Here is a 1149390-nt window from a genome sequence, read left to right as displayed (position 1 = left end):
ACATGTATGGGGGGGCGGGGGCAGGAGGATAGTGACTGTCCATCTGTTGGGGGGGGCAGGCCCCAGGAAGAGAAGCCCGCTCCTTTCTCCTCCTCTCTGCCCCAATCTGAAGAGCTGAGGATACCAGTCCACAGGGCACCCTCCTGCCCCTTCCACTACTCCCCTTTCTGCCCAGTACAGATCCCACACAGATCCCCAGATTCCTTCCACCTCGGGCAGAGCCATGGATTCCAACATAATACACCACTACTCCTCAGTCAAAACCCAGCTCTCAAGGTCCTGCTCCAGCCGCACAGGCCTCTCCAGGGAGCTCATTGGAAATGCAGTATCTGGGGCACCTGGGTGGCTCAGTGGTTGAGCATCTGCCTTCGCTCCAGTCATGATCCTGGGGTCCTGGGATTGAGTCCTTCATGGGGTTCCCCAATGGGACTCTGCTCCTCCCTCTGCCTATGTCTCTGCCTCTCTCTCTGTCTCTAATGAATAAATAAATAAACTCTTTAAGAAAACAAAGGAAATCCAGCATCTTGAGCTCCATTCCAGACTCCTTCCATCAGAATCTGCATTTTTAAGAAAACCCCCAAGTAAGGGCACCTGGTTGGCTCAGTTGGTTGAGGGTCCAACTCTTGATTTCAGCTCAGGTCATGATCTCATGGTTTGCAAGATCAAGCCCCGCGTACGGCTCTGCGATCAGCGATCAGCGAGGAGTCTGCTTGAGGAGACTCTCCCTCAGCTCCCTCTCTCTCTAAAATAAATACATTGTAAAAAAAAAAAAAAAAAGATAGAAAGAATAAAAAAACGCTCAAGTGATTCACATGCATATGAGCATTGAGAAGCATCAAGTTAGAATACACCATCGGATAAATTAACTGAGCCTATTACTACCAGCTGGTATTAAAAAAAAATCCTTCCTGTGATCCAGGCTGTGTGCTGACTTTGCATGTCTGATCTTATTAACTTTCACACAACTTGACAAGGTAGAGACCCTATCAAACCCATTTTACAGATGAAGAAGCTAAGTTCAGAGAGATCGAGCAACTTGCCTAAGGTTACTGGGACTGACCTGGGATTTGAAGCCAGGCAATCTGACTCCAGAAAACTCTTCGGTCCCAAGACTGAGTTAACAGTGATGTTGTCCATCTGGGATATCTTGTGCTTATCCTAGAAGGTCTTAGAAAAACATTTCAGCAGGAGAAGCTGTCCAGGAGCTGGAGCTGGAAAGAGCTGAGGACAGGGCGGGAGGGGATGTGGATTCGAGAACCACTGTTTAAGGGGGCGACTTTGGGCAAGTCACTTAGCCTCATCTGTGGAATGAGAATGATAATGACGCTTTCTGCCACATGGGGAGCGTTGATCAGTCAATGAGAAGGTATGCAAATCCTTTTACAAACGATGAGCCTCCCTGTGAGGCCAGTACCCAGACGTGGGGATGTGGAACCAGGGAGCCCACACTGCGCTCTGAGAGTTCAGAGCCCTAGGAGGAAACTGGACTTTCTGGGCTGAGTTACCACAGTACAGCACGTCTGTGACTCCAGGGTAGCACGGGGCCGTGGGAGGCAGCGGAGAGGTGTACAATCCCCTCTGTGCAAAAGGAAGTGCTTCCCTAGAGGAGGCCACCCCTGGGTTGAGTTCTGAAGAAGTTCAGCCAGTGGAGAAGAGTAATCTAGGTGACCGAGTGGCCTGTGGCCTGCTGCCAGGACCACACCATCCAGCAGCCAGAGGGCAAGGGGCCTGGGGGTCCCACAACACAGAGCAGGGGAGCAGGGCAGCAGGGCAGGTGAAGGCCAGGGCATAGGTCAGAGAGAGATTATGAGCTTACCCGCCCCCCCAGACACAGTGCTCCAGGCCTTGCTCCACCACCGGCTCCCTCCGACGTCCCCTTGTCTCTCTTGCCTTCCAGGTTCTTTCTGACCAAGGCTTTTAGTTTCTTCTCTGACACACAGTTGCTCTCTCCTCTCTCTGCAGCTGGATTTGGAGATCCTGTTTTGGGGCTAGCACTTCAGACCCCCCTCACCCCCCAATCCTGTTTCCCAGCCTCCTCTGCAGGTCTGACTCAGGTCTTGGGAACATGGTACCCCTCCTGGTTGCCACGAGTGCACCTATTGGTTTTGTGCTTCCTCCTCTGGGAAGACACAGCCCTGTGCCAGGGGTCACAGATAAGCAAGCAGAGTGCTGACTGGGCTTCAGCCTCTCACCCCTCAGGTGCCTTTGCGCAGTGCTCAACCTGCACAACCATACATGATCATCCTGGTGGTTAAGAACCTGCCCTGTTCTCTGCTCAGATGGTGGGGGTGGGGGTGCCTTGAGAGCAAAGACACTATCATATTCATCTCTGACACCCAGTGTCCAGGAACAGGGCCTGCCACTCAGTGGGATGAGCAGATGGCCTCACACTTGTAGCCTCCAGCTCTACTGCCAGAGTTAGGGAAAAGGATTCAGGAGCCACACTGCATAGCCTGCCTGGTGGGGCGAGGCTAAACTTGTTTCAGCCTCTAGCTCTCTCCCACTTGGGCTCAAAGCAACTGGACTATGGCATCTCTGCCCTCCAGTGGGACCCAGTTTCAGCAAAGTACTTGAGGCCAGAGGTGGGAGTGGGCCTTTTCAGGTCCTTCTACCCAAAGGAAGATCTGCTCTCCACAGCCAAGGAGGGGAAAGGGACAGGCATGGCCATCGAGGAGTTACAGCCGGGGTGCGGAGATATTAGATCCATCACGAGAACAAATAATGAATAATTCAAACCTGCAGATCATTTCAGGGCCAGACCTGTGTTTAAGCCGCCCAGACTCTACCAGTGAGCGTGTCCACTGAGCTCCTGCCTGGGGCCCCTGGGAGTCTGGGGTGAGCCTGAGCCGCCTGCTACAAGCTCGAAGGCTCTTTGAAATTACCTGTTTCATCTTAAAAATTCATGAGAATTTTGCACTCTACTTCTGGGCTTGTTTTAATGTAACATGGTGTGTGAAATCACTCTTCGTGAGTAAAATAGGAGCTGCAGAGAGATGCCGGAGTTTCCCCGTGGCTTCGCTTCCTGTCGGCACAGTCTTGGTGGGGAGACAGCTGTCCTGTTGTTTTTCCTGCCCCGCCTCCATTCTCTTCTGGTGCCAGTGTCTCAGTTTCCCTTTGGGGGAACCGTCCCCCTCATTCACCCTCTACAGACTCTGCTCTCTCTCGCAGGGTGGATCATCCTTTAGGTTACATTCCTCTGAGCGTGGTGATTGCTCCGGGAGTGAGCCTGTGGCACATGGTGAACCAGTGAGCATCTCCCTGGGCACTTCGGCTGCCGTTGCTGGGACAGGGAAGACCTCTTTCAGCCGGGATGGCTAAATTCCTGGGAGACGGCCTAGAAGGTCTGAGGCCACCTAGGAGAGAAAAGCTGCCTGGGAATGAACCAAACCAAAGGAAAACAGAGCTGAGACAATGGAAAGAGGCCAAGTCCCAATGGGCTGTGAAGTCCCTGGATCTAGCTATACCTGAAGCCATGTAATTTTTTGTTAAACTGGTTTGCATTAGGTTTCTTTCAGTTGTAGCTAAAAGAGTTCTAATTCAACTAGTGGGAACATGCTCCAGTTTAGAGGCCAGGCCTATTGGAAAGAATTTCAGAGCTTTGGCATGGGAGCCAGAAGACTGGATTTGGGTCTTCGCTTTCCCACAAACTTGCTATGTGATTCTGAGGGCTGAATTAGGTCATCTCCAGGGGTTCTTCCAACTCTAAGATCCTCTGCCTAAAAATCTTGTAGAGATTTAATGAAAGGCAAATTTACCATAGACTTGGGGTGGGAGTCATGGGCTGTATATCTGGAGATTCTGACTCTGTGTCTGGGTGGGGCTTTTAAGTCTGTATTTTTAATGCAATGTCCAGGTGGTTTTGATACACAGCCAGGTTTGGAAACCACTCAGATTCTCAAATTCTTTTTCCTGAGGCAGCCATTTAAAAGTTTGTCCAACAAGGATTTGTCAAGCACCTACTAAGTGCCAGTGGCACCTTCTCCTGACAATGGCCTCCTTGTTGGGCAGGGAGGGTGACCTCTGTCCTCGTGCCGGACTTTCTGTAAAATCTCAAAGCTGGCTCTGAGAAGGAACATACATTACTGGCAACACACTTCCTCCAGTCATTCAATTGCTTCATAAATAGCATTTAAAACTTTTATTGATGAATAAGCTATTCACTGTCCAGTTGGTTCATTTATAAACAGCAAGTAGGTGAACGCGTGCATTTACGTGGCCGTTGCTGTTGACGTCTCATTTAAAAACTTAACAAGACCATGCCATGGCAACCGTAACTCCCACATTACTAGAATTCAAATGGCTTATTATCAAGATAAACATTTATTATATTAAGGTATGCAATATTAGTGTCATATTTTATACATGGTTACTTGTAGCATAGTTCAGCTTGGGGCCAACACCATATTGAATTATTTAAGGCCATTTCTCTCTGGGTTATTAAAAAGTTCAGTAAAATATATATTAGTGTATAAAATTTTAATGCATCGTTCACATTGCAGTGTTTGCAAGCTCTTGGCCTTTAGAAGAGGAAAGCCAGGGAAACCGAGCCCCGAACAGACTGTGTCTTTGAGAAGGGTGCCCACCGTGCAAACAAACACAGCTTGTGCTTTGTCTCAGCAATGACTTCCCAACCACGCCAGGCTCTGTAGTACAAGTTACAGGCGAGGAGGCCAGGATAGGTGACAGTCACCAATCAGGGCTCTGGGAGGCATTTGGGACCTGAATTGCAGTGACTTTCACCCTGTTGACTTAAATACAGAGTCCAATTTTCTCTGCTCTGTGTGACCCCTAGGAGCCCCTGGGTCACTCAGGTGAGCGGTGAACCGGATGTTCCCCACAATGCTGTTCACTAATTTCATAAGCATTCATTTTATCTTCCCCACACCACACCTTCCCTCCAGGAAGGAGTAGGTGGGCTAGAGTACATGGTTTTAGAAAGCTCAGTCAAGGCAGAGAAGCCTTGTCGAACGTGGAGCCTACTCTTGCCAACGTCCTCTCCTAGTGGCCTAGATCCCCCCATAACAGGGCAGTAGGCTCTGCTGGCCAAGGTCTAGTCACACCAAGGTTGGATCACATGACCTTCAGCTGGAGGAAGTTACTGCATTCCTCTGGGCTCTAATTTCCCCAATAAATACTTGTGTCTGTGAGCATACGACTCATGACTCAAACTAGGTACTCCCTAGTTGTTCTTTTTTTTTTTTTTTTTTTTAAGATTGTATTTATGTATTCATGAGAAACACAGAGAAGAAGGCAGAGACATAGGCAGAGGGAGAAGCAGGCTCCCTGCGGGAAACCTAACACAGGACTCGATGCCAAGACCCCGGGATCACGACCTGAGCCAAAGGCAGATGCTCCACCACTGAGCCACCCAGGTGTCCTCCCCAGTTGCTCGTTCCCACTCCTTGAATGCTGATTTTCTTCTCCTGAGATCTGGGTCATCAGTACCTTCTTATTTTTCTTCTTTATCCACGCCAACTCCATGGCTGTGGCTCAGGCTGGACATGCAGGCGGTGTTCACTATGTGATTGTGCTGTGGCAGGAAAACATATTGCAGTGTTCATTTCTCATATTCTCCTTGCGATAGGAGACTCTCTCAAGGAAGAAGTCATTTTTCTCTCTTCTCTTGCTTCTCTTAACAGATAAGGGCAAACTGGGTCTGGACTCCTTTGCCTCTGGAGGTGTTGATAGTTTTTGAGTTTTAGAGCCCAGAATAGAAGCTACCAGGAGCCTTAAGCTGTGGTCCCCAGAAGTAGACTCCAAGACAAGGATTTGCAAGCAATCTGGGAGGTGATCCCATGAGTCACAAGTAAGGGAGTGGAGGGAAAGGGAGCCAAAGTAGGTGTTATTTACTTTGGTAGGTGTTAAAGAGCAGGTTACCACTAGGGGCCCCGGGGCTCCATCCTACCTGGACATCTGGGAGATTGTGGGAAACAGACATGTACTGTCCCACCCTTGCGGCCCAGAGCTAGTGTATTTATCCACCAAGTGCCTTCATCACTGGTTGAAGTTGCTCCAAGAGCATGAGCTTCTGGGTGCTTCTGGACTTCACCTTGGGCCAGGTATACTCCTGCAGCTGGAGAAGTCCTGAAGCAGAGCGTCGGGGCCTGCAAGGAGACTCTGTTGGCTTCTCCAGAAAGGTGAGTTCGGGATTAGGGACAGTGTACCTACAGTGACAGCTACATCTGATACCTAGAAGACGGCTCCTCCACTTGGAGGGGGTTAAGGTTGGTTCTCCCTGAGGGGAAGAAATAGAGGTTAGAGCCTGGGGCTTTGGGTGACTTCTGGGGATGGAGGGGGAAAAAGTTGAGTCCATGCAAGATGAGAATGACACCTCACTTCATAGCAGGGCCTCTGAGGGATGCCATGTCTGGTACTGGGCGCTAAGGGATATGGCTCCAGGGAACAGCAGTGAACAAACCCTGTGTCCAAGCTGGAGAGGAGGTAACACCGCCCATTTAAAATGGGCAACATGGAGGGGCAACCCAGGTGGCTAAGTCAGTTCAACATCTGACTTTTGGTTTCCGCTCAGGTCCTGATCTCATGGTTCACGAGACTGAGCCTTGCATTGGGCTCTGCACTGAGCAGGAGTCTGTTTGGATATTCTCTCCCTATGCGCCTTCCCCTGCTCTCTCTCTCTCTCTCTCATATAAATAAACAAATAAGTAGGTGATAAATAACACGGGCAATGAGAATCTCATTGGAGACTGTGATGGCCTGAGGACCAGAGATGGCTTTCTCAAGCTTTCAGGACTCTGCAAGCTCCACCGGCTTCTCGGGTGACCCTGGAGAAGAGAGAGTACCCCCAATACTAGGTTATATTGGACATCTCACTGCCCTGGTAAGTGGGGGCTGAGATTCAGACTGAACTTGAATTAGGAAAAGAGAAGTCATGTGTCTTTTTCTCGAGGGTCGTGGAGCACATGCAAACCCATTTCAGTGGTTGCAGTGAATAAAGTTTAGAAATCAGATGGGAGAGGAGCCTGAGTTGTGGGGCGGTAACCTCAAGGGTGAACAATTGTAGTTAAATGCTGTGCGTCCAGCAGCAACACGCAGAAAGAAAGGTCCCCTCTGCAGCAAGTGAAAGAGCATCCCGAGGCTAGGGCACACGGCAAAGTGATTTTTCCGTGACAGAGACAAAAAAGAAAGTGCCCCTTCATCCTTAAAGACTCAAGAAGTAAAAAAAAAAAAAAAAAAAAGACTCACGAAGGGTGTGAAGTCATGGAGGAGATGAAGAATAGGACTTGGATCTTATGACAAAGTCTAGACACTCAGGGGGACTTTAAAACCCAAAGCAGGACATCCTGTTTCCCCAAAGGCAGCCCGTCACTTTGAGAGAAAGCCCAGGCTGGAAATGGAGACAGGTTTAAGAAGTGCTAGAGGAATACACAAAATTGACAAAGGCAGGCATGTGCCTTGAGGGACTGAAAGTTTAACCTAACCGTGCCTGATTGAGGACTTTCCTGATCTTCGCAGGAAAACCACCGCAGCCAGCAGAGCCACGGGGAAGGGCAGGCCCGTGGGCCCCGGGTACCAATCTGTAGAGTGCCCACTCCATCTCCATGCTAGGATGTCAGTGGAATAAATTGAAAATATGATACCAGTCAACTCAGATGTCCCCACTTGACAAAATGGACCACGGTCCTGGTTTGGTTGAGGCCCACAGAACATTGGAGGGGAAATTAAAAATACCCATAGAGGCCATCCACCTACTACATGTACAACAAATACTGTTAAACTGTCAAAGCAGCCTCTATTTGTCAGCCTCTCTGAGACCATGTCTCAGGCCAGCCCTGAGATAATAGTTATAACCCCTGGACGACAGAGGTGTCTGTATGGAAGCAGGGTCTGGAAGGCATCCATGCTTCCAGCAGAGGCACAGGGGGAGCAGAGGAGATCTCTAGGAGCAGGTGGGGGCGTGCTGGGGGGGCCCGGGAAACACAAGCAACTCTGTGTGGCTGGAGGTGCAAGTTGAATGTTCCGGAGATGATGCTGGGGACATGAAACAAAGGTCAGATCACGACGGGCCCTATAGTATGATGACCATACTATTCTTTCAATTGGGATGCTTTTTAAAAATTACAGTTTTACATTGAGGGGGGCACTTGACGGGATGAGCACTGGGTGTTATTCTGTATGTTGGCAAATTGAACACCAATAAAAAAAATTTATTATTAAAAAAAACAAAAATAAAAAATAAAATAAAATAAAATACATGCTTAAAAAATTACATTTTTAATTTTGAGGTAATTATAGATTTATACGCAGTCGTAAGAGATAATCCAGGGAGGTCCTGTGTACCCTTTACTCAGTTTCTCCTAATGATAATGTTTTGCAAAACTGTAGTGCAACATTGCAGACAGGATATAGACTGGGGCAGTGAAGCTCAGAGTGTTCCCATCACCACAAGGATCTGCAATACTGTCCTTTATGGCTACATCTGGTTCCCTTCCACCGACAGTCTCTTTCACCTCTGACAACTATCAATTTGTTCTCTATTTCTGTAATTTTGTCATTTCAAGAGTCGTACAGTGTGTGACTTTTAGAATTGGCTTTTTGCACTCAGCATCATTCTCTGGTGATTCATCCAGGTTGTCACAGGTTTCAGCTGTTCATTCTTATTTACTGCTGAGTAGTATTCAATGGTATGGGTGTGCCAGGTTGTTTACCCATTCACCCGTTGAAGAACATCTGGATTGGGGCAGCCCGGGTGGCTCAGCAGTTTAGCGCTGTCTTCAGCCCAGGGCGTGATCCTGGAGACCCGGGATCGAGTCCCATGTCAGGCTCTCTACACGGAGCCTGCTTCTCCCTCTGCCTGTGTCTCTGCCTTAATCTCTGTGTCTCTTATGAATAAATAAATAAAATCTTAAAAAAAAAAAGAACATGGGATCCCTGGGTGGCGCAGCGGTTTAGCGCCTGTCTTTGGCCCAGGGCGCGATCCTGGAGACCCGGGATCGAATCCCACGTCGGGCTCCCGGTGCATGGAGCCTGCTTCTCCCTCTGCCTGTGTCTCTGCCCCCCTCTCTCTCTCTCTCTGTGACTATCATAAATAAAAAAAAAAAAATTAAAATTAAAAAAAAAAAAAAAAAAAGAACATCTTGATGGTTTCCAGGTCTTTTTTCTTATGAAAGGAAAAGGATACAGATTAAAGTCAGCAGCAAAGGAGAAAGGTTCATGGGGCAGTGCCCAGGAGAAACGAGACACAAATTTCCAGGTGTACTTGTCCAGTGGAGTTGCACAGGGATGCACTATTATGACCATAACTGCCATAAATAATTGTGTACAGGTTTTTAGGTGAACATGAGTCTTTATTTCTCTGGATTACATATACCTAGGAGCCTAAGTATCAAATCTTATGGAGATTGCATGCCTAGTATTGAGAAACTGCCTAAACTGTTTTCCAGAGTTCAAGGAACTCTGGACTATTTTCCATTCCCAATGTCATGTGAGTGATCTAGTCCTTCTGCATCTTCACCAGTATTTGGTGTTGCCCTTTTTTTTTTTTTTAATGAGAAAGGTTTTATTGACATATAACATTGTAGAAGTCTAGTGTGTAAAATACATTGATATGATCCATTTATATTGTTTTTTTAAAAAAGATTTTATTTATTTACTCATGAGAGACAGGGAGGGAGAGAGAGAGAGAGAGAGAGAGAGGCAGAGACACAGGCAGAGGGAGAAGCAGGCTCCATGCAGGGAGCCTGACGTGGGACTCGATCCCAGGACTCCGGGATCACACCCTGAGCCAAAGGCATATGCTCAACCGCTGAGCCACCCAGGTGTCCAGATCCATTTACATTGTAACATGATTGCCATCGTAGTGTTAGCTAACACCTTCATGAGGTCACATAAGTATCATTTCTTCTAATGGTGGGAACAATTAAGATCTTGTCCCTTAGCAAATTTAAGGTTTATAATAGAGTTATTGTCTATAATCACTATACTGTGTATTAGATCTCCAGGACTTATTTATCTACTAGCTGCAAGTAAGTACCCTTACATGACACCTCGTCAATTCCTCCAATCCCAGCCCCTGGTAACCACCATTTCACTCTCTGCTCTTTCAAATTTTTGCATTTTTTTTTTTAAGATTCCACATATAATGAATATCATGCAGTATTTGTCTTTTCTATCTGACTTCTCTCACCTAGCATAATGTCTTCAAGGTACATCCATCTTGTTGCAAATGGCAAGATTTCTCTTTTTCTTATGGTTGAATAGTATTTTTTATATATATATTATAATATATAATAAATATATATATTCCAAATACACACACATACATATATCACATCCTCTTTATCTATTCATCCATTAATGGACATTTCGGTTGTTTCCATATTGTGGCTATTGTGAATAATGCTACAATTAACATGTTAGTACAGATATCTTTTTGATGACTTGTTTTCAAATGCTTTGAATATATGTCAAGAAGTGAGGTTACTGGATTCTATGGTACTTCTATTTTTAATTTTTTGAGGAACCTCCTATTCTTCTCCATAGCGATTGGGCCATTTTATGATTCCATTAACAGTGCGCAAGAGTCCCCTTTGCTCCATATCCTCGACAGTGGTGTTGTCCCTAATATTTATTTTAGTCACTCTGGTAGGTTTCAATTTGTACTTCCCTAATGGCCAATAATGTTGAACATCTTCTCATGTGCTTACTTGCCAATTATATACCTGCTTCAGTAAAATGTCTGTGTATATGTTTTGCCATTTTCTAGCTGGATTGTTGTTTTTTTTAACTGTTGAGTTTTAAGGGTTCTTCATATATTCTAAATATTAGTCCTTTGCTGCTATGCCACTTGCAAATAGTTCTCTCACTCTGTAGCTTGTCTTTTTATCCTCTTTTCGGAGTTTCTCATGGAGCCAAAGTTTTAAATCTTGCTTAAATCCAGTTTGTTATTTTTTTCCTTTTATGGATCATGCTTTTGGTGTCAAGTCTAAAAACTCTTCACCTAGTCTTAGATCCAAACAAAACACATTGAGAGCAAATAGGAATAATGGGAATAAACCACAACTAGACAGGGAAAATCAGAACATATGGTGACACTATCTACAAGTCATTTTAAATAGCTTGTACTTAATCCTGTAGGTAGGGGGAAGTAACAAAATGAGATTTAGGTGAATGGATTGGCAGGGCCAAATCCAGAGGAGTGAGTCCCTTAAGTGGATGGTGGGGGACTTCTAAAACTCAAGGACCACAGGATGTCAGAGGGGAAGAGGCCTCAGAAAGCATTGAGTCCAACCTCCCTGATATATGGATGAATATACTGGGGCACAGAAATGTGCCCCATCAGCAGATTCTTTTTTTTTTTTTATTTTTTATTTTTTTTAGCAGATTCTTAAAAAAAAAAAAAAAGATTATTTACTTATGAGAAAGAGAGAGAGAGAGAGTGCGTACATGAATGGCGGGCGGGGCAGACAGAAAGGGAGAAGCAGACTCCCCACTGAACAGGGAGCCCAATGTGGGGCTTGATCCCAGACCCTGAGATCATGACCTGAGCTGAAGGCAGACGCTTAACTGACTGAGCCACATAGATGCCTCTCATCAGCAGATTCTTTATTGCAAATGATGGAAAATTTCTATGGATAGTTGAGAAATCTGTTAGTGCTTCATAAATTTAATCCAAAACCAGGCCACTGGGGATCTTGTTAAAATACACACTGTCTCAGTAGGTCTGAGGTAGGGCCCAAGAGTCTGCATTTTTAATAAGTTCCCAGGTGATGCCTGTGCTGCTGGTCCATGGGTCATACAGAGAGGACCAAAACTTAGAAAACATTAAATAGCTCACAGAATTTCCAGGTGAACTGGAAAACCAGACAAGTCAGCTTCATGGTCAGAGGAATCACACTGGGGAACAGGCATAGGCACTATGGACAGCAACTGCCTCCCTCCCCACCCCCCCATGGGAACACTGGCACTGAGCCCTGCACTCTGTCGCTGAGTCTCCTGTTGCTGCTACCCTTGCTGAGTGGATTGCATGGGGCCTGTTTCTTCGCTTCATGAACTCAGTTTCAGTCTGGTATGGGGCTGCTGACTGACAAGAGTGGGGGTCAGGCTGGTTCCTTGTTTCAAGGGAAGCTGGAAAAGAGGGCCCCCTAGCTCTTCTAGTCAAGAGGCCCTGGCCCATACAATGGAAGATCTCCAAAACTCAGCTCAAAGGGGCTAGATGGCCAGAAAGAATGACAATTTCCTCTCAGGAACAAAGTGGACTATCTCCTAACAACCAATAAGATTTAAAACTCTGAAACTTCTGGGAAGAGGAACACATGAACTCAAATGTGTGATGGCTAATAGTAATTTTTGATTTCTCTATTAAAGAAGCATGTGGATATTTACTGAGTGTCTACTATGAGCGAATCACTGAGGGAGTAGTATCTTGTCTTACCATCTGGTCAGGATCTAGGTTCCAAACATCTCTCTATAATTTTCCCCAGGCTTAGGATTTTTCTCTTTCCTGCAGAAATCATGGAAATGGTCTCTCTTTAGGAAACAGAAGTTTCCCAGGCATCCATGATCCCTTTGAATTTCTCTTCAGATGTCAATTCATTTGCACCAAATTGTTACACCCCCTTTATTAATTTTGTCAGCAGTAGGCTCCTGGCACATTTTCTGTCATACAGAGGGGAGAATGGGCTATCTTTCTAAAACATTCTAAAGCATACTTGAATTAAATGGTGTTCTTATAGAAATCAGAGAGGGACATGACACATCACAGATGGAAGGAGCCTCAAGATGTTCAATGCTTGCAAAGTAACAAACAATAGAAAGAATGAAAGATAGAAATGGGATTTGCTAACAGATGGTCAGTATGAAAATATGCAATCCTAATTCAGATATGCAGATATGTATCTTTATGAAGAAAACTGTAAATGGCAACTAAAATGGTAAATATATACGATTTTTTCTTCTTATTTAAATCTCATTGAAAAGATAATGATCTAAACAACAACAACAACAACAATAACCACAAAGCACAATGGTTTGTGGGGTTTATAATATGTGTATAAATAAAATCTATGATAACAAAAACACAAAGCCTAGGTTGGGTGAAATGAAAGAATATGATTGCAAGGTTCTCATGCAATATAAGCATTGGTAAAATATCACTTGGAGGTAGAGCATAAGTTAAAAATGTGTAAACCTTAGAGCAACCACTAACATAACAAAACAAAAAGCTATAGTTTATAAGCCAAAAAAAAGGGGAGATAAGATGAAGCATAAACAATAATCAAGTCACCCAAAAGAAGGCAGAAAAAAGAAGAAAAAGGGAATAAAGAACAGATGGAACATGAACTTCCTTTAAAAAAAAAAAAGGCAACACATATTTCTTGTAGGCAGTATAATGTTTAAAGTTGGACTTGCTTTTTTACTCACAAAAAAGAATCCAGGCATAGACAAATTCACTGATAAATTTTATGAGACATTTAAGGAAGAAATAAAATCAATTCTATATAAATTTTTCTAGAAAAGTGAAAAGGAAAGAATCCTTTCCAACTCATTCTATGAGGTCATTATTATCCTGACACCAAAACTAGAGAAAAGACATTACAAGGGGGAAAAAAAAAGATACAGACTATACCCCTCACAAAATGAAAGCAAAAATTTTAATGTTAGTAAATCAAAATCAAAAATAATTTATTTTTTAAAAGATTTTATTTATTTATTCATGAGGGACCCAGAGAGAAAGAGACGCAGAGACATAGGCAGAGGGAAGGGAAGCAGACTCCATGCAAGGAGCCCGATGCAGGACACAATCCCAGGACCCCAGGATCTTGCCCTGAGTCGAAGGCAGATGCTCAACCACTGAGCCACCCAGGCATCCCTCAAAAATAATTTAAAAGGAAGAATATATTACTGGTGAGTTTATCCCAGGAATGCAAGGCTGGTTTAACATGTGTCAACTGATCAATGCAATTAACCATATTAATAAACTAAAAAAGAAAAACCATATAATTATCTCACTACTTGTGCAAAAATGTTTGACAAAATCTAATATCCACTCCACATAAAAACTCACAGCATATAGCAATTCTTTTTGAGGGAACGTTTTCAAGGTGTTAAAGAACATTTATGAAAAACCTTTAGCTAACATCTTAGTTAAAAGTGAAAAACTGAATACTTATGCCCTTAAGTATCAAAACAAAAATATCTATTCTCACTGCTTCTATTCAACCTTATACTGGAGGGCCTAGCCTATGCAGTAAGTCAAAGGATATAAATAAAAGGCATCCAGATTAGTAATTAAGAAGTAGAGAATGGGGTCTTTTTTTTTAATTTTTTTAAAAAATTTATTTATTTATGATAGACAGAGAGAGAGAGAGAGGCAGAGTGCAGGCTCCATGTCGGGAGCCTGACGTGGGACTCGATCCCGGGACTGCAGGATCACGCCCTGGGCCAAAGGTAGGCGCTAAACCGCTGAGCCATCCAGGGATCCCGAGAATGGGGTCTTTATTTGCAGACAGCAAGGTCCATTATGTAGAAAGTTCAATGAAATTTACAGAAGACACTGGAACTAAAGAGTGAGTGTAGCAATGTTACAGGATATAGATCTATATACAAAAATCAGTTGTATTTCTGTACACCAGGTAGCAATGATCTGAAGCAGAAGCTTTATTTGTATTCGTCCCAGTCCAGAGGCCATGCAAATGTCCATCGATGGTGAATGGATAGTTGTGATGTATTTATCCAATGGAATGCTACTCAGCAGGAAAAAGGAGTGAACTATTGCTACCCATAAAACAATGGATGCATTTTAAAGTAATTGTGCCGAGTGAAAGAATCCAGATTAAAAAAAGCACATACAAACCAAATATATCTGAGTGATCAAGCTATTCAACTCCAAACTTCGGCTCCAGTTAACGAAGGACACATTGATGATAGAAAATTATTAGTGACCTGGAGGGCAAATCAGGAAATGTTTTATTCATTTTCAAATGTGGATGAGAAGTGGCAAGTGGATTCCAATGGTCAGAATCTTCCTGATTATTAATCCGTGTGACCAGCTGTAAATGCTCATCCTTCCAAATCAATTCATCTGCAGAGAATCTGGTTCCTTTATATTATTATTATGGATAAGTTCAAACACTAAGAATAGAATGGACAGTATAATAAACTCTCATGTTCCCATTACTCAGCTCCAACAATTTTCAACTTGTTGCCTATTTTGTTTCATCCATACAATCCCCATCCATTCCCTGTGACTCCAGCCCCAACATCATGCCTGCCGGTCCATCTGGAACTATTTGTTTGTATTTCCACCAAAAGAGATTATTTTCAGTCTCCGTTTTAAATTTCTAAGAATTCAGAACCAGTCCTGGCAACTTCATCTGAAAATCTTGGAGGAGTTTGGGAGGAATGTAGAACTGCCCACACACTGATAAAGGAGAAGTGATTTACTGGCCAAGATATTTTTTTCAAGATAAGGAAAAAGGCTTGTCTTCTCTTCTCTGTTTACAAAAAGAAAAAAAAAAAAAAAGCTGATTTTTCTGTAACTAGTGGGCAGTGATATCCTATTAGGCTCTATGTGACAGTCCCAGGGGCTGTTGTGTAACATGACCGTTACCCAGGGAAGAAATGTGCTTTTTTAGATGGAAACGTGAAACCTCTCCCCTGTGTGCAATTGGGCTCATAAGGGCATCCGCACTTGCTTTATAGGAGGCCACTCGGAATGGGAAATCCCTGAACAGATGTTGCACTCCTGGGAGTGCTTCGAGGACCTCGGCTCTCTGGAAGTGTTTTCCTGAGACAATGGGATACTTTATTCTTCAAAACCTTCAAATCCCCCAGCCTTCTTTATCCCTTCTCCTTTTTCCTCCTCCTCCTCCTCCTTCTCTCTTCTTCCTCTTCTCCTTTTTCCTCCTCCTCCTTCGGAACCCTCTCCCTTCTCAGATGCAATCACTATACTAATTACTGTCAAGGGTAATACTGCATTAAATCCAAAGCATTTCCAGTGAGAAGGAAGTAACTTTTGAGGGAATACACCCCTCTCCTTTTATTTATTTCTTTATTTAGTTATTTATTTATTATTAAAAATTTTTATTTATTTATTCATGAGAGTCACACAGAGAGAGGCAGAGACAGGCAGCGAGGATGGCTTTTGTCCAGAAAGTGGCAATGTTAAATGGGGGTAAAGCATGGACCAGGGACCTCAGCAGGGCTCGGCTCTCTGGGGGACTGGGGCCCCCTCATGCTCTATTCTTAGACAATTAGAAAGCAGTTAGTGGGCCTGTCTCAGCAAGTGCCTCCATCAGAAACAGGTCATGGAGAGAAAGACCAAACCCCAGAGAACATGCCAAGGATGAGGGGAGGCTGGGGACTGAGTTATGCTGGGCACTGGCTCTGGGGAGTGGTAGTAAGGCTCCCAGGCTGCCTGCCGGGAAGACTGACACCCCCCCCCACCCATACACACCCCAGGGTGGACTGACCTGCAGCTCAAGGCAGAGTGAAGGCTCTTCCCCTCAGCCCAGCTCACCAGGGCACAGGAGCTCCCACCTCGAGGAGGATGGGACAGCAGGAAGTTCCCTGACTCAGGGACCCCCCACCCCTCCACTTTATATGTATGGCTCCTCTCACTTCTTCCCAACTCTGCATCTCTGTACTGGTTTTCCTTGACCCCTGTCAGCCCTGGGCGCCTTCCACTCCCTGCCCTCCAGCCCTGCCCGGCTCCTGTCTTCCCTCTGATGTCATTCCGTGGCTTTGCTTCATGTTCCCTGTCTCCCCTTACAGTGTGAGCTCCATCAGGGCCAGGTCACATTCCTGCCTTCCTGCTCCAGCAGCGCGGGTGCACCCCGACTCCCAACAATGCCCGCCAGTATCTGCGGAATGGTGAGGGGAGTGAAAGGGCCTAGGCCCCAGGGGCCCCCTGGCCAGGTTCTTGGCTCCAGCAGGAATCCCTCCCCATCCCTCCAGGACTTGCCCTGCAGGTTCCATGGACATCCCAGCTATAAGAGGGGACTTCCACACTCACCTCCACCTCACTGGTCTTTGGTGAGGCCATGTGGCTCATCCACCACAGTTTGGAAACAACAGGCCCAGGCTCTAGCATCCCAAGACTCCCAGCCCACGGGGACGGGAGGGGCTCTAGCCCAAGCACTTGGTTGAGGGCCCTGGACATCAGGAGAGGCCTCCTCAAGACAGGAGGTGAGGAGTGGACTCCCAGAGCAAAGGTTGATGGGTGGCTCCCTGGAGGAGGGTCAATCTAAGCCAATCCCGGAGAAGGTTCTAACATGAGGATGGGGAGAACATTGCTGGGGTGAAGGAAATGGCATGAGCAAGGTGTGGACAAGACGGATGCCTTTACACAGGAAGGCTGGTGCTGAAACGGACCCTCGAGTTGGGAGCGGAGAGGTCCTCATCCACTGGCCACCTGCTCCGGCCCCTACGGTGTGTAGAGAAGGAAGTGATGCACCCAAGGTCACAACATATAAGGGACAAGGCTGGGACCCAAACCCCGGCCTCCTGACTCCGAAGCTGAGCCCAGCCTCCAGCCCCGAGATGAGAGAGAGGGAAAAAACACTGTCCTTGGTGGTAGGTTTGGCAAGTCTGATGCTTTTGGTCTGTCCTTACCAAGGTTGTCTTTGCTCCCAAAGCAGAGAGGAAGGAAGAGGGCCTCCTTCCCCAGGGAGCCTTCCCTTCAGGCCCTATCTTCCTACACCCCCTTCAGGCCCTCCCTCTCACTTTATTGGTCTGTAACATCTATAAACGTCTCCCTTGGAGGGACAGATCTGCCTGGCCCTGGGTCCTCAGACGTTGGCAAAGGGCATGTTGGTGGCCTGTATGGCTGAGTGCCTGCTGTGCCAGTCCTGACCCCGACTAGCTTGCAGCCCCAAGCCTGCCTAGGCTGCACACTCACCCGTCAGCAATTTGCACTACTCCTTGATGATGACATGTGCTTCCAAAGTTGCATCTGGCCCCACCTTGGGGTCTGGTTTGAGATTGTTATCCCATAGGGTTCACCCTGCGGACGCCCCCTGCAGAGCCACCCCTTGGGCACCCTCACCCTGGCACCAGGAGGTCAGCCTGTGTTTCCACCACCATGACTAGCTTTGTGCGGAGCCAGGACCCAGGCACATTCGTTCACCCAGGGCAGGGCAGGCCTTTGTAAAATGAGCCGGGTTCGGGCTCACGTGGCAACAAGACCGAAGAGGCAAGAAGGGCCTGGAGAGGGGTCCGCATCCCCGCCTTCTGCGCGCCTGGGGTCACCAGCTAGGCTGATGCAAGACACCCGCCCGCCCTCCCCACACAGCATCTAATAAACAGCCGGAGGACTGAACGACAAACTTTATTAGAAACGCTCCTCATTCATCAGTCAAATTCACATTAAGGTGGGGGGAGGCAGTGCCGTCTGGGGCTCTGGAATCCCACTGCTGTGGCAATTTCCAGTTAAAAATGGGTCTGGGCAGAGAGCTTCAGGAACACACGAGAGATGCCCAACGGTGGCTGCAGCGGCAGCAGCAGCAGCGTCCCCGGGAGGGGGCCAGGCTCAGGGCAGGCAGAGAAGGGGCCGCCCGCGTCCACCCTCCCGGTTACAGGGCTGCCCCTGGGGCCCCCAGCTGATAAATAAACAGCACATCACACACACACTTGAAACAGAAACAAACTTGTACATGTCTCCTAAAGTGAAAAAATAATTCGCTCCGATAAAGCTTTGCGGCAGCCAGGCACCTCCAGAACAGACGGCTGCCTAGAGACCCTCCCAGCACCCCAGGAAGGCTCCCCAGCCTGAGGACATCATCCACTTGGGCGGCACAGTGCCCCAAATTCCCCCTTTAGCACCTTTGGACTAAGTACTGCCCTCACCACGTTCCTCTTTTACAATGCAGCGTGACTTAAGATACTACTACTACTACTACTAAGGATACTCTCTGTCCCTGGGGTGAGTTAGACTCAGCTTCCCTGAATAGAGGTGCCTGGGGGAGCCCGAGAGCTGCGGGTCAGCGGGGGGGACAGAGGGTGCTGAAGGGGAGAGTAAACAATGTTCAGAGAGGTAAGCTGCAAGGGGTCCAAACACTGCGTTGTCCACTTGCCAATGCTGCAGTTGGGCATCCCTGGGGAATAGCCTTGCAAAGGGGCACAGAGTCCTAAAGTGTCGAGGGGTGGGGGCCCGGGGGGGCACCCGCATCAAGCTGCTTTCGTCATTCATTATTCAGAGGCAATTTTCTCCCCGAGCAGGCCAGCTTCCCCGGCCCTGTCTGCACCAGGGCACGCAATAGAAGTGCCTCCTGCCCAGATGTTCTATTCATTCTCTCCAAGAAGGAGACAGGCTCTCTGAGCAATACTGGTGCCTGCTGGGTCTCGGTGGGCGGGCGGGATGTCGGCTGGGCGCAGGCTCCAGGCTCATCACGGCCACCAAGGAGGTGCCTGACTTACCAAGGCCGCAAATACTGTTGGCAAGAGATGTTTCGTTCTCCAGGTTGGGAAAGGCGTCCTGGTCCTTTCAAAGAACTGTGTGTCCTGGTGCTCCTTCCTGAAGGTACTGCATGACCACGAATGACAGGCCCTGCTGGCTGTGGGTACCCACTGCTGCTCCGCAGCCTCACTGGTACTGCAGATAGTTTTTGAGAGACTGAGGCAGGGGCAGGGCGCCGATGTCCTGTAGGCGCTGGCGGCCCAGGGCCAAGCGGATGGATCTCCGGCACAGGTCCATCAGCGGCAGGGGCTCGGCTGCAACGAGAGGGGCGAGTGGATTAGTCTTGCTGGTGCCCTCCACACCTACTTGCCCCTGCCTACCCTCTGCCCACTGGTGGCACCCCTGCTCCTCTGAGCTGACCTTCAGGGCCTGGGGGGCTCCTCCTCCAAGAAGCCTCTGGTTATATTAGCTGGGGGCTTAAAGCAGTGTTTTTTTTAGACTGGTTAGGCTAAAGAATCATGAAATCAATTTATTGGATGGTGACCAGCAATGGAAGGAAGGAAGGAAGGAAGGAAGGAAGGAAGGAAGGAAGGAAGGAAGGAAGGAAGGAAAAAAGAAAGAAAAAAAAGAGAGGGAAAGAAAGAAAGAAAGAGAAAGAAGAAAGAAAGAAAGAAAGAAAGAAAGAAAGAAAGAAAGAAAGAAAGAAAGAAAGAAAGAAAGAAAGAAAGGGAAAATGGAGAGCAATGAACAGAGCACGGGTGAGTATCACTCCGTGAAAGCTTTGTCTCTGATGTAAGGAAGTGTTCAGTATGTCTCAGTGGAAAAAATACTTCTCGCTGCAGGTCAAGATAAAAATGAAAGCCTCTGACCTGGGAAGGGATCTGCAGTGGGCTTTCTCTTAGAAGCTGGCTGGGCTTGGGGAGGCTGTTTGAAATTCCTGTGAACCCTCAAACTTCTCCTGTAGTATCTTTTGATGATCGGCAGAGGGATACATTTTCTTCTACTATCCAGTTGTGAAAAAATTTATGAATTAAAATCCATAAGCCATAGAATCTCTGGATGTAGCACCAGGTTTAGTTTTGCTGTCGACATGTTTATTAAGCCCTTACTCTCTTCCAGGCCTTCTGATTGGATCCCGAGATGAGATGCAGAGATAACTAAGCCAAGACCAGAGGCATCCCTTGAAGTATTCTCTCTCTAACTGGTGAATCATTGTAATAAGGTATAATATACATGATAATTCCTAAATGCACACGGGACAGAAACTGGGCAGTTTCTGTGGAAGGATTGGTTAAAAGCTTCAAAGAGAGGATAATTGAATGAGGGTTTGAAGGGTGAATAGGAGTTTGATGTGATGTTAGGGAAGGGCATGTTCTAGGCCAAGAGAACAGGTGAAGGCAAAGAGGCATAGGACAGGACAGGCTGGGAGGCCTGGAGGGAGAGGAGGGGTGCTGGTCTGCTGGATCAAGAATGAAGATCGTGGTGGTTACACATCTCATATGGCTTGTACATGTTCCCCAAGAATACAGGAATGTCCTAGAAACCTGAAGCTGCATCTTCACACTTACTTTTTGGTAACAGAACAAGTGAGGGTTTAAAAGCATTCTATAGGGCAGCCCAGGGTGCTCAGGGGTTTAGCCCCGCCTTCAGCCCAGGGCATGATCCTGGAGACCCCGGATCGAGTCCGACGTCGGGCTCCCTGCATGGAATCTGCTTCTCCCTCTGCCTGTGTCTCTGCCTCTGCCTGTGTCTCTGCCTCTGTGTGCGTGTGTGTCTCATGAATAAATACATAAAATCTTAAAAAAAATAAATAAAAGCATTCTATAATGTACTAAGATGCAATCAAACCATAGGTAGTAAATACTAACATGAGAGTTGTCACAGGAATAATATCATAAGGAATGGGAAAGTGGTCAAGAGTATGTTTTATGGAGATTTTCATTTATTGGAGCTCAGGGTTAATATGGAGAGCCATTACAACTAAAGCAGGGCTTGGCTGGTGCCTGGAGGTCATGTACCAGAGCGTATCCAGCTCTCCTTCTCTGGAGGTGAGGCTGTGTGGAGTATTGTGGCTTTAGACACTCTCGCCTCCATATCCTCTTTGACCCTCATACAAACCCTCACAGTTTGGATGAGGCTTAGGGAGGACTGGGCATCCTGTTTTATAGGCCTAGAGAGCAGATCACTCACCGCCAGGCACACGGCCGCACACCTTGCCTAGGCCAACACTTGACACCCCTCTTGAGGTTCCCCCAGCTACACCCCTGTACCCAGCTCTCTTTCTCCCTGTCCCCGGCCTGGTTCTGATTCAAGCTTTGCACTGCTCCCCAAAGCATGCCTCTGTGAGCAGCCCCCTCCCAAACCCAAATCCTCCTGCCTAATTGTAATTACTTTTCAATTTTTACTTATTTATATATTTTTAAATTTGAGTACTGGGATCCCTGGGTGGCGCAGCGGTTTAGCGCCTGCTTTTGGCCGAGGGCGCGATCCTGGAGACCCGGGATCGAATCCCACGTCAGGCTCCCGGTGCATGGAGCCTCTTTCTCCCTCTGCCTATGTCGCTGCCTCTCTCTCTCTCTCTCTCTCTCTGTGTGACTATCATAAATAAATAAAAATCTAATAAATAAATAAATAAATAAAACCCGTTAATTTAAAAAAAATAAAATAAATTTGAGTACTGCTGACACACAATGTTACGTTCATTTCTGGCTCATTGTAGTTAATGTATATTGAAGACTTTTTATGGGGGCGCCTGGGTGGCTCAGGCAGTTAAGCGTCTGACTTCGGCTCAGGTCATGATCCCAGGGTCCTGGGATCGAGTCCTGCAGCAGGTTCTGTACTCAGCCAGGGAATCTGCTTATCCCTCCCCTGCTTGTACTCATCCTGTCTCTCTCAAACAAATAAAATCTCTAAAAAAAAAAAAGAAGAAGAAGAAGAAGACTTAGCATGTGGTCAGGTGCTGTCCTAAGCTCTTTATTTGCAGCTGTTCACATGCATGTATGTATCAAACTCATATCACAACAGCCCTCCGGGGTAGGATTATTATTATGACTATTACTATTATCCCCATTTTGAAGAGGAGGGAACTGAACCCAAGGACACACAGCTGGTGAGTGCCACAAGGTGCTGGTCCCCACTTGTGGCATGTTGGTGGAACACAGGTGGGCACCGTACACAAGGTGTACTGACTGGAAGTGGGCTCTCCCTCTGCTTACACAAATGTGGCAGGGGTTTTCAACACTGTTCACTTAACAATGAATGGTCACAGGGAAACTGCAGACCTCTTACAGGACGTGACCCTGACTTACCTGTCTTAGGACCTACAGCCCTCAGTCTGCACCCATCACAGGCAGGTGGCCCAGAAATTGCCTGTTAAAAGAACGAGCTGATGTTCTGCTTCGGGGCATGTCTTCTATAGATGTGTCAAGCAATTGGAATAAATTAATCTTACCTGGCAGCATTTCCATCTTAGCTGCCCACGCACCTGTAGGTCCCCTGAGAAAAGGGCAGGTTTTGATCATCAGGAGGCTTGTGGTGAGGATTCAGTGACAGCTAGAAAGTGTGACACACTTAGCACCGTGACCAGCACGTAGTGGGTGTTCACTGTACGCCACTTCTAGCTATCCCCTTCCCATCCGGGCATTTGTTCGGTTGCCCTTTATGAGGCTGAGCCTGGGGAGGGCTGGTAACGAGGTGCGGTCTGGCTGGGAGACCAACAGTTCCTTCTCTGAGTGAGAGGAGATGGGCTTGCACTTGGCATCAGGAAAATTTTGAGCTGATAATCACTGCCAGAGCGGGAGAGCTTTCTTCAATATTTTAAAGCCCTAGGCACACATTAGGTCCTCAGTGCCCCCAAATGCTAAAACCCAATTCCCCATGTGTTCCCTGCCCCATTAGGGGCTGGGGAGAAGGGAAGAACTGTTTATCATTATTCCTCTGCAGTCACAGAAATCAATCCAGAGCCCAACTCTAAAGGAAGTGAGAAAGGGGTGCGGGTGCTGGAGTTCAGGGCACGTCTTTGCTCTAAGCGTGATATAAATCCTCTCTCTTCGGTTCGGAGGGCCCTTTAAACTGACAGCTGCACAGCAATGCCAAGGTGCACAGAGCAAGTCGTCGCTGCAGCTGTGGAATTTCCAAAGCTCCAGGGATGCCCAGTGTCGGCTGGGCCCACCCCTGACTCCTCTTTTCTGACTCCCCTTGGCTTTGGAACCCTTCTTAGAACTGCCAGATGCTGAGGCTTAGAAATGATCGACCAGGTGGGAAGAGAAACACAGAATCTTTCAGCACAGGAGCCATTTTCTGAGATGTTTTCCAACTAAAACAAAAATTGAGAAAGGAATCCTTGTTCCCAAAAGTGGATATCCAAGTGGCCAGTAAGTATATGAAAAAGTGTTTAATTTTATGAATCATCAGAGGAGTGCAAATTAATGTCATAATGTGACTGTCCTACATGCCCACCAGAACGGCCAAAATGGAAACAAGACGATAGCAAGTGCAGACAGGGATGTGGTGCCACTGGAACTCCCCTGATGCGGAGAGCGTGCAAATTGGCACAGGCCCCCCGGAAACCTGCCGCTGAACCCGGCCTGCGGCTTCACTCCTGGTGCACACAAGGGGGCCACATGCACGTACACGAATGCTCACAGAAGCATTATTTGTAAAAGCCCCAATCTGGAAACAACACTTCTGTCCACCAACAGTGGACGGTAAACATAAATTGTGTATCTTCGCATAGTAGAACACCGATCAGCCATGAAAAGGAAGGACCCACAATTACGGGCAAACACATGGATGAATCACAAACATAATTTTGAGTGAAGGGAAAGTATAGTTTGTGTGACTTCACTTATAAAGTTCCAAAAACAGGATGACGAAGTTAGGGCGGTGTTGCTACTGGGCAGGAGGAAGCTCCTGGACGGGGGTGTGTGTGTGTGTGTGTGTGTGTGTGTGTGTGTGTGTGTGTGTAGGTGTTACTCTGCTCTTTGAGTTCTGGCGTACAGGTGTGTTCAGTTTGTAAAAACCCTCAAGCTTAGTCACCTGAGATTTGAGTACTTTCTGCCTATTTATACTTCAAAAACACATTTACATTAATAAAAATAAAAAGTCCAGGACTGGGATCCCTGGGTGGCTCAGAGGTTTGACGCCTGCCTTTGGCCCAGGGTGTGATCCTGGAGACCCGGGATCGAGTCCCACGTCGGGCTCCCTGCATGGAGCCTGCTTCTCCCTCTGCCTGTGTCTCTGCCTCTCTCTCTCTCTCTGTACGTGACTATCATAAAAAAAAAAAAAAAAAAAAAAAAAAAAAAGTCACTGGCTGAGTTAGGAGGGTCTCCACTCCCTGGTGGGTGGGTGTGGATACAACACGAGTCAGGCATCTTCCCCCAACCCCGATGGGGTAAAGTGGGGAAAAGAGGCTGGCTTGGAACTTATGCTCCTGCTCCCATCACCAGTGAGCCAGAGAGTTGGCTCAGCTTCCTGGGGCCACATTTTTCCGCCCTGAGAAGTGGGGACAGCAACGCCTCCACCACGTGTTGTGATGATGGTATGACAAACATGCTCCTTGCCTGAGAGGCATTCTCTCTACAGTAGGTCTTATGTCAGGCCTGCAGCCCAAGAGGTACCTTTAAAAATAGTAATGATTTACTTATTGTGGTTCTAAAAATGCCTCAGTGCATCGTCCTAATTGACAACAACACTGTGCTCTTGATGAAGATTTATTGGAGCCGGGGCTGAATGTCTGGTTCCATGCTAAAAATATCACAAGGCAATCATCTGCAAGGTTCTACAGTGACCTGAATTTTCCATAATTCTCCACCACGAACTCCCTGTACAAGCCCATGTACACCATGGAACTTCTCAGTGACTCTGTTTTGCCATCAATAAAATGGGGGAAGTTAGATCATCTGGCTTAGACAGTCTATGTCTGTGATGGAAATGTGAATGGTGGAGATTTCACACAGGGACTGGTGGCTGAAGCAGCTTTCCTGGGCCCTTTGACATCTCCTCTGCCTGCGGCGGGAGATATTAAGACATGAGTCACTACACTCTACTCCACCTCCATACTCTACTTTATATTTTGAAGAAAGATCAACATTTTAAGGTCCATTGGTGAAATTCTTTTGCAACAGTTTTAGACAATGGTCAGCAGATGGGGGAAGGTTTGAGTGACAGGCCTGAAATCTGGATTCTAGTAGACCTGGGTACCTAGGTTTTCAGGAAAAGAAAGGAGAAGACATGCATATGGACAAGTGCACACACGTTCTGTGTGCCATACACTGTGCTAATCACTTATCCATAGACTGTGGTTTTGGTGTCGGAAGACTCAGAGAATGGCCTGCATGCCTCTGGGCCTTCCCTCATGCTGCTCCTTCAGCTGGAAGACCAGCTGCACCACCTTCCAGAAGCTTGCCTCCTTTATAGGAACCAAGCCAAGTGTCACCTCCTCCCCAGTGACTTGGGTCCTTGCCCTCTGCATCTTCATCTGTCAGGTGTCACTCCACTTAGTTAATCACACAAACAGACAAATATATCATTACCCACTCACTTCCAAAATATATAGCATCCGTGGACCCAATTGGCCCTGTCATGGTCAAGAGCGACCTCAGCTCACATCTAGAAAGCATTTAGAATCTGGATGCTTCTCTGTTTCCCCAGCAAGAAGGGTTGTGACTGCAGCTGGGACATGAGCAGTGTTTTCTGATGAACTCTGTGCCAACAAGCGTCACTGGCACAGATGGGCTCCACAGCGCAGGCCCACATTTTTCCCTGGGATAGTGAGTGAGCAAGTCCCTTTATGCGCATAAGAGTGCTGCACAGCAGAATGGTCCTAAATAATGCATGGCCTTCCCTGGCAACACTGCAGAGTGAGGACGTGGGAAACCTCCAAAGGGGAGGACCCAGAACAAAGAGTGCTAGAAAATGCCACCCGAACTGCGTGGGACTGGGCTTAAGGGGCAGCCGGCAGCCTGGGCCACATGTTTATACCTGTCCTGTCCCAGCCGTGTCTCTCCAAAAGGGTAGAAGAGATGTGCACGTGTGTGCATGCATGTGTTTAAAGGACCTGACAACAGTCCTGGAAAGCAAGAAAGACAGTCAGCAGCCTAGATGTTTGGGTAAATTCTGGGAAGACGTAGGCAGGTGGGGCAGGATGGGGGAAAAATCAAGCAGAGAACTGGCAGTCCTGTGTGCCAGGGGTGGATGTGGCTCTCACCAAGGGAGCCCTAGAGAGAGAAGCCCCCAGGCTCCAGCAACAAAGGGCCGACCGGGCCTGGAGCAAACACTGGGGTAACCCCTTGGAGAACCCTAAACTCGGCCTGGGGGGCAGCTGAAGTCTGGGCTTGCTGTCTGCGGGAGGTAGACACCTCTGAGGAAGCTCCTGGCCGGCGCTGCGGCTGAAGAGATGCCCAGAGGAGCACGAGCCAAGCCTTCTCCACCGCAGAGGGCACAGTGGCCGGTGGGAAGGTGCTTCTATCCGGATGGAGTCCCTTGGGCATGGCCCACCCACCGGTCCCCGCCCAGTATCCTGCGGGAAGGTGGGCCCAGCACAGAGGCCTCACTAGAAGACCCCGCGGCACCCCTGGGGCACAGGGGAACTGCACTGCAGGGCAAAGAGCAACCCCATTTCAGACTCTAGAGAAGAGCCTCTGCCCACCCAGTCTGAACATTACACGGGGATGTACTCCAGCAATGAAGAAGGAACCCAAGTAACAGGACGCCACGAGCTTCCAGGAAAAGAGGAGAGGACATGAAGGAGGGTAGAGTGATGGACGTGAAGAGCCGTTAGATCTCCTGTCTATGACCATCGGTCCTCTCAAGTGCCATGCCCCCATCATGCTCTGTGCCCCTCACCTCTGACCCCAGCCTGCAGCGAGTCTCCCACCGTGCTCCCTGGAACCGCAGCTGTACACACAGAAAGTTGCACCCTTGACTTCTCTGAAAGGCCCCCCAGCTTCCTCCCCCAGACTCCACTGCCCTCAGCCTTCCCTGGGGGCTGTCTGTGCCCTCAGGCCCAGGAGGTAGGGCAGGATTTTTTGCTCCTTCTTGCCACATTCGCTTTGCACCTGCCATCTGCTTGTGAGAAGTCTCTGGGGCTCATACTGCTTGGCTCGGATCCTTGTTGCTGTCATCTACTGACTCTGACCCCTTGTTTGTCAGGGCTCTGGCCTGGCCTCCCAGGTCCCCACTGCACCCGCACCTGCGGCCCCCCAACCTCTGATGGAAGCTTCCACGGGCACAACCTCTCATCATCCAGGCTCCTGGCTCTGGACTGCCTCGTGCTCAGAACATGCTCTTCCACCCCGCTGCCTACCCCTGGGCCATGCCATGGAGCTTGGCCACATCTCTAAATGCCCATCCCAGCACCCCAGTCTCTGACCACTCGATCAACCATCTCCACTGTGGCTGTCATTTCCTCTCAGAGAAAACTCTAGGCCACAGGACACTCTCGTTTTGGCCCCAACCCATCAGGATTCCTTTCCTTCACCTTCCTCCTCACCCAGCTGAATGATTCACCATCCCCAGAGACAAAGGGTATGGAGGCCGGCGAGATGGGTAGCTGGTGAGTGGCTGCAGGCAGAGAATGCACCAGAAGAGGGAGCTCAGTTCATCTCTGTTCAGTTCCACTTCAGGGTCTCCTCACCCCGACCCTGCCGTGCAGCTGGGTGCAAAGCAGCTGAGCAGCTGGCAGCCCTGGGCTCCAGCTGGCCTTGACCACCAGCTGGCAGAGTGGCTTCGCCTTCCTCCCTGGGGCCTCAGCCCCTACCAGTGTGGCAAGTGGTTTGGCAAGAAGGCTCTGAGTCCCTTCCACAGCTGAAGAGAAATCATATCTAATCCTTGCAGTGAAAGGACCCTAACTGAACCCAATCAAATTAGGCTTAAGTGTACATGTAAAAGGGAATAGTAAGGCCAGCAAATCCTGTGAAATAAATGTTAGATGAGGCTTGGAGACCTAGGGCTGTGGTTCCCAAGCTGCTGGCAGAAGCCAGGTGGGCTTCCTGCGGGAGGTGGAGGTGAGCCAGGCCCAGAGGTGCTGGCTGGCCATACCTGCTGTATTATCAAAGGCAGGGCGGGCTGCTCAGAGGCATACTCAGGTTTACCAAGTGAGGCTGATTTTAGCCACAGGCTCACATGAGCAAGTGTCGAAGGAATGAAGAATCTGATGATCTGAATCCTTCATCTGAGGGCCTTCGATCCAATGGTGTTCTCTGTCCTCTTGGCCACGATCTCAGCAGAGCTGGGGCTGCCTGTCTGCTTACTTTCCGCTCTGCCCTGGTCCTGCCAAAGCCAGTGGGTGGTTGTTAGCTATTGCCCTCACCCAGCTGTAGGAAGAATGATTGGCTCTAGGCAGACACTGGAGGATGGGTGTGGGGGGGAGTGTGGGGCGGGGAGGACTCAGGCCTCCCTGGGGATTTGTGGCCTCAGCTCCTGTTGGGCCTCCTCAGCCACGACAAAGCTCTTTGTGTTTAGGTTGGGGAGCACTGGGGCAAGTGATGGGAAGAAGTCCCATCACTTGCCCAGACTCAGAGCCTGGGGAGAAATCCTAGCTCAGCTTTTACCCTAGTACAAGGCTAAGGCTGGTCTCTATTGACAGCAAAGTTGAAATATCCCTGAACGATGAAGATATCTTCATTGGCCCATTCTGCAGATGGGGGAAACCAAAGCATGAGAGCATCAGTGTTTTAATCCAAGTCTTCTTAAGAAGGGCTTGGAGGGATACCAGAGTCCCAGTGTCACTTTGTGGACTTTTAGGATAAAGTCTTGTCCCTCTGGTGTGATGATGAATCACATGCATGCATTCATCATACTTCTACTTACAAACTTGCTTTGCAAGACCTGAGTAGGTGGCTGGGCACACTGGGGCTCACGGGGCTACAGAGAAGAGACTGGAATAAATGGTGGCAGCCCAGACAGGCTTGTGTTTAATAGCAGGAATTGCATGGGGCATTGTGAGAGCCAGGAAGAGGTGCATCTAACCCAGCCTGGGGGTATCTGGGATGGCTTCCTGGAGAAGGCTGCAGGTAAGAGAAGTTTTAGAAGATGAATAAGAGCTCTACTGTTGAGTGAGGATGCTTATTGGCTCCCAAAGGTGGACCTCTTAGATGTGTTCAAAGAATATCATTATGTAACGTTGGGAAAAGATCAGTTTTCTCAAATGACAATTTGAGGGAACAATAATCAGTGGTTGAAGAAAATCTAGTCTGTTAGAATAAAAAGTGTCCTCACCTCACTGGGTATAGAGGCTGCACCCTGGATTTTAGCCAGTGTCCATGTGGGTGACCAGGCATGTCCCAGGGATGAAAGCACACTGTAAAATGGTATGTGCCTCACTCTTCTGATGAAAGCATTTCCAAAAAGGCACATAACCCCTTCCAGTTTCATGTCCGTGAATTCTGACCAGAATGATCAATATTGGTATTCCTGAAGCCTGAGACATTTTCATTTTGGAGGAGAACTAGAATGACTACGTACCTCAACTCAACAGGCACTTAGCACCTGCTATTACCTGAGTCAGGGACAGTGTCACTCCACCTTTACCCCAGGTCCAGTCTGGGACCCTAGTGAGCCATCCACAGACCAGCAGCGTCAGGTTCACCTGGGAGCCTGTTGGTAATGGGGGATCTCAAGCCCAGAACAACTGCATCAAAATCAGCCATTTCACCAGATCCCCAGTGATTCCAAAAGGTCTGCTCCATGGGTTTGCCCCAAATATATCCCAACACCCAGCAGAGAAACCAAATACTTATCCCGGCCCATCATCCTTACCACTGTGCTTCTCTGGTGGGTCCCTGTCCTGGGGGCCATGTCTTAGGCTCCTAAATTCTCCTCTGCCCTCCAATTGGCCCTAGCAGCAAGCCCTTCCATGCCTACCTTCTAAACATCTCTGATCCACCCTGACTTTCTATCTTCACCACCAGCCCTCTGACTCCACCATGAAAAGCAGCCTCCTGAGGGTCTCCCGGCCTCTGCCCTCTCCCCAGCCAGCACGGCTCCCCCACGGTGCTGGGTGAGACTTCCTCCTGCCTCCCAAATAGCCCTCCCCTGCAGAGGCCTCTGAGCGGTTCTCGTAGTTATGGTGACTCACCTGAGGAGTTTATGGGACAGCCCCTGTTGGAAATGCTCTGTCTCACTGCCAGATGTCATTGTCTAATTTTCAGTTTGGGGAATGTGGTTTCCCTACCCCTCAACCTGTGATGAATCCTGGACCACCCTGAATTGTTCTAGAATCATTTCTGCTGTTGGTGCTATCTTCACTCCTTAGTCTGTGGGCTCCCACAGGTAGGGACCGGCTCTTGTCCTTGCCACCCAGCCCTTATGGCTCTGCTCTGGACACCACAGGCACTTGGTCTGTGGGAATGACCAGGCCGGTGTCTGGAAGAGAGGACGCAGCTGCAATAAGCCTCATCTTTACAAAGGAAACTGCAGCCCAGTTCTTTTGGTACAAGGAATGAAAAAAAAAAAAAAAAAGGTAGCCCTTTTACTTTGCCCTAAGCCAGCTGAAGAACCCTCCAGCAAGGTCCCCACAGGCAGACAGAATTAGTAACACACTGCGCCAGTTCCTCAGTCTGGTAGAGGGATGTTCCTGACTCAGCTGAAAAATTTCCCAGAAAATCTGACTGTTTTCAACTTGGAGCTCGCCCTGGGGAGCTGCACGATGGCTGGACATCCTGGCTTTGGCTGAGGACAGCCCCTGGTCATGCGGGGAGAGCCTTGGGGAGGTGGTGGGGGTGAGGGCGAGGCCTCTGGCTGTTATCCACCCTGCACCATGGATCATCCCAATGTCCCCAGAAGTTTTCTCTGCTACTGCAGTCCTGAGAACAACCTGGCTGCCCCTACAGATACTGGAAAAAACACATCCTACAGGGGGGCGACCACAGAAGGGAACAGAATGGTCCTTCTGGGACAGCTGGTGGATGCCCCATCTGGGGCAGTGTTGGGGTCCTCAGGGATGGATCCCTCTCCTCATGATGCATCCCCTTGTAAAGAAGAATAAGGAGCGTGGGTACAGCAGCACTTCCCGACCAGATGGCAAGACTTACCTAAAGCCATAGCAGTGAATACAGTGTGGTATTGGAACAAACTAGAAAGTTCAAGAACAACTATAAATAAGTCATTGTTTAGACATATGTCTCTAAGTGAAAAATCCATAAGGAACAATATGCATAAAATTCAGAGAAGGGAAGGTTGGCAGGGATGAACAGGGATGGAGACGGAGGTGCCCAACTGCGGATGCTCCGGTCCTTGGCTCAGGGGATGGATTCACGGCAGCATTAAGGTATAAAGAAGTAAATACCTAAATAAGCATGTTAGAATGAAAGGGGCTTTGCATGGGAGCAATGATGGTGTATTACAAGTGAGGATCACGTTTAATCCAATTCTGTGTATCAGAGGTTCCGTTAAGAGCCAAAAAAGAGAGAGCAAAAGTGAGAGAGAGAAGTCACGGATCGGCCTCTCTCTGGCCAGAGGCTTGGCCAGAAGACGAGTTACACTTGAACGCGAGCTGATGAGTGATAATGGAGTCACTCTTGCCTGCTGAGAACTCAGCAGCGCTTGGGGGAAGGCACAGCTGGAAGGACAGACGGCCCAGGCCTGGAGCCGACTTCTGGCTCTAAGTGGCCAGCTGCTTCCTCCGTGGAAGGGGACGATGCCTGCCTCGGGGCGTGGGGGGCACAGGGTGTGAGGTGAGGGGCACAGGCTCAGGCCCTGGTGTAGCTGGGCGATCACGCGTGACAGCTCCTCTTGTTTCTCTTGCTCCTTTATTTTTTTTTTAAGGTTTTATTTATTTATTCATGAGAGACACACAGAGAGAGGCAGAGACCTAGGCAGAGGGAGAAGCAGGCTCTGTGCAGGGAGGCCGATGCGGGACTCGATCCCAGGACCCTGGGATCACGCCCTGAGCCGAAGGCAGACGCTCAACCACTGAGCCACCCAGGCGTCCCTCAGTTGCTCCTTTAGAACAAAGGGAAAGCAGGCAGCTGGCAGCTGGCGTGGAGAGCAGGACAGACACCCCTGAAGGATGCCTCCACGTCAAGGACCACAGACAATTCTGACCAGAGGTTGGAGGAGGCCACAGCAGCTCCTGCACCAGGAAGCCTGGGTGCGACGCTCGCTCCCCAGAATCCCACACTCCGGCCCCGTCCGTCAGCCCCTTCTATTTTGGGTATGTTCCTTCCAATTTTTTTCATCAGAAGCAGAAGCATGAGGAAAGCCATGAGTGCTGATCTATTTATTTTCAAAGCCTGCCTTGGTGTTCTGCTGGGCTCTTTGGCTGGATTTCTGGCAATAGTAATAGCAAAAATGCAAACAGTCGTGGCGAGGACGTACGCGGCACTTCTCCTGTCAGGAGATGCTCTAAGTCTTGCTGTCTTGTCTCCATGCATGGAGATCCCTGAATGGACTGGAGGCGAGCCCCTGGCCCAACAAGCCCAGCCGTGGTTGGCAGGCAAGCGGGGACATGTGGCACAGACAAAGGACTCCGCCCAGCAGGGGACAGCTACTAATGGGTCATCCAATCACCGGATCCCACCTGGGATTTGGCCTCAGGAATTTGGAAAGAAGGAAGCCAAAGCCGACTGCATGAGGGGGCCTCTCCTCTCTGGGAGCAACAAGCAGCAGCACCAGCATCCCCTCTTGAGGAGGCCCTGCAACCATTGGGGCTCACTGGCAGAGTGGGCTCCTGTTTTCTAGCAAATAGCCAAGGTCAGGCCAACTTCCTTCCACTTGGGAAACGTCATCACTCCAGCATCTTGCTAAACAGCACGAACCCCCGGGGTTTCATATGAAGGCCTTCTAATGGACATACTGTGTTTATTTGACCTTTCCAAGTGTGAGCTCAGAAACAGGCCCAGAGGAGGGTGGTGGAAGCTTGTTTTTCTAAAGTTAAGCAAAACTGATGAATAAACTGAATTCTTGGATGGAACCTGCCTAGTTTTCTCAGCCTGGCTCCCTGCTCCTTTAGTGAGAGGATCCAAGGAGCTCAAGAGGAGCCCCGTATTTAGGGGAGATCCTGGGAAGAGAAGTGTCCAATGAAAAGTGGTAAGTGATGAGATCTGTAAATATTTTCTGCGTGGAAAGAGCCATGATATGGCCTAAGAGCTAACAAATTTAGAAATGGCTGCCCTATTGCTGTTTCTCATTTCAAGGCAAATGGCTTCTTGCTTTAGGTAAATTTTTAAAAAGTTAATGATCAGTGCCTGGGTGAAAACCACTTGCATTATCACAGATATGTTAGGATTTTAGAGCAGAGGCTGCAAACTCTGATGCCTAGGGGACAGGGGGTACCTAAATGACTGGCAGGAGCAGGTGTAAGCAGTGGGTATGGAACATGGGGGCCTGTGGACACCAGAGGACACACATAAGCTCTAGCTTTGGCTCCAGGCAGGAAGGCGGGCCTGGTATTCCAGATTTCCTGCTCTTAAAAACAAAAACTAACCCTGAAACCCAGATTTTTATGGGACAGTTCTGTGTTATCTTAGTATGGCCAAACAAAATATTTCTTGGCCCAGACACAGACCCAGGCTAGCAGTGAAGCTCCCTGACCACCTTGTCAGAATTTACCACGTGAGGGGCAGCCCATCCTCATAAACTGCTAGAAGGTCTGATCCAACCGCGGAGGCACAAACTAAATGGGATCCAGTGCCTTGCTCACTGTTCTTCCGTGGTGAGGATGTCTCTAGCTATACTATCCATAATCACATGTAAGAAATCCGAACTGCATGAAAACCCAATCCCACTCTTCATGGTCTCTTAGCATGGATTGTGAGTATCCAGATTGGAAAGATCTCACTCGCTTGGACGCCAAAAGGCATCCACTCCTTCTTCTCACCCAGTTTTCTTTGTGTAGATACCAGGTTGGTGAAATGTATAATCCACCGTGAGGGGTCAGGACACCTGGGAGTCAGGGGGCACTGCAGGGACCACCACAGAGTAACAGTAATAGCACCACCACCACTACCCCGCCACTGATAACAATGTGGATACAGAGCTCACCCCAAGTGCCAGTCACTTGCCCTTTGGCAACTCCTTCAGTCCTGATAGCATCCTATGAGGCAGGTACCATGCTTATCCTCATTTTAGAGCCGAGAATCTCAGGCATAGAGAGGACATGTGATGCCCAAGGTCACCCAGAAGTAAAGGGCAGAGCTGTCTGCTCCAGAGTGTGTTCCCCACAAGAAAATATTCAATCCCCAGAAGACTGATATATTTGGTGTAAAATGCCCATATCTATTTTGCCATAAAATCAGACACCTTCCTATTTCTTATTTTACTCCAGACAAGGGGTAGCAGATGGTGGAGGATTATGAACAAACAGATTAGTAGAGAAAAATGACGGACAAAAGTAACTTTTTTGTTAGCGTGAGCTGGAAAAAGGCAGGAAAATATCACAGTTCGGGTTGTGGCAAAACCAGTTCCCTAAAGGAACTTACGTTGAGAATCTTCTTGACCGATCTTGCAAGTTGCCAAGAGACTAGATCTTAAATGGTCCCACCAGGGAAAAGGAAAGGTAACTAGTGATGGAGGTGGTGGCTTACCCTGCAGAGGTAATCACTTTCGGATATGTTGGGGTCTCAAATCAACGTGTGGTGCGCCTTAAAAAAAAAAAAAAAAAAAAAAACGTGTGGTGCGCCTTAAACTTACACAATGTTATATGGCAATTATATCTCAATAAAGCTGGGGGGGGGCTTGTTTCCCAATTAAAGTAATAATAATGCACACCACTACCACTACCTAAGGCGAGCAACTGCCCTCTGCTGGGTCCTGCATCTGGAGACAAATGTTTCCCAGTGAGGAGAACAAGCACCGAGGCTAAGCTGCTGGCACAATAGTGCAGAGCCAGCAAGTGGGGGACAGCCCCGCTGTGTATTCACTGCGCTTTTATCAGTTACTCCCCGGGGAACCATGGTTCTTGAGGACCCGCTGTGTGCAAAGCCAGGTGCCAGGGGATCGGAAATGAATCCGGCACCCTCAGTTTGGAGAGCACATAGTTTCCTGGGGGTTGTGGGGGATGAAGGGAGCTCCCCACGGGTCGTGCTCGGGGTGAGTGAGTTCACCCGGGGAATACCTTCTGCATGAGCACAACTGCCCTGTTGACTGAAGTCTGGTGACAGCTTCCTTGCAATCAATTTATTTTTTATTTGAAGTGAGCTTTACATAACATAAAATTAACTGTTTTAAAATCTATAATTCAATAGCATTTCAAACATCCACAGTGTTGTACAACCATCACCCCTATCAATTCCTAACCCTTTTTATCACCCTCCACCCAAAGGAGATCCTGCACCCATTATACAGTTACTGCTTCTGAATTCCTCCTTCCTCCAGCCTCTGCCAACTACTAATTGGCTTTCAATCTCCATGAATTTATCTATTTTGGATATTCCATATAAATGGAATCATACAACATATGGCCTCTTGTATCTGCTTTCTTTCACTTAGCACAGTGTCCTTGGGGCTCCTCATGTTCTAGCAGGTGTCAGAACTCCATTCCCTTTTATGGCTAAATAATATTTCATTGTCTTCATGCACCACATTTTGTTTATTCATCCACTAATGGACATTTTCGGTGGTTTCTACCTTCTGACTGTTGTGAATACTGTGTCTATGTATATTTGGGGACAAGTTTTTGTTTGAAGACTGATTTTCATTTTTTTTTGAAGATTTTATTTATTCATGAGAGACACGAGAGGAAGAGACACAGGCAGAGGGAGAAGCAGGCTCCCCATGAGGAGCCTGATGTGGGGCTCGATCCCAGAACCCCAGGATCACAACCTGAGCCAAAGGCAGACGCTCAACCACTGAGCCACCAAGGTGTCCCCCTATTTTCATTTCTCTTGAGTATGTAACAAGGAGTAGAATTGCTGGGTCATATGTTGATTTTATGTTTAACTTTTTGAGGCGCCACCAAACTGTTTTCCACAGTGGCTGCATCAATTTATATTCCCATTGGCAATTTCCCCCATATCCTTGTCAACGCTTATTTTTAAAAATGTGAATTTAGTTGGACAAGATTCCTGGAGTGAGAGACAGAAGACCCAGGTGTCAGCTCTGCCCCAAATTCACCCTATTAGGAGCAGCCCGCATTTCTAGTGTGTGTGCTGCACCAGGCACTCTTTTAAGGACTTTCCAAAAATTAGCTCATTTAATCCTCACAACAACCACCGATATCCCCCTTTACCGATGAGGACAGTACGTCACACGGAGGTCACAACCTGCCCAAAGACACGCAGCTAGTGAGTGGTTGAGGAGGGATTGCAACCCTGGCAGTGTTAACCAAGGTTCTAAGCACCACACACCGTGCCTCTCTGGGCTGCAGTGCTCAGCCTGTGTGAGGCCAGAGGGCAGGGCTCTGGGCCCAGCAGCGGAAGCTTTCTGCCAAACGCATGTTTAGTTCTGTTCTAGAACCCCAGTCTATTTAGCAGAGGACAGAAGGGAAGTTGACAGTGAAGGGTGGGCTCTCAGTTTCCGCCCTTGAGACAGGGTCTTGAGGACTTCAGAGGAACAGGGTTTTGGAACTCTCTTCCAGGATCCACGATTCTGAGACGTGAACAATAAAACAAAACCTCAGATTTCTGCCCAGTCGTGTATTAGTTGATATGTCTTACACAGTATGTTGTCTCTTCTCTGAGGACCTTCATAAACACCCTATTTGCTATCAGGGTGAATCATCCCAAAATCACACTCAACGATTTATGAGGCCCTAAAGGACGTCTGTTTCCTAGGATAGAATTTTCAGGAACCGGGGAGATCCGATTTCAGGGAAGTGCAAACTGGAGCCCCTTTCCTGTCTTGTCAGTTCGATCTTGAGACCTAGAATAATCACCAATTATTGGGCACTTACTATACGCTGGGCCTAGTGCTCAGAATCTGTGACACAGCATCTCCCTTAATCCTTGCTACGACCCCTTGGAGGAAGTGCTACAGATTCACGGTCCCTTATCCAAACCCTGGGCCCAGGCATTCAAAATTGAGAGAGTTCCAGAGTTTAGTAATTAAGTTGCATGTGCCATGCGTTGCATAACATCCCTGTGGTCTGGGGCAGTGCCTGCAATCAAATACATTAATATTTCTATAGTGAACCCTCTGAATATTCACACTGAGTGAAATAAGGGATGACTATAAATAGGCTCACACCCGTTCAGATGGAGTCTGGCTGCCAAATGAGCTTGCCCCCAACTTAGGAATAAAGTTTTGGTGTTCAGGCCATAGTCCTGCATGAGGATCTTTATTTTACAGAGAAATGAGGCTCTGAGAGGCTACATGACTTGCTACCTGGGGTAACATGGCCTGTGAATACCGGAGATAGAATATGAGCCAGAAGTCAGTCTTTAGCACCCATGTCTAGAGCCACTTTGTGACATGGGGAAAGAGCACAGATCTCTGGGAGCAACAGCTGAATGTTCAAATCCCTGCTTTGGCTTTAGGAACTGTGGGATCTGGGGAAATCATTCACCATTGACCTTGAGCTTCTGTGAGGTCAAGGGCTGGTTTTTTAAAGATTTTTATTTTATTTATTTTTACAAATATTTCATTTATTTATTCATGAGAGATGGAGAGAGAGAAGCAGAGACACAGACAGAGGGAGAAGCAGGGCCCACACAGGGAGCCCGATGTGGGACTTGATCCTGGGACGCCAGGACCACGCCCTGGGCCGAAGGCAGGCGCTAAACCACTGAGCCACCCAAGGATCCCCAAGATTTTTATTTATTCATGAGAGACAGAGAGAGCGTGAAAGAGAGGCAGAGACATAGGCAGAAGAAGCAGCAGGCTCCCTGTGGGGAGCCCGATGGGGGATCCCAGGATCCCAGGATCCCAACCTGAGCCAAAGGCAGACACCCAACCACTGAGCCACCCAGGAGCCCCAGGGCTGTTTTCAAATATCCCAGCTGTCCCCTTCCAGGCACAGGACCAGCTTTCCCCTTCCCTACTCATCTGAAGTTAGGTGTGGCCGTGCACCTACTTTGGCCAATGAGTGGTCAGCGGACGTGCTGTGTATCACTTCCCAGGGGAAGCTTCAGGAGCCAACATGTTCACTGCTGCCTTCTCCTTTGCATCGGTGACTTAGGGGTTAGCCCTTTTGCCCTGGACCCGAAGGACGCAAACTTTGCAGAATAGAGCCTCTGGCTGACCAGCGACGGGCACTCAGCAAGGGCAAAAGTCAAACCCCGGTTGTTTGAAGTCAACGATTTGGGGTTGTCTATTAGCGCAGCAAGATCTGGCCTCCCGGGCTGAAATAGGCTCCTTCTCTCTATAAACCAAGTGACGGGAGGCCTGAAGGAGGTGGCACACGGGGAGCCCCAGGGCCAGCGCCGGGGCAATGAACATCAGCTGGGTCCTCTCCCCTCCTCGGGCTGACTTCCCCAGCTGTAGGGAGCGGGGTGTAAGAGTTCCCCTGCTCTGTTTCCGTGAGGAAAACTGCTTGTTAATACCATGAGGGATTAATGGGAAGGATTTTGTGGGCGCTTACTTACGTATCCAGCCATCCATGTCCCTCACCCCACTCTGGCTTTGATGGGGTTGGGGAGGGAGGTTGGGGGCACAATCCCAGCCCTGACACAAACGGCCACCGGAGGACTCCGGGTTCCTGATGGAAGTGACAGCTGGGGATCAAATATCCCCAGAGACCGGGCTGCAAAGGGCCTGTGTGTGTCAGGAGGAGGTCAGGAAGGCCAGGCAGCCTGCCGACAGCTGCTGAGCGCAGAGAAGGCACCATCTCCCCCAGGAGGGGCTGCCGGGAGCCCACTCAGGCCGACAGATGGAGGGAGTGAGGCTGCGGGGAGGAGATTCTCTGTGATGGAAATGTGCAGTTGCCACGGGACTTGCATTAAGACCCCATTTAGCAACACCGATTAAGGAGCTATAAATAGCACCTGGGCTCTCTCACAGGCCATAAAACACACTTCCCTGCACTGCTCCCAGCCTGCAGCCTGCCCTGCTTAATTGGAGCTCAAAATAAAATACCTGGAAGGCCACTTTTTGATGGAAAGCCCTTGTTGTCATAGTGACCAGTTGCTGGGCTAGGGATGGGCCAGAGGCTTGGTACAGGGCTGCTGAGGCAAAGGTAGAGAAGGCTAAGGAGGAGGAGGGAGGGGAGGGGAGGGGAGGGAGAGGGGAGGACGCACTGACAAAGGTTACTATGGTAGTCTGGAACACACATCAAGAAGCCAGTGGCTCTAGCAGCCTACTGTCCCAATGACTATAACAACTGGCAAGCTCAGCCATCGCCTTTTCCAATGATGGTCTGACAGTGAGGACCACTGAGGCAAGGAAGTGGGCCTGGCTGGCCTTGGGTAGATATGAGAAGCAGAAAACTTGAGTTTGAGTTCTGGTTCGGTCATCAAACAGCTGGGAGACCTTGAGCGGGCTTCCTACTTCTCTGGGTCTCCAGTCTTTGCCACCAGCAACCAGGGACCAGATGAGAAGGTCTCTAAGCTCTACAGCTGAACTTCCACGTGTCAGAAAGAATGAAGAAGCCCCCAATGTGCTGAGTCACCTCCAAGACATATGAAGTGAAGGGGCACCTGGGTGGCTCAGTTGTTAAGCATCTGGGCCTTTGCACGAGCTGTACCCACCCCTGAAATGCCTTTCTCAGCCTTTCCATCTAGTAACATCTTAATTTTTTTTTAATTTTTTAATTTTTATTTTAATTCCAGCCACTATACAGTGTTATGTTAGTTTCAGGTGTACGATACAGTGATTCAACAGTTCCATACATCACCCGGTGCTCATCATAGCAAGTGCTCTCCTTAACCCCCATCGCCTATTTCACCCATCCCCCAACTACCTCCCCTCTGGTAACCATCAGTTCTCTGTACTTCTAAAAAATATTTGTGCTCGCTTCGGCAGCACACATACTAAAATATACTTTAAAAAATATTTTATTTAAATTCAATTTGCCAACATATAGTATAACACCCAGTGCTCATCTCATCACATGCCCTCCTTAATGCCCATCACCCAGTTACCCCATCCCCCACCCACTTTCCCTTCTGCAACCCTTTGTTTATTTCCCAGAGTTAGGAGTCTCTCATGGTTTGTCTTCCTCTCTAATTTTTCTCCATTCAGTTTCCTCCCCCTTCCCTTATGGTCCCTTTCACTATTTCTTATATACCACATAGGAGTGAAACCACATGATAATTGTCTTTCTTCGACTGACTTATTTCACTCAGCATAATACCCTCCGGTATATGGCTGAGTAATAGTCCGTTGTATATAGAGACCACATCTTCTTTATCCATTCATCTGTCAAAGGGCATCGTGGCTCCTTCCACAGTTTAGCTATTGTGGACACTGCTGCTATGAACATTGGGGTGCAGGTGTCCCGGCTTTTCACTACATCTGTATCTTTGGGGTAAAAATCCAGTAGTGCAATTGCTGGGCCGAGGGTAGCTCTATTTTTAACTTCTTGAGGAACCTCCACACGGTTTTCTAGAGTGGCTGCACACGCTTGCATTCCAACCAACCGTGCCATAGTAACATCTTTAAATCTCAACTCTGATATCCCTCCTTTGTGAGCACTTCCTAGATGCCACCGCTTCCCCAAGCATCTGTCACTCTCATCACTGCACTTCCTAGAGCACTTGATTAATCTTATCTCACCGAATTATCAGGATCTGTGTGGCTGCTCCAATAAACCAGGAGCTTTTTGAGGCTGGGTCTGTGTCTGGTTTCAGAGTGTTATCCCAGGCCCTAGCACAGAGTGCTGCTCAGTACAAGGCTTTGCATCTCTGAGGGATCAAATGCACACAGGGCATCCATTCCAGATGATTCCCTGGGGTTTATTTGCTGAAAATCAAGTCTCTGCTTTCACTCCACCCCCTCCCTTGGCCTCATTTGAATGTGCTGGGAAAGTTAATTTTTAACATTAGTCTGAGCAAAATACAATTAGGAAGGGATGCCCCGCAGCCAGAAATAATCACAATAGATGAACCCTGCAACACACACAGCGAGGGGCCTGCCCCACTCTTTCGCCTGACTAAAGAAAAATGATTTTGTGGACTATTCAAGGCAAAGGTGTCATCTGGGCCTTCACCTCCGCTGCCTTCCTGCCTGCCTACTGAGGAATCCCATGGTAATGAGCCACAGAAAGGGGCTGCCAGGTAGAGGGTCTTGGCTCTGCAACTTAACTGGTTGAGTGGCCTTGGCAAACCCCTGACTCTCACTGGTCCCCATCCACAGCACGGGGGCTTGGATCAGGGTCCCTGAGGCTCTGTCCATTTGAAGTCTCTGTCTGGAATTTTAAACATCAGTCCAGGAAGGGCAGCACCGTGAGTGAAACCCACTCTAGACAAATAAGATCTCTGAGCAAACATCAGAGACCAGAGGAGGGGATGTAAGGCTGTCCCAATAGTTACAGGAGGATATCACATGCAAGACACACTCCTGTGGGTAAACCCAGAAATCTAAAGAAATACCTTCATTTCTCCAGGTCTCTGATTGAAGTCATCATTGAAATGTGTCTTCAGGGGCAGCCCGGGTGGCTCAGCGGTTTAGCGCCGCCTTCAGCCCAGGGCCTGATCCTGGAGACCCGGGATCGGGTCCCACGTCAGGCTCCCTGCATGGAGCCTGCTTCTCCCTCTGCCTGTGTCTCTCTCTCTCTTTCTCTCTCCTCTGTGTCTCTCATGAATAAAGAGATAAAATCAGGAAAAAAAAAATGTGTCTTCACCCAGACTGCCCCCTGTGGAAGGCAGCGTGGGGAGCAAAGAATCCAGCTGCTATTGAATGAAACGCCAGAGGCAACCAAGCGAAGTTATCAGAAGGATACGCTTGATTTTCACTCTGATTCATTCGAATGATCAATCATTTATAAACTTTCATTCAATTAATCCTTATGTTCGTTACTAATGGATTTTTGGTAGGCTTGCCTCCAGCATCTTTTCTCTCCTCTTCAGATTCCCTTGAAGACCGTGCGTTCCCAAGACTTTGCCCCATCCCAGCTCCCCCAGGGGAGACTGACTAGGGCTCAGCCAGTCAGCACATTCCAACCCAGTGATCACAGTGATCACAGTGATTGGTTCGTGAGTGGGCATATGATGTAAGCAAGGCCAATTAGTATGCATTCCAGGACTTGCGCCAGGCAAGGTGGATACAAACATGCTGGCTCTGCAAGAGAAGGAGCCAAAAGGTGGCCCCAGTGGCTCCTTGCAGTCATCCTGGGACTCGAGAAGGAAGACCCTAATCATGGGGCCTCCAGAATGCGTGTGTAGAAGGGGCTTGAGAGTGGTGATCTGTGGGATGGGAGATCTAGGGATCAGTGGGGAATCACTGTACCTTATTTAGATGGTGTCATTTCGTGTAGTATGAGAACCTAAAGCCCCACGAAATACCTCGAAGGCACCACTAGGCGCAAAGGAAGAAGAGCTAGGAAGTAGAGAGAGGGAAACCTGATTCTGGCACTGGTGTTTGAACCCTGGATGTAGGTGAAGCTGAAGCCAGATTTATCCAAGTACTAGTCAGTGATAAAACCATACACATTCCGTTTACTAACATAAGGTACTTTGGGTCAGATTTGCTGTTCCTTATAAGAGAATACAACTAATAAACCACCCTTCCTGGGTTAGGCCTTCTCTAACCCCCTGGACTTGAGTTCTTGGATTATGATTGGAGGGAATTCCTGATGGAGACACCATCATGGGTGGAAAAGGATCTCCAGTCCAGTGAAGAAAGGCAGGGGGTGAGAAAGGACCTTAAGAGTCCTGGAGTCAGAGAAGATTCTAGAGAGGTAAGAAACTCATGGTGGGGCACACCACACACTTAGAGGAGAGCTCTGGAAAGCTCTCCTTGCCTGACACTAGTTTTTCCACTGGTGCCTCAAGATCCACTCGAGCCTTCTTCCCTCAAGTTCAATGCAACGTTAGAAAGACAAGAGAGTCAGGGAATGTACAAGTTAGAAGGATCTCCAGGGATACCAGTCCACCAGGCACTGCACAATCAAGGATCTGCTGGTCCCAGAGAGCTGAAGTGGCTGACTCAGTGCCCACGTGGCCAGGCCAGGGCAGGTCACAGGCCAGGACCCCTGAGCCATGGTGTCCCTTCCACTGACCCACAGCTGCTGTCTAGCTAAGTCTTTGCTCTTCTCACTCTCCCTCCTCTGCTATGTGAGAGCTCGGCCACCAGGTGGCGATGCGGAGTCACCGCATATCTGGTGGAATTGAGGTCAGTGGCCATCATGGGTTTGCTTTCAAGAAAATAGATCTTTATTCATCTTTAAAGGTAATTAGCATACAAAACTATGATTAATTTGAGTATAACTCCGAAGGCAAACCAAAGAATTATAACTGGGGCTACCTACATTGTCTCTTCTCTACTAATTATTTGCCTCTTTCTAACCTGGCCAGTGAGAAGAGAGAAGCCAGGCATTGAGGTCAGACAGGCCTGGCTTTTTTTTTTTTTTTTTTTTTTGAGATTTTATTTATTTATTCATGAGAGACAGAGAGAGACACACACACACAGGCAGAGGGAGAAGCAGGCTCCATGCAGGAGCCCGACGTGGGACTCGATCCCGGGACTCCAGGATCATGCCCTGGGCTGAAGGCAGGTGCTAAACCCCTGAGCCACCTGGGCTGTCCCCGGCCTGGCTTTAAAATGTAGCTCTGCGGGCAGCCCCAGTGCCTCAGTGGTTTAGCGCCACCTTCAGTCTGGGGCGCGATCCTAGAGAACCAGGATCGAGTTCCACATTGGGCTCCTTGCATGGAGCCTGCTCCTCCCTCTGCCTGCATCTCTCTCTCTCTCTGTGTCTCTCATGAATAAATAAATAAATCTTTAAAAAAAAATGCAGCTCTGCCATAGATAGAGTAGCTTCATGTCTTTGGCAGGTCATTTCTCTATGAGCTCAACTTATTCATCTGTAGCAATGGGTTCGTTGCTACTATAAATAAGCCACTTTTTTAAAAAAGATTTTATTTATTTATTCATAGAGACACAGAGAGAGAGAGGCAGAGGCACAGGCAGAGGGAGAAGCAGGCTCCATGCAGGGAGCCTGATGTGGGACTCAATCCAGGGTCCCCAGGATCAAACCCCGGGCCGCAGGCGGTGCTAAACCGCTGTGCCACCGGGGCTGCCCTAAATAAGCCACTTGTAAAGGAGAGTTTCATCGCTGCATTCTCAGGGGCCTGTATAGAGTAGGGTTTCAGTGAACCTCCTTGAAGGAAAGGACGTGGAACCTAATGAAGTGCTTGGCGGAGAATAGCAAGTACCCAATGACACTCATTACTAGAGGCAAAAAGGGAAGTAGGTCTACCAATAAAATCATAGGCCATGGTCAGTAAGAAAGGAGGCCTTGTAGGGAATATAAGAACTCACCGGGAAGCTAGAAATCATGGTGTGGCAGTGGCTCCCCACTCGCTCACTACTTAAGGCTGATGCTTTTTAACCTCACTGCACAACGTTCCCTCCCACCAGGTACCTCGGCTCTGAAACCCTTCTGGAAACCTCTGTGCCTTGTGGGCAAATTCTGCAGGAGAATGTCTCTGTGCCCTCCCTGGCCTCGCCTGTGAATAAGGGGATAAACAGTCCCTTAAAGTACGGAGCTAAAAGAAGATTCTCAGGGAACTGGCTCTCTTCATCTAACGCCATCTCTGGGGCTGATTTTCCAGGCTCATGGCCTCATTCTCTCCGTCTGCAAAACCTGCAGCTGACTTGGATGGTGCCCACATCCCCTCCAGAGGTGGGGTCCTGGGAACACCCCTCCCCCTCGGGCTGACAGGCCTTCCCAGGGGTGCAGAATTCCCTTAACTTCAAACCTCCTCAACTCTAATGGAGCAAATTATGTGATGCTTTATTTTTCCCAGCTTGAATGGGCAGAGCTAGCACCTCATAAAGTGACAAGGGAAAATATTTGGCTGGTTTCGTAAACCCGGGCCACAAAGGCTCACTTGTGATGGGAGGCCCTGCCCATCTGGGCAGTGAGGTCCACAGACACCACTGCCCGCCTGACACTGGCCACCTGTGTGCAGACCATGAGGCCTGGCAGGCTCTCAGCCCCACCAGGCCATCTCCTCCCACGCACTTCCCGACCCCAAGCTGCCAAAAACAACGCCAGCCATTAGCCGTGCACCGGGCATCCTCAGGGGCATGCCTGGGAGGCCCTCAAAGAAGCTTCTGTGGACCGGTCAGCAGCAGCCACCGGGAGATGTCTGCGCTGTGTCCGGGTCACAGTCTGGCCCCAGCAGGCTCCCCTCAAGGAACCCACCCACAAACTTCCCGCCTGCAGACTCCAGTGCTTTCCAGCCTCCCTGCCTCTGCTCCTGCCATCCCGCCTGCCTGAAACGCCTCTCTGGCCCTCTCCCTTGAGCCCATTCCTACTATGTGCCAGCCCTGCACAAGGTCCTCCTCCCAGAGGTCCATCCCTCTGTAGCTCTGCCCCCCAGGGGCCATGCCTTTCCACAAGCTGACAGCACTCATTGCTTGCACCCTCATTAGATAATTAATCACACCCTTCCGGGGGTGCCTTTATTATTTAATGCTGGCATTATTTCACTGACACCTCATTGATCTGAAACAGGGAAAGAGCTTTTTCAACATCAGTGAATTTTTCTGATCAATTATCCTTTTTTTTTTTTTAAGATTTTATTTATTTATTCGAGAGAGAGAGAGAGAGAGAGAGAGAGAGAGAGGCAGAGACACAGGCAGAGGGAGAAGCAGGCTCCATGCAGGGAGCCCGATGTGGGACTTGATCCCGGGCCTCCAGGATCACGCTCTGGGCTGAAGGTGGTGCTAAACCGCTGAGCCACCCGGGCTGCCCTCAAATATCCCTTTAAGTACCACCCTACTTTTAGTTTGGGTGGGAATTTTTCTAAAATGCATTATGCCTTCCTCTTTAAAATTGTTTTCCAGTTTTACTGACATGTAATTAACATCTAACCCTGTACAGGCTTCTGGTGAACCCCAACGATCTAATCTACGCGCACCCTGTGGAAGGATGTTAGGCCCCCACCTGAAGCCAGCCACCCTAAACATCATGGAATCCATTTCAAGGATTCAGTTCGAAAAGAAAACAGCCACTGTTGGTCCCCTGCCTGTGACTTTGTTGGGCTTGGCCACCGGGGTGGGGACGGCGGTCCCCACTGAGGGTCCACACCCGCATGCCTGCTCCGGCCCCGCTGCCCACTCTCGCTGCTGCTTCTACCGGTGAAGGGAGGGGGAGGCAGAGGAGCAGGCCGTTGGACATGCTAGGAAGGTGTAGAGGAATCGAAAATAGCGTCTAAGATCTTTTGCTAAACTTCAAAACAGAAGCTGGGTTCCTTTCGGGGCCCTGAGTCTTTCCATTCATCCTCAGGGCCAAGGTGGCATGGAGCTGAGGATGCCAATCAAACGTGCTGTTCCCCTGTGGCTGTGCCCCTCGGGTGACAAGCAGGCTCTGCTGTGCCCACACTCTGCTTGACCCCAAGTGGCTCGGTGATAAGACCCAGCAGACTTGCTCTGGGCCTTGTGTGACCGGCCTGTGGCCACCCCACGGCACCGTTCTCAGCTCTCCCTGTAGAACTAACTGCGTCCTGGAAGGGCAGGCCGGCTCAGCCTCGTCGATGCCTCAGAGGGGCCGTGGCTCCGGGTCGCTGGCGGCTGCTGGCTCCCGAGGATGCACATTTGGGACAGGTGACAATGTCTAAATCCTGCTGGAGCTGGTTGTTGGGTCTGATCTCCGGTTCTTGGAAAACCGAGATGCACAGACACCTCTCTGCAGCACACAGGCCCGGCATGGCCACTTCGGAGCCATTTCGTGTCCTCTAAGTTACCACGGCTAGCTTAGGCTGCAGGAAATCCTTTTTTAAGGCCTGCGAATAGAGATGCTGGACAAAGGGCAGGCTGCGCATGGCGGTGACTGCACCTCTAGGATTCAGGGACGGTAGGAAGAAAGGGCCTAGAAGGCCCTTGGAGCCCAGGTGGGAGGTGGAGGCAGAGGCGCGGCCTCTCACCCACAGGCAGGATGCCTGGCGGCCCTGAGGCTTGGGGAGTCCTGCCGGGCAGCGTTCTCCTCCCTGGCGCTGCTTTCCTCCGGCAGTCGCATGGAACATAAGGCATCTCAAGGGTGCCACTTGGTCACCTGCCCTTGACCCCTGTTTGTGACTTTGTAAATCTCCTCACTCCCCAAATTATCCTAACCTGAAAGTCTTATCTACACAAAGCTTTACTTCCTGCTTGCTCCCTTTAACCTTTGTGGGACCCCACGTGTCCCTTCAGCCTTGTTTTTTGCCTTGCTCCATGCATGCAACTTGTGAATGCAGCTCCTAAATTATACCAGCCTCCTTCTCTCCTCAGGGCCTTTGCATATGCTCCTCCTTCTGCCTGGAATACCTTTTTCTTCACTCCCACCGTGGAACAGACACTTGACTCGTTAATTCCCCTCTAAACTTAAGAGGTCCCCGAGATTGGCCTTTTCTGACACCCCCCCCAAAGGCAGACCGGAGCCCCCTCAAGCACTCTCCCAGCACCCTCTGCTTCCCCTGTGTGCCACCCCAACACCACAGCAACCACAGGATAACTTCTGTAATTGGCTGTGACATGTCTCCTGCTGAGTTCAAAGTTCCAAGGCAGGCTCCCTGGCTCCCCTGTTCACTGTCTTATCAGCATTTTGCACAGGACCTGGTACCTAGGACATGGTCAGTAAATATTTAATCAATCACTACCATCCTCCCCTCTAACCCCAGCCAAGCTGAGCAGCCCCCACACCCAGAGCCCTTTTATAACTGTGACTTCTTGCTCTTTCTTCCTGGATACACCTTTCTCACCTAAGTAATTCCTGCTCTTTGATGAAGGAAGGAGTGAATCAATGAAAGCATGAACAAACGAACAAACTATTAGGATTTCAGTTCATTTATATGGGGATCGTGAAGGCCTCCACTGCCCTGGGGAGGCTCTGAACGTGTGGCTGGAGAAGCATTCACGGAGGAAAGAGCCTGGAGTGGGAGTATTGCCTGTAACAAAGCAGAATGAATTTACAAGCATCCCTGAAAATGCTTTCGGGAAATCCTAAAATGTCTCTGGTGAGCAAGGGCTAGTGAGTGGAAATGAATAGTGCAGAACCTATTATGATTAATTTAAGATAAGTGTGCATCATTGATGCCTCTCGTGTTGTGAGCGGTCTGCTGCTCAGCTTAAGGGAAAGGAAAAATATTTGTAAGGTGGACAGAACCTAGGTGTCCATCATTTGGGGAGTAATATGCAGGTAATGATAAGAGCTCCCCTGCAGTGGTCACTTCTATGTGCCAGTGCCGTGCTGGGCAGTATGTATCTGTTATATTACTTAGTCCTCAGGAGAATTGTGACAGGTGGGATCTATCTCCATTTTACAGATGAGAAGACAGAGGTTCAGAGAGGTTGAGGAGCTCAGCCACGATTATGGAACCAGTTGTGGCAGAGCTGGCTGGGCTGGACTCCAAAGTCTCTGCCCAGCTGCAGAATGAGATTCTGGGCAGGGGTCTCGGGGTGGCCTCCCCCAAGCTGAAGATGCGGCGTTGCCATGGAAACAAGGTCCCCGGCCTCTGGTCTGGCAAGGTCTGTTTCACCAAGTCTTTAGTTGGGTTTCCCCCAGTGACCCAGCCTGGGTGTCTGCAGTGGTGAGGGAGGAAGGGAAGGGCGGGCTGCTACAGAGCTTGGGCCAGCCTGCTGGGGGCTGTGGCAGTCCCCAAGCAGCTATGCTCTGAGGTCCCCCACCCTTCTCCACAGGGCCCCCCTCTACTGCCAGCCTTGGAAGGTCTGGATAGCAGGTTTTAGGGACCGTATCATTCACCCGTGACAACCTCCACCTGTCTGTCTACACCTGCAGAGTTGTAGGCTTCACGAGAAGCCAGTCCTCTGCCTCCTTGCAGTGACATCCCCTGTGTGGTCATCCAACACTAGTGGGATAGCTACAGGGCTTGGGCCTGGAGAGCGGAGGCCTCTGACCAAGGACTCTGTTGGGTTTGTGCAACAAACATTCCCCAGGGAGCCGCCATGTGGTTAGCTCCCTGGGCACCCAGGCCATCCTCGTCTCTCTTTCTAGGCTCTAGGCCCACACCAGGGCTGCTAAGTCCTGGGATCCCGAATGCTCACTCTACAGGCTGTGCTCCTCCCATGCCCCTCTTCACCCTTGGCCTCACCTGTGGAAGCCATCTTGACCCATCTTTCTGAGCACAGAGGCCTTTGCTTCACGTTGGTTGAGCAGAGGAGCCTTTGCCCTATGAGTTCGACTGCTCTGTCTGCCCTAATACAGTGCCACAGACTAGAGGGGCTTAAGCAACAGAAATTTATGGTCTCACAGTTCTGGAGGCCACGAGTCCAAGATCAGAATGTCACCAGGGTGGGTTCCTTCAGGGGCTGTGAGGGCCTCACATCTGTTCTAGGCCTCTCCCCTAGCTTCTGGTGGTTTGCTGGCAGTCTTTGGTGGTTCTCGGGTTGGAGATATGCGCCCCAATCTCTGCCTTCCTGTTCATGTGACCTTCCCTCAGTGTCTGTGTCTCTATTTCCCTTTTTATAAGGATCTCCGTCATATTAGATTAGAACCCACACTAGTGATGTCATCTTACCACATCTTACTGTATCTCATTTCCAAATAAGGTCATGTTCTGAGATTCTGGGGGTTAGGACTTCAACATGAGAATATTAGGGGAACACAATTAAGCCCATACCACCCTGTTTCCTTTATGCAAGGAAAGACGAGGGCTACGAGGGAAGAACAAGACCAGCCCAGCAGCTGGCCCCTCTGCAGAGCCAGGAGAGGAAGAGTGAGACAGCACAGAGGGAGAGAGCCACCCAATGACCCCTGCCACAGACGAGTGGCTTCTCGGGCCTGGGCAAGACCAGTCAGGACAATCCTGGACACATGCCCAATGGTAGCGTAGTTTACCACAGTCCCCAGCAGAGGGGATTCTCAGAAGAAGGTAAACACAGGCTCTGCTGGACTGCAGCTCAGGGGACCCCAAGACTTGGCCTCAGCACTAGCCCCTTATGATGCCACAATCTCTTGTTCTGAACCAGGTCTGAGTTGACTAGAAAACACTCTCCCGACAAGACTGACCACCAAGCTCACTTAATAATACATCCTCTCTGAGGAAATGGTGCCCCAATCCTGAGATTCTGCAAGGCACCAGCCACTATTTGAAGCTTTCACATATACATGTTTAATTAATTAGAGAAACCCTTTCTGGAAAATCAGTTTGGCACTGAGTATCAGCAATTTCAGAAACAGTTCATACTCCTTGACCTATTATTTTTACTCCTACCGATCTATCATGCTGATATAAATAAAAAGACCAGCAGGTGCAAAAGCATTCGACTGCATTGTTACTTATAAGAGGGAAAAGTTGGAAATAACCTAAATGTATATAATAGTGAGCAGTTAATTAAATTATGATATAATTACTTGGTCACGAACCATTTAGTTATTAAAAATTATACCATCCCACCACCACCACCACCACCACCACCACCACTTATCACTGTTCTGGAGTACTAGCCAAACAATTAGATAAAAGGAAGAAGGCAAAGTTGTCATTTTCTGCAGATGGTTTGCTTGTATACCTATAACACCCAGGAGAACCAAAAGAGAACCTTGGAGAGAAATAAGAATTCAGTGAGGCAGAAAATTACTGGTCATCAACAAATCAACAGCTTCCCTGTAGACATATAACAAGTTGGGAAATACAATGGAAGGTAGGATTCCTTTCATGATAACAACAAAAAAGATAAAATACTTGAGGATAAACACATCAGGAAATGTGTGAGGCTTGTGAGAGAAAAAACGTGAATCACAAGAAAGGACATAACAGAAACTGGAAATAAATGGAGAGACCTATTTTATGTTTGGGCTGCAGTCCTCGATAACTCAAAGATGTCAGCTGTCCCCTAAAATAACCCGAAAGTGTTGTATGATCTCAATTAAAGCACCAATGGGATTTGGGGGGAACTTGCCAGAATGATTAACTAAAGTTTATCTGGAAAAGTAAACACAAAAGAAGAAACAGAAAAATACTAAAATAAAAAATAATGTGGCAGGATCTGTCCTTGGGGCTATTAAAACAGATTTAAAAAAATATTTTATTCATTCATAAGAGACACTGAGAGAGAGGCAGAGACATAGGCAGAGGGAGAAGCAGGCTCCCCGCGGGGATCCCGATGCAGGACTAGATTCAGGACCCTGGGATCACGACCTGCGCTGAAGGCTGATGCTCAACCACTGAGCTGCCCAGGTGTCCCTAAAACAGATTTTTAATCCTTGCACCGCAGTAATGAAAACCATTCGGCACTGCGCAAGGCCTAGGCAGCGTGACAGTGAAATGCTGCACTTCTCCAGCAATCGGTGAATCCCTGCTGCGGGGTGAGAAGGTGGTTGCCTGGGGAAACGAGGACAGGGATCTGACACACAGATGGACCGGGCTGTCGTCCCAGCCTGTGTGGCCCGGACACCTGCAGTATCTCCTCCAAGCCTACCGGTTCATGCGAGTATGGGGAGAACTCACAGTAATGGGAACTCAGAGTAAGGGGGCTCAAATGCCATGGGGACACACTGATGGGCCACTATTATTACTAGTAATTTATTCTTTTTTATTTTAAAATAATTTTAATGGTTAGGGGTACCTGGGTGGCTCAGTCAGTTAAGCCTCTGGCTCTTGATTTCCGCTCAGGTCATACTCTCAGGGTCCTGGGATCAAGCCCCATGTCAGGCTCTGCACTCAGCGGAGGAGAGTCTGTCTGAGATTCTCTCCCTCTCCCCCCCCCCCACCTGCTTGTAGGCACTTTGTCTCTCTCTCTCTCTCTCTCTCTCTCTCGATCTCTCAAATAAATAAATGTTAAAAAAAATACAATTAAAGATTGGATTATATTAATTATTTGAAGTTATTGAATTTATCTTCCAGGATATGACCACATTGCCACCCAGTCTGAGGCTCACCAGCCCTCCGACCTGCTACACCAGCCACGTCCTAGCACCATCCAGTCCTCCGTCCCGGGGATGGCTACCTGCACGTCCCTGAACCCGTCCCTCTGCCTTTAACAACGAGGAGACCAGTCTCTCTCTCTCCTTTGGGAGACCAACAGAAAGTCAAAGCGGAGGCCTTAGGGGATAATCCCATGAAAAGATTGAGACTATAGGAGATGTAAGTCTTTGGAGAGAAACATGAGCAGCCTCGGAAACAGTGTCTACTGTTGGAAAGCCTCTGTTGGGGGCCCAGGATGGTATTATTGAAGATCTTCCCATTCCCAGGCTGGGAGAGGCCGGGGGCCTGGAGCAGGCAGTGTGGTGGGCCCAACGGCCGATGGAGGCCCTGGCCTGATGTCAGGGATGGCCTGCATTAGGGCACAGGGACCTTAGGTCACTCCGGGGCTGGGAGCTAGTGATGGAAAGGCCCAGGCGGGCCTGGCCTGCTTCCAGCTCCAACCCAGACTGTCAAGAAAGAATGGAACAAAAAAGAATGGTATTTCAGGATGATGAGTCTGGAAGGCACGTATAAAAGGCACGCACGCGGTTGAGGACAGGGAGCCCAGAGACAGGAAGTTCAGGCAGGATGCTGATGTGGCTGACCTGGAAAGAGGGGGCGCAAATGACAGGCCTGTTGCAGCCACGCAGCGCTCCAGGCACACGGCTCTGCATTATAAATCTTCCTGGATCCTTAAAATGCGCTGGAGGTTGGGGTAAATTTATTGGCTGGTTTGCTGGTAAACTTACTTGAAAGAAGGCAGCAAAATTAAAGTTAATACATTTACGTTTTAAATATCTGCCCTAGAAAAAGGGCATTATGTCAGGAAGCCAAGTGTAGTACAGCACAACTCAACTCACCGTCACACCTTCATTACGTCAAACGAAGGAGGTTGTATGTTTTAACGTGTCTGCTATGATGTTTCCAAATACGTAAGAAGCATAAGCCAGAAATGATAGATGACACCCAGTTTGGAATTAGAAACCCAAATGAGGGGATCCCTGGGTGGCTCAGTGGTTTAGTGCCTGCCTTTGGCCCAGGGCATGGTCCTGGAGTCCCGGGATCGAGTCCCGAGTCAGGTTCCCGGCATGGAGCCTGCTTCTCCCTCTGTCTCACTCTCTATGTCTATCATGAATAAATAAATAAAATCTTAAAAAAAAAAAAAAAAAGAAACCCAAATGATCTGCACACTCTAGGAAATTTGGCATAGTGCAGTAAGATGGGTCCCGTCAGGGTTTCCTATAAAGTCCTGTTTTTAAGCCTTGGAGATAAATCCAGCTGGCAGGACAAGGAGAACCGGCCTGACAGTATATTCTGTGAAATAAGAGTCATACACTTCTTGAGACTAGACAATGTGAGCTGGCTGCTTAGTTAGCTGAGACTAACAGAGGCTACATCAAAAGAAGTATGTGGTCCAGATGAAAGGAGGTGAGGTTCCACTATACCCCGTGTTGGAGAGCCCTGACTATCTACCAGACCATCTACCTCCTTTGCTCTTTGCATCTACCTCATTTGCTGTCTTATGAACCTATTTGGCTCATTTACCTATAGCCCTGGGTCGTCATCACCTCCCAGATTTGGCTCCTCTTCCAGAGGGAAGCATACGTGGTGCTGTCACTTCTGTGTCAGGTGTAATTTCCTACTCCTTCTATGCTCTTCTTATGGTTTTTCCAAATCCAGGCCCAGACTCCGAGCCCAGGCTCTGTCACAGGGGTCTCGCGGGTGTCCACAGTTTGGACCCAAGATCTCCATCATCTTGGGAGAGTCCCTCCACCCACAGCACCAGCTCTACCTGGTTAGCCCCCGGCCCAGCCTCCAAAGCAGAAGGCACTGAAGCGGATGACCTCAAATGCCCTGGGGGATGGGACACCAGGGATCCCTAGCCGTCCGTCCGTCCGTGTGTCCGTGTGTGCATTCCAGGCCCCAGCTGCTTCCCAGGAAGGTTTGGGCGGATCCGGGCCCCCCTCCCCCATCGATTCCCTCACTTAGGGAAAAAAGCGAGAATTCCCTCTTTCCCCCTGATGTCTGGGGCCTTGCCGACAACAGGGCCAGATGACACTGGGATGTATATGAGTTTTGACAACATCAAGTCCCAGAGAAGTCTCAGGGGAGCCGGGCAGGGAGCAGGTGGGGGAGCGAGGGATGAATAAGCCTGTTCTGAGCCCCAGGACAGCCTCTTCCATCACGCACTTGTATTCATCCCGTAGCCGCGCTCCAGGCAGCGGCCCAGACAGCACAGAGCACACAGCTGTTGAGGCGCTTACAGTCTCAAATTTTCCGCCTCCGAGTAGCCCGGAAATCCCTTCCTGAACATGCCCTCGGCAGCCCGGCCCGCGGCAACGGTCCCCGGGACTCCGCAGGCTGCCCCCTCACCCCGCGCCCCCTCGTCCTCACCCGGACGCGAGCAGGGTCCGCGGCTGCATTGCTCAGGCCTTTCCTCATCAAGTGCTTCCTTGGTGTCCCTGAGGCACTTCTGAGTGCCCACCTTGCACCCCTCTTGTTCTCTGAGGTGGAAAGTGCAGCCACAGAGAAAACGGGTAGCGTGGGGGACAAGGGAAGCCCGGGCAGGACGGCAGGGACACTGAGGCAGGAGGTGTTCTTCAGCGGCTTGCAGCGGGACGGGGCGCAACGCAGGCGGCCTTCCAGAAGGCGCACCCAGGGCGATCCCGAGGACAGGAGGCGGTACAGCAGCTCCACACCGTGACGGAGGGCTGCTCCCCGGAGCAATGGGGTGGCACAGCCAGCTCCCACAGCGGGCGACGCCCTCAGCGCCGGTGGGGACACTGAGGCCAGGCCAGGGGGCGCGGAGGGCACCGGCCAGTCAGCTCAGGCCCCGGGAGGGATGACAGGTCCTCCACTAGAGCCTCGGTCCTAGCCCGTGACAGCTTCCTCCTCAGGGCACAGTAAAGGGGTTTCCACTTGAAAGCCTTTTGTTACAGGACTTTTGGGATCAGCTAAAAAAGAAAAAGAAAAAGAAAAAGAAAAAGAAAAAGAAAAAGAAAAAGAAAAAGAAAAAGAAAAAGAAAAAGAAAAAAAGGAAAAGGAAAAGAAAAAGGAAAAGGAAAAGGAAAAGGAAAAGGAAAGGAAAAGGAAAGGAAAAGGAAAGGAAAAGGAAAGGAAAAGGAAAAGGGAAGAGGAGAGGAGAGGAGAGGAGAGGAGAGGAGAGGAGAGGAGAGGAGAGGAGAGGAGAGGAGAGGAGAGGAGAGGAAAGGAAAGGAAAGGAAAGGAAAGGAAAGGAAAGGAAAGGAAAGGAAAGAAAAGGAAAGAAAAGAAAAAAGAAAAGAAAAGAAAAGGAAAAGGAAAAGGAAAAGAAAGGAAAGGAAAAAGAAAAAGGCCAAGAAGAAGCAAAAGATCTAACCTGTGTTCTCTTCAGGTCAACTCAAAACTTGCCTCCTCTTGGGACGCCTGGGTGGGTCAGTGGTTTGGCGCCCGCCTTCAGCCCAGGGCGTGATCCTGGAGACCCGGGATTGAGTCCTATGTCGCGCTCCCTGCATGGAGCCTGCCTCTCTCTATCTCTCATTAATAAATTTTAAAAAATCTTAAAAAAAAATTGCCTCCTCCGAGAGGCCTTCTCTTTTCAGGGCACAGAATTTTGTGGAAGGAGTGGCTAGCTGCTCAGCTTAGCTGCCCCCACGAGGTGGGTGTGCAGGCAGGGAGCCACCCCAAGGGTGAGGCTGGCTCAGTGGCTCCTTGGGATGCCCTGTGGTAGTCAGCACAGATCTGCATAGAGCCCGCATGAAGTCGAGCACTCACCAAGTTCCCAAGCACCTACCGTGCAGGCCATGCTGTGGAGGAGGGAGTGGGGGTGGACAATGCCCGGTCGGGCAGAGGGAGCCGAGGCAGAGGAACAGGGGCTGCTAGAGGAGCCACTGGAGGAAGAGGAGGATGGACACGAGCTTCCTTGGCTACAGAGCGGGACCACTGTACCCCAACTGGCCCCAGGCAGCAAGACTGCTGCAAATATTGTTCTAGACACAGAATAAGCAAAGCCAGCTACCGGGCGCCAAAGAGAACCAGGCCAGGCCTGGGTGGCATTTGTTAAATGTTGACTGTTAAATGTAAACCAGGCACCTGGCTGACTTTTTTTATAGACACCACCCCACTATAAAGCACCCTGCCATCCCAGAGGGAGATGCCACTGGCACCTATTTCCTAGAAAAGGAAACTGAGGCCCAGAACGTGGCAATGACTTGCCCAAGGTCATATAGAATGTTTATGTGGTGTCAGAGGGGGAGGCCGTTTGGCGGGAGTTCAGGGAATGGGCAGATGGCTCTCCATACCCAGTTGGTAAGGAAGACAATCGGCTTCCAGTTTGCGTCTCTTGCAGAGGTTGAGCTGCTCATAAAAATATATATAAGTGTGTGTGATAAATATGCATGTGGAAGGAGGGAAGAGGGGAGACCAGCCAGGCCCTGGCGGCTGGCACACAGCCCTCCTCCAACAGTGCATGGTGGTAAGGTGGCTCTGGAGGTCCGGAAGCTTCCCCAGCTGTGACTAATCCACTGTGGGCCTCATGCCCAGCTTAACCTCTCTGGGCCTCCTCTTTGTCACTTAAGATCAAACATTCTGATGAATTAAATTATGCTCAGTTAGTACAACAGAACGAGCATGGTTTTGAAATGAGACAGACCGGGTTTGGATGCTGGCTCTGCCACTTGTTAGCTGAGTGACCTTGGGCAAATTTAGTGACCTCTCTGAGCCCCAGTGACCTCATCTACAAAATAGAAGAGGAAGTAACGTCTACGGGGCAGATCTGCTGGGAAGACTGACAGTATGAAAAGTGCCTGCCGCAATATACGGCATTACTACGTATTTTATTACTGTTGTCATTATGGCCAGCTGGCATTGTTAGGTTTAAGTTCCAAGAAGCCTTGATTTCTCCCTGCCGACTCTATCATGAGAAAAACAACGCTGCTGCTCCCTGCATGACCTCTGCCAATGCTCCCACGTCACCAGGGCTGCCCCGCCTTCTGCTTCCTCTTCCTCTCGGAGTAGGGATCCTGGCACCTTTCATCTCCAAGCAGGTCAGACTCAGCCCCGACCACTGCCCCCTGCCCAGGCCCAGTGCTGACACCTGCCCTGCAGCCACGGTGTGGCCCACAGCCCTCCTCTGAGGACAGAGGGAGGGAGGCAGAGGAGAAGGAGCAGGAGTCCAAGCATCAGACTATGTGACCATGGGCAAGTTGCTTCCTCTCTGAGCCTCTTACAATGGGGAGAGCAGCCCCTCTGTACAGTGGAGCAGGGATGAAGGAGTCTGTGGGATATCTAGCACCCACTGGACGCGGGACGGGGTCCCTTCCAGAGGCTGGAGGCAATGCCTCTTCTCCCTCCTTGTCTTGAGACGGTGCCCAGGCTGCGTCCCTCCTTAGCTTCCCTCCCTGCTCTCCCTGCATTAGGGTGCCGAGGCCTGGAGGCCCACTCCCCTGCCATCAGCAAGCTTGGGGGGCCCTGGGTGCAGGAGACTGAGCTCCCGCAGCCGGTCATTCCCCCAGAGGGCCAGCTCATGGGCAGGACACGGGCAAAGCCAGAGGCTTCGAAGGTGGAGAGCAGTAGATGTGGCTAGTGAGGGAGAAAGGCTTTGGCTGATTTCACCCTGAGAGTTTTCATTTTGTTTGCTGGTAATGTTAATGCTGATCGTCCGTCGTCACACCCATCCCCTCACCTGCGACTTATGAGGCCGTTTCGTGCCACACACTCTGTGAGTTATTTCAAGTCCATAATCACGCTGGGAACCAAGGGTGCCCCCCCCCATCCCCTGTACAGAAGAGAGAGTGCAGAAGCTCAAAGAGGTAAAACAGCTTGCACCAGGTCCCCAGCTGGGGGCAAAGGAAGCGGAGATCGGAACCCAGCTTAGCTTGACTCCAGGCCGGCCCAGGCCTCTGCGCCAACGTCCCACGCGGGTTGGCGGATCCTTCTAGAGCTCGGTGGCTGTGCGGGGGGGGGGGGGGGAGGCGCTGGCTGCGGAGAACGGCAGCACCGGGGCTCACGCAGGCGTTGCTGAGCAGAGCTAGTATGTGAATGAGCTCCGCTGCCTCGCTGCTGCTCTGCTGCTCGGGAAAGGAAGTTGCCTGACAAAGGGAAGTCCCCCTGCGCTGTCACCACCTCCCTGGGGCTGCAGCCCGTGTCCCCGGCCACGCAGCGTGAACCTGGGCCCGGGGACCGTCGGTGGTGAGCACAGCCGTCGTGGCGGGTCCCGAGGAAAGCTGCCATCCCCACGCTCACGGGCCAGCAGCCCCGGTGCCACCCAACCGAGCCCTCTGCGGCCTGTACGGGCCGGGGCCGGAACGTGAGAGAAGCAGGAGTCGGGGCGGCGTGGGTCGGGGTGTCCCCTCAAGCCCCGGCTCTGTCGCTGATGTGGTGAAAAGCTGCACATCTCCCGTAACCTCCCTGGGCCCCCGATTTGTCTCTTACCACGTGGGGGGAATTATGTCCCGTCTTATTGCTCAGGACACCTCTGATGGTCAAAGATAACAGAGACTGGATTCAAGAGTTAAACGGCACTGATAAGAGGCCACGTGCTGGTGGAGGCCACACTTTCTCACTGAGAACAACTCTTTCTATCCCTAATAACGGTTCGTGTTTATGGCACCCTCACCCATGCCCTTTGTCATTAGATGGTTAAAATATGCATAATACACACAGCGTCTCATATGATCTTGCCAACAGCTGTTAGGAGGTGATTCTGGTTTCGATTCCCATTTTGCAGGAGGAGAAACTGAGGCTTGGTTTCTAAGCATTACAGTGCCTAAGGGCTTGGTCCTGGCACCTCTTCCCTTCAGTTGCTACGCTCATTCCCCAGGGGACTTCACACTGTGTCGTGGCTATAAAAGCCATCTAATCTATCTTTTATAGATGCTGGGCCTGTCCCCTGCACCCTCTACGCGCCTGCCTCCGGAGCACCTCCTCCCGAATGCCCTATGGGCATCTTACCCCACCCCACCCCCACCCCGGTGCCCAAGGTCAGGCTCCTGATGGCCACCCCAACCTGCGGTCTTCCTCATCTCACTTAATGGCATCTCCACTCTTCCAGTTGCTCGGCCCCAAAATCTGGGGTGGGGGTGTGTGTGTGTGGGGTCATCCCTGACTCCTTGACCCCCTTGTCTTTCTCTCACCCACTCCAGCAAATGCTGTTGGAATTTTTAAAATATATGATTTACCTCCTGATCCGGGCCACCAGCCCTTGTATTGAAGTGGCCTCCTAAGGGGCCTCCATGCATCTACCCTGGCCACGCTGCAATCTGTTGAAGACCACAGTTAGAGAGATTAGAGAGATCCCACTAATACCTAAGGCAGAGCATGTCACTCCTCTTCCCAAGAGTCTGTAGTGACTCCCCACCTCACTCAGAGAAAAAGCTACATGCCATACCTGATCTGTCTATCCCTGTGCCTACCTCCTCTCTGGCTTCATACCCTGCACAGCACATGTGTCTCAGGGCCTTCGCACCTGCTGTTACTGCTGCCTGGATGGCCCTTCCCAGATGTACCCACATGACTCACTGCTACTCCTGTTTCAAGTCCTTGGCTCAAATGTCTCTCTCTCTTTCTCTCTCTCTCTCTTTTTTAAAAATATTGTATTTATTTATTCAGGAGAGATAGAGAGAGAGGCAGAGGCACAAGCAGAGGGAGAAGCAGGCTCCCTGCAAGGAGCTCAATGCGGGACTCGATCCTGGACCCTGGGATCATGCTCCGAGCCGAAGGCAGACGCTCAACCGCTGACCCACCCAGGCGTCCCTCAAATGTCTCTTTCTCAACAAGGCCTCCGCCAACACACTCTAGCCCTTTCTCTACTTTTCTCCATAGTACTCATCACTAGCTAACATTTTAGTCACTTATTGCCTGATTGTCTATTTCCATCTACTAAAATATAAGCTTCATGAAGACAGAGGTTTTTGTCTGTTTTGCCTCTGCCATTCGTATCTCAAGTGCCTACCAGTGATTATTACTTAGTAGGTGCTCAATTAATGTGCAGAATGAGTGAATTTTTTAAAAAATGGCTTGCGCAGGGTCACATGGTGGTAGAGTTAGGGTTTATGTTTTGGGCTGACCGTACTGTGTATTTCCAATCTGAGGGGCAAGGGGTCAGAGAGAGAGAGAGAATCCTTCTGCTTATCCCTTAATTTATAAGCAGTCTAGAAGGAGGCAGGACCTGAAACAAGGGGTGGAGGTATTCATGAATGTCCCCATCTCCCCACCCCCAAATGGATCCACTCAGATTTGGTCAGCTGCTTTCAAACAAGCAAAAAAGAACAATCCCAAAGCAGGCTCTAAAGTGACTTTCCCAAGGTTACCCAGCTGATTAGGGGCAGAGCTGTCAACGTTCACAAATTCTGGAATGATTTCTGTGAAATCCCTGAAAATTGGTTTTTCAAAGATAACCGGCTTTTGACAAATTCCCCAAAGAACGAAGTAAGGGCCTCTGTCCAAACGCGTCCATCATCTCCTCTGTTCCTGACCCTAAGGCTGCTGCCAGACACAGGCCTGCTTGTGAAAGTCGCGATAAAAGAATCCATCGCAGCCGAGGAAAATGATAGGCTGAGTCAGGAGGAACACCACATCTGCTCCCTGTCCTCCCTCCCTTCCCCCCTTGCCTCCACACCTTGGCCTGCCTCACCCCTTCGGGCTCTGTCCCACTTGGCAAACGCCCAGGTTTCAGGCCGAAGAGGTCCCTTCCTCTGCAGAGCTCTCCTTTATCTGCCATCTGTGCCGTGTGTCCCCTTTCTCTGTTTTCTGTGGTCTATGGGCACCTGCAGCCCTTACTGGACTGTTCTGCTTCTGCTCGACAAATGAGCTGGGTCATGTCGGCCCGTCTTTGTAGCTGCAAAGCCCAGCTCAGAGCTGGCCTGGGGGAGGTGGAGAAGGCTCAGCCAGTGTCTGGACAGTGAATACTGACCTGCTGGATGAGGACGGGGATTTGTGACACACTCCCCTTCCTTGAGGATCAGTCTCCTCCAGCTGGGATCAGTCCCATCCTTGGGGGCCGTGGGCGCCCACAGCGAGCAGGATCAAGGCCGCCAGGAAGGGCTGCCAGGTGCACGAACCCGCGCCTGAATTCCCCACTGCAGTGTGGCACTGAGTCACCAAGGAAGCAAGCAGCGGAATGGTAAGTACAGTCTGGTCTCATTTGCACTTTGTGAAAAGCACACATTCGTATTTAGATACGGATGCAGATGTGCTTGTATATACCCTAGAACGTGTCTGAGGAGCCCTATAAGACACTGGTCAGAGTGGGCTTGGCTTAATGGGGGCTCCCCTGAGATGATGCTTTGGGAGCAGATAGCTTTTAGGGGGAGATGATCTCTGAAAGTATGAGAGGGAGTGCAGAGCACAACAGGGATGGGAGGAAGACAAGTGTGGGTATGTTGATGAACTGACACAGATGGGGGCCTTTATCCACAGACCCCTCTCCCTGCAACAGTTGAGGGGTACCCCCAAGTTGTAGCTGCATCCAGCCGAGTGGCTGCCTGCCGCTCAGGACAGAGCCTAGGCACATGCCACCACAGGGCCAAAACAACCGGCCTGGGGACGCCCACCACAGCGGCTCTGAAACCCAGGGGGCTTAGGGGGATGAGGCACGGGCACCCCAAGAACCTGCCAGAAAACGGGGATGGATGGGGAACACTTTTTATATCCTCGTGTATATGCTGATTTGTAACGTATATTCAGCATATAGAAGCAGGAAACTCGCCTCTCCGCCTGCCACCTACGAGAAACCTTTGATGACCTGCTTGGAGGACAGCCCTCCAGCATTATTTCTTGGTGTGGATTCACACATATGTATTTGGTGCTTGCGGACTGACAGGAGCGTAACTCTGCGCCCTGTGTGTGTCCCCCGCGTAATGCTGGCAGGGCCTTCCTTTGAGGCTGCTGCTAACAGCCTCTGCAGTCCAGGGGAGCGGGGTGGCCAGCTGCGGGTCCACTTCCGAGACAGGCTGCAAGTTGTTGTGGGTCCCGACGGAACTCAGAAAGCAGGGAGACCCCAGAGGCCCGGCTCCCCACCCCACGGCGCAGAGTGGATTTACCACTCTGCTGCTGGGGTCCCAAGCTATTAAACATGATGCCGCCTAAACGGCCAACAGGGCTCTAAATCTCTGCTCCAGGGTCACTTCCATTTTCCTGCTCACTGAGCACAACCAAACTTTTGCTTCCTAAAGAAAAGCCTATTCCTTAAGGTGGTAAACACAGAAGCATCCCCCCACCCCCACGCCCCCCACAGACCAGGTAACAACTGCTCACTTGTCCCACTCCGCCTCTCCCCCGTCCCCACAGCAGCCTTGCTGGGCGAGGGGGTGCACAGGGCCCAGCCCGCGGTACCAGGCTCTGCTGCTCCCTGGCCCTGCAACCTCAGGCACCCCAGTTCACCGCCTGAGCCTCTGCTTCCTCATCTGGGAAATGGGTATGTCCCACTGACTTCCCAGGACCATCTGAGGATCAGACAAGACCATCCTACAAAGCTGCTGTCATGGGCCCTGACACTGTTGGGACCCAGAGACTGCGGCCACCCTGACTTCTCTCTTCCTGCCGGGTCTGTCCTCCTGGGTTACCTCCCCACATGGCCTGCCCCATCCTCCGCTGTCCTCTGCAATCTTGTCTGCACAGAGTCCGCAGTGCCTGCCACCCCTCCGCGTACCGCGAAGCTTCCAAAAATGTGGCTTTCTTCACGCTTCTCTAGCTCCTCCTGTTTAGCTAAAGTCTAAATGCAGCTGAGAGGTCCAGGCCTGCCTCAGCCTAGCCCCATCCATCACCTTCCCTGCCTGTCACCCTGCCGCAGCCACACTGCTGTCCACACTGCTGTCCGCACTGCCAGCCACATGAGGCCTGCAAGGATAGCCCTCCTCTGAGGTGGGCCCAGGGAGCTCGTCCTCTGAGCTGGGGTCAAGGTCCTGCGTGCCAATCCAACTACCACGGCTCAGGAGCCCTGGTCCTCTGCTGTGTGTCACCTCAGGGGCAGCTGTCCCTGAAGCTCCGGGCCCTCTCCACCCCCAGCCCCAGGCTCTCTTCTCCTCTTAAAATCAGTGCCTGCTCCTCTTTACGTTCCCAAACAGGACGGTATAGACTCTGGATCAGTTCACCCAAGAAGTCACACCTTGACTTCATTTCCCACCGGGTGTATGACCGTGGGCAAGTCCTTAGGCCCCAGGAGTAATGTTAATAGCAGCCCAATTCTCAAGTGTTTTTAGGTTAAAGGAGCTGTTGATGGAGCCTGGGACACGGTGTGGTTCCTCTAATCTTCTCTGTAGTTCTGGCTTGTCTGCTGTTCTATGTGTTGCTGTACAGCTATCATGTCACTAATCCTCGGGCCACAGGGTAGGTCAGGCTATCCTTGTTTTGTTACAAATGAGGAAAGAGCAAAGAGGAGTAATTTACCCAGAATCAAAGCCCCGGCCTGCCCGATACCAAAGTTGGGCTCTTCCGAGCGATAACCTCTTACACGTGCACACCACGTGCTGGGCTCCAAGCCCTTCACGTACATTTATCACATGTGTGAGCCTCACAATGGCTCTACAGGGTAGGAACTACTGTTCTCGTCCCCATTTCACCTAAGGAAACCAAGGCACAGAGAAGTCAAATCAATATGCAAGGTCACGCGGTGACCACCGCGGAGCCAGATTGGAACCCAGGCAGGCGGAGGCCAGAGCCTGTGCTCCTAACCGCTATCCTCTGCGTCTCTTCCCTACTTTGCCCTCCCGTCTCCCATGTGACTCTCCCAACCACCCCTCGAGGTAGGGGGTGGGACTGACACACAGCAGGTGTGAAATTAAACCAGGAGACAAGGCATTTCCGGCTGTGAAAACGAAATGGCTCAAAACTTTCCTCGGATGCAGGAGGCATCGTTGCATTCTGGAAGACCTCTCCCGGAGGCATGAGGCTGCAGCGAGTTAGGGACGGCGCGTTTCTTTCTTGTCCTCCTGGTCCGTGCTCTAACTGCACAGACCATTCTGTGCAGACTCTAGGCTTGCGGGAGGGCAACGGGTACCTTAAGGAGGCGGTAGATCAGAAACAAAATCAGACTCCAGAGCACCAAGGAACCCCACGCCTAGAATTCTGCTGAGCTTTGGGGCTTTGGAGAAGGACTGATCATGTGCCCGGCTCTGTTTGCAGGAACCACACCAAACACCTTGGGGACCCTTTGGGGGAGAGGAGCTTCTGGCCTTGACCAGCAAGACAAGCACGGGGATGCATGCTGTTGGCTCCATGCCCAAGCAAAGGGAGGCCCTGCTAACTGAGCAGTGTTCTTTCCCACGGAGGCAGGGTAGGGCCTCAGGATCCTTTACAGAAAGCAGTACCTACTGATAAGAACTGCAGTTCTCATCTTTCTTGAGGCGAAGAACGGTATGTGATCACATTTTGACCACTGAGCTATAAGGGGAAGCATGGTGTGGTGATTTTGAAACAACTTTTTAAGGGAAACAGTGCGCCCTCCTTCATCTCTTCTTCTGTCCTACTGCCTGAAGTGTGGGTGCAAAAGCTGGAGCTCTGGCAGCCATTCTGGACCATGAGGTACCTTTGGGAATGGAAGTCACAAGCTGGGAAGGTAAGGTAGCAGACAGAAGGAACCTGGAGCATGATCACCTCGCAGAGCCTCACAACATCACTGGACTGTCTGCTTCTTGGCTTCTCTTAAACGAGAGAAGTGAACCCCTATTCTTGTTTAAGCCTACAGTATTGGGATTTTTTGGTCCCAGACAACCAGGCCTGATTCATATTAATACACATCCAGCCCCCAGGTCCTCCCCCAGGTGTACTTCCAGCATGCTCTCCAAATTGTCGGCCCCTGAATCTATGAAGCTGCTTCATACCCCATGCCTGTCCCTGCCATGTGCTACTCCTCTGAAACACACACCTCTTCATTTGGCAAATACCAACTCATCCTTCAAAACTCAGCTTGAGGGATGCCTGGGTGGCTCAGTGGTTGAGCGTCTGCCTTCAGCTCAGGGTGTGATCCCGGGGTCCCGGGATAGAGTCTGCATCGGGCTCCTCGCAGGGAGCCTGCTTCTCCCTCTGCGTGTGTCTCTGCCTCTCTCTGCATGTCTCTCATGAATAAATAAAATCTTTTAAAAAATGTTGAAAACTCAGCTTGAGTTCCACGGTTACAGCACATCCACCTTCTGAGTTTCTCACAGTGCTCTGGGTCTCACGCTCAACTGTAGCCCCTAACCCCCTGTCCCGTAATTATATTGAAAGCTGTCTCTGGGTGCTCCTGGTGGTGTAAGGGCAATGTCCCAGCTTCCCAGCTTCCCAGCGGGCCCAGGCAGAGGAAGCATGGTAAATGTCAAATGAATGAACAATATATGAATGATTGCCTGGAGGGGTCAGACATTCCATGCAAAAAAGCTATAGTAGCTGCGGTAGCCAGGGAAGGCTTCCTGGAGGAGGGGGAGACAATGGCACAGAGCACACCAGCTCTGGCCAAGCTACTGCCTGTGGTAGAGAAAGTAGGCACCACGAACTCTCCAGAGATCTTTATATGGCTTAATGGAATGTCTCCAAGACAGTCCCTAAGTGTCTCTGAGAGGTCACGGCCCTCAGCTAGAGCCTGGATCACCGATTGGGAGTGATTGACAGGGCAGCTGTGTAAAGGAGCTCCAGGGCCCTGGGTCAGGCAGGGGAGGGGTCAAGCATTGTTAGAAGCTGAGCTTACTCTGCGCTGGCGTTGTATGGCCATCTGGTTCGGGTCAGAGGTCTCCAGGGACAGGTTTGATTTATAGGCCAGTGCGGTGGCCCGGGCGGCATGGAAGGGAGGGCACAGAGAGGCCAGGGAAGGGGTGTGTGGGGGGAGGAGGAGGCAAGGGCCAGGCAGAGGCCCCCTCAAAGGCTGAGCAAGGGTGGTACTTCTGCTCTGGGCCATGGGGCGCTTCAGGTTGCATTTAATGGAGAAACATTACAAAAGAAAGTACTGAAAAAAAACAAGAAGTCTTTACTGTGTGCCCACTATCTACCTGGGACTCTATGACATGCTGCTGCTGTCAGGGAGAAGAAACAAATCCACACGAGCTCTGTCCCCGACGCCAGGCCTTGGGAGCTGTGCTTGGCTTTTCACGTTGGCAGGCTCACTGGCCTCTCTGTGCCACCCTGCAGCAGAGCCATTGTTAGCCATCTTACAGATGGTGACAACAAAGCAAAAGTGCAGAGTCCCACAGCCTGGAATGGCATAGGTAGGATTCAAACTCGGGCTTTCTGCCCAATTCAGAGCCTTTCCCCTCTGACCTGAAGAGCCTTCAGAAGGTTCTGGAGCTAGTGGAGGGAGAGGACACAGGGCCCAGAGTCCAGCAAGGAGGAGCCACAGAGAAAGACATCTGAGGATTAGTCTCTAAGAAGGTGGTGGTGCCCTCATCTTTTCTGGGTTACAGAGCCCTGTGGACTCCCTCTATCCACCCAAACGTGCTCCAGGAGCACAGAATGGAGTTGCGACTATGGACCGAGACCCCCGAAGAGGACTTTATGTATTTTTTAAAAGAGATTTTATTCATTTTATTCATTCATTCATTCATTCATTCGAGACACAGAGAGAGAGGCAGAGACAGAAGCAGGCTCCCTGCAAGGAGCCCAATGCTGGACTCAATCCCGGGACCTTGGGATCATGCCCTGAGCCAAAGGCAGACGCTCCACCGCTGAGCCACCCAGGTGTCCCCACAAAGAGGACTTTAAAAACGAAGTTGGCATCTCTCTGAGCCTTGAGAAAGGCAGATGGAGAAGTGGGGCTGGCATCCAGGCAGGGGGCACAGCGTAAACAAAGGTGCAGGGCTGGGGGATCCCTGGGTGGCTCAGCGGTTTAGCGCCTGCCTTCAGCCCAGAGTGTGATCCTGGAGTCCCGGGATCGAGTCCCACGTCAGGCTTCCGGTATGGAGCCTGCTTCTCCCTCTGCCTGTGTCTCTGCCTCTCTCTCTCTCTCTCTCTCTCTATCATGAATAAATAAGATCTCTTTAAAAAAAAAAAAAAAGTGCAGGGCTGAAATATGCCTGGTGAGATGTAAATGATGGTCTGAGGACTGGAGGCCACACTCCTGTGCTGGAGGTTCTGAGCCCTGCTGAGGGAAGCCACCCGCAGGACACATCTCCTTGGCTTGGCCTAGAGAAAGGGACACTCCTAAGACCCCCTCTCCCCAGGGAAGAGCCAGCTGGAGCCTCCCTCCCGGCAGGAGGCTGAGAACATGGGGCCCATGCTTGGTCCATGTCCTCTGCAGGACATGTCCTGAACTAAGAGGGGTTCCACCCAGGGTTCTATTTGGGGTGTGAGGGGTGGGTAGCACAGGGACAACGGAGAAACCAGAGAGCACGGTTTCCATGGGCCCTGAAAACTAGCTGGAGGAAGCCACCCCTCTAGCTCCTTGGATACACAAGGTGTCCCCACTGTCCAGTGAAGACACCTGAGGCTTGGGCGGAGGGGGTTGAGAGTGTCCTGTGGCTGGCCCAGGTCACACAGCTCTGCAAAACCTGGCCTTAAACACACATCTAGAGAAGTTCTGATCGTTAAGCTGAGGCTAAGCAAGGAAAACAGGGACGCAATAGGGCCTAGTAGCTGGTTTAAGAACCCTGCTACAGCTCGTCGTGATCAGAGGAAAGATACCAGGAGCAAGAAAGGAGGCCTTTGGGACATCCTGAAAGGGAGCCTTCAAACTTGGAGTTAGACGGGTAAGGCTCCAACTCCTGTTCTGGCCCTGAGACCTTTCAGCTTCTCACAGCCTTAAGTTTCCTCATCCGTGAAATGGGGACGTTAATATGACCCACACGGGGCCGAAAGGACTGAATGCATGTGTGTGTGTGTGTGTGTGTGTGTGTGTATTGATATATGTATGTATATGTTAAGAACACTGGGGCAGGGAGATGTTTATCAAATGGTTTATCTCTGACTTGTCCTCACTGCCATTCTTCGGGAAGCACACCAGGTCTGTGGCAGGAAAGGTGGCGGGGGCTGGGCTCGGGCTCGGGCTCACCTCTGGGTCCTGCACGTCCATGGTGCAGACCTCAGGAAAAGCCAGAGGCAGCCTGAGTGACGAACCCACCCAAGGCTGGTGTGTAGTGGGCCATCCGCCCTCCACCAGCCAGCCAGCCCGTCACCTCGCCGCTAGACTCGCAGATGAGAAGCTGCTTTCTGCATGGGGAGGGGGCCGCATGGGGAAACTAGACACCAGGCTACTTCCTGCCCAGGGCACTCTGTGAGGTGCCGGGAAGCCCAGCTCTGGCCTCTGCCCTCTGCCCTGGATTTGTTTACACACCGTGGGGCTGGGGTCAGAGCCTGAGCGGTGCTGTGGGGTCAGAAAAAGACCAGCAGGCCTGGCCAGATGTGCCTATGTGTCAGGGACAAGGAGAGCGTCCGACGACTCTGGAAGCGTCTGGAAGGCTGCTGGGTCAGGAGCAGAGCGGCCAAGCCTGCGCGGCCCCTGCACGGTGGCCACCAGCACCCTTCTGTTCACCCGCATGGGGCAAGCGCCTGCGTGTTCGGAGCCGAGGGGACGCAGGGAGAATGTGCTGGTCCCCTTCTCCAAAGAGCCCATTTGGAAAGGCAGGGCGGACGCCCCAGAACCTTAAACTCACCCCTCAGCCCAGGCTATGGTTGCAGGTCAACGTGAAGAGTCAGCAGTGCTCTGGGACACTGTCTCAGGCGTGACTTGGCTGTACCATTTACGGTGGGCCTTCCAGAGCCTGATCTTAGTGCATTCAGTAAAAACCTTTTCTTTGGTCTCCCCTTTTACCCACGAGCAGGTGGAGGCCCCGTGGGCTCAGGAACTGGCCCAAGGACACAGATCTAGCAAGGGGCAGGCTGCTCCCCACCCCAACCCAGCCTGAATCCCGGGTGGCCTGGGCTTTGGCTTCCTTGCAGCAGCTGCCCCTCCCCAGATGGGGCTCCTGGCCCCTGTGGTCCCCAGGCCCTCCTCTTCGGCATTCCAGGCATACCTCCTGTCACCGCCCCACTGGCTCTCCCCGCCCAGGACCTTTGACATTCTCCAAGGTTTCCTGGTTGTGCCCAACACTCCCTGGAAGGGCATCTGTGCCAAATCTTCTTCCCACACCCACCCTGCTCAAGCCAGGCCCCCAGGAGACCCGACCCTCCTCTCCCGGCACTGACTCCAGGGTGATGGGAACAGGGGCCCACACCCCTCCGTTATGCTCCCTGGTCCTCCCCAGGGGCTCTGAAGCAGTGCTGGCCTCCAGAGCTTTGTGCAACGATGGAGACGCTCTGCATCTTCCCGCCCAACATGGTAGCCACCAGCCGCAAGTTGCTATGGAGCACATGAATGTGGCCGGTGCAACTGAGAAGCTGAAGTTTTATCTCACTTTAATGAATTTATTATTTTTTTAAAGATTTACTTATTCATGAGGGAGGGGGGCGCGCAGAGACACAGGCAGAGGGAGAAGCAGGCTCCCCACAAGGAGCCTGATGCGGGACTCGATCCTGGGACCCCAGGATAACGTCCTGAGCCGAAGGCAGACGCTCAACTGCTGAGCCACCCAGGGATCCCTAACTTGAATAAATTTAAACTCAAATGCAAGAAGCCGGCTGTGGCTAGTGGCTGCTGTACTGGATAGCACAGCCGTGTAAAATGTCTGTCATCCAAAATATCAGCCGTGCAGATAGTCTCCGAATATTAGATAGCACAGAATAACGGAGATCCTCTGAGGTCATCTTGTCCGATCCCCTCCTTCCTGCAGTGGAGGCACAAAGGCATAGAGAGGGGAGGTGACTTGCCCAAGGTCACACATAGCCGGCGGCTAAGCTGAAATGGGGCTGAGCCAGCTTACCTGGCTCCAAATCTAGCATTTTTTTCCAGGACCTAACCCCTTCTTCCCTCTTTGCCACCCAACACCAGATTCCGGGTAAATCAAGTTTAGTTCAGCTTGAGAATGCTTTTTCAACTCTCAAACATCGGAATACTCCATTTTGCCACAACACTTTGAATAACTGAGGGAAGCTGACGGTGCCAACCAAAAAGGAAACAGCCCTGCACCTGCTGTGTACCTCCTGAGTGGCTCACCCAGCCTGAAGTGACAAGCGCCCGAGCCAACAGACATGCCTATCAGAGCCCTGGAGCTCCCCAACACCAGGGGACAGAACACAGGGCAAAATCCACCATCCAGAACCCACCCAGCTGTCCCACTCCCCGAGGTGCAGCCAAGAATATGAAGAACGAAGCACAGTAGACAGTGGCTGGCCCAGACCTTGGCCATGGTGGTGGGGTAGGCTCCAGGCCCTGGGTCACCTACCCACCACCCAGATAGGGAAGACTGTGAGCCACAAATCCCCAGCCACGGCTCACTCAGGCTCACTGGACAACCCGAAGGAACAAAAGATCAGTGAAGGGCAGAGACCTGCCCAGGCCCACATGGGCTTCCTTGCTCCGTAGAGGCCCCTTCTCTTGGCTGGACTGCCAGATGGCTCTTAGTAGACCCATGGAGCCCTATTGTGTTCACACACACACGCCTAGAATCAGCTTCTGGAACAGTGACAAGGTGGAGAAATAACAGATGGGGTTCAAATCAGCTCTCCCACTCACTGCGCAACCAGGGCAAGGCTGCCAAACTTTCTGGGCCTCAATCAACTTATCTATAAAATGGAAATGGCGATATCCACCTCAGTCAAAGGCCACAAAGTTCATTCGGTAGAACCAGGAGGCATGCACCAATAGAGAAGGAACTTTAAATGCTGCTTCTTTAAAACAAGGTCATTGGCTTTTTTTTTTTTAAGATTTTATTTATTTATTCGTGAGAGACACACAGAGAGAGGCAGAGACCTAGGCAGAGGGAGAAGCAGGCTCCCTGCAGGAAGCCTGATGTGGGACTAGATCCCAGGACGCCGAGATCACACCCTGCGCCGAAGGCAGACATTCAACCACTGAGCCATGGCGTCCGTCATGACAACTTTTTAAAAAACAGTGAATCACCTGAGTCTGTAGGATGAAAGAAAATGCCACAGCCTGCAGGCCCCCAAGTCCAGCCTTTGCTATTCCCTAATTCCCACAGCCCTGGCTGGCTCCCCTCGGCCATAGACTTGTCGCCTTGTGCTCACCAACCCCGTTTTCCCCAGATCCTCCCAGGGCTGCCTCCACTTACCATCTGGGTCTCCAATTCCCCTCCCTGGCAGCAGCCTGGAGGACCCCCCCCCCCATCATGGTCTCCTGTGTTGCTCATTTAGCCACATTTCTATCTAGAATTATCATAGATTTGTTTTTTTCTGCTTCTGTCTCTCCTCCTAAATTGTCATCACAATACCCCCAGTGCCTGGTACATCGGAGATGTTTAAAAAAAATAGCCATTGACCGATCGGCTGAGTGATAGAAAGCCTCTCTCACTGTGACCATGGCTCTCCAGCTGACTGTGGCTCCATGGAGAGTGGAAAGGGGGCCTGCTTCGCTCCCCGCTGCAGCCCAGCTCCTGCCCCCGGTCAGCACAGGTCAGGCTTTTCATAAACACCAAGTGAAGGGATAAATCACCTCCTTATAACCGCAGAATAGACTGGCCCACGCAGGACCGTTTGTGGTTGAGGGAAGAGCAATGGCTTATTTATACGAAGATCAAATTAGTGGCTATGGGCAGAGTGCAACTAATTTCCATTTACTATTCCTGGCTAATTGGAAACTTCTGAGGATTCCCTTTGCCGCCGTTTCAATGGGAAGCTTGTAGACTCTTTTGTGCAGATGCTGTAGGAAGAAAGTGCTCTTGTCTCTGAGCCTCGTCCTCCACCTGAACCTGCGGTGGTTTTCACCCTGCCACGTGGACTCTGAGCTATCCAGTCATTCATTCGATAGATGTTCACCGAGAACTCACCATGTGCCAGATGCTCACCAGGACAGATGGGATGACATCGCCTCTGCCAGCAGGGAGAAAAACAGTAACTCCGGAGGTCTCAATACTGCACCTCCGCCATCCCAAAGGTGCAGAAGCAGCACACATTCCTGGACCTCTCAGTCCTCACACACCATGACACTCATTCCTTCCCTGAGACTTCTGGAGTCTCCTGAACCCCAGAGGTGCTGGACTAGCCATACCACCCCCACTCGGCACCTGGCCTCCAGGTGAGCCCTCCAAGTGGCCCTCAGCTGTGACTCTGGCCCCTCACCCCAGAGGCGGCCACGCTTAGGAAGATGAACAGGATCCCACACGCTCTCCCTAGCCAGGCCTCGGCACCAGACAGACAGCTGTCATCCACCTCACTGAACACCAGAAGCAAACCTGCCTTCACCCTGGGATACCCTCGTGAAATGCATTTTGAGGGAGAAACATCAACAGGGACAAGATCTGGAACGTGGCTGTAGCCCCAAATGGATCACCCCAAACATTTGCACTTAAATGGCTCCAAAGCCAAGGCGACAATATCTTTGCGGGTGGCTCTGGCCCCTTGCTGTTCCCCAGCGGGGTCACCGGCCTCGGAGGTGGGGAAAGGTGAGGAGCACCAGGTGCCTCGTCAGGTGTGGTCCAAGAGCATCATGACGGGCGGCCTGTGCCCACCGGGGCTCCCAGCAGGAGGGTCCCGAAGCAGGGCTCACAGCTCTATTTATAGAAACGCCACCACTACAGATGAAGAACTAGGAAGAACCAGCACGGCAGTATTTTCCAAGCTCACGCTGTCTCGGCTTAATTTCATCCCAAGCAAATAAATCATTAAGGAGGCACCGAGTCTTGGAAGATCTGATGAAGAAGGGCCATTAAACGGTACAGCCTTAACTTGAATTATGGAAGGCCTCAGACAAGCAGCCTTATTAGTGTCTGGGCTGGGCTGTAACTCATGCTAACTGCCCCCTTGCCTTAACCAAGGGACACGACTGGGAGGATCGGCTGGCTTCCTGACCGCAGCAAACAAATGCTGCTGCCAGCCTGGGAGGCTGTTGGCTCTCCCCAGTCGTTTCTACACCATCCTGCAGATTTGCTTACCCCGTTCATTGCTACCCCTGCAGCACCCACTCTGCCTCCGCGCGGCTCCCGTGCACCCAGGTGAGAATGAACACAGCGTGGCTGTCCTGTCCTTAGGGGGTTTAAATGCTGTGCCAGTGGGATTGCTGACGCCAGCTCCAGTAAACCCTTCTGCTAAGGCCCGAGACCACCAGGAAAGCTGAAGCAAGGCTCACGGTGACCCTGTGTGGCCTGGAGGTTTTGGGGGGGGGGGGTGCTGAGCCGGCCATCCGGATCCCGGTGCAGATGGCTGCCTCCGAGTTTGTGCTGTGAGTGGGCTCTTCATCCCCTTGGCCTCAGGCTCTTCGTGTGGGCAGTGGGGTACCAGTACCTTCTCTTCTGTGGGCACTAAACGAGCTAACATGCATGGGGCCCTTACTAGCATTCGTACAGGGCTATGGGGGTTTAAATAAGACGATGGGATGCATGAGCAGCACCAAGCGGTGTTTGGCCTTTTGTAGGTGCTCGATCAATGACTGTTGAACAAAGAGCCATTTCTATTTGCAGTAATCCTTTCCCAAACAAAGTTGGCTTCATGGGAAAGTCACGGATTTCCTTGTATATACCTTGCTGGTAATTGTGCAAATTTGGGTTCCAGTACAGGTAAACTGAGTCACACAGTGGTTGAGGGAGGATGAGAACAAGAGGGAAATGGGGCTGGGTAGGAAAGGGAGGAAGTGTAGAAGACACAGCTGGACAGTGGAAGAGTGGGGAGTGGGGGGAGGGCAGGGCACAGGAACTACCCTCCTGTCCACCAAGCAGGAGGGGTGGTGGGTAGAGCCAGGCTTGGTAACACTAGGCCTTGTTGGGGGGTGGGGAGGAAACAGGCCATATCCAACAAAGAGGTCGGCACAGACCAAGGCAGGGAGGAATAAGCAGACTGGTTTGGCTGCAGGACCAGACTGGGGGTTAGAGAGGTGGACGGTGGGAGTAGTGGACAAGCCATGCATGTGGAAGCCTCGCCCGGTGCCCTTCCCTCAACATTGCAGCAGCATGAGACTCACCCAGGGGCTTGTCGGAAATGCAGATTCTTGGGCCCTACACATACCTCCTAGGTCAGAACCTCATTTAACAACATCCCAGCTGACCTGAATGCCCAACAGGGTGTGAGAAGCACTACTGACACCAAGTCTATGGGGTGAGTCCAATCATCAAATCCACTTTACAGACAAGAATGCTGAGGAAACTTAGGCCTAGCCCATCCGGGTAGGACATGGGGGGACTGGTGATCCCTGGTCTCTGATTGTGCTGAACTCCCTGCTCTATGGTCTGAGCAGGGTCGGGACAGGGTCTCAGACATGCGGGAGGCTCGGGGGAGCCACAGAGGGTCTCAGTGCTGCCCAGGCTGCCAAGGCCACTTCCTAGGAAGGCGTCATTCTCCTCCTGAACTCTGACATGTCCTCTCTCATCTATGTCAGGGTTTCTCAATACAGGCTCATGAACCACATTGGATTCTCACTCTTTTGTTTCTGCACTTTCAAGGGGGACTGGAGGCCTGGGTTTTAGGTCTGGTTCTGCTGCTAATTAGCCAGTGACCTTGGACAAGTCTTCCCATTTCTCTGGTCCAGTCAGTTCCTACCTGTAAAATGGGGGTCTGGCATTGGCTACCAGATGGTACTTGTCTCATTCCAGTGCCTAGGGCCTGCTTCACCCTCCTGCCAGCTCCTCCCGGCCACCTCGTCTCCCCTTCCCTCCAAAGGCCCGACATGGGGCTCCCCCACAGCCGGGCCTAGTGACCATCTGTTCAGAGGCAGAGGCTGCCCCTCAGGCCCAGCACTTCGGCAGCTCGTCCCCACTGAATACATATGCGGGCCACAGCTGGTCAGTAGGCCGCTTATTTGGATCTCCTTGCTGAACACACGTTCACCAAGCAAGTCGCCCCCAGGAACCACAAAACACTTAAACCAGACACTTAGCTGGAAACCTTTGAAACTGCTCATGGGGAAGGCTCGACACTCTCAGCTCATTTGTGATAGACTCACAGTGGTCTTTGAACCTCAGGTGGTATTTCCATTAAGTATCTTTTTTTTTTTTTAAGATTTTATTTATTTATTCATGAGAAATACAGAGAGAGAGAAGCAGAGATACAGGCAGAGGGAGAAGCAGGCTCCCTACGGGGACTAGATCCCAGGACCCCCCAGGATCACGACCTGAGCCAAAGGCAGAGGCTCAACCACAGAGCCACCCAGGTGCCCCTCCATCAAGTATCTTAAAGAGAAAAGAGACCAAAACCTCCCCAAACCAACATATTCCCTTACACGAAACCCCTCAGATTTCACAAGGTGGACCAAAATATACTAACGACAATTATTTCCACATTGAATAACATTGACAGTAATTTTACCCATCTGTGGGAGCTGCGATTGTCATAACCGGATATTTTTAAACCTACATTTTCCCAGGGCCTACTATGTGCCAGGCATGCGCCCCATCACTTTCTGTAGATCACCCACAATCCCAATGCCTGTGGCACAGTATGTTTCTATTATCATTACAGATGAGGAAACTGAGGCTCCAGGGTGAACTGCCTTGCTCAGTGTCATGGCTCATGAGCAGCCCAGTCAGGAGTGAGCCCCAGCTCTTCCCACGAAGCCCCTCTGAGAGGGGGAGGGCAGGCGCAGATGGTTTCCAGTGGCCCTGCGTATGACTCCACGGCGGCCCACGAGCGAGCGACGCTCTCTTGACTGAGCCCGTGTTCCAAAGCCCCCTTCCTGCAGGCGGGACTTCCAAGAGTGAACCTACTCACGACTGTTCAAATGTGACCCCTCCCCCCCCAGAGCAGGGCCACTGTGTCCGAGCATGAACGGTTTTCAGCTGCAAGCCTGTGCCTTTTTGTAGAAAACAAAGGGTAGAGGCCAGTTTCTGAGTGTCCAGATTCTGAATTGAATTGCCCAGCCCATCGTGCCGCCTCCGCCTGGCCCGGGTGTGGGGACAGATGTGCTGTGCTCCACACACAATGCGAGGTGGGAATGGGTCACTCTGGGGTCACGCTTCAAGGGGGCGGCCTCTCAGGGCCAGCCTCCCTCTGTTCCAGCCATCTGTGACTCGGGTCCTGCTCCAGAATAGAAAAGCTCTACAGGTGGCGGGAGGCCAGTATAGTCACATGTACTTAACTCAGCACCTACTAGGTGCCCAGTTCCGAGGGTGTCACGGAGGGAGTCCCTGCCTCCAACGGCTGCCACCGTCAGCAGTGGCAACAGCAGCAACAACACAGCAACCCACACCCATCTGGCTCTGCCCCGTACAGGTGACTTAGCGCACTGACATTCACCTACATAAGGACTGACCAGATTACACAACTCCAATAGTCCGAGTCTAGCACTGTGTTTGAAGCCTCCTGAACAGCAAATTAATGTGATTCTACTGTATTGTAAACTACAAAGCAAATCATTCACAAGATTCGTCAAGTGGCCAGGATGACCTAGGCCCTGGACATGGTACAGTCAGTAATGCCGGGTAAGCACAGTAAGACCCACAGCGCCCTCCAGCACCCGCCCCCCCCCATGAGCCACGTGCTGGACCATGCTTCATTTCTGCCTCATTCCTCATACAGCAGCTATGCAAGGCACACATAATTATTCCCACTGCACAGATGGGAGAAAAACGAAGGTTCGAGGATGTTAGTTAGCCAGAAGGGGGCAGAAATGAAATTTAAATTGGAATCAAATGTTTACTCGCAAAGATTGGAAACTGCCTAGATGTCAAAAAAAAAAAAAAAAAATGGGGGTCTGAATAAAATAAAGGATGATACAACCATACCAAGCAAACCCATGCAGCTATTAATAAAGAATGAGGCAACTCTCTGGCAATCATATTAAATAATCGCCAAGCTCTGTTAAAGGGGAAGGGAGAGGCAGACCAATGTTTACAGCATGATCACATTCATGTAAAATTTCTCTGTCATAAAATTCTGGAAGGACACATGAGAAACTATTAATGGTGGTTGCCAGCAGGGAGGGGAGCTGGGGAGCTAATAGCCAGGGGGGTATTTCATTGTAATATTTAAATTTGTTGCTATGGGGGTGCCTGGGTGACTCAGGGGGTTAAGCATCTGCCTTCGGCTCAGGTCATGATCTCAGGGACCTGGGATCCAGCCCCACGTAGGGCTCCCTGCTCCGTGGGGAGCCTGCTTCTCCTGCTGCCTGCTGCTCTGCCTACTGGAGCTCTGTCTCTCTCTCTCTCTCTTTCTGCTAAATAAACAAATAAAATCTCAAAAAAAAATGTGTTGCTATGTGCACAGCTTGCCTTTCAAAAGTATATGCATAGATATTTTTAAGTCCCTACTGTATTGACTTCCGCACACGCGCCTCCTGGGTCAACACCGCTCGTCCTACGGAAACTTACTCCATATCCACTTGGGGAAAGAAGGTACACATGTGGAAAAGTAAGTGAATGGGGCAGATGGGGGGCACTCGGTGCTAAATGAGGGTGCAGGGGGCAGAGCCCTGGGCTGAGGATGAGTTGGGATCAGGGCAGAAGAATAGGGCAGAGAAGTGAAGGGGAGACCAGGCCTGGGTGGAGAGGGCAGAGGAGCAAGGGCAGACCAGGCCTGGGTGGAGAGGGCAGAGGAGCGAGGGGAGACCAGCCCTGGGTGCAGAGGGCAGAGGAGCAAGGGCAGACCAGGCCTGGGTGGAGAGGGCAGAGGAGTGAGGGGAGACCAGGCCTGGGTGGAGAGGGCAGAGGAGTGAGGGGAGACCAGGTCTGGGTGCAGAGGGCAGAGGAGCGAGGGGAGGCCAGGCCTGGGTGGAGAGGGCAGAGGAGCGAGGGGAGACCAGGCCTGGGTGGAGAGGGCAGAGGAGCGAGGGGAGACCAGGCCTGGGTGGAGAGGGCAGAGGAGGCTGGGAGGACTGTGGCACCCTGTAGACACATGGGAGTCGAGCAGGAAGGTGGGGAGTTCAGTGCAGACTGACTCTGGCAAGGGGATGGTGCCCTTGTACTCAGCCCAGTAGAAAAGTCTCTCTGGCCTTCATCAATACCAGAAGCCTTGGCCAGCTGCCAGCCTCTTCCCCTGAGCTGCTGCGCCAATAAATACTTGTTGGCAGGTCAATTAAACCATCTAGGAACAGCGTCTGGAAATACAGTTTCCCCGGTTCGATGCAGGTGGACAAGACCTCCCTGCCAGTTAGGCCTGAGATCCTCCGTTTCCTCCTCTCCACCCCCCAGGAAAGACACCCTGGCACCAACACCTGCTCTGCGGAACCGGGCCCTACGCGGTGGGCAGAATGGGGTCGGGGCTGGCCCAGGCGGCAGGGGGCAGGGCACGCGACTCTTCCGGCCTGGGTTTAAGCACAGCTCTGCTGCTGGCTACCTGCTTGGCCTTGAGCAAGTGCACAAATTCTTTACTTTCCAAGATTCCATTTTCCCATCTACGAGATGGAAATAATGGCAACATTGCCCCAACGTTTACTGTATGGGTTAAGAAAGATAGAGGACACTTGGCCCGGAGCACAAAACAGGGGTGGTATTTTAAAAAGTCTGACCGTTATGAGTCCCCTGTCAAAGCAGCACGGGGCTCCAAGCCCACCTGTCCCTGTCTGGGGCCCCTCTCCACTTCCTGTGGCGCTCACACACCACTCACCACCCAAGACCTCCAGGGCAGGAGACAAAGCTGTTCTGTCAACCTTCCTGGCCTCCAACATGTGGCAGGAGGAGCCAGGGAGCAGAGGAGCAGTTCTGGAAACCAGCCTGGAGCCGATTCCAAAGGCCTGGCCCACCTCGCAGCAGTTGGGCCAAACCTCACAGCAGTTGGGACATTTTCAGTGACATTCTCCCGTTAGCGACCAAAGCAGGCCTGATTCCCAGACACCGCTGGGGCTGTCTTGATGCAGCTAACTTTTCAGAACACCCCGTGGAGCTCTGTGCTGAGCCAAGAGCTTTGAGGGCTGGAGATGAAGGCAAGAGGGAGGAGAACAGCCGGGACAGCGTCTCACGGTCTCACCCGGACCCACCGCAGGAAGAAAGGACCAGTTGGCTGCGTGGCCACCCCGCCCGGTGGAGCAGCCTCTCCTTTTCCTTCTCATCCTGCCCCCTTTGCCAACATCTCCACAAGGGGCCCACGGGGCCAGTGTGCCTCGGTTTGAATGTCCTGGTTCTCCTAGTTACTGGCTGTGTGACCTCGAGCAGCTTACTCAGGTTCTCTGTGATTCCATCTCTTCATTGTAAAATGAGATAATAAAGGCATCAGCTGAAAGACTAGCTACAAGGATTAAATGAGTTAAAATTTGTGAATAGGAGGCCAGCCCAGGCTAAGTGCTACATAAGAGGTAGTTATTGGTGGTGTGTTATTACTGCTGTTATCATTTGGGCTGTGGACCCCATCATCCGGAGACAGCTTGCCCAGTTGCCCAGCCTCGGATCCATGCTTCGCTCATATGGCAGGGCCCTGGGCGTCCTGAAGCTCTTTACAGTAAACCCTGAGATGCAGAGCTGCTTCGCTCCATGCCGTGGCTGAAGAATGCATTTAAGACAGGACAGCATGCTTCTAGGAGCTCTGGCCCCAGTGCTTCAGAGTTAAACGTGGTTAGTCCTTTTTAAGTCTTGCTTTCATAGGCATAAAAATTCAAAAACTGAGAAAAGGATATCCATCAACTTACTTCCATCACATTAGAGGAGAAGCTTCCATTAAGGCCACTTTTGTTGTAACCCATAGGTGAAGCTTCCATTAAGGCCACTTTTGTTGTAACCCATAGGTGAATCCCAGGGCTTGGCTCAGCTCGCCTGGTTAATGAAAGCAGTGAGCACCAATTGCTATGTGTCTGCTCTGTGCCCACAAGCTTTATCATGTCCATTTTACAATGGAGAACACTGAGGTTCAGAGAGAGGAAGTAATCCTTGTGGCCAGCCTTCTGGTGAGTGATGAGGCCAGAGCTGATCATGGTCTGTGAGGGGCCCTGGGCACAGTTCTCTCCCCGATGATCTTCTGGGGAAGCCACTCCAGAGAGCAGCCCTGCCTTTCTGCTCCAGAGCCTGTCTCTGACTGTGCTCCCCCTTTTCCCCGTCAGGTCTGAGTGTGGGGACTTGACATCATGTCCACAACCAATGTTGGCTCAGAATTCTCACGTACAAAACCCCACCTTGGGTCACCGTCCCTGTCCAGGGACTCCCTAGAACCAAATCCTTCCCGGTATCCAGGGCTACCCCTGGTGGACATCAGCTCAGGTCACCAGCTACAGGCATCACACAGTCCCCTCCCAACCAGCCCCTATCAGACTCCACTGCAGCATGTCCTATGGCCCGTTCTATAGTCAGGGCTTATCCTAGGCTGACCATGGCCTTTCAAAGCCCAGAACAGCTCAGGCTCCCCCTTTCTGCATCATACCCTGCCCATAAGAGAGAATATCACTCCTGTCTGGAGAACAGGCCAGTGTCATAGCAGACAAGCCAATCCTGACATGGGACAACAGATGCTACAGGTTTGCATCACATGACATCTTGGCCTTCCCTTGCCTTCTGATGAGCATTCCAGCTCCAGCCAACCTCAAAAGTCCCTGCCAATGAGGAGGAGGATGGAACAGACCAAGTTTCAGCCTCACCAAGCTTCTCTAGCCACCTGAAGGATCCAAGAGCTCAAAGTGCCCCCCAAACAGCTGTCCTCTCTCATCCAGCTCCCCACCAACATTACACCAAGGAGGATATCGTGGCTTGACTGCTCCTGAGCCTAACATGCATGGGCGTGCCACTGGCTACAACCTCATTAGCACCTTAGCTTTGAACCTGAAAACGAAGCAACAAATAGCTGAGCATGAACTAATACCCAAGAGGAAGCCCACCTTGGGGGCCCAACCATTGGCTCAGGGAGCTCCTACTGGGTATCCATGTCAGCCCCTAATCTCAGCTACCATATTATTGGTACCACCATACCAACCTCACAGCAGCTGTGAAAGGGGCCTGATACTGTCCCATTCTACTGATAAGCAGAATGAGTTGTAAGGCATTAGAATGGCTCACCGGGGACACAAAACCATTGAGCATTGGGGATGCAGTTGGAACTATAGCGTGTCAGACTCCAAAGCCTTGTATGCCAAGTCCACTCCTCCACCCATGATAAATCCTGGCAAGTAAGTTTTCCAATTCTGCTTGAAAGGAGTGTTTGTTGTTGCTGTTGGTTTTCTCAGTACTGGGTTTGGCCAGTCCTCATGTCTACCACATTCTCCACAAGGCACTGGGATGACTAAACTAGCCTTTCTCAGGACACATTCATCTGGTCCTAGATCTAACCAGTTAATCAGAGAATACAGAACACTTTGCCATCGATGGTAATCTTTGTCTAACATCCGTGAAAATGAAATCTGAGCAAGAATGTCGCCTATTACACCAGAGAGCTGAGCACACTGGCTGGCCACTTTCTGTTGGCCCTCCCCCCTTGAAATCAGTCAACCTACCCTACACTCAAGGAAATACTAATTTTTCTTGAGTAAAATCTTCTTCTTGACTTCTTTTCTGGGATTTTATTCTCAGTCCCTCAACTGAAAGGGAGGGGGGAGCAGGGGAAAAGAATAGGCTTCGAAGGCCGATAGACCTACGTAAGGCCTGATTCTCTATAGCTCTACTCTTCAGTTTTCTCATCTCTGAAAAGGGGGCAATTACAGCTCTCATCTGATGTGAATAAACGGGAATTCTGGCTGCAAGCACCTGCCTCCATGAGCTTCATCCGGGCTGCGGCAGGAAGTGTCATGTGTGGATGAGAAGTGTATAAGCCCGCAAGGCTCCACTCAGCTGGCGGCCACACATGCCTCTGTGCAGAGGCCACCCTGCCTCCCTGAGTGACTCCCTCCTAACATCATAACCAATTTTGTTGCAATGATTTTTAAGCTGCTTCACAGCATGATGGTGCATGTTAAATGAGAGGAGGCCGAAGAGCTGCCAAGGATCACCCCCCAGTAGCCTGGGGGCTTGTCTGCAGCCTGCAAGGGTGTTTTGTTTGCCAACATGGTGATTTCAACAGCTGCCAACTTCAAAAATTGGGCTCTTTCACACAAGTCTAGATTCCTGGGTCCTCTTGGAAAAATCAAAAGACTCTACAACTTCTGGCGCTCGGTCCTAGGAGGCAATGATCAGCTATAGAGGAGGGGCAGGTGACCCCTTTTAACAGGCAATTCACCAGCAAGAGCTGGAAATTGGGTGTTTGGTCCCTGCCTTCAGCAGGCGGTCAATAAATGATAGTTGTTATTATCACTACTTGTTACTTATCAGTAACTCAGAGTGCATGGCATTCAAGTACAGGAACTGTATCTTCTACTGTCACTCTCCCCCTGCTGCGGGCTTGAGGCCTGGCACACAGGAGACATCATTTTGCACGACCCTTATGCAGGCAGCAAGATTCATGATTAGCAGCAGCACAGGAAATCCTTATTAGGTGCCACTCACCGTTCTAAGCACTCTGCGTACATTATTATCTTAGTCGAGCCCTGGCAACAGCCCTGACCCAGATTCCTATCCCTGGGCCACTTTTGCACGTGGGGAAACTGAGGCACAGCCTAAGATCACCAAGCCAGTAAATGAGAGCATCCCAGAGTCCGTGTCCTCTGCACGGGCAGGGTCATCCCAAGCGACCACGGAGGACAGGACCTCACCTGCTCCCGCCACCCTCCCGGAAGCCTCCAGCGCCAGGCAGCCTCCGCTCCCCACCCCCCGCCGCCCCCCTGGGCACTTACGGTCAAGGCCGTTGATGTAGCGCATGGTGACTTCGCAGTGGCCCCACACGGCACTGACCACCGGGTACAGCTTCTTGCCCTTGAGGCCGCGGAAGGCCACGCCCAGGTACTGGCCATCCACGACGAAGCTGAGCGTGCCCTCGTCCATGTCGAGCACCACGAGCAGCGAGTCCGGCAGCGCGAAGGCCTCCTCGGGCCCCAGGAAGGCGGGGTAGGCCACTCCGGGCCTGTTCTTCCCATCGTGGTAGAGGCGGCTGCGGCCCAGGTCCCAGCCCCACGACTCGGCGTCACTGCCCACCAGGGCCGTGTAGCCCACCGAGTGCAGAGGTGCCCGAGCAGTGGCCACGCCGACTACGGCGTGGGTGCCACGCTGCCGGGCCGGCCAGTTGATCTGCCAGGCGTGCAGGCCGCGCGCGTGGCCCACCTTGCCCCGGATGCCATCCGTGCTCTGGGCCACCGGGTGCCGGTGGAAGGTGAGCCGGTCGTCGTCCTTGACGAAGACGTTGAGCGAGCGGTCCTCGGGGTTCCAGGCGTGCCGCAGCTGCACCGCCAGCCCCGCGGCGGGCATGTCCAACAGCTGGTCCAGCCGCGCCGGCCGCCCCGGCTCCGGCCCCTGCAGCTCCCGCTTGGCCGGCCGCAGCGCCGGCTCGCGCACCTCCACCGACTTGAGGCCCCCCGACAGCTTCTGGCCCATGGTGCGCTGCCGGGAGGGGGCCGCCGCGGGCCACCGCTACCTCGCGGGGGCCTCCGGGCTGGGTACCAGACTTCTGGACCGCACACCTCCGCAGCCTCTACCGGGCTGGGGCAGGGGCCCAAGCTCCTGGAAGAAAGCAGAGGGCATGGGTTACGACAGCCACTGTGCCCAGGGGCCGGGCCCCTTTGCCTGCATTAATCATAACAATTAACATAATATCATCTGGCACTTATCTAGTACTTGCCATGTGCCAGACACTGTTCCGAACAGTTTACATCTATGAGCCCATTTAATCCTTAGGCCCTCCCTGTAAGACGTGTACGGTATTATTCCCCTTTTATAGTTGAGAAAACTAGATTACAGAAAGGGTAACTAATTAACTGGCGTCCCATGGCTGAACAGGTGCTGAGCTCAGATTCACATTGAGATCATCTGGCTCCAGAGTCCATGTTCTGCTCTTCTAGTGATCACAGACAATTTTATTTTAGAAGTAAGGACGGAGCCTAGAGGAGTAAAGGGACTGACCCAAGACCACACAGAGCCTAGAGAAGAGCCCAGGTGTATTTGGTCCCAGGGGACTAGGCCTGAGCCAAGACACAGGGGATGCAGAAATATAGGGTGTGGCGCATTGGTTCTCAAGCCTGGCTTTCCTGTATCTAAAATGTAGCCAGGCTCTTTTCTGGCTACACAGAGTGAGGATCCAACAAAATCACCCAGGGACATGAACATGGATACAGGACAACTATCTGAGGATGTGTAGTGTCTCCATGGGAAGGTGAGTGGGAGGCAGGGGAATAAGGGGGCTAGTGTCCAGGCTCTGGAGCCAGATAGAACTGCATCCAAATCCCTGTCTTCCTCTCTAAGCCGTGTGTCCAAAGAAAGGTCTCTGAGCCTCTCTCAGATTCTAGTTTCCTCATCTGTAAAATGGGGACAAATAGCACCCTCTGGGTAGTGTGGTAACCTGAGAGACAATAATATAAAGGGCCAAACCTGAGACTCTATGGGCAAGATTTTCCTCTCCTGCTCTATCCTCTGGATATCCCACAAGTACCCCTTCCCTTTGGATGGACATGTTCTTTCTTTGGGCACATAGACAAGGTCAACAACACTGACCCCGGACAACCTCCTCTGAGGCAGGATCCTGGTTTTCAGGGAGGAGGACTTGGCTACCATCTCGAGGAGGCCAGCCAGAATCCCGGATGCTTGGACTGCTTGGATGTGGGGAAAGATGGAGAAGTGAGCCTTGCAACTAGCTCAGAGCAGAGGCATGTACCCTCCCCTCCAGCCTAAGAGCTGCTGGGCTGAAACAACTTCCCCTGAGACAGACCAAGAGGTAGGCATTTTTCATGCCCTGCCCTGCCTGGCCACAACCTCCCACCCAAACAGTGGCACACAGCCAGCCACAGTCCAAGTGGAAAAGAAGAGAACTCCGCTGCCACACAGCATAGCAAGTAGACTATGGATTCCTTTTTAACTCTCCTATTTTACTCTCAACTCCCATTTTCTTTCCTTTCTATTTGCAGACCCCCGCTTCAGCACATGCCAATCCTATCCCGAGAGCCCTGGCTAATGTTTAATCTGGTGGAAACCAGAGCGCGTAAAAATGTGCAACACTAGACAGTTCTAAGATAGCAGAATACAGTTACTCCTTTTCCTATCCCAAATCACCTAAAATAAAGGAGAAAGAGAAAGAGAAATGTAAATGTTATCTTCAGCGAAACTAGAACACATTTGTAACCCGAACCACAACTTCAAAGGAAAGACTGCCAAGAACAGTAAAGGGCTGCCAGAAACAGTGAAGATCCGACGGGGGCGAGAGAGCACCTGTGGCCGCAGATCTCGGAAAAAGCTGGCAGAGCCGACCAGTAGCTGGCAGTCCCTGATGGAAAAAACCAAAGGTTCCTAAACAGAACAGCAGGAGCTGCCTAGGACACCCTGAGGATAGAGGAGGGCAGGGCTGGCAAAGGAAACCCAGGGCGCCATCATCACAGGAAGCAGTGTGTCACTGAGGCAGAGCGAAAGGAGGGCCTGGGCGGGGGGGAGCCCAGGGCTTCCAGATCTCTGCTGCCTGGGTAGAAGCAAGGCCAAAAGAAATCATGGCCACGGTCCTGGGAACAAAATTACAACAGACCAGGGAGCACTCCTGCTCTCCTAGGATACTTCCTGGCCTCTCCTCTACATAAATCCATTGCAAAATGTTGACCTAGAGAAGCCTCGCCTCTTTCAGAGAGGAACAAGCACACAATAGAGTCAAAGATGCTTCCAGGAGAAATAAAGGAGGAAAAGAAAAAAAAAAAAGGCAAACCAAGAAAATTCACCAGAAAAAGGCTGCCGTGAAGCATATGAAAATTGTGATTAAACGTGTAAACTAATTTTGTGATCACTCATTTCAGAAGGGAGACAATTAGCACAGTCTAAAAAAAAAAAAAAGACAAAATGCATCTTACATAGTTATAAAGGCAACCATCGGAAGAACTGAAAATAAAATACAAACTTTCCAAATTGTCAGAAAGAACACAAAATAAAACAGACCACACAGTGAAAGATTTTGCTGTAAGAAGCAATGGAAACAATAACACAAAGACATAAAATAGGATAGTAAAACTAAGCCTGAATAGGATAGTAAAACTAAGCCTGAAACACTAGCTATGTCAATGAATGGCCATGGTAAACTACCAAAAAAAAAAAAAAAAAAAATTCTAAGATTGGAAATCAAGACAAGACTCTCACTGTATGCTACTTAGAAGAGACATCTCCAAAGCAAAGAGACTCAACAGTATTAAAGATCTAACATACCAAGTAATAGCCCCAAAATTCACTACAAAAGCTACAGTAAACATACACAGTAGGGGCAGCTAACTTTACCTTTTTTAGCTTATGACAGGTCAATGAACCAAATTAAGCAAAGACATAAAAAAAAACAAAATTGCATAATTAATAAAACAGGTCATTTCCCATTTATTAGGCCGCAAATAAACCACACAAAAAAAGCAGAGATAATACAGAATCTAACAACACAAAATAAAAACTAAAAACTCATCACAAAACTATGATACAGAACCCTACCACTTAGATATTTTTAAAAACTCTCTTCTAAACAACTCAGAAAAAGAAATCTATATAGAATTTGCAGACTATGGAGAGAGTAAGAATAACAAAACACATTCCATATCTTAAAGCCCGTAGGATCCTACTAAAGTAGAAATCATAGCTGGTGTACTTATACTAATAAGTATTAAAAAATTAAAATACATGAATTAAGCATCATAAAATAGAAAAATAATAGAACTAATAAAAAACTGAGAACTAGTTCTTTGGGAAAAAATACCACTAAAACAAAACCAAAGCAATAAAACCATATTATATTATCTATTATAATGTTATTATTATATCATTATCATGTTGATAGTATGTAATGAAATGACGTAACGTAATGCATAATAGTACTTTATCTCTATGGTCTTCCACAAACCCATAACCCCAGTCTTATCATGCCAAAAACATAGGACAGATTCCAGTAGGGGGCATCCTACAAAATACCTGACCAATACTCCTCAACACAGTTAAGGCCATTGAAGAGAAGGAACATCTGAGAAACTGTCACAGCCAAGAGAAGCCCAATGATAACTAAATTTAATACGGTGGCCTGGAACAGAGAAACAATACCAAGTGAAAACTAAGGAAATCTGAATAAAGCCTGGCCTTCAGGTAACAATGTACCAATACTGGTTCATTAGCTGTGATAAATGTACCATACTAATGTAAGATGTTAATAATAGAGAGAACTGGGTGTGAGTATATGGGAACTCTACCTACTTTCTTTTTTTTTTTTAATTATTTATTTATTCATGAAACACACAGAGAGAGAGAGAGAGAGAGAAAGAGGCAGAGACACAGGCAGAGGGAGAAGTAGGCTCCATGTAGGGAGCACGACATGGGACTCGATCCCGGTTCTCCAAGATCACACCCTGAGCTGAAGGCGGTGCTAAACCGCTGAGCCACCTGGGCTGCCCTCTACCTACTTTCTACATAGTTCTTCTATAACTCTAAAACTATTCTAAAAATTAAAGACTATTAGAAAACATTAAATCAATTTTTAAATTCTAGAAAATTCAAAAACATGCACAAAACGTAAAAATCACCACCTGTCTTGGTAACCAGATGTAAACACTATTAGCATATGGATTATATAATTTTATCTTTTTTTAATCTACAAAATATTAGTGAATTTTCTTTTTAAATATTGGCATCGTAGACTTTTATTCACATTATTTCACTTAAATAATTAACATTTTCACATAAAAAAAAATAATTAACATTTTCACATATAACTAAATATATTTTAAATGTGGGGCTTTGATGACTAAAATAAACAATAAAATATACCAACCACTTAATCTGATCATTTAAGGGAGGGAGAAGACACAAACATAAGAAATAAGAAATGAAAATGAGAAAAAACCAAAAGCACTCATAAAAAAGGTTAAACTAGCTTGTTGTTTCAATGTGGGGAAACATTTATGACACAAATTACAAATATATGACAAACTACTGTAAATTGGTAAGAGAAGACCAACCCACACACGGAATGTGAAAGATACAACAAATAGTTCACACAAAAAGAAAAACAAATGGCTCTTTTGAAAAGATGCTCTACCAAATGCATAATAAAAGAAAAACAAGCTAGAACTACAATGAAATGCCAGTTTTGTTTATCAGATTAGCAAAGCTCAAAAAACCGGATAACAGCTTCTTGGAGAAGCAGACAGGCTCAGACATTGCTAAACCAAAGGTAAAATGCTGTATGTAACCTCAGTGGATGACGAATTAGCACCATCTCTCAGAATTGCAAATGTGTGTTCCCCTTGACCTAGCAGTTCTACTTCTAGTTATTTATTTAGTATTAAATACGCAGAACTACATACGTATGTATAATACACATGATATGTATTATATGTACACATACGTATTATGTATAGTACACTTGTAAATCAAATATATATATTACATATACACATAGGCAGCATTGTTTGTAATAGCAAAATATTGGGGAAAAAAACAACTAAAGACAGGCTAAATAAATTGTGATAATTCATATGATGGAATACTATGCAGCTGGAGAAAAGAACATACTGACATGGAAGATTCGACAGAGATGAAGCTCCAGAAACAAAAGTGCAGAGTATTCTGTGCAGTACACTGCCATTTACTGTGGAGGGAAGGGAGAGGAGGAAGAGGGCAGAAGTAGAGGAGTGAGGCGGTATTTAACCCAAAGGGCCCAAATGGAAATGAAGAGCAGTTGTGTCTACAAGAAAACTGGACACTGTAGTTCAGTTAACAAGACAACTTGCTTTTTTCTCTATCTTTTCTCTAGTCATCTTGGAACTTCATAGCAACTTTCACCCAGCCCTTGAGCCTCAACCAGATTATGAGGAATAAGCAAAATTGCACGTGAAAGGTTCAGGGGAGATTCAATTAATAGAACCAACACTCCTCCAGGGTCACCTCCCTAAGTCTATACTCTCTGCCTAGCGCATCTGACTGCGAGGGGGCTGGAATCTGCCCCTTTTATAATTCACTTAAAGGCACCTTATAGTCCCATTCTAACAGATCGGAAAACTGAGGCGCCAAGAGGAAGCAGCCTGAGCAAAGTGACATGGCTAAACCACAGCAGAGCTGATCCCACGCTGAACCCAAAGTCCCCACTACATGTGCTCCTCGGCGCTGTCTCCATCACTGACCGTGAGCATCTGCACTCACAGGTGGCATGACAGCTGCTTCACGGGAAGGCATGTGCCCCTTTATTCAAAAGGAGAAACAGGCTGAGAGAGGCTCCCGGCAAGTGGCAGGAATGAGATGGACCCGCGGGCCACGGTAGGACAAGCCCGTGCTCTTCCATCTTCTACACTGTGAGGAAAGGGCCTGTGCGCGATGCCAGCTGCAATCAGTGCTGTGTGGCCTGCACAGGACGTGTCTAAGGAAACTACTTTATCCCTGTACACAACCAGGCCAACTTTGGAGTTGTTGCTGTGTGTCCGAAAGCAATGGCCAAGCCACATCCCCAGAGGAGACTCCCGTGGGGTCACTGAGGGCCTCAAGCCACTGCCCCATCAGTGGCAGGTGGGGATCCCAAAGGCGGGCGGGGAGGCAAGGCAGACGTATGACAGTCAGCCCCTCTGCTGCGCCCCCCAGGGCAGGGCCTGACCAGAGTGCTCAGGTCCATCTGCTACTGGAAAACTAGCGACCTCGCAACGTAACAAAGGGCAGGTCTGAATGCCCGGCTGCCCACTGGGCCCCAGGCCGGGACGTAACCTCTCTGACACTCACCTGCAAAGTGCCGCTAACTCAGTGCTAACCTTGCCTGCCTCTGCAAGGATGTCTGTAGAGTCTGGAACGGCACAGGGCACCCAGGAGCTGCCCAGGAAATGGGAAGAGCTCCTTCAAAGTGTGTACGTTCTCCGACCTTGCCATTTCGGTGCCTGAACGCATCCTAAGGAAACGACCACGGGAGTGCGCTAGGATTCAGCTAAAGAGCAGAGGGCAGGATGGTTCATAGGAGCAAAGAACGGACGTCAGTGCACACGCTCAGCAACAGGGGATTACGTCTTAGCTTCCAGCCCAGATGCCCGGCTGCAGTGGGGGCTCTATCCTGCTCTCAGCAACCCTGCACCCCAGCGGGACTCCCTGCCTCAGCAGTCCTCACCCCAGGGAGGTCCCAGCTCCTATGGCCTCCTGCAACTGGTAACTGAATAACGAATGCAGGAAAGAGGGGCTAAGTCATTTGGTTTTGGCCCTGTGGAAACTGTCAAGGGCAATGGTCAGGACCAGAATCCAGGGACAGGGTGACCGGCTGACTCAAGGTCAGAGCTGGGAGAAAGGAAGCTCGGAACAGAGTCCCAGATCCTAAACCCCGGCTATAGGTCAGTGGTGGGTGGGGCTTCTAGTCCTTCCTGCTTCATCTCCCCAGTCCTGCCTGACAGCTCCACCTTCTCCAGGAAGCCTGCCCTGATCCACCAGGCCTCCAGGCACCTGCCCTGCAACTCTGTCCATCCAGAGCCAGCCTGGGCTCTCCGATCCTGTTGATCTGCTTTTTCTTTTCTTTTCTTTTTTTTTTTTCTAACTCCAGGAGTGTTCCTCTGAGGGCAGGAAGCTTTCACCTGGGCTTCTCTGCTCCCCAGGGCACAGACACAGGCACCGTGCTTCAAACACAGGGTAGAGTACACGTAGGAGTGTGGGGAGGTGACACTGAGCTTCAGGGGGGTCTCGCTTTCTGCTCTTTTTAGAGGATGTAGTCAGGAGATGGGGACTTGGGGCCTCATTCTGCCACTAACACTGTCATCTCCTCTGAGCAGCTGACGCTTGGCCATCTCCAGTCTGCCCTTTGTTAGATACAGCCGGGGCACGCTTCCTGCCCCGGTCCTCATTTATTCACTCAACAAACACTTGGAGGATAGCTGCCACGTGCCGGGCCCCGTGGTGCTGGGAGCCGGGGATAGAGCAGTAGCCCCGTCAGACTCCGTCCCTGCCTTCTCCCCTCAGCCAGAAGGAGTGGGCGCCTGTCACATTTCTCTTCTCGTCTCCACCACAGAACTTGGCCCTGGGCCAGGCACACAGGCGCTACAACAAAGTCCAACTTCCTGCTAGGAATCGGGTCGCCTCTGAACCCAGGCGGCAGAGGGCACACTGCACGGGGCCTAGCGACGCCTCTGCCGCACTCCCCGCAAACCAGACTTCATTTCCTAGTCGCTGCTTGCATGGGCTGCTTACTGACGTCCCGGGACGCTCCGCCCGGCCCTTCAATGATGCTGAGCGAGGAGACAAACCCCAAACTGCCAGTCGCCCCTCCCGGGACCCTGGTGGGTGTCGCAACCTGACAGAGAAATGAGGAAACATGAAGCGTGGAGGCCGCGACGCTCAAGGAGCCGCAGCGGTCTGCAGATGTGACACGCAGTCTCCAGAGGCACAGGACCAGAACTGCCACTGTCAGAGGCCGTCCGCCGGCTCGCCCGGGCACGGCGCCCCCACGAACCCCACGAGCCCCACGAGCCCCACGAGCCCCACGCTGCAGGACTTGGCAAAGGCCCTCAGGGCGGCCTTTGGCTTCAGACTTAGGGGTGAGTATGGATTTCATTCCTGCTTTTAACCAACAAAAATGCTGCCTCCCTGGGGATCTGGGAGGCTACAGGAAAGTCTAACACCGGATGGCTTCCCTCTAGGGAGAGCTCGCCCCAAAGGGGTCACACCCAGTGACAGGTCTGAATTATGACAAGGACTATGAAAAACAGTGAGCTCGGATACCATTCGAGTTCCTTTAACAGACTCGTACTGCTTTCAAGTATCTGCTATGGCATTTGTAAAAAAAAAAAAAAAAAAAGCCAAGCTAATCTAATCATGCCCCTGCTTACAGTCTTTCACGGCAGGATGAAGTGCAGACTCCTAACCCTAACCTCCCCAAGTGCCCCTCCACTAAACCCCTCCACTGCACCCCCATCCCCCTGCCGAACTTCCCAACAGGCACACGGCAGCCCACACATCCCTGTCCCAACCCGCCGCTGCCTCCCTTCCTTCCCTCTCCCTGCACACCACCCCCCCAACCATGCATACATCTGGGTAGTTCGGCTCGGTATCAACACCTCTGGGGAGCCCCCGCCCCTACCCGCAGAGCCCCTGGACTTGTCCATGAGTCTCCTTAGCTGCCTCCCTCCCACCAGCTAGGGAACCATTTGAGAGCAGGTCTGGGCCTCCTCATTGCAGGCCCCAGGACTCCGAGTGGCTCTGCCTCAGAGCAAGTGCTAGGTGAACATCTATCTACACAACGTACAGGCCTGAGCAAATGAGCAAAAGAACCTCCACAGAGGCATGAGCTGGAAGTACAGAGCTCCATGAGCTCATCTGTCATCTCCATTCCTGCATTTTTACAACAAATGGTGCCAATAATACCTAGCTGAACCTGGTTTGACGGGGATGTTTTAAAGATTTTCTTAGCACAAATATTAAGTAGAGGGGCTGTTTTATTAAAAGATGCTCATTCAGGATGAAACCACCAATGATGAATGAACTAAAGAACCTCCAGGGTTTTATCCACAGACGCCCATTATCTTTTTCCCGTCTATATACATGCATGGAATTCACACTACAACTGGCTGGGCAAGTCCTTTCTTCCCCAGCGCTCACAAAGAGAGCCATCTGTCCAGTTCCAGGTGGAACCGTCTCACGCCTGTCTTCCTAGAGTGCAAATCAATGAGGCTTCCCCCAGCCTCTCCTTCTTGTGGGGTTTCCATGGGAATCCTCCCACGCGTGACTGAGCCAGGAGCCCCCGAGGCAGAAGCTCAGGCTGTCAGCCAGCAAGGGGAGCAGAGGATGGGATGAAGGAGGTTGCCGGTCAGAGACCAGGCCAGCATGCTCTATCTACAAGGTCATTTGAAAGAGACACACTTCTGAGGCAGTGAGGCCAGAGGCCCTACGGCAAGGCCCATGCAGCCCTGGCAGGCAGGCCTGGTCACCCTGCAGCTGCCCCTGTGTGCAGAGGGCGGCCGCAGGCACATGCGGGTTGTTCCGGGGGGCAGCTGGCCTCTGTGAGGCCTGGCGTGGCTCAGGCTAGAGCAAAGTGGTGGGGGAGGGTGCTACACATTGGGACCCTCCTGGGGAACATTCTGTGAGGGAAACACAATAATCTTCATGTCCAGCCCCTCATTTATCTCCCATTTATTTGGCGTGACTGGTTGTGGGAAAACTCAGGATGCCTGAAAGAAAAGCAAATTTATTCATGCTTCGGGCTTGATCCAGGGGATCACGATAGGCACCTGCTGGGATTTCTGAAGGTCCCTCTGTGAAGCCTGAGGTGTCTCTAGGAGCATTTTTGAGAGACCAGGGAGAGTATGAGAGAGGAAAGGGGGCTTATGAGGAAGCAGAGAAACACAGAGACCTAGGAGAGACAGAGAGAGGAGAAGAGGGCCAGGTGGGAGGGAGCCCTTGGCCCCAGGAATCTGTGTGACTGACTTATCTCATAGTATATGGCTGACAGGGGAGCCATCTCTGTGGCCAGACTGACTGGAACAATCTCAGCTCCTTCCTGGAGAAGGCAGGGCTCCGGGTTCACCAGCAATGACCCTTCACAGCACTAAGCCAGGTGGGTGACTCTGGAGCTGCTCTGGGCTTCTCTCTCTGCACACGCATGTAGGTACAGAGCTCAGGGCAGCTTCCGGTCACCTCCGGGCTCTAGGATGCATCTTCCCTACCCCATAAACAAATGGGGTCCCCCCAGGTCACATCTTCAGGTTCTGCTCCTCCTCTCTCATTTCTGGCTTCTTGCTGATTCTTCCAAACTGGGTCTCCGGCCCTGCCTTCTCCCCTCAGCACCAGATCCCTCTTTCTGGAAGCCTCTGACCATCACCAGATTAGGTGCTCCTTCCAACAACCTTGTAAAGCCAGCTGGCCTCTTTCTACCATAAGCCTCCCCGCCGGGGGTTGGGGGCATGCTCACCCTCTCCAGATGTCAGACATCTGGGGACCCACTGGCACCTCATAACCTACATGTCCAGGGCTGAGCCACAGTTTCATCCCTCTCCAGTATACCAAGTTCCTCTCTGTACAGCCTAGTTTCTGCTGGGGGTCCCTCCATCTCTCCAGCTCTCTCAGCAACTTCAGCTCTCCCTTAGCTCTGCTGTTGCTCCAGTTACGGCAATGGTCTCCTTAACGGGGCTCCTTGACTCCAGTCTGTGTCTCCTAACCCCCGTCCCATGCTGCCAAGGGGTCAGTCTGACCAAGCCATCATCCATCTTGTCATTCATCTCTCCAGGTGCCTTCTCAGGGGGAAGCTGCACCCCAGAGCTTGGCACAACAGTCCCCAAGGTCTGCTCACATTTGTTTCTCCCACACTGCCTCCCAGCATGGCCCAGCTCAGAGCAGCCATGTCAGACTCCCTGGAGCACTACATCTCGTCCATACGTTCTCTGGGTGCCTTCCCACTTTCCCTTGGCTGGCTGATTTCTCCCTGCAAGCAGGCCGGGCAGCCTCTGTGCCAGCCCTCCATCTCCCTGCATCCTCGTCCTTGTTGTCTTCTGCACCACATGCTGCATTTCTTGTTGGCAGAGCCAGCACCCAGCACCCAGCTCTCCTCTACCTCCTGCCAGCATCTAGCTAGCACCTGCTACCTCTGGCTAGGTGAGAAACTACTAGTGGGGCTGAAGAAGGAATATCTACTCCACATCTCTTGTGTAGTTTGGATTTTTAACAACAAACATTTTTTTCTCATAATTAAAGTACACATCTTCAATGGGGATTAAGTTCTAAACTCAATAATGTGAAGCAAAAATCACATGTTGTCAACACTGCCCTGGAAAGGCCCACAGGGCCCACGATACCTGATTTGGGTTCACCATCCTCTTTCCCAAAGGGTTCAGCACAGACAAGTGTTTTTCTCACAGCCTCCAGATTCTTATTTCCTGAGCTGAGCAGCAGCAGATAAACTAGCTGACTTATTTAGGAACCGTGTTTTATTTTAATATGTGTTGATATCTTATGTATTTTTTGCTATTGATCTTCTTTACCAAATATGTATGGTTATGTTTACATAAGTGCACACATTTATGTACCTATTTTTTTTTTTAAGATTCTACTTATTTATTTGAGGGAGAGAGTGTGATTTAGAGAGCCAGCAGGGGGAAGGGCAGAGGGAGAGAGGGAGAGAGAGAGAGAGAATCTCAAGCAGACTCCATGCTGAGCACAGAGCCCCACATGGGGCTCAATCCCACAACCTCGAGATCACAACCCGAGCCAAAACCAAGTTGGAAGCTCAACCAACTGAGTCACTCAGGAGTCCTTATGTACTTACTTTTTTTTAATGACTGTGAAGCAGAAACTTCGGATCACTTCACTCCAGGTCCCACCACCGCCCTGATTTTCCACACAAATGACCCGAGTCTAGCCAGGGAGTTGCCGGAGACCCTTCATTCTTATATCAACAGAGAAGAGACCTTTCAGGAGCTATGGGACAACAGGCCAGGCAACTCAGGGGGAATTAAGTAGCCCCCATATGGTAAGTTAAACTGAGTCTCTTCACAAAGGAATGAGAAACTCTGGGAGAAGAGTAAAGTCCCCCAAGGACAGGCCTACCCAAGTCAGAAGAAGCGAGTCTTAAGTGAAGTGTGAGCCCAAGGTGGTGATTGATTTTGGCTCAGGTTGTGATCTCGGGGTTGTGAGATCAAGCCCTGTGTTGGGCTCCGCTGCAGAGTCTACTTGAGAGTATCTCTCTCTCCGTCTCCACCCCCTACCCACTCACACTCTTTCTCTCTCTCTCTCTCTCAAAAAAAAAGGAGGGGGGGAAGGAAGCAAGCAAGCAAAATAGATGAGGAGAAAGAGAAAAAGTAGTCAAGGCAGGGAGAACAGCAAAACCAGACAGGCCAGGGGGTGGAAGGCAATGAGAGAAGAAAATGATGACAAAGGGAGAAGGGGACAGTAACCAGGCCTGGAAGACCCTGGAGTCCATTGATCCTAGTGCAGGGCAGCCTTGAGGAGGTTCTAAGATAGAGAGGGCTTTGACTGATGGATTTTTTTTCAGGTAGGCCAGATTGGAGCCCAGTGTGGGGCTTGAATGCACAACCCTGAAATCAAGACCTGACCTGAGATCAAGGCTCCGATGCTTAACCCAACTAAGCCACTCAGGTGCCCCAGTGCACTTATATTTTTAAAAGATGTTGCTGGGGGGCAGCCCCGGTGGCTCAGCGGTTTAGCGCCACCTTCAGCCCAGGGTGTGATCCCAGGGTCCAGGAACAAGTCCCACATTGGGCTCCCTGTGAGGAGCCTGCTTCTCCCTCTGCCTATGTCTCTCCTTCTCATGAATAAATAAATAAAATCTTTAAAAATAAATAAATAAAAGATGTTTCTGATAAATGCTTATTGCTACTGCCTGCTAATCTGATACGTGAAAAAAATGTATCTTATTGTAGTTTTAACTTGCACTCTTCTTATTGAGGGAGGTAGAGCATCCTGTCATACGTTTAAGTATCATTTCAATTTCGTCTTGTGTGGACTGTTTATGGTCTTTGTCCAGTTTTGACCTTCTGCTTATTGACTTGAGGAACCTTTTACATATGAAAGAAACGAGCCCTTTGTGATAGGAGTGACAATTCTACCCCCAGTCTGTCCTATGTCTCTTGACTATTGCTGGTGGTTTCTTTTCCCTGCAGATTTTCTTTTTATATAATCGAATGTATCAGTCTTTGAAAGGAAACAGAAATACAAGACATTTGAGAGATACTTGAGTGAAATGGCCAGCAGGTTGAACGTTGTTGTTTGCCAGATGTAGTTTAAATTCTTTTTAGGACTACTTTTTTAAGGAAGTTTTAAAAATTGAATCAGTTGGAGGGTATGTACTTCAGAGGGATAGGCCCTCGTGTAAAGCATGCTTATAGCATGCTATTGACACTTTTGTCTTTCTACGAACTCCATTAATCTGCAGACCTTTAGAAACAGATGAAGGTTGGGGGGGGGGGGGAGTCCCCTACCAGCCTGAGCGACAGAAGCTGCAGGATTTGGTTGGAGGCTAGAGGGGAGAAGGTGGAGAGACTGGGAGAGAGTCAGTGCTCTGATCTCTTCTGATGGTGCCTGACCGGCGGGGAAGAGGGTGGGCAGATCCCGGAGTCTCCTTTTAATAGCGTTTCCCTGAGGCTCAAGCATAACATTTCACGTCTTCCAGATTTAGGCTCATCAGATTGCGGGGAGGGCCAGAAGGTGGGTGGAGGAATGGGGGCTCGGATTCCTAGAGAGGAGAGAACTCCTATCTTCACCCCGCAGCCCCCCTCCCCCCCCGCCTGGGGAAGATAGGGCAGAGGAGGAAACCGAGCTGGGACAGATTAGAGTACCGGCCCAAGGTCACAGCGAGGGCTGCCGGTGGAGGCAGAATTCGAACTCTAGCCTGACTCCAGAGCCCAGAGCTCTCCACCTCCTGGTGACAGCGGCACCGAGGTGCCCTCCCCTCCCTTCCAGTCCGCAATCGTCCACGCTCAGCCCTTAGGGAGGCTGGGGGGGGGGGGGGGGCGCTTCCTCAGTTTACCCCAGCCCGGTGAGGTCCTGGGCTCGGTGTCCCCTCCTGGCTGCGAGCCCGTGGCGCGTCCTGCGCACCCCCCACCCCCGGCGGACACCCCTGCCGCGCTCCAGGCTCTGCCCTCCTCCCTCCTCCCCGGACCCCACCTCCTACCCCTGCCCGTGGCTCGCGGAGCTCGCGACCCCTCCCTTCCGGAGCATCACCAAGTTTGTCTCCAAGCGAGGCCAGAAACTGGCCCCGGCGGCGCTCAGGCCGGGCCACCAGCCTCCCCACGCCGGCGTCTAGAGTAACCGGTAACCACAGCCACCCTTCATCACAGCCTCCTGCGTGCCAGGCCCTTGATTTCCAGAGCTCGGAATCCCCTCCCCCCACACGCACCCCGACGAACAGACCCCCGGAATTTACTCGGTCCCCATTATACAGACGAGGGAGCGGCTACAGCTCCGGAAAGTTGTGACACGCTTGGGCTCGCACCGCTAATAATAATGCCGGCTAGCGTCTGGCCGAGCACTTCCTATGTGCCAGGCACAGCTCTACGTACGCTAGGAGCATCACCTCATACATCTGCCAATGCCCCTATAAAGCGGGTACCATGATCAGCCCCATCCCACAGATGAGGAAACTGAGGTTTGGCGCCTGGCCCAAGGTCACCCCGCAAATGGATGACGGATCTTGCGCCCAGACCCGGGCTGGGAGGCTCGGGGAGCAGTTTTCCGTGCCGTCTCCATCACCCCGAGAAGCACAAGCTTCGAACCTACGGCATCGGGGGCCAGCCCCAAAGCCCCGAATGCCCCAAGCCTGGACGCAAACCAGCGGGTCCGCACGGCCACAGCCCGCGGACAGGAATTCCCGGGAACCCGGGCAGGACCCGCGCCCGGAGCTCCCGCGCGCCCGAGGGCGCCCCTCGCCAGGAGCCGGACGATACTCACCATAAAAGAGAGGGCGAGCGGCTGCCGGGGGGGTCGCGGGGCCGCCGCCGCCCGCTCAGGGGCGCCCGAGCCACCCCGGAGATGCCGGCCGGCTCCGCGGGGCCAGGGGCGCGTCCTCCCCGCCGGCGCCCGGCACGGCGGCCTGGAGTTGGGCGTTCTTGGGGAAGTTGGCGCGCGGGCACGGCGGGAGGGCGAGGGGTCGGCGGCGAGCAGGGCAGCGCCTCCCCGCGCGGGTCCCGGGGCGCGCCGAGGCCCGCGCTCCCGCCGTGCCGAAGCTCCGCGCCGGCCCCGGAGGGCGGCGAGTCCCGGGCTCAGGGCTCGCGGGCCGCGCCTCGGCCCCCGGCCCCCGCCCCCGGCGCCCCGGGCGCGCGCAGCGGTAGTTGGAGCCGGGGTCCGGGCCCGCGCGGCGGGGCGCTCATCGCCCTCCCCGGGGGCTGCGCGCCTTTGTGCGCGGGGCGCGCCGGCCGCCGCGGCCAGCCCTGGATGCTGCAGCCGCCGCCCCCCCCTGCGCCGCCCGCTCCCCGCCTGCCCCGCCGGCCCGGAGGCTGCAGCTGAAAGCCGATCCGGCTGAGCTCATCCCCGAAGGCCACTAATCCAATAGCCGCGGAAGGCGCGGCCGCCGGGAACGCCCCTTCCCCCGCCATCCCGCGCCCCGGCCCGTCCCAGCCCGGGCCGCCGGCGCCGCCACCTTCCCGAGGCCACCAGCTGGCGGGAGAGGGAAGTGGAGCCCGCGCCCGCGCCCCTGCGCCGGTCGCCATTCACCCGCGCGCTCGCCGCGCTCCCTCCCCCCGCACCCATTCATGCGCACGGGTGCTCCCCCCTTCATTCAGGCGCGCGGGGAGCCGGGGGGGGGGGTGCCCCGCGGGGGAGGAGACACCCACGGTCACTCGGCGGCTCTGGGGCTTCTTCCCAACGCACGTGGGAAGCCAGCCGCCGGGGAGAGAGGATGGTTTGATAGCCTCTTCCTTGGACACGTGTCCACACTTTATTTTTAAAGAGCAGGCTCCAACTCATCTTTCAAATTCCAATTTCATACTGCACCTGCTTCACGGGGCCTTCCCGCCCGCCCGAGGCGCGGGGAGGTGGGTCTCGGCTCCGCGGGCTCCCGGAGCGGACGGCGGGCGCTGGGTGGCCCGCCCCAGCCCGAGGGAAGGAAGAGGGCGTGGCCAGAGCGGGGGTGGGGTGGGTGGGGTGGGCTGGGCTGGGGTAGGGGGGCCCCGGGAGGTTGCTTCGAAGCTTCTGGGCCTCCTCTGGGAAATCAAAAGTCCCGGGTCCGGGTGTCCGCGCGCGCTCCCGGGGTTGACTTCAGTCCCATTCCACAATCACTGGGTCTGTCCCCGGGCCTCTCCTCTCGGGGCCAGGCGCCTAGGAGCCTAAATGCAGAGCGCCCGGGTCGCCAAGGACACAGACTGGTGAAGACAACTCAAACCGGGGAGGGAAATGTTTGGATGGAGGTTCTGGGGCTCCCTTCCCGGACGGGGAAGGGCATGTCTGGGAATGACTCCAGGTGGAGGTGGTTAGGCCAGTTAGCCCCTGGGGCAGGATGGTCGCCTGGCTAGGTAGCTACCCCAGCACAGGGCCCAGCCCACTGGACTGGAGTGGAGCCCAAGGTGGTGACCAAGCTGGCGGCACAGACAGTGGTTAGGCTGCTTGGGGGCGGCCCACTTACTTCCCCTGCACTGCCTGCCAGAGGTGTCTTCATAAAACCAGCATGACGGCTCCCTCCTCCACCCCTTCAGGGGACTGCCTGGCCTACGGGATCGGGATCGCTTCCCACTTCCTACCTCACTAGGACTCCCGTCCTTTAGTCTCACTCTTCTGCAGCTTTGCTGTGGACCCGGCCTCACTGGGACACCCACCCCCACACCCCACCCCGAGGCAGCTCCAGCAAGTCAAGCTCTCTCTCCCAGACACAGGCCTTTGCACACACTGACCTTTGTCCTTGGTACAGCCTGACCCCAGGTAACTCGGATTCACCCTTCAGCTCTCTGCCTGTACTCCCCACCATCTGCTCCAGGGAGTCTTCCTGGCACCTAAATTTATTTCTGTATTTATTCACAATATAATAAACACCCATGATCCCGCCATCCAACCCCAGGCACCTACATCTCCCCATGTGCTCCTTTCCTAGCACATCCTTTTGCCTCTGCATCACATAAAACCACTTTCCTGATTGTTAAGGTTTATCATTTCCTTGGAAATTATATATATATATATATATTATATATATATATAATATATATATGTGTGTGTGTGTGTGTATAAACACACACATGCAGACATTTGAAAAAAGTTTTATTATATATACCTAAACATTGTCATTATTTTGTTTAGTTTTATGTTCTTGTTTTTGGAACTTTGTTAATACTATACTATATCTTGTTGTTGTTGTTGTTGTTTTTTAAGATTTTATTTATTTATTCTTGAGAGCTAGAGAAAGAAAGAGGCAGAGGGAGAAGCAGGCCCCATGCATGGAGCCCGATGTGGGACTTGATCCCAAGACTCCAGGATCACACCCTGGGCCAAAGGCAAGGGCTAAACCGCTGAGCCACCTGGGCTGCCCCTGTATCATGTTTTCTACAACTTGCTCTTTAGACTCAACAAGATTCATCTGCATCGACATGCAATTATAGTTCCTTCATTTTCACGGCTTATGATAATTCATTGGGTGAACAAACACAATGTTAAAAAAATAATCTTGACACCTGTTAAAGACGGTAAGGAAGACTTTGTCCTGGGGGGGCTACTACAAGGGGAGTTTGTTGTAGGGGAGAGAGATTAGGCTCAACTCTGAATACATGGACAAGGGGGAATTTATAGCCAAGGAGCTGGGTCGGGGGCAGTGGGTAGAAAATTACTAAGAGCACACATCAGGGGTGAGGAGGATTCTTCCTGGACAGACTCCACAGAGTTCTTGCTGAAGGCAGACCAGGGTGAGGGATGGGAATTAGTTCAGATATTGAAGGTGGTCAGATACTGGAGTGGGAGATTTTTCACTGACTTAGCAAAATTAATAATTCATTCATTTTCTTTCTTTTTTCCCCTCCTTCCCTCCCTTCTTTCCTGCCTTCCTTCCTACCTTCCCAGATTCTATTTCAACTGCTACACTGTGTCAGCCCAACTATATATTTAATCATAACTCAGAGTCTGTGAAAATAGTATCTGTTTAGAAGTTTAGCTTTGCATTGAAAACAGGATTTTTTAAATCAAATGTATTCTCAGTACCAATAATTTCTACTAGTTTCAAAGCATCTGTTTTTAAAAAGTATTTTTTTAATAACTGATTTAAGGGACTACACTACATCTACCACATTCCATTACAACATTTTTTTTTCAGACTCAATAACATGATTCCTACAGAGCCCAATCCAGTGTATTTAATGATGAGCTTTTGGGGACCTCAGAAATGACCTAAAGTACTATTTTATATTGACTATCAGTCTATGGTGTGTACGCTATGCACAAAAATATATATATTTATTTTGGTTACTACATATTGGAGTTTAGACAACTTGGAAAATATACGCTCATGTACTGAGGATACAATGGTAGATTTAATATTAAAAGTAGTAAAATAGAACATGGGCACTGTCCTTGGCTGGAAATCTATTTTTCTCTCTTTTTTACCCCTTTCACCTGTTTCTTCCACCCCCATCCACCACTTCTGGCAACCACCACTTCTGGCAACCACCTCTCTCTTTCTAGAGCTTGTTTTATTTTTGTTCTTATTTTTTAGGTTCCATGTTTAAAAAAGATCATAGGGTATTCGTCTTTGACTTATTTCACTTAGCAGAATGCCCTTTACGTCCATCCATGTTGTCATAAATTGCAAGATTTCATTTTTTTATGGCTGAATAATTTCCCATTCTGTATATATATACAGATATATACATACATATATATATATATAAATAAATCACAATTTCTTTATTCATTCATCAGTGGGCATGGGTTATTTCCATATCTTGACTATTGCAGATAATGCTGCTGTGAATATGGGGTGCAGCTATCTTTTTGAGTGTTTTCATTTTCTTCAGATAAATACCCAGAATTGGAATTCCTGGATCATGTGGTACTCCTATTTTTAATTTTTTGAAGAACCTCCATACTGTTTTCTCTTGTGGCTGCACCAATTTATATCCCATGAACATTGCACAAGGGTTCCCTTTTATCAACATTATCGCCAATGAATACCTATCTCTTATCTTTTTAATTCTAGGCATTCTAACAGGTGTGAGGAGATACCTCATTGTGATTTTGGTTTGCATTTCCCTGATTATTAGTGATGTTGAGCATCTTCTCACATGCCTGTTGGCCATCTGTTTGTCTTCTTTGAGGGAAATGTCTATCCAGATCTTCTAGCTATTTTTTTTTTAATTTTTAAGATTTTTTTTAACTCCTGCCTATTTTTAAATAGGATTGGTTTTTGCTGTTGAGTTGAATGAATTCTTTATAGATTTTGAAATTAGCCCTTTAACAAATACAGGATTTGTCAATATTATCTCCCACTCTGTAGGTTGCCTTTTCATTTTGTCAGTGGTTTCCATTGCTAGGCATGATTTCTAGTATGATTCCCACATATTTAATTTACTTTTGTTGCTTTTACTTTTTGATGTCAGATTCAGAAAATCACCACCAAGATGTATGTTGAGGAGCTTACTGCCTATATTCTCTTCTAGGAGTTTTATGGTTTCATGTCTTACATTCAAGTCATTAATCCATTTTGAGTGATTTTTGTGTGTATACTGTAAGATAGTGATCAAGTTTCATTCCTTTACATGTGGCTGTCCAGTTTTCCCAGCACCATTTATTAAAGAGACTGTCCTTTCCCCATTGTGTATTTTTGGCTCCTTTGTTGTAAATTAATTGACCATATATGCATCGGTCTACTTCTTGGCACTCTATTCTGTTCTTTTAATTTAGGTGTCTGTTTTTACGCCAATACCATACTGCTTTAATTACTATAGCTTTGTAATATAGTTTGAAATCAGGGAGTGTGATACCTCTAGCTTTGTTTTTCTTTCTCAAGATTGCTTTGGCTTTTCAGGATCTTTTGTGGTTCCTTACACATTTTAGGATCATTTGTTCTATTTCTGTGAAAAATGCCATTGGAATTTTGGTAGAGATTGCATTAAATCTTTAGATTGCTTTTTACCAATATTGATTTCTCCCGTCCAGGAGCACAGAATATCTTTCCATTTATTTGTGTCTTCTTCATTTTCTTTCATTAATGTCTTAAAGTTTTCAATATATAGGTCTTTCATCTCTTTGGTTAAATTTATTCCTAGGTATCTCATTCTTTTTGATGCAATTGTAATTGAATTTTTCTTAACTTCTCTGATGGTTTATTAGTGTATAGAAATGTAATAGATTTTTGTATATTGCTTTTGTATCCTGCAACTATACTGAGTTCACTTATCAGTTCTAACAGCTTTTTTATGCAGTCTTTAGGATTTTCTCTATATAATATGTCATTTGCAAATAGTGACAGTTTTATTTTTTCTTTTCCAATTTGGGTGCCTTTTTTTTTTCTTGCCTATTTGCTGTAGCTAGGACTTCCAATACTACATTGAATAAAAGTGTCAAGAGTGGGCATCCTTGTCTTGTTACTGATCTTAGAGGAAAAGCTTTCAACTTTTTATCACTGAGTGTGAAGCTGTTTATCATATATGGCCTTTATTATGTCGAGGTATGTTCCTTCTATACCTACTCTTGGTTAAGAATTTTTATCATAAATAGATGTTGAGGGGCACCTGGGTGGCTCAGCTGGTTAAGCGTCTGTCTTTGGCTCAGGTCATAATCTCAGGGTCCTGGGAGTCAGTTTCTCCTTCTTTCTCTGCCCCTCCTTCCTGGCTCATGCTCTCAGTCTCTCTCAAATAAATAGATAAAATCTTTTTAAAAAATGGATCTTGGGGATCCCTGGGTGGCGCAGCGGTTTGGCGCCTGCCTTTGGCCCGGGGCGTGATCCTGGAGACCCGGGATCGAATCCCACATCGGGCTCCCGGTGCATGGAGCCTGCTTCTCCCTCTGCCTGTGTCTCTGCCTCTCTGTCTCTCTCTGCGTGACTATCATGAATAAATAAATAAAATCTTAGAAAAAAAAAAAAAGGATCTTGAATTTTGTCAAATGATTTTTTCTGCATCTATTAAGATGATCATATGGTTTTCATCTTTCATTTTGTTAATGTGGTGCATCACAACTCATATCCTCATCTCCCGGAAACAAATCCCACTTGATGATGATGTATGGTCCTTTTAATGTATTATTGAATTCAGTTTGCTAATATTTTGTCAAGGATTTTTGCATCTATGTTCATCAGGGATATTGGCCTATAATTTTCTTTTCTTGTGGTGTCATGTCTGGTTTTGTTATCAAGATAATGCTGGCCTCATAAAATAAATTTAGAAGAGTTCTCGCCTCTTCTTTTGTTGTTGTTGGTTGTTTTTTGTGCTTTTTGTGTTTTTATTTTTTAGAGACAGATTGAGTACGCGAGAGGAGGAGGGGAGGGCAAAGGGAGAGGGAGATACAGAATCTTAAGCAGGTTCAATGCCCAGCACAGAGCCCCCACAGGTCTAGATCTCATGACCCTGAGATCATGACCCAAGCCAAAATCAAGAGTCGGTCTGTTTTTGAAAGAGTTTGAGAATGTTCGGAATGTTTGGTAGAATTTGCCAGTGAATCCATCTGCGGCTGGGCTTTTATTTGTTGGAAGGCTTTTGATTACTGATTCAATTTCCGTGTTAGTAATTGGTCTGCCCCAATTTTTTTATTTCATCATGATTCAGTCTTGCTAGGTTGTATGTTTCTAGGAATTTATCCATTTCTTCTAGATTACCCAATTTGTTAGCATATAATTACGAACTTTGTATTTCTGTGGTATCAGTTGTAACATCTTCTCTTTCAAATCTGATTTTGCTTATTTGAGTCCTCTTTCTTTTTTTTCTTGGTGAGTCCAGCTATATGCTAATCAATTTTGTTTATCTTTTCAAATAACCAGCTTAGTTTCACTGATCTTTTCTATTGTCTTCTTAGTCTCTCTTTCATTTATTTCTGCTCTAATCTTGTTATTTCCCTCCTACTAACTTTTGGCTTAATTTATTCTTATTTTTCTAGTCCCTTGAGGTACAAAGTTAGGTTATTTAAAACTTTTATTTTTTCTAGGGGTGCCTGGGTGGCTCAGTTGGTTGAGTGTCCAACTCTTGATTTCAGCTTGGGTCCTGAACTGAGGGCCCTGGGATTGAGCCCTGCCTCTGGCTCTCCACTCACTGGGGAGTCTGTTTCTCTCTCTCCCTCTGCCCCTCCCCTAGTTGTATGCTCTTTTTTCTATCAAATAAATAATTTTTAAAATCTTAAAAAAAAAAAAGACTTTTCTTTTTTTGAGGTAGGCATTTATCACTATGAACTTCCCTCTTAGAACTGCTTTTGCTACATCCCACAGATTTTGGTATATTTCTATATTTATTTGTCTTAAGATATTTTTTCTTTCTCTTTTGGTTTCTTCTTTGACCCATTGATTTTTCAGTAACTTGTGTTTAATCTCAGCATATTTATGAATTTTCCAGTTTTCGTCACATAATTATTTTATTTCATACCATTGTGGTAAAAATTGCTTCCTATGATTTCAGTCCTTTTAAATGCATTAAGACTTGTTTTGTGCCCTAACATATAATCTATCTAGGAAAACGTTTCATTTGCACTTAAGAATGTGTATTTTGTGTTTTTTTGGATGCAAAGTTCTGTATATTGTCTGCCAGTCCATCTGGTCCTACATGTCATTTAAAGCTAATGTTTCCTAATTGATTTTCTGGCTGAGTGATCTACCCATTGGTGTAAGTAGGATATTAAAACCCTCTACTATTATTGGGTTGCTGTCTAGCTCTCCTTTTAGGTCTGATAATATTCACCTCATATATTTAGGTGCGCCTATGTTGGGTACATAAATATTTACAAATGTTGGTTGTAAATATTGTTGGTTTGACCCCTTCATCGTTATGTGACACCCATCTTTGTCTCTTATTACACTTTTGTTTTAAAGGCTATTTTGTCTGATTTAAGTGTAGCTACTCCAACTTTCTTTTGGTTTCCATCTGCATAGGATGCCTTTTCCCATCCCTTCACTTTCATTCCATGTGTGTCCTTGCATCTATAGTGTATATCTGGTAGGCAGGATATAGATGAGTCTTGGTTTTTATCCATTCAGCAACTATACATCTTTTGTTTGGAAAATTTAGTCCACTTATATTTAAAATAATTATTGACAGGTATGTAGTGATTGCCATATTGTTAATTGTTTATCAATTTTCTTTCTAGTTCCTCTCAGCTTCTTTCTTCTCTTGTTCTCTTCCTTTGTGGTTTGATGACTTTCTTTAGTGGTATGCTTATAATTCTTTCTCTTTACCTTCTGTATATTTAGTATAGGTTTTGCTTTGTTGTTATCATGAGGCTTACATATAACTGCTTATATGTAAAAGCAGTTATATGTAAGTTATATGTAAGTTATAAAAGCTTACAGCTTCTATCTGTAAAAGTCTATTTTAAGTTCATAATAACTTAAGTCTGATCCCTTTCTAAAGCTCAACATTTTGACTCCCCCCATTTTATGTTTTTGATGTCACATTTTACATCTTTTTATCTTGTGTACCCCTTAACTAATTATTATATAGTTATTTTTAATACTTTTGAATGTAACTTTCATATTAGCATTGTAAGTGGTTAATCCACTACCTTTACTATATACGTATCTTTCCAGTGAGATTTATTCTTTCCTATATTTACTTGTGACTAATTAGTACCCTTTCTTTCCAGTTGAAAGAAGTCCCTTCAACATTTCTTAAAAGGCCAGCCTAGTGACTATGAACTCTTTTATCTTCTGTTTGTCTGAAGAACTGAAGAAACTCATTCTTTCCTCCAATTCTTTTTTTGTTTCTTTCCCATGGTTCTTTTTTTTATTGGTGTTCAATTTGCCAACATATAGAATAACACCCAGTGCTCATCCCATCAAGTGCCCCCCTCAGTGCCCGTCACCCAGTCACCCCCAACCCCCACCCACCTCCCTTTCCACTACCCCTTGTTCATTTCCCAGAGTTAGGAGTCTCTCATGTTCTGTCTCCCTTTCTGATATTTCCCACTCATTTTTTCTCCTTTCCCCTTTATTCCCTTTCACTATTTTTTATATTCCCCAAATGAATGAGACCATATAATGATTGTCCTTCTCCGATTGACTTATTTCACTCAGCATAATACCCTCCAGTTCCATCCACGTTGAAGCAAATGGTGGGTATTTGTCGTTTCTAATGGCTGAGGAATATTCCATTGTATACATAAACCACAGCTTCTTTATCCATTCATCTTTCGATGGACACCGAGACTCCTTCCACAGCTTGGCTATTGTGGACATCGCTGCTAGAAACATTGGGGTGCAGGTGTCCCGGCGTTTCACTGCATCTGTATCTTTGGGGTAAATTCCCAGCAGTACAATTACTGATAACTTTATCAGATGGAGTATTCTTGGTTGGAAGTTTTTCTTTCAGTGCTTTGAATATATTGCAGACCACTTCTTTCTGCCCTGCAAAATTTCTGAATAATCTCCTGATAGGTTTATGGAGGTTCCTTTGCACATTACAAATTGTTTTTCTCTTGCTACTTTCAATATTCTCTCCTTGTTTTTAACTTCTGACATTTAAATTATAATGCGTCTTCATGTAGATCTCTTTAAGTTCATCTTACTTGGAACATCAGCAAGAATGACCCTAGGGGAAACTGGACTTTGGGTGACACTGCTGTGTCAATGTAGGTTTATCAGTTGCAACAAATGCACCCCTCAGTGGGGGATGTCAACAATGAGGGAAGGTATGCATGTGTTGGAGCAGAGGGTACAGGCAAAATCTGCTCAATTTTGCTGTATCCCTAAAACTGCTCTAAAAAGTGAAGTCTATTTTTCAAAAACTGTTTCAATCTAGCTGCAGAGGGTCACATGCACTAGAAATATTTTATATCATGTACAGGAGAAAAAGATTCATCCCAGGATCCCAAACACCATTTCCTTGGACTAATTTGCATAGAAATAGATGATTTGCATACTGACATAGCTACAGATCCCAGGCCATTCCATGCTGCATCCTATTGCCCTTTACTTCTTAGATAATTAGAACTAGTGGGGCCCAGAGGTCTCAGCACCCAAGACACTCTGGAACACACCTGAGTTACTGTAAGAAAAGGTGATACTTAGTGACAGACATGCCAAACCTATCCAATGAACACTGAACTTGGTGCAGGACAAGATAATAAGGACACACACACACACACACACACACACACACATAAATGCACACCTGCACCAGAGATCTAGAGAGTTCCATCATCATAAAGCATCTTGGTACACTGGGATGAGGTGGTGGGATAGAAGGCAGATCACAGCAGGGTCACATCACAGAACTTTAAGCTTTTTAACTGATTTCTACAATCCTCATTTATTCTTATATAAAATGGGACAATAATAACTAACACAGAGAGTTGTACACGCTAAGGGAGGTAACATTTAGAAGGATTTGGCCAATATTTACTCTTCATGGGTCCTCTGGGCTCTCATTTCTCTGGTGTCTAATGCTCAAAGCTGGCTGTTGGTACACTAGGCTGAGGCCACTGTGTGGCCGTGAGGATAATGGTGGTTAAATAGGGCTTTGCTGGGGCACAAAAGTAAACCCGTGAAAGCTGCAAAGGGAACTCTCACTGTGTGTCTGTGTGCACAGCTTTCATTACTTGCTATCTTATCAAAGGTGTATAATATCGTCTATTCCCAGGATTTCTTATGTTTACAGCCCAGCCTTATGCAGAAATAAACAACAGAGGAGATCCTTGGGTGGTTCAGTGGTTTAGCACCTGCCTTCGGCCCAGGGTGTGGTCCTGGAGTCCTGGGATCAAGTCCCACATTGAGCTCCCTGCATGGAGCCTGCTTCTCCCTCTGCCCGTGTCTCTGCCTCTCTCTCTCTCTCTCTCTCTCTCTCTCATGAATAAATAAATAAACAAAATCTTAAAAAAAAAAAAAAGAAATAAACAACAAAGCTGAAACTTGAATACAGGTGTGGGTGACTCCAAAGCCCTGGTTGGTGCCACTACCCCCCACTACTAACATGAAGAGCACCCCTTCTGCTGAGTGGAAGCTAGGTCAGGCCATCACTGAGGATGGCTAGCCCTGAGCACATGACGAATTAATAACTTAGAATATATCCCGCCTACCCTGCTGAAAGATGCCTACTCCACATTACCTGATCTATAGTGCTGCTTGAAGTTTTTGTTTTTTGGTTTTATCAGCTATTACCTGGGTAGTAGTCAAGCATTTGATCTTTTTCATTGAATTATCTTATTGTGTTCTTGGCATAGTCTCTCATTCCCTCTGAAAATAAAGTGGTTTAAGATGAAAACTGCAATTACAATGCCATCTATTAAAAGGATTTGGGATTCCTGTAGTGTTAAAAGGAACATGTAATTGCCAATTAAAGAAAAGCATGCTATTGGCCAAAACCATTGATGAGAAGTAAATTTGGAAACATTTTCTGAGCAACCTCATGGACAGGCTCACACTGTTTCTCCAAGAGCCAAGGTGACCTGTGTGAGGCTCAGATAGGTTAATAACTTGTCCAGGATCACACAGCTAGTACTCTCCTGACACTGGAGAGTGCACATTTGATATGTATTACCCAGGGAGCTGGTACAGACTAGAGTATGTAAGATTCTAGAAGGGCTCAGCGGATTTCATGCGCAACATGCCCCTAGTAGGCTTCCCTGGTTCAGGCCTTTATTATCTCTCCCCTGGATCTTGACAGTCCAGTTTCCTCTCCCTCACCTCACTCCCTTCCCACGGTGTTCACCAAACAGCACCCAGAGTGACTACTAGTAATTATTATTGGTTGCTCACCAAAATGCCTTCCCTGTCCTTTTTAGATTTATATTACAGTAATTTTCATTCAGTGGCAATATATCCAGCCTCAGAGACAAATCCTGACAGGTTTTAGCCACTCCTGGCAACTGCATAAATAAATACATAAGTCTTATATTTTACTTAACAGATTTGGTTTTCTGTAGTAGTGTGAGTATAAGTCTTTTGGAGCTACTTTCTACGTTTTAAGTCCAAACAAATAAGTGGATATACTAATGTTGGGAATCAGAGTTCTCACCCTCCAAGAAAGGAGAAACAACCATGAAATGGAGCAAAGCAAGCAAACCCTACAGAGTCACATTGGAATTAGAGACACCAGCATTTCTAGCTCTGTCCATGGAAAAGGCCTAGAAACACCAACGCAGTTGGCAATGAGCATACCATAGTACATATTTTTGGTTCCTAAAAAGCATTCTCTGCTAAAAGGAACCAGAAATCCTTGAAGAAATAGCTGATTTGAGGGCCAGGGCAAGTGCAAGGTGAGTCTGGAAATTGGACAGTGACAGAATAAGAAATAATAAGAATATATCAAAAGTACACAGGAAACCCCTGAAGCCTCCAAATAGATGCCAATTATGGGTTATAATCAGCTGAGTAGAATGAAAATCCATAAGTCCATACAAACATACACATCCATACCCAAAGGCAGCTCTTCCTTCTTTTTTTTTTTTTTTTTTTTTTTTTTAAGATTTTATTTATTCATGAGAAACAGGGAGAGGTAGAGACACAGGCAGAGGGAGAAGCAGGCCCCATGCAGGGAGCCCAATGTGGGACTTGATCCTGGGTCTCCAGGATCACACCCTGGGCTGAAGGCGGCGCTAAACTGCTGAGCCACCCAGGCTGCCCAGGACAGCTCTTCCTTACTGTAGAATGCCAACATACAACATAAATGCAGATCACCATCCTATAATGGAGCCCGGCAAGAGTCATTAAGGATTATAAAACCATGTGATTGAAAGTCTCTTGAGGATCAAGATATTTACAGTCTCAACAAATCTCTCCACAAAAATAATTATTAATTAGAAAAGGAAGATAGAAACTTGGCAGGCACCATTTTAATACAATGATCAATGTTAACTTCACCAGTAATGGGACAAATCAATATCATTGCCTCCTGATATGTTGCCCTGAGAAGAACACAACATCACTTCGTGGCATTGTGGTCAAAAGTATCGTCTAAAGCGATTAATGAGGAAATATCAAACCCAAACTGAGGGACATTCTATAAAACAACTGGCATGACTGTACTCTTCAAAATGCCAAAGTTATGAAAGAAAAAGAAAGGATGAGAAATTGTTCTAGATTAAAGGAGACTACAGAGCTACAGAGACCTGACAACTAAGTGTAATATAAGAGCCTGGATTGGATCCTAGACCAGAAGAACATTTGCTATAAATTGTTTTGGGGGGTGGGCTGGGAAAAGCAATGGGCTGTAGGTTAGGTGGGAGCACCGTGTGTGTGTGTGTGTGTGTGTGTGTGCGTGCGTGTGTGTGTGTGTGTGTGTGTGTGTTGTGGGGCATCCAGAGTTGTGGGAAGGTCAAGATGCTGAGAAAGCGTCTTTGCTGTGGCTGGCTTTCCCCATGTGTCTGTTTCCCCTTCCTCTCTCAGGTCTCTTCCCTGGCTCTGCCTCAGGGTGCGAGACACTTCTGCCCTTGTCTGTGGCTACCTCAGCCAATGCATCTTACCTCTTCCTCTTCCTCCTCTGCAGAGCCATCATGGTCAGCCACCAGCTCTCCACCAGAGTGGTCACATTTGGTCACAGTTCTCCCCTTCTCTGTGTGGGAGATCCCAGGGCAACGGTGGGGCATGCCCAATTAAAACATGTAACCGGGCCCCCAGGCTGAGGCTAAACAGCAGCACCTACCTGTGCAGAGACCAGCTCCTCTTGCCACTTTGAACAATTCCTCCCTACCTCGTCTCTCACTGAAGGCCTAGCACCACCTGTACAATGGCATGTGTGGTATCCCCCCTTCATAGGGAAGGACACTTGGGCCCAGAGGGCCTTCCCCACTGCCCTTCAGCGAGCAAGAAAGACAGCACCTTGCTCACAGGACCCTTGATGTCTCACAGGAGACTGGTGAGTTGGCCTTTGCCACTTGCCAGCTGTGTGACTGTAGGCAAATCACTTGCCTTCTCTGAGCTTGCATTTCCTGGGCCCTGCTATGATAATATTTCCTGCCTCCCAGGGTTATTAATGATGATCAAATGCACAACAAAGGTAAAATTCTTCTACAAGGAACTCATTTGATTTCTTTAGCTGTGAAGACAGATCTGCCTATTGGTGATTTTTCTTTCTGAATATCTTTCCTCATTTTATTTTGAAACATTAAAACCTGAATATTCAAAGCCTCGTGTTATGTATATAATAAATACAAATAGAACTATTTCTTCCCAATTATTTAAAACTATTCTCCTCCTCCTCCATTTTTCCTGCTTTCCTTCCTCTATGACCACCCACCCTCAGTCCATGAGTTCTCCCCATGCTTGAGTCTAACTGGGAAGAATCCGCAGAAGGGAACGCTGGTACCCTGTGGGGGGATGCAAATTGGAGCAGCCACTAGGACAACAGCATGGAGGTTCCTCAAAAAATTAACAATAGAACTACCATACAACCCACCAACTCCACCTCTGGATATTTATCCAAAGGGAGAGAAGACACTATATCAAAGATCCCTGCACCCCCTGTCTTCATTGCAGCATGATTTACAAGACATAGAAACAACCTAAGTGTCCATCAACAGGTGAATAAAGAAAATGTGGTGTATAAGCACACAATGGAATACTATTCAGCCAAAGAAGGAAATCCTGTCATTTGCAACATGGATGAACCTTGAGATCATTATGCTGAGTATCAAGTCAGATAGAGAAAGACAATAGTGTATGATCTCATTTCTATGTGGAATATAAAAAAGCTCATGGGGAGGGTTGGGATTAAGAGTACACCATGGTGATGAGCACTGAGTAATGTTAAGTCACTGTACTGTACACCTGAAACTAAGATAACACTGTATGTTTATGAGGCTTCAGTGTAAAAATTAAAATTAGAAAAAATTTATAAAGCTGAACTCACATAAAATAGGGAGTAGGCTGGTAGTTATCAGGGGCTGGGGGTGGGGGAAATGGGGGTATGTTGGTCCAAGGGTACAAACGCCCAGCTGTATAAGAGAGTTAGTTCCAGGGATATAATGCACGGCAGGGCGGCTGTAATGAACAGTGACGTGTTGTATGATGGGTAGTTGTTAAGAGAGTAGATTTTAAATGTTATCACCACCCACAAAATATGGCAATCGTGAAAGGATAGAGGTGTTAACTAAGCTTATTGTGAAATCATTTTGAATATACAAGTGTATCAAATCATCACATCGTACACCTGAAACTTGGTATTGCTTTCTTGTCAATATCTCAGTAAAACTGGGTCACCTGGGTGGCTCAGCGGTTGAGCATCTGCCTGCAGCTCAGGTCGTGATCTCCTGATCTCAGGGTCCCGGGATCGAGTCCCGCGTCGGGCTCCCGGCAGGGAGCCTGCCTCTCCCTCTGCCTATGTCTCTGCCTCTCTCTCTGTGTATCTCTCATGAATAAATAAAATCTTAAAAAAAAAAACCCACAAAACTCAATAAAGCTGAGGAAAAAAGAAGAAATCCATGGAGTCATCACAAGAAAATTCTATCCAAGAGAACTTGATTAACAAAGGCCACCTAAGTGTATTACACAGACTGATGTCCACAAAGGAGAAAGAAGGAGAATAATTCACAGGAGACAGAATTAGCTTTGCATAAAGTTCTCATAAACCTGGAAGCACTTGTGCCTCTTGGCCTGGTCGGCTCTCCCACAAACTCAGAACTCACCCTGTTGAGGAAACACTGCCAAGGCCCGAGTGAACAGCGAGGGAGTTTAGGAGGCTGCAAGTCCCTATGGCCATCCTGTCCTCTTTCCTCCCCGCCCCAGTCCGGTCCCTACAGCCCCCCACCCCCTTCAATGTCCTCTGTAGGGGCCTGGCCCCAGGCCCATCTGGGCTGGGCTGGGAGGGAGAGAGGCTGCCAGGCAGACACAAAGCAGGGGCCTGACCTGGGGCCCAGAAGGTGTCCCTGCATTGTTCTGAGAGAGGCCCTGGGGCCGGGGAGGGGCTGGGAGGAAGGGGAGCAGGCTGGGCTCAGATGGCAGGCGGCACCCCCTGTCCAGACAGATGGCCAAAGGGGGGGGTGGTCACACAAAAGATGCAAAGGCACCAGGGCGGTCTCCACCCAGGGCCTGGACCTCAAACGGGTTCGACACAGCGGAGAGGAGGGGCTGGGGGTGCCTTTTGCACTTGCCTGTGGGAGCTGGTAACAAACCAGTTTCCTCATTTCAATTTCACAGCCAAATTCTAACTCCCGGTTTACAGATGAGGAAACTGGGTCTAAGGGAGGCTTGTCTGAGGTCACACAGCAGGATTCCAACCAAGCAGTCTGTTTCCCAGGCCTGTACTTTTGATCTTCTTCACCGATTCTCTCTGTATGGTGAATTTTGTGCTCTTGGCCTTCTGCACGCAGCTTCTCTCCAAGATCCCAAAGACAAACACTGAAAATTCCTTAACCTGTGTTCTCAAAACCCAGGAAACATCAGAATTCCCAGTGGGGGCAAATGAACCAAGCTGCCAGATTGCTTGACTTAGAGACATTCGTATCACAAGAAGTGTGTGTTTTCAAGATGTTTAGAACAATTGTTTTTTTAAAAGGAGAGTTTCGGACCACACACAGTTGTGCTGAAGTACAACCAGTCTGAACAACTACTGGCCCCATGAAACATATCATGCAACCATGTAAAGGTGGCCTGACCCATTGCCATGAGGTGCTCCTCCCCAGGGGTTTTGCTAATTCTAGGCAAAATTCTAGGGCTCCCTAGTACCACCGAGAAGGATGGATGAAGACACGAGGCGGCTGTCATTCAGCACACACATGGTGACTGAAGGGGTGCCTGTCACTCTGTCTCCATGGAAAGGAGTGGAAATGGACCCCTCAGAGTAGAGGGGTCCATTAGTAGAGAGGAGAACAATGGCATTTGTCCTGTATTACTGAGTGTCGGACTGTGCCGATCTCACTGACTCCCCGGGTGGGCAGCATCAGCTCTGTTCTACGGGTGACCAATGGAGGCTGGAGATGGTGACGTGATGAAGGGATATCTGTATGGTGTTCCCTGCCAAGGGTCATGTCCCCCTTCTGGCTATAGCAACCCAGTTTCCCCTTGCCCACTCGCAGTCTACTGGGATTCGGGTGAGGCTGCTGGGCTCCCAGGATGCGCACCTGATTTAGCCAGGCCCCTCACTGTGTTCAATCCCTAGGACGCGGTGACTGGCTCAGGGGTGTGCAGGGGACCCGAGTCAGCCAAGGAGATTCAGTCCAGGGGGTTCTATTGGCCTCGTGGACAAGCAGAGTCCTCTGTCCGCTGGAATGGCAGAAAAGTTGGGTGGGTAGTTGGCCTTAAGAGGTCACGGGCATCCTGTGAAATAAGAGCCTTCCAGAGACTGAACCATCCAGAGTCGCAGCACGTGAGCGAGATCCAGCCGCATGGGCCTCAGAATTGTTGCCCAAAGCCTTTCAGAGATGGGAGCAAAGCAACACCAATTTTGACCAAGCCCATTGGTTTTCTTTTCCTGCTTATTTCCCTTTACTTCCTTAGCTCTCTTGCTCTTCTTCTTAACCTCAAGTACAGATGGTGGGGCTAATTACCCTCCTCAGTCATAACCCATGGTCATCAGTCACTGGACAGCCCCGGGGGGCAGAGGATGGGCACTTGGGAAGACGTACTTCCCAGCCTCCTTGCAGTGGGTAGAGCATGTGACTGAGTTCTGGCCATGCTTCTTTCTCCTGTCCTATCTTTATCCACTCACCTTTTCCCCCCGCCTTCCATCATTCTAAATTAAATTCTAGCCATCTTATCATTTTGCCCTCAGGTAAGGAGTTTTAAAGACATTACCACAATACCATTATCACACGCACAAAAATGAGAGTCATTCCTTAGACTCATGTAATACCCAGTCCATGCTCATGTTTTCTCAGTTACGTACAGATGTCTTTTTATAGTTGCTTTGTCCAAATCAGAATCCAGTTATGTTCCTTTTGCATATGGCTCATGTCTCTTAATGTCTTTTAATTTTATTTTATTCTTTCATTCTTTATCCCACATCATTTACTGGAGAAACCGAGTCACTTATCCAGTAGAATTTCCAACATTCTGGTTTTGGTGGATTATATCCTCACAGTGTTTCTTTCTTCTTCTTCTTCTTCTTCTTCTTCTTCTTCTTCTTCTTCTTCTTCTTCTTCTTCAAGATTTTATTTTATTGGGATCCCTGGGTGGCGCAGCGGTTTGGCGCCTGCCTTTGGCCCAGGGCGCGATCCTGGGGACCCGGGATCGAGTCCCACGTCGGGCTCCCGGTGCATGGAGCCTGCTTCTCCCTCTGCCTGTGTCTCTGCCTCTCTCTCTCTCTCTGTGACTATAATAAATAAATAAAAATTTAAAAAAAAAAGATTTTATTTTATTTATTGGAGAGACAGAATGAACAGGGGTAGGGGCAGAGGAAGAAGGAGAGAGAGGGAGAGGGAGAGACTCCCTGCTGAGCACCGAGCCTGATGCAATGCAGCCAACATGAGGTGGATCCCAGGACCCTGAGATCATGACCTGAGCCAAAGTCAGACCCCTCACTGGCTGAGCCACCCAGGCGCCCCTCACACTGTTTCTTTCTTTTATTTAAAGTTTTATTTATTTATTCATGAGAGACACACAGAGAGAGGCAGAAACAGAGAGAGAAGCAGGCTCCCTGCAGGGAGCCCAATGTGGGACTCGATCCCAAGACCCCAGGATCATCACACCCTGAGCCGAAGGCAGATGCTCAACCACTGAGCCACCCAGATGTCCCTCGCCGTGTTTCTTAATACGTTCTTCTATCCTTTGGTTTTCTGTCAGGTAGCTGGAAGATCTCCAGGCGTGGTTTGATTCAGGGTGAATTTGGGGGGACAAGCATACTTCAGAGAGGCACGTGTATTTTCTACGGCACCACACCTGGAGGCACATCACCTGTGGGTGCTGCACTTTGGGTGATGTTAAAGTCGATCTGGGGGCTCAGGTATCAACCTGACTTATCCACTTTATAGTTTTAGCAGCATTGATGACTATGGCTTAGATCCACAATCCCAGTCTGGGTTGGGAAATGGCAGTTTTTTATTTCAATCACGTTTCTTGCTTTTATTAGCCACGATTCTTCTAGAAAGATAAACTTTTCTCCATCGACTATTTGATCACTCTGAACCATAGTCTATCCAGTAAAGACAGACATGGTTGTTTCTCTCCTCTTATTTACCAGTTTTCAGAATAATGATTTATTCCCTACCAAACAAACAAAAACCCACAATAAATTTTTGATGAGTTTCGTTTAAAGGGGATTTAAAATATATGTGATATGTCAAAGAATTGTAACCATTCTTCTGTTTGATGCTTAAACAGTCTCCTCTTTGGTCACAGCGAGTCCCATCAAATTGGACTCCATTTCCTTTCCATGAGACCTGGTAGCCCTGACAGCTTCCTCGCTTTTTAGTTACAAGATGTCCCAAGCTTATCTTGCCCAGATCCAGAGCCACGGCCCTGGAGTCAGTCATTTCTCCAAGGATCCTTGGATCCTTTGGTGGTAAATGGTGCTTAAAAGAACACAATCATTTAAAAAGCCCTTCCCTGTGGAAGTGAAGCAGACAAGCAGTTCCCATAATCACTGGTCAGATCTTTTCTGGAGCAGCTAGGAGAGACAGATGCTGCACAGCAACCTCACTGCATTCAAGACTTTGGCCTCTGGCTGGCCCTGCCGGAAAGGACCATGGAGAAAAGCCCAGAAAAACCCAGCCCAGCTGTCTTCGCATCCTTCCCGCAGAGCAACTGGCCAAGAGCTGGCAGGTGGGAGGCGACTGTTTTCCTGAGACCTGGGTCCTCTGCTGACCAAGCGAGTGAGTGTCTGGAGCGAAGTGTGTGCCGGCTTCCTCCCCTGCTGCTACTGCTTGGTGTGTGGCTGGGCAGTGTGGGGAGGAGGAGGAGGAGGAAGAAGAGAGTTGGTTGGTCCTATGGGCTTTTGGTAAGGTTTTCACAAACAATTTAAGCCTCACGACTACCCAAGGAGCTCAGTACCATTTGTGTCCCCATTGTACAGATGAGGAAAATGAGGCCTGTAGAGGTTAAGTCACTCGGCTAAGGTCACCGCACAATAAGTGGACACACGGCACAAAACCAAGTGTCTTGGACTTTACAGTAGTGAAGCTCTCTAAGCCTGGGGAGGGAGGTACCTCCTACAGTCAAAATCACTAGCAGCAGCAGCAAAGGAAGTTGCTAAATGCCACGCCGAGGTCCATTCTCTTTTTCTTTCTATCAGAATTCTCGGTTTTATTCTGGAGAATGATGCACACACAGCTGGAAGACTACGTTTCCCAGCTCCCCAGGGCCCCACAGCTGGGGGCAGCCCATGAGATGGAAGCAGAAGTTGTCTGATGGCCCTTCTGGGTGCTCCTTGTCAGGGAACAGGCTTCTTCGGGGTACCCCACTGCCTTGGTCTCATTCCTAGCTCCCTGCCTATGCTGTGGCCAAGACGACTGGAGCTCCGGTGTCATCTCGGATCATAGAACAGGTCTGAAAATGGAAGGCTGGCACCAACGATAAAGGAACAGAAGGACAGGAGACTGGGTCCCTCAGGGCTGCGAAATTGCCAGCCTGCCTGCCTGCAACCACAATTCTCTCCTGGCTCTGACACTAATCGCTAAGCCCTGTGCTCTTTCCAACCAGGCCCTGACTTTCGAGCTCCCGTGTTCATCTCAGCATCCTCCAATTTTAGCAAGGATCCTAAGTCAGTTTGGCTGAACCCAACCCCCACCCCCCCATCCTCAATATCTGATCAGCTTCCTCATCCCACCCCCCCTCCCCAGTCTGGTCACCCTGGCCTGCCTTCAGCCAGAATCCTGTTAGGCCAGTGTAAGCAGAGTCCTCCTCACCCTCGATGTGTGCTCGTAGCAGTTTCCCATCCACTGACCGCCACCTCGCTCCTTGGCTGGAAAGGCCCACTTGTCCTCATTGCATTCAGAGCTGGGCCTGGTCTTTCTCCCCCACAACAAGATCCCATTGCAGTAATCCCCCTCCCCCTGCCACCCTTCCTTCAATAAAGTCCTCCTTACCATCTTTAACTAGGGCATCAAAAGTAATTTTGGGGGGATCCCTGAGTGGCTCAGTGGTTTAGCGCCTGCCTTCTGCCCAGGGTATGACCCTGGAGTCCCGGGATCAAGTCCCACGTCGGGCTCCCTGCATGGAGCCTGCTTCTCTTCTGTGTCTCTGCCTCTCTCCGTGTCTCTCATGAATACATAAATAAAATCTTTAAAAAAACAGTAATTTTTTTCTTTGACACTTATCTTTGGAATTCATTTAGGGGACAGAGACATAGAGTTCTGTCTTGTTGAAGCCATTTATTTGGGCATTTTGTTCAAGGCAGATAAGCCTCATCCACCTAGCGCAAACAACAACATTGAAAGCAGAAGCAGTGCACCATCTGGATTTTCAGATTGGAGGCTCCAAGCCTCTGGATAAAACTTCCTCTTTCCATGACAAATATTTTGCAAAGTCCCCTTTATCATTTTGAATTAAAAATCACATGTAATATATCCAAACAATATAATGTTCCAATTCTAATATAAAGGAGAAATGAAAAGAAATTTGTAAAAACATGTATTTCCATATATAAATGTGTGGGCGCACTTACACCAGCAGACACAATGAGGTGGTCAGGTGCCAGCACCTGATGTAAAATCACGGGTGTGGTGGCTTCCAATGTGGGTTAACCTGAGTGTTTTCTTTGTGACTCAAATACAGGAATGGAGTTGTCGTTGCTGTTGAGACTTTCTAAAATGGCAAACATCTCTAGGTAAGGTTTCAATAATAATGAAACAAAGCCTAATCTTACCCTGATTTACATAGTTAGATGCATTTCCAGAAAACACAATATTAAAACCACACAAAAGTACTTTATAAATAAAACAGGAGTTCTTGGGTGAGCTAATTACAAACAGCGTTTTCCTCTACATCAATTTCTGGTAGGACACTGAGAATTTGTGTGGGGATGTAGACAGCTCTGTTGTAGGTGGGGCTGTCCCACCCAAGGGGACGATGCACCTGGAGCCACATCCACCATCACTCCTCTCCAGTCAACCCGAGCACTGAGCATGGCTCAGGCTTCCTCCGTGTCCCTAGTGAGCGGGACTGTCCTGGCTGGAAACTGCTGGTGGGATGCAGCTCCCTGAAAGGCAGGCATCTACTCTGTAGCTCCAGAAGGAGGGCAAAGTCACCACAATGACAGTGGTGCCTTCTAATTCATGATCCTTCTGGATTCCAGGGGCGACTCTGGAGCATGGGTATCATTGTCCCCATTCATCAGATGAGTAAGCAGAAGACGTGAAGAAATTACTAGCACTAAAAGGGTTGCGCCTTGAGCCCCCCAATGACTTAAATTCCAAATTGTTAAGAGATCTAAGAATAAGGAAATACAATTATTGATACAGCTCTTTCTTTTTTAAAAAAAGATTTTTAAAATTTATTTATTCATGAGAGACACACAGAGAGAGGCAGAGACATAGGCAGAGGGAGAAGCAGGCTCCCTGCAGGGAACCCCATGTGGGACTCGATCCCAGGACCCTGGGATCATGACCTGAGCCAAAGGCAGACTCTCAACCACTGAGCCACCCAGGCGTCCCCACAGAGACAACTCTTCCTGTTTTATGAACAAACACTTAGCCAATACTGCACATTTTTCTTCTAAGACACTTGCCACTTAAACTTGGGTTGATTAATTAGTCCTTGGATGATACGAGATTATAATGTAAGGATGCTCTGCTGGCATCATAAGAATAGAGAGAAAACGCTTTTGTGGCACATTTTTACAGCCATTCGGCCTGAAAGGCAACGTGAATGAGCGGGATCTCCCTTTAGATGCAGTCCTAGAGCCAGCCCTTGGCTGATATTCAGTTGCAAGAGGGAACTTATTATAGCAGTTCCCAAAAACAATGACATGAGAAGTATCAATATGAAATACACAAAAATTCATGTTTCCTGCACAAAAAAGTTGACCAACTTTTTTTTCTCTTCCAACCCCAGCTTCATTTCACAGAACTTTGCACCTGGTGCCTCTACATCGTGATTTCTCTCCTGTCAGTAGGCACTGGGTGGGTGAACACTCTGTTTACTGACATATTCCCTTCTTGTTGCTTTCATATTTTTTTTTCATTTTGAAATAAAGAAAGGGGCACGTGGGTCATTCACTGGTTGAGTATCTGCCTTTGGCTCAGGGTGTGATCCTGGGGTCCTGGGATTGAGTCCCCCATTGGGCTTCCCACAGGGAGCCTGCTTCTCCCTCTGCCTATGTCTCTGCCTCTCTTTCTCTGGGTCTCATGAATAAATAAATACAATCTTAAAAAAAAAAAGAAGTAAAGATGCTTTCTTTATCCAATTCTTCCCTTTGCAACATAAGTTTTGGCTGCCCCCCCCCCCCCACCCCCGCGCCTAGAAACAGTACAGATTTAAGCTGGCAGAAATTTCTCGAAGCATAGGTCAGACACAGCACAGGTCTAAATGGAAGTGCAGCTGACCGATCTCCTCTGACTGTGAGACACGAGGGCCCAACAGATACTGCACATTCTGGCCTTTAGTGCCCGGGACTTTCACAAGTGTTTACCAAGTGTAATGCTCCAAGCAGCCTGCCCTGCTGGGGTAGGTATCATGATTCTCATTTTATAGATGGGAAAAATCAGAGAAGATGATTTGCTCAACTTCCCAGAGCAGGTGCCAGACTCAGGATTTGAACCCAGATCTGCGTGAACCAGGAACCCATGGAGATTCTATGACATCCTGTGATAATCACCTGTTCAAACAAACTTTCCCTCCCGCGCAGGCAGGGTGTTCACTGCCCCCTTGGGCAGAATCACGGGCACGGTGAGCCGGACCTTCTGCCCTTGGAATCTGCCTCAGTCCCCAAACCTGAAGATCCAGGTGTGCGATTGAGAATTCAGGTTCTACCTACAAAGTCCTCTGGAAAGCAGCTCGCTCTCCTTCCAGTTCTCTCTCCCACGAATAGAAAGGACAATTATATTGGTTTCACTGTACACAATGAAGAGCTGTTGAAGGAGGTTCTAAATTCCAGCGAGCGGTGCCAGGATTTCTCTGGAACTCAGTAAGCATTTGCTGAATATGAACAAACGAATAAACAAGAAAACTGATGAGCGGATTCTGTGCTTCCGCAGGCTGAGAACACACTCCCGGGGGAGACAGAAGGTGGGGCTGGGACAGCCCAGGGCCCGTGGGTCCGCGTAGACGCTCCCCTGCTGCCCACCTGCTTTAAAGTGAAACCCTCTGGGAACCAAGAGGAAATTGCACCAATAAACACAATATGACTTTAAATCCTTGGTTTCCTGTGTGGCATAACCAAGTATTTAAATGCCCACCAAGGGCAACGTGAAATCCCATCCCCAAAAGGGAGAGGGGCTAGAGGAAGATAAAAGAACGCATTTGCCACCAGTGCAATTAGAATCAGGGCCGGGCTGTGTTAAAGCTACGATGTCAATATTTTGCAGGCTCTTCCCCTATGGGACAGAGAATGTGGGAGCACCCAGCTGCTGTTTGCAACTTCATAATCTCATCCTGGCTAAATTATCCCATTAAACCATAAAATTATTAATATGCAACCCACGTTTGCACATACACACCAGTACCAAATAGTATTTTAGAGGACAAATACCTAATGGTGAATATATTCAAATTACGTTTAATTTGCCTTCTATCATCACAGAAGACAATAAAACCATTCTTTATTTCTCTCCGTGTTTTAATGTTTGTAATTTATCAGGCCCTTCGGCATCTCCCAGACTTTCCTAAATTATTAATATAACGAACTTTCAGGGGTACGCCTCTGTGGGTGGATGCTGTTTCCAAGTTCGAGGGTTCTGGACGCCAGCTCCTGGGCTCCGATGGGAGACAGGCCGGCTGCAGGCCCCACAGCAGCTGCCGGGCGCCCCCTAGGGCTTCCGAAGGGGTAAAAAAGCCTCATTTCCTTGCAAGTCTTACACTAATTCTATTCCTAAAGCCTTTCAATTAGGAAAAGTTTGGATTGAGAGGAATGTTGGAGCGGATTTTTTTTCCCTAAGCTATTTTTTCATGTAAATTAAAAAGTGGATGGCATTGGTGATCATTTTCCAGTTGCTTCAGGAATAGAATGGTCAGCCCTTTCAGTGTGTACAGTCTTCCTTCCCAAAGTATACAGAAACTGAATGTAATCATTAAGGATAAATTAAGACAAAGTCAGGGATCCCTGGGTGGCTCAGCGGTTTAGTGCCGCCTTCAGCCCAGGCCCTGATCCTGGAGACCCTGGATCGAGTCCCACATTGGGCTCCCTGCATGGGGCCTGCTTCTCCCTCTGCCTGTGTCTCTGCCTCTCTCTCTCTCTCTCTGTGTCTCTCATGAATAAATAAATAAAATCTTAAAAAAAAAAAAAAGACAAAGTCAAAGTATGAATCATCCTACAAAAGAATTGGGCTGTACTTTGAAAAATACTTGGGTCTTGAGTGAAAAGGTGAGAACTGCTTCAGAGCAAAAGAGTCCAAAGAGACTTGACAGCCACATGCAAGGTGTGACGCTTGAACTGGAGCTTTTTGCTATAAACGGCACTAATGGGGATCCCTGGGTGGCACAGCGGTTTAGCGCCTGCCTTTGGCCTAGGGCGTGAACCTGGAGACCCGGGATCGAATCCCACGTCAGGCTCCCGGTGCATGGAGCCTGCTTCTCTCTCTGCCTGTGTCTCTGCCTCTCTCTCTCTCTCTCTGTGTGACTATCATAAATAAAAAAAATAAAAATAAAAATAAAATAAATCACACTAATGGGGCAGCTAGCAATGTCTGAGCATGTGCTTGTACGTTAAAAAAGTTGTATTGTGTAAATATTATTTTTACCAAATTTGATCATTGTACTCCATTGTATGAGAATGTCCTTGATCTCTGAAACTTAACTGGAAAAATAAAAACTAAACAAAAAAATGGAATGAGCATGTGTATGTGATATACACATTATACTAGTTTCCTACTGCTGCTTTAACAAATTACCGCAAACTTAGTGGCTTTAAATAACACAAATGTATTATCTTACTGTTCTGGAAGTCCGAAGTCTGAAGTAGGTCTTACTGGGCTAATGTCAAGGTGTCTGCAGGGCTGTCTTGTTTTTTGGAGAATTTAGGGGAGACTGTGTTTTCTTGCCTCTTTCAGCTTCTAGAAGTTGCCCACACTCCTTGGCTCCACCCTTCCTTCTTCAAAGCGCTGGATGGCTGGTCGGGTCTTTAATCCTCATGACATCTTTTTGGTTCTGACTCTTTGGCCTTCCTTTTCCCCTTTTATAAGAACTGCTGTGGGGCAGCCCGGGTGGCTCAGCGGTTTAGCGTCACCTTCAGCCTAGGGTGTGATCCTGGGGACCGGGGATCGAGTCCCACATCGGGCTCCCTGTGTGGGGCCTGCTTCTCCCTCTGCCTGTGTCTCTGCCTCTCTCTCTCTCTCTCTCTGTCTCTCATGAATAAATAAAATCTTAAAAAAAAAAAAAAAAAGAACTGCTGTGATTGCATTGGGCCCACTTGGATAACTCAGGTTCATCTCTTTATTTTAAAGTCAGCTGATTTTGCAATTTTAATTTCGTTTTCAACCTTAATTACTCCTTGCTGTGTATATGTTCATGGGTTCCAAGAATTAGAACGTGGACATCTTCGGGGCCATTATTCTGACTAATACACACACACACACACAATGAGAAAGCAAGCAAATGTGTTAAGATGTTAACAAGACAACAATAAATGAAGAGTATATGGAAGTTAATTGCAATACTCTTGCAACTTTTAGTGGGTTTGAAATTTTTTTCAAAATAAAAAAATTAATTAAAAAAAACCCCCAACTTATAAAAGTGCCTGATATGGGACGCCTGGGTGGCTAGGCAGTTGAGCGTCTGCCTTTGGCTCAGGGCATGACCCTGGAGTCCCTGGATCGAGTCCCGCATCGGGCTCCCTGCATGGAGCCTGCTTCTCCCTCTGCCTGTGTCTGCCTCTCTCTCTCTGTGTGTCTCTAATGAATAAATAAATAAAATATTTTTTAAAAGTGCCTGGTATTTCAAGGAAACACAAACCCACAATCCTTTATCTGAAATGTAAAAGTTCTGAAAACTGACAGTATTTTCATAATTCCTATGGCTCCAAAGCCTCACCTGAACTGTAATGAGGCTCTTCACAGCGTCTATTCACCCCTTGCTGTGACTGCTCCTCAGTGTCCCTTCACTCTGTCCCCACTGTTTCTCCAGGGTGCCTGGTGGGCTGGCCAGGGCACTGCCCTCTGAGGGCCCAGAGACAATGGGGCGATCCCGAGCTGTGCTGCAGTGAGATCAGCAGAACCCCACTTGGGCCTGGAGGAGAGCCAGAGCAGAGATGGGCTCTGGCAGGAAGTGGGGCACGTTGGTAAGTGAGTAGAGAAAGTCCACGAGGAAGACACCTGAGTGGGAGAAGCGTGGCGAAGGCTCAGAGACCTGATAGCACGGTGGGTTTGAGAAACCCAAGCCAATCATTCTTGTCTTTTTCTTTTTTAAAGTAGTTATTTATTCATGACAGCCAGAGAGAGAGAGAGAAAGAGAGAGAGGCAGAGGGAGAGGCAGGCTCCCTATGGGGAGCCGGATGGGGGACTCGATCCCCGGACCCCAGGATCATGCCCTGGGCTGAAGGCAGGTGCTCAACCGCTGAGCCACCCTGGGATCCGCCTATTACAGGGTATTTAATAGAGAACACCCCTCCCCCCATGTGTGTTGTCAGTAGCTTTTTACGTGGCCGTCGGTGGCTCCTGCCTCCTGAGGGTCACAGTCTTGCACACTCCCCTCCAGGCGGCTGCCCCGTGCCTGGCACAGGTGTACAACAGGGCGATGACGAGGACATGGCAAAGAGTGGGCTGTCACTTCTGAGGTTCGTTTAGAAAGACCGGCCTCCTTCCCGCTCACCTCTCGCTCCTCTCCCTCTGGGGAAGCCAGCTGCCGCCCTAGGGAGAGGCCCAGGTGCCGAGGAGCCCAGGGTGGGCTCCGGCCAACAGCTGTCAAGGGTCGAAGGCGCTCCGTCCACAGACCAGCGGGAACGTGGATCTTGCCAGCAATCGTGTGGGTGAGCCTGGGGCTGATTGCAGCCCCAGCTGACACCTTGCAGCCTCTGAGCATCCCCCAGGTGGAGGATTCAGACCCGTAGAAACGGAGATGATAAATATTTGTTGCTTTAAGTTACTAAATTTTGCGGTAATTTGTTTTGCAGTGATAGATGAGAAAACCTGTGAAAATCATCTGACCCAGCAGCTGCTCGAGGAAGCCTTGTTTCCTTCAAAGCCTCCTGTGTGCCTTTCCCCATCCCACCCAAACCCCTTCCTCCTGCTGGACGTAACCTCTACCCAGAGTTTTGTCATGACATTGCTTGAGAAAATGGTTTGATTTTTACCACATCTAAGTTTACCTAAGCAACTTTTGTTGACGTCGCAGGGTTTTTTCCTAAAGATTTTATATATTTCTTTGAAAGAGTGAGATATTGAGAGAGAGCATGAGCAGGGGTGGGGGGGCAGGGAGAGGGAGAAGCAGGCTCCCCGCTGAGCAGGGAGCCCGACACAGGGCTCCATCCCAGGATCCCGGGATCGTGACCTGAGCAGAGGGCATACACTTAACCCACTGAGCCACCCAGGGGCCCCGACTTTGCAGGTTTTTGAACTTTATGTCAACAGAATTGTACCATATATATGCTTCTGTGATTTGCTTCTGTGATTCAAAATTAAGTTCCTGAGATGGAGCCCTGTTGGTCACATGGCTCACTCATTTTCACTGATGTGCATTTCTCTGTTCTCCTATCCTGGGACACTTAGAATGTTTTCAGTGTTTTGCTATTGCAACCAGGCTCCAATGAACATTCTTTTGCATGAGTCTTGGAACACGTGAGTCAGGATTTCTATGGGTTATACGCCGAGGAGTGGACTTTCCAACTTATATAGTGCAACCATCTTCAACTCTATATATAGTGCAATTTTTCTCCCCAAAATTATGGTACCATGTCATGTCCTCAGCTAGAGTGTATAAGAATTCCTAAAAAAAAAAAAAAAAAAAAAAATTCCTTTGTTTACATTCACTTGAAATGATCTGATTTACTCATTTTTGCCTTTTTAATGGTTGTAAAATGACATCTTGTGATTTTAATTTTTTTTAAGATTTTATTTATTTGAGAGACAGAGAGAGAGAGAGAGAGAGAGTGAGCATGAGTGGGGTGGAAGAGGGGCAGAGAGTGAAGGAGAAGCAGGCTGAGCAGGGAGCCCAACATGGGGCTCTATCCCAGGACCCCAGCCGGGATCATGACCTGAGTGAAAGGCAGACACTTAACCCACTGAGCCACTTCGGGGCCCCTATCTTGTGATTTTTACTTGCAGTTTCCTAATTATTTCTAAGATGAACATTATTTCACATACTTCTTGCATGTTAGGTTTTATTCTCCTGTGCATTGCTTATTTATATGACTCTTGTCCAGGTTTTTATTGGGTTAGTCTTTGATTGATTCACAGGAGTTCTTTATCTATTCTGATATTATACCTTGTCAGTTATGTGTGTTGTAAATTTATTCTTCTAGTTTTTGGATGATCTTTTCATTCTTTTTGAAGTATTTTAAGGAAAAGAGATTTAAAAGTTTAATGTAGTCTAATTTATCAATCATTTCCTGTATAATGTGCACTTTTTGGTGTCTTGCTTAAGAAAATATTTTACTCCCACTAGTTTGTAAAGACTTTCTCCTGCATTTTCTTCTTAATGCTTTAAGAAGACTCACATTTAAGTCTATTCCAACTGAAATGAATTTTTTTGGTATAAGTATGATATAAGGTATCCACTAATTGGATAAAAACATCCAGTTTCATAATTTTTCAGATGGATAACCCTGAACAGGTACCATGTTCAGTGGTCCACCCAGTTCCCAAGGATCTGCAAAGCTATCTCTGATACCATCAAGTTTCCATGAGGGATGTGTCTGTGTCTGGGCTCTGTCTTGTGTTTCATTATTCCAGTTGTGTATTCTTGTACCAATAACAATTGTCTTAAGTATTCTAACCTCATAATAATGTCTCTGTATCCTTCTTTGCAAGTGTCAATGTTATTCTGGTCCTTTGTTTTACTATGTGCATTTTGCAATTATTTTAATTAAATTCTAAGAAAAATGCTGTTGAGGTTAAAATTGTATAGAACCCATGGGTCTATTGGAGGCAGTTGGTATGATTCTACTACTAGGTTTTCCTGCCTACAATATGTTGTTTCTCTCCAATTACTTGGGACTTCTTTAATGGTTTTCCAAAAGAGTTTTATCATTTTCTCCATATTTTCTGAGCTCTAGGTTCAGTATTGATTGTTTCTCATTGCTGCTATTGTCAAAGTATTATTTAAAATTTACATTTCTTGTTATTACCATAAAACACAATTATTGCTATATATATGTAGCAACATTATTAAACATACATTAACTCTAATGATTTACCTGTAAGTTGTTTTGAATTTTGCATGTAGACAGTCAAATTTTCTTTTTTTCTAATCATTATGACTAGGATCTTAAGAACAATGTTATGTAAAAGAGGTAATAGCAGGCATTCATGACTTTTTGATTTTATTTATTTATTTATTTACTTTTTTTAAAGATTTAATTTATTTATTCATGAGATAGACAGACAGACAGACAGACAGACACAGGCAGAGGGAGAAGCAGGCTCCATTCCATGCAGGGAGCCTGATGTGGGACTTGATCCTGGGTCTCCAGGATCACACCCTGGGCTGAAGGCAGTGCTAAACCACTGAGCCACCCAGGCTGCCCTGACTTTTGATTTTAAAAGAGATACTGTAACATTTCTCTTATAAATGTGATATTCACTATAGGGTTATTGAAGATATTTTTTATCAGGTTAAAAACTCTCCTTCTAGGGCACCTGGCTGGCTCAGTTGGTGGAGTATGTGACTCTTGATCTTCAGGTTGGTGAGTTGAAGCCTCATGTTGGGGGTAGAGATTACTTAAAACAAAAAGAAAAACTCTCTTCCTCTATTCCTAGTTTATGAAGAGTTTTATCATGAATGAATATTAAATTTCACTGAATGCTTTCCCATATCTGTGATGATCATATGGTTTTTCTTCACTAATCTGTGATTTGGTAAAATTAACATTAATAAATTATTTAATGTTAAACTAACTTTGTGTTGTTGGGATTAATCCAATTGGGTCATAATCTATCATTCTTTTTAAAAAACAATAGTATCGACTACTGCAGATTGAGTTTATGAAACCCATGAGCAAGATTGGCTTGCCAGTTTTCTTACTCTATTCTTGTTGCCTGCTTTTGCAATCAAGGTTTAGCAACTTAAAAAAATGAAGTAGAGAGTAAACACTTGCCTTCTTTTCTCTGGAAAAATATATGTAACCTTGAAATTATCTATTCCTTAAGTGATTGATAAGATTTGGTGATTAAAACCTTTTGAGATTTTTGTGTGCTATGAAAAAAAATTTCTTTTTGCTATGAAAAAAAGTTAAACAAATTTTAACTATAGATTAAATTTCTTTCCATAAGTTGGTTTTGATATCTTTGGCAAGTAGTTTTTATTATAAATTTGTTCATGTCATTTAATTTCCAAATTTATTAACATAACATTTTTGTAACCGTACAGTTCAGAATTACATTTGCCTATAACAGAAATGCAAAATCTAGTAGCTTTAAGCAGGTTTTATTTTTCTCGTGTAATGATAAGCTCAATGGCTGGCTGTCCAGGGTGGTTATATAGCCCCACAATGCCACTTGGGACTAGATTCCTTTGTCTTTCTGCTTAGTCATGTACTGTATGCTTGTAACTGGCTTGTCACAAGTTGGTTGCCTTCAAGTGTGATGACTGCATTCCAGGCAGGATGAAATAAAAAGGTAAAGGGACTAAGACATGGTCTACATTGAGCCAGACACCTGGCACAAGGTTTCCGTTCCATTGAAAAAACCATGGAAGTGAATGCACTATGTGGTATAACATATTATGCATTTGAAAAATATGGAGGAAGTAATCCCAAGGAAATGGAATGGGATGGCTATTGCTAAACTCTATTACAGCTCTAGAAGAGACTATTAATAAAAGGCTAAGGGTTATTAACAGGCAATTGAAAGCCTGTTGTGAAAGCCAGAGGGCCTCCTCAGCAGACCACAAAGAAGGACTCATCTCTGCAGTGCATGGCAGAGAGAGCTGAGGCCCAGGCCCAGGGCTTCATCATCCGAGTAGTCCAGCTCCCAAGATTGAATTCCCAACCAAGGCAGGTCTTCTTTACCCAGGGTAGGGCTGTGATTGGGAAAGAATGAGACCTTGATACATGTGTCTTGGGTTCTCAGGGGCATCAACCCAATTGGGCCCCTCCTTATCAAGGCTAATCTAGCCACTGTTGCCACCAAGTACCCAGCCTTCCAGTAACAGAGACCAATGCTGAGTGCCCAACATGGCAGCATTCCCTGAGAGAACCAAACCATCACCAGGTGGGCAGTCAAATCTAGTTGGTATCTTGGGTTTGGGAAAAGCCAGCAACTTGCTCTGATAGGACTAGACACATATTTTAGGTGTGAGTTTGCCCTTCCTGTCTGTAAGCTTCACCAGCACCGCTACCTGAGAACTTACAGAGTTTGATGAACTGGCACGTCATGCCAGAGCAGGGGCCCCAATTTCCCAGGAAGGGGTATGGGAGTAGATCCAGGATCATCGAGTTTATTGGTCCTATCTTGCATCGCACCACCCAAAAGCTCCTGGCCTAATTGAGCATTGCAATGGTTTGCTGACGTCACCGATGAAGCTATAGTTCACAGGTAATATTTTACTTGGATTGGGCACCAACCACCCTCATGGGTCCAAAGGGGGTGATCCCACTTAACATCACTCACAGCTAGTGAGTCTCATTTTCTCACAACTCTGGGCTCTGTAAATTTAGAGGTCCTGATTCCCAAAGGGAGGCACATTTCTCTCAGCATATGCAGCAAGACTCCATTTGAACTATAAGCTGCATCTGCCACCTGGGCACTTCAGGATCCTTGAGGCCAGGCAAAAAGAGGAATCACCATTTTTGGTGGGAATTTTGTCAAGGGATATTGACCCTAGGAGAGAGTTAGGGTTTCTGCTGCACAACAAAGGCAGGAAGGAATATGAGAAGGACCCAGATCTACTCGGGTGACTGTTGGCTCTCCGTTACCCAATTCTGGTGGCAAATGGACAAGCGCAGCCAGGCTGTCTTGAAAAGGGCACAGCCACCAGACCCAGACCCTTTAGAGATGAGAGTCTGGGTTGTGCCACCATAGAAGCCACAGAGACCAACATAACTGTGACTTGAAAGTGGGGAAAAGCTAGAATGGATACTTGAAGGGGGAACAGTGAGTATTTGTTGCAGCTCCCAAACCAGCTGCTGCGCTGGGGGCCGGGACTCATCTCACTAACCTGCCTGTTGAGGTGTCCCCAGGAAGAGCAGCCCTGGCATTCTGGAGCTGCTTTCAGAACACAGGGGAAGACATGGATGCGAGTGCAGAAACTAGCGGACAGACAGATGCATCGCACGGATTCTCAGTTCCAGGAGGGGACTCATGTGGTCTAAGCTGTTACATTTATCGGCATAAGCGTTTTTTTTTTTTTTTTTTTAATTATTTTCTTATTAGCCTTTCAGTACTGTAGTCATTGCAGGATAACTCTGCTGTAGGGGGGCCTGGGTGGCTCAGTTGCCTAAGCATTTGCCTTCAGCTCAGGTCATGTCCCAGGGTCCTGGGATCGAGCTCCACATTGTGCTCCCTGCTCAGCAGGAGCCTACTTCCCCTCTCCCTCTGCCTGCTGCTCCACCTGCTTGTGTGCTCTCTCTCTCTCTTTCTCTCTCTCTCTCATAAATAAAATAAATAAATAAATAAATATCTTTAGAAAAAAGGACAATTCTGTTTTTATTTTAGGATCTCCTGTTTGTGTCTTTCTTTTTTTTTAGTCTAGCTAGAATTTTATCAATATTATTATTATTATTATTATTATTATTATTATTATTTTTGTTGTGGGGTTGTTGTTAAAACCAGCTTTTGGTGTCATGGATGTTTTCCATTTTCCAACATTGTTTCCTAATATTGTTGCCAAAACTACATAACCTGATTACACATGAAAAACATCAGACTGAGCCCAGACTGAGAGAAGTTTACAAAATAACCAGCCAGCGCTTTTCACCAGTGTCAAGGTCATGAATAAGAAATACTAAAGAACCATCCAAGACTAGAGGCAGCAGAGGAGACAGGATAACTAAATGCAATGTGGCATCCTGGATTAAATTCTGGGCCAGAGAAATAAAATTAGTGAGACAAGTGCCAAATTTGAATAAGGTCTATAAATTACTAAGTAATGTTTCAATGTTAACTTCCCAGTTTTGATAATTGTACAGAATGTTACCTTTTGGGGAAGGTGGATGAAAGTATATGGGAACTCTTTTTTTGCAACTTTTTTTGTAAGTTTAATATTATTTCAAAATCAAAAGGTTTTAAAAAATAAAGAGTTGAATTTTGCATTGCTACTCGTCTGGCAATCTTTTTTTTCCTGACAATCTCTTAATAAATTGTTCAAACCACTTATATTTGATGTACTTATTGATATGGTGAGGTTTATATATCTGTCTTGTTACGTGCCTTCTATTTATCTTATTTATTCTATATTTTCTCCCCCTCTTTTCTTAGTTTCTTTTTGACTGAGAATACTTCAGTATTCCATTTTATCTCCACTATTGGCTTATTAAGTATACTTTTTTGTTTTATTTACTTTTAGTTATTATCCTAGCATTTACAATATTCTAAAAATAGCAGTATTATTAGTCTTTTTTAGAGAACCAGATTTTGGCTTTGTTGATTTTATATTGTATTATAAGATTTTAGTTCATCAAATACTGGTCTTAATTATTTTCTTTTTAAGTTATTTGAGTTTATCCTATTTTCTTTTTCTAATTCATTGCAAAGGATGTTGTCACACAGCTCTTGACAAAAAAAATGTTCCTTTTTTTTTCCTGGGCCAACAGTTACTCTATATTTTCTCAGTCTCCCTGTCAGTTAGGTCTGATCACATGACTGGTTTCTGGCTAGTGAAATGTGAGCAGACATTTGATACCCATTCAGGCTCATTCTTCTTTCCAGCTGACTTGGATATAGATAATCCAAAGTTCAGTGGGACTCAGAGTATGGTCTTTGAACCAAAAGCAGCATTACCTGGCAACCTGTTAGAAATGCAAATTCTTGGGCCACAGGTTAGGTGAGGTCTATTGAATCAAAATCTGGGGATGATACCCAGCAATCAGCATTTTAATAAGCCCTCTAGAATTTCAAGCTGAAATAAAATTTAGCTAATTAAATGCAGAAACGTATGAAAATATACACTGATAAGAATAAGTGTACAGTCAAATTCAGCACACTCTAATACTGTAATACAGTAGTGTTAACTGTATAAAGGTTAAAGGACAAGAATATTAAAAATGACAATAGCTACAATAATATGTAATAGAAAAAGAGATGAATTGTGATCTCAAAAACATAAAAGGTGGGGGAGTAAAAGGGTAAGGTTTTGATATGCTATCAAAGTTAATTGTTAACAATGTAAAATAGACTTCTATCTGCAGGTTGTTCTATGTCATGGTAACCACAAAGCAAAAACCCTACTAGATTCATAAGAGCTAAAGAGGAGGAAATCAGGGCATGCCTCGACGGACATCATCAATCCACAAAGGATTGCAGAAAGAGGAAGAAAGTAAAGAGGAAACTATGAACAACCAGAAAACAATGAATTAGGTGGCATTAATAGTCCTTACCTAAAATAGTTACTTTAAATGTAAAAAGGCGGGGGCACCTGGGTGGCTCAGTGGTTGAGTGTCTGCCTTCGGCCCAGGTCATGATCCAGGGTTCTGGGATTGAGTCCTGCATCAGGCTCCCCAGAGGGAGCCTGCTTCTCCCTCTGCCTGTGTCTCTGCCTCTCTCTCTATGTCTCTCATGAATAAATAAATCTTTAAAAAAAAAAATAGATGTAACAAGGAAATGCCCAAAAGAGAAGTAAAGAACCCCACAGTAGCATCAAAAACTATAAAAATACTTAGGAATAAGCTTAACTGAGGAGGTGAAAGATCTGTATACTGAAAACTGTAAGACTTTGATGAAAGAAATGGAAGATGACACAAATGGAAAAATATCCTGTGTTCATGGATCAGAAGAATTAATATTATTAAAATGTCCATACTACCCAAGCCATCTATAGATTTCATGCAATCCCTATCAAAATTCCAATGGTATCTTTCACAGAGATAAGAAAAACAATCTTAGAATCCATGTGGCACCACAAAAGCCCCCCAAATAGCCAATGCAATCCTGAGAAAGAAGAACAAAGCTGGAGAAACCATTCTCCAGAGATTTCAAAATACTCTATTTCAAAGCTGTAGTAATTAAAACAGTATAGTGTTGGCATAAAACCAGACACATATACTGGTAGAAGAGCACTGAGAGCCCAGAAACAAACTCATGCATATATGCAACTAATATTCAACAAGGGGACCAAGAATGCTTAATGGGAGAAAGATTGTCTTTTTTAATAAGTGGCATTGAGAAAACTGGATATTCACATACAAAAGAATAAAATTGGACTCCTATTTTCCTGCTCATAAAAATTAAGTCAAAGTGGATTAAAGTCTTAAATGTTAGACCTGAAACTGTAAAACTCCTGGACGAAATCATAAAGGAAAAGCTCCTCTACACTGATCTTGGTAATACCTTTTTGGATATGACACCAAAAGCAAAAATTAATTGGGCTACATCAAACGAAAAAGCTTCTGCATAGCAAAATAAACAATAAACAAAATGGAAAAGCAACCGGTGGACTAGGAGAAAATATTTGCAAACCACATACCCGGTAAGGGGTTAATATCCAAAATATATAAGGAACTCATACCACCCAACAACAACAAAACAAATAATCTGGTTAAAATGGGCAAATGAACTGAGTAGACATTTTCCCAAAGAAGGCATGCAAATGGTGGACATATGAAGAGATGCTCGGCATCACTAATCACCAGCCGAAGGCAAATCAATACCGCAATGAGAGATCACCTCACACCGTTAGAATGGCTAGCGCTGAAAAGATAAGAGCCAACAAGTGTTGGCGAGGATGTGGAGAAAAGGGAACCCTCGTGCACTGTTGGTAGGAATGTAAATTGGTGCAGCCACTATGGAAGTATGGTGGTTCCTCAAAATATTAAAATTAGACCTACTATATGATCCAGCAATCCCACTTCTGGGTATATATGAAAGGAGACAAAATCATTGTCTCAAAGAGATATCTATGCCCTGAGGTCCACTGAAGCATTATTCACAATAGCCAAGTCATGAAAACAGCAGATAAGCAGGTTAAGAAGTTTGGTATATATACACAATGGAATGTTATTCGGCCTTAGAGAAGAAAGAAATCCGACCTTTTGTGACAACATGCTGAGTGAAATCAGTGAGATAGAGAAAGACAAATACTGCATGATCTCATTATATCTAAAAAAGCTGGACTCACAGAAATAGAGAATAGAGTGGTAGTTACCAGGGACTTGGGATTGGGGTGCAGGGAGGAGGAGACAACAGAGAAATGTTAGTCAAAGGGTACAAACTTCCAGTTATAAGATGAAGAGGTTCTGGGGATCTAAAGTAGAGCATGGTGACTGTAGTTAACAGTGCTGTGTGATATATTTGAGAGTTGCTGAGAGAGTAGATCTTTTTTTTTTATTTTAAAGATTTTATCTATCCATGAGCGACACAGAGAAGAGAGAGGTAGACACACAAAGTCTTACAGTTTTATTTATCCATGAGAGACACAGAGAAAGACACAGGCAGAGGGAGAAGCAGGCTCCATGCAGGGAGCCCGATGTGGGACTTGATCCCAGGTCTCCAGGATCACACCCTGGGCCAAAGGCAGGAGCTAAACCGCTGAGCCACCCAGGGATCCCCCGAGAGTACATCTTAAATACTCTAACCACATACACACAAAAATGGTAATTACCTGAGGGGATGGAGGTGTTAACCTTCTCGCAGTAATCACTTCCCAATATGTAAGTGTATTAATCATCCCGTTGAACACCTCAAACTTACCCAATATTATGTGTCAATTATATCTAAAAGCTCGGGGAGGCGGGGCAGAGAAAATACTTTGGTCATGGCATGGGGAAAATACAGGTAGCAGTTCTATTCTCTGAATTAATTCCCCAAATGATGCAATTTTGCCCACCTACTTACAGTTTATCCAAGGATAAACATTTATCTTTTACTTTAAAAAATGCCGGAGAAACAAATCAGGCCCTCCGTGTGATTTGAATATAGGCTGACGTCTGAGAACCACAGCCCCCGTCCACCTTGGACAGCAAATGTTGAGACTAGCAGAGCCTCCCTGAAGTGAGTCCCTGAAGAACTGTTAGAGCAGAGTCAACCTGTTTCTCTAAGCTCGTTAAATGAGCAAGCTGTAAAATGTCTATTAGGTTGAGCCATTAAGCATCTGAGTCTCTAACTACCGTGCCCTAGCCAACCCTAACTAATACAAATGCTTATTACCTCATTAATTTGCAGCCTTTTTTCCCTTTCTAATATATGGACTTAAATTTTAAAATTTCCTCCAAGGACTGCTTAGCCCACATTCATCTGTTCTGACATTTAGAATTTTCATTATCGTTCAGCTCAGAATATTTTGTCCGTGTGGTTGAGCAGACCTGTGGGTTATTTGGAAGCATGTGTCTAAATTTCCAAACTTACAAAGTTCTTCAATGATTTATTTGTTGATTTCCAGTTTAATTGCATTGTGGTCAGAGAACATCCTCTGTATGATTTCAATACTTGAAATTTGATGAGATTCCTTGGGTCGATTTCTATAAATAGGGACGCATATTCTGCAGATGTTAAGTGCAGTGTTCTATGCATTTCCATTGGGTCAAGGTTGTTAACCGTACCCTTGAACTCTATCTGCTTACTGTTTCCTTCTATCAGTTTGAGAGAAGTTTGTTAAAGGCTCCCACTGCTGCTGTGGATTTATCTGTTTCTTCTTGTGGTTCTTTCAATTCTGGCTCTGCACGATGAAGGAATTTTATCAGGCACATGAAAATTTTAAATCATTGTACCTTTAGTGAAACAAATCTTGTATGGTCATGCGGTGACCAAAAGTCCTGAATTCTGGTAATGCTTTTTTGCCTTAAAGTCTGTTTTCTCAAAAAATAAAAAATAAAAATAAAAAATAAAGTCTGTTTTCTCTGGTAGTAATATAGTTACACTCGTTTCCGTTGGGTAGTATTTTCAAGTCTTATCCTTTTACTTCCAACCTTAGCCTGTCTTTATGGTTTAACCATGTCTCTCACAAATAGCTTTTTGTTGTTTTTAAATCCAGTCTGACAGCCTTTAAACCGGGGAATTTGCTCCATTTGCACTACTGTAACGACTGAGATATTTGGATTTCAAACCATATTATTTCTGGGGTGCCTGGCTGGCTCAGGATGTGACTCTTGGTCTTGGCATCATGAGTTTGAGCCCCACTTTGGGCCTAGAGTTTACTTAAAAAAATCAATTTCATGCCGTTTGTCTCTCCTTTCTGGCACTCCTTTTTAACTGATTTTTAAAAAAGATTTATTTATTTATTCATTCAGAGAGAGCAAAGAGAGAGGCAGAAACACAGGCAGAGGGAGAAGCAGGCTCCATGCAGGAAGCCCGATGTGGACTCGATCCTGGGTCTCCAGGATCACACCCCAGGCTGCAGGCGGCGCTAAACCGCTGCACCACCAGGGCTGCCCTTTAACTGATTTTTGAAAAGAATAGTTTCATGTTTGCCCCTTCTGAGTATGGAAGTGATACTATTTCTGTCCTCTCATCGGTTAACCTCCAGTTTACAACACATACTTAACATTTAAAATGAATCCAAATCTTCGTCTTCCCACAGAATAATAGAAGGTTCATGGAACACTTCAATTCCATTTATTTCCTTCCCACCTTTCATAAAAATGTAATGTGCTATATTTTTGTCGTTTTTTAAAAAACATCCCATTATTATTACTCTTTTATATGATTAACCACCTTTCTATTTGTCCACTTGAATTACTGCTTTTTTGCTTAGCATCTTTCTTGCGTCTTAGGCCTTTCATCAAATACCACCAAATCCTTCTGTGTGAGGTATATCCTTTAGGATTTCTTTTGATGATCTCAGGATAGCACACTCCCTCTTTTAATTTTTCCAAAATGTCTTTATTCCATTCCCATGCCTAGAAGGATTTTTACTGGGTGTAAAATTCTGGTTTGGCCACACGTCGGAAGGAATCGTCCCATTCTCTTCTTGTTCTGCATCTTAACGTAGTTGTTAGACTGGCTGTCACTACTTTGAAGGTTGTGTCAGAGGTAAAAGTCTGGATGTTTCTATCCCAAAATCTTCTCTGCCTTTGGTTATCTAGTTTCATGATACCATGTGTAGATACAAGTTCCTTTTTAGGTATTCTGTTTGGGTTTATTTGGGATTTTCAATCTGAGGAGTCAGTTCTTCATCAGTTTTAGAAAATTCTCAACCTCTCACTTGAGATGACCTCCTTGGACCACTCTCTCTGCTTCTCTGGGACAGCAGTCACACATGCACTGGGCTTGTGTGTCCTGTCTGCATCTCACCGTCTCCTCTGGGTCTTCTTGCTCCTCCTTGCAGCACTGTGCTCCATCTTTCACTAAACCACGTTTTTCAGCTTTGTCCAACTGTACTTTAAACTTTAGCTTTCACTTCTAGAAGTTATATTTGGCTTTCAAATCTGCTCAACCATTTTTCAGTGTTCTACTCTCCTATTTTCAAGCATGTCTTATATTTTTAAAACTGTACTCATTTGCATTTTAGTCTATATTTGGTAACTCCATAATCTTTTTTTTTTTTTTTGCTTTTAAGGGTTGTCACTAGTGGTGTGGCTTCCTTGTGTGCTTATTATGGGACCGTGTGGTGCTCATAGGCCTTGAAATTACTGGCGTGTTCTCACCACGACCTAAGATGAGCAGTCCGCTTTTTCCAGAAAAGAATGGTCTTTGCTTCTACCATGCATGTGAGATCCTATGTGTCTGGAACCACTTTAATTCATCTTGGGGTCCCCTCCCCACTCTAGCAATGCAAAGTTGGGCTGTAATTCTGCTCAGGGGTCAGTGCTTGGTCTCAGAATTGGGCTTTTTCTCTGTTACTTCTGTGTTCTGCTCAGCAACAAGGAAACTGTATCTACTCCCATGGAGATGGAAGAAGGAATCTGAATTTACTCCTGGGGGAAGTAATGGGAAGCATCTATCGGACTCAACTTAAATGGGACCTGGTCATCTACTTCTGCCTCACTTGCTTCTAGGTTCTAAGTGCTCTCTTAACTTTCTAGGCTCTTATCATGTTTTGGATTTTGGCTTGCTCATTCCTTATAATGTTCACTCTCGGATATTGAGATTTTAGAATATTTTAACTAGCATTTTAATTGCACTCATTAGGAGCACTGGTCCTAAAACCTAGCCCATTGCCAGTAGCAAAAATCAAAACCATCACTTCACTTTGGTAGTCTTCATATTGCTACTGTTTATAGGCAGGTCTTAATCCAAATTAGGATACATTGTGATTTGTGGAGCTATGCATTCATGCTTATCAATTCTGAGAATTTTCCAATTATCTTTTAAAATATTGCCTCTTCTCTATTCTGCTCATTTACCAAATATGATGAAATACGTTAAACATTCTCATTCCAGCCTCCATTATCTCCTTACTGATCTTTCATAGTCCTTCTCTTTACCTTTCCTGTCTTCTTGGTAGTCCCAATAGATCATCAAGTTGAAATCACTTCAGTTACACCTATTTTTTACCCATTGAGTTCTTGATTTCAGGGCCTATAGTTTCTTTTTTTTAAAAAAAATATTTTATTATGAGAGAGAGAGAGAGAGAGGCAGAGACACAGGCAGAGGGAGAAACAGGCTCCATGCAGGGAGCCCGACGTGGGACTCGATCCTGGGCCTCCAGGATCACATCCTGGGCTGAAGGCAGAGCTAAACCGCTGCACCACCCGGGCTGCCCTATAGTTTTCATTTTTATGGTTAACTATTATCTGTCTGTTCCTTATTTCAGTGTAGGCTCATCTTTGTAATTACAACTACTAGCTACTCTTTTCTCTCTGAAGTCCTTGCTGGGGTAGATCTGTTGTTCCCATGTTTCTGCAATCGCTCGCAGTGGCAGGTCTTGTGTTTGGTAATCATTAAGGCTATGGGAGTCTGTGGACCTAACTTGGAGAACTTCCTCCCAGATTTGATTGATTGTATTAGTATCCTGGGGAGTACCCCTTGATCCTGGGAGCATCTAAGTCTGCTGATGCCCCTGCTCTGCAGGCCTAGACCCCAGATATAATTGTTCCTGGAGATCTAGGCCCCAGCATCAGTCCCCACCCTGAATAATCCAGATTCAGTTCTAATTGTTTGGCTTTGGGCTTAGCATTGGGGAAGGGAAGGGGAAGGTCATTGGGGAACCCTTCTACTTTGTGTGAGCTAGGCCTTAAAGAGCATGTTCTGAGATCTAGTTGTCATGGAGGTGAATAGCTCAGAGGTGCTACTTACTTGATACCAAAATCAGAAATTTTAAAACTTCCATTTTATTTCTTGAAACATATTAAGCATGACTATTTTATGAACTATATTTTGATAATTCCAGGACCTCAAGCCTTCATATTTCATTATGCAGCGTTCAGATTTACTTTCCCTCCAGCATTTTTTTACTTTGCACTTAGATTTTTAAAAAACAGGTTTAAAGTGAACAGATCTTAAGTCTACAGATAATACATCTTCACATCATGTACACACCTGTTTAACCCTACCCAGGTCAACAGGTAGGACTTTCCCATTACTCCAGGAAGTTTCACTAGGCCCCTTGCTAGTCAACTCCTCTCCATCTCCAGGCAATTACTAATCTGATTCCTATCAAGCTACTTTTGCCTGTTCTTGATGGTCATATAAATGGAATGGTGTATCCTATTCTGTGCCAGACTTCTTTAATCTGTTTTTCTTATACTCATCTATATTGCATGTATCAGTGATTACCATTTTGCCTTTTGGTTTGCTACGTGCGGTTTCACTGCATGAATTTACAATTGACTTTCCCTCAATATCCACCTTTAGAAATAGAAGAGCAAGGAACATTTGTGATTTCCATTTTTCTTGTAAATTCCCACCTTGCTCTTCCCCACCAGTAGTAATTCTGAGTTGTAGCATAGAAAGTTTTAAACTTTCTTAAAAACGTCATCTTTCCAAAGTAGCTGTACCATTTTACATTTTCAACAGCAATGCAGGGAGTTCCAGTTGTTTCTGCATTCTTGGTATTGTCTCTACTTCTCACTGTACTGGCTACATTGTGTTATTTGTGGTTCTAACATATTACTAACCGTGTTAAGCATCTTTACATATACTTAAAAAGAGCATTTAGGTAATTGCCTATGTATTTGTGTGTATATTTTATTACATATCCCCTCAGACCTATTGTAAATATTTTCTTGCAGTCTGTGGCTGCATCTTTTACTTTGATGTTTTTAATTTTGAGGTTTTTTTTTTTTCTTTTTAATGGTTGGTGCTTTCTGTGGACATTCTAACCTCTGCCTATTCCAAGGTTGCAGACTTTTTTCCCCTAGGTTTGCATTAATTTTTGCTTTTAGATCATACTGAGGATGGTGAGGTAATGGCTCACTTTTCATATCAATATCCAGTTGCTCTAGCACAACATGTGGGTGGGGACAACAAAAAACAAGCCAATACATAATTTAGACCTAATAACCTGTCATTAAAAACACCTCAGAGTTAAGTTCCTCAATGGAGATCAATCTTCCTGGATAATCTTGAAAGGTAAGATTCAGAAACAGAGACTGAAAGTGGGCCTTTTATCCTTGACCATGAAAGAGTCGAGGAGCTGCTTTGGAAGTGTGAGGGACTGGGACACAGAAAACACGACTCTAGCAATTCTGCTGAGCGGGATGTGATGAGCTCTTTTGAACAAGACTAGGTTTAGAATTCTCATTTCAAAATCTCAAGACACTTAAAAAAAAAAACATTATTATTTGAGAGTGAGCAAACACACACAGGCATGAGCAGGGGGAGGTGCAGAGGGGGAGGAAAAGGGAAAGGGAGAGAATCCCAAGCAGGTTCCACATCCAGTGTAGGCCCTACGGGGGGTGGGGGGGCTCGATCCCATGACCCCTAGATCATGACCCAAGCCAAAAGTCTGCTGCTCAGCGAGGCTACCACCCAGGTGCCCCTCAAGATACTTTTTGTATCAATTCCTAGGTAGAATAAAAGAAAATGGGTTATTTGTCCAGATGGGCTACTAGAACACTTTCATCTGTTTCAGCAAAGAATGCTCCTCTCTAAATCAGCCTGTCAAATTTGTTTCAAAATAAGGCTTAAGTACTATTTTCTCCAGCCAACCTTTCTGAGTCTTTCTAAAAGAATTAATCACCAGAACACTTCCAGAGAACATGACATCCCTAAGGCTCAAAGGTAGCAAAACTGAGGACACTCACCTAAGACACACTGAATTTGGTGAAGTTTGACTTGCGATGTTGTTACAAAGACACTTTGGTGAAGGAAAAAAAATCCAGTGGCCGCAGATGTAACCTAAGGCTTTATATATACATCAGCTTCAAGAACAGCTCCAATTTATATACTTAGTTCTATTTATTATCTTCCAATGTTTCATTTTGAGCCAATCTCCACAAATCCTTTCTCTAAATCATTTGTTTTGTCATCATTCCAGTGACATCCTAAATGCTGTTGAAAAATCTATAGTGTAAAAAAATAAACATAGAACTAAGAACACCAAGTTAAAAAAAAGCCCATTGTGACTAATATTCCTCCAAATATCACTTGTCTATTCAATCTGTAGCCTGCTGAAAAACCACATGAAATCACTGCATAGGGTCGCCTGGGTGGCTCAGCGGTTGAGCGTCTGTCTTTGGCTCGGGGCATGATCCTGGAGACCCAGTCCCACATCGAGCTTCCTGTAGGGAGCCTGCTTCTCCCTCTGCCTGTGTCTCTGCCTTTCTCTCTTGGTGTCTCTCATGAACAAATAAAAATCTTAAAAAAAAAAAAAAAAGCACAGCACTCCATGATTTTCAATTACTGAACTCATTCCATATATATTAAGGTAGCGAGCTCGTTTGTGCAATGCAAAAAAAAAAAAAAAAATCCCTCCTCTCCCATGGCTTCTAATATTCAATAATAAACACACATACACATAATTTAAACCTAGGACACTAAGCATTAAAATATGCTTGTCATACCAACCTCAACCATTGATATATTTTGCCAATATCTTCATCTCACCATTTCAGTCTTCAGAGGAAAGCCAGCCACAAGCTTTCACTTTTTATGTTAGAGAAAAGAGATGTGACAAATTTGTCCTGGTTTCCTCACCAACAAACTAGGTGACGTTTGATGGTAGCTACAACTTGTGAAAACTTAAATAAAACTGACAAAATGTAAAATGGGTAGGTTCTATACAACACTTAAATCTGTGTCACTTGTTTCAACCTATCATACGTGGATTCATTTGGTTATTCTAAAGTTTCTAGCCCTTTAACCTTTCTGAAAGACTAAAACCAAAACTAGCAAAAAGTCATAATGTTAAAAAACCATTACAACCCAGGGAGGTATCCGAAATAACCTAATTAGGATCAAATTTCTCAGATATTCTTTGCAAATTAGATGTTTTGATACATGAAAAGAATGGTATCTAAGTATCAATAAACCTGTGGAAAATATGTCAGAACAGAAGTATCTTACTGAACTCTACAAATTAGATAATTTGACCTTTTGTTTCCTATAGATATCACCATGTCTAGCAGATCAGAGCCTGACACTTACCTTGAAAATGGCAATGCACTTTTGTTCTTCACATAATCCTAAGAAAATGTGATTACATTCTCATCAAGCCAAAATATTACAATACATTATAGGAAAAAAAACTTCCATACTTTCATAAGGATATTTTAATTTTTTAATTTTAACAATTCAAATAAAATTCAGCTAGTTAACATAAATAGAATAAATGCACATCATTTACAGCCATGTACACAAAATGCAAGAATAGCAAACCTCACAGAAATGGTCAAAAGATATCAACTCTTTTGAAGCTGATTATTTATCTATGACTAATAGATCATAATTTAATTGTTCACATATGAGGGGTACACATTCAAATGTTTAACAACATAAAAACGGAGTGAAACTAGAATTTTCAGTTTCTAAAAGGAGTAGCATAAAAAGCAGTGTATAGATTAACAAGAAATGTAAGGGGCATGATGGAGAAGAGACTTGAGTGGACAGAAAGCACATTGCATTAAATATTTTCATGTAATTAAAATTCTTTCTAATTTAAATCATTCAGAAACACCTTTATTCTTAGGAATGTTTAAGTCATGATCAGTAGACAGAAAGGCTCAACTATTATACTTATCAGCCCCAAAGTAAGGGGTCCCTACAGTACTAATAGTCTGGGCAGAAGAGCATTGTAAACAGAAGACAGGCATGAACAATGCTGAAGGAATAAAGGATAGGCTTTCTAGCACTTAAATCTTTTAAGTTCAAATCAGTATTTTTAGTGACTTACAATAAATCTAAAAATGCTGACATGTGTATACTCCAGTAAAAGAGCAAACACTCATTATTTTTAACAACCTGGTCCTAATACAGTACAATGGGCATTAGGTTTTAGGAAACAAAAGGCTAGATTAAATGACCAAACAATATTCTATTCCGGTTCCAAAGTCACAAATAAATTACTCATGAGCCCCATCTAGTAAGGTTGGTTCCATAAAATTACATACATAATGAAAATTAAGACAAACCTTTGGTGATACAGTTGTTTTTTTTTTCCTGGATTCAAAAGCACTGTATTATACTCCACAGTCCCAGGGTTGGTAATTCTCAGATTTGGACTTTGAAATTTAGAAAAACTGTCTATAAGCCACAGGTACCAAAGTTCTATCTGCTGCTCTATGAGCATACTCTTTCAGTATCTACTGCTTTAACAAGTTCAATTTCCTGTTAAGATTCTATAATAAAAGTACAGACAAATACAAAGAATGCTGCCAATCTCTATACTAGAAATAAAGTCATCTGATAGAAAATAGATGAAAACAATACACAGCTTTAAAAAAATTCAGTCCTTTAAGTATGCATTTTTCTTTTTAAACATTTGCATCAATTAAAAAAAAAATCTCCAAAGAAGTGTTTCAGAGACAAACTTTATATACAACTTTTATATAGCTTTCTTTTTAAAATTATCTCTGTCACACATAAAGTAAACTATGGCAGATTGTGCTCTGGGAAAAAAAAATTAAAATCAGCTTCATTGCTCCTTTCCAGTTGTTGCACAAAGAAACAAAGTCTAAGACTCTAAGATCTTTTCTTCCAGGACATAGAAAAGACTCACTTTTAAAAGCTAAATATAATGCATTAAAGGTCAACAGAAGTTTTACTTGCTAAAATACAAACAGGAGTAGAATATATGTTCATCCTTGAAGGACACTTATTATGAATTTGCTAACACTAAATAATAAGATGTTCCTTAGCTGCTGGTTTTCATATCATTCTTAATCATTTGTGGTGTACTGAGATCATTAAGATTAGGGGAATTTGTTCTACATTCGACACAACTAATGTTTATGAATCTTTGCAAGGCAAATGGCACTGTATTAGGCAGTATAAGTGGCACCTGAAAAGGCAAACACTATAGATTGAGACTTTCTCTACAGATTTAAGTTAGAAACCCCTGGATGATTTTTTTTTTTTGGCATGTTTCTCACAATAAATGTCAAAGCTAAAATTCACCATAAAAGGTACGAATAATCCCAAAGGTAATGAAACTGAATTTGCCTTTGGTCTCCAAATAGATTGGAATATTTTTAAATTCCAATCGAAGCACCTCAAAAACATCCAGTTACTGTTGATTATAAGGAGTTAAGAAGGTGAAGGAATTTAAGAGGGCACTGTGTTTCACTGGTGACAGTGGAGAAAGCTTGCAATGACGTGCTACAATTTTCTGTGTTGGGGCATTAGGGTGTACACAGACTACATAAAACATATTATTAAAGATCTTCAAAACACCGTATCTAAAACCCGGAAAAATGTTTTGCACATAGTTTCTGCCTAATACATGACCAATGTTTAAAAAAAATAATCTTAACATGGAATTCTCTCCTACTCTCATCCCCCCTCCAAAAAAAGGCCACAAAGTGCATTCACAAAGAGTCATTCTTAAGATAAAGCCATTGCACAAAACGTACAGTTCATCTTTACTGAAATGAGTACCACACTGGAGTTTAATTGTAGATGTTTTATACACCAGTATAGCAACATCCATAAGCAAAAGTCTCTTAACAGAATTACACAGCAAACATCTTCATAAGGGCCATACAAATATACATTTAAGTATTAAAAGGTACAGTTGAACTCAACAGCAAAATGTAAAAGCTATATCCTGTTAGCACACTTAATCTGAATTAACTTGAATCTTTCTGATTTACTATTTAAGAAATCAGGATAGCATAAATTTGTCAAAAGCAGTTTGTTCATTTACAAAACTGTTAGTTAATTAGGATCACTACCTGCTCAGACAGCAGAGGGCCCCTGTTCTGTTTATACTGCCCCAGATATTTATGATGTCACCTTAAAAAAAGAAACCTATTAGGGCAAAGCTGAAAATTACCATTTTCTCTACAAAATAAATGCGATCTAACTTGATCTTCTGGAAAAAATTCAAAGGTTCAAATTCCTAATGTGAAAACAGAGAAAGATTGAGAAGCGGTGAATTTTTTCTACTTTAAGAAAATATTTAGGTCTGATAGATGATAACTCAAGTTCATAACTTATAAATCAACGATGAGACAACTGCATTCATTCACTTATTGTAAAGTTAGAGAAGTATGAGGATGTGCTCAAGTTATTGAAATGGCCAAGAATCAACAGTTTACTGGTTTCTTCTGTCCCAAACTATTACCATCGAGCTTGATATGTTAATGAACAATAGAAGTGTCCACATTATGCTAAACATCAAGCACCTAGTTAGCAGTGGAAACCAAAATATTTTAAAGCTAAAAATACACAAGATCTTTAGACATTATTTCATTAGTTGTCAAAACTCGTGACTATTAATGCCAAATAATTAACTTTACATTCCAGATCCTCTCAAGGAAATGGGAAAATAATACTAAAGATCTCACTTATTCTTGTTATTTTACAATTTTACAGGAATTACACAGAAGCCAGAGGTAAGATATTTATGACTGTCAATACTATCTTTGGATAGTTATAATATTTATACAATCAGGGATGGCTTTGTTTAGAAGACTGGAAAAGTGCTCATGGAATAAACACTATACTCTGACTGCCATAAATCAACAAAATGCAACTGTGTCCCGTGGACATGGTAGAGAAAATGGCAATTTGGAGGAAGGAGTGATTCTAAAGGCTTTTTTAGAGGCAGCCTAGGTTTTTTTTTTTCCCCCCACATTACTGAAAAAGACCAAGTAATGTGATTATGATTACTTTAATTCCTACAGCCGAACTTCCACTCAGGCATAGTTACATGTTCCCAAACTTTTTTCTTCTGTCCACCATGCTGGCTTTGATACTGCATGGTCCACTGTAATCTTTTGGTCTTCCCTCTTCGTAGTGTGGCAGCCTGAAGTTGCTATCCATTCAGAAGGTAGACCACCAATTCATAGGTGGCCATCATAATGGCTGTGTTTGGAATCTGTCTCACCAGATGAGTTGTTAGACCACGGTAAAGAGACCCATAACCTTCTTCTTGAACAACCAAAGACAGTGTCTGAAAAAAAGATCTGTATTTTGTTCCCTCTTCACGTAGTCTTGTTCTTACAACTTCTGTTTAGGGGGGGAAAAAGTAATTTTAAAAACATTAATGATATCTTTATATCCTCCTAATGCTGAGCACATTCCATTTATCAGTTTTTAAGTGAAAGTTTAGGATATACAAGGAGTGATTTTTAATGTGCAACTTACTGAAACTGGTCTTATTACAATACCACCAAACTTCTAAGATAGCTGGCTAAAATCACTAATAATAAATACTAATTATAAAATTTCATAGGTTCCTGAGTGGTAATAAACAGAAGTATCAGTTATATACTAGATATGGATAAAATGGAGAATACATATGATAAGAAAAAGGTGAAGGAATAGAAAAGGGAATGCAGGTGATATCAGAGATAAATACACAAAGGTACAGTGAGAAATAAACACAAAAGATCTTAAGTGGACTCCACAATGAGAACATAGAATTATCTATTTATAGTGGTCCACAGATACTAACATGAAATTTCTTGTACATGAGGCTAAAAATGTTCAAAATACTAGCCGTTAGATAAAGGCCCCATCTAGGGAGCAACTAAGCAAAAATTGTAAAATTTTAGAGCTCTCAGAGATAAAGATTATATGGTTAGTCATTATTTAAGTTTTGAAAGGTGAGGAAATCAGACTGCTGAGAGGTTTTAGTCAGTTGGGGTAGAGGCTCGGACAAGAATTCAGAGCTCTCTATTGAAAAGACTGTTTATCCAACACACTACTCCTGATGGGCCTGAGGACAATGGCCTAGAACTATTTTCACTGCAAATAATATTTGAAATCTCTTGTGTCCTATCTTAAAAACTCATGCCATTTATATATTCCACTCTAAAACACTGTTTCTTATAATGACATCATCTCTCTTGAAGCGACAGAGTGTGTACAACTCTAAAACTGTCTCTCACCCTTAGCTGGCCAAAGTTCTAGGTATCCCAAAGTAGCTGAACCTAAACTATGCTGCTGATACTGTCTTCTTCTGACTTTTCTTAAAGAAAGAAGTTAGGAACTTCCCTCAGGAAACAGAGGTAAGTTCATAGTCCAACTGGATTAGAGTTGATTTTACTCATAAATTACATTTTAGAGCAAATAATCATTTCCTCCTAGCCTGGTCGCATTTGTCTTGATACAGTTTTGATCAGAGCCTTAGCTTTAAAAGGGTGAATGTAAATGTTAATCAGTGTAACAAAAGTGAAGCATTTAGATTAAAAACCCAAAGCAGGGGTGCCTGGATGGGTCAGTGTAGCATGCAATTCTTGATTTTAAGCCCCAAGTTGGATATAGAGATTACTTAAAAAATAAAATCTTAAAAAAAAAGCAAAAAAAAACCAAGGTTACACTTAGAACAAAATTATTAAAAAACCTTAGCATCTTACAAATTTTTAAGTGATTTTATTATTAATTAATCAAACTGGTTTATACTATAATAGGCTGGCCTTTGGTATTACAGACTCCATTTCAAATCTGTGCTCCTCCACTGAGGTAAACTATGTGATCTGAGTAAGCTATGTGACCCCTTCAGCAACTCAATCTTAACATTTCTTGTTTCCCATTTGGAAACGAAGACAAATTCTGGTTATGTTCTAGTATCCTTAGACTTAAATAGAGAATGTAAGTATTCAGTAGGAATTTTTTGTAGATTGGCAATATTATATATAAAGTATCTAGTACACTATCTACAACCCTACTTTTTTTTTTTAACTTGCCCAAACATCACCTGTCTAGAATCTGACTCTGGGCTATGTGACTGTCCAGAATCCATGCTAAATCTCTATCATACTACTATAATATATACTGACTGATTAAAACAGTTACTTATACACTGTTATGATGAACTCCTAAGAACTATATTTTGTTTTACTGGAATTCGATAAATTTTTTTTTTTTTAGATTTTATTTTTTTTTTATTTTTTAAAGATTTATTTATTCATGACAGACACAGAGAGAGGCAGAGACACAGGCAGAGGGAGAAGCAGGCTCCATGCAGGGAGCCTGATGTGGGACTCGATCCCAGGTCTCCAGGATCACACCCCGGGCTGAAGGCAGCACTAAACCACTGGGCCACTGGGGCTGCCCAGAATTCGATAAAATTATAAATGTTCTAATAAGTGGACTTTTGGCTGACATGGGAAAATATTTCTAAATTAATAGAATTTCTCATACAAACTCAACTCCTCTTACCATGTGGATATGCTATAGTCGTGGCACAAGTTTTTGAGGTGGCAGCAGCTAGCATCATTCCCACAAAATCTGATGCTTCTTTTACAGACTCTTCATCATTTTCCATTGTAGAAGCAATCTTATATTCCAGTAATTTTTGCTTAATACTTTCATAAATAACAAAATGGATAACGGTCTCTGATATGCCAGCATATGAAGCAGACATGCCCCTATAAAATCCTCTAAGTCCATCTGTCTGATACACTTTACGAATACATTCAAAAGCACCCATTCGCTTTTCTCCACGGTTCCTAAAGAGCAAAAAAGAAAAATCTTATTTACAAAGTAGTCAAGGTTTTTAAACAAAGTAAATAAAATACAGTAAAATATGCCACTCTAAATATAGAATGATCCTCTTTAACTCATGAAGAAGTAAAACCAGAGTTTTAAAACATTCATTTTAGATTTCCTATTCTTTTGTCCCAAGTTTGTCATATTAGATGGGTAACATGTAAGTAGTTTATTCTACTAATGCAAAATACACTACATTAAATCTTCAGTTTCATGTCCTCATTGAAGTTTGTATTGTAGGGATAAGAAATAAAATCCTTTAGTCCAAATACATTGTGACTACAGCTCAAGATAAAAACAAACTCTCATTACATTAAATCACTGAATCCAGTTCTAAGTTGAGCTTTCTTTTGCACTTAATAAAAAAGTGATTGAGACACCAAAGATGTACATCACAAAACAAGGAGAACAATTAATCTAATATTTGTAGATTTTAGGGATTCTTCCAAACCCACTCAGTTCTTTCCAAAAAAATGTGTGAATTTAAGTCAAATTTCCTATGATCCTTTAAAGGCAACGGTCTTATCTTTCATGTCAGTATCATGGTGAACAGTGAATGAGGACCCCTATACTTACCAAGTATTTATTGAGCATTGTGCCCAGTAAAACTTCCTTAGTGCTACTTAAGGACAGTGTATCTACTCTTACTTATACAAATACATATTTTTGAGTTTGTAAAAATATGACCTTACACTGTGATGCTCCCAATAAATGCTACCTACAGAGAAAGAAATAAAAATTGTATCTATTTATAAATTATATACAACCTGTTTCTGACATAACAAAATAAAAACACAATTAAGACACCCACCTGATAACCTACAAATTCCTCCAGTTATATGAACTAATTACTGTCCTCAATTAACAACACTGAATACTTTCTTCGTTGAATGATCCATGCAACCAACTGTAATCAATCAGTTTCTGCCATCAGAGACTTCCTCATTAGAAGTTAAAATACTACTAGTCCCAAAGGTTAATATGCAAACATATCAGCCCTGTTCTTGATTTCATGGTTATAAATTGGCATCTTTAAACCAACCTTTCACTATTACCCAACCCTATCTCATTCCCCACCACTCCCAAGCCTAAGAACTTGTGATGGCTTGTGTTATAATTTTAAGTGAAAAAATAATAGTTTTAAGCCATACTTTTCTCAGGACTTCCACCCCCTACCCCCACAGATCCACCCCACAACATACTAAAGCATACTCCTGGTATTTTATTTATTTTATTTTATTTATTTTATTTTATTTTATTTTATTATTTATTTTATTTTATTTTATTTTATTTTATTTTATTTTATTTTATTTTATTTTATTTTATTTTATTTTATTTTATTTTATTTATTTTATTTTATTTTATTATTTTATTTTATTTCCTTCCTTCCTTCCTTCCTTTTTCTCTCTCTCTCTCTCTTTTTTTTTTTTTTTTTTTTTTAAGATTTTATTTGTTCATGAGAGACACGGAGAGAGAGAGAGAGAGAGAGAGAGAGGCAGAGACACAGGCAGAGGGAGAAGCAGGCTCCACGCAAGGAGCCCGACATGGGACCCGAACTCGGGTCTCCAGGATCACGCCCTGGGCTGAAGGCGGCGCTAAACCGCTGAGCCACCGGGGCTGCCCATCCTTCAAGATCTAGGCTAGACTAGTTGACCATGTGTATTGTTCAACTGCCGGGAGGCCAGTCATAATCATTCATATAGTGAAATTATCACTGTTTGGGCTAGGCTAATATATATATTCTTTTTCTTTTCTTTAAAAACACAACACAGGGACGGCTGGGTGGCTCAGTGGTTGAGTGTCTGCCCTCGACTCAGGATGTGATCCAGGAGTTACGGGATTGAGTCCCACATCAGGCTCCTGCATGGAGTTTGCTTCTCCTCCCTCTGCCTATGTCTCTGCCTCTCTCTGTGTCTGTCATGAATAAATAAAATATTAAAAAATAAAAATAAAAACACAACACATACTTTCTTCCCTAGAAATTTTCATATTGCCAACCATTATATCACTTTTGCTTTTGATGGGAGACTCAAGTTTCAAAAACCAAACCAAAAAAGACAAATTCAGCAGCAAGAGGGGAAAAACATGGCTAGATACATGGCACTGATATCTCACAGTTATAAATTTACAGGAAAAAATTAGTTGAAACCAATTTTAATTATGTTTTAAGGAATTCACATACCTTGCATCAAGCTGTAACCGAGTCTTTATAAGCCAAATGGGGTTGGTCGCTGTGATTGCAGTAAAACCTAAACAAACATGTTTAAAATGAACTCTGGTAAAAATGAAGAACACACTATTAACTCTAAGGTTTTAAAAATCACATAAATCTATATTAAAGAAAATGCATATAAATATTTAAACTATTAATTGATGTATGCTATACAATTTTACAAACACATACGACCATGAACATTTGTAGTTTATTTCCAATCTACATTCTCAAATTTTGACCATAACTAAAAAATTTTAAGAACAAAATCTGATTATATATAAATTCCTCTCTCAACATATTCAGAATATTCTCTGGGGTGCTCTTTATACTCTAAGCTAAATTTAGAAACCCATTTCTACAGACAAATATATAGAAATTTTGTGTATTCTAGGGTTTTTTAGCATGCAAACTCTAAAACAGCTACTTGAGGTCCAAATCCCTATGTTCAAAGTGTATTTTACCTAAAGGTCAACATACTATACTTGATCTTAAGTTGGCTGTATAACAGAAAGGATTGCTGTTTGCCTTTATGAATGCTTCACATAAACATATACTTACTAATACTGTTAAAATAATAGTATCACAGAAGTCAGGTTTCTGTTAGGGTTAATAGGACAGATCTGTTTTTCACCCACTTAAACACATACAAAAACTCAAATGTTTGAAAAATTACAAATTGGAACTTCCCTCTCACTTTTATAGACACTGAAGAGAGAAACTCAGAGTAGAAGGTAGTTCTAGTTTACTTTAAAACTTAAGTACTATGTACTATCACTGCAGAAGGGTGGTCTCATAAAATGGCTCATTCTAATTAGTAAATTAAGATCTCTGGAGCAGTGTTTCTAGACTAGTATGGATCTTTTACTTGCTGTCTTCCTACTGTTCTGGAAAAATAGCACATGAAATGCAATCTTGATAACGGGAACTTATGAAGATTGCTTCATCTATACAAAACAGGGTTTTAATATACTGCTTGTGGACATTTAAGATCACTACACAAACTTCACAAAACTACTTACATCAAACTATATTTATTCAATTGGCCTTTAAATTCAGTGAAAACTTACATGCAGAAATGTCTAAGGATCTTAACTGATTTAATACTTTCTATCAAATAATAGGCAGGTGAAGCACATTGTTTTTAGAAAGATGGAATATAACCAGCACATTTAATATGAATTAAGTTCTTTCAGGAAGAAAAATGCTATGGTGCACTTAAAAAATAATTTGTTTTTTAAGTTAACATACAGTGCAGAACCAATCATAAACCTTTCTTGGCTTTCAACGTTATTATGCGTGTATCTAAAATGCAAAATAATTTTATCAAATTGTTTACAAAGTAGAATTTAGTCTCATAGGTTCTTTTTCCTTCTGTAATGTCAGATAATTAGCTAATTCAAATTTTATTCCCTTAATCCACTGTTTTAACACTGCAGAAATAGCCAGATGTCTCACAAAGGGAGGCTTAAACTGAATCTATTTATAAAACATGATAGATGGAATAAAAATTTGGTTTGGTAACTCCTTTTACTATTTTGTAATAGTTCTATAGTTTCCATTTCTCTCAAATGCTTTTAATACTATATACATATGTATAAAACTAGTATGGGACCAACAATTTTGTATGCACCAGTATTAAAATAATAAAAATTTAGTGTTGGACAGATTATCAGGAACATTTTTAAAGAAGAGTTTCTCTTCATTATAAATTCTTAGTAAAAGGAAAAGAGAAGAAAAATGTGAAACTGTTAGATCCATTTAAATATTTTACTTGGAAAAGATTTTTCCTGCCTTACCTGGCCTAAATGAGATAAAGCTAAAAAAATTTTTTTTTCTTGACCTTCCTTCATTTTCCTAAGTAGAAAACTCAAATACATTCAAATTATGTTTTAAAGCAAATATGCACCAGACATCAGTAATCTGGCCATACTTCTAATTAGATTAATTCTTTGTTTTTAAACTTAAATATTTGTATTAGCTAAATGTCTATATGGCAATACTAGGGGGTTTATTAGGGAAAGGGTGCTAAGCAGCACAAGGCAACAAAATACTCTCCATTATTCACAATGGTTTTTTATTAATTATCTTGTGGAAATTAAGAAAAAAAAATGCTTTTCATTAAATTGGAAAGCCTAAAACTGGGAATCCTTACACCAAACTTAAAAAAAAAAAAAGCCTATCTAGGTAAAAATGTCAATCTTTCATACTTTATTTGAAAAAAGCATCAGTTTTTTTTTAAATAGAGAAGTTCTATTTCTAACAATAAAAACTTAGTATCCAAGCTTAATGCTCTTCCAAGTCACAAAATTCCTCAATTAAGGGCTGAAAAAGACTCCATATATGTAAACTTTAAAATATTGCAATAAATATTTATAAATATTACTAGAAATGAATTTTCCAAATATCCATGAATAAAATTTTAAATTATTCTCTGTACATATTAATGAACAATGACAGGACGCAAACAACAGGTATTTCTCACTTAACTAAAATTCATTTCCAAATACAAACTAATCTAGTGAACAGGATATATTAAAATTCAGGTAAGTGAGAGTGTTGTCATCTTATCCCTCTATAACTAACTGCTACTATTAATAACTTGTGCCTTCTAGAGTTGTTCTGGGTCAACTCTTCCAATAATAAGCTAGCTCTTAATAAAGACACTAGACTAGATGTCAGCAAACCATTATATTAGATTCTAGGCATGACCTGCAGGTTTTTAGCTATTGGTCTTTACCAGTTAAAACTCTGGTCCTAGAATTTTATGCTATTATGTTCTTTTTTTTTTTTTTTTTTGCTATTATGTTCTTTTAACCACAGACACTCTAATAAACTAACCAGACACTATTAAGCTAATTAAATTTATAAAAATATAGTCTATTATTAATTCAATAAATGAAACAAGTGCAAAAAAGCAAAAACTTACCACTGAATTATATATGGAAAGGCAATTTGAAGTTGGCCAATAGCCAAAGCTAAATGGATCTTCCTACTTCTAAGACAAACATATACAAAGATACTGGCAATGGTTCCCCTGAAGTTTAGAAATTTACTTATTTTTATTTTGGCATTTAAATTTTGTGAAATTTTGAATGCTAGTTCATATTAGTATTCTGAGCAGCCTGTTAAACATTAAAACTGACTTAGAGGCATATGAAGGATCTCTCTATAGGTTAAGAAGAATTACTATTGCTCCAGTCAGTTAAAGCAAAGTGGCAGATAGCAGCCATACTGTTAGCAGTGAGGTTAGAATTTTACTAGAAATTTTTTTTTAAAACTTTCAAAATGCAGCTTTTAAAGTTTTGCTTCATCTAAGATTCCATCTGATAATGTAACCAGATTAACACAAATCCTGCTTATAAGGAAACTTGCTGAAAATGTCTATTTCATTAAGTGAGTGATACCTGTCGTATTGCATTTTCAGTACTTTTTATTTCATCAAGTTCTGTTAAGAACAAAGCCCACCTAACCTCCTAAGAGAAATACATTAAAACTAAAAACTAATAAATAAATAAATAAATAAACTAAAACAGCTTATATCCCATATATTCTTATCCTGCATTTATTGGAAAGTAATGGTAGGTGTTAAGATCAATGTTTTTCCAAGAAAGTAGAAAGCTAAGAATCAACAGACAAGAGAATGGAAAGTACTGTATTAGACTTTTAAAATATGTTATGCTAAGCAAAAAGAACTACTATTTTCCCTAAAAGCTGTAGGATGATATGATACCATTTATACTATGTATATCTTAAATATTGTCATCAAATTCTTTCGAGGTCAAGGCTATTATGGCCAAGCTGAATACCCCAGGCTTTTATTACACAATGACTGAAAAGTTACCCCATTCTTCCTTCTAGAAGGAATATTCTAAAGGGATTAGAATTAAAAGTTTTATAAAATACTCAGAACGCACACACATTCAGGAAATCAAAGTTCATTTCCCGCTTTCTATTACTTCCACAGCTATTATAAATTCCCAGGGTGTGTTTCTTATAACTAGAGGCTGCAAGAGATGCTCAGATCAGTACTCACGAGGTTTAAGTTAGTCCATATTTCTACAGGAAGTGACCTGCGGATGGGGAGCATGAGATGACACGATCTCACTCTTTTCTCGGGAGAAATGTACAGTAAATGCCTAAAATAGACACAGGCTTTTCTGTATCATAACAACAAGCAGTGACCTCATCAGAAACATGTGTACAAAATGAATCCCATTGGAAGGATTTCAGAAATATTTACTGTGAGATCTACCTTTTTTGAAAATTTTAAGTTTAAAAACAAAAAGGAATATCAGAATGGGTGATAATGTTTTTTTTTTTTTAAATGCACCGAGTACTGAAATTTCTGCCATCTGCAGCAGTTTCAGAGTCCAATACTTACCTAAAAGACGAATTTTGCCTTAAAGAAAAAAAATGCTAACCTTGTCAATGGGGAATCTAAGAAAATATTTAGAAGGGATTATCATATCCCATTTTCCTAATCATTATGATCTACCATGATCAGAGGTGAAATCAAATTTTCTATACTCTATCAGCTTATTTGGTAAATCTGTTTTGTCTTAGTAAATCTTAAAAAAAAAAAAAAAACAGAATATTTGAGTAACATTTTGTAATTATTTATAATTGTTTTAAATAAAATATATGTTGCTACAATAGTACCTTTCACCTTTGCACTATGGCCAATAATATTGCACATCCATTTTTATGGAGTATTTTGATTATTTTGTATTTAATTTCTTGTGTTCTACAAAACAAAAAACAGGAAGAATGTTTACATACAAACACACAAAACATCAGTCCAGCCATCCATTTGGCTGAATACACTGCCATGGACAAATAAAATATCAAAAAATATATTTTATATAGGCAAGAATAAACTTTCTCTTTAACGAGTAAAAACTTAACCTTTAGTAATAAACTTTAAGTCAAATAGAAAAATGTATCCTGAATTACTGTATTACTGTATTACTGAAAAGTAACAGTGAATGCCATAAGCAAATAAAACCCGCCAGGTATGTAGTAAATGTTAAATGATTACATTATTGGTATTTTAAAAATTAAGCAATAACTATCTGAATATATAATCTAATAAAAATCAGAATTCTTTTCATTTAAATCTATAATGTTGTATAAAAGTCTGTATATTCTAGATAAAAACTTTTGAAAACTGGGAATTACTATAAAGAAACCATACTATTTTTTTGTATACACACTTGTATACAAAAAAATAGGTATATAGAGAGGGATATCCAAGTTCATTTAAACCAAAACATACAAAACATACAAATACCCTCAACAAACAAATACTCTCAGTCTAACAAAGGTTACATGTAGGGAAGGAAAAAGAAAAAAAAGCAGGTAAAACAGAGTCAACATTACTTAATTTTTATTAAATAGTCTTATAACTGGAAATAATTTTTCCTCTAAATTTAGGTTTATAAATTCTTATAGTATTGCCCTAAGACACTACAACAAACCAAAATAAGATCCACTTTAAATAAACTGTCATTCTGAGAAAAAAGTTTTACTACCTAAACACTTGAGTTCATATAGATAAAATGCAAAATCAACTGGCTACTTGGAATAAAAATTACGTACAAGATCTGTTAGTACTTAATGTGTTGTCTGAGGTGGCAAAATCTTGCAGGCAGTATCATTAAACAGTCTATTTCACTGTACTTTTTGATACTAAAGTGACAAGGTTAGCATTTTTTTAATAGCCCGTTAAAAGATGATTTTTCACATGACTCCCTCTAAGAACTTTGCACCCCCAATTCATATTTAGAAGACTTCTAAAAATGATCCTGAAGAAAATCCAGAACAATCCGGTCTAGATTATTTCAAGAATGAAGGGGGGCAAAAGGCTACCTTCATGACTTTGCATGGGATCATTCAGTTTTAACCAACCATGTAGTTATGTATAAAAACTGCAAAGCTAAGTGTTAATGCTCATGAATAGTGCAAGAAAGCTCTGAAAGCATAATTCTTAGAAAAATGTAACTGTAAACAAATGGAAGAAGTATTTTCAAATTACATAATAAGTATATAGTGCAATAATCTCTGAACAATGATAAGACCATCAATTTACAAAAATTCAAGGAATTCAAGTTGGAAAATAGTATCAACGTATAGATAAAAACAGAGTTGACATTTGTACACATTTGAGAAAAAAGCTTAAAATGACAATTCCACTGAAATTCTCTGCAACATGATACATAAATAGTAATAAACTCCGATGAGATATTCTAATGAAAAAAGATGTTCCATTGGGAATTAAGATATTCTAAAACCCTAAATTTGCATTACTGAATATCTATCAACTATCCTTAACTAAAAATGACTGCTCATCTACTTTCTTGACTTCAAGTCTTCCAAAATAAAAAAAAGAAAGCTTAACATTTCTTTAATAATTTTCTGGGGTTAAAAAACAAAATAAACACGGGTAATCCAGAAATATATTCTTAAAGATCCCAATATAGCAGTTATATAGTTTGGAATTGGCCACTAATTTTTACCTTATACCCACTCAAATTTGTAGAGGAAAAATCATCCGTACTCAATGTCTAAAAAAAGTATTATTTAAAAAAAAATTCTAGTTGTAATTAGATGATCTCTACAGTACGAAAGAACTAAATCTCAAAATCCAAATCTTTGTAGAGCCACCTATATTCCAAAGATAAGGTAAGAGAAGCTCGCATGAATTACCTAACTTGCCCAAGATCTTTCCTCATGGGTACATAACAGTATTTCACCACCTTGACTCTAAGGTTTTTACCTTTTATCTTTAAAACTTCAATGAGTCAGTCAACAGTTACCAAACATAAAAACCCTTGAAAATAATTTGTGAGGTATATTGTAGATTATACAGCTATTGACCTTTCAGAAATTAGTTATTTCCAACTTACACTTAGTTCGTTAAAGTATGTGGTTCAAATTGATCCAATTTATTTCTAAACAGAAAATGGTTAACAGTTTAAGGCACTCATTATTAAACATGTAATTGACAATTTATTGCTCAACAGTTGATGAAAGTAGTAATAATTTGCTTTATAGTCATAGCATAATTTGCAAATGTGAGGTATGGTCAAATATACAACACATCTCAGAAAACTGTAGAGAATGAACCAAAGGTCATGGCTTTGTCTAACACGCATTGCAACAAATGATTCCAGAACCAGACTGGTCAAATCAATTCCTAGTTTATCTTTAAGGCAGTACAAAGGCCCAGAACTAGTTGCTTTAATTCAGAATCATATATGCTCAACAATGATGACAGAAGAGTCCTTGGAAAACATTTCTATAGCAAGCATGTACACATAGCCAGTGCCTAAATTTCAAGTACTATCTAATTGATTTATATGGAATCTAAACATATTTTTCAAAAATACATACATTACAGTAACTCTCAGTTATCAATAATACATCACAAAAATTTCAGCATTTGAGCACAGGACAAAATGAATACTTTACCAAGAACTGCCGGCACATTTCAGACAGAAGCCAAAACATGCAGCAAAAAGGGAAAAGGCACTAACAGAAATTGAGGAGAGAAGAGTAAATTACAGCTCCATAACTTATTTATAGAGTAATTATGGTTGGATTCTTTAAACTGTTAAAAGTGACCACTGACTATTCAGTGGACTACACAAGACAATGTAAATATTTTATTACCTGTATGCTATCACAAACCCTTGATTATAAAAATGCCAACTGATAACAGATTTTAAGTATATCTCCTGATCAAATTTACTGCATACTAATAAATATAAGAATGATTGTTGATGCTAATCAATGAAAAGCACATTAATGGACTTAACTGCATATTGTAAAATCATAACTTAAGCTTCTCAGTTTTGGAAAATGCTTTGCTTTTTAATATTATATATTCATACCTGCCATTGCAGCTGAAATCATGTGTACCTGGGTAGAGTCCGGATCAAATATACCATTCAACTTTTCCTTGCAGTTTGAATAAGCAGCAAAGTATATTGCTCTAAAATAAAGATTTAAATTTTATCAATAAGCATGTTGCATAATTCATAAGATTTAAACAAGTAAATTATCCTTATAATTTTAGAGAAATCTAAAAGCAAACTCTTAGCGACATTCTCATGTAACATAAGGTTAATTTACATTATTTCTTCCATGAAGATTCTGAAATATGTTTTGCATTGACTCATTAAAAGACAAACTTCAGCGTACAGTTCCTCAAGTGTAAAACAACCTCCAACAACAACAAAAAACCCACCTACCACCCTAACTCAATACTTTTAATTCACCAATTAAAACAAAAAGTATGTGTAAGATTTTGATGCTTGAAAACATATGAATAAGGCTGGAAGGCTTATGTAATGGTAAGGTTAAATTAAACATACTTGAGTAAATATGGTACAAGCACTTAAAAAATGGTTAAATATATGATTAGTTATTAATATAAAAACATTAATGTTAATATATAATATGTATATTACATATAAAATACATATAAAACATACTTTTTTTTTTTAAGTGGGGAGAGAGTGGTAGAACTGACCCAATTAATCAAAGTATGCTAAACAAATCTGAGATACTATAACTGTATTATACATGGAGTGGTTCACAGTATCCTGAACAGACAAAATAACTCCAAAAGAAATCAGCCCCATCAGGTCATGTCTTCTATTTTTGTAAATGTTCCACTAAATCTGTAAATATTTCCCCTTCTTAACTTGTTGACTATGATTTCATGCATCCCAATCACCTCCTCATTGTTCAGCCTTCCAGGCTTTGTATTATTTGCTTGCTATATCAAATCCTGTTATTTCCCAGCAACCTTAGTTATCTGTGCATTAAGGAATATAACAGGCAAACAAGTAAAATAAGGATATAGTTTCACTGTTGTGCCTTTTTTAATGTGCTGAAGAAAAATGGCAAGTTAATATAATTCAAAATAAACATTCTACTTTATGAGCAAGAAAAACAGAATACATTTAATGATGACATATCGTGAGGAGGAATAAACAGTGCAATCCTAGAAATAAGAAAGACCTTTCAAAGAGAAGATAGGAAAGGAATATATATAGGTAATTCACAGAAGAGATCTATAAATGGCAAATCATTACATGAAGGAGGGTGTAGCTGCACCCAAAATTAAACAAATGTATACTAACAGTGAAAATTGAGGCACCTGAGTGGCTCAGTCGGTTAAGTGTCTGCCTTCGGGTCAGGCTGTGATCTTGGGTCCTGGGGTTGAGCCCTGCACCTAGGCTCCCTGCTCAGCAGGGAGTAGGCTTCTCCCTCTCCTTCCGACCCTGCCCCTTACCCCACTCTTGCTCATTCTCTAACAAATAAATAAAATCTTTAAAAAAAAAAAAAATACAACTCACAGTGAAAATCATGTTTTAGTCTATTTGGCAAGTATTAAAAGACATGAATAGTAACCAACATGAGTAGTATGTAGATAAAAAGGAACTAATTCACCACTTGAGAATAAAAATACAGGATGCCTTTTCAGGAAAAAAAAGGCAACAGAACAATATTCATTAATTTCATATGTATATATAGTCTTTTTTACAGATTCAATTCTATTATAAGTAACTATTCTAAAGAAATGCACTTGCTTAAGTACTCAAAGATAAAAGTATAACTGTTCACAAAACTACTGTTTTCAACAGACAAAATGTAGAAATAAATCTAAAGGTTTATCACTAAGGAAATGCTTTTATGATAGAATAGTCTTACTATATGATTAAAAAAAACCCTACATATTTTGATGGAAAAGGCTCCAAGACAAATTTGGTGAAATATTTTAATATGATTAAATTAATGTAATGATAATAAGTGTACATATTATGCATTTTACATACATAAGCCAAAAAATTACATAAGATTATATACACCAAACTGTTTTATTAGTGACAATTATCTGTGCAGAGAAGAATATCTAGTGCCTGTGTGAAGGCATATGTGAGCTGATGTGTTTAAGATGGAATGTCAACCTTTATGCTATATGTTTTATTTAGTTTCTACAGTAAGAATAAATTTTTTAAAGTCTGTTTGTTTGTTTCTTTCTTTCTTATCTGTGTGCATGTGCATGAGCACACAAGTGGGGGAGGAGGAGGGAAAAAGAATCTGGAGCAGACTCCAAGCTGAGCAGGGAACCCTAGGCCAGGCTCCATCTCATGACCCTGATATGACCTGAGCTGAAACCAAGAGGCTGATGCTTAACCAACTGAGCCACCCAGGTATCCCAAGACAATTTTTTAAAAAAGAGATTTTATTTATTAGAGAGAGAGAGAGATAGAGAGAAAGGCAGAGGGAGAAGCAGGTTCCATGCAGGGAACCCGACATGGGACTCGATTCCGGGTCTCCAGGATAACGCCCTGGGCTCAAGGCAGTGCTAAACCGCTAAGCCACCAGGGCTGCCCAAGACAATTTTTTTTTTTTTTTTTAAGAAAAAAGAGCCCAAAGAAAGTTGAAACCCAATAAATAATGAGACATGTATCTAGTACATGGGATACAGAGAGCCATTTTCATTCTGAATGGGAACTCTACTGTATTTTATTATGGAAGAAGTAAATCTAAGGTAAAAAGGTATGAGAGAAAAATGATAAAAATGTACTAAAGCCTTTTTGGCTTTTTAAATAGGGAATGAAATTATTCTGTTTAGCTTGTCCTGTTAGCCAAAAAATAGTGTTATTCTAGAGATCTAGATATTCCTCCTTCTTGCTGCTGGTTCTTTGCCTTCTGAACTTGGTACAAAAACTGCTTCACAATGATTTCACTAAGAGGTCCTTTGCACCTCTGCACAGGGCAAACTGTTCATCCTTGTAAATGGTTATTGATACCTGTTTTTTATACCATGGTGGCTTTATCCTTACCACCTTGACTTCTCTTCAGCATCTTCCATCATTAAGCTTGAAACAAGAAAGACTGCCACAATTTTGCTTAATTTAAAAAAAAAGTTCTTTTTACCTGGAAGGGGCCACCCCCACTAAATTGGGACCTAATCCTCTGAACAAGGAACGAGGCCCTTCTTTTTCCAAGATCACTCTGAAAGAGAAAAATATTATTTAGAAAGGCATGTCCTTCAAAGTTTAGTACTTTATTATTTATTTTTAGTACTTTATTTGTATAGCAAACTTAGACTTTTAAACCCACTTGTTTCTACTGTAATGTTGTGCTGCTCTGATCAGTTTTTCTTAGTTACAAAAATCTGTTTTTCTTGACATAGATAGCATAAATTAATCTTAAATGATAAAAAGTATTTCAGTCAGGTTCTAAGAAAAGTTTTAAAGACTACAGTATAATTTCCACATTTTCATATGATCATGCTACTCTTATCTTCAATGTCCTCCATTTTACAATCTTAACCAGCAAATTCAACTGTCAATTAGAAAAATAGTTCTCTGTCTAATATTTGAGGTCCTTTCCTGATATCAGACAACTCTCTCAGTAATGCAGCATTATCTCATTCAACCATTCCAGTGAAATGCTGTCAAAATTTGACACCCTAACCTCCTTAGGGTACTAAAAGGGTTAGTCTGTTACCATTTCTCCTATTCAGTTAACATTTAGATAGCGAATTCTTACTGTCTAAAAATCAAGTAAAGAGATAGAAAAAAGGTGAGGCACCTGCCACTGAGAAATTTGATGTCCAGTTGAGGAAAAAAGAATTATATTGAAACAGATATTCAACAGACTATACTAATAAGCAAATACTATACAAGCTAGATATACACCCAGCAGAGAAAGGAAGAGCATGTCTAAGTCATGGAAGGCTTTCTAAGAGTGAGTTATTAAGTTTGGAGGTGAGAAGTAACAAACTAGAAAAAAGTATTTTAACTTAGAGTTAACAGGCTAGGGCAGTGGTTCTCAACCACTTAAATACCTAAGAATGATTTCTAAAAGACAGTTGAGTTTATATAATGGTTAAATAAGTGCCTGAGATACGGGGCCAGACTTCTTAATATGAAGACCAATTTTGGCAAATGACTAGTTATAAGAATATAAAGTAATAACTTTTCTCTTATCCTTATTTTCATCAGCAGTAAACAGAGAAAAACTGTACTCTCTTTTTGGGTTGCTGTGAAGAATAAATAAATTAATATATAAAGAACTTAAAAGAGCACCTGGCTCCCAGTAAGTACTTGATAAATCTTATTACTGATGGAGCATTTGTCTAAAATGCAAATTTCTCTGATCTCACCCTCCAAGTATTCTGATTCAATAGGTATAGGACAATGCTCAGTAATCTATATTTTTCCACGCTTCTAGATGACTGACACCGGTGATACAGAACCACTTCTGATAAAACTAGATTAGACAGAAGCTGAATTCAAAATATAGAGCACATTTTGAAGATTCAGTGTTTATTAGCCTTTTCTGTATCGTAAATCCCTTTGAGGAATTAAGAAAGGCAAATGTTTTTAAAAAATTGTTGGGATGCCTGGATGGCTCAGTTGATTGTCTGACTCTTGGTTTTAGCTTGGGTTGTGGTCTCAGGGTTGTAGAATTGGGCCATGTTGGTCTCTATGCTCTGCAGGGAATTTGCTTGAGATTCTCTCCCTCTCCCTCTGCCCCCCTGCTTGCTTACATGCTCGCTCTCTCTCAAATAAATAAAATCTTAAAAAAAAAAAAATTCTCAACATGAGACACAGAGAGAGAGAGAGAGAGAAAGAGGCAGAGACACAGGCAGAGAGAGAGAAGCAGGCTCCATGCAGGGAGCCCAATGTGGGAGTCGATCCCGGGAATCCAGGATCACCCCCTGGGCCGAAGGCAGACGCTTAACTGCTTGAGCCACCCAGGTGTACCAAATAAATAAAATCTTTTTAAAAATACACATTGAAATAAATAAATAATAAATAAATAAATAAATACACATTGTAAACACTCACAATTTTGCATACAATTTCATGTAATTTATAGCCCTCTTGAAGTTATCCATGAGCCACCTAGGAAACTAAGAGCCCGAGGTGGGGGTTCCTAAAGTTCCTGGCTAAGTCATGAAATAACCTCACTCACGAGAATGGTTATAATAAAAAAGTCAGACATAGTAAAACAAGGGCTGGTGGGAATGCCTGGGTGGCTCAGTCTTTAAGTGTCCAACTGCTGATCTCAGTTCAGGTCTTGATCTCAGCTTTGTGTTAGCTCTGCACTGGGCTGCATGCTGGGCATGAAGCATATTTAAAACCAAAAAACAGGAGTTGGTGAGGTTGTCCAAATTGAAAATTTCATTCATTGGTGGTGGGAATGTAAAATGATGCAGCCACTTTGGAAAATAGTGTGATGGTTCCTCAAAATATTAAACATAAGGCTACCATATGATCCAGCAATTCTACTCCTAGCATATCCCCACAAAATGAAAACATGTATCTCTATAATTGCATCATTCATAATACTCCAACAAAAGTGGAAACAAACCAATGCCTATCAACTGATAAGTAGATAGCAAAATGTGGTGTATATCCACATAATGGAATATCTAACAATAAAGATACTTGTTATAATATGGATGAGCCTTGAAAACATTATGTTAAGTGAAAGAAACCAGTCACAAAATATTGTGTATTATTTAGTTCCATTTATATAAAATGTCTAGAATAAGCATATCCATAGTGATAGTCTATAAACTGTCTGGATAGCTCAGTCATGATTCTGGGGTCCTAAGATTGAACCCCGTGTCTGGCTCTTTGCTGAGTCAGGAGTCTGCTTCTCCCCTTTACTCTCCCTCTGTGCTCTCCCTCACTCTCTCTCTTAAATAAATAAATAAATAAAATCTTTAAAAAAATCTATAGTGACAGAAAGCAGATTAGTAGTTGGCTAGGGAATAGGAGGAGAGAGAATGGAGAAAATGAGAAGTGACTGCTAACAGATAAAGATTTTTTTTCATGATGATGATGAAAATGTTCGAAATTTAGAAGGTAATAATAGCTACACAACTCTATAGATATACTAAATACAATCAAATTGTACACTTTACATGGGTTAATTTTATGGTATGTGAATTGTACTTCAAATAAAGATGTTAGGGGAAAAAAAGGAACCATGAAACAGATTGCTTGGGACAGAGACCCTGAGTAGGGAAACAATGGGAATGAGAGTAAAGAGAAGTTAAGGCAGAGAATGAAAACTTAGAAGTCTCCTATACACTGATTATAGGTGAAACATGTTAAATGGACTTTATAAGAGGGTCTGAAAAACTGAGAAATTAAAAGAGCTGATAGGGATTCCTAATACTGCTGAGAAAAATCAGAGGAGGCAAAACCAGTGAAGAATAGAATTAAAAATTTAGTATTACTGTGGGGCGCCCAGGTGTCTCAATTGGGTAGGCATCTAACTCTTGATTTCAGCTCAGGGTCATGATCTTAGGGTCATGAGACTGAGCCCTACCTTGGCTCTGCATTCAGTGAGGAGTCTGGTTGTCTCTCTTCCTCTTCCTCTGCCCCTACACCTCTGCTCATGCATGTGCCTGCTTACTCTCAAATAAATATAGAATAGAATAGAATAGAATAGAACTGACACAAAGGCCAAAAAAAGAAGTTTAAGGAGAGGTAATCAGTGGTAATAAGTCAAAATCATGATATTGAAACACCTATTATAAATAGGTAAAATATTCTATTTTTATCAATATATTATTATTAATCAGATTGATTGATAATACTCTTATTCATCAGATATCATTGATTGATAATACTCTTATTCATCAGATATCCACCTGCAATTATGGCATTTTTCTTATTTATTTATTTTTAAGAAGAGGGGAGAGGGAGAGGGAGAGGGAGAGAGAGACTTTTAAGCAGGTTCCATGCCCAGCATGAAGCTTGATAAAGGGCTATATCCCACAACCGTGAGATCACAACCTGAGCTGAAATCAAAAGTTAGATGCTTAACCAACTGAGCCACCCAAGTGTGCTTATAATTATGGCATTTTAATCCAAAATTGTGAACAGTTTTATTCTACCTATCATGTACTTAGGTAAGTTTGAAGAAAACTGATGAAATCTTTTAAAAACCAAGGTAAAACACACAGTATTGAGTTTATTTGCTACCACAAAATAAACACTACTGAACTAAGCTCAAATAGATTATGTTCCAAGTTTGACCTGATAAGGCAGATACAAGTTACGTATCTCAGTTTGAACATGTAAAACTTAATTTCAATAGTTTTGAAGTTTCAAATCCAATGTGCAACATAATGAAGTATGGTAAAATGCAAAAACAAATCTTTTTCAAACCACCAAGAAATATGAAACAAACACTGAATCACTTTTTAAAAATTAGTAGAACACTGCTTTAAATTTCCGTTATGTTTAGGTTTTATAAAAAAATCACATATTGCCATCAAGTGGATGTACTTACTGTGTCAGTACTTGGAAAAATTAAACACACACAGAAAAAGAGTTTCAAAGTATCACATTTCAAAGATAAATAATCCAATAGAATACTTATAATACTTTTGGAAAACATCCGTTGGATATAGAAAAATATTACAAATACACATGATTTGGGAAAACTACATTTTATATTATTCAAGCCACTGTTCTTATCCATTAAGAATGATCATTTCTGATGAACATAACTCAGAGTAATTAAGTTATTAAGTTTGTAAAACACCTTTTTAAATGTGACAATATAAACACACACAACATATGGGTATCATTAAGGTAAACAGACTAAAAAACCAAATTCGCGAACACTGTGCTCTCACTTTAGGCAATGGAGAGGTCCAGGAGACACTACTCGGTTGACACTGGCTCCGGCCATGGTGTTCAACTGAACTTCAGAGATATAAAGTGTCACAGAAGATGACTGCAGTCGTGTTTTTACAACTTCCAGCGGGCATGTCAGAATAGCTCCTACCGTACCACCACATCTACGAGAAAATGAAAGACATCTACTTACTTCGTAAATTAGTAAACACACATTTAAGACTGTAAAATGGGAGAGCAACTGGGGCTTCACCAAGGTACTAAAAGGTAAGATTTTTTATTTTAAAAGACTAAACAATTTTAATGTTTCATTTATTTGACTGCATACAGCTTTAGTACCTGGGCTTAAGTTACCCAGCAAGAATAAAGACTCCAAATGGTTGGTACTGTTACGATCCTTATCTGAGGTATATCGTTATCTCTTAAACTCCTATCCCATTTTTCAAAAGTCAAGAAATGGTCTTCAGAGCAATAAAAATTTTAGCACTGATGGATACTCATGTTTCCTACTTCAAATATTCAAATACTCAGAAGTCTTTTACTTATTAAAAAAAAAAAAGACATCTGAGTCTCAAAATTAGTATATTAGCCCCATATCATGTATTGTATTCTTACTATAAAGTTTAGCTAGAAGAATCCAATCTAAATAAAAAAAATGATCACCAAAACAAAATAAAAGCTCTTAACAACATCATTTAGACTTTTTAAGGAATATAAGAGGCCAAGTAGTTATTCTTTTTACATCCAAGAGCTGGAGTGGGGGTGAGGGGGGTGCCTAGGTGGCTCAGTCTGCCTTCAGCTCAGGTCATGAACCCAAGGTCCTGGGATTGAGCTCCACGTTGGGCTCCCAGGTCAATGAGGAGCCTGCTTCTCCCTCTCCCTCTTCCCCTGCTTGTGCTTTCTCTCTCTCAAACAAATAAATAAATAATATTTTTTAAAAATGCAAGAGTGAGAAATAATTTTCTCTTAAACCACTAATAGCTAGCTACAAAGTGAAACCTTGAGAACTGTTTTCTAACCAGAGGAAAATCACTCAAGAGCTCTTACCACAGTCAAAGAGAAAAAAGACTAAATCAGAAGTAACCTGGACTTCTACACGGGCATTAAAGGAAGAAAAAGCAAGCAGCCCACCTTAGGAATATACTAAACAATTCTACCTCCAGAATTTAAAAAAAAAAAAAAAAAAAAAAAAAAAGGTGTGTGTGTGTAGAAATAGAAGATACTCACTCTTTGAAAGAAATTAAGAAAATGAAGACCAGCCAAGTCTGAGAAAATATTTGCAAAACACACATTTGATAAAGTGCTTATATTCAGAAACACAATTCAATGATAAAAACACGTCAAAAAAAAAAAAAAAAAAGCTGGAAAAGACCACCAGATAAATGGATGCAAATAAATAGATTTTTTTTTTCAAAATCATTTATCAGGGAAATGCAAATTAAAAGCACAATGAACTATAACAATGTATCTATTAATGGCTAAAACTAAAAAGAATGAGAAACAGCCAAGTGCTGAGAAAGACCAACTGAAAATCTCATACATTGCTGGTGGGAATGCAAAATGGTAAGCATTTTAGAAAAATGGTTTTAAAAAACACACAAAAAACCCTCAGAAAAAGTAGCTTGTTGGTTTCTTACAAAGTGAAACATACAACTGCCATGCAACCCCACTCCTAAGTATTGAGCAAGAAATCCACAGATCTAGGTCTACACAAAAACCTGTCCATGCATATTTACAGTAGCTTTACTCCTAATAGCCCAAAACTAGAAACCTAAATGTCTATCAACTGATGAAGGGTAAACAAGTGATGGTAATTATTATTGTTCTGCAATAAAAAGCAACAATCTGGATGAATCTCAAAAGCATTATGCTAACTGAAAAAAGTCAAGGACAAAAGATTTTTATTTTAGGACATTTTCATTTTTATGATCTTTTGGAAAAGGGAAAACTAGAAGAACAGAAATCAGAGGTAGTGGAGTAGGTAGGAACTGACGGCAAAGGGCACGAAGGAATTCTTGGGATACAAGAAATGTTTTATATCCTACGATAGTAGTCATAGTACCTTATATGTTTGCCAAAACTCAACTGAATTATGCACTTAATAAATTTTATTTGGTGAATTTTATTGTATATACCTTGATAAATCTGATGAAAAAACTGAGTATGTGAAAACTAGTCAGAAATCTGGGGATCCCCGGGTGGCTCAGCAGTTTAGCGCCTGCCTTCGGCCCAGGGCGTGATCCTGGAGTCCCGGGATTGAGTCTCACATCAGGCTCCCTGCATGGAGCCTGCTTCTCCCTCTGCCTGTGTCTCTGCCTCTCTCTCTCTCTCTGTCTTTCATGAATAAATTAAAAATAAAAATCTTAAAAAAAAAAAAAGATATGTGAAATATATGAACTACCTGGAATTGAATACAATTATATAATCTTAAAATTTTAATTATAATAAACTTAATGTTTCTTAAAAATTCCACTTGAAGTTTTAAATAGGAAAATTTTTAAAAATCAAACCCCAAAACCATAATTACAGTGTCAGAAATCAACACATCAATTGGATAAATAGTACAGCTGTAAGGGATTTGAAACAAAATTAACTGGATCAAGGGGCACTCCATACTCAATAAATAAGAACAGGTTGTATTTTTAAACAGCTATGAAATAGGCTTAAAACCTCATTACAGCTGACTCCCGAAAAAAATGGGGGCTGGAGGCACCATACACCTCCACTCCACGTAGTCAAAATTCCACATATAACTTTTTTTTTTTTTTAAGATTTACTTATTCATGAGAGAGACAGAGAGAGAGGCAGAGACACAGGTAGAGGGAGAAGCAGGCTCCATGCAGGAAGCCCGATGCGGGACTCAATCCTGGATCCCGGGGTCCTACCCTGAGCTGAAGGCAGACGCTCAACCACTGAGCTACCCAGGTGTCCCACCACATATAACTTTTGACTCCCCAAAAACTTAATTTCTAATAGCCTACTGCTTAGTGGAAGTCTAACAATAACAGAAACAGTTGACATATATTTTGTATATGTATTATATATTGTATTCTTACTATAAGGCTATGAAAATGTTAAGAAAACCATAAGGAAACGACATTTACAGTACTGTTATTTATTTTAAAAAATCCATGTATAAGTGAACCCTATCAGTTCAAATCCATGTTGTTCCAGGGTCAACTTTATATAAAAGGCCACAAGGAAAATCCTTAACAGAAGCCACAAGTTTGTTTCTGTTAATTGTTGAGGCCTAAGTGGCAAGAAATGTGAATCACCACAGTAGACGCTGTAGCATATGCTGCAGAACTCAAGACAGCCTGTGGAGTAAAACACATTGTATTCATACTACGATAATTATTTACTTGAAATAAATCATATTTTAAAAATATATTTATTTATTCATTCATTCATAAGAGACACAGAGAGAGAGGCAGAGACACAAGCAGAGGGAGAAGCAGGCTCCCTGTGGGAATCCTGAGATCACTCCCTGGGCCGAAGACAGATGCTCAACCACTGAGCTATCCAGGCGTCCCCATACCTGTTTTTAACTTGAATTTACCTGGCTTTTTAAAAACTGTTTAGTATATTTACTTATTAAATTAATTGAACATAAAAATCAAACAGGCCCAAAATTTATAATAACCATGTATATCGGGGATCCCTGGGTGGCGCAGCGGTTTAGCGCCTGCCTTTGGCCCAGGGCGCGATCCTGGAGACCCGGGATCGAATCCCACGTCGGGCTCCCGGAGCATGGAGCCTGCTTCTCCCTCTGCCTGTGTCTCTGCCTCTCTCTCTCTCTCTCTCTGTGTGACTATCATAAATAAATAAAAAATTAAAAAAAAAATAACCATGTATATCTGTTTTGGTTTTATATTCCATAAAACATAAAAAATGTATTCTTGGTTTTCAAAATGAACATGAATTACTTCTATAATTAAAATAAATAAAAACAGAGATATTCAGGACATCTGGGCAGCTCAGTCAGTTAAGCTAAATCTTGATCTCAGCTCAGGTCTAGATCTCAGAGTTGTGAGTTCAAGCCCCATGCTGGGTTCCGTGCTGGACAGGAAGCCTACTTAAAAACAAAACAAAAAACAAGGACACCTGGCTGGATTCATCAATGGAGTATGCACCTCTTGATCTTAAGGTTGTGGGTTTGAGTTCCACAATGTATGTAGAGATTACTTAAATAAAAAAGCTTAAATAAACAAATTAATTTTTAAAAAAACAGAAATGCAAAGTTAACACAAAGGCCAAGATTCCTGTCCAGTCACTTGTGGCTACAAGAAAATAAACCTATTATACAAAAACAACCTATTGAGGGAAAACAGCCTTGCTGTAAAGATGATATGATATGACCCATGTAAAGTATCTCATGACATGGCATATAGAAAATTATAAATATTAGCTACTTAAGTTATCAGCATCTATTACAGATAGCAATAGCTGAAATTCCAACATTAACTATTACAAATACTTTATGGCCAGACCACAGACAAGATATATAATGATATCTAAAAAAATTCAACAAGCAATGAGGATCTAAATTATACAGAGTTGGGGGGATGGTTTAAATGGGTATACACACAAGCACTTAGGTTGTCCTGAAGTAGTTTGATGTTATGAAATTCAATGCATGTAAACATAAGGGTGACAATCTTATATCTCTCATGCTGTTTTTGTCTTAAAGTCACTTAAAATTATTATGCATTGTGAACTCCAATTAGAATTGATGCAGAGAACAAAACTATTGGAATCAAACACTAATGAAAACTGTATTAACAACAGATTGTTTCCTCTCCATGTCAAAAATCTCATTGTCTAAAGAAATATGCCACCAGGACAGAGAGAACCAGGGGAGAACCGAACGAGACCCACAATTTCAAGCAACGAAGCATACAGGAAGGGGTAACTGACTTAGCAAAGAGGAAGACGGCTGGCAGAAGGAAATACCAAAGAAAAGCTCTGCAGAATCTCAGAGGCCTAAGGATTAGTGCTAAGTATTTAAGATGGGGGTGAGGTAAAAACTGTAAAGAGAAGGGGCCATATAGCAAAGGTGGGATACTCAGGTGGGATCTCCCCCACCCCCCTCACACTGGGTAAAACTATATCCCCAGGCAGAAGCTTCATTCTCTAAAGAACATAAACTGAAGAACCTCTGATGTCAGGTTTCACAGGTAGAATCAATAGATACCAAAACAAAAAACCAATTTCTACACCAAGTGGAGCTACCACAATCTTAAAATGCTGGGAACAAAGATTCCATCAACGTCCACACAAAGGTAAAAAGGTCACATACACAGGAGATGTCAGAATAGCATCAGAATTCCCAACAACTGATCACTGGTTCTAGAATTCTATACCACATCTGTCAAGCAGAAACTTGCCGACAAAGAAATATTTAGTAATTTCCTACCTTGTACCTTTTCCTACACAGCTACTAAAGAATGTGTTCTAGAAGAGATTAATCTAAAAGAATATTCCAAATAATTTTGTTGTACATCTAAAACTAATATAATATTATTGTCCATTACATTTCAATAAAATGGAGAGGAGGACTGAATTTAGGAACAGAATAAATAACCCAGAAAGAGGAAGAAAAGAATTCCAAGATAATAGTGAAATGTCAGGCTTAGAAAATAACCAGTCCAGAAAGGATTTGGTGGTAACAGTTCAAAGGGATGAAGATCTACAGGAAATAAAATACTGATGTGAATATATCTGATCATATGAAACTAAATATTCAAGTACTCACATAACTAAGCAAATATTTTTAAATGTGTAGTAATTATTAATTCCAGCGGGGGGCGGTATTCAAGGAAGAAAAGATCAACATCAATCACATTTATATTGTCACAATAAGGTAACATTAACTATTTAACCAAAAAATTGTGATGTAATTATATGCTGAGAAGATAGAAAGAAAGGGGAAACAGTATAACTAAATCTGCATCTACCAGAAGAAAAAGTTTGAAGAAAATTCTACATAGCTCAGACATATAGGAAGTTCTCACTAGGAAGGGGATGTGTGGGGAGGGGAGCTGGGGAATGCTGATTAATAAAAATCTTAAAGCAGCTTTTTAAAAAATACCATATGCAGGAGTATCTGGGTGGCTCAGTTAAGCATCTGCCTTAGGTTCAGGTCATAATCCTGGGATATTGGGATCAAGTTCCACATCGTTGGGCTCCCTGCTCAGCAGGCAGGGAGCCCGTTTCTCCCTCTCCTTCTGCCCCTTGCCTGTCTGTGCTCTCTATCGCTTTCTCTGTCAAATAAGTAAAATTAAAAAAAAAAAATCATACACAACTCATTTATTTTTAAAATAATTTTAATCAAAATCTTAACTTTTTAAAATTTTAAACAGCAGGGTTTTTAATTTTTTTAATTTTTTTTTAAGATTTTATTTATTTATTCATGAGAGACACAGAGATAAAGGCAGAGACACAGGCAGAGAGAGGAGAAGCAGGCTCCATGCAGGGAGCCTGATGTGGGACTTGATCCCAGGACTCCAGGATCATGCCCTGAGCCAAAGGCAGACGCTCAACCACTGAGCCACGCAGGCGTCTCCAGCAGGGGTTTTTAAATGGAAAAGGTAGTCCATGCTTCTGGGACCCACTCACTGGACCCCATGAAAAAAATGATGTATATGATGTGCAGGTATCTTTGACTCAGTACTCCAAAATAAATCTAGAATCTTGACCACTGCTCATCATATTTATCCTGGTCTAAGCCACTGATCTCTACTGTAACTCTAATTAGAGTGTAATACATAAACCACGCTCCTGCCTCAGGATCTGTTCTTGCTGTTTCATCTGTGATATTCTTGCCTCTTTATCTTTGGAAAGTTGTCATTTCTTAACGAGGTCCCCTCCGATCACCATATATAAAATCCTTCACACTGCCTTTATCCACCTTCCTTGCGCTAGTCTCCTCTACAGCTCGTACTGCCATTTAACATATTAAATATTTTATTTACTTTATATTTGCTATAATGTAAGCATCAGGAAGTCAATTTATGTCCACTTACTATAACCCCAAAATCTCTGATAATGCCTGTGACATAGCAAGCACTCATGCTGAATGAGTGAGTGAACACTGCAGCATTTGGTAACTCAGGATTTAGGAGGTAGGAAACTGCATTTGGCCCAACTCCCTTATTCTGCACATTAAGGAAACAAAAATCCTGCCAGGGAAAATTAGTTGCTCCAAGTTGACAGTCATTTAAAGGACAACACAAATCTGCTGATTCTTTTTTTTTTTTTTTTTTAAATTTTATTTATTTATTTATTTATGATATTCACACAGAGAGAGAGAGAGAGAGGCAGAGACATAGGCAGAGGGAGAAGCAGGCTCCATGCACTGGGAGCCCGACGTGGGATTCGATCCCGGGTCTCCAGGATCGCGCCCTGGGCCAAAGGCAGGCGCTAAACCGCTGCGCCACCCAGGGATCCCTCTGCTGATTCTTAGTCCAGCTCTTTCCCTTTCAAATCTCTGACTTCGATCCACAACAAATATTTTACATCAAAAAAAAAAAAAATTTTACATCGACACAATATATCCACATGCACAAACATTTCACAGAATACTTTTATTTTTATAACGTTGGTCATAAATCAACCAAACTGATTTCATAATCCACTAATGGGTTGCTGTACAATTTGAAGCATGATGTTTTATACTAAATTAGATGCAATTTAACCAGGAAGGATATAAAAGGAAAAATCTGTTCTTTACTGTTGTTGTTGTCTTTAATTCTTAATGAGAGTGAGTCAGTGTGTGTAGGGGAAGGAGGGAGAGAATCCTAAGCAGGCTCGGCGCCCAGCAATGAGCCTCACAGGCTTTATCTCACAAACCTGAGATCGCAACCTGAGCATCAAAATCACGAGCTGGACGTTTAACCAACTGAGCCACCCAGGCACCCCTCTTCTGTATTATTATTATTATACATCTTGAGTACCTTGAGTAGAGATATCTTCTATGCACTGGTCAATTTAGGGCAAGATTAAAGCAGCAGGCTACTTAATAGATGGAAGCAAGGGACAACACATTCTAAGCTTCACAACTAAAGGGATGTGAGTACAAATAAAATATATTAAATATATACTATGTGTCTCATTGTTAATCTATATGACCTTTGGACAGCACAATTATTTTATTAAGCAACCAAGCCATAAAACAATTAATGGGAAAGACTAGAAATTATTTTTAAAACATTCTACATAAAAACCATAACATTTAAAATTATTTGTTTTATTCTATTCTCCCATAAAGAAAGTTTCTTAGCAATGAATACGGAGTTAAGTATTTTTTACTACTCATAAAATAGGCTAACTCTTCATGAACATGGATTTGCACAGCCAATATAATGCTTTTAAAAATTAGATAGAAATGTAGAATGTAATGTAGCTAAGAATAATCCAGGATCAAGAAAACCATGCAGAAGATCCTGCCATTTGCAACAACATAGAAGAACATGGAAGACATTATGCTAAGTGAAAAAAGCCTGACAGAGAAAACAAAAACAAAAACAAACTACATGACCTCACTTAAATGTGAAATCTGAAGTCAAATAGCAGAGAAGCATAAAAGGTGGGTATAGCAGGGGCAAAAAGGTGTGGGAAATGGGAAGGTACCAGTCAACACTACAAATTTAGTTATGTAGGATGAACAAGTCTAAAGTTCTAACGTATAGCATAATGACTAAAATTACTACTACTGTATTGAACACTGGAATATTGTTAAGAGTAGATTTCAGGTGCTCTCACATATAAAAAATGATAACTATGTCAAATGTTGTCATTATCATTTCACTATGTACACTTATCCAGGTCTTCACTTTCTTTTCTAACTGCTCCTGAGTCTCTCTGACCCAGTGATGTGGCCAATGAGTTAAGGTCAGTTGTAACTGTAATTACACCAATGTAATTTGCTACTAATAACAAAGTAGTGGGACGCCTCGGTGGCTCAGCGGCTAAGCGTCTGCCTTTGGCTCAGGGCATGACCTGGAGTCCCAGGATGGAGTCCCATATCGGGGTCCCCGCATGGAGCCTGCTTCTCCCTCTGCCTGTGTCTCTGCCTCTCTGTCTCTCTCTGTGTCTCTCATGAATAATAATAATAAAAAATGATAAAGTAGTACGTTGGAGCTTTATTGTTATATGAAAAAATTACTGTTCAAAATCACTTGATTTAAGTGCTTTAATTGGCAAAGAATTCCAAGAAAGAATAGCCAAGTTTGGTACCTAAAAGCATACAAGCTCATTATTGTATAACATCAAAAGTCTTGGGGCAGCCCTGGTGGCGCAGTGGTTTAGCGCCGCCCGCAGCCCAGGGTGTCATCCTGGAGACCTGGGATTGAGTCCCACGTCTGGCTCCCTGAATGGAGCCTGCTTCTCCCTCTGCCTGTGTCTCTACCTCCCTTTCTCTCTCTGTGTCTCTCATGAATAAATAAATAAAATCTTTAACATCAAAAATCTAGAAAGGACAGTTTCTAAGGTTTATTCCTCCTATTTGAGACAATCTCTCCCTCAAAAAAAAAAAAAAAAAAAAAAGCAAACTGCCTCTTGGTGGATGGCTGGCACAATAACTACACAATATATAGTTCTATTAAAGAATTTAATATACACACAGTTTTATTGAAAATATAGCTTAAATTAAATCTTACATCCTTTTTGCAGGTTGTCATGAACTGCCTTCGCAACTCAACTGACCTAACCAATGACCTTATAAACTGTGAATATTAATTCTGGCAAAAAATATAATGGGAACAAAGAGTATCTTAAAGAAAGCATAAATTACGCATGTCACCCAGACCCAAGTTCCAGTGCTGGTCTGTTGCAAATGTTCCTGATTTAATAAGATAGCTACTAGACTTGCTATTAGAAATCTCTCTGAGATCCTGATAAATACAATACCTGAATACAATTATAATCATCAGGGAAACAATCCAAAGGCCCCCTACTCAATCAATTTTGACTAAGATTAAATAAATGCTACTGTGAAAGATTATTTAATTCTATTAAAGTATACTGAGTTTTCATAACTTAATCTGATACCCAGGCACAATAGCTATTAAAAGCTCTCTCACCTTTTCTGTAATTACTTATTATTGCTAAAGTAAAAAATAACTTTTCTCAATACTAATTAATATAATTCTATCAGTATAAAAGATAATGAAATCCAGGTTTTTTTCTTTTTTAAAGATTATTTTTTTATTCCCGACAGACACAGAGAGAGGGGGACTCCATCCCAAGTCTCCAGGATCATACCCTGGGCTGAAGGTGGCGCTAAACCGCTGAGCCACCCAGGCGTCCCTGAAATCGTTTTTTTATGAAGAATGTCCCAGAAGTGACAGCCTAAATAAGCAACTTTCATATATAAAAGAACTCAACATCTTCGATTGAGAACAATGTTACTGACACAACATGCATTCCACAAAATTAACCATACATACCTCCAGCATATTCTACAAAATTGGCTTTATATAATACAGAGATGGAAGGATCTGTAAAGATTATCTGCATTTCCACAATGCTTACAATACAGATTTCCAGGATATTCTACAAAATGGGCTTTATATAATATAGAGCTGGAAGGAGCTGTAGAGATGATTTACCTCTCATTTTACACATATAGAAAGCTGTTGGACTTTGTGTAAATCAATACACCTCAGTATTTTTCCATATTTTAAGGGGTTGAACCAGATAATCTTTGCCATCCTTCCTAATTCTAATATTCCTCTAAAAATGATAAACTAGAAAAAAAAGATAAACTAGCTTTTATTGCAAATTATGCAACCACATGTAAATATAAAATCAAGAAATACAAAAGAAGGGAATTTTTACAAGGCTGATAACCTATGTCGTGTCAGGCCCTGCATTAGAGTACCTCATTTAATATTCTAACTAACCTGCAAATGCTAGGTTCTTTTGGAAGGGGAGGCTCCTACATCTATTGCTGTCTAGATGCTGCAAAAACTCTTCATTTGTACTTTTAAAGAAAAGGCTAATAAAGGAGGGCCTTTACATATATTAATAACAAAAAAGAGACAGACGATGTTAATTCAAACTGAGAATTCAGTGCAATCAAGCTAAGGTGCCCCTACATTTAACAAAACTTGATATATGAATTTTGAATGCAGGGTAATAGAAATGTTAGAACCCGGGAAGGGCCCTGGAGATCATAGAGTGCACTTTCCTCATCTTACAAATGAAGCAGTTAAAGTAACAGGTTTTGTCCATTTTTCGCTCAAATTAAAACAGCAAGACGTAGATGCGCAGTCAGTCTCACTTTCAGATATTACCCTGTGATGGAATTACAGGAGAAAGCCTGATTATTTCCCTAACGTCTTTACAAGAACATCTACATGGCTAATGGGTCAAAAAAAAAATAATAATAATTTGCCAAGACGACTGGTTAACCTATCAGAAACACGGATTATTGGTAAAAGTACGAGAAATACGGCAAGTAAACTTCGTCTAAACTCGGGTCTGTCGGATTAAAAGGAATTTTTTTTTCTTTTTTTTTTTTTACTCCACAACCGTGGCTGGCCCATGGCCGTGTGCAGTAAAAGTTTGCTGAGTGAATGCGCCAACCCAAGGAAAGCAGTGGCCAAAGCAGACTTTGGCGATAAAGTCTTAAAAGTGGTCGATTTTAAAAACAAAAATGCACCCTTTAAGGGGATGCGGCTTTATAGGGTCATATGTAGACAGAAAGGAGCCTCAGCCTAAGTCACCGTAGCCATTTCTTTGAGGACTACGGTGCTACAGATGAGTAACTCCAAAATGCTGGGATTTCCCCCCAAGTAATTCGGAAGGCAGAGAGAGAGAGAGAGAGAAGGCTCGGCCGGCCCCCGGGAGGCCGCAGGGCCCGGGCCCGGCCCACAGCAGCCGCCCGCCCGCCGGAGCGCCGGCCCTCCCCGCCCCGGGCCTCCGCCCTGGAGCACCGGGGAGCAGCGGGCCTCGGGGGCCTCGGGGGCCTCGGGGGCAGGAGAGTCCGACCCCCCGGCGCTGCCGCTGGGCACCGCATCCTGCCGCCGGGAAGAGCGCCCCGGCAGGAAGCCCCCCAGAGCTCCCGGGGCCCGAGAACCCCAAGGCCGCGCGCCTCGCCCCGCCCCGCCCCGCCCCGCCCCTAGAGCCCACCCTGGCAGCCGGCGGCGGGGCGGCCGCTCCCCGAGCTCCGGGCGCGCGTGAGCGACGTGCGGAGGCCTCGCAGCCCGCGCCGCCAGGGGGCAGGGAGGGAGGAGGCCGCCCCGGCGCCCATTTTGTCCTGGGCCTCGGCGCCTCCCGCCGGCTCCCAGGCCCCGGAGCCCCCGCGAGGCCTGCAGCCGCGCTCCGAGCCGCGCGGCCCCGCACCCCCGGCCCCCTCCCCCCGGCCCCGGCCCGGCCCCGCCGCGGCTCCATCCCTCCACCGTCCCCGCGGGCCTCAGGCCCCCCGGCCCCCCGCCCGCCCGCCCGCCCGCCCGGCCCGGCCCGTACCCCCCGGCAAACAGGTGCACCAGCGTGTCCCTCTGGGTCATCCTCTCTCCCGCATGTCCTCCGGGCGCTGGTGGGGGACGCGGACCCGGCACCCGCGGCGGCCGGCAGCGGCGGACCCGGCCTAGAGGCGCGCGGCGCCCCGGGAACGGCGCGGGGGAGCGGCTGCGGAAGGCGACCCGCGCGGCCCTCCCCGCGGCGCTGCTGCCGCGCCGCGTCCCGCCCCTGCGGAGCGCTCGCGACCAGAGCCCGAGGGCGGCGCGGCGGCGGCGGGGCGGCGGGGCGGCGGGGCGGCGGGGCGAGGCTGCGCGCCCGGCCTCGCAGATTCCGGCGACCCCCGACATAAACAGAGGCTCCCATTGGGCCGCGCTGCTGACGTCATGCGGCCGGCACGCCGCTTTCACGTGATCGCCGAGCGGTTTTTTTTTTTTTTTTTTTTTTTTTTCAATGGAAGCGGCCGGGGGGCGGGGCGGAGCGCGTGTCCCGGGGGCAGTAGGTCACGGAGCTCCTGCGCCTCGTCGCGGGCCGCGGGGGCTGCGCGGGGGCTGCGCGGGGGCTGCGCGGGGCCGCCGGGGCCAGGGCCCGGCCGACAGGTGGGAGCCCCGCGCTCCAGCCCGGACCACGTGAGGAACACGCCGCACTCCCAGTTTGCCAGCGTTCCTGGGCTCTGACTTTTCTTTTTTTTTTTTTTTTCTTTTTGACAATTTTTTTTCGTAAATTGCAATTTCAGGTTTACAAAAAAATTGAGAGGGGAATACAAAGATTTTGCATTCACCCCGTCTTTGATTCATTTTTTGAGAATTAGATGTATGGCCTTCCTAGCATTTGGGGACCGTTTCTTTCTTTTTTATAGCAGGTTTTTTTTTTTGGGGGGGGGGGGTATCATGTATATGCCATAAACCACTTATCTATTTATTTATCTATTTATTTTTATAGATTTATCTTTTATTTGTGCTCAATTTGGCAACATATAGAATAGCACCCAGTGCTCATCCTCAACCACCTATTTAAAGTGCGTATGTACCTCAGGCCGTGCGTGGGAAAGGCTTTTGCATAAGTACAATGTTTACAAACCATATTTGTAATAGAAAATCGGGGTCAGGAGGGAAGGGAGAAATAAATCGTGGACCGTTCCTACTGTGCAATATGCAGTTGTGACAAGGAGTAAGATCCGTATGGAAAAAAGAAACTCTGAGGCATAGTAAAACGAGACAGGCAGATAATTTAAAAACCAAGGTTTATTTTACAAAGAATAAAGAGAACATTTACTAATTCTTCTAACCAGCAAATGTTTCATATATATAGCTGCATACATCAAAGACTCAGGTAAAGAAAATGTGTTGTTTCTCCAGAATATGGGGACTCAAGATTTTTAATTTTTATTAATTAGTAATTTTTTTAAAAGACCTATTTATTTATTCATGATAGACACAGAGAGAGAGAGAGAGGCAGAGACCTAGGCAGAGGGAGAAGCAGGCTCCTTGCAGGGAGCCTGATGCAGGACTCGATCCCAGATCCTGGGATCACGACCTGGGCCCAAGGCAGGCGCCCAACCACTGAGCCACACAGGCGTACCAGTAATTATTTTTAAGATGCACAAAAGTACAGAAAATAATATAACACATAATCTGTACTTATCACCTACCTTGAACAAATGTTAATATTTTCCACCTCTTTGTTGGGTAACTTCCATTCCACCTGCAAGGCCCTCACCACCCTTTCCCATCCAGGTGGGATTATCCAGGGCGAACCTGACTTTCTTTGCAGGGCCACTTTCTTCACAGAGCCCTCCCTGATTGCCTCAGCTCTCTATGCTTTCTATGTGCTCCTAAATTTCTGCAAAACGTACACACTTCATGCCACTGGCAAATGCCACAGTTATTTTTCACCTTGTAATAGGCCCAAGAGTACCCCACTTCCCCAGGTAGTTGTGGGGGCTAAATATATTAAAATGTGTAAAGCATCTGCAACAGTGCTGTAAAATGCTAATTTACATTTTAGAAATGGAAATAAAATTAGCATTATTTTACTGTCATATTCTTGATAACAAAAGTAGCAGGGGGCACCTGACTGGCTGAGTACGAAGAGCATGAGACTCGTGATTTCTGGGTGGTGAGTTCCAACTCCGTGCTGGGTGTGGAGATTACGTAAAAAAAAAAAAAAAAAAAAAAAAAAAAAAGTTAAACACAAAATGGCACTGATACCTCGTGAGCACTTACTAATATGCTAGGCTCCAATCTAAGCACTCTACAGCATTCTCTTATTAAATTCTCACAACTACACTGTGGTAAGCAATGTCATCCCCCCAATTTTCCATGGAGAGCCTGAGGTGTAGAATATAATTAAGTAACTTGTTCAAGATTAACCAGTTCATTCAGGAGGAGCTTGGATTTGAATCTAGCAGAGTCTGTCTGATTCCAGAGCTTCAGGTGGTGAAATAATAGCTGCTCATTAGAGGAGGGAAATTTTGAAAAAAACAAACAAACACCCAAAACCAGAAAAGTAGAAATAAAAATTGGCATCCAGCCATATTACCCCAAAACCATTGCATTAGCATTTGGGGACCATTTCTTTCTTTTTTATAGCAGGTTTGGGGGGAGGTATCATGTATATGTCATCAACCACCTATTTAAAGTGAATAATTTAGTGTTTTTTTAGTATGTTCTCATAGTTGTACAACCATCACCACTATCTCATTCTAGAGCATTTTCCTCACTCAAAAAGAAACCCTACATTTGCTAGCAGTCACTTCTAGTCTCCTCTCCTCCTGTCTTCTGGTAACCACTAATGCACTTTCAAATCTTTCTAGAAGATTTGCCTAATCTGAACTTTTCATGTAAATAGAATCATACAATACGTGCCTTTTTGTGTCTGGTTTCTCTCACTAAGCATGTTTACAAGGTTCATCCATGTTGTAGCACATATCAGTGTTTCATTCCCTTTTACAACTGAACAATAATATTCCATCGTATGGCTGTACCCCATTTTGTTTATCCATTCTCACCTGATGGCTCTTTGGATTGCTTCCGTTTGGGGGCTACGGTGAATAACGCTGCCGTGAAAATTTGTGTACAAGATTTAGCAGAGACATATATTTTCAATTCTCTCGGTAATATACTTGGGAGTGGAATTGCTGGATCTTGGGATAACTCTATGCTAACCTTTTGAGTACCTGCCAAACTGTTTCCAAAGTGCACCATCTTAGATGTATTCCTTTTAAGACAATAGTTCTAGGGATCCCTGGGTGGCGCAGCGGTTTAGCGCCTGCCTTTGGCCCAGGGCGTGATCCTGGAGACCCGAGATCGAATCCCACGTCGGGCTCCTGGTGCATGGGGCCTGCTTCTCCCTCTGCATATGTCTCTGCCTCTCTCTCTCTCTCTCTCTCTCTCTCTGTGTGACTATCATAAATAAATAAATTAAATAAATCTTTAAAAAAAAAAAAGACAATAGTTCTAGCTCCCTGTTTTGACAAAGCGAATGTCATAGTAATTACATTTAATGAAGCTTCTAGAACGGTCAGGAGGGAGCCAGAGTTCTTATGTGTAACAGTTATTTCCTTTATGAGCAATAACCCTGTTCACAGGTGACCCTTTCCTTTTGAACTTTCTTCAGATGCCATCGTGGAAGGAGACTCTGCCCCCTGCAGGCTCTGGCCTGTGGCTGCCAGGTCAGTCACCGTTCCTGTGGAGATCCAGGGTTGAGTTGGCCGTCACGTTTGCTGAAGTGACACGGCACTGCCATTTGCCTGCTCTTTCTCAACCACACTTCTTCACTCCCATTGACTAGAGCACGTCCTCCAAGACCCGCACAAAGAGAAGGTTTCTTGAGCTTTCAGGCGCTTTTCCGGGAAAATGGTGGTATGGCAGGTGAGTGGAGCTGAGACCATGCTGTAGCATCAGGCACATCTTCTCCTCCAGCCCCCGATTCCTGCCCAGGCGTCTTCTGGGAGTTGTAGTTTTTAAAAAACGGAATCAAGGAAGAGACACTGCTGGAGTAGGGGTGGCTGCAACTGGATGCTCCTCTCAACACAAACAAATACGCTCACTGAGAAGGAGAGGGGACTCTGCTCTCTTTCCTGGTTGGTAATGGCCTCGAATTTTAATTGTTAATGGGCTAGAGAAAAGACCATAGTAGCTATTTGTGGAGGAGTGGACTGTAAATGAAACACTGATGCCACCCTTCTGCACACTGCGACTTTATTAGTCTTAGAGGTACAGAAAATTTGTTATGAGTTTCAAGAAAATTTGTCATGAGTTTCAAGCTTTGCGTTGGCAACATTAGTTTTATTATTTTTAAAGTTTTGTTTATTTATTTATTTAAAGATTTTATTTATTTATTTATGAGAGACAGAGAGAAGGCAGAGACATGGGGGTTGGGGGGGGGGGCAAGCAGGCTCCCTGCAGGAAGCCCGATGTGAGACTGCATCCTGGAACTCTGGGATGACGCCCTGAGCCAAAGGCAGAGGCTCAACCGCCTCTACAAGTGATCTCTACTATCCACCTGGAGCTCAAACTCAGGACCCCGAGATCTAGAGTCACATGCTCCTCCAACTGAGCCAGCCAGGTGTCCTGGCAACATTAGTTTTAAATGTTTGGATAGTATTATTTTCTTAAAGTAAACTCTATCCCCAAGGTGGGGCTCAAGTTTACAACCCCAAAAGGTGCATGTTCTACTAACAGTCAGACGCCCTAGGATTGTTTTGAATTTCTGTATCCTCTTAGCTATTTTAGTTGGGAGGGATTCTTTTACATTCTCTTAACCAGATGCCATTTTGTTTATTTATTTTCCTATTCTGCTTTTAATAAAAAGTAATACATTCAAACAATACAGGAATGCATGAAGTAGAAGTTAAGGTCCTCTCCTCAACCTCCCTTCCTAAATCCCACTCCTCAGAAGACATCATTGGTAGCAGTGGAGTGACTGCCCTTCTGGATAACTCGATGCCATGATGGCAGTCATCTTAGAGCTGATCTATGCAGCATCATCGTGTGCCAGGCATTGTTGAAAGCACATCACACATATTTAAGTTCATCCTCTTTAGAACTTATTGAGGTACATTCTAGAGATGAGGAAACTGAGATGCAGAGAGGTTAGAGGATTTATCAAGGTGACTCAACTAGCAAGTAGCTGAGCTGTGATGAAAATCTAGGTAGTCTGACTCCAGAGTCTTTAAGATCATCCTCTGTTCTATGCCATCTCAACGGTTTTTTGGTGGATTTTGAATATTAGCTATAGTTACCACAAGAGGTCAGAGGGTAGGGAGTTTTGGAGGAACTTATGAAGATGTGGTGCCCAGAAGACAAGTGTGCTCTTACACCTGAGCCCCAGATGGCCTCATGCTCTCTAATGCAGGTTTGATCTTGCACTGAACACCACTTCCAGCAGCCACTCTGTGTAACGTATTTATGGATAAAAGGTTCTACTTAGATACACAAGTGAGAGCAGAGCTAATGTTGGAGATAGATAAGGAGGTTAAAGAAATGGATTTTATGGGCAGCCCTGGTGGCGCAGTGGTTTAGCGCCGCCTGCAGCCCAGGGTATGATCCTGGAGACCCGGGATTGGGTCCCACGTCGGGCTCCCTGCATGGAGCCTGCTTCTCCCTCTGCCTGTGTCTTTGCCTCTCTCTGTGTATCTCTCATGAATAAATAAATATAATCTTAAAAAAAAAAAAAAGAAATGGATTTTAACCCAGAACAAGTCAACAGTTTGCTTGTAGAAAACACCATCCTTTAGGGCCCAGTTCAGGAGTGTGTCCCTGGAGGCTTAGGAAAAAAACAAAACAGAACAAAAAAACAAATCCAAATTTTTCCTACTCTCCAGGACAAGGGTATTAGAAAGAGGAAGACAACTTGCAAAGAAATGTGTAGATTTTTTTGAGTTAAGCGTTCACGCTTTTTAAGTTTTGTCTGGATAATGCCTGGGACTTCAACAATTTGTGGTAATATAGAAGTACCCGTCTTCCATTTAAGAATCATGTAAGGGCCTTACCAAGGACCCCTGCTTTGAAATTCAACTTGCCTATTGGCATTTGGATCTTGCTTTTTTAGGTGTCCTTGGGGTGAGGATCTTGCTTTTAACATTAATTCTTTGTTTTTATTACAAAGTAATAAAGGCAAACAATTAAGAGAAAAGGGTAAAGGACTTGAATAGACATTCCTCTGAGGAAGATAGACAAATGGTCAATAAGCACATGAAAAGACTGCTCAACATCACTAATCGTTAGGGAAATGCAAATCAAAATCACAATGAGATATTATTTCACACTCATTAAAATGGCAAGTATTAAAAACAAAACAAACACCAAGTGCAACCTTGGGGGAGTTTGAAACTGCAGTTAGATTGTGTAGCTAGCCCTGATTTGGGAACTGGGTCTAAGTGACACCATCTTGGACCTGTGGCTTTCTTATTAACAATGGAAAAAACAAAATATGATATATCTATATCTATATATTATTTTTAAGTAATCCCTACACTCAACATGAGGCTCAAACTCACAACCCCAAGATCAAGAGTCAGACACTCCATTGACTGAGACAGCCAGGCGCCTCTGCAGGGAGGGAAATTCTGACACATGCTACATAATGAAGACATTATGCTAAATGAAAAAAAGATCATAAAAAGACAATTATTGTATGGTTCCCACTTATAAGAGAGATCTAGAATAGTCAAATTCATAGAGAAAACAGTAAAAGAGTGGTTACCAGAAACTAGAGGAAGAGAGAATTGAAGAGTTACTGTTTAGTGGCTATGAAATTTCAGTTCGGGATGAGGGAAAAGGTCTGCAGATGGATGGTGGTGATGGTTGCACAATAATGTGAACTTACTTAATGGCATCAAATCATACCCTGAAAAAATGGTTAATATGGTACATGTTACGCTCTGAATATTTTACTACAATAAAACAAATAATGTGAACGCATAGTTGTTATAAAGTAAATATGAAGTGTTGGAAAGTTATGATGAAAAACCCCCCATTTAATTTTGTCTTCTCGTTTTTGCTTCTGGAGATAACTGCTTTCAGCATCTTATTTTTTCTTTAGTTCCATATTTCTCAATAATAGCAGTTCATGTTGCTTTTCTTGGTTGATTAATTTTGAACACTCTTGCTATAACAGATGCAGATTTAGCTCTTCTCTACTTCTGCACACACCTTCCCCCACCACCGCCCCCACTGTGTTTTCCCTGTTGTAGCTTCCCAGACCTATCATGGTCTTTGAGTTAACCTGGCAATTATTTTTCTTGTGACTATGTCAGTTTTGTCCACTGCAAAGTCAAATGGTGTACGTGTTTTTCTTGTACAACTTTTTACTCTTCTTGGAGCTAACAATTGTACTTTCCCTCTAATCGGTTTAATTTTCTATACCTATCATTACTATCATTAATTTTTTCCACATACTACATCACATCTGTTGATGGCCTAGACATCTTAGTTCTAAATGTTTAAATATCATACCTTGCAACTCCATTTTTTTGCCTCCTTGAAGACTTCCCTCCTGGAATCTTTCATCTTCCTGCCCCAACAGGAACTAGTTGCTCTGTTGGCTGCACCATTTTCATCCTGGTGTTACGCAGCTCCCTACCTGTTTCCTGGATCTCATGTTCTTTCTTTCTTTCCCTGCTGCTTCATTTTGCTGAAGTATATCAGCAGCTGCCAAAGAAAAGGTGTATAGGAAGTATTATTATTGTTACTATGCATGCTTTTATTTTATCTTCATATTTAATTTGTCTAAATGTGGGAGTCTGGTTTGAAAATCGTTTCCGTCTGACTTTTTTTGAAGATTTTCTTTGTAAGTCATCTTTACACCCAACATGGGGCCTGAACCCACTCCCAAAATCAAGAGTCACATGCTACTGACCAAGCCAACCAAGCTTCTGACTTTGAAGCCATTGCCCCATTAATTTCTGAGAAGTTTGACTCCAGTTCTACTTCTGGTATTTCATGTATAACATGTTTTTTGCTCTCTTAATCTTTAGTCTTTCCTTTTTTTATCCCTGGTTTTAAGAAATTTCATGACAAAGTGCCTTGGTGGTGATCGGGTTCCTACATTCTTTGGGCTGGGTACTGGACAGGCCCTTTCAGTCTGGAGATTAAAATCTAGGACTTACCCTTAGGGAGTTCTTTAATGATTTCACATGTGCTTGTTTGGTCTTTTGGTCCCCAGAGCCAAAGTAGGTACTTGATATTATCTCTCCCCCACAGCACTTGGCAAGAAGTTAGCACTAGGTCAGTGGCCAGGGTCAGAGGCCAAAGGTTAAAAGGATAAACTTCTGGTTTGGCAGCAATACCCTGAGAAGCAGCACTTGACAAATGTTTGTTAGGGAGAAGAGTGATAACAGCTTTATTTCACAAGTCTTTGAGTCTGGGGTGGGGAGAACTGGTTCAGCCACTTTTCACCTTCTCCAGCCTCTACTCCAGGCCATATCTTCTTAGGTTGCCTAATAGTTGAGAGAACAGAGGGAAATGGAGAACAGGACCGGGGAGTCTGATTATACTTGGGGTTAGGGTCAAAGATCAGTGCTGGAAGGGAAAACCCCACACCCCCTAGTCAAAATTACCTTGGAAAGCCCCTATATCTCCCAAAAATACAGGACACTAAGAACTTTTTGTACTTAGAATGTTTCCCTCTGTCCTCAATCCTTTCATGTCTTCGTCCAGAATGTCAGTAAGACCATCGCCATCCAGTTTCTTGGCCACAGCTAAACAATTTGTTTTTCCTCTTGTCATTGGTTGGAAAGGACTTGAAGTTGTTTTCACAGCTTTTCCATAATTTTAGCTCTGTAAGACTTACTTCCAAACAACAGGGAGTACCAAGAATCAGAAATACCATTAAAAAAGCAGGCAAAGTGTATAAGCCTGTGGTTTTAAGACACTTGACATCAGGCAATGGAAGGCCATAATTCCTGAGAGATGAGAAACAAAGTGAGCCATGTAATTGCCTCAGCTTATTGCCTTTGCTTATTGCCTGGAGAGAGTTCCCAGCTATTCCAAAGGAAGATGGAAACCGGGCAGAGCTTGTAGACTCCATGGGTTGTGTGGACACACAGCTGAGAATTCAGGGAGACCAAGGCAGCCAGAATGTGGGAGACAGAGTATCAAGAACCCTAGAGGGTCCTCCTAAAGTTTCCAGCTGAATACTAATCACATGAGGAAACCACCTGAGGGAGGCAACAAAACTGCCTCATGGAATTAGAGGGAACAACACACGGCATTCTCATAGGGCCAGAAATAGTGCCTATTCCCAGCAGCACAGTGGAACACCCCACAGGTCACGGGGCATTGGGTAGAGTCCTCAGAAGGGTCTTGCCTCATGAGTGGGGAAAAATTGGCCCTAGATTAAACGCTGTTCTGGTCCTGCATAATGTATCTTAAAAGTGAGGTGTGAAAGGACAAAACGTTAGTTTATTAAATGCATTTAATAAGACATTTTAATGCATCCCGGATCAAAGGCCAAAAATATATATAGGAGTTCAAAAACATCCAGAATTCAATAAGATAAAAGTTACAATGTCTGGCATCAAAGGTTACCAAGCATGCAAAGAAGTTAGAAAATATCATATTATAGGTTTCATATATATATATATATATATATATATACACACACACACACACACACACACACGAAAGAGTATAGCATTATTTGAAGGTAAGCTGTGAAAATTTAAAAATGTATAAGTTCCAACACCTACTAATATAACAAAGACACAAAGACTTAAAAGTAAAAAGATGGTGGGATGCCTGGGTGGCTCAGCAGTTGAGCATCTGCCTTTGGCTCAGGGCGGGATCCCAGAGTCCCGGGATCAAGTCTCACATCGGCTCCCTGCATGGAGCCTACTTCTCCCTCTGTCTATGTCTCTGCCTCTCTCTCTGTGTGTGTCCCTCATGAATAAATAAATAAATAAAATCTTAAAAAAGAAAAATAAAAAGTTGGAGAAAAAAGATATGCCAGGCTAACACTAGTCAAAGAAATTGGGAGTGGCTCTATTACTAGACAATGTGGATTTCTGCACAAAAAATATTATCAGGGATAAAGGTCATTTTATGATGATTAGCAGCCAATTCAAGAGGATATAACAATCCTAAATATTTATGTCCCTAACATAAAGCTACAAAATACATGTAGGAAAAACTGTTAGAACTGGAAAGAAGAAATAGGCAAATCCACAGTTATAGTCAGAGATTTCAATACCCCTCTTTAAATAATTGATGGAACAAGTAGACAAACAATCAGCAAGGATATACAGGTTTGAGCTGCACTATCAACCAATTCATCCTAATTGCATAGGACACTTGTATAAAACATTTCTCTCAATAACAGCAGAATATACATTCTTTTGAACATTTACTGGATAGAGCAGATTCTGGGCCAAGACTATATATCTGAAAAAGTTTAAGAGGATTCAAGTCATGCAAATATTCTCTCCAAAAACAATGGAAGTTAATTTTAAATTGTTAAAATAATTTTAGCTGCACTATGGGATTGCTTTAGGCTTGAGTGCTTCCACCACTCATATCATTTGATTCCTATAAATTTTTTTAAAGATTTTATTTATTTATTTATGAGAGACACAGAGAGAGGCAGAGATATAGACAGAGGGAGAAGCAGGCTCCGCATGAGGAACCTGATACAGGACTTGATCCCAGGATCCCAGGATCATGACGTGAGCCAAAGGCAGATGCTCAGCCACTGAGCCACCCAGATGCCTTCAATTTCTATAAATTAAGTGTGTGCTTGATTCTACTCTTATATGGGCAAAGAGAAGATATGTACACAGAATGTAGTCAGTTGCTACATGTGGGTAGGTAGTAGGTAGGTCATGGAAGAAGAGATAAATTGGGAAATTGTGGGCATGATTAGAAATAGTATACCATCCATTCTGGTCCAAGTAATGAAATGTTTATTATAGTTATGCAACTAACTTATATTCAAGTAATTTTTATTGATTAGGGACCCAACACTTTTGTGGATGTTTCACATATATTATATCATTCTGTTCTCAAAACACAACTCAGGTTGATTTTATTTTTTTCTTCCTTATCAGAGAAGCGGGGGGGTAGAGAGAGAGTTAGATTGAGTGGTGGGGGGAGAGAGGATAAGAGAGAGGGAGAGAATCAGAGAAAGAGAGAAGGAGATGAAGAAGAGGAGGAAGAAGAATGAGAAAGAGAGAGATTGAGAGCGACTGGAAGAGGAGTGGGGAGAGGGAGAGGAAAGCTCAGCTTCCTTGGCCTGGCATGTCGTGGTGAAGTCCCTGTCTACCTCTCTCCCCTGCTGTCCCACCTCTTCCTGCAGGCACAGGTCCCTCTGAACTGCTGGCACTGCCCATACTCTCACAGTTGTAGTGGCTTCTGCAGATCATGCCCTGTCCACTCTTCAATCCCGTGCATTCTGAGCGGCATGATTCCTGGCACACAACAGAGACCACGCTTCCCCAGGTTGGGAACCATTTCATACTTGTCCTTGTAGTCTCTTTGGCACTTGGCATTGTGGACATCCAATAAATACTTTCCATGTGCCTACCCTGTGCCAAGTATACTGTCCCAGTGGAGCAATGAGACACTCTAGGAGCCAACTCTGGCTGAGTTTATATTCTAGACAATATGCTGGTTAATGAAATAATTTTGTACTATGAAACTTTTACTACAAAGAAAAACAAATGATGGGAGAGTGTAGTTTAGACTGAGTGGTTATGGTCATAGTTTCCAGGGACACGACATTTATGTTGAAAGCTGTGGGTGATAAGAAGGAAGCAACCATGCAGCCATGTGAAGATGGGGATTGTATGGAAACAATATAATCCATAAAGGCTGCCATAACAAAAATAATACAGAGTCACTTAAACAGCAGAAATTTATTTTCTCAGTTCTTGAAGCTAGAAGTCCAAGATTAACCCCGGGGGGTTGACAGGTTTGGTTTCTTCTGAGACCTCTCTCTCTCTCTCTTTTTTTTAAAGATTTTATTTATTTATTTATTTATTTATTTATTTATTCATTCATTCATTCATTCATTCATTCACGAGAGGCACACAGAGAGAGGCAGAGACATAGGCGAAGGGGGAAGCAGGCTCCTCCTGGGAAGCCCAATCCGGAAGTTGACCCCAGATCCCAGGATCACGCTCTGAGCCGAAGACAAATGCTCAACTGCTGAACCACACAGCCAGCCCTTCTGAGGCCTCTCTTGTTGGCTTGCAGATGGCTGCCTTCTCATATACTTGTCCCTTAGTCTGTTGTGCCTGTGTCCTAATTTCTTATCAGGACACCAGTCATATAAGATTAGGGCCTACCCATGTGACTGAATTTACTTTAATCTCCCCTTCAAAGACCCTATCTTCATTTTATTTATTTATATGTATGCATGTATTTATTTATTCATATTTAAATTCAGTTTGCCAACATATAGTTTAACACCCTAGTGCTCATCCCATCAAGTTAAAGACCTTATCTTCAAATACAATCACACTCTGAGGTACTGGGAGTTAAGGCTTCAACATTTGAATTTTGGTAGGACACAATTCAGTCCATAACAGAGGTGAAGGGCATTTTCCAGAATAGTAAGTGCAAAGGCCCTGAGTGAGTTTAAGGGAAAAGGAAGGCAGTGGGGGCAGAAGCAGAGTGAACAAGGAAAGACTGGTTAGACGTGGAGTTTGATAGATGGCCAGGGGTCAGCTCAGGTAGGCACTTACAAGTCACCACAAAGATTTTAGTGTAAGTGAGACGGAAATACAGTGGAGGGTTTTAAGCAGAGTAGTGCAAGGATTCAGTTTTCAATTTCAAAAGATCACTCTTGCAATGTGGATACTGGTTGGAAGGAAGGTAAAAAAGGAAATAGGAAACATGTTAGAAGGCTATTGTAGGTGGTAGCTTGGACAGAGTGCTGTCAGAGGAGTAATAAGGAGGGAAGGAAGGAGTAAGTGAATGTGAAGTAGGGAGAAGGTACCTGATATCTTTTATAAAAATGTGATTTTCAGCCAAGAATCATCACCATAGTGAGTAGAAAGTGCTAATTTAACAAAACTTTCCATGAATAAAGCAAGGTCATTCTAATGAGTCTTGGATACTTTGATTGGAATAATAAGTTCCATTTATTGAGCCTCTACTATGTCACAGATACTTGGCTTTATGTGCAATTTCATTTCATTCTCAAGATAATCCCATGAGGGGGAATTGCCACCATCCTTGTGGAGATAAGGAAAGGCAGACTTTAGTGAAATTACCAGGGAGCATCAGAGCTGGAAATGACTCTCCATCCCCCCACCCCTCTGATAACCCTCAATACCCAGCTCTTTTCCCTGCTCTGGGCCCTTTCACTGTTGGACTCAGAAGAGAGGTGCTGGCTCCTTCATCTCCCTCAAACACCTGAGCCCAGTGGATCTACCAGTGGAGTGAGCCCCAGAGTGGAGACCTGAGGCTACAGACCTTTAATAAGCTAGGGTTGCTAAGAGGGAACAATTAATTAATTGCATGCTTTATTAATTTATTAGTTCATGTTCTCAATGAAATATTAATCATGAACATTTAGTAATACAATGTCTGGGGAGCAGTGAGTACCCTTGACTTGTGGCAATCTTAAAAGTACTGAACCTCCACAATTCTGGTTTTCAGCTGAGTTCTATTTCATGATCCTCTGCTCTGTCCCACCAGAGATAACTGCTCTACCTAGAAGATTCTCTGCTCAGTTCCATTCTTCAGCCCTCCTAAGGAGAGCTGCAAGCTTATTTTTAGAAAAGAAAAAAAAAATCGTTCAAAGGGAAAGAAAGGGAGAGAAAAGCCCAGATGGGAAGGGCAGCAGCTGGTATGCTGGGAAAGCAGAGGCAGTGCTGGGGGATTACAGTATGGGAAGTAGAGAGATCAAGCTGAAGATCTACTCTTCCTGCAGGGGCCCCTGAGCAGGGTAAAGTGTACCTGACCTGAGCTGCCTGGCTGTGGGTGAGAGGAGGCCACTCTTTACCTGCAAGTTTTGTTTTTTGTTTGTTTGTTTTTTGTTTGTTTGTTTTTTTCTTGGCAGGAGGAGTGTCAGCAGTGGACACCAAACAGAAGTGGTCTTTATTCTTACTTGGCCAGAGCACACAGTGCCATCTTCTCCTCAGGGAGCCTCAGGGCTAGGAGCAGTTTTAAGAAATAGTCAACAAGGAGGAAGGAGTGGCCAGGTGTATTGAACAGGTCTCTGGTGATTTTCAGAGGGATAGAGCTTCTGCCCAGGGCATTCCCACTTAATAGGATCAAAAAGGTCCTTTCTCCTTATGGGGAGATAAATATTTTACCTTATCTGGCCCCCTGATAGAGGAGGTAACTGGATTGCTGCCCATAGAGAATGACCAGTTTGAGAAAGTAGACAGGTTTAAGGAGCTCCCAGGCTAATGGTCTTTGTTTGCAGGGAGACCCCAGTTTATCTTTGGAAAAATTCCAGCCCAATATAGCTTATACAACCATTTATTACAATAAATTCTAGGATATGCTGAACACATGCATATAGTTTATCATATTTGGAGAAGTGGTAGGAAGTATATAGGCACCTCTTGTTTTCAGTAACCCCCAGGAACAGACTTAAAAGCATTCTGTTTTTAATTTTTTTTAATTTTTTTCATTCTGTTTTTTAGATCCAAATACATGTAAGAATTTAATATAAAAGTGACTTTTCAAAACAACTTCATGTTGGGATAATTAGATTATCCCATCTGCAAAAAACAAACAAAACTTGGACTCCCAATGTCATTCCTTAGATCAAAATTAATTCCAGATGGATCAAAGATTTAAATGCAAAAAGATAAGCCAAATCAGGAGAATGAGAAGACAAGCCACAGCCTGGGAGAAAATACTTGCAAAACATATATTTTGTAAAGAACTCCTGTTCAAAATATACAAAGAACTCTTAAAATTTCACAATAAGAAATGAGCAATCTAATTAAAACACGGGCAGAGATCTGACCAGACACTTCACCAAAGAAGATATAAAAATGGCAAGTAAGCATAAGAAAAGATGTTCAATGTCATATGTCAATGGAAAAATGCCGATTAAAAAGAGATACCTCTAAATACCTATTAGAATGACCCAAATCCAAAACACTGACAACATCAAATGCTAATGTGGATGTGGAGCAACAGGAACTCTCATTCATTCCTTTTGGGAATACAGAATGGCACAGTTATTTGGCATACATTTTGGCAGTTTCTTACAAAACTAGACATACTCTTGCCTCATGATTCAGCAGTTATGCTTGGTATTTACCCAGAAGAATTGAAATCATGTCCTCACAAAAACCTGCACACAGGATTTTATGGCAGCTTTATCCATAATTGCCAAAACCTGGAAGCAACCAAGATGTCCTTCAGTGGATCAGTGGATAAACTGTGGTACATCCATGCAGTGGAATATTATCCAGCACTAAAAAGAAATGACCTATCAAGCCATGAGAAGACATGGAGGAATCTTGAATGCATTTTACTAAGTGAAATAAGCCAATCCGAAAGTCTTTATACTTTGTAATTCCATTTATAGGACATTCTAGAAAAGGTACAGCTGTGGAGACAGTAGAAAGATCAGTGATTGCTATGGGGTGACAGAGGGAGGAATCAATAGGCAGAGCACAGAGGATTTTTAGGGCAGTGAAACTATAATGGTGGATACAGGCCTTTATACATCTGTCAAAACCCACAGAATGCACAACCATGAGTGAAACCTAAGATAAACTATGGACATTGGGTGACAAAGATGTGTCAGTGTAGGTTCATCAGTGATAACAAATGTGCCACTAAGCAGAAGACGTTGACAGTGGGGACAGTTGTGCATGTGTGCAGTCAGGCATATATGAGAATTCTGTACTTTCCACTCGGTTTTGGTGTGAACGTGAAACTGCTCTAAAAAATTAAGTTTATTAGAAAAATTAAGGGGTACCTGGGTGGCTTGGTCTGTTGAGCATCTGCCTTTGGCTCCAGTCAGGATCTCAGGGTCCTGGGGTCAAGCCCCAAATCAATCTCCTTGCTTGGTGGGAAACTCTGCTTCCTCTCCCTTTGCACCCCACCACCCTCCAACTTGTGTACTCTCTCAAATAAATAAATAAAATATTTCAGAAAAAAATTAAATCCTCAGAAACAAAACAAAACAAAGCTAAGCCAAGCAGCTGTATTCATCATAACCCCAACTGGAATAAATATGCAGCAGATGGAGGATAAGTGAAGTGTGGTTTATCCATACATTGAGATACTACTCAACAATAAAAAAGAAGGAAGATGCATAACAATCACAGGGATAAATCTCACATACACAGTGAAAGAAGCCAGAATTAGAGGACACGCTGTACAATTCTCGTTTGGCATTCTGTCTACTTGAACTGGGTGCATTTTATTGTATGTGATTATACTTCAATAAAATTGATTGTAAAAATGAAACTGTAAACATTTTAGAAGAAATCATGGGAGAACTCAAACAAACAAACAAACATGTTATTTGGTTATGAAGAGGTTTCATTAAAACTTGGACTGCTTAAAAAAAAGGACTGATACATTTGATTATAGAGATGCAGATTTTCTGTAGGGCAAAGAAATACTATGTACAAAGGAAGAAAACAAGTGATCTAGGGAAAATATTTACAACCTGATTTCTCTTGTTCTTAAAGTACTCTCACTGAAAGAAGGTGTAAATATAAATCAGTGTGGTCTCAAAAAGGAGCCTGATGAGGGATGTAAGGGTATATATTTCCTGAGGACTGTGGCTGGGAATTGGAGTTGGGCTGGGTTCATCATGGAGGGCTTGGCTTGCTGGAGGAAGCGATTTATATAAATAGGGCATATCCCATCTGTGCGTATATGCAGTGCCCCACCTGGGTCTCAGACTATCAGTGGGCTGTTGCTGCCATTGCTATTGGTAATAATGACCTTACACACTTGGGTGTAGGGTATTTGTGCACATTGAAGTTAAATAGGGTGGCACTGGGATCTAGGAGGATTTTCATTCCCAGGATGGCCTCCTTCACTATCCCTGTGTCTTGATCTTGATGTAGAAAAAAAAATCCCTTTTTTGTAAGTTTGTTTTCCCAAATTAAATCTTAAAAAGGAAACAAATGTGAAACTTCTCCCATGCGTGATTTTCCTCCCCCACTGCCTTACTACCTAAGCATCTTCTAGAAACCTAGTTTCTGATTAACCAAAGCCTGGTCCTAGATTAGACTGGCTGACCCTGCTGATCTCACACCTGGGTCCTGGCTCCTTTCCCTCCTGGCTGTTCTGTCTGGATCCTAAATAAAGACCGTCTGGCTTCTAGGCCAAGGTCAATGGGGTTGGCAGGACGTCCAGGTCTGGTTGGATGCTGTGTCCTGACCTAAGCTGGCTTCCCAGTCTCAGGCCTTGGGCCCCAAGTCACCCTCCTCAGCCCACTCTGAGTGGTGTTTCTACTCTGAGGCAGGCAGCCTAGATGCCTTGATCCCTGCATTGGCCCCTGGTTTCTCTGGGAAGAAGTACCTTTCCTGTGTGTCCCAAAGATTCTCTCCTTTGTCTTCAAGCCAGTCACTATTTGCTTTGCAGTTGACTGTTTCTCTTCTTCAGGAGCTTTCTATGTATCTGAGCTCCCCAAAACCTCTCTAAATCTTCCTGGGTACCTATTAGGTGCCAAGTTCTTAGCTAGATGCTAGCATTAGCCCTGCCCTAAAGTTGCTCACAGTTTAGTGGAGTGGACATAAGTAAATAGGCATAACAAATCATGGCTGTGATAAAGGGAAGCACGGGGTGGGGAGGGAAAGTGGGGTCCTAGAAGGCAGAATAGCTCAGTGAGCTGAGATCCAGGGTGATCCCCTGAGGAGGTAATGTTGGAGCCCTGCCCTGAAAGGCAGATGGGGAGACATGCAGAGGAAGATGCCCCAGGCAGAAGAAATAGCCCGTGTAGAGCACGGAACAGGGGAGTGAGCTTTGAGACCTGGAGGCAGAAGAATCACACAGGTCATTTCCTCTGTTGGGCTGATCAGGAGCATCTTATTTACCTGATCGTTATGGCCTGTTCTATCCTTTATTAGCTGTCTAAAATCTAATATAGAATTTAGCAGCTTACCACAGGAAATATTTATTATCCCATCAGTTTCTGAGGTCAAGAATTAGAAGCAGGTTAGCTTCTGGTGGTTCTGAATCAGGATCTCTCATGCATTTGCAGTAAAGCTGTCTCCTAGACGAGAGTCATCTTAAGGTTTGACTCAGGTTGAAGAATATGCTTCTCAGCTCACTCATATGGTTATTGTCAAGCTTCTTACCATGTGGCCCCTCCAAGGGGATGCTTCAGTGAGAGGGAGGGAGGGAAAGATAGGGAGAGAAAAGAAGGAGAAGGAGAAAGAGAAGGTGGAGGAGAGGGAGGAGGGGGAAAAAGAGAGCCCACAGAAGCCAGTCTTGTGTAATCTAATCTCAGAAATGACATCCCATCCCTTCCATTAGGTGCTATTGTGACACAGACCAACTTTAGTGCACTATGGGAGGGGACTACACAGGAATGTGAATCTAAGAGATGGGATCATTGGGGCTATTTTGGAACCTGGGTACCACATATCCTATGGTTAAACTGAATTATGTCACCTGTGACTCAATGTGTAATAATGCAGACTTGGTCTCTCAGGCAGCCAGTTGGCTTCAATGGGGATCCCATTTTCGCCTGGAGTCTCTTAGCATTGGGTCACCTTTCTTAGAAAGCGAGACATTTCCTTGCCTCTTCCTACTTGGGGAGTAGAGGTTTTCCTTTTGGTCTCTCAGATCTTTTGCTTCTAGTTTGTAGAAGTCCCCTACTTCTCATCCCACTCTGGGGATTTGGGACACACTCTGAGTTAGATGAATGACTGGTCTTCTCTGACTCAGCTAACAAATCATGTTTACCTTTTGAGAGTCTAGGTACACTCAAGGGATGGCTCTTCCTGAACCTTATTACTCAAGTTTTACGATTCCAAAATATTAAGAGTTTTCATGAAGAGAAGAGAAAAAGTGCCGTTGTGCACATCTTGAGGTGGTGATATATGTGGTGTGGTGGAAACAACATGGTCTTACGTTGCGGACAAATCTGATTCCATCATTGTCCAAGGTCTTTAAACTCTCTGAGCTTCCATTTCCTCATCTGTGAAATGGGTTGCTCTGAAGATTAAATGAGAGAATTCATAACAAGAAAGCATTTGCTGGAAATAGGTTGTAAGAATTGGTACTTTATTTATTTACTTAAATATTTTCCCCTCTTAATGGTACTGGCTTTGGTCTTATCAGTACCATCTTCTTTCAAGGTCCAACTTAATTTTTATCTCTTTCAAATCTACTATGATAATCTAACCAACATTGCCATCTCGGTTCTCTAGATTCAAATAGCCCTCGGAGTAAGAACTTCATTACTTAATTACCTATCATCTTCTGTTCCTTTCTACTTACTTTTTGTCAGTCATGGCTTCATGGTTAGATTTTAGTATTTTTCCTCTAGTAAAGCCCAACCCAGTAGTCACTCCATAATTGCCTGACGGTTGTTCAAGAAGCCAACTATCCTTGTGGGGCTGGCTGCGAGGTGAATCCCTGCCATGAGCTCAAAAACTTTCAGGAGGGGGAGAAAAGTGAAGGAAGAGGGAGCAAAGTAGCTAAGTACAGATGCTATCAGGAATCTTTGCATAGGAAATTTTGTATTACTTCGCTTGCTATGATTTTGTTGAGTTTTGTCTACGGCCATACCACCCTGAATGTGCCTGATCTCGTCTGATCTCGGAAGCTAAGCAGGGTCGGGCCTGGTTAGTACTTGGATGGGAGATTTTGTTGAGTTTCCAAATGAACTGTTAAAACCCTCAGTTCAGCTAGCAACCAGCAGGGAAGCCATCAAACCAGATTGGGTTCATTTCTTTAAAACAGTGTGAATTAATCTTACTTCTGAAGAGGAAAACAGGCTCTCACTCTTTAAAACACTGCTTAAAATATACCAATCTAATATTAATCTGAAAATATAATGTAAATAGTTCTTCCTGCAAGGCAACTTGTGCTGCTATGTAAAAAAACAAACACCAAAACCCATGTTTCTTTGCCACAGTTGACAACATGTTTATCAATGTGGAGACTGTTTTATAATAAGAGAAGAATGGTTCCATTAAGGCATCAGCTTTATGGAATCTTGTGTCTGGCTTCAAGTGCTATTTAGAGCCTTTATGACATGTTTAACTATCCGTGTTGACAGCTCTTGCTTCCTGTTACCAAATGTGAATAAAATTAGTCCTCATTTTAAAAAGTAACTTATATAGAGAAAGTTGAACTACAGGGTTGGTTCATTAAAGCACCATTCCCTTTATAGAACCTACTGTTGCATATGGGAAGGATTTCCAGCACAGCGTGTATTATTGGAAGTATCACAGAAGAATAACATTGCCGCAGTGCTCTGATAATGACCTAAGCAGTGGGTTATTTTGTGGGTATCTGTTGAAGCCAAGAAAGGGACTATTCCCCAGAGAAATTCCCGGTCATAAATAAAACCATGAAAGAGTTCTATTCATTTTTTTCCAGGAGCCAATGAATCCTAGGTCCAGAAACTTTAGCATCAGGTTGACCAAGCAATTTGGAGTTTTAGAAGAGGCTGGAAAATCAGTGATGGACTGAAAGGTATAGCCAGCCATGTCTCCTTGGCTCCCTAGAATCCAGCAGGGAGTATTCAGGGAATGTTTGAATGCACCATGGTTAGAGCTGATGTCTCTTCAAGCTCATGACAGAGTCAGACAAGTCAGTGACTTTAGGAAAGAGTGACAAGCTCATATGTAATCTCTTGTCCTTCTTTGTGTTTGTTCTCCTGCTGAGAAAACTTAACTTTAGGATTACTGGTGGGTGAATGCAGCTAGAGGGGTCATGCCTGCCCCTGGCCTCTGACCCTGTTTGTGTGGGGAAAGAATCTAGACATAGCCAGAAGGCAAGCCAATGTCCTTTTGCTTGTTCTGGTGCTACTCTAGGAATTCCCATGCCCCAAAGTGCTCAGTCTCCGACGAGGGCCCACTTTGCAAGTCTCCCTTTGCCACACATCATTTGGCAGCTTGCTAGTATTTTCCTTTTCTTCCTGGCAAGATGCCCACATCCTTGGTTCTGTGATCTCAGGAGGCAATCTGATAAATGAATTATACCAGCCAGCCAATGTATAACAATTCAGCTGTTACTCAAAGGGGTGATTCTGTAGGTGTGCTAATTTGATTGCTGGGACAGGCCAGTGAAGGAGGCATCTTGTGAGTGGAATAGTCCTGCCCAAGGTAGTGACATCTTTCTCTCCAATGAGCATTGTATGAGATTTGGGAGCATAGGTCTGGGTTTGGGTCCTAGCTCCCCAACTTGCCAGCTGTGGGATCAAAGTGAAGTCATATTAATTTCTTCTCTAAAGTGGGGAAATAACTCTTCCAGTCCTCACAGGGTGGTTGGAAAGAATAGGCGAGTGTGTAAATGTAAAAAAGACTGTTGGACATTTGGTAAACATTTTAATGAGTATCATGCACAGACTAGCCTTGTCATGATTAGGGAATAAAAGTTGTGGTGTTGTGGAAATAAATCTAAATAATCCCTGAAATTACTGAAATTGTGGTGAGGTTTGGAGATAAATTTCAGAAATGCTCTGTAGGGCTCCCCTAACTCCCAAACCCTGCCTCCACTGCCCCACATGGGCCTCAGGGCCTGCCAGCTGTACACAGGAGGCCATTCAGAGAACCTCTTCAGGCAATCTTGAATGCCTCCTCTGGACCTGGGCACCACAAAAGCAGGAGTCCAGATGGGAGGAAAAGGGAAGAAGTGTGGAATGAGACTTGCACTTTGATCCCTTTCTTGTCTGGGAGGTGGCTGGCGAGAGTGTAGGCCCCATATCTTGGACATTTGTGAAGGAGACCTGTGAACAGACAACTTGATGTCGATGTCAATGTCAAGGTCACATTGAGTCAGCCCCAGAGGATGTCCAGTGCAGGGCCTTGTCTCAGAGGCCCCTAAGTAGAGGCAGCTTGAGGGAAGCCCTTGCTGACTTGCCTTAAAGTCTAGGGATGCAACCGATGCATTCTGGATAGTTCTCTTAGCTGCCTGTTACAGAAACGGATCTTGTTGAGATCAGAAGCACGAGAGGAGAAGTAAGGTGGAGTTCATTTCAGGCACAGTGGGAGGTTTAAAGGGAAGGGTCCTCCAGGCAGCTGATGGTGTTGCTAAGGGAGAGAGAGATTTGGAAGCCACCATCCAGGAGGTGGTAAGTGAGGCTGTGGAGTTGATAAGCCCATCAAGGAAATATGCTGAGTGAGGGGAGGGACTCCTACATGAGCCAAAGCCAGGGTGGCAGGAACCTGGGTGCAGGGAGCAGAGATGAAGGGGAGGAGATAATTATGTGTAATATGTGTAGAGAATTTCAAAAATGGTAACAACTGACTCAGACTCAGACAACTGTTTATCATCATAAGTGCAGGTGATTCTAAACAATATCAATAATAAAATTCTTCCTTCTGGGTCAGATGACTCCCACCACCCCTTCTTTGGCGCATCATCACCTGTGTCCCCTTGTACCCGTTCACTCCTTGCTTGGAGAATGACTTCCCAAATGGTGCACCACTCTCCAGGTGTGCTCTGACCAAGTGCTGGTCCTGGGTTTGCCTGAAATGCCTGAGCAGAGTTACAACATGGTACTCTCAGGAAAAAGAAGATGTGACCTTCGAGAGACAGAGAGAGGTTCCTGAATCCAGATCCAGTCATGCCTGAGGGTTTCTCTAAAATATTCATTTGAGAAACCTACAAATTCCCTCTTGTGCCTAGTTTGATTTGTGTTTTTGGCACCTGCAACAGGAAGAATTCCAGTTATATAAATACCGTATGAGTAACTATAGGCACAGGAAATTGCAAAAGTATTTGATTGTACACACAGTGTTCTGCTTTTCACCCAGCGACAGGGGTAGAGGCTGTGGTTTCTAGGTTTTTCTTGGGTTTGGTGACCCCTGTCCTCACTAAGCAAACAAACACACTGGCCGATCACAGAGACACCTTTCTGTACACATCAGAACTCCGTAAAAAGCTGCTTGGACTCCATCCAAGACAATTATTTACAGAAGCTCCTAAAGCACATAATTATAGGGTCAGAGTGCTGGGACCTGCACCATGAGGGCAGATTCTGAATATAACTGGAGTGAAACACAAAAAAATCTCTGAACTAGTTGAACCTGAATTTAGGGTCTTAAAAAAAGTCCATTGCCTAAGCTTAAAGTGAGGAGATCTGAATCCATGAGCGTTTCCATGAGAAAGCTTTGAAGATACAATTTTTTTAAAAAAAGATTTATTTATTTAGGTATTTGACAGAGAGAGAGAGAGAGAGAGAGAGAGCAAGCAAAGCAGGTAGGGGGAGAAGCAGGCTTCCCATTGAGCAGGGCGCCCAATGCGGGGCTCCATCCCAGAACCTCAGGATCATGACCTGAGCTGAAGGCAGATGCTTAACTGATTAAGCCACCCAGGTGCCCCTGAAGATACAATTTTTAAAAGAAGCAGAAGAAGCTCTCTTAGGGTTTTTAATAATCCCAGGCCCAACACTAACCAGTAGTTGATACGGTGACTAAAAAAAATCAAACGTTTTCTCCTTAAGTAGAAAGATGATCATAAATAAATAAAAATTAAAAAAAAAACAAAACTGGGATCCCTGGGTGGCGCAGCGGTTTAGTGCCTGCCTTTGGCCCAGGGCGCGATCCTGGGGACCCGGGATCAAATCCCACGTCGGGCTCCTGGTGCATGGAGCCTGCTTCTCCCTCTGCCTGTGTCTCTGCCTCTCTCTCTCTCTCTCTCTGTGACTATCATAAATAAATAAAAATTAAAAAAAAAAAAAAAGAAAGATGATTCCAGCACCTTCAGGCCTGCAGGGTCCTTTTAGCTCATGATCTCTCTCTCTCCCCCCCCCTCTCTTTTTATAAAGATTTTATTTGTTTATTCACTAGAGACACAGAGAGAGAGGCAGAGACATAGACAGAGGGAGAAGCAGGCTCTTCTCAGGGAGCCCAATGTGGGACTCAATTCCTGAACCAGGATCACCACCTGAGCTGAGCCAAAGGCAGGCACCCAACCACTAAGCCACCCAGGCGTCCCAGTCATGATCTCTTAAAGTGAGAGATCATTTTTATGCCCAGCAATTCCCCCAAATGGCTGTGACTAGGCCTGCTTGGATCCTATCCCTGAACTGGTCACTAGCTGAGGGGATAGGGAATGAAGATTGAATTATTTGGGTCCTTTGTCTACCCGCCCCTGCCCCCAGTGGAATAGTAAGCCACATGCTCCTTGAATGACAGCCCCACATAATCCCATGGTAGGCAGTTCCATGAAAACTGGAGGTGGGTTGATAGAAGGTAACAAAATGCCCAAAGGAATCCTGTGAGTTTCAAAACTTCATTTTCTTTCACGTTGCTGCTCCCTTCTTTTTGATCACCTTAGTGTGCTCACACTTTGATCAAGACCTGTGAGTTGGATAGAATGCATCATTCAATCAGGTTGCCCCTCTGCTTCTCCAGGCTGGAACTCTGCAAACTACATTTCCCAGAATCCATTCTCAGCTTGCTTCTGTTAGGTTCTTCCAACAGGAAGAGATTGGAAGGTGGGAGAAAAGGAGAAGCCATTTCTTCCCCATGTTTCTGGAAGTAACTCTGGGCATAGTGGGGCAGAAGCTGTGGCCAGCCAGTGCAGGCTCCTGGGAATGGCAGCCTCAGGGGTGCATGTTCCTGGGCTCTGGGTGACAACACCATTTTCTCTTTTGCTTCTTCAGCTCCAGGGTTAGTAGCTGCTTTCCACAGTTTTGTTTTTTTTTTTAATTTTTATTTATTTATGATAGAGAGAGAGAGAGGCAGAGACATAGGCAGAGGAAGAAGCAGGCTCCATGCACCGGGAGCCCGATGTGGGATTGGATCCCAGGTGCGCCCTGGGCCAAAGGCAGGCACCAAACCGCTGCGCCACCCAGGGATCCCTGCTTTCCACAGTTTTTAATGTTTTGGTGATTTCCCTCTGTTGCTCCAACAGCTTGTAACCAATTCCCGGTATTAACTTCTCTCTGTTTAAAATACCTATGATAAAACAGAAATATTCTGTTTTCCTAATTGTACTAATATGGTTTCCATTTTATTTTATTATTAGAAAATCTTTGTTTTTCTGGGGTGCCTGGGTGGCTCAGTCTGTTGAGCATCTGATTCTTGGTTTCAGTTCAGGTCATGATCTCATGGTTGTGAGGTTCAGCCCCTAGTTGGGCTCTGTGCTCAGTGTGGAGACTGCTTAGGATTCTTTCCTCTTCCTCTCCCTATCCCTCTGCCATTTACCCTGCTCACATGCACACCTGTATGCTCTCTCTCTCTCTCAAATAAGTAAATCTAAAAAAAAGAAATTCTTAATTTTTCATTAAAAAAATTTAACATTGGGGCACTTGGGTGGCTCACTGGTTGAGTGTCTGCCTTCGGCTCAGGTTGTGATTCCAGGGTCCTGGGATCCAGTCCCACATTGGGCTCCCTAAAGGGAGCCTGCTTCTCCCTCTGCCTATGTCTCTGCCTCTCTCTCTTGTGAATAAATAAATAAAATATTTAAAAAATTAACATTAAACAGTTCATTTAAAAGACTCACCACCATCCATCTCCAGAACTTTTCCATCATCCCAAACTAAAACTCTGTACCCATTAAACAATCCCCATTGTACCTCCCCATTGTTAACAATCCAGCCTCTGTCAACTGCCATTTTATTTCTTGTCTCTGTAAATTGGAGGACAACTAGAATCATATGATATTTGTCATTTTGAGACTGCCTTATTTCACTTACCTTAATGTCTTCAAGGTTCATCCATGTTGTAGCATGTGTCAGAATTTCCTTCCTTTTAGAGCTAAATAATATTCCATTGTATGTATATAACCCATGTGGATTATTCATTCATCTGTTGCTACACACTTGGTAATATGATAGCTTGCTAGGGCTGCTGTAACAAAGTACCATAGATTGAGTGACTTAAACAAGAAAACTTATTTTCTCACAGTTCTGGAGCTAGATGTTCAAGGGTTAACAGGGTTGATATCTTCTGAGCCCTCTCCCCTTGGCTTGTAGATGCTGTCCTCTACCTGTATCTTGGTCTTTCTTCTGTGTGCATTTGTCCTAATTTCTTGTTCTTATAAGGACAGAGGTTGTATTCATTAGGTTCCCACACTGGTGACCTCATTTAACCTTAATTACCTCCAAATATGGTCACATTCTGAGGTAGTGGGGGTTAGGACTTTAACATGTAAATTGGTTGGTTGGGGGGGCACAATTCAGCCCATAACAGGTTGCTTCTGCCATTTGGCTATTCTGAATAATCCTGCTATGAACATACACAGAAATTTATTTGAGTCCCTTAGATATATATATGCTAGAGCATATGATAATTTTATGTTTAATTTTTTTTAGGAACTGCCTTGCTGTTTTTCACAACAGCTATACCATTACACATTTCTACCAGCAATGCACAGAGTTCCAGTGTTTCCATATCCTTTCTTGTCTCACTTGTCATGTTACGTTTTGTTTTGTTTATAATAGCCATTCATCCTTACAGGTGCAAAGTGGTATTTCATTGTGTTTTTTTAAATGTTTATTTATTAGAGAGAAAGAGAGCAAGCCAGAAAACACAAATGGGAAGGGCAAAGGGAGAGGGAGAGAGCATCTCAAGCAGACTCCATACTGACCGTGGAGCCTGGCATGAGTCTCGATCTCATGACCCTGAGCCAAAACCAAGAGCTGGATGCTTAATTGACTGTGCCACCAAAATGCCCCTCTCATTGTGGTTTTGATTTGCATTTCCCTAATGATTAGCGATGTTGAACTACCTTTTATGTGCTTACTGGTCATTTGTATATTTCCTTTGGAGAAATGTCTACTCGAGTCCTTTGCCCACTTTTATACATTTATACTTTTAAAAGAAATATTATTAATGCTCTAGCAATAGTAATTGAACTTCTGATAAAATGGGGAAAATATTCATCAATAATCCCTAGATCTGAAATGACCACATAATGGGCAAATAATTGGTATGATCTTTCAGAATCAGTTATAGCAAGGTGGCAAAGCAGGTGGGCTGAAAAGCTGGTATTGCCTGACGTTTGATTCCTGGTTCCTCCACTTACAAGCTATGTGACCTCAGGCAAATTTTTTAATCTCTCTGTACCTTAATTTCCTTACTGATAAAATGGGAATAATAATATTATCTACTTTATAGGATTGTTACAAGTATTAAATGAGTTAACAATTAGAACAGTGCCAGGTACAAAGCAAGCACTTCATATAAATTTGCTATCATCCTTATCATTCTCTGGGTCCCCACATTCTGGGCTGCTTCCACAACTGGGCACCTTCTGATATTCCTTCCCCTGCCCCCCTCCACTGGGAGTGTTTCCCTTTACCTAGTTATCCACAAGGCAAATAGATATATGTATGGAGCAGCTACTCTATGCTGAAAGCTTTTTACATATTAACTTTAATTTTTACAATTAATGCAACCATAGCCTGGTAATCATGAGCTCAGGCTCAGAGATCAGCTGGGAGGGAATCTGGCTTCAAATTCCACATTTCTTCTAATTATGTGACCTTGGACAAATCTCTTCACATCTCTGGGCTTCAGTTTCTATGTTTGGAAAATGACAAGAGTCATTTCTACTTTACAGGGTCACTAACGTATTAAAAAAAATGAGGTCTGTGAAGCACTTAGCACACAGTACCCAGCACATAGTCAATGCTTGATAGATATTTGTAATCATTATATCCATTTTACAGATGAGGAAACTGAGTCATAACTGAAGTTCTTGCCAAAGGTCATAAAGCTGATGTTGACCGAAGATTGACCAAAACAATGTTCTTTATTATTTCCTTTCAATCTGCATACATGATTGCTGTGCATTTCCTATTGTTTTCAAAAAGATTTTATTTTTTAATTTATTTGAGAGAGAGAGACACACACACACACACACACACACACAGCAGGGGTAGCAGCTGAGGGAGAGGGAGAAGCAGACTCCTTGCTGAGCAGGGAGCCTGATGTGGGGGCTCAATCCCAGGACCCTGGGATTGTGACCCGAGCTGAAGGCAGCTGCTTAATCAACAGAGCCATCCAGGTGCCCCTGCATTTCCTATTGTATGATAAGAGTACAGACATAATTTTGTATTTTAAAAAATGTTCACATTGGAGCATAAGTAACTGTCATAGTTATGGAGATGAGAAGGTCTGCCTACATAATGCTCCACTGAATACTATAGTATCTTCATGCCCTTATATCCTTGGTCCTCTTGGATTATTTCCTCGGGATAAATTCTCAGAAATGGAGTTTGTTGTGTCGATGGGTGTTAACCTTATTTTGATACTGGATACAGAATATCCTGTTGATTTCCTAGAGTTAATCAATGGTAATTATTTCTGAGCTGTAGTTTATTTTGTAATCTCCTAAAAATAATTGGAACATTGATAAAGAATGACTAAACTTGAGATAGATATGTAGTTTATTTTGTAGTCTCCTAAAAATAATTGGAACGTTGATAAAGAATGACTAAACTTGAGATAGATATGTATCCAGGCTGAAAGGGAATGAATAGGTTGGGAAGATGATAATCATGTTTGGAAACTATGGAAGTAGCCCCAGTTACCATATGTAGGTATATAGTTCTTGTCTACTCGATGTGATGCTCATAGTGTATGGTTAAGGAGTATGTACATTCCCTATAATTGACCAGCTCAGTCTCTGGGCTTATGTAGGAGGTGGTAAGTGTTACCAGATGGTAAACTTGTTTACTGGGTCCTGCCAATCACATGGTTTACCTCCAGAAGAAACCTCTTGCTCTTAAAGGAACCCTGCTATGAGGTGCAGGTGCCTGAGTGGGAGTCACTCTTCAAATTCTTGGTCAGGGTGTGGAGTCCAGGAGAACAAGACTCACATCCTTCCTCATGATTAGTCTCGAGATCTACAGAAAGTTCTAAGAGCCTTTGTTCCTTCATCTACATAAGGGAGGGTTTGATAAAGTAGTTAATAAATACTTAATAAGCTTTCAAAGAGCTTTGCATATATTAAATCATACAATTCTCAGCTCTATGAGGGAGGTTTGATCATTACTCTCATTTTACAAATGAGAAAACTGACACACGGACTGGTTAAATAATGTGTCCAGGTAATATAGTCAGTAGGTGTTGAAGCCAGGGTTTAAACCCAGGCACTCAGACTCTAGAGTTTCCATCTTCAATAGCATGTACTGGTTGAGTAATACAGAAGGTCAGAGATCTTTAGCTTTAAGGGCTATTGTGAAAGTTCACAAAGATGGCACATCTGATATATGGCTTCTGGTCTCTTTAGTCTACAGAAATAGTAGATCTGCTAAATATGCCAATGACGTTTATATTGCCAAACCTAATAAATTTCTGTTTTCATCTTCCCTGACCTCTCAATAACATTAAACCCAGTTGATACTTCCTCATTTTTTTTTTTTTAAAGTAATTTCTACACCCAACATGGGGCTTGAACTCATGACCCTGAGATCAAGGGTCACATCCTTTACTGGACTGAGCTCTTTTTTTTTTTTTTTTTTTTTTACCCACAGGCCATGAGGTTGATTTTTCTTTGTTCTTTTCATTTTTTTCTTTTTGTTTAAGCAAATGTGCACCACAGGGGTTCAACAAATAAAAAGAATGCCATGAATATGAAGGTTGCAGTTTGTAATATATCAAAGGGGAGGGGAATTAGAAGTGGTAGTCATTCCAATTAAACAATCAGGTAACATCATGAGAAGTTGGTTTGCAGCATCAAAACTGTCCATTGAAGTTTCTTTCTGTCTTTCTCTTCCTTCCCCTCAGCCCCTGTCCTGGTGCAAGTGCATGTACTCTCTCTAATAAGTGAATAAATCTTTAAAAAATACCATTCTTGGGGCACCTGGGTGGCTCAGTTCATTGGGCCACGGACTCTTGGTTTCAGCTCAGGTTATGATCTCATGGGTCATGAGGTCAAGCCTCGTGTGGGGCTCTGGGCTCAGTGGAGAGTCTGCTGGAAAATTTTATCCCTCTGCCTTACCCCGCACTCATGTGCATGTGCACATCCTTGCTCTCTCTCTCTCTCTCTCTCTGTGTGTCTCTCTAAAATAAATAAATAGATCTTGAAATAAATACCATTCTTCAGCTTAAGTTCAAATACCATGGAGCAGTCTCCCCGACCACCCCTCTGTTTAAAGCTGTCTCAACCAGTTACTCTTATTGTTATGATTTCTTTCCTTGCCACAATTCATAATTATTTTCTTCCATCGTGTGTTTCCTTGTTTGACTAGAAGATAAGTACCATACTTCATCTCAACACAGCGGTACAGGCCGCCACCACCACTGGATGAGAATTAGTGCAAAAGATAAACCCGTTCACCTTTGTGAACCTTGGAGGGCAAGGTAACTCAGCGAGGGAGGCAGAGCAGGAGCCCTGGTAGGTGGCTGCAGGGCAGCGTGAGGACATTCCCTGAGGGCATTCAGTGACTCGGAGGCTGCTAAAGATACACAGATACACTTTCTTTAAGTTAGACTTCAGCACATTCCAGCCCTTGTGGGCTTCTGGCCAAGAACGTCTACCAACCTGATTTTTCTTCTTATCAATGAGTTCTGAGAGTTGCTGTGTGAAAAGTGTCTCAGTCTCAGGGATAACTCTGGGTTTTGGAGAACGGCTAGTAATGGTTAGTATTTTCATTCACAAACAGAAAATGGAGTTTAATTAGATTTTCTTCCTTCTGAACTGTTCATGCCAAATCTTCAGAGATTCAGGCTCATTGCTAAAAATAAATAAATAAATAAATAAATAAATAAATAAATAAATAAATAAATAAATAAATTGTACTCCTCAATGTTGGGAGCAAGATATATAAGAAGCAAAATTGTGAGGAAGTCTAAGAAGTACTATTTTATTATTATTTCCTTTTTTTTTTTAAACCTTAAATTCTAAGAAAAAAATACTGTGTATTAATCAAAAAACAAGCCCCCTAGAAGCAGCTGTGGAAAAGGCTGAATTGAGACGGGTAAAGAAAGACTGCTTTATTCCAGATGTGAATTTCTGAATGCAAGAAATGCGTAGAATTACTGCAGGGCAACAAGACACGGAAACTTGTTTATTTGATTGAGTCCAGAGATTCATAATTTTCCTTAAGCCTCTGAGCAAAATATAATGTATTCTAGCACTCAAGAATAATACTCAAAGAAGCCACAAAGCAGAAAACAGTATTGGAATGAGAATGGGGTCCTCTGCTTACCAGGCTGGTGGAGCAGAGCACAAGGGGAAGTTTGGGGCAGTGTGTGATGATCATTGTTCTCCACCTCCCAGCTCCAATCTCTTCCTGGCTCTGGGTCCCAGCAGCAGGACCTCCCCAGCCTCTACCACCCTGGCTCTTTGTCCTCTAACATCAAGTTGGGTCCAGCCAATGGGCAACATAGCAGACGACTGGGAGGTGGAAGGGGAGAGAGGGCAGGTATTTATGCCACCCTCTCTGTCCACACTGTGGTCTGTTCCTCCATGGCTGTGGTTCTCAAAGAGTGGTCATCACATCAGCAGCAGCTGCATGACGTGGAGCTGGTTAGAAGTGCCTCTTGGTTCCAGGGGGACCCAACAGTCTGTATTTTAACAAACCCTCCAAAGTGATTCTGATTCTCTCTAAAGTTTGGGAGCTGCTGATGTATGGCCATAGTTCCTGGTGGGTAGACGTTCTTCTGCAGTCCCTGCATTTACCAGACTCCAGTAATTCTGTCCCCTTCCTTTGTCTTTCAGGTCTGGGGGTAGAAAGGGCTTCTTTGCACAGCGAGTCCTTCAGTAGCTCTGGTCGGTTGCCTTGTTCCTGCCTATTAGTGCCTTTGTAGAAACTCTTCAGTTAAATCGCTGGAGTGCACTGCCTGTCTCCTGTTGGGAACAGAGGCACCAACTGTGGGCAAAGGCTGGAAACCAAAGTGTCCACGGATAACAGAGGTGTGGTTAGATCAGGACAGCAGGGCAGGGATGCACGAGAAGGAGCCTCTATCTGGTGCCAGGCATTTACCCAGTTTAATGTATGCAAGCATTCTAGATGGTCGTATCTTTTGTGTTTCACTGAGTCAACTGAGCCACGCTGCACCTCTGTCACAGACTGGGGCCAATTCCTCTTCCAGGCCAAGGAGACTCCTTGCTCTCAAAATCCTCACAAGGTTCACTTCTTCACCCCTCAAGCCATTGTGAAGTTGTTAGCAGCCTGCAGCAAGCACATGGGGGTGGAGCAGATTGGTATGCTGTTCAGGAGCTGTGCGATATTGGGCAAGCTGCCTGACCTCTCTGAGCCTCAAGCCCCTCATCTGTAAACAGGGATATTAATGCCTGCTGTGGTGTGTTGAGAGGGTTACACAAGGTCACCTATGTGGAGCACCAAGAACCACATTTGGCACAGAGTAGAAGCTCTGTAAACCTTAGTGACCCTGCCTTCCCCACAAAGGTGGGCTGGAGGAGACAATATGATTGGCTAAGTGAATCATGTCATACTTTTTTTTTTTAAGGATTTTATTTATGTATTTATTTATTTGAGAGAGAGAACAAGCAGGGAGAGGAACAGAGGGGAGGGACGAGCAGACTGTGTTCAGTGTGGAGCTGGACACGGGACTTGATCCCAGGACCCTGAGATCATGACCTGAGCCAAAATCAAGAGTTGGATGCCCCAACCAACTGAGCCACCCAGGCATCCTGAATCATGTCACATTTTTAAAATAGATGGTGGTCTTGGAGCATGATATCCCAAAAGAAAAGGTACTTCCAAGAGTTGGAATCCTCAGAAAGACAAGAGGACTTTTCTAAGCCCTGTAAAAACTTGGTCAGTTCTTGAGGCTTGGTGGGGGAGAGGCAGGGCTGGCTGCTTTAGTATAAATAGCTTATTTGTCTTTTAAAGTAAATTGTGGTCTGGAATTTGCCCATGGTCTGACTCCTGAACTCTCCTTGCATCCCTGACTTGGTGGTGACCAGAGGAAGGCAGTGCCAGATAGGCGTCTGGAGGAGGAGTGGGGTTACTGGAGTTCTCCTAACAAAGCTTGGCTCTCTCTGCTTGGAACAATCTCCACCCTCACCTGGGCAAACTTCAACTAACTCTGTTAATCCTGCACACCTGTTTCCAGGCCCCAGCCAACTCATTCAGAGCCAGTTGCCTCTCCTCAGTGTCCCCCAGTCCTCCTGCATTCCTCAGTGAAGATCTGTATCCTCCCCAAGGCCTCTTGCTGCTCTTGCTCATCTCTGTATCCCAGGCCTAGCCCAGGGCCAGGCACACAGTGGAGGCTTAGTACTCCCCAATGGCCAGTGGTACATTTAGGAGCAACTCTGGGAGAGAACTTGCCTCGGTCTTGCTCTGCCTCCTGTTGTTGCCTGGTTAAAACACACATATTTCTCCTGCAGACATTGGTGCAGTACCTACTGGGTTCCATTCTGGATGCTGGAGGTGCCAGAGTTGAGCAGATGAAGCTTTCCTGGGGCTTGGAAGCTCATAGGGAGGACGGCCATGTGCCTGGACAACGCGAATACAAAGCAGAAGCCCTCAGTGGCCCAAGAGAAGAGATGTGTTATGGGGAGATCAGAGGAAGAAGGGGTGACTCTTAGTTGGGATCAGGATGTTCTCTTTCCTTCTTGTCTGAGAATGTCTTCCTGGGAGTTATAGCTTCTAATCTCACAGTAACTATTATGGTGAGATGGAGTGATCACACATAAACCCAGCTGGCCCATGGTTCCTCTGCTCACCTTGTCTATAGGGCAGTCCTATATCATGGCTTCTTAAACCCATGATATAGCATGCAAACTGCTCTTTACCACCCCGGGAGGTGTTGTAGAGATCTAAAACAATTGGGCTCAAGAATCTAAGTGTTTTAGGGTGGCCTGGGTGGCTCAGCCATTGAGCATCTGCCTTTGGCTCAGGGCGTGATTCTGGGTCCAGGGATCGAGTCCTGCATCGGGCTCCTTGTGAAGAGCCTGCTTCTCCCTCTGCTTATGTCTCTGCCTCTCTGTTTCTCATAAATAAATAAATAAATAAATAAATACAATCTTTAAAAAAATCTAAATGTTTTAGAAATCGTAATCAAATAGGGATCAATTTGACTGGCACAGTGTTTGGGAGATCTGTTGGCAAGGTCAGGGATGCAAAATAGCCTTCAAAGCCTGGGACAGTCTGGCTCAAAAAACTGCACATGACTCTCAGGTGCCCTGCCTGACATTCGAGTAGGTGAAAACTTCTTTATAATACTCTGAGGTGAAAACCTCATTCTGTTTTATGTGTAAACACAAAAGTATTTTCTGCTCGATTTTAATAAACACTGAATTTTCCAGGGGTGCAACTATTGTGTAAATCAGAGAAGAATGTAGTTTGTTTTGTTTGGAACTTTGCCAAGGTTGTTCAAGTTGTTGGAAATCGTGTCACTATTGGCAACACTATTGGACTTGATGCTCAATTCAACTTGCCTTAAAGATTTACATTTACAACTGCTGCGCTTGTATTTATTTAATCCTGATTTTTAAATGCCAGAAATAAAGAAAAAGTGTTGACAATATGCATGTATTAAACTTAGCAGAATTTATGCCCAGTTGCTAAAGGAAAGGTGGGTAGTAAGATGATAATTGGAGGATGGGAGCTTGGGAGCTCTTTTCGGTAGACAGGTCAAGGAATCCTTTCTCTGGAGGTTATAGGTGCTGAAGCACCAAGTCCCAGCTGTGCAAAGGCCCCGAGGCTGAAATAGCTGGGCATGTCCTACGAGGTGTCAGAACACCATGTACCCAGAGCTTAAGAGAGTGATGAGAGAGAGCAGCAGGAATCAAGGCTTGAGAAGTGAAAAGGGGCCTTGAAACCACAGTAAGGATTTTGTCTGAGGAGTGATTGAGGAGTATGAAGCAGGGGGTGACCTGGCCAAAATGATCTTTTAAAAAGATGAGGCTGCAGGCCTGGGCCAGGGAAAGTACAGGATGAGCCTGGAATATTTTACAGTACCACAAGGCAAAGACGTATTCAGGAAGAGATGAGAATGTTTTAAAAGGCACAGGAGCCAACTTGAAAGAGCTCCCAATGACCAAATCCAGGACAATTGATACAATAAAATAGTGACAATAGTGAATTACATCTCATAGAATAAAATAAATACCTGTGTGTTTATAATAAATAAATAAGTAAATAAATAAAACAGCTTTTACTTATAGGAGATTAACACAGAAGAAATGATGGAGGCACCTAGGTGGCTCAGTGGTTGAGTGTCTGCCTTTGGCTCAAGTCATAATCCAGGGGTCCTAGGATCAAGTCCCACATCAGACTCCCTGCAGGGAGCCTACTTCCCCTCTGCCTGTGTCTCTGCCTCTCTCTGTGTCTCTCATGAATAAATAAAATCTTAAAAAAAGAAAGAAATGATGGATGTAGAAAATTATCATTTGACAAACACCATGGTAATGATTTGTACACACAAGAATTATCAACCAATACTAAATTCAGTGGGCAAAAGTATGACGAGAAAGAGGACTATTTGCTTAGTCTCAGAGTATCTCCCACAAGATTCTTGTTACAAAAGGAAAACTTGTGAATTTATAGAGGAGAAACCTGGAGACACCCCCCTAACCAAGTGATCACTAGTAATGGAAAAATCTACACCATGTGCTTTCTGATAAGATGACTGAGAAGAGCCCAACAGCACTTCTGTGGTGTTTTTGCCAAAAATGCATAACTTGAAATCAATCATGAGTAAACACCAGACAAATCCAAACTGAGAGGCATTCTACACAATAACCAGCCTGTATTCTTTAAACATGTCAAGGTTATAAAAGACACAAAGACTGAGGAACTGTCTCAGATTGGTGGAGAGTGAGGAAACAGGACAACTAAATGCAGTATAGGTCCTGGATTGGATCCTGAAGCAGAAAAAGGACAGTGATGGGACACCTGATGAAATTTAAATAAGATCTATAGATTAGCTCATAGGAAAGTATAAATTTCTTGGTGTTGATTATATTCTATGGTTACCTAAGATGGAGAAGCTTGGTGAAGGGGTACATGGGAACTCTTTGTACTATTTTTGCAACTTTCTAATGAGCATGGAATTATTACAAAATAAAAAGGTAGACACAATAAATACATTAAAAAATCACATGCACACAGGCATGTGTGTGCACACACATATGTGCAAATTGGGTTGGCGGTTGGTGTGAAGAATTATAGGTTGTAACAGGTTATAGTGAGCAAGAATGAAGGCAGGAAAACCAGTTAGAAGGCTTTTGCAAGTGAATGAAAGGTGATAGTGTGTGTGTGTATATATACATATACATACATATATATACATATTCTATGCTACATATAATATATATGATGTATATATATTTATTATACATAATCTTATACCAGTTGCTTTATTGTCTTGATTACTGTAGCATTGTAGAATGTTTTATTTATTTATTTTTAAAGATTTTATTTATTTATTCATGAGAGACACAGAGAGAGAGGCAGAGACACAGGCAGAGCGAGAAGCAGGGTATATGCAGGGACCCCGATGTGAGACTTGATCCTGGATCCCGGGATCACGCCCTGAGCCAAAGGTAGGTAGATGCTCAACTGCTGAGCCACCCAGGTGTCCCACATAGAAGGTTTTAAAATTGAGTAGTGTGACTTCTCCAACTAAAATTTGTATTTTAGAGACAAAGCCAACAAAACGTATTTATAATTTTGATATTGAATATTGTAATATTTTCCATACTCTCCATACTCTGCCCTTTGGAAAATGTACTGGCCATAAAAGACTCTACTTTCTTCTTGGTGGCTCTTTGAGGGTCACAAGAGATAAGCCACTTCCTCTAAGTGGATGATCCTGAGGAGGGTCACCTTTGCAGGCAGCCAACATGAAAATATTACAGATCTTGTTTCCCTTTTGTTAGAGAGCTTAACAGGAAAGAACAAGTGCTGTGTAATAATTTAGTGTTGGCTGTTGTTGATAGAAACCAATCTCAGGGAACAATGCATGGGAGTTCTGTGTTGTGGACTTAGGTAGAGCTTCCCTGTTCAGTATGATAGTCCCTAGCCATATGCAACTACTAGGCACCTAAAATGTGGTTAGTACAACTGAAGAACTGAATTTTAATTTCATTTTATATTTTAAAAATGGAAACCTGGCTCAATTATTAGAAAATGTGTAAAGTATGTTTAGAATAATTTGAGTATATGATTTACTTTTTCTTTTTTTTTTTTAAGAAGATTTTATTTATTTATTTTGATAGAGAGAGTGAGAGAGCACAAGGACCGAGGGAGAGGGAGAAGCAGGGTCCCTCCCCACAGAGCAGGGAGGCCAAAGCAGGGCTTGATCCCAGGACCCTGGGATTAGAACCTGAGCCCAAGGCAGATGCTTAACTGACTGAGCCACCCAGGTGCTCCTATGATTTACATTTTCAACTGTGAGTTTCATAAAATACACAGATGAAGTATTTCTGATAATAATTGATCATGAGATTTTCAAGTTGAGATGTGCTGTAAGTGTGAAATATCCATCAGATTTAAAAGCCTTAGAATGACAAAGAACACAGACTATCTCACTGATAATTTTACATTGTTTAAATGTTGACCCATATATTGGGTCAAATAAGATACTTTACTAAAATCATTGGTTCTTTTTACTTTTTCAAATGAAACTACTAGAAAATTTAAAATTATATTTTGGCTTACATTACATTTCTAGTAGACAGCACTGCTCTAGATATTTTAATGATGAATGCCCATTGCCATTTTTAACTAAAAAGAAAATCACGCGGTGAAGGAACTGTAGTGACTTTCACTGTTGTGATTTAATGTTCCAATGAAGTGGAGGCTATAAATGAGATAAATGGGAAAACCAAAGGCAAAGCCTGGCCTGAGTGCTAGAGGACACCATGCCCACTTCTTCCTCCTGTCCTCAAGTGCCTTCTCAGCAGGCTCCAGCTGCTCTTGTACTGTTTCTCTTTTCCAAGGAAAGGAGGTAAAGTTCTGCAGGTTGCCTGGTCAACTTCTGGTCTCCCCTTTTCCTGGTCCTCACCCTATCCTTCTCATTCTACCTACCACCAATCTCTTCTGGAGAAACATAGGAAAGAAACTTAACCATTCATTCATTCATTCATGAGAGACCGAGAGAGAGAGAGAGAGAGAGAGAGAGAGAGAGACAGAGAGAGAGAGGCAGGAAGAGGGAGAAGCAGGCTCTATATAAGGAGCCCAAGGTGGAACTCGATCCCGGGACTCCAGGATCACGTCCTGGGCCAAAGGCAGGTGCTAAACCACTGAGCCACCAGGGATCCCAGAAACTTAACCTTAAAGCAGGGGTTGGGAAGCTTTTCCTGTAAAGGATCAGAGAGTGAATAATTTAGGCTCTGTGGCCATAGTCTCTGACACAACCATCCAATTCTGCTATTGTAGTGCCAAGATAACCGTGGACAATATATAAACAAGCGGATAGGGCTGTGTTCCTCCACAACTTAATTTCTGGAACTGAAATTAGAATTTCATGTAGTTTTCACATGTCATGAAGTAGTCCTCTTCTTCTGATTTTTTTTTTTTTTTTTTGTTCGACTCCTGAAAAATATAAAATCCATTCTAAGTTCCTGGGCCATACAAAAACAGTCTGGCAGGATTTGGCCCTCAGGTTCGGATTTGCTGACGCTTCTTCAAAATGAAGACTCACATGTAATGAATTTACCCTTTGAGGAATGTTGGGGCAGAACCATTTTTTCCTTCCTTCACCTTATAGCTCAGTCCCAGTCAGTAGTAAGCGCTCAGTACTCTGCCTGAGGGATTGAAATTTCAGGAGTCCTGTCAAGGTAGGAATGCTAAACACGAAAACTATGAAAACTATCAGAAGACCTTGCACAGCAGGAGGGACTTCTATGCGGTAATGGCTCTCGGGCCTGGGAGAGAAGGCTCCCTGCCCTGAGTCCTGTACTTTAAAGGGTCTGCTTGGGCCCTGATCTGGCTTTGTTCTCCCCAAGAGTTGAAGAATCCACAAGGCAATGATGACATGCCTACTTTCCAAGCCCTTGGGACCCCGTAATTCCCTGACCAAATAACCTCAAGTCCGCTTTTGTGCTGGTGTGGCCTCTTCCTAGGCCTGTTCTCCTGTGCGTAGACCACATTGCCAGTGTGTTCATTCCCTCAGTGTGTTAACACCTGGGCCCAAGGGATGGCCAAAGGACAGCTGCTTGCAAGTTGTAACAGAGCTTGGAAGTGTGGGCTAGGGCTTGTGCATGCTGGAGTGAGTGAGAAGGAAGGGGGGGTGGGCCTAGGATAGAGGGCCACGAATGTTGTCTTCTATCTGGTCATATTAGGCATAGAATTCTAAATTTAAAACTGACTTTTCAGGTCGTTATGAAGGTATATTTGCTTTAGCAGCAGGATAAGACATATTTTAATTAGCAATGTGTTAGTTTGATTTGACTCAAATACTGAGACATGAGATACATGGACTTTCATTTGTACCCTCTCCTTAAACTCTGTAAATGTTAAAGTAGGCCTGTTTCTACAGTTAGGATTTAACTTTGAGGGTGCCTGGGTGGCTCAGTGGGTTAAGGGTTTGCCTTCAGCTCAGGTCATGATCCCAGAGTCCTGGGATTGAGTCCCTGGGATTGAGCCCCAGGGTCCTGCTTCTCCCTTTCCTTCTACCATTCCCCCTGCTTGTGCTCTCTGGTTCTTTCTCTCTGTCAAATAAATAAAATCTTAAAAAAAAAAAAAAAGATTTAACTTTGAAATGGGAATAGAGGGTAGGCGTGAGTCAGGAGTGACAAAGCTGGCTTCTTCTGGGTGGTGAGAGCCTATTGTGCATTTTTCCCAACCCTGTGTTCTGTGATGCCATGTGGGTACCTGAAAGTTGGCCAACTAGGAGTATTTATGCCGTGAAAATGGCAAATGCTACAAATCAGAGCTTTTTTTGTTTGTTTTGAGAACTGGTTGTTAAACATTTACCAGCACACCTCACACTGTGTAACTGCCTGCTGTCTGTAACAGAGCCTCGTTGTCTCTTCCTTGTCCCTTCAAGAGCTGTGTTCAACAAGCAGGTGTAATCGTGAGGGAGCGTACGGAATCACTCACTCATTTGTAAAGATTTCCGAAACAAGCCAAGTTCCTGCTTGCCCTGAGCCACATGTCTGAGCAGAGCCAGCCTCTGATTCTCAGAGCTTCATCTCTATAGACGTCCCACTTCAGACTCGTGCTACGGATTTTTGATCAGCTCTAGCAAGACAAGAACATTCCCACCCGCGGACCTTATGTTTGCAGAATACTTCTAAATTCAGACACATGTATAACATTTTCATGGTTAAAATTTAGATAAACATAGTTTGCAAGGCTCATCCCTGGATTCCTTTCCCTCAAAGTACCCGTAGTAGGAAAAGCTATGGTTTTCTCCTCTAATTTTGCGTGCCTGCCCTCTGTTGGTGAATTGGGAGAAATACAGGAGGATTCTTCTCCATGCCATAGATTCTGGAAGCCTGGTTCACAAACTCAGCCACCTGCTGGTCCAGGCAGGAAACGCAGAATGAAGGCCTGATGGGAGATGATGAACAGGATGGTGTGGGGGTGGACTGGAAGACTCAGGCCTCATCTAAGAGGAAGTGACCCAACCTGTTCAGGGTCGAAGATTACCTCTAGGACTTGGAGTCTAGAACCAAGGTCATAGTCTAGCAGCCTGCAGACAGAGATACCTTTCGTTTGCCCTTCACAGTGTTTCAAAGCAGTTGCATACAATAAAAAAGTCTTATTTCCAGCTTTTTGGTACTTATCTGCTGTCACATGGCAACAATCTGGTGATGCAATGATTGTTAAGAGAAATTTTGAAGATGGAAAATGACATTCAAGAGCAAGTTACTGTAATTTTCCGAAAGCACAAATTATCTCTACAACACCCCCACCCCCCAGAGTCATGGCCATATGTTTTATGCTTTACAAGTTCTAGAAATAGAAAATCCATTATTTCTTATTTGCTTTCAATTTCCTATTATGTAATATTTTAAACAAACAGAATCACACATATGCATATTATAAGGTATATAGAATAATGAGAGTAACAGCCTCTTTTCCACTATCCATCTTAAGAAATAGAATAGTACCAATACATTTGAAAGCTACCTGTGTCCTATCCGAGCTGAATCCTCTCTCTGCACTAAGGGTAGATGACACTTTTTACTTTGTTATTCCCTTACTAAACTCTTAGTTATTCTGAGAATTATTCTAATAATTTGTTTATTGTCACTTGGGATTTTTCTATGCAGTCGTTTCATTTGAGAAAATTAAGTCCATGTTTTCCTTTCTTATCTTTATATCTTTTATTCTTCTCGAGTTATTGTACAGATTAAGTTCCCTGATTTGATGTTACCAGGAAGTGGTAATAGTAGGGGTGTTCTTATTTGATTCCTGATTTTTAAAAGTGCTTCTGTTTCATTATTAACTATTAACTATTTACTGTAGGTTTTGATAAGCACACTTTAGTAGATTAAACAAATTCTCTCCTATTTCTAGTTTGATAAGAATCACAATTCTGAATGGGTATGGAATATGATCAAATGCCTTTTCTGCATTCAGTTGCTTTTTCTGCAACTATTAAGGTGATCATAGGTTTATCTTTAACTTTTTATTGGAGGGATTTTGAAACTTACACAGAAACAGAGAGAATGTTATCATGAATCATCATAACTCATCACCCAGCTTCAAGATGATTGGTTTCCTGCCATTCTTGCACCATCTCTTCTCCCTACTTTTTTTTTTTTTTTTGGCTTGAGTGTTTGAAAGTAATTCCCAGGCATCATGTCATTTAATCTGCAAGTACAGAGGAGTGTGCCTCTAACAGATAAGGACTTTTTTTTTTTAATTTTTATTTATTTATGGTAGTCACACACACAGAGAGAGAGGGGCAGAGACATAGGCAGAGGGAGAAGCAGGCTCCATGCACCGGGAGCCTGATGTGGGATTCGATCCCAGGTCTCCAGGATCGCGCCCTGGGCCAAAGACAGGCGCTAAACCGCTGAGCCACCCAGGGATCCCCCAGATAAGGACTTTTAAGAAGCATAGCTACAACACCCATGATTATCCTCCCAGAATAATAATTTCTTAATATCGTCTAATATTCAGGCTGAGTTCAATTTTTTGTGATTTTCCAAACTATTGTAATTTTATTGTTGATACACTTAAATAGGATGCAAAAAAGTACGTAATTTCATTTGGTTAATGTTTCTTTTTTTCTTTCCTTGTGCCTCAGAAGAAGGAATATTTTTCCCTCTTTCAAACACTCGTCCCAAAGTTAATGTTTCTTAAATCTTTTAGCCTATTGAAGTTTTCTCTTCTTTTTGAAAAAATGTTATTTATTTGATGAAAACAATTTGTACTATAGAATTTCTTGTCTTCTGTATGTTTCTGATTTAATTTTTGAGCATTTTACATGTTATTCCATCCCTTGTATTTCTGAAAAGTAATAATTAGAACCAGACTTCATTAGCTTTAGGTTTTTCCTTTTTAAAAATGGTTAATAATTTGAAATATTTATTTGGCAAAGTTCCTCTGTAGGTGGTGCTGTGTACTTTCTATTGCATCACATCAGGAGATAAATAGTATCTGATTGTCTTACTTTTAGTGATCTTGATACTGATCATCTGGTTCTGATGGTGCCAGCCTAATCCATCTGTTATAAAGTTTCCCATCTACCTTTCACCCAGTTCTTTTGGCAGTCATTGTTGATCATTATCTGTGTCAGTGATTTCATTAGAGATTGCAAAACTAGTGATTTTCTAAGTCGTTAACTCTTCCTACGTTTATTAGCTGTGATTCTTTTATAAAGAAGAACTTTCATCAATTATTTGGTTACCCTGAAAAACAGTCTAAATAGGAAAGGAAGGATAAATGCTTGATTCTTTTCTTTTACGTATCAATTTCAGAATGAGTTGGCATCCTAGCAACCTTCAAAGATGTTAATGATGGTATAAAATTATTATAAATTAATGAACTTTAATATATTTCTTGTGTTTTTTAAAGTATATCTTTTACATATTTGGTGTGTCTCAAACTACTGAAATCACCATTATTTTTGATGCTCAAATTATCTCATCTTTGGCCAGTGGGAATTCCTTCAAATTGGCTCCAATGTGCTACTGATGTGCCCCCCATAGTCTTTGATATAATTTCCTTGGTTTCTGTAATGACAAGATGCACCAGACTGTTTTTGTATATTTCCTTCCACAGATGTGGGACAAATTACTTGTCCAAAAAGTTTTGCTTCTTTTTAAAAGGTAAAATATTTAGGGACCAGAGTCTTGAAATTGGAGGTATGTTTATTGATTCTACATCTTTTTAAAATAGCAATACTGATATAATGAACAAGACACCTGAATGCAGTTTTGGTTAGATATGATTTTTTTTTCACTTTATAGTCTATCCTACTGAGCATGTACAGTCACTGTACTATGTTTAAATCACTAGGAGGGAAAAAAAAATCACTTGGAGGGACACCTGGGTGACTCAGTGATTGAGCACCTGCCCCTGGCTCAGGGAATGATCCCGCAGTCTCAGGATCAAATCCCACATCAGGCTTCCTGCATGGAGCCTGCATCTCCCTCTGCCTACGTCTCTGCCTCTCTCTCTCTGTGTCTCTCATGAATAAATAAAATATTAAAAAAATAAAGTCATTTGGAATAATTCTGTGTGGTTATGCTACCAACTTGATATAGAGTTAGGTTGCTTTGTTTTAGTTTTTAATTTTTAGGGATTGCTTTTTATTTTTCTATTCAATTTTGTGTTTTAATTATGTAAAACATTTACGTGATTCTAAAGTCAAACCAATATTAAAAAACAGTAAATTTTAAAGATCTTATTGGCTTTATTCAATGATTCATGAATTGAGCCGCATCCAGTCTAGCAGATAGAACAGATAGAAAGGAGCTCCAAGGAGCTGTACAAGATGAAAGACTTTTGTAGGCAGAAAGGAACAGGAACAAGGATGTTATAGTAGACCAAAAAGTGGTTTGGTTATTGCAAAATTACTTTCTTCTAGGGGTTGGCTCAGGTCTATCAGGCAGATGACCTAACTAGTGCTTATGAGGCAGTTCCTGAATGATTGGTTTAAAATTGCTTTTCTGGGAGAGCCAAATTGAAATTAAGGTAAGTCTCTGTTTGGTGATATGGGGCTTAGCATAAGTGACTCCGATTTCTGGTCTCTTGTCTTCTTTTAAACACCATAAAACAAGGTACATTTAGGGAAATCTAGCTTCTAGCTCATTTCAACCCATCTGTTTTCTTCATTCCTTTTTATATGCCCATTTATTATTAGTTTTGGTTTATCTGTTCATTGCTGCAATGATTTCTGACAGTAAATACCCAGAGTTAGGCCAAACTTCATAGGTTAGGAGTATAGTGCTCCACAGACTGGCCTCACTTTGGACACCAGCCACAAGTTTGGAAGTTTCCAAGGCCACTCCCACCTCTGAATAACTGGCTAAGATTTGGGGGTTTTCATAACCCCCACAGGTTTGATATTTGCTAGAGTGACTCGCAGAGCTCAGAAAGTGCAATATTTACAATTATAGTTTTATTAGGGTAAAAAAGGATACAAATCAGAATCAGTCAGAAGAAGAGATGTATAGGGTAAGGGCAGGGAGGATCTCAAATGGCAAGCTTGTGGTGTCCTGTCCTTGTGGAGCAAGGACAAGTCACCCTACCAGCACGTTGATGTGCAGCAATATGCAAGGTGTTGCCAACTAGGGAAATTCACTCAAGTTATACTTTATTGAGTTTTTGTTGTTGTTCATTTCATAGGCATAGTTGATTTAATTATTGGCCATGCGATTGAATTCAGTTTTTGGTGGCATTCCCGCCCCACCCCCCCACACACACATTGGTTGATATCACTTGGTTCAAAGCATTAACCCTGTAACTACTGGGTTGGTCTTTCTGAGTAGCCAGTCCCCATACTGAGTTATCATTTTAGCATAAACTATTCAATGGCCCACCATGAGTCATCTTATAAGCATAAACTCAGGGGTGGTCTGAAGGGTCAGCATGAGTAACAAAGACCTTCCTAGCACTTAGGAAACTCTCAGGGTTTAGAGGCTACATCCCAGCAGTGGAGGACAAAGGCCAGACAGATTCTTAATTATATAAAAATTACTTATTCATTTTGAAATTAGAAGAAAATATGTATTATATTTTTCCTTTAATATTTTAATTTAATGATTATATTAATGACTTTTGAATACTAAATATACTTTGATTTCCTAGAATAGACTCAACTTGGTAGTGAATGTATTTATATTTTTCATGGATTTTTGGATTCAGTTTGCCAATATTTTTTGGTAATTTTTAACCTTCGTTAACCTTATTATTTTATTAATCTATGCTTTTGATATCAAAGTTACAATAAATTTCAAAGAATAGAAATGGGGAGTTTGAAATATCTCTTCCTTTAGAACTCACCTGTAACTCCAACTGGTCTGTCATGGTGTTTAATTTTGGGGAACATTTCAAACTACTGACTTGATTTTTTTAATGATTATAAATCTATTTAAACTTTCTAGCTTAGTCAGTTTTATCAGGATAGATTTGTTGACACAAAAAAAACAAACCTTTTAGAATCTCTAAAATTACAAAAGAGAGTTTTATTTGAGCCCATGTTAGGACAACTGCCTTAGAAACACACTTTTCACAGGGAAGAAAGAGCTTCAGAGAACAAACGGTTTTTACAGGGCTATACATTTTTTTACATTTTGTAAAACCTCAAAAGATTATAGATTAACATAGGAATCACAAGTTTCAACATCAAGGAATGTAGGGAGTAGGAGCATTAATTGATCTTAAGGACAAGATGGTTTTCCTTTAGGCTATGCATTTGTGAAGCAGGTGTGCAATGTATGTGTGGTGGGCCATAAATCAGGCTTTTGATTTAAACAGTTTATGGATAGTCACAGTGACTTAGAAAGAAATCTAAACTGGCCTCTCTTATATCTCAAGGCATCAGAGAGTTTTTCCTTCCATCAGAATTTTCTGGGAATTTGTTAATTTCACTTATATTTAAAAATTTACTCATATAATATTGCCTACAATATCTTCTTTTTCCTTTATTTTTAAACTTAAATTTTTATTTTTTGAAATAATTTCAGGGTCAGAAAAACTTAAGAATGATACTAAAGAACTAGATCCTTGGATTATATTTACCTACTGTTAATATTTTGCCACATTTACTTTATCATTTCTCTTTCTCTTTCTCTACATATTTTTTCTCCCCTTGAATCACTTCAGAGTAAGTTACAGATATCATGCTCCTTCAAACCTTAGCACTTTAATACTTACAGTTCCTAAGGAGAAGGTCACTCCCTTACATAATTATAGAAAATTTAATGAACTCAGGAAATTTTTTTTATCTAAGTGTTGAACAATTTGGCATTATCTAATACATAGTTTACATTCTACTTTTACTAGTTGTCCCAATAATGTCTTTTATAGTGAAGGAGAGCAGAATTTGCCCCCCCCCACCCCCCGCCCACATCCCAGTCAACCTCTTTGGTGTAAGGATTATTTTATTTTTATTTATTCTACAGATTTTATTTATTTAACATGAGAGTGCATGTGTGCAGGGGCACGGGGAGGGGGAGAGAGAGAGAGCAGACTCTCCACTGAGCACAGGGCTCTATGCTCCACAAGGGGCTCAATGAGGCAGGGGGCACTCAGCGGGGTGGGGGGGGGGCACTCTGGCCTCCATACCAGGACCCTGAGGTCATGACCTGAACCCAAGTTAGACGCTTAATCAACGGAGCCACCCAGCTGCTCTGGTATAAGAATTGTTTAAGACTGGTTATGTTTCTGTGAAGCAGACTAGGTAAAGGCTCTGAGAACTGAGATGTTATCCTTTTGTAAGAGACATTTGGATTTATAAGAGAAATCTGTGTTTGTAAGGGAAGGATGACTGAAAATCTCTAGAAGCTCTTACCAGTGGAAGGCAATGACTTAAGTCTGCATAGCCGCCTCACTCTCATCTACTGTACTTTTCCTGGTAACTTCCCACAACTGGCTCCCCTTACCTACTGCCCAACATCATCATTATTATTATTTTTTTTAGATTTTACTTACTTATTTGACAGAGAGATAGTGAGACAGCACAAGCAGAAGGAGCAGCAGGAGGGGGAGAAGCAGGCACCCTGCTGAGCAGAGAGCCTGAGGGCTCAATCCCAGGACCCTGGGATCATGACCCTAGCGAAGGCAGACGCTTAACCAACAGAGCCACCCAGGTGCCACACTGCCCCCCCCCCCCAACATCTTTTGTCTTTAGCTGGAGATGGTATTTAATAATGTGGTGGTTTGGGCCATTTTTTCAGGGAGTTACTCAGTTTTCTTGGGTGTCTCTCATATATGCGGGAGGTACACATGTTATTAAAACTCTTGTTTTTCTCCTGTTAATCTCTCTTCTTACAGAGTGTCTCGGCTAAGAATCGAGAAGGATAGAGGGAAAATTAATTTTTCTACCCTAGTATAGCGTTATTTTTTCTGGTCCATGATGTAATTTAAGGTTGCACTTAGTTGTCATCCTTAGATTTCCTTTAACCTGGAATAGCCTCAGAGATTCCTAGGTCTTTCAGGACATTTCCATTTTGGAGAGTACATGGTGGTTGTTTTGTAGATGTGCATGTTGAATGTCTATGCTTTCTCACTGTAAGATCTGAGTCATGCCTGTTGTAGGAGTACTACACAATGTTTGCTTCTTAGTGTATAACATTGTAACCAAACCCAAGTTCAAGAGCTTGATGCACCAATCTCAATGAGATGTCAAGTGAGCAGCAAGAAAAGAGTTTATTTGAAAGGCTGCCTCCCCAAGGAGGAGAGTCAAGGATTTTTAAAGCCAAGCTGAAAAGGGGCTGGGTAAAGAGGAGAGGAGCTTCTTGACTCTGGATCAGATGAAGGAAGTTGCAAATTGAGGGCATGTCAATTTTTTTTTTCCTGTGCTCTAAGAAGAGGTAAACCTTGAGTTGCAGCAAAACAACTAAATTAACACTTGGTTATTGAGTGACAAGCATGAATATCACCTTATAGAAACAAGGTGACAGATGGCATTCCTAGAAAAAGCAGATTTGGGAAACAGTTGCAGCTGTGCTTCTCCTCCTGTTTACTCCTTGGTTAAGGGTTTCAACATCACAAGTCAACATCAGTTGACCAACTGATGTTGACTTGTGATGTTAACTTTGATCACTTAGTTAAGGTGATGTCTAACAGTTTTCTTGCTGTGGAGTTGCTATTATACTCTCTGTATTAAATAATTAATTTGCAGGAGGTACTTTGAAGCAGTGGAAATACTCTATTCCTCATCAAACTTTTGCACACGTGTTTTAGCATTCATTATTGATTCTTTCCTGTACTAGTCCTTACTATGATGGTTGCAGTCTAGTGATTTTCTAACACTTCATTCCTTCTATATTTATTAGTTGGCGTTCTCTTGGAAGGGAGACTTTCTCCTTCTCCTCCAGTTATTTATCTTAGTCCTTTTATATCTCAACAGCCTCCATAGTTTTTCCTCTTTTTTATTTGCAACATTGTTTATTTGTTCTTCCTCCAATCTTGCCAGAATACTGTGTATTTTATTAGACCTTTCAAAGAACCAACTTTTTGATTTGTTGATGACTCAAGTTTGGTTCTCCCAGAAGCAGACAATCTGTGGCTTGCAGATAGTTGGCCTGGCCAATGTACTGTGAGCAGAGAAGGCAAACCCATAATGAGAATACGTATTATTTTTAGTAAGGATAAATGATTTCTCTCTGCAGGTAGAAGAGATCCAAGATAATGAACTTGCCATCAAATGGCTGGTATGTCCTTGAGGGATTGCATCCTATCAAGGGCTCAGCATTGGTCCGTACAGCTGATGGTCGGGCACTCAGCAGTGCTGATAGCTAGATCAGCCTTAGTGAAAGGCAGCTCATCACATCAGGCTACCATGACTTATTGATGGATTCCTTTGTAAGGACTGAGGTGGCTGAGGACAAAGGTTCACTGGCATGCACTGGATGAGCCATCCTGTCTATTCGCTTATTCAGCGTGTCTTCTACCAAACATGCTTTCTGGTGGGCATTGATGTGGGGCTCAAAGATCCACAAGCTGTGTACTCATTCCCATAGCTTCATCCACATGCCTTTTCCTCAGACATCCAACCTTGCTCCTTCCAGACCCTTGACCAAGCAAGCAGCCAAGCCATTTGCCATTACTTGGAAGTCTGTGTATATTGTACTTCAGGTCACTTCTTCACACAAAGACCATGGCCAGTTGTACTTTAAACTCTGCCCACTGGGAGGATTTCTCTCACCACTCTTTTTCAGGGCCCTTCTGTGCGGTAGCAGTCCAAGTTTGGCTTATATCAACATATTGTGAACCTAGCCATTACCAGACCTTTTATTTTATTTTTCTCCTCTATCAACTGGTTGTAAAGAAATCTCCAAAGGGCCATAGATGTGGGCTGGTGGTGAGGCAGCAGTGCAAGAGAGACAGGTTACATCAGGTGTCTACACCCTGTATATCCTACAACAGTTGTGGACCACCTGTTCTCCCAATTTACTTGTTTCTCCATACCTGCTTGAGTCTGATTCCAAATGTAATATTTTCTTTTTTTTAATAAAGACTTTATTTATTTATTCATGAGACACACACACACACACACACAGAGAGAGCGAGAGGCAGAGACACAGGCAGAGGGAGAAGCAGGTTTCATGCAGGAAGCCCCGATGTGGGACTCGATCCCAGGTCTCCAGGATCAGGCACTGGGCTGAAGCCGGCGCTAAACCGCTAAGCCACAGGGGCTGCCCCCAAATGTAATGTTTTCATTTTGTAACAGGTTGGAATTTTGCCTGTCTCAGCTTATAATTTGTTAGGTCTGGTAACTGTTCCAGCTTATGATGTTCTATGGTCACTCAGTTTCTCCCAGGACCCAGTATTGTGCCAGAAACTGTTTTTTGAGTATCAAATATTTCTCTGCTGTAGACAGCATGGTCTTTCTCCAGGACTGTAGTGATCTGGGCTTAACCCTTCTCTAAGGGCTTGCCAAAGACTCACTCCATAGAGTGTCCTTAATTGCCACAGACGCCTCTAGCATCACTGGATCTGCCCACCATATGCCCAAGCAATAGGGCTGCTTGTCCAGCAGCCTGAGTCCATGCAAAGCTCCCTCTTGCTCTGAGTCCTACCCAAAACTGACAGCCTTCTGTGTCACCTGAGATGGGTTTAGGCAGTATTCCCAAGTGTAGTATATGCTGTATCTATAGTCTGACTCAAGCATTGTGTTTTTTTTTTTTTTTTTTTTTTTTAGTGGCAGGTGGCACAAAGTTCAGCTTGTCCTTAACTTTGGAGAGGATATTTTGGCATATTCCAGGCTATGGACTCCTAAAAACGTCACCAATGAGGCAGGGGTCTAAACCTTTGTTAGGCTTTATTTCTAACTCCCTGGTATAAATGTATCTTTCTGGGATGTCCAGAGTGCTTGTCACTTCCTAGTCACTGTGTCTAGTTAACGTGATATCACCAATATAGTGGACCAACCTCAGAATTTCAGGATGATCACGATTCTTTCAGATTTTATATTGTGACAGAGCAGGAGACTTAATAGAGCCCAAGAGCAAGACTGTGAATGTGTACTGCTGTCTATCCTAGGTGAATGGGGAGTCATTTGATCCTCCCTCCCAATGGGGCCAGAACAATAGATGCATCCCAAATACCGGAGGTTGTGTTCATCTCTACTAATGAAGATACTTGCAAATGGGGCTGCCTATAGTTTAGAGTAGCCTACCATCACCCTCTATGACCCATGTGGTTTTGCTGGGATTACATAATGAATGAAAAGGGGTGTTATGTGTCCTTTAAGTCTTTTGAGAGTGGCTCTGATCTCTCTCATTCTACATGGTGCTTTGGGCACCCTGGTATCAGTGTCACCTCACAACTTATATACAACAGCACTCAAAAGGTTCTGGGTGTTTCCCCTACCCCAGTGTATAGCCACTCTGGTAAATGATGATGTTCTTCCTTTTAGGGGAAGAATTAGGACAAATGCTACTATACTTGTGCAGGCTTCTATGGGATCTGGCTTCTCCTTTCATAGTTGCGCTCTGGGATTGAGCAGTGTCTGCCTTCTGTTCACCAGCTCTGGGTCGGTTTTAGTTATCTAAATGAAGCATGTGTCCTTGTTATTAGCGGTTTCCTTACTGACTTTGTCATTTAATATAACAAAGCCAAAGTTATTCATCACTCCTAAATCTTAGTTCACTCGAACATTAATCTCTCTCATTCAGTTTACATCTATTTTTGTCTGGTATTTTAAATCTATTTTGTATTATTATGTTAACCCTACAAATTAGACATTATTTATTATTCTTTTATATAATCGATGCTTGTTTAGATTTATCCGTATATTTTCCACTTTCTTTGTCCACGTATCTTTCCACAGACCCTTCTTCTGGGATTACTTTCCTTCTTCCTAAGTGCATTTTAGTAGTATTTTTGTAAGACTCTATTGGCAATAAATTCTTTTTTTAAAGACTTATTTATTTATTTATTCATGATAGAGAGAGAGAGAGAGAGAGAGAGAGAGAGAGAGACATAGTCAGAGGGAGAAGCAGGCTCCATGCTGGGAGCCCCACGCGGGACTCGATCCTGGGACTCCAGGATCGCTCCCTGGGCCAAAGGCAGGCGCTAAACCCCTGAGCCACCCAGGGATCCCCCTATTGGCAATAAATAATTGCCACTTTTGTTTGATAGTATTCTCAACCATTGGTCTTCTTCCTTCCTTCTCATGAACTTATATACTGAATTATAATATATATATACAGTAAAGTGCATGATATTAGGCACACAGCTCAATGAATTGTTCCCAAGTGCACATTCCCATTCAGCGCCCCAGATGTCTCTCTCCTAAACCCTCTGCCTTTATCCACCCCAAACTTGTGTGGCCACTCTTCTGATTTCTATTGCCTAAGAGTGGTTTTAAATGTCCTTAAATTTTATATAAGTGAAATCATATATTGTCATGTTTTTTTCTGGCCTCCTTCACTCAAGGTTATGTCTGTGAGATTCATCTGTGTTGTGCATACCAGTGGTTCATTCTCTTTTTCCTCCTCTTCTCCTCCTCCTCCTCCACCTCCTCCTCCTTCTTCTTTAAAAGATTTATTTACTTATTTTAGAGAAAGAGAAAGAGAGAGAGACTGAGTAAGCAGGAGGAGGGGCAGAGGGAGAGAGAGGCAGAAAGGCAGACTCCCTGCTGACTGTAGAGCCCCATATGGGGCCTTGATCTTGGGATCCTGAAATCATGACCTGAGCTGAAACCAAGAGTCAAAGGCTTAACCAACAGAGCCACTCAGGTGCCCCTCTTCTTCTTTGTTCTATGAATATTCAATTGTTTCTCATGGGCCCCTGTTTTATTCAAGTTTGTTAATGCCTGTCTTGAGACATGGTTCCAGGCTCTACATGTGGCCGGACCCAGACAAGAGTGAGAATATTTTTTTGTTAGGTGTTGGACTCTGCACCTGCTTCCACATGGCATCTGTCTGCATTACACGGTTTTTTGTCTTGGGTTTATAAACAGTCAGCCCCTTTCTGGGTATATATTTTTTCCATAAAAACTATTGGCTACTTTATTTTATTTCTGTAGACCTGAGTGGAGGTCTTTATATTTACTGTCACAAAAATTCATAACTCGTCTTTTTGGACCACCTTTTCCTCATAGGGAGAAGCATTGAGCCTTGATTTTGAGTTTTAGCCTGGGAAGAAGGAGGAGCCAAGAAACAGTGAATTCAAGTGGACTAGATTCAAATTTCAGTGATGTGACTGAAGAGAGCAAGTTACTTAACTTTACTGAGCCTCTGCCTTCCTTTTTTTTTTTTTTCCTCCCCTCAACTCTCTTGTTTATAGAAGTAAGTCAGTCGGAGAAGGACAAACATTATATGTTCTCATTCATTTGGGGAATATAAATAATAGTGAAAGGGAATATAAGGGAAGGGAGAAGAAATGTGTGGGAAATATCAGAAAGGGAGACAGAACGTAAAGACTGCGAACTCTGGGAAACGAACTAGGGGTGGTGGAAGGGGAGGAGGGCGGGGGGTGGGAGTGAATGGGTGACGGGCACTGGAGGTTATTCTGTATGTTAGTAAATTGAACACCAATAAAAAATAAATTAAAAAAAAAAGAAAGAAGACAATAATACCTACTTTGCAGGGGTGTTGTGAGGTTTAGATAACACATGTCAAGCACCTAATACGGAGGTTAGACTATAAGAGGTGCTCAACCAAAGGCAGATATTCTTATCGAAAAATGGTTGTCTAGGCTAAGGTGCCTTGAAGCTTTCTATACCTTCCAGGATGAGAAAAAGCACAAACCATAATTTTGGGTTCTGGTGGATTACCAGGCTTAAACTGTCACACAGTTCACATTTTCTATGATGTCCCATTTACCTGGAGGGAATTTGGACTGCCTAGCAACACACTATCCAATATGGTAGGCACTGGCCACATGTGCTTATTTAAACTAAATCAGTTAAAGTAAAAAAAATTCATAAGACTCAATCTGAGTAGTCACATTTTAAATGCTCAGTAGCTACATGTGGCTAGTGCCTGGCACATTAGACAATGCTCCTCTAGAACATTTTCATCATGGCTGGAAGTTCTGTTGGATAGAGGTGGTCTAAAGTCTGCGGTGATAGAAAGGAATATAGTAGAGTATGGGGCATGACCATAAATTAGGAGGCTGAATACAATTGGGTTAAGATAAGTTCCTGAACTTCTGAAAATGGAGTGGAAGGGCAAGCCTTTGGGACATTTTGAAGAAAGCATGGGCATAACCTGGTGGCAAGGTGAAGAAGGCAGATAATACAAAGGCTCTGGAGCTGGGCAGGGTTGAAATCCTGACCCCTTAGCTCACCAGCTGTACTGACTAGCCACATCTCCAAACCTACTTTCTCATTTGTAAAATCAGAGGAATAGTATTTGGCTCACAAGGTGATTGAGAACATTAAGTTAGGATAACTTGATTACACAGAAAGGCTTAGCATAGGAAACATAAGTGGTAGTCGTATTGCTATTAAAGTTCTGGTTTGGGTGTCTGGGTGAAGTGGTGCTGATTGATAGAATCATCTCTTACTGCACAATTCCTTTCTGCCCTCCCACCCTGAAACTCCAGTGCCCTGTTTCTCCAGAGGCCCCAGGGCAATAGATTTCTATATGAGTCTTCCTGGCAAAGTCCTAAACATTGTGCATTTTTCCTGTCAATATAAAACTTGACCTAACTTGTGTTCCATTCCCAAATTTGCAAGATGACTTAAAATATTAAAGTCAAGTTCAGCTCGGAAAAGCTAAAATGGTCATGTATCTCTCCACCTCCCTTCAATCTGATGCATGAAGCCCTTCTACAATAAGATTATCTACCACAATTCCACAATTCTTTTTTTTTAAAGATTTATTTATTTATTATAGACAGAGAGAGAGAGAGAGAGGCAGAAACACAGGAGGAGGGAGAAGCAGGCTCCATGCACGGGGAGCCTGATGTGGGACTCGATCCTGGGTCTCCAGGATCGTGCCCTGGGCCAAAGGCAGGCGCTAAACTGCTGAGCCACCCAGGGATCCCCCAATTCCACAATTCTAATGATAACTTCCATATCTGAAGCTCTTTGGTGTGCTAGGACTGTTACATGAGTTGTCCCATGGCCACATGTTGTTCCCTTTTCCCAAAGGAGGAAATTGGGGTTCAGTGAGAGGCAGAGAGCCTGCTGCTGATTTCCTCAGCTTGGTCATTCCTCTGTCTGTCCTTTCTGCTGCTTCCTTCTTCCTTGCGGTTATCAGTGAGTCAGATTTCAGTACATTTCACTGGAAGTGTGGGAAGGGGGTCAATGGGGAAACCCTTGCCCATGAGGCAGCTAGGCTGAAGGTAGAGATCTTGGGGGCAGAAAGGGGGCAGCTAATTCTCTGTAGGAAAGAAAAAGAGGGAAGGGGGTGGTCCTGTCTGAGGTGCAGTTGTGGAGCTCTTTGCATTCCTTCATGTCTTGGATCTTAAAGAGAAAGCAAATCCTTCCAGTATAGGCAGTGGCAGAGATAGCAGAAGTGGTGGAGGTGGCAATAGGTCATGTGCTGGTTTCCTGCCACTGCAACTCCAACTCTCGTTGGAGTATTTCTCTTTACACAACTGATATCTTTTATTTCCCTCAGCAACTGGGAGTTAGGTATTATCTCCACTTTATGGATGTGAAAACAAAACCCAAAGAAGTGAAGTGATTTTTCCACATAAAAAATGGCAGAGATGGAATTTGAACCCCTGACTCTCAGATGATGCTCTCCTCTTTTTTTTTTTTTTAATGAAACTAATAACATTCTTTCTATAATGTGTTACTCTAATTTGGTCTTTTGTCATTTCAAGAAAGTTCCCTGTAACTGTAACCTTTTAGAAAAGATTTTCTCTGAACATTTTGTTGAATCATCTGCATCGAAGAAATCTTGCCAGCAGGTAGCGACACAAAACCAGTAACTCTGGATTGTAGCTCATGCTGTCCAGAGGTGGGAATGGTATTTGCTGCTGTGTCCTTAGCAGGGTGGGAGTCTGGCTTCCTTTTGTGATTTCAGGGCTAATGGCCTCTCCACCTCTGCTACCTGGGGTTCATCCTCATTTCCTAAGGCTGTCAGGACAAAGTTCCCACCATTAGCCTTGTCCAGACTCTCCTGGACTGTTGAGTGTTTGAGTCCCTGCTTCCTTTGCTTCTCCTCTACTCCCTGCCTCCAAATCTTCTCAAATGACTTGATGCTCCTTGTTCTACCCATAATGCTCTTCCACATTCCATGCCTTTGTCCCTGCTGGTCACTCTGCCTGGAGGACCCTCTCTCCCCTGCCCCACTGGTTAATTCCTTCTCATCCTTGGGGCCCACTCTGCTCCCCTTCCCCCATGTCCGGGCTGGGTGGGGTCCTTTCTTCGTGCATCTGGCTGCCACAGCACTGGTGGCCCTAGGTCCTTTTTTGCTTGGCTGCCTTTCTCCTACAGTCCACCATGAGAGTAGGAAATATATCCCATCCTTCTCAGGTTATTCCTACCGCCGGCTGTAGAAGAGGTGTAGAAAAAAATTGTTATTAATGAATGAACGAACATATGCGTGCTTACAGAGAGCCAGTGACCTGTCAGGACAATTCAATGCAAGGGCCTTTATGGAACTCCAGAGTGCTGAGTGTCTTGTAGACACGAGCAGTCATCACCATGGAGGGTAGTTCTTCTTGGCCTGCAGGGTAGGGTATTTCTGTTCCCTGTGGGGGGCATTTCTTGCTTCATGGCAACAGCCTCTTTGGATCTCCTTAAATACCTCCAAGGAAGGATGCATTTTCTCAAGATGTAAGGAGGAGTAATTTAAATAAATGGAAAGAAAATGCATTTTAATTGCATTATTATACTAATTTATGTTTCCTGCCCCCCTTGAAAAAGTGCTTTTTCACAGTGTGGAAGCACATTAGGGTTGGGAATTGAGACTAATTATTTCAGATGGCTGCTAAGAGACAATGGGTTTGGTTTTTACAGCTCTCCAAGCAGGTGGGCAAAACAGGCCCATTCATTCCTCCGCAATCAGAGGCCAGATCAGGCTTCCGGACTTAGGGACCACAGCGGCAATGTCTGTGCTCCCAGCACAGTGGCGGGCACATGGTAGATGTTCAGGGAGAATTTCCTCAGTGGATACATGAGAATAATGGAGAAACAGGGCTGGATGTGCAACTGGGGGGGGGGGGGGAGTGGATTAAAAATGGTTGGGTCTCCCTGCCACCGTGTGGTCCTGTGGGATCCGCTTGTAGGGAGGAGGGAGTGACCAAACATCTCCTGGGGTCCTATGATGTGCTGTTAGGTGCAGGGCAGCCACTGGACACTTTTTCTCTCTTAATCTTCAAAACCACCCTGTGAGGTAAGTCCAGTTTAGAGGTTAGCAGTTACATCACTTGCCCGAGGTCTCAGTGTCAGAGAGGGGGCCAGTATGTGGACCAGGTGTGCTGGGTTCTAGCACTCAGGCTCTTCCTCTTCCCAAATCAGGCTGTTTCAAAGAATAGCTGTGGCACATTGAACACCTACTATGTTCAGGCACTGAATTTGGCACCTCTCCATATTATCCCAGTATCCAGCACATAAAGGATATCAAGTCAATGGCAGTAGTTATTGTTAATAAGGACCCCCACAAAATCCTCTGGAAGGAGGTATTGTTATTTCCACGGTATAATAAAATGCAGGTTCTGGTTCAGAAATTCTGGGGCATAACCTGAGACTCCGCAGATTGATCATGCCCACTCCTGCCGCTCCTGCTAGCACGCTGAGTACCAGGACACAGATAAAAGAGCTGAGGCTCAGAGGGAGGCACTAAGGTGCAAGGACACCCAGCTGTCTAAAGATTGGTTGTCTTCTCTCATACTCTTTTGCCTCTTAGTCCCTGAGTTGGGTCTCCCTGCCCTGAGGGCGGACCTTAGGGCTGTGCTTTCCATAGTGGTCAGGATACTCTTCAGGGGGTCCACCTGGGGCTAGCTCCCAGGGCCCAGGCCAGGCCTACTGGAGTGGACTCCCAGGGCTCTCCCAGTGCTCTAGGCCACATCCCTCCATCCACCAAACCCACTTCTCTATTTTTGTCTGGTTGTCTTCCATTACGTCATCATAGTTTGCTTGTTTTTAAAAGATTTTTAAAAAGATTCATGTGAGAGAGAGAGACCGAGAGAGAAAGAGAGAGAGGAGGAGGAGCAGAGGGAGAGGGACAAGGAGACTCCCTGCTGAGCGAGGAGCCTGACACTGGGCTTGATCTCAGGACCCTGACATCATGACCTGAGCTGAAACCAAGAGTCTGACGGACACTTAACTGATTGAGCCACCCAGGAGCCCCTTGTTTTTTTTTTTTTTTTTTAATTTTTAAGATTTTATTTATTTATTCATGAGACACACACACACACACACACACACACACACACACAGAGGCAGAGACACAGGCAGAGGGAGAAGCAGGCTCCTTGCAGGGAGCCCCAGGTGGGACTCGATCTGGGGACCTGGGGATCATGCCCTGAGCCAAAGGCAGATGCTCAACTGCTGTGCCACCCAGACTTCCCCCTTTGTTTGCTTTTGATAACAATTTTATTGAGATATAATTTACATACCATATGATTCACCCATTTAAAGTCTACAAGTCAGTGGCTTTTAATATATTCACAGAATTATGCAACCATCATGATTAATTTCAGAACATTTTCTTCCCCCGCCCCCCACCCCAAGAAGCCCTGCACCCTCTAGCTGTCATCCTCCATCCCTTCCAGCCCTAGGGACCACTATGCTACTGTATTATACAGTATTTTGAGTATGTATTATACAGTATTTTGTATAATACAGTATGTATTATATTATACAGTATGTATATAATTATATTATATTATTATTATATTATATTATACAGTATGTATATAATTATATTATATTATACAGTATGTATTTTGTATAATACAGTATGTATTATACAGTATTTTGAGAGGCCACGTTACTTTTATTAGAATGTTTTGTCATAGTTGTAATATTTTTATTTTTAGTTCTTGTTAGCAACCTCTTGCTGGGTCCAGTTTGTGAGTCAAACCTTATCATGGGTCTGTGTGCACAGAAAAGACATAGTGCGCATGTGCGCATGTGCAGAGCAGGTACCTGTGTGTGCAGGTATCTGCTGGGGGTCCTGGAACCTAACCCTTGGGTAATGGGGGAGGGGGATACTGTAAACGCAATTGTATGTGGTCTTTTAGGACCGGCTTCTTTTACTCAGCAGTAATGTTTTCAGTGTTTACCCATTCATAGCATCAGTATTTCATCCCTTTTTGTGGCTGAGTAATATTCCATCGTTTGGATCTATCACAGTTGCCAGTTAATGGACATTGGGTTGTTCTGACTTTTTTCTTTTTAGCTACTTTGCTAAATATAATGCTGCTGTGAACGTTTGCATTCAAGTTTTGTATGGACCCGTGTTCATTCTCTTGGGTGCGAGACACCTAGGATTGCAATTTCTGGTCAAATGATGACTCCATGTTTAACTTTTTGACAAACTGCTGCACTGTTTTCTTTTCTTTCTTTTTTTTAAAAATTGGAGTTCAATTTGCCAGAGTATAGCATACCACCCAGGCTGCACTGTTTTTCTAAGGTAGCTATGCCATTTTACATTCCTGCCAGCAGTGAATGAGGGTTCTGATTTCTCCCTATCCTTGTTAACACTTGTGATTATCTGACGTTTTTTATTCCAACGGGTGGGAGGTACATGTCACCAGTTGTTGAGGCATCTCAACTATTGGGGGGTAAAGATGACTTTTTCTAATAAGGGCCCTCCAGCTGTGCTATGCCGAGCTCCGCTTTCTTCCAGATGACAACAGCTGTCCCCTCATCATCATCTGGACCAGATGATACAAGTTTTCAGCTACTTCTGGTTATTAGAGGTGTTTCATTCCAGTATTAAAGGCTGAATCCTATTCACTTAAAGAAATGCAATCTCATATCTGATTCAAAACTATCTCTGCCAAAACTGTCTCTAAATATATATATATTTATATACATATTTATATATATTTTACATTATATAAAATATAAAAATATAAATATGTTTTAATAAAAATAAAATATTTTATATTTATAAAAATAAATTTATTATTATATATTTGTTATTATTTTATATAAATATAAAAATATAAAAATTCTTATTTTCTAATTTATTATTTTGTATAAATATAAAAATATAAATATATATTTATAAAAATATAAAAATAATATATCAACATTCTTAATAATAAAATACAAATACTTTTATAAATAGAAAAATAAATTTATTTATATGCTTATTATTTTATATAAATATAAAATATTTTCATAAAATATAAATATATAAAATATAAATAATATATTAATAACATTATTAATACAAATATTAATAAATAGTTTTATTTCAAAAAATATATTTATATATTATATATTTTGGAGGAGATGGGAGAGTGGCTGTGTCATCAGTCACCTTATCTTCTTTTCTTTTCTAAGTTCTGGCTTCTCTGTTGAGGAATGAGAAAGCACCTGTCTCCTTATTTGGTGGAAAGACTGTTGATCAGTGCTGCTTATTCAGTCAGTGCAGCTGGCTGTTAGAGCCGTGTGTGTGGAGAGCACCCAAATGCAGGGTGTCTTTGGGGATATTTCATTGAGTTCTTTGGGGGCCCTGTGGGACCTTCTTACCTCACAGCTGTCTCTGATGTTGTGGAACTAGCAGAACTAGTTCCACCCGATGTCTCCCTCCACCAACCCTGAAACCCTGCCCGGACAGCCCCCCCTCACAGACCCTTCCAGTAAAGGTCTCCAGCTTGGCTGTTCACTCTTAAAGGGGTCTCAGCAGAGGAGAGGGACTCAAGGGTTGGGGTGGGAATAGATCTTTCCCTGTGGTCACTGTGTGCCTCCAAAGGCTGAAGAATCTACGTCTCTCATTCCTCTTTTTCCACTGACTGTAGTGGGAGGGAATGGGAGGAGGATGTGAATATTGGGACAGAAATATGGGGACTTTCTGAACTGCGAATGTAGGGCAGTTTATTGCTTCCCCCACCATTGGGCTTTGGACCTAAACAGTGATACCAAGAAAGAGGAAAGAATCCCACCTTCCCTCATTTCTTTCTGTTCTATGGGGCAGGGAGTAGGCTCTGCAATGTACCTAGGTGGGGTGAGGAACAGCCCCTTCTCAGGAAACTCAGGCTAGGCAAATAATCAGTGATTTCCAAGGTTATAAATTCCTGTGACTTATGAGTGAAAATGTAGAAAAGTGTTTCTGAGGTGGAGGTCACAGTTGTAGAAGCAGATACAGAGCAGAGGCACAGGTGATTGTGAAAGCCCTCCAGAGCAGCCTAATGCGCTCACTTTATACCTTTTCAACCTTGTACACCCAGCCTGGATGGGATCAGTTTGCATTTGCTTCTTCCTAGGCCATTTCTCAGGGTCCTAGCATGCTGGCCAAGAGCCTGCAACTGGATTCACACTGCCTAGTTTCAAATCCCTGGCTGTGGGGCCTACAGGGAGTTGTTAAAAATTTCTAGGCTTTGGGGTTCTCATCTGTCCAATGGGAATATTAATATTGTCTATCTCCCTGGCTTGTGGGGACTGAAGAAAGATAATGTATGTGTGTCTTAGTCTGTCAGACTGCTATAACAAACTACCATAGACTGGGTGACTTATAAACAACAGAAATATATTTCTCATAGTTCTGGAGGCTGGAAATTCAAGATCCAAGTGTCAGGAGGTTCATTGTCTGGTGAGGGCTCTCCAGTTGACTCACAGGTAGCCATTTCTTGCTGTGTCCTCACATAGCAGAAAGAGCAAGAGAGGTCTCTGAGGTCTGTTTTATAAGGGTGCTAATCCCATTCATAACTGCTGCTCCCTCACAACCTAATCACCTCCCAACTGCCCACCTCCTGATACCATCACATAGAGGGTTAGGATTTAACATTTGAATTTGGGGAGGATACAGATGTTGAGCAGCAATGTGCCTCAATTGAGTCTGTAAAAGTTAAGCACTCAGTTCTTCCTTCCCTAACTCTATCACAATTTTCTCTTAGTAAATAACTTATTTTATTATTTCTTTAAAGATTTTTTAATTTATATATTCATGATAGACAGAGAGAGAGAGAGAGAGAGAGAGAATGAGAGAGGTGCAGAGACACAGGCAGAGGGAGAAGCAGGCTCCATGCCAGGAGCCCTATGCAGGACTCGATCCCGGGACTCCAGGATCACACCCTGAGCCAAAGGCAGGCACTAAACCACTGAGCCACCCAGGGATCCCTTAGTAAATAATTTAATATATGAATTAATATCACTACCATTTGCAGAATGAAAAACTATTTCCTGGTACAGATGAAGCCAGTCGGTAATGATGGAGAGAGGCTCTGTGGAGTGGTGTGGTGGCAACCGTCAGAAGCTTCTCACTCTGGCGATCTGTCTACCTCTCCCACCATCTCACCAGGGATGTTCTCCACCCATGACCTCCGCCTGATTACACAGACACGAGACAGAGTAGAGATGCAAGAAGAGATCTCATGCTTGAGGATGCCATGGTCTAGAGTTGTATTACAGAATTCAATTCCAGCCTGAGTCAGGTGCTGTAACAGGAACAAGAAGGAAATATTTCAAAAAGCTCTGTATTGTATTTAGATCTAGAAAATAGTGGAAACCACTTTTAATTTTGTTAAAATTTATTATAAACTTCTTCAGAATGGAAATAAAATTTAATTGCCCATTACAAAAAGGAAGACCACTGGGATTGTATGAGGCAGGAAAATAATTTTAAAATGCTCATTTTGAGTTAACATCTCGATTTATGATGTCATAAATACTATTAACGAACTACAAGTATCTCCTACTCTTATCAAGTTTTATGATCTTACACAATTTTCTTAAACAACTTTCACACTTATACATCTATACAAATAATGGGATATCATTTAGATGAGTAAAAATGAGCTCTGTAACAAGAAAATAACACATGAAAGGGAATCTGGCACCTTCTGTTAATCGTTCAACTAGCTAAAACCTCTTTGCTTAGTTCAGAAACTTGAATATTTAGTTTTCTTATCATTTTACATCTTAATTTTAAAAGTGCTTCTGGATCCAAAGAAATGGTTTCCATAGTTTCCTCTTAGTTAGATATGACTTTTGTTTCAGAGGGAGAGATAAGTTCTCACTTATTGGATCTAGCTTGTCCTGTTTCATCCCAGCAGGCCATAGCAAGCTCTCAACCACTGGCATGTGGCTTTACCTCCCTAGAATCTGGGAGAGGGCATCAGGTCAGGCTATCAAAAATTCTGGCTGCTTTTTATGTAAGGGCTGGAGTCAGTCTCTGATGCCTCACTGACAATATGAACAGTGTCTCCTGTATCCACATCCTTTTGTGGTATATCCAGATGTCTTCCTGCCTATCTTGCTCAGTAGAGCAGGCTTCTTTGTCACTTTTGTTCTATGAGAGAAGAGGGAGTTATGAATTATGCTCCAGTTATGAATTATGTTGCCTAGGGCCTGTCCTTTCCCCCATACTGCATCCTACCAGCTTCTACTTAGACAATGCCTGGCTCTGTCTCTATGTTGATTCACTTTTGTTCCTCTGCGATGTGAAATGATTTGACTTTTCCTCTATCCCACTCACGTATCCGCTTATAGTCTCTGAAGCCATACCACTGTACCATGATGTATTTAATTATCGGTATCTGGCCTGGAAGGGGACAGGTTTCCCAAATGGATGATATTAATAACTGTCATGTATTTCATGTAGAGAGCACTCTTGTGCACTCTCTTTCTCTCTACACACACACACACACACACACTCTTAATCTTAAATATAAAACATTATAAATGCATGAGAAAATATAAGTATAATTATTTTTTGTATCTTCTTTCTGTGTTTAGTTTCCTTCAATAGTTTTTTAGTTTCCTTTAATAGTTTAGTTTCCTTTTAGTTCTTTAGTTTCCTTTAATAGTTTTCCCTGTTTTTTTCCCAAGTTGAATCTGAAGTGGTAAACTCAGTCCTTATTTGCTTGAAATAATCTCACTATGAGACACTAGTTTAGCTGAAAACAGTGTTATACGTTGACAACAGTATTCTCTCAGAATTTTGAAACTATTTTCCCATAACCTTCTGACTTTTGTTGATGGTATTGTTGATGTTTTACCAGCTTAATTGTTATATGTGCTGCCGAAGCGAGCACATACCAGCTTAATTATTATCATTTTTAGGAAGTCTGTTATCATGAAGTCTACACCAGTTTACTTGTTATTATTTTATTGGAAATTTGTTTTCTTATCTCTAGTTGCTTATAAGATTTTCCCTATGTCTTGAGAATTCTGTAGTTTTGCTATGTGTGTAGATTTAGATTTGTTTAGATTTTGTTTTCTTCATACTCACTGTGGTTCTTAAATCTGAGAATCCATGTATTCATCAAGTCTGGAAAATTCTTAGCTATTATATCTTATCATTTCTTCAAATATTACCTCCCTCATTCATGTTTTCCTTCTGGAAATCCTACTAGGTGTGGGTGGACATTGTCATTCTATCCTCAGGTCTCTAAAATGCTCTATTTTTACTCTTTTTATCTCTTTGTGCCAAGTCTGTGGAATTTCCTCAAGTTCATATTTCAGTTCATTGTTTCACCATTCAGCTTTGTCTAGTACTATTTTGCTAATCCTGTCTCAAGTTTTTTAAACATTATTTTGATGGTTGAATGTTTAAAAAAGCTATATTGAGATGTAGTTTATATGCCACACAATTTACCCACTTAAAATGTACAGTTCAATGATTCTTAGTATAAATGACTGAATTTTTAATGTCCAAGAATTCCATTTTTTATCTGAAAAACTTGCTGCTTTTTTTTTTTTTTGATAATGCCTTATTCTTCTCTTATGATCTCAATTTTTAAATTTTGGGTTATTATTTTAAACAGATTTATAATCTCGGGGCACTTGGGTGGCTCAGTTGTTTAAGTATCTGACTTCATTCAGCTCAGGTTGTGATCTCAGGGTCCTTGGATGGAGCCCTGTAATGGGCTCCCTGCTCAGTGGGGAATCTGCTTCTCCCTCTCCGTCTGTCCCTCCCCCATTGCTCGTGCTCTTTCTATCTTTCTCTCTCTCTAAAATAAATACATAAAATCGTTTAAAAAACCTGAACACATTTATAATCTTTATTATTATGTTGTCTTATTATCGGAAGCTCTTATGAATGTAAGCATTATTTTTTTCTATTAGTTGTGTTTGTTTGCTGAGTTTCACTTAAGGTTGGTTGTTCCTCATTTGCCATGTAATTTTGAGCTTATCTTCAGTGGACATTTATTTATTAGAATCAACCTCAGTGTGGGGTGAAATTGTGTCCTTCTGTAATAGTTTTTCATTCACTTCTATCAGGGGCCCTAGGGATATTGCCAGCTGGTAACAAAATCCATGCTGATTTATCAGCTTGTGTTTTTCTGGATTACACTGATCATGGAAATTTTAACTCTAAAGCTATGTGAAGTATCGGACTGTGATTATAAATTCCCAGGGAAGATTTTTTTCTCACCCAGATCTCAGAGGCAGATAGGTGCCCTCTTTTCTTCTCTACTTATGGTAGATTTTTTCCTAGTCTACACTGTCACCAAGAGTATAGTCCTTTGATGATCCTAGTTTCATGTGGGCTTCTAAGTCTCATCTTATTACTTTGTTTCGACTGGTGGTCTCATCTCACAGTGTCCTTGGGCATTAAAACCCAAGCCCTACATATGTCCACTGGGAGACATATACAAGTGTTCATAGCAACTTTATTCGTAATACTCTTTTTTTTTTATTATTCATAATACTCTTGAACTAGAAACAGCCCAAATGCCCATTAACCATGCAACTGATAAGTAAATAGTGGATTATTTTACAGTGGAATACTCCACAGTAATTAAAACAAACTGCTGATATATGCAATAACATGGATGAATGTCATTGATATACTATATAATAAAAGAAGCCAGACAAAAAAGAATAGTCCTATAGAATTCTAAAACAGGCAAAACTACTCTTTGGTGAGGAGTCAGAATAGTGGTTATACTTGAGGAGAGATAATGACTAAAGGGGGACTTGAGGAAGCCTTCTCTGGATATTTTGGAGAGCAGGGGGAAGGGTGGAGAGACAGGGACAAGCAGACTCCTCACTGAGCACAGAGCTTGATCTCATGACCCTGAGATTATGACCTGAGCTGAAACCAAGGGTCAAATGCTTAACCAATTGAGCCACCCAGGTGCCACTTCTGTGGATATGTTCTATATTCTGATCTGGGTGAAGGTTACATGGTTGTACACATATGTAAAAATTCATTAATCTCTACACTTAAGAATTGCATGTTTTACTATATGCTAATTATTCCTCGATAAAAAAATAAACAAAAACTAAGACCCCATCTGGAGCAGCTCTAAGGTGGCTACATATTAGGTAATATGTTTGCCTCTCTGGCTTTGAATTACCTTGTATTTCTGGGCCTTGGAGATTTCCCTTTTTTTCCTGTGAGTTCAGCTGAGAAGGTAAAAGAATATTTGTGATGTGTTCCCTAGAATTCCTGCTGTTTCTTTGAGGATGGCCCAAAAAAGTCCACCATATTGCAGACCTAGAAGTCTTGGGTCTCCTTCTGTCTTAAATCACTTTTGGATGCATGTAGCAGATGGATCCAACAGAATAAGAAATATTTTTAGCATAGGCATTTCTCTGTCTAGGTGTTCACAACAAATCATTTGGGGCAGATTTGTGTTCAGGAAAAGCCCTGGTTTGGGCTCTTTCAGTTATATAAGCGTAAATCTCCCAGTGATTTGGTAAAAGGATAGAATAACACCTGATGTGGCCTGATGGAGATCAACCCTATCAGTGATTCCTGCATTCAAAGCTAATTTGGGGAGAAAAGCTGTGCAAATTTGCATAAGGTTCAAGGAGTCTCCTGTGGGGGAAAGCATTGAGATTCTGATTGTCTCTATTGAGAGGTTAAGCTTTATTAGATCTTCTCTAAGGGATTGGGATCATCTAGTCTGAGGTCTTCCAGTAAAAAAACAGACATCCTCTGGGGAGTCTGGAATGGTGACCCAGTCTCAAAACGGAAGTCTAAGGGATGGTGGAGGGGCCATTTCTGGTGCAGTGTATGACTGAGGCAGGAAGCCCTTTATGACCCAGCCTCTCTTCTGCTAGAGTTAAAACTGAGAAATACTGGCTGTGCGTGTCATGTAACCTGGATGACTGCAACATGAGAACCAAGCATGAGAGCCTGCATGACCTGTACAAGAGACTGGAACAATAACAGCATCACTTCTGCTGGGGTAGAGGATCAACTGATTGTGTGGGATGAGTTGTTTATAGCAACTCTGCAAGGCAGAAACACTCTGTGACAGTTGAAAACTGGAGCTTCCTTGTGGACAGGTGAGACTTTCTGGTTCTCACTCTATTTGGCCTTCAGAAGTAGAACTGGACTCCTCAGGGTGAATGTACTCCAGTGGTGTGGTAGACTTACAGGCTTAGTTAACCAAAAAAACATTGACAATTTCCTGTTCCTTTGCTTTTCTCTGTGAAGAGTGTGATGAACTTATGCAACTTCCCAGCTTCCCTTGCAGTGATAGTCATATGATTGATCTAGTTCTATAGGATGGAAGCAGATTTCCCAATCCAGGTGAAAAGACAAAATCTCTTTGCTTTTTGCTCTTCCCCTTTCTTCCCACCTGAAGACATAGCAACCTTACTGTGACCACAAGAATGAATGACAAACTAAGGATGCTGAGTCAGGAGCCTGGATCCTTGAGGACATCTTCAAGCAGTGGTTCAGTCCTGAGCTGTCTAACTCTGGATTTCTTGGAATAGGGGGAAAAATACCCATTTTGTGTAAGGCACAAAGTTAATTGGGTTTCCAGTATAATCTGTTCTTTTTTTTTTTTTAAGATTTTATTTATTTATTCATGAGACACACAGAGAGAGGGAGAGACACAGGCGGAGGAGAAACAGGCTCCCTGCAGGGAGCCCGATGCGGGACTCAATCCCAGGACTCCAGGATCACATCCTGAGCCGAAGGGAGATGCTCAGCCACTTTGCCACCCAGGCGCCCCAAGTAGAACCTATTCTTAAGTTCCACAAGAGAGAGGCCTAAGAAGACAGACGCTATATTGCTTCATTACAAGGGCTTCCAATTGCTCGAGTGACTAATTAGAAAAATGAAAGAAACATGCTCATGTTTGTAACCAATTATGTGGATCATGCAGTTTTAGGCATTATCTCATCATTCCCAAAATAGCACTATGACAGAAGCAAGGCAGCCCCAATCAACACTTGATACTTTTGGAGACTAAAGCCCAGAGATACTCAGCAAGGAATTTTCTAATTATAAAGTAATACACATTCATCATACACTCAGTAGAAAACATAGAAAAGTATAAGAAATTACTTGAAATCTCCCTCCCCACCACAGAATATTTCCATGCATTTCTGGTCTTTTTCTTTTTTCTCTTGTGCAAGCACACATCAATACACACACTTCTGGAGTTTTTGTTTTTTTCTTAAGTGATTTTCCAAAGGTCACACAGATTGCTATTGTGGAAACCAGGATAGAAGCTGGGATTATGGTGTCAGGACTAAGAACAATCATTTTGCTTAAGAGATAGTAGACTGTGGCATAACTTGCTGGTGTCTACTCTTCAAAGAATGAGAAGAGAGAGGATCCAGAGAAGGCTGAAGAACGCCATCCAAGGACTGTGGTGAGCAAACTGCTGTCCTGTTTCTAGTTTCCTTAGTTTCTTACTCAGAATTTTCTCTCTGGTGACCCGCCTTTAGTGATGTACAGTGACCACTGCACAAAGGTTGTCTTATTCTCCGGAAGGAGTCAGTGGTCAAGATCTCTGACAGGCCTTGGAAGAATGGTCAGCAGTCAGAGTGGCAATGCCTTTACCCCTTCCTGCCAGTTGGAGTCCTGGAGCCCCAGGAGGCTTGAAAGACAAGGAAGGAGGAAGGAGAAAGGGAATAACAGCCATAGAAACAGCAGAGCTCTATAGATCCCTGATAAATGGGGTTTTTCCATCCCAGTACCCCAGTCATGCTCTCCTGAGCCTGCATTTCCGTTCCAACATGATATTAGCAAAACACACACAGGCCTGGTTTCAACTTCTGCTACTGCTTCTTACCCGATGTGACTTTGGCAGATTTTTAAAATTCCTTGAGGTTCTGCTCCTTTTTGTGTATCGTGGGATGACAGACGAGGGTACCACAGAAGTTACGGGGGTGAGGTGGTGGTAAGAACCTGACACTTGACTCTCCCTGGTTAGGGATGCCTGGTGGGAAGCATTAGTGTGCCCTAGCCTGCCTCAGAAGTGGGCAGAGGTGGTCTGTGCTTGCTAAGTTCTTTACTCAGAGTGCTCAAATTCTGCCTTCTAACCTGATTGGCACAATTCATATGGGGGAGGGAGATAAATCTCTCTACTGGTCTCATTTCCATATGGTGGAGGCTGGTGGAGGAGAGAAGGCCAGCATTTCAAATCCTCCCACGGTTCCAGCTGCTAGAAGGCAAGAGCCAGAGAGATGGACTCGAAGAACAAGAATGTGGCTGGGCTCCAGGAACTCCAAAGCCAGTGTCCCAGACATTTGCCATCACACACACACACACACACACACACACACACACACACACACACACACATTCTTTCTTTTTATTTCTCCTCTTGGCTCCTTTTTGCAAATATGCTTCCTTTTCTGCCTGAAAAGTGGCTTTCTTCATCTACTGAAACATGGCACTTCCAGAGGGTTACATCTTACAGCCTCAGTGACCAGAAAGGGTCTGACCTGATTTGCTCTCTTGTCTCAATTCTAAAAATCCCAGGAAAAAGTCTCACTGGCTGAACAGGGATTTGATGGCCACACTTTGACCAATCATTTAGAGTCATGTAAAAACTCTGTAGCCCCTCAGGATCCATATGGATGGATAAGGGGGTGGGGATTTAGAATAAAAGGTGCTGGGAGGCATTCCATAAGAATTCACCAGGGTAATTCACATGTAAGGAGTGTTTTGGGGAAAAGGCTGGAGTCTCCAGAAAAAAGGGGACAGTGAGAAACCTCCAGAAGCACCCAGACAAGGATAGTCTGAGCAGGGAGGTTTGATAGTCAATCTTAAGCTGTTTACTTTGTTGGCATGTAAAACTACTCTGTGGTTCCTTGGCCTTCTCAAATACACTACAAAGCCTGCCCTATGCTTTTTAATGCCAGTGTGAATGGTTTGGGGAAATAAGGGTCTGAATCTTACACCCTGATTGGTACCTAGTAGAAGGGAGAGATAAGTTGCAGGATGAGGATATGGTGAGGTAAGTGTGCTTGGAACTAGAATTTGCTTCAACAATATGAACTCCCTTGAAAATAGCAGTGGGTTTTCCATAGAATGAAGGGAGCTGCTTGAGTCAACTTCAGTGAAATATCAGTGGATTGGAGACTCAGATGACATTTGTGTTAGTATGCAAAATGGGGGGTAAACTCTATATCACAAATAAGAAATAAATGAGGTAACATACAGAGTTTAGGGTTCAGTAAGCTTGCAGTAAACAATAATAGTTCTTGCCTCCCTCACCCATCCTACTCCCAATATTTGGGGACATGATTTTAAATGCTTTCTAAGATTTACTTTTATGTAAAAGAAAAACTTTTTGAAAGGGTAAGGGTTTTGGAAGTAAACAGACCTAGATTTTTTACCCATTTTGTCTCTTACTGAGTAGTTCCTGCAAATTATATAACCTCTTAGACATCTTTCTCTGCATTGACACCCTGAAGGTAATGATGCCAACTTCAGGGTATGGGTGTAGCAGTAGGTGAGAGATAGCATGGAAAGCACTCTAGTGCTTGATGCACACACTGTTTACGGTGTCCCCTAAACAGTGCTTGATGCACACACTGTTAGGGTGTCCCCTATTTCCCCAAACCATTCACACTGGCATTAAAAAGCATAGGGCAGGCTTTGTAGTGTTTCTTTCTTATTTCCTCAATTTCACTACAAGCTTCTTTAGGACAAAAGCCATATCTAGTAATAACATGCTGGTGGTTTTTTTTTTTTAAGCCTGTATTTCTCATATGAGTCTCCTAATGATCTTGTGAGGAAGGCAGAACAGAGTATTATTTCTCCCACTTTAAAGAGGAGCTGACTGCAGTGTGCTTAGCATATAGCCTACCATATATACTCAACACTTAATGTTTGTTGAGTGAATGTTGAATGAATTCTACATGTGAAGGAACTCTGCGACTACCTATTGAATCCATCCACTTCTTTATTCATTCATCAGATATTTATTGAGCGCCTGCTATGTGCCTATCTGTGAACAACAGCAAAAACTCGCCCTTGTGCTCACTTTGTAGAGAAATAAATTAGTAAATTAGTGACTAAATGAATTGAGAAGATAAGGAAGAGTTGTTGCATGGATACCAGTTGGTATAGACTAATGTTTGTGCCCTTCATAATTTCTATTGAAACCTGATCCCCGAGTGATAGTTTAGAAGGAGGGCACTTTGGGAAGTGATTAGGTCATGAAGTGGAGCCCTCATGAATGGGATTAGTGCTCTTATAAAAGATGCCCCAGGGATCTCTCTTGCCCCTTTAACCATATGAGGAATTATCTATGAACCAGGAAGACAGCCCACACTCAACACCAAATCTGCTGGTACCTTGATCTTGAACTTCCAGCCTCTACAACTGTGAGAAATGAATGTTTATTGTTTAAGCCATCCAGTGCATGGTAGTTTGTCATGGCAGCCGAAATGGACTAAAACACCAGTTCTGGATATTCTTTTTCCCTAACCTTTGAAAAAGAAACATTTGCAGAATTTTAGAAAGACAGATATGGAAGGGACTTTGGGGAAACATTTGGTCCTGTCAAATACAGTTTTTAAAGCCTGAGAATACTGTGTTCTAATAGAATTTACTACAGACAGCCAATTTCTTTCTTTTTTTTACAAAAAGATTTTATTTATTTATTTATTTAGATCTTGAGCAGGGGAAAGGCAGAGAGGTAGAGGGAGAATCTCCAGTAGACTCTGCACTGAATGCAGAGCCCATCTCAGGGCTGGATCCCAGACCCCTGAAATCAGGACCTGAGCTGAAACCAAGAGTTGGATGCTCAACCGACCGAGCCACTCTGGTGCCTCTACAGACAACCAGTTTCTAAAGCGAATACAAGAAGTTCTTTGTAGCTACCTCTAATTCCTTAAACATATTTTTTGGCTCTCAATCTCTTTCTAGCTACCATTCCACTTCTCTACTTCTCTTATAAGACATGAGAGGGTGTTTTATATCCATAGCCTGTCTCCATTCTCTATGCTCCCTCTCCCTCTTCAATCCACCCCTGTCCAGATGGCACATCTATCTTCCATCAGAACTGCTCTGGGCACATTTGTCCAAGACCTCTGTCTGTATGTCCCTCTTCTGTTCTCATTGTAATTGACCTCCCAGCAGCTGTGACACAACTACTTCTTCCTAGAAACACACTGCCCTTTGGTATCTATGGAATCATTTTCTCCTCATTGCCTCCCTGTTTGTATGATGATCTTTCTCTTCTTCTTATCTTCTCTGTTGGCTGTCCTCTTCTATGTTTTGAATTTCCTATGAGTCAGTCTTAGGTCTTCTCATTTACCACCATAGGCACTTCCTAAGTAATCTCACTGAGGCCCTCAATTTTAAATATCATCTATATTTTGAGAGCTTCTAAATTTCTTCACTAACCCAAATTTCTGATGAACCCCAGACTTAAATATCCAAATGCTTACTTACCACTATGATTTCTCATGGTAACTCAGAATTAGTTACCCAAAATGTCCTCTCCATCTCTACCATATTCAAATTGTTTAACTCCACTTTGCCCTCTCAGCAAATGAGCCCCCCTGCTCCATGTAGCCACTAGCTTAGTCCTGGGGATACCCTGTGATTCATCCCTCTCCCTCAAACCAAGCACCTACTCCTACAAGCCCATCTCTTTCCTCCTCCTAAATGTACTTCCCACTTGTCCAGTTTGTCCATTTCCCTTGTAGTTTCAGTCCCATCAACTTGCTAGGTCACTGCAATGAGCCCCTTACTCAATTTCTCTGATTCCACTCTATTAAAATACAAATAATTTCATAGTATGCTGAGGTTAAAGATCCTTCAGTGCCCTTTTAGGACTTTACTGAAAAATCTGATCTCCTTCCCAGGGTTTGGCAGATATTCTCTCTGGATGAGGATCTTTCAGCATACCTACTATACCCTAGTCACACCAACTTCTCTTGGTCTCCCACATAGGACACAGTCTTCCCAGTTTCAGGGCCACTGCACACACAGCTCCCTCACTAAGTCTGGGATCATCTCCCCCCTTACTCCCCCTGGCTAGCTTCTTTTCAGTCTTTGTCATGGCTAAGTGACTCCTCCTCTGAGAACCATCTCTGAACATCCTATCTGAATAGCTTCCTAATTTTCTTTTTTACTTCACCCTGTTGGTGTCCTTCATGGTGCTTGTTACAATTTGTAGTTATTTATTTGTTTACCAGTTTATCATCTGCCTCTTTTACTAGATTGTGGCCCACAAGGATAGAGGCTACTTCTTTGGTTACTGAGAAGTACCTAATGCAATATATACTTGTTGAATCAATAATAATAGATGACATCCAAGCCAGAGGGTAGCCTTCTGGCTTCAGTTTGTTGTCTCCTTCTAATCAGTGACAGTAGAGACTACTGTTTTGGTTGCCCAATCTGCTACTCTTATTTAGTCTGGAAACACAACCCGGGAGGGAAGTAGGTGAAGCATCTTGACCTGGTTGGGCCAGCAGTGGTTCTCTATGGTCTAGGAATGGGCATGTGACACAAGCCTGGCCAACCTGAGTCTGCCTCCAAGGTTCTGCTAACTAAGGCTGGCAGGAAAAGACTTTCTTGCCGCATTAGTTGTGAGACTATAAGGATGTTGGCTTAGAGCTGCTGAGATAGCTGGCCTGAGAGAACAAAGCCAGAGATGCAGAGACAAGAGGCAGAGAGTGAAGGAGTCCTGATGGTGTCCCTGTTGTGGGTAGCTTCCTGAGCATGCTCAAACCCTGCAATGACCATGTCTCACTAGCTCATTACCCCTGATATTTCCCATCCTTGACATACATGCTCATGAAAACTGTGAATATCGAGAAGCAAGTTTCTTCAGGATAAGCATCAAAGCCTTTTATTTTTAATATATATTTTTTTTCTTCGAGCTGCTGGGAGACTTTCTTCTTCATTACCAGTGTCACACAGAGAGCTTGTATGCCACGGGCTTTGATCTAAAACTGTTGAAAGTGAAAGCAGCTGCTTTTGCTGAACAGTCTCACCCCAGGTGCCCCCCTTCCTGAAACATGTCTGGATAATGAAATGCAAATGGTTTGGCCAGGGCTCTGCTGGAGGAGGATGCCCCGCCTGCCTCAGCAAATACTGGGCTGTCCAAGCCTGCCTCTCACCACTTCTCCAAATGGTCTTTCCTACCTCCAGCCGCCTCCTCCCTGCTGTTCTAAGCACCTGAGACCTTGAATGTCCACATGAACTTGAACTTCTCCCCTTGTCATATGCATTTAAACCTTCACTGTCATTTCACTTCTTTCTATGTCTACTTAGTGCCTGGTGCCTCCCAGTCACCTGGTGATCACTGCTGGAGTAACTTACATCTTCCAAGCTCCAGCTCCTCATTCCCCCTGTCTAGTTCCTTAGTCTCAGCAGCCTCTGTCACACTGAAGACTACCAGATAGAAGATGAAGGTCCTTCTGCCACCTTCCCAGTTCCTTGTCCAGACCCTATTTCCTGCAGCGCCTCATCCTTCTGTCTTGAACCTAGGCTGTGACCTTCAGACTCATCTTGACTTTTATCTTTAACTTCTCTATAGATCCAGGCAGCAGCCCTGTCCTGGCGATTGTTGATTGATTGTTTCATTCCAGCCAATTACCAAGGACTCTCTGTCAGGTCTTGTGTAGGCGCCAGGGAGACAGAAAATAGAGCTGCTGTCTCTTGGTCAATTGCTTGGACCGTTGAGGCAGAACAGCTATGCCCCTAGCCCAAGGCTATATTAAAGCTCCCTAAAGTGATTTTTTTTTTTTTTTTGGTGTATTTCACTTTTCTGGCAAAAATCCATCACAGCTCCCTTGTCCATAGATTGAAGTCCAACTTTATTGTAGAGCTATGCTGTCCGATATGGTACCCACTGGCTGCATGTAGCTATTGAGCACCTGAAATGTGTCCACTCTGAATTGAGATGTGTGGTAAGTATACAATACACACAGAATTTTATTTTATTTTATTTTATTTTATTTTATTTTATTTTATTTATTTTTACACACAGAATTTTAAAGACCTAGTACAAAAGAGAAAAATGAAAGTAAAAAGCCTCTTTAGGTTTTTAATTAATTATATGTTGAAATAATATTTTGGATACATAGGATTAAAGTATTATTAAAATTAATAACTTAAAAAATTTTAATGGGGCTATTACACAATCTAAAATTAACATGTGGCTTGATTTTCATATTTCTATTGTCAGCACATATTCAGAATATGAGACCTCCCATAATCCGACTCCTAATGACTTAATATTATGTTATCCTTACAATAGGCAGTTGTGGTTTATATTTTTATATTATTTTACTAATGAAGAAAATGAGGTTCAGAGGTATGAGTGACTAGAAAAATGGATGTGAAAGTTAGCACCAGGAACACACGACTGAAGTCCCACAAGCCTCAGGAGAGTCCTGTGTAGCATCCCATCCATAATGCCTAAATGCCACCGTCTTGTTGCCTCCCTCCTGCCATTCTCTAGTGGGTAAGATATGGAAAAGGGGCAATAAAAGCATAAAAACCCTGACTGGACAGACTTGATGCTGGAGGAGGGCTGACCATGTATTATGTACATGGAATCACATGCTAGGTGAACTCAAGAAGTGTATAGTTGGGATTCATCCATTGAGGATACCATTTGGTTAGCCTCCACCATGAGTCGCCACCATGATGTGATTGGCCACCATGATGAATGGATAAAGTGAACCTTGGTCTCAACCCAAGTTGGAAGTCTCTAGTGGTAGACTTTTGGGGCTTTGGAGATTGCTCCTTGTTTTGGAAGCTGATAGGGGAGCAACTGAGTTGGTCAAGAGTGGTCCCAGGGCCTGCAGGAGTCAATGGGAAGCAGGACCATGTAGCTTAAGAGGACCTCCTAATAAGAAAAAGACTGGAAAGCCAACCAGCTGTTAGGAGGTCGAGCCAGGTACTGACCAGCACACTGCACTGCCTCCCAGAGAATACTTCTCACCTTCTGTGAACCTCTAGTACCAAGGATACTTCCATGCATATAGTAGGGGCTCTATGTGACACATCAGGGAGTGGCAGTTTAACCTCAAGACATGGGGAACCCTTGGAGAGTTCTGAGCAAGGGAGTCAGATGGGGAGTTTTAAAGCCAGAATCTAGAAAGGAGAGATCACTACAAACACCAAGGAAATACAAACGATTTTAAAAATATATTATGAACAGCTATACGCCAATAAATTAGGCAATCTAGAAGAAATGGACACATTTCTGGAAAGCCACAAACTACCAAAACTGGAACAGGAAGAAATAGAAAACCTGAACAGGCCAATAACCAGGAAGGAAATTGAAGCAGTCATCAAAAACCTCCCAAGACACAAAATTCCAGGGCCAGATGGCTTCCCAGGGGAATTCTATCAAACGTTTAAAGAAGAAACCATACCTATTCTACTAAAGCTGTTTGGAAAGATAGAAAGAGATGGAGTACTTCCAAATTCGTTCTATGAGGCCAGCATCACCTTAATTCCAAAACCAGACAAAGACCCCACCAAAAAGGAGAATTACAGACCAATATCCTTGATGAACATGGATGCAAAAATTCTCAACAAGATACTAGCCAATAGGATCCAACAGTACATTAAGAAAATTATTCGCCATGACCAAGTAGGATTTATTCCCAGAACACAAGGCTGGTTCAACACTCGTAAAACACTCAATGTGATTCATCATATCAGCAAGAGAAAAACCAAGAACCATATGATCCTCTCATTAGATGCAGAGAAAGCATTTGACAAAATACAGCATCCATTCCTGATTAAAACTCTTCAGAGTGTAGGGATAGAGGGAACATTCCTCAACACCTTAAAAACCATCTACGAAAAGCCCACAGCAAATATAATTCTCAATGGGGAAGCACTGGGAGCCTTTCCCCTAAGATCAGGAACAAGACAGGGATGTCCACTCTCACCACTGCTATTCAACATAGTACTGGAAGTCCTAGCCTCAGCAATCAGACAACAAAAAGACATTAAAGGCATTCAAATTGGCAAAGAAGAAGTCAAACTCTCCCTCTTCGCCGATGACATGATACTCTACATAGAAAACCCGAAAGCCTCCATCCCAAGATTGCTAGAACTCATACAGCAATTCAGTAGCGTGGCAGGATACAAAATCAATGCCCAGAAGTCGGTGGTATTTCTATACACTAACAATGAGACTGAAGAAAGAGAAATTAAGGAGTCAATCCCATTTACAATTGCACCCAAAAACATAAGATACCTAGGAATAAACCTAACCAAAGAGGTAAAGGATCTATACCCTAAAAACCATAGAACACTTCTGAAAGAAATTGAGGAAGACACAAAGAGATGGAAAAATATTCCATGCTCATGGATTAGCAGAATTAATATTGTGAAAATGTCAATGTTACCCAGGGCAATTTACACGTTTAATGCAATCCCTATCAAAATACCATGGACTTTCTTCAGAGAGTTAGAACAAATTATTTTAAGATTTGTGTGGAATCAGAAAAGACCCCGAATAGCCAGGGGAATTTTAAAAAAGAAAACCATATCTGGGGGCATCACAATGCCAGATTTCAGGTTGTACTACAAAGCTGTGGTCATCAAGACAGTGTGGTACTGGCACAAAAAACAGACACATAGATCAATGGAACAGAATAGAGAACCCAGAAGTGGACCCTGAACTTTATGGCCAACTAATATTCGATAAAGGAGGAAAGACTATCCACTGCAAGAAAGACAGTCTCTTCAATAAATGGTGCTGGGAAAATTGGACATCCACATGCAGAAGAATGAAACTAGACCACTCTTTTTCACCATACACAAAGATAAACTCAAAATGGGTGAAAGATCTAAATGTGAGACAAGATTCCATCAAAATCCTAGAGGAGAACACAGGCAACACCCTTTTTGAACTCGGCCACAGTAACTTCTTGCAAGATCCATCCACGAAGGCAAAAGAAACAAAAGCAAAAATGAACTATTGGGACTTCATCAAGATAAGAAGCTTTTGCACAGCAAAGGATACAGTCAACAAAACTCAAAGACAACCTACAGAATGGGAGAAGATATTTGCAAATGACGTTATCAGATAAAGGGCTAGTTTCCAAGATCTATAAAGAACTTATTAAACTCAACAGCAAAGAAACAAACAATCCAATCATGAAATGGGCAAAAGACATGAACAGAAATTTCACCAAAGAAGACATAGACATGGCCAACAAGCACATGAGAAAATGCTCCGCATCACTTGCCATCAGGGAACTACAAATCAAAACCACAATGAGATACCACCTCACACCAGTGAGAATGGGGAAAATTAACAAGGCAGGAAACAACAAATGTTGGAGAGGATGCGGAGAAAAGGGAACCCTCTTACACTGTTGGTGGGAATGTGAACTGGTGCAGCCACTCTGGAAAACTGTGTGGAGGTTCCTCAACGAGTTAAAAATAGACCTGCCCTACGTTACCCAGCAATTGCACTGTTGGGGATTTACCCCAAAGATACAGATGCAGTGAAACGCCGGGACACCTGCACCCCGACGTTTCTAGCAGCAATGTCCACGATAGCCAAACTGTGGAAGGGGCCTCGGTGTCCTACGACAGATGAATGGATAAAGAAGATGTGGTTTATGTATACAATGGAATATTCCTCAGCCATTAGAAATGACAAATACCCACCATTTGCTTCAATGTGGATGGAACTGGAGGGTATTATGCTGAGTGAAATAAGTCAATTGGAGAAGGACAAACATTATATGTTCTCATTTATTTGGGGAATATAAGTAATAGTGAAAGAGAATAGAAGGGAAGGGAGAAGAAATGGGTAGGAAATATCAAAAAGGGAGACAGAACATAAAGACTGCTAACTCTGGGAAACCAACTAGGGGTGGTGGAAGGGGAGGAGGGTGGGGGTGGGGGTGAATGGGTGACGGGCACTGAGGGGGGCACTTGATGGGATGAGCACTGAGTGTTCTTCTATATGTTGGCAAATTGAACACCAATAAAAAATAAATTTATTATTAAAAAAAAATAAAGCCAGAATCCAAGTGAGGAATGAAGCATGCCTGGAACATGAATTCAACAAAGCTACCCAGGGATCCCTGGGTGGCTCAGCGGTTTGGCGCCTGCCTTTGGCCCAGGGCGCGATCCTGGAGTCCCAGATCGAGTCCCACGTCAGGCTCCCGGCATGGAGCCTGCTTCTCCCTCCTCCTGTGTCTCTGCCTCTCTCTCTTTCTCTCTCTATGTCTATCATAAATAAATAAATCTTTAAAAAAATATAAAAAAAATCCAAAGCTACCCAAAGCCCATTTGCATGATGCTTTTAGAGATTCTTGAACAAAGTCATTTGAGGGAAAAAAGGAGCCAGGCATGATGAGCTGGACTCTTGGTTTCTGGAAGCATGAATAATTTCTGTGCATCATGGTCTCTTTCAGTCATACCAAAGGACGTGCAATGCCTGGATCTCCTGCTTGTGTTGAATTAGCTGGCAGATGCCCAATGACGATGGCTGGCAGGTAGGTGCCTGGTGGATATGGGTGGGGCAGGAGGGGTGTCTGCCAGTAGTCAGCTGCCTTGTTGTAGAGGAGCACACGTGATACAGCCCCTGGAAGAACCCGATCTGGTCAAGGGTAACTTTGCAGGGGGCTGGAGTTCCTGTGTGAGAAGGCTGGACAGAAGCTAGTGACATTGAGGTGTTTTAGTTCATGTGTCTCCTTTTGCCCCTAGAGGCTCAGGAAATTTGGAGATTCTGAGTTTCCAGTGCTCAGAGAACCCTTAATTGTATTTTGATATCCAAGGTGGGGTGCTGCAGCATCACTTAGTATTTGATGGCTAATTTCCATGGAAACCTGTGGGGGAATTCTTGTTTCTGGGAGTCTTTCAGGGTTTTTTCCTTTTTCTCTGATCACAGGGCAGCTTCTCGGTTTTGACAGATAAGTGTATTCAAAGAACCACCTATTCAGAATTAATCTTTCAGTTGGCCTGAGCCTGCTCCTGTGGCCGGTGTAAGCTCTTCTGTGGCATTCCACGCAGGAATGGATAAATGGGCAGTCAGGGGCAAATAGCTTCATGGTTAACTGAGTGCAACTTTTAAAAAAAGTTTTAGTTTTGCATTTGAGACAAAAATGGAATGGCACTGGCCAGTGCTAACTCAGTGACATTTACTTTTTTTATTTTTTGCATTTGAGACAAAAATGGAGTAGCACTGGGTGGTGATAACTCAGTGTCATTTCTCTGTTCTCTTTGTTCAAGAGAGGCTTCCTTTCAATTTCTCACCCAGGCAACCACACCATCCAAACGCTTTGGCTGATAAAGCATTTACTGACACCCCCCAACCCCCATAGGGGTCAGTAAAAGGGTAGTAATGTTGATTACTCTTCTCTAGTCAGTCTTTAAATTGAGAAAATTTAGAGCAGACAGAGATCTCCTAGGCCCTTTGGTCCTATACCCAGATGGAGAAACTGAGGCTCAGGTAGGGATATGACTTATATAATGGAGAGCTCCTAGTGAAGGGTATTCATTGGCTCCCTACATAGGCATTTGGCTCATAAAGGGATACCTTGGCTATTCTGGATATCATAGAGGGATATCCTGTGACCTGCTAAGTGAGTTCTGTTCTTGTATTTCATTTGACCCTTGTCACCCAGGGAAGCAGCATAGTGACATGGGAAAAGGCTTTTTGTGGGACATCAGGAGCACTGGGTTCCAGACTTCTCTCCATCTTATTAGCCCGGGTGGCCTGATGCACACTAGCTGAATACCAGCTCCGTACTTTTCTTATCACTTCACTGGGTTCAAATAAGGTATCTCTTGAGTGTGAAACAAAGTAATTCCCAAATGATCCAAAGCTTGCATGCATTGACTAATACAGACTGTTTTTGTCAGTTTGGGCTGCTGTTAACAAAGTACCATAGACTGAGTGACTTAAACAGCACTTATTTCTCATAGTTCAGGAGTCTGGTAAGCCCAGGATCAAGGTGCCAAAAGATTTGATTCCCAGAGAAAGTCCTCCTTCGGGCTTGCTGAGTCCCCCCATGCTGGAGAGAGCAAATTCCAGTCTCTCTTCTCCTTTTAATTAAATTAATTAATTGATTGATTGATTATTTTAAAATAGGTTCCATACCCAGCATGGAGCCTAACATGGAGCTTGAACTCACAATTCTGAGATCAAGACCTGAGCTGAGATCAAGGGTAGGACACTTAACCGATTGAGCCACCCAGGTATCCCTCTTATCCTTCTTATAAAGATATTAATTCCATCCTGGGGACTCCACCTTCATGATCTCATTTAAATCTAATTACCTTCCAAAGGCCTCCATCTCTGATCAGCATTACATAGGAGATTAGATTTCAATATATGATTTTTGGGGGGATACGAACTTTCAGTCCATAACACATGCCTTTTATAACGTGATTGTTAAGACTCTATGTTCCGCACTAGGAAATAGAGATGAAAAATGTGCTCCCTCCCTTCAGAGAGTTTCCAGATGAACAGATGACAGTTACGGAAATAGCGTCATCTAACTTGGCTGAACAATTTGTTTCCTGAGCTTAGCCAGGGGACAAGGAAGAAGGCAGGTGCCTCTGAGTGAGATCTGAGGGGCAAGAGACATAGGCTCAGAAATCCTCTCTTCCTGCCTGCTGGCCAAGAAGTCTGAAACACAGGCTGGGAATTCATTTTTCTGGCTCTCAAAGACACCTGGGAAAATGCAGATGTTGCGGGGGAGGAGGCATGTTAGTTTTTTCCAGGCATCAGTATTATCACCTGTAGATGAGCATCCAGCAGCAGGAGGTAGAAGGGAGTGTTGAAGAGGGGCTGGGGTGGGGTGGGCCCGGCCATAGAGAGGAGGTCAGAGACAGGAAAATCCCCACTATGCTGCTGCCTTGCTGGGAGAGGAAATATGTCTTCACCCACTTCTTTGGGTCAGGTGGTTTTCTCCACACATCCCCTGTCTTTCCTCTTTCTCCCCTCTCTCATTTATAAACCCTTTTCATGAAAGGAGGTCATTTGTTAAAAGAATCTATGGTATGGGCTCTCCCAGTCCTCCTGACTGGACAATAAATACCACCATTTTTATCCTTATAGGATTTTAACTTTGTTGTTCAGTGAAAGTTACAGTTCCTTTTCCCTTTGAGGATTATCTCTAGCCAGTGTCAAGCTCATGTGATGCGCCACCTGCTGTGACAGGGTACTAAAATTATTTCAGTATTAGTTTGAATTATGTGATTGGGAATGTAAGATTTAAAAAAATCACATATTCAGCATTAGGCTACAAGTAGGTTGTTCCCTCCACCTCCCCACCCCCACTTACCACATTAATTTGCTAAACCTCTGTCTTGCTTATCTGCAAGCTAATGTTGTTAGCAAGTGATGCCACTATTTTCAGAACATTCTGATGACTTAAAACAATTCACAAAACATCTGGAGTGGTCCCAGTTAGCTGAATAAAACTACTGTATCCCCACTTTCAAGTTCCATATTATTGTTATTTTTATAACAACTTTTAATAATAACTTTTTTGAGATATAATTCACATCGCCTATAATTCACTCAAAGTGTACAGTAGTTTTTAGATATTCACAGAAATGTGCAACCATTACCACACTCAATTTTAGAACATCTTCCTCATCACAAAAAGAAACCCCATGCCCATCAGCAGTAACTCTTCATTTCTCCCCAACCTCCCCATCCCCCAGGAACCACTAATCTACTTTCTGTCTTTAATGGATTTACTTATTTGGACATTTCACATAAAGGGAGCTATACAATAAGTGATCTTTTTTAACTGGCTTTTTCCACCTAGCATAATACTCTTAAGATTCATCCATGTATTAGTATGTATCAATATTTGCTTTCTTTGTATTGCCTAATACTATCCCAGTGCATGGATACAGGACATTTATCCATTCATCACGTGATGGACATTTGTTGTTTCCACTTTTTGGCTCTTAGGTATAAAGCTGTTACAAACATTTGTGTACAAATTTTCATATGAACCTATATTTTCAGTGCAGTTTGCCTAGGAGCAGAGTTGCCTGGTCATATGGTAACTCTATGTTTAACCTTTTGAGGAATAGGCAGATTGTTTTCCAAAACATTTTGCATTCTCTCAGTGTGAAGGTTCTCCACATCCTTATCAATACTTACTACCTTTTTGATTTTAACTATCTTAGAGGGGATCAAGCGGTATCTTGTGATTTAGATTTGCATTTCCCTCGTGGCTAATGATGTCAAGCATATTTGCTTGTGCTTGCTGGCTGCTAGTATATCTACTTTGGAGAAATGTCTTTTGAGATTCTTTGCCTATTTAAACGTGTTTTTTTTTTTTGTCTTTTTGTTGTTGAATTTTGTGGTATACATGCATGTGTGTGTATATAGATAGGGGTCCCATATCAGGTATATGGCTTGTAAAATTTTTCTCCTGCTTTGTGGGTTATCTTTTCACTTTCTTGGTAGAGTTCTTTGAAGCATAGAACTTTAAAATTTTGATGATGTCCAACTTAATCTTTTTTTTTTTTTCCTGTGCTTTTATTGTCTTTTCTAAGAACTGCTGTTCAATCCAGGTCACAAAGATACTGCCTTTGTTTTCTTCTAAGACTTTAATAGTCTTAGCTCTTACGTTTAGGTCTTTGATACATTTCACATGAGTTTTTGTATGTGATGTGAGGTAGGGTCACAAGAACTGACCTTTGAATTCATCTTTTGGTCTGGTTTCCTCTTATCAAAGTCAATTTTAGCTTTTTATCTTTAATCATTTCACTCTTTTGCTTTATTAAATTTATTATTTTTTGTTTTAAAGTTATTCAGGTGAGGTGCTTAATTCATTTATCTTGATTTTGATATTCTATTTGTAGAATAATTTAAATATTTGAATTGCTTCAAATTAATTGATTGAATTAATTTTATCCCATAGGTGCTGGTATGTAAAAATTTTATACATTTTGTCTTCTAGAAATTCTGAAAATTGTTTCATCCTTTCTTTGAACCAGCAGTTTAGAATTATTTTTTTAAAAAATCTGTTTTCTGATATTCTTACTTTATAGTTGTATCATTTTGATTAGAGAGTATTCATTTTTATATGGTAGAGTCTAGTTCAGTTTTCTTTGTGACTTAAATTGTGTCTGGTTTTCATGTGCATTTTAAGAGCATTTCAGGATATAGTGCTCAATATATATTAACCAGGTCTACTGCATATTTATGTTATTTAGGTTATCTACATACTGATTTAATATTTTTATTTACTGGACCTGTTCTATATTGAGAGGAATTAGAATCTTTTTACCACCAATCTGTTTTTTTAAAGCTATTTCTCCTTGTAAGTGCTGTAATTACTATTTTTTGTTGCTTCTATGTCCCTTGTCGCATAAGTATTCATAAGTGTTATATATTCATTGCAAGTTGTACCCATTAGCCTTATAAACAGTGTCTTTCTTTGTATTATTTAATGCCTTGTCCTCTGAACTTAGCTTTGTGTGATATTTAGGTTATGTCATATGCTTTTTTGTTATTTGTTTGCATTTTCCTGTTATATCTTTGACCATCCTTTTATTTAATTTTTTCTGAACCATTTTATTTATTGTGTATCTTTTTTTAATTTAACTTAGGGTTTAGCTTTTCCTTGTGATCATATCTGAAATATATTCTTAAATAAGTTAATCCCATTTTTACATGTATTAACGTGACAACTATATTTGATCTTAATATGGCATATTATTTTATGTTTCAATTTAACTATTTATTAGCAAGTTTTTACCTAATGAATTTCTTGCCTCTTAAAACAATTGCAGTTTCAGGAGGATTTATATTTTTGTTCTCATGGCTACCTTCATGATTCTATTTGTCAGTACTTTATTTCTCTAGAAAGTACTGATTAATTCCTTTGTATCAATAATGACAAAATTAATATGCTTCATTTTCCTACCTTTTCTATTCTGTTACATCACTCAACTTTCATTATCTTAGTGTTTACCATTGTCATGTTAAAATTGTTTACAGGTACTCCCTGCTTGGTTTGTCAGCTTTGAATCATATTTTTTGGCTTTCACTATTAACAAATGCAATGATCTGCAAAACTGCTCTACTTTTCATCTTTTTTACCCCTTCCCTTTTCTATTTTTTTTATTAGGTGTATCATTGTGTATTTAGGACCCACAACATTTACTCTGTCGCCCCAACCCCCAAATCTGTTTAATCTTGATTTTGTGATTGTGGTATATAATGCACATCACTTGTCTTTTGACTGTAGTTTGTCTCCACTATTGTCTCTTGGTTGGTGGTGTTTGATCTCTTGAATATTCCTCAAGAAGGGCTCATGGGACAATATATATATTTTTTCTAGAACATTTTATTTTATTTTATTTATTTTATTTTTAAAAATTTTTTAAATTGGAGTTCAATTTGCCAACATATAGCATAACACCCAGTGCTCATCCCGCCAGTGTCCATCACCGAGTCACCCCAATCCCCTGCCCACCTCCCCTTCCACTACCACTTGTTCGTTTCCCAGAGTTAGGTGTCTCTCATGTTTTGTTACCCTCACTGATATTTTCACTCATTTTCTCTCCTTTCCCTTTATTCCCTTTCACTAATTTTTATATTCCCCAAATGAATGAGACCATATAATGTTTGTCCTTTTCCTATTGACTTATTTCATTCAGCATAATACCCTCCAGTTCCATCCACGTCGGATCAAATGGTGGGTATGTGTCTTTTCTAATGGCTGAGTAATATTCTCATGGGACAGTATTACATAAGTTTAAAATTTCAAAATTGTTAGTAGCTTTGTTTGCTTTTGCAAGGATATTCTTTGCTGTATATAGAGTCCTTGGTTCACAAGTCTTTCTTTGGCTGTCTTGTAAACCACATCATCTTCTTGTTTTGAATGTTGCTTTGGAGAAATCATGTCTGAATTTCTCCTGTGTAATGTCTTATGTCTTTGCCTGGATACCCAAAAGATTCTTTCCCTCTTTCGTTTCCTTCATCCCTCCCTCCTCTACATTTCCCCTGTGTTCTTTCTGCCTTCTCTCCCCTCTTTCTCTTTCTATTTCACTCTCTCCAATCTTGCAGGATATGTCTCATAGTTGACTGATCTAATTCAATTTTCCCTGGTCTATAGTGTGCCCTTTTAATATGTGGAGTCAAGTTTTGTTTAATATATCAGTTTCACAGTTTCTATTTTCTTCCTTATGGACTCTAAGTAATTATGTGTATGTTGGATTGCCTTTGCTTGTTAACAGTAGCTGTGTCATTTTCTCTTGAACCCTCTTTAATTCTTCGTTTCATTTAACCCTGCTTGCTTTTCTGTATCCGTCCTTTATATCCTTCCACATCTTTTCTATAGGGTATAGTGTGTCTTATAAATGTTTCAATTTTATCTTCATTTCTCCAGTGACTTTTCTTTTACTTTTTTTGCCAGTTACTTTCTAGGATTTTGCAAGCTTACAGTTAATTTCCTCCTATTTTCTTGCTACAACTTCCCTAAATTCTGGGATTTCTATTTTGTGATATTCCTTTAGAGAAATGGTTGGTTTATTAATTTTTAAAAAATCATGGTGAAATATTTATGTACTTTTTCTTTTGTTTCATAGCAACTTATTTTTGATGAATGTAGTTCATCTTTTGGTACATTTGGCTACTCTTTTAAAATTTTTACCTTACAGTAACTTTGTATAGATGCTATGCTAGCGTATTTTTTTTTAAAATCACTTATTATTAAATATATTGAATTTTTCAGTTCCAGTTAATACACAGAGTTTCAGATGCAATGCATCACAACTCAAAGCTTTCTCTTTCTTTGCTGTTCTCAAAGAAAGACTGATTTCTGGAAATATGATTTGACTGTTATTCTTTGTGTGGACGTACCTTCTCTGTTTCTCTAAATCCCAGAGAGACTACCTCTGTGGTTTCTGCTTTCCTCAGTTCCTGCCTGCACTTTGCTGCAAATATGATCTGTAGCTTACACAGTTCCTGGTGAGTTTTTGCCTTCACGAGTTTTATCTCTGTTGGCACTTTTGAGATCTGCCATCATTAAGTTTTCTCACAACTCAATTTTCTTATTTTCTCTTTCTTTCCCTGTGGTTTCTGTCTGATTTCAGTTGCTTTTGTCAACTTTTAAGCATATTTTAGAGTCTACAGATTATATTTGCCTTCTGGTTTTATTGAAAATGGAGTTTGTGGATATTTTTTCCATTCTCTTTGCTCCTTTCTCATGATTTTATGGACAGGATGGACAAATAAGCTGATAAGTGCAGCCATGCTACTACAGAAGTCTCTGTGATGATGTTATAGTTATCTATCATCATGGACTTTTCTTGTCATGAAATGCTGAAGAACTGATATTTGAAAGTCCTTAGGAGACTTTCCTTTCCCCTCCCCCAACTTAGTAATATATGAAATTATACATTTGAAAAGCCTGCATGACCTTTGCTATCCAGAAAGTTAAGGAATACATCCTTTGCTAAATCTGAGTTGAAACTTTAGGCACTAAACTTTCCCACTTGAACCATGTTGGGAGAAAGTATTTCTAAATACTAACATGTGTTTTTTTTTTTTGCTTTCTTGGAACTTACTTACAGAAATTAGTCTGTGCGGGTGATTGGATACTAAGGGTTGTGACTATATTGTACTAAAACATGGCTATTTCATTGAAGGAAGTGGTCACCTCCATAAAAAGAGGCTCCAAAATGTACACTGGTTTTTTTTTGTCATATATAGTTTTTTTCTTGTGAGCAGATTTCTTTAGATGCCTTTTCTTATAGCTGTTATTATGTCTTCCTATCATAGCCCTTCTTCTTCTAATTTGATGAAGGCTTAGAATTCAGACAACAAAGATAGCTGGAATTATATAAAGTATATTATTGTATTTTATAAATATTATGTCATATATAAATATAAATAAGTTTATGTATTATATATTATAAAATAGAATATATTATACATATATACATTGTTGGAATTATATAAAGTATATAAAGTAAAAGTAAATATACTTTGGGTATGACATGAGGGACCCTCCCATGAGTAAAGTGATACTCAGTACACAGACTGTGTAATAACTGCCTGCTTTGGATGCTTGGGAATCCCTTGTTTCTTGGATCTTAGTGGACTCACTCCTAGAAGTATTCACTCCAAGAAGAAATTCTTATGGGAACAGCTCATCAAAGTGGCAGATGGAAAATGGATAATATAATACATCTGGATAGGCAGGTGCTGTAGGCTATACAGAGAAGATCGGTTGACCAGATTTTGTCAGCTAGGTTGTGTATGTGGATACTGGTGGGACCAAAGTCAATTTGCTGACATTTGGTAGGGACATAAAACAAAAGAAAAGGAAGTTGAATAGTTATATTGCTGACACATCAGGTGTTTTTGTAGTTTTGATTTTATATATGCTTAATGATATTATTATAATTGGACATTGTAACTCTCATTTAAAAGGCCACCATCATACAAACTCTTTTATTTGGAAATACCATGGAAACTCTAAGTAAAACATTTGCTATAGCATTCCATTGCCTTATAGAAAAAGGTGTTTTTGTGTTCTCAGTGCCCAGTTGTCCTAGCATCTGGGGGAGGCGCAGACATTTACTATGCAGTCCAAGTACACAGGGAAGGTTCTAAAGTTGTTAAGTGCAAGCTGCAAGATTCTAAGATTAATTGTGCTTCACTCTCCAGTGAGATTAGTGTATTATAAATCATAGAGGCATATCCCATCAATCTGGCGCCTGGATGCAGGGAACATGATAACCCTTAACTCAGCAGAAACATACCTTCCATCCATTATGGCTTCTCTCCTGGAATAAACCATACACACCTCAGATAGGGCCAGGGCAACAGACAGCATCTTAAAGACATCTTTGAGATAGCATCCTTTTACTTACAACAGGGAAACCATTTCTATGACTCCTTGTTTTTATTTTACAATAGCTTTAAACAAGACAGGTATAAAGAAGTATTTTCTGGGTGCTTAGTTTTGTTTGGCCCCGGGATAAGTTCTCTGAGGGCTCAAAAGAAAGAAAATGTATTATACCACCCTGATGAGTCTACTGTTTAGTTGAGGAGAAAAGCCATATTAATTACGTGATATTGATACTACTAATTGCTGTGTTTATCTAACACTAACTATATGCATACCAATAGAATGTATTAAGAAATTATTCATAGAATGTATTTCAAAATAAATGCTGACAAGGTCAGAGAAAGGAGAGATAAACATGGCTGGATTAATCTGGAAGGTCTCCATAGATGGTAGCCTGTGCCTGGACTTGTTGGTGTGAAGGCTTTAGTGAGATGAGACAGGCTGTATTTCCCCAGTTTAAGGGTATTGGTCACAGGAGAGAAATTAGGTTTGATTGGGAGTGACTACAAGAGGAGACTTGCAGGTGGCCTGAAGAACTACAGAATGTGCAAGAATCTTGCTGTGCAGCTCATTGCCCTTCCACATTCCCTCTATCATCATTCAATCCTGTTCCTCTTTGGAGTACCCTGCTGAGAGAAAGAGAATTCCCACAGGGACATCTCATCTGAATGGCATGTGGAAAAGTGACTTTGATAAGCTAGGTATGCAGGTGCTGTAGGCTACAAGAAGAAGGTCATTTGACCAGATTATGCCAGCTAGCTTGTGTATGCAGACACTACTAGGGCCTAAGTTAGTTTGCTGACACTTGGCAGGGACACTAAGTAGATTTCCTCCTTCCTTCCCTTTTTCCTCTCTCCTTCCATCCCTCCCTCACCTCTCCCTCTTTATCTTTCTCATTTTTTATTATGAAACCCTCCAAGCTTATCAATCCATCCCTGCTCCTTTCAATTTTCCTCTTCCTTGATTCCAAGCTCAGTTTTCTTAGCTACAACTTTGTGGTCACACACTGTTCACCGAACTTCATTCATCTATTCATTCAAAAGGTATTTATTGGAGGATTCCATGTGCATCTTCAGAAAATACAATCTTATATGGAAGCCAAAGTACAATATGATGCGACAAGTATCTTAAAATGAGGAATATAGGATGCTATGGGAACAGATAACCCAGGTACTTCATTTTATTGAGGGGAGGAATGAAAAGAAATGTCAGAAAAGAAATGACATATAACCCGAGACCTAAAAGTATGAGTGGAGATGTTCCAAACCCTCTCTAAGGGCTACGCCTATCTGATCTAGGGAGCTATCAGGCACTTAAGGTACTTGGTTGCCTTTGGTTGCCACTGCCATCGTACATAGCATATCAATTTATTTTTCAATCAATAAATATTTCTCGAGCAGTTCTATGGTTTAAACAGTGTTCCAGGCTCTCTAAAGCAAACAACTGTGAACCAGATGGGCAAAGCACCTGACATCATAAAACTTACATTCTAGTCAGAATGAGCAGACTGATGAATAAATAAATAAAAATATAAATAAACATATAAATAAAAATATGTAAGATATTGAGTATTATGGAAAAAAGAGAAAGAGTAAGATGATAGAATGTAAGTTTTTTTTTTTAGATTTTATTTATTTATTCATGAGAGATAGAGAGAGAGGCAGAGACATAGGCAGAGGAGGAAGCGGGCTTCCTGCGTGGGAGCTCGATGCAGAACTCTATTCCAGGACCAAGGATCACAATGTGAGCCAAAGGCAGATGCTCAACCACTGAGCCACCCAGGTGTCCCTAGGATCTAAGTTTTTGTTTGTGTGTGTGAATGTGGACTATTTTAAATAGGTGGTCAGGGCTTTTCTGTTATGGTGATATTTGAACAAAAACTAATGAATTGAAGGAGTGGGTCATGTGGCTATCTGGTTGGTGGGCTGCGGGGGCAGCATTCTAGGCAGACGGAGCAACTAGAGCAATGGCTCCCATGGAGGGTAAGTGTGAAGGCTCTTTGGGGGAACTGTAGAAAGGCCAGGTGGCTAGAGCTCTAGGAAGAGAGCAGAGATGGATGAGGTTGTGGGGTACTTGTGGACTGGATAAAGTAGACTCTTGTTCCATGCAAGATTTACATTTAAGAGGATCCTTTTGACTGTAGTGTGGAGATCTGATAGCAGAGGGGCAAGAGTAGAAGGGAGATTAATTAGGAGACAATTCCAGTTGTCCAAGCAGGAGATGATGGTAGCTTGCTAGGTGGAAAAGAAGGAAGTGGTTGGGGCAGAGAGAAGAGGCTATAGCTTGTGGGAGAAGTGGGGTCAAGAGAGGATATTTCCAAGTGGAAGAAAAGCAGCATGTGTGTGTGTGTGTTCATGGGAATGATCCAGTAGAGAGAGAAAACAATGGCGATGGCTCAGGAAAGTGACAGCTGCAGGAGCTACGCTGAGCAGGTGAGAGGGCATGGGATTCATTGAGTAAGTGACCAGGAGCAGGGGCAGATCACTCCTGCAACAGCAGGGCAGGTGGCAGGGGCTGCAGGAGGTTATTACACAGGAAGTCTCTTCGGACAATTTTAATTCTCTCAGTGCAATGCGAAGATGAGTTCTCACATGTGAATGAGAATGGGGAGATGCCAGTGTTGGGAGAGAAGGGAGGAGAGGTGGTTGTCTAGGAGAGCGAGAGAGTATGGACCAGATTGTAAGACATGATTCTCAGGCAGCACTAAGGCCTCTTTGGTGGAGTGGTCATGAATTTAAAAATGGCCTGGTCAGAGTGGTTCAGGACAGCATTTAACTGCCTAAATCAGATCTTGGGCTTAATAAACCCTTGCAGTGCACATTTTTGAAGAAGGATTCCCAAGATGGTATTGAAGCCCTGTGCTGTCATTTTCATGTCTGGAGAGCAGAGTTACATGAGGCTCTGGGGATTTCACACGGGCATGTGGGACCCAAATGATGGCCACACATGGTCATCATATGATTATCCTTCTATTTCCTTTAACTATTGGTGGAGGCATGCTGGAAGATTACAGGAAAATCATGCAAGCATTGAGTGGTTTGTTAAGATGGACACATAAAGATTTGGGGCAGGGATGAGTCAGCTGACACACTGGAGCTTTTTGGTGCACAAGGAGGTGGCCAGACAGAGAGGAGGGGAAGGAATTCCAGGCAGAGGGACTGCACAGTCAAAGGCTTGATAGTGGAGGGAGCATGGAAGAAATGGGCCATGGGGGAAGGGAAGTTGTTTGGAAATGTTGGAGTGCATGTGTTTCAGGCAGCCCACCTTACTGTCCTCCATCCTGCCATGTTCATTTTGGCCTCTAAGCCTTTAATTATGCTGGTTTCTGTGCCTTCCATCCCTCAGGGTCACTGGGTTGCACAACTCCAGGGGGTACCATTAACAGTGTACTTTATGTTTCCTTCCAGAGACAGCTCAACTTCTTTCTCTTCCATGACAGCCCCTTCCTTGGTTCCAAGCCACACTCACTCTCCTTTACCTGAATTCCTTTTATATCTAGAGGGTAGGGTTACAGATTCAGCTAACCAAAATATAACATGTCAGTTAACTATTACATGGGACATATTTATATTAAATAATGATTAGTTGTTTATCTGAAACTCAAGTTTAACGAGGCACCCTGCTTTTTTACCTAGCAACCCAATTAGAGCCTGAAACATAGTTAAACATTCATTCAGTAAATCCTTCTAGAGAAGGAACATGAGAGGCCCTCAACTGGGCACTGGGGAAATAGCAGTGGTAGGCCTGGACCCTACTGTCAAGGCTGGGAGGCACCAAACCAGACAAGTAGTATGGTAGAAAAATGTTGCAAAAGGTTCAGCTAGAATGAACCCCTCCAGAATTTTACAATTGTTATATCTAGAGAAACACTATTTTAATTTTCAGTATACATGAACATTTTATGATTTTCACTGAGTACCGTAATTTTAATTTTAATGATCTATAGGATGGAGGCTTCCTTATCTTTTCATGCTGAAGACATCTAAAAGTTGTCCCTAAGACTTGTCTGCCTATGAAGAATTTGTCATCTGTCATTTTCATCTTCATCATCACCACTATTAGTGTTGATCAGAAGTGGCAGCTGCTAGGCAGAGGCAGGATGACCCAGGGCTGAGAGTATGCATCCTGGCTATGCCATTATCTTGGGAAGTGACTTGACCTCTCTGTCCCACTGTTTCTCCTTCTGTAAAACAAAATGTAATAATAATAATACCTACCTCTGAGGGTTGGTGAGAAAGTTAGAGTTAAAAGTTGAGAATTCTTTGGAACAGTGCTTAGTATATGCTAAGAGCTAGATAAATGTTGGTTAATATAATTTAAAAATTATTTTTAAACATGCACTGTAATTGACTATGTACTAGTGCTATGGGGAACGTAGAGGAGGCAATGGCTGAGTATTCCTGAAATGTGAGTCAACTTTGTTGGCATTGATCGTATATTCCCAGTCTCCTCAGAGGTGAGCATCACACATCTTTGTATCCATCCTTTACTTCCTCTCAGCTATAAATGGTGGGATAGAGGCTTTGAAAATGTTTGTTAGTGGGTATATTAATGCTGTTGTCAGCCTAAAGAAAGGTTAATGACATTCATGGATCATGTTTCCTCAAGGTTGCTGAGTTCCAAAATAACCTAACTACTTATATTTTCACTATTCCTGATTTATTTGTAATGGCTAGGCAAATATATTTAATTTAGGATACCTGAGGTGAACTTTGTAAATGCTCTAGGAATGAAAGCAAATTGAGCACTCATTTACCATTCACATCAAACTGCACATTAGTACACCAGGTATGAATAGTAGTTTCAGTTGATGGAGCATTTAATAAATGATCAACATTGTTTTAACCACTTAACATGCACAATATAATCGAATTCCTCAAACCTTTCTGACAGTTAGGTGTTATTAACCCCAACATTACATGCAAAGAAGTGGAGATACGGAGCAGTTAAGAAATTTGCCGAAGTCACATAACTAGTAGTTAGTGGGTCCTGGGTTCAAGTTCAGGAATGTCAGGTTTTAGAGCACATGTTCAAAATGAACATGTGCTCTAACATAAAAAGCTAATGGAGTGCAGAGGGGAGACTTGAGACTTTTTGTTCATTCACTGATTTGTTCGATCATTCAAGTGTAGCAGAGGTATGAAGGGCAAGGCTCTGCCCTCAGAAAGGTCATGGACATAAAGGACTGGGTATAGAGAATGTGGTTAAATGCTTTAGCAGAGGACCTCATAAAGTGTCAAGGTAACACAGAGAAAGCAGGGCCAATGGTACCTAAGAAAGGTGCTATGACTGGAGAAGGCATCAGAGAGGAGGTGACATTCTGTTGCATCATGCAGACCAAATAAGAGAAAAGTGCTTCTCTAGGTCTTATATTTGATGAGCACTATATAAGATTTGCAACTGATGCCACTTCACTGACATGACATAAATAATAAGGAAACAAATATTTTTGAAAGTCTACTTGGTTCACAGTCCTATGCTAGGCATTTTTATAGACAGGGGTTGGCTTCCTGACAACCATTTCAGTTAAATATTCTTATCTCCATTATACAGATATAGAAAACAAGTCTCAAAGTGGTTGAGATTTGCCAAAAGTTGGAAGTTATTATTTACTTAACAAATTCAGTTTTTTGTTTACTCATTGAATAAGCATTGGTTGAGCACCTATCTTACGTCAGGCAATGTGGCTGGTTGCTGAATAACAATGGTGAACCTGCCCCCATATATATATTTTAGGAAAACAATGCATCCTTTGAAATGAAGTTTCAAATGGGAGTGAGTAGAGAACATCCTATGACTTACAATTGGGATTACCCTCTGTCCTCTTCCCTGCATGTCTGTGCCCAGGTTCCAGGGAGAGGTACCTTCAGTCAAAGCTAATATAACATTGCATATTAGTTATGCATCAGTTAAAAAACATTAAAGCCCTACAATGCAGCTCCACTGAGCACATGTGTCTACAGGGAGCATCGCAGGGAACCAGAGCAGAGAAAAGCAACATGGTGGACTCCAAAGGGTAACTGAGGAGACTATTCATGCACATACATGAGACTCCCTGGGGGGTGCTATGAGGGAGGTTGGGATGTCTGCAGCTCCACATAGGAGAGAAATCTGAGCTGAGAAATGCAATTTTGTGGTCTAATTCTGATACAGATTTTACTTTTTGGGTTTTACAAAGGTCAGTGTTAGAGCAGGCTTCCAGGAGGTGAAAAGCAGGCCTGCCATGTTGATTCAGACCATGGTACTCCAGAGTTTTGCAATTATATCCTTGTGGCCCTGTGGTGACTCTGGGTGGGTGGGGTGTGGAATGTGCTCTGGCCTGTGGATGCAGGATGAAAGCACTGGGCATCAGGAAGGCTCAGTGACAGCTTCACTGTTCTCTAAGACTAACTTCTTCCCCTTATTACTTTGAGAAGGCTTAATCCTGGGAGGCGTGTTATTCATAGTAACGAGTGACCATTTCTTTTTCAGCTTAAAGTTTTTGACCATAAGCAAGAGAAACAGATCATGTCTAATGTAATCAGTTCATTGAGGAATCTCAGTTCACTGAGATATAAACATCAAATGTTTTATTTCATCCAACTGTACCTATGATTCTCTAACTTTAATGTGTTTATGAATCACCACATTAAAATGCATATTATGGTCCAGCTGGTTTGAGCTAGGGGCAGAGATTCTGCTTTTCTAACAAGCCAAGGTTGCTGGTCTGTGGACCACTCTTGGAGTATCAAGGAAATCTACTTCATGGAGTGACCCTTGTCCCTTTTTGGATCTATAAACATGGTCTTTGCCTTATTCTATCACTTGCAGGTTTTATTCGTTCTGGAAGTCAAAGCTTATTCCTATGTATTATTTAAGAACTTTGGTCTCAATTTTCTGTACAGTTTTTGTTTTCCAGTGCATGTTAGAGTTGTGGCCTTGCCTTTTTAGATTGAGGAGCAGGTGTGTGATTTGGTCCTACAATTATCCCCTTCCCCTAAATACATTTCATCCAGGGTTTGGTGACAAGGAAGAGATTTGAGGAGCTGAAGTCTCCCTTCTTAGCCTCCTTCATGTCTTCCACAGTTAGTATCACAGACACTACTCTGCTTCAGGCTGGCTCCAGCCATTCATTGCTGAAGCCTTTATGGGTTGTCTCAGTGACAGTTCTGTGTGTGGTTTTAGGCCAGTGCTCACTGTGGCCCCTTCATCTCTTGGGAGCCTGTCACAGAGGTGGGCTTCCTCCCTTTGGCTCCTGAAGGTATATCCCAGTGATCCTTTTGCCAGACTGGGCATCCTCTCATGTGGCCCTGGAATCTTCTGTCCTATTTCTGTGGAACTATCCTCTGTATCCAGTGCTAGGTACTGGCTGTGGGAATAGTTTAGAAGAATGGCCATTCCTACTGTCTTCCACTCATGTAGAAACTCCTTTGGTAAGATACATGCTTGGGTTATGGCCCCAGGTCAGCAGGTATCCCTCTGTAGCCTTCTAGGACTAGGTGGGAAGTGGGCTGAGACTCCTTATAAAGCTGCCTCCAGCTATCCCAGTCCCTCCCTGGAAGCCAGTCTCCTTCCTCCTGCTCCTGGGAACCACCACCCTCAGAATTCAGTCAACACATCTGGCTTAATGTTCATGTTTCTCTTTGATGCTTTCCCTCCCAGGTGAATCAATCTCAGTGAGGAGAGAGGGAGGAAGAGCTAAGTATCACAACACAATCTTTACTATCCTGGTGCTGGTAGTTTCCTCTTGCAGAGGTCCTATCTCTCTGGCCCACAGTAGGCTGGGTATTTGGACATAAATCTCTCCTCAGTCTAATTCATTGTGTGGCACCAGTAGCCATGTTCACAGCAGCCATGGACAGAGGCCTGTCTGCTGGGTAGAGCCGCCCATGGAGGGAAGTGTTTTTGACATCCTGTTTTGGGCTGTCAGCTGTACTCCTATAGGATCTGGCATCATGCTTGTCACCATCGTCCCTCAACAGGAAACTCAGAGAGTCATCTGGAGAGACCGCAAACCTGAACCATTAAAAAGCAGACAGATCTTTGTATTTGTGAAAGCTCACAATTAATATTTCATGGAGAAAGGATTAATAAAACATCATGCAATTAGCTGCTTCCCTTCAGCAATCACATCTCATTAAGGGTGGTAGGAGGCAACCGACAGGACTTCTGAGCAAGCTGCTGGCCTGAGCCCTGACTTGCAGAACAGGCTTGCTGGTTTAGGGGAGTGACAACCCCAGTTCCATCTTGTCTGGAGAAGAATCTTCTTTGCTAAATGCTGTGATAAATGGGGTTGGCTCTCAGCAGGGTATCTTTTAGCAACTATATCTTTATCTGTATCCCCAGAATTCTCCCTTCATTTACTCATTTATTGTCTTGGATGTACCAGGTGTTGTACTTGGTGATGTGAAAGGAACAGTGGCCAGTATCTGCCCTTCTGGAAGTCCTGCCAGTCCTCATCAAAGACTTGTGCTTTTCTCTCCACGTCCCTTCCTGTCTGGCACTGCTTCTCATGCCTTCTGTTACCCTGTTTGCCTGCTGTGCTCTCCAGCTTCTGCCCTATGAATACACTGAGGCTCATCCCATACTTTATGCCTTTATTCCCCTCCTATAGCAGGCTCTCTCCTAGCCTTCCTTCCCTGGACCCCAAAGTTCTACAAAGACACCCTTTCTCATCCCCATTTCATGAAGTACAATGTGGAAAGGCAGTGATGGGGCTATTAAAACCCCTTTTCAATGCCTCCTTTTGGCTTGGGCTAAGAAGAGACACAAGGACCTAGTCCTCATCTGAGCCTTCTGTTTCCTCTTCCATCATATTTTCTTTTCTCAGGAGTAGAATGGTGAAAAGAAAAAAATTGGTTTGAATGTGATTCTCAGTTTCTAGGGGAGCTAGCAGGTGGCTTTATCTCTCCAAGCCTCAGGTTTCCACCCTATGAGAAGGAAACAGCACCCACTGCATAATATGGCACAAGGATTCAGGAAATACACTTTATAAAATGGAAGCTGTGATTGTTAAAATTTGGACAGTGCTATGTAGACATTTGATGCCAGAGATGCTGGGCCGAGTGGCCAGCTTTGTCAGCCCCAGCAAACAGGTTTGTCCCCCTGATGCAGAGTACTAGCATTTTTCTGCATGGCATGCTGACACCTCTAAATGATGGCTTTGCATAGTAGAAACTGTATGCTTTCAGCATGATGCCCCTCTGCAAGGCTGTGGCCTCGGTCTAGGATCAGCATGTTGACATGGTCCCGAGGCCCCAGAGACAGGAACTGACAGTACCTTCTGATTTCTATCAGACTGCATTAGCTCCCATCCTCCTGAGAAGGCTGTGATCATGATGAAGCCCAATTAGACATGCAGGATGAAAGAATATCAGGCTGGGATGTCACACCTGGCAGCCTGATGGGTCCATTCATGTGTCAGGCCAACTTCTCAAAGTCCATCAGGCTGGAAGCAAGAAAACAAGGCCTCGGTGACAGCATCTTCAGAGTCCAAATGACAGAGGAGGGGATGCTCTCATCAGCTTTGTTTGATCACCCCACACAAGGTGGTTTAGATCACTCTAAAATGAATGGCTTAGGAAATGGAATTATATGGATGATTGCTTCCACTCACTAGCCTACTTCACCTCTGTCAATGAGAGAGATCGAGAGAATGGAGACAGAGATATTAAGAGGTTGATTTGATTTGGCTGAGACCATGGTGGTCTTACCTGAAGATGGAGAGTTAGGGCCATATGTCTCCACCCAGCCCAGTGCAATTGGAGTCATCAAAGACATGATGAAGTCAAGTAAGTTTGTTGGGAAGGTCATTATAGTGGATGCTGTTGGTGCCCTGCACAAATCTCTTTTTCATGTTCGTGCCCTTGAACTTGGGAATCAGGATCAAGCTTAGGCCATATTCTACTTAGTTCCTTCCTTTGTCCCATCCTACATTCCTCATCTCCTTTTTTTTTTTTTTTTTTTTTTTAAGAGTATTCCCCCAGTAAATCATTTGAACGAGAATCCCTGTATTAGGCTCTAGGAAACCTGACTTAAGATAGTCATTGTGGACAGGAGTGTGAGGATCTAGTGCTGGGGACATGGGATAGCAGGCTCAACAGTGGTTCAGGCATAAGCTGATATGGTTGTGACCAGGGAAAGTGCTAATGAAAAAGCAAGGAAGAGAGAGGTGCCAGAGACGTAAGGATGGAAGATCCACCTGTACCCCATATCTGTCTGGGTAAGGGGATGAAGAAAGAAGTAAATATGACTGATATTTTAAGTTGAGGGGAGTGAGAACACATGTGATGATGCCACTGGTTAATGGGAGAGAATTTTCACTCTATCCTTTCCTATCTCTGGCTCACTTCTTCTGTCCTCCGTGGGCCTGCCTCTGCAGCTGCCGTGGATATGTATTGACACATCTTTATCACCCAAAGTCTGTATTTTACATTGGGGTTCACTCTCGGTGTTGTACATTCTCTGAGTTTGGATGAATTGTATAAAGACATGTGTATCCCCCATGACACAGTAGTACCATACAGAGTAGTTTTGCTACCCCAAAACTCCTTTGTCCTCCTCCTATTCATCTTTTTCTTATTCTGAACTCTTGGCAACCACTAATCTTTTTATCATCTCCACAGATTTTCCTTCTCCAGAATGTTATATAGCTGTAATCATAGAATATGTAGCCTTTTAAGATAGGCTTTTTCTACTTAGTAAGATGCATTTATGGTTCCTCCATGTCTTTTCATGGCTTGATAGCTCATTTCTTGTAGGACCAAATAATATTCCATTGTCTGGATGTACCAGTTTATTTATCCCTTCACCTGCTAAGGACATCTTGGTTGCTTTTAAGTTTTGGCAAATATGAATATAGCTGCTATAAACATCTGTGCAGGTTTTATGTGGATATGTTTTCAGTTCCTCTGGATAAATACCAAGGAGTGCAATTACTGAATCATATGGTAGAAGTGTGTTTCCTTTTTTAAGAAACTGCTGAATTGGCAGAAGCTTCACAGCTAGAGAAGACAAATTCGTATCCAAAATATATACCTAGACTAGTGAGGACATACTGCTCCCACTCAATGATGAAATGGGTGCAATGTAATCAACTTGCCACTGGGTGGCTTGCTGGTCCCCTTAGGGAACTATGCCTTACTAGGGGCCTAGGGTTGGGCTCTGCAGTTGGCAAGTTAGACCTTTGGTAGTAGCAGTAGCTAAGTCAGCCTTGGTGAGGGGGAGTCTATGTCATCGAGCCTATTTAGAGCTTCCATCCCTGACAACATGCCCAGTTTGTACGTCTACTGAGCTAACAATGGGGTGATTCATATCCACAGAACATTTCATTTTGTCCATGTGATGAAGAGTCTCCTCTGTAGTGGATTTTCTTTGGTGAGCATACACATGGACCATAAATATCTTCCCATTCTGTACCCATTCATAGAAAGAGATTTGTTCCTATATTTTCCTTAAAATTTATTAAGTTTTTGGTCATTAATTCTTCAAAAATAGTTTTCTGCACTAATATCTTTCTCCTCTGGTACTCGATGTCACAACTGTTAGACCTTCTGCTACTGTCTTAAAGGTTCCTGAGGCCATATTCGTTTTTTAAGGTATTCTATTTTTTTGTTATTTAGATCAGATCATCTCAATTGATCTATTTTTAAGTTTGTTGAGTCTTCTGTCATCTTCACTCTGCTTCTGAACTTATCCAGGGACTTTTAAATTTCACATATTCACATTATATTTTTTAGTTCTAAAATTTCCATTTAAAATAGTTTTATTTTTCTGCTAAGAATGTGTACTTTTCCATTTCCATTTCACTGAGAGTGAACCTCCTCCTCCTTCTTACCTTTGGGGTGCCTAGGTGGCTCGGTCAATTAAACATCTGCCTTTGGCTTAGGTCCTGATGCCAAGGTCTTGATCGAGCCCTACATCAGGGTCTCTGCTCAGTGGGGAGGTTGCTTCTCCCTTTCCTTCCTGCTTGTGCTCTCGCTTGCTATCTCTGTCACTATCTGTGTCTCTCTCAAATAAATAAAATCTTTTTTAAAAAAAGAATGTTTACCTTTATGCCATGGAGCATGTCTGTAATAGTTCTTTTAAAGTATTTGTCTCATAATTCCAACATCTGGATCATCTCAGAGTTGACATCTATTGATTGCATTTTCTCTTGAGAAGTGATCACGTTGTCCCAATTCTTTGTATGTTGAGTACTTTTGGACATTTGAAATACTACATTGTGAATCTTTGGGTCCTTCTAAATTCTCTGAAGAATATTGATTTCATTGTTTTAGAAGGCAATCAGTCTGATTGGGTACAAACTGCAAGTTCTCTCGTTATCTGGGGGCAGTGGTTCCAATGTTAATCTGGTTTTCAAAGCTTTTGTTAAGCTGCTTTGGGTCTACTCCAGGCATGCGAACATGAGCAGTGGGTGATACTGAAGTTGAGATTTCAGTCTTTGCTATATGCTTTGGTTTGATCTTTGTGTATTGACAACTTAGAGGTGATCCCCTCCTCCAACACTCTCTTCTCTAAGATTTTCTCCATACTATTTTAGCTCCCAGGGGCCAGGTCCTCTGCTCTGGTTTTCTCTTTCTGTTTTAGGACCCATCTGCTGCATAGTTCTGCTCTGGGACCACCCTTTGATCAAAGTCAGAAGACAAAAGATGAAAAAAGCTAGGAAACTCATCTTCTGATGTGGATCACTCTTTAAATGTTGGCTTTCTTCCTAATCTACTTAGTTTTGTCAACTTTTCAGAGTCTGCAAGTGGTTTCTTTTTGTATTTTATCTGAATTTTTATCTGTAACCAGTGGGAGAGAAGGTTGAGGTAGACCTAATTCATTTTGGTTAACACCGGAATTTTCAGACAACTGTGATTATAGAGATATTGCTAGAACCTGAGAGGTGAGTGCCATCATTTGTATTTCTGCTGGTGAACAGAACATGCTTATGAGTGGGACCCTGAGTAGAGTGTGCCACGCAGAAATAGGGGGCCTTGATTTCCACAAAAAGACTCAAAGTGACTTCCTTGATAAATTGTAAGAAGTTATATTTGTTTTTGGAACATGCTGTGTATGTCATTTGCTACCAAATGCTTTAGAAAGATGAGATTTTTGCTTAAATCATTACATCTGTTGAGGTGTAAATGGCAGTTTGTGCTAGTAGCAGCCAAAGGCTATTGCTACTATTATATGAGCTCTTTAGTTGACTTCCCGAATAGGGCCTGAAGCTCCTGATGTAGGTATGATTTTTTCCTTCTTATAATAACATATTCATAATTTTATTTAAAAAGTTTATTATATATTATAAATTTATATAATAAATTATATTATATATATATATAGAGAGAAAGAGAGTGGGAGGGGTAGGGAGGGAGAGAGTGAGGAGATGGAGGGAGAAGGAGAGAGAGAATTTCAAGCAGACTTCCCACAGAGTGTGGAGTCCTAGGTGGGACTCGATCCTACGACTCTGAGATCATGACCTGAGCCAAAATCAAGAGTTGGATGCTCAACTGATTCAGTCAACTGACTGAGCCCCTCAGACGTCCCTAGCATTAGTAATTTTAAACTCTTGTCCTTAGGTAAGGTGGACCAAAGCTATTGTACCCTAGCTTGGGAGGTTTGCTGTATGTCCACAATGGGGCAGGAAGAATATGATTCTCGTTCCCTTGTTTAAAGCTCCTTTATTTAGAAATCCCATTTATTTAACCTTCTGATATATATATATATATCTCAAAAGGAATTTGCATTTGGCTTTTATTGCTCTACAGAAAGTAGTAAATTAAAGAGAAAAGTGTTCCTTTGACTCCCAAGTAAAGCAAAAAAAATTTTGCAACTGATGTTTGCCTTGAACCCACAGTTTTTGCCCAGAAAAAAGTAAAACAAAAGATTATGACTGTTCGAGTCCACATTTTCCTGAAACAGTTTGCTGGGGCTTATGAAACTTCAGTTGTAGATTGTAGGTAATCCTTTTGTTACTGGCTTCTATCACTGAGGGAGAAATGTCAGATCTGGGGTCAAGGATTCCAGATCCTTTTAGATTAGGGAATATTCTATTAATTAAGGAAATGGTTGGGCAGGATGTAGGTTATAGCAAGTAATTGCTTGCATTTTGCATTTGACAGAACTAAAAAGCATGTGATACCCTTTGGCCAGTCTCTGTCACCTAGAGTTTTGAACACTTTCATTTTATCCTAATTAAAAATAATTGAAGTACCATTTAGTCCAGGGAGAGGGGGTAGCCTTAGGGTTGGTGGACCCTAAAGCAATAGACATGTTGAACCCTCACAAACTTTTCAGTCTCTCCCTGGGGTTCCTCCTGAGGCAGCACTTTCTTGTGGTAATCTTCCTCACTGAGGCCTCAACTTTAAAAAAGAGCCATAATGAGTCTTTGGAGGAGGAAGGTAAGAAAAGCTGCATTTATGCCTTTTTTTCTGACTAAGTAGTTCACTAATTAGGGTCCCTGGACAGCTTGACTTAAGCCATTTGGCAAAATCTCATCTATAAAAGCCAGAGCGCCAACAAGGGAGGCCAGTACTAGGAGGGGCTTCTTGCAGTGGTCTCAGTTAGAAAGAACCAGAGACCCGTGTCTAAGTCAAAGCCCAAATCAACACCAAGACTATGATATAGGGGAAGGAAGGTAAAAGGGAGTATGAACTGACAATCAGGAGTCAGGATGGACATGAAAGAAACAGAAATGGTTGTGGAACAATGAAATGGTCATGGATAGTTGCTGGTCAGCACTGGTACGCATGAAGTTTATGCTTGCTGGAAAGAGTGGAGGGAGGAGTGATGAAGGGAGGTTTGTCAGGTGGCCCTAAAGGTCCAAGATCCAATCAGACACTATTGAGTGGGTCTCTTGGTGTTTATTTCCCTTTCTCTTTGTCACGGTTATGGCTAAAAGATAAAATGTGCTGAATGGTTAAAAAAGAACAAAACCCAATAACTTGGGAAGCACAAAAAAGAATTAAGAGGAAAATAAAAATGCACCAGTAATCAGACCACCCAGAGATAACTAAAATTCCTAAATTTTTGGTGAATTTCATTCCTGGCATTTTGGTTGTAGATAAGCAGTTGTTGATTTTGTATTTTCAATCAGGTAAGCTGGCCAGGTAAGTCATTCCAGATAGGTGAATCACATCAGGCAGGTGAACCACCATCCGAAGCAGGGACCTCCAGTTGGGGTGCTGATTGGAGAAAACTTCAGACACATTTGCTCTCTGTAGGTGTATCCTGTTAGCAGTGCAGCATTGTTTTGTCAGTATCTTCGGCATGTTTCATCATCTGATACCACTCAGATACAGGACATGGCAAAGTAAAGCTCAGAACGATCCAGTTAAGGTAATAGCTCTGCTTCTTGTGCAAGTTTAAGGATGCCCATTTCCAAGTCAATGTCATTACAGTCACTCAGTGGGGGAGCATAATATTCTGAGCGTCTTCTGCACTAAGACCTTATTATGGTGATGGGTGTAAAGAAATATCCATGAGACGTGCACATCAGAGGATAACAAGAACCCTAAACCATGACATGTCCAATGAACTGTTTAATTGGAAAGGATTTTATCGGAGACGGCAGCCGCCCTCCTGACTCTCCAGCTATGATGGGAAGTTATGGAGTGTTGATCATCATCAACGCTGCCCACAAAATGGCAGAATGAAATCATATAAATGCAAATTATGCTGTAATTAAAGAGGAAAGAGGCAAGAAGCAAAAGTATTTAGCTGAGCATGGCCTTCAGCGTCCTCTTTTGCCTTTGAGAGTCCAGCAGTCTCGGAGGATTTGCTTTGAAATCATCCTCTTACGCTGTTGACAGGGACAGGAGGTTAATGAGGAAGGAGGTGCAGGGATGGTTTTGAGGGAGCTGGCACACCAGTATTTCAGACTGACCAGTCGCTCCAGGGGTGTCAGATTGATGGGAATCCAATCTGTCATACAGGGAGAAGGGCAAGTTCTTGTTTCCTGTTTCTCCTCACTGCCGTTTATGATCTTTCAGGGACCCAGCCCTGGGGTGTGATGGAAAAGGAAGAAAGAACAGGGGCGTTCTTCATGTGGGGAGGCAGTGCTAAGACTTTCCATTGGCTGTAATGACATTAATTTTTTAATTCAGTTTTTTGAATAGTTCTAAAATAGTTCAGTTGTAAAATAAAATAAACAAGTGAAATTCTCCTCTACCACCATTAGCCCCTGCCTCATCTCCCCATATTTGACTTCAACCATAAGAATAAACCACTGTTATTAGATTTCTGGGTGTCCTTTAGGAGTGTCTTTGTGCTTATATAAGCAAATATTAACATATTTTCTAATTTCTCTCCATTTTTATGTGAAAGGTAATATACTGTATTCTGTACCTTGCTTTTTTCATTTAATATGTCATGAGATCTTCCCATACCATGACATTGAAAGCATCTTTATCCTTTTCTATGCAGCTTAATACTCCATGGAGACACCATACTTGATCCGCTATTCATGGACATTATTTTATTTCCAATATTTTGTTACTATAAACAAGTGCCATTGATTGGTATATCTGCTTTCCCCCACTGAGTTCTGAGCTTTAGGAGTACTATGTCCCAGGCCTTATTTGTAACACATAATAAAGTCTCTAATACATAGTGGGTGCTCCATAAACATGAATGGAATTCAGTTAAATTGAGTGCCATAGAATCCCATATAGGCAACTGCAGTGAATGCAGCAATGTTGAGCACAGCTGCCCGCCTTCCTTTGTGGGGTAGCTTCAGTAGGCTTGTTTAGACCTTCATTCCCTCCCACACTCAACTCCAAATCTTTTCAGACTCTCTGGATCATACTCCAAACCCCTTTATTCCTTTCATCCCTTTGCTTCCTGCTTTCCCTTGTTAAAGAGCAAAAACTCTGCTCTGGTGTTGCTAGTCACTCACCTTTCAGTGGGGGCTTCAGGCCTCCCTTCTCTCAGCCACATCACATATTCTGACCATTTAGAAAGCCAACGGACAGACACGTACAGCCAAGTCAAGTCATATCTGGCTGTCATTCAGGACTGCCAGGTGGTCACTTATCTGATTGGTTCAGGGCCTCAGAGTAGAGACTCTGGGCTCAAATTCCAGCTCTGCCACTTGCTAGTACAGGACATTGAGCAAGTCACTTAATCTCTGTGTCTCCATTTCTTTACCTATAAAATAGAGATATTTATATGTACACCTACTACATAGGATTGTTGAAGGTATCAGTGAGCTAACATGTGGAGTACTTAGAACAGTGCCTGGAATGGAGTAAGTGCTGTGTAAGGGTTTGCTGTTATTGCTACTGATCTGCAGGTGGGCAGCAGAGTGGGTACTGCTCTCCACTGTGAGTCTCTGCCAGCACTCCTGGTCAATCATCTTAAAGCTGGGAAGGGAAGGGACTCCTGGGTGACTCAGTGGTTGAGCAGATGACTTTGGTTCAGGGTGATTCCAGGGTCCTGGGATTGAGTCCTGCATCAGGCTTCCCATGGGGAGCCTGCTTCTCTCTCTGCCTATGTCTCTGCCTCTCTCTCTGTGTCTCTCATGAATAAATAAATAAAATCTAAAAAAAAAAAATCTAGGAGGGGTTGGCACTCTCCTTATTGCCTTTTGGGGGCAGAAATTTTGTGCAACTGGTGATAGTCAATTGACATGCCCCCACTTCCTTTAACACTAGACAAAGAGGGAGGAATGGCTTCCCCAGACTCTGCCTAATTATGCGCTCCTTTTCTGTGTTGCATTTGCCTTGTCCCCTGGGAATGAGTACACAGATCTTTGATGAGTTTTGCTTAAAGAGCAGTAAAAAGTAGCCACAGCCTGTTAATTCCATTGATTTCAAGTTAGAAGGAAAAAACATGGCCATGTGATAGCATTGGTTCCCATAGTGAGATTTGATTGAGAGTTTCATATAACTTTGGTTTTCTCAGACAGGAAAAGGGGGCAAGAGACAGGGCCTGACTTGGGATTGAGAGGTGGCATGTTGAGGCATGGTCCACCAGCTTCACATGAAGCTGAGGGTGAGAGAGAAAAAAAGAGGTAAAGATGTAGGCCTTGTTCCCACAAGAGTTCTGGTATTTGCAGTGTGTGAAACAGCAAGAGATAGGCACAGGCCATGTGAAACCAAGGTCAGTGGCCCTGCAGGCCTGGGCCTCATCTCTGTCTCTGCCAGATTTCTGGCTACTTAACTACATATGTTCACTGAACAGAGGGTCCCTTGAGCACAGAAGCATATTTCCTGACTCTGTACCTTTGCCTGTGCTATGAGTTTGACCTGGAATGCCTTTGATGCCTTTACAGAGTAGCTTCTGTATTTCTTTTGAGATTCAGCTCAGGCACTGGTTCTTTTGAGAATTCCTTCCCGTGAGCCGACTGTCCCTCCTCTGTGCTCCCAGAATGCCCACGCTTATCTCTATAAATGGAATGAAAACATTTTGCAGAATTAATTATACATGTACCCGTCTGGTTTTCCATGAACTGTCATGCAGCACCCATTATTTAAACAGAGGAGAGGGCTGTCCTTAGTGGGAGTTGTATAGATACATATGGATAGAGCTTATGCAGTGCTTTCCAGACTTTCTAATAAGAGTCATCTGGAGTCCTTGGTCCCACCAGAGAGATGATTCAGTGAGTCTGGGGTGAGGTATGGAGATCTGTGTTTTTACTTTGGGTCTCAGGGGATTCTTATACTCTGACAATCTAGGGAGCATTTTCAGAGTAGTTAAGAGCTTAGGCTCTGGTCAGACTTGGGTTTGACTTTAGACTCACTTATTTACTGTGGGATACTGGGCAACTTAGTTTGTCTAAACTGGATTCTCAACAGCTAAACAGGGATTATAATAGCACATATCTCAAAGGATTGTTGTAAGTTTAAACGAGAAAATGGATGAGGAATAATAAGCACAGCCCCTGACACATAACACATTCTACATATAGCAACTTGTTTAATCCTCAGAATGATACTAAGGGGTAGGCATTATTATGTTTATCCTCATAATTCAGATGAGAAAACTGATATACAAACAGGCTAAGAAGCTAGCCAAGTTCATACAATGAGTAGGTGACAGAGCTAGGCTTACTTAATATCCAAGCAGTTTCCACTGCAGTGGCCCAAGACAGGCTTGGGACTACAGCATTGAGAGAGAATGGAGTGAGGTTGGGATACATGCATAAAATGAATTTCCTATAATGAGGTAGGAGTCTGAAACTGAATCCTGATAGATTAGAGGGTTTTTCTCAAAGACTGAAAGGGATAAACTTAGAATGGGGAGAAGTCTTCATAGGATGAAAGAAATTTAAGGAACCTATTTTTTTCAAGCCAGTAATAGAAATAATCTTTATTTTTCTTCCAAACTTTTATTTAAATTCTAACTAGTTAACATATAGTGTAGTATTGGTTTCAGGAGTAGAATTTAGGTGATACATCACTTACATATTATACCTAGTGCTCATTGTACCAAGTGTGCTCCTTAATACCCTTCTTCCTTCTAGCCTTTCCCCTCACTCATCAACCCTCAAGTTTGTTCCTATTGTTAAGAGTCTCTTAATGGTTTGCTTCCCTCTCTCTTTTTTACTCATTCCCATATGTTCATCTGTTTTGTTTCCTAAATTCCACATATGAGTGAAATCATATGGTATTTGTCTTTCTCTGACTTATTTCACTTAGTATAATATACTCTAGCTCCATTCACATTGTTACAAGTGGCAAGATTTTATTCTTTTTGATAGTTGAATAATATTCATATGTATAATCCCCTCCACTTCTCCTCCTCCTCCTCCTTCTTCTTTTAAATATTTTATTTATTTATTCATGAGAGACACAGAGAGAGAGGGAGAGACATAGGCAAAGGGAGAAGCAGGCTTCTTGCAGGGAGCCTGATGTGGGATTCGATCCCAGGGCCTTGAGATCACGCCCTGAGCAGAAAGTGGACTGCTCAACCATTGAGCCACCAAGGCATCCCATCCCCAATCTTTTTTATGCATTCGCCAGTTGATGGAAACCTGGGCTCTTCTGTAGTTTGGCTATTGTTGATAATGCTGCTGTGATCATTGGGGTGCATGTACCCCTCTGAATCTGTATTTTTGTATCCTTCGGGTAAATACCTAGTAGTACAATTGTTGGATTATATGGTAGTTCTATTTTTAACTTTTTGAGGAAACTCCATACTGTTTTCCAGAGTGGCTGCACCACTTTGAAGTCCCATCAACAGTTCAAAGGGGTTCACCTTTCTCTGCACCCTCAGCAGCATCTGCTATTTCATGTGTTGTTAATTTTAGCCATTCTGATAGGTGTGAGGTGGTATGTCATCATGTTTTTTTTTTTAAGATTTTATTTATTTATTCATGAGAGCGAGCAAGAGAGAGAGAGAGAGAGAAAGAGAGAGAATGTGAGAGGTGCAGAGACATAGGCAGAGGGAGAAGCAGGCTCCTCGCAGGGGGCCCAATGCAGGACTCAATCCCTGGTCCCGGGATCGCGCCCTGAGCCAGAGGTAGATGCTCAACCACTGAGCCACCCAGGCATCCCATCATCATGGTTTTGATTTGTATTTCTCTGATGATGAATGATGTTGAGTATCTTTTCATGTGTCTGTTAGCCATCTGGATGTCTTTTTTGGAAAAATGTCTATTCATGTCTTCTGTTCATTTCTTAACTGGATTACTTTTTGGCTGTTGAATTTGGTAGGTTCTTTATAAATTTTGGATACTAACCCCTTATCAGATATGTCATTTGCAAATATTTTCTCCCATTCTGTAGGCTTTTAGTTTTGTTGATTGTTTTCCTCACTGTGTGGAAGCTTTTTATCTTGATGAAGTCCCAATAGTTAATTTTTGCTTTTGTTTCCCTTGCCTCTAGCAATGCATCTAGTAAGAAGTTGCTGTGGGCGAGGTCAAAGAAATTGCTGCCTGTGTTCTTGATATTTTTGATGGTCTTGGTAGTCTTTGATTAAAGACACTTATCTATCTATCTATTTATTTATTTTTATTGGAGTTCTATTTGCCAACATATAGCATAACACCCAGTGCTCATCCCATCAAGTGCCTCCCTCAGTGCCTATCACCCAGTCACCCCCACCCCCCGCCCACCTCCCTTTCCACCACCCCTTGTTCGTTTCCCAGAGTTAGGAGTCTCTCATGTTCTGTCTCCCTTTCTGATATTTCCTACTCATTTTTTCTCCTTTCCCCTTTATTCCCTTTCACTATTTTTTATATTCCCCAAATGAATGAGACCATATAATGATTGTCCTTCTCCGATTGACTCATTTCACTCAGCATAATACCCTCCAGTTCCATCCACGTTGAAGCAAAAGGTGGGTATTTGTCGTTTCGAATGGCTGAATAATATTCCATTGTATACATAGACCACATCTTCTTTATCCATTCATCTTTCGATGGACACCGAGGCTCCTTCCACAGTTTGGCTATTGTGGACATTGCTGCTAGAAACATCGGGGTGCAGGTGTCCCGGCGTTTCACTGCATCTGTATCTTTGGGGTAAATCCCCAACAGTGCAATTGCTGGGTCGTAGGGTAGATCTATTTTTAACTCTTTGAGGAACCTCCACACAGTTTTCCAGAGTGGCTGCACCAGTTCACATTCCCACCAACAGTGCAAGAGGGTTCCCCTTTCTCCACATCCTCTCCAACATTTGTTGTTTCCTGCCTTGTTAATTTTCCCCATTCTCACTGGTGTGAGGTGGTATCTCATTGTGATTTTGATTTGTATTTCCTGATGGCAAGTGATGCGGAGCATTTTCTCATGTGCATGTTGGCCATGTCTATGTCTTCCTCTGTGATTTCTGTTCATGTCTTTTGCCCATTTCATGATTGGATTGTTTGTTTCTTTGCTGTTGAGTTTAATAAGTTCTTTATAGATCTTGGATACTAGTCCTTTATCTGATACATCATTTGCAAATATCCTCTCCCATTCTGTAGGTTGTCTTTTAGTTTTGTTGACTGTTTCTTTTGCTGTGCAAAAGCTTCTTATCTTGATGAAGTCCCAATAGTTCATTTTTGCTTTTGTTTCTCTTGCCTTCATGGATGTATCTTGCAAGAAGTTCATAAAGGGTGTTGCCTGTGTTCTCCTCTAGGATTTTGATGGAATCTTGTGTCACATTTAGATCTTTCATCCATTTCGAGTTTATCTTTGTGTATGGTGTAAGAGAATGGTACAGTTTCATTCTTCTGCATGCGGATGTCCAATTTTCCCAGCACCATTTATTGAAGAGACTGTCTTTTTTCCAGTGGATAGTCTTTCCTGCTTTGTTGAATATTAGTTGACCATAAAGTTCAGGGTCCACTTCTGGGTTCTCTATTCTGTTCCATTGATCTATGTGTCTGTTTTTGTGCCAGTACCACACTGTCATGATGATCACAGCTTTGTAGTACAGCCTGAAATCTGGCATTGTGATGCCCCTAGCTATGGGGGCATAATATTCCCCTGGCTATTTGGGGTCTTTTCTGATTCCACACAAATCTTTTTATTTTTTATTTTATTTTTAAAAAACTTTATTTATTTATTTATGATAGAGAGAGAGAGAGAGAGAGAGAGAGAGAGAGGCAGAGACACAGGAAGAGGGAGAAGCAGGCTCCATGCCGGGAGCCCAATGCGGGACTTGATCCCGGGACTCCAGGATCGCTCCCTGGGCCAAAGGCAGGTGCTAAACCGCTGAGCCACCCAGGGATCCCCTGATTCCACACAAATCTTAAAGATAATTTGTTCCAACTCTCTGAAGAAAGTCCATAGTATTTTGATAGGGATTGCATTAAATGTGTAAATTGCCCTGGGTAGCATTGACATTCTTTAATCCATTTTGAATTTATTTTTGTGTATGGTGTACAAAAGTGGTCCAGTTTCATTCTTTTGCTTGTGGCTGTCCAGTTTTCCTGACACCATTTGTTGGTGAGACTGTCCTGTTTCCATTGGATATTCTTTCCTGCTTTGTTGACCATAAACCATTTCTGGGTTTTCTGTTCGATTCCACTGATCTATGTGTCTGTTTGTGTGTGTGTGTGTGTGTGTGTGTGTGTGTGTGCGTGTGTGCCAGTACCCTACTGTCCTGATACTACAGCTTTGTAATATAGATTGAAGTCTGGATTCGTGATGCCTCCAGCTTTTCTTTTCTGTTTCAGAACTGCTTTGGCTATTCGGGATCTTTTGTGGTTCCATACAAATTTTAGGATTGTTTGTTCTAGCTCTGTGAAAAATGCTGGTGGTATTTTAATAGATATTGCATTAAAAGTGTAGATTGCTTTGGTTATTATAAACATATTAAGAGTGTTTGTTCTTCCAATCCATGAGCATAGATTTCCCCCCCCCATTTCTTTGTGTCCTCTTCAATTTATTTCATGAGTGTTCTATATTTTTCAGAGTACGGATCTTTTACCTCTTTGGTTAGGTTTATTCCTAGATATCATATTGTTTTGGTGCAGTTGTAAATGGTATTGATTCTTTGATTCCTTTTTCTACTGGTTCATTATTCTATAGAAAATGAAACAGATTTCTGTACATTGATTTTATATCCTGCAATTTTGCCTAATTCATGTATTAGTTCTAGCAATTTTTTTGTGGAGTCTTTCAATTTTTCTACATGGAGTATCATGTTGTCTGCAAATTGTGAAAGTTTTATTTCTTTTTGCCAATCTGGATACCTTTTATTTCTTTTTGTTGTCTGATTGCTGAGGCTAAGACTTCCAGTACTCTCTTAAATAGTAATGGTGAGAGTGGACGTCCCTGTCTTGTTCCTGATGGTAGGAGAAAAGCTCTCAGTTTTGTCACCATTGAGGATGATATTAACTGTGGGTCTTTGTATATGGCTTTTATGATGCTGAGGTATATTCCACCAATCCCTATTTTGTTTTGGGTTTTTAAAAAATCAAGAATAGATGCTGTATTTTGTCAAATGCTTTTTCTACATCTATTCAGAGGATCATATGTTTCTTATACTTTCTTTTATTAATGTGGTGTATCATACTGATCAATTTATGAGTATTGAACCACCCTTGCAGCCCAGGAATAAGTCTCACTTGATTGTGTTGAATAACTCTTTTAATATACTGTTGGATTTGATTTGCTAGTATCTTGTTGAGAATTTTTGGACCTGTGTTCATCAGGGATATTGGTCTGTAATTCTCTTTATTAGTGGGGTCTTTGTCTGGTTTTGGAATCAAGGTAGTGTTGGCCCAGTGGAATGAGTTTGGAAGTTTTCCTTCCATTTCTATTTTTTTTTGGAACCATTTGAGAAGAGTAGGTATTAACTCTTCTTTCAGTGCATGGTAGAAGTCCTCTGGGAAGCCATCTGGCTCTGGTCTCTAGTTTGTTGGAGGATTTTTGATTACTGATTTAATTTATTTGCTAGTTATGTCTGTTCAAGTTTTCTGTATTCTTCCTGTTTCAGTTTTGGTAGTTTTACGTTTCTAGGAATTTGTCCATTTCTTCCAGATTGCCCAGTTTATTGCCATATAATGTCTCATAATATTCTCTTATAATTGTTTGTATTTCTGTGGTGTTGGTTGTGATCTCTCCTCTTTCATTCATGATTTTATTTGTTTGTGTCCTTTCGCTTCTTTTTGACAAGTCTGGCAAGGGGTTTATCGATTTTATTAACTCAACCTATTGTTTTTTTTTTTTGTTTGTTTGCTTCTTTTTTTTTTTAATTTATGATAGTCACACACACACAGAGAGAGAGAGAGAGAGAGAGAGAGAGAGAGGCAGAGACATAGGCAGAGGGAGAAGCAGGCTCCATGCACCAGGAGCCCGATGTGGGATTCCATCCCGGGTCTCCAGGATCGCGCCCTAGGCCAAAGGCAGGCGCTAAACTGCTGCGCCATCCAAGGATCCCTTGTTTGCTTCTAACATTATTATTACCCTACTTCTTCTGGCTTTAGGCTTTATTCGCTGTTCCTTTTCAAGCTCCTTTAGGTGTAAGGTTAGGTTGTATATTTGAGATTTTTCTTGCTTCTTGAGGTAGGCTTGTATTGCAGTATACTTCCCTCTTAGGATTACGTTTGCTGCATTCCAAAGTTTTTGGACTGTTGTGTTTTCATTTGCATTGCTTCCATGTATTTTTAAAATTTCTTCTTTAATTTCCTGGTTAACCCATTCATTCTTTTGTAGGATGTTCTTTAATATCCATATATTTGCAGTCTTTGCAAATTTTTTCTTGTGGTTGACTTCAAGTTTCATAGTGTGGTGGTCTGAAAATTGTATGGTATGATCTCAGTCTTTTTGTACTTGTTGAGGGCTGGTTTGTGACCCAGTATGTGATCTGTTCTGGAGAATATTCCATGTGCACTCGAAAAGAATGTGTATTCTGCTGCTTTAGGATGAAATGTTCTGAATATATCTGTGAAGTCCATCTGGTCCTGTGTGTCATTCAAAGCCATTGTCTCCTTGTTGATTTTATGCTTAGATGATCTTTCCATTGCTGTAATGGGGTGTTAAAGTCCCCTACTATTATTGTGTTATTATCAGTGAGTTTCCTTATGTTTGTTATTGATTGATTTATATATTTGGGAGCTCCCAAGTTGGGAGCATAATTATTTATAATTCTTAGATCTTCTTGATGTATAAACCACGTAATTCTGATATAATGTCCTTCTTTATCTCTTGTTACAGTCTTTGGTTTAAAATCTAGTTTGTTTGATGTAAGTATGGCTACTCTGGCTTTCTTTTGGCAATCATTAGCATGATAGATGATTCTCCATCCCCTCACTTTCAATCTGCAAATGTCTTTAGGTCCAAAATGAGTCTCTTGTAGGCAGCATATAGATGGGTCTTTTTTTTTTTTCCAGATGCCCCAGATGTTGTTTTTTTAAAGTCCATTGTGATACCCTATGTCTTTTGATTAGAGCATTTAGTCCATTTACATTCAAAGTGATTAGATATGAATTTAGTGCCATTGTATTACCTGTAAAGTTGGTGTTTTTGCTGATGTTCTCTGTTCCTTTCTAGTCTTTTTTGCTTTTGGTCTCCCCCGCCTCAAATGGTCCCCTTTAATATTGCATGCAGGGCTGGTTTACTGGTCACAGACTCCTTTAGTTTTTGTTTGTCTGGGGAACTCTTTATATTTCCTTTTATTGTGAATGCTAGCCTTGCTGATAAAGTATTCTTGGCTGCATATTTTTTATCATTCAGCACATTGAATATATCATGCCACTGTCTTCTGGCCTGTCAGATTTCTGTGGACATATATGTTGTGAACCTCATCTGCCTTCCCTTGTAGGTTAAGGACTTTTTTTCCCTTGCTACTTCCAGGATTCTTTCCTTGCCTGTGTATTTTGTGAATTTGACTATGATATGTCTTGGTGATGGCTGGTTTTTGTTGAATTTAATAGGAGTTCTCTGTGCTTCTTGGATTTTAATGTCTTACTTCCCCAGATTAAGGAAGTTTTCAGCTATAATTTGCTCAAATAAACCTTCTGTCCCTTTTTCTTTCTCTTTTCCTCCTGTGTTATGAATGTTAATACACTCTAAGGATCCACTGAGTTCCCTAACTCTACATTTGTGATCCAGTACCTTTCTTTCCCTTTTTTCCAGCTTGTTTATTTTCCATTATTTTATCTTCTATATCACTGATTCATTCCTCTGCTTTGTCCATCATTGTTGTCATCACATCCATTTAGTTTTGCTGCTTGGTTATAGCATTTTTTATTTTGGCCTGACAGGTTTTTAGTTCCTTTATCTCTGTAGTAACAGATTCTCTTGTGTCTTCTATACTTTACTCAAGGCCACCTAGTATCATGATTATTGTTTTAAATTCTAGTGCAGACATTTTACTTGTATCTGTATTGATTAAATCCCTGACCATGACTTCTTCCTGTTCTTTCTTTTGGGGTGAATTCCTCTGTCTTGTCATTTTGTTTGGGTCACTGTTTGTGTGTCTGTGTGTGTGTGTGATTGCTAGGAAAGCCTGTTGTATTCCTGGTCCTGAGAAAATGGCTATATTAAGAAGAGGCCCCCCCAAAAAAGAAGCTACATCCTAGGTGTGTTTTGGTCTACTTGTTAAAAGAAGCTAGATCAAAAACAAAAACAAAAACAAAAAACAAAAGAAAAAAACCCAACAGGCTGGGGCACCTGGTGGTTCAGTTGATTAAGCATCTGCCTTCAGCTCTGGTTATGATCCCAGGGTCCTGGGATAGAGCCCCACATAGGGCTATTTCCTCAGTGGGGAGCCCTCTTTTCCCTCTCCCTCAGCCTGCTACTCTGCCTGCTTGTGTGCTCTCTCTCATTCTCTGTCAAATAAATAAATAAAGTCTTTTAAAAAAAGGAAAGCTAGATCCTATTTCTCCTAGAGCTGAAGTTTTGTAGCACTCTATGATCAGTAGACTTGGTGTGTGCAAGGGGTTTGTGCTGGTCGTTTGGTGATGGGGCCTGCTGAGTTGATTCTCAGGAGGATTTTTCCCTGCTGAGCTGATTCTTAGAAGGATTTGCCCTTCTAGAGATGCACTGGCAGGGTGCAGTGGAGCAAGGCTTGATATAAGTGGCTCCAGCCTCCATTGGGTGGCACTGTTTTACTCACTGAGGCTGGTCTGTGTTGCTGGGAGGGGAATGGCATAGCCCCAGTTCTCTCATCCCTGGAGTGGGAAGTTTATGACTGTCACTTTAGGAAGCCCTCACAGAAGAGCAAAGAATCACCTGTCTTGTGTCCCCAGCTTCTGCCTTCATCCTGTCTGAGTCCAAGCTGTCTAGGCAGCACAATATACAATGCCACACATGTGGCTAGGTTTTAAAACTCCAAATTTTAGAGATCTGTGTGACCAGCACCTGCACTGATCCTCTGGGGGAGGGTCTTGCTCTGCTGTGGTCTGTGCTAGTTTGTCTCGGAAATTGGTCTCCCGACCACACAGTGTTTTGGAGTTTATGGTGGCATCAATGTATGCTGCCCTCCTATACTTGGGAACAGAGCATCATGTCGGTGCTGCCAGTTCTTTTGTCCCTGGAGAAGCAGTGTTGCCATCCCAAAATGCATTCCAAGCAGGGGCACTGTTTCCTCTGTGCAACCTAGGGGATCCTTAGACTGTCTGCCCCTGGGTCTGTGCCCTCCTTCACCACAGAAGCCAGGCATGACTTTGGTGATGGCATGGACATCCAAAGCTTCAGACTCTCTGCTCTCTCATTTATAAAAACTTGTGGTCAGCTCTTCCTCTCCCAGTCCATGATTTTAGGGAAGATTTCTTCCCGTGCAGTCTTCTGTGTGTACTTTCACTCTTTCTTGCTCTCTCTTTCTCTCTTGCTTCTGTGATTAGGGCTCCCTCCCCTTCACAGCCCCTCCAGTTCTTTTCTCTCTCAAATCAACCCTCTGCAGTTCCTACCTTCCCTGATGTGGCTGCTTTTCTACCTCTAGTTGTGCAGTTTTGTTCTCTCAGCCTCAGATTAATTTCATGTTTGTTCAGAATGATTTGATATTTATCCAGCTGTGTCTGAGGGATGAGGCAAGCTCAGGGTCCCCCTACTCCTTTGCCATCTTAACTTCTTCTCAGAAACAATCTTAAAAGAAGTAAAATTCCAGTATAACAGACCCCTGAGAGGTCTCTGAGGGTGAGTGCTAAGCTGAGGCAATGGCATCATTGGGGATGACCAAACTTCCTGAGGCACAAACTTCTCCATCATGACTCCAGCCTTCTGGTTTCAGGGGTTATATCTTCTCCACATAAACACTAATGCTGATATCTCAGGACACTCTCCTAAGACAAATTTCAGAAAGTTTTCCATGGCAATGACAGTGGGAAAAAAAGATAAGAATGTACATAGCATTTTATAACAAAAATGAACAGGATGGAGATTTTTGTTTCTGATTGGAGTGATGAAGGTGAGAAAGACCTTCACTATCACTGTTAAATCACTGAATAAACCAAAAGAATGATTCATATCTTTAAAGCCATCAAAGATGTGTGGATGCAAAGACATTTAAAAGAACTAAAGCCCAGAGAGATTAGTCCTCCGAGGTGAGCAAAGGAGAGAAGAAATTTTCATATCTCGGGTCAGTTGATGAAGTTAGTGGAATTGTGAGTAAAGGAGCAAGATTACTAGATAAATAGAGTCTTTGCTAGGATGAGGACAAACAGCCAAACTTTTGACAAATCTATGGTTGGCATTTGGATTTGAATCTAGAAAGTCTTAAATGTGAAGACAATTTTCCTACTAATTCTCTCACATAGAAATTATGTTGAGTTAGCAGAGGCTGGGGGCAGGACTGGAAAACAGAGAGATCATGGGTGATTTTGCAGTCTTGCAATTTCAAAATCTTGTCATCTTGAGATCACGTTCTCTTAGTCTTATGGTCTTGAGGTTTTCTGGCCCTGAGATTCTGAGGTCCCATGGTATCATGCTGTGCCCTCTCACAGTCTTGTGATTTCATAGCCCTAAGTCTAGTAGCCTTGTGGTGGTTTAGGGAGAGACCTGAACTTACCTTCAAAGTATTTGAAGATGTGAACTAAGCCCGATCAAAGCTGTACTCAAATATTCACCCTGAACAATTCTGATGAGATAACAATTCATGACAACCATTTCTGATGAGATAAATGGACCTTTGCTGTCCTAGAAGATAGAGGTTGGATCAAAAGCAAGGCGTTATTTTCATAGACTGCTAGTGTTTTAGTTCCAAAGCCCTGCTAGAAGGAGTAAAGTACAATGTCATCTCAAACTAGCCCAACTACTAATGAGCTCAAACTGATCAGACCTTTACATCAGACCTCCTAGCTGCCTAACAAAAGCACACATTTAATATACTTTAGCTCCTACTGTTATATTAGAAACAATATCTGGTATATAATAAATTATAAGACATCTGAAGAAGCAGGAGAATGGGAACTATAGACAATAGAAAAATCAGTCAGTAGAAACAGATCAACAAATGACTCAGATGTCAGAATTAGCAGACAGGAACTTCAAAATAACTATACCAAATATGTTAAAGAAGTTACAGGAAAAGATAGATACGGGGAGTGAAGAGATGGAAGGATTTCAGAGAAGATGTAAAAATTATAAAAAAGAACCAAGTTAAAATGATAAAATAAAAAATACATATATACCTGAAAAACACATAACTAAATGGAATAGTTGATTGGCACATAACTGAAGAAAGGACCAATGAATACAAAAACACCAATAAAAATCATCTTAACAGAAGTGGAGTATAAAAGGGTAGAGAATTAAAAAAAATTCAGTGACCTGTGGGATAGCAGCAAATGGTCTAAAATATACATAACTGTAGTTTCAGAAGAAAAGGAGACAGAATGGGGCAGGAAAATTTTTTTTGAAGAATGGTGACTGAAAATTTGTTAAAGTTGATAAAAACAAGCAGTCACAAATCCAGGAAGCTCAGCAAACTCCAGACAAGATTAAATACAAGGAAAATCATGCCCAGACACCTCATTGTCAAATTACCTGCTAAGAACCAAAAATAAACAACAAAAAAAAAAGGAATTGAGAAAGAAGATTCAGTATATGTGGGGTAACAATGATCCAAATGGCCACTGACTTACCCTCAGAAAATAATGGATGCCAGGAGATAGTAGAACAAATCTTCAAAGCTCTAGGAAAAAAATATGTCAATATAGAATTCTAAGTCCATCAAAAATATCCTTCAAGAACGAAGGCAAAATATAGGCACTTTCAGATTATAAACACACACACAGACACATACGCATACACCACCCCCCCAAAGAGGATTAGTTGATAGCAGGCCTGCACTACACAAAATGCTAAAGGAGGTTCTTTAGACTGAAGGAAAGGATACCAAATGGAAACTCAGATATTTAGAAAGGAATGAAGAACATCAGAATGGTAAATAAAAAATAGTATTTTTCTCTCAATTAAACAATAGTTATCACAATTTAAAGTAAAAATTATACCATTGTCTTGTAGGGCTTATAATATATGTCAATGTAATATGTATGAAAACTATCAGATAAAGGATGAATGATGAGTGTATTAGTTTTCCATTGCTGTGTAACAAAATACTACAAATGCAGTGACTTAAAGCAACTAAAGTTATTAGCTCACAGTTTTGTAGGTCAGAAAACCAGCAAGGCTTAGCTGGATTCTGTGCTTCGGGTCTCACAAGGCTAAAATCCAGGTGTTGGTTAGGGCTGGGCTTATATTTGGGGGCTCTAGAGAAGAAGCCACTATCAAGCTCATTCAGTTTGTTGGTGAAATTCAGTTTCTTGCAGCTGTAGGCTGAGGTTCCAGTTTCTGTGTTGGCTGTTAGTTCCTAAAGACTATCCACAGTCCTTGGAATATGGCCCACTCCATATTAAAACTAGCAGTGGCATTTCAAATCCCCCTCTTACTTCATATTTATTTCTTTTTTTTTTCTGCTCCCAGAGAACACATTCTACTTTTAAAAGTCACCTGAGTGGGTCAAACCCATATGACTAATCTCTATATCTTAAAATGGACTGACTTCGGATTTTGATGGTGTTTGCAGAATTTCACAGTAGTAGTTCTTGTTTAGTTTTTGATTCAGCAACTGAGGGATGGGAATCTTGGGAGAGAGCATCTTTAAAATCTGCCTACTACAGTAAATAAAGGGACATGTATTGTTGCAAAGTTTGTATTTTTTAAAAAAAGATTTATTTATTTATTTGAGAGAAAGAGAGTGAGTTGGGGGAGGGACAGAGGGAGAAAGAGAGAATCTTCAAGGAGACTCCCCACTGAGCACGGAACCCAATGCAGGGCTTGATCCCAGGACTCTGAGATCATGAACTGAGTCAAAATCAAGAGTTGGCTGCTTAACCGACCGAGACACTCAGGTGCCCCTAAAGTTTGTACATTTTACATGAAATGGCACAATGTTAACTCTAAGTAGAATGTAAAAAATTAAGGATGTATATTGTAATCCCTACAGCAACCACTAAAAAATATAATGCAAAGAGACATAGGTAAAAGGTTAAAGAAGAATTCTAAAAGTTATTCAATTAATCTAAAAAAATAAACAGGAAAGGAGGAATAGAAGAACAATAAATAGGGGATACAAATAAAAGATATATAAAAATGGTGAATCACTATTCAAAAGTAAAGTGAATGAACCATTGACAAATGCAACAGTGTGGATATACTCAAATTCAGCAAAATAATCTTCAAAATGAGTTCATACTGTATAGTGCCATCTATGTGAAATATTAAATTATTAAACTGAATGTATGGTGTAGAAAAATTAAGAATTGTTGCCTTGGTGGAAGAGGGGTAAGAATTTACCCCTACCCTGGTAGGGAAGGGGCATAGAGGACTTTTCTTGGGTAACAGTAATGTTCTGCGTCTTAAAAGACACTTGGGTTGAATGTGTGTATGCGTATGTCAGATATCACCAAGTGACGCATTTCAGATTTGCGTGTTTTATTTTATGTAAATTTTACCTCAAAAGAAAAAAATGTTAATTAATATTAACTGTAGCTATGATACAAATGTTAAAGTATATAGGGTTAAGTGTCCTGATTTCTGCAACTTCCTTGCTTAAAAAATAAGGTGGATAGAGAGATAGATGATACATATGTAATAAAACAATTATAATTGAATATAGAATATAGATAGTGAATATATGGCACAAAAGTTTTTCAACTTTCCTGTATGTTTGAAAGTTTTTATAATGAAAAGTTGGAAAAAAAAGTGAAGGTGATATAAGACATTTTCAAACAAAAGCTCAGAGAATTTGTTGCAGATATACACTATAAGAAACACTTAGGAAATTCTTTAGGTAGAAGGGGAATGATATCAGATGGAAATTTGAATCTATAAGAAGGAAAGATGACCACTTGTAATGGTAAATAGTATATACTGTTTTTATTTCCTGTATTCTTTAAGGTCAATTGACTGCTTAAAGCAAAAATGGTAACACTGTACAATGACATTTAAAATATACGTAGAAGTGAAATGTACATTATAAGTATATAATGGTATAAGGGTAGAAGGGAGTATAAAAAGAATTATACTTTGCAAATTTTTCCTTGTAAAGGAAGTGTATAATATTAATTACAGACAGATTGTGATAAAGATGCATATTTTAATTATGAGAGCAACCACAAAACATAAACAAAATGAGGTATAGCTAGATAGTCCATGGAGGACACAGAATGTAGAACTAAAAAATGCTTGATTAACCCAAATGAAAGGAATAAAAAGGAAAAGAGAACACAGTAGATAAGTAGAAAATAAGAATCACATTAGATGTAAATGGATTAAACATTTTGTTCAAAAGACAGATTCTCAGACTGGGAAAAAAGCAAGACCCAAACTTATGCTGTTTTAAAAAAATAAATACTTGAATTACAAAGACACAAGCAGATGGAGGTAAAAGGAAGAGAAATATATGTCCTGCAAACACTAAGCATAAGAAAACTGATGTGGCTACATGAATATCACATAAGGAGCATTACCACAGATTAAAAGGGTCATTTCATAGTGAAGGGCTGCATTTTGGTTTAGACATCTCTACAGAGGACTCTGAATTCAGTCAGATTGGTCAACTATTTGCCTAAATAAGCTGTTTTGTGTTTGGGTTCTGTATTTTTTCTTTCTCTTCCTTTCAGCTTTTATCTATTTCCTTCCTCTCTAATATCATTAATTTGCCATAAAGTACTTTTTCCATTTTTAATTCTTAAAAATTTGATTTGCAAAAATAAGTTTTGAAAAATTGCCAATAGTTTCACCATTCTAACAATGTATCTGCTTTATCTTATCATTCTGTGGTTCTGGTACATCTGCATATACAATTTTTATAGCTGAAGTTATAGCATGAATATAATTTTGAGTTTTGATTGCCCTGTCATATCAGTAAAACACCTTGTTTATGTCACATGTAATTAAGTCAGGGTTTTTCAACCTTGGCATTATTGACATTTTGCACCAGATCATTATTTGTTGTGGGGAGCTTCCTGCATACTGTAGGATACTTAGCAACACCCCTGATCTCTACTAACTAGTTTGCAGCAGGCCACAAGTCCCCAGTTTTGACACTCAAAAATGACTCCAGACATTGCCAAATATTCTCTGGAAGGCAAAACTAACCTTGATTGAGAACCATTGAGTTCTGGAAAGCATTTAAAAAAAAGATTATTATTTATTTATTTGAGAGACAGAGAATGCATACATGAGAGGGCAGGAGGGGCAGAGGGAGAGGAAGAGGGAGAAGCAGACTCCCTGCTGAGCAAGGGGCCCAACTCAGGGTCAATCCCAGGACCCCAGGATCATGACCGGATACTTAACCAACTGAGCCATCCAGGTACCCTTGGAAAGCATTTTTATTTGCTGCCTAATATTATAAACATTTATTTGAAGACTCCTGCTTTACCAAGTTATTTTTTATCACGGAACATCTATACTATTTCCAACATTTACCATTCTGAATTGCACTGTAGGAGGTGTGCTCATAGCCATTTCTTTCTTCTAAACTATTTATTTCCTTTAGGATAAATTCCTGGGAGTGGGGTATGTGGATTCCAGGGCATTTGATCACCCTCCTTTTGGGGCCTTTGAGAAGAGTGATCCTCAGAGTGATCGAAAGCTGGGCCTTTCTATGGTTTCATGCCCTGAATTAGTCCCCTGCCAATATAAATCACCCAAATCATTTAGGACCCATCTATGTCACTGAGAAAAGTACTAGGTGACTTATACATTTTGGTGCTGGGTCGACATATTAGTTATCTGAGCTATAAATTACTGCAATGATCCATAAATCAGATCCGTATTATATAAATCAAAAGACATGGATGTACGATGGGAATTTAAGAATACTAATTTATAAAACACATTATGATAGATTGGGACATGCAATAAAGGAAAACTGTGGCACATCCATCAGTGCCTCCTCACCTGAGGAGATATTAGATGCCCCGACTGTCAGCGAGGGTGCTGGGAAGTAATTTAAAGTCGACAGACTCTGCATGGAAGAGGAATGTGGAAAAATGTTAGTAGTTCCTGCAAAACAAAGAGATTGTTGATATACATTTCAACTTTCAAGAAACTTCTAAAGTGTAATTTTCCTTTTGTACATTTTTTCCCCCTCCAGAGTGTCAGGTGCCACTGGGTTTGGGTATTGAAATGTGGGTTTAGAATGTCCCCAGCCTTTTTCCTGCTTCTTGTGCGTGCTGCTTTTTTCAATCTGGAGTTCCCTCTGGTTCTTTCTCTTCTCCACTACCTTCTATTCTTTTTTCAGTTCTCAGTTTGAATCACTGTCCCTCCCTTCCTCAGAGACACCTTCTCTGACACCTCCCAGTGGGATCAGGCCATCCTTTTATGGGTTCCATGGCTCCTAGCTGTCCTCATTGCTTGTTTCCTTTCGCATTCATTGTTCCCAGGTATCATCACTCCCCCTCAGTAGGGCGTATACTCCAGAAGGAAAACAGCAGCGTCTGTCTTGTCCTCTGCTGTATCTTCAGCCCCTAGCACATTGCTGTGGAGTACACATGCTAGTGTTTCGGCAATAAGGAATAAACAGGAGAAGGAGAGTCCCATAGCTGGGAGCCGGGAAATGCTGTCTCTGGTGGATGCTGGGTCAGTGATGCTTAGGGCAGTAGTTTCTAAAATTCCTCAGCTGTTTTCTGAGAACTTATTAAAGAGTCTAAGAAAAAGAATGTTTGGGGGGTAGGTAAGTCTGAAAAAGTCACATATTTCATTCTCCGGGAAAGTTGAGATGCATAGCACCATGGTAAAGGCTCTGCAGGGCCTTCTAATTAAAAATGTTACATATTGTTTAGGTGAGATCAGGGTATCCAAATTGGGGCTGGAGGAGGCTTTCTGGGTTGTGAGTTCTGCTGAATCCCATCACTGCCCGCTGAGCAACACAAATTTCTTAGGCATTTCATGGGCTCCCCATGCTGGACAAGGTGATGTCAGAGACTAGACTACACGATCCTCTCCCACCAAGACAGAGTATCTTGTTGGGATACTCACCTTAACTGAAGTCTCAGTCTGAACTCTCTGGGACACAAAACAAATTTTACTTTTATTCCAACCACAACCTTCAAACATGCTCCGTTGTATTTATTTCCCTTGCCCACCTTTTGACAATAGCTTTGCAGACCCTATAATTCTGTGGTCCTTTTAACTATAGAAGGGTCATCTTGATAATTAAGACTCACATTCAAGTGGCTACAGGTCCCTCTCAGCCTTTATCCCAATCCAAAGTTTCTCCCATCCCCAGCTCAACTGTGACTTATGACTCAGGCCTCAGCTCTTCTTGGGTGGGCAGGAGGAAGGAGAATTAAAGAAACGGGCCAAAGCCCACTTGCTTAATGGGTTCTGCTTTGTTCCCTTTGGCTATTAGATGGTCTCCAGGCACAGGCAGGGATGTACTAGCTCTCTTGCAGGTAAATATGTGAGCTTTGCAGAGGCCCCTCAGGAGGGGTTCCTCACTGCCTCGGTCTCTGATATCTTGTGTCATTCCTGCCCTCTCACACAGGCTCTTCCTACTAGGGCCCCTTGCCCTGGCATTTCACTCCTCCAGGGGGTGCCAGCCCATTTCTTCCTATGGCAGTGGCTTGATCCCTGGGAGCTCCTAACTCTATAGCTCTGTCATTTCATGGGGCTGCCATGGTTGTTCTGCTTAGCCTTCCACTCATAGAGTTCTCCAGGTGACACCCCGGAGAATGTTGCCTCTCCTTCCCAAGGTCCAGGCAACTCATAGCCAGGCTTCCCAAGAATGTTCTCCCCATATTCTGCACCGAGCAGCCTTGTGACAGGCATTTGGCTGGAAAGGGGTGACAAGGCTCCCTTTTGGCAGTATCCCTACTTTTCCTAGTGGTGCCCAAGAGCCCTTTTTACCTGGTCTGGATTGGACTAGAATACCCCCTCCTTATTCACACCTGTCTCCCCAGTAACTCCCTCCTTGGTAGAGTGGTGGGTTCCGGGTTATCGGACTACTAGGTTGTTTCTTAACAAACACTTGGGTGCTTCCTTCATAAATAAGGGTACTTAACACTGAATACCATGGGGCTGTGATTCTGAGCTAAGCAGGAAAATCTCATTCACTCTTCTGTTCAGGTGCAAATTAATGAGCAGCATCAGAGCACACATGGCAATGGAGGCTGAGGGGATCCACTCTGCTTAAGGTGTGTTCAGAGATAGGACTGGACAACGTATCTGGCAGTCCAAAGAGGTTTCCTGCAGGAGTTGGGGCCTGACTTAAGCTTTGAGGGATTTTTTTTAAACTTAAAAATTGCATTATAAAAGTTACATATGCTTCTTATTTAAAAAGCCAGCAAAATGAATAAAACTCCCTTCCTTCCAGTCTCCCTTTTCCAGGATAACCTCTGATAACAGCTCTGTGTCCTTCTATACTAAATGTACATATAAACACACACATCCAAACCACAAACAAGGCAGATTTCTTTTCCAAGATCATCCCATGTATATTGGCTTGAAGGATCTTGAACAGTCGTCCATCAAATATTCTGTGTGTCTATGGCTTGATGTGATGCTGTACTAGTCACTGAGGGCAGGGAAACTAGGGCACTCTGGCCTGGCCTAGAGAAACAGGGCTGTTGGGTATGGTCATGCAGTCTGTGTTGTCCAGGAGCCCCTGCTCTTACCCTGTTGCTCAAGCACATGCCCTGGCTGTGTGCATCTGGGGAAGGCGCCCTGGAGGGAGGGATGCCCTTTCCTAATTACAAGAAACTCATTTGCTTTCTGAGAAAGTTCCAGCTTACTAGTGGAACTAGAGAAAGGAATAGGCTACTCTAATCCTGGAGTGAGGCTGGAGGGTAATCCAAGGCCCTGTGTGTAAGGAGATAGAATTCAGCACCAAAGGAGCATGAGCTGTGGGGCCAGGACCTCTGGGAACTCAGATAAACACCTGGCTCCTGCTTCTGGGAGCTGACACTCCCCTGGGGAGAAGTTATACACCTGAGATAAATGTAAACAAATGACCAAGTGGACAAGGATGATGTGCTGGAGTGTGGGACACAGCTAGTATTTTAGGTGTTGGGTTCTGTCTAGGGACATGCTTAGTTAGGCTTTCTGACATTTTGTGTCCCCCCTCTGCACAAACCTTTCTCCAGGTCTGTCTCTGGTCACCTTCAGGAGAAAGAAAATCTAACTGTTTTTCAGGGCACAAAAAGAGATCCTGTGGAGATCTGACCATTGCCTATCACTATAAGCCCCATTTCCTGGCCCTTGGGTGCTCTGGGACCCTCCACCCCATGGAACCTCTTGGAGTCCTGGAAGCCTTGTGCTCTCAATGCTCTGCAGTCTCAGCCTGGATGCCCTCAGGTGCCCTATTGCTGATTTGTATCCTACTGCCCTTGCTCTGTCTAGCTGACTCTTACATGATTCCTGACCACAGCAATGCCCATGGGGTTGGTGGATTTCCTCCCAAAGACCACCTTTCATCTTTCTCTTAGTTTAAGTGATTTGGGAGCAGCCCACCTGATGACATACTTTCTCCTACCCTGTCATTCATTCCTAAAACTTCACAGGCAGACAGAGGAGAGGGGAGATCCACGTTACCCAGTGTGGGGCTCAGAGAGGGAAGACATATTGAGCCTTTGTACAAATTAAACTTTACATGCAGCGGCAAACCATTACATGCTCTGCTGAGGTAGAAAATGGCATTTTTCTTTAAGCTCTGTTATGTTTCAAAGTTATTTGAATAATAGTATACTTCTACATCCAAATCAATTCCTTGTTAGAATTACTCTATACTTTTGAAACATAGTCTTTCAGGACACACGTATTTAATCTTGGTGGGATATTGTTCTGTTTGCCAACACCATTCAGTGTCAGTGTTTGGTTGTAGCCAGAATTAACATGAGTGAGCTCCTAATTGTGTTTGGTGAATAAAAACCTAGAAAAAAAAATTAAAAATTTGCTCCAAAAGGAAAACAGACTTCTTACAGATAGTGCCTTCTGGGTACCCTGAAAAGCCTGAGATTTTGCTTCAATTGGCTGAACAGGTTAGGCCATTTGTGCCAGTGTTCACTATAAGTGATGGATGCATTTTCCTTCCTGGGTATGAGGGAAGGTGTATGATGAAAAATGGTGACCCTGCTGCCTGCATGGGACCCTTTCATCTGTTCCTTTTTCCCCCTTCTCCTGCCGTGAAATTCATCAGGTGTGCACCATTCTAATAGCTGCTACAACCCACACAGTAAAAACCTAGTAAGCTAGACCATGGGGAACTACCTACTTGCATCCAATTGTGTTAGTTTCCTACTAACGTATTTTTTTTTCTGCCTTGCTTTTGGCTTCCTTTGATGGATGATGTAAGAAATGGATGGGTGAAATCCTCTAGGGTATTTATTGTAGCTTGTTGGTGAGGATATTCTCCACTAAATCAGTGGACCTTGTTTGAAGAGCCACATGAAAAATTTAAGGCTTCAGTACGAGAAAGGCATTGTTTCATCTGGAAAACTACTATGCTTTATTTTTTGTGGACAGATTCAATTTTGTAATTGATTGTCTTGCTTTGGCTGCCAGGAAACTCAGAGACATATTTGCAGTCCAATTTTTTTACCAGTGTTTGACCCTGTGAATCCCATCTTTATGCATGCTGTCCCTGATTCATCTTTCTGTTGTATTTACACTTCTGTTTTTCCCGGTTTTATCTGATGTATGTGTATATTCATATCCCTAGCCCTAACTCCTTATATTTTTTATTTTTAAAATATTTTATTTAAATTCAATTTGCCAACATATAGTGTAACACCCAGTGCTCATCTCATCATGTGCCCTCCTTAGTGCCCATCACCCAGTTGCCCATCTCCCCCACCACCTCCCCTTCTGCAACCATTTGTCTGTTTCCCAGAGTTAGGAGTCGCCCATGGTTTGTTTTCCTCTAATTTTTCCCCACTCAGTTTCTCTCCTTTTCCTTATGGTCCCTTTACTATTTCTTATATTCCACATATGAATTAAACCATATGATAGTTGCCTTTCTCTGATTGATTTATTTCACTCAGCATAATACCCTCCAGTTCCATCCACATCGAAGTAAATGGTGGGTATTCATCCTTTCTGAGTAGTATTCCATTGTATATATACACCACATCTTCTTTATCCGTTCATCTGTCAAAGGACATAGTGACTTCTTCCACAGTTTGGCTGTAGTGGACATTGCTGCTATGAACATTGGGGTGTAGGAGTCCCATTGTTTCACTACATCTGTATCTATGAGGTAGATACCCAGTAGTGCAATTGCTGGGTCATAGGGTTAGCTTCTTCTATCAAGCACAGAATGAGTGGAACCCAATAGAGTGCTGGCAAGAGACAAGTATTTACATGTACTTACTCTTTTTTCCCACTGTCTCATCAGACTGGCTCTGTGGACCATAGTTCCCTGCACCTTTGATGAAATTGCTATGAAGTTCCATAACTTTTCTTGTTACTGTTAGGGACAAACAGCCTTTGTTGACATTCAATCACAAGGACAGTCTTATCTTAATAATTACAATGTTCATTCCAGAGCAGTAACCACAATTCAGAACTTTCTTCCAAGTTAGGCTTCTTCAGCTTTGAGTCTGCTTTGGGAGGGGAACCTTGTTGGGGGTGTGAAGTAGGGGTATAGCCAGCATCTATAGTCAGCATCTCCTTTTCCCTGAATTTCCCACCCCTTTCCTCCTCCCTAGACTGCCTCTTGCTCCTCCTGAGTTGGATGGAATATAAGGGGTAGGAAAACTTACCTGGAAGTTTTTGCCTATGGAGGTTGCCTTGTTCTGAGATAGAAAGCAGCTTTGATCTTTTCAAAATGACCCATTCAGCTTCCATAATGAAGCCTGGCAGGTAAAATACAACATGCATTTCTGCTCCACAGTTGGTGGAAGGCAATCTGCCTCCTGGCTGCTTCAAGCCGAGTCTCTCATACACTTCTTTAGACCTAGATGTCATACTTGTCTCGGTACTTGTTACACACCAATGGCACAGGTCAGCCTCCCCAAATGGTTCCTGTGATGACCTCTTGGGATTTTTTCAACTTCACAGTTTGGCTGTGTGCCCTTAGAGTACAACTCTAAGGTTTAGTGAAGAGCCAATGGACAGAGGGATGGCAGGGTGAGAACAAAAGATGGCAAGTCTTCTAGATACCAGCACTGTGCCCTGAAGGGGTTGGGGAGGGAATAGTGTACTTGTGAAAAACGGATGCTGGACAAATGTGGTGGCTAAGAGGAACCAGCTAGAGCCAGAGCAGTGGCCAGGTAGGGGCATATTATGGGTTGAATTGTGACTCTCCCAAAAGGTATGTTGAAGTCCTAACCCCTAGTACCTGTAAATATGACCTTATTTGGAAATGGGTCTCTAAAGATGTAATCAAGTTAAGATGAGATCATTAGGGTAAGCCCTAATCCAGTATGACTAGTGTCCTTATAAGAAGAGACATAGGGATACCTGAGTGGCTCAGTCAGTTAAGCATCTGCCTTTGGCTCAGGTTATGATCCCAGGGTTCTGAGATTGAGCCCCACACTGGGCTCCCTGCTCAGTGGGCAGCCTGCTTCTCGCTCTCTCCCTCTGCCCCTACCCCCTGCTCATGCTCTCACTTGCTCTTGCTCTCTCTTGCATAAATAAAATATTAAAAAAAAGAGGAGACCAAGAACCAGAGAGGATAATGTCCCATGAAGATGGAGATAGAGATTGGATGTGTCTACAAGCCAAGGAGCACCAAGAATAGCAGGGACTGCCTGCAGTAAGAGAGAAGTATGGAACAGGTTCTCCTGCAGAGCGTCCAGTGGGAACCAACCTGCTGACATCTTAATTTGGGCTTCCATCCTCCAGAACTGTGACAGGCTACATTTTTGTTGATTTAAGCCATCCCAATCTGTGGTAGCTTGTTATGACAGCCCTTGGGAACCATTCCAGGGTGGGATGGAAAAATTTCCTTCAGCTCTCCTTCCTGCCTTCTTCTCTCATGATGGTGCCTCTCACTGGCTGGACCCAACTGGAGGCCAGAGTGAAGGAACAGCTGTGTGGTCTCTCGGGTCAGCCTTTGGGCACAGTGCAGGGCAGAGAGCTCAGGGAGGGTGGTTGTAATTGGGGAATAATCAGCACAGCCAGCTCAACCTTTGGCTTCAGTCTTCTTCAAGTTCAGAGTTGGGGGTTGCAGGGGATAAGTCCCTGAGGCACTGCATAAAATGCTGTCTTGACCTCTTTTTCTGCCCTTTGAATTTGGTTCTTTTCTGAGCACCAGCAGGCTTGGAACACAGCTGGCTTCTCAAAACTGCATCTTGGCTCAGAAGTCGGTTTTCCCAGGAGAACAATGTTACAAACAGGCGAGGAGTGGTATATGCATGCTGAAGAAGGCAATGATATACAGGCTAAAAGGCTGGGGAACAATAAACATGAAACGCTGTTCAACCTCATTTGTAAGCAGACAAACTCAAGTCAAAACAGCACCAAGCTGAATCCATTTTCACCCTTAACTTTGGCTGGCTCCAGGGCTGGCAAGGGTGGGGGAAAATCTATCCCTTCACTGCCACTTTCAGGCTGGCTGCAGATTTATTGAGATGTGGAGACCCAGTTCAGTGCTGGCACATAGTAGGTGCTCAGCAAGTATGACTCCCTTCCTCTTACTGCTTGGCACTGTTCTCTGACCCTCCACCACCAAATAGCACTGTGAAGAATATGACATTGAACACTCAAGGTGCAGCATCAGTACATCCAGGCTAAGGACTTATTTTGTACACATGTTCACCTTTATTGATGGAAACCCGTGGAGCTTTCACACCAAGTGTTCTCAGCAGTACAAACAGCTGGGGCAAAGTGAGTGCTAAGTGGGAAAACTGACTGCATTCAATCACACAGGTCTCGAGGGAAGTAGAAGGGCAGGGCGGTTGCTGATAGTTAAGAACAACATTTGCACTTTATGACAGCTGCTCTAGAATTGCGATCCCACTGGGGTAGCCCATTTGAGTTTGACAGGTGTAGCTGCAGTGGGTGTTCTGCCCCATCTCCTCAGATGCTTTCACCATTTCCACCTGTGCCAGCCAACACCTGCATCTTTGTTGGTGTTTTTCTTTTTCAGAATCCCCTCATCCCTGTGCACAGCTGGCTAGAAGTGTCAATGAATTAACTTCCCCCTTGGGTCAGCCCTTAACCACTGGCTGGTGGATGTTCAGGTGAGTCTCCCAGATAATCCTCAGCCAGATAATCCTGAGCCATATTTTTGTGTCTTTTTCAGTTTCCCCGTTGGGTTTAAGCATTAACCTTCCATTGTGGTAGTTGGTTTAATAATATGCCTTTACCCCTTGCCCTTGTCTCCTATACCACTTGACCTCTCTCCTACCCCTGTTCTGCACCATGCCCTACAGCAGTTTATCCTTCAATGCTTGTATCAGATGTCTTTCTGGGACAACTCAAACTAAGACAGGTAGCAAGCTTAGCCTCCTGAACCCAGTTCTCCAGATAGTGTCCCTTCTGGGAGTTAAGGATTTGGGCTAACTTTGGCCACTTGCTCTTTGCAAGTCAGTCTTGCTCTCTACCTTCTCCACTTCATTGCTGGCTGCCAAGAGCTGTCAGTACAATTGCACAATTTTGCTGATTGGGCCACCAGAAACTTCTGGTCCACTTCTTGAGGTAGGTACCCAAATCTGCAAGGGAAGATCATGTTTTCCTGGCAGGACTCTCCTGTCTTCTCAGACGCTTAGTCACACTTTCTCCTCTCTTCAAACCCTTTATGTCAATACCTCTCCCTTCACCATCGGGGATTGACTTGGCCTCCCATTAAGCTGAGAAAGTAGGTGCTTAGAAGGGGGCTCTTGTTCTACTCTCCAAAATTACCTGCGCTCCCACCAGCTTTGTCTCTTTCCTTCTGGTCTTATAGAGAAACATGGTGTAGGGCCACTTGATCCAGTTGGGTCTCAGTTTCCTCTCCTAGTGTCTGCATATTCTGTTCCCTCTACCTGACCAACACCATTCATTCTTCTCAATCCCTTTGGAGGATCATTTGAACACCATCAGACCTTCATCTCCTCATTATCCGACCCCTTCTCAGTTTCCCTCAGCCCCTATCTTATATGACTTCAGAGCTCAGGGCATGAGGCCAGTGGAGACTGGGGCTGAATGTGCGGAGTCTTCCCAGCAATCCATTTTAGTCTTGCACCAGGTTAGCCCTGCACCAAATTTCTACCAGGTGTGCCTTAGAAACTTGGCACCTGAGGAGAAATTGAATTTCTGAATTGTCGTCAACACTGACCTTAAAAAAAAGTCCAATAAGAAGCAAAGAGGATTTATCTCTCAATTTCAACCTGGTGAACTTCAGATCGAGAATTGTGTTTTGGGAGCTTGTTCTTTGTAAGCTTATTACAAAAATAATACAGCTACATAATTGCAGGAGGAAAATGAAATTTTATTCTCTTTCTGTGATAACCTTGAGGGAAAATAGAAGCACACAGAAAATTCTCTACTTAGGAAAAATAACCGGAACCTCCCAAAATGCTATGTAATTTAGTTGTGAGGTACTTTGGGAAAAAAAAAGTGTATTTATCTTAAGCCCCTAAAGAAATATCTTCATGGAGAGATTATCCCATTAAAATTTATTTTAAGGAATTATTTAAAGAACATTGGTCTTCACCACCCATTAATCAGATTTCATTTGATCTTACTTTGGTTTCTCTTTAGTTATGGGTAATTATTTTAAGACTGCTGATTGCCTGCTATAAAGGATTGCATTTTTATGTTATAAAAACATTTCAAATGATCTATTGGCCTGAACACTGTCAAGGAGGACTGGGAGAGTTCTGGGAGGCAAATTGCTTTAAAGTTGATTGGGCTTGGTCTGGGTTGTGACAGAGAAGAATGAAAATGGTGTTGCTCTGGAGGTTTGCTTCAGAGGCAGACTATTCCTCCAGTATGGCAGAGGTCTGAAAGGCAGTGGTGGTTTTGAATGAATCTCCAATCCCACTTTTGAGGAGGCCTAAAGCCACAGCTGGGCAGAGAGGACACTGGGCCTCCTGCACCACTGACTTCTCAGAGCCTTTCTACAGTGTCCTTCCTAGGGCTCTAGAAAGGGCCCCATTGGATACATCCGTCCACATCTTACTGTTTTCCTCTGATGGGAATCATGCCTCTTGTTTTCTTAAAGTCAAACGTCAAGTCTGTCCTGAAGTACAAGCAGACAGGAGAGTGGTGACTTATGTGGTGTAGACAGCCATAAGCCTATAGTCATCCCAGCACAGTGGTGGGACCTTTACCAAATTGCTCAAATATTCCAGGTCTCAGTTTTCTCACCTGTACAATGGAAGAAGTAAGAACACTTGAACATCATAAAGTTGTCACAAAGAATCAATGAGATGAGGCACATAAAGCACTCAACCCAATGCATGGCCCATAATAGGTACTCAGTGCACATCATTATTCTTAGTATCTGTTAACCAAGCTAATACTTGTCATCTTGGAGGTTGTTATGACAACCAAATGACACAACCTAGGTAAAGGACTTATAATGTTGGCCACACAGCAAGTACTCAATATAGAATAGTCATTAACATATGTAATGTAACTGTTCAACCTGTCCACCTATCACCTCCAACACTTTCATTTTTACTAGTAGTTCCCTGGCCACACTGGCCTCTATCTTCCCCAAGGTGTCCAAGTCCATTCCTCCTTGCCTGTCCCTTGCATCTGCATATGGTGGCTCCTCTTCACCACTCATGTCTCAAGTCTAAAGTCATCTTTGCAGAGAGACCACCTGGGTTCAAGAGCCTCCCTGGCCCCACCATGAACATTGTCTATCCTGTATGATGCAGTATATGCCAACATTTATTTATTCATTATCTATCTTCTCCAGCTGGATACCGAGTTCCTTGAGAATTGGGATCTCTTATTTACTGCAGTTCATCGGGCACAGGACAATGTCCAAAACAGTTTAAGGGCTCAAAAAATACTTTCCCAGCTTCAGCCCAGCAAGTGTCCATTGGGAGCCCCTTGAGGGAATTCATTTTGGAATCAATGTCTGGGAGCCTTGAAAATGCTCAGTGATCTCTGGAATAGGCTACATGAGAAACCTCACAGTGCTAGGCACTAAAAATGTTCAGGGAAATAAATCTCCCCAGTGAAAAAACAAGCTGAGTCTGTAAGTAGAGTTTGGGTAGACTGGGCTAGGTAGAAAGAAAATTCTGTCTTCTAGGAGGGAGATAGTGGGAGCAAGATCCTCCTGGAATACCCAGGGACATGGGAGAGGAAGACCTAGTGACTACCTGGGAGTGAGTGCTGTGGAAAGAGGGTATGGCTCCCAGGGCTGGACTACCCTGGGAGTGTAGGGAGATGAGAAAAAGGGGCAGAGGTCCAGGCCACATCTGTGGAAGGGCAGTGCATGGGCCCCAGCATCGATTCAGTCTAGAAGATGTGAATGGACTCAGGGATAACCCAGAGGGTGTGAAAGAGTCAGGAAAGAAATGCACAGTGATGGGGGGTGAGCAGAAATGGTCAAAACAGAAGGAGAAAAAAAAAAAAAGCCAGAAGGAGCAGGGGCGAGGAGGCTGAGTCTCTGTGTCTAATGGGTTTAGGAAATTCATTTATCCATCCATCCAAATAGTTACCTCTTCCTCCTCCCTCCCTTCTCTTTTTCTCTATCTCTGCCTACTTTCTTCCCTCTTTCTATCTTTCCTTTCTGCCCTTCTTCCATAAACCAATCCAAGAGCCAGTCACCTGCAGGTTGCTGGGAGCACTAAGTAGTACCTAATCCAGACTCCATGAACTCACAGCCAACTTGAGAAAGAGGAGACAAGCAGGGTCACTGCTACAGCATGAGATACCTTTCTGAAAACTTTAAGAAGCCTTTTCTTCTTTATGAAGAGAAGGGTACCTTATTTTTTCTTAAATGAAAAAGAAAAATAAATAAGTTTATACACTGTCCTACCTGAATGGCAGTGTCTGGCAACTGTGTCTCTACCTCAGGGAGCTTTCTGATACCTGGGGCTGCAGACACACACATACCCACCTGCCACCATAGATGCCAAGATCCCTGCCTGTTCCCTAACCCTCAGTTGGCGACTGAATCAGAATCAAAGTCTGAAATAGTGGTACTGGGAACAGAGCTCCATCTCCCAGAATAATTGACAGGCAAGAGAAGTGACATAAAGGGAGGCCTGAAGTGCTGTCAGGAACAGGGCACAGCTGCACAAATGTGGGTGAGCCAGGGAAGTGTGTACAGGCTGGCTATGCTCATGGTGGCTTTAAGTGGGAGGCGGCTCATGGCTACTGTCCCAGCACATCTATGAGTAGGAGGTCTGTAGTCTACACACTGAGCAGTGTGCTCTCAGATAAGTGAGTGTATGTCTAGATTTCAGTGGCAATCCTTAGGTGTGCTGCCCTTGTACAATGCACAGTCTGAACAACATAAATAGCAGTCCTGCAGACAAGTAAAGATATATTAATATAAATAAAAGAGTGCACTAAGACAGAGGAGAGCACAGCCATGAGAGGCAGAGCCCCAGCCCAGGGCTTTCAGATTCTGTGAAGGGCACCTTAGATAGTCAAGAATGGCCAGTTCCTCTCTCCTTCAGCCATGGCCGTGACTTGGCCCCATCTGCCTTTGTGTCTCGCACCCCACCCACGGACAGGGACAGGAAGTGCCAACACCTGCTCCTTCTCAGGTCCCAGCACCCTAGTCTCCCTTATCAGGGCAGGGCAGGGATGACAGCCTGTCAGCCCTTGGTCCAGGAGCACAGCAAAGAGGAGGGGCAGGTCCTATGCTTCCAGTGGCCATCTCAGCTCTCCTCCCCCAGTGTGCTGCCCTGGGAGGCAGTCACAGTGTCTAGGAGGGGCTGATTATCTTAGGGCTGGAGGTGGGAGAAGCTGGAATTGATGGGGCGAGGAAAACACTGTGATTTAACAACCCCACACAGTGGATTGTGCCAGTATTTGCATCAACCAACACATCACAAGAACAAGCTCTTGAGAGATTCTGAGCCTTCTGTGTTTGATTTATAAAAGTTTACTACAAAGAATTGATTGAGGCTGGCAGTGGATTGCTGCTGCTGGATTATCTTAATGTCTTCCTGGAGAAACTCTATGCAGGTTATTCTTCTTGCTAATAAGAATCGCATATCTATTTATCTGCCTGGGAACAAAAATTCAGCACTGCCAAGGAACATTGTCCTTGCTGGAGAAAATCCTGTCTTTTCTGAGATGTATGTGTATGCTCTCTGGATGACTTATCACAGGTCTTTCTGGGCCCTGATGCTCTGTCTGGGTGAGAGCTTAAGTGGGGCAGCCCTTGGGGTTTGCCAGGACGGTCTGCAGGGACTCCACTGCCTCCACAGCTGAGGGCTATGCCGCTGCATGGATCCTCTCCCCACCTGCAGATTACAGCTTGCTCTCAATATCCAAATGCTTTCAAACAAAGTATTTCTGTCAACATCTGTATGTATATGAGAAGATGGAGGGGATTAGAGGGGAAAACAAAAGAGGAAATATGCATTCTGAGACCAAGACTTAGGTTTGACCTTTGTAGTAGACAGAATAATGGCCCTTAAAAAAATGCATGTTTTAATTCTAGGAACTTTTGAATATGTTATCTCACATGGCAGGACTTAGCTGATGTGATTAAGTGAAGAATTGTGAGATGGGGAGATGATCCTGGATGATCCAGGCAGGTGCAATGTCATCATAAAGGTCCTTATAAGGAGAGAAGAGAAGGAGATGGGACGATGGAAGCAGAGGTGAGGGAGGGAGAGAGAGAATGAGAATACTGGAAAATGTTATATTGCTGTCTTTGGAGATGGACAAAGGAGTTGTGAGCCAAAGAATGCAAGAAGACTGTAGTTGCTGGAAAGGGCAAGGAAATGCATTTCCCTCCTAGAACCTTTGAGGGAATGTGGCCCTGCAGACATCTTGATTTTAGCCCATCTCCCATTTAGACTCTCACCAGCACCACAAGAAAATATATTTGTATAGTTTTAAGCCACTAAGTATGTGGTACTTTGTTACAGCAGCAACAGGAACCTCATACAAGCATGTTGCTTTCCCTGTCTCAGCTTCAGTTAGCTCATTTCCGGTAAGAGAAGGGAAGGCAAGCTACAACTTGCTTATTACCCTCTGTGGTTGTTGTGTAGTGACTTTGCAGTTGGTCAGGTAGATTGGAAAAGAGTGAGGAAGGTGCAGAGGATGGCCTTCAGCAGCAGATACTCTGGAAAGTGTTTCTCAAACTGTCTATGGTGAAGGTCCCCTCCCCCCATTTTTAATAAATTTCAATCTTTTGTGGATCAATACTTTTATAAAATACAATAAAAATAAATCATTAGAAAAAGTGAAATAAAAGACACACAAAATCTAAGCCCTATTTTTTTTTATTATTAGATTTAACAGCCATAAAATTGTTCTGTGTAATTGCTCTGAAAGCGTCTAAATGCTTATTCTCCTTTCTGTATCTGCCTCATCTTCTGTTCATGGGTAATGAACAATTTGGGGACCATCCCTGGTCAAGGCCCATACTCTGAATAGATTGTTATCTGGAGGTGAGTATAAGTTGCTATCAAAGCCTGGGGAAGTCAGATTGCTTTATGGATGAGGCAATGGCCAGACTGAATTTTGAAGGGTGAATAGAGGTTTATGAGGAAGAAAAGAGCAAAACACAAAGCAGGGAGAACAGTATGTTGAAAGCATGGAAGTGTGCAGTGCATCGTACCTCAAATATGAATTTACCTGACAGTGTCTTTGAAGGATAGTATGATAAAATTTTACCTGTTCTAGGACTTTCACAAAGAGGAGAATGGAACTTGCTATGATGTTAATGTTGAGAGCACTACCTCTCAACTTAAAGCCTCCCAGAAACTTTTCCCTATTCTTAGGATCAAGCAATAGCTCTCCGTGGAGCCCACAATGCCTGGTGAACATTGGAGCTATCCCCTGGTATAGCTACACCTCACCATGTTCCAGGCCTCCCAGCCCCACCAGACTCTTTCCCATTCTTTTCTTTCTTTCTTTTCTTTTTCTCAACCCGGGATTGAGTCCCATGTTGGGCTCCCTGCATGGAGCCTGCTTCTTCCTCTGCCTGTGTCTCTGCCTCTCTCTGTGTCTCTCATGGATAAATAAATAAAATTAAAAAATAAAGATATATGAGGTCAGAGACTATGTTGTTTCACCCTATACAGGGCCTCATACACAGTAGATGCTCAATAAACACATGCTAAATGAATATTTGAGTGAGTGAGAGGATGAGTGGTAGGAGTTGGATGGGTTGGTAGAGTAAATCCTAGAAGAGTTTGATTGTCCTCTTTGGAGTTGCCTAAAAGCATTGGTGACAACAATAGGTGACATCCAGAGAGAGAGAGAGAATGAGATATCTTATTGATCATGTTTCTCTGGAGAGCCCTGGCTAATACAGCAGAGTCATAGCACGGGCAGAAGTCTCAGTACTCTAGCACAAAGGTTCTTCTAAGACAGGAAAGATGGCCTTTGATTTCACACAAAGGAATTATGTTTGGGAATCCTTGGGGCATATGAACCCCTCCCTGGTATCAGATCTGACCCCACAAGGGCAGCACTGCCCTCACCTGGCACATTTCCTGGAAATACGGCTTCCATAAGGCCCCAAGATTTGAGGGGTACTGGCAGATGCATGGAATTGTTCATTCAGCAAATGTGCATTGAGTGCCCTTTATGGAATGGATCCAGTTATAGGAATACAATTATGAAGAATACAGCTTTACAAGTCCCTCTTCCTATGGGGCTTTTGGTGTATCAGGGGTGGGAGAACGGACAGTAAGGAAATAGTGGTAAGTTGTGTGAAGACAATCAATGAGGCATAATGCTGGCTTCTTGAGTCAGTAATATTAGATGAGAAGTATGTTCTAGGCAGAGGAAAGAGCTAGGGCAAACATGGGTACAGAAAGCAAGGTGATGGGGCTGAGCTTGGTGATCATGTCAGGATGGTCTACAGTAAGAATGGAGAACTGGGCTGGGACCCTGAACAGGTAGGACCCGGAGGCCACAGAAAAGAGCTTAGATTTATTCCAAGTGGGAAGAAAAATCTTTAGGGGCTCTTGAGTAGGGGAACATTCTGACCTGATTTATCATGGAATACAATGTCCAACTGTTGCAGCTGTCCAGATGAAAGCTGATGATGGCCTGGACTGGGATGCTGGCAGAGAAGAGGACAGGCATGGGCAAAGGTAGGATACATTTTGGAGGTAGAGGTGAGATGAATGCTGATGAATGTTGGGGGAGGGTACAAAAGAAGTAATGGATTCAAGGGAGATGCCCTGATCTTATAGGAAGTGGTGATTGTGCTGTCTCTGAAGTCAGCAGTGGTACCTGCCACAGAGGGGTCTAAGCTGAAAGGTTTGGAGCTGGGGCCTTTCTTGGCCACTACCTTCATTTATCTGAGCATTGGGCTAATACCCTCTGACCTTCTCTTTGGTTGTCCTGCTAGTTGGAACAGAACCATCTCTGGAAGCCCATCAGATCACTAAGGAAATACGGGACTCTTGTCTGCTTCTCATCTCTTCAGCCTTGCCTACCATTTAGGATACCCCTGCCTCTCAGAGCAGGAATGTCCCTTAGTCCCCAGGTCTCACAAATGCTGGCACGGGTCATTGCGTGCCCCTGAGTGAGCATGAGCAGGTGGAGAGCTGCCCCCTAGACATGCCCAGTGTGCCAGGCTCCTCACACTTGTGCCCTTGCTCATGCTGCTCTTAAGCCTGGAAGACTTTCCCTTCTTCTGAGGACTAACGTTGCTCATACCTGGAACCTTTTCTGGGTAGCCTCTCCCATCCCACATCTCTATTTGCCCACAGCCTTGTGGTTAAAGTTAATTGTCTCTCTCCTTAGGGGTCATCCTTCATGAGCTGGTGAAGTCCTGAGGGCAGGGACCATATCTCATTTATATTCCCAGCTCCCAGTCCAGGGGTCTTAGTCATTGTTTGAATTTATACAGCAAAATTACTGTATCACAGTAGTAGTGGACTGGGAAGAGAAACTTGCCTTTTCCAGAAGTGTCTCGGTTCTCTTTTACAAATAATATTTTACACATCAGCAGAACAATGATAATAGACTCCAGCTTTATCTTTGTTTCCCTGATTAGGAAGACCTAATTTTAAGTTAAGTTTGTAAATGAGGTGCTGTGACTATTTCTTGAATAATAGATCCAAATTTGCTTGAACTTGGGCGTTAAGTATTTTACATTTAAGACATGTTTGGCATTATATTCAAAGTGGAATAAATCAGATGTTCTATAATACAGGCTCAGTGTTAGGCTAAAATTCAAATGTGCTCACACTAATGGGAAAAAGTCGAGGGGCTTTAATCACAGCTTGCGATTCAGCATGATTGACAGTGTTTCCATTTTTTAAAGTCCCTGTTTTTCATGTGGAATGAATGACTCCCTTTTCATTTTGTTCCTGTAATAGGAAACGTTTTCATTGTGAAGGGAAATCTCTACAAGCAGCCCATTAAATAGTAAAATGTTACTGCTGTGCCTGAGTGAAATTATCATCCAGGGGAAGCGCTTGCTCTTCAGGTGTACAATCCTCACAGTGAGTTTTCCCAAACTGCTGAGCTTGGAGGCAATTTGTTCATCATCTGGGGGGACACACATTCAACATTTTCCCTCCTCTCTAACAAGTGAAACCTTACTTTGCATGTAAGTTGGGCCTCTTCTGGAAGTCAGCTCTGGAAACTTACTCCATGTACTTGAAGTGAAAAAGGACTTGGAGGGTCCTCGGGATGTATTGCTGAATTCAGTGTCAGAGATAAAGCCAGGCAGTGGCACCAGAGCTGGCCTGGAATTTTACTCCAAGCTGGGAATCTTTACTCTGTGCATTTATTCATGTTGCTCTTTGTTTTTCTGTCGGCAGTGGCCCACGATTCTTGCTTCTCAATTCTCATGGCAGGACTTGTTCACCACCATCAGACATCCAGAAAGAGTCTGACCTCTTCTCCAAATGCAGTGCCCTTCCCTAGACCAGTCCACGGTAAGGGGGGTGGGGGTGGGTTGCTTGATTACATCAAACTTCTGCTACAACCCTATAGATGAGTGAGGAAGACTCAATTTCTGGAAAGGCATTATGCTGCTAGCAAGAGTCCAAATTCACCCCATAAATGGGTAACAAGCTCAGTAGCTTCTGCCATGTTGAAATTCAAATTCTGACAATGAAGCCCATAAATACCTACTTACGAAAAGGGGATTGTGAAGGACAGAGATCATGTCTTTCTGATTCCATGGGGAGCTGTGACCAGACTTAAGACCCAAATGCTTGCCACCTCATTCTTGGACCTTGTGCAGTTGATTTAGTCTTGGGGATATCACCCCATCCATTACACCCAGTTTCCTTTCTTTGCCTTGGATCAGATCACTAGGTAGTATTCACCATAAACCAGAAGCTTCTAGCCACAAGGATGAAACTGCTGTCCATAAAAAATAGTGTTTATATACATTATCTCTCAGCCTTCCAGCAACCTCATCTTACAGAGGTGGAATCGAGGCTCACACAGGTTGAGCAATTTGCTAAGGCCATGGAGACAGGACAAAGGGGAACTGGGACTGGCATCCCCGTATTTCTAGTTTTAAAGCTTTTATTGATTTCATAATACCACACTAGTCACTCCACATAGCAACACATCTCAAGATGAGATTGTCAGCAAGGAGAAAACAGAAAGGGTAGACAAGAAAATGAGCCCAGAATGTCTATATCTGAGAAAGGGTGTACAAATGCATGGGTGGATCAGATATCTGCTGGAATTCTTGGCTGTTAGGATCTCAGATTGGCTTAGAATCTTTTCTGTACCTTGTGGAAGCTCATAGCCCTCCTCTGGATGTTGTGAATTTCCAGGGGGGGCTTATATGCCTATTGTCCTCTTGTCACTCAGGTTCTTGGGCCCATGGATGCTCTCTACGTGACACAGCATTGAGCCAGACATGGAAACACATTTCTTAGGTAATGCCTGGACTCTAAATCAAACCTTTTCACACAATGGTTTCATTAATGACTATGTAGTTGCCTTCCTGTGAAAGATTTGGAAGTGAGTAGAAGATGAATTTCCATCTGGGTACACAGGTAGTCTAGGGTTTGACATTAGCCACTCCCACACTTACACTATCTATGGTCATCACATCCAGGGATGTTTTCAGTCACTTTTCACCCTACAGAGTCCCCTCACCCCTCACCACCTACCTTTCTCTTACTTTTCTACCTTTTCTTGAGTTTTAGGTTCGAATACACAGTCCTTCTACTTTCTCATGCTTTGTAGCTGCTGGATGCAAACCCTCACATTATTCTCAGTGCCTCACATAGTCCCTGAGTGGAATGAAAGCCTTAGTCTGTGGGATACCCCCTTCCCTCTCTGTCCCTGGGGCTGCTGCCTTTGTTCCCCACAGGTCCACCGGAGCTGCAGCCTGCTTGCAACCCATCATGTCAGTGTCTGCCGTTGGAAGTCATTTTTCTCTGACCATGGTAGCTTAGCCCTCCCTTCCCAGAGCCTTCAGAACAACCATCCTTGAGCAGAGAGAGAGAAGATATTTCCTGTATCTGGAGAGCCAAGGAAAGGCATGGGGACAGTGCTGGGCCCAGTTGTAAAGGAACAGCAGGGAAGGGTACAGAGGGAGTGTTGTGTTGGGGACTTGGGATGGAAGCTGATGCAGGGCTTTGCTCGTCTGGGAAAGGACTCCCAAGGTTCTTGCAGAGTACAGTGAGAGGGCTTGTCTCTATCTCTTTGGCCATGTGTGGAAGGTAGGGGCTGGCCCTTAAACATTGTATGTCTTAGTCCTAAGTGTTGTGTCGTGTCTGGTTCATGGAGGCAAATGGTAGATATATGCTAAAAGAATGAGTAGGAACAGAAACAGATTTTGTCAACTGTGAAAGGGACTTAAGGCATTAGAGAACAGGTGGGTCCAAGGGGCCATTTTATAATTGCTGAGGTCCCGCTCTGTAGGCATCTACCTCAAGGTCAGCTCTGGGGTTCAGATGGTAGAGCTCATGCTGCTCACTAGGCGGTCGCTGGGGCCGCAGTTGATGGAGTCCATGGGATCCGGACTCTGAGCCTGAACCTGCCAGCCCCATGAAGGAGGAGTTAGCCTATGTTAGTTATCCTTGCATTTCTGGCCCCAGCACACACAAGGCCTCAAGAACTGAAAGGTGCCCAAATAGAAACCCTTCCAAATGGAGTTCATTGTCGCCACTAGGTGGCGCCATTGTCCCAGCCAAAGACCACATTGCCATTGGGGAGCCCTCATGCTTGGAACTTTGAGTTTAATCCAAACTCCTCTAACATATCTGTTGGGCACTAATCTCAATGCAGTAATACATTCTAATCCCATAACAAGGGGATTAACAACACCACTGTAGCTAATTTGAATTGAGAAAATCTGTTACAAGAAGCAAATTCCTAGATGATTCCTTGCGTCAGCTGGCTTAGAAGGGCCCAGCATCTTGCTAAGAGTACTTTCTGCACAAATTGGCAAGTCAGCTTGCAGGGTGAGCTGCCTCACACAGGTCACTGCAGTGCCAATTTACAGAACTGCAGAGCTTACCGAGCACCCCAGCCCTGTGCCGTTTTGATGGCTGATAGAAAGGAAGCTAGGGACAAATAAAGAAGGGTCCCCAACTTAAACTCCCAAGACTCCTTCCCCTTGCACCAAGTCTTGATGTAGGACACATCTATTCTTCTCCACATGTTCATTCCCTACCCCTTCTTTAAGATCCAGTTCCTGGGAGGCCTTTTGTGTACCTTATGCACCAAGGACTAAGACCTCTGAATTCTGGAAGTTCTTTTGACCCAGTGAGCACTGAGGAATGTGACTGTGATCCACCTTTTCTGCACCTGTTGTTTCCTCTTCACAGAGGCAGTAATTTCCTTGAGGGCAAACTCAATACCTTGAGCTTATTCTGTTTCCTGCACAGAGCAAGCACTTGGTAGGTATTTGTGAATGTTGAAGAGCAAAGTAAAACATTGCTCCATATTCAAAGGGCTGAGAGATGTTTAATAGCAAAACACAAAAAGAGACAGTTCTGTAGCTTATTACTCTTGTTCTCAGATAGCTATAGATTATGGTCTTAGGTCTTTGATCATAATCTGTAAGCTTGCAGCATGACTTTTTATTAATATCATAAATAACATTAAGAAGAAGTACATTTGTTGAGTGCCTGATATATAGTAGTCACTGTGGTATGCATCTTACATATATATTTCAGTAGTTTCCCAAAACCTCTAAGAGGTATTATACCCAGATTTCACATGGGAAAAAGTAAGGTTCAGGAAGACCAAGTAATCAAGTTTCTAAGTTAGTGCTGGCCATGCTCTGCAGGGTTGACTGGGTTTCGATAACCCAAACCACTTTCCTGGACCCTACCCATAGGGACCAGGTCCCACAGTCCCTATGGGACTCATAGGAACTCATATGCTGAGTCCATTCATAGGTACACAAATCTGACTCTGGAAGGTCTCAAGGGCATGGAGAGCAAGGTGGCTAGAGAAGTGACCTAGTGGATGGCCAGAAGCAATGCCTCTTAGGAACCTTGATTGAAGTGAATTCCTCCATTATCTTTCAATAAAAACAGACAAAACCTAAAGGACAATGTATTTGCCCAGTAGAAAACATGCAAAGAAGAGGTATTATTGACTAATTGGTATGATTTTGGTATGAAAACATGCAAAGAAGAGGTATTATTGACTATTTGGTATGATTTAGGTATTATTGACTTTTGGTATGATTTAGGTTACCTGGGAGACTTCCCTGACTTGAAATATTTCCTTCTCTGGCCTGCTTTGGTTCCCCAGATGTTGCTATTAGTTCTTATTTTCTTTGAGTTTAAAGTGTTTTTCAGTCTCTCATCATCCTCCATGATCTATCACACATGGCAAGGAATGAGTTAAGAATGTGCCTAGAAATGGCAAGGGTTTAGGATGAGCTTTGGCTCTTCCCTTCTGTCTTTATGGCTGAGGTTGAGTCCAATAGTCAGGCAGAAAGCCACTCTAGGGCCCCTCTATGGCAAGAAAAATCAGATTTTGGACTACAAAGTTTTCAGGACCTTGTTTTACACCTGTCCTCTTTACCTTGGTTCCTCAAGGTTGCCACTCCTACAGCTGGAGTCCCAGATGCCATGGTTTGTTAAGCAGGCATAGCAGGTGTTGCCAGCAACAAGAGATGGAGGAGGGAAGACAAGTCTTCAGCAAATCTTCACTAAAGATGCCTGCAATGGAAATACATTTTCTGAGGAAAGAAGTCTCCAGTTGACACTGAGAATTTCCTTTATGAGAAAAAAACTAAAAGAGCCTCCCTCACTGGCTGCCTGCATGAGCAGTAGGAAGCCCCCAGTTTCTCTCTGATACTAGAAATTCCTTCTGCAGAGGATAAGGTCTTTCATCTTACTATTTAAAACTAGGTTAAGATGTCAAATCTTCGATAGAGTAAATTTCTGATAGCCCTTTCTCCTGAGAGTCCCATTTCTCTGGTAGAGACAAATGAGAGGATTGAAATGTGAGAACTCTGAACATCTGGGGAGAGTAGGCAGGTGAGACAAGGCAGACTGAGGCATCAGGGATGTCTTTGCACTTTGCTGATTTCATGAGAGCATCGTGAGTTGGCCTCCTTTATGTAGTTCTGAGGTGTATGTATGTGACTGACTAGGCTATAGCCTTGATTGCTTAGTAGTTTTCTGGGTTACTTTTCTAGAGTGGCACCAAACTTGGTTAGCTTTGTTTGGCTTCAGAAACCTATACAGATTTTCTCTGAACTGGGCTGTGGAAGGCTGAATAATGGCCCCTAAAGAGATTTAGGCCCTAATCTCTGGACACTGTGAATCTTATCGTATATGCAAAAAGGTCTTTGCAGATGTGATTAAGGATCCTGAAATGGGGAGATTATCCTGGATTTTCCAGGTAGCTCCTAAAACATAAATACAAGTGTACTTAGGAGAGGAAGGGAGAGGGAGACTTGCCTACGGACAGAAGGGAAGCAGCACAGGGAGGCAGAGCCAGAGTTAAAGAAGATACTGGCTTTAAAAATGGAGGAAGGAGTCATGAGCCAAGGAATGCAAGGAATGCAGCTGTAGAGGCTGGAAAAGGCAAGAAAGGGGTTCTCCCTAGAGTTTCTGGAGGGAATATGGTGCTGCCAACACTTTGGTTTTGGCTAGTGAAGACATTTTGAACTTCTGACCTCCAGAACTATAAGAGAATAAATGTATGTTGTTTTAAGCCACCCTGTTTGTGGTGATTTGTTACAGCAGCTCTAGGAAACTAATACTTGGGCTAAGGTTGAGAATTTTCATCTATGGGATCCTGGTCTTTAACAAGCTTTCAGTTTAGGAGGTGAGATGAGAGCCACAAGGAATCTTTGAATGCTAACTGTGCGCACAGTGTTGTTTCCCTGGTGGGACTTAGTGGAGAGTGGGGCAGTGGGGAGCAAGTGGGTTTAGGCTTAGAGACACCAGTCCAAGGCTGGTGCTGCCATTTTTCATCAGATCAACTTTGAGAGTGTCACTTGAACTCTTGGATTCGGGGGCTGTATTATACAAGGGGGCTAAGAATGTAGGCTGCTGTGAAAATATGGGCTATGACAGGGTCATGGCTAGCTCAGTACCTATTCCAGTATTCTGAAATCCCTTATTCTTCTCTCTGCAGATATACCAGCTCTCAGTGTAACTGGGAAAATGATTGTCAATTAGTAAGAAATTTGTATTATAGTTGCTTTGGGGAAAAATCCTCATTTACAAGTGGAGAAAAAGAGGCTCAGAGAAATTACATGACTTGCTGGGGTCATAAAGAAGTGAGAGCCTGACTAGAGCTCCAGCCCTGTCAGTTGAGTGCTCCTTACTGTTGGTAAGATGTACTGTGGTACGAGCTAAAGCTCCTCTCCTGTTCTGCTAACACCAAACCCATGACTGGTTCTTTGGCTTTTAGCTCTCCTCCCTCCCACAGATGGTAGGAGACAGAGCTGAGGATTAGGCACAGATAGAGACATTTTTAAAGGATTATTCTTCAGTGAGTGTGGCATGAACTTTACTGACATTGGTTAAGCAGATGGATTTTTAGTGATGTCATCTACTAGTGTAAGGAATAATGGTGTTTAAAATCAGGGCCTAGATGAGGCTGAAAAGATAAAAACTTCATTTCCCTTGATGACAGTTAAATTTCTTCAGGCAGATAAAACAATCAAACGCTGAAGGATCCCAATTGGAGTGTGCAGTGTGGGTGAACATGTGTGTGCAACACCTATGTGATCTGGTATATGTACCATGTCTTCTGGTAGCTTGGACAAGGAAGTCTCAGAAAGCAGAGCCCAGACAAGGGTTTTTGTGCAGCTAGTTTATTTTGGTAAGTGACTCCAGGGAACAGGAGTGGGGGGTCTCAGAGAAATAAAACAGAAGTTGAAAAAGCCAATCCAAGGGCATGTTCTCAAGCTGGTGACTACTATGGACAGAGGGCTTAAGCCTGCTGGAACCCTCTGTGGAGCTGTCAGGATATGCCGCAGCGTGGTCCACCTGAGGTGTGGGAGAGAGTGTTGTTTTCAGGCTGTGTCGACAACCTTCACCCTCCTCATGTGGCTCATGCTTCAGAGTAGGCAGCCATGTTGCTATGAGTGGCTCACAGGCAAGAGCGAGAAGTCTGGAGGTAGGAGAGAGAGACACACATAAAGCTAGGGAGGCAGGTGCTTGGAGCTGGTTGCTGGTTGCTGCTGGGTGGAGTAAAAATGTATACGAGGAGGATGTGAGAGAAGGCACAGGAGGTATTTGATATTTCCTCCTACTAGAATGTTCTTTTTTGTTGGTATTGAAACCTCAGTCCTGTGTCCTCATGAAAAGCATCTGTCATATGTTGGAGACCACAAGTAGAGACCTGATGGGTTTTGTCCAAGTTTAGAGAACTGTTTAGAACCTTTCTGATATAACTGATTTATCAAAGGAGTGACATCGGGAAAGGACCTATGATGTATCATACACTGTGCTAGAAGGAAGGAGGAGGAGATGAAAGTAACATGAATTCCTATCTGCAAGAAGGTGTTTATGGGGGGTGCTGGCTTGTGACAACCCGAAGGGGGTTAACACGTTACTCCTCAGCTGCTTAGCCAGGTGGACCTGGGAGTGCTTCTCTGAGCCTAGTTTCCTCCTTTGTGAAATGGGGATAATGAGGACCTCTCCAAATGACTGTAAACTGCCTATCACAATTCCTGGCACATTGTACATGCTTAAAAATGATGGTGATAAGCTCACTTTCAAGTGGGGAGATATGAGTGTACTGATGTTTCCTGTGCACTGTGCTAAGTGCTATCTCTGTTAGAAGCAGAGTGAGGGCTGAGTGAAAACTTTCTGGAGAAGGCTCCATAAAGATAAATAGTTGATACAACAACACAAGGAAAGATGAAACAAAAGTGGGTATTTTTAACAATAAATTTAGTCAAGTCAGTTGAGAAACCCATTTGAACTGATAGCAAGTTCAGAAGTCTGAATGCTGAGTAAACGCAACAAGAGATTACGAGGCAGAGGTTTGAAATAACCGACATACATACCTTGTTTCTAGGTGAGAGGAGATGGTATCTTAAAAATGGCAGTTCTCCTCAAATTATTTTACAGATTCAATAATTCACTCTCATTGTTAGTGTGAGACTCGTTGCTACCTCATTATTGGAAAGAAATTTGGCAACATCTACCATATTGCAACTTTTGACCTAGCAATTGCATTTTTAGGAAAGTATCCTCTGGCAATACTTAAATGAGCACAAACATGTCCAGGGTTCATTGCAATAGTTAATGTTAGTAGAGAATTAGAAGCCATTTAATGGTTCTTCAGAAGGGAATGATTGCCTTACGGAATGCAATGTAATGGTGAATAAAACTTCTGTCAATCTGTATATATTGACAGGGAGATTTTCTAAGACATTAAGTCAAAGAATAATGCGTCGAGTATGATTCCAATTATGTGGAAAACAGTATGTGTGTATGAATGAAGAAAAGAGCCTGGAAGTCCAGTAATTCCTGAGGGAACTAGGGCAAGATTAAATAGGGACTTACTTTTTTTCAAATGAAAAAATATTATATTTGTTAATATAAAAAAAGTGAAAAGAAGCAACAGAGATACATATTTTTTATACAAACAGTCTGATACAGTTTTGATATATAATTGTTCCAAAATTTGATTCTTAAGTGATACTACTAATTTCATGAAAATAGCATAGTCATCAAGTAAAAGCCTAAATGAGGTTATTCATTCCCATTTTTCCTGATTTATAGCTCAGTATTTAAAATATAGCTTTTAGGCATGATCATTGAATATCGATTTTTCCATTTTCTTATACTTTTAGATTAATTTCCCTATTCATGTAAAAATCAATGTTTGGGTGACTTATTAAAGTTTCATATTCTTTAATATTCCTTGATCCTTCCATAATTTTTTCTTTTTACATAAATAATCTTGAATACACTATTTTTATATTTCACTTTACATCCGGCTTAGATGGATTTGTTTATAACCTCTCAGCTGTGTCACAACATCTGTGAGTCTTTGTCTTAGCGGATGAAGCCCACACCCAGGATTCTGGAACATTGATACAAATTCTCTCCCCACTGTCCTCCCGGAGTCACTGATTAGTCTCTCAGGTTTGTCACAGTGCGTATTCAGGGTCCCCCTCCTACCTCAGACTTTCCTTCCTTTTTGCTGTCTTCTATAGTCTCTCACCTTTTCTGGGGGTCCTACTGGAGAACCTTGAGTTGTGTGACCCACAGGAAGCTCACAGCTTTCAGGCTCTTCCCCCCCATGAGACAAGCAAGCCTTTTTATTCCTAATGTCAGTGCTGTTTCCCAGTATTGCTTTGATGGGCTATCATGATATTGATCTGTTTTCCGGGAAAGGGGTAAGTGGGAAGGAAAGAAGGCCAAAAAAGGAAAAACACACTTCCTTTTGCCACAGCCTATGATAAGGTAAAGCAAAGATGAACAAGAGTTTGCCAGACTGAAGAGGGGGATGGTGGTGTAGGAAGGGAGGATTGCTACAGAGAGGAAATGATTTAGGGAGGCAGGGTCACCTGCCTCCACATCCCCCTGCCTCAGCAAAAGGTCCAGCAAAACCTACAGGGGCTGTAGTTCTTGACATCACAGAGTTTCTCTCTTTGCCTCAGTTTTTTCATCTATAAAATAGGGCTAATGCTAATGTATATCTCACAAAGTTATTGTGAAGATTTAGTGAGTTACTATTTGTGAAATGCTTAAAACAAGGCCCAGTGAGCTATAAAGGCCATATATGTGTATGTGTTATTATTATAAACAATCTATGGCCTTGAATTCTTTTTACCGTTTCCTTACATGAGTTATATGTTTTAAAATTTTCTTTAGAAAAAAATTTTTTTCAGTTCATAGAGAGAAAAGAAGCTGTCAGCGTTGTACATTTGAACAACAAAGTGGTTTTATTTCAGAAACAGTCCCTATTATGCTGTCCTGGTCAAAAGCTTTTTGGCAGTTCTTTTTCACTTGGGTTCATCTGATCTGATAAAAGACTTGACTGGCCTCTGAGCACATGTTCTTTTTTGCTGTTTTTTCCTCTTGTTGGAAGAATCAATGGCAGCTGGCTATCAGTGAGCCTCTGGGTGGTCCCATGTAACCTGTTGAAAAAACTGTTTAGCACAGAGGGAAGCTGTGCTTAGACTCATTGTTCCTCACAATGTCCAGCCTCCTGCCTCTGTGCACCCCAGGATGGGCCTGGATGGGTAGGATGGCTCCAGGGGATGGGGCTTTGATATTTGGCATTGCTGATTACTGTAGTGTAAATCCTCCCACTATGGCCAATTTCAGATTACTCATATGAGGTCATCGAATGCAGAGTTGGAAAGAGATAAGAACAACCATTCATGGGTGAGACAGGAGAAACCTTACTTATAGCAAAGGGGCTGGTGTGGGCAAGGTTGAAAATGTTCTTGTGGGGATTTCTTTTCCCAGCAGGGAATGTTGGAAAGACTAGTAGAGAATTAACATTTGCTGAACATCTTCTGAGTACATTGTGAGCTAGGTGGTTTGTAGACATTATCTCATCTGATCTTTGTAATGACATCGTAAGTCAGCTAACTTCAACCCCATTTTCATTTGAGGAGGGGAGCCTCAGAACTGTTAAGTAACTTGCCCAAGGTGACATAGTGATAGAACAGAGGCTGAGAGCAGTACAGGTGAATCATAATGATTCCTGGGATTGAAGCAGCAGAGAATAACACTAAGAAAAAAATTATAGGTAATTCTCTATGGGTGAATCCATTTTAACTTCACTCCATCACTCTGTCATAAAAATCATGGCTTTAAGACCTGGGAGGAGCCTTTATTTAGCTCAGTCTCTGATCAAGAAGATGAGGAAAGTGAGCTAGAACAGCTTAATTTTAGCACAAAATAGGGATAATATGAGTGCATGTGTTGTTATAGTTAGGAAGATGCTCTGTGCTCTTGGGAGAAAGATGCTAGGAAGGGCAATCTTACCTCCCTAGGGCTCTACCACCAGGGCAAAAAACAAGAGCATTAGTGCCCTAATTTGAGGAAAACAGAATGATTCCTGGAACCAGAATTGCAAATGAGCCCATAGGAGGATATGCATCCTTTCTTCTCCATGGGACCTTCTCCATGGACTCCAGGGACATGGATTCAAACCGAAGGAGAGGAACACTGCTTGAGGATACTGATGACTTTAAACCCCCCAGGTAGACCATTTAGCTCAGACACATGCCCCACAATCTCTACCTAAGGAGAGCAGCATTTGTGAATAGTCCTTAGCATTGTGGTGCTTCTTGGTTGTTAATTCTGTGCACAAGGGATAGGAAAAGTACTGTCCCTCTTCTCACATTTCAGCCTTTGCCTATTAGAGAGGAAGTGAAGAGGTACATTTCATTTTTTTAAAAAAGATTTTATTTATTTATTCATAGACACAGAGAAAGAGAGGCACAGACACAGGCAGAGGGAGAAGCAGGCTCCATGCAGGGAGCCCGATGTGGGACTCGATTCCGGGTCTCCAGGATCACACCCTGGGATGCAGGCGGCGCCAAACCGCTACGCCACCAGGGCTTCCCAAGAAGTACATTTCAAACTTACTATTACATCCTTTTTTGATTTCCTCTGCTAGTGTGATTAATTAGCCCCTGGGTCAGAAGAGCCATGTTAGTAGGGTCAGGGTCACCATGTCTTAGAGGGCCTGCAGGCATGCTTCTCTATCACATCCTGTGTCCAAAGGCGGTGGGTCCCTCTCTGCCTCTGGCCCATGTACAAGCTCACCTAAGCAGAGCCAGAGTGCTCAGCTTCTGGCCACCACCATCTTTTCCTATTCCAGACAGTCAAGCAGGAAAGATTATTCTAATGGTGGAGGCATAAAATAGCTGCTCGATTGAAATGAACAGAATTAGTTTTTTTTTTCTTATTCTAATGCTGTCCAGGGTTATTTCATATACTCTTTTAAAATCTGCAGTTGTGCTGGGGTGCCTGGGTGTCTCAGTTGGTTAAGCATCTGACTCTTGATTTCAGCTCAGGTCTTGTGAGATTGAGCCCCATGTCGGGCTCTGTGCTGGGCATGGAGCCTGCTGATGATTCTCTCTCACTCCCTCAGTTGCACTCTCTGTCTGTCTCTCTCTCTCTCAAAAAAAAAAATCTGCTGTATTTGGCACAGAGTTATGGTCTTCAGCTTCTGGGGTCCCTTGGAGTTAACCCCATCCTCCCTGGGGGTCTCATATTCCCAGTTCAAGGCTTTGAATCTGTAGTGCCAGATCATGTGTACTTCCCCCGCTTACCCACTGCAGACATAAGATTGGACTATGAATCTCTGGGATTTCAAAAGATTCAGGCTTAATGAACCAGCTCTAGCTTATGTCTATAAAAGTCAGAGAACCTTAGTGAAGCCAGTCAGCATAGCAGGCTGGGAGATCCATGGAGAAATGGGGGCCCAGAGTTTCACGGGGAGGAGGAGAGTTGGGGAGGACCCAGGAGCAAGGCTGCCTCTGCTCATGGCTGACCCAGGGGTCTGAACTAATGCAACAATAAGGGGGCAGGCAAGTCAGACCACAGTGATGGATGGGCCTCGCTGTCTCCTTGGGCAGAGCAGGGAGCCAGAGGCTTCCCCAGATGGAGCCAGAAGTCATTTTCCTTTCCAGTGAAAGGGCAACTTGTTCAAGTGGAAAGGAGATGGGAATTATCAGCTTGTGAAGTTTTCAGTTTCTTGAGGCAGGAAAGACCAGAAATGGTTGCTGGGGGAATGCCTGTAGCCCAGGCTAATCTGAGGAGAGCCACAGGCTTGGAAGCCCACAGACTTGAGTTCAAACTCTGGCTTGGTCACTCTGTGGTTTTGTGACTCTGGGTAAACATACTCTCTCTCAGCCTCAGTTGCCTTTTCTTTAAAATGGCGGGCAAGAACACCTTTCTAGATTGTTGTGAGAACTATATAAGATGATGTTTTTGAAAGGCCTGGCACAGAGCAGGCTCTTGATAAATGCTGATTTTCCTTTTCTCATCCTTAATTCACATTTACTTCTGTGGTAATTGGTCCCCAAAGATAGCTCCCCGTGTGCAAGGCCTCGTGACACTCGCACCTAGCATTTGGGCTGGCTGAGTCTAGCTTCTTGACCAGCAGAGTGCAGTGGAAGTGATACTGTGACTAGGTTCCAAGGAGTTGGAGCTTTGCAGATTCCCCTGGGCCTCCTGAACAGCTTGCTTTTGGGTTGCAGGATCTCAGAATACAGCTATCATCATTACATAGAGAGGGTATGTGTAGTCACTCCAGATGACAGGTCCAGCTGAGCTCCTGGGCAAAGCCAGCATCAACTGCCAGCTATGTGAGTGAGCCATCTTGCACATCCAGCCCAAACAAACCTTCAGATGGCTCCAACCCCAGCCACTAAGCTATTAAGTTGACCCTTAGAACCAAGATAATAATTATGTGTATATAATGCATATATTATGCTATTATATTTTATATATGTATAAAATATGATCTACATATCTATAGATATATTTTTCTGTCTATATATAGAGAGAGGTTTTTGTTTTAAAGCACTATGTTTTGCAAGTTTGTTAAGCAGTAATAAATAACCATCAAGATCTAACATTTATTATTATGTGGAAATTCCATCATGACTGACTTATTTCTTTGGGTTAGATATTAAGCTATCTGGAGTCCCTTTTTAACATATAAGGCCTATTCTATCTCAGGTTTTACTAGGGTTAGGGTCCTGCATAGCCTGAAGCCTTGACCATGTGAATGAGAGAAGGGAATGGGCAGGGAGGACAGCTTGGGGATTCTGAAGCCAGACCATGTGGATAGAGAATGTAGCCTGAGTGCCATGGCTCAGCTAACAGGCTCAAGGATGGCATAGCTTCTGGATCATGAATGTCTGTGGTGAGCCCAGTGCACCATAGCTGTGGTGTTTGCTCATTTTCACCACAGCCTTTGAAGCAGAGTTGATTGTACCCAATTTATAGATGAGAAAATGAAGGTTCAGAGATATGGAGATATAACTTCACCCAAGGTCACAGAGCCAGTGAGAGCAGGGCCAGGTTTGTGTCCATTTCTGCTTGATTCTAAAGTGGGGTCTCTTTAATCTGAGGCCTAAGCATTTTTCTGGGGTTACTTCTTCCCCTAGCTCACGAGTTACTTTTTAGCACCAAAGACCTTTATTTAGCACATACTTTCAGGTGGTGGAAGAGTGGCAATTTCCCCTGAAGGGCAATAACCAGAGCCTGTTGTCCATATCTTCAAGAGTTCTGTGGTCCACAACAAGGTCAACGGTCTTCCTTCATTAAACCTCCAACCAGAGTACAGGTCAGTGTTTCCCTTGGAACCCAGAATTGCCCAGGTTGGCAAACCATGGGTCCATGTGTAGCAGGGGCAGGTGCCTGTGGAGCAGCTGGGTGGGGGCCAGGCCCTGCTACCTGACTGTGCTGGGGCTCCGTCTGCTACTCTACATGTGGCCTGCCACTGTCACCAGGATCCCATGTATATCCCAGGTCTCTTTACCAACAGAGGGAATAAACGTGGAGAAGTTCAAGATGGGAAGTCTAGGCAATTCCTTTTCCCATGATGGAGCTTACACTTCCCTGCTAGTGACTCTCAGCATGCCCACTGTATTTTTAAGGAACGAATAAAATGTGCTTCCAGCCAAACAGCTTTCAACCTAAACCTGCTATAAATGGCCTGCTAGTCACTCCCCATCTAAATGCCTAGCTTTCTTCAGAGATAGCACCTCCCTTGAATTCAGGAAAAATCTCCTTCTCCTATGGGTTGGGTCAGATTCAGGAAAGCTGTTGTTCACTGTGGATCGAGGAAAGGGACTGACTCACTCAAGGGCAGAGTGAGGGCCCCCCCATGGAGTAGGCTTTCATGTGGGGGAGGTTGATGAAGAGTTGCTATGGAACAACCCTTCATGAGGGTAAGCATAGCTCCACGTACTTTGCAAAGAAATCTTCCTTTACTTCTCATGATAAGACTGTAAGTTGAGTATTATTATCTCTGTTTAGAGGTCAGGAAACTGAGGCTCAGAGATCTTAAGTGACTAAGATTCTCTTTATTCACTCAGCAACCATTTACTATCTTAGTTTGGGTTCCTTGAAGCAGAGCCTGATGCAGGGATCGGGCATATGTGATGTACTGAGGAAGCACTCTCAGAAGAATCACACAAGGAATTAGAGGGAATAGGATAGGCAGTGGAAAGGGTTGAGCAAAGATGTGGTGTTAGGTGTAGTCCTGCCTTGGCCTAAACTATGGGGCTCTGGAGCATAAACAGCTCCACAGAGTTGCCCTAACTTGAGAAGGAGAGCTATGCTTTCATACCTCTGTATCAGTTATTGTCCTGCCACACGTGGTGATATAACCTCCTAGTATCTCTGGGTAGGGTAGCTGCTGTCAGCCAAAGGCCATTCTCTGGAGATGATCACATAGATAAGTTTTTGGTACCAGCTCTTGAAGCTGGTCTAAATGACACTCGAGGGTGACTAGTCATCTGGATATGCCCAGGACTGAGGAGTTTCCTAGATGTAGGATTCTCAGTACAAAAACTGAGAAAGTCCTGGGAAGTCTGGCACGAGTTGTGTACCATACTTGGCAGTAAAGTGTATCTGAATGGAGCACTGACTATGTCTACTACATTGACTGAGGATCTTGATGTGGAAAAACTCTTCTTGGTAATGGGAAGGCAGTGGTGTCTGCCTCCAGAAGCCCAGAATCTACTTGGGGATACCCACAAAATGACAATGGCTGCATCGAGTGGAAGGAAGCACTGGGGGCTCAGAGAAGGGACCCTCGCCGAGCTTAGGTGGAGGGTGGAGCATGTGTAGGAGGACAGGTAAGGTTTCCCAGGGATGGTGATATTCAGTAAGGAACTGAACATAAGAGGGACTTAGCCAGGTGAAGAAGTTGGGAGAGCAGGGAAAGATTATACTCTAAATATGGAGATTTGAGATGTAAAAGGTAGAAGCCCAATCACAGAAAAAACATGTGATGGGATGTGCAAGGTAGATTTTGAGATGCATCATATGTTGGCCACCTAATATTGAGAAACCAATTACCACAACACTTAGTAACTTAAAATAACAAACATCTATTATCTCACAGTTTCTGAGGGGTAGGATTTTGGAACAGTCTAGCTGTGTGGTTCTGGCTCAGAGTCTCTCATGAGGCTGCAGACAAGACATTGGCTGGGGGAAAATAAAAGCGCCTTGGCTGGGGCATCTGAAGGCTTGACTAGAGCTGCAAGATCCACTTACAACATGGCTCACTCTTGTGGCTATGGGCAAAGGCCTTCAGTTCCTCTCTGGCTCTTGGCACAAGGCCTTGATTTCTCACCATGTGGGCCTTTCTACAGGGCTGCTTGAATGTCTTCTGATATTCCTCCCAGCTGGCTCCTCCCAGAGCAAGTGATCCAAGAGGGTGCAAGATAAAAGCCACAATGCCTTTAAGATGTATGCTCAAGGTCGCGTTTTGTAATTTGGATCCCTTTCAGTTGATTCATTAGAAAGGAGTTACTAAGTCCAGCTCATACAGAAGAAGAGGGTAGTTAGGCTCCACCTGTTGAAGAGTGGAGTTTCAGATTGAAAATGAGGTTGGTCATTCTCTCTTTCTCTCACTTCCTCTCCCTCTGTCAGTGTCTTTCCTGCTAACTTTTCTTTTTTCTTTCTTTATTTTTTAAGATTTTATTTATTTATTCACGAGAAACACACACACACAGAGGCAGAGACACAGGCAGAGAGAGAAGCAGGCTCCATGCAGGGAGCCCGATGTGGGACTCGATCCTGGTACTCCAGGATCACACCCTGGGCTGAAGGGAAGCGTTCAACTGCTGAGCCACCCAGGCATCCCTTCCTGCTAACTTTTCTATTTTAGTTTCTGTAGGTAACAATCTCTCCACACTGGAGGCAGAGAGAAAGGACGGCTTTTGGCAGCCTTTGGTGTACATTATTCTATCTCCCTAACCAAAGAGATAAGATCCACTTCTCCTCATTTAATAACGTCAAAGGGAAGTCTTCGCTTCGCCTTATTTGGAGCACATGATCTTACCTAGACCAATCTTAGTTCCAGGGGAAAGCAGTTCTCTGATTGGCTGAGCCTAAGTCATATGCCCATTCCTATGTCCAGAAGGAATGAATCTTGGATCATAGGTTCCACAGGAATCACATGATAATCCCAAGAGTAGAAAGTTCCCCCTGGACCACAATTTCCACTAAATGTGACGGAGGCAAAGGGGACAACTTTTGTAAAGGTGATTGGTAAAGCAAGAATGTGATGCTTCCCGGCTAGCCAGTCTACATGTGTAGGTTAGAATGTAGGTTGGTATGAAGGAGCTAGAGGCAGCAGTAAAAGATAAGGCTACAGAGGAGGCCAAAGCTGTGATGATGGAAGCCTCCCATGCCTCGCCAAAACCCAATATGTCATGATCACATCTATTTGTAGAGATTACCCTAGCAGTAATTTAAAGGCTATAATTAGAGGAGGTTGATTGGAAACAAGCATGCTGGTTCAGAAGCTATTTCAGTGATACAGTTGAAAAAAATCATTTAATAAGAATTTAAAATGTCATCACACATGGTTTAATTTTAGTTACTCTTGTTGGGTTACTGGGAGATTACTGCAAAGGAGAACTTTCTAGCCCTTTTCACCAAGTCTATGTTAGAAATGCCTCGGCTATTCCTGTTAAGCCCTTTCCCTCTGAGCTTCATGCATTCAGTAAATGTTTGTGAGGAAATGGTTAAACCAAAGGAATTAATTTCTAATGATAAAATATCAGGCATGTTGGTAGGTTGGTAGGGGAGATATTTTGGGGTAAGAAGAATAACTATCGCCTGTTCCATGCACAAAACTCTCACCCTATCATAATTAAATGAAAGGATCTTTGCTTTTCACACTGTTTCTCATTTCATTCTCATAGCACTTACTGGCCATCCACTCCTTTGGGAGCACCCAGCACCTATAAGTGTGACCATCCATCCCTGTACAGTATTCAACACCAGACAGAGGCTTGCAGAGGTAGGCTAAGTAACAACACCAACAATAGCAAGAAAAGCACTTTAAAGAGCCCCAGGCACTGTTCTAAGTGTTTTACACATACTGTCTCATCTGATTCTCATGATAGCCTCCAAGTACTAGTATTATTATTATTATCATTTTACAGCTGAGGAAACTGAGGCTCAAAGCAGTGGGAAAAGTTGTTCACAGTCACATGCTGGAAAGTGGTAGTTTTGAACCCAGGCAATGTGATACCTACCACACTGCTCTTTCTACTCTGCTGTGCTGACTCTTATTAACATACCACAGTCTAAGCCAAGAACATGAACCTCTGGGTGGAAACTCACTAATGTGTGTCACATGTGGCATCTCCATGTGTTCTCTGGAGCTAGCAGATGGACATGATTGTGAACACCCTGGGGAACATTTTGTTCTCTGTGAATCTCTAGGCAAGGTCAGGATTTCAACCACTGTCATTCCCTTGGGAAATGTCTTACAAGAAGCAGCAAACAAGAGCTTGGCAAGAAAAAATACAACATATTAGAGCAGGATATTATTGGATAACAACATGCATTTTCTCTCTGCATCTTCATATAGGCTCTTGTACATTGAGAAGGTGCTCTGAAAATGTCCTTGAACAGAATCCTGTAAAATTCCAATCTAGATGTGGTCATTAGGAATGCAATTCATTAGGAATGTAATTCTGGTTCTTTTCCTTCTGAGGCATGGCATGGTCTCACATACTTGCCCCCTTGAGGTCAGGTGTGGCCATGTGACTTGGATTGACCAATGAAGTATGAGTGGAGGTGACATGTCTCCCTTCTGGGTGGAAGTCATGCTCCATTCCTTTGCTGAGGTGCCCAGCAAGGCTCAGATGGGGCATGCTCTGTCAGCTGTGTCTCAGAGCATCAGAACCCCAGAGGACCTGTGATAGCCATGCAATGAGAGTTACACTTTTTTTTTTTTAATCTTAAGTCATTGATCTGTTGTTAGTTACTAGATCATAATCTGGCATGTCATGACTGTTATAGCAAGTCTCTGTTCAACCAAAACAATCCAGTGTCCCCCTGTTAAAGGAGTTAACTGGGTGATTAATTGACGTCAATCTGGGGACAGATAATGCTTTGGTGGTTACTGTAGCTGGATTTGGGATGGATCTATTGCTTACCTCAAAGTAACATTAACCAAAGTAGATTATAAGTGGGAAATTGAAGTGGGGATCATGGCACTTGACAAATGCACAGAGATTTATTTTTTTCAAAGACTTTCTGTATCTATCATAATTTTCGTCCAGAATAACAATAAAAACAATATGTGACAGATTCTACTTTCTAATATCTACCATCCCATTTGCTCTTCTGCAATGTGATGTTCCTTGTTCCTCAATTAAGGGATGAAGTTGATTTCTCCATCCTGGTGGGACTGTGACTACTTGGACCAATAGAGTAAATCCAGTGGAAGTTATACTATACTAGTTCTGAGAATAGCTTTTAGTTGATTGGAAGTTTCTGCTTCCTGACTGCTATATTTAGACTCTGGGGTGAAAAACCATGTGGAGGGAGGGAGGAAGGGTGACAGAGAGAGAGAGAGAGAGAGAGAGAGAGAGATCAAGAAGTATCATTGTGCCCGATATGTGAGTGAAGCAGCATTCTGGAATGGAATCCAAAGGCCCCAGCTGATGCCATGTTGGGCTAAGATAAATCATCTAGCTGCATCCTTCCCCAGATCCTTGACCCACATAATCATGAGTAAAATAGATGGTTGTTTTTAGCCACTATCTTTTGTAGTAGTATGTTCCACAGCACTAGATAACCAAAACATAAAAACAACAGTAAAACCTGGAAAGTAAGAAAGGCATGACTTTTTTTTTTTTTTTTTGGTTTTAAAGATAAGGAAACTGATGCTCAGTGACACTAAATCCTTTGCTTAGATCATAGTACTCCTTGGTGAAATAGGAAGGACTAGAGCACAGACATTCTAATTAACGTAACCCCAGATTTTTCCACAACAAAGCCACCCTGGCACACAAGTTGGCGCATGTCTTGCAGAGGATCTGTATGAAAGGAAAATGAAGCCCAAAAAGGTTGAGAGCCTTGCTTGAGGTCCCATGGGGAGTTCAGTCTACTGACCAGACAAGACTCCCCATCTTCTGACTCTGGGATTTAGTTCTTTGCCCTACAGGGTTCTGATTCCTCTATTATCTGAAAGAAGAAGAGCCAAATAGCTTGAACAATTAAAATGCGTTTTTGTTGCTTTTGTTTCTTGATAATACTGCGTAAAAGCAAACGATAATTCTCAAGGGGATGTTAAATAAAAAGCTATAAAAATATCTCATTGCCACAGGCTGAACATTTGAAGGGAAATTTGCTGAGGAATGAGCCGTATTGTTAGAGCCAAGGGAACTAAGTAGAGGAGAAGCCTGCAGTCTGCTTCCATTGCAGGAGCCCCCTGCTCAACAGACAGCCCTGGCTCAGACCCACCCTGGGCCATTTGTTTTCCCAAAACAAAAATAAAAATATAAAAATGTCTATTGGCATGCTTATTATATATATTATATATATTATATAATTTATATAATGGGAGTAACCATTTTACTGAATGGTTAAAGTTCCATCATTGTCTTCCTATACATCCTGTCAGATTTCTTTCTTTCCCTGTAATGTAACCTCTAGAAAATTCTATAGCTTTCTGGTCATTCTCAGCTATAAAAATTCTGTTTTCAGGTATTAAAAGGCCTAGCCAAATCCAAATAAAAGCTCTGATGTCTCATCTCACTTCTCTGTCCAGTTTACAATGGCTCAGGCTTAGGATCTACAGTGGGAAAGGGGGCATGATCATTTTTCCCGCTCTTCCTTGCTTTCCTTTCACACCCTTGATGCTAACTGCTGTGCCCTCTACTCTTGCCCTCAAAGGTACACCCACAGCCTCTTCTTGGTGGGTTTCCCCACCTGGCAGGCACCACTTTTTTTTTTAAAAGATTATTTATTTATTTATTTATTAGAGAGAGAGAAAGAGAGAGAGAAAATGAGCAGGGGGGTGGGGCAGAGGGAGACGCAGACTCTCCATTGAGCAAGGACATGGATACGGGGCTTGATCCCAGGACGCTGAGATCATGACCTGAGCCTAAGGCAGATGTTTAACCAACTTAGCCATCCAGGCATCCCTGGCAGATACTACTTTTGAGCAACATTCCATTGGGATGGCTCAAACCTAGTAACCTCTGTGTTCATTTGACACATGAGGATTTCATACATCCTTGTTATTGTCAAACTCTGTCCCAGCTCTTCTTGTCTGGACATTAAGGGCAGCTTTTGCCAGATTCTAGCCTGAAAAGTTTCCAGGAAGGAATCTCTAGGGTGACTATGTCACAAATTCCCAGAGTAAATTATCAAAGTGTCTGAAGAACTCACTATTGTATTGGTTAGCTCTTGGTACAATAATACTATATATAACAACTACCACCAAACTCAGTGAGTGGAACAATAAGCACTTATCCTCACACTCATTGGACTGCCGTTCAACTTATTGACAAGTTGGCCTGTCTGGAAAGCTCAGCTTTAAGCGGTGGTTCTTAGCATTCTTGGCTCTTTACTGCTAGTTGGGCTCAGGTTTGTTCCATGTGCCTTATGGGTCAAAGCTAAAGAAGAAGCAGTTGCCTAAGGTAGCTATACCCAGAAGATGACAGAAGTACAAAGAGACAAACAAAATTATGTATGGACCCTTCAAACCTCTGCATACACCATGTCGACTAGTATCTCATTGGCCATAGCAAATCCCATGACTGAGTGCAAAATCCAAGGGTGAGAGGTGGTAAGTATGCTTTGTTCACCATGAGGCCAAAGAAAATCACATGACCAAGCCTAACATTGATGGAGTGGGAAAGAATACTCCCATGATGATGGTTGATTGGAAGGAAAATTTGCTCAATAGATACCTAGTTTACCACAATCACTGAGATGGGATTCTGTTTTTACACCTTAGTTTCTAGCTGGCAAGCAAACTATTAGCTCTTCTCACAAGCATCCCAGTCTCTCCCAACAGTTCTCTTCTTGGGGACACCCTTTCCCTCCACTACAGAGTAAGAGAAGAATCCAATTTTCTAATCCTACTTCATGTTCAATGAACTCTGTTTGAATCACTCATCTTCTTATTCATAACCAGGATGGAGTAGTTGTTACTGGACTGGTTTTACTGCCTTTTAGCTGGTTCTGCATGAATGTGGCTACAGATTCTCTTTAGAATGGGTGTATATGTATCTTTTGTTCTCAGCTTTGGAGCTTACATCAACCAATGGAAAAGTCTGATTAACTAGTCTCTACAGGATTATGCTATAATTCCTCTCACACTAGCTTCTTTTGTTTTCCCCCCTTAAATCTACCAGTGGACATCTTTCTGTGGAAGCACATAAATGCTACTTTCATTCCTTTTAATGACCTTATGGTGTTTCAAAGTATAAAAATATATTTTAAAAAACCAACCTCCTAAATGGTAGACATTTTGGTTGTTTTTACTTATTTATTTTTTTGTTATTTTGAACCTCTTTGCAACAAGCATCCCTGACATGCATCTTTGTATATTTGTTTTATTTCCATAGCATATATTATTAGAAGCAGGATTGCTGGATTAGCAATAAACTCCAAAAAAAGTCTTATTTTGCATGGAGAAATTAAAATCCAATACAATATGTTCATACAACATTTCTTTACAACCACTATTGCAGAAAGCATTACTACTCTTTAGAGTTTTTGTAGACTGGCAATTCGGATGTGAAAATGGAAAATCCCAATGCTAGATCTGAGAAGATAAGAAGATAAAGGCAAGGAAAACACTTCAGTTGTTTCCTTTCTTTCTCTAAATTTTCTTGTACACATACCGACCAACAGTGACAGACTGAAAGGATTTCATAAGACCAAAGGAGAGATCAGTCACTGGAATTCCTGGAATTCATATTATTTGCAACAGCAGCAGCATTTGGTATCTTTTATCAGAGTTAAATTAACATGCGAGTGTGTGTGTGTGTGTGTGTGTGTGTGTGTGACAAGGATGACCATTTAAATAATGAATAGCCTCTTAATAGGATGGGCAAGTATCCAGAGTCCTGGAATTCATCATATATATACCCTTATATTTGATGATAATAAAAGGTAATACTCCAGCATTCATTTTGTTCTTTGTATTTGAATAATACTATTATACTGTAATAACTTTAAGATATTTAAAATAAACTTCTTTTCTGATTATCAGAGAAATATGTTCCCTTTCAAAAGTAAAGGAAAAGCATAAAGGTACAGAAGCAGATTTACCTAATCATCCCACCACTTAGAGGTTTATATAGAAGAGCAAATATTGGCGTTTGACTCTTATACAAATATTGCTCAGTCTATAATAATGGAGTATCATCCCCTGGTGGAAGCTTCTGGAATTGCAGGTTATGCAGGTGACCAATCATTTCAAAGGAAGAAATGAAGGAAAGGGAGTGATAGATTTGTTTACTTTCATTTTAAGACAAAAGCCCTCTGAAGATTAAATAAGAGGAATGAGGTTGGGGTGGGGGAGGAGGGAAGAAGCACAGGCTGGGCTCAGAGGAGGAACACAAATGTGATGGAGAAGGCTTTGAAAGAGTTTCATTCGTTCTCTTGCTGTAAGGCATCTGTGTGTATTACTGTCGTTAAATTTCCTCATGTGTTCTTTGGCTAAAGCATAATAGGTTGAAGACAGTTTAAACCTGCTATTTTGATTGAGTAGCAGTTGGGAGCAAACTGAAATATAGGCTCCCCAAATTTGAAAATCAGGCAAAATTAATCTTTTTATTTAACTTTGGTTTCTGTGATTTTAAGAGAGCAAGATAAAAGAAAAAAAAAACACAAAGACAAATCCAACCTAAACCTCTTTGTGTGTGAGAGGCTACGTGTGGAGAACTGGCAAAGTGGCTGTGAGCAGAGACCGTGACCCAGGGACCCTGGAAATGGCATTTATTTGCAGGAGTTAAATAAAGGGGCCCTTGGTTGTGGCATGATTCTCTTCTGTTTAAACTGTGCTTGAAAAGGTTTCTACTTTAATTATATTAGTTGCCACAGGAGGCCAACTGCTCGGGCATTGCCTAGGCAACCCTCTGTCATGGATGCTGACACGGGCTGGGGGCCGGGGAAGGGCAGCTGGACCACAGCAGGGATTTCTGACCTTGTCAAGTTTGAGGGTCTCCCTAAATGTCAAAATCTTTCTGGTACCTCCATAGGTTGGTGCTTGGGCTTGTAGTAACTCTCTATATTTTGTATTTGTTCATTGCCGTGGCAGCTTCCTACATTTGGAAAATGCAAGCTCATGCGTGGGATAGGTGCTGCTATTTTCTCAGGCTGCAAACAGTGCTTGGTGTACACGCCGATTCCTGCAGCTTCTTGGTTGCTCTGTGGCCCAATGCTGGGCCTCTGTGGGTCAGGAGATCTCTGTGAGCCGCTCATGGTGGCATGGTGACAGGTCTCCCAACACTGCCCTGGGAAAATGCAAAGTCCCTCTCACTCTTGCCTCAGTGCAAAATAAATCAGCTCAGAGATAGGCAGGTTCTCCAGATGCAGGACTTTGGAACTTGCAGGACTTGTGGACTCCTGCCAGATGGGGGACAGAAGTGGAATTTAGGGCTTCTTGACTTCACTGAAATCCTGTGCAAAATCCTCTGTGTTTGTGTTTTTCCCCAGGGTCTGTCATTTCTGCAGATTCTTAAAAAGAACCCAGTAATTTGGAAAAAGTTCAGAACTGCTCTGCCTTAACAGAAGCAGCCTGCATCAAGACACAACTGAATGGAACAATGGTAATCGTGTGGATTATCACTGCAGTTGTAGCAACAAATCTCAATTGCTGAGCATCTGTCACAGGCCAGGCACTCTGCTTGAGACTGTGGGGATATATTCTCATTTTATACCCCTGTAGTCTTCATGGCTATCCTTCCCCTTTTACAGAGTGAAGTCCTGGGGTCCAGAGAGTGTAAACACCTGCACAGAGTCCTATAGAAACAGATGGCAGAGACAGGACATGGGCCCAGGTCTGGTTGCCTCCATTGCTGGTGCTCTCTTGGGGCATCACTCTGGGAAGGTGACAATTACTCAAATGAAGTGTCCTCCTGGGGAACCTGCAAATGCCTTAGAGACTTCATTTTCCCTTTCTGATTATTCCTGGAGAGCTGGGGGCAGGGGGAAAGCCTTGTTTTCTAATTAGAGTTGATCCATTGAGAAGATCCAGTCTTTAGAGTGGGAGGCCTGAGGTGAGTGAGGTCTCTCCAATCTGACAGATAGATTATCACTTTTAAACCCTCAGAGACATTGGGCTGGTGCCAAGAAAAGTTGATTTATTTCTCTAAACCATGGACATTCACTTTTACCCATATAAGACCTGCAGCTTTTTTTAAACTGGGAAACAAACACTTTAGTTAAGGACATTGAATGTCTGGTACTTGGATATCAGTGGCCTTTCTGTTACTATTCTTTGTGAGGAGATGGGCACCAAAAGCCTCTACTGTTATGAGGTGACAATGCAAGGAAAGGGTCTGTCTGGATCCTGTCAGAGGATCTTGGTGGGTGTTCCTGGGCCTGGGTGAGGACCTGGGTCCCTCATCTAATGCTTCTGTTCCCCATACTCACCTGGCAAACACCACATGCCCTCCATACCACCACGTGCAGCCTTCACTGGGAGCCTTCCTTGACTCCCTGGAGCATCCTGGGGCCGCCTCCTCACACTGTGACCCACCCTGTATGCTGTGACCCTTTCCACATGGTTTCAATCTTGAGGGTGGGGCAGCGTCTCCTTTATCTCCGTGTCCCCAGCACTTAGCAAGTGAGGAAGGCACGGATGCACCCCAGTACTGATACTAATAAAGGGTGAAGGGAGGGCATACTGTAAGTAGCAGAACCTCTACTCCAATTAGCTTAAATTACAAAGGAGGATTTGGGAAGACTGGGGTGGATCCTGATGCAGACCCAGGAATATCGCCGAACCCCTCTTTACCTCTTACCTTTGCTTCTCTTGCCTTTCCATTTCATCCTCAGACAAGGCCCAGGGTGGAGGCAGCACAGAATGCTCACCCATCACAGCCTCTGGGTCAAGGGCTGCATTCCACCTCAACCTCTCTGTGCCACTTGTATGCTGTGTGACCCCAGACAAGTTACTTAACCCCTCTGGGCCTCATTTTCCTTATCAGTAAAGTGGAGATCATTACAGTGCCTGTCTCAAAGGGCTTTTGTGAGAATTACACAGGCAGTACATATAATGTGCTTTGCATTTAGTGCCTGTAATATTGTCATAAATGTTACTTATTACTATTATAATTACTATTATTATTCATTTCCAGCTCAACAACCTTATATATGCTTCTCATTAGCCATAGGATAAACTCAAAATCTGTTTTTCATCGACTCCTATAATTTGCCTCAAATCCCCATCAAGGCTTATCACTCTTGAGGAGGAAAACCACACTCCTGTGTGTTATTTCTCCTTTACTCTCAAATTGCTGCCAAACTTCACTTCTAACACTCTGACACCACATGTGTGGGGGCATTTCCCATACCATGCAGTTCTGTGAACCAGCTGGTATCCTATCACTCATGTCAATTCTGACATGATCTACCTGGAGTCAGCATCAGATCCCTCAACCTAAGAGCTCAGTCCCACAAGACTGGCTCACTTCAGACACCACTCGCATACCCTAGGTCACCTGGACTTCTGACCTATAGAAGATAGGCTATAGATCAGGGCTCCTACAACTCCTCCTTGGGTTTAGTCATTTGGTAGCTATTCTAGCAAGAGTAGCTCACAAGACTCAGGAAAATACATCTTGGTCCAGATTATTATACTGGACATGATAAAAGATACAGAACATTATAAAGGACATGATAAAAGATACAGAATAGTCAGGTAAAGAGGTATATAGGCTGAGGTCTCGGAGGGTCTCAGCACAAGAGCTTCTGTTTCCATGGAGTTGGGGTGTGCCACCTTCCCAGCATGTGGATGTCTCCACCAGCCTAGAAGCTCCTTGAAGCCTAATGCTATTGGGATTTTTATGGAGGCTTCATCACATAGGCTTGATCAATTATTAACTCCATTCTGGCCCTTATCCTCTCTCTGGAGAATGAGGTGTGGGACTGAAAATTCTAAGCTTCTAATCATAGCTTGGTCTTTGTGGAGACTGGCTTCCATTTAGAAGCTCATTGGATTACCTCAGTAGAATGAAAGATACTCCTATCACCCAGAAAATTCCAAGAGATTTAGGAGCCCTGCATCAAGAACCAGGAGGAGAGACCAATATATATTTCTTGTTATTTCACATTCATGCATCTGACATACTAGTTTAGCTTCTGTATTTTTATTCATGCTGTTCCCCTACCTACTACTGCTTACTTCTCATTCTCTGCTTCTTCAGTTCCCTTCAATTGTCATGACCTCAGGGATATCATGAATGGTTCTACTCTTAAGAAGTCTGGCCTGGACATCAAAGCCCACGTAGGGGTAGGACTTGATTTTTCTTCCACCATTTCATGTGGGAAACATGGAGGGCAGAGCTGGCTCTATTTGTTCCATATGCCCAGGGCCAGGTGGGTGCAGCACTTGGTCAATTTTTCTTGAGTGAATTTGTTATCTGCTTTGGTGCTCAGAGAGAAACTTCTCACACCTGGCTTTATTAAGATGAAATACTCCCTTTATTCTGATTTTCTTGGAAGGAAACAAAATCAAAGAAATAAACCCTGAAACTGCTACAGTTTTATATAGAAAGCATTATTTCTGAGCTAAATGATTTTTTTCCTGAAGGAAAATTTAGAAATTGTAGCTCCTGGTGGAATTAAAGGAATGGAAATGAAGTCATGCATAGATTCACAGCATCTGAAGAACTCTGTTTTGGACCTTATTTTGCTAACTTCTACAACTTGGTATAAAAAAATTCAAGCTTCTGGGCCCGCTTCAGCTTTGCAGTAACACGTGTCCCTTGGGCTTCTCCCCAAATTGCATTTTTTCCTAGTTTCAGTCAATTATTTGCCTTGGAATGTATTAGCTTTTCTGAGAACTTCTAGAAAACCTGATTCTTCTGGTCGTTTGCTGACAAAGAAACCCTTTGATGTCAAGCCAGAATGTCCTCTTAGATCATTTGAAGACTAGGGTGGCAGAGAACTGCCTCACCTTACCCCCTTCCATCTTGTCTCCATACCCTGCCCTCCCTGCTCTGCCAGTGTCCTACCTTCCAGTCACAGATATTAAAGTGTTCTCTCAGGGACGCCATGGGTGGCTCAGTAGGTTAAGCTTCTGCCTTTGGTTCAGGTCATGATCCCAGGGTCCTGGGATCGAGCCCCACATTGGGCTGTCTGCTCAGTGAGGAGCCTGCTTCTCCCTTTCCCTTTACTGTTCCCCCTGCTTATGTTCTCTCTGTCAAGTAAATAAATAAAATCTTAAAAAAAATAAAAAAGCATTCTTTCAGAACTATGCCTATTTGATCTTCTAGTCCTTCAGCCCTCAAGGCAAGTCCCTATTAGTCCAGGAAGTTTTCCATGACCTCAGAATGGGTGATGTGATACAGAGGCAGTGAATGTTGAATATATGTGTGTGTGTGCATGCATGCATATGTGTGTCCATAAAAATGTATGTATACAAGTGCATGGGTGTTTGTGTGTCTATAAAGCATATGTGTGTGTGTGTGTGCTTGTGTATGTTGATATATATGTGAATATGTACTTGTGTGAGTGTGTGTGTGTGTGACATAGCTGAGTCTGTGATGGCATAGCTGAGTGTTGGTGATGGCTTGTACTAGGAATACATGGAAGCAGGCAAAAATAGGGACATGTGGGACCACCTAGGTGGCTCAGTGGTTGAGCATCTGCCTTTGGCTTAGGTCGTGGTCTTGGAGTCATGGGATTGAGTCCCTCTTTGGGCTCCCCAAAGGGAGCCTGCTTCTCCCTCTGCCTATGTCTCTGCCTCTCTATGTGTCTCTCATGAATAAATAAATAAAATCTTTAAAAAAAATAGGGAAACTTGCATATAGGAGTGCTCCCACCACATTCATGTTCTCTCTCTGTTTTCTGCATATACTATATTCCTTATTTACTTTGGAGTAGGGGAACCACTGAAATAATAGCAATGATTTAAATGATATCCAACATTTCCCTGTTTCTTATATCTCAAAACAAAAAGAGGGAAATACATACATGGCAAACTCAGAGTTTAACAACTCACCAGTGAGTGCTTTCTGTGTACCTATTATGCTGAGTTCCCCATTCAGCCTCCTTGCTCTTTTGCAAGCTGTCCTCATGATAGCCTTTTTTTTTGGCCTGTGTCCTCTTAGTGTCCTTTTTCTGTCATCAGTCCTCCAGTCTGTTTACCAGTCCATATATTCAATTCTCTCTGTTAAAAAGATTGGTGTGGTTTCTGTTTTTCAGCAAACTGAATGACATGGACCCAGCTGCTACTGTTTGATTCCATTTACTTGTCCTTCAAGATCTTCACTCATTCAAGGCAGAATTCTGATATTCTCCAAAGCTTGTCCAATCTCCGCTACCTAGATTCATCATCCACCCAGTGCTTAATCCAGAATCTTGGGTATCATCCTTGAGTCCTCTCTCCTGCTTACCCACACCCTCTATTAGTAAGAAAGGGCTATGATTCCACTTTGAATCTGTCTCCCAGCCCAGGTATCCACGCTTGTGCTAACAGTCCTCTTTACTTTTCTGTTGGCCCCCCATGGCTTATTTCCCATCCAGAACCAAAGGCAATACCACTGAAATATAAATAGGGTTGTCACATTGCCTAGCTTAATTAACATCTTTCAGCAGCTTCCTGAGACACGTGCCCTCTGTGATGGCCCGTAGATCCTGACAAGGCCACTTTCTTGTCCTTTTCTCTCCTTTTTTCCTATACACCAGCCTCTCTAGATGTGTTCCTGTTTCTTGAACATGCCTTCTTCTACCTGGAATGCTTTTCTCCTCTGCTCATCACATGGCTGGTTCTTCCCCATTTTTAAGGAAATAGCTTTAAATTCATCTGCTGGGGAGTCTTTAACTAATACCTTTGTCTTAATCTGTGAGGGTGGCTATAACAAAGTGTCATAGACTGGGTGTCTTATAAACAATAGAAATTTATTTCTCAAAGTTCTAGAGGCTGGAAGTCCAGGATCAGAGTGCCAGCATGGTCAGGATCGAGGGAGGATCCTCTTCTGGGCTGCAGACTGCTGGCTACTTGTATCCTCTTTGATAGAAAAAGAGAAAGCTAGCTCTATGGCTTCTTATTAGGGCACTGATCCTATTCATCAGGGCTTCACCCTCATGACCTAATCATTTCCTGAAGCCCACCTTGGGATTAACATTTCAACACATGAATCTGGGGGGAAGGGCAAAAACATTGCACCCTCTTTAGAGTTGATACCTCTCAGCTCCACACTCCTTTCCTTCCTGGCACTTTCATCATTTCCAGTCATCAACATATCTATGTATTTACTTTATCTGCCTCTCTCTTTAGATTGTAAAAAACATGGGGTAGGGACCATGTCTACTTAATTCACCACTGTATTCTCACACCTTGCAGTACAGATGTGCTAAATGGAGAATAAATCTAGAGTGGATATCAAAAGAAAAAAAGGAAAAAAAAGGAGAGATGAACATAAACCACTATTTACTTAGCTAGTGACTATACCAACTTGCTGTGAGCTGTTTTAGGGTAGACATAGCAACTAATTATCTGTTCCTGTAGTCATAGACTCTTCTCTGAAGAAAGACTGATAGGGATGTTGAAATATATAGACATACAGAGAGATTATGGCTCAGCACAGCACATATATTTATGAATTTCTTGCTTATATTTGGCGTACATACATTTATGTATATGTACTACTGTGCACATACATATTTGCATCTTATAAAACCTCATCATCTTTACAGCATTTTCCACTTTGTAACGTGCGATCACCTACATTGCTCACTGGAGTCTAAACAACAATCCTAAGAGTCAGGGAAAGGAGCATTATTCTCATTGTATTAAAGATCATCTAAAAAAATAAATAAAGATCATCTGTAAAATCTCCCATCAAACCACATCGTTGCATAGATGAAGACGCTGACACCCAGTGTGAGAGACGAACTTCCTCAAGGTCACACAGCCAGTTAGTGTTAAAACCAGATCCTTGCCTCCTCTGTTTTTAAACCTCAGGATGAGTCCTGGGAGGGGGGACTCTGAATGATGTATGGGGGGTTTTGTGCCATTAAGAAATCATATCTTGCATTTGATAGAATAACTTTGGTACTGGTTAGGTTGGCCTCTCAGAGAATCCAGCCAACTGTTGTGGTCACTAAAGGAAAGGCTATGTGTTCTCTAGAGAGGCAAGATCAGGGTGCTGAGGCTTATCTGATTCTGGACACACTTGCTTTCACTGTGTGTAGGTGTGATCATTGTAATGCAATATTCATACTACTCTATTTTTGTTAGTTTAATTTCATTTTAGTTTATCAGTAGTAAAATCCCTGCTGGCATGTCATTTAATTTGCTCTCTGTGCTAATGATGATTCTGAAGCCTTTTACAGAAATGATTATATGGTAATACCAAATCTGATGGTGGATTCAAGCCATCATTTACAGTAATAGGATCATAACGAAGCTCCCTGGGGAATTTCTTCTTGTAATACTGTTGGGGAGTGGGGCAGGAATCTGCTCAACTTCATCTCACATTATTAGAAGATTCTCACTGGGGACCTTTCACAGGAAAAGGCCTTTTCTGGCTTTGATGCTGAAGCTCAGGGCAAAATCAAAGGTTGTAAAGCAGTGGCCCTATGGGTCAAGCTAGATGGGGTAGCCATACTTGCCCGCAGGATAACTCATGAAAAGCATGGGTTAGAGCAGGTGGAGACCAGTGACTGTCTTTTTCCATGCCCACCCTCACTTCCCTGTGTAGACCTTTATGCAGATTGATATGTGGGGAGGTTCAGAGGAGGGTCATTCTGTGTGTTTGCCTTCCAGCAGTACTTCCTCCTCTCTGCTACTGATGTGCAATGTGAGCCTCACCAAGCCCGGCACTGAGGACAGAATAAATAAGATCCTGTCTCTGCCCTATAGACTGGGGACAAATGTGAGCACCTGAGTTTCAAGGGCTGGAATAGATGTCTGTGTCGGGGATAGGAGCAGGGGAGGAAGGTTTGTGTTTAGTGAGGACTCAGGGGAGGAGGGAGGTATCATCTTGACCCGGAAAATCAGCAACAGCTTCCCAGAAGTGGTTGAACTGGGTCTTAAAGACTGGTGGTATTTTCCTGGCAGAAATGGGGTAGGGTTCAGGACAAGGTCATTCCAGGCCAATGGGGCCTTGTTAGGTCAGAGACCCTGGGGGCTTCCTATTGTCTGAAGGGCCAGGCTGAGTCCTGTGATGAGGCTGGAACTGCCATGTGATTCTGCCATTCTTTCTTGCCTTGCTCCACAGGACCATAGAGGAGCCTCCAACCAGGCCTTCTACTGTTCCTCCTTTGTTCTTGGGACCAGTAGGAGTATGGAGAGGAGGGAGTGCTCTCAAGTCTCTATGGCTCAGAGGCAGACCTCAGACCATGGGGTAAAATTATAGGAAGGCAAAGATCAGCTCTCTGGTCTGAAAGAGCATTCTAACAACACTCACTGCTTACTGTTGAAATAGACTAGATGGTGAGGTAAGGAGCTCCCCATTAATCAGTGACTTTCCCAAACCCTGAAAGCTAGTTAGAATGAATACTCAGAGGGCCCGACTGCTAAGAGAGTGCTGTGTTTATTACCCAGAGGCCTGCTGGCTGCCATGTACAAAACACCACGGAATTCTGAGCCTAGGATTAGGCTTGAGCTAATGGAGGCATAGAGACTTGCTGTTTTACATCTTAGTTCCAAAATAATGAGCAAACAGCAAGTCATGACATCAGGCATTTCCTTTTATTAGCTCTTAGAAGACTCAGAAGTCCTGAGAACATTGTCTACAACCTCAATGAAGAATGAAGTGAGAAAAATACGTGTGTGTGTGTGTGTGTGTGTGTGTATGTCTATCTGTGGTGCATCGCTGAGGTTGCTGCCTGCTGTGTGTGTGTGGGGGTGCTCAGAAGCGCTTCTGGAGGGCAGTCTGGATGTTCTTCAGCAGGCCCCACTTAGCTCGGTTCTTCCCACGCCCATCTGGGGTTACCACCTGCAATCAGAAGCAGAGAGCCATGGCACCAGCCACAGGGGAATAGTAGCTTCCAGGAGCATGGCCATGCCATGTGCCAGACCCTCACATATCATCTCATTAACTCCTCATGACAGCCACATGAAGCAGGTGCTGCTGACCCTACTGTATGAATGAGGACACTGAGGCTTGGAAGGACCAGGCAGCTTTTCGCTTTTCTAAAGTTGTAATATGTGGTGAGACTGGGACTTCACAGACCAGGTTCCTCTTCTAAAGCATCTCATTTAACTGAGTGTTGTGACCCTGGCTTCGCTGTAGAGGAGTTCCCCTGGTGTCCCCCCTAGCCCCTGAAAATTGCTTCTGTCATAGCAGAAATTCAAATTCCATTGAATGTGGTTGACTGTTAACAGACTGAGCACCTGTTGACTGGGTTGTGGGGGAAGTGACAGTCTTTCGTCTCTGTATTTCCAACACTGGTTATCATAGAGAGAAGGTTCTAGAGAAATAGATGGAAGGTGAATAGAACCACAATTTGCAAGTCTGCCAATCATCTCTCTCTGATGCTTTGCACTGTCTTTGATCACAATGAGCTCTCAGAGCTACCTGGAAAGGGCAGACTGCACTGGGCAAGTCTCCTACAAATCTAACCAACTCAGCTTACATGTGGATCTCCCTGCTGTATCTTGAAGGTGTTGGGCTTCTCCATGCCTCTGGTATGGTAGCATTCCCATTCCTTTCCAGTATACATTTACTGAACAGGCATTAAGGGAGTGAGGCTGGGATCCTGGGGTGAGGGATAGCCCCCTGGATCAGCGGGCTCTGTCTAGACAGATCAGGACTCATGGGGCAGATGGGGTGGAGGTGTGGTTTGGGCACAAGATTAATGTTTGTACAATGTCCCTATATACAAAGCTTTTAACTTTTCATATTTGTATACAAAGGGAAAGGGCAAAAAAAGAAATAGACACTACCATTATGCCCTCTAGTTGTATCAAATTTATTTTTAATTTTAAATAAAATAGGGCTTCATGCAAGGTAAAGATCATATTATATACATGACACAAGGTCACCCATTGCCTGATAAAAATGGAGATAACACAGAGAGACAGCTTTGGTAAAGATAATAGATATAGTGTAAGATATATACATAGAGCTATCAGGGGTGATAATGAAGGGATAACAGTGTTGTGGCAGTGTTGGGAATTGACTCATAAAACATAGAGGATTTGAATTCTGCTATAAAGTAGTCAGGGACTCCAGAGATAAAGACTGTGTGTGATATGTGAGTGGGGCAGTGAGGATTTGGGCATGTCTATGAACAAAGGGATCAGATGAAATAGAACAGAAGAAATAGAGAACAGAACCTGAGATACTAAAGAAATTGGAAAGATAGTTGACATCCTCTTCCCTGCCCAAAATGTTCAGATGATTTTCCAAATGAATTTTAACAAACTTTTAGGAAAAGACTTGTTCCAGAAAACAGGAAAAAAGCAAAAATTTCCTACCTCATTTTATTAAGCTAATAAACTATTAATTCCAGAGCCAAATAAAAACAATATAAACAAAACATTATAGACCCAGTTCATTTATGATGATAGACACAATAATCCAAAATAAAATAAAATATGAGTTAACTAAAACCAAGTATATTAACTAATCACATCATGATCACATATGATTATTCCATGAATGCAAGTCAAGCTTAACATCAGAGAATCAATGTAATACATTTCATTAAGGCCTGAAGGAGAAGAATCATGATAGTCTCAGATAAAACCAAAAAATGCATAAGAGTGTACAGCTCTCAGAAATTTAGAAGTAGAAGGAAATTTCCTTAATGAGAATTATATACCACAAAAACGAAATAAAAAATTATCATAGCTCAATGGAGAAGCATTAAGATCAGGAATAAGACAAAGATAGCAAGTATTTCAGCTTCTATTTTCTGTAGGACTCATACTCCTAACCAAAGGTATAGGGAAAGAAAAGAAATAGAAGTTCAAAGATTCTAAGAAAAAGCTAAAACTATCATTATTCATAAGTGACAGGGTCATAGCCTAGAAAAACAAGCAAAATCAGCAGATAGACTTTCAGAATAATAAGAGAGTTTATCAAGATTGCTGGAATCAAGATTAATCTTAAAAACCAATAATTTTTATTCTAAACCAGCCATACATTAGAAAGTATAATCAAATATAAGATAAAATTCATAATATCTACAAAGTCTGCAAACTATTTGGTTTAACCAGAAACATATAGGACCTTTATGAGAAGAATCTAAAGGCCTAAGTAAAGCACATTGAATACAATTTGAATACATGTCAGACCTATTACAAAAATATCAGATGTCTCCAAATTAATTTAGAGACTCAGTGCCTTCCTAATCAAATTCTATCTGGATTTTTCTTTTCTTCTTCTTCTTCCTCCTCCTCTTCCTCCTCCTCCTCCTCTCTCTTCTTCTTCTTCTTCTTCTTCTTCTTCTTCTTCTTCTTCTTCTTCTTCTTCTTCTTCTTCTTCCTCCTCCTCCTCCTCCTCCTCCTCCTTCTTCTTCCTTTCTTTTTTTTAGGAATTCAATTTACTTACTCCAGAATTTATATGAAGGAACAAATTCCTATGATTCATTAAATAAACCTTAAAAAAGAAAGAAGGATAATGGGCAGACTTAACCTGAGCAGTTCATCAAGGCAAAGCACAAAGCTGAGGTTAAACTGTAATGATATCGAAACAGACAAATTTACCTACAGGAGGCCATAAAGAACTCACAGACAGACACCTAAATATATGACACCTTAATATAAAATGACAGTGGTACCTTTACTGTATACTAATGGAGAAGAGATTGGTTGGTGGGTGCTATTGGAAAAACTGGCTCACTAGATGGTCAAAAAAAGTGTATCCCTATCTAGCACCTCATACAAAGTGTATGAAGTGGATCTGGATCCACTTCATCTGGATGGATGAAAGTCCTAAATTTGATGGTAAAACGAAAGTTAATAAAAGAATATGTAGAAGATTATCTTTGTGATCTAAGCCTATGGAAGGACTTTCTTAAATGAAACTTCAAAAGGTCAAACCTGAAGGAAAAAATAATTGATGACTTTGATCATATCAAAATGGAAGTTTCCTGCTGTCTCATGAACTACATACACTATGAACAAAGTTAATATACAAATATCAATACAAAAAAAAAAACCAAATGTCAATACAGAGAAGACATTAGCAATGTCTAAAACCATTATTTGGAACATATAAGGACACACTGCAAACCACCTAGAAAAAGAAAAAAGCAATAGAAAGATGGGCAAAGGATATTTCTCAGGCTATATACAGAAGAGGAAATCCTGAAAACTAACAAGCATTTGAAATGAAATTTCAAACAATAAGGAGGCAGCACTTTGTACCTATTGGATTAGCAAAATAGTAGAAAGCTGTATTGTGCTACATATAGGTGGGGCCTAGGATATAGGGACCCTCATTCATTCCTTCTGGACACATACATGCATATATCAAATCAAGTATTCTCATACTCTATGACCCAGCAATTTCACTCATAGTATGTATATATCTGATCGTGGCTAAATTGTGTCCTCTCGAAATTCATACCTGGAAGTCCTACCCCCAGCACTTCAGCACATGCCTGTACAGTAGACCCTTAAACAATGCAGGGGTTAGGGGCACTGACCCCCTGCACAGTTGAAAATCCATGTATAGCTTTTTAGTGCTCCAAAACTTAACTACTAATAGCCTACTGCTGACCAGAAGCCTTATTGATAATATAAACGGTCACTTAAAAATATCTTATATGTTTATTACTGTATTCTTACAATAAAGATAGAGAAAATAAAATGTTAAGAAAATCATAAGGAAGAGAAAATACAGTCCTGTAGTATAAAAAAATCAGTGTATAAGTAGACCCACACAGTTCAAACCTGTGTTATGCAAGGGCCAACTATATTTGGAGAAAAGACCTTTAAAGAGGTGATTAAGTGAAAATGAAGTCATTAGGGAGGTCCCTAATCCAATCTGACTGGTGTCCTTATAAAAGGAAGAAATTTGGACACACAGAGACTTGCCAGAGGTGCCCTCACACAGAGAAAAGGCCATGTGAGGTGTCTGCAAACCAAGGAGAGAGGCCCTCAGAAGAAACCAGGCCTGCCAACAACCTGATTTTGGATTTCTGGTTCCAGGACTGTGAGAAAATTCGTGTTGTTTAGGCCACCCAATCTGTAGCATTCTGGTTTGGCAGCCTTAGAAAACAAATACAGTGTTCCAGAGAAATTCTTATACCTCCATCCTGCCCACAAAATGTCACAAATGAGGCTGTTCACTGCAGCATTATTGGAGCCCACCTGGGTGTCCATCCTGGCTGAGTGGACAGGTAAAGTGTGGTGCCCACATTCACCTTGTGAAGGATGAGGCAGCATCAGGACTAAATGTGTATAAAACACTGTGTTCATAGCTAGAGCATAAAAACACAGCTTTCAGGGAGAAAAGGTGAGAAACAAAGTAGGATATGTGGCACAATACTGTTTGTGCAAATTACCAACACATTGAAAACAGTACTATGTAAGAACTCAAAAGCAACAAGATACACGTAAAACGTATTAGAATAGATGTCTGGGAAGGAATGGCCACAAAAGGGAATGCAAACATAGACAAGAAAATGGCCTTGCATAAACCAGTGTTGAAAATGGACCATGAACTGGAGTGTATGATTAATTCAACCCTCTGTATATGAGGTTAAAAATAATAGGTCTGGCTTGGCCTAAATTATCCTCACTCCAGGGTTCAAGTCTGTCTGCAGAGCAAGTAGGGAGAGACTAATAGGGTTCTATTTGCATGAAGGATCAAAAAGCTCTTTGGCAAAAAAATAAATCCTAAAGAGATAGAGAGTGCAAACTCATTTTTCTTTCATTTCAGGGCAGGTTGTTGCTGTATATGGGTGGTGTGGGGTAGGTTTGGGGTAGTTATTCTTTTTTTTTTTTTTAAGATTTTATTTATTTATTCATGAGATACACAGAAAGAGAGGCAGAGACATAGACAGAGGGAGCCCGATGTGGGACTCAATCCCTAGACCTTGGGATCATGACCTGAGCCAAAGGCAGAGGCTCAACCGCTGAGCCACCCATGTGTCCCTAGGGCAGTTATTCTGAGTGTGGGATAGTGTTGATCACTCAGATTGCCCTGCAGCCTCACCTCCTGAAGATGTGGATCTCAGCCTAGACAGGAGGTCTGAAGTAGGGGCCGAGGTCAAACCAGAAGGGGGATTTCATGAACCCAAGGTAAGATGCTCAGAATGGCTGGGCAGCCTGCCTCTGTGCCTGAAGTTCCAGGCTGGGCAGGAAGGGAGCAGCATTTCAGAGACTCAGAGTAGCTGGCAGAGGGAGCACATGGGAGACACATTAGGTGTGACCTCCAGTACAGACTGAGAAGGAATTTGAGAGGGTGGATGAATGGGGCTGGGGTGGGCACATTTCTAAAGACCTATCAGGAAAGACCAAGAACAGTAGCAGTTTGTGACTATTGTTGGGCTTGAATTTTTTTTTTTGTTTTTTTTGTTTTTTTGTTTTTTTTTGTTTATTTATTTATTTATTTATTTTATTTATTTATTTATTTATTTTTGTTTGTTTGTTTTTTTTTTTTTTTTTTTTTTGGGCTTGAATTTTTACTTCCAAATGTAACAGGGGACATCTGGTTTACAGACTGTGGTAGGCAGAATAATGGCCCCCAAAGATGTCCATGTTGTGATCCCAGGAAACTGTGAACATGTTATGTTACACAGCAAAAAGGAATTAAGGTTCCCAGTCAGCTGGCTTTAAGACAGAAATATGCTGAATCATGAGGTGGGTCCACTGTAATCACAAGAGTCCTTCAAAGTAGAAGAGTTGGGCAGAAGAGAGCCAGGGAGATGATGGTGTGAGAAGGACTCAGCTTCATGATGCTGGCTTGGAAATGCAGGAAGGGGCCATGAGCCCAGGAATGCAGGCAGCTGCTGGCAGTTGGAAAAGGGAAGAGAATAAACTTCTCCTAGAGTCTCCAGAAGGAACACAGCTCTGCTCACATCTTGGTTTTACTCAGTGACACCCATTTTGGAAGTCTGATCTCCAGAATTGTAAGATAATAAGTAAATGTGTATGGTTTAAGCTACTAATTTGTTACGGCAATCATAGGAAACCAGTTACATAGATAGTTCCATTTGTTATGGGAAGACTTCCTGGAAGTTAGCAGAGATTGGAAGTCAGAGGGAGACAAAGTAAGGAGGCTCTTTTCAGAAATGGTGGTCAGGAGGGACCCTGAGACTAGAGGAAGAACAGATTAAATGATATATGACTTGTCTAAAAATACATTTCTCCATTTCTTCGAAACTGTCAGTTAGGCTCTTGGATGTTAGAGGCTGTCAGCTGAGGGCCGTGGGATGAGAGGAATGAGGAGGGCCAGCACAGCACATGTCCTCTGGGGGCTTGCAGCCTAGTGGAGTTGGGGTGGGGTTGGCATACCAGGTTAAGTCCAATGCTCAATCTTGCCTCTCAAAAAAAATTTTTTTTTAAAAAAGTTCTATTCTTACTGCTGTTGGCTTTGACATTCTCCCAGAATCCCAGAGTGAGGTAGCAGGTCCCCAGGGTGGAGCCCACTGACCCACACTTTGCTGAATCTAACTGTGGTGCAGGGGACAAAGAACTCCAGCTTGGATGACACCTAGGTTCCAACTCAACTCCTCCTTCAAGTTTCATGAGGGCCAAGTGTATTCATCAGGAATACACTTTCTCTTCCTGAACCTCAGTGTCCTTATCTCTAAAATAGAGTCAGTAACTCCCCACTTCCAGTGGTTGGTATATCAGTGATAATGAATAGACAGTGTCCGACATGGAGTCAGCCTTCAATAAATGGGACTTTTAAAAAGCATTCAAGTTAATTTTCATGCTTCATGTATTATATTTCGAATAAAATTCCTTAAAAATCAGCAAGTCACAGACTATGAAAATCAAATATGAAAGGTGTTATTTCACTTCCTTTACAAAAGTACATATGATGGAAATATTGTATTTTGGATAAGAAATGATTCGACTTCCTCATTACAGTATTTTAAATGAAACCTTTCAGGAATACCTGCATAGAAGCAATGCCAAAGGAAAAGTATTTCGATTTTATAGGAAAGAACTGAAGTCATTACTTTTATGAAGCTTTATAAATGTCATTCAAACACACCATCTTATTTTCATTTGCTATTGAAGCCTTTACTTATGCAAATCATGACAAATGTTAAGGAAGCCAGTGTTTCCCCTAGAATGCTAATATAATCACAAAGAGGGAGGAAGAATTACTTCTGAAGGAAAAATCTATATTGCAGCTCTGCGAGTCAGATAAAAATGAAGCTTCCAGAAAACCTCATTAATTAGTGCTCTGCTCATTTAGAAATTGTGTTAAAAAGCAAAGAAACTGGAATGAGTTTCCTTCCCATATAGGGAGTACAAATTAATCGCATAAACACAATTTCAGGGGGAATGTTATTTCTTGACTGATTGCATAAAACACTTAGCTTTCAGGCATCTTATGGTACTTTGTAATTATTAATTTTATTCATCAATTTATTTCTTCACTCTTTAATTTAGACATTCATTCATATATTCATTTGTTTGGTCACATTTTCAGTCATGTATTCATTCAATAACCATTAAGAACCTGTGATATGCACAGTGCTGTGGTAAGCATTGTGGGAGAAAGAGAGATGAATTAGACATGAAGTTTGTTCTCAGGGAGTTCAGAGCTTAAGAGGAAGGACAAAACATCTATCTAAGAAGGGCCGACACATTTTAGTCTCTCCACCCCCCTGTCCTTGACCCTCGCATGTAAAAATGACAGGAAATACATTTAAAAAAAAATTAGTAACAGCACTGAGTGCCCTTCATAAGCAAGACATTTTTGAGGAATTTCTGAAAAATGAGAAGGCAGATGGAATTAGATGAAGGAAAAATCCATAGTCAAAAGGACATGCAAAATATGGTAGCAGCTATGGGTGTTTCATGCTTGGGAGAGAAGGGTAGTGATAAAACTTGGGCTCGGAGGCACCTTACTGATAGTGTAACTGGCAGGGGTAGAGCAAGAGGAGCAGCAAGGCAGACTTTCTCATTCCACTTCCTTCCCAGCTAAGTGTCTGACCTCTGTGGGTGGAGGGGGTGCATGTGGGTGCTGGCTCCAGAAGTAGTCCAGATGGACTAGAGAGCCTCCACCTCCAGCAGACTTGCTACTGGTAGGCCAACTAACAGCATAATCCTGCCCCCACCCTACCTCCTGCTTCCCTTCATCGCTAGAGAGAGCAATGAATCAGATTCCCTTCTGCAAACATTTGACCCAAGACAAAGGGAGAGTGGCTACAATCAATGATTGTGTTGATCACATAGAGATTGGGCCAAGAAAATCCAAAACCACAAGCAAGCTGAATTTAGGGGAGGTTATACTACAAACTGGCTGAAAGTCGTGCAGATTTGAGCAGAAGCAGGCATGGACAAGCAGACAGAGGGAGGACAGAGAGACAGAGACAGAGAGAGGAAGGCAGAGGAACTGATGGCTTTTCAGGTCCCGTGGGGACCAGATGTATGTCCTGGCTGGAAGTGGTCTCATGAGACTCCTCTTTCTCTGTACCATAAATTTCCCTTTTCCAAAGCTGAAATGAACAGACTTAACTCTCTTTCCTCTAAAGAATCCCTGATTAAGCCATAACCTACTCTTATCCCAAAGAATATCATCATGATTATATAGTAAGGTAGCTCTGGGAAGTCCCGATATTTTTCTTCCTTTTCTCCATTGAGTATCACTAAAATTATACTCATGAATGCATATCCCTTGGGGATACAAAGAAGAGTCAACCTTGCATCACAAAGAAGATAGGAATAATCCTGTCTCTTCTGTTTGGGAGACCATTCTGACATGCTCAGCGGCTATTCCTTGACTTCCAGATAAACAGCAAATGAAAATTTATAGTATAACTATGCCCAAAATATTGCATGGGACATGCTTATACTAAAAAAATTGTTTGTGTCCTGTATTTATGTTTGCTAAATCTGGCACTCTACACTTGATTTGAGTCACCCTCTTTTTTTGTCCTTCTCATGCCACAATGATCTGCCACAAGGATCCTGAGCTCCTTGAGGGCAAGGATTATGTCTTATTTTCCTCTAAATCTCTACATCCTAAAAGAATGCTTGGCCCAAATGTTTTTTGAATCGAACTGAACTAATAATTCTCAGGCCTCATTTGCCAAGTTGGTTGAGGCCAGCAGCCTTCTCTTTGACCTGAGTTAACAAGTTTTCTGGGATTAGAGGGGGTAGTCACACAGTAGGTTCTGTGATTTCATGATCATCCTAACAGAGCTGCATCAGAGCTTATAAAGAAAGTCTGTCTGAGAAAAAAAAAAATGTGCACAGTACCTTGCAGATGTCACTCCATTGCCCAGGACCATTGTCGTTGATGGCTCTAACTTTAAACAGATACTCAGTATTGGGGGTCAGATTGTGCAGTTCCAGATTCTGCTGCATTATATCCCGAATTTGCCCACAAAGCTCTGTCCGCACATTGTTAGGAGGGGTAGTAATGAGTTCATAAAATTCCATCTCAAAAGAGTCCACATCTTCTGTTGGGCATGTCCAATAAACCTATGAAGCAATGAACATGTGGCTGTGATACTAATATATACCATTCAGCTTTCTTTCCTATAAAGATTTGTGTCACTGTCAGTGGGGTGAGTTTAAGCTGACCCCAACTCTTCCAGCTGCTACGGACTTTGGCATAGACTATGTTCAACAGCCTTGAAAGGCTGCCTGATAAGGCCTAACATGTTGCTCGTGATGCATTTCAAGAACAAAAGAATGCCCCTCTGGGTTCTGTTACCATCACCCAAAATGACGGGACCACTGTTCTTACACAACTAAGCAAGGTAGATGCCATTTATTGAACATGTTCTATGCATCAGATTCTCTGTCAGACATTCCTTTACTCACCTAGTTTTTACAACTCCCTTAAAGGGAAATTTTATCATCCCATTTTACAGTTAAGGCTCAGGAAGGTTACATTTAGCAATTTCTAATAGAACCACAGACCAACCAAGATGAAAAGTGTATCTATTCCAACCCTCTCTTTTACACACAAGGAAGTAGAATACCAGAGAGGTGAAATGACTTACCCAAGTTATGGAGAATATATGTTCACACTCAAAACATAAAATTTCAACTTTTGGAAAGAGGTATTTAACAAGTGTCAATTAGCAGCTTGTGCCTGGGATATAAATATTTTATACTGATTATATTTCTATGCAGTTACTGTGTTCTTAAAGTTTTAATAAATTCAAATGTTATTACATTTATATAATTAATTTTTTAATACTCATAAGAGCATACATTTTTGTGAATTTATATAATTTTTGGTTATTTTTATATATTTATACTTGTAAAACTTTTTATAAATTTATATAACTCATCAGTAAAAATTATTTTTTTTTCTGATTATCAAAACTAACATACTCATTGTAAAAGACCTGGAAAGTATAGAAAAAATATAAGGGGTGAAAATAAATATCACTTATAATCCCCAAATTCTGTTAATAATTAATTTCTTTCCAATTTTGGGACATACACAAATACAGAGATACACATAATTTGGATTATATTGCTTTGATTCTTCTTTTCTTTCACTTGTTATACTTTACATATTTCCCTATATTATGAAAAACTTAGTAAAGCACCACTTTAATAATTGTCCCATAAGTGATTTAATCTTTCATAGTTGAACATTTAGGTTGTTTCTAATTTTATAGTCTAATAAATAATGATGCAATGAAGACTTTTGGGGCATGAATCTTTATCTGAATTTTTAATCATTTCTCTGGGAAAGATTTCTAGAAATAAAATTGAATTTTTAGAAAAAACTCCTTAGGATTTTTAAGATACATATTGACAAGTTATAAGACTAACATTAAGGATTTTTCCTATGCCAAAAGCCTAAGAGGACTGTCAACCATCATTTGTGAGAGAAAGCAACATTAAGTTAATCTTTGGCATTACTGAGCACTATGTTTCCCATGTGAATTCCATCCCATCATCCTAATAGGGATCAATGATATCTTCACACCAAAAACCACTATTTGGTAGTAGGTTTAGGTGTTCTGTCTCTGTCTCTCTCTCTCTCTCTCTCTCTTTTTTTAGGTGTCCTCTTTTGACAATGTCTTGCTTGACTAGGTTTTCCTATGTAGGCCTGTTTCTTGGGCTCCTCCAGGGACCACTAGCCAGTGGCATGGAGTGACTGTTTTCCAAGCCCAAGTATGGAGCAGATATCACTAGTCCTTCCCTTCCAGAGCAAGAAACTGCCAACCTCCTAAGCAATCTAAGTTGCATGGAGAGACCTAAGGTCATAACTGAGCTAATGTCACATACACTTTAGGCTTTGCTGATCTAGTTTCATTGGGAGATGAAAGTTCAGCTGCTCAGTTGTGGGTATCTCTTACATGAAGGGCAGAGATACTTTGCTGTGTCTGATAGCCCATGGGAAGGTATATTCTACTTTGCAATGTAGGTCATTCTTGCTGGCAATTATAGACTCTAAAACACAGATTATGATGTCTCAGGAGAACAGCAAAGTAAAGCTTGGTCAGTGTCTGGCTTTCATTTTCTTGCTTTTAGACCCTTGATGTTAAAGTGTGGTGTGCAGACTGGCAGCAATGGCAACACCTGGAAGGTTGTTAGAAACATAAAATCTCAGGACCCCCTGAGGCCCACTGAAACAGAATCTGAATTTTAACAAGACTTCCAGGTGCACATTAATGTTTGAGAATCAATGGGTTAGAGTTCAAGGATGCTAAAAATCTTTGGGAGCGTTCTCAAAACAAAAGATGGGTGGCAAAAGATGGGTTTTGCCACACAAAAGCAGGCCAAGGGCTGGTCTGGAAGATGTCCGTGTAGGGAACCCTAAGAGAGGCAAGGTAGCTCTAATAGAATATCTAATTGCAAGTTATTCTGTTTCCCTCCCTGAACCTTCATAACACATTCTATAAACAGTTCAATGTAGATTCAGCTGGATTTGAAAGGAATATCAAGGGAAGGGTCATTTGTCCATGTTAAGCCAAGAGGGTCAGGGAGGAGTTGTGTCCCCTGAAGTCAGATGATAGAAGCTATAGAGGTCTGTGAGAGATCCACGTCCCCCAAAATTTGAATCTCAGTAGGTTAGAATTGGAATTCCACTGGGGATTATCCTTCCATTCTTTCCAAATCATCGAGAGTATGGACACTTTCTTTAGGAAAGGTAGCAATTTAGAGGAATCACAGCCTATATTTCTAACTTGAATTTCTGTGTTCTCTCTACTCTTATAGGTTTTCCCCTGGGAAATATTACACCCTCCAATCAGTCTCTTCATATTACTTTGGTTCCCAATTGGATTGCCCTTGAATGGGGTTGGGGCTTTCAGATGTATTTTTGTCTATGAGTTAAATATGTTGTTTGGTTTAAGCCAATCTTGGGGTACTTAAGATTTTAGGAACTTATCCCTTTTGAATGGGCTGACCCTGAGGAATGCAAAGGAGCAGACTTGAGTGACTAGACCCTAGAGGTCAAAGAGGTAAGTGCAACCTTTTCTGACTACCCACTTCCATTTTGTACCCCACATCCTCCCACCTTCCCCACAGGCCCAGAGCCTTTCTTACCTTGGCGGCTCTAGGATACACCAGAGTCTGGTAGATAACAATTGGGCCTGGGGTCTTCACAGAACCATCATTGAATGAGTACCAGTTGTGGAAGCTGTTGCTGTTCTGCACAGACTGGTTTTCTGCCCCTGCGCTCCAGTATGTATAGAGGCCATCTGTGGGTTTGGCAGGTGAGGCAGATTGGGCTCGCCCATAGGCTTCCAGACCCATCTTGGCCTTCTCACCACCCGTGGCATTGAAGGACAACAAGGAGGAGCTTCGCTGGTATATCTGTTGGTTGTCGAAGCTGTGAGTGCTGAAAGTAACCTTCCTGGCCATCATCATTTCTGAGTGCATGGGATAGTGGGAGGGCAAGGAGTCCCCTGAGGAGCATACCTTCTTGGGTCCTGTGGGGAAGAGCTCATGGATGGCACTGCTGAGCTCAGCAAAGTCCAGGGGCATACAGTGCAAGGAGTGTAGTCGGAGTTGCGGGTCAGGCCTATAGGTGCTCTGGATGCCATCTTCGATCTGGTCCACGAGAATCTTGGCAGACTGCAGGAACGCCACCTGGCCTGTCTCCTTCAGTGCTTCCTTGGAATAGGCGATCAGGCCATCCATTTCATTCACTTTCATGGTTGTGACGTACACATATTTTTCAATCTCCTTCTGCCTAGACACCTCCAGATTCTCTATCTGCTCCATGATGGACTTCTCCTTCTCCTGTAGAATGCTGCGCAGCTTGAGAAATCCATTTCGGATCTCTTTTCGCTTCACCTCCTTGTCAGCTTTAAAGCTGTTTTTTAAAATGTTGAACTCCATTAGGTCATTATCAATCTCATAGCGGACTGCAAAACAACCAGGTTAGTTACTTTCGTTAAAATTTTCATCTCCCCAGGTGTCAAAGCCGATGGCAGACTGGAGAAATTTCCCATGGATCACGAGAAAGTGGGCAGAGAGGGAGCGAAGCCTCTTGTAGTTGAACTGAATTAGGCTAGAACAGGTTTATGAGGTGTATCTGGCCTCCCTCAGGACCCCCCTCTCGGCCTCCTTATCTAATACTTCCCTCAGGAATAACAGCCTTTCTTTCTTGGCATAGTTATATCTAATTTCGGTGGCCCTGGGTTGAAATGGAAAGTCCAAGGCCACCCTTGATATGAATTTTTACCAGATTTCTCTTGTCACCATATTGGACTTGAGAAGAGGTGATGGTTTTCCCTATGTGAAAGGTAATAAGCTTCTTCAGGGGCAAGAGAAAGAACTAAATTTCTCACAACTTCTAAATGCTGCCTCGCCTGCCTCATTCACCAAAAACCTAGCCCTAGATAACGGGAGGAAATCAGCCGGGCTCCCTCTCTTGCCTTGCCCCCATTTCCTTCCAAGAAAGAGTCTGCTATTGCACTCAAGGAGAACCTAATTTTTCCTGTATCCTCTTATGTGGCTTTGGATTTTAGGTTCACTTAGGCATTCAACAAACATTCACTAAACACCTGTTTCATGTCACATGCCTTCCAAGGTAATAGCGATACAGATATGAATATGAAAGGGCACTGATGCTCAAGGCAGTCATAAATACGATGATACTACAGTATAGAGGGTGCTAAGACAGAATGTATGTGGCACATCTCTGTGAAATGAGCACCTTTGTTGGCTTTACAGTGATTTAGGCATCAGGCAGCAACAGCTATGTGAAGACATGTCAACCTTCTGTGGCCTAAAGGTAAGATCTTATCCTGAACAGCCAACTTTGCAGTGAATTGATGGGCTATAATTCTCACCAAATTTTACTCAGGAGTAGGGGTGCCCAAGAATTATTTTGTACTTGGTTCTTAACATTGTCCCGGGTGCAGAGTAAGCTGGACTTTTGTGGGTGGTGGCCATTGGAATAATGATGTGCATTTGAGTAAGAGAAACTCAGGAATCCTTTTGGGCCATGAGAACCGGTGTGACTGCTGTCTTGGTTATCACTATGACTAGGATGTGTAGAAGGGCTTGAAAGGTATTTATTCAGTGAAAGTCAATGTGTCCTGTTTTTTAACATCTTTAGGGTAAATGTCACTCTCTGGCCTATTTTGTGAAGCTGCCGTTTCCTCTGCCCTCAAGCTGGCACAGAAGGAATGAGGAGGCGATACAGATGGGGGCTGAACAGGAAACAATCAGGTGATTGCAGAGGTGCTGAGAAGTGCTTCCTGCTCTCCCCTGATGCAAACTCTACTGTGGCTTATGGCAGCTGAAATTCAACTTTATTCATTCATTTCTTTGACTATTCAATAGTTACTCACTGCCAAAGAAACTTGTAGGAAATTCCTTGCTTTATTAGGGATTAAGTTTGTGTAAACTCCTGAGAGGTAGGATAAAAATTCCTTAGTTGAGGGGGAAAGAGGCAGCACCAAGAGAAAAGAAAGAGGAGGCCAGAAGCACTCCTCCCCCATCTTACAAATATGACAGCTTTCCAAGAGCTGGTCCTAGAGCAAAGTTAAATCAAGATCTCTTTCAGGCAATACTCTTAAAAGTAGGTATTATTTGTTAACCATTTATTATAGACCAGACCTATATGATACACATATTATGGATCACATCTCTATATTATCATATACAACACGTATCTTCCTATGAGGAAGATATTGTTCCCATTTATAGATGAGGAAACTAAGGCTCCAAGAAGTTAAGTTACTGTCCAGTGTCACACAGCTAGTAAATGGGAGAGACCAAGTCCTATCTCTAATTCTATAAGTCTGACTCCAAAGGCTATGTTTTGAATTGCTCCAGTGTGGTTCTCAGCCCTCTATGAGCTCCAAAATCCCCTGGGGAACTTTATTTTTTTATTTTAAAAATTTTATTTATTTATGAGAGAGAGAGAGGCAGAGAGGCAGAGATATAGGGAGAGGGAGAAGCAGAGGGAGAAGCAGACTCCCTATGGGGAGCCTGATGCAACACTTGATCCCAGGACCCTGGGATCACAACCTGAGCCACCCACATGCCCCTTCTAGGGAACTTTAAAGAAAACTCTTCTCTTGGCCTCACTTGCTGAGATTCTGAGTTGGCCTGAGTTGGGGCTCAGGAATCCAGATGAGGCATTTTGCTGCTGCAAATTAGAATCTAATTCAAGGAATTTTGGGGGGATCTTGTTAAAAATGCAGATTCACATGAAATTAGTATGGGTGGGGCCTATGGTTCTGCATGCCTAACGGGCTCCTGAGTGGTGCCATTGTTGCTGGTCCTAGTTAGCTCCCCAGGTGGTTCCAATGTGCAGCTGGGATCAACACCACAGTTCAATCAATTGACCCAAACTTGATCTTCCCTCCCAGGCTCAGAGTTTCTCAGTGTATTGTCAGATCATCTGCTTTTGAATTACCTGAAGATCTGTTTAAAATGCAGATTTATGGCACCTTCCCCAAAAGTGAATTGAGTCCTTAAGAGCAAGTTTGAACCCTGGTTAAAAAAATGGGGGGGTGGGTGGGTGTGGGTAGTGGTAGTTCCCTTAGCAAGGATAGGCAGGGTTAAATTCTTTACCTACATATAAATGGATATGCCTTGAAGGTGACCCCTGTCTCCTTCCAATTGCTGGGCTCTCTGGAATTTGTACTGGTGTCCCTTTACACTGAATTGAATTTCATTGTCTGGTTCCTAGGTGCCCTGGACTCTCAGAAACTACCTTGGGTTTCTCCTGTGTTAAAAATCCAGGCTTCCTGTGGTTGCATGGGGGCCACAGCAGACTGTAGGCAGCAGTCCTTTCCCCATGCTGAGGCCCCAGAGAATCTAACTGAGCCAAGGTAGGGAGTTAAGAAAACCTTAAGAAAACCCATTAGGAACTAAAGGGGCTACCCATTTACTTGGCAATGTGGCTCCTTTAGAGTTTCTTTAATATAGAGACTTCCCTGGTGGTGGTTCTAAAACTGAATAAATATCAATTGATAAACAGTGTCTCCTAGTAGAAGTAATTGAGAAATGAAGGTATTCCAGAAATATCTATGCTAGGGAGAGGTACTAGGTGACAGAGTTAGCAAAGTCCATCTCTGACCCATTTCTATGTCCAACAGGACCTCTGTGCAGCTCAGAGAAAAACTGCCTCCCACTCATATGTTCAGGCATGTTTACACATGGACACTGAAATATCTGACAAAGGGAAAGGGCTGGGGTGATCTGGTGCACTTTGGTCACTTGACTGTCGTCCACTTCTTAAGGAAACAGACCACAGATGATGGCGGTGGTGGTGGTTTCTGTTGCTTTTCTATCTTTCAATATTCAGATTCTAGTCACTGTTTAGCACAGGGTAGGTTGTCAAATGAATATTATGGATTTAACATGGGCGTTGGGGTCAGATGGACCAGATCTGCCCATTTACTAGCTGCTTTGTGTCAATGACTTCTTGGAATCCCTGTTGTCTTATTCATGGAGGAAATTTTAGTGCCTGTACTGTAGGACGATTGAGAAGATTAGGCCTGGGCAAAGTAGGCCTCTCTTCAAGGAAGCTATTCCCAGGGGGCAAAAAGCCCTAAAAGGATATCTGAAATCCTCATGTCTAATCAGGTGGATCAACACCCAGACACTATGGGTTTCTTTGCTGAACTCTGCAAAATATTGTTGTACTGCATTCTAGCGTGGAAACTAGGGTAAGTTTCCCTTATACAAACTGTACCTATTTTATAGGTAGCCAATATAAAATAACCCTGAGCAGGCATGCAGAAGAAAAACCAGCTGTTGGCCACAATATTATTGGCTATTTTTGAGTTTTTCTGTTATTATATGTTTGCTACTAGTTCATTTACTTTGCTGTTTGCAAGTTTTGAGAAAACATTGTCAAGGAAAACTTAAAATGAGATAATTCTCAATGTGGACTTAATTCTTTCCCTCTGCAAATTGGGAAAATATCAAAGATATCCAACTTTAGTGACAAAACACTTTAGAAAGGCTCACAGATCTTTGTGATACTAGAAGATCAAATTTTCATTTTCCAAAGGAGGAAATGAGGTCCAAGGTCATGAGGATTATAACCAAGATGATAGAATCTTTCTGTGCTGATTATGTGCCAGATACTTTTTTGCATGCTTCACTTAGAGTAACCTATTTAATCCCTACAGTCACCCAATGGAGTTACTACTGCTATGCCTATTTTACAGATGGGAAAACCGAGGCACAGGGAAGTTAAGAGGCTGATGGTAGTTGCCATGCATGCACACCAGGCCAATGCCTTTCAGCCCCGTTCAGTGTTTCCCAGTGCTTAGATTGCCCCAAGGTGGGGTGGGGCGGGGAGGCCCTCCCCAAACAGCCTGCGCAGAGCCATTTTCCCCATCAGTTCCTGGATAAGGAGTTACTGTGCAGGAGAGGGAAGGGGACCAGAACCTGCTTTGAACTTGGCGATGGCGCTGAAGAGTGCGGCGGCCCTTTCGGAGCAGGCATCGATGAGGCTGATGGTGTCGTGGCCGTTGTGGAAAGCCGTCTTGCAGAAGGTGCAGAGCAGCTGGTTGTCGTGGCGGCAGTACTCAGTGATGCGGCTGGACGGGTGGTGGATGCAGATCTTCTCATCCTGGTCCTCGGTGCTGGTGTCCACGAAAACGTGGTCCTGCATGGCCACGTCCGAATGGAAGGTCTTGAGGCAGTCGTTGCACAGGTTGAGACGGCAGGTGATGCAGCGCTTGTAGGCAATGCGCCGGTTGCGGCAGACCTGGCAGACGATGGGCCCGGAGGAGCGGTCGAAGCGCCACTTGAGGTAGCCGTGCTGCTGCATGTAGCGCTTGGTGAGCCGCCCGCGCAGGTAGTTCTCGGGCAGCTGCATCTTGTGGCTGTAGGGCATGCAGTGCGAGCGGCTGCACACGGGGCAGATGAGGATGAAGAAGTTCTCTGTGACCTCGGCGTGTTTTTGCAGCTGCCGCAGGCACTTCTCGCACAGGCTGTGGTTGCAGGGCAGCATGAAGGAGTGCAGGCGCAGCCGGCTGCACATGGGGCAGGAGAGATGGTCCACCAGGTTGCTGTTCGCAGGTGTGGGCTTCACTTCATCCACCTGGGTGTCGCTGGCCCCGATGCGCAGCGCGGTCTTGGAGCTGGAAGGAGAAGCAGACGTGGGGAGAGCTTTAGGAGGCATGCCCCAGAGCTCACCCGAAAGAACTGGGGATCACTGCAAGGCAGGCCAGTTGATGGCAGGGAGCATCGGCTCTGGGCCAGGGCCCCCCACAGGGTTCTAAAGGCGCCTCCACTATTCTTTTAGCTGGGTGATCTCAGGTCAGTTAGTTAACCTCTCTCTGCCTTTTTTCTCGCTATAAAATTCGCAGTCACATTATAGAGTTTCTTGAGGGGATTAAAATTACATTTAATACGTACAAAGCTTGAGAGTGGCCCCTGGAACATAGTAAGTAGTAGACAAGTGCATGTTGTGATTTTTGAGCAAGAGAAAGCAGGATAGACTGGCCTGGCACCATCAGTTGGGCCTTGGTGTTCTGTGACATTACTGGCGGGCCACAGAACTCCAACACCTGAAAAGCCATTCTGGAACTGTGATGGAGCAAAGCAGAAATAAGACCACTTCATCCTCTTTGAATGTAAGCCAAACAAGAACATCGTCCAAACCACAAAAGTAACCAAACTCAGCTTATTCTGGTTAGTGGGAGTGACTGCTGTTTTTTCACCAGTTGCAGTGTTAGGCACCCTGTGTTCTTCCCATCTTGTAGACAAGATTTTTTTTTTTTTTTATCAAGCTATCCACTAGGAGATCTACCCCCACGTCCTCACCCAAAATGAGGCTAAATCCCATAATAACTTGCTGATGCCTTCTTACTGAGACACTTCACTTCTAACCATGCTGTTATGTTCTCACTTGTTGTAATGACTCGATAAATCCAATCCTATCCACCTATAGGTATGTTCTTGGTGAGTTTCGCTTGGTGGGCATTGACATCATCATTGTTATTGTATGTAGGATGGAACACAGAAGAGGATGGGTACAGTGTCCTTCCCAGGACACCAGGAGGTCAATCCCTGAGCCAAGCCTGGAACCTGTGTGCTTCAACCAGAAGATCCAGAGGTTAGAGTTAAGAGTCTAGGCTCTAGGGGCAAGTGCTCATGCTGAAGTACAACCTTTAGAGTTGTGCCTTTGAGGTGAGTTTCTTACCTATCCCCTTCTCAGTTTCCTCATCTGTAATTTGAAGCTCAAAGTTCACAATACTATGTACTTCATGAGAATTTTATAAAGTCTACATGAGGTAAACCATGAGGTCCTTAACTGCTGGTGCACAGTAAGGTCTCAATAAATGTGGCCACTGCAAATACTCCCCTCAGGTACTAGCCAGCTAATGTCCATAGTAGAGGACAACAATGGTCAAATCCAGGAAAAGTGTGTGTTTCTACTGTTTTGTTTGTGTGTGTGTGTGTGCGTGCGTGCGTGCCTGCATATGTATGTGTTGATTCTTTGTCTAATAGTTGAGGCTGATTTCATATATTTAATTCTAAGAATCATGGATGAAGAAGAACCATAGATGAAGTAAAAGGATACTAGTAAAATTCAAGTGCATGTTCTAAGAAGCTATAATCAGGGCAAAAAGCAGTTTCTGAAAATAAGTAAGTTTGCTGTGAGGATTGAAGTGGAAACAGATACACAATTTGTGACTATTCCTGTCTCTTCACATTAGTGATATTTGGGTGTTGATTTTGACATTATGGCTGTATTCTCATCTACTTCTGGCTTCTTGCAGTCTCTAGATGCCCCTATCTCCTTCCCCATCCCTTAGCCAAGGACCTATCTCTTAGAGCTCAGATAGTCAAAGGTGCTGCCCAAGCATACTGGGAAGGAGTGCCCCTGTGGTGATAGAGTGCCTCTTGTGGGGACTCAGGTTCCTGGAAAGCTCATCCTTTAGGAATTTGGATACTAGGTCCTAAGCCTGCTCTCCTCCGTGTTCTCAGCCCCATTCCCTCTCTGCTTTCTCGGTCTCCTGCCTGGGCCCTGCAAGGAGTTGCTAGAGGTACAGTCAGTTGTACATGTGATAGCTGGATGAACCTCTAGTTCAATAAGGTGGAACTCTGAGAATCATGGTGTAATATAAAGGGAGACAACATGAGAAATCAGGAAGAGGGGGGAAGGGAAGGTAATGTTGGGGGAAGAAAGAGAGAGCAGGGATGAGAGACAGGTAGCCCAGAGAGCTGGGATGGAGATGAAAAAGGAAGTGAGAAAGAAATGGGAAATTCAGAGCTTCATGAGACCAGAGTGGGGCTGGATGAACAAGGTGCTGAGCAGGAAGTGGCAATGAGGAGCATGGAGGCAGTGATGCAGAAACCAGGGGAGAGGCCAGTTGGAAGATAAACCTCAGTGTCCCACTGCCTACTTCCTGACACTTGCAGTTGGATCTCTGACCATCTTCTGAAAGCCTCGGACTTGGACCTGGGCATTCAGTGGTCATGGTTCCATGCCCAAAGAGCCACCAAACCCAGTAGCCTTGCCTTCTTGCTGAGATATTCAGCCTCTTCTCCTTTGCACAGCCCCCTCCTTACAATTTAGGCCTAATTCTCCTAGTACCTGGGTTCTTACTGTGTCACCTGGCAGGTCTCCCAGCTTCCCTCCTGTTCCCTCTAGGCCATATGTAATATAGAATCACCTGGGGTGGATTTTACAATTCTGATGTCCAGGTGATACCCCAGACCAATGATACCAGAATGTCTGGGGATGAGGATCTTTGTAAAGATCTCCAAGTGATTCCAATATAAAGCAGAATTTGGGAGCGACTGACCTAAGGCATCTTTCCAAAGCACCAATGTCATCCCTACTCTGTTAAAATGTGGTCAGTGACTCTCCATTGCTGAACATGCAGAAAATAGGGCAGTTGAGTCAAGAGGGAGGAGTGTGGATGCTACTTTCTGCACCTGAGAACTTCTGGACTTGCATCTAGGACCCCTGGGTTCTCTACTCATGCAAATACCACAAGAGGTTCATGAATGGAGGGTAACGTTTGTTAAGCATCTATTACTAAGTGCTGAACTACAAAATGGATAATATTTTTTTGTGTGTGAATTCACTGAACCTTTGCTCATGGAATTGCTTTGCTTCAAACCTGCCTCTCATTTTCTGCCTCTCCAAATGCTGCCATCTTACAGTACTGAGCTTTGATCTTTTCTCCTCTAAGAAGTCTGTCTTTGCTACTCCAGACTCTCCTCAAATATGACATAAAAGGACTGCCTCCATCAGAGCAGGAAGAGAATATGCAGTGCTTGACACAGGGGGCTAATGCCCCATGGAAGTAATTGCGACCTTAAGTTCCTAAGCAGGAACTGATGGCCATCTGGGGTACTTCATAGGACACAGGAGCCAAAAGTGGCCTGGGGAAGTTGTTAACTTTCCCAATAAGTGTTGAAGGTATCAAAAGTTCAGAGGAGGAAGAAAAAGGACAATTTACATTTTATATCACATAACAGATTACAAAACACATTTTATATCACATAACAGATTACAAAACACAAATCCCTGTACCCACCGAACCATGGCAGATATTATACTGAACACTTTGGAGTACAGCATTTTTAAGTAAAGACACAGATTCTGGGTTCAAAATCTGGGTGCATCTTACCAGCTATGTGATCCTGGGCAACTTAACCTTTTAAAAGCTTAGTTTCCTCAGTGGTGTGGTGGGTGTGGGCAGTGCCTGGTAGGTGGCTTATAGATGAAGTATTAGCTCCTGTTTGGTGCAGGTGAGAGAGTGCAGTGCTCATTCACTTGGCTGGTGGGGCATGGATTTGGAACTCAGGGCTAGATGCAGTTACTGGCTGTTTAGGACACCCTCAATTGTTACAAAATTCTTGGCCTCCTTTTTTCAGATAGAGAAATGGCTTGCGGGTAAGGGCATCTAGGAGCCCACAGCTGGTGAGGGTCCCATGGGGTGCCTGGCACTTACGAGGTGCGGATGCTCCTGAGGCGGCCCTTGCGGAACGTGATGGTGGCATTGCGGCAGCAGCGGCTCTCATAGTAGTAGCACTGGAGGTTGCTGCTGGTCGTGCAGCAGCACTTTGCAGTTGGGGTCATTGGCCCAGGAGCAGCAGCACCAGTGGCAGTTGGGGTTCTCGGAGCAGGTGCAGTGGCAGCACTGGCAGTTGCGCTCATCCTTATACGGGCAGGGGAAGCAGGTACAGTTCCGCTCTGAGGTGAAGAGGAACTTGCAGCACAGACAGGAGCATAATCGAGGACAACATCTCTGCCATGTACAACATGGAGAGCAAACACACATAGCAGTCTCCATGGCGCCTACATGATCACCACCGGCTGTCTAGGGCTCTTGACATCTCTATCAGAATCTTGCCGTCTCCTAGGGAGTGGGTCCCTCCCCGACTCTGATGAGGCCCTCAGCTTGGAGGTTGCAAGAAGTTGGCTTTGTGAGGGTTTCACAGGTGGTGTCCCTACTAGGAAGCTCCTGGGCTGGCATTTACATATATCAGCCTGAGGCCATTTGCTTATGTCACAATCCCTGTCTCCCCACCATGTCTCACCATGCTGGTTGGATGAGATGTGGGGGGTAGTGCAAGGGGTGGGGAGCTGATGGACAATCCATGCTTCCATAGGATCGGTTCCAAAGGAGGGTTAATGCAAAGAGCATCCTGGAGGTTTAGCTGTCACTCATCATCTTTTGGTTTATGGGGTGAATTTCAGAAGCTATTTCTCTTTGATGATGTTTTCCCCTGCGACTTTGGCTAGTTGACTTCAGGGTATGTCTTCATGGGCTGAAAAGCCTGGGTATGATTGATTGGAAGTGGACTGACCTCGGGCCTTTTCTGCATTGATTGAACTCTTTATGCAATGAACAAAGCACAGTGTTTACAAATCATGGCCACATTTAAGGAGAATTACCATTTGGAGAAGGAATTAAGGGAAATAAAAAAGATAGGGGTTCACTTAGGCACATCTTTCAGCAGTCATTGAGTTTGTCCATTGCTGCATAGCCACTGGTGACTTTCATGAGGCTTCATGCATATGTCACTCTGAATATTTCTTGGCTTTTTTGTAGCCTCGTGGGGTGTGGCTGAGGTTCAAGCTCTGTTTTCCTCCCTGCTACCCACTCCTTCCACCCCATGGTCTCTTATCAAGAGGCTGGAACTTTACATGAAAATCTCTAACTCTTAAGTATGTGCTCAGTATTTCTAGAAATGATCTTATATTTTAGGGGAGAGTTTTGCTTTCTACTTTGCAACTTGCAAAGATTAAAAGAGAAGAAATTTCATGGTCATACTACCCTATGGTATAAACACTTATTTTTCCAAAAAGAGCAGAAGTGAGAGCTGAATTTGGCAAGGAGTTTATTGCATAATTTATTATCTCTCCCTGTGATTATCACCTTTATATTAGGAAAGAACATTCACTGAGTACTAACTGCCAGTCACACATTGGTTTTAGATTACCACAAATGAAAATTCTGGATCATAGGGTAAGTGTTTTATTATTATATTTTGATAGATTACTACTAAATTGCTTACCTAAATGAACGTGCCAGTTTATATTGACATCAAGAACGTACGGGAGACACTTTCCCTCCACATTTTCCAAAACTCAATTTTATCAATATTCCTCTCTATCTCCCAGGCACAGAAGTTTGAGTTTCACTCCTGGATTGATAGTACATTTTCATCATTTCATCTGTGCAAGGCTCCTTGTTATTTTAGTTTTTTTTCTTATTTTAGTTTTTTTTTAATTTTAAAACTTGTATTTTATTGAGACATAATTCATTTATCATTAGAATCACCATTTTAAAGTGAACAATTCAGTGGTTTTAGTATATTCACAAGATTGTGCAACTATCACCATTTTCTAATTCCAGAACATTTTCATCACCCCAAAAAGACCACCTGTACCCATACCCATCACTGTCTATGCCCCCATCCCACAGCCCCCTGCAATCATTAGTCTATTTTGTGTATGTATGGATTTGTCCATTCTGGATATTTCATATAAATGGAATCATATAATACATGGCTTTTTGTATCTGGCTTCTTAACATAATGTTTTCAAGGGGCATCCATGTATTAGCATGTATCAATATTTCATTTCTTATGGCTGAATATTATGTGTATATACCACATTTTGTTTATCCATTGATGGACATTTGTGTTTTTTCCACTTTTTGGCTATTATGAATAATATTGCTGTGAACATTCATGTGCAATTTTTTTTATGAACATATGTTTTCAGTTCTCTTGAGTATATACCTAGAAGTGGAATTGCTGGGTCATATGGTAACTCTGTGTTTAACTTTTTGAGGAACTGCCAAACTGTTTCCAAAACAGATACACCATTTTACATTTTCCCATTCATATCAGCAATAGATGAGAACAATTTCTCTACATCTTCACCAAAACTTGTTACTGTTCTTTTAAAATTATTATTGTTTCAGCCACCACAGTGGATAGGAAATGGGATCTCAAAATTACATCTGTTTACTCAACAATTCCAATTATAAGAATCTCTTCCAAAGATATACTGGCAAAAAATATAGAGATAAGAGCTTCATTCATGGTGTTATTTATTATAGCACTATTTTGATAGTACAACACTAGAAACAATCCAAGTACTCATCAATAGGGAACTGATCAAATAAACGGAAGCACATCCACACAGGTGCATCTACTGTCTAATGCAGTTATATCAAAGAATTGAAAAAGACCTTTGTTTACTGTTTCAAAATGATTTCTAAAGTATAACATTGAGTTAAAAAAACCAGGTATAGAAATGTGCATGTAATAAGCTACTATTCATTTTAGGAAAGGTCTTAAGTCATTGGTTTATCTTTTCCTATGATACGGAAAAATAAGCCACAACCTTAGATTTATGAGGGAGCATAGAAACAGATTCAAGCAGTCTATATATCCTAATTTACATAATTGACTTTGAAATTACTTAAATATTTTATGGGGCACCTGAGTGGCTCAGTCAGACATCCAACTCTGATTTCAGCTCAGGTCTCGATCTCAGGGTTATGAGTTCGAACTCTGCATTGGGCTCCATGCTGGGCATGGAGACTACTTAAAAAAAAAAAGAAACTACTTAAATACTTTATATAATTAGAAAACAAAATTAAAAAGACTAATCCTAGAAATTAAAGCAAAATGAAACAAATGAGTCTGTGAATTGAGTGGGTGGCACATACGAAGAGGAATTATTTTAAGTTAGTTTAAAGCATGGTAATTTGATGATGCATCCTGGGGAGGGGGGGATTAATCCCTAAGGAGAAACAAAACAAAGTGAAGCAAAGCAAAGAGAAATCTTAAAACTCTTTCAGTAATCATATTGTTAATGGTACTGTTTTGGTATTGTTATTCTGGAAGACTTATGCATGTAAGACTTTAATTGTACAGTAAAGCAAATGAGGAATTATGTTGATGTCAATGAGATTCACAGTTTTGGACGAGGGGGAAGGGGCATGGAGATGGTCAACTGCTGAAGTTAAAATTTATAGTCCTGAATTTGAAACTCATGATGTATTTTATTTGAGCAAAAAATAAGTATTTCTTAGCTCCAGCCACAGAAAAGTCCCAGGAACTATGAGTTAACCAGTAGTAATGAACCCCTTTGTCTCCCAGATTGTGGCCCTAAATATCACTAAAAGGTACTACAGCTCTTTGAAGGAATGGATGATTTCAGGTCTAGGGCAGGAGATGTACAAAACAAATGTGGGCTTAGATCTAAATTTCACAAAACTGAGCGGGTTTCCCCACTGGCACCAGTTTACTTAGCTTTGCTAGGACATACAGAACGGGAAGGACAGCATGGCAGCAGGACAGACTCAGGTGTGACAGCTCAGGCGTGAAGAAATGAGACCAAATGAGTAGGTACAGTGATGCGGTGGTGCACAGCTTGGGGATCCTTGTTAAGACCGAGATCATCATTCCCCCAGTCGTATGAGTGCTGGCTGCTTGCAGTTCACATCTGAATCTGTCTCTGGGGGTTGCTTTCAGTGGTGAGAAGCTGTCTGGCTCAGGATTATGCCCTTATATTGGGACTTTAAAGGGCCATCCCAGCTACTGAGAAAGTCTGATTGGATTGGCTGAGGTTTACAGTTGCAACTATACTGTAGTTTAGCTCCCCCCCCCCCCACAATCCTATCTCCCTCACTCCCCAAGAGCCTTCTCCAATAACTTCCTGTGCATAAATCTCCATGTCATAGTCTGTTTCTCAGGGAATCTGGCTCAAGTGAATGAGTATAGGAGCTATTCTGGTTTATAAGCTCCATTCCCCATATGAGCCGATATCTTTTATTTCCTCCAGTGGGAATAGCTTCCAGGAGTCCTAGAAAGGGACATGCCCAGTTATAAGAATGCACTACATTCAGAGGAGCTCAAACTATGGATTCTTACTGGGTATTTATAGTTAATTCACAGTCCTCCCAGGACAGGTGTAGTTTACTAATTAGAGGTCATTTTTACCATAAGCAAGGTTGCGTGGTAACATAGATGGCATCCCACCTTTATTAGGTTTCCAGGGGAACAGAGCTAGAAAGTTAACTCAAGGTCATTTTTCCATAGAGAAAGAGAATGAGTTTGTAAATTCTTTATTCACAGTTGAAAACCTGTAAGTTTATAAAAGTATCTGAAACAAAACAAAAATCCCAGTAATCCTCATTGAGACGATACTAGAAAACTAACTTGTTATTATGAAACTTGTTAAGTGAAGGGAAAGAAGAATTTATCCAGACTTGTTATATGGATTGGGGCCTTACAATAATAAATGAGTTGATAATGGGAATTTTCTCTTTTTCAAAGTATCCCAGCTGAGAAACGAAGAATGATGAAATTAAGATATCATCCATTTACATTCATCTCCTACAGAAAAGACAAATCTAGGCAATATTATGAGTGGCTGCTAATAGCACCAAAGAGGAACAACCAGACATGGTGTGTTCCTCATGGAAGTGTGCAGCGTTGCCAATGAAATATTCTTGCAGAGTTCCAACCTGAATCTGATCAAGCTTCTAGATCTTCACTGGGGAGATGATAATGGGGTGAGGCAATTTGCAATTGCAAAATGCAGATTGTGGAAAATTGTACAGGACAAATGACCTTTTTTTTTAACAAAGATTTTGCAAGGGGCACACACACATGCATATGTACATACACAGAAATGTGAAGGGGAACATTTATACCCTAGAGAGACCTAAGAGATAAGAAATATATTAGCCAATTATAATTCTTGGAACTAAGATTCTGATTTGAGTGCACTATAAAAATATTTACTATTTATGATTCAATTGACAACTTGAACACTGCCTAAAGATTGGGTGATAGGAAGAAATAATTATTATTTTGGGGGGGGTTGGTAATGGTATGTTGTTATTTAAGAGTCCTCAACTTTTAGAGATACAGGCAGAAATATTTGCAGATTATGTGATAAAATACCAGTTTTTCCTCCAGACAATCTTGACTGTGAATAATGGATTCAATGAAACCAGACTGGCTATGAGTTCATAGCTGCTGAAGCTGAGCATTAGGTTTAGGGGGGCTCATTATACTGTTTCTTTTACATGTTTGCGAATTCCATTATAACAAATAGAAACATACGTACATTTACTTTTTAATATAATAATCTCACTCCTGGGAATCTATCCATAGATGTTATCCATGTATGGATGTTTAATGTAGCAAAACTAACAAACAGAAAAAAAGATTCTGGAAATAAATTGAATACCCAACAGTGACATATGGTCGAATAAATTGTGATACTATGCAGTCATTAAAAGGAATAATTTAGAGGCAAACCAGTTCACCTTCGATGAGTTTTCAGGAATGTTGCTGAACGAGAAAAACAAGATGCACACATGAATGTATGAGACCTTGTTTAAAAAAAAAATAAAGACAAAAACTCTACACAAGCACATTTGATATGTGTCTATGGGAGGGTGTCCATCAGGGTGTTAATATGGTTACTTGGGTTGAGGGGAGTGGGAAGGTGCTTTGGGTGGATGGTGGGGAGATGAGGCTGCTGAAAAGCTCTGAAAAGACAGAAGGCAGCCATGATGCGGCCCATGTTTTGCTGGCAGGGTGGGCTATATGGCAGGGGCACAGGCCATGGGGCCAAGTGCAGTGCAGTTCAGCTTTGCCAATTGCCAGTGGTGTTGCAGTGGAGAGTTCAGCAGTATTTAAGGAGCACCTGCTACGTGCCCAGCCTGGCCTGCATGCTTGTGACACAGGGGTGATGATTCTGCTCCTTGCCCCTCTGAAGCTGCTATGCTAAAGAAGGAGGGGGAAAGATCAACATATGTAGGTATTTTCCACACAGGGTGCTATGAGCATATTACTTAACTTTTATGAACCTCAGTTTCCTTATCCATAGAATGGGATTACACTGTGTGATCACAGGGCTACTATGAAGATTAAATATGTGCAATACAAATGTGAGTGCACCCTCTTGAGTCATGTTCCTCTCAACATGCTGTGATTGTTCCTACAATGGGAAGCAGTGAGAGTGGATAAGGTAAGGGATGGCTGTTGGTCAGGGAAGATAAATCTGAGAGCTAAGACACACACGTAAGGTTAAATTTTATGATGGTTTCTGGGACACAGGGGAAAGGAGGTTAATGTATTTGTTTAATCATTCATTTGAAAGCATTCGCTTAATTTACTTACGTTAGACATCAGTGAACAAAATAGACCAAGATCTGTGCCCCTTCAGAGGTTATAATCCAGAAGGAGGAGATGGACAACAGACATTAAAAGGGGAAAGATATTGTGTGATACATTTGAAAGTCCTGTGGGGAAAAAGAAAAGCAGAGCAAAGGGAGCTTATTAGTTTCTAGAGTTGCTGTAACAAAGTATCACAGCTGGGGGCCTAAGCAACAGAAATTTATTGGCTCACAGTTCTGGAGGCCAGAGGTCCAAGATCAAGGTGTTGCAAAGCCATGTTCCTTCCCTCTGAAGACTTCAGGAAGAATGTGTCCCAGATGTCTCTCTTTGGGTGGTGACAGCATACCTTCAGTCCTCACATGGCATTCTCCCCGGGGGCATGTCTGACTCTGTGTCTGAATTTCGCTTTGTTATAAGGATACCAGTTCTGTTGGATTAGGGACCTACCCTACTCCAGTAGGACCTCATCTTAACTAATTACATTGACAGTGACTCTATTTCCAAATATGGTCACATTCAGAGCCACTGGGGGTTAGGACTTGTGCGTATGAATTCACCCCAAGGGGGTGGATGAGCTGTGGTGTTAGAGAAACTTGTTGAGAAAGGGACATTGGAGAGAAGGCTTGAAGGAGGCAGAGAGGGGGCTGTATGGTATCTATTGAAGAGTGCCCTAGGCCAGGCCAGAAGTGCCATGACAGGAGCATGCCTTGGGTTTTTCTGGAATACCAGGAAGCCAGTGTAGTTGCAGCAGAGTGTGAGGGGGTTGAGCCAGGAGGTGAGGCCAGATAGCATCAGGCACAGGTCACACACGGCCCTTGGAGGCCTGTGAAAGACTTTGGCTTTTACTCTGAGCACAATGATCATAGGTTCTGGTCAGAGTGTCATGTTGACAGCACCCTGTGGTTGGGTGGGAGGCAGGAAGTCACAGCTGGGATTCAAGTGGGAGATACTGAGATAGGAGAGAGCAATGTCCTGAGTAGATGAGTGGGGTTGGGATCTGGTGCACAAGAAAAGGGATTGGCGTGGTCACCAGGCCTCAGCAAATATGTGCAATTTAAATGCTTTTCCCTTATTGTGTATTCAAAGGATCTAGCAAAATAAACAATGGACAGAAGATCCTCAATAAAGGTGTGTGTGTGTGTATCAAGGATTTATTTCTTTTTCTTTTTTTCTTTTGCATCAAGGATTTTTTTATTTTTATTTTTATATTTTAATAATAAATTTATTTTGTATTGGTGTTCGATTTGCCAACATACAGAATAACACCCAGTGCTCATCCCGTCAAGTGCCCCCCTCAGTGTCCGCCACCCAGTCACCCCCACCCCGCCCTCCTCCCCTTCCACCACCCCTAGTTCATTTCCCAGAGTTAATAGTCTTCCATGTTCTGTCTCCCTTTCTGATATATCCTACCCATTTCTTCTCCCTTCCCCTCTATTGTAAGGGTGAGCTTTTTTCCTCTACCTTCCATCCTAGAGTCTGGCCTCCTCTGTACCCGTGCTGCCATTCTCTGTTTTCAATCACTCATCTTAATCTCTATTGGCTCCCTAATCTGAAAAGAGGGCAAGTGCCATTGGCTTCAGGAAATGAATTGTAAATGATCTGAGGACTCATAGGTGTTTGAGATAGTGCCTTGGTGTCTTTGAGGGTGAAAGAAATGATAAGTGGAGAAACTTCCAGGTATCTCTGCCTATTCCCCCTGCCCCTGCTCCATTCCCCCACTTTATCTAGAAAAACTCACTCTCTATGGTTTGTATACAGCATGCTGTATATACTTGTTAAAGTCTTTTACTTAAAAAAAGAAGATTTCTGCTTTTTAAAAATGATCCATTTCTTAGAGCATTTTTTCTGTCTGAGATATTTTAAAAACCTCTAACACCAAAGAAATGAATCTCTAATGGTAGAATTTTAGATCCTGGTTCTGCTTCTTTTGCTACAGACAGACTTTCTGACTTCATCGAATAATAATATGATGACATGACAACTAACATTTATTGAGAGCTAAACTTGTCCTTGTATAGGATCCTGCCTAGGAAATTGTAAAGAGTGGTGCTATGGGATAGTCAAAGTCATAGGTTCGTGAAGCCATAGATGGTTGGAGCTTGGAGAACTCTTCATAATATTCTCATTGTAATCCTCTCATTTTATTAACAAGTAGCTGAGAGAAATGTTGACTTGGTCAAGCACAGCTGGGTGTAAAGTCCAAGTGACCTATGTCCCAAGTCCTCAATTTTCTCATTACATCTGGCTAGAAGGCAGGTGTGTTCAGACTAGGAGAGGGAGTGCCATATTACAGCTGTTGAAACAAAGAGTAGACAAGAAATGTGTGTTGAAGCCATTTGATGTGACATTTACTGTCTCTGGGAGTTCAGGTTTATAAGCTCCACCACATTTAAGAGCCTTTTAAAGTCTCTAATTGCTCATTTATCTGATGTTACGAAAACAGTCTCCACAGATACAGACTGACAGGTAAATAGCTTGTTGAGAATTTATTTAAAATGATAAACTAACATAATGCATCTTCTCTTGAGAGAATTATCAAAAGCACCACAGTTTGTGACAATATTTCCTTTGTAGTTATTATTGGCTGTGGCCTCCTAATTTTCTTGGGAAGCATTTCATTTCTTGATCCACGAACTACCACACTAAATAAACCTGGTAGTTTCCCATGGGGACAAATAGATGAGAACACCTGGTGAAGAGTAAAGAAAACAGTTTGGGAGGTTCCCAGATCTGAATCCAGCCTCTGCCTCTTAGTTTTGTCTTACTTGGAATAAGCACTTTAGCTCTCCGTGCCTCAGTTTCCTCTTATATAAAATAGGAATTATAATAATGCCTGTGGGTGTTAGGATGGTTGCGGGAATGAAGTGAGTACAAGATGTAGAGCATCTTGTGTCATGTCTGTCTCGTGGCAGGTGCCAGGTGGTGGACATTCTGTTGGGAGGCAGGATAGAGCCGTGCATTGCACTCTACATGTGGTTCCCAGACCAGCAGCATCAGCCCATCCGGCTGGGAGCACACGGGGCTGGCTTTTGAGTCGGCCTGGTTGGGGTCAAGTTTCAGTACGGTTCCTAACTAGCTATGTAGTTTTGGATGAACCACTTCATTTCTCAGTTACTGTTTGCTCATCTGTGAAATCAGAAGGATGATGATAGGAGTTACCTACTTTATGGGCCATTTTACCTATCAATGAGATGCTGCGGAATCTCCCACAATGTCTGGTGTGTGAGGAGTCACCATTATAATTTTCCAGAGACCGTCATCCAGAAGCAGCAAGCTTGTGGTAAACAAAACTAATGTGACGTTTTGGGATAAGGAAAGATACATTCCATTTATATTTTCAGTTACTAACACAGTACTGGGCAAAATGCTCTCCCGTGTATCTTCGAATTTTTCTCTGCATTTGTGTTTTCTCTTTTATTGATTCTTACTGTTATAATTTTGTGCTTTCCCTCTTTCATTCCTGATTAGGCTGCCCAATGATGTATTAGTTGTATTGATTTCTTCCCCAGAGAATTTGCTCTTAATTTAATTATACTATTTGTTGATCACAAACCCATTGTTTTTTGATTTTATGTTTTTATTGAATTCTTTTTTCCTTTATCTTTTAACTTTTTATGTTGAATGCTTTATTTAATTTATTTTTATTCTTGTTTGCTTAGTAACATGGGTGTTTGAGGTTGTAAATTTCCCTATGGGTACAATTTTGAGTGTATCCCAGTTCTAATTGGTAATATTATTTTATTTTTTAGATATTTGACAATTGTAATTCATCTATTACCTTTGACCTAATAGTGAATTAGAAGAGATATTTTCCCCCCTAGTTTCCAAGTGTTCAGCCTTTCTATGTTTCTATTTGCTACTTATTTATTGTTTCATTGTCTTGCAATCTTTGAATGTAGTTGTCAGCTTTTTGGAATTATGCCTAAAAGATGATAATTTTTGTAAATGCACCATAGCAACCTAGAAAGACCTAATTTTAATTATATTTTCACATATTTTATATCCTTACTTATTTTCATATACTTGATCTGTCAGGGATCTAAAGAGGTGTATTAAAACCTTTTATTACTTTCATATTTTTGTCAATTTCTCTTTGTGTTTCCTATGGTTTTACTTTACTGATGTTGATGCTTTGTTATATGATTCTTAATGGTTCATGACAGTATTATCTCCACTGTGGATTGCATCCTTCATCATTGTGAAGTGACTGCTTCTACCCCCACACAGTGCTTTTGACCTTGAATTCAACTTTATCTAATAACAGTGGTCACAATTCCTGCCTTGTCTCCATTCAGGCTTCTGTTCCAGGTTAAGAATCTGGTTTGGGGAAAGGAGTAGTGATACAGCTGGCCCACCTTTCTCTCAACTCTGCCTACGTAGTTGTTTCCCTATATGGTGGACACACAGCCCACAGGGGGCGCTGCTTCTCCCCTGGTTTACCTAAACCCAGTGTCTCCATGTCTTCTAGAAAACAGCCCTCTAGATCCCTCTTGCTGATGTTTTCAAATTTCCTAAGCACTGGGGATGCATCGGTGAGTAAGACACAGACCCTTGGTCTCAAAGCTCACTGTAGTGGAGACAGTCAAAGGGAGAAGTCACATTGCAGAATAGCATGAGTTACAACCAATGCTGCCTCTGTTCTACATAAGTGGATGGTGTTGTCCAGTCTTCTTGAGGAGGGGACATGGATCACATATAGTCTGAATAGGAGTTAGTAGGCAAATGGCAAGGAATTCATGGGGATTCGAGACAGAGAGGATGCAATGATCAAAGTCATGGAGATGGTATTTATATATTTATTTCACTAAGAAGGTAGTAGAATTTCAAAGAAGTAAGGTAATTAGCTCAAGGTAAAAGTAGATAACAGAATCAATATTTGAATCCAGGTCTTTCTGACTCCAAAGTCTGTGCTCCGCCTTTCCCAGTATACCTCATTTCCCTACATTGGTGTCCTGTTTTCTTGTCTTCCTCATGCATTTATGTTCCTAGTTATCACACTTTCTTCTCTAATAACAAAGCTTTCACCCAGAGGAGCAAATGATAGACAACAGTTTAATGTCTGAGCCACTTTCTCTCCAAAGACATCTTTATCTTAATGAGATTAAAATCAAAAGCTAAAAGAATACAACTCCAGTAGTGGAATTCCATTCCTTGTATAGAGAAAGAAGTTTGGGATTGTGTAGGTGCTTTGCTAATGCCTGAGAAGTTTCACCACTTGAGCTATACTCTCTGCATCCCTCTTTTCTTTCTTTCTTTCTTTCTTTCTTTCTTTCTTTCTTTCTTTCTTTCTTTCTTTCTTTTTCTTTCTTTTCTTTCTTTCTTTTTTTTCTTTGCTCACTGATTTCCAATTCCTTTTGTATAAAGGAGTCTCTAACTCATCTCTTAAGTGACCAAAGGCACAAAGTTGCTGTGGACCTCCGGGAGGGAGATGTTCATAGGGGACACAGGCTTCAGTGGTGAGAAAAAAACTTTGCTCAGTTTACAGTTTTCTAAATCCATTCCTGCCCATGTCAAGTTCTTCCTTCAATTCTCTTTTCGAGTCCTGTGCCTTCCCTGTCCGAAGCCAGCTTCTTCCTGCCATGGACCTCAGGCTTTTATGAGTTCCTTCCATAAATTCATGTTGCCCATTTCAGCTCTCATTCTCACATCCCTTTGATGTGGAAGGCACTCCGAGGCTCTGATTGTTCACTGCTCCAGGGGTGCATCTGCAATGTACAGGTGGGGATGGGAGGGGCCTCCCCTTAGGTTTGTCTGTTCCCTGTTTTGGGAGACAGGTGGCCTTGCCCAGAGACGGTCAGTGAGAACCTTCTTGTTCACTGCCACTTTATTCTATGGCTCAGCCTTTAGTGAGTTCTGCTCATTCATCATTGGTAGGCAGTTGCATATTTACCCTAGAGCTTCCAAGTTCCAATGATTGTTGCTTTGAAACTCAGAGGTTCTCTAACACTTGACATGAATTATTTCTGACAGAATTATTCTTTCCGTGTCCAATCAGTCCAACACACACACACACACACACACACACACATCATCATCATCATTATCATCATCATCATCATCTTGGAAAGCTAGAGTGTGGCCAGGATGTGCTAGCTGCTTTAGGAAATGTAGAAATATAGGCTCTTTATCCCATCACTCAGTTTACACTTTTAGCTACACTGAAAGTATTTTTTAAACCTAACAGCAGGGTGTAAGGTGGGGCATTCAGGATTTTTGTTTATTTTTTTTAAAAAAGATTATTTTTGAGAGAGAGCAAGAACAAAGGCATGGGGAGGGGCAGAGAGAGAAGAATCCCAAGCAGACTCAGTGCTGAGTGCAGAGCCAAATGCTGGGCTCAATCCCAGGACCCTGAGATTATGACCTGGGTTTAAATTAAAAGTCAGGTGCTCAACCAACTGAGGCATCCAAATGCCCCTGATTTGGTTTTGAAGTAAAATAATGTTGTATCAAAACTTGCTTAAACAGAAAACAATTTGGGGGGGGGGCTCATTTAGCAGAAGCAATCCAGTTATAGTTTCAGACACAGCTGAATTTAAGGACTCAAACAGTTTCTTTCCACATCTCAGCCCTGCCTTTTTCTGCCTTGACTGTAGTATCAGGTTTTACATGGTAACATGGTAATGGCAACAAATCTCAAACTCTTCCCTTCTTACAGCTTAAATCCAGAGATGAAAATGCTTCTCTCTGTCCCAGAAACACCAGGGAAGGCTTATTGCATTTTTATTGTCTCGGGTTGGGTCATGTCACCATTCCTAAGGCAATGGCCACAGCCATGGAAATGCAGTGTGCTGTTTGGCTTAGACTCAACTTATGCGTTCATCCCCAGAGCTGGGCATGGGCTGAACCCACTCAGAGGACTTGGTCTCAGTGTGGAAGAGGGTAGTTCTCCAGAGGAAGGCAGGGTTTAGGAGCAGAGTGGCAAGTGGATGGTTCAGGGACAAAAGCTGTAGGTGTTCGCCGCACCTAATCTGGCAAACTTTTTTGAACTTATAGACCTAAACCAGATTGATAGAAGTAATATGATGCCAGGGTCACTTCTGGAACATATCTTTTTGTGCAATGACGAGCCTGTCACAGAACATCAGGGATTTATGGTCACTGAACTGCTCCCTCAATCCCTATGGTCTTTATAATCATTTGGTAATATCTCCCGGAGGAAACCAGCAGAGTATAAACAGTGTCTCACCCAGTCTATGTATTCTTGGCAATTTTAAAAGACATTGTTTTGAAAATCTATTTATTATATGTGCAGAGAACTTATAAATTGCTTTCAACACTTCCCAGGGAAGTGTGAAGTGCTCTGAAGGCTGCCAATAAAATGCCAAGTCAGCCCATTGACAGAAGAAGGAAGAGAAACCTTTGGAAAAGACATTATTGCTTCCCATTAGCTTACTTTCCATCTGAATCTGTGCAGCTGACCTGAGGAAGGAGGTAGGAGAGGATAAAGGCATGAAATGCTGAGTAGGCTCTTCACTAATGGTTTCAGTGGGAGAGATGCAACCTTCATCATTGTAATTCTAAGGGAAACACCCATAGCTTCAAAGATGTTGGAATCCTTCTTCTTGTGGAGCCAGACTTTATAGTGTGAAAAAGAGACCTCAGCATAAATCTCTTTGGGCATCTTTTATTAACAGACTCAGGCTAACTAAATGATTCCCCAAAAGCTCATCAAATTTCCAAGAAGGCAAGCAAACTTATTAATCATGAAATATTAATTATTATTATTGCACATATTTTAGAGTGAACATAGAACAGTGAATTTGTTCCAGGACAGTGATCTGATAGTGTTGGGGAGAGAAAGCTGTGCTGCATAGACCAGAAAGCAGGGCAATGGAGGAATGGATATTGGAGAGTAAAAGCCATTCAATCCATGAACTCCCATGAAAAACTTCTATTTCAGCAGATGTAGGATCTCACTGCAGGTATCACAAACAACACAGTGCATGTTTCTCCTTGTCCTTGGATTTGCATAAGAATTTCTTTCTGGTGAGTAGTAAGGTATGGGGCTGCTTCTTGTCAATCATATCTGCTGTGTGCCCCATCAACACAGCAACACCAGTTATTTTATGGGTTTATAGGACATAAGGTCAATGTACAAACATAAATTATATTTACATATACTATTAACAAAAACATCAGACTTGAAATTAATAATGTCATTTAAAATAACATCAAAAATATAAAATAATTTAGGGAAAATATGAAATATTTAGGGAAAACATTTTAAAAATACACACAAAATCTGTACATGCTGAATATATTTTTAGTATACTGAAAAATATTTGCTGAGAAAAAATTTTAAAGGCTTGAATGACTTACAGTTTATGGTTCCATAGTCAGGAGCTTGTATGCCTCCACTCTGTCCTAACTAATAGATAAAAAGCTGAATGATAAAAAAAAATCAATAATTCTTCTTGGATCCATAAGAGAGGGGAGGACACAGGGCAAGCTACTGCCCCCAAGTTTAGAGAGACAGACAAGTGAATGCAGGGAGTGATAACTAGAAACCAGAACAGGAACCAGGGTTGGGGTAGGAAACCCTAAACTGGAATTGACAAACTGTTGGAGGCTTAGTGTGGACAAGTCTGAGAGTTAACAACTCCAGAGGGAATCCAGTCATAGGGGAGGATCCCATAATTCTGTGAGATTTGCCTCTAGGAGCTAGACTAGTTTCCCACCATATATATCCAGGAAATAGTACCTTGTAACTCTGGCAGACAGGAGAAAAAAGGAATCATTGTGAAATATGCCAGAGCACTCTGTTCATAACAAAGTCTGCCTGCAGGGGAAACTAGTTAACCAGAGTTTACCTTACTGGGGTATTTATCAGACTGACTGGGGGAAAGAGAGATAACCACTTCTAACTGGCTCTCGCAGTCTCATCCCACCCAAGGTAGGGAAGAAAAAACTGAGAAACTTGTGTGAAGTTCATTTGAGAGACACGGGCTCACTAAAAGACTAAGACCTAATCACAGAACTGTAGAAAGCTCTCCCTTCCATCACACCTCACCACCACATTACTAAAGGCTTATTTACGACAAGTTCTTCTACCCAGTACATCATATGCAGCTATCAAGAAAAACATCACAAGGCATACCAAAAGGCAAAAAACACAATTTAAGAGACAGAGCAAGCATCAGAGCCAGATGTGTCAGGGATGTTGGATTATCAGACCAAGAATTTGAAACAATTATGGTTTATTACATTAAGGGAATCTAATGGATAAAATAGACATAATGCCAGAACAGATGGCGTATGTAAGCAAAGAGATGGAAGTCCTGAGAAAGGACCAAAAAGACATGTTAGAGATGAAAAACACTGTAAGAGAAATTTAGAATCTTTTCATGAGCTTATTGGTAGACTGGATACAGCTGGGGAAACAATCTCTAGCTGAGGATATTTCAGTGAAATCCTTCAAAACTGAAAAGCAAAGAGAACAAAGACTGGAAAACATAGACTAAGATATCCAAGGACTATGGGACAACTGCTATAAGTATAAAATGCAGGAAATGGTAAATATCAGAAAAGAAGGGAATAGAAAGAAACAGAGAAAATAGTTCAAACAATAGTGACTCAAAATTTCTCCCACATTAATGTCAGACATCAAACCACAAATCCAGAAAGCTTAGAAAACACCAAGAGGATCGATGCCAAAAAATTACACATAAGCATATTATTTTTGAACCACAGAAAATCAAAGATAATGAAAAATTCTGAAAGAAGCCAGAGGAGGAAGAAATCTTACTTATAAGGGAACAATGATAAAGGATTACATCTGACTTCTTAGAAGCCATGAAAGAAAGGAGAGTGTAGTGAAATATTTAAAGTATTGAGAAAAAAAATTAACCTAGAATTCTGTACCTTGTGAAATTATCCTCCAAAAGTGAAGGAAGAAATTGACTTTCTCAGACAAACAAAAATTGAGAGAATGTTGCCAGTATATGTACCTTGAAAGAAATGTTAAAAGAAGTTCTTTAGAGAGAAAAAAATAGTATAGATCAGTAACTTGGATCTATATAAAGTAAGGAACAATACTGAAGAAGGAATACATGAAGGTAAAATAAAAACTTTTATTTTTATTATTCTTACTTGATCTAATAGCTAACAGTTTCTTCAGATAATACCAACAATGTATTTTATTATGCATGCTTTTATATATATATATCATGTGTATATATACATGCTTTAAAAAGACTTAAGATAACATACTTAACATACCGTGTTTATGAATTTGAAGTCTCAGTATTGTTAAAATATCAATTCTCCTGAAATTGATCTGTAGATTTAAAACAATTCCAGTCAAAATGATAGCAGGCTCCTTACGGCTTCTTTCACAATCTGATTTACACTTTTATAGAAATCCAAAAAACCTGGAATAACTAAAGCCATTTTTACAGAGAAGAATAGAAAGGGAGAACTCACAGTTCCTAATTTCCAAACTCACTATATAAAACTACAGTAATCATGGTAGTACAGATTTAGCATAAAGATAGATATGTAATTCAATGAAATGGAAGGTAAAGTCCAGAAATGGACACATACATACATCTCCAATTGATTTCCAACAAGGTGCTGTGAAAATTCACTGGAGAAAAGCTAGTCTTTTCAACAGGTAGAGTGGAAGCAATTGGACAGTAATATGGAAAGAAAAATGAACTTTCATCCTGACCTCATATAATACACAAATATTAACTCAAAATGGATCATACTATCATATAAAAGCTCAAGCTATAAAATTTCTAGAAGTAAACATAGAAAATGTGTGTGACTTTGGCTTAGGTAAAGATTTCTTAGATAAACACAGAAAAGCAGAAACTATAAAAGAAAAAAAACTGATAAATCAGACTTCATGGAAACCAAACGTTTTTGCCCTTTGGAAGACCCTGTTAAGAAAATGGAAATGCAAGCCTCAGACGAGGAGAAAATATTTGCCAACCATATATTGGATAAAGGACTTGTATCCAGAATATTTAAAGAGCTCTTAGGCTACCTGAGTGACTCAGTTAAGTATCCGACTCTTGATTTTGGCTCAGGTCATGATCTCAGAGTTGTGAGATCAAGCCCTGTGTTGTTTTCCATGCTTGGTGTGGAGTCTACTTGGGACTCCCACCACCTGCCTCTCTCCTTCCCCCACCCCGCTCTAGATAGATATAGATAGATAGATAGATAGATAGAATCTTTAAAAAATATTTTGTTTAAATTCAGTTTGCCAACATATAGTATAACACCCAGGGCTCATCCCATCACCCATCAAGTGCCCTCCTCAGTGCCCATCACCCCAGTGACACCATCCCCCCACCTATCTCTCCTCTGCAACCCTTTATTTCCCAGAGGTAGAAGTCTCTCATAGTTTGTCTTCCTAATTTTTCTCCACTTCGTTTCTCTCCTTTCCCTTATTGTCCCTTTTGCTATTTCTTATATTCCATATATGAGTGAGCCCATATGATAATTGTTTTTCTCTGATTGACTTACTTCACTCAGCATAATACCCTCCAGTTCCATCCACATCAAAGCAAATGGTGGGTATCTGTACTTTCTGATGGCTAATTTTTCATTGTATATATATGTCCATATCTTCTTTATACATTCATCTATCAAAGGACATTGTGGCTCCTTCCACAGTTTGGCTGTGGACATTGCTGCTATGAACATTGGGGTGCATGTGTCCCATTGTTTCACTACATCTGTATCTTTCGGGTAAATACCCAGTAGTGCAATTGCTGGGTTGTAGGGTAGCTTTATTTTTAATTTCTTGAGGAACCTCCACACTGTTTTCCAGAGTGGCTACAACAGCTTGCATTCCCACCAACAGTGCAAGAGAGCTCCCCCTTTCCACAGCCTCTCCAACACTTGTTGTTTCCTGTCTTGTTAATTTTAGCCATTCTTACCAGTGTAAGGTGGTATCTCATTGTGGTTTTGATTTGTATTTACCTGATGGCAAGTGATGTGGAGCATTTTTTCATGTGCTTGTTGGCCATGTCTATGTCTTCTTTGGAGAAATGGCTGTTCATGTCTTCTGCCCATTTCATGACTGGATTGCTTGTTTCTTGGGTGTTGAGTTTGATAAATTCTTTATAGATCTTGGATACTAGTGCTTTTTCTGATATGTCATTTGCAAATATCCTCTCTCATTCTGTAGGTTGTCTTTTAGTTTTGTTGAGTCTTTCCTTCACTGTGCAAAAGCTTTTTATCTTGATGAAGTCCCAATAGTTCATTTTTGCTTTTGTTTCCCTTGCCTTCATAGATGTGTCTTGCAAGAAGTTGCTGTGGCCAAGTTAAAAAATGTTGTTGCCAGTGTTTTCCTCTAGGATTTTGATGGACTCTTGTCTGACATTTAGATCTTTCAACCATTTTGAGTTTATCTTTGTTTATGGTGTAAGAGAATGGTCCAGTTGCATTCTTCTGCATGTGGCTGTCAAATTTTCCCAACATCATTTACTGAAGAGACTGCCCACCCCCCCACCCTGGTGGTTATTCTTTCCTGCTTTGTTGAAGATGATTTGACCATAGAGTTGAGGGTCCATTTCTGGGTTCTCTGTTCTGTTCCATTGATCTATGTGTCTGTTTTTGTGCCAGTACCACACTGTCTTGATGATCACAGCTTTGTAGTACAACTTGAAATCTGGCATTGTGATGCCCCTGGCTTTGGTTTTCTTTTTCAATATTCCCCTGGCTATTCGGGGTCTTTTCTGATTCCATACAAATCTTAGGATTATTTGTTCCAACTCTGTGAAGAAAGTCCATGATATTTTGATAGGGATTGCATTGAACGTGTAAATTGCTCTGGGAAGCATTGACATATTCATAATATTAATTCTTCCAATCTATGAGCATGGAACGTTTTTCCATCTCATTGTGTCCTCCTCAATTCCTTTCAGAAGCATTCTGTAGTTTTTAGGGTATAGATCCTTTACCTTTTTGGTTAGGTTTATTCCTAGGTATTTTACGGTTTTGGGTACAGTTGTAAATGGGATTGATTCCTTAATTTCTCTTTCTTCAGTCTCATTGTTAGTGTATAGAAATGCCACTGATTTCTGTGCATTGATTTTGTATCCTGCCACACTGCCGAATTGCTGTATGAATTCTAGCAATCTTGGGGTGGAGGCTTTTGGATTTTGTATATACAGTATCATGTCATCTATGAAGAGGGAGAGTTTGACTTCTTTGCCAATTTAAATGCCTTTTATTTATTTTTGTTGTCTAATTGATGAGGCTAGGACTTCTAGTACTATGTTGAACAACAATGGTGAGAGTGGACATCCCTGTTGTGTTCCTGATCTTAGGGGAAAGGTTCTCAGTTTTTCAATAGATAAAATCTTTAATAAAAAAATAAAGAACTCCAAAAAAAAAAGAACTCTTAAAACTTAGTATTGGGAATCCAAACAACCCAATTACAAAAAACAAAGATGCTAAGACTCTTTACCAAAGAAGATATAGGTATGGCAAATAAACATGAAAAGATTATTAATACCAGTTGCCATAAAGAACATTCAAATTAAAATCTGCTTGAGATTGCATGACACACAGCATGAGTAGATTAAAAAAGACTGGCAATGCCAAATGTCAGAGAGGGTGGGGAACAACTGGAACACTTGTAAATTGCTAGTGGGAAAGCAAAATTGCCATTCTGGAAAATAGTTTGGTATTTTCTTATAAAGTTAAACATACATCTACCATATGACCCAGCCATTGCAGTTCTATATATTTACCCTAGAGAAATAAAAACATATCCTGCACAAATATTCTTACATAAAGTTCATAAGCTCTTTATTCAAAGTAGACAAAACCTGGAAACAACAAAAATATCTGCTAACAGGTGAATGGATAAATAAATTGTAGTATATTCATACAATGGGATATTATTCAGCAATAAAGAGGAATAACCTAATGATAGATACAAGAACATAATTGAATTTTAAAAGCATTATGGTAAGCAAAAGAAGGCAGGCTCCAAAGACAATATACTCTAAACATGCATTTTATGACATTTTAGAAAGAGCCAAAGTATAGCGATAGGATGCGGATCAGTAGCTTGGAACCAGGAACTTTTGAACTGCATGGTTCACTTATACATAGATTTTTTTTCAATAAATACAGTGCAGGACTGTAAATGTATGTTCTCTTATAATTTTCTTAATAACATTTTCTTTTCTATAGCTTATTTATTGGAAGAATAGAATATATAATGTGTATGGTATACAAAATATGTGTTACCAACAGTTTATGTTATTGATACGGCTCTGGTCAACTATAGGCTATTAGTAGTTAAGTATTAGGAAAGTCAAAAGTTATATGAGGATTTTCAGGTCTGTGGGGGTTGGCCCTCCTAACCCCCACATTGTTCAAGGATCAACTGTATGTCTTGACTGTGGTGGTAGTTATAAAATTGTGGTGGTAGTTATAAATGGGTGACTTTGTAAGTTAGACTGCAATAGATCTGATTTTTAAAATTGTTATAGCATCTGTTGTGTTGGATGCAATGTTTTCATGTTGTTGCACAGGAGATCAGGTCCCAGAATGTTGGAGGGCCTGAGTTAGGGAGGTAGTGGGATATGGTGAGGATAGGGGAGCAGCCTGGGCTGCCCAGGTGCTGGCAATTCTGGAAAGTGCCCACTTCCTCTAGCACATTTCAGCATCCTTTAGCACATCACAGGAATGTGATGTCACATTTCTTTCTCTTGGAGCCCCCATTACAATCCTGGGGTCCACATTTGCCTGCACAGGTGAAATTCCCAATGTCCATCCGGTGAAGAAGTAGTGGGCCCCAGAGCAGATGAAGGAAGTGAAAGTTGCTGTTTTTGTTGGGGGAGAGAACAGTGGTCTAGGAGTCAGACCAAGAAAGCACCTGCCTCTGCTGATTCTGACTTGGGCCTCTTCCTTCGTTGACAGACTAATCCAGCCAGGGTTGGCTGAGCATTTTTGTGAGCCCTGCCCTTTGTGATCGGCAAGGGCTATGGCAGGATCCCACTTGTCCCTCATTTTAAGGTTCTCACTGTCCAGGAGAAAAATCAGACATGGGAATAGGCAATTGTCATAATGCATTTGGCAAGGGCTGTGATACAAAGATGTATTCAGGAGAGAACAGGGCCAGGACTCTTGAACCTCAGCACTTTCACCCATTAAATGTTGGAAACAGCAATAGCAACATCCCAAGATCATTGAGAGGGGTTAATGGAATATCTAACACTGCACTTTCAAACTCCACATTGCTAAAGTTGCATAAGGAGCAGCATTCACAGCATGAATCTGATCTCCTCTATGCCCTAGCTGGCTTAGCTCCATCTTTCCTGAATGGAGTATGGCTTGTATCTGAATAAACTAATCATAATAATAGCTACCAGGTGTTGTGCAAACATTATACAATTTAATCCTTATAAACATCATGCAGGATCTGTACCATTAGCCCTGTTTTACCCAGGAGAAAAGCAAGGCTTCTAAAAGTTTAGACTTGTCAAAAGTCACCCAGCCAGTGAGCATTGACTCTGGTGGAAGATGGATAGAAAGGCAGGATTCCTTGACTTCTTTTTTCCTCTTAGTCTTACTCTGGCTTTGTTATCCTCTTGTCACACACCCAAATGCCTGCAGGAACCAGGTAAATGATGTAGAAGGGGGAGATAGAGAGTATCAGACCGGAGGGCAGAACTATGGATACTGAGTGGCAGGCGATGTACCCCTGTCTAAATTAGCAGCTCCTTAGCTCCAGCCAAGTTTTACCAAGCACGAGTGCCAGCTCCATGTGACTAGCTCCTCTGGTTTTCCAAGAGAAGCGGAAATCTGAATCTAAAAGTGAACTCAAGTAAAGCATCCTGATTTTTAATTGTTAAATACTTCTAAAATTAACAAAAATTTTGCAATGGGGGCCTAACCCAAAAGTTTGCAACATCTAGTCTATATAATTTTCTTTTAATGTAAGATTAAGAACTAAAAAAGGAATCTTGCCATAGGCTATATTCAAAGATGTGGCATATTGTATTGGATTTTGGATCTACATGCTACTTTAAACCATCTTCGCTGATGTATTAGGGTATTCCAGAAAACAGAACCAATAGGATGTGTGTGGTGTGTGTGAAGAAAGAGATTTATTTAAGGAACTGGCTCATGAGGTAATAGAGACTCAGGAAAGAACCAATGTTGGGCTATTTGCTGCTGCTTGGAACAACTTGATCAATCAGTACAGGTCTCTGGGTTAGAAGCTAAGAAGCTGATGGTATTGAAGGCTAAAACTTTTGAGTCAGTGAATGAGATTTCACCTGGCTACAAGTCTATAGATAGTATTTGGTAAATGGACAGAATGCCTTGATTTGCATGCATATTATAAGCAAAGATTTATTAATTCAGCTTTTCAAAGGGGGAGTCCCAGTTTAAGATGGTGTAATAGGAAGACTCAACTCACTTCCTTTTTTTTTTTTTTAAGATTTTGTTTATTTATTCATGAGAGAGAGAGAGAGAGAGAGGCAGAGACATAAGCAGAGGGAGAAGCAGGCTCCCTGCATGGATCCCGATGAGGGACTTGATCCCAGGTCTCCAGGATCACGCCCTGGGCTGAAGGCGGCACTAAACCGCTGAGCCACCTGGGCTGCCCTCAACTCACCTCCTTCATGGAACACACCAAATTACACCTATCAGTAGAACATTTCCTCCTAAAGAAGAACTGAGGGCTGTTTGAACTGCTACTGAATGACTAAAGACAGAATGGCCAGAGAACAGCAAGAGAGAGGGACACATGGTTACAAGAGGGACTTCCCATCCCCAATACTGCAAATGGCAGTGGGGAAGGATAGCACTGAGGGATCAGGAACAGATCCCTTGGTTCTTAGGTACAGGAAAAAAAAACCTGTGGTTTAAAAGAGCAACTTGCATATAGCAGAGGTGACACTAGAACTTTGCCAAGTGGCTGAGGAGCTATGGGAAAGCTTCGTAGGTCAGAAGGACTGGTGAGTGACATGGTTTATATTCTCACCCCACCTTGAAAGCCTGGACTGGAGCAAGGTCTGGACAGTGTGGCAGGCAGGTCTAATCATTTCTGTGGACTTGCAACTTCAGTAAGCCCAGGGTCCATAGGCCCACACCAGCCCGATATGTGCTAGAATACAGAGGAAAAACTGCAGTTTAAAGGTGCTGGGAAACCATGGGAATGTTCTCTTCACCTCCACCTGAAGGGCCCAGACCAGATCAGAGGCCAAAATTGGAGGGTCCCAATGGCATAACCAGTGGGTCAGTTCATGACAGAGAGCTTGTGGGCACACACCAGCCTTGATCACACTGAGGCACGTTAGAAAGAGCCGTGGTTTAAAAGGGTCAAGGAACTGTGAGAATGTTCTCTTCCCCTATACTTTAGCAGGGCCCCAGCTCATGGTGAGCTTGTGACTTCATTGGCCCAGGGTCCATAAGCCTATACTAACTACCTGGTGGTGCTGGGCACAAGGAGCTAGCTGTGGTTTTGTGAGTGTGTGTGTGTGTGTGTGTGTGTGTGTGTTTTAAATTTTTACTATTTTATTTTTTTAAAAAATATTTTATTTATTTATTCATGAGAGACACACACAGAGAAAGGCAGAGACACAGGCAGAGGGAGAAGCAGGCTCCATGCAGGGAGCCCAATGCAGGACTCGATCCCCGGTATTCAGGATCACAACTTGGGCCAAAGGTGGTGTGGTGCTAAACCACTGAGCCACCCAGGCTGCCCTATTTTTTGACTTTTTAAACTTTGTCTTATTTTGTTTTTATTTTTTCAGTTTGGTTTTATTCTTTTCTCCTTTTTTCCTTTTTCTGTTATTATTATTATTATTTCTTTATTCTCTTTATAAAAAGCCATGGCTTAAAAGAGTAACTGGCTATATAGTCATAGCTCCAGTCAGCCAGCATACATGCATCTCTTAAAGCAAAGGAAACAAAAGCAAAAAAAAATATTGGAACTACATGAAAATAAAAAGCTTTTCTCTGCACAGCAAAGGTGATAACCATCAATAAAAGAAAAAGACAACCTACTGAATGGGAGAAGATGTTTTCAGTGATATATCCAATAAAGGGCTGGTATCCAAAATATATAAAGAAATCATGCAACTCAAAAAACAAACAATCTGATTAAAAAATAGGCAGAGGACCTGAATAGACATGTTACCAAGGAAGACATACTGATGGCCAACAGACACATGAAAAGATGCTCAGCATCACTAATCGTCTGTGAAAAGCAAAATCAAAACTGCAATGAGACATCACCTCACACCTGTCAGAATGGCTAAAATCAAGAAGATATGAAACAAAAAGTGTTGGCAAGGATGTGGAGAAAAAGGAACCCTTGTGCACTGTTGGTGGGAATGTAAATTGGTATATCCAATAATGTGGAAAACAATATGGAGGTTCTTCAAAAGATTAAAAATAGGAATACCATATGACATAATAATTCTACTATTGGGTATTAATTACCCAGGGAAAACAAAAACACTAATTTGAAAAGATACATGCACCCCTATGTTTATTGCAGCATTATTTACAATAGCCAAGATATGGAAGCAATCTAAGTATCCATCGATAAATGGATAAGGAAATGTTGTATATGTACACAATGGAATATTACATAGCCCTAAAAAGGGATGGGCTCGTGCCATTTGAGACAACATAGATGGACTTGGAAGGTATTATGCTAAGTGAATAAGTCAGACTGAGAAAGAAAAATACCTTAGGATTCTACTCATAATTAGAATCTAAAAAATGAATAAACAAAAAGCAAATATGAATTATAAAGAACAAACTGATGATTGCCAGAGGGTAGAGGACTAGGGGGCTTAGCAAAATGTGTGGAGGGAAGAGGGAGATACAGGCCTCCAGTTATGGAATGAGCAACTACATCACAGGAATAAAAAGCAGGGCATAAGGAATATAGTCAATGATGTTGTAATAACGCTGCAATGGGACAGATGGTAGCTATGCTTGTAAACATAGCATAATGTATAAACTTGTCAGATCACTAAGTTGTACACCTGAAACTAGTATTACATTGTGTGTCAACTATACTCAAATAAAACAAAAACATCTCCAAATAAAAACAACAACAATAAAATGCAGGCTTTAAACAGACAAAGCAGCTGCCTGTAGAGGACAATGGTGTGGAAGAGCAAGTCACAGGGCCAGATTTGGACTCAGCCACTAGTGCTCAGAATCTGAGCTGTGTTCCCATGCACGGCGTGTGGGAGGTTCTGCAAGATCAGAAACAGGTGTGTGCTCGAGGCTGGAATTCCAGCTTCTAGCCCTGGCCAGCTTTTTAGGTGTTGGGGGCTTGAAGCAACCACTCTTAGCTTCAGCATCCTCATCTCATGAATAGGAGAGTTTCCTGTATGAGGTGTTTTTTTTTTTTTTCTACTTTTTTGGCTATGTACTCTTTGATTGACTTCCACATGTCAATACTTTTGTGATATCATTGTTTACAGATAGAATTAACTGGCAATTCAGTCTTTCTGCTAGCATGGTTGATTCAAATTTCCTTTTTATTATTGATAATTTTAGAAACGTCCTTTGGTTTAATAATTTATTTTTGGAAATGTCATATACATTTTTAGGATTCTTCTCACATTTGGGAAATACTCAGTTTCTTCCATATATGTCTCATCTAATGACATATGAGTTTAAATATTTGTGCTTAACATCACAAAATTGGACAGTTTTGTCCTTAATGTAATTTCTACATTCTTTGAGGCATCTTTTTCTCTTGTCTTTAATATGTCAAAGATTGTTACTGAATCCAATTGATATGCCCTTGGAGGAATTGACCAAAGCATATTTAAAATGCTTAGAAATAAGCAAAAGAGAAAAGAAAAATGAAAATTTAAAAAGGTTTTATTTTATTATTTAATTTTTAAAAAGATTTTATTTATTCATGAGAGACACAGACAGAGAGGCAGAGATATAGGCAGAGGGAGAGGCAGGCTCCCTTTGGGAGCCTGATGCGGGACTCCATCCCAGGACTCTGGGATCATGACCTGAGCCAAAGGCAGATGCTCAACCACTGAGCCACCCAGGTGCCCCTAAAAAGATTTTAAAGTAGCTACACAGATCCATTGAATATGAAGAACTTCATGTGTGATAGATACTTATTTGCCAAGGACTGCACATTCAGAGGAATTGCCTACTTTGGACAGCTGCACTTTGCTTGATAGAAGCCATGATAGCCAAATCATGCTCTGTGTTCCAGCCCGAGTCCTTCAGAGGCTTCAATAGGCCACTAGGGAATTGGGTTTCGGTGACTTAACACCTGTCCACCCTGCTTGGTGTCACAGAAATGGTGTTGAGGGTGGGAGCAAGAGAGAACTTGTAACATGGTCCTATATCCCTGACTTCTGTATGGAAATACTTCTCCTTAGCAACGCATACATTTGTATTTATGAGAACTAAAAATTTCTCTTTTTGCTTTGGACACTTGGAAGCTCCCACTGACTTATGTGACCTTAGTAAGCATGAAGGATTGTGCAATGTATATTTTTAGGAACTGTGGCTTCAGTGTCTTGTTCTGATGGGTGCTAATCAATTAATCTTTTTTGTCTATTGCATACAGATTTCAAAGCCCCACAAATCCTATTTGGGAAAAGAAAAGACATAAAAATGTAGAAAAAGGTAATAGTTTGGAGAGAGAATGGCTGACGTGGGGTTGAGCAACAGGGGATATGAATAAAAGAGCTGAGATGGGAGGGGAGTGGGCTTTGAATATTGAAGAAGTGTGAGGAATGGGATGGGGTAAGGGATAAGAAATTAAAGACAGGATCAAGATTTGAGAGAGTGTTAGCAAAGACAATGTACTGAAATCAGAGCAGTGAGGACAGCCCAGGAAGAGGGAGGAGAGTTTCCAGCCACACCCAGGACAGTCTAACCACCACATCTTATTTGATTAGCAATCTTTTTTTGTCTGGGTATTTTAAATATTTTTTTATCTTTTTTTCACTGTGACATGTCAGCTTTTGGATTAATTTGTGTCAATCCTGCTTTGTGCTCAGAGCAAACTTTTAATTAGAGAATTTATGTCTCTCTTAGGTCCTGGAAATGTTCTACTTTTCTCTCTCAAATATTATGTCTTCACTGTCCTTCAGGTCTCTTAGTGAATTTTTCTGATAATTATCTCTGTCGTGGCTGGATACAGCTCACTTCCTCTGAGTCCATTCTCACCCTGTGTACAGTTTCTTATACACTTCACCTATTGAATTTATTTCAATGGCTATATATTTAATTTTCAAGGTCTGTCTAGTTTTTCAAGAGTTTTTTTGTTGTTTTAACTTCTACCTGATTTTGTCTCATAATTTTGGTCCCTTTTTTGGTGATATTTCTTTTGAACATCTTAGATGTATTTATTTAAAGTCATTTTTAGGCTATAATTTTACTTTTGTCTAGAGTGAATTCGTGGAGTTATTATTTTGTTTCAGGTCTTTTATCAAATTTGATGTCCTCACGTGCATTGGCATTTTTGTTTGTAGGCTTTTCTTAAGAGGGAGGTCTTGGCCTACCTCCCTATCCACACACACATACACTATTTCAGTTAGGATGTATTTGACTTCCTGTAAGAGGAAATCCAGCAGCACTGGTTACACCATATATTATTAGCTTGAGGAGTACAGAGGCGGAGTGGTCCGGCACCATCAGGATTCCAGGTCAGTATCTTTCCTTTTCCTTGACAGCTGCAACAGGCTGTCTCAGCTTCAAGCAATCCTGTTATTACATAATAACTTCCCAGGTGAGATTGGCAATACAAGCAGAAGACAGCAGCTTTTCCCCCACAAATGCTTGATTTTGAAGAAAACCTTTCCCAGAAGCCCTGAGTGGTGAGCCTGATGTGGGTCCTTCACCTGGTGTTCAACACATATACTGCCTACCTACTGTGGAAGAACAAAACTCTCAGACATCCCAGACTAATCAAAACCTTACCAAGACAGCAGTGCTAGCTTCCACTCATACCCTTCTGGATTTCCCTTCCAATTCACATCTATTCACCATCATCTTGATTTTCAACTTGGCTATAATTTTTTTTTTAATTTCATCTGTCATTACAATGTGGTCAGATTGGAGGAAAGGAAGGGGGCTTCAAAGTATGTACTTAGAATACTATCTTGATCCAAGTCCCACTCTTTCTATTTTGAATTAAGGGATGTGAGTCATGTGTTGGGTAAATTAACTTGCTTTGAAGGATGTGGGCCAGAAGGATAGAGAGGGCCATCTTTTATAATCGTTATGGATGTGTAAGACTTAAAACAGGTGAAGCTCAAATCAACAAGACGTAAACCCTCAAGAAGATGCACGTTCAACTTAAAAGGACACACCTGCCCATTCAGCTTACTAACACCTGAGGGTGGAGACTGTGGCACAAATCTACTTTCCATATGACTTGAATTCCCAAATCAACCTCTAAAGCCATGAATTTTTGTTACTTACATCCTGAATTAGCTTCCTTATGGCAGTTGCAGTGAGGATCAATCAATATATCTTGGTTAATTTATCTGGTTAATTTATCTCTTTCCTACTTGGAAACAATAGGGGTAGGATATGAATACCTTGACCCTGGAGCCCCTTTTGTCTGCCCAGTGGTAACTTCATGTATACCCCATAAGGCATGAAGTTGGGAGGAGGCTGGAGGGACCCAGGGCCTTTTCTGTATCTCTGCCCTAGGAGGGCCTGTGCTACAGGCAGGTTACCACAGCAAGCAACAACACATTTTGTTTAATCCGCACTTACTTGTGGATTGCTGGCTTTTCTAGACTGGCCAGTTTTGGAGCAGAGGTGGGGCTTTTCCTAAGACTTTCTTTCAAAGGCTTTGTCTTTAGAACTCATTCCCCCCCTCATTTCACCCTCATTTCCTTTTTCAAAGGAAAAAGAAAGTTCTGTACAGCTTATTTACTAGCAGTTTCCCCAAGGGAATTGGAATTCAGCATTTCAAAAGCCTTGCTTTCAGAATTTTTTTCTTTCTACTTTTTTCCTGCCAAAGACAGAAAGTTCCATGCAGTTTATTTACTTGAGAAGTTCTTCCAAAGGTATTGGAGGGTAGCCTGTGATGGGGCTGCGTGATGCCCCCCACTGCCAGTCGTTTCCAGCTTCAGGTCTGCAGCTGTGGAAGCGGAAAGGGCCTCGTGGAGGCTGCGGGGGCGGGGGGCTGCTCGGGCCCATCCCAGCTCTGACCATGGGGCCAGCAGGGGTTCCAGCCCCACGCGGTGAGTGGGGCTACGCAGGCTCTATGTGGCGTACTGTCTCCGATGTCTTGTTCCCCCCCTTTTTATTTTACAGAACTGATTGGAATTTTATTTTTTTTGTATTTTTTATTGGAGTTCGATTTACCAACATATAGCATAACACCCAGTACTCATCCCGTCAAGTGCCCCCCTCAGTGCCCCTCACCCAGTCACCCCAACCTCCCCACCTTCCCTTCCACCACCCCTTGTTCGTTTCCCAGAGTTAGGTGTCTCTCCTGTTCTGTCTCCCTCTCTGATATTTCCCACTTATTTTTTCTCTTTTCCCCTTTATTCCCTTTCACTATTTCTCATATTCCCCAAATGAATGAGACCATATAATGTTTGTCCTTCTCCGATTGACTTACTTCACTCAGCATAATACCCTCCAGTTCCATCCACGTCGAAGCAAATGGTATTTGTCGTTTCTAATGGCTGAGGAATATTCCATTGTATACATAGACCACATCTTCTTTATCCTTTCATCTTTCGTGGACACCGAGGCTCCTTCCACATTTGGGCTATTGTGGACATTGCTGCTATAAACATCGGGGTGCAGGTGTCTCAGTCTTTCACTGCATCTGTATCTTTGGGGTAAATCCCCAGCAGTGCAATTGCTGGGTCGTAGGGCAGATCTATTTCTAACTCTTTGAGGAACCTCCACACAGTTTTCCAGAGTGGCTGCCCCAGTTCACATTCCCACCAACAGTGTAAGAGGGTTCCCCTTTCCCCACATCCCTCGGTCACTTTTGAGGAGCTAGCGTTCTGTGCAGCCGCTCAGCTGCCGTGTTCATTGCATGTAAGTGAGTGAGCGCCCACAGATGGTGGGCAAGGCAGGCCCACAGTTCATTTCGCTAAGGGCATAGGTACGGAGGTGTAGGAAATGGGCATTATCAGGCCTGTGCAGCTGCTTGGTCACGTTGGTTTAAGGAGTTGGCTGTATCTAGAGTAGGGGTAGGCAAAATACAGCCTCAGTTTAGTGTGCCACCTGTTGTAAATTATTGGCCCTCAGCCACAGTCATTTGTTGATTTACATTTTCTATGGCTACTTTCACTCCTAAGCAGGGTATTTGCACCCCGGATGGTATGGCCCGCAAAGCCCCAAATATCTGCCGTCTAACTCTTTGCAGCACGAGTTTTGTCTTCAGTCTATTGAGAAGAAACTTAAGACTTCTGGCAAAGCCCTGAGAGATTTAGGAAAACTTCTTTCAGTCTGTCTGGCACCCCTTACATGTGTTCCGGGTGTGTGAGGTCCCAGTGATGCTTATCCACTTAACCAAGATAAATCTAAGTGCACTTAACTTTGCGTCTGACAGCCCGAGTGAGGTTCATGGTTTACATGAACCCGGTTAATTCCATCTGAGAGATGTTATGTCACTAGGAAAGGACAGAGCTGAGATACTATAATGTTAGGAACAATAAAATATTTGTGATTATTGGCATCCTTGTGAGGGTTTTGGGGTATCACATTGTTTGCTTTGGTGACATCTGCTAGACATAACAGCAGATGTGTCCTTGACCTAACACAGTTGTATCCTAATACATTTGTATCAGTGCATCCTTGGTGGCCCCAAGGTCAAGGAACACAGCAGAGCTGTAGGCTGCCACAGTTGTGAGTCCAAGGCAATCCTCAAAAAGCCATGCCTATGGGAGAATGAGTTGCGCGTCTTCCTCCTTCTCGGGGTTTCTGTTTATTCATCCCCTGCTCCAGGTGGAACCACTGAGGCAATAAGGTGCACAGAATGTGTAATTGATCTACGTGGGAAGAATGAATCAGCGAGAACATTGCCAGGTCTGCTCTACCTAAGGAGTTCCTGAGCTTGCTTGTTCAGGATATGGTTTTTTCCTTTATAACCCAAGGCTATTCTCCAGGATTGTGGTGTATCTCTCAAACAACGGTAAAGAAAATTTACTTGAAGCTTGGAAATAAGGCAAAAATATAGGACATTTTATTTTTTTTATTTTTTTTCAAAGATGTTATTTATTCATGAGAGAAACAGAGAGAGAGAGAGAGAGGCAGAGACACAGGCAGAGGGAGAAGCAGGCTCCATGCAAGGAGCCTGACATGGGACTTGATCCCAGGTCTCCAGGATCACACCGTGGGCTGAGGCGGCACTAAACTGCTGCACCACTGGGGCTGCCCCCAATATAGGACATTTTAAATGGCTCAACCAAGGGGCACCTGGGTGGCTTAGTTGGTTAAGCATCCGACTCTCGATTTCGGCTCAGGTCATGGTCTCAGGGTTGTGAGATGGAGCCTTGAGTCAGGCTCTGTGCTCAGTGGGAGGGGTGTGCTTGGGATTCTCTCTCCCCCTCCCTTTGCCCCGTCCCTGCTTGTGCTCTTTCTCAGATAAATATATCTTTTAAAAAAATAGGTTTAACCAAGCATTATTTATGAGATATTCCTGTGTTTGACCTTGTATTTTTACCATTAGAGCTCAGACATTGTAAAGTTACATGCTGACTTAAGTTCTGCTTGATAAAAACAAAACAAATTATGGTTTTATTGCTCTGTAGGACAGTAACTAGTTTCACATCTGGCCTAGCAATCATTTTTAAAGAGTTTTTGTGTTTTGTTTTTTCCCTGGAAATCTTATTCAAGCATTCTTTTTTTTAAATGTCTTTTATTGAGGACTACCACACCTGCTCCTCACATACTCTTGGAAACAGCTCTACCACCTTACTGGCACATACTTCTAGCAAAAGGCAGGCCCAACCCTGTAATTTTAAGTCCCTTCTCCTTTAATGTACTCTGACTTCCTATTGGCCAAGGTAAATCATGTCAAACTCGAGGTCAATGAACTCGAAATGAGGTGAGAATAAATATTACCTGAACAAGTATCTAACCTACTGTAATAGTTAATTTTGTGTGTCGACTAACTGGGCCATGGGATACCCAGACAGTTGATTAAAACATTATTTCTGGGGGTGTCTGTCAGCGTGTTTCTAGAAGAGATTAACATTTGAATTAGTAGACTAAGTAAAGCTGATGGCCCTCCTTAAGTGCAGGTGGGCATCCTCTCCTCTGTTGAGGCCCTGAATAGAACGAAAAGGCAGAGGGAGAAAGAATTCTTTCTCTGCCTGCCTGCTGAGCTGAACATCAATCTTCTGCCAGCTGCCTTAAGATTCATCTGGAATCTACACCATCAGCTCTCTGGCTCACAGGCCTTTGAACTATACACTACTGGCCTTCCTGCCTTCTCCAGCTTGCAGGCGGCGGATCATGGAACTTCTCAGTCTCTGTAATTGCATGAGCCAATACCTTATTACATATATTGGCTCTGTTTCTCTGGAGAACCGTGACTAATACACCTACCACAGTGAATGAACTGGAGAATTTCATTAGCAGAACCCATTGCAGATTCTTAGAACAAATAAAAATGATCATGTGCTAGACAAAATATAAAAGCATGCGAACTGACTTCTCAGCAAAAGCAAATTGCAAATTGCACCCCTGTGAATGTGAATCGCAGACTTTGTCGAGCATAGTGGAGATAATAAGTGAATCCAACCAATCCAAACATGGTGATGCCATAATCTTGCACTGGTATCATGTAGAGATTTTTTTTTTAATGCCAGTTGTATGCAATGTTGTAGGAGGTAAACAGATATAGGTGATATAACTATGTTTATAATAGACTAAGCTTATACCCCTTGCCAAAACATCTAGGATGGAACAGAAAATTTGAATCAGACAGAGGTAGGAGACTCTACCAAATATGGCCCACCCTTCATTTTTGTCAATAAAGTTTTATTGGCATACAGTCATAAGCATTCCTTCAAGAGTAGTCTGGGGCTGCTTTTGTGCTATAGTGGCAGGGTTGAGTAGATGGAACAGAGATCACAGGGCCTATAAAATCTAAAATAGTTTGTCTCTGGCCTTTTACAGAAAATATTTGTTGAGCCCTAATCTAGAAGAATGCCACAGGTATGATTTTTGCTTACTCTTGAGTTGCCTCTGGAGACACCAGCCAGCCTACACGGCCAGCGAGGTGATAGTAAGGGCAGCAGGACAGGCCGTGCTACTGTCTCAGCCTGTGAGAAGTGGACTCTGCTCAGAGATGTAGGCCAGGGTCTGCCAGGAAAACTATTGAGAGCTCCTACCTCGCTACACCTTCTCCAGCTTCCTAGAAAAATGTTTTCTGGAAGCAAAAATGTTGTGGGTATTACCATCCCTCAAGAATTAGGAAGGTTTACCTCCGTTATACACCTTGAGCTGAAAACAAGAGATACTTATGTGAAAATGTGAAAAACTCAATTTGCAGCAGCAGCAGCAGCAGCAGCGACAGACACATGCAATGTCAGGCTGCTCTCTCCCCACTGACATTGCCAGGATTAAAAATAGCTGTTCTGTTTGTCCTTCAGCCCTGTATTGAACTGGAGCCTCTGAGCTGAGTTCTCCTTAGCTTCACGCTTAATGAAGCATAATTTGTATTAATAGCAGCTATTAAATCTAGAGTGCTTAATAGGAATTTAGAGTGGAGGCCCTGAGCCACTGTGTGCCTCCAGCATGGTCCCCAGAGAGCTGAGCTCAGGCCTGAATGCTAGTGGCAGTGAATCTTGGGCCTGGTGAGGTGAAGCAGCTGTGGTTGAGCAGGAGGAGGAGTAGGGCTCAAAATCTCTGAAGTTTATCCTGTTCCAGGTCTTGTGGTGGTCGCTTGGTGGTGTTATGGCTGTATTCTGGAAAAGGTAGTGTTGGGCGCTTGAGAATAGACGGACATGGCAGTTTTACAGACTTGCATTTAGTTTTGGGTGGTATTGTGTGACCTGGCTCAGGTCCCCTTATCTCTCTGAGCCTCAGAATGTGTTTATTTTTTTTTTTTTTTTTTTTAATCCTGGGAAATGGTTGTAATTGAATGGATATAATGTAAGGAATGCTTTGAAGTTGAGTTGCTATGAAGAATCCTAAGGAAAGACACACAGAAATGAAGACTTGATACTGGTTCTGCATCTCTCTCTCTTTTTTAAATATTTTATTTATTTACTCATGAGAGACACACAGAGAGAGGCAGAGACATAGGAAGAGGGAGAAGCAGGCTCCCTGCGGGGAACCCAATGTGGGACTCGACCCAAGGACCAAGGATCACAAGCTGAGCTGAAGGCAGACGCTCAACCACTGAGCCACCCAGGTGCCCCTGCACCTCTCTCTTTTCCCATCCTACTATAAAACCATCTATTGTAGATGTAATACGGAAGGACTTCTGTAGAAAATTACTATGGGAAACAAAATAGCTCTCTTTTAGACCTGCATTAGCAAAGATTTCCTTACTTGTCTAGGCTTCCTTCCATTAGCACACATTGTATTTGCATTTTTGCTGTGTTATAAATCCCCTCCTCAAATGTCTTGTCTCTGCCCCCACCCATCACCCTGAGAGCTCCTTGCAGGCTTTGGGAAAAGAAAATGTCTTTCTCATCTGGGACTTGCCATTGCCTTGCCCAGGTTCTGGCACCAAGTAGGTGTGTGGTTATGAGGTTGCTGTGATCACTGTTATTTTACAATTAAGAAAACAGTGTTAAACACTGGGTCTAACTGCCTGTTTTAATATCATCACCAGCTGCTTTTCTTGAGCAAATCACTTAGTCCGTCTGGACTTCAATTTCCACATCTGCAAAATGGGGTTAATAATAGTACACCTCATAGACTGTGGAGAAGATGAACTATAAAAATAAAGCACTTGAGATGTGTTTGTTCCCTATAGTTATTCATACCAGAGTTGCCCTCTGGTTATTTCTAGCAGAGCAGGAAAGGCAAGGCACCATCAGTGCATAGCCTGTAGCTCCTTCTGTCAGTTGTGTACTTGGTGTGAAAGTCCTTTTCTGTGCTGGTCCATGTGGTGGAGGCCTGGCTCTGTGCACAGCTTCTGCTCAGCATGCAGGTAGATGGGAGACATCTGCAGATCATGGACCTTCTAAGAAATTACCAAGTTGGCAGCCTCTCTTTGGAGGATACTGTTCGAAGCAGGCCATTATAGCAACGCTGGGGTCCTTTTAAAGGCAACCAGGAGAAAATGCTTTTAACAACCTACTAAAGCCCTGAAGTGGGTGAATTAATAGCAGCTCTTGTCTTGGACTCAGGCAGCCTGCGGGAAGAGCAACAGTGAAGACCTGGCCAGATGCAGGCCTGAGCATCCTTACTGAGCATACCTTTCCGAGGAAGGGGTGGTAGGAGAGGGGGAGAGAGTTTTTACTACTTTAGCAAACAGTGAGCAGCTGCTGTGTTTCATGAACAAGCAGGTGAGACTATAGACTGTCCAGAGTGGGAGCATACAGCAGGGGGATTCTATTGAGTGATTATTCATTTCTATGATGCTGGCTTAACTGCAGTGATTCAGTGACAGAGGTGGGGCTCTTCGCTGGGCTGTGGCCATCAGACCCAGAGTTCCAGGACACTTGCTCTTCTGTGGTGTGCAACAATGTGTGCACTCTGACTTCACACTTTCCCCAGCTCCAGGGAGCACAGGCCTTGGGTTAAGAAAGGACTGGAGCACTAAACTGTGGGAGTGACCTAAGGACACTTAGCAGTAGGGCAGTAACAGTAGAGCTGGTTCACAAGCAACCCCCCCCCCCCCACCATTTTCTTTTCTGAACAAGGCACAGGGCAAAACAGTGGAGAAAAAGCATGGATACACACAGTTCCTATACACCTGGGCGTGGCCCCAGCTTTTGTGTGTCCTTTCCTGAAAATAAAATAAGATGAGGAACACAAAAGTAGGTAAAAAGTTGGAGTGCCTAGGTGGCACAGTTGGTTAAACATCCGACTCTTGGTCTTGGCTCAGGGCCATGAGATGGAGCCTTGTGTTGGGCTCTATGCTCAGGGGAGAATCTGCTTGAGATTCTCTCTCCCTCTGACCTTCCTGCTTGTGCTCACTTATTCGCTCTTTCTCTAAAAGAAATAAATCTCTTTTTTAAAAATAGGTAAAAGGGGGATCCCTGGGTGGCGCAGCGGTTTGGTGCCTGCCTTTGGCCCAGGGCGCGATCCTGGAGACCCGGGATCGAATCCCACGTCGGGCTCCCGGTGCATGGAGCCTGCTTCTCCCTCTGCCTATGTCTCTGCCTCTCTTTCTCTCTCTGTGACTATCACAAATAAATAAAACTTAAAAAAAATAGGTAAAAGGGAGATATTTATTTAGAAGAAGAAAGAAATCACATCAAGTTTCAGAGTTTTTAAAGCTGAAAAAACTAGACAAATAATTCTGTGCTTGATTTAACAGCCAGACGCAACTCTATAGGAATTTTTACTTATCTATTTTGAGAGCATATTCTTTAATTGTCAATTCATATATATGTAATGTGATTTAATTGAGGACAGAAAGGTGATTCAGTCTCTCCTCTTGCATGGTTAATCAGATTGCTGTATATTATTGGTAGTTTAGGAAAACATCTTTCATCCTCGTGAATCATTATAGTATTTAATGGAAGTGTGAGGATTGTTGTAAATTTGGAAAAAAAAACCTATTTTCAGTATATGGATCATATTTACTTCTGCTTGTTTGTTTCTTGTTTGGTAGTGTTCTGATCCTCATCATCTTCTATATCTCTTCTGTTATTTCATGATCTACACTTTTTGGATACCACAATTCTTTCCCTGTCTTCATCTGGATCTCAACATTTTAGTCTAGTGTGATGTGAGAGGTTTGAGCATGTTGATACCTCTCCTAATGTGTCTTTTAGTTGATATTTTTGACCTCCATCAGGACACTTCCTTTCTGTTGTATTTGAGCTTTGCAATGATAATTCTGAAAAAATATACAAAATAATCTGTAATTTAGGAACACACAAACTCAAATATATTTTTAGATGCTGGTACTTTGTATTTAACTGCATAGTTGTAAAATCAACTTTTATACAATATATATTGACTGCATAGGAGTTTTTTGTCAGGCAAGTTTTTCTTTAGTCATTTTCATGCATCAATGGTAATTTTTTTTCTTTCAAGATTTTATTTAAGTTCAGGTTAGTTCATATATATTAGTGGTAATTTTGTGTGTAGTTTTTACCTGAAACTTCCAGATGTTTTGGAGGAGAAATTGTGTTCGATTCACTAAGATATGCCCTGATACACAGGGATGTTTAAAACATACTATTTCCTACACAGACATATTGTGTTTGTAGTATTGCTGTAGATTTGTGCCCTACAGCACAAGAATTATTATAAAATTTATTTTGTTCCATTCCCATAAAAAAGAATCTTAAAATGTTTGCCAAATTTATAGTTGTGTATATAACATTATTCGATGTATTCCTGAGAAGAGAGACATTTTCATCTAGGATAGCACTATCTAAGACAGTGTGGATAAGCACTGAAGCCTTTGCTTGTAATTGTAATCTTCCTGTGATTGTAAGAAGGAGCTCTGACTCTCTGCATTTTGAACTTGATTTCTCTTCTACCCCCAGGTGCTGTAGAACATGTTTATGATATCATACAGTCTCTGGACTTGTGCCTTTGTACAAGATGCTGGAGGAGGTGGCACAGTAGGTGGTAAGAGTATTCCCTGGAAGTGACTGCACAGCCCTTTTGTAAAATAAACTAAACGATCCCACCACTGCTCCAAGGCCAACTACAGGGAGGGAAATGACACAGAGGGGAAGTCAGCTGGAGAAAGATGGTGTTATTAACCAGTTATGTTTAAATATCTTATTTTTGACAAATCATGTGACCATGAGAACACATTTCTGGGGCTGCTATCAGGGCCTTGGAAAGGGGCTGGGCAAGTGAGGAGCATTGAGGAAAGGATTCTCAGCTTTGTGGGGGAATCCACCTCTGTGGGCCTCCAGGAGCTCATACAGGAGGGAGGGAGCAGGGGAAATAGGCTAGGGGACAGGCTATGCAGGGTGGTATGATGGGTCCAAGTCAGAGGGAAGCAAGGGCAGTGGAAAGTCAGAGAGGAGGGACCCAGGTCAGCTGGGAAGGCCCCTCCTTGAGGAGATGGTGTCCAAGTTGAAACCCAGGTGATGGCCAGTGCTTAGCCAGACAAATAAGAGAGGAGTTTCAGGTGAAGGGCACAGAGAGCAAGGGCCCAGAGATGTGGGTGTATGCAGAGTCCAGGTACACACAGCAGTTTGGTATGGCTGGAATTCAGAGTACCAGGAGAGGAGAGATAAGTGGTTTAATAGAACAGCAGAGGTTGGACAGCAAAGGATCTACAGACCATGGTAAGGAGAGGATAGGTCCTGGGAGGCACTGGAAAATGCAGATGTGATTTACATTTAGAAGGCTCACTTGAAGCAGAGTTGAATTGGAAAGGAGTGGAAAGAGGCGAGGCTGGCGCATAGTATGGTGGAGAGTGGCTGTGTGTGTGAGAAGAGTAGGTCTGTATATTAGCAAATAAATAAATAAATAAATAAATAAATAAATAAATAAAATAATAAAAAAAAAAAAGAAGAGAATGAGAAAGGAAACTTTGGATAAGTGAGTATTTCAAGGATAACAACCCGGGTATCTGGGTTGGTGGTAATGTCAAGTGAAAGAACAGAGGAAGAGAAGCAGATTATTTGGGGGGAAGATGATGGGCTGCCTGACGTTCTTGCAGTGGTGATGCCCCATTAGGGGCCTCTGATACACCCACAGTTCCAGTGAGGAATCTGCCCTAGTGGCGACTTTTGCAAATCAATGAAGTCAAAGGCAGGCATGAACTCCTGGAAGATAGCACCCTGTGAAAGAATCAAGGGCATAGCACCAAATCCTGAAGCACTAATACTGACGACAAAAAAGAGAAGTATGAGTAGGAGACTGGGGAGAGATGGTAAAGTGTAGGAGAAAGCTCAGATTCCAGAGAAGGTTTCCTGAATTTGAGTATCATCTAGAAAAGGATAGGATCAGGCAAAGCTTTCGAGGAATACTTGAAGGTTGGGGAAGCCCAAATAAAGGCAAGCATGTTTTCCTTTTTGCATTTTCAGGTGGTTTTCCATGTTGGCATCATCTGGTGATTGGAAGGAAAACTACTTCCATTCTATTTTATTTTTTCTCAGAGGGATTGGAGAGAATATGAAACCATAGCATTCTCAGTATCTGAGGCAGACATTCCATTAAATTAGTAGAGAATGTGGACAAATACAAAATATGGAGATTTTGCCTAAACTTATCCTATCACTATCTCTGTGGCCTAAAACATGAACCTAGCTTTTGCATATACACTTGAATTTATTAATGACATTATTTAATTCCTATAATAATAGTTTTGTGTTGCATTCTATGTAGTTGAATATAGATATTCGTTATCTCAGTTAATTAGCCAGAATAATTCTATGTAATTTAACAAAGCAGAAGTTTATTTCCCAATCATAATTCCCATTTACGATGGGTCAGAGTTGTGTTCCATAAGGCTGTTAAGGGGTCCAAGCTGATAGAAGGTGCATCATCTTGAAGCTCCACCATCTGGAACACTTGGCTTCCTTAGTCACCTGAACAGAAAAAAAGAGAACTGTTGTGCCATGCCCTAGCTCTACAATGCTTTGGTCCCAGAAAGGATATGTACCACTTCGATGCCCAGCTCTTCAGCCAGGACAAATCACACAACCCCATCTAACCATCCAGGGGCTGCGAGTGTGGAGGAGTACATCCCTATATGGTGGGCAGTATATGTCTCTGCAACACCAAATATTATATAAATCCAAAGTCTCCAGAAACAATTTAGGTCACAAATACAAACAAAACAATAAGAAAATACCTTACAATTAATATGAACAAGTATCCGTAATGTACTTTTATTGGAAATTATCTAAACAAATACAAATGTAAATACATCTGTATAATTTACAATGTCTGATTTCATTGGAAGCAATTTATTTTTTAAAATGCTAGTAATTTAGATTTTGACATAATATTTGTAATATTAATTGGAATACCACATTGACATTCCACTTATATATTTTCCAGTATTAATTAAGAGTAACTAGAGTATTTTTTATTGTCATTTTTATATGAAAACAAGTATATAAAATTCAGAAAATTAGTCATAAAAAGTTTTAGCTGTTTTGCTTTTTTGTAAAACCTAATCTTAACATAATTTAAATATATCATGATATGTTTCTATCTTTGCTTTCTGTAATAAGTGCACAAATACTACAGAGATGAAACACAGTCACTCATAAGAAATTGAGTTTCAACAAAAACTTAATTCACCAACAGATTTTTTTCTCATTTCAATTTATAAGGAAATTACTAGACTGTGAAATGTTAAATTTCCCAGTTTTATTATACAATACATTTTTATTTGGAAGCAAAAGCATTCAATATAAAGTACCTATGTCTGGAATTTCTAATCATTTGGAGACAAGAAAGCTCATATGTAAGATTTTTTTGTTTTTTTGAAAAGAAAAGTCAGAGGATAGTTTCAGTTACTTGTTTTTGGCTCAGAATCCACCATTTCATAGGCAAAGATTGAAAGTGAGAGTTTTTATTCATTTTTTTAAAAAAAGATTTTTAGGGACAGCTGGGTTGCTCAGTTGGTTAAGCATCCGACTCTTGATCCCAGCTCAGGTGTTGATCTCGGGGTTGTGAGAGCAAACTCTGTGTTGGGCTCCATCATGGAGCCTGTTTTTTTTTTTTTTTTTTTTAAGGATTTTGAGCTTCATATTGAGAGAAACACCCCTCCTTTGTTTTTCCATTATTCACACATTCATGAGACTTCTGATACCACATGTGTGGGTTTTCCACATCACAAGCAATTGTCCGTGACACCAGCTGGATGTCCCATAACTCACTTTGATTCAGACACCAACTCCTTGGAATCAGAGTCAGATCCCATGTGCTGAGGGCTCAGTCCCACAAGACTGTCCAACTTCAGACACCAATCACAAGTCCTAGATTGTCATCTGTGCTTCTGACTGATGGGTTATAAATCAAAGTCCCCATAGCCCCCTCCTTGGGCTTGATAATTTGCTGGAATGGCTCACAGACTCTAGGAAACTGTTTATGGGGATTTTTTACAAAGGATGCAATGAAGGATACAAATGAACAGTCAGATGAAGAGATATATAGGCTGAGGTCTGGAAAGGTCCTGAGCATAGGAGCACCTCTTCCTGTGTGATTAAAGGGTGCCATCCTCCTGCCACGCGGGTGTGTTCACCAACCCAGATGCAATATGAATCCAATATTATTGGGATTTTTGTGAAGGATCATATAGGCTTGATTAACTGTTAACTCAGTTTCCAGCCTCTCTCCCCTTTCCAGAGGATGGGGAATGGGAAGACCAGTTCTAAATTTCTAATCATGGCTTGGTCTTTCTGGTGACCAGCTCCCATCTAGGAGCCCATGGAGTCACCTCAGTAGAACAAACGATTCTTCTATCATCCTGGAAATGCTGAAGGATTTAGGAGCCCTGTGTCAGGAATGTCCAAGACCAAATATTAGAACAAAACATTCTCTTAGTGTTCCTATCATTTGGAAACTACAAGGGTATAGGAGCCCTGTGTCAGGAACTTGTGGCTCTTTACAAATACTTGCATGTATTTCATTTTTTTCCTAGTCAGAGTATTTTTATGAAAAGTTTTTAAAATAAGTTTTTAAAATCTTTTATTTTAATTTCAGTATAGTTAACATATAGCGTTATATTAATTTCAAGTGTACAATGTTGTAATTCAGCAATTCTTATATATACCTCACTCAGGGTTCATTGTGTTAAGTATACTCTTTAATCCCCTTCACCTACTTCATCCAGCCACCTATCCCCCTCCTCTCTGATAACCATCAGTTTGTTCTTTATAGTTAAGAGTTTGTTTCTTGATTTGTCCTTTTTCCCCCTTTGTTTGTTTTGTTTATTAAATTCCACATATGAATGAAATCATATGGTATTTGTCTTTCTCTGACTGACTTTGCTTAGCATTATACTTTCTAGTTCCATTCATGTTGTTGCAAATGACAAGACTTCATTCTTTGTTATGGCTGAATAATATTCCATTGTATAAATATACACCACATCTTCTTTATCCATTCATCGATCAACTGGACACATGGGCTGTTTGCATAATTTGGCTATTATAAAAAATGCTGCAATAAACATAGGGTTGTGTATATTTTTTTGAATTAGTATTTTCATATTCTTTGGGTAAATAGCCAGTGGTGCAATTACTGGGTCATATGGTAATTCTATTTTTAATTTTTTGAGGAACCTCTCTACTGTTTTCCACAGTGGCTGCACCAGTTTGCATTTCTAACAACAGTGCACAAGTGTTTGTTTTTCTCCACATCCTCATTATTACTTGCTGTTTCTTGTATTTCTTATTTTAGCTATTCTGACAGGTGTGAGGTGATAACTCTTTGTGGTTTTGATTTGCATTTCCCTGATGATGAATGATATTGAGCATCTTTTCATGAATCCATTGGCCATTTGTATGTCTTCTTTGGAGAAATGTCTATTCATGGCTTTTGCCTATTTTAATTTTTTAAAAAGATTTTATTTATGTATTCATGAGAGACACAGAGAGTGAGAGAGAGAGGCAGAAACATAGGCAGAGGGAGAAGCAGGATCCATGCAGGGAGCCTGATGTGGGACTCGATCCTGGGACTCCAGGGTCACGCCCTGGGCTGAAGGCAAATGCTCAACCACTGAGCCACCCAGGCATCCCTTTTTTGCCTATTTTTAATTTTTTCTTGGGGGGTGTTGAGTTGTATGACTTCTTTCTTTATATATTTTGATTACTAACTTTTAATCAAATATGTCATTTGCAAATATCTTCTCCCATTTAGTATGCTGTCTTTTAGTTTTGTTGTTTCCTTTGCTGTGCAGAACCTTTTTATTTTGATGTAGTCTCAATAGTTCATTTTTACTTTTGTATCTCTTGCCTCAGGAGGCATATCTAGAAAGTTGTTGTTATGACCAGTGTCAGAGACATTACTGCCTGTGCTCTCTTCTGTGAATTTTATAGTATCAGGTCTCACGTTTGGGTCTTTAGTCCATGTTGAGTTTATTTTTCTGTATGGTGTAAGAAAGCAGTCCAGTTTCATTGTTTTACATGTAGCTGTCCAGTTTTCTGAAAACTATTGAAGAGATGGTCTTTTTCCCATTGCATATTCTTGCCTCCTTTCTTGTTAATTAGTTGACCATGTAGTTGTGGGCTTATTTCTGGGCATTTTGTTCTGTTCCATTGATCTATATATCTATTTTTGTGCCAATAGCATACTGTTTTGATTTCAACAGTTCTGTAAGAATCTGAATTATAATACCTCTAGCTTTGTTTTTCTTTTTCAATTGCTATGACTATTTGGGGTCTTTTGTGTATTCCATATAATTTTTAGGATTGTTTTTTCTAGTTCTGTGAAAAATGTTGTGGTATTTTGATAGTGATTACATTAAATTTGTAGATTGCTTTGAGTGGTATAGTTATTTTAACAGTATTTGTTCTTGCAACCCATGAACGTGGAATGTCTTTTCCTTTGTTTGTGCCATCTTCGTTTCTTTCAACAATGTATTATAACTGCTTAAATTTATTCCTAGGTATCTCATTTTTAATGCAGTCGTAAATCAGATTATTTTCTTAATTTCTCTTTCTGGAGCTTCATTATTAGTGTGTATAAATACAGTGGATTTATTTAAAAATTTTTTTATTGAAGTTCAATTTGCCAACATATAGTATAACACCCAGTGCTCAACCCATCAAGTGCCCTCCTCAGTGCCCATCACCCAGTCACCCCATCCCCCCACCCGCCTCCCCTTTCACTACCTTTTGTTTGTTTCCCAGAGTTAGGAGTCTCTCATGGTTTGTTCCCCTCTCTAATTTTTCCCACTCATTTTCCCTCCTTTCCCCTATAATCCCTTTCACTATTTCTTATATTCCCATATGAGTGAAATCATATGATGATTGTCCTCTGATTGACTTACTTCACTCAGCATAATACCCTCCAGTTCCATCCACGTTGAAGCAAATGGTGGGTATTCGTCCTTTCTAATGGCTGAGTAATGTTCCATTGTATATTTAGACCACATCTTCTTTATCCATTCACCTGTTGATGGACATCGAGGCTCCTTCCACAGTTTGGCTATTGTGGATATTGCTGCTATGAACATTGAGGTGCAGGTGTCCTGGCATTTCCCTGTATCTCTATATTTGGGGGAAATACCCAGTAGTGCAATTAATACAGTGGATTTATATACATTCGTTTTGTATCCTGTCACTTTAGTGAATTCATTTATTGGTCCTAGTAGGCTTTTTTGGTGGACTCTGTAGGGTTTTCTAGATATAATATCATGTCATCTGAAAAAAAGTGAAAGTTTTACTTCTTACCAATTTAGATACTTTTTATTCCTTTTTCCTGTCTGATTGGTGTGGGTAGGACTTCCAGTACTATGTTGAATAAGTGGTGAGAATGGACCCCCTTGTCTTGTTCTTGGTCTTAGAGTAAGAGCTTTCAGTTTTTACACATTGGGTATAATATTAGTTGTGGGTTTTTTCCTATGTGTGGAGATATGTTCCCTCTAACCCTATTTTGTTGAGGGTTTTTATCATGAATGGATGTTGTATTTTGTCAAATGCTTTTTTCTGCATCCATTGAAATAATCATGTGCTTTTAATCCTTTCTCCTGATGATGTGATGTATCATCTTATGTTGATTGATTTGTGAATATTGAACCACTCTTGCATCCCAGGAATAAATCCCACCTGATTGTGGGGAATGATTTTTTTTAATGTATTGGTGGATTTGGTTTGCTAATATATTGTTGAGGATTTTTGTATCTATGCTCATCAGAGCATTGGCCTATATTGTCTTTTTTTTTTTTTTTTTTTTTTTTTTGGCTCTCTATCTGGTTTTGGTTTCAGGGTAATACTGTCCTCATAGAATTAATTTGGAATATTTCCTTCCTCTTCTATTTTTTGGAATAGTTTGAGAAGAGTAAGTATTTTAACTCTTTCTTAAATGTTTGGTAGAATTCACCTGTGAAGCTGAGTGACTTTTTATTGGGAGGTTTTTGACTACAGATTCAAATTCACTTCTGGTAACTAGCCTGTTCAAATTTTCTATTTCTTCCTAATTCAGTTTTGGGAGGTTCTCTATTTCCAGAAATTTAGCAATATCTTCTAGGTCGTCCAATTAGGTGGCATATAATTTTTGGTAATATTTTCTTAAAATCATTTGTCTTTCTATTTTGTTGACTGTTATTTCTCCTCTTTCATTTCTGATTTTGAGTCCTCTTTTTTTCTGTTTTTTTTTGATAAATTTGGATAAAAATGTTCACTATTGTTGATCTTAAAAAAAAAGACTAGTTCTTGGTTTCATTGATCTGTTCTATTTTTTTATTATTTTTATCATTATTTTTATTTTTTTATTTTTTTAAGATTTTATTTATTTATTCATCATAGTCACAGAGAGAGAGAGAGAAAGAGAGAGAGAGAGAGAGGCAGAGACATAGGCAGAGGGAGAAGCAGGCTCCATGCAGGGAGCCTGACGTGGGATTTGATCTCGGGTCTCCAGGATCGCGCCCTGGGCCTAAGGCAGGCGCCAAACTGCTGCACCACCCAGGGATCCCTGTTCTATTTTTTTTAGTTTCTATTTCATTTATTTCTGCTTTAATATTTATTATTTCTTTCCTTCTACTAGTTTTGAGTTTTGTTTGCTGTTCTTTTTCTAGCTCTGTTATGTATAAGGTTAGGTTGTTTATTTGAGATTTTTCTTGCTTCTGGAAATAGACCTGTGCTGCTATAAACTTTATTCTTATAACCACTTTTGCTGCATCATGAAGATTTTGGACCGTTGTTTTCATTTGTCTCCATATATTTCTTGATTTCCTCTTTGATTTCTTGGTTGACCCATTTGTTGTTTAGTAGCACATTATTTAACCTTTTTATTTTTATTTTTTCTTGTGGGTGATCTTTCATAGTGTTGTGGCCAGAAAAGATGCATAGTGTGACTTTGGTCTTTTTTGAATTTGTTGAGGCTTATTCTATGGCTTAATATGTGATCTTTTCTGGAGAATGCTCTATGTGTACTTGAAAGAATGTATATTCTGCTGTTTTAGGATGGAATGTTCTGAATATATCTGTTAGATCATCTGGTCCAATGTGTCATTCAAAGCCACTGTTTCCTTGAATGACTTTCTGTTTGGATTATCTATCCATTGATGTAAGTAGTGCAATAAAGTCCCTTTCTATTCTTGTATCACTTTAGATTATTTGTGTTTCTTATAAACTGCTTTATGTCTTTGGGTGCTCCCATGCTGGTTGCATAAATATTTACAACTGTTATATCTTGTTGGAATAGTCCCTTTGTGATTATTGAATGTCCTTCTTTGTCTCTTGTTACAGTCTTTTTAAAAAAGTCTATTTTGTCAGATACAAGTATTGCTATTCTGGCTTGTTTTTCACTTCCATCTGCATGATACATGCTTTTTCATCCCTTCACTTGCAATCTGCATGTGCCTCTATGTCTGAAATAAGTCTCTTGCAGGCAGCATATAGATGGGTTTTGCTTTTTTTTAACCCATTCCCTCACTCTGTGTCTTTTCATTGAAGTATTTAGTCCATTTACATTTAAAGTAATTATTGATAGGAGTACTAATTGCCGTTTTATTCCTTGCTTTATGGTTGGTTTTGTAGTTCTCCTCTGTTTCTTTCTTCCCTTGCTCTCTTCTCACAAGATTTGTTGGCTTTCTGTAGTGATATACTTGGATTCCTTTCTCTTTATGTTTTGCATATGTATTCTGGTTTTTGATTTGTGGTTACCATTAGGTTTATAAAGAACATCTGCATATAGCAGCCATATTAAGTTGTTTGCCACTTAAGTTTGAACTCATTCTTTAATTCTTTACTCCTCTCTTCCTCACCCCTCCCACATTTTAGGTACATGGTGTCATACTTTATATCCTTTTTTGGGGGGGAGGAATCCTTTGACTGATTTCTATAAATATACATATTTTTACTGCTTTTGTAATTCCTACATTTCTTCTAATTATGGTCTTTCCATTCCACTCAGTGAGTACCCTTTAAAATTTAGTTGTCATAAATTCGTTTAACTTTTGTTTTTCTGGGAAACTCTTTATTTTGCCTTCTATTTTGAATGATAGCCTTGCTGGATAGAGTATTTTTGGTTGCAGATTTTTTCCTTTCAGCACTTTGAATATATCATGCCACTCCTTTCTGGCCTACAAAGTTTCTACTGAAAAATCAGCTGATAGCCTTAGAGACTCTAAGGCTATCAGCTCATTGGTATGTAACTGTTTTCTTTTCTCTTGATGTTTTAAAATTTGATAGCTGTTTTTTTGCCATTTTAATTACTGTGTTTTGGAGTGTACCTCCTTGGGTTGATTTTTGTTGTGAGTCTCTCTGCCTTCTGGATCTGGATTTCTGTTTCCTTTCCCAGGTTTGGGAAGATTTCAGTTATGATTTCAAGTAAATCTTCTTCATTTTCTCTCTTCTATTTTTGAGATTCCTATAATGCAAAGGTTATTATGCTTGATATAGTCATTGAGTTTCCTGACTCTTTTCTCATTTTGCATAATTTTTTCTCTCATCTGCTTAGCTTACTTTCTATTAATCATTCAGAGGTTGCTGATTTGTTCTTTTGCTTCCTATAGTCTATTTTTTTTCCATTCAGTGTACTTTTAATTTCATTTATTATGTTCTTCATCATTGATTAGTTCTTTTTTTATCTCTGTTAAGGGTCTCACTGATGTCATCTACTCTCTTCTCATGTCCAGTGAATATCTTTATGATCATTAATTTCTCTATCAGGCATATTACCTATCAGGCATGTTTCATTTAGGTCTCTTGATGTGATTTCGTCTGTTTTCTTTCATCTGGGACATATTCTTCTGTCTCCTCATTTTGTCTAACTTTCTGCCCCCAGTCCACTGCTAGGGCTGTAGTCAGACTGGTGTGTGTGGTTATCTTTCTCTTTCCCCAGAGCAGGAGTCAGTTTGGAGTGGTGATGGCCCCTGTCAGGTCTGCTTGCATACTGCCAGCTTTGTGGAACCACTTTGGTTGGGTTTCAGCTAAGAGAGTATTGGAGGGTGTGGTTTTGGGAGATATGGTGTTGGAAAGGTTTGCCCTGGTCTTCTGGGGGAGGGGAGACCTGCATCACCAGTGCTGAGGCAGGCCAGGTTGGAGGAGGTCGGTCCACTGAAATGGGGGTGGGATATGGCAGGAAGTTAGGTAGTGAGTGTTAGTGCTATCGGTGATTCTTGCAGGTAGCTGTGTGGCTATACTGCGGGGCAGGGGAGTAAATCACACCCACTAGCTCCTTTGTTTCCAGAGGAGTTTGCCAGTCATCTGTGTCCCTCAGGGACGTGCTCCGAGATTAATAAACAACTCGCCCTTCTGTATGCTGCAGGTGTTTTTCAAACTGCTGTTTCAATGTTCCATTTCTGTGGTGCTGTTTGTTGTGCTGTCTCTTTAAGGGTGGGGGACTCCATTTCCTTTTGCCCTCCTGACTGTCCCAGAGCTAAGCCTGCAGATTTTTCAAATTCCAGCTGGTTGTAAGAGCTCATTATGTTTGGCACCTCTGGTTTTCTAGCCAAATGTTATGGGGTTTTGTCTCCCATGTGGGCTTCCCAGCGTGATAGTTTTGTTTCTCTCCTGTCTCCATGTCCATGAGTCCCTCCTTCCTGGGGACAGTCCCCCAGTCCCCTTGGTTCCCCACCACATCCCCACCCTTCCTGCTCTCTTAAGTGTGACCTCTTCTCTACCTTTAGTGTGTGGAATTTGTTCAGCCAGTCTTTGGGTGGTTTTCTGGATTACTTACACTGATATGAGTGGTATCTAGTTGCATCCATGGGACAATGTGAGCTTAGGGTCATCCTACTCTGTTGTCTACCTAGCAATCTCTTTTTAAAGAAGTTTTTAAAATATATTTTTACAAATGGGGTTTTAGACTTTCAATTACCTATATTTTATATTGCATGATTAGAAGCCACAATTTATAGTCTCTTGCTCTCTGAGAATTATAATCTCTGAATATCATCTTAAAATTATAAATTACAAAAAACCTATAAATTACAGAACATTTGTGTAAATTACAGAGGACTAAGTTCACAACTATTTTTTTAATATTTTTTGAAGATCTTAGTGGCTTTATTAAGCGACTGATTTGTGAATCAAATAGCATCCCATCTAGCAAGTAGAGTTGTACAAAACAGAAGGTTTTTATAGGGAGATGGGTAAGGCAGGAGGTTATTAGTAAAAGAAAAGGATTGTTCCAGGCCAGATCTCCTTCCCTTAAGGGAAAGGGCAGGGGGTCTTATTTTACAACTTTTTTTTTTAAAAGGAAGTCCTTATATTTGAAAATGAGCGGGAAGATTAATATATGGTATCAGGAACCCGTTTGTCTGCAAATAAGAGAAATCCAACCTAAGTTGGCCGAACAGATAACAAAAAGTTGGAGTGGGAAAGGGAGGCAGTAGGGATCCAGGCTGTTGCCAGTGGCTCAGCAAAACCAGCAAGAGTCCAGGCTCCTTTGCATGCCTCCATTCTGTCACCCTCTGCATGACTATCTTTGCCTTGTGCAGGGTGTCCTGTCATTATAAGGTGGCTGCTGTCCCTCAGAGCCCCTCAGCCATGTTCCGGCAGTGGTCAGGAAGAAAAGGAAAGGCTACCTTATTTATAATTCAGGCAAGAATATCTTCCTCAGGGTCTTCCCACTCCATCTTATCGGCCAGAACGGAGTGAAGTGGTCATGCTTAGGGGCCAGGGCTGGGAGACTGGATAGTTTGAATAGTTCTGTTAGTGAGAACGTGGGAGTGGAGACAGAACAGACAGTTAGCAGGGGCTGCTGAACTTACGTGATTTAAAACAAAGATACTTCTATAATTTAAAACTTCATGTGCACACATTTATTTGAGTAGTATATGAATAACCTTTTTCATTTTATTTATAATTGGCTGCTATTATGATTTCCCTCCCATAAAGAGAGCTATCTTAGAGCCCTTCTCAGACTTTGTTCTTTATAGCTTTCTCTCTTTGACACCTGGGTATTTATCCTTTTTCCCTTTTTAAATAAGAGGACTTTGGGTTACTTTTAAAATACAAGGAGGACTCTCTTGGTTAATTCATGGGGTGAGAAGGATGATGAAAACAGACCTAATTAAGGAAATGCTAGAAGCCTTAACACACAAACCCAAGTGTATAGAATGATTAATAGACAATGAAATATTAACTCTCCCGGCTTTGTTCTAATTCATTTTGAATTTGCTCATGTAAAATCCAGAACAAGTGTCCTGGATCAACAGGCAGCTCTCCCGTCAGTGCCCCATCTCCTGCCCCATTGTCCACTTCGGCTTCTAAGGATGCATGTTGATCTGCGTCTAGTGGTAGGAGAGGAAGAACCCAGAGAACTGTTCACAGCAGGTTTATAAGGGCCAGGCTCGGAGTGGCTGGCATCACTTCATGCCATTGGCTAGAACTTCATCACAGGATTATACTAACTGTGGCCCTGTAGAGAGGAGGGGGTGCTGGGAACTGCTTGCCAGGAAGACGATGGAGTTTGGGAAACAAACAGCTAGAGGGTCTTTGCCTCACAGCTGGTTAGGCTGTTCAATAATTACCTGGTTCTTCTGGCAAACACTGATTGCGTCTGGCAATTAGAGTTTGGCGGGGCTCTATTTCACTATTCTACACTTTTGCTGCAGAAATATCACAACAAAAACAATTTCTAAACTCAATTCTAGTGAATGTATAAGAAGTTAGACAATGGTCACATGAGCTATGCTTGTACATAAGGAGGTTCCCCTGTCTCTATCCTTAGCAACTGCTGTGAGTGCCTTAAAGGGCAGGTTCACCACAGGGCAGACCCAAAGGTACTCAAGATATTCTGATAGCAGAACTAGCTTGCCACAGAGTTGAGTGACTTGATGGAGTGCTCTGGAAAGTGAGGGCTCTAGACCTCAGTGCTGTTCTGAAGGAAGCAGGCGGCTGTGCTTGCTTTCTTACCCGTTGTTAACACAGGGGCCATGGAGACCCAAACCATCTCTGTAGGCAGCCACATATCCTGAGCCACTCCTTATTTCATCAATTCAAATTAGTTTACTTTTATTACTAGTAATAATGTAAACTGCAGGCATGAAACGGTTGACCTAGTGAACTCAATGGCTCATGTCCTGCTGTCTTCATTGATCTCTGTTCAAGGCCCCGCTCCCACTCCTGTTCCTTCCTTCCTCACACAGGCAAGCCATCTAATATATAAATGTGTGTGTTATCTGTGTGTTCTTGAAAACATAGTTTTGTGAAAATGTGTACAGTACTGTTCTGTTTATTCTGTTGGGTTAGAGATCTCATTTTGTTACTTAATATTTTCTCTCCCTATTCTTACAAGATCTACCTATGTTACTATGGTCTTAGATTGGGTTTCCCAGGACATAGACTCTGAGATAGAGATTAGTGTGAAGGAAGTTTACTGGGAATATTCTATGTTCCAGGGTCAACCCTTTGGAGGGAGGGAAGGAGAGAGGGAAGCTGAACCGGGCAGAGGCAGGACCTGATCTGTAATGCAGATCTCGGGGATCTTGTGGGGAGCTCTGGAGCTAGGCTAGTCCAGCAGAGTTGCCCTCATTTAAGACAAAGGGCCTGGCCTCAAGACACCAACCTGTTATTGGATGTGGGCTGCCTTGGATATGCTGAGGTGGTGGACTGAGGTGAGAGGCTGCTTTGGTTGAGAACAGTTTTCCAAGAAGGATTGAGATAAGAGGATCAGTGGTCAGCACCTCCACGGCCTGGAAGAATGAGCACCTCTTTCTTGAGAGAAGAGGGAGGCAGAGGCTGGGGAGCACATATGCTATCTGCCACTCAACACCTAAGTCCAGTGTGCCACTTCCCACCCTGCTCCACATCCTACTTCACTTCCTGATTTGTGTCTTTTCAAGCAGTGCCAGCTCCCTGGCGCCACAAAGGATATTATACCCAACACCCCCATTTCCCATGTGGATCTAAGAGAGACTCTCTGGGAATCCTGGTCAGGGAATTCCTGGGGTCTGGGCAGTGGTGCTGGCTCTCTCTCTAGAGCACTGTCCCTGCCTCTGTTCCTACCACCCTTGCACAACTGTTTCTGGGGTCCATCAACTGTCAGCATGATCCGGCTCTAATTTTTGCCAATCTGATGGGTCTATGAGTCTGATTTAGGTTTAAATTTGCTTTTTTATTATTGCTAATGGGTTTGAGAATATCTTTATATGCCTTTTAGCCTCTTGGGTTTCCTCTTCTGTGAATTTTCTGTTCATAGTCTTTGTCCATTTTTCTATTGGGTTCTAAAAAAAATATTTCTGATCTCTTTTTAGCTGGTAAACAAACTTCCCATATACATTTTAATAATGATATCTAAAGAGTTTAAGCAAGCCTCTCTGGTATAGAGATTCCTGTTCAGAATATTTCAAGTGTTAACCAGCCTTCCCTTTCTCTCTCCTCTCTCTTTCACACACATTGCTATTTATAATGAAGTATTTTTGAAGAAATTATCACTTTTATGTAACAACATAAAATGTAACAATCCATCTAGTTACTTTTTAAAAAAAGATTTATTTATTTGAGAGACTGCGGGCACATTTATTTTAGAGAGAACACTTGCATGCGAGTGGGGAGAGGGGCAGAGGGAGAGAGAATCTCAAGTGGATTCCTTGCTGAGTGTGGAGCCCAATGCAGGGTTTGATCTCATGACCATGAGCCAAGACAAAGCACTGATGCTTAACTGACTGCCACCCAGGTGCCCCTCCATCTAATTACTTTTTAACTGAGGGTTTCTTTGGAATGGTTGCTTTTGTTTTTCCATCTCTCAATGCTTTCTTTGTAGCTACAATTAATCTTTTTCCATCTAAATTTTAAAATTTTTACAATATTTTCTACCATTTCTGAATGAGAACTACCATCTTATAGTCAATTGAATCTGTAAAAGAGCTGAAGAAGGTAGAAGGGCTGGTTTTCTTGCCTTTACCTCCATCCTTCCTCCCTTGTTCCCCCTCTTTCCTTCTCTCTCTAGCATATTAGTCAAAATAGGAGTCTAGAAGCCCTGGATTTATGATTTGGGGTTTTTTTTTTAAGGTACATGGTTTTGTTTAAAACAGAAGACCTTGTTTGAGGGAAATATTTTTTTATCCCAGGAAATGTACAGCCTTGATACCATATGATGTGCACATAAACTGTGTCATCATCCTGGGTGAGTACATTCTCAGGCGCTCTCTCTTCACACTTCCCCTCCACCATGGGAGAGAAACTCCTTCAGGCCAGTCTGCTTTAGCTTTCCAGAGAGGAAGTTTATGTCAGGGGAAGAATATATTCAAACCCATCTGTTTTGGGTTAAAATTTTCCCTGTTTACAGATCAAATCCCTCTGGGGTCCTATTGCAGAAACCCAGGTGACCATCAAGATGGCCTGATAGTGCAGGGCGAGCGTGTGCCCCATCCCAAGGAAAATTCAGGGGTTCCCCCAATCAGCATACAGTTCCTTTAAAAAATTTTTAAATTCCAGTTTGGTTAACAGACAGTGTTATATTAGTTTCAGGTGTACAATATAGTGATTCAACAATTCCACACATTACCTGGTGTTACCACACGTGCACTCCTTAATTCCCATCACCTATTTCATACATTCCCCCATCCCCCTCCCCTCTGGTAACCATCAGTTTGTTTCTTATAGTTAAGAGTCTGTTTCTTGATGTCTCTTTCTCTATTTTTTTCCTCTTTGCTCATTTGTTTTGTTTCTTAAATGCCACATAAGAGTGAAATCATATGGCATTTGTCTTTCTGTAACTTATTTAACTTAGTGTTAACCTCTCTAGTTCCATCCATGTTGTTGCAAATGGCAAGGTTTCATTCTTTTTCTGTGGGTGAATAATATTCTATTACATATATCTACACACACATCTTCTTTATTCTTTTATCTGTCAATGGGCACTTGGGCTGCTTCCATATTTTTGTTATTGTAAATAATGCTGCTATAAACATAGGGATAGATATATCCCTTTCAATGAGTATTTTTTTTTCTTTTGGTAAATACCCAGTAAGGGATTACTGGATCATAGGGTAGTTTTATTTTTTTTGAGGAAACTCCCTACTATTTTATCCAGTGGCTGCACCACTTAGCCTTCTCACCAACAGTGCAACATCCTTCCCAAAAGTTGCTGTTTCTTGTTTAATTTTAGCCATTCTGATAGGTGTGAAGTGGTATCTCAGTGTGGTTTTGATTTGTATTTCCCTGATGCCAAGTGATGTTGAGCATTCTTTCATGTGTCTGTTGGCCATCTGTATGTCTGTTCGTGTCTTCTGCCTATTTTTTAATTGATTATTTGAATTTTAGGGTGTTGTCTAAGTTTTTATATATTTTGGATACTAACCCTTTATCAAATATGTCATTTGCAAATATCTTCTCCCATTCAGTAGGTTGCCTTTTAGCTTTGCTGATTGTTTCCTTCAATGTACAGAAGCTTTTTATTTTGATGTAGTAGTCCCATTAGTTTATTTTTGCTTTTGTTCCCCTTGCCTCACAGGACATATCTAGAAAAATGGTTCTGTGGTCAATGTCCAAGACATGTCTGCCTATGCTGTTTTCTAGGATTTTTATGGTTTCAAGTCTCATGTTTAGGGTTTTAATCAATGTTGTTTATTTTTGTGTATGGTTTAAGAAAGTGGTCCAGTTTCATTGTTTTACATGTAGCTGTTTGGTTTTCCCAATATCATTTGTTCAAGAGACCATCTTTTTCCCATTGGATATTCTTGCCCCCTTTGTCAAAGATTAATTGACCATGTAATTGTGGGTTTATTTCTGGGCTCTCTATTCTGTTCCAGTGATCTATGTGTCTGTTTTTGTGGCAGTACCATATTGTTTTGATTACTACAGCTTTGTAGTATAATTTGAAGCCTGGGACTGTGATACTTCCAGCTGTGCTTTTTCTTTTTCAAAATTGCTTTGGATGTTTGGCATCTATTGTGGTTCCATATAAATTTGAGTTGTTTGTTCTAGTTCTGTGAAAAATGCTCTTGGTATTTTAATAGAGATTGCAATAAATGTGTAGATTGCTTTGGATAGTATAAACGTTTTAACAATATTTGTTCTTCCAATCCATGAGCACGGGATATCTTTCCCTTTGTTTGTGTCATCTTCATTTCTACTACCATCAGTGTTTTATAATTTTCAGAGTACAAGTCTTTCACCTCTATGGTTAGGTTTATTCATAGGTATCTCATTAATTTTGATGCAATTGTAAATGGTATTGTTTTCTTAATTTCTTTTTCTGCTGCATTGTTATTAGTGTATAGAAATGCAATGGATTTCTGTACATTGACTTTATATCCTGTGACTTTGGTGAATTTATTTTCTAGTAGTTTTTTTGTGGACTCTAGGATTTTCTAGATATAGTATCATGTCATCTGCAAATAGTGAAAATTTTACTTATTCCTTATCAATATAAATGCCTTTTATTTCTTTTTGTTGTCTAATTGCTGTGGCTAGCACTTCCAGTACTATGTTGAATGAAAGTGATGAAAATGGACTTCTTTGTCTTGTTCTTGATCTTAAGGAAAAAGCTCTCAGCTTTTCCTCATTGCGTTGATATTACCTGTGGGTTTCCTGTATTATGCTGAGAATGTTCCCTCTGAATGTACTTTTTTGAGGGTTTTTATCATGAATGGATGTTGTACTTTGTCAAATGCTTTTTCTGCATCTATTGAAATGATCACATGGTTTTTATCCTTCCTCTTATTGATGTGATTTATCACATTGATTGATTTGTGAATATTGAACCACCCTTGCATCCCCAAATCCCACTTGATTGTAATAAATGATTAACGTATTGCTGGATTTGGTTTGTTAGTATTTTGTTGAGGATTTTTGCATATGTGTTCATCAGAGATATTGGCCTGATATCTTTACATGATTTTGATATCAGGGTTATGCTGTCCTCATTGATAAATTAGGAATTTTCCCTCCCTCTTTTTTTTTTTTTTTGAATAGTTTGAGAAGAAGAAGTATTAGCTCCTCTTTAAATGTTTGATAGAAATCACCTGTGAAGCCATCTGGTCCTGGACATTTGTGTGTTGGGAGGTTTTTGATTACTGATTCAATTTCATTGTTGGTAATCAGCATGTTCAAATTTTCTATTTCTTCTTCAGTTTTGGGATGTTATATGTTTCTAGGAATTTATCCATTTCTTTCAGGTTGTCTCATTTGTTGGCATATAGCTTTCATAATATTCTCTTGTAATTGTTTATATTTCTGTGGTGTTGGTTGTTACTTCTCCTTTGTGATTTTGTTTAAATATTTCTCTTTTTTGCTTTTAAGAATATGGCTAGAAAAAAAAAAAGAATATGGCTAGAGGTTTATCAATTTTGTTGATCTTTTCAAAGAACCATCTCCTAGTTTCATTGATCTGTTCTATTGTTTTAAGTTTCTATATCCTTTATTTCTCCTCTAATCATTATTATTTACTTTCTACTGCTAGTTTTGGGTTTTGTTGTTCTTTTTGCTAGTTCCATTAGGTGTAAGGTTGTTTGAGATTTTTCTTGCTTCTTGAGGTAGGCTTGTTTTGCTACAAACTTCCCTCTTTGAACCACTTTTTGCTGCATCCCAAAGGTTTTGGACCATTTGTGTTTTCATTTGTTTTCATGTAATTTTTATTTCTTTTTTGATTTCTTGGCTGACCCATTCATTGTTTAGTAGCATATTATTTAACTTCATGTATTTGTGGTCTTTTCAGATTTTTTTCTTGTTGTTGATTACTAGTTTCACAGCATTGTAGTCAGAAAAGATGCATGGTATAACTTTGATCTTTTTGAGTTTGTTAAGGCTTGTTTCATGGCCTAATATGTGATCTATTCTGGAGAATGTTCCATGTACATTTGAATGTGTATTCTGATGTTTTAGGATGGAATGTTCTGAATATATCTGTTAGATCCATCTGGTCCAATGTGTTATTTAAAGCCTGTTTCCTTATTGATTTTTTTTGTTTGGATGATTTGTCCATCAATGTAAGTGGGTGTTAAAGTCCCCTATTATTGTATTACTCTCAATTAATTCCATTATGTTTCTTATGAACCATTTTATATATTCGGTGCTCCCTTTTTTTGGTACATAAATGTTTACAATTGTTATATCTTCTTGTTTGATCCCTTTATTATTATACAGTGTCCTTCTTTGTCTTTTGTTGCAATCTTTGTTTTAGAGTCTATTTTTTGACATAAACATTGCTACTTTTGACATCCATTTATGTGATAAATGTTTCTCCATCCCCTCACTTTCAATCTGCATGTGTCTTTAGATCTCTTGTAGGCAGCATGTAGATGGGTCTTATTTTTTATCCACTTTCACCCCATGTCTTTCAATTGGACCATTTAGTCCATGTATATTTAAATTAATTATTAATAAATATGTATTTATTGCCATTTTATTACTTGTTTGGTGGTTGTTTTTGTAGTTTTCTCTTATCCTCTTTCTTTCATGGTTTTCTGGGCTTGTTTAACAATATACTTGGATTCCTTTCCCTTTATTTTTTGCATAGCTATTACTGTTTCTTGATTTGTGGTTACCATTAGGTTTGTATATAACACCTTCTGCACATAGCAGCATATATTAAGCTGATGGTCACTTAATTCTGAATTCATCCTTCTCTTCCTTCTGCATTTCAAATATTTAGGATCATATTTTACATTAAAAAAATATTTGGGCATCCCCGGTGGCTCAGTGGTTTAGTGCCACCTTTGGCCCAGGGTGTGATCCTGGAGACCCAGGATCAAGTTCCACGTCGGGCTCCCTGCATGGAGCCTGCTTCTCCCTCTGCCTGCCTGTGCCTGTGCCTCTCTCTCTCTCTCTCTCTGTCTCTCATGATTAAATAAATAAAATCTTAAAAAAAAATTTATTTGAGAGAGAGCACAAGCACACAAGCAGGGGGAGTGGCAGAGGGAGAGGGAAAAGCAGACTCCCCACTGAGCAGGAAGCCTGATGCAGGGCTGATCTCAGGACTCTGAGATCTTGACTTGAGCCAAAAGAAGATGCTTAACTGAATAAGCTCCCTAGGTGCCCCATTTTACATCCTTTTATTTTGTACTCCTCTTGACTGAGTTTTACAGATATGATAACATGTTTTTTTTTTGTTTGTTTGTTTTTTGCTTTTTTGCTTCCTATTTTTCTTACTCTTATGTTTTCTCTTTTCCACTCACAGAGGCCCCCTTAACATTTCTTGTAGGGCTGGTTTATTTGTCGTGAATTATTTTAACTTTTGTTTGCCTGTGAATGTATTTATCTCTCTTTCTATTCTGAATGAGATAGCCTTGCTGGATAGAGTATTCTTGGCTACAGATTTTTCCCTTTTAGCACTTTGAATACATGGTGCCACTCCTTTTTGACCTGCAAAATTTCTGCTGAAAAATCAGCTGATAGCCTTATGGAGTTTACTTTTTTATGTAACTATCTTCCCTTGCAACCTTTAAAATTCTCATTATCATGGTTTTTGCTGTTTTAATTACTATGGATCTTGGTGTATGCCTCCTTGGATTGAATATATTGGGGGATCTCCCTTCTTCCTGAATCTGGATCTCTCTTTCCCTCTCCAGATTTGTGAAGTTTTCAGCTATTATTTCTTCAAATACATTTGTTGCCTCCCTTTCTCTCTCAGCCCAGAGAAATTCCTTCTGGAATCCTTATAATGTGGATATTATGCTTATTGGTGTTGCTGAGTTCTCTAAGTCTGTTCTCTGACTGAGTTCTCTAAGTCTATTATGCAATATTTGTCTCTTACCTTTTCAGCTTATTGCTTTTCATTACTTTGTCCTCCAGGTCACTGATGCATTCCTCTGCTTTCTGTTGCTTACTATTCCATCTATTGTATTTTTACTTTCATTTTTGGAGTTCTTTATCTCTGATATGTTATTTTTTCTCTTTGTCAAGGGTCTTACTTATGTCCTCCACCCTTTTCTGAAGTCTAGTGAGTGTCTTTATGATCATTACTTTAAATTCTCCATCAGGCCTGTTACTTCTGTTTTGCTTAGATCTCCTGCTGTAATTTTGTCCTGTTCTTTCATCTGGTACATATTCTTCTGTCTCCTTATTTTGTCTGCCTCTCTGTGTCTGTTTCTATGTATTAGGGAAGTCAGTTACGTCTTCTGCTCTTGAAAGTAGTGGCTTTACGAAGAAGTCCTATGCCCTCCAGTGCATTTGTCCCCTGTTCACCAGAACTCGGTGCTTCAAGGCAGTCTTCTATGTATGTTGCTTGTATCCTGCTGTTGTGTCTAGTCACTTTTCTTTTCAGTCTAGATGTCTGCACTGACTCTCTGCCTGTTGTGGGCTGTGCTTGTTCTCTGTAGTGTTAATGAAACCTATGCAGGCTGGCTCTAAAAGGGCATGAGCACAGGAGAACTTGGGAGTGGGATGGTGGTATTATCAGAATTTGCCTTGAGAGGCTAGTCCAAAGCTGTGTCTTTGAAGCTCAGTGGCTGCCAGCTGCACAGCAAGAGGCAAGGGTGGCAGTATCTGGGGGTACAGTGGGCAGTGGCGGCTGTAGGGGCATGGCTTGCAGTGGTGCTTGTGTGTAGTACCTGGGCAGGGCACATGCTCAGTGTTGGCACTGAGCTCACTGAAAATTTTGCTAAGACTAGAAATCTTGGAGTGGGTGAGTTCTCAGAGAATACATAGAGGTAGGGCACATCACTAACAGGTTAGGTAGCAAATGTCTGTGGAGCGCTGCCTCCCAAAGGTGGCCCTGTGTTTATGCTGGGGGTGGTGGAGGAAAATAGTGCCTTCCAGCAACTTTGTTCCCACAACATGCTCTGAAATGGGAATAAACAGATCTTCCCCCATTTGCCCCAGGTGTTGTGCAAACAGTTGCTTCTACGTTGGTTCTCCTTGAACTGTTGTCTCTTTAAGGATGAGGGCCAGCTATCTTGCCCAGTTCTGAATCAGCTGACTTTTAAAGCTCCAGGTTCCAAGTTCCACCGTTATACCCTGACTTCAGCCCATCTCATTTTTCAAAGCAAGATGTTATGGGGATTTGTCCTTCTTCATGTGGGCTCCCTGGTGCTTTCCCCTCTCTGTGCCCATAGCTCTCTCCCTCCTCTGGGAAGCTCTTGTTTGCATTTTGCCCTTTGTAACTTCCCAGATGCAGGTTCTTCTCTACACTTACTTGTGGAGTTTGTTCTCCCAGTCTTTGGGTCGCTCTCTGGTTTATTTACATGATGTGAGTGATATCTAGTTATAAAGGTGGGATGGGGTGAGCTCAGGGTCCTCCTACTCTGCCATCATCCTAAGCTCCCAGCACACAGTTCTGAAACTGTTATAGTAATTTTCTCAGCTGGAAGTGGATGTTCTCCAATGTACCTCATTGATACCACCCTTATCCTCAAGCCTAGACATCATATTTTGTCTTTTCTTATATGAACAAATGGAAAGATGTGGCAATAAAACTGGTACAGGCCTGCTGGACATACAAACAGGTTTCCCATCTCTGAAAAGCCTTTTCAGAGTTTCCTGGTAGTGGGCAGGCTTTCCCACTGCCCCTCTGTCAAACATAGCCTAAGTCAGAGGCACCTTATGTTGGAAGAAGCATGCTTCAAGTTGTGTTGTGGTCAAAACCTATTAGAACCAGGCTTTTATGATAACCTTCTGGCTATTTTAGAGAGATAAATTGCACCAGAGGGCCTTTTTAATCAAAGTGCTCTCCTGCCAAGTGACAGAGTTGACATATTTTTATAAAGTGAAAAGTTACTTTATCATTTATTAACAGAAGGAAAATACACAATGTCAGTTTTTCACTTTTTAAAATGTGTCCTAGAAGACTTGTGGCTGTCCATCACCAGTATTGCAGGTAAATAGCTGCATTTTTCAGAAAGTAGCCTTTTCTTTGGGATCACTTCCCATATCTCACAACCTTACCCTATGCTTAGTGAAGTGTGATGACCATGTGGACGAGCTCTGGAATGCAGAATTTTACACAGGAAGGACTGTTATATGTAGGTTGTGGCCAGCTCATTACGAGTATCATGAGCCATGCCATAGGCATCATTTTACTGTGAGATCATGGGACTCTCTTGGTGGATTTTGAGCAGGGGAGTAGCACAAATTTGATGAAATCTGAGCCCTTTTATACACACTCACTGATTCTCCATCAGGTGAGATCCTGGCTGAGTGAGATACTGTTTCAGGAGGTTGAATCATAGGAAGAGTTTTGGAGTGAAAGTTGTAGGGGAAGAAATGGAGAAAGGAAAGCAAGGTGGGGATCCTTTCAGATCTGTAGCCTATATCTATACTCAGGTCATATCTAGCCTATATCTATACTCCTTTCTGCTGGAGAAGGCACTGCCGGGAGGTATTTCTGGAAGCTTAGATTCTCTAGTATTCCCAACGATCCTGTTATTAAATACCTACTGCTTTCAACTAGCTAAAGTTGACTCTCATCTGCCGCTAAGAAACTTGACTAACACACTTCCCTTTTCTCTCTTCTCTCATCTTAATCATCACTTTAGGGAACTTTGGCCTTCCTAATAATGGCAATTCACCCCATGATAGACGCTCATAGCTCTAGGGAGGCTTCCTTTACAGAATTCATAATAAGTGCAATTGCACACTTATTTGTGAGATTCTTTAATAATTATTAAATAATCACTTCTGTCCTCCATTAGGCTACATTCAGTGAGGGCTGGAAGCTGGTGCTGCTGATGTTCCCAGTGCCTAGCATGGCATTTGGCACACAGGAAACACTATTTAAGGAGTTTTGGAACATCTTTGGACAATGCATAGGTGAATAAATGAAGACTCCAAATTTCTCCATGTTTCTAGGATTGTCATAGGTTCAAGGACATAGAGGCCTACAGAGACTATGGGGGTGCCTTTCTGGTATTACTGCTCTGGGAGAAGAGACCCACTTATCCACTGTCTCTGTATATTTCTAAATGGTTTCCTCTCTGGTTTGAGAGCTTATATTTTTTTAACACTAATTTTATTTTTGGAACTGTAGCTGTCTAACCAGGACTTCTCAGTTCCTGTTTGGTGTGTACTTTGGGACTGGTTGTAGCCCAAGGTGCTAAAAAAGGAAAATTGCATTCATCACTGGGCTCGGGCACCTGCATGCTCTGCCTTTTCAGTGGTGACATTACACTCTTCAAGGCCCAGTTATTCCCTAGCAGTGTGGGTGGACTCTTGGTTCAGCAGCACTAGCATGGTATTCAGAATACCATGTCTGTGAAATCTTGGCTCTGCCACTCACCTGCAGGGTGACCTTGGTAGGAGACCTCATCTCTCCAGAACTCAGTTCCTTTATTTATAAAATGGAGATGAGAATGCTTGCCACATAGGATTGCTGGAAAGATTGTATTAGAAAATATCTGGGAAGTGCCTGGTCCAAAGTAATTGCTCAGCAAATCTTGTACCTCTCTCTGCTCTTTCCCTTTCCCCTCTTTCTGCACATGCCTACACTGAGGAGATAAAGAGGAGGGTACCCATGGAGAATATTGTCTAGGCTAGACCTCAGAACCATTGAATGAGTCAGTGAGTGAGTGCAGGAGGAAGGATGGAATGAACAATGGTGTGACCCCATTATCTATTGCTAGGGGATGTTGGAAAAGTAGTGGACATAGCTGTGATAGTGATTATTTAGTGAGTGCCTAAAGGGCTGGACATTGTGGCAGATACTTCACAGAACTTATCTGACTTAATTATCACAAGAATCCTTTAAGAGAGGTACCATTATTACCATTTTATAATCAAGGAAAGGAAAACTCAGGTGTGTGCATAGATGTATTTGCAGCTAAACGTGTGTGTGTGGTGCTTGTCTAACTCCCAAGAAAACAATAGGCATTCATGACATGAATGTGCAATTATTAAAGGGCTGTAAATGTTTCTGGTGATTAGAAAGGTAAAGATAGATAAAGTGGAGGGTGGAATGGGAGTAATGTTTTGGCACTGTAGCCCTGAGGAAGGGAAGCCAAGGTCAATTCATAGAGAGCTTCTGGGGCTACCTTCCTGTTTTATGGGGAAAAGAGAACTGGACTAAGGGTTCTGAGTGAGGTCAGAGGGTACTGCTCACAGGTCCTGGGAGCCAAGACTGTGAAGCTTCTGTGCACAGTGTCCTGGTGACATCCATAGGCACATATGGAAGCCTCTGCAGAGTAGTCATATTTAGGATGAAATTCATTGTTGGTCCAGGATGATTTCCCAGTGATGCACTGAAAAAAGGAAGAACTCTGGGCCTCAGCTTCAGGACCTTATCTCAGATTGATACCTTATGAGGTAAAGGAATCCATACTGAATCTGGTCTGAGAAATATATGTAGTACAGGGATTCCTGGGTGGTGCAGTTGGTTAAACATCCAATTTTTGGTTTTGGCTCAGGTCACGAGCTCAGGGTTGTGAGATCAAGCCCCTTGTTGTGCCCTACACTTAGTAAAAGTCTGCTTGAGATTCTCTCCCTCTCTCCCTACCCCTCCACTCATGCTCATTCATACTCTCTGTTAAATAAATAAATAAATAAATAAATAAATAAATAAATAAATAAATAATATGTAGTACCAGTAATGCTATCAGATTATTAATAGTATATATGCATATGATTAAGAGTGTGTAATAATTATAATTTTGAAATTTAGGTATGCATAATACATTATTATACAGTATATAATTATAATTAAAATATACACTGTATTGCCATATACTATATTGATTACATATTATAATATATATTATGTAAAATATATATTAGGGCTTGTTAAGAACTCTCTTGAAAGAAAAAAATCAGAAAAATCTGGTAATAATGGGCAGCCATTCTTGCATTGACACAGTTGGCTAGAGCAGAGGGACAGTTTCCACTCTGGACTTGGCATGCATCTTTCTCTTCACTAGAGGCCCCATCTAGGTAGTGACACTCACTCGACCTGCTTTACTTCTGCAGGTATTTGAATTTGGCTTAGAGCACCACATCCTGTGATCTGTTTCCCTTACCTTTCACTCAGGGCACTTTATAATACATCAGGACATGCTCTGAGGGTGCAGAGGATGGTAGGATCACATTCCACTGGGGAAATCAAGAATGGTATCACTGACAAATAATGCAGGAGCTTGGGAGTAGGAACTCCTGTTAGGGATAAAATTTCTATGGTCTGATATATGGGAGGAGGGGTGGCATTCCAGGTAGCAGGAGCCACAGCAGCAACAGTGTGGAGGTGGGAACACTCACCATGGGTTTGGGAACACCAAGACATGGGACTCATGTTGGGTGACTGGGAGATATGAGGATGGCCCAATGTAGGTTGGGCCAGGTCATTAAGAAGAGGTTTATTTATTTTTTTTTTTTTTAAATTTTTTTTTTTTTTAAATTTTTATTTATTTGTGACAGTCACAGAGAGAGAGAGAGAATGAGGCAGAGACACAGGCAGAGGGAGAAGCAGGCTCCATGCACCGGGAGCCTGACGTGGGATTCGATCCCGGGTCTCCAGGATCGCGCCCTGGGCCAAAGGCAGGCGCCAAACCGCTGCGCCACCCAGGGATCCCAAGAAGAGGTTTAATTCAGTTCAGTTTAATTAATTCCCTCTGAGCCTTTCTATTGCGGGCTCTGCACTAGAGTATGAATATGGTTATGATTGAGATGAAACCTCTGCCTGAGACTTTTAGCCATAGTTTGGTAGTTTAGAAACTGGTTTGTTAAAAAAAAAAAAGAAAAAAAAGAAAAAAAGAAACTGGTTTGTTGGCATATGTAAATTTTTGCATTGGACCCTCTATCAGGTTAACCCAATATGAAGCCTATACTCAGGCCTGATAATCCAGGACTCTTTAAGTTTAAAGAATGGAGTTCATTTACCCTAAGGATGAGGAGCCCCTAGAGCAACAGGGCCTTGTGTAGAAACGGTAGGCTCCCAGAAGTTTCTGTAGCCTGTTAGCCTGGGAAGCCACCTCCCAGGGAGCTTCTGCAGTGTGGTCTATGGCAAGCACAGTAACTGAGGAGGGAAGAGGGCAGGAGGCTGCTGTGGTAGCTGAGAGATGAGGGGATGTTTTTGAAAGAGATGAGAGAGAATAGGCACAGAAGGAAGATGAGGAATCTATCAGATACAAGAACAGGGGCCAGATTTCTTTGGGGAAAAAGAGAGTGGAGAGGTCAGGGCTCTGGTAGTGAGCCGCTACACTGGGCTCCAGGGAAGCTCAGGGTTGGGGCATGGGGAGGTCAGTTGGTGTGTGTGTGTGTGTGTGTGTGTGTGTGTGTGTGTGTGAGACCAAAGTGAAGATGGAAGGACAAACAGACAAAGCCTTCCTCGGCTCCCTGCTGGCTCTCTGAGGTGTAATACAAAAATACAGCTCGGTGCAATATAAACATGCTGTCTTAACCTCAGGCAGAAGAAATCCTTCTAGGATGTGAATGATCTGTATTTGGGAGAAGATCATGGTGAACTAACTCCTTGGGGCAGAAGGATGGGCATGGATTTTAGCAGGACACCAGGGACTGAAGGAAAGATGACAAAGCTGCTCTCCAAAGAGAAAAAGAAAGTTGCCTCTTATTTCTGAGAAGGATGAGGAGGGAGGAGAGCAGGGGGGGCGGTAGGAAAAGGAAGGGCGGGGTGGGGTGAGCATGCAGGTGGCACATGGCTGGGGGAGGGTAGCCAGAAGGAGTTGAACAAATGACAGTGCCTTTTGTGATAAGTGATGGCTGTGTGTCATGTACAGCGTGGCTCCTCTTCATGACCCCAACACTTCTAAGAAACTGTTTTTGGCTTTTTCTTCCTTCTCTCTGGATTTTTCCTCCCTCTCTCTGACCAAAGGGCAGGCTTACCCCCTGGGTCAGGCCAATATGAAACAGGAAGGCAAGACAACTGTAACTGTAACTCCACCTAGGGAAGTGCTCTGGAGCTCTACCAGCTATGGGTGGGGAGGAGAGCCCATTCTCAGTGGGCTGCAGGGGCGAGATGGAACCTGGGTGTGAGGGAAGGTCAGCATGCAGGGGGCAGGAAGGGATGGGCTGGGAGAGATTCAGAGCTTTGCTCAGTCCCATCTGCCCTTTGGCAATGCCCGTAGCTCCAAAGATTAATTAAGACCAGACACAAAGGGCTCCAGCACTTGTAGGCACTAAGTACAGGAGGCTTGTCTTTGTACTGGTTTCCAGTAACAATGCTGCAGAGTTGTATTCTGGGTGTAACAGGGTACCCTAAGGGAGGCCTGACGGGGGCCAGCTTGCCATGTTACCACCCCTCATGTCCCACACCCCTCTCTTCCCCATGCAAGGATTTAGGATAGAGCTCCAAAGAATGTTGACCCAGCTAAGCAGTTCTCGGCACCTTGCCTCATCAAATAGTCTGAAGGATAAAAACTCTCAGAGGTCATCTTTACTGTGAAATTCTAAAATCATATTTATTCACCAATTCACAGAAAGTGTCGTAACGACCACCAGCATGAATCAGTTTGTAGGCATTTACAAGTCAAGGCTGAAAATAAATATCTGTCTGTGTCGAATAGGCATTTAACAAATTACTTGGAAACTGCAAGAATCTTAATTGTTAGAAATGTAAAATTTGTGACTCAAATATGGATAAAATCACAGTCATGGGAAGAAGCCCAACAGATTCCTGTGGTGGTTCTTATTTTCTTCCTATATCTTTATATACATGGAGATTCTCAGCGCCCTTCACTCTGCATCAGCCTGAAGTGGACAGGACAGCTCAATTAGGCAGGGACTAGATCAGGGGAGGGGCTCATAGGTGTAGGGAGGAGAAGGGGCATTTTCTCTGGTCATCTGTGATTGGGCAACCTCATTCATTGAGCAAGATGATAAAGTGCTCTCCTGAAATTAAATTCTATAAATGCATACAGTCTAACAAGATAGTCCAAAGTTTGCATTGTTTCACATCATACACACTAGTATATTTAGCAAATAAACACATTTTCTAGACTAAAAGGAGTCAGTTTTTTGAGGCAGCTGAAAGAGCTCAGAGGTGGACATGTATCAGGTATACATACACGGGCCCACCTGTTGAGGTGGCATCTCCAGATATGGGTGATGGGAAGAGCTGAGAGAAGAATCATTAGACCTCTGAGACTGGCTGAGCCCAGAATCATTATATTTAGTTCTAGAATTGTACCCGAAGTTGGCACAACTCCACAGCATTGCACAAGTGTTTAGGAAATGGCAGAAGCAATAGGAGGGGAGCCCTCAGTCCTGTTCCCTGTAGAAATAGCTTGTTAGGTGTTATGCAGATGAGGTCTAAGTGATACAGACCCACTATGTGCAGCGTCCTAAGTGATATAGGCCCACTCTGTACAGCATCCCGGCAAGAGCCAGACCCAGTGCCTGCAGCCAGCTGGACATTGTTCTGAATCTTTGAATTCATGCAAGCTTCTCCTCAGCCGAGGTGTAATGATCTAGGAGGGGGATGTGGCTGACTTGCTTCCCTGTGGCTCACTTAATTGGGTGTATAGTGAGTACTGAGTCCCATGTAGCGACAAGTTGGACCTTCCATTTTCCAATGCTTACTAAACTCCTACTATGTGCCAGGCACTGTTCCCAGTGCTCTGAGAGCTAAAAGTAAATGAGAACAGTAAGAAAAAGTGTAACACCCAAACCTGTGCTTCTAAGGAACTGAAAATGTGTTGGGACCATTGACATCTTTATATCTTACTTATTTCTGTATTTTATGCATATGACGCACATAATTGCTGCCCTTAGCCTACTTTTCCCTGATAGCTTATATTTAACACATTAACTAATTTTCCAAGTGAATGTCCCACCAAGTCATTCTGAATCTTACCTTTCTGACATTATAATGTCCATGCCGATAACATAACACACCTAACTCTAATACCTATGGATATCTTTGAAAACAACCAACTTCTACATGCAGTTTCTTTTCTAAATTCACTGGCTGGTTTTCTTCAATTTCCTTCTCTGCTGTCCAGCTCAGGGCATCAACAACTTTTTTTTGGAAGCCACCGAGGTCAGGCTGGAAGCAATCAGGTGGATTGATCCATTGTGACTAGTTCAATTAAGAATGAAATCACCTTCGAATAGGTCTGACTTTGGAGGCATTGATTTGATTGCCTCAGGGTCACATGGCCAGGCTTCCCCATAGTTTGCTGAAACTTGGATACAGCTTTCAGTATAGAGCAATGCTCTGGCTTCCCAGGTGAGGGTGTTCCTGTTCCGTCACTCTTCTCTAGCCTCACCTGTTCCCTCTCTAACTCTGAGTCAGCTTTCCCGTCAATCTCTTTTTTTGCCTTTTGAGTGATCAGCCCTGGATATCAAGTCTAACTTCCTAATCTCCAAAAGGCTTTTGCCTTATTTCCACCACTTGAAGTTTACAAGCAAAGATGTGCATGCCATCTTCTGAATCCTGCACATTGATGGCTCCTTTGCAGACAAGGGAGGAGCTAAGGGGTATATTCCACATTGCGCAGGATGGATGGACTTTTGTCTGCAGGGGTGTGCACATTACATTCCTATCTGTGACCCACAGGCCCAACCAGAACCCTTTCTCACAGAGGCCCCAGTGAACCCTTCCTAAGGCAGCTGTCTCCTGGCCCTTCCCCTCCCTTTTTCAAAGAGGCTGGACTCTAGTAGCTGAGACCTGCAGTTGATTCCCTGATTCTGCAAATAGAGAAAACCTATGGGCTCTTTTCTTTGGTAGCTCTTTCTGCTGGGGAAAAGAACCCTTACCATGAGTGTGTGTGTGTGTGTGTGTGTGTGTGTGTGTGTGTGTGTGTGTATGTCCCATTTATGTTCTGAAATGCTCAGAAAAAAAGGTCTGGATAGCTGAGATGCATTTTCATTTCAAGATAAAAGCAAACAGATGTTAAAGTCGGCATGTTTTTGTCACCTGGGATTAATACACACTGCCTGCATTTTGGCTCTTCTCACCTCTATTGCCCTCTTTTCCTTCGGCTGTTGGGGGTTGAGCTTCATCTTGATGGATCTCTGCATCAAATCTGCTGAAAGGAGCTGCAGAGTAGCACAAGACTAGGGCGATTAACAGATTAGGACGTCCTCCTTCCTGGGCAGCATCGTGACTCAGGACCTGAGGATGGAGCAGGTGGGCTTACCAGTGCCCCTCCAGCTGCTCTGGGCTTAGGGGCACCTTTTAGTGAGCTAGCAAGGGGCCACTCTCCAAAGAACTCCATTCTTGTTCTTTTCCTGCCCCTAGATATACTCCTACTTCTCCTTGCTCTGATTTTATGAAGGATTCTGACCTATATACTAAGAGAAAAGATGGAGGAGTCTTTTTCTATGGAAGCATCTTAATTTTTCACATCCTGTGCATTTGCTGAGGTTAGGTGATCTCTGGTATTCTGTTTAATTCACCATTTATCAAGCCCATGCTATGGGCTATGTGCTGTGATAAGTGAGTGACACTTCTTGCCTTGATGAGGGCCTGTGACAGCAGAGGCGGCAAGAGCTGAGGGGCCATACAGCCTCACACAGCCATGTTTTCTGGTGCCTGGTCAGGGTCCCCAGTGGGTGCAACTGACAGTCCTCATGGAATGGGACTCTGACTTGAAATGGATCATCTCAGTGGTCCAGACGTAGCAGCACCTCTTTGGGGCTTAAAATGGGAGGGACTAGCTGATATTGGGACGCAGTCCTCCCCTGTTTCTGACAAATGTAAATGACTAGTATGGCTTGCACAGTGACATATCTTGGGGGTCTCCTCTGTGCCCATTCTTCCCAATAAATATCCCTCATATTCTTTCTTTCCACCTGGTGTTCTGGCTAGATTGGAGCTCCTGACCCTTCTGTCTGACTGGATACAGATATAAGCTTCTCAATGAGAACAGAGCCCATCCTGCTCCCAGAACTACCTAAGGCCTCTCCACCCACGTCCTGCCATCCCATCCCTTGTCTTTTTGTCCCATAGGGGACTTTGTAATAAGTGACTTAACTTCAGGGAAACAAAATTGTCTTAAGGTCTTGGGAGAGAGATGTCGCATCAGAGACCAGGCTGGAGAAGAAAATTCTTCTGGACCTAAGTGATGTGAACAGGAAGAAACTTTCCTTTCACCTCTTGGGTCTGCTCTCTCCTTTGCTTCTCACAAACAACTGGCAAACCGTTGGTTCTTTTTAGCACAATCTAATGTGTTAGAGATGGTTGTTCTTGATATGGTCACTGTGGTCTCAGGGGATTGATTGACCATTTAATCAGAAGACCCTTCCATAAACTAGGCTGGAGACATGGAGGTATCCTTGAGGGCATTTGGGGGAGGACTCAGCTAGGACAGGGCTGACAGGACCAGGAATGTGCCTTTGATCAAGAGGGAACTGGGTTCTTAGAAACTATACAGCAGGTGCCAGCTTTCCAAGGCCATGTGTCTGGGTTCCCCTCCCTCCCACTCCTCCTCTCTCCTCCCACTCCAAGGCCCAGTGTTCCAGTTCTCTGACTCCTAGTCTCAGAAACCCTTACATGAGGACAGATTCTGCACCACAGGTAGGTGTGACTGATAGAATGTCAACTTGTTTCTCCCGAAAGGTTCTAGATCTTTGCAGAGTTTAAGCCATGAATCAAAAACCTAAATCAATAATTGGCAGATCTTTGGCTTCTGGGAGGTAGGGGAAAAGAGGAATTGGTGGAGACTGGTACCTTTGCAGGTCTTAGAGATTTGAAGACCAACACAGATTCCACCTGTAGAGAATGCTGCAGGTTTGTTTTAGGTTTTGTTTTCTACTTTTAGTAACATCCAGAATGAGTTACTGCCCTTCCAAGAAAAGCCATTCATTCTCCATCCAATTTTGTGTTTGGATTGTGACGCTGCATGACCCAGTCATATTACAGAAGGCGCAGCACCACAGTAAAGCTGGCAGTGTCCTTGGATGACCCCACGCCACTCTCTGTAGGCCCTGGTGGCTCCACAGCATAGATGCTCTGTGGGGACCAGTTCTCCTGGTGATGTAAGGACACTGCTACAGTTTAATCATTTCCTCTAATACATGGCCCTTCAGGAGGCTGCTTATATATGGGAATCTGGAAGGCAGTCTCCTTAGGGATGGGTGGCCTCACTACAGCCTCCCCTAGACTATGTGTCTCTCTAGGATTAAAGGGGCCAGACCAGCAGGAGATGGATCATGCCCTAGGAGAGGAGTGGAGTTGGGACGTGGCCCAAGGTTCCTTAAAATCACTGCTTCAGGGATGCCTGGGTGGCTCAGCAGTTGACTGTCTGCCTTCAGCCCAGGGCATGATCCTAGAGTCCCAGGATCAGGTCCCACATTAGGCTCCCTGCATGGAGCCTGCTTTTCTCTCTGCCTATGTCTCTGCCTCTCTCTCTCTGTCTCACGAATAAATAAAATATTTTTAAAAAATATCACTGCTTCAGGGAGTATGGACTAGAGTCTAGAGGGCCCTACAGGGTTCATAGAATGGTCTGCTTTGACTCCTTCTCTTCTCACTAGTAATTGACTCTCTTATCCTATTAATCATCTCCTCCCAGTGCCAGTGAAAATTATTCTCATACTCCACATCTGTGGTTTTCAAACCTTAGAGTGCATCAGGATTTGAGAGCCTTGAAACATACACCACTGGGTGCCACCCGTGGTTTCTGATGCAGTAGCTCTTGGGTGGATCTTGTGTATTTGCATTTCTCACTCATCCCTAGCTGATGCTCTGGTCCAGGGCGCTCCTTGGGAATCTCTGCTCTACAGTGTCCTGTGGCCCTTAGCAAAGTCAAGCCCTTCTTCCCTCCTCAGCTCTGACTTCAGGCCTCAGAGGTCTTCCCTCATGTCATGCTTTTCATGTCTTTGAACTTGGCACATACCAGCCCCTGTATCTGGCTTACTTTCCAGGTCTGCCTGCCTGCCATTCATACGAAAGAACTTCCTTTGTAGTTTCACGGATTCTCAATCATCAGCCACGTGATATCCACCTTGTGGGCAGGGTGACTTGCTTTCATCCATAAGTGACCTGGGTCAGGCTGGGGAAGAATTAGGAACATCTAGGAAAGCACTGCCTGCCTCCCTAGTGCTCTCCTCCGCTGGCCTTGGCAATGTGTGTGAGGGCTCCCAGAATCACACCTGCCATGTAACTTAGGGTGGAGAACTGCCAGAGCAAGTTACTCCCTTCCCCCAACTCCAAACTTCTGTCTGCATCAGTCTCCACTGCTCTCACAAAGGAAGCCTGCCAACAGTTCATGAGACCGAGAGACTTCCCTGGGCAGGGCCACACCTCATTCATCTACCATTCCCTCATTTCTGGCACGGGGCCTGGCACACCATGGGTACTCAGCAAGGATTTGCTGAATTACATTGAACGTAGCTGCAAACACAGAATCCCATCTGTTCACTAATGGCATCCAGGGAATGTCTGATTGCTTTCTGGGGTGCTGGTGGAGATAACTTCTTGTGTCTCTTTGTACCTTCCTGGGATAGAGTCAAGTGTGACTTCTAGTCCACAGCCCTTGTAAAGCCAACTTCCCTTTGTAGTTGGTGCCAAAAGGAAAACTGGAGCAAGATCTATAGAGTAGGTACAGAATAAATTTATAAAATAAAGTAAATAAAGGCAGGGAAATGAAAGTGCTGGAGTAGACTTTAAAACTTTCACTGTTCATTTCCTTTGCCTACAGCTGGGCAGCAGAAAGTGATTACATGAAAATTAAATTGTGCCAAGGGCTTTGGCTTGTCAGCCTCGATAAAAGTCTGATGCAGATAGAGGATCCTGTACCGTCCGTAGCCCTCCAGAGTATTTCACGGAGGCTTTGTGGATACCCCAAAGGCCCAAGAATGATCCTACCTGAAAACCATCTACTTTTCACTTGTAAATTCTTTCAAAGAATTAAACTCATGCCCTCACTTTTTTTGGTAAAACTGATTTAGTTAATTTCAATGAGAGGATGATTAAGAAAAAGTCCTCTTTTCTTCCTCTTGCTAATATTGAATTATAGAGCCATGAAGAGTGCTAATTTTGAAATGTGCTGGGTAGGGCTTTCTACTGATTATGTTGCTATTGATTCAAACAGTCAAAAGTCTTTAGGATCATTTTTAGAGCAATGGTATGAATAGAGCCGAAATGGAAATCAGTCTGAGATAATGAACACCCCTGCTTAGAAATCATTATGGGCTGAGTCATGCTGGGAAGGCGCTGTGCCTGGGAGTTGTCCCTGAGCCCAAGGGGGTTAGCACTCAGTGGTCAGTCAGTTTGGGCACTCAGGGCTTGGAGTTCTTGATGAATGCTTATCTGCGTTCAAGTCAATTTGACGGGTAGCAGGTGTTTTTTTGTTGTCATTTTCTTGCTGGGACATGAACATTTAAAACTTAATTAAGGGCCGTGGAGTTGTTTGTAGTTCATTTTGGAGGCAAAGACCCCTGGGTGGATGAGGAAGGGTCTAAGATAGCAATTTACTTTCTCTTGGTAAATAGAAGGGCTGCTTTCCTTGAATGTATGGTAGAGGTATGCAAACTGTGACCCAAGGCCAAATCAGGCAGGCTGCTGGGTTTTGTATGGCCCATGGGCTCACAAGAGTTTTTAAAATTTTAAATGGTTGAAAGTAAAAATTGAAAAAGAGTAATAAAATTTCATGATATGTAAAAATATGAATTCAAATTTCTGCTCTTTTAGTATTCATAAATAATTTTTTTTGGAACATAGCCATATCCATTCATTTATGTATTGTCTGTGGCTTATTTCATGCGACAGTGGCAGAGTTGAATACTTGCAACAGAGACCATATGCCCTGCAAAGCCTAAAATATTTACTATCTGGCTCTTTCCAGATAAAGTTTGCTGACATCTGCTGTATGTACCGGCATGGAGGACATTGCTTCCCACTAGGAGCCCTCTTCCTGGAGGATCTGTGTCCACTAGGTAGCTCTTGCTACCTGCAGAGTTGTGTAGTCTAAACCCTGCTTGATAGGATGATTGAGAACATTTAAGAAAATGATAATGAAATAAGATCCCCTGAAATCATATTTTTGTTACCTACTTACATTTGGGCCTTGGTCAAATTCAAAGCATTTGATTAACCTACTAGAATTACTTTTGTTATTAAGACAGCTGACCAACTAGTTGATTGCTTTACTCCATTGGGCAGCTCAGTCTGTATTGGCCTATTCCATTTCAACCTCCTCTTCCTCTCCCTCCCTGTCACCTGAGTCACTTGAGAGGTTTCAGCCTCTCTCTTTCCCAGCTCCAGAGAGCAAAATCTGGTCATCCTCTTGGCAAGATAAGCAATGGTCTGGCCTGTGGCCAAACTGGTCAGCTGTTCCTCTGGGATATGAGCCTGCACCTGCTGCCTCTGATATCTGGATGAGAGGCTGCATGGTGTACAGGCCATCTGGGAGTTCTGGTTCCTGGATACCAGCATATGGAGCCTGGAACATGCTGGGCTGATTGATGACATTTTTCACTTTATTAGAATATCTGGTGTAGAGCAAGTTAAATTACTACTCACCTGAATGGTCTCTGAAGCTTCTGCTACTTCTATATAACCACTCCTTGTTGAGTACGGCTTTGGGAACATGATAAATGCCCATTGACCCAGCAGTATTTCAAGTGTCTCATCTTTTGAGCTGACACACAGTGTGACTTGGCACAACAGTTGATGGAGAGGGTCCTGACTTGTTGTTCCCATTGTTTCTCTACATCAATCCAGTCACAAATGATTCAACTCTGCATCCCTAGCCAAGTGCCACTTTCACCTGCTTCCCTCCGCCCCCATAATCCCTAAATTAGGGCCCAATTAGCTTCCTCAACCAGAAGTGATACAGCCATTGGAGATAGCCGGAAGGCATGAGTAACCCCTTCTCACCCCAACCAAACTGAAAAGACTGTGTAAGACTCAGATATTTTAAATGTAAATCCGATTGAAAAAGCACTGGTTGTGATGAGCACCAGGTGGTGTAAGTGATGAATCACTAAATTCTACTCCTGAAACTAATTACACTATATATTAACTAGAATTTTAAAAACTTGCAACATCAAATTTTATCTTACGAATAACAAAAAAAATTGAAAAACCATAAATTTGGTTTTTACTGCCATAATTTTGATAGAATTCTGTTAGCTCCTAAATGCCCAACTGGAGAATCTTTTATTTAATGAAAGGGATTATGGAGACTAAGCAGTGTTAGAGATTTTCTCCTTGTAGCTGTGCAGACACAACCTGATAGAGCATTTTGCTTGGGAGAATTCACCCAATCTTACTCAGCTTTAGCATCTCCTAGGGCTGCTGGTTGAGTGCTTAGCACATAGTAGGTCCTCAACAATGCTTGTGAGCTGCATAAATATAAGTAGAAGCAGGGTTATGGGCACTGGACCAAGAGTGGCAGGTGGGAAGTCTGGTCTTGTCTCTACCTCTGAGTGACTCTGAACAAGATGCTGAAGCTATGAACTTCAGTTTACTCAAAATAGGCCTGACAATAGGTGTCCCAACTCCCTGACAGAGTTATGGTGAGGCTCAAAGGGGGGGAACAGAGTGCAAAAATCACTTTTGATGGTGGAAAAAGCTGCATCAGGTAATTTTCTTCAATCAGAAGCTTGCAGGGGCCTCTCATGGATCCTCGTTGGGTGGAGCTCAAACTAGAGGTCATTCATGATGGTCCCCCTTAAACTCTATTTTAGTGACATGGTGAGTAGAATGAACAGATTCTCAACTTACTTTTGAACCTGAATGCCCCTGTGACTAGGGGCCAGCTCTGTGCCTCTGCCAGTATGGGATGAACAACAGGGGGAGGGTGGGAGGACAGGGACAGATTGTCTCTGGCTTTATCCTTTGTACATTCAAAACAAAGACGGTCTCAGAGCCTTGTGGAAGTCCTAGAATGGCCCTGTTTTTGCCTGCTAATCTCTGGTCACAAAAGAGCACAGACAAGTTACTATAGCAACTGTTCTCTCCTTACAAGGTGTCCATGTTAGGATGGAGGTGGAAAAGATTTTATTGAAACAAGAAGAAAAAAATTAGATTTTCAGATATATTTGCCCTCCACCCAAAGCACTGCTCCTTTTAGAAGAATACAGCAGCAGCTGTTACTATCACAGATATGCTCCTAATTCCTAACATTCAAATCTCCAAACTTTCATTTTAGATTTGGTGCAGTTCATGCTGGTTCTAATACATCGGAGAGGGATGAATTTGCTCAGAAGGCAAAACAGTGTGAAACAGGTGATGAGGGACCCTCAGACTAGATGCTGAGAGCCTTGTCCACCTCTGGCTTCCCTCTGGCTGGGAAGACCCCAGCCACCCCCATCTCCCAGATCTGTGCCCACCATAGTGCCCAGCTGCTCATCCTATTAGCCCTTCCTTCTGGTCTCTGGCTGCAGGCTTGTCACACTGTTGCTTGAGGCAGTACCTCTGCAGAGTGCTTGCTGGTTCCTGTGATGTCATGTGGTGGCAGCCTGGTTGACAGAGAGCTTTGGCTGGGGCCCAGGCCCTGCTGTGGCCAAAGACCTAGTCTTGGTTTTGGACTTTTCATCTAACCTTATGTGACCTCAGAAAGGACAAAGGGAAAGGCTCTCCAAACTGGGGAGAGCGAATGTGTGCATGTGGGTGTGCGTGCATGTGAACCTTTCCCTATATGTTAAATCTGCCTCAACAAAGACTTTCTTTTAGAGTATTAAGGACTGAAGACCTCTTACGTGTGAAGTCTGACCACCTCGCCCACGTGAACCCACCTGAAAAGTCAGGTGAGAAGAACCTGCTGGTCTGTGTGGAAGGGGAGACGGGGTCAGGTGCACGCACAGTGAGCTGGAACCCAAGGGCCCTGGGCACAGGGAGCCCGGGGGAGGTGAGTGACATAAAGGCTGACTTTTTCCTTGCAAAGAAGAACAAAGGCAGAATTCTGCAGATTGGCTGACAGGATGCTAGGTGAGTCCAGGGCAGAAGTAGGGGCTACAGGGCAAAGTCCACCCTGAAGTCTCCACTAATGATGACCCTGGGCTTCTTGGACCCTCCCTAGGGAGTACCCAAGGAATAAAGGGTGACTTCCAGGACGCTGGGGAAGGCCTGCCCAGACTTGTCATAGAAATCAGAGGCGACAGGTGATAGACTCAGGCGTATATCAGGTGGGGCTTACAAAAGGGACACTGGGTGGGCACAGACAGCTGGGCACTAGTAGGGCAGGGCAGAGTCGTCCCACTCCAGCTGGGCTTGCCTGGCTCCACTCTGCCCATGTCTGCCCTTGCCCATCCCTTCCTCCTCCTCTTCCTCTTCGCTGTCCTCTGAGTCACTGCTGCTGGAGCTCATGTCTTCCTCCACTTCTTCCTCCTCCTCCTCAGTCTCCTCTTCCCCACGCCCTGGTTCTTCATGTTTCTGGATGTCGGGGAGAAAAGGGACATGCTCATCAGGGGTTGAGCAGAACCCACTTTGGAACTTACATGTTTCTCCCTCCACTAAGGGAACATTTCAGGCCCTTTGAATTCCTTTTCCTTCATGTTAAACCCATGGGCCTGGGGACAGGCGTCCTGGATGTGAGGTCCTCTGGTGAAAGGCAAATCAGAGGGCTAAGGACGAAGAAGAAATAGTGAATTCCAAGACCTGGACTCAAGGTAAATGGTGGGTTTTAAACACAAGATATCAAAGCCAGTCCCTTCCATCACTGAATGAGCCGTTTGCTTTCTGGCGTTCCTGGCACCTGTCTGTATGGAGCTAAGTCTTAGGTGTTTGCTTCTCAGTAAGAGCATGGCATTTACACTTACAGCCCATTTCCAGGTGAGATTATATTTGCTGGGAGCAGAAGGTCTTCTAAGCCAAGACTCAGGTGTGTTGCTCCTCAGAAATATTCCTCTGGGAAGGACAAAGTTCATGGTCCTCATTTTCCATGCCTCCCCCCTCACCATCTTTTCCAGTTCTATTCCTGTCCTACCCCCAGCCAGGTTTTTGGTGATTCTAGCAAAATCTTAGTTCTGGATTTATGTTTTAAGGTAATGAAACAGCCGTAAGATGCAAGTGCCCTTGTGTGGTTGCATCCCCTCCCTGGAGCAGCTTCTTTTCTACCTTACCCCACCCCCACCCTAACCCATTCTTCAAAGCCTTCCTTAGGCTAACCTCCTGCGGGAAATCTTTCCTGAACACTCCAGCCTCAATGGCTCTCCCTACTCATGCTTCACTGATGGCTGGCATTAGCAGGTTAGCCCCTCAGTGAGAACACTCCTGCCAGGACTCTGATCCAGGCACAGGGGCTTGTTTCCCACAGCTGAGGCTCAAGTTCTCTGAGGTGGAAATGCTGGTGTCCCCAACTAGTACACACAGCATTCTATGTACAACCTATGCTAGGAGAAGGAAGCTGAGCATCAGCCTGCTGGCTATGAAACTGGAGCATGAGGCCAACTCAGGAGGATCTTGGGGACCCAGCTGGGACAATCTTCATTCCTCAGTGACTGTTGATCTTCCCCTGCTTTTCTAGTCCTGCCTCTACCACCACCCAGGACCCATGGGCAGCCCGCAGGGTACTTAGATATTCATATGTCCAGACCTGGGCCTTAGACCCTCATGGGTGGATGTTGGAGGTTGCTGGCTAACTGAATATGACATTAGGGTCTGGCAACCTTGAGTTGAATATTGGCACTGCCATTATCAGCTATATAAGTTTGAGCACTTTGACTTTCTCTCGGAGTTGGTTCCTACCTTGGGAAGTGGGATGGTGTATACAGAACACCCTGTGCAGTGTCTGGCATGATGAGGGGCTCTATGAAGGGCAGCTATTGCTGTTGTATTTTTGTTTTAACCTATTCTGAGCCTTTAAGTGAGCTCTGTAGGCAGCACGGAGCAAAGCCATCTAATTTACACTGTTAATCAAAAATTCAATACTGAGTCTTTAAGTGTTAGTCAGCTCTGAGTTAAATACTATGGGGGAGGCAAGGGATAGACACCACATGGCTGTGTGCCTTAAGAAATGTCTGGTTCTGTTTGTAGGGTGAGAGCAATTCACACATTTTTAAGCACTGAATGCAGCTGGTGGGAGAGTATGGTCCATGCAGGTGGAGTGGGCTGAAGGTGCTCAGAGAAGGCAAGGGTCAGTGGGGCTGGGCTAGTTGGGGCAGGGCTGCCAGCACAGGGAAGATGGAGCTGATGGAGGGGAAGCCTCCTGCCCCAAGATCCCAGCCCCTATATGAGGATCACCTCCATGGGGTTGACTGTAATAGTGAGCGCAGAGTCGTCCCAATCCATCTCCGCCTCCTTGGCAGCCTCCGTCTCTTGGGTGAAGTGCTGGTGGGCAATCCGGACCCGGTACACGCCCATGGCCACGACAAACACCAGCATGCATACGGAGATGATGATGACCACTGTGGCGATGCTTGGGACCACTGGAACGAGGAAGGAATCCACATGATGTGGTGAACGGAAGGACTAGCTCAGTCTTGGGATGGAGTATGAATGAAACATCCACGTGCAGGCTAAAACCTGCCCTACTGCTTCTCAGTTGTGGAACTCTGAGCCAGCACCTTACTCTGTATGGGCTTCATTTTCTTCATCTCTATAATGGATTGAATAATTCTCACCCCATGGGTAATTGTGAGGAATAAAGCAAATGATTGATGTAAGTTCTCTTCTATCTTTTGCTTTCCCCCTCAAATTCTAGGGCGCCTTCCACTGAGAGCCAGGCACTGTGGAATTTCACAGGGACTAACACAGTGCTCACCAGACAGTAATACAAATGGCAAGACTGGAACTGAAGTAAGGTGTGCAGGTATGTGTGTGTGCGTGCGCCATGTGTGCCAAGTGTGCACTTGCATATGAAGAGGCTCAGAGAAAGTGGCTCTGAGGCCTCAAAGGACTTGGAAGACTTCACCCTAGCCCTTTGTACTGACCTCTGTTATGCTAGATAGTGAATCTTTCCCTGACTAGCCCTCTACTGAGTCTGTGAGTATCTCAGAGGCAGGATCCACATCTTTTCCAGTCCTGGGTTCCTCTTTCATTTCTGGGCACCTATGGCTGCTGCACCATACCTGTTAGTGGATGGTCTTGAATCACAATGACTGCCTGATATCCTGAGGTCCTTCCTCCCAGGCCACCTACCTGAACTGCGCTGGATGCTACTCTGGGACTCAGGGTGGTGGACAGACTGCAGGAAGGGAGGCTGCACAATAAGGTGGTTGACGTGCTCCTTGTCTGAGACTCTGGCCTCATGGAGGATGCTGACCTAGGAAGAGCATGGAGAGGTGCTGCTGACCAGGAGTGGCAGGTGGGCCCAAACAAGGAACAAGTGATAACTCTGAAATTCCCTAATGATGGCAGGACCCACTCACCTCCAGGTTGAACTCATTGCTGGTATAACGCCCGTTGAGTTCTGAGCACTTGATTCTGAACCGCCGAGACTCAAGGGAAGCTGGATGCCAGTTGCGGTAGCGGATGTGATGCAGTACCTGTTCATAGCGGCTCATGGAGCCCACACCTGTGCCAAAAGACCATCCCTGTCATAAGAAGGTAGAAGATGGGGGAGGTAGGATGTGGCTGCTGGGACTTGCAGTTCTCTTGAACTTGTCTAGGGTAAGAACTTGAAATGTTGTTTAGGGGAAGACAAATGTATGGACACAGAAGGAGCCAATTGAACTGACCCACAGGATTTTGAAATACATTAGGCTCTGACCAGAATGGCCTCAGTCTGTCAAATGCTGCTATGAAATTTGCTGAGGTCAAACAGTATAAGAGAAAGCATGCACCTACTTTCTACAGAAGAGGTCCTCAAGATGCTGGAGTAGCTCAGTGACGGAGAGGCTAGAAGTTCATGCTCTGAGGTCAAGGATCCCTACCCTGACCCCTTCTCCACAGGTGACAGAACACCATCATACTCATGACTCCAGCATGAGGGCACTCTGAGAGGAGAGCACCAGGTTATTATGCGGCACAGTGTGGTCTCACCGTAGATGGAGTAGCCTGCTGTGGAGTTGGTGGCATCCAGGTGTCGCTGATGGAGCTCACTGTGGTTGAGCTCCAAGCACTCCTGTCTTGGGTCCAGGTCCCCTCCAAGCACCAGAATGTCACAGAAATCTAAGTTGTGAAGCATTTCTTCTAAGACTGCTGATTTGGGTGCTGAGGGAAGACAGACATATGGGAAACACAGGCATGAGGACAACTCAGACAGCAGGCTTGTGTGTCACCTTCCTCCTCCATGACTGCATCCCAGGGTTAAAGTGGGTCAGGAGAAGAGGCTGTGTTATCCCAACCACCACCTCCACAGCTCAGACAAATGCCCTGAGGTTGGGTGGCATGGATTTCTGTGAAGAGCATGAGTAGTCAAAATATGTGAATTTGAATACCAGCCACTAAGATACTTATAGGACTGGAGAAACTACCTACCTCTCAATTTCCTATCTGTAAAGAGGATGAGGGTCTTGAGAAGTTTGAAGACAGACCTAGTGTGCTCAATAAGGGATATTTCTCTTTCGGGGACAGTGGTAAGTGCCCTTCTACCATGCTCTCCTAGCTTTCCCCATGTGGTCATGGTGTATCTGTCATCCCAGCAGACCCTGAGGTTTTCAAGTGCAGGGGCACTGTTCTTATTTATTTCTTTCCTTTTTTTAATGACCAACTCCTCAGTACTTAATCCAGTGGCTCATATGGAGCATATTGGTACACACTGCACAAATGGAGAAGCATTATTAATATGATGAAACGATTAAGTAAACTGGTTAATTGACAACCCTTTGGTCAGTCTAGCAATCCTGGCCTGAATGTATGACCCCAATTTTCCCAAAGGGATGTCTGAGTGACACATTGACAGTCCTAACTTAAATTGATTGGGACTTCTGTGGAATATGGAGGAGGAGGAGGACCCTAAGCTTACCTCATCCCATGGAGATACAGCATAGAAGCAGCAGTTTGAAAAATGCCTGGAGTATATGGGAGGGAGGTTTACTAATTTCAGAGCATGTGCTGAAGGGACAGAGATTATTGGGAGACTCTTACAAGAACAAAGGAACATGTAGGCACCATTTCCCTCCCCTGCTCCACAGCCTAGACACAGACACCTGAGGGAACAAGCACAGTGCCCACACATGCTACCTAACTTGTTAACAGTGCAACCATTCCTAGGTTCTCCTGAAGACATGCCCCTTTCAGCCAGGCCTCCACTCCAGGTTCCTACTCACAGCAAACTTGCATAAATCTTCCTAAAACCAAGGGGCCTGCACCAAGTTCTCCTGCTGATCAACCCCCTCCAATATGATCTTGGCCAGAGCCCAGCCAAAGTGGTGCCACAAAGCCCGGAAGTATGCAAGCAGCCCTAGAAGGGACCAGTACTAGTCAAAAGGGATTCCTTTCCTGGGGAAAGGGGATGATAACACATACCCGAACTGCAGCCCCAGCAGTATGCTAGGGGCAGATATCTGGTCTGACTACAAGCTCCACCCACCAACAAAAGCTTCCTAAGGAACAACACAGGAAAAACACCTGCAGCTTGATGCTACTGCATCTCTGGCAAATGCCTGGTCTGCTCAACTCAAGCCCAAGGCAGGCCCAGATTGGCTAACACCATAGGGACCAAACCCTGCCCACAGCAGGCAAAGAGAGTCATTGCAGACCACTGGGCTGAAGGCAAAAAGCAGTTCATCCACAACAGTAGTTCACACACAACACACACATAGAGATGCTCCTGAAGCGCCAGGTTCTGGTGAACAGGGGACACTGTAGGGCACTATAGGACCTCTTCATAAGGCCACTACTTTCAAGAGCAGGAGGCCTTGCTGACTTTTTCAACACAGAGGGTTAGACAAAATGAGAGGAGAGAGGAATGTGTTCCAAATGAAAGACCTAAACAAAAATGAAGAGCAATATCCCGGGTGTAGAATTTGAAGTAATGGTCATAGATACTCAGTGGACTGGTGAAAAGAGTGGAGGACCTCAGTGATATCTTCAACAAAGAGACAGAAAACAACCAATCAGAAATGAAGAACCCAATAAATGAAATTAAAAATATATAGAGGGAATACATAGACTAGAGGAAGCAGAATGGATCGACAATCTGGAGGACAGGATAATGGAAAGCAATCAACAGGAGAAAATGAACAGGAGAGAGAATAAAAATGAAAAGAGACATAGGGAACTCAGTGTCACCATCAAAGATAATAACATTTGCATTCTAGAGAGCTAGAAAGAGAAGAAAAAAGGGAGCAGAGAATTTACTTGAAGAAATTACAGCTGAAAACTTCCCAAATCTGGGGAAGGAAACAGAAATCAAGATCCAAGAGGCACAGAGGGACCCCAACAAAATCAAAACAAGGAGGTCCACACCAAGACACAGAATATATGGCGAAGAATAGTGATAGAGAATTTTATTTAATTATTTTTTAGAGACAGCATGTGAGCAGGAGGGGAAGGGCAGAGGAAGAGAGAATTTTAAGCAGGTAGCATGCTCAATGTAGAGCCTGACCACTACCCTGAGATCAGGACTTGTGCCAAAATCAAGAGTCTGATTCTTTTAACTGAGCCAACCAGGCACTGAAAAGAGAATTTTAACAACAGCAAGAGAAAACGGTTACATATAAGAAAACCCATAAGGATACTAGCTGATTTTTTAGTAGAAAGGTTGCAGGCTAGAAGGGAGTGGCATGATATATTCAAAGTACTGAAAGGAAAAAAAAATTGCAGCCAAGAATACTATATCCAGCAAGGCTATCATTCAGAAGAAGGAGAGATAAAGAGTTTCCTGGAAAAACAAAAGTTAAAGAAATTTATGACAACTAAGCCAGTCCTACAGAAAATGTTAAAGGGGATTTGCTGAGTGGACAGAAAAGACCATAAGGAGCAAGAAAAAAAGGAACCACAAAAGCAGTAAAAATAAGTTATTCATGAGTATCAGTCAAGGGGCTCACAAAATAAAAGATGTAAAGTATGACACTATATACCTGAAATGTGAGGGTGGGGGGATAGGAGTAAAGAGTGAGTTCAAACTAAAGTGACCAACTTAAATTAGACTGCTATATGCAGATGTTATTTATAAACCTAATGGTAAACACAAATCAAAAACCAGAATACATATGCAAAACATAAAGAGAAAGGAATCCAAGTATATCACTACAGAAAGCCAACAAACCATGTGAGAAGAGAGCAAGAAAGGAACAGAGGAGAACTACAAAACCAACCATAAAGCAAGTAACAAAATGGCCAATTAGTACACCTATCAATAATTACTTTAAATGTAAATGGACTAAATACTCCAGTGAAAAGACAGAGTGAGGGAATGGATAAAAAAGCAAAACCCATCTATATGCTGCCTGCAAGAGACTCATTTCAGACATAGAGGCACATGCAGATTGCAAGTGAAGGGATGAAAAAGCATGTATCATGCAGATGGAAGTGAAAAACAAGCCAGAATAGCAATACTTGTATCTGACAAAATAGACTTTTTAAAAAATGGACTGTAACAAGAGACAAAGAAGGACATTCAATAATCACAAAGGGACTAATCCAACAAGAAGATATAACAATTATAAATATTTATGCACCCAACATGGGAACACCCAAATACACAAAGCAGCTAGTAACAAACATAAGGGAAGTAATCGATAGAATGATAATAGCAGGGGACTATAATACCCCACTTACATTGATGGATACATTATTCAAACAGAAAGTCATCAAGGAAACAGTGACTTTGAATGACACATTGGACCAGATGGATCTAACAGATATATTCATCCTAAAACAGCAGAATACACATTCTTTCAAGTGCACATGGAACATTCTCTAGAATAGATTACATATTAGGCCACAAGACAAGCCTCAACAAATTCAGAAAGATCAAAGTCATACTGTGCATCTTTTCTGACCACAATGCTATGAAACTAGTAACCAACCACAAGAAAAAAATCTGGAAACACCACAAACACATGGAGGTTATATAATGTACTACTAAACAATGAATGGTTCAACCATGAAATCAAGGAGGAAATAAAACAAATACCTGGAAATAAGTGAAAACAACAGTCTGAAACCTTTGAGATGCAGCAAAAAGTGCTTCTAAAAAGTAAGGTTTTGGGATCCCTGGGTGGTGCAGCGGGGATCGATCCCTGGGTGGCATAGCGGTTTGGCACCTGCCTTTGGCCCAGGGCGTGATCCTGGAGACCCAGGATTGAATCCCACGTCAGGCTCCCAGTGCATGGGGCCTGCTTCTCCCTCTGCCTGTGTCTCTGCCCCCTACCCCCCGTGACTATCATGAATAAATAAAAATTAAAAAAAATAAAAAGTAAGGTTTTAGCTATACAGGCCAACCTCAGAAGGAAGAAAAATATCAAATAACCTTACACCTATAGACTTAATGGAACTAGAAAAAGAACAACAAAATCCAAAACTAGCAGTAGGAAGTAATAATGATTAGAGCAGCAATACATAATATAGAAACTAGAAAGAACATTAGAACAGATCAATGAAATCAAGAGTTGGTTTTTTTAAAAGATCACAAAAATTGATAAACGTTTAGTTACACTCATCCAAAAAAAAAAAAAAGAGCTAAAATCAAATCATAAAAAGAAATAACCAACACCACAGAAATACAAAGGTTTATAAGAGAATATTATGACAAATCATATGCCAACAAATAACCTAGGAGAAATGGATCAATTCCTAGAAATATAGAACATCCCAAAACAGAATCAGGAAGAAATAGAAAATCAGGAAGACATAGAACATGCCAATTATCACAGTGAAATTGAATCAGTAACCAAACACCTCTCAACAAACAAAAGTCCAAGACCACATGGCCTCACAGGTGAATTCTTTTTTTTTTTTTTAAAGATTTTATTTATTTATTCATTTAGAGAGAGAGAGAGAGGCAGAGACATAGGCACAGGGAGAAGCAGGCCCCATGCAGGAAGCTCGATGCGGGACTCGATCTCGGGTCTCCAGGATCACGCTCTGGGCTGCAGGCGGCACTAAACCGCTGCGCCACCGGGGCTGCCCCTCACAGGTGAATTCTATCAAACATTTAAAAAAAGAGTTCAGGGATCCCTGGGTGGCGCAGCAGTTTGGCGCCTGCCTTTGGCCCAGGGCGCGATCCTGGAGACCCAGGATCGAGTCCCACGTCGGGCTCCCGGTGCATGGAGCCTGCTTCTCCTCTGCCTGTGTCTCTGCCTCTCTCTCTCTCTCTGTGACTATCATAAATAAACAAAAATTAAAAGAAAAATAAAAAAGAGTTCATACCTATATTTCTGAAAGTATTCTAAAAAAATTGAAGAAGGAAAGCATCCAGATTTCATTCTATGAGGTCAGCATTACCCTGATACCAAAACAAGATAAAGACACTACCAAAAAAGAAAAGTACATGCCAACCAATATCTTTGATGAGCATGGATGCAAAAATCCTCAACAAAATACTAGGAAACCAAATCCAACAATACATTAAAGAAATCATTCACCATGATCAAGTTGGATTTATTCCTGGGATGCAAGGGTGTTCAATATTCACAAATCAATCAATGTGATACATCACATCGACAAGAGAAAAGGATGAAAACCATATGATTATTTCAATAGATGCAAAAAAAGCATTTGACAAAGTACAACATCTATTCATGATAAAAATCCTCAAGATAGTAGGGTTAGAGAGAAGATACCTCAACGTTAATTAAGCCCACAGTTACATCACATGAAAAACCCACAGTTCCATCATATTCATTGGTGAAAAACTGAGAGCTTGTCTCTAAGATTGGGAACAAGACAAGAATATCCTCTCTCACCACTTTTATTCAACATAGTACTAGAAGCCGTAACCACAGCAATTAGGCAACAAAAAGAAAGTGCATCCAAGTTGGTAAGGAGGAAGTAAAACTTTCACTATTTGCAGATGACCTAATACTATATATAGAAAACCCTACAGATTCCACCAAAAAACAACTAGTACTGATAAATGAATTTAGTAAGGTCACAGGATACAAAATCAATATACAGAAATCTGTTGCATTTCCATACACTAATAATCAGAAAAAGAAAGAATCTCATTTGGAATGTGTGGGTGGCTCAGTGGTTGGGCCTCTGCTTTTGGCTCAGGGTGTGATCCTGAGGTCCTGGGATTGAGTCCCATGTTGGGCTCCCCGTGGGGAGCCTGCTTCTCCCTCTACCTATATCTCTGCCTCTCTCTGTCTCTCCTGAATGAATAAATAAAATCTTAAAAAAAAAGAAAACACTGACATCATTCTTCACATAACTATAAAACTCAATCCTAAAATTTATATGGAATCACAGAAGACCCTGAACAGCCAAAGCAATCTTGAAGAAGAACAACAAAACTGGAGGCATCACAATTCCAGATTTCGAGATATTCTGCAGAGCTGTGGTAATCAAAACACTATGGTACTGGCACAAAAACAGACACATAGATCAATAGAACAGAGTAGAGAACCCAGAAATAAACCCATGCTTATAAGTCAATTAATCTATAAAACAGGAGACAAGACTGTACAATGGGAAAATGACAGTCTCTTCAACAAATATTGTTGGAAAAACCGGAACATCTTCTTATTATACCACATACAAAAATAAACTCAACATGGATTAAAGACCTAACTGAGAGACTGGAAACCATAACAATCCTAGTAGAGAGCACAGCCAGTAATTTCTCTGACATTGGCCATAGAAAAAAACTTGCTTGTTATGTCTCCTGAAGCAAGGGAAACAAAACCAAAAACAAACTTGAGATTTCATCAAATAAAAGACTTTTGCACAGTAAAGGAAGCAATCATCAAAACTAAAAGATTACTTACTGAGTGGGGAGGATATTTGCATATGACATTATCTGATAAAGGGTTGGTATCCAAAATATATAAAGAAGTCACACAACTCAACACCCCCAAAACAAATAATCCAATTAAAAAAGGTCAAAAGACATGAAAAGACATTTTTTCCAAAGAAGACATACAGATAGATGGCTGCAGACACATGAAAAGGTGCTCAACATCATTCATCATCAGGGAAATGTAAATCAAAGTCACACACACACAAAAAATCAAAGTCGCAATGAGGCATCACCTCATACCTGTCAGAATGGCTAAAATAAAAAACACAAGAAACAATAAGTGATGAGGATGTGGAGAAAAAGGAACCCTCATGCACTGTTGGTGGAAATGGAAACTGGTGCAGCCACTGTGAACAGTATGGAGATTACTAAAAAAATTTAAAATCATCATATGATCCCATAATTCCACTACTACGTATTAACCCAAAGAATCCATAAACACTAATTTAAAAAGAACCTATGCAGGGCAGCCCGAGTGGCTCAGTGGTTTAGTGCCACCTTCATCCCAGGGCGTGATCCTGGAGATCCGGGATCGAGTCCCACATCAGGCTCCTTGCATGGATCCTGCTTCTCCCTCTGCTTGTGTCTCTGTCTCTCTCTATCTCTCTCTGTGTCTCTCATAAATAAATAAATAAAACCTTTTTTTAAAAAAAATTAAAAAGACCTATGCACCCCTACTTTTATTGCAGGATTATTTACAATAGCCAAATTACAGAAGCGGCCCAAGTGTCCATTGATGGATGAGTGGATAAAGAAGAAGTGGTGTGTGTGTGTGTATTTACACACATACATACACATATATGTGTATATATATATATACACACACGCACATATACATATTTACACGATGGATTATTAAACTATAACAAAGAATGAAATCTTGTCATTCTGCAACAACATGGATGGATCTTGAAATGCACTCAAAGACAAATACCATATGATTTAACTCATATGTGGAATTTAAGGAACAAATGAACAAAGAAGAGAACCAAACCAGAAAGCATACCTTTAATTATAGAGAACAAACTGATGGTCACCAGAGGGGAGGTGGATAAGGGGATGGGTGGGTGAAATAGGTGGTGGGGATTAAGGAGTACACTTGTTGGGTGTGTGAAGTGTTGGGTGGGTGTTGAATCACTGTATTATAGAGCTGAAACTAATATGACACTGTATGTTAACTATACTGGATTTAAAAAAATAATAAAATTGACTGGTATTTATGGGGGTGCTTGCTATGGACCAGGCATTGTGCAAACAATCCTAACAGATAGATAGTAAATGGGGTATTATTATTATCCCCATTTCACCAACATTAAGTAGAGGGTCCAGGGAGTAGGGCAGATTGCACAGATACTAGGGGAAGAACTGAGACAAAAGCCATGACTTTCTGATTCCATAGTTTATAAATCCATAACCTTTGGGCTGGTAGTCTTCAAATGTTTTTGATCTTGTAGCCTTTCTGGGAAAAATTTCTGAACTGAGATCATTTAAATATGTATACTTATTTATTTATGAAGTGGACTAATATATTTTGTATACTATAAAATATTTATGAAAATAGAAATTTAAAAAGGATTTATTGAAGAGAATTATTTTAAATAATTATTTTCTATTTTAATGTTTTCGTGACACCAAAAATATTTTTTTTGCTCTCACTAGATATACATTATTCTTTTTTTTTTTTTTTTTAGATTATTTATTTATTTATTTATTTATTTATTTATTTTAGATTATTTTATTTTATTTATTTTTTTTTTTTTTAATTTTTTTTTTTTTTAATTGGTGTTCAATTTACTAACATACAGAATAACACCCAGTGCCCGTCACCCATTCACTCCCACCCCCGCCCTCCTCCCCTTCTACCACCCCTAGTTCGTTTCCCAGAGTTAGCAGTCTTTACGTTCTGTCTCCCTTTCTGATATTTCCCACACATTTCTTCCCCCTTCCCTTATATTCCCTTTCACTATTATTTATATTCCCCAAATGAATGAGAACATATAATGTTTGTCCTTCTCCGACTGACTTACTTCACTCAGCATAATACCCTCCAGTTCCATCCACGTTGAAGCAAATGGTGGGTATTTGTCATTTCTAATAGCTGAGTAATATTCCATTGTATACATAAACCACATCTTCTTTATCCATTCATCTTTCGTTGGACACCGAGGCTCCTTCCACAATTTGGCTATCGTGGCCATTGCTGCTATAAACATCGGGGTGCAGGTGTCCCGGCGTTTCATTGCATCTGTATCTTTGGGGTAAATCCCCAGCAGTGCAATTGCTGGGTCGTAGGGCAGGTCTATTTTTAACTGTTTGAGGAACCTCCACACAGTTTTCCAGAGTGGCTGCACCAGTTCACATTCCCACCAACAGTGTATGAGGGTTCCCTTTTCTCCACATCCTCTCCAACATTTGTTGTTTCCTGCCTTGTTAATTTTCCCCATTCTCACTGGTGTGAGGTGGTATCTCATCGTGGTTTTGATTTGTATTTCCCTGATGGCCAGTGATGCAGAGCATTTTCTCATGTGCATGTTGGCCATGTCTATGTCTTCCTCTGTGAGATTTCTGTTCATGTCTTTTGCCCATTTCATGATTGGATTGTTTGTTTCTTTGGTGTTGAGTTTAAGAAGTTCTTTATAGATCTTGGAAACTAGCCCTTTATCTGATATGTCATTTGCAAATATCTTCTCCCATTCTGTAGGTTGTCTTTGAGTTTTGTTGACTGTATCCTTTGCTGTGCAAAAGCTTCTTATCTTGATGAAGTCCCAATAGTTCATTTTTGCTTTTGTTTCTTTTGCCTTCGTGGATGTATCTTGCAAGAAGTTACTATGGCCGAGTTCAAAAAGGGTGTTGCCTGTGTTCTTCTCTAGGATTTTGATGGAATCTTGTCTCACATTTAGATCTTTCATCCATTTTGAGTTTATCTTTGTGTATGGTGCAAGAGAGTGGTCTAGTTTCATTCTTCTGCATGTGGATGTCCAATTTTCCCAGCACCATTTATTGAAGAGACTGTCTTTCTTCCAATGGATAGTCTTTCCTCCTTTATCGAATATTAGTTGCCCATAAAGTTCAGGGTCCACTTCTGGGTTCTCTATTCTGTTCCACTGATCTATGTGTCTGTTTTTGTGCCAGTACCACACTGTCTTGATGACCACAGCTTTGTAGTACAACCTGAAATCTGGCATTGTGATGCCCCCAGATATGGTTTTCTTTTTTAAAATTCCCCTGGCTATTCGGGGTCTTTTCTGATTCCACACAAATCTTAAAATAATTTGTTCTAACTCTCTGAAGAAAGTCCATGGTATTTTGATAGGGATTGCATTAAACGTGTATATTGCCCTGGGTAACATTGACATTTTCACAATATTAATTCTGCCAATCCATGAGCATGGAATATTTTTCCATCTCTTTGTGTCTTCCTCAATTTCTTTCAGAAGTGTTCTATAGTTTTGAGGGTATAGATCCTTTACATCTTTGGTGAGGTTTATTCCTAGGTATCTTATGCTTTTGGGTGCAATTGTAAATGGGATTGACTCCTTAATTTCTCTTTCTTCAGTCTCATTGTTAGTGTATAGAAATGCCACTGACTTCTGGGCATTGATTTTGTATCCTGCCACGCTACCGAATTGCTGTATGAGTTCTAGCAATCTTGGGGTGGAGACTTTTGGGTTTTCTATGTAGAGTATCATGTCATCGGCGAAGAGGGAGAGTTTGACTTCTTCTTTGCCAATTTGGATGCCTTTAATGTCTTTTTGTTGTCTGATTGCTGAAGCTAGGACTTCCAGTACTATGTTGAATAGCAGTGGTGAGAGTGGACATCCCTGTCTTGTTCCTGATCTTAGGGGAAAGGCTCCCAGTGCTTCCCCATTGAGAATGATATTTGCTGTGGGCTTTTCATAGATGGCTTTTAAGATGTCGAGGAATGTTCCTTCTATCCCTACACTCTGAAGAGTTTTGATCAGGAATGGATGCTGTATTTTGTCAAATGCTTTCTCTGCATCCAATGAGAGGATCATATGGTTCTTGGTTTTTCTCTTGCTGATATGATGAATCACATTGATTGTTTTACGGGTGTTGAACCAGCCTTGTGTCCCAGGGATAAATCCTACTTGGTCATGGTGAATAATTTTCTTAATGTACTGTTGGATCCTATTGGCCAGTATCTTGTTGAGAATTTTTGCATCCATGTTCATCAGGGATATTGGTCTGTAATTCTCCTTTTTGGCGGGGTCTTTGTCTGGCTTTGGAATTAAGGTGATGCTGGCTTCATAGAACGAATTTGGAAGTACTCCATCTCTTTCTATCTTTCCAAACAGCTTTAGGAGAATAGGTATGATTTCTTCTTTAAACGTTTGATAAAATTCTCCTGGGAAGCCATCTGGCCCTGGACTCTTGTGTCTTGGGAGGTTTTTGATGACTGCTTCAATTTCTTCCCTGGTTATTGGCCTGTTCAGGTTTTCTATTTCTTCCTGTTCCAGTTTTGGTAGTTTGTGGCTTTCCAGGAATGCGTCCATTTCTTCTAGATTGCCTAATTTATTGGCGTATAGCTGTTCATAATATGTTTTTAAAATCGTTTGTATTTCCTTGGTGTTGGTAGTGATCTCTCCTTTCTCATTCATGATTTTATTAATTTGAGTCTTCTCTCTCTTCTTTTAATAAGGCTGGCTAATGGTTTATCTATCTTATTAATTCTTTCAAAGAACCAGCTCCTGGTTCTGTTGATCTGTTCCACAGTTCTTCTGGTCTCGATTTCGTTGAGTTCTGCTCGAATCTTTATTAACTCCCTTCTTCTCTTGGGTGTAGGATCTATTTGCTGTTTTTTCTCTAGCTCCTTTATGTGTAAGGTTAGCTTTTGTATTTGAGTTCTTTCCAGTTTTTGAATGGATGCTTGTATTGCGATGTATTTCCCCCTTAGGACTGCTTTTGCTGCATCCCAAAGATTTTGAACGGTTGTATCTTCATTCTCATTAGTTTCCATGAATCTTTTTAATTCTTCCTTAATTTCCTGGTTGACCCTTTTATCTTTTAGCAGGATGGTCCTTAACCTCCATGTGTTTGAGGTCCTTCCAAACTTCTTGTTGTGATTTAGTTCTAATTTCAAGGCATTATGGTCCGAGAATATGCAGGGGACAATCCCAATCTTTTGGTATCGGTTCAGACCCGATTTGTGACCCAATATGTGGTCTATTCTGGAGAAAGTTCCATGTGCGCTTGAGAAGAATGTGTATTCAGTTGAGTTTGGATGTAAAGTTCTGTAGATATCTGTGAAATCCATCTGGTCCAGTGTATCATTTAAAGCTCTCGTTTCTTTGGAGATGTTTTGCTTAGAAGACCTATCGAGTATAGAAAGAGCTAGATTGAAGTCACCAAGTATAAGTGTATTATTATCTAAGTATTTTTTCACTTTGGTTAATAATTGATTTATATATTTGGCAGCTCCCACATTCGGAGCATATATATTGAGGATTGTTAAGTCCTCTTGTTGAATAGATCCTTTAAGTATGATATAGTGTCCCTCTTCATCTCTCACTACAGTCTTTGGGGTAAATTTTAGTTTATCTGATATAAGGATGGCTACCCCTGCTTTCTTTTGAGGACCATTCGAATGGTAAATGGTTCTCCAACCTTTTATTTTCAGGCTGCAGGTGTCCTTCTGTCTAAAATGAGTCTCTTGTAGACAGCAAATAGATGGGTCCTGCTTTTTTATCCAGTCTGAAACCCTGCGCCTTTTGATGGGGTCATTAAGCCCGTTCACATTCAGAGTTACTATTGAGAGATATGAGTTTAGTGTCATCATGATATCTATTCAGTCTTTGTTTTTGTGGACTATTCCACTGAACTTCCTCTTAAAGGGGAATTTTAAGAGGCCCCCTTAAAATTTCTTGCAGAGCTGGTTTGGAGGTCACATATTCTTTTAGTTGCTGCCTGTCTTGGAAGCTCTTTATCTCTCCTTCCATTTTGAATGAGAGCCTTGCTGGATAAAGGATTCTTGGTTGCATGTTCTTCTCATTTAGGACCCTGAATATATCCTGCCAGCCCTTTCTGGCCTGCCAGGTCTCTGTGGAGAGGTCTGCTGTTACCCTAATACTCCTCCCCATAAAAGTCAGGGATTTCTTGTCTCTTGCTGCTTTAAGGATCTTCTCTTTATCTTTGGAATTTGCAAGCTTCACAATTAAATGTCGAGGTGTTGAACGGTTTTTATTGATTTTAGGGGGGGATCTCTCTATTTCCTGGATCTGAATGCCTGTTTCCCTTCCCAGATTAGGAAAGTTTTCAGCTAGAATTTGTTCAAATACATATTCTGGCCCTCTGTCCCTTTCGGCGCCCTCGGGAACCCCAATTAAACGTAGGTTTTTCTTCCTCAGGCTGTCGTTTATTTCCCTTAATCTATCTTCATGGTCTTTTAATTGTTTGTCTCTTTTTTCCTCAGTTTCCCTCTTTGCTATCAACTTGTCTTCTAGGTCACTCACTCGTTCTTCCACCTCGTTAACCCTCGTCGTTAGGACTTCTAGTTTGGATTGCATCTCATTCAATTGATTTTTAATTTCTGCCTGATTAGCTCTAAATTCTGCAGTCATGAAGTCTCTTGAGTCCTTTATACTTTTTTCTAGAGCCACCAGTAGCTGTATAATAGTGCTTCTGAATTGGCTTTCTGACATTGAATTGTAATCCAGATTTTGTAACTCTGTGGGAGAGAGGACTGTTTCTGAATCTTTCTTTTGAGGTGAGGTTTTCCTTCTAGTCATTTTGCTCAGTGCAGAGTGGCCAAAAGCAAGTTGTATTGGGAAAAAGAGAAAAAGAGAGGAGAGAAAGAAGGAAAGAAAAGACAAGCGAAAAAAAAACGAAAAAAAAAAGAAGAAAAGAGAAAGAAAAAGAAAGGAGAAAAAAAGGGGGTGGGGAAGGAAACAAATCAAAAAGCAAAACAAAACAAAAACAAAAACAAAAACAAACAAACAAAAAAAAGAACCACCGGGAAGTATCTTCTGATTCTGTGTTCTTTAAGTCCCTTGGCTTCTCCTGGAGGTTGTCAGTCTAGCTGGTGTTCTGGGGGAGGGGCCTGTTGTGCTGATTTTCAGGTGTTAGCAGTTGGGGGAGCTGCTGTGCCCCTGCCTGGTGCAGGGCTCAGTGGGGGTTGTTTACCCCGTGAGGCCGCAGGAGGAACAGCCCCAGTGGCGGGGCAGCTCTGGAAACCTGGATTCAGCTCCGGCAGGAACTCCGGAGCTCTCCGTCTGCAGGGCCTGGAGGCTCCCGGGCGGGGCCGCTGATCTGCTCAGCTGGGGCAGGAGCGTCCTTGCTGTCCTGGGCCCTCCCGGCCTCTGCCCCTCCCGGGGGAGGCCGGATCCTGGGCTGTGTCCCGGCGCCCTGTGCTCCGGAGCCTGCGCTGGTGGATTCGCGCTCCCGGGCCGCGCAGCCCCCTCCGCGGAGCCGCCGCCCGAGCCCCTCCGAGCTGCTCCTGGAACCCGCGCAGCCCCCTCCGCACGGAGCCTCTTCCTCTGCCCGAGCCCCTCCGAGCTGCTCCCGGGGCCGCGCAGCCCCCTCCGCGGAGCCGCCGCCCGAGCCCCTCCAGCTGCTCCGGTTCCCGCCGGGTCCCGCCGTGCGCGCTGCAGCCCTTGGGGAGCTCGGCGCACTCTCCTGGGCGCGCAGTTGCTCTGTTACTGTCCCAGGGAACCCGAGGGCATCCTCGCCCTCCTGGGTCCTGCTCCAACTCCCCACGAGCCCCTTTCCGCCCGGGAAGGTCGGTGCAGCTCCTGCGTCTCCGGGACGGGGCTCTCCTGTCCTGGGGACACTCGCCCCGGCCTCAGCCCGGCTCCTCGCGGGGCCCCTCCCCCTTGGAGGCCTTTGTTTCTTTATTTCTTTTTCCCCGTCTTCCTACCTTGATAGAAGCGCGAACTCTCCTCACTGTTGCATTCCAGCTGGTCTCTCTTTAAATCTCAGGCCGAATTCATAGATTTTCAGGATAATTTGAAGGTTTTCTAGGTAGTTTGGTGGAGACAGGTGATTTGGAGACCCTACTCTTCCGCCATCTTGCTCCTCCCCTCGATATACATTATTCTAAATAACTTCATATGCTTAATTGTTAGATGCTTGTCAATCCCAGTGGCTTCACGTTTCACTGGCAGAATCTAAAATTGTGTTAATCTACACTTAAGACCTATCATTAGTGATAGCATATGTGTATCTGGATTTCAAATAGCCTTTGCGTGGTTTCTGGAATTTTTTGCCAGCTTGTCACGTGGGTTTAAGTCAGCCTCTCTCCTGCCTCCCCATGTGGCTGGCTCACTGCTCACGCTAGGCAGGGGGCACGCTGTGCCTATTTTCTTGTTCTCCTGTGGCTGCGTTATAAGTTCTGTCTTCCATCTGTATGTATTTCTCTTGATTCCCACGGTGCTGAAGGGACTGTGCTGGGCTCAGGCATTTAGAGGTGAATCAGCCACAGTTGAGCCCTCACGGAGCCCCTGGTTTGGCTTAATTAACAGATCACTGCCACCGAGGGCTAGCAAATGTGCATGTGACGTGACACAGAAGCATCGGTCACTGGAGGGCTTACAGAGCTGGAGAGCTAGCCCAGTCTAGGGGAGAGAGTGCTGGCGGTGGAGATGTTTGCCAGCAGTCACATGGATGGGGAGGGACAGGGACCTTCTAGGCAGAGGGTAGGGCACTAGCAAAGGGGAGAACACAGAGGTGAGGGGGTGTTGTACATTGGGGACTCGCCTGTCTTTGGTATTGACACAGCACAAAGAGGAGGTCAGTAGGGGCAGTAAATGATGCTGGGGCGGGTCACTGAGCCCTGGTGGCACATGCCATGAGCCTGCTTTCTTAAAGCATCTATAATAATGATTATTCTACAAATGAGGGGAAGGGAAAGATCACAGGCCCTAATGTACCTGGTGGTGGTGGGGGGGTGTCGCTAGGAAACAGCCCTGTCCTGGCAGGGACCCCTGGTAAGACACTATCTATTACCATGAGCTAAGAAAAGCTACCTTTTGAGGCATCCCATTCGCTAGGGACCATGGTGGTTTAAGGCAGTGAGTAATTAGGACTGTTAGAGGGGCAGCCCTTCAGGGACTCAGGCCCACTGGTGCCAGCACATCATTAGCAGCTGCTTTGGGAGGGAGGGAGGGAGGGAGAGCTGGAAGTCTGCTCCTGGAGGAGGCTGCAGAGGACGGTTAAATGAGTATTTCCCCTGTAGATCTGAGTCCTGGGTTTCCCTTTCTTCCTTCCCGTCACCCCTCCCTCTCCGACAGCTGAGAGCACCGTAGCTTTCCATGCAACTGTCTCTCCCAGCAGATCATCTCAACTACTCCACCTCCGTCGGGTGGCCCTCCCAAGGATAGATGTGTTGCAAAGTTTCCTGAGAGCTGAGACTAATGCTGCTGGATCACCTGACTTTTACTGGGTGTATATTAAGGTGCAGCTAGAATTTTTTCCTTGTGCCTCTTTAGCTGTTCTTCCAATTATCAAAATAATACATGTTTACTATTGAACATTTTGCATTTGCAGCAAAGTGAAGGAGAGCAGAGACAAACTGGCTCTTCTGTGTCTCAGAGAACGGCACTGCTAGCGATAGGTGTGTTTTCTTCTTGACATTTTCCTGTGTGTGTGTGTGTGGGTGGGCCCTCTGTAATTTGCATCTTGCTTTCTTTCATTTACCATTTGACATAAATACTCTCCCTCCAACATCACCTCACGTACGCAGGTGGACCAATTATTTGCCAAATGGTTCGTTTCCCTCCTGTTATTTGTGTTGCTTGCAGCTTTGTTTGCTTTGCTATTAGAAATTCCCTGCCGTGGTGAGCAGCGCCACTGTCCTGAAGCGGCACGTGACATGGCTGGGCGAACCGATCCCACCCCACAACCTAGTACGCATCCGTACCTGTGGTCTTCAGGTCACCTAGGGCCTCGGCTTTGGCGAAGGTGCTCACAATCTTGAGGTCGGGAAAGAGGGTCACCCCTCGGGCACTTTCAAACTGGGCAGCAGGTCTCCAGAGGCGGTCTGTGCCACGGAGGCTGATCTGGGGCTCGATGGCCTGCAGCACCATCACATAGGCATCCACGTCGGGGACGCTGATGCACACATCTTCTCCAAAGCACCTGGGAAAACAGCTGTGGTCACAGCGCTGAAGAGTGAGCGACAAAAGCATCCTTCACGCGGCCATGGACAAGGATACACACAACCCCCTCTAGTCCTTGCCAGGTACCTCAGAGACTCTGAGGGTGTCAACAGACATTCAGATTTAAAGCCACATTATAGTCAGAACTAATAACAATCTAGGGACTTAAAGAAGATTGGCTTCTGGGAGAAATGGGAATCTTCTATACAAGCAACAAGTAACTGTTAAGCCTTTAATTATCCTTTAACAAAGTAATCAGCAGCAATATTAATTAGCAACTGCTTGGTATGTGCATTAGGATTTGGTAAGCAAATTGCTGCCTAACTGGCTGGTGACGGGCACCTCGCCGAGACCCCAGGGCCGAACTCTCCTGCGCTTGTATCTGTTGTCTCTCTACAAGGAGATCCCACCGTGCCCCTGTTGCAGATGTGCTGAGTGCTACTGATCACACTCTCTTCTCCTGATACATTGCCACAGAAATACCTGGAAGGTGGGATGATGTGACCCCATGAGCAATGCCTGGCAAGTCAGATAAGGTCCATGGCCTGGCTCTGGCATAATGGGCTTGGGTGACCCTGGGCAAGGTGTGACTCCTGTGAACCGGTTTCTCCATCTATACAATGTGGTTGATGATAATTATCTTAGAGTAGTAAGGATCAAATGTGATGACATATAGCAAAGAAGCCGACCCCAGAGCCTGCATCGTGGTTGGAGCTCAGTAAATGTTGGCAGATCTGACACCCTCATCAGATTCCATCAGGCATGTGAGTCACTGGCACTCTCCGCGGCTTCTCTAGGCCAAAGACCTAGGTTGCAAGAGCCCCCGGGGCCCAGATGGATGCTCTGGGTAGGCTGGGTGGACTCCAGTGGGTGGCATTTGTCAACTTGTATCCCTTGGGAAAGTTCCTGAGGGAAGCACACTCCATCTTCTTGGAGGTGGGCGAGGTGTGGGAGCAGTGGTGTGCTCCCGGTTTTGTCTGGCCTTTGCTGTACCAACCCCAGAGGGCACCCTGCCCCTTGTCAGTTTACGGTAGCCTGGTCCCCCTACTTGACTGCAGTGTGGAGCTGACCTGGAGGTGCTTGCTCCCTATCCCAGGCCTCCAAGGGTGCCCTTAGCGTGAAGGTGGGAGCACCTCCTCTGTCACTAGAACTGTTGAATCTAATTGCTGCCTGTGGGGTTTAGCCGGGCACCTGTCTCTGGCCCCAGTAACGTGGCAGTCAGCAGACCCATCTTTCCCAGCCTTGTTCCTGTTCTTCTGGGTTCAGTTTCCTTGTTCCAGGGGCTAGGTATCTCCCCCTCCCTGGAGTTTTTCTGGGGTCCTGTCCTTGCTGCCCTACCAGGCAGTGGCTGTGGCTGAGAAATGACTTGGCAGACCAAGAAGGGCAGAATCCACAGGCTTCACTAATAAATGGTCTCATCTCTGTTACTGAACTCTGATCCCTTGGGACAAGAGCCACACCCTCTTTTCTTGCATACCTGTGGTATTTAGTTGCTCTGCAAAGCTGGGTTGGTTGATTTAATCCAATTTAATAAACATTTGTCAAGGTACACCTACTATGTACCAGTTACTGTAACCTTAAATCAGACCACTTAAAACTGAGCTGAGAATTTACAGGAAGCGGTACATCACATTCTGAATTAAATAGAGAAAGCTCGATATGTGTTGGCAAAGCAACAGCACATTAAAGAAGACAACACAGATCCATTGGGGCACCCTCCTAGGGATGGCAGAGAAACTGCGAATAGCTGAAGAAAGATGAGTTCTGTTTTGCCAGGGAACATTCCCCAGGGGCCCTCTCTGCCGCTTCGCTGGGCCCCTGGCAGACCCGAGTGTGTCTACTCACTGGACTTTGGAAGAGACTCTCAGGCGCCGCACGCCCGCCGTCGGGAACTGCCTGGAGTTGATGTAGGACACCTTCTGGAGGGCGCGGTTGATGTTCCCAATGTCGTCACCTTCCATCACCAGGATGGACTGCGAGGGGTTGAAGTGGTACTGGAGGAAGAAAGGGGGTGTCATGGGGGGGCATGATCAACAACAAAGCCCACCATCTCCATGGACAGGCCACGAAGGCCCAGTGTCTCCAGAGTGTAGGCCAGTGCAGCAGCCATGCGCACAGATGACTATTTTAGCCCCTTAAGCAATTCCTGCTACCCCTGGGGGGCTTCCAGGTCTTCCCTGTAAGATCCTTGGGGGTTATAAATGCAGGATGGGATTCTGAATCCCTGTCACAGGGCTCTTGTGGTCCAGCCCTTGGCAGGGTGGCCCCTGCTCTGTGCCGCTGTGGGGTCCTGACGAGTCTTTCAGCCCTTGGACAGCCTGCCCCCTCAGCTGGCTGCCTAGACACTTGGGCTTTGGCTCCTTTCACTGGTCTTGTCTTTGGCCTTGAACTTTCCTCAGTTCACCCTGTGCTCTCTTTCCTGATCCATGCTGTCTTCTTGGCTTCCAACCTTAAAGCTCATCGTTCAGTTAACGGCCCTCCTCTCTCAGATCTCACTCCTTATTTTGCTTCCCTGTTGCTTTACTCTGCTTACCCATGAGTTGTGCTCATTTTCTGTATACACCCCTGTCAGCTGTCCCAGGTCCATTATCTATTCATTCCACCCAGAGACCCTAATATCCTACACTTGGTGAAGGTCTGGGGGCTGTGATGCTCCCCACCAAGTCACTTGAGTCCTCAAATTGGATAAACCAGATACAGACTCCTGCTTCTCCCTGCAAAGCCCTGGCAGTTACTCTTCCTTGCGTGGAGTGTGGAGCATGGAGCACTGCCATGGTACTGGTTGGACTTGCTGATCCTCACATGCTTCTGAGCAGGATTTATTATCAGTAAGATGTCAGGAGCTTATCAGTGCATTCAGATGATGTATCTGGAGTTCATGCCACAGGAAAAAAAAATCTGGACATATATATATAAAATTATCTTTATACTCAATATGGGACTCGAAATTACACCCCAACTGAGTCAACAGTCATGTTCTCTTCCAAATGAGCAAGGCAGGCACCCCTGATCTGGATATATTTTTACATAGCTACTTGGCAACACTTCTTATGCATAGTATGTTCACATAACTATACACACACACACACACACACACACACACAAAGTGAAAGTGCCCATCCTATCTACCCAGTTTCCAATATCTCATCCCACGAGTATTAATTTCTTAGTTCCAGGTTGCATTACTGTTTATAATTGTTTCCCCTCCCAGTGGGAGGCTTATACATGCCTGTCCTATTGTCCATAGGGCTTGACTATGTGACACATGGAGCTCTTCCCTGCAAGATACACTTTTGCCCTGCTGCACTCAGTAGTGGTCATGTGACTTCCTCAGCTAATGAAAGGTGGCCAGAAATATTATTTGGTTCACAATCATGAAGAAGATTTCACAGCCAGTGCATGTTTTTCAATATCCCTTTCCCTCTGCCATGAAACCTGCCAAGTTCCCTTAGGGCCTGTTCCATTAGCCTGGGTCTCCCAGTATGGGTGGTATGTGGATCAGAGCTGAAGCCAATCTACAATGGACATTGGTTGTGAACAGTAAAAAAAAAAAAAAAAAAAAAAAGTGTGTAATCCACTGAGATGTTTAAGTCACTTGTTACTGCAGCATCACCTAGCCTATCCTGAAAGTTATACTTCAGCAGTCTTATGAATATAGAGTTCCTTTTTCTTTCTTCCACCAATGGTAGTATTTCATGTACTTTATTGTACTTTGCTTTTTTTTTCCTTAGCTCATATCTTAGAGATTGTTCTGTATTAGTACATCATAAGTTTCCTCCTTTTTACAGATGTATAATATGCTGTGTAAATAATTTATTTAACCAATTTTTTATGGACACTTGGATTATTTCCAGTCTTTTACTAATAATGCCACAATGAATAATCTTGGTGCATTTCATGGGTGCAAATATATATCTATTGGATAAATCCCTCTGTGTGAAATTGTTAGGTCCAAGAGTATACGCACTTTAAATTTTGACAAATGTTGCCTGATTCCCCATTGGTAGGGAATATATTAATATACACACCCTCTCACAGTGTATAGGAATGCTTCTTTTCTCAAAACTTCAAAAGAATATGCTGTAGTTGGGGATTTTTGCTAGTCTGATAGGTGATAAATGCTACCTTAGTGTATTTTTAATTTACATTTCTCTTGCCACGAAGGAGATGGAGTATGTTATTATGAGTGGAAGGAAAAATCTAGTATATTAACTTTTCCCTGATAGGACTTGGTTGTCTTTTTAAGAGCTCTCCGTTCTGAGCCTGGACTCTAAAAGGAACTGGGTGTCCCATGAGTACCACTGTTGATATGACCCATGTAAGGTCCCTGTAATGTGGCCCCTAGGCAACTGAGAACTTAAATCTTTGTCTCCTTCAACTATCATTTGTTTTACTGTTACCTCCTCCTTGAGGCCGCCCCAGCTTCCCTCATTTAGGTCCCCACTGGGTTCCTATAGTGCTTATGAAATGGTAATATAATGATTACAGTACAGGGACCATGAGTTCATCGAGGACAGGGGTGCCACTTCTTATCTCTGAATCTCAGAACGTAGCCCTAGTGCCCTGTAATCCCATTAGATGAATGAGTTAATGTTCCCCCTTGGCCCACATTGTACTCAGTATCATCTCAGGGTTCCCAAAAAAGACTTTTTTAGTCACTCTCTTTTCAGTTAAGTCTCTGTGGGAGTTATTATCAGTGCTCACTAAACCCTGCTCTTCTTTGCATCCTCAGCATCCTGGAGGCTACCTTTGGCATCAGCCACCTGCCATGTATGGGTGGGCCATGTGACTGCATCTGGCCAATGAGGTATGAGAGGGAGTGGGGCAGGGCTTCTGGGCTGAGTCCATGAAGGACCCTGCAGATGCTCCAGCCTTTTTCTTCCTCCCCTCTGGTGGCTGTGGCATTCCAGGCAGAAACCCCACTCCACCTCCCTGGTTTGACATGAGAGAATAATAAACTTTTAATCATTAAGCCATGGGGATCTTGGTGTTATTTGTTACTGCAATATTTTAGCCTATCTGGAAAAATTGCACCCTTCCCAGGCAGGATTCTCACCTAAGGCTCTGTGGCAACTTGGAAAGATCGTGGGCTGCGTGGATTGCAGTACCCCAGTTCTAGGACGGACTATGAAATACAACTTTGGACAATTTACTTCCCCTTTCTGGACTTTATTTCCTCATTGAAAATAATGGGGATAGGGGATCCCTGGGTGGCTCAGCGGTTTGGCACCTGCCTTTGGCCTAGGGCATGATCCTGGGGTCTGGGGATCAGGTCTCATATTGGGCTCCCTGCATGGAGCCTGCTTCTCCTCTGTCTGGGTCTCTGCCTCTCTATGTGTCTCTCATGAATAAAATCTTAAAAAAAAAAAAAAAAAAAGAATGGGGATGTTAATATCTAGCTGTCTGGGGGCTTAAATGAGATAACATATATAATGAATCTAGTACTTACAGGGTGTTTAGTCCAAGATAGATTTTATTATAATTCTTAGCGTTGTAATTATTTCTAAATGGAGTCTCTGCCCACACAGGTACTGCTGCCTTCACTGCTGGTCTTTCAATGCCCCGAGCAGGGTCTCTGTGGTCTGGAAGGTCTGCTCACAAGCACCAATCCCTCTTTTGGGTTTGGGAGTCCCTGGATATATGTGCAGGTGATGTCACAGTCACTCTCTGAGTTGGCTTCTCCATTGCTGTGGAGGACTCACTAGCTGAGTGGGCTCAGCCATAGAGGTGCCCTGTTCTGAGTGTTGCACAAATCATCCATTTCAGATTTGAGCAGATTCAAGTTCATTCTTCTGAAATACCACCTATGTTCCCACATGTCTTTCTGCCTCCCTATGGCCTCGCACCACCGTGTACCATTCCTGCTGTAGCAGAGTCATGGTGCTGTTGCTGTCTGCCTGCCTCCCCCAGGCAACTGTGAGCACCTTGAGGGCAGGGTCTATGGACTTTTTCCCAGGGTTACCCTCAGGTCTAGCACATGAGAAACATGACAAAATGATAGGCCCTGCAGTGGAGGCTGAGCCAACCTTCACACAAGGGCTAAACAAGAAAATCATGGGATGCCTGGCTGGCTCAGTTGGAAGAACATAGGACACTCTGATCTGGGGGTTGGGACTTAGGGTCCTGTGTTGGGTGTATAGATTATTTAAATAAATAAGAAAATCAAACAGTTCTTCCAGAGAGTTGAATCGGCAGCATCATGGCAATCAGCACAGGGTGCATTCCCACCGCAGCCCCCTAAGGAGAAGGTGGATCGGCTATGTGTTGGATCTCCAGTTAATACCCTAGTCTGGCCGTCTGAGCATCATGAGGGCTGCCACAGGGCATGAAGGTGGGTACAGGCCTAGCCATCAATATAGTTCTGGCAGGATCAATAAAACCTTCCACCAAAGTAGGTTTCTTTGTTTCGTTTTTTAAATTGTGGTGTTCCCAGCCCTGTGGCATGTCTGAGGTAGGTCTCTGTGTCAGACACAGTGGCAGTAGCATTATCTCAGGGACAAGAGATGGCTTCCTGGGGGCCCAGAAAAGGGTGACAGCACTCATACTCCTTTGGGAAGCTGTGTTGTGGCCACCGTGATTCCTTTCTTTGAGAAGCTGCTAGACAGATGGCCTTTGGGAATAGTCAGTTATCCCAGGTCAGCCGGGGTCACCAAGCACCTACCAGGCTGGGATATCAGTGAAATCCTTGTCCCAAGCCCAGGGCTGTTCCTCGAGGGAAGGCTGGCCATGGTACTCCAGGCACCTTGCCATTCACTTGGACACCTGCCAGCCCCTCTGGCTTGAGCCAGATGGAAGACTTGCCATATTCGAGGCTCCTCTGCCAAAACTGTCACCCAAATTTACCTTTCAAAAGCAGCTGGGGCAGTGGTAATACCAAGTGCAAGACCAGCCCAGCGGGAGAAGGGAACTGTGATTTGTTGAGAACCTATTAGGTTTGCTAAAGGTGATCCCTAGAAATTTATACCTGTATCTATCATCTCATCTATCTCTATACACATATTTTTCATCTGTAGATACCTAATGTAGATATATATAAAATATACATAAAATCCAATTCCCTCAGCATCACAACAAAATACACTTTATACATGAGGGAATTGGGGCTTAAGAATTAAATTACTTTGCCCAAGGTCACCCCGCTAGTAAATATTTGTAGTATAGTTTGAACCAAGGAGTGCCTTGTCCCAGAGGTCTGGCTCTTTCCCACTCCTCCAACACTGTGGACTTTTTTTTCTTACTCTCTTACTCTTTCTTTCATAAATTTCCGATATTTAAGCCAACCAGCTTGTGGTATATTATAAAGCAACCTCAGGAAACTAATATGCAACCTTTAAAACTTTCATCCCAAATGTCGCCTTCTAGGTAAAGTCTCCTGGCCTTCCTCCCATATAAAGGGTTCCTGCCTCTGTGTTCTTTGTTCTTTTCTCTATTAGATTATCTTGTTTTATTAAACATTTTAAGTTACTGTACTTTATGTTAAGTACTTCCAGGCCTTGAGCTACTTGAGGACAGGTATCATGTGTTTTCATCTTTGAAATCCCTATGATCCATAACACATAGTATGGATTAAATACACCTAAGTTCAAGCTTTTCTAAAAATGCTGAGGTGTTCTTGGGCTATGAAAGAACAAATTGGCAGGCCTTATGCTAGGAAAATCAGAACAGGATATTCTTCAGGAAGGTGGTTATTCCATAGTATCCCAGGATCTCGTACGGGTACAAGACAGTAACCACCCCAACCATTTAATGACCCCAGACATGCTGGACAAATATTCAGAAATAGGCATGATCCAGGGGAAGACGAGTGAAAAGAGGAACCTGCACTGGGCCCTGCGAGCAGATGGATAGATAGATAGTCTTGTTCATTAGAGGAGGCCCTCACTTTCCTCTGGACTAGCCAGGGAGGAGTGGGGAGGCCTGGAACCAGGAGAAAGGAGAAAAACAGTCATTATTCTGAAATGAGTGAGGGATATGAAATGGAGTTAGGGCAAGAGAGAAGGAAGTCTGAATAATTTTCAAGAACGCCTTATAATCTGAGTTGCTGGTGTGGAGGAAAGAGCATGGACTTATTTTGGGCAGGTTCCTGAGCCTGTCTCCTTATTTCTGAAATGGGGCCATAACATTTAATCTGTTGTGAGGCGTAGGGATAATGAACTTCGAATAGCCCCCGGTGGGTACACGATGACTTGTGTCTTATCATTAACTTCTCCTGCGGTGCTAGTTCGTGCCAGCTGTGCCTAAGGATGGAGAAGGATCCTCTGCGGTGACTGGGAGTCAACAGGTGGGATCCTGAAAAGTTGGAAGAGCCTCTGCACCTGCCACGGCTTTGTGTGCCACGTAGTTTACAACCCCCTCTCGTCATAGGCTCTGGATGCTCCGTAGAGATTGTGCATCTCCTAATGTAGAATTCTAAGAATGTGGGGCTTTTTGGTGCAGTATCTTTGGATTGTTTGTTTTGTAGTGCTTGAATCCTGAAGCCGTGATCTCATGGGATGCTCCGGAGCAGAGCAGATCCACTCAGAGGCGGGGAGCAAACCCAGAATTAGAGGGGGGGAGGGTTGGAGGACAGGTTTCTGCATCACTGGGCTGACAAAATGCTAAGGGAATGACTCCAACAGTTGGTTGAGGATCAAACCCCAGGCTCCGCATGCGAGGGTACCAATATCAAATGTGCCATGAAGTAGACAGGGATGGGGGTGGGGGGGTGGGGTGAGGAGTCGTCCTTTCCAACATGAGGCAGTCTTGCAGGTCTCCTTCAATGACAGGTGATTAACTATTGAGTGCCCCTGTTCGTGCCTATTTAAGGTTCTGTAAGGCCATTCTTGCCTTGCCCTGTCTGTACGCTCCTCCCACCTTCCCCCTCTGACCCAGCCTCCAAGGTGAGCATCCTAAACTATGCTCCTGGCTGGATCATGCTGCTCTACCTGGAGTCCTTCAGTGGCCCCCTGGGGCCCACCGGAGAAAACATGTAAACACCTGAACACAGTTCACCGGGCCCCATGACACAGCCTATGCTTAGGGGACCACACTTCCACCTTTATTCCTACAATTTGGGCACTTTAACAATTTGGGGCATGTAACTCCTTCTTGGAATCCCAGTGCACGCTATGGGGCACCCCAGCCCCCTGCCATCATCCATGCTCTCGGATCTGCCTAGAGTGACCACCCAGCTCCCCTCCCCCTGCCTTTCTCCTGCTTGATTCCTCCTCATCCTGAAACATGCTGCTCAGACCCCACCTCCTCCAAGGAGCCTTTTCCAACTGCTGCTCCTCAGGTTCTGGAACTCTGGAGCAAGACCTCCTGGGGTTCAAGTTCTGGCTCTGCTCATTACCAGTTCTGGGATCTCAGACAAGTTTCCATTCTCTTAAAGTCCTCAATTCCTTATGTGTGAAATAGGAACATTTATGGGAGCTTTGTCATAGGGTTCTTCTGGTATTGACTAAGTTAGTACCCACAAAGCATTCATTCATTCATTCATTCATTTATTTATTTATTTATTTATTTTTTTAAATTTATTTTATTTATTTATGATAGGCACACAGTGAGAGAGAGAGAGGCAGAGACATAGGCAGAGGGAGAAGCAGGCTCCATGCACCAGGAGCCCGATGTGGGATTCAATCCCGGGTCTCCAGGATCACGCCCTGGGCCAAAGGCAGGCGCCAAACCACTGCGCCACCCAGGGATCCCCCCACAAAGCATTTAGAGCTGTGTCTGGCACTTGGGGGAGCCTCGTGCTCATCGTTATCGCAGCTTACCAGCCTGGATTACAAACATCAGCTTGGGCCACTGACTTCCCTGAAGATAAAAGGCTGGGAATGTTCAGCTTTGGGTCTCCCTCCATCTAGCCCAGAACCAATACCCGGGTGTCCATGGCATGTTTGCTGAAGTGACTGCGGCTTAAAGAAAAACATGATGTGCTCAGATCACCAGCCCCTCCATGGCTCCCCATGTCAGAGCCTCATAGGCTCCCCTGGCAGCAAAAATAAAGGTGCTGTCTTTGGGAGGGGGGACTCCCTATACCCTGGGGTAGGGGTAGGCAGGGTAGGCCCAGGGTAGGAGGCACGGAGGAGACGGTAGGTGAGGGGTGAAGTGGGCAGCCTCTGCTCTGGTCACACCAGCCTTGAGAAATGGCCCATAAAGGAAACCTCCAGGCTGTGGGGAGGGGGTTGGCTCGTGGGGCTGGCCTGTGCTCCAGGAGGCCGAGGGTGGCCTGTCTACTCTCTCGGGGGTCCATTAGGACCGAGCCGGGGTGCAGTGATATTTAACCAGCTCTTTGCTCAGGTTCCCAGAGGCTCCCTGCTGGCAGGAGCGCGCAGGGTCCAGGTGAGGCCAGCAGGCTCCCTGCCGGGTGGGGGTGAGGTGACCGGGCCGGGTGCTCACTGAGGACGTTTAGCTACGCATGTCCTGCCCCTCAGGAGGTACCTTTTTCAGAACACAGCTTTGATTCTTTCGGATCACATGAATGTTTTTATTTTGCATGAATCTGCTCACATTCCCTCTGCCAGAGATTGCTCGAAGCCCAACCTGCGCTTCAATTTCACGACATGAGACCCAGCAACCTCCATATCTGCTAATTCCAGCCCCCCTGGGCTGACCTTCCTTCCTAATTTATATTTAACATGGCCAAACTTTTCATTCTATTTTTAAATATTTTTTTGAAATCTCTTCTCACATGCTGCTCCTGTTCCTTTGGCAAACAAACAACAAAGCAACCAACCAACCCAGAACAGCCGAAATACAACCATCCCCTTCTGGTAGACAGGGGACACGTGTCTGCTTTTGTGTAATGAACTGATGATGCACAAGGGCTTCATCTAGGGAATCTCACGACACAGCAGAAGTCCACCACGGCAGTCACGGCCCCTCACCCCCCGCCGCACCATCTCTGTGCAACTCGACAGGTGGGGACTCCGTTTCCCAGAGTGCGCTGGCCCTGGGCAGCCTCCGCCCCACGAGTCAATGTCTTACTGGTGGCGACACTGGCTCCTTCCTTACCTTTATGCCTTGGCCGAGGCTTTCCAGGGAATTGATATCCAGTCCTTCCTTGCAGGCCTGCAGGCAGGAGATCACCTTCTGACTCTCCATTTTGCCGGGGCGGATGGTGAGACTGGCCAGGCTGCCGTGGAAGAACTGAGCAAACCGTGGTTTGGTGACTTCTCCTCCTAGAAGTGAAAGCAGCACTGGGTCATTTGCCCTGTGGAGGCTGGGTATGGAACACCCACGATCTGGCTGGGGGACCAAGGACACACTGTGGCTGTGTCCCCGCAACCTGAGCCTCTCCTCCAGAGCAGTAAGCTCAGCGGCCGTACTCCAACAGGAGGATATCATCGGTGCCCCCCAGCTGCACCCGACTTAGAAAAGCTGGAATTCTTCAACTTGAAGCAGTTGCTTTCAGAGGCATGACCTGCTTTAGAAGAAAGGACCTAGAGAGAAAGAACGGGAAGGAGAGGGAGGCTGCCACTGACAGGAGGCCTGCTGTGCGCCCGGCTCTCAGCTAGGGCCCCCATCTGAGCAAGCCTGCAAAGAAGGGGTCCTTATTTCCCGCTCACACCTGCAGACCCCTGAGGCTCAGAAAGGCTGAGGGACTGGCCCCAGGATGCACAGCCGACGCTGGAGCTGGTCCTCTGGTCCCGGTCTGTCTGACTCCAAAGCCGGCGCTCGCCTCCCGACATTCCACGGAGGGGTTGGCAGGCCGCCGAGGAGTCCCCGAGCCCTCCATCCACAGGCCTGGCTCTCTTGCAATGAATTGATTTCGTACCCACTTAAATTCAAGTTCCCGGATTCTGTTCTGCCTCTGCCTCTCTTCTCCTCGCCTACTTCTTGGTTTCCACTGTTCTCTCTATGGGCTGAGCCAAGGCCTATCTGAGCGCCGGCCTGCTCTTCACATGAAACCTGTTCAGTGCTGCTCATGTCAAGGCCTCTCCTCCTCCTCCCTCCCTGGTTTTCTCCACGTCTCTAAAGTAAAAGCTCCCCCAAGGTCCGTTTGAACCCTCACCTCTTCTAGGAGGCCTTCCCCACAGCCTTCACGGAACACGGGCCCCTTCTCTCTGAGCAGCCTACACCGACACTAGCCTTGATCTCGCACTTCTGTCTGTTCAGAGATGTAGCAGGACGTAGGTAGCGGGATGTGGGTCGAATTCCAGTTTTGCTAATTCCCTGGGAAGGTTTGGTAAACAGCCTCTGCTGGCTTGCAGGGGACAATTCTGGGTTTTGGTCCCTGGGTCTCCTGAAATGCATCCCTAGCGAAGTGTGCTGCAGTGAGACAGCACGCCGGAGGGCCAATTTCTGACCATTTCTACTAGAGTGACCCCCACAGTGACTTCTCTGTGCCAGCAGAGCCTGGACCTCAGCTGGAGGGGGCAGAGGGCTCTCCCCGGTCACTCTAATTCAGCCCTGGGGTAGTAGATGCTCCTAATACCTGCGTTCCCATATTCTAGAGAGTTCTACTTCTCAGTAGCGAATCCTTGTGATTCCAATTCTCTATTATGGTTAATAATTCTTTATACTTATCCGTTGAAATTGTGGTGTGGTTTTTCTCTGGTGATTGAGTCCACACCAATACCCTGTGTTGGCATGCACACCTTGCTCACACCTGTTCCTCTTCACGCTTAGATACCACCTCCAAATGGCTTAGGTTAGGCAAACGCCATGGTCCTTCAAGGCCCCGTAAGCTCTCTGTCCCCGGCTTGCACACAGAAGCCTCTCATGGGTCACCCGGTCTACTTTCCCCCCTCCCTGGCCAGAGCCCCCCTGCCCACCACGTCCTCTCCTGAGCCTTGGAGCACTGACTTCATCCGACCACACCCTCAAAACCCCACGTTGCTAATGGCTTACATGTGTGGGGTTTATGTCCTCAATAGCCTATCACTGTGGTTCTCAACCTTGCCTGCACATTTTAATCATCTGAGGATCTTTAAAAAATCAAGTTGATTCTGGTGCTGGGTCCCACCTTGAGAGATTATAGGCTGAGTTGGGGTGAAGAGCTTCAGAAGCTCCTCAGGTGCGCTGAATGTGAAGTCAAGGTCAGGAATCCCTGGCTCTAAGCTTCTTAGGCTGGGCCTTCTGCACACTGCTGTGCGATCTCTCTCCTTCACGCCACCCACCGGCTTACTCTTGCTAGCCTTTGCACACTGCTAGAATGTATTTGTTTAAGTCTCCTGGATGGCAGGGAGCACTCATGCATTATTCATTTTAATGAAGATGATACTGAGCAGGTATTAAGGGCCGAGGGTTGCAACAGGCACTTTGCGTAAGTTGGCTCATTTATTCCTTTCAACAGCACAGGTGCCCCGTGTGGTCCCGGCATCCTGCACCCTGCCTGGCACACAGCGGACATTTCATAACTGTTTCTTGAACTGAAAGAGGTGGCGGATTAATGCCAGCAGAGTAGTGGACATTGTGGAGTCTCTCCAACATCCATCTCCCCTCTGCCCTCTTGCAGCGGCAGCCCAGAGGTTCGGGGGAGTTGACTTGAATTCCAGGGATGGATTCTATTTAGTCACGGCTACTCAGGTTTTCCTCTTCCCCTTGCTCCAGTGGCTCAGTCAGGTGTTGGCATCCGATGAAGCCGATCGGTACCTGCGTCCACTAAGCCACAGAGGCTGGCCCAGGAGTAATCAAGACCAAATTCAGGCCAATGAGAGGAGAGGAGGAATTAATTGGCAGCCTTTGGGAAAAGAGCTTCCCTTTTTTTTTTTTTTTTTTTTTTTGAGCTTCCCTTTTCTATCCAGAAAGTTTCTGGAACCTACTCCTGCTCTCTACCCTGGAGATGGTGGTGTGAAGAAGGAAGGCTTAGGGCTGCTGCCGCCACCTTGTAAGCAGGCCAAGGACAACAAAGGTGATGCATGAAGGCAGGCAGAGCTGGGACAGTCCTAGTAGAGGCCCAAGTAGACCTCCTCACCACTCTACCACAGGGCATCCTCAGCTGGCGGAGCCAATCACCCACCTTTAAGCCATTTTGACTCATGTTGTTCTTACCTGCCATCAAAAACATTTTCACTTTGGAAATGAAAGGAGAAGGTTCTATCAAAGTACTCAGTCCACAGGGAACTTTAAACAGATGTGTCTTTGGGGAATGCCATGACATGGCAATGACTTGAGAGTGGTGGGGGAACCCATCGGGGACCTCCTGATCTTGGCCCTCAAAGCCCCCTTGGGTAAAGTGCTCCTCAGTGCCATTGACATGTTCCTGCCCTCACAGACGGGCACTCCCATTGATCTGCACAAAGAAAGGTGTGAGCATGGGTACAAATGGCAGAGCTGCCACTCCCCAGGGCACTCGGATGGTTGTCTCCTCTCTGCTTTGTCCACCCTGTGTCCCCAGAGAGCAGCAGATACAGCAACAATCATTTTCTGTGTATGAATTGAACTATGTCTCCAACACGGTGTGCAGTCCTCACCATACATCATCATCTTACTGAACCTTCACCAAACTCTTGGGAGGGAGGTACTCATTCTGTAGTTACAGTTATGCCAACTCAGATCTCTCAGTAGTAAGCGGCCTAAGGCCACACAAGTAGGAAGGGGTGAAGTGTGTGCCCCTCCGGTGTGCGTACATTCGGCCATGCATGGGGCCAGCTGGAGCATCCCGGTGTACTGGCCAGGCCCATCCAGAGTGAGGCTGGGAGCGAGCCCTCTGTGGTCTGTTATCTAGACCCCCTCAAGGGCTCCCTCTGCAGCTCCGCGACTTTGCGACTTTCTTGGGCGCTAAGGCATTTTCCTACACACCATTTTTTTCTCCACAAAACATTCAAGTTTAGTATTTTTGATGCAAGAATCCCAGATCTGTGGTGCACTCTGTTTATTAGTGATGCAGCTCCAGGAAATTGATTCAATTAGCACTTTGCAATAGGAGGCCGGTATAAAATTTGAAATCTATTTGCACTCAGGAGTGGCTGTGATGCAGGATTTAAAAAATAATAGATACACTGAAAGCCTCTTTCTTTTTAATATCTTAGTAAACCACATGGCTCCTCTGTTAACATTTAGACCCAAACATGGTCATGAATTACTTTAAGAAAAAACAACATAACCTGATTTCCTATACAAAGAACTTTCTCTACATGTTTGCGAATGTGATTTTGGGTTCCTGAGGCTAGCTCTGCACACATTTTTAAAGTGTTTGCTGAATGCCTAGCCTTCTGTTAGATTGAGTTAATTATAAGATGTAGTTCATTCTCTTTAAGAACTTCTACTTAGTTGGGAGAATAAAGTATAGACACTGGGGAAATAAAAACATGAGTAAATTGCCAGTATAATAGACGGTCTAAGGCAGGGCATGATTGATATCCAAAGAAATGATACAGATGTGGTGTCCAACGGATCAGAGGGAAAAAATAATGGCCATCATCTGTTAGGCCCTTAAAATATGGCAAGTTCTTTCATGTGCTATTTTAGTTAATACTTAAGTGGCAGGATAGTATGTTTGAGACCTTAGCCTCTATTCTTTTGATTTTTCCCAAGTATTTCTCTCATCTTACCCTCCATTTAGACACATATCTGGCTTGTGCTCATTGCCACAGGGAGGGTTGTGACAAGGAGATGAGCAGATGGAGCTTAAAGCTGAGTTTCTTTTGCTTCCAGAAGCCTAAACCCTTCGGAGGCTGGGGAAGATCTGGGTATGGATCCACATTTGGGGAAAAGTAGAAGAAGAAAAATCTGGCTTCCCGCAGACAAGAAAATGTCACCCCCGACTGGGAGGTGGGGGCTAGCAGGGAGGATGTGGAGGGGGTAAGGCACAGGGGTGCAGAGTGAGGCACCTGAAGCCCGCCACCTGGGCTGAGCCTTGGCTGGGGAGCATGATGCTGGAGGCAATGCTGGTTTGTCGCATCTGGACAGATAGGCAGATGGACTGCAGATGGTCTGACAGACAGAACCTGAGAAGCAGTGAGGATATTTTTGTGCCCCTAAGTAAGGTGAAGAAATACCGAGAGCTGCCAGCCCCGAAAGACCGTTAGTGACAGGACCGAAGAGGTGAGCACCATCTCAGAGCACATCTGCCCGGGAAGATGACTGGGGTCCCCTCTGTCCCTGGCACCGCAGCCCCACATACATTTCCTTGCAATCGGCTGGCCGAGGAAATGGAACAGTTTCACATTTGCCAAGGTTAAATCTCCCCCGCTCAGATGGAATAGTGGTTCGGAATGAAACGAAGATGGATGTGGAAACAATAGTTTTTCTTTGTGAATTCAGATTCCTACCTGCTAAACTTCTAATTCCTTTCCCAGACAATGTTTCCAAAGTTTGGTCACTTATTCACAGCAACGCAGCCAGGAATTAGTGAATCAGATTCAGACTCAGGTCTCGCTTGCTGGCAAGGCTTTGACTTGCATGCAGCATGATGGATGTGGTGGTGGTGGGCGGGGGGGGGGGGGGTGTGGAGGCTCAAAGAGGGTTCTTGGAGGGTGTAATAATCGGGCTGCTTCCTAAAGATGGGGACAGGCTGGGACTGTCACAGTGCCGGGGGAGAATGTCCAATTACACTGGGGTTCTGTGGACACGGAGGGGCTTCGACAGCAGTTATTCTGAGCCAGAGTTTGCACTGGGACTGACTTACCCTTCAGCTTTCTTTCTACTGAGAGGTGGGACCCACTCACCTCAATAGCTTTTGAACCCTTTCCCTCTAAGTAGAAGATCAGAGCTGTGTGAAGGTGCCGTCTCCTCCATTTGCAAAGCGTGTGCAGGATGGACACCGCCTTCCCTCTTGCCCGAGTCGGATGCTGCTCTGTGCATGGCTTGTTGACGGGGATGCTCCTCAATGAACACAATTTCATGGATGGTTGGGTATCAATTTTGAGCAATGCAAATGGTGAGACGGTCTGAAATCTTGCTTTCCCTCATTTCCTCATTTCAACGATGGAGACACCGACGGAACGCAAAGACTAAGTGGAGTGTGTAATAGACCCCCAGAAGCTGTAGCTTCAGTACTGTCCACACAGCCCAGGGGGCTGCAGCTGTGGGCTGCAGGTGACTTGTGGAGACGGATGATCTGCAGTTGCAGCTGGCCATGACCGTTCTCAGCAGGCTTTCTCAGCCCTTTCCGTGTCTGTGTAGCCATCTCTCAGCCTTTCTAGTAGACATTTAATATATGGCATGTTCTAAGTCAGCAAAACCTATGACTCCCCCAAATCATCTCTGTGGGGTTGGGGACCTGAATTCATGGAATTGGAAGGACCCTCACATACCATCCAGGAGATCTCCTTCATTCTCCAGGTGAAGAACTGAGGACTACAGAGGCAGGACACTTTTCAAAGACCCAGAGCAGCAGAGCAAGGATCTCAAATTTTCTTCTTACAGCTCCAAACTCAACCCTCCCTACACTGAACCATGATGGGTCTGTAGTTAGGCCTCAGTTTGACTTTGTCCAATCTGTGGGAAGAATGCCCTGGGAGTTTGCTCAAGTGATCTGACTCCAGACTTCAGAATCCTCTGGTCTTTCATACTTGGATATGAAATGCCATCTGACTATACACGTCCTTAGAAGCAGAGGTGGTGTAGCAATGCAAATAAGGGTGACAGTTCCAGTGGCAGACACCTTGGTACAAATCCAAACCCCTCTCTCCTCTCAGTTTCCTCATCTGCAAAGTGAGGATCCCTTTCTTATCCAGGCAATAGGGTTGCAAAAGGGGAAGCCTTTTGGCAAGCTCGTTGTATGGGCAGCACGAACCAAGGAACTCAAATATGAAATTACATGATGTGAGTTTTGTCTGTTTTTCACTTCTGTGGCCTTTTCTCCTCCTCCCCTCTGGTGTATCTCTCAGGGAAGGTGAAACAATACTGTTTTTACTCCAAGATCCTTGTCAACTTTTCTAATTGGTATAATCTTTGGAATAAGATACAAAGTTAGAATACAACTCAGTTATACCGTGTTTCCAGACATGAATTTTAAAGCAGATTTCATCTATGTCTCCTTTAAATTAATATGCCCTCACATCCAATTAGCTCCAGGGCCTAGAGCAGTCTTGTCTTGATTTTTTGATACAGTTAATACTAGGAGACACCTTGTTAGTCATCCCCGTGTGTCGGACCACGAACAACACACCTTTGTCAAAACAGCTTCAAAAATGGGATGTAATCCAACAAACATCAGCTACTGACCTTCTCTCTTGACCTACTGGAATAGGGGGGAAGGTGAAGAGAGCAGAATCTGGGAGAGCAGACAGTCCTTGCCTCTGTAAACTGATAGCCTAGCAGGGGATGGAGACCTGCATTGGTAACTCCAATGAGATGTTTCCCGAAGAGTGTTCCAAGGACACTATTTCACAAAGAGTGAGTTCTGTAGTGAGTTAAGATTGAGAAATATGGGTTAAGTCATATCAAACGGATTATTTTATTGGTGAGCTTTTGAAAGCTCTTAATAAGCTAACGAGCATTGTGACTCTTGAACGTGGTGGTGTGGGGAGAATTTATGCAGTTTCCCACCCTTGACCATGGTCTCCTTGTGCCAGGGGCATCCTTTGGAACTGGAGCTTCGCGAAGCCCTCCCTGGGAAATGCCCACCTGAATATAAGGCAGGCTATGTTAGCACATGCTGCTTTCTTCCAGCAGCAGAGACCCTAGGGATGCAGAATAATTTCAACACAGACTTTATTAAGAGAATTTGTACTAAATTAGACCAAGCTTATTAAGTGAAGGCATGTACTCCAAGTCCCTGTGCTAATTTTAGTGTCTGGCAACAAGATGACCTGGAAATGTGCACCAGATCTCAGGACCACGTGTGGCTCCAATTCTGCTCTGTCTGAAGGTGACATGCTATTGATTATTGAAACTCTCAGGGTTATGTCTGCCTTTTAATCCCACTATTGACCTCTCCTGTTCTTTGCCTTGGCTCCTCCCCAAAGCCACAATAGGAGTTCTATATCTGTCCCTTAACAAGAAGTTCTAATTTTTAGAACCACCTCTTTCTCTACCTCCTGTGGGTTTATTTGTTAAGTAGGCAGTAGGACTCAGCAAGATCAGGAGCTAGGGTAGAAAAGTCTCCTCATCTCAGACCTGGATAGTATCATAGTTAGGAGCAGGCAAAGCTGGACGCTCTAGGAAGGCCAAGGTCCAGAGTATTGGGGGAGAGTTCCTGGCAGCAGTAGGGATGTGGTGGTTGCTGGGGACAAGTGACAAGGAGGGAAGCCTGCGATGAGATCTGCCAAGAGTAGAGGAGGATCAGGGAGGGAGCAAGGGGTGGCTTCTTGAGGGCGTGCGGAGAGACATGCTTCTGAGATCTGCTTAGCTGCTTCCTTGAAAGAACCCTTGCAGATGCCACACAAACTAGGTGACCCAGAGCAGATCTGTTTGTGGTGTTGGGTGGAGGCGGCCCAGACTTCCACCTGCTGGGGCATCTCCCTGAAACCTCAGGCCCTGGTCTGACACCATCAGCAGCCTTCCTGACTTGCTGACAGCCAGGGACGCCTGGGTTCCAGTCCCTGAGTGGGTGGGCCCAGTTTAAAGGTCCAGGGGTGAAGCAGGTGTGAGAATACAACTTTTATTATAGATCAGTAGAACTTGAATTTTTGTTGTTAGAAATGGATGAGGAGGAAATCTAAGGAAAAGGGCAAATTAATTAGTCTTTTAAACGATCTTCTCCCATGGTGTGACCCCAAGAGAGACAAGGCACCTGGAATTGGTCTAAAGGTAGCAATTTCTGCCTTGGCACAGACGGAGCTGGGCCCGGAGGGGGTCTGAGTGCATCCTGAGAACACTGTGACACAGAGGTGGAGGCAAGGAGGGGAAGAGGACTCTTTTGTGATGCCAGGTCCATCCTCGCTGCAAAAGCCTTTCTCTACAATTAAGATACATGCTCGGGGCTGTGCTGGCAACATTTCTTAAGTGTAAATGAAGTCTCTTTTTTTTCTTAATTACTGGAAAAAATACCAATGAAAATGAAGTTCCACTGATTACTTTGGCTTTCAAATTCACTAACAGGACACAGTAGGCTAATTGGGGCTGTGGAGCACTGCCCAGCAACAGTGCTGGAGCCTGTTCCCGGGAGCATCCAACAAGCAGCTGCTATCAAATTATTTTCTATCCCCATTGTTAAACCCCAATTGGAAAATTCACAAATGGGAGCTGGTTTCCTTGCCAACCTCAGAAGCACCTAAAGAGCTCCCTACAATCGCCAGCCCAGAGGCAATTAGAGGCTCACCCAGCAGGCTTATAATATGCATATAAGTGGACTTCAGAAAGTTAGAAATATGCCAAGTAAGGGGGTGCATCATAGGCTCTTGGTTTCACAGCACTGTGTCCTTTTGAAAGGTCTTTTGATGTCTTCTTCCAAGGCAAAGCATGACTCCAAGGAGGATGCAGGTATTGATGCGAATCCAAGCTCCTGCACGAGATGGTCGGGTGTCCTGTGGTCTGGTCGCAACTCCTCTTCCCAGGCTCTCCTGCACTCGTCTTGGCCCCCGAACCCCCAAGCGACCGGGTGCTCTGAGCACACCTGTGTGAAACTTCTCTGCAACGGCATATGCTGTTGTTGCCTTCTCTGTCTTCCTGGTGAACTCTTAGCCCTCCGAGAAGGCCCAAGTTTGAAGATTTTGAAGAATTTTCTCCTACGCTGAAAATTTACCAATATATTATCTTTCCTCTCAGGGCAGATGCCTACATCTCCAAGGCCTGACAGACCGCGTGATCAGGTTCTTGCCCACACCACAAAGGCTGTGTTCCAACACTTGTCTTCTCATTGGCTCTTCTCTTGCTTCACTGACCTTCCTTCTGACGTGTAGATGGACCTGAGAGATCAGGGTCTGTGTGGGATGGCTCCTCCTAGGGTGGGGCGGGGGGGAGAGTTGGTGCCCACAAGGAGCCACGGGGAGGCTGGAATGGCAAAAGCCAGGGCATACCAAAGGTCCTGCAGACTGTCTGCCGCGTAGGGTCTAGGTGCAAGGAATGGAGAAGGGATGGAGGCGGAGACCGGTAGATGTTTTCAAATTTAGGCCTTTATTCAACTGAAGCATGCTGAGCACACTCCATGTACCTATCACCTGTACCTTATAATGACAAGGGAGGTGTTAGCCTAGTTTTATAGCTGAGAAAATAGTTGCTCAGGGAAGTTACAGGTTCTGCTGGGACCATACAGCCAGCAAGTGGCAGGGTGGGGATTGGACTCACACTCAAAATTTCCTGACTCTAAAGCCTAAACTCTTCTTCCTTGCTCTTTGGAGGGTCGCTTGAGAGAAAATATAACAAGGGATGAGCAACTGGGATGCAGGGTTGCTGTGGGTTTTTGATTCCAGAGTTGACAGATGTGTCAGAAGGTAAAGGGGTTGCAGAGTTTACACATCAGCTCCAGCATTTTCCCAAACACATCATCACATCAACAGGATGATCAACTAGCAATGGAGAAAGAAGCCACAATGAGAAGAAAACAGGCTCTGAAGACCTGGGGTCAGGCAGGTTGGGCGGGGTGACCTAGGGTCAGCTACATTACCTCAGAAAGCCTCGGTTTCTTTATCTACAAGTTGGGACTCCTAGCTCTTTCTCACAGGATTGTAAATACCCAGGCACATAAAGGGCCTCCTTGCATCACTGTCTCTTGAAGTTTCATCCAGAAAATGACATCAGGCACTTCCACTCCCATTTAATTGGCCAAAGCAAGTCCTATGACCGCACCTTCCAGCATCCCTCTGGGAAGAGGGCAGAAACACTCGGCGGTGAACACCTCCTAGGCACTTTCTCCCACATTCTTTTAAAAGGAACATATGCTTTGGTTTGAAAAGCGTTTTGTGAAATAGCTTTTAAATAAATCATTATCAGATATAATATTAGTGCTGTTATTTATGGAGCAATGATGCTGTCTTATATGTAGCCTAGGAGAATATCAAGAAGGAAAGACTCCCAGAAAATGGAGTCAGGAGCCACAAAAAACACTCTCCGCTTTAGAGTTAGGGGCCCTTAAAGCATCAGCCCAGAGGGATTTCAGAATTGCTAGTGACCAAAGACTGCGGTGTTTCTCTAATTCTTCCTCTTGCTTAGTGGAAATGTTTTTTGGTTATTTTCCTTATTCCACTTTTGCATCATGGGCGTGTATAGGAGTTGTGGTGGCAGCGTATTTCTTCCTTTTAGTGTATAGGTCTCCAGATCAAGTGGGGCCACAGCTGGTCCTGAAAGAGAGCCACCTATGCCTCTTAGCTTGATGAAGAGGTCGCCAGGAATCACTCAGAGAATCTGGACGTTGAGCTTAGAGTCAGGTGGAATTTTGGGTTGCCTCATTTAGTCAAGATGGTTGTGATTGTCCCCCCCCCCCCCCCCCCGTGGGAAGGACAGTCAGATATCTGTTGCCTAAGTGAATAGACCATGGTGTTCATCAGTGTTGTTCATAAAATATTTTCAGTTTTTCTTCCAGACACAATGTAGATTTTTACTTCCCTGCCTTCTTGGAGTTAGGTGTGGACATATGAATTGCTTTGGTGAATAAAATGTGAGTAAAAAGGATGGGTGTCACTTGTAGGTGAAAGCTGTAGGGGCTCATGCACCATTCATTCATCAGACTTTTTTTTTCCTTTTTCTCAGTATGAAGCAATGTGGCTGCTCTGCCTGCTTGGGTCCCAGAGTCAGGAAAAAACAGAAAAGATCTGCAGTGAATATCAACTGAAGATTATTTTATGTTCCTGAAAATTGGGGCCTGATTGTCACTGTAGCACAACTTAGCCTATTGTAACTGATTCAAAGAGGTCATCTTAATTCTTTATAAAATTACTTTTTATTTTGGCGGGACTGTTTCCCCCCCAGGGGGTACACAACCGCACAGTAGTGGTTCTAGCTGGCCTTGTAGAGGTGGGGGCGGGTTCCCACTGCAGGCTGGGGTGACAGGGATCTCAATGTGGTCTCTGAGGGCCTCTAAGGGAAGAGTCATGGTGAAGTTCATAGTGAGGATGTCACAGGACTCCCTTAACTCATGAGCAGCATCTAGCCTATGTTCCAGAATATCCAGAGGCTGGCTGTGGTGTCCGGCTGGGGCACTGAGCCGCATGAGAGGGCGGCTGTGTTCAGTGGCTGATGATTCCTGTGCAATCTCTGAATCAGTGGCTTGCTATACGAATTAGTTTCATAGACTCTTGCCACACGACACAGTCTCCCTTTTCTGAATTCCTGGAAAATTTTGCAATACGCATGAAGCTCTTAGCCAGTTCGATTGGCATGTTTGATGACTTCTTAGTATTGTGTGACATACAGTCAGATGTCAAGTGGTTGACTTCAGCTAAAAATATATTCTCTTCCCTTGCCTCATTTGTGCTTTATTCCTTCCTGGGTTTTATATCCCTAGTGCTCCCAGACTGTGTTATGTGTGCATTTTTTGATCCTATCTTGCATGGTGCGGTCCAGCACCCACTCTTTGTCTCAACTCACAGGGGCCTATATGTCCCCTAGCTCACTCTTTGGTCAACTGGTTCTCTGATGTTCTTTCCCATGGTGAATGGTCGAAGTCACACATCTTAGTAACTTTCAGACTCCGTCATCACGAGGTTGGGTCATCTCAGGGTACAAATATGCTTATTTGGGGAGCATTTTTCTTCCCCTCTATTCTCACTGGTACTTCAAAGCACCCCAGCTTTTAAGAAAACAAAAACAAAGATTCCAACAGATCTGAGTGAAAGACAGAAAGGTTAAATGTATGTTCGAAGAGCTGGTTTTCTTGTTTCCAAAGAGGAGATTCACCTTCTAATCTGGGGATTGGAGGAGAGGCGGCAGCAGAGACCTTCTAGTGGGAAGGCAATGAGGAGCCTCTGCCCTTAGTGAGTGGGGAAAGGGCTCAGAGCTGAGCTGAACTTGATGGTGGCGTCCCATAGCCTCATGCCTGTAAACAATCCATCCCCTCAGCCCTGCATATTTATGAGCTCCCAGAGCAGAGGGTTGGGGGCTTGGACAACTTGTGTGGGGATAAAGGGAGATCCTTGGATCCTGATTAGCATCAAGAGAGTCAAATGACAATTTTGGTACAGGATTTTACTTTCAGCCTTTTCTCTACACAACCCCCATTTGAAAACAGAGAAGGTTCCAGAACAATTAAAGGCACTAGCAACTCAGAGGCAACCATGAAACTGCTCATGTTGATCTAACATCAAAATCTGGTCTCAAGCCAAGTGCTTTATTATTACACAAATATAGTGTCTGTATTAATCCTTATTTTAAAAAGTCCTGTTTTATTAGTAAGGGGTAGTAAATTTTCTAGGCTAACTCTAACATCACTTGCTTTTCCCTTTTCTCTCTCAGTACCTTTCCTGGACTGTACACAGTATGCCAGGGAGAAGGGCCTGATGTGGAGTTACCTTGCCAACAAGCGCCGACCGTAAGTTGCATGGCTATGTGAGATGGATGAATGGGCCAATCGTTGGTCACCAGATAGGGTTCATATGTTGCTCCATCCATGTATAAGGTAACTACAGGAAACTCCACATTGATGACGTAGTAATGCCATTCTTTGTCACATATCTAATGAAAAGAAAGAGAAGCAACACTTAAAATTGAATATTCAATGAAAGATCAAATAGGCTTTTATTCTAATCATGAAAGGGGGAGAAGATATTTTTGGGTTAATCATTTTTATTGCCAGGAACTCAACAAACATAATGGTTGCCATAACTGAGGTTAGAGAAACTCATATGGAACATGATGGAGCAAACATGGGGCAGAGGAACATGGGAAAATCCGATCAGGCAAGTATTTGAGTATGGACAGAGTATCTTGGTCACAGAATTAACAGCTGTTGAGGTTGGCAAGTTCTTGGAGGACAGGTGGGGTTGACGGCTCAAATTTGTTTTGTATAAAATTCTTCTTAGTTCTTTAGTAGAGAAAGAAGTTAAATTAAAATTATTTTCCTAAGCTTGGGGGATAGATTAAGCTAGAAAAAGAGATACCAGATTGAAAGTGGAAAGGAAGGTGGGGATAGAGAAGGGAAGGAGGAAGGGAAAGAGAAAAATGAAATAGAGAATTAGGGGCAAGAAAGGAGGAGAGAAGGCGAAGAAAATGGGATGAGGAAGAAGGATGGAATGCAAATTAGTAGGAAACCCTGATTCCTTTGTCTCTAGGAGCAACCAAGGAGTCTTATGGCCCCTTCAACTCGTGCAAGATATATTCTGAGAAAGATGGTCTTCTCAAGGGGTCTCCCATGCATCCTACTTGGAGTACCTGGGGAGGCAGAGAAGGACCACAAATGGTCCTTCTGGCCTGGACAGGTACAAAGCACTCTTATACTTACAGCCTCTCACAACTTTTGTGCCCAAGATGTATGGTCTTTGGGCTGGTAACCAACTTTAATGGATGAACAGAGACACCGAGGGCTAGGATGGAATTATAATTCTTGACCTCAAGGAGCTGAACTCCCATAGCATGGTCCAAAATAGAAACCAAGACTAGTTAACCTTGGGAAGGGAGACAGGAAGGTGGCCAGGCTGGAGAATGGTACCCCTTCTCTCTGATCCCCTAAGCCAGTGCCTTGGGAATCATGTTTGAACCTCTCCTCCACACGCCTTCTCTCTCAAATCCCCCTGTGGAGGCCACCTGTGAAATGTTTCTCATCTGCACCCTCATCTCCATTGCCCCCGCCATCTGTGGCAATGGAGACAGATGAGTTCGGCATGAAGGTGACCCCTATGTGAGGGCGTCAAAGCCCTCCCTACATCCCATTCTGGATTAAATGTGCTGTTGCTCATGAATAGATAACACCAACAGGGATGCTAAATGATCTTTTCCCTTTCATTTTGGAATAGGAATTTTTTCCTTAATGTTCTTTTTATATTGTCCTGTCTCATATCTCAGAAAATTACTCCTTTTGAAGCCCATTAGCCTGATAAAGCCTGATGAATATTTTAGGGGCCCTTGGAAGGTAATCAGGAGGTGTCCAAGCAAGTACTTCCAAAATCCTGTTACAGCCCACTGTACGTACAGCTCGGTACCTGCTACGAAGATCCTAACCAAGTTTACACCCCTCTGGCTCCATGCCTGAGACCAGGTACTGGGCTGGGGGCGGCTCTTGGGCTGACCCAGTGGTGTGTGAGCAGTACAGACGAAGACCTGCAGACAGAGCCGAGGGGTGTTAGAAGAGTGGGAAACTGAGGAGGAGGCATCTAATCCAAGCAAGCCCATCCAATGCACCTCGAACTTGAAGTCTGCAAACAAGAATAGGCAGACAGCATATTCCAGAATCTGGAATATGGCTCACATCCTGGGGGTGTTCTCTGTGGCACGGAGAGATCTCTGGTCAGTCCCAGGATGGGGTGGGAGCAGGTGGCAGCGCCATGACCCTGACTGCATCCTATGCCCTTTGAAATGTAGGTAGAGCATGAGAATCAATGAGGCGGCATTTGGGGGGCTCCCCTGTCCTGGCCTCCATACCACCCTCCTCTCAGCCATGACTGCCATGTTGAACCCATGTGCTCGCTGACTCTGTGGCCCTTCACACCAGCTGACACTGGATGGAGAACGATCTTCTGACTCACTTCTTTTTCACAACGCTTACAGCATTTTAAAAAAAATTTTTTTAATATTTATTTATGATAGTCACACAGAGAGAGAGAGAGGCAAAGACATAGGCAGAGGGAGAAGCAGGCTTCATGCACCAGGAGCCCGACGTGGGATTCGATCCCGGGTCTCCAGGATCGCGCCCTGGGCCAAAGGCAGGCGCTAAACCGCTGCGCCACCCAGGGATCCCCACTTACAGCATTTTTGTAGGGCGATACAAAAAAATTCCAAGGAAGAAGTAAAATAATTCCATAACTAACAGTAGCTGCAACCCCTCTCAATATGGCAATCGTTTCCTAGGTGTCCCCCCAGGTTTTCTGAAATGTGCTTCATGAACAGCAGCCCCCAGGATCCCCTGCATAAAAAGAGTGATCCTGCATACTGAGACTAGTTTTTTATTTTTTTTTGGATTTCCCATTTCATTTGCATATCCAAGGCTTCCAGCAGCCTCAAAGTATATGGCTATAATAACTTTCCAACCTTGTTGGAAAATGGAACTTTTCTATTTATAGCATTCCTATAAGCACCCTGTGAAACAACAGTGGGGGAAGGTCAATTTGGATCACACTGTGTACACAATTTGAAAGTTTGCTGGTTTCACTTAATGTCAGCATTAAAATGCCTTTACCAGCTTCAGTTTAGGTGGCTGTATCGTATGGATATCCTAAACTATATTTAAATATTCCCTTATTATCAGGTGTTGATTATGTACCAGCAACATAAAAGATGCTGTAACATAATGCTGTATTTCTTTATGCATAAATGTTTATCCGCATTTCTGATGATATCCTTGGGAAAAATTCATGGAAGTAGAATTACTTCCAGGGTCAAAGGTTGAAGGTATTGTGAAGGCTCCTGACACACACTGTCAATTTTTGTTTTGTTTTTTTTTCTGCAAAAGTTTGTGCCTATTTCTTCTCCTGCCCACAGACTGTAAGAGTGCTCATGAGTTGTACTCTTTACCACATCGAGTATTAATAAAATACATAATCCTGGCAATTTGAAAGGGGATACATTTTAATCTCATTTTAATATGGTTCATAAAAGATGGCAAGATTTATATTCCCCAAGGTCAAAAGGGAGGGCCTTCTGGGAGTGGGGAGCAGTCTGAGCTAAGACACAGGCAGGAATGCCGGGGAGCTTGCTCAGTTAGCTCCTGATTCTGCATCTAGACAGGATTTTAGCTCAGACTAGGCTTATGTCTGCAGACGTCTCGCACCAAGTAATCTATGAAGGCAGCTAAAGGAAATGCCTAGTTAGGGTTTCACTAATGTGGATCTATGATTGGGAGGAGACCCACATTAGCCCTCTGCTAGAATTGGAGGGACAAACTGTAATTAAAAAATGATCAAGCCAGGAGGCAGCAAAAATAAATGTGTCAGTGCAATGGCTCAACCATGAAAGAAAGAAATTAGGCAAAGTGACCTTTCCCCGCGGGGAGAAAAGAACTTTAATTCCTGCCTGTTCGTGAATCATTGGTGAACGCAGTTGGCACCAAGCATGTCCAGTGCTATCCCCTGAGGCGATGCCCAGGGCCTCAGTTGGGCCAGAGATATTTTTCTCCCTGAACACCTGCAACTGTGTTCCCAGGGGGAGTGGCTGCAGCTGCCATTTACCGGGCAAGTGAACCAGAGACCAGAGAGCCAGGGATGCGTGTTGAGGAGGGACAATGCCAAATGGGGTCTGAGTTGGGAGTAGGCTGGTACTCCACAGTGAGTCAGGGGCCATGGAAATCAGGCTGCTGGCTGGTAGGTCCAAATATCCTTTCAAGTGTCAGCCCCTAGCACATAATAGGTAGGAGGGAAATGTATCTCATGTTGAATAGCTGCATTCAAAATACCTCATTCCCTCGAAAAACCAACGCCAGTCTTGCAACGTGGCCCCTTCAGGGTATCTGCCCTAGGAGTGGGGAAGAAGCACAGACACAGAGCATGGAGTGGTCAGGCTGGTTTGGGAAAGGCGAGGCTGGGAGATGAGGCTGCAGGGACAGATTTGAAGTGAGGCCAGAGGACCTGGGCTGCTTTCAGCCTGTGGGGGGCAGGAGGTATAAAGGTTTGGGGCAAGAGGAGGAGGATGGTAATCATAACAACAATCAATCCTGGAACATGCCTTTTGGTCTTTTTTTTTTTAAGATTTTATTTATTTGACAGCGAGAGAGTGAGAGAGAGTGAGCATGAGCAAGGGGAGCAAGGGCTGGAGAAGCAGATGCCCGGCTGAGCAGGGAGCCCGATGCAGGACTCAATCCCAGGACCTGGGGACCATGACCTGAGTTGAAGGAAGACGCTTAAGCAACTGAGCCACCCAGGTGCCCCCTGCATCTTGGATTCAAAGCAGCTTTTTATATCCCTTATGCTTTGGAATCCTCACTGCGAACCTTGACAGTAGGAGGGCCAGTTCTGTCTCCAGCACCTCCAAAAGATCGCGAGAGAAATGACATGGTTTTGGATCTCAAGAAGTAGATGTCGGGAGTTCGATGTCACACGAACCCCAATTGGGCTTCCACGTTTAGCTTCTTGTGTGTCCGTCTCACACACAGCCAGTGGCTCAGCTTTGCATACTCCCTGCCATATCAGGGCCTGGGGCAGATACTTATCTCCCGATGGACTTGCAGGTCCGATTGCCCCTGGACGGTCCACCTGACACACCACAGGCGCTTCCAACTCACAGTGTCCAACATTGAGCTCAATGTCTCCCACACTCGCTCCCCCTGTGCCCCATCCTAGGTCCCTGCCTCAGCAAGTGCTCCTCATCTGATTTGTTGTCTGGGCCAGAACCCTGGGCATGGCTTTAGGCTCCCCCACTCTTTACCTCCCTCCAGCCAGTGTGCCACCAAGTAGTGACGATGCCTCTCTCATCCATCCTCACCTCTTGACCTTCACTCATTCCTGCTCAGAATTTGCAACACGTACTCAAGGGGGAAGATTGAGGAGATGTGTTCCTGACAGGCTAGTGCAAGGAGAGCGTGCGGGCAAGGGGAGAGGCCCATCTGCAGCAGGGGGATGGCGAGAAAGCTCTGGCATGAGCCTGGGGGGCAGAGCCTGCAGCCTACTAGTGCCCGGCTGTGCCAAGGGCCGCACGGGAGGCAGTCTGCAGGCCAAGCCTGTGGCGGGTGGGCTGGGTGGTGCACCAGCTGTAGGAACTTCTGGGACAATCATGTTCTGGACTTTGGGAAAATAACTGAACCTTTTAAATCCTGACTCCTTCACCTGTAAAGTAAGGATGATAAGAGTACCTGCTCACAGGGTCATCATGTGAACTGAGCTAAAATAAAGCTTGTACCATGCTGGGCACTTATTTTCAGCCTGAGCAGATAGGGAAACCCCTTTCCTCTTCCAAATACATTGAGATGCTGCATAAAATAAAACAGAAATAAGCGAGTTAGAAAGAGAAGTCCTTAGGCATAAAAAGTTAACAAAACTCCCAGGCTGGCCCTGAGTGAATGGCTGCTGAGGGGTTGGGGCCCACCCTTTTAGCCGTGGTTTCAAAGCCACTGGGAGAGGAATGGAGACTCAGGGCCTCCACGCAGAGAAACCTGGAGGCTGACGTGTCTGCATAAAGCCCACAGCTGCGGAAGGACTGTCTGAAGCCTGCGTCCAGGGACAGTGGCCACCATCATCCTAGGAAGGCAGGGAGGAAGCCACACACGGGCTCTGGAACAAGTCAGCTCTGAGATGCTAGACCCCCAAGCCCACTCTGTGCACGGGCATTGGCTCCAAATGTATGTGGCCTGGCAGGTGTAGAAATCCAGGACTCAGAAAGGAACTTAATGGGACAGACAAGTCTTTGGGCTTTCAGAAAAGGCCTGCTCAAAATCTATTGACGGGATGTGCCCATCACCTGCCTAGGGCAGAACAATTCCCGATGGCCTAGAGCTCAGAGTTAACATTTACAAAACAAAGAGGAAGCAATCCTTTGTGTGCCAAAGAAAAAGCAGGCAAAACAAGTGGTCAAACCTGGGTTTCGGGAACCACAAGAAATGGAGATATTATTATTATTATTAAAGATTTTATTTATTCATGAGAGACACACAGAGAGCGGCAGATACACAGGCAGAGGGAGAAGCAGGCTCCCTGCGGGGAGCCAGGTTGTGGGACTTGATCCTAGGACCCTGGATCCCAGCACCTGGGGATCAGGCCCTGAGCCAAAGGCAGACGCTCCACCACTGAGCCACCCAGGTGCCCCAGAAATGGAGCTGTTAGAAAGGAAATAGGCGAAGGCAGGTTTGAGAAAGAATCAAAGCAAAATTCTAGAAATAAAAGACGTAGTTATTGAAATAAAAATAAATCAAGAAAACTGACAATGGAATTAGAGAATTGGGTGATAGATGAGATTAGAGAAAAATGAGAATCTGATAAAGCAATGAAGAGGTATGGATCCTATGGATGATCAAAGGATCCGTTCCAGCAGACAGCCTAGCCTGACAGATGTGTGTGGGGAGGGGGCCTGGTGGAGAGCAGTGGGGCCGGGCTCCCGAGAACCTCAAGTGCCACACTGAGGTGTGTGCTACTTTATTGTAGTGCCTTGCATTCTAGAAAGCCATTCTTTACTTCCACAGCCTTCTCCTGTGTTAGATTAGATGACTGTGGACACAGAGAGAGCTCCATAGCCTCTGCCCCACGGGACGTATCTGATGGGTGGGTCAAAACTGAACCCCTTTCCTGAAATGGACAGCGATTGAACTAGGAGGGTTGAAACCAGGCAAATCAGGTTCTCACTGGGAACTTGCAAGGCCCTTTGGCCTCGGTCACTATTTTGGAACATTTAGAAAGAGGAGGTTTTGGTTAGTGCCAAGACCAACCTCATGCCAAAGCAAAGATGCCACTCTCCTTTGCAAATCTCTTTAAGATCCTCCCAGGAGGACGGCTGCACTTCCAAACTGGCAGAGAGACAGAGAGAAGTACGGGTGTGTTTTTAGGGGAAGGTGATTATGACAGCTCAGAAAGCACCCGCTGGGCCTTCTGTCAAAAAGCAATTGCTGACTCAGGGCAGCAGAGCACAGGGGAACAGGGAACATGAAAGGTAGCTTGTGTCAAAGAGACCACCTCATTTGCAATCTAGTTGAGCAACATTTGGGCAAATCCCCCAAAACAATCCTGAAAAACTGTCCTTGCAGTTGGTGCTTGTACCATGTAAATCAAGACTTGTGTGCACCAGGATTTAGGCTCGTCCACGGGGAGAGAAAACACACCTAGTAGGCACTGAGGATATGGCTGGTACCCTGGCACCATGCTATGATCTTTGCCTGTGTAATCAGCTCCTTGGACCAGCTGTTTATTCTTCCCCAGCGCAGCCTTTAAACAATGCCAATCAGCTCTCCCTTCCACCCCGGCGGGACCCCCTGGGAAGATCCCTCAACTTCCAGGTCTCACCGATGGCTTTATTGCATGTATTCAAATTGAACTTCAGTTAGTCTCTCATCCAAGCCAAACCCTGGGTCTGCTGTGCAAATTCTGCAAAGCCCCATGGAGTTAGTAGGGTTGGCAGGTTAACGTGGGAGCCAGACGTTGGGGCAGCAAATCTGCCCTCAGTGAGGTGGGGACTGTGCATTCTGAGTGCTCGGTCTCTCACAGGAGTGAAGAGGAGGAACGGGACCGGCCAGGGGAGAGGGGCCCCTCACTAGCCATCAACCATCAATTCAGGGAAGTATGGCCCTTTCAGCATTCTTTCCCGACTGGCTGTTTCGAAAACAGTCCTGCGAGGTACATCATGAACAACGGTGCCAGGGTCAAAATCGGAAAAGCTCCATTTCACACAGTTAAACGGGTTTCTTCTGGCAAGACTCCATAAAACAATGGTTCTCAAAGTGTGGTCCCTGGACCAGCAGCATCAGCCCCAGATAGTGTTATGGACCGAATGTTTGTAGCTTCTCCAAATTCCTATGGTGAAGCTCTAAAGCCCGGTGTGATGATGGTATTTGGAGGCAAGATCCTTGGGAAGTTAAATAGGTTTGAGCAGGGCTTGATCCCAGGACCCCAGGATCATGACCTGAGCCAAAGGCACATGTGTAACCGACTGAGCCCACCCAGGAGCTCCGCTCTATTTATTTTTTAAAGATTTAATTGAGGGGAGGGGAGAGGGAGAGAATCTCAAGCTGATTCCACACTGAGCACAGAGTCTGACGTGGGCCCGGATCCCACAACCCTGAGATCACGAGCTGAGCCAAAATCAAAAGTTGGATGCTTAACTGACTGAGCCACCCAGGCGCCCTGGGATTAGTGTCCTTATGAGAAGAGGAGCCAGAGCCCCTCATTTTCCCTGCCATGTGAGGACACAGGGAGAAGGTGACCATCTGCAAGCCAGGAAGTGGGTTTTCACCAAGAACTGAACCTGCTGGCACCTTGATCTAGGACTTCCCAGCCTCCAAAACTGTGAGAAATAAACATTTATTGTTTAAACCATCATGGGCTGGCTTTCAATAGATCACAGCGAGGGAGCCGTTCTGCTACGTATGAAACCCCGATCCAGAAGCAGGTCACCTACGAATGGCTTAGCACCAGGTGCCCCACATATGTGACAGGTGAGGGGTCGGACCTCTTTTCAGCTGCGTCCTGTTTCCCCCAGATGAGGAGCCCTCTGCACCTGACCCTGGTCCCGATGCGGGGGGAGGGGCACGCTTTATCGTATTTTGTTGTGCCTGGAGCTAAGACACCTGGAAATTGTAAGAAATGCAGATTCTCAGGCTCCACCCCAGCTCCGTTCAACAGAAGCCTGCGGGTGGGGCCCAGCAATCTGTCTCCAGCAGGTGTTCCGCTAGGCTAAGTTTGAGAACCTTTGCCTCAGCGACTATGCCAATGTGGGCAACAGAATAGTCAGTTTACCAAATCTGTTGACCGCCTTTGTGTTCCTGTTAGGTCCCTAAGAATATCACCGGAAACAAAAAAGTCTCCAAAGACACATGCTGTGAAATTCATCGTGTGTGTCGAACGCTTGTTAACCGAGTCCCAGGCACCTTCCTGGCACTGGGGATGGGAGAGTGAACAAAGCAGGAAGATTTCCGCGGGTCCCTTCCCACTTTCCAGCATTTGCCCCAGTGTCGCCCCCCTCCCCAGCCCCCAGCCCTCTCACCCGCTGACGAGGCCTCCCTGCTTCTGCTCACAGGTTCCCTGCAACTCTTCCTCTTGAGCATGAGGATTCCCTTGCCCCAAAGCAAAAGGCCTCTCTTAAGCCTGCCAAGCTTTCTTCCTCCTTCTCAGTTTTTGCTTCGAGGACACACCACAGAATTCATCTGGGGATATTTTCCTCATGAGCTTACTGAACAGCTGACATCTGTCAGGACCCGGATGGGAGCTGCGGAGGCGGGCCAGGAAGCCCCGTGTCTTCAGTTTGACAATTAGGAAAGGGACCGTTTCTCCTCAGGTGTTCTTTCCCTGATCACAATCAATTGCACAAAGACCAAGCAGATCGCTTGCCCTGAGAGAGGAATGGTCTCGAAAGTGAGATGCTTTCCTTTGGGGCTGAGGTGGGTGCTGTCCCTCCTACAGAAGACGCTGAGCCTCTCCAGGTGCAGCGTAAGGGGCATGATGCCCACCCAACAATCCCGCTCACGGACCAACCGACCTACTGAACGAATGAATGGTTACAGTGAAAGCCAGTGACCCTGGAAACGGATGCTCTAGAAAAGGGGGCCCAGCTCAAAGCTGGGTGGAGAGCGGTCCTGGGGATAAGGCCCTACCTGGGTCAAATACTTAGAATTCTGACAAGCTCACCAGCATGGTGGCCCGAGAGAAGGGGCTGAGCAGGCCCAGCACTCATGGAGGGTTCTGGGCAGAAGATGAGGCACGGGAAGGGGGGGTGTGAAAGTCATCGGATCCAAGTGGGTCTAGAGAAGACCCTGACTAGGGAAGGGCCCAGGCATGTTGAGTAAACCTCCTCACGGCCTCTGGCTTCAAGGCCCATCCTGGGGGTATCAGCGACTCTGTGCATTCCCACCAAGAGGCAGTGGCTTTGAAGTGAGTCAGCCCCGGGGGAGATTTCAGCTGTACCCTCTTACCTGGACTGGGACCTGGGGCAATTTTCCTTTCTTTTTTTTGTTTCAAAAGATTTTATTTATTTATTCATGAGAGACACAGAGACACAGGCAGAGGGAGAAGCAGGCTCCTCACAGGGAGCCTGATGTGGGACTCCATCCCGGGACCAGGGATCACGCCCTGAGCTGAAGGCAGACACTCAACCACTGAGCCACCCAAGAGTCCCTTCTTCCTTTTTTTTTTTTAAAGATTTTATTCATTTATTTGAGAGAGAGAGAGAGAGAGAGAGAGAATGAGCAGGGGAGGAGGAGGGGCAGAGGGGGAGAGGAAGGAGACTCCCTGCTGAGCAGAGAGCTAGATGTGGGGTTTGATCCTGGAACTCGGGGATCACAACCTGAGCCAAAGGCAGATGCTTCATGACCAAGCCACCCAGGCACCCCCTTTTTAAAAAAATATTTTATTTATTTGAGATAGAGTATGAGACAGAGCATGAGCAATGGGGAGGAGGAGAGGGAGAAACAGACTACTCCCACTGAGCAGGGAGCCCTATGTGGGGCTCAATCCCAGGACCCCAAGATCATGACCTGACCCAAAGGCAGACGCTTCACCGATTGAGCCACCCAGGTGCCCCTGGGGCAATTTTCTTAAACTTTCTTAACCTTAAACCTCATGGTCAGTTTCTTCATCTGTAAAATGGGTAGAACACCTGTGTTGCAGGAAGGTTTGATTGTTTATTCAATGGATGTCTACTGGTAGCAATTATAGATCAGGGACTGTTCTAGGTGTTGAGTATATAAAGTGGGCCAAACCAGAAGCAGCTCCTTCCCTAAGGGAATAGATGGAAAATAGAATATTCACATGAATAATGGAATGTTCTATCTGCAAGAAACACCACGCAGCAGGGGTACAAGGTGCCATTTGAGCTTGTAGTTGGGAGATCGGACCTGTTTGGGGGGATGAGGAAGTGAGGGTGAAGAAAAGGAGGCCAGAGAGTGGGCCGATGGAGGTAAGAACAACGTTCAAGGAGGAGGGAACAGCACAGACAAGGGCCTGGGCTGAGCACAGAGGGGGAAGGCAGAGCTTGTGATATGGTGGGCAAAGGACTTGGCAGCAGAGGATGTCAGCCCTGCTGCTGCCAGCACCCCTTTGTGTCAACCCCAAACTCACTGCCCGTAGATTAATCTTCCTGTCTCCTCAGGCTGGGTTCCGCACTGCTCCAGATCTGTGGGGGTGGTGGTGCCCACTTCCCACAGCAAAGTGCTCACTGCTCAGCCTGACCCTAGCGAGGGGCTGCTACACAGGTCAGTCCTGGGGCTCTGGAGCCAGACCTCCAGGGTTCATAGCCTGATTCCACCACTTCCTGGCTGTGTGACCTCAGGCAAGTCACCATCCCTCCCTGTGCCTCAGTTCCTTCATCTGTAAGATTGAAATAACAGTAGTAACTACCTTGTGGGGTTGTCCCAAGTCCCGCACAACCCTCAAGGCACGTGTGTAATTTCACATTTGTTAGTAGCCACACTAAAAAAACTAAAAAGAACCAGGTGAAATTAACTTTAATAATATTCTCCAGTTGGATATAACCATGTATCATTCAACAGGTGCTCAATCTTAAAGATCAAGATATTTTATTAATTTTTATATTTATAATATCTGTTTTTCTTACTGTCTTTGCAAAGCATTGTGTATGTTATAATGTTCGAACTAGCCCGATTTCAAATGTTCAACAGACACATGTGGCTAGTGGCTCTTCTGCTGGTCAGGCCAGCCCTTGACCCTGGGATCCATGAGGCCAGGGCCTGTTTGTACTCCAGGTTCTCCGTAAATGCAGACTGCACACATAAAAGCATGGGTGCAAGGAAGAACAGAAGTCATGCTCCGCAAAGCCCCCATCTGCTCTCCTTTGGCCTCTTCCTCTTCCAGTTGTTACTGGGCACACAGCCCTCCAGCCACGATGGAGAGCAAATCCTAGGTACCAGGTGCCAAATCACCTTTCTGGATTGAAGGTGAGAAGAGCACTTCCAGGACCTAGAGCCCCAGGAGGCACCATTAGGAGGGCCACGTGAAGAAAGAGAGGCAGAGGGGCACCTGGGTGGCTCAGTTGGTTAAGTGTCTGCCTTCTGCTCAGATCATGATCCCAGGGTCCTGGAATTGAGTCCTGTGTCAGGCTCCCTGCCTTTTAGGGAGTCAGCTTCTCTCTCTGACGTTCCCACCCTGCTCATGCATGCTCTCTTTCTTTCAAATAAATAAATAAAATCTTAAAAAAAAAAAAAAAAGAGAAGTGGGGGGATTGGTGAAGATTCATGTTGGGTCAGGGAGGACAGGCCCCACCCCAGGAATCCTTGGTCTTCCACCTACAGATAAGGGGAAGGAGGAATGGGCAAGAGGAGGGTGGCTTCTCCCAGTAGGGCTCTCTCAATTTCCTAGGGCCTTGGCCGGAAGAATGAAAGGAGGGAATACTTGGGCACAAAAATAATCCTTTCTGTGCTTAATTTCTTTTTTCTTATTAGGCAGATAAACAGCAGCACCACAGAGCAGTCACACATCACCCTTTCACCCTCAGGGAGACTGAGGTGTGTGGGCAGCTGCAGAAGGGCATGGTGGGAGGCCCCCCGGAGCCTCGGACCAGCCTGCCGGGCTCAGAGAGTAGTGGGGCCTTGCCCGAGGTATGCAGCTTTCTGCTGGTGGGGCCTGAGGCCCAGAACTCCTGTCTCTTGTCCTCACGCTTTTGAAAGTTATCTCTTGGCCAAGATGAGAATACATTATAAGCTCTTTGAGGAGCACCCCAGTATATCAAACAAACAGGTGACTGAGATGCAGTTAACTGTTCAGTAATGTATTTGCAGAAAATTAATTTTTCATTCTGCCACTCAGAATATTGAGGCTGGCTGTTCATAAATACACAGTCTGACTCCTCCTTGCAAGTTTAAATAAAAAAAAAAAAGGACTCTCTCAGTGGATATCTTTAGAGAAACATAATTATAATTTAGTTGACATATCTCATATCTCGGTGCTGGTGAATAAACCTCCCCTGAATAATTCAAATAATAAATTCTGCCCCTTTGGAAAATTGAGCCGATCCTGAATGGAACCTGTTAAGCGTTCCCCTCTTGGAAGGCACAGCACGAGGCAGCCAGTGCGCACGTCTGCATCTGAGACCTCCCTGGACCGTCCTCAGGTACGGGTTCTGGAAACCAGCCATGGCCATGTGCCTGCCTGGCCTATCTGTTGGCTGCCGTGGGGGCATGTGAGAGGAGCGTGCATCTCCAGGCGGGCTGTTGACCCTCCTGCACTGACCCCCCACCACATGGGCTTCTCGTGCTGATCCTGCTTTGGTGGAATTCAGAATGCCTGAGAGAAAGTAAAGGTTGTGCGTGGCTGAGGCCACGGGATGACATTATCGATCCAGAAGAGGCCCATTCTAGCCCCCTTGGATCACCTGCTCCCCTGCAGGGAGGCCTATTTGCATTCCACAGGGGTGTCTGGGGAAGGCCCGTGAGCAGGGTGGTGTCTCTCCTTGGGATTCCACAGCTAAGACATGGGGCATGTCTCAGAACTACAGGTCAGTCTGTGAAGTCTGGGGAGACTTGGAGAACTCTTTAGGGAGCAGTTACAGTTTTACATTCATGCCAGCATCCAGGATCTTAAGATCAAATATGGATATTTGCTAAGTGGGATTTTCACACCTGGGTTTTGGTCTCATACAAAGATTTGGGAAGAGTCTAAAATCCAGCAATCTCCCCCATAAAAGAAAGAAGCCATTCAAAGAAACACAAAAACGCACTGGCACCAATCTTCCCTTGCTTTGGAGAGAAGGTGGGGTGGTCTGACCAGCTCCATGTCCAGATTAATCACTCGGCGTGGACTCCTGAGTGCTGCTCAGGTGCTGAGGGTGTGCTGGTTCCAGGCTGTAGTCTGGTGGTGGGTGTCAGAAAACCTAAGTGGCCCTCCACATCAGCTGAGCCAAGTGTGGCTCATTCATGCTGGCTTCCATCTGAGCTATCCCAGGTCAGGGGCCAGGTTTTTACAAAGTCTTTGAAAAAGGCTGAGAAGGCCTACGTCCATGATTCTGTGTTGGCCTTTGATTAGTTTGCTAGGGCTGCCTCGATAAAGCACAACCCACTGGGTGGCTTATTTCAACAGGATCGTGATGGTCTCACAGCTTTGCAGGCCAAAAGTCTGAAATCAAGGTGTTGGCCGCTTGGGCCTGCTGAGGGTTCTGAGGGAAGATCTGTTCCAGGCCTCTCTCCTAGCTTCTGGTAGCCACAGGCCTTCCTTGGCTTGTGGATGCAGCACTTCAATCCTGTCTCCCCATGACACTGTCCCCGTGTGTCTGTGTCTTCACGTGGCCATCTCCATATAAGGACACCAGTCGTATTGGATCAGGAGTCCACCCTACTCCGGTATGACCTCATCTTAGCTAATTTAATTTGCAACAACCTGATTTGCAAATCAGGTCGCGTGCACGTTATTGGAGGTTAGGGCTTTAGCATCTTCTATGGAGGGACACAATTCAATCCGTCACAGCCATGTTCTCAGAGGGCGGGGCTGGGGACATAAAAAGTGCTCAGAGGATGTGTGCAGCATTCCATCCTATCACTCACCACGTCAGAAACTGCAAAGGGGCTCCTTAGAGTCGCCACCTTGTTTGGGGATGAGGAAAGAAAATTCTTTGAATCATGTGTGATAATAATAGTAAACTATGAGGCGTTGTGTACATTCAGGAAGTGCTACTTTTTAAAGGGCATCTCTTGTTCATAATAATAAAAGCTTCCCATTAAAGGGTCTGTAAACCATATTCCTTCATTCATCCATTCAGTCAATACGCATGGAGCCTGCCATGCACCAGGCACCCTGCTCCACATGGACGAAGCAGAGGTCCCACTCAGGAGACCTGGAGCCGTGGCTTGGCTAGATCTAGATCTAGATCTAGATCACTAGATCTCCTCTAGTGATCTGGTAAGAAGCAGGGAGATGCTCAGACTTGAGACCACTTCCAGAGCATTTATTCTAATGCCCGAGTGTGAGATAACACGAAATCTATATATATGTTTTTGCCCTTGGTTCTTGACCTACAACTGTTGTAAATTGGGGTATTAGGAGAATCTCTTGTTCTAACATTTAGTCTTGGCACCAGTTCCTAACACAGCATTCCTAAGACCTCCTGTAATTTCCCGAGTGATGGGAGCATCTGATTGCAAGCTCTTAAATCCTTTGGAATTTCCTGGGTGATGGGAACACCTTTTGCCCTAATGAAGTGACTCCTGGTGGGCTCTTAGTTAGGGGGGGTCAGTCATCAGAAAGGCCAAGCCATGATTGGAAGCCTGGAACTTTCAGCCGTACCTCCCTCCTCTGGACAAGGGAGAGGGGCTGGAAATTGAGTTAATAACCCATCTGCCAATGTAATGAAATCTGCATAAAAAATCCCAGAAGTACGGGCTTCAGGGAGCATCTGGAGTGGTGAACATATCTAAGTATAGGAGGGTGGTGCACCCCAACTCCATAGGGACAGAACAAGCTCCTGCACTTGAGGATCCATCCAGACCTCACCTTATGCATTTCTTCATCTGGCTGTTCATCTGTATCCTCTCTCATCTCCTTTATTATTATATAATGAACTGATAAATGTAAGTTAGCGTTTGCCTGAGTTCTGCAAGCTGTGCCAGCAAATGATCGAATCCAAGGAGGGTGGGGTCTTTGGAACCTCTGATTTATAGCCAAGTTGGAGAGAAGTTATGGGTAACCTGGGGACCTTACTTATTGGCATCTGAAGCAGAGGCGGCCTCATGGGACCGAGTCTTATCTTGTGGGGTCTGCATGAACTCCAGATCAGCGCCACTGTTGAGCTAGACTGTCGGACACCCAGCTGGTGTCTCAGAGCATTGCTTTATGTGGGAAAGACCCTAAATATCTGGCAGCGGAAGAACTGTGAGCATGGAAAAGGGAGAGAGCAAAGGAGAAGCACACAGGGGGTCGTCCTTGCACACACTGAGGTGCTAAGGGAGCGTGTGGATTTATGTGGTAAGGCGGTGTCCTGTGGAGAGCAAGAGGTGGCCAAGGACAGATGCCACCTAGGTGCCCTGAGTGCTGACTCTGGAGATGGAGCCCAGGACAGTTGGCAGCTTCCCCAGTGGGAAAGGGCGAGGAAACCCATTCTTTCCAGAGCCTTCGGAAAGAACACAGCCCTCCTACATCTGACTTTAGCCCCATGGGAGCCCGTTTCAGGCTTCTGATCTCCTTCTGATCTCCACAAACTCTCGGGTAATAACTGTGTTGTTGGCAGCTACTAAGTGTGCAGTAACATGTGCAGTAACGATCGGAAACAGTTGCACGTGTCTTAGCCCACACTCCTTGCTTCTGCAAACATAGGATTTCCTCATCATTGTCTTTTTGTCTGAAATGCTATTCTCACTCCCCACTGATCTGCCCTCTCCCCTGCCCCCACAAAAATCAGGCACTGAATGCAGTGACCTCTCAATCCCCTCCATATTTCGAAGAGTGTTTCTCATTATCCATAATCCATGACCATTTTCAAATGAACAAATAAGCAAGAGTCACATCTCCCTAGATACTGAGAAGGGCTGGGCTGGCCACGTACAGCAAAACTGGATACCGGACGAATCTCCCCAAAGCTAGAGCTCCCCATGAACTAACCCCTGCTGACTAAGGCTCCTTTCCTGACATGCCCACAGACCGCCCCTGCGTGGAACTGCAGGCTGCCGGGGGAGCTCAGCGGCTGGCTCTGTTGGTCCCTCCTGCAGACACAGGCCTCTGCACCTGCCCCTGCTCAGCCTGTCCCGGACGTGTCCATTTGCTCCAAGTCTTTCCACTTAGACACGCGAGGCTGCCTTGGGCCCCAGGCACCTCCTAAGCTTGAAAAATGTGCTCCTCAAATTCTTTGAAACGCCTCCCCAGGCAAAGGCCCATTTAGGAGTCTCCCATTTTAGCATCCTGCCATCACCACTGGCGTGTGGACCGCGTGCTCCCCTCCACTCTGTGCCATGGCCTGGGCTGAGAACTTTGCATGCATTGTCTTATATTTTTTCCCAACAATTCTTGTAGGTAATGCTATTATTTTCTCCATGTTACAGACAGACAGAAGCTCAGAGAGGTTACATAACTTGCCCAAGACCACACAGCGAGTTTGTGTCTAGAGCTTTGCTGAAAAGCCTCGCTAATCAGTGTGAGCCATCAGTCAGCAGCAGCGGGTGCAAGAAGCACAGCCTTCACCCGGGAGCTGGCTAGAAACTAGAGTCTCAGCCCCGCTTTCACCTTCTGAACTGGAATCTGCAGTCTAATGAGACCTCTAGGTGATCTGCATGTGCATAAAAGTTTGAGAAGCTCTAAATTGTTATGTGGTGTGATCACCCAAGAAAGAAAAAAACCAATCATTTATTGGATGAGAGCTTGAATAGTGCATCTGGGAAGGATTCCTGCAGAGCAAGTGAAAATAGGCTGGAGGACCTTGGGAGAGGAAGATGAGGCCTCCGGACGCATTCCATTTAATCCCTGAGCATTTAGCTGCCAGGGTGCCCGTCATCCCTGCACCCAGCCCTCAGACCCAACAGGGGGGCTGCTCCCACCAGTTCGCTGGAAGACTGACACGGTGTTTGTCCTGTGTGGTGGCCACGGAGCCGATGGCCTGCAATGACAGGAGAGCTATCGGGGAAGCTCTAGCAGAGGTCCCTGTCCGGACTGCATTTTCAAGCTCAGCCTAGGGAGGAAGGAGTGGGAATCTGGGCAAGCTAGCTAGTGTGAAAGGGGATGAGAGAGAGAACGAAAGCAAGGTCAGGGAGGGGATGGCTTGATTGGGGAGAGGTTGCCTTGTGTACCAACGAGGTGAGTGAAGAGCACGCTCTCTCCACACCAGGTTCCCTCCAGTCAAGCAGGGTTAGGGGGTCCTCCCTGTCCCCCCAGCACCCACCTAGAAGTAAGAGGAGTGACACTGGTACTCAGTCATTTGAATGGATGCCTTGACATCCATCCATTCAGATCTTATTTACTTATTTATACCCACCTCATTTTGCATCAGATTTAGGATTAATTTGTATTAATAATAGATACTTAATAACCATTGTTAATGGCAACAGCACTGATAATTTTCCACTAATGAAATAATACTTTATTATGTTCAAAGTACTCTGCAGAGTCCCTAAGAGGACAAATGGGCGAGTGGTGTATGCATTCTACAGGGAAGAAAGTAAGGTCTGCAGAAGTACCATGACTTCATGAGAGGCAGTTTCTGCAGTAGGGGACCAGGGCCAGAGCCCAGGTCTCCTGAATTCTAGGTGGCATTAATTCCTTGGAATTTCCTCTAAATAACTCTAAACAAACATGAAAACGAAACCATAAAAAAAAAAAAAAAAGAAAACGAAACCATGAGATAGGGAAACTGAAAGCCTCCGTGAAAATCTGCTTTTTGCTTCTTTTCCTGCTTCCATTCTTTTTTTAAGATTTCATTTATTTATTCATTCATGAAAGACACACACACACACACACACACACACACAGAGAGAGAGAGAGAGAGAGAGAGAGAGAGAGACAGGCAGAGGGAGAAGCAGGCTCCATGCCAGGAGCCTGATATGGGACTCGATCCCGGGTCTTGGATCACAGCCTGGGCCAAAGGCAGGTGCTAAACCGCTCAGCCACCCAGTGATCCCTCCTGCTTCCATTCTTGATAGGACCCACACCCTCATTTTACACATGCCTCATAATGCACATAGTGTGTATCCTCCTTGTAAGGGACAAGGAGTTCATGGTTTCTTTGGAGTCTTCCAGCATAACAGATGACATCTAAGGAAGGGCTGGGCAAGAATGACCAGAAGAAGCCATCATTGTGCATTTCAGACCACTGACACTACACAGCGTGATGCCACGACCCCCAGCTCTAAGGAATAAGTGACTTATGGAGGACAACTGGATGCTTGTCCTGTGATTGGTTCCTAGGTACCTGAGACAACACATACACCAGACCACAATCCTCAATGAAAACCCCAGACCCTGAGCAAATGACTCTGTCTTTTTTCCTTTCTGAGTCTTCCAGACAATCTGTACCTGCACTTTCTCTATACCTTCAATAAACTCTGTTCTCACTTCCTGCTGGCTCACATTTTGACTTCTATCCTGAGCAAAGCCAAGACACTCTGGCTGGCCTGCATCAACAACTCTAATCAGATATGGACAAAGAAGGTAAGACTCCACACTCTGATTCGGGAACATTTACCGTGGTGTCTCATAGCCTTAATACAGTCTTACATTTTAGATTTATGATTGAGCATCCTGCTTGAATGATTTACTTTGGTTCCGTAGTGGGCCTGCCCACATGTCTTAGAAAGTTTCTCTCTTCCTCACACATATTTTGAGCATATTCCTCATTTTCAAATCTGCTTTTCTTCTGTGGTCACACATAGGTGTGTGTATGTGTATATATATATTGCTTGGTTTGTTTTCTCAATTCCCAGATATTTTCTGGGTCTTTAAACAGCTACCAGCAAGGCTAGTTTGGGGATGAGCCTCTGATAGACAATGAGGAGAAATGCCTGTTGAACAGATGGGTGAATAAGGGAATACTTATGTACAGAATCCCCAGGGATCACGAGCTGGACTCTGAATTCCTGGACCCCTCCTTGGGAGTCCTTAACCTGAGCCTCCCTGAGTCCCCATGAATGCCCTGATTTCCACACCTTGCTCTCCCCCAGTGAGAACCTTGGTATTTTTACAGGGGTCTTAGGTACCTTCAGCCCATGCACAACAATGGGTGGAATGTCAGGCACTTGGGTGGCCATCAGAGATGCTCAGTGACAAATACTCGGAGATGGAGGGATTATACTGCCCGCTACACTGAGGGCAATTCTGTCCATGAGCAGAGCTGCCCAGCACAAAGCCCAGCCTCTTTACCTCTAAATGCTGGCTCATCATCTGGGCCGGAGCCGTGGCTCAGTACCTGGGTGGGACTTTGTTTCTTGGATCATAGTTCTTAGGCCCTGAGTCCAGAAAAAGAAAGAAAAGAACGCCCAAGCCAAAGGTGTCCTTCCATGTGGTTGGCTGACCATTTAATTACAAGGTCCAATCAAACTAATTACACTTTAGGGACCTCGGAGACATTAGGTAATTAAAGGCCACCTTGCTGCTGGCTTCCAGAAATGCAGATTGTTTTCATCGCAGTTGGTAGATGCGCTGTGTGAGTCACGCAGTGAAGAGGTAAAGCTTGAGAGCAAGAAAGAGGAGCATCTGGAGATAGCAGACTCTCTAAGGGCTTAATATTGGTTGACATTTTCAGACTCAGAGAGCTCTTTGAATTTTTTTTTTTTCTGGGCAAAAGCTATCATCAAAGAAAATCTGGTTTCCTCATCACATTATATGACTGAGCCATAGCTGGCAAGGTCTGAGTTATGTGAAGACAGAACAGTGTAAACCAGCTAGTGCAGTGTTGGGCATATAGCAAATGTTCAATAAATAGTTATTAATATAATATGACATTACATTATTTTACTGTGATAACTGTGAGTTGTTTGGTTCAGTGGAAAAACATGCATCAACTTCCCACAATGCCAGACACAGTGCTCAGTGCTGGGGATTCCAAGGACATGCAGTCCTTACAGATTCTTGGGGTTTCCAATGACTGATGTAACCTAGGCTTAGAGGAAGCACTTCAGCAAACAAAAGCCTTATACATGGTAGGAGATGTGAGTTCAAGGCCACGGTGTAGCGGAAGGAGAGACGGTGACAACAGCTAGTGGTTGCATCGATTCATCCTCAAGTATGTACGCACTTTAGTCACTCTTAGGAGCTCTTCAGGGAATAAAAGACAGGAGGTGCCTTGGGATTTGATTCTTAATGAGAGGATGGATTAACACACAGCAAATAATCGTTGAATTTTCTATATACCCTGGCCCCCTCCAAAATATATTGAACGTGGCTTGTGATGATAAATGTCAGTAGACGATTTTTTTTCAAAAGTCAGGAAATAGAAGAAGCCAAAGAAAGGAAAACATGGGTAGGAGAGTCTGTCAGACATCTCTCTGGACCACCTCGGATCTGGGCACCATCTCTCTGGGGGAGGAGTGGGGCACAGGGCATGGCCGTGTGTTGGCCACAGCTGCCATCGTGGCAAATACCTCTGAATGGTCCACCTAGCTGCTGCTCAGTGATGGACCCCCCGAAGGCACAACCCAACAGCCCCTCCTCTCCCAGCTATGGGGCTCCCTAGTTGTCTCTGACGCATAAGGCTCAGTGGGACAACTGCCACCTACACATACTGGGGATGAAAGCTCCTGGGGCAAGTTTTGGGCCAGTAGGAGACGGGTGCCAGTGGACAAATACTTCTCCCCTTCTCTCCTCATATAAGACTCAATAGTTCATTTTTAGTAGCTAATACTTCCTACGGAAGAACATTCAGCTGAACCTGATCATCAACAGTGCGACTCTTGATACCACACCCTGTTTATTTAAGTCCCTCGGTTCCTACCCCACACCCCTTTCCCACACCCTCATTCCCTGGGCTTGTGCTCCTTATTATAAAGGAAAGACTCATAAGCCTATGCCCCCAGGCTTTGCTTTCTAAGGACTTAGGGTAAGACAGAAAGTTAAGATGAAGTCTAGGAGGGAAAGTATGTGGCTCATCCCCAAAATGTACGTGGACAGGGTTGGCTCTTCAGCAGCGGGGCAGCCAGTTTGGTTCCAAGCTGTATAGCAACCAACGTGAAGGAGAAACTTGATGAGTCATATTGTCTTACCATGCCAACAAAGTGAAAAGATCCTTTTTTGTTAAAGAGAAGCGGAGCTTTTACTTATAGAGTCCAGACAGAAATCTCTCCTGTGGGTTCTCGAAAGAAGCATTGTGTGATGTAGGGATCACCGTCCTCAACCTCACCCTATATTAATTTCACAATGAGTTTTGGGGGCTGGCTCTTATAACACCCTTCAACATGGCCTGAAATTGTAACATCACAGTATCCTCCAGTGAGAGACCACAGCCAGTGAGATTGCGTAGTGCACGGTTGACATCGAGGGCTCTGACGCAACATGGCTTTCCATAAGGCTCCCAGTTCTGCCACTGACTACCTGTGTGGCCTCAGGCAAATTAAACCCCCTAAGTTTCTTTCCTCTGTAAAACGGGTCATGATTGGGATAGATAAAAGAATGCAAGAAAAGTGCTCAATATGACACTCAGTACACAGTGAGTGTCCTGTGGAAATTACTATTGATCACACTGTCCTGGGATGGGCCCTGGAACAAAATCCACAGACAGTGTGGTTCTCAGATGGTCTGTCTGAATTCACAGCCGAGTGTTGAGTATTTTGAGGTGTGGCTCCCATTTCTTTTTCAACACTGAGGGTCTCTTTTTGGTTTCAAACCTTTCAGGCTTTGCATATAGTTGTTTTAGTATCCGTGGTCTGAGAGAATAATATCACGACTTAAAGCTACTATGTATATGAATATATTAGTTTACTAATGATCATGGCATTTGAAACCCAAGAGGCACATACAGGCTATGTGTGCAAAGACCTTAGCAAGGCCAAGTGTGCAATGACCCCTCAAGGTAACACAGGGTTCCATTGTTGGGGGGTCCCGGAGCCTGAGATCTGCTGACCTTTTTATCTTTCAGCCCATGTGGAGAATAACTGAACTCTAGGCTTTTTTGCTTGTTTGCTTTTATTGGCTACCAGTGCTAGTATAGAATCTAGAAACGAAGTGCAGGGAAATGAATATTGGGAAGGACTATAGTAATCACAGCGGTTCCTAAAAAAGAGGCTCTAATTTCTCTTTTCTTTCCTCCCTTCTTTCCTTCCCTCCTTCCTTCCCCATCCCCTCCCTCACTTCTTTTCTTCTTTCATTCTACAAATACTCTGTGCCAGTGACTGTGCTAACGCTGCCGAGTCTGTGCTAACCACAGCGGTGGAGGTCTCTGCCCTCATAAATAAAGCTCACGGTTCGCAGAGGAGAGAAATAGTAAATGAACAATCATACTGATAACTATATATTGTAGGTAGTGACAGATGTTTTGAAGGAAGAGCACAGGGAATGGCAGTTTTTATGGCGGGTCCTGTAGTCGAGGGGTCTGGGAAGGTTTGCTGACAGCAGGCAGGGAACTCCCGGTGGAGCTGAGCCTATGGACGTGCCTCCTCCTCTGACTGCCACGACAGCTCTTGTGGTTGACAGCTGGGGTGAGGCCACCCTTCATGGATGGGGGCACAAGTCCCTGGGCCTCTCTAGGAGGCCATGGATTGTCATGGAGAGGGAGCAGGGTTTTGGAGAGACCCATTCAGGAGCTGTGTGGCTTCAGACAAACTCCTTCTGTGCTCTGGGCCTTGGGACTCCTATCTGTGAAATGGGGTAATGATTCTTCTTTGCAGATCTTCTTTGTATGATTAGAAGGTGAATGCTGGCAAAGCCCCTAGAGCACATGGTAGCGTGGGGGCTGGTAATCACGTTCATTCCTTTGACCCTCTTCGTCTCCCCCTGTTGTATTACAGGGTGGTAACAACATCCGGCCCTGATACCATAGGGAAAGAGCTTTGCCAACTGCTTCTATGTGACCCCGCCGAACCTAGCTCAGTGCCTAGTACAAAGCAGGTATAGCAGGTAAAGCAGGTATAGACAGTAGGTGCTTCGGTATCTGACCGAAGAAGCCAACTTGTCACATTGCCCTCAGGTTCCACGACTAATGCTATAGTTACAAGAACAGCACGGCTAAGAGTCCAAACAAACCCTATAATGGATGTAAATGATTCCCCACCATCCTAAATAATAATACAGATTTAATTAAAAACACTTTAAAGACATCCTTTCAAAGCCTCGGCCCAACCCTCTGTTCCTTTATCAGACTCTCAATTTGCTGACTGGAGTGTGATTTTTGCTGAAACCTCTGAATGGCAAATCACATTTTCATCCTGAAGTGTCAGAGATAAAGCCATGTAAGAGAATGGAATAATTAAAGGCCAAAGAGGTAAATCCAGCTAGGAGTGCAATGGGAAAACACGAGTGAGCCAATGAGGTTCACAGACTTTTTGTCTCTCTTTTGCTGATTAAACCAAAGGTCTTGGCTGTAAATTAGAACCATGTTCTCCTGAAATATTAATCTTTGTCTTAAGTTAAAAAAAAAAAAACCCATGGTTGATTGTTGTAACTCAAACTCTTGGTAAGTGTCCTTGGCAGAGGCAAGTATGGTTTGTCAAACCCTTTGTAGAATATTCCCTACATGGTGGCAGGCCCAAGCTTCCAGTGGGAGCTGCCAACAGGCAGCGAACCCCTGGTGGAGAATGAGCGTGTGGACATGCCTCCCTCCTCTGACTGGCAGGATGGGTGTTGTGACTGACAGCTGTGAGTAAGGAGTCACGGATGTGGACACAAGCCCCTGGGTCTCTCCAGGAGGCCAGTGAGCTGTCGTGGAAAGGGTACAGGGTTTTGGAGAGACCCCTTTAGGAGCTGTGTGGCTTAGGACAAGCTCTGTCCGTGTTCTGAGCCTCAGGACTCCTGTCTGTGAAATGGGGGTAATGAGTTTACCTAGAGATCCTTGAACTCTTATCAACTTCAGACCCCCATCCTCGCATCCAGCATAAACTCACTGAGCCCCCTACTCAGAGCCAGGTGCTGTGCCTGCTGCTGAGCAGGACACACGCTCAGCTCCCATGGAGGGAGGTCACAGAATCACATACACAAATCGTTACACAATGTAAGCCGGCGTTGTCCATACTGATACTCACCCAACCAAATTGCCTTGAGCAAGGTGCAAAAGGCCAAGATCACTTGGTTGCTGAGGTAAGTAGCTGTTTCTTCCTGACAGGTAAGGGCCATCTGATGCAGCCCTGTATTTCTGGCGCCTAGCACAAGCCCAGAACATGGTACACAGTCAGGAAAAGTGTGTTCTATCAAGAAGAATCTGCTCTGGGGCTACCCAAGGACAGGGACGAGGTCTTACCTGCCTCTGCCCAGAGTGCTCCAGAATTGGTTTCAATTCATTCAACCAGCCTATTCCGAGACCCACACAGTTCCCAAATACTGCACACGTCTCTTAGTGAACACCTGCACGCGTTTCTGCTGGGTAGACACAAGCAGTACAGCTTCTGAGTCCATTTTAGGAGATGCTGTGAAGCGGCTTCCTGGGTGGCTGTACCAGTCTACGTTCCTGCCAGCTGTACGCGGCCGTTCCAGTGGTTCTACATTCCTGCCACATCTGGGTGTTTTTCTTTTTCTTTCTTTCTTTCTTTCTTTCTTTCTTTCTTTCTTTCTTTCTTTCTTTCTTTCTTTCTTTCTTTCTTTCCTTCCTTCCTTCCTTCCTTCCTTCCTTCCTTCCTTCCTTCCTTCCTTCCTTCCTTCCTTCCTTCCTTCTTCTTTCTTTCTTTCTTTCTTTCTTTTTTTTCTTCTTTCTTTCCTTTTTCTTTAAAAAGGTTTTACTTATTTGTGAGAGACACACACATACAGAGAGAGAGAGAGAGAGGCAGAGACACAGGCAGAGGGAGAAACAGGCTTCATGCGGGGAGCCCGATGTGGGACTCGATCCCGGGACTCCAGGATCACGCCCTGGGCCAAAGGCAGGTGCTCAACTGCTGAGCCACCAGGCGTCCCCTTCTCTTTTCTTTCTTTTCATTCTGGTGGAAGCATCTAAGTGCTCATTATATGTTGGCTGTGCTTAGCCCTCCTGCACACCAGTGGTATGTGAGCTGCACCGGCAGACCCAGCGCCAGGGGGAAATGGGCGTTCAGACAACGTGCCTGCACCAGGCAGCAGTGCTGTGGCCTTACTGATGTCTTTAGAAGGATCACCGAGGGGAGGTGACAAGAGGCTGGAGGGGTGCCAGACTGGCGAGACACACAGGGACATGGAAAGACAAATTAACACTTGACTCTGGTTGTGATAGAAAGTATGTTTTTAAAGATTTTAAGTGTCCAATTGTATTTTACTCCGCAGATAAAAAGCCTGAAGTGTGTTAGGGACAAATGACTTGCAGAGGGTTAAGACAGCTAAAATCTTATTAAATGAACAGGCTTTAAATGTCCTGCCTCCCTCTCCTAGATAAGCGGCTGTTAGAGGACATGCAGAAGGAGAGTGTAATGAGGAAGCACCTGCTCCCCCCACCCCGCTTCTTCACTTGGCGGTGTGGGAGCTGGCCCTGGACACCACAGCCAGGCAGGCTAGGCTGTGGGACCTCTGCAAGACATGGGGTCTGCCCCGTGCAGACTGATCTGATGGAGGTACCCGTGTTCAGCCCATGACACTGCTCAATGAGCACACTGCCCATGACCTGAAGGTGGGAAGTCACAGGGTCCTGTCCTCAAAAGCCAGTAGCCTGCTTGAGCACAATCCTTGGGGGTGTGTCACATTAGGAACTGGTCCTGGGCAAATGGCAGTGGGGATGAGATCCTTCTCTGTGGCTCAGCTTCAGAGTTCTGGAACAGAAATCAGTGGGAAACCCCTAGTCTTGGCAAATTATGCCTTAGTGTTGCCCATTAGCTGCTGCTTCTAGGGATGAGCATCTAACACACGGGCCCCGAGGGGCATTCGTGTTCAGCTCTGGCTCCAGTGGGAAGGGATCCTTCCTTCGTAAAGGGGTGGAGCAGCCCCTCCCATCTCCGTGGAGGAAGAGTGACTGATGTGGAGCCCCTGCGGTCCATAGAGCAGACGCCAAGGCTGCTGCGCCTCCCTGCACCTGCTGGCGTGCTGGGCCGAGCCGCAGAAGGAAAGTCTTGAAGAAAAGACTTCAGGCTTCAGTGTCTTCAGCCTGTGCTGAGCCAGACCTTGAGCCAAGAAAGAACGTCTGTAACTGGAGCAAGGATCTCAAAGACTCTCAAACTGAGAAGCCCCAGAGCAGTCTGTGATGGCCAGGGAGGGCTCCAGTGAGACCCCTAGGCCGTTCTGCTCCATGCTTGGGCAAGGCTTCTCGCTAGCTCCTTGATGCAGTCAGCCTGAAGGCAGAGGTATGCCAGGTACCGTGTGCTGTGTTGCCATGTTTAATCCTCCCAGCCCAATGGGGTGTCAATCTAACCCCACTTTGTAGATGGGGAAACTGAGGCATAGTGAGCTTAGTTAACTTTCCCAGGCCACACAGCGAGTCGTGACAGATCTGGGATTCAGACCCGGGAAGTCGGGTTCCAAAATCTACACACGTAACCAATAAGCCAGGTCACCACTCACAGCCAAGTACACCAGAGAGGATGGCTTCTTATTTCCAGAAAGTCCTGAATTCTAAAATCCTCCAGGACAGATTCAGATTGGTTAAGCCAATTGAATCTTGATTCAATTCAAATTGAATCCCATTTGAATCTTTAAAAAGATAAAAATTAGGACAAGGATTAAACAATGTAATTTGGGATGCCTGGGTGGCTCAGTGGTTGAGCGTCTGCCTTCGGCTCAGGTGGCAATCCCGGGGTCCTAGGATCAAGTTCCGTATCGGGCTCCCCGCAAGGAGCCTGCTTCTCACTCTGCCTATGTCTCTGCCTCTTTCTCTCTGTGTCTCTCACAAATAAATAGATAAAATATTTAAAAAATAAACAATGAAATTTCTTATCACCTAGCATGAATTAGATGCTTTAGGCACGTATCTAATGCTCATTAACCCATTTTACAGATGAGGATGGAAGGGGCTTCGAAGGGTTGAATCACATCCCCAAGTTCCCACCGCTGGGGGGTGGTCCTGGTAAGATGTGAACTTGGGGTTTTTTGCTCAAAGCCCATGCTCTTGCTTCTACACACTTTCCTTTGCCCCCGTATATTTTCTCGAAGTATACTACATGTACAGCTTTCCTTCTTCTCCCAGGGGTATGTGAATATACAGCCTCGTCGTCATCTGGGAAGGGGACCCCCAGCCTCAGGAAGCGCCCTGGCAAGCTGTGCCAGTTTACACTTGCCCGAGCAGCACAGATGCAATGCACCCCTGCCATACTCGGCATCCTCATGAAAACAAAAGCAACTTGGCCTTTGGTTGGACTTTGTTAAAAATGAATTAAAAATTTTTGTAATTTAGAAATTTATAAGGTCTGCTTTCCTGTTGCCAATCCCTTTAACTCCCGGCCTGGGCTATCCTGGGTTCTCATAGACTAACCACCTGTATCCATCAAGGGCCCACTCCCTCCCTGGAAAAAGAGGGCAGATTTAGTTGAAGTCTCAGCTCTCCTGTTTACTGGCCAGCTGGCCGAGGGCGGGTTGTTTTTACCACCGCTTGAAGCCACAGTGGCCTGACCCCTGAGGACGGGGGCAGTGGTGCCCGGCAGGAGTTAACTGAGACATGGGGTGGGGGTGTAGAAGCTGTGGAAAGTGCACAGCAAGGTGCGAGGCCTGCAAGCAGGTTCCCGGTGTCTCAACCCCCATCTCAACCACCTTCCCGCTCCGGGGAGGGCCGGCTCTGCTGACCTTCACAGCCCTCCCCTTCTCTACAGTTGGATCACTCAGGTCTGTACCTCTGTACATTATAGGCTTTTTTTCCCCCATTAAAAAACTAGTTTGTTCCATTTTATTATTTATTTAATTTTTAAAAGATTTTCTTTCTTTATTTGACAGAGAGAGTGCACAAGCAGGGGGAGAAGCAGGGAGGCTTCTCAGGGGCTTGGCAGGGAGCCCCAAGCACTGGGCTTGATCCCAGGACCCTGAGATCATGACCTGAGCCTGAGAAGGCAGATGCTTAACCAACTGAGCCACCCAGGTGCTCCTCATATGAAATTTTCAAGGAGCTGAGCTCCCCATGGGAGTGAGGCATGGGATCATGACCTGAGCCACCCAAGTGCCCCTAGTTTGTTCCATTTTAAAGTCTTTTTTTTTTTTTAATCTACAGATTCCTCCTCCATTGCTTTCTTTTCCTTACAGTTTATTTTTTTTTTATTTTTATTTTTTTAAATTTTTATTTATTTATGATAGTCATACAGAGAGAGAGAGAGAGAGAGAGAGAGGCAGAGACATAGGCAGAGGGAGAAGCAGGCTCCATGCACCAGGAGCCCGATGTGGGATTCGATCCCGGGTCTCCAGGATTGCGCCCTGGGCCAAAGGCAGGCGCTAAACCGCTGCGCCACCCAGGGATCCCTCCTTACAGTTTAATTGCCAAAAAGCCCAGGACATTTGAACCTACAGAGTTTCCCTATCTGGATTTTGTGAGTTGCACATTCACATGTAATTTGAAATGTTGAACTCTCCTCTAGTATTTCCTGCAAAGAGGCGACTGGCTCCAGTCTCACAGTATTCATTTTCCACCCTATACTTGGAATTGGTGATTTCTTCAGGAACCCCTGGTGATGGGCTTTTGTTTTTGTTATTGTTTTTTGGTACAAATGATACTTTAAGACCACAGTGTGGAAAATCTGAGCAGGGACCTATCATATTTTTGTTCACTGCTATTTGCCCAGCTCCCGTCAGATCAGTGCCTGGTGTGGAGTGGCAGAAAGTGAAAAAAAAAAAGGAAAGAAAGGAAGAAAAAAGGAAAGAGTTGTGGATGCTTATTCCACCTGCTGTCCATCTGTCTGTCTGTCTACCTACCTCTTTGTACCCATGTATATGTGTGACAGTGCATATGCATTAAGATAGTGCTGGTCTGCAAAAACCACATTTCCACAGGTTGAATTCGGCTGCCGCTCCCTCCTCACTAACCTTGTTTTACATTTACTATACTTGCACCCCCAAACTGTTTCCAATTATCCTCATTTCACAGATAAGAAAACTGAGGCTCAGAGAGGTAAAGTGAGGCATTCGACGTCACACAGATAGTAAGGGGCAGAGCTGAGCTGCAAACTCAGGTCTGAGAGACTGAAGCCTGTGTGTCTTTCACGGCTCCTTGATGAATATTTGCTCTTGAAATAAAAGTTTGTTCACTTTAAAATTTAATCTTTTTTTTTAAAAGATTGTGTTTATTTATTCATGAGAGACATAGAGACAGAGGCAGAGACATATGCAGAGGGAGAAGCAGGCTCCCCACAGGGGGCCTGATGTGGGACTCGATCTCAGGATCCTGGGATCATGCCCTGAGCCAAAGGCAGATGCTCAACTACTGAGCCACCAGGTGCCCCAAATTTAATCTTGATCGAGATTTGTGGAAGAATGACTGAGTGAATGGATGCCTGACTTCGTGGGGCAGGATGTAGACACAGCCTGCTTCTACACTTTGCTCCACAAGAGAGAGCTTTTTTTTTTTCCTACTTTTTTTGTTTGTTTGTTTCCCAATGTGACTTATTTTTGCTAGATATGGCAGAGGGATATTTTTAGTATTCTGGAACAAATCTGAAGGTATATTTTTGCTCTTGGCTTATGAGGCTCATTTGTATGTTTACAGATGCAAAAATAAGTGGATGGTATCATACTTCTTCAAATAACTCAAGTCTCAATTCACATCATACTCCGATTATGGGTTCACTTTTTATATGAATCTAGAAGATAGGTATGAGAATATATTTATGCTTTGAGCCCACATAGCCGAAGCTTTGTGTCCCCTTGTATTTGTGACTGTCACTAACCCTCTGACAGAGTTGTGTCCAATGGAAAGATATGTGGCCCTTGTGGCAGGAGCAGACCACACTATCAGACTGACACCAAGCTCTCTGTTTCCAGGAGAGCCAAAACAGGACAAGGACTCCACGGTATCTAACATTTCATGTCACGTCAAGAAGCAGGTGCTAGATTTTGTTATTGGGAGAGCAAAGAGCTCTTTTTCATGAGCACATGGGAAGTTACTATCTATATGCCAAAGAGTAGAAGGCGTGTGGATCTGTGGGATCAACGCAGGGTTGGGCCTACCATTGTCCTCTGTCTTCATCTCAAGCACTGAAGTCAGGATAGTGTTGGAAAGAATGACAACTCATCCCCATTGATAAAGAGGGTGGAAGGCCAGACTAGGTTCTATGTGTCTAATTAGCCCAGAAGATTATAAATGGAGGTTGACTGGAAAGCCTCCACTGGGCTATTCTTAGAAGCTGGTTTGGCTCCTGAAGGTAAAATGGCCAAAAGACCTAGAGGTCAGAGATGAGGAGTCAAGGAAATGCCAAATAAAAACGGGACATTCTTGGTGCAAATGAGGGATCATTTCTGAGATCTTTGTGGATATCCCAATTCCTGAATAGTATTTATAATTTCCCTCCTAACCTCTAATTTATGGCTAAAATCACTACTTTTGCAGACCTCTTTATTCACTGCCATGACAAGCATAAACAATTTCAACAAAGAGTGATATTTCTGTTTAAAAAGGGAAAGAGACATACTCTATCCTAGGGAGGCTGATTATACACGATGATACACACAGGCCTGTGACCCCCTAGGACCTTAGGTATACACTGTTTTAAAATTGTCTGCAAGATTTGTTTTAATCAGGTATGGCAAGATACACAGACACTGAATGACTGTCATAAAGGAAGAAATACTGATACTCACAGATCCCTGGAGGCACTACACCACACCACACAGAGCCAAATGGGGTAGGGGGTCACCAGGATTGGCCAGAAGGCAGAGGGAGTGAGAGGGAGAAGGATGCTTTATTGTGGTTTTGTGGGAGGAACAGGCAAAGCTGTAAGCAAGCTGAACAGGTTTAGGATTGGGTAGTTTGAATAATTTCAGCAGGCTAGATGTCCAGTACCTGGCCCTGGGATGATTTAGGGCACAAAGATAGTGTCCTGGTCTGAAGGAGTGCAATAAAAGGAGGCAGATGGAAATATGGACTCAGGATTGGTAGGTTTGCATATCAAGGGCATGCTGGCTGTCAAGTAATTTACTATCTCTAGGAATGAGCTAACACTGCAAGGGAAAGTCCCTCTTTGGGTCCACAAGGCCCCAGGATGTCAAAGCATCAAAATGCAGAAGAAAAAAAAGATCTGACACACACACAGACAAAGTTGATGTCATTGCCTGCAGCCTCAAGAGCAGCAAATTCCACCTTGCTTTCTATTCCTGCACCCGTAGGTCACTCACTACGTCTCTCGAACTTAATACCTGTTGGCTCCCTTGGTTACTTTCTGAAATCTAAAGCTCAGAATTTTCTCTCTAGGTCCTCTAAGACCCTGTTTCATGGCAAAAAAGCAATCCTATGTTCTTAAATATTGTGTCCAATTCCAATTCAGCATTGCAAGGTCAGATTGGGTCCTCCTTCATCATTCATGCCCACTCTTGAGCACTCACTTTGAGCACCATCTAGAAATTTCAGATTCAAGTTCTCCATTCCTTACTGTGGCCCATCTACCAATAAATGTTCTTTGCTCTTGTCATGCCTTTGCCCATTTAAAGCAAAAATCTATGTCAAGAAATCTACAACATCCTAAGCTTGCATTTCCTCCCTGTGTATCCCTCTAATTTCATGGTCCTTCACCTAAAGTAGACCTTCCTTCATATGCATCTTCAGCCTGTCAGTATCCTTAACACTGTTAGCACTCCACACAAAACATGAGAACCATGGGGCAGTGTAACTCCCCCCTTAACATTTGTTCTATTGTGGTTATGTATTTGACATCTATGTATGTTATATGTCCTCAATACACTGCTAAAATTGTTGAATTAAAAGTCATGGCCTTTTAAAGAAATTAAGAAAGAAGGAAAGAGAGTATTTTATTTGCCCAGATATTTATCATTTTTAATGCTCTCCTTTCCTTCTTAGAGATCTGTTTCCCCAGCTGACACCATTTCCTTGCTCTCTTACACACTGCCCTTGTCATTCTATTGTCTTTTGGTCTCCAACATTTCCAGTAAAATGTCAACTGTATTCATATTATTTTTCTCCCATAATGTCTTTTTTTCCCTCCTTTTCTGTGGATGCTTTCAAGATTTTCTCTCTTTGTTTTTTAACACCTTGGGAATGCTGTGATTAGGTGTGGTTTTCTTTGTATTTCCTCAGTTCGAGGCTTGTTTATTTCAGTCAACCTTTAGGTTGATGTTTTATATGAAATTTGGAAACATTTTTAGCTATCGTTTCTTCAATTAATTTTTTTGCACCCCATTCATTCACTCTTGTCCATTGGTTCTTTTCAGACTTTTCTCTCCTCCCCTCTATTCTCTTGCCTCTCTTTCCTTTTCTCTGGCGCTATATTTTAAGAAATCTTTCTCCCTTCTTTTTTCTTCATATTGGACAATTTCTTTTGATTTCCTTCCAGTTCATTAATTTCTTCTATCTCCATTCTACAAAGCCCATCCTTTCGCTTTAGGTTTTGTATTTTTCATTCTAGATTTTACATTTCTGTGTAGTTTCCATTTCTTTGCTGAGATTCCCCATCTGTTCACCCATTATGGCAATCTTTACAGTTTTTGAACATATTTAAAATAGTTGCTTTAAGATTATTTTCTAATTCCTATATCTGTCTCATCTCAGGGTCTGTTTCTCTTGAATGATTTTACCCTAGACCTTTGGTCATGTTTCCTCACATGTCTAATAATTTATATTTCATACTGAGAACTATGCATTGCGCATTGTAGAAACTCTGGATTCTCTTACATTTCTCCAAGATTATTGATTTTTGTTGAATCACTGAATGATCACCTTGTACTTGTAAAGTTTGATCTTATACTATATATGGGTATATTTGTTTAGGTTTACCCTTAATTCTGGGCCAGTCCCTTAATCTTGGCATATAATCTTTATTAATATCTCTTCTGGTGTTTTATTGGAAAACTCTTCGTGTTTATCTGGCCCTTCAAACTTGAGAAATTTTAAAATCTGTCTCCTTTGGAGTAGGCAGTAGCTAAAATCTCTACTTAATTTTTCAGTCTTTTCTATTGTTGCTTTTCACTGGGTTCCTCCTGAAGTTTCCCCTGTGTGTATACAGTTCTGGGGTCATCCAGGACTTAATAGGAATTTGAAGGAAGTCTATATTCCAATTTTGGGTCTCTTCTTCACTTTCCTTCTCTGTTATGAAGCCTGTATTGAAGCTCTTTAGAGTCCAGACAGTTCCAATATCATCTCGTGTCCTCAGAATGGGCCATTTCTCAATTCTTATTTTAATATCTTTATTGAGGCATGATTTACATATCATAAAATTCATCCATTTAAGTGTACTATACAATAATTTATAATAAATTTATAGAGTTGTGCAATGATCATCAAAATCTAGTTTTAGAACATTGCCATCATTCAAAGATATCTGTGCCCATTTACAGCTGATTCCTGCTCTCACCCCAAGCCCTAGAAAACTACTGATGGGCTATTTACAAATTTGCTTTTTTATTGATATTTTATGTAAATGAAATCATGCAATATATAGTCTTTGCTTTCTAGTTTAACATAGCACGATATTTTTGAAATTCATCCATGCCATATGAATCAATAGACTGTTCCTTTTTATTGCTGAATACAATTCCATATGTGGATATACAACAGGTTATTTATTCATTTACCTGTTAAAGGACATACTTTTTTGTTTTTTCCTGGAAGCTTTTTTCCTTTTTCTCAGTGTTCCTCAGATGATACATCACCAAACTGATACTTAAAGGTCAATGGACTAGTGTTTGGGGACCACAGATAAGGACTTTTTTTTAATTTAATAAGCATGTATTGAACATGTATTTGTGTTAGACACTGTGTTAAAGATTGAAGTAATAAGTAAGAATGATATTCTAGTACAGTGGAGGAAATGAACCAACAAATAAGTAAGTGTAATAAAGTATGAAGAACTGCTGTGAGAAAATTCTGGGGCCTCCATGGAAGTGAGGTCAGTTCTCTATTTGCCTGGGGGGAGGGCAGTTTACAGGAGAGTCTTTATCAAATATGTGAGCCTTGAGTATGGTCTGGAAAGATAAATAGGTAATTGTCCACACTGGAAATGACTTGCCTGTCCACGACACTCTGTTTTATTCTTCAGAGCCATGCAGATAGGTGCCTGCATAGTGTGGTCCCATCTGCCTCTGCCTGGGAATCATTTGGAAGGAAAAATTCCCATGAGTTCCTGCTGAGATGGAAAGATGGAGAAATCTAGTGGAGACCTGGAAGATATCCAGTTCTGCCAAGCGATGTAGACACTTCTTAACAAGACAAACACACCATGGAAAAGAACATGGAGCTTTGGAGAATGGTAGACTTGGTCCAATACCTTAAGTAAATTATTTCATCTTTCAGGGCCTCAACTTCAGTATCTATGAAACTGAGATAAGAAATGACTTCAAAAGTAACTGTGTAGTTTAGATTTAATGCATGGAAATCAATGAGTTTAGGGATTGGTCTCTCAAAAAATGCCAGTCTTTTCTCTTTCCCTCACATGTAATATGCATCTAAAGCTACCAGGAGTTAATGCAATCACAAGGCTTATTCCTTTTTATTCCTTTCTATCACAAGACTTCCTTTCTATTTCCTCAAGAAAGCCACCATCTTCTAAGTAAGCAAGGGATGTAGTAGCTGTTTCATAATGAGGCCTTGCTTCCTTCTAAATATGCGCTGATTGTCAAGGTGATGGAAGAGGTTCATTATTTAAAGGCATAATTAAAGGGCACTTCCTTTAGCTAACTAATGAGCAGTAACTGCAGCAATATTTGCATGTTTAGACATTAAAGATGGAAACAGATGACTCGTAGGGGATTGGGAGAGAACAGGAAGGTAGGGCAGATTAATCTCACTGCTGGACCTCTAGGGTTATTGCTGTGCAAGACTTCCCCAGAGGAGGGTCTTCCCTGAGAAGTCAGCTCCACTGGCTTCTCTTATTTTATAGGATGAACAGCACTCTCATCACCACGTCTCAGGAGCAAGCTGATCTTTAAAAGATGTTAATTCGTGATTCCTCCTAAGCTGAGCTTGGAATGTGCTCCTGGATGGACACCCATGCCCTGTTTTGAAGACTTAGTTATCAGCATGGATATTGGTTCATTCTTGTCATCTTGGGTGTTCACTAAGGTTGTAAACTCTTCCAAGTCAGTAATGGTGCCTTTTGCCCTCTTGGAGTATGTGTGTTTTAAGGTTATATTTCAGGTTTTTTCCATTTATTAGGTAAGAGATGTGGAAAGCACCCTGCTATCTCTCCCATTCTTCATCTGTAACCTGGATGGTATGCCTGAACTGCAAGATTTTTATTAGAATTAAAAGAAAGTGCCTGGCACAAGTAAGCAGCGAAGTAATGCTGGTTCAAATTCTCCTCTCATTCCATAGGGACCTCACAGTGACCAGTGCCTTTACCTCATTTCTCTTAAATGAGGGGTTAGCATTAGAATTTGCCATTTTATATTAGCATTCAGCTTTGTCAATTTCTTGTCCTTCCATAGTGTGGAAGTGACAGAGAAAAATAACTTTCCTATAATGAATGCAGACATTTGGGTTTGATGCCAAGGAGGAGTCTCCCTCCCCTCCCACTGGCATCAATCCCTGAAGCGGCCTGGAAAGATAGGAGCACAGCGCAGCCAGTGTAGTGACTGAGTTAATGTTGCTTCCAAATGGGACTACCCCAAGGCTCAAGCACCTTAATTTATTATTGAAAAGGTGGTTTGATTTACTAGGCATTTTTAATTGTGTTGACATTATTTCTTCTTTTTAACAGTGAAATGAGAGACACTGACTTTAAATATCTATTATGGGATGTCTACTGAAAAAAAATGCATCCATTGCCTCTGGGCAGATGTACAGGTCAGGACACAAATAATCATTTCGTGGGAGCAAAAGGAATTGCTAAGCAGCTGCTCATGGGGGAAGAAAGACCAGAGAAGAGCCAGGTCTGCCAGCAAAGGGGGGGGGAATGGAATGCTAATAGAATTCTTAGCATCTCTGATTAGCTTAAATGTAACAGTTGTATAGCCTTCCACCTCCAGCCCAGATGAGGGAGTAGGGTAGAGGAAGCCAGTGAGACTGTGGCAGAGGAGAGAATGACATTCCAGTAGCTCTCTGGATTTGATAAGCATTAGGCTTCTCTCCTGGTACAGAATCTTCAGAAGAAAAAGTAAAGAGAATTTTTAGGTAATGGAAACCCAAGAAAGCCCTCAGAAATCAGCTCTTGAAGCAAATGGCTCAGGACATATTGATAAATAAGCCTACAATAACCCTCAGCGAGTTTGTGGACGCCATGTCCACAGCAAGACACTGATGGAATGATGTGCTTGTCATCAGATCTCATCGTTGGTTAGGTAGACAATCCACTCATTAATGTTTGGCAGCACTAATCCGAACTTCATCCGGTCTCTTGGTAATTTCCTCCATCTGGTCATGGTTCTGCCTTGGGAACTCAGCAGACACCCCTTTCTTCCCAGAGATACCAGCAGGTGCTGTGTCCTAGTTTCTCTCTACAGATCAGAGATTTTCCCTGTGCTGCCGGGGTGAGTGAAGCAGAGAGTTCATCGGGGAGGTGGTTCCGGGGGAAGGAAAGAAGAAGTGGGAAGAGTGAGATGGGCAAGGAGGGGACCTTCCAGTGAAGCTGATGACTATGTCTGGGGGCAGGACAGGTACTATCTAGAGAATCTCACTGGTGTACCAGCTTTGTCAACTTCCAGCTTCCAGGTGAGCTTCTGTCAAGAGAGAGGATTTTCTAGGTTTGCTTTAGCATTTCCAGAACCAAGCAGAGTGCTCAGAGCTTCTTCCCTGAAAGCAGAGAAGGTAGCTTTTCCACATAATGGCTGGTGGGCGGGGGAGGGGGGGGGGGGCGGGGGCAGCACTTTAAGTTAGAAGAAGAATATGGTGTTGAGCAGAAGGAAAGGCTAAATCTGCCCCTTGGAGGTCCTCCACAAGGGGCTTGTGGGAAGCAAGCTTGCTGGGAAGTGAGGAGCAGGCCATTGATGAGGAGCATTAGGACAGTGCCTAGTCCTCCCTCCCTCCCTCCCTGCCTCCTTCCCTCCTAGGGCCACACTTTCTGAGGGGACAGAGGCACCATTCACAGGGCTCAGCAGAGTCTCTGGGTCTGCCTGGAAACCCCAGCCCAGGGTCACCTCAATAAGCTGTGGGGGTGGGGGGCTGCGTCTACGAGCCTGGGCAGCTCTGGGTCTCCCCAAGGCTCATGAGTGAGGTACTAGTTTCCCTTTGCTGCTAGAACAAATCACCACAGACTTGGTAACTTAAAACAGCACAGATTTATTACCTTACAGATTTGGAGGTCAGAAGTCTGAAATGAGTTTCAATGAGCTGCAGTCCTTCTGGAAGCTCTAGTACAGAATCTATTTCTCCCTCTCTCTCTCTCTTTTTTAGCTCAGAGAGACTGCCACATTCCTTGAGCCAAGGAATGTGGCAGTCTCTCTGAGCTCTGCTTCCTTTGTCACATCTTCTCTGATTTTTATCCTCCTGTCTCCGTCCTATAAGGCCCCTTGTGATTGCATCAGACCCATCTGGACAATCCCTCTATTTTAGGATCTTTAATTTAACCACCCTTTTGTCATGGGAGATAAGATATTCACAAGATTCAAAGATTAGGAGCTGTGCATCTTTGGGAGTCATTACTCTATCTGTGGCAAGTGGCCAACAGGGGAACTAAGGAGCCCCGCTGAGTATGGCATGTGGTGTTCGGTGGTGGTCGGGGCCAGAAGTGCAGCAGGGACCCAGGCCAGGCTGAAAGGCCTCCATGAATGGGGCTTCCAGTGGAGGGAATGTGGCTCAGGCAATAGAATGGATGCTAGCAGCTACCAGCGTGTTGTACCCTCTCGAAAGGAAACAGAACAAACGTACTAACTGTGTCAGAAGTCACCTTTCCAGAGAGTAGAGAATCCACAGTCACTGCACAGGCCCAACCTGAGAGGACCAAGAATGTCCCTGTGGGTGTGAGGACCCTCCTCTGCCATCACATGAAGCCACGGAAGCCAGCTCTCTGCAGAGGTCTAGAAGATGGTAAGAGGCAGGGAGAGGGGCTCTAAGAGAAGGGCTCCTCTGGGGCCCTTATATATTAGCAAGAGAAAGACGAGGGAGAGTAATTGTGACCCTCGCCACATCCATTTTTCATTCAGAACAACCTTGCAAGTTGGCATCTTAGAAAAAAGTCATTTGGGATTCCGCCTAAAAGAGGTTCTGGACACTCTTCCCCCTGTTTAGGACACATGTTCCTAAAGGAACACACGTGTCACTGAAGGCTGGCGTGTGGGCAGGACGGTGAGGGGGCGGCCACTGCATTGGAGAAAACAGCTAATGCATCCAAGAATTAGTCTTGAGCGGCGGAATTAGAGTGCTGACAAAGCCCGATGATTCTGCTCATTAAGAGCACTGGTCTGGACTGGACTAACCATTCTCCAATTAACTCCTTGGCACTTGGCTATAATAATGATTGAACTAAGCCATGTGACTCCCAGTGTGGCTGGAAGAGCAGATGTGGGCAAACTGACTATGTCGTTCTGACATTCATCCCCACTAGGGATAAAGATTTATTCACTTGCAGCTTCCTGCAGGAGCTTCAGAATTCCATGCAAGAAGAAAGGATCTGACCAGCAGAGGCTCCAGCCCAAGACAAATGGGAGCATTTGGTTCAAATCCCGGCCCTGGCGTTATTCCTGCGGAGACCTGGGCCTGTGCCTTCCTGTCTCAGTCATGGAAGAGGAAGGGGAGACCACCACCCCAGGGGCCTGGGTCTAGGGCTCCTGCCCCACTCGCCCCTGCCCCCCTGTGTGGGAGGACATACTCGCCTGCCCCTGCCCCGGAAGCCCAGCACTCTTCTTGGATGGAGGGCGCTGGTACTAGAACAGGAAGGGCTTTCAAAGAACACGTGGGCCGGGATCCCTGGGTGGCACAGCAGTTTAGTGCCTGCCTTTGGCTCAGAGCACGATCCTGGAGACCTGGGATCGAATCCCACATCGGGCTCCCGGTGTATGGAGCCTGCTTCTCCCTCTGCCTGTGTCTCTGCCTCTCTCTCTCTCTCTCTCTGTATGACTATTGTAAATAAAAAAAAAAAAAAAAGAACACGTGGGCCTCGTTTAAGAAGATCTACATCTCTCAAATAGACGTGTTATGGTGTGGTTTTTCCTGTGTGGAAATCAGGGAAATTTGTTGTTTTTTTATCGGTAGCCTCAAACTGGTGACCAGAGTATAGAGGTACACTGTAGAACATTTGCTGAGGCTGATGATGTAGGCTTTTAAATGAGAAAATTGGGAGACTTTACATAAAAATCTGATTCTAACTTCTGAACAGTTGGAAAGGTAGCCCCAGGCCTGGATTCTCCCATGGTGTAGATCCATGTGGTGGCTGAGTCTTCAGTGAGGACCCACCTTCACCCAGCCAGGTATCTTCCCTCATTCTCTGCACCCCTAATCACTAGAGTTCCGGCTCCTGCAGGAGCATGCTCTTTAGAGTCTATAAGTGGGCAGGGCCATGAGCTTCCCCAGGGCAGGGCCAAGTCCTCTCTCTCTCTCTCTCTCTCTCTCTGGTGCCTATCACAAGTTCAGGCACAGAGACAGCAACGGCCAACAGAGTGAGTCTCACTTCAGCATCTTGCACTTATTGCAGTTTTTTCAGAGATGCATTTTTTTCTTTGTATGATCTGGGGGCACCTGTTCTCTTGCTGGTCGATTGAGGCTGTCACTTAAGCTGTGTCTTCCAATAAGTGGAACACACTGTAAAACATCAGCAGGTTTCCCTCTGACCACCAGGACATCCAAAGGGAAGATCATCAGAATTTGTGACAATGAGTCAACCATATCCAAATAATATTAAAGCCGGAAGGGGCTGCAAATTAATAAACCCTTCTTGTGTGAGATGGCAGCTGGGTGTTCTTCTCTGCTCCTGTCTGGGTTTGCACATGACCGGCTGAAGGCTCGAGGGATTTGCATTTAGCAGATCATGAGTAAAAATCCCATTAAAATGACATCCTCCTCATCATTAGGATCCTGTTAGTGAGGTGCACTGGATTGTCAGGACATTTCCTGGAGCTGCTTGATAATGGACTTACCAATGCAGTCTGTCCACCCTGGCAAAGGCTTTCTGAGGTGTGGGGCAGAGGGGTGGGTTGCTGGAGACCTGCAGCTCCTCTGTGGCAACTGCCTCCCTCCCCAGACACACACCTGAAGAGCTCTGTGCATATCATACCCTGGTTTCGATGCCCCTGAGCAACATCTGCCGAGTGCTTGAGCTCCTGGCCTGGCCATGGAGGAAAGAAAGGGGAGCCCCTGGTTCTAACGCAGCCTCTGCCACTGGCTCTATTGAATACCTGGCCTGAGCTATATTTACTTAAATTTGATAAATTTTATGAATATCATACTAGCATTATTCACATTTCCCCATCCCTAAATTCTCCTTGAAAGACAAAGTTCTTCAACTATAGTCCATTTTTCTGGGGATAAAGTGCCAACTCAATAACATGATATGAAAAGCCTCTTGGGATTTAACCGACACCTGCTCCTCTAAATATGCATCCTAATACCTGCCAAAGCATTCCCTTTCTGCCCCATCCCTGTGGTCTGCCACATTGGAAACCTCCAGTCTCCTGAAGCTAGATGTGCTGCTCACATCTCTGTCATCTTGGCTGCCTGGCTCCCTATCACCGAGTTCTTGGCACTGTGTTCAGGCAATGTCTCCTCTCAGTGGCTTTTCCAGGCCCTTATTTTCAGGTCCATGTCAGGTGTCTCTAACATGAGCTCCCACAGACTCCCTACATCTGGTCTCTTGCCTTCTGCCCCAGCACATATCGCATAGGATGTAAACTGTTTCTGGGTACTTGTATACTTGTATACAGTAGGGGCTTCTGTTTTAGCAGGTGACCCCTCGTACCCAGCACAGAGCCAGGTACATAGTTTGTGTTCAGCATAAACTGCTGAATAAACAAATAGATGAAGCCCTGTTAGGTATTAGAACGTTTATTATGCTTCTGGGAGCTCCAAGGTGGGTCAGGAATTTGAATACACATAATAGAATAGACTGGCTAGAATCCTTTCTGGCCAAGGCCAGAAAGTTCTGCAATAATTACAGAGCCACTGGCTGGCAAATCCAGTAAAATCTTTGGAATTAGGTATTAAGATAAAGGCTAAGCAACGTTTGAGATCCACAGAGTAAAAAATGGCAAAATTTTATAATTTTAAAATGCTCCATAAAATGAATCAAAAGATCGATTAATCACCAGGAGGTTGTAAAAGGCCTCTGGAGTTTTCTTCTCTCTTTCCCTCTCTCCCTCCCACATGTCATCTCTCCCTTCTTTTGATCTTCACATCCATTGGCAGTTATGCAAACATTTACTGGGCACCAACTGTGTGCTCAGGGCTCTAATATGCACTAGGAACTGGAGAGAGTAAAATTCAATACTGCCCTCTCAGAGCTCAGCGCAAAGTGATCAGAAAGGCAGGATAAATGGGCTACTGGGGTACAGTAAGCATTGGGATGGAGTTCTGTATGGAGTCTGGGGAGCACTGGGGGGAGGTAAGCTACTCAGGGAGGTGACCCAGGGTAGCTTCCTGGAGAGGAGACGTTATCAAGTATGTACATTTCTGAATACCAAGTGATTTACATCCAAGAAGCTTCTGGAAGGCTCTGTCTACACAACTGAGTAAGGGAGAGAGAGGTCTGTGGCTTGGTCTATGTGTACCACTGGACTGCTAGTATGCGTGTGGCCGAGGTTTCCTATATCCTACCCACTGTGTCTCCTTTCAAAGGGGCTGGGGCTTCTGATCACAAATAAGTAGCCTTTAAGTTTTTTTAATGTTAATTTTTAAAGTAAAGAATGTTATGGACTGAATTGTGTTCCCCTCCCCAAATTTATACATTGAAGCATTTACCCCCCAGTGTGACTGTAGAAACAGGAGGTCATAGGGTGGGGCCCTAATCCCATAGGGCCTTATAAGAAGAGGAACGGGTAGGTATCCTAGCATGCAAGCTCTCACTCATTCTCTCTCTCTCTCTGTCTGCCAGTGAGAAGGCGGCTGTCTACAGGCCAGGAAGAGGGCCCTCACTGGAGAACTGCGTCAGCTGGCACCTTGATCTTAGATGGACTTCCCAGCCCAGAACTGTGAGAAATCAATGGGCTGCGATACTTTGTTATGGCGGCCCCAGCCGACTAAGACAAAGGAGAAGACAAAGTTTGAGCAAAGCAAAGATTTGACACAGTTTCATGGAGTTTCATTAAGACTATAAACATTTTGCATCTCAGTGATAATGCGGATCCTTAAAACTGAGACGTGAAAACATTTTAAATTAGCAAGCTCACCAAAGCAGCAGGATAGCATAATGGAAAGGGCGGGTCCAGGCTGCAGTTCACCGTGTGACCTTGGGCAGGTCACGAGACCGTGGTCCCCTGCCTCATTTCATCCACTGGGCGGGGGCCCGGGGCAGATGTGAGAGTGAGCCTGGTTACAGAGCCGATGCCGATGAATGAGATCTGAGTAATCTGGAAAGTGTTCAGTGAGCCTCAGCCCCTCCTTAAATTCACCACTTTGGGAACAGATTTCAGAATTCCTAGAGTCATTATATCTTTTTCTATAGAGCCAGAATTCCTTCCTCACCTATTTTTAACTCCAAACCCTGTGACTTCATTTGCCTGTATCAGTACTTCTCAATCCCATCTTAGCAAATGCTGCAGGGCATCTGTAATTATCCTGGCCAGTACAGCAGTGTTCTTATTAAAACCCCTCACAATATGGAATTTATTTTAATTCATCTCAATTCGTATTATGTATTTAAATATATCCCATATAAGCCATATGGCACGTTAGAAGGTAGCTGAGAGGTTGCCGGGAAATCAAATAAGCAATGTCAAGCTTTCACCATTTCTGCAATACCCAGAATTCCTAATTCAGAGGAACATATACCAATCCAGATGCCATATTTGCAAAACCCCGGGATCCAGCAGGATGGGATTTACTGGGAATAGATCAGGCAATTGCCACTGGGCCTCCTCAAACATCTTTCCATCAGCTTGGCATCCTTGACCTTGTCACGTTGCCTGAAGTTCCAGCATTGAGAGATTCCCTGAGGTTAATGAATCTAGCTTTGAAAGAGCATATGTCTGTGCTTCTGTGTGGATGAAAGGGGGCAGCTATCATTCGGATCTCAATGTAAATGAGTTCCTTCTGGAACGCTTCCCAGTAACACTCTCTGAAACCAGCCCTACTGGGGCCTGGGGAGATGCCCATAAGAAAGAGAGAGAAGGCAAAGGATTCTGGAACATTCAGCTCTACACAAGGTGATGCAGGTAGCACACACCATAAGTTTTAGGGGGAGGAAAGAAGCCTGAGGTCCCCAGAAGCACTGAGAATATGGGTGGGGTACCAGACAGGAAGACCGCAATTTGAATGAGCATCATCTCACCAGCTTCATTAAGCAGACTCGTTCTTCAGTCTCCTTGCCTGTCTGCTGGCCTTCTCCCCCTGGATAGCTGACAACCATTTTTAAAAATTCACATGTGCCTTCCCCTCTACCCGCCCCCCGCCCCACAGTTCAAGTCTAAGTGAAGGCCAACTCTAGGCCTGCTGCAAAGACATTTCCTCAGTGGCACAGCCACCCAGAGAAGTGACGGCCACCTTCATAATCGCGGCCCTGCACAGCCCTTGGAAACAGACACTTCAAAGCTTTTCGCCCAGAGCAGACACTTCATTTGTCATTGACAAATATGACACAAGTAGTGACCTTTGTGATCACAAGTCAGGAGGCTCTGGTGTGAGTCATAGACTTTTGCACTTCAGAAAAGAATGTGCACTGCTCGCAGTGCACTGTGACACTGTTTACTTACAGGTCCTCAGCTCCCCCCACCCCCCTTGCTTTCAGCCTGGCAAGGCTGCACCATCACCCAAAGGAGATGACAAAGCATCAAAGAGGAGACACGGGCACTTATGCTATAAAGATGTGCTAACAAAGATCACAAACTGGGCCTGGGGGTCAAGAGAACCAGCTTCCCGGGAGCTCAACGTGGAGCAAATGGACAAGATTCATGTACTGGCAGGTCCACCACCTGGCAGGGGTCCCGGCTGGGAAGTGTGGCCTTCCCACCCCCAGCTGGTCTTTAGGGCGGCAGTTTTTATCTTGACTTTAAGATGCTGTGTGGCTCCCTGAGCTGATGTTTCCCAAACTCAGCAGCGAGCAGAACCTTGACGTGCCTCCTCTCTGTCATCACTGGGGCACACCTACCACCCCGCAAAGGGGTGGGCTGGGGTGAGGGGTGAGGTGAGTGCCATACCTGGTCCAGCTTCCAGTGGAACTCTGCGGGGCGGAAGGTGTCCGCCTGGTCGAAGTCCTTGCGCAAGAGGAAGACGAGGCGGCAGTTGTGCACGTACAGGGCGTAGTGATGCCGATTCATTTCTGAAAAGCAGAAAGAGGAGCGGAGTGGTTATAGTATCCCTGCATCAGTCTCTGCCAGGGGAGTCTTCCCCGACATCACTGAGCACACCATCCAGGGGGAAAGGGATGGGCATGGCAGTTTCCCCTTTTATTATCAGATGTAATGAATGTTCTAGAACATGCATGGGGGAGCTCACTGAAATGGAAGAGGAAGATTCAAGAAAACCCACAGCAAAACTTCTGCAGAGAAGCCATTTGGACTTTAAATACCAGCCTGACTTATACTCAGACACCGCATCAGGCCCAGGATAAAAATTATGTAGCGTTAATGAGTTTTGTTTTGTTTTGTTTGTACAAATACTTCTGGGAGGGTTAAGGGGGCTCTCTGACAATCACGTCAGCTACCCCCGGCTCCTTTAACACAGCTGGTTCCTCCTAGGGTGCTGGCCTTTTGTTTCATTTCATCAGGCTTGACAATGGTGACCACAGAGCAGGTCTCCTTCTCGACCTTATTGTGTGCAGTTAGAGGAAGTGGCTCCATTTGTAGTTGCTAGGAGGAGGGGGCAGGTTGATTTTTCAGCATTAGTCATAGTTCTGTGTCCTTCAAAGGCAATGAATAAATACCTCTCCCCATACACAATGGATGGGATGTTTCCCGCCTCCGATACCAATACTTCCTTTTCTGCTTAGGAAATCTCACATCGTGGGTCCCAGGCATGAAGTCCTGCAGCCACAAGATAACAGCTACTGCCAGGGAGGAGCTGTTCTTTGACCAATACTCAGAGAACTCACATCTATACTACATAGTAGCATACACGAAATCTACTACAAGGCGCATGCTCCATAAATGACGGATGGATGAGCAGGTGATGTGCCCTTGTAGAAAGAACATGGGCCCTAGCAGTCAGACAGGCTTTGGGTGGAGTTGTAGCTCTCCATGATTCTGGGAGAATTCTTTAGTCTCTTAGAGCCTCAGTTTCCATACCTATGGAAACATCCCATGACAGGGATGCCAGATTATCCTAATGCATCATGGGAATAGGACAGGGAGATTGATTTTTGTGCATCCTGTATAAACCTTGAGGTGTGAGTGTGAGGAATCAATACCAATCCCTGGGCTCTGGTTGGCCTCCATGCCATGGCGATTGGTTCAGGGCCCAGGCCCAAGTCACGCAATGCAGGCTATTCTCTTGGCCACAGGCCTTCTCTCAGGAAAGCGATTCAGTTCAAGCCAGAGATTCAGGAGCTTTCCTGAGTGAGTCCAAAAAAGAACTCTCTTTTATCAGAAAGAAAATAGAAGAGATGTTCTCTCTCTAGAAGTTGTAGTATATAACCAGGATGCATGGAGCTGCTGCAACCATATTTGCTAATAACATGAAATCGATACATATATGGGGGCAGATCTGAGAAATTGCAGAGAAAAGAGCCAAGCCCTTGATCATATTTTGCCTGAAGCTGTCATAGCTCTGGACATGTTCAGTTACAAAAACTCTTAACTTCTCTTTATTATTTTGATTTCGTGGATCATCTGATATCAGCTTGATCTATATTTCCTGTTTCTTATAACTGAAAGCATCTTAATTGATACAGGGAGGAAGTATGTGCAAAGCGGTTGCCAGTGTGGCAGGGTTGCCCTGGGCCAATGTCTGGGTGGCCACTCAGCCTTGGGCCTGATAAAATGCCCAAGTCTTCATTATAGGGATTTTATCAAATATTTCTTGTTCCCCTCACAACTGCCCAACTGATTTCCATTATCTATTATCTATTGTCAGGAAAATATAGAAAGAAGGACTTTTTCCCCCTTCTTTTTATTTGGAGTCAGGAGAGATTGTGAGTGAGGAAGTGGAATGAGAGGAATGAATGGAGTTCTGGAGCATCTTCTAGCTTAGGAAAATTCTCCCTCCCTCTCCCTTTGTTAATCTGGATTCCTAGAGTCACCACCCACAGTGGGGTCACTGGTTTATTTAGTGGGCTAGGGACAGGGTACACTCAGAAATCCGCTTCATTTCTTTTCATGACCCTTGTGTTCTTTGGAGTAGTTAAATGTTTAACAAAAAGAAGCCAGATAAATGAAATAATAAAGCCCCATGACACAATCTTGGATTGTTATGTAATCCATATCTTTAAAGAATATTTTATCACGAAGAGAAATGATCTGGATATAATGTTACATAAAAGAAACAGGGAACATAATGGTATCACATGCATTATAAAAATAGTGAGAATTGTTAAGGACATTCTACATATGCATAGAAATAAAAATGAGATTTTATTTGGTAATGAAATATGCCAAATGTAATCAGAAAATATCTTTAGGTATTAGGGCTTTAGGGGATTGGTGTATTCTCCTTTATACTCTGTGTTTTTCAGGTTGTCTGATATAAACATGTCTTGAAAAGATGTTTCTGATATATAAAAGCCTAATAAAGCCTTAGTTTATTCCTGATATTTTTTAAATTTAGGGCAAGAAGGTGTTACAGATTTCTTTTTTTTTAGTCAAAGAAGTTAGAGGAACCTTCCCCATCTTCTTTGTGCTGGGGCTGAGCTGCTTACAAGGTGTGGCTCTGTGCCATGACCACAGTGGAAAAGCGCCAGGTAAGCTGCCTCCAGGTGCTGACATGCCTGTGGGGTAGACTGCTTGGGTGACAATGAAGCATCATCATTTAAGGTGGTGGGTTAAGCCAGAGCTGCACAAAAAGTTCCCTAAAAACTCCGACTTCCTGCACTGGGGTGGGGCCCTGGCATCTTTGCTTTTTTACAAGCGTGCCAGAGATTTCTGCTGTGTAGCATGGTTGAGAACCACTGGTCATCAGAGCATGGGTCTGGATCCTGGGCCCAGGACCCGATCCAATCTTGTTTCTCTGGGTAATTGGCTGTGTTCCCCAGGCCAGCCACTCCACCTTTCATATTTTAACTTCCTCTTCTGTAAGCAAGAACATTCACATCTGTGTGATCTGCCTCCCAGGGGTATGTGATACATTGCAGAAAGGACTCTATGTATCTGGCCTTGAACCCCAGCCCATGCTGCTTTGCCTTGGTATGTTCAGCCCTAAGCCATTTTCTCATTGATGCAGGGCCCTGGATTATGATGGGAGCACCTTGCCAGGCGCTGCAAGGACCGGGCTGCGGGGTGATTCCTGAGATTGTGACCTGGACGATCGCTGAGCTCTGAACCCAGTCCCAAACCTCTGTGTGATCTCATGCATATCTGCAGGGTCCTTCCTGAATGAAGGTCCCAGAAAAACTGATCCTTGTCATAACCGTTCGGACAGACTTACTTTATTACTAGGGAAAGCTGGGCAACTCTCTCAGTTTCTACATCTGAAAAAATGGGCTAACATAGATTGTAAGGAGTGATTGCAATTGAAAATGTGGAGTCCTAGGAGTAGCATAATGTGGAATAAAACCAGAAGTAATATGATAGTAACACCATCAAGTAAATAAACTGAGCACTGATTTTATAACTGATGCTGAGTGATTTCACGCATTATTTCATGTTTATTTCCCCCATTTTACATATGGGGGAACTGAGGCTCAGAGACATTAGCTACTCCTCAAAGATCACACCTGAGAGTGAAAAGGCTGAGCAATGAACTTTGGGTGTCCAGCCGCAGAGGCTGAGCTGTGAGCCACTCTATCCTACCTTCTCACTGCAGTATCTGCTGGGGATATTATTTATTTTGGGTATTTCTAAGAAAAGTAGCGCTTGAAATAGGGAATTGCAGAATTATAATTTAAGATTGAATTGTAAAATTTGTATATCTAAATATTTGTGTGTATGTGTGTGCTTGTGTGTGTGTGTGCACAGGCACATGTGTATGGTGTGTGTGGTGACAAGTGCGCAGGATTGGAGTTAGCTGGATCTGAGCTTGCGTTTCAGTTCTGATCCTTACTGGCTATATAACTTGGGACAAGTTATTAACCTCTCAGGGATGTTTCTTTATCCTTAAAATGAGAAGTACAATCATGCTTTCCTAAAATTGTAGAGATCTGAGAAACAGTCTACAATAGTAATATCTAACGCAGATGGCACCTGCCCTGTGTCAGGCACGGTTCTAAAGCTCTACACGCGCTTTAAGTCATCTAATCCTGATAAAAGCCCTATGAGGTAGATTATATGTCCATTTTATAGAGGGGGAAAGTGAGGCACAGAGAGGTTAAACAACCTGCCCAGTATCACACAGCCAGGAAGTGGTGGAGTGCTTTGAACCCCCAAGCTTGAACTGCCTTGTGCAGGCTCAGCATGGGGAAAACACCTAACGGAAGTTAGCTACCGGTATTATGTTTGACAGTGATTTTGAAAATTACCATGACCCTTTCATTGAAAATAAACTTTTGGACATCTTACTACATACAGCATCGTGAAGGTAGAAGTGCTTTGAAGTAAGAATGAAGTCCCCCTGCCCCCCAACTCCCACCGCATGGGTCACAGCTCTAAGTTGCCTCTGGGGAGGCTGGGGTTCTAAAGAACCCGGTTTGAAAGCAACTAGTCCAAGATTTTGCATTCTTTGTGTCTGTGCCTCTTCCCTGGTCCCGCTCTACCCCAAGCCCAGAAAAACTCAGCAGCCAGAAGACCAGAGACAAGAGTATTTTCCCAGGATGCCATCATGCTCTTGCTTTTCATCCACATTGTCTGTGGCTGTGTCTGTGCCTAACCAGCTGGGATGTAACGGGCAGACTCACCAGTCTTGTCTGAGTTGCAGAGGATAGTTTCCTTCTCGGCTCTCACACCAGGGCTGGGGCCATGTTTCATCCACATGGTGATGGTGAACTGGTCTGTCAGGTTCTTGGGCACAATCCCATCGGGGATCTTGGCACCTTGTCTGCCATCAAACTTGAAGATCATCTCGCTGCTGTCCACGAGCAGTCCTGCTGTCCAGTTGGTGGCAGCACTGGGGGACGGCAAGAGGTCGATGATGCCAGAGGAGGCTCCTGCAGGGTAGGGGGGCCAGAAAGAACAAAGGGTTATTTATTCCTTACAGGGTGGGTGTCCTCACCTTCTGTTTTCTGCTCCTGGGTCAGGATGAACTGCTCAATGTATTTACTCAGCAATCTCAGCCAACCTTCCAGGAGGTGACTCCGGAAAAGAAGGGCCAAATGCCATCCCTGCCCCTGAAGGGTCTTGCAGAGGTGAAGGCATCAGTAACCGACAGACAAAAAATGTTGCATGTGACACAACAAGGTGCAATGAACAAGGAGAAAGTACTGTGGGAATTTAGGGAAATGAGAACAGGGGGGCTGTTAGCAGGGAAGTTTCCTGAGCACAGAAGGCCAGATTTGGTGTGGATCAATGAATTCATTCATGCATTCATCCATCCATTAACCTATGAGCCATTTATTGAGTACCAACCATGTGCCAAGACCCCTGCTAGGCACTGGTGGTGTAGATGTGAATCAGTACAGTCCCTGAACTGAGGTAGCTCAGAGCCGACAAGTAGACAGACAGCTGTGACACAGTGTGATCAGGGGTCTTGGTCCTGTTGCCATGGGAAGGAGTGTGAGCCACTTTGTACTCACCACGCTTTTTTTTTTTTTTTTTTTTAACACAACCATTATGTTTAGGCTGAATGATATGGTGGTCAAGAACATGGGTTCAGAAGTCTGCACACTTGATTTTGATGCCTTGCATGTCCTTTAGCTTTTCTGCCTCTCCAGCTCCTGCTGTGATGTCTCCCTTTCCAGTGGGCTGCAAGGACTGAATAAGAGCCCTCGCTAGAGCCTGCAGCAGCATGCTGGCCATGTGGAGAATACTCACTCCATGTTACCTGTGACTTTATCCTTATTATTATAATTATTTTTGCTACCACTATGATTCCAGGCTAAGGCACGAGGGCTAAACTTGAAGTAGTGGGAGTGTCACAGGTAGATTGATGTCTTAGGAAGGTCACACCAACAGCTTTGTGGAGGACAGAGCCAAGGTGGGCAGAAGAGGGCAACCCCACAGAGAAGACTGGATGCCTCAGTTCAGAGGACCCTTGGGCATCCTCTGACTTCCCTCGGAAGCTCAAGTACTGCCAGCAGAGCTTTCCACATCTTTATGTCCCACACAGGAGTCAGGACTTGGCTCTTTAGGGGAGGATAAGAGACAGGGGCTTCCCAATATTGTTAGGAAATGAGAGTCAGGGAGCTAAGGTGTGGCTGGTGCAGGGAGCTAGGGTTCTCCCAGGATGGCACTGACCAGCCAGTCGTAAATGGTGATGGGTTTAATAGACAGTGGCTGTGTGCATTACCTGATCTTTGTCAGAGGTCCCTGGATTTCTGAATTCTGTATATCAGAGTCTTACCTCGCCTAGTATTTGGGTTCCAAAGTCAGCTACCACAAATATCTACAGTTAATATCTACCCTTGAGAATCCTTCAGGAGGGTGCCATATTGAAAACCAATATACTTCTTTGAAAATACTCAACCAGCCAGTTTTCCCTTTCTCCTTGGAGCAGATGATCAAGTCTAGAGTTGAGCATCCATTGGTTTGCAATAGAAAGTTGTGCTATGTGAAAAATAAGTATCCTTAGAGCTAGTTGCCTTGTTTAGTGCTGTGAAAGGCTTGCCCTGGGAGAGGCCTCCAGGAACGTGGCATCTAGGAGGCCAGGAGATTCCGGTCTGTCAATTCATGATCACCCTACAGCATATGCTTATCAAAGGGAAATGGGGGTGGTGTTGATTGCATTATTTAGATGTGTATGTCCTAGGAGTTTTGGGTTGGTGTCATGCCTGATACATAGGAGGCACTCAATTAACATTTCTAAGTGTCCTTCCTCCCACCCAGTGCCTCCATGAGATACTTGTAGCCATCCACCCGATGCTCAGGTGAGCTTGCCCATGAAGCCTCCTGTCTGTGCCCCACACCTCTCACCAATAGTTATTTGTTCTCATCCCATACCCCTCCAGCCTTGTCTAATATCCATTTTATTTATCTGATAAGCTGATTCACACTAATATTTCAATGACTAACAAAGCTTTAAGGGTTATCACCCTCCAGAGGTATCTGAAAGAAAGAAATCTATCTAGGTGGTAGCAGGTAGAGATTTGGGAGTGGTTTAAGGGTGGGAGATTGTGGTGTTTTGCAGCAAATTCATTTTCTAGGAACCCCCAGCATAATGCAATTGCTTCTTTGACCCATAGGTAAATTGGCTCTGACACCAGGAGTTGTGTGTCAGGCTCTGAAATTTCAGGTAATCAGAGAGGTGCAGGCTAAGTGCTCAGGACTCCTGATGGCCAGCTCATGCCAGGGAAGCCAATGCAGTCTAGCAGAGCCAGAGCAAAGGTGTGTGCTTGATGACTGCCAGCGCTAGCTTTGCCACCAATACCATTATTATTTTCCTAGGAACCAGTTTTGGGGCACTGAGCACCAGACCTGAATTAAGTACTATAATGCTTTTTCTTAGTTACTCATCTACATGGTGAATACTGTCATGATTCCTGGCTACAGGTCAGAACCTGAGGCTCAGTGAGACCAGGATCACAACTAGCTAGTAAGTGGGCCCATCTGCAGGGCTTTGCAGTTCCAAAGCCCATGCCCCACACTGCACCACTTCAGTGAACCTGGAGTGAGACCTTGTAACCTCCTCCACATTTTACAAATGGGAACCAAAGCCTAGAGAAGGGAAATGTCTTGATCAAGGTCACACAGCCACACAGCTAGCTAGAGGCAGGCCCAGCTCCTAGAGACCCAGCTAATATTCATTCTACCACACAGTATGGTATCTTGCCAAGCACACAGCACAATCCCCTGGGATCCCAACTCCCTACACAGATGGCTGTCTGCAGAGAGGCACACTGAAGACAGCATGTGCCCTGGTAAGGCCACGGATGCAGACTTCCTGGATTCCATGGTGTGGGGAGCAGCAGGCCACCCTGCCTAACCCACAGATGTTGCCTACCAGAAAGCAACAAGCTGTAAGTAGCCAGATGGTACAGACTTCCCCAGCTTAACAGCTTATATTTCATTTCTCAGTGCACTTACACAAACTGAGAGAGATTTACTTTCTCCCAAAGTTCCTCTCTCTCTCTCTCTCTGTCTCCTCTCCTCAAGGGATCTCATGGAAGGCTGTGGGTAAATAGGACACATCACTTGCAAAGATGGTACAGCATTGTCTGCACACAGGGTGTATTTAAGAAGCTCCTTGGGAATCCTCTGTGAAGGTCCCTGGGAACCCAATCAACCCAATCAAGCTGCTTAGAGTCCATGCTGGTCTGGTGCACAGCAGTTGCAGCTTGAGTGTGTGTGTGTGTGTGTGTGGGGGGGGGGGGGTTTGGAACCAGAGTTGAGGTATGATTCAAGGTCCCTGAGCTCTAGCATGGGGAAGCCTCTCTGAGCCAGCAAGTAGAGAAAGAGGGGGTAGATGAGGCAGATTTCAGGACACATTGTGGTATGAATGTATAAATGGAACCTGGGGACACTGAACTTCTTTTTCTTTTCTTTTCTTTTTTTTTTTTTTTTTTTTTTGACACTGAACTTCTTAACTGCAGGGTTTGCATTCTGCTCTGGGTTGGCTTTGGTCAGGATAGAGTGTCTGTAGCACTTCGAGGTGTGGCAACGATGATTGATATGGAAGCTCAGGTCATGCCTCCTCATGGTCCACCACAGGGCAAGAATAAGTGGGAGCGTCTTAGGGGAAACTATTATAACCAAAGACACAGGTCTCATTCTGTGGAGTATTCTCACAATTGCAATATCAACTCTCTATTATTTCAGTAAATATTTATGTAATGTCTAGGTTATGCCAGGCACTGTGGTGAGAAGGCAGCAATGAACCAAACAGAAGTTGGTCCTACCTTTAGGGACACAGTAGACCTTTGGTGGGTGGAACAGGTCAGCGGGAGAGACTGGCAGGGGAGGACAGCGAAGCCCCCTTGACAAACGTTGTACTAGAACTGCATGGCTGTAGAATGCATTCTGCTCTCAACACGCATCTCTGACCCACTGATGGCACTTAGACATGTGACTTGCTCTGACCAATAAAATGTGAGTGCAAGTGACACATCATACCGGGGCAGAAGCTTTAAGAGCCAATTGATGGTTTTCCATGTGTCTTTTCCATGTGCCATGAGATCCACGGTGCTCTAAATAAAAGCTGTTTGTTAGCCTAGATCCCAGGGGGAAGCCACATGGAAAAGAGCCACGGCCCATCCAAGAAGGACATGCGATGGGAATGATAAATGAACTTTTGCTGTTTTGAGCCAATGAGACATTACGGTCATTTGTGATTGCAGTATCCTGCTATCCTGCTAATCCACATAAGTGACTGACATCATTGGCTATGATTCCCATTTCTTCTTTGGCATGTCTTCAGCATGGACAGGGAGTACTTTCTGATGTCCTTTCAGGAGCTCACATGCTGTTGACTCTATAATCTGAGCTTCATTCCACCATTGGAATCCTAGACGGGAAGGGTTCCGGCACGGCCTTGCAATTGGGAACTTGGGTCTTCAGGTGGAACAGGCTGGGCTCTGGCGGAGGGGTGCTCAGTCAGGCTCCTGGAGCAGGGCCGTGGATACCCAGTTGCTGACCAGCTCGGGCAATGCCACTGAAGGGAAAAACCTTCTACCCAACCTGGGAGGGCATGCCCTAAGACAGCTGCTCAGGTGAAGCCAAAGAAATCGGCGTATCCACTGAGATGCTTCCTGCCTATGCAGCCCTTTGCTGATGGATAATTAATGATTTAATCTGATTCCTGATAGCTGTGTGCCAGTTTTCCTTAAAGCAATAGGCCCACTTCTACTCTCTGAGAACGGAGGTACCAGCTATGCTAGGGGACTGACACTCAAGCCTGGAAGCTCCAGCCTTTCAGAGGCAGCTTGGGGAAACCGATGATAGCTCCTGGAATTGGGTGTTTCTGGAGGTACAAATACCTCTGACTGTGATTTGGAATGAGGATGAGCTCTGTTAAGTTTCATGGCGTAGTAAAAAACCATGATCTTAACTTTTTTTTTAACATGTCTTCCCAGAGACTGAAGTGTCGGGTTCTATATAACCTCAGGGGTTACAGCATTTGGACACTCAACAAACATTTGTCGAATTAATAAATACATAAATGAATGAACGAATGAATGAATGAGCAAATCATCTATGAAAATCTCCAGGCTCACAAGTGCAAAAATCCTGAGAACAGCTTCACGTCTGGTGATCAGAAGTGCTCTGACACTTGACTTAATAGCATGCTCTCATTCTGTGACCTTTCCTTTGACAGGGCCTGCTCTCCTAGTTCTTGACTCCACATAGAGAACAGCTGGCCCAGGCAGCGTCTGTGGAGGTGTGGGCCAAGGGCCAGGAGCCCTGTGATCCCGAGGAGGAACAGCCCCTGGCCTCTGAGCTGGGGAAGGATGCGCGTCACAAACTGCTCTTCTATTTACTGTAATATGTAGTGACTTAGGGCCATTGAAGTGGTCCTTTCCTGGGGCTGTCGTTAATGTCAAATTTAATTTGGCCCAGAGGTCTTCCTAAGGGTTTCATGGGGCATGTCATACTCAAGGCAGTTCTGTGACATTTCACTTCTGGAAAGCCTGGGCCTCAGATGACAGACCCCTTCATCTTGAATCTCTGAATTCAGAGGAAATGATAAGCACTTTGCCCAACTTCCCCAAGAAGCCTGGCTTTATGCAAAGCAAGCCTAGTGGCCGGCCATTCTAGACTATGTTCTACAAGCTGAAGGGGACACAGGTTCAGGACCCCTGCATTGTTTTTATTTCAAGGCAGAATGGAAGTGTCTCTGTGCGGGCTCAGACAGGCTGTTTCAAAAGCTGCTGCACCTGTCAGGTACTTCCTGACAATAGGCTTTGAACCAGCTATTGTTTGCTTCTAATGGAGCCAGTGTCGCAAGAGGAGGAAGCAGGTGGACAGTGACCAGGCATGCAGAATGCGCCTCCACAGAGACACCCCTGCCTGGGTCACTGCACAGCTATGGTATCACAAAACAGATACTGGAGCTCAAAGGATCCAGGAAACACCCCCAGGATAGCCTCCGTAGTGTACAAAGGCCGGGAGAATATTGACAGAAGGGAAAGCCCTGGAACAGCAAAGGGGGGGAGGATTCTAGTGGGAAGAAAACATGAGCTAAGATTTAGGAAAGAGGGACCAGCCCGGCACAGGGACAGAGGAGGTGTCCCGGCCAAGAAGAGGGAAGAAACAGGCTAGGACATTGGATCAGCTGGGTGGGGGCAGGTCCTCCGAAGCATCCAGAGTCAGGCCAGCATTGAACACTCGCACCTGGGTGTCCTACAGGCACGTGTCCTCACAGTCCCTAAATCTGCTCGTGCCTGGATTCCTAGTCCTGATCGGTGGCACCCTTGGCCAGTTAGATGCTTATACTAGAGTCATCTTAGATTTCTTCTTTCTCATTCCTGACAGCTAATCAATCATTGATTAGCTTGCTGATTTTGCCTCCTAAAGCTGTCTTAAATGCATCCCTACTGCCACTCCCCTGGTTCAGAACTCATTATCTCTTGCTTAGACCATGGCAATAACATCCTAATTGGTCTCCCTGTTTCCATCCAGAGTCAATAAAGATTTGGAATATGAAAAATGCATGGCTGCTGAGGCTGAAAGTGTCATAGCCATTCCCTAGTTGGGAAAGCCTGCAAGCAACTTGTCTACCATCCACTGAAAACACATGGAAGCTTGTCCAGCACCTAAACTGCCCCATAGGAGCAGGAATTATAACCCAGACTCTGTTTTGGAAGCAATCCAGCCTGCATTTCCCTCACAGTTTGGAGAGAGCGTGGGGCCTGGTGGGCTGCCTCCTTCGGAAGCCTACTCTAGCACTGGATGTGCATCTGGGTTCCACGCATTTGCTTCTGCCCCCTTTTCCTGAGCTCTCCCTCCATGGAATTCAAGATTCAGGCTCCTGGCATGGAGGCAGGAGTGGCCCTGGCCGTCTGGTAACTCAGACAGAGTCCCCACAGGGTGGTGGGCGCCAGGCCCAGGAAGGTCACCAGAAGGACACACAGACCTCCCCCGATAAAGGGCCACTCCCAGAACCAGGTAAGCTCACATTCTAGGGGAGCCTGCTTTCCTCCCTGAATTGCCTGCCTTCCTGCAAGGTGAGGCTGGCAGCCCAGAAGGAATGAGCGCTGTTAACAACCAGATGCAATTTTGCTCTAAAGTTTCTTCCCTCAGAAAAAAATAAATAAATAAATAAATAAAAATCCTTCTTGCTCTCTGTATCTCCTCATCTCTCCCCAGCAACATTCAAAATCAAATCACAAGTGCGTGCCCTTGGGCCCACCTGAACTTTAACAACCTGATTCCACCATCTCCTTCTAACCCGGAGGAGGTTAGGAAATGACTGTAACCCATGGTGGCGTGAGGTCGAGTTGACTTCTAATCCAGGTGCACGGGGAGTGAAATGGCCTGCTCGTTCGCAGTAAGATGTCGTCTGAGGTGGCTTCTCCGCACACGGAGGGAGGCAGAGCACTAGAGGCGGTTTTCTGCATACTCTAGGCCCGACATCCATTTTTGCAGGGGCTGTCTGGAGTATTGAAATTGTGGTGATCTCCCCAATCTACTGCTTTGTTCTGGAGAAGCGTGTGTCCCCACAGGCCTTCCTGACAGCTGGGTGACATGATAAATGGGAGGTGGCCCACATAGGGTCCACTTCACATTCACTTCTAAATTTTCACCTAATTCTTTGGGCAAGAGCAGTGTGTGTGTGTGTGTGTGTGTGCATGTGTGTGTTTGTGTGTTCAGGAATGGTGAGGGAGGCAAACTGCCCCAGCGGTAGCAGTGGAGGGCCCCCTGGGAGGGGACGGCGCCCCGGAATCGCACTGTGTTCAGGAGGCTCCTGTCCCTTTTGTGGAGATGGAATTACCCCCAAACACAGGTCTAGTCTAAGGGTAAGCTCTTTCCTAAGCTCCCCATAGAACAGATGTGAGTTCCTGAATATTCTGGGAGAGAACAAGACAGCAAGGAAATATATGTGGTCCACCTCACCCCAAGGCCCATTGGCACGTCAGTGGGCTGGCTTTCTACGCACGGGGGCCCTTCCCACCATATGGAGCACGCCACAGGCTGACTGGGAGACTGGCCTTCTAGCTCCCAAGGCCCGGCCGCCCTTCGCAGCTACTGAGCTGAACAGCCTGCATTCGGGTAGAACTACCTTCAAATTCTGACTCAGTCACCTTCTAACCAGGATCTCGAACCTGCCATTTCTTCCTCTCTGGGTACCAATTTTCCACCTTTATTTTTTTTAAGATTTTATTTATTTATTCATGAGAGACACACACACAGAGAGAGAGAGGCAGAGACACAGCCAGAGGGAGAAGCAGGCTCCATGCAGGGAGTCAGACATGGGACTCGATCCCGGGTCTCCAGGATCACACCCTGGGCTGAAGGCGGCGCTAAACCGCTGAGACACCCGGGCTGCCCAATTTTCCACCTTTAAAATGGAATGAATAACAACCTCCTCACACTGAAGACGAGAGAATTAAAGTGATGCGTGTGAACGGTGTGGCAGGTGTACCGAGCAGGTGCTTGGTGAAGCCGTTTCCTCATGTCGTACCGCTGTGGGCCTTGTTCCCCTAGTTCCCAGTGGCTCCTTCGCTGGGGCATCGCCTCATGAAGACAGCAGGTCCTCTCCCCTGTGCTGCGACACCTTCGCGGGGCCCACCTCCTCCACCCCAGCTGGAAGCTAGGCTGGCTTTATTGGTATGCCACCTAGGGTGTCACGTGGGGCCTGCGCTTGGGGTAGGCATCCCAGCTTGGTTTCATGCTTTGCCACTGTAGCCTTAAAATTCTTAAATTCTTAACAAAGGCTTCCTATTTTCATTTGCAGTGGGCCCTGCAAATTATGTAGCTGATCCTTTGGGGAGGAAGCCGACCTCTCCCCGGTGAGAGACACCACCCTTCACACTGGCCCCTGGTCAGGTGCCTCTTTCCAAACCAACCCAGTGGAAGGGAGCCCAGGTTTCTTCAGGCTCCATGATAGGTTCTCTCAAATACACTAGGTCATTAATTAGGTTTTATTGATGAGGAGTAGAGGCTTTGTCACATGCCTTGCCTCCAGCCACACAGTTGGTCAATGGTGGGATCTGGTCAGGTGTTCCTGATGCCGAGAGCTGAGCCATCTGACCCTTCAACCATAATAAGTAGACTTCATATTCATCCAGGAGTAACATATGCCAATGCGGGTTGGGAGGGACTAATTCTTTCATAACATATGTTTTGTATAAATCATTTAAAAGCAATTAAGTAAAAAAAAAGATCCCAACAGGAAAAACCTACCACATAATTTCTGAAGGGATCTCTCAGAGTAGGTCTCCCGGTCGCAGCCCTTCCCGATGTAATTGGTCTGCAGCTCCGTGGTGATCTGGATGGAGGACACGGCCCCGTCGCACGTCTCCAGGTGGATGCTGGGGAAAAGCGGCACGCTCCCGGAGCCAGGCTGATACTCAATCCTCTTGGTCCAGTCTGAATAAACAAGGAAAAGGTTAAAGTCAATCGGGTACGGCCAGTTCTGCTGTAGCTCTTGTTCTGAAAATGTGAATTTGTTCCAGCATAATTGATATATTTGGGAACAATCTGAGGATAAGAGGAATTTCACATTTGCCCATTATGCAAGATTTCCTTCCTGAGAAACACTGGGTGAAGGCAGAAAGCGGCACCCAGCTGAGCCGAGCCAGGTAGGAATGCACAAAACACGCCCATGGACACGCCTCAAACGTCTAGCAGCCACGCAGGCCACTGAGTGTTGAGGGCCACATCCACCTGCCCCCACAGTTACAACTTCCCCTCCATTCAGAAGCACCCCCCTTGTCGCGGTTCTGCTCCAGCTGCAGCCCTCCCCCATCCTCTTCTGCGGGCAAACATCAGGTCTCTTCAAGGTGACGTGCCATAGTCATCGAAGTACTTGTATATTTTCTTAACCACTTAACCTGTGTAAAACCAGGCTAACATGTTTTCTTCCTCTCTTTTCTGTGTGTCACTGATGACATTTTTGAGTGTTACGCTGCTTGCTCCACTTCCCTCATCTTGCCTAGTGGGGTGGCTTTTAGGAATGGGTATGTCCCGCCATACGACAAGAGGGCATGGTAGTTCCGGGTTCCTGGGGGTCATGAGGTGGGGTGCAGGATTCTTTCTCAAGCGTTCAGGACCGTGACCCACTTAAGTGGAGCCGATGGTCTTATCGATTCTTCTTAGTGGAAGAATAATTTGGAGATGATAAAGTGTTGGAGAGGAACAAAACCACAACCAAAATGGCACCACACAAGATAGAGCAATCAGCGAAGATAAACACCAACAGGGAGTGTACACATGAATTGGCTGGAACAACAAGAGCAGCAGTCGAAGGGCAGAGGACCCTCCAGGCAACGCTGCGCTCCTAGTGACCACGCACAGTGCTTGCTGACAGCAGTGGGCGCACCGCGCTCTGCGAGGGCACGTCTGTGAGGTCTGTGCAGACCTAGCCAGACCCGGGGGGCAGGATCAAGGAAGGGGACCTACGGACACCCTTGGCTTATGAAGCCACATGTTTGTCACATAAACCTTGCTAGAAGGTATCCTTTTGCTGAAGCAGAAATAAAAACCTATGAAATTGCCTGTGAGGAAATCTGGCATTGATGGGTCAGGTTCTTCACAAGCCCCCAGTGGGCCCCAGGCTGCCATCCTGAGCGATTCTGTGGAGGGGCCAGATGCCTTTGTTCACTGAGCAACCGTGTGTTCGGGGTTTCCGTGTACGAGGCTCTGCATGGAGCATCGAGGATACAGCAGTGAAGGAGCCAGGAAGGGTCCCTGTCTTGCGGAGCCGGAGCAGGGGTGGGGGTGGCTTGGGGGGAGGCCTGTGCTGTCCTGTCTGAGAGAGTGAGTCTCTGAAAGAAAAAGCGGTGACAGAGAGAGGCTCTTTGGATGCAGAGAACTGTCTGAGCTGAGGTCTCAATGCCAAGGATGGGTGTGCGTGGGAAGCCTCAGAGAAGCAGGTTTGAAGCAGATGCCCCAGCAATCTTGGCTTGACGCTGTCTGGTCAGGAAGTTTCTGGGCAGGTTAATGAAGGTCTCCAAGCCTCGGGCACCTCATCAATAAAATAGGGACCTTTCAGTGTTGGGGTGAGGAACGAGGGCCTCGGTGTGTGCATGGCATGCAGTAGGGCCTCGGGTGGTGTTATTCTAGGAGAGGAAGGGAGATGTTCAGTCCAGGGGTACGAGTGTCCTTGCTCTGCAACCCCGCCACGTTCCAGATAGCCACGCCATCTGGGTTTAGGTCTGAACCCCCAAGTCAACCAGCTACCCTTTTGGGGATTTTCTCAGAGCAGGCCAGGAGTAGAGACTGCACGCAGGGTTGTAGGTGGCTCACCAGGAGCTTACCACGGGAGGATATTTGGGTGGGAGGGACTGCATGCGAAAGAGAAGGTACCCAATTGCATGCTTTTCCTCAAAGCCTCCAGCAGCTGTGTCTGGACTAGCCCATCACCTCCTGGAGGATGAGATCCTGGAGCTGCTCTAAGCCATGTTCCAGAGGCCCCAAGTTCAGTAAAGATGAACCACTGGAGGGGGGCAGCAGGGTTTTTGTCAGGTGCATCTGAGGTCAGAGCTGTAAGCAGCAGTCCACACTCAGCCAGCCCTGGGTCTCAGGGACAACGTTTCCTGCCTCTGAACGCTCGATCGTGTTGTTTCTTCTATACAGAGCTCCCTTTCTATGCCTTTCTGCCGTGGTAACTCTGCGCAACCTTTCCGAATTTCTCTGGTCTGGGGAGATATGCTCACCTGTGCTCCACAGCATCCTCCACATCAGACACAGCACTGGACTCTAAGCTTCATGGTACTCTGAATCCCCATCACGCTCTGTGCCCAGTGCCTGGCACAGAGTAGATGCTCACCCGATATTGGTAAAAAACGTGAATGAATCCTGCAGGATTCATTGGTATGCTTGCCTCCCCCCAGTAACTGGGAGCTGCTGAACGGCAGGGATTGTGATGTTTATTTTCGATCCGTCTACACTGAGGTCAGAGCGTAGGGAGTATTTGCCAGGTGGATCTGGGGAGCCTCAGTCACCTAACCCGGCTGCTGCCATGGCTGCCTTTCCTGAGCCACAGACAGAACTTGTGGCCTATTCGCCCCTCTCTGGTACTGCCCCCGTCTGCCCCGACCTGCAGTCTGACCATCCCCACAGCAGCCCATAACATGTTGGGTTCTTTTTGTTCTCAGCAAGGCAGCTAGTCTAGAGCTGCTGATGAAGGGAATCTACTTCCTGATGCTAAGAAAGGGCACCAAGGAGGAGGTCTCTTACCCTTCCTTCCTTGCCTCACCCCTCTTTCCCTGGATTTTCCCTTCTTCAAAGATGCAGATAGGAAAATGGAGAAAAGTGGTTTTGTGTAGTGGTTTTGTGCCATGGGGTGAGCCCTGTGGCAGCAGCTCTTGGTTTTTTTGCCACTTCTGCTGATGCAAGGTCTTCCCACATCACCTCCTTCTGGAAGCTTCTTCATTGAAGAAGCCCAAGCCATCTGTGGTATTGATTCCCTCTCTTCTCTGGGGGCTGTGGGTGTCTAGATATTTTGGTGGTTATCTTTGATGAGAGATTCCACCTAAAATCGTTCCTAGAAGGAGTGCAAATAAAGAAGCAAATGGGGGATCCCTGGGTGGCTCAGTGGTTGGCTCCTATCTTTGGCCCAGGGCGTGATCCTGGAGACCCGGGATCAAGTCCCACATCAGGCTCCCTGCATGGAGCCTGCCTCTCTCTCTGCCTGTGTCTCTGCCTCTCTCTCTCTCTCTCACATGAATAAATAAATAAATAATAAAATTAAATTAAAAAAAAAAGAAGCAAATGAATAATGAAGGGAAGGTCAGTGGAGGTACAGGCCTAGGAGAGATTTTATTTCTCTCACCACCTCCAGGCTGGGGGTGCGGGTGGGGGGCAAGGGCCTCTTTGGGAAGAAATCAGGTACAAAATAGCTCTGGAAACATCACATCTGCAGTGGCTTTGCTGACCTCTCAAGGCTCGCTTTTGAGGGTTCGCAAGGAACAGGCAAAAATTGCAACCACATAGTAAAAGAAATCGATGAAGCTTTCTGAGTGTAGTGTCCTTGAGAGAGTGGGAAGCTCACACAAACATCATTCGTTTTCCAAGAAAGAGTCTGAGATGGGGATCAAGAGAGCAAAAGGCAAGTCATCAGATTCAGCCTTTGTCACATGAAATGTCTATTCATCCTCAACTCCTGGAGGTAGGATAGCAATATGGGTGAAAGTCTGGCCTCTAAACTCAGTGTGCGTGGGTTCAACCCCCACCTCTACCATTTCCTGCATGACTTAGGGCGAATCATTTACCCTCCCTGAGTCTCAGTTTCCTCTTATCTAAACATGGTGTTTACCACCCAGTATTTGTGGGGGGAGGGGGATTAAATGCAGACTAATTTTAGTGCCAAACACAAAGATTATGTTCAATAGATATATTATGGTTGACTTACCGTTTATTCAATAGTACTTACTGCAGGAAAAAAAGGATATACAATTACTAAGCATCTATAAGGTGTAGGCACTTATACATCTATCTTTTTTTTTTTTTTTTGCTTGATCCTCCCAGGAATCCAATAGTTATTATCTTAATTGTGCAGAGGACAAAGCCATGGTTGACAGTTGGCGTGCCTTGCCCAAGGCCAGGCAGCTCTTTTACAATAGTTCTGCCATGGTTCTGAGGATTTGCCAGGATGGAGAACAAGTGCAATTTTTACAGATTATTTTTGAATGTTCAATTTATACTGATATATATAAACATAAATATATACATATATACATCAATGTGTAAAGTGATCATCTCTGATGTTGGCAGAGAATCAAGGAGTGTTGTCAGTTTCATCACTGCCTGACCTTGAGGGCAGCTGGTGGGGACACTGGGGTTGCTTTGACCCTGGAGACTGCAGAGGACTATACTTGAATCACATCTCCCCCAGAGGTGGGTGATGTGACCTCTGCAAAGCTGAATGAGTCATCTCTGAGCCTCCACAACCTCACCTGCAGATCTGAATTAGTTATACCTCCTCATGGCCTTGTCATGAGCGTTGAAGGTTAAGGGCTCAACATGGTGACCTTCCTGTTGAAGCCTCACAAAAGGAATGTCCCGCGCTCTGGTTCACAAGCTTCCTCAACTTCTCTGAGCTTTCCTGCTTAGAAACAAAATCTTTCCAGTTTATAAAGGACTTGGAGACTAGTTTATGAATTGTGGTTCAATTTTTTTTCTTAAGTGAAGAGAAAGGAAGCAGACTACCTCTTGTTTTGATAAATCGGGCTCAACTGCCTTGTAGGTATTCCTGGAAAAGTGAACAGTGAATGCCTTTAGGAATTAAACTCCTTCTTCCTTGGTTAAGGAATTAGAAACATGATGATTTTATTAGAACTCCTGTTAAATTTGGGGGGACACATGCTTTCTTATCGGGAGAATATTAACCACTTGGAACTCTCATATTAGATGCCTGGAGTTGGAAAAAAGCAAATCTGAGAGTTCTGGAAAGCAGAGAGTTTGCAGGTTTTTGTAATCCAAGACATTCAGAATTGTTCCACTTCTGTCCTCAGAAGTGAGACTGAAGGATGAAAAGGGAAGACCCAGGTATGTCAAAATAGTCTTCATTCCTTAACTGTGGATGCTTACGGGCCTCCAGCTCTTCTTGGTCTCCGCTGAATAGGCATCAGGGTTTCTAGGGAATCTCTGGGTTTACACAAAGTGAGTAGCTGGATGTGGGGATGCAGGATAGTGGGAGGGCAGGAAAAGGTTCCCCCTGCACAGGATCGTGCAGGCGGCTGACATTCTAGTCTCTGCAGGCATCATTAGAGATCTGGCATCTTTCAAGACTTTCTCCAAGAGGTGGGTGACTTTGATTTGGGCACCAAGGGGCTTCCTTTCCTATCAGCAGAAGCTAGAGAGGTACTTTTGCTCAGCAGGGAGCAACTTTATCTCCATGGCCATCCAGTGCATCTGAATTTGGGGTGGATTAGGAAGTAGAGGAGGCTGGAGAAGTAAGTAGAGGTCAGATGATGAATGCTGGGTAAGAGGTTTGGGTTTCACCTAAAAGCTAGTGAAGGGCCATAAATGCGTGTTCAGTGAGGGCATAACATATCCAGATTCTGCTTTGAAAAGGTCATTTGGCAGCTGGATTAGGTCTGGTGTTCATTTTCAGAACATTAGAATACTCCTGATCATCAATCCATGCAGAGGGCCCCCTCTGACAGGGTCACACAATGGGGAATTAACTTCAATTCAGTTCGATTCAATTTAATTAAATTCAAAAGTGTTAACTCTGCAGCTGGACACAGTTAGGTTTGAACCCTGACTCTGCCACTCCTTGGCTGTGTAGCCTTGAATAAATCACTGAACTTCTCTGAGACTCATTTTGCATCTGTAGAATGAGGCTAATCCCCTGCAGAATTGCTTTGGGACTTGGAAAAAAGATATGAAAAGCACCGGGAACAGAGAGCTACTCTCATTACTACTATTATTATTGTTCTTGTATCATTCTTATCACTTTTCAGATGCCAAGTCTTTACTGAGCACCTACTATGTTCCAGCAGAGCCCTAGACATGGGAGGCACAAAAGTATGACCGACTCCTAACCCTTAACTGGGAGCCCACAGCCAAGGCGGTAGCAGCCACAGACAGCAGCCAGCTCCTACTGAGCAGACAGAGGAACAAAGTGCAGGCTCCAGGGAATGGAGAAGTAAATTATGTTGAGTAGGGCAATCGATGAAGGCTTCCTGGAGGAAGTGACCTGGGCATTTGTCTTAATATAGGTTTTATTTATTTAAGTATGGTAAGGCCAAGAGATCAGGGTGCTGTTGCCACTGAACAGATCATTTATTACACTCAGAGATCCCAAGGAGAGGGGGCTATGTATACCACTGGGGGAGAAGCAGTGTGGCCAGTCAGGAGGCAGAGGGGGGTGGGGAACCGGGCACAAGAGCCTTTATTGTGGTTTCCATGGGAAGGAACAGGCAAAGCATGGTAACCAGGTTTAGGATTGCCAAAAATGCTAGTTCGTATAATTTCAGTGGCCTCTGGTGTACAGGGGCTGTCCCTTACTGTCTGGTTCTTGGCCCTGGAGCGGTTAGGGCAGATAGATGGAGGCACAGGGTTTGAGAGCCCAACAAGGAAGGTCGTTGGGGGTGTGGGTTCTGGATCGGTTGGTCTGTGTTTGAAGAGCAAAAGGGTAAGCTGTCTCTTATCTTTGAATTGCTAGGAATTGGCTAACCCTGAGGGTCAGCAAGACCCCAGTTGTCAAAACAGGAGAATACAGACAATAAAAGGCAAATATTGAGGAAGGTGGGGAATGCCAGAAGGCAAAATAGAACCCCAGGATGTCTCCATCATGGGCTTGGGGCTGCACGAGGCCAAGGGGGGCTATTTAGCTGGGAAATGATGAGTATAGTATCCCCCATGTCAATCTACAACTCAGCATCCTGACACGACTCAGAAGGTGTAGACCTATGTGAGGCTGGGGGTGGCCTTCTGGGGGCCCTGGTGCCAGGTGGGCCAGAATGGGGAACTTTGGGACCAGACTGAGTGCTGAGCTGGGTGGGATCTTTAGGTAATAGAGACTCTTCCAAAGTCTTCATATAAGGGTGACAAAAGCTGGCTTCTGAGCTTCATCTTCTCTCCCTGCTCCCCACGTGGCTCCTAGGGGTGATTTCCTCAGTGTCCAAGCCTGACCTTGGAAAGGGCCATGATGACACTTAGATGACAGAGTGCTAGACTTTTGGATTCAGACCCCCCTCTGTTCACCAGCTCTTGTACCTTGGGCAAGATACTCTGGGCCTTGATTTTCTCATCTGGAAAATGGGGGGAAACGACAACTCCATCTCATGGGGATGCTGTGAAGAATAAGTGAGACAATACAAGTGGTAGGGCCAGGACTTATTCCAGGCCCACCTAACTCCAAAGCCCAACCCCAGAAAGCATTCTTTGCTTTTCTGATTTTTTTTTTCTTTTTACATTTCCTCAAGTGCTGCTCTGGATCTTTAACTGTGAAGTGGGACATTCAGCTGGAAGGAGACAGGAGGTGGTGAGGTGTCAGTGAGGCTGGGAACCCAATCCTGGCTCCGAGACGAGCTTCATGCTCAGAAGGGCCTTGTACTTGCTTTACTGCTCTACCATCCCTGTCTTGAAATTCTTAATAATTTGAAAACGAGAGGCCCCCTACTTTCATTTTGACCTGGAACCTACAAATTATGTAACTGGTCCTGCCTTTAGCTGAGTAACCTTGGGACTGTTCCTTAACCTTAAAAGCCTCTGTTTCTTCATCTGCAGAATGGGGATGGTTATTAACCACCCAAAAGGAGGAACCCGGGCCTTGGGCTCAGACCCACGTGTGAATCCCAGCTGTCCCACTTGGTGCCATGTACTGTGGGCCAGTCATTTCCTTCTGTGCCCGAGCAAGCAAACCCTCGTGACACTCACGCGGATGCTGGTGATACTATCACCTATTTCAGAGCCGTTGAAAGGGTTTATGTCAGATAATAAATGCAAACCACTTAGCCCTGTGCTCCACATATAATAGGCCCACACACAACTTAACAGGGATTAAATTATGTGGCTTTCTCTTCTCCAATTAAAAGCAATTACATGCAGGCACAGTTTTAAAAGAAACCAAACCACAGACTCTCTGAACTCAATTACAAATACAAGGAATCCTCTCTCTTCCTTTATTGCCGACCCCTTTCCATTTACTACATTTTAGTTTCACAAAGTCAGAGCATTTTATTATCTTTTCATTCTTCCTCAAAAGAGATTTCTTAATTAAGTACAAAAGGGAAGAAGAGAGGGGAAAAAAAAAACAAAACAAAAACATGCCCATATCACAGGGTAAGCCTCAGGCCCGGATGTTCCGTTCCTGCCCTACCTGTGGCTGGTCTTCCGCTGCTTCCAGCCCTCAACTCACAGGTGCCTTTGTAAAGGAGGCCTCCGGGCCACAGCTTGATGACCAGCACCCTGCTTCCACCCATCCCTGCCTGTCCTCCCCTCTGGAGCATCACTTACTTACTTGTTTATGGCCCATTCGTGCTCTGGAGCATGACTTGTGCATCACCGTGCAGAGCCTGGTCCACACTAGGTGCTCGGTAATGAGTGAGCGATTAAGTATATGGAAACCAGAACCCGTGCATGCACACACACACACGCACACTCACGCTCCAGGTCTGGCTGTCAGGGGCGAGGAAGGTGATCATCTGGACCCAGAGAACCTCTGCTGCTGTCCAGGTGGGATAGCACACCTCAACCCCAGCCAGCTGCCAAATGACAGACTGCCAGGCATTACAGTGGGAATGATTTAAGACATGGCTGCTGGGTGTGTGTGTGTGTGTGTGTGTGTGTGCATGTGTGCGTGTGTGCATGTGTGTGCATGTGTGTGCAGGCACACACCCCAGCCTGAATTTGAGTGTCTGTGGGAGAGTGTATATGACGATGAAATTGCACTTAACGTATGGCTCCAGCTCTGGAAAACCTCATATATCTTTACTCCTTTTAATATCTCCCTCACCCTGAGACATCTCAATAGATGCCAAGTGAAACAACGAGGAAATCTGTCCTCAAATTTTGTTCTGCCCCTGAAGTTCTCTCTGGTTCCTTATGGCAAAAGGGCTTTCATTTTGTCTCATATCCACACTTGTGGCTCCTTGGCCTAAGAAAACCCTCACAGCTGCCCCTCGGGTGATTTCGGAGTCCTGTACACAGGCAGACGCTTGCAAGCTTCATTGTAGGAGCACCTGGCAAACTGCAGACAGCTTCCTTCCCGACAGCTTCTGGCTGCGGCCAGAGACCTCCAACATACCCTCTTCAAAGCCTGCCTGTCACTGTCACCCAGGAGAACCGGCGCCACTAGGCAAGGACCACAGAAGGATGGCTGGTGGAGGAGATTGAATTGGAAAGATGATCCAAACAATTTCAGGTTTTGTGGAGGCGAGGGCAAGGACATGTTGCCAGAACAACGCTACGCATTGTGGCCTGTAGACCAGTTGGGTCCCTGGACTGCTCTAGGTCTGTGATGAGGTCATTAGAGAGATCAACAGTAAGCATTTAGAAACTTCTATGGCCATTTGACAGAGTGAGTTTATATTTGTTGACGCTAATAAAAATAAAAATTTTGGTTTACATTTTGAATGGCTTTGCTATTTATTTCATTTCCCCGGAAATTTGTTTCTATTACACATTTTTACACAATTTTGGTCCATGACTGATTGGGAAAAAAAATCCTGGTCCTGCAACACAGATGATTTCAGAAGCATGGCCCGAGATAATACTCTATCATCATGCTTTCCTAAAACTAACCTCCAAAGGCTTCAGATATAGAAGGCAGTGCTTCAGAGCACTGTTAACATTTTACCCTCCATATGCAAAGGGCCATTAAGGCCTCCTGCTTCCAAGATTGGTGTCTCTCCACTCTAGTGAAAGGCCATCATCACTTCCCACCTGGACCAATTACTATGATAACTTCTTATCTTACCTCTCTTTGTCCTTCTAATCTGACCTAGTCACCACTGCCCCAGGGTAATACATCCAGTTCACCTCTTCCAGGGAGTCCTCCACGATTACTCCAGCCTAGATCACATTCTTTCCTCCCCAGTTCATGTGCTTTGCAACATACATCACCTACGTGGGACTCACACTGTGTCCCCTAAATCATTGTCTCTAGACAGGGGCAGGGTTAAGGCTGGCCTCTGGAGAATCACTGGAAAAACTTCTAAAGACACTAATTCCTGGGCCCCACCTGAGGAGATTTCCAGCGGAACGTTTTGAGGGCCAGGGCCTGGAATCTGTCATTTTAACTAACCTCCCAAGTGATCAAGATGCAGATAGACTCGGAAGCCACCAACCCAAACAACATTGAGCAATGGACTCTCATTCCTTCTCTCACCACATTCATGGGTCCCAGCGGCCAGAGAGGAGCTAAGAAAGGATTTCTGTGCCCTACACAGGATGCTCAGAGGGAGACCTGTTTGCTGCCTGGAACCTGACCCAGCAGGGTAGGAGGTCATACCAAATGAATTCAGAACAAGCTGTATTTTCTTTCTTTACCTTCTGCAGGGCAAAGCACGGGTTCTGGTCCCGGAAGAACCACAGATGGAGCACCTACAGCTCTGAGTGGTGAGAGAGCCACTTCCTGTTGTGTGCATTAGACTATTGCTCCTGACCATGCCCCCCTCCAGTGGAAGGAGTACATACCCACGCCCCATTGAGCCGGGGCTTAGCCATGTGACTGGCTTTGGCCAACAGAATAAACTATTAATTTATTTCTTAATTGTTTTTCTGCTACTCTCTATCCCCACCCCCATTCCCATCAGAGGTTCCATGAGATCATGGTCTGCATCTATTCTGTTAGTTTAAAAACCTCCAGTGCCGGTGCAGTTTCCAGAACACTGTAGGTTCTCACTGAATACTTGGGAAATGAACAACAAGGATGCTTCATGAGAGGTGCCTGCCCAGGTCCTGAGGCTCAGAGAATTCCCTTGGCCCTCCTGCTCTGCTCAGACTTTTTCCTTGTTTCATTCCTTGCAGATCCTCCTGCTGGGTCCAGCCTTTCTGGATGGAAGATATTGCCACGCTGCTGGGCAGGTTCGGGGTTGCTCTGTGTGCTGCTTCTCCAGGGCCTTTGGATCTACACACAGCCTTTGGGTTCTGCTCCGTTCTAATGCCTGGTGCAAGCCTCTGGATGCTGTGCCCCAAAGCAGCCAGCCTCTGGGCCCGTGTTGTGAGGGGCCCCATTCTCTTCTGGCTCTTTGGTGCCAGTGTGAGCACCTCAGTTCCTCGACAAGCATCTGAGCTTGCTAGTGTTGGGCATCACCTCTTTAAAGCCTGTGCGCCCCCTTCGCCCTGGCTCCAAGCTCCTCGGGGCTGTTGGAGGAGCAGCTCATGCTGCCATCAAAGGGAATCCTGTGGTGTTCAGAAACCAGGAAAACCCACTCAAAGCTTGGCTGCTAACTTTCTCCCCGACCCCTTCCTCTCCAAAGATCCTCTACTCACATGCTTCTCGGCTCCCAAACAGAAACACAGCAGGCAGATTGATGCCGGAAAGGTGCAGAAACCAGGCAATTTAAGAGCAGCTTTTCTGAAAGATAATTCTCCCAAGGGGGAAATCATTAACTCAACCAACCAGGGTACTTTCTCTTGGATTTATAGAAACTCTTCTCTCTTACGTCTAATAAACATGAGCATTTTCCAGGCAAATTTCTTATCTTGGGACAAATGTATATTATTGGTGCAAGATGGAGTAGCTATTCTTCAAAAATCTTTACTTTTATGGCTTCGAAAAGCATTTGCAATGCAAGAGTATGGTTTTTCCTGCACACACTCTCAGTCTTTTTGTAAAGGTGTCCTATGTATACTTTTTATGCTCCGGTAATATGGATCTCTTTAATTTCCAGATCAGTTGTACATGATTGCAAAACTTTTTATTTATTTTTTTAAATAAAAAGACCATGACTCTAGGTAATATTACAGTCCTACAGGACTTCTCATTTCACTAAACTATATTCTAAAATTGGAACCAAATTATTATCTCTTCAGAAAATATGGTACAAGTCTGCAGAGTTGAGTAAATACACCAGAAGCCCGAGAGTACGTGAGGGTGAAGGGGGCAGCATAAGCCATCATAAACGACCAGACCGGTGCTTGGCAAAATGTGTCTCAGGCAGGACGTCTGGGTGGCTCAGTGTTGAGCATCTGCCTTCTGCTCAGACTGTGATCCTGGGATCCTAGGATCAGTCCTGCATCAGGCTCCTCATAGGGAGCCTGCTTCTCCCTCTGCCTGTGTCTCTGCCTCTCTCTCTGTCTCTCATGAATAAATAAATAAAATCTTTTAAAAAATGCATCTCAGACTAAGAAATGGCCACGTACTTGGGCCCAGGTGATATACTCCTGAGAAAGTGACTCAAAATGCAAAGACTTTTACACAAAGATATTCACTGGTGCACAAAAAAAGAAAAATGGAGCCACCCTAAAATCAATCACACTGCTCTAACTGCAAGGACACAGACAAGCACATCTGACCTTCTGTGAGGGAATATTATGTAGCCGCTGGGGGGGCTGGTGAGGTTTTATGAGGTGTGACAATACATAAGGCACAAAGGTAAGTAGAAAAAGAACACGAAGTTGAAGTGACTATTCAGAGAAAAGGATACCATCACATTGATGGTCGCATTAATTGGATTATGGGGAATTCTTATTGGTTGTTATACTTTTCAAAAATCATCTTTGAAAGAGCATCATAAGCCATTTCGTAATTTAAAAATGCTCATGAAAAAGGGCTGCTGCCTGTTAGCTCAGGCTCTCTAGCAGAATGCAGAACTTGTGTTTTGAAGACCATCCTTCTCCCTTGCCTGCTGGGGAGCCCCTCTCCCCAGCCCCAGGCACACAGACGGCCTGCCTCTTCCCTTCGCCCCAGGGCCCTGCTGGCCTGTGTGAGTCCATCCACAAACTAGGTATGGAGGGCTTGGTCTTGCATTTGGTAATGGGGCTGCTGTAAATTTACAGAAACTAAGGGTCTGAGGAGCAAAAATGTTTTGGAGGCCAGGAGGTGTCGGTGACGCACTATGTTTGCTTCTGGGCCTGGGTGCAGGGAGAAGCCCACTGAAGCTGAGGGTTTCAGCCAGTGGGAGGCCGTCATTAACCACAGCTCCCAGGGGGTAGACGGGCTCCCAGGCCTCACCTGCCTGGCTCTGCCCGTGTGAGGCTGGCTGCTATCACCCAGGGATGCGGAGCCTCCGGCCAGAGACAAACACTGGCACTGGGAGAAGCAGAGTGGCTTCTGGCCTCCAGAAAATGCCTCGTTGCTGAAACATGGATAACCAAACAACCTACTTGTCTTCAACTGTGGCTGAAAATAAGGTCACATTTTACTCTAAATATTGACTTCCACCAACCAGATTATCAGAAGTGAGCCCGCCTCAGAGTGTACTAGTTTCTAGAGGTCCCAGACAGGTTCCCCCATACTGGCCCATTGTCTGATTAGGCATCTACAGGCCCTACAGGCTTCCCTGAACTTACCATTCTGCTCACACTCACTTGTCCATGCCTGCTGCTCCCATGGTAAGGCAGGTAAGGCCTTGCCCTGCTCCACCTGACCAGCAGACATCAGCCTTCCAGCCGAGGGCACCAACTACAGGGGCTGAGGCTGGCCGGGCACCCCCAGAGAAGTGAGAAGAAAGGAGTCTCACTGGGGAGGCCGGGGGAACTCTGGTTGTTATGCTTACAGCCTTATAGAATCTCTCTGTCTACTTCATCCCCCATCTACCCTGGAGATCTCACTTTTATCATGAAAACAAACACCAGTTCATCTGTCCCTGCTCAATTTTCTCCAAATCCTTTTGTGTGACCGAAATTCTTATCCTCTGTCAGCCATAAAGCAGGAGATGCTGAGCAGAACAGGGGATGGAAACAGGTTCCTAAAAGGTGCAGCTTTTAAGCACCGACCTCTCCCGGGGATACTCCTCCCTGCTCCTTCCCAGTAGTGTCTCCTTCCCACACCCTAGGGCACCTGGCGAAATTGTATTGACCCCTCAGACCCCAGCCTCATGACCCCCTCCCCAGAGAAGCCTTCCTGAAGCATTGGGCACCCCTGCTCTCTGCTTTCATAGCCTTTGGGGCCACTGCTCTGACTTCCTTGTATTGGAATGATCTATTTGTGATCTGTTCACCTGCTTGCCCTCACCCCACTGCTCCAGCGTACGGTCCCCAGGGACTCACCACCCCCTGGCACCCCGTTTGCTCAGAGTTAGCCCTGAGCAAAGTTCCCTGAGTTAAATGGAAGCTTTGAGAGTTCCTCTGTCATGGTAGGACCAGGGCTAGCCCTCTCTGTGATTAGAGAAGGTCAATGGTGCAAACCCCTGTAATGGCATGTGAAGGGATGGGATATGCATGCTGTCATTCTATCTACCAAGTACCATGTGAGGTGGATGTGGGGAGAAGGGGACACTATCCTGCCCACTTTAGAGGTAAGGACAAGTATGGCAAGAAGAGGTGGGGCAGCCTGCCGTGGCTCACATTTATCACTGGAGCCCAAGTGGCTGGATGGCCTGCACACGATGATACTGTGCCTAGGCTGCCTCGGGCTGTCCTCCCACTCAGTGATGCAGACAGCAGGAAGAAAACCACCATTTAATGGCCCTGAGCCAAATGCTGGGCTTCTTACGTGTGTTATGGGCTTGCATGGCATCTACTTGAGGAACAGAGCAGGAGGGGGGCCATTTCACTGATGAGATAAGTGATGCTAAGATGTCAAGAGACCAACCCAAGGTCACACAGTCAGAAAATGGCAGCCAAAGGCTGGCCTGCCTCCTAAACTCACTTTAGTAGCTTCTAATTCTTCTCTCCCTGAACCTCCTTGCTGGAACCGTCGAGCCATTCCTATGTGTGCGGGGAGCAATTTTACCTTATGTCAGCCCTCTGAGGCTGTCCCTAGAGCCTGATTGTGCAGATGCCACATCTGAAGGTTTGCAAAGTTAAATGGCTTGCCTAATGTCCCTGAGTCAAGGCATAGTAGGACCTGCATCAAATGCTCTGCTCCTGGGACGCGTGGGTGGCTCGGTGGTTGAGCATCTGGCTTCAGCTCAGGTTGTGGTCCTGAGTCCAGGGATCGAGTCCCGCATGAGGCTCCCTGCATGGAGCCTGCTTCTCCCTCTGCCTGTGTCTCTGCCTCTCTCTCTGTGTCTCTCATGAATAAATAAATAAAATATTTTAAAAAATGCTCTGCTCTTTCTGGCTTCAGAGCCATCCCTCTGAAGCCGTGCCCTCTGCTGACTCCCTGTAAGAAGAAATTCTAGTAGGCTACAAATATTTAAAAGAGCTACCAGTGGAAGAGGCTGATTGCATGTGGCTCTGGGGCCGACCCAGGTCTGCAGAGAGAGGGGTTAGAGCAGGGATTCTGAGTTAGAATCCCCAATACCACCCATGGGTCCCCCTCTCAGCATCTGTGTGTCCTTGGGCAAGCCCCATGCCCTTTGCGGTCCTCTAGAGGTCATCTAAGAAAACTGAGAGATGGCCTTGCTATTTGAATGAAGACAGGACCCTGAGGTGGGCTTATGTGGTTGGAGTGTTACCTCCCTGCCCACCCCTCAACTCTATAAGTCACAGTCCTCTCTCGAGGCTGCCCTGATGTCCAATTATATATTCTCCTTACAACATCAAGGAAGGGGTTCCAACTATCAAATTTTTCTCAAAATAGTTTGCAATGATCTCACAAGGCAGCCAGTGTTCTCCTCTGCTTTGAGACACATTGTGGGTGAAGGGGCAGGAGCTCTGTGTCTGTAGAGAGATAGGACTGGGCTTGACGCAGCTCCTAGAGGCAACTAGCTGTATGGTGAGCATCTTAACTTCAGTGTTCTCGTCTGCTAAGTGGGAAAATAGCAGCTTTCAGGGTGTGGTGAGGAGTAAATTAGGAATAACGCATCACCATTAGACAGGCTTTGACAAAGAGTAAATGCTTGCACACTGGTGACTATTACTTTGACCGAGCGGTGTTTGGGATGAGTGCAGTCCGCCTGCACCCCCCCCTCCCTCAGGGCTGAGATGATGGGCCCCAGAAATCTCCGAGGCCCATTTCCACTCATGCTCACATGGAGGCCCAGGTGGAAATAGGCTCATGCAGGCGTGCTTTTATCTAGCAGGTCTTTAAGCACATTAAGACGCCACCGAGTAGGTAAATCAGTATCCTGTACAGAAGCCATTTGTAGCACCTTAATGATCAGCTGTGTCAGTGATGTCAAAACAGGTCGTTACTCATGGAGGAGTGCCCCTGGAGGCCCTCTGCCAGGAGCTCGGATGCTTGCCTGGCAGATCTGAGCAGACCCAGGAGCAGCTGCCCCAGGGTCACACTGCCAGACTTAGTGGAATTTGGCTTCAGTGATGGCTTTTCCAATTATTTGGGGAGAAAGTGCTCTATTGTGACTTAGGAAAATCAGAATAAAAGGAAGTAAAAAGAACTGCTGTTCATTAGGCCACCTGTGTAGGTAGGTGGTCATGAGCATGGCATTCCACAGGCAGCCTTCCATCTGGGCCCAGGGGAAGGCATTATTCCATTTCCATGTGGAGAAGCCGAAGTAGGCATGAGTGACTTTCTTGAGGATGCACCATGGCTTAGAGGCCAGGAGGGACTGAGGCCGGTGTGCCCACCTATTCAGACTGTGCTCTTCCCTGTGCCCACCTATTCAGACTGTGCTCTTCCCACACACCTCACCTCCCTGTCTCCCTTTGGAATAATCTAAAGCTCTAAAATCAAGAGCATGATGCTCAAGCCACATAGTCTTACCAATTCTATGAATTTCAGTGTGTATGTGTACGTGTGTGTGTGTGTATTCATTTTATATGATGGTACCTATTTTACCAATTTTATTTTAATTTATTTTATTTTTATTTATTTTACCAATTTTAATCATAATATAGTTTGCATGGGAATCTAAATTTTGTAAATAAATAAATAAATAAATTTTGTAAAGTACTTCCAAACACAGGAGCTCTTTTGGCCTCCTTACAGTCCTGTAAGATGATTAGGCCAAGGGTTATGCTTCTCAATTAATGGTTGAGGAAACCCCGGCTCAGCCAGCAAAATGGCTTCAGCAACGGCTATGGCCAATCACGACTGGGCTCAGGGTTGACCTGAGCCATTTTTGCTCCCACCTGGCTCCCTCTCACTGGTTTATACTTGATTCCTGCACCTCTGGGCCCCAGAACCTTCCCCAATGATGGAGAAGGATCAGAGGATGAATATCAGAGCAATGAAGGGGGAGAGGAGGGCTGTGGAGATTGGGGGCACAGGGATAGGAAAGAATATGGCAAAGGGAAAAGTCAAGAGGACAGAAGGTGCCTGAAAATGGAGGATACCTAGGGGGTGAAGGAGCAGAACCCCTGGGTTGAACTTCAAGTAAAGCCTGGTACTGGTGAACAGAAGGGTGGATGGATAACTTTCATGTTCAAGTCTCTTACGGGAGAAGGCAGCCCTCTTGCTCTGGTGTGAGCTGCCACACTTGGGCATGGCATCTTTGGCTTTGAAGCTTTATGTACATCTCAGGCTCACGCTGTGTTTCTCTGGCCCATGTGTTCACCAGAAGCAATTTTAGGTTCAGGTAAAAGGAATCCAAGAGATGGACAGTCCACAAGCGTGGGTTTATTTTCCCATGAACTGTCATCTCAAGGCAACAGTGCACCAGACTGGCGTCAATCCAGGAGGGGTGCATGAGGCAGGGCGGGGAGAGGAGGCAATGAGCCGCGGAGCACCCCTTAGGTGCCACATGTGTCATTGAACTGTGGCTCCCTTTCAAGGTATGTCTCCTCACCATTTTGTAGATAAGGTGATTGAGAGGTGAACTGTGGTGCCTGAGGGTCTGCAGGTTGCTTATTTTCTTCTTCTTCTCCTACCTCTTCTTCTTCTTTTTTAAGATTTTATTTATTTATTGACAGAGAGAGAGAGAGAGAGAGAGAGAGAGAGAGAGAGAGAGTGCACAAGCAGGGGGAATGGTGGAGGGAGAGGGGGAAGCAGACTCCCAGCTAAGCAACGACCCTGACTCAGGACTCCATCCCAGGACCCTAAGATCATGATCTGAGCTGAAGGCAGATGCTTAACCAACTGAGCTACCCAGGTGCCCCCGGTTGCTTTTCTTCTGAACAGTCTCTTGAGATGCCCTTTTAGAGCTGGTTACATGTCCCTTTGGAAATTCCCAACCTCCTTATTCTATCCTTCTTCCTCCTAACAGTGACCTCGGGATAGGCTGATATAAACTTGAATTTTATCTTTGCCATTTATCAGTTGTGAGATAAGTCATTCAAGCTCTCTCACCTGAAGTTTTCCTCATCTGTAAAATGGGCTAGAATTGTTTATCTCACAGGGTTATCATTCCTGCCCTCTGGGCAGCAAACCTTACGTTGGATTCTCGTATTCTTTCGCCTCTGTCTAAATTTGTCTATTTGGTGTCGCATTCTTTCCAGGCTGTCCACGGTACTCTAATAAATTCCTTCTCGCTAAGGTGTCAATGGGTGATAATAGCTTCATGCAGGTGTCAGCAAGCTTTCCGTGGAAAGGCCAGAAAGCAAATGTGGAGGCCCTGAGGGCCATCTGGTCTCTGTCTGCTGTTATTGTGTGACAGCAGCCATGAGGTAATAGGTAAACGGAGGAGTGCGGTAGGGTGCCAATAAAACTTTATTTATGGGCACTGAAATTTGAATTTCATGTGCTTTTCATGTGGCCCAAAATATTATCCATCTTTTGATTTTTTTCCCAACCATTCGAGATGCACAAATCATTTCTTAGATCACAGTAGTACAAAAACAGGTTGTCAACTAGATTTGGCTTGTGGGCTATACTTTGCTGACCACTGGCTTAACAGTGATTCCTACAGGAGGCACTTACATTTTGGGGGGTGGGGGGAATTATCCTTTAGAACAACAACAAAAAAATTGGTACCTAATGGTGGCATCTCAGACACATTGGCAGTACAGTGGAGGACAGAACGGGGGTCAAAGAGCCATCTTTCTTTCTGTCATTCTTACTATGCCCTTGTGCATCGGCCTGCATTAAGGGTGACACCATCGTGCAATCCTCAGATGGACACAGCTTCACCGTCTGAGCCTTGTCTGTCTCTAAGCAAATCTGGCTATCTTCTGGGCTTATCACCCTATGATTTGAAATCAGTGCCTTTTATGTACTAAAACCTAAGCCAGCTCTTCAGTGTTCTTGATCAATAACTGATCTGATTTTGGAAGGGGTAGAGTGAAGCCAGCTGACCGCTGGGCCCTGGAATATTTTTTTTTCCTTGGCAGGGCGGTGGGCAAGTGGACAGGGACATATGCTTGACAAAGCTTAGCATTGGTCTTTTCTATCTCAGACATGCTTGGCAGCCAGTCTTGTCCCCTTGCCTGTGGGGTCTCATGGGATTTGCCTGAAAATATAACTTCCTTTGCAGTCCAGTACTTTGAATTCGCTTTTGAATAAATATATGACTTTAGATACTTTTCCCAAAGTGCTCCATTTAAAAGAGCACTCAGGGTTAATCATCCTTTTCAGCTGGTCTCCCTGTCCCAGTCTCTGTATCTCAGTCACCATCCATGTGGTTGGCCAAGGAGTCCTTCTTCCCTAAGATCCCCCTCACCACACGGGTCATGAAAGCTTCTGTGCTCCCCAGTGCCTTTGGGGTAACACAGGAGGCCCTTCCTCTGTGACCTGATCCCCACCAGCCCATCCAGCCTTCTCCCACATTCCCTGGTCACAATTTGCTATTTCCCACCTTTTTGATATCCATTCTCTAGTCCGGAATAGTCTTCTCTGTGCACAAATGATTATCCTTCAAGATTCAGCCCAGGCACATCTCCCCAGGGCCCCACCAAAGTTAAGTGTCTCTCCTCTGCGTCCCCAAAGCCTCCTCTGGCAGAGCTTTTGTCCTTAGCATTGTCCTCGTCTCCTTCTGCGCTACGAGGCCTGGGAGGTCGTGTCTGTCTCTGTCTCCCTGGCCTTCGGCACACAGCGGGCCTCGGGAAAGGGTAAGCAGATTCACTGGGCAATGTCCCCGCAGCCACGTGGCATGCGTGTCAATGCCCGTTATCTCGCAATGCAAATAACTACAGGAGAATTAATCTCCACCAAGCAGCTTTCATGCTGCTGTCCTTTCAACACAGAAGTCCGAGACACACTCTAGGTGTTCAGTGAATATTTTCTGAGTGACCTTCTTTGTTCAAAGTGAAGGCCGTGGACCAGCAACATCCAGGGCCTCCTCAGACTCATGAAATCAGAATCTGCATTTTACCCTGGTTCCCAGGTGCTCCTGTGCACACTTGGGCCTGAGAAGCCCTGCTCTATCAGATACCACCCTGTCTGCCTGATGGCGGCCTGATTTGCAGAATGGTGGAAACACCGAGACTGTCTGATGCACCTGGAGAATTATTCAAGCCCAGGAACAGAGAAAAAGTGATTCATTATATGGCTGCATTTCTTTTTCTTTCCATCTGAGATAGGGCACCTTGCTGTGAAGATAAAAGCTGCAGGAATTGGGCCCGTGAGAGGAGGTCTAGGAACCGGCAGTGCTGGGTGGACAGGTGCTGGGCGAGGGGTCATTGACCCCAGTGGGATCGTGCTCAGTGATGAGGGGGGCGAGGAGAGATGAGGTCCCGCGGGGGCCGGAGTCTGCAAACCTCATCTGACATGGGAACTTTGAATCCAGAACAGCTGCATGTCTGGTCAGCACCGTGTCTGGGAAAGAAATGGGGAAGGGCCACCAGGGCACTCAGCAGCGGCTCTCTCAGAGGGAAACTGTTTCACATAAAGGGACATGAAATACTGAACTTTGGGTCTCGACTGGCAGGAGCAGGTAACAGATACAAAAATTGGACTTGCTATAATAAAAGGGAAAATACACTGAGTAAGTGTTATGAAGACAATGGTTTCAGCTTGCAACATAGAAGGAGATGGGCGATGGGATTTTAAAGGACAATAAAAGAAGGCATCAAGAGGAGATGTGTTTCTCGACATAACAACTAAACAAACAAAACAAAACCCAAACCAGCAACCAAATTACACAGGATTGTCTAAGGCACAGTCTGGGGCCCCTAGAAGGAGGGGTCTGCAGGGTCAGCTCCCCCTGGGGCTGCTGCCTCTATCCCCCTGATGGCCTCTGAAGGCACTACATCCTCTGTGGTGCTCTGATCCTGAACAGATGCGGACTCTTCCCTGAAGTCCTTAGCACCCACACAGCCGGGCTTGGGCAAGTATGACTGCTTGGCAAGAGGAAAACAGACACTAAGATGACGACAGATGTCTGGCATGAGAGGCAGGGCACAAGCCAGTCCTTAGCATGTAGAATTTTTCCTGCTTCCTAATAGAATCTTCTATCTTAAAAAAAAAAAAAAGAATCTTCTATCTTGATGAGTAAGAGCTGCTAGAGAGATACCATGAGATCTCAAAGCTCAGGACAAAGCACAGAGATTTAGTTCTCCCTTCCGTTCCCACAGGTCTAGTGGGTGCTTGGATGACCATCTTCTCTGGGCAGCTGAGAATGGGAGTGACATTCCCTTGGGCAAAAAGCTCCACCTCCCCATGTACAGTGAGCTGACCCCCACCACCTATTTAGAATTACAATCTCAGGATACGAGAGAGAGACCAAAACTCGTATCGTTTCTGGGAAGACAAGGCCCAGCCACAGAAAAAGACAGAGAATGGAAAACTACAGCCACAGGAGCCAATGCCTGGGCCAGGGTCTGAGAGGCAGGTGGCAACAGAGCCGGGGTCTGCGATGCCCTTGTGCAGAGCTGGGTTAAGGCCAGCTACATGCTGGGAAAGCTGCAGCCCCACACTCTTGAAAGGGGTTGATGTGATGGAAAACAGGGCACGCCCTGGGGTACCTCAGTAGTCTGGGAGCAGTCCCTCCTCGGCCTGGGAAGGAAGGGGAGGCTCTAGCTGTGAGCAGGCCCTTACTCCTCCAGGACAGCTCCTGGGAGAAGCTGACGGAGGCTCCTGAGCATGATGGATTGCTTGCGCTGTGCTGCAATCCCCTCCTGCCTGGAGGGAAATGACTAAGAACAGGTACAAGAATTTGAACTGCCACACTGTGTTTGCTTGGTGACTCTTGTCGTTTGGGGGAAATCAGCTCAGGGAGGAGCTTCTGTTCTCTGGGGCAGTTATCCCTGGCACATGCCTGCAGACCCCTTACTCATGGCTGGGTCTGGGGGGCTTGGGATCGTTGCAGCTCCTGACCCAGGCACTCAACATCTCGACTGCCAGCCCCACCCTAACTCTGGCCTCTCCCGCCTTGTTTCCCACTTCTCCACAGTCCCAACCACCTATGCAAGCCAGACTGGCTTTCTTACACTCTTCACCAGTGCCTTGAATGGCCTTCCCTCTCTATGCTCCTCTCCCATTCTATATAGGATACACTTCACCTTCAAGGCTGCCTGCCCTTTCCCCTAGGGGCCTGACCACCTCTCAGAGTGAGGGGTGGCCTGTTTCATCTGTGGCCAGGAAACTATGGCCTTCTCCAGTTTGCTCTGGGAGGCTGGGAGAGGGGATTGGACGAGGGACACATACGAGGGGCCAGCGGTGGTTTGCTCTTCCCTAGAGAAAGGCACACTTCCAACTACGAGGTTGCGGCCCCGACCTGGGGCAGAAGAGAGGACAGGCCCCAAGATGGGTCAGCTGGAGATGAGGGCTGCCCAAGTGGAGGAATAAAGTGGGCCAGTCTGCTGGAAGGAGAGGCTTGCTCTCCAGGTCTGGGGGTTGGCACAGGAATTGCTGGGAAGCAGTTAGAGCCCTGCCACACGCATCAGAGAACCTGGAAGACCTGCCAACAATCTGAGAGCCTGTTGGGATGACGGCTAGGGAGAGAGACCTAGCAGCTTCTAGAGGGGCTAAGCTGGAGGGAGGAGGGGCACGATGCAGAAACCAGTGTCACCTTCTGCCAACAAGGCTGGCTAACTAGGCAGGGAAGCCACCATAAACTAGTTGATTCTGATTTACACATGCTTAAATGGTTTTGTCTGACACAGCGAACGGATACAGGGAGTTGCTGCTTCCCCTTTTCTTCCTTCCACAGAGAGGTATGTTTTTCACCATTCATTCATCCATCCAGCACCTGCATCCAGGTGCCTGGCCCTGTGCTGGGCACTGGAGACACAGCAAATGGGCAGGACCTCTGCCTCCAGGAGCTCACTGTCTGGCTACAAATAGGACTGTGCACCAGACGGTTAGGGGCTCCACACATTCTGCACACACACAGAACTCAACATTATTAACATGAGTTTCTGTGCATACATTTAACACTGAAGCAAGTACAAACTCGGTTAGGAAATTGCATTTAAATATAGGTACAAAAATGTAATCCCAAATCTGTAGGTGTCTCATTTATCAAAGACACAAAACATTGAGATCGTTCTCCAGATACAGCTTTGTGTTTTACTTTCCCCACTGAAAATCCCATTATGAGCATGTTCTCTGCTTAGAAGGCTTTTATATTCTTTCCAGGCTTGCTTTTTCAAAAGCTACACTTTTACTGGCTTAGTCCTTCTAAGTTAAAACAAAACAAGCTGAGTTCTTCTTTACTCAAATAGCTTTTCTTTCATTCATTCATTCATTCATTCATTCATTCAATGGCTGTCTCTTGAGCACCTGTCACTGGAGTCAGATCTGCACTAAGTCTGAGAAATTCAGCTGTGAACAAGAGACAGAATCCTGCCCTCAGGTTCCTTGAGGTTTAGTGAATTATAACAACCAGAGCCCAGGCTCCCTGAGGTTGGTGACATGTAATTTTCCACTCTGGGTTGTTCCTTTTTGTCTGTCTCTGGCTTGATCCTGAACAGGCGACACAAAGATGGCTCTACTTTGTTATTTATGTCTCATCTGTCTTACCTGTGACTCCTCCACTGGGCATTTCATCGTGTCTACTTTGTTCAAAGGCAAATGACTCTGGCTTTCTCCAGAGGTGGGTTTAATTACCACCTCCCATTTTTCTAGTTGAAAGATTAAGAGTGATAAAGTAGTATGGGGGAGGAACCCTTGGAGCACTGCTCTCTGAGAGGAATGACCCCAGGTGGGTCCTCAGGTGTCCTTGCTGTGCACCATGAGAATGAACGCTTGACCAACAGGCAGCAATTCCAAGTCTAACTGTGACCTATGTGGTTTCTGGGCATTGGTCTATCCAACAGAAATACAGATGCTTAACATGGCTAATGACACTCTCTCTAGGGAAATTTAAGAATGAAGTAGAAAGAGAGAGAGAGAGAGAGAGAGAGAGAACCAGGTAGACTGTAGCAGGGACTTGAAGCTTCAAGACACATGGAGAAAAGACAGTTGATAAAGCTACAAAGTGGAGACTCCATGAAACACCCTAAAGTTTTGAGTGGGCAGCAATCTGCAAGCAGCAACACAGGAAGCAGAAACAGCAGTGGCTGAGCCACCAAAACGGTGGCACAGAGATACCTCCAGCATCCCTGCCCAGTCACTGGAACATTGGTGCCAGCCCTAGAGCTACTGTTATTCCAGAAACCATCCAATTCTTGGCGAGATCCATCTATGCCGCTGGCCCTGAGCCCCTTATTTCTCTTAAGTCAGCGCTACACCTCTGTCACCTCAGTGTAACCTGCACCTTTGCTCTGTCTTTGCACACCAAACATCAAACCACAACAAAAATCTACCTCCATCTCGGGCCATTGTCTTTCCATTCCAAGAACCAACATTTGAGAAACGCCTTGATCCAAAGGCTGGATTCTGGGACTTTAACCTCTGCTTGTACACCTTCTGTGCCAGTCTAAAAAACAGGCCAACCTTCCCCAGGTACTGAATGATGATTCAAACTTGAGGCATAACAGCTAGACTCGTTCCCTTAGATAAAGTGAATAGGCTTGCTGGCACTTTCTCCTGAGCACTGTGCGATAATTACTATTGATCCCAAAGTGTCATGAGATTTTAGAAAGGGTGCACTGGACAAAATGGGGCACGTGACATTAGATGAGTTGCCTCAGACGTTCTCAAGCTGTAAAATAGTGGTAATATGTCACCCAGGAGTTGTAAGAATCAACAAGCTACTCCACTTTTTTGCAGCAGAGTGACCACGCTTAAAAAAATTCCTCTAGCTACTTGTTGTGATGATTTTTAGGAACGGATCTAGCACCTTCTATACACCAGGCTAAGCTGCCTTCACTCAACAGGATCAACAAGAGATGGCCCACCTTGCCAGCCAGGCTTGCAAACTGGCTTCACATCCACCTGCACCAGCGTGTCCTGAGCGGCCGGCTTCTGTCCACAGTCATAGGCGGTCACCAGGATCTCGTACTGGCGTTGCTTGTCATAGCTCAGCTTCTCAGTATTTCTAATGTTGCCTGAGGACACAGGGAGATTTAAAATTGTTTCAGATCCAGTCAACCACACTGCAGTTCTTTTATTTTTTCCTTTAAATTAATTTTTGTTAACTTATACTGTATTGCTAGTTTCAGAGGTAGAATTTGGTGCAGTTCTTTAAAAATCCCTCCTCCACTCCTCTAACCTTCACTAGAATGGAATGACCCGTTTCCTTACCATCTTGTACAAATAAGGGCAAACAGGGGGCATGGCTTTCACACGTGGTCTGCTTGTGCCTTGGCGGCAGAGTCCCAGGAACCACTGGCTGGAGGCACCCGACTGTGAGACAGGACTACTGGGGAATTCCAAGCACACGTCCAGAACCCAATTGGTGTGTTTGTTAGTAATGGGTTGTCAGAAAATTCCCTCCTCAAGTGTGCCCATGTGGTCGTGTCCTCGTTGATGTAGGGCACCAATGCTCATCTGCCATGAAATCTCTGGGAAAAAGATGGGATTCAGAAATGTCCTGACACATATTTTTCAACATCTGGGCTTGTTGCCAGGAATGTTCACTGCCTCTTCTCACATTATTTTGCTACCAAATAGGAAGTAAAATCAATAAGAAAACGTGTGACCTCCCTTCTGAAAGCTATACAGAATAACGGATTCCTTGCCCTGGTGGCAAAGACATTTTTCTTCTCCAAGAGCGACTGAACCATTTTTCTGGACCATTTGTGAGTTTTTGTTCCCGTGGGTTGATACTATAATTCAGAAATGTGTATTTGATAATTAATGAGCAAAATTCTGATAGACCATTTTTGCTGAAACACAGTTTTGGTTCTAAGGAACGAAGAAAGGCCCAGCGTGCCTTTAATACTTCCCGGTTTTTTATTCCAAGGGAGTGAAGTCTTCCTTTGCGGGGGATAATTTCATTCTTGCCTTTTTTCTGATAGTGGAGCTGACAGCAAATTACAACTCCAATGTTATCATTATCCTTCAGCAGAAGTGAAATTAAGAAAATGGAAATTTAAAAACAAACCAACACACTAATAAGCAAACATGGAATGGCTGACTCAAGTATATTTTTACATTTCATCAAAACTAAGGGAAAAACACCCTAATGAGCTTTCTTCCATTTCATTGGATATCTATGGCTCCCATGAACTGAGGCAACAGGGACGAAGGCAAGAAAGCCTGGGGAGTTACCAAAGCCACAAAATGTCTTAAAGCTCAGGAGAGTTGACCTCTGATCATGCACCACTAGTAAAACAGTCCTCAGTGCCAGGCATGGGCAGGGCTCCTCTTGTGGGAGCCGTGGCTGTAAGGTGGGAAGCAGAGTTCCTACAAAGCTGCCCAAGACGTGGGATCCAGAATTAGGACCATTTATCCCACTGTCTGCTCCATACTGCTTTCTAAAAAATGTAGCCACAGCCACTGAATTGAAGTAAAATGTAGTTTAACAAAGCCAATCAAAAATCTCTGAAAATGGGTTTGATGTGTTTTTGGCCTTGGGCCTGGTGTTCAGAATCCCTTTCACTCCCCCCCCCCACCCCCCAATGTTAGCTACATCTCAGCTCAGGACCCCCCAGGGCTAGAGCATCTCAGTGCTGGGTTGGTAAGGTTCCCTGTGGGTTCTGTTAGCAGCCTAGTTTGTGGTTAGAGACCTCACAGGGGAGGAATTCTTGCAGGTGGAAGCACCGCGATATAACCACGGGAAGTATGTTTCAGCAACATCAAATTGAATTTTGAACAAAAAGTTTTGACTTTCCCTTTCTTTAAAGTTAAATAGCTCTCAAAAGATATGCCTTTCGAAAGAGGAAGGCTCAGGGCTTACAAGCCGTGTGACATTAAGCAGACCCAACACTATTGACCGCGGTAGAAAAATAAACACACAGGCGGCAGTCCTTGGCCTGGTGAGCCGCCGCCACGTCCTAGCAAGTCCTGATGAAGCTGTCTGAGAAGCTAAAGTACTTCCTCCGCCACCACTGACTTCATGCATGTGAGAGTGGGTTTCACTGCCTGGAATTTGAAGCCTTAGGTCAAATATAAGTGTATAATGTTGTGACCAATTACGATGCTGGGGAGAGTCCTGTTCAGATAAGACACACATCTAAACATTTTTGGAAGCTCAAAAAGCCACCCATTTTTGCTCCTGTTACAACTGCATTATTTTCCCACATTTGAATGATTTCTCCTAATAGTGCCTTCGGAGGAGACCTGAGTCCACAGTTAGCCCAGGTGAGTAGGAGTTCCTGGGCCTATTTCTCTGGTCCAGAGAAATGTGGAAGCTAACTCTCAAAGAACAATCAGTACCTCCCTTGCATATGAGTGAAGGTATTTTAAAAACTGAGGCAGGGTGGAGGTACAATGAGACAAGCATGCTGACCTGCACCCTCCTTCCAATGGAATTTAAATGGGAATAACGCTTTTGGAAAGTCATACAAACACTAGTCACTTTGCAACTGCTCATGCCTTTTGGGCATGCAATTCCACATCTGAAAAACTGATTCCCGGGCAAATGATAAAAATTGTAGATACAAGTGCAAATATGTTCGCCTAAGCATTATTTCTTTCAGTGAAAAATAATTTAAAAACCGGCTGCCTGATATTAAGGGAAGACCTAAGTAAAGGCGTCTATGCATCAGATGGAATGTTTTTAGCACTAAAAGTGGTAATTATGAAGCATTTTTAAGGGTCGAAAAAATCCGTACAACTGAATGTTAAGTGAAAGGGGGAAGATAAAGAGAAACAAGGAAAGTGTGGTCTTACTTTTGTTAAAAAATTTCATTGAAAAAGTATTGGTGGAATGTTAATAATGGCTATCTTTGGTGGGATTACAGGTGATTTATTTCCTTCTTCACACTTTTCTATGGTTTCTAAATTACAACGGGCATGTGTTACTTTTCTATTCAGATGAAAAAGAAATGTTTTCATTTACTTTAAAATAAGCAGACTCCAGGGCACACTTTGCCCAGAGGCAGCAGAGTCCCATTACTCACCAGGGCAGCCTGCTGCCAAAGACAGGCTGCCTGGGGACCACACAATTGCTGGAAAAGAAGAAATGTCTGCCGAGGGATGACTGGGTGTCATGGAGACCCCGGCTGCTCCCTCTGGTCATCCCTGAATGTGGCTGAGAGCTTGGTTTGTGCTGATACTCTGGTGAGCACCTAGCTGGTAGCACATCCACCGCTCACACAGGCACAGTACTTAGCATAGGTATTTAATTCCCATTTTTACCTGCAAGGATCTGAGGCAAGGTTACATAACTTGTCAAAGATCTCTCTCTGTCTGTCTCTCTCTCTCTCTCTCTCTCTCTCACACACACACACACACACACACACACACACACAAAGTAAAGGATGCAGGATTCAGATGCAACTTTGTAGTTTTGAACTAAAAAAACCTAGCCATGCATTCCTGTCAGACATCACTGAGGATTCTGTGATAACATCACTGGTGGGAAGGTGTAAGGGCTGATGCTCAGGGGATCTGGGCTCCACTCCCAATTCTGCTACCAGGGTGACAGGTGCTGTTAGGCAAGCTCTTTATACTTTAGGATTCAGTTTTTCCATCCATTCAATGGGAATGAGAACCTAGGCCCTACTGATCTCATAGAGACCAGCCAAGTCCCAGGAGATGGGGAGCGAGGAGCCATCTGAAGTGAATCCAGAACTTTCTGAGAGGGAGTGGATGTCACCAACTCAAGTCACTTGCTCATAATTTCAGCCTGGAATAACCTTCATGTCCCAATCACCCAGGTAAATATTTGATGATCGCGGCACCATGAATGGAGCATTCCCTAGCTGCCAGGTACCCTGTGAACATCCTCCCTGGGGTGGCTTTCCTGAGGTCTCACAACCCCACAAGAAGGCAGGGGTGGTGGCTGCCCCGATTTCACAGGGAAGGAATTCAAACAGAGGGAAGCCTACGACCTCTGGTAGGAAGAGGTTGAGTCTGGGGCTATGACAGGTCAAGCTGAATGCACCTAATGTCTTCTATCCCCTCTGCTGTCCTGCTTGCCTTCTTTCCCCCCACAGACAAAGAGCCTGGCAGGTTGGAGGGGCCAGGAGCCATCTACCTGCAGTGACGGGGCTTCAATGAGGGAACCCCAAACTCGGCAGTACTTTCTCTGATGTGCATGCAAAGAACTTCTTCAAGGAGCCTGGAAGGTCGCTGGGAGAAGTGATGGATAAGGGCCAACTGGGAAGCTCATTAGAATGGGAGCAGCCGCTTCTGTGTCTGCCCCTGGGTCCTGCCTTCATTACTTGGAGGACTGCTTTTGTAAACCTCACTGTCGGGGGCCCACACTCCCTGGGAGTGCCCACTCTCCTCTTCATCTAATGTTGTAAACCAATGTTGGAGGCAGAGGCTTGGCAAAGGACCATTACTCACTTTTAATGAGACAGCTAGGGAAATAAATTGGCATATGTTAGTGAAATGGCTCATCAAGGTGAGTAATTATCTTCATGACTGGGGCAGTTTACCCTCAGATGAAAGGATATGCATCTCATCTCCCATTGGGCTGTGACTCTCCAGAACGAAGGCAGGAGGTCAAGTGGAGCTTGACCACTCATCACCGATACCTCCGCTTGTCGAGTCTTGCTCTTCACCAAGGACTCGTCACTCCCTAAATTCCAAAGCTTTGGTGGACAGGGACCACACAGTTGATTATAGGGGAACAGAAAAAGACAAAGCAGTTGTTTTGTATTTTATGGAGTGGTGTGTGTGCATGCACGAATGCCCATGTGTGCACGTGCATGCACCTGTGTGTGTATTTAATGTGTGTGAGACATGTGTCTGTGCGTTGGGGACAAGCCAGCCACTAAATAGGGCCTGTAGGAAAAGCTATCAGGAAGCAGTTCTGACAGGCTCTACTACTTGAAATTACCTACTTCTTAGCCCTGAACCAATCTTTAAAGTCCACTAATTTCTCCTTTGCCTTCTTGTGCACTGATGCACTGATCTGTGTTCCACACGGTGAGCATTTAGCACTGTCCAGGTTTGTAGCTGTCATTTCCACAGGTTTTATCATTCTACAAGGAAACTGCCTTACTACTATTTTGTCTGTTTCATGAACGTTGATTTCATCCTCCAAGGCAGATCATAAACCGCTGGAGGTCAGGGACGAGGGTGTCTCCTTGGCTCCCATCCCTTACGGAACCTGCTGCAGTTCTCAGGATACAGAAGCCTGGGTCACAGGATAAGTTTCTCCCTGGTCTCAACATCAAGGAGCACTGGGAGCCATGATGATACACAAGCAGGTGACTGATGGTACTTCTCTCTAGGCCTTGGCTATTACGAGGCTCTGAGTGAATCCACTGCCTAACCCTGGCTCGTGGTATGCTTTATGCACCACCCTCGCCCTGGATGCCACCTGGGTCTCTATTTTTTATTTTGACTTTCTTTCCACTGGATGGTAAGCTCCATGTGGGCAGGCCCATGTCTGTTTTGAGTTCCACTCTGTCTCCATTCCCAGTTTCCAGCATCATGCTTGGCGCTCAATGAATATTTACGGAGTAGATGAACTTCAGGTTTTGCAACATTTGCATCTTTATGCACTACTATATGATCCTATTTGAAACAAAGTGGGGATGATATATATATATATATATCCCACATACTCATGTAATTAAATAATATACTTGGCAAATAATGATCGTTTGATTAATATGGAGTTATTCAAAATTGCATTTAAAGTGGGCTGAGTCGATTGGGCCTCTGACTGTGGTGCTTACACTACAACAAGCTTTTTATTAATGATGATGGGGAATTAGACATGTGGCTTTATAGGACTGTTTTCAGTTCAGTAAGTTCATTTGGAATTGGGGAGTGGTGGTCGGCAAAGTATAGCCCATAAGCCAAATCTAGTTGACTACCTGTTTCTGCACTCCTGTGAGCTAAAAAATGATTTGTGCATCTTAAGTGACTGGAAAAAATCAAAAGACAGATAATATTCTGGACCACATGAAAATCACAGGAAATTCAAATATTAGTGCCCATAAATAAAGTTTTATTGGCATACTGCCACAATCCTCCATGGGGTGGCAGAAATTCCCAAAGACTCTGGCAAGCCCATTAAAGATTCCTAAATTAATCTAAGCTTAGAAGGTGTTCCCAAAAATCTTAGAAGGTGTTCCCAAAAATCTCCACCTCCTCTCATAGCTTTGTCTGTTTGTTTGGTTTGAGAGCAGGAAGCAGATGACTGGGGTGAGGATTAGTGTCATAACTTGTGATATAGGAAAGGGACCCAGATATGGCCGAGTTGATGGTATGGCAATTAGAAAATTCTACCAGAAAACCATCCTGTCTTCAGTATCCAGATGTGTGGCATTATGAGTTCTATGGATTGTATTCATTGAGTAGGTTTCCAAGCTGTTTTGGGGGTATTGTAGACCTGGCTATGTGCTGCTGATAATGTGAGGCCATCCCCTCTAGTGTGGGACTGAGTTCTGGGTTACGGAGCCTACGTCATGGATGGCAAGGAAATTGTCACCTGCCATGGACATTTGGAGCCCCACCTGGCCTTCTGAGAGGGGGTGGTGGAGTTGTTTCCCTGCCTCCCACCAGGGTCCTCTCGGGACACTCACCATTTCTGTCAATGGCAAAAGACACACACTCACCATTTCTGTCAATGGCAAAAGGCACGTCAGTTGTGACGATTTCATAGTTGCAAATCTGGCTGTACTGGGGGGAGCAGTCTTCGTCGACGGCCTCCACCTGCAGGATGCTGTCGTAGATCTTCCCCTCTGTCACGACTGCCTTGTAGGCTGGCTCTTTGAAGGTGGGAGCAAACTCATTGACGTCCTTCACCTGGATGTGGACCACGGCCCTGGGACCGCACACAGGAAGGAAGAGATGGCGGTGAAGGGAGGATGACGCCGTCCTCCCACGCCTCCCATAGGCACTGACCCCAGGGCCCAGGGAGCAGAGAAACCACAGCCAGTCAGGACAGTTGTCATCTGAGCTTTCTGTCTGCCTGCCCACTGGAGATGCCTCCACCTGTCCCTTCCCTGGTCCTGAGATGAATCCGCCCTTTCTCCGGCCTTCCCTGCTACCCAGCTCTGGGCAATGATTCCCTCGAGATCACCTCCCCTTTTCCTTATTCATTCCTCTTCTGTTCAGTGAGAACTTAACCACTCTGACACCGTGTTAGGCTCAGAGCCCAACTCCATAGGGAGACAGAACTCAAACTAAAAAGTGCCATGACAGAGACAAGCATGTGGCACATCAGAAACCCAGAGAAGGGCCCCAATCAGGTGTGCAGGGAAGGGCTGGCTCAGGGGAGGCTTTTCAGAAGTGACACCTGGATGACACCTGAACACAAGCCTGCTGGTGGCAGAGGAATGCCTTCCTGCGAAGCTGAGGGGCAGAGGATTACAGGTGGAGCCTTGGAGAACCAGCCAGTGGTTGAGCACCCCGGTGTGACCCCTGGGTATGCTGGCCTGAAGAGCAGTGTGTGGTCCCCACGGGGGGTGGGGTAGCAGGGAGCCCTGTCAGGCCACTCACTTGTGCGACTTCTTCCAGGCTGTCTCCCGGGGCCCTGCGCCACAGTCATAGGCCTGGATGATGAACGTGTACTCCTTCTGCAGCTCACAGTCGATGGGGCTCTTGGCTCGCAGCCGGCCCTCTCCTGACGTCTTGTTGAGCACCACAGCCTCAAAGGGCAGCTCCTGGCCGTGGATCTTGAATGCACAAATTTCCCCTGTGGAAGGATGGAAGACAGCGGATGGGGACCCTGAGAATTTCCAGGCCGAAGACAGAGTTTCTCCTGGACCCAATTTGCAAACCCCAAAACCTCCGGGCCATTTCCTCCAAACAAAAAAATTGTCAAACTAGAAGAAGAGGCCTCTGGAGACCCAGAGCAACATGCTCATTTCATGGATGGTAAAATTAAAGTGGTTCACACATAGAAATGTCAACCATCAAGTGTATCTGGCGGAAAAAAGGGGAGTCATGGTGTAGGGAGTGCTGGCTGATTCCCAGTTTGCTGCTTTTCCTAGCAGCTCTCCCCACTTGCCCTCTGCCCAGTGCGAGAATAAAGATTTTACCCACGGCCTACGGATAAATGAGTGCAGAGCAAAGAGAAAAAGGCCAAAGCTTTCACAGTGTTTTGTGCCTGAAACCAGAAGCATGAACATTGCGAGGAACTTGCTAAAAATACAGACTCCCAGGTCCCACCAGGCCTTCCTGAATCAGAATCTGCATTGTGTTTGCTTATTTATTATTTATTTATTATTTATTTATTTATTTATTTATTTATTTTTTAACCAGGGTGCCTGGGAAGGTAATTTGTTTGCTCACTCAATGTAAGCAGCACTGCTCTGTCCTGTCCTGGCTTAAATACGCCACGTTGCTGCGGCCAGCTTCCCACCCCAGCCCTCCGTTCTTTCTCTCCCCCCACCACTTCCCTGTGGGGAGAGGGGCACCACTCAGTTGCAATTTTCTCTCATAACAGTGGGGGTGAATCTATGTGAGTTCCAGAATCCCCGTGGAGCCTGAAAAAGCTAACTTCGTAAAGAGCTGAACATGATGTGAAATTAATGCATTTCTCCCCCTCAGCTGGGTTAATGTGTAGTATAACTATTTTTCTGCATTAAAATTATAAGACCGTGAAAACATCTTCTTTTTCTCCATTGATGGATATTTATTTCTTGAACCCTGACTGCAAGTAAGCCCTGGAGTGAGTGCCTTGGGAAGTACTGAAAAGTTGAGACACATTCTCTCCCTATCTTGTCGGGGAGACCATGTGTAGATGTCCAGAAAGATAATTCATGGTGCAGAGGACTGTGTGAGCACCAGGACAGCAGAGAGTTTAGCTCTAGGCTGCTGGGGGATAAAACACAGACTCGGAGCCCAGAGGCCAGGACTCACATTCTAGGTTTGCCACAAACTCGCTGCTGTAGTCAAATTATATTGACTCTGGGTCTCAGTTGTGTCACCTATAAAATGGCCCAGGAGATGGTGTTGGAGGAGGGCATCTACCCTGAGATGCCCCAACCCGGGTCTGACATCATCCCAGCCGCACTGCTGGGGCTTGGGTGAGGGGCCTAGTGTGCATAGTTTAAGGGGGTCCTCACTCTTTGGGCAACCAGGTGTCTTCTAGTCCAGGTGTGGCCAGCTGTTCCAAAGAGGAACAGTCTCCCGACACTGTGGGGAGAAGGGGTAACATGATCTTATATGTGCTCTGTGCCAGGCACCGAGCTCCGTATCTCCACCCAGGTGAATATTAGCCAAACGTCATAGAAAATCTGGAGGTAGGTGTTTTATTCCAGTTTGTAAAATTAAAAAGGAAGAGGGGGGGAGGAGAGGGGGAGAAAAGGGAGGAGGAGGGGAAAGAGAATCAGAATCAGAGAGGTTATTACCTGCTCCAGGTCACAGAGCTGAGGTTGGTGTAGGCCCCAGGTATGGCTGACTCCGGAGCCATGCCCTTTCTACTCCACCGCACCCTCATAAGCAGCCCCATAACATCAAGGGGACTGCGCTGGGGACTGCTTCTGGTAGCATTCTATATTCCCATTCAAGTCTCACTCTGGAGAGAAATCCCCCATTTTACATATAGGAAGCATGCCCTGATCTCTTACTAACAATGTTTTCTGAGATGGTCAATCAATACCAATCTTACCTGTAGGCTTTTATTTTTTATTATTTCATCGATCCTCAATTTCATTACGAGTGCTCCATTTTCACAACCACCCCCACCCCCACCCACGGACATTTCTCCGATGTGGGTGAGGAATAATGGACAAGACAGGTTGCAGACAAGGCCTAACAAGAAGGACGGGCCCCATTCCACCACCCTTGCTCAAGATCGGTGGTGTCACTGTACTGCCTCTCGGGCAAAGTTAGCTCTGCAGCCCTATAGGGCAGAAGGGCAAGTTTTGTCTGATTCTTGAGTTTAAGTTCTCTTCTGTGTTGGCTGGAGTTGAATGGATGAACTTCTGAAATGCCTGACTTGTGATTCTACCCCGAGATCAATGCCAATATGGGAATATTACCAGCGAATGTGCCCAGCCCAGCTCTGGGGCAGACTCTGGCGTGCCCAACCACTACATGATTATAGGACCAATCAGGCCATTTTTCTTTGAAGAGTCAAGTTAAACTGAAAATAAATGAGAGTAATTTTCTGTTGGAAACATTTGATCACAACTAAAGTGGTTCTTAAGACTCAGAAATCCTTAACAAGCGGGAAGGAGAGGATGGAGGAAAAAAGGAGGCACGGCGGAGGGAGAGAGACACAGGAAGCCTTAAGGCCACACATTTCATCTAAGTCCAGCTCAGTTGAAATTCAATAGGACCAGAACTTTCTGAGAGCTGAGTAAGCGCCAGGCCCCATGCTGGGCCCGGAGACACAAAGGATCCCTTAAAACACAAGGAGAGCCTATCATCCAGCACTCATTATCTAGAAGAGACAGCAAGTAAACAAGTGCCACAGGATGCTCACGTAGTCTCACCAGTTTGGGCTGAGACAGGATTTAGCCTCTTGTGAGCAAAAACTAGAATTCATGCCACCCTCATTTATCGCACCTCTTCATCTGACCCTTGTGCTCCAGTTGCAAAAACATTCAATCATTTTTTTTTTTTTTACCCACTCATTCACCTTATGGACATTTATTAGGAACTATGTGCCTAATAGGTGACACATTAGTGAACAAAACCTGGTCCTAAACAGACCTGGTCCTGGCCTATATGCTGCTGGCAGTTCAGTGGGAGGACCCTAAGCCATCTGATAATCACAGCCTTCAATGGAGAATGGTGACCACGATGTGATTGGAGGAGAGCTCCAAGGTGCCGAGGAAGTTCTGACCTGTCAGCAGGGCAGGGAGAGCTACCTCAGGATGTGACAGCTGAGCTGAGATTACAGAAGAAGAAAGGCCAAGAAGGAGAGAACCAGTTTCAGGCAGAGGAGCACAAAATTCCAGAGCGTTCACGATGCATGGGAATCCGGAGGCCTCAGAATGAGAAGATAAGCGTGTGACGTCTATGATTGAGGAAGCAGGGAGCTGACCACCCTAAAAGGCACCCTTTCTGTTTGGAAAGAAACACCCACAATTGTTTTGGATGCAGAAAGAGGGCAGGGGCGTTTTAAAACCCATGACCAAGCAAAGAACCCCGTGGTATCCTTTCTTACACACGTTACGTCCCTGTAGTAGTCGATCGCTTCTGCTGGAAATGGCAGAGAGGAAGAGGACAGTTAGGACAGCCTATGGTTCCTTTTGTTTGGGGCTGTCCTTCCTATCAGTAGGCCTCGGGCAGAGAGTGTGGATCAGATGTGTGCATACCAAGAAGCAAAATAAAAACAGTTGAGTCCCGTTTGTGTTTGCGTGGCATTTACACTGCTCTGGTGAAGAATGAAATACATATGCACACATGAGCTATGAAATGTAAATTCTTTAATTTGGGGAGACCCTGCACAGCAGTTAACTGCTCTTCTATTTGCATTTAAGACTGGCATTGCACGGTATAAGGATGAATGGTAAAATTTACGCTCATAATTTCACATTTTAATTTGTCTTTTCCTAGAACGACACCAAATAGCAAATTTAGAACACCACAAGTTGAGAGAGGATCTGTGGAAGAAAGGTCCCAGGATGGAGTGCTGAGGGGGAAGGATACTTAAAACTGAAGTTCCCAGCACCAGTATGTGACTCAATTGGGCTGTTTCCATCTTTTGTGAGGCCTGCCACTAGGATTTGTTATTAGTGATAAAGGATTGCAGTGTGTGTGTGGGGGGGGGGGGGAGGGGGGGAAGGGGTGGTGTGCTTAAAGTAAAAGTTTGTCACGATGATGACAAGTGGTGGTTTCCAGAGAAAAATATGCTTTTTTTGGTAGGAGAGCAGCACACATGGATGCGTATTCTGGACCAACAATGGGCTCTGTGTGCAAGTGAGACCAGCAGCACCAGGCCATGGCCTCAGGAGGCCAAACTCGGCTTCCCCAAAGGCCTCCTTGGGAGGCCAGACCAGAAGAGGGGCCTGGGCAGTGTCTGGGGAGGGCATGATGGGTCCCTCCCTCAGCACCCCTGTCTATCTCACCTTTACCTTCTCTTCCTCAGTAACGCCCCTCCCTACACCCCACAGATACTTGCACAGCTGTCTCTTAAGTCCTCTCATCAGATTCTGGGAGAAATGAATGAAATTGATGAATGAATGGGTGAATGAAATACATTTTTAGAATATATTTTGTTCCTACCCTTGAATACCCTTAAACAACAGGTTGTGTTGATTTCAGTTTTCAGATGGGGAAACTGAGTTCTCAGCTTAAGTGAACCACCCAAAGTCCCTTTAATAGTAAGGAGCGGATTGAGGACTGATTTAGACCCCCCAATTCTAAATCCAACACACTCTTTGTTCTTTCTTGTTGTTTATCACTAGGTGAGACTGACATTCTAGGACAGGGGTTCTCTAAATGTGATCTATGGACCACTGGGTTCCCCAAGACCCCTAGTGTGGTTCACAAATTCAAAATTATTACTCTATTAAGACATTATTTGACTTTTTCATTGTGGTGATACTTGCACTGATGGTATTAAAGCAATGATGAATAAAAGTGCTAGTGCCCGGGGGCGTGGGTGGCTCAGTCAGTTAAGCATCTGCCCTCAGCTCAGGTCATGATCGTGGGGTCCTGGGATGGAGCCCCACATCAGATTCCCTGATCAGTGGGAATCTGCTTCTCCCTCTCCTCCCTGCTTATGCTCTCTTTCGTTATCTCTGTCTCTCTCTCTCAAATAAATAAATCTTAAAAAAAAAAAAAAGTGCTGATACCCTAGTAGCACCTAGCTGCATTCTTTATTACACAGAGTTGGAGTAAAAAAAAAAAAAAAAAAGTTAATTTCACTTAAGAATGACTTGAATAATGCAGTAAATATTAATTTAATTAAATCTCAATCCTCGAGTACACATCTTTTTAATATTCTGTATAACAAAGTGGAAAGTATACATAAAGAAGCTTGCATAGCAAAGTGTGCTAGTGCGTCTCTGAGAAAAGCCTTTGCGTGAGGTGAGTGAGAACTGAACCTTTTTTCATAGAAAGCCTTTTTTCCTTGAAAATGATTTATGGACAAACGATGTTTATTCAAACTGGACTGTGTGGTAGACTTTTTTGTAAAGTAAGCCCGCCACTTCATGGAAAAGAACCAGTAGTATTTTGTGGCTGATGCTACAATTAGAGCTTTCAATTTTGGGAAACTTGTGTCTGCCACATTAAGTTTTCACAATTTACCAATACTTCAATACTTTTCCAATTAAGTGGTTAATCATATTAATGAATGTGACTGTAGGCTATTGTATAATGAAATGCATCAAGTTTTGAAAGATCTACTTTGGCTGGTAAATCAGTATCTTCCAAATGACCAAAGTATGGCATTACACAGTCACATATGGATAAAAGACCCATTCAAGGTGCAAGACAGGGACGCCTGAGTGGCTCAGCAATTGAGTGTCTCTCATGAATAAATAAATAGAATCTTTAAAAAACAAAACAAAAACAAAGTGCAAGATAGACTAGTGGATTATAATGTAATTTTAATGTAAAAGTATATGACAAGTTCATTCACGTGACTTCAGATTCCTTATTATAACTAACCTTTAAGAAACTATTACTTATGGAGTTCTGGTGTTGTTATCAGAGAAGAATATCTACAGTTACCCAAAAAGATTTAAAAAATATTCTCCCTTTTACAGCTACATACCTGGGTGAAGCCATATATTTTTTTCATGTATTTCCTCTAAATAATGTAGCTCAACAGATTAAGGAAGAAGCAGATATGAGGATCCAGCTGTCTTCTAGCAAGCGAGACATTGAAGAGACTGCAAAAGTGTAAACAAGGCCACTCTTCTCACTTATTTTGTTTTGGAAAATATATGATTTTTGGTCAAACTATGTTATTTGTTTTTTTTTAAAAAATATTTTTATTTATTTATTCATGAGAAACACAAGAGAGAGGAGGACACACAGGCAGAGGGAGAAGCGGGCTCCCCGTGGGGGAGGGGATCAGGCCCTGAGCCAAAGGCAGACGCTTAACCACTGAGACACCCAGGCGTCCCATGTTATTTATGTTAACATCTAATGAATTTATTATTACTTTAATGAATTAATAAATAAAGATTTGAAAATGACTCAGTTTAAATTTCTTCTATAGTAAATATTGATAGACATAATGCATATAGGCAAAAACTCTTGAGGGTCCTTAATAATGTTTAAGAGTATAAGGGGTCATGAGACCAAAAGCTTGAGAAGTACTGTTCTTGTCAGTTACCAAGCACACTTTCCATCTAGATCATGATTCCACATCTTGTTCCTGATGTTTAAAGCACAGCCCATCACCTCTCAGAGAACTCCCAACCTCAGAGCAACACAATATGCTTTGTTATCCCGAAGCCAAAGCCTTTGTAGTGAGCTCAACTAGGTAGCTCTTGATGTCCACAGACGGTTGGGGGGCAAGAAACTTCATTTCTAGATCTTCATCCAAACATGGATGGTTAAAATCTGGCTCTGGAGCTCCTACCTCTCAGGTTAACTACCTGTGTAACCTTGGGCAAGTCACCTACCTCTCTGTGCCTGTTCCCTCATCTGTAAGATGGGATGGTTTTAGTAATAGTCACCTCATTGCAATATTGGTTGTTGGGAGGATTAAATGAATTAACATACGTAGAACACTTAACAGTGCCTGGTATGAAGTTAAGTACCACATAAATGTTAGTTCCTATCATTGTCATTATACTGAAGAAAAGTCACACACCTCTGGCGAACGCCCTCTTCATGTCTGAGAAGTGACAGGGCTGAATGTGGAGATGATTTCATCTGCAGAAATATTTTGAATTATTCAAAAACTGTCTGCTCCTTGAAACACCTTGTACTCATCAGCCACAGCTTATCCACACTTGGCTTCCTGAACATCACTGGTCAGTGACTATAACCCATGTCTGCAAAATCTCATCCAGGGCCAGTACTGCTTCACAGGTAGGGTTTCTGGGGGTGGGTGAGCACTGTTTACCTGTTTGATTTTGCTTGTCACAGTGACGGGAGGTCGCTAATGGCTGTTATTGGGTAAGAGTCAAGGGTGCTCTTGGTATCCTGCTCTGAGCAGGCCAGTCTCACCCAAAATGGCTATAGCGCCCTGTTGACAAACACTGTATCCAAAGCATGCAGCTAGTCTTCTGTTGGAATTAATACCAGGCCGGGTTCACAGCCCCACACCTGAGGAAAAGAATAGGCCTTGTAAAGGCTTTTCCTCCAGATTGGTGGAGTGCCTCCAGATGGAGGAGGATCCCATCTGCTCTCTGCTGCACGCTCTGTCCTCTGGTATGCACACTTGGCAGACGGTGAACACTGACTATGCTGCTGGCGGGCTGGGAGCGGGCCTACCTGGAGACATCTGCAGTCACTTTAAGTGTAATAAAATGGGAGAGGACAAATGCTAATCACATCAAGAGGCAATCATGTCCAGAATACCAAGTTAGGGCTGAACTTAGAAATAGACCTCCACTTTAAAAGAAAGAGTTGATTTTAAGCCCTCTTGCTCCAGATAAAACTTAAAATGTCCCAAAATTGAAAGGGAAAGGGAACGTTTCGATGGATCATCATTTTTGCTGCTCCTTCATCTGTCTGGATGACAGGCAGAGGACATTGTCTGGGGTCCCGGCTCTCTTCTTCTCAGCTGTGTGCCCTTGGCTGGTTGCTTAAATTCCTCTTCATTGTAACTGAGGATATGACCATGCCTAATCCTGAAAGTACGATGGGGGTTGCACTGACACACTAAATGTGTAAGTGCTCTGGGAAGTAGAAAGGTCTATTTGCTTTTTATTATTGTGATAATAATAAATCCTGCTTTCAAGCCTGCAAGTAGCTAAATGCATATTGGCAACTTATTTCTATTAGACACTAAAGTCAGGGAGAGGGGAGGTATCACCATTTATAGCTTTCTGTCTACTTAGTATTGAACAAAATGAAACATACTGCTTTATTTAAAAGGTCATTTTCCTATGCTCTGAGATCGAAATCCCCCTCCTTCTGGAAGATTTACGCAGCACAGTTTTTGCATTGTTGAAAAACCAAAGAAGACAATGCATTTTTCCTTCTTTGACAATGACTGTTGAATGAATAAATGCCACAACAACTAATATACATGCTGAGAGACTTGGAGAAGTCCCCCTGGGTCAGCTAACCACAGTTAGGTCAAGTAGAACCTGAAGAGATGTCGGGCAGTCATTTGCTCTGCCTGGTGCCCTAAGGTCTGGAGTTGAAGGACCCCGGGTACAAACATGTGCTGTACTCATCATTCACTCACCAAACCTTCCCTAGACATGCATAACATAATAAACAGAAATGGAGTCAATAATAATTGATAAAACTCACTGCAGCTCGCATTTATTGAGCATTTATGAGGGATCAAGCATTTATTTAGGTCTACGTTGAAAACAACCCACATCTCTTTATGTGCTGACAAGAAGAGGAGGCAGGTGAACAAAGAGTTAAGTGCACTGAAGTACTCCAAGGCTGTAACAGGTGTCTGTTCTGGGTGTGGGGAGAACACAGAGCACGATGGTCAGTCTATGTCACCCCTAGAGCCTTCCAGACGCAGCTGTTTGCTGTCACAGAGCCACCACAGAGGAGTGCTGTAGCTGCCAGGAGGACAGAATTTCAGCCTAAGCAACTGCTGGGATAAGACCTGCCTAGCGATGCCATCATGTCTTCCTCTTTGCAATGGCATTTCCGGGCTTCTGTTCCTAGCAGAAGGGTGGTACAGGTCAGTGCCTGACAGACGAGACAGCTCCTTCCTCGTCCCACCCTTGTGGCCTTGCCGCTGGGAGTGACTCCTCGGCCGCCTGCTGACCTTGCTGATTGGTCCCCAGGTAGCCACAATTGGTCAGGAGTTGTCAGAAGTCAGAAGAAGGGAGCAAGCAGGGAAGCCACACTGAATAGGACAGTGACTGAGTTCATAATGGCTGTAGTTTTATTGTTTGCCAAGAATATTTTAATATTCCATGTCTCAAAAATTACTGACCTGGATGCAATTACTGGATGGGAAGAGATACCTTTCTCACTGCCAAGCAGGAATGGGGGACTGTCAAATAGGGTCGAAAATCTCATTTAAAAATGAAGGGATCTTGTTGGCCCACAGCTGTTGGGCCACAGCCAGTTCAGTCAGACCCAGTCCACAGCCATTACCTGGAATCTACCTCCACTAATTCCTACTTGGCCTTTTGGGGGCAATAATGGATGTAGAAGTGCCTGCAGAATGAAAAAGTCCCATACTCATATGATGGCCTTCAACCACTCTCCAATAGTCTCTCAACAGAATTTTTGTAAGCACCTGCCTCCTGCTGGGAGGGAATCATACGAGATGCTGAGGTCCCTAGAAGCATTCAACTGTGTTCTTAAAATCAGGGCCAGGGTTCACAATTTCAGAAATAGGAGCTATCCATAGGACCAAGTAATTTTTTTAAATTGAAGTAGAGTTAACATACAGTGCTATATTAGTTTCCGGTGTACAATATTCAACATTTCCATACATTACTCAGTGCTCATCATGGTAAGTATATGCTTGATCCCCTTTATCTATCTCACCCATCCCTCACCTATCTCCCCTCTGGTAACAACCAGTTTGTTCTCTGTCCTTTAGAGTCTGTTTTTTATTTGTCTTTTTTTTGCTTTGTTCATTTGTTCTGTTTCTCAAATTTCACAGATGTATTGAATTATATGGTATTTGTCTTTTTCTGGCTGACTTCAGTTAGCATTTTACCTTCTAGATCCACCCATGTTGCAAATGGTAAGATCTTATTGTTTTTCACGGTTGAATAATATTGCATTATATATATAACACATATCTAGATCTATATATCATATTTTCTTTATCCTTTCATCTATTGATGAACGCTTAGGTTGCTTCCATATCTTGGCTATTGTAAATAATGCTGCTATAACACAAGGGTGCAGATAATTTTTTTGAATTAGTATTTTTATTATCTTTGGGTAAATACCCAGTAGTAGAATTACTAGATTATAGGGTAATTCTATTTTTAATTTTTTGAAGAACCTCTATACTGTTTTCCATCATGGCTGTACCAATTTGCAGTTCCAGGACCAGTGCATGAGGGTCCCTTTTTCTCCACATCTTCACTAATTCTTGTTTTTCTTGTTTTTCTTGTGTTTTTTATTTTAGCCATTCTGATAGGTGGAGGTGATATCTCATTGTGGCTTTGATTTGCATTTCCCTGATGATCAGTGATATTGAGCATCTTTTCATGTGTCTGTTGGCCATGTGCATGTCTTCTTTGTAGAAAAGTCTATTCTGGTTTCTTGCCCATTTTTTAATCAGATTGTTTGTTTTGGTGTTGAGTTGTATAAATTCTTTATATGTTTTAGATACTAACCCTTTATTGGATATGTCATTTGCAAATATCTTCTCCCATTCAGTAGGTTGCCTTTCAGTTTTGTTGATGGTTTCCTTTACTGTGCAAAAGCTTTTAATTTTGATGTACTCCCTGTAGTTTATTTTTGCTTTTGTTTCCCTTGCCTAAGGAGACATATCTAGAAAAATGTTTCTATGGCCAATGTCAAAAAAATTACTATGTTTTCTTCTAGTTTTATGATTTCAAGTCTCATATTTAGATCTTTAATCCATATTGATTTTATTTTTGTGTGTAATATAAGAAAATGGTCCAGTTTCATTCTTTTGCATGTAGCTGTCCAGTTTTCCCAGAACCATTTATCAAAGACATTATCTCTTTCCCATTGTATACTCTTGCCTCCTTTGTTGAAGATTAATTGACCATATAATCATGGGTTTATTTCTGGGCTCCCTGTCCTGTTCCATTGATCTATGTGTCTATTTTTGGGCCAGTACCATACTGTTTTAATTACTACTGCTTTGTAGCATATCTTGAAATCTGGGATTGTGAGGACCAATTAATTAATGAATGCTAATGAGTTTTCAAGATACGAGGATTGAATATTATAAACGCCTCAATTAACTAGAAGAAAGCCTGAAGACTAATATTCAAATAGAATTGGTATAGATCATGCTGACAGATAAAATTTCTTCCTGTCTCCTTTTTCTCAGTGTCCAAACAGGGGTCTCAGACATAGCCTCAACACTGAACAATTCAAGCTCTAACCCAAACAAACCTAAAGGCTTTGTTTGCCTCCACTCATTTTTAAAAACTTTTTCCTATAATTCATTCTGAATTTTTCTCATCCACTTTTGGAACTTGGATAGGCACAGGATAAAAGTTTCCCTTTGAAGGACACCTTCTCGAATACTCTGAACATTTCAGGGTAGAAACCTCTAGCCATAGTGTAGTTCTTAAATACCAGATATGAGGCTAGTGTGACTGAAAAGGTGGATCTAAAATTTTATTTAATTTTTATCATTTAAATTGTACATTTAAGAACAGGTGCTCGGGATCCCTAGGTGGCGCAGTGGTTTGGCGCCTGCCTTTGGCCTGGGGCGCGATCCTGGAGACCCGGGATCAAATCCCATGTCGGGCTCCCAGTGCATGGAGCCTGCTTCTCCCTCTGCCTGTGTCTCTGCCTCTCTCTCTCTCTCTCTCTCTCTCTCTCTCTCTCTGTGTGTGTGTGACTATCCTAAATAAATAAAAAAAAAAAATTAAAAAAAAAAAAAAGAACAGGTGCTCAATTCAGTTACTTGAAAACTTTTAAATATGTTTGGGTACGTGATTCGGTTTTTTTCAACTACCAGCTATGAAATCTACATACAGATCAAAATTCCCAATGAAAATTTAGAGTCCAAATTGAGATGTCTTATAAGTGTAACATACACATATTTGACAAACTTTTTCATGAAAAATTTCTCATTAATAATTTTCTATTTGATAGCATATTAAAATGATAATATTCGATATATTGGGTACATAACAGATTTTTGAAAGCAGTTCTACCTATTTCTTTTTGTCTATTTAATGTGGCTACTAGAAAATAAATAATTATGTATGTAACTGGAATTATATTTCTGTTGGACAGTGTTGCTCTACATAATTAATAGTATACATCACTAAGACTAATTTTCCCATAGAAATAAATGTAGAGTACAGAGGATGCATCCTACAGTAATTGTAGAATTGTTCTGCTTTAATGCTGATTTTTATTTCTCAGCATTATTCCTAATATTTAGAGTAATGTTTTTTCTTAAAACAACAGCCCGTTTGGCCTTCTTCAGATGATTAAACCAAATTTAGCTCAAGTTCCCAAAGTGCTGTCAGGCCTTGAATTAGCACGGCCTCTTAATGCCTTGGGTGCTTTTTATTATAAAACAGAAAATACTTTGAAATTCTAATGATATGGCATCTTTAAATAATAGCACATTGGTCACATAGAAATTCAGATGCATGTATTGATAAAGGGCTTTTATTATTTATGAGCTAAGGTAGAAGCCTTCTGGCAATAGGATTTGAGTTTATAATCCACTTAGTCACCAAAATTAAAAATGTATAATCCTTTATAAAGAAAATTTTATTTTTATAAAATAAATTTAATAATATCACATTGGTACTATATTTATAGTAAAATACCAATTTTACAAAATAATAATTATATATTGCATGTCAGTGTCATATTAGGTCAATATCCTCATTACATTTTTTCTAATTAGAATAATTCAATAATTAGAATAATTTACACTCAATAAACCATGTTTATTTCCCTGAAACTGGGAGGACAGCAAACTTGGGGTTGTAAGGGTCCAAGTGTAGGGACCTAAGGGGTTCTGCTTCTGATGTGGATGGGCAGGCCCCTAACACACTGACTCTCTCACGAAGCCCACACCCTGGAAGAGTAGCTCCCCCTTCCAAATACCTGAAGTTTGGAGAGTGACTAAAAGTAAGCAGATTTTGGAGGGGAGTAGAAAAAAACTACTAAAAATGCATGAGTTCTTGGATTTTTTTTTTAAGATTTTATTTATTCATGAGAGACACAGAGAGAGAGGCAGAGACATAGGCAGAGGGATAAGCAGGCTCCCTGCAGGGAGCCCGATGTGGGACTTGATTCCAGGACACCAGGATCACACTCAACCACTGAGCCACCCAGGCATCCCAGTTCTTGGATTTTTAATAATTTTTAAAATTTGTTATAAAATGCACATAACATAAAATTTACCATCTTAACCATTTTTGAGTGTGCAGTTCAATATTACTAAGTGCGTTCATGAGTTTTCTGCTTCAATCGATCCTTTGCCCTGAGGGCAGTTGCAGCCTTGATGGAACAGGGGGGGATAAAACTCTGATAGCAAGCCTGTTGTCTTTCTGGCCAGATGGACAGGACTGCTGGAGGGTGAGGGAGGCTCCTGGAGAGGAGTGAGCCAGGGAAGGGGAAGCCCAAATTCTATGTTTAAATACCCAAGTCTCTGGCTGGTCCCAGAATGGTGCATGTGGGGGACAGATTGAAAGCCATCTGCACCGAAAGCTGAACTGCTGCCCATAGCAGGAAAGGGAGAGTTTACAGTTTGAGTTGGACTAAGTTAATTGCCTGTTAAAACAAAACATCAACAGTCCTTGACGAATATGACAATCCAGTGTCATCTCAGCATCACAGCAAAATATCCAGTATATAATCTAACCTTTATTGTCATATGAGGAGTCAGGAAAATGTGACCCTTTCCCAAGAGCAAAGACAACAGGGCCCAACCCCAAGACAACTCACGTGTTTGTATTTTCAAACAATTATATTATTTATTCTTATAAGCATGCTCAAGACTATAAAAGAAAATATGCTTATAATGAAGGAAAAGATGGAAATCTCATTGGACAAATACAACATAGAGAAAGGAATCAAGTACAAATTCTATCATTAAGAGAGATAATATTTGAAATAAAATATTCACTAGATGGACTGAGAAGGGCAGGACAGAGATGATAGGAGAGGTGAGTGAATACGTGAGAAATCAATATAAAAGTATCCAATTTAAAGAAGAGAGAAAACAAAGACTGAACAGAGATAAACAGAGCTTTGATGACTTGTGAGAAATCTATCATAGAAAGAGAAAGAAATATTGAAGAAAAACATAATTTCAGGAACCTATGGGTTGATATCAAAAAGTCTTACATAATAGGTCGTTGGAGTTCCAGAAAAAAGAGGAGAGGGAGAATGAGACAAAGATAATATTCAAATAAATAAGTTTTGGCTGAAAACTTTCCAAATTTGGTGGAAGACATATACATTTATGCCAATAAATCCCAAAAGGAATATATAAGGATGAAACTATACCCACGTACATTAAAGCTGAAGAGAAAGAGAAAGTAGCCACAGAAAAATGGCATTATATACAGGAAACAGTATTTTGAAAGACTGCTAACTGATCACAAACCATGGAAGCTATAAGGCAAGGGAACAACATCTTCAAGGGACTAAAAGAAAAAAACCCCTATCAGCCCATAATTCAATAAGAAGCAAAAGGAGCTTTCAAGAAAGAAAGTGAAATGAAGACATTTTAGTTCATCTCCACCAGACTGTCACATAAAAAAATGCTAAAGGAATTTTTTTTCCTAGCAAAAGAGAAACGATATTATGGAAAATATGTGTCTGCAGGGATAAAGGGAGATCATCAGGAATTGGGAGTATCTAGGTTAAGTCTAAGAGACTATTTTTCTCCTCCTATTTCTTTAAAAGAAAAAAAATGAATATATATGTATATATGGATATATATATATATATATATGATTGTTTAAAGTAAAATTATAATATTGTGTAGTGGGGTTTATAATACGTATAGATATAATACATGTGACCACTGTAGCATAAAAGATGGTAGGAGAGGAGTGGTAAATGTATATGGTTGTGGTGTTTCTGCAGTTTGTACAAAGTGGTAAAATACTAATTCTAGGAAGACTTTAAAAATTTATAAATATATACAGGGAGCAAGTAGCCACTAAAAATAAAAGAAGCAGCTAAAAGTCAATGATAAACCAAAATAAAATTCTAATGAATATTCAAACAATCCCAAAGAAGGTAGGAAAGGAGCAACAGAGAAACAAATATCAGAGGTTAAACAGAAAACAAACAATAAAATGATAGATCTGAATTCAACCATATAAGTAATTACATTAAACATTCCAATAAAGAGGCAGAGATGGTCAGAATGAATAAAAATGCAAGAGACAGCTATATGCATGCTGTCTACAAGAGATGCACTCTAAATATAAAAATATACATAGGCCAAAAGGAATGGTAGAAAAATGTCTGATACAAATTGTGGGCAGAGGAAGGCTGAAGTGGATACATTACTATTAGATGAAATTGATGTCCAGCAAATAATATTGCCAAAGAAGGACATCACATAATTACAAATGGAATAGATAACTATTAGAAAAGCACATGCACCTAATTATAGAGCCTCAAAACACATGAAGCAAAAATGGACAAAATTAAAGGAAGAAATAGACAATTCCACAGTCACAGAAGAAGAATTTTAGTAATTGATAGAATTGCAACACACACAAAAAAAATAGTCATAAACAACCCAAACAATGCTGTTAATCACTTTGTCCTAACTGATATTTAAAAAACATTACATGCACCTACCTGCAGAACACATATTCGTTTCAACCTCACATGTCATGTTCACAAAGATCATGTATGGGCCATAAAGTAACCCAATCAATTTAAAAGCTGAAATCCTAGAGTGTGTTCTCTGACCGCAATGGAATTAAATTGGAAATCGACAGCGTTTAACAATAAGCGGTCTACAGAAAGCCCAGATATTTGGAAATTAAACAATATACATTTAAACAATACATGACCCAAGAAGAAATTGAAAGAGAAATAATTGGAACTGAAGAGAATACAAATACAATATATTAAAATCTGTGAAATGCAGTTAAACTGGTGCTTAGAGAGACATTTGTAGTTTTAAATGCATATATTATAAAAGAAGAAAGATCGAAAATCAAGAAGGTACTAAAAGAAGAGTAAAGCAAGTCTGAAGTGGGTAGATTAAGAAAAAATACCCCTGTTAATTATTACCATATTTAAATCATATATTAAATCATTAGGATTTTTTTTTTCCAGAAGCTCTTTCCACAAAGCAATTCTAGGCCCAGATGGTTTCATTGGTTTCTATCACTCATCTAAAGAAGAAACAGCACTAATCACATATAATTTGTTTTTAGGAAATAGAGGAGGGAACGCTTTCTCCTTTTCAGAGGCTGGCATTACCGTAATTCCAAAACCTGGGACAGACATTATAAGTGAAGAAAATTATAGACCTCTGTCATGAACATAGACACAAGAATCCTCAACAATATATTAGCAAATTTAATCCAACTCTATAAAAAGGATTATGAATAACTAGAATTTATCCCAGAAATGCAAGTTTCAGTCAATGTAATTACTATATTAACAGGATAAAGGAGAAAAAAAAACATGGTCACTTCAATAGAGGTAAAAAAAAATTCACCAAAATTCAAGACCCATACACAATAAATTCTCTCAGGAAACTAAAATTAGAAGGGAGGTTGTTCAAGCTGTTAAGGGGCCTCTGTGATAAACTGACAGCTAACATACTAATGGTGAAAAGTTAGATCCTTCCTTCCCAAGGTCAGGAACAAGACAGGAGGCCTGTTCTCACCACTTAATAGTTCTTGAGTGTTTATTATGTGCCAGGTACTGTGTCGGTGGCTTTAGACAAACCCTTTGTGCAAGGACCAAACCTCTTCCCATTATAGAGACGAGAATGTTGGAACAAAGGGAGGGAAGGAGAATTTCCCAGTGTCATAAAGTAATTGTAAGCCAAGATTTATTTTTTAAAAATATTTTATTTATTTACTTGACAGAGGGAGAGAGAAGGAGAGAGAGGGAGAGAATAGGGGAGAGAATAAGCAGAGGGAGCAGCATAGGGAGAGGGAGAAGCAGGCTTCCTGCTGAGCACGGAGCCCAGCATGGGGCTCCATCCCAGGACCCCGAGATCATGACCTGAGCTGGAGGCAGATGCTTAACCGACTGAGCCACCCAGGTGCCCCATAAGCCAAGACTTAAATTCAGATCTCCCTGACTTTAGAGCCCACCCCTTAATCGCAGCTGTCTATTCAGTAGTAGCATGGCAATAATTATTAAAGGGATGTAGAGGCAGCACAGAAGCTTCTGTTGCCAGGCTGCTTCATACTTTCCCCGCTCACAGGTCTGAGCAAAAACCACTGCTGCTGCTTGTCTAGCCAGGGACGACACAGGCTAACCGGGATGTGGTTTCCAGGAGATGCAAAAGAGCCCTGCCTGATTTATGTGCCTCCATCAAAGAGGCCATGCTGTCCATCAATAGGAATATTCAAATTATAATGGTATTTTGCTACTAAAAGCGAGTCTAATTTGCTCATTTTCATTATTTAGAGGCAGTTAATTAAAAACCCAGCCGATATTTATTTTGCTCCCTTCACATCACCAGTGATTTCTGGCTGCTGTGCTTTCACAGCATTACAGTTTTATGACTTGACACGGCCTATAGTGGGTTTCTTATGGTTGTGTCTCCCATTACTTTAATTTCAAGCAAGACATTAAAACGCTCTAAGATTTCAGCCATTGCTGGTGAAGCGTGAGGTGCCATCGTGGTACCCGTCTTTAGGAAAGAGCGACTTTCCTGGAGTATATACTAGGAAACAGACCCTGGTCCCTTCCACAGGGAGAGTGTGGGGATTCAGCTTTTGAGCAGGTGAAGGATCGACCCCAAGTGTTCTCTTGCGCAGAAGCAGGCAGCCTTACGCGAGCCCAATTCAGATGTTCCATCATCTCCTAATAATGGAGAAGGAACTGCCGTGCTAAAAAATGGCTCAGGTCAATGGTGATGTTTCTAAGAAAGCTCATTTCTTAAGAATCATGCTAATTTTGCAACTCACTCTATAAAATATCTAAATAAAATATGAACTCAATGTTGTTTCCCCTTGCATCTTTGAGTAGAATTAACATTCCAAGAAAATGTATCATGTTTATCTGGTGAATCCATCCCTGTTTGGTAAAGCAGCTTCTGGCAGACAAAAGCCCTGCTCTGAAATTGCTGGTTGAAGGGCAGCCTATCAAGGAGCCAAGTGGCAATTGATACTTAAAGTTTTCAGTCTGAAAATTAAGGAAGAATTAAAAGCACCCTAATAAGTAGGCTCTTTGCTTGAAAATGGAAACCTGTGGAAATAGAAAGGCTTGCAAGCTGCCCAAGGAGAGGTTAGGAAGCAGCTGATAGCGCCACCAGTAGCCTTTGTTGCCCGCCCCCCCCCCCCCAAAAAAGAGCCACCCTATCTGGTCTTGGTCAACTGACAAAGAACACTCCTTTGTATCTATCAGGAGAACTCCTACACAAGCTTCAAAACCCAGTTTGCGCATTACCACTTCTGAGGAGCCTGCTGTGGCTTCTCAAGCTGAGATGACAGCTCTACCAAGCCTCATGTTTCCCTGCACATTTCCTTCCTGTTCTGTCAGTTGTGCCCACAGGTCTTTTTCCTTATAAAGCTCCCAGAGGCAAGAATCTCTACCCTGACCTCACTGCCTAGTTTAAGGCCTGGCTTAATAGAGGGGCTCAAGGAACAACTGCTGGATATCAGAGAAATAAAGTTTCAACCAATTCAAAGGCAGCATGGTATGACGGTTAATACCAGAGTCTTAGAATGACTTGTCCTCAAGTATGAGCGTCAACATTCCTAACTCTGTGATCGTTGGCCAAAACCCATTAACTTCTCCAAACTTCAATCTCCTCATCCATAAAATATGAATAATGACAGATTCTACTATACTGGGCTGTTATGAAGTTTAAAATCAACAAGTTTTTTTTCTTTTTTAAGATTTATTTATTTCAGAGAGCGCACAAGTGTGCCCGCATGGGGGGGGGGCGGGGTGAGAGAGAGAGAGAGAGAGAAAGAGAAACTTTTAGCAGACTCTGCACTCAGCATGGAGCCCAAGGTGAGCAGGTGGGGTGGGGCTCCATCTCAGGACCCTGAGATCACAACCTGAGCCGAAACCAAGAGTCAGACGCTTAACTCAGCACGCCGGCATGGAGAACGTGCACAGTACGTGTTGGTCCTTTGCTAACTCAGTGGCAGCACCTTCATACTGAAGCTGAAACTCATTTTCTTGTTCTTGTGACCTCGCCAGAGAGAAAGAGGCTCCCAGAAGGTCACCATCTAGTGTCAGAAAGATCCCAACAAGGACATACTAAGACTCTGCCTCCAGGTAGCGCCCTACCTCCTTCAATGGGCCTCATTTCACAATCTGTTTAGCCCCTGTGCCAGATCCCACTTGCTTCTGGGGCCCTGAACAGTGAGCCCCTCTGGTGGGCTGCTGTTCCAGGTGTCAGGGCTCCTCTCACGTCTGATGCCATCCATGCATTTATCCTATAGCTTACTTCTTCTGGGCTGTCTACACTGCTCTGTCTTTCCCCAGTTCACTGTGGACACTAAGAACACTACGTGTACAATCTCTCACTGCACCAACGATCCCGTTGTCCAGGTGCATTCACCCCATTTGGCAGATGAGTCAGCTGAGGCACAGAGCAACTGCATGAGTTGTTCCAGGTCACACTGGGATCGGGCCCCTGTTTTCCCAGCTCTGGTCCTCATACTCTACACCAAGCTGCCTCCTTGTACAGCAAAGCCTCTGAAATCGATGAACAAGTGCAGGTACACAAGACCTCATATTTCCACTCCCTGACAAGTTTTGCCCATAATCCATATGTTGTACTGAAGTTCCCAAATGTCCAGGTGGGGAACCCCAAAGGGGCAGAGGCATATTTTAAATGTTTAATTCAAATTAAGGCTAGTGTCAGGAAAATCCATATTTTGAGCCACAGAAGAAAGAGAAATGGCAGCCCAATCAATATTACAGAAGTATATGGACTCTTTTACTGTTCTATCAATTCCTGGAGCTAATAAGTCAGCCTCTCAGGGGACAGCTTCATAGTTTAAAACAAAAGTTCAGAGGCCGCTGCCTGTCAGGCCTGATTCCAGCTTTCATTCTGATCAAGGTGAGTAGGAGATGAAGGGCCTTCTCACACGTGGACCCGACGACCCCTGGGCACCTCTCATCAACAGCAGGACTGCTCAGCTGATAACAAGCACCTCCCCTGTGGCTGGCTAATCCTTCATCTCCTTGTCGTCAATGCTGCTGGCAAAGCCCCCACAAGAAGGCATGCAGATTAAAATGTTAAATCAAATTCTGAAGAGAAATTTGAAAATCAATTTTAGATTCCTGAAGAAAAGGCCAGGGAGGATAATTAAGACTCGTAACTCCCAGCTTCAGCCGCTTTATTTTCTAATTCTGGAGCAAAATAAAACCATTATTTTCCAAGGAGTCGGCCGCAGTAGGAACGCAATGGGGGAGCGGAGCATGCTCCCCAGCTGAGAGCCAAGGGGGCCAAGACATTCCCAGTTCACGGACACGCACTTCAGCGAGGCACCCGATCAGCAAACTGACTTGCAACACTCTCATTTTCTTTTCATGTACCTTTTATTTTTTTTCTTCCTGGCAACAGAAAGCCAATGCAAATGTGAAAGGTTGGCTGCTTCCAGGTTTACGGTAAATAAGTTGAAAGAGCTGTAGATTACCGGGGCCTTGGGTGTCAGGAGCTAATGCGTTCTAAATGTAACCCATTTCCAGCAGAGCCAAACTCTGCTTTGACATTTTCCTTCGCTGCACACGGATATTTGTATTATGGGTGCTCTGCTCTTGTTCTCATTTGCCTATTGTGATTCTCGCAGACCAGCAATGCTAATAGGATGCTTCATTGCCCCCTTGGGCCGGTGCAAGATAAATCACAGCTTCATGATCCATCTCACTGTACAGGAAGTACGCTTAGGCCGCTGCTCACTTTCCATGCAAAACATATGTGAATGCAGTTCACTCTTAAGCTACGTAGAAGTGGAAGGAGGGATGGGAGGGGGTATTTGTAGGAGACCTATGAGAATTTAATCCCCTGGCTCCCCGCAGCAAAGGTCACATAATTATGCCATCTACAGCGAGAGCCAAAATTCTGCATACCCCAGAAAAACAAAATTGACAGAAGGAGTGATTTCTGTAGCTCCTCACAACTGCCTATGTCTCTAGTGACTGGGAAGCCTGCATTGCGTGTTTCCACACACATTTATCAGCAAGTCATATTTCAGGTTTTTTTTTTTTTTTTTATCTTACTCCTGCTTTGTGACTAGTATTTGGCTTAGAGCATTCATGATAAGTTCGGGATTCGACTACTTATATCTTGTGTCACTTGTTATTCTCCCAGCCAATCACACTTCATGCATGAGGTATTAGGAATCATGAATGAACGAACACTCATTATACATTGCAGAGGAGGCAAAAGGAATGGGATTCCAGCACTGTCCTGCAAGCTGACATCTCCTTAGGAGGGGGTGCTGGGTGCCTCATGCCACCCTGAGGCTTTGGAGCAGCGAAGAAAGATACAGAGCTCCTCCTCTAGTATTTTTCAACATCAGTTTTTCAAGGGCCACCTTCATAATTTTTGCGAGAGTCGAGGAAGGCCTGTAATACTTTTATTTCATGAGTTTAACTAGATTTGTTAAGTAGATTTAACATAAATTTGTTAACATATGGTTTGTTAACATAAATTTAACTAGATCTGTTTCTACTTAAACTGATTTATAAAGAAGACATTATTACTATAGTTTGGAAAACAACATGATCGGCCACAAAGAGAAGGCACTGCTTACGCGCTATTTCTAGTTTGGAGGTTTTACCCTCACAGTGAGGAAATAGGCATGTGTCCATCTCATTAAAATGGAGTGAAATAAGTACGCCAGAGAGAAGAGAGGAAAGAGCAATTAACCAACTGTAGGGATGAGGGAAGGCTTCCTGGAGAAGGAGATACCTAAGTTGGACTGGAAGGATGATCAGGAGTTCATTAGGAACACAAGACAACCTTCCATACTCCCTTGAGGTCTTCTTGTGTTTGGAACCAGCCACAGATAGGCTCTGATCATTCCTCTTGTGAAACATCTCTAAAATGTTGCCGGTTTTCATACTCTGCATCTCCCATTTGCTTTGATTGTTGTTATTTATTTTAAAGACCACATTGTGGCTACTCTCCTTTCTCCAGGCTGTGATTCCCTGGTAGGGTCAGAAGCCCAACCTCTTTAGCTTGCCATGAACTGGCCATGCACTACAGGGCACTGAGCTTAGGGGTGCCTAGAGATTTGGTGGTGGTGACATCTCTGAGCCGAAGAAGCTATTCCCTGGTCACCTGTCATATAGGGGATAACCCTCAAAGCCCCTGGCTTAGACTTGCTTCATTTCACCTCCTGGGGGAACAGGATCATTTCACTGCTCTTACAGAGCATGTGCGAAGTAGTCTTGAAGACCTGGAGTTTATGCCAAGGAGAGCAGCTTCTAGAGTTTCCTCTTTGATACCACTTGTTTGTAGCAGTGAGGTTTTTCATAGGGTTACCCCATTAACCTGAGCCCCAAAGAAATGAGGTGGAGTATAGCCCACAGACATAAACAAGGTGGTGGTGGCTGTGGGTGCTTGTCAATTTCTTTGAAAATGAACTAATTTCTTTGATAAATCAACATTGACTAAATACTACCCAGCTGGAGAAACTATGAATCACTCATTTTCCCCAGATGACTAGCCCCCCTCAGTCTTATGAGGCCACCTTGTCTGGGGAGATAGTGTCATTTTCTATCCATTTGATATACACAAATTGTCCCCAGTATTCAGGACCTGAGCTGGGTGGGAGGTAGTCCGTGGGGAATAAAACTGACAGAGACTCTATGTTCTGGGACCTGGCCTGATAGGAAAAAAGGCAAATATCAAACGAGTAAGTATATGATTGAAGATGTGGTTACAAACTGGGTTAAATGTTAGGAAGGGAATGAACAGGACAAATAACTGGGTGGGGGGAGATAGTGGGTAGGTAAAAAATGAGAAGAAATTAGAAACACTGAGGAATGGGCAAGGAGGGTAGAGGGTAGCTACACAGTGTATTCTGAGTAGAAGAAACAGCAGTGCAAAGGCCCTGAGGTAGGAGGGTACAAGCTTCCTCTTTCTGAACAAAAAGAGTCTGAACATAGTGAGGGTGGTGTCAGTGGCATGAGAAGAACTAGAGAAGTAGGAATGGACACATCATGTTTTTCAATTCAAGGCTTTCTGGTCTGACCCCAAATTTATTCACTGAGGACCTCTTGCTTTCTTATATCCATCCAGCAGGCCTCAGGGCAAATGTGGTTTCTGTGAGGTTGTTTTCAAAAGGCAAGCTTTGATTGTTCAAATTTGCAAAATTTGATACATCACCAGCCCTACGTCTGGTCCTGTGCTCTTTCTTGCTGGGACACCTAGCTAGTCAGCCTAGGAGAAACCCGCTGGCATGCCACCCTTGGACCCTCCACAGTGTGGAGCTAGAGCTGCAGTACCAGCCCTGGTTGGCTTAGGCTGGACTCCCCTGAATGGAGAGACTGTGTGACCAGCAAGTGGTAGCTTGATAACAAGGATGAGAAGTCACACCCAGAATCAGCCTGGCATCGTTACGAGCTCCACCCATATTACTTCCTTTAGACCTTGCAATGACCTTGGAATTAGGTGTTCTTTTTAACTCCCATTTTACAGAATAAGATGTGGCTGAGGCTTGGAGAGGCTGTGTGATTTCCAAAGCTACATCAGCCTTAGGAATCATTGTGGATTGAACTATGTGTCCTCCAAAAGAGATCTTGAAGTCCTAACTTCAGAACACAAGCTTATTTGGAAATAGGGTCTTTATAAAGGCAAGCAAGTTAAAATGAGGTCTTTAGGGTAAGCTCTAAGTCAATATGAATGTATCCTTATAAAAAGGGGGAAATCTGGACACAGAGACAGGCATGCACAGAGAGAAGATGTGAAGACATGTAGCAGAAGATGACATGATGGGGGGATGCATCCACAGGCCAAGGAATGCCAAGGATGGCCAGTAAATGCTAGAAGCTAGAAAAGATGGAGAGCATGTGCCTGCTGACATCTTGGTTTCTGACTCCTAGCCTCTAGGACAATGAGACAATAAATTTCTGTTGTTTCCAGGCATCTAGTTTGTGACATTTTATTATGGTAGCCCTAGGACACTAAGACAGAAGCCAAACCCGAGGCAAATGCACTCTTTGTGAGCCTCAAAGCCCACAACCACATTTTCCTCAGCTGTCGTTCAAGTCCACCTTGGTCCTAGGTGGGAGCCATGGGGTGCTGAAGAGGGAGAGGCAATCCCAGAAGGAATAGACAATCCAGCCGTGGAAGGTCTCGTATCTGTGTCTCCTTCTTCCCCACTAGATCCATATGAGCAGGTGGGGTTCAGCATACAGTGAAGGTCCAAGTGCGCTTATTAAATAAACCAGGAATTATGCATCAGAGTCAGCCACACCGGCCCAGCCACTGAGGCACAGACCAGTGGTGTTTGTGGCGGGGTTGGAGTCAGTGGGAAAGACCCTCCAGGGGCCAGACCAGATTTTCTCAAGAGGAAAGAAAACTAATCCTTGTCAGTATTTCTAAAACTTGGAGACATTTCAGAATTAAGAAAAGAAATTCTCAAGTACTTCAATTAAAGGGCTATAAATAAATCTGTTATTATTTCATTGTTACCCACTGTCCCTTGAGGGAGCCAATCTGATAAGCATTCCAGTTTACACCTGGCTGGTCAAGTCTTGGAACAGGAATACATCATGTGTCCCACTGTGTCCTCTCAGGAAACAGGGCCAGGCTAGGGTAGGGGCCCTGCTCCCCCTCTACCAGGGCTCCACTGCAGAGGCTGATTTGGTTGCGGCTGCCTGGATCTCTGATGGGCACACACTCCCAACCGCTCTTCACAAACATTTCTGGTTGTTCCCAAAGCCCAGTATTGTCAGAGTGGCTCAGCAGTCAGTTGCGTAGGCCACTGTCTGGGTGGCACAATTCAACAGGCCCCAAATGGCTCTTATTTCAACAAATATAGCCCTGGTAGTGCCTGAAATTCCACACTAGAGTCTGTTTCTTTGGGCTTAGTTCATCCATACTGGTGTGTCTTGGTTTTATTTCTGTTTCATGTTCAGTTTTTATCTTTTATGCTCAGTAGATAAAATATAGAAATATAAAAGATTAAAAAAAAGGATAGTAATCCTACTTCTGGGAAGCAATCAAAAGTAACTTTTAGGCATATTTACTTCCAATCGTCTTTCAGTGAACTTTTTTCTAAATAGCAGAGATCATGATTTATCTGTTTACTTTTTACACATTTTTATTTTTAAAATACTTTATTTATTTATTTATTCATGAGAGGCAGGGAGAGAGAGAGAGAGAGGCAGAGACACAGGCAGAGGGAGAAGCAGGCTCCATGCAGGGAGCCCGATGTGGGACTCAATCCCGGGACTCCAGGATCACACCCTGGACCCAAGGCAGGCGCTAAACCGCTGAGCCACCCAGGGATCCCCTTCCTTGCTTATTAAAGACTCCTTGCAAGCACGACTTTTAATGGCTACATACTGTTTCATTCTATGCATATGGTTAACATATATGACCCAATGCAAGTGGCTGAAATGGAGGTTGTTTGTAATTTCTTACAACCATAAATAGTGCTGGGATATACAGTTTCATATATATTTTTAAATATCACTGGCAAATGAGGATGGATTCCTGGAAGTGAAAATACTAAGTTCAAGGGCATAGATGTCTTACAGTTCTTGCTATGTTTTGCTCTTTTACTTAAAATGCAGCCTCCCACCTCCCCCTCCTTAGCAGGAGAATACATTCCATCACTCATGCTCCACTACCCTAATGCTAACTTCCCAGGACATGGAGCAGCCTTCATAATTGTGGGGTGGACTCTGGCTGACTGGCTGTCCAATGACCGGCCAATGAACGACTGACTGAAGAGTCACTGTCTCCTCCTTCTCACTCCTGAAAACCTCCACAGTGACTATGACCTCCCTGGGATCAGTCTCCTTTGTACTCTGGGAGCACATCCCTCTCAATATGGTCCTGAGACTGTCTGCTTATTTTTGGACCAGGCTGGTTGCCGAGACTGTGAGTGAGAAACAGCAGGTTCCTGCCTGCTGAATGCGATGGTCTCAGGATGCCTGGGTGGCTCAGCAGTTGAGCATCTGCCTTTGGCTCAGGTCATGATCCTGGGGTCCCGGGATTGAGTCCCACATTGGGCTCCCTGCAGGGAGCCTGCCTCTCCCTGTACCTATGTCTCTGCCTCTCTCTGTGTCTCTCATGAATAAATAAATAAATAAATAAATAATAAATAAATAAATATAATTATATATAATAATTATATATTTTTATTATATTTAAATTATATATTTTATATATATATATATATAAAAGAGATGGTCTCAGCTCCTGCTGGCAGACACCCAGCAGTAACTAACGGGGAAAAGTGACTCATTGTTTCTTCTTCCTTCCCCCAGAATGTGGGGGCCCTTTGGGGATTTTCAATTAGCACCTGACCCTCCGGACAGCAGGGTGGGAACAGAGTGGAGTGGGGCCGAATGTGCTCGCAGAGGAAGCCCAACTGCTAAGCTAACGCTGACAGTCAGCAATGACCACTGAACACTGCAGGCCACACGTGCATTTCAACAGCTAGCAGGTGGGCTCAGGCTATGATTGTGGCAGGAGGGCAGGGAGGGTAAAGCAATCTAGAAATGAGCGTCCACTATATATCAAACACTTATGTGGCATTTCACGTATATTAGCATGCTAAATCTTATCTACAGGCCTGAAAGCTAGTTATTTTACCCAATTTTAGAGAAAAACAAACTGGCATTCAGAGACGTTATATGACTCACCTAAGGCCACACAGCCAGTTAGTGACTCTCGGGCTTCAGGCACGATCTGTCTGATTCCTACAGTCATGCTCCTCCTGCTGGGCACCAGTCTCTAAAGAAGCCTTTTCTGGCAGAGCCTCTAGGCCTCCATGCTTCTTCTTACACAGCCAGGTTCACATGGGCAATAGGGCCGTAGGGCGACTGAGAAAGTCTAGATCTCAGGTCTCTAGCAGACAGATCATACAGCCTCAGTGTCAAATAAACAGAATAAGCTTACTGCATTTCGAGCTCCAACTTTCTTAATTTTGGCAGAGAGCTCTTAGTCTTTGGACCAAATCCATTAAGTCAGAAGGTTGTTGGCACTGGCTTCGTACAGCCTAAGTGTGTAAAGTGCCCAGAACATAACAGATCTGAGAAGATGTTAGTTCCCTTTCTCCATTAGGGTCAGATGGCTTTGCAGTTCATTCATCAAATATTCACTAAGCATCTACTATATACCATCTAGAGTAATTCCTATACAGGTCCACTACCGGGAGAAAGGAGTAAGGGAGGACTCACAGCAAGAGATATTCTTTCTCTTAAGTTTGACTCGCAGGAAGGTGGTTCCTGTAGGCTTTAAGACTTCATCAAGAAACCATGATAAAATGATTCCAAACCCAGCTCATGGACCTTTCATTATGCTTCTTTCCAGGGAATCTCATGAGAATGCTACAAATAACAGGGTGGGTTATTTCAATTAAACCAACACACTTCTCTCTTGTTGGCACATTTTGCCAAGTGTCCTAGGGTTGTATAGTCAGACAAGACACTGGATATCCAAAACACCTCATCACAGGGCCTGTAGAGAATGTGATATGAAAAAACAACTTAGTTCCAGAATTTAAGAGCAAAATCCATGCAGGGCTTATCTCTTGGGATGGAGATTTGGAATTTTGGCTAGTTGTCTACTAGAGAATTCAGCTAAGTACTTTTAAAGTATATAGCTGAATACTTAGTTGAAGGAAGAAGAGGTGGTAGGATGATGCTAAAGGGAGGGGAATCTTTGGGAGGAGGTTATGATGCTGTTGCAGGATATTTGGAAGGAGAAAAGCATCTAGTCTCCCTCCTGTCCCTCCATCACTGCCCTTAAGTGAGGAACCTGTCTGCGATGGCCTAGAAGTTACAGCCTTGGGCACTACTTGCTCCCATCCTGATGGCTGAAGCTGTTAGAGGTGATGAAAGGGTTAAAAGCAGAAAACTGAGCCAAACAGAACAATAAAATCAGATCCTCTCCTCCTGGTATTTGGCAGAGGTTAACCGAGACTAGTCTGTTACATAGTAGTAGATTCTGGACTGTAAGGCATGTAGACTTAAGCTTGGTGGTTAGGGTGGGCCCTGGGAAAGCAGACCTGTGCTGTTTGGAGAGGGCACATGAAGCAGAAGAGCAGAGAGGAAGAAATCAGGAACCCCAGATTGGGAGACAGATGGAGAAGACAGTTGTTGGTGATAATCTTCCATTTCTAATGGGGCTTGAATATCCTTATTGCTTTTCATTTCTTCGATATTCGCCTGTATCCTTCCAATAAGCCTTCACTAGACGGAATTATCATGAGTGGCTTGCTGCTTCTGGCCACTTGAGCTGTCCTTTCAAAGATACTGGACAACCCTCACAACTGGCTCCTTCATGAGTCTGCCTCTAACTTGCCGTTTTGTAATGAAAGAGCATAAAAGCCCATAGAGTAACAGTATGCTACCAACAAAAAGATGAATCAAGACAAAAGTCATTAAAAACAGCAGAAAAGGCAAATAACAAGGCTGAAATAAAATGAACAGCATAAAAATAAAGCTCAAAATAAAAGTTGAATATGATGAGGGAACTAGATAAAATACGAGCCATGGATAAAAGTAAAAGTGAGATAAAAGCAAGCCATTAAATTGTCGTCAGCTGAGAACAATTAAAATACAAGAAACGGAGCAAAGTGAATACTGAAAGAGTATAATCTACAAACCATAAAACTGGGATAATCAGGCAATAAGACAAAATGGATAAGAAGATAGAACTCATCTAGCCCTGGGGCATATGCCAAAGGCTGGAGTTCCCACCAGTGAAGACCATCAGGGCCTTTCCACTGGGGCACAGGTCTCCCATGACTGTCTTCCCATGGCAATGGATCCCCAAGCAAATGTTCTTGGGAGAGAGACCCACAGGAGTTGGAGAGCAGGATATATATTCTTTCCTTTGGTGTTTTCCCTTTTCTCCTTCAGTGAGGGTCCCCACCCCATACCAACTTCTTTATTTAATGTACCAGACTGAGACCTCCACCCAATCAGCCTCTCTCCCTCAACCCCTCCACTACATTCTGTGAATGGCAAAGAGCAGTGCCCATAAATATAGTCCATTAGGAGTCCCAGTTTCATGATCTAACACCACACCCTGCCTGCTAGATGGAAGGCTAACAGCCGTGTCTGTCTGAAATTCTGCAAAATGCACGGAGGCTTTGGGTTGGGCTGGTATGGCCAGAGGAAATCACCAGGTCAAGAGAGTGGCCTGTGACTGGATGGTCTCCTTCTCCCAACCTTTGCCAGGGTACTGGAAAGGGTCTGGTGGCCAACATCACACAGGCAATGTTGAGATACACTGTGATGCTATCAAGGAGCTCCCAGGGTATCAAGGGGACAGGCATCTGGCTATGAAGAAGTGCTGGTTGCTTTATTCTTGAGTTATGGGATCATTTAGGCTTTCCATTTTTTCTTGCATCAGTTTGGAAAGCTAAACTTTTAGAAATTTGTTATGTCAGTTAGATTTTCAAATGTATTATATAGTCATTTACAATACCACTTTATTATCCCTGACCATCTGATGTCTTTTTTTGTCATTCCTGTCATGTCTTGTTTCTTCTTCATTTGGTCATCCTTAACAGAGCTTTATCAGTTTTATTGGTATTTTCAAAGAACCAGCACATCCAAACAATAGACATGAATGAAATAGCTAATAGAATCCTGAGCTTCTTAGTGCAAAAAAGGATACCTATAGAAGGCATCTTAGGGCAAAAAAAGATACCTATTAAAAGTAGCTAACAAAACATGAGTGGAAAGCTAATGTTACAAGGGTATTTAGGTCCTATCAGAGATCACTCTGTACAGACATACCAGGCAGGATGTGGAACTTCAGTATTTGCACAGGCAGGGCAAGGGGAAAGGAGGGAGTCTTGAGCAAAGCACAGAGTAGACAGGTTGATCAACTTGGTTTCTGTCACTTAAGGTCACAGAATTAAATAGTAAACAAGGGCCCCATCATAAAGGGCTGTGATGTGAAAGCCAGGGGGAAGGAGCTTATGGCACATCCTGAAGTTGGTGGGAAGCCACTGAAAGTGCCTGGCAGATGAAGGACATGGTCCTGCAGGAGGACTTCTCTGCAGAGCTGCAGAGGGGAAAGCAGCTGGACCACAAGACTGTCAGCAGGCGGTGGAGGTCATCCGTGCATGGTGATGAGGGCCTGCAGCAGGAAGCCTGCACAGAAAATAGACAAGGGTCTTGGGCCTGAGCAATCAGGAAGGGAAAAGAGCTGAGGACACATGAAATGTCCGGTCCACAAGGGAGGGCTCCAGAAAGTTCTGGTGGGGATGAGTGGCCCATTTTCTGCTCCAGTGCTGGCAGGGAGCCTCCAGCCTTGTTGCTCTGACCCCTTTCCCTCCTGCTGATTGAGAATCCAGACTCCACCTCGCTCTTCAAAGAGGCGATTATGCTTTCCTGACTTTCCCACTGTTACAGCCTCACATGTGATGGTGTATGTAGGTCAGAATGATTGTTCCTTTGCCCTAAAATAGAGTTCTTTCTCTCCTGAGCCAACAGTACTGATTACCAGTGCCCCGTGCACTTCGAGAGCTCTTTCCCTTAAAGACAGTCTCCACGCCCTACCTGCACAGCCCCGTGGCCTAAACTGAGTGAGGAGGGAGAGGTTTATTTCTTCTGGCTCTTGTTCTCTGATGCTCTTGTTCCACGTGACAGTACATAAGAAAGCAGCACTCAGAATGGACCCTTTGTGGGAGCACAGTGAAGCAGAAAGCTGATCATCTTCCATTTGAAAATATAGTTGTCAACACTGGGCATGTTTACATCCCTGGTGGTCACACAAGCAGCAGTAGGGGAAAGAGGTCGTATTTCCCTGATGGCTGCGCTGAGTTTCTCCCAAGAATAAGGAACAAGTCTTCAAAGTTCCAGTGAGATATTCTTTCATTACATCACTGTTGAAATAGTGTGATGATCATTTTTGCTAGAGTGAAGCTTTTTAATGTGAAGCTTCTTGACCACCAATTTGCTGAACATTTGCTAGAGTATGCCCTGCCATTTCATTTTTTTTAAAGATTTTATTTATTTATTTATTGGCGGGGGGCAGAGACACAGGCAGAGGGAGAAGCAGGCTCCACGTAGAGAGCCCAACATAGGACTCGATCTCGGGACTCCAGGATCAGGCCCTGGGCCGAAGGCAGCACTAAACCACTGAGCCACCCACCCAGGGATCCCCCTGCCCTGCCATTTCTTTCTTTCTTTCTTTTTTTTTTTTTTAAGATTTCAGGTTTTTTATTTATTTATTCATTTTTTTATTTATGATAGTCACACACACAGAGAGAGAGAGGCAGAGATAGGCAGAGGGAGAAGCAGGCTCCATGCACCGGGAGCCTGACGTGGGATTCGATCCTGGGTCTCCAGGATCACGCCCTGGGCCAAAGGCAGGCACTTAACCGCTGTGCCACCCAGGGATCCCATCTTTCTTTTTTTAAAAAAATATTTTATTTATTTATTCATGAGAGACACACACACACACACACACACACACACACAGGCAGAGACACAGGCAGAAGCAGGTTCCATGCAGGGAACCCGATGCGGGACTCGATCCTGGATCCCGGGATCACACCCTGGGCCAAAGGCAGACACTCAACTGCTGAGCCACCCAGGGGTCCCTGCCCTGCCATTTCTTAATGGATATTATAGACACAGTTTCCTTTATGGCTACCCATGTTTGGAAAATGCTGAGTTAACAATAGGTCTGTTAACTGCATGACTTCTCAGAGCCTTTAATATGCTGATTTATATTGTATATTTCCAAGAGAACCAATGTTCCCAAGAGGATGCATTCTTGAACTATCCTTTTGTAGAGCATCTCATGCAAAGGAGCTTACAGCGTGCCATTAGAGAAAATGGTCAAATGGCCGTTTCACCTCCATGTTGATGGAGCCGCCTGAATTCTGAGGGTTATATTCAGACTCACTTCCCTTACTTACCTCTCCAACAAAATCTCACAGATGCAAAGGGATTTTATTGCATCATAACTGGTGACACCAAGTGGCCTGAAGTTATTAAGTCAGCAAAATGTGTTGTCAAGGGCCTCCCTATCGTTCCCTGCTTCCTCTGCTCTTCTTACCCACCAAATGCCCTATATTCACTCTGACATAGTTATCTGAGTTTCCCCTCATAAAAAGGGGGGAGATCTCTCACACTGACACTGCTCACTGGTTACCTACCCACACAGGCATCCCTTTATCTCCTCATTTCATCATTCAGAAACAGCCAGTGCTGACTGTGCTGGCTACAGAGTAAGTTGTAGACCATGCCCTGGAGAAGATCTCAAGTCCAGTGAGTGAGGCAGGAAGCTAAAAAGATAAATACCCTCTTGGGCAATATACCATGAAGAAGGATGGACCAAGAGTTTTGGGAGCAGATAATGGATATCTCATCTGGTCCAAGAAGAACGCATCCAGAGATGGCTTCCAGAAGGAGGTGATACCTAAATGGAGAAGCAGGAAAAGGTGCTAGAGCAGAACAAATGACATGGACAAGGCTTGGGGATGAGACACGGCATGCTATGCTTGGGAGAAGAGTAAGTGGCCCAGCATGGCTGAAGAAGAGAATGATTTTAGAGAAATGGCTGGAGATGAGGCCAACAGGGAGGTGGAGGCCAGATCAGAGATGTTCTTATGGAGCAAGAAGTGTAGATATCATTCTGGAAACTAGGAGGAGTGCTGTGGCATGGATTAGGAGTAAACTGAGCTCTTATTACTCTCTCCCCACTTTGGGATTTCGTAGGCTTGGGACATCCCCATCTACTGTGCATCCTTCTCCAGATTCACCCTAGGGCCTCACAGTTACTCCTCTTCCACCCAGATCCCCCAGTTACAAACCCTGTCGCCACGCAGGAGTTACTGGCTTGCTTTCGTCAGCCACCTAAGGCCCATCATGAAGCATCAATATATCACAGCACCTCCACATATGCCCAGGGAGGGAGAGATGGGCATTGTGGGTATGTCCCTAGGGCCAGGGTTAGGTGCTTTCTGGCACCACTTTCTGGTGGTGCCACCGCTTAATGTGAAGCTTCTTGACCACCAATTTGCTGAACACATGCTATTTGGCTATTGTACTATAACTAGTTTGATAGAGAAACCTTGAAATTAGTGAATGTGTGGCCCTAGGCTGTTCCTATAACCTCCCTAAGTTGCAGTTATTCAACAAAGTAGGAATATAATTTTCTTCTTAGGCTTTCTTTAGGATGGATTACATGGGATGATGGACACTGAAGCTCTAGCCCGAGCTTAGACCAACCTCAACATGCCCAGACATGGTGGTCAACTGGAGGGCAGCACCTTGGGGACTGATTTGCAGGAAGGTTCCAGGGGCAGCCACTTGGTGGCCCTAATGAAAGCCAGGGTTGGAAAACCTATCAGTTTGTTCAGTCTGTAACATAAACTGAGTGGCTTAAACCACAGAAATTTACTGTCTCACAGTTCTGGAAGCTAGAAGTCTGAGATCAAAGTCTTTGGCAAAGTTTGTTTCTTCTAAGAGATGTGAAGAAGAATCTACCCATGCCTTTCTCCAAGCTTCTGGAGGTTTGATGGCATCACCCCACCTCTGCCTTCACTTTCATATGGCATTCTCTCTGTGTGTACATCTGTGCCCAACTCCCCTTTTTATAAGGACACCAGTCATACGGGACTAGGAACTTGTCCTTCTCTAGTATGACTTCATCTTAACTAATTATATCTACAAAGATCCTATTTTAAAATAAGATTACATTCTGAGGTACTGGGGGATTAGGACTTCAATGAATGAACTTGGGAGGGGGGACATCATTTAACCCATAATCAGGGTGAGCATGGGATGACCCGTTAAGTTCACACGAGACCCTCTGGGAACTGCAAAACTTTGGATGGTTTGCAGCCTGGATCGTGCCAGCATTATGGGCTGCCTGAATGTTTGAATATGTATGTTCATAGTATATTACTAGTTACTGGTGTGGAGGTCTCATCTGCATCAAAGATTGGGGAGGACTGGGGAAACTCACTTAGGTACAGAAGTGCTTGGCATGTGCTTGGCCTTAACACATGACCACTCCTTGTCTCCCACCCTCTATCACCCTGTGTTCTTGCTGAGCATGTTTTCTCCTCAGTCCTCTATAGATTGTTTGCAACGACCTTCCAGGGCCATGTTTTCCAGGCCCAGCCAACACCTGTCTTCAAAGCTGCCTAGGGTCCTGAACCCCTCTACTTCCCAAAGCCTGTTCAGATCCCCGTCTTCAGAGGTACCTGCTGGGAATCCTAGAAGGCATGCCTTACCTGGCTCCCTTTATATTTTAGCAGCTTTGATGCCAAGGGAATTGCCAGTGCAATATGTTGCTGCTGAGAAGTGAGAAAATCTCTGCAGAAGGTGTTTGCCAGAAAGACAGCAAAAGGTGTTGTTTTCACTTAGCAGGTGTTTAAATTTTTATGAGACACAAACCTGTGGAAATCACAGACTTTCAGATGGGTGTTTGATAGCTAGAGTCATTATGCTTTCCTGGCCAAGGCACTGGAGGTGGGGGTGGGGTGTATGTTTGTTGGGGGTGAGGGGTGCTACTGGGATTCTGAGGGAAGAAAGAAGTGCTCGTGGGTCTAACGTGGTCCCTGTTGGGAGCTGGATATAGAAAAAGACTGTTGAACTCCCAGAAGATGGTTCATCCTTGAAATGTGATTTGCTCTTCTGTAAGCCTTGAAAGGTGCTCTTTTCTCAGCTGTGTATACTTCCCACTTAGCCTGACTCCAGACCGCCCGGGGTGAAGGCATGCTGAGTAAATCAAGCTCTCTCTGGCCAGTGGAGTTATCTTGTGCTCTTCTCCTTCCTCCTTCAAACCTGACACAACAATCTTATTCTAGAACTACAAAATCAGCACCAAACCAGATCATAAGCTTCCTAGGACAACTCTTTTCCTCCCTCCCTTTCTCTCCTCCATCCTTTCATAAGTGTACACGATGCATATACCATGTGCCGGGTACTGTGTTGGTGAAGGACACAGGATCCTGGGTCTTCGGTCTACTGGGCAGGTAAACCTCCGAGGCTTTCAACCCAGGACTGCACCACTTCAGTCCTAGGATTACTGGCCTTCAGCAGACAGCCTTCCTTGGGACAGTGATTCTCCAACTTGACTACCCATGAGAATCACCATGGAGTTTTTACATATGCTGGCCTTAACCAGGCCTTAACCTGAGAGCAAGTGAACCTGACTCTGGGGAGAGCACACACCGTGTGGTCTACAGTGGAGCCTGAGCCGAGATGCCTGCCCCAGGACAGCCTTGGGCCCATTAGACCATCTGCTCACATATCCTAGCCCCTGTAACCCACCTTGCTTAGTTGCAGGGACTGATGGGGGGTAGGGGGAGTATTTCCAGAAGAAATATGGAGGCCCACCCTCCATGAAGCAGGGGACTCTCGGACTGCAGATACGACCCCACAACCCTATGAAAGCAATCCTTATGAATTCCCGGATTACATACGTCATTTCATATACGTAGCTACCCATCTGTAATATCAAATGGTCCCAGAAACAACTTCCAGGGGGACCACTATCTGCATTGCATGGGGAGGCTACCCATGGTGAGCCTGTGTGTCCATCGATAGCCTTGTTCCTCCATGATCTGCAGCTCGGCATTTCACCTCCTGCAGGGAGTGCAGGGCTAAGTACCTGTAGTGTGTGAAGCAGACTGAGTTAAGGACAAGTGGCGGTGGAAGCTGGGGCCAGGGTATCCCTGGGTGGCTCAGCGGTTTAGCGCCTGCCTTTGGCCCAGGATGTGATCCTGGAGACCCGGGATCGAGTCCCACATCAGTCCCTGCATGAAGCCTGCTTCTCCCTCTGCCTGTGTCTCGCTTCTCTCTCTCACTCTCTCTCTCTCTCTCTGTGTCTCTCATGAATAAATAAATAAAATCTTAAAAAAAAAAAAAAAGGAAGCCGGGGCCAGAGGAGGGCTAATGCAGGGGCCAGATTAAGTGATCTAGTTTTTACCTCCAACTCCCTGTGGTCAAGCAGGAACTTACGTTGGCATCTTCATTTTTTTTTTTTTCTGCAGATTTTTAAGTGACATCTCCTGATTTTTAAGTGTCAAAAACCAAATTTTAAAATATTAAAACCAACCAACCAACCAGACGAACAAAAACACATTGGACAATGCAGGTCAGACATGCCAACCGATCAGATTTAGTTTCCAGGCCAAAGGGATAGCAAGTGCATCGGCCACGCAGGACTCTGTGCACATACAGACCTTCTGTGATGGATCATCACTGGGAACTGCTGGTCCCTTGGGTTTATTAGTAATATTCTAGGCAGGAAAGCCCTATCGCTGGCCTTCCTCTGCTGCCTCCTATGAAATACAAGTACAAAGTCCAGAGAGACCTGGGACGTGAAAATCTCTCTCACCGACTCAGTATTGACTCATAATGGCTACTGATGAATTTTACACAGGACAATTAAACAGCAAGCCATAACGACTGAAGTGCCTGGAACCCAGCTGATGAGTTTGCTAATTATTCTTTCTTACCTAAATGACTGGTCTTAGGTGTTTGCTGGGTAGCCGAGCAGCCACAATCTGGCCAGAAATTCATTCTTTTACTTAAAAATGGCTACAGACCCTCTCCTTGAGGTGGGCTTCACTTTCGAGGTCCACATAATCCTAGAGGAGGAGAGTCAGTTAAAAGTATGCACTGGCTGTAAGGAGGGAAGCTGACTGTGGTTATGGAACAGGACGGGACCACCTGCCCTTCACTGCCTTTCCAGATTGTTTTCATTTCAAGCTCATACACAGAACATTATAAGAAAATCAATGAATGAGGATGCTATAGCAAATAAATTTCCATAGCAAATGAGCAAGATGCACTCGGGGAGGGGGCAACTTCTCTGCTCTCTCACCACAGCAGGGCAGAGATGGGGGAACAGAACTTACAGACCCAGTCTGCACTTGGGAACTTGCATGGCTTTTTGATGATTCTCATGGATCGTCTTGGGGGGCTTTAAAAAATAGGCTGAGACAAAGATTGGTTGAGAATTAACTGCAACTTAGGGAAGATGAGAATATTTGGCTGCAACTCATTGAGTGGGGCTTGATTCAGGCCAAAGAGTGTGTCCTCCAACAGGGTCTGGATGGCTCTGGGTCCTATCCTTCCTTTCCCCAAACACTGTCACCTCCAGCCAGAATGACTTCTGCCCCTCTATGGGGTTATTCCCACATCTGAAGCCTCCCCTCACAGAGTCACGGAGGTCCTGCCTCCTCCTCTGAATATCCCCCCAAACCATCTACCTCTGAGGCCAGTGTTTGTGCCATGGTGCCTTCTTTTCCAGGAAGCCCTTCTTGTCTAGTTGGCCCCTTCTGGAAGCTCCTACAAAGGAGCGTTTATTGAGTGCCTATCACATACCACATGCTGTATCTATAAATAGCTCTTTAATTCTCAGTACAACCCAAAGAAGGTCTCTTTTACAGAGGGTCAGGGAAGTTCAGCACGAGGTGTGGGGCCAACCTGCTGCTAAGTGTAGTTCTAGAATCTGATCTCATAGGGTTCTCCATGCCTTGCGGATGATCGCCATGCTACTGGGATGGGCTCTGGGAGACAGAACTCTGGGAGAGGATGAGGGCCATGGGTCAGGGAACTGTCACGGGGGATGTAACAGGTGAGCAGTCTACAAGGAAGAGCGGGAGTGAGTCAGACAAGGAGGTGCCAGTGGTCATGTCATGGTGGGGGTGCCAGGAAGAGGAGGCTGCTCCTTTTCCACGTGGCCTTCTTTCAGCACATCCTTCAGGAACTATACTGCACACCAGAAAATCTGGCTTCTTTTTTGAAAGCATTTGAAAGGACTCATTCTCCTTCTGTCGGAGCTTTTTATCTTTTTATATTTTTAATATCTTGCTAAATGGAACGGTCATCCACCAAGTCTTTTGATGCAGAAATTTGGGAAGTTTCCCTTTCTTTATCCCTTGTCCTTTACATGTACTTAATCCCTAGAATCCCCCCTCATTATCTCACGGATGTGCCTTGGCCTGTTCTTATAATCTCTCACCTAGAGCCCAAGTGGCCTCCTAAAGTGGGGCTCCAATCTGGCTCCCCTCCAGCCCATCTTCCGTAAGATGGCCAGAAAGTTCTTTCTATAAAGCCAAGCTGAGCACAGTATCCCGGCATTTAAAATCCTTTTGGGGTTAGCATTTACCTTCAAATAAACTCCAAGCTATTTAGCTTAGCACAGAAGCCTCTCTGTCATGAAGGTCCCTGCTTCCTTCCCCAGCACAATGACCCTCTAGACTCCAGGCAGAGGGCCTGGCAGGGCCCAGGTCTAGTTCAGGTCTTCTCACTTATGAAGGGTTCCTCTTTCCCTCTGTGTTTAATGTTTACCTGTAACCAGTCATGGTCCCAGGAAGAAACTGGAGAGGTGAGTAAAGGGATGACTCACAAGGGTGAGGTTCTGGTGTAGATAAACCACAGGAGCAGAGGTAGCCAGGGATACAGACACCACATCTAGGCCTAGGTGGGGGTGAGGAAGCAGTTTCTAAGGTCTGAAGCTGGAGGCTGAGGATGGAGCCACCTGACAAGACTTTGGCACTTGGTCAAGGGCATATCTAGCCTGTAGTGACCAAGCAGGGAGGGTGCCAGGGCAATGAATAACCTGGTGTCTCCTGCTTTCCTTCCTCTGAGCTCCTGCCTGGCCCCACTGGCTGACCCAGCTGGAAGGTAGAGGGCAGGGCACAGAGCAGGGCAGGAAAGGAGAGCCCTGGAGGGCGAAGAGTACCTCAATTCCAGCACAATACTCATCCCTTAAAATGCAGCCAGGCCACCTCATCTGGGAGGCCTTCTTGGTCATACCCCTCCTCCAGGTAATGCAGGTGTCCCTGTGCTCTGTGACTGGATCAGTTTAGGGACTCAGGGAGAGTGTATGGAGCATGCCCATGAATGCATCTTTTTAATTTCACTGGTGGCCTGTCTTCCCTGGGTAATAATCTCCATATACTTACAATATTCTACCTTAACTAGGCCTTCCATGATTTGTTTTTCCAAAAATAATCACCTGGAAGCTTCCAAGGCCCTCTGTGATTTAGATTTCAGGGTCTGAAGTTTTCTTCCTTCACCCCAGTGATGCAACATGAACCACTGACCATGTCCTCTGGTGCCCAGACAGAAGTAATGACATCTCTGAGGATTTGCTGTCTTCCAGGTCCTGCACTCAGAGTGGACAGGCTAATTCAGTTCATTACACCTCCTAACAGGCAGTTACTACTGTTCCACTTTACAAAGGAAAGAGATGGAGGTCCAGAGAGGTTGCCAACCCTAGCCAGTGGCACAAATTCAGGTGGTACAGCCAGGACTCAGGTAAGTACCTTAGGACCTTCATGCATTAAGAATCCTATGGAGCCCTTAACCTTCCCAATTCAAAATAACACAAAACACTGATGTAAAGCTACTGCAGAGGATGGAAGTTTCTAAGTTTTGTGATTCTAAAGTTCTGGGTGCATTTCTCTGAAGGTGACCTTCTCTCCTTTTGGTGTGTCCCTCTCAGTGTCTTTGTTGGGTCACCTGGCCCTGAGGTCAAAGGGCTGGAGTCCAGGTGGTGGCGAGTTCAACCACTAGCAGGCCCACTGCAAGGCCACCCCAGCGAGCACTCCTTTGGCATGTAGAGTGGCCTCGGAACCTTCCCAGCTGCAGGTGGCCACACAGTCCTTGGGACTCTGACTTTGCCTTCCCTCCTGCTGACACCGCCCAGGCCAAACCCAGTGTTAGTTCTCTGGGTTGGCCAGTGAGAGCACCCTGGTCATTCCCAACTCGGATCTTTGCATCTTTCATCCTCCCCAGCTGGTCCCAGAGTGCCAAAGACCTTTAGAAAGATCCTAAGTGCAAGGACAAATCTTGAGTAGGAATAAGCCAGTCAGAGTTTGAAGAAGAAAGTGGTCATTGTCTGCTGAGAGAGCTGCAGGTGCTGGGAAGAGACAGGGTCTGAGCAGATGCAGAAGGTGGAGGGGATTCGAGAGGGTTCTGGCCCCCCCACCAGCAGGACTCAGGAGCAGAGAAGAGAAGGGAGGCAAGGGGAGCTAATGACAATGCATGCGGGCGGGCCTGCCCACATGGTGTCCTCTGCAGTCTGTCTGAAATCAGCCCTGGGTGGCTCAGCCTGCAGCCCACGCATTTAAGTGCCTTGGTTTTGACTTACATATTTTTTTCTCTCTGAATATCTGATGACTGCTTTCTTAACTGCTCTCTTAAGGCAGAACAAATTCTGTCTCCGGTCCTCCTGCAGCTCACAATTGGTTTCAGGAGCGATGAAGTAATTAGGCTGATTGCTCCACACGGGGGCCGTTGCCCACACCTGATGGGTCACATTCTCCTCACACGGACGGCGTTTGGTTTACCTGGCAAGTCCTCTCCAGCATGAGTAACCGGGGTTCCTGGACAGGTGGGGCGGAAGGCGGTGCTGGAGACATGTGCCCCAATCCATCCCATGGGTGGGTTCTATGGGGCATCGTGTGCAGGGTACCTGTGCCCCCCGTGTGATGTGTAGCAGACCAGCGTGTCCAGGTGCCCCAGCTAGGGCGCTGTGTTTTCCCCTCCTGGCTCAGCTTGTCTCCAGCCAGCGTCTACAAGGGCAGCCTCCTTCTGACAATCAGGGTGAGGAGCTGGCCTGGGCCGTGCTCCTCCAGGAGGTAGAACACAAGCTCCCGGGGCGACCCTCCATCTAGCGCATGAAGTTGCACCTCATTGTCTCTCTACACATCTCCCAGGTGCTTCAGGCAGCTTGCGAATGAATTGAAAAAATTTAAAAAGCGAGAAAGTTCTTGTTTTGAACGTGCAGCGGTCTATCTCCATCTATCTCCAGTGCCCCGGGGCCTGGGACAGGCATTCAGGGAGCGTAGAGCAGACAAATGGGAGGAGGGTGGGAGGAAGGCAGGCTCCAGGGCTCTGATTGTTTTTTTTTATTTTCAAAATTCCTTTTTTAAAATTAATAATCGAGCTGATTTTGTATTCTTTAAAAGGGCCTTAAAATGCATTCTGTTCATTACCAGCTATCTTTAAAAGCAAGATTTTTATTTACTATTTTATTTGAGAGAACAAGGGAGAGAAAGAATGAGCAGAGGGAGAGGGAGAAGCAGACTCCTCACTGAGCAGGGAGCCCGACGTGGGGCTCTATCCTCGGACCCTGGATCATGACCTGAGCCATAGGCAGATGCTCAACCAACTGAGCCACCCAGGTGCACCCCCTCCCCAGGCTACTTTTTCTTTTCTTCCATATTTTTATTTAAATTCCCTAGGGCTCTGATTTCGAAATCCTGTCTCTGGCACCACTATTCACCATGTATGTGGCTTTTGGTCAGTGCTGCCCTTTCTGAGAATTCCTGAGTCACCCTCATGTTTAGGTGAAGGGATCCTCCTAGGGCCTCTCAGCCCCTTGGGCTTCTCCACTGGACTATAAGCTCCCTTACTCACCACTGTGACCCAGTGTGTGTGTCCAGTGTCCAGATGGGGCCTGGACAACTGCGGTACTCAATCAGTCTTTTCTGAATGAATGGATGGATGGATTTCTCTTGGGTAGTAACCCACATTTCCCTCCAAGGCAAGTGATGGCATGGAATTTGAACCAAGCACCTTCTACCTGCCCATCTAGAGGTGGGCCTCTGCTTCTATCCTGGCCCTTTCTCTGCTTCATTATGCTCCCACAGGCCCCAGGGTTGGGGATCCTCTTGTCCCCTTTCCCCAACTGCTGTTATAAGCTACTCATACCCTTACCCCACCCCTATGTCCTGTTTCTGGCACCCTGGACATGGGTTCCCCTTATTCCTCACCCCTTATTCCTCCTCATAGCTGACCTTCAAGTAGGCACCAGCCTCACATATGCAAGTTCTAGGTTGGTTACTATTGGGTCCGACTAAGACCCAATGGTACATTAAGGGGAAGGTAAAGTTCTGTGGACTTTGGGCAGTTTCTGTAGTAAACTGTTGGTTCCCCCTCAAACTCCCTTCCTCAACAGGAGATGGAGATAGGGCCCTTTGACACCTTAGGACAGAACCCATCAAATCCCAGGCCCCTACTCTGGACAGGGGCCAATGCCACTCAGAACTCCAGGGATCTCCTCCAGGGACCCGCCTCTTGGAATTCCAGGTGAATGTGTCTGATGGCTGTGACTGCCTATTTCACACCAATACAACTAAGTTCACTCCTTGGAGTTGACTTATGGGAAGGAAGTGGACTAGAAGGGCAACTCTTTGAGAACGTACACCCAAAGTTCTAGATTCAGGACTTAGAAAAAGGTGCAACACAGAGGGACTCTAGAGGGACACTCATTCAATAAACACATACGGACTGCTGTCAACTATGTGCCAAGTACTGTGGATGGTGCTGGGGTCCTGCAGTTTATCCCCTCTTGGTTTGCTGATAAGGACATTCAGGGGAAGCTAAGTCAGTCAGGGACATGAAGCTGGTGAAGGTGAGGGCCACCTGGAGACTCTCTCAGGATCCAGCCTCCCTCTCATCTTACCACTCTAACTTGGGCCATTGCAAGAGTGACCCACTTGGCCTCCTGCCCTCCAGACTCCCCATCCCAAATTTACCCTTTACTTGAGCAATCAAGGGGAATCTTTGTAAAATCCAACTTGGATCTTGTTATGCCCTAAATTTAAAATCTTCATGGTTGCCCACTGTGCGCAGCATAGAGTCCCAAAGGATTTTGTTTGTCCTCCCTGTTTTTTTCCCCACCATCCCACCTCTGCCCAGAGAAGGCCTGCTTTGGTGGAATTCAAGGCAGGGAGAAAGGATATACAGACAGGATCCTAAATAGGTATTATGTCCCTTTGACTGTCAGGCATCTCCATCACCAGTGGCCACTGAACCCAAGACCACTCTATCTATTATTATTCATGGTTTGAGAATCAAAAGTTTTGATCTCTTCATTTTTTAAGCAACTTCACTGAGGTATAATTTACAGATCTAAAAATTTACCCATCAGAAGCCTATACTTCAGTGATTTTCAATAATTTTATAGAGGTGTGCAACTATCACCACAGTCCAATTTTAAAACATTTCTATCGCCCCAAAAAGATCCCCTTTGTGCCCTTTTTTAGTCATGTTGGGGGCTTACATCCTTTATCTCAGGCAACATCTAAGACAAATCTACTTTCTTTTTCCATAAATTTGACTTTCCTGGACATTTCATATAAATGCAATCATGTAATACCCTGTTATAATATGGAATAACAATGTTATATAACCCTGTTGTGACCGACTTCTTGTATTTAGCATAATGTTTTTGAGATTCATCCATGTCATAAAAGTAAGGCATTCCTTCTTATTGATGTATAATATTCTATTATATGGACATATATTTTAACTACTCATCAGTTGATAGAGATTTTGGATTATTTCCACTTTTAAGCTTTTTGTGACTAACACCACTATTAATATTCTGTATGTAGACATATATTTTTCCTATCTTGGATGAATATGCAGGAGTGTAGGTTTTGGGTCATATAGTAAGTTTATGTTAACTTTTTAAACAAACTGATAGATTGTTTTCTAAAGTGATTGTATGATTGTGTTTCCTCACTCTTGCCCTGCACTCTATAAGCGTTACCATTTTTCCACATTCTTGTCAACATTTGTTATTATTGTCTGTTTTATTATGATTATTGTTTTTAAACATTTCATTTATTTATTTATTCATGGAGAGAGAGAGGCAGAGACACAGGCAGAGGGAGAAGCAGGCTCCATGCAGGGAGCCTGACATGGGACTCGATCCCGGGTCTCCAGGATCACACCCCGGACTGAAGGCAGAGCTAAACCGCTGAGCCACCCGGGCTGCCCATGTTTTATTATTATTATTTTCTTTTTTTTAAAGATTTTATTTATTCATGAGAGACATGGAGAGAGAGAAGCAAAGACACAGGCAGAGGGAGAAGCAGGCTTCATGTGGGGAGCCTGATGTGGGACTGGATCCCGGGACCCCAGGGTCACGTCCTGGGCCAAAGGCAGGTGTTAAATCGCTGAGCCACCCAGGGATCCCTATTATTATTATTATTGTTATTATTATTATTATATTCATTTTTAGGCTCCTAAAGTGGTAGCTTACTGTGATTTTAATTTGCATTTCTCTAATGATGAATGACTTTGAATACCTTTTCACTTTTCATTCTTACATCTTCTTTGGTGAAATGTCTATTCACATTTATATTCTGCATTTGAGTGAGTCCTTTATCAGATAGATGATTCACAAATATTTTCTCCAAGTCTGTGGCTTGTCTTTTCGTATTCTTTATGGTGTCTTTTGAAGCATAATAGTTTTCAATTTGAATAAGATCGATTTATCATTTTTTTTAATAGGTCACACTTTCGGTGCTGGTGTCAGATTCCTTGCCTAATCCTCAGCCATAAAGATTTTCTCCTGTTTTCATCTAAAGGTCTATAGTTTTATTTCTTATATTCAAACTAATTGTGGATGCATTTTGAGTTAGTTTTTGTGTATGTTGGAAGTAAGGGCCTATATTCATCATTTTTGCATGTGGATATCCAATTATCTGAGCACCATTTGTTGAAAGGACTACCCTTTTCCCCACTGAATGAATGTGGCACCTGTATTGAAAATCACTTGATCACAAATATAAGAGCTTATTTCTAGACACTCAATTTTGTTCCATAGATCTATATTCCTATCCTTCCAACAGTTCCCCACTGTTTTGATTGCCATAAATATAGTAAGTTTTGAAATCACAAAGTCTAAGTCTTCCAACTCTGTTCTTCTTTTTCAGAATTGTTTTGGCTATTTTGGGTCCTTTGCATTTCTAGGATCATCATGTCAAATTCTGCAAAAAAAGCTTGCTGAGATTTTGATAGGGCTTTCATTGAATATGTAGATCCATTTGTGAAGAGCAATCATCATAATAATATTACATCTTCCAGTTCATGAACTTGGAATGTTTTTCCAAGTATTTGGAAAGTATTTTTAATTTTTTTCTCAGCAAGGTTTTTTATGATTTTTAGTGTACAAGTATTGCCCTTCTTCTGTTAAACTTTCTCCTAGGCATTTTATTATTTTGATTCTATTTTGAATGGAGTTGTTTTCTTAATTTCATTTTTGGATTGTTCATTGCTAGTATATAAAAATACAATTGACTTTTTTACATTGATTTTGTATCTGCAAACTTGCTAAACTTGTTCATTAGTCCTAGTAGAATTTTGTTGATTCTGTAGGCTTTTCTACATTCAGCTTCATGTTGTCTGTGAATAAGGATAATTTTTACTTCTTTCTTTCCAATCTGAATGTCCTTAATATCAATTTTTTGGTCTTATTTCACAGGCTTAGAAACATTAGTTTAATGATGAATAGAAGTTTGGAGCGGGTATCCTTACCTTGCTCTCGTTTTATGCGGGAAAGTTTTCAGTCTTTCATGACATAAGTGAAAATAAGTGTGATATTTGCTATAGGGTTTTGTAAATGCCCTTTGTTAGACTGAGGAAGTTTCTCTACTTTTAGTTCAAGTGAGGGTTGAATTTTTTTACACACTTTTTTTTTGTATCTGTTGAGATGATCATGTGGTTTTTGTCCTTGTTAGTTCTGTCCATTTACAATAAGATGTCCATTTACAATTATTACATTGATTGACTTTTGGATATTAAACCAGCCTTTTATTCCTCGGATAAATCTGAGTTGGTCATAGTTATCTTTTTCATGTATATTGAACTTGATTTTTCAACATTTTGAGAATTTTTGCAGCTATGCTCAGGAGAGATAATGATCTGTAGTTTTCTTATGATGTCACTGTCTGACTTTGGTATCAGGATGATATTGGTCTCTCATCCTCCTCTTTTTCCTGAAGAATTTGTGAAAGATTGACATTATTTCTTCTTTACATACTACTATAGAATTCATCAATGAAGTCATCTGGACTGGGCTTTCTTTGTGAGATGATTTTTAATTAATGATTCAATTTATTGACATAAGTCTATTTGATTTTCTATTTCTTTTGAGTCAGTTTTAAGTTCTTGTGTCTTTTGGGGATTTTCCAATTTGTTGAAATTGTCTGACTTATTGGCACAAAATTGTTTGTAGTATTTCCTCAGTTTGTGTTTGCTTTTGGTCAATTTTCACAATCCTGAAATGGTTTGTGATGGTTTGTTGTTGTTGTTGTTTTGTTTTGTTTGTTATAGTTTTATTGTCCCTTCTTGGGAAGAGTATTTGCCAAACTCCTCATTCTACCATTCCAGAAGTCACACTCTTCTGGTTTTGGTACCATATCCTCATTTCTTGGTGAAGGGGACTTTGTGTGGGTGACCATTTCAAACATTTGCATTGCTATTAAAATGACAACGCCTCTGTGAGAGCTTTCTTGGTCACTGTCATCTCAAATGCCTCTCCGTCCGCCTCTATGTACTTATTATCATGTCAGTCAGTTGTATTTTATCACTACCTAAATTTATTCTATTTGTTCAGCCACTTTCTCATTTAGTTACGGTCTGTTTCTTACTCCATCCCCACGTCCAACCTCCTGGCCAGAATGTTAGTGCCACACAGGCACAGGCTATCCTCAACCCTCTGCATGGCACTCAGAGGAACCTGAAAAATACCTGCTGGTGAACGAGTGAGTGAAGGAATAAAAGAAGGAAGGATTATGGGAGGAGATCAGGCCTCAAACCTGAGACCCTCAAGCCACCCCAGAGTGGTGATTTTCTAGTCTACTGTTCTTTCTAACTAAATTATAAGTGTGTTCCCAGGATGGAGGTGGGAGAAGCCATACGTGGGCAAACTAATGTATACTGAGCTTACTGCCCATAGAGAGGCTGTAGGCATTTCCACACATTTTCAAGCTTCCCTTGCAGTAAGATTGGGGCCAGTTACTGGTGCTGGCCAGTGGAATACAATTGGAAGTGAGCCTTATGTCTCCACTATCACTACTCAGCAAGATAGATATTGTCCCCCTTTAAAGATGAGGCTGCTAAGCATCAGAGGTTAAGCCATATATGACCAACCTCACCCAAGTGACAGGAGGTGGAGCCAGCCTTCCTTTTAAATTTAGTTCAAAGGACTTGGGATCCTGCTGTGCTTTCACTATTCCAGTCAACCTACATGGGGGTAATTATGTCATTAAGTTATTATAAACAATTAACACCATAGATGGTTTATTGTGGGCTCTTTTTTTTCCCTTTTCCTTTCTTAATGTGACTACATAGAATGTTTAGCATCAGTGCAGCCCTGGCTAACTATCAAAATGATTTTTATGCTGACAATATTAAAATTTAGGACAGAATGGTTAGTTAAGTGTGGAAATGGTTTCATTATGTGACGTTCATGATTTAAACGGAAGCCTCGTACTTGAGCACTTCACATGCTTTTGCTCGTTCACTCACTCATCCACCAAACATTTCTTTTCTGGTTTAATTTTTCCTCTATCAGGGGATGTAAAGATGAGGAGACTCAGTCTCTGCCTGAAGAGCTCAGAGTCCAGAGGGACAGCCAGAACCAAAGGCTGTATTTCCCCACATATATCAGTAAATAAATGGCCACCTCCTGTTTCTGCATTAATTCCTGGGGCAGCGTTTGTGGTAGATGTTGTGGGTGCATGATGGGTAATAGCAGACTCAGAGTTGACACCTTTGAATAACAGGATCTTTGCTCTTGGTATAGATGCCTGGATGTCAGAAGAAGGCTTGGTTGCCAGCCCTGCCCAGGGAGGGCAGCCTGGCTGTGGCCTCTGCTCTCAGGTTTATTTGGCCTCCTAATGACTGCCTGGATGTGTATCTGTGCTGGAAGCTCTGCTGCTCCCTGACCTCACTGCATCGGCACCCACAAAATAAAGAGCTGGACCAAATCTCCCTCCCCAGGTGCCTATCATCTGCATCACTGAAAAACATCATTGAAAACACTGAAAAACACAAAGAATGCTTTTGTCCCATCCCCAGTAACAGGATCAAACTATGGGAGTTGCAGGGTTAGAGGGGTGGGTTGGGGGTGGTGGTTGAAGATGGGTATTTCTGAAAAAGCTCCCAGGTGACAGTGATGAGCTGCCAGGGTTGAGAACTAAAATAATATGAATCTAGAATAATCTCTCGGGCCCCTTCCAGCTCTGTGCAGATTCAAATACGCTGAAGCATGACCCAAGAAAGGGTCACAGTCTGGAATCACATTTCCATGGCTGAAAGGCATTTTCTCCGCCTTGCCTTTGATATGGCCTTATGTTTTCCTAAGTGCTTTCCTATTCATCAAGGGAATGATCTTTAAATATGAATATGGCAGCAAGATAGGTATTTTAGATATTTTATAGATAGTTAAGTGTCTCCCAGGGTTACCAGCTATTTAGCCACTAGTTGGAACCAATACCCAGACAAGCTAGACCCTAGCCCAGAGCTGACTCCAGCAGCTCTAATTGCTCCCTCAAGCTGAGAAGCTTTTGGAACGTTTTCTCCAGGCCGGGGGTGGGGTGAAAAGGGGATGCCCACACCTCTCCAATACTCTGAAAGATAGAAGGGCAAGGTTTTCCAGAATTCTGAGCAAGGAGACCCACCAGTGGGCCACCTTTTGACACACAGAGCACAGGGAGCCCCAGCCTGCCCAGCAGGTGCTCCACCAGTTCTCAGCTCTGATAAAGGAGGTGGTGGGGTAGTGGGAGCAGCCTCCCTCTGTGTCAGCTGGGCTCACGCTATAACAGGGAGAGAAGTTCTTGCTAGGGCACTTCATACTTAACCCCCTGCTATTGGCTAATGGGCTGTCAGAATCCATAAAAGAGCCTGCATTTCTGCCCTGCAATCCAGAAATGTATCATATTTTCCTTGGTATGAAGTTGCTGAGGCTGGTCGGTCTGGCACTGAATTTACAGTTCAGGCGGAGAAGTCTGAGCCTCCGGAACATCCTGGTGACCCTTGGCCAGGCTACAAATGATAGTGTCTAGGTGCCCCCTAACCACAGTCCTCTGCTCTCTGCATGAGACGGTCTGGATCCCAAATATTCCCATCCCTGAATGTCATTGTAAAGGCATATGGAGAGAGTAAAAAATGTGGGGGACCATAGAGTCTCCACTCAGCTCTGATCCCTACAAGCAGAGTCTCCTGTAGTCTCTTCTCTATCCATGCTCGGTGTGTCTGTGTTTGTCTTCCTCACATAAAAAGACAATCTTGGGTCAACAAACGAGTACTAAAGTGACAATAATAATAAAAACTCAATGCTGAGGAGGGAGCACATACCCATCTAGCCCAGCTGAAGGCCAGGAAGGCTTCCTGGAGGAGATGTCTGATGTCTGAACAGTAGGTGCTCCATGATGCTTGGCAGGGATGGGAAGGGTTGTACAGCTATCAGCAATCTCCTGGTGAGGACTCATCCTGTCTCACAAGGTGCCCGTGAACTTGCATTCTGTCTTTAGGGCATGCTATGTCATCTCCCACCACAGCCAGCGTCTGGGGTGGGGTAGCAGGTGGTAGCAGGTGTTAGGCCTGAGGAATACCTGCCATTTTCCTAGTTGAGGAAGGTAGAGCATTTTTGGGCATGGGGTCTCTGAGCAACTCCCAAGACTGGGCCTCAGGAATACCTGGAGCTCTGTGCTTAGATTCAAATCCTGCTTCTTTCTAGGCCTGTCCAGTTTCCTGCCAGGCCTGTTAGGAACTGAGCATATCCATCTGAATCTTCAGGAGGACTGTAAGACCCTTTCTCTGAGATTCATCCTCAGCCAAGGCCTGTTCGCGTGTGAGCAACAGGTTGCCCCACCTGGCACCTCATCTGGCTCCTCTGGGAGGCTGGAGCCATGGTCACCAAGGCACTTGCCCACCATGCTCCCATCATCTTTCTATCTATAGCTGGACTTCTGTGGAGGTTCTCTCCTAGGGCAGGAGGAGAGAACACTCTAGGTTGTGGCAACCCCTACCAGCAGGCCTCTGGTGGTCTATCCTCAAACCTGTATGTCTGGATATGAAAGAGTAGCTGGTTTGACTATGTGGGTGTGTGTTGGTGGGAAACGGTGCCCATGGAGGTGGCTTCTGATGTTGCTGGTCCAGGGACAGCATTCAGAAACATGGGGTCAGTTAATCTTTCTAGCCCCTTCTGACAGGGCAGTCTTCACCCACCTTGGACAGTCACCACTGCTGCCACTTTGGAAGATTCACTGGACCAAATGAATTTAATTGATAATATTTCAGACAATTTAACCAAAACTAAGATCTGTTAGATACCTACTATCTCCCTGATCCTCTGCTAGGAACCGTAACATAGAACATCTTATTTCCTCTCCATTTTCCAGACTGAGGTCCAGAGAGGTGACTTGTCCTAGACCTGGCAGGTATTATGCGTTGGTCTGAGTTCCAAGCTTGGGTTTTGCTTTTTACTCTGGCCTGGGGCCATGTTCCTCTTGTAAGCCTCAGTTTCCTCACCTGTAAAATGGGGATGCCAACCACACACGGGTGCATTGTCAGGACTGAGATAGCACACGGAAGGTGGTTGCTTATATGAGTAACTGCTGCCCAGTTCATGGTAATTCTCAGTTCTCCTTATCCTTTCCATTGTCTGAAATGACAATTTAAATATTAGTGTAATATGTTCTAAAGTTTTCTTTTTAATTGAGGACAATTGTCTTCCTAGCACAGGTAGGAGTCACCTAGCACAGGTCCTCATAGGGAAAGCCCTCCATCTTGTCTTAGCTCACAGGGAGTTTTGTCAGTCATGGGTGCTTTGGCTCATGGATACCTTCAGGGAAAAGCTCAATTGTGGCCTGCTTTGTGAATCCAGTCCTGAACCGTCCACTGGGGATGCTCTCTCACTCTGCTGGCTCCCAGAGCATTTTCTGCTTCCTGTCCCCTCTGATGTTGGTCCTTCCTTTACGTTCCCATAGTTATTGAGCTGTGGGTCCAAGGCTCTGTGTCAGTCTCTTCCCTGGAGGAGCCCCCAGTCAGTGGGAGAAACAGATGGTCAGAATTCAGGGTGGTAAATGTTGGGTGGTGGAGGTAGGCAGGTAGGGTCTGAGCTGTGTCATCACTAATGGGAGTTTTGCTAGATGCTCAAAAATTATTATGGTTAACTTTTCATTCACTCTTATTCAAGGACAAAAGCCTACATTAATTTACATTTTCTGAAGGCAACAAACAGATGTTCACTTACCAAGGAAACAAGAGAAGCACTTGAACAGAATAAAATCTCTCCCCTGCGATATCCTGGACACAATGCTCCATGTCTACCCCTCCTGGGAGTGGGGAGGTACTGTGAGTGGGAGTTGGGGAGCAGGTCTGGCCCCAGCCTGTCTCCTGGCACCTGCCCCATGCTTGGTGCAAGTCAGGCCACCTTTCAACCCGCCTGACCCACGGGCTGTAGCACAGCACCTTGCTTCGCCAACACACTTCATAGGCTGCTTCCAATCACGTGGCCTTTCACTCCTGAAAGCTGGCAGCATGTCCTAACTGCCCCAGCCCTGTCTCTGATAAGCCCATACTGTTGACAGCCCTTTAACTACCGAGCACCCTCCTTATGGCAGATACCATGGTAAATGGGACATTTACCCATTTTCCCATTTTTGCCTCAAAACAATACTATGAAGTTGATATTAATATTCCCCTTTTACAGATAAAGAAAGTAAGGCTCAAATGACCAAAAGGCATGTGAAACGGCAGAAAAATTTCTTTGCATCAAACTAGTTATTCAAGAGAGTGAAGATTCACGTAGAAGCTTAAAAAATTAAATTAAAAATGCCATTCTTAAATAAGGAAGGCCAATCTAAGAAGGTACTTCTTATTCCTTTTTAAAGATTTTATTTATTTACTCATGAGAGACAGAGAGAGAGAGAGAGAGAGAGAGAGGTAGAGACACAGGCAGAGGGAGAAGCAGGCTCCATTCAGGGAGCCCAACGTGGTACTCGATCTCGGGTCTCCAGGATCATGCCCTGGACTGAAGATGGTGTTAAACCACTGAGCCACCTGGGCTGCCCTAAGAAGGTACTCCTTAAACCCATGCAGAATTTAATTGCAGTGCCACTTTCTCTCTGTAAAACACCCGGGACTCACCCATTAGCTTATCTGCCTTCTGACAACACAGTGAGAGTCAAGTATGAGGCCTCCCCCTACCAGCTCATTCAAGATCCCACAAAGACAGTCCCAGCCTGGAGCTGCTTCAGACACCTCGGAGAGTACGGCACAGGCTGGAGCAAATGGTGGTACCTGAAGAGGCCTTGTCCTGAGGAGTGTGTGTCAGCAAGCACGAGCATAGCCAGTGTCATGGAAGAGGCACCTTCTCCATGAGTGCCTCCAGGTGAATTCTGGCCTGGTGGCACAGAGTAGGGAAGATGGGAGATTGTAGGCGCGAGAAAGCAAAGTCTCCCTTCGAGCATCCTCACAGAAAGGAGTGCCGTGATGTGCTTGATTCCCATAGACCCCACACCAGGCCTAACTCATTGTGGCCCCTCCAGGCTCCCCACTTCCACATGCAAGCAAAGACATACTCATAGCACAGCACAGCTCAGGCTGAGGCTGCATTTTGGTGGAAGTAGACCCTTGCAGAGTGTCAGGAGATGTCCAATGGGCTGTGGGGAGTCCAGGGTATTGTGGAGCAGGCACAGTAGTGATCAAAGTGCTAGGACATTTGTTATTATGGGTAATGTGGGCACAGAAACAGTTTCCATGGTTGGCACAGGGATGGCAATGCAGTGGGTAGAGAGGTACCATCAACCGACAATTGAAGAAGGTAAAGTTTCTTTAGCATTAAGGGGCATAAAGTGTCTTTAACCACAAAAGATACCTAATCTCACAAAGCTAGATATACAACAGAAGGCAATGAAGTCCATTTGCAGATTGTCACCATCAAGGCCCCCACTGAGCTCCCTTCTTCATAGGAATGATAACTTTACTTCAGAGGCAAACAACAGGAAGAGCACCTACCAGCCTATACCAGTAGGAGCCCAGCCACCGACTCACACCTGCACAGATGGACCGTGGAAGGTCCGGTGGTTAACTCTACCTCATTATAATGTTAAAACCTATGCCCAAGGAGAAGCACGAATCTCACTTATATAACACATGATGCATATTTAGGCAAGCTTCCTGAGGATGCACGTACGACCTTATGCCCACCTCTACATCTGACGACCAAACTCCTCTTTCTGAATATTCATCCTAACCTGAAATCAAAGGAACCCACTCACCTCTGCTTGGGAAGTCACAGCTTTGGAAGTTATTTCCCATCTTATTCATGGCAAATCAATTTTCCTTGGTGTAACAACTCTACTTGGTGTGGTCTTTATCTGTGACTCACCAGAGAGTGAACTCCTATTAGGTCAGTTACAAGATGGAAATTCAGCATCCTTGGGTGGCCCCAAGTTCCGCCCCAATTGGTGCAACTATGAGTGATATCATCACCTGGAGATGATGATGTTAGAAACAATATTGGCCACTTTCTAACTATTTCTAGCCTCACCTCCTTTACCCATCCCCCCCCTACCCCCCCACCCCCCCCCAGTTACCAAGGCTCTGTGCCTACTTACCCTCCATATGCAAGAAGCCATTGCAAAACAAGCCAACACATTCCTGAGTGGCTAATGTGTGATGGATGAATAGGACTCTTTGTCCAGGCTATTTTTCACCAAGCTCAGCCTTGAGACCCACCTCCGGTCCACTTGTGGGGTTCAGAGTCTCTGCAGTCTGATGCAGCCTCAGCATTGGGGCTGCCCCTCCGCCCAGGATCACCAGGCAGTCTGTTTGGTTGAACCCAGGCAAAGAACTGATAGCACTACGTGGCATTTGTATCATTACTCTTAGACTATTATTATTTAGAAGTGAAAAAGAAATATACAAGTAGCCCACAGTAAATACGTCATCACCATTAATATTTTATTGAGGCCATCTGAGTAAGTTTTAGGGCTAACGGGGCAGATATTACCAGCAATCTGAGTGGGGCATAGGAAGCCCCCTGAAAAGAGAGAGCCTGGCTGAGGATGCCATGAGTTTTGGGGAAAGGGATGAATTCTTCTGCTTTGAAGGAGATAATTGGTCCTGGTTAGCAAAACAACAAAACAAAACAAAACAAAAACCCAACCCAACCCAACCCAAACCAAACCCAAAACCTTTCAACAAACAGTATGGAGGTCCTTCAAAAAAAGTTAAAAATAGAAGTACCCTATGACCCAGCAATTGCACTACTGGGTTCACCCAAAGAGTACAAAAATACTGAATTGAAGGGATACCTGCACCCTCGTGCTTATAGCAGCCATTGTCAACAATAACCAAACTATGGAAAGAGACCAAATGTCTAACGACTTATGAATTGATAAAGAAGATGTGGTATATAGAGAATGGAACAGTACTCAGCCATAAAAGGAGTGAAATCTTCCCATTTTCAACAACATGGATGGAGCTAGAAGGTATTATGCTAAGAGAAGTCAGAGAAAGACAAATATCATATGATTTAAGAAGCAAAAGTCAGAGAAAGACAAATATCATATGATTTAAGAAGCAAAACAGATGAACACAGGGGGGAAAAGAAGAGAGGCAAACTAGAAAAGAGATTCTTAGCTATAGAGAACACACGGAGGGTTGATGGAGGGAGCTGGGGGGGTGCTAGGCTGAAAAGAGGATGGGCATTAAGGATGGCACCTGCTGTGATGAGCACCTGGTGTTGTTGTAAGTAATGAATGACTAAATTCTACACCTGAAACTAATATTACACCGCATGTTAGCAAATGGGAATTTAAATGAAAACTTGAAAAAGAAAAAAAAATAATAGGTATAATTTTAAAGAGTGGCTTTGAGGAAGCGCAGGTCACTGCTGACAGAGCCAGAACAGAAAGCACTGCTATGTTTCTTGGAGAATCTCTTTAGGCTTGAAGAAACAGGTAGGAATCACTGTTAATTAGCACATCCATTGTGGGAATGCAAATGGAGCTGCAAATCCAGCAGTTTTGCTCTAAGTACACTCACTGTGTCCTTGTTTACAAGGCAACTGTCCCCAGAGCCCTTGTTGTTTATAAATTGTTACTGGGGGTGGGGGATGAGGAGATTCTTAATAGGAATTCCAGGAAACGCTGGGCTTCTGAGCCCAGCCCGGTATTAAAGGTAAAGATGGAGTTGGTTTTAGGACAAAATCTCAAAGATCGAGGACCTGAAATGAGAAGGTAGTGAGCAACAGGACTCTCTATTACACCTTCAGGATCCCAGCACCAATCTTCTGTAACAAATTGTGGACTCAACTGTAGTCCTAGGCCTTCCCCTTGGCTTTAATAAAGACTATCAATAATAATTATATAATTAAAAGCTATCATTTATGGAATATTGAGAAATGCACTCTTTTTTATTGTCACAGCAACCCTCTGGCTAGATCCAATATTATTTTTATTTGTCAAGCAGGAAAATTGAGTTTTAGTAAGATAACCTCAACCCTCTCGGGTCACTCATTGGAATCGGAACTGATTTGACTCTTCTTCTTGCCCAGGTATATTAACCAGGTGTGCTTATTGCTACAGGTAAAAAGATAGTTGATTTCCTCCTAAATTATCCAGCTTTATTCTTCTTTGTATGGCAAATACTCCCTTTTCAGTGCTCTAGGAATTCTTACTCGCTTATAGCTCCCTAAACACAACATGTGAAATCAGGCCCTTAGTGCCTTCACACTTTTTTGGTTTCCTTACCATAAACTTATTAGAAAAACAGCACCAAAACTTGGAAATAAGTAAGGAAGATGATTATGTGACCCTTTAAATTCCTCCTGGAGCAGAGGTCAGCTACACACTGCAGGCCAAATCTAGCCAACCACTTGTTTTTATAAATAAAGTTTTGTTAAAACACAGCCACACTCATTCATTCAAGTGTTGCCTGGGGCAGCTTTTGTGCTGCAAGGGCAGCACAGAGTAGTTACAATGCAGACCTTACGGTCCACTAAGCCTAAAATATTTACTACTTGAGTCTTTATACAAAGAACTTGCTGACCCCTGCCTAGGCGGGGAGATGATTGAGTTTTCTTTAGGTTTCCTATTGATTGGGGCCCATATAGTGTGTCTTCTGTAAGACAAAAAAGTTAAATGAAACTCCCAAACATTCTCCCTCTCTCTCCATTTTGGGCAACTTATTTTTGACAAGCTCTTCCATATGCTTCTAATCACACTTCAGCACTCATCTGGGTTGTCCCCTTTTCTAGGAAGTCTCCCCTCATCCTGTCCTGGTTACCCGCCCCCGTGCGCCTGCAGCATCCTGAGCACACTTTCCCCAGCACTAATTCTCTCCACGTGGGAGTGGAGCACCAGGATATTGAGCAAACAACCACGAAGAACCTGCTCAGGTGTGGATGGGAGAGGCTGGGGTGGGGGCTGGTGTTGAGGGGTCCAGGGGCTTGCTTAACACCTGATCAGCCTTTTGACAACTTTACTCAATGACTTTGTGTCTCGGGTGTCTCATCTCTCATCTCTCACTCTCTAAAACTACCCAGAGCCCCAGGCATCAGGGACATGGAGTCAATGGTAGAAAATCATTGGATGAAGGAAGTGCCTCATTATGTGCATTCCTTCTGTAAAAGGCTAACATAAACTCAGATGTTAGGACATCTGGGAAGAAAGAACCCAAGAAGTTTCTAGCAAGCAAGGAGTAAGTGGGTAAAGGTAATCTAATCACATCCAGCAGCCACTGTTCCCGTTTTGAGATGCAATTATGTCATTGATACACTCATTATTTGATGTGTCTTTCAATGTTTTACTTTTGGAAACATAAAACATGTAAAAGAGCTTTCACAAGTCACACCCTCCCCTTACCCCACATCCCACTTTCTCCATTAGATTTAGTCCCTCACCACAGGATGTTTTCAGGGACCCGCCAGCCACTGGCGAAGCTTCGTGCTGAAGGCAGATGTCTATCTACCTTCTATGGTAGATGGGGGGCTTTGAGCTTCCCCATAATACCTGCATTTGCAAGTTCATTTGTATGAGTGAAATTCCTCTAGCTGTTGTTACTTTCTGAGATTAGGGTAGATTTCTGGCAGGTAGTGTTCTTGGCATCATTAAAGAAAGATTTGATTTTTGGGAATGTGCTCCTTTTAGCTTTCCAAAGTTGCTATCTTTCTTCCTGACCACCCCCACCCTAAGCTGTCACCAAGTCAAGAGGCAGAAGGGCAGTTGCTCATGCAGCCAGCTCCCCTTCTTTGGAGATTAGAGCACATGTGGGTAGAAAGAGGTTTGTTAGTCCACAGCCTCAGCCTGACTCTTGGCTCTCCTTCTTGGACTTCAGGCAAAGTTTTAAAACCTGTCATCCGGACGAGGTGGCCGAGTGGTTAAGGCGATGGACAGCTAAAACCTGTCATCCAAATGACCCTTCAATCTTTTGGGCGATGTTAACAAGGTAAGAGGTGGGAGGAGGGTGTCAGAGAAGGCTTTGGAGACAGATGACATGATGCAAAATGTCTGTGCTCTGTTCACAAACCAGCCATGGGAACAGAGTGATGGGGAGTGTGTGGATGCTCACTCCACCCTAACCACATATATTTGCAGAGTCTTGTCATAAAGGACATTTGTGCATGGAACCAAAGTGGAAAAACAGCAAGCAAAGGGTAAATGGGGACTTGTTGCTTCAACTCTAGAACCTGTTGCCTTGCAATTAGATTCAAAATCTTGGATTCTTAAATGTCTGAGTGACCATTTCAAAGACTTTTCACTTCACAGATTTTGGATCTGGCCATTCACAGCCCTTATACCTCAGTCATTACTACCACCATAGTTTGGATTCCCACTGCAATGCCGTCTACTGTCCTCTTGATGAATCTACAGGATTATATAAAAAGTAAACAATGAATGTTTCTTGGATAAATGATTATTCCTATGGGGAAAGGATTTTTATTTTACAAAAGGGAACATGTGCTTTTTTTCCTACACTAAATTCCGTCAGTGAGTTCTAAAAGTAATTGGATTCTGACCCAGGGACAAAGTAGAGTGTACATTTGTGGTAGCGCATGAGGGAAACACAGTCAGCCCTAATAATGACTGACAGGCAGTCTTGGCAAAGTCACTGCGACCCTATCTGTGCCATAATAGGGAGGGAAAAGAAGGGGCACAGAGGAGGGGGTAGGGAGAGCAGGGGGAGAGAGTGACAGGAGTTCTGGACTTCAGGGAATTTACCTGTACTTGTGTGTGTGCGTGTGTGATTGACATAGTGAAATCTTTAGGGAAGGATTTCCCTCTGATGCAGACGCAGCAGAGCTGGTCTCCCATATAGGCTGTTATATATAATGTATGACTTGGAGCATAATGTAAAGGCTCTCCTGTATGAAATTATCTCCACTATCTGCTACTATGGCCTCCATTTCTGTCACTGGGGGTAAGGGGCTATCTTTCATTCCTCAGAAATTTCAAACTATGAATCTCTCAGGAAAAGAAAAACAGTGAAAGCCATGCTGAGATGTAAATGATTGAGAGCAGATCCCTTCTTGAGGGCACATGGGAGCTGATGCCTGGCGGGGAGAAGTGCCCAGGCTGACAGTACCTCAGGGCAGAAAGGAGAATGCAAGGCAACTGAAGCTAGTGTTTGCTGACCGACCCTCAACTGAAGCATCAGTATAAAGGTGATCAGAGAAAGGAAAAGTCCTTTTAACTTGAAACAGATGTTTAAAAACTTTTAAACGTTAGTTTTGGGCTCCAGTGCTCCAGAAGTAAAACTATGGAATCCGATCTATCCATGCCTAGGGGATTAGACTGAATGACTTAGTTTCTATCTGAGTTTGAAGCCAAAGCACTAGAGCTGCATCTCACTTTGGTAACTCCACAATTTCAAGAGGAACTTTTCCAAGGGCCAAAGCTCTATAACTTGACCACAACTGGTTAGCTTTGCACATCTAGAGGATAGAACCAATACCCAAATACTCATGTTATCACTTGCTTTCTACCCAAGTGACAGTCAATGCTAATTCATCATGGCATCCTCTGTGCTGAGCCAATATTATGCATCAGAATCCTTTTCAACCCAGCTCTCCAAGTTGCAGGAATTAATGAACTTAATCCTTGGGTCAAAAGCTATTTTCCTTCCTTGGTCAAAAGCAATGAAACAATGCATCTTTTCCCTCAAGAGGCAATTCAGAGTGGGCTACTCTAGCACCTATGCAACAGAGCTATAAGCATTCCATAAAAACTCATGTGTAAACGAGTACACATAGTCAACACATATAACAATTCCTAAGAGGTGGGTGGAAGGAAGCGTTACCTGGATATCATGAAAGTATTATTTGCTGTGACTGCTTACTCTCTGTTGCTTTGGGGAAAAAAATGATTCACTGAGGCCTTATCTACACAGAGCTCTAGCCACGTCCAGCAAGAAAGAAATATTGCTGCTATGTTTTGGTAATGGATCTGATGTTTGCTTAACCAAAAATCAGAGGAATTATGATGAGTTAATAAGTCTATTCTGGGTGACTCACTTTTGCTCCCTCTCTTGTTTAGGACTCCAGGGAAATGACTGAGCTCACCAATATGGTGGACTTCGGAGCACCATCTTGTAAATACCCATTAAACAAAACTATAGGAAACTCAAGCTTTCACAGTTCTGCAAAACCTTTTTGGAATCTTCAACTCTTAGATTCCATGTCACTGGAATGACTTAATCTCTCCTGTTCAGCATGGAAAAGTTCAGTAGCTATGAGAGAGAGAGAGAGAGAGAGAGTCTACTAGGAGAGAGCAAATAATACATTTTACTCATTGTTTTAGGAAATGGTGTTTTGTGAGAAAACCACCAACAAAACAACAGTTCTGTTCAAAATATGTGTATGATTCTCAGGAGGAAACGGAATCTGGGCCCCTTTAAAGAAAATCAAATATAACTTTTAGAGTTGTGAAATTCCTCCCAGGAGAGAAATATTGTAAAAAAAATAAATAAATAAAGGTTAGATAAGATAGTCTTCCAGAGTTTACTGTCAGGCAGGTTAAGTGGATTGGTAGATGCAGGGACCCAATATTAACCATTATTTTAGATTCTGGAAAATCTACCAAGGGCCACATGCATTTCACTATCTTTTACCTGTAATCCTCACAACTGCATTCATGGTTATGGTTACCTTGTTATGTAGGTGAGAACCAAGAGATGCTGAAGAGTAGAGTCATCGGCTGAGGGCCCCTGGGGAAAGTGGGAAGCTGGCTGTATGTAGCGATGCAAAGAATGTTTTCAGTCCCAATTTTAGGTACTCTTAGATATAATGGCCTGTCATCTCAGCTTACTGAAGTCCCAATTTTAGGTAAGTAGGGACCAAAAATGGCTCAGTTCAGAGATTCTGAATATTTGACTCTTATTCCCAAACTGACTACTTAATTCTCCTAACTCAGTCCTACCAACTTATTGAGTAACTTCTCTGTGTAAAGCACTTGTGCCAGCAGGGGACCCTGCCTAGAAGATCTGAATGGGAAGAACTGGGAATGTGGGCAGGCAAAGTACTGCACAGAGAGGTGGATACACAGAGTGGGTCACTGAAAACAAGGCGGGAGTGCCAGACACAAGACTGCATCTATCCCGTAAGTTCTTATAGCTCCCTGCAGCCCTTCTCTAAATGAGAATACCAGAAAGAACTTGTGTAGGCTATTATATGCAGGATGGCTGCATGGACTTGGCTAATATGAAATTCTAAATTTGAATAAACAGTGTGATATCTTGTTTGATGAATTTTACAGCCAATTCAACTGGCGTGGAATAAACCCCTTTGAGAGGGTGAGACTCATCCGAATGTTTGCATTCCTGGGGGAATTAGAAATGGCACAAGAAGAGATAGCAGGGTTTGGGGCACTGCCATCCCCTGCCTTCTCTCATATTTTGTGTATTGATTTGGAAGAGGCTCCTGAATGTCTCCACTCACTCCTTTGGATGAAGACCCAGCCTGGGAAGCCATGCATGGTTTCAGTAAGCTGAGATGATAGGCCATTATATCTAAGAGTACCATATTGAACCGGCAAACACAGATAATTGAGTTACCTTCAAAATGATCATTCGCACTGAAAGGCTTTGGATTTCTTTAAATGAGGAGCAGCTGTGACTTTAAAGTACCACCCGGCAAATATATAAATTCCCATTTCCAGCCCCATTCTGAAGAAACTGAAGTCTGTAGTGGGTTGAAAGCAGCCTGTGAGTCTGTACCCTTCCACCCTCCCTATTGCCTCTGGAAAAATCCTAACAGAGATGAGTGGCAGCCACACATGTCACTGGCTTTAACCACATGCACAGCCTTCTGCTCCATGCTCTCGGCCCCACCCACTTTACCAGAAAATCAACACAGGAACACCAATGACAAATCAATGACAAATCCAGTATAACAAAGCCTGCGTCTACCCAATGTCTCCCTGCCTCAAATCCTCCAAGACTACTACCTGGGGAGCAAACTGGAAGCTAGCCAGGACTGCTTCTTACCCAAGTCAAGATAGGAGGAACAAAATTCAGAAAGGGCAAATGAGGATATGGTGCCCACCAGAGCAGAGCTTAAGCCACATGGTCTACGCTGATTTCCCAGTCTCCACATGCCTCAAAAGCAGATGGCATTTATTGGACATAGTCAGTTATACCCAGACAGCTCATACGGTTCATTCCAAATGGCCCTCCTACTTGGAAATGTCAAAACCCCAGTTTTTTTCTGTGCTTTCCCCCAGAGCTGTCAGTGTAGAGAGGCCAGTGCCAAAATTCAACACATATTTGTTCTTTAAAACCTTTGAGCCTGCGCTACATGGGGGTGGGGGGTGGCAGGTAATGGTGAATAAGATATGGTTCAACATTCATGAAATGGCGGGAGTGATAAAGACAAAACATATTTACTGTGTAGGATAACAGGGTCTGCATGTACAGAATGGTATGGGAACCCTAATGGGAGTAGAGGAACCTGTGTGTTGTCAAGTGTCCCAAAGGGGGTGGCCACTAACTAACATCTAGGTGAGTCAGAATGAGGCAGGAAGTGGGATGGTTTAACCCCTGAAGAGAGAGTATTTCAGGTAGAGGGGAGGGTATATCAAAGGCCCAGAGGCCAAAAAAGAGCATGACACTTACAGAAATGGTTCTGGCCATGATAAATTGGGTAACCCCTCAGAAGATACTCAAGTATTCTCCCTTGCCTGCTGGGAGGGGTCTCCTGGCATGCAATGTGACTTTGGGCTGAGAATAAGACTTGTGTGGGCCATTGGTATGTCAGTAAACAGGATGCGAACAGGCTTAAAATGTGCCTGTGTAGTCATGTTTGTTGTCTTGTGCTTCCCATCTCTTGCCAGGAGAAGATATGTTGGGTAGCCTCAGGCCTGGCCACAAGGAATATAGAGAACAGACCTGAATCCTATTTCAACTGAGCTCAGCCTAAATCAGCCAAACTCCAGATGATGGTGCACAAGGGAGTAGTAAACAAATGTTTATCAGTGTATGCCAGTGAGAATTGGGATGGCTTGTTATGCAGCATTACAGAAATATGGCAGACTGATACACTAGGCCAGGCAAAGAATGGGAAGAAGAGAGGTTGAAGAAAGGACAATATGCCAACCATAACGAACTGGAAAGAAACACAGAAGAAAGACAAAAGGAACGAAAAGTGACCCTGAGACTTGAGAGCAGGGACTTTCTTCTTTTGGATGGTCACCCATGCCTGACACTTAGCATAAGTCTGAGCACATATAGCAGTTACTCAGTAAAGACAGCTGAATAACCAAACCAGCAAGTCCTCAGGCAGGAGCAAATGAGAGGCTGAACATACATCAGCAATGACAGTCTAAAAGACACTGGACTACTTGCAGCCCTGGCTTGAAACCATTATGGCAAAGGTTAAGTTGTGGCCACAGCCTCAGTCTTTCTGTTCACAACAATCATATGAGCTCACTGAGAACTTGCATAAGGGCTGAAGAGAAGTATAACTTCATGTTCTAATTATATTTTGCCTAGAAATTCCAGGCTCAAGAAAAATCTCACAGCTCTGATATAGACGATAGTGAGCATAATATAATACCCAGTCACTGAGATCAGAAACATTTATTCAGTAAACACTTAACTAAGAACCCAGTTTGTGCACTGCATATTGGTAGAGTCTGGAAACACAAGCTCATTCTAAGACAGTCTCTTAAAAGCAAAGATTTATGTGCAATCTTATTTCAAGTATATCAGCATGACAATTCTTTATTGAGCTAAGCTCATAGTAACCAATGCTGTAGTTTTGCCTTAAAATGATCTTTCTCAAGGTGAAATGGAGTTAGCTATTCTCAAGACCTCTAGAGTTGAGAATCAAATGGTTCTCAGAACCACTGGGGCTGGTCAGAGGGAATAAAACAGACAAAACCCCAGAATCTTCCGCCTCCAGTGGACTTGGAGGGTGATTTCACTTCAGTCTCTTTGATTCTGGGAGAGCCTCTGTGGTGAACAAGAGGAGAGAGCCTGAGAGAAAAGTGTTGGGAGCCAGGGATGAAGTGAGAAAAATATATTCTGTGCTACGGTAAGGCAAAGAAAACAACTGGGGCAGATGGCCACAACATATTCTGTCCTTGTGCTCTTTACAAGGTGACTTGGACACTCCTCCCATCTGGGAGTACTTCTGACCACAGTTGAAGCCATACCATGCGAGTTCCCACACTTGGTCATAAAAGGCAACACAGTTTCCACCTGGTTCTCTTGTGATCGTCACCTTTGGAGCCCTGAGACACCATGCAGGAATTGGAATGCTCTGAGGCCACCATGTTGTGTGGAAGCCCAGACCACCACATGGAGAGGCCATGAGTAGATGTTATGGCCACAGCTCCAGCTTAGTTCTAGATGACAGCAAGCACCAGCTGCCAGACATGCGAGTGAAGATAGCTTTGGATGATTCTAGGTCCCCAGTGGGATGTCACTCTCAGCCTTTGAGTCTTCCACTGAGGACTCCAGACATCAGGAGCAGGGACAAGTCATCCCTCCTGTGCCTCTTCTAAACTCCCCAGAATCCAGAAACGGTTGCTGCTTTATTGCACCAAGGTTCGGGTGCTTTGTTACACAGCAATAGGTAACTGGAACAGGAACCATGATGGGACTGCCTCCCTGGTTTCCCCTGGCAATCTCTGCAATTAATGGTTAACAAGTCATCAGCTTTCCACAGTCAGGAAGTAAGCAAATGTATTCCACTGTAGACGACCTAGAGAGATAGTCAACCCTTTAGGATAGTGGTTCTCAACTGAGGATGATTTTCCCCCTGGGGACAGTTAGCAATATCTGAAGACATCTTGGTTGTCACAACTTGGAGGACTGGTGCTACTGTTATTTAGTGGGTAGAGACCAGGGATATTGCTAAACATTCTCCAAAGCACAGGGCAGCCCCTCACCACAAAAAATTATTCTGTCTATAATGCCAATAGTGTTGAGGTTGAGAATCTCTGCTCTAGAAGACAGCAACCACTCGGAGCTGCACAATTTGCCAAGAATGTTCAGTTTTTTCAGGGACTCCTATCTGGACCAGGACAGCAAGTCTCTGACAAGGTACGATTGAGGACTCTTTCCTTTCAGGTGTTAAATAAATGAAGCAAGGTCCACCGGCCCTCCGTACCAGGGCACCCGCCTCCACAATGTCATCTCTGAAGCTTGCCTTCTGCACCAGGCTCCCCTTAAAGCACAGCAATTAGCCACCTGCTCTCAGACTCTGGAGAACTGTTTCTTTTGGAAAAAGAACAAAACCTAAAACAAACCAATTCACTAAGGACAGTAAATTTGGGAACAGTGTGCCTGCTGCAGGTGGCCAGAAAGCTGTTCCTGTAAGAAAAAGTGTCCAATTTCAATATGTTACTCTCACTAGCTTCTTTGACAAAAAGCCATGGATGAGATGAAGGTTCACTCATTTATCCCTATGGTAACCGAACACAATGTGCCCAGCTCGGTGTTGGGTGCTGGGTGTTCTCAATGAAAGGAGGTGTGGAGCAGATTGTCCTCTAAATGGCTGGGGTGCTTTCTGGTGGCTGGATAAGAATCTTCTCCTCCAGCAAGATTTATGCCCTGTTTACCTTCAACACCAAGGAGAAAGTGAGGCTGAAAGTCCCCTTCACTCTTACAGGGAGGGCAAGGCTCCCAGGCTGATTTATGGGGCCGCTTGCTCAGGGCAACATCGGAAGTTATTCTGTACAACTTGCCCTCCGTGAGGCTAGCAGCCTGGGCCCAAGGCAAAGTCATACTTGGAAGGCACTGAGGCTGGTGACCAGACAAATTCCCAACATAGACTTCTGGAGGAGCGGTGTGTGCAATAGTGTGAAAATCAAGCCAAAATAAGATGCATAGGAAGGATGAAAGTCTTAGGAGACATTGTCAATTGTTTTTTTCCAAAATGCTTATCAAGGTAAATGTGCTTACTGAAAGAAGAAAACTTTGGATAATACGGAACACTAAAAAGGAAATCAAAGAGTATAGTATGGAAAAGAGGGTGGAAAGTGACCGTATGTTTACAGAGGAGAACCAGACAGACACCACCACAGCCCAAGTTCAAGTCCACATCAACAGTACTAAGTCAGGTTGATAGTATGTGCCCCTGATACCAGGTGGCGAAAACAGCCCTTTACCTCTGTGGTCTTCCTTCCCCAAAATCATAGGTTCAGTCTAATTATGAGAATAACATGAGACAAATCCAAGTCTAGGGACATTCTTCAAACACCTGGTCAGTATATTTCAAAACTGTCAAGGTCATCAAAAACAAAGAAGTCTCAGCCAAGAGGAACCTTTAAGGAGATGTGATGACTCTGTAATGTGGTATGCTACATGGAATTCTAGAACAAAAGATGGGCATTAAATAAACAGTAAGAAAATGTGAATACAGTGTGGACTTCAGTTAATAATAATACTTCCAGATTGTATTAATTGTAGTATGTATTACAACTGTTAATTGTAATAAATATACCGTATTAATGTAAAAAGTTAATAATAGGGTAAACTGGGATTGGGGTTTATGAGGATTTTCTCTACTATCATTTGACATTTTTCTGTAAATCTGAAACTACTCTAAAGAAATAAAGCTTATTAAAAAGCAAAAAGAAAATACAAATCATCTATAATTGCACCCTCCAGACAAAACTATTGTTAATAATATGGTTTATAGCCTTCTCTTTGCATACAGAATCATTCTATATGTATACGGTCTTATTTCAATTTTTCCAAACAAAAAAACAGGGTTATTCTATGTCTCTTTAACCCTTTTTATTCACTCTCTGGGCTTCATTTGCAAGTCTAGTCAGCGTACACTACTGTGATGTTCCATATATGAGGGAAGGTGAAAGACATGTAGGAAGTGCATCAGGACTTCTTAAAATCAAGCCTACTTCACAAATCACCCTGCACCAAGATAAAATGCATGTTTTGGAAAGATATCTGCTGGGCAAGTACTAGTTTCAGCAAGATTATAAAGGGATACACTCAAGCTATAGGGAGGGCGTGAGAGAAGAACCCACGCTCCTGCTGTTGTATTGCACACAGCTCACCCTATGACCACTGTGTCTTTTATTCTCACAGAAATCTGGTAAGGTTGCCCTATTTGTCCTCAGGAAAGAAAACTGGAGGGTCTGGGGGACATATATGCCTTGTCCAAGGTCTTAAAATTCAAACAGTAGGTGCAGAGCACGTGTCTGCACCAAGTCCAACTAGTAGGACTAGTTTATAGCCTGGGAATTGGCAATTCTTTTAAGTTCCCCAGGGGACGTGGATGTGTAGCCAGATTTAGAAGTCGCTGAGATGGATGGTCCCTTCTAGTTTTAAGATTCTAAGGGTAATTGATTAACAAACTAAATCCCTATAATTACTCTTTATAAATATTGCTGTAATTCCAGAGCCTCTTCTGGTCTTAATAACTTGTCCTTGGAGAAAGGGGGCGGGGGGAGAGAGAGAATCCAATTCCTTATGGTACAGACAGGGTACCAGAGTTTTGAGGGCCACATTGAATCCCGGACTGTGCACCTCAGACCTGAGGCTGAAAGCACTGCCCAAGAAGCAGATGGTGTGGAGCTGGTCATGCTCGCTGACACAGGGCAGCTCCGCGGAGAGGAGCCACCGCATGGTGCGACAGCATTGCCATTCTCTCCTAATAGAGCAGCATACGCAGGTCTGTGTTAGGTGGCAGGAACCCTCATCTCTGCCCCCCACCTCATTAGCTAAGAGCCCATAAAGCCCGCCCCAATGTCTGTCTGGAAAAAGCAGACAAGCGCAGTGCACATCAGATCAAGGGAGCAGCTGGCCAGGCTGAGGACAGGGACGACGTGGCATCTGTGCACTGGGAACGTTTAGGCCTGGAAGAACAGTCCACACTTGCCCCCTCTGTTCTCCAAGGTGTGTGCTCCCCCAGGTCTCAGGCAGGAAAGGCCCCTCAGGCACCAGGGCCAGGCCTGGTGTCGTAAAGGGTGCTAGTCTTTGTGCAGTTATTACGATCCTCCTTGGGCCCCTCAAATAAGAGCTCTTGGATGAGCTCAGTGACACACAGCGCCTGGCAATTCTGAGGGTGCACCCCTTTACTGAGCGCCCCCTAAGGGCCAAGAGTGGAACTGGATGCGTTAAGTGCTTTGCCACATTTCATCCTTGCTGCCATCCTCGTGGAGATGTTATTATTTCTGCTTCACAGATGGAACTCAAAGGGATTAAAATCCTTGGTCCATTTACAGAGCTGAGACTTAAGCCCAGGCATGATAAGGGTTGGCTACCAGAGGGCCTGTGGCAGTGTTAGGGATTCAGGTTTTAGTCTAAGAGCTGTGGGTCAGGCAGATCTGTGGCCTCAGGTTGCACTGCAAATAGATTCCTCCTCCAGCTGAAGAGTGGGGAAGAGAGTGGAGTGGTTACATATGGAGACCCATCACTAAGTGCCTGAGACAGAGATGCAGCAGTCAGAGAAGTGGGAGGAAAAACCAACGTGCTCACACTGGCTAACCCTGAGGCCTGTGGATTAAAGACTATTTACAGTTATTTCCATAGAAATAGGAGGACATTTAACCAAAGTGTGGACCACAGACTCTGCATCAGAATCACTGCATGTGCTTTTAAAATTCAGATTCCTGGGGATCCCTGGGTGGCGCAGCGGTTTAGCGCCTGCCTTTGGCCCAGGGCGTGATCCTGGAGACCCGGGATCGAATCCCATGTCGGCTCCCGGTGCATGGAGCCTGCTTCTCCCTCTGCCTATGTCTCTGCCTCTCTCTCTCTCTCACTGTGTGCCTATCATAAACAAAATAAAATAAAAAAAGTTAAAATTCAGATTCCTGGGTTCCATCTCAGTTTTGCTGAATCAGAAGCTCTAGGGGAAAAGCCTAGAAATATGAATTACTGAGAATTTAGGATTTAAAACTTGAGTGCTAATGTCAGAGTGCCTGAGTTTTCATCCAGACTCAGTCACTTCAGTGAGTTTGGGAAAGTTACCTGCTTGTTCGTAAAACGGGTATTATGCTAGTATCCACCTCATATGGATGTTATACGGATTACATCAATTAATACATGTAAACCCTTTAAAATAGTTTTAGGCCAAGAGTAAGTACCCAAGGGCTACCAAAAGGGATAATGCAAACTCAATGTCAACTGGTAGAGGCTCCGGCTCCATTCTACCCTAGTAGAGATGCGTTCAGAGATGTGTTCATGATGGGCTCTTTCCAGGGCTCAAGAACTGAGATTGGAGGTGGTTATATTCTGCGTCTCAGACCAGGGTAGTCCCACAACTTGGGTGTACCTCCACTCGCTGTGGCAGCTAACATATCCACCTCTCCCATGCAGATTCCAGAAATAAAGAAAACATTGTGGCCGATACGGGTTGAATTATTTTCCCCCTCAGGATGTTGAAGTCCTAACTCCTGGTACCTGGGAATATGATGATCAAGTCAAAATGAGGTCATTAGGATGGGCCCTAATCCAACGTGACTGTGTCCTTGATAAAAGGGGAGATTTGGAAACAGAGACAGACATGTACAAAGAGAAGATGATGTACAGACATAGGAAGAACACCATCTACAAGCCTACGGGATACCTGAAGCCACCAGAAGCTAAGGAAGAGGGCTGGAGCAGGTTCTCCCACATAGCCCTTAGAAGGAACCAATCTTGCCAATGCCTTGATTTCAGACTCTGAGCCTCCAGAACCGTGCGACAATAAATTTCTCTTAATTAAAACAAGTGTTTTAAATGTGTTTCTTGCAGCAGCCCTAGGAAATTAATACATCTGTCAATCCAGAACGGGCAGTAACTGGCCTCTAGAGCTGAATGACAGCTCCCAAGAAGTAAGCCTTCAATTCCTGACAACTGGATCCTGAATCTGGCCTGCTGGGTACCAGTGGGGGCAAAGGCCTTTCCGGAGACAGTAACGTTGCTACTGATTGGGATGAGGGGGTTATTAGTTCTTCCCTCAGCTGTTCATCTTCTGGAGAGTGGAGGAGCGCGAGTGTTGTAAGCACCCCTAGCCCTCCCTTGCCTGTGCAGATGTGCAATTTGGTTGGGGTGTTCTCAGCAGCCCCGTTAGCCTGCTGTCTGGTGAATGCTAATGACTGAAGCCTCTGGCGGTTGGTTTCATCACCACGATTCACACAGGGCAAGCAGCAAGGGGTTGCATGAAAGAGATTGCAAAAGTCCCCTACCCCAGGACTTCAGCTTTTAATACCTTGAAAGTAGTTGGCTTTCAGGAAAGTCTTGGCATGTCTACACTGGCTCTGACAGGCTGTGAGTTTGGCAGAGGGTCAGTTCCCATCCCCACCTCAGGAAGCTTTGTGCCATACTGAACCCCAGAACCTAGGTGCTGAGCAGGAGGGCAGTTGTACCAATCCACGGGACTTACCCACACTTCAGGGGATGCTAAGGAGAGGCCCGTCCACAGGCAGAGCCTGAAGAACAAGAAAGGAGGAAGGTTGAGCCCCCTAGAATGGTACTCCTGCCCCTTCACGATTCACCTCCAACTGCAGTTTCATCTCCTCCTCTTCTCCTACACATTAGGCTCCAGAAATGCTGAGTGATGGGTTACTCCTGGGTTCAAATCCTGTCTCCACCATGTACCTGTTTTGTGTATCCAAATACAACACTGAGCCTCAGTTTCCACCTCTGTAAAATGGGAGACTCGAAATAAAATGTTCAAAGGGCTTTGCAGTGCCCAACACACAGTCAGCACTCAATGGCTATTATTGATCATCATTGGCTCATTTGTCAATAACCAAATTCAACAGTATTCAATCTAGAAATTACTCATTGAGGACAGAATAGCAAAAACAAAACCAAACAAAACAGTAGTTGACTCATTCGACCTAGCTTCACAGTTGCTTATACTTATACTGTATAAGTGTAAAGAGTGGTTTTCTGGTATCTAGTATCCTGTTAACTTAGACTCTGGTGTGGCCTTCAGCCTCTGTTCCGAGTGGAGGAGTTCTGATAGCAGTGAAGGTCAGTGGAGAGAGACCATTCTGGTATCCCCACCCCTCGCTCAAACCCCCCCCCCCCACACACACATACACACAACACATGCACATAAGCGCACGTACACTGAGTCATATTCAAGTGTCCTGCAAGTTCATTTTTCCCCTTGTCTTGGAAGAACTGACTCACTGAAGCACATGGTCTCCAAGTTACAGGTGCATGATTGGATTAATACCAGTGGTGTAGACATCGGTGGCCACCTGAAAAACTTCTGTAAGTAATCGTATTCTCCCTTCAACCTTTATTATAATAATGTAATACAAAATAATGGGAATGAGTCAGAAATCCAGTGTCTAAGTCTTCCCATCTGAATTATCCTGTCTCTAACTGTCTTAGAGATTCTGGATGTCTCAGTCAGGGGTGCCCAGACCTCAGGCTGCTTTCTTCGGGCACTGTGGTCCTGGGGCCTGAGCAGGAAGGTAGCCCTTCAAGCTCATGTCAGAGAAAAGCCACTTCAGTTTCCACAGGGCTTTTTTTGCCTTCCACATCTTCCGAGCAAGGGCACACAGCAAGGGCTGTGAGCAAGGGCACACAGAGTTCCCTTGACAACTTCTCCCCCACCTGCTGTCTGCCATAATTGATCTTTTGTAAGAGTTAGAAGGTGGAACTCAAGTATGTATTTCTTTACCTACTACCATCCTAATAGTATATGATTCCTGAAAGATGAGTACATCTTGTGCCTTGCCTCATTTCCTGCCACAGCCACCAAATGGGTCACTAGGTCCAAAGGTCCTGGGTGGCCAGAGGCAGGCTGCCCGTCCCCCATCCCATATTTGAGTTTTAGTCAAAACTGGGATGAGACTTATGATCCACAGAGGAGGACACAGCAACATTTTGCCCACTGGAGTGCAAATAATCCTCAGTCTTCGAGTCCTCCCAAGGGTACCTTCAGCCAAACAAATGTCTGGTTGGGGTCAAGAGCCAGTCACTCATTTAAGAAGCCTTTGTCACCACTCCTCTGTTGGCATTTATAGCCTCCTGGACCTCAGGAGCTCCCCCGGAGACTCAGACCCTGTACCTGCCTGCCCTAGAAGTAGCAACAGGGAGTGACAATGACAAGTTCCCAAGGCTCTGGGGCAAAGAAAAGGTCGATTTCCAGCCTCTGCTTCCCAGACTGAAAACTTGGCTTTAAACTTGCTTGCAGGTTCATTCCTGTACCTTCTGCCAGTCGACATTCAACCCAGACTTCAGGCTCGTCTCCCCTTCCCCAGACAGCTCCCTTCCCCTTCTGCAAATGCCTTACTCATCCTGCAAAAGTCTTTAAAGCTTCCTCCTCTGAGAACTTTCCTGGATTTCTCTAGATGATTTAGTGATCCTTTTCTTAGCCTCACATGGAATATTCCTTCATTTTGTTGCTGATTAGAACACACTGCAATTGTTTTCCTTTGTGGGCCTCCCTATGTGGCTCTGAGGTGGTCTAAGGCAGGGACCCTATACTTCCATTTGTGTCTCCACAGCCTAGGGCAGGGCTTGGCACAGAACAGGTCTCTAGCAAATGTTGTTGCGTGCTCACTGAATGAGCATGGAATAGTAAATGCAGAAGTAACACAGAGCAGAAACTTTCAGCTGGGCAGTGATGAATGAGGCCACCAGGCTGTTTTTTCATTTTAATGTTTTAGAGCTGCCATGCTTCCTCTATTTATTCAGGTCACATCCATGAGAATGAGTCATTTCTCAGTGGCTGGGGTAGATGACTGGTTTAGCTCATTCTAGAAAGCCTTTCTGTAATGGATAAGCAATGACTTCATGATAACGCTTCCTCCCTTCAGGACAATGTTGGTATGTTTCTCTCAATGCACCTTTATATGCAATGTCTCAATCAGGGTAGGACACCCCTCCAGGGAGAAGAGCACCTTCATTTTGCAGATGAGGAAACTGAGGCCCACGAAGGTAAGCACCTGGACTGAAAGGGCACATGGTGAGCTAAGAAAAAGCTGGAAGGAAGCTCTTACCCCTGCCTTCTTCTGTCATACTTTCCACAATGCTAGGGTGTCCCTCCCTGATCACAGTGACAGTCATATCCAGACATAAAATCCATGTGTCATTTTTTTCTCTGGTCTGCTCATAACAGTAGGCTGAATGTGAAGCTGCAAGTACTTATGGGGCCGCTGTTTCTGCCCTAACAACTGTCTAGATGGCCTAGTCTGGTGAACGCACCAACCATACCTCTGATTCTAAGTTCAGGCATTCTTTGTATTTCCCTCATTAATACCCAATCATAATGAAGTTGCAAACTAACTCAGCAAAAACAATATTGCTTATCTCCTCTCTGCCCAATACTGTTAGCTGCTATGATGAGACCAGAAGTGGGGATGAGATACATAGTGTGGCAGGGGTCCAGGGCAGTCACAGAGAATTCTACTGGGATGGGAAGGCAAGGAACTGGATAGTGGGGAAGAGGACCCAGTGATGAGGAGGGTAAAATTATAGTGAGACCATGGGTATGGGGACTCTGAGGAGAGCTTGCACACCATGTCACAGCATTTGGGCTTTATTTTCTAGATAGTGGGGAGCCATGGAATTATAGAATCATATAGTATTAGAGCTGAGAGGACTCTCACAAGTGATCCAGTCTATCCATCCACTCTATAGATGAACATACAGAGGTCCAGAAAGGGAATGTGACTTGCCAACAGTCATTTGGTGAATTACTGGCAAAGGAAGTGCACCATCAGAGCCCTGACTCAGAAGGTCATCACTGGTGGACGCATGGAAGTGTATTAATCTGTAGAGAGATGGATGGTGCTGAGGCATGTTGGCACAGAGCTCACGTGTTTACAGAAAGAGAGGCAAAGAGATGTGGGAAAAGGCCCTCAAGGAGGAGCCAGTAGAGAGGAATGAGCCAATATCCAACCAGCCCCATCTGGGGTCACCTTCAGAGTTAAGCTCAGTGCCAGGCACTCTGTATTGCCCCTTTACTTGTTCTAACAGTCCAGTGAGTAAATGAACCCTCTTGAAAAGGAAATTTGAGCCTCAGAGAAGTTTAATGACTTATCTGAGTCCAAACCTGGCTTTGAATATAGGTAAGTAAGACACAAAGATCTCAAGCTCTTTCTCTTCAACTGAGCCTCCCCATATTTTACAAGGTCATGCTAAGATCTTGAGCAAATAAACAGGTATGGAAACCCTCCATCTGGCCCACTGCCCACCCTCTGCCTTTTTGTGTTGCTCCTGTCTCATGTCTGTGTCCAGAGGAAGGGCAAATGGACCCTTCCTGTATACTGTCTTACCTGAAAAGATAAGAAAATTCTCTTGGGAGATATGCAGACCCGAAAACCCAGCATCCACTGTGTGCAAAGGATGTGGACAGGCAGAGGTGATTATAGCCCCTGATCTTTACTGATTCAGCACCTTCCATGTTGAGAAATCAAATCCACATCCATAGCATTTCTCATTCATTCATTACAGCCAAATACTCATCCCAACCCAATGGATCCTCACTCTGTGGCTTTCCATTGAGAAACATGGGTGGATTTGGGGGAGGGGAGGGAAGCAATTGAGTTTTTACCATTTCCTGAATATAAACAAGAGCAAAGCCCTTGCTGAGTACCTGTCTGCTTTTTATAGGGTTAGTATAAGCACCTTGATGGGCTTATCCTATAGAGCAGGGCCATCCCCAACTCAGCCCAGCTTCATCTCTCCTTTTTCTGCTTTCACATCACAGAATAGTCTAATGTCCTCAATGAACATTTCTTGTCTTCTTGCCCTTGAACTTGCCATTCTCTCTTGGAATGCCCTCCAGGTCTCCCTTGCTCTAACTTTATCTAGCATTAAGATAGCTCAGGTTACCTATTGCTGCCTTTACCCCCAGAACCCCTGAGCTTTCCTCTATCATTGCCTTCATCACTGTTCTACCCCTGTCATTCTGCTTTTTGTCCCTCCCTAGGACAGGGGTTGAATTGATTCATGTCCGCAGACCCAGAGCCAAGCACATTATTAGAAAACACCGAACGCATTCTTGAAGAACAAATGTATGCATAAATGAACAAATGGGACAAATCTCGATAAGCACTGCAGTGACACAAGTGCACTTGGAAGTCTACTAGAATGAGCAGACACGTGAAGAACAAATGCTGGAGAACACAGGTATACCTCTGGGAGAGGAGGAAAGTGGGGAGTCAGCAGTATACCAAGGGCACACACAGAAATGAAAATATCATACGGGGCATGAGAGCAAGGATGCCAGGCCACAGCTGTGAGGTTGGTGCATAAAAGTCATCAAACATAGGACATACCCCAGTGAGGGGTCTGAGGACCACAGCTAGCCTAGAAGATGCCTTTGTATGAACTGGAAAAAGGCACCCCTTTTGTGCAGATACCAGCCTGCAGCCGCATGGCCTGGAGAATGGTCTGTAACTTTGTGCTAAGAAACAGGAGCCTTTGATTTTGGAGGATGCAGCCCAGAACTTGAGGGTTTGGCCTGGTGGGTGGAATGAGTGCCAAATTTCAAATTCCTGCATTAGGTGCCTTTGTGCAGTGCCCGCCCTGCATAACTGGATGCCGTAGCCTGACTATGGCAGTCCCAGCAAGATGCATAGACAACAAGAAGCACAGTTAAAGTCAAATTCTTACCATAGAACCTGACTTTTAGAGGTATTCAGCCTTTTTGTCAGTCCCCAAGCCTCAAAGATCACTTCCCCTTCTGGAAATCCTCCTCATACTGTGAGCCTATGTCCCCTGAAAGCAAAAACTAATAGAAGGACTTGGACCAGGTGATATACCTGGGAGGTGTCTCAGGAAGGCAGAGTAAGGGGGCATAGAAAACAAGACAGGAAACTTTGGAAAGGGCACAATTGGGCAGTTATTGCTGTGGACACACTGAAGCTTGATCCATCTGGGGACCCTTTGATGAAACATGTAGAATGCACATCAAAATGCGCATCCTTTGTATCTGCAAAGGATGAGAGGCTGGGAGATATTTACAGTTGTTTTCATTTCAGTTCAATTTGCCAACATATAGTATAACACCCAGTGCTCATCCCACCAAGTGTCCTCCTTAGTGCCTGTCACCCAGTTACCCTAACCCCCACTCACCTCTCCTTCCACAACCCTTTGTTTCCCAGAGTTAGGAGTCTCTCACGGTTTGTCTCCCTCTCTAATTTTTCCCACTCAGTTCCCCTCCTTTCCCTTATAATCCCTTTCACTATTGAGGCTGGGATATTTGTTGACCATCACCATCCTCTGTCTCCCATTAGTTGGGAGGTGCTATTGGGAACATGACCTTTCTTACACTTCTGGGCAGCATGTGACTATGAGGTGAGTGGACTGTAGTGGGCGTGGGACTCTGAGAGCATGCACTAAACCACCCCCTGTGACTTCACTGAGAGCAGATGGGCCGAGGGGGCAGGATGAGGGGCACAGAACACGTCTGCCATAGCCTATTCTTTTTTTTTAATTTATTTTTATTGGTGTTCAATTTACTTACATACAGAATAACCCCCAGTGCCCGTCACCCATTCACTCCCACCCCCCGCCCTCCTCCCCTTCTACCACCCCTAGTTCGTTTCCCAGAGTTAGCAGTCTTTACGTTCTGTCTCCCTTTCTGATATTTCCCACACATTTCTTCTCCCTTCCCTCATATTCCCTTTCACTATTATTTATATTCCCCAAATGAATGAGAACATATAATGTTTGTCCTTCTCCGATTGACTTACTTCACTCAGCATAATACCCTCCAGTTCCATCCACGTTGAAGCAAATGGTGGGTATTTGTCATTTCTAATAGCTGAGGAATATTCCATTGTATACATAAACCACATCTTCTTTATCCACTCATCTTTTGATGGACACCGAGGCTCCTGCCACAGTTTGGCTATTGTGGCCATTGCTGCTATAAACATCGGGGTGCAGGTGTCCTGGTGTTTCATTGCATCTGTATCTTTGGGGTAAATCCCCAACAGTGCAATTGCTGGGTCATAGGGCAGGTCTATTTTTAACTCTTTGAGGAACCTCCACACAGTTTTCCAGAGTGGCTGCCCCAGTTCACATTCCCACCAACAGTGTAAGAGGGTTCCCTTTTCTCCACATCCTCTCCAACATTTGTTGTTTCCTGCCTTGTTAATTTTCCCCATTCTCACTGGTGTGAGGTGGTATCTCATTGTGGTTTTGATTTGTATTTCCCTGATGGCAAGTGATGCGGAGCATTTTCTCATGTGCGTGTTGGCCATGTCTATGTCTTCCTCTGTGAGATTTCTCTTCATGTCTTTTGCCCATTTCATGATTGGATTGTTTGTTTCTTTGGTGTTGAGTTTAGTAAGTTCTTTATAGATCTTGGAAACTAGCCCTTTATCTGATATGTCATTTGCAAATATCTTCTCCCATTCTGTAGGTTGTCTTTGAGTTTTGTTGACTGTATCCTTTGCTGTGCAAAAGCTTCTTATCTTGATGAAGTCCCAATAGTTCATTTTTGCTTTTGATTCTTTTGCCTTCGTGGATGTATCTTGCAAGAAGTTACTGTGGCCGAGTTCAAAAAGGGTGTTGCCTGAGTTCTCCTCTAGGATTTTGATGGAATCTTGTCTCACATTTAGATCTTTCATCCACTTTGAGTTTATCTTTGTGTATGGTGAAAGGGAGTGGTCTAGTTTCATTCTTCTGCATGTGGATGTCCAATTTTCCCAGCACCATTTATTGAAGAGACTGTCTTTCTTCGAATGGATAGTCTTTCCTCCTTTATTGAATATTAGTTGACCATAAAGTTCAGGGTCCACTTCTGGATTCTCTATTCTGTTCCATTAATCTATGTGTCTGTTTTTGTGCCAGTACCACACTGTCTTGATGACCACAGCTTTGTAGTACAACCTGAAATCTGGCATTGTGATGCCCCCAAGCTATGGTTTTCTTTTTTAAAATTCCCCTGGCTATTCGGGGTCTTTTCTGATTCCACACAAATCTTAAAATAATTTGTTCTAACTCTCTGAAGAAAGTCCATGGTATTTTGATAGGGATTGCATTAAACGTGTATATTGCCCTGGGTAACATTGACATTTTCACAATATTAATTCTGCCAATCCATGAGCATGGAATATTTTTCCATCTCTTTGTGTCTTCCTCAATTTCTTTCAGAAGTGTTCTATAGTTTTGAGGGTATAGATCCTTTACATCTTTGGTTAGGTTTATTCCTAGGTATCTTATGCTTTTGGGTGCAATTGTAAATGGGATTGACTCCTTAATTTCTCTTTCTTCAGTCTCATTGTTATTGTATAGAAATGCCACTGACTTCTGGGCATTGATTTTGTATCCTGCCACGCTACCGAATTGCTGTATGAGTTCTAGCAATCTTGGGGTGGAGACTTTTGGGTTTTCTATGTAGAGTATCATGTCATCGGCGAAGAGGGAGAGTTTGACTTCTTCTTTGCCAATTTGAATGCCTTTAATGTCTTTTTGTTGTCTGATTGCTGAGGCTAGGACTTCCAGTACTATGTTGAATAGCAGTGGTGAGAGTGGACATCCCTGTCTTGTTCCTGATCTTAGGGGAAAGGCTCCCAGTGCTTCCCCATTGAGAATGATATTTGCTGTGGGCTTTTTGTAGATGACTTTTAAGATGTTGAGGAATGTTCCCTCTATCCCTACACTCTGAAGAGTTTTGATCAGGAATGGATGCTGTATTTTGTCAAATGCTTTCTCTGCATCTAATGAGAGGATCATATGGTTCTTGGTTTTTCTCTTGCTGATATGATGAATCACATTGATTGTTTTACGGGTGTTGAACCAGCCTTGCATCCCGGGGATAAATCCTACTTGGTCATGGTAAATAATTTTCTTAATGTATTGTTGGATCCTATTGGCCAGTATCTTGTTGAGAATTTTTGCATCCATGTTCATCAGGGATATTGGTCTGTAATTCTCCTTTTTGGTGGGGTCTTTGTCTGGTTTTGGAATTAAGGTGATGCTGGCCTCATAGAACGAATTTGGAAGTACTCCATCTCTTTCTATCTTTCCAAACAGCTTTAGGAGAATAGGTATGGTTTCTTCTTTAAACGTTTGATAAAATTCCCCTGGGAAGCCATCTGGCCCTGGACTCTTGTGTCTTGGGAGGTTTTTGATGACTGCTTCAATTTCCTCCCTGGTTATTGGCCTGTTCAGGTTTTCTATTTCTTCCTGTTCCAGTTTTGGTAGTTTGTGGCTTTCCAGGAATGCGTCCATTTCTTCTAGATTGCCTAATTTATTGGCGTATAGCTGTTCATAATATGTTTTTAAAATCGTTTGTATTTCCTTGGTGTTGGTAGTGATCTCTCCTTTCTCATTCATGATTTTATTAATTTGAGTCTTCTCTCTCTTCTTTTTAATAAGGCTGGCTAATGGTTTATCTATCTTATTAATTCTTTCAAAGAACCAACTCCTGGTTCTGTTGATCTGTTCCACAGTTCTTCTGGTCTCGATTTCATTGAGTTCTGCTCGAATCTTTATTAACTCCCTTCTTCTCTTGGGTGTAGGATCTATTTGCTGTTTTTTCTCTAGCTCCTTTATGTGTAAGGTTAGCTTTTGTATTTGAGTTCTTTCCAGTTTTTGAATGGATGCTTGTATTGCGATGTATTTCCCCCTTAGGACTGCTTTTATGCATCCCAAAGATTTTGAACGGTTGTATCTTCATTCTCATTAGTTTTCATGAATCTTTTAAATTCTTCCTTAATTTCCTGACTGACCCTTTCATCTTTTAGCAGGATGGTCCTTAACCTCCACGTGTTTGAGGTCCTTCCAAACTTCTTGTTATAATTTAGCTCTAATTTCAAGGCATTATTGTCTGAGAATATGCAGGGGACGATCCCAATCTTTTGGTATCGGTTCAGACCCGATTTGTGACCCAATATGTGGTCTATTCTGGAGAAAGTTCCATGTGCACTTGAGAAGAATGTGTATTCAGTTGAGTTTGGATGTAAAGTTCTGTAGATATCTGTGAAATCCATCTGGTCCAGTGTATCATTTAAAGCTCTCGTTTCTTTGGAGATGTTGTGCTTAGAAGACCTATCTAGTATAGAAAGAGCTAGATTGAAGTCACTAAGTATAAGTGTATTATTATCTAAGTATTTCTTCACTTTGGTTAATAATTGATTTATATATTTGGCAGCTCCCACATTCGGGGCATATATATTGAGGATTGTTAAGTCCTCTTGTTGAATAGATCCTTTAAGTACGATATAGTGTCCCTCTTCATCTCTCACTGCAGTCTTCGGGGTAAATTTTAGTTTATCTGATATAAGGATGGCTACCCCTGCTTTCTTTTGAGGACCATTCGAATGGTAAATGGTTCTCCAACCTTTTATTTTCAGGCTGTAGGTGTCCTTCTGTCTAAAATGAGTCTCTTGTAGACAGCAAATAGATGGGTCCTGCTTTTTTATCCAGTCTGAAACCCTGCGCCTTTTGATGGGGTCATTAAGCTCATTCACATTCAGAGTTACTATTGAGAGATATGAGTTTAGTGTCATCACGATATCTATTCAGTCCTTGTTTTTGTGGATTGTTCCACTGAACTTCTTCTTAAAGGGGAATTTTAAGAGTCCCCCTTAAAATTTCTTGCAGAGCTGGTTTGGAGGTCACATATTCTTTCAGTTGCTGCCTGTCTTGGAAGCTCTTTATCTCTCCTTCCATTTTGAATGAGAGCCTTGCTGAATAAAGGATTCTTGGTTGCATGTTCTTCTCGTTTAGGAACCTAAATATATCCTGCCAGCCCTTTCTGGCCTGCCAGGTCTCTGTGGAGAGGTCTGCTGTTACCCTAATACTCCTCCCCATAAAAGTCAGGGATTTCTTGTCTCTTGCTGCTTTAAGGATCTTCTCTTTATCTTTGGAATTTGCAAGCTTCACTATTAAATGTCGAGGTGTTGAACGGTTTTTATTGATTTTAGGGGGGGATCTTTCTATTTCCTAGATCTGAATGCCTGTTTCCCTTCCCAGATTAGGAAAGTTTTCAGCTAGAATTTGTTCAAATACATATTCTGGCCCTCTGTCCCTTTCGGCGCCCTCGGGAACCCCAATTAAACGTAGGTTTTTCTTCCTCAGGCTGTCGTTTATTTCCCTTAATCTATCTTCATGGTCTTTTAATTGTTTGTCTCTTTTTTCCTCAGTTTCCCTCTTTTCTATCAACTTGTCTTCTATGTCACTCACTCGTTCTTCCACCTCGTTAACCCTCGTCGTTAGGACTTCTAGTTTGGATTGCATCTCATTCAGTTGATTTTTAATTTCTGCCTGATTAGCTCTAAATTCTGCAGTCATGAAGTCTCTTGAGTCTTTTATACTTTTTTCTAGAGCCACCAGTAGCTGTATAATAGTGCTTCTGAATTGGCTTTCTGACATTGAATTGTAATCCAGATTTTGTAACTCTGTGGGAGAGAGGACTGTTTCTGATTCTTTCTTTTGAGGTGAGGTTTTCCTTCTAGTCATTTTGCTCAGTGCAGAGTGGCCAAAAGCAAGTTGTATTGGGAAATGGAGAAAAAGAGAGGAGAGAAAGAAGGAAAGAAAAGAGAAAGAGGAAAAAAAAAAAAAGAAGAAAAAAACGAAAAGAAAAAAGAAGAAAAAGAGAAAGAAAAAGAAAGGAAAAAAACAGGGGGTGGGGGAAGGAAACAAATCAAAAAGCAAAACAAAACAAAACAAAACAAAAGAACCACGGGGGAGTATCTTCTGATTCTGTGTACTTTAAGTGCCTTGGCTCCCCCTGGAACTTGGCCGTCTAGCTGGTCTTCTGGGGGAGGGGCCTGTTGTGCTGATTTTCAGGTGTTAGCACTTGGGGGAGCTGCTCTGCCCCTGCCTGGTGCAGGGCTCAGTGGGGGTTGTTTACCCCGTGAGGCCCCAGGAGCAACAGCCCTAGTGGCGGAGCCAGCTCTGGAAACCTGGATTCAGCTCCTGTAGGAACTCCGGAGCTCTCCGTCTGCAGGGCCTGGAGGCTCCAGGGCGGGGCCGCTGATCTGCTCAGCTGGGGCAGGAGCGTCCTCGCTGTCCTGGGCCCTCCGGGGAGGCCGGATCCTGGGCTGTGTCCCGGCGCCCTGTGCTCCGGAGCCTGCGCTGTTGGATTCGCGCTCCCGCCCCACAGCCCCCTCCGCGGAGCCGCCCCCGAACCCCCCGAGCTGCTCCCGCCCCGCAGCCCCCTCCGCGGAGCCGCCCCGAGCCCCCCAGAGCTGCTCCGGGTCCCGCCGTGCGCTGCAGCCCTTAGGGAGCTCGGCGCACTCTCCCGGGGCGCAGGTGTCTGTTACGGTCCCGGGGAGCCCGAGGGCATCCCCGCCCTCCTGGGTCCTGCTCCAACTCCCTGGGAGCCCCTTTCCGCCCGGGAAGGTCGGTGCAGCTCCTGCTTCTCCCGGACGGGGCTCTCCTGTCCTGGGGACACTCGCCCCGGCCTCAGCCCGGCTCCTCGCGGGGCCCCTCCCCCTTGGAGGCCTTCTGTTTCTTTATTTCTTTTTCCCCGTCTTCCTACCTTGATAGAAGCGCGAACTCTTCTCACTGTAGCTTTCCAGGTGTTCTCTCTTTAATTCTAAGGCTGAATTCATAGATTTTCAGGATAATTTGAAGGTTTTCTTGGTAATTTGGTGGAGACCGGTGATTTGGGGTCCCTACTCTTCAGCCATCGTGCCCCTCCTCCTGCCATAGCCTATTCTCAGGTCAGATCTCACACTGGGAATTCTCTCTTTACTTGAAGGGGTTCAGGAAGAGGAGTAGCCCCTCTGGTTCTCTTTCCTTCCTAAAGAGGCCAGAAATGTTGGATGGAGATTTGGCTCTGTGCCATTCATTCCCTGGAGTAGTGAGCATCATGGGACCCTGAGAAAGGTGGCTTCCATGGACAGTCAAGGTGCAGGCACAGCACCCATAGTCTGCAGGGGCCAGGTTGGGTGCTCCACGGGCCATTCCTTCCTGAACAGGGTGAGGAAAAGGCACCAGCTTGGCTCTGGCTCTTGGGTAACACTGAATTACTTACATTTAATATTTTATGACAGGCGTAATGATATAAGCTGCATTCTTCAGCATCCATTAGAAATGAAGGAACATTTATATTTCAGTGGCACCCAGCCATAGATTCCCACGCCTCCTTTGCTGAGGCCATGCTGTGAACGCAGGAAGTGGAGGAGAGGCCATCGATCAGATCTTGGATCTTAACCCCATAAATACGACCTGAAGTGCTTACGCCTATAAAATCAAAGGGAAGGGGCTGATTTTTTATGAGGTTGGGCAGAACTGCTTTTTTAATTCAAGGTGTGTCACATGTATTTACAAGCCAGATCACAATCCTTTCAGGAAAGGACTGGAGATTGTTCTATGAATACCAAGTGCTTAGCACAGGACACAGATGAAGGAAGGAGGCATCTCAGAGGGGGCTGGGCAGCAGACCCCAGGACCAGCCATCCCTGCCACATCCAGCGCCATGTCATAAAGTCAAAGGATATAAATGGGCATGATCAAACCACCTTGTCCCAAACCCAGAAAATAATAAATGCTGTGAGGATCTGGAGAAGTTGGAACCCTTATGCACTGCTGGTGGGAATGTAAAACGGTGCAGCTGCTAATGGAAATAGTACAATGGCTCCTCAAAAAATTAAAAATATTATAACCATATGATCCAGCAATTCCACCTCTGGGTATATACCAAAAATAATTAGAAGTAGAGACTTGAAAAGATATTTGTCCACTGCAGCATTATTCACAATAGCCAAAGGGTGCAAGTAACCCAAATGTTTATCAATATGTGAATGGATAAAAAAAAAAAATGTGGTATAGATATACAATGGAATAGTATTCAGCCTGAAAAAAGAACAGAAATTCTGACACATGTTCTACAACATGAATAAACCTCGGGACATTATGCTAAGTGAAATAGACCATCACAAAAGAACAAATAGTGCATGATTCTATTTATATGAGGTACCTAGAGTCATCAAATTCATAGAGGTAGAAAGTAAAACAGAGGTTGCCAAGGGCTGGGGGGAGGGAGAATGGGGAATTACTGTTTAGTGGATACAGCTTCAATATGGGGTGATGGAAAATTCTGGAGATGGATGGTGTGGTGGATGCACAACAGTATGAACATACTTAATACCACTGAACTATACACTTGAAAATAGTTAAGATGGTAAATACTATGTTAGCTATGCTTTACCATAGTTAAAAATAAAAAAGCAAGAAAAGATAGGAGGCCTTATGGATAATCTGTCCCAACGCACTAATAAACAAATGGGGGAAACTGAGGTCCAAAGAGCAAAAGTAACTTGGATAAACCACACACTAAATTGATGGAAGAGCCAAGACTAAATTTAGATCCTGACTTTCAGTTCAGTGCTGTTTTGACAATCCCTATTGACTCACCTCATTGCAAACCAGGGGGCAAAATGTCAATAAGAAACTTATGCAAGTTTCTAACTTATGCAACTGTTCTAAGGCCTTTACATGTATGAACTTATTGAACGCTCACAACAACCCTGTGAGGAAAGAACTACCAATATTCTAATTTTCCACCTGAAAACACTGAAGCAGAGAGTAGTTATACAACGTGCCCAAAGTCACCCAGTGACAGAGACAGGGTTTGAACCTAGACTGTCTGACTCCAGCGTCCATTGTCTTAACCACTCTATTACTGCTTCATCAGGATTCTCCATACCCCATGTTTCAAAGGAGCCTCTCTACTCACAAACAGTCTAAAGAATTGCACTGTGAGGAGATAGCTTAATTCCCTTCTATTTATTGTACGTATGTTTGGCTCTGGAGAGTTTCTAGCCTAGGGAAAATTGGGGAAAAAGAGAGAAGTGAGAACCATGGGAAGATAGCTAACCTATGATCCCCCCCAAATCCCAGACATTTATAATCCAGTAGGAAGGAAGTGCTCTGCATGGACTGGGAGGCTCAGTGAAACTTCTCTGTGGAGGGGGGTGTCTGCCTTGAGTTTTGCAGAATGAGCAGGGCTTGGCTAAAGGGGATGATCTATGTGCTGATTATCTGGTGTACAGTCCCACCCTAGCAACCATGGGGAAGGTGAAGACACACATTCCATTGATTTACTTTCCAGGGAGCCAGGAAATGTCTGTCTGTACTGGTTAGGTTGGGAATTGGATCCAGCTCCTGTAACTTTCCAACTTGGGCCGGAGAAGACACCCGGTTTCGTTCTGATGAATTTACAGCAGAAGCAAGGCTATTGTAGGTGGAATGAGCACCCAGGACAACTGACAAACCATCTTCCTGCGATTGCCATGGGCTTCTGGGACCCCCTCAGGCTGGCACTGAAGTACAATTGGCCTGAGCTGTTGGGACTCCAGGTATCTCAGTCCCACAGGTTAACTTTCAACTAGTTCACATGTTGTGTTTCTACACAGAATTTCATTAAACAAATGGGACCCTGACTAAATATGTTTGAAAACTAGAGTATGAAATTAACACGCTCCACTAAATTCTTCAGATCCCACGGGATTCTACGGATTGGCCCATGAGCTGACATTTATTGAGTTCCTGGTAGTGATTTCAATTAATTCCCACAAAATCACTAGGAGGTAAGTTTTACAGATCTGCCCACTTCATAGATTAGGAAGGAGAAGTGACTTGCCCAAGATGGCAGAGCTGTTTGTCAGTGGAGTCAGTATGTGGAGAGAGCAGCCTGACCTGATAGCCTCTCTTCTCTGGAGTCCAGCTGGCAGCATGTCCAGAGTTTCCCCCCCAACTCCATTTCCTAAAGTTTGAGGACAGGCATGAGGGAGGTCTGGCTAGCAGAACTCAGGAGACCTATACCCCAAACTTGAGACCAGCAGCACATGGATCCTTATGTGAGTACAAGGAGGCTCTGGGTCCTTCTCTTGTGTGAAGGCACTTCAAAAACTGGACCTGTTTCTGGGATAATAGGGGCAGGTTTTGAGTGTTTGGGGTTATTCTCCCTGTTGTTGTCCCTCTTCAGAACAGGACGATGGCTATGTTGTGAAGCGCAGTAGGAGCATTTGTTACCACAGTGCATGGTATAGCATCAGACTTTGACTATTATAAGCCTGGCTTCAATTCTAATGATTTGGTTTCCCCGTAAGAATGAACCCTGGTTGGGGGTGTCTGGGTGGCTCAGTTGGTTAAGCGTCTGCCTTTGGTTCAGGTCATGATCCTGAGGTCCTGGGGTCGAGCCCCCCGCACCGGGCTCCCTGCTCAGCGGGAGTCTGCTTCTCCCTCTCCCTCCGCCTGCCGCTCCTTCTGCTTGTGCTCACTCTTTGTCAAATAAATAAATAAATAAATAATATTTTTTAAAAAGCCAAAAAGCCCAAAAAAAAAAAAGAAAAAAAAAAAAAAGAGAATGAATCCTGTCTCATTCAGGGTTGAGATAAGATAGACTCATCCTCTTTGTCTTCTGTGTGCTTCCCGGCATTGCTTTAATGATACTGACCTGTTTGCCAAGAGCTACAAACCCAATCACTTTAATGAGGTGTTATTTTTTTCTGTGCAATAGATAATCTTATTTGATTGCATTTTTAGTTATTCTTCAGGGCAAACACTTTGCATTAATCTTAGCAATGACGGATAAAAGGTCATGTATAAAATATTTCACATCCAGAAAGTCGACCTTTCACTCTTAAAATTGATGTCTAAAGCAAATACGGTTGTAGAAAGCACTTTGGGAAAATGTCACACCAAATTGCACAGGTCAATGAGAGAGTTTTGTCTGAAGGTGCAGAGGGAGATTCTAATGAGGCCCTAAGCTTTCCTTCTTTTGGTCCCTCATAATTGGTACAATGTCACAGTGTTAGTATCACGGGCATCACCACGGCAAGTGCTGCCTGGATGAAGGGGTCATCTGGGTAAAAAGGGTGGTAGCTTTTGGAGAATTCTGTCTCTTAGGCTCTTGAGTCCTCAAGAGGAATCTGGCTTGCAGGAGTAAGCCATTGGCCTTGACTCTCCCATCTGCTGTGGATTAACATGCAAATGTTCTGCTTCCTGAACAAATAAAGCTGATTTTCTTCTGAAAATGAGGAAAAGCTGAGACAACAAAATGACATCATGGATGGGAAACGCTCAACACATTCTACGCTCCCTTTTCCTCAGTCCATGGAAGAATCAGGTGGTTCACAGCCTTGGATGACTGTACTAACCAACGGGAACACGATCTTCGGAAGCTTTAGGCACAACACGTGCAATGTGGTGAAGATCCTGACTTTGGGGGCTACTTCTTGCTTTATCTCCCCGACTTCATGCCCAGGAGCCTTCCCTACTGGTGGTCAGTTACTAATCCACAGGACACTCTGGCAGCCACGTAAAGCTTTATCTCTCAGGGAGAAAATATTGTTTGGGGGCCCTTCAGAAACGAGGGCCTATTCAGTGCCTAAAGGAGTAAAGCCATAGTGGTGGCATTTCAGGTACAGTGCCTAGCAGCAGGGGAGAGTTTGGGTATGAGGTGTGGTGGGTAGAAATCGTACACACCCAGTGATTATTACAATGACTCAAAATGGTACTTTTTGCTTGTGGCTAACACTTTGTTGTGGGTTAGGACGCTGAGGAGAAAAAGTACACATCTGGCTTCTTAAAACTTTGATCCAGGGGTACTGGGTGGCTTAGTTGGTTAAGTGTCTGCCTTTGGCTCAGGTCATGATCCGGGCATCCTGTGATCCAGCCCTGTGCTCCCTGTTCAGCAGGGACTCTGCTTCTCCCTCTGCCCCTCCACCCACCTCATGCTCACTCTCTCTCTCAAATAACTAAATAGAATCTTAAAACAAACAACAACAACAACAACAAACAAACTTTGATCCAGTATCAAGTTACGGCTGAGGCGGTCCAGGAAGGGGGGCTCTTACCAGCAACTCATCCATGGTGAAGCAACCCCTACCGTCCATTTACACATCAAACTGGCCCTCAGTAACCCCATCTCACGCTTCCTGAGCTACCTCATCAAACTTCTTGTCTTAGAAGCAGCTTCAGCTCTTTAATCTCTTTGTAATCAAAATAAATCTCTTCATAAGGATGCATGCCAATCCTCTTTAATTTGTCACGGACGTTAACTGTGGTTTCCCTGCTTTTTAGTATTTCCTTGACACATTTGCAGTCCCAGAAGAGTCCCCTAACCTATATTTCTGTGGTCACCACCACCACAGTATCACTTCTAGTTTATATTACCTGTTCTCAGGGCCAGAGGCCCTTTCCCTCATCTCTCATTTGTTTCAATAAACCCGTTAAAAATGCATGAGATGCAGATGCTTTCCCCACATGGTCTGAGTTGCTTTTGCACATTGATTTGGATAGAATAGGATGATAGAAATATACATGCAGATCCATGCCAAGGGGGCATTTTCTGTGGTCAGGCTAACCACCATTATTTTTTTAAATTGTTTTTCTTCCTGTTAAAAGACTAAACATGGGAATCATAGAAATCTTGGAACATTGTAGGAAAAGAAAAATAGAACCAATCAACTGGGCTCCCGCAACCCTAGAAAAATCACTGTCAATATTTTGGTATGATTACTTCTAGCACATTTTTTCCCCATATATAATTTTGTTTTATATATATGTTGGCTTTCCGTAGTGGAAATAATGTGGTATATATGTATTTTTATTTTAGTCACTCAACATTTTACAGTAGGATTTTATATGTCATTGGAAACTCATTTTTAATATTACATAATTAGAGGAGTACATTATTGATTATTCGATCATGCTTCTACTGTTAGACAATTGTTTCCTTTTCTATCCTGCTTTTAAAAATTATATCACAGGCAGCTTTCTATATAAAGGATAAATATCGCAAAACATGATAATTTTTGATAACTGAGTGCTTCGTTAACTGCTTTTAATTAGGAGCAACACTTCCGCGAGGGCTAATGTATGCATGTACTTTTCAAGGTGGTAGAGGAGACATCTGACAATATAAGATCATGTCCTACTCCTGGAGCCTTATTTGAAGAGGTACAGCAGATGCTTCCGTCTGGCTGCCCCTCTGAGACCTACCCATTTTTCTTACTGGTGGATTTCTTATTTTATTGATATCAGGAAGGCAACACTCCTGGGCATGGCTTGTGAACATTGTTAGGTACGGGTATGAGGCTGTACCGTCTTGTGAGAAAAGCAAGGGACCAGTCTTAGGACAGAAACCAATGCTGGCACCTGGATCTTTGGGGAAGTCATTGAGCTGCCATCTAACTTCTCCTGGTACCGTCCTGCCACCAGACTTCTTATTACAAGAAACCTATTTTCCTCCTGGTTTCTTCTAGTTGAGTTGGACTTTTTCCTAATTGCAGCTGAAAGCATCCTAACTGATAAAGCCAACACCTATCATAAAAATGGTGACCATTTACGAAGTTGTTACAGATTTTATCTTTTATCGAACGGCAATTCCCCTCACTGAACAAATGAAGAGACTGAATATCAGAGAAGCTACACAACTTGCCCCAAATCCATATATGTGTGTGAGTCTGGAGCCTCATTGACAGGCCAATTAGAGAAGTGAAGAGTGTCCGGCATCCTGTCCATGAGGGTGAAGAGAAAGGAGGTAGCTTCCTTCCTTTCTGCACCCTTTGTTTAAATGGACATGTGTGCAGCTCATTGCTTTATAGAACATTTTTATACCTATTCATTTATTTTATCCTTCCCCAGATACCTTGTAGAAGAGGAGACAGGTTCAAGGAGTTTAAGCGCTCTATTGTGAGGCACAATAACAACTGGTGTCCAGACAGTGAACTGGAATCCAGGTTCCCTGACCAGTGGTCCATACCTTCCTCCAAAGGATCCCACTAAGGAGAATGTCTGCTCAAGGACAAAATCCCCTCCCCCTTCCCAGTTGTCTCCTGAGTCCCCACCATTCGATGTTTTTATTTTCTCCAGTGCAGCATCTACCCTGTGGCGCTGTTAACAAATATAATACATCAGAGAAAGAATTACAAATATTTATGGCTGTAATAACTTCCCACCCAAAACAGGGGCATGGATCAGATCATTAGAGAAAATCAACCCAGCATGAGGTATGCTTTTTATTTCTCCCCTAGATTTTAATTCAGGGAATGTACACGATTTTCTGGGAGTCAGAAACTTCTGCTTAGGGAAACAGGATTTTGCATGACAGGGATGCTGATTTGCAAATAGGGAGTTTATTTTTTGATTCACTGATTCCATCAGAATGTCGTAACCCAGAAATCCCTCGGAGGCTTTCCCAGTGAAACTCAGAGATTCTAGGAGTGATAGTGTTCTGATGGATGCGTGAGTCTGAGATACACGGGGCTTTTTCTCTCATGCATTCTGTGTCTTTTACGACCTGCATTTGGGCAAATATTTTTTATTAATTTATTTCTAAGGTTCAATAAGAATTGATAACAAGGAGGGTCATGCTAAAAGACACAGCTCATTGCCATCTCCTCTAGAAAATGTCCCTGGCCACCCTCTATCCTGAGGTTGCTCAGGTTGGGGTTCCTCCCCCATAGCCCTACAATCCCTGGAGATAATCTTCACTTGGCATCTATCATTCTGCATCCCATTGGGCTGTTTTCTTGTCCATGTCCACCGCTTGACTCTGATGTCCCATAAGCAGCAATTATCATACTGGGGTCTGTATTCCCAGCTCTAAGCATGGAGCTTGCCAGGGGGATAGGGACTCAGGACATTATTTATTCAACGACAGTGTCCAGGAAATGACTTAGTGTTAGCTCATATCTCAGTGTTCAGGTGGGGAACTTGTAGCCAGGTTATCTTAGCCCAGTGGAGATGAGCAATGTACAAGGCAGTCTAGGAAAAGCTCCCGCCTCTCCTGAGCACTGACATTCTCTTCACTGACAGGGTCTTCTTGTTCTGGAAACTTTGCTATGACTAAAGCTCTGCCCTAGAGAAAGTCCTGACCCCAGGACTGCCCTTCTCCTGGAGGACTGCAATCTGGACAAATGGAGCCACAGAGGAGTAGAGGGTGACAATGAGGACCCAGATGTTGGCCCTAGAATGAGACACTAGTCAAGCCAGTCTGCTCCAAGTGCCAGTCCTGCACTGGACAAGGCTATGGCCACATAGCCCTCCTTCCCTGAGAGCCTGGATTCCCTGGGAAGCTAGGAATAGTCATGGGCCCTAAATGCCAGTCTGTATTGGACACAAAAATGGCAGAAATGGGGAAAAATGATTTCCCAGAACTCTTTTCAAGGAGAACAATCTGATCATCTCAGGGAGTGACATGGGGCTAGGAACATCAATGCCTTCTCAGGAGGGGGACTCTGGGTATCTGAGAGTTTGGGTTTCTCAGTGAGGTGTGTACCCTCCCCAGCTGCTCCCCCACTGCCTCCAGCCTCACTTCTAAATAAATGAGCAGCAACACTTTCAGGACTATCGGCCTGAAGGACTGCTAAGTTATTTGCTTCGAGGGTCCCCAGCAGTCTCTCTCTGGCCCAGCTGAGGGAGGGTGGTGGGTCTCAGTGGGGATCCAGACCTGAGAGTTTAGGGAGCAAGTGGAGAAGAATGCAGTGTAAACACTGGACAACATAGGCCACTGCCAGGAGGCAAGAAAGTTCAAGAGATGGAGGAGGACACAGTTTTAGATCTGAGGGGTCCCCACTCACCACCTGGCTGGGCTTACCCCACCTAGCAGGTAGTGGAGTAGGAGGTGGATTGCCCTGGGCAGGAGGTGTTGGAGGTGTTATCAGAGAAGAGACAGGCACGCTGAAGACATATGACACGAGTCTGGACTTACTCTGGGTTTAAGGCAATGGAGGGTCAGGGGTCAGATTCATTCTCACCTGGTCCTCAAGTCTCCAGGGCCCTGCCTTGCAGGAACGAGCTGCAGTCTGCCTAAGGTATACCCAGACAGCTGAGGGAAAGCACCCTGTCCCACAATCATTTACTACGCTCCCTCATCCGTAGGTCATCTTGCTTCTTACCCTTCATAATCAAGCCTATTGATTTCAGCTCTGTGTCTACCAAAAGATAAGGGGGCGTTCTACGTCCTCCTAGCATACCCTATGTGTGGGCCATGTGGTACAGTGTTGCTTCCGGCACCCAGTGAGAATGATGTCAGATATCGTCTCTGTCGCCTCTGCTCACCTCCCATCCAATGAACAAGGCAAACTGAAGCAACCCAGAGTCTTAGGAGAGCACCTCTGTTTCTGCCTTCTCTCACTCCTGCCATTTACTCACGCATTTCTGGAGCTGCTTAAGGCTCAACTGCATCCCCGCAAATGGACTTTTTCTCCTACCTGACGTGATTCAGGGCTCTAACTAATAATGAAGATGCTCCTGAATCTTGTACGATCCAAAAAATATCCATAAACTGAGCACTACCACCCAGCTCCCCACCCCCCCAAAATAGAAAGGAAGCCTAGGTATTATTTGTCTGGATGTGGGGCCTGCTTAGGACCACCTAGTTCTCAGGGCCACTGGTAGAGGTCAGGCTCGAGATATCCTCTCAGGGCCAACGGTGTACCCTGGAGCATGTAACATCTGCATCTGAAAATCATCAAATTGGGACCACATCTTCTACTGCTCTGTCATCTTTTCTTTTTTTTTTTTTTAATATCTTATTTATTTATTCATGAGAAACAGAGAGAAAGAGAGAGACAGAGGCAGAGACACAGGCAGAGGGAGAAGCAGGCTCCATGCAGGGATCCCAACAGTGGGACTCGATCCCGGGTCTCCAGGATCACGCCTTGGGCTGAGGGCGGTGCTAAGCCCCTGAGCCACCCAGGGACCCTCTGTCATCTTTTCTTATCAACCTTATCACACTCTCTTTCTCTCCTTTAAGGGAAGGTGATAGGGCTCTTACTTTCCATTTTGGAACTTCTACTGGAGCTCTCTTCCCTGTCTTTCCTCTCACCTGGCTTCCCCATTCCCCATCTAGAAACCACAAATGGGGGTGAATTCTAATGAGACCCTCCAATACCTGATCTGTGATATTCTCCAGGTGGGCGGTTGTCCCAGCAACCCCGTGCTTCTGCTTACCCCAGGATCTCCTTGCTGGCTTGCACCATGAGGCTCCGAAGAGAACCTACTCCCCAGGGCTGTCAAAACAGCTGGGCTGAGGGAGGATGTGACATATGGTTGCCTGTGGTCAGACATGGACATCTATCATGCTCTGGGACCGTGCTCAGACACAAATACATTTCATGGCAGAACAAGGATATTTGTTTAGGACACTGGAACACAGTGTTCAGAGGCTGCTGGGAATGCACTTGCAATAAAATGGAAAAGCTATAAAGCAGCAGTGAAGTGTTTGCAGCAAGAGTGGCCTTTTTTTCTCTGAAGGGAAGTAGCTGAGTTACTGTGCCTAGGGCATGTTTCAAAAGAGCACAGTGATCGTTATTTGAAACAGGGACAGATGGAAATTCCTAGAAGGATTTGCACCTTTGCTTATTATTAAAGTGATCTATAATCATCTAAGGCACATGCTCAGAACTTTCCATGTGTCATCTCTTTACTCTGTGGGACAAAGCTGTATCATGGCAGTTGTGGTGGACACTGTTGCTGGCTGCCTTCCCGGCATGCATATCCTTGCCACCCTTCCTAATTGGATCCTGATTTGTTCTGCAGCCAGCCCATCGCCAACCCCACAGGAGCTGTCTGATTACTTAAGAAGCAAATAAGTGCCTACCATTTCTCTGGCCATCGTCACTTGACTGAAAGTGACTCAGGACTATGGCCCAGACAGACTGAGCATAAGGACACATATGCCATGCTTGGAGAAGCTGATTCTTTCTCTCTCACTCTCCTGCTGGGTGACAACAGAGTGGCACACAGTCCCGGGTGCCACTGGTGGCCACCTTGATCTCAGGGAACCACCCTTAGCATGGCACCCACGCTGAGGACAATGGAGCAGAGGGACAGGGAGACCTGGGTCCCTGAAGCCATTAGTGATCTGTCCACCCTACCTCTGGGCTTCCTTCTAGTGTAAAACAAGACATTTCCTTAATTTCTAATTCAGGGTAAAGTGGAATCACTCTTGTACTTGGAAAAGTCCTAATTGATCTAGGACTATTACTATCCTTGTTTTACTGATGAAGAAACCGAAGTTTAAGGAACTAATTAACTTAACTAAGGTTATATAGTTAGTAAACAGTGAAAATTCAAGGATACTTTGACTCCAGAGCCTAAATTCTAAATTACTGCTACATATAGGTTCTTATAATAATAATATGTGGAAATTTGACAATTCACCTTATTGGAAGAAAAATACATTAAATCTATATTGTCCCCCAAGAATTCAGAGCATAGATTGTTTTGCAGGATGGATTCATTTTAAACATTGCTTTAGAACTCAAATCTTATACGTCATTTGCAAATATCTTCTCCCATTCTGTAGGTTGTCTTTTAGTTTTGTTGACTGTATCCTTTGCTGTGCAAAAGCTTCTTATCTTGATGAAGTCCCAATAGTTCATTTTTGCTTTTTTTTCTTTTGCCTTTGTGGATGTATCTTGCAAGAAGTTACTGTGGCTGAGTTCAAAAAGGGTGTTGCCTGTGTTCTCCTCTAGGATTTTGATGGAATCTTGTCTCACATTTAGATCTTTCATCCATTTTGAGTTTATCTTTGTGTATGGTGAAAGAGAGTGGTCTAGTTTCATTCTTCTGCATGTGGATGTCCAATTTTCCCAGCACCACTTATTGAAGAGACTGTCTTTCTTCCAATGGATAGTCTTTCCTCATTTATCGAATATTAGTTGGTCATAAAGTTCAGAGTCCACTTCTGGGTTCTCTATTCTGTTCCATTGATCTATGTGTCTGTTTTTGTGCCAGTACCACACTGTCTTGATGACCACAGCTTTGTAGTACAACCTGAAATCTGGCATCGTGATGCCCCCAGCTATGGTTTTCTTTTTTAAAATTCCCCTGGCTATTCGGGGTCTTTTCTGATTCCACACAAATCTTAAAATAATTTGTTCTAACTCTCTGAAGAAAGTCCAAATGACGTATCAGATAAAGGGCTAGTTTCCATGATCTATAAAGAACTTCTTAAACTCAACACCAAAGAAACAAACAATCCAATCATGAAATGGGCAAAAGACATGAAGAGAAATCTCACAGAGGAAGACATAGACATGCCCAACACGCACATGAGAAAATGCTCCGCATCACTTGCCATCAGGGAAATACAAATCAAAACCACAATGAGATCCCACCTCACACCAGTGAGAATGGGGAACATTAACAAGGCAGGAAACAACAAATGTTGGAGAGGATGTGGAGAAAAGGGAACCCTCTTACACTGTTGGTGGGAATGTGAACTGGTGCAGCCACTTTGGAAAACTGTGTGGAGGTTCAAAGAGTTAAAAATAGACCTGCCCTACGACCCAGCAATTGCACTGTTGGGGATTTACCCCAAAGATTCAGATGCAATGAAACGCCGGGACACCTGCACCCGATGTTTCTAGCAGCAATGGCCACAATAGCCACACTGTGGAAGGAGCCTCAGTGTCCATTGAAAGATGAATGGATAAAGAAGATGTGGTTTATGTATACAATGGAATGTTACTCAGCCATTAGAAACGACAAATACCCACCATTTGCTTCAATGTGGATGGAACTGGAGGGTATTATGCTGAGTGAAGTAAGTCAATCGGAGAAGGACAAACAGTGTATGTTCTCATTCATTTGGGGAATATAAGTAACAGTGAAAGGGAATATAAGGGAAGGGAGAAGAAAAAGACTCCTAACTCGGGGAAACGAACTAGGGGTGGTGGAAGGGGAGGAGGGCGGGGGTGGGGGTGAATGGGTGACGGGCACTGAGGGGGGCACTTGACGGGATGAGCACTGGGTGTTATTCTGTATGTTGGTAAATTGAACATCAATAAAAAATTAATTTATTTAAAAAAAATAGAACTCAAATCTTCTGCTTTACTCTTTCTCCAGTTTCCTTCGCAGCTAGCTAGGCACAGAGCAGGCACTAAATGTGTGTTATTAAATGACACACCAAAGACCTCCCCAGCAGGGAATGGTGGCTCTGAGGAAGCCCTCGAGTGTCTGGATCCTTTCCTGCATTACACTAATTCCCTAGATCTCCAACATGTGGAGACATTCATGTTAAGTTCTGTTTGTTGAACAGCATGAAGAAAATAAAAAGCTTTCAGCAGTAGCAAAATTTTCACATTTAATCTCTAATATATTAGCTCATACCCTGAGACCTGAGGGGCCCTTGATAATCTCCTAGGCATGGGAATCTCAGAGGGGGTCTCCAATAACTGCTCTGCTCCCTCAGTTACCTTGAGCCAGCTTCTGCAGAAACCCGGCATCCTGATACCACCTTTGTTGGAAGACCTGATTCTTGATGCACCTGCTCTGTCTCTGTTGTCCCTGACCTTACCCTCTGCTCTCTACACATCCCTTGGGATCCACTGCATCCACATAGCCATCCAAGCCCCTTCTCCCTTGCACAGCCTTGGCTGGTCACTGGATCACATGATTGTCGCTGCCCAAGGTACCGGATTTACCAGGGTAGCATCATTACCAGGTGAATGCCCGAAAGATGACATAGCTAGTCCACAAGGCCCCATCACTCACAAGGTGAGTGACTTTGGCAGGTCACTTCATTTCCCTGTGCCTCTCCATCCTCATCTGACATGGGAGCCATAATAGCCCCTGCCCCATGGGGCCAATATGTAATGACTACAAAGTAATGGGTCGCACAGCTCTAGAGAGTGCTTTTGATGTGGTGCCCAACCTGCGCATCTGCACAAGGCAGTCTTGACTTTTATGGAGCAAGTAATCAACACGTTTCAGATTAGATGTTATTATTGTTGTTGTTATTACTTTTGTTGACTAAATTCTCTGGGATCCTCTCTGCCATTCATGTCCTCCTGGCTGGCCCCTAGATGCTATGTCCTTACAAGAGGGGAGAGAGCTGGGGAGAGCCCCTCGGGACTGTGTTTGGCACGGATCTTAATATAACCCGGGGGGGGGGCAGTTCTTTTTAGGAACCCTCGTTACAAGAGGTACAAGACTGTGAAGCTTCCTAAGGAACTGAGAAAGCTGGTATGAGACGTGAGGGAGGACACGGCGGCATCTTTAACATAAATTTCAGTATTTCCCATTTCCTTTACACTTGAGCATGGAGTTAGATAACAGTAACGAGCCAGTATAGTATTGGGAAAGTAAGTTATTAGGTTTCTAAGCCTCATATACATGGTGTCATCTGAACCTTGGGGGCCATGAGAGAAAGTCCAGGCAGATACATTTTCTACTCTACTTTCTTGCCCATGAGGGATAGAAAGTCTGGAGAGGTGGTGACCTCTGAGACAGCTGGTCACCGGTGGTCTGACACAAGAGCTGGGGCCTCTCAGACTGGGCCTGAGTGAGAACACTCTGGGGAGGTGACAGGCCTCAGTGGGAGGTCTCTGGCCACTCAAGCCTCACTCCATGGTTTTGGTTGCATCAGTAAACTGAGGCTTTCAACTATCTGAGGCAACTTATTAGATGTGCCCTCCCAGAAGACTCCCCAAACTTTACCACCTGCACTTTCAAAAGATGATGCAAAGAGCAACAAACCTGTTTATAAGTGAGCCATCTGGTCCACTCAACACTTCCTTGGTATAATTCATGAAGATTGTTTTCTTTCTTTGTTTGTTTTTTAAAAAGGCTCAGCTTCATTATAAAGAAGCGTTGTTCCCAGAGGACCCACTAATCGGGGAAATCACGGAAACTCTTAGATGGAAATGCCTCTAATAATTCACTTTATTATGACTCCGCCTAGCACTAAGAACTTATTTTCTTGATTTCCTCGAATTGTCTCTAAAGTGAGACAATTTTCCCATCAGCATGCTGACAGCCTACCCTGCATTATTCTATGGCAGGCTTTATTTGCATTCACAGTGAGTTTAAAACTTGGAGTAGTTTGATGAGATTAATATGAGGTGTCTCTTCAAAAGTTGAGTGGTATAACAATTTAGCAATGACTCCACTAACTATGTGAAATGAAATATTAACTGCACAAACGTGGTGACAGATTAGAATATCATTTGCCTCTAAGGCAATTACAGCTTCTGATCACACATCACTACCACCCCTGGGAAGTGTACGAGCCCCTCTGTCAATCACTCCCCAACAGGCATTCATGGAATACCTGCTTGGGTACCACACTGCTCCAGGAGACCTGAGACACCATCCCTGGCCTTAGGGAGCAGACACACCGGCACAATTAACTGATGACTAAAATGGTATACAATCAAGAGGCAAAATGGGTGACACAGAAGCCAAGAGATGTTGAGAAAAGACCGTGTGAGTTGAAGGAGGGGGTTCACGGAAAAGATGTGAATTGCAAGAGCATCGGTACCATTTAGCAAGTACGACTTATGCCAGCACCATGCTAGGCACCTGACATATGAAACCAAATTCAGACTTGATAAAAATAACTTTATGAGAGAAATCTGAAGTTCACCCGTGGTTGTCCTCTGGGACTTGCAATATGGGGTCAGGAATCTGGCCAGATGAGACCCCGTTCCTTGTGCAGCTCCCTAGAAAGGGCTTTTCTCCTTCATACCACTGCTCGCACTGCACAGTACTCATATGTGAATCTATCTGTCCCCAGACCTAGTTGTGAAGGGCAAGGCGAGGTTTCATTTCTCACCACATTACTGGTGCCTTCCACAGAGCCTGACCCACAGCTGGCACCCAGCAAATGCCCACTGTATGAGGGAGTAAGTCTAAAGACTTAAAATTCCTCCAGAGTTGGAGAGATTGCACATCCCTCGGCAAGCCCGTCCTGACTCTGTCTCCCTCCACTGAGCTCCCCTTCCTCTGAGTCCATTGCCTCAGTGAGACAGAAGTCATCTGGGAGCCAGTGACCACTCTCCACTTTGTATCCTCCCTACCCTCTACCCCAGACTCTATACCATTATGAGCCCATAGTATGGGCTCCAGAAGCTGATTAGAACAGGTGGGCTGTGACCTTGCTAAAAGGTCAGCTCTGACTTGGGATTTTTGCTCAGAGAGCAGTGTTCGCTCCCCCTGGAAGGCAAATTGCTATGGGAGGCCCCTATACTCAGGAAATAACCAGTCCATGGAACATTCCCTGGACACCTGCAACTTTCATTTTTTGAGTTTCTTTTAAAAATGATTTTATTTACTTATTCATGAGAGACACAGAGAGAGAGGCAGACATAAGCAGAGAAAGAAGCAGGCTCCTGTAGGGAGCCTGATGTGGCACTTGATCCCAGGACCCCGAGCCAAAGGCAGACGCTCAACCGCTGAGCCACCTAGGTGCCCACTTGCACCTTTTAATTGGCCTTTACTAACCGAAAACAAGTTTCTCAGCTGAAGCACCTGAGCAAGGAGACAATGAAAGGGCTTACATGTGGCACATGTAGAAGGCAAAAAGCCACACTTAGGAGAGGATAACACCATCCACAGGAACAAATAAACATTTTCATAATTTGCCTACTAATTAAAATAGCAAATACAATCAAATCCAATTAACGTGGATTGGTCTGTGGGGCTTTAAATCAGAGGAGCCTGGTTGATTGCTCCAGAGTCATTAATTAGGCCTGACATGATTTCTTCCGAGCAAAGCCTCTTGGCATGCACCTTTCCCAATTACGGGATTCATGATCAGCTGGGAAATCACAGGTGTTGTTCAGAACTGGACTTTTGCAAGGGCCTATTTTGAGGGTTTCCAACATTTTACTTACTTCGGGGGCAGGGGGCTTCCGGAGCTCCTGGATCTGGTTGGTGTGTGTGGTGGTTTCGGGGTCTGAGGGGGATCCTGGAATGTCAGTGGAGGTGGTCCTCTGTGGGCCTTCACCTTTCTCCGCAGTGTTTTATCCCTGTGCTGTGTCCTCACCAGGAAGCATCTACAATTTCCAGGCCAATCTAATATCTCCTTGGCATAGGCTGAAAGTGATCTAACTCTCTCATCTAACTGAGAGACATAGAAACTTAGTTCAATCATGGTTCCATTGAGGACATTTTTCAGTGTTTGCTTTGTGCTAGAAGGTGGCCATGAGTGAGAGTGGGGACTCTGTTCCGAGGAGCAAAGATGTGTTTCCTTTAGGGAGACAGACATCTCTGTAGTTACTCCAGCGCCCCATGGGCCACTCCAGGAGCAAGACCTAGAAGTGGGCCTGGAGCAGAAAAACAGGGAGGGTCGGGACTATGGCACATGGGAGAAGACAGGCCCCTTCGTGAGGGAGCAGCCACTACTGATGCACAATGAGGGTTTCCTATCAGGAATATGGGCCCGAGTTCCTAGATGTCAGGGTCTACCCAAAGGTTAGAGATGTAGATCCTTCTGCAAAAGCTCCTATTTCTGTTGTTTCATTTTTTAAGATTGATTTTTTAAAAAAGAAAAACAAAAACACCAGAGCATGGAAACATGGGCCCCTTGGGGTAAATGGAAGTAAGGAGAAGAGCATCCGGACGTCCCATGTGAGCAGTCCTACCAGGTCTCCAGGGCATTAGGTCTTGACAACAAACAGCTCTTCTCCAGATTAAGGAGGTAAGGGTGGACGGGTAGGAAGCTTAAAACAGAACACATTCAATTCATGGGTTTGCAGGGACAAACTGACGCCTTCTCCAACCCGGGGGCCTTGGCTTCTCCAACAACAGTGATCCCAGAGGCAATTCCAGGACCACAGCCAAGGGAAGCTCCATGGCAGGACACTGAGGGGTTCTCACACACTGTGAACCTGGCTTTGAATTAAACCCATGAGATTCATCTTTACCCAACTCTTTCCTAGGAGCTTGGCTTTCAGGATGGCTATTTCATATCTTAAATGGAAGATGGAGACTAAGAGTGCCTGGATGACTCAGTCAGTTATGAGACTGACTCTTGATTTCAGCACAGGTCACGATCTCAGGGTCGGGATATCAAGCCCCATGGTGGGCTCCGTGCTCAGCGGGGAGTCTACTTGAGATTCTCTCTCTCCTTCTGCCTCTGCCCCTGCCTCTTTTTATAAAATAAATAAATATTAAAAAAAAGTTGGAGACAAGATAAACCATCTCGTGAGATGGTTGTAGAGATTCCATGAGGCCACAGCGGGAAGTGTACAGGGCCTGTCACCTGCTGGTATGTGCCCTACAAGTGGCAGTGCTCATTGCTGTCAAAAATCCCAGTGGCCCAAAGCACATCCTTGCCTTGAACTAGGCGTCCCTTGGCGCTGTGGCCACCCAAGGGCAGGGATTGGAGTGGGTCAAAGGGCAAATGGGCAACACCAGAAGGTAGGGCCTGTTTGTGTTCTTTTTCACTTTGAGCTGTCGACAATATTCCCACACTGATAGTGTCAACTTCCCAAAGGCCTGAGGACCAATAGCAGGCAGAGTTGCTGGTGCATTTGCTGTGATTTGGAGATCAGTGTACTGTGTTTTGTGTCACAAAGCCATTATGAGGTCTAGACTTTTTACCAATGACACACTTCACTTTGTGAGTATAGAAATAGCTTCTGAGTAGCTGGTACAGATGCACTTGAATGCTGTAAAAGCCTCCCTGTCAGTCTCTGCAGCATCTCACTCCCGGAATCATTATGCCCCTCTGCTACAGCTTTATAACCCATTTGTGCTTCTTCCAAAGCACTGACCACAGCTGCCACCTCCTCTAGATGCTCTTAGCTTGCCTCCGCTCTCAGCCTCTCTCAGAGGTAATTTGTCATATAATTCAAAATGACAGTGCGCTCCACTGAACGGCCAGCTCTTCTACGGAGCCTTCGTGGGCCCCCTTCTCAGACAGAAAGGATTCCTCCCCTTTTGGCCTCCTGTTGGGCACAGGGGCTGCCCTGGGGAGTGGAAGGGGCAAGCTCTGCATCTCTACCACCTTGCTGTGAATCCCTGGCCAACCTCTCTGAGCCTCAGTTTCCTTATCTGTAAAAGGAACTAATTAGTCCCTGATTTGCAGGGTTATTGTGAAGATCAAGCACCATGAAATGTACAACATCTGACATGTAGAGAGATTCAAAGAAGAGCTGTGAAATGATTTGTTGCCCTTGTTTTTCTGTCCCCTCTGCTAGAATTTAAGTTTCTGGATGATGATAATGGTGCCTGATTCACCTGTCTTTACAACCCCAGCACCCAGCACCACGGATGGAACATTCCTTGATTCACTGAATGTAACTGCCCAAACCTTTTCTCTCCTGAAATCTTTGCATAGCTTTTAAGAAATGTTTTCTTGGGGCACCTGGGTGGCTCAGTGGTTGAGCGTCTGCCTTTGGCTCAGGGTGTGATCCCAGGGCCCTGGGGTTGAGTCCCTCATCAGGCTCTTCGCAGGGAGCCTCCTTCTCCCTCTGCGTATGTCTCTGCCTCTCTCTCTGTGTCTCTCATGAATAAATAAAATATTTAAAAAATGTTTTCTTTATGTTCAAAAATAAATTAACAAATAATACCAATACCACAAAATAGAAATTGCCCAGGATTTGGATGCAGACCTTTGGAGACAAGCTAACAATCCAATTGCTGAAAATGTCAACCCTTAAAAGATTTTGCTCTCAATTTTCAAAACAAATGCAAATTCTCATCTCTGCTTCTCCCACGTACTTGTTGTCAGACTCTAAAACCAAGGCAAACCAAACTGTGTTCTTCTGAAAACCCTCAATTTTTCCCTTGACCTCAACTAATTATAATTTCATTGTGGTTTTAGAGAGTTCACTTCACTGCTGATTGCAACTTACTGGCTAATCCTGGCTTTTGACAATGCTTATACCATGACAGAAGGAAAGATCCAGAAGGTGTTCATCTTCTGTATTTCTCATTATTTTAAAAGAGGGCTTAAAATTTTCTTGCACTCTCCTAATACAGAATGATTACTTCAAACAAGCTCTTAGTTTAAACTCTACAGAAAGACTTACAGACTGAGGGTGATAACCATCCTGTCAAAACAGTTTGCTTATTTCCCCCGGGGACAAACTACTTGAAAGAAAAATAAAGAGCAAGAAAGACTCCTCGCATGTAATGATGACAGAGCAGGTCAAGGGGCCCCGTGCTGAGCAGAGTTGCCAGGTGACAGCTCCCCAAGCGGGCCCTGCCAAGGAAGGTAGCACTGCACAAAAGGCATGCACACTGCAAGGGAAGAAATCGTTTATTTTTGTGTAACTGGGATCCTGATTTGTAAAGTAATGCCCACCTAGCGATCTGAAACCAATTACTTGTTAGAAAAACTAGCACAGAGCAAACAGCTACCGGGAGGAGATTTCAGACTCATGTCCTAATGAAACACTTGGCCTTCTCATTAAAAATAAATGTCTACATTGCTTCTAAGCATTTGGGGAAGACAGTCACCGACTGTAGGGGAGAAAGGGAAAGCGCTGTGAGTCCGTATGAACCACGGAAAGCAGAACCGAGCTTAATTGGATTACTTCTAATTAGTGACTCAAATGAGAATTGAAGAACATTGACAACACATGTGTAGAGAAGTGACTGGAATAATCTTCATAATTAGAGATGTGGCTGTAGATAAGGCTTTTCATTCCCTGGGTGGTTTGTTAGAACAAACTTGTTCTTCCAGCTTTTCATCCTCCCGGAGCCCAGGATCTGGGGCTCATGGCTTGGATAGAAATCCAGGCCCACACTCACTAGCTGTGTGGTTCGGGCAAGTTCCTTAACTCTATCTCTCCTCATCAGCTGGGTGCAGATGATTAAAATGGCACTTACTTCATAGGGTCCTCATGGGGATTCCGTGAGTTATGACATGCACAACCCTTATTATAGTGCCTAGAACATAGTATGTATTCATAAATCTTAGCTGTTATTATTAATTCACATACCCATCCACCATCTGTTTACTCAAACAGCATTTATTTGGGTATTTTCAATGTTCCCAAATCTGGGCTATGCAATTCTGATCATATTAACCTCAATTCAATGGCTTTCCACTATTTTCTAAAACGAAGACTCTATTGGCTCACAGCCAGGTCTTGCCCACCTTTTCCTTCCTCTCTCTGCTCTGGTGGCACAGGTCTTCCTCCTGGCCCTCTGACCTGTCCTGCTCCCTCTCCACAGGGCCTTGGCACAGGCTCTTCCCTCAGCCTGGAATGCTCCAAAAGGGCAGAGTCTGTATCTATTTTTTGTTTGTTCTTGAATCCGCAGCACCCAACATAGAAGCTGGTTTGTACTAGGTGCTCGATTAAAATTCATTGAACTAATGAATAAATAAATGAACTGAAGATTAAGAATAATAAATAAGACAGTGCTAAGGCAGGATAATAATAGCTAACATTTATTTAGCGCTTGCTCTGTGACAAGCACCCTGAGAACTTTTCTTATATTATCTTTACCTAGTCTACCTTGAAAGGAATGAAATGGGGTGGAGGGGAGTTGGAGTGCCATGTGCTGGAACAGTATAGGACAGGGCAGGAGAGGATAGGAGAGCCTAACCTAAGTCTATACAGGAGGGAGACCTGTGAACAGATCACTATAATTAGTGAGTTAACATCATGATGGAGGAGAGCAGAGGGCATGTCGGCAGCCCAGAAATGGCATCCCTGCTGTTTATAGACACCGAGGAAGGTCTCACACAGGTGATGAAGTCTTGAAGTGAGGGCTGAAGGATTGTCTGTAAGGCGTGAGTAGGGCCTTTCCAGGAAAAGGAAAAGGAATAGCAGGTACAAAAGCATGAAGGCCCACGAGAGCCTGGGAAACTGAACCAGCATATGAAACAAGGCTGAGTAGCTTGCCAGGGAGTGGTGGGAAAGGGGCTAGGGAAATGGAGGTGGAGGAAGACCAAGGAGGGCCCGTGGGCCAGCCTGAGTATTCCCCAAAAGCTTTAGAGTGGACATCCAGATGTATGTTTTATAAATATATCTCTGGCTGCAGCACTGAGTCTGGATGGCATGAGTTGTGCAGGAGACAAGGAGGAAAGATGTGAGACTGGTCTAGTGGTGTAGGAGACAGACGCTCAGACCTGAGCGGTAGCAAGAGGGGAGAAAGCCAAGCTAGAAGAAGGAAATGGAGATGGATTAGAAGAGAAGGACAGAGAGAGAGAGAGAACATGGAAGGCTAGAACTCTAAGACCAGACCTTCTGTGGAGGGGATATAAAGAGGTCAGGGCAGAAGGCCCAATCAGGGTGACTGTGCCACAGGCAATAAGAGTCAGAAGCATCAGTCCTGCTCAAACTGGAAGAACCAGGAAGAACCAGGAATGTGTCTTTGTAAGAGTATGGTGAAGATCGGGGAAGCAGGCAGATCCCAGGCTTGAGAATATGGGAAGGCCAAATGCCAATACAGGATGCAGACATTCAGGACTCTGAGGCCTTGCAGTGTGGGGAAGCAGCACAGAGGCAAAGGAGACACTTAGTCACTGCGAAATAACTCCTGGTAGGGCACATGGGGTGATTCCTGTGGCTGCCTGGTCATTGCAGCTGTGACCTGAAACCCTTGCCTGGATGCCCTAATCACCAAGAGGTTCGGCAGATCTGCTGAGATCCCCCAGCCTGTGTCCTCTGGCCTGCCTATCTTGCTGCTGGCTTTACCCAGTTGGGGACAAGACCAGACCTTCACGATATTGTGGTATGTACAGTGATACCATTTCACAGAGCTTCCCCTCACCCAGCTCTACCCCCAGAGCTCCCTGGAGTACCCACCTTCTTGCCTTCTTCAGACGCCCAGGGTCCAAGGCCTTTTTCACCTTCTCTTGTCTCAGACAGCCCCAGAGCCAATTCCCCAGGATAGACCACAGTCCTGATCTGGGCCAGCCAGGCTTGCATGCCTTGATGCCACCTCTCGCCAGCCTTACCTGGTACCACCCTTCTGTGGGAGCAGCAGGTAGACCCAACATCTGCCTGTTACCAATATGTCCTGAGCATCTTGCCACAATAGGCCCTTCACAGGCATGTTCATTACCCCCCTTCCCCACCTCCTACTCAGTCTTCAGTTTTAGCCTAAATGGGGCTTCCTTGGAGAAGCCTTCCCTTGGGCCCCCCATTACGTGTTCCCAGAATGCTGTACTTGTCTCACTTGTCAAGACTGTAATTCAAATAATTAGTTGCTTAATCATGTGCTTAGTGTTTGACTGTGAGGGCAGGGACCAGGCTGGCCTTATTCCACACTGTATTCCTGGCCCTTAAAGTAGAACCAAGCACATAGCATGTGCTTAATAAACATGTGTTAAACAAACAGAATGAATAACCAATGCAACCATGGCTCAAGGATCACACAGCCAGTAACATGGGGATTCAAGATGCAAATCACCTATTCTACATAGGCTCCAGACAAGCCCCATTAGGAAATGAGGTCTAGAGGAGAATTTGCCCTTAGATCTACATTAGGGTGGCCCTTAGGGAAGCAGAGGGATGGTATAGGCAGGGAGGGGGTCTGATATGCCAATGAACGCCAGTTTTCTGAGAGTACTAGATGGCTTAGCGTAAAACTGAAGTGAGATTGTGCTTCTGAAATGTTTTTTTTTTTCTTCTGAAATGTTAAACATTGTTTAATAATTTGGCACTGTATGATGAGGGGTTTCTGTCAACATCGAACATGCAGCACTCCAGCTGGCTTAGAAATGAGCAGGGTGGTTTTGAAAAATTCACCAGTTCTCTTGGGGAAGGCCAACTCATCTGATTTTAACACCTCACACAATGCTTTAGAATTACATTCATTTACTTCAAAAACGTGCTTGCTAGAATTAACTGGGTAGGCTCTCCCAAGGGACATGCAGAGTCCTCCATACACACCACATTTCTTTATCTATCGGAATGTAGTGTGAATTCCAAGAGGGACTTTGAAGGATTTATAACATTTGGGATAATTTATGGAGAACCTACTATGTGTTGGCACTGCACGGGATCCTCACCCTCTGCCTTTCTCAGGGACGTTGAACAATACTCTCTGAATGGGTGACTCTTACATCTACGTTGTGGTTAAGTCATTTGTGTGAATCCCAACATCTGACACTAATGGATCAGGCATGAACACCCTGAAGCCGGTGTTCATTTCTAGTTCCATTTTGCCTGACTTCTGGGTTGATACTGGTACAGTCAGCATTCTAGGATTAAGGGATCTGTGGCTTTCCACCCATGCCAAGAGCCAATGTCATGGCGAATGGCCACGCCCCTGGGTTCACTTTCCCAAAAGGTTCAAGATGGAATTGATAGGCTCCAAGGTCAGCAAATGCAAGTGGTGTCTATCATGGAGGTTGGGGGGCTCTGGACTATCCTTCACTTTTAAGAAGAGCCTCAGGGATCCCTGGGTGGCGCAGCGGTTTAGCGCCTGCCTTTGGCCCAGGGCGCGATCCTGGAGACCCGGGATCGAATCCCACGTCAGGCTCCTGGTGCATGGAGCCTGCTTCTCCCTCTGCCTGTGTCTCTGCCTCTCCTTCTGCCTGTGTCTCTGCCTCTCTCTCTCTGTGTGACTATCATAAATAAATAAAAATTAAAAAAAAAATAAGAAGAGCCTCATATTGAGACTTGCTGTTGGGTCTGCAGGGATAACCCCAACAGACTTCAAAGGAAGCCCGTTCTGAATCTTAATTGTTCTGTGTAAACAGTAAGTGCACCATGGTGTTGCTGATTGGTTTGGCACTGTTCTAGCCTTTAATATACCAGAAGTCCTAAAAGGACAAATGGCTGACATCCTTCTGTTCCCATGAGCAACATGGAGGAAAATGTAAAATTCACTAATTGTGTTCTGGCCATTTTAGGAAAGTTGATTTCAACAAGATAGAGGGAATGTTTGGGGGAGTAAAAGGGCAAGACAATGAATCAATTAAAAAACTCTGAACGGGGCAGCCTGGGAGGCTCAGCAGTTTAGCGTCACCTTCAGTCCAGGGCTTGATCCTGGAGACCTGGGGTCGAGTCCCATGTCGGGCTCCCTACATGGAGCCTGCTTCTCCCTCTGCCTGTGTCTCTGCTTCTCTCTGTGTCTCTATGAATAAATAAATAAAATCTTAAAAAAAAACTCCAAATATTCAGCCAACAAACATTTACTGAACTCTGACTCTGTGCCCTGGGTGAGGCAGAGTTCCATGCATATGGCTACGTACGGTGAGCACTTAGTGTATACCTCATACCTAATGCCCAGGCATGCCTGATGGAACTTTTTAGAGATGATTGGCCTCACCTTTTCTGTTTGTGTAGCATGGGCAAGTGAACACAGACTTGGAGCTGTCAGCAGCACAGTCTACACCCCAGCAAAGGGGTTACACCAGGAGTCCCCAGGAGGACGAGCAAGGAGGGTAGGAGAAGGAGCAGCACTGTGGGGTAGGTTGCAATCGGTTGGTGACAGAGGAGAGGGGAGATGTCTCACAGCATGAGGGATTCTGAGTTACTCAGTGCCATTCATGTAGAAACAGCAAAATGGAAAAAATAAATTACAAAATATAAACGAGAATGGATCCCAGAACACCAGAAATCTAATGGGGATGAAACAAACTGCTCTGGGTAAGTAGAAAGTCATTTAGACAACTGAGATATCAATCTCCTATAAAAGCCACATTTTGTAGGTGCTAAGCCCAGAGGCTCAGAGTAGTAACAGGACTGGGGTGTGGGGTGGTGTGGTTTGGAACACATGGAGTGACCCAGGGAAGCCCAGCTCTTTTTTTTTTTTTCCTGTAAAGATTTTATTTATTTATTCATAGAGACACACAGAGAGAGAGAGGCAGAGACACAGGCAGAGGGAGAAGCAGGCTCCACGCAGAGAGCCCGACGCGGGACTCGATCCCGGGTCTCCAGGATCACGCCCTGGGCTGCAGGCGGCGCTAAACCTCTGCGCCACTGGAGCTGCCCGGGAAGCCCAGCTCTTAACATAGCAAGGGTTTACAAAAAAGAAGCCTGAGTCAAAGATGTGTGAGGCAGGTGCTGTTCTCATTACACTTGTTTTCACTGATTCTCAAATCCTGCGGGTCAGGCCCTGAGTTTTGCTTCCATTGGTAGAAATGGAACTCAGTAGAAACTGAGACTTGGGTTTTATCAACAACCTAAGCAGTGGAGCGAGGATCAGCTGATGGTAGAGCCAGGATCGGGCGGCTGTAAAGCCAATGGATATTTTCCCTGAACATGCTATTGGCCTCTTAGAAGTTCCACGCTGTGGGGAGGAATTCTATCTTCTGCTGGAAGAGGTCATGGTGAATGATGGTAGCAAAGAGAAAAAATAGGGGCAGGAGGGATTCTGCGTGGCATCTGTTTCATGGATTCAGAGAATATTGATGAGTGCTGCCTGTGCGCACAGAAATGTCCTAGGCACCCTGTGTCCAACAAGAACACGGTAGGAGCTCTGTGGGAGCTCAGGTGGTGCACAAAATGCATGCTGTGAGTACATTTGACAAGGGCAATCTGGAGGACACTGGGCCTTGGAAGATGAGTAGGATTTGGATTTATGTAGAAAGGAGGAGAACTTTCCGTGGGGGAGAGGGGCTCTGCAGGAGCAGCCGACTGAGGGTGGGGATGACTACGTATCTCTGATATAGTCAAAGTAGAGAGATGGACACTTCGAAATAGCATTCCCTCCCTGACTGTAAAAGTAACATATGTTCACTGCAAAAATCCTTGGAAAGACAGAGGTATAAAGAAAGAAGCTAAGAAGTCATCTATCAGTTTTTGCTATCTATCCTGCCAGGCTTTGTTCTACATACTTAAGAAAACAGAACAAAAAAAAAAAAAAAAAAAAAAGAAAACAGAACAAAACAAAAACGAGGTCACAACAAGACTTATATACAATCCCATGGCTTAATTTTTTTTTTTTTTAAACTTAACACATAGTGGAAGTGATTTTGTCCTGCTAAAATATTTTCAAGGATCTGGGTTTCCATGGTGCTCTGTGTAGGGCCTTCCAAGTTATTTTTAGGCCCTGCGAGCATATTGACCATGTTGGCTGATGAGGACGTGGCTCTCTGGGCTGAAGAGGCTAGTTCACCAAGGCCTTCCTGGGCTTCTCTTGGGGAACTTCTACTGGGGCAGGTCACCTTCTCATTGGTCCTGACCATGCTCCCCACTTCTTTCCTCCTTTGGTGTCTGGCCTTGCTAGGGGTCATCTGAAGGGAACAAAAGGCTGAGTCTGCTTTTCCTTTGGAGGCAAGGGACCCCACGGCCCCTCCCCACCTTAAAAACCCAGCAAATAAAGGATTTTTAGAAGGCATTATCTAGAGATAATGGGAGTTGAAAGGAATCTGTTTCAGGTTTCTGGAAGTATGAAGAGATGCAATTTCTAATTCAACTTCTGTTGGAAATCAGCATATCAGGCTATTAATACACAAATGCAGCTCCTTCTGACCCTGTCTTACATGGTGACAGCTTGAATCCATTTACAGGCTCCTCAGCATAGAGTAGAGGCTTCCCTTCCTGGTGATTAATACTGGAGGTGGGGAGGGAGGGGGTGTCGCACACACAGTGTGTGTGTGTGTGTGTGTGTGTGTGTGTGTGTGTGTCTGACAGCTCACGTGATCCTGTCCTCCAGGGAGAAACAAACTATCATGCGTAGCTTGACATGTAGGGCATAAGGAACTTGATAGAGATTATTTTCCTTTGGATTTATAACAGTAGGTAAAGAAAGAACAACTGTTAGGTTTTCTTACCTGAGGAGACAGAAAGGTCGAGCATTTTGCCCAAGATGATATGCCTACTCAGTGGTGGGGTTGGGGCTGGGGCTGGGACTCAGATCAACCTGGACCCCAATCTGGCTTTCTTCCCACTGCACGGCCCCACCCCTGCACCGGTTCAATGAGGTGAGACGCCTCCTCCCCATATCCTTCCCACCCCAGCCCTGGGGAACTGTAGGCAGCGTCCAAGCTTCAAGCGGGGCTCAGGTCAGAGTCCTGCCGTCAGCAAAGGATTCTATTTGGAAGTGAACCCAGCATTTTGGAAGATTATCAGGGATAAGGAAAGAAACATGAAGGGCTTTTAGGTTGGCCACAGTTAGAGAAAATTCAAAGACATGAAGTTCCATGAAGTTACAGTCTGGAGGCATTTAATCTCCCTGCTGTCAGTTTCCGAGGTAACCGTCTAGCTCACACATCCTCTTCTGAGTTTTACACACATTGTCCACTTAATCCATACAATCCTCCTAATGAGTATGGTTTCTGATCACTATTTCAAAGACAAACAATAGGAGACTCTGAGAAAGAAGCAACTGGCTTAAAATCATAGAGGAAAAAAGTGCCACAGTCCTGCAGCAGACTTCACTTTCCCTAAGATTCTAGATTCTTAGGATGTTAAGGCCACAAGCCCTGCCCTGTGAATGGTGACCCCATGGAAGGTGAGAGCAGGGTTCTTGGTTAGGGCTGGTCTTTGCACATTTCCTGCCAGAGTAGTGTGACACCTCCTAGGATGCAAGGCTCATGCTCCCTAGGGCATCTGGGTTCTGGAGCCAGGTCACCATGGCTGAGCCAGGTCACAGGCTGGCCACCAAACTGTCACTTCAAGCTCAAATTTGTCCTTACACTTTTTGAAGACAACCCTACAAACCTTCTTCCTTTGCCCCAATTGAGTTTGAGCTGGATTCATTTTAAAATTTGGAAGCTCTATGCTTAGAGGATGTTATTATAATTATACTTGGAAAAAGCTCTGGGAGGGTTATTTCAATTACTTGTTTATAAGTAAAAAACTGCCCAAAGAAGCTATCTGACTTGTTAAAGACTGCAAGGTTAGGCAATAGCAAAGCTGAGATGAGAGCCTGAACTTTCTTTTGGATTTGAGTCGGTGAAATACCAGTTGAGCACCTCCTGTATACTCACGATCTTGCCAGAAGCAAGGGAGAAGGAGAAGTTGCAAGTTCCTGATTGAGAGAGACCACATCTCGGTCTTCTCTGGTTCCCCAGGCCAAGTGGTATGGTTGGTGCCAAATAAGCACTTAAGAAATATCTGCTAAATAAATCAAGCGACTGAACTTCTGGATGCTCATACTCTTGTTTCCTCTTGTGAACCTACCTGAGGTCTCACTTCATCCAAGAATGCCTCAGCTTTCCCATCATCATTATCCCTCTATTCAACTACACCCTCCATGAGACTGCATATGCGTCCAGAGTAGAGACCTTGACCCTGCTCTTGCCTCTTGTGCTGTGTGCATTGCAGAGCTGGACAGGGGCTGGGGACTTGGCAGTGGCTGAGGAATCACGGCCACACATCATCTCTGGGACTGAGCCTCAGTAAGGCTAGCATACCCTTGGCCCATACCAGTATGCCTGGGTCCTCCTTTGGAACCCTGAGCCACCTGGGTCCACATGGGTTCTACACCAGCCGGCTAGAAGCCGCCATTCCTCACCATCCAGCCTACCTGCATGGCCCCTGGCTGCTCTGTACACCTGCCTCACTGCCCCCATCTGGGTGGTGGGCCACAGTGAGGGCACTTTTTCCATAACCCCAACCACCCTAACATCTAGATCAAGGTTTTTCATGTGGTAGGGATGCAATAAGCTTCTGCTAAACACAGAAAATATTTTAGCCACACGTGTTTGGCTTGTTTTCAGCCAAGGTTTGCTGGCCTTTGAAAGTAAATGCTTTGAAGACCATATTTTTCAAAGAGCTCCTACGCAAACCCAGAATTAATAAGCATCTAAATTACAAATCTCACCATGTAGAACAAATTGGATTTCTTTTCATTAATAGCAAGGAAGCAGAAAACAGGCCCAATCCCAAGGGAGCCAAATGAACACAGTTATTCACCATTTCCTCTCGCATTCTTTTTTTTTTTCATCTATAAACCCATCTTTATTCAATTATGTAGCTCATAAATATGGCCCCTGTATGTCAGCACAGCTAACAAGTGGTCTCCAATGTCATGGGCCTTCTGACTGCTCACCGAGCCTTGCAATAACAGAGTCATGGCTCTGGTTCTGGGACTTTTTTTTTTTTTTTTCCCCAGAAAACAACAACAACAACAACAAAAACTGGCAATACTCATCTAAGCCTCAAAAGATCACAATGTTTCAAATATTAAGATGTTGGGCTCAGTGACTTTTTAATAAAAAAAAATGTTAATGCTGTTCTATAACAGTAAACAATCCATGTCACTAATGGAAAACAGAGGCCAATCCACACAGAAGAGTCTTCTATATTATTATGCCTTCTTAAAAAGACATGTACTTTAAGAACAGACTTGACACTTTTGCAGAAATCTGAGCACCAAGTTGCAAGGACTCTTCTCCAAAACAATTACTGTAGGAGTTTGAGGAAATTCCACTGCTGTGCTGGGTCTATTCTACTATTTTACATTTCCCATTTGCCCTGCTGGATGAGGAGTGGGGATGGGGAGCTGTTACCTGATGGACTCAGAGCTTCCAGGAAAGGCACCAGGTCCCCTGCCTACACAGCAGAAGCCCAAAGCCTAGCAAATTAGCCAATTATAAATCCTTGAGCTCCTTGTTCCCAAAACAGAAATTCTCAAAGTACAGTCCAGGGACCCTTGCCATTCTTGGTGACCCTTTCGGAGGAGAGCCCATGAGCTCGAACCTATTTTCATAATTTCACGAAGACGTTTTTGTCTTTTCTACTTTTATTAGCTCACGAATGTACAGCTTTCCAAACTGCACAGAGCTACACCAGCTGTAATGCTGTCAAGAGATCAAGTGAAAAAAGTAGCAGTGAGAATCTGCTGTCTTCTATTAAGTCAGCTATTAAAGAGATGTGCTGTAATGTGAAGCAATACCACTCTTCTTGTTGGACTGACTTTGTTTTGGACGATATAGTTACTTTTCAGAAAAATGTTATGTTGACATGTAATAGGTTGATTATTTCTGAATTAGTAAGTATTTCTAAAACATGTCAGTTTTAATTTGAATAAGCATTGATACACATAGCCTACATGAATAAGTTCTTTGTGGTCCTAATTTTTAGGAATGTAAAGAGGTCCAGGAGGAAAGGGCATGAGTACTCTGTCCGAGCATGCTCCTCAGCTCTTCATGGCCTTTCTGGCTCCTGCTCATCCTTCAGTTGCATCTCCAACACACCTCTAGAAATCTGCTTCAGAGCCCCAGGCCCCAAGCAAACTCTGGGTGCCTCTATGATCACACGGATTACCCAGTATTGCATTCATAGGTTTCCTTGTCTGTACTTCCCAACGTTGACTGTCTGGTGCAGAGCTGGGAGGTTTTTAGTCCTGCATTCTGGATGCCAAAGAGAAGGCTTGGTACCTAGGAAGAATTTACTGTGGGTACTGTAAGCTGTAAGGCTTTGCATGTGCTGAAGGAAGGAAGGAAGACAAGAAGGAAGGGACACAGACGAGCGAGCAGGGTCTTGTGGGGGCTTGGGTCGGAAGGACATTAATCAGCATCACAGACCCAGTCTGGCCTATAAACTCTCAACCACAATCATCATTCACAGAGGGCCTAATTTTGGTCCAGCTCTGCGTGCGGATTTCTGATACATGATACATAAAGCTATCTTGAGGTATTTGTTAAAACTTTGTATTTGGGGACCATACCCCAGGATAGTTATACAGCAAATCCTATAAAGCTGGTGAGGGGTACAGGGGTGGAGGGGAAGCTGATATATGGGCAATAGCTCCAAGTGAGGAAGCCAAGCCATAGTCTTCCGAGCAACAAGAGGAAACCCTTCCAGGTTGTTTACAATCTGGAAGTAGCTCTCCTCCCTCCAAAGGTGAGGCTGTACCCAAAACCAAATTCCCATGTGGCATTCTCCCAGCCACAGATAGAAATGTTGTTATCACGGGAAAGGAGAAAGAAAACTTTCACTGAGAGCTCCTGCAGGCTAGTTGGTGTAATGTAACTCACACCAAGTCCTGCAACTGCATGTGCGTGCGTGCAGCCAAATCAGGGGAAATTCGCTGGGGGGATAGAGCACCACCATGGGCCACAGAGCCAGATATCCCTGCAAATCACTTTTCCACCCTGTACAGGCAGTACTCTTCATGACGCAGCAGAGAGGGATGTCAGACAGCTTGGGGCACACCTGAAGATCAGTGGCTGACACCAAGACACAGTCAGAGAAGATAAAGAAGGGGATCCAGACAGGATGGGGACTGACAAACACTTCCTTGCTCCTGCCTGAGGGTTTCATCCCTTCCCTGTTGAGCAAGGACTGCAGGGATGAATTCTCTCTGTGAGTTTGTGTGCATCTGCAAACACATAGTGTATGCATGGTATGACTGAAACAGTGCCTTAGTAAACGGAACAGAATTTATTACGTAATGTTTCATTCTAAACTAACCTTTCAAACAACTCTTATGATCAAGGACTCCTGTAGGTTTGGTTAGGAAGAGGGGTGGGAAGCAGAGGGGCCCACGTAATCATGCAAGGAAAGATCTGAGGAGCAAGTGGACATCCAGGGGCTCAGTCTCTTCCTATAATGCGGCTGCCAGGACAGAGTCTGTTCCCACTCAGCTGGGCCACATACAACAATTACTGAAAACCATGCCCTGGAGTAATTTGGGAGGACTTCTTCGGGAGGGAGCACTCAACTCTGGGCTGTTAGGAACCAGTAGTATCAGGCTGAGTGGAGGGGCATCTCAGCCTATGGAGAGTCCAGGTGATAGTGAGGAGCTGAAGCCAAGGAGAAGGGGATAAGTTTGAGGGCTAGCCTTGTATTTGGCGCTCACTGTGTGCCCACCACCTAGTGAGGCACTATTCAGAGTCTCTTTATTGTAAGGGGCTGCAGATATTTCTGCTCAGCTCATGTCCAGACCTCGGGTCCTACATTCCAGACTTTGCTCAGGCCTGAAGCACCTTCCCTGTCTCCTCAAATCCCTCTCTCACCCTCTTAGCTCAGTTCCAATGCTCCTGCTGAATGCATGCTGCCCAGGTGGGTTTCTGTCCTCCTGCCTCTTCACTCCAATGGCAGCTTATCTGCATTTCCTTTATTCCCCCTTTGCTTTTATTCTAGTTTCTTGTGTGTTCATCACTACTCCCACCCACAGTGGACAATGAACTTTTTGAAAAACTACATTGCTCTCTGCCTGTCCAGTAAAGATTTTATGGACGAATGAATGAACTGCCGAATGAGTTTCCTTGTGTGATCTCTGGGTTTTGTCTTTCCCATCTATGGAACCTGGCCATTGACTGTGGCCTCCCCAGTGTGCGTAGATGGGCCCCCAGCCAGGGCTTAATTGCTCAGTACTTCCTGCTCCTTCTGCAGTCTGTTCGTGGGACAAACCCTCCTCACCCCACCAGACATACCAGAAGCAGCTGCTCCCCGCTGACCTCTTTGCAGCCCCTCAGTGTCCTCAGCATTTTATATCACAGTACTGCAGCTATGTGTCTCTATGCTAGTCTCTTTCTCTAGACTGTGAGCTCCTTAAAGGTTCATAGGCCGGAGTAAATTATAGTTATTGTTATCATTACTATTGTTACTAGCTTCCATTTAATAGATGCTATATTCCAGGTACTGTTTTAAAGACTTTCCAGAGATTATTTCCTTATATATTTAGAGCAGTCCAATGGGCTATTACCTATATTTTACAGATGAACTATATTGTGTCCATTTTACAGATGAGAAAACTGAGGCTTAACAGGGATGTGAAATGACTTGCTCAAGGTCAGTAGCATGTATGCAGCACGGCCAGAAACTGTGTGCAGGCTTGTCTAAGGGAAAGCTAGACTATTAAAATGACTATTCTTTATACCATCCCACCTCTTAGCATGAGGCCTAGCATATGGTAGATGCTTAGTAAATTGTCAATAATGAATGAATGAATGAATGGATAATTATTAGATTGAGCCATCATTATGGAACTCAACAGTCCTACCTATTAGCCCATGTGGTCAGAAAGAGATGACTCAGGGAGAGTCACAGAGCTTTTCTGAGCGCCAGTTTCATTATCTATTCACCAGAGAGAATAGTATATGTTGGTACAAGCAAACTATGGCTCCAGGCCAAACCCGGCCCTATGCCCAATTTTGTATAGCCTACAAGCTAAGAATGGTTTCCATATTTTTAAATGTAAGATGTAAAAAGGAAACTAACCTTCTAAGAAAACGGTTGTTTGACTTTGCCCATTGGCCAGCAAAGTCAAAGTGAAATATATATGATCTGGCCCTCTCCTGAAAAAGTTTGCTGAGCCCACATTATGTAGTAATTACTTCGTAAGTTTATTGTGAGAATCCAGTGAAGGTTGTCTGGGGAGATCTTCTGAAAAAGAAGATGTAGTAACAAAGGCATTCATATGAATAATAACTATTGATATTTATTATGAGCGGATGTCAGAGGTGGCTGTGTTTCCCAGAGCCCTCTGCATGTGTTTAGAAACAGTGGGCATGAGGTCCTACCTCTTTCAGCCCTCACAGAGGCCATATGATTTCTGGGCAGGATCAATTCTCACAGCCAAAGCAGAGATCACTTCAAGGACTGAGGCTGGCTGACTAAATGCCAAACTGGCCAAAATACTTGGCAAACAAACAAATCAGATTGAGTCCAAATGTTTCCTAATTAGTCAAAATATTAGTAAGAAGTTAATTACTTTAAGTAATGCCCAGAGAGCTTCCTGCAGAGGAGTAGCTGGAAGGTCTGCATCTCACCTGAAGGAAATTGGGCATACCCAAGAGATGACTCCTGAAATTCAGCTTTATCTGTCCATACATCTGTCCATCTGGCAGAGGGGCAGAGGCTGCTTGCAGTGCTGGCCTGGACACTCCTGCTGGCTCTGTCTCAGCTTGCTCCCCATTCTCTACTAACCTCAGGTTCTAAATTTGAGAATGAACTCACATCACACCTTTTCTTTCTACCTAACAGGGTGGTTATGAGGAACTAATAGAAAAATGGATGTGATAGTATAGCCTTTGCTAGGATTAGAAATAATAAAGCACAGCCCTCACAGGAGACATGGTCCATGCCAGAAACCTTAAAGAAAATACTGGTAGATTTCACTTTATTAATTCAATATCCAACTAATATTTATTAAGCTTCTATTATGTGTCAGGCATGATAAAAATTAAAAATTTCCATAGGGAGAACAAACTTAAATGTCAAACAAAATTTTAAAATGTCTGTTGTATATGACAAAGAAATGGTAAGGGAAGAGCATCCTAATTAAAGGAAAAAAGGGTGTGAATCCATAAAAAATATAACAAGTGGACTGTAAACATCTGAAAAGATGCTTGCCCTTACTAGTAATCAAAGAAATGCAAAGTGAGATGACAGTGGGATGTCATGGTCCACTACAGCAAGGGGTAAAGTGCCTGATGTGGACAGAGGTGTGAGGAGATGGGGAGAACGTCAATTAGTTCAAACTTCTCGGAGAGCAACTTGCCAGAATGGATCAGCATCTTAAATCCGTACACACTCCATCTTCTAACTGGATGGTTTTTAGGGAACTGACACAGTGATTCTAAAAATCCTAAAGATCATCTTCAAGAATAAATATGTGAAGACTGCCAGGGTCTTCATAACAGAAGATCCTTCTAGATCCTAAGACAGATGAAAGGAGGAAGCTGTGAGTTGAAGGCACAAGAAAAGACAAATGAATCAGGACATCATCGTGGAGAACTCATAAATAAATTCAGGTATTAGAGCTGCAATGGAAATCAGAGTGGGGGGCAGCACTGGGATGACTATGTAACAGAAAATTTGGGGCAGTTGTATCACTCTTCAGGGAAAAAATATAACTAGAGATTTACATCACTTTTTATTTTTTAAAGATTTTATTTATTTATTCATTAGAGACAGAGAGAGAGAGAGAGAGAGAGAGGCAGAGACGCAGGCAGAGGAAGAAGCAGGCTCCATGCAGGGAGCCCGTTGTGGGACTTGATCCCTGGGCTCTAGGATCACGCTCTGGGCTGAAGGCAGGCACTAAACTGCTGAGTCACCCAGGGATCCCCTTACATCGTTTTTTAAACCAAAATATGTTTTGGATAGACTAAGGATTGATTGATTGATTGATTGAAGATTTTATTTATTTATTCATGAGAGACACACAGAGAGAGAGAGAGAGGCAGAGACACAGGCAGAGAGAGAAGCAGGCTCCATGCAGGAAGCCTGATGTGGCACTTGATCCTGGGTCTCCAGGATCACACCCTGGGCCAAAGGCGGACACTCAACCGCTGAGCCACCCAGGCATCCCTAGACCAAGGATTTATATGTAAATAATGCAAGCATGTTAATGTTGAACAAAAAGGTGAGATCCTTTTATAATTTTTAATAAGCCTTTCTGGAAAGGAAAAACTATGATAAAGAAGGTTGAAAGATAAAGTCAAAACCTAGGGGAAATATTTTAACTTATGCGATGATGAAAGGCTAAAATCCCTAACATCCAAACTGACTTCAGAGTCATGAGGAAAAGTTCAGTACCAACCCCCCAATGGAAACAAGCAGGCAATTACAGAAGAAGTATAAATAGTCCATCAACATATGAAAGTATGATCATGGGATCATCCTTGCTTAGAATAAAATGTATATAAAGAAAAACAGGGTATCGTTGTTTCCTAGAAACTTGGCAAAACAATGTGCATCAAACTAAATATAGCTACAAAATTTTTGAATGAAGAGAAGGAAGGAGAGAGAAAATGAATGCTCCCTGAGGGCAGGGGTTGATACACTCAGGCATCATAGTGGGGGAGGAAAATTAGTCCTCAGCCTCATGGAGTCCCTGCCTTCTTATTGGCTAACAATGAACGTGACACTAGCTACCTGTAAGCAGGATTGCTATTTGAAGTACATGATCATACAAAGTCCTCTATAATTTTTTTAATATTTTTTTTCTTTATTTATTTATGATAGTCACACACACAGAGAGAGAGGTAGAGACACAGGCAGAGGGAGAAGCAGGCTCCATGCACCGGGAGCCCGATGTGAGATTTGATCCCGAGTCTCCAGGATCGCGCCCTGGGCCAAAGGCAGGCGCCACACCGCTGCGCCACCCAGGGATCCCTTAAAGATTTTATTTATCTATTCATGAGAGACACACAGAGAGAGGCAGAGACATAGGCAGAGAGAGAAGCAGGCTCCCCGTGGGGAGCCCAGTGGGGGACTCGATCCCAGGACCCCAGGATCGTGCCCTGAGCTAAAGGCAGACACTCAACCACTGAGCCACCCAGGTGTCCCAGTCCTCTATAATCTACACAGCACACTCACAGCCATGATCTCCCAGCAAAGCTGTGAGGGGTATATTGTTATTCCCACCCTCATCTGGCAAATGATAGAATTGAGCCTGAGAGAGGTTAAGTTGCTTGTCTGATGTCACTTGACTAATAAAGGATGGAATGTGGGTTTACAACATCCAAGTCTTTTAACTCTGAGTCCTGCATGACTCTCTTCTCTGTGTAGCGGCTGGTCTAATAGGCATCCAGCAATGCTGGGGTGGAGAGAGATAACTGCTGCAGCTTGTGGGTGGGGGTATCAATGGATTCATTCTTCAACAAAGACTTGCTAAGGAGTTCGTGCTTGGCCAGCTCGAGACGCAGCTGTGTTCAAGGTGGATAATGGCCTCGTGTGTCAGGGGGCTTGATTTTAGTGGGGCAGTTAGAAGAGAAACAAGCATCAATGGCACAGCTAACCGGGTGCATCAGAGAAGGCCTCATTGAGGAGGAGATATTTGGGCTACGATATTCACAGGGTCCCGCTTATACCAGCCGTGGGAAGAATGGAACAACTCCATCCCAGAGAGGGAGCAGCACGTGCAAAGGTGTGGCCTGTTGGAGAAACAGAGAGAAGCCACACAGTGTGTGTGTCCTGGAGCAAAGGAGGAAGAGCAGTGAGAGTAGAATGTGGGTGGTAGGCCTCAGCCAGGCCACGGGGCTTGGCAGGACAGGGGATGAGGAGTTGTTTTTTATCTTCAGGACATAGGGAATTCTTTGTATTGAATTAAGGGAGAAAGAAGGATCTAGAATTTGCTTTAAAAAGATCCTCCGGCTTTGAATGGAGAATGCACTGAGGAGGGGCAAGAGCTGGAGCAGGGAGACCAGTCAGGAGGCTCCTAAGGTCCTCCAGGTGGGAGACCATGTGGCTGTGGAGGCGAGAAGGGCACGCTGAACTAGGATATGTTTTAAAGTTTGGGCTGCACTAGTAGGGCTGGTCTTGTGGTGCGGATGGGCAGGGACGAGTCAAGGGCAGGGATGGAGGTCGTTTTTGATGGAGAGAACCAAAGGGCAGTCATTTGAGGTGGGAGGAGGGGACGGAGCTCTGCTTTTGACATTGCGTTCCAGGGGCATGTGAGACAGTGGAGCAGAGATGCCCAGTAGACCAGGCAATACGCCGGCGTGCAGTTCACAAGAGGCCCAGCCTGGAGAGGGTGGAAAGGGTACAAACAGCAAATATAAGATCCCCAATATCTGGCTAGCTGGTGGAAGCTCAGTCCTTTTGCTGCTCCCCTCCCCACCTCTGAAGATCCAAGTATTACCAGCCCCCACCAAGTCCCAACCTCGGGCTGACCACAGTCCTTAACTCATGAGAGGGCCTCAGTATAAGAATGTATGATGAATTCACATTGCAAACCAAGCTAAAAAAGATTCATAAAATGAGGTTTCCAAGACAATTCCAGAGCCCATCATTATCTTAAACACGCAAAAAGATAATGAAAATCATTTCTGATGCCTGTTAGCAAAATTAGAGCACTAAAGGGACTTTTGATCTTTATTTCTCCACTTTTTACATAAAGTCTGGTTTCAAAAGCCTGAAAAATGCCTGTTCAGCATCTAGCAGACTGGTCAAAGAGGCTTCAGAGACTATTTTTACATGCCTCGCAAGCCCTGTTTCTAACCTGAAAACACAGTTTTGCCTGATTCAATATGAAAATTTGTCATCATTAGCATAGATGAGGATCCTGATAAAATCTTATGTTTTGGGCTTTTAAATCTTGTCTGATGTGTAAGAAACTTGTATACGAGATTATTGACACGGTTATATTTTTAGTCCATGATCAAGTCGACAGGCATGTGATTTTAGAAGGGCAACAATTGCTAAACCTTGTCCTCATACAGGCATATATTTTAGTGCATTCATTCATTCATTCAACAAATGTGAATTATGTCACCTATGATGTGACAGTCATTGTTTGTTAAAGAAGTAAAGATTTGCTTAAGCGTTTGGCCTTATTCTGAAGTCAGTGAAGATCCATGGAGGGGTCTGAAATAGGGCAGAGGTCCAGTTGTGCCACAGATGGAAGAGACCTATGGAATTAGGCTATGGCCCTTCGTACGGGCTATTCCTTCAGCTTAAGTTTTTGGCCAGTTGCAGAGATTAACTAGGTACCTAAAGAAAGACCTCAATTTCTAAAAATACAACTCACTGGATGCCAGCAAAATTAGAAACTGAACTCTGACCCAAGCTCTCTGGGTTTAAATCCCAGCACCTCCATTTCTTAACTGTGTGACCTTGGACAAGTCACTGAACTGCTTTGTGCCTGGTTCCCCCATCTATGCAATGGGTATGATACCACACTCACCTTCTGGAGAATAAAGGATTGAATGCAGGTAAAGCCTTTGGAACAATGCACATAGTAATAACCCATATTAGCTATTGGGGGTACTTTGCATTTGGTCCTGTGCACACAAAGGAGAATAACCATGGGTCTCTCTTCCCAGGGAGCAACCGGTAATGATCCCAGAGGATTTCAGTTTCATCAGGGCAATAATACAACAGCAGCAGCATGATTTAATGAGGAGAAACAGAGCATCGGGGTGTGGAAGGAGAGGTGTCTGGGGAGGCTGCTGCGACCAGTGGAGGCAGGTATAAAGGATGGATAGAAAGAATCCAGCTCATTCAGGGGGCTGTGGAGAATGCCAGCTCAGAAGCAGCTGAATTTTCCCAATTTATAGATTAATTCATTAGTGTCCACGCCTGGTTCACAGTTGTTTTTATATAAATCTCTTGGAAGGTGTTAATGGGACCTTCCACAGCATCAATGGTGGCATTGCAAACGATAATTAGTATCAGTGGTGTTGGTGGGAAGTAGGAGATGCTAACTGGAACATGGTGAGAAGAAGGAAAATCAAAACAATCAATCCGCATTCCTAAATCTAATATATAGGCCTCAGAAATTATGTCCTGCACTTGGGAGGCTGAATTCCACCAAAAAATTCAGGGAATCTAAGTGTCCCTAACCACTGTGATTTTTTTTTTTCCAGCTAGCACTGAAGAATGTTTCTAAAAATTCTAGGAAATGGTGTTCAGTGATTGCCATAGAATCTTTCTCAAAAGAGCTGGGTATCTGGGAAGGTCCCAGGGGTTTGGTGAGATCCTCACTCTTACCACGAGGGTCTTATGTAGAGAGGGGCGGAGCTGGGAGGATGACTTGGCTGTACACTTGGCATATGCACCAAAGCAGAGGGTTTTTTCCCCTTTATCTCTTCCTTTTGCCCTCCCTCCCTCCTTCTTTCTGCCTTTCTTCCCCTTTTCTTAAAACTTTCTCAAAACTTTTACTTCTATTTTTTGCTTTTCGGACATGTGTTAATGATTGCACATTCACACATTACAGTAGGTATATATCTGAAACATAAGTTGTCCACATACATCTCTGACCCTCTGGTTTCCTGTTCTGCTGATTGCTTTTCTTTTCTTTTCTTTTTAAAGATTTACTTACTTATTTATGATAGACAGAGAGAGAGAGAGAGAGAGAGAGAGAGAGGCAGAGACACAGGAGGAGGGAGAAGTAGGCTCCATGCCGGGAGCCCGATGTGGGATTCGATCCCGAAACTCCAGAATCACACCCTGGGCCAAAGGCAGGCGCTAAACCGCTGAGCCACCCAGGGATCCCGCTGATTGCTTTTCAAACTAAGGTTACACTTTGTCTATTGAGAAAAATATGTGATTAAAGATCACTTGGGTTGGGTTACAAATTTGAGCCAAAATCATCCTGATATTCATAATGTAGAACCCTCTCCTAATCCAAACCCATTCTGGAAGATAAGAGGGAGTCCTCTGAGATTTTGGAAGTGCTTTGTGGCTCATCAGTTTGTCCCTCTGTCTTCCAGAACCCTGGGACATACTCTCAGAAGGAGATTAAAGTTTGAGAGGCACAGATACAGTAAATGGCACAATGATCTGGAGATTGGACAGACCTGTGTTAGAATTCTGGCTCCGCCCATCACTTACAAGTGGTGTGACCCTGGGAAAGTCACTGGACATCTCTGAGCTTCAGTTCAGAGTTTAATGGGAATTTTTTTTTAAGATTTTATTTATTTATTCATGAGAGAGAATGAAAGAGAGAGAGAGAGAGAGAGAGAGAGAGGCAGAGACACAGACACAGGCAAAGGGAGAAGCAGGCTCCATGCAGGGAGCCTGACACGGGACTAGATCCCAGGACTCCAGGATCACACCCTGGGCCAATGGCAGGCGTTAAATCACTGAGCCACCCAGGGATCCCCGTAAAATGTGAATTTAATATCTACATCCTTGGCTGCTTGAGAGAATTACATGAATTGATATATAAAATATTGCCTTTTTCTTAATAAATTCTTTTTGTCAATTTCCACTAATGTTATGGCTTCTCTTTATAAGAAACCGCACACGTTGGAAGTGTGTATTTTGACCAGTGTTGACATATGTATATACTGTGAAACCACCACTACCATCAAGATCACAAGCATTTTCATCACCCCCCAAATTTCCTCAAAGCCCCTTTACAATCCACTTCTCCCTCTGCTCCCTTCTCCAGGCAACCACTGATCTACAATCTATCTTCAAAGATTAGTTTTAATTTTTCAGAATTGTATATAAACAGAATCACACAGGGTGTCTCTTTGGCCTATGTTCTTTCACTTAGCACAGTGATTTTGAGATGCATCCATGGTGTTGGTTATAAAATAATTTACTGCTTTGTATTGCTGAATACTACTTTATTACCTATACTTTTTAAGCTGGTAAGGCATGCCCTAACATATTGCACAACATCCTGGAGGTCAGGAAGCCAGAAAGATCTTGTCATCTCTCATTCTCAGAAACCTTTGCCTATATTATATTTTCTGATTCATGATGCCTACCCTTCAGCTGGGCTATGAGGCCCTTCCCTCATCTGCTGCTTGGACTGAGCCAATCTCTTTCCCCTCTGTTAAACAGCCTCATTCCTCATTCCAGCCAGGCTGGGCTTCCCTGTCACTAACATTTTCTAGGATCTCTTCAGCATCTGTGCCTTGGCTATTGCTGATCCATGGCTAGGCACACAGTCTCTTATCTTCTTGTGCCTAAAAAGCCAACCCAGCCAGATAGCCCAGTACCTGCCTTGCCTTCCTCAGACCCTGCTACTTCTTCAGCTGCCCTTCGGCCCCCTTCCCAGCATATATGTCTCATAAGTCAGCATGTACAACCAAGCAGGCCCCTCCTCCTTCCAGCAAACAATCCCGATTGGCAGCTCCACACCAGGCTCTGGGCTGAGAGTGGGAATAGGGAGAGAGGCAAGACATGATCCCTGCCCTCAGGGTGCTCACAGTCCAAGGCTGGGCAGGCAGGCAGCCAGGGGCACTGTCATGCCCATAGGCAGACAGAAACCAGAAGGAGAGAAAGAGGCCATGCCTATGTCTGCTTGTCTGCAATGGGGAATTGGGGATGTATCTTGTCAAACAACTATTTTCTCCCAATTTGTCAGGGACATCACAGGAGCAAAGAGCAAGCTTTATATACCACCTGTCAGCTAAACAGAGAAGATGATCAGTAAATAGTTATTCTTTATTTTTAAATTGATGTTCAACTTTTTATTTATTTTTTAATTTAAAGATTTTATTTATTTGAGAGAGAAAGAGAAAGAGAGAGAGAAATCACAAGTGTGGGGAGAGGCAGAGAGAAAGAGAGAGAGAAGCAGACTCCCTGCTGGGTAGGGAGCCCAATGTGGGGCTCAATCCCAGACCCTGGAATCATGCCCTGAGTAAGGCAGGTGCTTAACCACCTGAGCCACCCAGGTGTTCTGTTATTCATTTATTTTTTTAAATTTAAATTTTAGGTAGTTAACATACAGGGCAATATTGATTTCTAGAGTAGAATTCAGTGATTTATCACTTACATACAACACCCAGTGCTCATCATAACAAGTGCCCCTCCTTAATACCCATCACCCATCTAGCCCCCCCACCTCTCTCTACCAACCCTCAGTTTGTTCTCTATAGTTAAGAATCTCTTATGGCTTGTTTCCTTCTCCTCCTTTTTTCTTTTTCCCCTTTCTATATGCTCATCAGTTTTCTTTCTTAAATTTCACATATGAGTAAGATTATATAGTATTTGCCTTTCTCTGACTTATTTCACTTCGCGTAATGCACTGTAGCTTCATCTAGGTTGTTGCAAATGACGAGATTTCATTTTTTTGATGGCTGAGTAATATTCCATTATATATGTCTCCATTCATCTGTCAATGGATATTTGGGCTCTCTCTATAGTTTGGCTATTGTTGATAATGCTGCTATAAACATCAAGATGCATGAATCCCTTTGAATCTGTATTTTTCTATCCTTTGGGTAAATTCCTAGGGTTACAATTGCTGGACCATAGAGTAGTTCTATCTTCAACACTTTGAGGAACCTCCATACTGTTCTCCTGAGTGGCTGCACCAATTTGCATTTCCACCAATAGTGTAAGAGGGGGCCCCTTTCTCCACATCCTCACCAATATCCGTTGTTTCTCATGTTGTTAATTTTAGTCGCCCTGATAGATCAATGGAACAGCATGGAGAACTAAGAAATGGATCCAAAACTATACGGTCAACCAATCTTCGACAAAGCAGTAAAGAATATCCAATAGAAAAAAAAATCCAGTCTTTTTAACAAATGGTTTTGGGAAAATTGGACAGCCTCATGCAAACAGCCTCATGAAGCTGGACCACTTTCTTAAACCATACACAAAAATAAACTCAAAATGGATGAAAGACCTAAATGTGAGAAAGGAAACCAATAAAATCCTAGAGGAGAACATGGACAGACACCCATTTGGCCTCAGCCACAGCAACTTTTTACCAAACATGTCACCATAGGGAAGAGAAACAAAAGCAAAAATCAACTATTGGGATTTCGTCAAGAGAAAAACCTTCAGCACAGCGAAGAAAACAATCAACAAAACTAAAAGGCAGCCTACAGAAAGGGGGAAGATATTTGCAAATGACATATCTGATTATCCAAAATCTACAAAGAACTTATCAAACTCAACACCTGGAAAGCAAATACCCCAGTTAAGAAAAGGGAAGAAGACCTGAATAGATACTTTTCCAAAAAAAAAGTAAATCTTTAATTGATTTGTAAAGCAGAAATGGTCCAAAGAGTCTCCCCAGCTCTTCTTGAAAACATCACACCTAACAATGAAACCCACAGCCAGGTGGGAATCAAAGGCCTTGTCACAGCTTGCCCTATTGTTCATTCTTCAGGCCACCAGCATCATCTCTGTTAGAATCAGGACCTGGACATAGAGGCTGATTTCTTTATTGGGGCTGCAGTTCTGGATGCTGTTCAAAGATTGGGGATAAGATCAAGCCTCTTGCTTCAAGAGGCCAATTAGGCCCTTGCTGTTGGAGAAGCAGCTCACCTTAAAGGCCAACACTAAAATTTCTCAGGGGCTATACCACCACCATGATTCTCCACAAATACGCTGGGAGGCGAGAAGGACTTTGTCTAAACTGCCCATTTGGTGAAGTCCCTGAGGCACACAGATGGTGGTGGCAGTGCACTAAGACACCTCCAGATAGGGTGATTGAATTGACTTGTTTCCCCTTGTTCCAGGACTGTTCTGGTACCAATATTTGAAAGTCTCATGTTTCAGGGCATCCTCTCCCCGAAGTCCTGAGCAAGCTGGGATGGTTGGTCACCTGAGCTCCATGTGCATCCTCTGGGCAACGTTTTACATGATCCCAAGGACTCTGGAAATGTGATCATCTGACCAGCAGCACAGGCATCACAAACCCTAGGGGTGGGCATCAGCAATCTGTGTCTTAAGCTGTCTAGGAGCGCCCAGTGCCCATTCAGCTTTGAGAACCACATCTGTTGCAAAGAGCCTCACACACAAGTATCTCGCCAGCTCCTGCCTCTGTTACACCGCCAAGAGCTCCTACTTTGCACCTGTAGCTAAGCGGATGCAGCAGTGGTAGGGCAAGTGGGGCTGGTGCTCGTAGAAACTGCCTCCTCCCAATAGGCTAATGGGAATGTGGGGAGTAGCATTCCCTGAAGTGACAGCAGACAGAGCTAGTGGGTAAAGGATATTTTTTCCACCCCTTTGGCCTGCAATTTGAAAACACAGTCTATAGATAGTCCATAATAAAAAAATTACTTAAAATGGAATAAATGAAAAATTCAGTCCCCCCATCTCATGAGTCACATTTCAATCACCTGCATGTGGCAAGTGGATGCAGTACTGGAAAACACGGCGAGCATTCTCAGCACCACAGAAAGCCCCAAGAGACAGTTCCTACTCTATAGGACTCCTCACAGGGTGACCAACTGGAGAATGTTGCTTTGCATCAGCTTTTCTTCCCTCCCTCTTTATACCCTGGCCCCATGCCCCAGGCTTGTTCCCTGGAATCATTTAAGCCTTCGTCTCAGGCTCAGCTTTCTTGGGGCAGGGGTTGGGGGGGAGGCAGGACAGCATGGGGCGTTGCCAGCACAGAGCCCATCCTGACACCAGCCCTGTCACTGGTCCCAGCTCTGACCATCCCCCAGTCCCTGGTGTTAGGCTGAGCAGGCCAAGCATGCAGAGGCTCTGCCTCCAGCCCAGCAAACACATGCGGTTGACACAGGGAGTCTTTACCTTGAGAAATGTAACCTGAAGATGATGGGAAAAGGAAGCCTTCAGAATGAACAGTTTTGGACAGAGGTTTGCATTGACTTTGAGAAAAGATTTGTGCTGCTTGAGCTTTTCTTTCCACAGAAAATAGGCCCCCACGGCAGGGCACATCCAGAGTGGCTCTTGAGCTACGAAACCCACAGTGGCAGCACACAGGCTTGATTTGAGAACTTGATTCCCACAATCCTCTGCAGTGTGTGAATAATGCTATTTTCTTTGAAAAAAAATCACTCTTTCATTTTCTTTAGGATTCCATCAATATTATATATGTGGAACAGCCCTACAATAGGCTGTTTTACCTTAAAGACTGATTAAGAGTGATGGTGTCTTGACATCTTTTCAATTCAGTTCAATCTGACAAGCATTTATTGAGTAATTATGGTGGGCCTAGTACGGTGCTTTTTAGCTTAGCAATAAATGTGAAGCCCAATTTGTTCTTTCATTTAAAAAATGTCATAGCATTTATATATATAAAATATATATAATTCTTCATTTGGACAAAAACCTACCTAGTTTTCATATATTTTTTACTGCATCTTTGAAGGTAAGGCTTGATTTCAATAATAAATATTTCACTGCTTTCTCTTAAAAAAAAAAAGGAGATATTCTTTTTGGATGACAATTTTATTTGATCAATAATTGCATCAATTCCTGCCAAAAGCACATACTAGCTGCCCAAGGTGAAATTTACCAGCTTCCAATTCTTAATTAGCCTATATCTCCTTTACAGTTGGCGCTTCTAACAGAGAACTGGAGCAAAGTAACTCACCGAAGAAAGGCAAGTCATGCAGAAAATGCCAATATCAATTTTCTAAACAAGTCATAACTTAAATGCCACCCACCTGCTCTCAGCCCTAAGCTTTAAAGGGAGAAACAATCAAAGAAACTGATTGGGAGGGAACATTATCAATTAATGAGACAAGTTAAAAGGAAAAAGAATGCGTACGTAAATTGGAAAAACAAATTTCAACTGAGGCTTGTTATTTTCAGTCTGAGGAGGAACGACTGTTCTCTTTGGACTCCTCTGTCTTTGCTTCTGAGTGGTCCAGGGCCAAGAGGAGACAGAGTGGTGGCTGGGAGGGGGATGGGTCCTGATGCCAGACAGAGGAGGCCCAGGGGGCAAGTCTGGCTCTGTCGCCATCTGGGGGACTGGTGCCCATCTCCTAATCCCTCTTGAGGTCCTTATTCCTCCTCAAAAAAAATGAGGGTAATGCAGTCAGCCCCACAGACCCAACAGGCTCACTGGAGATGGTGATGCTTTATTTTTTTTTTAATATTTTATTTATTTATTCATGGAAGACACAGAGAGAGAGGCAGAGACACAGGCAGAGGGAGAAGCAGGCTCCATGCAGGGAGCCCGATGTGGGACTCGATCCCGGGTCTCCAGGATCACGCCCTGGGCCAAAGGCGGCGCTAAACCGCTGAGCCACCCGGGCTGCCCAATGCTTTGTTTTTAAACCTGGGTAGTAGGAAAACAATGTTTTGCTGTATTAGCCTTTAGAACCTTCTGTGTTATGAAATCCACCTGTCGATCCATCTATCTATCCACCTATCTATTCATCCATTCGCACCCCCTCCCCCAGTCACCCACCCTCTTACTTACCTATTCTCTTACCTAAAGAACAAAGCAGTAAACCTCTGGTTGCAGTAGGAAAATAGGAGGTCTGAACACCATGACAATCCAAAAATTATTCCTCATCCCCAGCTCTGCTGTACGTCTCTGTATGTCATTTCGGGAGTAGATGACAGCACAGTTTTAGGGGAGAAGGCCATTTTGAGAAATGATTATCACTTTCCCTCTGGAAACAGAAGCTCAGAGACTCTTTTGCAATGGAACATTCCCTTGTTCAGCCTTGCCAGGATGGGTTGCAAATGATAAAAGTTGGCATGCCCGAAATTCTAAAGTAACACCCGCACAGTAAGACAGTGTCAACCAGAAAATTGTGAGTCTCTTTTGAGCTCATACCTAGTTGCAAAATTCGGTTCCTCTGACCACCAGCTTCAGGAACTTTGGCAAATGACCACACCACTCTATAAGGTGGCTTCCTCGGTGTGTGCCAGATAATAATACCCCTCCAAGCAGAGAGAGATCACACATGGGGGAAGGGAATAAGAGAGAGGAAAGAATCTTGGGGCCAAAAAAAAAAAAAAAGTGACAGATAAGTTTCATTGGTCTATAAAGTATTCTGAAAAATGGAACTTGTAACCATTTTATACTTGGGAGATATCACAGGAGGCTGCAATTTCCAGCTTCTTGGAGAACAGGAAGTCCAGACTCACCTGGCCTTCATCCCCATGTGCCTCAGTAGGCTGCAGTTCTGTGGGCACCGCACGCTGTCCAGCCCACCCCAGCCTCTCCAGGCCACCTGTCTGCACCTGTAGTGCCCAAGGGTGACGCTGCTATTTGTGACGTCTGAAGGAATATGCGTGGAGGACCTAGTTCAGCGGCATATCCTCACCGTCCTTTGGCAACCAGGATATGTAGTGTCTGGCTGGTGTGCTTAGTGTCTGAAAGAATCCCACTGCTGAGCTTTATTTCTCTGGGGTGGGTGCGGCCAATTGCCCGCCCCCTCCAAGAAGCACCTCTGTCCCCACGCCTTTTTTCTTTGGATCAACAGCCAATCTGATGCAGCAGCCTGTGCCAGGAGGGTCAATGGTTGAGAGAGATGGGCAGTAGCCCCAAGGCTGGCTTTCACTGGGTTTGTGTCTGCTTTCCTACTTATGGTTTCCAGGCTCATCTCTCGCTGTCTCTTTGATAGTGTCTTTTCTAATCTCGATCAGAGGGCTCTCTCTAGGATTCACCACCTCCACCCTCCATCTGAAAATTTGCCACTGCTAATCAGCTGTGAGTTGAGAAATCAGGCTACCAAGCTTTTTAAATCAAAGACATTTGTTCCATAAAATCTCAGTGAGTGGCCTATGAATGGGGCCTGAGAGCATCTCTCAGAGTAAATTAATGAGGTGGCTATGGCTAGGAATGTTCCAAGCACCCCCCCGCCCCCCAACCCCTCCATGTTTCTGGATTAAGAGATGTGGGCAAAATAATGGGATTACACAACCCTGTACCACGATCTACTTGAAGTGAGAAGCTACCAACATAAATTTTCTCAGGCACCAATGCTCCTGAGGCTGATGTTATTTTGTTTTGTTTTGTTTTGTTTTGTTTTGTTTGTTTCATTTCTGAAAGTTTCTCAAAGTCCATGAGCTCACAGAAGGCAGGAACACTCCTTCCTTGTAGCTGCCCCTGTGCCTTTGACATTACTGGCAATAAATATTTGTTAAAATAAAAATAATTTGTTCATATTATATTCCAGTACTCAAGGCACCTATATGCATTTATTTAAGAACTCACTCAAAAGCATTTTACAGAGTTCCTACCCTCTACGAAGTGTTCTTTGAATGACATTTTAAATATTTAATGATGCCACCCACCCCTTGTGAGGCTATCAGCCATATACATGGATGTACATGGTCTCACACTCCCGCTTTGACCTTGAGCCTTGAAAGGAGCTTTAGGGAAATTAAACCACAGCCACTGTGCTCTCCATGGTGTGGGGGACAGACATTGCTGGTCGATTATGTCAATCATGTCGCTCTTTTTACTGAACCTTGATCCTAACTCAAAATCCTTCTCAGTCCTGGGAAGGCTCTACCAATTAAACAGAAATGGCTTTTGGATGAATGTGAGTTATTTACCATCCCAGATCAAGCTGAGTATACCAAACTCTCATTGTACAAAGAAGGGGGTTGGGGCAACCCGGGTGGCTCAGCGGTTTAGCACTGACTTTGGTCCAGGGCCTGATCCTGAAGACCTGGGATCGAGTCCCACGTCAGGCTCCCTACATGGAGCCTGCTTCTCCCTCTGCCTGTGTGTCTGCCTCTCTCTCTCTCTCTCTTGCTCATGAATACATAAATAAAATCCTAAAAAAAAAAAAAGAAGGTTGTCCCTAGATATGTTGGGTCATTCGTACCAATTCTGAAGTTTCTTGTTTGTTTTTTAAGATTTTATTTATTTATTCATAAGAGACAAAGAGGAGAGAGGCTGAGACACAGGCAGAGGGAGAAGCAGGCTCCCTATGGGGAGCCTGATGCAGGACTCGATCCCAGGACCCTGGGATCATGACCTGGGCCAAAGCCAGAAACCCAACCACTGAGCCACCCAGACATCCCCCAATTCTCAAGTTTCCTTGCAGCAGGCCTGGCCCTTCTGCCCCAGTGTGCCTCCCCTACAAGCCCCAGTGTCGTTGCATGCAAAGTGTGTAGGAAGCTGGCCTGCCCCCCGCCCTGCCCCATATGTGGCATTGCACCCTGGAAGATGCTCCAGTTCAATATCCAAAACAACTGACCAGAAATGCAAGTGTCTACTGAGCTGTCTCTGAATCTATGGGAGGCGAGTTCATTCATTATGCACAGCAAAACATCCTGCCCATCTTCTCTCTCTTTCTCAGCCCCTCAAAGACATGCACTTGCTTCTCAGTTACTGCCCTCACTCTTCTAGTTCAAAAATTCCCCTCAAACCAGCCCTCTTTGCCTCATGCCATCCTCTCTCCACATAGCTCCAGTCTACTCTCGTCCACCAGCAATTTTATGCTTTTTTCAATGCAAATAAATCCAGCCTGACGTTCTTCCCCTCAATTTCCCTGCTTATCTATTGCCATGATTCTGCATATCGAGGACACAGGATCTAACATGACAGAGCCGGCATCCACAGGTGGGGCTGTGAGAATAACACCTGTGAGCCCCAGGGGCTGCTCCCACTATTTCACTTTATGATTCAGGCCCCAACTATCCAAGAATCTAGAAAATGGCTTAACATAATCCAATTTAGAGTCCTCCGTCTTGAATACTAAGTAGATGGAGGAGGTCAGGAAGGGCCATCTCAGACCATCCTGACCACGCCTGCCACCTTATTCAGCGGACCGCAGCCAGGCTGGTGAGGCTGGGTGTGCGGCAGGGCAGGCCTCGGACCTGCCAGCTGGCCCATGCAGGGGATGTCACCTAGCTCTGGCAGGGAGAGCCCAGGCTGCTTGTTTAAGATTCAGGTTAAGTCTTCCTCTGAGAGCACCACTGTCATGGCCAACAAAGAGTTATTACTTGTCTACATGTATTGTTTATTTCCTCCTTCAATAAAGCCTCACAGAACACAGATATTCCTTCATTTCCATTTCTATTAATTGCAGTGTCTTTGAGGTGAATAATAAGAGTGTGCAATCAATAGTAATGATGGAACCACTGAGCACAAATAATATCTCCTCCACCGTCTCTCCCCCAGCATCTATCTACTTTATTAAGTGGCAAAGTATATTATTTTTTTTAAAGAAAGTACACCAGTAGGAGAAACAAATCTACAAATAATTATTTAAAAAATTAATCGGTGGTATAATTCAATTATGCGGCATGCAAAGCAGAAAAGTTCTCTTAATTACAACAGAATTGAATAGAACATTATTCCCCCTTAACCTTGTTATTTTTCAAGGTGAGCAATTATAATCTAGACTCTAGGATGCCTTACAATAGTCTCTCTTTGCAGTATCTGCAGAACTATTCATAAGGAATCTGTCTTGGCATCGATGCAACTGGAGATGGCTGGAGGAAAAACAGATAACTAGAGGCCACGTGTGAAAGGCAAGGAGCATGGACTTGGAGGCTGGATGTGCCTCATGGAGGAAACAAAGCCGGTGACCTGGAGGGAAGCAACTTGACTCCTCAGACCTACAACTTACCTCATCATCCCTGCCTAGCAGAATTCCAGGAACAATGAAACGGTTTCACAGAAACAGAGACCTGAGATCCCAGCTACTGGTAGCTGAGCTTACCAATGCTTCTACCCGTATTCCCTTGTCCCACATCTGAGTTCGCCTGCACTCCAAGCACTGCTCTTTGTGTGCTGACAGCTTCTTACCTCAAGGGCCTGCAGCTCCTGGCTTTCCTGCCTGAAGACTTTCTCCTGGGCTCTAGTCACTTGCCAAGCTGCTTAAGAGGGGCAGCCCAGAAGTGCCCATCCCCAGAGGCAACACTCACCCAATGAGGGACTTGTGTCTCTAAAACTCCAACTTTGGTGAACAGTCTACATGATACCAGTGGCCAATATCCTAGTCTGCAAAGGGCTGAGGGGATTCCAGGTATGCAGGACTTTCAGGGCTAATGCTTGTCAGTCTGGGTAGATTAGGATGGTTGATGATCCTAATTACAGCTCAGAAGGTCCCCAGTGGGATCGAGCCCAGATGCCCACAGAAGTAACCTGTGTATTACTGTATTATTTGTTGTTTTTTCCTCCTTTCCCTGTCTCATGTTCTCTGCTCTTGTCCTTGAGCTTTCTGGGGCCACTCCTACACCAGAGTCCTTGTGTCAGAGGTAACCCAGACTGAAAGAGCTCTTGGCTGCATGGTGGTTCCCTCCCTCTGCCCTTGCTCTTGCCTCCACTCTAGACCCTTTGTCACAATGGCCCAGAGTGTAGGCTGAGAGTGAGGAGGAGCATGGTAGTAAAACCACACAGGAAAGACTGCCTCCTGGAAGTCAGGAGACTCACAGGGACTTACTTCATCGTGGGCAAGCTGGGGGAACAATGCGTCCTCTGTTTCTGGTGAATGGTTAAGGTGCTGTCAGCTGGCTCATTCTCCAGACACTGAGCTAGTTTCCATCTTGTGGAAGTCAACAATATGAGTTTGCTCTTTTTGAGTTAGAGACTACATCACGTAGGGTTGTCACACAAAGGAAACTTCACTTGCAGCAAACAAAGAGATCACAGGAGGGGCCCCTGGGTAGTTCAGTGGGTTAAGTGACTGCCTTTGGCTCAAGCCATGGTCCTGGGGTCCTGGGATTGAGCCTGGTATCAGGCTCCTTCTCTGTCTCCCTCTACCTACCGCTCTCCCTGCTTCTGCTTTCTGTTAAATAAATAAATAAAATCTTTTTTTAAAAAAGGGAAAAAAAAGATCACAGAGAATAACTTCCAAAGCCACATCTCCCCAAGCAAGGGTGAGTGGGTTCTTTTTATTTAGGGTTAGGATTAATGTTCAGATAGGGGAGCTTTGTCAGCATACACAGAGGCGGACATAAGGTCATGCATGCGCCTTAAGGAAGCGTGCCCTTACCTACATTGTATTTTGTGTAAATGAGGTTTGTGTTCTTCCTTTGGTGCAGGTGCTAACATTCTAATGAAGCAGAGGTAACTGTGGGGCAACAGAGAGGGGCTGTGGGCATGCTTCCAGAGCGAGTGTCCAGTGGATGGGATCTGGGGAAAGGAATGGAGAGCCCTACTGCTGAAAGGGCATGGGGAGTTTTTACCACTGACTTACTGTCTCTGAAAGGGGTATGGCTGTTTCCAGGCCTGGTAGAGAGTGTTAGTTTTTACATTCCCTTTGTCCCCTTAAAATCCTTAACTAGTAAGGACTTCTTTGCATTTCTTTGTAATTCTGACACCTCCCAGGAAGTTCTGCAAGAAGGGGGCCTGGGTAGCTAGAGCTGGTAGGGTACAGATCACTAGCTGGAGACCTAAAGTGACTTCTCTTGTGTTCCAAAGCCATGTGCCATCTTTCCTTTTTTCTGGGGACCATCTTTCCTTTTTTCTGGGGACCTTTTTCTTTCTGCTTACACTTGGGACATTCCCCACTGTTCCCATACCCATGGAGCTACTTTGGGTGGGAGAGGAAAGGGGTATTCTTTGTTTTCTGGGAGGAATATGGAAGGCAAGTCTCCAGTGCGTACCTAGGTTCTCTAGCCAATGCACGTTTGAGCCCAGGCAGCAAGGCCTCCTTGTCTCTGATCCCCAGACCCTCAGGGCTGGCCACTGCATCTGTATCTTTGCTCTTGTGCCACTCTGATTCCATCCTCCTTGGCCTCTCCAAATCCTGCGTTACCCAGTGTGAGACCTAGGAAGCTCTCTTTGAATGTTCATAGCCCACACCAACCTCGACCTCTCCATGGTTTCTGTCCCACATCGGTTGAACTCACTGTGGCTCATGGTTCTGCTGCTTCCCCCAAGTAATTTCAACCATTGAACATCCTCTGAGGTTTTGTGAGCTGCTCCAGGTCTGCCTCCTTTTGGAATTAATCCAAACCCTCAAAGAGCCTACAAAGCACTTTCCTACAGTTAAGTAGTTAGGTGTAAAATTTTGAAGCCCTCTTCAGTGCTTTGACACCCATACCATGAGTCAACAGAGAGGGCAAGTCACTTTGACAGACTGATTTGGTGGGCTTTCTGAAGAGACCCTGGCTGGGAGTGAGGAGAGGAAACCAAAAGCAAACACCCATTAGGAACTCGAGGCCTCAGGGCTCTGACAAGTCAGTTCACTGATTTTCTCACAACAGTTTATATAGATTTTTCCTCTGGACTTTAATATTATTAACCCTACTCATATGTGACATAGAAAAAAAATTATGAATTTTGGGGTCATGCTAAGGCCACATATACCTATGAGGCTTTAATTTCCTATCCATAACACTGTGGTGAGGATTAACTGAATTACCACAAGGGAAGTATTTTACAGCATCTTGGGTGATCAGTGTTATTTTTGGTTTTGGTTCTGTTTTTCTAGAGAGAATGCATGCATGTATACCCAAGGTAGGGGGAGAAGCAGAGGGAGAGGGAATCTTAAGCAGACTGCACTGAGCACAGGACCCCGTGCGAGGCTTGATCTTACAACACTGAGATCATGACCTGAGCTGAAATCAAGAGTTGGATGGTTAACCAACTGAGCCACCCAGGTGCCCAGTGGGAGATTATTAACTTTTAAAAAGAAGGAAGTGCGTATGTTTTCCAACCAACAAAAATTCAAAGATGGTGAATCTGATTTCAAGGGCAATGTCATTCTTTAGGAAGTTTTGCCTTAAATTGTGAGATAAATCCTTCCCCCTATCCTGGGTCTTCATCTGAATATATCACAAATGTGTCACAATATATAGTACAACATATCACAAATGACAACGGAGTGAGAGAGCGAAGGAGGACATGGGGGTGGGGGTCTGAAACCCTAAAGAACTGGGTCCATGTGTATAAGATCAGTTTCCTTTGAGGTTTTCAAAACTGAACCAAGACTGAAAAGGACATTGCCCAACTTCCTTAAATACTTTATGATTTTCTCATCTAGTAATCAGTATGATGAGATGTAAAATACAGAATATTAGATTTTAATCATCAGTCTTTCTAATTACTATAATCTCACTGACTGGCTATTGTGTTCTGGACACAGTGCATACCCCTTCCTATATAGGATCTTACTTCTTTTCATGCTTCCCTCATGAGAAATTAGTTGCTGACCTTATTTATGTCCTATGAATGATTAAATTGTTGTTCTGTGTCTCAGAGGGAAGAAACTGATACCAGCAACATTAAGTAACTTTGCCTAGGACACTCAGCTAGTTTTGGAAAATTTGGGATGTGAACCTAGATTTAACTTGTTCAAAAACACCTAAGGTTTTCTTTCCCCACATCACTCCATAGCCTTTTATGAATTTATGTGTGAGCAAAACAAAAACAGGGAAGGTAGTCCTTTATCCAACTTTTCCTTTGCCCACTTCCTCCATTCTAGAAGGGCAGGGAGCTAATGGCTTCGCTTTAAAAAACAGCCCTTGGCAGCCGCTTTATACACAGCACTATTTTCACGACTAGCAAGAAATATATTAAGAAGGAGGCTGGAGAATGGAGAGTTGGTTTCTGTTTGTACTTTTTATTCTAGAATCTTAAGTAAACACATTTTGTCTCAGCTAGGAACCCACGCACATTTGTGTGTCTGCGTTACACAAGCACACTTAGTTTGGATTTCAAAAGCTTTCCTTTAAAAAAAAAAAAAACTAATCAAGCCTGGTAAGCAGCTTCACGTGCTACTCCATACAGAGAACTTTTTTTTTTTTTTCATACAGAGAACTTTTGATGAAATAAAACAGCCCAGAGGGAGAGGCAAACAGACAAAAGCACTCTGAATAACCTGCCACTTGCCCTTTTCTGCCACTTGTCCTTTCCTGCTTGGACACTAGTTGGCATTGGGGCTTCTGCCCTCTTGTGTATCTGGGGCCCCAGTGAGCAGAGATGACCTCTGAGAGATTCGGGGATAAATGATCTCAGAATGCAACGGTGCTCTAAATCCATTCGATTGGGGGCAATGATGCACCAAGCCATCAGCTGTTTGGTGAGCCAGTACAAAGTGATTATGCTGCTCCCTGGGAAGGAAATCAGCCAGAGACACTAGTAAAGAATTATCAGGCATAAGGATGTTAGGGAGTAATTCCTCTTAAATTATTACGTTCTTGCAAGACTATCCAATGGTGCTAAATTGTCTCCACGCTAGGAGGAGAGGTCAAATGCAGGCATCTTACTGGGTCTGTTGGAGAGGAGTGACGATAGGAAGGGAGCTGCAAGCGAAGCCCTCCCTTAGGACCACTCTGGATCGCGGTTTTCAGAATCTGCTATCAGCAGCCAGATGATAATGAATGTGTGTTTCAACCATTCTTTGGGCTTTAATGAAATTATTTGGAAATGCTCAGTGTTTCTGTGGCACTTGTCATCTCCTGGACGAGGGTTTCCAATCATAGACCCACAGACCCACAAGGTGGACAAGGTGGATCCTTGTATCACTGTCCTGAAAAAACACAAGTTGGCCTCAAAGTAGAGGATAACGTTCTTCACTTGCCCAACACATGAATTGCTCAGTTGGGGGACACTGGGATTACCCTGAGTTGACAGTTCTCTGCTTGTGAATTCTGTCCTATGACCAGACTGTAGGTCCATCCCAAATGAGGAGCTTGTCTCTTTTTGTCTCAAAGGTGGTTGACACAAAAAGTAGATGACTGCCATCTTCTGTTCTGCCTCCTTCCTCCTGAGGACACCACCAGGCAGAGTGGGACAGAGTCTGGGCTCTGGAGCCAGGTGCATCTGGGTGCAAGTCTAGTCCAGCATGGACTCTTACCCTTGGTCTCTCTGAGTTTCCCTCTCCTCATGTATGTAGGAGGTTCTGAAGATCACAGTTGAATGGAGGAGGCAATGAGTGGCATGTGAATGAGTAGCATGTAGTAGAGGCCATACAGTCAGTTCTCTCAATAAATAGGAGCCATCAGATTCTCACTAGGACATTTATGTAGTTCCAGTATTTACTCTTTTCTAATTTCCTTGTCATGTTCACCTGTGAAGATGGGCTTATTGTGTACCTCATATGTTGGCTCTGAGGCTTAAAGTTGGAGCCCCTATAAGGAGCACTTGCTCAAGAAACCATCCTGCCTTCCCTCCCCCTTGTTTTTTCCTTTTATATCTTCACCACTTCAGACATCACCAAATTCTCACAAAATCTGAGATATATATAATTATTATTATCACTTAATGAGGAAACTGAGACTCAGAGAGTTTAGGTAACTTTCCCAGGATCACACAGCTAGTGACAGGGTGAGGCTTTGAATCCAGGAGTAAGCCCCTCTCTTAATACTATTCCAAATCCTTATGGGGCCAGAAGCACCCTAAAAATGGAGATGAGCTGCATTTCACACTGTCCTGATTTCCCACTACACTTTGATCCCCCCACTGGTTAAAGAATTGGGCTATGCACACAGACTTTAACTCAACAATATCAAAAGTTTTTCCTTCCAGAAGGGTCCAGTGTTTAATTACCTCCATCTCTGTGAATGGACCACAGCTCGGGCCACTCTGCCCCCTATGAGTGTTGATTATTAGATTTCTGTTAATTAATACTGAGTTTAATCTTCTTTGATTACAAACATTGATTGTTGCTGATCTTTCAGCCATCCCTGCCAGCGGGTATGTATCTGAGTTCCAAAACACTCAGGCACCATCATGCCAGGAGAAAGGTGAAATGAAACATTACACTGGGTTTATGGTCAATTTAATTAATGCAAATGTTCAGCTCGGTTCATTTGGCCCAATAATGCTTTCCAATAAAGCTATTGGGGACAAACACTTCTTGACTGTTTATTTTCTATGTCCTTTTTAAGAAAAATCCTTTCGGCAAGAAACTAAGCAAGGTACGGCCTAAAGGACACCATCCAGTTCTGAGTTGTGTCCAGTTCTAACCCCACAGAAAACTTGCCTCTTGACTAAAATCCTGAAAACAAAGAGAAGGGCCACTCAGCAAAGAGGGAGTAAGCCTATGAATTGGCAGGGCTGATGGTGGAAGGTAGGTGGGAGTGTGAGAGAGAGTGGGGAAGGGGGAGAGAAGACAGGGAAGCAAAAATGGAAGGGGTTGTGGGATGTAGGGTTTACCCACTAGCAGATGTATTAAAGATGTCTCTGATCAATTAATCAATAGACAAATCTCTATTGAGTAATAAAAAAATATTTCATCCATGTAGAACCTTCCAGGGCCCAGAGCACTATTGCATACATTATCTCATTTGACCATTGCTCACGCAATCAAGGTAGGTGCATATTATGGTTTCTATTCTGCACCTACAGAAAATGAGACTTTGAGAGGTCAAGTGGGCCACTTAAGGTTACACAGCATCAGAGTCAAGACCTGGGTTGTCTATGCCTCCAGCCCACTGCCATGGGAGTGCCGTGTATAAACATGCAGGCCACTCCTTACAGAAGGGTACCTCGGTGCTCCCATGGCTCACTGCCTAAGTCAACACCATGTGTGGATCCTGGGATAGCCAGAAGACTGAACTCTTGTTCTAATGCACACAATGGTGCCTCGGCTTGCTAAGCCTTGTACCTGTGGGTGGCATTTGTCCAGAAGAGGTATCATTTTCTAATGTGCCCCGAAGTGCCACGTGGAGGCTTGCAGCAACCAGGCCTGCATGTTCACCTAATCCACCTCAGCATCCATAACACTGCAGATAAGTAAAACTCAGTTCCCTCTGCCTCGGAAGTTCATGGTGTGCACATCTGTGTGTCCCAGAGCCCAACATGGGGTTTATAAACATGGAATATAAGGTTGGTCAAAGGGCTGAGTGAATGAATGCATGAATGCTGTGTCCAGTGCTCCTGTCATAGCACGTTCCTGGCCCAGACCTCTGCTGGATGATCCGTCCCTCCTCTGAAGACTCAGAGCCCTTGGTCCCTCCCTGAGGGGGTCTCAGGTCATGATGCATTTACTAGACTACTCTTACTAGATAATATGCTACATGAGGTGGCCACAGAGGCAGGTTGAGGAGCTTTCTTGCCATGAAGCTCAAAGCTTGGCATTAAATGTTATTTGCCTCTCCTTTTCCTCTGCCTCCCATTTATTCCCCACTTTTATGTGGTCTATCTCTTAAGCACAAATGATATGCTTATGTAATAGGAGCTAGTGAATGTCAGTGTGGGTATAATTTCATGTCACAGAGTCAGAGTCCAAGAATTGTTACACTTTCTAAGAATGCAGTCTTCTGGAGTGTCCTCCTGAGGCCTTTATCCAGTGTTCTATCCCTAGGCTTGGGCTTCTGAGTCATACCAGAATTCTCATGCCTCCAAAGTTCAGGGCAAATGAAAAGTTGAGGGATGAAAAAGATGGCAAAGCCCTTCCTCAGGCCAACCAAACTAGAAATCACTGAAGGTTTCCCTGGTACTTTCAAAGGTTTGCTTGTCTGCTGGCCTAGGGCAGGGCAAACCACCTGGCTTTTGCCTGAAGGAGGTAACAGAGTTGTTCTAAGCAGCCTGCCCCTTGAGAGTGTAAGTACATCCCCATCTGGCATAGGCATCCACCTGCCTTCAGCTTCCTTTGGTAATTGCTATTGTTTGACTCTCTCTGCTTCAGCGAGGTTCAGCTTCCCCCCCGACCTTCACTGCTCCATCAATACACATAGGCTTTCACCTTGCTCTGCAACCCAGAAATGTGCAGACTCAGGGATTGGAGCCTGTGGACTGAGGCGGTTAGGCCAGAGCAGAGGGTCTCTACAACAGAAAAAAAAAAAAAAAAAAACAACTTAGAAGAGCAATAGAAAGCTGGGTTTGTGCCAAAATCTCATTTATCTACATTTGCTCATTAGGCTGCATTCTCCTCTTCCCTACTTCTTAAAGAAGGATCTGAGGCTTCTAGAGAGTGACAGGTGCTCAGAAAAGCCTAGGTGGGTTGACAAGAGGAACCAAGTATCGTAACAGGCATGAAGATATACAGTCTCCATCAGCTACACATTCAACTTGATGGTTTGGGAGGAACACGATCCATTCTCCATCCACCTGGGATTTCCAGGTATAGCTGGTTTCCAAATGTTGTAGCTCTGATCCAGGGATGAAAGACAGGTCTCACTTGTCCAATTCTTTCTACCTGTACTCACAGTGGACACTGCTAATTGATCATAACACTGTTCTCTACTGAGACAATTTCAGTCTTGGAATTCTTTCCAACAGAATGTTCCAGACTATAACTAACAATCAGAGTTGGTACATGAAATGCCACAGTGCTCTTTCTATACAGCTAGGACAAGTCACTAGTTAACATCCATGTCCAGGTAACACTAAACTGTCCAAGCTTTAATATCTGGCACAGACTAGATGGATGAAACCAAAACACAGCAGCGGAAATCCAGACATTTTCATTTATTCAACCTCTACTTGAGAAAGAAAAACCTACTTAAAACAAATGATAAGTTTTAGCAACCACTATATAAACAGGATAGCATATATCTCCTGACCGTTCTTTACACTGCTCTTTAGATATGCCCACATGTGGGTGCAACCAGGCATTTCTTACACTTAAAAGAAAGTTGGAAGAGCCTCTCTTGGTTTTATAAGAGCACCAAAACTACTTTCTTATAATATGAGCTCAATAGTTTTTCAAGTTTGCAGTGATTGTTTTGGATCTTACTGCTGTGGGATTCCCAATGTTGTCTTCCTTCCTTCCTTCTTTCTTTCTCCCTCCTTCCCTTCCTTCCTTCTTTCCTCCTTTCCTTCTCTCTCTCTCCCTCCCTCCTTCTCTCACATCCTCTGTCTATTTACACTTGGATTGGTTTCATTCACTCATCAGATTAAGAACTTAGGAAAATCTGGGATCCCTAGGTGGACTCGGTGGTTTGGCGCCTGCCTTTGGCCTGGGGCGTGGTCCTGGGGTCTCGGGATCGAGTCCCGCATCTGGCTCCTGGCATGGAGCCTACTTCTGCCTCCTCCTGTGTCTCTGCCTCTCTCTCTCTATGTCTATCATAAATAATCAATCAATCAATCAATCTTTGGAAAAAAAAGAACTTAGGAAAATCTGCTTAGGGAGCTGCATTATCTTTGCATTCTCTCTGGTGATGAGGGAAAACAAAGGACAGTGAAGAGGGGAAGAGCTGGCCAACACTGAGAATGGATTAAGTCACCCTCAACAATCCAGTGTCCCAGTTTCCAGTGCTAGGCTGCTGAAGATCTGAGGAGCACCCATGAATCACAGCTGGCTGAGCAGAGGCAATGGGTGTTGATGTCTGTACCAGCTGTGCTCACCTATGGAGAGGCCCAAGAACCCCAGGGCCTAATTTGCCCAGTGTGGGAATGCTTACTGAATGTATCATTACAGATCACAAGAGGGAGACTCAGGCTGGCACAGATGCCTCCATCTGCCTGGGCTTCTCACCCTGAATGTCCCTTTGATGTGTAACATTCTTGCTGATTTACAAGGTTCCCTTTTCAGGAACCCTGTGTAGGAGTAGGAAGAATGGGGAAAATCTTGCCTTTACCTAAGAAAACTCAAAGCACTGATGGTTTTATTTTTCTTCCAGATTAAACTGGCTTTTATTTCATATCTGCAGCAAGAGAATCACTTTTAAAAGTCAATGCTGATGGAAAGTGCATTCAAACTGCACTTAATCACACTCAATGGGGATAGGCTAGCTGGAATGATTGCCTTTTCTTTCTCTCTCTCTCTTTCCTTTTTCTTTTTTTTTTTTTTTTTGCAGAAGCTTGTTTTTTTGAAGGTGGGACTCACAAGGCCTTGGAAAGCCCATGTACAGTTATGGTCAGAATTCCCACCACACAGAGTCTGTGTGGCTTCCAGTCTCTGAGCCCTCTCTGCTCTGTTGACAAGTTGTTAGTTCACACCCTCCCTTCCCTATTAGTGTCTGAGCCTCCTAGAAGCAAACTCCTGCTTCTAGTTCCCTCAGGCCCTGTGAGTACCACCCCACAGACAGCATCTATAACTGGGAACTGTCTTTGCTTCTACATGTCCACCAACCAGGAAGGGCAATGCAGACTCATAGTTGAGGGCCCTGGTGTCCACAGCTCCACTATTTTGACTCAGTTTCTGGCTCTGCCACATTCTGAATAAATTCAGGCAACTTATCTAGCCTCAGTTAACTCCTCTAAAAAGTGACCATAGTAGTACATCCTCATGGAGTCACTGTGGAAATTAAATGGACTATTATGCGTAATGCACCACAACAATGGCCAAAACACACCCAACACTTTGTAAGCGTGGGAGTGTGGGAGGTGGGGAATCAATGACGATGAGCTCCTGGATGACAGGGTCCTGTCTAAAACATCTCTGTAATCTCAACATCTAGTCTGACACAGAGAAAGCTCTCAGCAAATATGTGTGGAAGCATGCCTATACTCTGAGATTCTTCCCCACTGGCCCAGTTCTCAATGAAAAGTCAGGGTTCAGGATCCCTGGGTGGCTCATGGGATCCCTGGGTGCCTCAGCAGCTTAGTGCCTGCCTTTGGCCCAGGGTGTGATCCTGGAGTCCCAGAATTGAGTCCTACATCAGGCTCCTGGCATGGAGCCTGCTTCTCCCTCTGCCTGTGTCTCTGCCTCTCTCTCTCTCTCTCTCTATCATGAATAAATAAATAAAATCTTAAAAAAAAAAAAAAAGAAAAGTCAGGGTTCAATGAGATGAACCTGTTTTGCAGTTGTGCTAAAATCCACTGACCGGTCCTTTCTTCTCTCTCTGCCCCATGCTCCTGGGTCACTTGCTTAACACACTACAGATGACCTCTTGCTATAGGTCAACAGAAGACAATGCAAGGAAATCATCCTCAAAAGGGAATCCTCATCAATTATAGTCAATTCTTGTTATTTGCAGTAGTTATGTTCTACAAAGTTGCTACAAACACTGGATTAGTGAATTCTGAATCATTTGCCCCTAAGGGAAATACGGTTAGGTTCCTGAAAACTTCTGGTCATAAAATGTTCATCAACTGATGAATCTATAACCTGGCTTTCTGTGTGTTTCTGTTGAAAGACGCCTTCTTTAATACATGCTGTTGATTCATTAATATGAACTCATGACCAATAGCAGTATATCTTGTGCCTAGATGAAGCTTATCTAACACAAATGCTTTCTTCCTAAGGCACACCGTAGCTTCTTGTGCTTAGGTACACTAGACAGCTTTTTGCACTATGCTCAGAAGCAATTTTAAACAGCAAAATCACCAACAAAAAGCACAAAAACAAACAAACAAACAAAAAAAACAGGCATGAAGTAGACCATGAAAAGCACATTTGCTTATGGTACAAAAGCTAAAACAAGGGGGCAGAATATTGCCTTGTTACCTTTAGCTAAAAACATGGACATTGGTCAACTCAAACTTTTGCCACTTTGCACATACAATGACCACGAAGGAGGCATCAGGAGTAATGATATTAGAATTGCAAATAATTTCCAGTAAGTAGGTAAATTTGTAAATATGGAATTGGGGAATAATGAGGGTTGGCTATATAAGAACTTGAAATAAGAAAGGAACATACTCAGTATGGCGTGTATTGTGAATGCCTGTAGGATTGTGGCTTCAAATGTTCTCAGACGTGGGTTCACTTTAAACTTCCTTTCAGGGATTTTTCCCCCTCTTGGAATAATTGTATTCCTAATTAGCTCTTTAGTTCAATGAGCTAGTGACTATGAATGTTTTATTGTTCTAGTAAGGAACAGAAAGATATCTTTATCCATCTCAAAGGCTGGTCTCACCACTCATGTGCTGCATCTGATCAGTACTTGCATTCACTCCAGCAATCAGCCCCTCTTGCTACCACATTATACATTTTATTCACACTCTACTAGATCATTTTCAACTGCAAATAAACCATGCACATAAATAGGGTATATAAGCACAATGAACCTGTAAAGTTTCTACTATAATGTCCATTTTCTGAATGAAGAGTCTCAGGGGCACCTGGGTGGCTCAGTCTGTTAAGCATCTGCCTTTGGCTCAGGTCATGATCCTAGGGTCCTGGGATTGAGCCCCATGTCAGGCTCCCTGCCCAGCAGACAGCCTGCTTCTCCCTCTCCCTCTGCTACTCCCCCTGCTTGTGTTCTCTCTCTGTCAAATAAATAAAGAAAAGTTTTAAAAAAGAGAGAGAAAAACTGAGTCTCAGTAAAGTTAAGAAACGTATTGAGGTCACACAGCTAATCAGGCAAAATAGGATGACTGTGAAATCTAACGTTTTTATAGTATTATATTAATTAGCCAAAGTTGTATGACCTTGAAATAAGCCTTAATATCAACCATAACTAGCAGAGCAAGCTCTAAACATATTGATACCTAAGATGAGTCATAAAAGATACACAGGGTCTAAGACACAATTACCAAAGGGACTGACCCAAATGTGAGTCAGTAGTATAGTTTGCAAATTTGCAAGGTTATCCATTTACAACTCCAAGGACATATCTATGTAATACTTCGGCTTCCTCTATATAAACAGTCAAGATGTTATATGCATATCATGATTTTTATCAGTGAGAAAGCCGATAGTGTGAATAGGTTTTGAAAATAAGGATAATTACACAGAAGACCCTTCTTAAGTACTCCTTGTCATCAGACAGCTTCTAGTAATCATACGGCAAGTGCCAGAATAATGGAAATTTCCAACATGTTAAAATTCAAAGAGGTCTTGTACCCCATAGAAAACAGTTCAAAGATATTAAGATGGAAGTTGCCACTAAAGACAGTAAAGGAAGGGTGGGGTGGGAGGGGGAAGATGAATAAGGAGGAAGTAATGAAATTTAACTTCAAGTAGAAAATGCATTCTCGCTTCAGGTTTGTAAAGCATAATACCACAGCAGTATATGGAGAATGATAAACCTTGCATCAGAAATATGACTTTCATTCTCATTGTGGTACATTTACAGCTTTTCCAAGAATTTGACTAAAGAGAGCCAGAAGAAGAAAAAAGGAAAAGACAAATGAATCGGAGATGACCTCATCCATTATCTACAGCCACATGAAGGAAATAATGCCTTCCCAAAGCTGGGCCATGGATTAGCTGTCAAAAGAAGAAACCAATGGACAAATACTTGACCTAAGCATAAAGCATAAAGTAATTTCAGATATATATGTCTATAAGGAAGTCACTGCCCATGTGGAATTAACAAATTAGTAGGTAGAAGTTTCCACACAGGGCCTTCTTTTCTTAATCTCAAAGTCTGATTAAGTAATTTTACAAAAGGGAGCTAACACAATAAAGGAGGCTGAAAAGCTATGAAGAGAGAATGTGTAAATGAGGAAATTAAAAATGCCATTAAGCACTGGGGAGAGTGCTCAATCAATAATTAAAGAATAACAAATTAAAACAAAGATCATTTTTGTACCAAAGTAGAAAAAATATGTTATAATATTTAATGTTGGCAGAATTTGTGAAAGGGAGAGCACTTGAGCACTGTTTGTCAGAAAGCAAATGGACAAATCTGAAAAGAATGCATGTGAGGGGTCTTAAAAATGTTTATATCCTTTGACTCAGCAATTTGTCTACTGGAACCTCGTCTTCAGGAGAGAATCTGAAACAGAGGCTGACATTTGGCACCAAAGAGATCATTGTAATATTTTTAAAAAGTATCTCTGTGTATATCTGCAAAGGTTTGGAAACAGCCTTCACACCCAGCAGGAGGATTGTTAATTAAAGTATGACACACCTATATGCCGGCACAGTTTTTGCAGCCATTTAAAAATGCATTTTCAAGATATTTTTAGTGATGTGGGAATATTTAATGTTTTATAGAAAAAAAATTTTTAGGGCGCCTGGGTGGCTCAGTCGGTTAAGTGTCTGCCTTTGGCTCAGGGCATGATTCCAGAGTCCCAGGATCAATGGAGTCCTACATGGGGCTCCCTGCTCAGTGGGGAGTCTGCTCCTCTCCTTCTTTGTACTCTCTTTCTTTCAAATAATAAAATCTTTAAAAAATAATAAAAAGAAAAACAATTTGTGCACAGAATGTGATCCCACAGCAGATACTCAGGCATGCACACACTTCTCCGCACGGAACACTGAAAAGAGACAGACTGGAATACTTACAATGTCACTCTGTGCTAGTGAAACTACCAGTGATTTTAACTTTATTCTTTATAAACAACTGAGCAATAATGAATGTTAAGTACAAGAAGATATTATCATGACACATATATCTATAGTAAGTATTTTCTATCATTTCTCCAAATAATATGAGACCTTCCTCATTACCCAGGCACAGACTGTGTTACTGTTGAATGTATCTTGTCCACTGAATCATGGTTTTCTCCTTCTTATCCAAATACCTTCCCTTATGAAATCATTTTTTTAATTTATTTTTTAATTTGTGGGTTTTCATTTTATATGAAATCATTTTAATCTCCTAAGAAATCCCCAGAGACTGTTTCATTTGTAGTCTGTCCCGAGGGCTATTTATGGAGCATACACTTAATCATTGTAAAGCTCTTCATTAGCTTGAAGCATTTTTGCTCTAAAAGGTTGAAACTGATCCTCTATACCCTTCTTCAACCATTGAGGTGAACACTGAATTCAGTTTCATGAATACCTTCATTTATTTAAAAAATATTTATTAAGTGCCCACTATAGGTCTTTCTACACCACCCTGTTGCTCTCAAAAGTTTCCTGTGCATTAAGCTTGTTTCCCCTTTCACTCTTAAGTCCAACTTCCAGCGTGAGAACAGTTAGGCATACAGCAAACACATGTCCTTGCCTGGAAGGAGTTTTCCCCTTCTTGAATCAGAACGCAAATTAAAAACACACAGACAAAACAAAAACTCAGTGCCTTACCAACCTCATGCAATGGTCCCGACTATATTTTAAAATGTTAACAATAGCTATGTGTGGGTCTTTCTGTTGGACTGAATCAAACCGAAGTCTCAAACAGAAATTTTTGACCTAGGGATAGCCAAGTCCAAAAGGAAATGCTGCAAGGCCTAGAAAAACACTTCTTTACTAAGAATGTCAGATCCAGCAATGTTCTAGGGTGGAAAGCAAGGATGGCAGAGAAGGGAAATACCATGTGAAACTCATTCTGAAGGATTCCAAGGCAAATGACCACTTTCGTGCCCCTACTCTGGGGCAGGCATAGTGATGACACTCTTTCATTTCATTTCATTCAATCTGCACAAATAACCCAGTGCAGTTGATGTGATGATACTTTTTTTTTAGAGCTCAGAGACTGAAGTATCAGACTTGTTTTCATGTGTTGAAACAGGTTGCCATTATTCAAATATGTATTTTGGGAATTAGTTTGATCATAAAAATTAAAAACATAGCAGTCCTAAGGTTGCTTTTGGAACAGCATGGCTCAAAAAGTTTAAGATCCACCTTCATCAAAAAGGGGCAGGCATTTGTATTTTGAAAGGAGAGGTCTCAATGCTCAGGAGAAGTCTAGGGTAAAGAAATGGGTGAGGGGGCTCTTGAGGATATTTTTGAAGAAAGGTCTCTCTTGTCTTCACCTGTCATAAGTAAGACTGACTCTGACCTAGAAAGAGCTTTGCCATCTCACATTATCCAAGACCCTTGTATTTGCAAAATGTGGGAAAGGGACTATTTGGCTTGTTAGAAATCTGATTTACACACATAGAAATCAGTTCTTCAGATTCAGGGTTTAAGGATTTTAAATGTCTCCAAATGTCCAAATGCTCTGGAGTATGTAGATGGAGCTGGTAATTTCTGCTCCTAAAGCTTGTACTAGAATTGAAGACCAGGAGTCAGAAGCCTGGTTATGTGTTCAGTTTCTGAGAATTAATAAGCATGTGGTCAACGAGCATTAAACATTTCTACACCTCAGTTTTCTCACTATAAACTGGAGATAATGATTTTTGCTCTGTTCCATTCACAAGGATAACAGGAGGATCACATGGGATATATCTAAAGGCTCTTCAATAAACCTTAAACCATTAAAAACTCTCCAAGTTCTTAAGCTATTTTAAAACATAGCCTTTGTAATTTTATGAATGATATAATTCTGCTTCCCATAAAGATGTTCAAATGGGTGTATATAAAAATTGTACACAAAATTATTTCGATAGTTCATGGAGTCCCTAAAGCCATGATGCATTCCAGAATAAGAACGCTTATAAATTAGTTATGGGAAACTCTCACAAAAGTCCCCTCCATAGAGTCCAAGACCTCCTCACCCCAATATGTGATGAGTCTTCCTTTTTGCAGAAAGCCAAGATTGGTAATTCGATTATTTCTATCTCTTAGATAAGATTTGTAAGGATCTGTATCTCTTCTCAGATTTGTCATGTATTTGCAACATGAAGTGAGAACATAGCAAGTCTACAAATATCTTGTAATGAGTCCCTGCTAATGGTTTATAGAAAAGAATAGGGAGAAATTAAGTAAGGGACTCACAATTTCTGCCCGAAGGAAACTTCCAAAGGAGACAGAACACGACTTCCTGACCACTGTGGAAAGCTACTCAACCGCTCCTAACAAAGGGCTGCCTGTGGCTTTGAGCAGAACACTGACAGCCCACCCCCACCACCAGGCATGGCAGTTCCAATTCCAGGAGTTCACTCAATCAAAGAATCCCACACATGTCAGAAGGATGAAAAGGCCACAGTCATCTCTGGATGGTGTCCTACCTGGGAGGGAAAAAAAATACAAGACTGAAACTCTGAGTGGATCTCTGCCTCCTGAGATCTTCAACTTTCTATCTCCTTGTAATGAAAAGAATGCAACTAAGGTCTGTCCCAGAGAAGGGAGCCATCCCTGATTTAGGAAACAGCTCTTCCACTACATATTTCTGGCTATATTCTCTCTTAGAACACATACCCTTCCCTTGTGAGGAAAAGGTTGGAATGCCAACATGTCAGGGGGACCCTGCTCACACTCTCCTAGCCTGAACTGAGCCATTTTGAATGATTTCTTTGGTATACTTTTTATTGGAATTCGATTTGCCGAACTATAGTATAACCCCAGTGCTCATCCTGTCAAGTGCCCCTCTCAGTGCCCATCACCCAGTCACCCCACTCCCCTGCCCACCTCTCTCATGTTTTGTCACCTGCTCCGATATTTCCCACTCATTTTCTCTCCTTTCCCCTATAATCCCTTTCACTATTTTTTATATTCCCCATATGAGTGAAACTATATAATGTTTATCTTTCTCCGATTGACTTACTTCACTCAGCATAATACCCTCCAGTTCCATCCACGTCGAAGCAAATGGTGGGTATTTGTCATTTCTAATAGCTGAGTAATATTCCATCGTATACATAAACCACATCTTCTTTATCCATTCATCTTTCGATGGACACTGAGGCTTCTTCCACAGTTTGGCTATTGTGGACATTGCTGCTATAAACATTGGGGTGCAGGTGTCCTGCCATTTCACTGCATCTGTATTTTTGGCGTAAATCCCCAGTAGTGCAATTGCTGGGTCGTAGGGCAGGTCTATTTTTAACTCTTTGAGGAACCTCCACAGTTTTCCAGAGTGGCTGCACCAGTTCACATTCCCACCAACAGTGCAAGAGGGTTCCCTTTTCTCCACATCCTCTCCAACATTTGTGGTTTCCTGCCTTGTTAATTTTCCCCATTCTCACTGGTGTGAGGTGGGATCTCATTGTGGTTTTGATTTGTATTTCCCTGATGGCAAGTGATGCGGAGCATTTTCTCATGTGCTTGTTGGCCATGTCTATGTCTTCTTTGGTGAAATTTCTGTTCATGTCTTTTGCCCATTTCATGATTGGATTGTTTGTTTCTTTGCTGTTGAGTTTAATAAGTTTTTTATAGATCTTGGATACTACTCCTTTATCTGATAGGTCATTTGCAAATATCTTCTCCCATTCTGTAGGCTGTCTGTTAGTTTTCTTGACTGTTTCTTTTGCTGTGCAGAAGCTTTTTATCTTGATGAAGTCCCAATAGTTCATTTTTGCTTTTGTTTCTCTTGCCTTCATAGACGTATCTTGCAAGAAGTTGCTGTGGCCAAGTTCAAAAAGGGTGTTGCCTGTGTTCTCCTCTAGGATTTTGATGGAATCTTGTCTCACATTTAGATCTTTCATCCATTTTGAGTTTATCTTTGTGTATGGTGCAAGAGAATGGTCTAGTTTCAATATTCTGCACGTGGCTGTCCAATTTTCCCAGCACCATTTATTGCAGAGACTGTCCTTTCTCCTAGTGGATAGTCTTTCCTGCTTTGTCGAGTATTAGTTGACATAGAGTTGAGGGCCCATTTCTGGGTTCTGTATTCTGTTCCATTGATCTGTGTGTCTGTTTTTGTGTCAGTACCACACTGTCTTGATGATCACAGCTTTGTAGTACAACTTGAAATCCAGCATTGTGATGCTCCCAGCTTTGGTTTTCTTTTTCAATATTCCCCTGGCTATTCGGGGTCTTTTCTGATTCCACACAAATCTTAAGATGATTTGTAAGCTCCCTGAAGAAAGTCCATGGTATTTTGATAGGGATGGCATTGAATGTGTAAATTGCCCTGGGTGACATTGAAATTTTCACAATATTTATCCTTCTAATGCATGAGAATGGAATATTTTTCCATCCCTTTGTGTCTTCCTCAATTTCTTTCAGAAGTGTTCTGTAGTTTTTAGGGTATAGATTCTTTACCTCTTTGGTTAGGTTTATTCCTAGGTATCTTATGCTTGTGGGTGCAATTATAAATGGGATTGACTCCTTAATTTCTCTTTCTTCAGTCTCATTGTTAGTGGATAGAAATGCCACTGATTTCTGGGCATTGATTTTGTATCGTGCCACACTGCTGAATTGCTGTATGAGTTCTAGCAATCTTGGGGTGGAGTCTTTTGGGTTTTCTATGTACAGTATCATGTCATCTGCAAAGAGGGAAAGTTTGACTTCTTCTTTGGCAATTTGAATGCCTTTTATTTCTTTTCTTTTTTTTAGGTTTTATTTATTTATTCAAGAGAGAGAGAGAAGAGAGAGAGAGAGAGAGAGAGAGAGAGAGGCAGAAACACAGGCAGAGGGAGAAGCAGGCTCCATGCGGGGAGCCTCATGTGGGACTTGATCCCAGGTCTCCAGGATCATGCCCTGAGCTGATGGCAGCACCAAACCATTGAGCCACCTGGGCTTTTATTTCTTTTTGTCGTCTGATTACTGAGGCTAGGACTTCTAGTACTATATTGAATAGCAGTGGTGAGAGTGGTCATCCCTGTCATGTTCCTGATCTTAGGGGAAAGGCTCCCAGTGTTTCCCCATTGAGAATGATATTTGCTGTGGGCTTTTCATAGATGCCTTTTAAGATGCTGAGGAATGCTCCCTCTATCCCTAGACTCTGAAGGGTTTTGATCAGGAATGGATGCTGTATTTTGTCCAACGCTTTCTCTGCATCTATTGAGAGGATCATATGGTTCTTGTTTTTTCTTTTGTTGATATGATCTATCAAGTTGATTGTTTTACAAGGGTTGAACCAGCCTTGCATCCCAGGGATAAATCCCACTTGGTCATGGTGAATAATCTTCTTAAGGTACTGTTGGATCCTATTGGCTAGTATCTTGTTGAGAATTTTTGTATATGTGTTCACCAGGGATTTGGGTCTATAATTCTCCTTTTTGGTGGGGTCTTTGTCTGGTTTTGGAATTAAGGTGATGCTGGCCTCATAGAATGAGTTTGGAAATATTCCATCCCTTTCTGTCCTTCGGGACAACTTTAGAATAGGTAATATATCTTCTTTAAACATTTGATAGAATTCTCCTGGGAAGCCATCTGGGCCTGGACTTTTGTGTCTTGGGAGGTTTTTGATGACTGCTTCAATTTCCTCCCTGGTTAATGGCCTGTTCAGGTTTTCTATGTCTTCCTGTTCCAGTTTTGGTAATTTGTGGTTTTCCAGAAATGCATCCATTTCTTCTAGATTGCCTAATTTATTGGCGTATAGTTGCTCCTAAAACTTTTTAAAAATCATTTGTATTTCCTTGGTATTGGTTGTGATCTCTCCTCTTTCATTCATGATTTTATTAGAGTCTTTTTATTTTTAATAAGGCTGGCTAATGGTTTATCTATCTTATTAATTCTTTCAAAGAACCAACTCCTGGTTTTGTTGTTCTGTTCTTCTGGTCTTTGTTTCATTGAGTTCTGCTCGAATCTTAATTATCTCTCTTCTTCTGCTTGGTGTAGGTTTTTTTTTTTGCTGTTCTTTCTCCAGTTCCTTTTGGTCCAAGGTTAGCTTATGTATTTGAGTTTTTTTACAATTTTTTGAGGGATGCTTGTATTGGGATATATTTCCCTGTTAGGAGTACTTTTGCTGTATCCCAAAGATTTTGAATGGTTTTATCTTCATTTTCATTAGTTTCCATGAATCTTTTTGATTATTCTCTAATATCCTGGTTGACCCATTCATCTTTTAGTAGGATGCTCTTTAACCTCCACATGTTTGAGTTTCTTCCAAATTTCTTCTTGTGATTAAGTTCTAGTTTCAAAGCATTGTGGTCTGAAAATATGCAGGGGACAATCCCAATATTTTGGTATAGGCTGAGACTTGATTTGTGACCTAATGTGTGTCTATTCTGGAGAAAGTTCCTTGTGCACTTGAGAAGAATGTGTATTCAGTTGCGTTCGGATGCAAAGTTCTGTATATATCTGTGAAATCCATCTGGTCCAGTGTATCATTTAAAGCCCTTTTTTCTTTGGTGATGTTGTGCTTAGAAGATCTTTCCTTTGCAGAAAGTGCCATGTTGAAGTCTTCCAGTATTAATGTATTATTATTTAAGTATGTCTTTACTTTGGTTATTAATTGATTGATATACTTGGCAGCTCCCACATTAGGGGCATAAATATTCATGATTGTTAGGTCTTCTTGTTGGATAGATTTCTTAAGTATGATATAGTGTCCCTCTTCATCTCTTACTATAGTCTTTGGGATAAACTTTAATTTATCTGATATGAGAATGGCTATCCCTGCTTTCTTTTGAGGACCATATGAATGGTAAATGGTTCTCCAATCTTTCATTTTCAGGCTGGAGGTATCTTTAGGTCTAAAATGAGTCTCTTGTAGACAGCAAATAGATGGGTCTTGCTTTTTTATCCATTCTGAAACCCTGCGTCTTTTGATGGAATCATTTAGCCCATTTACATTTAGAGTAATCATTGAAAGGTATGAATTTAGTGTCATCATAATACCTATTCAATCCCTGTTTTTGTGGTTTATTTCTTAGGGCTTCCTCTTCCTTTTACAGGGTCCCCCTTAATATTTCTTGCAGAGCTGGTTTGGTGGTCACATATTCTTTCAGTTTCTGCCTATCTTGGAAGCTCTTTATCTCTCCTTCTATTCTGAATGAGAGCCTTGCTAGATAAAGAATTCTTGGCTGCATGTTCTTCTCATTTAGTATCCTGAATATATCCTGCCAGCCCTTTCTGGCCTGCCAGGTCTTTGTGGAGAGGTCTGCTGTAAATCTAATATTTCCCCCCACATAAGTTAGGGATCTCTTGTCTCTCGCTGCTTTAAGGATTTTCTCTTTATCTTTGGAATTTGCAAGTTTCACTATTAAATGTTGAGGTATTGAAGGTTTTTTAAATTGATTTCGGGGGAGGGGAGCTTCTCTATCTCCTTTATCTGAATGACTGTTTCCCTCCCCAAATTAGGGAAGTTCTCAGCTATGATTTGTTTGAATATGCCTTCTGTCCCTCTGTCCCTCTTGGTGCTCTCTGGAACCCCAATTATATGTAGATTTTTCCTTCTGAGGCTATCATTTATTTCCCTTAACCTTTCCTCGTGGTCTTTTAATTGTTTTTCTCTTTTTTCTTCAGCTTTCTTCCTTGCCATCAACTTGTCTTCTGTGTCTCTCACTCTTTCTTCCACCTCATTAACTCGCATCATTAGGACCTCCAGTTTGGATTGCATCTCATTTAATTGAATTTTAATTTTGGCCTGAGTAGACCTAAATTCTGCAGTCATGAAGTCTCTTGAATCCTTTATGCTTTTTTCCAGAGCCACCAGTAGCTTTATAATTGTGCTTTTGAACTGGCTTTCTGACATCAAATTGTAATCCAAATTCTGTAACTCTGTGGCAGAGAGTACTGTTTCTGATTCTTTCTTTTGTGGTGAGTTCTTCCTTCTAGTCATTTTGCTCAGTGCAGAGTGGCTGTATGAGTGGGCTGAGTCAAGAATATCAACCACGATTTAAGTAAATTACACCCTAGATGATTCTGATGAGGTCAGAGACCATAAAATGAAAACAAAGATCAGAATGAAATAAAACAAAAGGACCATTAAAGTGAAAAACAAATTTTAAAACAAAGTAGTAAAAAATAAAAAGCCAAGATTTCCAAAGAAGAAGAAAAAAAAAGAGAAAAAAGAAGAGAAAAAAGCAAAATTAAAGAAGGAAAAAAGAAAAAAAAAGAGAAAAAAAGGAGGGGGACTGGGAGATGGTGGTAGTGAAGAAGTTGTAGTGGAGGGAGAATGTAATCTACCTGAGGGGTCCTAGAAGGCGATCCTCTTGGTTCTGAGTGTATTAAGTTCTGTATGTTAAAAGATGCTCACTCCCAAATTTATATAAACCAGCAATACTTGTAGAGAGCCCCAACATTTACCAGCCAAACATAAATGAGATAAAAGAGGGGGGCAGAATGGGAATAAAGAGAGAATATAATTTCCCAGAATGAACCAGCATGGTATACCACTTGGTTCTGGGTGTGGCTGGTCATGTTTTAGAAGGTATTAACTTCCGCCATTATAGAACAAAATGAGGCAGAGAAAACAAAAAACACAAAACAAAAAAACATATCTTGTCTATCTCCCCAAATTAAATTGAGTATGTTGAAGGGAATCTAGAAGTAGAAAATATATCTAGGACCAGTATGTAATTGTCGAAATATGAAAGTCAAAAAGGAAGAAACTTGAAAATGAAGAGGTGGTAAAATTGTGTAGTTAAGGTGGGAAAAGAGAAAAAATATTGGAAATTTATAGTCTGATATAAAAACGAGTTGTACTGGAAAAAGGAAAAAAAAATAGGAGGGGTACCCTCTGGTTTTATATACTGTAAATTCTTCGACTTCCCCTGGAGCTTCCCAGCGCTGCTCAGTCAAGAACTTGCTCTTCCCCTGTCCTTCCAGCTGGTCTTCTGGGGGAGGGTCCGCTGTGCTGACTCTCAGGTGGGTGCACCTGGGAAGCTGCCCCGCCCCACACCGGGTGCTGGGCCCAGTGGGAGCCGTTTACCCCCGGAGGCCCCCATCCCCTGGTGGCCCCGCCCCTCCCAGGCACAGGGTGACACCAGGAGGAATGACCACACTGGCGGCGGCCAGCTCCCCAGCCCTGGAGTCCACTCCCCCAGTAACTCCCGCAGCTCCCAGTGCGCAGGGGCCTGGATGCTCCTGGGGCGGGGGCGCTGACCTGCACAGCTCGGGGCGTCCCACAGCAGGCAGCATCCTCACTGTCCTGGGCCCTCCCGCCTCTGTCCCGGGGGATCTCAGGATCCTGGGCTGTGTCCCCCGGCGCTGGAATCGCGCTGGAATCCCACTCCCGAGGCCCCGCAGTGAGCTCCAGTCCTTTACCGCGCTTGGCCGAGCGCCCCTCCTCTGCTAGTGACCCCGGGAACCTGGGGGCTCCACTGCCCCTCCTGCGATCCTGCCCTATGTCTCCCCGAGCGCCTTTCCCACCGCGACGAATCCAGTGTGGATTTTTAAAGTCCCTGCGTCTCCGGGGCAGGGCTCTCCTGTCCTGGAGGCTCTCACTGCCCTCCTCAGCCCAGCTCCTCACGGGGGCCCCTCCCCGACTGGATTCTTTTTTTTTATTTCTTTTTCCACCTTCCTACCTTGTTAGAAGTGAAAACCCTTCTCTCTGTAGCATTCCAACTGTTCTCTAAATCTCAGGTCGAATTCTTAGGTGTGCAGGATGGTTTGGAAGTTACCTAGGTAGACTGGTGGGGCCAGGTGAGCTAAGGACCCTACCCCTCCACCATCTTGCCCCTCCCTCCCTTCCTCTTGATTTTTTAAAGTAAGTTATAAAAGAGCAATTATACAAATTTGATTACATCACATTATAAGCAACTGTAGCTGCTGCGAACAGTAATTCGGCAGATCAATTGCTCGGGTGCCACATGCACCCCTAAGCTCAGAGGGGCCGACAACAGGTTTCCTAGCTATGGAGACAGCTCCCGCAGGTACCCTGGGAACCCACCCTCCCAGCCATTGAACAGCCCGGCAGTGACTATGGCAGGGCTTGAATGATGAAGTGAACTAGTCCCCACCTTACTTCTTCGTCTTGCTCAGGGACAAGACTTACTGACTCGGCCTTTGGAACGGTGACTTTGTAACCTCCACCTATCTTCTGTTTTCTATCCCTCTGCTTTGACTTCGGGTAGGGCTCCCACTGTCCCTGGCCTGGAGTGCCTGGACTATTCAGGTGGTCAGATAGATCCTAGTGATCAAACTCATACATGTACAAAGAGTCTTAGGCAGAAAAGCACATTTGGCTGACAGTGACATAGTTTAGGTTAGGGCTGCGGGAGACCCAGGGATTGCTGTTAACTTAGCATGTTGGTGTGGTCTCCCTGGCTTCCCTGCAGACATTGGGCCAGCAGATCCAGCTGTCATTGGCTTTCATAAAATGGGCTAAGCCAGGGCTGAAGAAAGGCTCACCGGCTGTCTCTACTGTTCATATATATCTTCAAGTCTCTGAGCCATAGCTCTACTTCTTCAAGCAACACAATTGACAAATGCACCTGTACACCACATTGTCTAACTCACTTGCACCTTATAGAGTTGTGTTCCTCCTTCCCATAATCTACCACGGATGTGTCCTCAGACTTCCACATACACCTGAATGACTCAAAGAGTTTGTCAAAATGCAGATTCTGATTCAGTAGGGCTGGAGTGGGTTCTGGATTTCTAACAAACCCCAGATGGAGGCCCGTGCACCTGGTCTGTGGGCCATGCTTTGAGTAGTGAGTGTCTCTGAGTGCTAGTTTGGGATCTCCAACAAGGGTAGACTGCTGGAACCTTTAAAAATGCTTTAATTTCAAGCCTTGGGTCCCATTCTAGAATCTGCTCCCTCTTTTCCTGACTCTCCACTTCACCTCCCCCCTAATCAGCTTCCTTGTCCCAGGTTTACTCTCATTCACCACTGCTTTCCTCAGTTCTGTTTCCAAAGCTTTCTTTATAAAGAAAACACGTGTCTCATTGTGTCACCACCTTGTTTAAAATTCTTCAATGCCTCTCCACTGTGCTTAGTAAACCAACTTCTTAATATGACTTCTGTGGCTCTTTGAAACTTGGGCCTGTCTCTCCACTGCAACCTCATGTCCCCCCACTGCTGTCTTCTTATCCCAAGCTGATGCAGAACAAACACCCTGCAATCCCCGTGTGTCATGGCTGTCTGCCTCCAGGCTTTGAGCATGGAGCTCGGCTCTCTAAAACCACCTTCCACCTACCCCTTCTCCACCAGAGAAACTCTTACTCCTTTTGGGCTGCACAGATTCCACAGCCTTAAAGTACTAGGTCCATTCCATTGTGTTGTCTGCTTCCTTCTTTGTTTCTCTCACTTACAGAGTGCCATGAGGGTGGGAGCTGCATGTCCCTTCCACTACACAGAGTGCAGGGCATGGGGCTTGGCTCAAAGAAGGTACTCAGTACCTCTCTGAGGAGGGAGGGAAGGGAGAAAGGGAGAGGACCTAGCAGCCATGCTTGGTGATTTCCTTTCCCCTGTCACCCTTGTCAAGGAACCAGATGTCAATCACCAGGCTAAAGATGTCATCTCCAAACTTTATGAAACATTTTTAGCTTTTCCTGCCAAAATTTAAAGGAAGTAAATGAGCTCTTCAGACTCTTAGTCACAAAACAGTCATTTAATAACTAGGCAAACTACCAAAGTATAGAAACAGATGCTGAATAAATCATACAGGCCAAAGCAAATTTTAATGGAAGAAGACACTTATAATTATTCTTTCCAAAAATTTTTACAAATACCAAACTCAACAGCTTTGCTCCAGGGGGGATGCCAAATTTTAGTATCAAGAATAATGGAATTACCTTCTGGTAATACTCCTTCCTTCCTTCCTTCCTTCCTTCCTTCCTTCCTTCCTTCATTCCTTCCTTCCTTCCGTCCTTTCTCCCTTCCTTTCTCCCTTCCCTTCCCTTCCCTTCCCTTCCCTTCCCTTCCCTTCCTCCTTCCCTTCCCTTCCCTTCCCTTCCCTTCCCTTCCCTTCCTTTCCTTTCTTTCCTCTCTTCCTCCCTGGCCTTCTTTTCCTTTCATTTCCTTTTCCTTCCTTCCTTCCTTCCTTCCTTCCTTCCTTCCTTCCTTCCTTCCTTCCTTCCTTCCTTCCAGATAGTTCCTGAATGCCTACCCGGCTGGGTTCAGAGAAAGCCAGCCAAAGAAGATGTGCTTCTGGCACTCACAGAAGGGTCCATGCACTCATGCTTCCCCACATGCATGCAGCCCGCAGGAGTCACAGTCAACATATGCTTGGCACAAATGTCACAGCATGGATACATCTGCCACGTGGAAACCAATCAATGGGGAAAAGGCTCTTCTCAAAATTCATCTGCTTAAAAAATCCCTTATAATTCCATATTGTCAGTTTTGGGTTTAATAAAGGTCACACAAGAAGCAATATTCTTTTCTGAGGAAAAATCAGCCTTTGAATTAAGGTCTGCCTAAAACCACATTTTACATTAATGAAGACTATATTATTAAAATGAATTTTAATTTTAGTATTTTACTCTGAAGTTTGGAAAAAGAGTGATTAATTAAAGAGAATGCTTGCCTTTCTTTTCTCCCCCAGGTGGATTTTCTCGCCCATTTGGCCTAATTATCCCTGGCCAGGGGCCTATCCAGTTGCAGCCGAGTACAGATTGGCTCTCCTTGTGTGCAGAAATGTCTGGCTCAAACTCCAGGGGCTGACGCACTTTCAGGGACAGCGGCTCTAATGCCACTCCAGGGAAGCCCATAACGAACAGCATTACATCAAATGATTATGTAAATTTGACTTCTAAAAAGTAATTGAAATAGATTTTCTCATTTCTTCCCTATGAAAACTCCATGAAGCATTAGCCCTAAGCCCCCAAAGAGGCCAGCCAAATAGCTGTGACTCTCAGCTGTAACTGACTGACATGGAAATATTCCTCAGCTTACTCTAAAAGGATCCTCCTCCATCCTACCATCATTTCGGCATATTCTGGAGGAGTATGGCTCTGGGAAGACAGGGCCAGACCTTACTCACTTAGGGTTCCCACATACTGGTACAGCACTGGGCACAGGGTAGGCACCCCTAAACCTATGTTGAGTGCATGCATGATCCTTCACACATGCTTGCTGCTGGCACTGAATGTCTGGTTGCCGAACGATGTCTATCTTCCCAGTATGCTGTTTGACTTGTTATGATAGATTCCTCCTTTGCAAAACTCCCAAGCTTTTTTTTTTTTTTTTTAAAGATTTTATTTATTATTCATGAGACACACACACAGAGGCAGAGACATAGGCAGAGGGAGAAGCAGGCTCCTCCCAGGGAGCCCAATGTGGGACTCAATCCCCAGGCCAGAGATCATGTCCTGAAGCAAAGGCAGATGCTCAGCCACTGAGCCACCCAGGTGTCCCTACTCCCAAGCTTCTAATAAAAGATTAAGCAAGGTCTTTCCCTAAGTGGCCTGAGGTGATCTCTGAAAATAGATCTCTATTCACTTGATCCAGAGAATCCCATAAAATCATGCAAATCAAGAGGTTCAACTCTTCATGTCCACTTTAAGAACACTCATGAAACTGCCCCGGGCATCAGGGTATGCCTAAGTGAAAAGCTACTGAGTATCTGAAAGACCTTATTTTATAGAAACAGTGTGTGCCATTCTGTCCTTATATGGTTGAGCTGGAAGGTAGGCCCAGACCAAACAGTGGGGCTGGACACAGGGTTAGTGGGCCAAAAAGAGTGCTGAGTTTAGGCTGCACCTGTTTAAAAATGCACAGACTAATGCTGAACTTAAGAGTTTGGATGTAGAATCTCTGGTCATAAAGTACATCCAGGTGAACACAGCCCCCCGATGTGCCTCTGAGCTTACAGAGCTCATGGTCTGAAAAACCCATGCATGAGCTCCACATGCCACACTGAGATGATCCTTACCAAAGAAGAACAGATTGCTCCTAAACCACAAGAGGAGATTGCACAGAAGAAAAAGATATCCCAGAAGAAACTGAAGAACACAAACTTATGGCCCAAGAATAATTCAACATAAAATGAATACAAATACAAGTTTAAAAAAATTAAGCAGGTACCTCTTGAAGGAGGGACATTTGCTGTTTAGTAAATTGACATGATTCCTGGCTAGCATGTGCGGTCACACTGCTGTCTTTCTGGGCTCTCCCTGCCAGTTGCAGGCCACAGCTGCCAGCCCATTGCCCTGCTGTGCAGGGCTCTCTGATGGCCATCCTAATCTTCTACCTTTCCAAACCCCTCATTGACATCTCTAACCTCTTGTACTCCCAAGTTCCCTTGGCTGGGACCTATGAGTTATAGTAGTTTTCCAAGAATGGTGGGTGAAATAAGGATAGCTAGAATTTAGCACGTAATGGAGAAAAGAAAATAGGCTTTCATGCAAGGCTGCCTGGGGCACAAATTAACTCTCCCCTTATGAATCTTCAAGCCTTAATTTTCTCATCTATAAAATAGAGATCATAATGCCCTAGGGTCTGGAAGACAATTAAATTAGATAAAATGTGCAAAGTGCCTATACTGTACATGGAACATTGCAGGTGCCCAATATGGAAGCCGTCCCCCCTGCTCAGGTCATGTCAGGGAGTTAGACCAGAATCCATACCCTTTGACTGGCTGTGATCATTTCCTCCTAAGAATACTGGCCCTTAAAGCAATGAGGTGTCAGATTAGCCCTCCACAGAGTGTTCACCCAACTCCCAGCCTTGTCAGACTTCTCAGACTATACAGGCTGGCCATGTTGACTAAACTGTTCTTATGTGAGCTATAGGGAAATTGCTCCAGCTAGAACATCTGTCTGTGTCAATTTATCTTCATCTAGGCTCAGCTTTGCAGCTGGAGTTGTTTGAACAGGGAAATAACTTCAGGAGCAGGACACTTTCTCTTGGGGCCCTGTTGTTGGAATGACAACAGAGGTTGCAGGGCTTGACTTGCTCCCAGCTGGCTGGCATCTCAGGCCTTCTGAGGCTCCAGGAAGTGCAGGGACATACTTAGGAGTGGCAGGGAGGGAGTAGAGGAATGTGACTGGGAGCAAGGAATCAAAGACCCATAGACAAACCCTACTTGAAAACCCTCTCTTAGGATATGGAGAAAGGGGAACCCTCCTGCACTGTTGGTGGGACTTTGAACTGGTGCAGCCACTCTGGAAAACTGTGGAGGTTCCTCAAAGAGTTAAAAATAGATCTGCCCTATGACCCAGCAATTGCACTGCTGGGGATTTACCCCAAAGATACAGATGCAGTGAAATGCTGGGACACCTGCACCCCGATGTTTCTAGCAGCAATGTCCACAATAGCCAAACTGTGGAAGGAGCCTCGGTGTCCATCGAAAGATGAATGGATAAAGAAGATGTGGTTTATGTATACGATGGAATATTCCTCAGCCATTAGAAATGACAAATACGGGATCCCTGGGTGGCGCAGTGGTTTAGCGCCTGCCTTTGGCCCAGGGCGCGATCCTGGAGACCCGGGATCGAATCCCACGTCAGGCTCCCGGTGCATGGAGCCTGCTTCTCCCTCTGCCTGTGTCTCTGCCTCTCTCTCTCTCTCTCTCTGTGACTATCATAAATAAATAAAAATTTAAAAAAAAAAAAAAAAGAAATGACAAATACCCACCATTTGCTTCAACGTGGATGGAACTGGAGGGTATTATGCTGAGTGAAGTAAGTCAATAGGAGAAGGACAAACATTTTATGGTCTCATTCATTTGGGGAATATAAAAAATAGTGAAAGGGAATAAAGGGGAAAGGAGAAAAAATGACTGGGAAATATCAGAGAGGGAGACAGAACATGAGAGACTCCTAACTCTGGGAAATGAACTAGGGGTGGTGGAAGGGGAGGTGGGCGGGGGGCGGGGGTGACTGGGTGACGGGCACTGAGGTGGGCACTTGACGGGACGAGCACTGGGTGTTATTCTATATGTTGGCAAATTGAACACCAATAAAAAATGAATTTATATATATAAAAAAAGAAAACCCTCTCTTACTTTACATAGATACTGTGGTAAGTTTACGTGTCATCTTGACTGGCTACAGGATGCCCAGATTAAACATTATTTCTGGGTATTGTCCATAAGGGTATTTCCAGATGGGATTACCATTTGAATTGGTGGACTCAGTATAGTAAACTACCCTCTCCAGTGTGTGTGGGCATCATCTAAGCCTTTAGAACCTGAAGAGACCAAAAGGCAGAGGAAGGAGGAACTCATCCCTTTTTCTCCTGCATCACTAATTGTGCTGGGACATTCCATTTCATCTTCTCTGACTCTCCAACCATAGATTGCCAACTTCTATGTAGAGACTTCTCAGCCTCTACAATCGCAGGAATCAATTCCTTATAATAAATATTTATGTATCTATAGATGTGTAGATATAGATATATGCCTGCTGGTTCTGTTTCTCTGGAGAACCCTGATTAATACAGAGACTGAGCTAAAAAACATCCTGACTTCCTAAAGATCTCTTAGAGATCATCTAAGCCATTTCTGTCATGTCAAAGTTGGGCAAATGGATGCCCAAGGAGGGAAAGTGCCCTGTCCAGGGTTGCTTAGTTATTTAGTAGGAGAAGTGAGATTGAAACCTGACCTCCAAATCGGTAGCATGCAGCTTCTTCTAGCTCTTGGGTGTAGATAAAAATTTTATAACAAACAATCTTCAAACATATTACAGAAGCCTTCCATTGGAGGAATTCCGTAAGGACCTTTTGTTCATGTGCTGATCCAGCACCAGGGTGAGCTGGTAAAATTGTTGTTGCCAGACCTCAACTCCTGAGGATCTGTGATGAGCTAACACTTGAGTGTTCCTAGTCTCTCAGCCCCACCTACATATCCACACCGTTTCAGCCGACCCTCTTCCGACTGCCGATGGAGGTCTCCCAAGGGACATAAGACTGGACGTTCTCTGGGTGAGTTTCATACATGCTCGAGAGCAAGTCCTCCTAATGCATTATAAATCAGCTGACGCCTGCTGCCCACAGCATTTGAGAAGGATCCTTGGCCTCTTCCACTGCTGCCCAGAATGACCAACATCACCTCCCTCCTCTGTGCTTGGGGCTGCTGCCACTTTGTAGATGTAGCTGTCACTGCCTGCAGGGCTCAGGACAGGGAGCCTTGATCTAAGCACACCCCCAACAAGGCCCCTAAGCACTAAAGCTTGTGTTACCATTTCAAAATGGCCCCTTCAGCTTAACCTGCAACCCATTGTTCTGTGGGATGTCAAATCTACTGCTTTGTTCTACGCAGGGAATGACATCATCTCCTCTCATCTCCCCTCAGATACCCATAGACAAGTCTTTGAAGTTTCCTTCTCACATGCCTATTAATTTGTGCCCTCAGATGCCTGGGAAGTAGCAGGTCTGAAATGTGCTGGCGTCTGGAACCACCTACTGTTCATACATCCTGTTTGATTACAAAAGTGATCTCAGTTCTGGCAGCATGTTAAAATCGCCTCAGGGAGCTTTTAAGGAATCCCGACGCCTGGCTCAATCTGGGATCAATTAAATCAGAATCTCAGAGGGTGTGACCTGGGAATCAGTATGTTTGAAAAGCTCTAGAAGGCAGGAACAGTGGTTCCTAGGGAGTACTAACTGGACAGAGGTGTAGGGGAGCCTGCAGGGTGCCCAAGCTGCTTTATGACTTCATGTCTTGCTACATAAGGAGACAAAAGTTTTCTTTGGGCAGGGATTGAAGGGTGGCAGTGTCTCACTGTCCTTGTGCCCTGCACTCCTCCACACATGAAAATGCCTGTATTTCCCACTCAAAGGATACACAAGCAAACAAGCACATCAACAACCATTAGGGGGGAGAACTACAGCAAAGTAAACAAATCACAGCCTTTTGTTTTACTTTAGAGACCCAGGTGTTTTGTGTCCTTGTACTTGCCTTTTAAATGAAATAAATCTAATATGCTGCTTGGAGTTGATCTTTTTTTAGGCTTAGGAGAAAAAGTAGCTTAACACAAATGTAGTTCTGGGCACTATAAGGATGCCAGGGCTTTACAAAGGTCATCTTTCATCCGTAAGGTAACAAGTAGGAGCATGAACCATCTAGTTCTTCCTGAAAGAGTTTCTTAGGACACAGAACTCAGTGATAAAACTGGGAAGTCCCATGAAAACCTAACAAGTTGGTCACTCTATCAAGAATTAGTTGGCAAATGCTGAACAGCTGGGTTCTTGACATGGTCATGAAGGGAACTCAGGCTTACAAACTAGACCCTTATGGGACAGACATCACTGATAGCCAAGTCAAGACCTCAAAGACTAAGTCAATGCCCTTTCATGATCTTCAGCTCACTTTTCTGAAAATTAACCAAAATCTCAATGGAATTCATCTTCAATTTGAAGAGGAATCTTCACATGCCATCATGGTGGATGTGTTCTCCATTTTATGTTTTCTGGTATCAGTTTATAATCATGGCTCCCAGTTATTTGGCGCCAGGAATTTGGATGATACTTTCATCCATTATTCATAATCCTCACAATAACTAAAATTGCATTATTCTTCCCATTTTAATAACCCTAGATTTAGACCCCAAGTTTATCTAAATTCACATCCCATATTATGCTGCTTCTCAGAAGCAAGTGAGGATTCTCCAGGACAAAAGTAGTCCCACAGATAGCTGCTAAGGAGTCCAACACCCTCTTCTGGGATTCCTTCAGACTCGTCTTCCTTTCTGCCCAGATGTGCCCCTGTCCCTCCCTGCCTAGCCCTTCCTTGAACTAGTTTATTAATTTGAGATTTCTCATTTTTACTTAGACTTCAAAAAAATAACAAGAACGCAGCAATGTAAGTGCACTTACTACGTGCCAGGCATTTCACTCTATATTTTACATGTTTTATGAAATCCTCATCCTATGAAGTGGGTATCATGCCCACCATACAACTGAGGGAACTTAGGCTTAGAAAGATGAGATAACTCATCAAAGTGTTATCAAAGCTACCTCATGGTATAGATGGGTTTCAAATTCCCATGTGTCTGACTCCTTCTCCTGGCTCAGACCGGCAGGGAAAGGGAAAGCATTCAGAATGATTCCTGGAACTCATGGCAGTGAAAGTTCTCCCAACAGCAACTGCCCATTCAGAACCACAATTATTTACCAGGAATATCCTCTGATTGAAGGGGCAGGAGGTGCATTCAATTAACATTTCATGCAGAGTCAAAATTCATGACTCTCCTGGGGAAAATAATAAAACGTCACCTTAATCATAATTAAAAATGATACTCAGCTTCCATCTGATATGCATCTAAATCTATTTTAGTGTTATTAGTATGGAAACAGATTCTCCATCAGTGTCATTCCCAGCTCATAAATAAACTAAAGTAAAAGCAAAATAAATTTTAAGTTGGAAGTATCAACGTAAACGCATTTTTACAAGTTGTCTTATTTACAGTCACTGAGATTCACAGTTTATTGATTGCAAGCTTAAAAAAAAAAGCTACACATATCTGTACTGCATAACAAGAAGACTTTAAGAAAATGAGGGATTCAATGGTATGCATGTCCTCAGTAAATGCCACCAGCCTTGCTGGCTAGAGCAGGGGCCACGTTCTAGGGCAGCCTCCCTCAGATCCTAGACCAGCAATTACGTGTGAGCTAGTAGGGTGAGGCCACTATCCAAAGCCATCATGGATCCCTGAAGTCAGGAAATGTGGCACCTTCCTGAATCAGGGCAAGATATTGTCCCCACAGAGCTACATTGACTCTAGGGGAACAAAGAAGTATGCAAAGACATTCTCAACTCCAACATCTGTCAGTCTTAACATTTTCCTTTTTGGAAATTACTACACTCTGGGACATAGCAATGTATTTCTATCAAGGTTTGGAAAATGCTGACCATCCTAGACTTTTTTCTCTGGATTGTTTTCCCTTATCCTTGTCAACCGTGGTCAACACGGAGTTATCTTTCCAAAACCTATGTTAGCCATTATGTAGGTAAAGGATTAAACATCCCTTTTCCTTTGCAACCTCCATGCCTCATATATCCACCATTTGTTCCACTTATGCACAGTTGGTCATTTCCTTCATTTAAATGCCCATATCTCCTTCAAGACTTTGAGTTTCCTGGAGATGCAGCTCAGTTTCCTTCACTGAGCCTACCATGCCTACCATCATGAAAGGCACAGAAGCAGTTACCTGCACATTTCACTGTGTTGGATTAGAACTAAATTGAATGAATATGTTTCACCCTGGAATTTATGTCTCGTTGATGCTCTCACAAGCTTACTTTTATCTAGTTAATCATTCAGCAGGCAATCTTTGAATACCTACTATGCCCTCCGCCTTGAAGACTAAAAGCCAAGTAGAAAACACATTGACAGCCTGGAACACATGGTTGTCAAGTTAGGAGACAAATGGCACACATACCAAAACAGCTAGATCAGTATTTCCCGAAGTGTCTCCGGAGAAACCAAGACTCTGTGAGGGAGAGGCTCTGTGGTAAAGAAAGCTTAGGGAACCCTGCAAAGTCCTGCTTCTTGGGGAGCTACCCTGCACATTTATGCAGCTCAGGGCTGAGAAGTCCTACTGCAACACACATGATGACATTTTTAAATTCTAATATTTCAAAATTTATTGCACAACAAGAACTTCTTTTAATATAAGATAAAATTAACATTCTGTAGGAGCAAGTGTTACAGGGAACAAACTGCAATAAACATCAAACTAGAACTATAAGCCTAATAAATTATAAGCACAAAAAAATCTGTTTAGGAAGAAACTCAATAGGGCTGACCTCTTCTTTAGATAAGTGAGGCATTGGTCTTAGAGAAAGGCCTTCCTATGTTCTTTTACTGCAGTTGGGTTTGATCCAATGAATTTTATTAAGCAGCTATTATGTGCCAAGCATCATCCCAGAGGTTGAGGCTACAGAGATGAACCAGATACTGGACCAAGTGTAAAGCTTGTGCCTTGGTGCCATAAGCATGAGTATGTACGTATAAGTGTGTGTAGTTGTGTGTGTATGTGTGAGTATGTGAGTGTGTGTGCACATGTGGGCATGTGATGCCTAAGACAGAGACTCCTCCCATAAAGAGTGTAGACTTCTAGGTAGATGTGAAGTGAAGGAAAGAAAGGAGAGATGGCATTTCCTGAAGTATGGGGCAGGGTACTCATAAGACATAAAGACCTGAACGGCTGCAATGTGAATTTGACTTCATGCTAAAGTCACTGGTTTCTTGATAACTACCCCACCACCACCACCACACTTACCCCATATCAGGCAGCCCCACCCTGCACCTATTCCATTTCCTGTCATGTTGGTCAGGTGTGCCATGCAGAAGGCCACCCCTATTACTATGTAACGGTGGCCTGAGGACTCTGCGCCTCCTAGCTGTGACTGAGTTCAGATGCTAGTGCTTCTCCCTGGCACTGAATGCAGACTATTCCCCTCCACCCTTCCCCTGACATTCCTGACAGACAGTGCTCCTTGTAGAAGAGGAGCTGCACACAGGGCAGAAGAAACATGGGCACAGGCCTGGGCTGCACCAAGGAGGGCCCAAGTACGCTGAGCATTACCAGGCCTGGTTGTGGTTCCAGTTTAGACACAGACTGACCTTGAAGACTCATCTGGTCCTGTTTCTCACCTGCACAATGCAGGTAATAGACTCTAAGCATGTGCTTCTCAAACATTCATGTGCTTATGAAACAAAACCTGGAGGTTTTGTTAGCACTGACTCATAGATCTGGAGACTAGAGATTCTGCATATGGAGCAAGCTCCCAGGTGATGCTGAAGCCTCTGGCCCATGGACCACACTTGAAGAAGCAAGATTAAATTCTTCCCTCTCCCAGAGTCTGCAGTTTAAGTTCTCAGGACTTTCTGGAAAAGAGACCATGGAACTTACAGAGGCTCTGCATATATATAGTTGTGATCACTACCTGTGTGCCTCAGCTGCATACAGCCTAAACGGGGTACTTCACTATGTACGCACAGCCACATGGGGAATAAATAGACATCCACACACTATGCACTCCTATATAGCCATTCATTCACACATACATACCCATGCCACATGTCCTCCCTATTCTCCATGCTGTCCTCACCCAGACCTCCCCATCTGCTAAACCACAGAGAGATGACAGCAACAGTACCCAGGATGTCTCAAAACATCAACACCCTTTCATGACCCACTTGTGGGAAGCACACCACTAGTTGATCATTTACCCAGCAATGGCTTTCTTTCTAAAGTCTGGATTAAAATATCAAGCATTGAATTAGCCCTTGGAGAGTGAGGATTAATATCCTAACTTGGAAAGGGAAGAGCAAGAGTACATTGCAGTCCCTGTCCATTACCAGTGGGATTTAATGCATATATCTCCCACTGACCTTGTGATGGAGGTGGGTTCAACAATGAGAACTGAGAAGGACCTGTGCCCCGAGAGTGTGGCTGGGAAAATAGGACTGTTATAATTAGCAAACATGTGCTTCTGAAAATCAGGGAAGGAAAAAATAACAGTGGGGCTGTAGTGGCTTGGCAAGGGTTCTAGAAGAATCAGAACTTAACAATGAGTGAGGTAGAAGAGAAAAAAGTGGTGTTGATGAAAATAAGTACAGAAAAAGTATAGATAACTGTGGCAGCAGCGTATGTGTAGTCCTGTGGGGTAGTGGAGAGTGAGAGATGATACAGCTAAATACAGTCCCCTCATCTAAGGAGAGGCGAGCAACGCTGCAGTGTTCATCCCCAAGAGAATTACTTGGGTAATGTGCACTTTCCCTCCACAGGCTGTTGGGCAGTGAGGACTCCGTCAGGCCCTACCGCTTCTGTGAATGCCAGACATGGCAGCCTGGGGAATGAGAGTCATGTCCTCTCATAAAGTTCAGAGTCCCGTGAGCTCCCACTGCTTGCAAGCTTCCCCATGGGAAGCTGATGGCTGAGTATCAAAACCCTCCAGGTCCATAAAAGCCCTGTAGTTTCCAGCAAAGTGGGAAGGCACTGTGGTGGAGGCCTGCATCAGTCTTGTGTAGGGAGAAGTTAACTTTCCTGGTCTCTGGGAAGTCAGAGCACAGAGAATGGACATTCAGGATAAAGCACACGAGGCTTTCAAAATGTAAAGTAAATATAAGAAAAAAATATTCTCAGAGTTGGCCCATGGAAGACATATGGCCACATTTTTTCAATATTATATTTCAAATGTACTTCCTTCATATCCCTGTCCATATATCTCATAGACAAGTTTTCCTGGAAAATAGTGAAGATGTATTTTAAAACCGCAATGTGGTTCTATGTGTCTTTCTCAATGAAAATTTCACTGATTCCTGGAATAGGCCAATTTTCCCCATTTTTACATATTCACAATAAACTATAACAGGTCCTATCCTCTGTAACATGTAAGACAACTGTATTGAATAGTTTGTGTGCTTGCTGAAGGCATATCTTCCTTCCTGACAGCAGGACTCCAGGGGTTCCATCTGGCTTGTTTATTGATACATTCCCCAGATTCTAGCACAATTCCTAATACATAATAAGCACCCAATCAAAATTTGTTAAATGAATGAATGGGTGATTGAGTGAATTCATAGTCTAGTCACTTGTGCCAGAAGAGTCTGGGACACTAAGATTGGAGCAAGATGCCTGGGAAGAGTTATAGGATATTAACATCAAGATTGGAACTAAGTGAAGGACCGACTCCCTCCTCAGCCATCTCTTAAATGTTTGTTCAAACAAAGATATCTGGATGAGTGGCCTTAACCATAGGTCAGAGTCTGTGGATTCATGGAACATTGAGTCCATTCTCCTCTCTCTCTTCCATGGCAGATGGTAATATTTAAGTCCTCACAGAACACTTACTTTGCTAAACATAAAAATGGCCTGAGAATATTTTCCAATAGAGCACTTCCAGGAGTTACTGACAACTGATGAGATGACAAGAAGTAAGAAACCTATTTATCATCCTGACTACAGGTGACAGGGATGGGTAGGCACAATTTGACAAAATGGGTATAGTCACACCATGAAATGGCACTCTTAATATTCCTCTTTTTTTCAAATTATCTTGCTAAAAATATTGAAAAACAACACATAGAATGATAACTTATAATCTACAGCTGATTCCATGCATTATAATTTTTCATGTTCTGTCACACTGTCAACAGTTACAATTCCTTATCTCCTGAGATGTCAGTATGTTACAACCTGATGACAGGGAGACCCATACCACTTCTCCTACTTTGAGCCTCCTAAACGATGGTCAGCATCTCATCTGGGAAAAGGACGATTCTCTGATGGAGAAGGCATGTACAGAGGAAGGGCCCCATGAAACTTTGGCCCTCTCTTTTACTCCATCTTTAGAATATTCTTTTATCCTCTGGTCAGTCTTCTTTGCTTCAATCTTACAAAGCTTTCTCACATCCTCCCTAGTTCTCTATTCTGATGCTTTGCTAGGAGCAAGACCAAGGATCATCCACAATCAGTAAAGAGCTTACCTACTGGCCCACAGGACATGTGCCAGCACAGTGGCAGTGTAAGTGAGATTCATGTGTGTTGTAATTTTTTATTTGTATAAATGTTATCTCATCTGCCCTTTTAACAAACCTGTCAAGTTGGTATTATTGCATCATTACTTATAGATGAAGAAATGAGGCTTAAAGAGGGTATGTAACTTGACTAAGAGCTCATAGCTTATAAATATTACAGCTCTGTAGGGCTCAAATCTTGTCCCCTTGTTTCCAAATCTCATGCAGTGTTCCATGCTTGTTTTCTTTGATCGCAATAACTTGCTCAGTAAGTACTACTATAAAACGGACAGAACATCCAGCTGCAGTTAAGGTAGAGCTACAGCTGCAGTGGAGCTAGGGCTTAGAGAATGCCAAGGCCAGAAGGAAGTGTACAGATGGTGCATCTTACAATTGATGCCATCAATACACAGAGCTCACAGATATATTGCGTGTTAATTCATACATGTTATGTAGGTCTATTTTGCAACCCTAAAGAAAAATTGAGTTGCAGGTCTGGACTGAATCAAAATTGTGGAGTTATCCCATTTTTGCTTCTCATGTCACCAACCAACTTGCCCCATCCTCACATTCAAGATCTGGGAAGACTAGCAGCAAAAATTGTGGTTATTAAGGACTTCCTGTAACCCAAATGCAGCAAAAGAATGCCAGGATAGATGATGAGATGTACAGTATGTTGGAGAAATGTAAAGAAATTTTTTTTCCATGTGTCACTTTGATTTTTCCCCAAAATGAATGTCTTCAATTCTGTTGAGCAATCTAACTTCCCTTTTAGATCCACATCCACTGTACTTTACACCATGAATGCTGAGCTAAAACTCTGGAATTCAAATCCCTTCTTGCCTTAATCGTTCTATTATTTCAGTGCATCACAAATTTCTTTGTAGCTGAACCCAAGGCTCTGAGGCATTCTTGAAATAGTTCTTTTAAAGCTGACATTTTAAAATCACCCCTAACTCAAATTAAAATGGTTTTGACATGATGTTCTGAGAAGGCACAGTGCTTAATAGCAAACACTTCTTGTGTATTAAGCAGGATTAGTAAGCCTAATTCTAAAAAGATGTCATAATGAGCACAATAGATGTTTTAAAATTTGGACCAAATTTGCTTCTATTTTTTCCCTTTTAATGTCCTGGAACATGAAGGGGAAGTTCTACTTCTGAAAATGAATAGAAATCTCTGATTACCAATTACAAAACAAAATGCAAAGAAAATGGGAGAGGTTCGGATTTATTATTCCTTTCCCTTAGTAGAAGTAAAATATATCAAAAGTAGTTTCTTCTGGATAGTATAGATTCTTTTTCCACTCTGCGCAGGAAATGTTCTTAAAATAGAACACAGAGAACTTTACCTAGCTGAAAACCATGCATAATTCAGCGTAGAGAGTGAACCATAATCTCTTTACACTGTTTGGGTAAATGGTTTGTGCTCTGAAAACAGGAATTTTCCAGATAGCAGTGAAAAGTCAGATTGTATTTCTCTTTAATACACGTATCTGCCACAACTGGAGGCGCTGGCAATCTATCCTTTGGTCCCAAAGGGTCAGGAGAAATGTTGTCTGTCCTTAGATCTGAGACAGGATGCAAATATAGCATTGAGGTTGACACTTGGAAAAGCATCCATGTTTAGCTCTGAGCACACAGATAAGTAGAATGGGCCTGTCCCTTTGAATGTTGGATGAGTTTATGTGAATACATGTTGATTTCTTTCTTCTGTAATTGGGAAGTACCAAATAATTATTCACAAAGATTTTTGACTTGTTTTACATAAACAGTAAGATGGTAGAGCCTAGAGTTTAGTAACAGACTAAATCCCTGGCTATTCCAATTGTTAACTACACAAACTTGGGAAAATTATTCTTTGTGTCTTAGTTTCACCATATTGGAAAACAAAGATAAAAATAGTAAAAAAAAAAATACTGGAAAAATGTATAAAACCATGGATTTCAGATACAGTACAAGAGACAGCACAGCATAGTGATCCCTGTGAGAAAAGTAACATGAGGTGAACCCTATGGCCCAGCTTAGTGCTTGGCAAGAGTTTCCAGGCTTTGCCATAGGTAAAGAGTACCCAGAGTGAGATCAGCAGTTTCCCTGAGTTAAGAAGTTAGATTCAGAAGTTTGAGAAGATCAAGGCAGCTAGAATCTGTGAGCAGGAGTATCAGAAAGGAAGAAGATGCAGCGAGCCAGAGAGAGACAGAGAAAGACAGAGACTCAGTGAGAGACAGAGAGGGAAAGAGAACACACTCTGGAGATAACAGAATTGCCCTCTAAGTCTTTGATTGAGTACCAATTAGAGCATGCATGAGAAAATCACCAAGGCTGGTAAAAGAACTACTGAAAGAAGCAGAAAGTATAATCCCTAGAGCTTACACAGTGTTAGGAATAGTTTGCATTCCCACATCCAGGGAGGAAAATCTCCATACATAAGGCATGGAGTATTGCCTTAGTTGTGGGGACAATATCCCTAGACTAACAGCTGATCTGGTCCAACTTAACAATACTTAAAAGCAAATCTTGAAAATCTCAAACTGATTTCAAGTAACTTGACTGGTTACAAAATGAAGTCCTCGTATATTTAAAGATATAATAAAAAATCCTGCAACTCAACATAAAATTCAGTGTCAAAAATCAATAGAAATTTATTGTGCATGCAAAGAAGAAGGAAAACCTATGAGAGAACAACCAATTGATAGAACAGACTCAAAAGTGACACAGATAATAGAAGTAGTAGACAAAGGATTTAAAACAAACATATAATATATTTCACATGTTCAAAAAATAAAGCATGGGCAGATAAGGAAGATGGTAAATAAGATAGATGAATAGATAGGTAGATAAATAGATAATAGATAGAGATGGATGTAGATGATTTTATATCTATCACAGAAATTCCAGAAATGAACAAAAATAATACATGAGGTTTAAAATACATTGGATGGGAAATAACAGCAGATTAAATATTGCAGGATAGCACTGAACTTGAAGGCATAGCAAGAGAAACTATCTAAAATCAAATAAAGAAGGAAAATAATTGGAAAATAAAATGAGAATAGGATCATTGCATCAGTGAGCTATGGGACACAGCCTAACATTCTTGTGACTGGAATCCAAAAATGTTTAAAGAAACAATTATTGCAAATTTAACAAATTTGATGAAAACCATAAACACACAGAAAGCTCAATAAGTCACAAAGAATTTTAAGAAAAACTTGAAACATAAAAAATTAAAAAGTAATGATAAAAATTAATCTTTCCCCAAACAGACCACTTTTGCACCTAGCAGTACTTTAGTGCTCCTCTACCACCACCCTTCTGGCAGGGGTGGGTGGGTGGTTACACTGTGGACCTGCAAGGACTTCAAGAAAAGAAGAGGGTACAAAATCCTGGTGTGCAACTGTCAGAGCCCTTCCTCTGGTCCTAAGAAGCCAATGACTGGGAGCAGCAATGCACATTAATCAGTCATGTGCCCAGCTATGTGCAAAAAGTCATGTGATGTGCAAAAAGCACGGAGGACAAAATGAATATGTTTTGATCTACTACGTGCAAGAAGTATTTATTGTATTATGGTTAATCCTTGCAACAACATGGAGGCATAACAATTATTATTCCTACTTTAGAGTTGGGGAACTGAGGCTTAGAATACCTGAGTGAGTCATACAGCTAAATAAAAGCCAAGGAGACAAATTTCACATATAGGTCAGTTGTTTCTCCTGGTGTTGCATGAACTCAGGAAGGAGGAGAGCACTGTGGGTGATGGCCACAGTCGTGGGGGGGCTTCCCGCAGGAGGTGGTGAGTCTGCTGAGCTTTGAGACAGGTAGAGAGGAGGGAAGAGAGAAAGCAGGCTTAAGGGACCATTATTACTAGAGCAAAAGAGCAAGAGTGAGAAGACTGAACAACATCAGAGTGGATGAAATGGATGCAATGCTGTTATGATCTTCTCAGGTGGGCAGGGAGATGGACAGAAAATTTCATGCAGAGGAATAGTATGGAGAAAGTTCCAGTTTAGGCATCTGGCTATTCCTAGATAGCTAGAAGTTTGGGGAGAGGAACACACAAATCCAAGAGATCTTCTTAGAAATTCTTACTATGTTACTAAGGACACAGCTGAATAAGACCATAATAGCTGGCATTTATTAAGTATTTTGAGTAAACCAAAGATTGTGATAAGAGCTTTCCATATCTCATCTATTTTCCACTATAACTTTGGAGAGGTGGATGTCACTCTCATTGAGCACATTTTACAGAGGGGAAAACTGAGACTCAGAGGGTTAAGTAAGTACCTTACTTGCTGAAGTACACACCATTGGTAAATAGGTAGCCAGATTTAGACAGTGAGAGTCCAGAGTCTTTGCTCTATCACCTCACAACCGAAAGTGTGGTCGGCAGAGCAGCAGCATGGGACTTACCTGGAAGCAATAGTATTTGTATTTGAAGATCTTTTCCTTAACGAATATGAAAGTACTTAGAAAAACATAAAGCATTATCAAAGGGAAGGTATTAGAAATGCCTTTCAGCCATGGAAATTGGATTTAAGACTGTGACCCTTTCTTGGATTATGCCTTGCATATTTGAATCTCAGCACAGAGATGAATGGGCCCAGATGTTCTTGAGCAAAGCTCTAGAGCAGCTGTTGGCAAACCTTTTATATAAAGGACCAGGGAGTAAATATTTTAGGTTTTGTAGGCCATATGGTCTCTGTTGTTATTACTCAACTCTGCCACTATGGCATGAAAGCAGTCATAAACAATACATAAATGAACAAGTGTGGCTGTGCTACAATAAAACTTTATTTATAAAAACAGGTGGTGAGCTGAATTTGGCCCCTACGCTATGGCTTGCCATCCCAATTCTAGAACATCATATATTCCCTCTCAAAGAGGGGCTGTGGAATGTAAGGCAAGGTAAGAAAATACGCTTCATTTTGAATGGATATTCTAGTAGTCACCTGGGGGCAGGATATTCCAATGGATGCAAAAAAGGTTTGGATTCTGAGTGTCTGGAATGAACATACGTAGTATTAATAGAGTGACGAAGAGTAACAGACTATTTATGACAGGGAAAACTTTTTCTCCTTCATGTCAAGCTCTTATTGTTGGGCTCTGTAGAATAGAAAGAAATGTTAACTAACATCCATCAGTTCTGTTTTGTTTATCCATCCTTACTGAATGACTACTACATGCCAGGTAGTATAAATAAATACAGGATTCATTATGCAATGCCCTGTTTTCTAAAAGTTGGTAACCCAATGGAGGAGGAAGGTGTAAATAAATAGCCCAAGCCAATGTGATGTATGGTAGAAAGGAGAAAGCCAAGGAGCACTGCATGAGCTTGGAGGAGGGTACCTTATATAGACCAGAAGAAGGGAAGTAGAAGCAGCTATCAAGGAGAAGCTTCTGTTGATAATTGAAGATTTGGAGGATGCAAAGTCAACCAGGTGAAGGAGAGGCAGAGTGTAAAATGTGCAAAGGTTGTAAGTGGGAAGGAGCATGGGAGCCTAAAACAATGTGCCTGCAGAACCAGAGATTCTAATCCGAGAAGGAAATGCAGGGAAATAAGGTAAGAGAATCTGGGGCCAGATTATCAAAGAGCTTTTTGGCCTCTGAAGGAGGGGATTCTAATTCTTAGGGCAATGGGGGTACACTGAAGCCGTACAAGCCAGGGAGAAAAAATGTCTGGATTTCTCTTTTAAAAATCTAGAGACATTTTACTAAGCTTCACCATGGAAAATGAATGGACCAACGGAGTGGCAATATAGAGGAGAGACCAATGTTAGGACACTCTGGAAGTCACTCAGGATAGAGCTAGTATCCTGGACTAAGATAGTAACAGGGGTCAGAAAGAAGGGAGTAGTGTTAGAAACGATTATATAGAATTGATAAGGCTTAAGAATTAAGGGGCTTGGAACATCAGTCTGTAGGACTGTGATCAAAGCCATGGCAGGGAAGAGATCACACAGAAAGAGTGCATAGACTGTGAAAAGCAGAATTCCTAGTAGGGATTCCTGGGGACAGCTGGGCAGAGTATGGAAACCATGAGGAGGAAGGGAAAGGGCAGCTATGAGGAGTGAAGGAAGATCAGGAGAGAGTGCCATAACATTCATTGTCAGGGATGCACATGGATTATCTTCTGTGATGCTTCCAACTGTATGGCTAGATCTGATTATTCTTATTTTACAAATAAGAGATCTTGGAATCAGTGGGGAAAACAACTTGACTAGGTTTGCAGTGTCAGTAGGTTATGGAGGCATGATTAAATGAAATATGCACTTGTGAGGTGGTCTTTTTTTTTTTTTAAGCCTATGCCCTTCTAACCCACAAGCTACATCACAGATTTCAATAATGAAATGAATAACATTTATTTAGCATGTACTACACTCTATACACTATTATAAACATTTTAAATATATTAGTTAATTCTCGCGATGATCCAGTGATATCCAGTACCAATAATCCAGTGCCATTATTATCTTCATTTAAAAAAAAATGAAATCAAGATTCCATGATTAGAAAATGACAGAGCTGGGTTTTAAACATAGGAAGTCTATGCTTTTAACTACTACACTATGCAACTTGAATTTGAAGCCTTTGAAACCTTTCATTCAGTAGAGGCTAAGAAAGTAGCAGGCATTATGCTCCATGTTGCAATTCAAACATGCACTGAAACATTAGGGTTTCTACCCAAATGGATCTTACAATTCAATACTTCCTCAATCTTATTTAGAAAAGACTCACAACAAAGAGACAAGAGTTTGGCAACAGAATGTGCAGGCAACTTGAATTGGGGACCACTTAAAAGAAACACAGACACTTATTGAACACCTCAGTGTAGAGTACTGCTCTAGACCTGAGATGAGCTGTAACAGGCAAACTAGTTTAAGGGCATAGACCTGGGTTATTTCAGGCTTGGTTTGACCTGAATTTGTCTCCCCTTGTGTTTTCCTATGGAAGGTATTTTTGTGATGGTTAATTTGCTGCTCCTGAAACAGTCTGCATTTTTTTTTAAATCATAAAGCCTTTTTTCAATCTCCTTTTTTGTGATAGGAAAAGATTTAGACATTTAAAACTTAGAGGGTTGGGGTTTAGAGAAATTGTGGAGTTCATCCAGTGTTGGATGATGGGAAGGATATTAACAACTCTGGAGCCAGGAAAGGGAGACTGTATGTCTACTTCCATAGGAAGGACTCTTGGGTGACATCGTGACATATTGGGAGCTTCCTAAAAAAAGGTAAGACCCTATTGGTCCCCTTTATCTCTTGGTAACATCTCCCTTCCCAATACTCACCACGGGTTTTGATTGTTATGGAGATGAGAAAGGTCTGAATTAGAAGGGATCTACATTAGATGTTTCATTGTACAGAAATAGTTGACTTATAAAATAAATAAGAGAATTATTCTCCTGTTTAAAAGCCAAGTGTGAGCTATCTCATTGCCTTCAGGAATTGCCAGGCAGACTTGCCAATGAAGTCTCCTGAGATACTATGGGGTTCTTTGTCCTCACAGCATTTTTTCAGATTCTAGAAAGACTACAATATTCCGAAGGTGGTTTGGGAAGGATTCCCTCTATAGATATCAGCTTGGCATCACATGGAGGTTTTACATGACATTAAAAGGTGGTTTTTGAAGAAGATTATTCACCATGACCAAGTAGGATTTATCCCCGGGATGCAAGGCTGGTTCAACACTCGTAAAGCAATCAATGTGATTGATCATATCACCAAGAGAAAAAACAAGAACCATATGATCCTCTCAATAGATGCAGAGAAAGCATTGGACAAAATACAACATCCATTCCTGATCAAAACTCTTCAGAGTGTAGGGATAGAGGGAACATTCCTCAGCATCTTAAAAGCCATCTACGAAAAGCCCACAGCAAATATCATTCTCAATGGGGAAACACTGGGAGCCTTTCCCCTAAGATCAGCAACAAGACAGGGATGTCCACTCTCACCACTGCTATTCAACATAGTACTAGAAGTCCTAGCCTCAGCAATCAGGCAACAAAAAGAAATAAAAGGCATTCAAATTGGCAAAGAATGAGTCAAACTTTCTCTCTTCGCAGATGACATGATACTGTACATAGAAAACCCAAAAGACACCCCCCCCCCTCAAGATTGCTAAAACTCATACAGCAATTCGGCAGTGTGGCAGGATACAAATCAATGCCCAGAAATCAGTGGAATTTCTATACACTAACAATGAGACTGAAGAAAGAGAAATTAAGGAGTCAATCCCATTTACAATTGTACCCACAAGCATAAGATACCTAGGAATAAGCCTAACCAAAGAGGTAAAGGATCTATACCCTAAAAACTACAGAACACTTCTGAAAGAAATTGAGGAAGACACAAAGAGATGGAAAAATATTCCATGCTCATGGAGTGGAAGGATAAATATTGTGAAAATGTCAATGTTACCCAGGGCAATTTACACATTCAATGCCATCCCTATCAAAATACTATGGACTTTCTTCAGAGAGTTGGAACAAATCTTCTTAAGATTTGTGGGGAATCAGAATTTTCCCCTGGGGAATATTAAAAAAGAAAACCATATCTGGGGGCATCACAATGCCAGATTTCAGGTTGTACTACAAAGCTGTGGTCATCAAGACAGTGTGGTACTGGCACAAAAACAGACACACAGATCAATGGAACAGAAGAGAGAATCCAGAAGTGGACCCTAAACTTTATGGCCAACTAATCTTCAACAAAGCAGGAAAGAATATCCACTGGAAAAAGGACAGTCTCTTCAATAAATGGTGCTGGGAAAATTGGACAGCCACATGCAGAAGAATGAAATTAGACCATTCTCTTACACCACACACAAAGATAAACTCAAAATGGATGAAAGATCTAAATGTGAGATAAGAATCCATCAAAATCCTAGAGGAGAACATAGGCAACACCCTTTTTGAATTTGGCCACATCAACTTCTTGCAAGATACATCCATGAACGCAAGAGAAACAAAAGCAAAAATGAACTCTTGGGACTTCATCAAGATAAAAAGCTTCTGTACAGCAAAAGAAACAGTCAAGAAAACTAAAAGACAACCTACAGAATGGGAGAAGATATTTGCAAATGACCTATCAGATAAAGGGCTGATATCCAAGATCTATGAAGAACTTATTAAACTCAACAGCAAAGAAACAAACAATTCAATCATTAAATGAGCAAAAGAGATCAACAGACATTTCACCAAAGAAGACCTACACATGGCCAATAAGCACATGAGAAAATGCTCTGCATCACTTGCCATCAGGGAAATACAAATCAAAACCACAATGAGATACCAACTCACACCAGTGAGAATGATGAAAATTAACAAGGCAGGAAACAACAAATGTTGGAGAGGATGTGGAGAAAGGGGAACCCTCTTGCACTGTTGGTGGGAATGTGAACTGGTGCAGCCACTCTGGAAAACTGTGTGGAGGTTCCTCAAAGAGTTAAGAATAGATCTACCCTACGACCCAGCAATTGCACTGCTGGGGATTTACCCAAAGATACAGATGCAGTGAAACACCGGGTCACCTGCACCCTGATGTTTATAGCAGCAGTGTCCACAATAGTCAAACTGTGGAAGAAGCCTCAGTGTCCACAAAAGATGAAAGGATAAAGAATATGTGGTCTATGTATACAATGGAAGATCACTCAGCCATTAGAAATGACAAATACCCACCATTTGCTTCAACGTGGATGGAACTGGAGGGTATTATGCTGAATGAAATAAGTCAATAGGAAAAGGACAAACATTATATGGTCTCATTCATTTGGGGAATATAAAAATGAGTGAAAGGGAAAGGAGAGAAAATGAGTGAAAATATCAGTGAGGGTGACAAAACATGAGATACCTAACTCTGGGAAATGAACAAGGGGTAGTGGAAAGGGAGGTGAGCCGGGGGTTGGGGTGACTGGGTGATGGGCAATGAGGGGGCACTTGGTGGGATGAGCACTGGGTGTTGGTAAATTAAACTCCAATAAAAAAAAATAAAAAATAAATAAAAATAAAAGGTGGTTTTTGAAATGGCTGTATTCAGCCACTCCATATCTTTTTATTAGAGAGTTTAAACCATTTACATAATATAGTATTTTAAGGCTACCAGACTAAGCATGGAAGCTTCCACACTTCCTCATTCACGGACTTGAATACTTACTTTTTTGCCTGTCTGAATATTTTTTTAGTCCTCTGAATAACCACATAAGAAGCATAAATATGATTTTTGCTTTGTCAAAGACATTTCAGGATGCTAGGGAGCAAGATGGTGGATTGGAAATCCTTAGACCCTCCTTTTCTCATGAAGATACTGATCCAACAACAACACACAAACCAATTCCCTTTGTGAGAAAACCAGAAACCAGTTACAAGGATACTGTACCCCAAGTGAATGCAAAACCAGCTGTTATAACTATAAAATGTTTTATGTATGCTCCACATAGTAACCACAAAGAATATACCTATAGAAGATATACAAAATAAAATGAGAAAGGAATCAAAGCATATCCCTACAAAATAAAATAAAATAAAATAAAATAAAATAAAATAAAATAAAATAAAATAAATAGCAAAAGATAAAGGGGGTAAAAATTGCTATAAGAGAGACAGAAAACAATGAACAGATTGTCAATAGTAAGTTCTTCCCTATCCGTAATTACTTTAAATGTAAATGGTTTAAACTCCCTAATCAAAAGACATGGAGTGGTTGAATAGATGGAAAAGAAAAAGAAAAAATGAACACCAAGATCCAAGTATATGCTGTCTACAAGAGTCTCACTTTAGATGTCAGAACTAATACAGGCTGAAAATGAAAGGGTGGAAAATATATTCCATGTAAATGTCAACCAAAAGAGAGCAGGGATGGTCATACTTACGTCAGGTAAAATAGACTGAAAGTCAAAACTGTCACAAGAGATAAAGAAAGACATTATATAGCAATAAAGGGGCAATTCATAGGAAAGTATAACAATGATAAAAATATACAAACCTAAACATTAGAGTACCCAAAGAGATGATGCAAACTTTGACAGAATTGATGGAAAAAACAGCAATACAATAATAGTAGAAGACTTCAATAATCTACTTCCAATAATGGATAGAACATCCAGGCAGAAGGTCAGTAAAGAAACAATAGATTTGAACAACACTATAGACCAAATAGACCTAACTGACATACCACCCAACAGCAGCAGAATACATATTCTTCAAATGTACACAGAATATTCTTCAGGATAAATCATGCGTTGGATCACAAAAACAGTCTTAAATTTAAGAAAACTGAAATCATATCAAGTATCTTATCTGAACACAATAAAATAAACCAGAAATCAATAGCAGAGACTGCAAAATTCACAAATACGTGGAAATTAAATAACATACTTTTGAACAACCTAATAAGTCAAAGAAGAAATCAAAAGGGAAATTAGAGAGCATCCTGAGACAAATGAAAATAAAAACACAACATATGAAAACTTAAAGGATGCAGCAAAAGCAATATTGGTAATGGTAAACATCTGGTAGTGGTAAACATCTACAGCAAAAAGGAAGAAAGATCTCAAATAAACAACATAAATTTGAACTTCAATGAATTAGAAAAGGAAAAAAACTAAGCCCAAGGTTAGGATAAGGAAGGAAATAATAGAGAAGGGTGAAAGACTTGTACACTGAAAACTACAAGACATTGATGAGAGAGATTAAAGACAAAAACAAATGGACATCTTATGTTCATGGATTGGAAGACTTAATATTAAAATGTCCATACTATCCAAAGCAATCTATAAATTCAATGTAATCTCCTTAGGGCTTTAATATTACTTTTTTCAGAAACAGAAAAAAAAAATCCTAACATTTATGTGGAACCACAAAAGATCCTGAATAGGCAAAATAATTTTGAGAAAGAACAAAGCTGGAGGTTTCACACTTCTTGACTTCAACACATATTATAAAGCTCCAATAATCAACAATGGATTATATTGTCATAAAGACTAAGATAGATCGATCAATCTATCGATATATCTAGAAACAAAATAGAGAACCCAGAAATAAGCCTATGCATATACAGTCAAATCATATTTGACAAAGGTGCAAGACTACACAATAAATGGTGCTGGGAAAACTGGATATCCACATGCAAAATATTAAAAATTGGACAGTTATACCAAGAAGCTCAAAATTTAAAAAGCTAAATGTAAGACCTGAAACTAAAACCCCAGAAGAAAGTGTAGGGGGATAGTATCTAACATTGGTCTTGGCAATGATTTCTTGAATATGACACCAAAAGCAGAGGCAACAAAAGCAAAAGTAGACATATGGCTACTTTAAACTAAAAAGCTTATGTGTAGCAAAGGAAGCAGTCAGAAGAGTGAAAAAGTTCTATTCTAACCTATAGAATGGGAGAAAGTATTTACAAACCATATATCCAGTAAGGGGTTAATATCCAAAATTTATAAGGAGCTCCTACAAATCAATAACAACAACAAAAAAAAACAAGACCTGGTTTAAAAATAAGTAAAAGGACTTGAATAGATATTTTTTCCAAGAAGACAAATGGTCAACAAGTATATGAAAAATTGTTCACTAATCATAAGGGAAAGTAAAACCACCACAAGCTATCACTTTACACCTGTTAGGATAGCCTTTATCAAAACAACATCATCATCATCATCAACAACAACAAATAAGCAAAAGAAAAAAGAAAAACAAAAGATAACAAACGTTGGAAAGCATGTGGGGAAACCAGAATTCTGTGCACTGTTGTTAGTCCACTGTGAACTCCACCATTGTATAGTTGGGTCCTGTCCTATATCTGTCTGTGTTAGGGCTATTGCTCATATTTCCAGTGTATTTGGTTCCAATAGCTTATTATGGAAATTTTGAAACATGGAGAAGAGGTGAAAGAACTTTCTAATGAATATTCATGTTAATGTATACAATACCCAATTGTACAATGAATCTAGTTTTATCACATATCTGTATATACATATCTACTCATAATTTCCTCTTATTTTTCAATGTGCTTTTTAGATTACACTTTTTATTTTGAGACAATTATAGACTCACTTGCAGCTCTAAGAAATCATGGAGAGAAATCCTATGTACACTTCACTCAGTTTTTTCCCAGTAATAACATCTTGAAAAGCTATAGAACAACATCACAATCAGGATATTGCTGTGGATGCAATCAAGATACAGATTCCATCACCACAAGGATCCCTCACATTACCCTTTTATAGCCACACCTACTATCCTCCCTTCTCTATCCCCTCCCTTAACCCCTGGCAACCACTAAGCTATTCTCCATTTCAACAATTTCATATTTCAAAAATGTTATATGAACAGAATGATGCAGTTGTAGCCTTTTGGCATTGGCTTTTTTCACTTAGCATCATTCTCTGGTGATTCAGGTTGTTGTGTGTATCAACAGTTCATTCCCAATGTGTTTTCAAAGGCATTTTCACACCCAGGGGAAGTTCTTTATAAGCTTGTGTCAGCATCACCCAAAAAAATCCCCAGAAATGTTAGAGAAGGAAATATACTCTTTAGAGTCTTTTCTTTTTTAAAAACAACCAACTTATGGAGGTTTTGACATTTTGCAATATTGGCCACAAACATTTTGAAAAGTTTCCAATGTGAATTTTGTATGTGTGAATTTGAGAAGGGAATAAAAATGTCAGTGGCCATATTCATCTTGCATAAAATATTTGAACTTTATGCTGCACTAAAACAATAAATTGTCTCTGTAATAAGACATGGGCAATTAAACAAGCAAGGGAAACAATTCATGTAGCTTGAGTTGAATGGAAGCCCTGCAATTGAAGTAATGTAATCACACCCTAGGAGCCCGAGGAGGGGGTGTGTGCCCAGGAGAGGTGACTGGTTTATGCTTCTTTATATAATGGATAAGGGAAGTGTAATTTAATTTGCAAACAGCAATCTTTAAAAATCAATTAGGAGTTTATTCCAAAGAGGGCAAACACCAGGTAGAGATTTATGGACTTCTCTGTAGAGGAGGGAAGTTGAGCATTTAGTGCTCATACCCCGCCTTCCCCACTTCTGCAGAAGTGACTCCCAGAGGGGAAGGAATGTGGGAGCCCACAAGGAGAGTTCTGTGCGGGGCCTGCAGCAGAGAGCCCTGCAGTGGCTGGGCAGCTGCTGACCAGGATAGCAGGGCTGATGCTCCTCTAGGGAGTTGGCAGTGAGTCCACACACAGGCAAATCCACCTGGGACAGACCCCAGTGGCTGGAGAGCACTGGTTAGTGGAGAGAACATTTTTCTCTTGAGAGCAGAGAAGTCTTTGCTTTTGGTAGAAGTACAGATCCTGGTACTTTTCACTATATTGTGTACTTCCTTATTAGGTCATCTTTAGCTCTTTAGCTCAGCATTGCCTTCATGTGCTCCTCAGAACATAGACTCATGGCATCCAGTCTAATAGGAATTGTTGAAGATTTTTGTGTTCATGTATGTTTGGGAAATGCTGGTTTAATCGAAGTTAATCAGGCGTCTTTACTGTAGGATGGCCCAGACTTTTCAGTATGAGACTGTGCGTGGGACATCCACAGATTATTAAGATTATACAGTCATAATTACTGATTACAATCATAATTTTTTAAAACTTATCTGGCCAGGTACCTCATTTTATTATGAAGCTTCACCCAGACAAAAGCATCTGGTCATACATGCTCAGTTCCTGTCTGTGAGACCTGTGTGCACATGACCACAAAGAACACAAGAAGATAAGCTCTGTGCTAGAGAACTTCCCATTGTGGTCCCTACTGTCTGTCTACTGTCTAGCACAGTGCTTGGCTCACAGCAAGTGCTCAGTTAATGCTGGTTAAGTGACTAAAAATAAGAGCTATTATTTCTTGAGTTCCATGAAATGTGCTAAACTTTTTTTCTGGTATTATCCCAATCAACACTTAAAACAATCCTGAGAATTAGGTCTCATTGTTATTCCCTTCTATGGATGAGAAAACTGAGGGTTATGATGGTTCCATAATTTACCCAAGATCACACAGATAGGAGGGGGCAGGCTGGGGCTTGAATTCAGACTGTATGACTCCCCACCCACGTTAGTAACTATTTCTTCATTGTTTCTAAGAAGGAAGAGACAAATAGATAACTCTAAAACCCATCCAGGCATCCCTCCCCTGAAGAGAACTAGCCCCAAGTGGCCCCATCAAAATAGCCCATTCCTTCAAGTGAATTCATCCTTGGAGGTAGCCTTCCAGCTTGTTCAGTGATAACACACATTTCCAAAATCTTCCTGGCTGCAGAGGATGGCACACATGCTTGTGGGAACTACAGTGTCACCAATAACCAGATTTGCCTGAAATATTTGATTTGTCTTCATTTAGTTATATGTGGGTCTCCTAGAAAGAGTCAACGTTAAACACTGAAGCATGCAGAATACAACAGCCACAGGAACAGGTGTTGGGGGCAGGGGATGAAGTCTTTGTAAAGGATCAAGTAATCACTAAGGCTTCCAAACAGGAAATTAGGAGCATTTCTTTTAGCACAGCAGACAAAGGTCCAGGAGAGAGCATCTCAACATCTTGAGGTTCACAGCATGTCTATGAGACGCTTCCACCCCCCTGGCAGAGAGGAAATAACAGTTCCTCCCTCCCCTCCAGGAAAGTGGGTGTCCATATGGTAGAAAGCTAGGTGCAAAAAGGCATTCTGAAGATCTCTGTTTGGAAACAGGAAGTGAATCTCTCAGAAAGTTCACCCTATTCCTTAAGGGTCTCCTTCAGCTTTGCCCAAAATGCCAGCCCAGGCTCTAGACCCTATAAGGGGCTGTCCTAGGTACTGGGAGCTGGCTGCTTTGCATGATGCATCTCACACGTGACTTAGTCAGGCATGGCCCTGCCTTGTGGAAAAGCAGTCTTCTATTTTTCTTTCTTTTTTTATGGATAAGGGATTGTTCAGATGCCTGAACAGCATAAATGAATTAAATTATTGTTATGATTAGGGATTGTGCTGTAAGCACACTCCACTTGCTAACTATTGCTTCGCCCCATTGATTTCTCCATGCATCTTGTGTTTGACAAAAGATGGAGACTTGTTGCTAGCTCAGGGTAAGACATGAGCTCTGGCCCAGGCACACAAGGCCTCTGGGTGAGTAGGACATGTCTTAGGCAACATTATTGCAATTCAGCACACAACAGTGGTGAAGAAGGCAGATAGATATTCAAGCCAGACTGCCTGACTTTGATTCTTAACTCTGCCATTTACTAAACATCAGCTTTGAGCAAATTATTTCTTTGGGCCTTGGCTTTCCCATCTCTATAACAGGAACACAAATGATAGCATCTACCTCTTAAGATTATTGTTAGGATTAAAAGAGAGAATAGATGTAAGGCATTTAGATGTAAGGCCTGGTATGAGCGCTAGCTGCCAATCATGCTATTCCAGGTGTATATTTCCTTCTCCAAAGTCTTTGAGGCCAACTGAGTTGCAGAATTCAAGATTTTTTTTTTTTTTTTTTTTTTGGCATTTAGGAAGGTAACATGGAACACAATATTTTTAAAAGGTTTTATTTATTTATTCATGAAAGACACAGAGAGAGAGAGGCAGAGACACAGGCAGAGGGAGAAGCAGGCTCCATGCAAGGAACCCGATGTGGGACTTGATCCCAGGACCCCGGGATCACCCCCAGAGCCAAAGGCAGATGCTCAACCACTGAGCCACCCAGGCGCCCCTAGGATCACAATTTATATTATGTACCATTCCATGCAGGATTGAGGGTAATGCCTCACAATTAAACATGTTAATATTTATGTAGCTAAATATAGAAACATTTGTATTGAGATAAATAAATATTATAAATTCATTTCTATAATTTCAGTCAAATGTTTTCACCCAATGACCTTTGACATCAGACTTTTAGGTTTCAGAGCTTTTTAAAATTTTGGGTAAGAGATTTTTGACTTGTCTGACTAGTACCATTCCAATAGGTTGCTGTGTCTACACTAGAATAGATGCCATCCCTACTCAGAGCCCTCAGCCTTGTGTCTGACTCACTGTGAAGGTCTGTTTCAGCAGCAGATGGTTCCTCCTTAGACTTTGTCCATGAACCTCCAGGAATGGTGGGTGGTTGGTAGTGGCCAGAGGCTTCAGTTATGCCAGGTGCCTGGTACCCAGTGCCTAGTGCCCAGTATCTGGCCAAGTCTGCTTGCTGGCTTCTGATACTGCGTTCACAGTGCCAGGTCCTGCCCTCAGCCTGGACGAGTGACGGATACTGCTTTATAGCTGGTCTTCTTGATAGAGCTCTTCCTTTAAGTGATGTGGGCAGCCTGATGTAGCCATGGGCCAGTGAAAAGTGGGTCAAGAAGCACCTTCTCTCTTGAGGCTCTAAAGATCACAGATTTATGGGCAGCTGAGTGAGGGCTGGGTGGGATTCAAATATGTCTACTCACTCACAGGAAATATTTACTGTGTTCCTACTCTGTGCCTGGCCTCATACCAGGCTCTACATGGCCAGGAGTCCGCAGAGTCACAATGAGATACAGCTAACAAGGACAGAGTATTTGAAACATGGGCCAGGCACTGTGCTCTGCACTTTATCAGATTGGCAGACTGGATTCCTCCTTCCTTCTTATCTGGCGCCACTGGAGTCTGATCCTCTAACCCAGGCCCTAGAGTTCTAGCCCTTAAAGTCTGAGAAATAATCCCCATGAGATTCTTCATGCTCCATGAAAGAGCTTTTATCCTCAGTCCATAAAAGCATTAAGCTGGGTACCAGCTCTAAAGTTAGCCAGAATGGAAGCAGCAGCTTACCTGTCAATGTCTGTTTCCCCAAACTACATGAAGATGCCCCCAAGATGTGGTAATTTTTGCAGTAGGACACTGACTGGACTAAGCCCTGTCCTGTTCAGGACCACTTAGCAGTTCCCTTGCCTAGGGAGGCCTGAGGTCCTTGGGCTAGTATTTGCTGTAAATAGAGACAGGAAGGTGAGCTTCTGTCCTAGGCCCCTCTGTAAATTTTGGTCCCTGGTGCCCACCTAACGATTTGTCATCTCCTGAGCACAATCCTATCTTTCCAGACATTCTCTGAGTTCTAACTCCTGAGAAGGAAGTAGAGCTTCTCAACTTTATGCTATTTTCCCATGTTACACATCAGGAAAATGAGAAGTAGGGAGTTAGAGCACTGAATGTGGTGGTCTAGGCTATGGTCTAGATCTATTAAAAATCCAAACTTTGGCAATGAGAGACAGAAAGGTACCCTTACGTTCCGGGGCCCCACGCTACTGAAGACAATACATACTGTTGACAGCCTAGAGATATAAGAGGTACTTTACTAATAAAGTGCTCCCCAAGCTAGAAGCACTAATCTGTTTGAAGGCTTTTCTCATGAAAAGAGCCAGCCTAAAGACATAGCCCTGCCTGTTCAAGAAACAACCAGGGGAGAGGGTATCTCTTCATGTCCTATCCAAGACCTGTGGATGGTCCGCTCTTGGAACAAAGATGGACACACAGAATTTCAAAATGAATAAAAAATATTAGGGTGCCGAGTGGCTCAGTCAGTAAAGCATCTGCCTTTGGCTCAGGACCCCAGGGACGCCAGGTCAGCCCCTGCACTGGGCTCCTTGCTCAACAGGGAGCCTGCTTCTCCCTCTCCCTCTGCCCCTCCTCCCTCCTCATGCTCTCTCTCTCTCACTCTCTCTCTGTGAAATAAAAAAATATAGTCTTTTTAAAAAAATGAATAAAAATATTTAAATTGTCTAACTTTTTCTCCTAATCTTGGCTTTGAATCTCCAATTGTCTGGTTATATTCTTGCCTTTATGTCTTGGTGGCCTTCTGGTTTTCACACCAGCCTCATGTATTTAGGTAATGTATGACGGTTTCTTGGTGTTGGATCAACTCTGGGGCACAGATAAATTCTAGCTTTGGGGGGCTGCATGCCAGGGTTCTACTTGTGGCCACTCTGTGAGCTTTTTAGACCCTAGATACCTGGGTCTCACCACAGGCACCAGCCAACCTTCCTTGTAATTCATTCCCAACCACCTAAAGGGTATAGATGTCCCTAGAAGCTCCAGGGTCTGCTAGAATTGGAATGAGACTCTCAGGGCTCCAAATCTAGCCTATCCTCCTGCCTCCTAGAATTCTGTGTCTTAAGCATTTGTCCCACATTCTGATGAGACATTCAGTTCTTAGCTGCGGACATACTCAGAGGAGCATGTAGACTGATAATTGAAAATTAAAGTCATAGGGAAAGACTTGAGGACAGCAATCATGAGTTTAAATTTATTATCCCTCTGAGTATCTGTCATGTTTCTGCTCCATAAGAGCCCTTGAATTATATTATTAACTCATTCTTTGAATAATATAAAACATTATTTTTCAGCAAGTGGTAAAGGTCCAGCCACTATAGAGATACAAAGAGGAACAAGGCTCGGCCCATGATTTCTGCTTTGATTGATTGTCCATGTTGAAATCAGACTCAGTAAGGTCACATGTGCCCAGAGCCTGGCTGACTCCTCACCTGTCCCCTGGACTCCATCTGTTCTCAGCCTTGTCTCCTCAGAGTCACAAACCCAAGATCTCATAGAGTGAGTGCCTCAATTTACTTTCTGTATTTTCTGGCCCCAGATAATAGTATTGAGCTCACCAGCTGGTTGTGAAGATCTAAGGCCAAGTATAGGTGAAAGTCCTGAGCACACAGGCCTGGACATGAAGAGGCATATGTAAATTTTACCCTCCTTCCTTCTCTGGATGGAAACTGCCCTGTCTCCATCACCATTCAGCACAAATGGTATTTGGTATTGTGTTCTTTCTTTTCTGAGTTCTTGGGCTTTGCTTTTGGATTTTCAGTGAGAAAGTATTATGGAAGCAGGCACCAATTCTGCTCATGCGTCTTCAGTATTGGGCCCGAAGACATTTCTACTGAATTGAATGGAAATGGCTCTTGGCAAATTTTTCTCTGAATGCACCCAGAATCTTCTCCATGAGTAGGGGGTTAATAGTAATGGACATGGATGGGTTGCTTGCTATGCTGCCCAGGCAAGGAGGCCTGGTTCCAAAGCTAAAGACATCTAGGCCAATTTAAGGCTAAAAATAGAAACTGTCTATGAACTAACCAATGGGACTCAGGTGGGAAGACAAGAAGCCAAATTCCACATAGTGGACCTAGTAATATTCACAATTCTATTCTCCCAGGGTACTTGCACTCTCTGCCCCTGCCATGGTTATGGGCTAGTGACCAAATATATCATAATATTGATATGTATAGTATTATAAGCCCAATGAAGTGGCACCTGGAAGGTGGGCAATCTCTGCCAGGCTTGCTACCCTGCAGACCTTTGAGGAGTCCAGCAGCAGGTGACACAGCCCAGTCTGTGTCTTAAAGTTGAACTGATCCAAATGTTGTTTTCCTGGATGCCGGGATCCGTGAGAGGCAGGACAGTACAGCAGGTCAGAGCACAGTATCCAGAGCTCAACTGCCTTGGTCTGAAGCCACTTACAGAGGCTGAGAACATATTGTAAACCCTCTTGTTCTCCATTCCCCCAACTATAAAATGAAGACAAAAGTAGTGCCCACCACCCCTAAGGGTGGAGTGACCAAATATGGCCAAAGTGTGGATCAAAGAGAAAGCAGTAAGCAGTAGGTTAGCAGTAGATATGACGGTGATGACATCATCCTTTGGAGACATTCCTGTATCCCAGTACCTGACATAGCACATCCCAGGGAGGTATCACGGTCAGCCAGGAAACTGAAAAGGAAGCCAGGCTTCCAAGAGGTGCCTTCTAGAAGACTCACTTTGCCAAATGTATATGCAGGAGATCCAGTTGCCCCTGATGCCAGAGCTGAATCTGGACAGTCTTGAAGGGCTGGGTACTGCCCTTCCAACCTGGTACCACCCGTGTCCCTGCCTCTGTGTTTACCAGCCTCTACGACACCAAGCTAGGGTTTGCTCTGAACAAGGAGGGAGCACATCCATAAAACATTAAAAAATACATCAAGAAAAAGGACTCTGGCAGCAAGATTACTCGTAGATAAAATGCCACCTTGTTTTCTTAAAGAGCTTTGAATTCTCTGAATTAAGGAACTGTGGTTTGAAAGGTTACCTGTGGGGAATATGGAGTTTTTAAAGCCCTGGGCTTTAATTAAAACTCACTCATGCGCAACTAATGTGTGAGCCCAGAGGTCCTCTGCATGTTCTCCAGGAAGACAGGCCAGGAAAGGTCTCTGATGAGATGAGAAACTCCCAAGACCTCAGCCCTGCATTCGAGTCCCCTCTGTCCCTAGCCCCATTCCCATTTTTTTAAAGGAAAGGCTGTAGAGACCATTCTGCACCCAGAGTGCACCATGAATGCACCCAGCCTCCTGAATGTCCATCATCCCTATAATTCACACATGGGGCAGTACATGGTTGGAGTTGACACACAGGTGGTATAAAAAAAAAAAAAAAATCCCAGTTATTTAAACACCACCACCCAGGTCTACATGCCACCTAGTACAATCTTGTACGTGAACCAAACATTCCTAAATGGGGTTACCCGCTCCATCCAGGTTGGGCTCCCTCTGTTCCCACTCTCCCACCTCTGCTCATGCTGTTTATTGTGATGGTTTAAACCATTGCACCATTCAATCCTGCCCCACATGACCATGTTTGTGAAGGCCGTTTCTATATCCTTGTCCTCCCAGGGACTCCACATAATCTGTTATTAGAGGCAAACTCAAGTCATCCTTTCCCTCAACGGATCCTACCCCAATATTACCTTTGCTCCACATTTCATGAGGCTTTATTTATTTTATAAAGCAGCTGCCTGCCTTAAAAAGCCTCTGGGGAGAAGGTTCCTCTGGGCTGAATTTGGTCCAAAGGCATGCTAGGCTGACCTACTCAGTATTTTAAAAATAACTAGCAGTTGAAATGTAAAATTCATGAAGGTTTATTATTTTGTTTGTTTCATTTCTTTGTTTTGTTTTTGGTTTTTTTTTTTTTTTTTGCATCATTTTCAGGTTCTTCTAAAAAAAATCAGAGTATCTAGTAATATGAGCCAGCAATCAAACGAGGCACCAATGGGTGGGGTCCTGTTTTCAGGGAGAGCAGCACTCTGCAGCTCAGCACAATCCCAATACCTCTCTGTCTTACACACTCACTTGCACCTCTTGCTTTGCCCTGGGATAAGTCTTTCCAAACCAACAAGTAAGAATAAAATAAGTGAGCAAAGACTTACGAGCCCCTGGGTTGTTTCAAGAACACCACCCCAGATCCCTCACAGCCCCTCCAGGAAGGGGTTGTGTGAGGTTGCCTCTTTGCTTAAATGGCATGGAAATTAATACACGCAAAACAACAGCAAATCCAGGGGCTCCAGAGAGTCTTGTTTCCAAATGCTGGAATGTCTCAGTCAATAGGGGTAGCCATTTTTCTAACAAGAATGCAAAATTTTGCTAACAGAGGTTTAACAATATAAAAAATTGTGCTTTTAAAAATGATAACTATAAAAAAAATTAAAAATAAAAATAAATAAATAAAAATGATAACTATCACATTTTCTTATCAACATTCTAGTTTTACTTTTACTTCCTGAGTTCCAGCCCCTTGATGACTTTTTGGATTATGCTCACATTCCTATTCCTGGTCATCCTTCTGCTGAGGCAGCTAGAAAATGGATTAGTTCATGTATGCTGAGTCACAGATGAAGGTTTTAGGGAGGGTCTGGTTCATTCCAGGGCTAATGTGCTCTGGAGCTGAAGCAGAGCATGGTTTGGTTTCTTCCTTCCTTTCTACTGTAGAGAACTTTTAAAATTTAAAACCATAATTTCTAAGCTTTCTCGGCACTTGACATTTCTTATATAGTTTCATTTTCTAGTCCAGCAACAATGCTCTGGTTTGTAAGGTAAATATGGCCTTTTGTGCTTTAGAAGCAGCTGACAGAGAAAGCCAAAGGTGAGGGAAGGCTATTAGAAGAAATGGGTCATGTGCTACAAATCCTCGGACCACAACTCTCTCTCAAGATACCAACCATTTCTATTTCTCCCACATCTTAAAAAGGTGTAGAAGAAAATATCATAATTATATTGGAGAGCAAGGAGTTTTTTGCATTTTCTTATTTCCCATGTTTGTCATGTACAAAGTAATTAACAAATTTTAAATTTTTTTAATTAAAAAAAATTTTATGGTGACCATTGAATGATGATCAGTTTTTTCTGACTCTCAGAAAACCATGGAGGAGGGGCCACTGTGGGTTGAATGAGGATCTTGGGGCAGTTCTTAGGGCAGTTTATGACTCTCCATAGACAGCCATCCTGGGGCAAAAATGCTTTATCATTTGGCCATATTCTTTTTATAGGAGAACACATCCCCAGCCTTGGCACAAAATTGATGCTAGAATCAAGAAAGAAGGACCTGTGCTTTTTAAAGTAACCTCTACTTTGAGGATGTAAAAACCACACTGGAGCATATAACAGACCCTTGGCTACAGCCAGAGCCAGGGCTCAGGTAATATGAAGTCAGCCAAACAGGCTGTGCATTCCTCCTTTTGCTAGAACATGCAGTTAAGAAATTGTGTCACGGAATCAAACTGTTGGGATTCAAATCCCGGCTTGACCATTTGTGAGCACTGTGACCTTGGGCAAGTTAACTTCTCTGGACCATAATTTCTCATCTATAAAATGTGTATAATAGCGCCTCTTGCATGAGTTTTCATAAGGGTTAAGTGACTTAGCACATATAAAACCTTTATAATAGAACCGGCACATGATAAATTCTTAAATGCATCAAATTATCTATGGAACATTGTTTGACTGTACTGTCACTTGGTTTCCCGGGTTTTCCTTTTGTTCTCCAGACTTCTTGGTAATATTTTTTTTCTTTTTAGGTCATATTTCTCATTTATTAAGCTCAATAGGATATGAATTAGAACAGGCAAAGATGTTATCATAATTGGAGAAAATATATATAAAAGACAATGTTTCATTGAAGAAATTGTTTTTTGTTTTTATTGTTTTTATTACATTTGTTTTTATTTAAGTTCGATTTGCCAGCATATAGTATAACACCCAGTGCTCATCCCATCAAGTGCCCTCCTCAGTGCCTGTCACCCAGTTACCCCATCCCCCCAGCCGCCTCTCCTCTGCAACCCTTTGTTCATTTCCTAGAGTTAGGAGTCTCTAACGCTTTGTCTCCTTCTCTAAGTTTCCCCACTCAGTTCCCCTCCTTTCCCTTATAATCCCTTTCACTATTTCTTATATTCCCTGTATGAGTGAAACTATATGATGATTGTCCCTCTCCTGCTGACTTAACTTCACTCAGCATAATACCCTCCAGTTCCATCCACATCGAAGCAAATGGTGGGTATTATGTGTCTTGGATTCATTGTTTGGGCATATTGCTCATGGCTTCACTCTCATTACCATCAAAATCTCCATTGAACTTTGAAGTTTACAAAATGCTTTTGTACTCTAAATCTCACATAATCTTCACATCAGCCCTGGTCTGATCTCCCTATTCTGCATGATTGTTTTGGGCAACTTAGTACCATTCTCTCTCCTCTGTGTTTTCCCCCGTATCACAGTTCTATAGCCCTGGGAACTAGATTTTCTGGAATTCTAACCAACAGTTCATAGATTTTCTATCTTTGTAAGAGTAACAGCAAAGAGGCTGAAAATTTGAAGGTGGAAGAGTAGGAGCAGAAGTAAGAGTACTGCTTACTCTCCTAAGCAGTAGTGAGCCGCCCTGCAGGCTCTCTAGCAGTAGGCAAACAGGACATAGCAATGCCAGTAGCAGCTGGACATCCTCCTGCAAGTCATCCCCCCACCCAGGTGCTATAATTCCTGACTTCCCAAACACTAACAGTGGCTGTCTTTTTCATCCTCTCAGCTTCTCAAAAGAACTGTGTCCTCAAATCTCCTCCACAAAATCCCTTTCTGCTGGAAATTCCTAGAGTGTTTTCCATTTTCCTGACCAAACCCAGACCTACTTTATGTTAGATAACAATGAGTACCTACTTTATGACAAACACTGTTTTAAACATTTTATAAGAATTAACTTAATCCTTGTAAAATGCAGTTTGAAAAGTAGCAGATAAGGAAACTGGGGTGCAGAGAGGTTAAGTTACTTGCACATGGTTATTACTAGGCTCTGCTGACCCATTTAAGTTACTGAATGTTTACTCTATGTGCCCGGCATTGTGCTGAGTGTTTCAATGAACGATGAGTCTAGGTTTCCCAAGGTAACAGGTAGGGAAAAGGCAAGCAGGGATTCCCATCCTTTCCCAACTCCATATTCAGTGTTTCTTTCTCTCTGATGCCTCTTGCATGGAGATAATCACCATGGGGGTAAGGATAGATAAATGGTTACAATTAAAGAACACCTGGCTAAGAACACATTGCCTGTCTCCTGTTCTAAGTGCTCCTTACATTCTACCAAGGAAACTGTTTTATTCTAAAGAATGAGCCTGTAGTGGTTGGTCTTGTGACCCAGGGATAGTTTGTTATTGTCATATCAAGGTATAAGTAGGGGGAGATAAGGAAAGGAGAGGGAATGAGGAAAAGGAAGAGAAGGGGGATGATGCAAGAGAAGAATAAGGAACAACCATAAGGCAGAAGGAGGAGAGGAAGAAGAAGGAAGGCAGAGTAAGAGCTTTTTCAATCAAACCCACCAGCCACACATAAGAGCAAGGGCAGAAAAGGGACTCTTCCCACCTCCCTTTTCTACCAGGGAATCTAAATCTCTGTCACTGCAAGGACTAAGTGCAATTACTAAAATATTCATCCCTCCACCCCAGATTTACATCATAATGTAAAACCCATAAGTGTTAGTTAGCTATTTTGGTTGCCTGTTAAAAATTTGATACATTCTGATTAACGCATATATAATAAATAGTCTAATTTTATTACGTTGTATAAAGACTTCAAAAATATATGGTATCTGTGCTTTTCCAAAGTTTAAGAAAACAGATAAGGCTTCAGACAAAGAAAGATTGCTTTCATTAAATTATGCAGTTATTGAATTATTTCCCTTATACTGTCCTCTCTGTTCTCAAAGCTATCTGCCACACGAGCAGTTACTTAGGGTGGGAAACTTGCCTCCTCCATCCCTGGAAGTGATCCTTGAAGATACTATTTAAATAATTAGGAGATTCTTTACTGAAGGCCTACAAATAGCAAGATATATCAGAGAGAGGTCAGATGAGCTAGTAAATGTGGTGTCATGGTCTAGCTGCAGAGGAGGCAAGCTCTCACTTTAGTACCTAGGGCATCCTGAGATTGAAGAATGTTGATCATCTTAGGCACTTTTACAAAAGCCTTCAAAGTGGATGGGCACATCATCCTTTAAAAAATAAACAAGGAAACATGAAATTGGGATAATTTTATCTAAGACAGAGTTAGAATGGTTGCATTGGAGATGCTTTATACTCATTGTTCTGGAGTTTAGGTTAGAACCATAAACCTAGCTGTCAGGACAGTTGACCTTTCCAGATCACTGAATCTTGAATGGATTCACTCAAGGATAGGAATTAAGCCTGAGTCTTCAACCTCCTATGGCTTCTGTGAGTTCCCTTTACTCACATTTCCTTCTAGTAAATCCTTTTCTGCTTAAGCTACCAGGGTCTATTTCGGTTGTTTACAACCAAAGTGTGCTGACTGATAGAGGGCAGGGCTGGATTTGGGCCCTGACCTCTCTGAAGACACAAACCATATGTGAAGGAAAGTGAGAATCACCTCTCCTACCAATCCCACCAGAGGGTCCTATGTTCACATCACAGACCTTAGACTAGGTGAATGTGGGTAGACCAGGCATCCTGAAGGACTGAACGGAGAAGGACACCAGGCAGCAATAGCTATTCCCCAGCATAATGCTCCTGCTCTTCATGCTGGAGTAGTTCTAAGCCTGCCTGCCTAGGCCTAGGGGGCCAGGTACTCCTCACTTTACTCTGATAAGAATCAGCAGGCAGGGCTGGGTCCCCAGCTTCCTTAAGACTGGCTTCCTCCAAAGCTCATGTCAAGAAAAATGGTCCAGGGGAGGTATTATGCAGTCTGTTCTCTTTGATCATGGTCATTTTCCAGGGGAACTTGGAATCTTCTTATTGCCCCCACCCTCACTCAGGCCTGCATTCCAGAAGAGTCCACACCCATTGTCATCCTAGTCTGATCCAAATCTACTTACATCCTGCTTCTTTTTCCCTTGGGGCCTAAAGTTATGCAGATGATGGGTGACATTAATGGACACATAGTGGTTAACTTGAGGAGATGATAATCTCAAAGAGCCCAGAGCTGGTTAGGCTATATCTAGTGTGCTGCATTTCCTCTTAAGAGTGGCACTTTAAGAGAGGATTTTCCAAGCCGGTGCATTCAGAAGGCTACCTAATGTTTACAAGGTCTAGAAATCAAATCCTAAAGGACTTGGTGAAGGATTAAGATAAATGGTTTGTGGGTGACAGTTCCCATCACACATCTGGAGAGCAAGTGGAGAGGAGGAGGAGGTGCACTTAGTGGTTGGGGTTCCAAAAGAAAGAACCAACAATGAAGGTGGAGATCAAAAGGGTGAAGATTTTAATTTAATGTGGAAATAAATTTTCTAATTAAGGTTGCCATCTCTGGTACAGAGCATTCTGTTCTTTTAAATATCCAAACAAGAATGGGAGACATCTGCACAGGACTCTGCAGGGAGGGATTCCATTCTCTAGAGAAGATCGTATAATACTTGAAGTCCTCCCCCACCTCTGAAAGACTTCAGAGTCACTCTGTGCTTAAATACTGATGGATAGTAGGGGAGTAATTACATACACTGTTCTATCCATGTTCTGAAATCTTGACAGCCCCTAAAAAGAATGAATTAAAGCTAAAGATGTTAACACATGACCAAATTTGTATCATGCTGTAAATTTTAAAAAGCAAGCTACAAATATATATTCCCATATAATACATTTTCTTTGTAGGATATGTGAGTGCAAAAATACAAATGTGCAAATGTGTATACATGCACCTTAGACACACACGCATGCTAGGAAGGATAACACTAAACATAGGAGAGAATCCTGGGCCTGGAATAAGAGGAGTTTAGCCCCATTTGCAATGTTTCCTTCCTTCCTTCCTTCCTTCCTTCCTTCCTTCCTTCCTTCCTTCCTTCCTTCCTTCCTTCCTTCCTTCCTCTCTCTCTCTCTTTTTTTTTTTTTAGATTTTACTTATTTGTTTATGAGAGACACAGAGAAGAGGCAGAGACACAGGCAGAGGGAGAAGCAGGCTCTATGCAGGGAGCCGGATGTGGGACTTAATCCCAGAACTCCAGGATCACCACCACCTGAGCCAAAGGCAGACACTCAACCACTGAGCCACCCAGGTGTCCCTCTTTCCTCCTTCTTATATCTTTTTTTTAACAAGGAGAATATATTCACATATTACCTACAATATTAAAAATTAAAGGAAAAATGCGGGTGGCTATGAAGCTATGTCTCCCAGATAGAGAATTGCAAGTGTAATCTTAATTGAAAATTGGATCATTCATTCATCAATAGCCATTGAGCATTCCCTATGTACTGACACGGTAAGGATATGACTCATGGTAAGGCAGACAGAGCTGCTTCCCTCAAGGAGCCCTGGCAGAAGAATCAGCAATTGCAACTTAGTTTAAGTGAGGCTATGAGATGTATCAGCGTGGGCTTCCTGGGTCTGTGATCTGAGGTCTGGTGGGTCTTAACATGGGAAATGAGGGCCTCAGGCACAATGGACAACATGCTCAAGGTCTAGAGTGAACAGAAGCACAGACTAATTGAGAAAATGAAATAAGTTTGTTATAGCTCTTGAGAGGAGGAAAAATGGTGGGAAGCAAAGCTAAAGATAGAAATAAGCACTGGGTGTTATGCTATATGTTGGAAAATCAAACTCCAATAAAAAAATATACAAAAATAAATAAATAAGCAGAGGGACGCCTGGGTGGCTCAGTCAGTTGAGTGTCTGCCTTTGGTTCAGGTCATGGTCCCAGGATCCTGGGATTGAGTCCCACTTCAGGCTCCTTGCTCAGGGGGGAGTCTGCTTCTCCCTCTGCCTGCTGGCTCCCCCGCTCCTGCTTGTGTTCTCTCTCTCTCTCTCTCTCTGAAAAATATATTTTTTTAAATAAGCAGAATATAGATAATAGAGGCCCTATGGGTCATGTTAAAGAGATGAGATGTTAGTCTAAAAGCAGTGGGGAACCGCTGAAGAACATCAAGCAGATGAGAGGCTAATAGACTTTTATGCTAGCTAAAGGAATTTTCTGGGCAGACTGGCTCTGGGTGGTCCTCAGAACACAGCACATAAACTTTCTACTTACATAACCCACAGTTTTGATTTCAGAGAGGTACAACTGAATCAACTTGTAATTATCTATATGCAGATTAATTGCTTTGTGGATTACCTGTGGCAAATGAAAAATGTTAACCCCAAACTAATTTTCCATTGTTGCACAGGACACTGGTGGCTGCCTTTCTGTCATTAGTCACTAGCTCCCCTAGGCCTCAAACTCATTTTAACACTGGACTGAGTCAAACCAAATCCGGAAGGGAAATCTCTGGTAAAAATGATTAACATAATGCCTGAGAGAGCCAAGTGTAAATAACTGCTCATCCAGGGGAATACCCACAGCAAGCACCCATAGCGTTCCTGAGGAACCAAATGTCCCTGCAGTAATTCAGCACAGCCATATGGGAAGTGGGAGGCTGAGAAGGGGCTTGGTCATTTGGGGCAAGTGCATCCAAATCCTGGCTCCTCAGCAGATCTATGATGGCACCTGTCTTTTCATCTCATTTCTAACATGGATGATGCTGGGGAAATCTATGCAGGTTTAAGGTGGAAAATCAGCAGGTGTGCTGAGAATTGAAAATCAGGCACAAATTGCACTTTAAAAATAAAACAACAAAACTTTCAATCCTGTTTAAATTGTGAACACCAGGCATTTGGAAGCCCCAAAGTTTCCATTTACTAATATTCTTTTTTGTTTCTTACATTTTTAAAAAACTTACTAGAGGTTAAGGTCTAAGTATGAAAGCCTGAGGGAGAGATGGCAAATAGGGTAAGAGGGGCAGGGATGTAGAGATAAGTGAAGATGTCTCTCTTAGTGTCCATATTTGGTTTCAATCAAGTAAATTAAATGTGTATTATGATTCAACTCCATCGTACCAGTGTAACTATTGCAACTACCTAAAGTTTTTTAATTGTGGGGATTAATTGGATATATATGAATTAGCCAGCATATATTATGTGGTTTGGGGGCCTCTCCCTCTGTTTATTGGTCATGGATAATTGAGAACAGATTGCTCATCCCTGCAAACCAATCATTCTAGAATGAATCTTAAATAAGAGAGCTGGAAGTTTCCTTAAAATAATCTAAACTGAACTAAATTGCTCACTTTATGGAGGAGGAAACTGAGGCCAGGGAGGGAAGGGTTACCAAGGCCACACTGCTGGTGAGGGGCAGAGCTGGGAGGAGATCCCAGCCCCCCAACAGCCAGTCCATAGCTTCCCATTCCACCAGGCTGATCCTCCACAGGAGCCTGCTCTGGCTATCCAGGAAGTGAGACACTGCCTCCACCATTTAGTGTTCAGAACTTCTCTTCAAAATCATACTTACAATAGTGTAGTGAGGAGAATGTCTGGTTATTGTTCATCGAATACTTGCAAAAGGGAGGAGTAATGTTATGAATGTGGAGACTACAAAGTTCCTAGGAAGTTGAGGGAATGCTGAGTTATCCTCAGCTTCATGGGTGTCTAAGTATTTGTTACAAACCCCTCCCTGTCCCCAAATTCTACCTCAATAGTCGTAAGTAGGCCTACTCTGCAGGTTTCTGTAACAATCTTCCTCCTTCAAATGCATTGCATGGATAGGGCCCACCAAGACCTACCCAAGATGAAAAACCAGACAAGTGGCACTCTCCCTCAGGAACAGTAAAAGAATGGTTAGGACATAGCGTGGCTTCACTGTGATGAGTTACCCAACCAACAAAGCAGCAGCTTGAGGTTTCCTTGAACCTCTATGACCTCAGCTCAGGCTAGTGCATGACTTCCCATAGGATCACAAGAGCAAAACTGAAAATTGCTCTCAGACATCAAGAGTGTGTTACTCCAGTTGGGAATGCCTCTTTCCCGCTGGGTGCATATCATGTGGGTTGACTGGTTCATTGTTGCCCAAACACCTGCATAAAATGTGTAATGCTTCCAGATGTGCCTCAGCATCCAGATGTCCTGCATGCTCCAGCTATTGCTGCTTCTATCAACTTGAACACAGTATCTCTGGTTGCAGAGTCATATCCTCATAAATATTTTCTGATTGTTCATGGCATGTAGATATTGGTGGATTTAAGAAGCATAAACCAAGGGCTTTAGCATAAGGCAAACACTGGGTCAAGTCCCAGTTTTCCACTGACGCAATTCCTCATTTGTGAAATAAAGACAATGTTGGCAACATCCAAGAGGCATTACACATGCAGCGACGCTAAGACTCCTGAGAAATGAATGTACTATGGTAGGTGTGCAAAAAAGAGTAGTTTCTCTCAGAAGAGCTAGGGAAGTCTCTGTCTTGTTCACAACTGTATCCTCAGCACTTAGAACAGCAGGGGCTCGAAAAAATATGAATAGGGGAGTGAATGAGCACCCGAATGGCCTCTTATTTGCAGCCTTGTAGGGACTTAGAACTAAGTCCTTGAAATCTATGCCTGTGAGAATTTGATTATGGTTCCAACTTACATATAAAAAGTTAGTACCTTTTCAAAGTTGGAGCACTGTAATGCTCCCTTCCACTACGTCTGAACTAAGAGTTCACTCCCTTTCATCATGCTGGCCTCTTTATGCCACTTGTCCTCTCCAGGTGCTAGTCCACAGGATAGAGTGGTATATAGGGTTCTTGCTGCTTTCTCAGCCACTCAATAATAGGGTGCTCTAGCTCCATGACTGGGGAACTGCAGGTTCAGACAGTAATGGAGGTATCACTACAATTTCTACAGTGATATACATTCTAGAAGGGTCCCTGGGCACACAGTGGATACACAGTGGATTCAGTCTCCCTTGTATCCCATGCAAGTACGAACAAAGCCACTGTAAGGACCACCACTCAAAGAAGCACCAAAATCTGGCCCTGGCAGTTAACCTATTAACAGAATTGAGAGGAAAATACTATCTCCTACCAATAGAACAGAAATGAAAAAATACATTAACAGGCAACAAAGCTATGTGCCTGGAAGGAAGTGAACCTGCTGACCTGAAAGTACAAGGGATTATAGTCCATTCATTCACCATGGACCCTTGATCCAGAAGTGTAGAGTCAACACCAAATACTGAGCCCTCTCTCTTCTACTAAATGGATCCTGGTTTTATCAGCCGAATACTGTCCCCCAAGCATCACCTCCAACTCTGCATCCCCACTCCTGTTGACAACCACCACAGTACACACAATGGAATTTATTCTATACAAATTGAGTCTCTAAGTTTCAAAACTCTGAGAGCAAGAAATGAATGGGGTAGATAGAATGGTAATGACATATTTTCCTAAATATATGGCTCTCATAGGAAGATGCTATGATGGTAACAAAGATAAGAAATTTGGGGGTATTTCAAACTGGGAATTGTCATTTTTCTATTCACTGTGTCTTTTCAGAGTATAAAATAACCAGAAAGTGTGGTGTGTGTTAATAATAAGTAAGATTAATTGTGTCCTTCTCTGTGCCAAGCATAGCTAGAAGCATTTTATAAGTATTGACTCATTGTATTCTCCAATTACCCCCTGAGAAGTATAGAGAAGGTACACAGCTTGCTCAAAGTCACAATGTCTTTATACATAAAACTGAGTTAAAAGATAACAAATAATAGGAAAACTCAACAGAATTAGCTAAAAAACATGAGTGAAATAAAAAGGATTGCAACATAACCCAAAAATATGGCATCACAATGAAAATTTGCATTGGTAGCACACAAAAGCAAAATGAAAACTGCAAAACTGAGGCAAAAAATATCTAAGAAGGCAGGAAAATGCCAAAGAAACAAACAACAATGTCAGAACACATAAGATACAGAGGACAGAGATTGTAAGCATTGTCTATAATTGTGGGGAACAGAATCAATAAACAAAGATATTTAAATTTCCCTTGACTAAAATAAAACAGCCAAAAAACACTAATCATAATTTAAGATGAAAAGATCTCATATGTCATAGAAAGAAAGAAAATCAGTGAACATAAGCCTTCCTAGATAAAACTAAATTTACTAGAGATTAATAAAATTATCTTCAAGAGAAATATTTTTGTGAATATTTTTACTCCTAAAAAATTTAGAGCCTCACCTCCAATCTTACATCAAAACAGATTTCAAATAGTTTAAAGAGTTGAAAAATGAGCCATATATAACCTTGGGAAAAAAGTATTAGTATTGTTTGGATTTTTGGATGAGGAACCTTTTTTTCCTTTCGCTTAGAGCAAAAAGTAATGGGAAAAAAATCATAAAAGAAAACATCAATGGGTCTGACTAATACCGTTTAAAATTTATATCCAAAACAATCTAATCAAAATTTAAAATACAAAAGAGTAATATCTCCTGCAAAACAAAGATATGTGAATGGGGTACTATTAAAAAGAGGAAGCTAGAGATAGACATTTTGCATTTTAATAGGGAAGCAATAATCTCTTCAATTATAAGCATAGATGAATACAAAATTTACAAAACAAAAAACACATATACCCCATAATGACTTTGGAAACGTTCACACTCCCCAGTAATCAACAAGATGCAAACTAAAGTGTGGCCACAATTTTGCTTATGAAATTAGCAAAACAGAGAAGACAGCAGTTCCTTTTTTAACTGCTGGCAAATCAGTTTCTTTCTGGAAGCCAGTTCTGCTCTGGGTACCAAGAACACTAACAGAGTATACATTTGACCCACCTATTCATCTCCTAGGAATTTACCCTGTGTGACAATCCAATAATTGCATCAAGGTGTATGTAGGAGGATTTTCACCAGGCACAGAATGCTCTATCGACACACTTGGTTATTTAAAAAACCGCCATCAATATCAGTCCTCACAAGTGTTTTAACTTTCTGAATTTGTGGAGCGTGTTCTCAAGCGTCATTTTATTTAATTTTTGAAACAACTTCCTAAGGAAGGCATCATTATTCCCACTTACAGACCCTGGAAGACAAAAGGATGGTTTAGGTATAATCTGAGTTAAAGGTCACAGGAGGTTTTCTCTGATGTCTGAAATCATGCCATTAAGACATGAATACAATGGGTAGGGTGTGTCACCTAGAACAACTCCTTCCTCTTACAAAGTGGAGAACTGGAATTTAGAGAGGGAAATTTTCTCACTGAGACTCGCATGGTGATTCTGAAATAGTCTTTCTCTTGGACTAACTCATCGTAAAGCACCAACATTCCCGGGAAGGAGGATCTGCTCTCAGAGTGCTTCCCTTTGCTGTCTGTCAGCTTATTAGCTAAAACACAGGCACCTTAGAATTTGGAAATGGGATACGTGACGGGTCAGTTGTGATGAAGAAATAGGGAGATTGAGGAAGATCTGAAGAAAGGTCTGAGATTATCCCAATGTCCACCCCTCACCCTCGAGGGCTCTGGTCACTCAGTGATCGTGGGGATGCACGAAGAAGTAGATAGAATATAGAAGGAGGGAACCAATGCCAACTGCCTAATCTACTGCTCGGGCAAGGTGGGCTCTGCTCCCTCCTGGGACTAGGAATTCCTGGGTCAGCGCTGTGTTATGGATCTCACATCTACCATTTCAGGTCCAGCACATTCCTATTGGCCCCCGAGCACTCTCTACCCTGGACGTGCTCCACCAGTGTCCAAAGGGAACAACCCATCAGACCCTCCCTAAACAGAGATGCTAGCAGGACAGTCACAAATGTCTCCCTAGAGGGTCCAGAGGGTGCCTCGGCAGTGGCGGGGGGGAGATACTCTAAACCTGGTCTCAGCTGCTCTCCTCAGCTGCTCTGAATCCACTTGGCCACACATTTATCAGATACTTCATCATTTAAAAGAAGAAGCCCTGAAGAGTTGGCTTGGGGAGCTAATTCAGGTCTGGGAGCTAAGAGTCCTGTTGGGCTGTTCCCTGTCGGGTGTCCTCATACTTGATGGAGCAGACAGGTGTCAGGGAAGCCACAACCGGCCTGGAGCACCTCGCTCGCGTTTCCAGCACTTCAGGGCTCTCTGCCAAATCCCAGGCCTGCTGCTCACCTTTGCCCTCCGCCTTGGTCTCTGGCCCCAACCTGGGGAGGCGGCCCTGCGGGGCCCTGCGGAGCTGCCCCAGGGAGGAGCGCGTCCCGAGGACTCCTGGCCTGCCCCCGGCCCACGAACAGACGAGTCGAGGGCTGTTTAGAGCTGTAGATCTCAGCAGCAGTCCCACCGGCAGTCGTTTGTTACTAATAAAAGCAAATGTTCTGAAGTTTGTGAAGGATTTCCTTTTTTTTTTTTAACAGGAGTGGATTCAAGGTTATATCTGTAATAAAATCCCTTACTCCTGCGCAATCGGGTGCGTTTTCTTCAGGGACAGGAGACGAAGCTCGCGGCGCCCAGGGGCGCGGCGCAGGCCCACGGCGGGGTGCTGCCCACGGGAGCCCCAGGCCGGAGCTGACCGGCGGGGTGTGCGTTCGGAGCCTCGAGACGCGCGGCCGGTTGACTATCCGGGCGTACACGCTGCGGCCTTGCTGTCCTCTGGGCTCAAGCCCAGGCCCAGCGCTCACACTCCGCCGGCGCTCAGCCCTCAGAGCGGAAGGTGTTCGGGCTGATGAGCCCCTGGACTAAGCATGACCTGCCCCGTGAACGGAGAGAACGTGGCCGTGTGGGGTCAGGTCCAAGCAAGGGGGTCCTCACCCCCTTCCGTGGCTCCCGGAGCGCTCTCTGCTCCCCAACCTCAGTTTAAGGGCTTTGCTAGTCCCACCTCCCTCGGGACCCAGGAAACACTTAGAATTGCCTTTCCGTGAACTCCCGCTTCCTTGTCCGGCCAACCCAGGCCCTGAACATTTATCACACGCCCAGTTCTTCCGTGAGCACGTTCTGCTTGTCTACACTCCTCACAGGTGGCCATACTGTCTTCTGCCCCCTTCCAGCACCGAGGACTCAACGTGAGCTCCGGAAACGTTTGAACTGAGTTGAACCACACACGTGCATAATGATAGAGAAATTAAAAAAAAAAATGGTATTTGAGTGTCAGAAGGACCTGGGTTCAGATGCTGGCAAATCCCTTTGGGTGCTGTGTGATCCTGGACAAGTTACACAATCTCCCTGACATTCAATTTCCTGGACTTTAAGATATACCTCAAAATGTTTACCTTGTCATGGGTAAGACAAAGTCCACATCTCATGGGAAATATCGGTCCCCTCCTCACATACCTCCTTGCGACTCCTCCATGCCCCACCATATTTAGATCCTCTAAGAATCACTAGCAGGTCAGTAATGATAGGGGGATCCACCAATGCAGGGTCACTAGGGATTGCCAGTCCCTACCAATGGCCTCCAGAGCCAGAATGGGACGCAGACAGGCCTGACCAATTGTAAGCACCACCACAGTCTGACTGCCCAAGGAAGACTAACAGGGGAATAGGACCCTGGGCATTGGCAAGGACCTCAAGGTGGCCCAGGTTACCCCTAAGATGGAGGTTCCCCTCAGCACATCCGGCTTCCTGAGGAAGGGACATTTGGGCATAGCTGGAATGAGAGATGGGCTGAGCGTCACACTGCTATCCTAGTTCCAGCTGCCTCCACCCCAGCCCCAGGTTCTACCCTGGTTCCATGGTAAGTACAACCAAGCAGCCAGGAGGTGTGCCTTTCCCCAACTGACACAAAACCACACACCCCCACACACACACATGCATGCATGCACAAATAATTCTAACAACTAATTCACCAAGAAGTTATTATGTGCCAGACACTAAATGTCTTCCATACATTCATTCATCAATACTCCTCTCTAATCTGTAAGGTAGGGATTATGATAACTTTCACTTTATGGGTGAGGAGGCTCTGAGAGGGTAGGCTGCAGGAGGCTGGAGAAGAGAACCATATGATAACCCAGGCAGGCTGGCTTCTCTAGGCCACGATGTCTTCTCCATGGTCCCAAATAACAACAGCCTCCACTTGTGGACACCTGCCACACGCCGTAAACTACTTCAGATACGACGAGTTCTATATTCCAGAAGGGGGAGCGGCAGACTGGAAAAGTTAAGTGACTTACTCAAGATCACATAGGCAGAAAGTGATGGTGCAGGAATTTAAAGTCAAGCCTTTCTCATGTGCCACACTGTATCCCAAAAGACAACTTTCCTTTGGAAAATGGGGAGCAGAGGAAAGGGGAGATCCATAGAGACTAACTGCAAAAGGAAATATCCTCACTGGGTGATCCTAGTTTTTTTCCTAAAAACCAAGACCCTAAGGAGACATATTTCTTCCATATCTTTGTTCCCTCCCCTGGCATCTGCCAATTGAACAGGACCTTACAGCTCACTTCCCTCCCATGAGTCAGGTTCCACGTTAAGGAAACTTTCTGCAACATCTACCCCTTCCTCCTCTTCTTCCTCCTCTGTTTTCCAGCATAATGCTGTTCATTACCATCCCTGGAACCTCTCCAAGACAAGCACTGCCAGGAGAAGCCATTGTCTTGTCAGAAAAGTCCATTAAAGCTGTCAGGTTCCCTAACAAATCAATCAGGCACCAGGAGGCCTTTCAAAACGATACCATTTGCTATTCAGGCGGAAACAAATAACTGTCCCAGGCGGGCGGCAGAGGCATGGGCCATGTGCCAAATTGCACCGTGGTCTCAGGAAAAGAGCTGACATTTCCCACCTACAAATGGCACAGGGTGTGCTTATTTCTCCCATCTTAAAACAAAACAACCCCTTACTTGACCCTCTTTCCCTGTCAGCTAGTACCCCACTTGTTCCCCTTTCTGATCACGGAGAGTGGGTCTGGACTCACTGTCACCAACTTCTTTCTTCCCACTTTGTATTGCACCAACTGTGATCAGACTTTCATCCTTTCTTCCCTGAAAACCCCCTTCTTCTGGCCACCCGTGACCTGCAGGTGGCTACTGGCAACGATCCTTCCTCAGCCCTCATCTTCCCTGACCCATCCGAAGCCCTCGATCACTCCCTTTATTTGTCAGGATTCACTAACTGCTGTAACAACCAACCCCTAAATCTGAGCAGCTGAAAATAATAAAGGTATATTTCTCACACGTGTATATCCCAAAGTGTGTGTGTGTGTGTGTGTGTGTGTGTGTGTGTGTGTGTGTGTGGAGGTGGGTATTGTTCTTTGCAGTCATTAGGGGACCAGATCCTCCCATCCACCTGGGGCCAAGAGAGCAGCAGACTTTATTGGAGGTAGCACACATCACTTCCAGCACATTTCACTATCCAGAACTCAGTAATGTGGATGCACCAAATTTCAAGGAAGGGTGAGAAATGTTCTAGTTCTAGTGCCTGGGAAAAAGAGGACCTGGCTTGAGGAGTATCTCACTTGTCTCTTCTACATCCCACCCACCCCTCCTTTCCTTTAGTTCCAGATACTTTAGTCTCTTGGTCTCGTCTTAATTCACTGGCCAGTTTTCCTCAGTCTCCTCTGCTTGTCCTATCTCTTCTCCTGAACATCTTAAGATCCCATGGCTTAAAAGACTAGCTATTAACCGACAATTATCTATTTATTTCTCTAGTCAGATCTTTCTCCCAAACTCTAAATGTGGGTATCCAATTGCTTATTCATGTCTCCACTTGGATGCTAGAGGACATAGCAAATGGAACATTCTATAGTGAATGCTCACTATTCCTTCCCAAACTCACTTCACTCACTTAGGCAATGGCACCTCCATCATTCCAGTTGTCTGGCTCCAAAACGTTGAGGACACCTTAGACCCTTTTGTGTCTCCCATACCTCAAATATCAAGATATATTATTAGCTCTACCCTCAAGACATACTTACCCAAAAAGTCCCATGATTTCTCACCTCCTGATACAAGCCACAGGCACTCCTAGTTGGATTATTGCAGTAGCCTCCTGCCGGGTCTTCCAGGTACTACCCTTGCCCTCCTATAATCTACTCTCAATGCAGTTCCCAGAGACATCCAATCAGAACGTAAACCAGTTCATGTCACTCCTCTGCCCAAAACCCTGCGAGGGTTCCCACTGCACCTAACAGAAAAGTCGAAGATCTCACCATGGTTCACAAAGCCATGCTTGATCTGTCCCCCTCCCATTACCTCGATGACCCCAGTCTTTCCCTAAACAGTAGTCCCCAGCTCCAGGCCTCTGTACTGACATTGCTCGCTGCCTGAAACACCCTCTGACCCATCCATCCAGATGACACAGTGCACATCCCCGCCCTTCCTTCAATACCATCTTCACAGTGAAGCCTACCCGGCACTCCCAACCTCCCACTCCCTGCTCTACTTTTTTAGGATTTTCTCCCTCTTTCATTTTTATCTAACCTACCATATAATTTGCTGATTTTCTATGCCTGTTGTTTATTGTCTGTGTCTCACTCTTACCTCTGCTAGGATAGAAGTCTTATGAGAGTCCAGAACTCTTTTTTTTTTAATTTTTTTTTTTTATTTATTTATGATAGTCAGAGAGAGAGAGAGAGAGAGAGAGGCAGAGACACACAGGCAGAGGGAGAAGCAGGCTCCATGCGCCGGGAGCCCGATGTGGGATTCGATCCTGGGTCTCCAGGATCGCGCCCTGGGCCAAAGGCAGGCGCTAAACCGCTGCGCCACCCAGGGATCCCTGAGAGTCCAGAACTCTTTTTGGTTCACTGATTTGTATCCTAAGTTTCTAGAACAGGGGTTAGCACATAGTGGGTGCTCAACAAATACTTTTTGGATAAATAATTAGCATTTTGCATCACCAAAAGTTAGAGCATTCACAGTTATTCTCATAGTGGCCAAGATGTGCCACTTTGATCCCCATGCCTCCGTGTCAGTGCTGTCACTCAAAACCTTTCTGCATCCCCACCAAATGCAAACCCCCAGGCTGGCAGTGAACACCGCATGTTTCTGTCCCTTTGCTCTTTCCTCATTGTGGCTCCCACTTCCTTCATACTTGAGGTCTGTGTGCCAGCAAAGGGACTGAGAGCCAAATCTTGACATGCTCTCATCTTTCATCCCCTCTGTCTCTGCTCCTGGTTTCCTTTCTCCTCTTAAATGTAGCTCTGAGGGACAACTGGGTGGTTTAGTGGTTGTGTGCCTTTAGCTCAGGTCATGATCCCAGGGTCTTGGGATCAAGTCCCACATAGGGCTCCCCGCAGGGAGCCTGCTTCTCCCTCTGCCTATGTCTCTGCCTCCCTCTTTCTCTGTCTCTCTTGAATAAATAAAATATAAATGAATGACTGAATGAATGCAGCTCCGAGGACCCACTCATCATCCAATAGCCACTTAGACAATTATCTGCCACACCGAAGCCTCCTCTGATGTTCCCAACTGAAGTGAGACCTCTCCAGTCTCTGAACGCCACAGTGATTTCCAGCATCCACTCTCTCATCAACTTCCCCCTCTGAGTAAATATTCTGAGGGCAAGGCCTTTGTTATATTCACCTCAAGCAACACTATTGGGCATTCTCCTCATTTGTCCTGCTCTCATTTAGCAGACATTTTTGCTCTGTGCTAGAATGGAGGAGGACCTGGGGGGAAGTAGGTCACCTTCCCCAACTTTAAGGTGGTCACCCTGGGAGAGAAAATTGTTGGATGAACAAGGAGTTCCCATCAAGTCCTCCAGATCTAAGTACTGAGTGATGTGTCACCTGGGAGGGGGAAGGGCTGGAAAAGCTTAGCACAGGAGGAGCCACAAGAACCAGAGCCTAAAGAAGGAGTGAAGAGACAAGTGGGGGAGCAGAGGTCCCCTAGTGCAGAGGCCAACCTGGGACTCAATATTTGTTTAATTTAATCATTAAGAAATGTTCTGCCTTTGGGACGCCTGGGTGGCTCAGCACCTGAGCGTCTGCCTTTGGCTCAGGGCGTGATCCCGGGGTCCTGGGATGGAGTCCCACATTGGGCTCCTTGCGAGGAGTCTGCTTCTCCCTCTGCCTATGTCTCTGCCTCTCCCTCTGTGTCTCTCATGAATAAATAAATAAAATCTTTTAAAAAAAATGTTCTGCCTCTAATGCTCTTTCAAATATCTGACTCTATATGCATGATACCTTAATGAGATTGAAGAAAAACTTCTGATGCCTTAGAATCAGACACTTTTTAAATAAGTCAATAACAGGATCCTGCATGTTGAAATAGACTTTCTAATGCTTCTAGATGCTTTCACACCATGATACCTTTTGTTTTTCACAAGTGATGGAGATCTAAAGACCATGGTATTAGCACTCTCATTTCACAGATTTGGAAATAAACTTGGAAATGTTGTGTGGCTTGTTGACCACTGACAGGTGAGCTAACTCTGTTTAAACCACAGGCCCTCTCTCTTCCCAGCCTAAGACTTACTGCTACATTTGGGGGTCATTACCTGGAGTCTATGGATGGAGTGGTGTAGGAGCTCCATGAATTCCTTGAAATTTATGTAAAATTTGTCACGTAGTTCTTAGGGCACTGAAGTTCTGTGTCTTTCGTTAGATATCACAGGGAGTGTGATTTTAAAATATGTGCAAACCACTGCACCATACTATAACCGAAGCCATTTATAAAAAGTAAAAAAATCTTGGCTTTTAGGATGACCTTGGTAAAAGACTAAATTGTGACCAGTATATGCAGCTCCTGCCCAGTATATAGAGCTCTGGCCTAGGATGCAACTAGTATGTACAGCTCCTGCCTCGAGTGAAGCTCCCAAGGAAAGATGTGTGAGGTTATATATGCAGACTACAGACTCCTCTGAGCTGAACTGCCTTTGTGCCTGCACTGCGGTCTCTCCTAGGAGGCACCTGGAGACTGCCACCAGCTGCTCCAATCCTCGCATAAATAATGCCCTCCAGCCAGAATCTGAACTATATTTGTCACAGTGTTTGGGTTCAGTGTCACTAAACTTAAAAGGCCTTTGCAATTTCTAACATCCAGTGTCTGATTTGGATTAAATGTCATTAAGTTCTAATTAAGTGATTGCTAGAAGCGAACTCTACTGAGTCCACCTGATGGCCAGGTGTACTCACTTGGTTTGTTTATGCCAGTGCATGGCTGACTTTGAAAAACATTGGATTCACCTGTGGTGCTTGTTAGTCACCTCACTATCCAGAACTCACCGAGGCTCACTGCCCCAGTCTCTGAGAAGATAAGCTACAAACATGTGTGGGGATTCCGGGGTGGAAAGAGACTGTGAGAAAACATGTTTGATGTGCCTCCATCATCCCTGGTGACAATAATTCCCCAGGCAGGGGCCTGGGAGGATCCAAGTTTGATGAGTACCCCGGCTGATTAGAAGCACTGATCTATTTAGTGGCTTCAAATCTGGCTCTGCATCAGAATTGCCTAGAAAGTTTCAAAACAACACTGATTCCCAGGTCCACTCCAGACCCACTGGATTGAATTTTTAGAGACAAGTCTCATTAATTTGATTTTAGAGTTTTTGGAAATCTCCCCAGGGGATTCTGATGTTCAGGTGAGGGTACAGATGATTAAATAAAAGGTTATCTGATGCATATGTCTGGACATCCACAAAGACTTTCTTTCATTTCTTCCCATGGAGAGCCCTAACTACATTTCCCAGCTGCCATCAGCCAGTGGCCAAGGGGCCAGAGCAAGGTTAAGGCAATACCGCACCTACTTCAGAGAAGAGGAAACAGGCTACAGACAGAATGACTGCCCAAGACCTCACAACTGGCACTCGGTTGACTAATTTTCTACCTTCTGACCCTGTCACCCTTGTGGGGACTTGAGAGAAATTAGCATCTAGAAGGAAGACAAGCAGATGAATCCCTGCACATGTGGATTCTGGTCAGGCCTTGCAGAACCAGACCTGGGAGCCAGATTCAGACCCACCTGGGTGCTGAGAGAGTCCAGTAAGTAACCTAAAGGCTCTGTGGCTCCATTTATTCATCTCTTAGTATTATAATATTTTAGCCTAATTAGATTGTTCAGAACAGGAAGAGGGCAAGCTACCACCCACATGAGCTAATTCAGCCAGCAGGTTTTTTGGGGTTTTTTTTTTAGTCTGCAGGCTAAGAATGGTTATTACATCTTTAAATGATTACATTTTATGTGATTATATTAAGTACTTAACCTAATAGCCTTGAAGTTACCTCTTGACCTGCAAAGCCTAAAATATTTACTATTGGACCCTTTAAGAAAAAGTCTGCGGAGCCCTGGTTTAGAGGGCTAAATGAAATAATCTATGTAAAATGCCTGCATATTCTATGTGCTGTATCTTTATAAGAGCTTTTAGGACCTGAGAACATCTCCTATCTGGCAGCCAGCAAGAAAGTAGGGGCCTCAGTCCTTCAGCTACGGAAGCTGAACAGCTAGGGAGTGTGGAAGAGGACCCAGCTCCATATGGGAATATAGCCCTGTCAATGCCTTGTTTTTAGGGGCAAGACCCTGAGCAGAGGACCCAGCCACACTGTGCCAGGTCTGCTGCCTCACTGTGAAATTGTACACGGATGTTGTTTTAAGGCAGTGAATCTGTGGCACTTTGTTACACAGCCAGTGAAGACTCATACAAGCCTTCAGACACCAAATAGCTGCCAATTCTCACCAGGAAAAGGCACTTCTAGCCTGCCCCCTCCAATACACGCTCTGGAAATCTCCCCCTACTTTTCTCTACCGCATCTTGCAGGTTCCCGGACATCTGTGAAGCCTCACCCAACTATCCCCACCCCTCAGGGAGTATCCAGTCCTTGGAACACAGAGCCCTTGGGAGTACCACTTGGTTGTCCAGGAATTCATCCATTCCTTGGGAATTCTCTGGGTCAGGTGCAGGGGATACTGAGGTAAGCAAGTCAAGGTTTGCCTTCACAGAGTTCCCAGTCCAGGCAGAGCAAGCTATGGTGACACCTTCAATGCAGTGTAAGTAGAGCTCTGAGGGAGAGAACTGTGCCTGTTGTGTTCAGCAGTGGTCACAGAGGCCTTCGTGTGCCTGACTCTGCACTGCCTTGATGATGCAGAAATGGTTCAGCCTGCAAAAACCTCCCCAGCCTTACAACTCTGACCCAGCCTCATAGCATCTAAGGATATAGCAGTGTCATTTGCCTCCAACCCAGCTCTACTATGCCTTCCCACCAAGAGATTGCCAGGTCCTTCAAGGCAGGAACTGAATCGTGCCCACATCTACATTCTACCCCATGACTCATAGAGAGTTGAGAATTTACCAATTTAACTTACCAATTCTCAAATATCCTCTTAAAATTCAAACAAATCCTTACCTCCTTTTTTTCCCCACTGCCCTTCACAGAAGCACTAGCAATGAATCCTCAATATACTGAAGGTCTGTCCTCCACAATTATAAAAAAAAAAAACTGGATGAAGTTAAATCCTCGTAAAATAAACACAAATAAAGTGGTTGAAAGGTTTAATCTGTTGCCAGATATGTGGGTTAATCTATGTAGATGCAGGTGTGTGTGTGTGTGTGTGTGTGTGTTAGCAAAGATGTAATTTTTGGTGTTTGAATAATTTTTTCCCCACTGACCTCCACTGGCCAGTGGGGCCTATCCAGAAGAATAGAACCAAGGTAAGGCTTATATGGCCTGTCCATGCTGAGAGCTCAGCTGGTTTTGTGATTGTCAGAGTCTGTGTGTCCATAATATAAAGAGTTGTTGATGGCACAAATATCCCACTGTTAGCTGACCTGCCTCCCCTCAGAGGCACCAACACACCACACCTAGCTTAGCCAGCCCATGGAGACACAATAATTGGCTGGTTCAGAATGGGCAACTTAATTATGATAAGAAGTCAAAATTTAACAGGACCATCAACTAAGACCCAAATATAATATGATGTGAAGATTTTTTTTTCTATTACCAAATGCATTGTGTCCACAGGTATCCTCACAACAAAATTTTTTTTTAATATTTTTTTTATTTATTTATGACAGTCACAGAGAGAGAGAGAGAGAGAGGCAGAGACACAGGCAGAGGGAGAAGCAGGCTCCATGCACCGGGAGCCTGACGTGGGATTCGATCCCGGGTCTCCAGGATCGCGCCCTGGGCCAAAGGCAGGCGCCAAACCGCTGCGCCACCCAGGGATCCCCTCACAACAAAATTTATTTATGCCTTCCAAAAACTCTCCTTACTTTTGCTTGAAGCCTCAGTATGATTCATAGGTACTTGCAAGACTACTTCAAGAGCCAAAGATAAAATTCTAAAGTTTCTCAGGATCCATAGGTTAATAAAGCTGCAGATACCTCAGAAATAATCCAATCTAACAGTCTATCACCTTGATTTATACACAAGAAAACTTAGGTTCGAAGAGAGGAAGTAAGTTTTTCAAAGTTACGTTCTGAGCTAGATACAAAATAGGAACTAAACCTGAGGCCTTTTGTCTTGTAGACCAGGGTTTCTCAATATCAACACTACTGACATTTGGGGTCAGATCATTCTTTCATGTTGGAGGCTGTCATGTACATTGTTGGATCCTAAGCAGCACCTGGACTCTCTGCCCACTAGACTAGATGCCACAGCAATACCCCCATCCCATTAAGAATGCCAAAAAAAAAATGTTTCTGAACATTGTTTAGTGTCCTCTGGGGGGCACAACTGCCCCCAGTTAAGAACCAGGGATCTGAGCAAACGATGCAGTCTATGTGAACTCTGGCTCCAACATTTACTAGGCTATGTGATCTTAGTAAGTCACTTACTTTTCTAAGCCTGAGTGTCCTTATCTTTAAAGTGAAAATAGTGCTAACTTTACAAGCTCATGTGATTGGTGAATGTAAATGAAGTTATGTAAAGTTCTAGGAACACAGCAGACTGGCAGTGGCTATTATTTTTATTATTTTTATGAGATGTGATAGTCTGACACCAGTCTATTTCCAGCAAGCTCTTTCTCCTTTCTGCAATTTGCTGTAAATGCCACTGAACAATCATTTCACAGTGGGGACAGCTACCTTGGCAGCAGTGAGCTGAGACTGTGACCTTCTCACATTTGGAGGAAAGGGGGAGTGCTTGCAAGTCAGGCAGGGTTGTATTTGCTGTACAGGAAAACAAACTATCTGCTATTTGTTTGTTTTTGTCATGTCTTTAAGCTTCCTTATCTTCAGCTGCAGGATTCTGCAAAATAAAATTCAATTAGTATTTATCATCCTTTTCCTAGCTGAGTAAGTCAACTTCTTTTATTGCTGAAACTCATAAAAAATGTGGAATTGCCAGAGACCTCTGAAGATTTCAAGGTTTTGAGATGGAAAAAGCCTAAGTGTAACAGAAGAGAACTAATTTTTTTTTTCATAACAAAGTAACCATGCTGCTGTTGTGATCATAGTGTTCAGATATGAATCTAAACCGGAAGTTCAGTTCTGGACTTTTCAAACTTTGGCTTCACCACAAAATGTGTGTGTGTAAAAGTCTGAGACTGTACAATACATGAGAGTGGGGCAGCTTCTGCTGTTCGGGCTACCTCTCTGTTTCTACCTCACTATGGGTGTTTATGCTGATTGGGATTCCAGAGCACCTAATGACACATATGCATTTTCAGAACAAGGACTGATTATCTCATATCCTGATGACAAAAAGGGTCAAAGAAATTTGTACTGGTAACTTCTTGGGTCCATCTTTGTCCCCTCTCTCGTCTGGAGATGGCAAGTGGTACTCACTGCATTCCAGCCCTGGTTTGACCAGGCAAGATCATGCTGAATGAAACCTCTAACCTTCGCCTCCAGGTTAGAGGACTTGTCTCCAGGACCTGTCCAGACAATGATAAATCATGCCCCAAGCCTACATCCAGATGTCAGCCCTCCTGCTTCCTTGACTTTCATTAGTGTGACTCTGGATTTTCTTCCTTGCCTTTCTCTGACTACGAGGTTTGGGAGAGTTCTGCTACCTCTGACTATAGCCAGCTTCCAGGACAAGATATAGGTAAGAGGCACGCACCCTTTCTCTCTCTTTCAGCTGTCATTTGAGCCAGTGTGGCTTCTTCTAGACAATTTTCTTAAAAAAACTAGAAAGATGACTTTGGATTCCTGAGGAAATCCATTAGGAGTAACCATGAGAAAGACATCCCACCTTGGGAGCTGACAATAAAGTCACATCTATTTCTTTTTTTTTTTTTTGCATATTTTTATTGGAGTTTGATTTGCCAACATATAACACCCAGTGCTCATCCTGTCAAATGCCCCCCTCTATTTCTGAAAACTTCTCCATCACGATGCCTGCTATAGTGTGTTTTGTTTATTCATATAAGCTGCATAGTGAGAAGCCCTTGTTGTCTCATTTACCATTATAGTTCACACACAGTAGATATGTGATAATTTCTTATTAATGAATGAATAAGTAAATGTGGGATAGGGCAACCATCCTTCTTTGGCAGTGTGCAAACCTCCAAGTGTACCAAACCCACAGCTCTTCATCCCTCATTGCCTGCATAGCTTAAACCAGAGATCACAAGCAGGTGGCGTGAGGACAAATTCAGCTGGCAGTGCTTTTTAGTCTGTAGACTGCCTGTCCACATAGTGATTTATAGATAAAACTGAATTACTTACTTTAAAAAAATTGGGGAATTTCACACAAAAAAGCTCTGGATTTCTGACTTCTTTTGGAAAATGACAAGACTTGGTAGCCTAGGCTCATGTTTATAGATGAAAACCTTTAGACTTTTACCTATTCTTCCCACCAAGTACAAGTAAAAGCACTGGAAAAGATCGGTAAAACAAACATAGGAAGACTTTGTAAGTTGGAGACAAGACAGACTGGTTTGGGAGCTCAGAACCTGAGAAATGACATGGTGGTAAATTCCTGAGGTTTTCTTTTTGCTTCATATATCCCAAATTTGGAGCTAAAGAATCCTGCAACTCAGAAATGCCAACAGGCAGAGCAAAAAACAAAACCCAAAATAAAATGTTGGTCTCTCTAGCCAAAGGGCCAGGAAAGGAGCAGTCTAGCAAGACAGATAACTTTCAGATAACTGCCAGTCTATTCAACAAGCACTATATAAAAAACTTGGCCTTACCTCTCCCCTGCCAAGAAAGTCTGATTTAGGATCCTAGACTTCCACCCTCATGAGGCTATAGTGAGGTATGCCCTAACATTCTAGCTGAAGTAGTATCAGGGAAGATCAAGCTGAGAGGTGAGACTTTTACTCCCAGTGGCCCATAACAAAAATCCTCCTACAGTGTCAATGGAGACCATGTGGGGAGCCTGAATGTCCACCCTCACCTGACAGTAATGAGGAACCCTCCCCTCTCCCTATTAGGGTGGTGTCAAAAGAGGCTTAGGTGAGAGTCAGGACTTTCATCATTGCACAGCTGTAATGAGGCTATCTCCATCGCAGTTTCACTGAAGACCATGTGGGAAGCTGGAATTCCCATCCCCCACCTAGTAATGGAGGAGACACCCCCCCCCCCCCCAAATCAGGTGTCAGTAAAAGCCATGTACAGAGCCTGGATTTCTACATCTGGTTGTCAGTAAGGGGGTGGTACTGCCCCATTCCCTGCTGGAGCAGTGGCATAAAAGCCAATTAAGACAGAAGGTTTACATCAGATCCAGAGTCTCAGAGAATAATATAAAATTTTGCAGGTTTCAATAGAAAATCACTCATTATACCAAAAGCCAGGAAGATCTTAGACAGAATGAAAAACAGACAATCAATAGATGACACTGCTGGGATAACAGATATATGAGAATTATCTGACAAGGACTTTATGACAGATTTTATCTGACAAAGCAGTCATGATAAAAATGCTCGAATGATCAATTATGAGCATGCTTAAATCAAAATAAAATATAAAGCCATCAAGGAGTTAGAAAATATCAGCAAAGAAACAGAATATATGGAAAACAAATGGAAATTTTAGAATGGAAAAACACAGTAAATTAAATAAAAAGCTCAGTGGATGTGCTTATCAGCAAAATGGAGGAAAGAATCAGTGGACTAGAAAAGAGAGAAATGGAAATACCCAATCTGAACAAGAGAGAGAAAATAGACTTAAAAAAAAAAAAAAAAAGAACAGAGCTTCAGGGACCTGTGGGACTGTAACAAAAGATCAAAAAATCTAACATTCATGTCATTGGAGTCCTGGAAGGAGAAGGAAAAAAAGAACAGTGCTGAAAAAAATACTCAAAGAAATAATGGCTGAAAACTCCCCTTTTTGACAAGAGAGACAAACCTATAGATTCAAGAAGTATAGTGAATATCAAACAGGATAAAGTTAGAGAAGTCCATGTCAAGGTGACATAATTAAACTTCTGAAAATGAAAGACGTAGGAAAAAAACATTGAAAGCAGCCAGAACAACACCTCATCTGTGAGGGAACAGCAGTTATAGTCGCAGTAGATTTCTAGCCAGAAACCAAGAAAGTCAGAAGAAAGGGCACACCATTTTTTAAGAAAAGAACTGTCAACCCAGAATCCTATATCCAGAAAAAATATGCTTCAAGAATGAAGGGGAAGGCAAGACATTCTCAGATGAAGGATAACTAAGAGAATTTGCCACCAGAAGACTTATTCTGAAAGAATGGTTAAAGGAAGTGTTTGAAATAAAAAATAAACTATAGAAGTAGGAATCTTGGAACACCAGGAAAAAAAGAAAGATTGTGGTAAGCAAAAATATGGGTAAATACAATAGTCCTTTCTTCTCCTCCTGAGTTTTCTAAATTACATTTGACAGTTGAGGCAAAAATTATAACACAGTCTGATATGGCTCTAAATGTATATAAAGTAAATACTTAATACAATTATACAGAGCGAAGGTAAAGGTACAGAAAAAGAAGTAAGGTTTCTATATATTATTTGAACTGACAAAATAATGATAGCAGTAGACTGTGGTAAGTTATGTGTATATATCAGCTAGAACAATAGCTAAAAAAAAAAAGCTATGCAGAAAGCTTTTTTCTTTCATATACCTGAAAATACTATAGATAATTCAAAATGAATTCTGACCAAAGGCAGGAAAAAAGCCAGATACTTTAAAAGGAGAAAAACAACAGAGATTTTAAAAAAAGAGAGAACCAGAAAGAACATACAAAAAACAATAAATAAAATGGCAGACTAAACACTAACATATCAATAATTACATTAAATGTAAATGTTCTAAATATGCCAGCTGAAAGATAGAGATTGGAAGAGTAAATTTTAAAATCCAGTATACTATCTATAAGAAACTTACTTCAAATATAATGATAGATGCAGATTGAAAATAAAAGAATGGAAAAAGATATATCATATAAAAATTAATCAAAGGAAAGCAGACTGGCCATATTAATATCAGATAAAGTAAACTTAAAAGCAAAAAAACCACTGGAGACAGATACCATATAATAATTAAAAGATCAACCCTCTAAGAAGATATAGCAATCTTAAATGTGTACGCACTTGACAACAGACCTGCAAAATCTGTAAGGCAAAAACTAAGAGAGCTAAAAGGAAAGATGGACAGGTTTGTAATTATAGTTGAACACTTCAATAGCTCTCCTTCAACAATTGATAGAATTGGACAGAAAAGTAAGGATATAGGAAAAATTAATAACCAACAGGATCTAATTGACATTTTTAGAACACTTCATCCAACAATAGCAAAATATACATTATTTTTCAAGTGCCCACAGAACATATAATGACTGAGATAGATCCTAGGCTATAAAAGAAGCCTCAAAAAATTTAAAAGAACTGAATCATACAAAGTATGCTTTCTGATCATAAAGGAACTAACATAGAAATCAACAGCAGAAAGGTAATAGGAAAATCTCCAAACATTTGGAAACTTAGCAACACACTTCTAAATAACTATGACTCCAAGAGGAAGTCTCAATTAAAATAAAACTAATACACTGAACTACACAAAACTACAATACATAAAAATTTGTAGGGCACTGCAAAGGCAGTGCTGAGAGGGAAATTTATAGTATTAAATGCATACATTAGAAAAGAGAAAGCATCTCAAGTCAATAAAGTCCCACTTCAAAAGCCTAGCTAAAGAATAACAACCCCAAACAGGTAGAATGAAAGAAATAATAAAAATAGGAACAAGAAGCAATGAAATAAGAAACAGAAAGATAAGTGAAAAAAATCAATGATACGAGTTGGTTCTCTAAAAAAGATCAATAAAATTAACAAACCTTTAGTAAGTTTGCCAAAAGAAAAAAGAGGGAAGACATAAATTATAAAAATGTTTGAACTGGCATATATCATTACAGAACCTTGTAGACATTGAAAGGATGATAAGACAATTCTAAAAACAATTCTGCATGCATATATCTGTCAACTTATGTAAAATGAGCCAATTCCTTGAAAAACACAACCTACCCCTACTTACCCAATATAAAATAGATACTTTGAATTGCCTTATAGCTATTAAGGAAATTTCACTTATAATTTTAAAACTGCCATGAAAAAGGTTTCACTGGAGGATTCTACCAAATGTTTAAAAGAAAATTTACAGCAATACATGATCTCTTTGAAAAAACAGAAAAGGACGGAGTATTTCCCAGTTAATTTTATGAAGCTAGTAATACCCTGATATAAAACCAGATAATGACAATACAAAGAAAGAAAATGACAGACTAATATCCGTCATGAAAATGGATGAAAAAATCCTGAATAAATTTTTAGCACATAAAATGCAGCAACCTATAAATAGAGTTATATACTATGACTAAACAAGAGTTTATTTTAAAGATACAAGGTTGGTTCAATACATGAAAATCAATCAATCAGTTACCATATAAACAAACTAAAGAAGAAAAATTATATATTCTTATAAACTGATAATGGAAAAAAAGAATTTGAGAAAAATCAACACCCTTTCTTGATTTAAAAACAAACAAAAAACTCTCAGAAACCTTGAAACAGAAAGCTACCTCAACTTGCTAAAGAACATCTACAAAAACCCTATAGGTTACATTATACTTACTTATTGATGAAAAGCTGCATCTTTTCCCCTAAGAACAGGAACAAAGCATGAAAACCTCTCAAGTCTACTCACTGCAATAAGACAATAAAAGGAAATAAAATTGTTTCTAATTGCAGATGACATGATTGTCTATAGAGGAGTCCAGCAAGGTTGGAGGAAAAGAAACATAAAAACGTAACCATAAAAGAGCAATTGTGTTTCTCTATACTCACAAGGAACACAAAATTTAAAATACAATACCGTTTACAGTCACCAAAAAATGAAATATTTGGGTCTAAATCTAACAAAACATGGGCAGGAATTTTATGCTATGAACTACACAACACTGATGAAGGAAATCAAAGAAAATTGAAACAAATTGAGAGAGAGAGCATGCTCATGGATTGGAAGACTCAACACAGTAAAAATGTCAATTCTCCTCAAATTGATAAATAAGTTTAACTCAATTCCTATTGAAATCTCAGCAGGATTTTTTGTAGATGTAGACAAGATTATTATAAAACTTATAGAAAAGTTAAAGGAACTAGAATGGTTTAAACAGTTTTGAAAAAGATAAATAAATTGGAAGTCATTCATTTATCCAACATTAATTTTTATATACTTGCAGTAACCCAGACCGTGTAGTTCTGAGGCAGCAGTAGACATACAGATTAATGGAAGAGTAAAGAGAACCCAGGAATAGACACACACAACTATGCCCAACTGACTTTTCTTGACAAAGGCACAAGAGTAATTTAATGAAGGAAAGATACACTTTTCAACAAATAACATGGAATTGAATATCCATTGGCAAAAAGGAGGAGAAAGAAAAAAAGAAATCTCAACCTAATGTAATCGTATACAGAAATAAAATTAGAATGGGTTATGCACTTAAATATAAAATGTAAAACTAAAAAAAATAAAATAAAATGTAAACTAGAAAACTTTTAGAAAAACACCTTAGAGAGAATATTTAAAATCTCAGACAAGGCAAAAAGTTCTTAAAATGAACACCAAAAACCCAATCCATAGAAAGATAAATTGGACTTCATCAAAATTTTAAAGTTTTGCCTTGAGAAGACCATGTTAAGAGGATTAAAAGCAAGCTATGTGATGGATAAAATATTTACAAACCAGATATCCAACAAAGAACTAGCATTTAGAATATGTAAAGAGCTCCCAAAACTCAACAGTAAAACACAAAGCATCTAATTAGAAAATGGGCAAAAGACATAAAGAGACAATTCATAGAATATGATATATACATGGCAAATAAACACCTAAAAAGATATCTAACATCATTAGCATTTAGAGAAATGCAAATTAGAACTACAATGAGATGACACTACATACGTATTTGAGTGACTATAATAAGAAATAGGAATAATACAAGTGCTGGTGAGGATGCAGAAAAACTCCATCACTCATCCCATGGCTGATGGGAAAGTAAAATGGCAAAGCCACTCTGGAAAACAGTTTAGCAGTCTCTTAAAGAATGAAACAAGCAAATACCATACCACTTTATAATTCTACTCCTTGACATTTATCCCAGAGAAGTGAATATTTATGTTCACACAAAAACTATCTGTCTATCTATCTATCTATCTATCTATCTATCTATCTATCTATCTAAAGAGACAGAAAGCATAAGCAGGGGGAGCAGCAGAGAGAAAGGGAGAAGCAGGCTCCCCAACATGGGGCTCAATCCCAGGACCCTGAGATCATGACTGAGCCGAAGGTGGACACTTAGCAGACTGAGCCACCCAGGTGCCTCAGGTTCACACAAAAACTTGTTTTCAAATACTTACAGCAGTTTTGCTCATAGTAACTGAAAACTGGAAATAACCTAGATGTCTTTCAGGGGATGGATGGTTAAATTCTGGTACATTTATACCATGGAACATGGTATTACCATGCTTGGCAATATAAAGGATAGAATATTGATATGGGCAACAACCTGGATCCATTTCCAGAGAATGATGCTGGGTGAAAAAAGTGCCAATTCTAGAAGGCTGCTCAATGGATGATTCCATTTATTTTTTTTATTAAAAAATGTTTTAGAGGTAGAGTTTAGTAATTTCTCAGTTGCATATAACACCTAGTGCTCATTACATCAAGTGCCCTCCTTAATGCCCATCACCCCACTCTTCTCCCCTCCAGCAACTCTGTTTGTTTCCTATAGTTAAGAGTCTCTTATGGTTTGTCTCCCTCTCTGATTTTGTCTTTATTTTTCCCCCAATTTCCCTATGATTCTTATATAACATACTGGAAATGACAAAATTATTCAAAGGGGAACAGACTGGTTGTGAGGAAGTTAAAGAGTTTGTGGATGGGAGGAAAGTTGGATATGGCTATAAAAGGGTAACATAAAGGATACTTGTGGTGATGGAAATGTTCTGTATTTTGATCATCGATGTCAATATCATGGTTGTGATATTGTACTATGGCTTCCCACGAAGTTATCACTGGGAGAAACTGGGTAAAGAGTACACAGGGTCTCTCCATGTTATTTCTTACAACTGCATGAAAATAACCATGAGTTGAAAATAATTCAATTTTTTAAAAATCATCCTTTTTAAAAGAGATTTTATTTATTTATTCATGAGAGACACAGAGAGAGAGGCAGAGACACAGGCAGAGGGAGAAGCAGGCTCCACGCAGGGAGCATGACATGGGACTCGATCCTGGGTCTCCAGGATCACACCCTGGGCTGAAGGTGGCGCTAAACTGATGAGCCACCTGGGCTGCCCCAAAATCAACCTTCTTAAAAGAAATTAGCCAGTACTGAGTAGCAGCTGCCTCTTCCCTTAGGTTATGTCACTTTCTACTGCCATCGGGAATCTCTCTGGATCACCATGGTCCCCTCTAGTCCAGATCTCCATAAACCAGGCCTCTTCCTGCACTGGCTACATTGAATTTGGGAGTAGTGATCAGGGAAACGCACTAGCTGAGATGGATCTGCTCCCAATTACCTCAGAGGGCTGCCAGGAGTCAGTTTTAGCCCTTGCAGTGTGCAATGTGGATATCACGATGAGATTTCCCTGAATACCAGTGCTTCCCATCCCTACCCCCATGCTGTTAGCAGTAGGTTGGAATCCCACTCCGTTCTTTTGAGTTCTAACTAAAGTTAGCAGGTATTTACTAGGAGTCTCTAAGCTAGGTTGTATGCTAGGACATAAGGATTAACATGCTCACTCTGGGGTGAGGAATAGACAATTAAATAGATTGATTGAAAGTGCAGCAGAACTCAGCTGAGTCCAGGAGCAAATATGTTAAAATCAGTAAGAGAAGGTGATAGGTTAGCTTAAGAATGAAATACAATATTAACCATTCATTGCACCAACTTTGATTGAATACCTACTCAGTGGCAGCTGCTAGAGACATGAAATGGATTCAGATTCTGATTCTCAAGACCAGTGAGAGGACAGGGGCATGGATAGACAATTAAAGCTCAGTGTAGCAAGTAGCATAGCCAAGGAAAGAATTGATCATGGGAACTACATGGATGCCACTCAGGAAAGAAGGGTCTCTTTTACATGTTGTCAGTGTAGGAGTCCTCGCGGGGTGAACATGATCCTAATAGGGGGCATGTGGAACTATACGGTCCCTCTTGCCACTTTCTTGGTATCTGGCTGTTCATGCTGGCTTGCATGTGGTTCAGGACCCTCTGTGTAAATCAAGTTCAGACATACAGAGTGATGTCTGATGGACTATGTGCGGGGATGAGAGGAGGGTGAGTGGAGAAAGCCTGCAGAAACCACATAGCTGACAGAAATGTCTGCTTGTTAGAGGAAAGTAAAACACTACAAAAGAAGGAACTCAGACAGTCAAGGGCAGAGTCAGCAGGCAGCACTTGAGTGGAATATTACTTATCACAGCACAGCTCCGGTTGGCATATGAACCCATCCCTTATATCTATAGCCTGGGGGCACCCATCTGTCTCTGGAGAGGGAGGAATTTATAGTAAAACAAAGAACAGTAGCACTGGGACTCCAAACAATGTTTCCGTAGGAACCCCTGAGCAAGAGTTGGCCAGAAGAGGAAAAAGACCATTTTCTCCTGGTGATGAAGTGGAGTGCCATGTGGGCTGGCCTGGGGCCCATCATCATCACGGTAGACATGAAGGAGGTCATCACAGCAATAAGCATTTGGAAGGAGCTTATGGAGCCCCCAGTGGCAGAGGTTGGGATTATATACACCCCAAATGGCAAGGCCAGCCCACCACATGTGAGGCATAGTGGCACAGACGACCTCAGTGCTAACGTGACAGACACTAGGAACAGACCATCAAGTGAGGTGGTCTGAGGGCAGGCCACAGTGCATGTTTTAGCTATTATTCCACCTCTTTGGGGACTCTGAGCAAGAAGCACACCAAAAGGGGAAGGGCCACGGGTACTCTTTTTGCAGTGGACTCAGGGACAAAGAGCATAAAGTCTTCACCCTGTAATCCACAGCCTGGTGGAGCCAGGGAAGGGGCTTTACTTAACATACCCTCACTTTTCCAAACTTGTGTTTTTCTCTTCCTTGCCCTTCAAATTTTGCTATACTACCATTAATGTGGAAAAAAAAAAAAAAAAAAAAAAAACCTGTCACACTGGGATTCACCTTTCCGCTTAAACACACATATATACACACACAAAGTATTATATTTTAATGAAGTCCATGGCCATCCAAGCCAACCATTTCAGAGGATGTCATTTACCATGGCACTCAGCTGGAACTTAGATAAATAATAATAATTTTTAAAGTTTGTAGATCATATTGAACTTGGCTTAATAGGCCCTCTTTCCAAATCTCTGAAAGGATGGCTCATAAAAAAGTAATTAGTTTATATAGACTGTCAAGGTTCATGGGGGACAGCTGGCCTTTGATGCCTCATCTGTGATTACAGGCAGCTACAAGATAATAAAATCGAGCTCTGAATTCACGCCAAGGTATTCAGTGATCTCATGCTGGACACGATGCCAAGCAGAACGAACTATAAATGCCTGCTATACTCCTGTTCTTTGCTTTGGAATCTCAAATAAGTCTAAGACATTTAGGACTTACATTCATAGGCCCCAAATTCCTATTAAAGTAAAACCATTGACCTTACAAATTCATGTTCATAATTAATATTTGTGATGGGCTCCAATTTTAGGCCTACTCAATATGGCCACTGTTGTAAGCTGTGAAAATGGCTTCTGGAGAAGGGATTTGAATTGGTATTAACTTGTCTAAGCTTGACTATTAAATGGTCCAATTACTGACAGTTGGAGCTGGTTTTCAATCATCATTGATTTCACTGTGATGATCACCGGTTATGGCTTTTTAAGAGGATTTCTTCAATGTTTTCAAATTCCCTGCTCATTCTTCACTATGCTGCAGCCTTACCTGAACATTCTTGGGCACTTTTTGATCCCAGAGCTTAAACAACGCCCCTGCCCGCAATATGGAAAACCATATTAACAGATGGTTTTCATTTGGCCTCTTAGATTTCCAGGGATACAGAGATACATTCAGTCATCTCAGCAGAGAGTGGAGATAAAGTATAGTAATGAGAATAATTTCAGAGAAATCCAAGATCACCCAGACACCATGACCACTTGAGAATGGAGGCCACAGTTCCAAGAGGAACCACTTAGACTCTTCCCTCCAGGCACATCTACTTCTCCCTGGGCCTAACCGCATTGCCTCAGTCTGCTGACCAAGGGCTCATAATTATTATTTGCATGCATTACGGAAACTTCATTTGCAACCCTCACATTCTTGCATCGTGCCTCAGCACTCAAACAGGAAGTCCGTTGGCCTGTGTGACCTTTTCTAACCAGGTAGCAAGTCCCAAGCTGTAAGTAGTTTATTCATTGGTTGCCTTGAGCCAAGTACCCACTTCAGGGCCAATCAAAACTGGGGAGGGGGTGGGGGTCATGTGGCCTAAAATTTGATCATCAGGGCCAGTGAAGGGGAAAGCACCATAAACATGCTTGCATCACATTTGTTAGCAAGGCCATAGATTTGTAGTCCCAGGATGCATTCAGGCTTGGAGTTTTGATGCCTAGGTCCTCTGAATTATTTCTCCAATAGAAATAAAGGTATAGTTTTTGTTTCTTTTTTTTTTTTATTTTTTTATTATTATTATTTTTTGATTTATTGTATAAGGAACCCTTTGGAATCAGGTTTGAGCCCACTGTCTTTCGCTAAGGCTGGGCAGAGTCAGGGACACTAATGAAGCTAGGAATGTCCCCAAGGACTGAGGCCAGCACCTTGTGCCCACTCCTGCTGAATCCACTAGCTTGGGTTGGGGCAGAGCCAAATGACCATGAAAAGAGAACAGTGGTGAACAGGGAACAGCAGAGAACAGTGGCCTGGGGAGCTACTGCTAAGAATCACCATCAAAATGGAGGGATGTGGCTCCATTTCTCCAGCAAAATATCAGGATGGCTACCAGCCAGCCCAGGGATTACTGCATGCCTCCCATTCTTCTCCTCTTTGAATAGGGGCTTGAAGTTTTCCCTTCCCTGGAGGGTGTGTGGGGGAAGATAGCTTATCCTTCTGAGTTCACAGGGCTCTAGATCAAGAGACCTGCATCCAGACCTAATGAAGATCACAAAGTCTTGGGCTTCAAGCCAGATGCCATGATTAGATGCAACTTTTGGGGACCCTAAAATAAAGTGAGCATATTTTACATGAGGAAGAGGTGTGAATAGTTGTGGCCTAAGAGCAGGCTATGATAGAATGACCACACCAATGACCCCAACTGGTTACCCCTCTTTGCCCTTGGTAGTCTACTCTTATGCTGACTCTGGGCTTGGCTCTGTGATTCGTTTAGCCAGAAAGACAGTAACAAACTTGTCCCAAGTAGCTTGCTGAAGTGCTTGCACATCTGTGCTCATCTATGCTTTTCTGCAATCACCACAAGGAGTTACTCAGCCTGGCCTGCTGACATGCTTGGGCCAGCACACATGGAAGAGAATGGTGTCATCCCAGCCAAGGCTGCTCTAGAACAGCCAGCCCACACCCTACCCATCAACAGCCCAAAGATACCTGGACAAGGCCAGCTGGGACCAGCCAAGCCTGGTTAACATTAGCAGAGCTGTGAGAAAGAATCCTTAAGAAAGAATTAATGGCTGCTTTTTGATGCTCCTAAGTTTTGAGGACGTCGTTGCACAGCAATACCTGATACATCTGGTTAGAATTACAATTTCACCATTAACTACTGTGTTCTGAGAAAATTATGTAATCTGGTTTAGCCTCAGTCTCTCCTTCCATAAAATAGAACAACAATAATACTTATTTCAGAGGATTATTATAAAACTTAAATGATAGAGTGTGTGCAAAATACCTAGTATAGTGCCTGGTATGCAGTAAGTGCTTGATATATGTTAGTTTTCTGTGCTGTTGTGTGCAAGTTGTTTCTCGTACAAGGATGTATAACTGAGAAGACAAGTAGGGGCTGAAATCCACCTCTTTCTCCACTTGCCAAGTCGTGCACTCAAGTGTGGGAGAATGTCCATATGTAAGAAAGGGCACCTGTTTCTAATTTTCACAGTCACCATATGGGCTGGCACCAGTCTTGCTATTATTATTCATTTCATTGTTCACTTTTCATCTTCTTCTAATACTGTCCTTAACTCAGAATCCCAGAAGACTTGAATTTCCTACCTTCAGTGGCTATTCTCAAGCAATTTAGTGGCAGTACTCAAGCTTTCTATCCTAGAACACCACATCTTTCCTGTTGGGGTAACCAACTCACTCCAGCTTACCAAGACTTTCTTGGATGTAGCACCTGAAAGTCCTATGTCCCGAAACCATCAGTCCTGGGAAAACCAGCAGGGTTTGACTCCTGAATGTCCCTCACTTTTTAGCCTGATAGAAAATGACTCACAGATAAACACTGGGTCTCCCTTAAACAGTAGTTTGAACTGGAGCAGGACCTCATCAGAGTTCTTTTAATGAGAAGTTCAGGGTTACTGGTGAATAGCCTCCTACTTCTAGTTAGACTATGGAGCCCAGCCCCTGCTGTGAGCATTATTCTAGGACTCTCTTCTTCCTCCTTAACTGGCCAGCACTTGTTCCTAACCACCTTCCTCTGTACTGGCTCCTAGTCCCTCCTCCAGCCATCCTGAGGGGGTGTCATCCTTAGCACCTGCCTCTGACCACTGAGTACAAGAGGAGCTCATGTGACCACACTCACAGGGGACCCAGCTGCTGCCAAAGTACCTTGTATAACTAGGCTTCCATGGAAAGGCCTGAGACACCGGGATTAAACATAGAACATAATGGAGAAGAGGTGAACAGAAGACTTTTTCAGATGAGATGAGCCCTCCTAAACTTACCTAGACTGAGTTTCCATGCAGCAAAAATACACATGGCCTTCAACATGAGAGAAATGAAAAAAAAAAAAAAAAAAAAAAAGGCCCAGTGGCAGGCAATATACAGACAGCTTTAGGGACACTGAGAGCAAGTCTGGTGGATAAAGGAAGAGGATAACTAACAGGAAGAAACAAAATTCAGGGCCAAGACCCCAAATTCATGGACAGCAAAGAAGCTAGGAAGCTCCTCATTCTCTCTCCTGAAGAACAGCTCCACCATAGAAAGGGGCCACCAACCACCTCTGTGCCAGGACAGATGTTTCCTTCTCTTCTCAGCAAGGCCAGCATTTTGTGCTCCAGGCTCTGGGAGCCCAAGGATTATACAGAAGGCCCTGTCCAGTGCTGAGATCTGCCTCCCAAGCTTCTTGGCCATCAGCAGATAAGGAAGGAGGAGTGAACAGCGTGAAAGGGAAACACTGAAGTTATTGCAGTGCTCATGGAGGGATAACCAAGAAAGGGGCCCAAATATGCCCTAACCCCAACTAATCACTGTCCAGGCTGGCAGCTGACAAACTGGTGGAAGAAAGATAATCAAGAATAGAGTCAATTCAATACTTTAATTCTAGAGCGATGGATGTATCAGGTGTTTCTTCCAGTTTGCCTGGCAGGCCCCTCCACCACCACCAGGACCAGGACCACAGATGTGGTCTAATAGGTCTTGCTGTTCCTGGGGACTATAAATGGATGCTGTCATGGCCACTCTCCCCAGAGGTCACAAGCATCATCAACCTGACCAGGTCTTTTGGTTCATTTTCTGGTTGCTGTGCCTTCACACTGCATTTCCCCCCTAGCTTTAAAGTAACTTCTATATTGCCCTGCTGAGTTCTCAATTCATATCCTGACTACAACTGGAAACCCTTAGATGACAGTCACTATATAGTAAGGGAGAGAATTCACCACAGGGATGGAGGCCTGAAGCCTGTGGGGACAGGCACCAAGGGTCTGGCACAGGCTGTGGACAGGGTGTGAGAGTCAGTCCAGTTCTTATTGCCCTGTCTGTTCTGAACCCCACCATCTGCCTGAAAATTGGGCGATCACAGTTCATATCAGCAAAAACATCTGACAACACAATCTCAATCTGTCACTGAAAATAGAACACATCTGTTTTTTTACTCACTATCTATGAACTAAACCATAAACATGAAATCCTGACTCCTGTTGGTTTAAGAAAGGTATTTCAAACAAAGTTGCCCATGGCAGTGTTATATTTTTTACATGGAAAAAATACTGTAAACAACCTAAATATACAAAAATGATGGAATGGTTAAATAAACTATGATATATAAATATGTATTCTACTCTTAAATAATATGTTTAAATGTATTTTAGTCAGCTTGGGAAAGGTCTATGAAAAATGAAAAGACAAAGACTCTGAACCATGTATACTGTGATCCAAATTAATAAGAACTATGTATTTATATATGAAGAGAGAAAGGTCTAGCAGGGTCTTAGGAATGTGGATTAATTTTGTTTCATTCTTTATTCTTCTTAGTAATTTTCACATGTGCTCTAATGAATAGATGCTGGTCCATGTCTTTCTGGTCCTGTTTATTCTTGGCTCTAACTCTGTGAGGTCCAATGCAATAACCCAGACTGTTGATTCCAGAGAATCCACAGTTCTCTGCAAGGACTGCCACAGACTGACTTCAGAGACAGAGTGGGACACCAGGGGGCACCTTTCCTTTGGTGCACAAGAATGAAGAATGACTCCTACCCCTCCCCACAAACCACCTGACATAGATGTTTCTTCTGCTGCCAGTGTCAGAGCTCAGAGAGTGGAGGGGAAGCACAGACTGGAGATGATGGGTAGTCCTGAGGTGGCTGGGTGGGGAATGAGGCCCAGAAGTGGTTGTCCCATGAGGGTGTCCTACTTGGTATTCAATCATAGACATCTTTCATGGTTTGTGCCACTTCTATGAACTATCTACTTATTTACATTTTTCTTTAAATCGGAGTTTTAGGGGCATCTGGGTGGCTCAGTGGGTTAAGCACTGACTCTTGATCTTAGGGTCATGAGATTGAGCCCCATGTCAGGCTCCCCTCTGCTCCGGGTGCAGAGTTTGCTTATCCCTTTCGCTCTTACTCTGCCCCTGATGATACCCCCACCCCCTTCACATGTAGGAACATATGCTCTCACTCTCTCAAATAAATAAATAAATAAATAAAATCTAAAAAAAAAAGGGAGTTTTAAAAAACTCAAATGGATTTATTAAAAAATAAAGAAAACATGGGGCATCTTCCTTCAGCTCAGGGTGTGGTCCCGGAGTCCTGGGATGGAGTCCCACATGGGGCTCCCCTCCAGGAGCCTTCTTCTCCCCCTGCCTATGTCTCTGCCTCTCTCACTGCATCTCTCATGAATAAATAAATCAAATAAATAAATACATACATACATACAAATAAACTGAAAAGCCAGCAATCCTTGTCTCAAAAAAAAAAAAAAAAAGGAACTTAAATAAAATACAACAACAGAATGGTACTGAAATTCTACCTCAACAGTATTGCCCATGGAATGTTTTAAAATAGAGCATGTTTCTTCTTCGTCAAAAAGAGAGATTAGTAAATGTCTGAAAGTTGTTGAGGCTCCTACACTGCCTTTCTCCTTGACATAATCAGCTTAAAGAAGAATTAAAAAAGGAATAACCTAGTATGGGACTCGGCATTCTTTAACGTTTTGCCCAGGCACCCAGGCAAATCTTTTACTGCCAATGAGATGTATATCCCACACTGGACAACCGGCAGAGGAGAAAGAAGGCAGGACCTGGAGTCCGAGCATCTAGAATTTAGTTACAGGGCTGAGCCATTGTCAGCTACGTAACCTTGAATAGTTACTTCATTTTCTTAAGTCTTGATGTTCTCATTTGCAAAACAGAATCATGATAGCTAACCTTCCTGTTTCAGTGTTGGTGGGAGGTTTGGATATAATCTTATGTGTGCCACAGCTGGCACATATGTATGTGTGTGTGTGTGTGTATGTGTATGTGTATTTATAATAAAAGGGCGTACGGATTGCAGTAACCTACAAGTATATTTTGCAACTAATTACTCTACAGGGACAGATTATAGGTGCAATTTAAGGAAATGCATTCCCAACTAATATTTATAGAGTTCTGTGCAATTTACAAACTACTTACCTACATTATTTAACTAACTGTCCCCACACTGCCCCATGACCAATCTGGGCAACATAGTTTGATGGGTGAGGGCATTAAGCCTTTAGAACAAATTCCAAACTCACTTTTCTCCTTTCTTGAACATCATTATCACAGATTATAATCACAGCATTGTATTCAGCCTAAAATGAATAAAACACTGTGGCTTATTGATGATACTAAGAACTATACTCACTGTGATTACTCTCATTTCTATCTTGCTAGGATTATCAGCACTGTAACATACTGGACATTGACTGGTGGCCAGGAGTGCTCTAGGCACTCAGCATTAGTATCTTACTTAATCCATATACTAACCCAGATGTAGGTACTGTGTTTACTCCCATTTTCAATATTAGGAAACTGTCCCTCAGAGGAGTTCAGTAACTTACCTGAGACCATACAGCTAGCAAATGGAAGAGCCTGAATATAAAGCAACATGTATCGGTCAAGCCTGTGGCTGTTCATACCCTGCATTTACTTCCCACCATGACACAGGAGCTGCACAAGCCCTCGGGGAGGATCCCTGCCACCAGGGCCCTAGGGGACCTGAAGCACAAACAAGGGTCCTGGGGCAGGTCCAAAGATAAGGGAGCAGATAGGTGGGCAGACGCTGAGCTTAGCAAGGAGGGTGACTAGAGTTAACCAGAAAGAGGGGAGAACCTTCTGCTGCAACCAGCTAATCAAACCAGGCCAAATCATGTCCCAGGCAATTTTCCAGGCAGCCTTCAGAGAGTCACCCAGCCTGAGAAGCCAGCCAATTATGCCTTATCATTCTCTGCTACCCTGTCCCTACAAAAGACAAGTCCAGACTGGCCCAATGTAGACAAATGAACAGTTCTATTATCTCTGAAAGGCAATCTAATTCCCTTCAAATTTAAAAGTCTCCACAGTTTCCTAACAGGCCTCAGTGGGGCTCATGTAGAAATTAATAAGTTCACAGTGTGCCCAGCTTGCTTTCATTATCATTTTTTGCCATGCCATGGACAGGATTTTCATTATTACTCAAGGATTTTCCTGGATCTGATTCTCTAAGAAGGTCATGTCCACAGGGCTCAGACATTAGGTTGAGAACTGAGTTAGGTCTAATGGACTTGCTGAGGTCTGAGGGAGGACTCATGACTGAATGTTGGCACCTCTAGTAATCAGGCGAAGCAGGGATCAAAGGGCAACATCACTGGGAAAAAGAACTCAGAGCAAGTGGTGAAAATCCCCAGGCTGCAGTCCCTGCCACATGGCTGGCCCGCTCTGGGATACTGAGCAAGCTGCTTGGCCTCTTTTCGAGTTGGTTACCTCCTCTACAAAAACGGGCAGAGAAAAGGGTATGGAAAACAAAAAACAAAAGACACACAAACCCTTGGATGCATTAAGTTCCTACCATGTCTCAAATCGTGATAACGTGCACCACATTCTTTAAATTTAATCAAAACAACAAATCTAGAAAGTTTGTATTATTTTACAGATGAAGATAGTGAGGCTACCATGATTAGTGATTCTAACACACGGTCACTAAATAATACCAGTAGAATAAGCCACACAGGGCCCAGGGAACGAGACTAGTGCAGTGAGAATGGGACTGCAAACTCCTACAACTATTCTGGAAAGCAATTTAACATGTTTCTGGAACTTTCTCTTTTATTCATCTATTTTTATAATTAATTAGTTTTTGTAATCCAATGTGGAGCCCAACTTGGGCCTTGAACTCATGACCCTGAGATCAAGACCTGAGCTGAGATCAAGAGTCAGGACATTTAACCAACGAAGCCACCCACATGCCCTGTTCCTGGAACTTTCAAACGTTTGACCAAATAATTCCAATTCTGGAAATCCACTCAAATGGTAGAACCAGAAAGGTAGACACAGTATATTAAAAAAGAATTGTAATAGAGAAGTTGCTTACCACCTCATACCTGTCAGAATGACTATCATCAAAAAGACAAGAGTTGAGTATTGGCAAAGATGCAGAGAAAGGGAACACGTGCACTGATGGTGGGAATGTAAAATGGTATAGCCACTATCAAAACAGTATGGAGGTTCCTCAAAAAAATTACAAACAGAAATACCATATGATGTATCAATCCCACTTCTGGGTTTAAATTCAGGATTTCAAAGAGATATCTGCATCCCCATGTCATAATTCACAATTGCCAAGATATGGAAACAACTCAAGTGTCTGTCAATGGATAAATGGATAAAGAAGATGTGAAGATGTGATACATACATACATACACACAACACAATGGAATGTTATTCAGCCATGAGAAAGAAGAAAATCTTGCCATTTGTGACAACATGCATGGACTGTGAGGACATTATGGTCAGTGGAATTAAGCACAGAGAAACAAACACTGTATGATCTCACTTGTACATGAAATCTATATGGCTTATCTGTGCAATCGCTTGTATCATATACATAATATTGCTTATATGTAGATTCACTTATATGTGAAATTGGCTTTAAAAAGCCAAACTCACAGAAATAGGGAGTAGAATGGTGGTTTATCAGGGGTGAAGAATGGGGGAAATTGGGAAATATTATCAAAGGGTGGAAACTTTCAGTTTCTAAATGAACTGAGTAACTGTATGGCCTGGTGATTATAGTTAACAACATTCGTTGTATTATTTACTTGAAAATTGCTAAGAGAGTAGATCTTAAATGTTCTCACCACACACACACACAAATGGTGAGTATTTGAGGTGATGGAGGTGTTAACTAACACTATGGTGGTAATCATTTTGCAATATAGAAGTTTATCAAATCAATATGCTGTGCTTCTTAAACTTACACCATGTGATATGACAATTTTATCTTAATAAAGCCAAAAAAAACAGAGAATGGTAAGCTATAGAAGGACGTCATGTAGCTATTTAACCAGATGCAGAATAATATTTAATGAAATGGTATGTTTTCACTAGTTTAGTGGGAAAAATAAATTGTTAGAATTGAATATGAGGGGATGCCTGGGTGGCTCAGCAGTTGAGCATCTGCCTTCGGCTCAGGGCATGATCCCAGGATCTGGGATCGAGTCCTGCATCGGGTTCCCTGCAAGGAGCCTGCTTCTCCCTCTGCCTCTGTCTCTGCCTCTCTTTCTGTGTCTCTCATGAATAAATAAAGAAATCTTTAGAAAAAAAAAAGAATTGAATATGAGGTATGATCACAATTTTTGGAAAAAAAAAAAGAGTAGAAAACTGACTGGAAGGAAATACACCAAAATGTTAACAGAAGCTCTCTCTGGAGGTAAGAAAACACATTTTTCATGCTTTTTTGTGTTTCACTATATTTTTCACATTTTCTACAATAAACACTTATTGTCATAATCAGGAAAAATACAGTAAAAGCTATTCCATATCCCTGATTTTGCATTTATATGCAAAGCACACTCATGACTTCCTATGTAAAATACATAGGAACTTTTTTCTTAGAAAAGTTTTTAAATGGGGGAAATCACAAAAGAGATGAGACAGAGCAAAAATGATATGGCTGGAACCATCTCCCAACAAGCTTAGAGCTCACCTCATAGGCTAAATTGGAAATAAAGACCAGTGGGAAAGGGGTGGAAAAACTGACACACAATACAAGAACAGTTGATAAGGGGGAGACTAAAAGCTGCAGTTGACTTCCAGAACTGATGGAGCTGGCAGATATGAATTTTTCAATTTTATGAGAATGATAGGGATCTGAAATAAATCTTCAGTATTTTCTTTTTAAGATAAATGTTTTAAAATAAACGTCTGTAGCATGGATGGATGGCTAGTGCCCGTGTCCTGTCTTAGAGCTGATCATAAATAACACTGAGAAAAATAGCTTTGACCATTCCAAAAAGCACCTTTATTTTTTACTCTTAAGAGCTTTGGAAGATTATATTTTGATGCATTAAGCTAGATCTTTTTTATGCAGCTACAAATATCAAGAGGAGCATAGAAATTTTCTTCAGATGGAAATAACTACTCAGGGCTTGGCTTAGAAGCAAATCTTAGTTTCCAGATGTGCCTGAAAACCAGTGGGCACATCTAATGGTCAGAATATAAATTCTACAAATTCAAGTTTAAAGAGGCATTGGATAAATTGATTCATGAATTACGAAGCCCATTGGTGAATCTTAAGGTGGAATTATTAATTGTTCTGCAGCCCCATAACCAAGGAAAACAAGTAACCTCTTATAAGTTCAACCTTCAAATATCAGATTTACTTAAACTGTTTTTCTTCCCACTTTGATCTGTGCATTAAAGAGCTTATATCTTTACTGTAGGACAGCTTCTTCAACAACTTCAGTTTCTTAGTTCACTATTGTAGGAGAACAGGGTTATGCTGAGGGTAGACATAATGAGGAATCAGACACATCCTTCATCTTTCAAAGCATTAGCTTCATTACACTAAAGTGACTTAATGGCACACATTTACTTCCTGTTTAATATGTCATGGGTTTTTTCCTGTTACATTTTAAAGAGGAATCACACACTCGAAAAGAAAGGTGAACGAGAGGACCTGCTTGATGGCAGGACCTCTGTACATAGACTGTAGAGAAGGGGCTGAGGGAAGCCAGGAGCACATGCTCTGTCTAAAGATGGAAGCAATGACTCAGCCCTGTGTTTCTGATCTGGTTCATCAAGATAAACCAGAATCCTGCCTTTTTATCCTAAATCTCCCAATTTTTAAATACTGCCTCTATTTTGTTAAGCATACAGTGCATGCCAAACCAAACATTTCCATCACCCAAACAGTTTTGCTAGTGTTTATTTTAAACTCTCATTCCCAGAATGGGGGGGGGTACGGGGGAGGGTTAAGAATTGCTGATTAACCCTAGTATCACCTAGTTATGCCCAAGAAGTGGAGGCACTGGAATATTCCCAGGCTGGCAGAGAAGGTGTGGGGATGACAACTCATCTTTTATGGAAAAGACAGCATAAGATTCACACTTCCAAGTGGAATTTGTTGAGCCAGGACCTCTGAGGATGGCTGGAGGACATATGGAAATATCCTAATCCTAAACACCATGGAAGTCACAGTTAGGTGCCATTTGTGGTTATCATTCTACATATAATAATGATAAAGCCTTCTTCTGAGAGTCAAGATATCTCCCCCATGCTCCAAAAGAATGCTTATGGGTTTATCTTCACGTAACACTGAATTTCCCCATGTAACCCACCTCCTTGCTCCTTACTTTACAATGTTCTGTAATGAAAAAAGGGCCTTCATAGAGCTTATCTCTTAGAAGTGTGAAAGAACTGATTTTTTTTTTTTCCCAAGTAGCTCATAATGTAGCAGACAAACTGTCAGAAAAAATAGACTTCATCATGGTGAAAACTTCAGCCTGGCACCCATCTATCATAAAGCAATCTTCTAGAAATCTTGAAAACCTTCATTAAATTTCCTGTCTTTCTCCTGACAGTTATAAAATGTTAACAATATTATTCATGATGCAGCATCTTCAGAAATTCTTTGTCCATTCTCTCCTCCCCTACCACCAGCCATCCCCTTCTCTTTGCCAAAATCTGTGTAAAAATGAGACATAGCCATATTCTTCACAGACCCTTCCTGAGGCCTGGCCCTTACAGGATGTTAGAGAAGGAAGTAGTCATAATTTTGATGATAATAAGAAGACTCTCTAGCCACATGCTGCAGAAAGCAAAATGGCACGGTCTTCTGATTCTTCCACCAAAAGCCACACCCACTGTGAAGCTTGAGGGCACAGCCCTGTTCTATCCTTAGCAAATATTTCCTGGTCCTTTTTTTCTTTCCCTTTTCTCTTGCCAACCTACCAAGCTATAAGTCTCCACCTGTTCATGATATATGGATAGTGGGGACAGGGGCTCACAAACTAATCCATCCATAGGTCATCTTTCTAGAGGGAAAATTATCCCCCTACAGACTCTACTAGCCCAGGTTTTCCAATCCCAAGAGGCTACCTCAGTAATATACCATCTCTCAGAAAACAAAATAAAGGTATTGCATTGGAGGCAATACCAAGGAAAAAAAATCAGAAATCAGAAATCAGAACCATATCAGATATCAGAACCATAGCAGCAGTCAGAAGAGGCATACAGCTTTGAAATCACAGGATGATCTATGAGACACACAGGGGATGATATATATATATATATATAGCCGAGGCCTGGGCTCTGTAGAGGTTTCCCAGCATGTCTCCAAACTGAGCCAAGCACAACCATAGTAAGCCATCATCTTACCTGCAAAAGGAACTGGTGCATCTTTATCCAGGGCTACAAGTGGTGGATCCAAGATGACTGTGTCATTGTTCTCAGTTATGACTCCGTGATATGAAGTCTCGATCCATGGTTTATGCTTGTTGACTAGAATAGAATGGAAAAACAAAATAAAGTTTGACTTTCAAGGTCATCACTTGACTAGCTAATCCATAATAATATTAATAATAATACAATTATAATATTGATATTATATAATATTAATACTATGATAGTATTAATATAATATTAGTGATAGGCTCTCATCCAACAACCACATGAGAAAAGAGCATGTTAGTCCCATTTTATACCTCAGTAACCTTCAGAAAAGTGAGATTCAGAGAGAAGTTCAACAATTCACGTAAGGTACACAGGGCAGCATCAAGACTCAAACACATCTTGGGCTCTAAAACCATGGATCTTTAACCTTACCCAAATCCCCTTATTTCTACTTCTGGATCCCCAGTGTAGACGGCTACTGTTAAAAACTGGCTAAAACCTTTAGTTCATAAATGTTACTATTAATAGATGTTTCAGGGTTAAAACCCATTATCAATCCATGAACTAGCAGATCATGGCTGTGTGCTTGAATTTCTGACCTCATTTCTGACCTCCTAATCTGATCCATCATTACATATTGTTACTGCATTTTATATGCATACGTATCTGTATAAGTACCAACATATGTGTAAAGATACAACAGACATTTGAATAATCTCTGATCACTTGAAAACTATGTCTATCTTAATGGTCTAAATTACCAAGCAATTTAAGTTGTTCTTCAGTAATTTGACCAGGTGAATGATACATTATCTATTGGAAAATTAACACACTCAAAATTCATACCAAATAAATGTTACTGTTTGAACTGTGACCCTGGAAAAAAAAGATAGGTAGGAGTCCTAACCTTCAGTACCTTGGAATGTGACCTTATTTGGAGAGATTCTTTAAAGGGGTAATCAAGTAAAAATGAGGTCATCTGGGCAGGCTTTAATCCAAAATGACCGGTGTCCTTACAAAAAGGGGAAATTTGGACAGAGACATACATTCACACATGTGATTGCCTGTGTTCTGTTGCCACCAGCCAAGGAACTACCAAAGCCAGGAGAGACAGCCTGGGACAGACCTTTCCCTCATACCTTCAGAGTAAGCATGGTCCTGTCAACAACTTTATTTCAGGTTTCTGGCCTCTAGAACTATGAGACAATAAATTTTTGTTATTCTAAGCCACATAGTTAGTAGTACTTTGTTAAGGCAGTCCTAACAAATGAATACAAGAAACTTATCATCAACAGGCACTCATGAAGGGTAGAGAATTTAAATAAAACTTGTGCTGGGGGGAGCCCACATGGCTCAGTGGTTTAGCGCCACCTTCAGCATAGGGCCTGATCCTGGAGACCTGGGATCAAGTCCCACGCCAGGCTCCCTGCATGGAGCCTGCTTCTCCCTCTGTCTGTGTCTCTGCCTTTCTCTCTGTGTTGTCTCTCATGAATAAATAAATAAAATCTTTTTTTTTTTTTTAAAAAGAACAAAAAAAACCTTGTGCTAGGGTTGGTGTAATATTCCTATGTGAATATCCCATATCTGCCAATTCCAGATTTGTTCAGACCCAGCCATCACCTCTCTGGTGGGCTGCAGTGGCCTCCTGACTGGTCTTCCAGGAAGATATCCTATCCCATTCCAATCCATCCTCTCCACAGGCATTAAACATAATCCTCAAATATTAATCTGATTACTCAACTGTGGTCTCCTTGGTTTGTCCTTTTACACTCACACAAGTCTGAGTGCAGAGTAGGTGCTTTAGAAATAAAATAATAGGTTAGAGGGAGTCCTAGAATAGTCAGAGACGTCCTGATACCAATTCTCACACCCTGCTTCACAGTTTGAAAGATACTGTCATATATGTAATGATACCCACAGCAACCTAAGAGGTAGGTGTGATCATTATGAAAATGATGAAGAAACCATTTTTACAAGCCACAGGGTTAAAAATTAATAATTGGGAAGACCAAAAACGCTCATACTTGGTGATATCCAAAAAGTACACACATGTGCACACACACATATCATATTATAATATATAGTCATGCACATTATAATATATAACACACATTATAATATACATATTATAGTACAGAATTTTCAGTAGCCACCGCAAAGCAAGAGCTTATAAAATTGAGAACATCTCTGCTGCAGTGGCTCCTGTCCCCTTCCTGAACCATCATGCTTCAAAAGGTCACTTAAGAGTTGCTCCAGGATTGGTGGTAGCCTCAAGGTGGCCACCATATTGCTCCCACTCATCCATTCCACAGCACAGCAATCATGAACCAACCAAGAGGCAGTTTAGTGGGGCAGGGACACAAGCCTTTCTCTTCTTAGGTCTTGTCTACTGAGATCCATTTCTGAGGATTGGATCATGCCCAGGGCAGAGAACAGCTCTGCCCACTGCAGGTCTGAATGGGACATCAGGTTCCTCCATGCTCACATGCTGGCATTCAAACCAGTGCTTCATTATGGACTCTGGAAGAATTACAGCCACCCTGGGCTGTCCCCACATGCCTTTGCTCTTTTATTAGCCATCAACACAAATGCAATGTAAATAATTTGCAGCTGTTGAGAGAAACAATTAATCATTTTTCTCCTTTAATTAAACCTATGGGTCTATTCATTAGAAATGTGTATAGAGGATATGCCACAAGCTCATCCAGTGTTTCAGATTCACTGTAGCACTTGACGCGATGGCAGACAACAAAATCTAGAGTCACAGTTGCTGGGTTTCAAGCCTGGCTTAGTCAATTCGGGCTGGTTCTATGTGAGTCAGTTGGCCACTCAGAGTGTCAACTCCTTCAACAGTAAAATGGGGAAAATGATATCACTCGCAGGGTTGTTATGTCATTCAGATGCCCTGGGCTGGACACACAGTCCCTGACCTTTCATTACTCAGACTCATCACCCTGCTTTCTGGGCACTGACCATGTCAGTAGGTAGGTGACTTCTAGACCTTAGGGTTGAGTGGGATTGGGTTTATTTCCTTCTCTCTATAGGCCTGCCACCCTTTTCTCCTTTTAGTTGAGTAGCTATCACATATTAGGCATTTTACATACATTCATTAATCCTTACCACAGCCCCATTAGGTAAGATTTTACACCTCATTTTGCAGGTGAGGAACTGAAGCTCAGAGGGGTTTAAATGTTCCTTTTTTGGAAAATACAAGTGTTAATATCCCTACAATTTCCTCATTTTTCTCCCACCTTCTAACTTACTTCAGATCTTTCTTGACTTTCTCTTTGTCAAAATTGATAAATATTTGCATTTTGATGTGTAAGCAAAATTAAATCTTCTTTGCTTTGTCAGTAGATCGAATCCTCATGGTTGCAAACCAATAACTTAAATTTACATTATTTTGACTGTGAGACTTTTGTTCATGGCTGAGCCAAGTATTATATGCAAGGATTACTTTTCCTTCTTAATGGTTCAACTGTCATTCCACAGGTGACATTCTTTATATCCAGACCAACTGGACTGTTGATCCATTCACACCATCAAATAACTGAAATATTTGAAACCATCCTCCTTTGTATATTCATTTTCTGAACGTAATAATTATCTTTTTCTTTCTATTGAGTTATGAAACACATGACCTTTTCCACAATTCCCAAACATATTATAGCTTTTTAATCATTCCATCTATTACTCATTTCTCATTTGCAAAATGGAGATAATTCATAGCAATATTGTAAAAATTGCATGAGATCATTTAGGCAAATCTAGTACTCCTGACATGAATAGGCATTCAAATATTCTTAAGTTCCTCTAAGCCCATCTCATGCTTCTGAGTGGCTGAAGTATGGCCTTGCACTCTCAGAGGTAGTTAGCCCAGCTCCATTCATTCAACCAATATTTACGGGGCACCTAAAATACGCAAAAACAGCTTAAGGTTTGAGAGTAAATAGGTGGGGGGGGGGGGGGGGTGGTTCCTGAAAGAAATATTTGACAAAATTTAGCATCCATTCATAATCAAAATGATCAGCAAATTAAGATTAAAAGGGAACTTCCACAATCTGATAAAGAACTTTTGTAGAAAGTACTTTAGTAGTGCACTACTCATGTTGTACTGGAAGTTCTAACCCATTCAATAAGGCAAGAAAAAATAATATTGTAAATTAAAAAGTAAAATTGCCTTTATTTGCAAGGAACATGAGCCTCAATGAAGCAAATTCAATAGGATCTACTAAAATGCTACTAGAATAAATGAATTTAGGAAGACCATGGTACATAAAGTCAATATATAAAAATCAATCATATTTTTATGTACTAGCAGTAAACTATTGGAGATTTAAACAAAAATACTAATATGATAATATCAACAACCATGAAATATTTGGGAATAACTCTCACAAAATACATGTAGTAACTGTATAGCAAAGACTCTAATAAGATATTGCTGAAAGAATTTAAAGAGGATCTAGAGCAGTCTTACTGGAGATATAGACGATGTTTATGATTTGGTAGAGTCAATATAGCTAAATGTAAATTTTTCCCTAATTGATTAATGCAATCCAAATCAAAATAATAGGATTTTTTAAATGGATAATCTAATTCTAAAAGCTATGTGGAAATGAAAACATCTGATATAGCCAAAACAACTCTGAAACAAAGGGCAAATTTAAAAGACTCACACCACTTGATTTTAAGCTTATTATAAAGCTACTCTAATCAAGTATTAAGGTTTTAACATAAGATAGACAAACAGATCAACAGAAAAAATAAAGAATGCAGAAAAAGATACACATATACATGATCAATTAATTTCTTTTTTTTTTTGATCAATTAATTTCTGATAAACTTTCCAAGAAAATCCAATGGAAGGAAGGATAGTCTTTCATTTATGCTGCAAAAAAATTGGATATCCATCTTTTTAAAAAAATATTTCAATTATACTGCACATTACACACAAAAATTATCTTGAAATGGACCATCGTCCTAAATGTAGGACTTAAAAGTTATGAAACCTTTAAAACATCCATAAAAGAAAAGCTCAGTGTCTTTGGGTTAGGCAAAGGTTTATTAGGAGGAACAAAAAGAATACTGAATAAAAGATAAACTTGATACATCAAACTCCATAAAACTATAAATTTCTATTCTTTGAAAACACTCTACAGAAAACATGTTTTTAAAAAGCCACAGACTGGGGGCAGCCCCGGTGGCCCAGCGGTTTATGCCGCCATCAGCCCGGGGTGTGATCCTGGAGACCCAGGATCAAGTGCCATGTCAGGCTCCCTGCACGGAGCCTGCTTCTCCCTCTGCCTGTGTCTCTGCCTCTCCCTCTCTCTCTCTGTGTCTCTCATGAATAAATAAATAAAATCTTAAAAAAAAAATAAACCACAGACTGGGAGATAATATTTGTGAGACATATCTCACAAAGGACTTATATCCAGAAATATATAAAGAACTCCTGCAACTCAATAATGGGAAAAATCATCTGTAACAAGGGGGGAGGGGGGCAAAAATTTGAACAGACCTGTCACCAGAGGAAATAAGAACATGAAATGATGTTCAACATTAGTAGTTATCAAGGATATGTAAGTTAAAGCCACAATCGGATGTCACCACACCACCACTAGAATGGTTAAAATAAGACCGACAATACCAAATTCTAATGAAGATGTGAAGCAATTGAAACTCTCATACACTGTTGGTATGAATGTAAAATAATACAGTCACTTTGGAAAATAGTTTAGCAATTTCTTATAAAATGACTCAGCAATTCCATTCCTGGGATCTATCCCAAGACAAATGAAAACATAAATTACCCAAAAAGACTTGTATGTAAATGCCCGTAGAATCTTTATTCAAAATAGTACAAAACTGGAAAATAAAATGGCTATCAACTAGTGAATGTATAAACAAACTGCAGTGTATCTATATAATGGACATCTATTCAACAGTAAAAAGAAATCAGCTACGGATCCATACAACAAAATGGTTGAATATCTAAAGCATTTCTCTGGTGAAATGAAGTGAAAGAAGTCAGACACAAAAGACTACAGGCCTCTTTGACGCCATTCATGTGATATTCTAGAAAATGCCAAAGTATAAGGGCAGATTATGGATCAGTAGTTGTCAGGGTCTGGGGGTGGAGTAAGGTATGCTATAAAGGGACACAAGGGAACTTGTGGATGATGGAACTGTTGTGCATCTTGGCTGTGGTGGTGGTTACATTTCTGTGCGCCTTTGGCAAAATTTAGCAATCTGCACATTTCAAAAGATTAAATTTTATTATATATAAATTACACATATCATTTATAATGTGGTAAGAACAAAGTTCCTATTTTCAAGGGTCCCTCAGACTGGAGAGGGATCCATGATAACCGGTATGGCAAGAGATCGATAAGCAAAGAAAAAGCAGATTGCTCCAGAAAAAGAAAGGAGAAGTACTAATCCAGGCATGATTATATAGAATTACTTCCTGGAGACAGTAGATTTGAAGTTATGAGCAGTAGGAATCAAGCAGGGATAAAGGTTGCAGGGGTTCCAGGCAGAGGAACATGCGTGGGAAAAGACCAATGGTGAAAGCACTTGGTGCACCACAGGGGAAATGTGAATAGTTAGGTTTGGTTGAGAATGAAGTCTGAGGGGCAAGTCCAGCCAAGAGGCAGGACTCACAGATAGTATCTACATCACCCAGGGCTTAATGGCATTGGCATATATGGATTCATCCAGGAGCCACTTCCAAACGCTGGCTTTGTGGGACACCAGAGAATCAACTCCTTCCAGAAAAAAGCAATAGGTGTTGATGCTTGTGCCTTGGCTGTTGTTTCTTATGCAATCTGTTCCCTCCCTTGACAACTGTTCTGCCTTTTTGTTCCAACAGACTGAGGCCAGTCAGCTCATGCTTTTTTCTATTTGGATGTAACTTCAGAAGAGCTGACTTTTTATCAGTTCTTCACGAGATAACGTCCCTATTACATAATTCTTCTCGAGGCTGAAGTTTGTCATATCATGTCCCCCGAGGACTGCTTCTTGCTTCTATCTTGTGTCTTTCCCACACTGTTTCAGCATCTGGAGAAATGCCTGTATCTTTGCACTAATACAGAGGAAACACCAGTGTGATATTTCTGCTCCATTTACAGAGAAATTAGGTCTTGCCACCCAATACGTCTTTAACTAGGGTGCAGATGCATTCTTAGGAGCACTCGTTGCCTTCCTCTCTTTGCCTCCACCTTTGAAAAAGTGCATTAACACTCAATCCAAGCAGCAGGGCCAAGCAGCTGATGATTTACCCTTTCAATCTTTCTACTCTCATCCTAAAGTTGACCCTCAGAACTTCAATACCTCCTTCTGGGTAAAAGTGAACTGTTAGTTAAAAAAAAAAAAAATACTGTACTGATTACAAAATGCTCTAGAAAGGTTAACTTACACCCCAGTAAATAGGTCAGTCTCATGGTCAGGCTGGTCTTTTGCCTGTGGTGCCCAGTTTTCCCCTTCTGATCTGATGCCCTGGCAGAGGTGCTTAGTCCCCTGGTGGATATCCAGCCCCAGGGGAAATCTATGGGTAGAGTAGGCTGGGCAAGTTGGTTGGATCTTTCAACCTTCATTTAAGAGGCAGGCTCAGAACCTATCATTTATTTAGTGATGGATACAGTTCTTAAAAGATTTTATCTATCTATCTATCATCCTTTATTTATTTATTTTAGAGAGAGACAGTGTGAGTGGAGGGGAGAGCAGAGGAGAAGGGAGAGGAAAAGGGAAAGAATCCCAAGCAGACTCTGTGTTGAGCATGGAGCCCAGTGTGGGGCTTGGTCTCATGGCACTGAGATCACGACCTGAGCCAAAACTAAGAGTGAGCCACCCAGGTGCCCCTGGTGATGGATAGTTGAGATAATAGTCTATTAGGAGTTGGGGCTGGCATTCATACAAGGTCACTCAAAGTTTAGGAGGAGCTGAGAAGCCATTAAAATCAGAGAAAGCTAATCTGCCAGGAGACAGAATTTGGGAGCCAATAACCAGAGAGAAGAGAAGCACCCCAAGCAGCTACATTCATACTTGTTTTCTAGTCGAGGTCCTGCTCAGCCTTCATGGACTCATCAGCCTGCTGTGTCTGAGGTTGCCAAGTGAAGCTTTTCATCTGTTCTGCCAAGGTACCAATTTTTTTCTATTTATCCTAGTTTGAGTAGGGTATCTGTTCTTGTAGTAAAATGATTCCTAACTACAATAATTGTAATAGCATTGTTTTTTAAAAAAAGATTTTATTTATTTTTTCATGAGGGACACACAGAAAGAGGCAGAAACATAGGAAGAGGGAGAAGCAGACTCCTTGTGGGGAGCCTGATGTGGGACTTGATCCCAGGACTCCAGGATCACGAACTGAGCCAAAGACAGATACTCAACCACTGAGCCACCCAGGTGCCCCTATAATATCATTTTTATTTTTTTAATTTTTTAAAAAAGATTTTATTTATTTATTCATGAGAGACCCAGAGAGAGAGCGAGAAAGGCAGAGACACAGGCAGAGGGAGAAGCAGGCTCCATGCAGGTAGCCCGATGTGGGACTCGATCCCGGGACTCCAGGACCACGCCCCAGCTGAAGGCAGGCGCTCACTCACTCCTGAGCCTATAATATCATTTTTAAAAGTATTTTTATTCCCTTCTCCAGAGTGAAGGTAGGATAGGATCTCTGTCCAGGTGAGAGGTCAGCCTGTCTATAGGCAAACCTAATCCTGCACTTCCCTATTTAGGATCCATCAGCAGTAATCCTGCCTTCAACTGCAAGATCAGACAAAGCCCCTGAAGGCATCAGCTCCCTGATTACCCACACCTTTGCCTTCATTGTGCCATCTCTTCCCCTCCTCTCCTTCCTTCTGACTCCTGCTTGTACATCCTTCCAGCTCTACCTCCTCCAGTTGTCCTTCTCTGCACCCCACATCACCCTGTACCACCTGCTCTCATGCAACAGGCCCACCACATTGCCATTAGCTGTTGCCCTGCCCCTCTTTCCCATGGAAGCATGAGCCCTCTTCAGGGAGAAGCAGCGTTCTAGTCACTACGATATACACAGGACCTAACACAGTGCCTAGCACACTGGTAAATGAGGTGAGCACACTGCTGCCTTGCTGGCACCTCCAATGCCTGAAGCAATTAGTGGCACTTTGATTCTAGTGAGCAGGTATTCCTACATCACCCAAATAGAAAGAGGGCGTGCCTCCCAAATCATAAGGTGACATTTGCCATCACTTAATTAGAGGCAATGTATCTTTCTCACTAGAGGTACCAATTAGATAGTTTTAAATACAAATCCTATGTGTGTGACTCATACATGCAAATATTCACAGAAGATGAGGGTTACATTCACTGTTTTAATTGGATTGAAAAAGCATTTGAGGAAAAGATGACTTAACTGCTTGATAGGTACTTTCAGTGAAGTTGGCATGTTGCTTTCCTTCCCTTCCTACCTCCTTTCTTCTATCCATCTACCCATCCATTTATTCACCATTCCTATTTTTTTCTTCCCTTCCATCTGTCATTTTCTACCCATAAATACTCAATTGTATGGAGTGTGGGTTCTCTCAAAGTCTTTACCCCAGCCTGGGGATGAACCACATGCCATTATCCTGTTGGGTACTAGCATGTGGGCCAGGATTAAGGCTGGGGAGAAATGCACACTGGGGGATTGTGTAATCCTACAAAAGTAAGTTTCAGTTGTCTCCACATAAGCCATCTGGACAGAGCCATCTGCCCAAAGCTTGCCCTAAGACAAAGCCTGAGATTGGGTTCAAGGAGTACTGGGCTTCTTGTCATAGTTCCATGTAACCAACAGGGTATCTTACGCAAATCTTTCAATCTTCCCAAACCTCTGCTCCCTCTCCTTGATAAAATGGAGGTAATACCAATGCAGGGTTACTGGAAGGAAGATAAAGTGAGACTCTGGGTCAGAGCTGACTCAGTGACTAGCATGTTGTATGTCCACAGCAAAGCACTCTTGATTCTAAAGATTAATACCACAGGCTGGGGTCAAGACCCACATGGGACCCAGTGTGCCCCAGGTAGACAATGCTCAAGTTACCCTGTAAACCTGTTGGTGGGCTGCAGACCTAACAGAACTCCCAGGGGTGGGAAAATTGGTTAAGTCTTTGAAGAAGATTGGGAGCCATTCAAGAGGATCATTTGGAATAGGAAGAAGTAGGGTGGGGATTCTGATAGTTTAATGTTCCCACTAAGTTGCTGGAGCCAACTCATTTTTCCACACAAAATGTCTTACCTACTGAACAAAATGACTTACATCTATAATTCCCCAACATTGTTATTCCTTCAATATCTCATACTTCACTGCCTTTTAAACATTTTTAACCCCTAAATCCAGCCCTTAACTTACTTTGGAGTTGATGCTACTAAATGCAATTGTCTAAAACTCTTTCTGTAATCACTACTGCTCATTGTAGCTAATCAGGAACTGCTACTCCCGAGGGACTAGTATGTGCCAGGCTCTACAGCTGTGATCTCATTAAGTCCTTACAACCTTCCCCGTGAGAGGACAGCACGGGCTCCATTTCATGGATGAGGCTATGGAGGTTTAGGGTGCTTAAATGAATCAAGGTCATGGTCCCTCATGGAGAAACTGAGACCCTCACTCCAACTGGATATTCTTTTCTGTGACCAGAGATCAATACAACAACACATGTTTGTTTCCATCTCCTGTGGATCCAGCCTTGGACCAAGTGCTCTAGGGAGTGCAAAGAGACAAAACAGCCATGACTGAAATCAATAGGAGAACAGTCAGGGTTCTCCAGAGAAACAGAACCAATAGGAGATAGAGATATACATATACATATACATGCATACATATATACATGTGTGTATGCATACATGTGTGGATATATGTGCATAAATAAGGGGATTGGCTCACAAGATGATAGGGGCTGGGAAATCTGAAATCTATGGGGCAGGATTACACGTTGCAAGCTTAGACAGGAGTTGATACTGCAATCTTGAGCAGAATTTCTCCTTTTCTGGGAAAACTCATCTTTTGCTCTTAAAGCCTTTCAACTGATTGTATGAGGACCACCCACATTATTGAGGGTAATCTCCTTTACTTAAAACCAATTGATTATAGATGTTAGCCACATCTCCAAAATACCTTCACAGGAACGCCCAAATTAGTGTTTCATTGAATAACTAGGTACTATGATCTAGCCAAATAGACACATAAAAATAGCCATCATGCTCATTGAAGAATCTTAAAATGTTATATTCAAAAATGGGTGAAAGGATTTGATGTGACAAGGCAAATTCCTTTTAACCTCAGATAGAAACACCATATTTTTGTTTCTCTACTGGCAAACTAATAAATAAAACCTTTGTGGCTTAAGATATCAACTTTGTTCCAGAGGATAGGAAATGTGTGATACATTTTTATTGCAAATTCCATTTCATGCCTTAGATCCCAAGATGTTCAGAACAACGAATGGCAATTATCTGGTTTATAGTATATTCACTGCAAAATGCTCATCTGCTTCTTACTGCTTTAGAAAGAAAGCACTGGCAGGCCAATTTCACTTCTTATTTATGTGGACTATCTGGCTCCTTTCTAGGAAGTTGTAGAATATCAGAGGTAGAAGAGAGGTACAAAAAAGCCTCTCTTCCACCACCACCAAATACATAATCCTAATAAAGCTATAAGCCAAATACTATAGGTCACCCTCATGATCAGCCCCAAGTATCAGGGTTTTCAGACAAAGTGGTTCCATTTGCAATTAAATGTCTACAGTATCATCAGCTCAGGCACCACTGACCCAGGGAAGCATTCTTTGAGCCTTCCCTTTTCCTCCACCCCTGAAGATATACCCAGACTGAATTAGGTGTCTCCTTATGCCCCCATATCCATCTCCCTATCTTAGCACAGTGAGGACCATACTGGGCTGTAAATATCCTTTGTGTTTTTCCTCTAGCAGATGGTGGGGAAAGATGCTGATTGTCCATGTCTCTAACCTAACCCTCTCTAACCCTAACACAGCAGTTCTTAAAGTATATATGGCCCAGGAATTCTTGGGGGTGCCTGAGACCCTTGAGGGTTCACAAAGACAAAACTATGTTCATAAAAGTACTGAGATACTATTGGCTTCCTTTGTTCTCATTCTCTCTGGAGTTTTCCAGAGGCTATAGAACATGAGACCACAACAGATTGAATGCAGAAGCAGACAAGAGAATTCAGCTGTCTTCTATTAAGCCAAACATTTGCAAAAATGTAAAAAAAAAAAAAAAAAAAAGGCACTTTCTTCACTATTTTTTGGCTTTGGATAATTTGGTTATTTTTAATAAAATATTTTTGTCAACGAGATATGGGTTTATTATTATTATTTTAAGTGAATTAATAAATGTATATGTTAAATTTTATCAGCTTTAATTAGTAATGCAATAAACAATTGATATAATCCACATAAACATAAATTCTTTAGAGTTTTCAGTAATATGAGTGTGAAAGTGTTCTTTAAAAAAGTTTGCTCTAAAAAAAAAAAAAAAGTTTGCTCTATGATCTGACAAAGGATTTACAACACAGTACTTACTCCTTCCTTATGTAGGAAGAAAGAGAACAGATGTGAATGGAGAAGACAGAGGAGAGAGAAAACAAGGAGACAGAGGGGAGGGAGGGAGATAAAAGGTATCTAAAGTTGTCAAGGGGAGACTCACATAATCAATTCTCAGGTTCAACTCAGTTGGAAGCAAGTTGGTCAATGTAGTGACAAGATCAGCCCTTTCTCTGGATGTGAAAGAAAAGCAACTGGTTGACTGAACAGCTTGCACACTGATTGTTGCTATACCAGGCGGCTAATAGAGCTTCTGATTCTTTTGGAAAAAGGAAGAGGAGCATCTTCTCTTGCTGTATGAACTTGAGCACATGCTGTCAAGAGAATAATTGTCTGAAATCACAGTTTTTATATCTCTTGCAACCTGGTTGGAGAAACTGCCATAAAAAAAGAAACAAACTTCATAAATCATTCCTGCAAAAGGCATCAAAGGTTAAAAGCATCATGATGAATTTCTGAAATAAATCTGTACTCTGAATTTTCAGAGTGTTTGGGAGGCAACCAGTGTGTCTCAAAAGAGAAATCATGATCTTGGTGATTTTAAAGGGTAACTCCACTGTTAAAGGTGTCAATTTCTCCTAGCTGTAAATAGAACAGGTATGTGCCAGCTAGAAGAGTCTCTCAATGCTTAAGGCATCTTTCCCAAAAGAGATATGTGAGATCCCTAACTGTACCAGTACTAGGTGTGGGGCATGACACATGGTGGGTACTCAACAAGTTTGTGTTAAAAGATCAATGAATGAATATGCTCTTACTGCTTTTGTCAACCCATGTATAATGTTTCTTCCCCAAATATGAATTCTCTTAACCAAGATTTCTGGTTTGGACATATTTACTTCTGAATAATTTTTGATCCATCAAGAGAATGTTGGTTTCCACATATACCAACACTACTTCTGGAGATAACTGAACAAGAAAGAAACAAGGAAAAGAAAAACAAACAATAGATGGATAGGAAAGGAAATCAGTAGAACGTGAACAATGGCCTGGAGCAGTACTGCATATAGTAAGAAGAATTACATGGAATCCCACAGAATTGAGTAGGTCACAGGAGGAAAAGTAACTACTATCTCATGAAATCAGACTGTCACAGGACATTTGGACGGGAAACAAGACATGCATATTATCTTCAACAAAGCACATAAATGTACTAGCAATTAACTGATTTAGGGTTGGGACAGTCTAAAAGATTCTTATGAACACAGAGTGATAAATGGAATTAATTACACAGAGCTCATTATATTGAATTTAAGATGAGTATCATGTCATTGATAGTGCATTATTTGGTGTGCTGTATATTAGCGAAAATTGAGATATTTATAAAAACAGTTAATTCTCAACATCATTTTCTCATATATATATATTTTTAATGAGGATTGAATTTCTCAACAGATACCCTTCCCATTAAACATTTTTACAGGAACTCACTCTACTTCACAAAGGGCATGAGTCTGCTTTCCAGCTGGCATCTAGTAGGGTTAATAGAGTCCTGGTCTCTTCTGATATTAACAGGACATGTTGGTCCAGGTCCCCAAAATAAAACAAAACAAAAACAAAAAACAAAACAAAAAAATAAGATGAGATTAAACATGCAAGGATTTTACAAGAGAAAAAGAAGGAAAGGGCTAGAAGAGGCTGGAAATGATTTTAGATCTTGATGCAAGTGTAAGCCTAGTTCAGGAAAGAAGAGAATATTGAGTGAAAGACTCTTATCCTGTCCTGGAGTCTAAGTGGAACTCTATAAAGCTAAAACCCTGGGATCATCCTCTAGCCAAAGCCAGCAGACAGGGGAATCCCATGTCTCTCAGGAGTAGGTTTGCCTTAGGATCCCCCAGCATCTCCACACTCAGTCATTGGCTGGAAATGGTCCATGGAAGGCATAGCCTCAAAGCCAAGATGTCTCAACACCTAGCAGCTGAGGCCCTCATTACCTGCCCTAAGGTTGGAGGTCTAGAAGACACTTTCTCGTGACTGTAGGGCACTCAAGGTATCTGGTCATGCTCTCAGTCCCCTCTGAGTTATCTTAAAGAAAATTCTCTCATCTAGTCATTTATTCATTCAATAACTCTATCCATTCAACAAATACTTATTGAGAACCTATTATGTATAAAACTCTATTCTAGGCATGAACAATGAAATTAAGAAGTATATTCCTGCAAATATCTGGGTTTGGTTGACATAGGTAAAATGTAATTAAAACATTTGGAACAAGTGAACAGAACCTATCCTCCTCTCATATCCATGACAGTCATGAGTAATCAATCCCACTGAGTCTGGGTATGACCTTAGGCTCCTACCCAACACAATGTTTCTAGCAACCCCCATCAGTCAATAAGAAGTAGCATTTAGGATGAAATCCATCTGCCACTCTTCTCCGAGAAGAGGAGAAGTGGTGGACAATGGAGCTATGGAATGTAAAGAACACTATATATCCAGCCTAGGTAGCTATGCTGAGAATGTAGGGCAAGACGAAGATAAATAAGATTGTCCCCCAGAAAGTTGGTAATAAATCTGTTTTAAGAAAAGAGAGAGAAAAAGGACACAAAATCAGCTTCTTACTCTTATATTTTGGGTCTAACAATCTTGGAAATGGTTTCTGAGACAGATCATAATCATAATGCAGTGAACCTTCATGCCTCTGTCCTGGAATTCTGGAATCCCTTGACTTACTGGTTATTCCATGACTGTGGGAATCACTGATCGTGGGGACTCAGCAAATGTGTAATGTCTTGGAAGGAAGGTGTGATTGCATTGCGGCGATTTGGCTATTATCCTCTAGGGGTTTCTAATGCACCAAGCAAACAGAATTCCTACACAGACTCAGGTTGCCCTAGACCCAGCCCCTGGCTTCCTAGAAAACAAGGACATTAAGCTTTTGAATCTGAGTTGCATGCTCTTTTCTTAAAAATGAATCCCTAACCAGGTATAATTTATCATTCCCACTAAAATGTTCAGGAAACCCTCACCTCTGGCTGCCACTTGGGAATAGGAGGCAACTTTTGATTTCCTTCCCAGGTCTGCTCCTCACCTCACGGCACCATATCAGAAAAGGGTACCATTTTTGCTGTTGAAACAAAACCCCCAGGAGGCACCTTGATTCCTGCCTTTCTCTAACCAACAGTCCTTCCATGTCCATACATAAGCCATATAGAAGTTGCCATTTCTATACCAACATAATAGAATGTGGAACTTCTCTTCTCCCACCTGCCAACCTCTCATCCCCAGCCAATACCATCTCTTGCTTAAAACTCTGCAAGAACCCTTTAATTTGCCTCCATGTTTTCACTCTTATCCCCTACAATCCCTTTTCTACAGAGCTTCTAGAGTGATGGTTTCAAAAAGAAAATCTGATCATAAAACAGGCCATGGCCATTTCTTCTTAGAGCCTGTCAAGGTTGTCTACCACACTTAGGATAACATTCAAACTTGTTCCCAGAGTCTGTAAGCTCATTCCTGACTCATCCCCCACCACTTTTCCTCATCCACTCTTGCCCTAGCCACAGTGGTTTCATTTTCAGTCTTCAGATTTACCGAGTTCAGTCCTAGCTTAGCGTATCTACACTAAGCTGTTCCCTCTGCCTGGATGCTTTTCCTGCCAGGGCATGACTAGCCCCTCCTCACTATTCAGCTCTCAGCTCAGACCTCAGAGAACCCCTTTCACAAGACCTCATCTGAAGTATCTTCCTACTGCCCAACTCATCCTATCACACCTTGATTATTTCCATTACAATTACCACACCTAAAATTGCCTTCTGTAAGTCTTGACTTTTTCATTGTCTTTGTTCCCTCTGGAATAGAAACCCTGAGAGCAGTGGCCTTATCTGTTTTGTCCATCACTGTTTCTCCAGAGCTTAGACAGTGTCTGGCCCATGGGAAGCACCAATAAATACATGCTGGGTCGCTAAATGAACTAGCACCCATCATACTGTCAGTGAGATCAGAAAAGTGTCTGACACCAGCCTCCTCTTCTTATACTGCTCTTTCCTAGCTCAGCTTGGCTCCCTCTGGGAAGCCCTACACCCACCATGATGTTTCTCTCATCTCCCATGCTGCCATCCTGTCCTCTCTTGCACACTCACTATTATTCCCAAGGTACCTGTGATGGATCATGCTTAAACCCTCTCTGTTTCAAGGCTCTTATTTTTGTGCAGAGAACTTTAAAGGTCTTTTAACTTCCAAAGAAGGAGGCTCTCCGAGAAGGAATTCAGGGTTGAGGTAATGATTTTGAGAATGGCCTACTTGATTCACTTATGCCTTAATTTCCTTTTTATTCTCATCCCCCCCCCACCAACCCCACAAGGTGCACCCAGTGCTCAGAGCTCTTTTCATAGTACCCATGGTCTGGCCTGTGGAGACCAATTAGCAGAGCTTATCCGAGTACTGTAGAGGGAAGTCCTGCTCTTTGCCACTGCTGAGCAGAATGCTGAGGCTCCAAGCAGAGCTCTTGCCAAATTCCTACCACAGGTAGGTGACTCTAGCCCTGAGAGCATTCCCATGCTTTTGTGTAGGATTATTTGTTTTATCAACTGCCTGGCAGGCCCTTGTCTTCCCTGTGCCAATGAGTGCACCTGCTCCTCTACCCCCCACCCCCGGCTTCATACAACAGCTTCTGCCTACACAGTCTGAGCAACAGGGCTCAGAAATAAAGCTGAGAGGAGCCATGCAGGGGACAAGGTGCCAGGACCCTTTCTCTCCACAGCAGAAGCTGGAACCTCATCTCCTCCTCTATGGGAGTTTAACAAGCCCCCCACCATGCCTGGGCATGCAATTCCAAAATCCTCATAAAGCAAGCTCTCTGAGGCGCCACATAAACCAGGCAGGCACCCAAGCTCCACAGCCAGTGTGGCTCCAGTCGCAGGTAAATCAGGCCTCCTTTGGGATCATTTGAGCTGAAGTTAGCACATGTGGAGACAAACCTTGGCTTTAAGGCCTATCTCTGGGGCTTATGCATAATAGACTCTCTGTAAGTATCTCTTGGATTCACGAAGCATTTATGTCTTGGATATGTAAATTATCTGCAACTCCACTGAGCATGGAGTAGGAGAAAATGGGATTTCCTTAAGTACAAGGGAAGGGAACTAGCTGTGAAGCAAATCTTTATGATATGGGGGCTGCTTACTCCTGGGGGGTTGAGGGAGGCACTACCATTATCTCCCTGAAAATAATGTGCAAAATGGCGTCCACCCACAAATAAGACCAAGCTAGTGGAATGTGAACCCCTATTCCCATGTACACAATGTAGTCCACAAGTAACAATTTCATTTAATAAATATTTATTTAATAAGCAACTATGGTATGGGGGAGGGACTATGCTAGGTATTGGAGGTACAGCACTATGTAGTTAGATTAGTAATTATTTTTTTAAAGATTTTATTTTTTTTTATTTGAAGGAGAGAGAGCATGAGGGGGCGGGGCAGAGAGGAACAGAAGGAGAGGGAGAAGCAGACTCCCTGCTGAGCAGGGAGCCTGTCACAGGGCTTGAGATCATGAGCTGAACTGAAGGCAGATGCTTAACCAAAGGCAGATTCTTAACCAACTGAGCCACCTAGGCACCCCGTTAGACTAGTAATTAAATTGTGATAAGTGCTAAAAAAAAAAAAAAGTACAAAATCCTATGAGGATATATGTCACAGGGAAGTGACCTATTTGAGGTTGCTGGAGGGACCACCATTCAAAAGTGACAGATAGGTAAGCTGAGACCTGAAAGCTGAGAGGGATGGAAAAATGTTCCAGAAGAGAGATCTGCAATGGAAGAGACTCTAAGAGAGGCTTGAGTGTGGTCTACTGAGAAACAACTATAGAACTAGCAGCTAAGGGGCAGCCCAGGTGGCTCAGCAGTTTAGCTGTTTAGGGCCTGATCCTGGAGACCCGGGATAGAGTCCCACGTCGGGCTCCCTGTATGGAGTCTGTTTCTCCCTCTGCCTATGTCTCTGCCTCTCTCTCTCTCTCTGTCTTTCATAAATAAATAAAATCTTGAAAGAAAGGAAAGAAAGAAAGAAAAGAAAGAAAAGAAAAGAAAGAAAAGAAAAAAAGAAAGAAAGAACTAGCAGCTAAATGTTGCCCAGGCACTTACTAAGCACCTGCTGTATTTCCAGGCCCATGACAACCAGCAAAAGAGGCAGAGGGGCAGGCACAGGCCTTGCATTTATCACAATGTAATGTCAGTGACATCACCACAAGGAAGGAGGCCCTTTCTAAGAGGGTGCAGGAGATGCCATGCAAAGCTCGGTCAGTAATGCATGTTTGAGCTTACTGTTCCCATTCTTTCATTGTTGTCATTAAAGTTTTCTTTAATGGGGTTGAATCCCTCTACATTGTGCCGGAACTACACCATATTTGCAAGTTGGATTTCCTGGGAATCAGACCCTAAGACTGAGTTTAGTGGTTAGGACATTTCTTTAGGAGTGCCCTTGCTATCAACAGCTATAGAGGAGAAGAGGAAGCAGGAAGGACAGTGGGAGAAGGGAAGCCATGATGCAGGCTCAGTAAACTCCAGAGATGCTCTAGAGTTTGAATGGCTCTTTGCAGGTTATTCTGGGCCGTTTTGAGATGGATGGATCTTTATATTCTTGCATTCATCGGTCCCTGGATGGGGGCCACCCCTAGGAGGGGTTTAACTTTGGGTAATGTATCTCCCTGTAGCTGAAGTAATGCCAGAGGGGCTGACAGCTGAAAGCTGTTTCTTCTAAGACTTCTCCCAGTAGCTGGAGCAACTGGTACTTTACTGAAAGGGAGTCTAGATCGCCCACTGCAGGGCTCACTAGACAGCCACTTTCCAAGTTCCACTTTGAAAACTTACGATGACTCAAGATGTAGATATCATCTCCATTTTACAGATGAGAAACTGAGGCACAGAGAGTATCATATGACCAAAGTTGCACAGCTGGATTTGAGCTCAGTTCTGGTTTCACAGCTTATACTTATGTCTGTGCAATGTTCATTCCTTCCAAACAAGTGAGGAGGTGCTTGACTGTGTTCCCTCACCTACCACGGCACGAGCACAAAACAGACCATGAGTCACTGAAATAACCAGGAGATCAAAAGGTGGAAGTAGTATGCTCAGGTCAGTCTGGGTGTGAATGCAGCGTGCCACCATATGTACTCACCTGTACCCTTTGTAACTGGAACAGTGCCCCATCCTAGGCCACATTTAGGACCCTAGGAGATGGCACCAAGGCTAGGACTCATGAATAAGGCTGCCTAATTTAACAATTAAAATTTAAAATGCCGACTTAAATTTGATTTTCAGAAAGACAATAAAGGATTGTTTTAGCTAGAAGTATGTCCATGTGATATTTAGGACATGCTCCTACTAAAAAGTCATTTGCTATTTATTTGACATCCCTATTAACTGTGTGCCTGGTATTTTGTCTGACAATCCTACTCATGGTGAAGTGGAATCCCTATTCTCAAGACGATTTCAGTGACATCAAAGTTTCCGCAGACCATTCTTTCTCAGTCTGAAATTCATTTTTCTGCACCTAAAGTGTTTCATTGCACTGTTAAAGCTCATGCTTATTGTGTCAGCACTGCTGGGAGAGTGGACCCATGAACTATACTTATTCACCCTCAGAATGTTACTGAGAGTAGGTCTGGGGAATATGTACAAGAGAACACAGATGGAGAGGAGGGATGGCCAGAAGTGGACATTACTAAGGGGGTGGAGAGGATGAGAAGACAAGGTTGATAGTGTATGGAGTAGCCTTGTGAGCTTCTCCATTGATTTTGGTCAGACTCTGAGAGGAGAAGGTTTCAGTCTTTTAGGATTGTTCAACAGGTGCCTCTCTCTGGCTTGGAGGGTAATACTCCAGCTGCTCCATTCCCCTCCACCCCCTAAATAAGCCCCTGTCCACCAGTAACCAGCTGTACCCATGACCTGCTTATGGGCCACCAAGTGGTGTAGATCCACTGCATCTGGAACAGACCTAGGTATGAACAAACCTCCAGCTGTTCACTCAGAGTCTCCTCATCCTGTCATTGGCCTAGAACTTGAAGTGTCCTAGCTGCTCTGTAATGAGGAAATGGTATGGAGATAATAAAAAATGTCACCACAAGTGACCTGAACTTCTTTGTCTCCCAACTCTCCAGAAGAGTCATTCCTTTTTATTACCCAGAGATTCATAAAAATGCATAAGTGAATGCAACAGCTTAAATAGTTTTCTTTTAGGAGTTTGGCACTAACTACATTAAACAAATTCCCTCAGTCCTTGGACAAGAAGCCATTAGATATGGACTATTACTTGTATTATCATTACATTTGTGGGTCATTATGAAAAATAAAAGTTCTAATCAGCATGAACATTTATAAAGTGCCATGATGGGAAATATGCCAGGCTGGGCTGTCTCAAATATCCAAACGAAACACAGTGAGTAATGACTTTGAACAAAAAAAAAAAAAAGGTTGAACACAAAGAATCACTTGAACAAATCCCACTCAAAGTCATTAGCAATTAAAGGCTTTAGGAAAAAAAGCAGTCCACCCCCATCTCACCAGCTAAGTGAGCTCTCTGAGCTCTCCCTGGTGCCCTGTGACAAGAACAGCTGTCTTTACCTTCCTCACCGCCTGGAAGGGGAGGACTTTCTGTGGTCCTCTCAAGGTTCTAGGCAGCCCTGGGGTCCCTCAGAGATAGCGCAGGACTGTGGTGGGTGGTAAGGAGCAGCTGTACAAGCAGTGTGGCAGACCCTGGACCCCTGCTTTAAGCCCATCCTTTCCCATGCATCTGTTCGCTTTTACTAACGTGATCCTCTTTATGAGTTCCAAATGTTTCTGGAATGGCCTTCATTTGTTTCCCTGACACTAGGTGATTTTAAAGTGACCACGCTACCTACTTATCATGTTGCAGGGGCCCTGTCACAGCTATGGAGAGTGTGGGTCAATTGCATCGCTAGACTTTGTAGCTGGCACCAAGGCTGGGTCCTTGGCCACAGGCTGATCAGGTGGGTCAGTTACCCCGGGGTGACCAGAAACAGACTGAACCAGTGGGCAAAGGGCAAAGTGTGCAAGCAGTTGGGTGAAGCATACAGCAAAGAAGCTGAACCATTCTGGGAACCAAACTCCCTCAAGGGTGAGCCTATGTTTGGGGCTACAGGCAAGGAGCATGGTGCCCATAAGATAGGTCATCTTTGAAGACTTGGCCTCAGGATGCCTCCATCTTCCTATGGGATTCTCTCCTTGACTTCCTAGGGTGAGTCACTGCCCAGGGGACCACTGGGTCCTGTACAGACTCCTATCTGAGTACATGCAAGTAGTCTTTTTGCACTACTTATTTCCATCTACTAGACTGCGGCCTCTGCTAGGGAAGAGTCATATCTAAATAAGCTCACCTTTTCATCCATCCATCCATTTATTCATTCAATCATTAATTCACTCAACAGATTGAGAGTCAGCAAGTTACTTTCTTAGTGACAGATACGTACTTTGTCTCTGTGTATCAAGCACCTGCAATAGAGCCTGGCACCCAGCAAGTACTAGATAATGTTGATGAATAAATGCACAGGTGACTGAGGATGTGTTCTGCAAACAGGGCTGTGTTCCAGGCTGTGCTATTCCTGGAGGGCTGGAAGGAGGTGGTACAGGAGGAAGGAGAGGATGATGACATTGTCATTAGTCTCCGGTTCTAAACTGACTTAAATATTCCAACTGCCCAGCAAGATCTCCCTCACTGTTCCATTCTAGCACATGAAAACTCTATTCCCAGTGCTGTTACTCTTTTGGATTAAGATATTTTCTTCTCTGGTGTTGCTAGTAATGTTTACTAGATAACTTTTGCTACTTTGTAGATGCAACACAATTTTTTTCTGGTTTTCTTTTCCCCAGACTGAACTTCCTCTGAATTCCTACCTGCTTTATTTAGCAAAACCTCAAGGAGCTTTAGAGGAAGAGAAATACTCTGTGTTGGTCTGGGCGGCACTGCATCCTCCGTGAAACCCCAGCGCTGCTCACTCTCCAGCCTCCTCTGAACTACCTCCTGCTTTTCAGAGACAGCTTAACAACTCTTTGCTGAGCTTTTGCTATAATATCCTTTTCCTAAGAAAAACAACCTGCATTGCACCCTGCATTTTAACTACAGTTAAATTCCTCTTTCCTTATCATGTGTTCAACTTCAGGGCATCCCAGCTATTGTAAGCTGTTACATGCTTAGCTGAATTTATTAAATTCCACTCGTCTCCAGTTTTGTTTATTTTCATTTCTGCAATGGATTCTGTGCCTCTTCATATGTATTTTTCAACAGACTTTCAAAATCAGCTGTGGGGGTAGGGAATTATACCTCACCAGATAATGACAGACCAGTTCTCGGGAGGTCCTGGGGAGAGGTCTTTCCAAGTCTGCACTGTGGAGGCAAACCACATGTCCAGGTCCCTCCAACCAACTCCCAGAAACAAAAGAGGCTTCTTCTGGAAAAAGGGTTTTTGAAATGGTGGGCCATCGTGGAGGCTGGGCAATCTCACTCACGGGCAGCAATTTTCACCATGCAGAATGTTTTATAACACCATCTGCCCCACATGGGTGGGTTGTGTCAGAAAGATCATCCTGCCAGCTCCAGGAATGATATTCTTTGAACCCAAGAAATTTTCCTGTGCTTGGAAGAAGCACTGGAATCTTGCCCGGAGCTTGTTAAACTGCAGAGGGTTGATCAGAACATGCAGACAAAGCTGGAACCGTGTTATAATTTGCTACCAGGGCCCTTGGGCTGGGGGCTGGGACAGCCCTGGGCAAGGTGCTGTTTGAGCATGAGCCTTGGTAGTGAGAAGCAGAGCTGCATTTCCCACCACACACCACTGTCTGCTGAAGACAGTTGAGAGAGATTTCGTCTAAGTAGTCCCTGGGGAGCCTATGCACTTATTCCAATGATTCAGCCTTGCTGGAACCATTTGGAGAGCTTCTCTCTGAGAACTGCCTTGAGAAGCTATGATCCTTCCAGCAAATGCTTTTACACAACGGCCCATATGTGCTGTGCAGAGCAACTGATTCATGCCATTTATTTCTTTTAGAAACCCTATGTCCTTAGGAATCATTTTCTCCCATATGTGAATCAGAAGACATTAGGCACAGAGACACTGAAGTCTCCCCACAGCTCCCCGATTCCTATGGGGCCAGAGAAGGAATCTGAAGTCAAGGCTCTCTCATGTCATAGCCCAAACTCTGTCCACCTACTCATACTTCCTATTTATAGCTATCTAAAGTCACTGAATAAACATTTACTGAGGTGACACAATGTGCCAGATGCTCTGCTAGAAGCAGAGTTACAGAGGGTTTAGTAAAAATACGTCCTCTCCTCTGAAAGAAATCACAGTGTGGGGAAAAATCCCATAACTCAACTCTTCTGAGATGATAAAACCACTAAAGAATAGACGAAGAACATCAGGGGTACAGGGGCAGCAAATGGTGTTGCTGGGGGATAATTGGAGGTGTGGACCTTGTTCACAGAAGATATAAGTTGAAATGTTTCTTCAAAGATGACAAGGAGCCATCAAGCCCCAAAAGAAAGAGAAGTTGTTTGTTTCAGGCAAAAGAAATGCTCTGGGCAAAGGTTCAGAGGCAGAAGAATGTGTAGCCTGTTGGGTGAATAAAGATTGTTTAGTGTGACCTGAACTTCAGGTGCAATGTAGCATGGGGCTGGGGATGTAAAGAGAAGGCCAAGGCATATATATATCTCACATCTTCTTTATCCATTAATATTCAGCTTCAAAAAGGATATCCTGCCATTATGACACCATAGATGAGCTTAGAGGACATTACACTAAGTGAAAGAAATAAGCCTGTTAGGGAAGGACAAATACTGCATGATCCCACTTATATGAGATGTCTAAATTAGTCAAACTCATAAAAAAGAATAGAATGGTAGTTTCCAGGGGCTGTGGGGTGGGAGAAATGGGAATTGTTTTTCAATGGGTATAAATTTTCTGTTATGCAAGATGTTTAAGTGCTAGAGACCTACTGTATGACACAGTATCTATAGTTAACAATACAGTGTACTTCAAAATATGTTGAGGATAGATCCTATGTTAAGTGTTCTTACAAAAAAAAAAAGCCACAAAAGAACACAAGGATAATTTTGAAGGTGATGAATATGCTTAGTGCCTTGGTTGTGGTGTTGGTATCATGGATGTTTGCATATGTCCAAACTCATCAGATATGTACATTAAATGAGTGTGTTTATATAAATCAATTATATATATACATATATATTTATTAATAAATATAAAAGAGAGAGAGAGAGGTCCAGCATCACCTAACTTCCAGAAAAAACTGTACTTTGAGCCCAATATTGCCAAAAAAGCCATGGAAGTACTTTCGATATAATCAGAATAAGTGTGCAATCTCCTAAAGGGATTGCTTTTAATGTCAGCCCTCATTTGGAGGTCTGTTCACATTAACAAGAATCATATTTATCTCTACCCTTTATAATTTTTACCTGTCATCAGAAATAACTATGAAAATATCCATTCCCCAGCAAGTCAGCTGGCAGCCTGTTGACAAACATCCAATCCCCTAATCTTCAATCAGACTCAGTTCCATGCCTTTCACGTGAGTAGGGAGGCTCTTGCAAGCACATCACTCTCACGAGCCTCAGCCTGCAAAAGGATGGTATTAAGGCTTCTGTTAATTTTATCTGGCTGGAGCACTGGGGAGCACGTTCAGTTCAAGAAGACACCTATTAAGTTGTCAGTCATGATATCATTTGCCTTAACAGTGTTTAGTATCTACCGAGCAGAAGCTGACAGACAGCACAAAGGCACTCCGTGAGGGAGACAGCATGCTAATTAGCACGGCAGCCTCCACGCGCCTTCACTGGTTAGCAAAGCTGGACTCATAACATGTTCTGCACATTTCCTCCAAAGATTTCAGGCAAAGAGGCAATTGGAAGTTTGCTATCAGAGTATCCGAAGTTCCTACACAAGTAATTAAGCAGGCTTCTCACCTGAAGCCTACCCTGCATTAGAGGGACTAGGGGAACGTGCACACTCAGGACACAGGACCGTCCTTCCCAAACTGCCAGAATGGGGTGAAATGCACAGAGTAAGCCAGGGGCTCTCAGGCGATGCTCTTCATCTAGGCCCCATGAAGGCTTAGTTAGCAAGGTGGGTTCTAGGTTTTAATGGAGGTACTGAGAACCACTGTAGTGAAAAAGATGGGAAGGGAATTCTCATGAAAGAATTAAGGTCTACCCGGCAGAAATATCTCTATTCATTTACGTGATGATTATAACCAGTCTGATGATTATAAGCATTCTAACAACTGCCATTGTCTCAGGTTTGTATTCTATACGCCATGCACTGTGTTAGATGCTTTACACACATTATCTGAAATCATAGTGGCCCAATGAGGGTCCAGTGTTGTAATGAGGGTATTGTTAGCCCCATCAAACAGATAAGAAAATGGGACTCTGAGAGCTCAGCGGTCACAATATTAGCACAAAGTTGAGGTGCTTTCAAGTAGTGACTGATCTGCTACTCTTTGCTCTTGTAGAGTTCAAAGTTGACTGCAACATCCCAATGCCCTTTCAAATGGATCATCACCTCTGATTTGGTATTATTGCCATTTTACAGCTGGGGAAACTGAGGCCCAAAGTAATAAGGTGCTTATTACCTGAGATTGCAATGAGTTCAATCAGGATCAAAATGCCACCTCCTGCCTCTTGGGACTTCTCTCCAGGTCACATAAAAGCCTAAGGTTACTAGACCAATCATTACTTGAGCAGAAATGCCCAGAGATAAGGACAGAATAATATTTCTCAACACACATAAGGGAATTTGAAAATAAGAAAAATGATCACAGGAATCCAGGTGCATAAAACTTGGTTATTTATAACACTTATTATAACTTATGGAGATGGAACCTGAGGGAGTCTCTGGCAGCTGGTGTGAGTTTGGCTAGGTGGTGGGCCCAGTCCTCACTTTGTCAACCATGTTCTACTCCCTCCCACCCCTGGGGTGTGGCTTCCTCACCCATGGTCCTCCATGCCTCACCTCAGGTCAAGGGTCCTCTGTGAGCAGCCCCCATGCACTCAGGCTCCCCCTCACTTGGGCATCTCTTGTCTCCAGCAACTATTTCCATTCATTCTGATGATATTCACAATGAAATCATGAGCTCTGCCTTCGGCCTCCAGATAAAGGAAGCAACACAAGCCAAGATCAGACTTTGTAAACACACATCTGGATGCTAAGATTTCCTAAAGAATGTGTGCCTCCAAGCCTATTTACTTCCTTATACAAATCGCAAATGATTATATTAATCAGACAAATGAGGCAAGTGAGTCTGAGAATGAAATGAGATGTCCCAAATCTCAGTGCTCTTCAGTGGGCTTTAGGGCCCGGGGCCCCGGTCTCATTTTACCTTTCAGTTTTTGATTTTTCCATTGATCAGGGGAGACAAAGTTTGGAAACTCCTCAGGACATGACCCCTTCTTGGGGTCAGCTCTGAAGCAATGGAACCCATTCACTCCAGGGAGTCAAGAAACGTTCCTTTGTAGCAGTGGAGCTGGACTGGGCATAGACACAGATTCCTCTGCCACAGGTAATGGTGAGGATGAGGCAAAGACCATAGACACAGGCCCCACCCGCTGTGTGCACAGGTGTGCTCTGTAAGGCACACTGGCCAGTCTGAGCAGGACTAGAAGCTGGGGGCTACCTGGCTTCACTCTGGGACTGAGCATGCACTCTAGCCCAGGGATCACAACTGAAGAAGGGGCAGATCCTGGAATGAATGGCATGTCCTTCGAGGCCCATGTTACCTCCTCCTCCTCCAAGAGCCTTTCCTGACCTCTGCGGCCCACAGGCCTCTCTGCCCCTAGATGACTCCATGGAAGTGCTGGGCAGAAAGGAGCTCTTAGGCCCTGAGTCACTGGCAGTCTCCAATTGCTGTTGCTTTGATGCATACCTGGGGTGGTTCTGTGAGTGTCCTTCCTCAGTGGAGACCACAAAGACATTTTAGGTGAGTTAGGGAGAGGTGTCTTGTCATTTCCATGGTGCCTAGAACAGGGCTGAGATTTTAGCAGGAACCCAGGGCTGGCCTGTCAGGAGGCATAGTGGCATGTGGAGAGGGGCAGATTTGGGAGGCCGTCCTGGGTTCAAATTTGGACTCTGCCACCTAATAAGTGTGTCCCTTAACAAGTTACCTAGCTCTTAGAGTTGAAGGTTGTCACGCCTACTCAAGTAGTTTTGGGAGGTCAGAGGTAAATAATACAAGGACCTAGGATGCCTAAACTAGAGGTTCTCAAAGTGTGGTCCCTGGACCAGCAGCATCAGCATCACCTGGGAACTTGTTAGAAATGCGTATTTTCTTTTCTTTTAAAGATTTTATTTAAAATCTCAAAATCTTAAAATCTCATGAGAGACATGAGAGAGAGAGAGAGACAGAGAGGCAGAGACACAGGTAGAGGAAGAAGCAGGCTCCATGGAGGGAGCCCGATGTGGGACTCCATCTCGGGCCTCCAGGATCACCCCTGGGCCGAAGGTGGCACTGAGCCACCCAGGCTGCCCAGAAATGCGGATCTTCAAGCCAATCTCAAACCCACTGAATCCAAAGCCCTGGGATTGTGCCTAGCTAGCAACCTGTGTTTTAACAATCCCTCTAGGTGATTTCAATGCACTGAAAGGTTTAAGAAATTTTGTAAGCACTCAGTAAATGTCAGCCTGTTCCCAGCCAGAGGTGAAGGAATGACCTTCTTCTCTACTGGCTTTCAGATCTAGAGCTGAAATAAGGAAGTGGCCGGTGGCCAGACCAGTCACAATGGAACCATGATCATGTGGGACAAGTTGCTGGGTGAAGGAGGAGAGTGTGGTTCCACTGACTTAAAACGAGCCAAGAATACGTCCAATTCAATCTAATCCAGTGAGAATGTGAGTGGTTGCTATTACAGAGAGTAATGAACTCGCCTTAAAAGCAGGCACTCAATATGTGCTGATAGAGTCAGAGTCAGTTAAATATGCGCTGCCGCTTATATTTCCTTAGATCTGCTTTCCCCTGAGAGCAGTGGTTTTCAGCCCTGGCTGCCAAGTTATAATCACCTGGGGAGTTTTGAAAAATCCAGATACCCACACTGCACCCCAGACCAATCACATCAGCACTTCTTGAAGGGGATGAGACCCCAAAATAAGACTTGTTAAAGCTCCCCCCTCCAGGTGATTCCAATGTGCAGTGAACCCCCTGACCCAGGTGGGTGGCCTACATGCAGGCAGGAAGCAGAGGCATTCCTGTGTCTTCTTCATTTCTATCCTTCATCCCCTTAGTCCCCCACATCAGGTCAGAGACTCAGCCATTTTCAGCACGGCTCATGAGTTGAAAGTCACTTAGACTTTACAAACCTTTGGAGAAAGGAAGGGCAAATGTTATTCTCCCACTTTTTGTGGGGGGAAAAAAATCTAAACTGCCCCTGGGAGATTCTGAGATGTGTTCAGTAGCTTGCCTGAGTTGTGGGGTGGTCAGAACCAAGCTGAGACATACCTCATGGCTGTGGTTTTCTACAACACAGGAATTTGCTGTATTGTGAGGTGCTCCTCTGATTTGTTTTTTGCCAAATACTGAGCACCTACTACATGACAGGCACATGATACCATCCCTAATCCTTAGCAACCACACTGCCAAATAAATGACTATTCACAAAGAGAAAACACAAGTGCAGAAACATAATTGACCTGCCCAATATCATACTAATAGTAAATGATGGAGCTGGAATTGGATTTACATCTTTTTTTTTTGTTCTAAACATAGCTCCCTTTCCACTATACCATCTGCCTTTCTAGGAGACAGGACATGAGAAAATGCCAACATGGCCTCTTAAAGTGGACTTTGATTTGGAGCCATCACAAGAAAGTAATTCAGAACCAGAAAGAAATACATCTATTACTTCTAATTTTTCATACTCCTCTACTTTTTCTACAAGGCCTGGCTGAACCAGGAGCAGAGAAGGACCTCAGATGGCCATACTGACCTTGGTAAGAGTAGAGGACAACCCAAGGATATGAATGGCTCAAAAAGAAAGCCATTCAGAGCAAGTGTCCACGTGTTTCCAGGGCCTGCCAAGCTCCAGGATAGGTGTTGACATATCATCTAATGCCTCACTTGGTGAATTTGTCCTTGAGGTCTGAGTTTACACTGAAGTTCCTATGTCTGCCTGGCTTCATTCAGCCTTGATTGCAGCACATCCCCGAATCATGCTGCCTCAGGGCACCAGGAAGGTGCTCCTACCTCAGATGACTCTGATCCAAGAAGGATTTTCCTCTCTGAGCCTGGTGGCTGAATGTGGTCCCACTTCCCTGTAAAGGGCCAGACAGGTGGCCTGATACAGCAAAGGACTCATGGCAGGCAGCACTGTGTGGGCAACAAAGCATGTTAGGCAAAGGTAAGTAATTTAGGCGAGGGAGGACACCTGACTAGCAGACTCCTATGGAAGGGCCCCTTGCTTGCTGCACTGGTGCCTGGGCTTTGTGTGTGCGCATGTATATGTTGTACCTTTGTGCATGTGTCTTTTCCTTAGGGCTTCTATTAAGTAAGAAAATTAACAAAAAAATTACAGTAATAGAGAAAGCAGAAGGATCTGGAATCACACAGACCTGGATTTGAATGCCAACTCTGACCCAGCGCAGCTCACACAATCAGTCCTTTATTGATTCTCCATCTGCAGGACAGGGGACAGGGAGGCAGAGCCTGCTCTACTGACGTTGACTGCCTCATGAGACTGGGTGAGAATTCAGTGAGAAAAGACCGAAGGAGTGCTCTGTAAACCGCAAAGCTTTCTGTAAATGCTAGCATAGTCATAACAACAGCTACCATTATTACATCTCTTTGTGATTTGCAAGTAAGCTAAGCCACATACATTCACATCACACTGGTACTGTCCCTAAGACACTACAGTGGGTTAGAGTCTCTGCATCAAGAGTTTATGGTCTAGGAGGAAGATGTTCCCCAATGCAGGACACTGAGCGGGTGGGGTGGCGGGGTTGGAGGGGGTGCTAAACTAGAGGGAACGAAGCACAGAAAAGGAATGTGGGTTCCAGAGGAGAGACAACTAACCTAGACGGTGGTCCAGGAAGGCTTCATGGAGTAGGTACCCTTGAGCTTTGCCTAGGAGGACATATCGGAGTGGTACAGGTTGTGGGGCTGGGGACGGTGGGAACTTTCCAAGCAATCAGAGAAATAGTAGGTACAATGAAACAGGGCAAAGAACAAACATATTATGTTAGGAATTTCACCTGGGTTGATATCTGCAAAGGTCTTCAGCTCCTTGCCCAAGTAATTTCCTATCATGGGGCTCCTGAGCCCTGGTTGGGGCTGAGACAGGAGGAACATAGATTTCTCCACATCCCTGATTACAGAGCTAACCCTCATCAATGATTCCCTCTTCAGAATAAATCAATGCATCTCAGTGCCTAGCCCAAATCCTGGCTCACGGTTGGTTGAAATGGAATATTTGTTGAATAAATGCTTTCAACTTCCAATATAATCTGGAGGCAGCAGGCCAAGATAAAGATAAAATAATCACAGAATATCAAATAGCCCTACATTTTGATAGCCATTTAATTTATAAACGGACTTCAGCTATCTTTCCAGTGGCCTGCCATACTTTCTACCACCCAATCGCCACAACCCGTATCTGAAGTTAAATCGAGCTGCTCTGGTTCTATCCATCCACAACTCTCCCTCCTCAAAGTCCAAAGGAATAGCAGTCATTCATTTACCACATGCTCCCTGGCAGGACTGTCCTCAAGTAGCCCCTTAAGTTTTTCCATACAATTCCCCCAACAAATATACAAGGCAGTTGACAGTCACCACATTTTACAGACGGAGAAGCTAAAGCTCAAAGAAGCAACGTGATTTTCCCAAAATCACACAGCTGGTTAATAATCAGAGTCATGGTTCTAACTCAAGTCCCTTTGACTCCAGAACCTGTGTTCTTTGCTACATACGTGGTCAAGCCTCCACATGGGTTGAAGCCAGAGGGGAAGACAACATAACCGATAATAACAGTAGCAACAAAAGTAACTACTGTAGATTGAGTGTCATGTCTATCACTGACAAGGCAAGACGCTCTCACCCTGATTCATACGATTCCCAGAAGACAAATACCATTGTTCCCATTTTACACAGGTGATCTTGAAGTTCAGAGAGGTGAGTAATCTCTCTGAGGCACAACTACGAAGTTGTGGAGTTAAGTCTGCCTAATTCCAAAACCTGTCCTCTTTAGTGCCAACTATAAATGCAGCAATAATTGAGGGGTAGATGTGCCTGTTTTCAAGAGGAAACCAAGATCCTATTGGGGCTTGATGACTCTAAGTGATATATATTTTTAATTACTAGAGCACGGTTATACATCCAAATCATTTCAAGGAAGCTGTGGCTGACAGGCATAGTCAGCCTCTCTCTATTTCATAAGCCCTAAAGAAACTGCTCATTAAGAATGACAGTGACCCTCACTCTGCCTTCCTGGATCTAAAACCTTCAAATCTTCTTAAGTCCAAGATAAATAATGACTTACTCATATTAATGCTCCAAGATAGAAACCTAAATCTCCTAAGCGTATGTCTGCATTCACCAGTGCTGTCAAGGTGAACAGCAGAATGTAACTTAGTTAGGGGTTATAAGATTTTAGAGATTTGGGTTTAAGCCAAATTCTGAAAATGAAGGGGGCCCAGGCAGGAAGAGATCCAGACACCGTAGGCCATTCTTTTATAAACTGACCTCAGCTATCAAAAAAAAAAAAGTTGAAATACATACTCCAACCTTAGTGTCATAAAATGTTCCACCAGAATAACGTCTCCATTTGCCAAAAGCCAACTGTTATTGTTCCATGCGTGATCACGTGTGCTCTGCTATGGTCCTGCTCCCAGTGTATGATAAGGCAGTGCCATGGGCTGCCCTATGGCCCCGTACTATCTGCTCCCATTCTCCCCCTTCAAATGCTTTTCTTCGATATCCTAGAAGCGCAGGTGCTCATGAATTTCTCCCAGCCAAACTAGTCTATATTTAGAGAATGTGAGAATAAAAACACTTCAGAAAGCACACATGGGGTCAACCTCATTCTCCATTCAGCTCCAGATCCTACCCTTGAGGCTGGCCACAAGGATCACACGGAGGCAAAGTGTGATGGAAACTCTTCAGAGTTCCCGAGTGTGTGCCACAGAAGAGGGACGGGATGCAATCAGGGACATCAAAATGGTTCCAGAATCAACAAGTTTAGGACACACTGAATGAATCAAAATTAAACAGGTATCTTACTACAGATCTCAGAGTCTTTTATGTGTAAATAGACATCATGTAACTCCATAAAAATGATCATGATATCTAGTATATCCGCAATATTTTTTATGTTTCAAAGGCATCACCTTGGAATATTGCTATTATATGGAACATCCTCTTGGAAATGCTGTTGAAACCTCTCTTGAACCCATTGTTCTTCACAAAGTGAACACAACTTGGGGCAAGAAATTCTATGTGTTCTCCATTCTAAAATATTCTTTTTTAAAAAAGAAATAATATTTTATTTATTTATTTGACAGAGGAAGGGAGAGAGAAAAAGAGAGCACAAGCTGGGGGGAGGGGCAGAGGAGAGGGTGAGGACCCCGGGACCATGACACACGCCGAAGGCACACGTTTAACCAACTGAGCCAGTCAGGTGCCCCCATTCTAAAATATTTTTTAAAAGGTTTTATTTATTTATTCATGACAGACACAGAGAGAGAGACAGAGACAGAGACAGAGACAGAAGCAGGCTCCGTGCAGGGAGCCCGATGTGGGACTTGATCCCGGGTTTCCAGGATCACGCCCAGGCTGAAGGCGGCGCTAAACCACTGAGCCACTGGGGCTGCCCCTAAAATATTCTTATAGACACTTCTCAACCTTCCTTTTACAACCCAGCTCGGGAAATTCTTCACAACCCATCACCTAGGGGTTTGCTGCATGTATTTCGGAATGCTGGATGTATATGATGTTCCCTGATGGTTTAAGAGAATGACAGCACATGCATCTTAGGCACTAAATGACAGCTGCTCCCTATCCCCCACCCAGCCCAGGCCCGCACTGATGAACTGCACTGCACAATCTGTTGTCTGGTGGCCTCGGTGTTGCACTGGGAGAAATCTGTAAAGACAATGCTCAGCAAGTGTCAAACTATCTTCTCTTAAACTGAGGCCCAAGTGATAATTCCCTCTGCCCCAAGAAGCCTGATTAAAAACCCAAGCTTTCTCTGATTTTAGCACAGGTCAGGTTTCTATGGAAACATTATTTTAAGGAGAGCGTCCAGACCATTTGGATGGCCTTATGAGCCCTGTGCATGGTTGCTCTTCCCAGGAAGCCAGTTGGCAGGGGTGGGGGCTAAGACTGTCCTGTCACATGGAGAGGAGCTGCCCTGTCTGGTGTCACCCAGAGAGCAGACAGCCACCCGAGTTCGGAGACAAACTCAGGATGTAGAACACTCTGCAAAGCCAGTGGAAAGATTTCTTCTCTGTCCAGAAGGGAAACACCTAGCTCAGAGTATAAGCATATAAGCAAGAAGAATAAAACGAATGTGTCGTCAGTGCTTATCACTATTTGATTAATGTAGGAAACTGTGATTCAAAGGCAGCGAAGTGGGCAGCCCACGGTGTGATCCTAGAGACCCAGGATCCAGTCCCACATCCTGCTCCCTGCATGGAGCCTGCTTCTCCCTCTGCCTGTGTCTCTGCCTCTCTCTCTCTCTCTCTCTCTCTCTCTGTCTCTCATGAATAAATAAATAAAATCTTAAAAAAAAAAAAAAAAGGCAGCAAAGTTATATGCTAAAGGCCCCACACATAAGCCCCTTAGAGATGGGGCTCCAAGCCAGGTGAGAGTTTTGATTTCAAGTTACTTGCTCATTCCACTCTACCTACAACCAGTTACCCAAGGGACATGAGTTGGAGGAGAGGGTTGGATATCCCAGCAAAGCTGGGACTTCTCAGGGTCCAAACTGTAGTCAGATGTGTCCTATTGCCTCCACGGTAGCCTGTGAATATTCTTGTAAGGACAGACACTATTCTCTCATTTCCAAAGAAATGTCCCAGGTTTTCTTCACTGCACTGAATGCCCTACACAGAGCACCTATATTCCTATGTCCCAAGAGTTTTTAGTACTGTGTAATGCAGCTGGCCTCCCAGCAACATTATCTATGCATTCTCTCAAACCTAGTGATGTAGGCAGGCCCCTGGCTGTCCGACCCTGGCCATTCTCTAGGAATCAGCCTTCAGATGGTGTGGGAGTAACCTGGGTCTTTCTCATGCTTTCACTCCAGTCCTTGTTCATTGATTTAACAAATGTCAGCTGCCTCCAGGTCTCTGTGGAGACACCTTGGCTATAGATGGAAGTAGCCTAGGCATGGATCAGGACTTTGTCTCTGATTCCACTGAAGAATCAGGCCTCTGTGTGATTCAAAGTCAGCAGATCAATCCTGCCCTTTTAAGCAAACATTTTAAGAAGTCACCCCATCCTAACATTTAGAAATCCTTTAAAATGATGGCAAAAATATATCACTTTTCAAAGAATACACATTTCAGTATCTTCTGTATGGGATATCCCTGGGGTGAACTAAGGGGTCGGCTTTGCCATTTCCTCCAAAGACACAGATGCAATTCCAAGGGAGCCATTGTTTTCTGTGGATATTAGTTGCACTGCTCTTGTGAGAATTGTTTTAGGTGGCCTTTGCTACTAACAAGGTTTTCAACTTTAGGACACACAAAAATGTTTAAAAAGAACTCACTTCCCTGGAGCACCTACTTTGTGCTACACTTTCATGTGTCATCTGGTTTAATCCTCATGACACCCTACTGTGCTCAACTTCAGCCAGACACACTAAATAACTTTCCACACTGAGAAAGTGATAGACCAGGGACCAGGAATTGGGTCCCTCAAAGCCCACAGTCCAGGCATTTTCTCCTACAGCATGCTTCCCCTCCTCTACTGTATTTCTGAGCACAGGAGAATTATTTTCTCTTCTTCTCCCATATAAGGAGATAAAGTTGGTTTACAAAGTATTTTTTAGAAGATTTATGCATTCTAAGTGAGGTTACCTGTATTAGCTTGAAAAAATAAGAAGGTGCATATGGATCTATTTATGATTCACCTTCAAACATAGAAAAAAGAATCAATTATTTAAGTGCTGTCGGTAAAAATCATAGAAATCAGAGGAAGGCATTTCACCTCAAAGTGAGGCGTCTTTTACATTCTTTCCTCCTGTTAAACTTCAGCCAACATGATGAGTTATGTGAGCCTGCCATGCAGAATAGCGATATGTATCATAATTGCAGCTCTCCATGTGAGCTATCTATCAGAAACCTTAATGTAATTGCCAGACTGAATCCTAATTCATCTCTGAGAGAAGCTTATTACTTTGGGGGTGTTGTATCACCTGCTTTTAAATCACACACCAGTAAAGCTGCAATGATCTACTTAGTCTTCAATGTTTTTAACATCACTGCCTATATCTACATTAATTCCCCATTGCCATCCAGTTCAGACAAGACACTGGTCAACCATAGGGCAATTTTAGATCCCTCTCTGTGTTTGCGTTCTTACCCTTGTCTCTTCTCTTCCAGTCTACCCTCCTTGACACAAATGCCAGAGTGAGCTTCCCAAAACACAGAACTGTCTGAGCCATGCCCTGCTCAAAAGCCTCGATTGGCTCCCCATCACCAACAGGCCACAAGACCTGTCACCATCCAGGCCACGACATGTGCATCTCACCTTGTCTCACACCTCCACCATCTACAGGCAGAAGTAGAATCATAGACAACACTGGAAGTAATCAATGTCACTGGCAACTATCCGAGGGAGCCAGGCCTGCCTGTTGGCTCCAAGGGGCTATGGATGTTCTGGATGTGAACCACAAACCTGACAACCTCTCTTAGGATATTGAACAAAGGGACAGGGGATCCCTGGGTGGCTCGGCGGTTTAGCGCCTGCCTTTGGCCCAGGGCGTGATCCTGGAGTCCCAGGATTGAGTCCCGTATCAGACTCCCTGCATGAAGCCTGCTTCTCCCTCTGCCTGTGTCTCTGCCTCTCTCCCTCTCTCTCATGAATAAATAAATAAAATCTTTAAAAATAAAGGGACAAAAAAGGTCAATGTTGTGATAGAGAAAATGATAAATACAGATGACTGCAACCATCAAACACACATAACCTGTGTATTGCAGAAGAAAATATCAGTACCAAGTATACCCTGTAGAAGCAACAAATGAAGGATAGAGAAGAAATTTGTGGAGTGAAAAAAAAAAGATGGCCTAAGAGCATCATTACACTAAAAAGCAAACAAACAAAAACCTTGAAGAAACTCTTAGTAACCTGCAAAAATTTGGATTTTAAAGGACAAAATATGGTCTAATAAGTACCCAAGCAAAAATCACAAAATGGGTTTGCTGCCAAAGAAATAGAGTCAGACTGCCCTCAGACTTCTCCTTTAGGACACTATCACACACCTATCAAGTTGTCAGCAACACAATAGTTGGGACCCGATGCTAGAACAGCAGCCACAGTGTCCATCTTTGAAGGCAGGGGAAAGATTACCTTCAGTATATAAGGGCTAAGAAAACATATCCCTGATGGACTCTTCCCAGTGGTGACGGTACCCAAGTATATCCGTGGGAATGAATTCAGTCCAGCAAATCAAAGAGAAGCAAAATTAAGAGCTCTGGAGTGGGAAACTATGGTGCACAAGGACCGTTAGCGCTGAACCAGGTTTAACCCAGGATCCAAATATTGCTTTGAATGAAGCTACACAACTGCAGAGGCCAGAACTTCTTAAAAGCAAAGAGACAAAATATAAAATCTGCATCTACACACAGAAAAGCATCACTGGCTCGTGCTTCCTGGAATTGAGGACCCAGCAGGCTGGGCCTGTCCCCCACCCCACCCAGTCCCTGTGCTTCTATCACAGCACTCATCCCGCTGACACACTTTTAATTTATTTCCTATTTTCTTTGCCATTAGGAGAACAGGAGTCCCTAAGAGCAGGGGCTACTTTACTCCTGTCTTTCCCCCCTCAGTGTGGCATGTGTTTGTAGCTGTGAATGTTTACTGAAAGAATGGATGATGACAATTATGCATGTTCCTTCAAAAAACCCCAGGCAAGCTCCCTTGAGGGCACAACCTCTGATTCCTGGCAGAGCTTCAGCGAGGGTTTTGTGGAATGTACATTTAATACCTACTCTGAGCATCAGCAAAACTTCCCTCCATGTCTCACTTAAAACAAACAACCCACCCAGTGGAGTGCTCACTACCTGGTGCAGCACGCAGCAGCTGTATTAGAGTGTGACTGCGGAGGACCGAGCAGACGGGGCTTCCAGGGCCATGCTGAGAGTCTGTGATTGCCACTGGAGTCTGTGATTGCCACTCCCAGGAGGCGGAGGCGGGACGCAGGCTCCCAGAGGCTGTGTGGCATTCCCAAGTGCGCGCTGTAAGGGGCGGATGGTAGCGGGCAGCTCTCCCTCACTGCAAATCTCCCCGCTCTCCCCCACTTTCTCATCCTCGCCCTCATCTGGAAACCTGTGTCAGAGACAATCACATCATGACTCGCAGGAGTTTTATCTCCTGAATGTCAGCAGCCAAGGCCGGCATCCGTCCCACTGGGCACCTCACTCAGGCTGCTCAGTATGCTGCGGAGGGCACCCGTGCTCCTTGCACATTAGGCAGTTCAGTTTACCAGGAGGACTTGGTGTCCCCTTGATGAATGGGGTCCTGGTTGCATTTACATGAGAGGGGGCCAGGAGAGCGGGCTTCCTACACATGATAAGGGGTCGGGTGATGCATCACTCGCTCTGCAGGCATGCAGAAGTCAGGATTGATGAATGGGGCTCCGAGAGAGGCCTCGGAATGGCACCGAGTTTCAACACACCGGGCCTAGTAGATGCGGTAGCTGATTAGGGGTTCAAGAACACCAACCCACTCGAGATCCGGTCACTCACACATTCCCTCGCTCGTCAACAACTGACTGAACACCTGTCCAAGCCAATGCTTGCGAGATGCTGAAGATAGAGAGGGAAGCTACAGCCCCTACCTACCATCCAATAATGAGAACATTAATTATCGAACACTTACTGTGTACCAGATATTGTACATGCTTCGTCTCCTTGACTTTTCACCACTTCCCCCTGGGGTGGGTATATCTTCATTTAGAGAATGGGAAAACTAAGACAAAGAAAGAGAAACTAAGCATGCCCAAACGTTACAGCTAATTAGTGAAAAAAAAAAAAAAAAACAAAAAAAAACAAACCCAAAACCTAAGTTTGAATTCAGATCCGTTGATCCCAGAGATTTTGCTAGTAGTCCTTCTGCAGATACGCAGATAACGCTGGCCATGTACAAGTAGTACCTTAGAATGTGTCAGATTCCGCATGCTTTATCTGTCTTGATTCTCACGACAACCTCGTGAGGTAGATATTATTTTCCAAATGAGGAAACCAGGGATCAGAGAGGTTAAGACATTTAATCAAGGGCACACAGCTTGCTAAGAGGTTGAAAACTACTATATGCGGGCGTCGTCAGGTCTTCCAAGAGTGCCACTGGGCTGTCAAGGGAGTGGCAAGGAGAGATGTTTACAGGCCTTTGGTCTACAAAGTCAGTGCCTATGAATAAACACCCTCACCCCATGTGACCCTCACACAATGACAGCGGCACAAGTTACATTCTAAAAGGTGGTAGGAATCTGGTTTTGATAATGTACTGTATTCAAATAAGATGTCACCACAGGGGAGGCTGGAGGAAGAAGACACAAAATCTCTCTGTGCTCTTTTTACAACTTATGAGCCTAGAATTAGTTCAAATTATTTTTTTTTCAAATTATTTTTTTTTATTTTAAAGATTTTATTTATTTATCCATGAGAGACACAGAGAAAGAGAGAGGTAGAGACACAGGCAGAGGGAGAAGCAGGCTCCATGCAAGGAGCCTGACGTGGGACTCAATCCCGGGACTCCAGGGCCACGCCCTGGGCCAAAGGCAGGCGCTAAACCACTGAGCCACCCAGGGATCCCTGAATTAGTTCAAATTGAAAGTTGTTTTTTTTTTTTTTAAGTGGTAAGAATCAATTCTACTAAACACCCAAATTGAGTTCAGCTCTTTGCCACTATCAGGAGAAACTGAGATGGCCACTCAGTTTCCAGGATTACAAGTTTTCAGATATACTGGAATACACGGACCCTAAGATGTGATGACTTCATGCTCTCCAACTGTGGAAACTGTGAAAACACTCACTATCTACTCTTCCTGCTGGGAATTTAATTATGCATCATGTCTGTACTTCTGATGACCTCCTGTGTTACTGTCACATGATCCCCCCCCCCCCCCAGCTCAATCCCTGTCCTCAGGTCACAGAGCTAGACAGGTCATGTGCCCATCCCAGTGAACCTTCCCTTTTTCTGCCCAGCTGTGTGCCCTGGGGCCACATGTACCCCCTCATTTAGCTCCCTGGCCCACCCTCTTGTGTTAGGGCTCACCAGCGGGGGCTGCTGCAGGCACTGAAGGAAGGAAGGGAGAGGTTTGGGTATTTACTGCCCCAGCCTCCCTTCCTGTAGTCACTGCAACACGGCTGCATCCCTCCACTAAGAAGAAGGTCATGGCTCCTGGCAAGAGACCTTCCTTCCCCAGCTTTGTCTTCAGACCCCCTAATGAGTCCCTCCCCTCCTAGGGGTGGTCGCCATGCCTACCATGTCTAGACTAGGGTGCTGAACCGTCTCTCATCGCTCCCAACGCCCTGCCCACGCTTCCCTAAATACTCCCTTTATTAACCTTTCTTCCAACTACCTAATTTGAAGGTGCCATCTGTTTCCTTCCACGATACTGTCTGATACCATCTCTAAGAGCAGACACCATATTTCATGCATGTATTGTTTCATTACCTACAGTATGGACCACAGAGCAGAGTCAGGCCCACAGTGGGTGGGACCTGCCCGACTGAGTATCTCTTCACTTGTCCAAGAGTTGGACTTGTAGCAAAATGTATTTAAATTGATTTTTTTTTTTTTTTGGCAAATGGAATTCTATGCTAATTGGGAAAGCTCAATGCTTCCTAGTGTATTTGGGGGACAAAGATCTCTCAGGAAATTTGATGAAAGCTGTAGACCTTCACCCTAGAAAAATGAACAAATGCGTGTGTTCACAAAGCTTTGTATAAATTTTTAGCTGACTGGTCCATTAAACCACAGGTTAGGAACACCTGCAACGAATTCACTATTTATTAAAGCAGAGAAGCCTATTATGATGGGAGTACCTGCTTCCTAATTCCAAGACACAGTCAATTCTGAACGCTTTACTATGAAGATGATTTAAATGTAGATGTCACTTGGATTTACAAGTCTATGTGGTATCGCCAAGATCTGGGATGAAACACAAAGATTCTAGAAGCTTATAGAGGACGGGAGAGAAAAACAACAGGAACTTGTACAAGGCCCATACTCTGTGCCCAGCACTGGCCTAACTTGCTTTATAAACATTAACTTATTCAGTGCTCACAACCACCCCACGATGTCAGTCCTGTTTTTTACTGCACCCTCATCTCCTCAAGCCCTTGAGATTAACCCAGCTCTTTCCATCCATGAGGACCAGAAAATGACTTCTTGAAGGAAACTGGATTCAGGAAGGGTCTAGAGCTATGATTTCTAGCAGTCTGCGCATCCCTACCTCCATAGCGTTTGGCTCTGAGCAATGTGCCTCCACTCAGCTGTCTGCATGATAGTCACCTGGTTGTACATTGCCCTTGCCATCAGACCACTGATTTTTGACATCTTTACCATGGCGATACAATTGGCCTGGAATATAGACAGTAGCATGCTAGTAACAATAATTAAACCAAGAATGTACTGAGAGGTTCCTATGTACTGGACTAGCCCTATCCTAAGAATTTTATAAGCATTATACCCCAGTAAATCTTCATGATAATTCTATCATTAAGAGTGTTATTATTCCCATTTTATGATGAGGATACAGAGGTTAAGCAATTGACCCCAGGTCAAATAGCTAATAACAAGTGGATCTGGGATCTAAACACTAGCAGGCTGTCCCCAGGTTATTACTGGCTTCCAGGGTTAAGATAATGCTATGGTGCACTCCCACAGAGCCCAGCCCACTGGCCTTAACATCATCCCTTTCTTCCCTGCTCCAGAACGCATCTTGGTATGGGAGTGAGGAGTGGGGAAGAGTGGCATTATAATAACTTTAACCTCTAAATTTTTTGAATTCAATAATTTGCTAATTTCATTGTTTCAACTTTTGATGGGGACACAGGACATGTACCTCCTGATGCACCCGCACACAGTATCAGGGGCCCACAGCGTCAGGCAGGGTCTAGGTAGGACCTATGTCTGTGTCACCAGCATAGCCCAGGCTCTTAGTGAATGTTTAAGTAAATGCATGCAAGGATACATGAATGAATGAAGTTCGGAAGGATAATCCATAAGTCTTAAAGGCCCAAGTAATTAGTAAAGAAAAATTGGCAAAAGGTTTGGGAAGAGAAGCAAGTGATAGAGAGACCACAGTAGCCTGTGCTTCCCCTTATGCTACGCAATGTCCCTCCCTGGTCTTCAAACCTGTCTCCTGGCCCTATGGCACTTAGAGAATATCAAAAGCAAACTCACTTCAATCCCATAGTCAGGGCTCAGTACTGGATAGTTCCTCTACCTTCTTATGCTAATGGAACCCAGAAGTCCCTCTGGGCACTATAAGTATAGACCTTTCTAGTAGTAGAGGCAAATTTTTCACAGCCCCCGGTCTAGAGGTGAGCAGGTGCCCTGCTGGACTCCACTTACCACTTCAAACCCTATCCCTGCCTTCCTCATTGAAAACCTCCAGGTCTTCTGAAGCATATCATCTGCTTGCATCTGCCAACTTCTCCTTCTTGCCATTCACTGATGCCTTCACCCTGCGTCCCTATCTTCATGTGGGAGGACCCCATCATCCATGGGAATGGTTTCTCCATAACCATGGCCTCTCAGTTCCTTGACCTCCTAAACCCAATCTTTTTTCTCCTCTCACCTTGGACACCCACCCCTGAGACCATATATCATTACCAATCACTGAACCAATGATGAAGTTTCTATCTCAATCACCTCCCATCATCCTACTTATCACTCTAGTGTAAATGCACTGACAATTCTCTGACCACCCTGTTGCTGTCAACTATGTCCTTGTATCCCCATTTCCGTCCTTATTCTGCTGAGAGTCCATTATCCAGACCACTCTCCCTTGCAAACCTGCTTACCAGTCATGTCTCTCTCTCCTTCCTTCTCTCCAGGCTTTACTCCAACTCCAGTTTAACCTTTGTAATTCCCTTCTTAGTTCCCACATCCATGTAAGTGTGTCTGGAGAACACCAGGTAGATGGTGCCGATTGCTCTCAGTCTATACGTATGACCCAGCTCTCCAGTGGGTGCTCAGCACTGCGAGCAGTGAGCTAACATTTCCCCAGTGAATTCATGGTCTCACTCCACATCTGAGTATTTCATACCTCCTTCTCTCTATTTAATGCTCCAACACTACTCCTTACTCTCAGCTGATAACTTCACCTCTTACTTCATAAAGAAAAGAGATGAAATCAAGAAAGACCTCACAGCCCCATCTCTAAGTTCTCTGGCTTCTTGTCATCTGTTCTTACATACTCTGCCTTCCCTTCAATTATAGTAGAACACGCTCCCTGTGCCCCCTGCCCAGGATCCCCCACCCCACTCCTAGGGCTGCCCCTGCCCCTGTGCTCTAGGTACATCCCTCTGGCCTACTTAAGGCCTCTCCTTCTACAAATGCTCTGTGTCTCCTGAACTGTCAACTCTGTTCTCAGCTATAACACACCTTAACACTGACTCTACCTACACTTAATACTCCTTACCCTACAATTCCACGTTCCCTTTAGCCATTGCTCCATTTTCATGTTGCTGTTCATTGCAACTTTTCTCAAAAGAGTTGACAACAGGGTGCCTGGGTGGCTTCATTGGTTAAGCATCTGCCTTCAGCTCAGATCATGATCTCAGGGTCCTGGGACCAAGTCCCTCATCAGGCTCCCTGCTCAGCTGGAGCCTGCTTCTCCCTTTCCTTCTGCTCCTCCCCCTCCTCCCCCGCTCATGCTTGCTCATATGCTCTTGCTCTCTCCATATCTCTCCAAAATAAATAAATAAAACCTTAAAAGAAAAGAGTTGACAACACCCATGGTTCTCACTTCTCCCTATCTTTCCTCAACCCACTCCAACTGGGTTCTATCTCTAATGCTCCACTAAGGGTACTCCCACCATGGCCTCAGTTACCTCTACCCTGTTCAACCCAAGGGTCAGTTGCTCAGTTCTTAGGCCTCACCTCTGACAGGATCACACCAGCTTTCTTGAAACACTGTCTCTCTAGGCTTCTATGTCTCCACATTCCCTTGGGTTTCCTCCTACTCCATGGCCCCTGTATCCTTGGCTGATTACCCTTTCCTAGACTCAGCATTGGCCGATGGTTCTGCCCTTGGCTTTTTTCTCTATATGCACTCACTTCCTGCATGTTCTCATCTGGCACTGAACTTCAAATGCCTCCTACATGAGGATGATGTCACCATTACATCCCTAGGCCTGAGCCCCAGACTTGAATATTCAACTGCCGCTTCTACCAAGATCCCTGCTTGGGTGTCTCATGGGCACCTCAACATGCTCAGAACTAGGCTCCTGATGCCTCCCCAGATGTGTTCCTTGCGCAGCCTGCCTCATCCTGCTTATTGGCACGACTGCACACCTGGCTTATCAGACCAAACACCGGGGAGTCATCCTTAACTCCTCTCTCCACACTGCCTGCGCATCTCATTTGTCAGCAAGTCCTGTTGCCCGACCTTCAAAATTTTCCACAAATCCATCCATGTCTCACCACCCCCTACTGTTTTCACCCTAGTGCAAGTTACTGCCATCCCTTGCCTGGGCTACTGCAGTGGACAACATCTGCTTTCTCTGCTTCACCACTGCCTGTGACAGCTCAGCCCCTTCGCAGCACTCTGCTAACAAGCCTGTGACTTTGTATGGTGACAGTAAGTAAAAATCAGCTGTTGTGATGCCCTCCATGATTTAGCCCTGGCTTTCTTCACCAGCTCGTTGACTACCCATCCCTAAGTGCTGAGCAGCCACTTAGGCTTCTGTTCATTAATATACTGAATGAATTTCCATCCAGGGTCTTTGCAAAGTGCTGTTAGCTCTGCCTGGGATGCCAGTCCCCTATCTTTTCAGAGTTGGTATCTATGCATTTAGCATTCAGATTTTAGCCTCAGTGCCATCTCCTGAGAGAGGCCTTCCCTGACCACCTTAGCTAAAGCAGCCGCCCACTGGTGCTGATTCTCCTCATTTATTTTCTCTACAGAACTTACTTTAACGTAGGATGTACTTACCATGCTCTAAGAATTGCTTTCAGTGTGTTACAAATATTAACGTACTTCAATCTCATCCTAATCACATAAGATTAGATTTATTATTATCCCCATTTTACAGGTAAAGAAACTGAAGCACAGAGAAATCAAGTAACTTGCCCAAGGTCCAACTGCTGGCACAAGTCAGGGCCAGGACTAGCACTCAGCCACGCAGGCTATGCCTTCTAGGGGCCCTGCTTGGTGGGGGGGTAAAGTTTTTTTTTTTTTTAAGATTTTATTTATTCACTCATGAAAGACAGAGAGAGAGAGAGAGAGAGAGGTAGAGACACAGGCAGAGGGAGAAGCAGGCTCCATGCAGGGAGCCTGACGCGGGACTCGACCCCAGGACTCCAGGATCATGCCCTGGGCCAAAGGCAGGCGCTAAACTGCTGAGCCACCCAGGGATCCCCAGTGGGGGGTAAAGTTGAAGAGAAGTTATTGGCATAGGAGTGAAGTGGTGTGATGTGCTGGGGCCAGAAGCAGGAGCAGCTCAAAGGCTCACTGTGTGATCTTAAGCAAGTCCACCCCTCTAGAGGTTCAGTTTCTTTGCTGGTGAAATGAGGACTTTGAATTTGATGAACTCATGAGCCCCCCAACTATATGTGATAGTGTGGCAGCCTTGACATGAATGGGGGAATGATCTGGAGCTTAACTTTGGTGCTGTAGGTACTATTAGTACCTCTACCACTATGACTACTAATACTATGTATGATGTGATGATGGTGGTACCTGCTACCATTTATTAAAATCTCCTCCTGTGACCCTGTACGTTCATCTACTTTCACAACTGCTCTTGAAGATTACTCTTTTATAGAAAAGATACCTGAGACTCAGAGTCTTGGGAAACCATCCAAGGTCATATGGCCAAGAATCAGTCAAGCTAGATTTTTGAAATAAGGTAGACCAGAATCCTCTTTCCCCATCCACCTTTCTCCAACAGTTCCTGCTGTTCTATTTCTATCCTTCTTAGCACTTATCACCCTCCTACCTGCTTACTTACTATTTTTTAGTTGCCCCTTCCCACGAGAATGTGAGATTCACAAGGACAGGGACCTCTGTTTATTTTGCCCACTGACCTATCCCACATGTCTTAGAACAGTGCCTGACATGCATTAGGTGCTCAGTGGAGACTACTTCCTGAGTCACTTACTTCCAAGTGAGGTTCCTTCAGTGCTTCAGATCTCCCATCTGAGAGGCTCATGAACTGACTGGTTCGCCATCTTCCAGGATGAAGAGTGGGCAAACAACCTGATGGCCACACCCAGCCAGTGGTCTGGTTTAGTACCACCCATAACCTAAGAATGGTTTTTGCCCTTGTAAAGGGCTACAAAAGAAGAAGAGGAAAAGGAAAAGAAGAGGAAGAGGAAGAAGAGGAGGAGGGAGTGAAGGAGGAGGAGGAGGAAGAGTGCCAGCAGCAGGAATATATGACAGACTGTCTGGCCTGCAAAGTCTAAAATATCTGACTCTTTACAGAAAAAGTCTGCAGACACCTGCTCTAGGAGACCAAGGGGACCGGCAGGCATGCCCATCTCTCAGGGGCCCTGGGGAGCATGCTGTGCCCACTGCTTTGCCACACCTTAGACGCTGTTCCCACGTGACCCTGACTGGCACACACTCTCCCTGCACCATTACTTCCACATTTCCAGCCCATTAAGGGAGCTAATGTGGTACATAGCAGAGTGCTCACGAGGTTTCTTCATGGGAATTTCTGAAGAATCCATTTCTTGGGAGTAAAGACATTCTTTATTATCTAATAAAATAGTTATACTGTGAATCAGGAGTCCATGATTCAGCTAACGTGATTCCATTAGCAGTTACCGCCACTCCTTGCCGTTTAGCTTCTGTTGTATACCAAATGTTCTTCCCCTCACATCCATCCACTGCATTTTGCTGGCTTTGAAGTTAAGAGGTGCCATCCAGGCTTGCCTCCTCATAAATGCCAACCCTGCACAGCTAATAGATTCATACTGTTAAAGATGCATTGACAAGCTCATGCAGCGGGGAGAGGCATCCTCCAGCTGCAAAACACGCGCTGCAAGCTGGTGTGCACCCATGGAAGTCGGAATTGTAGTCAAACCTCCGGGATCTTCTAAGGGCAGCATGAGAAAGGTCCAGCGGCAGAACCACAGGACAGAGAACCACGGGGGACTGTGTCACGCTCGGCTTCACTGTGCTCCTGATTGGATCAGAAACATAATTACCGGCCCCCCACGCCCACTACAATAGCTGCCTCACACTTCCTAAAGCTATTACTGGTGTCGACCTCAAACAGTATTTTCCCCACCAATTCAGGCTCGGTGAGAATTGGTTTCCTTAGGAGGGAAGATCAGAGCAAGCTTTTCCCATGCTTGCCCACCCTCGTGAGCCTCGCCCTGAATGCTCAGGGCCTGCTCTTCCAGGGCAATCTGCAGAGCTGGGCACTCCCCTGCAGGGACACTCTCTGCTGCCGCTCACCGAACAGCATCTAAGCTGAGCCATGCACCGCCCCTACCCACCCCACCCCCGCCCCAACCATAGCACGTCCCCCCTATAGGCATTCTATTTGCACCAGGCAGATCTGAGAAGGGTACTAAGGATTTAGAGGGGTGGTCCCAGCACCTCATGGCTCTTGCTCTGAGACCTCAGGGCCCGCCCAGCTTATTCTTGAACTGTGCCTATTCTTGTGGCCTCCCTGTGCTTGCTGCCCAGGGGCTTCGTATTTGTTGAGTCCCTGCTGTGTGTCAGACACTGTGCGGGCTGTCTGGGCCGATCTTCACCTTGCCCCTCTTTGCTTCTCCTCCTGCTCCCGGCCACAGGAGGCCAGACTGTCTGGCCTGTGTCAGCAGGCTGCCTGCCTCTGGCTTCTGGCCGGTTCAGCCATCAGGAAATCCAAGGGAAGCTGGAGGCTTACTGCCTTGGCTCCCTCCCTGCGGGGCACTCTGCAGGGGCCAGCTGCATCCATCCACTGAAGGCCATAATTCCCCTCCAGAGCCTTTGCCTGGTAACCTCTCCATCACCCCTTGTCACTTCTAGCCCATGGGGAGTTCCTTGCTACTAGCCCTTGGGCACTGCACTATTTCCTGTGGCTCTCCTAGCTCTGCCCACACATTTGAAAATCGTTCTTTTATTAAACTCTCAGTTGAGTGTGTTATCTGTTCACCATGGGGTCCCAGACCGATACAGTGCTTTATCTCGATTTTCCACTGGTGGGTAATTCTGCAACACTTCCCCTGACGTGCTGGCAACGTATGAATACTTGGCTGCCAGGCGTTCAGTGGCCAGGGCACAGGGATGCCCAGGGGCCTGCAGGGCTTGGGAAAGTCCTCCACACAGAGGTCCTCCAACCCAGAAGGTGAATAGCTCTCCACTGGGAATGCTTCAAAGCCCAGGGAAGACGTCTAGAAAAGCACCACATTGCATGTAAGAGGAAATGGAGGCTCAAAGAGTGTCCACCAAGCACCACGTGGCAGATGAGGACTTGAAAGCCAGCGCTCCCTCTGAGACGTAGGATGCCCTGCTGCCCACACATGCCAGCAGTGAACTGTGTTCTAACTCACAGCTCCCATGAACTGAACATTTTCCATGTGCTGGTTGGCTTCCGCCCATTACTTCGTTTAATTATGCCTTGCCTGGACATCTCATCAGCCACAGCAAGGTCACGAGAGGGACTAAAGCCTCTCCTTTCTTCCACTCCTCAGTGGCCAGTGCTAGTCTGAACACGCACAAGGGTGCTCATTACCGATTTCTGATTGACCCTGGGTTGACTTGACTCCAGGATTGTGCAGAGTCAGGGCCATGAAATCCGATCATGTCCTTTCTGCTCCTAAACCAGGAGAAAGCAGTTTGGAGAAGGAGGCAGTGGGCAGGGGAAGAAATGTGAGCATGACACCCCCAGTCCCAATTCCTAAGCATACATCTCATCTCTTCCAGGCCCCATAACGATGTGAGAGCTAGGTCCTCTCTCTCTCTCCCTCTTCCTTGTACCCTCCTTGGCTCCCACCTGTTTGCTCTGCCTGGTTTTGGCCTCTGGAGCTGCTTCTCCATCTTCAGCGCCACCACTCCTGCTCTCCTGTGTCCTGGGAGTACGAGGACAACACCAGAGGAACTGTTAACAAACGAAGTGATGATAACCACTGACGGAGCCTCTGGTCTAGTCCAGACATGACATGTATATTCCTGCCTTAGGAGAGCACACACTATCCATATTCTAACAATGAGAAAACTGAGCCTTGGTGAGGGTAACTCGCCCAGGGTCTGTACTTCAAACCCAAGGGTATCTGAAATGGAACCACATGCCCCCCAGGGCAGACTTCCTCTCGGAACTCGTTCTGAGGCTCACCATCCCCTCGTCTTTTGCCTGACCCCAACTTCCAAGAGAGGGCCCAGGACATGCCACACAGAATCACACCCATAACCACTGCTGCTGAAGAGAGAAAACTCCCAGTTCCCTTTCCAAGCCTCGGCATCACCCAGGTCCTCCAGAGCTTTCAACTTTGAAATATGTAAGGAGTCCCAGCAGTGACGAGACCAAATGATGAATCATTGCTCTGCTCTGGAATTGGGAAATTTTCCCATCATGCTCCTGGTCCACATAGCCCCCCACCCCCTTTTTCTGTCTTTTAATATATTAGTCAGCTCAGGTTGCCATAACAAAATACCACAGACTAGGTGGCTTAAACAACAGAAATTTATTTTTTCACAGTTCTGGAGGCTAGAAGTCCAGGATCAAGGCGTTGGCAGTCCTGGCTTCTTCTGAGGCTTGCAGATGGCCACCTTTTTGCTGTGTCCTCACTTGATTGTCCTTCCATCTTTGTCCTAATGTCCTCTTCTGATAAGGACACAAGTCATATTGGATTATTGGCTCACCCATATGACCTCATTTTACCTTATTTACAATTTAAAGACCCTATTTCTAAATATAGTCAAATTCTGATGTGCTGAGGGTTACAACTTCAACATATGAATTTGAAGGGACACAATTCAGTCCATGATGTGGCCTAAGAGGGAGGCAATTAGCAGCTAGGTGTCCCAATAATGAGGTTCCCTGGAGGCAAAGGGACCAAATACAAGGTATACAGAATCTAGTTAGGAAACTTAAGCCCCAGGCCTGACTGCTCTGAGCTCTCTGAGCCTTTGGGCAACTTACTTCACTTCCTTGATTTTCCTATTTGTAAATGGGCACAACTACACCTTTCCTGCCTGTCCCACTGTTGCTCTGCTAATCCTATACATTCATGGCCATGAACATTCTTTGAGAATCTAAAAGCACTGGACCCACATAGTGGGTTATAAAATTTCCAATGAGGGAGAAGCAGTGACAAGCATTGTTTACAGAAAACTAATCTCTCTTGCCCTTCCCCTCCCTGACTGGAGACCCACTTCTTTAATGACCTCCCTTCCAAGAGAACTACCAGTCCTGGGGGTGGTCACAAGCAAGCTCTGGGTCAAGGGATCTGTCCACTCTGCCGTGTGACATCCTTGCCGTTACCCAGGTGCCAGTACTACTAGCTCTGCATCACAGGTGGGGAAAAGCAGGATTCTGGAGGTCTGGATGTGCAGCATGCACAACCCCAGCTTCTGATTCTAGAGCCTGTGCCCTGGGACCAAGCTCTGGTATACCGGGAGCACTGGGCTGGGTAAGGCACATCCATGCCTTTGCAGAGATCACAGTCTGCAGAGGCCACCATATGTAATACACAATGCAGGACAGGAGAAGTGGACTGAGCAGGGGTCATCTTTATCATGGGGTGAGCAACACTCACCGAGGGGCTGGTAACACCTATGCAGGGCTTTGAGGGCTGGGAAGGAAGCAGGCTGAGAAAAGCATTTCAGGCACAGAACAGCATGGTGTACTGAGTCATCCTAACAAACTGCTCTCCTGTCCATGGCCGGGGTGGAGCAAGAGCAAGAGAAGGAATCAAGAATACAGAGGCAATGCTAGAAGACTGACCAAAAGCAAACAAACAGTTCCCAGGTTTCAAAGGCAGCAAAATGGTAGCTCCTGGACACCGGAGCTGGACAACCTGATAAAAATAGTCAGTGAACTTTGCCAGTGGGTATTAAATGGGTGCTGTGGGAGCACCTACAACAGAGTTCAGCCACAGTCAGGAGCTACCTGGGCATAAACATGCCAATTCAAACTCTCTCCTGGAGGGCATTGGTGTTTCCCAAGGCTGTGGCTGGCACTCCAGTGATGGCTTTAGGTGGGAAGGGGATCTGGTGAGGAATGGCACCCACTCAGAGGCCCAGGGCCATAGGAAGGCAGGTGCAGAGATCAGGGGGCAAAACGTAGGGAAGAGTGCCCTTGTAGCACTTCATGCCAGGGAGTCATGGGCCTGAGGGCGAGTGCCTCCTTAATTTAACCCTTGACTGCCCTACTCTTGGCCCTGCTCACAGGGAAAAAGCCAGCCTCTTTTGATTCATGATCCAATCCCTGAGATTCCTATAGGGAGAAGCCTGGTATTTCTCTCAACCTGGCCACCCGCTCTCTGGCTTTGAGCCGGCCTCTCACTCACAGCCTCCTCCTGCAGGCAGCAAAGTCTGTCTGGAATTTAATAATTGCTCTGATTTCACCATATTGACTTTTGCAGATTTATAGCAAGTGATATTAGTTTTCCATTCATGGTCAACATATAAAATTTCCTCTTACAATAAATTTAACTGCAGAAAAATATTAAGTCACAAACAGAACAGGGGATACACCGATGAGGTAACACAGAGGCTGGCATGTGACTGCAGCTGGGAAATGCTAGGTTTCCCCACTGTGGCTGTTCCTTCCATGGAACAGTTAGTTCGAGAGGGGCAAGGAAGTGCGTGCTCCTGGCAGTAAGCACAGGGCACCGGACACCCTGGCCACCGCACCAGAAGCCACTCCTGCCCCAGGAGAGCAGAACACAGGCTTCTGTTTCAGGCAAAGACACCAGGTTTACATTTCCCATGGAAACAATCCCAGAAGCGTGCTGCTCCCAGAGTTTCTCAGCTGAACAACTGAGACTGCTCTCTGCAGTCACTTCGGCAAAGCTCCTCTGCACAGAGGATTTCTGATCAAATCTCAGAAGCCACTTTTTATTTCCTAAAGAATGAGGGCCTCTGACAAGTGGCTGTTCAGTGAGAACAACAGAATGGGGACGGTTCCTTGGGAAAGACATCCTTAATGTTTCAACCCATTGCTTGGGATATGACACCTTGGTGACCAATGAGGATACGGCTCTTGTGCTTTCACTTGAAACGAATCCCAAACACAAAAGCTTCTGGCCCAGGCTGCCCTGCCCAGTGAGGTGCAGAGATCAGAAGGGGACAAGCTGGTTTGGGAAGAAAATCTAATCAGAAGCAGGGATTTTTTTCTACCTGCCCTTTGCAAACGACCTTTTGTTCACATTTCCCTGCTCAGTCCCTGTGCCACTGGCAATGAAGAATGAGGTCTCTTTCCAGCCCTGGTGAACAGAAGGGGTGAGGGTCCAAGAAATATGTGAACCACTCCCCGCTCCCCACCAGGCAGGAATGAGGCTGCCCAGCGTTTCATGATTTTATACCTTTGAACACTATAAACACAGACCAAAAAAAGCTGTATATGTTTTAAGGAAATGTCATGCACCCGACTACGGTGCCCTGTAATTGGGAAGTAAAGATAGAATTGCAGAAAGAACATAAACAGGCTTAGGGGTGGAGGAATGAGGTGTAGTTTCCAGATCCACCTCTCACTTGCTCACAGCATGTGCTTTGGAATAAGTCTTGCAGCTTCTTGGAGCCTCAGTTTCCTCAATGGTAAAATGGGCTTGTGCATCTGCCCTTCAGAGAACAACTCATCTAATCCATCAGAAAGCATATTGGAAATGATGCAGTGTTGGCCAAACCAAAGGCCTTATTATAAAGTGGGAAAAGAGTTAGTATCTAGGCCTGGGAGTGAGTCTGGAAAAGTCAAGATGGAATTCGTATCAGGCAGGAGGGAGGGGAGACCACAGATGCTATCACCGAGAGGGTGACCCGTGCTGGCTCCTGGAACAGCTGGCATCAGACATCAGAAGACGTTCACCACGTTCATGAGGGGTAAAGACTGTTGTGTAGCCTGGATGGTGAAAACAATACCAATTCATTCGTTTTTCATTATTTTGGTTCATCCTACAAATATTTGAGTGACACACGTCCTGTATGCCAGGCACCAGGAACAGAAATGATAGAGTATTACATCCTGCCTCCAAGATCATTAGAATGCAGTGGCCCATACAACTGGAATAGCAGTAGTGGTCCTTTGAATGAAGGCACTCACTCGAATGCACAAGTTCTGCTGGGTACATCAGGTGGATCTTATTGCGGGCACTATTATCCCTGTATCTAAGACCCATCTCTGCATTCTCCCAACACAGATGTATTGAGAAGCTTGAGCTGGAGGATGCAGCTTCAGAGACCCGCCCCCATGCAAACCTATTCCCCAAAAGCTTACATGCTAGGGATGGGCATAACCGGAAGACAGAGAAAAGACAGGATGCTGTGTGATGAGGTCTCATGACCCACAGCAGCAGTGGGAGCACCAGGGAGTAGGGTAGGCCTAACTCAGCCCACAGGTGAGAACAGATATAATGGGGGGGGGGGTGTCCTCAGCAAAGAACCAAGAAATATGAAGCTGGAAAGGTGAGCAGTTCAGTAAAACCAGAGTAGGGGCAAGAAAAGAGGGGAGCACAGCCCTGGGGTGGAATCTGAAGGTGCATGAATAATATGAACTCTGCTGGGGAAGAGGTGTTTGGAGGCCGCAGAGGCCGAAGCAAGGAGTCTGGGCCTTACCCTAAGGCCAGCGAGGAAACTTAGATGGACCTAACTATGCATGTCTGTTAAGAAGCAGCTGTAAGTTACTGCAGGCTGCCACAGAGCCCCAGAGCACCCCACGTTCCCTGGCCTGACTGATCTCAGTTATGCCATGTGACTGGTGCCTTCCCCCTGGTTGTAGATAACTCCTCATATTTCATGCCGCTGATTCATATGGGGTGCACACATGTTTCAGCCACTTTGTTTCATTCACTTTGTTGCTTAAAATTAATCTTTTTTGCTCAGCCTAAGAGACCTGCTCTACCACCAATTAGTTTCATAATTTTGCACAATCTCCCCATCCAAACTGCCCTGTCTCATCATGCTTACCTGTGGGAGTGATCATGCCCAACTTAACTTGGAGGGTTATTATAAAGGTAAATAAGATGCTTCCCAGGAACCTCTGAAAAATTTAACCTGAGGCTAATGGAATCACGTGACTAGAACTCTAACTGCTCCCCCCCCCCCACGGCTCCATCTCCCACCTGTGTGCAAAAGTTCCAAAAACAGGGCAAGAAAAGGGGCAGAGAGGAAAATGCCTGGACTGAGCAGAGCAAAAGAGAGGGGGAAGCATCTCTAAGGCACTGGGAGGGTAAGCAGAGATGGGAGCTCAGGTGAATGCAGTGTGGGAACCACTGGCTGTATGGATTTTGGAAGCAGCTCCATCCTGCAGCTGTTGTGAGCACCTGAGAGCCAGCAGCACTGAGGAAGAGAGTTGGGGTCTGTGCCAGAGTTCAGAGGGTCACCATAGACCTCTGAGGAAAGTAGCTTGAGGTGCTGCTGGATGTTCTGAATTTGGTGTCCACTGGGCCCAGTGGTGTGCTGGGAAACAGGCCCCCCAGAAGGCAGGCAAGAACCTCAATCTGTAGTGCATGCCGATTTCCATGGTGTAAAAACCCCAAACGTGGCCATTTTCAAGCCACCGATGGCTTAAAAATTGGCTCCGAAATTCCAGAATATTTAACAATCAGTTCCCACCAGCTGGCAGCACTGGCTTCAGCAGAACACTCAGGCAGCCTTCAGAAGGATGCATTTGCCATCTCAGCGCCTCTCCAGCAAATTACCACAGATTATGAGCCATTTTCTGTAATAAGCATTCACACTTGAGTTTGGTTAAATGGAAATCAGCCACAAAGGGATTTTTATGGTGTTCTCTGGCTCTCTCTCCAAAGGCATGTTTACAAAGCAGAGAGAAATGTTCAAATGTGCCTTTCCATAGCATCCATAAGCAAGATGGGCCTAGAGCTCTAAAGGGCAGGCTATGTGCTCGTACTCTCCAGGGCTTGCTGAGTCAGACACATGGTCTTGGCACAAGTTCATCTGCCTTTGGTGAAAACCCAACACCTCCCCTGGACTGAGCATATCCATGAGAAGTCAGATGTGAGAGTGACTGCAGCCTCACACTCATCCATAATTGGCAGAGAGATGAGTAACTTTCGCATATACTGAGTTTAGGAGGGACCTTATGGTATTGCGTGTAACATACAGTGTGTGGCTGCCTGCATCCCCACCACTCACTCTCTGAGATTTTCCCCATGAAGAAGGGCTCTTGTGAATCATAAGCTCCCTCCTTATTGAAGCTTTTAAAAATGTATATGTTGTGCCAGGAAGTTTAGGGGAAAAATAATTATTTGAAATGTAGTGAAAAACATACTTCTGATATTTGTTCCTCTTGCCTCTAACCTCACTTCTGGGATTTCAAAAGCAAACTAAGCTTCAAAAATAAGGGTGTTCCTGAAACTGCTCAGAAGACAAGTTGATAAAGAATGCTTTCTTTTTCCTTTGCCACCCCTCACAGAACAGAAGGGAACATTCCATCGAGATGGCTCTTTCTCTTCCTCTTAAGCAGGAAATGAAAGCAGATTCTATTTTGAAGGAAGACCTTGGATTCAACAAAATAAAGAATCACTTTCATGTCTCTCTCTGGGGTTTGGAGCTGAGCTACACCAGGGATACCTGACATCTTCACCTTCACATTTTGCATATACTCCTGTGTTAGGAGAGGGGTAGAGTGAGGGTTCAGAGACAGGCCTTGAGGTCAGACTTTGGGTTGAAGCCCAGTTTTGCAGCCCAGGAGCTATGTGGCCTTGGGCAAGTCCCTTGTACTCCCTACCCCTTGGTTTCCTCACTTGCAGTGTGAACTTACCTTCCAGGGACATTCTAAGGATTAGACAGAGGCCCTTGGCACAGAGTGGGCATTTCATAAATGCTGATGATGATGCTCTCAAGCTGGTGCAACACATGCACCTTGTCTTTCAACTATACTTCAACTGCTTGGCAGGTTGGGCCATTTTTCTCCTCTTGAAGGTCCTAGGAACATGCAGAGTATAGATGCTAAGTAAGGTGTTGTAAACTGATACACCAATGAATTAGGAGTTGGGGGTAAGAAGAAAGATAGCTGGGCCCCATAAAAGAAGGAAGCCCTCTTGAAGAGAGAAGAGAGTCTCCTGTGTGGAGATGGAGGCACTTTGCTAAGTAAAGACATCCTGGATTGGATCTAAGGAGGGACCCTGCTCCTCCACATTGCTTCAGAGGTTGTCTCAAAAGTGAGTGAGTCTCAAAGTAATGTGACTCACATTTCCATTTCCACTGGAGAGATTACCTCTCTGACTTAGCTAACAAAGACAGCGTCTTTCTGACTCCACACTCATGAGCTCTTGACCATGGGATGGGGCATCTGGCCAGAGGAGACAAACAATGAAACTCAGCTGGACAGGGCAAGGCAAGAAGAAAAGATACAAAAAAACAAAAACAAAAACAAAAACAAAACAGGACAAGGGCCATGCCTGGAGACAGGAGATATATATAAAGCATAAAGAGAAATGTCATCCCTGAGCACAGGACTGCTTTAGACTGTCCAACAGTGTCCAAAATCACTGTTGCTTCTTGGAATAGTGACCAAAGAATGCAAGCACATGAGGTGGGGAGCTTGGAGTGACACATGCTAAGCCTTGATTATGTAGCCTCCTCCCTCAGAACAATAGGAGAAGGAGATGAGGACCCCACGGATCCTTCTGAAGCACAATCCAGACAATCAGAATCTAGACAATGTCTCTGTCCAACTAGCCTGCTCTTCTTTCCTGGGATCCTGCAAGTCTCATCCTGCTCTGGGGGCTATAAGTGGGGAAGCTATCACCTAGCCCTCGAGAGGCAGAGCTCCCAAGTGGGCAGCTTGGAATCAGCCCAGAGGCTAAGGGGCAGCAGAGTGAACTCAGAACTGACAGTCAGAAAGCTGAGCCCTTACTCCTTGGGTGACTGAGGTCAATGAACCTGAAACTCAGCTTTTCTATATTTACAATAGAAATAATGATAATAGCGATCCCAATGTTTGTGGCAACATATCTATCCTCCGAAGGAATTATTTTAGAACATCTATAATTAGTGTCCTTATTTTTCTCTAATAATAAAGAACAAATAAAACTTGAACAGAAAAGTGAAAAGTCCTGACCCGAGAATTAAAGTTCTGTCCTCTCCACAGAAGTACAGAAATTAATTTCTTAACTCAATAACACCATGTCCATGGTATTCCATGTTTGCATTTCCCTCTTTGCTGATTGCCAAAATGTTACCCTGCAAATACACTGTGAAGTTTCTCTTGCAATGTGGCCCATTACCTGATCTTTTGAATTTCTTGCATTAACAGTTTCGGAGTAGAGAGCTTTTTAAAGATGATGTTTATCATCTTTAGGTCCATGTGGAATTCAAAAAGGATGGAACCATCTAAGTAGCATCCTCCTCAAAATAAAAGGATTAAGAGATTCAAGGTAAAACCCGAGTATTAAGGTGGAATTACTCCAGTATTTGCAGACTTTAAGATGAGTGACAATAGTGACTTGAAATTGCCAGCTCTTTAAAATAAATATTTTAGAAAAACCTGGTATAAAATTGGCACAGTGAGAACCATGGTTCTGAAAGGCTGATGAGAGTTAGTGTAATGACAGGGTTAGAGGGATGTCCATGATCCAATGATGGAACTGGGAGGAAATCTGGAGAGACTATAAAAGTTCCTTTTAATTATTGTGGAAGAAAAAAAGCCCCAGAGAGGAGTACAAATTCCCTAGGTCACTTGGGTGTTGAATGAAAAGCCAGAAGCGGAACATGGACCACTGACTAGGTTGCATGAAATCTAAACCCTCACCATCACTTCTGCTCTAGGCAGACCCTTTGATCCTATCTCTGTGTCACCTTGAGATTGTTCTGCTGGGAACCTTTCCACCAACACTGCGGACTCTCTAGTGCCCACAGAATTCTCCAAGCTCTTCTGAAGAGCTGTGCAGAGCTCAGGACTTTAAGAGAATATAGACACCATGGGGACTTCTCTAAACTCAAAAGCCTTGAAAAGACAAAGGAGTAGTCTTCACAAAAGGCTCATGCCTCCACCACATCCATCACCGGCCTCCAGAGCCAACAGAAAGATGCCCTCCAACCCCTTATCCTCCCCTGGCCAGGTATGAGAATCTCTCCCAGTTGGAAGCAGTCAAGGCTCCTGAAGGCACAGGTTTTAGCTAAGGCTCCCCCCAAGTATAAGTCCCAGACTTTTCCGAGGAGCAGTCATAAGAGCCCACACCCTATCAGCAGATGGGATCCTCCACAGTAACATGTGGATTTCTGGGAAAGCAGGGAAAGCTGTCCTGGGACTAAAAACCTCCGACTAGGGAAAGTGCAATGGTACAAATGGTCCTCTCCTATTCTATGGGAGCAAGAAAGGAAGCATTTCTCTATGCAACATGCTGAGCCTCATGAAAGGTCCACATGCCCAGACCTAACTCTCATAGTCACAAACCACAGAGCTCTGGATCTTCTGTTCAAATCTAAGCTTTAAGACTTCATAGCTGCTTAGCTTAAGCAAGTTAGTTAACCTCTCTGAAGCATATTTTTCTCCACCTTGAAAATGGGGTCACGATAGCCAGGGTAGAAGGAGAGCTCTCCAGTGTCTGGTACCTAGCAGGATTGCAACAAATGCTGATCTCTTCCTTTTCCTGTGGGGAAGAGCTTCCCTCTCTGGGCTCACCTTCAAAAGGGAGTAGGTCCTAAGAAGGAACAATAATGAGTATATTCAGATGCATGCTCCTTGCAAGAAGAGATGGGACTCCTAGCTACAGGATAGCATTGGGTTCACAGGAGAGAGATGCGTCTGAAAAACAGGCTGGAGAGAGGTGGAGAGGGGTGGACTCAGCCCCACTGGCACTGTGGCAGGCTGCCCAGCTTTCATGGGCTCCAGAAATCCCTGAAGAGCTTTCCCTATAGCTTGGGCAACTATAATGAAGACTTCGATTTCTAAATAGTTGCACATCATACAATTTTAAGTACTGAGGTTTAATACTTTAAAGAGCAAGCAAATTTTATGCCAAACCTACTCTAATTTCCCCATGCAAGTTATGACTGAATGTTTGAAATGGCTAGTGTCAGCTCCCGGACTTGTTGATATGGTGGTCCTACCTGCATTTGCATAATTACTAGGAGAGTCGATATTAAAATTTCAGAAGAAGATCCTGTCTGAAAAATTAATTTCTATATTTTCTGTTAACTGGAGAGGGACATGAACTGCCTGAAACACCGTAAGCCACTCTTTCGTGAGTGGATCCCTTATTAACTCTTCACTGTTCCGGCACAGTGGCATGATAAGAACAACAGACTCAGCTCAGTTTGAGGTCCTATATTGCCACTGTCTGGCTATGTCACCTCAGGGAACTCCTTAACTTCTTTAGTCTCCATTTTCTCAACTATGGATTTGGGAGATGAACACCAATGTCTCTATAGTCTTGAGAAAATTAGAAGATTGAAGATAATAAAATCATTTCATTAATCCCAAACAGAATGGTGAATCCACTCCTCTTGGGATAACAAAGGGAGCAGCCTTAGAGGATACCCTGGCTCAAGTATCCTTCCTTGGGTTCATTTCTGAGGCTGAGGGGTAAGGACCCAAACGTTGCAAATGCCTGTGGACTTCACCAACACCACCTGAAGGTGGAGCCACTGACCAGTGATCCAAGCAGGGAAGTTTCCTTGTGCTGGCAGGATTACACGCAGGTTTTCTCAGAATCCTACTGTCACCCTTGAGAAATGAATGTGCAGATGTCTGATCCAACAGTCCCACACTCAAAGGACCAGCTGAGTCTGCACTCACTTTGGGGATGGAGGGTGGAATGGCAAGGAAGCTCTCCTTGAAAACCTGCCCGCTGCAAGACTCCCCCCTGAAGCTGTTCTTGTATGCAAATGAGCAACAAGGACCATAGGAGCTGCTCCTGTAGAAGTGAGGCCAACTTGGAGAGAGCTGGGAAGAGGTGGATCCAGGGAAAAAGACACCTCCTTGTGTCAGGGGAAAGCAATGAGGAAGAATCTGAGAAATTGTTATATATAACTGATGAATCACTGAACTCTACCTCTGAAACTAATAATATACTATATATTTAATTGAATTTAAATTAATTAAATAAATAGGTGAAATCTTAAAAAAAAAAGAATCTGAGAAGTGGGGGGAAATTTAAAGAGCCCCTAGGACAGGCTACACTTGGGATACCAGGGCAGGACAGGACACAGGAGCTCTCCAGTGGCTGTCATCACCAAGGACCACATCAATGTGGAAACTCCCTGTGGGCCCTGCAGAAATTCTGATGTAGGGGGATCTCTAGTGTGCTCTTGTCAGTCATTTTTCTAGCTGTCTCAGCATTCAGCAAAATAATTCATAGGATTAGTAGTCCTCTTAAAGAGAATCTTTATCATCAATGCCCCAACTGTGAGGTTGGGTAAAAAAGGAAAAGTTGTCACATCATTAATTGAACGATCATTTAGAAAGTGAATTCCCACTCAAATGCAGCCCCACTGCTTAATAATAATGTTGGAGGAAAATACTCAACAAACAACTTAGCATGAGTAGCACATAGATGCAATTATAACACCATTTTTGTTAAATATAAAATAAAATTAACATGTTTTCATAAGTTCAAATTCCATGTTTCATAACAGTGTTTTAAAAATCTACCATGATATTTTCATATTTTGCTTTTTATAAAGATTCATTTTGGAAGTAGCCTTTCTTCTACATAAATTATGTATAGGGATGCCTCAGTGGCTCAGTGGTTGAGTGGCTGCCTTTGGTTCAGGTCATGACCCTGGGGTCCTAGGTTTGAGCCCTGCATCAGGCTCCCCACGGGAAGCCTGCTTCTCCCTCTGTCTGTGTCTCTGCCTCTCTCTGTGTGTCTCTCATGAATAAATACATAAAATCTTTAAAAATATATATGTGTAAGGAACAAGGGCCTTGCATGCTGTCCATTGTGGTATAGTGGTTTAGATGACTTAACTGACCCCCCCCCCCCATCTCTTTATAGGCCATTCTGATGAGGGCCCTTGGCTTCTAGAAGGAACCAATGTCTAGAATTCCAGGCAGAAACTGATACAATGAATATTGCCACTGCAGGGGGACAGGTAGGGACATGGGACACTGGAAGAACTGAAGGTAGGACTCTCACTCTGGTCCATGTGTCAGGAAGGCTATACTCTGTGATGACAGGCAGTGGACTTCTGGTCTGCATGGTCCAGGCTGAGGACTCAGACACAATTCTGGGCTTACTCTGCCAGTGGGAAGAAAGCCCTTCTTGATCAAATCTGCTCCTTCCTTGGAGAGCTCTAGCAGGCTATGGGGAAAATTCCTAGGATTGGCTCTCAGCAGAAAGCACATGTTAAAGACAACGCTAGTCATCTGGGGGAAACTCTCTTCAGAGCAGAAATGGCTCTGGTCACTTTAATACACATAGAATCTATCTGGACAGTGTGTTTCTCAGGATGGGACTGTATGTATAGCAAGCAGAACAAGTAGAGACTTTAAAGATAAGATCTTATATGAGATAACCTCAAATGCCTGCCATATGCATGATAGGGGTTAACACCAAACACATATAAAGAGCTTAGAGAACGCAACACCAAAAAAACACAAATAATCTGATTAAAAGTGGGCAGAAGACCTGAAAAGATGGTTTCCCAAACAAGACACACAGATGGCCAACAAACACATGGAAAGATGCTCAACATGACTAATCATCAGGACACTGCAAATCAAAACCATAGTGGGATATCACCTTATAACTATCAGAATGGCTAGAATAAAAAAGACAAGAAATAAAAATTTTGGCGAGGATCTGAAGAAAAAGGAACCCTTGTGCACTGATGGTGGAAATGTAAATTGCTTCAGCACTATGGAAATATGGAGATTCCTCAAAAAATTTAAAAAAAGGAACTACCATGTGATCCAATAATTCCATTACTGGATATTTACCCAAAGAAAATAAAAATACAAATCCACAAAGATACATGCACCCCTATGTTTACTGCAGCATTATGTACAACAGTCACAATATGGAGGAAACTGAAGTGTCCACTGATATTGAGTGGATAAAGGAGACTTGATGTGCACACACACAGCCACACATGCATGCACACAAACACACACTGGAATACTACTCAGCCCCCAAAATAATGAAATCTTGTCATTAGCAACAACATGGATGGACCTAGAGAGTATGCTAAGTGAAATAAGTCAGACAGAGAAATACAAAAACCATATAATTTCACTTGTATGTGGAATCTAAAGACAAAAACAAATAAATAAACAAAAAATAAAAACAGACCCATAAATACAGAGAACAAACTGATGGTTTCCAGAGGGGAGGGAAGTGAAGGCATGAGCAAAATAGGTAAAGGGAAGTAGGAGAAACAGGCTTCTAGTTATAGAATAAATAAGTCATGAGGATAAAAGGTATAGCATAGAGAATATAGTCAAGGGTTTTGTAAAAATGTATGATAGCAGATGGTAGCTTCACTTGTGGAGAGCATAGCATAATGTATACAGTTGTGGAATCACTATATTGTACACCTGAAACTAATGTAACATTGTGTGTCAACTATAATTCAATTTTATAAAAAAACAGTATTTAAAGATAATATATCTGAAGAGGTGGAATTTAAAGAAATAAGCCTCTGGGTAAACTTGGTACTTATCTCACTAATCTGTTTTTAAAGATCATATTCATTTATTCATGAGAGATAGAGAGAGAGAGTCAGAAACATAGGTAGAGGGGGAAGCAGGCTCCCTCTGGGGAGCACAACTGGGGACTCGATCCCAGGACCTTGGGATCACAACCTGAGCCAAAGGCAGATGCTTAATCCCTGAGCCACCTAGGTACCCCTCACTAATTCTTAACTGCTATTAGTCATTGCTTAACCTAAACCTGGAAATACCTTAAGACTTGGACAGGACACTTTTTTCTAAGCTACCCCAAGTCCTTGTCCTGGAATAAGATTGCTTCCATGTTACCTCTAGAATTCAGGTTTCCTGTTTTGTTTTCTATTTCAGCAACAGTTTCTCTTTTTGTCCCATCTGGATTTGGGCTTTTTCTATATATGAACAGCTACTCTTTCTGGGGTAATCAATGAGTATTTGGAGTGAGCTAGAAGTTTAATATTTTGCCCAGCAATCAAACATAAGTCAACCCAAAAAACTCTATGACACTTCCTCTCAGCTGGGCATTGCTTAGTTGGCAACAAAGAAAGAATCCTAGGTGTTCTCTGATATTTGGGCTGGGAATAAAAAGAAATATCTTCTATTAGCAGCTCTCACTTGGGAGAAGAACAATTATCTTCAAGTGTGTGTGTGTGGGGTAAACTTCTCTTTTTCTGGTGCCCTGAGCTCACTGCTCTGTGAAGACGAGGGCAGGTGGGAGGAACTGTCTTTAAAAGAATCCAGATCATCCTTTGAGAGGTGCTGTTTGACCCTTATCACTAGGAATCAGCATGGGGGAAAGGTAGCCTTACTGACCACATGATAGTGAATTGTACAAGTTGGCAATATTCTGATTAAAGCAGTACAATTCCTTCCATTTGGCTAAATTTACCAGCCTTTCATGTGAACAAGCATGTCCTTGTTCCCTGATAAGAATAAGGAGAAGATAAAGTTCTAATCAAGTTTCATGGCTCTCTCTACCTTCTCCATCAATCACACCCCAGTTCTCTGTAAATCAGAATCCCAGTTTTTTTAGCTATTGCCAGGTATTATTGTCTATCATTGCATGACCCTGGTATTGTGAGTCCTTTTTTCATGGGTTTATCCTCTCTCCCCAACTAGTCCAAAAACTCCTAGAGAGCCCACCTGGGACTGAATACATAGTAGGCACTTTACAAATGCCTGTCACATTGCATATATGACCCCCTAGCATTCCAGCAAGGCCATGAAAAACAATGGGCCTCCTTTGGAAAATCACTTCGTATTTTATTTCTGACAACCTAGACACGGCTAAGCATACTACCTGGCTTAGACTTCATTTGATATATTTTGACTAGAATTCTGAGATCACAGAATACTTTCTTCAGAAGGACTCTGAAAAAACTTATCCATGTTTCTGATGGAAAAATAAATGCAGAATCTCTAAATGATGTCACAGGCTGTGGCCTGTGAAAATGGAGTTGGAAGCACTATGGCTAGTGTGGAAATTAAGAAAAAAATGTACACAGAGGCTTCCTATCTCTTCCGAAAGCTCCCTGTGGAGGGTGTGGCTGCCTCTTCTCCACTCACAGTAGGCCAGTTGTGCATCCTTCATTCAAGTTCTGCAGCAGAGGGCGCAGAAGACAGTAGACAGTACGATGGCCATGCAGGAGTTAGCAATCCTTGGTTTGACAAAGGCACAAACCAGGATCTTGTCCAAAGGAGGCACTTCTGTCACCTCCTGGGTGGAACTGGGGTTACTGTTCCCCAACTTTTAGTAACAGTATCATTAAGAACATGAAATACTAAAGGGGTTATTTGGGTCATGGGAAGTCAGTGGCTCCCAATTGAGTTCTTGTTATCTATATGAGGAAATTACCTCTTGCTTATAAGAAATCTTGCTAGGCAATCCATATTAAGATTTTTAAAACTTCTACTTAGAGCAAAATCAATAGGTGTCTCTATCTGCCCACTGCCCTCCTTTCCAAGGACCTGAAAAATAGGAGGCTGCTCATCACTACAGAAACTGGCCTGGCTTAAAGTGAGGACCTGCAAAAAAGCAACAGCTATGGATGGTTTGGGTTGCCTGGAATGATGCTTGAACATAACAGGTTCTTGCTCCCAAATCATGGAACATTTGCCCTAGATGGTCCCTAGAAGATCAGGCTAGGCTCCTTGGTATAATCTCTGTTTGGGAATGCAGGCTCCATCTATATCTCCTTCTTAGAGAACATGTTCCTAACACAGCCTCTGCCAAGGAGGCAGAAGACCATGTGACTGTGACCCTCCTAGTCACAAATGATTGCCCCAAGGGTGGACAGCTGTTTATAGGAAGCCCAGTGACTAACTAGCAACTTGTGCATGACATGTGTGGTCTGGCTTGAAATAAGGAATTGGGAAAGTAGTCTCTCTTATTTAGAATTTGTACTAAGAAGGCTACAGGGATAATAACAAGGAGCTGGGGACACTGGATATGAAGGACACTGAATTTCTCCCAGAATGTGGCAGAGATCATCTACGTTTACCAAATATCCATGTACTCTCCTACATGTCCCAGCCTCCCTCACAATTGGGTTGGAGCTGCACTAACTAGTTCTGGGCAGTAGACTATGAGCAGAACTGAGTAGGGCCACATCTGGGCCAATGCAGTTAAAAGCAGGTGTACTTTTTCTATCGTTCTGTCCCCTTCTTGGGCCCCATCTTCCAGGTGGCACAGCTATAAGATAGAACTAGCCTGAATCCCTGAACTACTCCCTAGAAGAGAGCATACACACACCGGCAATACATTGCAGGAACTTAGCAGATGCAATGAGGAACCATATTAACGTTAATATAAGTACTAATGTTTGGTGACTGACCGATAAAATGGCAACCAAGGTCAGTCTATGGCCAGCATGAAGCAATGCAGTCCACTGGAGAGGGCAGGAGACAGAAATTCACACCACACTAATGAGTACTTATGATGTACCAGGAACATTGCTTCATTTGATCCTTATAAAAAGATTTTATTTATTTCAGAGAGAGAGAAAAAAAGCACGAGGAGGGGGAAGGGCAGAGAGAAGCAAGACTCCCTGCTGAGAAGGAGCCTGATCCGGATCCCGACTCCAGGTTCATGACCCGACCTGAAGGCAGATGCTTAACTGACAGAGCCACTCACATGCCTCAATCCTCATAAAAATCTTAATAATGAAGTAGATATTAGATACCTTATTTATTTATTTATTTATTTATTTGAGGGAGAGAACGCAGAGGGAGGGGCAGAGAGAGACAAAGAATCTCAAACAGACTCCCCTGCTGAGCACAGAACCTGACACAGGGGTCAATCTCACAACCCTGATATCATGACCTGAGCTGAAACTAAGAGTTCAATGCTTAACCAACTGAGCCACCTCGGCACCCCAGCCACCTCATTTTACATGGAAAACCAAAAGAATGGTCAAAGGACATGTGGCAGATAGTCCCCAACATCAGTAGTGAAACCCAGGTTTCATCCCTGCAAATTTGCTGCTCTCCTCCCAACAGGTTCCTACAACCTTGTCTTTGCCATCCACAAGGACCTGCGGTGATACATCCTGACCAGAAGAGGCATCACAAAAGCTACAGTAAAGACTGTTTGGCATCCTCTTCAGGGGCATCAGGGAGACAAGAACAGAAGGAAAATCATAATCACATATGGGCATGGGTGCCCTCAGAAAGCGTCACTGTGGCATTTATTTATGGTAGTTGTAAAACGACTCACAACTCTACAGACACCTGGTGGCCAACAATGCCTCTCACATCTTATTAGACAGAATGTGAGCCTCACAACCCACCTCCGCTGTGCATGAAATAATTACCTCCCCACAGAGAGGACTGTGTGCATGTCCCCATACTCAGTCTGGACCCTCAGTGGCATACTGAGCTGTGTGGGAGGCTGGGTAATCAGAAGTACGTTTAATCAAGAAAAGGAAGGGAAAACCTTCAGTGACTGCAAATTTATGTTTTCCTATCACAAGGTCATGTTTTAAAGAGAATTTAAGAGAATCTTATAATTTCCAGTTTTCCCCTTCAATCTTTAGAGTTTAAAACTGAATACTGAAAGCAGCATTTTAAATCATTTTCTTTTGCTTAAGAAAGAGGTGTTGACCTTGATCACTGCCTGAAGTTAATAAGTGCAGAATGAGGTGCATTACCTTAGGGTCACAGATAATATTTTTACTGCCTCAGTACAGTCCACAGACAGCCAAGGGGCTTGGGCAAGAACCACTTCTACATCACATGAGGGGTGGAGAAAAATAACAGAAAAAGACCTCATGTCAAGTCAAGAGAAAAAAAAAAAATGAGTTCACAGCAAAGGATGAGAGGAGACCTCTGGACAAATGAAGAGTTAAGGACTTTCCAAAAAAGAACTGACAAAAGTTGCAGTTTAAAAAAAGAAAAAAGAAATGTGATTTACAGAGGCTGGTGATGTGGGTGGGGTTCTAGAAAGGTATTCAGCATGTGTATGCAAGCACATGTGTTTCTACGGGAGACAGAAAGGAAAAGACTTTGAGTAACCTCCCAGGAAGAGAGGAAAAGAGGAAAGGAACAGAAAAAGTCCAATATTGCCAGCCTTTAGACAGGTCTCTGCAAGAGACCTTACAGTCTTACAGGGTGACCCAGAACCTGGCCAACAGCAACTGCCTTAGTCTCCTAAATCCATCTGTGGCTCCTGTGTTCATCTTACCCCTTAATCTGCAACCACCATTTTCTTTAGGGTTGGCAAATAGATTTAATCTTGTCTACTAGCTCTAATTGAACCTACATTACATTGAGAGGAATTTCATGGGAGAAATGCATCCAGCTAAAAATGTGCATCTCTCCTTCTCCCCTGCAGGTAGGGATGGTTGTGGAACTCAGCTCTTGTCAATGAGATGAAAGCAGCAGTTTGGGGGTGCAGAGGCCTGAAAAGAGTGGCCCTCAAAGACATGTCCCCATCCAGGACTCTGTGAATGTGATTTTATTGGGGAAAAAGTCCTCTTCATCTCTTTGAAGATGTATTTGAATTAAGGATCTGGAGATGAGACAATCCTGGACTATCCAGGTGGGCACTAAATCCTATGACAAGTGTCCTTATTGAAGACACACCAAGGGCAGACACAGAGAAGAGGAGAAGCCCAGGTGAAGATGTAGGCAGAGATTAGAGTGACTGAGCCACTAGCCAACACTTCGAGCCCCCAGAAACGAGAAGAGGCAAGATAGGATTTCTCCTCAGAGACTTCAGAGGGACCCCAGTCCTACTGACACCTAGATTTCAGGCTTCTAACCTCCAGGCTGTGGGAGAACAAATTCTGTTGTTTTAAGCTACCAAGTTCACAGTAATTTGTTATAGCAGCCCTAGAAAAACTAATAAAGAGAGACTTTCAGGGAGAGCTTCTTAAAAGCTGGTGGCCTTTCACCCTTTTGCTCATTAAATTGGCCCCAGGAGAAAAAAATTGCGGTTGGATAAGATTGTCTGGGCCATGCGTAGATCGGCAGATCCTTGTGCCCTTCTCTGGACTCTGGCATTTGGCACACACACTCGGCTAACTGTCCCAATACATGGCTCTCATCACCTCAGATGTCCATGGATGATCTTACCTCTAAGTATGGCTCAAACCTGTGGTTTAGTCCTGGATTTATGATCTGGCCTGAAAAGTGTTGGCTCTTTTTTGTTTTGTCAAGGCAGTCCAGTGAATTTTGCCTCTTCCCCTGCTCCTGGGCAGGCACTCAAATTCCTAATGCTTTTACATAATATAAAATAATAACAATAATAGCAGTAATAGCAATAATAACAACAATAATAATATTTTTTGAAACACAAAGTCTATAGGTCAGTAATACAGAGCCAGGGAATAAGATGTTTGGAAGCCAGATGGGAGGAAAAAAGGGGAAGTTCATATCTATTGTAAAACAGTGAACTATATTCAGGGAGGATTGCATGTTTTTTGAGTATTTAGTAATTGCCTCCAAAGCCAGGGGAATGAATAAAATCTCCAGAAAAAAAAAATTTACTGCCTTCAAAATAGTAAATATGCAGTGTCTATACATTTCCAAACAAACATATTTTGATTAAGCCATTAATGTCACTTTATAGCTGTTTCTCCCTCTTCCTCAGTCTTGCTGAAGGATTTAACGTCAAGCAATTTAACAATGACAGCTGGCGAGAAATCAGCTTTGAGATTTCTCATTAAAAGTAATGCTGTGTTAGTAGCCAAATACTTGGAAATGTGAAATGTTAAAATTTAATGGTGTGGAAAAGGCTTATTCTAACTTTGCAGATTGTACCATCTTTGGGGAAGTTGGTAGAAAATACCAACTTGGATTGTGGAAGGCCCAGTGCAGTTGTAAAAACAACGGTAGTTTGCTAGGAGGTATCCACCAAGCTGCAAGAACTTAAAACAGCTTGCTTTGCGGGGATCTAGAAACCTTAGCTTGGCTCTCACACTTGCACAGAATAAAGTCTCTCATTGGTGTCTCCTCCTTTATCCGCACTCTCACCATTACTGGCCTTTAAGCTGAATAGGCAAATTTATTCAACTTATATTATCTCCCCAGTGCTGTTTTCAGGAATATTCTGCCCAAAGTCTTATATCATTGCATTGTGCTGAGCATTTAGGAAATTCATTTCTCTGAGAGGAATAGCAGGAAATAAAGTTTCATTGTATTTTAGATGGAGAACAAAAATAGGAAGACTCACATCCAATGTAATCAAAGCTGCCCATTTGCATTTTGGGAAAATAATTACATTCTTTATCTCCTGATCTTAAATCACTTCCTGAAAACTTCCAACACCTGTGACAATGAAACTGTACAACTACACACATTATTCAATGGGTCCCATCTGCGGACTTTAATACCAGCGCTTTCCAGCCCTATAATTGCATTGGAGCTGAAGCTTGTTGGGAGGAGGGGTTACATATAGGCCTCTCTGGCCCAGCCTTTCTATTCCTTTTCTGTAAGTTAAAAGCACGTGTTCAACTACGTATCTATTTGGATAGTTTGTAGGGTTTTACCTGAAAGTTTCATATTAGCATGCTTTATCTCCTCAACTTGATTGTAAGCTGCTCAAGAGCACAGAATAAGGACTGAAGAATGTCAGCTGCTTTGATTATTGTGATGACAATGGTTATCAAAAGAGAAATGTAGCCTCTAAGTTAGGAAAAGAAATCCCTAAGCAGAGGAGAAGAAAGCGCAAACCAGATGGTTGGTATAGCTCTCCAGTTTGAAGGTAGGGTGGAGAGAAGAAAAGACTGCTGGATCTGGAAACACAGGTAAACCTGAGCCACAGCCCAAGTGCTTCCACTTTGCAATCCTGCATCAGGATTGCAACCCATTGAGGCTCAGCTTCTTCATGTATAAAGTGAAGGTAATAACATAGTGGTTATTATATCAAAAAAATACATTTAAAGTCCTTGGCACATTATAGGTACTCAAAGTGTCCACTCATTTGAGGTGATAACCCTACAATATTATACCCAAAATTGGGACTGTAAGGAGTCAGAGAGCTCAGCTGGTTCAACTTCCCATCTTAGAGATCAAGAAACCAAGTCTCAGAGAATGAAGTCAGACTACCCAAGTTTAATCAGGAACTAGCCTACTCAGGGTTAATGGCAGAACAAGGGCTAGAGTTCCAGTCTCCTGCACCCAGATGATAGCTGTATTTACCCCTGCCTACTGCCATTGTCACCTCATGTCTCTTGAAACAGAACACCAAGTCCATGATCATGAGAACTTTTTTTCTGGTTTCGCCCATAGCATAGCCAACTAGTCCAGGCTAAGAGATCACAGATCCCCCATGAGATGAAACGAGATTGACTGTGAATCAAGACCCTGGGCACAGCTTCCCACATAGGCCATATGTACCTCTCTCTGAGTATTTTCAATGGAGGCTCTGATGGATGTCTACCTGCACTCAAGCACAACGCCAGCTGAGAGATCCTAGCTGATATAGTCTTGACCATATCAAGACCAAGAAGACTACCTCACATTCAACTATTACAAGAAGGAACCATTCAACAGATGGCTAAAATACCAGGAAAGCACTCCCATCCAGGACTCTCTCCCACTACCCTCCCAGCAGTGCCACAGCCAGCCATCAGAGCTTTGATCCTTCCAGCTGTGACATTTATCCCCTGGTGCATCACAAATACTCTTGGGACATGTAATGCACTATGAGCCATTAGTGTCAATTGGACTCTCCGAAACCTTCCACTGGGAAAGCAGGGAAACTAAGCACAACATGATTTCCATTAGACAGCACTGGCTTGAGAGGCAAAAAGGAAGGAGCTAGAAGCAGAATTAGTTAAGCCCTGAACTGTTTGGGGAATGGGGGATAACAAGAAACTCCTGGACATTGGAGGGCAAATGAGATTTCAGGAGCAAGGCAGGCAGAAGTAAATACGATGCCATCTGAGAACTCTGAAACTGGACTTTGAAGTCATTTGCTAAAATCAAATTACTTTCCCTTAGAATCTGTTCTCTGGGAAAGATGCTTTTGTTTTTCCAAGAAGCTGACTAAATTGTCATCCAGTGTCCTTAAATTTCCTCATCTACCCATTGTGCTTTATCTCCTAGGAGAGCAGCTCAACACAATTGCACAACCATTAGCGACAAGAGCCTGTCGTAGACAAATAAACAACAACCCACTCACCAACAGTGTGGGTGCCAGCTTGTAGCTCAATTACTTCCAAGTCCTAAAGTGAATTATAGGGTTTGGAGCGGCTGCTCCTGTCCTTGGAAAACACATAGCACTAAAGAGACACAGATGTTTGTCATTGGTCACTGATACTGTCCCAAGCCCCCAGGTGTTCTCTTTCAGCCACTCACTCTTCTTTGCCTATTCTGTACAAAATTTTTAGTGCAGCATGACCAATACTCATAATCAGGACATCAGACAAAATTTCTGTGCACTTTATGAGAAGGGGGAGTGATTGTAGTTGAAGTGGAATAATATTAATAACCATGCCAGAGCCTAATGCTAATTATTGTGTAAGGCAGAAAATGCATGTCAGTTGGTCTCCATTAGCTGACATTATGTGGAATGGAATAGCTGTAAACAGCCCACTGGTTCCACCAGTTTTCTAGTGGCACTGGGCTTCCTATATTAAACATCCACACACATTATCCCTGTTGGCAGGACATGTAAGATCTAAGTAATTTTTCATTTTTGATATTTGGCCTTGAGGGCATCAAGGGATATGATCAAGCAACCTGGAATACCAAGATAAGGGACATGGCCACTTGACAAGAGTCTGTCAGAGACCATCCTCCCCATGTGGTGATAATTCATGGAGAACTTTCAGAACAAAAGGCGATGTTGCAAGTTAATTTATCCTATTACTCCATTAATATTCTATCATCATTGCTCCTAACCCCAGATATCCTTAATATATGAGTAGCTATGGTATAGTGTTGGGAAGGGGACAGAACCAATCAGAAAGGGATAAAGAAATTTGGCCCATTAATTCATTGTAAAAGCCTCTTGTAGGGTTGAGGATACCATCTGCCTCCCATAATATGGGGACATCATGCAGTCAATCAAATCTGCTTAAATTTCTATAATCAGTCTTGGTCTTAATTGAAGTTACTTCAAGACTTCAGAAAGGCATTGATAATCCCACTGGTTCTGGCAGTGTCTATGAAGTCCTGGCTGCAGTAGAACCACTGATTTGTTAGAGAACATCATTCATGCAAAGGTAGTTTATTACATATGAAAACCTGACAAATGGAGAAGACAGTGTGTTCACCAGACCTCAGAATACTACCGATTTCCATACTCAAAGGGAGCTTCCTGGCAGTATAACTTGGGGGCACAGACATGGTGAGGAGTGTTTTTTTCTTTTTTCCAATGTGTGTCTGCCATTGCTGCTACAGATTGATAGATACAGCATTAATATTGCACAGTACTCCAGTGGCTTAATTTAGGTACTTATGATGTTGCATTTTTAAATTAGAAAGAGTTTTGAGCGTTGAACATTTCATTTGCTAATATGTTTTTCCTTTCTTCCCTACAGAGGCTCCTGTACCATTTGAAATAAAAATTCATTTCCTTGAATACATGGAATTGATGCTAATTAAAATGCCTGCGAGAGTTAAGGCACCAGCCAGCCCTGGGAAAATATAAGGTCAATTTTATTTTTCAAAGGGCATGGAGAGAAATTAAAATACCCGTAATTCAAGTCATAGATTTCATTGAGTCTGAAGAGACTTACAGCTCCTCTAGGAAAGTAAAGAAAGGGCATAGCTCTGAAGTCAGACAGATGCAGGTTTGACGCTTGGCTCTGCCTCTTCCTGAGTCTGTGACCCTAGAAAAGGCGCCCTGCCTCCCTCCCCACTGGATCCTGAGTCTGTGACCCTAGACAAGTGCCTCTGCCATGCTCCCACTGCATTTGGAAGCTCTGCTAATAAAAAGGGTTTGAATTTCTCCCATGGGAAAACAGGCTGGCTTCAGAAGGAACTACATCCTCAGGGCATGAGATCTTTTACTGTGGATCCCTGTGTGGCAGTGTTTCCAACATTTGGGTCACCCTGACATTCCCTTCATAGGTTCTTGCCATATCTGGACACTATACTTTTATTTACTTATTTTTTTTATTTACTTGATTTCAAATAAACCCACCTTACTGAGTTACCCTTGTTTTCAGATGTTATCACTTATATATGAGAAATAAGAGGTTTGACATGCTAATTGATGCTAATTGTATGTATTTTAATATACAATGAAATACAGAATTATAAATCACCCATATTCACCCCGTGCCATTCAAAGTCACTTTGTATATTGCTCATCTGGAAATACTTCTTGAGGGGAGGGTTAGAGTGAAGATCACCATGGTTTCTTCCCACCTGATCTCTCAAATGATCAGATTTAAGCCGGGCCTTGCCCCCCTAATAGATGCTGGAGCAGAGCCCACCCCTCACACTGCCAACCCTCAGTCATTGGCCTTGGGGGATGCTGAAACTCAACACCCAAGAATATGAAATATGCACAATCTAGAGGGGATGTGAGGGCAATTGGACTTCATTTTTGAAGGATGAGAGGAGAGGAGGGAAGGGATGGGAAGGCAGTGGAATACATATGAAATGAAGAAACTGAGAAGAGGGAAATGGCAAGGCAGTGAGCACATCTTCAGGTCAAGGAGGGTGTGGAACATAGTTAGGCCAACTCCTAACTGGATGGCCCAGTACCATCATTTATTACATTTATTACTTGACTTTAAGTAGGCTCTGGTTTTTACTTAGCCTTACGTATTAATAATATCTGTGAAATAATGGTTCAGAATACTATGATGGGGGGCAATGCCCCTGACCTCCTCCCCTGGGGAAGCCTGGGCTGTGCTGGACTTGACAGGTAGCAAAATGGGCCTGAAGCCTGTGACTTTCTCTCTTTCCTTTCCATCTCTGTAACGCTCTGTAGCTCCCTTCTGGACACCTAGGGTCATGAAAGGCTTGAATCCTCCCAGGAGCCCAGGTGGTGTCCACATATCAGTGGGGAAGGAGGGATGGATCTGGAGGCCCCAGAAGAGTGGAGTGGTCCCACTCACCCCTAATCTCTGCTCCTTGGCCCCCTGGCCAGCTTGCTTACAGAGGAGAACCCATTGCTAGGAGGAGCATCCACCCTAGAAGCACACTGTGGAGGGAAGGGGTGGGGTGGAGGTTCTCTCAGGATATCTTCTCTGGTGCGTGGTCCCTTCTCCAATGCCCACATACCGAGTGAGCTCACAACAAGCAGAATTTCCTTGTTAGTGCAGCCCCTTCATGTTGTAATTAACTTGTTTGAAGCCACAGAGGCAAGAATCAGACATTGGTCGCCTTGCCTCCCAGCCCACTGCTCTCTGCAAAGTGACTTCATTTCAGTCTCCCAATCCCTGCCAGCCTGGAACATACTGCAGTGCCTGTGAACACAGCTCCAGAGTCAGATACCCTCAGTGGGTCGCCTGTTCGGCTTCCCAGTTCTTCACCTTGGGCAAGACCTTCAATTTGTCCATTCCCCACAGTAAAACAGTAACACTTCCCTCTAAATTCCTGTCAGAGGGAAAGGAACATTTGTAAACATGAAACACATGCTAAGTGAACACCAGCTTCTTGCCAGGAACTGATCACTTGTCCGTGCCCAGGACTCAGAGTGAGGCATCACTGTCATCCTTGTCCTCTTATCGAGGTCCAGCTTTTCCCAGCAGTTTGTCCAAAAGCATGTTCCCAGGTGACAATTCTGAAAAGATTCCTCAGCGAATTGAAAAGCGAGACCACATCCATGGTCTAGGCATTTCTATATAGGGCCAGGAGGTTTGAGGGATACACGTGATGCTCAAGGTGTCATCAATGATGGATGTTCTGAATCATTCCCACGGCAACCTCCACAGATGACTTTGAGGGAACAGCTGATCTAAGGTGCAGGAAGGAAGCCCAGGCCATACTCTCTTTAAAAAGTCCCCTGGGTGGGGTGCCTTGGTGGCTTAGTTGGTTGAAGGTCTGAGTCTTGGTTTTGGCTCAGGTCATGATCTCATGGGTTGTGGGATCAAGAACCATATCTGGCTCTGCCCCTTTCTGCACTTCCTGCAGGGAGTCTACTGGAAGTTTCTCTCCCTCTGCCCCCTTCTTCCTCAAATAAATAAGTATTTAAAAAATAAATTAATTTTTTAAAAGTCCTCTGGATGACTCTGAGGCACAGACAGGCTTGAATAATTGCATCCTTGTTAATTCCATAAACATTTACTGCACACCTACTATAGGCTGGGCATTATCTTAGGACTGGGAATATTAAAAAGAACTGAAGAAATTAGACAAAGCAAATGGAAATTGTATTATTGTGTGATGAGGCAATAAAGGTGAATGCAGGGGGCTATTGTTCCCATTCATCACAAAACTTTAAAACACAATATAACTTTTAAGCACATCATCAACAGAAACCTTAATGGGATATCTTTCCTTTTGTGTTTGTTTCTGAGGCTTTGTACTTGGCCCAGAGGAAGGACACAAGTCCTGTAGTCATGGTTGGCCCATCCTTCTTACATTTCAACAACAAAAAAGGAAGAAATGTGTTCATTCATTGAGTGATTTAGGAAAGTGATCTCATACAGAAGTACAAAAAGTCACCATAAACATTTTTAAAATGTCTTCAACTGGAAACAGATTTTGGTAATGAAATGTTCTCAGGTTCTCTGTCACGTGCCATCCAGGCTCAGAGGCTTACTAGCAATTCCTTCTCCCAAACAGAGCAGGGGGCTGACACTAGCCAGTGGGTGAAATATGAAAACCTGTTCACTGGTGAAACTCCTCGGATACCAACAATCTGAGCAGTATAGCTGGGGAGTAGATTTCCTTTTGTCTCTAGACTCTGCACCATTTTTTCTTAAAGCTAAAGAGCTTCCATTCAGGTCATGTCACTAAGGTGTGGTCTTCAACCTGGCACCATAGTGCCCTGGGTCTATCTCTTCCCCTGAGCTGCTCTGCACAGTCTTCCCCATGCCATCAGAGTCACGTGTTTATTAATCACTGACTACCTGTTGGGGAAAATGCTGCGCTTGAGGTTCACAGCAATCCCCGCAATACCCTCAGGAGGTCATTGTCATCAGCCCACCTTTAAAATCAAGAAACAGGGAATGGCTCGGGATCAAAACTTTGTCCAAGGCAACACAGCTGGTGACACAGAGCACTTCTCTGTCCATTCCAACACATTAGGAGCAGCCCAGTGTTGCTCAAGATTCTTCTACTTGAGAAGATCATCTGCCCACCTGACCTGCATGCCTCCAGTGCCCCCCACTGTTGCCTGGCTCAGGTTCATATTTTCTAACCTGGCATTTGGGGATCTCCTACTTCCTACCAGCAATCTCGACACCTCCCAACTCCTTTCCTGTCTTTCCTATTATGTCCAGCCTGCCTCTGAGCCTTCATTTCCTCCTTCAGAAACTTTACTTCCTTCCCGAGACTAAGCCTGCCCTGTGCTTCAAGGAACACATTCAGCTTCACCTCTTCCAGGAGGACTTCCATGGCTAGCCTAGCCCTTCCCCCTCCCATGAGAATTCACTGTTCCCTAATTAAGTTCTGTGTGTTAGTGCCGTGACTCCAATAAGACTTAAGCTCCCAGAGCAAAGGTGTCATAACTTCATCTCACTATTCCCCTATATCACCTGACACTATGTCAGACACCAGTCAGCATGTGTCCTGCATGTGTCCATCCATTGATAATGCCTTTGTTTTTTTCCCCATGATCCTGGATAGGGATTTACCAATTTCTTAGAAGCTGAAAAGGAAGGCCACCAAATGGAGTACACTTGAAAATGCAGGGCTTCAATTCTCTTTCAACGTTCTGGGTGTTGACAGCCTGTTGAACTAACACATTCATTTCTCCATTGGGCCTACCTGAAGGGCTGTCCTGGGACCAGTGTCCTCCTGGAGAGTGATGTTTGGGGTATAGACTCAAGGGCCTGCGCTGAGGGAAGCCATCTAAGTATTAAAATCAGGGCACTCAGAGTCCACATAATCCAAGGTCAAATTTTAATTTCAACCTTGGCCAAGAAGGAAGCCAGGGGTCAACCCAAAAAGAAGAAAAGAACGAAGTTTGATTTCTGAAGGGTGGCACAGGACCACACGTGGGAAAACAAGTCCTGAGTAAGAATTCTAAGAGGTCTCTGCAAGTGGAACATGAGGTGAGATGGTGAGTAGAGAGCAGAGCACAACCATTTATGAATTCTGGTTGTGTTGTGGCTACATGAGTAGCCTCTAAGCTGATAAGTCTCCAGGAAAACCTAAAGAGACTGAACAAATAGGAGAATGGAGCAAGCTTCGGTGAAATCTCATTTGTACGTTTGGTCTCAGATATTCTACTGCAAGCTGTGAAGGCCTTTCCCAGAGGGATGATGCATGACATTACCATATCCATTGTGACAGGTCAAGCCATCCTGGTTGTTGAAAGTCTCCCAGGCACCTCAGAAACACTGGGATAGAAGCATTTGGGGTTAGGGGAAGTGATAGGAGGGGGCCAAGTGACAGCTGCCATGGAAAGCTGGCTTCCTTTGTTTTTCTGCAGTTATAATTCTATAAAGGTCAGCTCAAATGACCTTGAATGTCAGTGTAGGCTTGGTGGCCATAAATGTGGGGGGTGGAGGATCGTGGTTCAGCTATATTCTAGATTAGAAATATAAGACTTTCAGAAAAAAATGTCTCCCCCAACAAGTTATGGCATGTCCAGGTGTCACATAAAAGTCAGCTTTGATATATGTGTTCTGTGCAAGAATAAAGGAGACTCTGGATTATAAACTGTGTCTGGAACTCATTGTCTGGCCATTATCAGAACAAATCCCATTCTCAGATAATGGACATCTGTTAAATCTTCCACTCTTAATAGAAAATGTTGCCTGTGGGACAGAGACTTTTATGATAGCACTATCTCTTCTGTGATAAAAATGTTCTAAATCTTATTTTAACCAAGTGATTGTGTTTGCATGTGGTTTTCTTAGGAGGATAATATAATGGGCCACAAAAGAATCAGATGTGTCAGAAATGTCACAGCATAATGAAGGGCTGGTGAGATACCAAACTGTCCTGCCTTCAGCCATCCAAGCAACCCACAGAGATATGTGGTTCCAAACTCTTCAAACTCCAGACTACTTAACCTGGACTGTGAGACCACAGGGATATGGCCTGAGTCTAGCTCTTGCAGTTCATACTCGACCATGCCGACATTTTGAAGTTTGCAAATGTTCCAAACATTACTATATCTCCCTGACTTGACACATGCTGCTTTATTGAACTCCTTCCCATGCTACAAATGACTTACCTTACCTGCTTAACTCAAAATCCTAGAGGAGAACACAGGCAACACCCTTTTTGAACTCGGCCACAGTAACTTCTTGCAAGATACATCCACATCCACGAAGGCAAAAGAAACAAAAGCAAAAATGAACTATTGGGACTTCATCAAGATAAAGGATACAGTCAACAAAACTAAAAGACAACCTACAGAATGAGAGAAGATGTTTGCAAATGACGTATCAGATAAAGGGCTAGTTTCCAAGATCTATAGAGAACTTATTAAACTCAACAGCAAAGAAACAATCCAATCATGAAATGGGCAAAAGACATGAACAGAAATCTCACAGAGGAAGACACAGACACATGGCCAACAAGCACGTGAGAAAATGCTCCGCATCACTTGCCATCAGGGAAATACAAATCAAAACCACAATGAGATACCACCTCACACCAGTGAGAATGGGGAAAATTAACAAGGCAGGAAACCACAAATGTTGGAGAGGATGCGGAGAAAGAGGAACCCTCTTGCACTGTTAGTGGGAATGTGAACTGGTGCAGCCACTCTGGAAAACTGTGTGGAGGTTCCTCAAAGAGTTAAAAATAGACCTGCCCTATGACCCCGCAATCGCACTGCTGGGGATTTACCCCAAAGATACAGATGCAATGAAACGCCAGGACACCTGCACCCCGATGTTTCTAGCAGCAATGGCCACAATAGCCAAACTGTGGAAGGAGCCTCGGTGTCCATCGAAAGATGAATGGATAAAGAAGATGTGGTTTATGTATACAATGGAATATTCCTCAGCCATTAGAAATGACAAATACCCACCATTTGCTTTGACGTGGATGGAACTGGAGGGTATTATGCTGAGTGAAATAAGTCAATTGGAGAAGGACAAACATTATATGTTCTCATTCATTTGGGGAATATAAATAATAGTGAAAGGGAATAAGGGGAAAGGAGAAATAATAAGTGGGAAATATCAGAAAGGGAGACAGAACATGAAAGACTCCTAACTCTGGGAAACGAACTAGGGGTGGGGGAAGGGGAGGTGGGTGGGGGATGGGGGTGACTGGGTGGTGGGTACTGAGGTGGGCACTTGATGGGATGAGCACTGGGTGTTACTCTGTATGTGACAAATTGAACACTAATAAAAAATAAATTTATTAAAAAAAAAAACTTACCTTTCAGTAAGTTTTCAGTAACATTCCTCTCTCATCTCTAGATGGGTTAAATGTTCCCTTTGGGGATTCCACAGAGCCTAATGATGATCTCTATATAAGCCTCAACTTAGCCATGTAGGTATGTTTAGTTTTCTGTTTCCTCTGCTTAACTTTGAAAGTACATTCCAAAACAATGGGGGTCTATCTTATTCACTTCTTTATCCACAATATGACAACCTAGCTCAGGGGTGACTGAATGCATAAAGTCTTGAATAGGTAGAAAGATGGACATATCCATAGGGAATAATTCTGGGAGGTAGAAAAATGGACCCATGCAATGCAAGATGACAGCTAAATAGACAGTGGCTATTAAACATTTACCTAGAACCTTAAAAATTTATATAAATTCAATAGGAAGCATGGCTGCAATTCATATTTTTAAACTTTAATTGGCTCATGAGGCTAATCCCTGACCATATCCCTGGACTCTATCCTAATCTCAATGACCTTTCTTTGACCTATTGAGAAAATTTAATCTAAATTCAGGGCCTTCTTTCTACCTCCTTCACTTAAACTCAGCAAAGGCAAAATGGGCACATCACAACCTCCTGTGTGCTTGGCCTTAAATGACAGTGATTCCTGATTCAGAACTTTACCTCAGCTCCAAAATCCGGTCTCAGAAATCAACCATCATCCTCTGCTTTCGGTTTTTAAGATCTTCTCCATGGTATAAAACATCTTTAAACTAACTTTCATGTGAACAAAGACTGGGTTTGAATTCAAACTCTACCATCTGCCAGCTGAGTAATCTCAAGTAAGACATTTAAGTTCTCCAAATCTTAGAGATATTTAAGTGTTTATTTAAAGTGTTCTTATTGATAAAATGAAGGTGATCACAGTGCCAACCTGAAAAGGCTGTCGTGAGGAGTAAATAAGACAAGGAATAAGAGGTTCTTAACACTGTGCATGATACACAATGGAAATCAATATGTCACTAAGATCTGTCAAAGACATCTGTGTTCTAACAGAGAATGAGAGCAGGGCCTAAAGATTAGGCAATGGCAAAAGTCTTAATTTGCAAGAAATGAGAAAGCATGGATCCAAAAATATATGCTGTAAGATACACAATAATGCCCAGCAAAGTCATAGGAAATATCTTAACGAGACAGTTTATAAGCCCTTAGGAAAAAAAGTGGTAATCCTGAGGACCCAAAGTGGACTTATAAATGACAAACACTTGAGGTTAACCTTAACTCCTTCATTACATTTAAAGTCAAATGCATGCATTAATAATCACAATAACAGCAAACACTTCTATTGTACTTACTATGTGCCAGGAATCATTCTAAGCACCTTACACAAACTAGGTGATTCAGTCCATAAGGAAGCCCTAAGAGGTTGGTACTATCAATATCTTCAATTTACAGATGAAGATACTAAGGCACAGAGGGCTTAGGTAATTTGCCCAAGGTCACACACAACTATGAGACGTATCAAAGATCCAAACTGAAGAAATGCAGCTCTAGAGCTGGTATTCCAAGAATTACACTAAACCGAGTATACACACCTCCCCTCTGCTCTTGCATTCCCACAGCAGACAGTGCTAGTCAATCCCAGCTTTCATTGTCACTGAACAGAGATACAACCTCAACATTCTTTTCAGGGTGGTACTTCAGAGGAACCACACCTAAGTTGTGGCCATTATTACACCAGAGGAAACTCCTTTGCTGTTTCTGCCATTGGCGTAACATATTCGAATGGCCATAAGATAGTAAACAAAATCTACTATGATATTCTTATAAATTAGGTGAGGAAAAGCCCCAAGATAGATTTGTAGTTGGTTGACACATGTAAAAATGTCATACATCTCACTAATGAGTCAATGCTCAACTCATCTGAGGAGATCTCCAGGAATTAGACAAAACGATTTGCACTTTAGTTGGTTTTACATAATATGACTGGTCAAGGATTTGCACGAAAGCCTAAAGCACAGTATCTGGCAAGTACACAACTGAGTCACACAGAAGAACATAGTTCAAAAGCTCCTCTGAGGCTACAAATCCTAGGGAGTCCTCAGGGGCCAAGTTTTTAGTGTCTAAACATAGTTTTATTGAGCCTGTATATACCCAGGCTTGTGTGAGATCCTGAGGGCAGCAATGGAGGAAGAAGGATCACAAGAGGAAGCAGAGCCCTGCATGGGATGCTGAGAGCCAGTTATATCAAAGTAAACCTGAGGCTCACCAGACAGATCCCAGTACCTAGCCACAGGCTATTAATTGTGTCAGCTCTCTGGACAGGGTAAGTTGTACTCAGAGGACTTGGATTCTCACAAAATGTGTCCATAGCCCAACCGACTCCTCCTCACTTCAGAGTGAAGATGGTCCCAGGATAATAAGACTGGGAACAATGTCCCGAGGTATCAAATACCATCCTATACAAGAGCCCTACCTACATATACATAATGAGGAAAGTAAGTAGGAATAATGCTGGTCAAAAACAGTGAGGCTTTTAAACTGCTGGCAGGAAAAGGCTCCTTGTGCAAAAAGAGGAACAAAATGCTCCAATCCACCATTTTTCTTTCAGCGCAACAATGCAACAGCAATGACACCCATCTGTTTGTTGATTTCTACGGCAGGAAATGAGGTGTCCGCAGAGACCCTGGATGAATAATGCATAACATTTGCAAACAAAATCAACCCTCAATTAACTGTTCCAGTAGAAAGAGGCTACAAGAATCTAAAATATTCGACAATCCTAGAAAAATCCTATTTTCTTTAGAAATATAGGAGAGGTAGATGGTAGGAGATTCAGTCACACGAATTCATGAACCACCATACTCACATACGCACAACGACATGCAAGTACATACACACAGGTTACATAAGTTCCAATTCATAAAGTGACTGGCCTTCCTCAGGAGAGTACTGCATTCCCTGTCACTGAAGGTGGGTAAGGAAGGGTAGAAAATGCTCGTTGTAGATACTGGAGAGGGGATTCAAGTATCTAATAGAAGGACTCCCTTCAGGCTTCCCTCAAATTCCCTAGAATTTTGCTTCTGGATTTGCTTAAATTTAGCAATAGGCTGTGTCCTACATCGGTGTTCCTTGTACTGTGTAGTATACCAGACAACCCTCAAATATGGTCTCCTTGAACCTGTGAATTGGGTAAAATAACCATAAAACAGCAGCACATTCTATTGCAGTTATCTGTGGGCTTGCTTTCTGACAGATGTTGGCAGACTCTCAGCTACTATAGGAAATTAGGTTTTGTCAGACAGCTGGAATACATATGAATGCATATTTATCCATATATACCCCTATTCCTCACATTAGTGACAGCCCACAGATATTAAAGAACTTGCCAGAGCTCACACAGCTGGTTAAAGGCTTCACTGAACAGGAACCCCATCCTTCCACTCTCTATCCAGTACTCTAGCCACTTCCTTAAATGGTAGGAAAGGAGGCTGTTTATTTATTTAGTACGATCATATCCTCTTTCTTGGGCTCACATACATACCTCTCTGTCTTTTAGTCACCAGGACAGGAGAGCGATGCTGCAAGCATGCATTGGTGCCTCTCTCAGGAGGGCAGATATAAAATATACATGTACCCCACTTTGCCACAAAAAAGGCAAAGAGCATACCAGTTATGCTGACTCATTGAGATTTGACCTCCTATTCCTCTGGGGACATACACAGCATCATGAAAAGTCTACATCCCAGATCAAGAGGACCTATTACTTCTCTTTAGTAAGAGCCTTTTAAAGGCAATGAAGAATGTCTCCCACCAATTTCTGATTTATGTGTCACATCAAAAATATAAGTATCAAGGGTCCACCTTTGATACGTACTGAATGGAGGCAGAGGATCAAAGTTTACTACTTAAAATTTTTTTTAAAAGATAGAAGAGAGAAAAACTCGAAAAAGATTGCTGAGCTCAGGACACATGGATACCAATATTCTCATTCTCTTTATTCCCATGGCTGTGGGCTGCACAGGGACGCCTCTTAGGCAGGGAAGAGAAGACAGGATTACATTCCTGCATTACTCTCCTACCCTGGGGCACAAAACAGTGCTGAGTGAGCACCCACCTGCTGGGAGTCTGGAGCAGTACTTGGCCTCCACCTGCTGCTCCAGTTAGGTGTTTAGTCATTGCAACAATCCTAATAGGCTTGTGGTCTCGGAATAGACGGGGAGAAATACCCTACCCAGACACTAACTCCAGGCAGGTGGAGGGTGGTAAGCAATGGAGGGGGTTACAGGTAGTTAAATGAATCAAACAATTCATAGTTATATCTGCATTCCACATAAGAAATAACAGTAAATAAATAAGCTAATTCCAGAGGGATTTAGTAGCTTGCTGAAAGCCAAAAGCCAAACAGTGACAGAGCTTAATAATTTAACCATCAACTCTCTCTGATCTCGAGAGCAGAAAGATGGTTACATCTAGCAGATCAAAATGAACAAAACTCAACCCCCGCCCCTAACCAAAGTCTTATAGTCTTCCTTTCAAGGTAGTTGAGGAACCACACCTAAATTGTGGCCATTATCACACAGAGGAAACTCCTTTGCCATTCCTGCCATTGGCATGACATATTCAAATGGCCATAAGATAGTAAGTAAAATCTATTATGATATTCTTATAAAGAAAAGCCCACTTTTGAAGATTTCAGAAGTGCTTCTAAAGGAGGTAGCGCGGCATAATACTGGGGCACAGCAGGGAAGAAGGAAGGGAAGGCCATGAGTGGGGGAGGAGGCAGGGGAAGGGGTGAGGAATTTGCTGGTGTGACCTATCAGTGCCTGGGGCTGCAGGAACCTAGCAATTTCCTTTCCCGATTCCCCACTAAATAAAATAAATGCCTCTGCCTCATGTCACAGTTTGCATTTTCAATCTGATTCATGGGGAAAGCATTGGCAGGTAATCTTTATCCGTTTCAAGTGTTTAACTTTTCACGCAGAATACTAACGACAAACGAGCGGAAGGAGAAACATCAACCTTGGCATTAAGAACAGAATCGTTCCAAACAAAGAAACAAATGAAACTTTCCAAGGCTTTCAACACTTTTATATTTCCTATCTTTTCTTCATTGTTCATTTTTAGTAGTGTCTCGCCAGCCATGAGGGATATGCCCTAAGGGAGAAAACCCAAAACTGACAAATGCCACTTTAGTACAAAATGTCCCCCACTGGATGTCTCTTTTCTTGCAGAGAGCCATCACTTTCTCCAACATCTTCACCTTTTGTTCCATTCTGTCATCAACAGAAGCTTCTTCCTTGCTTTTGGAGGCCCATTTTCTATTAAGAAATTATGTGTTTGTGCCACCCTTAGATTACTGTGCTATGGAGCTGAGGATGTGGGAGGTCAGCCAGCCACCAGCCACTCCAGAGACTCACTTGTACACACAGAACTTCCAGCATTCTTACAGCGCCCGAATCAAAGTTGTGCTTTGTAAAATTACTACCTGATAGGCACCTTTGACCTTATTGCACAGATGAGGAAAAATAGGCTCAGAGAGTTAGATGTCCCACAGCTGAGAAGTGAAGTGACTGGAAATCTTCCCCACAGTCACATCACTGCACTTATCCTCTGGCACACTTGCACTCATCTTATTCTTGTGGCAGACCACAGGATGTCACCTAGCCTCTGTAGGAGAGCACAGATTTTAGGGTTTCTGGAGTGGTGGCTTCCTGGAGGCTTCATTGGTAGAGAATGAGCAGATACAGCCAAAACACTCAGGAAGCCTGTGAGCTTGTGGAAGCCTGTGAAGGAGGCAGCACCTTAGACAGTGGAAACATCCAGAAGAAAGCTGGGGTTAGGTCAGGGAAGCTGAGGATCCTAGTAGACCAAAGGAGTCATGGGCTGGAAGAACATTTGTCTTAATGAAGAAAGGAAGGGAAGGAAAGTGAGTTGGGATGAACATGAGACCAAGCAGGAAACTGCATAGATAAGTTGAGACCCACCATGGCTCAAAGAAAAGGGTTGAAGCTGGACACCTGGTTGCTGTCTTCCAACATTCACTCAATGTTGCCCAGGTACCCAATATGTGCCAGCTGCCCCAGGAAGGTCCTGCAGGTCCAGAGATGATGAGCACATAGTTTTTGCAATTGTGGAGTTCATTCTGGAGATAAGGACGAGTGAACAGACAAGCACAATACAGTGAGTTAAGTGGGATGAGGACAGAAGATACAACTGCTGTCAAAGCCTAAGGAAGGGCTCTCACTGGGCCTAGGAAGGGAAGAAATTTCAAGGAAGATTTCCGAGGTGCCAATATCCTCTCTTCCATAAGGCAGTAAGAAAGAAGACCAAGAGACTGGAATGTGAACCCCAGCCTCACTACAGTTCTGCAACTTGAGTCTACATTAAATATTTTGCTCTTAATATCCTCATCTGTAAGATGTGGAGAACATGCCTCATGTCGCTGAATTGTGAAAAGAACACATATAATCATGTCTGCCGCAGTAAGTATATGTTAATTCCTCCCTGCCAAATAATCAGGAATACTCAAACTTATATGCTCTGGGCCATTTAAGAAGCTAAACATGAAAACCCATATATTTTTCCTCAGATTTTTTACCAGCTTTTAAAAAAAATAACTATTCAAACTTAATTTTGTAAAGATCTATTACTATTTATTTTTTTAGAGAGGGGAGGAGAGTGAAAGAGTATGAGAGAGTGAGTGCAAGCGGAGGAAGGGGCAGAAAGAGAATCTCCAGCAGACTCCCTGCTGAGTGCGGACGATAACCCAATGCTGATTTCTGGACCCTGAAATCATGACCTGAGCCAAAATCAAGGGTCGGACACTGAACTGACTGAGCCACCCAGGTAGCCCTCAAACTTCATTTTTTAAAAAAACAATCTATATGTAAACTCTTATTTCTTCTTTCTATCCACCCTAATAATCTTTTCTATAATACCTATGTTATATCAACATTATACCTCCGCTTGAGTATTTCTAGGGCTTACTGTTAGGTTTTGAAGGGAATTTCTAGGCCTTTTAAAGGTTTGAGCTCATCCTTAAACTTTTGTGATTTTTTGTTAACCAACAGATTCAGAAAGTCACATATACCACACAAGTCTTTCTGTGCTTGTGGCCCAGAGGCCATTGAACTGGTGACTGCCATGAAGTATGAAATACCAGGATGGTGAAAGTGTTAGCAAACCATAGCCTTGGTTCGATGAGTAGCTACTGCCTAGTAGGTCCTGTGTTAGACACATTTACAAACATGCATGATGCTATTTCAGCCTTATAACTAGCTTGGCTAGGGAGATATACTTAACCTGTTATACAGATGAGAGAACTAGCCAATAGTTACACAGCTAGTAATAAGCAGAACCAGGATTGAAAAAAAAAAAAACAAAAAAACAGGTCTTCCTGACATTAAAGATCACACTCTATTCCCAGTATACCCTGACTTCCTCCATCTGCATATACATTCATATCTCAGTTCACCTGTTTAAAGGTTATGAAAGTAAGTCTTAATTGACTCAACATGGCTGCGGTGTCTAACAAAAAGTTGGAGTTTTTTCCCCCAAATTCCCATTTTCTCCAACCTATAAACTAAAAAGAATATCAAGTTCATAACCAGTTCATAAAAACCATCCCAGAAATAAATGATTGCATTTATTATCATGACTCTGCTAATGCTATTGATTTCCCCCCTACACACCATTTCCCTCTTCTTTGCTCTCTTTATAGACCACTAGCAGCAGGAAAGCTTGCCATTAACCCCACAGACAGCACTAATAGATCACTGTGCTGTCACTTGCCCTCTTTTGTGAGTGAGCATAATAATTCCAGGCTGTGGTGCAGCTTCTCACCTATCAGTCATCAAGGCCCCCTATCGAAGACAATATACTCATTACATGGAGCTCCTCAGATAGGCTGCTGTCAGCTTGCAATCCTGATTGAAAAGTCACCTTTAATTTTCTAGTGCTACCAGCAGTATATTGTATCACACTTTGGTTCTGTGTTAGCAAAACTATGGGTCAATCCTGCCCCAACCATCTCTCCTAAACCAGGAGACAAATACTGTGCTTTGGGGTAGTTCCAGATTCTAATCACCAATTCTTCAATCAACCAACCAGCAAAAACTAGTTCAGTGTATCTGTATTTACCTCCTTGTTAAGGAGATAAACCAAACACAGAGGCAAAGTTAAGAGTCAGAGTTCATTATTTGCTGCTGCAAGCCCCTCCTGATATTGATTTGCAGGAGGATGGGAGAGGGTGTTCTGTGAGTATGGAAGATGAGCTCAAGTGGACTAGAAGGAGTCCCCAAATGCCACTAGAGTACACGGTAATCCCTACTCTCCCCACTTCCATTGTCCCTCCTTCCTCTTCAGCCCTGTTACCCAAAATTGAAGTTCACAGTTGTTCCTTTGCAGAAGAATTTCTCCACCAAAACTTCTCAGGGTTGGTTCATTTCCCTCTAATTCCAACCACTTCCCCTGAGTTGGAGCTGCAAGCTTTAACAGCCACAATCAAATCTGGATGGATGCTAGGACAGTCCACCTGTAAATTATCAAACAGCTATGTCCCAGGAGAGGAGCAAGTCAGCCACTCCAAATGCTGGCAGCTACAGGTAGGCGGGCATTGGATATAGGATGAAAGGACACAAGAAAAAGGGCTTTGTGGCAGTGGATAGAAGAATCCTTCAGGGTTGAGTATTTTCAAACCATGAGGACTGAGTGGGTTTTTTCCCCGTCTCCTCTAATTGAAGGAGAGGCTGAGAAATCCCTCCCACTATAGCATGATGGTTTTTTACAGAAAAGCCTCACCAGCTATGCAGGACAAGCCCTTCTCCTGCTCTACCCATGGCTGTCTAAGAGAACTTCAGGTTCACTATCACCATGTGTAGTTGATTAGATCTTTTTTTTTTTTTTAAGTTTTGGTTCTTTTTTTTTTTTTAATTTTTATTTATTTATGATAGTCACACACACACACACAGAGAGAGAGAGAGAGAGAGAGAGAGGCAGAGCCACAGGGAGAGGGAGAAGCAGGCTCCATGCACCGGGAGCCCGACGTGGGATTCGATCCCGGGTCTCCAGGATCGTGCCCTGGGCCAAAGGCAGGCGCCAAACCGCTGCGCCACCCAGGGATCCCTTAAGTTTTGGTTCTAATAAGTTTTCTGTGCTTTCCTTTTCATTGAGGGAATTTGGCCTTTTCCACTCATCCTAGAGCTTGTTGTCATTGTGAGTTCAATGTGGAAAATGCAACTCAAGCATCAAATACTGGGGAGCCAGAGCAGAGAAGACAGGTAACAGGAGCTTCAAAGCAGAGTGCCTGGCTGAGCCTCGCTGGATGTGTGGAGCATCACACCAAAGTAAGCCAGCTTTGTGTAAGGCAGCATTTGGAGCTGTGAACCCACAGATGCAAAAACTGTGGTTTCCATTTTCATGGTGTTCTCACCCTTCAAGGTGTCCTCGGTCAAGCTGGGGAGGCCAGAGAGAGCTATAAAAATATAGAAAACAATTCACACTGCATAGGCTAAGTGCCAAATAAATCATGCAGGCGTTCACTGCCGTTGAGTTCGCAGGCAGCACACTGTGGCCCAGGGGGATCAGGGACATTTTCAGAGAGAATCTGGGACTTGAAGGGTAGAGAAGCCACCACTGGGGGGAGGGCAGTCACTGACCACACAAGCGCATTTCCATGCAAGCTCTGTGAGAGCGTGGATGCTCACGGAGGTACCCCTAGTGCCTAGAAGAGTCCCCAGCACATAGTTGGCCCTCAATAAATATTATATGAATGAACAATACAATTTTTACTGAGCTCCTACTAGGTACCAGGCATTGGAGTTATAAAGATAAATAAGAATTCTTCATCTCAAGTAGCTCCTAGTACAGCTGGAGAGACAGAAGAGTAAGCAAATGGGTTCAATTTAGAGTGTTAGGTGCTACGGTGAAGCTGTACTCTGGACATGCATAACCACCAGCCCTGAGAATATTCATCCTTTTGTCTGTTATGTCATATATTGGGAATAGAAAACATAGAGACCCTTCACATTCAGACTATGTGAGTGAGAGCATGACAAGTTCAGATCTAATAGCATGCTCTTAGGCCCTGCAGATCAAAAGCATTGAAAAGAAGGCCTACCATTTGACCCAACAATTATTTTAGAGATTTATCCTAAGGTTATAAAGAGTAAAGATGTGCATATCAAATGAGCTCTACGGTTACTGCAGCACTGTTTATAGCAGAAAGGAAAAAAAGAGAGAGAGAGGAAGCCCAACAATACAATATTGGCTAAATAAATTACGGTACATTCATACAATGCAGCTATTAACATACTACACCAGAATACGTACTAACAAAGAAATATGTCTCTACTACATAGTGACTTGAAAATGTAAGATTCAAAAGAAAATGTACATGGTAAGATCCATTTTGTAAAATGCATTTCTCCTTGGGAAAAGTCTAAAATAAAATGTACTTAAGAAGTTAAAGTAAGGGACACCTGGGTGGTTCAGCAGTTGAGCATCCGCCTTCAGCTCAGGGCGTGATCCCAGAGTCCTGGGATCAAGTCCCCCATCGGGCTCCCTGCACGGAGCCTGCTTCTCCCTCTGCCTGTGTCTCTGCCTCTCTCTGTGTCTCTCATGAATAAATAAAAACAATCTTTTTTTTTTTTTTAAAGTTAAAGTGATTATCTATAAATGCTGAAATTGTAGGAGGGTTATCCAGGATGAACATGCATTAATTTTGTATAAGAAAAACCTATTATTTTAATTTTTAAAAAATGGACAGTCTCTCCCACTTCATACATGCTCTGAGCAAACACCACAAACTAAACTGGCTGCCTAGCTTCCGTGAAATGAGTGAAGATTCCATGGCAATTGGGGCCGTCTCCCCTGGGGACAGCCCTACAGCTGGGATCACCCGTCCCAAGCCTGCCTCAGTCCTTGGCCAGCTGTAGATTTAGCAAATTCCACCAACTGACACCTGGCAAGTTAGATCCCTAACACTCAGAATCTCTGGACCATATCTTCTCCCCATTTCTCCTCTCACTACGTATCCTCTCACTACCTCAAGCTCAAATGACCTCATTATAAAACAGAAAGCTCTAGAAACTCTCAAGTTTATTTATTATTTATTGATGATCTCTGGAAAGGACATGTGCTGGAGCAAATTCTCTCTCCAGCTGACTTGAGTAATTTGACAGCAAAGAGATTACCTCCAAGCGGGCAGAGAAAAACATGCTGCGGGACAACACAATAATGAAAACCTGTGTGCCAAATCATGACCAGCGTCCTCATTTTTCTCCTTAATATTTGCTAAGGATGAACCACCCAGATGGGCTTGTTTTATGATGGGAATCATAAAGGGGCCGCTTACCGACAGGTCTGCCCGTCAAGTGGAGTATGGGAGGCTGGCGCTGACATCCATCGGCTGCTCAAATGACATGTCACTCACATCCACGGGCAGGCCCTTCCTTCAGGCTATTTTTGCATTTTTATAAGTCATTTTTGCCACTCTGACCGTAGGCCATTGCTCCTTGTGGTGGGTGGCTGAAATGAAGAAAGCTAGTGACCAGAGCCTGGGTTTGTTTTCAAAACTCACCCAGGAAGTCTGGAGAGGGCACTTTCATTCGTGAAAATGAGCACAAAGTAGGAAGTGAAGGTATGACTGCAGGGCAGCAAGCGCTGGGGCCACTGAGTGGTGATGATACGGGACCCCCCTCCCTCTGCTGACACCACAGCTCCCTTGTTCACATCCCTTGTGGCATGAAGAGGAGAAGATGGCAGAGCTGAGCTTTGGCACTGGGTTGGGCTGGGTCCACCCTTCCTCCCTCTACGCCCACAATTCCAGCACGCAAATTGTGTGACATTGGGCCAAGTCTTTAGTCTCAATTCCTTCATCTGTGAAATGGAGAAACAGACACAGCCTGAGTAGGGAGGGTGTGGGGAGCTGCGGTGATGAGGGGTCAGCTCCTGCTACAAGGTCAGGAGTGGTCAACAGGAGCCTATCTCTCCTTGACATCAGAGTATCAGGATTTATGGAGAAATCAATCACCAAAGGATAAACCACAGAAATCCCTCATGTGTGTGTAGAAGTTAAGATAACACACCTCTGAATAATCCATGAGTCAAAAAAGAAATAATACAAGCAGAAAATATTTTGAGTCAATGATAATAAAAAATATACAGATCGAAACATGCAGGATGCAGCTGAAACAGAATTTAGAGGAAAATGTAGAGCCTCGTGTGAAAAAAGAACGCAGATTAATGAGCTAAAATGTCCATCTCTCTAAACTGGAAAAAGAAAAGTAAAATAAATCCAAAGGGAGAAAAAAGGAATAAAGATCAAAGTAGCCATTAATGAAATAGTGAGCATAATTTAGGGAAGGTCAAGAAAGCCAATAGTAGGCTCTTTGAAAAGGCCAATAAACATGATAAGCTTAGGCAGCCCCGGTGGCCCAGCAGTTTAGCGCCACCTTCAGCCCAGGGCGTGATCCTGGAGACCCGGGATCGAGTCCCAAGTCGGGCTCCCTGCATGGAGCCTGCTTCTCCCTCTGCCTGTGTCTCTGTCTCTCTCTCTCTCTCTCTCTCTCTCTCTCTCTCAAGAATAAATAAATAAAATCTTAAAAAAAAAATGATAAGCTTCTCAGAGCACCTGGGTGGCTTAGTCGGTTAAGTGTCTAACTCTTGGTTTTAGCGCAGGGCCTGATCTCAGGGCCTTGAGATTGAGCTCTGCATCAGGCTCCACACTCAGCAGTGAGTTGGCTGGAGGTTCTCTCCCTCTCCCCTTCCCCTACTCATTCTCTTGCTCTCTAAAATAAATAAATACAATCTTTTTAAAAAATGATAAACCTCTTGCCTAGCATGGCACGATTGAAGTTCCCAGAGTTGAAGCCCTGGCCTCTGCTCCAGCAGGAAGAAAATGAGGGGAGAGACATATGTCCGTGAAAAGTAAAAGAGATTTGGGGCAAGTGAGCACTCCAGGCAGGAGGTACAGAGGAGAAATAGCCCCCGGGCTGAGGAAGCCAAGGAAGCCACTCTGGTGGGGTTAGATGTAAAACCTGCAGGCTCCCACCATGACAGCTTTTATTGTCCACAGGGACTCAGATGACCTGAGAAAAGACTGCATCTCATAGTGGCCACGAGTGCAGGGTAGCGAGTCAAATGGAAGTGAGCTTGCATTCCATCTCTGCACTAACTAATTTTGTGACTGTGCAAATTGCTTACCCCCTCCGTGCCTTTATTTCCTCATCCGTAAGATGGAAGTAGTAAGAGTACCCCCTTTACAAGGTTGTCATGTGCATTAGAAGAGATTGATACAAAGTGCATGCCCAGTTACCTTGAGTATTACTATGAATATTATTATTTTTACATTTCTACGAACACAGTTGAAGGAACCAATTTGCACAGGGAGACAGAACTGCATTTCTGCAGCAAGGCCCCCCCAAAATCAGAGATCCCTCACCCCTCCATACCCTCAGCAGTCATTTATGAAATACCTCCTATGTGCCAAGAACATGACCATTCCCACCCAGGCTGTCGAAGAGCTGCCCAGTAGGGACAGGCATCTTTGGTCCATACCCAGGCCAGTGTGTGCTCCAGACTGGGCCTTCTGTCTAATACCATCCTGGGCAAGGGGTAGGCAAGGTAAGAAAATACCTCTCAGATGCTCAGATACCGAAGAATCAAGACAAAAATGGGTAATAATAGCCCTGAGAAGAAGTGGCAATTTTTTTTTTTTAAATAAACATGTTACCTAAGGAAAATCAGAGGTCAAATGGCAGATGGAAGAAAACCAACAGTGAGATGTGGCTCTGACATCAGTATTCATGCCAAGAGCTTCGGGGCTGGTGTTTGCAGGGCCAGAAACGGAGGAGGCCAGCCTGAGTCACCAGCCGCCCCTGGTCAGCAGGGCCAGCATCTCCGCTTCCTCCAGCAAGGGCACATCCCCTATGCCTTGCTGAGTCTCCAGGGAGGGGGCCTGCTTCACACAGGGGTACAGCGGGAGTGGACTGAGTTCAGAGCTTTTCAGGCGAGTTCTCTCAGGCCCAAGCACCATAAATCACAGAAATGGAAAACAAGAGTGAGAAATAAAACCCCTGGCTTCCCTCGAACTGCCAGCCACTTTCTTTGGGCTGTAAATAACCAGTTAAACCAAGCACCCTTTGCACTTCTCGGCAGGGAAGTGCATGAAAACATCTGATGTAAGGATTTTAAATGCTTAAATGCTCTCTGCCAACATCTACTTAATGGCCCAGGGCTGCGTCATCCCAATCTTTGAGGAGAGCCCTGGTGCTCCTCTCCACCATCCTTCTACTGCCTCAGACCACTGCCCTAGGTGCCCCGGTGACATCGTGAATGGGGAGCAGGGGTCAATTAGCCCTGGCAGAAGGAAGTGAGTGGCACGGAGCTGAGGGCCTAACTGTCCACAGTGCCAGCCCTGGCACTCGCCATCCTGTAAGCTCCAGATCGCACAGCTGGTGAGTGGGTGGCGAAGGCCAGACCTGAACCCCTGTTGTCCTAGTTCCAAAGCTCAGGCACGTTGTCAACAGGCACACTACAAGGCTGCCCAGGAAACCCATCCTGTGACTGTGACTTTGGAGTCACAGCCCTCACCCTGCCTTCTCTCTTCCAAACTTCGCCATATTACAGAGCACCTGGTAGTCCACTCAGGCTTCATGAATTCTGTGTTTTCATTTTGATGATGATATCTCCTGAGTAAATGAGTAAAATTCATGTTTTGGATCGCCTGGAGAACTACCTTTTAGCAAGAACCACCCCAAGTTGCTGCACAGTTATTTGTGTTTGTCAGGAGAGCCACTGCAAGTGAAGATCCCACCACATCACAGTGGTCCATGGAAACAAAGATTTCAGGGTAATTTCAAAGAAGACAAGTTGAGGGGGGAAACTGAGTCCTCCAGGTAGAATGGGGCAAAAATAGAGCTGAAGCCATACCCTGCCCAGCAGTCTATTCCTGTGCCTGGACAGTGTGCCTCAACTCATTAGCAACAAGCACAGCAGTACATACCCCAGGATGAATGTTTCTGCCCTCAGTTCCAGTGATAATTAGATCAAATACTATTAACACACATCTCAATAAGCCTCGATGCTGACTATCTTTGAAGAAACTGGGTAGCTTCATGAGATTATCAATGACACCATTTGAAGGGTTTTATTAATCATGTATCTGAATACCCTGAACAAAGACACAAAAGCTTAAATGTATTAAGATAGTTTTAAAGCCTATTTATGTAAGCAGGATTAGGTGCTGAACTGAAAGTACAGATTTTACATATAAAATTGAAACCATGTCTATATAACCCCACTGTTAACATCCACAATTATTTTCAGCAGAATATACTGCACTTTTTTTTTAAAGATTTTATTTATTTATTCATGAGAGACACATACAGAGAGAGAGAGAGAGGCAGAGACACAGGCAGAGGGAGAAGCAGGCTCCATGCAGGGAGCCCGACTTGGGACTCGATCCCGGGTCTCCAGGATCACGCCCTGGGCCGAAGGCGGCGCTAAACCGCTGAGCCACCCGGGCTGCCCTACCGCACATCTTCTAAACTTAATATTATGAACCTTAATTGTATTAGTTTTGGGTTTTTTGTATGTACTTTATGCATTTGATTTTAATTTACAGAATTACAAAACTATATACCTATGAGGTTTGTACTTAGTTCAAATGTTCCACATTTTGGAGAAACATCATAATAAAAATAATTAAATTCAACAGAAAAGGTTTCTGAGAATTTCTTTTTCCCTTAACTGGAATCAATACATTACTCAGGCTTGAGAAACACTGACACAATAAAACCCTAATGATGGGTATTTAGATCATTTCTGGTTATTTTAAGAATATAATGTGCAATTAATCTCCTCTTCCAAATATTTTTGTGTGTTTGAGCATACCTGTAAAATAATCTAAGCATGGCAATGCCAGGTCAAAGTGTAGGTGCCTTTAGTGTTCATAAGTGCAGTCAAATTACCCTCTGACAAGACTGCAATTACTCTCTTCCAAACTATATATGCAAATGTCTGCTTCCACACACCCTTGACACTTTTCATCTTTTTGCCAATCTGCTAATCTGACAGGTACATTAAGATATATCAGAGTTAAAAAAAAAAAAAGATATATCAGAGTTGTTTTAATTTACACTTCTTTAATCAACAGAAGAATGAGTATTTTTCCATATGTTTATTTGCTATTTTTCATTTCTTTATTGTGTATGACTGAACTGCCTGTGGATGCTCTTTGCTGATATTCTATTAGATTGTTTTATTATTTTCTCATTGATTTGTTGGCTCTCTTTGCATTCAAGCTCTGTCTCCCAGGACAAGGTTACTTTGTCTTGTTTCTCATGTGCCTTTTGGCTTCACTATAGTAAATTTACTGAGTAGGCTTTTTAAAAAGTTTTTAAATAAAACACACAAACCGTCTTTCTTTTGTAGCTTTTGTTTCCTTACAGTTTTTTTTTAGGATTCCATTGATCATCATTTAATATTGTATTCATCTAGAATTTCCTTCATTTAAGGCATAAAGATAGAATTGAGATTTTTTTCCTTTTCCTAGATATCAACATTGATTATGGAATAGTCCATCTTTTCCTGCTGAATTGTCATCCTATCATATACTAGCTGTAAGTTACCCCAATATTTGGACTTATTTCTGCATCCTCTGCTGCACTGAATAATTTTTAATCTTATGCCAATACCAAACTAATTTAAATAGTATGTATTTATGAAACCTTTTGAAATTTGGTAAGGCTAGTCTGCCCATATCAATTTTTTCTTACGTTTTCATAGATATTTCCATGTGTTTAATTTTCTGGGCCAGAAGTCTGCAAACTTATTCTTAAAGAGACAGTAATTATTTTAGGCTTTTTGTGGGTAATAGTCTCTAATAACTACTCAGCTCTGCCTCTGTAGCTGGAAAGCAGCTACAGGTCATGTGTAAACAAATGAGTATGACTGTATTCCAACCAAACTTTTATTAAAAAAAAAAAAAACAGCAGTCGGCTGGATTTGGATGAGCCATAGTTTGCCAGCCTCTCTTCTGAATGAACCCTAGTATCATTTCTGAAAGTTCTCACACCTGAAATTCTTATCAGTTAGAATTGCTTGGAATTTAATGATTAATAGTGGGAGACTTTACATTTTTATTTATTCATTTTTTATTTTTTATTTTATTTTTTTTTAATTTTTATTTATTTATGATAGTCACACACAGAGAGAGAGAGAGAGGCAGAGACACAGGCAGAGGGAGAAGCAGGCTCCATGCAGGGAGCCCGACTTGGGACTCGATCCCGGGTCTCCAGGATCGCGCCCTGGGCTAAAGGCAGGCGCTAAACCGCTGCGCCACCCAGGGATCCCATTTATTCATTTTTTAGACTTACATTTTTAAATGTTGACTCTTACCATCCAAGAACATATTCATGGCTATTGTTGCTTCTTCATAAGATTCTGAAGTTTTCCTCAGAACTAGTGCATATTTCTTGTTTTATACAAGGTATTTTATCTATTTTTATGTTTATTTATTACTGCACATGAAACTGTTTCCATTTACTCCTGTTCAACCACCAATACAACCTACTAGATTAATGCAAAGCTTATAACCAAATATATAAGACTTCCCTGGGATTGATGGGTAAATCCCATGGGACCTAAGTACCCTCTGAAACTGCATGTAACATTTATGAGGAAGTATATTCTCATAGGAAGAGACCATAGCTTTCTGCAGACTCTCAAGATCACTAACCACTCACTCCCCTACCACTAATACGAGATCCCCTGACTTAAGGTGGGTGAAGGCCAGGTCTTTGGCATTGAAACAGAATCCAAATATAGGTAATTGCAGAGCCAGAGAGAGTAGGAGCCACTGACCTGACCTGGTTGCCTGAGAATAGGAGTGATACCCAGGTTTATGGAGCACCTTCCTGCTGTTATCCATGGGGGTGGTACCACTGAGAGCCCAAGCATCCTAGAAGGCCTGCGATCAAATTTGCCCTCATCTAGCTTTCCTAGACTTTCAGGCTGAGGTGTTCTCTTATCATGGGCTCTCTATACCATGCCCAATCTCACTTCCTTCCTATGGGGCCTTGATTTCCCTAATTGCTTACTGGTATCATGAACTGTCTGCTACCAATTTCTCTCTCATCCCCTGCCAGGACCCTCTCCTGGCCCTCTGATGGTCCTATAGTCCTATCATCATGGACAAAGGCAGTATGGGTGCACGAAGAATACAGGCAAAAGGGTTCAACAAACACAAATCTTGTCTTTGCCAACATGCTATAAGGCAAGATGTGAACTTCTCTGACCTTAGCTTTCTTATGATAAATTTTTTATACCTCCCTAGCATGGCTAAAGGGATCAAAAGAGATAATGCATAAGAGCTGAGAGTCACTCTTATGGCAAAGAGCTTACTATTTAGCAATGGTCAATTATAACCCACTTCTCATACAGCCAACTGGCATCAGTCAAGCCCATGAAACCTATGGAGACTAAAATTCTACCCTTTCCTACTAGTGAGTCTGCTTTCTGTTGGGGTCTTACCAGTTTATACTTAGCAGAGATCTACTGTGGCCCTGCCATTAGCCTGATCTCAGTGTCATGCTGTACTCAGGATGGCCCCGTGGGCATTACTCCCATTGAGTGGGAGGCTTATGTTCTCACATTGCAAAGAGCTGGCTTGAACTGAAAACGAATATAGGACAATTCTGAGATCCAGAACTGGATCTCAGGCAAGATTTAAATTTGAGTTTTCCTCTTGAAAGAGAAAGACTGCCTCACTGTCACTTCCCAAGCCTTGGTTTCTCTGTCTACAAGATATGGATAAAAATAAGGGCAGCTAAATGTTATTGGACTATGTGGCAGGAGACCATTCTTCCCCTAAACCCTATGATAGAGATTCTATTACCATCACAGAAACATATAGTGGTTAAGTCACATCCTGAAGTGGCAACAGTGAAATTTGAACCAGGTAATATGGCATTAGAAGCCAGGCTGTTAGCTGCTGCCAGTTATGTGCTGGTTTCATGGAAGGCTTTAAATCCCATATAATTCATACATTCCCTTTACCAGCTCAGGTCCACAACAGAGGTTTAATAAATGATAGCTGCCCTTTCTTGAAGCAGAAATTAGCCCTCCCACCAGGAAATGACCTCCTACCAACTAGGCATCACTTTAAGAATTGGCCAGAAAGGGAGATAGAACATGAAGACTCCTAACTCTGGGAAACGAACTAGGGGTGGTGGAAGGGGAGGAGGGCGGGGGGTGGGGGTGAATAGGTGACGGGCACTGAGGGGGGCACTTGACGGGATGAGCACTGGGTGTTATTCTGTATGTGGTAAATTGAACACCAATAAAAAATAAATTTATTAAAAAAATAAAAAAAAATAATTGGCCATACCAGGACACCTGGGTGGCTCAGCAGTTGAGCATCTGCCTTCAGCTCAGGGCATGATCCTGGGTCTAGGGATTGAGTCCTGCATTGGGGTCCCTGTGAGGAGCCTGCTTCTCCCTCTGCCTGTCTCTGCCTCTCTGTGTGTGTCTCTCATGAATGAATGAATGAATGAATGAATGAATGAATGTTTTTAAAATTTAAAAATAATTTAAAAATAAAATTAAATTTTAAAAAAGAATTGGCCATACCTTCAGACACTGGCCATTCCATCAGGAACCAGATATCCCAGTAGAAATTGGTCATCCAACAGAAATTAGTCATCCCATCAGGATGATTCATAAAGGTCATGCCCCAGCTAATGCTTCTCAGGAAGCAAACTGTCACAAGGTAGAGTTCTATTAAAAAAAAATACTGTATAGTTCTTCAGTGAAAAGAGAAACAATGCATGTTACTATTAAATGCACATAAAATCCAAGTACTCAGGGAAACTTCAAGTCTATCTGGAAGGGAAGAAGGAGATAAGGGCATAAATTAGAGGTAAGCTGTCCATATAGAGCCTCAGGGTACTCTATTATGTGCCAGGCAATGTGCTATAAGCCTCCAGGTGTCAGTTTATCTGAGCCCTTACTCTTGAAAGGGTTCCTTGAGCCTATTTATAGATAAGGATTCTGAGGCCAAGAGAAGTTAAGTGAATTGTCCAGATTATGGGAGTTTATTTTATTTTATTTTTTTATTTATTTATGATAGTCACACACACACACAGAGAGAGAGAGAGAGAGAGAGAGAGAGAAAGAAAGAGAGAGAGGCAGAGACCTAGGCAGAGGGAGAAGCAGGCTCCATGCACCGGGAGCCCGACGTGGGATTCGATCCCTGGTCTCCAGGATCGCGCCCTGGGCCAAAGGCAGGCGCTAAACCACTGCGCCACCCAGGGATCCCCAGATTATGGGAGTTTATAAGAGGTAGGGATGGTATTCAAAAGCAGGTGGCCCCAGGCCCTTTCCATCAAGCTTCAATGGGTACAATGGATACCCACAGAAACATATGACCAGAACAAACCTTGCCTCCTGCATAACTGCAATAAGGCTGGCCCTCTGGACCAGAGCCTTTGCCTCTCTTGAGGCCATCTCCTGAGGAGTATCTGAATATGTGTCTACCACTGCCACAGGCATGGGAGTCTGAGCCTGGAATAGAACCAAACAAGTCTCATACAAATAGGGTCAAGACTGTACAGATATCACCTCCGCCAAAAGGGAAGAGCCTTCACATCAACAGGAAAGAGGTATCCAAATGCATGTCACTATTTTATATTGTTTTTAGGAAGGCAGCAGGATGAAGCGAAGAGATTGGTTATTTCAAGTATTTAAGGATTTCAATTACCTGAACCCAGTGAGGCACACATACCAACAACAGAAGCAGCCCCATTTCTTCCAAAAAAGTGCCCTTCCTCAAATGGCCACTAACAGGGAAGCCCTTGGGATTGGAGGGAGCAATGTAATCCAGGCATCTAATTGTCAGACACACTGCAATTTACAATCAAATTTACATCACTCTTAACTATGTGTCATCACCGGGAAATCATTTAGTCTTTATAAGACTCCATCCTTTCCTTCCAAAATGGGCACAATACCTACTTTCCTGGACTACTTGGAGGTTTGCATAAGATCAATTATGTAACACTTGGTGCAAAGTAGGTTCTCGGTATGGTGGTTCCCTCTTAAGACTGAAGCAGCAGTGTTGACATAAGACTGCAGAGACCAACTGGAAGTTATTTGTCCAGAATTGGGGAGTGGATGAAGGCTGTGCCCAACCACTACCACCACCACCACCCCGCCCCCCACCAATAGAGCAGGGATAGCTGGACAAGAATGCGATGGCTATAAAGAAAAACAGCACTAAGTGCTCTAAAAACAAGAACCGAAAGAGGTGAAGAACCCAAAACTGTCCTGCCCCAACCATGTGCCAGTGCATGGATGGCCCTCCAAGGAGGCACAGTTTCCCCGGTGTAGAGAGGAGGAGGCCCAGTGAGCCTACGTAATGTTACCACACCCCTCTGTGATCTGGTGAGACGCCTTCCCATTACCCTACATTACGTTGCATAATCCATCTTGGAGTCACACTGACTGGGGGGTGCAGGAAGCACTGGGGGTTAAACCTCTCCTCCCTCAAGATTGATGAAATGCACTCCAGGCATCTCTTGCTCTGATTAAAATACACGGATGATAAATTACCAAACTCCTTGCCGTGGAAATGTGAGTGATAGGAGGGTTGCTGACAACTGGTCCAGGGCGATCAGCACAGAAGGAGAAAGAACAGCGATGCACAGCCTACCTCCTCTCCATCATTTTCTGACTGCTGAGCATCTGCGAGTGTCTGTGGGTGAAGGGCAATGAAGGTAGCACAGGAGAAGGTGATCTGGAGGTCAGTGATCACAGATGAATGGAAGCTGACAACATATTGTACCTTTGGCTTAACTAAATACCAGGAGCCTAAGAAAAGTAAAGAAGTATTTCTTCTTCCAAGGTGACAGTTGTAAAATGGGAAGAGTCTGCCTTGACAATCACCGGCCACTCCTGTTTGCCCCTATTCCCTTCTGATAGAAACATTCCTATATAAGAGGTTTGTGCCTTCAGCCTGAATCACCTTCCTGTCTAGAATTTCTTCCAGGAAAGCATCTCCTAGAAACCAGTCCCACTCTACGTTAACATGCAGCCATTTGTCTTCTTTCACAGGGCCATTTCCTCCCTTGGCCTTTTCTCTCATTATGGAACAAGTTTGATGCCCATAAACAGAATTTCAGGCATCAGAGAAAGATTGGAGAGAGTGTCTTGGAAAAACACCAGGAGAAGGGCTGTGTAGCCTGCCGATAGAAGTAGAAAGTGAGAGACTGCTTCTCCAGCTCACATCTGTTCCCAAAAACAGACAGGCTGCTTCTGGGCTCCCAGACGGGTGCCACAGAGGACAGGATGGAACATTTCAGAAAATCTTCTTTCTGGGCTTGTGCCTACCTGGAAAATTCCAGGACGGTGGAGTAGAAAAACCAAGGACCTTAGACCCAAGGTATAAATCACATCCCTGCCACTTTCTAGCTGAGAGACATTATAAGTTCTTTAATTTCTTCAATTACCTATTCTGTTCAATGGGCATAATAATGACTCCGATCAGTTGGTGATGGTGAGCATGATAGGGGATAGTGAAGGTAAAATGGATGGTAAATCATGAGAACTTGGTAACTCTTCGCTCTCTTCTCTACACCATAGCTAAAGAGAGCATAGATTAATGCTGCCACAGGATAGTAAAAATAGCCATCAAGATCAAATATTCCCACGCAGCCTTCTATCGCTCAGTGAGTCTGGTGCCCCTTACCCTCAAGGCCACATTTGCCAACAGCATTATTTAGATGAATGGTGGTACATTTATTGATCCTGGGGAACTGGGCCTTTAAAGTCCTAATGTCTTTTGTCTCCTGGTTCCAGAGAGAGTCTATGGAGAGTCTGAGAGGCCAGTGAAGGCTAGATGATGACCCAGAAAGAAAGACAAATTTGCATCTCACTCTGCCCCAGCCCTTGTGACATTCACTCTCCCATATGCTTCCCATATGCTTGAAGAACATATCCCATATTCAAGCATATGGGAAGCACCTGAAATCTTGAAGTTATGAACACCATGGCTTTGTAGGAACCAATTTCTTCACCATAACCAGGGTAGTCTTTTCCCATAAATTACTGTTAAAATTGCATTTGTCCAAGTGCTCCAGATTTCCAAACCCTTTCCCATTGACATACATGAAACTCAGGGGTGAGTAGGTAGTAAGGGGCTATCTCCCTGGATGACCATGAAGTATAAAGAAAGACAGGACTCAGATGGCCAAACATGAGTCTCAAAAGTACACTGGGGATTGATCTCTAGGTACAATCTGTCCCAAGCCCCATTTACCTGACCTCACCTCCCATACATCTGCCCTCCACCCTGGGCCACCTGCTTTCATTCCCATCCCAGCCCCGCCTTCCCTGTGCCTTCCACACTGATCACTGTCTTGCCTCATCCTCTCAGCTGTTCCAGTTAAACCCTGCCTAGGTCTGTTTGGAGCCTTCTGAAATTTCATATATATTGTTTTTCATTAACATTAAATATTATTCATTAAACATCATTTTAAATTGCTCCCATGGCTGTTAGCCAATTTAACTTTTTCAGTCAAATCCAATATACCTTATCTCTGAATGTAGTACATCTCAGAGACTTTCTAATAGTCTAGTTTAGAGAGCTTTGTTTAGAGCTGTATTATTCTCTTGTAATTTAATTTAATCTATTCCATATCTGTGGTGATATTCCCTTTCTCATCTTTAATCTTGTGTATTTGTGCTTTCTCTCTTATTTTCATGATATCTAAGAAGAGCACATCCATTTTATTGGTTTCTTCAAAGAATCAGCTTTTAGATTCACTTATAAATTCTAATGTTTTTCTATTTTCTCATACATTAATTTCTATCATATTTATGGTTTATTGCTTCCTAATTTCCTCATATTTCTCTTTTTTTAACTTCTTGTGTTGAACGTTTTGTTGATTTTCATTCTTTCTCATTGATCATGAAGCATTTAAGGCTATGGATTTGCTTCTAAGTACAGCTTTGGTCACATTCCATAAGTTTTGGTGTATAGTGTTGTTCTATTAATAGCTTGTAATTGTGGTTTTGATTTTCATTTGTACCCAAAAGCCATTTAGGAAAGCTTCATTTCTTCTTTCCATGTGATTAGGTTTTATTTTGCTGTGATTTTCATTGTAAGTGCTACAACATGAGTCTCCATAGGCAGGGAAGACATTCCTACTCCATTTTTCAGAGAGGAAGAACCTGAGGCATGGCAAAGTTAAGCAACCAGCCTAAAGTTTCAGAGATTTTTACCAATGAAATCAGAAAAGGAAAAATGAGCTTCAAAATCTCTTGTGTAAGTTGATACCCCACCCAGCCACCAAAGTTGACCAAAATGGAATGCTCAACTGTCCGTGACCTTTTCTGGTGCTAGGGAGTGAAGTGAAGGGTTTCGACAGGTAGGGGCAAGGCCTACGACAAAGCATACAGGTCTCCCACCAAGTCATGCTGAGAGGGCACCCACCAGAGCGCTAGCGCTCTTCTCCTTGCTCATGCTCCTTCCTTGCAAAGGGTGTAAAGTGGCAAAAGATGGTTAGTGCTCCATCTTACAGATTAGGTCCAGAGCAGCAGGAGAAAAGGGCCTGGAGGATCTTTGTAACACAAGCTGTCCAGGTGGAAGAGTAGCACCCCGAGGTCACAGCTAGATTATCCAGATGGGGCCAGTGTCCATAACACTTCAGAGGTACTACTCCATAACTGTATTGTTTAATCCTATGAAGTAATTATCAGCCACCTTCACAGATAAAGAGACCCAGGCTCAGAGAGATTAAGGAACTCACTTCAGGTCAGGATTGATATAGCTGGATAGTACCTCCTACAAAAGAGTGACAAGATATTGCAGAAGGACTTGGTGATGATTTAAAATGCCTATTTCAGAGAAGACTTCTGGAGGAACTTTTAAAGATGGACCTGTAGAGTCCTGCCAGGGTTCTGGGACTCTTGATCTTGGGGTTGTGAGTTCAAGCTCCATGTTGGATGTAGAGATTACTTAAATATAAAATTTTTACATGACTTGTTCCCAACACTCTTTTCCTAAGATGAGAAGTGCTTTACCCAGACCTGGGGACTAAAGCGCATATGAAAATTTTAGGGTGTTTGCCCAGAACATGGCAGGTGCTCAATACGTATGGAGTTGGGAAAGCTCCTTTGCCCCTTTCTCCCTTTAGTTTGTGACTCAGGCTGAAGGATGGTGGCCTACTTCTTGCAGAGTCAGACATAGTAAAGTGCCAGAGCAGGAGAAGCCTATCTAGTCCAAGGGTTCACTACTGGAATTCATGGATAGAATGCAGGGGGTACCTAAAATTTGGATAGGAAACACTTGTATCTTTATCCTCACTAATCACTCACAGCAATTTAGAATTTCCTTCATTATGCATGTAGGCAACAGACCACGGTAAGCTGTGGACCTAGGACCTGCGACTGTGACTAATTGAAATCACAGGTGTTTGGCACATCGCAGTTATCACAGACATCTCAAAGTATCAATTATATGCACCACTCTTTCAGAATTTATATGTGTCACTACTTCTACCTACATCTAGATTTTGTCACTTAATATATTAATAAGTGTATGTGCTCCGATATATATAAATATTTTGATAACTATTTTAATATAATTAGTTTCCTTATAGTCTAATATATTTTATTTTACTGATTAAAGAAACATTATTCTGAGAAGGGCTTCAAATGCTTCACCAGACTTCTACAGAGGACCCATGGTACAAAACCAAGTTGAAGAACCAAGGGTCAGGGATAAAGAAATATGCCCAGAGAGGAGAAGTGATCCCCACAAGACCACACAGAAGAGTCAGGACCAGAACCTAAATCTTCCAACCCTACAAGCCTGTGATGATCTTACAGACAGTGGGGGACATGAGGATGCAGGTAGTGAGCACACAGCTCAGTTATATGCCACAGATCAGACTTGTGACAGCTCTGGGAACAGGGGTGTGGTTCAGCCAGGGGGGTGAAAGGGGCAAGGGAAATGGAAAGCCAGACTGCACTGTTTGCAGCCCTGCCTGCTGAGCCAGGGAGGCCTTCTGAGCAGCAATTACAAATATTTATTATTTGTTTTCCTGAAGTCTGCTCACATGGAACCAAGTAATAGATTAAATGATCTTTCAGTGGCCACATGAGAGGGTAGTGGGGCTTGATTTGTCTGGATAGTTAAAACCCACAGCATGTGCCTGTGTTCTCTATAATTGTATTTGAGTAGTTTAGGGGGATAATATAGTCCCTCAATATAATATCTCACAAGGGTTCATGCTTGCCAATAGGAACAGAAGCTTTCAGTTAGTCCTTTTCCCTGCTACCTGAGACTTAATTAGATGAATAACTTGGAAAAAGAGACAGGGTGCTTCTTAGAGGAGGATATTCTCTTGTTTAGGGAAGACTGACATCATTGCACCTAGCATTTTGCAAACTGGGTGCCTGGGACTCCAGGCATCCACCCACCATTCTCCTGGCCTTCCCTGAATGCTCATTTCATTCACGGTAAGCCCTTGCTTGGAATTTTTTTTCTATATTTCTTCACCACCACCACCACTATTTAATAACGACAACGACTATAATAATAATTGGGTAGCAATTCCTATAGCTTGGGGTCTTCCAGCAGGCAGGAACTCTCAGTCTATAAGGAAGGCTGTTACATCAACAACGATTTTAAATACTGTGTGATCAATGTTAGGAGAGGTGAGCACTGGCTTCTGGGGCACTTTGCCAAGTCTTGAAGAAATGTATAAGCAAAAGGAGTTCTAGGCTGAGAGAGCAGCACATACAAAGGTACTGTGGCAAGAAACTGCATGGCCCATTCAGGCCTCAGCAAGACTTGCTATCTCCCCGGTGCAGAGCGCAACTGTGTTCTTGTCCTACTACGGTGTAACAGTATGGATGGGTTTTCTTGGAGAGGCAGATTTTCTTATGGTCTTATAAGGCTGGAAGATGTTCTGACAGAAAAGTAAAGAGAGTATTCTTGGAAGGGGTTCCAGCCCAGGAGAGTGGTGTAGGGGTCGTTGACCTCCAGCTCTAGGAGAACACCTGCTCCAGACCTGGAGAGAAGCTGGGCTGGTGGTAGAAGTGTAAGCCAGGTTCCTTTGCATGATCCATAACCGTGGAACCCTCAGAGCAATCTGGAGATCCTCCACCTAGAAAGTTAGGAACACCAGATAGAGGGTGGACAAATTGAATCTTTGCAAAGTGGGGCTCTTCAACTGAGACTTTCTTCCCTTTCAAGTCATTGTAGAGCATGGTGGCTGAATGGATTTATGGACCCGTGTTAGCAACTGACTACTGCTTCAGATAAAGGAAACTGTCCATTCACATGCATTTATCTGCCTGCCTTTAATGCCTCACCATTGAAGATTTATCTACCACATTGGCTGCAAGACAAAATCTGATCCAGGAAAGCTCACTTCTAGAAAATGATCATTACTATTTCCATGTGAACCAAGAAGGCTAGTCTTTGAGAACCACAGGGATATTTCACTTCTCGGTCCCCATGCTGAGTAAGGGGTACCTCCTCCTGTTCTCTGCTCGGGGCTTCCCTCTTCCTCCTGTGTCCAGTCACTGCCTGCCTACTTCTCTGCCTCGCTCTCTGAGCCAGAAATTTACTGAGAGCAGGGATCATGGTCCATTCTTTTCCAGGTACCTCTGGCTTGGTGCAGACCTGGCCCTAAGAGATACTCAGAAAATGTCAAATGGCACCCTCATGCAACTCAAATCCAGAGCTCAGTACTTTTGTCTTGGAAGCTCAAATTTTTTCCTGTGTTGCTCAGCACTGGTTCACACCAGGTACCCAGCTCAGCCACAGGCTTTTTTACTCCGAATCCCACATAGGGAAGCTGCCTGGGCATGCACCCAGCCACCAGTAGGCTTGCTCAAGCAGCCAGACATGCAGCATCACCACCAGGCTAGGTATCCATTAGGCCCTATGACATCAGTCACCCCATCTGGCCCTGCCATTGCAAGGCTCAGGCGGCTCAGCCAGCCAGGAAGGGGCAGAGCTGGAATCCCATGAGGCCCAGGGATTCCCACAGATCCAGAAAAGCTGAAGAGCCGCCCTTGCCTTTGCAGGGCACATTCATTCATAAGAAGACACTGGGGACCATACTGAGGCAGCTCCTTGTCAATTCTGTAAGTTGGCAGTGGGGTAGCCTTGGTAATAATACTGGTCCTCCCCTAAGCCCTATTCCACCATCCTTGCACACCCACCCCCAGTGATGTCACACTTGATTTCACGCTGAGTTTACTCTCCTGTATGTGGAGGACTAGCCTTTCTTACCATCACATTATCCCCTTGGGGCCAGGCACAATAGGACATAATAATGCAACAGTAAATGGTAACAACCCTTCATTGACCTCTTTCTTTATGCCCAGATTCTTGCTGAGCTATTTGTAAACATGCTATCTAATTCTCCTGACAGCCCATGAAGAGGCCCCACCATACTCATCTTACAGATGAGGAAACTGAGACTCAGAGATTTAGCAGTTCATCAAAGACCACGGAGCTGGTCAGTGACACAGCTAGGCTTTGATGTCGGCTCCTCCTGAAAGCTGTCTTAGATGATGTTCTTCTTAGCCTTATTATCAAGCAAAACAACTCTTCTTATGGGAGTTCTGTATAAGTTACTACGAGTCCCTAAGTTTTGCTTAAAATGCTATCTTTGGACATGCTGCTTTCTTATTAAACTGCTTCCACGGGAGATCACAGATCGAGGACCCATGGAAGCAGCATGGGAAGGGGAAGACACAGGCCCACCTCAGCTACTTCTAAGCATGTATCATAAGCAGGTCAATTTCCTTACTGTCTGGACCTCAGTTCCTCACCTGGAAATGAGATGATCATATCCGTCCTGCCATGTCAGAGGAGGCCAGACACGATGGTGAGGGCATAAAGACACATAGGCCTGAGGAGGCAGCCTGGACGGGGCCTTGTGGTCCCCCGATACCTCCATGGGTCCCCAAGTAATACTTACTGGTCTCTTGCTCATGATGAGCACACTTAGCTCCACCAAGAGCATGCCTGTGTCCCAGGTCCCCGCCACACCATGCCTCGTCTTCCAACTCAGCAGTGAACACACACTTAGGGAGCCCCTGTTGTATTCTAAGTACACTCCCAGCCCTGGGGAGCTGACAGTGCACACAGCACCACAGCCCTGCCCTCATGGAGCTGCCAGCCTTCTGGAAATAAGACCTGACACTCCTCGGGCACTCATCATGGGCTATCCCAGGTACTTGAAACTTTGCTCACTTGCTCCTCCTTGGAAAAACTCTGAGAGAGGAGTTGGTATTACAGCCAAGGAAACCGAGGCACCGGAGCGCTATGGAAGTTACCCAGGAGGCAGTGCAGCTGGGTTTGAGCTAGCCAACTGGTGCTGAAGCTCACACACTCTGCTGCCACAGGTCTTTGACTGTTTTCTCTCTAACATCAACTCCTTTCACCTTTCCCTCCATAGCTTCACCAGCCTTCTCCTGCTCTACTTTCTACTATCTCCCCCTCCCTTGGTCCAAGCCCTCACCCTGTCCTTCTGGAAGCACAGCAGCCTCCCTCTGCCCCCTCTGCCTCTTCACCTCCTGCCCAGCTCCTACCTAGCCTCTCATATCTCTACTCCATCCTGCATTCCACCCCAGCTGAGTCCCAAATAATGTCTAATTATATAACCTTGTCTTTTAAAGCCTCCTGTAGTCTGTCCTAACATGTATTTCCATGTTTCTCCCTCCATTCACCAATGCTCAGTTCACAAAAGCTGTCCTCCAGGCCAGCAGGTCTATAATGTTAGTGGAGTCGCTGCCTTTTTTGAGAAGCCAACAAAAGTTATCCCTCCCCAGGAAATTAGTATGTGCAAACTCTTCCCAAAGCTGACACATGCTTCCTGAACTATCCCAACTCACAACGTCACCATGAAGACCTCTGCTATAGACACACCAATCTTGTTCTGTTTTTTAGTTCCTTTAAAATATGTGCTTTTCCCTCCCCCTCTCAGCATCTGCTCATGCCATGTTCTCCATCCATGATGCTTCCTGCATGCTCATTTTCATCTGATAAATCCTAGTGATCCCCCAAAACCCAGTCCCAACATCACTAGGCCAGGCAAGAGCTTTCCCTTGACACTTTCATCCACAGCTCCCTATATGGCACTTCAGTGCTCCCCTGCCAGGAATCTGGGACCACATTTCATTTCCACCAACCCGACCGGACCCCTTGAGGGCTTAGCTGTCTCACAATCTTTCACTTCATTTAGCATAGAGATCTATAAACAGTAGGCATACAGGGTTCAGTTTTTGAAAAAGCAGAAGATCCTGGATGCTAACGAAAAGGACTTTCATCATCTGGGCCCTACTAATAAGGCCTTGCAGAAGCTGGGCTTACAGAAAATTTCACCAGACATAAGCATAGAAAAATTATCTCTTGCCTTTGCCATTTTTGAGAAATATAAACATTTCATACCCACTGACTACTGCAGTTCTGGAATTCCTACTTAAATCTCAATTTTGTTAGTAGTGGTAACCTAGTTTACAGGAATCCATGACTTCGAAATAAGGTCAGATCCTGATAATTAGTTGTGATCCATATTTTCTATCTGATAATTAGCTTATAGCTGCAGTGATAATTGGGCCCTACATTTTTGGGAGGTGGCATATTTTAACAAAACCAGGTACTCTTCACGTGCTCTGATCTTCTGTCTGCTTTGTTAAGAGGTCGTTAAAGTGAGAACTATAACACAGGAGAAAAATGAATACATTTGCTCTCGAGGATGCAATTAAAAATAGAATGTAAACATGACTAATGAGGCGGTTAACTTTTCTAGAAATATTATGCGGGAAAATCAATTCCTGCATGTAACATTTCCACGCTTAGAAATTCAGTTTGGTGACATCAATGACCAAAGGGATCTATCTAGGAAGAAAAGACGTTGCTATTGTCAGGGAAAGCCAACGAGAGCAGAGAGACGGCCACGAGAAGCACCCGTTTCTTTCTAGTGTGGTCTGCCCAGCCACGACACATTTGCTCTCAGAAACGCTCCCATCAGTGGCTGCCGCATGTGTGCAGTTCTGAGTCATTCTTTTCAACACGGTGCTGCTAGAACAGCATGAACTCAGGAATCCGGAGCACTGAGTTCAGAGCTCAGCTCCACTGGTCACTGCTAAGTGGCCTGGCTTGGAAGATAGCTTACTCGATTTCTCCAAATGTGAAATGGAAATAATGGTACTTGCCTCATGGATTATGAGGATTATATGAGTTAATGCACATTGAGTGTCTGCTCTGGAGAATAACAGGCCAGTGTGTCCTCAAGAAATTGCTACTGAAGCTGCAGAATGGGGAGGGCATGAGACATCTCTTATTACAGGAGGAGGCTGTGCCATGAGGAGAATTCAGGAGTCAGGAGCCTGGGCCCCACCATGTCCTCTGAGCTGAAGCCAAGTGATCTTGAGCATTGGCATAGTGCCTTTAATGTCCATAAAGTGACAGCATTCACTAAATGATTCCTAAGTCAGTTTTAGGAACCCGGCACTGTTCAGTGCTACAAAATAGTTCACTTTTTTTTTTTTTTTTCCAAACAGTTTGTAACTAAATAGCCTGAATTTCCTCAAATATGACCTATACTTACTTGGGTTTGGTCCATGGCTGTAAGTGCCCATAATCGTACTGAAACTAAACAGTCTGATTTGTAGCCCTTAAGGGCCTCTGAGTTTTTGCAAACATCCTCCTTCCTCTCTTTCTAGGTCCCATCCAGGAGTGCTCCCTGTTCTTCTGACTCCTGTCTGTGGGCACTGATCCAACCTGTGAGTTCCCTGAGGTAGGCTGAGGATACAGAGCACAGTCTTTCCTCAGGAGGACTGGAGTCAAGTGGGCAGGACAGATCAGAGACAGACTAGGCTAACTCAATGGGGTGGAGCCTCTGATGCACAGGTGTACCTGAGGCCCTGAAGACATAGCAGACAGGTTGGCAGGAAAGTTAAGGAAGAATTCTTGGAGGAGGCAATGCTTGAGTTGAGTCTTGGTCATCCAATCAGTCACCATCCAGCCAGCAGTCAGCAATTATTTATTGAGCCCACGTGCATACCAGGCGCTGTGCTAGATGCTGAGGCTACCCCACCGAATGTTCCCATAGCGCTCCCTAACTCGAGAATCCACGTGGGTCACCTGGGCCACTCACCCCACTGTCCACTCTGCACACTTCTCCTCCTGGACATAACTTCCCCAGTGTGGCTTGGCCCCCTCAGTGAACAGGCTATCTTTCTTCCCAACCACCCCCTCCACTCTAGACTCTCTCTCCCCACCCAGATTCAACACCAAGCCATTAGCACACTCAAGTTCAGCCTCTTCTCAGAACCTATGGCACACATCTCCTCCCCATGGAGCCCGCTTGTGGGGTATCTCAGCCACTTCATGCACCTCATCATTTATATCCCTACTCAGCTCCTTTGAGTTGGGGCCCAGATTCCTTTTTCTTTTACACCTTCCTGTGTCAAGGACCACTCTAGACATGAGCAGACTGGGGGAATGGTTAGCTGGGCACTGAAACTGAGATGTTTCCTCCTACTCATCACCAGTGTTCTAAAATTAGCACTAAACCAGAGCACGTTTTGTTTTCTTGTTCAGGGAGATGGAGGAGAAAAGGAATCATTTACTAAGCAGCTACTACATGCTAGGTGTTGTGCTGGACGCTTCGGTTTTATCCGTCTTTTAACCTCCACCACAACTCTGAAGCAAAGCATTTTTAATTCCTTGCCTTATGTGTAGAAATCAAGGCTCAAGGAGGTTGGTTAACCAGTCTGGGGTCCCACTGCTAGCAAGTGGCAAAACTGGGATTTAAACACAGCAATGTGCTCCTGAAACTTCAGCTCTTCTTCCTCCACCAAGGTTTTTCTCCAGAACACATGCCCTGTGCTACCTCCAAAGACCTCCTTAAATGCTGCCACCTGGAAAGATAAACAGAACTCGTTTGCTGTGTGGTGGTGGCTCAAAGAAGGTGCAACTCCAAGGCCTCCTCAAGGGAGAGGTACAGGCCCCTCCCAGCCAGGGTTTAAGCAAGCAAGATAAGAGGAATAAGAAAATGGTTTCTGGACACTGCCATCCATCTCTGGGAAGCCTCAGATAGGAAGCAGCAGGTGATGAAGTGAAATGAAATTCTGAGGAAAAAAGATGAAAATGGAGGTTTTACACATCACTGAGCTGCCTTCCTATCTGGAGGGAAAACCCGACATTAATAAGATAGAAAACCTCCAACAAATTCAAAGCCACTTTTTCTGTCAGGTTCAGAAACAACAGTATATAAACCTATAGGCATTTGCCCAGTATGTTCCGGAAATAGCCATGTTCCTAAGAACTTGGGTGGAAACCAAACTTGGGGTGAACTAGTCCCTACTACCCACATGAGGAAGAGTGGCCTTTGTCACTGGGGTGGAATAGGAGCAGTACCTCTTACCACACTGGCTCTATATTTTCCTCCTAAACACATTCCCCTTCCCCACCCCAATCAGGGCCATCCTTCACAGGGAGTTAACAGTAGCCAACAAACACTTAATTGCACAGGGGAGCTCTCAGGGAATCGACCTCTGCTAATAAATTTGTCCGTGGAGAAAACACACACATACACAAACACACACACAATGCAGACTCTGTGCCTTGGCTCTCCTACAGGCAGAACGGCCTACACTCTATTCATCAATAGATGGGGCTTTGGTCTCCTCACCTGGCCACCACCTAAGGACCTCTGGTGGACACAGGGGGCAGGTAGGTATTTAAGTAGTATGAGAGGTGGCTCCAGCAAAACCTGTGGGGTCAGACAGAGCCAGGTCAGAAAGTCACTCCCACTACTTACTGGCCATGTGCCCTTGGATTTACACATCTTATATTCCTTACTCAGCCCCTTGGGGTGCAATCACCTACCCTCTTGTTATCACCAATATTTCAGTAACTATCAAGGAGTGAAAGCCTGCCTGTTTCGTGGGTGAAGATTAAGACTAAATAAAATGACTGCATAAGGTTCTTGGCTCTTGGCATAGGGACGGCCCTTGATAAACACCTGGCCTCCCTGCTGTGTTCATCCACCCCACATCCGGCCCAGCTTGAAGGGCTGGTTCATCTTCACCTCCTTCAGGAAGACTCACCTGTCTATATGGGTCCCCAAGGACCTCTCCCTCCCTCCTGTGAGCTCTGTGGTATGGTTGGTCACCACCAGCCCCTTGTCCATGGTCACCCACCATCTTGTCCTGCGAGAGAAGCATCAGCTGAGTGCTTGGAATTTCCCAGGTGACTAGAGCTGCCCAAGGACTGGCCACAGTAACCCAGGAGCGCTGGGCCTGAGCCTCACTCACAGGCAATTAGTAGATATGTGTCTTAAACAGATAAGGTATTCAGTCACCCGAGGCTGGGGCAGAGAGGGCGGTTCAGTGAAGGAAAGGTTCCTCACAGACACTGGGTTCCTACGATGTACCCAGCACTTGACAGTAATCATCTCACCCTCTCTAATAGACCTCTGAGGGAAGTATTTCTGATTCCATTTCACAGATGAAGAAACAGAGGCTCATCCAAGTGAGCCAGTTGTTTTGCAAAGCCTCACAGCTCAGAGACAGAACTGGAAGTAGACCATGGAGGAAGGAAGGGAAGACAGAGGAGGGAGGTGGTGAATCGGGAAGAGAGAAGGCAGAGAATTAAACATGAAAGACAAATCTAGACTCCTCTCTGCTGAGCGCCTGTTTTGAGCTGCCCCGGCACTGGTCTCTGCCCATGTCCCGACCTTAAGGCTCACCCCCATGCTGGAGGCATCTGCTCTCCTGGGACTCGCTGCCCATTTTTGTTCATCATGCCCAATGAAATCTAGTGAGAGAGCTGCTGTGGCCCTGATCTCTGTCCCTGCCCAGCTGACCAGTGAGTTTATCCTCAGATACAATCCAGTAACTCCAGAGAATCAGAATTGGAACGAGATTGCTTTCCTCTAATAAAATTTACGGTGTATACAAATTCAATTACATCATCATGTGTGCCGATGGTGGCCGGAGGGGCCAAGGTCACTTACACACATCCATCACCAGGGTGCAAAGAGCCAGGGGCATGAAATTACTTCCTGCCCAGAGCCCAGAGGACAGCAGGGGCACAGCAGGGGCACAGCGGGGCTGCAGACTGAGGGCTGGCCTCTTGGGCGGGGAGCTGCTTGTGCTCAGGCCCCGTGTCCTCCCTGCACCCAGGACTGATGGGGAGCCCAAAGGGATGCAGCGGAAGTCCCAATATCCAGTTCCACCCATGAGAAGGGGCCACGGTTGGCTACGCTTCCTTGATGGCAGCTGTGTCTGGCCCTACACAACCTGCTTCTGCCCTGCACAGGGGAGGGATAAACTACGTGCCATGCCCCCACCTAAGGTATGCTATTTAAACTTCCCTAAATTCTCATTGTATAGAAGTGGAGCTGTCAGAGAAGGAAAGTGGGCTCAGAGAAGTGAGGTAACATGCCCAAGGCCACATAGCTTATGAATTGAGAAGCTGTGCTTAGAATCCAGGTTTGTGAGGCTCCAGAGCCTATGCCAAGAGTTTTCTGGGAGGAAGACAGGAAGGGCTACGCTTCTAAATGGAAGCTCAGAGAGGCCAATGAGTGCCTTACGATGTGTTTCTTTTTTTATATATAAGATTTTTATTTTATTATTTATTCATGAGACACACACACACACACAGAGACAGAGAGAGACAGAGACATAGGCAGAGAGAGAAGCAGGCTCCATGCAGGGAACCCGACGTGGGACTCGATCCCAGGACTCCAGGATCAGGCCCTGGGCTGAAGGCGGCGCTAAACCGCTGAGCCACTCGGGCTGCCCACGATGTGTTTCTAAGCCCACTTCATGGCGGTGGGAGATACATCTGGCTATAAAGAAGTAATTTAAACAAATGCATCCCTTCCTCCATCCTCTCAGGAATTCTTATGATCTGGAAAACACAGGTCTATGAGAATAAACCGAGAATGGAGTGGGCAGCAGATCTGGACCCTGTAGTAATTTGATACCAGAAACATTTGAAGAAAATATTGGCCTTCTGAACAGGCTCACCAAGCCAGGCCTGGAGAGGGATAAAGACTCCAATTCTCCATCCACTGAGGGACATTTGACCTCAAGCAAGTCATTTCAACTCTCTGGGCCTCAGTTTCCACTAAGCAAATGATTCTTTTAAAAAATATTTTATTTAAATTCAATTTGCCAACATATAGTATAACACCCAGGCAGGGCTCATCCTATCATGTGCCCTCCTTAGTGCTTGTCACCCAGTCACCCCATCCCCCCCACCCGCCTCTATTCTGCAACCCTTTGTTTCACAAAGTTAGGAGTCTCTCACAGTTGTCTTCCTCTAATTTTTCCCACTCAGTTTCCCTCCTTTCCCTTGTGGTCCCTTTCACTATTTTTTTATGTTCCACATATGAATGAAACCATATGATAATTATCTTTCTCCAATGGACTAATTTTACTCAGCATAATACCCTCCAACTCCATCCACATCGAAGCAAATGGTGGGTATTTGTCCTTTCTGAGGGCTGAGTAATATTCCACTGTGTATATATAGACCACATCTTCTTTATCCATTCATCTGTCGATGGACATCATAGCTACTTCCACAGTTTGGCTACCGTGGACCTTGCTGCTATAAACACTGGGGTGCAGGTGTCCCTTCATTTCACTACATATGTATCTTTGGGGTACTCAGTAGTTAAGCCAATGATTCTTGAGTATGGTCCCCAAACAAGCAGCATCAGCACTGTTTGGGAACTTAAGAAAAATGCAAATTCTCAGGCCCCACCCCAGAAGTAGCAGCAAATCTGGGGTTGGGGCTCAGCCATCTGTTTTCAAGCCCTCCAGGGGACCCTAAGGCAGTGGCCCTTGGGTATGGGGGCACACTAGAGTCTCCTGGGGAGGCTCTACAACAATCCTAGAACCCAGACCATACTCTAGATCAATGGCATCACCATCTCTGATGTAAATGAGGTGAGATGCAGGGGTTAGTACTTTTCTGAAGCTTTCCAGGTACAGCCAGGATGAGAAGCACTGCACTCCGGAGATAATCACACAGTCCTTGCAGGGAGTACACAGCCTGGACTAAGATCACAGATAGAGAAACATGGGTGTGAATGAACCCTCCTCATGGCCCCTTGCTGCCAGTGGACAGTCCTGTTATAGCGCCTGCTTCCTCCCCTGCCTATTGGGTTGGGCCCAACAAGCAAGCAGGTGGCTGTGAATGAATGACAGGAGAGCTGTTCAGGGAGATGCACAATGCCCATGCCAAGTATGGATCAAGAACTGACCAAAGGCAGGAAAGGTTGCCGACTTGGATTTTAATGGGGCCTCATAAAAGTCTGTGATATTTCATCCAGGTCTGATTGTTTTTCATTCATCAGAAAAAGTCCTGACGGCCTGCAAACTTGTGCAAATTGCACATGCTACAAGATTGATGGCTCCTTCGGACAGCCTCTCCCTGGAGCAATTTACCATTGAAACCCCAGCTCTACCAAAGACCTTGAAGCTGCTCATACCATCAGCCTGGCTTGGGCTTTAAATGGTCATTGGAAGCCGAGTCTCCTGCTTCTTGGAGCTGAAGGAAGGCCAGAAGGAAGGCAAGGGCCAAGGAGTAGGTGCCTGTGTCAGGCCCTAGCCTGGGAACTCTGGAGGCTGTGCAGCATTCAGGACAGCCTCCCATGCCCCCTTCTGTTGTGCTGTTTCTTTCTTTGATGTTACTTAACCTTTGCATCCCTGCACATCCCAACTTGGCCTTCCACCCCCAACAAAAATGATGCCTGGTCTCTCTCTTTCAAGTGCAGGAGGATGACATCTAGGGGTTGCTTCATCCAAGCTCCCTTGCCTTCTTGTCTAGCTGTGTCTGACCAAAGGAGGTGCCAGGAGGAAAGTGAAGGGCAGGAGGCATGACAGGCTAGGGCGATCCTTCCTCTGGCTCCCTCTCTGTTGGCCTCAGGGTGGTCTTCTGCTCTTCTACAGAGGGTTACAGCTCCTGCAGTCTGCCTCCTCCCAGAGCCCCAGTCACTGCCCCTGATAATTGCTCTCACTCTTGCCACTCAGCCTGGGGGTGCCAGCAGCATCCACACTGCTAGCCTGGTTGTTTCACTATTCTTTACCAGGATGCCTACATTGCCCATCCTTTTGAACAATGTGAAACTACTGTCTGTAGATCAAAAATAGCCAGATCACTACCAATTGTATATGGTTCAACCTAGTAAACAGTCCCCTCCTTAAACTCTCTTTAATTAATCCTTCCAAGTGGGTCTCTAAATCCTGCTCAACCCGTGCCTGGTGCAATGCTAGCTTCCATTCAGAGGTGAGAAACAGATTCCAAGAGTGTGCAAATCCATCTGAGGTCTAGCATAAGGTTGAGAAAACAGTAAGGACAGGTTGCATGTTTACTGCGTGCCAGACACCACACTAACAGTTTATACAGAGGACTTTGTTTAGTTCTCAAAACTGAGACAGATGGTTACTGTACCCATTTTACCAATGGGGACTGCGAGGACTGGGGAAGTTAAGAATAACCTTCCCCTGGTGCCTAACCCAGGGTCTTCCCCTGGGGCAGACTCATCCAGAAGCAAGAGGGCAAGGAGTCCACATAGGTAGCCTCCTGGGGCACAGAGAAAACCACAGACAGTAGAGAGTGAGTCTGGAGGGTCATGAGGGGAGCAAAAAGTTCATGTGCTTTTGCTGAAGATAAAAAAAAAAAAAAAAAAAAAAAAAGATCTTCTAAGGGCCCAGCACTGGGTACATTGCCTGACTGCAGACCCTTAATCAAAGCCTACTTGTTTCCCCCATGTCTGCTTGCTTCTTCTGCCCCTGTTCCTGCCTGCGGAACTACACCACTTTCACTAGGAGGGAATAGTGCTGCCATCTTGATTCTGCACACTCCCTCCTGCCAGCTGACCCTGACAGATTTAGTACAAGATTAGGTACAAGGTACAGCTTGAGGAGTGATGAGATCATACAAGTGGGGGGCATTAAGCCTGGAGAATGCTAAGTGAGGAAGCTGGAGGGGGGTCACCTTTCAAGAGGTCCCTGGGGTCACCCTGTCTCGAGGCTTTGTGCTGGGGCACAGCCTGCCTCTCCTTCCTGCGACTGTAAAGTCCTGCCCAGCCACTGGGATCTCACTGTGCTTCTCTCAAAGTGATGAAGTTGATGGGATGCCTGGCACCTGTACCTCCTAACTCCATACTTGATCCTTCACCTGGCCCCCCTCCACACTCAGTGTCTTCCCCCAAAGGGTGCTAACAGCCCCCTCAGAGAAGCTGAGAAGATGAAATAAGAGAGCAAAGTAAAATCTGGAGCCCCTAACAAGCACTTGATAAATGGCTGGTTCTGTTCTCTCATTCTGGAAATAATATTTTTAATCTGGAGATTAAAACTGGTGGTTTAAGGAGGGAGGCTAAAACTGTTTATCATACATTGATTTCATGCACCTGGGATAAGAAAATTTGCCTTAAAAGATGGTTCTCTTGATTCCGTTGTTAAATTCCTTGACAACGGCCTTCAAGAAGACAAAGAAGTCAGTTAAAGGCCACCCAGAGGATGGAGAATTGAAGGCAATTTATTCTTCTTTATTCCTCTGCAGAACTGGCCCTCTGCAGGGCCTGCTGGACACTGTGTCCTCCCTGGGGATGTTCTCTGTGCATCGGACAGAACGAACTCCCTGTTCTCCATGCTGCTAGGTCCCTTTGATTGCTGCTCTGGCCCAAACTCCAGCTCCTGGCTGCGAGTGTCCTCCCCAGAGATGGGGTCAGTGTACAAGGACCAGCACAGGGCAGGGGTATGGGGGGCTCACTAGTGCTGGCCGGCTAAGCACCACTGGGTCAACCTAGAAAGAGACAGATGTGGTGAAACAGCCTGGAACCAGGAGACAGGTCTGGGTGAGCTGCAGTCATGGGCAGGATCTGAGTCTGGCCTTTCCCCCTGGGTGTGATGGGGCCAGAGGGGCCAACTGAGGTAGTGGGAGGGCTAGGGCTGCAGCAAGAGTGGTCACACAGTCTGCTGGCTCCCCTCTGGCCTGCTCTGGGGCCTTGAACCCAAGACCACCCCCAGAGGAGGGGCTCTGCGCAGCCCCAGCAGGTGATGGGAGAGAAGCCTGATGGGGCAGAGGGAGAAATCCTGGAGCCTAAAGTCATCATGCCCAGCTCACAGTCAGCTCTTCTACTCATGACTGGTGCAACCCTAGGCAATCTGTCATCTGTCTTTGCCTCAGCTTCCTGACATGTAAAATGGGGATGATAACATGAGCACCATTCAGTAGGGCTGTTGGGAGAACTACATTAATATACGTAAAGCATGTGATTGGTGCTGGCCCCCAGTTAAGCGCTACCCTGGGTCAGCTGCCATTACTGCTGGCAGATTGCTAGCCAACTCTGAGGTCATCCTGTGCACAGGCAGGACTTGAGGAAAGCCTTCAATCTCACCATATAGCTCACCACCAGGATGCTGGCATGATGCCTGAAGTTCTACTGCAGAACATTCAATCTTGCATTCATTCGGTCATTAACAATGAGCTCAGCCATATTTCCCAGAGTATGTTCCGGGCACAACAGAACCATGAAAGTTGACAGGAGGACTTACACTGCAGAGCACTGTCCTAATTTTAATAGCCATGTAGTTTTTAAATTTCCTTATATCAATATTTAAGGCAAGAAATATCAACCTTCCATTTAAATAAATAATGACAATATCTCAGATAAGTTTATGTCCCTTTAGATCATGTTCCTGAGCTATATTCCTTCCTCCTCCTTTCTCCTCTCAGTCACCATGGGAACAATATCTTTCTGGTCAATTTTTTATGCTTTGTACTTTAATTTTAATAACCATGCATTTCTTTATTTCCTCGCATCATTATTTAAAGTAAGTAATAATTATTTCTCATTTGTAGGGCTGACAAAGTTTCCTTCTTAAATTAATTTACGTAAGAAGTTAAGGAAAATATTATGTAACAAGAGACCAAATGGAATTTATGTGGCAGTTAGAAGGAATGAACTATGGCAACTAGAAGGAATGAACTAGGTCTATGTATCAGCATGGATAGATAGTTAAGACATATAGCTGAATGAAAAGAATATTGCAGAGCAATATATATATATATTGTGGCATCATTTATGGGAAACTTAAAATATACCCAAAATACTATGACTAATACTTTTCATGACATTCATATATGTCATATGCATTCATATATGTACTCATAAAGATATACAAAATGGACTAGAAGGACAGCGTTTCCCATGGATGGTAAAGAGGAAAGGGAGAAAATGGCACGTGACTAAGACTGATGTTCAAAGGGAATATGCCAGCAATTGCACTGTTGGGGATTTACCCCAAAGATACAAATGCAATGAAACGCCGGGACACCTGCACCCCGATGTTTCTAGCAGCAATGGCCACTATAGCCAAACTGTGGAAGGAGCCTCGGTGTCCAACGAAAGATGAATGGATAAAGAAGATGTGGTTTATGTATACAATGGAATATTACTCAGCTATTAGAAATGACAAATACCCACCATTTGCTTCAACGTGGATGGAACTGGAGGGTATTATGCTGAGTGAAGTAAGTCAGTCGGAGAAGGACAAACATTATATGTTCTCATTCATTTGGGGAATATAAATAATAGTGAAAGGGAATATAAGGGAAGGGAGAAGAAATGTGTGGGAAATATCAGAAAGGGAGACAGAACGTAAAGACTGCTAACTCTGGGAAACGAACTAGGGGTGGTAGAAGGGGAGGAGGGCGGGGAGTGGGAGTGAATGGGTGACGGGCACTGGGTGTTATTCTGTATGTTAGTAAATTGAACACCAATAAAAAAATAAATAAATAAATAAATAAAATAAAAAAATAAAATAAAATAAAATATAAAAAAAAAATAAATAAATTATTAAAATTATTACATTTCTTTTTTAAAGAGAGAGGAAGGGACTTCAAGGAAATTTGGCACTACATTAGCAATCTGGATTGGAAGCAACATGGATCTTTACTAAATATTCTTGCCTGTCCATTTGTTATCGAAGTCTTTCACCATAAACAATAATATAGACAGTATGCAAATGCACGAAACTCACCAAGGGACAGCTAAGTGGAGGCAGCACCATGCTAGGCCAGCTGCCAAGTTGCAAGAATGTAGAAATGAAAGGTATGTCCCTGCCCACATAGTGGGATATTTGAGTGGCAAACAGAACAAGCGAGCCAGGAAAGGCCTCCTGGAGGAGGCGACACCAGAGCCATCATTAGGAATCAGGGCTGGCATCCATCAATGCATTAGGGGATAAATAAAATATGACGTATCCATACGACAGCATGTTATGTGGCAATAAAAAGGAATGGAGCACTAATATATGCTACTGCACAGGTGAGCCTTAACAGCATTATGCTAAGTGAAAGAAGCCAGTCACAAAAGGCCACAGTGGGTAGGACTCCATTTTTATGAAATGGCCAGAATAAGCCAATCCATTGAGATGGAAAATAGATTAGTGACTTCCAGAGGCTCAGGAGGGAGGAGGGCGGGGAAACAGGGGGTGACTACTAATGGGCACAAGATTTCTTTTTGGTTTCAAATGCATACTGAATCAAATGGACTTAACTGTGAATTGACTGCTAATGTGCATGGGTTTTAGTGATGCTCTAAATGTTCTAAAAATTCTAAAATGTACTAAAATTGATTGTACTAATAATGGCGCAACTCTGTGAATATATTAAAAATCACCGAATCATACTCTTTAAAATGGGTGAATTCTATGGCATGTGAACTCTATTTCCATAAAGCTGGCACATAAAACAGAAAGTACAGACTCAGGGCTGCTGGGATGGATAGAGCAGGAGAAAGAGATGATAACTGAGGTCAGCTTAGTCCCCTTCACTCCACCCTAGCAGAGGTTTCTCTCACCCACTGTGCATAAGCTATAGTCAGGGATGCTGCAGACACAGAGGAGAGCCAGCCAACAAGGCCCCCGCCTCTGTGCAGGTTCCTGCCTGTTGAGCTGAGAGAAGCACCAACACAGATGGCATAAGATGACACAGACGCACCTTTAAAACTTCATAGGAGATGGAAGATGACACAGATGCACCTTTAAAACTTCATAGGAGATGGTTCAGTCCAGAAGGTGGGGAAATGCCCAGTAGGTAGAAGGAACAACAGATGCAGGAGCCTAGAAGCACATGGGAGCGAGGCTTTGCAAGGAGTCTGTGCAGAATGTTAAGTACTGAAGGGATCTAGAGAGACAGGTAGGGCAGGAAGAGCTATAGGCCCCTGAGCAATAGCACCTCTGCCAAGGCCGAGCTTCCCAGCTCTCCTCCCCACCACCTACTCCTCTCCAGTAAAGGGAAGACTATATTTCTTCTGGGACTGTCTTCAGCAAAGATCTTTCTAAGGTGGAACTGAGTTCTCTTGTTGGCTCCCAACTTTCTGGACATGGAGAGAAACAGAGCATACCTAGAAGCCTTTCCTGCTTACTGAACCAAACGGTTGTGTGGAAGAGATGGCCATCTGAACCATAAGCTAGCCGTACATGGCCAAGTGACCCTCATAGACAGCTGGGAAACAACTCTAAATAAACCTGTTTCAAGTCAGCTAATTAAAGTGACGATCACAGCTTGTACAATCTCAAGATGATAAAAATGAGCACTTACATCTCCCCAGCTCTCTGGATTTAACGTGATAAATGGCAAGGGTAATATACTGCATGGAGAGCTCATAGAAGCTCTAGTGGAAGGTATCTCCAAGGTTTATTATGGGGCCTCTTCTCTACTCAGGCTGCCTGATGTGGAAGGTGCTTATTTCCTCCATTTATCACTGCCACCAGCAACAGGAGTTGGATGTCAAAGCCCCATTTTCTTCCTTCATCCCCCCATCACGCCAGACATGACTGATTCACAGCTGGGCCTGCCTAACAGCCAGATCCAGCACACTCCACCTTGTAATTGTGAAAAATACTCTCTCCCCTTCATTGGGACTGTCACTCGCACTGCATTATCAATAGCCTCCAAGCCAAGACTTTATTCTTTTTCTCTTGCCACTGAGTTCAAGCTAAATAGAAGCAAAGGCACATTTCTAAAGAAGTGTTCCATTTTCTTTAATCTCTTCAAATTGCTTGACTATTCGAACTTTCTTTTCACCCGTGGGGAAAACCACCAGCACTGAATAAAACATCCAGACTACTGGCAAAATTTGGATGCAACAGGATCAGGTTGCTTGGTGAAGAATACTAACAGGTGCACATGTAGGCACATGAGTCACTGGTGGTCTTGTTACACCTCCCAGGCAGAGGAACAGCACACAAGAAGGACACTGGGGTAGAAACGTGCTCAAGTATATAGCACACCTTGTAACAGTTCTGTTAAATAATTTGACCACATTTAATCTAGGCAAAGGAGTGGTCTGCCTCCTTCAAAAGATTCAGACTGTTCCTTGTTTGGACATTAGCACCCCAAAAGTGTTGATGAAAACTTCTGTGATGTATTTCTAAGGAGCAATGGCAAAGAGGAGCTAGAGGGCACATGGACTGAGTAATGCAGTCGGCTCTGGGCAGGGGGTTGGCTGCCTCAGCTGTGTGCAGTGGGTGGGCATTGCTTATGGAAGACACTAAAGCAGATGTACAAGGAAGGGCCCTGCTACAAGCAATGGCTGATGTGCAACACAGGGGAGGCTCACATCCCTGAGTTCAAAATCTGTAGCATCAGCAACGTTGTAAGCCACGTCGCCAGTCATGTAAACTCATCTAGTATATTGTCTGGCTTACAGGAGATGAATGATGAACTTCATTGTACAAAATGATATTTAATATCGAAGCTTTGATTTCCCTTAAAATAAGGAAAGAAAAGTTCCAGTTTATCTGACTCAAAATAATGTGGGCATAGTTCAACATTTTTGATTCTTAGTAAGTTATTTTTTTTTAATAAGTAACATCTTTTTTTAATTATTTATTTATTTATTTATGATAGTCACACACACACACAGAGAGAGAGAGGCAGAGACACAGGCAGAGGGAGAAGCAGGCTCCATGCACCGGGAGCCTGATGTGGGATTCGATCCCGGGTCTCCAGGATCGTGCCCTGGGCCAAAGGCAGGCGCCAAACCGCTGCGCCACTCAGGGATCCCCTCTTAGTAAGTTATTATTCCTGTTATCTTTTAATGGACTTGGTATTAATTTATCTGTTTATTCTTGTTTAGTTAAGCTAAATACTTTATAGTACACATGCATTTATGTATCTGTACACACATACACAAAACACACATCTACACACACAAAACAGAACTTCTTCCCTGAGCTTAGAATCTCGCCCATAAGTTGTCTCTGCCCCACAAACTACCTGTTGGCAATGGAGAGATATCAGGGCATTGCTGTGAAGAAGGAAATCAACAATGTTTTTAAGGCAGGCCCTAAATCTTAATTACTTATGAAAATGTCATGCACGGTTTTAAAATAAATTAAAAACTCTAATTTATTTATAAAAGTTCGGCATGTTTTTTAATACTGTTAGCATAATAACACAGATATTAATATGCAAAAGATGGAAGTGCAAACTAGAAGCATCCTTGTGACAAGGAACAGAGAAACAGACCAAAAACCTAAGCGTGAATAGTCATGGAAGCAGGAGAGGAAAGTAATTTGGCAAAACGTATCAAAAGCCTTAGAAGGTCTCTCTACCCCCTTGACCCAGAAATTCCATATTTTAGAAATTTATCTTAAGGAAACAACCAGAAATTCACAACAAAGATTCAGATTCAAGGATGCTCACCACAGAGGTGCCTGGGTGGCTTGGTCAGTGAAGCGTCTGACTCTTGATTTCAGCTCAGGTCGGTATCTCAGGGTTGTGAGATCGAGCCCCACATCAGACTCCACATTGAGTGGGGAGCTTGCTTGAGATTCTCTCTCCCTATGCCTCCTCACTGCCCCTCATGCTCTCTCCCTCAAATAAATAAATAAATAAGTAAGTAAGTAAGTAAAGTTTTTAAAAAAGCATGTTCACCACAGTCACATTCATGATAAAGAAAAACTGGAATCAAAAAAAAAAAAAAAGAAAGAAAGAAAAGAAAAACTGGAATCAAAATATCCAGGAGTTGAAAACAAAAACAGGGATCCCTGGGTGGCGCAGCGGTTTGGCGCCTGCCTTTGGCTCAGGGCGTGATCCTGGAGACCCGGGATCGAATCCCACATCGGGCTCCTGGTGCATGGAGCCTGCTTCTCCCTATGCCTATGTCTCTGCCTCTCTCTCTCTCTCTCTCTCCCTCTCTCTCTCTCTCTCTCTCTCTGTGACTATCATAAATAAATAAAAATTAGGGGGGGAGGAGCAAGATGGCGGAGGAGCAGGGTCCCCAAATCACCTGTCTCCACCAAACTACCTAGAAAACCTTCAAATTATCCTGAAAATCTATGAATTCGGCCTGAGATTTAAAGAGAGACCAGCTGGAATGCGACAGTGAGAAGAGTTGGCGCTTCTATCAAGGTAGGAAGACGGGGAAAAAGAAATAAAGAAACAAAGGCCTCCAAGGGGGAGGGGCCCCGCGAGGAGCCGGGCTGAGGCCGGGGCGAGTGTCCCCAGGACAGGAGAGCCCCGTCCCGGAGACGCAGGAGCTGCACCGACCTTCCCGGGCGGAAAGGGGCTCGTGGGGAGGTGGAGCAGGACCAGGAGGGCGAGGAGGCCCTCGGGCTCCCGGGGACAGTAACAGCAACTGCGCGCCCAGGAGAGTGCGCCGAGCTCCCTAAGGGCTGCAGCGCGGCGGGACCCGGCGGGACCCGGAGCAGCTGAAGGGGCTCGGGGGCGGCTCCGCGGAGGGGGCTGCGCGGCCCCGGGAGCAGCTCGGAGGGGCTCGGGCAGAGGAAGAGGCTCCGTGCGGAGGGGCCTGCGCGGTTCCAGGAGCAGCTCGGAGGGGCTCGGGCGGCGGCTCCGCGGAGGGGGCTGCGCGGCCCGGGAGCGCGAATCCAACAGCGCAGGCTCCGGGGCACAGGGCGCCGGGACACAGCCCAGGATCCCGCCTCCCCCAGGACAGGCAGAGGCCGGGAGGGCCCAGGACAGCAAGGACGCTCCTGCCCCAGCTGAGCACATCAGCGGCCCCGCCCCGGAGCCTCCAGGCCCTGCAGACGGAGTTCCTGCCGGAGCTGACTCCAGGTTTCCAGAGCTGCCCCACCACTGGGGCTGTTCCTCCTGCGGCCTCACGGGGTAAACAACCCCCACCGAGCCCTGCACCAGGCAGGGGCAGAGCAGCTCCCCCAACTGCTAACACCTGAGAATCAGCACAACAGGCCCCTCCCCCAGAACACCAGCTAGACGGACAACTTCCAGGAGAAGCCAAGGGACTTAAAGAACACAGAATCAGAAGATACTCCCCGGTGGTTCTTTTTTTGTTTGTTTGTTTTTGTTTTTGTTTTTGTTTTTGTTTTGTTTTGCTTTTTGATTTGTTTCCTTCCCCCACCCCCTTTTTTTCTCCTTTCTTTTTCTTTCTCTTTTTCTTCTTTTTTTTTTTTTTTCGTTTTTTTTTCTTTTTCCTCCCCCCTTTTTTTTTCTCTTTCTCTTTTCTTTCCTTCTTTCTCTCCTCTCTTTTTCTCTTTTTCCCAATACAACTTGCTTTTGGCCACTCTGCACTGAGCAAAATGACTAGAAGGAAAACCTCACCTCAAAAGAAAGAATCAGAAACAGTCCTCTCTCCCACAGAGTTACAAAATCTGGATTACAATTCAATGTCAGAAAGCCAATTCAGAAGCACTATTATACAGCTACTGGTGGCTCTAGAAAAAAGTATAAAGGACTCAAGAGACTTCATGACTGCAGAATTTAGAGCTAATCAGGCAGAAATTAAAAACCAATTGAATGAGATGCAATCCAAACTAGAAGTCCTAACGTCGAGGGTTAACGAGGTGGAAGAACGAGTGAGTGACCTAGAAGACAAGTTGACAGCAAAGAGGGAAACTGAGGAAAAAAGAGACAAACAATTAAAAGACCATGAAGATAGATTAAGGGAAATAAACGACAGCCTGAGGAAGAAAAACCTACGTTTAATTGGGGTTCCCGAGGGCGCCGAAAGGGACAGAGGGCCAGAATATGTATTTGAACAAATTCTAGCTGAAAACTTTCCTAATCTGGGAAGGGAAACAGGCATTCAGATCCAGGAAATAGAGAGATCCCCCCCTAAAATCAATAAAAACCGTTCAACACCTCGACATTTAATTGTGAAGCTTGCAAATTCCAAAGATAAGGAGAAGATCCTTAAAGCAGCAAGAGACAAGAAATCCCTGACTTTTATGGGGAGGAGTATTAGGGTAACAGCAGACCTCTCCACAGAGACCTGGCAGGCCAGAAAGGGCTGGCAGGATATATTCAGGGTCCTAAATGAAAAGAACATGCAACCAAGAATACTTTATCCAGCAAGGCTCTCATTCAAAATGGAAGGAGAGATAAAGAGCTTCCAAGACAGGCAGCAACTAAAAGAATATGTGACCTCCAAACCAGCTCTGCAAGAAATTTTAAGGGGGCCTCTTAAAATTCCCCTTTAAGAAGAAGTTCAGTGGAACAGTCCACAAAAACAAAGACTGAATAGATATCATGATGACACTAAACTCATATCTCTCAATAGTAACTCTGAATGTGAACGGGCTTAATGACCCCATCAAAAGGCGCAGGGTTTCAGACTGGATAAAAAAGCAGGACCCATCTATTTGCTGTCTACAAGAGACTCATTTTAGACAGAAGGACACCTACAGCCTGAAAATAAAAGGTTGGAGAACCATTTACCATTCGAATGGTCCTCAAAAGAAAGCAGGGGTAGCCATCCTTATATCAGATAAACTAAAATTTACCCCAAAGACTGTAGTGAGAGATGAAGAGGGACACTATATCATACTTAAAGGATCTATTCAACAAGAGGACTTAACAATCCTCAATATACATGCTCCAAATGTGGGAGCTGCCAAATATATAAATCAATTATTAACCAAAGTGAAGAAATACTTAGATAATAATACACTTATACTTGGTGACTTCAATCTAGCTCTTTCTATACTCGATAGGTCTTCTAAGCAAAACATCTCCAAAGAAACGAGAGCTTTAAATGATACACTGGACCAGATGGATTTCACAGATATCTACAGAACTTTACATCCAAACTCAACTGAATACACATTCTTCTCAAGCGCACATGGAACTTTCTCCAGAATAGACCACATATTGGGTCACAAATCGGGTCTGAACCGATACCAAAAGATTGGGATTGTCCCCTGCATATTCTCGGACCATAATGCCTTGAAATTAGAACTAAATCACAACAAGAAGTTTGGAAGGACCTCAAACACATGGAGGTTAAGGACCATCCTGCTAAAAGATAAAAGGGTCAACCAGGAAATTAAGGAAGAATTAAAAAGATTCATGGAAACTAATGAGAATGAAGATACAACCGTTCAAAATCTTTGGGATGCAGCAAAAGCAGTCCTAAGGGGGAAATACATCGCAATACAAGCATCCATTCAAAAACTGGAAAGAACTCAAATACAAAAGCTAACCTTACACATAAAGGAGCTAGAGAAAAAACAGCAAATAGATCCTACACCCAAGAGAAGAAGGGAGCTAATAAAGATTCGAGCAGAACTCAACGAAATTGAGACCAGAAGAACTGTGGAACAGATCAACAGAACCAGGAGTTGGTTCTTTGAAAGAATTAATAAGATAGATAAACCATTAGCCAGCCTTATTAAAAAGAAGAGAGAGAAGACTCAAATTAATAAAATCATGAATGAGAAAGGAGAGATCACTACCAACACCAAGGAAATACAAACGATTTTAAAAACCTATTATGAACAGCTATACGCCAATAAATTAGGCAATCTAGAAGAAATGGACGCATTCCTGGAAAGCCACAAACTACCAAAACTGGAACAGGAAGAAATAGAAAACCTGAACAGGCCAATAACCAGGGAGGAAATTGAAGCAGTCATCAAAAACCTCCCAAGACACAAGAGTCCAGGGCCAGATGGCTTCCCAGGAGAATTTTATCAAACGTTTAAAGAAGAAACCATACCTATTCTCCTAAAGCTGTTTGGAAAGATAGAAAGAGATGGAGTACTTCCAAATTCGTTCTATGAAGCCAGCATCACCTTAATTCCAAAGCCAGACAAAGACCCCGCCAAAAAGGAGAATTACAGACCAATATCCCTGATGAACATGGATGCAAAAATTCTCAACAAGATACTGGCCAATAGGATCCAACAGTACATTAAGAAAATTATTCACCCTGACCAAGTAGGATTTATCCCTGGGACACAAGGCTGGTTCAACACCCGTAAAACAATCAATGTGATTCATCATATCAGCAAGAGAAAAACCAAGAACCATATGATCCTCTCATTGGATGCAGAGAAAGCATTTGACAAAATACAGCATCCATTCCTGATCAAAACTCTTCAGAGTGTAGGGATAGAGGGAACATTCCTCGACATCTTAAAAGCCATCTATGAAAAGCCCACAGCAAATATCATTCTCAATGGGGAAGCACTGGGAGCCTTTCCCCTAAGATCAGGAACAAGACAGGGATGTCCACTCTCACCACTGCTATTCAACATAGTACTGGAAGTCCTAGCCTCAGCAATCAGACAACAAAAAGACATTAAAGGCATTCAAATTGGCAAAGAAGAAGTCAAACTCTCCCTCTTCGCCGATGACATGATACTCTACATAGAAAACCCAAAAGTCTCCACCCCAAGATTGCTAGAACTCATACAGCAATTCGGTAGCGTGGCAGGATACAAAATCAATGCCCAGAAGTCAGTGGCATTTCTATACACTAACAATGAGACTGAAGAAAGAGAAATTAAGGAGTCAATCCCATTTACAATTGCACCCAAAAGCATAAGATACCTAGGAATAAACCTCACCAAAGATGTAAAGGATCTATACCCTCAAAACTATAGAACACTTCTGAAAGAAATTGAGGAAGACACAAAGAGATGGAAAAATATTCCATGCTCATGGATTGGCAGAATTAATATTGTGAAAATGTCAATGTTACCCAGGGCAATATACACGTTTAATGCAATCCCTATCAAAATACCATGGACTTTCTTCAGAGAGTTAGAACAAATTATTTTAAGATTTGTGTGGAATCAGAAAAGACCCCGAATAGCCAGGGGAATTTTAAAAAAGAAAACCATAGCTGGGGGCATCACAATGCCAGATTTCAGGTTGTACTACAAAGCTGTGGTCATCAAGACAGTGTGGTACTGGCACAAAAACAGACACATAGATCAGTGGAACAGAATAGAGAATCCAGAAGTGGACCCTGAACTTTATGGGCAACTAATATTCGATAAAGGAGGAAAGACTATCCATTGGAAGAAAGACAGTCTCTTCAATAAATGGTGCTGGGAAAATTGGACATCCACATGCAGAAGAATGAAACTAGACCACTCTCTTTCACCATACACAAAGATAAACTCAAAATGGATGAAAGATCTAAATGTGAGACAAGATTCCATCAAAATCCTAGAGGAGAACACAGGCAACACCCTTTTTGAACTCGGCCATAGTAACTTCTTGCAAGATACATCCACGAAGGCAAAAGAAACAAAAGCAAAAATGAACTATTGGGACTTCATCAAGATAAGAAGCTTTTGCACAGCAAAGGATACAGTCAACAAAACTCAAAGACAACCTACAGAATGGGAGAAGATATTTGCAAATGACATATCAGATAAAGGGCTAGTTTCCAAGATCTATAAAGAACTTATTAAACTCAACACCAAAGAAACAAACAATCCAATCATGAAATGGGCAAAAGACATGAACAGAAATCTCACAGAAGAAGACATAGACATGGCCAACATGCACATGAGAAAATGCTCTGCATCACTTGCCATCAGGGAAATACAAATCAAAACCACAATGAGATACCACCTCACACCAGTGAGAATGGGAAAAATTAACAAGGCAGGAAACAACAAATGTTGGAGAGGATGTGGAGAAAAGGGAACCCTCTTACACTGTTGGTGGGAATGTGAACTGGTGCAGCCACTGTGGAAAACTGTGTGGAGGTTCCTCAAACAGTTAAAAATATACCTGCCCTACGACCCAGCAATTGCACTGTTGGGGATTTACCCCAAAGATACAAATGCAATGAAACGCTGGGACACCTGCACCCCGATGTTTCTAGCAGCAATGGCCACGATAGCCAAACTGTGGAAGGAGCCTCGGTGTCCAACGAAAGATGAATGGATAAAGAAGATGTGGTTTATGTATACAATGGAATATTACTCAGCTATTAGAAATGACAAATACCCACCATTTGCTTCAACGTGGATGGAACTGGAGGGTATTATGCTGAGTGAAGTAAGTCAGTCGGAGAAGGACAAACATTATATGTTCTCATTCATTTGGGGAATATAAATAATAGTGAAAGGGAAAATAAGGGAAGGGAGAAGAAATGTGTGGGAAATATCAGAAAGGGAGACAGAACATAAAGACTGCTAACTCTGGGAAACGAACTAGGGGTGGTAGAAGGGGAGGAGGGCGGGGGGTGGGAGTGAATGGGTGACAGGCACTGGGTGTTATTCTGTATGTTAGTAAATTGAACACCAATAAAAAAAAAAAAAAAAAAGAAAAAAAAAGAAAATATAAAGAACAAACTAGTTTAAAACAAGTAAAAATAAATAAATAAATAAATAAATAAATAAATAAATAAAAATTAAAAAAAAAAAAAGAAAACAAAACAAAAAAAAAAACCCAAAATATCTAGAAAAAGTAAATGGGTTAAATAAACTATGGTGTAGGCAAGTGCTAGATTTGCACCCATTTATGCAACCAATTAGTAAGTGAATGAACAAATGAATGAAAATCCTTGAGGGAAGAAGAGCAATAAGTAGGAGCTAGTTCTACCAGATAACTAGTTATCTAGTTACCAGCTCACACTGTCAGGATTGATGAAGTTAAATGAGAGCAATTTCATTGGGATATATCAGTTTGAGCTCAATGTGTTTTCTCTTAAAAATAGGTTAAACAGGGCCTCAGTCAGTGAAGTGTCTGCCTTTGGCTCAGGTCATGATCCTGGGGTCCTGGGATTGAGCCCTGCATTGGGCTCTGCTCAGTGGGGAGTCTGCTTCTCCCTCTGCCTCTGCCATTCCCCTCATTTATGCTCTCTGGCTCTCTCTCTCTCTCTGTGTCAAATAAATAAATAAAATCTTTTAAAAAATAGGTTAAACCATGTGAAATTGCCAATATTGGATCACTTTAACCAATAACATGACAACTTCATACAGTTTAACCAAATACATTTTCCCTATCTTTATCTACTGAAAAGACTAGAAACAACGAAAAACCCAGTAGCAATGAGCACCCCTACTACCTAAAAAAAAAAAAAATTGCCAATAAAGGAAATAAAGATTTCTTAGGAAAATGGCTAATTCTAGGTCTGGGATGGAAGATGAACGAGACTAGCCTAGAATATCTTGCCATGACAGAAAGCAAGGATGTCATCAAAGACTACGAAATTGTGTCTCAGAGAACACAGGCGCCATCCTGAAGAATCTTCCACTGACCAGAGATGGGACAATTTGAGCATTAATAACAGTATTAGTTAAAACAGATTGAAACACATCAAATAAATTTAAATCCATGCATTCAAAGAACACAAAACATGTATTAGTTTCCTTTGAGTAAGGAAGATTAAGGAACAACTCTTTATTTTGAAAACTGCTAACTAAATAGTTAATGAAGGGAAGCTGATCTTAATAGAAGTATTGCAGCTAATAAGTGCAGAAGGAATTATAAAATTGGAGTATCACTATTCCACAGGCACCAATAAAATAATTTATTAGTCAATAAGCATTACTGATGACCAATATCACAAAAGTAAAGACAATCAGACATTACATACTATCATGGAAATACAGTATACCACACATGAGGTCATCTTGCCAAAACATCAGACCAGAACCTGGCAAAATGCCAGAGCTAGCTATCAATTTATAGGAAGTACCAAGCAGAGAAGAATATGTCATAAGGACACCACCATGACGCAATTTCAGACTGTGAGAAACTCGATGGAACAAATCAACATAAATTACAAGAAAGAAAAATTGAGTCTGTGTGTGTGTGTATGTGTGTGTATGTCTCAGAGGGATACTTTTAAATTAAAAGATGTGCAAAAGACACTGTAGCCGATTGCAGTTTATGGACTTTATTCAGAACCTGATTTGAAAAAACCATAAAAATCTTTTATAAGCCAATAGGGCTTATAAACAGTGACTAAATGTTTTACGATAATAAGGAATTACTATTAATTTTTTAGGAGTGATAATGACAGGTGGATGTGTATTTAATAAGATAGGCCCTTATCTTCTAAAGATCCAGGCTAACATATTTATGGAGGCGATAATGTGATGGTGGAGAGTTGTTTCAAAATCCCTCTGTGGCAGGCAAGAGAGTGGCAGATGAACCAGTACTGCTGAACCTGGGTGACAGGTACATAAAGGTTATAACAGTGTTGTGCTTCTTGCTATAGATGTTTGAAATGTTCTGGGTTCAAAAGTTTTTCTATAGCTTGAAAATAATAATTAAGAATGTTAAATTGTGTCCTTAATGTATTCATTTTCAGGGAAAAAAAATGATGCTACGAAATTGCATATACTGTATGATTCCAAATTGGGATATAAATATAGTTGTACATACAACACAAAAGAAAAGACTAAAATTATATATACTCCAAAATGCAAGCTGTAATTATCTCAAGGTGTAGGGATTATATAACATTTTTTTCTTTATAAATTTTTGTATTTTGCACTTCTTTAAGCACATGTTTAATTTAAATTTTTTTGCTGGTTATAACAGCACACAGCATTCAAGAATTAGACTCAATATGCCCCCATCCCTAAATCAATATAATCTAAAATGTAGATCAAAATTAATGACAACCCCTAAATGTTGGAAACATTCTGATGAATGACAGAGTGCCTTGCATTTGATCTGATTGCACAGCCTCCTATAAAAATAGATCTAGCATTGTCACTGACGTGATAAGAATAATGGGGGTGACCAGAGCATTCGGTGCGATGCTGTGATGTGGATGCGGACACTGTGTTCACTTCATATACCATCAGGAAGGAAAGTAGAATCTTAAAGTACAAATCCAGAAATTCCCAAACGTCTTGAGTTATGCCCAGATTTGGGGCTTTTTACCTACATATCTGTATTATAAGATAGTGCCCCAAGACATCATTATTTCCCACTTACTTCAAATAAAAGTATCAACAAGAAGTAGAGATGTGCGGTGCCATCTGATTCTCTAGGGCAAACACTTGGTGAGGTCGTGGGGTTCCTCTAGGCTTGAGCAAGCTGTCTCAGAGCTGGTCCTCATTAAAAGCAGCATAAATCACTCTATGGATCTGGGGCTGGGTTGTAAATGTTTTAGATAATAAAATGGAAACAGTTGTAAAAAGTGTAACAAAGCATAAATATAATAAACGTGATTACTAGTGCTTTATAAGGTAAGTGTTCAACCACTCATTCACCGTATATTAGCCAGCATCTAGTTATGCCAGGCACTGGGAAACAATGACAGGCAATGAACACTGCCCCTGCCCTTACAGAGCTCTCAATATACTGGGAGAAACAGGTTTTAATCAGATAAAGACATGAGTGTATAATTAAAAGCAGTGAAAAAGCCATGAAGCAAAAGAGCAGGATATTTTGAAAGTAGATGATAGGGGACCTGGCCCCGTGCTGATGCTCAGAAAAGACCTCTTCCAGCTGAGATGTGAAAGTCCTGAAAATAGCATATATCACTCATGCAGATAGGGAGATGAGTTAGGAAGAAAATGCACCAGGCAGGAAAGAGTTGTCCTAAGGATAGTACTTCCAGGGACAAAAAGAAAACAAATGGGACTGGACCCCAGGTGAGGAGCTGAGGGTGAGGCTGCAGAGGCAGGCAGAGAGTGGAATTTAATATGGGACTTAAAGGCCATATTAAAACTTACAGTCTTCCAAAAAATATAAGAACACTAAGTCAAAGGGATACATGCACCCCTATGTTTATTGCAGCTTTATTTACAACAGCCAAATTACAGAAGCAGCTCAAGTATCCACCCATAGATGAGTGGATAAAGAAGTGGCCTATACATATTTCAGCCATAGAAAAGACCAATATCTTGCTATTTGCAACAACATGGACAGAGCTAGAGAGTATAATGTTAAATGAAAGAAGTCAGCCAGCAAAAGATAAATATCATATGTAGAATTTGAAACAGGTAAACAAAGAACAAAAAGAGACAAACCAAAAAACAGATCCTTAACTACAGAGAACAAACTGATGGCTACTGGAAGGGAGGTGGGGGGGAAGATGGGTGAAACAGGAGATGGGGATGAAAAGTATACTTACGATGAGCCTCAGGTAATGTGTAGAATTGATGAATTACTATACTGTACATCTGACACTAATATAACACTGTATGTTAACTACACTGGAATTAAAATGTTAAAAACTTCATAAAAACAATTTTAAAAAACTTTCAGTCTTGGGTCAGGGAAGTGTTGTAAGCAGATAACTGACAAAGTAGGGATAAAAGTGTCAATATCACCTGTGAATCAGATGCTATCCTGAGTTTACCAGGATTCCCTCACTTAATCTCCATAACAGCCCTAAGAGGCAGGCACTATTATTAACTGAGGTGGAGTGATGAGGACACATGGAGATCAAATAAGATGCGTGTTCCCATGGCTAGTAAGATGTAGAGCTGGGACTCAAACCCTGACTCCACAAAGTCCACCCTCTTAATCGGAGAAGTCAGAAGGAGAAGGACAAACATTATATGGCCTCATTCATTTGGGGAATACAAAAAATAGTGAAAGGGAATAAAGGGGAAAGGAGAAAAAAATGAGTGGGAAATATCAGAAAGGGAGACAGAACATGAGAGACTCCTAACTCTGGGAAATGAACTAGGGGTGGTGGAAGGGGAGGTGGGCGGGGGGTGGGGGTGACTGGGTGACGGGCACTGAGGGGGGTACTTGATGGGATGAGCACTGGGTGTTATTCTGTATGTTGGCAAATTGAACACCAGTAAAAAATAAATTTATAAAAAAAAAAAAGAAAAAACAAAGTCCACCCTCTTGCCACACTGCTCTGTCGCCTTTCCACGCTCATCTGGCCAGTGGTCGGAATGGACAGTGGGGGTGGAATGGAAAAGAATATCATCTAGGAGACTACTGCGTCACTCGTTTCCTCTTGCCCTATACACTTTACAAAAAGCTCAGAGCACCATGGAGAAAGACCATGAAGAAAGGCCAATTCCAACTCGTGAACCACCATTATGTACTTAGTCATTCCCCTTGACAAGGCGCCACCAGGATCTCCAAGCCCTCTCCCAGTCTTGGGACTGATCAGAATTCCTAAGGATGCAGAGACTCAGTGCAAGCTCATTAGATGACACAGGCCTGGGGCTGGGACTCTCGCCAGAATTTAAAACTCCACAAGGAAAATGTTTATTTCAGAAAAGTTCCAATGTGTATGATTAGGCAGAAACAACGACCTTGGTGAGTCAATCATCCCTCAACCAGGTTAAGGGTAGGCTCCTGAGAATTCCTATGAAGACCACTAGGGGCAGAAGAGGATCAAGAATGATCCAGCAAAGCCCGGGGAAGGCGCTGTGCCTATGGATAGGTTGCATCTTACCCAGAACAGGGTAACAGTTCTTCAGTTCTAACTTGTATTATGCACAGACTTTACACCCTGGGCTTTGCATCAGTAATATACCTAACAGCCATCCTGAGGGGTAGGCATTACAATTCTCACTTCATGGGTGAGAAGAGTGCATTTGGATCTAGGTCTTATTTGACTTAAGAGTCTCTACCTCTACAATGAATGAATTGTTGAATGAAGAGTTTGGAGGGGAAAAGTTGATTGCTATCAATAGATATCAAACTCCAACCTCCCTGGCCCCCCACCACTGCCCTTCCTCCGTGTTCCTCGCTCTCTTGGAACTCCAGGGGCTGGATTTCCAGTTGAACAAGATGCTCTGATAAATGAGGGCACAGCAGGGCATCCTCCCTGAAGGCTGCAAGCCCTCTGGGGCCAGCCAGGCCTAGCATTTTTAGGCACGCTACCCAGTGCAATACCTTATGGCAGGATGAGGATCACTTCCCAGGGACAGCACAGAGTACCTCTGTGGCAAGGACAAGCCCCATTTCAAACTTTGATTCTGATTTGGCACTCAAGACTCCAGTGGCCTCTGGGATTTTTATTCCCTTTCTCTGACAGAATGATGACATCCCCATTCTAGGTTAATGACTAAAATATGAGAATTCCCATTAGATGCTTCCCCACAGCACCATCCTCTCCCCCACTACTATAGACACTCTATAAAAATCATTTGCTCCTTTCCACACAGCATACACTTGGATTTAAGGATTCATTCAGTTGCCTCAGGCTGTCACTAAGAAAATTACTTATTAATTTCTATGCACTGCAGAGCTATCTCTAAAACAAACAGTGAGTTGACTCAGGATTGCCAGTGTTAACCCCCATGCTCTGGCGTTGTGCTTTCTGTCAGAGTTGGGGAACGTTTCTAATACAGAGTCGTACACATTTTATCACATTTACAAAATGCAAATTTACTCAACATTAATTGAAAATGTTCATCAGTGAAGTCTCCAAAGTTTGCACCCTTTCAAGCTGTTAAAGGGCTAATGAGAGATGTTTTCTTCCATATATTATGATACGGTGATTTATTTCAATCTCCTCCTGTCTAAAAATAATAACAACTCAGTAGATTAATGGGCTGTAACCTTTGATCTTCAGTCCTTTATGAATATGAAGAGTCCTGTGGACCTTCTCCCCAGTAAAACCCATCATTTTACTCAGGTATACACACTCGCACACACAAAAAAAGATAATTTTGCACAGACATACAACACATTTGCAGATATTTCCTGGATCACCCGAGAGCCCAGGAACTGTAAAGAATATTCTGCTTCTCTTCTTTTTCAGACCACTAATTTATGAAACTGATGGTTGCCTATTTCATCAGGGCTGTCAGTACTGAATGAAGGAGGCTTGCGGAATGAACGGTATTTGTATTTATCTCTCTGCTCCCCAACAAAATTATCCAAAATTATCGGGTGTTCTGTTTGCACTTTAAAGGTATGCTAATGGCCTCTGCAGGGGACACTCAGATAAATGCACCATTAGAATGGGAGGGAAAAACATCTCATGTCTGGCATTCCAGGAAAAGCACAGCAGAAGAGGAAGGCTATTCTCCAAGGCCCAGCCCCTGGCATAAGGTAGGTGTTCAATAAATAAGTTTTGGCTGTCATTGTGAAGCTACTGATTATGTTGACCCCTGCCACCATGTTCTGCCCCTTTGGTCCATGCAGAGGTCTGTGCGGTACCAGCATTCTTTTAAGATATGTCTCAAAGCATATTTCAATTTTTATATGCTATCTACTATGTGGCAGCCCTCCTATTTCTTGTGAACACTGAAACAACTAACAGAGGGGTCATTATTCCAATTTCACAAAAAAAGAAACTAAGGCTCAGAGAGGTAAAGGGACTCATGCTGGCTTACTGGCTGATACCTGGACCTGTCTGACTCCAATGTCCTTGTTTTAATCCAAGGGCCAGGCTGCCTCTCCCATCCCTACAGCTCTAATACCCTGAGGAGTATCTTGTTATTCTCAAATCCCATTTCATAAATGGGGAACTTGAGGGGCAGTGAGACCAAGTAACTTGCCCAAGGTCACACAGTTGGCAAATGGTGGATGCAGGACTAGAAACCAGATTTCCTGGTGCCTGGGCCACTGCAGACCCTGCACCATGCCCAATGCCCCATTGGCAGGAGGTAGGAAGGTGTGCGCACACCTCTGCAACCCTGTACCAGCTTTGGACAACCCAGCAATGGTACTTACTGGCTCTAGAAATGAGGCTTGATAGGAGCAAAGACAAAGCAAAAGAGTAATGAATTTTAGGCAGACTCATAAAAAGGCTACATGTGAAATATATTTGTAACAAATTAATTTTTCCCTGTGAGTAAATTTATGGTCCTGTTCTCCCCAGCAAGGCTTTTCATTTTGCACAGACATAATTTTCACCACAAGCCCTATGCAATATGTCAAGGGGCAGCATCCTCCTTTTGTCCTCCTTTTGTCTGAGGTATAGGAGAAGGAGGCCAAAGGGTCGCTCTTCCTCCTATGTGGGCTTGCTCTGGGTACAGAGCAGCCTGTCGCAGTGTTCCTAGTGTCACAGAGTGAGAGGCAAGGAAATCCTGGAGTCTAACCTCCCCCATTTTACAGAGGGCCCTGAGGTCCAAAAAGAGGAAGGACTTGTCCACCGTCACCAGTCAACTGTGCAGTGGCTGAGGGCACAGATCCTAGAGTCAGGCTGCCTGGTTTGAATCCCAGCTTTGCCTCTTACTAACCATGTGACTTTGGACAGATTAGTTGAGGCTTAGCAGAGAGTTACTTGAAGACATAGAAATCTTCCCTGGCACATCTCAAATCGTACAAGCTGCCGGCCACCTGCTTTCTTCCCAGGGCCAGCTTTTGGAGGCTCCATCCCATTTAGCTATAGCAGTGGAGACCCATCTCTAACAAAGAGCTTCTGAGTCTGTCTCCTGTCCATGACATCAAATTCCACTCACGTATATTGTCATTATCAAGAGATGCCCAGAAAAAGAAACTACAAATATATCTTGATATTCAGACTTATGCATTGGATGGAAAGAACTTGGATGCTTCTCCCAAATATAGAAGGACACTTAATTATCTGAATCTATTTGTTCCCCAAAGCTGGAAAGCAAAAAAATAAGAGTTTGGATAGCAAAGGGTACCTGCCCTACCTCTAAATGTTTATCTAAATTATTAATCCAAATTTTCACAGCAGAAGTTCAGGTAGTGGGAGATGCCTACCAGGCACCCTCCCAGGTGGCCACCATGACACAGGCAGCCAACACCACAGCCACCTCAAGGATACGGTGGCTATCTACACACATACCCATACCCGCGTACACTTGAGAACTGTGTGTTGTTCCTCATTAACAAAGAACCAGGAATGACCGAGTAAGGCTCTTCATATTTCCACGGGCCAAGAATATCTTCCCTTTATGTGCCACATGTAAAAATCTAGTTTGATTTACAGCATAACCAAACAGAAGCAAAACATGACTCACATTCACTTCCTAGGAATGCCAGCCTTTCGACTGGATTTATTGGAGGCCTTTGAAAAACATTAGCATGTCCACTGAGAGCTTTCAGAAGGGTGTCTTAGCCTTTTGACATGGCACTGTTGAGATTTTCCAAGATAAATAAAAGCAAGAAGAGGCAGTGTCAGAGCTAATGTCCCCCCAACAGAAGACCCGAAGCGAAAAAGGGGGAAAAACTCACCCATTTGTCTGGGGCTCCTCTCTCCCTCAGCCTAATTGATGTTGAAGAGCCGTTATACTGTTTCGCTGGCTCTAATAATGTGTACCACCAAAGGGAATTCAAGGCAGAAGATACAATTTATCTGCCATTTGGGGTACTTAGCGAAAATGTTGTTGGGCATGTATTTCTTAATTAACAATTCCAAAAGTGTATTAAGGAGTTCTGATTTCAGTTAAATGAGCTCCAGTAAGATGACGGGATCCTTTTTCTCATTAAAGGGACTGAAAAGGGGTGTGGAAAAATACTGTATGTCAGGTACCTGACTAGCCCTGTGTCCTGCCCATGCTAAGGCTGTTTCCTCGATGGGAGCACATGGGGGACAGGTTCTCCAAGGCCCAAAGCGCTCCGAGTCTTCCACCTGGATGGTGAGAGTCTGCCTCGTGAGCCCACGAGAAGGAGCAGAGGTTGCAAGGATGAACTGCAACTCCCACCTCTGTCTCCCTCCAGCTTCCTGATGATGCAGCTTAGCATGCACCCAGGTTGAGAGAGTCACGGTTGGGGAAGGAAGGAAGAGCAGGGCTTCTGAGGACACCAGAGGCACAACATGGGGGAAGTTAAGCTGACTTTTCATTTCCATCTCTGTAATGGGTATAACATGAGCTGTCTCCCAAGCGGAGTGAGTATGGGTGAAGCCGGGTAGAGCAGCTGGTATGGTGCCTGACACTCAGCAAGCCCTCCAGACAGGAAATGGTGACTTCTTCTCTGTGGTCCTGTCGCTGTCCCAGCAACGCTGTTTTTTGCCGATACACAACCCCTGACAATGGTTGGTGCTGCTGAATGTAGTGCTGGAAGTGTGTTTTGTTATTGAACAGAAAACAGAAAATGTGAGGCCAAGGTAAAATGCTAAGAGAACCCACTGAAGCTGTGACCTCTCAGAAATAGCTTTGGCTTCTCTGAACTCAGCCTTCTGGAACTCTACGGGGCATCTGCTATATTCTGGCAACTTTGAAATGTTGCTTATTCTTTTCTTTTTCTTTTCTTTTTTATTTTTTTAGAGAGTGAGCACATGTGAGGGGGACGTAGGAGGAGAGATGGGGGGCTAGAGAGGAGAGAGAATCCTAAGCGGGCTCCACCCAACACGGGGCTCGATCTCATGACCCTGAGGTCATAATCTGAGCCGAAACCAAGAGTTAGACACTTAACTGATTGAGCCACTCAGGTGTCCCAGAAATCCATGCTGTTTCTAACTTGAGTCTTTGAAGATCTCTGTGTTAAACTAATAGGGTGATACAGAGGGATCAGCTGGGCAGCAAGAATAAGCAAGAATCCTCGAAGGATTGAAGAATAATTATGTCAACCAAGAAATGAAAATATTCCAAATTCCAGAGTGGCTCAGTGGTTGACTGCCTGCCTTTGGCTCAGGTCATGATGCTGAAGTCCTGAGATCGAGTCCTGCATGAGGGTCCCCACAGGGAGCCTGCTTCTCCCTCTGCCGATGTCTCTGATTCTCATGAATAAACAAATAAAATCTTAAAAAAAAAAAAAAAGAAAAAGAAAATATTCCAAATTCCAGAGCTTTGGAGGAAATTTAATTTTATAATTTATACCATCCAGATACCTACAATATAACATTGCTCATCTCTGGGTTTTGTATTATGTATTTCGTACACACAGGTATTCCCCAAGCTTAGCAAGTTTTTTATTCATGGAGTTAAATAGTTTTAGGAAGACTGTTCTGAACCCTTGACAGTGTTCTTAGGGGAATAACTTCAAATTTCAAACAATAAAGTTAAAAACCAACATGTGGGGCATAGGCCTTGCACACACGAGCCAGATATCCTTCTGTTGCCCCAGCATCCTTTACAGATCTCAATCTAACTGTGAAGATATACCATATGTATACCAGACTTTTAGTCAAAAAAAAACCTATTTTTGGCATCCTTAAAATGTAAAAATGTAAGAAAAAAACAACAACAAAGAAGAAAATTCATTTCTCTTCAAAAACCAATGCTCCCTTTCTCCATGTATTCCAGACCACTCCCCCTTTCCCTCCAAACAGACTGAGAGAAACTTCTAGAAAGTCTGAAAGAATTACTGGATTCTCAGAATGAGAAGGCCTGGATCCTATGAGAGTTTGGGGAGGAGGCTACGAAAAAAAAAGAAACGGAAACAATTTTAAAACAAAACACAGCATAAATGTGGAAGTGACCCACGGTACACATCTTAACAATTCCAGAAGGCAGGCCTCGGGGTTCTGCACAACCTACCCCACACTCATCAGTGGTGTTTTTTAAATGTAACACAGAAGCTCCACCATCCGCTCTGCAGGAGTTACACCCTTCTTAGCCACAGCTTCTGTGATGGTTAACCTTGTGTGTCAACTTGACGGGGCCACAGGGTATCCAGATAGCTGGCAAAACATCATTCTGAACTGTCTTCTGAGGGTTTCCAGATGAAATTGGCACTGAATCGGTGAGCTGAGTAAAGCAGTTTTCCTCACCGATGCACGTGTGCTTCATTCAGTCTGTTGAGGGCCTAAAAAGAGCAAAAAGGCAGAGGAAGGAGGAATTCCTCGCTTTTGGCCTGAATGCTTGAGCTGGGACAAGGCTCTTCTGCTCTGGGAGCTCCGGTCCTCAGGCCTTCAGACTTAGACTCATAACACCACTGGCCCTCCTGCAAGCTGGCAGACGGCAGACTGTAGGACTTCACATTCATCCTCCGTAATTGCATGAGCCAATTCCTCATAACAAATCCTTTCATTTATATATTCCTATTGGTTCTGTTTCCATGAAGATGCCTAACACAACTTCCAAGGCAGAAAACCCAGTTTAGAACATTCTCATTTTCTCAAACTCTACCCTCTTGGCTAAACCCCCACACTCCATCTGCCCTCCTCAAAGAGGGAGACCCAGAACCAGCCCTGCTCTAGCTGTTTAGATTCAGGAGCCACAGTGATGTGCCTTACCACCACACGGTGGGTGGCTTTAAACAACAGAAACGTATTCCCTCACAGTTTGGGAGACTATAAGTCCAAATTCCAGGCATCAGCATCATGTTCCCTCTGAAGGCACCGGGAAAGGATTCTTCTTTGCTTCCTCTCTGCTCTGGGGGCTCCTGGCATTCCTTGGCTTGGGGCTGCCTCTGCCTCTACCTGGCTTTGTCCCCTGTGTCTCTATGTTCCCTCTCCTCTTCTTATAAAGATACCAGGAGCTGGATTCAGGCCCCACCTTAATCCATTGTGACCTTACCTTAACCAGTGACATTCGCAAAGACTTTATTTCCAAATAAGGCCACCTTCCAAGGTCCAGGTAAACATGAATTGAGAGGGACACTGATTGATCCACTCTCGAGTCTAAGGCGAAGCTGACTGTCCCACCCCTCGACCTGGCCTGCCGGTCAGTCTGGCCATGATGCAGTCCCTAGGCTGACATCTCAAGGGCCAACACTCATTTTCCAAGTTCTACTAACACGCACAGCTGAAGGCCAGCTCAGCACCAGCCCTGAGTCTCATCTGTGACGCCATCAGCAGTAATCACTAGGGCTGCATTCAGTGCGGGAAAGGCTATCACCCCACAGTGGCTTAGGATAGAGCTCCCATGGTCACTCTCAGGCCTCTGCCTCAGGAATCCAGGCTCTCAGCCAAGAGAAGGTGGTGCCCAGGCATGGGCAGTGTCAAGTGGGGAAGCCTCTGAAATTGGGGGGATCCTCATGTGCTATCTATGGACCCCTTGAACCCATCTGCAAAACAAGGAGCCAGCTCTTTGATCACAGGCATTCACTGCTAATGAGAAGGGGTGGCCTCAGGGGTGGAGAAGCTCTCATACTCAGCCCGTCCAGCCCTGGAGCGTCATCTTGCAGCAGGGGGCTGAGGGCTCTGAGGAGCCAGACTTTCTGAGATGTAGACTCCAGCCACCACCCTCCCATCCTTGTGACCAATCCAACAAGAAACAAGTGGCAGTTCCATTCCTCAAACTCCACAGCATTCTGTGACAGTGAAAGGAAGCAGAGAAAAGATGGCCCTTTATGGAAAGGCAAATTTTTTTGTCCGTTTAGTTTTTTCTGCTTTCTGAGCCTTGGGACACATTCAGCACATACACACCCCACACAGTACATAAAGGGCGCAGTGATGTATTTGCGAACCCTTCCATATACTATTTATTTTACCTACTGAAATATCATTTCTGTCTGGGTAAGATATTGGGTATGGTCGGCTTTTATGCTCTCGGCACTTTCCCCCCTAACAAAACCCTTCCCTATAAATCTGCAGTCCACAGCCCGGCTTCAGAAAACACTTTAATAGTTCCCAACTCCAATATTTTCCATAGCGATATATCCTCATGTCAAGAATACTGAAGGGCTGAGGCTTGAATTCATCGAATAGAACTCATCAATACTCTGCCAGTGGGGTTAGGGACTTAATCTCCTCCCACCCCTCTGGAGGATGCTGGGGGAGCAGAGATGGTGAAGATGGTGGATCTGTGGTCCCTCCCACCCCTAGGACCTGCAAGACCCGGCACCTGCAGGGAGGGAAGCATCGCCATCGTCACTGGCAGCGAGTGGCTGCCACGGTCCCGGATCCCACCTCCCTAACTCCATGCCTGGTACTTCCTCCATTCCCAGGTGTGACTGCCCAGCCCGGCTCCACATCACTTCTGCTCCTGGCCCGGGAGCTGCTTCTGTGCCCAGCCTTATCTCCAGAGAGTGAACCCAACCTCCTGCAGTCCACTCAGCAAGACAGATATTACTAAAGATTTCAGAGAGGGCCGCATTATACATCACACTGAAAATATGTTTTAAAACTTCCTTAGACATCTCTCTGGCCACCAGCTGTCTCATCTCTCTTTTCTCTTCCCTTGCTTTGCTCATGCTTGTCATGTATCAAGCCCACCAACAAGAACATCCATCGAGAGGCAGAGAGAGATTAGAAATAGCCATCCGTAACATTAACAGTAACAGAAACCCAAAATGGTTGAGTTATTTGTTTGTTTTCATCTCACACCGAGGCTCATACGGGATAAGTAACTTGCTGAGCAAGCTGACCTGCTACTTAGCAGGTCAGGAGCCTCACACACAGCCTCCCCATTTCTCCACTCGTAGAAAGTAAAAACCTGGATGAAAGTAAAGCGCCTTTCTGGGTGCTGGTCATCTCTGTGCATGTGTCTGAAGGCCCACTATTAGATGCGCACATCCTTGGTTTGGGTCAGCATACTCATGAACAAATTTGGCTTAAAACATTTTCTAAAGAACTCAAGATAGTAAATGGAAACAAAACCACTTGAAAAAACTGTGGTCACTTTCAAAGCTCCTGCTTACAAACACACACACACACACACACTAGGGAGCTGAAGGGAAAGGATCTGTGAAGAGCAAGGCTCCTGGCCAGGGAGACCCTGGACAAATTACCAGTCCTCCCCGGGCCTTCATTTCTCCTTTGCCAAATGTCTCCTTCCAGTTCTACAATTCTTAATCTAGTTCAAACGATTTTGTATGCGATCGCTAAGGTTTACCCTGAAGAAGCAAATCCCTGGCACTGGGTATATTTATTTAACAAAAATAGCAGTAGCTACTATTTATTGAGAAGCAAACACATGCCAGGTGCTTTACCTGCAGCGTCTTAAGTCTTAAAACGATCCTGCCAGATGAGAATTACCATCTCCATCTTATAGATGACAAAACTGAGGCTCTTGAGGCTACAGAGCTGAGAGTTGGGTCTTCCCACCTCTATGTCTACAATATGGGTCTCCTTCACCTGCAGGACACCATGAGACTCAAAACTGATAGCCAGCTGTTTGCTACCCCCACTCAAGTCCAGCCACACGGTGTCTGCCAGTAACCAGCCCTCCACTGGAGCCAGGCTAAGTCTGCCCAGTTGGCTTAAAACTCACCTGACACCATCAGTGATCTAAAGGCGAAAGAGACCCTCACCTCGCAGGACAGAGGACATGCAGCAGAGGTGGGCCCTGCCCAAGGCTCAGCCCAGGTCTCCCTAGTGGAGGGCAGCACCGTTCCCAGGCTGCCACGGTGTGAGGGCCAGACACGAGGTAGGCACTGCAGGCAGGAGGCCTCCCATACACGGGATGTCCATGTGATGCAACACTCCTACCTCCATGCTCAGACTTCACAAGGTTTTATTAGTAATAACCACAAAGCAGCTGGCAGTCAATGGGTGCATATGGTGCATCCGGTGTGGAAAGGGCTTCCTATACACTCCCCCACTGACTCCTCACCTTCTACAAATGAGGCACCATGATGCCTATCCTGCAGGTGAGTCCACTGGGACCCACACTGGCTGTACCATACAGTTAGTAGAGCTGGGCTTCAAACCCAGGCAATGTAGCTCAAGAGGCTGAGTGCTTAATGTCCTGGAGGAGAGCTACACTGAGGCTTGGAGCAGACAGGGCCCAAACTCCAGGTTTTGTGCCAGATAGAGGCCAAGAGCTTCCAGCCTCAACTCATTTTCTTTGGAACTAGACTCCTGCTGAGAAGCAACAATGCCTGAGAGCAGTGGGGCAGGGGAAGTGGCAGAGACACACAGTGTCCAGGGAAAGGCATCTGGTAAACAAGGAGTCTGCTTCAGAGCTCCCTTGGGGCCCCTGGCTGCCACAAAGGTTCCCTGGCGCCCAGCTCGAGCCCCTCCTGGGGCCACAGAATTGGTTCATGGCACCGAAACCTACACCAGCAGGCTCTGTCCTGCCCCATGAAGCCAGGGCCAGGACACCGGGCACAGGGCAGCTGTCCTCTGCAGACTCATTGTGCACAGGTGCCAGGTGCCAGACCAGGAGCCTGCTGAGAGAATGGGGGCATCATCAGGTGCTCTCCACAAAGGGGAGGCAAATGCCCCAGAGCGTCAGGTAGCCCAAGCAGCTCCCGCCTTGGATCATCCAGTCTGTACTCCTGTGAAAATTGGGACACAAGCTCAGAAAAGCAAGGGCCAGTCCAGGGCCAAATGGCAATTTGTCTTTGAGATTCAAAGGAAAACAATGCCAGGCTCCCTCACTTTGAAGAATTTCCATCCGCTCTCTTCAACGCGTCTGCATTTCAGAAAGCCGTCCCAAGCCAAGAAGGTGGGGACAGGAGCCAGCCCGGGTCTCAGGCAGGAGGGCTGCAGCCTCTTTTGAGCTTTGCTCTGGGCCCTCACTCAGAAGTGAGGTTCTCCCCAGTGTCCTCACCGCCTCCTGACTCCGTCCCTTGGTCATAATTGAGGAAGAAATATAAGACTCACAGATAATGAGGCCCCAGCCTTCTCCAACATGGTGTGTGCCATGGGTGGGGGTGATGGAATCGCTTTTGTGGGTTTCTTTGCTCCTCATCTCCCCCATCACTCAGTTACCCCAGAGGGCCCAGAGGGGGTCTCATAGTCACTGGTGTATCCCCAATGCCTAGCAGAGCTGGCACACGGCAGGCAACTGACAATTTTTTTTCTTTAATGTTTCACAACCCCACCAGAAATTCATCTCACAAACTAACAGTTCTTCAGAGGAGGCCCCTTCTGCAACTGTGCACTTCATCCAGTGACACCTGGCACAGCCTGGATATTCCTCGTGGGGGCTGATTTCCTGGGTCCTGTTCCTGACTCGTGCCACCAGCATCACTCACCTGGATGCAGCACCAGCAACTCTCCATAAGGCCTCCCGGAAGGTAGCTCCCACCCGCAGGACAGTCTCCCGTTTTACTGACCGAGGCCAGGGTCCCCTCCCCTGCAGGTGAGATCTGTAAGTTTTCTTATCTGCTCTCTGACCCATTTACTTTGGGTGAGCGCTGATGGCCGGTAGCCACCGACAGGTGACCGACAGGTCGGGTGGGGCCTTCCCAGACTATGTCTCCTACTGATGGCAGAGGTCCCTGCGGGAGGCTGAAGCCTTCCCCTCCCAATTCTGCAGCACTTGCCTCCCCTACCCTGCACTTCCCAACGCTGCAGGGGTCCTGGTGGGGTCTGGAGGGCATCAGCCCTGAGTTGGCCTAAGCAGGGACAAGAGGGCTCTTCTCATGTGTCTTGTTACAAGGCCCACTTCTGGGCCGGGCTACAAAGGCCCATGACCTAGTTCCCATGGGGCCTGCCTGCCATCACATTAGTAATAAAGTCATCCGATATTCTCCAAGCCACCCCAGCACTTGTCTTCTTTTACAGGGGTCTGGCACTGCTAGGTAACCCCTGCCTGCTGCTGCCACTTTGCAACCCATTCTGCACACAGCATGTGTGTACTTGTGTGGACCATGTGGCCTTCTGCAAAGATGTTGCTCTCCTGCTAAAGACCCCACGGCCCTCCCCGTGACACCTCCCGCCTGAATGTCAAGTGGAACCCCCACCAAATAGCCCTTGCCTAATTCAGCGGCAGCCTCCCCTCCGGTATCTCTTTGTCCGCTTCAGCCTTATAAGCCTTATAAGCCCCTGCTTGCCCAGAGAGCCATGCATTCCAGGCCTCCCCACATGAAGCTCTCTCTGCCGGGTACCCTCTCTCCCATGTCTCCACTGCCTCCATCTCTGGGGTCTGCAGATCCTCCCTGCACACCACACATAGACTGGTCCTGGCACTGACCCCGACACTGTGCTCTTTGCCTGTCTGTCCCTCTCACTATCAGTCCTCTAGCGGTGGGGCTGGCACAACTCTGACACTACCAGAGGGGCCAGGCCTAGGGACAAACAGACTTTCATAAATGTTTGGGCCTCCATAAAATATATAAAAGGCACAGAAAATCTGTTGGATTTCTTTAATGATGCTCCTCGATTTGTCCATGTTTGGTCATTTGATTTATCAAAAAAAAAATTATAAAAATGTCCTTGAGCCCTTTTTGCCAGTAGATCACACGCAGACCATTTTATCAGTCCAGGGAAACAACCCACCTGCCCCCAAGGGCCGATCAGCCCACTGGAGTCTACCTCTCCTCTCTTACTTGCATTTGTATGGCTAAGGAGCTGGGACCACATGCAGCAGGATGGGGAGCCCTTGGAAGGAAGGCTTGGGGCACCACGAGCCACGTGGCTAGCTGGAGGCCAACCAAAGAGCCAGAGTACTCTTCATGGAGGTGGAACAGACCTCTCTGCTCCCCTCACCTGGACACACAGGTGGCTCAGGCCCTCTAGGTAGCCTGTGCTCCTGGCCCCTCACCCCTGCAGGCTGCCAGGCTCCTTCTAGCAGCATTGGGAGAGGGAAGGGCCGTGAGCAGAGCACCTGGGGCTCCTCTCTTCTCCTTCAGAGCACCCTCAGGCATCCAGGCTACTACTCTGCCATGGGCTACTCCCCTTCCCACTCCCCTCCACCTTGGAATGGACCCAGAGTTCCCAACACTCTCCCCCATTGAAACAGCCTGGCATGGGCCACACCCGTCAGTGACCTCACGCCGGAAGAACTGTGCCCAGACCCCCGCTCTGCCCCCCCACATGGCTGGGTGAGGAGCACTCCCTCTCTGGTCTTTGTGCCTCTCGCCCTGGAAGTGAGCGTGCTGGACGGCACAGCCTCATGTTTAACATTCCGAGCTCCACACTTTGATCTGAACTAACAGATTAGTAAAGGAGAAGGGAGCAGAGGTAGCTTTCTTACCTGGACTTTAATGAGAGTCTTCTAGACAGAAATCTCAAAGAAATGCATTGGGTGGAATATCAAATATAGTGGCGAATGGGTGGAAAAAAAACAAAACTGGAGGGCTCTGAAGAGAGGACACTTCATAGCACCCCAATTCATCCCAAAGTGGCCTCCTGAGTGCTCCTGGAACAGGAATCAAAACCCAGCCCCCACGCACGGGGACGCACTCGTGCACACAGCCCACCCAGATCATACTAGTACCAAGCACACACCATGGCTCTCACCCCAGGCAGGGTAATTTTCTAACAGGACGAGGGGCCTGAGTGGAGAGAGCCTGGCTCCTGGCAAGGCTGCGGGTACACCGTATAACTGAGTCACCTGTGTTTACCTGGTTTCAGCCCAGCACTGGCACACAGCTGCTCTTGCAATCCACTTTCTCCTGGGACTCCATGCTGGAATCGAGCTCTTCGGAAAGCAGCCCAGGAGTATTCACGAGCACAGGGCCAGTAACTCAGGGTACTTAAGAGTTTGTAATAACATCATGGCACTTAAGAGCCTGGGGAGCGTCTGCAGAGCTGACTATGATGCTTCCCCCCCAGGGGCTGAGACCTGGGGAGACCATGGCTCCAGGAAGCATGTGGGGCCTCAGATGGGGGAAGCATGGAGCCCCACGTCATAAAAGTTATTATCTAGCAGGAGAGTAATTTTTCCTCTGATTTGTATCTGAATACGAGGTGAAAATGAGTGCTGGGTGGAGAAGGGAGCACACGAGCATTTAAGTCATTTATAGTTTACATTTTTACGGCACAGCAGAGATCGGCATCCGTTTTCCATCTGCAATTAGAAGCCAGAGCAGTCTGCCAAGCCTCCGTGTAAATTGTGCCTATTAAAAGAGTCTACGCCATGCAATGATTGATCAACACCAAGGATTTATTCACTGAGCTAACAGCGGTTTTTACTTTTGCCATTACCCAGGGTGATACATAACAATTTAGATAATGCACCCAGACAGATGCATTTATAACCCTGGTGTCAGAGTCCTGCCTTGGAGGCCAGTCAGCCAGGGGGAGGAGGGATGCTGTTCCCCGTCACACCAGAGGCCCAGAGCCTGTCTGGCCTCGGATATGCCATCTTGAGATGGGGCCCACAGTGCACCCAAAGGGAGGACTTAGGGCCAAAACTGTTGCCTCTCACCCTCGGAGCATATTGAGCCTTTCTGCAGGCAAGTGGCCTTCACTGTCCCCCCACCCCCGCCCCCATCAGTGCACAATAAAGCTGTCATGGGGGTGGGGGACAGAGGTCTGGGAAGCTGAAAATTAAATACTGGATGGTAGAAATATAGAAATTCAATTATTCATAAGTGCATGTGAGCACATGTGTGATGGCTCTACCTGAGTATGTGCACACACGCACGGACAACCCTCCCCCTATTCCCTCTAGTACAAGCAATGCGCCTCTTCCCTTCCACGTAGGATCTTCTCAAAGCCTTTTTTTTTTTTTCTTTTTGTTTCTCTTGGTTGGCACCAGACGGTGTTTACCACCTGTGCTGAGTCCTGGTGACAGGTACTGAATGTTCCCTCTTGGCATTATCAACCTGCTTTTTGTCTTGGGCTCCTGGGTGAAGGCCTGGGTATACCTGGCAAGGCACTCAGATGGCTGTCCCATGGGAACAACATTCTGGTGGAAAAACAGACAAGCTCCACACACTCCACAGGGTTTCATACCCCGAGCCCTCAAATCTGTGCCCCTGCCCCAGCACCTCCCCAAGGATGTCCCAGAGGCTAATCTAATTTGATATCCACCACAGAAAACTCAGCATCCTGCCCACCTACTGCCCCAACCTAATTCCCCTCTGTGCTATCAGGCATCAGCATCCCCAGGGTACCCAGGCCAGGAAGGAGACTTACACTGACTCTCCTGTATCCCTCATCCAAGGGGTCCTGATTCCTCTTACGTTTCTCTGCCTAAATACCTGCCCACTCTGCATCCCTTTCCATCCCATTTCTGCCATCAAATTCACCATTTCCCACCTGAATAAGTACACTGGTTCCCCTACCACCAGTCTCCCACACACACATCTGATCCTCCCCAGCATCTTTCTAAAATATAGATCCAATCATGTTCTTCTTCTGCTTTAAACTCTTCAGTGACTCACACCAAAATCAGGATGAGGCCCAAACTGCTTTACCTGCAAATGAGTCTAACACACATTTAGTAAAAAGACCCAACTATGTTGTCTACATAAGTCAGGACTCTGTAGAGAAACAAAAATAATGGGCTCCTCTGAAACAGAACCAAAAGAACCAATGGGGGCGGGGGGCAGAGATCTTAAGGACTTGACTCACGCAATTGTGGAGTTTGGCAAGTCCAAAATCTGGAGGCTAAAGACCAGAAAAAAGGCGATGTTACAGTTCTAGTACAAAGCCATCTGCTGGCAGAGCTCTCTCTTGCTCAAGGGAGATCAGTCTTTGTTCTAGTCAGGCCTTTAGCTGATTAGATCGGGCCCACCCACATTATGGAGAACAATCTGCTTTACTCAAAGCCTCTAAATGTTAATCTTATCCAAAAACATACTCACACAGAAACACCTAGAAGAATGTTTGACTAAATATCTGGGTACTGTGGCCCCAACAACTTGACGTATAACGAACCATCGCACCAATTCTTTTCTATAAAGACAGGATTAAGGCTTTGGGAAGCGAGCAAAGCTTATCTCCCTCTTGCACGAGGGCAGGATCCCCTGAGTGTTTCTATGCAGAGGAAATCAGACCTTCAGAGCTGGAGAGAACCCCCCAGGATCATCTGTTCAGAGCCTCTCATGCGGCAATGAGAAGAGAGAGGTCCAGACAGGATCAAGCATTCACAGACACCTAACAATCCATTAATCAGGAAGGCGAGGCATACTGCACACCAATTCAGTAAGCATTTAAAATACGAGTAACTTGAAAGGTAAGGGTCCCATATGATGTAAGCAGAGCCCATACCTACTCAGTGCCAGGCATGGCGGAGGCAAGAAGTTCCTCTAAGGGCAGGAATGCAGTGGGCACGGGCTAGGTAGGGCTAGGGTACCTATCCTGAAGCTGTATCTCCATAGCCAGCACTTCCCTCTTAGGTGGTCTCCTTATCTAGAGTCATGTGGGACAGACGAATGAGAATGATGAATGGAATGAGCCCTTAAGACCCCCCCACCCAACTTGGAAGGGACACTGTTTACACACAAACTGGAGCTTATTCCTCAGAGGAAGGACACCAGACATGGATAGGAAGGGCCTGCTCAAGGCCTTGCAGGCAGTGAGTGGGGAGCTCAGCCTTCCCCAGGTCACCTTCTTTCTTCTACCCACCCCCGCACCCTTCCCTGGAAAGCCAGCAAAGCACACTGATTCTCTGGGACCCACAGCTTCTCCCAAAGATCCAGAGCTTCACAATGCCCCCACAGAGCAGCCCTGGAAAAAGGCAATCCTTTAAATCACCCAGATCGAGTTTCTTATTACAGCCAACCCTGCAACTGTCTCACAGGAGAAGGTCTTTGAGCAAAGATAGCTATAAATCATGCTGTTCCCCAAGTTACGGCAAAGAGCATCCGCTCAGACCTGAGGACTTAGAGAGAAGCATCATGGCACAGCTGTGAGGGGATTGCCATTTGGCCATCACGTAAATATGAATGGAAGCATCATGCCAGATTCAAAGCATTTTCTAGATGCACATTTGCAGCAACTACAGCCAATTGTCCAACAGATACAATGGGAAATGAGGAAAGAAAAATAAGTTTTTTCTTTAAAAGTATGGAGGAAAGGGATGTCCTGAAGTTATACTTTATAATTGGAGATCCATTACTCAGCCTCAAAACTTCAAACCACTCTATCCCATCCTTCCTTAAAAAAAAAAAAGAAACACAAAAACGAAAACGCTGCGCTCTGCTTGGTCGGCAGAGGCACCAAAGCGACCATCTACCTCCACAGAGTCATTTAGGAGAACAATCTCTGGCACCGACCCTGTGCTCATAAATATTCCAGGATGAGGCAATAAAGCAGCTCCAGGCCCTGGTACGGACTCGCGCAGAGGAGCCCTTGTCCATACCACTTGCAGGTAGACGGGAAGGCCTGAATCAGGCCTTAGCCAGCCTTTGCTCACCGCAGGAGGCTCAAACAATAAAGAAAATCACATTCCAGGTCTCCTTCCCATTTGTGGCCTCTGGAACGCCACCTCCTTTCCCTTATTCTGGGAAGGAGTCACTTCACGTTGAAGTCCAGGGATGAAAGGGCGCTCCACTCCCCATCCTTGCCCCTCTTGGTGTCTCAAGCCCGAATGGGCCTCCTTGTATGCACGATTCTATGCATGTGTCTAGGAGCTGGGTTGGGGATAGTCCCTAGACCCTGAAGCTCTTAAAAGACCAAGCCCCCCCACACCAAACCATACATGGCCCTACCTATCTAGGGACCCCTCCTCACTGCTACACCTGGATAATGGACCAAGTCCCCCCACACCTTCACTGGACACTGTACCATTGTAGGCTGGCTTGGTGCCCTGCTCTGCACCCCCTGGCACAGCCCTGGTGTCCAGTGGAGAACCGAAAGGGAGAGTCAACCCAGTGGCATGAGAGGACACATGGCTTGGAAAGGTGGAGCCATGGCTGAGAGCATCTTCTATCTGGCATCTACCATCCTGACCAAAACAAGTGGTTCTCCAATCATGACAGCCACTGCTCTGTGCAGACAGGTCTGCTCACTGGCCACAGCTTCCACAGCCTTGCTTTGTGAGCCATCTACAAGCAGGAAAAAACTTGTCGTGCCCAGAACTTCTAGAACTTCTGCTCGCTCCAACCAAACGCGTTCCTCCCACCATGTTCCCCAGCTCAGCTGACAGCAATTGCATCCTTCCATTGCTCAGGCCGAAACCTTGGAGTCCTTGCCCCTTTCCTTTCTTACATCTTCATGCCATCTGTCAGGAAATCCTGTTGACGTCACCTGCAATCACACCCAGAATTTGGCTTTTACTTTCCAACACCTCCGCCGCTGTGACTGCGGTCTGAGCTTCTTCATCTCTTTCTCAGGTCACTGCAACAGTCCCCTGATGGGGCCCTCCTGCTTTCCTGCCTCACCCAGTTTGCTGTCATCCTGAAGTGGAGGGGTAATTCTTCATGGTACTTCTGTTTGTCTCGTGACAAGTTTGTCCTAGACTATGGTTTCAAGGATGTTTCTATACAAGCGTCCCTGGAAGATAATCTCCTTCTTGGACAGAGAGCAGATTGTCTCCTGAACAGGATATAAAAGACACTGATTCTAGGGCAAGTTGGGGCAGGTTTGCCAATAGCCGCTGGCAAGGTCGGAGGTTCCTCTGCTGTGACACAGGCCCACTGTGTGCAAGGCATCCACAGGGGCTGCTCCAAATCACCATCTGGAACATGGGGAACAGGGCAGCAGACGTGAACAAGAAGTTCAAGCTGCACAGTCTGCCATAGTAAAGCCCTTCATCTCTGACCATAGTCTCATGCCTGCCAGCATCTGTGGAACTGGGGTAGGCGAACCCGTTAGCTTGCAAGCAGTCCCTTCACAGTTCTTGATGCAGAGCAGCCAAAGTCCTAATTTAACATCCAAGTCAGGTCCTCTATTCAAACTCCTGCAAGGACTCTCATCTCATTCAGTAAAATCCAAAGTCCAATGGCAGCAAGGCCATGCACGAGCCCAACCCCAACCACCATTACACCTCTGATCCCACCTCTTCACTGCCCTCCTGTCACGATGGCCTCCTCACTGTCCCTCAGACACAGACATGCCAGGCACGTGCCCTACTTCATATTTGCTGTTCCATTAGCTGGGTACTCTGCTCCTCACAGCCGCACGGCTCACTCCCTCACCTCCTGCACGTCTGTTCAACATCACCGTCTCACTGAGACCATCCTGAGCCCCGGTTTGAAACTGCATCCTCCCTGCCGTCACAGGCCTTCAATGCTACCTCCCTACTCCTGGATCCTCAAAGAGCCACCAGGTCCCCACCTGTGCGGGTCCCTCCTCAAGTATGGCCCTCCTGGGTCAGTTTGCCAAGTCTGACCGCTACCCCTACCCCTGGCAAATTGACCTGGTCACAGCTCCTCACGATGACTGACGATCCAGGAGGGCACCCAAGGCTCGCTTAGCTGTGAAATGGGGAAAATGGCACCAAGGAACACAAGAGCAGAGAGAAGGAAGCAGCTCCCTATTCAGCAAAGGGCAGAGAGGGCAGAGCCCTGGCCTGGTCCTCGAGGCTGGCTGGGGAAGCAAGGGGTGACCAGCACTGGCTGGGATAAATGTCAGCCTTCCCTGGGGTCACTGCACAAATACTTGGGGAGGAAGACGTGACACAGCACCAAGCCCTGGCCAGGCAGCTGGAAAAAAGGCTAGGACTGTAGTGATTTAGGCATCGAAGGTACGCATGGACCCTGCCCGCCCCCCACCTCCAGCATGGGCTGGTGACATCTGGAAGAGACCGCTTATTTCTCCAAATGATACATTTTCTACAGCATCTTCTACTCTTTTCGGTTAGGGTTTTGAGTTTGGCAATTATGACAGGCTTGCTCTGCTATTTATGTTTCCGATTATTTTTAGTGTTTTGCAATTAAATTCTCTTAAATTATAACTTTAGACCTAAGCTTCAGATTGTCTGCAATGTACCTCAGTGTGTTCGTATATGCAGTTTATATATTTGGGTTGCAAAAGCCTCCGAAAAAAAGATATTTCAATATTTGGCACCCAAACCGTCTTGTTTCCATATCACCCACCCGTTTCCATGCACTTCTCTCTATTCCCACACACCCGGCGACGCCCTCCAGATCCTTGTGAGCCACAACAAAGCCCTGCGAGAGGTAACTAGGCTCTCCTTCAACGCCAGGCTGGCCGCCTTTCCCCACCGCCTCGGCACCCACTGTGGGCTGCACCCTGGCCAGCACAGCCTACGCACCCTGCCCTCAGCCCCAGGCTCCCCAGAGCTGCACCCCTCCCACTGCTTTCCCCCACCTGAACGCCAGTCCTCAATTCCCATCTAGGCACTCTCTGAAACGTTCTGCCCAAACTCATATGTGGTTTTCCTACCGGCCCCCCATTCTCCCCAGTAGTGCAATCCTGGGCTACTGATCCCATCCCCTGGACAGGCTCTCCCTCCTTCGGCCTCCACCGGGCTGTGCTGCCCTGGCGGCCCCAGGCCCCTCTCCCGCCTGCTGCCTGGAGGAGGGCAGCACTTTTTCCTCTGTGGCTGCACCCACCCCACGGTTGCCAGGGCCACCTCCACATCTCCCTCCAGGCCACCGCCAGGCTGCATCTCCAGAGCCGGCTTTGTTTCTACTTAGATGCACCTGGAAATCTCAGGCTCACCCATTTCCCTGTGAAGTCCCTCCTGCCTCCTCATCTCCCTCACCAGATGAATTCAGCTGCAGCCCCTCAGTTACCCAGGCTTAACCCCATGGGACCAACCGGACCTGCTGTCGCTCACTCCACAGCCTCCTCCAGTGCCTCTGACTCACCTCCCTGCACAGGCTGCAAACGCTAATGACTCCTCTTTGCAGCTGGCAGTATAGTCAGGAGAAGCAGTTCTGTCCAGTGACTTAGAAACAGAAGTCTGCTGGGATGTCTGAGAAAGCTTAGCTTTTCTCAAAAAGGTGCAGTCCCCCAGCACCCCCCCCCCATGCAGCTGGTCTCCTGCTCTCAGCTGCCCCTCCCCCTATGTCCCCCAACACTGATGTGTATGTGGAGCTGCTGTAGCAAGAGAGGAGCTATGAGGGGGGAAAGCAGGGGAGGAAGAAGCTGCCCTGAACACTGCAGAGGCACTGCTGAGTTGCCACGCAAGCTCTGGACAGGGACAGCCTGCCGCCAGCCAGCTTGTCCTGAGGGATAAACAGGTGTTTGTATTGTATTTTCCGTGCTTGTAGCGAAAGCAGCTTTACCATACACTGCATTCGTTCTCATTTCTCCCCTCTGCTCTCCCTCCCATTGCTCACAGCCCTTCTTGCTCAATTGTTCTCTTGCTCTGTTCCTCCCCTCACCCCCCTCATCCTTGCTGTAGCAGGTGCTCGCCTCTTGAGCACCCACTCTGCACCAGCTCTCGGGGCTCTCCGCAGGATAGAAAGCAGGAGCCAGCCCCACGCTCACTGTGGGAGCACCCAGCCTAGGCTTCACCTTGTGCACCAGGCAGTGCGGAGCCTCAGGCCTCCTGTCCCTTCTCTTCACCTTCTTGGAGTGTTTCCTGTGTACCCCCAGGGAAGTCAGAACTGCAAGGTTCTCCTTTGAGCTACCACAATGGCCCTCCAGTTTTCCCAGCCCTGCTCTGGCCTCAGGCTCCTGACTAGGGCCCTTCTGCACCCCCGAGCTGGGGTCCTCTCCCTCACAGCTCCCCACTCCCAAGCCATACCCTCAGCTCAGCACTTAGACCCTACTCCCTGGACACTCATCCCTCCTGCATGACTCTGAAACTCTGCCATGAGGGGGACAGCAGCCAGGGAAAGGGGCCCCAGTAGTCCAGAGGTTGAGAAAGGACCAGGGTTATATTCTGGTACATCATCCAGAATCAAATAGTTCTGTGGGGAGTCATCAGAAGGACCAGCCAGGGAGGTAATGAGCACTGGGTAAACTTAACAGTACATACTAAGCCCTGGGCCAGGTGGTATCCATGTATTATCTCATTTTGAAGTACACAATTGGGATAGTTTTATATAGAGAATGGATTCCAAGGTTCAGATAGATTCAGCAGTGCAAGAGTCAGCAGATCAGCGGTCGGAGGTAAAGAGAAATGAGTTGCAGGAGCTGGTGGTCTACAAGTCAAGGTTGCTAGCAGGCGTATTCTGGAGCAGGGGATGGCCATCTCCCCCTGCACTCTGCTACTAGCTCCTCAACTATGCCTAGACCCCTTCCTAAAGCCAAGTACCCACTCAAACACCAACAGAACAGTAGTAACAGACCTACGGCCATGCCATCAATCAAGGGATCATAGATTCTTAGAAACAAACTGTCAGTTTAGCAGCATCATAGCCCAAGCCCAGAGCTGGAGAGGGGGTAGGGGTGATCCCTGGGTCTGTCCAACAGGGTCTGCATATGCTCTAACTGCAAGGAGATGCTGCTCACCAGGTGGTAGAGGGGACCTGGCTTCGTCCAAAGAGCTCAGTCTCCAGCCCTCTAGCTGACACCCTCTGTAACCTCTGTAACACACAAGCCACTCAGCTCCACCTGGGAAATAAGACAAAGGTATTTCTAAATCTAGAATCTGAAGAGATCTTCTTTTTTCAAATTGTGTTATGACTGCCAGAGTGCCTTCACAGCCAAGACTTCATTGGGTCCCCATAACAATAAAGCCAGCATCACTTTTCTAATTTTCTACATCAACAGCATCAACAACAACAAAGCAAGGCATGCTAAAGAACTCACAACAATTTTAGAGTGTCGTAGCTGGTAGTAACTATCAGTTTTGTTTCCTCTCTTCCCTCTTGGTTTCCTAGGGGACCCAGGGGTCCAGAGGACTCCCTTTCCTTGGGCATAATAGAAAGTTCAGAGAAGGGCCTATGACCCTTGTCAGGCCACTCAGAATCCTCCCTTGGATGTTTGATGGAAGTCTCAGGAAAGACCAAGATGCAAACCTGGAACAGCCAAGGGTTCATCGCCCTCACCAGAGGAATGCCTGCCAGAGGATGAGTTCAGCTTTCAGGAAAGCCCCAGAATGTCAAGATGAGTTTCTGAGAATATCATTGAGCACACAGATCTAGCAATGCCTGAAGCCAGCCCCACTTCTAGAATTTTCATGTTTGTGAGTCAATATTTTCTCATCCCTTATAACAGCAGAGTCTCTACACCAACCCAAAGAGTAAAACCATAGCCTCCTACCTGGGCACAGAAATCTCCCAAAAGATAGTGAGAATCAAAGAAAAGCATAAGATAACCACAGACAGTTACTTTTCCTCATTTGACAAAGAGTTGTGAGCCAAGCACCATGCTAACTGGTTGCACAGACAGTGGTGAGCCTAATAAACAAGACCCCTGTCTGCAGTGATCTTAATAGGACAGGAGAGATATAGACACTACTGTACCTGGGGGACAGCAAAAATAATACAAATCCAGTCTGATGGAGAGTCAGGAAGGACTTTCTCAGGTTTAACTGGAACTGAAGGACGATCAAAAGCAAGGCTCATGAAGCAAAGTCTGGGCAACAGCATAGGTGAAAACTCATTGCTGAGACAGTAATTTCATTACCAGTGACTCATGAATATTGCTGCATTTTGAGGGTAGGGGATATAACTGAATTGGATTCTAACCTTCTTTTATAATTTGGATGTAAATTCACATGAAAAGCCTTCCAAACTAATCAGACAAGCATGCAAAGAAATATTTACAAGGACCTTTGCTGCAGCAATGTTTATAATAACAGCAACCTATAATAGTTGAAACTTAACAACAACAACAAAATATGTCATTATGCCCTTGCAACTGGATAACATTTAAAAAGACAATGTAAACACACATTTATTGACTTGGAAAGATGTACACGTCTAGGAGAAATAAGCAGGTCTCAAAGAATATATATAGGATAATTCCATGTATTGAGTATAAAATAGGAATTCAATAAATATTTGCTGAATGAATGGCAAGTAAATATATCTGAACAGATAAACACCAAACAAAATGTTTGCAGTCATTATTTCTTGGTGATGGGATTATTGGTGATTTTAAATTGTTTTCTATATCTGCTTATCTGAACTATCTAATTCTTTGTACAATACACATGAATTACTTGCACAATAAAAAGGAATAAATAAGAAATCTTTCCAAAGCAAACAATGACTCACCAAGGTCAGTTCTAAATCTTATGACTTCTAATTAGGAAATAGGACCTTAAGAAAGAACCGAAATAGCCTGGCTAGATAAGTATAATGGATAAGAAAATATTCCTCCCATAAACATTGGAGAGAGACAACCCTTTCGTCAATGTCACCGCCAAAAACTGTTTAGCACAAGTCCACTCCATATCTCATATTTATTCAGCTATGTGTAACACAGCACATTAGTTAAATATTAGAGAAAAACACATTGATGCAAAAATAGAGTCAACGAGGCTTATGTTTGCATGATGCCAAAAATTTCACATTAAAAGAAGTCTATGTATGCCAAACATCTAAATATTTGGGAAAATCTGCAAGACAAATGCCATGTGGATTGATTTCTAGGGTGGCTGAGTACATCGTCCACATTTCTCCCAGATGTTTCAGCCTAATAGAGAATGTGGCCTTCACCAACCACGCCAGTGGCCGGGCAAAATCACAGACTGCTACGCCGTCACCATCACTAAAAGCGAGTGCTGGGCAAATAACACTCCCGGCTCTCGGATGTCCTTTTGCAGCCAAATTGTAATCTCTGATTGTTCACATCATTAGGACAATTCTGTTAACTTTGAAATTCTGGAAGCCCTGATGGAGGCAAAGCACTGGCTCTGATCCTGGCAGATTTGAAGAAGGCAGACAGCAGGTGCTATGGAGAGTTGGCCAAATGGTGGGCTCTGGGGCCCTGGAGACCCCCCGAAATTGCAAGAACAGCTGCCTGTATCTTACACGGCATAGCCTCCAGGCTCCACACAAGCAGTGCAGTTCCCACCTTCTTGGAGTTGCCCCACGTACCATGCTGCCCCTCCTCAATCAGCGCGACATGGAGAGTTCACCTAAGGCTGAAGAAATCAGGAGAGGCATACTGCAGAAGGGGGAGGTGAGCTGGCTGAGCCTTAGAGTACTGGCCAAAGGGAAAAGGATGCCAAGGGCATGGTCACACCGGATACTGCAAAGATCTAGACCCATAGCTCCTGGGGACAGCTCGACAGCTCAAAGCTGCTACCTTGAAGAAGCATGGAACATTTATGGGATAAGCTCAAAGACTTGAGAAAGAAGAGAGGCCATCACCCCCACAGAACCATGCCCTCAATACCATTCCCCTGATACTGGAATCAGCTGTTTAAAGGTAGTCATTTTCTACTGGAACATGAGCTCCTGAAGCTGGAACCATATCCTACTAGGCTTGGCATCCCTGAGGCTGGCACACTATCAGACCAAGAGTCCTTAGTACCTATTGGCAATTAAATGAGTGAGTTGATGAATGTATAAAATACCAAAACTGTATCTCATCCAGAGGCTGGGTTTCTAAGTCAGCATATGCTTTGAAAGTCATGGATAGTCTAAGTTACCTCTAAGAAATCCCTTAAATTGTCTAGAAAGTACATATGGAACCAGCCAGCATCTGTCCTCCACTACTAGACAAAGTTGGTTCTTCTGTTGAAAGCCAGAGGAACAGCTACGCAGCTCACACAGAGATAGCAGGTACACAGTCTCACACATGCACACACAAGTACACAAACACAAGGACATACAGGGTATCCCAAGGTTTCACACCGCAGTGGTACACAGGAATGTCAGCCAGGCCAACCCTCCCACTGCCCCCAAGCATGCTCAGTGTGGGGCCCACCTACTCAGAGTGGAGTGGTGGATGGAATTCTCAGCACTATTTCAACTGTTCTCTTCTCTCCTTTTCAAATTGCTGGTAGCACAAATGAACAAAGGAGTTAAATTCATGTACAATCCAACTCAACTGCACTCCTTGAACTGAATCACCATAAACTCAAAAAGTAATTAGGGTGGGATGGGGTGGGATGGGGAAAGGGGAAGGACTGCCCCATTAGAACACAGCCCCGGCCAGCAGGTCCCATGTCACTACTCATGGCTGTCCTAACCACACCAGCTGCCAGCACACCCATCTCGCCTGATACCCTGTGTCCTGTTTCTACCCCTGCCTACTCCAGCCTGGGCTTACTCTCTTTATTATTATTATTATTACTCTCTTTATTATTCAGCCTCTACTCAGGCCTGCCTACTCCAGGACACACAACCATGGCTTTCTGAACACTATTTCTTCAGCAAGCCAACCGCTTGGCAAAACCACTCCCACAAGATGGACAATCCCTCAACCCATTTCATCTAATTTTCAGATCCCTAGTAAGCAACAGAGCAAGAGGGACTTCCTGGTGGAAAGGGGCAGGAATAGCTATGGACTTATAGTTACACATCACTACCACTGCCATGCCAAGCCATATTGGAGCCAAAAAGAAAAACCAGAAACACTGATCTTATATTTACTTAAAATTTCGACATTTGTCATCATGAATTTTTACATTAATGCTGACTTTCTAAAATACTGCATTAGAACATTACTTATCTTTATTTCTGAGGGATTTTGATTTGTGTCTCATTCATTTCACTCTAGTCCCTATTGATAGAGCTACTATTGATTGACTATAAATAATACACCAGACACTGCACTTAAAAAAGTTACATAGAAGTCTCACAATAGTCTCATCAGTAAAGTTGAGAATGTGCTTATTTGATAATTGGGGAAACTGAGACATAAAAAGAAAACAGCATATGAAGTGTCCCACAGCTGGTAAGAGGCGATGAAGACACAAATTCAGGAGGCAGTGGAGTGGACCACACTTGATTAGAAAATACCGACTGTGCCTCTGATTTAGGGGAGAAATGGCATGGGGAAGCAAGGGGAAGCACTCCACAGCCACCCAGGGAGATTACACGAGTGGATCCCATGCTGGCCACAGAGGTTCAGAGACAGTTGGGGTGGGGGGCAACCACTTTTGTGGACATTTGTGTAAAGGCTAAGGAAAGGCTTCCCTTGCCAGAGGATTCACATACTGAAGAAAGCTGGGTAGGGATTTTAAAAACCAGGCTTTGAATTTTTCATAAGATTATTTTAGATTTGTGGGAGGAAGACTATTATGAAATCTGTGGCCCAAAGTATTTTTCTTGTGATTTAAATTTTTCAGAAAGAATAAAACAAAATATCTTACAGGAAAAATGTCTAATTTGATGTAAAGCCATTGGTCAGCATTCTTTATCTGCTTATGAATACCACATTCTCATTAACACCCAGGATTCCATGGAAACCCCACTGAGAAACCATGAAACCTCAATGTGGATTTAAGTAAGAGCTGTTTTTTCAAGAATGTGTATGCTATATTGAATATCAATATATCCACTTTGGCTCCTGATCCGTAATTTTGCTAATATTAGCAGTAGCATGAATGAACTTAGATATTGTTAACTCTAGACTAGATCAAATATGCACTATTGTTCAGGCTACGCTGTCAACATTACAGACTATGAGTTATCACTTTTCTGATATGTGTGGATTGGCACCTCTACAATTCCATTTATCATTTCATTTCTTTTGTCCTTGTTGCTTGCCAGACACTTTGCCGACTGGTGATGACACTGGCCAAGGTCCAGAAGTAGGTCAGAGCACACACCCCAGGTCAAGATCTACTTTTCCTACCACTTAAAACTACATTAACTTTTCTCTCATCAGATTTTCTCTAACACTAATCAGCACCACACCATTTAGCACATAATCCAATACAGGCCCATCTTAAGAATTGAGATAATTTTGTCTCCTCAGGTGGAATGTAGCTGCTTAACAGCAGGAATTTTATTTCACTTACTCTTCACTCACTGCACTCAGCTCAAGAATAAGTACATATTAGGCTATCAGTTAGAAGGCTCACTAGGACCAAAAGGAGACACAAAGAAAGGCAAGTGGGGCTCTGTGTGCACATCCTTGTGGGCAGAGGATGAGAAAAAATCTAGAGGCCTGGTAGGACTGTTTTAGACAGCCTGGAAAAATGTAGCCAGAGGCTAGATTAATACCAATGACAGGAAGAAAGGCCAAGGTCATCATAGGGTAAGCACAGACAGGAAGGACTGTGAGCAGGGTAAGCAGTAATCACAGCACAAGCTGGGCAAATCTGGAGTGGAGGGGGGATGCAAATAAACCCACACATGTGGCTTAGGACTAAGACCATGCCTGACACGAGGGCATTGGAGGTCACCCTGATGGCCAAGAAATCATGGGACACTGGTCTCCTCAGAAACACTCTACCAAAAAGTCCTCTCAAGCCCAGGGCAATGTCTGTAGGGCTGAGCATTTTTGTCCTTGGATTCCTGGGACCCAGCTTAAGCTCCACCTTTCCCAGTTGGGGTAATATCCAGGGTTAGCCACTGACCACCATTCTCTCTTTTCTAGCCTTCTCCAATGGCCATAGGAGATGGAGGCTACCAGATGTAATGGTATTTGCTTATAAATTATAAACTTTGATTCCAGTGGACCAATAGAAGGGGTATATTATATGGCCATATTGTGGAGAACTGAACAACAGTAACTGCTCTAGGATGGAGAAGAGTTTTGTTTTAGATTTCTATAACTTGCCCCACACTCAAAAAGAAAACCATGGATCCCCCAACAAAAAAATCCAGTGGGTCTTTTATGAAATGGCCAAAGACTATAACCAAAATAATATAAGAAGCCCTTCACATTCAATTTTATTTGTATTGTTTGAAGGGGTCACAAATGAAATATTCCTGACTATAATTTTTTTTGTTTTTCGAATTCAGACATCTTCCCCAAGGATTCACTCCCAGATGAAGAGCCTCATTATGCTAGTGAATTACTGGAAGGTCATGAAGACAGAAGGCTAGGTTCCTGGGAGAGCCCCAGCATCAAAGAAGGTCTCCAAACAAAGACCTCATAAATATTTCCAATGCCTCATCCTTCCTACTGCCCTTTTGGGTGGCTCTTAGTGGTGATTGCTCTAGAGTTTCCCTGTTGGGATCTAGATGGGCAGAGGCAGATTTATCGAATTTTCCCATGTCCCACTTCATCAATGTCTGCACCTCCCCTGGAGGGGCTCTCCAGATGGCACCTGTCATAAACGGAAACTGAGGTCAGATTAGTCGTGTGCTTACGTTAAGAAAACCACCTTCCAACTGATGGACTCTTTTGGTTTAATTTTATGACTAAGCATGAGGACTGCACGTTAATGAAGGTACTTGTTTAATTAATTGGTATTAGAGAAACTGCAGCTTCATCCTTGCAAGGAGGAAGATTGCTTGACTATAGAAACCTCAAAGAAGCACTGGGCACTGGTTGGTATGTAGTATGAGAGTGTGTATGCTTCATTGGTTGAGGTTTCCTCACCCTATGTACCTAATAGAAAAAAAGAGGGAGCTCCCTCTGATAGAAGATAATATCATAGTCTCTATAGTTAACAACCAAAATATAATTAAAAATTGCCAGACATATGAAGAAGCAAAAAAAGAAAAAAAAAAGAAAAAGAAAAAATCTGACCAATGATCAAGGGAAGAAAGATTCTAGAAACAGACCCACAGATTACCCTGATTTTGAGTTAGCAAAGACCTCAAAATAATTACGACTAACATGCTGAAAACAGAACACAAAATGAGGAAAATGAATAAGATAGAGTATTGCAACAGAAACTGGAACATGTAAGAAGGAGTTTAAAGGGGAATTTAAGAATTGAAATATGCTATGTATCAAGGTAAGAATTCATCAGGACAGCAAACTGGACAAAACAGACAAGATTAGTAAAAACAGCCACATTAATGTGCAAAGAGAAAAGAATGGGGGATAAAGAGAAAACAGCATAAGGGATCATGGGGAAACAGGTCTAGCATATATGTAATTAAAATTGTACTGTGTCTTGACTTCAGACAGACCTGTGTTGAATCTTACCTTCCTCTGGGCTTGCTTAGTGGATCACTTAATTGAGGGAGTAAATGGCATGCCTGGTAGGTGGCCTATATCCTCTGAGCTTCAGTTTCTGCATGTACATGGGAACAAATGAGCCAACATTGAAGCTTTTTTTTTTTTTAATGGGGAAGAGTATTTTAAAAAATTAACTGTGTATGTGCTTCGCTCAGTGATCTCCACCCAAGGATCAAGATGCAGGCCTACAACTGCAGAATCCTGGAATAAAAGCCCCTAATATTGGACTTCTAGGCTCATAAGCCCTTGGTTCACGTGGAAGGGAAAAATAGGATGCAGACTCATGGAGTGGCTTTTCCTATCTCTCAGGCAAGATGAGAGATGGCACAGGATGGGAAACTGGAGAAAAGAGATAATGTAGGTCAGGGAAGCACAAGATGTAAATCCTAGACTACTTTATCAGAGCAAGCACCATCCTCTGCCAGTACTCAGAGAGCACACAAAAAGAGCTCAGTTCTTAGACATGCTTCACACTGCCATCATCAGTGGATGACTACCGAAATGGGACAATCTACAGACTAAGGTAGGAACAATGCTTATCTGGGCCCTGACACTTTGTTAAGTCTCCTATCTGACCCTCTCCATTTGGGCAACCCCTGTTTTGTGGATTAACACATGGATAAAACAAGGCAATAATTCTAATATTCAAAATATTATGCACAATTGTACTATTTGTTATGACCTACTGTATATTATTTCATGCATAGCTAATATTTAATGAAAGCATACTATATGCCAGGTCTTAACATTTCACATGTATATTAACTCATCTATCATAACCACCTTCTAAGATAAGTGCTAATTAAATATCTTCCTCAAGGCTACCCAGCTAATGAGGTTCTTCATCAACCAGAGATGGGTAGTATCTGTTGAGTGCCACTATATATTAGGAATCGCTATACTTGACCTAACTAAATTAACTAAATCTAAACAGTAATGTATGGAGTTCAGTTTCTCTTTTACAACATGGTTATGTTGTTAACCATCACTACCCCCACATTGTTGCTGTGAAGCTTAAAAGAGATAATTATATAAAATGACCACCACAGTAATCAACACATTGTCAACACTCATTAAACATGCTGTCTCTTGCTTGCTTTTCTGTGACAACAGAGATCTCAGAAAAACAGGAAGACTGAGTTTAAAATGTTCCATATATATAATTTACACAGAGAATGAAACTTAGGAGCATTTACTTTTTTTGTGCTTTTCCATGTATTTAATGCAAGCGAAGTAAATAACAAATGTATGTGTCTCTAATTTGGTTTAGGGTTGTACGCTAGGACATCAGAGATTACTTGGATCTATCTTAGTGTTAGGGTCCCATTCTTGTCAGGCATATCTAAGGTCAATTTGAGGCCCCTAGAACAGCTATCCTTCTCTGACCAAAGAACTAACCACAGGGGCCCCAGTTCAAGGCTCTGATTCCACCTTAGAGAGCTGCACAGGTGGAAGAACACTTGCCCTGGGGCCTGAGGGCAGGTAGGTATGGGATGCAGGATTTATTCCTCATCCTCAGAGTCCCCTGAAGTCTGGATCAGAATACTCAGAATACTTCCCGGCACCTTGGGCCATCACCACAGAGACTGCCCCAAGTGGCTGATGCCTGGAGACAGCTCCAGGGTTGGCACAGTAGTGTCTGTCTGGCCCAGGCAGGCCAGGCCATGGAGACAGGTAAATATAATGGGGCCATTGGAGGATTCAAAATTAAAAAGGAAAATAATAAGGTCCAGGCAGAAGAGGAAAGCTGAGTCTGAAGCACCTGCTCTTCCCATCAGAGCTAATCTCATTTTAAACTTGGCCTCTAGCTTTCCAGAAACCTATTTATATTTTGTGTAGCCTCTGTGTGTGACTAGCATATAAGTCAGAAAAGTCATCTGAAGAAATAGGGCTGTCAGCTTCTGAGATCATGCTGGGCCAGACCAGATCAGGTAGCAGGACTCTGGGTGGAAACGGCCTGTGCAGGTCCTGAAGTTGAAGGGAGATGGTCAGTGGCCTGGCCTGGCCTCAATTCAGAGAGGATAACCACTCTTTACCGAGTTCCTACCTTACACCAAGCACCAAAAACTGAACTTCACACTTGGAAGAACCTTCCCAGAAGTCCTGTGTTGTAGATACTACTATCCTCAATTTAAATAGAGGAAACTGGGATTAGATGTGCAGCTCCTACCTCAGACCACTTGGGTGGCATGTGCAAAGATATAATAAAGCCAGGTCTGTCTGATTCCTAAGCTCAGTAAGGTTTTTTGCTTTGTTTTGTTTTGTTTTTTCCTGTATCATGCTCTAATTACTGAGGTAGCCCCCTGGACCAGACACTGCACCAGATCCTCTACAGACATGACTTCATCCGAATTCTCATAATCCCCCTGAGTAAAGGAAAGAAAATTTTTGACCAGCCTAGATGTCTATTAATATTTTTTGTATTATAAGACTACAAATTTCTAACTGGAAGAAGAAAGAAGGTGGTACTCTCTTTTAAACATGTGCTTTGTAATTCCAGGGTCCTGAGAAAGCTATAAACTCCAAGCCTCTTCCTTATGGAGAGATATACCACATTCATGGAAAGGAACTTTTAATATTTACAGAAATGTCATTGTTCTCCAAATTGACCTATAAATTTGATGCAACTTCATTCAAAATAACAAGTTTTTTTTTTAATTTTTATTTATTTATGATAGTCACAGAGAGAGAAAGAGAGGCAGAGACACAGGCAGAGGGAGAAGCAGGCTCCATGCACTGGGAGCCCAATGTGGGATTCGATCCCGGGTCTTCAGGATCGCGCCCTGGGCCAAAGGCAGGCGCCAAACCGCTGCGCCACCCAGGGATCCCAAATTAACAAGTTTTAATCAGCTTGATAAATTGATTATAAATGCATAATGAAGAGAAACAGACAAAGAACAGCCACACTACTTCTGAAGAAGAATAAAGTAACTTACCTTACCAGATACAAAGACTAAATATAAAGATACAATAATTAAAACAGAATGGTATTGGTATACAACTAGAAAAAAAATGACCAACAAACCAGAATAAAGAGCTGAGAAAGAGATCCTCACATTTCTAGAACTTTAATATATGAAAGACACAGCATGATCACCACAGGGGAAAGTGAAGATAATTCAATCCATAGAGCTGGAAAATGTGGTTCTTCATGTGTAAAAATTGAAATTGGATCTCTAACTCATCATTCACAAAAAATCAACTCTGTGTGTGTGTGTGTGTGTGTGTGTGTGTGTGTGTGTGTGTGTCTTTCTGACCTTGGCATAGGAAAAGATTTCTTAAAGAAGATTCAGGAAGTTCTGGCAACAAAAGAAAAAAATTATACATTTGACTTCATTATTCATTTATTTATTCATCAAAGGATGACTCAAGGAAAGAGAAAGATCAGGCTATAAGCCAGAGAAGGTATGTGTGAAATTAATGACCAATATAAATAATCTATAAAAAGTATATACAAAAAATAAGAAAAATACAAAAAAAACTGGTAGAAAAATAAGCAACAGATACTACCACATATTTTCACAGAAGTGAAAACACTTATAGCCCATCACATATGAGGAAATGCTACAACTTAATAGCAATGAGGAAATAGAAAAGTCATGATCATGAGATTTCATTGCCATTCACTCAATTGGAAAAATATTAAGTCTGATAATAATGTCCAAAAGAATGAGGTTTAATGTGGATATTTTATACATTGCCAATAACAATGTAAAATGATATAAGTATTTTGAAAAGCAATTTGGCATCATCTTATAAATTTGGACAGTCACCAACCCAAAAGCCCATCAATAGCATAATGGACAAATTAAGTATGGATATTTCACACATTGGAATATTATACAGATATTCACAGTAATATCATAAAGTTGACTAGAAAAAAGAAGTCCGTTTTTATCTTAGAAGATACACAGTAAGATTTTTTTTATTAAATTCAATACAAGTGAAACTGGACAATTAGGGTTTAGGTATTATGTGTGATTTTAAAAAAATTTTAAGATTTTATTTATTCATTCATGAGAGACACAGAGAGAGGGAGAGAGAGGCAGAGACACAGGCAGAGGGAGAAGCAGGCTCTCCATACAGGGACCCCGATGTAGGACTCGATCCTGGGACTCCAGGATCACACCCTGAGCCAAGGACAGAGGCTCAACAACTGAGCCACCGAGGTGTCCCTAAAAAAATTATTTTAATAAACAAGGGAATAATAATCACAACCTTCAGAATCATGATCACCTCTGTGGCATAAGGGAGGCAGATAGTAGGATGAGGGGAGAGCACATGGGTAGACCTAAGTTATTGATAATATACAATTTTTCAGTTGTAGGTTTACAAATGTTTGTTATATTAAGAAATCAAAGAGAACCAATGATAATATAGGTCATAAAAAAACTATGATTAATCCAATTTGATATACGTGGGGTCCAATTTTTAAAAACCTGGAATACAGGCGCAATTGCATATTGGTGATTGCCAAAACACTGTCATCTACTGCGGCAGACTGGTAACATGAGCCAAAGATTCTCCATCCCCTCTTCACACCTGAACATTGGTGGCAAATAGATATGCAGCCATCTTAACCCTACAACATTTCTCCTACTCATGACCATGACAGACATCAACATTGGATCTGCTAAGACTTCCAATCTCTCCACATAGCATCCCTCATACTCACTTGAGAGGAAGCACATATAAAAAGTAGGTGAATTTTGTACACAGAAGCCCAGTTAGGATGTCCAAATTGCAGGCAAGGCAGAGAAGGAGGATTCATGGGACCACAGGCAAAAGAGGAGAAAAGTCGGCTGCCGGAGTAGGATGCAGAGTCCATAAAACAGCCACATGACTCCCTGGTTGACAAAGCCCTGAGTACAAGCCCCTGCCTGCTTGGTTCCTGAGAGGAAGAGAAAATCAGGATAGACAACAACATATTTAACTTGACATGTGGGAAATATGCTATGCTATGAGGTGTGGAGGCTAGAAATGGAAACCAATTTCCCAAAGAAATATCTCTGTTCATGGGTGACTGGGTCATTTTGGGTCCCTGAGAGAAAACTGGATGTTCAGAGCTCAGGAAGGAAATGTGATTCCTCTAAGGCATCTCTGGATGCTCACCACAAGCAGGACCTCAAACTGGAAAGCTGGATGCTGAAAAAGACCCAGGGGCATGGCTGATATCACCAGTCTCCAGCTCTCCAAATGCCCCCAAAACTCCTCAAAGTCAGAGCCAGAGTGCAAAACAGGCAGCTAGCAAATGTCAGACAGATGAAGGCCAAGACATAAGTAATGCATGGTTTTCTTTTGGTTCAAAGCCAAAGTCTTCTGAGCTTGAGAAGTGAGTCATTTAGGAAGATCATCAATATTCTAAGGAAGAGAAGGGGGGTTAGAAATCATAAAAAAGGGAATCATCTCTTCCTTATAAACTATAGTGGCAAAGGAAACATCTCTCAATTCTTACATCATCTCCATTGCCCAGCAGTGTGTGGGGCAGAGCATATCCTAACTGCTGTTGATTGCCCAATTTCTGTAATCCAAGAGGCTCCAGAAATATGCACAGAAAGGATGCGATGGTGTTAGTATCATACAGGCATTAACTAGGAGCAGAGGCCAGAGGAGGGAGTGGTGAGCAAGGGGAAGGCAGGAAGCAAAGGGGGGGGGGTCCCCCTCAAGGCACTACACATTCTAGAAGGGTTGCCTGCAGCCTAAGATCTCAACTACAACAGAGTAACAAAAGTAGTAAAAGCTCACAAAAAAAATAATAATTTCCATATAAAAAATAGTGAAAGGGAATAAAGGGGAAAGGAGAAAAAAATGAGTGGGAAATATCAGAAAGGGAGACAGAACATGAGAGACTCCTAACTCTGGGAAACGAACTAGGGGTGGTGGAAGGGGAGGTGGGTGAGGGGTGGGAGTGACTGGGTGATGGGCACTGAGGGGGGCACTTGATGGGATAAGCACTGGGTGTTATTCTATATGTTGGCAAATTGAACACCAATAAAAAATAATTTCCATGTAGTAGTAATAAAAGCCTGATGTCAGATATGGCTTGAAACAATGGAATAAAACCAGGAAATCTAATGTAAGATCTCGTGTCTCAGTTTCCTCATCTGCCAAATGATATAACAACGTCTATCAAGGCTGTGTAAGGGCCAAGTGATATGGATGTGAAAGTAGAAGGAAAGGAATGAAACATTATAGAAACACAAGGAAAGGTCACTGGCAGTTTCTAAGCCAACCCAAAGACGGGATTGGGGGTAAACAAGCTGAAAGTTCTTAGAGACAAACACACTTCAGTCCAGGGAGACACAATCCCCAAATCCAAGACCTGGACTGGTTCAGGCATGGCATAAAAGGATCTGCCCAAGGACCTCCGTGAATAAGCTTTGCTCTCTTCCCTACCAACACTTAGGTACAAAAAGCAGATGAGCCATTATCCCTGGGGACTGAGCTTAGGCTAAGTCAGTGCTCTGCTGGGAGACTTTCCCTGGATCCCTGTGAAGATCTCATCACAGGAATTCTGTGGGTTGTGCAACAGCAAGCACTGGGGGCCTCCCCAGGCAGCACCCCCATAAGCAGCTCACAGGGACCAGCCCTACTTCTACAGACTCATCATACCAGTCACAGGACTCACTGATGGAGCAGCCTGCTTTTACCATTTGCTTGTCACCTACTTTCATTGGTTTCCCCCAACCCCACCAGGTCAGTACTTTTATCCCCATTTGACAGGTGGGAAAACTGGAACTTAAGTTGGCCCAAAATCGTACAATGGTTTGTGGCAGAGTCAGGATTTAAACCAAAACATGTTTGTCCACAAAGCCAACACTTCTGTCCACTATTTTGGGTATTTATATTGATAAATTAATCAGTATGAATGAATTAACACTCAAGAAGATGTAGGCACAGGACATCTAGGTGGCTCAGTGGTTGAGCGTCTGCCTTTGGCTCAGGTCATGATCCTGGGATTGAGTTCATCAGGCTTCCCACAGGGAGCCTGCTTCTCCCTCTGCCTATGTCTCTACCTCTCTGTGTGTGTCTCTCATGAACAAATAGATAAAATCTTTAAAAAAAAATGTAGGCACAGTTTATAAGTTTCTTTTTGGGGTGTGAGAGAGATGAGAACCTTCCCTTTGGGTATAATGCCCTTCAGGAGAGGGTGTGTAGGGGTTAAGGTGAGGTTTTGGTACCTATTTGCTCACTGTCTATAGACCCAGGGCTAGCCAGGCTGGCATTTTTCACCCCTCCTCTTTCTTAGGTTCCAGGGGAAGAAGCAGTGGTAGTGGGAAACAAAGATCTCCAGGTGTCCCTCAGTACACACGCTGTGGTGCAGGCTGAGTTGGGATGTGAGGCACAGGCCACATGGATCTGAATCCTGGGACCAGTGTGTTCTAGAACCTCTGCAGGCAGAAAGAGAGAGACCATCAGGCTCAGGAGGAGGCTTTGGCCTAAATTACATGCAAGTGGTATGCATGGAAAAGAAGGAGGGACTAGATTAGATCTCCCTTGGGAGCATGAGAGAGAAAAAAGACCTGTGCCCCGGCCTCTCAGAGCTCTTGGAAGCCCCCATGTATCTCCTTGCCCCTGTTTCTCTTGCCTGATTCTCCCATGGTCCCTCATAGGCTCCTGGGCACCCCGGAAGTGCTCCATACTTGGTGGTGTAACCGATAAGGGCCAGCAAAGCTCTGATTTGATTAGTGAGCCTGGAACATAGTAGGGACTCAATAAGTACTTGTTGGCTGAGGCTGTATTTTGCCTACAGAAACAAGAGTACAAAAGGCTGGCACTGCTGCTGGAGAGCTTCAGCCCTGGGGAGCCCTCTCTTCTGAGCTTTGTACAGGCAGATTCTGAACCTCCAGGCAAGGCTCCATGCTCACTGCTCCCACTCCCACCCTCTCTCAGAGGGTAAGAATAGGGAGCTGTCAAACAGCAAGACACAGTCTTCTAATTTCCAGGAGATTCTGATATGACTACATCGTATGCTTCTCCATCCTTGAGAGTCACTGTACCAGAAATCCCTGATTTTTAGTTTTCCAAATGCCTCATCCCTACTCATACCTTCATGTCTTCTCCTGAATTGCCAATGATCCCCTTAAAGATAGAACATTTGTTGTCTGTGTCCGAGCTGGTTGTCAGTACCAGAAGGACCTCACCTCAGTCCACATAGGTGATTCCATCCTCACCCCAGGAAATAGAGCAAGCAAGCACCCTGGCCAATGAGTTTTAGCTCTTAGAATTATGTCAGTTACTATAGAATAAAGCTTTCTGTTCCCCTGAAACCAGTGGCTACTTGCCTCAAGTTGTTAGGGGCTACTACATGGAGAGAACCTCGGAGAGTGAAGAAGAAAGCAGAGCTGCGAGATGGATAATACTGACTGAGCACCTAGATTCATCCATGGCTGAAGTCCACACCTAGACTTTTCATTGTGTGAACCTATAAATTCTTGGTTAGATTATCCGATCCAGTTTGAGTCAGGTTTTCTATCACTTGCTCCTAAAATGATCCTGGCTCATATAAACATCACCACCTCCCTAGGGACCTAATAGAGCACCTTACATAGTAGACATTAAGTAAATATCAAATTAAATTCAACAACTCTGAGGCAGCCTATTTAAACACTGGCTTTCAAACATACAACTTAACAACAACCTGTGCCTTCTTGGAAAGAAGGAAATTTTCCTGTTCCACTTTGACTTCTGATCTCATTGAGACATCACTTTGGCTCCTCAGGAGCTGTTATGGGGAAAGGCTTATTGTCTTCCAACTTCTAGAAGAGCACTTCTAATTAAAGCAATATTAAACAGTAATAACTGTCTTATAGTTTTATGGCAATGCCCATGATCACATAAATAAGGATTTTATATCCAATTAGCATTTTATATTTATTCAATCCTAAAACAATCTAGCATTTTTATTAATCAAATAAAATAGCATTTAATAGATATGGTTGTTTTAGCTTCTGAAATTAGCCACATATAAAACAGCACTACATCCAATTATGCGATATATTGCCCCAAAAGAACAATATGTGCTTGCCAGGATTTTCATCAACCTGACACCCATATTTACCTAAATAAGCTAAACCCAACATTTTCTAACATTTCATCATTGAGTAATACTCTCACGATTTCTGCTATAGCCATGTGCCACCTGTACTATTATTTACTTACAATGTTTCTTTAAATAGGCCCATTTTGTTCATTTAAATAATTTTATTTTAAAAACTTTGTATCGGGAACCTGGTGGCTCAGTGGTTGAGCATCTGCCTTTGGCTCAGGGTGTGATCCCGGGGTCCTGGGATCGAGTCCCACGTCAGGTTCCCAGCATGGAGCCTGCTTCTTCTTCTGCCTGTGTCTCTGCCTCTCTCTCTGTGTCTCTCATGAATAAATAAATAAAATATTTTTTAAAAAATAAAATTAAAAAATTAAAAAAATAAAAAAATTTATGAGTTTGATATGCTAGCTATGCTTTAAGACAATATTAAAAATAAAGTCATAAAAAATAAAAATAAAAAATAAATAAAAATAAAGACATAGCTATTAACATGAAAATGGTTTATCTCTACCAATTTCAAGTTATCTTGCATTCCAATAATGGTAGTCATGGTACATTTGGGGGAAACTTGTGAGCTAAATCTGTTCCAGTGAGAAGTCCAACGGCGTCCTGTCTGGCACCTTCCTGAGTCGACATGTGTTACACAGCATCTACCTGTTTAACAACCAGGTGGGGCCTCCCTATAGTGAGATACCTCCCTAGAGTGGGTGAACTTACTCCTCTTTATTAAGCATTTGGTTTTGTTGCTAGGTTATGAACCTGACAGTGAAAAGTTAGAAGCAACTTTTACACTATAGATGATGATCTTTTTGATCGTGCAGGACAACAGCACTTAAGCAAAGGATGAAGTTCTGGAGGTGTCAGACAATCTAAACAGGTACATTTCCAGACTTAGGGATAAGTACAAAGTAAAGGGAATGAACCCCAGAAGCCATAAATCTGCAAACACTCTCACATGCTTTATTTCAAAGCTGCTTTTTATTTCCTCAGCCTTGGCCCTAATATCCCATGGAGCATTCATACCTGCATTACTGTGCAGCCTATCATGGTGGTGGTCTGGCCTCCTTCATGGTACTTCATCAGATCTACCCTCTGGACCAAACTTACTGACCTTCAAGTATAATTTTCAGGACTAACAATGCTTCATGAACACTTGAGTGATTATTTCTACCCCTATAGGGTACAAAAAGAGGATTCCAATGATAATAACAATGAATGTTAAAATAACAGCACAACAGTTACCAAAATGACTCACAGCCTGCCAAAGCATGCGAGCCACAAAAGGATCCCCAAGATGGGAACAAAGAATGGGGTATTTCTGTTTACCAGTTCAAGGGTGAGTGAAGTTTATAGTTCAGCCATCTGGCTTTGAAATCATGCAATTTGTAAGGGGGAAAAAAAACGGGAGGATCAAATTATTTCCAAATTTGTGCATAAAGGGACATTCTTAAAACTTGTATATTACACTTTTCAAATCTGCTCATTCAACTGCACACGGATTACACTGTGGCTGGCAGGGATCTTTCAGAGGGGAGGACCACCAACCGGCAGGGTGGGTGGGAGAAGCCTTGTGGCAGTATTTTGTAGGGCATTTGATGATCGCAAGGTAGATAGAAGGACCTTGCCACTTGTCGACACCCCTGAGGCAGTAAGGCTCAGTGCAGAACTACTGAATATATTATCCCAATTGCTTCGCACATCTTCTCTTTAGAGGTAAAGAACTGGCAGGCCTAGGTAGGTTCCAGACTTGCTCACCTGTGCAATTTCTGAGAGTCCAGACCCCAAGAGAAGGCGGCCCCTACTTCAGGCACAGGGAAGTGAGGGCAGACAGAGCAAAGACAGGCTCAGAGGGATGGACAGTGGAGGAGCTCTGTGACAACCCATGTGGAGGCGACAGGCACAAGCCACATGCAGAGGGCAACTTCTCTCTGCAGATGAAGAAAAAAACCCATACAGGAGTGAAAACCCTCTGAAAGACAGAGGAGGAAGGAAGACTGCAGCCCCAGAACATGGAAGAATAGTGACTTGGAAAAGGAAGCATGAGTCTGTGATGATCTGTAGGATAGGGACATTGAGACCCTGCAGGGGAAGGCGGGGGTCCCAGTGGCTAGGAGGCAGCCTGCCAGACCCATGCCAGGCCTGATGGCCAAAAAAGCAGGGTGCTGATAGGGGTTACATTATCAGATCTGAAACCCAAAAAGTTTTGAACACAACCTTCTCATTTTCACTCAAGTGACCTGGGCTGACTTTTGGCTCTTCCCCTCAAAGGCTACTTTGAGAGTGGGCTGACTGACCCAAGATGGTCCAGTGCTCCCCAAATTATAAAGCAGATGAGAGTGCCTGTCCTGGGGTGGAGAGCTTTCCCTGTGCCTGCTGGGGAGGGAATGTGACCAGACTCCTCTCCATATCATACACACAAGATGACATGTGTCTGTCACATTCTCTCCTTAAGCTTACCAGGGGTGCCTAAGTAACTACCAAGCAAATCCATCTGTGTCGCAAGCCCCAGACTCATGAATTTATTAATCTAGAATTTATTTATATAAAATTTTCCAAATCCAGGCAGGCCCCCCACCAGGCAACAGTGGACTTTTATTTGCACAGGGATAATACTTGGCCCCTCACCAAATACTCCAGCACTACCATGCTCTCTGATAGCTCTTTGCAACTTTCTTTGCTTGGACATCCTCCCCACTCCTTGCTCTCACCCAAAGAGCATCTCCTTGCCATTCCAAGAAGCCTGCCTAACCACACAGGCCAAGTTAGCTCCCACAGCTCCTAGATGTCTGTTTACTTCTTAGCCTCCCCATGAAGACCATGAATTCCTTGAGGGCCAGAACCATATCTTATTCACCCTTGTATCTCACCAGTACACAGAAGATACTTAATAAACATTTGATAAGGGGAAATTAAAGTGTGACTGACACTCCACAGACACTGTGGGATATAGAACAAAGAGTTGCCATATTTGAATGTTCCCTTCATTACCCTAGGGCTTTGTTCTCAATATAATACTTGAAAATTCCACCAAGCTGGAGCTTGCCTATCTTGGTGAAGATGGCATGATTTGCTAATCTTTTTTTGTTGTTGTTGTTTCTTTGTCATTTGTTTTTGATACATTTAATTTAAAGGGTAAGTCTGATTGGGTCCAACAAGGTAAAGGAAATGTTTGCCATCCCTGCTGGTGGCTCTGAGTCAGGGCTTCCCTGAAAAGGAAAACAGAGGGTGGTGAGAGTAGGAGCTGCATCAGCTCCATCCTCGTTCAGCAAATGTCCCTAGATCCCCCAAAGCAGCATTCCCAGTAAGATGTCTTTAGAAAACATGCCAGCTGTACACTGTTAATACCACTAGAAAGGCTGGGTGGTATCTACCATTAGCCTTCCAATACTATAGAGGAATCCAGCCCATTCTCTGGTTCTGAGAATTCCAATGGGCCATCCTCATTCCTTGGGAGAACTGCTTCCCTCCTCCTCACTGGTCTGGAGTTCAGAGTAACACCTTCCGCTGCTATACAGGTAATACAAGTTTCCAAGAACAAAATCAAAAGCAACTTCTTTAACTTATTCTAGCTCCTACGGTTTACAGGCTGAACTCACCAGGAGTTTGGTGACTACCTACTGCCCTCAAGGTGCACAGCTTGAGATTTCATGTTCCTGGCACCTCAACAGGATCACCAGAGGATCAAGGGAGCTGGACGCAAGAGACCTAGAAACCTTCTACCACCTGTGGTGGATAAACTCCACAGTGAGCAACGGCATCCCTGTGCTGTTTGTTGGTCTACAGAAAAACAGGTTTAAGAAAGTACTTTTCCTTCTCTATTTACTATCTCTCTTACCTATGGGACAGACACCTGGGTGGCTCAGTGATTGAGTGTCTGCCTTTGGCTCAGGGTGTGATCCCGGGGTGCCAGGATTGAGTCCCACATTAGGCTCCCAGTGCATGGAGCCTGCTTCTCCCTCTGACTGTGTCTCTGTCTCTCTCTGTGTGTTTCTCATAAGTAAATACAATCTTTTTTAAAAAAATATCTCTCTTACCTATAAAATATAAGCTCTGAACAAATGACATAATGACAGGCAACCTTTGGCAAAGGTCCTGAATGGCGGCGGGAAAGGTGGGAGTATTTGTAAGTCAGGCTGAAATCTGGGACGGATGAACTCAGCCAGCCACTGTGTTGCCTGTTCTTAGTGGTTCCATTTGCCATCCAGTGTTTCCTATTATAGATTAGGCCACAACTGCTATTTAAATATAAGTTCTTCCCCCTTTCTCATATTCCTTCCTTAGGGTAAATTTCTGTGACTTTAATGACTGAACGCAGGGTTATCAACATTTTGCGACCAGTTGATATATCCTGCCAAAGCACCCTGCCACCAGCGGTTTGTAAGGACCCAGAACCGGGCATGGTCATTGCTTAGCATCTTTTCAAATGACATAATGGTATAAGGAAAGGGCAGTTATACTTTCAGTGTGCTTTCACTAGATTATTAAAAATATTTGACTCTCCAAAAGATGTAGAAACTGAAATTAATAAGGGTGCCTTCTCCTCTTAGGATTGCTATGCCAAGGAGAAATCTTTTAAACAGCATCAAGCCAGATAACAGATACGTACAAAACATCATTAAGTCAAGGAGGGTGCATAAGAACAGTCACTAGTGTAGCTTGCCTTGTGGATACCCAGCCCTCATACCAAACCTGCTTCTTAGGCATTTCTGCCACCTTTCAAATATGGCCCAGTCACATCAGACCACCATCAACCCTAGAGTGTGCAGTGGGTGCTGCTGACAAACCCAGCTCTCTGGAGCTCCATGGTCTGGTGCCGGAGCTGTGCGGATCCTGAGAGACATACCTCTCCTTACAGCCAGGCAAGAACCTATCAAGAGCCTATCTCTGCTCATCTTGCAGGGATGAGCAAGGTGGAGCACTACAGGAATGCACAATCCATAAAGAAAAGTAGGGCTAGTAGAGACCCACCCAGAGCAACAGAGAAAATTCAAGTTAGGGTCTGAATAGCCTGGGCTGAAGGGCCGGGGAAACCAGAGAAAGTCTCTACTATGAGACATGACAGACAGAAAGCTGAATGTGCTCCTCAGAGGGTGGGCTGTGGGGGTTGGCTGAATAGATCCTGTCCCCACAGTATGCTGGACACTGCATCAAATGAAAGGGTATTGGGCTAGGGGCTGTCTGAAAGAGTGCAGATAACAAGGGGTAGATGCCACTTACAGTGAGCAAGATACTGAGCCTCTCTGGAACTGAATCACACTCCCTCAAGGGACGGGGACAGAAGTAAGGGATAACAGAGCACAGTATCTAGGAGCAGAGAAGCACACAATGAAGACATGCAATAAAAGGTAGCTGTTATCATTATTAATTACAGTAATGATTCACAACAAAACCTTTGTGGTGAAGGTTTATGCACATGCAATAACTTAAAATTTTCAGTACATCCTGGAACTTTTTCTATACATACTCAGTTCCATTCCTAGAAACCCAGACAAATTGTGCAAACATGCCCATGTTTTCTCAGTAATACTTTAGAGGAAAACATGCTCAATCTCCCTCCCAGGATTAGGATGACGTGGGAGAAGAGATGTGGGGGAGCCTGGAAAGCTCTGATGTGCTACACAGCATCGGGAATAATTAACTAATGCCTACCACACGCAGACAACGACTGGAGTTTGTGTTGTCCAATGCAGTAGACATGGACTATGTGTAGCTATTTCCATATTTCCATTTAAATTAATTAAAATTAGATACAGTTTTAAAATTCGGTTCCTCAGTCACACTGGTTACATTTAAAGTGTACATGTTGCTAGCAGCTACCATCCCCAATGGCACAGACACAGAACACTGCCATCGTCAAAGGAAGTCCCACTGCTACAGTGCTAGTTTGGATAATAGGAACAGGACCTCATGGCAACAAGGCCCTCAACAGAGACCTCAAAGGAATCTCAGCAACCAAGAGTCATTACATTCTTTCCTCAGCTTTATCCCTAAAACACTATATTTATTTATTTATTATTTTTATTTTAGTTCCAGATAGTTAACACACAGTATAATATTAGTTTCAGGTGTACAATATAGTTATTCAGCACTTCCATACATCACCCGGTGCTCATCACAGTAAGCACCCTCCTCAGTCCCCATCATCTATTTCACCCAACCCCCCCACCTCCCTTCTCTTAAATATCACTTTGTTTTCTATAATTAAGAGTCTGTTTCTTGATTTGTCTTTCTCTTTTTTTCCCTTTGTTTTGTTTCTTAAATTCCACATATGAGCGAAATCATATGGTATTTGTCTTTCTCTGATTGATTTCACTTGTCATTATATATGATAAGTAGCAAGATTTCATTTTTTATGGCTTAATAATATTCTACTGTATACCTATCATAATGGCTAAAATCAACAACACAAAAAACAACAGGTGTTGGCGAAGATGTGAGGGGAAAGGAACACTCATGCACTATTGGTGGGGATGCAAACTGGCTGTGGAAAACAGTGTGGAGGTTCCTCAAAAAGTTAAAAATAGAGCTACCAAAGATTCAGCAATCGCACTACTGGGTATTTACCCAGAGGATACAAAAACACTAGTTAAAAGAGATACATGCACCCCTATGGTTTTTTTTTTCACCCCTATGTTTATTGCAGCATTATTTACAATAGCCAAGACACTGATTGATGAATGGATAAAGAGGATATGGTATGTAAAGCACTGTATTTAAATAAGTGATTTTAGTGGCAGCTACAGGCCTCTTTGAGAAGCTGATGAAAACAATAGATTCTCTCTCCAGAAAGAAAAAAAATGATGCATATAAGAACACAAATACATAAACACACATGCACACAATTTTACAATGTCAGAGTTTCACGATGTACATAGCCATGGATATCTCTACCTAGAGAACAACCCAGAAGGCCTATTTATCAAACACTGATGTAAAGCTGGGAATAATACCTGTGAGGTTTTATAAGGAACAAAGTTCAAAGAGCTCTATTTCTGTTACACTTTATTTGTAGCATTTTCATCTTATTCCTTAGTTAGATAGAAATGGTCAGTTCCTCAGTGGTGGCAGTGAGAGGCTTAGTCCAATCCACTCTGCTCTTGTGAGCCTCCTACATCACAGCTGAGTCTGGATTTCAGGCAGAGTACAGTGAAGAGCTACTGGAGACTTTCAAGCAGGGATGTGATATGGTCTTATATGTCGTAAAAAAAAAAAATTCTGTTCAGTGGAGAATTGCCTATGGAGGGCAGGGAAAGCAGAAGCAAGAGAGCAGGTAACAGGTGATGTGGCAACAGTGACAAACAGTGACCCATACTTGATTGTGGCAGTGGAGATGGGCACACTTTGGAGACAAAGCTGAGGACACCGTTGCTGGTTTGGATGTAACATAGGTAAGGAAAAGTTTTTTGGCTGGAGTAAGTATGTGGTGCAAGTATGAAGGAAAAGATTTGCCACAGATTGTGGATGGAGAACAGGCAAAGGAGAGTTATGTTTTGAACTTTGAGATACGCAGCTGGGACCCAAGTGGAAATTCAAGCAGAGACTTGGACATACTAGCCTGAGGTAAGAGGTGCGGCTTCTGGAAACAGTCCTGTTGCGATGGTATTTAAGACATTTCATCCCAGGGCTGGATGGAATTATCTAGGAAGTGATGCAAGGAATGCTGCTGAGAAGAACATCTTAAACAGGGCCAGAGGAAACCACATGAAATGGTCAGAGGAGGTGGACAGAGGAAAGGTGATTAGACAGCACGACTTGGGAGGAAGGAGGAATGGAGAGGCTGGTGCCCCAGCAGTGAAGAGAAGGTGGTGCCTAGGAAGGAAGAGGTGGCCGTTTGTATTAAATGCTGTTGAGAGGCCCAGGAATAGATGCATGATAAAGGGCCCACTGGAATAGGCAGTGAACAGAGAACACTGTCTATGGTGAGCACAGACACCAGGAATGGGGTAGAGGGACAAGAGGAGCAGAGCATCCACCAGATATATCTCTTGCTGGTGGATGATGCTCTACTATCTTGAAGAAACATCTCTGATGACACCACCCTTGTTCATGAGGGATACTGATCACCTATGGCCTCCATGGTTCATCCTAGAGAATAGTTCTTGGAGTAAGAATTTGGGTTTTTGTCTAAGAGTAGAATTCACTAGTCTCTTCAGTTACCATGTAATGGGTGTCTGGTCCCCACTGCTCCCTCAAACATGTTTCCTTACAAGTTCCCCCTTTTTCCAACTCAGCTCCCATGAGGAATATTTTGACCACACCATTGTTATAAAAAACCCATTGCTCAGCTCATTAAAGACATGGATCAATTTATGGACTGACTCCACTAAGTTTCACTTTTGGTTCTAACGAACAACCAAGAGAGAAAAAGAGAAATGTAATGAAAGGAGTACATTTGGTAAGTTTGAATCAAATTACAAATGATTAAGAAATAATACTGCTTTATGTATTCATTATTTTAGAAGCATTAGACGGCTGGATTTTAATTTCACGTTACTACAAATATGCAAAGTTAATAACATGCCACTGATTGGGTAAGCTCCCATTTAAAATGCCAAACACTTTACACAAAACAAAAGAAAATACATAGTATCTCCTAAATAACCTGGAAGTTGACTTTTAAAATATATTAAATATTACATATTGAATAATTATACAGTTTAATACTATCATGCAGTGAGGAAAAATGTGACCTCTTGATTCTCCAAGAAATTTAAATCACACGGGTATTTAAAGATTTAATAAAAATAGGCTCTACACATAAAATTCTCTTTTAGAAATCCAATGGATAACAGTCTTAGTAATATGCAATAATTCCTCCTATCACTGAGGTTCATAATATAGTAGCATGTGGATTCTCATGGCTGTAAGGTTAAAATAGGGGATTACTTCAAAGCCTTTGGGGGAATACGTGAACCAAGTTATGATAGTGAATTAAGAAAAGAATTAAGAGTTTCTCTCTTAGTAGTGCTCTCAGGCATATTTCTCCAGATGAGACCCACAGCTTAAAATTTCTTTTTTAATTAAGATTTTAATGCAGTTAGATTATATTAAATCAGATAAAAACCATCCTTCCCATCTTTTTTTTTTTCTAGTTCACTCTCTGTAAACAGATTTCCACATGAGTAGCTGCTTATGAAAGGTGAGTAACACGCATATAATCAAGTTTCACCAACCAAAGCATGCAGAGAAAACATGCCAACACCAACCCCAAGACCCGCCAGTAGTTTTAGGGGGGAAGTACTCAATTAGACACACACGCTACATAGGAAAGAGCTAATCTCTGAGGGCTTTTTTTTGTTGGCTTTGTTTCTAAACTATCAAAAACTGCTTTGGAGTTTTGTTCATTATGGACCACTGGTGTATAGATATCAAGATACATATTCTTCTTTGAATCAGTATCTGGAACCTGCCCAATATCAACATTAGCCAACTTAATATTATTTAGTTATATCCAGTTCCTATTAATTTTTATAGAGTCCTTCAGGATTCCTCTTGTGCTCATGTATACACATTTCATCTTCTCAGAATGCAACAAAAGCTGGTTTTAGACTTTAGCCATGATGTAAATAACTTCCCAGAAGGATTTTTAGTAGCAACACTGCAAAACTATGAATGGACCTCTGTTCACGAATGGTTCTGAATCCTCCCACCTAGTGGTGGGACACAGTTGGCAAGCCTTTACCCTGGTGCAAGCTTTCATAGATCTATGGAAGTTTATAAATTGCAGATACCAAACAAAAAAGCCTCTCCAAGCATTGTCAAAGACCCAGCATTTCTAACTATCAACAATTATCACCAAAAATTAAGCCCCCAGAGAAGCATGTTAATGCCAAGGGCATTACATTCACTTAGAAACCCATGAGAACTTTTTAACTAAAAAAAAAAAAAAAGTAAGGCATTTTAATATGATATACTATCACTCACAAGTATAAACATATTAAAAATACTGGAAGACGGGGATCCCTGGGTGGCACAGCGGTTTGGCGCCTGCCTTTGGCCCAGGGCGCGATCCTGGAGACCCGGGATCGAATCCCACATCGGGCTCCCGGTGCATGGAGCCTGCTTCTCCCTCTGCCTGTGTCTCTGCCTCTCTTTCTCTCTCTGTGACTATCATAAATAAATAAAAATAAAAAAAATTAAAAAATAAAATAAATAAAATAAATAAAAAAATAAATACTGGAAGACTTCTTTAAAGTACCATTGAAGTATGTGATAAGTTCATTGGTTCACCTGTAATCTAAAAATACATTAATAGTACGATAATATCTGGGAAAAAAAAACCCAAAAATTTAACCAGAAACAAACAGGCACACAAGAAATTTGTAGCATATTTTAATTTGCTGATGAACACTTAATTTGGTTGTGAAAGCTGCCCACAGTGCATTTGGCTTCTCCCAAACAGCAAATAAGTTATTATTGGCTGAATTAGTAAGTTCCTCATCTCTTAGGCCTACTCTTCCTCACTCTGCCAACAGAAGGAAGGGAATGCACAAATCATGATGACTCACCTACCAGCCATGCTTGAATACTGAGGGTAGATACTGACCAGCAGGAGAGGGAGGAGCCAGGGTGGAGCCTTGGAAAAAGACAGAATTGCCTCTTCCACTTGTGAGTCTCTCCCTGGAAACCTACCTTTGCATTTGTGTATCATACACCGAGAGCCCAAGGGAGGCAGGTACTCCCAGAGCCACGGGGTGGCTCCAAAGCAAGGCAGTTAGTGGGAAGAACAAAGATTATCTTGGAGAAGGCAACCATCTTGCTTCCCACGGCAGCCAGACAGCTTTACACAACTAATTGAAATTGATTTAGCAATGCAGGGACACAGTCTGGAAGCCTGAACTCTTTCTGTTCCTTTGATTTAGTCTGCCTAACCTCTCTCACCATTTAATTCTAATTAGATAGAGCCAGAAAATTGAGCTGGCAGGAATAGTCATTGACATTTAATTAATGTCTGGTATTCCATTTGTCGAAGAAGAAAGTCCAAGTAATGGAAGTCTGGCATAGCCATCTTGAAGCATGGGCAATGACAAAAGCGACACGAGAGGCCTATACTTTCAAAGGGCACCACTGCCCACAAAGACATATGCTCTTTGCCGTGGGTCACCCTTGCCCCCGAGGAGAGACCTAAACTCCAGGGCTAATGTTCCATCTGTATCCCTATTGCCTAGTACAGAGCTAAGAATACAGCAGATGCTCAAAAATATTTGTCAAATATCGCTACATTTGCACAGAGGGCAATCTGGGGGTGGAGGCTGTATCACTCCCCATGCACAGTGCCAAATCTTCTCAAAAAGTCAGTTGAAAGGATGACATTTTCCAAGAGGCTGAGAGAAAGAGATGATACCACTGAGATACATTAGTAACTCAAATATGTACAGGTGACCCGTAGACAGAGGTCGCTTTGATCTGCCCAATCAAACACACACATAAAAGTTTCCTAACTGCAGGGAATTCACTGCTCTGTTCTCTGCCCCACCCCCCTCCATGCCACACACCATTCATTCCAGCCTTCCAGGCAAGAGTTATAAGAGGGAACTAAGAAGGCAGGCGGTACGCTACCTCCACAATTCCTGCTGGAAGTCAGTATGGGCCACTCCCTGTGGTCACATAACCCTCCATGGGCGTGACAAAGCTGATGCAGGCACAAGTCCAGTGTCTCTGCATAGTTGCTGGAAGCACGTGGAAGCAGAATTCATTCACTGGGACATTCGGCAATATCTCCCAGGTGCCTACAAATGTGATGGCACTGTTCTGGGGCTATGGATACATGGGGATCAAAATGACAAATGCTCTTGTGGAAATTACAGTCTAAAGGGGAAGATAAACACATGTATAATACAGTGTAGAAATGTCAAGTGCTATGAAGAAATATAAAGCAGAAGGGGACAGACAGTGATATGCAGGGGAAGACAGGTAACCATTTTACCTAAGATAGTCAGAAAAGGCTTTTCTGGTGACTTTACATCTAAGTGGCAACCTCAATGAAATGAAGGAGCAAGGCATGTGGCTACCTGGGAGAAGAGTCTAGCAGGGAACAGCAAGTACAAAGGCCCTGAGGCAGGAGCAGTGGTCAAGGAAGTACAAGAAGGGCAGTGTGGCTGCAGCAGAGAAGTTGGGGTCACAATGATGGGAAATGAGGCCAGACAGGTGGGCAGATCATGTAGAACCATGCTAACCATTGTGAAGACTAAATTCTACTGCAGGAGCCCCCGGAAGGCATCAGAGTTTAAGATTTGCTTTTCTAAACTGTAGAGCCCAGGGGGAGCAGAGAAACTATCAGGAGCCTACTACGGTCAACCAGGCGAGAGATAATGGTGGCCAGGGTAGGACGGGGACTGTCTGGGGAGAGAAATGGACAGACTATGGATACATTTTCTTTTTTTTTTTTTTTTTCACTTAAATTCTAGTTAGTTGACATACAGTTCAGTATCAGTTTCAGGAATAGAATTCAGTGATTTATCACTTATATACAACACCCAGTGCTCATGACAAGTGCCCTCCTTAATGCCCATCCCCCATTTAGCCCCCCCCCCACTCATTTCCCTCCACGACGGTCAGTGTGTTCTTTGTATTTTTATCATCTTTGGGTAAAAATCCAGCAGTGCAATTGCTGGATCATTGGGTAGTTCCATTTTTAGCATTGTGAGGAACCACGGTACTGTTCTCCACAGTGACTATGCCGGCTCACCTTCCCACCAATGGGTGCATTTTCAAAGCAGAATTCACAAGATTTCCTGGTGGATGAGGACTGGAGTGAGAAAAACTGACAAGAGTCAAAGATGACTATAAGATGGCTTGAACAAGTGGGAGAATGGAAGTGCCCCTAACTGAAATGGGGGTCAGCGGGGAAGAGGAAGGATGAGCTGGAGAGGGAGAAGCCAAGAGCTCAGTTTGGGAAATAAATACTAGCCAATGATGACAATGATGATAGCAGTGATGGCGATGCAGTAGAAAGCAGAGCAAATAGGTCCTCTTGATTTAAAAAAAATTAGAATGGTATTCCTCACAGAAGCAAGCACGAAGCCTGCTCTGGAGCTCTCTACACGAATGTCATCTCAGCTACTTGCATGCGAGAAAGAAATGGACTAAAGTTATTTTAAGTTTCATGAGCAAGGAAATGTAAAGGGCAAATGACAATAGGACTGTCCCATATCCACCCTGGACACCCTCAGTGAACTTGTGACAAATCTCAGGGGCTCTGCTGTGCTGGGCAGGAATCACTGCTACTAAGCCCCTCACAGAGGACACAGGAGTCCAGCAGTCAGCACAGACTGGCCTGCAGCCTTGGTCCATTGTCGCAGATCAGAGGCCACTGTTGCTTGGGCCTCAGAGTCAGAGGTCAAGCGCTCACAGCTCTGGAAGGTAGGCCGCCGAAGCGGGCATAGACACCCTGGGGCGGGAGCAGAGGGATCCACTTGGTATTACATATCCACTTTTTAATATTATCCTTTCCTTAAAATCTGTGACTACTTTTTATCAAAGTTCTACATACACATAGTTAGAAGAATCAAATAGTTCTACAGGGCTTGTTACAAAAAATAGCAGCTATCCTGAATCTTCCCTGTGCCCCATTTCCCACTTCCCAGAGGCAACTGCTTTTAACTGTATTAGATGGTTCTTTAATTATTTACCTCTGTATCTCTAAATAAACAGGTTTGTGCTGCTACCTCATTTTTCACCTCCAGCATTATCTATTGACTTTTCACTTGGGAAGACGAGGATTTAGCTCTTGTTCTCTCTCCCCTCCATATATCTAAGCACACATACACACATGCACACACACACACACGCCTTTGTACACATACATGTATATACACACATAAACACACACCTTCACATAGGCATGCATGCACACGTTCATGCATAAATACACCCACACGCACACACACCCACACACAACCCCCAGTCCTTTCAATAGTTAGCTATGTTACATCTGGTTAGCGCATTCAGTGTTGACATGGCTATGATTATGTAAATGTCACTCACATCTAAGTCACACAAATGCCTTAGTCACCTTCCTCTTTACAGTGTTTTGTGTTTTCAAACTTTAATAATCATCTTGATTTCTGTCTGTCTTGTTCCCTGTGCGTTGTGCAGAAACAATATAAGTAATGGAACAGAATCTAAACCTATAAACTTCAAGTGTATGTAGTCATTCTAACTCTCTATGCCCCGTGCACTATCAGAGAGTTTTTAGGCAGAAAGGAACTATTATCCCCAGAGCAATATTTCAAAAACAAATTTAGAACTATCCCATGTAAAAAGAGTTACAGAACGAGTAAGGTTAAGAAAGGCCTAGTGTAGCGCCTGACGACAGCAGGTACTTGCTTTTGTTAAACTCAAGTGTTTTTGAACTATTGAACAGATGAGTTCAAAGGATCTTTTGCTATTCTCTGCTTCCTAGTTCTGCTAAGACAAAATGTCCCTTTTGGTCCTCCCTACCTTGCACAAGCCTTTTCTCTGGTGTTTGAACTCAACAAAGCATTCCCCAGAAGCTGACGCCACTGTTTGGGGGGACCTTCCTCAGAACTGGCCCCCTCTTACTGCCAAAATGAGAAATACCTAAATGCCTTCCCCTGTCACCACGTGTCGCAGAAATAGGCCAGCAAGAGAAATATTAAGAACATGCTGAGCAGAGAACATGGGTAAATAACCTCAATTCCAAAGCTCTATTTTCCTCAGCAGGGGAAGGATAAAAACTAATGTGATTGACCTCTGCCTGGGCCAGTATACAGAAGCACCAGCAGGTCTGTTGCATGGCTGCAGTGGCTTTTCTGCAGTGCCCATATTGCTTGGTCTGGGGCATTGCTCCTACCCTGCAGGCCAAACAGACCTGGTAAAATGTCAGTATAAGGGAAGAGCCTCAAATCTTGCAAAGCATGTGAATCAGAATGATGTCAGCAGAAACCCAGTAATCCTGACACTGGAATACTTAATCTATCAGGGTCCACGGAGACTCAGGTGAGGGGAAAAGGTATTAAAATCCACACTAGTTGACATTGTTCATAGTCAGTGCTGTCACTTTACTCAAAAACAGTCTGGGACCATGGAGGGAACAAGAGAAGAGAGAGGCAGGCTAGTAAGACTCAGGAGATCTTAGGGAGGCAGAGCCCATGGATGCTTGGCAAGATCATCCCCACTTGTTGGAGGCTTCCCCATCATGCACTGGAATTCTCAGTGGCCCTTCCTGGTCAATCTGTCTCTTATCATGCCAAACCATCAGTTGGCTGGCCCATGGGGCTGTGAGGCACTGCTCAAGACTTTAGTGAACCGATAGGGTGGGCATGAGCGATCAGATAAGGAGCCAGGAAGATTCGAGAAAATAGCAGAATAGCACGGACTCCCTCTCACCTATAAATCAAATGTTATTGCTGCCTACCGGGCAGGCCCAGAAAGGTTTAAGGTTTTCTCTTTTCCTGCCCACTGATTCTTATTTGCAAGTGGCTGCTGGTCCATCCCAGGGCCGAGGGCCCAGATGGCAACTGGCTGGAGCAGGAAGAGGAAGCAGATGGAAGGGGCGGGCACTTCATTAGTGGAGGTCTCTCCAAAGGAGCAGACTGCATATTTTCCTTCTAGAAAGTATGATTGCCGAGGAGGTTTGGAGGTCTGTAGCTTGCCAGTGTACACATGTGTGTGCATGCACACATACACACACATACGCTCACATCAATACCCACATAGCATTACATGAACACCCCCAGGGCATCAACCCTCACCATATTTAGCACCTATCACAGATGTGCAAGGTAAGATGACTTGTCCAAGATAGGCTACACGCTGAGCCAGGACCCAGGACCATTGTTCTATCTTCTGAGCCAGTATCATATCACTGTGCTCGGCACACTGGGGTGGGGGTAGGTGGAAAAGGTAGGACTTCGGGCTCAAGCAGACTCCATTTGAAATTTGAAACCTGGCTCTATCATTATTGGCCGAGCGGCCTTGGACAAGTTATTTAAGCCCTCTGAGCCTCAGTTTCCTTCACCTGCACACCAAGGAGAGCGGTACGTACGTACTCCCTGCATTGTGTTAAGGATTCTGTGAGAGTCCACATGTGCAGCACCTGTCACAGGGCCTGAAGCACAGCAGCCGCTCCCTTAAAGTGGCAGATGCAGGGCAGCCTGGGTGGCTTGGCGGTTTAGCACCGCCTTCAGCCCAGGGCCTGATCCTGGAGATCAGGGATCGAGTCCCACATCAGGCTCCCTGCATGGAGCCTCCTTCTCCCTCTGCATGTGTCTCTGCCTCTCTCTCTCTTTGTGTGTCTCTCGTGAATAAATAAATAAATCTTTAAAAAAAAAAGTAGCAGATGCTAGTAATTTTCATCTTAATACTCAGACTTGTGGCAAAAGTAGATAGCTCTGCCCATCTTAACTGAGCCTTAATCCCTGGGTGGCCCCAGACAAGGGGACCAGGGGCCAGGAACCAAGGGTACAGTCACACAAGAGATTGCTTACCCTAGGGTAGCAGAACAGGCTCTTTCCGAAGTTTCCAGGGTGTTTGGCTGGCTATGGCTGTTCTGCTGAAGTATTTGGTGGCAGTCTTGGGTAGCTTCTGAGGCATCAGCGATTTACACACAGGGGTCATAGTAACTTGGTTAGTTGTATTCTTCAGCCTTTTCACTGGAACTCCCGCCACAGAAAAGTCAAGTCAGTGCTACCCTTAAACCTCAGTCTCTGCCTCCGAGTACCTGCCTCCTGTTGGAAGACCCTGGCAAGCACCTGACATGCACTAAGCACTCAATAGGGCAGCTCCTGTGCTGTAGCTGCTGTTGTGATGACTGTGCCCATGAGTGAGCCAGAGCCCTAGAGGCCAAGGAGAAGGGTGCACACACATGACGCTGGGGCCATTCTAATCCATCTGAGGATGCATTCTGTGTAGAAAGGTGATGGAGAAATGGCCCATTCATTCATCTATTCACTGGACACATACACACTGAGCCTGTGGGCCAGCCTGGCCTGGATGCTGGGACACACGAATGAACAGGACTCGCCTCCTTCATGAAATTGTTTCCAGGAGCCTGTGGCTTTCCCTCCTCAGCACATGTGTCTAAGAGTCAGATACCACAGGTCCTTTCTTACAATCACGATCTTCTAAGGCTTATTTTTATCAGGCTCCCTTTAGTCCCTTAATCCTGATTAAGTTGAATGACCTCTATCCATGGTCCTAATTAATGCTAGGGACAACAATATGATTCATTCATTCATTCATTCATTCACATTCAACAAGCAGCTACTCCATGCTCTCAGGAGCCAGTGGGCCATGACAGACAGTGTTTGCCTTGAAGGAGAGCACAGCCAAGCACAAACCCAGCAGCCTTCCTGCAGCCCTATCCCAGCACCTGAGGGACCTCACTGGGCTGAGTCTCCCCTTTGGCCAAGGTACTGCCTAACAGAGACTCCCTCAGCCTTCCTCCTGCTCCTGTCCCTCCTGCTCTAGTTCATGAGGCTGTTCCAGCTCCCCCCACCCCAATCTTCAATTAAGAATCTAGGAAGCTACAGCTCTCACAGCTAGACCCAGAGATGAGGATACCACTCTAAGCTCTCTCTCACCAACTGAGAGGCATTTCAGGAAACTCACTCAGAGCTTCAGCTTCCAACTCTGCAGAGTAACAGTGTCCTAGGGATTAAATGAGATAAAGCATGAGCTGTGCCCTGCATATGCTCAAGGTAAAGGAGCACCCTAACTTCTCCTTAAGGCCCCACTCTTAGGCTGTACCATTACCACCCAGCTGAACCTATGCAACGGCGCACCCCACCCCCTCAGCTCATATCTCTAAGACAAATATCTGAGACCTCTGTATGGGCCAGAGGGCTGCCAGCATGACAACACCACTCAGGCCTGGTTTCTTGAAATACACTATAGCACAAGACATTAGGCTCGTTAGCAGGGAACCGGCAATTGATTTTATACATAATTTGGAAAGAGAAGAGTATTATTGTACTTTGTTTTCCTATGGCTATTATCCCCATAAGAGCTCATTTCTACCTCTTAACGGGTTTACTTGGATGGATAAATTGGTTAAAAACCTTCCTGCCCAATTTCAATTTACTCAGTGCGACACAGGCTGTAACACATTTAGCACAAATGTAAATTCGGCCAATGCAGCTCCCTAAGGGATATTGCTACTCCTCCAGGAACACCCTACCTTCCCTTTGCAGGACTCTGGGGAGATCACACAGTGGCCTCTAGGGAAGCAGAAGGAGCAGGGTAATCGGCCTGGGATATCACTCTCCCCGGAGTAGGAGAGCTAACAACATAGATGGGGCCCCATCTAGATATGGGCCGAACTGCAGGGAGAGAGTCTCACAGCCTAGGGTGTCTTGGTTGAGTCCAAAGCACCAGAGATTTTAGTACTTGCCCCATGGCTCCCATTCCCAAACTGGTTCTCATCGAACAGGTGGTCTCACCCTGAGGCCCCACACCTGCAGCTTCACCCTGTCATAGCAAGGTTCCTCCAGAACATTTATATCAAATTGCTTTCTCTCAGGCTTACAGTACCCTGGGCTTGGAAAGATCTACAAAACCGGCCATTTGGGACAGGAACAACAAAGACAGGGGTGTAATGAATCATTCAGTGGCTTCTACCCCAATCTCAGCACCAGACTTCACAAATTCCATGCTAAGCTCTTCCTCATGACATAACCACAGTCCCCATCCTTTCCCAGAAACCTGTAAGAACAGGCCACATCAGCTTCCTGAAAATGCCAGACACATTCAGGCCCCAAGTTCCCAGCTCCCCTCTGCCCCATAGCCCAACCTCAGGTGTTTCAGACCAGCTGACAGCCCCTTGTTCCTGAGGATAAATACTGCCCCTCCACTCTAGTTCTCCCAATGTCATGCCTTTAGGTCAGAAAGACACCCCCCACCACCACCAACCTCTCACCTCTTGAAGCCATCATCTGAGATGATCCTCCAGTCCTCAGCTGAGTTTCTAAGTCCAAGTCACTAATCTGAGCCAACTACTAATGAGGCTGTAGCTGGAACTCTGCTTGGCCACATACTTCTTTCCAAGCCAGTCAGAGAGATGTGGCCCTTCAATGATGAAAGAAGCTTAGCCAGGGGGATGGCTCCTGGCAGACCACACCCTGCCAGGGGCTACCTCAGGGCTACAGCCCTCTGGGTCACGGGCCCCTGGCATCAACACCTTGCCCCTCATGTACATCAGTAAAGTACTTAGCGCCCAGCTCACAGTGAGTGCTGAACAAGGGCAGGTTCCCTCTCCTACCAGCCTCACTGAGAACCGGACTCCAGACAGGTCACTCGTATGTAAAACTTCACAGGAATCCTTTTTACTTTCAAGGTAGACTAAAGGAGCAATTAATTTCTAACAATAAAGACAGATGCACAGACAAAATTCCTAGCTAAAAATAATAGAGTGGCAGTTCTGTTTTTTTTCATTCATTCATTCGTCCACCCACCCAGTCATTCATTCAACAAACACTGCTGAGGGCCAACTGTGGGCCAAGGCCGGAGAAAGCAATGGTTCTCCAATCCTCACACACTCTTGGTCCTGGACTGAGGCAGTGCCACGTGCCACCAGCGCTGCACCCTACATTCCACCTCACGCATCCCCCTCACTGTGAGAAGTGACCATGATTTACTGAGTGCTGGCTATGGACTGTGGCATCTGCTGCGAACTTTCATAGAGATCTCATGGAATCCTCACAAGTCTTCAAGTAATAGACATCACCCTCATTTTACTGATGAGAAAGCAAGACCCTGAGAAGGAGCTGGGTGGTGCTGTCAGCAGCAACAGAGCTTAATGAGCAGCCTGCTGTGGGGATCCACACCCCATGCTTTTTCTTATCCTCTAGACATAGAACTTAGAAAGAATTCATCTCCTCAGAGAGATGCTCATAATAACACCATTACTTCCTTTGGCAAGCAGCCCCTGCCTGCAGCCTAGGGGAAGGGCAGACCAATGAAATGCTCTTAGGAGGCCTGAAAGAATAAAGAGGGACCCATCAAGCCCCTTCCTCCAGGAAGCCTCTGTAGATATAGCCTCCCTGACCCTCTTCAGCACCTAACCTATGGTCAGAGGCTATCAGAGGGATTCAGAGACTATCAGAGGCTGCACTGGGTAGATGCTGGCACTGGAGCCCAGTGGGCCTCAGTGGCTGATGTCATACACAGGCATGGGGCAGAGCTGGGGCTACAGTCTATGTCTCCTGTGCTCCTGACTCCACTGCCTGCTGACTAAGGGGGCTTTGTCATGTCCGGCCCTAGCCTTGGCATGAGCCTGGTCTGCATTCTGCAACCATGTGCGAGCTGAGAATCCAGGGCACCTTATCAGGAAGGCAGTGCTGCATCTCTGGGTAAGCCCAGCTCATGGGGACTTAGACCCCTTACCCTGCTCCACAACTCTTCCCTCCTGAGTAACCCCTCCGCTTCCTTCAAGCCTGACCTAACCACACCCCCTCCAGGAAGTCTATGCTGCTCTCTACCCTCCACCTCTCTCTAGCAGACATAGACCTTTCCAGGGACAGTGACTGTGGCTCAATTGCTCTGTGTCTCTCTAGCCCCTCTCCCAGGGCCTGGCATAGAGAAGTGCTCAATAAATGATTGTTGAATAAATTTTGTTGGATATACCAGAAATGATACAACAGCCTCAGGCTCAAATAGATATTTCATTATCCAGAGAGGAATTAAAAGATGCCAACTCATCTTTAAAATAATTGACTACTCTTTTATGAGGCCTCCCCTCCCATTTCTTTTCAGCCCTGCAGAGCACTGAAGCTCTTCAATACCCTTCATAATCAGAGGTACTATTTATCCCATAAGCATTTCACTTAACAGGAGTAAGATCCCAAATCTTCAGTGGTCATTTCTTTTCTCTGGCCTCAGAAAGGACTACTAATAGCTATTTGGTTCTGAGAAAAATAAATGAATACCAAGAAGAGAGCCTGATAATTCTAAACCATATTGTTCCCTTTGATTGATTTCCTCCAGGCAAAAATTCATCATTAAAGGCAGCGTTGCCTACTCAAGTTTTCACAATACCATCAACCCCCTCCCCATAATGTTGTGCAGAACATCTGACGCAGGCAAAGGGCAGGTGGACAATGGGTCTCATCATCACTCCTTTAGCTGAATTCATCATTATGTTCCACAGCTACTTCTAAAATGTGTGTCCTCTCGCAGCCACTGGCCCCCTCCTGACTTGGTGAAGAAAGAGGCCATAGATCCCCTTTGAAAACAACAGTGTCAGCACCTAGTCAGCTCTGCCCAGGTGGGGCTGCAAGAGGCAGCCTCAGGTGGACATCCTGCACATGCCCATGGAGGCGGGGGCCTGCCACAGCTGACTGCAGCCATGTTCAGGATGAACAACACAAAGTGGTTTATAGACCAGTGCGGCAACCACTGTCACCAAAATGGTCAACAGAGTTATTGACAGGTCACATTTCTGTCACAAAAGCACACACTTTTCTTATGTTTCATATTTGAGAACGAGGCTTGAAGTACTTACTATGTTTGGGCCTTGTGTTAGGTGTCGTGGAGGCTACAGCATTGAATCATACTTATAATAGCCCCCATTTATGGGCAGCATATGGAGAATAGATACTTTATGCGCTCCCTCTCATATGGTGCCAGGAATTCTGGGAGAGAGGTGTTTTATCTGAGAGTATGTTTCAGCCTACCTACTCAAGCAGATTAAATTAGTGACTCTCAAATGTGTTGTTCATCAGAATCAACCAAGAAGCTTCTAAAAATTCTAATGCCCAAGACCATAGCCCAGCCCAAACTAGAGCAAAATCTCTGAGAGGGGGATGTACATATTTTTAAGTCCCAGGGGTGATTTCAGCAATGGTATAATGATTGGCTAAAGTTCTCATGGCTGGTGGTAGGGGAAACAGAGTGGCTTGACCCTATATGGGTCTGGTTCCAAAGCTAGTGTCCCAACCTTTATGTCACTCTATCCATAGATCCCTGCCTTCAAGTCATTAACAGACTCTAACAAGAGGAACAAGTCTAGTCAACAGTGTCACAGGACAGAGTCAATCAATGTCATGGTGTGGGTCCAAAGGGCCATAAAATTCAAGGGAGGATAGATCCCTCCCAAATTCAATCCCTTGAATTTGGGGCAAGAGGATATTGTATCTTTGGGAAAGTCTCATCTGAAAGGGGCCCAGAGGCACAGATTCATGGCATGGTGATGCAAGCTGTTACAGGTGGAGCTTATCCATGAGCAAAGCAGGGAGGCAGAAGAGCAGGCAGGACCAAAGTGAAGAAAGTCACTCAGTTGGGCTGGGGCTTTGAGGATGCCCAGCGAGTTGGTGGAGGCAGGGTAGGAAGACAGGTAGATGTGGGAAGGAAGTGATGATTTACGTGGTTGGCAATGGGAAGGAAGCTCCTAAAGATCCTCCAAATGGCAGACATGACTGTGGTTATGCTCTAGTGAGAGTCATGTGGCTGTGTTCACAGGAGGCACTTGAGGATTACTATAGGACAAGAAAATAATTGAGATGATGTAGAATGGGGTGGGAGCTCACCTAGGAGGATGGAAGTATCCCAAGAATTAATAATTGACCTAGGGCAGAGCAGTAAGAGTGGAAGGAGTAAGAGCCATCAGATAGCAGAATGGACTACACTTGGCAGCAACTGGCCTTGCTTTTGTCAGCAGCCCTGTCCTTTAACTAATTAAGTGACCCTAGCAAGTCACTTAACTCTCCATGCCTTAGTATGCAGCTCCAATGAATGGGAATAACAAAATCTCACAGGCAGGCTGGGGGCCTCAAATGAGAGAATGCATGTGAATATGTCCAGAGGGGTAAAAAGCATTATATACAAAGCCCTACACAATTTCATCATGTTATTAATACTCTGCATGTTCTCTTTACTTTTCCAAGCTCTTAAACTTGAAGGCTATGCTACCATATGAGAAAAAAATGTTAATAATGATGTCTTTTATAGCTCAAAGTTATGAACAAATTAAAAGAGTTTATGTCTTTTGCTGCTGCTGGAGAACAGACTTACCAACATGAATTTGAATTAAAATGTCAATAATTTTTCATTTGAGTTTCTTAAAATATATTTAATTTCTTTTTACATTTTCCCCTTATTTTATGTGGCAATATATTCTACATACTGAGTTTCTGGAATACTTCAAGATCCAAACTAACTAGCGCACAAAATTGTAAAAAAGTTGCCTTCTGTCTTCCTCTTAAGAGAAAAGAAATTAGTTATGGGAGTTCTTGGAAGATGGTGGTCATGAGGGTCATATTGTTTATGCCAACAGTCTTCAATCTAGTGTAGTTCTTGAAACTTAAAACACACAAAAGGGATTATAAAAGAGAACAGGTTTGAAGACTAATATACAATTATCCCTAGAATTCTATTATCTGGCATTCCATAGTTCCAAGGGGCCCAGTCCCTGTGGCTCCCATGTGCTAAATTCTCTAAGGGCTTCACATGTTCAAAAAAGCATAACTGACATTCAGCTGAGAAGCCCATTTGGGGTTGTGAACCTATTGTAAACCAAATAACCAATTATTAGGTATTTTTATTATGTCAAATATCTGCTTGCTGCTACACAGGTAATATTATGTGTGTCTTAATATGTGTGTGTGTATTTTATATATATACATATATATACATTATATATATATAGAGACATACACACATTTTATATATGTGTGTGTGTGTGTATATATATATATATATATACACACACACACACTCTTATTTTATCTTCACAACAAACCAGAGTTATGGCCTGTTGCTGCATGCATATTATCATGAGTAAATCTCCACATGAGTGCAGATGTGTAAAAACATGGGGCTGCGTCATCATTTTTAAATAGCCATTTGCCATAACTTCTAAATATCCAAAACAACTGGGCATATTTTATTCTTAGGAAACCAGGAGTTCTCATCTCTCATGAAAAAAATAAATTGGCAACCACTTTTGATAATAAAACAGTCCCTCCTAAAGCAAGAGAGAAGACAGAAAGGCACCCATAGTCTTGGTGACAAAATTGTACAGAGAAAATACAGTTTAGGCTCCCAGGAAACATATGGGATTTTTTTTTTCCTGTAGCCACCTTGAGTCCCATGTGCCAAATTCCCTTGGCCTGTTCCTGAAGGGCAGACATGGATGGCTACCATGACCTTTATCTGGCAGTACATCCTGGGAAGCCTGGTGTTGAGGTTGGAAGATGATAGTGCCTACTGCTAGCAACTTATCTGACCTCAATGCCCAGGTCAGATGGAGGCATAGACAACTGAATTAATCACATCCTAAGGAGCACAATTTAAAAGACATGGCCATCTTGCAGGTTATTGTTGGACCAATGATGGAAGAATGCAAAGAAATGGCAGGAGGTCTTCTACTCACAAGATACCTCAAAAGTAGCTCTATTCCATTGCTCCTGAAATGCATCCCATTCATTCACCATTCCTGTGGCTTCCAAGTCAGTCCCTGACTTTTTCTAGGATCCAGCGCAAGTGTTCAGGAACACTTGTATGAGGGCCAGCCCCATCAAGGTCTTTTACCATGGATAGTGGCAATTTTTTAGGCAGAGCCTTATGAGCTGCAGGCTTCTTCCACCTTCAACATGCTGACACACATCTATCCCCCTGCACATTTTCCTCTCCTGATTTATACTTTGGCTTCCCAATGGTGAAAGCCTAGGATCTTGCTGCAGGATGAGGTGCTGACCATTGCCTCACTCTTACTAGTAGTGACCCTTCTCCTTAATACCCCAGCCTCTGGCTTAGGGCATGCCACTTCACACAAATGGACCCAAAAATGATTCAGCCACAGGCCTGCTTCTAAGCACCTTTCCTTCATTCATTCAGTCCATCAACAAATACATATATACTTACGAGGTTCACAATGGTTGACTTCAATTATCTCATGTCCTAGTGAAGGAGACAAATTAATATACAAACCATAAGACTGTACTGTGGTGCATGCTCCAATAGATAGCACAGTGCTATGCAAGCTCAAAGAAGGAGCTCCAACCAATTAGCAGAACCCTAGGAGGGCTTCCTGGAGATGGGGAGGCCTGGTCTGATGAGTCTGAAGAGATGAATAGGAATTAGCAGGCTACTTGGGTGGGAGGCAGGGAGGAAACGAATGGCCATCCCAGGCAGAGGAAATAGCATCACCAAGAACAAGAATAATAGCTATCATGGTGTTTCGTGTGGGAACAACTAACAACCACAGGGTCAAATGTTAATGGGGGCTGGATTATAAAGGACAATAGATGCAGGTTAAGGAGCTTTGACTTTATTCTTAATGCAACTGGGGGGGACTGAAGGGATTTAAACAAAACAGTGGCACAGTGAGATCTTGGTTTGAAGTTGATGTCTCTGGCTGCAGAGCAAATGATGTAGACTGTGGGAGATAGCACAAGTTATGGACAGGGTAATGGGCTGCCTCACCCCAGGTGGAGGGCTGAGACTGGAATTCAACGTCATCCCCACCCACACTAAGACTTATTCGGATGGTAACACTGGCCCTGTAGAGCCCAGGTCTTCCTCTGTCATTTGTTAGCAAGTCAGAGCCAAGGGTATCTGGGCCTGGCCCTGGTTCTTTCCTTCTTGTCCTCCGTGGGTCAGCATTGATGAAGTGCCAGCATACTCCAGGGGTAAAGAGGCAGTGCTACTTCAATAGGCCAGTCATCAGACTACTGTCCAACAGAGGTTGTCAGGGCAGTTGATCTTGAAAAAGAGGCATGAAGAAGGATGTGGGATTTACAAGTAGTGTGTAAATGAGCAGCCTCAGAATATGGCTGGGGCACACTGGAGCTTCATGAGGATGCAGGATGATGCAAGGGGATGCTGGAGAATACAAGATTATATGTAAGGGCTCTGGGCTCCTGTAAGATGTAGGGACAGATCCCAAAATGGAAGAAAGCTAGGCTCTGGTGCCTTACCTGATTCTCAAGAAGGCTGGGCCAGATGACGTTGGCACCCTGAAAAAGGAATGGGTTTGCCTCTTTGTCTCTTGATATCATTTAACAGAGCTGGCCACACTGCCTCGTATGTGGACAGAGTATTTGCCATTTACCTGCCTACCTTCTCCTAACACCATCATACAGAAGCCCAAGCTTCAGGCATGTAGGATGTCTTTACCACTCCACACCAGGGAGGGCTTAAGAGTAGAGATAGATCAACCCAGTCTCTGCCCAGAGCTGCACGTGGCTTGCTCAGAAGTCCAAATGTGCCCTTCCTACCCCTCTTCCTCCCTTTCAGGCCACTGCAATATTTGTAATAGTATCTGATAATACCAAAGTAGAAAGGACAGTTTAGACAGCTCTGTTGTCAAAGGATCAATCGATGCCAATCCCTTCCTACAGAACCAGTTCCCCCAACCAGACTTGGGCAAATGATAGAGTCTTTCATTAATTCTTTAAGTAGCCTTCGACTAGAATCGCAGAAAAGCACCTTCTTCACCAATAGACACCATGTAAACTTTCTGGGGACCAAGAAAGGTTGGCACTAAAATCATAAACACATGAGATAAAATCAGTGAAGGAAACTCGCAAAGTACAAACATCAAAGGAATGGGGGTGCCTGGGAGGAACATCAGATGGTATTTGTCAACTTACTGTTCTGCAGGACAAGGCAGGTCGTGCCCCAATCTGAGAGAAAAAGGCACCTACAATGGACCCAAGACTGGAGCTGGGAGATGCAAATAAACCTCCTAGAAAACACAGTTTACAGCACTAGCAAAATATGTTTCATTTTTGTTTAAATAAAAAGGAAGAAAGAGAAGAAAGGTTCTCTCAGGAAAGATTTGGGGCTGCACCGCCAGCAGCTTCTGGGGAAGAAGACACTGATGCAGCCCTTCAGTCCAAAAGCCTGACTCCCTCCCTTTTCAGAAGGCAGCCGAGGCCCCAAAATGCAGGTTCCACCCAGCTGCAAGCCTCCCCTGGCTCCTCCTGGGTGGCTTGGCCCCGTACTGGGTGCTGAGGCATGACAGCATCTTCATCCCTGAACACAGTCTCCCCTCCTCCTCGAGCTCACACTTGGAGAACAAGCTCCCATGTCGCCTCCACCCAAAGCATCCTTGGTCCTCAGGTTAGATTAGAATATATGCTAACAGCATACCTTGCACCTGCTTTATCCCACCACACACTCTCTTTGATGCATGAGCTCTTCATATGTCATGCATAACACCTGCCCTGACCTCCAGTGTGGCCAAGGCTGGATTATATTGTGATTGCTCTCGCCCTAGACTAGGAGGGCTCTGCAGGGCTCTATCCCTAAAACAGAGGACCCTGCCAGCACCAGACAAACACTGAAGTGAGCAGAAGGAGGCCCATCATTCTCAAACTGTGAGTTTAGGCAGCATGGGGAGCCCCAGCAAACTCAGAGAAGCCACTGGATCGTTGAGATTTTCAAGGGAAATCTGATCCGTCAGACACCACACAAAGAGCTAGCTCCAGGTCGTTCAGTTTCTGCATTAGGTCACTGCATTCTTTCCATGATGCCACATCTTTGTGACCCTTGGGTTTCAGGTTTGCTATGATAAAAAGACAAGTACAGTGTGAAAATCAATATGAAACAAGACATGAGTATGGCAGTGTCCTATGTGATTCCATGGTTGGAGACATCCTTCAGTACCCTCTAGGTACCAAGCTGTTAGGATATAAATCCTTATGAAATGTTGAGTATCAGTCTATTTATTTCTTCATTTTTAAAGATTTTACTTATTTATTTGAGAAAGAATGAGCACAAAGGGAGAGGGAGAAGCAGGCTCCCCACTGAGCAGAGAGCCTGACTGGGGCTCCATCCCAGGACCCCAAGATCATGACCTGAGCTGAAGGCAGATACTTCATCAACTGAGTCACCCAGCCACCCCAAAAATCAATCTATTTAATAAGACCACTGTTGGATATTTTTTTTTCACCTAGAGATACTGTAAAATATTTACCAAGACCCAAAGGTATGGTGAGCTGAGAAAGCTGGGGAATCTGTGCCCTTAGGTGAGCTAGTGGAGACAGCATGGGAGACAGCTCCCAGGCCTGTGCTGGTGGCAGTGTGCATGCCAGCCTGCAAGACTCTTCATTCCTGTACCTGCTGAGTGCCTGCCAGCTGTGCCAGGTACCATGCTCAGCACTGGACCATGCAGATGGGCTTCTCAAGGGCAAGGCCCTGCTCCAGCAGCCAGCCCAATACCATGTAAGACACTGCCTAGGAAGAGCTCCTTGTCAAGCTGTATTGAAAGACACACAGACCACATCCATTGTCCTGCCCATAAGGACAGGATGTGAAGCCAGGAACCAAAGACCTTCTGGATAGGACTGCAGTTCCCAAACAAAGAAACAAACAAAAAACAGTTCACAGAACTCAAAAAAAAAAAAAAAAGACCTTATCAGATACATCAGAAGCTTGTCTCTAGGATCGATGTAGTGAGACAAGAAGATAAGAAAAAAATGAAGACTGGCACAGGAACAATACCATTCTCTGCCTGTCTTTTTTGGCTCCTAAATAACCAAGATGCTGGGGTCCAGGGCCCCAGTGTAAGCCATGTATGAGCTGGACATCCTTGGGCAGCTTCAGTGGACAGAGGGAATCATCACAGCCCCATCTTGGCACAGAATGTGCTCCCAAGAAGAGCAGAAAAGGAGGTTCAGGCCATTTCAGTACATTCCTCTGCAGAGCACAGGGGCTCATGTTTCTAGGACCAATGGATAAAGAAGAAGTGCCTCACACCACTCAGGGGACAAAAACGATCTCATCCTTTTTCTCATCCTCATCATGTCAAGGCCTATCCCAGTCCTTCAAAGAGGGTGTGCACTCCTTCAGCTCTCTTCCTATTCGCTGGGACCTTGGGCAGACTTCCCAAACTCTCTGAGTCTCATTACCTCATCCAAAAAGTGGAGATGATAATCCAGCCCACATGTTTACTGTAACCACGAGATGTTATGGTATATAGAGAGTTTCTGGAACAAGAAATGCAGTTCCCTCCCTCTGCTGCCATCCTCTGAGCCACACAATAGAAGGTTTTATATTGTATCTTATACTGCTTTCTCACAGAGTGCCATATGCTTCAGAAAGACTTCTCCAACTGCCCAAGGCAGGCAGGTTTGATCACTCCCTCCTCTGCCTGCTGATGATGCTTAGTTTTTCTCTTATTATGTAAATTCATTTGTTCAACATTTCTTTGTTAATGGTCTCTTCATGCCAAATGAGAAGCGAGAAGCAAGGCTGCCTTCATGGAGTTCCTTACCTAAGCCCTCCACCACCACTCTTCATCCTAGGAAGCCTAGGGAGTGTAGACAAGGTGAAGGGGATGATGTGACTGGCAGAGGACTAGGTCACCTCATCACAAAGTACTGTAAAGAGAAAGGAGGTTGAACCCAAGAAGGATGCTCCAATCAGAGACCAGAAGGACCTGTGTCTGTTCTGAGGAAAATGAGGAGTCTAGAGGTATCATGAACAGAAGTGGGGGTACAGACCCAGTGTGGGGAGCAGGGGTTGTAGAAAGTATGCACAGGTCATCCCCCTTGCTAACTCTGCTGAATACCTAAAAGTGGGGCAGAAAGGAGGTCTCTGTCCCCCTTCTCACTTCCACTCCTCCCCCACTTCATCTTTGATCAGGAAACCAGTGCAATGTCCAATGAGCCAGTTAAAATCATTTAATAATAATTACTACTATTTCTATCATGATAATACGTTTATGTTTTATCCTAAGAGATAATTACTACTAACAAAAGATGCTGGTTAGTTAAACATGCAAGTACCATATGACTCATCCATTCCATTCCTAGGTATTTGCCCAAGAGAAATTAAAGCATATGTTCACTAAAGACTTGTAAATGAATGTTCATAGCAGCTTTATTTGGAAACAACCCAGATGTCCATCAGCTGAATGGGTAAACTAATTGTGGTTCATCTACACAATGGAATACTATTCAGTAATAAAAAGGAATGGATGATTAATATATGCTACAACAGATGAATCTCAAAATAATTACGCTGAGTAAAGAAGCCAGACAAAAAGAAGAGAGTACAGATTGTGTAATTCTATTTACACATATTCTAGAAAATACCAACTAACCTACACTGAAGGAAAGCAGACAAGTGCTTGTCTGTGGGGAGGGAGTATAAAGGGGATAAGTGAGGAAACATTGGGAGGTGACAGATTTACTCATTATCTTGGTGGTGGTGATGGGTTCATGGGTGTATATGTATATCAGAATTTATCAAATCATCCACTTGAAATATGTGCCGTTCATTGTATATTAATTATACCTGTTAAAAATGATAGTAAAGGATAGAGAAATAGAGGGATATAAATAGGAATATAAACCAATGGGTCCCTCTTAGAAAGCAGTTTGGCAAAACATTTCAGGAACCGTAGATGTCCTTATCCTTTTAAATCTCTTCTAGAACTGTATCCCAAGACATAAAAAGACACAAAATTTTCACTGCAAGATTATTTATAATAAGAAATGGAAACCACTAATGTATCTGACAAAATGACTGCTCAAATAAATTAGGGTATGCTCACATACTGAAATATTACGTCGTCATTAAAGGCAATGCATATGAGGAGTTTTTAATAACCTGAAAAAATACTTATGTGATGTTAAGTGAAAAAAGCAAGATATAAATTGTATATATGGTATAAACTAAATTATGTAAAAATATGCATAGAAAAATCTCTGAAATATTTTTAGGATTATCTCTGAGTGATGGGGAATATGGGTAATTTTTCATCTTTTCATGTGAATTTTTAAACTTGTTACTTTTTATGTATTTCCTTAAGTTTCTACAATAAGAATGTATTTTTTTAATTATAAAATAAATGAAATAAATAATATTCAAGGAAAACCTCTAGTCTTTCTCATTCCTTGAAAAAGCAAACCCTGCAGAACCAGATTGCATTTCTCTAATCCTTACATCTGTGAAAATGTAGAAATGTCTTCACTGCAAGTTGCCACTCTATAACTCGAATCCATGTTCCTTTCTCTACTTTTAGACCACCTAGAGAACAAACTGGTGCGCGCCATATGTTGTCACCTAATTTTATTCTACAATTTGTTTAAACTCCATTTGAATCCACATTTTGAGTGTGATCCTCTTGAAAGGCAGAGGTGGGATCTTTCCTTTCATTTTCACCTCCCCTGTCACCCCATTCCACCTTGCCATAATAGGTAGGAAAGAGGTATGTGCACATGTGCACACACACACACACACACACACACAAGGATGATACAAATGAATAACAATGCTATATCATGTTCTTAGATGCTTTTCAGAGTCATCTATTTCAATCAAAACCCCAACAAAACAAGAGCACTGGGAAGTGGGTAGTAGGGTTGATGGCACTTTGGCTCCATGCATAAAGAAGATGAGGTGAAAGCACTAAATGGCTGAGACTAATTTCAGGAGTCTTTCCCTGACTTCCCTATATGAACAGCAGACAGAAGTACTGGGACCCCATGGTCACTCACTAGCCTGTGAGTTTCTTTTTTTTTCTTTTTTTAGCCTGTGAGTTTCAGCTATGTCTTGCTTATCTCTGTATCTCCAGGGCCCAACCCACACACGCATTTGGTATACTGTTAGTTCTTAGAAGAAAGGGTTAGCAATTAGGCAGAGCCACAGCTTGCATTTGAATCTGTTTTCTCTAACATAACACATATCCAAGAGAATCTTCAGTTTCTCATGACCTATTTAATAATTTCCCAAAGATGTGGCCCTGTAAACTATAATTTGTCGCATGAGAGTTTTTGCAGCAGCCCAAAATGACCGACACATTGAGGAGACCTGTCCCCTGATCTCAAAAGTCCTCTAGCCCCATTCCCAGGCCCCAGGTGCAAAGCTGAGTCATCCTCTGGCTTTTTTCATGGTCATCAATGCACAGCCCACCAAGCAAATATATGGTTGCATACTTAAAACAGCTAGAGTGATGAAAGGCACACAAGGAAAATAAAAGTAAAACACCAAGAGAGTCAGGTCCTTAGTGACTCAAGCCCAGTGTTAGGCCTGGGAGGAGAGCAGACATGGCCACATCCTCCACAATCAAGGCCAAGAAGACTATCTCTGGTATGCTCCTAAGCAGTGGGAAACTCCTAAAGCTTCTCAGGTAGGGGCTGATGTGCTCAGGTCTGGTAAAGGACGCCTAGGAAGAAAAGAGACTGAAAAGGCAGCAAGAAACCATCTCAACAGGGCCTGGACGAGGCTGAACCAGAGAAGATGGGATAAAAGAATGACAAATAGTGCACTGGTACGTGGAGCAGGTGCATACCAACTCACAAGAACTGATTGTGCACATCTCTTGCCAAGCCCGTGTTCAGTCATATCACACACTGGTAACTGGAAACCACATCCGTTATGGAAATATTTATACACATACACACACACACACACACACACACACACACACACACAAAAAAAAAAAAAAACTGACAAGTGCCATGAATCAGAGGGCTCTTCCCCCACTGCAGAGAGCTGATTGTTAAATATTTATACACACCGTTGGGCATACAATTTGGAAACCAGCTGGATTTAGGAGGTAGAGAGTAAAGTCCCAGATGACCTTCTGATGTTTCTAGTCAGGATCTTAGGATGGATGAGGCTCCATTTTGTGAGGTAGTGAATAAAGGGGATTGATCTGGTATAGGGTCAGAGTATAGATTCCCTTGAATCGCTTGAAGGGAAGTTCAACCAAGGACATTTTGAATTTGGGAGATAAGACAACCCAAGGAGAGTGGTATTCTGTGTCTGAAGCTTGGGATATAGTTCCATGCTGCAGAAACGTTGTATTTAAACTGTGGGTGTGGGCAGGTGGAGTGAGAAAAAGGGGCAGAGGAATCTTGGGAATCTGCAGAACCCAACATTCGAGGGAATTGCAGAAGAAGTGTCTGGGAAAAGAAGACTGAGGAAATTCAAGAAGCAAAGGGAAAGAAGGGTTGGATGCCCCAAGAAACAGGGGAACGGAAGAACCAACAAAAGGGGAATAGCTATATAGTCAAGTGCAACTTGACAGTGTAGACAGTATAGGCTTCAAAGAGTCTTCTGAGACTGGCATCAAACAGACCCTTGGTAACCTTAACTTGACCAGATTCAGTAGAATATAAGGATCTGGGAAAGAGAAGTAACGGCTCCTCGGCGCTTGATCTTATGATGATGTACCATTGTGTTAAACAAGATCTAACAAGGAAAACAGTAACTACTCTAGGTACTTTAAGGAAAGGAACCTTAGTGCAAAGAATTGGTTACCCACGTGATGGAGTACAGCAAAGCTCAACAGCAAATGACAAGACAGGAAGGCACGACCATCCCGACTGGAGGGACAAATGGAGAAGGAAGGGTCACCAGAGCCCAGGAGATGGGGCCACATGGCAACACCTAAAACCCTGCCAGGTCTCCCCTGCAGCAGGGAAATTAGCAAGGACAGATGTATGGCAGCAACGAGATCGCCCCAGGCAGAGAAAGGGAAGGAGAAATACTTTGTCTTCTCCCTTTTCCACCTTCCCCAGTATCCTACCAGTGCCTCCCAATGGTTGTACCTAGCCAGAAGCAATTGCCAAGGTAGCTGGAGAACGTAGTTGGCTACCATACGGAGTGGAGCAATGGAAGAACAGGAAGAGATCTGACAGTAAATAAGCCAATGAAAGACAATGCCATTTATCGCATTTCATGACATTTAGGACATTGATTATAATACTCATCCTGCTTTTAGAAATGTTAGCATCTGAAAAAAAAATCATCCTAGAATTGATGAATATGGTATAGCTATGGAGACATGATGCACAATGCTTCACAGAGTACTGCTTTTCCTAGACATGCTGGGTTTCCTTTGCAGGAGACTGCTGCCCAAGCTTGACTCAGCAGAGACAAATATCAATCGCTTGAAGGAGCATAGGCTGCCAGGTGTGTGTTTGTGTAGATTCCTAATGCATCTCCCTTCCCCAGGGCTTAATCCTTCAGCCCACCAAGTAGATCATGGCCAGCTGTGTCTCCCAGGTTCATCATGCCTCCCTAGGCAAAAATCAAATTTATTATTTTATCCATTGTGCCCCATCACACAGTATGATGGACATCAGTCATTTGTATAAAAATGCATCCTGTGCCAAAGGAGAAAAGTAATGGAGGCACAGGAAGGAGAGAGATGAACAGCAGAAAGATAAAGATCAGAAAAAATGAGGACGCATCACTTACTCCCACACCTCTTGGACAAGTGCTGGAGGTGGGCCACCTACACCATGTGACCATTAAGCCCTTCCATGAGTGGACCAGCTTTATTCTTGATCTTCATTGGCAGTACTGTACCCCCAAGATCCTAGGAGACATCACTAAGGGGCAAGGGTGCTGGTGTCCGTACTCCGACCCAGGGCAACAACGCATTCAATCATGCTGGAACAGTATTAGCTCTGGCCAGCCTTCTGAGTGAAAGTTGGCCCCAGGCTCCCTTTGGGAAGGAGACCAAGCGGCCTTGGTCCCCTGGCTAAGCCTGGTGCCTGTATAGCCCTGGCTGCATCTGCAGTGTGGATCAACATCAAACGTGGGATCCCCCACTGATGGGTAGAAAGTGACTTCTTAGGCAGTAACTCAGCAGGAAAGAGAATCAGAAAAACAAGGGAAAGTGCTTGCCTTTGATGAATCTGACACATGGCCTCCCTTGGTATTTCTGAGATCTTGAGTGCCTGAGACATTGCCTTGTGGTTGCCCAGCCCCCCCTAGCTCAGGGCTGTAGGGAACCAACAATAGAAAGGGGTGCCTGTTCTTCCCAGACCTCAGATGGAGGCCCAGGGCAAACAGGCTAGGCTTAGCATGTATCCGACATGGCACTTGCTCTCTCCTGACCTTGGGACGTTTCACTGACATCACTTCCTTTCTCCAGAACCCTCAGAGTCCCACACACTCCAAGGCATCTGATTGAATCAACATCCATTCATTCCTTTGTTTACTCACCCAGCCAACGGTTAGTTATCAGGCTGGGAAACAGGGATGAATTCAGACATGAGCTCTGCCTCTTGACAGACCTCACTATCTGGTAGGTAAACTCAGCTTTTCAAATTAAAAATAAAAAGGATTTCATGAACTCTATTTGAGGGATGTGCAGGTTAGAATCACAGCACAACTGTGGGAGGAAAAAGGTAAAGCTTCATAGAAAAAGTCTCAGATTCACCAGTGGAGATCTGGGACGAGGTTGCTCCCGCAGGGAGGAGAGGAGGGCATCCAATCCTACAGGGAGAGGAAGTGGTGCTGCCTGGAGGGTGAAACAGCTGTTAAGTGTCAGGTGTGGCTAGCAGGCACCCCTTCCCCATCTCACCTTCCCTCATTCCCATTGGCCCTGACTCTCCAGCCCCCCTCACTCTTGTGTTGCCCACCTGTCCAGAATCACTGCTTAATATTTTAATGTCAGCTGGTTGGTTTCCCCACTAAAACTTACATCTTCTTGAGGGCAAAGAATTGTCTTTCTGATCATTCCCCAAGTCTCCTATGCTCCAGGCAGCCTGCCAAACCCAGGAAGAGGACAGGGGTGGGGGTAGGGGTGGGGGGGGGGGTGCAGGTGGAAGGCATCAGGATGAAGCAGCCCCAGCCTGGGTGAAGTTAGGTTCAGGGAAGGCAATAGTATAAGCCTGAGTAGTTCCTCAGGCAAAAGGATACTTACCAGCAAATATAAATTATGTGGTCTTTCTTTTTAATTAAGATTTTTAGCTTTTCAGGGAATGCTATTACTGGTGAATGACAATCAGCATTGTGCTCAGGTTTTTGTCATGTAAATTCCACATTTATCCAGCAGCTTTAACCTGTCAGAGCCATTCACAATATTCTTTGGAAGATTTTCTTTCTGTTTGCTTCATGGTTATTGCTTTTAACTTGAAAACAGGGAGGAAAAAAATAGAGCCCATTCCAAATGGGACATCCCTTTAGTAGACCTTCTGTGTTTCCATTTCAAAACCCATTCTTCAACAATAAACTAAAACAAAATTTCCTTTGGAGACGAGGATATAAGCCACAATGCCTTCCCTGCTCTCAACCCACCCGAGCCTCGAGCCTAGCTGGTGTGGCTAACAAGACAATCATTTCGCTGGGCCCCTGAAAAGGGATGGTAGTAGACTCTTTGCCAAGCCCTGGTGTTATTTTCTCAGGGTCTCCCATGTGCACAGGAGGGGAATATAAGAGGAAAAGACACACTGTTGCCCTCAATGAGCAGAGAATGAAGTCAGGGAAAATGATGAATGCACAATAGAGAAAAAAATAAAAAATGTGTCACCGAGTGGGAGACTATATACCACGATGATATTAAGGGTATAGGCTCTGAAGTCAGACAGATGTGGCTTCAAGTCCCAATGCCAGTACTTAGGGACTTCCTAAAGCTTATTGGGAGACTCAGTTTCTTCCTATAAAATGGGGAGGTTAGGAGACCCACTCACATAGTTCCTGTGAGGATGATGTGAGCTAATGTGTGTGAAGTCTCCAGGACGGGGATGACTATCCTCAAAGTCTTATCACCATCACCACACTTCCCTTTGGCCTCCGCTTCCAACCTCCTATAGGGACCTGTGTCTCCTCCAGAGTTCTCACCATGCATGCTGCCCCCCATACAGGGTGTGCCCTGGGCTTGCTGTGTAGGAAATAAACATCCTCCATCCTTTCTCTTTTGGGCCATGGGAGAGTTATGACCATTCTGGCTAAGGCCAAGGTCATAGACAAATAGAACCAAGTTAGAACTATCTAGCGAGAAGCACACTTGAGGTGAGAAGGGTCTGCTTCTAGACGACTCAAGAGAGGGACTGAGCAAGAGCCTTGCAGCTTCCACTTTGTGCACTGGAGCCCTGAGCTACCAGGTAAGAGGTATGACTATCCCAAAGTCTTCATGCAGGGAGGAAGCCGAATATGGTAGAGGTCATGTCATGCGCAGGCTCTGGTCAGTAGCCCCAGCTGAGCTCAGACCTTGAGTCGGTCAGGCCCAGGCACCATGTGTGAGTAAAGAAACCTCCAGGTGATCCCAACCAATCCCCAGTCGTTTAAGGCTGCAGACATCATGGAACAGAGGCAAGCTATCCTCCCTCCCTCCCTTTTATCTAAATTCCAGAGCCATGGGATCTATGAGCACAATACAATGGTTGCTTTCAACAGTAAGCTGTGGGATAGTTTGCTGGACAGCAATAGATAACCAGATCACCAGACTCTCGTATGCCAAGTGTTTTTTGTCCTTGGGCTCACTTTATCTTTAGAGCAGCATCTTGAAATAGGACTTAATATACCAATCTTAGAGGGCACCTGGGTGGCTCAGTGGTTGAGCATCTGCCTTCGGCTCCAGTCATGATCCTGGGGTCCTGGGATCGAATCCCACATCAGGCTCCCTGCAGGAAGCCTGCTTCTCCTTCTGCCTTTCTGTGTCTCTCATGAATAAATAAAACCTTTAAAAATATATATATATATATATATATACACCCATCTTAGAGATGAGAAATCTGATGCCCAGAGAAGTGAAGCAACTTTTCCAAGATCACATAGCTTCCATGTGATATAATCAGAACCAAGTCAGGATCCATATACTATTTATATACCCTACATCAGTCAGCCACCCAGAATTAAGAGAACTTCTTAAATAAATTAGATGTTGTATTCAGCACCTGAAATGGCCTATTTACATATATTTTATATGCTGATAACACCTAAAGTCATTTGGTTGTCAAAAAAATAAAAACTACTACATCCCATCCACTTGAGCTGGGCCATGTAAGAAGCTAAGCTGAGGGCCTGATTCACATCCGACTGTTCAGCTGACAGTGGCTCAGTGCACTAAGGCTCTCAGACAAAATCAGTCAGCTTTTGTAGCACCTTACCTGGACTAAGAGAATGATCATGGTAATTCAGACCAGTGGGCAAGCTGGGGTGAGTGTAGGGGAGAGATTTTTCATTCTGTCGGCTATTCCACATCATGAAAGAAGTGTCGCCGTCAGAGGTAACTGCTTTGCAAATTCACTTATAGGTGCTCTGAGAGAATGCTGAAAATAGACACTCGAGAAATCTGGCTGCGATCAAGGGCCAGATGTTGCCCCAGACGCGTGAAGGATTGTGTGCTGCAGGCACTCGGCCTAATTCAACTCACGTCACCTCTGGAGGGCGGGTATGTACCTCAGCCCAGAACTTGGGCAAGGAGCTCGGGCTACCCTTCCCTCAAGGAGCCTTAAGAGTCCTGGGCCCAGAGTAAAAGCTGCCAGCACCGCCAGGCCAGCTGCGTGCCCTGGTTGCAGAGCACTGCATAGGGCATTTGTTGCAGGGAGGCCCTCTAACCCCAGTGCATTTGAAGGAATGGGTGTGTAAGTGCCACACACGGGCATTTGGTGTGCAGTGAAGGGAGATGCCACCAAAGGAGATGTCCTTGGAGACAGCAGAGCTGTCAAGTCTGACCAGATGTGCCAAGAAACTCCAGTGTCCAGATCCTAAAATATAAGACTTACCCTGGGGGGCGGTATGGAGGAAGAGCTCAGCATGCACCCCCTATAAAATATCTTCACTTCCTCTATCAGTTTGAGGTCCCTCGGAAGCAGGCCCTGCATGAGTCAAGGATTTGGGTGCAAGTGGTGTATCTGGGAAGATGATATAAGGAAAGACCAGTAAATGTAGAAGCCAGTAGCCATTGGGGGTGCATGGAGCCCACGCCTCAGTAGGACCTCGAGGAACTGTGTGCAAGGCTGCAGATGTTCTCTTACCAGAGAGACAAGGGTTTTGGGGTACTGATCCACCAAGTCCTGTCAGTCACTGGCTGAGGATCATTCCTGGGGGCATTAATTCCCTGGTCTTCTGACTTGGCACCCATACAGCCAAAGAAAGGTCTCATGGCCAGAGAGAGCCACAGGCAAAGCGCCACTGGTGCTGGAAGTAGGGCCTGAATGCATGAAAACAGCAGGAGCAGAGGGAATGTGGACAGCGCCCTACTGGCATCTGTTACAATCACAGTCCATGGCCACGTAAATCCCCTCCCCACACACACCCCCATGGCTACTGTCAGGTCTCCATCCAACCTGCACCTCACTGAGTCTGATGACAACGCATGCTGAAGAGGGGGTCATGACCCGCCATAAGCTCTGGCCTACACTGCACATCCCCTCTGGGGAGGAAGCCCCTAATTCCAAGCCACTGGTAACAGGCTCCACCTAACTCAATAGCTATTCTATTACTCTAGCCCTGCTGAATGGGTAGATGGAGGAAAGAGTTTGCTCTTCTTCATCCTAGACTGGCTCTTGGTAGAACTGGGGGCCATCAAAGACTTGATTTTGCGACCACCCTCTGGTGTAGGGAGGTCTGCTCCTGAGCCCCCTGGCAAAAACAAAACAAAACAAAACCAGTACTCCACAAAACCACTGCCCCCTAGGACAGCCTAAGTATAACCGCTGACCTTAATTGCTGCCAAAGACCATCATACCTGGAACTTGATATAATCCATTTAGGGCTTTTTTTTTTTTTTTAACTTGGAGAGTGAGAGGATGCTCAAATGGGAAACAAATAAGTAGAGAAGGTCTGAATTTATCTTGAAATGCCAGAAAAATAACAGAACACCATGCCCTAGACACTTGTTTCACTCCCCAAGTTTCCTGTTAGAAATACTTTTGTCTGGCTGGCAGAGGTATTTCATACAACCTCAGGCTTTTACTGCCATGATTTTACCTTTCCCAAGTTCAACCATTTCAGGCAAATCGCTATGTAAATTCCTCATGAAGTTAGAAAAGATTCCACTTTCAAAAAAATCCCCAAGGAACCAATGTGGGGGGGGGGGGGCAGGATGGGCGGGGGGAGGGGCTACCAAAGCCATCTCAGGGAAGGAAGCATTTTAGTAATAAGTTGGAAGAGTGGGTGTAAGAATTCTCCCTCCCACCCAGGCTCTTCTCTTTATTCCATACAAGCTGGGTCTGTGCGGGAGCTTGCAGGGAAGCTGCTTTTAAATTCACAGCTTATAGTCCATTATAATTGAAAATATGGTGACGCATAAGAGATGATGTTGATTTTAGAATCAGAATGTCAACCAGGTCTTCTCATTTCAGAAATACATACATCCCTTAGTGCCCTGAAGTTACTGTTGGGCTGAAATTTTTATAAACTCCACTCCAAGTCAAATATTACAGAACTACCAAATGTCACTGAACTACTTATTGAGGGGATATACCATTTCCTATTAAATCAAAATATTAAAATGCATTTTCATCTCAAAGTTACTGAAGCTCTCCTTGGCAATTCAGCCTCTCTCTTAGTAACACCTCAAGCTTATGTGAAGGAAGGAAGAAAAACAAGACACCTAGGGATTAAAAACAAAACACAATAAAAACCCTCATCCTCTACATTATGAAGGAGAACACTAAGGAAGAATCTTCCATCCAAGAGACCAGTGTTTTAACTGTGAAATATTAGTATTGACCATAATACATACTCTGTCCTGTGTGTTGGGAGTTTAATTCATTGGGTTATAAACATAAAATAATGTTATTTCTGCCCCCCTACCATGCTATATCAACCTCCTCTTTCCCACTGGGTAGAAACTGCCTCAAAGATACTCTGGCCCAATTTCACAGCTTTTCATTCCCTTTCAATTACTAAGGCTCAATCCAGGTCATTTTTAACATCAATTTCCTATCTTCTCCAAATATCTACTCTCTCTGCCCCCTCCAAAGGCAAGGCATCCCCAAATCTCTGTTGGAGGGGCCAAGTGTGATCTGCCCCCCTTCCCTCCAGCCTGCTCTTGTGCTCACATAGTGGAGAAGCAGAAGAGGGGGAAGACCAGGGGATAGCTCTATACTTAACAAGGCAAAGTAGCAGTTCTCCCTTCCACTGGTCTAAATAATGTTCCAGTACATGGTTATTGGGCTTCATAAGGACTTCCAATGCCTCACTGGGAAGCCTTATTCTTGAGAAGACCTTCTTGTGAAATGTGACAACTTCGTTCAGTCGTCCAGGCAGCATTTTCCCATTTTTCCCCAAAAGGCACCCAGAAAGACTGTAGTTCCAGAAATTATCTACCCTGTAAAGCAATTTCAGCCTGCAAGCACATATGGGATCCATCTTTGGTGTCTCCTATAACTGGGAATGTGTAAGTGAGTGAGTGAGTGAGTGAGTGTGTTGCAGGTGTCCAGGCATCTCTTGGGCTGAATGCCCCCAACACATCATCTAGAACTCTACAGTCTCTTCCTTATGCCAGTGGTACTGGACTGGTTCAGCTAAATATTCTTTGTGTAGCTTTAATAAACCCCAAGTTTTCCAGGAATACAGCTATCCTATAAATTGAGGCCAGAGTGTACTTTGTCTTGCTCAGGACTTCACCAGAAATATCTCACCATTTCTAAACATTACGTCACCCCAATACTGCCCATGACATTTGAATTGCCAAATACAACGCACCTAGATCCATGTGCATTTATTGCGTGGGATTCACAGCAAGCATCTAACTCACTACTTCCTCCCACAGAGTTGGGCCCAGGGCATTACATAGTATTTTATTATATGTTTTCCTTTGAGTTCCTTTATATTTCAGTTAAGGCATTATACTGATTTGTTAAATTATGTATACTAGCAGGCAATTACATCACTAAGTTTCATTTCAGGATAATAATGGGAGCAGTACAAAATATTTTTTGTAGAAAGGGGCCATTGGTTCTGACAGGGATGACAACCAGTGGTCTAGATTCATAATTCTTTCAGTTTATTTCCCTGTTATGGATCCTCAGACTTTAGTAAAACCCTGATGGGTCCAAGCTCTAGCCTTGATTTGGGAATAGAAGGAAATGCTCCCACTTGAGCCAGGGCTACAGGAAGATGGTGTCCTTCTCCAGTCTGGATCCCTAACCCAGCCCATGTGGGGAGTGGCAGCATGATCCACAGAAAAACCTCTGCTCCTAGAAGGGAGACGTCAGGATCAGAATCAGAGCAGTTAGCCACCTGCCCTGCCCCTGCTCCACGGCTCATATCCCTGCCCCAACCCCGAGAGCTTTTCTTCCCAATGCCAGCCTCAGAAGTTTTAGGTTTTGGTCTGGATAGGGAAGGTGGGGTTTCCCTGTGCACAGTGCCAAATCTTTAATGCTCAGTACAAACCAGTATATCCTTAGATCCAGAAGTAAATGTTTTGACTTTGGAGAGATTCCCACTTGCTCATTTTTTGTGGACTACATGCACAGCCTAGAAATTTCAGCACATCCAGAAGTCTATACCTCTTCCTGATTGCCTGCTTCCCTAGCTGTGGGGGGAGAATTTCATGGGCCTCATCCCATGTGGCCATCCCATTTTAACTGATGACAGCTTTTCCTACTTAAAACCTCATTCTTGCCTCTACATATCCATGCATCTGATTCCATATCAAAGTGCTCTTAATGATCTATTTGGAAATGAAAGCATGCTTTATATACATAGGACTTCTACAATCTAGGGTCTAAGAGAATGCTGACGGGAATACACAAGATCCACAGGGCAACACAGAAGAGTGTAGTGGGGAGAGTATTAGCCGATGGTCACAACTAAATTCTCATCAGTGCAGTCACAGAAAATGTTCTCCCAACTGTGCAGTGTTCAATGCTACAGATTAAAGACGGAGCTTACAACAAAGCTATTTCACCGATGGGAAAGTTACTTTACATTACTTTTCTCAGAAGATACATTCTGACAATGGCCTCCAGCATCATCAGCACCTAACCTGTCTCACACCCAGCAGGTCACCCACCTCCAGCCTGGCTCCAATTCCCCATCGTGGAATGCGCCAGCACATGCCAGGGAGAGCCAGTGCCCCGCCTGTGATGCTGACCTTTCCTGACCAAATCATCCTACCGCATCAGCCCTACTCTGGTATGTCTGCACTGGGAAGATGGGCAAGACCCAGGGGGATGAAGGAGAATGCTGAATCAAGGAAAGCTCCAACCCAACCCTGCAACCCCCACAGGGCAAAGAGGTGGGTTCCTGGGAGCTCCAGCCGTCACTTATCCACCCATCCTACTCCCTAAACTTCTGGGGACACAGGAACGAGACACTGGGGACACAGATACTGACCTTGCATGGTTGAGTGAGGGGCAAGCAAGCAGGTGACAATACAATCTGATAAGTGCCATTGGGGGAGGGGGGGTTCTGTATGACAGCCGTGTAATAGGGGAGGAAGAAAGGGGCCATTGATTCTGACACCCCCTCCTTTGGCCAGGGGGTACACAGGGATGGATTCCCAGAAGAGGTGCCCACAGTGAGGGCTGCTGCCTGGCAGGGCAAAATTAGAACAGCAAGTGAGGCATGGTACGCAGCAGCACAGAGGCAAAAGAGGGCCCCATGAGGCAGGGAACTGGGGTTCATAACCACAGAAGCTGTCCACAGTAAGCATCAGGTTTTCTCATGCCAGGACCCAAGGCTGAGAAGACACTCAAAACCCACTAGCACTGGCAGCCAGCATGGTCAGGAGCCCAGTTTCCTAAGAATCTGGAAAATTTGTTTTTGAATGTGTCCAGCCACTATCAGCTTTTAAATGACAGAAGGTATATCTTATAGACTCATCCACACAATTTGGGCACAGGAATTGGTATCAGTCTGACATGGTTTGAGCATGACGACAGAGATCCATCTGCTTCACACATTCTCCACACCCTCCAAATGTCCTACTATGCTGCCCTTAATGCCACCAATGTGTGACTGCTTAACCCTATAGGTGGAGCAGTGCTCTCTCTTTCTAAAAGCAAACATCACCAAACAAGACCATGTATCATGTCTCATTACCTTAGTTTACTGGAAAGTTACATGTGCTTCCTCTCTGATAGATGATATAAGTAGAGCTTTAGGCACCAGTGTCATATTGACTTGGGGCAGGAATTATGGTGGCCCCAAATCTCCTATATAGGAGCCCATTTGGTTGGAAGTGTTCCAGGTGACTTGTTTTGGAACTGTGGCTACATAGTGAGTCCTCAGTCTTTAATAAGAGTGAGTAGTTCTGATCAATAGCAGTGGCAAAGTTTTCTAAAAACACTTTTCTCACATTTTCCCACTGGACTGAGAAAACAAATCGTAATATGAGGTTGAGGATGATTTTCATCATTATTCATAATATTTTTTTGTACTCATATTTATCAGCTGCAATGATATATTTACATTATATATCATGTAACATATAACCATTACTGTTTTACACTTTCACATTTAGAAAATGATTCTTTTTTTTTTTAATTTTTTTTATTATTAGAGTTCAATTTGCCAACATTTAGCATAACACCCAGTGCTATTCATAGTATTTTGAAGAGTGGCTACAGAGAGTAGCCAACCCTACCTCCAAAAGCAGATCTTTGTGACCCTAAGGTCTTGATAAAAGAGACCCCAGCATGGTGGGGGTGAACAGTAAGGGTTATTGCAGGGCAGAGGAAAGTAAAATGATATAGGTGCTTAAAGGCCGACTCAAATATTTCGTCAACCTTTCCCTTTTCCCCCATGGGCTCTGTAACAAAGGAGTGGTGGGACATGTCTGGAAGCAAAACCCCAGGAAAAGCTACAGTTTCAAGAAAGATCCTTGGCTGGTCTCTGACTTGAATTCCTCTAGGTAGGAGGGCTGGGATTACCTAATGGAAAATTAGGGTGGAGAAGAGGTAGGCGGTTGTTCAAAGAGGAAAAAGATGCAAGTGCAATTTTAAAAAATGCTATATTCATGATATCTAATTAAAATAAAAACAAATCACTAAAGAGTCTTAAATTTTAAAATAAATAAGCAATATATAACCATCTTGATATTTCTGATGATGGTGCAGTAAAGCAGAAATGATTTACTTTTCTTTAGGAAAAACAAATAGCCAACATAAAAGCCAGGAAGGTAAAATCTAGATCTTGAATGTTAAATCCTTTTTACTCTTATTATGAATAATTTCAGCCTCCTCTCTCCTATTCCAAGGATCATTCACCCTCCCACAAACAAAAACAAGCAAAAATAAAAACACCACCAAAAGAAGAAAAGAAAGGAGAGAAAGAAAGAAGGAAGTGAAGGAAGTGAAGGAAGGGAAGGGGAAGGAAGGGAAGCGGAAGGGAGAGGAGGGGAGGAAAGAAGGGGAGTAAAAGAGGGAAGGAAGGAGGGAAAGGAGGGAAGAAGGGAAGGAAGGAGGGAGAGAAGGAGGGAGGGTAGGAAGGAGGAAAGAAGGAGGGAGGGAAGAATGGAAGAAGGGAGGGAAGGAGAAGAGAAGAAGAGAAGGGAAGAAGGGAAGGAAGGTAGGAAAGAAGGAATGAGTGGGAAAGAAGGAAGGAAGGAAGGAGGGAGGGAGGGAGGGAGGGAGGGAGGGAGGGAGGGAGGGAGGGAGGGAGGGAAGGAAGGAAGGAAGGAAGGAAGGAAGGAAGGAAGGAAGGAAGGAAGGAAGGAAGGAAGGAAGGAAGGAAAGTGGGTGGGTATTAAAATCCCATGAACTTCAAACTACTTCCTTTCATTCCCCAGAGTTTCTGTGAATGTCCGAGTGATGGCCTTTTAGCTCTTGGCTCTAAGTCCTGATTGTTAATCCCAGACTGGGTCTGAAGGGAAGAAGCTGGGACAGTTCACAGCAAAGAGATGTGTGCCAAGAAGTGGGGGCGGAGCACAAGGAGCTGAAATTCTAGGGCTGGGTGGGCTTAAAGTGCCCTTGCATGTGGGCCTAGAGGATCAGAGTAAGTGACTTCCAACTCCAGAGCCGGAGAGGAGAATCTCCCACACCCCAAACTTGTTCTACACTCTATTTCCTGTCTAACCATTAGTGATTCTCATTCCTTTGGGTTAACATTGCCCATGGTAGGTTTGGAACCACTAGCTACAGGGCAGACTGTTATCTGACATGAATTGCATCTCAAAACGGTCTGGTTTGGGGAATATAGTGAGAATGTGCCCCCTAAGAGAGCACTTGTGGATTTGAGAACTTGAAAGAGCAGAAAGAGTTGGAAAAAGAAATTCAGAACCTCAAGCAACTAAACACTCAATCACACTAAGCAAATTCTTAGAGTCTCCACCCCTTATTCTCTGAAAGCTTTCACAATGCAAGCCCCCATCCTCTTCCTCTCCCCTGTGTGCCTATCTTCAGGAGGCCTGGGGCAATGACAAGAAGTCCTGCACACAGGCACGGCCCCCGCAACACATGGGACATTCCTGGCGTCGAGCTACAGCAGAAGACCCAGATCCTCACTCAGGAAATTTTCCTGGAGAAACATGCTTTTAGGTAGACAGAGAATGAATCCTTCCTCTCTCAGGGTCTCCATCTCCATCCCAGCAGGTGAAGAGACAGCAGTTCCTGCCATCCATCCACCAGATGGACCTGAAGAGACACCCCAGAGGAAAGGTTAAATCCCATTTCCATTTCCCTGTCACTCCTGTTTCTTCTCCCATTCACATCCCATGTCTTGTTCACTGGCCCATCCTCAGTGTCTAGATAATCAAGAGGAGGGGGTTAAAGATGGGATAGAAGCCAGCCAAGACCCTCTAGATGCCTGGGTGGTTACTAGGGTCTCATCACCCACACCCACTTGGAGATGCCCTGTTCACAGCCAAACCCCCGGCTGCTGGGGTACCTATTACACAATAAGGCCGAAGTTTCCTTAGAGCATTTGGCCTGAGCATCAGACAGAAGCGTCTCTGGCTTCAGGTAAAGAATGACATGCTAAGCGTTTCCTGGCAGCCCAGAGAGTGAGCCTGAATACCTACCCATGTTCTCAAGCTACATAAGTCCAGGATAAACTGTACTGCCGCAAAGGAAATCATAAATAATGCATCCTAAGACCAGGACTTCAATATCTTTGAAGGGTTTCATTTCTCCTCCCTTCCAACTTTGATATATGTACTTACTTAACAAGGGTCTGGGGAGGGTTAATTGAATTAATGTATGTAAAGTGCTTTGAGTTTGAAGAGAATACGCAATATAAATGGAAGTGTCACTAAAAAGGTTAATCTAATTTACATCTAACACTTTCAGTTCACGGTGTTAATGAACTATATCCTTTTAGAGAGTGATTAATTTATAGAAATGTGATTATTTTTCCTAATGCTATATATGGGTCAGCTTCTCCTATTACTATATCTAACTTTATAGGAGAATTCAGCATTTTATAAATTAAAACAATAAATCAAACACCCCTGTAATGGCTATATTTCATTAATTACAAGGAGACATGCATTAGATTAACATTTATCTGTTTTAATTAATTTGCTGCAATGCAGCTATCCATGCAAATTGGAAAACGACACATCAACTTGACATAATATTAACAGTTTTGACTGGTTCTTCCCGGAACATTTATGGACCTGCAGCTGTTGCATTCTTGGGTAACCATGGTGACCACCAGCTGTGTGACATATGCAGGCTGTACATCAAAGAGCTGGGAAGGAACTTAACACTAAATTCAAACTTCTCCTGAAAATATACTTAACTAAATAGGTAAGGCAGTGTAAAAGAAAATGATGCGGGGTTCTGTTTGGGGGAGTTGAGTCTCAAAGTCTCAAAACAAATTTCTTAAATCTGATCACCTTCCTTTCGTAGACACTTTATCCTTGCAAAGGGCATTCAGAGCCACTTCCATGTGGATACTCAGAACTTTTGTGGGTAGAGGAGGGAGGGGGCACAAAGCCGACCCCAGAGGAGTGAATGATTTGCCCCCTAGCTTCACACTGATCAGTGGGTCCAGGTCACAAGACGTCATTCTCCACAGTGACTTCTGTCAGACTTGTTTGAAGACTGCAGATTTAACTATACACTACAACAGACATCATGGACATGCGAAGTGGTGTAAGTCACAAAAATGATACTTTTTTTTTAAAAGTCAGTCAAATTTCAGCCATTCAAGATTTTTATTTTTTTAAAGATGTTATTTATTTATTCATGAGAGACACAGAGAGAGAGAGAGGCAGAGACACAGGCAGAGGGAGAAGCAGGCTCCATGCGGGGAGCCCGATGCGGGACTTGATCCTGGGACTCCAGGACCATGCCCCAGGCAGAAGGCAGCACTAAACTGCTGAGCCACCCAGGGATCCCCAAGCAAGCATTTTTAGGGCAATAAGAGTAGCACTTATAGCCTTTCTCAGTGAGAATTCCAATGGCATCTGCCGGACTTGACGCCCTCACACATTTTGGTGTGGTTAATGTTCTCCTAACTCATCTGTAGAGCTCAGTGTTTTCAACTTTTAAAGTGAATGCCATTAATTGGTTTGGAAAGTCAGATAACTAAAAGGGGGAGGCCTGATGAGCAGTTCCTACCAGTGCCCAAGGGCAGGAAGGGGCACTCACCAGGAGAAATGTGCAAGAGCAGAGCCCTGAGGGACTCACAGCCTTCATGGGTGGCACCACCCAGCACACATTCACCACCCCCACACTCAGCATTCACTATGAACCTTGGGCAGTGCTGGACACTGGTCACACAGAGGTGACCGGGATTCTTTCTCCGGGAGGGCCTCACAGTCTACCTGGGGAGGCAGGAAGGCAATAGGCCTTTTTTTTTTTTTTTTTTTAAGATTTTATTTATTTATTTATTCATGCAACACAGAGAGAGAAGCAGAGACACAGGCAGAGGGAGAAGCAGGCTCCGCAGGGAGAGCCCCATACAGATCCCAGGACCCAGGACCACGACCTGAGCCAAAGGCAGATGCTCAACCGCTGAGCCACCCAGGTGTCCTGGCAATAGGCACTTTGATGGGGGAACTAGAAGTGGTAAAATATGGAACAGGTCACCACCTGGAAGCAGCTTTGTAACCTACGTTAAAGAAACAAAGCATTCTTTGGGGAATTGTTAGTAGCCAATGGGAGTACTTCTCAGATTTGGCTGGGCATCAGAAATACCTGAGAGCTTTGAGGCAACCTGGTGGCTCAGTTAAGCTTCTGCCTTTGGCTCAGGTCATGATCCCAGAGTCCTGAGATAGAGTCCTGAGACAGAGGCCTGCATCAGGCTCCCGGCTCCATGAAGGTCGGCCTCAAGGTGAGCTTAACCTTCCTGGCCTTGGTTTTCTTACCTTTAATAAGAGCATACTTATTATCCCCATTGAGTTGAGTAGCTAGAAGGCTAAATGAGTATTAATACCTATAAAGCACTCAGAGCAGTGCCTAGAAATAGTCAGCTCTTGGTAGATGGCTGTATTTGCTATCTGGAAATTGCTGGAAAATTCTTTGAGAAGAGAGGAGGCCTGATGAGAAGTGAGGGGAAAACCATCAACTTTTATGGCAGAGTTTGGAACTATCTTGAGAGGTACTATCATCAGAGGTGAGGCTCCCTGTTCTCAGAAAGCAAGTGGGCCCTCATGTACCCCTGCTTCAGAGGCGGCTTGGGTTATAAGAGTGCAGGCACAAGTTCTCTGCAGATGCTTCCTGTCCTAGCCTTTGCCCTATGAATATGTGAGCTGCTAGAAGGGGTTAAGGTAGGGATGGGAGAGGCAGAAATGTGGGAGAGAGCCTGGTTTCCTCTAGAACAGGAACTGGTGTCCTCCTCCCTCTCATAACCCCCACAGCACCCCTTCCAATCCCAGGGCAGTGGCTACAGCATGTGGCAGAAGGATTAGATTTCCAGTACTAGGGTCCCCATGGCAGCAAAGATCCTGCTGTCTCTGGAAGTAGAGAGTCAGGGACATCGAGGGGCCATGCTGTTCAGATAGTGGGCATCACAAGTGGTAGCCTGTGACAGAGAGAAACTTGAAGCCATTCCAAGAGTGCAAAGCTATTCTCAAAACCCTGGGGCCCTACCAGCCCCTAGTATGAATGGTGCAGGATGGATTCATGAGGACTAGGATGGAATTTCCTGTAGGCCTGGTGAGACTGGAGTTAGTGCTACCCTTCCTGATAGCAGTGTGAGGGAGGGGTGAGGAGGAGGTAAAAATTAAAATTTAGCACTTTCATTGCAACACCTGCTGAATAAGGTAGTAGCAATGAGCACAGAGAGACATGGGAAGGATTCTAGATATTCTAGATATTCTAGATATTCATGGATAGAATCAACTGGACATGATGAAGGATGGGGTGTGATGGAGGAGAGAGAAGCATGCTGGAGGAGTCCTGGGGCTCTGACTTGGGTGAGTGCACATCCAAATGAAGGCCACAGACAGAGTAACAGCAGATTCCTGGAGGGAGGTAAGAGGTGGGGCATACATGGGACTGATGGTCCCCCAGAGCATCCTAGAGGAGGCAGACATCGATGAGCCTCTGAGCAGGGCTCAAGATGAGCTAGAAAAATTGGTCAGGGCCAGAGATGACCCTGGGAGAGCTGATGCAAGCAGAGGGCATTGAGCTGGGGACAAGCAAGGTCCTGAGAATGTGTAAGGACAAGAGCCGGTTCCAAGGATTAGAAAACCACTTAAGGGGGCAGCCCCAGTGGCGCAGCGGTTTAGCACCGCCTGCAGCCCAGGGCGTGATCCTGGAGACCTGGGATCGAGTCCCACGTCAGGCTCTCTGTGTGGTGCCTCTTCTCCCTCTACCTGTGTCTCTGCCTCTCTCTTTCTCTGTCTCTATGAATAAATAAAATAAAATCTTTAAAAAAAAAAAAAAGAAAAGAAAAGAAAACCACTAAGGGATAGCAGAAGTGGGCTTTGGGTGACATCGTCCAAGACATCACTTGGCTCTCTGGGGCAGGATTACAATCACCTACAAGCAGTAAGACCCCCTGGTCTGATTTCTGGCTCTGTTGCTGCAGGCCCTGTGGGGTTCCTTTACCAACCCATAAACTGGGTATTTGTGAAAAGAACAATTGACATATATAATCATGCCATGCCATGAGAAGAAAAGGCAGCCTTATGAGTAGTCAGGCACCTGCTACTCCATCTACACCATCTCCTCCCACTCTTGCCATGTTCACTTTTCAGCATCCCCACCTCATTCTCCCCAGCATCCAGTCTAATATATTTGAAAGCGTTCATGGTATCCTTTATTCATCCTAATGAAGGAGTCAGAAGAAGGCCATGCTTAACCCAAATGAAAGACCAGCTACAGAGCTCTTTCTGGTGCAGGAGACCCCTACAAGCACATCTCAGGCCACGCAATGCAGACAGCTGCCTTCTCTGTGTGGGGCCAAGCATGACTGTGATGGGAGGTGAGAAAGGCTTCGAGCTGCCTGGACCAGAAGCCAGAAGCCATGCTTACTCCTCATGGCGAAGCGAATCAGAGAAAGGCTTGAAAAGAAACGGACTCTTTTAGCAATTTTGTGGTGAAGCCCAAATGTTCTCAGACAGTGAGGAGATGCCTTTTCAAGGTAGGAAGAGCCTCTCTGACTCCACTCAGACCCTTCCCCGAGCAGACATCACATCACTCTGGTCGGTAAGCCCAGGTGATGTGGGAAATCCATGTCTATCACACTGTTCTGGGTTCAAATGTCAGTTCTACAACCTCTAAGCTGTGAGACCATGAGCAAGTTACTTCACTTCTCTGGGCCTCAGTTTTCTCAGTAAAGATGGGATAGTCAAAAAAAAAAAGATGGGATAGTCATTCTACCTGCATCACAGGGTTGGGGTTAAGACCAAACTAATGGACGCCTGTGAAATGCTGAAAAAAGTGCCTGGCACACAGTGTGCATTCAATAAACATTTGTTCTTTTATTAGCTCTGTAATCTGTATGCAGAAATGTATTCTCTCTCAAAAAAAAAAAAAGGGAAAGAAAGAAAAGAAAAAAATGGGGTGCCTGGGTAGGTCAGTCAGTTAAGCGTCTGACTCTTGATTTACACTCAGGTCATGATCTCTAGGTCATGAGATCAAGTCCTGTTTCAGGCTCTGCGCTGGGCACGGAGCCTACTTGGGATTCTCTCTCTCTCCCCCCTCCCCTGCCTTTAAAAGAAAAAAAAAAAAGGAAAACAAAGAAACACATTTGGCCAAGGCTGAGCTCCCTCTTGACTCCTACCTGTGTGCCAATCATGTGCATTCTTACCAGCCTGCATTCACCGTCCTGCCCCCCTCCTATCTGCTTACCCAGCTCCTACTCACCCATCAAGCCCCCTTTCATTTTCTCGGTAAATCTTTCCTGACTTCTCCCATCCTTGCCAATTTCTTCTTTTTCTCCAAGATTTTTCTGAGGTCTCTAGTGCACAATCTACCCTTTCCCCGTCAGCTATGAAGTTCTCCAATAGTTCGTGTCATGTGTGATGTCTGCCCTACACAGAGTGTGAGCTCTTTGATATCTGGAACTTGCTTTATCTTTTTGTTCCCCTCACGGAGAATAACAGAAGACTAAGAAGTAGCTCCTGGCTGATAAGGCTAAAGAACAGGGCCCAGCGCATGTTTGCATTGGCCTCTCACCCAAGGCACCCTTCTCTGTCACCCCCCAGCCCCGCCTTCTGCTGATGCTCCCTCAAAGCCCACTGCATGACCGTTGTGGATGAATGTCTGCGTCCCCTCAAGATTCATATGTTGAAACCCTATCCCCAAAGTAACGGCATTAGGAGGTGGGGTCCTTGGGAGGTGATTGCAGTAAGAGGGGGCCATGGGGGTGGAGCCCCCTATCAATGGGATTAGTGCTCTTATAAAAGTCAGGAGAAAGCCTGCTTCTTCTCTCTGCCCTCTACTCTTTGTGTGGGTACAATGAGAAGCCGGCAGTCTGCAACCTGGAAGAGACTCTCACCAGAACCCGACCCTCCTGGCATCCCGATCTCAGACTTCCAGCCCCCAGACTGTTAGAAATCAATTGCTGTTGCTTACAAGCTACAAAGTCCCCAGGATTTGTGTCACAGCAGCCCCACCTGGTTAAGATGATGTCCCTCCACCCTACACAGTCCATGTCTTGAGCTCAGCAGCCTTCCCCCAATTCAATCCTCTCCTGGCCCATCTCAAACTTACCATGCCAGCAGAAGCACTTCCACAAGGTCCAGTTAGTGGTGGGCCAGACAACCAATAACAAAAATAATCTGTTTCAAGCTGCCATTTGGTTTCGTACCTTGGGTTACCTTCTTCTATATAAACAGTCATCATCAGAGAGGTTGTCTTAAGTAAAACCAGAATGTGTCTCTGCTTCCTGGAATAGCAGGGCTCGGAAGAAAGTGCTAACTGGGTAGGGAACTCTCCTAACAGCCCCAACCAACCACAGATCTTTCCTCCAGAGACCAGAACCCGCACACCTCCAGATCTGGCTCACCGAGACACGTTTATTTACTTATACAGCACACATTGCTGAGTCCTTCCTCTAGGCTCTCCCTACATTAAGTACCAGGGCTTTTGAGATGAGTGAGAAGGGGGCCCTGGCCTCGAAGGTGTCCACAGAGTAATGAAAGTGGTAAATGTTTTCTTTTTTTTTAAGATTTTTTTTTTTCATGAGAGCCACAGAGAGAGAGAGGTAGAGACCTAGGTAAAGGGAAAAGTAGGCTCCTGAGGGGAGCTCGATGTGAGACTCCATCCCAGGACCCCAGGATCACAACCTGAGCCGAAGGCAGACACTCAACCACTGAGCCACCCAGGCATCCCAGTAAATGTTTTCACAATTCAAGCCAAACGTGTATAAATGTGCACTTACATTTATATACAGTATTTTCCACACATATGCACATAGAGAAAATAGAGCTTGGGCTGAGAAAAGACATGAACAAAGCTACTGAACTGCCAAGAGGTCAGCAAGAGGAGGTTACACCAAATCTCAGACTCTAGAACCATGTTTACGTGACTAAGAATTACAGTCACTACGTATTTAGTGCCATTTGCATGTCATAAACTGGGCTAAATGATTTCTAAGCCCTCTCCAGACAACCACCTTGCAAGATAGATTTTTTTGTATCCTCCTTTTATAGATAAGGAAACTGAGGCTCAGAAAGCTTAGCTAGTTTATTCAAGATTATCTAAGTAGGAAGCAGTAAGACCAGGACTAGAACCTGGGTTTCTCTAAGTTCAAATTTTACTCCATACAGGAGAGGAGAAAGCATCTCAAACATCTACATCAGGAAACAACAGCACCTCGACTGCAAACAGGTGGAGCCACTAAGCCCATCACTACTGACTGCTCAGCTTCCACCTGCAGACCAGGCAGCAGCACGGCCCTAAGAGGCAGGGAGAGGCAGGATGAGATTCCAGCCTTCAAAGCTCACAAAGCGGTGCTGGGGACAGACGAGGAGCACAGGTGTGCCAGAGCGAGAGCCACAGTGTGCTGGGGGTGACCATTCTGGGAGATCAGTCTGGAAAGGTTCCTAGGGGAGGCTATGTCTAAGCCTGACCATGTGATGAGTAACAGAAGGGATCAGGCTGAGGAAGGTGACCTTTCAGTCTGAAAACATAGTCCAGAGGATCCATGAGCACATCCTGGTCCAGCAACCAGAGGGTTACATTCGGGATGAATGGAAGCTGGTCTTTTCAAGGAATCCAAGAAGTGTTCATCTTTTTTGAATAGCCAAGACAGAGAGGAGCAGAGGGAAGTGGTTATAATCACTGTCTGGGCACCAGATTATTTCAGAAATTGGGAATATGTTTGCACTGCAAGTTCAGTGGTTCTGTGAAAATCCCAAATAGTTGTACGGCATTAGCTGCTCAAATCCCTGCAGCAAGAAGCAAGGAATACAAAGGCCAAATGAGCCGTGCACCACAGACCTTACAGGAGCCCAAAGCTGGGAAGGCATGTTTCCAGACAGTTGTCCGGAGGGCACATTCAACTCTTGCCAGCCACGCTCCCTATTTTCTTCTACACGTGATACAGAATTGTATGCAGGAAGAAAACTATGTTTTGTTCAGTCTTCTTCACACGTCTCCTGACTTCTCTCTTTCTCAATGACGGGAGTAACAATGCTACGAACCTTAGAAACGGCAGTCAGGGGCAGTAGGAAACATACCTTTACTATTTATTGCACATGTTCTTCAGAGATTATGTGAGATTTGGGAACGTAAAATGCAAGTGCATTGTCATAAGGAAAGTCAGTCCTGTAAATACCGACTAAAGTGTCATAATGAATGTCTCTGTTTTGATCAACTATTACACATTTGTCTTTAAAAAAAAAAAAAAATGCAGCTAACAGCGCTCTTTGCAGCCCCCCAGTGGTTAGAAGGGGAAAGAAAGAAGAAGGGGGACTCAGCAACTCTCATTCCTCTAGGGTCAATCAACTTTTTACATTGGAAAGACAAATGGCTTGTTTTCACCGCGAAATGAGTATATTCTAAGTGAAGGAGATGAAAAATGTTGGTTAAAATGCAATAATTGTACACATAAACAGTGAATCACTGGTAGCCCGGATTTTTTTTTTTCTTTTTCATCTTCCTCTCTTAATCTCTGCAAAGCTTTCTATTCTGACCTGAGAACTCTGCAGTGCATAAGCACACCAGGTCCTTTACCCAAACAAGCTTTCCCTTTTTCCTCACTTGAGGCAAGCTCTCCTGTTTGCAGACATCTGCTTATAAATACACCCTTTGTTCTACTACAAAGTGATGAAAAAAATCTTTAAACACATGTCATCTGCCTGTTTAACAAAGTATCTATATGGGAGAAGGAGGGCAAAAGGTTTGGAAACTCATTGTTTTTAATTCTTGTTTTTACCAAAACGGCAGTCTCTCAGTATGATCCCTCCTATCAGGGACTCCTCTACCACACTTTGAGACATTTTCCTAATGAGATTTTCCTTGTCTTCTAAAAAAAAAAAAAAAAAAAAGAAAAGAAAAAAGAAACTGCTTCTCAAGAATAGGGGTGTCGTGGCCGGATTGCTGAAAAGAAACAGGATGTCTGCTCGTGAATTAGTTTCAAAAACCATGTCACCAAAAATGTAAGGTTAAAGGATCAGCAGGAACTCTCCTATTCTTCTCAAATGTATCATTCACAAGTTGTGGGAGAAGCATCCCTGAGGTCCGGGGGTAGCAAACTGTCGACCTCTCGCTCTCCTCACCCTGCAGGTATACACACACCCCTCCCTGAGCCCTGGTAAGCTGCAGTCCGAAGCTCGCTTGCAAAACCAGGTTGCCCCTAATCGGGAACCTGTTTATCTACAGGTGCAAACCCCTCCGTGCTTGGACGACGGTCAAACAAGATTTCAGCGACCCCGTTCCCGCCTCTTGGTTACCTGGCAGGTCTGGCCACAGCCCCCAAACCAAGCGCACACCGGGCTCGTCAGCAGCGCGAAGAATCAACAAGTTACCACCCAGCGGGGCGCTCCTGCCTCCCCAGCGCCCCCCGCCACTCGGCTCCCCCTGCTCCTCCCTCGCCCCTCCCCGCCCCGTCCTGCCGGCACGTGACCGCCTCTTTCGGACCCGCCCTCCGGCCGCCCCTACCCCGGCGCCCCCGCCCGCCTTGCACCCAGGCAGCTGTCAAAGTCCGCCGCTCGCCAGCCTACCGTCTCCCCGCAGCGCCGGGCGTTCCCCCGGACCCGGCTTCGCTCTGGGAGCGAGCAGCGGGGAGATCGGGACCGTCCACCGCACCGGGTGGGCGGAGGAGGGGCGCCAGGTGGGCACCAGGTGGGCGCCAGGTGGGCGCCAGGTGGGCGCCAGGTGGGCGCCTCGGCCCGCAGGTGCCCGAGCGCGGTCGGCTTGGCCGCGGGGGGGCTCGCGTTCCCGGGGGAGCCTGAGGCGAGCCAGAGTGGGTGCTTCCCCGGAGCCTGCAAGTTTCCACCCACCTCCGGGCTGGGGACGCGCTCAGCTCCGTCCTCCGAAGGTGCCGCCGCGGATTCCCCCTCCGTCGGGGCAGGAGCCGACAACCGCCCCCCCAACCCCGGCGCCCGCGCCCTGCTCAAGCAGTCCCCGGGCTGCAGCCCGCGACGCCCCCACCCCTCGCCACAGGCAGCCCCCAAAGTTGTCCAGACCCCGCAGCCCTCCCTTCTCCTCCGTCCCCGGGCCCCGCCCAGGCTTGGGCCGGCGTCTGCAGGTGCAGCCTCTCGGGTCCCGGGCGCAGGGCGCTCACTTCGGGGACCCCGCGCGCGCCGAGGCCGGGGCAGCTGCGGCAAGGGAGGGCGTGCAGACGCGGCGTGAGCCCGGGCGCCCGAGCTGGCACCCGCACGCCCGCCCGGCCTCCCTCCTCCGCCAGGAGGAAACTTCCCCAGCACCCACCTCTAGCCGCGAGGAGGCGGCGCCGCCGGCTGCCCCCGCCGCCGCCGCCGCCGCTGCCGCTCCCCACGCCCAGCGCCAGCAGGAGCGGCACCCAGCACAGCCTCCCGGTCAGCATCCTCGCCGCCGCCGCCGCCGCCGCCGCCCGTCTCGCCCGCTCTCGCCCGCTCTCGCCCGCCGCCTCGCGCTGCCTGCGGGTGCGCTGGGGGCGCCGCCGCGCTCGGCCTCCGCCGCCCGCCGCCCGCCGTCCGCCAGCAGCGGCGCTCACTGGCGCGGACCCGGAGCGGCTCCGGCGCTCACCCCGGGACGGCCCGTGACGTCACGGAGGGAGGGAGGCGGCTCGTGCATATTCATGAGACGCGGACTCGGGCCCCGCTTCCCCGCCTCCGCGCTCCCGGCGCCGCGGCCCCGACCCCAACTTTCCTCCCGCGTCTCCGCGCTCCCGGGCGCTCGAGCTGCAGGGGACTCGGCTCCCGGGGCCGCGGCTGCGGGGAGGGGGGGGGGGGCTCGCCTGTCCCCGCTCGGGCTCCCCGGGTAGTTCCCGCGGGGAGGGCGGGCCCCTCGGAAAGCGGTCGCCGGGGCGTGCGCGTGTCTGCGGGGCTGGGGCCGCCCCCGCCACGCCCCTGGAGCCGACGCCCGGGCTGCGGCCCTGCCCTGGGCGCCCGGGCTGGGGAGGGGGGGCGGGGTTGGAGCGGCAGGTGCGGGCTCCCCGAGGCTGGCGGAGCAGACCCGCACAGGCAGGCTGGGGGTTCCGGGCCGGCAGTGCGGACCCAAACTTCCCTGCAGCACGGTACCTCGAGGCAAGGAGTTCCCGCCTCTCTGGGTCACCCCACGTATCTAAGGCCAGGCCGCCTGACGTCATGCCTCGTAACGTTTTATGCCATTAACTGTCAGTGCCCGGAGAGCAGGGGCGACGCGCGTCGGGGGGATCCCCTCCCACCCCAGGCCACGCAAGGCTCGTAAAAGCACCCAGTTAACGTTAACGGCTCAGAATAAACCCTTGCCATAGTTGCAGATATGCGGTGCCAATATCGCGCACAACCCGGGATTCGTAAGGAGTAAAGAAATACAGAAACAAAAGTTAGTTATTCACGGATTCAACACATTTACTGAGCACCTAGACAGGTGGTATTACCTGCCACTGGGCACTGGGCTAGACAGACATCGGAGGTCCAATGGCCAAAAAGAGTTGTCTGTCTTCTCCCAAAGCCTTTGTTTCCCCTCTGAGAAGCGAGAGGGCAGTACAAGGCAATTACAGTGCTCTGGAAATGTTATGGTCCCGCACATTCTTTATGTTGCCAGATACGAGCCTATACAAATCAATTAACAAAATGTATATATTGCAACAGTGTCTAAACAGCATCCTATAATTAATAACTGTTGTTTGGGGTGCTCAACAAAGCCATAAAATCCATTAACAGCCCTCCTGCTGCTCAGGCTTCCAGCACCGCCCTGGCAGCTCACCCAGCAGTTCTGAAGGCCAATTCTTCTGCATCTCCCTGCTCGGGCTGGCAGGGGAGAGAGGGGCGGCACCCCCCCCCCCCCCACCCCAGCAGTGAAGCACGGCGGCTGCAGACAGGCTCAGACCAAGCAGGGCACTTCACTGCAGGTCTCTTTAACCTGCACAACCACCACTCCGCGCTATTATTATTTTCATTTCACACATAAGGAAATAGAGGCTCCGGTAAGTTAGTAACATCCTTGCTTGCCTAAGATCAAAGACCTAATAAATGCACTAGGCCAACACCAGAATCTTGCATTCTGCCGACTTGGTATCCAGATCTAGAAAAGATGGCAAGGAGAAGGGCAAGCTGACCCAGGCAAAATCGAGGAGACCAGCAAATACAGGAGAAGTATAAATCTGTCTCATTTCCTTCCATTTACACTCCATCCAATTGCATATCTGCCTCGCCTTCATTTTCCCTAACCATTAGACTTCCTTTAATGACTGATCTGCGCTGTCCCTTGATATCATTCTACGGGGTTTCATTAGGACCCGTTGGTTATGGTTAGTCTCAAAATTTTACATGAGATTTCAAATGCAGACTAAATAATGAAAAAGAAGAGAAAATACAGCTGATTGGAAAACATCCCCCACCCAATGTAGCTGATCACCAAGAAAGAACACAACAGAGAGACACCAAAGAGCAGGCCAGTGACCAAGAGGCACAGTATTACTGGCCTCCATCTCCTCCTCTACAAATGGGGTTAGAAACAATGCCTATTGAGGGAGACAAGTACACTAGTGCCCCCCCCCCATTTGTTCATGTCTCCCTAATTCCATTCCCTTCGGATATGCTGTTCTATTTCAACTTAAAGCTTGGCCATATGACTTGCTTTGGCCAGTAGGACAGTCACACGCATGTTTCCTTTTCCTTTCCTTGGACCTCTGCCACCATCATAAGAACAAGGCCAGGCTAACCCTACAGGAGGGTGAGAGACCGTATGGTGCAGAGCTGAGCTGTCCCGCCAGCCAAGGCCAGCCCAGGCTGGTTAGTAGCAATTGACTCCTGGCTGAGCACAGTTACATGAGCAAGCCCAGGAAGATCAGTCACACCTTGCCCACATCAGAGCTGCCCAGCTGACTAAAAGGTTCTTGTATTAAGCTGCTACATTTGGGGCAGGGGTTTGGAGGGGGGTTGATTAAGAAGCATTACACCTACTTCATAAGGTCATTACAAGAGAAAAATGAGAAAACGTATGTGAAATATTCAGTATGTTGCCTGGCACAGTGTCAATGTCCAATAGATATAAAAATGCCCCCCCCATCTCTATTTCTCAAGTCTCTGAAATGCCACTCATAACTCGGTTTTGTTTGGGAGAAAGGCACCAACCTGGCTGAGGGGATGAAAGTAAGTTCAGCCCTGGAAATACTCCGGCCTCAAGAACTTCAAGTCCACGTCAACTGTGTGGAGTACTGCTGTGCCCGGTGCTTCTTCTGGACCACTGCAGATGCAGAGAGCGGGCAAAGCAACCCAACAGTTAATGCATCACATGGTGCCAGGCTTTGCAGTGGAGGGTTGACATTCCATACTTCCCTTAATCCTTGCAACAGCAGGTATTATTTTTCCCTATTTTATTATAACCAGATTACTGGCTTAGAAAGTTTGAGTAACTTATCTACATTCATGTAATTATGCAGAATATGAATTCGTGTCTGCCTAATTCCAAATTCCATCTTTCTCCCACACATCATTGTTTTGAGAAGGCGTGTAGAAAAAGTAAGCAGTGAAAAATAGTTTTGTATCAGAAAAGGTAGCTTTGGCTATTTGATTTTTTTTTTCGTCTTTATCCACCATCACCTCTGAGTAATAAATAACCAGCTGTCACCAAAGTAGTAATACAAATCTCCAAATTTGTTGAGGTCCTACCCTTTATTTTTGACTTACTATTGGCACATGTTTCTTTAAAGACCAGGCTCAGAATATGGTAAGCAGGATAGTGTAAGGCCTTGGTCACTTTAAGCCCCAAGCCCAGGGGTCCCACCTGGTGGTGCAGTAATGAATTTCAAACAATTTATTTGGGTCAATAGATTTTAATAAATAATTTTCCTGTTCCAGAAAATACAATCTAAGAAGAACAGGCCCAACATAAGACCAGCCAAACCCTCTTGTTTTCACTAAGGTCATTAATGCTTTGCCCAATTAAGCACCAAAACACAGCCCCTGAATAATTTAAACTGGGTAAATGAAGAAAATAAATAAATTACAGCAGCTTGTGGAATCTTCTTTTTAAAAATAAAATTAATCAGATGTTTTCTGTTTTTAATTTAATTCAATTAAAAGTATTTAACTGTAAAAGAAAGGTTGAAAATCTGATCCTTGAAGACCTGAGGCCATTAATTGTTCCCCTCCCTCATCTTGGCAGGTAAAGCCAGGTTTTCATGACCCAAAAGCAATTGGACAGGTTACAGAATTTCTAACATCTCTCAGATGTTTTGATGCTAGTGCAGACACTGCTGCTGCCAAAGGAGCTTTTTAAAGTTTAGGCATTTCTCTTCAGGAAAAAGCAAGACAAGCTTGTTCGTGACCAAATCCAGCTCATGTTCAACACTATTTAGACATGAGTGTTTTATGCTTGGCAAGCCAAAGTGCCCCGACTAAAAACAAATATGTCATTGATTATAGCAAGGAATTAGTCCAGTATTCTCTCCTATACTTCCCTTGGACTTGTGTACCTTGAGGCAATTAAAAACAAAACAAAACACAATCATAAAATCCAATGACACTTCTCCCATTGAGGGATAGAATCTATCTCTCCTGCCCTTGAATCTGAGCAGACTTGTGACTGCTTCTTCCCACAGAATTCAACTGAAGTAATGCTTTGTGACTTTCCAGCCTAGATCATAAAGGTGATGCAACTTCTGCCTTTCTCACTAAGATGCTCACTTTTGAAGCCTAGGGCCACCAGGTACAAAGTCCGACTACCCTGAGGCTGCCATGCTGTGTGGATCTCAGGCCATGTAGGAAGGCCACATGCAGGTGTGCTAAGAGCCCCAGCTGAGTCCAACATTTGAGTCATCCTGGAACCTTCAGATAATTCCATTTCTTAGCTGCTGACTCACCTTCAGCTGTTTGGATCTTGCCAGTTGAGTCCTCTGACATCATGGAACAGAGTGAAGCCATTTCCACTAAGCCCTGCCCAAATCCCTTGACCCACAAAATCCATGAGTGCAATAAAATGACTGTTTATGCCACTAAGTTTTGGGGTGGTTTATAATGCATCACGAATAACTAGAACATACTTATTTTCGTTTGTTCCCTACAATAAAGACAGAGGACAGGAAAGAATACTGAGGTAAGTCCTGTTATTAGTCCCATTTTGTAGCTCAAATGTGGAGACTTGTGAAGGCCAAGAAGAGTGACCAATAGAGCTCCGTGTGAAGAGAGTGACTTCCAGAATCAAACAAAGCTGGATTCCAAACCCAGTTCTACCATTTTCTAACCACGTATGACTCAAGAAAGCTACTTACTCTATTAGGAACTCAGTTTCCTCAGCTACAAATGGACTAATGTAACAAGGTTGTTTTTAAGGTTCAATGAGTTGCAAAGAGCTGAATCTTTTCCCTGCTGGATAGGAGAGGTACAGTAAATAGAGCTATCCACAGTGATAATTCACCCAGGGCTCTACGGGTTGTTGGTGGCCTTTTTCCTGATCCTTAGTCCAGTATTTGGTATTTTTCCATGCAGGCAAAATGTGGACCCGTGGACACACGTGGAGCCATGCCAGCTCAAGCCTCACCAGAACCTTTGCCAACACCGCCAAGGAAAGCATCAGCCCACAGGCACTGCCGGAGCAGTTCAGATATGCTGTGAATACCTACACCTAGCTTTGTTCCACCAAAGGGGATAGGAAAGAATCTACTACTTATTGAGCACCTACTATGAGCCAGCCATTATATACATCACCTCATTTAGTCATCCCACAGCTCTGGAAGGTGATTTATTACTCCCATCAGACACTCATGGAAATTAAGGCTCAAAGAGATTAAGTTATACTGTGCATTAATCAGTGCTCACCAAAGAAGTGGAACCAATGGGAGAGAGACAGAGAGACAGATATATAGATACAAATATCTTTATATCTATATCTGATATAAAAATGATTGATAATAAATATGAAGAGAAAGAGATTGACTTATTATAAGGCTCATGCAATTACAGGGGCTATAATTATGGGATCCTAGACCAAGATCTAGGTCCTTGACCCCCAGGAGAGTCAAATGGTATACTTCTAGTCCTAGTCTGAGAGCCTGGGGACCAGGAGAACCAATGGTGTAGTTTCAGTCCAAAGACAGACAACCTTGAAATCCGGGAAGAGCCAAAATTTTAGTTCAAGTCCAAAAGTAGGAAAAACAAAAAACAGCATCCCGGTTGAAAGGCAAGAGGAACCCTCTCTTACTCTGGAAGGGTCAGCCTTTTTGTTTTATTCAGGCCTTCAACTGATTGGAAGAGGCCCACCCCCGTTAGGGAAGGCCATCTGCCTTATTCAGTCTACTGATTCAAACGTTAATCTCATCCAGAAACACCCTCAGAGGAACACACCCAGAATACCCCATGGCCCAGACAAGCTGACACATAAAATTAACCATCACATACTGCTACAAATGAAGGAACTGGGATTTAAACGGAGGTCTGTCTGCTTCTGAAGTTATACTTTTTTGCAGCCAAATGAGACAATCTGTCCAGCTGCCATCATGACTTTAGGTGCCAGGTTTGGATGGAGACCAAGGTGGGTTGCCCTGAGTCACCCCAATCATAACACCAGTGCAAGTTTTACCCAGCAGCCTTTGTCTTTCAGTAAGCTTTCACAGTTTCTCAGGATGGAATCCTGTCACCCTGCTGCATGAATTGTCACTGGCAGGTCTTCCCCAGAACGTTCCTTCCTACTTCTTTCCTTTCTGTATCTAAGGGCCGGACTTGAGGCCCCTGCCCCAAGCTTTCAGCTGTTTCCACCCTCTTCTACCTGGTGTTCACACAATTAGCTGCTTCATCCCTTCTCCACTATTAGGTACCCTCCAAGGGTCCACAAGACCTATAGCAGAAGGAGGATGCCTGAGTGGCTCAGCGGTTGAGCACCTGTCTTTGGCCCAGGGTGTGATTCCTGGGATCAAGTCCCACATCGGACTCCCTGCATGGAGCCTGCTTCTCCCTCTGCCTGTCTCTCTCTCTCTCTCTCTCTCTCTCTGTCTTGCATGAATAAATAAATAAAATCTTTAAAAAAAAAAAAAAAGACCTATAGCAGAAGGCCAAAGTTCCTTACCTATATTCAAGACTCTTATCAGCCTGGCTTTCACCTCCATTGATAACCTGACTTTCATTATGTATAAACTATGCTTCTGGCTGCTGTTGACACTGTCAGAAAGCTCTATGCCAATCACGTCTCTGTACATTTGCTTACACTATATCGTCTACTCTGTGGGTTAAACTGAACCTTCCACCACCCCAAATTCGTATGTTGAAGTCCTAACTCCCAGTACCTCAGAATGTGTCTCTATCTACAGAGAGGGTCTTTAAAGAGGTAAATAAGGTAAAATGAGGTCACTATGATGGGCCTTAATCCAATACGACTGATTTCCTTATTAGAAAAGGAAATTTGGACACACACATAACAGAGGGAAGCCCCTGTGAAGATACAGGAAGAAGACAGCCATCTACAAGCCAATAAGAGATGTCTCAGGAGAAAACAACCCTGCCAACATCTAGATCTCAGACTCTAGCCTCCAGAATTGTGAGCAAATAGGTTGTTTAAGGCACCCAGTCTGTGGCAGTATGTTGTGGCAGCCCTCGGATAGGAATACCACTGCCTGCAGTCTCTCTTCCCTCCCCATCTAGCCTACTCTGTCCTACCGCCAATAGATGTTTCTCCTAACTCCCCAGCACGTGTTTATCTTAAAATCTTCCAGAGACCCTCCAGTATATTTGAAGTAAAACAAAATAAGGGAAGGGGGAAGAAATGTGTGGGAAATATCAGAAAGGGAGACAGAACGTAAAGACTGCTAACTCTGGGAAACGAACTAGGGGTGTTGGAAGGGGAGGAGGGCGGGGGGTGGGAGTGAATGGGTGACGGGCACTGGGGGTTATTCTGTATGTTAGTAAATTGAACACCAATAAAAAATTTTTAAAAATGCAAAAAAAAAAAAACAAAAAAAACAACCATTCTTAACTGTGATAAAAAAAAAAAAAAAAAAAAAAAAACATTGTAGGCTAACTCACAAAGCCCTATTTGATCTGCTCCTGCTTGCTTCTCAGACCATCTCCTTCTCTACTGGCCTTGGCTCTTTTGGACATGACAAGGTCTTCTCTGCCTTGGGGCTGAACTCCTTTCTGGGATTGTACTTCTGACCTTCCTGGGATTGTACCTCTGACCATCACATGACATTCAGGTGTCATCTTAAATGTCACCTCTCCAGATATTTTCTTATGAATTTACTTGCTCATTTTTTTCTTGTCTCTTCCCAGTAGAATATAGATTTTAGGAGAGGAGAGCCTCATGTGCCTGGCACATGGGTGCTAGATAGTTATTGAATGAATAAATGGTTTACCTTCCTTGAACAGAGTAATTTTTTCCTCATCACTCTTTTCTATATCACCAAACAATGTATTGCAAAACCACTTAAATATACACTCTTCTTATAAAAAATATAGAACTGATATTTTCATGTAGCTTGAGTATTTTGCTGGAAAATTTAAAATATCCTTACTGGTGGGGTGGTGGTAGAGAATAAAAGAGTATCTGAGGAGTTGGTAGGGCAGATATTGTTTTCATTTTATACAGGAAGAAATGGAAGCGAAGATAGGTCACACCCGACTTAAGGTCACACAGCCTGGGCTAGGTTCTAGTTGTCTAGAGTCCTGGTCCAAAGCTCTTTCTCTACATCATGTCCACTTATAATGGGGGTTAATAAGTATATAAATGCCAGTTGCTTAAAACACCTTGAACAGACTGAACTAGGAGTCAAGAAATGCCTTCCACACAAAACATCCCAATGGAGAGCTCTCCTCCATGAAAGAGAAGTGACCAGATAGCATTTCATTGCTTTCCCAATTCAGAGAAAGAGACTACCCATCCCTGCTCCCTTTTTGGAGCCTTCCAGTCTAAGGGTGACAGCTGACTCTCTAGGCTGCTCCAAGGAAATCATTCGACCTAAGTAATTTTTAAGTTTTATGTCTCAATTTCTCAATATTTAAGAAAATTTTTTCCAAGTTGGCGTGGCCATGTATAGTGAATCATGTGTCCAAAGGGGACAGGATATATTGTATCACCTTCACAGGATGTTCTACAACACCCGAGAATGTCAAAAAAACAGTGTTGAGTGGATGGCACATGATAAATGGTATGTATTCACCGGCAGAGGAATTGAAGGACATTAAAACCCAAGCCTTGCTGAAATGGCAAAGTGGGGGGTCTATTCCTGCTTTAGTCAATGAGCAGCAGAATACTGGAAAGTGACTTCACTGTAAAAAAAAAAAAAATCTTAAGCTATTTTTTGGATTTAGAGTTTGAGGGTGAATACTCTTAAATCAGACTACTAAAATCCAAACTAAGTACATTTCCCTAAAATTGGTCTAAAGGTTGATTTAATGCTGCAACTACTGAGAAGAGAAGAAGAGGGGACAAAGGGTTTTCAGAGAGGAGCTACACAAACAATGATTAAGGATTCTGAGGATTTATACAACACAATGCACATATGAATATGGAACTGTGTACTTTATAAACGGAGATTAGACCTTCTCTTAAACTCTCCATAGATACGACCCAGCAATTGCACTGTTGGGGATTTACCCCAAAGATACAGATGCAATGAAATGCCGGGACACCTGCACCCCAATGTTTATAGCAGCAATGTCCACAATAGCCAAACTATTGAAGGAGCCTCAGTGTCCATCGAAAGATGAATGGATAAAGAAGATGTGATTTATATACAATCTTTTGTATAAATCAATCATTTATATACAATGATTCCATATACAATGGAATATTACTCAGCCATTAGAAATGACAAATACCCACCATTTGCTTCAATGTGGATGGAACTGGAGGGTATTATGCTGAGTGAAATGAGTCAATCGGAGAAGGACAAAACATTATATGTTCTCATTCACTTGGGGAATATAAATAATAGTGAAAGGGAATAGAAGGGAAGGGAGAAGAAATGGGTAGGAAATATCAGAAAGGGAGACAGAACATAAAGACTCCTAACTCTGGGAAACGAACTAGGGGTGGTGGAAGGGGAGGAGGGCGGGGGGTGGGGGTGAATGGGTGACAGGCACTGAGGGGGGCACTTGACGGGCTGAGCACTGGGTGTTATTCTATATGTTGGCAAATTGAACACCAATAAAAAATAAATTTATTATTAAAAAAAACTCTCCATAGAAACTGATCACATGCTTCTATCTCCAAAGTGCTTAAAACATGCCCATAATTAATAAATTCTTTAAATACCTGAACTGTAATTTGGGAGTGAATATGAAATACAGACATTTTTAGACATCAAGTGCTAGTTTACTAGTGGGCCCTCATGAAAGGAAATTCTAAGATAAAAGAAGGAATAGAGAACAATAAAAAAAACATGTGGAAAGATCCAAACAAGATTTAAACCAGAAAATAAAAACATTAGCTAAAATGATGGGTAATTTGCATGGCGTATAAACAAAATTGCAAGAAAATACTGGGCAAAAATAACATGGAAACTAGAGTGGAGAGATCAGATTAAAAAAATTCTAGCCTCCATGTATTGTTCTGAAGTAGAATGGAGATATAGATGGCATTTAGGGTGCTCACCAAGAGTTCTTGTTCAAATTTTAAGTGTAAAGCAGTTAGTTAAAGATTAGATATAGAACAAATAACTTTTGGGATGCCAGGGTGACTCAGTGGTTGAGCATCTGCCTTTGGCTCAGGTTGTGATCCCAGAGTCCTGGGATCGAGTTCCACAGCAGGCTCCCTGCAGGGAGCCTGGTTTTCCCTCTGCCTATGTCTCTATCTCTCATGAATAAATAAATAAAATCTTAAAAAAAAAAAAGAACAAATAACTTCAAATTATTCAAGAAAAGGAGGGGATGGAAGAAAACTCAATTCTATAAGTGACGGTAAAAAAATTAAAAATGTGTATAGGAAAGGCATATTTATTAGAACAAAATAAATTGATATAGCAAACCCAAAATATATCATTACTAAATAGGAAAAGAATGAACTTACCTATTATTTTTTTAACTTACCTATTAACAATAGAGCTTCAAAATTAGATATTTTTCAAATGTTGCCGTGAGTCATTTACAAGCAAAACACCTAAAATATAAGTACACAGAAAAGTTGAAAATGACAGTGTGTGTATTTATATTTATATGTGTGTTTAAAAAAGCTTTGCTAAAGCAATGAGGGTCATTGCATAGAGATAAAATGTTAAATTTGGCAGGAAGATTTAATAATTCTAATCCTCTGCATACTTAATAACATAACCTCAAAATATATAAAGCAAAAATTTACAGAATTACAAGAAGATTCATAAATTCACAATCACAATGAAAGATGCTTCATTTTATAATTTGTAGGTCAAGCCTGCAAAATTTAGTAAGAATAGAGAACATTCGAATGATACATCGAGCAATTCTGCTCTAACGGGCCAATTGAAACCCAACAATGAACAATTAGAGTACATAATTTGACTTTCAAACACAAATTATGTATTTGCAAAGCAAGTGTCAACAAATAGTAAGGTATCTACATCATGTAGTCAACATTTTTTATCACCATGATGTTAAAACACAGTAACAAAAAAAAAGTTTTAAAATGCTCACATATTTGGAAATTGAGGGGGAAACTTCTAAATGGTTAATAGCTCAAAGAGAAAATAAAAGTTTAAATTAAAAAACATTTAGGAATAAACAATAGTGAAAATACTACATAATAACACAGAATGGTGCTAATGTGGTATTTTGAAATAATAGTATTTAATACTTAGCTTGGAAAAGAAACAAGTCTGAAGACTTTTCAGTGGCGCATGCAACACAAATGCTAGACAATGCACAATGATAGTACCTAGGATTGCGTGATACTGCTGAAACGACAGACAAAGAAATAGGATGGAGTAGAGAGCCCAGAAATAGATGAATACATGTATAAAAACTAAATATGTGCTTAGAAGTCAATGAAGGAAAGGATGGACACTCTATAAATGGTAATAAAAGAACTCCAGATGCACCAAAGTCTGAAAAATGCAAAATTACAAATTTTAGAAGAAATTTAATAATATTTTTATGGCTAAAAAAATATTTTTTATGGCTTACAAGTAAGGAAAAATCTCTTAAATGCAAAACCAAAAGCACAAATCATGAAGAAAGTATTGATATATTCAGTACATTAAAATTAGGAACTTTTGTTCATTAGAAGATACCATAAATAAAGTGAAATGTGAAACTGTGCCGGGAAAATTGATATTTGCAAGCCCATAACTAACAAAGGACTGGTACCAGAATATATGAAGAATTCCTACAAATCAATAAGAATAAACTAAGCAATTAAGAAACCAGGGGAAATTTATAAACTGGCAATTCATAGAAAACTAAATCCAAAAGGCAAGTAAACACACAAAAAAGATGCTCAATCTTACAAGTCATCCGGGAAATAGAAATTTAAAACAATAAAAAGATACTGCTCTGGTCTGAATGTTTGTATCTCTCCAGTATTCATGTGTTGAAATCTAACCCCTAAGGTGATGGTATTTGGAGGAGAGGCCTTTGGGTGGATTACTGGGTCATGAGGGCTGGGATTAGTACCCTTATAAAAGAGGCCCCCCCTCTCCACTGAGCTCTGGAGCCCCTTATGCCAGTGAAAATAGGAAGAGACAGCAGCCCAGAAGACCTTCACTCGAAGGTCTGATCTCAGACTGCCAGCTCCAGAACTGTGGGAAATAAACTTCCATTGTTTGTAAAGTGCCCCATTTGTGATATTTTATTATAGCAACTCGAAGAGACCAAAAGAGGTGCCACTTCACATACATCAAAACTAAAAACGTTTTAAAAGTGTAATAGTACCATGTACTGGTGAAAATGAAAAGCAATGGGAATATTCATACTGAAAGTGGGAATATAATTGGTATAACTACTTTAGAAAGCATTAAGTAGAAGCCATGAAAACAATATATGCATATTTTCCACAATCTAGTGTAGTTTCCTGGGGCTGCCATAGGAAAGTGCCATGAACTGGAGAGCTTCAAACAACAGAAATTTATTCTCTCACAATTCTGGAGCTTAGAAGTCAGAAACTGAGAGGTCAGTAGGGCCATGCTCTCTCTCTCTCTCTCTGAAGCTTCTAGGGGAAGATCCTCTCTTGCACCTCCAGGTTTCCAGTAGGCTAGAGTTTTCCTTGCCTTGTGGCAGCAAACTCGAATGTCACCACTGTCTTTGCATGGACTTCTCCCTGTGTCTCCACATCTTCACATGGCCATCTTCATGTCCAATTGGATTAGGAGCCTACTCTACTCCAGTACAACCTCATCATAACTGAACTAATTATATCTGCAAGCACTTTATTTCCAAGTAAGGTCGCATTCTGAGAACTGGAAGTTAGGAGGACTTCTTGGGCAGGAACACAATTCTACCCATAATGTCTAGCCATATTTGTTGGTTATATATTTAAAAAACATATATGTGTGTGTATATATATGTATATATCTCCCTCTCTCTCATGAATAAATAAATAAAAACTTTTTAAAGAAAAAAAAGAAATAAAAGAGAAGCTTGGAAATACCAACCAAATGGAAGGAATAGAATACATCTTTAAAAAGTGGGCAAATTAATGGACAAATTAATCCACAAATATAGGTAGCTGCAGAGAGAAATTGCAAACTGCAAAATGGATTCCAATAATTACTCAAAATTCCAGCCAGAGAGATGATGAGATTAAAAAATATAAAAGGAATGTCAACATACAGGGAAGAAAGAGGGAGAATCCAATATAATTGGAATTCTAGAAGACAAAAGAGAGAAAAAGGAAAAGATATTGTAAATACAATTTCTGAAAATATTTCAGAATTGTTGAGAGTTGTCAAGTCTCCAGTACAGAAATTCTAATAAATGCAAAAATGGGTAAATATTTCTAGAAATCCACATCAAAATACATCAAAGGGAAATCTGAGAACGTTGTGGAAAAAGAGATCTCAAAAGCAACCAGACAAGGAGCGGTTTGATGATGACTTTTCTATAGCAACAGCAAGAGCCAGAGCACAAAATGCTGAAGAAAAGAAATGTCAAGCTCTAGTTCTATGCCCAGCAAAAATGTCTTTCAAGAAAGAAAATAAAATAAAGTCCTTTTCAGACCCAAAAAAGGGAAAAAAGTCTGATCACCAAAATCACTCCTGTTAACAGAAATTATAAAGGAATAGGGAAATAATCCCAGATGGAAATTTACAGTTGCAAGAAGAAATGGTGTGGTATGATAGGTAGAATAATGACCTAAAGAAGTCACATCCCAATCCTTGGGATCTGTGAATATATTACCTAACGTGGCAAAGGAAAATTACAGTAGCAGATAGAATTCAGTTTGCCATTCAGCTGACCTTAAAATAAGGAGGATGTCCTGGATTATTGAAGTGGACCCAGTTTAATCACAGTGGTCCTTAAATGTGGAACAGGGAGGCAGAAGAGGAAGTTGGAGAGATGGCAGCTTGAGAGAGACTTGGCCCAACATACTGACTGTGAAGATGGAGGAAGAGAGTCCAGAGCCAAGGAACGTGGGCACCTTGTAGAAGCTGGAAAAAGCATGAAGAAATGGATCCTGCTTAGAACTTCCAGAAAGGAATGCAGCTCTGCCAACACCTTGATCTGGACCCCAGTGAGACACACAGAACTAGACCAGAGAACTGCAAGATAATAAATTTGGGCTGTTTAAGCTACTAAGTTTGTAGTGGCAATGGGAAACTAATGCAGATGGGGAGCAAGGGTATTAGTACATACCTGTGCAAGCATAACAAGGGTTACAGTATAAAATAACAAGAGCAATGCCAAATTTGAAGGAAACGGGATAGAATTTAAATATTGAACCATAATAGCATACATATTATAGAGAATATATTAGTCAGAGTCCTGTCAGGACATTAGAAAGATCACAGTGATTTGAACACAGAAAATTTAATATAAAGAATTATTAATAGCGACTGAAGTAATATGGAATTAGCTAGTGAGAATGAAAGGGATTTATAAATAAGACAAGAATGGTAGATATAAGGAACAACCACTATGTTTTGGGTGGGTTAGAGTACCCAAGGAAGAGTCCTCCACACTTCCCCCAGAACTGAGATCCAAACGTCTCTGGAAAAGGCAAAGCTTGGCTCACTGGACAGCAGAGAATTCACTGAGGTGCAGTGCCAGTAGGACCTGTTAGAATCTGCCCTCTGGGGTGCCACTAGAGGCTGCAATCAGGTGGGCATCAAGCCTCAGAATTTGAGAGGTGCTAGAGGAAGCTGCTGGCTGCTGCTGGAAAGAGCCACCAGAAAGGCTACTCTCTATGGAAAGGTAGTTTACTTCTCCAAGCAGGTAGGGTCAGCAGTTCCAGGCCAGCTGTGTAGAAACAGGGCACGTAGAAAGATCACTAGAAATTGTCATAATTCATTAAGTGTGTGTGATGAAATAGCAGTGTGAGCACTGAAAGAGTAAACACAGAAGATGTAACTGCCAAGCAAGTATCCTGAAAAATAAAATTAGAAGAAAAACAATACTAGCAACAGCAACTCGATCAATTCAAAGAAGACAAAAGAAGAGTAAGGCGGAACAGAAACAGAAACAGTGGAACAAATAGCACATAATTAGCACTCAGACATAAGCACGACTTTTTAAAAATGTAAACTCTTCAGTTAATAACTCTTCAGTTAAGAGACATGGATTGCCTGATTAGAAAATAAATCTTACTATATATGTCAACTTCAAGAGATGTAATTAAACATATTGTCTGAAACAGAGGGACTTAGTAAGATGAAATTCAAAGGATGTATAAAGAGAGATGAAGCAAATACTAACCCAAAGAACACAAGTAGTTCTATTAACATCTGCCAAAGCAGGCTTTAAGGTAAGAAGGTTCACTACTTCAATATCAAATATTCAATTCACAAAGAAGATAAAACAGCTCTAAACTTCTAGTTTCTTAATAACAGAGCCTCAAAATCCATATGGTAAAATGTTGAAAGAACTAAGGGAGAAACAGAAATTGTACTGTTCAGAGTAGGGAACTTTGCCAGACCTCTTTCAGTAACTTCTTTTAGACATTAATAAGGTAAAAAAAAAAAAAAAGAGTAAAGGGATAGAAGACATACAGGAAAATAATTGAGGTGAATAAAAAGGGCATTAAAGCACATCATACCCAACCAATGGAGAATATGTGTTCTTTTCAAATACACAGAAACCATTTGTAGTAGTTAATATCGCTAGTCTCAATTCCATGAAAAGTGTGACCTATGCACTGTGTTCTCTGTCTACAACACAAGTTATAAACAAACAAACAAACAAAATATAAGAAGACAAAGAGCTTTAAACTTTTTATCTTTGGAAGCTTGGAGACACACTGAAAACAATCCTAAATCAAAGAAGAAAACATAGCAGAATTAAAAAACCAAGCAGAAGTATTGAATAGCAGACATTTTGGGCACAGCTAAAGCAGCACTTAGAGGGAAGTTATATCCTTAGTGGTTATATTAAAAAATAAAAATATTCACATTTAATGAGCTAAGCAAAGGACACTAAAATAACTTCCAAACCAAGCAAAATAAAAGGAATAATAAAGATAAAAACAGAAAACCATTAAATAGAAAGAAAATGATGGAAAGAGGAACAATAAAGATAGAATTTGGTGTTTGAAAAATATTATTGAAATAGGAAAAACTCTTAAATAATCAATCCAGAAAAAGAGATAAAACATAAGCAATATTAAGCAATGTTAAGAATGAAAAGAAGGACAAAATTAATGTGCTAGAGACATTAAAAAGATAAGAGGATATGCTAAACAATTTATACTGATAAATTTTAAAACTGATGCAATAAATTCCTAAAAAGCTGAAAATTGTCTTCAAAATGTCAATGTTCTGAAAGATATTTCAAACAGGCTTGGGACTAAGTCTAGCAAGAAGGAAACTAAAGAAAAATGGAGAATGCAACATAGGATTATTTTCTTGGAGCCTAGATCAATTTAAAAAAATTTAAAACCTATAAATGATACTACTAGAACATTAGGGGAAATATGAATGTTATTGAATGTTAGATAAAATAATAATATCAGTGCCAAAGTGCCAAATTACCCGTGAGTAGTACTAGGAAAACACTACATAGTGAAATATTTACAGGTGACATTTTTATATCTACAGCTAACTCTTAAGTGACCCAGAAAAAAGATGTATGTGTATCTCTAGTTATGCATTGTCTGTGTGAGTGAGTGGGACAGAGAAGAGGAGAGGGAGTGAGAGTTCAAGGAAGCAGGATACAGATGTGGCAAAATGTTAAAAATCAGCAGATCAAGGTTGAGGGTATATGTATGTTCATTGAGATATTCTTGAAACTTCCAGTTGGTTTGAATAATCTCAAAATAATTTTAATACAAGTTAACAATATAAACATTATATACAAAAGAACTATAATAAAAACACAATTAGGAATATTAACTCAAACAATACAGGAAGTGATCCAGTAATTTAAATCTTCTCTCATAAAAAACACTAGGCTAATATTTTCATAAACTTTTAAGGAATTGATAATTCCAATCTTACATAAAATTTTCTAAATTATAAAAAAAAAAAGCAAGAATGACTCCAAATTCGTTCTGTGAGTGTACATAATCTCGATGACCAAATCTGACAAGGAGAGTCTAGAATAGAGAAAATTACAAGATAACCCCACTCATGATCTCAGACGCAAATGTTCCCCTCCTTCTGAAAACAAAATTATCAAGCTGACCTAATGGAGTATTAAAAATTGGTGCTTATTTCAGAAATTCAAGGTTCATTTAATTTTAGAAAATAGAGTAATATAATTCACCACGTTAACATATTTAAAGAAATAACTGGGATGCTAAATTAAAATATGCAGAAAGGTGTTTTTAAAATTCAATATATATTCATGATTTTTTAAAAGTCTCGTAAAACCATGAGTATAAAAACTATGGCAGAGGGCAGCCCAGGTGGCTGGGTGGTTTAGCGCCACCTTCGGCCCAGGGCCTGATCCTGGAGACCCGGGATCAAGTCCCGCATCGGGCTCCCTGCATGGAGCCTGCTTCTCCCTCTGCCTGTGTCTCTGCCTCTCTCTCTCTCATGAATAAAAAATAAAATCTTAAAAAAAAAAAAAACTATGGCAGAAACTTCCACATTCTTATCAAATGAATATATGTAATTTGTATACATATCTATGTAATATATACTATACATGATATATATTAGTACATGTATTAATCTTGTGTGCTAAATGTCATATGTAATTGTGGAGCTGAAAGCTTACCCTTTTTTAACTGATAATAAGGTAAAGATGTTATTCTTTTGTTCAGTTTTGCACTGGAGGACTTAGAGCATGATTTTATTTATTTTTTAAGAGTTTTTTAAAAGATTTTATTAATTTATTTATTATTTATTTATTATTTTATTAATTTATTCATGAGAGACACATTAGCCAAAGGCAGATGGTCTACCACTGAGCCACCCAGGTGCCCCAGTGAGCATGATTTTAAAAAATAAAGAAAGAAGAAGAAGGCATAAAGATTGGGGGAAAGAGGAAATGAACAATTATTGTTTGCAGATTATATGACTGAATGTGGAAGTAAAAAAAATCTATAGAAAAATCATTAAAGTCAATAAGAGCCTTTAGCAAGATTATTGGACACAAAAATATGCAAAAATCATTTGCCTTTCTGTATACCAGCCACAATAATTAAAAATATTAAGAAAACTATCAAAAAATAACTAGGAATAATTACAAGAGACCTCCACAGAGAACACTATAAAACATAAGAGACATTAAATAGACTTAAATAAATTAGAGAAACCAAGTTATGAGTCTGAAAGTATTTTTATTTTAAAGAGGTGATTTCTCTCTAAAAAAAGTGTTATGTCAATTCAATGCAATCCCAATAAGAATCCAAAAAGTCGTATTTATCTGTTTATTTGGTGGGACTTTGTAACCTGATCTAAAATACATTCATAAGTATAAAGTGCCAATAAAAACCAAGACACTCTTGCAGAACAAGGTGGTAAATTTTGTCTTACCTTGTATCAAGAATTATTATAATGTTATAGTAATTTAGATAAAAAGCTATTTGCTCAAAGACAAACAGCCCAGTGAACTAGAATAGAGTATAAGGAAACATACATGCATATATGGATAAAGAGATTTTGGATATAATGAAGACATAGTATCTTTTCAATGAATTGTGCTGGGACAATTAGATATGCATAAGGAAAAACCAATGAAATTCTGTGCCTACCTTATACCAATTCCTAGTGCATAAAAAAACCTATATGAAAGGTGAAACTATAAAGTTTTTAGAAGATAATATAGGAGAATATCTTCATGACCTAGTGGTAGAGTAGTTTAATATATATTTAATATATATATATACACACACACATACATAGATACATATGAAATACTAACCATAAAATAAAAAATTAATAAATGTGATTACATTAAATTAAAAATGTGTATTCATCTAGTATAATAAAAAGAGTGAAAATAGGAGCCACAACTGGGAGAAGATATTTGTGCTACATCTAATTGAACTAGGGTCTAGTATCCCAAATGTATGTAGGTGCTTCCTAATTTACAATGAGAATTATAGCCACCAGATTGTACAAAATTAAAAAGCCTACTCTTATCAAACATTAATGACAACCTGGAACAATGGGAATTATATTATTAATGGGGGTGTAAGTTCCTGCAATTCTTTGACAAACTGTTTTACATAGCCAAATTTAAGATATACATCCAGTGACCAATAAGTACTACTGTAGATGTTTACCTTGGAGAAAGTGCACACATGGACCAGAAGACATGTATAAGAGTGCTTATTGCCACACTGTTTGGGATAGCTCCCAACTGTAAACAGCCCAAATGTTAATCCACAGTAGAAGGGATAAGTAAATTGTGACATCTTCACTCAATGGAATACAACAAAACAACCAAAATGAACATACTACTCCTATACACTCAAAAACAAAGCCATGAATACACCATGCATACAACCCAAAAACATAATGTTGAGCAAGAGAAGCCAGACACAAAAGACTGGCTAGTTAGGATATTATTCCATTCATATAAAATCTCAAACCTAGGCAAAAAGAAATTGTATTTCTTATGGGTGGATTCATATATGGTAAATCTATAAAGCAAAGCACAGGAATGATTATGACAAAAGCCAGGAGGGGCTTCCTATGGAGCTGTAAGACCCTGGAGGGCAGGAACCAGGTATTTTTATGTTTGTCCAAAACATCTAGTGCAGACCAGACACACAGTTGGCACTCAAGAAATGTTTATTAGTTAGATGCTACAGTGTCTACAATATACGTTATTAAAAGTTAATTGTTAAACATTTTGTGGCCTAAACTTCTCTCCATCTCAGGCCACAGGTTCCAGCAACACAATCACAAAACATCCCCTGCTGTTCATGACTCTTCATGCAATGTTTGCAGAGAGCTCTTGCAGACAACACTTTTATTTTAGGCAATGGACACTAAAAGGAGGGAGGGAGGGAGGGAGGGAGGGAGGGAGGGAGGGAGGGAAGGAAGGAAGGAAGGAAGGAAGGAAGGAAGGAAGGAAGGAAGGAAGGAAGGAAGGAAGGAAGAGAAGGAAGGGAGAGAAGGGAGGGAGGGAGGGAGAGAAGGGAGGGAAGGAGGGAGGGAGAGAAGGAAGGAAGGAAGGGAGGGAGGAAGGAAGGGAGAAAAAAGGAAAATACCAGACCCCCCCAGAACTTCCCCACAAGGATCTCACATCATGATAGGGAGGCACGAAAAGAGACAATGACAGAAGAGGGTAGGTCATTAAAACATTGCTAATGATTAAGTATGTTACATCTCCTGCGAAAATGAATTGCTTTTAATAGGACATTCAATCCTCCAGCCAGCACACACCAAAGGAGGTTGGAGGGAGAAATTCTGGCCAGCAAGGAGGGAAGGGAAAAGAGATTTGAAAATAACCCAAATCTTACCACTTCTACTTACCTCTAGTGGTTGCTGGTTACTTCTAGAAGAAAACATGCTGAGCTCACCACCACCCCCCCTCCCCACTCCCATCATGTTCCTTAGCATACACAGGAGAGGCTGGGAAACTTGTGCTGGATTTTGACAATGAGGATGAGGGCCAGGAAAGCTGAGAAAGGTAGTGAAGGGCATCACTGCATCACTCATGGAAGAAGGTGGTCATCTGGTAAGATGTTCTATCTTGGAAGGAAGCCAGAGGAGCCTGGAATCCAGGGATTGAGACATGCTGGCCAGAGCGGTAGGTGGAGCTGGCCTCTGGCTCAAGGAGGTGGTCCAGGGGGCCTCCCAGAGTGGCCCTAGACGGACTAGTGGACTGAGCTGTCAGTTATCACATGTTTATTTCTCTAGCACTTGTAGTGGAGTCTCGGTTAAATATTCCTGCCTGTGCCAGCTGCTGCCCACAGGGAAATAAGCGAAGAGCTGCAAGTCTCTAGGATCAGAAGAGGAGTGGAGCTGCCTGAGGCCGCTGTGGTGATGCAGCCTGAACTGGCCAGGAGTGTCCCAGGAGAAGCCGCCCAGGGGAAGACAGGACTCAGGGCTGCTGAGCCCAACTCCCTCCTGCAGCTCTCCTCCCAGCATCTCAGCCCCCTGCCCACGTGACAGGCCCCTTTGGTTTCACTAAGGGCATCAGCAGGTCTCACTTTGCCTGGGCTAGCGCAGGGTGGCAGAGGGATTCTGTTTCTCCCTAGGAGACTGCATTTCCCCAGGAAGCATTAGGACGTTGGACAAGTTGCGCAGTGGATGATCACAAAGCAGGACAGATGGGGGCTTGCAAAATCTCTTTTCCAAATATATCTCAAAGGGTTTTTGAGACAACTGTCAGTGGCTCCATAGGACATGGGGTGCCTGGTGGAGACACAGGGTGAGAATGGCCTAAAAAGCCAACCTTTCTCTGAGGCCTAATTTGTCACTCTCGGGTCGGGGAGCAAGTAGGGGCATGTTCCCGATTTAGTCTCTGTCTTGTCCCGTTCTGAGGGAGAGATATCCCAAGGCCAGCAGACCGGGCTGCTCTGTTTTCACAGCTGTGCACTGGTTGCTGTTACCAGTTCATGGAAGAGAGACCTCCAGCATAGACAGGACTCCCAGAAGAACAGAGAGTGAGCTAAGTTCCCAAAAGAGTTTTTAGAGGCAACAACAAACAAACAACTCGGATGTGAAACCTGAGGACAGGGTCTTCTGTTAGCAGAGGCTGACTTAGAAGAGCAACCTCACTTCCAGACTCCAGGGGCTAATGTCCTGGAATCAAGCTCAATGTGTAATCAAGGCTATGAAAAAAGGAGATCATCTTTGCCTGCCAGTTTTAATTACATTGTGGGGAAATAATGATTAACTAGAGCCCAAGACAGATAGCTTCTTAAAATACCAAGGAGAGCAGCCACATGCTATTTGAAAGTATATTGCTGCCATCACAGCAGAAAACAAAGGCATGTCAGATGTGGCTTCCTGTCTACAGATCCCAGATCTCCAGTCAGGTTTCCAATTCAAGAAATAACAGGGAGGCGCTGAGATTCCAGCTCCAAATTATTCCTGCAAGCACTGCCTCTCCAACTTATCCAATTACAAAGTGGAGTTTTAGGAAAATGAATGCTCGTACAAATCTGGAAATATCCAAAGTGGCACATTGTTTTGAGACATGTCATTACAGTTCTGCTTAAACCCCGGGTTTATTTCTGCTTGGGACATTTGCACAGGCAAGAGCAGATGAGTCAGGGGCAAGTGGAAGGCTCTCAGGGCTGTGTTGAGGAGAAGAGAGTGCGGTAGAATGGAGTGGGTGTTGAGAAAGTCCACAAATCCACTTGATTTAACTCTTTACGCATCACCTCTACAGTTGGTAAGAAAACTCCAAATCTTCCACTTATCCAAAGACTGGAGAGGAAAGCATGCATCCATGGAGGAGAAACACACTTGAAAGAACCAAAGAATTTTCATGTCTAATAAAAATAAAATTGGACTGCCACTGAGGGAAATGGAAATGGACTTCTGAAAAGAGATGAATTTGGTGGTTTCCGACCCATGGAGTGTAGTCCAATAGCTCTCATGGAATAGGGCATGTATCCTGAAGAAACTGGTAACAAAAAAAGATAAGGGGGTTATGGACAAGCTGTGCTCCTGTGACTTGGACCAGAGATTTCCAAATTAAACTGGTTAGATATTGGCCATGCTGGAGGAAGTGCGGGATTTAGCCATTTCCACCCAAGCCCTCGGTGGTAGGCAGTTTGGAATCCACCCTGTGCCTCTGTCCTCAGATTGTGATGTGCTTTGCAGACCACCGATGCCTCCTGGCCTGGTCTGGGAGAGCACCCTTTGCCAATCTCTAGGCTCTCCGCCCACCCAACTGTGGAGCCCTGCCTGGCCTGTGACCAGTGCATTCTCTGTGCCATTTGGCAGCTTAAAAACAAGTAGAGTATACAAATGGCCCGTGTGGGCAGCTGGCCTCTTCCTCTTCCTAACAAAGAGGTTATGGCAAAAGCTATTCGAGTTTCTCTCCAAATGAAGCTAAAGACGACATGTAAATCTTTCTGCTTGTTGGAAGGTTGCTGCTTTTCGAAAGAAATTCAAAATTAAAGATTCTGCAGTATAAATGTGTGTTACAGAAAGTAGTAAGATGACCATTGATTGGATGTCGAAGAAAGAATCACATCTCAGATATTGCAGAGCCTCGTATACACAAAACTCCCAGAGAATTTTGAGCTCCCCACAAAGTTAATCCCTTCAGCCTTAAAATACTCACCATGCATACTGCATACACACAAACTATTTTTTCTAGGCTATGCAAACCTTATAAAAAACTGAGATTTGATTCACTGATGTAGAAATAAGCATGACTCAATCCTGCTCCGTAACAGAGTACCACATGTGAAAATGGCTTCAGTAGGAACAATAAAGGTATTATGATGATTTTTCTTATAGGTTAATCTTCTGGGTCTCACAGGGAGTTTACCCTACCTGGATGCTGGGAGGCTGAGCCGGTGGACATCGTACACAAAACCCCTTCTGGGAATGGCTGGAACATGCCTCAGCAGGCTGGACAGCAAATCACAGGTTTCTGCTTGCAGGATGGTTTTCAATTGAATTCGGCAAGTATTTATCGAGCTCCTTGCTGTGCCCAAAGCCCAAGCTAGACTAAGCTAGGATAAAAGACAGAGAGGGAACATACTGATGGCTCCAGCCAGAGAGGAAGATGATCTAGGCTCAGAGGAGATGCTCCCGGCCTCGGCTGGGTTGGGATTTGGGACATGTCAGGCTGGAGAATGTGCTTCCAGCATATTCATCCAGAGTCTGCCCATGGCAAGTTACATTAGAAGCCCTTCAAGGGAGGCAACATGGAAAGAGAGGGCATTTCAAGACCCCCATCTCGAGACAGAGGGTGGGGGTGAGGTGAGTCATGGCTGGACACGAACTGAGGGGGAGTCAGGTTGCTAGCCCAGGAGTAAGAGGGGGGCCATAAATGCAATCAGTTATGTGGTGTCAAAGGCCATGCAGGGAAGACCCTGAGCCTGACCTCTCCCCTGTATTTTATTTCCAGAAGGGAGTTGCCCCACAGTGATAATTCCAATCCCAGTTTGGGATCCCAGCCCTCCTCATTGCAATAGTGGAGCACTTCATTTCTAACCAAGAATGCAAGCTCCAGAGTAGATATGCTTGGGATTAAATTCTGGCTCTGATACTTAAACTTCTAAACCTCCATTTCCTCACCCATAAAGGGGGTAATAGTAACAATACCTCCCTGACAGGGGTAATGTGGAGGCTGATGAGATCATTTCAGCACAAGGGCAGGCAGACAGGAAGCATTCCATACATGTTGCTATTGCATTCATTTCTCAGTGAATATAAATTAAGTGCCCATTAAGACTGTGTCAAGCCTATGCCCTGGGCCTCACAGAAATAAACCCAACGGAGTCACCATCCTATGTGAATGTATAAAGAGATGAATGAAGAGAAAACAGTTATACCACAGGCAGCAAATGCTATGAGAAAGGGAGCCAAGAGGCTGTTGGAACATGAAGGAAGTTCCCTCTATCCAGCCTGGGGAAGGGTGAAGCTTCTTGGAAGGTTTGATACCTGATTTGCCTTGAAAGGGGAATAGTAACTAACTTGGTGTAAGGGAGTATGGGAAATCAGAAGGGCATCTCAGAAAGGGGATCCAGCATGAGCAAAAGTAGGAAGGTTGTAAGCAAGCAAAGCAGTGTTTGGAGAGAAAAGATAATTTGCCCAGGGTTGCAGGAACATTCTGCACAGAGCAGAGGGTGTAAGAGCCAGGCAGAGGCAAAGCTTTACAAGAGACACTAAGTGACTTGGATGCTCTCCTAGGGGTGGGGGTGGGGGAAGTGGGGAGTCAGGAGAGGGACCTGCATTCCAGAAGGGTCCCACTGGCATTATTGACTAGCTCCCAACAGAAAGAGCGAGAGAGAGAGAGAGAGAGAGAGAAAGGGAGCCTAAGAAGACCTAATAACCAGGAGTTCTTGGCAGTAATCCAGGGCAGAGATAACAGGGGCTAGACTGAGGGCAGTAGAATCTAGAAAGATTTAGGAAGTAAAATTGTTGCATGTAAACTGTGAAGGGAGAAATCCAGGTCAGGCTTCTAACATGGGAAGCTGAATGATGGTGGCACCAGTGTCCAAAGCAGAGCAAGCAGGAGAAAGGCAGGTTGGGACAGGAAGGTAAGGAGCTTGGGTCTGAGGCAAGTTGAATTGGGCTGGCTCAAAGGGCCCAAGGTGAGACAGTAAGGAAGGGAGGGTGACATTGGTGATGGGGCTAAAGCAGGTGTCTGAGAGACAGCACCCGAGCAGGAAGGGCTGAAGCCTGCTCCTGTCAGGGCTCCTGCAGCATACCTCGCCCTCTACCAGGCTGTACAGGCCCCAAGTATAGCTGTTTGCAGCAATGAGAAGGTGTCATGACTCTTCATGACTCATCTTCTCTTGCAGATGATCCTGGTGCCATGAAAACAACTTCTTCACTGGTGCTCTCGTCTCCTGCCTCTCTGCCCTCAAATGCTTCCCCCTCCCCTCTGCTCTTTCTAAAGGACTACATAAACCACCACTTACTTCCTTGTTTGGTCTTGCATGGTTCCCCACTGGCTTCACAAATCCAGCAAATCTCTTCAGCATGGTGGTTTGATAACTTTCTACTCATATAGTATCTACATGGTTTTCAAACAACTAAACAGAGAAAAGAATAAGTGTAATTAGCTACCTGGATATTTTAGAACAGATAGAGATGGTCTCAGCACCCTTCAGGATCTTTAGCCCATCCATTCTATCAGGTAATACCTTGGCCCCAAATATTGCCAACTTCTAGCTTGTCCTAGAATTTCAGAAATGGCAGGGCACTGAACACTGAAGATTTCCCCACCTCCTGCAAGGCCTTCATGTATAGTTCCTATTGCCACTTCTCAACTATCCTTCCTTTCCACGCCTACTGCCTTTCTTTAGGGAAATACATATTAAAGCATGTCTCTGGTGCTATCCTTTCTCATGTCAGACTCCTACATGTGCTGTACCTCTTTTCCTCTATCCCCAAAGCCTTTCATCTCCCCTCCCTTTGATTTTTGCCAGACTAATTACACAGAGACTCAGCATGGAGTAGGCACCCAGAATAGACAAGTTAATTTCTCTAAAAACCCATGACTAAGTTTGTTTCCCCTTCACGAGCTTCATCTAGATGCCAGACAACTGCTCAACCCTTGCCTCCTCCAAAGAGTCAGTGAGGTCTGCAGTAGCATCGGTTTCTAACCATGAGGACTCATTAACACACCAAGGGGAAGCCACTGTAGGAAGGATCGTTTGCTATCTTGTGGCAGGAACATGATTATAAACTGGAGCAAGTGGCCTTTGGGGAGTGGCACCATTTAATTGTTATCTCTTGCCTTCTCCATTATTCTAAGAAGCTGAGGTAGAAAATGAATATGAAACAGTTATGTCATTCCCCAAAGTAATAACTTTCCTTTTAGACAGTGTCTACATGGTTTTTAAACAACTGAATGGAAAAGTAGAAAGTGAGTCCATTGCTCAGCTGTTTTATTTTTATTTATTTATTTATTTATTTATTTATTTATTTATTTATTTGCTCAGCTGTTTTAGACCAGGTAAGGATGGTCTCAGAATCCCCCAGCATCTTCAGCCCTTCCATCCTGGTGTGTGACACCCAAGCCCCACATAGCCCAACTTACCAGGGAGCCTTCGCTTGCATTTTAGGACTAGAAAATAATCTCAGAGGCCATATAATCTCACAGTGTCATTACAAATATTAAGGGAATGAAATCTCAGGCCCACTTATAAGTCTAGATGTACTGCATCCAATTAACTGCACACCTAAAACTTCAGGGAACAGGAAAAATTTCCAAGAAGGTCAAAGCACTAAAAATGCTCCATTCGGAGCATGAGGTCTCTCCTCTAGGAGCTGATGAGGAAAGAGATCATTTAAATGGGAACAAACAGATAATTAAATGGGAAATCATAAGGAGAAGTACTGGAATCTGTGTAAGCACTGGTGGGAGGGGGCAGTTAACCCAGAAGGGGGAAAGCAGTGCCAGCCTCTTATAGGAAAAACTGGACTGAGACCTCAGATACGAGTTAGTGAGGTAAAGTGGGGGAGCAGTACAGTGATGTAGACGAGAGAAACTGCATGTACAAAAGCCTTAAGGTGAGAACTCAGGGAAAATTTTGTAGATGAAAAGTGGTTCAGAAACATTGAGCCTTGGATTTCGAGATCGGGTAGGGAATAATGACGGGGAAGCTGGACAAAGAAGCCAAGGCCAAGCTCTGGCACATCTTGTATCGTAATAGTAATGCATAGTAACACTGAGCAATTTAGATCTTCTCCTGAGGTCAATGGGGAGAAATTGAAGGGGAGTGACATGGGCAGATATGCTTTTTAAAGTGATCGCTTCACTCCAGCTGCAGGGGAGGGAAAGGCCTGGAGAACCAGTAGGGAGCTACAGCCAAACAAGAGATGAAATGCAGAAAGGGCAGCAAGAATGGAAAATGGGGGAGGGGCAGAAATATTTAAAAGGCGGACTAGAGAGTTATTGGTTATTGGTTAATGTGGGACATTAGGGATAGGAAGGAATCAAGGGTGAGAGCAGGTTAAAACTCGGGGGACTGGGTAATGGCATCCACTGAATGAAGAACCCCCAAGAGGAGGCACCAGTGTGGAGCAGGGACATAAGAAGAAGTGTCTCACTTACTACTTATTGTTACTTATTTATTACTATAGGCCAGGCATGAAGATCAATGTTTTTCCTGTTAATACCTCATTTAATCCTCACTACAACATTATAAATTAGGCAATACTATTATGCCTAATTTACAAATAAGGTACTGAGGCACAGAGACATTAAGCACTTTTCCCCAATATCTCACCACTCATGAGGGGCTGAGCCAAGATTCAGACATAAGATTGAGTGGAAATCAACAATACTGTTCAGCTTGGGATGCTAACTAGAGACAAGAATGGAGATATTAGAGAGGTAGCCCAAGTCTAGATTTTGGGAGAAAAGTCAGCCTGGTATCCCGTAAGTCAAGTGAAGAAAAGGTTTCAAGAAAGAGGGAGTGATCGACAGTGCAGATGTTACTGAGAGAGGAGCCCAAAGACTGGAACTAGATTATTGGACTTGGCAACATGGAGGTGATTGATCTCAACATGAGTGGAATCAGTAAAGTGGTGAGGACAAAAGCTATTTGGAGTAGACTCAGAAAAGGGGGAAGTGAGGTGTGGAGACATTAAGTGTGTACTCTCCCAAAGAGCTTTGCTTCACCACTGGAGTAGAGGAATAGGGCAGTGGAGAGGAATACAGGATCAGGGAAAGTTTTGTTGTTAAGACTGCAGCAGGCTTGGGGCATCTGGGTGGCTCAGTTGGTTAAGCATATACCTTTGGCTCAGGTCATGACCCTGGGGTCCTGGTATCAAGCCATGAGTGGGGCTCCCAGCTCATGGGGGAGTCTGCTTCTGCCTCTGATCCTTCCCCTGCTCGTGTTCTTTCTTTCTCAAATAAATAAGCTTTAAAAATAAATAAATAAAAAAGACTGCAATAGGCTTGTATGCTGATGGGAATGAGTCAATAGAAAAGGGCATTTTCATATTATAAAAATGAGAGAAAGGAAATCCCTGGGAGAAAACCCAGCCTGCAGGTGGAATGGTCGGCTTCAGATAGGACCAGAGGAGTGTGTCACAGGGAGAAAGGAGAACACTTGGACGGGAAAGGCCGATGGGCATTCTGGTGGGAGAGTGAAGCAGCTTTCTTCTATTTTCTCAGAGAAAGAATTGCATGATTATAAACTGACAGTAAGGAGATGCTGGAAGCTTGAGAAAAGAAGGGAGGTGTGGAACACTATCTAGATCCGGGGACCCACTTGGGATCTGTGATGGTAAATTTAAAGTGAGAACTGATGTGTTTCTCCAACCATGTTTATCTGCTTAGTTGCTTGTGTAGAATGGATGGAAAACTGGCTTTAAGCACAGGAATTGGGTTTTTCCAGGAAAAGGACAATGAAAGGAAAGAAAAGCAAGGGTGTGTGTTCAAGAGCAAATAGTAATGAAATACACATTTGAGAATAAAGGAAATAGGCCTGATGGGTAGTGGAAGTTGGCAGGACTCAATCTTAGGGTCCCAGGGAGTCCAAGAATTGCTAGAGTGAATTCAGCGAAGGTAGCACAGGACACAGATGGGAAGCTGGCAGTGGTCAGTTTGCTGTGCTCTGAGTTAAGGCTTTGCAGGTGTAGTTATTGCTAATGAGGACGTCTTTGGTGTGCCCGTGGGAGGGGGTACTGAGGTGGAATGGATGAAAATATCACCAGAGGTGGGCAGGTAAGCAACTAAGAGGTCAAAAAGTTGGGTGCCTCATTCCAGGAATGCCCAAGCCACCAAAAATGATGGCAGCAATCATGGAAGACAGAAATACAGTGAGCCACAGGACGCCTGGGTGGCTCAGTGGTTGAGCATCTGCCTTTGGCTCAGGTCATGATCCAGGGATCCTGGGGTCAAGTCCCACATCAGGCTCCCCACAGGGAGCCTGCTTCTCCCTCTGCCTGAGTCTCTGCCTCTCTCTGCGTGTCTCTCATGAGTAAATAAATAAAATCTTAAAAAAATAAAAAAGAAATACAGTGAGCCAGAAATAAAAATCTCTGACGACTGGTACCTGAAGAAGACGGAGTAAGACAGCATATGATTGCACTGAACGAGGCTAGATGGCATCTCATCCAAGGATATGCAAGTCAAAGAGGATGGAGGCCTGTCTCAGAAGAAGGAAGAAATGATCATCGGGAAATGGAATAAGGGCAAAGAGGACATTGAGCTCGAGTCTTGGCTCCAAAGGAAAGACAGCCTCTGCTTGCAAAGACTGCTGAAGAAGCCAAGTCCTTGGGGGAAAATCAAGTGTCAGAGAGAGCAGGAAGGTGGAGGGATCCTTTTGAGAAGAGGGCTCTGCATTCCAGGGCCACAAGGGAAGCATAGCGGAGGGTGGCCAAGGGGGAGCTTGGGCCACACAGAGCTGATAGATAATGTGGGTGAGGAAAGAGGCCCGCAGCGACACAGGGCCTGATGAGATGACTCCTGGTCGTCCCTCAGGCCTGCTGTGTCACAGGTTCTTCTTTGGGGTACACTTCAGGTCACTGACATCTGGTGGGTGGTGGGAGCTGCGGGTCTGAGAGAGAAAAGAGGCCACACTCGACACACAGCCTTGGGAGCTGGAAGCCTGCAGATGGAACGTGTGAGACCATCCAAGGATGGGGACGCTGCGATGAGCAGAGGACCGAGAATTCCCAGCAACACCAACCCGAAGAGGTGGCAGAGGTTAGAAAAGTCACTCAGAAGGACAGAAGGGGCTTCCAGAGGAGATGGAGAAAAACAAAACACTGGGGCCATGGAGGCTGTAGGAAGATGCTGAAGGCAAATGCTGCAGAGAGGTCGGCCAACGTAAGGAAGGGATGCTTTCCATGGGATTTAGCAAAGGTCACTGGTGGCCCCAGGAAGAGCCATTGCAGGGGCGCATGGAGGAAGAAGCTGGGCTGCCATGGGACAAAGCATGAGTGGGAAGAGGTGGAGACACTCAACCCCAAGGTGCAACTTCCTACCTGCCGCCCCTCTGAACCTCCATTTTTTTCATCCAGAAATCAGGATATTAATACTAATCATATGGGGTTGTTGTGATTAAGTGAAATTAGGTAAGACTATGTGTTTGACCAATCGTCGTGCAATAAATAGTGACCAAGACACATGTTATGGCTGCCACTTGGCTGTAAAGGATTTGAAAAACAAGATTGGAGCAAGAAAGGGATATGGGGTTAATGGAATTATTTTTGTTGTTGTTTTTTAACATGGAACAGATTCACTGGAGCATGTTTAGAGATGGAAAATATAGCCAGAGAAAGTGAGGAACACTGTCCCCTGTTGAAATGAACCTATGACCTTGGCGGTATCAGCTCTGGTTATAAGGAAACGGAGCTGACTTGAAAATCCTCAAATGTATTTGGAAAAGCCACTAGGGTTCCCAGAAAGCATAGCTGTTCAGAAACCTCAGGAAATGCCATCCGTGGCTTCAATAGGCCTTATCACTCCAGCTATAATATGCTTTCTGGAATGAAATGTTGTTGATTATACAGCCAGGCTATGATTTTCTGATTTGTGCAACAATATCTCTCTGGAAGGAAGATAGATTGTCATGCATTGAATTCCTAATCTAATGCCTAATTTTGTCCAAGGTACTGTAAATCTTGATGTGTTACCTGAAGGGAAACCTTCGATTTCCAAAAAAAATGAGTATTACAGAGTTTTCTATGACCCAAAGAGACTCGTGCAGCAGGCACAGGCCACGCAGCATGGATTTTTGCCAACCACATTAAGATGCTGAATATAGAAAGCAGCAAGTGCTGATCCTGACCAACTGTCACCCTGTGTCCGGCGGTCTCTCAACTTCCGCAAACACAATTTTTCGAAGTCTGAATTAGCACCAGAAATAAAGGAGGACACAACGCTGTTCTCTAGCAAATAAAGTGCAGAAGGGTTAAGTATGCATGTAACTGTCACCGGGGCATTTTTGGTCTATGAAGGGGTCTGCAGGAGAACCATCCGAACTTCAGTCACCTCTTCAGACCTAGTAGGAGAGAGCAGGTGGGGTTGAAGACCACAAAGGCAGTTAAAGATGGGTTGCCAGGAAACAAATTTGCCCATAATTTTCTTTCTTTTTTTAAAAAAATTATTTTTTTATTCATGAGAGACACAGAGACACAGGCAGAGGGAGAAGCAGGCTGCCTGTGGGGAGCCTGATGCGGGACTCGATCCCAAGACCCCAGGATCACAATCTGAGCCAAAGACATATGCTCAACCACTGAGCCATCCAGATGCCCTGAAATTTGCCCATAATTTTCAAACTTAATTCAATTGGTTTCTTCCAGGTAGATGATATCTTCCTGATATCCTTAGGTATAGGGGTTGTCTCTGTGTTCCCATCGTCTGCGGTGCTTAAACTGTTGAGGTTCTTATTTATTGAAGACTCCAGAATGTCTCGACAGGAATGGACTAATGGGCTTCCACCTGATGGGCAAGGGCCGCTCGAAGCTGTAGTTTATCATCCTTTTACAAAGGATTGAGGAAACACCAATTGTCCATATCCGCAATTTGGGGGGAAGGGGCCACTGGAAAATAAAGGAAAACCTCAGCATCAACCAGTGTCTACTATGTGCTAAGTACTCAGGAAGAGTTCATTGGGATTATTTCATTGATGCAAAGTCATATTTGTGGTCTAAGTAGTAAAGCAAGTCTGAGCAAGATGAGGAGAGGAGGCTAGGGTGAGATCTGCTGTGCCTACGGTAGGAGATAGGAGAGAGAATGAAAAGGACCCAAGGCCATATTATGGGAGGGCTTGAATTCAGCTCCAGGACTTCAAATATACTTTGAAGGAGGAGCCACTGAAGGTTCTGGAACAGGGGATTCTGAAAAAAAAATTTTATCTACAAGATGTGGTTTCCCAAAGTTTGCATTAAAATAACTATCCACTGTTTCAATACTAAGGGTTCTTAATAATAACCACTGTTTCTTGAAAAATATTATTGATGCATGTGGTTCTCTTTGATAGATAATATAAATGAGGTCATGTGGATATGTTATTCTAGTATGAAGAGTCCACTCATTAAATTTGTAATTGAATCCCTACTACCTGTATCACACTGTACTAGGCACCCTGAAGATACAAGGATGTGTGAAATCCTAAAGTCCTGTCTGCCGGGAGCTTAACACGCCAAGGAAAGATGGGGTAACTATAATACACTACACAAAAATCCAACTGAGTCAGGTTTGTGAGGTCATCAGTAGCAGAAACCTGCTCAATTAGTCTAGAACGGGTTATGGACATAAATCCTGGAAGTGTCCATGGTAAGGATTCAGATGTGACTGGGGTCCAGGAAAGGGCAGAGCAGCTGGGCCTCCCCAAGTGCCAGTTCAAGAGACTGGAAGCAGATCCCCCTTGCCCTTCCTTCCTTCCCTGCCCCCTCGTTCCTTTCTCTGGGCCAACACTCCCTGCAACACAGGTCACATGGCTGTCCCATGTGCCTTGGATCCAGCCACATCCCAAAACACTGCCTAAAATCAAGGTCTTTCAGGCCCAAAGTCAGAAGTCCCATGTTGGGTCAGTTGTCCAGCCTGGTCCAATCAGCTGTGGGAGAAGATATGTGGAGATGAGTCATGTGGTATCACCAGTTCCAGACCCCTCACCCACGGCAATGGGGTGGCACTCTGTCCAAACAGAAGGCAATTGTGACATAGAGAGACACCCCAAAACATACCTCCCTTGCCAGTGTGATTGGAAGAGCTCAGGGGGCAAGTGGTCTAGGGGTTCAGAGGAGGGTAAGATACCTCACAGCTGAGGAATGCATGGAACCTTCCTGCCATCAAGGATCAAGGATTTCCAGTCACACGGGAGGACATTGTAAGTAGTACGACACACACATGCACTTGCACACACACATACCAGTAAAGGTAAAGACAGATAAGGACTGTGAAGGAAGCCATTGAGATACCAGCCGTTGAAGAAAGCAGCAGGGTCTACTTTAGATGGTCTTGCACTAGTGAGTTGTCTCTCCATTCTCCCTGAGATGGTGAGACGTAAAGTGAGAACTAAATGATAAGAAGCTGGCCATAGAAAGTAGCATTCCAGGCAGAGCCCAGCATGTGCAAAGGCCCTGAGGTTAATGTGAGTTTATGTGTTGAGGTGGAGCCCAGTGACTGAGGGAGGATCACCTGAGGTGAGAACAGATGGGCAGGAGCAGGTCATGTTGACCTAGTAAGCCTTGGTAGGAGCTGGATTTTGTACAAAGTGAAAGGGGAAGCTATTAAAGAGGATGGTAAGCAGAAGTATATTGTCAGACAATTTAAATGTTCAGAGGAACCTTCCAGCAGCTGTGTGAAGAATGGATGAGAAGAGGCAAAAATGAAAGCAGGAAGTCTAGTTTGGAGGCTGCTATGGTAATCTGGTGAGAGACATGGTGGTGGCTAGACCCCCACCTCCAGGAGGTGGACAAATGTGGATGGATCAGAGACACAACTAACTGGAAAAACTGGTTGGCCAGAGGGGCTGAGTGAAAGGGAAGAAGCGAAGGTGGCTCCTGTATTAGTAGGAACACGGGAAGGGGTAAGGTGTTGTGTTCTGGAGGGAACAAACAAGAGTTCCAATCTAGACGGGTTAGATTTGTCACGTCTTTGAACTTCCTAGGTACGGTCAGATTTGTGCAAAACTGGAGTGTGGAGGGGACCTGTGGGCTGGAGTGTGCATTTAATGTCAGGGAGAAGCCCCTCAGCAGAGCTTAAGTAAAGTGGGATTTGTTATGAGGATTCTAAGGAAGGAATCTCCCCAAACCTGAGGGCACAGGTCAGCCCGGCAAGCAACGCGCACACCAGAAGCTGAGGCAGCCTCTCTGCCTCCGTATATTGGATGAACCCCTTCAGTCCCACTGAGTCTGAGACTCCAAGCTGTCTGTCTGTCTCCTTTTCTCTGTGTCTGTTGTGTGTGTCTCTGCATCCTTCTCCATGTCTATCTGCATTTGTGTCTGTGCGTCTGTCTCTTTCTTATTCCAAATGCACGGCTATGCGGGTGGGCCTGTGCCTCTCCCTGTGTCTGGCATCTCCACGATCATTTCCCCCTTTTCCCTCTTCATGTGTTGGGAGTATCTGTGTGCTCTTCTCTGCCTCTGTCCATGTGTCTTTCTCTCCGGCTGCACTGTCCCTTCCTTACGCTGCTTCCTTTGACTTGCTTGTTTCCTTCTCCCCCTGCTTCTGTGTACAAGTGATGACACTTGGCTGCTCCTAGTCCACTTTTACAACACCTTCCAATTCCCCTGCCTAAGCGGAGGCTGACCACCGACTCAGAATTCCAATTCCAAATTCCTGGGGGAGAGGAATCTGATTGGCCCAGCTTGGGTCAGGCCTTAATTTCTAGTTCAATTCAGCTGCGGCCAGGGAGGCATGAAGCAGGGGCAGGGAAGTGTCAAGCACCATAAAAATGATTGTATGCTACTGATCAACAGAGCTCGAAGGTCCTGGCCAGTGGAAAAGAAAAAGAGGTAGAAGACTTTGAAAAACAGATAAAATGCTCACTATTAGGAACTATTATAAACATCTAAACTAGAAACATAAGAGAGCTTGGCAAAATTACTGGGTTTAAGGGCAATCTCAGAAAATCAGTACCATCTCTCTACACCAATTAGCCAGTATAGTAGGTAATAACCAATTAGCAAATATTAGTTTTTAAAAGATATAATTCACAATGGCAACAAAACTCATAAAATATATAGGAATAAAAAAATCCTATAGGAAGTAGAATTTAAAATTCAAATAAATACAGGGGCGCCTGGGTGGCTCAGTCAGTTATGCATCCGACTCTTCGTTTTGGCTCAAGTCATGATCTCAGGGCCGTGATATCACGCTCCACGCTCAGAGGGGAGTCTGCTTGTGATTTTCTCTCTTTCTCTCTGCCCCCCCTCTTGCTCATGCCTACTCTCTTCCTCGCTCTCTGAAATAAATTTTTAAAAATGTTTAATAAATGCAAATATGTGTATCTATGACTTGAATGAATAAATTCCAAGGGTTTGAATGGGATAACTTAATATTATAGGAATATCAATTCTCCCCACATCAGCCTAAATTCAAGACAATCACCATCAATTTTCCAAATGGAGTTGAAAGGAACTTTATAGACTTCCTACTTGCAATGGAAGTAAGAGACTTGAAGGAATTCCTTCTAAGGAACTCTGGGCCTCACAGGCAGTGGCGGCTGTCACTGGGAACAGGGCAGAAGGTGCTTCACCAGGGTTTAAGCCTCACCAGGTGCACCGCAGCCACCCTCTGAAAACTGGAACAGGGCAAGAGGACACGAAGACAGGCTGATGATGGAGACCAGTGTGACTCCCCACAGTGCAGAGCTCCCATGGTGCAGAAAGCTGGCAGTTGGGCTGAAAAGTAGAAGTATAGAGGGCCCTGGATCTTCAAATCCCCATCCCTCCTGCAGGGGAGGTCTTGATTCTACACTCACAATATTCGAAGCCAGTGATAACGGAAGCAAACTACAGGCACAGGGAAGCCAAGAACTCACTTTAACTAAAGGTTAAACTGATTCAGCCCTTCCCACCCACCAGCAGCCTGAGAGAAGGACCACACCTTTCCTGGGGGATAGCACAACTTGCCCCAGATTTTATTGGTCTTTTTCACATCATTGCTATGATATAGTTATTTTTTTAAGAATATAGATATAAAAAATAAAGAAAGAATCTAGATATAAAAGAATATGGATTAACTCCACTTATGGGAAGTTCTAAGCCAACCATGGTGGGGGGTGGGATTGGCAGAGAGCACAAGAAAAAATATCTGGGGTGCTACAAGAGTCTGTATCTTAAGTTTGTCTTAGCTTACTTAATTCTGGACTTTTTTTTTCTTCCATATACTTTTTTGAGATATAATTTTACGCATAACAAACATGGAAAGATCATAAATATTCATTTAAATAAATGGTGAAAGTGATCATATAATTTTTGATATATGCAAGTTATACCTCAATAATTTCTATGAGAGAATAAAAATCTACAGTTAAAAAAAATCTACAGTTAATTGGAACAACCTTAAAAAGGAAGAGTAATGAAGATAAGCTTGCGTTAGCACATAATAAAATATGCTATGAAACCCTAGTAATAAAAACAGTCTGGTATTGCTTTACAAACAGATAATGGACCAAAAGAACAGAATAGAGAGCCAAGGGAGACTCATTATTACACCTCTTATATACTCTTACTCTTAAAGTAACACCATAAATCAAAGAAAATATTGCTTAGTAACAGTGTGAAAAACTGGAACAAAAGAAAAATAAAACTGGATTCCTACCTAATATCACTTCATTCCAAATGGTTAAAAGATTTAAGTGCATAAGATAAACATATAAAATAATTAAAATAAGATATAGAATATTGTTGTGACCTAAGAGGTAAGCAGTTCCTAAACAATACCTTGAATACGTAAACCACATGACAAAAGTTAGATGGATTTGAGCATATCAAAATTAAATATTTTCCAATTCAATGAAAGAGATTTTGGAGTTAATAGGTGGCAGAATGAAAAAATGTATTTGTGGCATTTAATATCAGCAAGGAATACATTATTTAGAATATACAAGAAACTCCTGTGAATTGAAAGGAATATAGCCAATAACCCCAAATTAAAAATGTTCAAAGGATATGATTTAGCAATTTTATAGAAAGAAAAACTCAAAAAGCTAATAAGCATGTGAAGAGATCCTCAAACACATTAGTAATCAGGGAAATTCTAATTAACAAAGTGCCATCTCTTTATGTTTATTAGACTGGTAATATTGGAAAACTGGATAATGCCAAGCGCTGAAGGGGATGTGGGGTATGCAAATTTCCATGTATGGCTGCTGGGAATGGTGTAGCCATTCTGGAAAGGTTCAGTGAATACTTAGTCAAATTAGGTATGCAAATACCTATGACCTAGCTACCCTGCTCCTCGGGTCTATATCCCGGGAAATTCTCACACAGTCCACGAGACACAAGTGTGGGGTTGTTGAGTTGTTTCAGGTTCCAGGGGGTTGGAAGAGTGTCTAAGTAAATTGGGGTGGATACACATCATGGCATGGGTCAGCAGTTAGCAGCAACAAGTCAAATAGGTACCTGGCAGGAAGGATGGATCTGGCCAACAAAGAATTCAGTAAAATAAGAAAGAAAATAGAATGTATGACACAATACTATTTAGGTTCACTTAAGACACATACACACAGAAAGAACACCACTAGATCTTTGTAAAAGGACCCTCGTTGAACACTAGAATGATTGGTTGGGGTAAAAGGGAAGGAGAATAGGAGCATAAAATGGAGAAGAAATAAATAAATAAGACAATGTCGGAGATTGGGGGGCATCTTGCGTGGGCCATGATGGTTCTAGGCTACTCATTCTTCGGTACTAACTCAACCCTCTGCACCTGAGGCTTAACTCTGGTTGTAGGAATTCCTTCTCACGGAGAAGAAGGACAATGTCCAAAAGGAAGAATATAGGCTTGTTATTAAGTTCCTGAGGGCCTGCAGTGAAGCAAGTGATTGCAAGAAGGAAGTGTCTTCATCCTTGATTTTCTCAGAAGAAATTGAAGTTCAGAGAAACTAAATAACTTATCCAAGGTCACAGTTTGTAAGAAGCTGTGCCAGGATTCAGACATAGTATCAAAGTGAGTCATCATTCACCAGCTACTGCTCTGGCCCAAGCACACATGGTCGCTCATCTGGACAGCCGCCACCGCCTCCTCACTGGCCTCCCCAGCCCATGCACCCCTATCTACACACACAGCAGCCAGAGCAGCTCTGTGAAAATATGAGTCAGATCATGTCACTTCCCAGCTCAAAACCCTTCACAGCTATCTGTCCCACATCATTCAGAATAAATCTAAAATTCTTACATGCCCCCAGATGGCCTTGACCCCATCCCAGCTTTCCAGTCTCACTGCTGATCACTCTCCATCTGCTCTTCCAGCTCAGCCACTTTGACTCCTTGCTGTTTCTTAAATACTCCCAGGATACTCCAACCTCAGGACCTGGCACTAGCTTTCCCACATTTCCACTTGGCCTATTTATCACTTCACACAGGTCTCTACTCATGTGACTTGCCAACAAAAGCCTTCCCTGCCCATCTTAACTAATGCACCATCTTCTACTCATCATTTTTAATGCTTTACTCTGCTTTGTTTCTAGCACTATCCTTACCTGACAGCATATTACCTATATTTTCGATTGTTTTCTTTTTGTCTTCCACCTTAGAATGTGGGCAGGATACTGCTCTGAATCATGTGCTCTGTACAATCCCTGGCCCATGGTGAGCCCTCATGCAACGTACGTGGATGACTATTTGAATGTCTGAGCCCAGAACCCATGTTCTTTCCATTGTGGCACCACCCACAGCTCCCAAACAGAATTTGGGGAAGGGAATATGGTGCAAATAGAAACAACAACAAAGATCAAAAGTGGCCCTTTGCTAGGAAGGAGGTGTGAGGGCCAGAGAGACAAAAATGGGGCTGAACAAAATTGGGGCAAGAGGAGGAAACAGCAGGTACAGGAGATTTTAGGGTTTCAGTTTCTCTGACCTTTCTGTTTCTGCTTCCAGAAAAGATGACAACAAAACTGACCGACCAGTTCTTCCACCACCAGATCAGCCAAAGCCTGATTTTCTTCTTATGAACCTCATGGAGGAGAAATTTCACAACTGCCCTACAAAATCCCCTTCCCAAGTCTGATGATGATCATCACAATATGAAATCAACCCTTATTATAGGCATAAATGTCTCTTGCTGCAATTTTATCCCATTTCCTCCTGGAAATAAAAAATGGGGTAAAGTGCCATATACACAACTCAAATAGGAGATTTCCCCCTGGATTGTAATTATGTCTCTTGTTAATCCCAGTTAGCTCTCAGAATCTAGCTCTTAAGGCTGACTTGGCAATCAGCTTCCCTAAAAATGTCACTTATTGTAGGGCTCTCCTAAGAGACACCATCGAAGGACCATTAAGAAGAAAGACTCCTTAGGAGGAGGAGAGTAAAATCTTTTCTCAATTTATTGCCCTTCTCTAAAAGCACATGCACTATTCATTTTTACTCCTCACTAAATGATGTTCTTAAGAGCACTGGAGGAACTCTGGCCTGGCCATGAAGCCCATTTTGGCCTGCAAAAGGAGAATAAGCCACTCTCTCCAGCACCATCTGAAACGCCATCCTCATAGATTCATCTCTTTGAGTTGAGCATTGCTCTCTTCAGGTTTGCATATAAAATGTCAATAGCTGGGACACCTGGGTGGCTCAGTGGTTGAGCGCCTGCCTTGGGCTCAGGGTGTGATCCCGGCATCTGGAATCAAGTCCTACATTGGGCTCCTTGCAGGGAGCCTGATTCTCCCTCTGCCTATGTCTCTGCCTCTCTCTTTCTGTGTCTCTCATGAATAAATAAATAAAAATTTTTAAAAAAATGTTGATAGCTGAAGATGAGATACAAGTCCTTCATGTATCAGCCTAATGGGCATTTATTGTTTTTGCTACCTGTGCTCAGCCATCCTTCTTCTGGATACTGCACCCCTCCCATACACACATCCCAGTTCACTTGCAGTAATCACCCTCAATAACAGTTTTTACTATGCCGCATAACAAACAATCCCAAAACCTTAGTATTCATAGCAATAAGTGTTCATGTTCACATGTCTGGGAGCAAGTATGTGTTTATCTTGTCTGGGTTACCTCATATTTCTGGGGGCCACCTGGCTGTTTACTAATCCAGGTTGGCCCCTGCTACACAACTGGGGTGACTTGACTCTCCTCCATGTGTCACATGTCACATGTTCACATGTCTGGGACCAAGTATGTGTTTATCTTGTCTAGGTTACCTCATATTTCTGGGGGCCACCTGGCTGTTTACTAATCCAGGTTGGCCCCTGCTACACAACTGGGGTGACTTGACTCTCCTCCATGTGTCTGTCATACACCTAGATATGTCCTCACGTTGATGGCAGCAGTGCAAGAGAGCACACGAAAACAAACAAGCTCAGAAATGACCCCAGCTCCAGAATTAATGCAAACTTAAACAAACACAGTTAACTGAAAAGATAAATGTTGGTGAAATGATGTTGGATGGAGAACCAACTGGTGAATCTCCTCACACAGTGATTTGGCAAATGTACAGTCCTTTCACCTGAACGTAATACTTCTGGGGACTTATCCTAAATAAACAGAGAACCGTTCAAAGATGGGTGTACGAGTGCACCTATATATATATATGACATGATACATATAAGGCAAGAAATATTTACTCTGCAGTTGGGTATCACATTTGTGGGAGTCTACTTTTCTTAAGAAACCACACATATTTATATAGACATATATTCATTAAAAAAAAGTTTAAATGAAAATACAAAAATGTTAATTGCAATTATCTGTCTCTGGGTGGAGAATTAAGAGATATTTTATTTCCTTTGCTTGTCCATATCTTCATATTTTCCCACAGTGGACCTATATTATCCATTTAATTTAAACTTTATTAAAATGTGCCTGCTTTTCCATTCTGGTGACAGTCTAACTCATATCTTTTTTAGGAGTGTTTTGCCCTTGGCCTGGTACTTCTTAGCAATGCTGGCATCCTAACCATAATCTTCTCCAGTTTCATTACCACATGGGCTTATCACCCTGTAACCAACTAATTCAGGGATGGCCCCTGGCTCCCTAGCCCCACCTAGAATATGCAGCCTAAGACGCCTACCCCAAGGCTGTGGTTCTATTCCCAGCTGCAGGAAACTAACTCAGTTTTCTTTCTGCAAAAATCAAAATGCACACAATTAAGAGTGCCTTCCTCTGGAGGATTCCAGGCCCCAGAGCTGCTGCTGGCTGCACCTTGGGAACAGGAGCCCTGTGCTGAATGCACTAAGGAGCTCATTACTCAAAGGTGCCCTGTGGCAAACCATTTGCAAAGCAAGAAAGCTGTTTGTAGAGTGAGTAATCACTCTAGCGTTTGAGTTTCACTCACAAGAAATGTTAACAGCACATTGTAAACATCATTCATGTTAATACTGTTTTTTTCACTCCTTCGTTTTCAGAGTGAAGCATTTCTTCATCTGTCCCTGATCCAAAACTTATATATACTTGAAAGAATGTATCTGGTTGGCAAATAATGTTTTTCAATTTGTATTCCAATATCTGAATTGGCTTTGATTTGGCCTTAAAGACTTGGCTGACCTTCCTAGACTGTAAAGTGACAGATTCTTCCAGAAATGCATCTAGAATAAGCACAGGGCAAAGATAAAATGAGAGGCTCATATGATCTTCACTGAAGTGTCCCCGGGGGCGACGGGAAATGGGCATCATGACCACCAAACCTCTCTTTCCTCCCCCCTCCCACTTCTGTACGTCTTATAGTCCACTCAGGCTGCTCTAACAAAAAATACCATGGATGAAGCAGCTCAAACACCACACATTCATTTCTCACAGTTCCCAAGACTGAGAAGTCCAGCAGATGGTGTGTCCTCACTTGGTGGGAAGGGTGAGGGAGCTCTCTGGAGTCTCTTATAAAGGCACTAATCCCATGAGGAGGGCTTCACCCTCATGACCTAATCATTTCTCAAAGGCCCCACTTTCAAATATCCTCACACCCCAGTGTGATGGGATTAGATTTTGGGGGACACAAATCTTCAGTCTATAGCATCTCTGCACAGGACTCATGAGCCCAAAAGCCCCTGACTAGTTCTCATCTGCTCTATCCATCAGTGCGTAACAGCTCCGTATTAACATCTCCTCTTAAGACGAGGGATTGTCCATTTCTCCTTGTAATCCTACCTATTTTTAGGCCATGTTATTAGGAGTATAAGGTCATAATTATATCTTGATGAATGACACCATTAATCATGCAGCGTCTTAATGCTTTTCACGTTAAAATCTATTTTGTCTCAAAGAGCAGCTCTCTTTGGGCTAGCATCTGCCTGATAAATCCTTTCCATCCTTTATCTTTTCTATATTAATTTTGTCTGTGACTCTTACGAGCAGCAAACAAATGGATTTTAAAACTTTAGTCAACATGATGGTCATCATATTTTTCTAAAGATTTTATTATTTATTTATTTATTTATTTGAGCGAACAAGCTCGAGAGAGAGAAAGAAAGAGAATGAGCAGGGGAGAGGCAGAGGGAGAAGCAGACTCCCCCCTGAGCAGGGAGCCAGATGTGGGGCTCAATCCCAGGACCCTGAGATTCTAACAGAGCTGAAGGCAGCCACTTAACCAACTGAGCCACCCAGGAGCCCCAGTCATTGTATCTAATTAGTTAGTCGAAAAAATTTACATCTGGATGAGTGATACATTTTTTTTTTATTGTTTTAACATATTTTTCCTATCATTTTTTTCTCTTTTCTGAACTTGGGGGTTTTATCCCCCCCGATTTGATTACATTTCACTTTTTTTTACTCCTCTCTTTTTTGTCCTTTCATGGTTATAATATCTGTTTCTATTAGTTTAGTGATTGCTTAAAAAACTTTAATACTTATCTTTTGTTGTGTATATTTTCTAACAAAGTCCAATGTTTGGGAGTGTCACACTTTCCTCCTTCTAAACCATATGGGGTCATCTTCATTGTTGATACTGTTCAGAATGTCAGGGCCACCTCTGTTGAGGTGGGAGAGAGGAAAGGAACCAGATGGAGGGTTATCCCCTGACAGTAGGAATATTAAGGACACTCATTCACAACCCTGAGATAACTAGATTTAGGTGACCACCCATTCATGTATCTCTAGATTGAGACATATAGATATATACATGTATCTATATATTTTCACACATAACATTTTCATAAGTGGACTTACATATTTGCTTTTTAAATCCAATGACTGGTTTTATTGAACTTTTTGAGTTTTGTTTACCTCTCTCCCACTCTAATACTCACATCTTATATAACCAATATATTAATAATTTGTCTAAACATCTGTATTAGCTTTTTCCAGACTCATTTAATCATAGATAGGTAAATGAGGGAAAGAAGAAAGAAAGAAAGAAAGAAAGAAAGAAAGAAAGAAAGAAAGAAAGAAAGAAAGAAAGAAAGAATTTTAGTCATTATTTCATAAAACTAGGATTATGTTATACTCTGAAGTTTGCTTTTCCCACTTTATAATTCATCACATAAATTCTCTGTAGTCAGCTGTTATATACCTTATTTTCTGGAGGTTTTTATTGTGGAATTTTTCACACATATACAAAAGAAGTGAGAAAAGTATAATGAACTCTCACTATATCCATCATCTGGCTTCAACAGTTACCAATATTTACATTTTGCCAATCTTGTTTAATTGTGCTAGGCATCATAATAGCTCCCCACAGCCCTTCACAGTCTATCCTCTAAGTATATGTTACTTTACATAGCAAAAGGGACTTTGCAGATGTGATTACGTTAAGTGCATTGAGATGAGGAGATTATCATGGATTATCCAGGTGGACCCAACCTAATCATGTGAATCCTTAAAATTGGAGAATCTTTCTTGACTATAGTTACAGAAGGAGACGTAACTGTAGTAGAATGACCAGAGAAATGCAACCTTGATGGCTTTGAAGATAAAGAGGGCTGCGAACCAGGGCTTCTAAAAGCTGGAAACAACAAGATAATGGATTCTTCCCTAGAGCCTCCAGAAGGGAACACAGGCCCTTGAGAAGCAGATCAGACTGCTAACCTACAGAACTGCAAGTAATAGATAGGTGGGGTTTTTTAGGTTACTAAATTTGTGTTAATTTATAACAACAGTGAAAAACGAATATACCCAATTAAAAAATGAATATACCTCCCTTTCCTCTTTTCTTTTTTCTTTCTTTCCTTCCTTCCTTTTCCCTCCCTCTTTCTTTTTTTTCTTTTTTCTTCCTTCCTTCCTTCCTTCCTCCCTCTCCTTCTCCTCCCTTTCTTCTTTCCCTCTTCTTACTTTCTGGTGCAATATTTTATAGCAAATTTCAGATATCATTGTATTTTATCTATAAATACTTCATTTACCATATATTTTCAACAGATGAGGATTTTTTAAATAACCACAATATCTATTACACCTTACAAAATGAATAATTGTTTAATATCATTGAATAGTCAGTGTTCAAATTTTCCTTAGTGTCTAAAAAAAAAGTCTATTTTTATTCATGGTTTTATATAATTGGGTTCTAAAGAAAGTTAAGTTACATTTTATTGATACTTCTCTTAAACCACTTAATTCACACTAGTTTCCTCTTCTCGATCCTTTTAAAGAAAAAGCTGGTCATTTGCTCAGTAGAATTGGCCACATTCTGAATTAAGATGACCATAGGGCAGCCGGGTGGCTTAGCGGTTTAGCACTGCCTTCAGCCCAGAGCATGATCCTGGAGACCGAGGATCAAGTCCCATGTTGGGCTCCCTGCAAGGAGCCTGCTTATCCCTCTGCCTGTCTCTCTCTCTTTCTCTCTCTCTCATTCTCTGTGTTTCTAATAAATTTATTAACAAATAAATTAAAAATCTTTTTAAAAAATTTAAGATGACCACACCTCTTAAGGTAGCAATTAACATGTTCTTCTATCCTGAATATTTCCTGTAAAATGGAGGTTAGATCTAGAGGCTTGATAACATTTAGATTCAATTCGTTCAGCTTCCTGTTGCATTACACATGGCTATTTTGCTATGAGCGATAATGAAATGGATTGGTGGGTTCACGTATTGTCAGCCTACCCATCCTTCATAAAGTATCCCAAAAGCTTTAGAGAAAATCTGTGATATGGGGAGTCAATTGCCTAAATCTATCATTTCATTAACATTGTTTTAGTATCCTTAGAACCCATATACATATATGTGATGCATTTTTATATTTGCAATTTTTAAAATTACTCAAGTTTCCCCAACTTTAGCCAATGGAAGCAACTCTGATTGACTCCTGTATTCTCTTGACAAACCCCTTTAGTGCTTGATAGCCTCCGCTTAGTACAAAATACCATTTGGAGACCACAACCTAAGTGATCAGGGTTAACTCACTCTTTTAAACCCTAAATAATAGTTCATGCTATGAGCATCAGAAATTACAGGTGAGTGCACTCAACTGTATTCTAATCCTCTTAGTGTGGCTTACTGCATGCTAAAGACTACATCTCCTGCCCCTCCTAGATATGTAATTCCTCATTTGACTGAGTTTCTACCAAACAGGCACCTGGAGAGATTTGGAAGTCAAAAGTCTGGAAGAATTTTGCTTTGGCTTCTTCTGTTAGCACAGTCACAGAGGCTGAGACATGAGAGCTGTCCTAGAAATCCCAGTGACTGGTGCCTAGCTTCACAGATTGCAAGAAGCAGGGCAAGGATTTTGCTGTTTTAGACAACTGCTGCAGTATATTTTGAATCTAGCAATTGGAGCTGGCGCCTCCTGAATGTCTGGCTTTATTAGTCAGCTTTTACTAGGTTATGCTGCTTAAAAAAATAAATTCTTACTAGTTAACGACAAAGGGTGATTTCCCCTAATGTTGTACACCGACTATATGTTCGATTTGACTCTACCCATGTGTCTTCTTTATTCTAGATCCAGGCTGGCTGAGGAAAACCCATCTAGGGACATGCCATTGCAACAGATTAAACAGAGAGATGGTGGAACCATGCAAAGGCAGTTAAAGCTTTCATTTGGAACTGGCACACATCCTCCCACTGACATTTCATTGGTCACAGCAAGTCATGTGGTTAAGCTTAAAGTTAACGGGGTAAAGTATAATCTTTTGCAAAGAAAGGGGACAAATAAACTGAGAATAATGCAATCCGCCACTGTGGCATTGTTTGTGCAGAGAGAGAGAAACAACCATGATGGGCCAGTTCTATGCTGGTGTCCTGAGACTCTCTCCTCCAGGCCTCCCAAGGACCGGGCACTTACCCAACCCTCCATATCAACTCACTTTTTCCTCCAATCTACTGTAACTGAACTCTGAAGCCACAGAATGAATGCACCATCGTTGTTCAGTCCACATTGATAGGCACTCATTTTGTCTCTACATTTTTTTTTTTTTTTTTTTTTTACTTTTTCTACTAAATGTCATGCTGCAACAAACCCCTTTAAAATATAGACGTAAGGGATGCCTGGGTGGCTCAGTGGTTGAGCGTCTGCCTTTGACTCAGGGCATGATCCCAGGGTCTGGAATCGAGTCCCACATCGGGCTCCTGCGGAGAGCCTGCTTCTCCCTCTGCCTGTATCTCTGCCTCTTTCTCTGTTTCTCATGAATAAATAAATGAAATCTTTTAAAAAAAAAATATATATATATAGACTTAAATGCTATATCTTTCTTTAGTCCTATGGTACTTAGTTCTAGATGTGGGATTACAGAGCCAGAGAATATAGATGTTTTTAATTATAATCATTATTTCCCTTTTTCTTTTTTAAAACTAAAACAATTGTTATTTTTCCCTGCATGTTTACCAGTGGTATCTAATGTAATTCTTTGATACTTTTGCCATCTGATAGGTGACAAATGTTATTTCTTAGAACCTTTCATTTGTATGTTGCTGCCCACTGGTGAAACTAGACATCTTTTTTTTTTTTTTTTTTTTACAGATTTATTGAGGTATAATGTACATCTATAAAATTCATCCATTGGAACTTTACAGTTGGATGATTTTTAGTGAATTTATATTGTTGTGCAATCATCACCATAATCCAATTCTAAAACTTTTTCCTCACTCCAAAAAGCTTTCTCATGCTTGTTTGTAATCAATTCCTGCTACTACCCCAGCTCTAGGCAACTACTGATCTGCTTTGGGCTTTAGGTTTTCCTTTTTGGGATACTTTATATAAATGGAATCATGTAACATACAGTCTTTTGTGTCTGGCTTCTTTCACGTGGACTGTTCTCACTGTTCATCCATGTAGCAGCATCTAACAGTTGTTTGATCCTTTTTATCGCTAAATACTATTCCATTGTATGGATATACGCATTTTGTTTATCCATTTCCCAGTTGATGTATATTTAGATTGATTTTACTTTGGGCTATTATAAATCACACTACTATGAAAATTTGTGTTTAAGTCTTTGTGTGGACATGAATTTTTTATTTCTCTTGGGTAGATACCTAGGAATGGAATTGCAAAGCCATATGGTGTTTATATTTAACTTTTTTTTTAAGTGCCAAACTTTTCCAGAGTGGTTGTACCAATCTATTTTTCACCAGCAATGTACAGGCTTTCTGTTTCTCCATATCATTGTCAACACCTGACTTTGTCATTTTGATTAGAGCCATCCTAGTGGGTATAATGACATCCCACTCAGTGGTTTGAAATTGCATTTCCCAAATAATTAATGATATCAAGCACCTTTTCATGTGCCTATGAGCCATTCATATACTTCCTTTGGTGAAATATCTACTCAGATCTTCTACTTGCTTTTAAATTGTTGATAACTTATTATTGAGTTGTAAAGCTTCTTTATGTATTTCGAATACAAAACCTTTACCATATATATGATTTACAAATATTTCCTCCCAGCCACAGTTACACTCAGACATTCATGCTGCACCCTACCCTGGTTGAACCACTTGGGCAACCAAGTTTAAAATGAGGGAAATGAGGAATAAGAACAGTCCCAGGCAAAAGTCCTATAAACTCCCACTGTTCTCACCTGAAGCTCAGGGACTTTGCAGAATAAGCACTTCTCAATATGTTGTTTGCCCCTGCTCAATTTCCAGACCTCTGAAATTGTTGTTTTGACTATTTTTTCCATTCCTTAATTGTGTTTTCCAATTCTTAATTGTGTTTTGAGGATTTACCAATCTATTTGCTCCCCCATGGTGGAAATTGCTAGACATCTCTTTTTATGTTTATGACGGGTTGGAGTGGGGCTTCTTTCTCAACAGCCCCAGAAGCACCCGGTTTTATTGTCTGGAACTGAGTCATATGCCAATCCCCAAATCACTCACAGTGGCCATGGGACACACAAGCCTGCCTAAAGAGTTGGCTGATCCTCCAGAAGTGCACTGTACCCCAGTTCATGAAGCTAGGACAGAAGGCTAGGTGGCAAGAACAGTCAACATTCACCACAGCATCCCTTCAGAGTTGTGACTCCCCATGTGACCAACCAATCACATCACCAGCCAATGACCAATCCCTATAATGTCCACCAGCTTCAGAGATAACCTGTCTGAGCATGTGACCTTGCTGAGTTCTTAATGAACTAAGTTCTAAACAAAGCCTCCCAAGATTCAGGTACAGAAACCTGCTTTGGAATAGAGAAGATTTCAGTACCATGCCTCCATCCCCACTCACCACACCAAGGTCTCTTCCAGGCACAGCCTAAGAACTTAGAATTCTAATTTTCTCTTGTGTTTTATATTTTACTTTTTCTCATGTTTCCATTTAGTCTCTTGTGCCTCCTTCTCAGCAATGTTCTATTTTAACATTCCTTTACCTTCTCATTTTAATGACTTCCATGTTCTGCTTCTGTCATTCTCTGGCTTCCTCTCTTGCTCTCTTTCTATTATCAACATCTATTTATTGAACACCCACAACAGTCAGACACTGTGTACAGCTACAACGTTTCAAAACAAAGATGTATTAACTATAATCCCTTCCCTCAAGTTTACAATGTCTTTGCCAGAAAGAGCCTATCATTCATGGTGAAGCTTACAGCAAAAGTATAACAAGTAAGTGCAACATGAGTGATGCTGATGGTGCAGGCTATGCATTCTCCCCAGGCTGGCCTTGTGCACAGACAACTTAGCTGAAAGCTTCTGTAGCATTAAGAAGGCCTCCAAGCCCCCAGAATACCTTACTTTACCCAGGTTTTGAAATTCCTCACTTCACCTCTTCACACACCTAAAAAATTCTCATAATTTGAGAATCACTAGGGACTAGATGCCAGGCATTTGTAATAGATTAGTTCCAAAAGGTTGCTCTCCTCCCCCTTCTCTTCCTCCTTCCCTTCCTCCTCTTCAAGAGAGAGAGAGAGAGAGACAGAGGGAGAGAACATGAGTGGGGGGCAGGAAACAGAGGGGGAGAGAGAGAGAGAGAGAATCTTAAATAGGCTGATGCCCAGTGCAGATCTGGATGTGGGGCTCCATGCAGGGCTCAATCTCACAAGCCTGTGGTCATAACCTGAGCTGAAATTAAGAATCAGATGCTTAACCAACTGAGCCACCAAGTACCCAAGGTTGCTTTCTTCTTAAGATGAGTGGTATCAATTAAAAAGTAAGGTAGCAGCTTTGACGTGGTGGAGAAGGGATTGTAGAGCATGGATCCACGTTAAAGAAATGGGCCTGCATGGGGCTCCCCCAAGGATATCATGTGCCTTTGATGCAGAATAACATGGGTACAGAGGAAGGACGAGGACCCAGATGAGGAGAGAACCTCCAAATATTGGTCCCATATACTTCACTTCTGGATCAGGGACCACTCAGAATTCCATCCATCCATTATCCCGTTTAATTTTCTTCCTTGTTTTCCTCTCCCAATCAACTGCCAGCGATGGGCAATAGTTTATATATAATTTAGAGTTCAGTGACCTAGACAAGGCATTTCCACTTCCGATGAAGTTTAAAAAATGTTGCAGTTCATGTGATCAAGTCTTGCTAATGTCATGGGCTAGTGAATAACTGCAACGAAAAGCAAAATCTTCCATTCTATCATGGGCTTCTTACCCATAGTGAGTTATCACAAGGGCAAGCCAAGTGCAGAAACACCCCATTGGCGAGGGGACAATGGAGAGAATTATTCATGCTATGGAAATTTTGAGAAACTGAAAAAATAGACCCTAGGGAAAGGGGGAATCACACTATAAGAGAGAAAAAAAACTTCACCTTTAAGTGTGAAATTAGTTTACCTTTGTTAAGACACCCATCCCATGAAAACTATAAATATAGCATCCTGATTATTTAAGAGAAAAACTCTAATTTTCAAGTTTGTGCTATTTCTAGCAATTCCAATCTGCTATGCAGGAAGCGTGAGAGTGCTGATAATTAAGGAACACTATGTTAGGCGATGATAACACACCGCCTCTGGATCCCGGCTCACAGTACCTTGTAAATGTGACAAAATCAGATTTGATACTGCTAAAATGTCAGGAATACATGTTAGCAATCCTCTGACTTCAATACAATTCAGTGATGCTTAACGTCGCACTGCAATCCTTGTGTCAGTGTTCCTTGTCATAGATAATACGAATTGAAGATAATTATTACAAGGAAATATCAAAAAGCCACAAGCTGAAATAATTTACAAATCACCCCCCCTCCTGCTTTTTGTCACTGACCTGCATAAACTGCAGGACCAGCAGTCATGAAAATGAGGGGGGGTTGCCCGAGTTCCTCAGAATCTTCAGGACTGTAATGCATCAGAAAATGAACTCATGATTGTCTTACACATCCACCCACCTCTAAACACTACTGATGACCTCCTAGCAATCACTTAAGCCCCAAGCTGATTGTATTCCCAGATTCCTCCTTTTCTCATACCAGTCTCACTAAGTCCTCTCAAGTTTACCAACTTCTCCAATCCCAGGTTCTGTTTCAGATCTTCCCCAGCTCTTAAAGTCATCTCCTGTCTCTGGTCTAATACCTGAGTGAGGTACCCAAACCACAAGTCTGGAAGTGTCCCTGTCCTGTTTAAAAGCCCTGCAGTGGTCTCCTTTACCTCTAGGTTGAAGGTCAAGTTCTTTGGCATGCCTACGCGGTCTTCCGTGATCCGCCCCTACCCATCTCTTTGGCTAGACCCCCAATCCCTGCTACCTGCACCTTGCACTTTGTACCCAAACCAGGACCATCAAACCATGTAGGTACATATACCCTATACTGTTCTAGGGCATGTTTTTCAATGCCAGCCTCACCCACCACCTTCACCTGGAGAGCTACACTCATCTTTTAAGACTGTGCAGGAGGCATCTCCTCCAGAAAGCCTTCTCTGAGCCCACAGAGAAAAATAGATGTGCTTCCTTGGCCTTCTCCCATCCTTCTCTCTGTCGTATCATATTGTTTACTTTTCCTTCAGTCTCGACAGTTAGGAGGCCCCTCAGGGCAAGGACTGGATCTTATTTATCTTCCCTATGCCCAGCACAGAACAACAGACCAGGGATGTTGTAGGCATTCTGGAATTTGAACCTGAGCACAGATTTAATTAAGTTACGGTGAGAATTGTACAAATCAAAATTTGTACAACTTCTCAACAACTCATTGGTTGAGGGGACCACTTTCTTCAATCCCTAAAATTCCTGTATTAAAGGAGCAGTGATTGGATTCAAGCATTTATTCAAATAAGTCATAAAATTATAAAATCATGGACCACATATTTATTTACATACAATATACATTGTTCTATGTTCTAGAATGGACATAAAAGTGTCATTCTTTATATTTTGAGATATATCTTTTTTCACTCAACAATGTACTTTTTAGATTTATCAATGTTGATACATTTAAGATCTCATTTATACATTTTCATTGGTATGGTGTATTCCATTGTATGAATATATCATGGCTTATATGTTCATGATATATTTTATTTTTTTTTAAAGAAACTTTTTTTTTTAAGTTTTATTTATTTATGATAGTCACAGAGAGAGAGCGAGAGAGGCAGAGACACAGGCAGAGGGAGAAGCAGGCTCCATGCACCAGGAGCCTGATGTGGGATTCGATCCCAGGTCTCCAGGAACGCGCCCTGGGCCAAAGGCAGGCGCCAAACCGCTGCGCCACCCAGGGATCCCTCATGATATATTTTATTACTGGAATATGTGACCAATATGTAGGACTTTTTATTCCTAATAATATTACCTCCATTACTGAGTTTTCTCTTATACTGAAAATGCCACATAGATTACTTTCTTTTGATTTGTACTTGTAGGTATATCTCGCCTGATCTCTTTATCTGCAAATATTCTGACTTTATATTAACAATATCTTTAATGAACAACAAAGAGCTTGATTTTATTATTTGTAATCAATCTGTTATCTCTGCTTTTGGTAATTTCAAACTTCTGAATGCTGATATATTTAGACTTATTTATTACTGGGTAATTTTTTTTGGCTTGTTTCTTTGCTTCTTTTAATTTCCTTTTTTGAAGAACTTTCTTGCCTTCTGTTAAATTAATAAAGTTCTTATTCTTTCCTTTTACCCTTTAAATAATTTGGAAGCTATGGACTGTTTTTTTTTTTTACTCTGTTTACATTTACCTTTTAAGTTCTTTTTTTAAAGATTTTGTTTATTAATTTGAGAGAAAGAGAGGGAGCACTAGTATGGGGAGTAGCAGAGGGAGAAGCAGACTCCCTGCTGAGCAGAGAGCCCAACTCTGATCCTAGGACTCTGAGATCATGACCTGAGCTAAAAGCAGATGCTTAACCAACTGAGACACCCAGGCACCCTATCTTTAAATTCTTTTAATAAAAAATATTTATTGATATATAATTCATGTAATTCACACAAAGTGTATAATTCAATAATTTATAATATATTCACAGAGTTGTGAAACCATCATCCCAATCAATTTTAGAAGATTTCATCACCACAGAAACAAACCCCATATCCGGTAGCAGTCACTCTTTAGGGTTCTTTGGATGCCTCCCTCCCTGCCCAAGGCAACCCTAATCTACTGTCTATCTTCACAGATTTGCCTAACTTTGACATTTCTTATAAATAGAATCATATTTTAGTCTTTTGTGACTAGCTTCATCTTTCACTAAGCATACTTCCATATTTCACTGATGCTATTGTATGTATCAGTGCTTCATTCTTTTTATTGCTAAATAATATTCCATTGTATGGGTATACCACATTTTATTTATCCAGTGATCAGTTGATAAACATTTGGATTGTTTCCAATTTGGGGCCATTATGGGTAATACTTTTACAAGTTATTGTGGGAATATACACTTTTCTCTTGGGTATTCTTAGGAACAGAATTTATATATTTAACCTGTTGAGGAACTGCTAGACTGTTTTCCAAAGTGGCTGTACCATTTTGCTTCCCTACTAACAATATGTAAGAGCATCAATTTCTCCACATTGTCACATTTGCTGTCTGCCTTTTTCATCCTAGCCGGTCGAGTGGGTATGAAGTGGTATCTCATTGTGGTTTTGATTTGCATCTCCCCGGTGGCTAATGTTGTTGAGCTTCTTTTTAATGTGCTTTTGGCCATTTGTATACCTTATTTGGATACATGTCTATTCAGATCCTTTGCTCATTTTAAATTGTATTATTTATCTTATTATTGAGTTATAGAAATTCTTTATATGTTCTAGATACAGTCCCTTATCTGTATATAATAAGCAAAAATTTTCCCCATCTGTCTGTTGTCTTTTCACCCTCTTGGTGTTTCTTTGCAGTACGTTTTTTAAGTTTGATGATTTTCAATTTATTTTTTCTTTTGTTGCTTGTGCTTTGGTGCCATATAAGAAATTATTGCCTAATCCAAGGTCAAGAAGATCTATACCTATGCTTTCTTCTTCTATTTTTTAAGATGCATACTTAATTGTGCCACCATTTCCTTTATTCTCTTTTTTTGTGTGAAAAATCTAACACTTCAAAGTATCCCCATGTCTCAAGTGATTTTTTATTTTATTCCTTTCATGCCATGTTTCAAATGAATCCAAGCCTATTACCTTCCAGTTTTTTCAGCTTTCAATCTGGAGTCCATTAATGTTTTTATTTTCATGTTCCATTTGTTTATATTAACAGGATTTCAAATGATTTTTTTCATATCCACTGCTTCTGTTTCACTTTGCCTATTTAATTTCATCAATTTATATTTTATTACTAGATGCCATTTCTTTATCTCTTTGAGGATCTTAAATACATTTTTTTAAGGATTTTATTTATTTATTCATGAGAGACACAGAGAGAGAGAGAGAGAGAGAGAGAGAGAGAGAGAGGCAGAGACACAGGCAGAGGGAGAAGCAGGCTCCATGCAGGGAGCCAGATGCGAGACTAGATCCCGGGACTCCAGGATCACGCCCTGGGCTGAAGGCAGGTGCTAAACTGCTGAGCCACCCAGGGATCCCCTTAAAGACACTTTTTTAAAAGTAACTTTCACACTGTCATTTTTATTTCATCTGTTGTGGATTCAGCTCACAACTGTCAATCTTTTTTAGCATTAGATTTTCTCTTGGGTTTTGAAATTTTTATTTACAGGTTCACCTTGAGTAATAAGGTTTACTTTTTCACCCTCTGTCTCCGAACTCAACTTTTATCCAAAACCAGAACACATACTGGTTGCTCACAGTTCCTCTCCAGTAGTGATGTTTTGGATATTTCCAAACAGTCAGGCAGTAGATGTCACCTTGGCTTGGACCTCCCCACTTCTGCATCCATGCACCTCTCTTCCAATGGAAGGCAGCTTTACATCAGCCATTGCTCCAAGCAGCAGGACTTTATATATTGAATTTCCTTATTTCTAACTGACAAGAAGACTGAGGCTCAGAGACATAAAGAAGCTCACTCAATCATCATATGGTTTCACTCATACATGGGATATAAGAAATAGTGAAAGGGACCATAAGGGAAAGGAGGGGAACTGAGTGGGAAAAATTAAGAGCGGGAGACAAATCATGAGAGACTCCTAACTCTGGGAAACAAACAAAGGGTTGTGGAAGGGGAGTTGGATGGGGGGGGATGGGGTAGCTGGGTGACGGGCACTGAGGAGGGTACTAGATGGGATGAGCACTAGATACTAGTGCTAGGTACTAGATGGGATGCCAATTTGTTGGTAGATTGAATTTAAATAGAAAGAAAGAAAGGGAAGGAAGGAAGGGAAGGAAGGGAAGGAAGGGAAGGAAGGGAAGGAAGGGAAGGAAGGGAAGGAAGGGAAGGAAGGGAAGGAAGGGAAGGAAGGGAAGGAAGGGAAGGAAGGGAAGGAAGGGAAGGAAGGGAAGGAAGGGAAGGAAGGGAAGGAAGGGAAGGAAGGGAAGGAAGGGAAGGAAGGGAAGGAAGGGAAGGAAGGGAAGGAAGGGAAGGAAGGGAAGGAAGGGAAGGAAGGGAAACTCAAGATCACACAGCCAATCAATAGTGAGACTGAAGTTTAAACTTAGTTCTCTGACTCCAAAGCCCAGGCTCTTCCCAGTGTACTGGGCTACTCTAAAGGATGACAGCAATGAGTGATGGGTTACATGGGCCCTATGGCTCCAATTAGAGACAACATTCACAGCCACAGGAAATAGAGGGCTGCCCTGAGGGTGGTTTTTATTAAATATCCCTCCACTTGAATGCATCGATTACCATTCCTGAAGCAGCTTTATGTGCCCAGGAGGAGCTTTCTGGTTAGAGTGACACAAGTTCCAGCCCAAATCTGCCCCTTACTTTCAGGGTAAGTTGGACATATCACATCTCTGAGACTGTGTCCTCGTTATGAAGTAGGGTCAGTAATGTTTCTCTTCACAGGTCATAGCAAGGACGCCATGAGCTAACTCACAGAATAGGTACTCAGTGGTTCCTGTTTCCTTTTCTGTGGACATGGCCAGTTTTGCACAGGGGGCTACGCAGGGCTGGAAGCATACTTTTCCTCCTCCTCCCCTGGAATCTGAAGAAAGCACATGCCAGGTAATCCTAGGCACAGTACATCAGACCTTAACACACCCCCATTCTGTAAGATACATTTCCCTACTGATTGGGGCCATGGGCATGAGAATGAGTGGGTAGCAGAGCAAGGCAAGGATCAGTGCCCATGAAGGCATCCATTCTAGTCTTCATAAGAGAACATTTTCCCTTGATAACCTGGAATAGAACAGAGCCTCTAGGAGGCAATAATTTTGGGTGGCAGCTCCAAAGGCTGATACAGCTATGAAGGAAGTCTCAAGAGAATAGAGCTGTTTCAAAGAAAATAAGAGTAATTCAGAGACTTGGGACTTTTCCTGAATAATGTATTTGAGTTCTAATTTTGTTTTTTCTTTTAAAGATTTTATTTATTTACTCATGAGAGACACAGGGAGAGAGAGAGAGAGGCAGAGACACAGGCAGAGGGAGAAGCAGGCTCCATACAGGGAGCCTGACGTGGGACTCCATCCCGGGTCTCCAGGATCAGGCCCTTGGCTGAAGGCAGCGCTAAACCGCTGAGCCACCCGGGCTGCCCAAGTTCTAATTTTGGATAGGTTTGCACACCAAAACTCCTTAACACTACTTGTGCCTGGGTTAGGCAAATATTTCTTGGATATGACATCAAAACCACAGACCATTCAAGAAAAAAGTTAACTAGGGTTCATCAAAATTAAAACTTCCTGCTGACACAAATAAGAAAATGAAAAGTCAAGCCAAAGATTGGGAGAAAATATTTGCAAACCGTGTATTTGATTTTTTTTAAAGTGTATTTATAATATATAAAGAATTCTCAAAATTCAATAAAACAAATAAAAAAACAATTTTAACAATGGACAAAAGATTTTAGCAGGCACTTTACCAAAGAAGATATATAAATGGCTATAAAACACATGAAAAGGAACTTGATATCCTGTTTTAATTGAAGACAGGCACATTAAAAACACAATGAAATACTACTACACCCATTAAAAGGGCTAAAATTAAAAATATTCACTGTGGCAAGAGTTGTCAAGGAACTAGAATTTTCACACACCGCTAATAGCCAAATAGAAAAACCACTTAGAAAATAATTTGACAAGTTTCTTAAAAAGTCAAATTTACACTTATCATGTGACCCAGCTGTAGTCCTAGGTACTTACCCAAGAGAGAAGCATGTATTCATGCAAAAACTTGTACATGAATATTCACGCAGCTTTACTTGTAATAGCCCCAAACTAGAAAGAAGCCAAGTGTCCATTCACATGTGAATAGATAACAAATTATGGTATATCCATATAATGGAATACTAGTCCACAGTGAAATAGAATTTCTACTGGGGCATTCTGAGTAGCTCAGTTAAGTGTCTGCCTTCAGCTCAGGTCCTGATCTCAGGGTCCTGGAATGGAGCCCTACATCCGGCTCCTTGCTCAGCAGAGCATTCGCTTCCCCTCCCTTCCCCACTTGTGCTCGCTCTCTGTCTCAAATAAAGAAATAAAATCTTTAAAAATAATAAAATAAAATAGAATTACTATTGATACATGCGACATGGAAGTATCTCAAAATAGTTTTGCTGAATGAAAGAAGCTGGACCAAAAAAGAGTTCATACCATATGACTGCACTTATATAAAACTCTAGTAAATGTAAACTAACATGTAAAGAGAGAGTGGTTGCCTGGAAATGAGTGGGTAGGAGGAAAGGATTATAAAATAGTGTGATAAAATTTGTAAGGTTGATTGTGGTGCTGTTTTCATGAGTGTGTACACATGGCAAGACCCATCAAATTTTACGCCTTAAATATATGCAGCTTCTTGTATGCAAATTGTATTTCAATAAAGTTATTAGGAAGAGGAGGAGGAAGAAAAGACCTAGGCTTAGTGATTCTCACCTATTGTTAGTACACTAGCAAAAAAAAAAAAAAAATCCTAAAAGCGAGAATATTTTCTCAAATTTGGAAATTGTTATGGAAAACTCAAGAATATACAGGGTTTTCCAGGAAGTTTTTATAGGTTTAAGGAATTTTTAAAAATTGATACTTGGAAAGTGTTTGGTAAATGAGTCTCACTCCATCCTTTGGAGTCTTAGATGGAACTACCATTCGCCTCAAGCCTTTATTTGTTTGCAGTTCCGGTCATTTTCCTGCAAACTTGCTGCACACATTACAAGCATGTCTTATCAGCTTCATGACAGTTGCCATTGCAGACACTCCTGCCTCCATGCCAACCTGCTCCCCTTCAAGTCCTTGGCTCTGAAATCAGGTCTTTGCCTGCCAGACATTTCTTGGCCTGCTCCTGCCATCTAAGCTGCTGGGTGCACTCAGCTTTTTATGCTCTATCCTTTGTCCTCTGGCTCACTACTTCTGGTTACCTGTGGAGGTGTACAGCCCCAGCCACGGGCTTCTAGGATTTAAACACTAATCAGACCTACCTGATGCCTCTGTCTGGGTCTGAGAGTAAAATTGTGGGGATGTGGTTCAGATTCTCTTGAGCTGGATTATTTTCTTACCTATGAATAATATCACAGGTTTCTTTAGTCTAAAGGTAGACAGTTGGCTTCCCCAAGAGACTCCAAGTATGTCCATGGAAACCTTCCTGACCTCTGCCACAGGCTGAGCTGGGTTTCCTCTCCTCTCCTCTAAGATCCCACACTCCCCTTTATTATCCCACTTACTTTGTTTGCTTTGTATTTTCTTGCTTTTTCCCAATCTATATCCTGTTTCCAGTGTGGAAAATTCTAGAGAACAGGAATCTTGTCTTACACATCTCGTTTTGTCAGCATGTAGCACACATTCAGGCACACAGGGGACAGATGGCTAAACAACTGATTTAGTTAGAATAGGAATACTAGCAGGACCCAAGTTGGTAGGTCTTGGGGATCATCTGTGTTTGCTTCAGCTTCTATTACAAATGTGGTTCCTTGACTTTTGATTTTTATCAGTGTGGTTTGGAAAGAAGCATTACCCTTCTTATTCTCTGCTAAACTGTATAGAAACTTATAAAATGTCTAAGTCTTAAAGATACATAAACACTAAATCAATTTATTCTGTCCAGATGAACTCTAACCTGCTTTCCAAATATATTACATTTCTTAGTCATATTCAGCAATCAGAAAGCTATGTTTGTTACATTTCTTAAAAAGAGAGATGACCAAGATTTGCACCCTCAATCTCTGGCCAATTTACTTCCCACATGTACCTGCTAAAGTCCTCCAAGCAGAATAGAGCAACCACTCCAGGAAAATTCACTTCAGAAAAATGCTGCTTCCCGATTAACTACTCCCCCACCAGGGAGTAGACGAGAGAGTGAGAATTATCTGGGAGCCCTCCTATAATCCCTCTGGTTTGAGTCCGGTACTAGAGGCCAAAGCTATCAGTCTATACCTGCCCCAATTTGCCTCTCTGGTTGCTGCTGGGATAATGCCCATTGAACAGGAGGTCTCACACCCACCTGACCACAGTGCCCCTAAGGGGAAGGGAATAGATGTTGCCCATCTTTCCCCCTTCCATTTCTGGCCCTAACCTCTTTATCCCACCCACCTCCCTGGGGAACAGGTCTTGGCCTGGACCTGAGTTCATCAACCAAGGAGTTAGAAGGATGATTTAAGGTACATACATACTGGACAAGAGCCAAGAGGGAAATCTGAGGAAATGGCACCCTAACCCCATTTCTATCCCATATTTGCCCTCTATCACCAAATCCCTATAGCAGTAACTCAATAAGAAAGCAAAACTGACAATGAAGATGGGAATAGCCCTGAGGCTGAATCCTAAAGAGCTATGACACATGTCTAAGGTATCAGGTTCCAAGAGGATTGGACAGCTGTGGGCAGTAGGATGTGCTTCTGTCACCTGGAGGATGTGGGCCCCAGTGACAAGACAGGAGGAGTCTTTTCTGGCAACATCTGAGGTGAAGACATCTGACCACTCAACAGCATGAACAGGCCCAAGACACTGAGCTGTGATCTCCTCCAAGGCACAGAGAGAACTGTGCAGCCACCTACTCACTGCTGTCAGCACTGAGAGAAAAAACAAAGCCCCTCATTTTCTCCTGCTTTTGCCCTCCAGTCCTCCAACTGTCTGCTGTCTGAGACTCTTGGCCTGATGTGAGCATGTGCTAGGAAAGCCAGACCCACTGGCAGGGCATGGAATGGATGATTTCAAGTCAAGACATGGAGTATCAACAGAGACCAAGTAAAGAGCCAGACCTCTTCCTACTGAGGAAGCTTTACTGAAAGAAACAGAAGAAAAGCTAAATAAAATTCATAAAACTGCCTAAAGCTATGCAATTAGAGAATTTTAAAAAGTTTGTGTACATTTTTTAAAAATCTCAATTGAAAAATGCAGTTACAGAACTAAAAAATAGAATTCAATTGAAAATGGAATTTACAATCTAAAATATCAAGTCAAAGAACTATTTTACTATGGAAGAGCAAAAAATACAAAGGAAAAAAAAGTGAAAAGAAAAAAATGTGAAGACTAGACCCAGGAGACCTAAGATGCAAAATGCAGAGTTGCAGGAGGTGGTACTAAACAGACCCAGGACGAGCAAGAGTGTAAACGGAGGGGAAAAAACTCTGAGTTGGAAAAGAGATACATTTTTGCATTGAAAAGCTTATATAACATCAGGCAGAAATAATGAAAAATCAAATACACACCTGATAAAATCTCTGAACTCAGGATAAAGAGACTTGCCTTGGCTTCCAAACACAGTGAGAAGATGAGTTTCAGAGGTAGGAGAATCAGAGCAGCAACAGATTTCTCATCTGCAACTTAGGACACCAGAAGATAGTGGCACAATATACATTTAGCTTTTCAAGGAAAGCATGTGATCCAAGAATCTTATACTACCCAATAAAATATTCATATGGGAAAAGAGGATTTCTTTTCAGCTCAAGAAGACTTACAAGGTATGCTACCCAAGCATATTTCTAAATAAATTACTTAAGAGAGAACTCTAATTAGAAAAGAATAAAGAATCTCAAGGTAGGATGAAATATTCAAAGAGTAGAAGTCAGTCAAAAAAATATTTATTAAGTTCTATTTTGTTCCAGGGTGGAGTGGAGATAGACAGAGACCCTCCAGAAGCTCCTATTCAGGGACTTGGTGCTGTGAAGATTTCATGGGGTAGTGAGAAAGAGAGGGACAAGTACACAGGTGCTGTTTTGATAGAGTTGGGGATGATGCTTGATATGAGGATGGACCGTAAGGAGAAGGGGACCTTGCCATCTCAGAGAAGAGTACTCTGAGCAGAAGGTACACGGTCTCCGAGAAGGAAAGAAACATGGTGTGTCCCTTCATGCAGAAAGAAAACCAGTGTGGCTGAGTGTGGGGAGCTTGGGCAGAAGGAGGCAACATGGCAGAGATGGTCACCAACTCACTGAAATCAGGTTCTTCCTCTTATTCCTGGGCATGTGGTTAGACCACCTTCCCAGCCTACCTAGAAATGGGGTATGAGAGCTCCAGCCAGAGCAATGTGGGCAGAAGTGATATTCAATTATGCTCCCTAAAAACCATCCAAATGCCCTCCTCCCTCCTCGTTTTCCAGCTAGTTAGACTGGAAATGGCCCCAACAGTGACTTTGAAAGAGAGCTGCATATTGAAGATGATGACCACTTGTATCTTTGAATGATTGATATAGATGAACTTCACCAACCTGATCACCAAGCTGGTATGTGAGCAAGAAACAAAACCACCACACTGTCTGAGCCATTGTTGAATACTGGGTAAAAAACAAAGCAAAGCAAAACAAACCTGTTAAAGCAATTAGCACACCCTGACTACTACAAGTGGATAGGGTCTTGTGGGACCATTGTACAGAGTTCGAATTTCTCTCCCAGTGTAATAGGAAGGGCTGAGGGTGTAGTGGGAATGAGAGGGGGAGGGGTTCAGGAGGAAGTGACACTATCAAATTTATATTCTAGAATCTAGGGGCAGGGCTCTGAATCAGTCTTAGGAAAGATCATTGTGGCTCAGAGTGGAGCTTTAGAGAATGAGAGGCTATGCAGTGATTGCAATTTGGAGAAGTTCTGGAGGTAAGAGTTGGTTACAGGATATGTGAGAAGGTGGAAGAAAGGAGGACTCATACATTTGAGGTAATTACTGAAATGTGGACAATTAAGATTTGTTCACCCCTGTTAAATCTGCAAGGTCTATTAGGCACCCAAGGGAGATGTTAGGTATATGAATCCAGAGTTTCAAACAATAAATTAAGGTTGAGGAAAGAACCATGAGAAACATAAACATATCCATGTTTCTGGAGCCTGTGACTGAGATCTCTTAGGGGAGAGTGTTGGTAGAGAAGACAAAGCAGAGCCCCAGGATTCTTGGCATTGCTAGGTGAGGAGGAGCCAGCATTACTGTCTCAGAAGGAGTGCCATTGAGGTAGGAGAAAAGCCTGGCTAGTGCAGGCTCACAGAAGCTTGGGGTGGGGGGTTTCCAGGTAATGTTTGGCTGCTGCGGTATAAGTGGAGAATAAGCAGGGAGTAGTTCAGGGCTTTTCCAGTCAGATACTTAAGCAGGGATGTATTAGTTTCCTAGGGCTACCATAACAAATTGGTGGCTTAAAACAACAGATTTATTCTCTCACATTTCCAGGGGCCAGAAGTCTGAAATCAACAAGATAGCAGAGTTGAATCCTTCTTGGAGGCTCTGGAGAATTCGCTCTATGCGTCTCTCCTAGTTCCTGATGGCTGTTGGCAATCCTTAGCTTATAGACAGATCACTGCAATCTCTGTGTCCATCTTCTCTCTGGATTTCTGTGTCTGTTTCCCCTTTCCTCTTCTAAGCACTTGTCATTGCACGTAGGGCCCTGTTCTCATCCAGGACAATCTCATCTCGAGTTCCTCAACTTAATTACATCTGCAGAGATCAGTTTTCCCAAATAAATTCACATCTATAGACTCCAAGCCAGCATAGCTTTGAGGAGGGGTCACTATTTGACTTCCTATAAGGAGGGAGTGGGGGAGAGCAAGTGAGTTAAAAGGATTTACAAAGAAGCTATTCAGTTGGATCATGGGATCCAAGCTGGATGAGTAGGGAGAGGAGGACATGAGAAGGTCATGGAGAAGAAAGAGCAGCTAAGCAGGAGAACTAGAGCGAGGGAGGATGACATCATAATGGTTGATGGAGTTCACTTATTGATGACGACACAGTCTGGGCAGGGGCACCTGAGTGAGAGACTGAAGGGACATGGAGGAAAAGAGGGCATGGATTCAGAGTGCTGGCTGGATCACCAGCATGGGCGATGAAGCCCTCAGAATGATGACCAGAGTGGAGAAGTCGAGAAACAGTGAGTCCATGGCCGGGAGCATCAACAAGCAAGAGACAGGACAAAAGCAGGAGGACAGCAATTAGGAGGACTGAGCAAGGGACAATTATGGCTAAATCAGAATAGACAAATGTAAAGGGACTGCAAGCTATAATATAAGGAATTAAAAGTTATAAACATAAAAACTAAAAGGGGAATCAGAATTCCAAAGGATTCCAACAAAACCCAGGAGTTGGTGGGAGAGGGACAGAGGGAATAGAGAAGTAATCTAACAACTTCATTCTACGTAGGGTATGCGGCTGGAGTGGAATTGAATAAAAATGATGCTAAAAGGTCTCCTCTTGGGAAACTGGAACTTTTAATATATTGATAGAGGAATTCAAAATACTCTTCAAAATATATGTACCCACTAAAATACAAACATCTAAAAAAGCTTCCCAATCACCAGAGGCCAAAACAGTAACTAAAACTAAAAGTCTATCAATGCAGTAAAAAACTGGTTAAGGAAGGAAACAGGAACAAATAATACATAATAGTACTAAAAGCACAAAATAAGATTTAAAAAGGCCAAATATGTCCTTTATTTCAATTATAGTCACTGTAATTAATTATCCCTATTAAAAATGATAAAAGAAAATTAGGCAGTCATTAAAAACAATCATTGTGATTATTTTGCGGGTATATAATTGTACACTTTAAATATGTACAGTTTGCTGTATATCAGTTATACTTCAATAAAGCTGTTTAAAAAAACAGCAAAAACTCCAAGATTGGGTGGAAAAGCAAATTCCAATTTTATGCCTTATCTATATATCTAAAAATGATAGAGAAAGGCTGAAAAGACACATGCTAGAAGAAATAAATAGAAAACTGGGGAGGCAGTATTTATTTATATCATATAAAGTGGATTTTGAAGCTACAAGTATTGTAAAACAATATATTTTGTAATGACTAAAACTAAAATCCACAACGATATTTGAAAAGCCAAAAAGCTATAATGAATCTGTAATATAACTTTAAAATATATGAATCAATAACTTCTAGAAATACAAACAGGCAAATTCACAATTATAATAAGAAATGAATACACTTCTCTCAGAACTGAAAAAAATTGAGTAAATATAAAATTATAGAAGGTTTGAATAATAAGTAACAAACTTGACTCAATGCACATGTACACACATAAAATTTCATACTCAAATAGAAAACATACATTCTTTTCAATCACCCTTAAAACTTTGCTTCTATGTTAGGGCACAAGGAAAATATCAGCTATTTTTGTCAACAAATAGAAATCATACAATTGAACTAGGAAGTGTAAGAAAAATTTAGTCTGCAAAAAGTAAACACATAAAAAATCCACTTGGAAATTTTGAAACCTCTTTTTTAAATCATCTGTGAATTAAAAAAAAATCAAAACTAGAATTCCAATTAGAAAAAAATAAGATGATTACATACTAAAACCTATGGGAATCAGCCAAATATTGATATCTAGTAGAAAAATGTGTAACCTTCATATTATGTGTTAGGAAACAAAAAGGGTTTTTATAAATGAACTAAACCCCTAGCCAAGAAAATGCAAGGAGTACAGAGTAAAACTAAATGATAGAAGTAATTTAAAAAAACAGAAATTATTGAAATATAGAACAAAAGGAAAATCATGGTCATAAAGTTTGTTCTTGAGAAAAAGTTTCAAACAATGGAAGGCTATGCCTTTGACAGAGGAAAGACAGTAGGTGCCTTAAGAATAACAGTAAGAGAAAAATTACAAATGCTAAGAAGATTTTAAAATTAAGACAACACACTATGACAACTACTTTGAAAATCTATATGTAATGAAGGCTCTTCTAAGAAAACATAAATTACCAAAACTGACTCAAAAAGTAGAAAACCTAAACAGACCACAAAACAGGGAAAAAGTTAAGCCATCAAAGATACGTTTCCCAAAAAACACTTGGCACATTTAAAATTCATAGTGTGATCACTAACAGTAAAGACTTGATTTTCATCCTTGCTTTGCCACTTACTGATTGTAGCACTTCAGTATGGTTGCCAGATTTAGCAAATAAAAATACAGTACACCCAGTTAAATTGGAATTTTGGATAAACAAATGCTTTTTAGTATAAATATTCTCGTGCAATATTTAGGGTACAACTTACTGAAAAAAAATGCTCGTGTTTATATGAAATTCCAACTTAACTGGACATTCTATATCTTAGTGGCAATCCTAGACTTTAGATAGATTGCTCACCTTTCCTGTACTTGCTTTCTCATTTTTAAAATGGGGATGATGATCATCCTACCTCAGGAGGATAATTGGAGGATTAAATGAGTTAGTATCTAGGAAACCCTTGGGGAAAATGTGGCACATAGTAAGCACTGTGTTAATTGAGTTATTTTCATGATAGCTCCTTTTCTGCCCCTCCACTGCCTAACCCCCCATCCTCATTCTTTCTTCAAAAAGAAGTACTGAACACTGCTAAGTGCCTGACCTGACCCTACCTAGGCTAGATACCAGGGAAGACACACAGATAAGAAAATTAAAAGCATTCTTCCCATTTTGTTCCTTCACTCAACACCCCCACAAGCACATACTAGAAGTGGTTCCAGCTGCCTACAGTGCTAGGGGGCCATCCTGTTGTGACAGCGGGACAGGAACACCACACAGACACACACCCACCCCTGGATGCCCATAGTCAAGAGTCTTACATTGACAACCTGGGATGTTTTTCACCTGAGAATCAACAACCTGTGCCATTGTTCAGTGGCTTTATCTCTTCCAGCCTCTCTACTGTAAAATAGGCTCTCGAAGAAGATAATAAATGTACATAAGAGTCTCTCATACCACAGGTACTATTTGCTTTCTCTTACACTGAAAGCGTTGTGACGGTCAAGCCTTGGGTGATTTTTGCCGGCCTAGGTTTTTCCCTTAGGTTAATTTTTGCAGTCATTGTTCTCTGCTGAGAAACACTAATTAAGACAGAGACTTTGCCCAGTCTGTGTCCCAGGAGTTCTGAGAGAGCCTCTGTCTCCTTTGGCTGGAGCATTTCTCCTGGTGTCTCAGAAACCACGCAAAGAGCACCACCTGCTCTCTCAGATCATGCCCCTCTCTCCTCTGGAGCCCGACTCAACTCCTCAACCAGCCCTTGCCCCTTCCGCTGCCCAGGTACTGACACCTGGCTCACCTCAGCTCGCTCCACTCACCTCTGGGAATGCCCACCCGGTGGCATTTCTGCAGGACCATAAAAGGGTCTCTTTTCTAAACCCCTCCGGGCTGTCCTGATGATGAAGTCCAGCTCCCTGGTGTTCCCAGACTCCTCTTTCCTCCTCAGCCCTCACCTGCTTCCACTCACTCTGGTACTCTATCCTGATACGCCACACCTTTGCACACCTTTTATTCACACTGTAAAGTGGCGCAGGAGAGGGAGAATTTGCCCTCTCTAAGTTCTCCCAGCTGGACTTGTGTACAGAGGCTCAATAATGAAATTGAGACCCAAAGAGATGACCAAGGCAGGCAGTTTTTATACATTTCGGACAAAGAGATAAGAAAAAATGGTGAGGAATTTTCAGGATAAGAAAGACAGATGTTTGGGAACTTTAGTAAGGAATTCTAAGCGGAATTTAGGCTAAGGTAATAAAATGACAAGACAGTAACAAGGTTGGTTTCTATAGCTTTCTTGGCGTTAAAGTTTCTCCCTGGTGATAAGGAGGTCTTTTCCCTTCTTGGTACAAGGAGAGTATTTTTCATATGGGAAATTATATCCTGATTTCAGGGGGACAGAGGGAGGGTATCTTTGCATCAATGGTTTCCCAAATAGCTTTGATTTAAGATAACCATAATGCCACTGTGGCACATGGTGGCTGCTAGACAATAAGAACTCTGCACTTTGATGGTGGAGAGAAAGGTTTTGTTCCTGTTGAAAGGAGAAAAGTAACATCTGCTAAGTCCCTAATATGTGCTACTCATTAGCATAGGCCCCTTTCCACACATTTTCCTCATTTAATTCTCTAGTAACATGTGAAACAGGTGCTAGTACCTCCATTGCACAAAATCAGAAAAACCAGTTCAGAGGGGTTAAGCACCTGGCCCAAGGTTTACACGTCAGTCACAGAGCTGGAATTTAAGTTCAAATCTCTTTGACTCTAAGTCCAATATTTTCCCCACTACCTTCCATTGTTGGCCACCTTGTGGGAAATTGGCTTATATGTGTGTTTATGATTTTTTTATTTAATTTTTGAGAGAGAGAGAGAGAGCATAAGTGGGGAGGGTGGAGCAGAAGGAGAGAATCTCAATAACTCCGTGCTGACCATGGAGTCTGAAGCAGGACTCAGTTTCAGGATCATGACCTGAGCCAAAATCAAAGATCAGACATTTAACTGGCTGAGCAACCCAGGTGCGCATGCAGTGTTATTCATAATAGCCAAATTATGGAAGCAACCCAAGTGTCCATTGATAGATCAATGGATAAACCGATATGATATGGAAGTGGAAAATATTCATCCATAAAAAAGGATGAAATCTTGCATTTGCAAAAACATGGATAGACCAAGAAGGTAGTATGTTAAGATAGAGAAAGACAAATAGCACGATTTCACGTATATGTGGAAACTGAAAAAAAATTTTTTTTTAAAAATGGCACCTAGATCTGTGTCAAGTCTGTTTTCCCTAGCTTCTTGGTCTCTCTGGGCTGCTGGTTATGGGTTTGTGGCTTCTCCCTTCTATCTATCCAATCTCATGGTCAGCCAGGCCCAGAAGGGGGACCATGGGCCAAGTTACGGCAAGGTTGCCCACTATGTCTCGCTATTGTTGTGTAACAGATCCCAGAATAAATGCCTGACTCTCCAGGCAATGTCTTGTCTTCTCTGAAAGCACATACTCCTACTGAGTGGGGAGCAGTCAGCTTGGGATGCACCCTCAGCCTTGAGCTCTGCCCACCATGCCCATCAGCTACCATGACCATGTCTCTCTACTCTTTCATTTTATTTACCTCTCCCTTGCCCCTTTCTCATCTTTCTCTTCATTGCCAGGGCTTCCATCACAAAGTACCACTGACTAGGTGACTTAAACAACAGAAATTTATTTTATCACAGTTCTGGAGGCTAAAAGTCCAAGGTCAGGGTGTCAGCAGTGTTGTTTCTTCTGAGGCCTCTCTCTTTGCCTTGTAGATGACCGTCCCCTCCACTTTCCAAACCTGTGAAAGTCATGAATATAAGGAATCTATCCTTACAAGGTCATAAACTCTTAAACTAGTCATATTGGAATAGGACCCACCCTAATAACCTCATTTTAACTTAGCTGCCAGTTTAAAGGCCCCTGTCTCCAACTACAGTCATGGCCCGAGGTACTAAGGGTTGGGGTTTCAATGTATGAATTTTGAAGAACAAACTTCAGCCCATCACATTCTCTTTCGTTCCCTCTTCCTCTCACATGCAATAGATACCTATCTGTGCTTAACACAAACACACACCTATTAAAAGAAGGCAAATACTCGCTTGAAACAGAGGCTCTACCTGTCTCACTGGGGATTCTGGTCTCCTAGGTTCTCAGGAAGCAAAATTCAGTACCTCAGCCACCTGCTCCTCATTAATGAGGAAGAGCAACTCGTGCTGGCCAAGGACTGGGCATGGAAGGAGGGTTTCCTTCAGTGTAGATGGCTTGCAAGGGACCCAGGGATCTCAGGAAGGGGTTCTTGGGCCTGGTGCATTTCTCACCTGTGGGTCTGAAAGTCTGAGAACAGTGTTAGGAGATTTGAGGCCTATGGTTGAGCTGTTTCATTAACTAGAGTCCACTGTCATATTCATAGTCTTCAAAGCCTCATTAAGGATAATTTTTAAAATTTGTGTCCATTTCAGTGGTCATCTAAGAACATGAACATAAGTACATCTTGAAATATCAAGATAACCACCCAAATTCAAGGACTACCATGTCATTTCAAAGCCTACATTTATGTTCATTTCTATAATTGTTGGTGCCAAGAAACACTATTGTAAGTGCTCAGAGCCAGAAAGAAAGGAACATATTTGAATCTATGCATAAATGTAATGTTTATGCAAAATGAAGGCCAAATAATGTCACAGCACATGGTATGAATTGGAGCTTAAGTTATTTAGTTGCTGGAATAGAGCAAAGAGATAGGAGGACTGCATTATCACAAAGTACAATTTAAAACCTGACATAAAAAAAAGAAACAACCCTGACATATTAGGAGGTAGTCACACATCATAATCCATCATTTGTCATATTAAATCAACAATAATTTTAATGATTCTTAAGTTGATTAAATTTGTTAACCAAACTTGTTAAATGGATTTAAATTTATTTGTTTTGGTTTTTGTTTGTATAAGTCTATTAACATAATCTTGATTTAGTTTATGATTATACACATTTAAGAAACATATTAAATTTAAATTCAGACTTACACTCCCAGATAAAATAGAGTAGTTTGTATCAGACTAACAGACTAAGAAAAATTGTAAGAGATGGATCATAATCCAAGAAACCAAAGTACCTAACTGTTGAGGGATCAAAATCTGTGGGAAAAAAAAAAAAAGAAAATACGTAAAAATATAGATCATTTTACCAGAGAATTATAATCTAAAAAAAAATCTTTGAAAAGAGAAAATGTTTTGTGGTAAGTGCTGCATTCAACATAGCCTTTTTCTGCTTGAGTCCATGATCAATTCTGGCATGGAACATAGAAGTAGAGGGGGAAAAAGCAGTGGTCTGGAGCTTACCACAGTCTCACTGAGCTTGATAGGCAAAAAATAAAGTTCAAGCTACAAAGAAACCAAGGCTTGAGGTCCAAGATCCTAAAGAAAAAGGAAACAGAGAGGTGAAGCTGACATTAAGCCTGAATTCACTCGAGTCATTTATGATTTCCAACCTATATGTTGGATAAGACACCAAGAAGCCAAGTGGAAGAAGCTGCCAAGATAGTAAAAACCTATGGATGGCATGTTTAGTCTCACAGCGCTAGAAAGCCAAATATTGGAGTTTGGTGCTTGTCATGATCAAGGCCCTGGTAAACACCTAGAGGTTCACTTGAGACCCCAGAAAAGCTATTTCTTAGGAGTAAGAGCAAACCAGAAACAGAAGAGCCTCTACTGAATCACTCTGATTTGCCACATCCCATCTACTTGCAAGAGAAAGACTTATTTCCTTTCCGGCCTGGAGAGAGCAAGTTGCCACAACCTGCTAAGCTCCCACGTGTGGGACGTGGAACCCTGTAGGCTCCCCCTGTACTTCCAGGCCTCTGCATCAACCCTGTGGAGTTCAACCCCAACTTTATGGTATGTGTGACACCAAAGGCGAGGCAGGAAGCACTACTGGAAGTGCCCAAATAGTCAATCCATAGGCATGAGAGTGAAGAGAAATTTCTGAGGGAAACACACATTACTCATTCCCCATATCAAACTAACAATAATTGTAATGATTTCTAAGTTGATTACATTGCAGGAGGTAGATGTGTTGGCGGGAACTCTGCAGTGTCCAGAATCTGTTCCCTGTCACCTGTGGGGACCCTTAACATGCTGAATGATGGAGAAACTGAAACTTAACCATACTAGGCACTATTTTCTCATGCTGCAACCATGTGTATCTTTGCTTATATACATCCTGTTTGCTGACCCTACCATATTAAGATGCAACTCTTGACCCAATGACACATCAAACATATCTTTTCTTGAGCTTGACATAGATACATATTTTTTCTCATAAAAATTTCAAAACAAAACAAGAGGAAAAAGGACTTATTTCCCTCTGGAGAAAGAAAACATCATCTGAAGTCACAAAAACTGTTTAAATACAACGTCCAGAAGTCCACAAAAAATTTACCAGGCATACCAAGAAATAAGATCAAATTATGAAACCCAAGAAAAAAAGAGAATCAATATATAGGCCAACAAGGGATCCAGATATTGGAATTATCAGACATGCACATTAAAATAAATTATGTTCAAGAAAAAAATACCTAAAAATATAGATCATTTTACCAGAGAATTATAATCTAAACCAAACCAAAACAAAATGCAAACAAAATGGGAATCATATAGCATCAACCTCTCAGTAGCTTAGTCTAGAAACCTAGGTCTGATTTTTGATTACTTTATCTTCCTCAGCCCATAATACATTTGTGCTTCACTATCCATTACTCACTGTCATTTTCCTAATTAAGACTGACATCACCTCTCACCTGCAACTGTTGTGCCCAAGATTGCGAATCCGAGAAACCACCAAGGAGCCAACACCAATGCAAGTACATGAGGGTTTATTTACAAGCTCAGGCTTGGGTCCAAGTATACCCGACACAGTGGAGCAGGGACTTGGACCCCGAAGTGGGTTACAGCTGGGTTTTTTATGGGCTGGTCTAGGGGATTTACAGAAGGGGTGGAGGATTTTTTTCCATTCCAATATGGGGGAAAGGGTGGGGGAGTTTCTTAATATCTGATATGGGATTCTCTGCCGAGGGTATTCTGAGCTTTATTGTCTTTCCGATATGGGATTCCCTGCCTAGGACATTCTGCAGTTTTTCCTGTAAAGTTCAGCTCTTATTCCCAGGGACCTAAGATGGCTGTACTTGTGCTAATGCTAAACTTGAGGTGGAATGGCCTTAATTTTTCTCAGCTTCCATAGCAACCACATTCCATGCTATGGGATGAACTTTATTATAAATCCAATCATCCTATTCCTCTTCAAAACATCATTCAATGGCTCCTCTATGGTCTTCAGAATAAACTCCAAGCTCCTTTTTGCGTGGCTGTAGACCATGTATTACCTGATCTTTGCTTTCCTCTACAGTATCTATCTTGCTACTTCACCACTCCAAACCCCAGGGAGCTCTTGTCCTTCAACTATATAGTAAGTTAGTTTCAATTATTCACACATACCTTGTTTTCAGCACCTGCTGAAATTTGCATATGCTGTTTCCGTTTCTTGACACCTTTACTCTCTTTCACTTAGCATATTCCCACCCAGTCTTCAGAAACCTTCTCTTCCAACAGGTTCTCTCAGGACCTCTTTAGATCCCTCTCCTAACATAGCATGCCCTTTATGGAGCATTGTCAAGCTGCATGAATTTGAATATTTACATACTTATCATCCGCCACAAAATTACAAATTCTTTGATGGCAGGGACCACAATCCCCTGGCACTTCGCACAGCAACTAAAGCATTATAGGTACATTTGAGGGTGGGAGATGGCATTACAAGCAGGGTCTGGAGAATGGGAGCTCAGCATTTTTTTTTTTTTTTTTTTTAAAGATGCGTTCTGCTCAGAACCCAAGTAAGGACTCTGGGACTGTAGCTCTTTGCCTTGACCCACATGGGTCTCTGGGGAGAGGCCATTCTCCATGGAGGATTGATAATGGGCAGCCAATCCCAGAGCCTCTGGAGCCCCACACCACTTCACACCAACTCAAGACCAGCATAAACCCTGGTCTTTTTGCTTCCAGGGTTTGCTAGTGTTTGCTTCCAAACCTGTGAAAGTCATGAATATAAGGAACACACTCCCCAAGGTCCCTTCTTCAAACTGCAGGCAGAGGGTAAAGCTAGCTGTTATCTGGCTGCAACTGCTTTCCAAATGATCTATAAAACTGTGTGCTCCTCCCTGCAGTGTTCTCTTCACTTAAAGCCTATGTGGGTCTGATTTTTTTTTCTGTGCTACCCACTGGACTGCAGAAATGTGTGTGTATAGAAAGTTCATTTGGAATGACTGTACAAACATAAGGAGCAGCTAATACTCTTGTGGTTGTTGCACAGACTGGAGAAGCTGAGGCTGTTCTCATCAGTAGTGAAGCTTAGATGGTCTTATAGCCCCCACAACGCTGACCCCTACAGCACACTGCAGCCTACTTGGAGGTGGTGGCTTTAGAAGACAGCTGATACAGTCACAGTCCTAGCAAATAATCACTGCTGAAATTTGTATATGGCCTGCCTCTCCAGCTTAGAGGCTCTAAGCTGAGCATTATCTCCACCTTGAAGGGGAGGAAAATGAAACCAATAGGCCGAGTAACTCGCCTAAGGTCACACAGCTGGATGCTGTCAGGATTCACACGCGGGTGACTCTGATGGATCCACATATCTGGTGATTATCTCCGCTTACATAGAAATAACTTAATCGTTCAGAGCATACGCTGCTCCTGTTCCTCGGGTGGTGCTCTGCCCTCCACCTGTAAACAACGAATTCTAAACTTGTAAACCTTGGAATTCTAAACTTGTAAACCTAACCTGAAAAAAAGGTGTAACATCAGAATTGGGCAAGGGTCAAAGCCATTTCAACTCTAGGATGGTGTTGCCAAATGAGAATCTGTTTGAAGGGTCTCTCTTTTCAAGAGTGTGTCTGCTGTCTGCATAACTTTTGTGCCAAGCAACTTCCTTCGTGCGAGAAGCTCCAGGCCCACCTCTCCCCGGACCAGTAAACCAAATGTTTGTGTGCCTGAAATCTCCTTCCAAAGAGCACAGGCCCTCCTGATCCTCTGATTACACTTGATGGTACAAGATAAAGCAAAAAAGAAAGCTTCATAATGATGATGCACTGCTTCCTGCCGCAGCTGTAGGAATGAAAAACTCACTGTGGCCTAATTCACAAGACAGCCAGCAACAGCCCAAGTTCATTCCAAGGTACAGACGTTATTAACTTGTGACCCAGCCTAGGAACCAGGCAGCTGTGAAATAATGTTTCAGTTAAAAAACAAAAAAGAAAAAGGGTGGGGAGGGGGAGAAAACCCTCCTGAACATATTGCTGATAAAATGTTTACACTCAGTTTAACAAATTTTATAGTAATGATGCTTTAAAAATGTGTTTCTCATGAATGGCTTTTCGATACTGAATGCAAATAAAAAAATAATGAGTTTGGAATTGCAAACAGATTACCTCTGCACCGGAGTTGATGGTATCAGCACAATACCCACCCCCCAAACCCACATGCATGGATTTGCCATGTGACTCTTGGCAGAGCCTATAAATTGCATTTAGCCACCCTGTCAATTCACATGGTTGCGTATCACTGGAAGGTTCTCCATGCCTTAGGCGCCGTGACAACAGATCAGACTCTCCTAACCCCCTCCCGAAAAATAACCAAACAGCCTAGGAATTTGGTAGTTGGCCATGTGAGCACCATGGAAACAAGAGAAACTGAGGAAAGTAATACAACTCCAGACTAACCTCAGAATGTTTGGCCTGGAATAAATCTGAAACAGAGAGAAATGCCAGTTTTGCAAAGCAGCAGCGGAGATGCTATTTTAACCCAGAGAAAGAGCAAAACTACTGACTTCTAATTGGGCCCCTGATGGGGCTGGATGCTAATGTAAAGACCCTGGGCACACCTGAATCAGCCTTTCAGGCAGGACCCTGCAGACTATAGAAACACCTGTGTCTGGGAAGTTCTCTGTCTCCATAGACTTCGGACGCACAGGAAGGGAGAAGTTCAGTTTAATTCTCTGTGATCACTCAAACTCACAGTCACGATTCCAAGGCAGGGGTGTCATGCCTCAGCTCGGGCCTCAGCTGCTAGCTGCTTGGGGAAGGTGAGAAGGGGAAAACAGGTGGTGTTCGAGAGAGCCGGGAATGCTCATCAGGGTACAGAAAATCCAGACGCTAGAACGAAGGGAGAATCAGGGCAATTGGTAAGGGTGACCAGTCTGCCCCCGTCTGCCCAGAACCTTCCCAGAAGAGCCATCCCAGTCTGCCCCCGTCTGCCCAGAACCTTCCCAGAAGAGCCATCCCAGTAGCCATCCTACTAGCCATCCTAGTAGCCGGGCACTAGGGTCAGAGAGAAGCAGAAGTTGCAGCCCCAGTGGCCATTCCCAAATTAAGCCTCCTGCAGGTCAGGCAAGCTCAAGGGGGGGACTGCTGAGCCCCCTCAGAGGCCGTGTTTGGAATGAACGTTGAAGTCTTGCATCAACAAAGACCTGGGGCCAGACACTGAAGGTCTGGAGGGAAAGGGTGCACTTCCGCAGGCCACTCAGGAGGGTCCCACAGCTGTAAATAGGAGAGGCTGGTGCGGGGAGTTCAGCTGGTGCCCAGGTTCTCCTAAGTTCCCACAGGACTTGGAAGCGGCGGTCAGACCTCACGACGAATCTTATAGTTTATGTATGGAACTATGACAAGAGTATTTCTTCTCTCTGTGTGGGCAGGGCTCAGTCACGTTCAATACATTTTTCTGTCCACCTCACAAAGTCCTTAATTAAAGAACCCTTCTGGATCATGTCATTCGTGAGCGGGCTTGGCCTGACTATTGGAGAAGGATTCTGGTTAAAATTCTACTCTAATTACCCCTGGTCTTCCTCCACTTGCGCATCTCCCTGATAGAGTTTTGCCTTAATGAGGCTCAGCGTGTTCCCTATTATACAAATAGGATTTCACAGCCCAGGCGGTGATAGGGCTCAGGGAGAGGCAAAAGTGATTCCTCCAAAGGACCCAAGTGTGGGTTTATGCATCATTCATTCCTGACAGAGGCCACAGTATAAAACTACCTTTTAAAAACCAGGCTTTGAACACCACGAGATCTTCACCGTTGAAGTTGCATGAGGGACGAATATTGTTAGTTATTATTGCTGGGGATTAAAGTGAAGTACGATCTGTTCTTCCTCTCGCTCCTCCTGCCCACTGGGGCTCTGGCAGACAGAGAACATCGCAAGAGATGTAGCTAGGAAGGGACCTGCAGATGTTTTGCTCATAAGTGAGACACAAGAGCCGCTGGACGAGCTGGGCCAAAGAGGATGCTTTTCTTCACTACCCCCCTGTGACTGGAAGACCACCTGAGAAGTGAGAGCTTAAAGGCTCTGAGAAGCTGAACAGAGAGCAGTGGTGTGAGCCTCTGGTGGGCCTCCAGAGGCAGTGATCCCTGAGGAGAGGAGACTTTCAAACGCGAATGCCCCCAGGTGACTAGGGGTTTGCCAATGCAAGAACAGGAAAGGGTACTCAGGGCAGCTGTGTATGGTTGTGCAGCGTGTGCACTGCACAAATGCACTCCCTGAGGGGGCAAGTGGGAATACAGTCTAGCTCCAGCTCCATTCACCAAGCATCCCATGTTATCAAAGGGGGGACATTTGTCCTTGCACAAATATGGCATCTACTCATCACTCATCAGACCTTGCCTGCCCAGGTGGAGCATCATTTTCCAATGCACAGAGGCACCTTCTGGGTCAGCCTGTCGTCTGTGAGCTGTACCTTTAACACGCCTATTCCTGGTCAACACATGGCCTCTGAATGTTAGCGACTCTACTGTCCTTGAGACAACGGAGTTAGCAGATGGCAGGGAGGAAGCCTCTTCTCTGGAAACAGGAGGTAGGCGGAATTAGTGTTCTGTCCTAACTCCAGCAAGAGTCTGCCCACTGGTCCAAACGGGCCACACGGCCATGCCCGGGGTCAGCCCCGACACACCTGTCCTCGCAGGGGGGAGGCGGGCAGGAGAACTGTGCCCTCACAGCTTCCGGCCGTGCTGCTCAAGGCCGCCCAAGGCGCCTTGGGATGGGCAGCTCAGCTGTTACCCCCAGAAGCCTCTCAAATGGTCAGAACAGGGTATTAAGTAAAATCATTCCAAGTCCCCATTGTACCCTAGGCCAAAAATTCACCCCGATTATATTCCCCTCCTCAAATTTCAAGCCACTGCTGTCCAATATAGCTCAGCAGAGGAAGCCGCAAACACCACATGATAGGTAAAAATACCCCAGGAGCACCACACCAGCAACTTAAAAATACCCTGAACTTGAGCTCTGTGGAGCCCTCTCCATTATTAAATTCTGGGAGAGCAATCAAAATTCAAGGCGGCTCTTCCTTTTCCTTTGCAAATTAAAATCCGAAGAAATGAAAGCACGCACTCCCCCACCCCAGCCCCCAGCCCCTGATTTGAGCCTTCCCGGTCTCAGCACCCCCAGCTGCCCCAGCCAGAGTCTGGGTGTCTCCTCCAGGGACAGCTGCTCTCCCCCACATCTGCCCCAAGGGGCTGCGGCTCCCAGGGAGGCCAGGGGGTCGGGGGTATCCAATCCCAAGTCACTCCTGTACCCCGCTTTTAGGAAAGTTTGAAGGTCAGTAGGGTGCACGGGGAGTATCGCAGCCCCCCCCCCAAGGGTAGGGGCTGTCCTCTGAGCCCGTGTTTCTGCCATCCGCCTAGGAGGTAGCAGGTGCTCGGTGACATCTGGGGGAAAGGAGGTGGGGGAAACAAATGTGAGACGGAGAGGGAAAATATTCCGGGGTTCAGACTCTTGAGAGCAGCCCGTGAGGACGGCATGAGGGGGGGGGGGGCGGGGGTGGAGCCGCGTGGCGCCAGGTCTTAATGGACCTTCCAGCCTGGCCCGGCCACCCCATATGGGATCCCCAATACCGCCCGGCCACCCCATAGAGGATCCCCAATACCGCCCGGCCACCCCATAGAGGATCCCCAATACCGCCCGGCCACCCCATAGAGGAACCCCAATACCGCCCGGCCACCCCATAGAGGATCCCCAATACCGCCCGGCCACCCCATAGAGGAACCCCAATACCGCCCGGCCACCCCATGCAGGAGCCCCAAGACCAGCCAGCCACCCCATACAGGAGCCCCAAGACCGCCCGGCTGCCCCATACAGGATCCCTAGGACCTTCCGGCTCCCACGGCTTCCCTCGGGGAGCGGGCCCCAGCTCGGAGGCTCTGCTTTCTCCCCACCGCCCCATCCCCCCACCGCCCCATCCCCCCATCCTCCCATGCCGCCCATCCCCCCCACCCCCGCCCCCGTGCAGGTGGCCGGGTAGTCCCTTCCGCCCGCACGGGCGCTCCTTCTGCCTCCTGCCAGCCTCCTGGCTGAGCCCCCCCCCCCCCCCCGCCCCCCATGACTCAGCGCAGGAGCACCCGCCGCCCAGGCTGCTGCTGGAGGGGAGCGGCTCTTCGTGCCGCGGGCTCCGGCCCAGATCTCGCCTCCCCGCGCCTTCCAGGCTCGCTTCCCACCGCCCCCTCTCCTGCGGCTGCGGGCTAGCCCGGCACCCCTTTCACGCTGTCTTCAAATGTTTCCCCGCCTCTTCAGTTCGCCGCTTCCCTTCTCTACCAAGCGTGGGGCTAAGCATTGTTTGCTGGGTCCCGGTGCTTTCTTTCCTTTTCCTGTTTCTTTGTTTTCAGGCCCAGATACGTGTGGTCCCGGCCTTCTCCTGAGATGTCCTGTGTGGTCCCACATAGCAAGCGAGAAGGCCAAGTTAGAGGGAAAAGAATTCACTCTGCAGACACAGCCTGCCTGTCCTTGTCACTTCCTCTCTGAGAAGCAGAGACACGAGGATGCACCTTCTCAAGTCAGTCATCGGCGAGGATCTACGGGGGACCTGCTACGTGCTAGGAACTGTCCGGGATGCAGGGACACACGGGCAAACAGGACCAAGTCCCTGCCCTCCCTGGCCTTGCACTCAGCGGGAGACCAGTCCAACCTCTAGCCTGGACTTGGCTCAGCCATGACTCTCCCACCTGTCCCCCCTAACCCCTCCCCCCCCCACCCCGGCTTCCCTTCCAACCCTAACTCCATGTGTTTCCTGATCCATTTCTTCAAAACCTGGGCCAGCCTCCCTTCCCCATTCATGGCAAGTATCCTGCCTTGAAGTTGGCCTTAATATGCTAGACTCATTCTCCCAGTGCTGTTCTCATTTTCCCCTCTCGAATCTATACAATCTTTTTTTCATCCACTGTGGTCTTCAAGCAGGGGTTCCCCAATTAAGCACAAACTCTTCCTTGCTAAAGCTTTTAATTCCTTTCTTAGGCGTAGAGTTTATTGCAATAATTCCACTTATTAATTTTTGACACCTCCATCCAGGAAAATGACATATGCCTTGTATAACCAGAATCCTCATGCCCCTTTGTCCACTCACGGATTACAATCCTCTACTTCTCTAAGGAAAACCCCACATTTCAGGTCCCTGAATGCACCAGGATGTTCAGACCTCATGCAAAGAATGATCAAAAGCCAGTTTGAAAACATCTGAGAGGAGGTGGTTCCAGGAGCCTGTGAACCAAGCACATGGATGTGAGGCTAACTCACAAGGGTCTTTCCTGGTCCTGGGTGTAGCCTCACAGGGGATTCCAAATACACCATCTGAGATAGGAGAGCCCGCACCTTCTATCAATGCCTGACCCAGGACCAAAGACCCACCTCACTCTCTAGTTCTCACTTCCCATAGGGAGCATGGACGTTTTTAGTAAGTTAGGGTCTCCGGCATCTCATACTGAGTTCAGTTTGCAATACTAGCAGTCGCTGTAGTCTGAGTTGCCAAACGCCAAGGATTCCCACAGAGCTCACGGCCTGCAGTTGCTCGAGCTAGGCTAGGTTATGTAGTCCTAACAACCTCAAAATCTTAGTAGCCAAACAATAAGTGTCACAGGACATCCGGGGAAAAAGTGCACGTTGCTGTGTATTTTCTTTATTCAGGGATCTTGACTAAAAAGATCTATCTCTGTCCTTCTGGCAATATAAAGCTATAATTTTTGTTTTCATCATCCTTATATGTATACCTATAGTATCAAAGTGAACTGCATGTGGAGTCAGAAGAGTTCATCTCAGTCCTGATTCCCCTATTTAATGACCTTGTAATTTTATATGACTTTGCCCCTATAGACCTCGGTTTCCTCTTCTGTAAAAACAAAGGATGAGGTTATAAGTAATCTTTAAAACCACTTTCATCGGGCAGCCCAGGTGGCTCAGTGGTTTAGCACCTGCCTTCATCCCAGGGCGTGACCCTGGAGACCCCGGATCGAGTCCCGTGTCGGGCTCCCTACATGGAGCCTGCTTCTCCCTCCGCCTGTGCCTCTGCCTCTCTCTTTGTCTCCTCTCTGTGTATTCTCATGAATAAATAATAAAATCTTTTGAAAAAATAAAACCACTTTCATCTCCAAAAGTCTACCTTGGAAGAGAAGAGGAATTCATGTTTACTGAGTACCTACTGGAAAGCCTAAAGATTCTCACTATGCAGATTGGAAAATTGAAGCTCAGAAAAGGTAATAACTCGTTCAAGACCACACAGATAATGAGTAACTGATGCAGTATTCGAACCCAAGTCTGTCATCCTGCACTTTTCATTGCTTCTCATTCAATACACAATCTGACATTGCAACCATAGAGGCGGAGTGTGAAAAGAAACAGATGCAATGAGATGAGCAACAAGGCATGCCTCATGGAGTGGCCTTGGGGAGTAAAATGACCCATGGTGTTTTCATTTCTTCTTATGGTTCAATTTAACTTAGTGACAAAATATTTAGTACTTAAGCACCAGATCCTGGACTGGGTGCTGAATATGTGAAGAGCAATTTCACTTGAGAAAGTAGGGAACGCAAGTGTCAGGGAAATGGAAACCATTCTCCATATTTCAAAAGGTAGGGATTTATTGCAAGAGATTCAATACTTGTCAAACTGATGCAAGATCTGGGGAAGTAACGACAGTTGAAAACTAATGCTGTTTTTCAGGAAAATAAGGCAGTGAAAGAGCTACCCAAATCTGCCATTTGCCCATGCGACTTTCTGCCGTGCCTGGAAGTAAATGATGACTTCCCCTTTTCTCTCGACTTCCATATCTCATAGGCAAGCCTGTCCTTTGAAGAATTTAAACTGGAATTCTGTTGGTAAGGGAATCTGGGTAATGTCATTTTGAGACTTTCAGCCTCTGTGATACAAGCTTAGAAAGCCAGGGAGGTCTTTGAATATCAGCAGACAGTTGGTAGCGCAGCACACAGTTCTAACTAGAAGGGTCAGGACAAGTC

The 1149390-nt window shown here is 43.8% G+C and overlaps 4 protein-coding genes and 3 long non-coding RNA genes across 11 annotated transcripts; 3 read left to right on the top strand and 4 right to left on the bottom strand.

The window, feature by feature from the left end:
• Positions 1 to 18271: 18271 nt before the first annotated feature.
• Positions 18272 to 98659, bottom strand: SPSB4 (splA/ryanodine receptor domain and SOCS box containing 4). 4 transcript variants are annotated; one of them, XM_025448961.3, is made up of 4 exons: positions 98436 to 98648; positions 82769 to 83588; positions 59391 to 59471; positions 18272 to 19668 (listed from the first exon to the last, which is right to left on the bottom strand). In XM_025448961.3, exons 2-4 carry the CDS (start codon positions 83460 to 83462, stop codon positions 19541 to 19543), a joined length of 903 nt encoding a protein of 300 aa, XP_025304746.1. In that variant the 5' UTR covers positions 83463 to 83588; positions 98436 to 98648; the 3' UTR covers positions 18272 to 19540. The 4 variants fall into 4 exon arrangements, with proteins under 4 accessions (XP_025304746.1, XP_048956106.1, XP_035560811.1 ...); XM_035704918.2 differs by lacking the exon at positions 18272 to 19668 and adding an exon at positions 48143 to 48255 and having other exon boundaries at positions 98436 to 98659; XM_049100149.1 differs by lacking the exon at positions 59391 to 59471 and having other exon boundaries at positions 98436 to 98623.
• Positions 98660 to 144490: 45831 nt separating this feature from the next.
• Positions 144491 to 181617, bottom strand: SLC25A36 (solute carrier family 25 member 36). The gene is made up of 7 exons (XM_025448727.3): positions 181269 to 181617; positions 168797 to 168961; positions 164062 to 164139; positions 161001 to 161101; positions 153076 to 153142; positions 150564 to 150853; positions 144491 to 148406 (listed from the first exon to the last, which is right to left on the bottom strand). The coding sequence occupies exons 1-7, from the start codon at positions 181607 to 181609 to the stop codon at positions 148213 to 148215; spliced, it is 1236 nt and encodes a 411-aa protein (XP_025304512.3). The 5' UTR covers positions 181610 to 181617; the 3' UTR covers positions 144491 to 148212.
• A 3087-nt stretch (positions 181618 to 184704) lies between these two features.
• LOC112661170 (uncharacterized) lies at positions 184705 to 327746 on the top strand. Its single transcript, XR_003137477.3, has 7 exons — positions 184705 to 185131; positions 260467 to 260547; positions 320784 to 320853; positions 322090 to 322215; positions 322537 to 322653; positions 323549 to 323616; positions 326746 to 327746. It is a non-coding gene; the product is annotated as an uncharacterized LOC112661170 (long non-coding RNA).
• Positions 327747 to 355002: 27256 nt separating this feature from the next.
• Positions 355003 to 378316, bottom strand: TRIM42 (tripartite motif containing 42). The gene is given in 6 exon segments (XM_025449017.3): positions 355003 to 355268; positions 364673 to 364897; positions 367934 to 368757; positions 373253 to 373950; positions 377782 to 377894; positions 377896 to 378316. Coding segments are annotated over 6 exon segments (2175 nt in total). The 5' UTR covers positions 378124 to 378316; the 3' UTR covers positions 355003 to 355181.
• A 66560-nt stretch (positions 378317 to 444876) lies between these two features.
• Positions 444877 to 1068323, bottom strand: CLSTN2 (calsyntenin 2). 2 transcript variants are annotated; one of them, XM_049099645.1, is made up of 17 exons: positions 1068193 to 1068323; positions 835237 to 835359; positions 592949 to 593144; positions 592063 to 592271; positions 585334 to 585483; positions 559954 to 560139; positions 550419 to 550667; positions 545635 to 545756; positions 500554 to 500716; positions 487292 to 487458; positions 478142 to 478290; positions 476059 to 476276; positions 459317 to 459487; positions 458704 to 458849; positions 458474 to 458597; positions 457577 to 457761; positions 444877 to 455767 (listed from the first exon to the last, which is right to left on the bottom strand). In XM_049099645.1, exons 1-17 carry the CDS (start codon positions 1068305 to 1068307, stop codon positions 455567 to 455569), a joined length of 2874 nt encoding a protein of 957 aa, XP_048955602.1. In that variant the 5' UTR covers positions 1068308 to 1068323; the 3' UTR covers positions 444877 to 455566. The 2 variants fall into 2 exon arrangements, with proteins under 2 accessions (XP_048955602.1, XP_035560806.2); XM_035704913.2 differs by lacking the exon at positions 1068193 to 1068323 and adding an exon at positions 934457 to 934571.
• Positions 1068324 to 1068900: 577 nt separating this feature from the next.
• LOC112660969 (uncharacterized) lies at positions 1068901 to 1074833 on the top strand. Its single transcript, XR_003137342.3, has 3 exons — positions 1068901 to 1069873; positions 1071016 to 1071247; positions 1073379 to 1074833. It is a non-coding gene; the product is annotated as an uncharacterized LOC112660969 (long non-coding RNA).
• A 26666-nt stretch (positions 1074834 to 1101499) lies between these two features.
• Positions 1101500 to 1107795, top strand: LOC125753448 (uncharacterized). The gene is made up of 2 exons (XR_007405328.1): positions 1101500 to 1101831; positions 1107551 to 1107795. It is a non-coding gene; the product is annotated as an uncharacterized LOC125753448 (long non-coding RNA).
• The last annotated feature ends 41595 nt before the right edge of the window (positions 1107796 to 1149390 follow it).

The sequence above is a fragment of the Canis lupus genome, chromosome 23 (assembly GCF_003254725.2).
Source record: "Canis lupus dingo isolate Sandy chromosome 23, ASM325472v2, whole genome shotgun sequence".
In the NCBI taxonomy this organism is placed as follows: domain Eukaryota; kingdom Metazoa; phylum Chordata; class Mammalia; order Carnivora; family Canidae; genus Canis; species Canis lupus.
Note: the sequence above shows the minus strand (reverse complement) of the source record. Positions and strands in the feature narration are given on the sequence as shown.

Bases quoted from the DNA above. Each gene is read 5' to 3' on its own strand.
- SPSB4 (XM_025448961.3), bottom strand. From the start codon at position 83,462: ATGGGCCAGAAGCTGTCGGGGGGCCTCAAGTCGGTGGAGGTGCGCGAG. The intron at 59,472-82,768 runs GTAAGTGCCCAG...GGTCTTCAACAG, and splicing joins CTACATCAACGGCCTTGACC to ATTGCAGCGTGGCCAGGGTA. The intron at 19,669-59,390 runs GTAAATCATATA...CTCTCGTTGCAG, and splicing joins CTGGTGGCCCGGATCAGGAG to CCGAGCCCCTGCCGCTGATG.
- SLC25A36 (XM_025448727.3), bottom strand. From the start codon at position 181,609: ATGTCGGGGGTCGCCGGAATCTGCGAGGCCGGGCGCGCAGCCTCGCCC. The intron at 161,102-164,061 runs GTAAAAAGAACT...TCTTTATTTTAG, and splicing joins GTGGGGGTGGCCCCTTCCAG to AGCAATATACTTTGCTGCTT. The intron at 148,407-150,563 runs GTAAGAGGAGTT...CCCCCTAAACAG, and splicing joins GACTATAGCATATCCACATG to AAGTTGTAAGAACAAGACTA.
- CLSTN2 (XM_049099645.1), bottom strand. From the start codon at position 1,068,307: ATGCTGACCGGGAGGCTGTGCTGGGTGCCGCTCCTGCTGGCGCTGGGC. The intron at 550,668-559,953 runs GTAGGTTTTTCC...CCTACCCTGCAG, and splicing joins ATCCCTTCAGAAATTATGTG to GAGCCTCCTCTGGCATCATC. The intron at 455,768-457,576 runs GTGATCCTCATA...CCCGACATCCAG, and splicing joins TTACAGTCAACCCCATGGAG to AAACATGAAGAACCAGGGCG.